Genomic DNA, 1129960 nt, shown 5'->3' with positions numbered 1-1129960 from the left:
TCCTGTGGTGCAATGTTTTGTGAAGTTCTGGCAGTGTCATCTTCAGATACTAGTCCTGAGTCCTCTACAGGATAAGGAGTCCAAGATATACATGACATGTGGCTGAAACTCCTCTGAATCCGCCAGCACCTCTGCCACTTTTCCTAGGGTCAGTAAGGAGAAATGGTGGCTAATTTTGTGTATTTATGGCAGGGCACACAGAGCTTTTCATTAATTCAGAAACTGGTTTTCCTCCTTTTAGAGTTTCCTGGTCTATCAGAGTGTTGAGGGGCTCAAGGTTTCTGATTTATACCAAAATATCTTTAAAATACTCAGGAAAAAAAATTGTCCTCCTAAATTTGGTAGGAAAAATCTCAATTGTACCCCAAGTAGAGCTACAAATATCTCTCTTCTAGCACCCCTAATTGCATAGACGCTCTTATCCTTTCCCCTCTTCCTTCTCCTGCCTTCTTTTCAAATACACTCCCATTTTCTTGTGGATATTTCTTCCCCTCAGCAGTCCCATGAACGCTTTACGTGCTCTGCCCTCCCTCGACAGGCGGGACCACTTGGTGGTGTTTTGTGCTGGGGCAGCTTGCTCACTGCCCGACCTGTCCTGGCAGGTGGGGTGTCCTTCGGAGAGAGGTGAAGAGGCACTGCTGGCCTTGCACGCAGAGATCAGTCATTTCCTTGCCAGTAGAGCAGTGGCTTTAGAGCTCATTCATTGCCTGCCTACTGAGACTGACAGTTCAGATTATTGTGTACGTTCAGAGAGAGCTAGGAAGCACATAACTAGTTTCCTGTGCCTTGGAAGTTACTCCTTTTATGACACTTTCTCTGCTAGATAGACATAGACTTTTTATATGAAGAAAATAAATCAGTATGTGTTTGTTTTGAGAATACAACATTGTGGAATAGATTTAATTTCATTGCAGCATTACCAACATTGATAGCAAATATCTTTAAGGCAGAACAGAAGGGAAATGCATTTCTTCTTTTTTTTTTTTTCTTGTCTTCAGATTGTATTTTCTCCTATTTGATCCTGCTTCTATAGATGGAGAGCCTTTGTGCGAGGCAACTTCAGCTCTCATCAGATTACTCAGTGCTTAGCAAGACTGGAGTTTAATGGGTGCTATATAGAATGGAGGGTTAACATCACTTTGTGCTCCTCCATGACAGCATTATTTTCACATTCAAATCCTTGAAAAATGTTCTTGCATGCTGGCCAGGCCAAAAACTGGATTGCACTTTAAGAAGATCTACGATTCTTTTAAAAATGTCCTACTGAAGGCATTGATGATGGCCATATGTCCAGCAAGGTTAGCGCACCTATTCAAATTAATGCAAAGTATGAGTCTCTCTTGAATTACGGGCATTTTATGGAGCACAGGTGCACTCGATGCTTTTTGGATACTATGTTTCTGCTCTGTTCCACCTAAGCAGTCAAACAGAATTGAAAATAAAATCCTCTGGAACGCATAAAAAACATACACATTGCTTTTATGGCCGTGGCTGTACCAGAGTGAAGAGGCACAGCATGAATTCACTTGCTTACCAGAACTAATCCTAAGGACACTTGTGCAAATGGGCAGGTTTAAGAGGAATTCACAACACCCCTCTGTTTAAAAGTCTTTATTAAAACAAATATTATCCTGCTTACCTGTAACATCTCGGCAGGTTTTCAGAAGGGTGTTCATATTTATCCTAACCGCTTGGGAGGAAATTCAGCTCCATTCGAGAGGCAAGAAAAGGTATAGACAACCATTTATGTCTCACTTAGAGCCTTGTTTTGAAGGTTTAAGTGCAATTTTCTATACAGAGATGAATTTGATTCTCTGGTAGTTTTAAGAGTGCTGTTAAAATTGGCTATATGTCACACTGAAGGAACAGTTCATCTCATGGTCTCCGTTAAGTTCCTTTACCTGTTCTACATGTACAATACCTCTAAAACCTGGAACAAAATTGCATCCTCCTTCCATCCCTCCTTTAATAAGAAATAGACCATATTTGGTTGGTCAGAACAATTCTTGAGTTTGAGAGGAATTCCACAATTATGTTGGCTAAGGCAAGCAAACAAATGAAAAAGATAGTGGAAATGACAAGAATGGTTCTGATATTGTCCAAACATGAGTACTTCAGCATTAGAAATTTGATTCAGAAAGGAAATTGGATACTGCTTGCCATAACAAAAAAGAAGGGGGGGTGGAGGGAGGAGGGAAGGTGTGTGCCTTTCTTTTCTCCATTAATATCCCATATTCCAATGGTTCTTGCTTGGAGTTTAGATAAGGAGGTTTCTAATCCAAGCCAAACCTAAATCACAGCAGTGGCTCTCATGTCTTGGAACAGCCTTTGTTACTCATCTCTAGGACACTGTGTGCTGGCTTCCTCCCATGGGAACATCTTTCTGTGCAGTAATACAGAAACATACATCAGAGCAGAAAAGCAAGGCCAGATAGCATTTTTACAAGAGAGCTGGGTCCATCCAGAGTGACTCTTACTGTTCTTCTCTTGTTAAACAATTATTTGAATATGTCCCATATTAAAAATAATGTTCAAATTAAATAAAAATAGTTAAGTGTTGAGTCAATATTTTTCCCCATTTTTTGGTTTGGTGGCTGAACCAGAAAAAAAAATAATTATTATTTTTAAAAAATGTTATTCATGACTCAAGACAGAAGAGCTTTCGAAGAATATGCTTTTAGCAATGTACATATTAATTATGATGTGCACTAGTAAGTGCTAGAGTAGGAAGTTTTGAGCAGGTTAAATAATAGTTTAAATAGAGTATATTACACAGACATAGCTATTTCAGCAGCAAACTCCCACCAAAGGTAAAAACAAAAAAAAAAACAATGTAAAACCATACAGACTTTCCATTAACAAGATATAGCTGAATCACCGTAATAGATTGCAGGGATAATAGAAATGGCCAGCAAAAAAATATTTGGTAAATCATTTCCAGTTTCCCAGGAACCTGGGCACAATAAGCGAGCTAAGAACTGGGCACGTTAAAATAATTAAGATAAACCAAGCTCTGAGCAGCCCTTAGCTCTGGGTTCAGTGAAAATTCTGTCATTAAAACAAGAGGCTGGAGGGAGAACCACGAATATCTACAGAGCTGGTTCTCCTCTGCTGCAGCTCTAGCCCCCTTTTTTTGGCTATGGCAATAAGAAGACAAAACTCAGTGCCTGCAAAATGGATCTGGTGATGATAATTACTGAAATCCAGCTGTGCTATTTCCTTTGTTCAACTCCTATTACATAATATCTTTCTGCAAATTCCCAAGATGAATTCCTTTTCATACACACTTTTAACTTTGGTGTAGAACTAATACTTTTCATGTTGTGTCTCTGAAAATTTGCTGAAGTAGGAAAAATTGCACAGCTTTTGCATTTCTTTTGTTCTGGGAAGGTCTCCAAAAATCTGTTCCTTAATACAGGCTAATTTCCCCCTTGCCCAACCTCTACCCCCAGCATTTACAACTCTCCTCTGTCTGGCAAGTCTATTATGTTTAAAATTAAACTTCTGTTAGCATTTTGGGTAGCATTTCCCAGTTGTCTTGTAAGGCTCTCTCCCATACAAGGTATTCTCTTTTTAAAGGTTGTACCAGCTGTCTTAAATGAAGGTTACTATATACCAGATACACCCTCCTGGTCTCTCACCCACAAGAAACAACTTTAAAGCCTTCTACTCTAATTGTTACCACTTCCATTTGGTTGACAAGCACGTTTTAAAAGTGGACTGTCATTTCTTTCTTCTCTTCTTTCTCCCTGCTCTTTTTATTCCCTCCCCCACCAAGTCCATTTGTGATATGCTTGTGGAGTTGTTCTTCTGCTTCATTAGAGCATTGTTTTTTTTAGGTTAATTTACCTAATTCCCAGTCAAATGAGGACATGGTACTTGTAAATCATTTAGTTTCTCATTAATCTCTTCCAGTGTTGGCTCCAATTTTCAGCTGTCTCCCTGTTTACTATCTCTAGCGAAAAATATCCACCGTTCCCATCGCTTGTCACAAGTAATGTCACGGTTGCTGTGGATCCATTGACCTGCATAATCAACATTTTTTTTTATATTAGAAATCAAAATATTTGCTGCTGTTGTAGAAAGCTGCATCTTAAGACCCATGCAAAGAAATTCAGTAAATGAAATGCAATAAACCAAAGATCTAAAGCTTACCCTGTTACTTCATGCCAAATCTTATTCATTAGATTTTCTTTAACAATAGCTGTTGAATTTTAAGATGCTGTTTAGAAGAGCAGAAATCCTGCGAGCTGCATCCTTATGCCTTGATACCTCTCTGGCAGAGATCCCACTGAGAAGAGGGGAACAAGGACTCGGCATTCATTTGCGAGATGCAAGTATCCAGCTACAGTCAAGCGCAGAGATAAAGAATTCTCTGCGGCTGTCCTCTACCATAAAACAGTAGTATCACATCTGACTTACAAGCTATTTACACATAGATTGGCAGGCCAGGCAGGGTGCCTGCTCACATTGCAAACTAGCAAGAAAATTTTCTCCTGAAATGAAGAAACACTTTTCATGGCAATGGGTTGTGCTCCCCATCGCAGGTCAGCACCAAACAGGGCCTAGGGAGTAGGAAAGAGAATTAGGTGAATTCCCATCTAAAGGGAATGGCTGTTACTGCCATTGCATGGTCTATGTTTATTAGTTTTGTTGTTGAGGTAGAACAGGCCTCACCCTTCATGTCCCCATGCCAAATCTGTCCTTCAGATGGGTGCAAAAAGTTGACTCCTTTGTCCCCTAACATTGCTCTGTGCCATATGACAGCTTTTCAATGTGGTTTTTGTTGCATTTCAGAAATGCTTGCAGGTTATTTCAGTTTAAGTCTGTATATGCTTTGTGATCTTTAGATCATTAATCTCTTATTATTGATCTCATTGAAAATACTTTGAAAGAGACAGATTTTGCCAATAGACTCTTGTTTGGCGTCACTCATCCTGACTTTTCCCACAGGCTTTGTGCAATAGTCACTGAAAACAACTTCAATGCCACTGTTATTTCAGTTGGCACTCAGTGACTCATCTTCCTCTAACTGTAATGGGATTTAAGGAGCATTTAATGTTCTCTGCCATGTACGGGGCAGCCACTCAGCCAAGAGAATGATAAGCATCTTAGACCTACTATAGATAGAGATGTTAGGCTGATGGGAAGGATTAAAATGTGTACGTGTTTTGTATTGGAGACAGCAAATAACAACTACTGCCACTTTAAGAAGTCCTGCGTGGGGTAGATCAGGCCACAGTGTTCTTCATGTAGCAGCAAAGGCAAAAAATATCAGAGGAAATGGAAGGAAATTGATGAAGCTTTGTTTATAAAGTATGTGCCGGTTAAATTGCTGCCCCTTGCTGATCAGTCTAATCCTTTTAATGAGGCTAGGTAAGCAAAAAGGAGGCGGTAATGATGTTGATGACTCAGAGATTTCTCTCTGTGAAAGAAAACAAGCAGAAGCTGGTTGTCTAAACAGTGCAGTGCAGTGACTCTCCAGGTGTCCTTTTCACCTGTGAAATGGTTGCTGGATGGCAAGCTAACCGAACTCAGAGGCTCCTAGTGTCCCTGGGTATAAGTGCTAGAATACAAATCTATATATTGTAAGGGTGTGAGATTTGTTATCTCTTGGTCACCCTTCAGCTTGCAGTATGCATTTTTCTGAAGCCTAAATTTATGTTGGTCCTTTTGGTTTAAAGAATGATGCAGCACAACAGCAGCTCGGGGGCTAGGACCAGCATGCAAAGACACTGGGACACAGTGCTCTGCTCTGCCTGATGGGTTTTAACCCGTCTTTCCTCATGAAACTGCCCTGATCTGAGGGTAAAGGATGGTACTTTTTTGCACCTCCTCCTTCTCACTCTGGTTTGCTTAAATAATTAAAGACCTGGGGGAAGATATGCCTTGTAAAAAGTGATTCCCCTGTGGAAGACCCTGGGACACCATCTCTTCTCCATCATTGTTTTCACTGTTTTTTTTTTGTAGGTTTTATTGCAAAATGTGTAGTCACTTCCATAGCCCTGGGAATGAGAACTCCCTGGGGAGAATCCTGACAACGAGGTGACAGAGTCAGGTTTCTTTCCTTCACCCAATGTACTGTAAATTTTTTATACAAAGTGAAGGAGGCTCAGCCAGAGAGATGGTGAAGGCATCTGCCTCATGAAATAGCCAGACCCTTGTGATAAGAGCAGTTTTCTGGAGAGGCAAATTTGCATGCCACCAGGCAGAACGTGGCTTTGAACGTGTGTTTTTCTGTTGCCTCATTTGCTGAATTTACCACTAGATTGCTGTACATAAGGGGGAGCAGTACTTCATCTGTTAGCTGTGCTTCAAAAGGCAGAAGTGACACTCTTCCTTTAGACACGCTGGTAGACCACCAGCTGGATCACCCACCAGCTGGAGCACCAACTGGTGGGCCCCAGCAGGGCTTGCCACTTGATTGCCAAGTCATGTTAAGATTTAAGTATCTGTGTCCATGGCCAGAAGTACTTTAGATACTTGGGAAACACTCATGTTTACTCTTGAGTCCCTTGAGGAACTTGGGGATTTATGTGCCAGCTGAGGAAGGAAGCAGCCAGCAGAAGTTTTTTGCATCCGAGATACAGGGTTGGGTGGTATATGCAGAGACAAGTGCAATGTAGATGCCCCATCCTTTTTGTGCATCTGGTACTTAGCAGCTTTATTACTTGAACAACATGGATTTGTGCCATAGCAACCTCATGCCAAGAAAACCACAGCAATGCATGTTTGGTGCCAGCTGCAAAAGTTACACAAAGAAATCTAGATGGAGAAAAGTTTTGAAAATCTGAATGTTTCCTGCAGGGGATTCTTTTTTTTAACTTTTTCTTTTTTTTTTTTTTTTTTTTTTTCACCTGCAAGGCTTAATTAGCAAGACTCCAGATTGTAACAGCGCGGTGCTTGAAAACGTGTTGGATTGACATGCATTTTATGGGATGCTTTCATATGCAAGTTTTAATGATATAGTAAAGTTGTTGAAAAACCTAGCAGCATTTGCTCAGACAGCTCCAGCTCACGCACACTGCTTTGGATGTCAGAACACATTTTTTTTTTGTGGGCCAGAGAGTTTCACTTTGCCTCCTTTTTCTTTGTATAGTCCTTGCAGCAGTTTTATTTTCGGATTTGTCACTGTGGAAATCTACATGACCTTTACTATAATCTTAGGTAGTTGTAGCAGGCTCAGTACAATGTATGTTCAAATGTACAAGGCAGGTGAGAATGTTACATGAAGTGCAGAACATCTCTGTGCTTTGCCTGGGGAGCTGTTAGCGTACGATGCAAAGGAAAGCAGAACAGAGCCCAGTGCATTTCACACTGCATAGGACTAGCTGAGCACTTAGGTACTTTTTCCCCCCTTTCTATCAATAAACCATGAAGCAAAAACGTTATTGTACCTATTTCTAGTCAACAGTGCATTTTTGCACATTGGTAAATACCATAATTCTCTTCTGCTTGTCAAGATGTACTACCCACGAGTGTGGGGCTTCAAAGGAGGCCATTTAAAATCATAATTTTCCAATCTGGATTGGCACGTACATGCCCCCTAAAAGCAAGTCATTGAGACAGCAATTTTGAAATCCTTCTCAAAAAACACGTCACTCTCCTGATGTGTCTGTGCACTTATGGCTGGAAACCAGTTAAATCGAGGGAATATTTATAGCACCAGTGAGAGAATAAAGTTGGTCTCTTAACTGTGACAGAGCCCATTTGAGTCCTGTCAGCTGTCTTCCCTTCTTAGCCGAACATCAGAGAGCAAGTGCTGTTCAATGGTGGCTTCATGCTGCTCTCTGCTGCTAGATGAATCTCCAGTCAAAGTCAGTGTGAGTTGGTTATTAGACTCTTCTGTCTGTACCGGCTGCAGCTCCTGCTCTTGATCCCTGCTCTCCTGCATCTTGCCCTCATGATTGTGTAATGCTTCGTGGAAGTTTTCTAGTCCATCCCTATGTAGGAGATTTTAAGTATATGCTAATGTTATTGTAAATTATTGACAGGACGAACACGGAAAGATCTGTTTGTTTAATCCTTTAGATACAGGAGAAATCTGATCAGATGTTTTCCATCCAGTAAGCTGCTTGTCCTGTTTTCCCCTCTTTGTGTGCTTCATTGTGAGTGTCTCCTGCTTGGCAAGTGGTCTGGGAAACTAAGAATGAGCTCCCTGAGTATTCATAGCTGCAAATACGTGTAGGGTGCAAACAAGTTTAGGCAGCTCAGGCTGACTATTTATGTTGGTGTCTGCATTTCGGCACCGTGGTGACTATCACCAATTCCCTCCCTGCAGGTTAGGATGAGGACGCCCCTTTATCAGACATGTTCAATAGGGCCCAAAGAACAGCATTTAAGGTGGTTGGATGTCGTTAAAATCACAAATGAACTAGCTTAAAGTTAATAGCAATTCTTGTTTGACCTTTCAGTTATCATGGGTTGATATAAGAATTATTTTTAGGGTGTTATCAAGATGATTGTCATTAGGAATAAGGGGTCCAAGCTTTTTTACTCCAGAAAAGATAATATATTACTTTTATTTGAGATTAAGGAAATCACAAATCTGTCAAATCTCATGATTGCTCAAGAGGTTCTTGCCATGGAGTCCCATCCTGTTTTCCTCACCTGCCTTTCCTTTGTCTTAGCCATCCACTGTATAACATCCTATCCTTTCTTCCTTTCTCCTACTTTGTGGAGGAGGTTCTATGTGACCGATGTGATCTGTAATCTGACTTTTGTTGGGCTGTGAAGGGTCAAGGCCACAGTGCTGCCATGAAGCACAGATACACCATCTCATGAGATCTAGTATATGAAAGAGATTTCCAGAACTTCTTCAGCAGGAGCCAGATCCACTGCTCTAACACACACTGAAGGCTTTGGTACTTGAATATTGGGAAAGAAACAGCTTGCAAAGACTGATATCAGGAAGAAAAAACAAAGCAAAACAAGCTAAAATGATCTCCTTCATGATGGCTACAAACAAAAAATGTTTGCTATGCTAAGGAATCTGAAAGCACAATATACAGAATACAGGCACTGCATAAATCACAGAATTTGAGAATATTGCTCTGATGTTCCCTCTGCAGATCCCTGTTATTATCTGAGTTTTAGAGAATATAGTTTTTATTTCCCACCTGCAAATTAATCTTGCATATACTTGTCTGACATACATTTTTTTTTAATTATTATTTTTTTTAATCTTTTTTTTTTTTTTTTTTTAAGTTAAAAGAGTCTGTAGCTCTACATTTGCTGGCACCCCAAGTTCCTCCAATTAGCTGCCAGAACTTAAATCCAGGCTCTTTGATTCATGACCATGTCTCTTTTCCATTATGCTTGAGCACTGATATCCTAAATATTGATTTCTGGGAAATTGATTCTCAACTTAACAGTCTTGGCCTCTCCATCTGTGTGCACATACCCAATGGGTACCATGTCCTTATATGCTCTCAATTGCTATCTCTGTTTAGGGATTCTTGTCTGATATTTCTAGAAGTTGGAATTTGCTCTTTTGGATTTTCTTGGCAGAGAGACCTGAGCTTGGTCCTCTGCCTGCTTCCTTTGGCCTTTAGCCTTTGCAGTGGTATGTTCTTCTTTCCTGAGACCTGCCTTCATCTCAGCTGCTTGGGAGAACTCTGTGACTTTTCTCATCCTTTGCCCTCTGAGTCTACAGAGAGTCTGATCTGATTGGGATCTGCATGGGTCACTGATATTCGAAGGAATGGATTGGAAGGAAGATTTCTGAGAAATCTTGCTCCTGATGTTCTTTTTTTCCGTTTCCTTTTCCAGGTACCTATCTTAACATCTTTGCTTTTCACTTGGTCTCTATTTAGTATTTCATGCACTTTGTCCACTTCATAGCATTTTATCTACCTGATGATTACCTACATTAAACTAATTCAAAATGTTTAACAGATTGCTGATTCAGGTATATATAATTCACATATATATAGTATAATATATTATATAAAATATAATATATATAATAAATCTTAAAATACTTTTAAGAATATCAATATAGGGAACACTTCTCAAAGGAGATCAAAATAAAAAAAAATGCCCTATTATTGTCCTATTATTTTTTAAAAACCAACCAAACAAAAAAGTACATCTGTTGTACATGGGTATAGACTGCTGGAGGTGAAAAGGTCCTTGTTAGATTAAAAATTGTGGAAAAATTTGGTCTGGGGTCATTAATGATTTCAAAATAGAACAGTTAATTTTCATTTCCCTTCCTCTTGAAAAAAAAAAAAAACACATGTAATTTGGTGATCTAACCTGTGATGATGTGAACTCTCCGTAAAAGTTTTACAGATTTCCTGAGGGTTCAATGATTTTCATTGTTGGAAAAAGTTGTTTTTCTGTCACACCTATGTACATATCTATTCTCTTTCAGAGAACCTTTTAAAAATAATTTCTCTTGCCAAGTTTTAATTCATAAAGTCATAGAATGACTTGGGTTGGAAGGGACCTTAAAGATCATCTAACTTCAACCCCCCTGCCATAGGGTGTCCCCTAGGGGACACCTCCCACCGGATCAGGTTGGCCAAGGCCCCATCCAACCTGGCCTTGAACACCTCCAGGGATGGGGCATCCACAGCTTCACTGGGCAGCCTGTGCCAGTGCCTCACCACCCTTACAGTGAAGAATTTCCTCCTAATGGCTAACCTAAATCTATCCTCTTTTAGTTTAAGTCCATTCTCCCTTGTACTATCATTATTTACGTGAGTAAAGAATCCTTCTCCATCCTTTTTATAAGACCCCTTTAAGTATTGAAAGGTCGCAATAAGCTCTTCCCAGAGCCTTCTCTTCTCCAGGTTGACCATCCCCAGCTCTCTCAGCCATTCTTCATAGGAGAGGTGCCCCAGCCCTCTGATCATCTTTGTAGCCCTCCTCTGGAGAGCTAATTATTAAAATTGTTTCAGTCTCAGTGAGGAGACAGACTGAATCAGAGTGAGTCTCACAGATTAAGATTGAACTTCTTGGTATTTTAAGTTCCCCCGTTGCACATTAGACGATGATTACTGTGATGGTAGGATCATAATGATAATGATTATCAACAACACTGACCAGCAAGGCAAAGAACATCTGCTATTAATAGCTAACAATTTCCATCACAATTAAATAAACTTAGAAAAGATGTGAAGCTACTCCTGCTCTCCTTACTTCATTCGCTTTGGATGGATTTCATATTATGTGACTACAAATGTGTAAGTGGGGTAAGAAATCTTTGCTCCCTCAAGGAAAAAATACAATTAAATTAAAAAAAAAGACCAGATGGCACCTTTGACTTGGAAGTGTTGCCACAGTTAGAATATTAAATAATTTCTTTTTGGTCTGAAATAATTTCTTCCTATGGAAAATGTGCATTTGCATGTTGCTACTCTGAGCCAAGTATTTTCAAGCTTTTGGCTTGAGGTACTCTGTCCTTGACAATTCTGATCATGTAGCCATAATCCTGTGCTTTGGTACAAGCCTTCCTTTTCATTCCTAAAAATGCTTTTTTTTTTTTTTTTTTTTTTTTCAGCTCAGTTATAAGATGACCTAACAAATGTATCTCCTATAACCTCATCTGTTGTTGGAATGGTCAATGCAACCCAGCAACATATGTCAGAAAATTTCACTCTTCCACTTTCTGTTGCTGTGAAAAGGAGCAGCAGTTCAACATGTGGTAGGTCAGAGGTGGACAGAGAAGCATAGCACTAATTAGCATTCCCTAGGTGATTTTCATCCAGTTCATTTTTTTACAGCTTGGCAGGACAGTACTGTTTTCATAGGTCTATGATCTGAAAGTCATAAGTGTCAAAATGGATCAGTGTTCTCTTCCCCTAATGCATGACTATTATCTTAATTTAGTTTTTGTTTTTAGGAGAATAATGATAATCCAGTCACTTGGTTAAAACATAAAGGCCTCTGGGAATTCCAGGTCCTATTCTTTTTTCTAGAAAATTCCAGTTAAATTGATTTCTGATAAGCTGGTAAGTTGATAATATCCTTGAAAATTATTGTTATTATTATTTTTAAAGTAGCATTTGATCATTTGAATGTAGGTTTTATTTATCTAGGAAAAGGCATGAGGAAAGAGCTTATTATGGCACAGTTTTGTGTATGACTGCCTTTAATAAGTCCATCTGACAAGGGGGTTGCTCCTGTCAGGCTCGTTCAGGGATAGAAACATCTATCTGTTCAGCCACCCTATGAAGACAGATGAGGACAGGAGGGAGCTCCACTGGGAAACTGCAGAGCACAGCCCTGCTGGTGTACCTGGGCTGGATGCAGTGAGCAACATCACTGAAGGAGTAAAAAGGGTCAACCTTGCCTACAAGCCCTCTTCCTCTGGAGCCAGGCTGCTGATTTACTTTCATCACTGGTAGCTCTACTGAGAATGTGGCCAAGCAAAGGGATGTGGCAGGAGATAACAACTTATCATCCATTTGGTGAAGCTGCTAGAACTTTTTTTGTTTGCTGTTCAAGCTAAGCAGTTGCTAAGAAAACAGCTGCATTGGTTTAAAGTCTTACAGCCCCTTTGCTGTTTGCTACCCTCCCTCTGCCAGCAGTTACTGTTCCTGTAGGAGACCTGCCAGGAAGAAATGTGTACTCATGCCTCAGCCATTCCTGTTCACAGTCTGGCATCTTCATGGAAACCCACCTTCTTTGGTGTTGCAAACTACCAGGCACATTGGGAGATAATGAGATTTTGTTTGAAACTTGATGAGCGGGACTTAAACTAACACACTTTGTGTTTGAATTAATTTAAATTAACTTAAATTTTAAATGACTTTAAATGAGTTGGAAACCAGTTTTGGCTAACCTAATGTTACTTCATCGTGAAGTTAAATCCTCTGATTCATATCTGACTACTCAGAAATGTGAGTTGTTGTGGAGATTTTTTTTTCTTTAGCATGGAATTATGATTTTTGTTTCAGACAGGAGTAACAGTTTTTGGTACTGCGCCATCATAAATGTATGTTACTTGAATCTTTATTGCACCAGATCAAATGCTTCAATGCAAACCACAAAAATGAAATCCAAGAAAATTGCCTTCATTAAGGTATAAATGAAACCATTTGCTGTACTTACAAAGACATTCCCAACCTGCTTTTGGCATAAAACGAGTCTTTTACAACCTATCTTTGGCGCACGACTCTCCTGCCTCCCAATTATGAATGCCTTGGGGTGACCAAGTAAGCAATAATTCCAGCTGCTCCTGACAGAAGAAGACAGTGCTGCACTGCATTATTTTTCTGATGAATGTATATTCTCGATAAGCTGAAATAGGTTTTGCATCAGCAACATCTGCAACAACGGGGATTTAGAAAGTGGGTCAGGTATATTGATGGATGGGAGAAAGCGAATGTGTAAAGGAGGGTGCGTGTGAGTATGTGTATAAATGTGGATCTACTTATGCCTTCATATTTTCCTCCAAATGCCTCACTAATTGATTCAGGTCCTCTGACGGTGGTCATAGAGGGAGCTTTCAGCATAAAGTACTTTACTCAGAGCTTTAGTCACTACAGCAGAAAATCCGACTCTGTTGCAGTTAGTAGTGATTCCTTCTCTTGAGTTGTATGGGACAGCATTTTTCCTTATAATTCCTAAACTAGTTCAGGGCAGGAACTAGGTAGCACATTGATTATGCAGTTTATCCTCAATACCTCTCTTTACTATTGTCTTTGGAATTGCACACGTGGCAATGACGGTAGGTTGTCTGAGGCTTAAAATGTCTGAAATGAGATGAAATTTCAGGAGAGGAAGGGCTAAAACCTGCAGACCAAGGACTAGGATCAGCTAGAGGAAAGGGTAGATGGGAAAACTGTGTTGTTTTCAGTCTGGTGTTAAGATATCAGGCAACTGGGCGGGGGGGATGTATTGTGAAAACATCTGCAGTGTGAAGTTTGATTCCCTGGGGTGAGAAAGGAGATGGTGGAAACAGCAGCAGCTGCAGTCAGACTGAGAAATCTCTGCTTTTATTGTTTATTTTAACAGCAATATTGTGCTTATGCTGTGTTGATGGCTCTGGAGACTTTCTAGCTTTCCTTTCAGTGGCTGGGCAGGACAGATTTGGAGCGCTTTTCCTGGGAGCTATCCTTGAAATTGGCTAATGCATAAACTGGAAGGGCCAACTGGAGGGAGCAGGGATCTGGATGGAAGCACACGAGCCATCAAATTTAGTCCTTTGCAGTAGCAGGCAGCCCTGTGATGAATGTTTAGTACAGACAAACCGACAGAAATGCTACTCTGTGTGTATCCCAGGAGCCACAGAACACTTCTGACAGATCTGTGGTAACATAAAAGCCCATAATACAAAAGCCTGAAACAAAAAAGCACACCATGCCACAGAACGAGAGCAGAAGAGACTGGGGGCATTACAAGTGTGTTCAGACTCTAAAGTATAAGGGAATTTGTCTGCTAAAGAAATCTGGAAGGTCCTGCAGAGTTAGCAATCCCTTGTGCTATTGATGCAGACCAAAACCTTCCAAGGCTTTCCTGCCAATCTCCCCTGAAAGAATTTTTGGGTTCCATACTTGGAGACAAGCTTAACTTGATGCCTGAGCGAGATCCATCATGATTTGGATTTATCCTCCATGCCTGTTCAGATCTGTCACTGGCCTCTGGCCTCTGAGACAGGTAATGAAGTTGTCTGGCAGTAGCAATTATGGATGCAGTGATATTGAGACACACTGTGACTAACTGAAAAAAACATAAATAAATCTGAAAATAAGCTAACTTTTTATGTTTGTTTGTTTTCCAGTTAGTCCTTGCTTCGAGAGGAAGGAGAAAGAGCTCATTAGAGATTAGCACACGAATCTGGTCTGTTGGCTTGCTTCTGTGCCACCATATGTGTCTACCTTCTTTTTCACGGTTGCTGTCTATAGTAACAAGGATCAGATAGAAAATCTGGCCTCTCCTGTGCATTTTTTATAAATTCAAACCCTCTAGGTGGGACTGCTGTCAAACTAGGCTAACTTTTAAACTCTGTGTCATAGACAATGTCTCTTACATTACCTCATGGGGTTTCAAGAACACTAAGGACCATATGCTTCTGGCCTTTCAATAAAACAAAAGTATGCAGATGGGTAGATGTAAGAGATATCAAGTGAAAAATTCAGTCCATCAAGAAGTTATATAAAGCATTCTGGAGTGGGACACACAAGGAGGGGGCTGTGAAAGAGGCTGTGGCATTTCAGCACACAAATCACCCATCAATCTGAACTCCGGGTTGCAACCCTTTTAAAGTCTCACATATAAATGGATGACTTGTTCCTAATAGGTGGGAAATACTTGGTTTCTAATACTTTAATGTAAGAAGAGTTCCATATTCTTTTTAGTGCCAAGTAGGTTCTGAAAACCCCCTGAATGCAGTTATGTTTTTACCATTTTGCTGTAACCTTTTTATTGAATTGAATTTTTGGGCTGGTAAGGGAGAAAATACTAATTAGCTCTCTCCTTTTTTGATAGCCTGCCTTATTATAAACCTAATTAGTGCCTGACTTTTATTGTTGTATTAGAATACTGAAAAAAGCCTCAGAGTAACAAAATTAAAAATGTGATATTTTTCTAATGATTCTGTGCCTGGTCAGACACTTAATGTATTTCTTCCAATAAACTTTCATTTTCTTTGTTGAAACAAAAAATGTACACTTTGGGACACTTGAAGTTCCATTACTGCACCATTTCTTAATACTAGCCTCTGAAAAAATGGGAGCAGTAAAGTGTAGAAGATATCCAGGGTTAGACTCGTTAAGTAAAAATTCCTGTTTGCCATCGATAGAGGTTTTTGCCTGAAAAATGATGGCACAATTAGTGCCATTCATTCTAGTACCGAGGATATTCAGGAATTTGTTAGACATCTGGAATGAAACTGAAGCACCCAGAATGGATCAAAAGCCCTTATTGCCACTCCATCACTGTGAATGAAGTGAGTAACAAGGGACCAGGATTGAAAAGTATATAAATGGATTAACAGAGAAGGGTAAAAAATAATAGTAATTGTGTTCATTGTCCAGATATTGTAATAAAAAACAAACAAATGGCCCTAGTAGGTTATTTTACATAAGTGGAAGTAGTCTTAGACACCTATTTTTTCTGCAGTGGGTCAATTTATATTAGTGGACTAAAACTATTAATTGAAAAAATCTGAACAGCAGGGATTGACCTTTGAAGAGGAATCAAATAGCTACATGATTAAGAAGAATTATCTATATCAATATAAGTAGCCCTATCTTGAAAGGCAATTAAGTGTGCTGATTTGAGCTACTGATTTAGTACTTCTAAATGCCAGTTGTAGCAGAATCTGTTTCAGTGATTTTGTTAGTTTTTCTATGTCTCAACTGCTACACTGACACTAAAATTCAAACCTTTAGAAATGGATTGCTTGTGTGAAGGATGCAACACAGATGATGCAAAATGGCATGTTTTGGTTTTATGTTGCTGTTGACATTAAATGTTTGGAGGCAGTTATGATTCAGGAGGGAATGTAACTGGTTTTAATGGAACACAGTTGGTTGAGGAGTATATAATTTAATGGCATCTTTATGCCTAAATGTGTTATATACCACTCCGTATTACTTTACATAAGTAGGCACTAAAAGAACGTGTTAAAATGATGCATTTGCTCTTTGTTTAATTTTTATCAGTATGTATGTTTATACATTTTAGAGTTATATACTTGTCAAATATTCCCCATAGTTCAGTTTGTTTGTTAAACGGTACTGGCTTCTTTCCTAAAACAAAGGTGGAAGGTCATTTTGATTTCTTTCAGTTACACTGCTTGTACTTTGTGACTCATTATACTCTGCTCTTTCTGATACGGCTGTAGAATAGATTTTTGTAGCTGTATCCTTCTGTGTTGTCAAGCACAGAAGACTACGCAGTGTTGTCATCCCTACTGTTTTGAGTACAACCGGTTGAGTGAGCAATCGCAGCCTGCATTTCTTTACCTGGACAGTCCAAAGAGAGCTCAAGAGAAAAGATGCCTTAGCAAAGAATTCCCGAAAGGTTGGAATGGAGGATGTCTATGAAGAAAGTCAGTTCTGAATGATGAAATAATAATAATAAAAACATCTTGGAAATAATGAATCCTTCTTCCTGCTTGGGCAGTCTGACAGCAGCACACCCTATGGAAAACAGTCCACATAACTGAAAGATCCAGGACTCAAAACCATTTCTTCAAGCTGCAACTTGCAGCTGACTATTTTTTTTCTCTAATTTTCTTTCTAGAAAGAAGTCTTAAAAATATGGTGTGAATTGCTGTTTGCAAGAGACCAGATCACATTATCCTAGTATTTCCCAAAGTGTTTGATAGTGAAAGGAGTAGTATTGCTCCAGTTTAGCTATTCAGCTCTGAATGTCTTTGCCAAAGTGAAAATGGGGCTGAGAACTGTCAAAAGGCTCTCTGGGTTCAAACTTCTCCTTTGCACACTGCCATTTCTACACTGGAAATTCTAGTTTCTATTTGTCATTAATACTTTAATCAGATTGCAAAAGCTCCGTAGGTGCCCATGTCAAAACTCTACTCCAGAAAAAAAGGTTGTGCTGTACTCATTAAATACAACATCGTATGTTATATCAGCACCTTTCTCAGGTAAGCCTGAACTAGCTTTGCTTCAGCCCTATCAGCAGAAACAGCTGGTGTTTTCAATGGGGGTCTTCTTTGGGGGAAGTGGTCTTTCTAGTCCTTAAGAAGCAGAAACAGGGGTTGCAGTCTTTCAGTAAAAAGGATATGCTTTTCTCCTACTCAAGTGTGTGTGTGTGTGTGTGTATAACAATTCTGTATCACTGGCTCAGTCTCAGAACAAAATGTACTCCAGATGCAGGGCACTACACAGGACACAGGAGATGAGAATACAGATCCCAGCTCTCTCAGGAGTGTACCAGCTAACTTACTTCTAGAAAGTCATTTGAAGTGACATACCCTGACCTTTCTGTACACCATATTGTCTGGATGCAAGCTATGCAAGCTGTTGTCTTTAATCTAATAGTAGGGACTTTTGAAAAGTTATTTAAAAGCAAAGTAGGCTAAGAGGAGTGAGGGTTTAGCATAAAATTCTTGTCCAGAGAGGTGCTTATGTTTCCTGTTTGTCTCCTTTGGTCTTAGAAAAGGTACTTTGTCACAACCTAACTTTTTATTTATTTATTTATTTTCCTCACTAGAAAATAGTTGCTGGGGGAAATAACTAAAAAAAAAAATTAAAAAAAAAAAAAGGTTACAGATATTCCAAATATGCACCATATTGTGCCCAACTCCCAGTCATGTCTGTTTGTTGATGTTTAGCTTGAATTTGCATGGCCAGCTTGTTGCATACGTTGCCTATTTGTAGATGGCAACATAGTTCAGTGCTCTGAAAGCTACATGACAACCCGATGGATCACAACAGATTCTCATTGCAGTTGAATGTGTGTCCACTGAAAGTAACAGGTCACTTTATGTTCTATGTGGAACCCTAGATATTAAAACTCCTTTCAGTTATCACAATAACAGCCTTTGGCATAGCTGTGCCTTTTAACCAACAGCATACAGGGAACCAAAAGGGCCATTTAACTCCTTCAATCCTGACTATGCTATCATGAGAGAGCTGACACAGGCCAGAAGTGCCTTCTGGTTTCATGCAGCTAACACTGTCCTGATGAAGTTAGTCCTCTCCTTATTGCTGCTTCTTTTCTCCTAAAAGCCACCTGACTGAAACTAACTCTCTAATCTACATGTGATATTTGCGATATTTAAAACATGTTACCATTAAAAAAATAATACTTTGTTCTTCGTGTGGGCTGTCGACATCTGTTTCCTTCTTGCCTTTGCCTAGGCTCTATATCCCAGCCACAACTATTACTGTGCCTACATACAGCAGATTTCCTTTCACCCTAGACTTTTGGCCAAAACAGGTCTTAGTACGATTACAAGAAATTGTACCAGGTAATATCATATCTTAAGATGATTCAAAGAAGTGTTTTATTTTATTTTTTTTTTGGTCTTTCCTAATGCAGTTTCATGATGCTTGATGTTTATACGTAGAATTCTACATTTGCTATGTACAGGTGAATGTTGGAGTCATTTCATTTGCAGAACCCACAGGCTCCTTTTTTTCTTCCTCCCTCTAAATAACACTGCTCAGTATGATTCAGAAATTGCCTGCTGCTTTGCATCTTTCTCAGTCTTCTGTGGTCCATGACTCTTATTTTGCAAACAGAAAGAATTCATATAAAATCTGTCTGGAATCAATATAAGCTTTATTCTTTTCTTCTGAAGTTTACAGAGGCAGGAAACTTATGCATTAGCCCTCCTTACTCAATGTGGTTACATGCTCTGGAAGGCATTGTAGATGTGTTCCTTTTATACTTCGAGGTATTCTTCGAGGTAATTCCAAGTGTTTCCACACAGTGCCCTGCAATGTATGGAGTGTTAGACATGACGGTGTGCATTTCTTCAGCTTGTGTTACTTTTTGGTGGCTGCAGGTTACAAAGGACATCAATCCTGATTATAGAAACAATATTAATGCCTCTCGTTTTATGTGTTGCTAATGTGAAAATGGCAGCTTTTTCCACAGATGTATTTCAAGATTGCATACACTTAGCGTAGCTCAAAATTTCCTAGTTGTTCTTTTAGAAAAATACAAGAGTTTTTGTTGTTGTTGTTGAAGTAACAAACATGCAAGCTGATTTATGTGGAAAATCAAGTATATAGGGTATTTTGAAGAAAAAGTTTTCTGATACTTCAAAACGTAAGTAAGGGTGGAGAGTCTGTCCCTTCTCCACCTCATCCCCCCTACTGTTGTACTCTGCAGAGTTCATTCTCTCAAGAGTATCTAGTGAATCAAGCTTGATTTGAACATATTTATAAAATATCTTGGAAAAGAGCCACTGTGGAAGAGTCTAACTGATGCAGCTGACTCTCATGAGTCAAAGCTTGTATTTTTGCTAATTGCACCTTCAACTTTTGTTATCTTCACACGTGGATTTTATCTGCTAACTTCCAAGGTCTGTTCTGCCAGCACATATAATACCCTGTGACAGCCTTGTGTGTGGTGTATGGTAGCACTCTGGCTACAGCAGAGTGTAGCTCCACGTGGGCCATGTGCAAAATACCCAGCCTTGATGAAGAGTCTGTGGCTTGCCTTGAGCATTGTGCTACTTTTGCTACTCCATTAGCAATATCCAGGCTCGCTAGTTTAAAGATAGCTCATACGTGCCCACACTAGCTGCAGGGACTGCAGTAGAGCTGTATCTGGTGTTTCTCTAATTTTTCTCTGTCCCTCCTTTTTGATCCTTTTTCTCTTTTGATGCTTGAAGAAGCATGTTAACACACTTGCACGTTAAAAAAAAAAAGGCAGCTATGTTTATTCTAGTACCTTTGTTTATTAAACACATCAAGTACAGATACATAAGGATGAAAACACCTTTCTTTTATTAGTCTTTTTTCTCTAGGCTTTTCTGCCTGGAACACAATGAAACAGGCAAATACAAATTATATGCCTATCAAAGATTTTGATAATGGTATAAACAATAAGAATGAAGCTTATAGGCTCTTTTTCTTTGTAATCAATGAGATCTTGAGATGAAATTAGAGCCTGAAATTTGAAATAACCTCATTTATTTGTTACAATACTTGAGCGTGGTTTCCTTATTGCTTCTGCTCACTCTTTTGTCTGCCTGATTCAAATAGCACACAGAAGCCCTGCTCTAATCGGTTGATCGTCCTATTTTTAATTTGCAGGAGTGATTTAATCCCTCTGAATTACAGAAGGGGCAAGTGACTTCATAAACCTGAATAATGAGATTTGTTAAGCATTATTTTACCATGAGGATCTTTGCTAGAGAACATATCTACCCCAGAAAATATCTAATTAAAACACAGTGGGTGAAGCATTGTGTTGATCCCCAAGTCCTGCAAGGTTCTTCCTGCTATGAGGTGTTACATTCCTTTGCCTCCCACCAAAGCCAGCATTAGCAAAGGGATATGGGATGACCTGGTTTGCCATCACTGATTAAAGGAGAATGTACGAGATGCTCAAGTTCTTCAAAAATGGCATTATAATTTTAAGATCAAGCATCTTGGGTAGTCTACACTTTAATAATGTATGGTGCAAGGCTTCTTTTATTAAACATGGGAATAATAACAGTCAGATCTGTAATCGTTATTGTGTTGAATCAACAAAAGCCAGTCCTGAAAGTTTGCATGTTCAAGCGTTATAAATAGCCGCATTTAGATTTCACTACATTTTTTTTCCCAAGAAAATACAGACATGATTTACTAAATTTAAATACACAACATGGGTGTCTAAACTGGCTCTGTGAAACCACAAAAGACTTGCCACCAATTTGAGTCAGCTTCCATTTGAGCAGCAAGTGAGGGTGAAGCTGGTGACATGGGGTTGCTGGTTGACATGGTGACATAGTCCAGTCCAGGCCTGCGGTGGAAGGATGGGCTGTTCTCTCAGTGCCTCTGATTCTTTTAGGCTGCTGTTGTCTCTTGCTCACCCTGCCCTGGGACCAACTGCAGAGACAGCAGCCAGTTCTGCCATTTGATAGCTCCTTGCCCTGCCTCCTAAGAACGCAGAGGCTTTTGCTGTTTGAGAAGTGTTCCCTGTGCTTTCCTCCACCTGGACTCTTCATAGTATGTGTGACCTTTGGGTTGCTGAAGATGCAATGTCTGAGAGAAGATGTGGCCTATGTGTGTCTCAAGGGAATGACATTTCATCACCTCTGATATGCCAAGTAAATCTCCAGAAATTGTCCTGTAGTGATATTTTGCTGCTTGAATTCACTATTCCTACTGCTGGCTCTGTTGTCTTTGTTGATGCCTTCAGGGTCCAAGCCTCACCTATTGATGTTTTGTTGTTTTAAGCCTTGCTGTTCTGAACAATGTGTTTTGCCAGCCAGCTAATGTAATAGTGCTCCTTTGAAGGCATCAGATGCTGCAACTTGAGAGTCTAACTACTTCTCCACTTTACTGCATAGAATGATCAAGTCTTCACCTTCGGCTGGCCTCCAGTAGCACAGCAACATTATGCCTCTAGGCATCGAAAAGGTAATGAATGCCCTTCGACCTCTTAATCCTTTTTCTTTCCCATCTCAGTTACCTGCACTGGACTACTAATATTTGAGTTCCACAGGTGATGTGGATACCAATAGAGGTAGCCATGACACTTCAATTATTAATGCCCCAGGATCTGATTTTCGGAAGCTCAGTGATCCTGCAGCTTTTGTTTACTTCATTTAGAGTTGGGAATACTTTGTAATTCTAAAAATGAAGTCCACAGTTTATCCTGGTAAAACCACGAAAAGAGAGGTAAGATGCTACTTTATGCAGCTTCCAGGTTAGACTTGCAAAAGTATCTGGTGATTTTGAAAGCTTATATCCTTAACACTTTCTAAAGGACCTGCATTTTTCTGAATAATATACAGAAATTGGAAACATCCATGGGTTTGCATACCAAAATTAGGCATTTAAACATCTTTGAGATCTTTATGAACAATATTGTTTTCTTGTTTGGAAAAAACTGTGTTTTGGATTTTAGGGTAGTGGAACTGAAAAAAAGTTTACATGGTAAGTCCAAAATGAATTGTCTCTCTCCCACTTCATTCTTTCTTCCATCAGTAAGGAATGTATTGTCTTTCCACTGTTTTGTTTTATCTATCTGTTCAGGGCTTGCAGTTTTCTGTGTAGGTTAGAGGAGGTTCTATACTTGATGAAAAGATTGTGTCTCCATGTAACAAGCTTCAGAGAGAGGGGAAGATGATGAGAACAGAAAGGGCATTGAGGTAAATGTTGCCATATCAACTTTGTGAACAGAAGAGAGAAGATGCAGGTTCACATCCTAGCAAATACAACAATTTAAGAAGAATGTTAGTTCATTAATGTTTAAGCATAGTTCTCAATAGTTTATGTGCAACACAATTCAGTTGTGTGGTCCTGGCTGCTTTCAGAGAGCTAGGTATTACTTGTCAGTGTCAAACCTTTTAGTCCTCATTGCATACCACAGCTCATTATGGGGGATCATAGCTTCAGGTGAAGTAACTTGATTCATTTATGCACAAGCTGGGCAAGAAACATATAAATATTTAAAACTGATGTATATTTACTAGTGTAATATTGCATATAGAATTAGTTGTCTGGTTTGTCTGCCAGAGTTTCAAAGCTTGCAGTTTAATTGTCATGCTAGCTTAATCTGACGGCCTGTTTTTAATGGATTCATTCTTCTGTCCCTTCAGCTTCTCCTTAAGCTCTTCTGAGCTCCTTTGTGACCCAGATGAATCGAAACCTTGTCAGCTTAGTGCACTGACAAATGAAAATAGGTGACTAACGTTGATTGTCTTTTGATATTTCATACTCTGCTTGCCAAGAATGCCTCCAGTCCTGTGATCATTTTAAATCCTACACATTGTTTTTCACACAGACTGATTGCAGTCAGTTGATAAAGAATATCATCTTGAGCAGATGCTCACCGGTAGCCACCTCTTCTTATATTTACTTAGTATAACAAGAAACAATGAAGATCACTTAGTTATATGGTCCAATCTCCTCTGTCTCCTATGTCATTAAATTTCATAAACGTACAAGCACTGAGGGCAGTAACCTGCACTTGGCTAAAACCTGTCTTCCAGAAAGGCATCTTGTCCTGGTTGGAAGACATAAAAACATTAAAAAATTCTTGTTGCCCTCGTTAGCTTGTTCCAGTGACATACTGTCAATTTAAGAAGAAAAATAGAGTGCTTCATTTGAATTTATCTGACTTCAGCTTCTATCACAGCTTCTTGTTATGCCATTCTCCACTAGATTAAAGAGCTCTTCAGACTCCTGTATTTTTTCTCCACAGAGGTACTTATATGCTGTAATCAAGTCAATCTTTTTGATCTGATAAACAGATTGAGCTGTTTAAGTTTGACTTAACAGCATTTTTCTTCAATTCTCAGATCCCATTTTCAGCTCTTAATCTGCCTCCTCTGTAATTTTTCAGTAATTTTTTTTTCCAAAACATGGACAGGAACACAGCATATAAGATTGGTCTCATCAGTGATATATCCAGAGATAAAACTATCTCCCTATTTCCTACTCCCCTGATGCAGATTAATCCTTCGTTACACTGTCAGAGTGAGGATTTACGATGAGTTGGTGACTACAAGCCCTAAATCATTTTCAGCAAGTGCAGTCTCCCTTCAACACACAGCACCTACAATCCTTCATGTTTATTATAGGGATTTACTAACTATAAGTGTACTTTATTGGATTAGGCCCGGTTTGCCATTTAATTCAGATTATTTCACCTGGCTACATAGTCCTTATTACACTTACAATTTCTCTCATCTTTACACCATTTTCTGATGTGACCACCTTTTCACAGAAGCATTCCCATTTGATGAAGGTTCCTTACTGTCAGCTACTTTTTTTAATCAGTCATTTAGGCAAGTCTTAGTCAATTTAGCGTGTACTTTAATGATATCATAGGGTACTATATTTTCTTCCATACTGTCATAAAAGTCTAAAATCATCAATATGCACTCACCCAAATGAGCAATCTCATCAAAGAATAAATTTAGAAAAGTTTGATGAGACCTGGTCTTCATAAAAAAGACTGGATTTATTTCTGTTCCTTTCTTTGAGACCTTTTAAAATTAAACCTGTTATTCACATTACTATTAAGGGTTCTGATTTTGGCCTGTATTTTCTTGTCACTTGTCCTTTTCTGACTGCTGGTATAACATTAGCACCCCTTTGGAATTTCCCAAGTATTCCAAAGTCTGTTAAAACACCAGCAGGGGAGTAAAAATTATCCAAGTTTGGTGGTAAGGGAATGGTCATGGCTCCTATCTTTCTTAATTACGAGCAGGCTCGAGCAGTTCTTCATAGTCCCTAGGAGATCCATGTGCTTGTTTCTGTTGTAGTACCAAAGTATTTTCTAAACATACATTTGCTGCATCAGCAAAAAAAAAAAAATCACTTAGGAACTAAATTTACTGATAGGCCAATATCACCATTTTTCTTATTTCTAATGCACTTAAAATGTTTCATTTGTCTTTAGCTCTTACAACCACAGATTCCTCCTATTAACTTCCCTTATCAATTTTTGATATTGTAACTTGTAATTTCTATCCACTCTAATTTCTATAATTTCTCTTTGTTTTTCATTTTATTTCTGACTGCCACCTTTGAGCTTTAAAGGGAAAGTTACTGCCTTCTGTGATTGCAAAATCATAGTGTTTTGGACATTTAATAGAAACTTTAAGAGAGTCCCTCTCTTGGTGATCTCAATATATATATATATATATATATATTTTTTTTTGCCTTGCCAGTTCCCCTCACTGTTCTTCTCAGCTTGAGGAAATTAGCTCTTTTGAAGCAGCAGAAATACACAGTTTTGATTGGGGTTGTCCTTCACTTACCCACGGTGAATGTAATCAGGCCAAGATCACTTGTTCCCAGGCAACTAGTAACTTTTAATTTAGTGATATCTACCATTTCTATCTATCACAATGAGGTTCAAGTACTTATCTCTTGCAATGTAGGATATCCATAGGGCTACAAAATTACCTTCTGCAACTTGTAGAAGTTATTAATGACTTGGTACAGGCTGCAGTTGAATCTAGACAAGGGCTACATTTGTTTTCTTACAAAGAAGGAAAACAAGGATACTACGAGTGAATAAATGTTTAATTCACGCCTGAATATTTCAGTAGCTTCCAAAAATCTTTGCCAAACTTGAACTGGGCCTGAATTTTAATGAAAAAATGGGCTTTGGGGGGCTCTGTTAGTTAATTTTTTGACATTTTCAGACCTTCTTGTGACTACAGTGCTAACACCTTCTGTCAAAAAGTTTTTTTGAATATATTATACATGATGGTAGTAGTTATCAGGAACTAAAGGGATTAGAATTAGAAATGCGTGTATAGCATTGAATAGGGTTCATGCCCTGGCATAAACTGGAATAATGAGGTCAGCCACAACTCACACGGAGGCCTGAAAATAGCTTGTGATGGCTGTGGATGCCACGCCAGGGCTTTGATTAGCCACGGTGCGTAAGCACAATTGTGCAGGCTTGGCAGCAAAGCCAGCTTCCCTGTGCCAGCACCACTGCTCACCCACCCGGAGGGTTTCTCCTCTGGGGGCCAGGCTCTCGGAAAGGAATTGAGTCACCAGCAGCAGCAATTTCCTTCCTTCAGGAGGAAGGACGGCTCGTGGATGTTCAAAACTCCTCCATCCTACCTATTGCAGCTTCTCCAGTGCAAGCTGGCATCGAGGAGTCAGCCAGGGGCTGAGACTGATATTAATATGTTTTAATTGTGTTGTAACTCTTCAAATTTGATTCAAGCATTTCTCATGTTGACTGAAGTAGTAGAGGTGGATGCGGGTGCTTCAGCAGAGCTTTTTTACCTCAGGCAGAAAGGTCAAACCAACCGAAACTGACTTGGGTCCCCCGACACCCCCAAACCACCCATTCTCATTTTACAAAAACCCCAAAATAACACACAGCACAGCCCCACTGGGCACCGGGGGTGGCTTCAGGCTGAGGCACAGGCGGCTCCGTGCCACCGCTCCCCTTCCCGGCCCCAACCGGGGAGCTCGGCACCGCTCCCCTGAGGGCCGCAGCCGCCCCCGGGGGCCGTTGCCCCGCCGCCATCTCCTGCCACCCCCCCTCAGAGAAGGCGGCGGCTGGCGGCGGGCCAGCGGCGCTGCGGGTATTAATAGGGGAGCCCCGGGGCCAAGCTCCGGTCCCGGCTGCAGCGAGGAGCAGGAGGGCTCGGCACGGAGGGAGGCTGGAGGAGATGGAGGGTAAACGCCGCGGGGCCGCAGCCGCCCTTCTGTCCCCCTCTCCCCTTCTCCTTTTCGCTTCGGTGGGGCTGGGGGCGAGCCGGGCTCTCGCTGCGAGGTGCCAGGGGGTCGGGGCTTCGTGCACGGCTCCCGAGGGGCCGGGAGCTCCCCCGGGGGTGCGTGGGGAAGGGCAGCCGGGCTGCCCGCCTGCTGCATCGCTCCCTCGAGCCTCCCCTCGCTGAGGTGCTGCAGAGACGCGTCCAAACGCTTTAGGAAGGTGGAATGCTTGCAAAGATTGTGTTACAGTGTTTTTGTTGAAATAAATTATCTTTAAAGACTCGTGCTTTTTTTTTTTTTTTTTTATATATATATATATATTTTTTTTAATTTACATTTTTTTAGGCGCCAGAATAAAACAGGCATGGCGCTACGGTGATTCGCTTCGGAGCAAATGGTCTCAGGAAGGGAGAAGTTAATCCCCTTTTAGAAATGTATTAGCAAGTTAAATTGCTTACCTGCGTTAGCAGGGAGATCTGACATTATTATGTAACGAAAAATAAAAGTTGGCCGTGTGTTAGTGGAAGTTGGGAATGTGAAAGACCTACGGCTAGCGCAATAATGAGATTTCTGGAGACGCTAGGAAAATAAGTGGCTAAACTATGGTACACCTCAGCTTCAGATATAACATTTGCAAGGTTAAAATGAGGAATTCCTTGGTAGCGTAGAAACTTGTTGCTAAGCCAGAAAACAGTACAAGTGTTTGCAGGTGGCCGTGTCCTCTCCTGCAAGATCGATGCTCTTAAGATCTTGTCCATCTATTGCAAATTGGGAATCTCTTATGGAAATGGTCGAGAAGGCTTGGGATCTGCTATGTTTCTTTTAGTTTTATGCTAAGCATGCATGAGACTTTAAAAGAACAACAACAAAAAATTAGCTGCCAAGTTGAAATAGACTCCTAGTGTAATTCCCAAAAGTTTAGTGTCTTGCATTTATGGGAGATGTAAATCACCAGAACTCTATTGGTGGAAAATCTCCAAATAAATTAATGTATTTGAAAGAAAGCTCCAGAAACTTAGTATTTAAGAGTGATAACTTCCCTTTTGCTTAATTTGCTGTAAGTGAATGAGCTTTGTAACATTGTATGACAATTTCTTAAGCAGTAAGGTTTGTGCTAGAGTGTGCAGTAATGTAAGCCTGTACTGTGCACGTAGCAGTAGTGGTGCTGTGTGAATGGCAGCAGCTCCAAAAGTGCCTTCCAGTACCATTCATATTAATATCTTCTGACACAACACCAAAGATAAGCTTCTGGTGGTCACAGAGATCCCAGTATACCTTTCCATTCAGTAACAGTGCAAATATTGCCCTTAATTTCCTTCCAAAACAAACTGCTTATGTCGGTAAACTGAGTGTAGCGATAATCAAATCCCCTCCCTTACTGCAGGTTCTTCACTCTTTTATTACCTTCCTCATCAGTAGTACCTGTAAGTGCAGCATGCTCCCCCTAATCAGAAATGCTTTATTCTCCCTGTCCTCTCTTCCCTTTGCCTTGGTGACTTGCTGTGTTTTGTGCCAGGCTCTGTCTGGTGAATAAAACCCATGTGGGTGGGGTAGTGAAGGAAGTTGCGTTGGTCTGTGGCCATTGCTGAGGATGTTGTCTGTAGCCTCGTTCCTGAACTCAGGTGATTTTGGAAAAGGTCTTGCTCCTGTTATCCTGAGCTGTTGGAGAAGGGAAGATCTTTGGTATTTGGGCTGCTAAAGTCTGTTGCTTGCTTTTTTTCTAGCAAGCATGAACCTGCACTTAACTACCCAGCAAGATCTGTGGTTTATGTGCAGTCGTTCTTCTTTTGGTACCAATTTATGTACTCTTAGCTGGATCTCACTAAATCTGCACAGAAAAACATCAGGGAGAAAATGACTGAAGGGCATGTGCCTGTTGCAGCAGTAGTGTTGGGTTTGTTTTGTGCTAACTAGAGCAGCTGGCAAAGGGACACAGTTGCAGTGGAGCCATGAGACACGGATGTGTTTTCCCCGTGTACAGAGTTATCCGTGCTCTGGTTGTGAACGCAGTGGGAGTGCTCTTGGGGAGTGACATTGATTTTAACACCCTTAATGTATCTGAAATTGTGCGCTTGTGAGGTTTATCTTCAATGTTGCTGATTGAGCCCAATTTCTCTCTGACATTATCAGTGCTATCCGCAAGGGCAGCCTTACTGACTGCACAGGGATGAGTAAGAGGACTCTAGGCTATGCCTCCACTAACACCAAAAACTGCAAAGCCCCTTGGTTAAGCAGGGACCAAGCTGCAGGTTCCCACTCCTACCCAGCTGCAGAAGCAGATCCTGACTGCATGTATCCTGCAGTCATTTGGCATCAGTGTAACTTTCTAAGGCTGTTTTGTCATGGAGAAAGCCTGGAGCATTCTGTATTTGGGGAGGAGAAAAAAAAAAAAAAAACACAAAAACAACACAAAACAAAACAACCATGAGATGTTCCCTTGTGGGGCATAAAGGCTGAGTCTATTAAGCAGAGTCTCAAGTTGTAACTAGTTCATCAAGTACAGCAAATAGAGTCAGAGCTGGAAACCACAAGAGGAAGGGAGCAGACAGCGTTTGTGCAATATGCTGCCTTTTAACTTCTGAATTGCTGGCTTCTCAGTGTGTGTATATGGCATGTTTGGGGTGTTACGTGATTTGAGTCTGCCAGCAGAATGGGGAGATGCGTCAGCAAACATTTATTTCATGTAAGACGTTGCCATCTCAAGCAGGTGTAATGTGAAGCGTGGTAGAACACTAGGGTGACTTTAAGGCTCGGGTAATGTGACACTAGGGGTAGTATTTTAGTCAGAGCAGAGGGATAGGGTCTTTCCTGGCCCTGGAGATCTGCTCTGGTAAAAAAAAAAAAAGATACTAGGATCTTTGTGAATGTCACTTCTTGAGACGAAGGGAAACATAAATTTGCAAGAAATAAAGTTAGTATCAATTAAAGTAATTCTGCATGAGTAAAATTAGTAAGAATGTTATTGGCAGTTAATGTTTAGCAAAGAAGCTCAATTTGATATTTGAGAAGTTCCAAAAATAATGTTTCTTTCGTCATTAAGGCATCTTTTAATTGTGATTATTTTCATTTGTGTATATAACTTTTTAATGCATTGGAGGAATCTTATTCATACTGATTCAGCTATTATTGCCTATTAGACAGCTTAGATTTCATGTGCCTTAATTTCCCTGGCCTTAATTGTATCAAGCTGCCTGCTTCTGTTAAGGCCATCTGTATATCCATAAGCATTTAGCACATGTGCAAATGTGAGAAATGGACACATGGAAATACATCCCTTTGTATTTTTCTGTTTTCTCTCTTTCTTTTTTTTTTTTTTTTTCTTTTTTCTTCCCCACATGGTCAGATTCAGGCTAGGCAGTCCTGATATTCATCCCAGATGAGTACAGAAACCACCTCTTTAGGCTTAGCAAAACTCAAGAGCTAATTTTCTTCCATTCCTTTTCACTTTGTCTTGTCAAGAACTGTAGAGGTTGTTGGAGGTAATTGTTTGTAAAGCATTGATGGCTTAAGGAGACCCACCGGGACATGGCTAAATTGAGGCCATTCCCCTTCTTTTTTTTTTTTTTTCTCTTCCCTCTGTGCATACAAGTCGTCTTATTTTATTGGGCTTATACACGGGCAATGAGGGAATAATAAATTTAAAAGGTAAGTGGTGGTTTTGTGACATGTCAGCGGAGGTTCTTTCTGTTGATGGTTATTGTTGAAAAACATAGGATTAGTCAAAGGATGTTTAGTAGTGTTTTTCACCTGACTCAAATGTATCTATGTCCATCTCTTTTGCTGCTTCTTTTATATATGTGGTCTTGATTTTACCTAATGAAGAGCTTGTTGAGTGTTGGCAAATAGAGGTGTCTTTAAAGAATAAGTCACCGGACCAGAGTTTTTTTTTCTTTTTTTCTTTTCAGTGCCACAAATATGATGAGGAAAGCAGTTTTTAGAGACCAAGCTTTTTTGTCAGGGAAGTAGCAACAATTCTAGTTGGTTAAATCTAGATCATTTGGAATAATTTTTAGCTCTAAGGCTTGGATGCCTCAGCCCTTTGTCACATCTCACCTTATGCAAGCTGAAAAGCCTCATAAATATGATCTTACCCATTGGCAGATGTCAGGGTTTCAACAAGAAAAGTTGTCTCAAGGTTCTTGGCATTGCTCTCCTAGTTACACTGCAAGACAGCTTGTGTCTATTGAACTTCTTATACTTGTTTTTCTCAAGCAGACCCAAAGTGGAGGGACAAGACATCCTGTGAGAGCAGAACTGCCAGAGGTTTGACTCAGTAGTAACCTAGGTTGTAGTCAATGCTGAACTGGCCTCACAACACATGTGGCGAAAACTACTTTCATCTTTGCACAAGATGCACTCATATCAGTTTTAGAAAATCTAAAACTGCCAACAAACTGTTGTGAAGCACTTGACCACAAATGATAACGGGCACAGCATATAACCAGGCTGGGGCAGCTGGCTTGCAGAGGTGGTGATCTCCCCTTCGCTGGGGATGCCAGCTAAGGAAACTTCCCTGGCACTGAGTGGCTCTCTGGACCTTGGAAGGTAAGCCAAGGATAAAATTAGCATTAGCATGGAATAGTGATTAATCTTCGCAGATTAGTAACTACTGTGTGATGCCTGTTGCTAAACAATTAAACTGACACCTTAATAGATTTCTCTAATAAAGTTGCTGTGCTGAACCGACCTGACTGGTGTAAGTTGTTACCCAGAACGATCTCAGCACATGATCACAACATGTACTCTATCATTTGGGGACTACTGAGCCCACTTTGATGCCAATATATCATGTTAAAAAGCTCTGACACTTGTCTGAAAGTCAGAAAATACTATTGTGCTGTTGCTGTATGTTTTTCTTCTGTACTGCATTTGCCTTTAGGGAATTGTCAGTGTATACAATGGAAAGTTAAAGAGAAAGTAAAGATTATCACCAACTTGCATAAGTAGGACCAATGGGTCTGTGACCTGAAGTACTTCGGGCTGGTCTGAACAGGGAAAGAGTAGTGAGCTAAAACATGAATTTATAGCACAGTAAGGATGCTGCTGAAGGAACAGGTCTGCATGAGGTAGATTGCTTTGTTTCGAACAAGGTTTGAACTACTTTGCTATACATAAGATACTAATAAATTATGAAGGTCTACATGGGAGCTGGTTCAGAGGACCTGGTGGGCTGGAAAGTTACATCCTGATTTACAATGCACTACATTTCCTATGGTAATAAATAAGGGTGTATCTCAGAGCAATGTTGTAGACATAAATTAGTGAACAATTATTATTATTATTATTATTATTTGTAGGAAACAAAATGTGGAAGTGTTTATGATATTAAGAAAAAGTGAGAGGGGGTAAAAGTTTTGACTGCAAATTGAATGTAGAAGTAAAACTTTCTAAAAATAAATTTACTCTTCATCAGTTTTTACATTTAACTTGCATTGAATCCCAGACAACTCAGTTTTTAGTAAATTACTGCTTTCTTAGTTGAATTTTCAAAGACTGGCATTAAAAATTGTTTATGTTATGACTAAAAATATAGTTCTTGCATGAAATTACAGGCTGTCATACACTCTTTTAAATCAAGTTGCAGGACTTCCATTTGAAGAAAAAAAAAAAAAAAAAAAAATAACCCTTCTATTTTCACTTCAATCTTTTCCAGTGGGAAGCAGAGATTGGATTCTTTACATTCAGTGTGGGTCACACACACATTAGTCATTTGCATTCATACTCCTCTCCCTGACATTGCTAACCCTGTATCCCATGCACAGTGCCCGGGTCTGACTTGAATGTTGCAAAAATAGCCACTTCCCTGCAGAAAAAGGAAAGGGCATGAAAAGTTCCTTCCTAATAAACAACTTTTAATTAAAATAAAGGCTGTTTAATGTATCAGATGCTCTCTACTCTGTTGACAGGTGTTAGAATTTTGAAAATGTGAGCTGAGAGAATTTTGTTGGGGTCAGGGAGTTAGGATTTCCATTTCAGAGCTGGCATCTGCCGTTCCCCAGCTTTGGATCAAGGTGAATTCCAACTAGATGCTGCCTTTTTTCCTAACTGCAAATGTTACAGCATGAATCATTCCTTCAGTTAGTTGGTGAGGCTTTGAAATGTCATTATTTTAATATTAACATCTCTTCCTGAGGTTTGCCTGCATAAAGGTTCCCAGTTCTTGTTCCTTTTGTCTGCTTTTAATTTTTGTTGTAGTGTGTCCTTGTGGTACTGTTCTGTATAACAAGCACTTGCCATGCAGCAGCTGGGTGCAATGTTATGAGCATTCACCTAACAGCAGTGCCCACTCAGGGCCCTGGAAGCATCTCTGAAAGCAGAACCTGGCTCCTAGCATGGACCTGCATTCCTGGTGGGACGTCCACTGCTGGTGCCCATCTCCAGGATTCCCTCTAATCTCCCAGCCTTTCCTTTAGGAATGGGAAGTTCAGGCATGGGATGGAGAATAGGGCTCATTGTGGTGATGCCATTCAGTGCTCAGAGTCTGCTGAGCAGCCTTTGAGTCCAGACACAAGTGCTTTTGTCTTCCTCAGGCCCTGCTCTGTAAAGGTCATTTCTACATGTTCATGGTCAGAGGATTCCTGCGCAGACGGCTGTTGCAGACCCTCAAGATGGAAGCACCCAAATTGTTCCCTGTCCACAGGCTGTGTCTGTAAACCTACCATCCAGGAGGACACCATGCTGGGGCAATGAGCCTTGTCACACCTGTGCATATGTATGTTTTCACGTGGGTCTTTCCCAGGGCACCAAGTTAACTTGTATACTGGATTCTAGATAGCTGCATCCCTCTTGCTTGCCAGCAAACCTGAGAAATCAATTTGCTAAGAAACAGTGCATCTGCCTGAAAACTGGAGTGACTTTATTTCAGTCCTAGAGATATCCGTAGCAGTGATTAAAGAAGTGTCTGTGTAGATTACTTATGCCAAGGGATTCTAGTAGTTGCATAATGAGACAAATTTGCATTTTAATATCCCAATACATGATACAGCACCGTAATAATATATTAAATGTGGCGGTATGGAGTCCCAGTGGTGAAGTTCCCTTGTTTTCTTTTGCTTGACACACTGAAAGAAAAGACTGACATCTTTTGAGTGAAGAAGCATGGCTAGATCATGCAGGATGAAAAATGTAAAATCCGTTTCTGATTGATGTTGGCAGTTGTTGCTGCTTTTGTTACAAAGCAGAAGCCAGTCTTTGGTCGAAGTCAACCTTTTTCATTCACTTGAACAGCCAGTGGTACCAGTAGTATAAACTGAATAGGATTTGGTTCTTGCTTTCAAGCACAAGCCACTCTTTCACAACTACCCCCTTCTGTTTTTGTCACCTCCCTATGAGCGGTAAAGCTTTCTAGGCATTTTATGGTGCTCTCTCAATGTTGTCAGAATGTGCCAACTGCAGGGCTACAATTCCTTTTTACAGTGCAAGAATGTAGCAGAGAAAGTTTCTATATGTTTACAGAAATACACACAGCTTTTTAAGTACTTGGTTCTTACGTATTGATAGGGCAACATCTGAAAAATATTTATTTTTCTCTGTGTTATTTCAGCTCCAATTAATTTCTTTTCTGCTGGGACAGTAATATTGATCATAAAAATGAAATGTTAGTTAGAAAACCTTAAGCTTCTGTAATAGAATATTTCATTCAGGATGAAAAATCAGAATTATGAGCTTGATTCTGCTTTTGGTGAAGCCAGTGGTTAAATTTCCAATTACCTTAAATTAGAGCAGGATCAAGTCTTCTCTTTTGCAGAAAGATATCTTAAACAGTCAATAATCCTTAATCTCTGATTTAAGACACTTCCATTTGGTAAAGTTTTTGTTCTGTTCCAAGCCTGGAGCCATTTGGCAGAAATTGCATTTGATACACTTCCTGGAAGTCTGTTTTCTGAGTCTGTTTAGGAGTCTGTTTCTGTAATCTTAAATGAAAAAGATATATTTGTTGCTGCCACAAGCAGTATAGATTGTTTGCATACCATGTTGTTCATAAACAACAGAAAAGGTACATATGGGCTCCACATGGAACAGATGACTGGCTGCATTCCTTTAATGCAATAAGGTGTGTTTGAGACAAAGATATGCAAATGAACTAAAATATTTGATTTTTTTTTTAAGCATTTTATTCTTATTTGATAAAGAAACAGTAAATTATCAGCTTAGAAAGACAGTGTGAATGTTTGGAGGCTGTACTTGGAGAAGGCATGTCATTTCACTTGAGTAATGTGACATGAGAAGTGAAACTTGAATGTTTCTTGATAACCATACATTGTTCATGGGATCTTTTAAAAAAAATATGGTTAAAAAGAAAAGCAATTTAAACAATAGGCTCTGTTCTGGAAATTTCGACTTGTATCATCCACTCGGTTTGCCTCTTCAAGGTCTTTGCTGCAACTGAGAGGAGACAAGTTCATTTTTGAGCAAAGAGGAGTTTAAGATTCTCATTAGAACTCTGGAAATCAGACTGTTATAAGTAGAGGATTAAGTATCATAGGATTTGCAGTAAAATCATGAGTATATTTATCCAACAGTAGTTTGCAGAACCTGAATACCTTTAGCTCAGAAAATGTTTATGCTTGCACCCAATTTAGCTGCTGATTTGTGAAACAGTTGTTTCTATTATTTTCCATTACTAACCTTATACTATGTTGTGGGGTGGAATTTAGCTCAGCAAATTCAGATTGAAACGGTGATTACCATTTTCTCACTATTTTTTGTTTAATAGCTTCAAGGTATATTATTTCATGTACTATAGTGTGGGCTAAGTCCCCAGCTCCTTACTAGAGCCTTACACAGGTAAATTGCTGTTGAAATCGAGGCTCTTTTCCCTCCATTCCTTCTGACCCCTCTGCTTTGCATTTCTCTTTCAAAGACTGTGTCTGAGGTCCAACACAGATGCTTTGGGAGTTAGGAGTGGGCTGTCACCCATTTTCCATAGGATGTCTTCCTCCTGAGGCTCCACAGAGTATCCTCTGGAGACTGTAAAACTGTGTGTAAAGGTTAATAGATTTGCTTAACATACAGAGCTGTTGTTAGACCCATCATCCTAAGGACCTGGCAGGAAAAATGTAACTTTAAGTTCAGTGTTTCCTTTGCAATGATCTTAGAGGAATTCTATAAAAAGTCATGGAAGCACTGGTAACTGTTTGCTATGCAAACATGTCAAAACTGGTGCTGATGGAGTTACCAAAGAAAGCCTTTACATAGCTCTGATTTTAGCAGAGACTGGAGAGTGCAGCAGAGGAAAAAGAGGAGTTAGTAAGCTCTCTTGCTCCAACATCTTTGGGAGATTTCTGGAGGAAAAAAAGAAAAAAGTTAGTACTAGTATCTGTGCTCTGCAAGAGATTATAATCTCCCATATAGTTTTTTTTCAAATCTTATCCTCTTTTTCATAGAAACAAAACACCGTTGACATACATGGAGATGGTAGCATCTGAACATGAGCCAGCAGTGTGCCTGAGTGGCCAAAAAGACCAAAGGCATCCTGCCCTGCATCAGAAATTGTGTAGTCAGCAGGACCAGGGAAGTGATCATCCCTTGGTACGCAGTGCTGGTGAGATTGCGCCTCCAGTAAGGTGTTCAGTTTTGGGCCCCTCACTATAAGAAGGATATTGAGTTGCTTAAGTGTGTGCAGAGGAGAGCAGTGAAGCTGGTGAAGGGACTAAAAACAAAGCGTTATGAGGAGTGGCTGAGGGAACTGGAGTTGTGTAGTCTGGAGAAGAGGAGGCTGAAGGGAGATCTCATCGCTCTCTTCAACTAGGCTGCAGTGAGGAGGGTGTCAACTTCTTTTCTCAGGTGACCAGTGATAGAACATGAGGAAGTAGTCTCAAGTTGCACCAGGGGAGGTTTGCACTGGACATGGGGAATAATTTCTTCATGGAAAGGGTGGTCAGCCATTAGAGTGGACTGCCCAGGGCAGTGATGGGATCCTTGTCCCTGGAGATATTTAAGATACTTCTGGATGTGACACGAAGGGACATAGTTTACTGATGGGAATTGGTAGGGCAGGTTGATGGTTGAACTTGATGATCTTGGAGGTTTTTTCCAACCTAAATGCTTCTGTGATCTCCAGATGGTAAGACTGAGTTTTTCTGTGTTTATATTAAGCTCTGGTTAGTACTTTATGAAGCTGTTTATACATAAAAGGTTTGACTTTTAATCCAAAAATAGTTCCTATTCTGCCTGCCCAAAGACCTGGTCTCTTCCCATTCCTTAATACGTGATGTTTTAGGTCTTGTAAAGTTGACCTACTAGCTTGTCCTTTCAGAGAGGGACCTCTAAGACTTTAAAGCTGCAATTTCTATACGATGCCCCTGCTGTGGTATGCTAGGAATCATGATGTTCAGAACTGAGCTCTCTGATGTAGAGGATTTTCCCTCTTTGCTTGATGAAGATGGAATGTTGTTTACCTGCTAGTTCTGTATCTGTCCCACAAGAACGTATATACCTCTTCTACAGTAATATACAAAAGTTCTGTTCATCAAAATATTTCTCCTTTGGATCAAAAATAGAAGCAATTTTGGAAATGCAGAGGCTTGGTGTATCATTTGTCATCCTATGCTAGAATTTCATTTGTAATATCTGTCTTAACAAGTGAAAGTAAACTGAATAGCTCCTCTGAGTTACCATGGGATTGACAGGGTTTCTTTCAGCCAATGGACTCCGAAGATCTTCACTTTTCCAGGCAAGCAACATTGTTCTTCTATATCCTGGAGATGATAAACTGTAATTATGATGAGCATGATGAGTGTCAGACTGTCTTGCAATCTTCTGGAAACTTGGTTGTTTGTTTAGACCTATGAAAAAGCTCCCTTTCATCTGTGCTTTGCAACTGGAGAAAAAAGCAAAGCAGATGGTAAAGTTGTTTTGGGCATAAAATTTTCTCCTACATACATCCTTACCCATCCAACATCTTCACTGGAGCTTTGGCTCAAAAAGACCCTCTGAGGCAATGCTGCCTGGCTTCATAGATGGTAGCTATTCTATGGCAAGCTCATACAGATGCCGTCTGTAACCCAGGTAATTCAGATGTGGTAGTTACTGCTTCTCCTTTCAGTGCTATACTGTTTCAAATGTCTGTTCTCTTGGTATCTCCTAATGTCTCACTTTCGTCTTTATCCTCATGTTGATTAAAGCTGGAGTCCTGATCTCAGCATATGCAATCAATACATGAAATAGATACGCAGTTGCCTCTGTTGTCCAGTGTTGTATAAGCATCCTGGATGTGCTTTCAGAAGTAATGTAAAGGAGGGAGTAGCCATGTGTTTATGCAACACATCAGGAGAATACATCTCATGGATAAAGGTGAGGGAGGTGATCACCAGTGGAGAAGTGAATACACAGGATAATACAGCAAGTTAACAGGTGGCTCAGGTCACTTAATAGGGTAAAGACAGAAAAGAGAAGAGCAGGTATGTGATAGTGATGGGAATCTCAAAAGGTTTTGTCTTTGTGGAGGTGGGGTCAATGAAGCTTTGCAAAAGACATGGAGGACTCTGCGATAGAACTGGCTGGTGGGAAGGGTGAGCAGAAAGATGTGGGAAGTTGCATCATGGAAGAAAGGGGGAGCTTGAGGGCTGATGTGCAGGGAGATGTTTTCAGCTGAGGAAAGTGCTTATTATCTCGCTTCATTTCTGTTTATCCAACTGTATCATGTTCTAAGCCAGAACTGCATTTTCCTCCCAGGTTGGAAAGTGCCTTGCATGCTTTCGTATGCTAGAGAAAGCAGCAGATACACAGTAATAGCCAGCTATATGGTATGTAGTACCACTCTATGTGTAAAGTAACACAAGCAATTTGCTTGTGATGTTTCCAAAGATTTTTCCACCAAAATCTAGGATTTTTGTACATGTGGAAAGGCCATGTGTTCTTTTCCTTACATTCACAGAATAATCAGCAAAGAACAAATATTGAGTAGTTTATGATTTAGTTGCCCAGGCCTTGTCTAACGCAGAGCTTTTTGTCTTACAGTTGGTATTTGCAAACAGGATATGCTCCAGAAGAAAAAGAATGCTGTCTTGGTGGATGGGGTCATCTTAAATGGTCCAATAATGGACTCAAAAGCAGGAGAGAAGTTTGTGGAAGAGGCCTGTAAGATTATCATGGAAGAAGTGATCCAGAAAGCTAATGATGTCACAGAAAAGGTAAAGCACTATCTGGTGGCATGCTTCACTCCAATGGGCAGTTCTGGAAAACAGTGCCGAACATGGTGCTTACCTGGTACCTTTATGACTTCCTTTCAGCTAACCTGTTCACTGCTGGTGTCTCCCTCCTACCTATCATTAGGTTTGTGAATGGCGGGCCCCGGAAACACTGAAGAAGATTCTTGATCTGGAAATGAGAGACACTGGAGAATCTCATCAGAAACTCTTGCAACTCTGCCAGGATGTTATACAATACAGCGTCAAAACCAGTAGGAATGCAATTTCTAGTGTTGTCTAATTTTGTTGTATGCTAACCTAGGAAGACAGGATAATGCCTATAAAGTTCTGTTATCTTCCAGAAAAAACAGGGGTTTAAATGTTTGCTTTCTACTTGCCTCTACAAGCATGCAAATATTTGGTTGGGTTTCAGTTGTTTGACTGAATGCTACTCACCATAGGTGTCTATGATTTACTAAAAGGTATAATCAAAGGAAGCTAATCAAAAGCTAATTCCTGTAATGCTGTTGTTGTTCATGGTAGATTCTGTCCTTTTGAAGTCTTGTGAAAATTGCCTAGACAGGTATGACATAACAGTCTAACAAAGTAGATAGAAAAAAAACTTTTGTATGTAATTTCATGAGCGGAGTCACCCTTGTACAAACAAGGATGTACTCTTAGTGATGATCATCCTGCCTTTACTATTGCTTTCTACGGAGCAATAGTCTTATAGGATGTTAATTTGCTGATAGGCAGTAATTCCTGTTCCAGACGCTGTGAGAAGAAGAGCCTGCAGTGTTTTAGAGACAGTACATGACATCTCTGCAAGATTAGTTCTCTACAGCTAACCTTTCGGCAACATGTGAAGTACAATTCAATCTTAGCAAAAGAGGGATGAATAACATCTGTTCAGGAAGTAGTGTGCTATATCAGAAGCTCAGGATTTCAGATGTGACACAGCTTAGGATGTATATTGGAAAGTGAGAAGGACATGTGATATAATAGCTGTGTATTTCCAGGGCACGTTCCCTGCTACAGTCACTGTTGCTACAGTAAGTAAAACCATAAACTAATTTTGAAGGTGAACCTATGCCTTTGAAAACCATAGAAAAGTACTAATACTGATCTAAAGGGACAGTGCACTAATAATATGCAGATATCATTAGTCAGTTAATGGAAGACATTCTGTTTATCTCACTTTTGTAAATTGACTTCAAATTTCCATTTGTTGCACTGTCACTTTGGAAAGAATATTAAATATGAAAAATTTGCTGTGCAAATAGTTTTTAATCTAAGTATAAACATTTATTGAAGCCTCAGCTCTAGTATGCATAGAGCCATACAGTTTATCTGACTTTACATGTAGGAATACTATGCAGTGGATTAAAATTTAGGTGGTGACTCCTTCGCCGAACTGACTTGCTAGTAGAGTCAGCAATAATGTAGATTTTTCTCATAATTTAGTTATATCTCAGTGTTTCGAGGCAGGTAAACAATTCCTTTCAGCTTCTCATTCTAAGTCTGCAGCAAGCTTTTCCAGACTGTTACACTGCCTCCCTATACCAGCACTGAGTCTCTGGTGGGAGCACAGGCACAGCTGCCTGGGATCGGCAGGCTCCCGTATTCTACTGCTGAGCAAAATGTCTCTGAATGTCCATCACAGCCTCTAGAGGCTGCTGGTAAAGGCCACCATGCATACTCTGTTGTCAGTCACTTCTTTTTTGATTTGTAAAACTTGTGAATAACCCACATTCATTCTGTGCTCTATTTACGTCTTTCAAACCTTGTTTTGAGACCTGAAAAGGCTTGTGACTTTTACTTTCAAAGGTTTGTCTCTCCTGAAGAAAGGACAGTATGTCCATAAAATACTGAGAGAATGATGGAATGAACTGTGGTTTGCAGTGATCGGCATTCAGTTGAGAGAGCCTGTGATATATTCTCTTTTCATGTACATTCTGTCATTGCTTGCTTTTCATCTATATTTTCAGGTCATCCAAGATTTTTCAATCAGCTGTATGCTGGAATAGATTATTACTCATTAGTGGCTCGTTTCATTACCGAAGCATTGAACCCAAGTGTGTAAGTGTAGTTTTTTGTACTCTTAATGATGAATCTAGCATGCTTTTTGAAGTAACAGCTTCCTCCCTTCCCCCCATCATTTTCTGTTTTCAGTGGTTTTCAGTGTTATAAAGGAGAAGGTAGGAATTGTGCAGGAATTTGGGAAAGAATACAGTCTGGATTGGCTGAATAGCTCAGCGGAAAGTTGGCTAAGCTGATGATTTTCCTAGTTTGTGAATTGGGGCATAAGAAGAGAGGTCTTTTTTTCCAACACTTTTAAACCTAGACTTTTTTTCTTACTTAGTGCATAAAAAATATAAAAATGAATTAATCAAACTTACTCAGTTGTTTGCTTCCTTTGAAGCACACTGCACAGAGCTGAATGCAAATGATTACCTGTCTACTATTTACTTGCAGATATAAAGCCTAAACAAAAATGTGATTGCTGCTTGCAATAGATCATTATAGCTGAAGCTTAAGCATTGTGACCTATGTTAAAATCAAACTCAGATGTATTACTTTGAGAGTGGAACTGTCAATGTGATGCTGTCAGGAACTAAACAATTGCTCTTCTGTGTCAGATCCATGGTGTTTTTAGTTTAGAGTTTTACTGCTGATGGTGGTCAGCTTTTAATTAAAAACCTCTAATTTTCGCAAGATTCTGTAGCATGAGTTGCGTAATCTGAACACCAATCATTATGCTTTTGTTTTTGTTCAGATATACATATGAAGTATCCCCTGTGTTTCTGTTAGTGGAAGAGACAGTCATCAAGAAAATGATTGAGTTCATAGGCTGGGAAGAAGGTGATGGCATATTTAATCCAGGTAAGAACAATTCACATTTTCAGGATGAGTAATGATAAACCATCTAATATAGTAATTCAGTGGACATTTGATTTGTGTAGGCTATTTGAAAACGCATGCAAAATCCAGTGATGCACAGATGAAACTATGACATCCAGGCTTGTTTTAGGTATTTCTAATAGAATGTGAATCTGATCAGCATCTGAATGAAAACTGTTCTAAATATAATTGTGTGGAAATAAATTGCTTGCAACTGAAGCCCTTCCTGAACTTCATAACAACAATACCAACAGCTTTATTGGACTGAGTCACTGGTTGACAGACGGAGCTGATGTAGTTGCTAGACACCAAGCAGTGGTGCCTAGAGGCACTGAAGTGTGTATCCTGGGTATCACATGTGGGAGCCAGAGTTTGTTTTAGTGGGTTTGTCATGAGTTTGATTTCTTTGAGTTTTGTTATTTTTTTTGAAATGTTACAAATAGACCAGTCAAACAAATATTTCTTAAGCTTCTTGATTGGCCACAGTTTTCAAATGTTCTGAAAAGCAGCATTCCAATCCTGTACATGGAAATAATTAAGTGTAATGATATTATTCTAAGTTATGTTGGATGTGAAACTTTCATATCTAAGTTGGGTATGGGAAAATCAATTAAATGAGGAAATGAACTTAGTGCCAGCCCTTAAAAAAAACAACACAAAACAAGGCCAGGAATTCAGTCCTACATGCAAGTGGTAGAAAAATAAATAAAATGAAATCCCCTGGAACATCTGTGGGAAAAAAAAATAATATGGATTTTTTTATGTCAGATTTGATGCGTACTTTCAGTAGAATCCTTGCTTTAAATGTAGAAGTGCTTAATTCAAACTTACCAAGATACTGCCAATAGCTAAACAAATTGTACTTTTTAATGCTAGTTTTATGTAAGGTTTTTCTTATTTTGTTTTCTTTTTCTTTTAAGTAAATAAAACCTGTCCAAATCATACCTTGCAGATCTTTCAGATCCGACTCCCTGTGGATTTTCTATTTTTTTTTCCTCCATTTTCTCCTCATAATACTCTGGCTGCCTGAGAGATCTAGGCTCTGTTAGGTATAGCAACGGTTGAGCTCAGTATAGGCAGCTGATCTGGTGCTGCTTTGGTGTCTATCAGAAGGCTCTGTTGCAGGGTATTCTCTGCCAGGGAGGGCTGTTCTTATTTCTTACTTCTTTAATTCTTACTTATTTAGGAAATACCTCAAAGGAGTATTCAAACCAGCTGTTTCCATTCATGGTGAAGAGCCCACAGTTCTTATATCTGTAGGTTTTTGGGGAGGAATTAAGTTATTATGGGTGCATACTATGGTTTATTTTCTGCCTAATATGTCAAGCACTCAGACACCAGAAATGTGCTAGAATTATGGTTAATATGATTCATGTATTTCTCTTTCGGCAGGTGGCTCTGTTTCTAATATGTATGCTATGAACTTGGCAAGATACAAGTTTTGTCCTGAGATAAAAGAAAAAGGGCTTTCAGGTTTGCCAAGACTAGTCCTGTTCACTTCAGAAGAGGTAAAAACAAAAAAGCTTTTGTATTCATTTTAGAGCTTCTAACAATGAACTTTATTTTTCAATGGCTGCAAAATTATATTTGCCTATCTGATGGAGCCCTGGTGCAATGAGTTTGTCATCAGTGAATGATATGAAATATCGAAGCTATATGGAGAAGTTGGATGACAAATTTCCCTGCAGAAGCTCTCTTGTTAGACCACAACAACAGATGCTTGCGTTCTTGGGAACAGCAGATAAAAGAAAAGGTTGTATCTGGGGCAAACCTGAAGATGAATGCATGTGGGATGTTATAGAGGTCTGCAGCTTTTGATTTCCCACAGCATAAAGTCTGGCAGGAACCATGTGTAGGTTTCAAACGTCAAAGCTTTTTCTTGCAAGTTTAATTTGTACTGAGCTGAGCACTCATGGACCTGTGAAATGGCTCTCTGCAGCTCCCACTATACCCTGTATCTGAACACAGATTCTCTGTGGTAGAAAGCCAAACCTACCATAAAGTATTTTGGCAGAACCTGCTGGATCTTTAGACAGCTCTTTTTTAAATAATGGAGAAATGTGGCAAGTCTAAAGGTTTTTGAATAATATCTGCCCTTGGGAAATAGATTTACATTCATACATTTATTCTGAAGGTAATTAATATATTTTTTAGAGGCTCTTTTCTCTCACCTGTCCCTCCAATTTTAAGTTTTTCATTGGTTTAGTGCAGAGGTATTATTACAGACTCCACTGTACAAAATTCCCAGTGGCAGTGAGGACTTCATTGTATTAGGAAGTATATAGTTAGCGACATAATTTTAGTTCTTAAGTTTTTTATGCCCCAAACAGTTTGCAGGGTAAGTAGGCAAGAGATGCTTATATTGAAGAGGCCTGAGGGACACAAGCATTGTGTAAGTTGCCCAAGACAACATGTATATTCTGAAACTGAATCCAAATGTCCTAAAGTTGTATTTTTATGTCAATATTTTTCTTTCTGAAAAACATGTATATGAAAATGACATGCCAGTTCATGCTTAATTCATCACATTTCATCTTCAGAATAGCTCAGGAGGAAAAAATGAGGTTGAAACCCTTTATTTTAATGCTTCTGAAATGAAGCATGGAGAATTTTCATCATAAACTAACATTTGATTTAATTGAAAGATTTAAATAAAAATATGCTCTTACACCAAACCAAACAAATTAAATTAATTTGGTATTTTTGCTTTACCACAAAGATGAAAACCGTAAAACACAGAATTAACCAGAAAAAATAAATTGTTAAATTACTTGTGAGACAATAGGCTTCATCTGTTATACTTTGCTTGATTCAAAAAACCATGTTGTCTTTAGTACTCAGTAATCACTTGCTTTAAAACTGCCATTTTACACAGCTAGATGTTGTGACTGTTGTTTAATATCTCTAGCTCTTATCCTTCATTATAAGGGAGGAGATGTATGTATTCATGTATCCTTATTTTAGATTCATCTGTACTGAGTCCAAGTTATGTTACTTTTTGGAAGTTAGCTTAATTCAGATACGTAGTATTATTACAATTATATTTAATAAATGGCCAACACTGAAAAGTACACAAGTGCTCATATCACACACTCTTCAATTATTATCTTTTATCTTGAGATTTCTTTTGTTTAGCATTTTGTTATTGTTTTCAGAAGTACCTGGAGGGCATAGACCTGTTTTTTACTGTGCAAGCAATTAAAAAATAAAATAAAAAAAAATATATATATATATATTAAAAAAATGGAAAAGTTACATCCAGTGTTTAGCTTTAAAAGTGGGTAAGGCAAATAGTGTTGGCATGGGGAAGCCATGAGGCTGTAATGAACTGAGAGTATTGATAAGGAGTTAAAACACAAAAACACACTGTCAACTCAAGACACTCATGTTATTTCAGGGCTTGGCTTCAACACTGTGTTGAAATGAAATGATTTTTGCCTTGAGTTGCCAAGTCCCACAGTTCCAGTCTGGCACTTGGCAGACGGAAAGAGTTGCCGTGCTGTAGAGCAGGGGAATGCATGAACTTGTCACTGAGTTAATTTTATGTGACCTGGGGCTATGTATTCTGTGTATGTTTGTGGATAATCTGAAGATGTATGTTTTAATGTGTGACCCACTGAAGGTCCTCAAAAGCTCTGTTTGGCCAACAGCAAAAATGCCTTCAAGTAAAATGCTAAGCTACTTAAAATTGTGGCCAAATGATGTAACCACATTCTTTTGCTGGACAATTACAGTGATTCTTCTTGAGATAGAGTTAGCTGTAGACAAATTAATTCCCACTTTCTTGAGGCATTATCATTGTTTCTGTAATACCTGAACACAGCTGTAGTTGTAGAACAGAGCCCACATTTTGATTATTTTTCACTATTTGAATTCCATTTCAACTTTTTTTCTAACCCAAGAACTTTTTACATTGATCTGAAAGGTAGGAATTAGTGAAATTTGAGGCAATTTGAGGGTACAAGTGTATGTGTAAACAGTTGAAACATATATGCTTATACGAGCAATTTTTTGGATGCAATGAAACCAAATTCCTCCCCAATGCAACTTGATCATGAAAGTAATAAAGTGGGAGAACACAACATTAACGCACCATGTTGTCCCCTGTTGAAATTACAGCAGGCAAAAATGAGTAATAAAATCTCATAAAATTGTAATTGCTTTATGCAATCATGTTTCTAGGAAACTCTTTAAAATCAAGAAAATCCAAATCTATCTTCTATTTTAATGAACACACTGGCAAAGTACTTTATCTTTGCAAATGTCATTAGGAAAAGAAAACTGTCTAGCTGTAGTTAAAAGACTACAGGAGCACATCTTAAATGCACTGTTTTGGTTTGATCTTGTGCCTAAAGGCATTCACTTCTCACTCCTAATGGCTACCGATTGAATATGTCCAAACAAAACCACAGAAGACATGGCAAGAGAAATCTGAACTCATAGTACTAAAAATTATTACTTGATATTATGTATACAATCTAGGTACATATCTTTTATCTTGAGTATTCCTTTCTCTTTGGAAAGGGCACTATGAACAAATGAACTAGTTGATGTTGTGACTAGAGCTGCTAAATATTCTCTGGTGTGTGTGTATATATATATATTTAAATGACGTGGAGTAACTTAGTGTAATAGCTTCTGGTTATGATAGTGAAAAAAGGAAATTCTTGTATGTATTCAAACAATAAAACTGAAAGATTATTCATCAAAAGAAACATATTCCAACTCTACGTTTTAATATGTCTTGTCCCTTTTCTGTCCTACTGTAGACCTACCAATTTTTTTCAGGTCTTCAGTAGGACAGAAGGAGGAACAGAAGCATTTGAGAAACAGTGTATCTTGCAACCTGTTTTGTTTTGGCATTCCCTTTATTCTGCTCCCTCCTTATGCTCTTTGGTATAATCTCTGATGTGCTCAAGCCTCTTATCTTTCTCCAATCCTATTTTTTTTATATTAAAATACTTGATTTAGTGATAGCTTCTTTGTTAGTATGCTGATTTTGCAGACCTACAGCTTTCTGAATGTGAAGCAGTCATATTATTCCAAGTGATTCATACCTTTCATTTGAACCAAATGGACAGAAATCAATGATAGAGGCTACTGGTATTTCAAATTATTCACTAAGTTGTTGAAAACATCTCCAAACTTCTAATAAGCAAAACATAGCTACAGTCATGTTGTCATTATCGATATAATGTATGACTAATTATCTACCTATGTATCTTGTTATTCTTGTAAAAGTCTAAATAAATGAGTCCTAAAAGCTTTGTGAATGTGTCATGTTACAAAACCAGGAGTTCTTAGAACTACCAGATAGTATCAGGTAGTATTTTTGCATGCCTGTATTTAAAAAGTGGGCGATGATGGGGAAAACCTTTTTGTCAAAAAGAAAAAGAGGCCTTTGAGATCATCTGTCTCATCAAAATCAGCATGACAGGCTTTAATACCCCTAATATATTCATACCCACACATTAAAATGTTGTACATTTTTCATAATTATGTTCTGCTGTAACTGCATTTATGTGAACTCTCTGGAAGAAAATTGAATTAATTATCCACCTGGCTTCACCTCCTGTATGAAAAGCAACAATTCTAGACATCTTCACAGTTGCTGGAATATGAGTTATTTAACTCTTCAGTAATAATGTTAATTTTTTTTTAATTTTTTTTTTTTTTGAGAAGTGATAATCCAAGGCTTGGATGATCTTTATTCTGAGAAGAGAACTGTATAGTCCTATGAGATGCTGATATTCTCAAAACTGACACCACTGACATGAGTGGGTAGGCATTTGTCATGCTACAAGTTGCTCAGAGTAGTTTTGATATTTAATAATGAGTTCAGATTAAGAAGGTTATTGCATTTTGAATTCCCAGGCAACTCTGGAAGATGGATTAAGCTGCGTGAGTTCAGCATACTATTATTTTGGAATAAGACTCTTATGCTGGAACAACAGTACCCACAACAGAGCAGGTCCTAGCTTATAATGGTGAACATTGGAAAGATGGTAACATAAAGCCTTGACTATTAGTTTAACAGAAAAAAAGTGTACAAAGTACAGGGTGGACAGTGAGCTCAAGTATCCTTTTCACCTGAGACATGTCACCTCTTTCTGATTGAATAAAAACCAATTTCTAAAATCCTTTGGTCAGGTGAAGGGACATCTTTTACAGTCACATTACAGGCTTCATACACTAATGCCCTTTATTCAGTGTAAAGTGAGAAGTGCACTATGTGTTTCTGTACTCATTTGCATTCATTTACAGACATTTCTGTGGTGAGACCTAGCTAAAATTCTTTGCTGAAATAATAATTAGTGGAAACGTAGATAGGTCCAAACTGGAACTTCTTGCAAAATCCATGTTAATTTATGTGCTAAGTCCCATGTAAAGCCTTTTTGCTTTCATAATGGCTTTCAAGATCGAAATTAATGTGGACAACCTTGGTCTAAACACGAGGATTTTTAGGTCTTTTTTCAGAGATAGGAATTTGAAAGCTTTGGAAGTCCTGACTGTACCACCTTTAAAAACATCGGTAAGTCCTGGGACTTGAACTTGAGACTATGAGACCAGAATTGCTGGATCAGACCAAAGGTCAATTTAGCATGGTATCCTGTCTCTGGCAGTGGCCAACAGCTGATGTTGAGAAAATGTATAGAAAACATTGGAATTATGAAGTGGTAGAAGATTTAGGCATTTCTATATACATTCTAATTAATCCCAGTTTACGAGGAGTGGTGCTTTTGGGCTTTCAGACCTATAGGTTGCCTCTAGGCTGTTGTGTTCAATAGCCTTTGGACCTTCCTTCTTGTGCATTTGTCTTTTATACCTATTGATACTTTTAGTTCTGTTCTATTAAAACATGATGAAACAATTAATAATTCTTTCCTGATGACATTACAAACTTTCTATTTTTCATTGTAAAGGAGAATCAGCTTAAAAAATGTGTATGTAATAGAGCTTTTTATTTCTAAGTTTGTGTTTGAAATATGGTGCACATCTTTTTTTGTTGTTGTTGTTGTGTTTTTTTTTTTTTTGTATTATTTTCCTGCTCTTTACTGTGTCATTAATTGTGAAGTATGATATGTCTTTTTGCTGCATAGCTTTGTCAATTTGCTTTTTGTGTTAGATTATACTGTTGTCACGACTGTTATATGCTGATATTAAATTAATTTCAGTGTCGCTGTTTCCTATACTAAGGAACTTTTCATTCTTTTTACTTGTTTACTCACTCTTCTTTTTTGCATTCTCTTTCTTCTACAGTGTCACTACTCCATGAAGAAGGCAGCCTCTTTTCTGGGTATTGGTACAGAGAATGTTTACTTCATCAAAACAGATGAAAGGTAAGCAAGCAAAAGCCATGGTTGTGATCTCTGAGTCTTTTAAAATGCAGTAGTGCTGTACTAACCAACCTATTTGAATGTAACTGAAAAAGTTTTACATCTGTGTCCCTTAGAGGTAAGATGATACCTGAGGAACTGGAGAAACAAGTCCAGCGGGCCAGGAAAGAGGTGAGAGGGGGAGAGAAAGCATGAAGGAGAGAGGAGGAGTGCATGCAGACTGTGTGCTTGTGTCTGAGTGAAAGGAAGGAAAACTAAGAGTGAGTGAACTCTTAAAAATAGGACAGTTGATGTGCCAGTGTTTTTCTTACAGGTGTAATCCAGCTGCCCCAGACTTGTGGAGCGAGCCAAGGCTCTTAGGTGTTACGCTGTTCTGGAGAGTAAAATTCCACAGGGTGTTCACTATTAATGAAAACACTGAGTACAATGCTGCTCTGAAGTATTTAGCACATTTCTTCTATACCTAGGATTTATTTTGCCCTTAATCCCTTTTCAAGTGAAATATATGCAGTATCTGCTTTCCTTAAAAGGCAAATGAAAACTGTAGGTTTTTCTGTTATTACAGAAGCTATTGCTTTAGTCTCTGCAGTAAGCAAGAGCTATAAGATAAGGCTTTTTGTCTCCGAAACAGTCATACATGCTGAAAATGCTAAATTTCATCCTTTCTGGTGCTGCAGGAAAAGTGTAGAGATTGCATTCTGCCTCTTTTCCCACAGGGACTTTACCAAGCAGAAAGTGATAGATCACCATTTGGAAATGTACTCGTGTATATTTGGACAACATTAACCTACATTACCACGTTCTGTAAGATAGAACTTAATATAGTCAATACAATTTACTTTAGAGAACTTAGGGGACTAAATGTGACTTAAAAGGCACATTGCATCTTCTTTTGACTTGATTGGGTCACCTCATTTCCAGTTTGTTCATGACAACAGTAGGATTCAGAGCTCAGCCCTTAGTCCATGATCTGGGAATACTAATCAGCTAGTGCAACATCCATAGCGTGGACATTGACTACCATGAAATCCTACTTTGGAAACTATTGTGGCTGACAGAAAAGGCATGGCAGTGCTATTGTGTTATGCACTGGCACGGTCACAGTAGCTTTCAGTAAAATGTTCCTTAGATACATCTTCTGCCAAACAACCATCTCCCCTTGGAGTTTCACGTTAGGTATAATAGCTAATGATATATGGTGTCCCTAATTACTTAGGAAAATCTTGCTTACCTCTCTGTGTACTTTGCCTTATCCATGAAAGACAATCTGTACTTTGCTCATGTGAGTGATCCACAGGAAAAAAAGAACTGAAATATGAAGCAAGAGAAAGCAAGCAGGAGAATGAGATCTGTGCTCTGCAAAAACAGATTTTTTGTTTGTTCGTGTAATAAATTTGGTTGTTATTTAGAAAAGATTGCCTGGCATTTATGTTAATAATAAAAAAGTCAGCCTCAGTACAGTACTCTGCAATTTAGAACCAATGTTCTGTATTAAAATGCTCCACTTACAGGAGTGTTACCTTTGAGAAACACTATTTCACTTGCCTTTTAATGGAAGTTAAAGGCATCCTGGAAGTTTTCCATCTCACCTGAGCTTCAGTAACTGTGTCTGTCCTTGATAAAGTGCTATTTTATAAGTTTTTACAGAAGGACACTTCAGTGAATTACATTGTATGTTCTAATGACTCTTAAACAACAGAGAATGCATTCGTAGAATCACAGAACCATAGAATGATAGTATTCACTAGTGATAGGAGCACAAAATGTTCACTGACTGTGAACAGCAAGAGTCTTAGACTTGTTTTTTTGAGGATCTGGTCAAGAAAATCTATTTAATTTTATTGGCAAAAAGAATAAAACCATGATTCCCTTCTTTGCAGAAAGGTGTAATGGTAACAATAATCTTTTGAATTTGTAGAGATCCTAGACTTGTCCCCATATTCAGTCATGTTACCTTCTGGCAGCTGAGGAAGCTTTGTCATTGTGATGTAGCTGTGGGAGAAAAATGGTGAGAATACTAACAGAAACTGTTAAGTGTAGCAGATAAGCCCTTGCTTCACTCAAAAGTGTTTTGTACTTGAGCTTCAGACTGGTTTGTAAGTTTGATTGACTTTTTTTTTTTTTTTTTTTTTTGTAGTTTGTAGTAAGAGTGACCATGCAATGAATTACAGGCTGGTAATCCTTTGTGAATGTATGAGATGAGTTTAAATTTATTCCAAGGCTACTTTTCACTGCTTTAGTAATTTATGATTTGTTTTTAAAATTTCCTTACAATTATGCACCATCCTAACAGCCATCTACACTGTTAAAGAAATATAAAACCGTCAGAATGCAGAAGTTAATCAAGCCTGCCTGTCTCTGTAGTAGATTTTAAAAGTAGCAACACTTAAAAATAGAGGACAGCAGAGGAGATCAGATTTCAGCTGAAGTGAAGCTGTATAAAAGACTTGCATGTAGAGTTTGATTTTTCAGCTGGTGTCTGATTTCAGTGAAGCTACAGTATGTTACATCAGCATAGAGATTTATATTGAGAGATTTAATTCACTGCAAATGAATCCAGGGATCCAAGATTATATGATTTATAACAACTTTAGTGCCTCTTCAGTAGCAGCATTGTTATGCTGCAGGCCAGATGCTGAAACAAGCAGAACAGTAACTTCAGCATGTGTTTACCAGCACGTGAGATTGGTCAGTTATTGCTAGGGCTGACACTGTCAATGTCATAAAGTCACTATAAACCCTACCAATTCTTTTCATTACTTTGGTTTCTGCTCCTGTGTACACGCAGGCACGTATATTTGCAAGGGTAGGTGCAAGCTGCTATATTTGACCTGCTCTGCTATTGCACACCTGGTATTGGTTGAATGGGAAAACGATGAGCAAAGCCATTAAAGCCAAAATGGATGTCTTGTGATAATTGTCTGAGGCTGCAACCTGACAACAGTCAGAATTGCACTTGGCTGTAGACCAGGCATTTGGGTCAGATAGCGATGACTGTCCCAGTTGTGGCGTATGCCAGTGCTGCCCAAGGCAAGTCATGTTCCCTAAATGAAGGTTCCTTTTCCCTCAGCAAAGAGCCATAGGCATTGTAGAGGGAATGCAGGTGAAGTCCCTAGAGGGGTGAGTCATGTCCCTGAGGGGTAGCCTGCTGGCTGAACTAATAGCTTGATTTGTGTTTGGCAGAACGGCAGCAAAATATAGTAGTAAAATGGGGAAGACTGAGAAATGAAAATCAGTGTACAAAGAGATGTTGAATATCTAGAGTGCTTTCATCTTGACAAAACTAGCATCTGTCAAAACAGTCTGAAACTGGTGAAGTCTGCCCTGTGATGGTGTTAGCTGGAAATACTTTTTTTTTTTTTTTTTTAAATAGTCAGCACTTTTTAAATGCAGTAACTTCTACATGAGGCTCTCAGTGCTGGGAAACTAAAATGTAGACTGTCACATTTCTGTCCTACTTTCCAAGACCTTGTTATACTTCAACTCTCCAAATATACTGGAGGAAATGAGCAGTGCGAATGACAATTTTTTGTTTTGAATCCTATTGCAGGGGTCAGCACCATTTCTTGTCTGTGCTACTGCAGGCACAACAGTGCTGGGAGCATTTGATCCTCTGGATGAAATTGCTGATATCTGTGAAAAGCATGGCCTCTGGCTTCATGTAGACGTGAGTTTGTATACTGTGTAGTTTTCTTTAATTTTATTTTTTTTTAATAATTGATATTTTTCTTTGACTGTTAATGTTTTTCTGTGTAGTAGTAAGTTGGGCTTTAATATATATATACATTTTGCATAGAGAGCAGAAATACTTCCTGATTTGTCTGTGTTCCATGAGCTGAAAACCAGCAAATAATTTGCTTGTGACAAGCAGTCAAAATTTTCTTGTCATTGTCAGGTTATATTTCAAAATGATTTTAAAATCAATTTCCTGTTCCTTCTTGCGACTGCAAAAATGCTTCAAGGATGATTATATACAACTAGAATTTCAGATTGTTTCCACAGTCTATTGGAGAATGGACATGTTAGAATTGTGGTGCATGGTTCATACAGGTTAAAATGAAGGTATGCTTCTGGCTCAAATGACAATAAATTATTTGGTTTCACAGGTTAGTTTTCTGTAGGTCCCCTGAAGTTTTCCTAAATGGTTCAATTTTTTTTTTTTTTTTTTTATTGAGTCATTTCTTTATAATTTTAGCTTTGGCTTTAAAAATCCATTCATGAGCCTTTTTGGAATAATCACTGAGTCCTTTTATTACCTGGAGGAGTTAGCTATAAATGTATTTTTCTAAAAGTAGGTCTCTTCATATTTTCTAAAACTGGATTCTCTTTATAGTGATAATGCCACAAACCCAGAATGGCTGTGCAAAAATCCGTGGAACAATGAGAGAATCTGGAGCAACATTAACAGAGATTTTTAGACCTGCTTTAAATTTAAGTATTTGCTTAATGTTGAGTATTTAAAGAAAAATAACATAGACACGGATGTGCATTTCAAATAAAAAATGGCTCAGACATTAATAAATAAAGTTTCTGTGTGTGTGATTCAAAATTTCATTTTCTTGGAGGCAAAACCACAAAATTCAGCCCCAGTATTTAAAGTGCCTGCAGAACTTCCTCGTGGTTGTATGCTGGTGAGGATGACCCAGCAGATGTTCAGCAGGAGTGTAACATTCACATTAGATGCTAGTGCCTTGTACATCTGTTTGCAGTGTATTTAAAGTCTGTGTTGGATCTGAGTTTTGCTGAATAGACACTGCTGGAGCCATCTCCAACAGCTGTAGGAGGATGATGCGTAGTCTCCTAGTACATTCCCTGCAGCTGAATAACTTCAGTTAGGTGGGATGAACCTGGGCAGTACTCTGAGCTATATTTCATAAGCAGTTGCTAGTGTTTTGTAAATAATTACATTTCTTCTTCCAACTTTACCTCCTGTTAAGCTAGGGTAAAAATGTCAGTGAATATCTTAAAGTTAATTTTCTGTTTTCACAGTGACTGTAGCTGTCAGATGTTAATTGATTGCTGGTAGAATAACAAATGTACAATCATAAATTGGGTAGCTTTTGGTCTAGAAGACTAATCTTTCTATTAACATGGGATTCATGTTATGAACCTCTCAATGAATTCTCAGCCTTGATTGGTTCTTAGGAGTTCTATCAGTGCATTTTCCATTTTTTCTTTCACCCTCTGTTGAACTGTCAAAAGTTGAGTGCATGGATATTTTATTTTCGTTTAAAGTTTCTGACTATTTATATGGGAGCAGGGCATAGGGAAGAGATTGGAACCTTTGCGTGTAAGTGATATCAGACATATGTATATATAAAAATGTGATATGGTAAAATGAGCAGACTGTAATTCATAATGTGACCTTTTTATCTCACAGCACCATTAAAAATAGGTTTACTGGAATAATAATGGGAAAAGTACAGTGAGATCAGAAATAGTGTATAAGAAACATAGTGAAGAGTTCGAGATTTTTTTTTCTTTGCCTTTAAGCAAGCCTACCTCCTTCTAGCCTTATAGGCAAGAACATAGTGTTGGAAACCTTTCCAGGATCTGCATTCCTCTGAAAGGTCTTGTTTCCAGCTGAATGATTCTTACTACTTTTGAGCCTGCTGTAACTTAGGAGGAAAAAAAATATACAGTACTATTAAAACAATAATTTTAAAACAGGGAAAGCTGTAATTTAGGACCAGCATTGGTGGGAATCAGCATTATCTACTGCAAATGATCTTGAGAACAGTTTATACAGTTATTACATGAAAGTCTGTGATGTTACTTGCAGTTTTACACTGATGTATCTCATTTCAGAATATTTTCTGATACCAAAAACTGATATGGTTGCCTTAGGGAGGCTTTTCATTAAGTGTGAAATGATAAAGCTCATGATTTGTAGGAAGGGTGAATGTGTGAACATCAACATAAAATTAGTGGGTTTCAGGAAGTTAAATTTAATTGGAGTCAGAAATTGCAGATAAGTTCTCACATGGAGACAAAACTGAAGAGAAAAAGGGACTTAAGGAAAAAGTTTCAGGACAATACCAATATAATGAAATTATCTCAGCAGTCAAGCCACTCAACAGCCAGTGCAGTAACCATATTTTGTGCACATTACAGTATCCATACATTTGTTATGGCAATCAAACCTTCTTTCTCTAGTCTTGTGCAAGGAGAAGCAGTTCATTTACTGTGTCTTGCCAATAACTCATAGGAAATTCTCATCAGAAAGCCTGCCAAGCTGCAACAGTGGCAGTGAGTGAAAACCTGGCTGGAAAATCATACTCGGAGAGCAGTTATTAGTGGTTCACTGCTGAAAGGGGAGAATATTTTGAGTAGAAATCAGGAGAGGTCTATCCTAGGTTAGAAGTTACCCAGTATTTTCATTAATAACTTGGATGAAAAAAAATTCCACTGACTAAATTTGAAGATAACATGAAGATGACACAGAACTGCAAGAATTAGTGGGAGGACAGGATTAGAAGATGGAGATCTTGACAGTTTAAAGAAAAAAAGTGGAAAAAACAGGCTGTAGTTCAATGTAGATAGTGCTCTAGGTTTAAGCTCCAATAATCAGCTGCACAAACATCTGGGGAATGTTGGCTAGATAGCAGATCCCCAGAAAAAGATACAGGGTTTGCAGTGCATCACAAATCATCAGTCTTAAGCCTGTGCAGTTGGGATAAACATCTTGACAGCTTCTTTGACTAAAGATACATAAAATAATTCTTTCTGCTTGGTGCTTCATCTGCCTTATCCAGACTGTGTCCAAATAAAAAGCTGCATATCAAGGAGGTTAAAGGCCTACAGGATAAAGATTAGAAAGGAGTAGAGCAGTGAAGATAAATGGAATCATATCCAGAAGTTATGACCAATGAAGAAAGATTAAAAGCAGTGATGTTATTTAAACTAGAAAAGATAAAGAGACTATATGTGATACTCTACAGATACTTTAAAAGCTGCTACAAGAAGAAAAGAATGTGTTTTCCATGGCCACTGCAGATACAAGGGGTAACACCGTCTAGGACTGACATTTCAATCTGTAGGATTGTTATTGTTAAACACAAATTAGGTGGCTAAGTTTTGCAGCCTCCATCATTAGAGCTCTTTAAAAACAGACAAAGCCAGTGATTCTCGATATCCTGCCTTCCCATTCCCATTTGGTTTTTGCCAGCCCTGGATCTCTAAGCACTTAGTCTGTGAACTGAGTAAAGAAGCACAGAGCACAAATTCATCTTGTGGTACTGTGGCTCCAGGAGACATTGGTAGGTGGTAGAGATGTCTGGACCTATCATACCTCTCTTCAAGATACCTAGCAGCAGTTTTTAAAACGAAGGCAGACAGAAGTACCAATTGGGTTGTGTAGGCAGCAGTTTCACCTTATCTTTCACTTTGATATTAATCCCAAAATGGGTGTGTTCGTTGGTTAATAATCTCTACAAATGTTTGACAGGAATGCCATAGGTATGGCTGATCCTGCCTTTGGGGGTGGCTCACAGGTGAGATGAACACTTGAGTGCCTTCCTAGTCCTATTTTTTTCAGAATGGTGTGAAAATGTCAATTATTCCAAATACCAACAGCTTTGGATGTAAATTTTTAAAAGATTTATTGTCTGTCAGTGCATTGCTTATGAATTATAAAAATTGGGGAATAATTTAATGACTACTATGACCGTATTATAGAAAGAGAAGAGCAAAATCTAGCTATAAAGTGGAGGATCAAGTTGATCGTCCTTCAGTAACATGGCTAGTTTGGGCTAGCTGGGGAACCCAGTTTGACATCATGGTTCTGCCACTGGCTTACTGTGAAATTTGAGGCAAATAATTTCCTTTCTTAGGTTCCAAAAGTAGATTGAGCAGCAGCCTTTTTCTCAGCACGAATGTTGTGAGCATGACAACATAAAATATGATGTGGTGTTTGTGTTTTGCATTAATGAGAATGATAAGTGTTAGGACAAGTTTTTAACCGTTCATTTCCCTTGTGAGCTTTTACTATTCCTGTCTCCCAGAAACAGAAGATTTTTTCCCCTAATATATGGCCTATAAACCAAAAACTGATGCTAAATTCATAGATCAGCTCTCACAGCTGTTTTGTTTGTTTTCAAGCAAAAACCAAAAGCAACTCCCCCCCAGCACCCCCGCCCCCAAAACCAAACCAAACCAAAACCAAAAAAAACCAACCAACAACCAGAGCACCTAAACCCCAAAGGCAAGCAAGTATGACCTCACTATATTTAGATCAGGAAACAGCAGTGTTTTCTTCCTCAGTAATCCAAAATATATGAATCTTTTTTTTATGATATGCTGAGTCTGGGTGTTTTTTGGACTGATGCCTCTTCTGCATCTCTGAGGAGCCTTGCTCATTTCACAGGGAACTTTCTTTTGTGGATTCTGTCTGTATGAATGCTGAAATCCCTTTTTTCATATTTAATAATATTTTCTCAAATGCAATATATGACATGCATTCTGTTTTTTGTTGTGTGCTCTCACCGCACCACCCTGACCCCATGGATAAATGTTGCTTGAGAAATGAAGATTTACTGCAGCTAGTGGGTGATGTTTGGTCCTTGCTGAATTCATAGACAAGTCACCTTCCCTAACTTAAGGCGACCAGAAGTCAAACTTGTGTAATTTATGCTTATTGTCTGAACTCCTTTTGTAGTGCATGGAGAGAGACATCTGCGAAGGTGTCACTCAAAGACAGGTATCTAAAACAGATAAGAGGACACTTGATAAAGAAGAGGACACTTGATAAAGAATGTCAGCGGAGAGCTACTCACTACAGAGAATGCCTCACTGATGCTTAGGCCACACAGCTAGTTCTTAGATGACCTGAGATCGATGTGGTGAATGCTACACCATTTTAACATCAGTGAGATTGCTGGTCACAGAAATGCTGCTATTACCTACTCACTGACTTCACTTTTTGTATCAAAACTCCACGGAGTATCTGAGCCTGGGCTTTGCAATTGGCAGAGATTATCATTCTCTCTTCCTTTGTGAGAAACTCTCACAAAGGAAAAAGCTAGGAGGAGGAATGTGTACAAAATAGGTCTTTTGACTGTCATTGCTTAGGTTTAGGCTGAAGGAATGGAACCACCTCTTATGTCCTGGTTATGTAGAAGCCCTTCAATTCATGCTGTTGCTTATACAGAAGTGAAAACATAGCTTGTGGTTCACATAATGGCACAAACCCTTGGTTCCTCTATTTTAGGCATAGTCTCAGGCAACCACCTTTGTTTGTAGCTGCTGCTAAAAGCAAAATTTAGTCCACTAACCATGTAATAAACTAAATTTCAAATAAGATAAAAACATTGTCAGTAATCCTTGATTGAAGCATTATCAGAGAGCACCAAGAACTTTATACAAATAACATTGTCTTGGCTTTGTAATTTTTCCAATAGGCTTCTTGGGGTGGCTCAGCTTTGATATCAAGGAAGCACTGTAGACTTCTTCATGGCATCCACAGGTAAGTCAGTTTTAGTTTATGGGCACACTTACAGGGAATGAGATAGACAAGCCTCCATGAGAGCTGTATTTTTCAGAATGCGTGTTGTCATTAATTGGAGGGATTGCTAAACCTATGGGTATGTGGAAAAATTGGAAAAACTGATTTATCTGCTTGGGTTGCATTTGGGCATTTTTGCCTCTCGTACCAGTGATTATAGGTGCAATTCCTATGCCTTCTCCCCTGTCTCCTTTTATGAATTTTGCAGGGCTGATTCTGTTGCTTGGAATCCCCATAAAATGCTGTTGGCTGGAATCCAGTGCTGTGCTCTTCTGGTGAAAGACAACTCTGTAAGTCCTTCCGTTTTGTTTGTTTTTTTCTAATTTTTTAATGCAGTAGACTGTCATTGCTGCAATGAGGAAGTGGAGATAAGAAAACAGCTGAGTCAGTTTTACTACAGTGTGGTGCAAAAGCTGTATGACACTGTTTTGTATTTCACCAAGAAATTAGTAAAGGGTGACTAAGAGTAGGGCCAAACTGATCCAAGTCACTATACTCATCAATGGTCAAATGCAGCTGGTGCCCTTCCTAGTTTGCTTCTGTGCATTTATATTCAGAATTGAGTATTTTGTCACCTGTGTCTCTAGCAGTTTAAACACTAAGCTCATCAAAGTCCCCAGAACAGCTATCACCCACTAGGACTGCAACAGCACTGCATCTCTGTTCAAAGAATGACATGTAGGCAGAGCTCCTCTTTGCATCACCTTGCATGGGTGTACTAGGGTGAGAAAGGAGTTGAAGTGCATGCAGCCAAAGATGCTGAGCCTTCTTTCCTCGCTGTATTCATTTTTTTCTTCATTACTAGGATGACTGGGACTTTCCAAAAAAACATGCACAGTGAGAAAATCTAGCAAGTAAACAACAAAGCTCTGATGTCAAGTGGCACAAAAGACACTTTAGTCTGCAATGTGATTGAAGTCCCTGTTTATATCTCTGTGGAATTCTTCTACCTTAATAAAGAAACTAGTCAGAGGTTATTTATTTAAAGCACCATTGCAGACTCAGCCCTGCAAAAGCTTATGTTCATTCTCTAGCATTGGGATAAGTTTTATCTAAGTTCATCAATGACTGAACATTGTGAGGATATGGAGTCCCTGAGGTTTGCATCACTGTTTTGTGGCCATGGCTTGTAAATCACTTTTATAAGTCTCTGTCAAAACAGCTGATGGATTCCATTCAGCTGCTAGTGGTTACCTGTCCATGTAGCTGCTTACTAACTCCTGGTAGTAAGAACTAATGAGGACTGAAGAGCATAGATGCTAATCAGTGCTCCCTTGGAGCAGATCACTCCAAATCACGGGTGAGATGGGGTAGCAAGAAGTGTGCTTCCTCGTTTCCTTAGACTAGAGTCTGTGGGATTAAAGAGGATTACAGATTCCAGAACTACCTGTCCATCATTTTACCTTTATTCCAGGATGAAAAACAAGCAGAATGAAGTTATTGACTAAGGTTAATGTAGTCTCTAAATTGCAGGCTTGGGAAGAATTCAGTGCTGTATTTGTAACTAATTAGGCCCAGTATGTAGATGTAGCCTCAGGTAATGATTAGACTACTTTTGCTGCATACTGGAAACTTCTCCGAAAGAGAGAGGAAAGAAACAGAGAGGAATGAAATATTCTAGCTGCCTTGGCATTTAGAGTCACTTTACAAACATTGTTCCAACTGCAGGGCTCTCCTTCCATGAAGAGTGATGGCTGGTAGAGCAATCCTATTCCACTTCCAGATCACAGCTATGCAATGTTGTGCCAGAAATACTTGTAGATAACAATTCTAGGTAGTTGGTCAGCAATACTTCTGTGTTTTCACCTCTCATACAACCAGATCCAGTTGTACAGTGAGATATGTTCTAGAAAATAGAACACTTTTCTGCATGGGGAGGAGAAGGTGTTTTAGTCAGGGTTTAATTCCTAGAAAACCGGCTTTTATGCATTTTATGTTTGTGCCAGTGCAGACCTTATGCAAAACGAAACACGTCCAAACTTGGGTACTTTCTTCAGCTTTTTGAAAAAAGTCGAATATAAAGAAAATAATATTTCTTTATAAAGAAAATATATTTCTTTTTAAAGAAAATATATTTCTTTAAATATAAAGAAAAATATTTTCTTTAAGGAAAAAAAAATCAAATGAATATTTATGACACTTTACTGGAGGAGCCTTGCTTTACTTTGATCCCCAGATCCTCCTCCTCCCCTGCACAGCTTTCCAGCCACTCTGCCCCAAGCCTGTAGCGCTGCATGGGGTTGTTGCGGTCAAAGTGCAGGACCTGGCAGTTAGCCTTGTTGAACCTCAACACATTGGCCTCTCCCCATCAATCCAACCTGCCCAGGGCCTTCTGCAGGGTGAAGCCATTTAGTCTGGCAATGCCAATAGTCTTAAGACATTGCAGCTGGATTTTTAGAATGAAATACTGTGTTTATCTTCTATTTTGAAAATCTATATAGGAAAATATTTAAACTGCAGAGAAATGCTGATAAGAGGCAATCTTCTCACCTTGATGAAAGTAAATCGGAGTGGTTTCCGAAGAAGTTAGAGATAGAAGAGAGAAATATGTGTTTGACTTGATTAGAAGGGAGAAGTGTTTTCACCAAAGGGAAAGAGAGATTGGTTAATCCTCTGAAAAAGCTCAGATCAATGACAATGGCTTTTCAGTGCTTAAATCACTCAAGAAATGCACAGCTATCCCTTCTTCACTGCCATGCACTGAGTAACTTTCATCACTTTTGTGATGAGAGACTTATTCAGAACATACCTGTATTGCTCTGATGTGAATTGCAGTGACAGTTTAAACACACAGCTACGGGGACTGATATTCTCAAAACTTTAGTAAGTGAACTTTGTTCTTGAATGTTCTTAAAATGCTATGAATCAGTTTTAGGTTGTGCATTTTCTCTTAAAACCAGACCTGTTCCAATTTGTTCCTTCTGTAATCCCTGTAAGCATGATTACTGTCACCATATACATGGGGAACTAATATTTATCACAAATGCCAAACTTCTGTGATTCTTCAGATCTTTAAGTGCAGCACTAGGTTAGGTAATTAGTAATCAGTTCTAGGAAACCAAGAGAATTCTAACTAATAAAGTTAAAAATAAAATCTAAAAGAATGTAGCTGATGAAGTCCTAGTTTAGCACAGAGCATTACTGATTGATCATGGTAAACATACCTGCAGTATAATCTCTTCCTCATCATTAGCAGTGTCACAAAGATATCTACTTCACTAATTTCTTTCCAGAGCAGCTGCAGGAAACAAACTTGCTTTCTATTTGGGGTTAGTGCTACTGAGAGCTCCTTCTCACCTCTTGAAATGAATTACAGGGATGGCCTTTTGTAATACACTGCTTTTGAGAATTTTCAAGTATGCCATTCAAAAGATCATCCTTTTTGCTTTAGATGAAGCAAATCAAGAAGACGTTTGTCTTGGGAGGAAAAAGCTGTTCATGTTTTGTTAACAAAATTCAAGTTCACTTAGTAATGGAAATGGAGGGAGATCAGAAGACTTGATGTAGATAAGTCTGTTCAATGAGAAAAAAGGTGTTTTGAATTATGTACCATAAGAAACTGGAGCTTGTCTATATTTGTTTTAGTATCAATACTTATTCATTTATTTGCCACTAATTATAACACATAACAACTATCTGTAGACTTAATGAAAATGAAAAGTTGCTTGAAACTTCATAGTGGACCAGGGCCTTTATGAAAATAGTATTTCCATTTTCTGAAACTCTAACAGCCTCAATATAAGGCAGAGAACTACCGTTAGCTTCTGATCAAAGGACAGAAACAGATAAAAGATACTGAAGGAAGAATCACAAATTTGCAAATGAGACAGTGCTAATGAAATGTTTGCAATTTTTCTGAGTTGCTGGAGCAGTTCAGTTACTGTGCGGACAGTCATCAGGATCATCTTGGGACTGATAATACTGAGTTAGAAAGCATATTTTCCTTTCATTTTTTTCTACTTTTCCTTCATTTCAATGGGAAAACTGAGATGACATCTTATGTCCTCAGCTTGTTTGAGTCTATTACTTTCAAGACACTAGAGATCAAGAAGTAATTGCTTTCTTGAGCAGAAAATTTATCTTGGGTTTTTTCTTTTTCTCAGCCCAACAGCCTATCCTGCAACTTTTCCGTTCTCCTCCCCCTTTGTTATCCACCTTGCTTCTTGCATTGGTCTGGAAAATTCCCTTTCCTTTGCACAACACATGATTTTCATTTCTTCTCCTGTCTGCTCTAGTGATGTGCGAGGGGACGTTACTGTCCTTGCCTCTGAAGATTGACAGAAGGCAAGATCTTCAACAGGATTTCTTGAGCGTGTTGCATTATCAGTAAGATGATCAGATGGAAAAGGGTCATCAAACCAGCATATCTTGTCAGCTTTGGATGAACCATGAGAGTAGGAGAGTACCTGTGGTTTTGTTTGTTTTTTAGAGGAAAGATCTTCTCAGGAGTTTGAATTCACTGAGATATTTGTTCTTGCTTGGCTTTTCACTCTAGAACATTGGTCTGACTCCTTCTGTAATAATACCAAGTTAAAATTTCTTGTGACAAACAGAAGTTATTTCTCAGATGATGGACATTAGGGGAGCTAATATCCTGTGGTGTCCACTACCGTGCAGCTGTGTTACATTCTGATAATGCAGAAGATAACCCCACATTAACTGGCCCTGCTATACACTCGCTGCTGAAACATGATGCAAAACTTTGAAGTCAGTGATAAACAAAGCAATTAACTTCAATTTGGGGGTGGTGCTCTCTTTTTTGTTTGCTTTCTTTTCTCTCTCTCTCTTTTTTTTTTTTAATTTTAAAATTTATTTTTTATTTAAAGATTCACGTACAGAGATCTAAATGAGCATGGCACAATGTCTTGACAAATGGATTCCCTTTCCTGTTGGGCAACTGGTTAGCCAGAGAACACAAAGCTATATAAAAGTGGTGAAGGATGGATGTGTCAGTGCTTGACTTTTCTTCAGTTTCCAGTATCATCTTTTTGCCTTTTGTTTTTCCTCTGAAAAACCTGGAAAGTGTGAGAATCTGAGGTGTTGCAAAAATACTAGGCCCAGCACTGTCTTTCCAGCTAATGCTACAGTGAGCTGCAGTAGCACATTATAATTCTTAGCAGCCACTATCCCTTTCTTCCCAAGCTGTCACACAAATTGTCCTCTCACAAGGCTGAATGTGCTGGTCCTGGGGCTAGAGAGTTCATACTGAATTTGCTGTCCTTTTTGCAAACCAGGGGTATTACAACAGGATTGTCAAATCCCTGCAGAAGTAGTGGAGAAGCTTTCTTCAAGGTTGTTTTTCTCCTTTTGTGCTTTACAAATAGGTGTTCATGGTATCTTTTCTTTCCTTTCATTTCATTTCCTTTCCTTTTTTTTTTTTTTTTTTTTTTTTTTTATCATTTTCTTTTTTAAAATATTGACAGAGGGAATTGAAAAGGCTAGGAGAGAGGGAAACTTTATCCTGTTTATGCCAGTGGACTGTTTCTCATTTTCGTGTGTTCTTTGAATTCCTTGTCTTGAAGTCTTTTTCTCTATTTTACTGCCAGTGCTAAAGTTACCAGTAATGTACTGTAACATTGATTAAAAACTGTACCTCTGTTGCAGGAATATCATACTTTGACTAAGAGAAATGTCAGACCCTGTCTGCCGTTTCGAAGTCAAAGTTGCTGCAGATGCAGAAAAATGGCTGTGATATGTGAAAAGCCTGTTCAGTTGGTTCAAAACTGAAGAGTGATGTTCAACTGAGAAATGAATTGTTATTTCCTAGAGTAGTTTAGCATCTTTTACCATGTTGTGTGCTTCTGTTCCTTGGTCTTTGCTGCATGGAAGACTTCTGGTTCAACTGTCACTTAAATACACATTTGCAGATCTGAATCAGATGCTGTAGCCATGTTTTGAAATTCATCTGAATTTCTATTTTAGTAGCACCTTACAGATTTTCTTTTCTCATCCTCTTTTAACTTCCCTGACAAATCCACAACCTGTCCTGTCTCCTGGGCCCATTGCAGGACCACCCTCATCTCTGCTCTTGTAACTTCCTTTCTGCTAGCCCTTGTCTCTACTTCTTATTCTTCAGCCAATGGGCCAGTCCTGTGTCTCCTTTCCTCACCTACACCTTTAAACATTTAACAGCCTCTCTGCTTTCTATTTCCCAGCTTTGTTCTTTGCTGGAGCATGCCACTGTACTCATTGATTTTTGTCTGTTTTCTGCTGGCCATTTCTGCCCAGACAATCTCCTAGAAGTTGGAGGCTGGAGATTGCTGAATAAAAATAATTTCATTAACAAATCATAGTTAGGGTGCACTAAAGCAATTTTCTGAGGCTTATTTTCAAATGTTAAAGTTGTCAGAACTGTGAATAGAGATGAGACATGGGGTTATGCTAATCTGTCGGTGGTGTTTCCACTAAAACAGTCAGATAACGTATGCTAAATCTTCAGAAGCTCTCTACTGGTAACAGCAAAACACTGGGTTTGGGGCTGAAATACTCTTTACCCATAACTAACTGTGCCATATGTGAAGTCTTTTGTCAGAGGAAAGAAGAAACAGCTTGAGCCATTTGTGAACTTTCTGGAAGCTTTTCAGGCTGTTCTTCCAACCTACAGGCTGCAGCAGTGGGCACAGGCTTCCCCTTCTCCTCCTTCACAGAATCACAGAATTTCTAGGTTGGAAGAGACCTCAAGATCATCGAGTCCAACCTCTGACCTAACGCTAACAGTCCCCACTAAACCATATCCCTAAGCTCTTCACCTAAACGTCTTTTAAAGACTTCCAGGGATGGTGACTCCACCACCTCCCTGGGCAGCCTGTTCCAGTGTGTAACAACCCTTTCAGTATAGAAGTTCTCCTTACCCATACATTCATGTGTTTGGGCAGCTGGTTCTGTGGTACCTGCTCCCATGGTTTCTTGAGATTTGGGGCAGAATTGCTCTTCAACCTACAGTTCTTCAGTTACACTATGAAGTAAATCATCAGAAAAAAAAATAATAAAATAAATCTGTGTGGTCAATGCTGACTTCACTGGGTTCTTCCAGGGTTCTTAAACAATGCTGTAAGCTGTGAATGGTGACGTGCACATCCAGTTCTCTTTTACTAAATGGTTGGTACAGACAGCAAAAACTGCTTTGGCTTGTGAAGATAAAAAGGTTTAACAATGCCTATCAGCAATCTAAGCCTCTGTTGTGTTTCTGATAGGGCCTCCTGAAGAAGTGTTACTCTGCCAAGGCTGCGTACCTGTTCCAGCAGGACAAGTTCTACGATGTCAGCTATGACACTGGTGACAAGTCCATTCAGTGCAGCAGGCGTCCGGATGCATTCAAATTCTGGCTGATGTGGAAGGCACTGGGAACCACAGGCCTCGAGGAGAGAGTGAACAGGGCACTGGCTTTGGCTAGGTACCTCCTCGCAATTTTGAAGATGTCTACTCTGTGTCATTGACTGTCTGAAATGTTGACAGTGCTAACACTTCTTATCTTGGAACAGACCAAACTGTTACTTTTTTCCCCCCTTTTCTTTCTGTATAATACAAGAAAAAAAGCTATTAGCAATAGCAGTAATAACTAGTGTGATTAAATTTGCTGCAATATTTAATAGTAATTACTACTTGTAGCAATAAGTATAGATGTCAGTTAAAAAAAAGAATCTGAATTCAACTATTGATATACTTTATTTAACATCCATGTTATCTGAACCATATGTAGGACAGCATCTACCAGCATCCCCTCCCTCTTCTAACTCTTAAATGTATGTTCTGGTATTAATGTAAAACAGGCACCATGTGCCAGGTTCTAAGCTATGTCTAGCAAGAAGTGAATTTTCCATTCTTGTGTCCACTTCATTCCTCATGACTGAGAAAACACAGAAAAGTATTGTTGTGGGGAAACATATGAGGATGCTCTGTTAATGTTAGGGTATAGTAGAGCTATACGAAGATAACGGCAGGTTGCTGAGGTTGCTCAGAGCTAATGTATGTTTATTTTTTCTTCATGGGTTTGCTGAAATTCTTAATGCTTATAGTATATTCCATTAGGGACTGAAGCATGTCTTTTTCTGGTGTTTTTTCTCCATTTTCAATTTTTACTATCTTTTTGGTCTTACAGCACATGGTTTCACAAGTGAATTCCATAAAATTCTTGCTAGAAGGTGTTTCTAAAGTGACAATGATGTCTCAGTGTCTGGAAATAAACTTCCATACACAAGTTTTTTGTCTTCTAATAGAAAATATGGTCTTGAAATAAGATAATGTCCCATTACAAACAATTCAATTGAAGTATGTTCAAAATGTATTCAAGATAAAACTGAATCAACATCTTCACTCACTCCTGGGCTAGCTACACACTACTATAATGCAAATCATTAATATTTAAAAACAGTCACCTCTATCATACTGGCATTATATTTTTGATATGAACTACCAAGTTTAAAAGAACTGAATGTTTACAGAAAATTAAAGGAATGTTCTCACTTTAAGAAAGTCACTTTAAAGAAGAAGTTGAAACATCTATGTTGTAAAACCAGAGTAGATTAGAAATGGAGAAAAAAAAAAGTAAGAAAGAAGCAAACCCAGAAAATCCCAAATGAGCTCTGGCCTTATTCTCTATTTCTTCAAAGCCGCTCATTATTCGACAGATTATGTGTTCTTAAAATCTTCAGGTTAGATTGCACCTTGGTTTTGTTCCTGAGTATTGTACTGGACTGTGTCTGTACAGACTATGTAATTCATTGCACTATCAGTAGGCGAATTCAGCCTTATCAAGGTCACTGGCCAAGGTCATCTACCTGAACGTAGTGATTAATGACCTTTCTGGGATCGATATTTTCTTTGAATGTTAGGATTTAGCTTCTAAGCTGAATTCGTTTCTAAGGACAGAATGTTTTTTTTTTTTTTTCCTTGTTTGAAGAAGAAAATTAATTCTTTGTCATTATCTGATGAAGTGTATTCTTTACAGTAGCTGCATTGCTATCTGGAATTTGCGTGGACATGGGCACTTTGCAGCTGAGACATCAGGTTTACTGGGCACTGTGCCAGGTCTCTTAACTACTCAACAGCTGTGCAGCCTTTCTCCTGTTTTGTTACAGTAGGTTTTCCTTTGATGTTGCAAAGATAGTATTTCAGTGTTCCTGAACAGAGACCTAGATTAATGCTGGAACTGGTGCATTGGCTATATAATTTGAGAGCAAGATTATTTTCCATGGATAGGCAGAGCTGCAAAGGCTTTAGGGTAATTGCAGTCATGCATTTCTGTTGCATCAAACTTTGCTTATTGGCTATTCCATCAATTTCTTCTTGGTTTAGAGGTGAATCATGTTTTCAACATGGTAGATAGCCCTAATATATTAGATGTAATTATCCACCTCTTCACTTTATGCTTCAGTATCTTTGCAGTTTTTATGCCTGATCACTCTGTTGACAACACCTACTTTTAACAGACATACATCCACGTTTGCTGCAGTTCCCCACCCCTCACTTTCTGCAAGGCTTAATCGTAGCAAATAGCACTTCTCTGTGCACTCCAGTCCTCACTGAGACTCGAGCCCTTCTGACATTCTGCAAACGTGACATGATAATAAAACTCCTCTGTCAACTGTGGAAAGATGCACAGAGTAAATTACTCCACTGCCATCAAATGGTCCTGGCAAGATAAATCATGGGTGATGGATTTTTCTAATGGCTGCCTTCTTAGGCCATTGGCAGTGTAGTTAGGAACATGATTAACGGTGTTGTGAGCTTGACCAGAATCAGATATCCCATGTCAGACAGTGGTATAAGAAAAAAGGTGCTTGTGGTAAGAGAGCAGGGTATTATGAAATGAAAAGTAGCTCTAACACACTTTAAGACCTCGAAAAACTACGTGTTCATACTTAGATCCCTTCAAAGAGGTTTTTTTTTTTTGTTCGTTTGCCTTTTTTTCAGGATTAAACTAAAAAATGGTTTGAGGGCCACTGTTTTGTGAATGGCCTGCTGATTATGATAGATGTTATTTTTTCAACACAGACAAGAATCTTCTAATCAACAGAATGGAAGCACTGAACTTGTTTTTGCTTAAAATCACGTACAGGAGCAGGTTCCCTCCCCAGTTATATCTATTCTCCTGCATGCCTTTCAGTATGCCTTGCTTTCAACCTAAACAGTAGCTTGGGAATTAACAGCCAGGTAACAAACAACAACACACAGTAGGATTTAAATGGTCGTGGCAGACAAGATCCAGATCGTTGACTTATTGCAATGAAGAGAAACACCTCAGCAGTGCACAGTTTGGTGCAACTCATAGAGCTGTGCTGTTGGGAACTGGCACTTTGTCACAGCAATCATTTTACGGGGACATGTGCTAAGAGGTAATGAGTCACATGCACAACACTTGTTAATGATAAACAATGTGGCAACTCCCCATGCTCTGTTTTGAAAAAATTAGACCATCTAGGGTATTGTTTACTGCCTCCCTAGCCAACCAGTTTCTGCAGCACGTCTGCTGAATCTCAGGCTTTGTGGATACAGCTGTGCTAGTGGTGTCCCTGTGAAGGCAGATTTCAGGCATGTGAATAGGACCAAGGAGGGTTATTCTAACAGTATTTTTCTTCCTCTAGGAGTGAATAAAAGAATTATTTGTGTGATGACCAATAAGGCAGCTGCAGGCAGGGAAGTGCTGAATTAATGAAACAAAAGAGCATATTTATACAAAATCTGTAGTTTAACTGCCTCTGTTTTATTACTGTTAGACAACAATACCTTTGTGTAGAAGACTAAAATTCTGTTGACATGGGAATGCTGTATGAGTTTGAGGTAATTTCTTTGGAGTTTTCATTGGGAAGGCTTTGAGAGGGCATGTAATTAAAAGAACCCTAGCTATGACAAGCTGTCCTCTTTGCTTCAAAATGCTGGAGTGATATCTGCTTGTGGCAAAGTTGAGGTCATGTTTTAAAAAATTTCTAAAAATTGGTGCTGTTTGGATCCAAAGTTTGGATTCAAATCCATCTTTGTACTGAAGGCTTTTTTTTATTATTTATTTTTTTCCATGCTGACAGGTGAATGATACAAGAAATATTTATTTTAGTGCATTGTTAGCATAGGATGCCCAGGGATTATTGTGCATCAGCAGAGGCTCACTGAAGGGAAATGTGCACTGTTTTGTAAAGTACGGGACAAGGACAGTAGCAGGAAAACTGACGGTCTTTTGAAGTACGTGGAAACTTAAGTTCTGGGCCAAGATCCTGGTGACAATGGTAATAGTGCAAGAAATGTCAGGGTGACCATGAAATAAGATGGCTGCACAGCATCAGCACTTGAGGAAAAGAGATTGAGGAATTAATTTGTAGAGAACAGCATCAATAGAAATTTGCATCAGGAAAGTTCACAGCCTGATGTAAATAGGATCAATTTGTGCCATGTGGCTCCACTGAAAATCTGTGCCTGAGGACAGAATTTGGCCTCCTCTCAGTACTCCTTGGCTGGTTGTTGCCTTTATTTGTTTCCAGGAGCTGATAGCTACTGTATTTTCACAGCAGGTAGAAATGAGGTTTAACTCTGTGGTTTCTTCAAGTCGGGCGGGGAAATAAAATAATATAAAATAATAATTAAAAAAAAAAAAAAGATGGTTATGTGTTTAAGGCCTTTTCTGTTGTTGCCTCTAAGTATTGTATTGTTCAATGTCATAAAACCCTGTGTTTTTAATTACAGATATCTAGTGGAGGAAATTAAGAAAAGAGAGGGATTCCAGCTTCTTCTGGAGGTAAGTGAAAATGGAATTTAACATTTTTTTTGCCTGTTGTTTGTCTTTGTTCTTTTTAGCCAAATGCCATTTCGTATTTGAAGTGTGTAACTTAATAAGTTGCGATGCACAGATGTGCTTGGACACATAGTATGGTCTGTATTCCCTACCACCAGTCTACCCATTTTCATAGCTTCTGGGCCTGTATTGCCTTAGGGTGTATAAATGGAGCATTTTCCTGTGAAAGAGAAGAGTCTGATTGCAAAAAGGCAGTGCCTGCCAGGCTTACAGATGAGACTGAGTGCTGGAAGAATAATCAGAATATCTTGATCCTAAAATGAACTTTTCATCATTGAAGTCCATATTTTTTCCTTAATTCTATTTCTACATCCATCTTCCTAAAAAACACCAAAAATAGGTAGTTTTCACCCATCTTTGCTAAACCTGTCAGCTTTTTCTCTTATGATGGTCTTGCTTAGGAGAGAGTGAGCAGGGCTAAAGATCTCAATTTTTTTCTCCTATCCCCAGCTCTTTGGTAAGTGAGGTTAATGTCTTGGGAGGCACTGAAAAGATCTGTCATTTTTAGAACATACAAGTATGTGAAAGACAGCTGGGTGAGTACCATGGGGAGGAAGAGAGCTCATGGAGAACAATAAATGTAATGATGAACCAAATTTCCAAATTTGGTTTAGATTTGTTGATCCAATAAGCATTCCAGGTTAGGCTGGAATTAATAAGAAATTTAAAAACTATTTTATACCACTTGTAAAACTTTTCTGTTTACCTTTGAAAACTGCTAATTTGGAAGTGCATACTGGAAAACTTTACATGAAGGGTGCTGGTAGCAACATATGATGGGCAAATGATGACACAACATATGATGAGTAAAGTGGCAAGTTCGTTAAAAAGATAACCCTTCTCTGTTGTGTAGAGCTTAGTGAAGAGAGTAGATCCACCTTAGGTGTGAAAGATGCTGGTGAGAGCAGAGGCTGTTGTTTGGTTCATGCAGGAAAAGGACACATGGATTGAAAATAGGATTGGAAGCAGTGCGATAGTATGGCCTATGAGAAGGAGGTTGAGCAAGGGTTAAGAAGAAATTTTCAGGAGCACAGGAGGACAAGCAGTGAGAATTTAAAGAAAGACTGCTGGTAGGCAGCTAGGCCCCGTTAAGCGAGTCCTTTATGAAAGGAAGTTGGACTTCGGACAAGAAGCTTGGAAGATGATCCTCAGATACATGCAGTGAAAGTCCTGTAGCGAGGACTCTTCTACAGCCTGGAAATGCCAGTTGTGCATCTGTCATCTTGAACTCCTCTGTGGTATAATTGCTTACCTGCTTGGATAAGAGCTGTGAGAAGATGACAAGTAATAGTGAAGCGTGGCTGGGGGTAGTTATTTCTTTCTGGGATGAATGGTATTTTCAGAGGGGGATGAAGTTATCTGATGTGTGAAAGGAAACTGAGACAATCAAGGAGGCAATATGATAATATATGCCATCTGCTTAGTCCTGCCATCTGATTTTAAACAGCTTTAAAATAAACCCTCCAACAGTCAACTAGTGCTTGCATTCATGAGGAAATCGCTGCCTTTTCAGGGTCCGTGTTTGTGTGTACTCAATGCATGCTCTTTGGGGAAAGAAATGGGACTTTAAGCACTGAGCTTTATTTCATTCAATGACAGCAGGTGGCAGGTTTGCAGTTCTGTTCCAGCTGACAACGATATTCTCCTTGATGATTAAATTGTATTTAATGCATTCTTTGAAGTGAGGCGGAAAATGATATGAGCAGTTCTCAGTGCCCTTTCATGAAAGAGCATGTCTCAGCTGGTGGGCTCTCCTCATTCAGGAACTGCCTCAATTGTAAGAGCAGCCGCAGTCACAGTGGGGCAATGAGATGGTGTGACCCAGCTATCAAGCTGCCTTTTAACTTCTTTTTTTTTTTTGTGTTCAGCCATACTAATGAGGATGGTGTGTGTGTTGGGGGGTAGGGGCGTGTTAGTTTATAATCCATGTTGTAATTTAGACCCCAGGTAAATATACTGCATTGAAAACAAGGTAGGTCAACATTAACGGAGTGTTGTTATGGGTAGTATTGGGTGGGACTGGAAAACACATCTATTCATCATGCTCTTGCTATCTGCACAGGTAAAAAATAAAATATAATTTGTTCCAAATTAGCAGGAAATGTAGGCAGATCCTGGGTTGGTCTGCTGGAACATTTTCTCAATCATGTACAAAATAGAAACCTCATAAAACAAAATGCTTTATTTTATAATGCATGATGAACATCCATTCTTCTTGTCAGGAGGCTTGCAGCTAAATCTCCGCTGAGTTTAAAGGCAAATTTGCCCAGGAGGGAAGCAGAGATGTGGAGTCTTTGCTCAAAAGGCCTGCTTAGTTATTGGACAAGATATTTTCAGGCATGTATCATACAAAGCATCCTGAGATTCTTAAAACATGAGATCTGAGAAGGCCAGCACTAACTCCAGAACTACATAGTGGGCTGTATGATATAAAAGGAGAGTAGTCATTCAGTAGAAAAAATGACTAGGTGTGCAAACATTAAATAGTACCAAAAATAATGAGTTTGTATGTTTTGTGTAAAATGCATCACAGGAAATTTCCCTTCTGAAAAGAATATGAAAATTTCCCTTCTGAAAAGAAAATGTATCTTTCTCTTTCAACTTCCTTCAGTTTTGAAATTCAAGTTAGCTCTCAATGCCTCTCTTACACTTTTTTTTTTTTTGTTAAACCAAAATTTTTATTAACCAAGGCAAAAGAAGAAATAAAGAAGGAACCCCAGCAGGCTTCCTCTTCCTTCCTTCCTTCCTTCCTTCCTTCCTTCCTTCCGACAGGGGGGAGTTAAGTGGACAATGTTAAAACTGTTTCTTGTTTCAGAAAAGGGAAACAATCTGTGTTGGAGAAGGAAGTCTTGATTAAAAAGGTGTAAACTCCTTCTGTCCCCCCGATCCCTCAAATAAAGCACAACTTGCTGATGAGCTGCAATATATATCCCTCTCTCATTTTGTTATATTTCATAAGCAATTACTTCTTCTCTTGTTTAGCCGGAGTATGCAAATGTTTGCTTTTGGTACATTCCACCGAGTTTAAGAAAAATGGAGGATGGACCTGAATTTTGGCAGAAGCTACATGAGGTGAGTGTCACATGAACAGTGTTATCTGTAGCTTACTGATGTATCTGTATAAGAATGTGAAATAGCCCCTGGCTTTTCCAGACATAAACCTATCAGTGGAATGATGATTTAATCCTCAAATAGATATTACTAGGATTTTAAAGTTTGTTCCCTATTTAGACAAAGCAAATTATTCTTTTTCTACATGCAAAAAGATGCACACATTTCCAAGTATTCCGCTTACTATCAAAGCTGTTAGCAGATGGCAGAACTGAGAGAAGATGAACAGTCTTGTCTGCATCTCTTGTCTAGACAGAGTATTCATTACCTGTTGCAGACACTTAACATTGTCCTTGGAGCTTGTCTTGCATTACTGTAGAAAAGGCAGGTGAGGAAATGCTTAAGAATACATTTCTGCTGTTAAACAACCTGCAAATGAAAACAGAAATACAATGGGAAAAACTTCAGTGATGAGCATTTTGGTAACTCTGCCTGCCATTCATATACATCTTGGAAAAAAGTAGCAGTGAAATTTTGAAGTAACAAACTGGGAATAAGTTGTTAAGAATTAATTAGGAAACAATAGACACTGGTATTAATTAAGCTAATTGCTTGCTCCTCCCTGTAGCAACTTCAGTATTCTGCATTTATTTTTTCCCCTAGAATTTCTTACTAGAAATTTAAACTAGAACATAGATATGTATACCATAGACAGACAAAACATGCATACTTCCTATAGAGGCTGCTTTTCTTCCAGCAGCTTTTCCTTCACAGGAATTGCTTTCAATTTATAGTGGATGCTATTGTCTTTTTTGGGGTGAGGTCTTCCTTAAACCTGTCTGTATTGTTTTGGAAAGTATATTTAACCCTTGCAGTTCAAAGTTGTTTATAACCACAGTGTACATTCACTATATTTTCACAAAACATGAATGGATTGTGATCCTTTCATATGGGCCTTACCTTCCTTTTGTTAGAGTGGAAGATCATATACATACATATCTCCTGTACCCATGAGGATTTGGAAGGGGTGCAATGGGAAAGCATAGAAGAAATAATGCTGCACGTACCACCTTTGTTTTATGTATGCAAGTGAGAGGACTGAGGAGGGAACGGGTGAGGCACAATGAAAGTCTTTGAGCACATAAATTGTGTGTGATTGAGTGGATTTTTGAGTTCCTGGTTCCTTGCTGGTGCTTCCAGTCAGAGGGTGGGGAATAGATGCCTAACTTTATTACATGTACGGATACAGACAGATTCCTAGCAGGTGTTTTGTGAGGGAGAGATTGTGTGCAGATTCTCCCAAGAACTGAGCACCACTGCAGATCTCAATCATTTTTTCATTGGCAAGGTGACATATTCCTGATTCTTAATGCCTCTGATGAAGCACTAAGAAAATCAATAAAATTATTTATATCCTAAATTATAACCTCTCCCTCCCCAAACTACCCCACAAAAACAAACAAACAAAAACAAACCAAATGAACAAAACCCAACCAACCAAAACAGAGTGTCTTAGCAAAGCAAGACACTGAATGGCACAAATTTCTCACCCAGGATGATGAGATGGCAAGGGAGGAAATAAATGAAGAGTGCTAGTCGCATTGTTTTAGGCACTGCTAGGAATTTGTTGGACATCACAGAACTGAGCTTGTTACAGAACTAGAGGATGTTATTTCACCTCCCTGATACTTGGCAGAGACAGGTCTGGGGTTGCTTTGCCTTTTGGATGCTAGGGTCCAGTTTGGGGCACAACATGCATCAGTGAGCAGAGATGATGACAGCACTGGGTTGTACAAAATAAGGCTGACTTGACTTTTCTAGCTAATGTCAATTTGTTCTGTAAGATTGCTGTTGCAAACACCATAGTCATTATATTAATATTACATTAATCAGTACAGATACATAGGCATGCAGGAATGTACCCTTACTAGCAATGTGTAAGTGATTAGAAGATGCAGCCTGGAGATATTTTTGCATCGTGCTATCAGCAGGCAGATGAAGATGTGTACAGTTTCCTGACTGCAAGTGCTTCCTGAATCTTCCCACTTTCACAAAAATGAGCGTTAAATACTTTAGTTCACAACCTGTCTTTCCACACAACATTTTTAACATCACAATTTTTCCGTTTATCCAGAAATCAATCTTCCTTTTTTGTTGACCTGTATATCTGACAATAATTAAGGAAATGTATGTCTTAAAACTCCCTTGAGCAAATGATTGATTTTGTTAAACTGATTGTTCAGCAATATTTTTTCGAATAACATGCTGTCATCGAAGGTTAGTTAAGTGAGCTTTAGTGCTGGTGAAAGTTGATAAGCCAATATCCCTGATCTCAAGTCCTCAGCTTTCTGAGGAATTTGCATAGTCCTATGCAAAGTAACCCTGAAGGTTTTCTGCTGTTCTGGCTCTTCTCCAGATTTCATGGCCCACTTTATGTGGAAATGTCAGGGCTGACTGGATGACTGGATCACAGTGTGATACCTGATTCTGATGTCAAGTCTTCTAGCTGTCCTACATAAACTGTGTCTATCTGAAGGTGATTTTTTTTTCTTTTTGGTGTTTTTTTTTTGCTTCTTTTCCTTAAATGAGGGGGCCTTGAACTTTAGGTCTGCCCTCTTCAGAGTCTCCATCATGTAAAATGGAAAGGTGATGGGAAAGAGAGGCATGGACAATTTGCAACAGCCATGAGCTGGTCATGTGAGTCACCACCTAAACACTTTAGAGAACGAGAAACAATATGGTGTTGGTAAAGTAACAACCAGTACAAATGGTACATTATCTTGTTACCCAGTGAAACAGGAAATTCTGTGCACAACTGTGGTCTTACAACGTTTTCATCACTTGGAATTACAGCAGCAGTTAGTGGTACAGTGAAGCTGGTTCTTTTTTACAGTACAGCAAGGCACTGAAGGCACTGGATACAGGTGGGTGGTCCGAGATAGTTCATACCCTGAATATTTTTGCAGTACTCAATATGTAGCACGATGTAACCCTTGCAATGCAAAGTGGCTTTCAATGTCATTGCTTATAAGTGAAGAGGGATTTCTTCTTGTAGAAACCATATGAATGGCACTCTGTGGTAATTGGGGAGCTACCGTTTAATTCAGCTAGACATATATGTAAGTGTGGTTGTTTTGTCGTTGCAAAATCGAGGCAGTTACTGCTGACCTGGAGCGACATAATTCATGGATGAAGGAGCCAGACTTGGAATTGCTTTGTTAGTGCTCTATGTGCCCCCTAGTGGTGTTTTTTACTCCTTTCCCTTTTATGAAACGCGGTAAGATTTACTTTGTTTACTGCTGAGGACAATCAACGTGTCACTTAGTCACAGTGAGATAAGCATAACTGGAAATTACAAACCAGAAGTGGAAGTGAGAGAAGTAAAAATTTTCAGCCCAGACAATTCCAATATTCATATTTTATCCATAATTGCAAATACCTTTGCATATTCCTACTTGTAACAATCTTCTCTTCAAAAATTCGAAGGTTCAGAAATTCATCTCATGCTGGAATGTCTCCAGGTGACGCAGAACCAGATGATTATTAGTAATACTATCTCTGAAAGGCTTTCTGGAGGCATGGGGTGTGCTAGGGCACAAGAAGAGTTTGGAGGGATAAGTCTGGAACTATTGCCATCCTATTGCTAACCCAGTCAGCCAGCCATGCGTTATGTTCTGGATCAGCGTGTAGTCTGCTCAAACTCATTGTGGTCTAGAGGATTAAGATGGAGATGCAGAAGTAGCTCTCTTTAACAGAGCCCCTTCTACTGAGCCTACTGGAGCCTGGCCTTGCCAAAAAGTCTGGAGTGTAAAAGTAGGTAGACTGCTGCATGTTAAATATTGCTCAGAAAAGAAAGCTAGTAGTACTTATTGCCAAGTATTGAAGTTCTCAAAATGGGGGTTAAAAAACTTTTAGTAGGTTCCTGGTCCATCTTTTACACTTTACTAAACTTTACCTACTCTGTAGTTCTAAACAACACATATTGGAATATTGGTTTTCCAAAGCAGGAAAGCTTTTGTACATTGTTGTTAGTTTCAATTACTCAAAATTCTAGCATCTCAGTCTTGGATTTTTTTATTATTTTTTTTAATGTTTATTTTTGGCCCTTTTTTGGATTTTTGGCCGAAGAATGCAAAACTTATTGGTAACGTTAGAAGGCTCGGGATACAATTTCATAATGAGACCTCTATAGCTTGGAATGTCATTTTGGCCCCTCCCCTCTTCCACTCAGTAAAAGGTAACGTCCCCCCTCTTAAGAATATGATGTCTGCTAACTGAAGGTATATTTGTAAAATAGCCTGTCATGCTGACTGGTGTTTTGATACATTTATATAATGAGAGGTTTCATATCAAAGCAGTAATATAAGGAGGTTGAAGTGGTGTTGCCTTGGCAACCTCTGAATCTTGTGGTCTTTGTGGTATAAATCAAACACTAATCAAGGACCCGATTCAATATTCTCTATATATTCAAAATATCTATTGACTATGGTAATAGGTTTGAATGGGAAGGGAAAACAACACCTTCAACAAATTGCATTAATAAAGTTTGCCCTCAATATATTGTAACAGCTAGAGAAAAATGGCATAGATTATAACCATGGCATTAAATGCAGAGGGCCCAGTTTGATGCACAAGATAGGTTCCTAAAATGTCACTGCAGCTATATTTCCACTTAAGATTTGTGTTCAAGATGTTGTCAGTAAAATGCCTGGCATCCTTGCATAAAATACTTTGTGTTATTTTTACATTTGAACAACAAAATACTTAACTATTTTAATGTGTGTTAAAAGTGTAGTATATGAAACCTGTTGCTATGAATTATTCTCACATGAATAATTTTATGGTAACAAGTATCCTTACTGACTCTAGCTTCTAGCTCTCCTTGACATGAGTTTCTTTGGAGAGCCACATCAAATGACAGGGAAATCAATGGTAAAATTTACACAGAAGTATATGGGAGTTAAATTGGCTAAATCATTGTGACTGACAGCTCTGGAGATGTTCATCAGTCATTTGTGAATACTGTATGCTGATCTAATTGTTTCTGTTCCCATGTGTTTTCTTGTTGCGTTGAATTAATGTAATCATATAGAAATGCATTTGGACAAGAATAGAGAAAAAGAATGGGTCAAGGTGTGTTTGTTTGTTTGTTTTTCCAAACGTATGTGAAGAGTTGGTACCATGACTTTTTTGCCTTCTCTCAAAGCCACCTACAAATCTGTTGTGAACTTCAAGAAAAAAGACTCTACAAGTAAAAGAGATTGCTTTGGTAGGTTTAGAGGTCTAAAAAGAAATACCTTCCAGGGGGATGGATGATCATTTCAAAGAACCAGATGGGGATCTTCTAGAGAGGTTGTCTGAGGAATCTTGGTTTGTAAGGGAAATCTTCATAGTCAAAAATTCCAGCTTCATCCTCTATGACTTGAGGCAGATACTCAATGAGGAGGTGGCACAGCTTCCCTCCAACTTCAGCACAGAGGAAGTCCCAGATCATGACTCAAGCAACCTAAAGTCAAATCCACCCTTTGGAAAGAGTTGTCTCTCCTCATTATTTGAGAGAGGAAATTTAGAGATGCCAGGATCCCAGAATGGATGCCTTAGTTCATAGACACAAATAAGGAGAATGCAGTACTAAGTCTTGAGTATGTGGCCTTAAAACAGGCCTTCATTTCACCAGCCCTTGAAGAGAAGAGCTGCAAAATTTCCTAACTCAATGGGCCCAACTGAATTCTCTATTTTATGTTCAGGGGAGGCAGAACGGCAGCATTCTTGGAGAGGTGAGAGCAGGAGGCCCAGCTGAGGCAGGGCTGCAGGCAAGTACCACAGGGAGAGAGGCGCAGTAAGCCCTGAAACCACAAAATGAGTAATACAGTAATAAGCAGGACTTATGTTGTAGTATGACTATTTCTCAGGAGAGAATGGTGCTCAGAAAATCAATAGTAAAATGTCACTTGTTAAAGTAACAACATCTCTTATTTTGCAATTAATTGTACATAATATGCAGTAGTACATGAATAAAATCTTTGTAGTTTAGCTGCATATAAATTATTGTTATTGTTAAGCAGAGAGATTTAGGCTCTGATAAATGAGAAGAAACAATGCAATGAGCTGTAATAGTACAGGCAAATTATAGCACTGTATTAGTACCTTGTTAATGAGGGATTTGCACACTTCCCTTTTCATATGTATTTTCTGCAGTTTTATATGACTCAGCAGTACAAAAGTATTTGCAGCTGTTAATTAAAGAAGAGATTTAGCATGACTTTGTTTTAAGTGTCTCATCTGTAGGTATGAATTGCAAGAACATAAAAATATTATGCCTTTACAAATGTATTAATTCAAAATATAATACTTTGTTTCCTGACTGGCAATCTGCACATACCTGGAGTTTATGACTTTGCTCCATGTTATATTTATTCATGCTTGAGTACTGAAGTAGTAGCACTAGACTAAGGGGCCAGATTCACTGCTAAAGTCTCTTATCAGTAGAATTAGGGATCAATACTTTTAATATTAACAGTGCCGATCTCGTGTTAGACCTGGATGCTCGCAGCACTCCAGTATGTATATTACTTTGGTGGAATTGTACGCCTGCTTAACTTTCAGTCTCCATGCAATGGTTTGGGAGACTGTTGACCAACTCTCAAACTTGCTCTTCGTGATGTTGGCTGGCATATCAACTGGGAAATAGAAAGAAAGTATATTTGTGTCAATGCATTGTATCCTACAGTAGAGGTAATAAGACAAGGAATGACGTGAACTGCTTCCAGCCTGTGCTTTCTGCAGTAGTACTAAGTGGTATTTTAGTAATTCATGATGTGGCATTTGTAGAGATTTCTGTTACAGAAATCTTTACTTTTTTTTTTTTTTTTTTTTTTTTTTAGGTCAGAGAAAACTTTTCATTGAGATAAATAGGCAAGAATCAATATCAGTAAAAGAGTTGATAAAAAGAGTTGATAATTACCTTCCAATTCATTTCACCCATCCAATTTCTATCCTTTGGATAGTTGGCTATTTCTTTTCTATCCCCTCAGTCCCTTCCTAGCCTTGTAATACTAGTTTATAGCTGGAACTGATGATATTTACATTCTATCCAGCAACAATAACATATCTGGCAACAAAGCATTTCTACTGTAAGAAGACTGTTACACAGCTTCTAAAACCACCCCTCAATTCTCAGAACAAAGAAAAGAAACCCAAATGGCTTTGCTGCTGTACTGTTTACCAGATGAGAGTGCAGGGCAACTTTTGTCAGAGACTTAATGTTGAGCTGTGCATGTTCAGGGCCCACTGGGGACTGAAGTCTATTGATCCCTAGTGCTCAGCCTACAAAAACGATCGAAGCTGTGGGGAAGGAGTCTGCTGCAGCTCCATCTGTTGCATTCAGGCTGAACAAGGATTTCCTCTTCCCCAAGCCACCTGCAGAGCAAGATTGCTCAGATCTCCAGAGGTGAAGTAGATTTCATACTAGTCGTTTTCTTGCTTGAAATTCTTTAAAGGATAATGGAGGGTCCGATCATTTCTCTGTGTGATAATACACATGAAATGAAGCGGGGGTGAGGGGGAATGGACAAAGTGGAGAAAAATATTGTGAGGAAATAAAATCGTGAGACTGACAGATCCAAAGCAAAGAACCCAGTCTTTCAAGGAGATCAATGCAGGATGTATTTTCATCACAGTATGTAAGGCTATGTAGCTGACTCAAATGCTAGGAGCAGTATAGCCGTGTAAGTATGGCGCTTAGTTAAGGTTAAAACTATCTCACTAGGAGTAGTTAGCTAACAGGACTGTTCTTTCAGGACCCAAGCAAATCACCCCACCTATAGTGGGGTATGTTTTGTGTAGATGTACTCCCTTCTTACAGAGGAACCACAAGTTCAACTTCTCCATTGCCCTAATTTTTCATGCTGTCTTACTAAAACCTAGGGGTCTTCTAGCTGTCTGTTCAGATACAGAAAACAAACAAGTAGATTTCAAGCACTTGCATTGTTAAAAGCTTTGCATACAATAAATCTTTCTGTTTACACATACATGTAGAAAACATCTAAAGAGGCTCATTTTCAAACTGAGATCACAGAAGCAAAGGGCAAGGGGATTCACCGGGACTGCAATCTCCACTTCAGTTGATTGCCAGATTCAATTGGTAGAATGGTGCTAAAGCACAGCATAGACTCTTACTATTTCTGTGTGAAACAGTAGTATTTAATACAGCAATATTTAATTTATATCACTTTCAAATAGATACCACATGGAGCAGTGGAAATCTTGTAGCCTTTGTTAGAAGTCTCGCTGTCTCGCTGATTACAGAATGAACAGGATTGGAAAATTAAACTCAATTTCTTAAAAAATAAATAAATAAATGTTTTTTTTTTTTTTTTTTTTTTTTTTTTTTTGTGGGGGAGGGAGATTAAATGGAAGTTGGCACAGTTCAAACAAATTAAGTAGGCAGGTGGTGACATACCTCAGAAAATTGTCCTTTCCACATTTGTGAAGAATTGGAAAAATATCTGAGATATCTAAGTGCTTCTAATTTGGAGATAATGGTCATCATGATTACACTAGGGTAAAACTGAAGTATTGAAATGGTGTATCTAATCATGAATGACCAAGGTAGAAAAGAAAAATAATGATCATTCCTGTGAACGTAAGAACAAAGAATAATTTAATATTCTCTATTACAGCTAGCTGGTCCTTAAGCTAGTATGCAGAATAGCTAATCTGAAAACTAATTCAACCTTGTAATGTTTTTTATAAGCAAATGTTAAACAATTTTAAGAGGATAGGAAGCCAAAGGGAATTTAGAGTAAATCTCTCCCGCTAGTTAAGCCTTGTTGCATATTTGAAAGGCAGGTAAATTAATGATGAATTATCAATATGGTACAGATAAATAAGGGAAAAAAATATATGGATGTAAGAATTTCTAGCATCTGTGCATTTCTTTGCACTAAGAGCACTCCAACACCTTATCCTTATTTGTATCTCCTGTCATTTCAGAATAGCATAATAAAAATAAACACTTTATATTTTGAGTCATGCTGCCACACAGAACAATATTGCATTTTTGTTCATTACTGCTATAGAAACGAAAAATTACATATTTCGTAATGCAATACTATGAGACTTTTCAGAATCATTCACATGCACATTTTGAATATAAATGTGTGTGCACGCTCATGCATATATATGTTTATGATTGCGTATATATTTACATATTGGGATCATCTAAAAACCATTCTTGAAAAGGGGAAGGATAAAATAAGGCATAGTATTGAATTAAGTGTATTTTTAGAAAAACTTGTTAATGTAATCATACAATCATAGAATAGTCGAAGTAGGAAGGGACTTTTAGAGGCCATTTGGTCCAAACCCACTGCTCAGGTAGGGACATCTAGGGCCAGTTGCCCAGAAGATTTTGGAGATCTCCAAGGAGGGAGACTCCACAACCTCTCTGAGCAACCTTTGTCAGTGCTATTACCTTCACAGTAAATGAGATGAAGTGTTTCCTGATGTTCAGAAAGAACTTCTTGTGTTGCAGTTTGTGCCCATTACCTCTTGTCCTGGCACTGGGCACCACTGAAAAGAGCCTGGTTCCATCTCTGCACCCTTCCTTCAGGTATTTATATACCTCGTAAGGTCCCCCCTGAACCTTCTCTTCTTTTGGTTAAACAGTCCCAGCTCTCCCTTCATGAGGTTCTTGTCAGCCAATTTCTCCAGCCTTTTGAGGTTAAAAAAAATCTGTTGTCTGCATGTTCAAATTTCTGTTAAACATGGTCAACATTTTTGGTATTTTAAGTCTTTGTTGGCTACCTTTGTAAAAACAAACAAACAATAACAAAAACCCAACACAAAAGCAAATACCTCCTCATCCCTTGCAAATATACACTTTCTGAGACATGGTAACCTTTAAATCTATGGTTTATTCTTTGAGAAAAATGTAGTATGACTTTTTAGCCTATTTACAGTCAAATATTTTCCATTCTGAGATTTGCTTATAGCCGTAGCAAACTGCTCTACTCTTGATATATTTTGTTGGCTTCCACTAGTGCATCCACATTCCGGACTGTGCTACTTGTTTGCCCAAACAACACGTATTTTCCTCTGCTTAATAAGACTAATTACTCCTCCTTTCCTTTGCTTCCTTTTGGAATTAGAACATATTGACTAATATTTTAAATGGCCTTTTGTGCTTGACTGTGAAGAGAACTGCTTTTAATAAGAAAGCTGAACTTGAAGACATTTAACACAGTTAATTTAGTTCTGGTTAACCCTATTGACTATGTTCTTAAAAAGCAGCACTCTGTTCCTACATATCTGTGCACCACTTCGTTATGCTCTCTCAGTGCCATATGCACATTAATAACCAATGATGGAAGAAAAAAAAGTTTGAGTTACAGGCTGAACTCCAAACTACAGCTTTTCTGAAAGTGTCATAGATCACGTTTAATAGCCTGTGGATCAAAATGAAACCCAATATACATCACAGGGGAACTCAATAATTGAAGCATCCCAGGAATGTCTAAGTACTGGAGTCCTGAGGTCACTAGAAGCTTCATTCTGTGCTCAGTTTTTACCTGAATAAGCACTGTCCCCTCTCCCCGTCATCTTTTCTTTCTATAGCAAATGGTAATCGTATTTTAATGCACTTAAATGATTTCACATGGCATTTTGGAGGACAATGAACTCTCTTGTCTTCCCCTTCCTCCTCCCTTTTTTTCTATCAAATGAGAAAAACAGTCATTCAGAGGTATTGGCATTTCTGAGTTTTCAGTACATGTGGATTGCAGCTATCTCCTTTCTGTGCTAGGTGTCTGCAGAATGGTCCCACAAGGGCACTGAACATGGGCTCTGGGTCTGTGAAGCTGATCTGCACACCAGTTCTGAATTTACTCCTTTCGGGGGCTCTCCAAAGCATCCAAACTGGTCCCTTGGTGCTGTGAACGCAGTAATTTGCAACCCTGGGGCTGCACAGGTGGTACTGTGTGGGTAGGGGGGAGCACGCTTAGGTTTGTCTCAGGAAAGCAGCAGTTACAGAAGGGTTTTATGGACTCTGTGGTTTACATAGGGGATAAATTTCATTCCTATGTGAAAGGTGGAAGGAAGGTTGAATTTCATAGCATCCTACTGACATAAAAACTAGGAATGTAACCGTAAAAAGCCTGGCCAAACTGAGGCCCTTGGGCCTTTCTTGAGTTGCAGGGCTCCAGTACCAGGACTGTACCATATGACTGTAGCAGAGCTGGGATGGTGCAGGGTGTGCTGGTTTGTCCTGAGCCCTAGGGCCCTTAGAAGTAGCGACACAGCCATGCAGCCCAGGCCAGTCCCATCCTGCTGTAGGCGCCAGTACTCCCCAAGGAGCTGTTATTTCACCTTAGGCATTTTAGCAGCTCCTAGAGCTGCCCTTCCTGCAGCTGTATGCTCTGATTTTGGAGAGCTGCTCAGAGGACCCAAGGTTCTGTCTTTTCTGATATACGGTGGGACTTTGAACTCAGTGGGGTTGATGACTGATGAATGCAAATAAGGGAATAACAGATGATTTTTAGGTGAACACTTCCAGTGAACATTCCGGGAATGATGAGATGATTGTCCAGCAGCTCTGGTTTGATACATGATCATTATATATATTCCCTATTCTTGCTAATATTTGCTATTCCAGCACTGTAGGATTTATGTAGGATAAAAGTAATGCCTGTCCCTCTCACTGAGAATCTCACTGAGAGTGAAAACAAAGAAGGCAGCTAAGCAAAAACTATTTTTGGTAATTGTTTCAGTGCCAATGCATTTCTTAGTTTTGCATTCAGCAAACTGCAGTGTTCTATGGAAACCACCAGCTCTTGGTTTGCACCTTGTCAGTGCAGCCTCTCCCCCTGCAAGGGCGTGGTAACAGGAGATTCTCCGAATGCTTTCAATATTTTATGAAGGTCCTTGAATATCAGAAGTTGCAGGCGGGCTAATGACAATCTCATGAATGAATAATGACTGCCAGTGTGGTCTGTTGGTCACGGCTTTTTAGACAAACCCTTTCTACGCTACACAATAAAGTTTCCTCTAGTTACAAATCTTTCTAGTGGCATTGTTGCCATTCTGCCCTGCCAGCTGGTGCTTGCTGTGGTATCTGAATGAACAAAGAGTTTTCTAGCATTCTGTTGTTTTTGGTGTGTTTAATAAATAACAGCAATGAATTGGCTATAGTGCAATAATAGTGATTACAAGATTAATAGTACAGTGATTTTTCTGGTCACTTTATAGGGAATTGGATGGAAGGAAAATATAATCTGAATTCCATCCATAGTTAATGGACCCCTGCAGTATGACCTGATATGTTTTTGATGGAAAACTAGATAAGATACCTTTTTGCCTAGTCAGCCAGAAAACAGCAGCTGCTTAACAGTAAAAGCCTTTATTTTACTTCAGAATTAAAGGCAGACTTCTGCTGTAGTCTGAAGCCTGGGCAGCAGTTTCAGCACTGTCTTAACCTATTTGGAGAAATATTTAATTGTATTTATTATATCAGGTATAAGCAGGGAGCTCCTGTGAGGTATGGGCACTAGGGCATATGCAGCATTTTTGGAAAAGAATGACAGGTATCCCAGGGTTGCAATAGTCCGATCAAAGGGTTGTCAATGGTTGATTTGGGGTACAGGAGAAACATTTATAGCTTTACACTTCTGTGCGTGCTGGGCAGCTTGTGTAGATTTTGTGGAAGAGCAGCAGTGCATGGAAATGTTCTTGCTTTGTCCCTCTTCGTCCAGATGATGCATTTTTTGGAGGTGCACCAGAGCAGGAGTACAGGTACTGTAGAGGAAAGCATGTTCTCTGCCAAGGAAGAGCAATGAAGTTGTGTTTTCCCTGCTATTCCCGTCTCTCTTCCCTTTCCTGCACCTTCTGCAGCATCAGTTCTTTATCACTACAGTGTTTGTGTTCTTGCCCTCTGAATTGGCATCTCTTTCTATGCTGGGAGACACTTGTGTCTGCACAAGGGATGTCCAGAGATCTGTAGAAAGACATCAGCTGGCTTTACCTTTTTTCCTTGAAAGTACTCTTCAACTGTGCTTGTGCTGGACAGGAATGTATGAGCCCTTATTTATTGAGCTTTATATTCCAGCATGTGAATTATGAAACTAAATGAAAAGCTACAGGTGATTTGCACCTAGCCATGAAACTGAAGCCTACAGTCAAAAAGAATGGAAGGACAAAAGCAACTACTTGGTTTCCTCTGTGTTTTGGGGACTTCTCTCTGGGAAGCCCCTTGACTTTCTACAAGGACATCTTCCAGAAGGGCATCTATTCTTGACTAGAAAAAATCAAGGAATGGAAAAACTGCCATTTTCCTTGGCACCTCCTTTCAATGGTCAATTAGCCTTTCTGTATAAAAGGAGATTGGGAAGGGATGAAAAAATACCTTTACAAAATAAAATAGCCTTCCCTAGTCTATTCTTCCATCCTCACATACTCACAAATTGTCATCAAGTCACCACTCACTCTTATTTATAAGCTAAATAGATTCACATCTTTAAGCCTTCATTGGCCATTGAATCACTTCTATGGATGTCATCAACATCCTTCCAGTTTCTCATTATCATAAAAAAATAAAAATAAATATCTGAACTCTGTATTGTTGCCAGTACCTGAGTGTCTGATACAGCGCTTGTGGGGGAAAAACTGCCTCCTTAATACTCATGTACTTGTTCATAGCAATCACAGATCATACTAACTTCTTCCTTCTGTTTTTCTTTGGGAGCTCAAGCTGATGAGGCTTTGCAAAATACATACAAAGTAATGACGAATACTGAAATGAAACCTTTTTTACATGTGTGTTTTTGTATACATGACTATTTCAGGAACAAAAGAATTTGTGTAGACACTTTTAATTTCCCCTCCTCACCCCCCCCATTGGGTCAGGGAGAGTAATGAGTGGTGCTGGGATCTGGGGATCCATGTTTAAGGTCAGCCCCAACCAGTTTAAAGCATCCAGGTATATGACCTAATTACAAAACTTTGTTGTTTGTCTTTTGGAACTTTTAAGAGCTGATTTGGGGTGTGAGGTAGAATGAAAAGAAGTGCTGAGAACTCAGTTCTGTTTCTTGTCAGGAAGGATTCTTGGTTTCTGATAGGTGACCTGGAAGTCCATATAAATTTTGATATTATTTTTTGTTGACTACTACAGTTTTCAGAGTCATTATCTCTAAGATAGTCATCTTTTCTTATCTGAGTCTATATTGTTTTTTCCCCGTAATGCATAGCTTACCTTTTGGCTATATTAAAAAGCTGTCATTAGAGTGGATTTGAGCACACCATGGCTGTGCAATTGCCTGTCTGCCTGTTTTCTTCATTTACGAGCCTCTTGCTCATGAATAGTATCAGCTGTCATTTATTGACTTCCAGAAAATTAACAATACGGATTAGCATCAAGACTAATCTCGATCTCTGTGGAGCCTCACTAGCAACTGCGTTTGATTAATGCTCTATTTGCTGCATGTGGAGATCTGCTAGTTATTCAAATCTTGCTTAGTTTTACTTTATTACTGTTATGTAGTCCTTTTTTTCTTTTTCTCTTTCTTTTTCTTATTTTCTTTTTCCTGGGTGCTGTTGCTGTGTGGATTTTTCCTGCTATTTTTCATCTAAATGGCTTTTGTAAGGCTTTCTTATTAGTGCTTTTTGCGAGTAACTCATTGAGAAACTTGTAATATCAGCAAAATAGTGAAGGCAGGCTGACCCCAAAAATGGCATTCGGCAAAGATATAAATGTAACTAAACACAAAAGGCTGAGTTTAAAATTTGTTTATGTCAATTTTAAAATAACTATATATTCGTACCCTTTAGTTCATTATAAATTAAATTAGGGATGAGTGTTTCCTTTGTTTTACTTTGTCCCTCTCTTTGCCACTTCTAATCCTGGTGCTTGTATTCTGAAATTTTCTTATTATCCCAAAATGTATGCAAAGATTCAGCTTTTTTCAGTTTTGGGTACAAGCCATCCAGGCCTGTGGATCTGAAAATTTGCCCTCACTAGATGTTTAACATCCCAATAGCTGCTAATGGCTTGGAAAGTTCATCAGCTTTGTGGGAATCCTTCATTCTGCTCCCTCCCTGCAGAAATGAAAAGCTTATTGAACACTTCTGCCTCGTCTACAGTTTTAACGATTAACCATGGCTTGGGCTTCGCTCATCCCTAACATACATACTTACCTACTTAAGATGTTTCTTCTTTTCTTAATCCCGTCAATCAAAGATTCCTTTTTCTTCTGATAAATTTTCTCCATGTCACATTTGTATTGATTGCTATCTGATCCGTTTCCCCTTTTCAACTTGTTAAATATTGCTTTGCTGCCTTTGCTTTGCCAATGAACCAGGATGGACTTTTAGATAAAGCTGTCTTCTTTCTTGATTGAAAGATTGCAGCTTTTGCCCTTCTAATCTCTTTTAAAAGAGCTGTAAGCTTTCATCTATTTTCTACCTGAAATTCTCTGGAAATTAAGACTTTTGAAAGGCCCTCTTTGATTGGGAGCATCCTTTTCTTTTGCCTGCACTGCGCCAGGATGTGATCAGTTCACAGAGGCTGATTTTTTGACCAGTGACAGTGTCTCTGTGCCCCAGCGTGGTTGAAAATGAAGATGTAACATACTGGGTGTGCTCCACACCCTTGCTGGTGAGCTGGGACAGGATGCAATGCTGTATAAAACTTGCCTGCGGACCTTGCTGGGGACAGTCTGGTTGTGCTGGGTCAGCGTGAGTGACAGTGGGATGTGGGGAATGGGGAGCCAAGGGAAGGCACGGTCAGTGCTGGGTACTGCGTATCTTAGGCACTTGAATAATGCCAGGGTTCGTCTAATTACATGCAGTTTTCCACAGAGACTCAGTAAGAAGTGTCTATCCTCATGAATCGGGTTCATTTTCACAATCAATGGTAGCTACAAACTAGTTGTGTTGACCTGGAAGGTTTGTTGCCCAAGCTGCCAAAGCAGTCTGCAGGAATTGTTTTGGGGTTGGTGGTTAGGACCTGGCTGTAGGACTGGTACTGTGTACCCTACTCTGGAACCCATACACTGAAAATATATAGTGCAGGTAGCTGTGCCTGAGCCCAGAGCTCAAGCTTTCTGACCCAGCTGAGTGGGGAGCTACCCATGCATTTGGGGATTGCGTCTGAAACACTTATTTCCAGTAGCTAGTTTTAAGCCATCGCTAGCAGTAAGCCAAGGCGACCATCGGGGGGCACCAGAACAACAGTAATATGTTTGAACTGCTAATTAGTGCACACGCTGCTAATGTCTGTTTGGTGCACTCAGGAAAGGAAAAACAACAACTATGTTTGAGGAGAGGAGGAAATATCTTCCAGTTCTTAAATCAACATAATTTCCATAGTGATACTGCCAGCTCTGCTTTGAAGGCACGGACTGTTAGAGTGAACTACAGCAAGAATGAATTATCTCCTGCTTCCCAGGCAGCACGAGATTTTTCTTCTTTCTCTCCTTCTCCCTCCCTCCCTTTTTCCTCCCCTCTTTCTTTCTTTTTCTTTCTTTTAATCCTTCATATAAAAATACATATTACTTACAAGATCTAGAGTTAGAAAGTAGATATTTTGAATAAATATCTCTGAGAGGTCAGTGTCTAATAAAAACATGAAATTGTGCTTGTAAAGATTTTACAGTTCTCTGCTTCCCAGGCATTTGGATTGTGCTTTGCGAGGTCTGAATCCCACGATGAGGCAGTACAGTTTTAACAGCAGTTGCATGCTGAGTGACAGTTCAGCTGATGCTCTGAACTTGAGACTCCATCTATATGGATTTTGGCATGGACAGATATTGTGTAGCAGTGGCTGGATGCTGCAGGGAAGTCATGGTGTCAAAGTGTCTTTGCCTGTTCCTTAACCTGACCTCACAAGGACGATGAGGAGCATGCCTGCCTTTTAGTGTGGGGAAGAGCAGTACTTTTCCTGTGAAAAAAGAAGGCTGTTCTGTAGGCAAAGACTTCTTGCAAGTGTGTCTTCTGTAACATCCTGAGATTCCTCCTGGTAATCTTTGATGAAATATTGCATGATTATTATTTAATTCTGAAGGTGTGACCCTGTTTCAATAAAGACATGTCTTTTTTGTTTTGTTCTGATTTTGCCTTTTAAAGTTCCTCAGTAAAGGTATCAAGTTCCTGTGTGTTAAGTCACAGCATGCTTTCTGAAAGACAAGACTACTAGCCAAGATCTGACCTTGCTTGGCTGGTGCTATTGGAAAAATTGTCCAGGTTTTCCTCACTGTCCAGTTGCCTTACAGATTTACCAGTCTTGAGGTAGTGTCCATTTTGCATGACTCAGTGTTGAGCCCACAATTACTCACAATATGGGTTTTATCCATAACAGCACACACGGTCTGTTTTTGTAAGTGAAAAATTTTGCAAATAATATTTCTGACAGTCTTGACAAAAAAGGCAATGACTTAAATATAACATTTAGATACTTAGACTTGAAAAGGTTCCTGGCGTGAAACCATGTTGCTTTTTCTCACTAAGTAGTTTGGCTTGAAGAAAGATCTTCACCGTGCAGATCTTGCCTTTATATCTCTTGACCATCACCGTCACAGCACCACCGTGTAGAAAACAGTGTCATTATGCAACATCTGGCTTTCATCAGGCAGCTCAGGATGCCTGGAAATTTCTGTGTTCTCAAACTCACTAAGCCTATCTAAGGTCTTCTAAAAATGATGAAAAGAACTGTAAATCCCACTGCTGCTTACCTTGAAATCAGTCTCTCCCTGAATTTGTGCAGTTCCTCACTTTCTGCACTAGATGGTGATCAAAAGCAACCCATGCCGGGTTCTGTCTTGGCCTCCTGTCAGTTGACAGAGGATAATGAAAGTACATGAGACTGACCATTTTTCCTGCCAGCTTTTAAAGTTTTTCTCTGTCCCCGAGTAATTAATCTTTTTGGCAGAATCCTCTTAAAGTAGAAGTGAAAGTATTTAGTGGCATTGCTAATTTCTAATATCATATTGAACCTGTGATTTTTAAATTACTTGATAAACACATAGGAAGCATTTTTTGCCATTGTCATCACCAAATATTCATAAAATATCCCGTATCTTCAAGATAGGATTAGATATAATACAGAAAGTCAAATATGCCAGTTTTCAGAATAGTTGCTGCAGACCCAAACCCAGTTGCTGAATGTAAAAATTGAGTCCCGGTGCTTAGTACAAGGTAGTAACAGGGAAGGGGGAGCACTGCTCTGAAAATGTGCTTACAGACTTTTATAAGGTTAAAAACAAACTAAAGAGAATCCATCTCTGTACATCCCACTCCAAAATTATAAAAACTGCACTAGTCCTGTACCTTGGGAATAGTGCTGGCTTCAAAGGGAAAAAATGCAAGATGTATTTTGCATTATGTAACTGGAAAAATGAAGTCCTCTGAAGAAAATCAGTCCAAAAATGCTCATTTTACAAAAAAAAAAAAAAAAAAAAAAAGAGTAATTTTCAGGTATTGGAGTCTGGTAGATGGATTTAGACAGATTAGAAACATGGGAAAGGCTACTTCAATAGTGCTTAGAGTGATGGTTTTTAGAAAATATCAAAGGTGCAGTGTTTAGGTAGTAGGAGAATGTGCAATGCACTGGACTTGTGTGATCTGTACAGTAGACAAACAGTTGAAAGAAGGAGGGTGTCAGATTAAAATAAGTCTTAATAGCTGGGAGGGTTTATTTTTGTCTTGTGCTTATCTCTTTAAGTGAAGCAGCAAAAGCATGACTCAGGGTTAGTTACTCTGATGCATGCATCCTTCCTCTGGTGGGATTAAAGCTGGTTGAACCAGCCCTCTTGCTCCAGCTGGGAGACAGTCCCATGGGGGGTGGCTATGGCAAAAGATACAGTGCTGTGGGAAGGTGAACTATTGATGCACAGTGTATGGCTTAAATTAGGCATTGAGAATCCTCTGTTTCTCTTACTGAGCAGGACATACACACTCAGTCCTGAGGTCTTGTCCCAGGAGCTGGATAAAGAGGTCTCCCATGGTCAATAACCTCAAGTTTAATATTTGCAACTCTTTGTGACTGCTACAAGGCAGTGAAGACACAGATGATCAGCTGATAGGAAGCTGGAGAGCAATAAATAAGTATCTACTCACAGGCGATTGTAGGGTTAAAAAAGAGCAAAAGGAAATTTGATGCAGCTACAACATGTTTTACACTGGTGATGTGTGTAGCAATGAGGAAACGCATGGCAAAGCCAGATTCCAGACAACTGAGTTGATGATATGATTCATACACTTACTTTTTAACTCAGCACTCAGCCTGATTATAATGAGAATCATCTGAGGGAAGTAAAATAACAACAGTTTGAAGCTTGTAGGAGGGCACTAGCCTGCAGCCATGCTAGATGCAGAGGACCATGTCAATTGCTCTGCAGCATGTTGGAGAAATGGAGGTTATGCTGTGAACTAGATGGAGTTTTTTCTTTGCCTTGTGTTTTTGTGTTTGTGTTTTTTTTCTTTTCTTTTTTGTTTCGAGGAGTCCTCTGTTAGTCTGACTTTTGTTCTAGCTTGGTCCTCCATGGCTGCATGGATGTACTTGTATGCATGTAATATATGCAAGCAGATAGCCTGTGTATACATGAAAACTGGATCGTTGCATGTACACACAGCCAGCTTGGCAGCTGTGCACCAAAGGGATTTGCATGCACTCAACTTACAAAAACTGGCTCTGAATGTATGAAGGGAAGTAACGTCAAGAGAGTCGAGGCACACCCTTAGTGTGGTATTAGCACGTATTCTCACAACTGTTCTTGGTTAAAGATGGTTCTCCCTCAAACAGAATCAGAACTGCAAATCTCATTTTGTCTCATTCTGTACATTTTAAGTTTCTGAGCTCAGTGACCTTACAATACAATATGATAATGAGGTAAAAGCCTATGCGAATTTTATCCTAGTCTGAAGTTCTTCATTTCGTTTGTGGCAGATGAAGATCCCCACATACATTTAAAAGGCAGAGTTTTCTAATGATCAGTATGCATGTGTGGGACCAACGGGACACTTCTGGGATCAAATGCAAATGAGTTCTTTTTTTATAGGAAATGATTCAAAGCACATGTCCCTGCAGTTTCAGTGAAAATTGTCACCCGTCAATTGCCAATGACAGAAAAGACTTCAGAGCAGTAGCAATGCAGTGCAGTGTCAGAAAATGGCTGAATCCAGGTGCCCTGGGAACCCAGGGGGATATCTCCTTTTCTAGCCTGATAGGTATGAGGCCACTGTGGTTCTCTGTCCCTGGGTCCTTAGAGTACACGTACTCATGTACTCATTTCAATATGAATACAGACTGTGAAAGCAGGACCTCACAGTCCTTCTAACTTTTGAGGTACATAAACACACACACACACAAAATGCACAGCTGGCCACACAGATAAAGAGCAGTGTCTTTACTGGCATCCAAACATTTATAGCAATCATACAAACATGAACAGTATGAACCACCCAATTCTCTTTAGCTGATCAGGACTCAAATCTAGTGGGATAAATACATGCATATTATGGTCTCTCTGGTCGCTGGTCTTAGGTCTTGAGTCTATCCAGTTGCTGGTACCTGGATCTGCAAACCCTGCAGGTCGCAGGTACTCAGACCTCTTATTTCACTAGTTTTGTCCGTCTTGAAGTTCACTAGTGTTTACACTTCCAACAGAAGATAGAAATAATATTTAATGGGAATATAGGATAGACTGTGGTGATCAAGAACAGGGTTCATCCACGTGGGTGTACTGACCAACAGTTTTTGTATCTGATGGTACTGTCTATGTTTTTCTTCTGATTTCTCCTAGTTGTTTCTCCCCAATTCACCTTGACCCTTCCCCGTCCACACCTTTGGTCCTTTCACCTAAGCATCACAGAATACATTTTTTTTGCAGTCCCAGACTTTTATTCCTTCTGCATCCTGTAAGATGTACTGTACCCCTCTCCTTGCATTCCTGTGAGAATTTTTCATTCATTGCTCTTTGTGGGTTTCACACCAGGGGCAAGTGCTCTGCTTTGATAGTCGGAGGAGTAGTCCATGTGGTGTGCTCCATTTTCACTGATCAGGTTACTAGGGTTCCTCTGCCTGTCATTGTTTCTCTGATCCTTCCTGAGTCTTTGTGTTCTCTGTGGTTAGCCTTTAATCATATCACCTAACAAATATCTACCGTGTCAGTAACTGGGGAGCACATGGCTCTGCATGATCCTGCTTGTACTCTGGATATGCTCCCTCTGCACTGTGACCAATGCAGATCTTAGGCCTATGCAGGAAGGTAGATTTTAGATATCTTTGATTATGGATAAACTGTCAAGATAAGTTTAATTTTACCGTGCTTTAGTCACCTAAAAGCTGGGCGGAGGTGTTCCCTGAGGCCCATAGACAGGGAGAAAGGCTTTTCTAAATCAACCCCATATATCTTAGATGCCTGCTCTACGATGAGATAAATCACTCTCTAGAGGTGCATCATTTCCTTCCTTAAAAGCAAAGCCTAAATGTTTAGGCTAGATGTCTAACCTTCAGACTGCCAAAATGATGGGAGTTGAATCCTACCTTCCACATTTTACCTTCAGTGCTGGAGGCCATTTCTCTGGGTAACACATGATGTACAGTTCAGTGCACCTGACACATCTTCTCAAGTTATTGCTCCTCATATGTGTGAGGCTCTTACAAAATTAAGTAACTGCCTTCTGTATGCAATGCAGGTTCTGATGGAAAAATACCACCCAGGATTAATATTATAAGGAGCTGAAATTAGGAGCTAGGGGTCTATATTACTCATGTGTTTAATATAAGAATGGAATGACCAGGACTTGATTTTGTGTAGTCCATTGTGTCCATGCTAAATCTTCATGATCCATGAAGTTCACACCAGTTGCCAACCGTAGGTATGTGTTGTGTTGTGCGGAGTGTTAACCACTGGAGGAGCTGCCATCTGTGCTGCAAGTTTTCTAAAGGAAACCACTTTGAGCCAAATGGCAGCAAATTTGTCTGGATTTTCCAAGTCTATTTACAAGGCAAATATGCACTAAAAATATCCCATCCTGCTCACTAAATCACTAATGTACCTGAGTGGTGTCTAGCTTTGGCATAGAGTTGTGGTTAAATCTTGGTTATTATTTCCTTTTTGTGTGCCTCGGTTACTTCGACAGTAAGGATAGTACTTCCTCTTGCACATTCAAAGGTAGAGATGGAAAGCACTGTAAAACTCCAAAATAAGTGTAATTTTTCACTTAGAATTATGACTTCTGTTTGTTGTTGTTGTTGTTGTTTTTTTGGTGGTGGTTCCTTCCCCCTCCCCCCCCCCTTTTTTTTTCCTGACAGCAGCTGCTTATTGATTTGTGTTCTTGCTCCTTACCTGCCTAATGGATGCATGTGACTTTAGCAGTACCAGGTTTTAAGACAAATGAGAAAGTTCAAAAAATGGTATAGCTCAAACAGAGTTTTTGAATTCTTAGCTATGCTGATCCTGGTAGAAGAATGAAAGGAAGGTCTACAGCAGTGTGAAGGAAGAACCAATAAAATGTACAATAATGCAGTCATGATAGAGAAAAAATATTTCCATCCTCAGGTATTTAGTTTTATTGGAAATTATTTGATTCAATTATCAAAAGCACAGTAATTATGACCCATGCAGTACTAATGACTATTGGCAACAAGACTCACGAGGACACACAATCTAATTAGCTTTAATGAGATGGATTTAATAATACATTGGATTAACATCTGTTAGAACCAAGTATCAAGATTTATTGTTCTCTGAATAAATATTGACCTCGTGTCTCAGGTCAATAAATCTTAAGCTTGCCTGCACTTAAATGAGTATCTACTTATTATGTTAACACTCTTTTGTTTTCTATCACCAACTTCAGTATGAGGAGAGCTGCACTTCTCTCCTGCTGTGTCAAACACTTCTTTAAGAAGTAGCAAGAAAGCATTGAATTTGCAAATTGAAGACAAAAAGGGTTGGAGCCTATACCCTTTGTCTTTTCTTCTTAGAAAACTGCTCTTCCTTGTTGCTTGCTAATTAGTAATCTCAGAAATGTCCAGAAAATATCAATAGTAATGCCACCGAAAAACTGTGTAGCTTGTATCATCTGCTCAGTTAAGCAGTCTGTATTTTGAGTAGCATTGTGAGTGGTGTTGGGAAGATGTGGGAGGATAAGTTGGAGGAATTCCTCCTCCTTGATGTGTACTGAGATACCAAGATACTTCAGATTTCATTTTGTGCTTCAGATATTTAAGCGCATATTCCTTTCTAGCTGTAGGCATCTCAAGAGGATTGAGATGGAACATGTTTCTTTTTCATGCCTACAGGGTAGGAGCTTCTTGATAATCTCAAAAGGGATCACTGTGGTCAGAAATATCCTCAAGTCTTACAACATTTTTTGCAGCCAAGAAGAGTTCCTTTTAAAACAGTAGAAAATACTTGAGACTGATATTCTTTCAGCAGAATATTTAGACCTTCCTTTCAAATTTAATAGTTATAAGGGAACGTTTGTTAGTCTAACTAACAAACCAGTCCTCTTTAATATCTTCATCGATGATCTGGATGAGGGCATTGAGTGCACCCTCAGTAAGTTTGCAGATGACACCAAGCTAGGTGGGTGTGTCAATCTGCTTGAGGGTAGGAAGGCTCTGCAGGAGGATCTGGATAGGCTGCACCGATGGGCTGAGGTCAACTGCATGTAGTTCAACAAGGCCAAGTGCCAGGTCCTGCACCTGGGCGCAATAACCCCAAGCAGAGCTACAGGCTGGGAGATGAGTGGTTGGAGAGCTGCCAGGCAGAGAAGGACCTGGGAGTGATGGTTGATAGTCGGCTGAATATGAGCCAGCAGTGTGCTCAGGTGGCCAAGAAGGACAACAGCATCCTGGCTTGCATAAGAAACAGTGTGACCAGCAGGGCTAGGGAGGTGATCGCCCCCCTGTACTTGGCTCTGGTGAGGCCGCACCTTGAGTAGTGTGTTCAGTTTTGGGCCCCTCGCTACAAGAAGGACATTGAGGTGCTTGAGCAGGTCCAGAGAAGGGCAACCAAGCTGGTGAGGGGTCTGAAGAACAAGTCCTACGAGGAGCGGCTGAGGGAGCTGGGCTTGTTCAGCCTGGAGAAAAGGAGGCTCAGGGGTGACCTTATTGCTCTTTATAGATACCTTAAAGGAGGCTGTAGTGAGGTGGAGGTTGGTCTGTTCTCCCACGTGCCTGGTGACAGGACGAGGGGGAATGGGCTTAAGTTGCACCAGGGGAGTTTTAGGTTGGATGTTAGGAAGAACTTCTTTACCGAAAGGGTTGTTAGACATTGGAACAGGCTGCCCAGGGAAGTGGTGGAGTCACCATCCCCGGAAGTCTTTAAAAGATGTTTAGATGTAGAGCTTAGGGATATGGTTTAGTGGGGACTGTTAGCGTTAGGTCAGAGGTTGGACTCGATGATCTTGAGGTCTCTTCCAACCTAGAAATTCTGTGATTCTGTGATTCTGTAACTCTACTCCAGGTGAAGTCAGCTATAAAACTGCTAGGATCTCTCATGGCAGAATTCTGTAGGTGAATGTTGATTAATGTAGAGGATCTGTTTTAGTAGAGACACTGATGAATTGGAGACCTTATAAATTTTGTAGGAAGATTATTTGTATTTATTGAATTCTGTGGAAACTTTTCAGTTAAGGAGGTGAAATCTGGCAGACTTTAATGGATGAGTTTTATACAATATATCATAACTGCTTTCAAAGATCAAAAGGTTTTCTTACGCATGTTCTCTCTCTCTCTTGTAAAAATATGTATGCTGTGCAGAAACCTAGCAAAAATGTTTCAGTTTTTCACCTTTTTTCACCCTTCTATTCTTTTATTTCTAACTGTATGACCAACCTTTACCTTTTTGGTGTGATTTAGAGGTTGCTGTGGCACTAAGGGAAATTGTGGAATTTACCATAATCCATGGTGAATACCGTAGGCCAGGCTGGAGAAAGAATAAGGTTCTCAGATCAATTTGGTGTACAGGATTAGAGGATTTAATCTGTGCTTCTGAATGTTGAGCCATAGCTATAAGGATGTAGAGTAGGCCCAATGTTAGCGATTTTTTTTATTCCCTATATTCCTTTTGAGGTCAGTATGTTGTTACAAGTCTCTGCAGGACAGATGTTAAATGTTGAGCCTTTCCCCCTCCAACTGCTTTCAAATTTTCTAAGGATCAACTGCAATCTAGCTCCTTTTAATCATAATCATATATAATTTTGTTCTTTAACTGCAAGCAATTGTGGGTGCAAGCCATTATTTTCCCCCTACTTTGCAGCCTTTCATAGTGCAAGAAAATTTGCAAATTCTGAAACCCTAAGGATCCTGCTTTGCTCTTTCAGTTCAGTGTCTGTACATGGGCTTAAGGACAAAGATTTGTAACATATGTTGCTTTTCACTTGTGGAGAAAAAGGAAAAAAAATATGCTTACTGGGGATGAGTTGATGAGGAAGGCTGAGCTGGAATGAGCGTTATCCTGGGACAAAATCTATATGGATGAAGTGTTGTTGATCTTGGTAGGACTCCATGTGAAAGGGTTTGATAGCTTTATTTCACGTCCAGATTAGGCTTTAAGTAAATCAATCTTGGACAAGCAAAACAGTTATAATAAATGACAGGTATTGGTCCTATATTTCACTGGATGGAAGGGAGAAGGGGTCATTTTTTTTTGTTAAATTGGGTGATCTGTTCAGACAGCAGCCCTGCTTTTGTGGTAGCAGTGTGGGTCATGGTAGAACAGCCCCACCTCTCCCAAACAGATTAGAAGCAGCCTGTGTGAAGGTCATTATGCTGTTTTTAAAGGGGGGGAAACTAGTTTTGTTGTAATACTCGTTTTTCTTTAGAACTTTATAAAGAATATGAAAAAAGACTCCTTCCTGTCCTTTAATCCTTACTCTAATGCAAATACATAAGGTGTTACCAGTTGGGAATCATTCCGACTTTCTGAAGCAATGTTCATTCTTCTACTCAAGAAGTGTATTGAGTTTTTGAACTTGTGTCATCAAATAATGTAATCTTTCTATTGTAAAGTGCTCCTCCCAGCCCCAGACATTCATGTTGCACTGTTGTTTTTTTTTTCCCCCAGTGGAGAAGGAGAACAGAAGCTCATCCCTATGCATACAAACTAAAAAGGTTATTTTTTTCCTGTTAGTTACTCTTGCTTTCAAGATGACAAGCTGCCCTTTCATCCTGCATGGAGAAGAGAGAGCTTGTCTTTGGCAGCATTGAAAAGACTGGAAAACCTAGTCACTAAAATGGAAACTTAGCAAAGTGTTCTGCAGAACCTTGTGTGCACTATGAAAGCTTTTAAAACAATTGTTTTTATAAAAACCAGTAGCACTCGACTCTCTTGCTACTGTTTAAACAGTTCCGAGTGCTCTTGCCTTTGGAGGTTTCTCAATGCCTAGACTTTGCACATGACTTGTTAATAAAACCTTGGTAAAGCAACACAGAAATGTGAGAAATAACAAGGAACGTTATTCATAATAATAAGGAATCCATGTGAATTGTCTTGAAAAGACACGTGTACTCAGACAGAAGACAGCACGGGACTGTGAACCTGGAAAACAGTGGTGTCCAACAAAAGTTTTATCTGTAAGTGAAACCATACCCAACCATCTTCACATGCTGACTCGTGGCTGCTGTCTGTTCTGCCTCCTTCTCAGAGGCAAATACTGTTAATGTAAGAGCTTTGATCTGAACACTTTTTTGTTGCATAAATGACCAGCTAAAGAAGTCATTCAAGGCAATCAAAATCTGAAGCCAACCTGTCATCTCCTATTAGTCAGGTTGTTTGCAATGATTTGTGGGGTTCATTAGTGGGTCTTCTGGCAAAAAGTAACCGGTGAGAAGTTGATGTGCAAAATATGATAGCGTAGACATGCTGCACAGCCTTGCGTTGAAGGTGCATGAAGAATGTCTGTATCAAGACAAAAATACAGCTGCATCTGGTCTCCTTTGATATGCTAGTTGTTCCAAAGAATGTGGAAGTGGTTACTGCTATTTTGACAAATGCGCTTATTTCTCCTTTTGTTGCCTGGTGTGGCACAAGGGGAACACTGGCGCAATAGCGTACAGCAATAATTTATTAGTGGTTTAGGGATGTGGGCCCAGAACAAATTCTAGACAAAAGAAAAACATGTTTGGGTTTTACAGAGCGCCTTGGCTACAGGAACAAAGCCATGATTGGGTGTGCAAATATTTGGTATTTCGATTGTCCCAGTTGGGGTGACAGCTGACAAATGGTCTGAGTTTGTTTTTAATTATCACCAAAAGAAAAAAAAAAAAAAAAAAAAGGCTTGTTGTTTCAAAGCCAGCAACTGATTTTGCAGCACAAGGCAACAAAAGATATTTAACAGTGGAGGATATACTTTCTCAGTGTTACAATATGCTGAAAGCGCCATTACTTCCAAATATTTGTAGTCTTTAGCTAGTTTTGCGATTACAACCAACCAAGCAAAGTGTTTTCTTCACTTGTATTGCATCCAATGATCAATACTAAAATGCCAGCTACTGTGCTCACTTAATGCTAACAGGTATCATTGGTATCAATGTTATCTTCTGCACACACTGGAAAGAGCAGCAGATATACGGTGACAGATGTTTATGAGACCTATTTGGCACAAAAATTACTTAATATATATCATACTAGCGTACAGAGCACCCGTGAGGTATCAGGGTCAATTACAAGAGATATATGAACACACAGAGACTTCACTGCCCGGAAGGGTTATAGGCCCCCTGTGAAGGGAAGAAGAAGCATGTTACCCAAAAGAGATTGAGTCATTTGTCCAAGACAACCCAAACAGCAGGGCAAGGGACCAATCCTGTTTGTTGAGTCTGTATCCATTATTTCAACCACCTCGCTATCGTTTAAGGAGGATAAGAACAATGTTGAGAAGACCCACTGAAATTAGAAGGCCATATATAAAAGTTTAAAATTGTGTCCAAATGCTTAATTGAATAGGGGTTTTGTTTACTTCTTGGTTGCAATTACTGTACAACAGTTGTTTTCTTGTGAATATACATGAATCTGAATCATTTCTTGCAGGAAGTGTAACTTGTCAGAATTTGAATAGCCAATAAGTCACCTTTTAAGTAAAAATCATGAACCTCTAAACAAATTTGCCCTTTCTAGGGAGGCCAAAATGGATTTTTGTGGTTGGATGAGAGAGACTGTTCTGCATAAACTTGTCTTCTATTGCAAGAAAGAATTGAGACGAGAACACAAAATGTGTTTTCCATTTTTGTGAAATCATGAGAATGTGATCTTTCCATTTTGTCAAAAGGGTGACTTTTTTTGTCTTCTAGCTACAGCCCTCTGCCAATTTCTAGTGCAGCATTCAGTACCTCGGAAAGTTTCATAAAGGCTGTATTTGAGGAAGAAAAATAGTTTGATCTGCGAATATGCTGCTGTCCTTCCAACAGTGTCTAGCCTGCTTTTGCAGATCCCTAGAAAGATTATTGATTTACTGCAAGTGTGGTTTTCTCTAGTAAAGGCTGAAGGCTGTTTGCAAACTGCCACCTGAAGCGGATGCATAAGGAGGAAATTTAGATAATTGCATTCTGCTTCCATTGGAGTCTGCGGCAATTTTGAAATGATTTTCAGGAGGAGCAGAATGGGCCTGGTGACTGCGAGTCCCCGCTGCCAGGAGCTGGAAGAGCTCATCAGCTTTACTTTGCATAGGTGCTTGGGGAACTGGGAGCTGTTGGAAAAAAACATTGCAGATATAAGTTGCCAGTATTAACACTAGTTTTTATAGACACTTTCTGACTTTGTAGTACTTGCTGGGCTAGCAAGATTAGAGTCAGCTATACTACTAAAAGCTGTTCGCATGAGATTCCCAGCCAATTTTTGCCGACAGAACAGGCAGTCCCACAGATTTTCTCATACTTTCTGTCTTTTCTGGGGGGCAGAAATTCTACAGACGTTTTAGTTAAGTGGTGTCAGCACTTTTGATCCCATGTATTTATGGCTGTACAAATAATGGATTTTATTATTTTTGGTTTGGCCACTGAATTAAGAAACTGAATAGAATTCTTGGTTTTAGTTGACCAGAAATAATTTTTGTTTTCAGATGAACTAAGATGAATCAGTCTGCTTGGTTTCAGTTTCCTTATTCTTCTTCTACTCCCTGCAATAAAAAATGGGTCGATTTCCAACTGAATTTAAGTTTTAATTGAAAACATTGTTTTGAAACAACTATTCAAAATAATTTTATTTTATTTTAAACTTTTCTGGTTTCTGTATTTTTCTGACTAATGCTATTTTTTCATTTGTGCTAGTTTTCAAATTGACAATCTTTCTTCCTTCAAGCAATATATTTTTGCAAATTCATTGCTTAGTGGATTTGTTTTTAGTCAGCACTGTTACCAATTTGTAACTTATTCCCGTTGGCTTAGCATGTAAATAAAGAAAATACAAAATTTACAAAATGTTGCCCACAGTTTGGGAAACCTGTTGTGGTATGTTAACATCTGATACGACTAGACTAATACAGCCAGAGTCTTTTAGAATTCCAACAGTGCTGGTAATGTTTTGGGTAACAGAGGTATAGTGTTAGAGGTACAGAAAATCATTTGTGATCGGACAGTTTGAAAATACTGAATTAGGTCTAAAAAGAAATTCATTACAGGTAACGGAAGGCTTTGAGAAAGAAATTCATACCCAAGGTAGGACAACCTTCCATTATCAGCAAGCTATTCTGTAGAGGTCCAACCTGAGTTTCCCTTACAGTGAGTGAAATCAAAAGTGTTATACTGTGACATGAGTAATGGGGCAGGAATATCACCTATTCAACAGAGCTGCTCTGGAGATTTCACTTTACACAATAAATCCATGTGCTAGGAAATTATCATATCTTAAGAGCCATGTTTACATAGCATGGCCACTTTGAGAATGGTTTTGGAGGTCTTGCTGTCTGGTAGGAGAATAAATGATCTCAAATAGGTGTTCCATCAAGCCCTCTGAAAGGATTTTAAGAATCCAGACTTGGGAGCTAGCTCTTGGAGACACTAGGTATATGCTTTTCCTGCCGAGAAAGTGCTCAGCTTTGTTGATGAATCAGTCCTTGATAGCTGCTGAAGCATGTTATGTGGTCACGGCCTGAGCTTGGTGGAAATTCCTCAAGTGTTAGAGAAAGCTACATTAATTACCACTGAGGAGTCAATCGTGGGAAACACAGTGGTTTTTAAGGTACTGGCCTGTAGCATGATTGTGCAGACCCACTGTTCTCAAGGATACTTAAGATATGGAGAGGGAAACGTGATACTTTCCTGGTCCTCCTGGTGCATGTTGATACTACAGCTGCAGTGTCCATGCTGGCCCTTTCTACTTATCACATAGCTCTGTGTCTGTTTATGCACTAGGAAGGAACTTTGTCATCTTCCACACGAATGTATATAAGGGTCAGTTGCAGATTGGGCTCTTGACAAAAACAGCTTAAATTTTAGGCTAAAAATTTCTGTTGTTTCTAGTGTGGCTGAGTGCTGGCAGGGAGTAGGAGGAGAGACTATCCCATCACCCAGGTAAATGGAGAAGGGTTTAACTACATATGTCATTGCTGCTCTAATTTTAAAAACCTCTGCTATTAAAAGTAAGGGAAGAATCCAGGTGGCATGAGATGTTACAGCCCCTCTGTTACAGCATGGGGAGAACATGATGTGCAGATCAATCCCCAGGCAAAGCCATTCCCTGGGCCTCCAGTTGTGTGCCATGTGTGCAGCTCTGCTGGAGGAGGGCCTTACACTCACTGCACTCCCTCCCTGCCTTCCTAGTGAGTCTGACACCTAATACACTGCTGAACTGAGCTTTTAAAATAATAATCTCCAGGGTGGGCTGGCAGGGGAGGGCAATGGTGAGAAGTCAGTGGTGAGGAGAGGGAAAGAGAGAAGAGAGTTTAGGTTTTAGGATACATTACACTTAAAATTCTGAGACTGTTCCACTTATGGGCAACATAAAGAATTAGGTTTACAATATATGAAGTAAGTTCCATAGTAAAATAATTGGACTGTTGATGCAATCTTGCTTTCCTAGGAACTTATCCTGATTGGGGCTGTGCAGCTCTTTCTGATATTTGAACATCCTCTGTTCTCATTGACTTCAGTGGGAATTGAACTCATTGAACTCCTCACTAGGTAATTGGTTCCTTATAGGGCTGATTTTTCTGCTGCAAATCAGCAGTTGCCTTAACTTTCAGTTAGCAGTCATACCCAGTGCTCCTCAAATTCATGCCTTAGCATCCCATGCATCATTTAATGGCTTTTTTTTTTGTGAGGCATGTACTCAAGCATTTGTGCAAATGTTCTGTTCCTTACTGTTTGCCGTGGATAGGATCCATAATAGTTTTGTTACACTGACTGCATCACATTAGCAAATAGAACATGCAAAATATGTGATGGAAAACCTTTCCAAAAATAATCCTGTCAAAAGCCTGCAAGACAGTTTTTAGTTTAGTTTAGGTTTGTTTTCTTTATAAGTAGGAAGTGTTTGTTTTGTCTTCAAAAAAGGAAGGATGCACTTCAAACATATTAAGAGCACAACTTCATTAGTATGGAGGACGAATGAGATAATGACTGAGATAATGAAAGAGAGATTTCCTACCTTTCCTTTCTGTGAGAAGATCTACTGAAATGCAGTATATTTACAGAACTTCTGTTGCTAAAGTTCAAATCGTGTTTGCTTTCATGGTCCCCATTTCTGCTGCTGCACATTTTGGAATGATGGATTGTGGAGCATTGGGTGTTGAGATGAAGAGAATCAATAATATGATACCGAAAAAAAAAAAAAAGGAATAATTCTTGATAGAACATCAATAAAGGCTAAAAGTTGCCATAGGGATTTGAATCTTAAAGAAGAGCTTAAGAAAGTATATTAAAAAGCATTCACTTCTCCCCTTGCACTTGTTCTGCTTTTGTTCCCTGAGTAGAGGTCGCATGGGGGTTCTTGTCAAGGACAGGGATGGAGGTGTTTTTTTTTTTTTTTTTCTGTATCAGTAGGTGCTCAGTATGGTATCTGCTGGTGTGATGTCTTCTGAGCACTGTCACAGCATTGTTGCAATCTCAGCCCACAGCTAGCATGAATAAAAATGGAAGAGTAGAGCTCTTAGTAGCCTTATACACTGTTGAAGGGTTTAACACAGCAAACTATGGGAGAAGTAGCAGAATATGTATCATGACAAACTTAGTGTTTAAGAGAATGTGTGTTGCAGGTCCATACATTGGCATGACTAACCAAGAGTGATCCCAACCAAGAGTCTTTCCATTTGACTCCACTGCTGGCAACTTGGGCAAGAACAATTGGAGTCCAGATTTTGCCTTCGTGCTAGCACTGTACTGTACGGCATTCAATGATTTGTTGGGACACAGTTTGGAATATTTGATCTGAAATAGAGAGGACTGTTTGCCAAGAAACATACTTTTCAGGACAAAGGAGGCTGTCTCATGCAAAATAACTGCTATCTCCATCCAAGCAGAACTCCAGTGCATTTTTCTTTTTGCTTGAGTATGGACTAAATGAGGTTAGTCTGATGTGATTCTGAGCCATAGAACAACAAAACCGAGGAAATCTTGAATCATTTGCCAAGCAGACAGAAACCCAGGTGGGAGATGTTTTTCTTTCCATGGTATAGGGAACGATTTGATGAATTCTCTTTCTAAATGATGCACGTGTTGCACATATACAGTAGAATTGTGATTTTGTTGCTAGCTTTCACTAGGATCTTTATGCAGGAGGCACGGCCGGAGCTCTACATTAGATTTTATGGAAATAGGTGCTGTTGAATGTGAGTGAAGGTATCACAGTATGCCTCTAACATTTCTGCTGTAATTCTTAGTCTTCCTGTCCTCATTGTTATCTTCATGTTTCTCAAATGTTTATCAGAACTACTTTCATAACTTATTGCTCAATTTTTGCTTGCAGCATTATGCAAAAAACCAAACTTCTGTTTACAGATTGCATTCTGAAAGGATATTCATTGCTCTCAGGTGTATAATTCATACCGATGTCACACTCTGGACTTTAATTAGAATGCTTACTCCATCACTCTCATAGTTTAAAAAACAAACACTAAATAAAACACGTAGCTTTGTCACAAAGATAAACCAAATTCAGAGAGGCAAATTAAGTTAGAACGATTCCTCCTCTGAATTCAATATACATTTTGAAAGAATGGTAATTTAGACATCTACCACTGAGCAAATATGGAAAAGCTAGGCTGTTAGTGTTGAAAACTGTAGGTGTTTCTATCTAAGCAAACCGTATGGGAGTTGCCTACTAAAATGTGCCATGTGAAAATAAAGCTATTAAGGCAAGGCTGGCATCATCATTTTTCTTTTGCAGATCAGGTGGTAGTTTCCAGCACTAACTTTTAGAGCTGAAATAAATTAATGCAGAAACCAAGGTTAGGTCATACACATTTTTGCTTTGTTCCAAGTTAAACCATCACAAAAGGCTGCAAAGGAGTGCACTGTTCTGAAATACATTAGTGTTATTAGTAATATATTAAAATGCAACATGTCTTTAAAATATTACTTCTGTCAAAATACTTACGTGTGTTGAATTCTGTCTTTCAAGGAACAGAGTACTTAATCCAGCAACGCATTTAAGCTTATGACTTATTTCAAGCATGAGGACACAGAAGAACTGCTCGCATGCTTAAAGTTAAGCATAAGATTAATTGGACAAGGTTAATAGCCCTGCTGGGATGAGATCAAGTGTTCAGCTATAAGGACCTGACTCTGCCAATCTTACTTATGGCTCATCCTGCACTGAGACACCTATGAGATTTCATCCCGTTCAGTACAAGAGCGGAGTAGCCAAATGCTACTTGCATCATAAATCTAAGAGACGAAATCTTAACCTCCAGGATCAGGACTTCTCCCTTAATATTGCATCACTCTGACTTCTCTGGAAACTCAAGGTTCACAGGGTTTTAATGGAGAGTGTCCTCTAGGGAGAACTGCTTTGCAGATGTGGTGGGACAAGGGCCATGAAGTACAAGTAATCACGCTTAGCCTAGTTAGCACAAGGAGATAAACTGTACCCTTAACCGGCTGCAGCTGATGTTCTGCCTGAGTTCAAACCTTTCTAAATCTAGGGCTTAGGAACCTTAACCCAAGCTTTCCCACCTGGCAGATGAATGCTGCAAGCAGTAGGCTTTTGAGTGATTTAGATCTTGCTCTGATTCCCCTCGGAGTCCCAGAACCTCAGGGTCTCAGTGCACGGTCTGCCTGTAAGCCTTCAGGTTTGAGCCTTAATGTTTCTTGGGGCAGGCAACTGGAAGACAGGCAAGGGGTGCAAGACTCAGACACTTCAAAAAAGCTTCATAAAGCAAAAAACAATTTCTGTCCAAATCTGGCGTATTTCTGAGGGTGACAATAAGCCTTTTCTGTCTCTGCTTTCAGGTTGCTCCAATAATTAAGGAAAGAATGATGAAGAAGGGCAGCATGATGCTTGGGTACCAGCCTCACCGGGGCAAAGTCAACTTCTTCCGCCAGGTGGTGATCAGCCCACAAGTGAGTCGAGAGGACATGGACTTCTTGCTGGATGAAATTGAACTGCTCGCTAAGGACTTGTAGCTGTAGCTCTGCAGCACCAGGCGCTGCTCATGTGTGATATTTATGGACAGAGAATGGCAGCAGCATCCTGGTGCTATTTTGTGAAAGGTAGTAAAAAGCTTGACATATAGGTTGGAAACTGTTGTTTAACATAGTGATGTTCAGAGAGCTTTGCAGGTAGAATACCTCTTCACACAAAAGTATTTGCTGATGGGGGCTGAGACAGACCAGTGCTTGCAGCACCACCACCATTCTGGGAAGTGTTTCCTTGGGGGAACACTTCTGAAAATGGTGTCCGTGTCCCAAGGAGAGCAGCTGTTTATGGGGTGCCTGTGCACAGTGTAGCTCAAAGTGATCGCTTATATATACAGGCAATACTCCTCTTGAGTTACTGGTAGTAGTGAATTTAGCTCAATGAGCTTTAAAATGCTAGTTAGTTCTCTGTCTACTCTGTCAAAACTGTATTTTGGTATGTCTTTAGGGGTAGAGGCCTAGTTGGTATTTACAGAAAGACTGGAAATCATGAACTTAAGGAGTTCCTCAGGGCCCCTTATTAGGTGAGTTGCCCAGATTTTCCACTGTGAGCACCATCAGGCAATAGAACAAGGGCCTGGCAGGGTTGTGCAGTCACCGTCCTTGGAGATTTGCAGGGTCTGGCTGGACAAAGCCCCAAGAAGTCAATATTGACCCTGCTTTTAGCAGGTAGAACTAGATGACCTTCTAAGGTCCCTTCCAACCTAAATGATTTTTTGATTCTGTGAAGTCAAATGATTAGGCCTGGTCAGTGTTTGCCAACGTTGCCCACACAAAACATCACCAGTGCTACAGCAGTGCTGAGAATATAGGAAAGGTGTCTTAGAAATACTTAACTCTTTGGTAACAGGAGTTACCTGTAATTTCGGAACTGTTGTTCATCTTCCTCTATTTTTAAAGCATAAATATTTATTTAACAGATTTAGATGCACTTTAAAATTATTGCAGAGAAAAAAAAAGCATATTTACCTGAAAGATGTGTATTTTTAAGCACGGTAACTGTATGTTAAGAATGTAGCAAAAATACGTATTTGTCATTGTCTGTCTATATTTGCCTACAGATTTTAGGTGACTTGGTTTTATGTTATGAGTGTATAATTTATATTTTGGCACTGAAATTAAGGTGGCAGTGATCAGTGAAAGCCTGATTGTTTTTAGGATGGGAACTACCAAAGTATTTCTGGTCAACCTTAAGATGCAAAATGAGGTTCTAAACTTTGTCTTCATGTTAAGAATTATAGTATACTTCTGATTTGTTTTCATTCTAGCTATAAAATGATCAATTTTGTGAAGACAAAAATTTATTTCTTGGGTTGAAGTTCTTGCAGCAGATTAATGAAAATAACACTGTATTTCACACTGTAATCAACACCTACTTACCTTAGTGTTTTAATGGTTGTTCCCTATCCTGTATTCGAGATAACACCGACCAATATGAACCTTTCTGCTATAACATTTTCTGTATTGCTGAAAGTTGTCTTTAAACACAATGCTTTTATGTTTTCAGTTCCTACGTTGTACTAGGATCCAAAATTGCGTGACATTCCTACTTCCAATCTCCAGGATGATGGTATAGAAAGTTTAACAAGGTCATGATAACCAAGGAGGTCATAATATCAAAGCAGTAGATAAGAGGAAGAATCAAATCTGCAGAACTTGATGGATGTCTTTAACAGTGTCCTGGAAGTGAATTTTCTTGTGCTACTATAGGGAGTCATTGGATTTCAAACCAAACCCCGTGTTGATATTAACATGAAAATAAATGGCAGAATATGGCCCCTGGATTCTGCCCTGTAATATGTGCAGAATACTTTTTTATTACCTTGTGCTTTTGAATTTACCAGTTATGATGATTTTGGAAAGCATTTCACTAAATTCAGGGCCCATAAAGCTTATTTAGCCTCCCAGACAGTTGCAGAGTGTGGCAAGGGGTGCTGAATGGATGCAATGACTTGGCTTTTGCTTCTTAAGGTGGATAGGACTGCTAACCCTCCTCCTTTTCTTTTTCGTCCTTGAAGTGAAAGACATGATAGTGTCAGGATTTTTTGATTATGATCCAGATTCTTGGTGAGTACTTAATTTTTGATTCAGGGGAAGCTATGTCACCTTCCATCAGTGAAGAATTTGACCTGTGGTGTTTTTTTGATGACACTACTGTCAAAAAAGTGTTGTCTCTCTTCATGTTGTTAGTGCATTTCTCTGTGCAGATACTGTAGTGGCTGCAGTTCTTTTTTAAATGAGAGAACTTTTTCAACGTTTGCAGAAAGTGTGTCTCAAGCCAACATGTGGGCTGATGTCTTTGAAGGTGTAGTTTAACCTTCCAGTGTGATGTGAGTACTTTATCTGATCTCTATATATTTTCTATTGTTTCTGACCCTTTAACACATCCAACGTGCGCGATACGGTGGTCTCATTTCAGGACTAATGTATTTTTTCATAGTTGCTTATTTAGAACTGGTATGTACAAAACGTGTATTTTGTAGCTAATCGTTTTAATAAAAAGTGAAGTAAATGATACCCATAAAAATAGAGGCTGTGTTTGTCATTTGTCGATTTAGAACTGCAGGGATATATATAAAGAAGGTGCCGATGAGCTCTCCAGATGGAGAAACAGCAAGCTGCATGCACAGCTTTAAAATGTGAAATCTAGTTTAATCCTGCTTCAGGATGTGGTTTATCTGTGTGTTGTGCCCATATCATCTTTAATAAACATCTTGGATGAAAATGTGTCACAATTTATCTTGCTCTTGCTTTCAAACGCAGAACTTAAATTATTTTTGCAGAAATAGCTGCCTTTTTATTATTATTATTCGTTTTTCTTTTCTATTTAACTATATGGGATTGGCTAATGAGTTCCCAACTCTTAGTTACATGAAGTGCCATTTCTCAGCATGCTAAGCTGAGTTCTGAAAGTAGTGAAGTGCAGCTATAAATCAGCGTAGAAACCAATCCACTGGCAGATTCACTGTTTGTAATTTCTTGCGTCTACTTTTAATAATCTTTTTTCAATATGGAGCTTTAGGAAGAGAGGAAATATTTAGACAGAAGGGATGCTGAGGTAGTTTTTGCTATCAGTTCTGTGGGTGCATCTTGTGAGAACTTTGGGCATTTTATGTTGGATCCGGTATGCAAAATCACATACACAAATCATCATGCCTAAAGCAAGCTGTCCTGGTCTCAGGGCTTCGAGTACAATTTTCTGTGATAGATTAATACTAATCAATAGAGTCTGGTTATGTATGATTTTAGTTCCTCTGTCTCTGATTTAAAGGGAAACCATTGCTGGATTGGGCCCTGAGTTTTATCACTGGGATCTTTCATTTCAATACCAGCAGTTTGGCACTCACAACATCTCAGTTTATCTAGTCAAGGCTCGTGCCTGAAGATTCAGATTTATCTTTATTTCTGTAAGACTGAATTGAGATGTATTTTCATTTGTATCATTCCATGATGCATTAAGGCGCTCTTCAAATATCATTTGACCCTTAAAGGACAAGAAATGTCCTTTCAGAAAATCCTGGTAGAACAGGAGAGTTGCCTTCCTAGAATGCCAGGTAAGAGTGTGTAAAAGCCTGCTCTGTGTTCAAGGCTTTCTCATACACACAGATCATAGCATTAGGTCATGCTCAAATAATTTTTATTTCTAAATCCTTTGGTAGCATGATCAGACTTAAGAAATTGATACGAAATGTTAACTGCAGAGGAGGAGAACAACTCAGAGATATTAAAGACTAAGTATGCTGTCTCTTTTTATATCACGTGAGCTCTATGAAAAGTCAATGGTACACTAAAAGTGTCATTTTAGTCCCCAGTTTTCAACAGCTCCACATCAGCATAGCCTCTCTTCCCTGGTGGCTACTTCTGTGGGCCATCAACAGGAGAGTAAAGTGTGCTCATCCTGGAAATTGGTTGTACGTAATGCCCACTCACGTGCCTGCCCTCCTTCTTGTATAATTGGTAAATGCTGATGAGTCATTTGAGCTTATAGGCACTATATCTCGTACAGTAACTGCTAAATATTGCTACCCTTACATACTGAAATAATGCAATTGCACACATTCATTATGTCTTAATTGCACATGCTAATTGCAGGTTAGATGCAATCAAAGCAACGCTGCCTGGCAAATGCACACTGCAAACCATGAGAAACCCTGGTGAAGGGGTTTTCTTCCTTTAAATTGAATCTAGTTTCCCACAATTACATGCTTTTGCTTCAGATGTACAATTAGATGTTATTACTCTAATTCTGTAACTACACAATAATCAACTAAAAATTACTTTGAGAAGCAAAACAAAACAAGGAAATTTGCACAGCAAGAGGTACAATAAAGAGAACGTCAAAGGTTTAAAGGCAAACCCACAAAAGGAAACAATGGTTATGGGAACAATTAACCTTTGCTAAAATCTAATTTACGTGAATGCATTGTAAAGCCGTGCTGCAGAAGCAGCACAGTGAAATAGCACCCATTACAGAATCACCAAAGAACTTGCATAAACCTAAACATTGCAGCTGTCTGCCCCAAAATATCATGGTCCATCCACTGATCCTAGAGAAGCCCTTAAAGAAGGCAGCACACATTGTAGAATACTAATGACTTTGTGTATATCAGGGCATATTAGGGTTAAGTTTGTTTTAGAGCATTCTTAATAATAAAAGTGAAACTGAAAGGGCAATCTTGAAGAAGAAGTCCCACAGACATGACTTTATGTCCTAGTACCTCATGCACATTTGAAAAACAAGTGGTCACATTTTTAGATTAATTAAAAAAATACAATATGGTAAAATCTTTTGTTTTATGAAAGATAAGGCAAATAATAGAAAGTGACGGACATGGGCCGTTAATAGTCAGTCAAACACAGATGTTCTGTTTTGATGAAGTAATTTCTTTCTTGTGAGGAACTTGGAGAGCATTAATTTCTACAAAGCTATTTAAAAAATGGAAAGTATGAAGAAAACACTTGCCATGAAAGAGCGGAGGCCCATGGAAAATAACATCTGTCTTTGGGACTATGTGCTCTACATTGTCCTCTGCTCAAAGCTGCTCTTCCAAGAAACTTTCACCCAGCTTGTCATTCTGGGAAGTGAGTCCTTGAAGCTGGCAGGCACTGATACTGGAAACTACAGCTTTATCCATGCTGCTTCTTTTATTCTGTCTGATAGGGATTTTTTTTACCCTTGCTCTGTTTCTGTACCCTCTCGTACATTATTTCTAGAGGGATAAATACAGGATTTTTTCCCATATTTGGCACTATAGGAAAAATGTCAGAATAGCAGAAGGGGAAAGATTGAAAGCTGAATGAAAAGCAACATTCAGGGTGGTATCTTGGCATGGTGTTTTGCCTCCTCTGTCTCACACATGGCTTTTTCTCGATGCTCGGGTGATTGTCAGCAAGATCAGGGCTTTACTATGCATTGCACAATAGCGGAGACCAATTTGGCCTTGGGAAACTAAGATAAAGAGTGGCAGAAAGAAATGTTAGTTCTGTTTTATAGAAGAATGATGGACAAGCAAGTTAAAACTTCCATTTTTTTGCCAGAACTTGCACTGCAGCTTTGGATAAATTGTTGAAGGTGTCAGTAAAAGACATAGTGCTGAGTAAAAAATGGGATATAGTGCAATAGGAACAGAGAGACATGGTGGTAGGCTAACCAGATAGTTTCCTGGGGAAAAAATCATTTGCTGGATTGGACATTTGGGAGAACCTACATAAGATGGCAATGAGGACAGAAAATGTGAGGTGGTTACAAATATCTAATGAGAGATGAAAATAGCTAACAAAAAGAGGAAGGCAACCACTCAAGTAATGGTATTGATTCAGGGCTAATCTCATTTCATACGGTCATCGCTGACTCTTTCACAAAAAATAAATGTATGTTCATGAAGTTTGCTGATGAAGCTAAGTTAGAAGTTTTAGAGTTTGACATTCATAGAGAACTAGGTGATTTTCAGAGCTGGTGGTGGTGGAACATGGTCAAGCAGTGCAAACTCCTCAGGGACTTGCAAAAAGCTACGAAAACATTTTGCTAAGAGGTAACATATTAAACACTCAAGAAACAGAAAATTGTAGGGATAGATATAATGACAGCAGAAATAGTGAATGAGCTAAGCCTAAAGTGCAATACTAATAAAGTCAGACAAGATATAAGTTTGTAAATATCAAAGCAGAAAAAGTCCCTCATCAGGAATACAGCAGCGAGAAAACTCAAGCTGGGCATAGAGTTGGTGGCCATTCCTGTCCTCCAGCCCCCAGCTCTATTATCACAAGCTGTGTGCAGTGAGGAGTGATTATATTAATTGTTTTTACAGCGTCAAAGAGCAGCACTGTCTAGTCTTGTGCTCCATCTACTGGTGTTTCCTCTGGTAACAAACTTTTGACATACAAAGGCTTGTCTCTTCTAAAGAACACTCTTGGACGTGGCACACATGGCAGATGTTGGAAAATATTGCTTTACTCTAGCCAAAGTTTCCCATGTAAACACTGGATTTCAATGGACAGCAAGGAATACACGCAAAGTGTCACTGCAAATCTGTGGTGATCCTTTTGTCAAAACTACATAGCAATGGGAATGTGTTTCCATGGTGTGTAACTCATGATGACACTGGTGTGCTTGGGCATCCAGGGTTTTGGCTGAGCAATAGGGCGCTCAAATGCTTTGAGACCTTCAGCCCCTCAGCTGAGCAGTGAGTCCTGACACTTGATCTGTACCAAGACTGAAAATGGATTCAGGAGCCTGCAAACCACATTTAAAATGCATGAGTTTCCAGACTTGATTTGCTTCTGAAGTAATCAAAATAGCCTTTTTTATTATTATTATTTTTTTTAATATTTTCTTTTCCATGAGGACCATCACGGTTCTATGGTTAGTTATGAAAGAGGATATCCTATACTCTCAACCCTGTATGGTTTGGAATTTCCCATAGAACAGAATTTCTGGCTTCTTGGCCGCCCTGAAATAACACCCTTGGAAACAGAGACCAAACACACAGATGCAGCTGCTGTGGCAGGGTCTCAAGATGTCATCCAGACACTATGCCCTCCATCCTGAGATAGGATCAGTGATACAAGAGAGCTAATGTGTAATCTTGCATAGCCTGAAAGTCATGATCTTAAATTCTAGCCATTCTGCAGCCTTCCCATGAGGTTACCTTAATGGCTAATTCTAAATCTATATTTTAGCTGTCCACCATCATTAGAGACAACCACTCCTAAGACAAGACATATTGCTCCTTTTTGCAACTTCTGTGTGTTCAAAGATTTTCTTTACAGCTCCTTAATCATCATCTTTTCTAGTCCTGAACAGCAGTCATTCTTTCCATGCTTTCTCAGAGGCCACATTTGAAAGTCTTCTGCTTACTCTGCTGCCTCAAAAGCCAGAACAGTCTTCTGAAACCTTACCAGGGTTTCAAAGAGAGGGAAGATTGCTTTGTCTGTCTCTCAGCCACCAATGCTGTTTGATGAACAAGATGTTTGCCTACCTCTGTTGACTCTTGCTAGGTTTGTGATCCACTCTGACCACTAGAGCATCTTTGGCTAACTGCTCTACATGGCTTTTCCCCATTAGACAGCTGTATATTTAATTACTCCTGTTTAAAAGTGTCCTCACGAAAGAGGATCAGGATTTTTCAAAACATTTAGGCAAGCTGTCAAGAACAATTTGACTTGTAATTCCATCCTGCATCACACTCACAGCCTCTCATAGCACGCTAAGGCTTGCAGGATTAATAAACATAATATTTCAGTCCATCACCTAGGCTACTATTTAAAATACTGAGTAGGGCTAGACCCAGGTCGCTGTGGAACTACACTCAGAAGATCCTAGGGATGTACACGGTAATTATTATGTCTTTCAAGAAAGCTTTGTGCCCACTCTTTACTTGAATGTAGACATTTTCCTAGTTTGCTAATGAGAATGTCAGTTGAGGCAGTGTGGAAAGCCTTTCTAAGCTCCAGATGCATGATATTTACTGTTTCTTCTCCACTTATAAGGGCTACTGCCATACAGAAAGACAAAAACAAAAAGCCATGACAAGGCTATGTTGACTCCTACCCTGTTGAGTCAGACGAGTGCCCCCAATTCATGCAGCGTCCTCTAAATAGTCACAGATAAGCATGAATGGAGCTGAGATTGCTTCTGCTAATCCCTTTAGAAACCAGAGGAATTTCAGCTAGATCAGCAGGTCTGAAACAATACAACATATCCAAAAGTTTTCTGCCCTACTCTTACCCTGTGCTAGATTGAAAATTCATCTTTTGACACTCGAGAGGACTGATATAACCACACAAGTGCCAAACATTTTGGCCTTTTCAGCCACCCTTCTTTTCAGTTGTGTGGGTTTTCTTTTCTGTATTCTTACGTAAGGTCAGTGCTGTATTTCTTTAGAATTGAAACAGAAAGCCATTGCTCTGGTCCTGGAGTATTCAGCCTGGCAAGACAATCTTGTAGGAGGGGTATTTTTCTCAGATGCATGCATAAAGCATTAAAAAAAAAAAAAGAAAGAGCTCCTTTCCCTCCCTGTTTAAGAGCCCTTCCCCTCATAATTACTGTCTTAATGAAAGTGCTGCATGTAGCTTACAATGCCGATAATTCCATTTTAATTACTCCTAAAAGACAATTAACTCAGTTATTTAAAATGCAATTCATACCATAAAGTCTAGCAAAATGGAGACAGGAGCATACGCAAGTTATGCATCTGAGCATTTAACATCCTCAAGTCAGTGATTTTATCATTGTCAAGATGTGTGGCTCAAGCAAGAAACATGGTGTATGATTGTGAGAGTCACTTGCACTATGGCATTCATATATTCCCACTGTTAATGCATTGGCAGCATGTATAGAAAGGGAGATGACCCTCCGTCCAACCCTTATTTCATGCATTTGTCCATGAAATAAACTTCCATCTCTTCTTGAAGCTGGTAGGATTGATTTTGCACATCAGGGCAAGCAGTGCAGAAAATACCAATCTGCAGACTTGCCAACCCACGTGAAAATCAGGACCCAACAAGGATTGTCTAAATTCTCATTGGGAAATTGAAAGGCAAAAATTTCCTTGTATAAATTCATTGTATTTCTCTCCAGGATTTTTGAACAAAATACTGTGTATCAGCAGCAACGTGAAGGCATTTAAAGAAAAAGCACCTTATAAGCTATCCTATGATCATTCTCTGCACGTTGGTGTGAAAACCACACTGTTCATACTGAAAATCTGCCTATAATCCATAGACGTAATTTGTCAAATCATGACGTCAAACTTACTGATTTCAGCATTGTTACAGTGAAAAGAAGAGATGTTTTTAATAAGTGTCTCTTCCATGAAAGCACGTGGAACAGGAGTCATCTCACCAAGCTACAGCTGTCTTTGCTAAGGGTTCCTCATGGTTTCCTTTGCCGTCATGGAGGAAACCACAAAGGCCAGGGAAGAGCCTACCCCCTTTCAGGAGCAGATTTTGCACCAGTTTTCTGATCTGGTGAAGTCAGAAGGCATCTGCTGCCTCTCTCTCAGGAGAATTTTCTTCAGAATATTTTACATTCAAAAGTGGATCTTCTGCCAAAATGTTCTTTTCTCTAGACCTAATAAAACTAAATTAGACTGGTCCCCAGATCAGGAATGAATTTTGTCTGGTTGTGTGTCACGGATATAATAAACAGTTTATACATGAGCAAAGGCTGTGTTTAAGTATGGCTGAATCCTGTTTGGTTTACTGTGATTAACCTAAACTATTTATAAATAGATGAAGTAAGTTAATTTAAATTCTTTCTTCCATTTCCTATGACTTTGTTAAGATTATTTCCTTAAAAGCAACCATTCCAGAAATTATTTCAAGACAACCAAATTAACGAATGTTAGCATTCTTACGTTAAAATGAAATTTCCATATTTTTTCCCCTCGTTTAATAAGGCTTATATGTCCTTTCCAGAAGGACTCAGGCTGAACAACCTGCTTCTTAGTGGGAGATGCTCTTGATGCCTTGAAACACGGGAGCATTTCACTGTGCTGTTCAAAGCACTGCAAGAAAAATTTCAGTCTAATCCCCTGCAAGCTGCTCTTGCAGGCTCCTCCTCACTGGTGACTGAAGTGGCGGTGACATTGTCGTGCTGCAGAAATGCTGCCTCTGCTTGACACGTGGGGCTCGGATGAGCAAAAGGAGCCACAGCCAGAGCACATGAGTAACTCTGGAATAAGTGTACAAGACTTAACAACTGGAAAATTAAAAGTTCTGGGATGAGATTTATGCCCTGTTCAAAATCTTTTAGCTAATTAAAGGTATGGCTGACTCTCTTCTGTCTCCAAAAACACCCTGCGGTTGATGGAAAGTGAGCATCTTGGCTGAAGAGAATCGATACCCTGGCTTTAATTTCACCAAAGGAGGAAAGCTCACCTTTTCAGCAATAAGACTGCATTCAAGTATCAGTAGTTAGATCATCTTTCACTTGCTAAGCACCTGTGTTATGGATAGGCTGCTCGTGAAGGCACTGCCTGTTAACCCATGTGCTGCAAGACACATGGCACCTGCTCCTTGGTGGCAGCATTGCGCAGCTTTTCTTCCTGGTGCTGAGGGCAGGAGCTCTTTGTGTTTTCTTTTACGAGAGCCTTTCTCTAAGAGCCTTTAGCTCAGTTTTGTTAGATCAAAGATGAAATGCTGTTTTTGCCATTGCAGGCATTCATATACCCTGTATAAAAGGCTGTGCTCTTTCAAAAATTGTATTTTACTTTAAATGATTTTCAAATGATCGTTGCAATGATTCACTGAAACAGCCCCGAGTGGGCCTTGTATTTTCTTCACAATTGCTGAATCGACAAGTCCAGGGAGGCTTTTCTTATACATTGCCAAATGAGGTATTCTGACTTCATATTGACACGTTTATCATTTTATTTTACTGAGTGTCATAGCATAGGCAACCTTGCTAGATCAGTGCAGAAATCCTCTAAGCAGTCACATACATTTATGGGGAATTCAGTATATAAAGATTAATCTTTTAGTCCTAAATATTTGCAGTCACAGACAGACAGACAGACAGATGTTTATCTTAGGTCAAGTTTATCCTGTCTTCTGTTTGAGAAATAGAAAGACAGTTTTCACTTTCAAGGAAAAGTGGGAATTAGATGTAATCAATATTTTCTGTAAAATGTTTTCTACCCTTAAATGGTCTCCTGCAAGGGGAAAGCACGAAGAACCTGGTACTTTTACAAGGGAAAATGCAGGGTTTGGGTTTTGTCAGGAGGGAGGGGATGAGGAGCTCAGCTCCTGTCCCTCCCCATCTAGCTCTGATGATACGTCCTACACCCTTTACACCTCTTCAGATCACCTGAGTAAAGAAGTCCTGTAAACCCCACAAGCAACTTGCTTGTGGCTGAGGCATGGCACAAAAAAAAAAAAAAAAAAAAAAAAGAAAAGAAAAAAGAAAAGAGAAAAGAGAAAAAAGAAGAAAGTAAAAAAAAAAAAAAAAGAAAAAAAAGAAACTAAAAAAAGAAAAAAGAAACAAGAAACAAGAAAAAAAGAAAAAAAAAGAAACAAGAAAAAAGAAAAAAAGAAACAATTAAAAAGAAACAATTAAAAAGAAACAATTAAAATGAAAAATGAAAAAAGAAAAGAAAACGAAAAAGAAAAAAGAAAAGGCATTTCAAAGGTCCTTGTTAAGCTGCCCTGTGCAATACAGCAAACCCAGGGTGGTGGTGCATTTTCACTCATGGCTCAGCAGGTGGGATTTGGAGTGGGTGGTGGTGGTGTTAATGCAGATGCGTCACCCCAGAGGATGCCAGAAAGAGATGGTGTGGTTGATGTGGTCATACTCTCATAGAGCAAGCACAATTTGTTGCTTCCATCAGTGCCCTGATCTGACAGTGGAGGTGCTACCTGATTTCTGTGCAGAATAGTGTGTGTGGCCATGATTTAGGCACCTGGTGAGGTGATGCTCATGGTGGGCACAGGTCTGGGAGAGAGGGGGTGCTGGGAGGGATCAGAAAAGGCTCGGGATTGTGATTGTGGTCTGTGAGGATGTGGGGTGCAGGGGGCAAGGGTAGGCAGTGAGCAGGACTTCCTGGGTGGAGGAAAAGTGAGAAGAGCATTGGCTTGTGTTTCTTCTTCCACAAAGAAGCTTTGCTACAGTGCAGGAGGACGAAGAGGGGCTGTTTTCAACTGTGAAAGGGTCCCTCCTGAGAGACCCTGGCTAAACATGGGAAGAAATATCAGGGATCTCATCTCTACTTGGTTTCACACGGCAGGTCGCCTAAGGAGCAGACATCCATTAGTGAGAATTCAATCCTGTCTACTCAAACTGTTGACTGTTTTATTTTTTTAGACTTTAGCTAGGTAAGTGCAACAGTCCAAAGAGATTGGTTTGTCACCATTATAACCAAGCAGATGTTTCACAGCAGATAATTTATGAGCTGACTTTTGCCTTTGCCTCTTCATGAAGTGATTAGATGGTGCTCAAAGCATTCATTATTCAACAGATTTAAATCTATTTCCTGGGCTTGGTCCTCCCAGGAGCATCGCAATTTGGTTGTATTTCAATAAACCATTGGCTTTGTCTTCAGCTTTCTGCCCACAGGCAAGGCCTTTCAGCTGCCTGAGGTCAAAAACAGGTGAGAACTGCCAACAATCAAGGTGCTGTGAGCCAGCAGGCCCTGGACAGCCATCACGAGACACTGATTTCAGGCCAGCTGGGTCTTGTGGGTCATGCTGTGAATCTCCCAGGAGGATACAGGTGCCTGAAGAGACACCAAGTTGTGCAGTGAGGGGTGTGTCTTATACCTACTCTGTTTGCTAGAACGAGACTGGCATTTTTGGCACCTGCAGGCAAGAGCCTTTTGACCATGCACATGGTATGCACCCTCTTGCATGAATGTCAGCCAAGTAATAAGCAGCACGGATGCAGCCAAACTGTGTTTAGGAGCCACAGGCAGACTGTCTGAAGCAGACTTTGTTCCATCTTCTTTGTGGCTGGAGGGAAAAATTGCCATAAGCAGTTTTTTATTACGCACATAATGTGGTAGGAAAAAAAAAAGCCAGGAGAAGGAGCTAGGGAGCAGGAAATAAATGAGTGAGTGTTCCTAGCAGTGTTCGTTTTGGAAGCCCTTGGGTCCCAACACAGCTGGCTTAACAAGAGGACAGTACTGCAGGTGCTGGACACATGGCACAGTTTCCTTCCAGGAGCATTCAGAACAACGATGCCTTAATGATGCTCTTTTTCCCCACCGCAAGAGCTAGGTCTAGGCCGTGATTTTTTTCTTCTTTTATTGTTTATGTCTTTTCCAGTAGCTATTGGAAATCGCCTGGTGGGGTGAAATCCCCATTGCACTGGGAGTTGTGCAAACTGGTAACACGGAGGCAGTCTGTGCCAGGGAACTCTGCCATCCCACTTCAGACCACTGCATGGGTCACTACCAAACCCAAAGGTTGCTTTCTGCAGTGCAGTTTCTTGTGTGTCTTGGTGCTAAAATGGTGATTGACATGCTAATTAAGAGCTGCTCACAGAAGGCTGTTGAATAGCATGTTTAGGACAAGAAAGGTGGGCAAAGGCCTTAACTGAAAAAAAATATATTAGAGGTATATAATGAACTTTATTTTAGGGATATTGTGTACTTCATTTCAAGACTGAAAGGGCTCTGTAGTTTGCCTGCTACATTTTCTTAATATGGTTTTTATTTGTTTTTGCAACACTCTCTTGCCTTGTTATGCCAAAATGACTTTGACTTTACTCCAGCGTAAACAGGATGTCAGTGCTTGAAGCTCTTTGCACAACGCATGGCCAGCGGTGGGGACCGACAAGGGGCAGCTCCTGCCATCAGCGCACCACCGAACACCGGGGCCCACCACAGTGACGCTGGTCGTGCCTAGGGCTTGGCTGGGTGCTGCTGGAAACTGCAGCGGTGTGGGCAGTGAGGCCCATCGATGCTGCAAGCTGTTTTGTACCTGTGTTTGCTGAAGGATGGGATGGCTGCAGGGCACCCCACCAGGCCTTTCTGTCAGAGCCGCCATGGCAGGCCTGGTGTTGGCAGCACCTCCTGTCCTGACCGATCCCCACAGGCCCCACCATGCTGTCCTCTCTCTGCAGAGCGTCCTCGCTGTGCAGCTTGATTTATGGTGTGGTGGCGTATGTGGGGCAGGGGGGAGGTGGTGTGAAGGGACAGCTGGTGACTGCTGTCTGCGTGGGCACACACTTAGGCAAAGCCTTCTTCTGAAAGCCCTCGTGTTTCCCAATTTAGAGTGGACTTGACCTCTGTGCTGTGCACCCTGCCTTACATCAGCTACATGTGTTGCTCTGTTTGAAGCACTGAGTGTCCAGGAAGGTAGTGAAATCAAAGACACTCTAGGTTTGACAAGGTGTTGAGCAACCTAAGTGGCCTGTTTCGAGCAGGAGCAGTGAGCACCCTGCCAGCCTCAGCTGCTCTGCGATGCTGCCCACCTCATGAACGGCACCTGGGTGCCTGCTTGAGGATCCCCACATGTCCGTTCAACAGGATGTATTCAGCCCAGCGTGGCTTGTGGTGGAAGTTTTGGCACCAAGACATACACACTGAAAAAAGGGTGATGCCTGGAAAGCCTCAGATGCCTTAAATCAAGCACTGGCAGGCTGCGCTGTGTGCACAGGCTTTGGTTCAACCTCAGGCACACCCAAGGCAGATTTCTGGGGGGTGGCGAGGGATGTGCCTCGCTCTTTGTTCATGTGGAGCTTGTGCCCTGTGCATGTCCCCTGCGGGAGGGGCATCCAGGTGAGGAGAGCGCAGAAGCTGTGCAGCATGAGCACATTAATCATACACTTCCCTGTGACACAGATTTAGTGGGCTGTCTTCTGGCTCACTTTAATACCAGCACCAAAATGACCGAGGTTTAACGAAGGCCTTATCTGTACCCAGGAGGGAGCTAGAAGCAAGAGATCATCGACTGTGAACCTGCTTCTCCCCCCTCCCCTGAGACCAGGGAAGGTTTTACACTGCAGGGGCAGCCAGTGTGGATTTGTTCTCTGGTGTTACTCTGTGTAAGGGAAGGACCCGATGGGGGAAGGAGTCATCAGCAAAGTGAGAGACATTCAAAGGCCACTGGACTTGCTGAGCGTGGCATTCAGGCCTCCGGTGAGAAGGGATGGACCTGAATTATTTTAAGGATCATTTTAGGAAGAGGCCTCTCCTGACTGTGGATGCCCTGGAGATGAAAGACAAACCTGAGATGGTGTTATTTTATTTGCTCCAATAAACATTTGATTTATACAAAACAAAACAAAAAATAATAAAAAACCACCACTGTTTACAAAGCAAGTTAAGTGCTTGAAACATTTGATAAACAAGAGTATATATTGTTCACATTCCTATTTCATACATGATGTACAGGTGAAGTATGCCTTAAAAGAATTAAAAAAATCCTTTACATGTAGTAGTAAAAAAAAAAAAAGAAAGAAATGTCAGTATTGACCCTTCTTTTGGGCCTGCACAGGCACTGGCAGCACCTCGCTAGATGGCAGTGGCCCTGCAGCTCCCTCACTTCTTGTTTTTATTAAAAAAAAAAAAAAAAGAATCACCCTTCCCCCCTAAAATTCGACACAGCATCCTCTGAATTCCACTGTAGTCGCTGAGATTTTGCCCTGCTCTGTTTAAATATTTCTGAGTAGTTTAGTTTAAATGGAACAAAAGCTAACAAAACCACTTGAAATAAAATATTTTCCATCATAAGTTTGAACTCCTATTTAAATGAGTATGATTCCTGTTGACTTATTTGGCAATGTCTTCTAGAAAAATATCAATGTTTATCTGTCAAAGGTGTTTAATAAATTGCACTGGATATAGTCCTGTACAGGACTGGTCTGTGCTGGCTGAATTTCTAGTTTCCAAGGCCTGCTTACATGCCAAGGGCAAGAAAAAAAGTGAAAAATCACTGCAAAACTCCTGAAGATAAAATTGTTAGCATTTATTAAACACGCTGCTGTCATTTATATAAGTCCAATGTAATGCCAACTGTCTTCCTAAATATGTCGGAGACCAGAAGCCCTGCTATCCTATATGCAAGCAGCGTGGAGGGCAGGATATGACATTAATCTGATGTTATGGATCTTTCCCTCAGCTCTGAGGTCCTCGTGCAAAAATAAAGGCACTGGGTGTTGTCTCGCTTTTTTCTAGAAAGCGTGGAACAGAGTCAGACCATGGTGTGTCAAGCAATTAGACATGCTGTACATGGAAAAAGTATTTGTTCTTACAGCAACACAATCAAGGTAAAAGGAAAGGGGAGGGGAAAAAAAAAAAAAAAAAGAGTACTGCCTGCACTCAGAATGCAGAGCAAATATAAAACATCTGCTTGGATTATTGCTGGTCGTGTCTTGTTTTGTATGGTTTGGGGGTGGGGAAGGGAGGAGGGGAAATCTCATCCTGCTGATATTTTGCAACCTGCTTGCAAGCAGCATGAATTGAAAGCAATAAACATGTAACGCTAATGACCTCTGTATGAAAACACACGTACGGGAGGGGGCAAACATCCTCACACTCCCATTGTGGGATGCTGTGAGGACTTTGGGGTTAAGGCAAGAGGGCAAAGACATCCCTGAACCTTCTAAAATGTGCAGCAGACAGGACTGCATAGCTACAGCTGCAAAGCCAAATCTGCCTTTCTGCTGTGAGACTGCTCCTGCAACTGTGAGCTCCCGGGCCACAGCTGGGTGCTTATTGTGTCTCCTTCGAAAGCCATCTTCTTATTGCTTATTATTCCTATCTTTTTGGCAGAGTGCTTAGTGCACAATTGCTAGTGTCCTGATGTGCCAGTCTCCCCAGGATCTTTCCCTAAATGGGGAGGGATCTCTAATGCACAGGTAATTTCCTGGAGGCATTTTTAAAACTCTTTCCTTCAGAGCATGGCTGTTTATATATATATATATATATATATATACACACATACATACACACATTTTTTATATATATATGTATATATATATATATAAAAATAGCAATTTCATAGTTATATACAGGCATTAATAAAGTGCATAATGTTATTGGCTATTCTCAAATCTCATTTCCTGAGGAAGTGCTACATACATACATAGCTCCTCCCATGACACGGCACAGCCAACGCTAGGGTATGACACCTGCTCCCTGGCTTTTAACTCCCTTGAATACATCTCCTTGTCCAGAGCCACAGCTTAAAGGGAGTAGTGACAGCCTCAGTCCTCCAGGAAGCAAGTCAAGGCACCGATCGAGACTTCTTCCTTCGCCAAGGTTTAGGAGCGACTTCTCTCCATTTCGGAGCTCTTGGGGTCGCGCTACTTGGCGGTGGTCATGGAGCCGTCTTCGGGGATCTTCTCCTCCGAACAGCTCCTTCCTGAGAGCTTGTCGTGGTGCTTCAGCTCGCTGAAGCGCTCCGCGACGCACTGCGCCGTCAGCCGGGCCTCGGGGTCGTGGTCCCAGCACTCGATCAGGGTTTCACACACCATCTGGATGCCCTACAGAGAGCACAGGGAGACCAGCTGTGATGGGGACAGTCTGAGTCACCGCCAAACCGCATCTGTGAGAGTTTGTTTTAAGGCCCTCCGAAGTGCAGGGGGTTACTTGTACGTGCTGGAGGTGACGGAACCAGTCCCCAAAGTGCTTTGTGGGCTCTGCTGTCACTGTATTGGGGGCATTGGCTTTTTTTTTTTTTTAATATATTTTTTTAGAAAAACACCCTACTACTGTACTTGCAGCAGCTTACATCACTGGTAATGTCATACTTGGATGTATATTCTGATACTTCATAATAAGAAAAATGATGCTTTGGAACAGCGTTAGGGAATCAAACAGTTTTTGTTCCAATCGATATGATCAGACTGCCTGGATAATGATGTCCTGCTCAACCCATCCATCCCTTTGCGTGCCTGAATTCTGTATGGGCTTTTCGAACAGATTCTGATTGCCAGCAGTATCAGGCCCTACATCAGCCTTTATGAATTCCCCGCAGACTAAGTAAAACTATGTGCAAATACGGGCCGCAGTCCCACAAACACTTAAACACATGTCACTCACAGATGTAACTATTTAACCTTCATTTCAATGCTGATGCACATGTTTACAGGAACAAAAAACAGTTGCATCTTTGTAATGCATTTTGTAAACATGAGGTATTTGCCAGGAAATTGTGTGCTTTGCGTTATGACACTAAAAGCCCATTAAGTAGGATTTATCTTAAACTTCTTATTTAAAAAAATAACATTTCACAACAGTGCATTAATTGCGTAATTTACCTAATTGGTGATGTTGACTGATGTCAATGTTAATAGCAGAACGTTATTGTCTGTATACAAATAGCATTAGTTTTCTGCTGGCATTGAAATTACAAGCAGTAAATTAAATTAAATATTAAACATTAACTCGAAATCAATAGTGCAACAAATCTCATTAAGGGGGAAAAAATGTAATATGTAAATCCATTCCAGAATTTTATCACGATGAATAATGAGTTCATTACAAAAACACGACTGCAGTGGAAGGAAATGAATATGGAAGAGCCATTACAGTAAGAGCAACTTCTGTGGAGTTCAAAGCAGATCCTCAGCTGCTGTAAACTGTCACAGCCCTGCTGAAGCCAATGCGTCACTGAATTTCAGACAGCGCAACGTGAAACTCTGAAGGGACTCAAGCGGAGGGAATTAAATCCACCTTCATTAAATGTCCTGTGCCTGTGTTATCAGGCATCCATTTCCTGCCTCAGAGCCTCCAGTGAGCCCTGCTGGAGCCTGCTGCACATGCCCCAGAAATGTGCAAGTGCAGCATAAGGCATCCCAGTCGGGGGTGTGGGTGGCACGAACTGGCTCCCTGAGCACCCCAAGCCCCGGTGGTTCCCTGCCCTGGCGCCCTGGCCATGCTGGCACACTGATGCTGGCCCTACAGCTGGTCAGCTGTGCCTGGAAGGTGCTCCTGAAGCCTCCCTTCCCAGGGCACAGCCAGTTTGTGCCCACAGGAGTGGCTCTGCCCCAAATTCAGTCAAGGCCCCATGCCATCTAACCCTGCCTGAGGCCTGCTTTAAGTGCCAGTGACTTTTGCTTTATAGGGGCCTTCATCGACCTCGATGACATGTGCGTCACTTGACTCTTCCCAAACACACAACGGAAATATTTGCTGACAGCTTCTGCCTTTGCGTTAGCATAGGCCATATCTTTCTCTCATATGCTGTAATGGATTGGTACTAAGTTAGATTTCCTTTTGCTGTTGAGAAAACTTATTGTCCTCAATTTGCTGACCACAGACCTTCCTGTTGTTCTTCTCTTTCCCTAATCAGTTCTCTACACTGCTCTATTTTTCTTTTTTTTTCACACAGAAGACCGTGACTTTTGAGTATTCTCAGAAAGTTCTCACACTGTTCCTAATTTTAAGCATTTTCTTCTACTTATTTTTTTATTTTCCCCCAAATGATCTGGCTCAGGATCTTTTCTGCTTTGTTAATTGGGATCTTCTAAAGTACCATGTGTATATTACCAGTTTGGACTTCGTTTTGCCTTTGTGGAAAAAAACAACTGCAATTAACTCGTGATCACTTTTATTAGCTCAATTACAATTACAAGAAAAATAATTCTGCAATTACTTTTCTATTCTACGCAGATGAGCACTAATACAACCTCTCCTTCCCAGCTCAACATGTTAGTTAGAAGATGGTTGTAGCTCTAGCTCCTAGAAATTTCTAGGGCCTTTCAGTCCTGCTAACATCAGATATCCAGGTGTCCCTCAAAACACAGCTCTCCTCCCCAGTTAAAGCACCCCTCCTCAATAATCCTGCTCATTACAGCTGGCTGCATAAGGAATGATACCACTGGTCCAGGAAGGGGCTGTGCTCTGCCACAGTCATCAGGCAGCAGATGTGTTGCTCCTGGTTGGAGGAGTGATTGATTACAGCCACTCACATGGCCTTTCCTAAGTAAGTGTTAGACTATGATTTTAACATCCCAACTGGAATGAAAAAGGGAGTGTTATATTGCTCCTGATGGAAATTCTAGCTGGTCTTGGTTGCCTGGGCTTTTATAAATGTCCCCTGTGCTTTCCTTTTGTCTGTAAGACCACTCAACATACCGCATTGACAAACGCAATGACCAAGCCTCACTTCTCTGACATGAGTCTCATTTTATCTCTTCTGATAAAACTGCTTAGAGCAGAATTTAAGAAATGCATGCCTTTGGCTTGTTTCCATTCAGCTACTCAGAAATCAGGCCGTGACTATCACACCTAGGAAGTGCAACCGTGGTGTCCGCTAACGGGGAAGGCTGATAGAGTGCCTCCCGACATGCAGGGGAAAGGGACTGCTACTACACAGAATAAAAACAAACTGGCTTGCTGACGATTCATTTCCTATTTTCTTAAACCTGTCAACAGTTGGGATTCCACTATGACCGTTCTCCGTGATAAAGTGCTGAAATTTGTTTTCTCTGCTGAAGGGATGCATGTGTGAAGTTGCTCTCTTTGACCTTTCAGAGCCTGCACGCAGTGTGCTGTGAGGCCCTAATTATTCTGTGGCTGTCTAGATGGTTGTTGAGTCTCAGGTTTCCTTTTTTTTTTTTTTTTTGGTATGGTCACTTTCAGATTACACTGGTGGGCAGTAGAAATTCCAGTGCTTTCGGGGCAGGCACAATGACCTTGTGGTGTCTAAACCATGGGCAGCATCAGTGTCATCATGTGGCAGAGCTCTGATCTGTTCAAAAGAGAGATCCCTCCCACTGAGCAGGATGCTGAGCTAAGGCTCAGGCTTTGGGCAGCAGCTAAATGTGTGGCGTGGCTCCCAGCTGCTTCGATGTGGTGCTCTTACCTGATGGTTAAGCCAGGAGCTGGGGATCTCGGGTCGCCCTCTGTCTCTTAGGACGTTGTCCTTCATGCTTTCCACGCAGGGGTGTTCTCGCACTTTAGAGCCGAATGGGGGCTCGTACTCTTTCACTTCTGCCAAGAGAATAAGCAAACACAAGGGTATTCAGCTGGGCTGTGCTGGTGCCAAGTGTGAAGGGAGCTGGCTGTTCTCCGGAGGAGTAGGAGGCACTGATTAGCTGCTCAGTGCCACTGCTCTGCCTGACCAGCTCCAAACAAAGCAAAGCCAGTTGGCATGTTCAAAAATATTTCAGATGTGTTTCTCCCACATGCCCCCGCCCTCCCTCCCTCCCTTTTTGTTTCCTAGCCAACTAGACAGTTCTCATTTAAACCCTTTAGTACATAATCATATTAGCCACAGTCAGAGCAGCAGAGTCACTTGTAATGGCTTGGGAGCCTTTCACAGTCTCTGCTGAGCCAAAACACTCAGGGACTTCAAGGTGAGCTTCGCTTGAGCCAAGCTTGCAAGAAATGGTTACTTTGGTCCCCTGTAGGTTCCCCGGGGTCCCCACACACTTTCCAGGTGAAATATACACCGAAATCTAGGTCATAGATATTAATGTGCCAGATTGCTAGGAGGAAAGAGTTGCTCGAAAAGGACAAAGTTACAGCAAGGAACAGTGCTGGAAGCTTCCACATTACCCTTGTTTATTACCGAGCCAGTAGTGGTCTGCTCTTATTTTAGGCCTCTTTCCCAAAATAGGTCAGTTTTGACCCATGATGCAGGGGGCACGGCTTCCTGAAGGGGCTGCTGCCATTCTGGTTTTTGTTTGCATGTTGCATATTTTCTTTGCTTTTCTTTGGAGAGAGAAAGGAAGAGGCAGACATATGGGACCTTTGGAGGAAACTCAAGAAATCTCTGAGAGCGGAAATATTATAGTAGATGCTGACACAGTGTAGAAAATGCTGTGGTTTCTTTGGGAACAGATGGAGAATTTACTCATAGGCCTAATGACTTGCTAGTATTAGATAAAGATTTATGAAGTTGGCCTGTTCTGCTGCCTCTTATTTCTTTCTAGGAATTAATTGAGGGCAAGAAAAACTGACGTGTAATCTACTAGGCAGGCTGAAGAATGCAAGTGTCTAGAAGATGTGTGAAGAGAGATGAACAAGATGGGAGACATGGTGCTGCTGTATAATGTTGCAACCAAAGTTCAAATACAGTATCCAGCACTGCTCAGTCCTCTCCAGGGGCATTTTATAGTAAATAAGAACTCTGAGAAGGGCAATAACAATGATTAAGGGCCCAGAAAAAGTGTCCAGCAAAGCTTGGCTTTGAGTACTTTGAAGAGACAGGTGAGGGTACGGTAAAATATTGAAGTAATTAAGTATTGAGATAACATAGGTCAGGTCATTGACTGACATATCTCATGATAAAAACAAGGTAGTATTGAACATAACTAAAAGGTGGACTTTTCTCCAAAACCTTAAGAGTCAGGCTGTAGATCTCATTGCTTAGTGATGGCTATGAGAAGAAGACTTGACAAGCTACAGAAAAAGAGAGGGGACTTCTAAAAGAATAGCCTATGTCATAATAACAAACATTTTGGAAGAGATATTAAACCTCGTCCTTTAAATGTTTAGCATTTATAGGTCCAGCTGCAAACAACTATCGTGTAGTCCAGCAGATTACCCTACAGATGCCTCCTGCAGAGCTCTCCCTCCCTCTCCTGGATCATTTGCTGCTGGCCACTGGCCACACAACTCTCTGCTGCTTGTCTATAGTCCTGAAACACAAGCTCTGTCTTCTCATAAATAAATTACTTTCTTTTCGACTCAAGGGCCAAAGTCTGCTTTGCTTTCTTCCCTCCACAAGAAGGCATACCAGTTTCATCCACATTGATCCGAGTTTGAGATTATTCAGCTGAAGTAAATTCACAAGACTTTAGCCCAAGAAGTTAACTGAGAAGTTCCCGTCCTGCTGGTCAAACCCGGATCTCCATGCAGCGCAAGCCCAATGATTACAAAGCAGATGCATTTACTTACAAAGGTAATCGAAATAGTAAAGATTGCTGAGGAAACCTAAATAGCATGATCTATACACCGTCTCCATCGGGTATGGTTTGATTACAGTAGTGATCCTGGACACTAGCCAAAGCTCAGAGATCTCCTAGCAATAGCAGAGAAGACGATCCCTGTTAGGGACAATCGACCACAACACAGTGTGAGGGGCAAAACAGGCTGGAAAAGAGCATGTAGGGGGAGACAAGCATCAAGGAGAAATGTTGAGCAATGGCACCTGTGTGGTGTGGTACTGTCAGCTGTTTGGAAAGTTCTCAGCACCATATAGGTTACTTTTAATGTGAACAGACCGTTTTGAGCACATATATGTCTTTTTTCAAGAAATCCCTGCAAGCTAGGCTCTGGTTTGCTCTTCTGTGCTTGCCTCAGAGGAGTCTGAGTGTGCAACAGAGGGAAGCTGGTGCTGTGGTGCTGATCTGTTCCCTCTTGCTGAGCTGAATCTGAAGGCCACTGAGGTTTATGAGACAGTTCATGTGGGGGAAGGGAAAGCCTTCCTGGGGAATTGACAGGTTTGTAATACATTTTCCAGGTACAAGAAATTCCTTCTATGCTATAAGCATTCCTCTTCTAAATATAAAAACTGTTTTTTTTTTTGTTTGTTTGTTTGTTTGTTTTGTTTTGTTGTTATTGTTCATTTGTAAAGGAGGAGAAATTGAGGCCAGATGGCAATTCTCTGTAATGACTTTATAGTAATACGGCCGTGCCTTCCCTCGGTTTGAAAAGCATGCAGCATCTTCTTGCTATTTATTATCTCGCTTCTCTCTCCCTTAGAAAGAAAAGCCCACTGAATCCTCTGGCAGTAAATCCTCCTTATGCTGGGGAATCTCAGGTGTCAGACACATTTTGCAGTAATAGCTAGGGTTATTCATGGATCATGTTGACGTGCTGCAGTAGATGTAACAGATGCCAGTCTGAGGTAGGTTAAGATGTTCGTTCCTAGATGCTCATGAACAGCTATACACAGATGCTGAATCTATTTTTCATGACTTATATGTTTCTTTTGATTGTTTTTTGACCAGTCAGGCACTAAAAATGACAACTGGTTGAAGTACCATAAATACCTCAGGTATCCTGAACTACAGCACCTTTAGCAGTCATTAATGGCAGGGCTCCTTCAACTTCAACCTCCAGCATTTAATCTTTATGGTCGTGGGCTACCTTGCACTAATAATCACTGCACCTCTGCTTCCCTTTAACGCTGGCATGGCCATAACTCTCAGAAAGGCTGGGACTGGATTGTAGCCTCAAACAGAGTTATTACTGAAAATCTCTATTTGTTGTGCCTGATGAATGCTTTGGAAAATTTGGCTGTGAGTTCCTCAGAGGAATAAGCCTCTCACATGTGATCTTCTGCTCTAAACTCATTGTAGTGACATTCTCTTCCTTCAGGCCAGAACTACACACCTGCAAATCCTGTCAACACTCCCGCATGTGATCTGTCTTGCTGTTTTTTTGTGGGACAGCTCCTCATGCCGGCAGATGAAGGCTTATTTGTAGAATTAAAGCAGGAGTGAGGTGAAACAAGGCTAGCAAAAATCACAGAGCAAAGTCCACAGCAGTGAGCTGGTGCTTGGGAGTTTTGTGTCCTTTTGAAACACCCCTCCTTTTAGAGTTTCCAAGGGGTAAGCCACAGGAGAGAGAAATCTGTCAGTGGTGGGGCTACTGAGACAGCTCACATACATACGTACACACACATCTGCATGTGCATGCAGTGTGGCTTTCTTCATGCTAGAGGAATTTAGGCGGTGGACCTCCTTAGCTGTTGCACAAAGGGACTGTGCAAGGCTCCAAAGCCATTTCATGGCCAAGTTCAAGGAGTTGTCAAATGCTTGCTTCACATTTTCCCTTGATTTCCCAGTTCCACTCCTTTCAAATACGAATGTCAGCTGGGAAGGGTGAGGATGAGTTGGGATGGGTGAACTCACTCCGCAGTTTCCCTTGCACAGACACGTTCTAAGTGACTTCACATCTGATGATCAAAGACACAGCCACCCTTCCAAAGGGTCAGGGGTGTGTGAGCTCTGCTCTGATTACAGGCTGCTTAGTCACTGTGTGCTGGATTCTCAGGTGGGAAAGCAGCAGAGCCCAGGAGGGAGATCTTATCTACCGCCACCTCGGCTTGTTGAAGGATGGCACCAAATACCCTACATGTAGTACTGTGGTGACACATGGGGAATTTCTGGGAGATGAGCTGCTGTTGTGGGGTGATGCTGCGCCGTGTGGATGTACCATCTCAGGGCTACATGCCCCCGCATGCCATCGCAATGCAGGCATGTCCCACTTCGGCTCCTCTCCGCAGGAGAAGCTTAAATCAGGCCTCAGCTGCAGAAGCCTCAGGGCTTAACGTGCAGGCACATCCCCACTGCACAGGCTACCAAGATGTTCACTGCTACCACTGTCACCTCTGCATGCTCAGCACGATGAACACCGAGTGTTTCACAGGCTACAGGATACACGAATGTTTAGTTGCAATTCCTGGCTGACTCTTCCCAAGTAAGCATAAGATTAACTAAAGATTTTATTCGCATTAAACACAGCTCTGGTAAAGCAAGGCTGCCATTTCAAACAAAGCTATGCTGCTATACCAAAGCCAGCCAACACTGCAGGCTGTACAATGCTGCACAAGCAACTTTGCCATTTTCTGAGGAGTTTCTCTTCTCCCTCTTCACCAGCCCTGTGCATCCAGAGGTTCCTATTCCTCTCCTCTCCTGCTGCCCCCAGCAGTCCCCTGGCTGCCGCAGCTCCGATACAAAGCAGATGGTTTTCTTTTCTTTCTAGGAGGCTGTCGGAGAAATTACACTTGCCTCAGTCGCCAAAGCTGTGTCGCTCTGAAAGCAAGTGGTTTAGATGAAAATTATATTTCTTGCAACGTGCAGCATCTGGTGCACAGCTGTTGCACTGAATGAAATACCAAGTTAACGGCAGTGTGGAGCAGTTGAAGTTCTCCCCAAAGCAGTATTGCTGAGTTTCTAAATATGCCTCTTAAATTATACTCCAGTGAAAAATCAGTCAAACTCGATCTTTGCCTCTGTCTCCCTTTCCCTTGTGCCCCATTTCTGCTTCTCTGTATTTAGCACAACAAAGTAACAATGAACAGCACAGCCTTTCTCGAAAGCTGATCCCCACCTGCATATTTACTACGGCAGCTTCACAGTATGGATTATGCTGCTGGGTATTTTTGTTTAAACGTCTGCTAACTGCAAAGGCCTGGCATGCTGTAGAGACTGTGCTCGACAAGGCTGCTGCAGTGAAAGAGCCTGCCTCCATCACCTCCCACACTCACCCAACACCTGCACGTTGACAAACGGATCCTGAGAGATACCTTTGTAGAAGAAGTAAAGTCACCCTACCTTTACGTGGGTTGAGTGGCAATTAGCCCCCCACATGCTTCCTTCCCTAATTGTTGAAAGTTGTTAATGCCACCGCCTCTGCATTCGGCTGCTCTCTGAACTTCCATGGACCTGCTCTACCAAGAGGGAGCCCACACTGCAGTCAGGCCTGTGCTGGGACAATGGCCTCTACATCTTTTCGGCTCCTTGGAAAGGCTGGCTGCAGTGAGGACAGCCTACCCTGGCTTATACATGAGGTCATTCCTCTCAGAGCCCATCAGTTCAGAAAGACAAGAGGGGTTTGCGTGAGTGGAGGGAAGGGTGCAAGGAGAGGAGGGAGTCTCACGGGTGACAGATGGAGAGGGAAGCAGAGGGGGAGCTGCAGTCACGAATCACTGTAAGCATATTTTACCAGCTGGTTGCAAAGAGTCAGCCTGCACGAACCAAGGGAAAATCTAAGAAGGAAATGAGAGAAACCATGCGATGCTGCTGCAGCTCAGCACCAATGACAAGTTAAGGGAGGTACATCCTGGGAGTTATTTTTAGCTGCTGTGGTTGAAGACACTAAACCCAAGTTCCACCCCCTACAGATCTACCCAAAGACTCCTGTGGTTCTGCTAGGGAGTTCAGCTACCTGCAAAGATGACTGAAATATGGAAACAAAATTTGAGAAGTGTGTTTCTGGAGATGAGGATAACTGAAGGATGAAGTGAATAAGGAAAATCATGGGATGGGGGTTAAGCTCCACCTTGAAAGCAAAGGGTATGCTCAGCCAGAGAGATCTCTCTTTTTCCTAAAATGACTTCAGCTTTTCTTCTCAAGGTTATAACGGGTCAGTCTCTACCAGCTAAACATGCTGGTGATTTTCCTTCCTTATGAAACTCCCTTTATATCCTCTTTTAGGCAGTTGCCTTTTGAGAACAGCAGCAATAAGGTTTGCTCTTGCTACAACCTCCATTTCACTGTACTCAGCAAATATGACCAGGACGGGACTCAGGCATCAGCAAAGATAAAAGAGTCCACAGTGAACAGCTCATATTTATATTAATAACGTGTGTTCCTAAATGCAAGAAACAGACAGCCCAAGAAACAGGGCAAAGATCCCTTTTCTCACGTTTTAAATCTCCTCAGCCACATTTACAAAGTGCTAATGAAAGGCTGAAGTTGTGCCAACGCATTTAGAAACATACATGACCACGACAGTTAAATGTGGATAGGTTTGCCTTGGAACATGCCAGACTGAATTTCAGTTCTTGAGGCACCACATGTTTTTGCCCCCAAAGATTTGACTAGAAAAGAATGTTTTTTCATGCATTTATGCTAGCGCTAGCTGTTTGCACACATACTCACTTTGTAGCTTTCCCGGCAGGGTGCAAATTGGGGCAAATCTGTTGCCCACAGGGCGGCCCACCCACAAAGACCAAATGCTGGTCAGACAGAGCCAGAGGCTGAGATGGAGGCATTCCTCCCTCCTGCACACAGACACCGTGGTGCAGCCGCACAGCTGCTGTGCAGAGTGGCCTCAGAGACCTCGGTGGACAGTCTTGTGGTATCCCATGGTTGTGAGCAGAGAAACAAGGAGTGGCTATGTGCATCTTCCAAAGGGACACTGGTTTCCTGCTGTACACTATGTTCCCCATACTGTAGCGCTCTACCCTGCCAGATTGTCCTGTCTCTGTGGCAGCCCTTTGAGATGCAACTGTGCCAAGTCCAAGGAAAAGGGAGCCTCTGTACTTTTGGAAGTAGGGTAACAAATCAAAACATAGTCACATGTCTTCCATAATATCCACATCAGTGTTATCTGTAACAGCCTCACTCCTCAGACTGCCTGTGGGAGTCCTGGGCTGTGCGGCAGGTTTTGTCAGAATGATTACTAGACAATACGAGCAGACAGAAGAATTTTATATTTAACTTAGTCTTATTTTAGTCCCTGAAGTAAGGTGAAAATCTTCAAACATAGCAATATGTAATGCAGATATCTCAACAGCAACTTTTGTGATTTCTAGCACATACCAGTGCTGCACACTGGGAATTCGGGGGCAGCTTTAGGCAAAACAGAAATGGAGATTTTGTTTCTGTGAACAAACTCTGAATATGAACAAGCAAAGCAGCTCTTTTTGGAGAAATTCTGATAGTCAATTCCACTCATTTTCATTTTGTTACTGCACTTAATGCACTGAACCTCCTTTGTTTCTCAGGTGGATGATCTCTTGCAATATCACAAAAAATGATAAGTGGCAGCTGGGGATCTCAGGAAAGCAGAAAGGTTTTTGTATCTCTATAATGGCTCTTACTGAAATGATCAGTTAGTAAATGTGACACTTAACTGACCCCTCATTAGGTTTCAGAGTGAACATTCCATGAGGGCAAATGGGGGACAGTTACCACTTCTTGGTATTAATATTTCAAAGCTTCTTATATTTGCAATCATTTTGGGGGAGGACAGACAGACTGAGACTCTCAATATCTACTCAAGATGCTATAGTTTAAGGAAAAACAGACATTAATAATCTTTAAAAGTGGTCTACCTAACAGCAGTTTTATCCTTACAGCAGCTGGGGACTGATTTTCTCACGCTCTCAGGTGCTTGACCTTCAAGCCTGCTCATGTATATCTTATACTGCTGAAGGCCTGTTAGATTACAGTATCCAGACACACTAGAACAATCAGTGAGACCTAAATAGAATCACCCATGCCCACAGACAACCGCAAGATCACGTCTGTCCAAACATACTTTTAGAGAGAAGAAAACTGAGGGCACTTACCTCCAACACCGTTGCAGCGAGATGTCATTTCCCAGAGGACCAAAGCCATGGAGTACACATCTGTTTGTTTGAAGGATTCCACATTTTCTAGGTTCATCCTGGACTCCAGAACCTCGGGAGCCATGTACCTTGCTGTGCCAACCTGCAGGAGAGGAGATAGGGCAGAGCTCATGAGCTGAAACTGTAATTCATGCTTTGGATTCTGCTGTGATGCGACATCAGCTTTCACAGAAGCGGTGCCATTTGACAAGCATCCAACAATTCAAGCCATACTTGGCACAGGTCATATTTTCTGCTGCCATGGGAATCTGGCATTGTCTTGGCTACCAACTTGCACCTCCCTTGGTAAAGAAAAACACTAAAACAAACAAACAAACAAACAAACCCAGCAACCCTTTATAGTTCCTTAAGCCCATGATTTTGGCACTGACAGGTTTTCTCACTCTGGCTGTTTACTGAGATAAACTCTACCCTCTGGGGCTGAAGAAAATGCCACTGACCGAGTGTCTTTCAGATGAGCAAGAAACACCCTGTATTCTTTTACACTGCATATTACAGAGCAAGCAGTTTATTTTAACAGTACTCTTAAAATGAAAGTGGTAAATTCAGGCTTGGCAGAAGAAACCAGACACACAAAGACTAAATGCAGAAACACACATCTGAAGTGAAACCAAAAATCAGCCGTTTTTTGTTTCCCATAAAGTTTATGCACATTGAGTAATTTTCAGCAATGATTTTATCAGCTTTGCTGAGGTCTACATTATGACCTTGATTGCAGAAGGCAAAGTTTAAACGTCTGTTTTTATCAGAAGGAAGGATTTAAGGAATAATTATTGGATCATGCACCAGTTGCTCCCTAATAACAAATTCCTCACGGGGTAGGTATCAAAAAATTACATGCACACAGACACACACATACACATGTCCTGAAAAACTCCCAAGGTAATAAGTCTTTGATCAGGCAAACACAGCTTAAAATGGGAGACTGTTAGATCACACAAATAATAAACACTCAGAAGTGGATGATGCAGTAGGACCGGAGATTCAAATGGGCTGTTTGTAGACTGCCCTACAACCATCAGTCCAGAGCCCAGTGATAAGCAGGACTGGAAAAGATCATTTCAGTTATTGGGTCTGCAGTTGCTGAGAGAGCCATTTGGCGTGCTTCTGGAAACAACTCTTACAACTCCATCCTCAGGGCAAATGGGGAAAAAGTGCTGCAAGAAGTGTAATGCACCATATCCAAATGTTTGTAGCGCTAAAGCCTTGATATAAACAGGGGACAGCAAACAGAACAAAACAAACCAAACAACAACAAACCTGAGCATCTGTCCCAAAGTTAAATTCCCTATCATGTGGATTCTGTGATTAATTTAAGGCCAAGCATGTGAGCGATCCTGACACATTGAACAGTTACTTGGGATAATCATGTCTCAGCACCAATGAGTTCACCAATATCTCCCTGCCTTACAGAACATGAACATATGGAAACCCTACAGAAGAGGCTCTTCCTACCTCCATCCCTTCCCCAACACACAACTTCTTCCCCAAGCAGATTCCATGCAAAGTGTTAGAAGGGATACCGGCACACTATATCCCACGGTTCCCCAGCCCCAAATCCTGCTGTTTTCAACAGACTCAAATAATACGGATTCTTAACATTGTCCCAAGTGCTGTTTTAGTTTGGCAACATTTCACACTCTCTTTGCAGCAATAAAAATGATTCCGCAGCTTAGCTGCACAATGGAGGCTCAAGCCCTGTAACTAAAAAGTGCAATGGGAAATGCAGAGAAAATTTAAAATGACATGAAGAACGATATCAAGCTAATCCCATTTCCATCCTGCTTAGAATTTATCATCTGTTCCACTCTGCTCTGTCTTTTTATCTGCATTTAGATTATGAGGTCTTTGGGTCAAAGATACTGTTCCTGCATCTTGGGAAACATGAGTCCTGGACCTCAAAGACATTTTAGGTGCCTAAACTCCAGCAATTCAGAATTGATCATTTGTCTGGAATCGGGATATGCTTTCTCTCTGCAATGACTGGTCTGCTTTCTGTTCTTCTCTTCCAAAACTCCTAGTGAGGGATCATTTTACTTCCTGTAGTATATTATAATTTGTGCGAGTTTTGCAACTTTTATACTGCAGACCTTACATTTTTTTCAAGCTGTTGGGGATGCTTTGTGCCTTGAGGTATGTCAGTCAGATGGGCAGTGGATATCCCTCTTTATCTGATTAGGAAGATCAGCTGTTACAAGGCTGCTGCTGATGCCGAGATGAGGAACGCCTGCCCTTCCTGGCACCTGCCAGTCCTTTGAACACAATGGGACAAAGGTCCAGCTTTATGAACCCACATTAAGAATGTCTGCAAATATTAATCATCATGGATGGTCAAATGGCTAGACTAAAAAGACCACAGAAACTGAGAAAAAGATGTTTTACAGTTAGTCATTCTGGGCACTGGTATTGTATAGTCAATAATGGCTAATGGCTTCATGTGGAAGGTAGGTGGGTAGATGGGAACAAAGACAGCTTTGTAACCCCAACAACTTGCCTTGAACATTACAGTCTAAGTCTGACCAGAAAAATGGTAAAATACTTAAACTCTTCTATTTATTTCATAGGAAGCTAGAAGTTTCCTTGTATTAAAATTTGGGTCAGCTCCATTATATACCTTCAAAAACTGGACCTCCTGGTGGAAAACGTTTAAGTCAATGGGTGAAGTTTAGAAATGACCCAACAGGCCAATTCTTGTGCAAGAGCTCTTTGACAAAAGCTACAGCACTAAAATTGGCATATTGGGAAATTTGGGTGGGTGGTGCTTCTATGCCCAGAAGAAACAAGGTGGAGGTTAACATGGAGCCACTTCATGCTACTTTACCCCTTGCCACAGAGAATAACACTAGCTCAACCACTGATTCAGTGAAGCTAAACAAAGTAAAACATGGGGCCTCTACACGAGCGCCTGAGGGCACCAATTTCAAAGCAGTAACTTGCTCTGGACAGCACTGTGCTTTGTTGTCAGTGTTAGTGCGGACTGTGGAAGTGACAGTACCAAAGCTCTCCTCCTATTTCCAAGTGTCTGTGAGCAATGCCAGAGAAATCAGCTTGAAATATGGGCTGTCTTTAAGCAGTTGAAGTCTCTGAGGGGTGGGTGGGGTTAAGTTTCCGAGCCCCTGACATACACTGCCAAACACTGTTTTCACTTTACTCCAAATGGAACCAGTCTTATCACTGTCAATATGGGATGACTTCACCAGACTCCAAAAGGCTCTGGCATGCTGGAGAAAAATGGTATGTGACTGTGAGCCGTGTTTGTATTATTTTAAATATGCCTTCCTTGGTTATCATTCACTCCTGACTGTGGTTAATAAACCCTTTCAAAATGAGATCGGGGCAGTTTCCTCATACTAACGAGAATTTCGAAGAGAAAGATCTTCGTTTGATAAACAACAGCAAAGCTCCCATGAACTCAATAGAGTACTATTGCCTGAAGAGCTGTCCCTGAAAACTCCCTAAACCAAAATATTAGTTCCATGCAAAGTAAAAGGCAGGGTAAATGGACAGGCTTTGAATGGGACCTATGTATAATTATAAATAGTAATTAATTAGGAATTAATTCACTTAACAAATGGCCTGAATTTATACTACAGGATCTTTCATCAGAAGAGCCAATATTTAGAGATATACTTGAAAAAAATCATCTTCAAAGTATTCACTAACATCCTTGTGGTATGCCTGTGAAGTAGATGAGCCTTATCCACCCTGCTTAGTTCAAAAAGCAACAACAGAGCAATTATTTTTATTTGACATTCTTACATTTTCTTGCATGTGGAGAAAGTCCCCTGATCTTAAATAGGTTTATTTTCGGCCTTTTAAAGTGATTATATATCACTGCAGTTATCTGCCTATGCCTGTTGAGGACAGAGAGGACTGACTTCACATATGCTGGGGTACATCAGCAGTGGGTCTGCTCACACAAAACCATAGTGCCGCAAGGCCTGAAAACTGTGGTTTAACCTCAAAATATGAAGTATATCCTTATCGTGTGTGTGCATTGCAGCAGCACCACAAACTGTAGCTGACAAGCTCATACTTGTTTCAATATAAATGCATAGTGGTGGCATCATATGCATATGTAGCTCTCTGATCAGAACAAAATCTTCACTGCACTTCTCTCACTGTTGCTTTAATGTTAAATTTAAAGCCTATTTGTTTATATATACATATAAAAAATAAACACACAAAAAAGCAGTTACATTTATTTTTGGTGATTTTAAGTAAATATGGCAGCATATATTTTTTAACCCTCTCTTTTCACCCCAGGAACTTATGCACCAGCTGATACAACACATACCGCACCTCTTCAAACTTTTAACTTACCTGCCCACTATTAGCCAAGTCATCCACAGAGAGAGAAGGGTCCAGCCTCAAGGATAACCCAAAGTCACAGAGACAGCAGGTTAAATCATTTTTCACCAGGATGTTGGAACTCTTTAGGTCTCTGTGCACAATAGGGGTTTTGGGGCGACCACAGGGTGTGTGATCACTATGGAGATGGGCAATCCCTCGGGCCAAGGATCCACCCAGTTTCCAGAGGTCCTCCCAGCTGATAATGTGTCGTGTGAGGTATTCCTGCAAGTTTCCTCTAGCATGGAAGGCAGTGATCAACCAATACTGTTTACCAAGATCTGTCTTACGCTCCTCTGCCGTCAAGAACTGGAGGATGTTCTCATGCTTGAGATTTACATCTGAAAAAATGTCTTTCTCAGTTTTCCAGGAGGCATACTCTTCATAGGGGAAGATCTTGACTGCCACAGTTTCATACTGCTCAGATGTGTTTTGCTTCAGTTTGGCTTTATACACTTCAGCAAACCTTCCTTTGCCAACAACAATGTCCAACTCAATGGGCAGCAATTCTGTGTTGTGGTTGATGTTGTTGGCACAGGTAGAGCTGATATCTGAACGGTCATCATCTAACATAATAGCACAAACATCACTGCAGTCCTTATGTTTCCTGGGCTTAACATTCTTCTCCCATGCCTTGTTGAGCTTCCTCTTCTTATGAGTGCGGTAGGCATAAAAGATAACAATCACAGCAACAGAAATCACCAGTAAGGGGACAAGACTTATGATTGTGACTTTGGAAATTTCATCTTTCTCCTCTGGCTTATGGGGGTCATCTGTAAAGGAGAGCAGAAGGAAGACATACATTAAATGACAGCATAGATTTGTGTATACAGGAAGTTGTCAGTAACCTACAATTTTCATTCAGTGTGCAATACCTGATTTCCTCCATTAACAGTAAATAACAAAAATGATCACTACTTTCTTACCTCAAAATGTTCTTTTGTATATAGGCCTGCAGGACATCCCTGTCTGCTTATTTTATATGGAGCCAGACTTGAATGAGCAAGAAACTAATGTAATTTAATAGCTTTGTTCTTCTCTAAAGGTCTCAATACGTTTTGGACGAAACCTTCACACTCCTAAAGACAGTAGCCAAAGTCCCCTGCACTTACACTGATGATGTATTCTTCTGCCCCTTTAACCAATAATTACAAGAAAACATTAATTTTTCTCCAAAGAACTTGAGTGATAAGTAAATAGACAATGAAGCACACAAAGACCCAATTGTCCAGTTACCATGCCAGATCACGTATATTTCAGTAGGATCCATATAAAGTCATCTTCAGGAAGCCTATCCATGCACAAATAACGCCTGCTAATATTCAAGCACAAAATGTATGCCTGCACATGAATCTGAAAAACAAAACTCATTCTCTTTCTTTGATATATGTGAAAGCGTTGCTACAACAAATTCAAACACCTGCATGTGCACAGGTGTTTGAACCCTTTAGGCACAATCAGGCATGTATGGCACATCTGAGAACTGTCATCCCCCGTGCACTTTTTGCATGGATTTATGTAACTGAAAACTTCCTCCGTGTGTCACTTCCTGGCTCTACACTGGCTGCCTTGTTGGAAAACCATAGATAGCTCATTCCAAGCTCCTTAGTGGATGTAACCCCACTAGCATATTGTTAGATGAAGTACATAGGGATAGGGAATAAAAGGACAATAGAGACATATTCTTGAATAAGGACATGCTCTGGGAACAGAAAGGAACATATTCCTCTCTGAGATGCCCTCACACCCCTAGAAATGACCCTACTAGTTCAATCTGGGATATATCTTAGGGAAAAGTCATCAAGTTGGACTTAATGATCCTTATGGGTCCCTTCCAACTCCGGATATTCTATGATTCTATGAAAATAAATAGCATGAAAGGGAATAGTTTTATTCTGAAAACAGACTAAAGGGAATCAGAACTTAACTGAACCTGATTTGATTGCACGATGAAAACATACTCTGTTAGCCTATTTCTTCCTCTGAGTCACAGTAAATGCGCTGCATTACTTTTCCATGGCGGAGGTCACTAATTGGAAGAAGCCCTGAGGGTCTAACCTGAATAGACTAAAACAATTAATGCTGTAACCAAAGTTAAGCAAGTGGCTAGTGTTTGCGATACAATACTGGTGGATGCTTACAGCCATGTCACTGACTCAGGCCCTGTGCATTGAGCCAAATAAGTCAATATGAAGAAGTTTAATACATTCTGAAGGGAAATTGCCACTAACTACAGTAACTGTAAGCCTCTGATTCCCCTACATGGTGCATGAGAAAAGTCTTTCAAAATGAAGGGAAAAGCACCGAAAAGGGTAGGGAAAAAGAATTTGCTATCAGAACAAGCAATGCCTCCGACCCCCCAGTTTCACTTATAATCACTTTCACATTGTATACACAGATAGCTGGCAAGCAGCAGGAGCCACTGGCTATTCAAAGGTAGGTGACAGGACATCTGAAGAGTACATTCTTTTTTTGGAAGAGGGCCTGAATCCTGAACCAGGATGCGCTTCCTCTGTTTGCAAGGTTCATCAGTCAGTGTAGAGCAAGTAACTCTATCCTACCATCTCTCACAGGGCTTCACGGAAGAGGAAGTGTCTTTCTAGCACTGACATTTCCAGCTAGCACAGATTAGTCGCATTCATTAGCAGCACCCGTGCTACACCAACAAAGACATGAATTTATTTCATTCATGCAAACTAACCTTTTAAGCCTAACCCTTCTTTCACACCTATGCAAATCACAAATCCTTATTCTCAAGCACTTTCCCCTGGCAACAAAACGTTAGTAACATACCTATACTTAAATGTATAATCACAGATTACAGGCAGCCCTTCAACTTCTCAACTTGTTGAAAAGGGTAAAAAAAAAATACAGTTTTTTATAGCCCTTACTGGAGGATTATATTTAGAATGGCCAATGTCACTATCAGTAAACAGAAGATTTGCATTGCTTATTCCCTTGTGAATACTTTGCTCTCAGAAAATCTACTTTGTAAAGAACTAGGGAAACACCCTGGTGGAAGAGGACTGACTGCTGTACGATAGCTCTGTTTCTGAGTTTTTGTTGCGAACAGGCCGTAATTTTATAAACGCAACTGTGATCTGTAACAATCAGATAAATAGTTTTTATGAGCATTTAGAGTTCTGTTGTTGTTTTCCCTTGGTCACCAAAAAGAACACTTGAAGTTTGGACTGTGCTCTTGCAACTGAGCAATATATCATCCTCCTGCAATCTATATTATGTGGTGTACGTGCTTCTTTAGAACACTTTAAGCTCTTTTACTTTGCCACTTTGCAGTATATAGCTCAGATATTTAAAAAACAGATGTCTTTCTAAATGAGGGAAAAACAAAATAAAGCAAAACACCCCGAGATGTATTAGACTCCAAGCAGCTAGAGGTAGTTGGCACACGTGCAGATCTAATGGAGAAAAAACTCATCCAAAGTCTCAATTTCTTTACCATTATGGATACACTGAGGGTTTCTGGTCATTCCCATAATGTCTGAGTGCAGGCTGTATTACTTAGGCCTACAGCTGAGAAGTCTCCAACAGACTTCACAGATGCTTTAGCTCTTCCTCTTTCTGCATAAGGGAAAGCTCTGCTTGTGGTACTGGGGATTTCTGGGTGGAAGACAGAAACTGTTGATGTTGCAAATGTCATTTGGAAAAGAATAAAAAAAAAATAAATTAATCAAAGCAGAAGCAGAAAAAACTGCTTTGAGGCTGAGCAGTTTTACCACTTCCCCTGAACACTGTATTGTCCTGCATCCCTGCTGCAAAGTGACATATCCGCTTCAGCAGCATCCTGTGGAGGAAGTAGGGAGGCAGGGGGTAAAAAGCATGTGGCTGCACATCCTGCACCTAAAGCAGCAGGGATGTAAGATGTGCTCATTTTCTGTTTTTAAGACACTAGACAGTCCCACTCAAGGCTTGGAAAGAGCAAGAATGAGCACCAAACAGGGGGAACTGGGTGCAGGATCCTGGGCTTAGAATGAAGGGACTGAGCTGCATGCCAGCAAGATTAAAGGAGACAGCAACAGTAAAGAGCTGTTGGCACCAGGGGCTGGTTAAAGCAAGGAAACCACTTCTGATTTTGACTGCTGATATGAGCGAAACAAAATCAGCCCCTCCAGCACAGGCTAAGTTTGGGGTACTTCTGAGTTGAATTTGCATTCCAACTCAGGGCAGGATCAAAATCAAGAGTGCATCTGTATGTTTGCATAGTGGCTAGCCAACATTTTCTGGCTTGATTGCAGGAATCTCAGAATAAATATATTCATTTGCTTATAATAAATGCCTATGACTCAAGCACCATAATTTCAAAAATGGGAGTGCAGCTTCCTCTTTCTGAGCACTGCTATGAGCAAAGCCTGGCTGAACAGGCAAGCAAGGAAATGGTTAAATGGAATAGCCTTTCAGGTTTTGCCAACATACTCCTAAATAACTTTCCCCACCCAGAACTATCATTCAGGCAGATCAGTCCTTTTTCAAGCTTCAAAAGAGCCTATTAATAAAGCATAACAATAGAGAAATCTAACTAAAAGAAAGCTTCCTGTAAGTGGCTTAATCTAAGCACAAGCTATCTGCATGATCCTTAGCACTACCCAAGCCTTTAGGGAATTGGACTCAGGTGCCAAGAAAAATGGAAACACTCTTTGGGCAGGAGGCTTCAAGGCACAACATTGGTTTGCTTACAAATTCTTTAGGTTGGACCTTTGATTGAACCTCGGTGTCACTGAACTTTGGAAACAATAAATAAAATGATCCCTGTAAAATTAGGAGCTGTGCTCTAATGCATAGGGCAGCATAAGCATGCAGCTGGTACTGAACTAATCCAACACTGTCTGCTGCTTGTGCTTCCTGAAGTTGCAGCCTACTCATCTGTCAGTCGGAGCTCCACAGTAGGGCAAGAATATACCCCATACCAACAGAACTCATGATAAACGTATCAATACTGATGTCTTGCAAGCTCATCTAGTGCCTTAAAATCTCCAGAAACACACAGTCACAAAATCTGGGCCCAGAACCTGGCCTGCGGTCCAGTTATTTTGCAGGCTCCTGAGACACAAAGCAGCCCTTTGAGCTGACTGAAGGACAACTCCTCTTTGCAGCAACTCTGAGGTTTCATAGTTTGGTTTCAGTTCCACACTGGAATGAAAACTAACACTTTTTGAAGGCTTTTGCATAAACAGGATTCTGTTCAAATGTTGCAATTTGGCAAGAGATATGAGTGTCGAATCCCCACCAGTGAGGGGACTAGTCTGGGGTATGGGAGCTCCAAGTTCAAGTTCTGCTCTGTTTGATTCCAGGAAGAGCTTTCCATCTCTGACAACTCTGATTCAGGCAAAATGTGAGCTTGAACCTTACGTGCTTACTGATTTCTGGGCAAGAGACTAAGCAATAAAATATACAAAGGTCTGCCCATCTCTTTAATGCTACTTCCTGGATGAAAATTAATTCCATGAAATGTTTCATTTTCAGGGAGAAGTTTCACAGACTCTGAGCTGCTGTTCGGGGTAATTTATTTTCTAAAGGAATCCTCAAGTGATAATGAAATTCTATAGCTTATTGTATCACGCTCCCTCCTGGTTTGGGTCATTTTAGAGCTAAACTGGTTTGGGAATCTTCAGCAAAATATTTTTATTTGGGGAATGTTGATCATCAAAACAGAAACTCTATTAGACAAGACATTCCTATACTTTTCTCTGAAACCCGTGTCTTGTGAACAAAAGTGGTCTGAAAGTTGATCCAAGTTTTATGTTTAGAAACTTCTGCTAATTTTATGAGTGTTGTTGTTTGGGCTTTGCACATAGGGAATATTGCTTTTTTATTGGAAAGTGGGTGTTTTTTTCTCAGGAAAATGGTCAATGCTGACACAAAATATTTGGAAATAATCAAACTCAAATGCTGCACTTCAAACTAACCTGCATTTTTTTTTTTTATCTTGACAGTTTCCTGGAAACATTTTCATTTTCCATCCCTGCTGGAGATGAAGAACTTCTAAAAAACTTATTAGTTTTGTGGGGCAGGAAATCAGTTCCAACCTTCCTTTTCTGTGCTGAACCATCTGATGGCAGAAGACATAGATTACTAGATTTTAAAACCAGACTCTATGTTGCTATCCAGTGGAAAATAAACCCTGGCATTTCTTGTAGACTTTCCTGAAAGTCAAATTCTTGCAGCCAGTTCCTGAATTTGACAAGATTTTTCTTGGACCAGGTAAACCAAGACTGTCAAGGCCAGTAACTTGTGTTTGAGCTGTATGTCTTCATATTTAGTCTAAAGAGGAGGTTGTCAGGGCATGCAAAAGCCCAGTGATGGCATCTGCTGAAGCAGCCTTCTGGAGAGGCTAGCACTAGTAGCTGGCAGGTCTACGGGGCCTCCTATCAGAGAGATAGGAACACAGAGAGAGCAGAAGTGACAGGTAAAGCCATCTCTAGAACCTGCTTCTCCAGCTGTGTTTCTAAAGCAGCCATCCTCCTGGCTCAGAATCTGATCCCCGAGGATGTTTGCCCAGAGGTGTGAGAACTCATTTCCTTAGCCTTTTGGTTATTCTCCAGCTCGAATGTTGCTCAGCAGTCAGGCAAACTGGACCCAGCCCTCAGAGCACTTTATGCAGGCCAGTGCCCAATGCCACCAGTTACCTCTTTTTCTGAGAGGTTAGTAAGGCGACAGCATGAGCAGTTTTGGAGAGCTGTGGCACACTCACTACTGCTTTCCCCTTTGCTCTCAGCACATGACTACCCATGATCGGGTGATCAGGACTCAGACATCTCTGTTATGACCAAGAAGAACCTCCAGTTACACAACCAAGCTACATGTTGTAAGAGTCATGCATCTGCATCCGCCACCTGATGGGAACAGCTGCATCTCAGTCATGTCATACATCACCTCTGGATGGCCCACTTCAGTGTAAAGGCCGGGCAGGAGTGATGTAATGGATATTTTATCTACTGTAAGCAGAATTTCATTTTTCTGATTTCCAAATATGCTATTCAGCACTCAGGGGGGTTTAAGAAACACTCAAGCTCTAAGACAGAACAAATAGTTTGTTGCTGTTTCATTCCCTCACTGCTGGCTGAAAAGTGTAATTCCTTGGTTTGCTGACACAGCACCCGCTTGTTTAAAATATCCCACCCCTGGATGCATTCCCCTATCTATCCTAACAAGTCACTATCAGGTCACTCCAACTCCACTGGGTGTACATGGCAACCGTTGTGAATTTTGACTTTTGTAGCCAAGCTTTCCTACTCAGCAGTATGAAAACTGACTTGTTCTAACTTTACACCATGTGACCGTGTTTCTGATACGTGCCTCAGTTATACAACTCAGTGTCTGCTGCTGTTTGCTGGTGGTTTTCTGGAACAAATCAATCTCTCCAGTTTCAATATGTTCCAACAGATGCCACACATTAACCACTATTTTTATTCTCAGCCTGAGTTTCACCCCTTCAACCTTTCCCAAAATATTATGTTGCCAGTGTTAGTTACAGTTTGTTTCTGTCTGTAATTATTAAAGTCTCTTCCATGACAACCTGATAAAAGGTTGGCCACATTCCCACACTTATTAAGCTCTCAAGTGATGCAAATTGTAACAAATATGCCAACCAGGCTCGAAGAGTGCTGCCTAGTTTGTTTTTACACAAATCTGTAACTGAGCTCTGCATGGTTATTTTCCTAGGAAGCAAACAATATAAATAAACCAGAGCAAAACAAATTTTTGGCTTCTTTAGCTTCTTTCCGTTGTATTTCCTTTCTATCCCACTAAGTGAATCACACATTCAGTATTAGCAGCCTCTCCTTGGGTTACATACAGCTGCAAGCTTTGGGTGGGACTCTGTGGCTGCAAATATCTAAGAGGAAACATTGAGAACAATGCCAATATACAAGCGTTGAGAGGCTCTGTGCAATGTTATGTAATGCTACTGACCTCTTTTATGGGGCAGCTGGAAGACAGTTACCTTCTGAACATGTTAGTTGGATAACAGAAAAACAGATTAATGAAAGCCTTTGTTATAATCCACTTGGAAGCAGTCCAGCTGTAATCATGGCCCTTCTGCTGTTCCTTGAGCACTGGACAACTCATCACATGAGTATTTATGGCCTGGTTGCTCTTTGTGCACAGGTCTTAAGTCTGCTCTTAATTCTGAGATCCTCCTATGTAGTCAAGTAATATCACTAAAGCTTTGAGTCTAGTAGGGAAAGGAAGAGGAGAGAAAGAAAGGAAAAGACAGGGGCAACATGTTAGAGACAAGCGAGAGATACCAAATTAAGGAAATTCTAAAACATTAGCAATATCTTCTACCATCCAGGTGCAGGACAAGGCAGCAGCAACACCAGGTGTGGTGTCCCAGATAACAACCATATACAGCTAGCAATCACCGCACTTGACACACCATTTATCTATAGGCTGTAATTCGGTCAGGCAAATGACTCAGCCACAATTGAATAATCAAATACTTACATCTCTTACACCCTCAATTAAGAAACTTACGGAAACTATTATCAGTGTTAAGATCGTTGTCAGCACACCTTCTGACACCTCTGACACCCTTCCCCAGTTAGCTTCATTATTCTCACGAATTCTTGTTGACCCATCAGTCATCTCTACCCCTGAAGTTTTGCTATATCTAAGCAACTGTACAGCATAGCAAAACAGGTGAAGGTGAAAAATGATCACTGTGCAAATTATCAGAATGAAATGACTTTAAACTGAGCAGAGCTGGGCTACAGATCTGCTGTGCCTTTCCAAAACTCTGCATTTTTGGATGTGTTTGAAATCAATGCCTGGGAAAACAATAGCATATGTAATGACAACAGTATACACGATCCTGTGATTTAAAGGATTTATGTTTCTGTCTGCAGGCTCCAGTGCTGGGGTCAACCCTTTATATACAGATGTCTGCACAACAGGAAGAAGTTGCACTGCAATACAGGTGGGTCATATATTGCATAGCATGCAGGCATCCCACTTCCTTGGCTGCAGTGAGAGTGCCTGATCTTCTCTGCCCATGGAGATCAGATCAGTCACGAGGCTGGAAAGAGCACAAGTCCCATTCCTCTGGGTAGCCTTGACTTCAGCCAAATTACTTAGGACTGTTAATAAAGAAAAACTTTGTTAAGGATTTGTCATGCTGACACTGGCTGACGCGTAGAGGCTGGGAGATGGTGTGGTGAAGGGAACGCTGAGGAGCAAGGCTGGCCAAACACCAAGGGAGGCCTGGAACTGTGCAAACAGCTAGAGACAGACCAGCAAAAGATGCCAGTGTAAAATTTTTGTGCAGAAGATCCACCACACACAACTAGACATCAAGGAGGAAAAAGCTGTTGTAGTTCAGTCCTGCACTCATCTTTTCCATGACAGCATGACAAGGGCCCTGTCTGCCACCTAGCCAAGTACTCCATGGCCAGCCAGGGCCTTTCCCCCTCCCCCTTTTTGGCTAATCTTTTCCAGTGTTTTTGCTCCCTGGTTTTGCCTTCCGGTAATACTGACATTAGACATTTGAATAAATAATAATTTAAACAGACTGGCATTGAGTTTTGCTGTGAGAAATGTTTTTCCACCACAGGGGTGTAAGTTGTTTGCTAGTCGCCCACAATTTTGTTTGGCAAAAAAGAAAAGGATTAAAAAATAAACATGGGGTAGTCAGATTTGCAGTGGCTACCTGTCTCCTGGATATTATTTCTCCAAGAACTACAGAATATTGTTTGGACTGATTCTGCGCATGTTTTTCACCAACCGCTTGTGGCCTGAAATACCAGGGTTCAGCATCAGGGCCAGAAGCCCCCTGACACAGCAGAACTACAGGCATGTTTGGGCACATGTCTGACTGTGCCTGGTTTATTTTTCAGATTGGCAACTTAAACAAAAAGTCCATACAAGAAAGAGGCATTTGATTTGGATCTAACCACTTCAAACATTTCCAAAGCCACACTTCAGTGAGTCACAATACCGCCCACTACCCTGAAGCTTTAGATGTTTGTGTCTAAAAACAGAGTCAGTAGGTTTACCCTTCGCATTCAAGACTGATACAAGCCAACAGTGCCATAAGCCAGTTCTTCTATAAGCAATAACAGATCAGCTGTGAATCACTGGAACGTAGTGAGTAACCTCTGGTGGAAATTAGAAATCTCTGCCTTACCCACAATTTTCTTCTTTACCTCAGAAACACTGTGAAAAAAATAAATCTGTTTTTTCTTCATTCAGAAAGAAGAAGAGCTAGAACACCGATCTTTTACAGCAACATCTTGAAAGGAAAGGCTGTGATCATCAGGTGAAATATTAAAATCTTTTTTTGTTGTCTCCATTTCTGCTGATAAACAAGCACAGTCACTGCTTGAATTGTCTTCCTTAGTGTATTTTTTGTCCACTCTCTAGAACTATAAGATGTGCAAAAACACTGCAAAAATCCTTACTACCCTGATGTACAAGAAATATAGAGACAAAAAAAGGCAAGAACAATGTACAGAATAGACCTGGATGACAGTCATTCCAAAGGCAAAATTATTACAGGCTATTATCTAGTTGTCTGGAGGAGCCGTGGACCAGCTGGCTGTGATGTTCTGCTCAAAGTTAAACACAGACAGGAAACCGCATGTCTGATACTGTAAAAATCGTTTGTCTTCCTGCCATGGCTAACCAGGCAAGCAACCCAAAGGGGCTGTTTTCATTTAAAAGAAACACTAATCCACAACAATAAAAAAGGGAATGACAAGGCCTCAATTCTCCCCCCTCCCAACTGGAGTTGATGCTTGTGTTTGTGAATGAACTGGAAAAGTTACAAACTGAAGTTTTGTGTCACTGTATTTTTTATCTGTAATTATTCACTTTCTACATGTCAATGCAGGGCACAGTTTTCATGAGTCACCTAGAGTGCTTACAGCATATGACCTGGGAGGAAAAGCTCCACTCCAGAGAGTGAAAGGAGTTAGGCTAAAAAGGCCACGTTTTCATTTACACTACAGCTCCTTTTGGGCTGCTCTGGAAGTGTGAGGGGGTCCAGAGTTGATAGGAATGAAGGCACTTGGTGTTGAATTTATGGAACGGTTCCCATAAACACACACAGAAGACACGCATTTGTCAAAGTGATTGTATTCAGCTTGTATAGCTCCAGGAGAAACAGCTATAGCATGACTAATTTTTAACAAATTAGCCAAAATCCACAAGGGTGTGGCTAGCTTTGTATAAAAACTCCAGACAGCTGACACACAGTCAGATCTTTTCACTGCAAATGCATCTTTTTTTATAAAATTAAGGCAATCTGATAGAATTAGGTCCTGGGTCTACCACCTATGATCAAACCACTATCAGTATTTGCCCCAGCTTCTGCACACAGCCAAGAAATCTTGGGCTCCTCTTTTCAGAAGAGACCAAAAAGTCTCTAGCAACTGTAGGTTTTCCTCTACAAACTGCAAGTCCATTGGTATGAGAGATTTAATGTTACATGTAAGGTATAGCCCAGGAATGCAGGGTAAATTATTAAACCTACCTGTAGAAAAAATAAGAACATCATTGCACTCTTCGTCTGTACAGGAACACATGAACATCAATCCCCCATTGTCCTTCTTTTCTTTCATCAAACACTGCTCTGAACTGGAGTCATCCAACATGTGACCATAGAGAGGTTTCTGGGGATCATGGCATATTGTTTCTAATGTCACATTTTCATCATTTCGTCTCCTAAGAATGAAAAAGAGAAAATTGAAATCAAAGCAAGAATATTTAAGAAAGGGAGCAGACAGGCCCGTGCCTGTCCCAGATTTGCCTCTTTTGAGAACTCAAAGGTGATTTAAAGAATATCATATGTTTTTCTCTGTCTTTCCTGAATGGGATAAATTTGGCTGCATCTGGGCTGCTCCACACTGGGGCATTTGTACAATGGCACAGCTATTCCTGTATCGTATTACCACTAAGCCCAAATGAGTGCCTTTGAAAATCTCACCCGAAATTATTCAAGCTAATGCTCAATGAACTGCTGTGAACTTCAGAACATACTTTTGGTTTTTGTGGTCACTGTGAAGGCAGTAAAAATCTGTGGGAAATTATGATAAAAACTGAATTATTTCCTCAAAATCTAAGGAATTTCTATTGGGTCAGACTTTTTTGGTTTGTTCTTGAGGCCTGCAGTCGGCACAATTTCTGCACCGAAGGAGTTACTCACAGAGTGTTTTTTGTAAAAACAAAGCAAAACTGGTGCAAGCCAGAGTGACCTCACTGTCAGGGAAATATTTACAGCTGATAATCTGGCCCAGATTCCTGTGTTTTGTCTTGGTCCATAGATTTTATTTCATGGACAGAAGACTTAGAGGCGAATAGTACTTCAAGTGTAATTACCAACTCACGTGTCCTTTGGATAAATTGACATGTAAAAGTCAAAGTGTATCTTCAGTTGCACTACAGTCACTTTGTATGGCAATAACAGACAATGAATACATACTTGAGGAGCACAGGACAAGTACGGAACAGCATATTGGACCGATTCTAAATTTCAAGTGTCCACATCCAATTACGCTGAACATCTCTTCAAGTCAATGGACATAACGACTACCTCAATAAATTAATTAATCATGCTTTTCTCTAAGTGGTTCTAATCATGCTTCTAAATCAGCAGCAGTGTTGCAAATACTCAGTTCTGTTTCTTTTGTCCACTTACAAACTCATTAAGAGTGTTTCTGTTTTTCTTTCTTGCTATTTAAGGAAGTTTTTAGAGCATAATACAAGTTTAATCAACAAATTCTACAAAAAATATTACATTAAATATTTTCACATGCTGCAGATCTACTTGAACTTAGGCATACACTTTATAAAAAGTGAAACACTTACATCAGAGACAGTATATACACAGAGGAATATTTTCCAATTAAGAGAAAGCTTTTCTACCTATAAGTAGTAAATAAAGCTGCTATGATACACGTATATAGCCTAGTTCAGTATGAAATCTGAGAGAGCATTGTTTTTCTTCAGCTAATGCCACCACAATCTTCTCTGTCTTAGACCTGATTCTACACTGAGTGCTGTGGATAGATGCAGCTCAATGGTTTGAGCAAAACCATGCCTCTTTTCCAATAACAGCACATGCTGGAACAGAACTATTTCCAAATAAATAAATAAATCCCCAGAACATTTCATATCAGCATTGTTGTTAACCTCAAGCAACTCTCAGCATGCCAAGCACAGATACGAATTGGAAACGAGAGAGCCGAGCCCGGTGAAATAGCAGGGCGATTCTGAATATCAAAGCAATTGAGGAAAGTACTAAGTGATGATGAATGAGGCTGTGCACCCTTCCCCACTTGTATGAAGAAAAAACTTACCATACAGCGGCACAGACTTCATTATTCCTCTCACAGATAGAAGTGATGTTGCAGTTGCTCTTGCACTGATATTGGTTTGAGCAGGTTGTTACTTTAATGTCACAAAATTTGCATAGTTTGGGCAATTGCAGTCCATTTTCCTTATTTCTGTCTATAGGTGACATAGTTTCAGCTGAAGGGAGAAAAAAAAAGGGAAGGACACTTAATAATGATAGATTATCAGATTATGTTATTGCTCATTATGAAGATAAGGTTTTCATCAGCAGCAAACATTCCCTCATACCTTAAATTAGAAAAATCTCTGATCTTGTGCAACAACCAATTTTCTTTGCAACAGCACAAGCACCACACTGTCAAGACCAGGTTAATCAAAGTGAATTTGAAATGCGAAGTCAAAGTCTATTGACGTCAGAGGGTGCAAAAGTTTCTTTGCAATTTGCAGAATCAAGCTTATTCTGCGCCCAGTTTGTCCTGAAAGAACTACTCTGCAGCCATCCACTTGCATTATTCACAGGCAGCATATCTGTCCCTTATGTGCAATATATTGTATCACAGCCTGTTTGCTAAAGTAACTGTGGAAACCACGGTGGGTATGCACCCTAGGTGGGTGACATCATTATGACATGGATCTTGATGGATTTTGCAAGTCTGTCTTCACTAACCTGAGATATCACCTGGCTGTCACCCCTAATCTGATTACTGTTCACAAAGAAGAAACACAGAACTGGAACTGACTGTCATCCTAAATTAGATGGTCTGCCAGAGGTTATGGGTGAAACTCAAGCTGGAAATGCAACAGCGCATCCATGCCGCTAGTGTAATCTGCTGCTAGAGCCTTTCTGGGCTAACTCCAGGGGACTTAACTCAAGATAACTTGCTATGACAGCCTCTGTTGTAGAATTGCACAGTGACCCAGCAGCTACATTTCTGTGCCCGAGCACTGAAGAGTTACTTGTTTACTGGTCATGAAAGAGTCTTAGCACTCTCCATCTGCTTCAGTGTAGTAGCAGTAAAGGAAGAGATGTTATTTATCCCAGTATTATGAATTTCAGGAAACCTATTTTTAGTTCAAAAGCTATTTTGAAAAGCCAGCGTGACTACAAGGAACAGAAAATGCCAACATAAACTTTTTTCTGAAGCTAAAATGAATATGCAACTATATCTGAAGTGGAGTAGACTATCTACAACAGTTTCAGTCTGACTCACTTTGTTATATATTTGGGAAAATAGGTTGAACCACTTTAAGGAGATCCTAGGCTTCATTTAACACAGCCCTTCTCTTATAGCCACCTGTGTGCTAAAACCATGTTCGTATTGCTGTCTGTGGCCAAATGTTGCTAGTCAACCAATAATAGGCAACCGGGGATTTGTAATTTCTCCCTCTCTCCTCCATTAACTGAGAAATCAATTTTTTTCTTCTAGAACTTCACTATTTATTACCATTAGAATGTTTTATAACAGGAATTAAATATACATGCTTTTTCCAGAAGGAAATAAAAAGGCCTTTTGCTAACATTTCCAATGCATTTCTGAGCCATTGTGAAGGACTGAGAGCAAAATCTTTCCTCCTTACCCAAACCACACATCCTTCTTCTCATGACTAGCATGCTCTTATACTGACCTAAGGTCTCTCATCTCACTTCCCTTCGCAATCAGTAGTAAAATGCCCAATGATTTTAATGGTATAGAAGAAGCTCCTACACAGAGGTAAGGGTTATGACAAGCTCTCTGGGAGCACTTACTGGGATGGAGAGTGCTGGCAGTATGTCACAGGCTGGCTGAATTTTAAGCCTGAGGTAAACATTTCTTGTCCTTCGTTATTTGTGTTGCAACAACTCCCCAAAGCTATGCAGAAGAACAAAGCCTCATTGAAGGAGGCGTGGCAGGGATTCTAAAGGTCTTGGATACAGTGCTCTATAAAATATGTATTAATGTAGCCATCGTTTTGGTAAACTGTTCCTCTCTTTGGGATGATACCTCTGATTTACCAGATGTTGAAGAGAAACTAATATCTGTATTAACTTTTCTAGGTTACAGTAATGATCAAAGCACCCTGCCAACGTTGGACTGTCCCTCTACCCAGTAAAAAGCCAATCTATGTTCCTAAAGCCTTGGATGAGCAATACAGAGAAATATTAAGGAGGCACTGCTTTTACAGATGAGCCACAGAGATTAAATGACTCAGCCAAGTTCACACAGGAAACCTGTAGCAGGGAGCTGGGCCTGTGGCTCCTGTGTTGACACCACACAACTGAGCAGCACAAGGGAAAGATATCTGCTCAAACTGCAAAGACTCAGCTGCATCTACAGTGCTTTCAGCCCTGAGTTCACAAGGCTTTGTGTTTCACAGGGCAGCTGTATTATGAAGGATGCCTGGGCTGCAGACATGACCCAGTCCTCTCAACGCTAGAGCCAAAGGCCACGACACCAAGTCCTTAGATAAACTGGTTCAAGCACATTGTGTTTGATGAGGGACGGGGTCATTTCTGTGCTGTCCCCACCCACGCCAGGTTCTGCCAAGTCTCACCCACCGGAACAAACAGATGGAAATATGTTTGGACCTCTTCCAAGGAGAGGTCTCCAAACCAAGAAACTTGATTTAAAAAAAATAATATTAAAATAAAAGTGCTAGCTGAAAAGCAGTAATCACCTGCAAAGTCATGAACACAAAGTTTCTAAGTGAGAGCAGTAGGTTTTGATTCAGTTACCAGCAAAAGGCTCAGTAGTTAGTGACAGATAATTTCTGAATGTGCTAAATTAATGGCAAAAGGTAATAGGGTTTTAGGACTTCCAGAACTGACTGGACCTGAATTTTCTCCCAGGAATACTTGTAATAGCGTCTGACAATGCAGGGCCTCTGTTTTCATTCCCCTGGCAGTTCAAGGTATTGGATAAGTTGTCCAGGTGCACAAACTTTCTTCCACACTTCAGCATCTGATTTGAAGTGAGACTGCAATTTATGCTCCCTAACACTGTCACATTGCCAGCAGGTGTTGGTGTGTTGTTCATTACTACAGTTCAGCCTTGCTCACTCTGACAGCCCATCTAGTTCCAAACTAAGTGGGCTAAAACCAAGTTTGACTTTCCCCTATCAGACTGATGCTGAAATCAACCTCTGCAAACATCCTGTGTTGATATCTGGAGCCATATGTGAACCTCAGCATCAATCTCTTCTGATTTAAGTCTGCAACCAGGCTTTGAGGACTTAGAAATCTAAGAAAGACTCACAGCTTCCAAGTCACATAAATTCAGACCTGCGTCCAATTAATGGTCTACTGCCTGGAGAATGACAGGTTGGTATGGCTCTTCCCCAGAAAATGTATTCGCTCACTCCCTGATGGGCCCATGAGCAAAGAGTGGTTCATGACCAGCAAGATTGCTCCTCTTCTGGTAGTTAATTGAATGTTAATTTTGAAGTTAATTTAAATCTCTAAAACTGCTTGACTACCCTGTTGCCCGCTTCATACCACACAAGGCAACTCCTCAAGGTTTTATCCCGTTCAGACATTGTATGAACACTGGACAGAAGCAACCTTTCATTTTCCTTTAAAAAGCAAACAGACAAACCTCTGTGGATATAATGGGATAGTCAACAGACAAAACACACAGATTTGCACATCTGAAGGACGACATCCTAAAACGTGTGCTTGCTTCTTAAAACGTGAGTTTTGTCATCTACTCTCTAATGTTAGTTTTCTTATTTTGACTTCTGCAGGAAGCCTAATTGTAGCTTTCCTTGCTTCTCTGACCATGAAGAGGACTCAAAAAAGACAGTGTTTCTTGTCTATGAATCTTCCAGCTGACCAGTTGACCATAGGTCAGTCATTGTGGTTAAAATGCACAGCACGTGCAAGCCAACACCTGGGCTGGACATTATGGAAGAGACACTAGAACAGCCACATAGGAAAGATCAACTCCATGGCTTCTGATGGAGCCATTGGTTTTTTGTTTTACTCTGTGGTTCACCTCTTTTTTGTGACTTCTCAAGACCTGATAAACTGTATGACCACACTGAAAGTCTATTGACTGTCTTGGAGTTGTTTGCTCTGTATCTGTTTTTTTCTTTTCCTTTCTTTTTTTTAGATGCGTAACTTTGATTGAGACCTCAGTCTACAGTTTACATTCTTCTTATTTTTCTTTTAATATTGTTACAGGCCCCTCAAAAGCCAATAACATTTAAACAAAGTCCAAAACAACATGCTGTTTTCTGGGGAATATCTACACTGGAAAATTTTATTTAGTTCTTAGTTTGCATTTCAGAAATAGACAATTTCTCTCATTCCTATATTGTAAAATACAATTACCGCATTTCTCTTCTCTCTTCCAACGCCTTTGGCACATGTATACAAATAAGATAGCACTGCTGAGCAGATAGATCTCATTCCTTTAAAAAAAATGCTGAGGGAGATGTTGGGATAAAAACTCAGCTGCTATGAAATAATTCCACATGATGGGAGAGGTTTGGATTTAAGATTTTACTCCACTACGTTATGGAAATGCGCGAGGAGGAGGATGCCTTTATCAGGAAGACAAAAAGGAACTTGTCCTTGTTCCCCCAAAGAGCACAGCTCCATGGCCTCATGTCTCAATGGCTAAATAGCACAGCAGCAACTTTGAAGAAAATTCAATGTGTATTACCTTCTCATCTAACACAGAGACACTACGTTTTGCTAGAAACAATACCACACTGAGCATTTTTTCTGTTTTGCCAACCTCCCTCCAGCACATGATCTATAACTTTAGCAGAACTTCAGTACTGATGGAAACACTGCCAGCATCATGAAAATGAAGTGGTGCTGCAAAAACATTCTTTGCCTTCCAAAAATGCCTTCTAAGTATTGATGATTGAACTGCAGGAGGGAGGGGTGGGTCAAGGGAAAGGAGAGATCTGAGCTTTGTTTTTAAGACTCGGAAATATCCTGATATCTATTCTTACTTGTACTTGTTATATACAGTGCAGTAATACAAGGAAGAAAAGACAGGATCATAATCAACCCTAAATATTCAAAAACCATGAGTCAGGAAATCACAAGATTAGCCAAAGAGATTGTAGAAATAAAAGAAGTTTAAAAAAAAAAAAAAAAGAACAACTGCTGGGTTCTCCTTTATTTACCAATGCTGTCTGGAATCTCAGAGTGCATTTCAGTAATGTTTTGAAACTTTGACCACAAGCAGAAGGATTGGAAACTTACCAACTTACAAAATCAAAAGTTAACAAAATAAAAACACTGGAATCCAGAAGCTTGATATTCAAGAAAATTAATGGCTATCACGCAACTCATGATAAAAATCACAGGACTTGGCAATGCTGCAAATCACCTAGGATGGTGATCTTCAGGGGTAACACCGTGAAACATGTATTTTCCGATTTTCAATTACAGCTGACACTTCTGAACTTAATGCCATCACGAGTTGAACTGGAGTACCACTCTCTGACACATACTCCCACGCTCACTATGTGAGTATGAATGCACATTGTTCCTGGTGTCTCGGACCATGCTGTGGGCTGCAGTCCTTTATCTCAACTATGATTTAACCCAGTGGGACTGGCATGGGCACAGGACTTTTGTGACTGTTTCTATTAAGATTAATAGCAATGATGATAAGCATGCTAAGACAGCTTCCTTAAAGCTAAATATCAGCTATCTTTTACATACAATTAAAATATGTCAGAGGAAAGCAGGCTCCAGAAATGTTTAGCTCACCATATCTAACTCTCCCTGTTGCAAGACTCCTGAAAACCATGTTCCTAGAGAGTTATTTGAAGGTTCTTTTTTTTTTTTTTTTTTTTTTTTTTTTTTGCCTTGACCCGCATCACGAGTAGTCACAAATCACTGATGTCACCACAGTATGGCCCTAGCAACTCACTCCCTTCTTCCCTTCTTTCCTCCAGAAGGTATTTCACCTCTTGGTTTTCCTTTTGATCTTCAGTCTTCTGGCCTAACACAGCAGCTGCCTTAGTTGATGTCTAAAGGCATGGTTTTGTGTAGTAAATGCACTTCTGTTTGCAGAGTGGTTGGGACCATGGTTTTGCTTTCCTGCCTGATCAAACCTAACTGGGGCTCTGCAAAGAACAAAGACTAAAATAACTTCCTTTTGTGAACACTCTTTTTTTTTTGGCAAGTTATGCCAATCAAATGGCAACAATGGAATTGTTAATGCAAAGAGATACACATTCATCCCACAGTCCTGTAACCCATCCTATCACAAGGCAGTGAGATGGGGGAAAGACTGGCCATGTCGGGCCCATAACCTTCCAACTTTTTGTTTATGTGGGCTACAGCCTGCTCTTCAACCATGTCTGAGAATCTGCTAGGAAAGACGACATCGTGAACCATCCTGATGAGCTAGATCTAGCCAGAAATAGCATGCCCCCCCCAGTTCAATGAAGGAAGGCCAAAAGAGAACTGGTTCACTATGAGAAGGCCACTGGGTGGACTGTGCTGAAATGTGGAAACCACTATTTCTAACCCACAAGCCAGGAAGGTATCTGCAGATGGGGAAGACAAAAGGAAAAGGAGCAGGAGTTAGAAAACTTCATTTAACTCACCACTGCGGTGGCAATACCTTGCTTTTAGCAGCATGTGGAACTGGCAAAACTTTGCTTTAGGGATTGCTGCAGGCACTGACACAGAAACACAATCAAATCTGGCAGGAGTGAGGGAAGAGGGGGGCACAACAAGAGAAAATAAGGGAGGGAGCAGAATATTAAGCTGGAGACCTTCAGGATAAAAATCATTCTTGTATTTAAAGCATGAAAATAATACTATTTTTATCCCCTACTTCCAAAATGAGCTAACACTGGCAGTTTTAATCATGGGCTTGGCTCTTCTCACTTGCACAGGGCATGGCAGTGAGCTGCCTGCCTCAAACATGCATGCCTAAGAACTGAGCTAGCTGTCTTCAGTGAAATTACTGCTGACTGACATTAGTGCAGGTGCGAGGAGACTCAAGCTCAGCACTTACAATGAAATGTGAACATGTTCTGAAAACAGGCAATAAAAATAACATTGTTGTGATGCTTCAGATAATGAGTTTTCACCTGCAGATTTTTGACTTGCTGCCGTCTTCCACATTTGCTGGCCACTGTTTAGCACTCCATGGTAGCCCGCAGAAGGCGGAACAAATGAACACTGTCTCCAGGCAAAAAGGCTGAAAAAGGATCTAAATGATGGCTTCCCATAGGGCACTCAAAGGGATGTTTCATCTTCTCTTGACTTTAACCCACAGCCTCCCTAACATAGCCAGTAAACAGCACACAGCATTGGAGAACTGTATGTGATATAACATTAAGATCAATTTATTCAGCTATGACTACAGGGTCTATTTTTTTTTTTTTCTGCATAATGCATTAAATTTGGAATTTACTGGAAGCTGTTGTTGGTGGTTAACTCCTTCTGTGACTTCAGATATACAGTGAGTATCTAGTACAGCAATGCTCATCTGAATCATGAGATTAGGGAAAACAGCCTTCCTGCTTTGTTGTAATAAGCATGATTCATAGCTCAGGACTGACATTAGCATAGCTAAATCTGACCTGTCCTTTAGGAAGCATATCTTGCAACTTCACCTCCTTTGGCACTCTATTTGCACAGTAAAAACTGCCATTACTTCATCTGAAACAGGGCTGAAAGAGCATAAACACTTCAGATTCATACAAATATTTTTCCAACTTAGATGCTCTGAAAATAGACAGCAGTCATTCAAGTATTAAATAGTTCGTTCTGTGATACAGAAGGAAGAAAAGATTTTTCATGACTGAAGAGCTTGTGGGGCAAATCCCTAAATATTTAAAACAATTAAGAACACTTCTGGCTCAGAAAAACACAAATGCACCTCTGCTCTCAACTACAGGTCCTTGCCAGAACAAAAGCATGCCACTGAATCTTCTAAGTAGGTTGAAAGCAGTTTCTGAACCTGTCCTACCTCTCTCTTCAACTAGCTAGGAAGCCTGTTTATAGAAACATGCTTCTCCCCACTCCTGCCCCCTCAACAGTCACACCGCCACCACCAACCTACTTGAAAATATAATCGGGTTTTTCATTCTTCATAATGGCTTTGGGGAAGGTGAATCACTTGTCTTGAAAAAGGCATATATTCCCTCCAAAAGCTTAGTTTCTATTCCTTCCCTTTCTCTCTTTTACTACAAGAAGACATGAGAAATGGCCACTTTAAAGTCATTCAACTCTATTTTCAAGGGCCTATTTATTAAACTTCCAGTTTCTCTCTTGGAAAGTCAAGCATTTAGGATATTTTCCACTGTTATTGCCAAGCTACCTCTATTAGCCATTACATATTTTATAGAAACAGATCCTGGCCCTTCAGTTTATTTGTAAGCCTACTGAATGTGCTCAGTGCCACATACAAACCAAAAAATCCATTAGATGACCAAAAAAAACCCAACAAAAAAAGATCATATTTCATATTCCTAAGGTATCAACATTGTTTACCTAAAGTCATCACCTCATTACTACAGGTAATGAGTGTCCAGCTTGTGACAGCTGCTTAGTGAAGAGACAAATCTTCACTGTCTTCTTTTTAGAAGCATCCTCACTGAACAGGCTACAGGTGAGAGGAAGGCGGAGAAGTTTTGGAGGGTATGTCATGGGGCATCTTCTGCTCAGCTTTTGGCTGGCAGAACATACTAGGATCTTTGGTTGGGGTGTAGAGGAACTTATGAGTGTTGGGACTAAGAAGCTTCCTGACATACTGTATTGCCAAACCCTGTCTTCCTTCCCATGGCAAATTGAAGTTGTGGCACTTGTGATGACAGCACATGGCACAGTCCTTCTTCTCCCTCACGCAGACAGCTGCTTTGTCTGCTCACCGCTGCGGTACTAGAGCAGGCAGCCCTCAGCTCCCACAGAACAATGCAGAACCAAAGCTGCACAGACATCAAAAATAGTAACGTTTGCTCAGTCAGACGCTCCCGACTGACACTCCTACAGGGTTTTACTCATATTTAGTGTGTGGCTTTGTCACGCTTAACTTTCCAAATAGCTTCAAGTAACAAAGTGCAGCCTGGTATCCTCACATCACTGCATCAGTTTAACCGATCAAGTTAATAGGGTGGAGGTTTTACAGTTTTCTCTGTCGATCTACAAATCTTTTTAAAGCATGGTTGATTTACGTCAGTTCAGGTTACAATAGAAACAAATATAGCCAGTGTCACAACTGAGAATTATCACACATAAAGTTGCTGTGGTTTATTTACTCAGTTACTTGTAAATCGACCATAAAATTCAAAAGGTGTGAAACCTGTACGTGGAAAAAGCTTTCGTAGTGTTACCTAACTACCTGCAGCATTTTTGGCAGGAACGTGGAAGGTTAGATAGGTGGCAGAAAACCATCTCCTTCAAACGCAAAATGGTAATGGCTTAAAGTCTGACCTCTACACTGGCAGCAGGCAGCAACTCACATTGCAAAAAGCCAAATCTTTCCTAAAGGACCTCCTAAAACCACAGTTGACTCCTGCTGAATTTAAACTCTTGCTACATATAGAGTCTTGCTAAATGTATGCCCGATGGGCTCTAGTGTATTGGAAAGAGCAGATTAAGACAACTAAAATGCACAGGAAACTGTAAAAAAAAATATTTTTACAACAGCTGCTGTACCTTATGAAGGGTCAGCACAGACCAGCAGATGTTTATTAACACTGCTCATTCACTCAAGAGACTGGCAAGCTCTTACAAACCCTCTCTGCTCTGAGAGAAGGATGTCCAGGAAAGGTCATGACATATTTTAGTTTGGGGGGGGGGGAGAGTTTTATTTTTATTTATTTTAAAGTAGAGAAAATTAAGCATAAACATTAAGACTGACAAATTACACAAAACAGGAAATTCAAAGTTATGTCTCACTCCCCCAGGCTTCCTTTGATACTACTAGGTTGCTTGGAATCAGAAAAAGCATCACTCTTGTGCTCACCATTTCATACATTTATTTTTCATTTTGTTTTTAATAATATCCCCTTAATATTACTAACACGCTTTCTGGACAGTTTTTGGAAGACATTAGGCCATCCCCATCTTTCCTGCATATGCTGCATTTAACGATCAGAAGCACAGTCACTGCAGTTCGAGCCGCACAATCCACAGCAGTTTCTGAGGGTCAGGGCCCTTCTGAAAGGCTTTTGCCACATGCAGCTTTCCAGAGCCCTCGTGGATCACTCCTTTGGGAATCCCATTTTGAACTCACACACCATTTCTGACATCTTATTTTTAGTGCCATTTCTTTTTTTATGCGAGGAAATGCATATTTTGAGAACAACAATTGCCTGCCTCTTGGAGATGTCCTCAGACCGTTTTAAGAAAAGTGACTAATTTGTTTCTTAAGCATTGTGAACACAAAAGATCTTCTCTTTTCCTTTTCTCTCTGGTGAACCCATACTGAAAATATCTGCACAAGCACTCTCAGTTTGCAAAAAAACAGTAGTCCTGTTCACCTCCTCTGGTGAGGTAAAGCAGATTTGTTCCCATCCCTCACTGAATGTTCTCCTTCCTCACACAGGACCCAGGCTGGTGGGCTGATTTGCATTAATACTCACCTTACCAAGCCTCCCTCCCCTTCCAAAAGGCCAGTCTGAAACCAGAGCAGTTCTTCAGTCTAGACAGCTCTCCAATCACACAAACACAACAAAAAACATGGTGTGACAAGCAGGAACCCATGGCTAGGGCAATGGGAAAATGTGAATTTCAACAGGGGCACCCAGACTGATCAGCCCTGATTGCACAGCCCCACGGGCAGGATTGCACCTGAGGATTTTGCATCCCAGGCTGGGGTCAGGCTGCCAAAATGTTACTGCTACTGTTACTGTTACTGCTAGGGCAGGTGGGACTTGCCTAGGACTCGACTGCATTGGCTATGGTGCTTGCTTCACGGAGAACTCTAGGGATTGAAGTCTATCCCCAGAAATATTTGCAGAGACACCTCAGGATAGGCACCAAACACTATGGTGGATCCATAGTTCACATCCACTATAATCATAGTTCAAATCTACCATGAAAGCAGACAGGAGGTTATTTTGACTTAGAAGGAGTTGGTATAGAAAAGCACTTATGGTGTCTCAAGTCAGTTAACAAGACTTACGTGAGACATTTGAAAAGACAGGCATTGCTCTGCAACTGGTTCATCAGCAGCATACAGACCTATCAAATGTCTTTTCCTCCTAGGATGCTGAAGGATTCAGAGCAGTCTTATTTTGAGATTACACTGTTTTTCAAGAGAAAGAGCTTTATAAAGGGGGAGTCTAGCACTAATGAAACACAGATACCCTCTATCTGAAGTGAAATGTCTGATCTTGCTGCAGATCTGTAATGTGAACACAAAACCAAAATTCAGCCAAATCACCACAAAACTGTTTTGTTTCAGGGGAAAGTCTGATGAACATTTACCTGAAAATATCACTAGTCTGGGAGAACTGTCCGTAAACCCAGACAAAGTTTTGCCTGACTTTGAGCTTTTGTTCTGAAACTTTTGCTGAGCTTTAATTCCCATCTCATGATTTCAAAGAGCCTGATTCTGAGTACACTTCCTTTTCTGTAAGCTGAAGATCCAGCGCACCAAGGAACAAGTAGCCTAGTCAAATGAAGCCAAACCTAAATAATGGATTTATTTTCAAAAAGAAAAATCAAAAGCAGTCTCAAGCTACAATGCTGTAATTGGAACAGGCTGCATCTCTGCAAATTTTGGTTAAAGAGTCACATTCACAAGTAGGAAATGCTTCGCAGTTATGAAGCACATGGGGCACAAGTGGCATAAGTAAGCCATTAAAAACAGTTTAGATACATTGGCATGGTTTGGAGTACATAAATTACAGTCCTGCTGTCCAGTGTTGTATTTCCACTATGGCAGAGGAATTCAAACCAGAGCTCCTAATCTTTTCCCATACGCAGCTCCACGTTGAGCCCTGTAACAGGGTCTTCACAACTGCACCTTTTGTGTCACTGCTGGAGCACGTCAAAGTCATGGGTTAAGGGCTGCTTGGTGCCTCTGACCAGGACCTGGATGTTCTTGAAGCACGATCTAAAGCAAACTAAAAAACTGGGATTGGAAGTGACTGAAAAAAATGTCTTCAGCCACAGCATGGCCACAGGCCAACTTAAACAAGCATGTGCTCAGCATGGGGACAATCTCTATCTCATACTATAGAAAACGGTATGTGTGTACACCTACTGCTACCGAATCAGGACAGAATTTCTGTATTTTATAACACAACAATAAGTGTGGGGAGAAGCTGTGTACACACAAAGACTTACAGCTGCCCATTCAAAATAAGCATTTAAATGGATTAACCAGACAACTGTGCTTTCAAACCCGCAATCTTTACACAGTTACATGATTCAGAGGGATTTATAAATATTTGTTTTTCCAGATAAAGGCAGGGTATTAGCAGGATTATTTTTTTTTTTTTTAAAAAAAGTGCTTTCACTGCCACTATCCCTTCTTCCCAGCCATAAACAAACAAATAAAATAAAAACAAGGAAACAAAAACAAGGCTTTGCTGAAGGTGCAAAATTTGTAGTCACGGTTTAAGTTTTGTGTACTTCGCTTTAAACTTAATATAAAATGACAATTTACTAATGTGGAGTGCAGACCACCTCATTTTCTTTAGCTTTTTGAAGACCTCTATAATTCAGAAATATTTGGGAGAGATGGAATTCAAGTTAAGGCACATCTCCCAACCAAACGATGTTCCCACTACGGTCCTAGTTTACAGGATCATCCATGCATTCTGATAAAACAGAATCCTGTGCAATTTCTTTCTCTAGACCTGAGCATAACCCATCCTTCCTGGTCTGTTTGAAAAACAGTTTCCAAATAAGAAGTCTCACTTAACAAATCCACATCCTTTGCACACACAGAGACTTCTCTGTCAGTCACTGATGGGCAAACATGTTTATGCAGAAGCTCTGTTCAGAGCTCCTTTTTGCTGTAAGGAGCCATTTTCCTCCAGGAAAATGTTTATGAACCATTCTGTCCTCACACAGCACGATTTGAATGACAGATTCAGGAAAACAGTGTGAAAAAGAAATTACTCTCTTTCATAATCCATCAGCTCAGCTAAAATAGTAAATCAGAGGAAAGTTAGACTCAAATGTAATCCCTTGGGAGTAGAATCACTTTGAATGGATTTGGGAAAAAACACACACATCCTTCTCAAATTCAGTAGCTTGGATGGTTATATTTGTCTCTGTCAAGTTACATGCAAAGAATCAGAATAACACGATTTAATACCCTGGGGATATGTTCTCTTGATAGATGCATCTAACTTCCACAACCGTTAATGGGAATTATATACTGAGTATTGAGAAAAGAGCACATGCATAAAAATACACACTTTTAATGACATCCAACCTTAGGAAAACTTTCTTTTGTTGACTGCTTTCACTGAAATCCTACTGCTGTCACATGCTGCTACAGAGTTATCAGATTTCTTGGTAAAGAAGTATCTCTACCAGCAAAGCAGCATCTCCTTTATCTGCTGAGTGTAAATTTGCTAGCATACCCCTCAGGTATTAGCTGTTCCTTTTAATGCCTTTGCAAATGACTCCCTGCAGTTACCTTTGGGACTGTGACTCAGCAGCTGGCAATACCATCCCACTGAAATAAGGGAAAGAGTAAGTCAGCTCCTCCATTTCTGTTTGAGGCTGAAATTTTACTGGGCTTAAAGAAAAATGAAAACCATGGGTGAAGCCTACCCATTGTGAAATAGTAAGGTGTTTTGCCCTTAAATACATCCCTTGAAAGTTCACCGAGAGGTCCTTATCATTGCCATTATTCCTAAACCACAAGTATGAGTAAGTCATTAGGTTTATTATAAAATTGAATATTTTTACAACAATCTCTTCTGTATTTGTGCATGGTCCAGTCCCTAAGCCCTCACATTTAAAAAAAAACAGCACTAGACCCTTAAAAGTCTGCACGTAGGAATATAACAATTCTCACTACGTACAATACAACATTACCCACTCTTTGCAGCAGCCAGGCCCCAGAAGGGTTGGCATTATGGTGTATGATAAGGACATTCCTCCCTTAGACACAGCTCAGTAGGAAGGAACTTGCCAGTCTAAAATGTTTAGTCTACCTGCCTGAAGATGTGTGAGGGACTGCAGGCTCTTTGTTTATGATGAGCCAGAATAAAACTGTAAATAAACTCAGAATGTGAAGTGTACACATGGAGTTGTATTTCTAGGGTTTTCCCCTCCCAGTTGCTATTGATAGGGCTATTGTTTCCAAAATCCCGCTATTCCAGGTCCTCAAGCTACAGCCTATGTCATTCTCAAGAACACAGTCTTTCAGCCGCACTCCAAGACAGCATACGTGCTTGCAAGTGGCCTCGTTTAGAAGAAACATTATAAAGAGGAAAGCAATTTAAATGTCTGCAAAACAATGACTTCTGTTGAAGGAATTGTTTCAGGGAGAAAGCTAGGAAGAGAGAAGACAAACACAAGAGCAAGTGCATCAAGCAGCAGCTCGGAAGCAAATCATCCATTTTCTCTTAATTTTCATCCAGGTATCTCACAATTTCATCCAATTACCTCAAAATTTCTTCTAACAACTGAGAACTACAGAAAGTAAAATACAGTGATAGTTCATAAAATTTTTAATGGTGCAGTTCATTTCTGGCATCAGAAACAAACATTTCTCATTCTGCTCCCACAAGACAGAAGATGTTTGCTGTCACATGCATGAGTTGAATTTAATAGGTCAGGATCTTCAGCAGATGCTAATCAATGATTTGAGCGTTGTTATGTCAAATTATACTAGCTGATGTTTAACAGTTTTGAGTCACTGAATGTTTCTGGATATTCGTCATAGCAGATAATCATCCTTTATCGGGAGGGAACTCACTCAACTATAGAAATCAGTAATAGTCTGCAGGATGTCTAAGGGTTCTTATGAAATGCCTTGATCGCTTTAATCAAACGCCAAATGGATTAATAATTTTGTCAGGAAAATACTATTTCAACAACTGCCATTGAGAAAGCTGTGCATAACACAGCCATAGTGGCTGAACTGCTCAGAATCCCTTTAAATATCACAAGCAAGTTGTGGGCTTTGTTATGGTTTCTGGTGTAGCTGTTCAGTGACGTGGGCATCTCATTCTCTAAAGCTGTCGCTTTGGCATTTTCCACAAATACTACACTCACACAGAACAAAATACGTTTTCCAAAGTGTTCTCACAAAACAGAACAATTCCAAGCTTTCCAAACAAAATAATATCTTAATTTATACCAGAGGGAAGTGCTCTGTACGAATGGAGACATTTTTTAAATTCCTTGGATACGAAATTTTATAACTCATGCATATTTGAAATATCCTTCAACTGGGTTAGCTGGCTGAGTGCCTTAACTGTTTACTTCTGGAGATGCTAGTACTAATTCTGAAAGACATGAGTGAAACCAGCCTGGTGGTTACCAGCTGTATCACAGATTTTTAGGTTATAGGACCTTTATGTCAAAAAGTGCTGGGACGATTTTCCCAGTCCAACCTTCCATAAGTGAAATCATTCCACTCAGCTACTTTTGCATCAAGCCCAAACTTCTGTGTGTATATCTATAAAAAGTAAAACCCTGCCTTGACATAGTGATTCACATTGGGAAGTCCATTACATCCCTTGACAGGGCTCTACTAATGTAATTATCATCTTTGTTAAAAATGCACACCCTGCTTTTAGAGTGATTTAGTTCACCTAGAGTTTCCATCTGTTGGAATGGGTGCTTGTTTACATTTATAATCTCATCTCCCTGAAGAGCAAAAAAAAAATACCAAGTTAGCCCTGCTTAACACTTTATTTCCATCAGTAACTGTGCATAAACTACTCACAGTTTACCATTCTGACAGAGCAAACTTAGCTAGGCTGCACCACCTTACATTTGCCTTGAGGCAAATGCTCCCAGTTCCTGGTGTTTATGGGTTTGTTATCTTACAAAGGCATGGCAAACTGCCTGCATACCTCACCAAATCTGTATCCAACCATAGAATAGCAGATCTACGTACTGTTCCTAATTCTTTTGTTCTTCTTATGTCCAAAACCACAAGTCTTTCATTTTCAAAAGCCAGGCAAGCATAACATTAAATCCACACCTAAAAATGTTAACAAGGCAGTATGGCTCCCTGATCAAACAATACCACCTCCTTCCTAAGCCACTGCGGGCCTAAAGACAATTGAGTGGAAATTACAGCTCTCTGCAGAGCTATCTACACCTGTGTTGCAAAAACACAAAATGGAAATTTAAAACAAAATCCACCTTTTAAAAGAAAGAGTGATGACTGTATTGGTAGCATAACTACCCATGCTAAGCAACAGCTTGGCAAGGCAGGTGTCAGTGTTTTCTATTTCTAGGTGTGTGGTTATGATAGTGGTAAGCGTGCCTTGTCATTAACTTCCAAGGGTAAGATACTTCAAATAATTAGTGGTTTGCTTCTAGCATTTGCTACCCACCTCCAACCATGAGAAGGCCAATATGTTTCTGACTTCAAACCACTAGTAGGTATGTGTTTGACAATCACACTACGTGTCACCGGAACAGAGCACCAGCCAAGTTAGGGGAAGTTCAAGTTGGCTGAAGTGTGAATAATATATACGTAGACAACTGGGGGAAGAGTTAGGCCTTAAATAGTCAAACCAAACCTTGTGCCCTCACCATTCTCTGGCAGCTGCTAATACACAGTTTCTTAAACAAAGAAAAATGAGGAAAAGGGGGAAGAGCAAATTGGATCTTGTTGAAGTTGGCAGGGTATTTGAGGCTGACAAGGATTCCTGGATGCTCTGAGGGTTATCATCCAGAATTTCTGTTGAGAAAAACAGTGGTTATGACACTCTTTAAACTTAAATTTCCCAATCACAGTAGACCAGTGTTGAAACTACCTCTGTTCATTTCCCACAATTTCTATAATTGTCTATAGAAACAATAATTGACACATCAATGCGTTTATTTTTTCATAGCTGTTTAGCAGAACTAGTTCAAACTGTGGAAATTCTAATACAAATAACCGTACTGAAGTTTAACAGTTGCATAAGAAATACAATGGATGACATCCTGGGAAGCTGGAGATCTGGGTTTGGGTCTCCAGAGACTGAGCGAGACTGAGCCCTGGTTTCTCGTTTCCTAGCTCACTCTTTTAACCAAAGGTCAAGATGCAAAAACTGCGTTCATTTACAAGTCACCGTCAAGTCTTACCTCCTCCTCCCATGTAAAAGAAGGAGCCTCTAAGTCACTCCTACACACAGAAGCAGCTTTTGTACCTAAATCACATACTTTGAAACCTTCCTTCTAGCATCAAACACCTAGCTTTAAAACAATGCAAAGTTTACCCATGCTCGGGTACTCATCCTAAATCTCATCTTGCTACATCTCCATGACTTAATTTGAATCATCTTTATATATTCCCTTCTACACATTAAAGGCAGGGGACATGTATGTATGGGAAGCTCTGGGCTGCTTCTTGTTGCACTAACATTCACAGTACTAGCATGGCTTCAGGGAGGAGTGGGAACAGCAAAGCCCCCAGCCAGGCAAAAATTTCAAGGCAAAAGTATAAAATGTGAGAGGTAAGGAATGTGTAAGAAGGAGTTGAAGGAAAAAAGAACAACAATGAAGAAACCCTTTTTGATTGCGTTCCCTTTTCCCAAAGAGTTCACCAATTTTTCCTGCTGAACATCTTCCTATTTTTTATCAGCCACAGGCAAACGGGGAGCAGGTATGGCTTTAGTTACAACCAGACAATGTGGTATTGCTGTTAACACGCAAACTTGGGCTACGCCAGCTTTGTAAGCCTGATGGCCTGGCATTGTACACACCAGATGAGAATAGTACAAATGAAATAAAAGCATCAGATTCCCAGATTTTTGACTTAAGGCATTCCCTTGTGGTAAAGTTGGGCAAGGAAATGGAAGAACTGACTGAGGGAAAGGGGGTATTCAATAGCTGAGAAGCACGTACTTGCTGACCTAGTTATTTTGTGAAAGCTTCAATAAAGGGGCTTACGAAGTCATGACTATTACATGGTACTCTCTGATCTTTTCATGGGGATGAGAAACGGTTGTTTCCAGTTTAAGGAAAAAAAAAAGGTTCTGTATGTAAAGTCTCTCTTTGTTGTGCTATGAACTCCCTGGAGAGAATATCAGTCACCCTGCAGGGGCTGGAATAATGAATGAATCCATCAGGGAACAGCCTTTCTTCTCCTCTGACATGCTTCGGGGGACCACACGCACACACATCCACCCTTTCTCTGCAGAGTGCTGCCTCTACAGCCCCGATCAGTCTCAGCCAGCAAGGACCTTTCCTCTCAGAGCCCGTCACTGATGGAGTTTAGATACTCTCAAGCTGAGGAGTGGCATGACCGTGGACCTCCCGCTTTCAGGGCAAAGGCTCCAGCCACTGTAGGAAAAGGAGGCAATGCAACCATGAAAATCAGTAATGGGAGCTGTGGGGAGGTAAAAGGTACACAGCAGGGCAGCTGGCCAACTGCCACAGCACAGTCATTGCAGAACCATAGATCTCCCTGCATGCTGAAGACAAACGAGAAGGGTAATTGCTGCGTGCTTGCAGGCAGAACCAGCCAAGGGAAATAAAGGACCAACAACCACCTGCATACAACAGCTCTTCTCTTGAGATCCTCACAGGTTCCTGATCATAGATTGACAAATTTGTACTGTTCAAATCCTCATTAATTTCTTCCCATTAGTGAAGCATGCAAAGATTTATTTCTTCTTTCCTGTACTCCTGTGAGTTTGTCAAGGAGAAGGAGACGTGCTGGAGTTTCTACCCAGTCACAGGAAAGTTTAAGATAGCTGCAGAGCTAGAGGGGGTGGTGTCCTGAGAGCTGAAGGCGACCAACTACCACGTGAACTCCAGAAGCAACTCAGTGCTGGTCAGATGCTGAACTCCCCAGTGTGATTTTATCATCATTCCATCTTATCACTATTGTTAATATAATGAAAAATTACATCCTTAAAGGCATGTGTCTTTATCCTAAAATAGGCTGCATTTTAAAGGTGAATAAAACACAGCCTATGGAATCTCTTGCTCAGACTAACAGAGACGTGCTGCTCCACATCATTTAGTAGCCTCACAGTGACTTGAAGAGAAATAAATGAACATATAGCTACAGTCTTCCCTTCAGCAGTGGCCTGAAAATTGCATGGTGGATATTGACTATCTACTGAAAGAATATTTTAATGGACTAGAGAGTTGGAGAAAAGAACCTGTGGAAAGCAAAAAGCATAATTACATCTATCATATTTCTCTGAGCATTCATTTTAATGGGCAGAAGTTATTCACAAATGCTACTCTCATGGAGCACATAGTAAATACAAAAGACATGTTAGGTCCTGATGTAACTGACTTCAGATTTGCTCCAGCCACAGCTCCCAAAAAGCATAAGGAAGTTGATCAGGGCAGCCAGATTCCTCTAAACACAGGGCAGCAGTCAAAGAAAATGTTAGAAAATTTTGGCTCCCTTTGAGCACTAAGAGTTTTTTACTACATAAGTACTGCATAAGTACTGTGGCCCATTGCTGTTCAGCAGCTGTATGCAGTGAGCTGTCAGTAGTATCTGATCTGCTAATTAGACCTTGAGGATCGGAACAGATTGGCATCTCAAGACTTACAAGAATCCTGGATAGCTGCTTCTGCTTCCTTCCCTGAAAATAACCAGAAGTCATCCATTAGTAATCATCTGTGGTCTGTTTCAAAGTTCACTCTCTTGTACAGCAACATCAAAAATGTACTTACATTAGTTAGTGAGATGAAATCTACAAAATTACCACATTATCTTCCAAAAGCCCCAGGCATAAGCTAGCCATGCCAACAGGTGATGTATACGGCACGCTTATTTCCAATTCTGTGCTGCAGAATCCATGGCAGGATTATAAACAGAGGGAGCTGGTTCACCTGCATCTCACATCTAAAATATCTAGACTCAGAACCACCACAGGCTAACTCCTAGAAAGCCTAACTGAAGTGCCTTTTCTTTCTAAGTCTATGAAATGAGTACCAGCTCATTCAGGACACTTCTGGATGAGACCTTAAAAAATTAAAACACGTCCACATTTTGAGGAGGAGTTTGCCCCTTGGTCCTTATTTCCCACTCTCCACTTTGCTTCCTTACTAATTACACCAGCATTAGTAGCTTATCAGTGATGAGGGAGCTTTGATTTTCATACAGCTTGGGGAATGTACGTGACTGCTTTTGAATTAAAAGCCTGGCCTTGATGAAAAATAATCCCTCTTGTACATTTCTCTTTTTTGGGACCACCTATCCCCAATCAATTAATCTCCATCCTCACAAACTCTCCTCCCATCATTCTTACTGGGCAAAAACCCTTAATGATATATTGCAAGAAGTTTGGAAACACTTCCTTTCCCTTGACTGCCCGAAACCTCTCCTTCCTAAAGTTGCGAGGCCTACAAAACGCTGCAGTCAAACGACTCTTTTGCTCCAAGAAAGAGAACCAGATCGCTCTGGCTCCTGTAAGATTGATATCACAAAAGCCCCCCCCGAGGGAATTACAGCCTCATAACATACAGTTGCCTATTATTTATTCCGTGGCCAGATTCTCAGCTGGTATAAATCAGAGCAGGTTCCTTGCCTTCAACAGAGGAAAGCTGATTTATGCCAGCTGACAGTCTGGCCCTGCATGCGTTCCACTTGCACAATGCTAGTTTTTAAAAGAGGCCCATTAAAGTGCCCGAGGCATGTAAGAACCACACTTGGGTCTTTACTTGGAAAATGTTGCTCGGAGGACTAACGCTCTGAAGCCTTCCCACTGCTCTCAGAGTACGTAGTGTTCAAATCCACTTGCTTTCCTAACAGAAGGAAGTCTCTGTGCCCTGACAGAACCACCACAACCTTGGGAACACAAGATGGATTTTATAATGTCTCAGCTCAGTCCGGGTTTTTAACTGAGTTTAAATGCTGAATTAAATGAAGCCCACAGGTACACCAATGCAATGTTTTGGAGGAACTGATCAAACGCACAGAGGGCAGAAGCTATCTTTCAAAAGTCGCATTACTGGTGAGTATAAAAAGCCAGAAAGAATACGGTGTGACTTTCAAATCACTGGCTGAACTTCAAGCTTTAGCTGCTACAGAAGTCTTTCTTTTTTTCCCCTTATAAACTCAAAGATCTACTTAAGAAGGGCAACTGAGCTCTTTTGCGGATTTGGGCCAAAGTCCCTGGGTACAAATAGAATGTATGGAGGAAATAGAAGATGGCTTTCTCATACCTCTAGCTCCAAATTATCTTTTCACAAGCACAATGTTAACCCTAGCATGTCGTGGCAGAGATGGATCTGCTGGGCTCTAAGGTGAAGGATGCTTGGGCTGTGAGGAAGCAGACTCCCCTATCCATTACTGAAATCTATTAATTTCAGGGAAATTTTTGCTAATATACTACTCTGGGTGAGTGGGGAAGCGGAATCCTGGAACCAGACTATCAGGACTGTTAGTAATAAAAATTGTGGTTCCTTTGCAGGACACAAATTTCTGAATAGTGTTAGTTAGTATGATATAAAATAAAAAGTAGAAGACACCATTCAATCCGTGCAATGCCATTCCCACCAAACAAGAAGACAAACGCATGACCACAGACCAACCTAAATAACACTGGCAGAAAAATATTTTTCCTGTCCCACAAAATGCCGTAACATTTCATACATTTCCATATTCACAACCAGAGGGAAACAAAAATAATTTGAAGTGGTGCGGGGCTGTTTGCTCATGCATGCAAGATGAAAGAAATCGACAACCATCCAATATCCTGGAGACAGTGGACAGAGGGAGCTCCAGATTCAGATGTTGTCTGAGTCAGGGCAAGCACTTGATCCTGCTTTTCTTCCATCCTTGACCAGTGATTATTCTAATTATTGATTAATGATTTCTCTTTCTGTCACTTCCGTATCAGAAATTCCACCCTGAACTAGGAAAAAAAAACCTGTTTCCTGATGAAAGTTTAATGGAAACTGGTACATTTCCACAAATTGTTTCAGTTTTGACAAATCAGCATTTTCCCATGAAAAACAGTGTCAAAAGCTCTCAACCAGCTCTAATTCTAACCAGATTAACTCAGGGATGAATGCCAGCAGGAAGTTCCTGCTAAATACCAGTTGTTTGAGCAAAGGAAAACTACTCCTTCCCCCAGACGATCTTCCCAGAGGTGAAAAGGCTTTAAAACCCATATGAAAAAAAAAGGACTGGCAGTTCCATCTGTAACAACTACAATGGCATTCAGAGCAAGAGGAAAAAAAAAAAAAAAAAAAAAAGCTTATTGGAAAAAAAATGAACAAACACTGACAAATCAGCATTTAGTATTTCTCCCACCACTGTTAGTGTTATTGTTTCTTTAAATCTGAAACAGTTGCTGAACTTTGCAGCAAAGCAAACGAATGGACATCAGTCTCTGAATCCATACGGACTGCAGGGGCAAATCCCTTGATAAAAGTGGTTGCATGTTGTCACCAACAGAAATAGAATCCAGCTAGTCCCAGCGAGATGAGTTAGTTTTAATTACTAATATGGCTAAGCTTTCATTGCTTGATGGTGTTTGAAGTGGTTTGTTCTCTCAATGTATCTTAACATCTGTATATTAACTAAACCCGTGTCTTTTCAGGCAGCAGGATGTAAGTGGTTGTATTCAACCAATGTCAGTCCTGCCAGAATGAAGCTGTACTATGAAAAAATAACAACTGAAGGCTGAGAGCCCAATCCTGTATATATATAGTACCAATTCATGGCTTAAAACAGCATTTTCCTTAACTACAGTGTCCTGCCACAGCACCCACTCCTAGCTGCAATAGCAATATATCCCTTCTTACTTAACATAGTAAGAAGCTTTAGTAGGACTCCTATCACTTCCACCTGGCAGCAAAGTTAACCTTCCAAAGGGCTCCATACTGCTCTGCCAAAAGCAAGGCATTTTTTTTTTCTGATTTATTTTGGCCTATTTAATCTTCTAGTTCATAAAAAAGCACAAGTATTTTGCCCCCACTTTTTTTTTTTTTTTTTTTTTTTTTTTTTTTCTCGATAATAAGTGTTTAAAAACCCATTCCCATTATTCTCTAGGAATAAACAGAACAAATGCACAAAGAAATAAACAAAAAACGCGCCCACAAACATCTCCTTTAACCCCAACTAAATTTAAGGCTAAAGACCTATTAAGTGAAACAAACGCTCAGCTTTAAGCCTCTTAGACTAGGTCTCAAGTCCTAGTCCTAGTCCTTTCTTTTTCATGACAGGACTGGTTCTCTACTACTCTGTGTGGGGAATCTCTTGTGCTCTACAACATCTGCACAAAACTACTTCATATCTTGGTCCATTTTATTGAATTCACAATGCTCTGGTGATATGAGCCAATTTGTGTCCATAGGACATGCCTGCCTGGCAAAAGAGCTCCTATGTAGCAAAGATGACATTGCACCACTGCTCCCACCCACCTTGGAGCACCCCTTAGTTCCTCTGCTCACCAGATGTCAGAGGAGACATGGGCATCTCCATCCTGCTGAGCTCAGGACCATGGAGCCACAAAGGTGGCTGGAAGCCCTGACTGTCACTGTGCCACCAACACTGACCTGCGGACATGCCAACAGTGTGGAGGCTGCACGGATCACTCTCAAACCAAGATCTGTCATTGTGCTAGTGATAATATTTCAATCTAGCTGTCAGAAACGCATTTGGTTATGCAAAATCCAAGACATTAATAAATTGGCCCCAAAGCTGGTTGTGTTCATTCTTGCTACCTTTAAGTCAGGCACATATCTTCTGAGGTCAGAGGAGAAGTGATACAAAGTGAACATGGCATAGACAAAAAACTCCCTATGCCATGAATGCAAAAGTATTATCTTAAAAATATCTCTTAGAGGAAATATAACCATGGGAAACCCCAACAACTGGTGCTACAGTGACAGCTTACTCTCCCCCCTGCTAAAGTGCAACTCTTTTCTAAAAGACTAGTTCTGAGAAGGGAAAAGGAAAAAAAAAAAAAAAAACAACTTTTTTTTTCCTTAGTAAGTCTGACACCATCTTTGCTCCTGAGTTCAGAATAAGCTTTGTCACAATGACAACTTTTATCAGCCATCATTATAGCACAGTGCGCCTTTGAAACTATAACAACTCCTTCCAGAAAGGACTATTTAATTTTAAAGCAATGCTGTTTGGGTAAATGTAGGTCATATAATATTTTTATAAAATATAAGCAGAAAAACTATGAATATGAAAAAGTGATATATTCCATTGCCCATTTTTTGGAAATTGCTTTTGAAACAGTTTTAGGAAACTCATGTGCTATAGCTCTATGTAACTTCACTGACACTAATGGAACTACATTCATTTGCAGCAGCTTAAGATCTGGCTCATCATTTTTTGATAGAAACCATTCCTATACGGCATTCACCATCTGAATATTATATTAGTATGTTAATGCCAAAGAGCTCAGAATAGCAATTAAATAAAAGTGATTTTCAAAGTCTCAGGTATAAAGTTCTCAGAATTCAAGGATACCCCATAAATAGAAAAATTGCAATAACATCTCTGTTCTGTTCCAACTTCCCTCCTGAAATAACTGGAAATTTGCCAAAGCTTTAGTGGGGGACAGGAATGCATTTTAGATTTGATCACGTTACAAACATGTTCCACCATGTTACAAAGATGTTTGTTCTCATACTTCCCTCTTGCAACTCTCTGAAGCTCTACGCTTGATTTTATTACTTTTAAATCAACTATCATAAGGCTTTTAAAAGATAAGGAGACAATAATGAAAGTAAGAGCTTGAATGATTGGAGAAATTAGGTTCCAGATATGCAGAAATAAACAACTATTACACAGATTATTGCAAAGCACAAATTTCTGTTTTTAATACCCAAAATGCAAATTACAAATTCGTATTCAGTTGGACACAGCAGCGTCAGTTTCTTGTGTAGCCAACTGATGGTTTGCCCAGCCAATTACTGGTTAAACACACAATACAGCATCTTCAACCACACACACACAAAAAAAAAAAAAACAAAACACACACAATGTCCCCTTACTCTATGGAAAAAACTGTAATCACTTGTGTCTAGCACAAGAGATTAGGGAATCAGTTTCAAAGCAGATAGTGGCAATTGGACCTGTTGGTGAATTTGTGATTTTCTCCAGATTCTTTATGGGAATGTACCACCCTCGTCTAATGATTTGCTGTGAAGAGTGATCAGAAGAAATTTTAGCTAGGGCTCTATCAACCTCCTCACCAACAAGTGCCAGGTGGTTAGCAGGCACACCTGGGAAGTGACTGATACCTCTCCTGTCTCATCCCCACTGACCTGTTGAGCTATTGATTCCTATAGTAGTCAGTCAGATTGCTATAGTAAGACAGTAGCTTTTCCCTCAACCCCCATTTTGTTTTCCCAAAATAACATTTGGCAGCTCTAGTTTTCATTTTGATGCCAAATAACAACCAATATCCAAACCCCAAACTTTCTGTCCCCAACAGAACTGTTGTTTTCTGAGCAACTTTACCTGCTATGCATGCAATAAGATACTGCAGTAGTTATTAAAACAATTTTCAACAAGTTTTGAAGCTGCAAATTACCTGACAACAGGTGAACTCAGTTTTGGTTATTATAGACTGTAGATAAAGATCTATGCAGGCTGAGTGAAAAAAAGCATAATAATAAATGACACGAGACTAACAGAATTGGAGCTTTTTCATTTAGAGATGTGTGTAATAGGAATAAAGAACAAATCTGGGGCTGGTGTCAACATAAGAGCCCTCACTAATTAAGTATGATTTATATCGATCAGCAATATCAATACGTAGCAAAATCAGTAAGAAGCCGCACACCTCAAATTTAAACTAATAATGTGATTGAGCTCTGGGACACCACCGCGCCTTATCCTTGAGTTGTTTTTAATTCATCTGACCTAAGCTCACATGAGTAACTCTGCAGGTATGCGAAACCTGTTGACTTTGACAGGATTATTAATAAAGCATGGAGTTATTCACACCGTACATAGCTATTGGCAGTGAGCATGCAGGAACTCTCCCCTTTACATCCTTGTGTTTTAGCAGCAGGTCTGGGACTGCTTTTGACCAGGAGTGGGGACAATCGGAGGGCACAGAGCAAAGTTTGCAGGAGCTCAGGTGTGCATGCATCTGACCTGAGGGCTAAACCCAGAAACTGGCGATCACAGGACATCTCAGAAACACACTCACAGCTTCAAAACTGCTGCAAAACCAACACCTGAAGCACTCCGAGGTTCTTTTTTTTAGGTGCACCGGTGGTGCAGCACAGTGATTTAGGGCCTAGCCCTGCGGTTACCGATGCTACCTCACACGGCACCGGCAGGACGGGGAGCAAAAAGAAGCTCCTCGGGGCAGGGACCTTGCTCTCGCAGCAACCACCGAGGCTCCAAACCTCCCCGCGAGGAATCCCGCAAGCCACAGGCTGCAGAGCCTCTCTCTGAGGATGTCTTCGCAAAAAAAAGTGCCCGGGGGGGGCCCCGGTGCGGCCCGGCCCCAGGTGCCGCAGCCGCAGGGCCAGCCGCCGGCTCCCCGCCTGCCCTCCCCGGGCTCCCCCGGCCGGCCACGACCGTGCCTCGTTCCCTGCCAAATTTCCCCTTTTCTCCCCATTTCTCCCCTCGGCGGGCGGACCCCGGGCTTCGCCGCGGACCCCCCGCTCCTTTCTCCCGGCGTTACTTTTTTTTCCAGCAGGGCACCAAACAACCGCGCTGCCCCCTCCCGTGGCGTTTCCAGCTTCCAAACTTTCTTAGCAACCGAGCCCTCCTCCCTCCTCCTCCTCCTCCTCCTCCTCCTCCCGAGGCACTGTCAAGCGGGACTTACCCCGAAGCGCGGCGGGGAGCGAGCTGCCCAGGAGCACCCACAGGGCCAGCACCCGCAGGCGGCTCGGCAGGAGCGGAGTCATCGCGGCACGGCTCGGCACGGCTCGGCACGGCTCGGCCCGGCCGGGAGGGACGGAGAGGAGGGGACGGAGGCTGGGAGGGAGGCCGGGAGGGAAGGAGGGAGGCAGGGAAGGAGGGAGGGAGGCCGCGGCTGGCAGGGCGGTGGGGGAGCGGGCTGCGCGCTTCGCCGCTCGGGACTGCGGGTGACTCACTGCAAACTTCGGTGCTGCAGGGGAAACAGGAAATCTTAAACTTCGCAAACAGCTGGGCAGGACTTTCTTACTCTCACAGTAGTTCCTTCTCTCCCCCCCACGCCCCCCCCCACCCCTTCGCATTCACTCCCCTCCCCTGCGCTCGCTCTTTTTCTTTTTTTTCTATTTTTTTTTTTTTTTTAACCTCACCCCGTTTGGTGTCAATCATCTGCCAGAGGCCAGCCCCCCGCAGGTCCGGCTCTCCCACCACCAGCCCCGAAGTGCAGCCCGGCTCCCCTCGTCCCCTTCCCTGCCGAGCGGGGACCGGGCACTGCCCCCAGCGAGGGGCTCAAGGGCGAGCCCGACCCGTCCTTCCTCCTCCTCCTCTCCTCCTCCTCCTCTTCGTCCTCCCGGGGGATGGCAGGGGCCGGGACTCCTGCCGTCCGGAGCACTGGGCTCCCCTTGCATCCCCATCTCTGTGCCCAGCGATGCTGCTGCATCCCCTCTCCCCTCCGGGCGCAGAGATGGACAAAAAGCCCAGCTGAATTATGGCAGGGGGCAGGGGAGGTTGAAGTCGGGGTAATAACAGGAAATGTTCACACAAACTTGCTAGGCACTCAGCTTGCAGATGTTGAAGAAGACTGTGACAACTTGTCACCTACTTCTTTTTTTTATTATTATTTTTTCATTTTGCTCCTAAAAGGCCTGGATGCACACCACTTGCTCCAAAAAGCTGCACGTGTGACACATACAAAGTTCATCACCATTCCTCACTCCATCACCATTTAGCTTTTGCCAGAGGTTTCTCCAGAAGGAAGAAATTGCACGGGGGATTCAGTGAGTGGGAGCACAGCAGTGATGCCAGCTTTGCATGGCAAGGCAGAGACTGGGAGAACCATTAGACCCTTAGCAGGTTTAGGCTGAATTAAGCCTGAGCCTTCTGCCAATATACATCCAGCCATTGCATAAGTCTGGAGACCCACTTCTGGTCCACAAAGTCATCTTCTCTGAATTAGATGTCTGGGCATTGAATAAAAGGTAAACTGATGCCTATGGAGATAAGTTGAGAGTGTCTGTTCAAATGTTGGTGATTCATTTCTGTCTCAGTTACAGTGCTAGTTAGAGGTACAGTTTGGGGTATTTCAGAAAAAGGACTAAGCCCTCTGGGGACATATACGTAATCATGCTCTGAATGTCCCAGATTAACTCGGTATGAATTTGGAAATGTTTGCATAATGCATTTAATTGGCCTATAACAGACATAAAAAATCACATTGTGATTTTATGTAAATTTAGTTTTTAAAACTCCCTAAATGCATATTTTCACAGTGCAGACCCAGTTTATGGTGCAAATTCTCATAAACCAAGAGCATTTTCCTCTTCCTCAACCCCTTTAAATACAGTTAAGATTCACTCCAATACAGTTGCCACTTTCCAAAGGTCAAGAAAATGTTGGATTCAGGCTAAGGACAGACTGGGAAGTTATCAAGTCCTGTACATCAACCCTATGCTAGAAGCTGGCTGCGTTTTTAGTGATCCACTTGAATGAAAACATTTCTGAATGCCCAGCAGTATATATGGTATAACTGTATACCTTTCCCTTTCCTTGTAGCTGTCAAGCTGCAGGCCTCAAAGAGTTTCTGTTTGCTTAGAAAGTTGGCTGTGTATAATGACTGGGCTCTCCTGTTAGTCTTTGGTGACTAACTTCCAATATGGAAAGAAGCTAAATAGCCATTAAATACAGATTTAGCGTTACTGTTCAAACCTGTCACAATCCAGGTGTGACCTGGTGAGCTGGCCTCTGCCTCACGTGCATTTCTCTCCCTTGTGCAAGTGCCATGGCTCTCTTCCCACATCTTCTGACCAGCATCTCTCCTCCGGGGTCTGGGAGCAGGAAAGGGGCTTGCAGGAGCTGGAGACCTTGGTGAGGCCTGTGCTCAGCCCTCCAGTGGTCTCACATCCCTGACTGCAGCCTGGCAGCACAGCCCTTCTCTCTAGCACAAGAGGCAATGCAGCCCCAGTTACTCAGTAAGGAAGAGGTCTACTGCAAGTGGACTTTAGAAGTCTGATTCTTCCACCTGAGCATTGCTTTTATTTCTGGACATGCCATACAGAGACGAGATGCTACAGTCACTCTTTGAGTTTTCAGATAGCTCATGAGAGTGGTAGGTGCTACAGGAAAGGTTTTTGGTAGAAGGAATATATCTTGCCTTGATATCCACAGCAGAAGAATAACTGTCACAGAAGTCCATACTCAAGCTGAAGTAAATCCCTCTTCTCTTCAGAGATTTGTCCCAGACTGGCCTATTAACAAAACCTTGTCCTGCCTTTTTGAATAGTATAAGCTTCCCTGTTAGGGCCCAAATGCAAACTAATCAGGATTTCCTGGACAACCAAAATATATAAAACAAGACTAAGCTGGTCACTTATTTCCATTTCCTTGTTCATAGTTCCCAGTTCCCTATTTGCAGAGTGCGCTTTACTAGTTCTAGATTGGAACTGTGAATATTTAACTTCACCCTGACTGAAGTACGAAAGAACCGGCATTGGAGCGCCACAGACTGAAGCTGTAAATAATTAACTCCAGCCTGGCTGGATGAGAAAGGGTCAGCTAACTTCAGTTCACTACTCGGAAAGGCAAAATACTGAAATACTGAATGCTGTGTGCTTTCTTTCTGAGCCTGAAAAAGAGATACCCGGAACACGGATAAACTGGTACCTCCTGCACCTCAGGGGCCTTCTACTGAAGACAACACAAAGTGCTTCATGCTGCAGTTTTAGGTACAGTTTTTACAGCACTCCATAAAACCTACTGAATACAAATGATTTCTCTTTACTATTCCAAGCATTTCTCAGCTTGCAGTATCATATTTCTGTCAAAATTCCATGCAGACTGCAGCATTATTCTCATACGAAGAATACTTTCAGGCTTCCACAGAACTTGCATTGTTACTAAGAACCATAGTTTCACTGTACATAGCACACACTTGTAACTTAAATCATTTTGCCCAAAGCCAAGAACTGATGATGTCCCCATAAAGCTGTTATTTTGATTATTTTATTAGGTCCAGTGTCGCTTTGCTTAAAAAGCCCACAATATGCTACTTCCCAGCTCTATTGACTCAAAATTAAATAAGGCTTCTACAGCTGCACTAACACAAGATAGTGTGCATGCCTACAATAAGCTGACATATGTGGCTTAGGGTGAGATCTCACCTTACTTTTAGCTGTCTAGAAGTTAGTCTCAGAGTGAAGTTTGACGAGATGGCGGAGGCAACTTAGAGGCTTTCGCACCATCTAAAGGAGCAGCCTCATTTATTTAACTGTAGTGAGTTAGGCCCAGATCAGGCTCAAAGACCACAGGAGATAAAACAAAGGCTGGATGAGCAGAATTGCCCTTATGGCAGCAGCAAGATATTAGGCCACCTAAATCCCTTCTGTCATCAGAGAATTGAGAGGATGCTAGGTATTTTAAAAACCTTTAGACACGTGAGCTGATGACACAGAATGCTGTTAGCCCAGACACCTATTTCTTAGGCATCTGAGGTTAGACAACTTGAATCCTAAAGGAAATGGTCCCGGAATTGCATACATCCTATAATATAAGCTACAGAATGCTTTACTGACTGGCAAACATTGGAATTACTGCCTGTGATGTCTGTTTGGAAAGAAAAAAAGGCAATTAGGAACACAGGATGCTGATATTGCTTTGACAAAACTATTAATTACACAACTGGAATAAGTAGTTTGGCCAAAATCAAAACATAGATGACTGATTACATTTTGTCACATTACTTTCAAAAGAAAAGGGGATTTATTTTTTTTTCAAATTTGACGCATCTGATTCTGACATTTTTCATATGATATGTATATTTTTGTTTTTTTTGAAGCAACCAATTAGTTCTGCATTTTTTGTTGTTCTCACCATTTTACATATAAAAGCAAGACATGAGAGCAACACACATAGCTTTGATTTCACTGCAGTGAAGGAAGTTTATTTTCAGGGAAATTTTGACATTTCAGTTCAAATCAGAGTCAAATTTTGTAACCTTATCTTGTCTGCAAACCAAAATTTATGTTCCTTGCAGCACTCTGTTCACAAAACTGACATTTGTCTACTAATTTTCAAATTCAGGGTTTTTGGCATGGCATATTGGCCTTTCAGCATTCTTGATAAAAGCTCTACACACTTTGTGAATCCTTTGCTGAACAACAATACACAGACCTCTACAGAGTAGTGTTACACAATTGTGCTTGTATCATTGCTTGCATCGTATTTCTCTCTTCATTTAGGTTACGAGAGCACAGAATTACAGCTACCATTAAATGCAGTTTTCTTCTTTTGCATAATTGCCGGTTTGAACTTCTTGCTAATAATTTACACTGCTATAGGAACACACACAGCCTCGAGCAAGGACATTTACAAAAGGTTACATGCAATGCAAAATGTTTTGAAAGACTAATAAAAAGTGTTTGGACTTAACACAGCATTATGCTTATCTCACAGATATAATCAAATTAAAACATCTGTTGTGTGTAATCATCCGTCAGAAGGAGGCAATCAGCTTGTTATCAACTCCTGCATACATCAGAGGAAACAAGAATAATGTTATCTTCAAGATTTATCTTAGTAATGCTTTCTGTACAAATCTCATGAATGACACTTAGCAAAATAAAGTTTTGAAATATTATTCAAATTAGCACTAGACTCTCAGGGCACTGCTGCACACAGGATCTCTGACTTTTATCTACAAATCAACAGTTTTTAGGGTTCACTGAATTGGTTTGTTCTGTGTTTACTGTGTATGTATAAATATCTCCAATAGTGAAAGCTGAAGTACAAAAATGTCAGAAAATATATTGTTCCTTCAGTGCTTCTGGCCCTGTCAGAAGCAGGAAGCACCATTAATCTCACCACACAACATTTTACATGAAGAACTCCATTCTAATTTTCCGTAAGCAAAGGATATTTCAAGAATTTTGTACTGTTTTCTTCAGTTTCACGTACTTCTCATGATTGGTATCTGAGCTGGGGAAAAACCTTGTACATTTCTGTAAGCATGCTTTCTCATCTCAACACTTTTACATGTACAAAGAACTCATAAAATTAAATCTAGATGAAATAGCATTTTCAACATACTTGGAATCAAATTATTGCAGATATACTTGGAGTCACACTTATTTTTCTCAAAAATATTGTTACCCATGGAACTTATCTCCATTTCTCGTAATTTTGTACTATTTATCTTCATCAAAGCTTGTTATTTTAAGATCTTCCACAGCAAGAATTTGGACATTGGATGCCAAGCCTCAGAAATTATCTGAAGCTATCAAAGCACCTAAGTACCATAACATAGAGGCCCTTCTGTTTCATTTTTCCCACTGGAACGAAAGGGAGTTGTGAATCAATGATAGAGTATATCCCTAAATCTAATCTGAAAGAATCCAAGTACTTCAACCGCAAAGCCCCAGAAACAAGGAAAGTATCCTCCCACCCCACCGGGCAGAAGATCATGCCTGTGTTATTCAGGAATGCAGCACACTGATGATGTTAAACTGACTCATTTGACCAGGATCTTTAAATAAATCTATTTGCAATAGCACAGCTGTTCCTCTCAGGAAGGAAACTCATGGTTCCATAATTTTTATCTGCAAGGCAACTTTATGAGCTGTGGTCACAAGAGGTGGCTACTGTGCTTCAGAGGTCAGAAGCATGCAGTACAGGAGGATTCAGAATGCCTCGGGACTTGGATATTGTTGCAACAGAGCTGACCATGGAATGAAGGGGCTGATTGTGGCTTGCAATTAACTCAGATGCTATCATTCACTTTTGCTATTTTTCTTTTCCCGTGACTTGAGACCATCATTAAACTAACTTGTGAGCCCAGTTCTCAGACTGTGCACACAGTCTCTCCTACCTTCCAGACGGGCAGACCTTTCCCTTGACAGATCAGGGAAGACTAGCAAGGCTGCCTTCAATAGGTTCAGTTCTTAGCTAGAGATGGCTAATGTTGGGCAGTCAAAATTACACAGCGCTCACCTGAAATTCTCAATATGTGTGAAGAATAGCAACTTCATCTGGTGGATGGGGACAAGGCCTGAGGGAATTAAGGACTTCTGCAAGATCTGGAAGAGAGTGCTAATCCACAGCCTCAGTGATATTCAAGGCTCTCTACATCACTACGGCAATATAAGGGTCATTAGAAAAAGCTTTAGTGCAATTTACACCCATTTTATTACCATTTTACTATATTAAACTGTTATAAATTGTCCTCAACGTAACTGAGAATTAGATGCTTTGCAGTTAATAAAAGAGGCATGATTGTCTCCACTGTCTATGGAGAAATAACACCATGCATTTTCTGTCAGTTTGGCATTTCTGGAGTGTCAGATCCCCAGGGTCTATATCCAGATATTGACTGAGAGTAGGGAACAAATTAATGGCACTGGCTTTAATTCAGTCCTCAATACAGAGGCGTGTAGCATTTCTTGCTCAACTCTGCCTTGTCCGTACGAACATTTTCATGTCTCTGGTGACCTATGGCTGGAGAAAGTGATGTGGTAATTCTCCTGCCTAGTACAAATTGAGGTGCAATTGAGACTGATGAGGGATGAGAGTGCAAATGATACTTGTTGTATCTCCAAATGCTTTGAAATACAGATAAGGACGAATCTAGCCCAGGACTTTCACAGTTTGATCTATCCTGAGGGACTGCTGCCCAGGTAATATGAAAACTGCTTAGAAATTGAGGAGTTCATAGGCTTTACATTGAGGTAAATAAGGCAGCCAGACAAGGGAGTTGGATGCTGTCTGGGAGAGTGTAGTGATGCTGATTAGGAAGTGAGGAGATCCTGTTGAAGTCAGGCTGAATTTTCAGAAGGACTTTTACAGTATTTGCTATTTCATGCATGCTTTTGTTTGCCACAGATACTAGCCTGGTTTTCATCTCTAACTTTCTATGATGATTTTTTTATTGTGATTCAAAAATAAGACAAGATTGAAAAATCAACTTCGGTAATCTCCATCACAAATGAAAAGTAATTTCCTGCTGTCTGCATGGCATTATTCTTGTATGATTTTAATGCCTTTCCTTTAATGGGCATGCTGTTCTGAACTGACATATCTTTCTTTTCTTCCTCTTGTTGCCTTTTTTGACTCCTTTCCTTGGGTCCTTTCCCTTATTTCTCCTATTCACTAATAGCTCTTTCTTTCTTACGTTCTTTTCTTTGTTTATGTAGTCTGTGTGTTTTATTCTATCCTCACTGACTTTTCCACTAGGCATCAATTACAGACTGCCATTTTAAAAATAAATCCCTTTTTAACATCGTTGTAATTACCTCTACTTCAAACAGTGGCACTACTAGAAAGACTTAACAAGCTGCATCTTCAAAAGTGTCTCTCTGTTTCCGTGTGCATGTTAACATTTCATTCGGAAGAAATTCCGCACTGTTGGTTTCACAACCAACAACCACACACTCAGTTAATTTATTGGTGGTAAAACCTTTGGATCTCATATAGTGTCTTTTAGTCAAAGCACAGGGAATTATGAAGTAGGAGAGACATAGTATACTTTAGAGCTCTCTTTGCCCTGCTAACAATAGTGAAGAGTCGCAGCTCAGGCTGTCTCCATGCTATGACTTCCCTCAACAATTCCTTCTAGCTATTCTCAGATGTGCTGAGAAGCTGTTATGTAAAGCCCTGCAAAAAGCTGTGACACAGATCCTCTTTTTCTACCAGTGCAGTCATATGTATGTGTGTGGTGCTTGCAGGGTGTAGCTGAACGGGGGTTTGTGTTGCAGAATGAGCTTGACCTCCTTTGCAGAACCTCCTTCCACTTCTCTCTGATCTGCTCATGAAAACTGAGCTTAGTGGCATGCCTGTGAGTAGAAGCTAGATCCTATTTTCACTGCTTAATTCGCAGCAAGGACACAAATTGACTCATTTGAGTGCTGAAATTCTTCCAGTGCTCTCTCACAGTTCACCATAGGTGGGAGTTCTTCCACCCTTCCCATGGAACAAATCATTAGCTCAGATGAATGCTATTCAGACATCCTCCCAGAGTTGCTTGATGCAATCTCTGTGGGATACCCAGAGGGGCAAAAGGATAGATTAGACCAATTTACACCCTCAGATCTGGGTTACCAGAGTCTACACTGAGTTCAGTGAAGAATTATCTTCAATCTAACTAAACTGAAAGATAAAACATCTGCATACTTCTGACATAACCCAGAGCTGCAGCGTGATGTTTCAGTCTCAGAGCACCTCCTTTCTGTCCTGCCTTCCCACCTGCTATCAGTGTGGTCTCTCACCTGCTCCTTCCACTGCCTGGGTCCTCTCTCTCAGCCTCCCCACTGCTATTTCTAGCTTCTCTGATTTCCTGCCAGCTGCCACTGCTTGCTCAGCCCTCTACCCGTCTTGCTGGGCAGCAGCCCCAGCTGGAAGGACTTTGACATACTTGCTTTGGGTTGCCGTGCCCCTTGAAGGAATGCTGGGGTACGTGTCCCTGCTCATCCCACATGGCTCATCCTCCAAGGCTCTTGCAGAAGCTTTTACATGGTATTTCTCTCACAGTTTCTTAATAACAGAACAAACAAACAAACAAAAACAGCAATAAAAATTAGAGAAAAAAAGCAATCTAAAACACCTGTTAGGTTGTTGTTTAATTTCTTTTCTATTTAGTTGCAGTGGGCAAGAGAATTTAAAAAGTAAACATTATTTTTAATCCTGAATTGCTGTTAATACTGTGATTAAAGCCTTCTGGTGCCAGTCCTATAATCACTGGCAGAAGGCTTTTCATCAGTGCCTTTCTTCATACAAAAACACGGAGTAAGTGTTGACTTGTACTCTTAAGTACTTGGATATCTAGCTGCTGTTTATTGATTAGTTTTGATGTTGTTCATACTCTTGGGTGGTGGAGAGAACAATAAGAATCTGACAAAGAACGAATTTACGCAGCTCAAGTATTGTTCCCTCCCTTCTCCATACTAAGCCAGATATGGCTGTCAGCCCAATCACTTAGTACACAGGCTTCAGAAGCCTTCAGTCACACAAACCATTCCCTAGAAGTCACAAAATTCCCTCCACGTGCCTTGAGAAATGCTGCCAGCTTTAGTCATGTTGCATGACACAGCTGGGGAGCAGAGAAAAGATCTGTTGCCTTCTTGGTCCTTTTGCATACCTGCCACCCAGCTCATGGCAAAAGATGCCATGCCTTTTTAGGGGCTTCATTGGCAACCAAAGGCAGGTGGCTCATGGAGGTGGTGAAGAGAGCAAGGTAACATTTTGTCTGTTTCTAGGTAGGTGAGCAGACCTTCACCTCACTGGATTAGAGCCAACTAGCAGTATGTGTGACTCATAACTGGATACACTGGTTGGGTGTAAACACTAGAGGGATTAAACAAATTTTATTTTATTTTGTTTTATTTTATTATATTTTAGCCTTGGAATAGGCCTCTCCAATCTAAAAGTTATCACCGTTGCACCACACACACAGACAGACCACAGCTCTCTCCAGGGAACCATATGAGCTTCCCAAGAATCAAAGGAGACCCAACGATTGTCATAGTCTAAGATACACACCAATCCCAGGGAAGTGCTCAAATATTCTCAGCCAGAATGCACAGTGAAGAGAGAGCCATGGGAACAAGTAAGTTTCTTTTCTCATGAGTGAGTGGTGTGACTTAAAAAGCATAGTCCCTTTGCTTGTAGCATTGAGCAGATTTTTAGACAAGGGTATATTTCTAGTCTTATTTCTGTGGTTGACTTTTGCGTGTGGCACATGAAGGGACAAGATGGGGGATAGCACTACTCTGTGGACACCTTTTCTCATGTGTGACAGAAGAATTACTACCTGCATGTACTAGATGTGCTTCATAACTCTATCTTTTCTTCTACATGGTCTTTCAGGAGGAAAGATTCTCTTTGCAGTGTTCATGTTTTGACTACTAAGAAAATATCTGCAGTATCAAATGTGATTCATCTGAGGCATGCTAACATCACCACCTGCTACTTGTAACTCTGTTGGTGCCAATCATAGGCTGCAACGAGCTTCCAGGTGTGAAAGAAGTGGTGACAACTGAGAACTGGTAGGTGCTGATAGTGTGTGTAAGCCCATATGCGACAAGCAGGAATCGGTGTGAATATTGCTTTCAAAGCTGTAACACATATTTTGCAGAAGCTGCATTTGCAGCCCTAGACAGGAATTTGAGGTTGTTTTGCAGCAGCCACAGAACAACCTTGTGCTATTGTGCTACATAGGATGCACATCGCTTTCAGCTTTTGCAAGCCAGTTTACCACAGAGACTTCCTTGTGGGCTTACCCCTGCCGTGCTGATGCTATTGTACACAGACAGCGAGGCTGCTCAGAGTATGCAGCTGGTGGGGGGCTTTCTGTCTGCTTGTACAGCAGGCAGCCTTTCCTGGCCTTCATCTATACCATTTTAGGAGTTGGGCTCCAAGTTGTAAAGTCTGAATCTGGATCCAAACACAATTTTTGTCAGCATTCACAGGAGATCTCATCCTTGGTTTGGGTTTGCTCCATCCAGATCAAAGCCCAGCTGCAAAGCTTGTCTTCCAACCAAAACTTCCTCAAAGCTTTGGGGTCTGGGGCCATAGTTCTGTTTTAGCTCCATTCCTAGATATTTTTGAAAATTCTTACATGTACAAAATTTATGGCTAGATCTTTGTCCCACTGAAGTCAGTAGAGTCTTGCTTTCTTGGCACACATTCAAAAGAGGCATTTAGGTAAAATATAGGTAAGATCAATGTCAACTGGAATTTTCAGGCATTTCTTACATGTTTAACTTTTAGTTGCCAATCTGACACCCTAAACCTCTAGAAATTTTAATTTTCTAAACATATTTTATTTCATCAGATGCATGGCCTTTTCTGCTTAGTATCAACTCAAAAAACATTTAAAAAAAAGGAAAAAAAAAGTCCTGGTTTGTTTTGACCTCATGCATTCTAATAGTTGTTTCTGGGGTGGTGGGTTTCTTTCTCCAAAAGACTTAATACTGAGATAGGGTAACAAGCTGAGCCATTCCAAGGCAACAATTTTTATGTGTCTGTCATTTTATAAAGCCAAGTTCCAAGCTGCTGTTGTGTGGAATGGCTCTGGACCTCAGTGGTCTGAAGGATAGGGCAGTAATGTATATAGTACAGCACTCCCCAGGCTCTCACGGAAGTTTTAGAAGAGTTTTTTGCTCTTAGTTCTGTTTTGGAAAGGGTTTTGGAAAACATCTTGCTCTAGGAAAGAGAGCCTTTCTAAGCGTATGGTATTTGTTATCTTTTTTTGTTTGTTTGTAACAACATTAAATTGAATGGATTGTGCTCACTGAGCAGCACAGAAACAGCATTTGGCTTGAAATGAAATGAGCTCAACTTGAACATGCTCAGTTTCAGAAACATGTTAAGCCACTTCCTGGTAAAAGTGTGATAAAGACTATTTGTATAAACAGCTGTTTCTCCAGCCATGTAGAAAGAAACACTATCAGCAGCAGGAGGTGGCTGTGGTCACTGTTAAGCAGTCACAGTTACCTGTCATTACTAACCTAGCACTCCTCCACAGTGTTGTACAGTGCTCCCTGACAGCTGCCACCCTCTAAAATGCACCAGTGGTTTCTCTTCAGAGTCTGTGTGACATTTCATGGTGTTGGATGCAGTAAGTCTTCACATATCTGAGTTTTGTTTCAGAGACCTAATAAAGACAGTTGGTTTTATAAGTGCCTAGAAAAGCAAAAAGATTCTACCGAACTTCTGAGATCAGAAAAGAGGCCTAGCTAAAACTTGCATCTGCAGCAGCACCTGTCACATCAAGCTACAACACATGTAGGCTGGTCTGTGTAAGGAAGGAAAGAGGAAGAAGTTCATGTGGTTATTTTCGGTCACTTCTCAGCTCTGCTGCTGCTCTTACCATGTGAGTATAGGCAAGACATTTAAGATTTCATCACACACACACTTTTTGCCAAGGAACAAGCTACCAAGTGGCTGTGTCTCTGGGAAATAAAACACTTTGAATACTTCCACATCTATGAAGGGGGCAGCCTCACAATACATCAGCACTTTGGGGCTCTTTACTTACATGGGATAATTTCCAGCAAATGGGAAGCAAGCAGAAATTTACCTGGATAAAGTGAAATCCTTTGTAATAAAGGTCATATTTTTTAACTCTTTCCACATATCAGCTTTTCTATAACCAGAAATTCCCCAGCACTGTGACATAGTAAAATGCACCAGGCTTTTGTCCAGCAAATGGATTCATTACAGCATATGCACAAGTGATGTAAACATTTATCACTGTACGAGGACTCTCCTTGTCATTCAAGGGACTAGTGTATTCACTGCCTAGCTGAAGTAATCCTTAATTAAGTGAAAAATCGAATTCTGTAAGAAAGCATGATGTTGAATTGCTCCCCTTAGAGAAACAGCAGCACACCCCTGTGCACCCCTTCCAGAGCCATCAGATGAGCCCTGTGGGCAACCTCTGCAGAACAAACCCAGCCTCACAGGAGACAGGGAGAGGCGAGACCTGCCAGTCAGGGAAGTTTGTCCTTCAAACATTACCCTTTCTAGGAGAGTTAGTGTCTTTACATCTTCCACTGCAAATAGATTGTTCAAGCTGATGGAAATACTTCGGTATAAGTATGCATACTGTTCATAGAAAGATCTTACACTACCTTAAAAATAAAAGGATAAAGAAAAAAAAAAAAAGATTTTAAAGTTCTTATTGCTGCTGGATATTTGGAAACAAACTGGTATTTAGCTCATTTTCCCTTTCACAAACCACACCTTGTCGTGCATTTTACTTCATATTTCTTTTCTTTCCTGTTCGGTACATTCTGAATGTGCTTTAAAACTCTTGGTATGTATTATTTCTCTCAGTCAAGTAAATTCAGGCAAAATAATCTGCACTGGGATTGCTTTAATTAGGGAGAGAATTGCTGGAGAAACCACCAAGGGAAATGAGAGTAAAAGTCCCACCCCTTTTTTAACTGGGTGGAAAGATGTTCTTGGAGAATTATGTGCTGAGAATTCACTCATAGCATAATGTCTTGGCACTGCACAATATTTTGTTTGATTGCTGTGGCAGCAGACTTACCTACAACGGTTTCACAGAGAGATTAAAGCCAGGAAAGCAATTTTTACTGGTGAGAACTAGAAAGAAATGGCTCGCCAGTGACAATAAGCAGTTCTGCAAGAACTACCAGTTTACACATGCAGCTGAGCAGAGTTAGCAAGTTTTTGCAACAGTGCCAGCTGGTCTTCCTTTGGAGGACAAGGGTATCACATGTGCCGTATGCATATGACTTGTTCAGATAGAGCACTGCAAAAATGCATTGTTTAGAACGGACTGGTATTTGTAAGGAGGTTAGTGTTCAAGCTCAAGCCCTTTAGTAACTTGGTTAGTACAGTTAATTCCACCAGTGACTGGGTCTGAGCTGCTTGAAAGAATAAGATATGGGCAAATTCAAAGGTGTTCAACCTCTTTGCTTGAAAAAAACAACACCACTTGCGTTTCTCAGAGGTTTTGGAATTGTAAGCTTCAATCAGCATTTTAAAAAAGAGATCTGCAAATTCACTTAACCTTGGTCAGTCAGGATTCAGTGTGAACCTTTCTGGTAAGGGTGCAGCCATTAGCGTTCCTTTGGCTCAACAAACAAGGCATGGCTCTTAATACCAAAGCAAATACTAAACCTTTTCCCAGGGACTATAATTATTTTACTGTTATTTCCTCTGGGTGATTTTACGATTTCTAATGTCAATGATCCTAAATTACTGGAAGTCTTACTGGACAGGAAGAATTCTCAAGCCAGGAGAGTAAACAATTCATATTGATCAGCTGATCAGGAGTGTTGTTTTCCTTCAGTGTGAGCTGTGGCCATTGGATCCATGTATTCATTTGGCTGTGACCACCCTGAGAAATGACTCCTCTCTCTTGCTGTTCCACAAAGAAAAGAAAACAAGGAAGTAGCAAATAGAGTAGTTTTCCCTGATCTGAGGAAGTTGCAGAAGAAACATTTTTTGTGATTTCCCTAACAGGAGCTATTGAAACAACCAGCTTAGTCCCACATTTCCTGGGGAAGGTCCCTCATCCATGAGATTAGAAAGGACAGAGATTTGGTGAAGACTTCTTTAGGAAATTTAAAGAAATATATATTTTGTATGTTTTAAAAGGTAACAATATTTAATTCCCTATGCACCTTTCCTTGAAATCTTATTCTCAAGATTTTTTATTTTTTTTACTGCCATTTCTCTTCCCTCTGCACACCAGATTTTTCCCCTAAAATATGGAATTGATAAATAAATAGGAAAAAAAAAAAAAAACCTTAAAGCTTAATTTCAGAGTGCTCTGAAGAATTTTCTCCAGATTTAAATGAAAAAAAATCAAAATAACTTTCTCATGAAAGAAAATCTGCATTTTACTTTTTCATTAAGTTTTTTGGTTTTAGAAGTACTGGTAGTAACTATAGTGATAGTTATTACTATCTTGCTACAAGGAGCACAGCAGATTTTGTGGCAGAGTTCGAAAGACTAATCAGTTAGAACAGCTGGAGATGGAAAGAATGACATAGGTAACTGTAAACAACTTGCCATGTTAGTTTGTTTTCTTAATTTACTTTTCTTGTTGATGTTTTCCATATCCAATAAAAGTGATCATATGTAAATGAGAAAGTATGGCCGGTGGTTGGATTTAGAGAGTTTACAAAGCACTGGAATGGTCATATATTCCCACCAGCAGGGACTGAAGACGAGTGGCATTTTCTTATCATTAGGGCTTTCTTGTCAATTATTAGTTTTTACTGTTGCAAAGACACACAGATGAGATCAGGACATTTGTGCTAGCTTCTATACATAAGCAAATGAAAGTATGATGAAAATACAAATCCTAAAGGGTGATACAAGGCCAGATGAATGGTGAGAGACAAACCAAAAAGTCCATGCTCATAGCAAAAGTCCAAGGTCTCTACAGAAGGATGGTGACTGTGCGTGTGTGTATGTGTATCTTCTATGTTAAGCAAAAGGCAAAATTTATATGAATTAATAGAATGAAACCAATGCAATGTCTCCATGGATACAACTAAATAGCTTAGAGGAACATCACCTTCACAAGTAGTAGAGAGCCACATAGAAGAATACTGAGAAGTCTCCATTATTTACCAAGAAAATACCAGGTAAAATCACTCATAACCATTGACCAGAATCTTAAACCAGATGCCTATGAGATTAGATACTTTCTTTTAAAAGTTGTGAGGCTGACAGACAATTGGACAAACTGTTTCAGTCAGTAGAGGATTGCACATTTCTTGACATCTTCAAATTAAGATATGTTGCAACTAAACACAAGTTATTGGAGTCAGAATTAAAAAATAGAAACAAAACCAAAACAAAACCCTTGGGTCAGACTAAATCATGTAATAGCCCTTTATGGCCATAATCTCCAGTGATCTCTGAAAGAGTATGAGAATTATAGCAACAGTGTAGACAACAGCTGTATCTGTCTGTCCAGCTCTGGTGTTTCTGTCTGAGGGGTCAGGGCAGAGCAGTTCTCTAATCCATGGCTTCTAAGAGGTTCTTAAGGTTCTTTAGCTTTCTTGATTTGATTTATTCTTTCCTACCCTCTGAACTTCCCAGGCTCTTTTTACCTCTACAAATTTAGATTTCTTGTGCAAATTCCTCTATATATGGCAGAAAGGAAGACATGTGGCTTCAACCTCATGGGGTCTGCCCTGCAACAGTGCTTCAGTCTGATAGATATGTAGAAATTTAAGCTGAGGTATTTCTGTGAATCTTATTAGTTCAACTCACACCAAATACCTTGTTGAAACTCTCTGGGCTGCCCATTCTCCCTAGCAATAATCCCTGTGACTAGGAAAAAGGTTATCCCAAGTAATGCCTGTCCTGGATGTGCCTGACTACTTAGTCAACTAATCTAGAACAATGGCAGTTTTGAACAATTATTTCTCTTTTCCTTGCTATTGTGACATACATGAAGTAGACCAAACCATACATTGAAATCATTATGGTATCTACTCCAATAACGTAGATATGCAGCTGGCAATGCTCATCTGATTGTATAAGTCAGAAAATACATAGCACCAAAGACAGGCTCTATTCCAAAAACATGGGCAGTCATACATAAATACTCATATTTTCTGCAAGACTTTACTCAGTCTACTTTGTGAACTAATTACATGTGTCAGATGTTGAGTTTAGGCTGTGAAGTTGTCTCAAACTATAACAAGGCTTTATTTTGCTAATATATGTCTCTTAGCCAGAAGTGAATGCAGACAGAATAGTGGTGTAACAGGAAACTGGAGGAGAACTTTACAGACATACAACTGCTCTCTTGGTACATGAACAAACCATGACTTGTGTGACAGAGCTTTTCATAGAATCACAGAATCATCTAGGTTGGAAGAGACCTCCAAGACCACTGAGTCCAACCTCTGACCTAATACTAACAAGTTCTCCGCTAAACCATATCACTAAGCTCTACATCTAAACATCTGCAAAAGACTTTCAGGGATGGTGACTCAACCACTTCCCTGGGCAGTCCATTCCAGTGCCTCACAACCCTTTCAGTAAAGAAGTTCTTCTTAATATCCAACCTAAAACTCCCCTGGCGCAACTTTAGCCCATTCCCCCTCATCCTGTCACCATGCATGTGGGAGAACAGGCCAACCCCCACCTCGCTACAGCCTCCATTAAGGTATCTATAGAGTGCGATAAGGTCACCCCTGAGACTTCTCTTTTCCAAGCTGAACAATCCCAGCTCCCTCAGCCGCTCCTCATAGGACTTGTTCTCCAGACCCCTCACCAGCTTTGTCGCCCTTCTCTGGACTCACTCAAGCACCTCAATGTCCTTCTTGTAGCGAGGGGCCCAAAACTGAACGCAGTACTCGAGGTGTGGCCTCACCAGAGCCAAGTACAGGGGGACAATCACTTCCTTAGCCCTGCTGGTCACACTGTTTCTTATGCAAGCCAGGATGCTGTTGTCCTTCTTGGCCACCTGAGCACACTGCTGGCTCATATTCAGCTGACTATCAACCAATACTCCCAGGTCCTTCTCTGCCAGGCAGCTTTCTCCTCTCCATAGAAGTCTGTTGGCCACTAATTTACAGTTGGCTTTCTGTCATAGGAATTCCAGTCAGGTCAATTGCTATTTTTAATTCAAAGCAGCTCCTGTTTACCAACTTGGTGCTTCACAGCTTAGACTCAAGTACACCTCCAATATCTGAAACAGTTCTATACAGCTAGGTAAAACATCTGGCCGCAGGCCTCGTGGGTGTACAAGATATTCTACAATGAAAAAGGGTGGAGGCGAGCCAGTTTACCCATGAATCTTGCTTGTGATGGGAATACTAACTCAACGGTGATTTATGCTTTGAAGACCAAAGGCATTTTTGCTATGCAATGTAGACATTCTTGCATGCATTTTGAAATCTTTGTCTCAGTGCAGTAACACTGCACTGTGTACCCTCATTTCCATCTAAGCCTTCTGTGTCAACCCTTACTGCCCTACTCTTTGAAAGAACAATGTACATTCTGATGGAGTATTCCTTTCAGTTCAATTTGCTTTTATTCACATTCTTTGCTATCATATAAAACCATCTTCTCTACAGTGGTTTGACCTGTACTCCCTTGGATTTATTCACTTGTCAAAATAACCTTAAATATTAACCTAAAAACTGTATAAAAAAATAACCTTAAATATTAAACTATTTCACTCATTTAGAAGCAAGTTGTAAATATTGCCTTCCACCTTCCTGTGTTTTCATTCTAAATGAGACAGTTGCCTTTCCTTGGCTATTTCCAGCATTTTTGTTATCACATCAGAAACACAATAACTCTACAACCCCAAACACAGTTTGGGCAGAGAGTATCTCAGTATTTAAAACAAATTGTATTCCACAGATAGCCAAGTGAATAAAACACTTGAATTAATTTTGTCCTCAGGAGTTCTCACTTATGGAACTTCAGAATTCAAATTGCTTCAAAACTCAGAGTACTTAAAAAACTATACAACCTCCCAGAGATGAAAGTAACAGAAGCTGGAAAGAGTCTGAAGGTGAAAAAATGAGCTACCAAGGCTTAAATCATAACCAGAACAAGGCACTATCTGAGCCCCTTCGATGGGACATCAAAAAGCAGTAGTAAAGTCTTTAGTTGCCTAGATGGGATTCTTTACACATGCCCTGTGTAATCAACATTCATGAAATGTTTTTTATTTTGAGGAAGGGGGAAGAAAGGAGGAAAGGATTCATGAATAAAAACAGCCGTTGAATTGTGTCACATATGGTAAAAAACAAACAAACAAACAAACAAACAAAAAAAAAACCTCCTCCCAGCCCAATCACACAGGGAAAACTGCAATATTTCAGGAAGATGATCAGGTTCCAGCAAAGCATTCCACAGCAGGATTACCTTGGCAAGAGGTGCAGACAGTGCAAAGCAAAATCAGATATCAGATTCACATTGTGAGTAGTTCTCACATTTTTTTTTTTTTAAACCTGTGATCTAAGGCACATCAGAGGTATGCAGCTGTCTCTGAAATTTCTTCACTTGCTTTGAAAATGGTGGCTAAGGCTGTAAACAGGTACTGAGAGAAAGTGGAGGCTTTCTGAGGTACCTGAATTCAGACATACTGTGCTAACAGCACATTTCACCATGGAAAAAGTCAGCAGTCACCTTCTGGATCCATTCACAGGTTTCAGATTCCACTTCAGTTACAGGGGTTCATGCTGGAGGTGACAAATGTATGAATCACTGGGGCGAGATGGACAGAGTTTCCTAGTGAGCTGAAAGTAAGCAAAAGCATTTCTAGAAATTAATACAAATTGATCATACAAGTCTATTTAGTGAGGAGTCAGACATAACTTTGATGAATAAGGACTGTATGTCTTTGAGTAAGGTGGCAAAAATGTTTTGGCCAGCTCTTCAAAGTGTTTCCCATTTCACCTAGACACATTTTGGTCTTGCCTGGATTCAGCCTGACCTGAGTGCTCTTCATCTAGGTAGTTACTAGGAGGTATTTTGACATGGTAGAGGTGATGGTGGTTGCATAACTCGACAGTGGGCCTACAGGAAAACAAGATAAAGTAAGTTTAGGTGGATGCACTTTGCAGTAACAGTGTGGTAGCATTAAGGCAGAATTCCCTTCTAGGTATTTCATTAATGCCCTAGAAAAATCTATAGCCTTGCCATGTACTCTGAGCACTTAGCAAAAAGAGCCAACTCCCTTCTCTTGCCTTGGAGCTCATCTGTAAGGCTGACCCGAACCAGAAAAGTTGGGCAAATGGAGACTGGTAGAGCCTCCTAGTGGAGACCTTCTGTATGACTCCTCATGGCACAAAACACATCAGACAAAGATGCCCCTTTCTTTGGCATATCTGTATCTAGCCTGTACCGTTGGTAGGTTTTTAACTGGCTGTGCTGGCTGAGAATTTTTTTCCACACTTCTATTCTGTATAAATATGAATGCAAAGCACCGAAATACAAGCTGGTCTTTTAGAAGGGCTGAACATCTCAAATGAAAGACCAGATTTTCAAAAGCCTCAGCACCCATGCAAGATCCAAAAGGAATCTTTCAGAACTGAATAAAGCAAAATCCATTTCAGCATCCATGAAAGCAAAGGGAATCTTTAAAAGTCTGTAACTTGAGTGGCCCAAAGAAACCTTGAGTGCCTCCAAGCATCTGTCTCTGCACTGGGCTGCTAAGTCCTTCCAGAAATACATCCCCTCATTGTTGAAGCCCCACACTTGGGTATGACAAAATCACTACTAGATGAGTTTAGCTGTTTGTATGATATTGACGAAACCAGTGGATTTTCAAATTGTAAATCTGAAACTGCCATCTGCTCAGTGTTTGCTGTTGACTCTGCTTAGCACACATCCTTGCTGCCATGGAAGTCAAGAGGAGTTTGTTGTTACAGGTGGCCACAGACATTGTACCTGCAGGAAATGATAAGTTGAGCACCCATAGTGCAAAGCTGAACAAAGAAGTAAAAGCTAGGCTTAAGAACAACAAGATACATGCTGGTCAGTCTTCCTCTGTATTATACTATTGCTGAAAAGATGTATGTGAAATGCATTTAATAACATTCAAGAGTGCTTAAATAAATCCTTCTTTTGCTTTAACTGAGGATCTTCAAACTGAAAACAGAGTCCCTTTTGTGTGAGGAAAAATGCTGTAGACTGCAGATTTGCTTGAACCATTCTGTTTCTCAAACTATTCCCAAAGATACAGAGCAAATCTCTGAAAAGAAAAAATGCCCCTGAAATTACTATGCTGATTGCCTGCCTACTCCCTCATTTTCTCTTCCTGTAGTTCACCCATATTGTTCAAACTTGCAGTCACAGGACATGTTGTGTTTGCTGCTCAAGAAGCTGCTTGTTCCACAGAGTACTTAGGCAGTACTCGCTTTGTGTTTGGTGGGCTGAAAGTTAGACCATGGGAGCTGTGTACTTCCAGACTGGGAGGTTTCAGACCTGTCTTCATTTCGTAGCACATGCTAGAATTGCTGGATTTAAATAGACACCCCAACTTTATGGCTTCCAAAAGAAAAACTTAATACATGTACTTAAAGCTGAGATATACAACTGAAGAAGACAAAGAACTCTACTTTTATTTATGGTTAGATTTTTTTCCAAATGTCAGATAATTTAAACTGGATTCCAGAACCATACTGTATCAGTATTTTCTTAGTGCTTGAGACAATGTAGGCAAGAAAGAAAGAGAAATGGGGGAATTGGACAGATGATGAGGACTTAAAAATGTTTGTTACATTTCCAGAATTCCTTTTGTGGCAAGACTTTGAAATCTCACAGCTGCTGCCCTTTTGCTCGTACGATTATTTCTCCAGCTGTGTGGAAATGCTGCAAAACCATTTTTGTGACCTGTCACAGAAAATATTTTGACTCAGCCATCAATGACATAGAAGTTCCTGCTGAACGGTATTGCCAAACTCTAGTGTTAGAGTGGATAAAAGATTATTGTTGATTCTTAGTCACTGTATTTGGAACTGTAATATCTAGGATGCTTTTTCCCAGCAAATTTGCATGCTTCATCCTTCTGAGATTTTTAAAGCTGGTTCCTTCTATTTCTTTTGTGCTTTTAAACCTCATTTAGGGAAGTGGTTACAAGGGTGTTGAGGGGAGAGTCTTTTCCTTTCGGTGGAAACTGATTTCTGGCCCTGTGTTATGTGCAAGGACAAAAACCTGTATATTGGGGGAAAAAAATATTGAACAACAGACTTCAGGGTAGCTACCTGAGTACCTGAGAAAGTGGAAATCGAGGAGAGGGAAAAGTAAGCTAGGCTTTGAGGTAAGAAACAGCCTGGAAAAGTACTACAGAGAGGTGATTATGGCTTCTTTATAAAAGTTGCCCTTGGCAGTTCTGTGTTCTTTTGCAAAGTGTTATCAACCATGCCCCAAAATGTAGTTCAGTCATTTCTCAGGCAGGGTGGACTGACTGTTGGCCACTTGGCACAGTGGGGAAATAGTGATGGTGAGTTGCTGCTGAGCTGCCAAATAAGCCCAGTGGTCTGCAGTATGATGGGGAATAGAGGAAGGGGCATCCCAGTTCCCCATGATGCTGTAGGAAGACACCAGAAGTCCTGCCAAATCTAAAAAAAAAAAAAAAAAAAAAAAAAAAGAGAAAATAGAAACCTAGAAGGAAGTTTGAATATTGTCTCTACATGCAAGTATTTGTTTTCTACTGTCTTGTGATAATGCCTCTTGTGACCAGACTGTAATCTAAAAATGTTGCTTCTCCTCATAGTCAGTCTGCAGGCCATAAACTGACGGTTGGAGAGATCAAGAGAGATTCCTGTCTCACGTGCATGTACAAGAACAACATTATATACCTGGCTAAGTGCACAGCAAGATTCACTGTCAGAACGTCAATCTCAAATTGTTGGCTGTGTCTCAAGTCAGGAAGCTAGGCTGGATGGACTCTGACAGGAAATTAGGCAAAACTACTGCTGGTAACAACAGCCCACAGATTTTACAGCTTTCCTAAACAAGGATATTGAGGAAGAGATACAAAATTTGGCAAAAGAAATGATTTTCTGACAATTGCTTTCCCACCTCATATAAGCACAATTCAACCCTTTTAAAAAAATTATGTTGCCTGATTTCATTTCCCATAAGAAAGGGCTCTCAAGGGTCACTTCTTTTGACTTTTTCCAGTAATATTTGCACATACAAGAAAATCCCAGTACAATACAATCCAGACTGATAACACACGTTCTACAGTTACACTGGATTCATTTTCTCTGGAAAAAAAAAAAATCACATTTTCTATAACTTGTTTCACAATTTGGCATTTAAATTCAGCAGAGTGGAGCGGAGAGAAGCCAAATTCTTGGATGAATTATACTGAATTCATAGGGGTTTCTCAGTATATTATTGTGTGGAGAACTAGGCTGTTGCCATGATTTTCAAAACCCTATATGCCTGAAATAGTGCTATGCTTTTATGCAGTTACTCTATAGGCTCTGTGTAGAGTTAAGATCTAAAATGCTGAAAAAAGGTACTGCAATCTGAGCTGGTGGTACTGTTGTCCAAACTATCAGACTTGTACCTCAAACTCCTGACTGGGTTGTGTTTTCATTGGAACTATTGTCAATTTTCATGTTGTATATATATATATATAAAACAAGAACAAAGAAACAAACAAACTAAAAACCACAAATGGGATTATCAGGGACTAGGAAGTGAAAATCACACAAATCACACACTGGGAAATTAGGATTTAGTGTTAGAAGTGGGATGAGACCCTGAATGCATTTCATTCTGTCAAGCCTCCCATAAAAAAAGACTCAAGTATTTATGATATCTTGACTCTATTTTTTCAGTATCCTGGTGGTAAATGTGGTTTATCAAGGGAAAAACACTGACGTGGCACAGTAACTTATCTTTCTGTAACTTAGTTATCAGAAGTTTATACTATGCAAAAATTTGCAAGAGGAACAATGACTGGAACTTCCCAGGAAGTCTATGTGCCAGAGAAGAGCCGTTTGACAGGCTGGCATGTACCTGCACACTGTGTATTTCTCACTGAGGGAGGTGTTTTTTTTTTTTTGTTTTGTTGTTATTTTGGGGGGAGGGAAGGCGGGGGGAGAAGGAAGGGAAGGGAAGAGGAAGGGACGGAAGGAAGGAGGAAGGTTTGCTCAGAATATCTAGAACAAACAGACAATCTAGAAGCAACAGGTAAAAACAGTCACTAGAGAAACATGTCCTGGAAGGGAGGTGATATGAAGCGTGAACAACAAAGAGAGAGGGTAAATCTAGTTTGGATGTACAAGTACAATCCACCAACTTCAAAACATATAAAAATTATACATTTCATTCTATAGAACTCCTTTCAAGAACTTTCCAAACATGCTCCCTTAAAAATGAGAAATTATTAGTTTCTACAGTGATACAGAGCATGCTATGTTAAAACTTTCCCTAATTCTTCCATGAGATTTCAGAAACACCCCAATTTCTTTCCACACCACAGCTAGGATGTTCCCAGACAATGGAATTAAAAGAACATAAGCCTGGCAGCCTTCAGGATATAGAAATAAACCACATACGAAAGAAATAGACCAAAAAAAAAAAAAGTTTTTTGTTTTTCATTCCACTCCCCCAAACTAGCAGCTAAAATTGTCCCCAGAGTTCTCTCTCTGAAGTAAAGACAATTGTAGTGTTGTAATTATACAGAAAGATTGCCACTTGCCTATAATTTAATTTTGATTTCTATTATTTTTTATGGTTCATTTTTTTCTTTGAAAGCTATGATTCACCAGAATGAGCCTGAACAGCTAAGAGACTTTCTTGGTGATGAGGGTTAGGATGTATTATCATTTAAACTGATTAAGTGTGCACATTTCACTTGTCTTTATTTCATTAAACTGTACCACAGAATACACTGCACACATTGGAAAACACACAGATGTATGAATCATACATGTAGTTGCAGGAGAGTAGCACTTGATAACTAGAGACATCAGGCTTGCCTGGCAGTCACCTGGGACTAATTCCCATATTGCACAGTGCACATTGGTTTCATAGAGCTCGTAAAACTGGGATTAAGATTTCAACCCTTTATTAAGGTACATGACATATTTTCAGCTTGGAATTGTTTTAAAAATGAAAGAAGGAGAGAGGGAAAAACTTTTTAGGGGAAAATGTGGGGTGTAATTCCTATTACAAAAACTTCCTTATCCAGGCAGTATGGTATTTTGCTCAGTGCTCTTGTGTCAGGAAGCTGCAACCTATCTGAAAATGTTGCACTGATATATTTTTATTCCCCTAAATACAGGCTAATATGTCCAGTAAAAATGCACCAGAATCCATGACACGTTGCTCTCCAAGAGAGTAAATGTTACTGACGGTGTCATCTAAATTCTTTATGAGACAGTGATTTCTGCTCCATATAAACAGAAGCAAGGAGGTGTTGACTTTTCCAGGTATCTCTGCTCTAATACTGCTCCCAACTCTAGGCCATGTAGCATTAAGAAATGCCTACATACCATCTTTGGCTTTCCTTATCCTGCTTGTTGTAGACTACTGAACTTTATAGTTCTAATCTTGGTAAACATAATGACTCAGAATAAAGTTTTATTATGCACTGCATTTTTCCTATTTGAATAAAACAAAAGGACAATCTTCTGATATATTGTGTATCCCTTTATGCTATTCTTAAGCTTGATGTGATGAAGCAATAGGGACTAGTCAAATATTAACAATCTTGAGAGCCTTTTCAAATGCCAAGACTGATTTTTGTCTGGCCAGAAGTTTTACAATAATATTTTCTTAATGAAAAAAAAAATGCTTAGCCTGATTGACTGCAACATATATGGAGGTCAGACTATTCTTCAGTGAACTGCGCTAAAAAAGCTCAAAGTCTCATTTAGCAATGCCCAGCCTGCCTCTCTCAGCCAGGGTCAGTTGCTATGGCATCTGCACAGCTCTTTAAAGAGAACCAAAAGCCAATGTAAGCTACATCTGAGTCAGCTCCGTGCCTGACCTAATAAAAATACCATCGCCTAAAGCTGGGTGCTCCTGGTTGCTTTTATATGCAACGTACTAGTTTAAGCCAGATGATAACACTACCAAGGCAAGATAGTGCATGCATCACTTATGAGTGATAAAATCATTAATTTAGCCACTGTTCTTGTCTCAGAATTACAAGGTGTCTGCGTGGTAACACCAGGTGTCAGAGTAGCTACCAAGTAAAGACAAAACAATACAAGACACTCAAACAAGCACCTAATGACCAGAGTAAATGCCCTTCACACCTTTTATGTAGTGGGCAAGTGTTAAAGCTTCAGTTTCATCTTTGCTCTGCTTTTTCCAAAAATACAGAGATGGTAAATACAAGTTTACTAGGAAGGAAGGAGAGACTGTGGTGACACCATTAATGCTGATGTGGCACATTTAACTGGTCAAGCAGTGGAGTGGTGCCTGTTCAGGAGAAGGCCATGTTCACCCCCAAGGGATGTCTGAAGTCTCTTTCATTACCTACTCATTTCTCAGCATGTGGGGGATCTCATTCAGTGCCTAGGGTTATTATAGATTTTGTAATGGCTGGAAAAACAGCATGACAGCGGCCAATACTTTTGTTTCTTGAGCCTCTGATCTTCCCCTGTCAAGCACATTTTCCTGCTAATAAGAGCAAAAGAGCATGGTATTTGAGTGTCTAATAGTGATAGCCAGAATTCATAATCACACAGAGAAATTCCTCCTAACTTTTAGGAGCTACTAAAGATTTTGAACTCCACCTTATACTTCCATGCAAAATACTGGGCATGTCCTATTTTAGTGCAACATACTCTCTTCCTAAAGCAATTACTGTTAAAACTTTTTTTTTTTTTTTTTTTTTTCTGTAGATGAAAGAAAATGGGAGTTTTATCTTGTACATTGTCTTTTTTTTTTTTTAAGTATTACAGGTGTTTTTAAAAATCTACTTGAATTAAAACCTATTTATTCAGTCTTTCATAACTACTACGAAAATAATAAAACATACATGGTTACAAAATGAAAGTGGTAGAGAATATCCCCGGATCATTTTTGTATGCTGCAAACTCCAGCTTTAAAGAAAAGCAGGGACTGGCTTTTAATTGAGCTTCTGTTACTATTAGGGTGTAGAGAGCTAGATATGAGTGACTGCATCATACCAGGAACTTTATTTTGCCCCACAAGGCCTCCAAACAACAGCAAATGCTCTTAGCACTACAGCCAGGGCTCAAGAGGGAAAATGTCTTGGATGCAATCTAACAGGTTTGCAATCTGACATGTTCATAATCTAGGATGAAGACACTCAACGCTATCTGAACCAAAGAGTGCCTATTTGGCCCTGAGATATTCAAGCCATCTGCACAGCTGCTAATGGAAAGAGTACACAGGCAGATGCACACAGGTTCCTTTGGAACATTCTGCCCACTGTAAAAGAAGAAATCCGCCTTTCACATGAAGTCATTTTGCCAGTGTTTTGAATAGTATTTTCCGCGTTTTTTTTCTATGAGATCAGCAGTCATGCCCTACTGTTCCACATTATCAGCCTTTTTTTTCCACCCTGTGTTTTACATTAGCAAATCAGCCAGCTCTGAGATCATATTACGTAAGTTTTTTGTTTTCCTTTTTTTTTTCTTCTTTTTTTTTTTTTTCCAGTTTCTGTGTTTTTCTAATTAATAGGAAGTGGCTCTCCATTATGGCCTAGAGATGATAAACAGCTTCCTTTCCTCACTTGTGCGTAGCTCAGCTACAAGCCCATTGTTCCTTGGGCTGCCCTTTCCCAGTGTTGCTAGCCTTAGGGCTGTTGTGCTTTGCAGGGCAAGAACCTCTCTAGTGACAGGACAGCCATGTCATGGATGTGTTTGGCCCTCACAAGACAGGGGCCCATGCAATGAAGCATTGTTTGCATAATGCAAACATTTACTGAACTTACAATGAACTTTGACCTGTACCTTTGTCTCTGATGGGAAGCGAGGCCCTCCTGTAGGTAGGATTCATCTCACCTAAGATTAACCTGCTAAAAGATAGTTGTCTGAGGTTTGAACTGTTTGAACTGGTAATCAAAGCAGAGGATGATTCAACCCATCTAAAGTGTATGACTCCTCTGAAAGTGCCTGCTTGCTACTGGCTTTAGAGGGAACCTAGGCTGCTACCAAATTAAAAGTCTAATTTCCAGATGGCTGAAGTTATATGCTACGAATCCCATCTTACCTGGTTTGTCGCACCTGCTGAAGCCTGAACTGTGCACACAAATCTCTTCCTTACATCGTGGCCTAAAACATTCAAAGCTACTTCTGTGTTGTATGGCTTTCCTTTTCTTCCCTCTCATTACTGGAAGTGAAAAACACTTTGTAATGAATCACATTCTTCAATGAAATAAACATTGCGGAAAAAGATCTGTGAGCACCTTCTGATTTTCCTCAAATGCTTATGCTTTTCAAAGTTCAGTGGCTGCATCATTTGCAGGCAGTTGGGTAAGAATATTCAGAATCTAAAATTCAAAGATTTTGTGTTAGTCTGGTTTGGATACATTAACCACAGAGTATTTTTCCTGTTTTGTGACAGAATAACTACTAAAGGCTATTTACAGTAACTCATTTGATTCTGTGCAGCGCTGGATTAAAAACATAGCCATGGTCTGTTTATGTGACTCAGTTACATGAGCTGAGATGGGATTATTTAAACTGCTGAAACAAAGTTGCTTGAAATGATTTGGTCTAAAAATTTAGTTTCACGTGTTGAAAATTTGTGTCTGTAGATGATTGTTAATATGCACTTAAAATTCATAGTTTCTAAGAATGCTGTTAGTGAATTTATTCAGTAAAATATTCCTGAAAAAATACGGAGAGGAAAAGGATATATTGGAAAAACCTGTTCTACTTCTGTTCGGTTAGTTAGAAGCTGAGATTCAACACTGATCTAGTAACAGATTTTACAAAACAATAGGAAATATTGTATCAGTAATAGACATAAAATCATGCAATTCCTTAAAAAAAAAAAAAAAAGTGGACAATCATTTGGCTGTATTTGGCATTTAAGATGTAATGAGGGACTGATTATTTCAAGCCCAGTGGTTCTTGTTTGCATGCAGAAGTCTGAAGCTGATTTCAGATTTTGGCTTGGGAAGCAAATTCTTGGGTCCAGCACTTATTTGGAAAAAAAAAAATAAAGGTTGGAATGGCAAAAACTAGGTGGTGTCACAGAACAAAACACATCTCATTTTAACTGTTTTTATAACTGTCTTGTTAACAAAGTTCAGGAGACAACAGCCTGCAAGAAAACAGTCATGATCTTCATACATGATCTTCTCTTAGAGTCTTCACTGACAGTCCTTTCCTGGGAGTCCTCCTGGTCACAGCACCTTATAAAAGACTTTGCAATCTCTTCTTCCTTCCTAGCCCTGTCTTCATAGACACTGATTTGCCTTCAAACAGGGAGTTCTAATGCACAGCTTCTATTTGCTTTTTTGGTCTTTCCTCTGCTTAAATTTCACTGTTCTGCATTTCTGTCCTGCATGTGCTGGGATTTCCAAGTCTCCGTCCCTTGCATTGGATCCAAGTATCATCAGCTAGATGCTATTCTCTATCCCCTTTGTGAACCGGTCAAAAAATCCAGAGTGTAGAGCTCTGGGCATATTTCACTTAGTGAGATGATTAAAGGAAATGGGATGTGTCAGAACTGATACTTAGGCCTCTGCAAGCTGAGTGCTGTACAGTACATGCTGATGTGAGATGCCAGACAGAGTAGCTGTTACATGGAGGTGCACTGGTAAGCTGATTTAGAAGCCATGTCTAGACACAGCTCCAAACAAACAGGGATATGAAAGCTGGCTCCAACTCAGCAGCCTGATGACCATTCAGCTAGACTTAGAAAACACTTTGATCTAAAGCTTTTAAAGATTTCTATTTTCTACAGGAAAATGACCACTGAATTTTTATCACGCACCTTGCACTCAGCAGAAGAAAAGATGTGGTGAATTCTTTGCAGTCTGAACAGTTGGTTTAGTACTGAATCCTTGCTGCTAATTTGGTGGTGTTACTGATAAACACCCACAAATTTTAGAAGCAACTATTCAAAGAGGATGACAAGCATTAGAGTTCTTGGAACAAAAAAACCCACGCTGATTGCTCAGCACATTCTTCTCAGTTTTCCTTGTCAGGTTCTCTGAAGGAAGCATGCTGTAACCACACTTCCAGAAATCCCATGTTGGTTGCAAGACCTTTGCCCACTCTAGAGAAAGCTGTGCCAGCACTGGAGTAAAGTTACATCCATAACTGTAAGGGAATTAAAACATTCAAGCACATTCCTCTTTCAAAAAATATCTGTAAGAATGTCAGTCAGAGTCCCCAAAGGTTTGGAACGCTGAATTCCAAAATTTCTATGGCATTTTCCAAAGCTCCACTTCCAAGATCTTCCTGAGATCTATGAGATCATGTGTTTAAAGATTTTCATTTAAAAACTACACCAAAAATTCATCCTCCCCAGCATGAGCACTTCCTAGCTAAAAGAAGGTTCTTCAAAACTAACAGTTTTCAGGAAAGACTAGAAATGAAAGGCAGGTTGTATGCAAACATATGCCAAATTTTTAAGGAACACAAAATTCCTCATTCCCTTGAACAGAATGTTTCATCAGCTTGATGACTGGTCAGATGCAGTAGGTCCACCCTCTGGTTGAGGAACTCAGAGATTTACAGGATTAATAAAGCAAATTTTAGGGGGTTTAGATCTCTAGCCTTTATCTGGCCTACTTTGATAATGACTAGAAAGCATTATCATCACTGAAAGTTATTGCATTCACTCCATTCACACTGATATCTGTGGTGGGTTTATGCAACATGAATAGAAGTAAATTTGTTTTATGGAAAATAGTGATGGCCTTACTCTATTATCTGGAGAATTCAGACTGTTCCAACACAAAGAAAACAAGTCAGATATGAAGTATGAACATATATCAGAGCAGAAAACCCCAGGCGTCAGAAGTATGCGTGATCTGTGGCAAGACAACATATATTCTCTAGGCTCGTCAGTCTAGCATCCTTCATGAGTGTAGGAAAAGTCAAAATAAAAAGGAAAAGGGGGCTAGGAAATTTTCCATCGTTACTATTGTAAACCATGCACAACACCTGGAAATGCTTAGGATTCCAATAATGATTCAACGTATAGGTTTTTTTTGTTTTTGTTTTTCCCCAGCAGTACTACTACTGCTACTATTATTTTTCACTCTATTGTTAAATTGAGTGATGTAGCCTGGCAAATACTATAAACATTTCTGGAGATATTTGCTCATATTTGATTTCACCCAGGTTGAAAGCATTTTTATTTACTTCTTTGGGGTGACTTTTGACCCTAGACACAGAGCCAGCATCAGAGGGAATGTCATGTGAAATGACTGACACCTCAATTATGTCTACAAAGCAAGAGAAAAGGAGTCTTGGTTAATTTGGCTATAATGCCCTACCAATCCTCAAGCATCTATGTATTGCAAAGAAAAGCTGTTTTGTAGATCAAACACCAAAACTGGGGCTTAAATACTTTACTCCCCTGGATCTATTGCACATTGTCTTTGTAACTCTGGAAATATTTATTCTTCAAAATGGGTATTAAACACAGTAATAGAGAACGATTAATACTACTTGAAAAAATATATACTTATTTGGAAAAAAAAAAAGTACTATGCAATTTCCCCCACCAAATTTGTATTCAAGTATCTTATCTGGGCTGGACTCCCCTGAAATGAAGACTCATGCTTGTTTTTGGACAGTTGGACTTTCTTCTAAAACCTGCTCAAACATTGTTTTGCTGCAATGCTCATAATGGTTGAGTCTAACTAGAGCAGGGCTGCTCAGATCTACGATACCACCTTGTATTGTGTAGTTGTGTCCGCATGCTTTCCTGTTCTTCCACCCCTTACAGCGTGACAAGGAGACCTCTGATATCGGGCTGTACGTGCTTGGATTGTGTTTGTGCGGTGCCTAGTTCCATAGTGTCCCCCTCCATGTGCATGCCTGGACTTTCTGACTTACCTAACATATAATAATAAAAATGCCTCTACTTCCGCATAAAAGGCAAAGAAAAGTCATAGAAATAGTCACCTATAAAATGATCTAGAGAGGAGAGCTTTAAAGTTAGTTTTGAAGATGGGCAGAGGAGCAACTCCCTAGAGAAGCCTAACTCCTAGAGAAGATCCTGCCTCTTGCTCATGACAAGGTGAATTTTGGGTTGGAAACAAAAGAGATTCAGTGAAATAGGAAGGCTGGCAGTTACGAAGGACAAGGGATGTTCCTTTCTCTTCCACACATTTTGTAGCCAGGCCAGTTGGATTTCAGAGCAGCCTGGTCTGGCAACCAGAAAATTCTATGCCGGAAAATTTCAATAGTAACATGGAGATTTCTACCAAATGAAGAAGAAGAAAAAAATCACCATTCATAGTTCTTGTCTTCCTGCTGTATTTACTCTACAATACTGTTATTTGCAACTTACAGAGTGCTGCAGCCTCCTGCACCTATGCCAACCTTCAGAAGTTATAGAAGGAAGAGCTTTAGATATTGGTAGTTCACTACACAGCAGGTGGAATAAGGTGAGTAAGGAGGTGAGGAGGCAGTATGAAGTTGAGTCACATACACAGAAACAGCTCAAGTGACATGAAATGGCACTGCGGATGCTTACACAGCCACAAAAATTCTGAAATGACTGCATGAGTTCACATCTGAAACTTTTGTGCTAGCCTGTCTGTACACCCAGGAAAATGCAAACACATTGGTTTGACCCAGGTCTTTTTCTTTATAACCAGGAGCTAGAATTGAATTTTAGATGAAAACCCTTATTTTGGTAACCAGTTTTGTGCCATAAAGCAGTCTCCTAGACCTGTGCCAAGTCTGCATAAGCATAGGTCACCTGCAGCTCAGTACTCATTTAACAACCAAACATGCTGTGACCATGTCTTTGAACAGGGTTTTATTTCAGCATAGCATTACAGTTTAGATTTTAAAACAGCATATCCCTCAGTCAGTGTTTTCCATAACCTTTGATCTCTGTTTACTGTTCCACATACCTGTTTCTATTTTCAGTCAGAGAGTGTTTGTACGTGTCTAAGAGTACACAGATCTAAGACACTGTTTCTGCATGGATAATGCAAAGGGCAGTTTTAGGTCTAGAAGGCATAGTGAGAAGTGGACAAGCTGCCAGAACGATTATAAAACTAGTCATGTGTTCTGCAAATCTAAAGGACAGGTTTCAATTAAGCAAAGCCACGTTCAGCTGTAGGAAAAATCAGTGCCAGGTAGACAAGAATTTTCTGATCCTTCTCCTGCCTCACCCACCCTTCCCATGTTGTTCTTCTGGCCAGCTGTGAGACGAACATTTGTTCTGAACTTGCAGAATCCCTTGCAACACGATGGTCTGTGGTAAGGACTACTAAGGTAAAGAGTTTCTATATAGCCACAAGACTAGTTCAGTGGAAGAGGCACGTCAGAGGCTGGCCCACCATCAAGAAGATAACCTACCAGTTGGTTTTCTGGAGCTCGCTTGCATTAAACAGGCAGGAAGATGCTGTGTATTTTACTATTGTATAGGCCCTGACCCTGTGCCAAAATAAGCTCCTGAAATGGATGCACAGTGCAGCATCTGAAACACTGCACTGTCCCAACTGTGGTAAAAGGAAAACACTTTTTTTCCTGTTGCTATGTACTTTGGCAGATATCCCATCCAAAGAATTGTGCTCAAAGTACTCTGGAAACACCTGCCAGGAGACTACTTGGGAATGTTGTTTAAACAAGTGTACCTGCCAACTTTCCAACACTGTTGACTCTGCAGTACCAAAAACGCGTCCTATTTTAAAACAGGCTTGATGGATAACAGGAATTGGGCTGTAAGGATGAAGCACAGAGTGTGCTTAAAAATTTGCTTGTAATTTTTGAAGCTGCTCAGAGTAAGTATCTGTTTAATGCACAGACATTTCAATATGTAGCAGAGCACGTGGCTGGACTCAGGACAGGAACACATACGTAATAATGGTATGTGCTGGTGTTGTGTGAGGAAAGGAAGGATATGTTTTTCCTATAGTAATTTATCCTAAAAGGGCTTCCAAATTATATCATGCTAAGATATTTTTAAGCGTGTGTACATGTGTGTACACACTCATGTTTTTTATTATCTTTATTTATTTATTTTTTAGCAAAGACATGAAAATTTGCAGGAGAAAGCTTTGGCATACGGTGTTTGTTCTCAGGAGAGATCATGCAGAAACAGGTAAAGGCAGTAGTCATCTGCCAAATTTGTCCATTTAAGAAAAGAAATTGAGAAGAAAGATAGGGAAAAATGTCCTTTTTATATGCATGAACTTAACATGCACATATATACCAGCAGGGACAGAGTTACCAGGAAATGATGAAAATGTAGTCTGCATCATTAATATTACTCAACACATAGCATATACCAGATCTTCTGGTGGGAAAACTGAATTTCCTGCCATCCCCACCATGTGCATACTTGTTCAATGCCCATATTTACTGTGTTTATTTCCAGCCATGGGTAGCTCAGTGTCCACTTACTTAAACCTTATCTAGTCCCTCTGAGTATTTCCGAGCCCTGTTCATGCCTCTGTTCTTGGCCCATTCCTAACGTGTCCCTGTGCTGGAGAACAAAGTGGTGAGGTTCTCCCCACCCCATCCACTAGTTCTAGAAATAGCCTCACTCCGCGTATTTAATCTCTCCAGGAAACTTAAGCAAACACAGAAAATGGCTCTCTAAAGGATCCTCTCAGGCACAGGAAGGAGGCTTAGCTCTCTGAATCAATCACTCATGCTGTACAAGTCCAATCATGCAGTTAACTCCAAGAAAGGCTGCATTAGACTTCTGCTGACCCATGGATGTGCCAAAATGCTCAGATCCAAAGTTGCAGTGAATTCCCATGCACATGCAGCCATTTAGTGAATATCTGTCAACGTGGCAAGATCTCTCAACGTGTTCTAGTTTCTTACTAAACATTTCACGTTGACCCTCAGTAGTGTGGAAAGCATGCACCACTTGTGATATGATATTTTGTTAATTTTAACTCTGCTCTAACCAACAAAAATCTACAAGTTGCCTGCAGTGCTCTTCATGTCCAGATAAAAAGAAACCATCTTCTGTGTCAGCACAAATATATAATTCCATCCTAAAATATTTACAGCGTTGTTAGACTGCTTTCTTTCCAGCTGAAGCCAAAGATATTTTGCCCATAGACTACTGACTCTGTAGATCTATCAATATCCAGCTTCTCTGGAATGTCAATGGAAAGACTCTTGTTGACTTCAGGGGGAGCTGGATCAAATGCAAAGTCATAATTCATGAGACAAAAGGCAAGCAAGACTTAGATGCAGCTATTCCTGCATTAATCATAATAATTTGGGTAACCTTTATTGCTACTCTTGCCACAGCGCAGGCACGTGCCTCATATCAAGGAGTCTTAACTGTTACTTAAAGATAATTTAGAAAACAGTAACAAATATTAGACATTTTTTCTTTGTGTAAGGTGCTATGGTCCTGCATCTTTATCCTTGTTGTTGCACATGCACAGATCTTGCTAAAGACTAGAGCAGGTCAAGTAATATATAACCAGCTCCATGAACAACAGTGAAATACAGAGCTCTAAGCCTGGCTTGAGGATGTTTGGCATTTCCTTTCACAAACATCCATCTTCCATGTGCAGCATAGTACCAAGGAGATGGTTTATATCCACAAGAAAGCAGCAGACCCATGAAAACGTAAAAAACTCACACATCCTTAATCAACTATTAAGATACATATAAGCATGGCAGGGACAAATAAAGCTACAATAGCCATACACATGCAGTCTGTTACCTTTTTTATTCTCTGCAGTGGGACTGGCTTAGCTTTAAATCTGGTTTCCCTTTCCTAATGTGGCATATGTGATTCCCTTCAGTGCCATTATGATCTTGACCTGGTTAGCTCGCTAAATCTCTCCCCATAGTGTTTTTTGTTTGTTTGTTTGTTTGCTTGCTTTTCTACTGAACACTACAGCCATTTGCTCTCTTTTCTGGCTCCTGCTTCAGAAGATTTTCTTTCCTTCTTTTGTACAATACAGAAACCAAAAACACAATTGTGTTTCCTACAAATATTTTTAGGAGGAATAGTGATCTAAGTAAGGTATTTATTTTTAAAAGCCTCTACGGTATTTTAAAATATTTAGTTTAGTGCACAGAAAATATACGCGTTACTTTGATATTCCTGCAAGGTTCAGATCTCTGACTTCATGGGAGGAAATTTTGGTTTAGTTATTATGAGCCCTTTTATCCATTGTCTAATTTGTGTTTCCTGTATTTTTAAGTACAGCAGATTGAAGAACTAAACCGATTAAAATCAGAAAAATGTTATTTTAAAAAGTTAAACACAATTTCTGAGGTGAACTGTCCTATACACAATGTTCATAAGCATGTGATTTTTGCAGCACTCTGACACCAAAATGCTTTCTATGAGAAGGCATTGTGCTCAGAAACTCTGAAAGATGCTTGAGATACTTGTCTTAGATTTGTCTTCTGTATGTATGAAACCATTTAGGCAGCATAACAGATACTAAATTACTTCAGCAAGTACAACTGAGAGGTCAAGGGTGTATTCAGGGCTGTTTGTGGTGAAGATGAGAAACTCAGAATGCATACTGTGTCTATCAAGAACTCAAATAGCTATTGTGTTTCTCTTTGAATTTTGCATAGAAAGTTCTTTTATCTATGTCTGAACCTACAGCGTGGCAGTAATATCCAAAACCTTTCCCTTAAAAATGGAGCCTTTCCCTTTTTTCCCTGAAGAGGAAAAATGTTTTGCAAGCACTCACTGAAGGCATTTGTAAATCTTTCTTGGTAATTTAGTAAATAAGATTTCCATCTCTTGCATAACAAACAGCACGCTGAATTTTCTGAATAAGGTCTTGAAACAGTAGCTTGGGAACTGACCACAGAAGCTGACTAAAACCCTTTTTAACCTTACCAGAGGTTTGGTGAGACCAGTTGAAGGATTATGAAAGGCTCCCTCACTTTATTTCTGGGGTGACTCTCCTGCTCCATCACAAATGCTTTCATTTCCTTACCCCCTTCTCTCTCTCTCTCAATACCCTTTTGTATTTGAGATTGAGCTACTGAAGATTTGGTCACTTAATTCAAGCAGCAACTGGACATTACTATTCCTTTGAGAACTGGATATGTTTCATTTTAGTCATAAACCCTAAGTCTGAAATGCTCTCCGATCTTGGTAACTTAAAAGACCCTAATAATAGGAAAAATAGATTCAGCCAGGAATTACAGAGCAAGTTGCTGGAACTTCACCAAAAAATAATGTCAGACCCGTCTGTGCTGGGCAACTGTCACAGGCAGAGACTGTCCTTTGGGGTAAATGGGTCAGGGCAGGGTGGCTGCCAGCCTAGTGAAAACTAGTTCTGTGACAATTAGCTCAGCATAGTGAGCAGGAAAGAATACAGAGTGGGGTGAGGAAGTGTGACGTGTTACTGATGCACTGGCTTTTCTAATGCTAAAACAAAAAACTTGTTAAGGTTCAGCTAATGTATGCTTCTGGTCTGTGTCTAATGTGTAGCCTACATCATTTGAGAAATGTTTGAAGGACAGGAAAAATCTTTGTTGGACTTCAAATTCCTGTAGCAAAGAACTAAAACGAGTGAGTGTAAGAATCAGCTACTTTGGTCTTGTGCCTTCTGAGGACTTCTGCATATTAGACACAATTTTGTCTGGGCAGCTTGAGCCAATTCCAGCCCCTTCATTAGTAAGAAAGAAAAAGAGGAGTGGAAAAGAACTCCTTAGTGTTTTTCACTAAATAATTAAAATAATAATAATGAAAAAATGGGTTGTAATATGGTACATAGAAATACAGTGATAAACAGCAGGGGACCATACATGCACAGTAAAAGTAGCTGTCTCCTCCTACACCACTGCTGACCTTGTGTTGTTCTACTGAGGTCAAAAAGCAAAGGAGCAAAGCATCAGGCCCCAAACCGAGCAGGCATCTAAAGACCATTCTGGACCTAGAGCAATATCCTCAGCAGCCAAATCATGTGGTAAGAGCACGTAAGCGAAGCAATCACCTCTCAGCCTCCACGTAAACTGTGCCCCTCCCCATTACCTGCCTCAGCTGCTGCTTGTGCTCCTGGCAGGGTGGCTGTGGCATCTCCGAATGGCAGAAGTAGAGAGCAAAAGAGGGAGAGAGAGGAAGGGAGGTATTTCCATGTGGAGTGCCAGCCACAGATGCCTTGTGGGTCCATGACTCCCCAGATGGGGCACCCATGCCTGTACTAGTGCTCTGATTGTAGTGTGTAGACCAGGTGGCATTCTGGCAACTCTTAGCATTTGGTGGTGTTGAGGAGCCTTCCTGAAGTTACCCTTTCTGTTCTTCTATTTAAAAGCAGTAATCGGGTTCCTTTCCAGCAACTAACTCCAACAGCATTGCAATCGCTTTTTCATTTATGGCCACTAACCCACTTTCTTAAAGTATGTTTCATTTAGCAACCTGCTGTTTTGTAATGGTTTCTGGTCTATTCCAATACAGGTGCAGATGCAAAATGTAACAGTTTTAGTTATTTACAGATTTTACATCTTTATTGCTTCCTGTACGTGCTGTACTCTGACAGACAACATTATCATAATTTGCTGGGCATAAAATACCAGTCTTAAACCAATTCTACTTTTTTTTTTTTTTTTTAAATGAAGATACTAATGAATGTAGAAAATATCTCAGCTTAATTGGTTCTTCTCAGAGGGACTGGAATGGGAAAAGGAAATGACAAAGGAAATAAGTATAAAAGTAAACCATCCTTGTGCTCTAAGAGTTCTGATCTCCTGGCTTTTTCAGAAGGTGAAGTAAAGGAAAAACCTCACAGCTGGTGTATGTGCATTTAAGCATTTTAGATGCATATGAATAGAAATATTTATGCTTTAAAATACCAACACCATTTTTAAACAGCGTTTTCTAATTGCAGTTGATATATGCTTCATGTGTTTCTTGGCGGCTTCATTTGGAAAAGACACAAGGACGTCAAAAAGTGTAGGATTTCATTAGGAAGAAAAAAAAAAAGGCAGTGTAGACTGCTGTATATATCGAGGAGCCTGCCAAAGCTATGGGAAATCAGAGCAGCAGATAGGCTAGCCTCCCTCCCCCTAAGCTCCACCTCTATGAACTAAAACCAGGAACGTTTGCTGCCTGGGACAGGACTACTTTATTGAAGAAAGCCGTATGTGACTAGGTAAAAAAGAACAGTATGTGCTTGGGCTAAGCCAATAGCCCAAACTCGTTTTCCATAAACAAGGCTCTGCTACAGAGACATAACTCTGTTTAATCCTGTCTGGATGACTTCATTTGCTAAGCACTCCAGAGCTTGCCATAGCCCATGTGATTCACCCAGCTCCATTCACTCTGCAAAGTGGCTCTCCCTTTGACTCTGAAGCAGCAAAAAAAGGTCATTTATCAAAGCATTAGCAATACTTGTCCCACTGGATCACAAATACCCTAAAAGGTATATCTCTCTTCCAGGAAATGTCTTTCCAAACCATTATATTTCACTGATTTTTTTTTTTTATTCTTTTGCCTTTGTTTTAAAATAACACTAGAGACTTCCAACATGTCTTTGCAGTTATTTAATGATTCTAGCTACTGGATAGCTGCTGGTGGAGAGTTTCATTCTGAATATAAAATCTAAGTTCAGATATCTTGCCAATATTATATTTTAGGCACCTATTATATAATTTATTCATGCAAAATATGATTTTTAATAAACTTTTATGCATTTTTTCTTCACTCCTTTTCTGCACCCCCTTACAACATAATTTTTTTTCCCCTCTGTAGAAGAAATATTTAAACACTTTTGGAATGAATGTAATGTTTGCAAATGGAGCTGGGTTGGCAGAACTACAGACCAAAAGCCTTTTTCTATACCAAATGCTGGGTTCTGGCGGCACTGCAGCAAGTTTTCCCAACACTATTCCTCAAGCTGTCTTAGAGGCATTGCAGCTGAGGGCACACTGGGAAGTTGAAGTGCAGCATTTTGAGGATGTGGCCAGGAAGCAGTGGCTTCTCCATACTACCTCCCAAGGTAGCTCTTTGCTTGGGATGCTACAAAAAAAAAGAAGCTTACTTCAACAGCACAGCAGAATAAGCTGTATTTTGAGTGCCTTTTTGACTTATGTCCTAACTCTGTGTAAGCTAGCTCTAACATGAAGACAGTAACTCAGCTGAGAGGACAGGGCTGGCTCTAGGATAGCTCTTATTTTGGCTTCGAAGGTGAGGCTTTCAAAGCTGTCACCAAATGGCAGCTCGTGGGTTTCTCAGGCTGAACTTCTTTCATTGCGTTCTTGAGCTACAAAAGCAGTCTAGGGACTAACAATCCCATGATCCTAGCTAAAGGATTCCAGCTTGCAGTGTGGGAAATGCCTTGGTTTTATTTAATCATTAAAGGCATTTCAATGCACCGAACAATATGTTTTTAAAATACAAACTGGATGCACTGATTTGGAATTGTGGATTTATTTTTATATTATTCTTACCGAACTAAGAAGCTTGGCTATATGATTAACAATAGGAACTGGGCAAGTCATTAGAAGTATTAAAGAGTGGATTCTAGCAGTAATCAGAGGACAGTGATTAATAATGTAAAAATCAATCTGAACTGGGATATCACTGACAAGAAACTCTACGAAATCATCAAAGACTGAATTTGTCATATCTCTGCTGTACATGCAGGGGTCCCAGAGCTGGAACAGAATAAAGTAATTCAGAAATACCCAATATGGTCCTCCCACCAAATACTGTTTTGGATGGCTTGCCTCTGCTTTACTAATGTGAATTCATTCACGTTCACAGTTTACACCAAGTTTTCTGTTAGTCTTAGTATATTTTCAGTTTCTTTTAGGAGATCAGGAAACCAACACAAATATCATACCTTAAATCTGGATCAACCTGTGCTCTCAGTCAAATAGGAGACACTACAACCTAGACTGAAACTGCAATTTTTTTACACTCAAGATTTGACCACAAATTTCTGGAACTGAAAAACATTTTCCAATTAAAATTTTGTCAGAAATGATGCATTATCCTTAACAGTTTAGGTTTGGATATTTTTTTGACCAAAATCAAAACAAAAAAAAAACAAAAGGTGGAAGATTTCAAACAACCTTCCCAGAGCTGATTGTGTGGATTTGGGGGCCAAGTTTCTTGGGAAGGTATGAGGATGGAGAGAAAATAAAGGCATTGACTATTAGAAAAAGCAGAACAGAAACTAGGTTCAACCTGTAAGGTGCTTTGCAAAAGACAAAGATATGATCAGTCTGTGCTAAAGAAGTCTTATAACATAATGTGCATTCATATTGGGTATCTTGGACGGGGGGAGAAGGGCAGTTTTCTCACCAGGCACAAATATACCGTAGCTGACTCAAGCTTTTTTTTGTTTCTGCTGTTGGCTTTGTATTGAAGTGACCTTCAGAATGGTTTTAAGTTCTTTATGATCTCAACTATTGTAAGCTTTACTGTTTTTTGTTTGTTTGTTTATTGCTGCTCAGCTAAGCTGATCCCAAATTCTGGAACAGTGTCTCTTGCAGAGAGATCAGTATCTCATTTCTGCATTGCCTACATTTTTAGACTTGGCTTTTATTCCATTTGCAAATCTCACTGAGATTGACTGTAAATCATTCCCATCAGGGCTGTTTTTCTCATTTTCTTCTTTTGTTTCTAGGGTATTTTACTGGCTGCCTTCCTCTAAGGAACAATTCCTGCAGCCAGGCCAAACAGCTTCTTCAAAAGTGACTTATTTAAAGGCCTCTAAAAATTGAAAGGAAAATGACAAAATATTCAAACATGAAGTTGTCTTATTCAAAATAGGAAGAAGGAAAGGGAGTAAGAGCTGGAAATAATTTAGGAGCTAATGCAGCACCACCACAGGCCCTGCTCAGTCTCACAGAATACAAGCCCTACTGCCCTTAAACAGACTGGCATGCAAGGAAGTACTTATGCTCTGTTGCCAGCTCTCCCTTGGTGATACAAAAGTTTCTTCTCAGATTTTACAAAGCACGTATCTGTACCTTCTCAGATTTTACAAAGCACGTATCTGTACCTTCAGATTGTATATACGGTCCAAGTAAGTCAATAAATCACTGTGGCCTCTCACACACAAGAGTTCCATGCATATACATACATGTATGTGTATACATCTGCATAGATGTGATGCATATTTCTTTTGATGACAAATATCTCAAGTGGCTTAAAAATTCTACAACTTGAAAAGAAAAATATGTTACATACTAAAATGTGAATTATATGCTGAATCTACCTCCTGCTACCTGACGACTCACAGTAGTTCCCAACCCACAGTATCACAAGCTGGCCATGCAGAAAGAAGGCTTTTAACCAGGTTCTGCAGGTAAAAGCATACAAACAAGCAAACAAATCAGCAACAAGAAGTTCGTCTTCTTCATGTCTCAAAGAATTAAATCTGTTAAAAAAGTAATAACAGATGGAAAAATAAAGAAACATATTTCTGAAGCTAATAAAAAAAAAAAAATACAATTCCTGCTTAATCCTGCATTTCAGTGGCAAGAGGTATTAGACTTGCCTAGGAATTTTGAAATCCCTAACTAAAAATGTTACCAAAAATACAATCAAACCAACATCACAAACTGGATATTAGAAAGAGAGGAAAGAGAAACTGTTGTTTTTCAGATGAAATGTTCAGATATAAAGTGTGTGAGTCAAGCCCACTCCTCACTGGATACCGAGACAGGGGCTCTCTAGTCATGACAAACTGCTCTTCAGAACAACTTAAACAACGTTACTGGGCTGGACCTTGAATGATTCACACGAAAAAACTTGTGAACCTTCAACTTGTGGACCTTGAACGATTCACAAGAAAAAATTTTAATAGTTTATTTCCCAATCATCATCTCAAATATGTTGTCCAAAATCCAAATTGTAAGAACTTGGCCTATTTAATAGTTTGTTTCTCCCATCCAGCTTTTCTTGCTGCTTCAATATGAAAAAGAAAGCAAAAGTTACTTTTTTACCCGATGTTGTGTGTTTAGGACAAATAAGACCTGCATAAGAAATAAATAAGAGAAAGACCTGCATCTTGGTAAAATTTATTTGTCACTGGGGGGTTGTCTCTCTGGGACTCTTGTGAATCTACCACAAATCAGCCTAGTTAAAAGATCACACCATTCGTCTTGCTCCTGGCTGGTGCCATGACATTTTGATCTTAAGAAGAGCAATGTCAGCTCATCTCAGCTGGGTTTGCTTGGTAATTTCTTTTTTCCTTTTTGGTTTGTTTGTCTCTCACTTTCCCAGTGTCTTGCTGATGGAAACTCTTGTACTTTTCCCCCTAATATTTCTTGTAAATCTCTTTTATAATGACATTTGATGTTGCAAAATAAATGAGAAAAGGATATACTGTAAATACCACATTTTTGTTAAAATTACGTGCCTGGGAAGAATTAAGAGCATTTCATATGAAAAGTGAAACTGTCCCAGTCCCACAGCTGGAACGAACACTGGTGAGAAGCAGAGCTATTAGCAACTGCTGGTGTAGGACAGGGTACAGTCCCCCAGTATTTTCCTTGATAACTAAAATGGACAGTGTTTTAAGTCAGAGATCCCCATCTTTCCTTCTCCAGTTTGCTTCCTTCATCTAAATCTAATCTCTATTGCCAACAGCATAGGGCTTTTATCAAAAGGGTTGAGTAGAGACAGGGTGGGGATCCTGTTATGGCAGGGTGTGGTTTTTATGTAATTGAAAAGACTCATCCCTCCATTGTATTTACAGGAAAAGAAAAATCAATCTCTGCAGCATGTCCTCATCCTAACCCAGTTACTGCACACAAAGATAAGAATGAAATACAAACTCCTCTCCTCCCCTAGGCTTCATCTAATTTCTGTAAACCTCTAGGTCTGCCGTATATTGTAACACTGTGATATTGCATGTAGTTTGGGAAGAGAATCCTCAAGAAAGCAAAACCTTTGATCTAGATTTACACAGGATTTTATGAAGTATCACAACAGATTTTTAAACAGGCATCTCGAGATGGGAAATAATAGAAATCTATTTTGCTCCTAGGCACTACCGTAGGCCAGTAAGGTTTTTTTTTTTTTTTTATATATTTTAAATCACAGTAAGTTTTATTCTATCAAAATTCAAAGCAATCCCTATTAGAAACATGGAAAGTGGTATTCTCTCCAGAGCTGCTCCTCTCTTTTAGCTCTTACACAGGGTTCGTGCCCAGACCTTTCCTGTTGCTGACACTTGCCCAGCTTCCTGCTATAGATTTAAAGGAAAGGACTACAGAGCCTCACAGCAGAATGGAGTAGGGAAAGAGGAAGAACCTACTGGTAAGGAGCACACACTGGGACTCAGATGCATGGGGTATTCAAGCCAATATTCAGGTTCACCTTCTGATTAAAGGAGATGCCTAATGAATAGAGGTCTTTTTGTATGCCCCCACCCTTCTTTTTCATTGTCAAAGTGCGTGATTTTGACCAAATTATGCTTTTCCATGGAAAAAAATAAATAAATAATTTGGTCAAAAAGACAACAACAAAAAGTTGTTGAAAAAATGTTTCACAACTACCTTCAGAATAGCTCTAGTCAAGAACTTGGTTTCACTCTCACAGTTACGCTACCACATTTTTTCCCTCACATGTAAGTACGACCTTTAAGAGCATGATTATCAGTACTGAAGATACAGTTTCATGTGGTTTTTACAGCAGCTTTCCTTACACCTGAACCTCACTACCCAAAATGTTCCAAACTGAGGCAAGATAAGGTAGAAATGGCCAGGAACATCTCACAGAGCCATGGAACAAAGCCAGGAGGACCCTTTTCTTGGGCCACTACGCAGACAAGGAGAGGCTTGGCAGAAATGCAATGGTCACATTTTTTAAAGTGTTGGAGGAAGCTGAAGTAAAGGTACACAGCCAAAGGGGGTGAGAAGATGGAGGGAGTTGTCCTGGGGAACAAACATGACTGAAAGCTTTCAGTAGCACTGCCTGACTTGTAAACTCGGCAGCCCACTGTGTAGCCTACCTATAGTGCATCTAACAGCAGTGCTGTATACATCACTGACAGCCCCCAGCATACAGTCCTTTACTGTTAGGCCATCGTGTTCAGCCACTGGGTGGACATGTTTGTATAAAAACATTAAAATATAGCATTGAAAACATGCAGTATTTATCAGCAACTGTCAGCTCTGTATCTCCTACAGCCTTTTCGCTTCCTCACATATACATATATTTACATCATTTTCAAAATGTGCATTATTAAGCTGACTGTTATGGCTCCTCTGGAGTGGTTACCGTCTGTTATGTAAACATATCAGCGCTACGATTTATAACACTCCCGTTATTTACCCAACAGAACGTGTAACTGTTCCAAGCAAGCCATTACCGTCTGCCACGTAAAGTAAATCTATCTTCAGCTGCTTTTGCAAGCATGAGTTATAACGACACTTAATGTTTCAATAGTGCCATACACATTGGAAGATCTCAGCGCGCCTTATAAACATTAATGAATGAATTTAGATTTAAAAACAGTCCCATGTGGCAAGAATTAGAGCTAAGCCAATATTTCACAACCAGGTCCCGATTCAGGAAGAAGCTTAATATGGGCACCAATTTCAACACAGCTGCTTATGTGCTGGAAGCTTCCCATGTACCCAAGTTCCCAGGTGACTACAAGCCTACAGGGCCTACAAAATTTATTTTTCATCTCCTTCTGTTTGCAGAACATGATCAGCTTACAATCTTAACACAGGAGGGCTCTTTGCAAACCAGTCTCTTAATTCTGTAAGACATTTGGTTTGAATTTCACGCGCACACACACCCATATACCACATAGTGAGTTCATTCTTTCCTTGAATTCTGTGCAAACCCTCTGCAGAAGAACTTTTCATCCATTAGTAACCCCACTGCACTGTGCTCTTTGAAGGGCTGGGGGAGGCAGACAGTAAAGTCAACCAGAGTTTCCCCCAGCTGGGCAGCAAGGACAGAGCTCTGCAATCGGACACTTCTGCATGCTGGAGGTTTGGAGTTTTGAAAGCTGTTAACAGAGAAAGGAGCTGCAGGTGTCCAGACCAGAAGGTTAAAACCCCATAAGTATCTACTGCAGGACAGTGTGAGGAGAGGGACATGGTAGCAAACAGTAAACAAAAAACATCACTTTTGCTGATAGTTTTCATCTGAAATCCAAGATTTTGGATTTCTCAGTTATGCCACAACCTCATGTCATTGCTCTGAACTTAACTTCTAATGATAGCTCAGCTGGGAATAAGGGAAATGGAAATGAAATTTTATATTAACCTCATTATGAACATAAATACAAAAAGTCAAATCATCCTCCAATTACAACAGCTGCTAGGACACTGAAAGCAATGGAGTAATAGTAGCACATATGAGAAAAATATTGTATCTTTTAATCTGATTTAACTAAAAACTCCCAAACTCTCAGATAAAACATCTTAGTAAATACTGTCCCTATAAAAATAGTAATTAACTCATTTAAAAGAGCTCATAAGAGGCATCAGTTTTTCAAGGAAAATGTTGATGTATGTCTATTCATGTTCCTGTAGCTGTGAGCTGATGTAGGGTACCTGTGCCTGATAGCATTTCTCCATGATAAGGCACAGTGAAGTGAGCCAAGAAGTTGCATTTTAAGAAAGGAATGAAGCATTAAAGCTCTAAAAATTAATCAGGTTGCTAGTGCTGAGTCATATTGGATTACATTTGGTTCTGACCATCTGTTTCTGAACTGCATCAAAAGTATGTAAATGCTTTTTAGAGCTTATACACCGTACCACTACTCTAAGTAGCAGGCATGGTTCATAGCTTTCTTCTTCTTCTTCTCAACACAAGTTAGATAAAACTGTAGCTCTGGTACCAAAAGGGTTTTCAGGAGAAAATTCCTACACAATTCTGTGCACAGATATCAGATTTACTGTGTTTGCAAAGGTAGCAGCCCACTGAAAAGTCATGCATATATATATATATATATTTACATATGCCTTTTTAGATGGTATGTGGAAGCCAGGCTGCATGTATACAAGATGTTCAAGTAAACACTGGTTGAAGAATGGACAAATGTACTAAAACAGTGCATCTTGCAGCAGCTTGACATTCTGTGCTGCCAAACCAACTGCAGGGGAAAGCAATACATAGCAGGAAAACAACTTACAGGAAGGTTACAGCTAGACTCTCCCCTAACTTTATCATATCCTCTTCTGTTATTTATTGCTGCTTATAGCTTCCCATTCACCCTGCAATGATACAGGAAAATGCGATGTCTGGAAAATTGGTGGAAGTCACTCCCTTAGCACTTAATGAACCTGGTTCTTATCTGGAAGCTGATCAACCTTGCTGCACCTTCATTTAAATCCATGGAGTTTAGTGTTGATTAACACTTGCATAGCTAAGGTAGGCATCATTTCCATAGTCTCTCATATCTGATACTAAATTTTCTGCAGTGACTGAGCAGACTTCCATACAAGTCTCTCCTCACATTAAAAATTAAAATCTGGGCTCTGTGAAGCTAATGACAAAATGCCCCCTGATTCTGACTGTTTTCTGGCTTTTCAAGAATATCTAAGCAATTTAGAATGGACAGGACAAGTGCACAGTACAGAGAGACATTGACATGACAGATGAAGATGAATGATATAAAAATAGAGAACTTTGAATTTCCCTTCTATGGATTTAATTTAAGTCAGATCCTTCAACATTGTATGAATGTGGTTTATACTGAAGAGATTGAGAACAACCCCTAAGCAGTGAATTGAACACTTTATCATTCAAAAATGTAATACAAAAGTGAGTTAAAAATACAAGATATGAAAGACCTGGGAAAAAAAATAATGGTCACGCTGTCATAGTTCCTAATGATAAATGATGTCTCGCATGTAGATTGAAATTCACTTGCTTTTCTGCTTATGATGAGTTTTTCCATTTTAGATTACTGAGTAGAGGACTTGAAATATTTCTAATTACAGGGAAATTCTGAATTGGAAAATATATCTCATTTCTTTACAAGCCTCTTATTGGCTTTCCAAGAGATACACAAGGTGCCGATTTGAAAACCAGCAGACGTGGATGGATTCCAGCTCTGCAGATAGCAGAGGTTAGTATGCAGCTGGGCCCTGTACATTAGCAAACATGGTTATTTGAAACCTAAATGTATGGGTCCTTTGTACTATTTCTTTTAGTACAACATAAGACATAAGAATACATTTGATCTTTCAGCATGAAAGGTACTGTGGGGCCACACAAAGGAGCCTCCCGCATCAGCACAGGTTGTGGGAATGACCCTATTCCAGCTCCTCTCTCAGCTTCCACTGTAATAGCACTCCTCTATAATAGGAACAAAACACACAGGCAGAGTAGGGAATGCTAAAACTATTTTCTTTCTCATGGCCCATTAACAAAACATACTTTAGAGAGGTCTCAATTTACAGAGGGAGCCAGGCCGTTCTAAGAGCACAAAAGTACAAGAAAATCAGAGGTGGTTTAGATTCCTTCACTCTCTTTCTCTCTTCCCCCAATCCCTACGCTGGCCACAGTGACTGAAATCAAAGCACGTGGTTTATGCCACTGCCAGCTAGGATTTTGAATTTAGAAATTCTGAACTTTTAAGCTCCTTTGAGTAGTAGTTTAACCAGACAGCTTCCAAGGGACTCTTCCAAATTTATTTATTTATTTTGTATGTTTCTATGAGGATTAATTAAAAACAAATCTACCGGTGAAACTAATCAAGTGACATCACCTTTTCTGAGCTTTTAATCCATCTTCTGTTTAGGAAACTAATGTCATACATTTCAGGAAGCAAAGGGGAAGTGAAGTTCAAATAAGAAGATACAAATCAGAATGACTTTTGAATGACCAGCATCCAAAAAACTGACCTCCTCTTACATGTGTTCCCATAATAACGTAGAGATTTAGAGTATTTTCCTTCCTCTTGCAATCATAAAACTTCAAACTTAACACTAAGGCATCCCTAAGTGGTGCCTTCCCTCTTATTTTTTTCCCAAATGACTTTCAAACTACACTGCACTTTTGCACCTTGACTAAAAGCAAATGGCTTCTGATATCCTCTAGAAAAGACTATGACTGGCATGATTTTTGTATAAATCCAGGCCTTTAAGTGAAGACCCTAAATGAAGAGTATAGTCTCCTCCTCTATTCAATGTATGGTCTTTTGGAAATCCTTTGCCAATAGAGGCATGCAGGACCTTAATTAGGTATAGAGTATCCAACACTAAGAAACAACCATAAAAATGCCACAAATTTAGATTAGATTACCCATTTGAAGAAAATGCAATGGAGTTAATAATTTCATGGGATTACTCAGATGCTTCCAATAAGGTTTATTTGCCCATATTTCATGAGATCAAAGAGCTTGAAATTTAATGAGACTAATAGTGAGCTTGGTAGATTATAACATTTCTCTTCTACTTCTGTTGCCATGTAACTACTGGGTGTAACAAATATCAGGGTTTATTTACCAGAATTTTGTTTTCTTATTCCTACTAATCATACTATGCCAGAAGGCACTTTTGTTTGTACTAAACCATGCATACACACTAACCCGCTAATCTTGCTCACATAAGCACACTACATTTTTTTCTTCCAAGACATTGACTTCATCAGTATACGTTAAATCAACTTTACATGCTTTGGATCTGCTGCCTTTAGTCTTGACTGAAAGCATGGGTTGAATGTTCCTGTCAGTTCCATCTCTTTTCACGTCAAGTCCATTAGAGTGAATAGACTGCTGTGAGGTAATCACTGAAGATGACATTTGGCCCCAAACTGATAAGTGATCCAATCACTTTACCCAGCTGCATGGTATTTTATATGAGAGTTTTGTTTTGAGCTGGCTGGAGATGGCTGTAAGGAGGAGTGACTTCCTGGTAAAATCTGAAGCAAAGGCCAAAGCCTGATGTCTTCATTTTTGTACAAGTGACTGCAGGTAAATTTATTCTTAAAACTATTAATAATTGTAAGTAGCCTTTTCTAAGGAAAAGTGAAATACAAAAGGTATAGGAGAATAATCAATGAGAAATTGTAGTTTTAATATTTGGGGAAAACCATCTGTTTCAAAATACCCAGGTTATGGTTTACCCAGAAATTACTTGTGTGGGTTTTGGGATTCCTAGAAAGTGGTTAGATGCCTGTGAGAGGCACAGTAGGCTCTGCTATCAATACTGAAATGAGTCACTCCCCAGTTCCGACAAATGTTCAAGGAGGAGATCTTTGCATGGGATATGCAAGACTGTATTTTTCACCAGTAAAGACTCCTGCTGTATATTGCCTAGCTACAATTTGGCAGAGACACATGGCTAGGTGGCAATGCAATCTGCACTGGGGAGACCACTTACCAGTGCCTGTACACACCTTCATGTGGTGGCCCTGTTTGGGGGAGATGTCTCCATAATATCTGAAGAGCTACTACTCCCCAGGTCACTTAAGGATCAGTCTGCACCACAGCAAATAACCCTGGGATCTTAAATACCCCTCAAAGTGGAGTGTTTTGGTCATATTTTCCTTGCCTTAAAAGGGAAGTTTCTCTTTATCATTTCCTTTATAAACCAGAACTGCAAATAAGGGCTGATTCTGCAAAATACAAGCCTCCCTGTGCCCTGCTGGTTCTGTCTGCATGGAGGAAGCTCAGTGCTTTCCAGGCTTTCAATCAAATACAGATCACTCCAGCAGTACTGCCTCTACCACTAGGATTCCCAGGATTAACCTACGCAATCCTCCTCGGGGAATGATGACTCCCATTTTCCCTTTTTTATAAAAGTTACCAAAGACATGGTGTTATATAGCCACTGAATTTGGCTCTGCTTTACAGCATGTCTCCTACAATGCCACTCTGGCAATATAAAGTGTTGATTAGTGCAGCTCTAAAGCCCTTTGCAATACAGTAATAAATGCTTTGCATTTCTGCCAAACTTTATAGATATATAATATCACTGCAGCTTTCTTTAAAAAAGATAAAAAGAGAGGCATCATCCTGCAGGGATCCTGCCAACTGATTCTCTATCCACTGTAGGACTTTTATCCTTTAGTGCTTCTAGGAAAAACAGGTGAATTAATGGAAAGGGGGGACAGGGAGAATCCTAGGGATTTCACTTCAGAAAATGGGGTTCACCTCACCTAACTTCAGCTATCTTGAAGAACTAAAATAATTCATGTGGATTAAAGGGCAAGCCTTAAAATGGCTGCAGTTAAGATGTGATTAATATGACCCATGTATTGAAGCCTACTTCTTACTTATGAGAGAAAATTTGTAAGTTCCAGTGAATAGATGACAGGGTCCATTTTCCTTCTAACACAGGTTAGAGTTTCAAGCAACTTTTTATACCCACTGTTTCTAATCTATGATTCAAATGATGAATTCTTGCTTCTTTGCTCACCTAATGGCTTTTGCTCTTATTTACAAACTGACAAGTGTCATGCTTGGTCCTAATATTTGGTAAACATGAAGGCATTATTACTAACATGAACAGATACCAGAGAACCAGCCTTCAGGCTGGAAGGAAAATGAAGCTCTGTAGGACTGAGGGAATATGGCCTGGAAACTGAAACCAGGAGAAAAAGAGGAAGGCAATTTTAAAGATGCCTGCTGATAAATGCTTTTGTGGCCCTGTTAAATGATCACATTCACTCTGGAGTCAGATTTGTGCAAGAACAAATCTAGGAAAAACGCCAAACAAAATTATTTCAGTTTGGGGAACTGTTTCTCATGCCGAATACTAAAAATTTAAAGTCCCCCTCCACAGTTTTCCCTTTTCTATTTCTCTGGCATTATTTCAGAATACATTACAACACAATAGTAGTGGCATTTTGTAGCCATGATGGTTGAGCAATGTTAGCTAGTGTGAGCCTGCCTGCTGCTTCTCCTTCAGACCTGAAGAGAGAGAGGTTTGCATGCGTGAAGACTTGTCTGTGCTCTCCAAGTGCTTCAGCTGGTCTGATGCAAACATTGGCCTCTATTTTCAAGCTGGTAGGTGCTTCAAAAAGAACACGCAGACACCTTTAGTGTCATAGGTTACTGAACAAGACGAGGATCAATGCTTCCCTACAACAGACTGAGCAAGAATTGAATGAATGTTTCTGTCTTGCAAGCAAAGAGGCAGGAGCAGTGCTGGGGGAGCACAACAGCAAATAAGGAATGTAAAAGAGGACTTTGGGAATAACATCCGACACCTGCAGCCTCACTAGCAGGCAGATATTCAGCTCTCTGCAAAAATGACTCATACTAATTTGAAAGTGTAGGAAAAAAAAAAAAAAAAGAAAAGCTTTGGCAGTACAGGAAAAGAGGCAGCTCTCATTCCACGGAACCAAAATGCTGTTCTTTAGAAAATAGCATATTCAATATCATTTTAATCTCACCAAAATCATTTCCCAAGATCGAGAAAAGAAAGAAATGGTGGGTGATCAGCTAGTCAACATCCTCCTGCTAACAAGCACTATTGAAGAGTTGTAGAGTCACTCACAGATAAACAGATAATTACAGATTTGTTAAATAGTTGTAGTTATTCTAAGTCATTTATGGAAAGAAAAGGTGACATTAGGATGTTGGGGAGGGTGAGGCAGAGAAAAGATTTGAAAAAAAAGTGTTCTGCTTTTTACCTCCACACTCTTCTCCTTAATTCCTGAGAGCAACACTACTTAATAGAAATAACAGCTGAAAAATCCCAGTATGAGAACAGCACAACCTGTGGGCAATGGTTGGCAGTAGAAATGATGGTGTCCAAAACTCACACCTCCTATGATTTACAGGCAAGTCTACATCCCTACACTCATTACAGCTAGAGCTTATTGTGACTGTTTTGGCTGTCAAGGCATCAGCACTCTGCTGTTTCTAGATAAAAGTAAAATGACATCATAGAAAATGGACACTTCAAACTGCCTCCAGCTGTTCTACCCAGTTCCTATCATTCCTAAGGCTGCAGTGCTGTGGCCTTTAGCAAGGATATCTGAGAACACAATAAAGATGGCATTTCTCCTCTGCAGAAAATTACAGATTTATTTTTTCTTCACTTATTTGAATAAAAAAAAAAAAATAATTCAAGAATTTCTCATGAAAATGAAAAACACCCAAATATTCTGTTTGGAAAAACAAAACAAAACACACACACACAAAACCACTTCTCAACTTTTCATTCTCCCAGATCTGGAGGGAAGACTATTCTGGGTAGTTTAGGTCAATTTAAGAAAGAAATACATGGACTCTTTTTCACTCAGTGTCTGTAAATGACATCTACAGATAAAAATAGATATTTTTCAGAAAGAAAAAAAAAAATCTACAGTTTGTATCTGGAAAACTTCAACAGTGTCTACATGAAAGCCCTAAGGGAGGCCCCCAGCACGAGCTCTCAGCTGCATGACACTGGGCCAAACTCCACGTGGACCAAGGACTCCTTGGGTTTCTGGGATCCAAATGCTTGGGAGAGCTCCTGGCAACTATGAAAACCCATAGCAGTCCCTTGGTGCTGTAGAATTGAGTGTTGCTGGGGTCTACAACCTCCTGCCAGGCAAAAAGTGTGAAATGACGAAAACCTCATTATGGTTCGTTGTCAGTTTGCTAAAACTGACAGAGATCCACGAATCATTCCAGATGTGATGAGTCACCCTTTTCTGACCAAAAAAGAAAAGAAAAAAAAAAAAAAGGTTTTACTGGAGAACATCCAACACATTCTATTCTTGGGATGCTTAGAAATTCTCCCGTACTAGACTTCCTCTTGTTCTTTGACCTACAACAAAACACAACCACAGCTAATGGAGCTCAGAGCAGCACGCTTCAGTCTGCCGGGCCTCCGAGTGCATTTCCCACGAGTATCTCATTTCAAGGAGTACCACTACTTTCAAGCTAAAAGCACCTACAGCACTGCCTTACCAATGTGCTATCCTTTTCACTGTGATTGCTGAAAATCTTTGGCCTCAGAAACAGAGTTAAAGAGCAGACAAAACAGAAAGACCATTTAGTTAAGAGAATTAAGCCAAATGAAAAGTTTACTTTCCAGAAGAACTAATATCTTAAGCATCCCCAAATTTGCCTTAAAACTGAATTTTGCCAGATGAAAAGGCATGTATTCATCTTATGGTAAACTGGAAAAAAGTCAATGATTCCCCACAAATCAAGGAATAATTATGTCTTGAAATGTGAATTTTGACTAGCCTCGCCAGAAGCAACACCATTTTCAAGCACTTGTTAGTAAAGAACTGAGCCTGATGCAATGGTGTGCTTGTTAAGTGCTGCACTTATCTGTCCATCCAGTTCCCAATAACACGCTTAACCAAGCATGGCTGCGCAATGGTAGTCTCAGACACATTAAGCTTCTAGCAGCTCCGTGAAGCTAGACAGCTAGGTAGACATAGGCTATTAGTGTTTCTTGTGAGGGAAAAAAGTGTGGTAATTAGTAGATACCAGAAAGCCTGCAGTATCAAAGGCTCCATAAATGACCCCTTGTTAAAAAGGCTTCAGCAAGACCTTTCATCTTAGATTGCGAAGTCAGTCAGTCACCAAAAAAATTCATAGGAAAGTAAGTTTCCTTCACTTCAATAATTATGGAAAAAATGGATTTATATATATATATATATATATTTTAATGGAAGAAACCACAAGAATGTTATTAGGAAGTATAATTTCTTGATAATTTCTACCATGCTGGTCTTCACCATTTGCTAATACTTCTCTGTAAAAGGATTAATATAACTAGGAGTTTTTTGTGCCAGTTTTAGATAGTCACAGAGCTGGGAGTCAATCTGGCTGTGATAGTGTGTGTGAGACAAGGTGAAAACAGCTTGTGTGGGCAAAAAATTAGCTATCTTTTAATAACTCTATCAGTCAGTCTAACAAAATATTTAGCTTTTCCTTACAGAGAATGCTTCATCTGTTGTTAGATAAGCATAGCTTGCAGAGATTTTCACTGCAGCTTTGCAAAATCAATAGATGGCAGAAGAGAAGTAAGATGGCAGAAGAGCAGTAGGAACAGCAGCATTGTCACCTATGTTGACTCTGGTTTTAGTAAAACAACAAATTATATGAAAAAATACTATTTCGTCAATAAAAAAATAGACTGTTGGCCCACAGTCCCCTCCATGTTTTAGATTAAATGACAGGCATACTCTTACTTTATGTAAAGAAGAAACAGAGAAACCTGGGACCTCCTGCAGCAAGTGAGAAGAGAGCCAGTGAGGATATTAAAAAGATCCATTACAACTTAAATCATTTTATCAATTTTTGAGAACAGAATGTTTAAATTGCTAAATGTTAAGAAAGAAAGCAAACCATTCCAAGATATTTAAGCAAATTATTGACACGTAGTTTAAAAGCTGCAAGGACTCAGCAGCAGTGTAAATTTGCATTTCCATAGTCATGCCTGCTGAGATGATCTCAGATGAAACAGTGGGATCCACATATGTAATTTAGTGCAGGAACTATTCAAGCCTGCTCTAGTGAAATGTATAGTATATCCAATTATTTTTATGCATCCTTATTTGCAAAATGCTAATGTTCCTCAAAAAAAAATCTAACCAATTTAGTTTCAATCCTGTCTGGAAATTAGTACAAAATGACAACTGGCTTTTTTGAAAAGTGTTGTCTTGACTGTTCTGACGTGCTTAGCAGGATGATGCAGTGCAACAGATGTTGTTAGGGCCAAAACAAAGCGAAGAAAAGGGGAACCCCGACCTAATGGTCTTGCTTAAATTCATTCTTATTTAGCAGAACATTTAAATACCGGCCTTGCTGATTCAAAGTCTAGCAGGTATCCAGTGGGTATCTAGCGCTTTTTTTATTCAAATTTATTTTATAATCTCCAAGTGCCTCTGAATTTGAATTATTTACTTCACAACACGCTGGTGATAGTGAAATATTGTTTATTCTATCGCTGTAGAACTGAAGCCTAGTTTCCCCTTTTCGTGGTTTTTATCTGAGTGGGCCCATTGCCTTGACTAGGGTGTCCAGAACAGCTCGTGTTGTCACTGCTCTTGCTTAGCCACACCTAACATCAGACAGTCAATTTCGCATACCACCTAATGCAAATCCTAGATCCCCAGCTGTCCCACAGACCTACATTTTTCCTCATTTAAAGGCATTTCTAGCATACAGCTCATGCCATGTACAACACTTGTCTGCCCTGTGCTTGAAGTGGCTGTTTCCTTCCTTGGAACTAAGTACAGATCACATTTAATTTCAATGCTGTTTTTAAACTCTTCTGGATAAAGACACCCCACATACCTGTAGACAGTCAACTTTCCTATTTCATGTAGGATAGCTTAAGGAACATTAGCATAAAGGTCTCAGCTCTCCTCCAGGCCCCATGTGATCCCTCATTTGTGCTGAGACATCTTTAAAACCTTTTAAAGGTTCTCTCACCAGTGGAACAACCTTTGTTCAAAACCTCTGTAACTGTTAATTTCATCCAGGTAGATATCTAGTTATTCTACCCCAGAAAAAAATCTAAGGACTGGTCCATCAAGCAGCATGCATAACCAGGAAAACAAGATGCTGAAAGAGAGCCACACTAGTAAATGCAGTGGAACAAAAAGCAGGTCCAAGTGTTCATACTGAGGATTCTGTACAAGTCATTTTGTCCTTTTCACCTCACACTTGAGTTAGCCCAATTCCCTGGACTGATGTTCATACATTTCAAGGTCGATCTCTCAAAGTAAGGTGTTCCATAAACTCAGCTAGACCCACTAAGTCTGCAAAAGCCAGACACCACCACAAAAGATCTAAGCATTGCAGCATTTACTCCCTTTTGTTTGTATATGACAATAAAGACTTTGGTCACCAGGTAGGTCCATAGAAGAGCTGCTCATCAAATTTAAATTTCATTCTAACTACTGGATTATCCTTTCACCTGAAGATGAGGATTTAAAACTTTATCAGTGTTCATGTGGCAAATGGAAGAAGGGGTTATCTAGACACACAGAGCAAAGGTAGAAAATAGGCTTAAAATGTCATTGCTAACCATTTCTGTGAAATGATTCATTAATAAATATACTTTTTCCTTTACATACCATATCTGAAAGGGGGATTATGATCCAAATGTCATTTTTAATTGTATTTTATGTTCTTGACTTTGCAACATTCAGAATGAACTCTCTTCCTCTCAAGGAGAGACTGTACTCTTCTGAGCCATATAACATAAAATGAATTATTTACAGCTCCAAAAGAGAGGTTTCTTGTTAATTGGTAGCCACGTAAATCTGAAGAAAAATTAGCTGTTTCACAAGACAGAGACAGAATGCAGAATGAATGAATATACAAACTTCAGTTACGATTTGGTTCATGTGGTCCTACATTGAATTTAGAACACAAATCAAAAGCTATTTAAGATACTTCCTTTACCAACGCACATATGAACCAGAGAGAACACGAACAGGAAGAGAAGTATGTGCTACACAGCAGACAGTGTGAACAGAAGGTGAATTCCAAAAAAAAAAAAAAAACTAAAACAAACAAACAAACAAAAAAACTTTTAAAGGAAATGTGTCACTTTCTGTCATTCAAGTATGTTTATTTTGACACTAGGAAACTTATAACTGTTGTAATTTTATCAGATTTTTTTTGACTAACTTGAAAACTAGAATCCCTAATTTGAGCACTAATTTTACTGTAACTGAACAGATTTAGAGACAGAAAGAGCAGAATATTTTTATCTTCTGACGTAAGGTCAGAAGCTGCAGATGTTTCAAAGGTACTAAAGCTTTCACATCTCTAATCAAGGACAATGGAGTAAGAGGTTAAGAACTCAAAACCAGAAGCAACCATTAGATGCATTTGGACTGCTTGTATTAAAAGAGCATTCTGGTGGGTTCATTAGCATTTTGGACTTCTTGATTAATTTTAGGACCATCTGATTTTGAAGAACATTTTGAGGCAGGTTTCTAGCCCTCTTGAAACCATGGCACAGCTGCATCTATACTGCTGGCACAGAACAGCCTTGTAGCACCACATTATATATTGTGGCATAAAAGCAGGGAAGGGAGCTGCTGGTGTTACTTGTGCTCCTAAATACATTAGAAATTAGGAAATTTTGCAAATATTCCTTGCAGTAAAACTGTTTATAACAGTTTTAAACTCTCATCAAACTGTTTATATTGACACTGATGTGACTTTGTTTGGATTTGCTAAAAAGCCTGACTGAAAACCATCACTAAGGCTACGGACGCTGTCTGCCCTCCTTTGCCAGTGGCAGGAAATCTGGGATAATGAAGCATTTAAAATTTCAAATCTTACCATTTTCATGAGCAGGGAATATGCCACAACATTAAGGAGAAAGCATTTAATAGAACAGCAAAAGCAGCGTATGTGGCAGAGGAATGACTATTAGAAGCCTGAAGTTAATCATTTCAAGACATGGAACTATCTCCAACTAGAGTGTCTTTCTTAGGTTTATGCTGTCCTAAATATCAGTCAGGCACAGTAAAACATGCATGGCCTGCCACAAGGTATCAGAAGGAGAAAAGTTTTCAGGAAAGAGAGAAAACAGCAAACATACAAGGGTCCAATCTTTGAGGCTCCTAAGGGATGAGGATATAACTATTTTTTTCTAATCTATCAAAAATGGACAAGTGTTTTAGACTGCCCTCCGAGTCAGCAGGAGATTTGGTGTTCACTTCCAGAAGATAAGCAACTCAGAAACCCATCACATTAATTCTGGTTCTTCAGATCCAAACTTCTGTTTTGATTTTTTTGCATGGTATTTACAGGCAAATTCTGTTTCAAGTCCAGACAATACTATTAAGGTAGTGCAAAAGCAATATTACACTAAGGTTATATATTTTTCAAGTTTTCACATAGAGCTGACAGCCCATTCTACTGATCCCAAACATGAAAACACACAGAAAACTAGCTTTTATAATTGTATGTTACTTACAATTTTATGTGATGTCAACTATTATTAAGGAAGTACTACTCCTTACTGCTTTGACCATAAATAGCTACATAAAGAATCAAGATTGGACTGTGCACTTAGTCACATGGTCTAAACTTTTGGGTAGACCTGTGTGGCGCCAGGAGTTGGACTTGATGATCCTTATGGGTCCCTTCCAACTTGGGATATTCTATGATTCTATGAAGATCTAATTCACAAATTCCTCTGAGGTGGGTAAATATTTCTTTCCTTATACAGAAAAGGTAATGATATGCATAAGCTGAGTGACTGTCCCTTAAAGGCACAACACTACAACTCAAGAATTCCTGTATTTAATTTTTGTTTATTTTTCTACTGTGTTGTATTTCAAATCAGAATTCTTTGACTCTGAGGATTTACACTAGGTCACATATGGACAATGAGACTGTAAGGGTGAATTATTCTGGATTTTCTTTCTCACCTCCCCCTCCCCCCCCCAGTCTCAAGTGAGTGGCTTTCATAATTTTCTAAAAATAAATAAATAAATAAATAAATAAATAAATAAATAAATTCAAGACTTCAGCACCATTTGGAATTGAATTTTCTCAAGTTACCACGCCTTTGGTATCTAATTTTCTTTAAGTATCTACAGTTGCTCTTTTCCTTCCCCTCTTCATCTTAGACTTCTCGTCCTCTCAGACTTCTGTAATTTATGTGACAGGGAAAGAAAAGAATACACTGATGCTTAAGGTCATTTTAAAAATTTTATACTTTGACAACATCTTGATCTAGTTCCCCTTTACAGAACTGACTGAGAACAATACGCCTGGTTTAGACCAACCAAGAATATGCCATGTTCAGGATCACACCAGCTGTCTGTGACGAAAGCCAGTTTCCATCCTTAGTGCAATGCTGAATCCATTGCTACTGACTGCAGAGCTGAAGTAACTGCACAGTTTTTATTAAACCAAAGTGATTAATCAGTTCCTCAAAACTAAATAGTTATTTTCTATTGAGGTATAGGATTATATATAAGCTCTTCCAGCTAACCTTACCTCAACAGAATCAGGTGTAACTTTCTGAATCTGGTCTATATTCATTTCAAGACTCTCATGTATTTTCCCCATTCCAGTAATAAAAGTATCTAAGAAAATAACACAGGAAAAACTAGCCACTAACTGGGACTACCCTGTGTCCTGAGGTGTCCTTGTATTCTTTCCTCCCCTTGGCCACATATATGCAGCTCTAGGTACCTGGCCCCTCACTTTCATCTGAAGGAGAGAGAATAAAAAAATAAAATAAATAAACAAACAGACAGACAGATAGATAGATAGAAAGAAGCTGTTTCAATATGCCTTTTAAGAGTTTCTTGCCCTTTGCTGGCCACTTTCTTCCATTTTGAAATGGAGGAACGTGGCAAATGACATAAACGCTGGTCAGTTGTGCTTTGGATACTCCTCAGCTGTCTTTGAATTTTATTTTCTTAATGCTTACAGAATTTTTATCTCTGAAAGCTACAGCCTATTTGAATATGTTAAGCACTTGGTTATTTCCACTGCCATGATCATTTTGGTACCAAAATAGATACTGTCAAACCTTCTGTAGTTTGAATAAAATGAGTGTTAAAGAGAAAGAATTTGTATTTGTTGAACTCAAACTACAAGACTTTTCTAAACTTCAGTTAACATTTCTGAGCTCACTGTCTCACTCAGATTACCATCAAACATTATGGGTCAGATTTTGAACTTGTTCAACAAGAAAAGAATCTCAATAGAATTTTCCATAATGCAAAACTTGTGTGTGAAACTTCAAGCTCCTCCCTTAGAAGACTCTAGCATGGAAGAGAGGTTAAAGAAGCTGTAAAATTTCAACTGCTCTGGGTTTCAGAGTTGTTTCTAAACACCAAGTTAGCATAAGCTACTGTCCCCCGTGGGCTGCTCTAACTTCCAGTGCTGGTAACATTATGAGTAGGCCAGGCATGGAACTTGTGTTCCAAGTTAGAACATCAGTAAAAAGGAAAAACAGAGATAGAAAGTGAATAATTAGTTAACTAAGAATGTATCTAAATACAACAGAAAAAAGTTAGATGCTTTTAGTGAAGCATGGTTTTTCTTTAAGATAAAGTTTTCTTAAATCTTTTCTCTTAGGTAACATGATCTCCCATCCTTTGAGGATATTTTGGGACAATTAACCCCAATATTTTTGTGCTCAAGTCAATATTTATCAAGAAAAAGGAATTCTGACCAAATGTACATAAAGTATAACCCTGCTCCCAAGAGGTTAAGTGAGATAAGGATCTTATACTGATTTTTAGCCAATGCATATCCTGTATCTTTTAGCACAATCAAACAAGTACAACTCATGTTTTTTTTATCAGTCTGATTCGGCTGACTATTTATGTAGCAATGCTGTAAAGAATGTGCCCACATCCTCAAGAGTCTTGGGTTTTAACATCATTCAATTTCTGAGGAGGTATAGCTGAGACAGATGTAAATTGCACTACTGAGGGATTTCTGCAAAATAGGTTCTCATGCCTTTTGACTTCAACCCGGATTTTTCTTTAGGAATGGGTCTTGTTCCAAGGTACTGAGAATTTTCAGTTCTTTTGAAAGTTAGTGAGGTAGCACTTTTTTGTTTTATTATTATTATTTTTAAAAAGTCACTACAGGAGGCTAACATTTTGGATTCTGCTTCAAAGCATACCTATCTCAGCTGACCGTGTTTTCTGCTCTGTTTTGGGCAGAGAGCAAAACTACACACTAGTCCTATCTTGACATCAACAGTTACTTATGTTTCTCCATTTTTCCACTTTTACCAGCTGCCTCATTGTACTATAACACGTCACCAGAGACTGTATCAATTACATGAGGTTATGCTACATCTGTGAGTGTAATGTAAAACTAAGGTTGAGAGAATGGCGTTTTCTCAAAACTGTGGGTAAGAAAAATAGAAGCCTTGCAAAAACGGGTACTAATCAGTAAATCAGAAACCTACAGATCTCCTGATTTATGAATTACTGTTACTGAATGAGTTATGTTACCACAAATATATACCAAGCAAATATGCAGTTAAACTGCTTGAGCAAGTCAAAGGCTCTATTTGCTTATGTATCCAGAGGCATTCTGGAAACTTATGCTTTATGTATGAAGTTAAAAAAACATATTTAAAAGCATTTCAAACATTTCAAATACTTTATTGTGTAAACCACAGTGAAACGAAGTGTGAAAGTGCTTCTGAATGAAAGCACCCAGATGGGACATTTTTGCACTGACTTCATAACATGGAAGATGCTGTCGGATTCTCCAGGTAGTTGAATCCTGAGCCATGAAAGAGTGAATGGGCCAGAACATTTCCCTTAAACCGTATGGTTGATAAATAAAAATATGACAAACAAACAAACAGACCAAACAAACAACAAAAAAACACCAAAAACAACACCAAAAACAAACAAAAAAACACCCTTCAACAAACTTCAGTTAATGAAATTAACTCCCAGCTGGGAGTTTGCCGCAAAATCACTATTTTCCTTCTGTTTTACAAATCACAACTCTGTATTCACTTTCTGTGAATGTGTACTTCATGCAGTAATAGTTTTATGCCCATGGATATTAAGAAATATTATAAACCTGGTGAGAGAAATCAACACCTGCATCTTCCATGTCCATGAGCACCAAAAAAAAAAAATGGTACAACTCATGGCACTGTACAGTGGCATTTAGTCTACCACTATTCAACTAGTGCTATGAAGAGAGCTTTTGAGAAACTAATACAATTATGTTATTATTGTTGCCAAACAATACTGCTCAAAGAATCAGTGCTATATATAAACTCCTAAGAATGTTTTCATCAGGTTGGGAAGCCAAGTCTTTGTGAGGCTGAAAAGAAGTTTTAGTAACAGAACAAGTGTCCATTCTATGCTGCATTCCCCAAGGGTTAGAAAAATGGCAAAAGGCTACATAGTTTATGGCATATCAGCATTTCTTTCACATGCAGAACTAGAAAAATGAAAATATATCTTTGTCTTATGTGGATTTTCTTTAGCCCTCAGACTACGGAGCTATTCTTCAAATGCATTTCACTAACAAAGACTTAAACATTTACCAGAGGATCAGGCAAATTCCTCAGGCATTAGAAGCATGGTTGATTAAAAAAGCCTGTATTTAGTAATTAAAACAGTGCAACGAATCCACAACATGAAATATTTTGGAAGCATATCATAGAGTGAATAATGCAGCTGTCAAGTAAAGAAGAGCTTTTCTCATAAAGGATCACTTCACAATATGAGCATCTCCAGATCCCCTTGAGCTATAGTGCACTTTTGCATAGCTGGAGATTTTTAATATTTCTTAATAGCCAATATAAATCACAAAATTTCATAACAGTTCAAGATTTCCTAGGGTTGGTTTAACACTTACAGGAAATCGCTTCTCTCTGTATTGTCTAGCTAATGTCTACATGTAAGAGCATTTGGTTCAAGCAATGTAATTAAGATTGTTTTTTGTCTATTTCTGGGCATCCTTTTGTAACTTATTTGCCATTCCCTATACTAAGTGGCTGAAAACTTTAGACTATGCAGTTAGTCACATCAAACACATAAGGAAGACCATGAAACCCCCGAATTTATGACAAACAAGTCTCATGGAATCAAACATTGTGAACAGTGAGAAGATCCACTTTCCTTTCCTGTTACACTACTGATGGACACGGCCTGCTTTCCTCCCATCTGCACCGCTGGATCAGAGCATGCAAGTTTCACAAAACTTTTGTAGCAGCCTTAGCATCTGTTATTCTTCAAGCCTGAACAAAGTCAAGGCATTTTCTTAAGTAGATTTATACCCTCAATTTCCAGTCAAGAAATCGATAAGGGAATGTTATTCACAGCTTTTATTTTCCCCAAATTTTTGTTACTTCAGTCAACAAAGAGGTTCCTCTATCTCTGTTATGTTCCTCTCAGTTACAGAGAAAAAATAATCTTGTTACAGGAAAATAACAAGGGTAAGTCTTCCGTCAGGTATTTCAGAAACCATGACTGGGACCATGGGCACCAGAAAAGTCACTTTACTTGTGGCTACCATCGCCATAGCTGCCTCCCTTCATACTCATTGACACTCTTCATCACAGGAAGCCAAACCTGACAAGTCGGAGGCAGTGAAACATGAGAAGCAGCCATTATTCCTAACTGCAAGGGCTTTGGGAACTCTCTCAGTAAAACACAAAGGGATCACAGGAAGGGAGTTTCTGGGCATAGTACTCAATAGCAGCACCTTACTCAGCAGTTTACTCAGTTTACTCAGCAGCACCTTACCAAGCTACCAGGAGGTATTAGTTTGTCAGTTCTTCAAGTTGCATCAGTCTTTACAGCCCTTCAGTCACAGGAGGAAAAATGACAAAATGGCATTAAGGCTCATGTGGGATTCAGTCCAAGATATAAATAAATAATGCTTAACTAGGGAGCTTGTCTAGGTTTGGCTGGGAGGAGAACAAAATGTTCAGTCGTGATGAGGAAAAAATTATGTTGTATTTTGAGGGGATTTTACTTTTTCTTTATGCCTAAAGGTATTGCAATATGGGAGATTTCATTTCTGTTTTCTTCGTACTACATATATTTATGTAACACCTACATCTGACAGGTAGTATCTGCTACCACCATCTTGTTTAAACACACAGAAATGGATCCATTTAAATTACACAGCCTCTTACAAAGAACTTCTTACTCCTTACCTCCTACAAAAACATTCATGCAGACATTCTCAAATCACGCAGAATACAAATGCACATAATCAAATTAGATCCCACTAAGATCATTATTTCTGCTTTGGTTGATTACATTAAAACTGGAGTTTTAAAAATAAGAAAAATGATCTCTTCATCAATATTACTTCTGATCAATTCATAGCCTTCTCTGTTATAGTATCACAGGAGAAACATGCATTGTATTGCAATATAACATCAATAGAAAAGTCTACATGGCAGGTCCTAGCTAGTATTACACAGTGAAAATCCTTAATTGGTATGGTTAACAGAATTAGAAGATAATTGTTGATTTTGGATATTACAGCGTACAAAATAAGTACTGCCTTCCTCTGCATATACTAAATAATGCATATGTATGTTTCTGTATACGTGGTTTTGATGACATTAAATTAGAAATCTTTGTTTTAGAGGGAAAAAAAAAAAAGGTTACATAGACACATCTGGAAGACAACCTTCAGAGCTCAGTAGTTGTAGGTCATCTTAGCTTGAATGCATTCTCTCACAGCCAAAAGAACTGCCTCATGATGTGCCTGCATTCACTTCACTGCGGAGGCTACACAGCTAAACATTGAGATCAGCCTTTCCTTTTCCTCAGAATGGGTGGCATGGGAGAAGGCTATGTTGGCTTTAATCCAGGTAAGAACTGCTTACCTCCAGTTGGCTAGTTGGCCAGGGTCAGAAGTTGACTCTTTGTTCTTAGTGACTTGAACCAGGACTTTGTTATTACACAAACCTTATGTTCTCTCCCTTGTCTTTTCATGGTATTTGTTTCTGAAGGCTGAGTCCTTCACGTACATGAAGTCACAGCAAGATTTGCTTTTGGCTTTGGTGGGAGAGGTATCCTGTGTGAGCACACGGTGAGCTCTATCTCCTTTTAAATTACAACATGTCAACACATTTTTGCAGCTCTATAGAAAGCACTGTAATCTTAAAACAGATGCTTGTTGTAGATAAGCAGAGAATGGCATACTTTCTGCTGATTCTAAATCAAAACAGTGTGATCTCTGCAAGCTATTAAAAACACTCTGGTCTTCTTCACCAGACAACAGCAGTGTAAGGAATACTCTGCTGCCAGTTTGGAGAGCTGTCAGACATTTTTTTCCTAGAGCCAATATTACCTGTAATTCTTGTAAAATAGCGTTTGCAATACACATGAAGGGAGAACAGAAAATCTAGACTTCTCCAACTATTTCCACTGTTTGACTGCTCATTTTAATCCCTTTGAGAACCATCAAATAAAAAGAGAGGATTTTATTTTTTGCTGATTACCAACTTGCTTTAAAAAACAACAACAACAACAACAAAAAAAAAAAACAAAACACAAAAACAACACAATAACAAACAACACCACCACCACAATAACAACAAAAACAAAGCAAGTCATTACCTTTTCACTCTATTCAAATCTAGTGACAGCTTTCAGTGCATTAATTTAATTAAGCTTCCAAATTTGTTCATAAGCTGTCCAGGTCACAAGAAGAATTAAAAACAAACACTGGTAATGTATTTCTGCATTACTTCTACAGGCAGCTACATTTGCTTGTATGCAGAAGCAAAGCTATCAGGATCCACATGACTGGAAAGGGCATCAGTGAAGTTTGACATTGTTTAAGCTTCTGGAAGCTCTGGTCTGAACTCTGCAGTGCCTGTGCTACTTTAGAATTGGTATGAGAGACACAGGCTTAGTAACTCAAACAACACACAGGTATTAGACATGAAAAGCTCACCACTAAATGTCATTGATGATTTATGCAACAATAATAGTTATATTTTCAATACACATAATAGTTCGTAGTTCGTGTGTATCCCTGGAGACCACAGATTAATAATATCTCATCCACAATTTTCTTATTTATCAATTATTTTGCCCTCATTCTAAAATTTGTCCCTCCACTTCCCAGCCCCAGTCAAGCAGCAAAACAAGGGCTAAAATTTAAAGTCTCCTAAACCTGTTTGTTCTACATAACTACAATTTCTATTCATTCCAGAAATTCAAAGAAAGGCAGTTTTTCAGCATTTATAAGACGAAGCAGAAAACCCACATTCTTTCCTCAGTTTTTGCCATCTCACAGCAAAAGCACGACAAGAGAGACACATCATGATTCATTAAATATATCAGTCAGTGCCAAATGTACAGAAACACAGTTTATCAGTGATTAGTTCCCAACAACCCATCCTGACGTTCTAATTTTAGCTCAGCAGAGGCTCAGAGACAGAGAAGAGCCAGCCAGAAATATACACATACATACATACTTTGATCCCTTCCTTGATTTTCTGTGAAAGTACAAGTGCAGTGACATTTTTAAATGTGCTGACTTCTTAAAGTAATTTAAAAGTGCTTAATCAAAAATACCATTTACTACAACATAGATAAGTACGAATTCAATGGGGCTGCTATCAACTATGGGAGAGAGACAAGTGAGTTTGTAGACCTTGACTATGAGTTTCCAAATTTTCAAGAGTTTGATGGCTTTTGAATTTAATGTTAACTCTGAATTCCCTGGGCCTTAAAAATCCATGTGTAAACACCTTTCTGCTAACTACAACATTCTTGCAGGAATCTTAATCTGAATTTTAGTACCGTTCATACCAAAACTAAATTGTTACCACTTAATAAGTAGGGCTGTTGAGGCATATGCTGTTTCTGGTACCTTTTCCTTTAGTTCTTTGCTCTACTTCTACACACAATGAAGATTTTTACACAAAGGTGACTATCAATACCTTTAATCCGAGCAGTGCTGCAGGCAGAGACACTAGGTTCTTCCTCCTGCTCCCTGCAGGTAGCTCTGTAGGATTCATGTGTGCAGAAACCTTACATCAGCTGTTGCACATTTTCTGTAAATCAATTAACAGGAGAATTCATTGCACAGAGCTGTCAATCTAGATATTTTCACAAGTGCTGCAATAAGCTTCTGACAATGAATATCCAAGCTAAGTCATTATAGTAACAAATACTGCACAAAGTCTTGTAAATATTAACAGAGTAACGGACTATGGATCAGGATAGTAGTTCTCAAGTGAGCCTGAAGGGCAATTATTTGAACCAGCAAACAAGCTGTTCTATGTTTGTTACTCACCTTAAAAGTAACATTGCTATTCAAATTGCCATAATATCCCTATATGTGAACAGGGAAAAATCTATTCCTTCATGAGACAAATAGTATTTTTTTTTTTTCATGCTTTCAGGCCACCAAAATAAGGGTGGAATTCCCGCATTTCCAAATTATATACAGATATAGTTTTTATATACAGTCTGTATATACAGTACTCTTTTCACTGTGAAACAGTAACCACAAGACCCAATTTTAAAAACAGAAATATTTCAAAATGTATTCAGACTCATCCTTTCACTAGTGAAGCATTCCTGCATTGACTTATCATTTGTCTGCATGATTTCTCATTTCCTACAGTGGTATTTCCTTTTGCAGTGAAATAATATTGCTATTATTTTTCTCACTGTAACCTAGAGAACCATTTTACATATAACCCCCTGAAACAATTTGGATCTTTATATCCCCTTGTTAATGGACATCCAGTAGCACCAAGTTCACCAAAATCATTCTCTGCATTTCAGTAATATCTACAAAGTAGTCTTTGTGAAGAACTCAGGAAACATCGTGTGTGTGTGTGTATATGTATGCGAGAGAGATGAATTTCTCAGCGGAAAATAATGATGCAACTGAAAGTATTCTATTCATGTAAAGTTTGGCAAATACTTTTCATTAAAAACTTGCACAACAGTCAAAATTCTTTAAAAGTTTCATTTAAATCTTTTTGTTAAAAATAAGAAAAAAGACCAAGTAAAAGGCTAAAAGGGGTCAAGAAACAGTAAAAACACTAGAAGACTTGTATACCTACCCTATCAACATAGGAAATACTAATATAAGAATGTATATTATATAATATTATTAATTAATGTAAGAACAAGTCCATTAATATAAGAAAAAGTCCATAAAAGGAATCAACATAAGTAGTCCAAGATTGCTACTTAAAATACAATTAAGTAGAAGATGAAACCCATTGTTGGATACCATAAACTGCTTAAATAAATCACTCTTTTATATCTAACAACCCACAGCTGCTAAGAAAACTATAGTGCCATTTGTTTTGCACAATTATGAGAAGTTTTTAGTTTTTCATCTTCTAAAAATGGTTTTTATTTTTTATTGTTTTAGTTTGAGACAACAGAAATGACTAAACACCACTAGCTGAAGGAGCTATGGGATTTTCAGGTTTTATTAGACAAAGATTCAAAGGAAATAATATAGATTTGGAAATTCAGAGAAGGGAATTAGAAAGGTAAGGTTAATAATTTTTTACCTTTAGCACTATCAGGAAGAACTAAAAAATTAATTTTCACAAAACTGCATGTTGCCTTTCCATTTTGAGATCTTATTTGTCTTTTAATCTTCACCATCTTTGAAAAATTAGTATAATAGCTGGTGTAGGAACAGAGCATTTTGAGCAGCAGGGGTTTTGACAGTCATACCTGTTCACTACATTCATTTGCAGAGCATGTTAAAAGATGATTAGGTCTTAGCAGCCAATACACCAGCTGTTCCTGGGATACTCAGAGCCTGATGGTGTTACTGTGTATTTAGATGTGTATTAACTTACAAGGCCCACTAAGAGTTTCATACTGCAATAACAAATGCCTTAAAAATGACTCTTGTTCTTTCTACTTCCATGTTAGATGTCATAATGATGAAAAGAATGGAATGAAAAAGGTATCTTTTTACAGCAGAAATCTATTGGGAGATAGTTGCATATATTATCTCTCTCAGCAGGCGGCCAGGTCATTAAGTCTGCATAGAGCTCTTTCCTGTTGGAAAGAAATTGGTGCAAAGAAATCTATCCTGTTTGCATTTTGACTCAATTCTTCGGATAAGCAAAGGCAGCCTGAAGATTTGCCTCTGCCAGTGTTTCCCTCCAAGATAAGAAATCTTCTGTGATGGCATCTTTTTAGGTGACAGGGTGAAAGTGTCGTGGATCATTTCAGACAGGTGTTACCCTTCAGTCAAGGCAGGTTTCAGTGTTGCAACTGAACAATGCAAGGCAGCTTAAAGAACCAGCAGACAGGGCTCAGACTTGCTCCTCTGTGATGCTGTATCACTGCAGACATGCTCAATAAAAGAAAGGAGAAAATGCTGTCCAGAAACATAGGGAGAAAGGCAGCCATATGTACAGAATCACCTCATCACCTGTAAACAGTCATTTGGGACCTGATGACACTCACAGACATTACACTTTCTTAAGAGAAGCGCTGTCATTCTGCCAACATGCCAATCCAAGGGCTGCAGCTAGCTCCAGAAGATGCTGAGAAAAGTGAAATAGATCTTCAGCTTCTCTTTGCAAAGTTGGTATCAAGAGCTTCAATCAGCTTTCCTAGAAGAGTCATTATCTGTGGACTGGATTGGAGGTGCAGTTTAATGGAAAAGATGGAGCGGGAACCTTGTACAAGAAACAACTATAGCTGCAGAGAAGCTAGATTCTAGCTTAGAGGTCTTCTACCCTTTTCCCCAAGCAGCAGCAGGCACAATCAGTGTTAGGAAATCTGATTTATTTCACGTTCTTCAAGTTTCACTTCCTTGGGCTCAGTAGGTTTACAAACATCAACAGCAATATTTAAAATGAAAAGGCAGATACAGCAAGAGTGTCAGATTGCATAGAAGCAGTTAATGTCCAGTCCCAGAAAGTCTCCCTCCTTCACACCAAATTAAATCAATAAGATTGAATAGTAATGTCAAATCAGTCAAAAGTAAAGTCAATTCACTTTCATTATTTCAAAGCAACAAATAAATCCATGTCAACCTGTGAAACACAAAATAGGGAAGGAAGAAGCAAAACTGTGGTTTAAACACTACTATGCTATTACAAATGAATACCTGTCTTCAACAAATGACCATGAGAAATCTGCTGTCCTGACTTTGTAATGTGCTTAGCTACATGAACACTGACTTAGATGTTAGCAATCATTTTCTCACACTGCTAATTAGTTTCAGCTTGTTTTAAAGCAAAGCATGCAGTGTTTGAACAGCAGACCTTAGAACCATTTTTCAGGAGAAAGGGGTGACTATCTCTTACAGCTAGACTACACAGATAATATGTTTTCCATAGGTGCTTCAAATAGGAATCAACAGGTGAACAAATTAAGATATTTAGCCAATACTAAGGCATGTGAATTTGGGTCAAGAAGCATGTTACATTTTTAAACTCTACCCGTAAAAGTCCTGAACTACATCTTTCTAATCTCCTAGAGTTGCTGGTGACTCAGAACAAACTTCTTCTGAATGACTGGCTCAGTGTCTTATCAAAGCAGAGGTTATAACAGTCTCAGGAATAAATTAAATAGCACTTTCACTTCTGTGAAAGCTTGAGTGCTTTGTGTTTGTTGCTAGATCTGCAAACTGTATGGATAAGCTTGGTTGATACGTCACACAAGCAGGGTAGCATTATTTTCACAGAAGAAAAGACCACTCAATTTTTTCTTCACAGAAAAAAAAAGGAAAAAAAATGCTATTTTGCCTTTGACAATTATCTTGTTTTCCCCTTATCAGAACCTGGAATCTCTACAACAAGACATGAAAGTCCTAGTTTGAGAAATCCTGTTTCCTCTAACTTCTCTAACTCTCACAGGATGTGTACATCCTGCATGGAGACTTAAGGACACTTTCTGTATAAATACAGGAATGGTGACCTGGGTGAGGATTTTATGCCCTTGTTTCAAGACAAAATTCTAACCCATCCCCCCTGCAGCTAAGCAAACTAATTGAGGAAAAATGTATTGCAGACTTATAGGTTCTCCCAAGGCTGTAGAAAACCTCATATAGCTTTTCCAGCTGAGTTTGCAGTTGATTTACATGCTCTTACCAAATCAGCGGTCAGAATCTGACACAAAATGTCTTCTGCAAGCTTTGATTCCTTATTCATAACGTTTTCTTCATTTATATTCTGTTGAACCAAGGAACCCAGGATTTCCTCTCCCTTTGTTGGATAGCTTCCTGTTGTGCAGCTGCCTTCTGTAATGACAAAACATATAAGTCAGGTGTTGCCCAAAGATTATGTTGCCCAAGTCCACCAAAATTAATCAGATTTGGGTGTTTAATACTTTTAGCATCCCTGAATACCTCAGCTTAAACATCAAAACCTTCTGTAATGATCCAACTCTTCCTCTTCCCCAGACAACTTCTTGCCAAGTAAAGATTCAGTATGACTTGCTTTGCATCTTACACACTGCAATATATTGAAAGATTTATCTTTTCTTCTTTAGTGTAGCAGGAAAAGACTTTACTGCATCAGTCTTATACGAGTAGGTTTCACTCTATGTATAATTACATATCTTTCTTGCCTTCCCATCTGAGCTAAATCAATTCTTGTGATGGCAGAGTCTGTACTCTGACTCTGCATTTGAATAAAGCATCAGTTGTATTGAATGTGCTGGAATTGGCAGATGGTTGGTCAGTCTTTCAGCTTGATATTAATTGCTTCATTGAGATCCCTTTCAGAGAACTGAGGACAAAATGCATAGTGTCTTATTACATTAAGAAAAAAATCACATCTGAAATTCTTTGATGGAAGACTCATCTGCTTGGCAGACAATGGACTTTCTCCCTAAGAGTTAAAAACTGACCAGAAAATTCCATGATTTAAAGACCACTTTGTTTCCTTCCAGTCAGCAACCAAAGTTACACATCATTTTGCCTGGAGGAAAAAGTAAAATAAAATTTGCTATTACTGTTTGAACAATTCTTTATTATTATTATTATTATTGTCTTTTTTTTTTTTCTCTTGGAAAATAGATATATAGTTTATCATCATCATCATTATTATTGAAATACATCACTACTCGTTTATGATCATGTCCAGCCCTGTTCACATGTGCCTTGCAATGGCTCCTGTTGGAGAACACTGTAGTTGACAGTAACAGGATTAGGTAAAATCAGGAATATTCTGCACTTGTCTGATGACTGGACATCTAGAAGAATGAGGGCTATAGTTCTGCTCTTTATGTATTATGGTGGGTCTGCTGTTGGAGCTAAAGAGTTTTCAAGTATAAAAGGTATTCTCAGGAACAATCCAACATACTTGTAGTTATATGCATGCTTCACATCAAACGCAATTTTTCCTTCAGTATATTAAACATGTGTCTAGCACCTCAAAATCATTATGTATGATTTAATCTCAAATTCATTACTTCACAGATATGTAAAATGTATGTCGCATCATTTATTCATTGGTCATTAAAAATACATAAAATAGCTCTAAGCTTTTTTAGAGTGTGGCGCCCTTTCTTCTGATAGTTACGTATTGCTATTTCCATCATAGCAATTACAGCAGGTGCCAAATGGCACCTATTTCTTTTTGATATCTTATGCAGTATTTAAGCAAGTAGTGTGTCTGCTCACCCTAAATATTTTTTGAGAAGAGATAATCAGTTAATACTGGAAGCTCTCTACTTCTGCCCCTGTAGAAATGTACTGGATAACTGAGCTAAATATCTTGTCACCAGAGTGAGTCTCTTTGACATCAAAGGACTCAACTTCCTATTCTGTTCCAGTGTTCTCCCTTTTGCACTTCTCTCTGGGTCTTCTCCACAGTAATTTCTTTTCCATAAGCAGATGACAGTACAGTGGACACTCCAGTTTTCTCCTCCTCCTATCCCTCTTCTGAAGATACAGTGCATAGTATCTGAACCTCACGCTCAGCCTGTCCAAATCATGAATGTCTTAACTTCTGGTGCTTGTTTACAAAAGACTTGGAGGTACAGCAGTAACACACATGGTGTTTTTGAGTGAAATTCCTTGCTCAGTCTCAGGGCCAGATCCTGTCTTAGCAAGAGTCACTCTAGCTCCATTAATTTTGAATGGACAATGTAAATTTACACCAGCCAAACCTTTGGCTTCAGAAAGTCAAGAGGCTTCTTGGCACCTCACACGCTTCACATGGAAAGATTGATACACCTGGGACCAACACAAATTTAAAAAAGTTTTTTCCTCTAAGCTGAGCTTTCTTAGGTAAACAATAAAAATGTCTTAGTCGTATGTTGTTACATTTTGTTCCGTAACTGAGAAGTAGATGTTAATGTCGGATATTATTGACATTGGCTAAGGTTCTTCATTGCAGTAAAACACTAAGTCCACAAGGAAGAACCACCAGAACAGCACTGATGGCCATTTGGATACTGTGGGCTCACACAGCTGTATGGGAGATAGGCCAGTCAGGTCCAGGGCTTCTTGGCCCCCTTGAGCTACCTCTGCACTGGAGGATACGACCATCAGTAATCCTTTTGCCTGTCATCTGCCCACTCCCAAATTAATTCCGCCCACAGTTGTCCTATTAGATGAAACGAGTTGGTGCAAAACATGGTAACAACCATCTCCAAAACAGCAAAACCAAGGCAGAAATATCAGCCATCCTTGCATCTGGCTTTTAAAAGTTAGCTTGGCTCAGTGATCGTTATTATGCTTGCAGACTGAATGTACAAGATGAAAATGTTGTGATGATATCACCTTCAATAAATCCTGTGTTGTTATGTGGTATTGAAACAAGACTCTTTGGGAAAGGTAGTTTTGCTACTCTCTGTGTAGTAGTGCTCTCTGTAAAAGGTCTCATACCATTTCAATTTGGATCTACAAACAACAGAGACATTCTTGTTGCCTTTGACAATAGCTTCAGTATGCCTCTCTCCTGCTACCTAAGTTTGTACTGCAATAACAAGCCAAAACCAAAGTGGTTTTAAGAATGGGCATTTTATTACAAATGTCAAGAAGGTGTTTGGGGGTTGGAGTTAGATGACCTCTAAGGTCCCTTCCAACCCAAGCCATTCTATGATTCTATCTAACAATCAATGGGGACACGGAGGAGGGATGGCAAGAATGTTGCTTGGACATCAAGCAGCCATAGCAAGTATTTCCAGAAAGAAAAACAAGGTGTGACCAAAGATGCTGAAAAGCTTTAGGTAGTGCAGTGGGCTTCTCAGGGGAGCTAATTAGCCTGGGCTACTGCAGCTTTGCTGCCTCCATTTTTGAAGGTAGTTTTGGTGCAGTTTAGTTATGTATACAGACCCAATCATGCAAGGTACCTGGGTACACAGCATTTTATCCCATGGTATTCCAGCCCAGAGAGCTGCACTGAAGCTGACAGACAGCCAAGTAAGATTAGTAGGACACAATCACAAAATTCTGCCTGGAGTTATTAAGAAAGGAGAAACAATCATATCAGCTAAATGTTTAATCATGCAGATAAGATGGTAAATAAAACTACAGAGGAGCTAAGAGGAAGGATTATTTTCTTAGCAAGATTACCTGTCCCATCCTTACAGCAAAACCAAGCCAACAAGTGAACAAAAGCTTATTGTCAGAAAGAAGTTCTGTAAGAAATATTCCTAAAACAGGAGAAAGCATGTTTGGCCACAGAAGCGAATGAGGAGGTTGACACACTCAGCAGAATTTCTAAGCTTATGAATAAAGATGACAACTGAGTGAGAAGAGAGCCAAAACTTGGAGTAAAAACTACATAGCAATATTCACACCTCTAATGAAGCCAGGGAATTTCTGGCTCCACATCTTTTGTCTTTTAAATATGACACTTTTGGCATTTTGCCTTTTTGTGCATGTGTGTTTTGGTAGCGAAAAGAAATCCTACCTTTAAAGAATGTTTCAGCTTGCTATTTCCAATGAAACATCCTGCTAACAAACTCTGAGGCCAGGGCAACCTGCACATCAAAGAGCTGGGCCCAAAGAGAAGCAAAACCAAAATTAGACCAGAGTGAATTGTATCTTCCTGAACAGCATCCTGCTGTACACACAGGTTATTCTTTTCAATATACAGGTCTCCAATTCACTCTTGGGCATACTGATGCTCCTATATATTTCTTTCTTGATGTACTTGGGAATTAAGTTGTAACTGAAGTCTAAGACATCTCTCATCAGGCCCATAAATTCATTAGATAAGAAATGGTAAAGGATAACAGGAGAACTTACTCTATTGATTCCTGCTTCCTTATAAAACACCTTGGCAACCCAAATCTATTTTCTTCAGACTATTGTGCAACAATCTTGCCGGAATCATCATGTTTGGTCAGATGTGCTCTTAAAAGTTTTTCTAATACAACACTTGCAACAATTTTAGCATTTAATAAACAGAAAAATGTTGTAACAAACACAAATGTTTGTAAATGGTTACAGGTGGATTGCCTCAGGGGTCTTTCCTGGGTTTGGAGAAAGAGATACATTTACATGTATGCTCACCAAGTCTGCAGATGACCTGAAATGGATGGGAGGGGGTGAATCTGATATGCTCAAGGACAGGGCTACCATGCAGAAGCTTGACAGGAGGAATGAGCTGACAAGAAACTCCTGAAATTCAGCTGGGACAGATGCCATGCCCTGTGTCTGGAACAGTCTGAGACCCAGCAGGGGACAGACTGGGACTGCCTGGCTGGGAAGCAACCCTGTGGAGAAGGACACAAGGGTCCTGAGGGCCAGCTGGGGACAGTTAGAGATGAGGGCTAACAGCACCCTGGGCTTTGCCAGCAGGCGAACAGCCAGAAAATCAAGGGAAGCAGTTATTTCTCTCTGGTCAGCAATTGCTCCACTGTATCTGGAATACAGGCTTCAGCTTCTGGCCTCCCAGTACTAGAAAGATGTCAATAACCTGCAGGCAAGTTCAGCAGAGTGCTCCCAAGACAGGAAAGGCTGAAGCACTTGCCCTGTGAGGAGAGGCTGAGGGAACAAGGGTTGTTCAACCCTAAAAAGGGGTGGCTGGCTTCAGGAGATCTGCTGTCCCCAGAACCTATGAGAGGTTATTGAGAGCACAGTGGTGAACAGTCTTTACTGAGGTCAACAGTGGTAGAATGGGAGACAGTGACTGTGAGTTGGAATTAGGAGATTTTGCCTGGATAAAAATAAATAATAAAAAAATACTATATGGAAAATTAAGCACTAGATCATGGACCTAGAGGGATTTTACATTCTTGGAGGTTTTCAGACCCAGTAGGATGAAGCCCTGAGCAATGTGGTTCTGTCAATATAGGCCCCTCATAGGTTGCAAAGTGTTCTCTTCCTATGGCAATATTGCTCATCCTACTACCCCAGCTTCTCTAGCTGCGCATGAATTCCTTTTGAGGGGATCTAGCTGATGAAACATATTAGTTTAAAACAGAATTTGTTATTAGCAAGAACAAAAGAAGCGAGGTTGGGGAGGAGGTGCACTAACTATGCTGCAGTGCTGAGGCAGCAGAAAATAACCACTGTATGCCCACACGGTTAACAACTGAAGCGATTTAAACTCTGGGATTGGACTCATAGACATCAACTTTGATGTATGCCAGGAATTTCATTTTATAGAATTAATTTTCATGACAGAATATGTTTGCCCACTCTATGTTCACCAGTGCTGATTGTTTTGCTCATTTCCTTCAGAAACCCTTCCCCTTTACAGACAATCCTCCCACTGACAAATGAGAAAATTGACCCACATCCTTCAGCTTGGTACTGACATTAAAGGGGATTGTTTGTAATAAGCTGTAATAAAATAGGGGAATAGTTTGTAATATGGTCTGCTTTGCAAAGAGGCCATGAAGTTACAAATATACATGTCTCCCTATCAACGTACGTTACTAGAGACTATTTCCCAGATACCTTCTTGATTCTCTAAGGAGATTATGTTTGACTATAAAGGAAAGGAGACACTTAACACATTTTGAATTTTGAGAACTTATACTGTGGTCAGAATGAAAAGTTAGATTATCTTGCTGTGGCAACAAATAAGCTTTCACTTTATCAGTTTAAAACTCTATTTCTTCTGCAGCCCACATCTGGAAAATGCCAGTATACTTTCTTGATATTCTGAAAAATAGCAGTGTGCCATATTGTCCCATGGGAGCCCATTTCATTCACTGACTTTGCAGATGTTTTCCATGTGGAACTTTAAGGCTGAGCTGTTAAATGTTCTCTGTCAGTTCATGAGGACCTTCTCTCTCTCCTTAAGCGGAGGACAGCTTTGGGATTTCCCCGCCTTGTGGTACAGTGGGTGTAGGCTCCTTGGTTGAAAGTGGGATGTATGGTGAGTGTAGCAAACATCTTGGCGGCAGAGCTGTCCCTACAGCACACGCTGCTGAAGAGAGTTTCCTGTTTGAGTCAGCCAGAATTCTCCCCGGGGCTTTTCCTGTGGTACAACTCCTCAGTAAGCACAGACCTCAGAGTTACAGCTGGGCCCTATTGGATGCTATTCTTATCTCTGCTGTAGGCTACGAGATACAACGACAATATGCAAATGGAAAATCCTTGTGGTAGCTACCAATACTTTCCAGACTAAAACTTGAACCACTAACATTCAAACCATAAAGGACCCTATTTCAGTCTGAGTATATCGGTTAACTTCTAGGGAATTATATTGCCCAGAAAGAATTTTTCCCCTAATCCTGAAAGCAGCTAACACAAACAGCCACACAGAAGCTGTGTAGGTCATCAATTTTTTAGCTTATTTTGCATCTAGACCAACTTCATCTACTGGATTTAATGAGTGTTGATTTAATTTCACGGACTGTTATTTCCTCAGTGACCCTGAACCACAGAAAAATCTCATAAGGAAAGAGTTCTCTGTTTCCACGTGGTAAAAATTAGGTGTACGATCATTCTCCACCTGCCTTTCTTTTTGTCAGGATCATGCACTTTGTTGTGGTTTCATCAAAAAAAGAAAAAAAGTGAAATACAATTTAGTAGTTATGATTTAAGTAAGAAAGGGTTTGTGGGTTTGGATGTAGTAACCAGGACTGTCTGTAAAAGTGGAGGTTTGTGGGAACTGCTTTAGTATATGCAGCGAGGTTGAGCATTCCAGTTCTCAGAGTTATTTAGTCTAACTTGGAAAAAATAAGCCTTGTTTTTCTTAATGGGGCTTGCTTCTTACTAAAATGTCCATAATAAGTGACATGGGCTATTAGCAGCTACTGGCTACCAGTCTCTGCAATCCCCAAACTCTCTGATAGCAAAATATATTTTTTTAATTGTGTTGAAATGAAATAGCATTCTAAAACCCCACCAATTTTGTAAGTGTTGATTGTAAGATTGTAAATAGAGCTGAGAAGAAAGATTTGACTGTCCTTCCTCACACAGCTCTGTAATGAAGAACATAAAGTCTTTCCGTATATTCTTCCTGGTGAAAAAGACCTCTAGAAGATATAGCATGGACGTTCAGTGATGAAGTTTGGAAGACTAAGTAAGAGACAGCAATATGATGTGGAAGCTATGCATTAAACAGCCTTATGGCACAGCATGCTTTAAACAAAACAAACAAAAAACATTGTGTGGTGTAAAATTCCCTTTGTAATGGGGCTGCTTACGCTAAATGTAAATCGATACAAGATGAACTCCAGCACAGAACCACCAAACGAGTGCTGTCCTACTTAGTAAAAGCCAATATGATATTTGAGAAACTGAAAACTCCTTCTCAGAGTGTTTCCAAAGCTATACTGTTGGCTGCAACACAGATAGAGTAATGCAGCTACATGGGATGCTGCTTGCAAACTGAAGAACCCACAAAGTCTTTATTCTTTTCTTTTCGTGCCTGAAGGTATTCACAGAGATATAATACTGTTACAATCTACACTTGACCATGCCTTTATCCTATGCCACTACACTACACACAGCTTTAGTGAGACCTACACTGAAAAAAAAAAAAAAAAAAAAAAAACCTTAATGGAGAGGATGAGTTTCATTTGTGGTCCAGTAATTAAGAAAAATATTTTTCTTTTGAATAGAAAACAAAATAAAACTGTGCATTCTTGAGGTTACGGTTACATTTCAGTTAAGTTGCATTTAGTTGTTTCTGAACCCACCTGAGGTAGGGTGACAGAAGCTGTGTTTTTTGATTATTTTGGTACTGAAACCTCTGTGTTAGCCACTTTGCTAAACAGTGCAGGCAGACTTTCAGATACTTTGGTGGTAAGCATGATATACAGAATGACCTTATCCACAATCGTGCTCTCATAATGCCTATGCCCAGACACTGGTAGAAACCACAAAGCATTTTGTGCCAGAAACAGCAAGAAAGATCTGGTCCTTAAGTACCATTCAGAGTAAGTCACAGAAAAAAGTCTGACGTTTTAGAAAGAGATTTATTTTTAAAATGTTTCTTTTCTATTCCTTTTTGATGGAGTTCGGTTGAGTAGTCCTTGCCTTTGTTGGAGTCAAAGAAAAATATAGTAATCTCTCACTAGCTATGAAGTATTTGCAATACATGATGCCAGTTTTAATAAAAAGACATTAATAAATTTAAGATTTCTCCAAATAAAAATAAATAAAAATCAGAAAGTTCTGGCCTTTACTTCTTTTCCTGAACTATTCTGCAACCCCTCAATATAACATTCTACCCTCCATGTTACTGCTGATGGGAATTATGGCCTCCTGTACTATGAGCCATCCATCCCCTCCTTCTTGGGGCTGAACAGACAAATAGCTCTATCCTCAGTTAGGTCCAGAGCTAGAATAAAAGTTGTTTATGAAGTTTATTTTTTTCCTTCCTAGGAACTTGTTACGGAACAAGGTATAAAAATAACAGAATAATGGATGAAGTAGGTTTGAGTTTCCCTTTGAATACAAATGAGAATTATTTGCACAGCATTGGTTCTTAAATTCGGTTAAAAAGCTGAGTCATCTGATTGAGGATAAAATTGTGGTGAAGCAGATTAATCATTTTTCAATGAATCCCCCTTTCTTTGGGGGAGCTGTCTTCATTGCAGATTGGGTGTTTGATTGTAGAATCATTACCAAGGAAATGTCCTCCCCCTGACACCTGTGAAACTAGTGAAAGATTCATAGACTGAAGACTGACTGAAGGATTGAACTGAAGTTTATTACCATCCTCTAGTAGGATCTGATTCTGGTTTACAACAGCAGCAAGATTTTTCTGATTAACCCGAAGAGAAGCAGGACAGAACCCAAAATTGATGATGTGATTAATATTCCTATCACAGTGATGCTCCGGTGCGTTTCATTAAAATGGATCCTGAAATTGTAGCTATAGAGCTGCTCTTCCTCGCTTCATCTATGTCCAAGTCCAGGTCTCATGAAGATTCAGTACCTGAGAAGTAAGTAGAAGCTAAAGGCCACCAGGTCTCTTCCTGGCATACACTGCCTCAGCTCCACTGCAGGGCAACCGAGCTCCAGCAATTTACACTGGCTGAAGCTCAGGACCTTCCAGATTGTGGCAAATTCAAAGACAAAGCAGTGCCCATGCACCACAGAGCAGCCTCAGAATCTTCCATTTCTTTTGTACTCAGGGGATGTGCAGGTACTAAGGGGAAAGGAGGAATGAGTTAAGAAACAGGAACTACATCATGATGATTGTGCTGAAGGAAGAAATAGCTGAGAAGAATTGAGTCATAAAGAAATATCATCTGGGGCAGCTGGGGTGGGGGGAATCCCATCATGTTAGGTGCCTCAGTAAGGTTAATGAACAGTGAAAAATGTGAAACAGGATGCAAAAAGCAATGCATGGCAAACACCAGTGACATAACTATGGCCCTTTTGTACATTTCCTATCAAAATTCAAACATGTGAAAATAGAACTGCAACAATCCATTTCAGAGCACATAGTTTTTTATAAATCTTGTTTTATGCCTACTGGAAATTACCAAAGTGCTTTTTGCACAAAAGAAACTTTAAAGGTCAGCTTGAAAACACTCTGAAACCAGTTAGCTGAAGGGGAGGTGTAAGTTTCACATTGCTCCAAACCTCACTCACTGAGCTGTAGGACTGTGAACTATTTTCTCACAGAGGTGAGCATTTCTTCCATGGAGGAACCCAGAGAATTTCATTGCCATCCACTTTTTGTGGGGATCCTATAGCAACATCATCTGTTGGGGGTGCCCAGGGTCATTGTGGGCCCTGATTTCTTAGCTATCTTTCATATTTGCAAGCAGCTATGCTGCTTGGGAACTCACTGCAAATATATTTGTGAGTGTGTACTTGTGTGTGTTTGTGCATTTGCCAATACTCTTGGCACAGACAGAATGCATCTGGCTCAAAGAAACTACAGGATATCTACTCTGACAGCATTCCAGTATTAGTAATGACATTCAACTGAGGCAGACATATCTATGGAACAATCATGCATTTGTCTCGTCTTTTGAATCAGGGATGCTAACTTGAATTGGAAAGGGCAAGGCCTTTCATAGCACCCATGAAGCAGTTGGGAGTAGGAGATCTAGAAGGCTAAGTTTTTTTCCATCTTGTTCTTTGGAGCCTAAATATGCAAGAAAGGAGTATAGCCTGAGGGAGACTTTGCTCATTCCTAAGCCTCTAACCTCAAAATAGAGAGTCTGGAGTCAGCTAAGTCTCCCTGACAACAGAGGTAAAAAATAAAAATAAAAATAAATGGAACTGGCATTCCAAATTATTTGTATTTTGAATTATAATTTTGCTCTCAAGTGGGGAATAAATTGAATCTACAGTCAGTGATAAAGAAATGATCTCTTGTCCACTGCAAAAACAACATATATATAACGGAAGAACTTGTAGACAAAGCCTTCTGACCCTGGGGGGCATGGCAGAAAGTGTTGGGTGTGCCAGGGCAGGAAACAGCACTTATCCTGTGGCATTCTGGGGTCCTCTCTGAGCCAGGAAATGCCATCACAACCTGCAGCAGATAAGATAAAGAGCTCTAAAGAGGGCTGCAGAATCTTTATGGGAAATCAGTTGTTCAAGTAACTGCTTATGTTCTGTGTATTTAGAGAAGCTAGTACCCTTTTCCTCACGAAGTCCCTACATGCTAGCAACACTGCTGCCATTTCCTCACACCTCTCCCAAGCCTCCACATCTTTGTGTTATGGAAAAAAAAAAAAAAAAAAAGGAAGTGAAGAATCCATCATCTAAACACAAGCTCTCTCCCCCACTCTAGTGTAGTTTCACTAACTGATAAAAGGAAGAGTTAAAGTGAAAGGAAATGGAGTATGACATCAGAGCTGAGGCCAAGTCCTTTATTTGTTTTCTTGCTGAGGCTAAACTCAAGGAAGTCAACTGGATCCTTGCCTGAGTAAGTACTGAACAGAATTAAGGAAGGGTTTGAAGACTGGGTCTCTGATGATTAGGTCAATGCCTTCCACATAATCCCAAGTGCTTAAATGAGCACAGAGGAAAAAAAAGGAAACTGAATCCCTTAACGTTTCCCATCACTGACTCATGCAGGAGGACTTCAATACTTCTGTGAGAAGCACTGCTGTTCTCATCAGAAGGATGCTACAAAGAGAGTTGATACAAGCCCACCAAAATGAGAACAAGACTGGGGGTTGGCAGCTGCAGCCAGGTGACCGAGAAACTTAAAATACAACCAATTGCAGTTTTGACTGACACCCCTCCCTTCAAAATCACTATGAAGCATGAGGCTGTATGCATACATCTCCTCTGCAATGCTGAGAGCACAGCAGGGTTTCAGGTCTGCACAGTAACTGCCTAAGGACACAAGCTAAGTGCCTATACCACCTCTTTTGGTAAGTTCTTTGCCTGATTCAGTGAAGGCCAAGACTGGGTTTGCCAAGCCTTCACTGAAACTTGTGTACACCAAGCAAATTATACAGTTACAATTAAACAAGCGACTGCTTTTGCCTACATATATGAAACCTGTACAAAGCAGACTGGCTCTGCTAACCATACCAAAAGTTCCCCCAAAGAAGCCATCAAAAGTATTGGAATAGAACAATTACAATGAGGAAAATTAAGCAGTAAGTGACCCTGGTCAGTCTCCACAGAACTAGAGAGCATTTTTGTTGGATTTAAATATTATAGCCAAATTTTGTATTGATTCATCACCCAGAGAGTCTTATTGACTCCAATACAGTTGTACTAATCCCAAACAGCCCCAACTGTCCAACGTCCTTCCCTTGGCTCCCTATTTCTTCCCTTCCAGTTGTTTTCTTCCCACCTCATCAAGCATGCCTTGAGCTAATTCAATGGCAGGAGTACAAACGCAACACTGCAGGACTGACCAGCTTTATGTATTCATAGCCACAGAAGCCAGAGAGAGTCAGTAATCCTGGAATCAACTGATTAGACTGCACATAAAGCCAAACTTAATTCCATTGTTTTGCTGCCTGCAGCAGCGGTTGGGAAATGAAAGCTATTAGTAATCCCCTTCTGTGTTGCTACCACTGTAAATAAGTGTTTTCAGTGGATTACCCAAGGATGTAAATTTCATATTTTGAAACTTCCTTATTGCTGTATAAGCTATGAGTTTAAATTAAGCTGTAAGAGGTAACGGATATATAACCAAGAGCTCTCAGTGTGTAAGTTCTGCTTCAAAGGGCTTCATTAAAGACTCAGATTATAGCATCAGTGAGCAGATTTATATTTATACTGTCAGGTTGATCTGAAACAAACAAGATCTTTCTAAACAAGAAAGGAACTTAAATGGATTAAATCAGCTATCCTTGCTTTGTACAAATATACTAACAGTTCTGCTTCACCCTGTTTCCTCCCATGCACGTCACTTGTTAGCATGATTTATTTATTATATTAAGTCTAGGAAAAATATTCATTTGCTTAGGACTAAACTCATAGGAACAGAAAGTGCCGAGGTAGGCGCTTGATGGTTTGGCTGGCAGCTGGACTGCATCTTCATTTCAGGCTGTCAGGAACCGGCGTGTGACTCCACTTAGCGTGACGGGGAACCTCACACCCACAGCTCCTGGTGCTGAGAGACTTTGCATGCTGAGCGTGTCTGTCACTGAGCTTTTCTCACCTTGAGGAAGATTGGAGCCAAGTGCTCTGGGATGCCTTTGTGTGCCATCGACTGATGCAGGTGAGCAAGTTGTCAGCCAAATGGGTCCAGTCTGGGAACTCTGCCAGAAGGAGGAGGAGGCAGAGAAGAGCCCCTTTCTGATAGCTGTAACTAAAGAAGCTGTTCCTACAGGGCTCATAAAGGATTGTTGGCATTACCACAGGGAGCTGCTAACAGAAGGTGAGACTTTAGCTTTATCAGTTTTTTTAAAAAAAATGCTATTTCACTATGCAGCTGTTTATGTTTGAACAAGGCAGAGCCCTCTGCAGACGTTTCTGCTTTCCACCGCTCACCTCATGAACATTTAGCAACATCTTTCCTTTTGCTCACATAAAAATTTCCCACCAGTCCCTCCCTCCCATGCTCTCAGGAGATGGCTTCATGAATCATTTTCTCCGTAACAGTTGCTACATGCTAACACACGTAGCTTACCCTCAAGCTGGAAAAGGACATGTGTCTAAAACATATGAATTCCCTTGGTGTCTGGCTGATCAAGCATGAGCTCTGTACCACGTAAGACAGGCAGAAAGATTTTAGGAACATCAAAACTTGTAGAGGCAAAAAAAAAAAAAAAATATGTATGCCCATTTGGCCTCATGCTGTTTTTGAGTTTCCAGCAATAAGATGACAGTGTTCATACCCTTATCCTTTATGCACCCCTTCATGTCAGCTGCTGCGATATGGTTATCCAGCTCTCAGATCTCTGGCATGCTGTAACTTGATGCAGAAATCAGTATTTCTTTACAGGAAACCAACGTGTGTGCATGCGTGCAAGTACGTGCAAGGACTCTGCACTACATGGCACAAGGCTCATGATTCATCCGAGAAGCACGTAAGATGAAAATAGTTCATTTTGCCTTAGCACAAGTACATTCAGCTTCGGACACATTTCATGCTGGATTAGAATAAGAAAAAGCATCTGGTGCAAACACTTCAGGTTTAAAAGTTCAAAAGTCACTTTGAGACTACTCCCCCTTGCGTGTATGCAATTTGATGGCAGATATATTTGCTGTTTTCACTTACATATTCATTACCAAAGTGAAGAGAGCAGGCTGAAAGGCATACTAATACAGAAAGCACGAAGGTATTTCTTAAAAGAAGTGTGGTCTTAGGTAAGGGGAAGAGAGATGCCTCTTTGCTTAAACCAAGAACACTGATACAGACCTCATTATAAATGCACGTTCTGCTATCAGATTCACTACAAGTTGAACATCTATTGTATACAAAGGAACATAAGTCTAGGATTTTATTCAGAGACACCTCTGCACCTCTGTAACATCCAAATTTCAATGGCAAACAAAGAAAAAAAATAGAAAAAAAAAGGTTTTCTTCTACCTTCTGCCACATATCAAATAAATTGTAGATAATTTTAGATAATAATTACAGAATTTCTAGTGTTAAAATCAGCATATACTAGGCAGGGTCTGAAAGCCTCATGCAAGGAAAGCAAACTACAGTCAAGATGCAATAAAACAGTATACTAAAAACCCTTTAAACCAGTCTGTTATTTTATCTCGATCTTTTCTGAAGCTGCTGGACCAACTTCTTTAGTGCTTTGCAGGCTCCTATCACATACTGGCAGCCTTTTTTGACCACAGAGCATATCAACCAGGGCTCACAGCAAATCCAGCTGCAAAGCCCAGAGCAGGCTGAAGCAGAGCAGGCACAAGGGTCTGGCATAGCTTGTCTGCTCCCACCTGACACCTCATAGATAAAAAGAGTGACCATCTGCAAATTTTGTAATCCCTGCATGATACTGGGGGCTCACAGAGAGGCTGGCCGAAATCAAAGTACTCAGTAAAATGGTGCAGTAAGATCTTGAGAGTTTAAACAGGTAGTCAGAAGCTGTAGCTTTTATCCTGACTTCATATTAAAAGCGCACCGAAGAGCATAGCTCACAGCAGTCTTGGGAAGGGAAGGGAAGGGAAGGGAAGGGAAGGGAAGGGAAGGGAAGGGAAGGGAAGGGAAGGGAAGGGAAGGGAAGGGAAGGGAAGGGAAGGGAAGGGAAGGGAAGGGAAGGGAAGGGAAGGGAAGGGAAGGGAAGGGAAGGGAAGGGAAGGGAAGGGAAGGGAAGGGAAAAGCAAATCCCAGTTTGTGTTGAAAGCAGCAATTCTGTTCTATAAAGACTCCCTCAGCTTTTTCACCCTTCCCTTTGGCTTCAAATATTATTTGCATCTAAAAATCTTCACATCAGTTCCTTCATTTTGTTGAAGCAAATTTCTGCTCTGCAGAGAAAATGGAAGGTAGATCCAATAAAAAGCAGAAACTTCATAAACAGCAAAAATAGTTTATGTATTCCAAAAGGACACGGCCCTTTCAAAATAAATAAATAAATAAAGGAATTCAATTGGAAGTGTGCAACTGATAAAAAAAATCCTATAATATTTTGACTTGGAAGCATTCAAACTGTTGAACAATAACATTGTAGGGCTGATGAAAAATCGAAGTTTGTTGGCCAAATTCTGCTCTCAGAGAAGAACAGCTGAGATCAGAATCTCTCCCAATTGCTATCTGGTCTCCTTTTTTATAATTAAATCTTGCGATCTTTCCTCAGACAAAATCATCCTCTGGGATTGCTGGCATTTTTGTATGACTTCAAAACTTGGCACTCAGCATTCTCAGGAGGAAAATCTTGAAGAGTTAAAAGAATACAGCTGAATTGCAAAGAGGGAACTGGCCAGAAGTGGCACGACCTCATCCCCTAGCAACAGAAATCAATAACAGCAAAGATAACATAATTACACCACAGAAAGGATCCAGAGGGCAGATTATGTCAAGTATTATGTTGTTAAGAAAGAATGACATGTGAAAGAGACAGCGTGCTTTAAACATGGACGAAAACACGGAAAATGTAGAAGGTAGATAGGGAAAAGTGAAATACGAACACAGAATAAATTAGCCGGCAGAGTCTTAAAAGGGAAAGAAAATTATTCGTGTTCCTGCTTTCAATCTTTTATTTATTCAGTACACAGAATTAGATTCCCAAGGGAGCAGAGGAAGGCATTTTATTTCACAAGGAGCATCGTGGCACGGGGAAAATAGACTACCCTATGATGACAGCCTTGTGCTGGGGCTCCGGAGACCCAGCTCATTTCCTGCTTAGGTACAGATGGTCCACGCTGCTTAAGCAAACCATGGGTTTTCTGTCCCTCAGTCTCCCATCTGGAAAATAATGCCAGCAGAAGAGTAAGGATTCAGAACTGAGATGGATCAGATACTGCTGCAGTATGGGAATAACACAGAATTGTCTGCAATAGAGAGATCTCCCCGCTGACATGGGTCTCGTGTTTGCCTCAGACAACACCCTCTTCTTTTGCTGCTCAAGTTGCTCCTATGCTTAGAAGAGGCTGGATGTTGTGACTGGGCACTTCTCTGCTTCTCTGCAATATTCCAAGTTCCAGCACCACACAGCTGCCAGCACAGAGATTATCTAGGAATGTGTTCACTGACACAACTCTCTGCTAACACTCTCACATAGCTTTGAAACACTACCTACCCGGGGGGTAATTTTTCAAGGAAGCTCTCATTTTGAGCAAGGCAGACAAGTGCCAATAAAAGCTCATATGCCTATTGCTTTACATCATGCTGCCAGAACACCTGATCCCCCACGCACTTCCACCAGTTTCTTCCCTGTAGTTGCTCAAATTTACTGTCACAACACTTTTTCTCCCTCTACTGCACAGAGCAGTAAAATGTGGACTCCATCGCTCAATATTTGGCTGTGTAATACATGATCGAAACAACCAATTCATCTAATTATTTCATTAACTGTTTCAGCCAGTTTTACTCGTACATAGCCAGACAAACCTACTGTATTTCACCCGACCCAAAAATATACATATGCTCAAGAAGTCTTAAGAGCTCAGCTAATAAAAAAGGAAAAATGCAAGTTAGAAAGATATATATGTAGTATTAAGATATACACGGAGTATTACTCACACTGTAGTGTTTGCCTCAAACACTCTTTATTCTACCTGCTTTTATTATCCCTGTAGCACTCTGTGTGATCGATATTTCTTCCTCTATGTCAAATTATAAATTGATTGGGTTCAAATGTCACGCATGGAGGACACACAAGCAGAAATGTACCTGGACACAGAGACTACATGTCTATCAGTAAATGAAGCAGTCTAGGGAAAGTTCTGGACTCTGCGTCTGTCTTCAACACGGTTAAATTTTTATGAAGTTTCCAGGCAGAGTTTTGGTCCAAGGCTGTCAGCCGCTCTTGCAAACAATTCCTGGACCCCGGTCAGAAGCTGGCACTGGCCAGGGGTTATTCCCAATGGGAATTTGAATTCCAGCACCCTGATCTGGAGTCAGAGAGTTTAACAGTATGAACAGCCTCTTCCATGACACTTGGCCTCAAAGTCAGAGAACAATCCCAGGGCACATTTAATTTACTCATATGTATATAATCTGTGACTGCATATGCCTTCTTACCACAGGAAACAAACTCCAAATGCATTGTTATTCTCCAAGTCTTCCTAATTCTTTTGATTCTGAGCTAGTTCTTAGAGAGCATTGCCTCATGCCGCCAATCTGTGAAGAGTCCTACTGCATTTTTTGGAAGCTTTGCAGAAGCAAGCCCTTTGCAGAAGTGAGCCAGTGCAGACTGGGCACCCATCCAGACCTGCTTTGCGGCGGTACCCATCTTCGCAGTCTCTTCTGAGTAGCAGGAGCCGAAAACAGGCCAATTATGGTCATAAGACGTAAAGCTCAGCACAGATGGTATCTTATTCAACCTCAACGTGATGCAAACAAAAGAACTATTTTAACACACTGTACAGCATCGGGGGACTTTCCACACTCTTTCCCAGGAGTGCCGATTTAGCTATCTTGGCACCTATCCTAGATCCACCAGCCAAACTAGTCTATTTTTCCTTCAGAACAATACATTTTGCAGATATTACTAAATCCTGTTTTTTTCCCCAGCTTCATATGGAACTGTGTTAATCACAGCTCAGTGGATGGGAGAATCAAAGCAGTGGATCCAGTTTGATAAGCTCTTCTCAAAGCCTACAGTCAGTCTCCTTTAATACTGGCTGTTACAGTTCCCCCACTTGAGCTGCTGTTTAACTTAACTGCATTCCCTTTCTGTCATCCTAGTTATCTGTTCTAAATCCTAAAAAGCTTTATGAAGGACTAATCAAGTCACTGATGGCATCTCCATATGGGGTCAGGTTAAAAAAAAAAAAAACAAACAGGCTGAAATGAGTTAACCCTTTTCTTTCTGTCTAGTAATCTTGCATCTGCAGGGACACTGAATTTACTCACATTAGTTTCATTTACCGATGTGTATTCACATGAAGTAAGAAGATTTTCCACATGAAGTAAGAATACTTTGATTTCTTTGTGACGAGTACTGTGTTTTCAAAAGGATCAAATGACCATAAATGCTACTTTGAATTAACACAGAACAAAGAAGTACTTGGTAAACAGGTAGAAAATATAGGTTGTTTAAAGAACACATATAGATTTTGTCCTGTTAAAAATTAATTTATATAGAAAATGTATCATCCTGTCAGTAGTGCCATTCATTATTTTCTCTTGTATGCAACATTGGCATTTCTTAAGGGTAGTGCAGTCACTCCAGAGGTTGTTAAGTGGTATGTGGTATCCAACTGGAGGAAAATTAAACTGCTATTGGTCTAGATGGAGCAGTGAAAAATAGAAAGTTTTTACTATTTAGTAATTCAAGCAATATATTTGTGTCTGAAATGAGGACACTGAGTTTGTGAACGTCAGTTGCTAAAAATGATTGGTTTTATATTTTTGTTTAGAAGTCATTGCAAACAACAAATCTCTCACTAATATTGGTCCTTTCTTTTAGAAGGACCACACACACCACATTCTACTGCTTCTAAAAAACTTCTAGTTCGCCCTGGAAGCATTTAAAAATGGGCCACTGCAGTACTGAATAAGTGTTTACGTAAATGAGCATATGATCAACAATGATCCAATAAATCACTCATTTCAAGAGCTCTAATTTACCAAAGGCTGTGGGAGCCCATGGAAGTCCCTGCTGCCTAGAAGCTAGCCAGTGTTATACCTACGTACAAAAAGGGCATGAGAGAAGCCCTGTGGAACTACAGACCTGTTGGTCTAACTTCAATCCTTGGAGAAGTTCTGGGGAAGACTAACTTGGGGGATGCTGAAAGCCATTTAGTGAACAAAGCTATTATCAGGCATAGTCAACATGGATGGGTTCATCAAGGGAAATTCCTGCCTTAGTAATTTGTTCTCCTTCTATAATACGTTCACCCAGTTGGTGGATGAAGAGAAGGCAGCAGATGTAATCTTTCTGTATTTTAGTAAGGCCTTTGATACTGTCCCTCATGTCCAGAAGGTCTGGAAAATTCATCCAACTGTCAGATAAACAGGTTAATGCTGTGCTGGGTGATGAACAGCCTCAATTGTACTGCTCGAAGTAAAGGGAGCTACATCTGGCTGGTGGCTGGTCACTGGCAGTGTTCCCCAGGGCTCAATTCTAGGGTCAGTCCTGTTCAACATTTTTATCAGTGACCTGGATGCACAACTGGAGTGAATCCTCAGCAAGTACTAAACTGGCAGCTTCTGTTGACTCCCTGGAGTGAAAAGAGGCCTGGAGGAATCTTGACAGATTGAACCACTGGGCAATTAGGACAGCATGAAATTCAGCAAAGGAAATGCCATGCTCTGCACGTGGGACAGAGTAATACCTGACACAGGCACAGATGGGGAGACAAATGGCTGGAGAGCAGCTCTGCAGGAAGCGATCTGGGGGTGCTGTCAACAGCAGACTCAACATGAGCCAGCAGTGTGCCCTGGCAGCCAGGAGGGCAAACTGCCTTTTTGGGGTGCATGAAACACAGCACAGCCAGCTGGTTAGGAGAGGTGATTCTCCCACTACATTTCGCATTGTTGTGGCCTCACCTTGAATATTGCATGCAGTTCTGGGCTCCACAATATAAAAAGTATGTCAACATGCTTGAAAGCATCCAGAGGAAGGCAACAAAGCTGATAAAAGGGCTGGCAGGCACATCCTGTGAGGAGAGGCCGAGGGCACTTGGGCTGTCCAGTCTGGAGAAGAGGAGGCCAAGAGCTGACCTCATGGTTCTCTGCAGCTTCTTGAGGAGAGGAAGTGGAGGCAGGTGCCTCTGCTTGCTGAGGACAGGACATGAGGGAATGGCTCAAAGCCATTCAGACAAGAGAGGTTCAGACAGGACATGAGGAAGCATTAATTTACCACGAGGGTGGTCAAATGCTTTAACAGGCTGCCTAGCCAGGTGGTTGATGCCCTGTGCCTGTCAGTGTTCAAGAGGCATTTGGATAACACCCTTAATAATATGCTTTAACTTTTGGTTAGCCCTGAAGTTGTCAGGCAGTTGGACTTGATGATCTTTGAAGGTCCCTTCCAAATGAACCACTCCGTTCTCTTTGAAAAGAATCACCAAGAGTTCAAAATGAAAACCACCTTTAGGTGTGGAAGATGAGAAGTGAAACGCTACTAAGAGCTTCAAGTTAATAGGCACGTGATCTTGGAAGAAAAAACATTGTGTTTTGTGGGCTATAGAAATAATATAATATTGGTAACTTGATTTCAAGTGAGATCTGGACTTGCTAAAACAGATAACGTCAAAGGTAATCTGTTGGTCTTCTCAAGTGTGCTTCCCAGAAAACCATCAGAGCATTGTGCTGTGAGGAAAAACATCCTGGTGACGACATTCACTTCTGCTGCACAAGGTCCTGAAGAAAGCAAGAAGAGTCATGCAGAACTGCAGCTAAATTTGCCCTCAGCTTCTATTTCTCAGCAGACCATTCCTAAACCTGAAGTAATACGAGAGACTAACTACATTAGTAATCTAAATGTAGAGATGGCCCTTGACCCTGCTGACCCATCTCGGTTCCAAAATGAATATTTCTTAAATAAAAAAAAGTATATTTAGAATATAACTACACTTTGTTACATCTGCTTCTTCCTCACTGGGAAGCTGAACAGAAGAGGCTTGCACATATTCTACCCCTGGTGGAATGGGCCTGTTCTTCCTTGCCTCTTAAAAACACAGGATGTGATTCTTCCATCTGCAAATGAATAGCAGAAATAACTGCTGAACTTAGCGAAGCTAAACAGCAAGAAAAATGCGAACTACATCCTAAATGTCAGCACTGTCCCTCTAGATTTTCAGTACTGCTTGGCACTTCAACAGCACTTTTTATCTGAGGAACTCAAAAGGCCAGTTCTTAGTTCAATCTTATAATACCCTTCTGAGGTTGGTAAAATGCCCAGATAAGGGAATTCGAGTACAGAGATGTTAAGTAATTAACTAACAGTCACAAACGGTCAGTAGCAGAAACCAAAGGCCTGAATGCCCAGAACTGCGCTGTAAATGTAACAAGCAATAAGCAAAATCTGGACATTGTTAGGAGATTTGTGTATTTATTCTTTAATGGAATGCATTGACTATGCATCCTTTGGGGCTTAAATGCTCAGTAAATCAAACTGAGCTGAGACTTGTTTTAAATGGACGTAGATTTTTAAAACAAATAATAGCATACACTGAGAAAAGTGGATCATAACTCATGGAAAGGCTGTTGATTTGGAAAGAATAATCAGCACAATGCAAGAATTTTGACTTTGTTTTCTAGAAACATTTATCACTCCCGTACCATAGTACATTTAATAGTAAAGTCCCTGCTTAAACTACAGCACCACAAACCCTTACAATGCTTCTTTGTGGAGGCTAGGAATTACTAAATTTAGCTTCCATGCAGAGAAGCTGGTGTCCATTTGGGAACTGGAAAATGTTCCCAATATGTTATCAACTTCAATACAGAACAGTTTAAATTTTGAATGCCTCAAGTAATGACACCAGAAGGAAAATGGAACTAAAATGCTACCCCGTTTGAGAATCTTGTCATATAGGACTTACTTTCACAAAAAGTTGGTACAAAATCTGGACTTGCAGATTTTTTAACTCTAGAGTTCTGGACTTCTAGAATGATGTACAACCCACATGAAATCCTGTTTAGTAGCATTCTCATAATTACTGAATCCTGAAAAGTTCACTAACTAAAAAGCAAACAACAAAAAAACAACATTCATATGAATACTTAAGTCAGCAATAATTTACAATTATGGAACTTTTTTTTTCTTTATATATATATGTATATATATATAACTGATAAGTATTATAGAAATGTTCTTATTAAATTTGCAAGCATCACAGAGTTGGGAAGAATTGTGAGTACCTTGGAGGACAGGATTAGAATTCAAAATGATCCTGTCAAATTGGAGAAATGACCTGAAAAAATAGGATGCAACTCTCTGAGAATAAATTTGAGGATCTGCAGTTAGGCAAGAATAATTAACTGCATAACTTTTCAATTGCAATATGAAGGGCAGCTCATTAAATGGAGAAACTTTAGCAATGATTTGGGCTTTGTAGTGGCTCAGAAGCTATTGTACTAATGATGTCATGCTGTCGGGAAGAAAAAGGCAAATATAATAGTGAGATTCCCATGTAAATCAGTTTTCAATATATAGAAAGCTATCTTTCAGTTTCATTCAGCTGATGCTATACGAATGCTGCGTTAAGCGAGTCCTGTGTCCAAACTGGTACTCTGTTCTTCAATAACCATGAACAACGAGAGGGAGGAGAATGAACAGAATTTTTAGAAAGAAAACCTTTAAGCAGAGATTAAATGATCTGTGGTGGGTTGGGGGTGTTAATAGGCTTTCAAACATACAGAAGGTGGCAGCTGGAACAAAAAAAAAAAAAAAAAGAAAAAAAAAAGAAAAAAAAGATGATTCTCTGTGACTAGTACAGCCTAAAGTGCCATAAGAAAGACTCAGGATGAGCTTTCCAATAACAAGAAAGTACACCACTGAAGGAAGCTGCAAGAAACTCCAAAATCTCTCCATCAGCGGAGAGACATACATCTATCAGGAATGACACTGACAAAACTAAATGGCTACATCATTTCCAGAGGACACTCTGATTCAATTCTGCTAACATAACAGTTACATTTAAAAAAATATATATTTTACATAAAAATCTGCAGGATTTGTTTTTCCTGATGCAGGGTGAAACTGTGCATGGTCACATCACTTGATCCAACTCTTCACTCAGGCGGAAGGGAAGGATTTCGCAGAATCACAGAATTTCTAGGTTGGAAGAGACCTCAAGATCATCGAGTCCAACCTCTAACCGAACACAAACAGTCCCCACTAAACCATATCCCTAAGCTCTACATTTACCTGGACCAAAATCCTTTGTCAGATGTACAATCCACGAGACTCTTACTTACCACAATGACAACATGCTATGGGGAACCTGAAGCAGACATTACTCTCAGAAAAGCTGTAAATTAAAGTTGTGGATGTTACAAGCAAAATCTGTGAGATTAAACTTGATCAAGATGACACTGTCTTGCTTAAAGCTAGCTAGGGTGATAAAAAAACGATGACCTAGAGCCATCTCATATGTAAGTAGATCAAACATAGTAAGTTCTGTAGACAGGAACACCAAAATACAGTCAAAGTCTATTTTAACATGAAATCTATCTTCAATCATCAAAAACATTTTGATTGGAGAAAGCTGGATGGACATACATGGTGTACACAACCCTATATTCCTTCAAAATTATTTTTGTTTTGCTCCTTCTTACAACTTAATCTGACAAGTCTTTACACCAAGAGTTTAAACTAAGATGATATTGCAAATCTTCCTCCAGCTATTCCTCACCCTTTCGATGGCTTATAGGACTTAATGTCTATACTGGCCCTGTAGAAGCAGGCATGCATCAGTTGACCCTGACACCAATTACCCAAAATTATTAAAAAAAAAAAAGATTCTACTGAAAAGACATTTCTCAGTTACTAACAAACAACACTGTTTTGAAGATTCGAATTATGTTTGCTGTTTCAGATTGTCTTCTAACTTTTGCATACCTCTACTTGTACTGATAGGAGACAAGGAGAGGTAGAGAAGGGAGAAAGAACAGGGGAGAGAAAAAGAGGGGAGGGAAAGGGTAAAGAACACTCCTAATCCCATTACCATGTTATTGTTTTCAGGGGACTCTGAATTTTCTACTGGGGACCTAAGAGGTTCCAGTAAGATCTAATCACATTGAAAAAAAAACACCATGGCAAAAACAACCACCACTGTCTCATAATTGTATTTGATCTGAATTCAGTAAATTTGTATTACTGTTAATGACAGAAGAATTTGGACCCTGAAGTTTTAGATGCTTATTTGAATTTTCTCACATTAAAGCACTTAAACAAAAACCTCTTTTTGTTAGATTTGTGTAGCATTTGCCATCTTAAAGAGGAACAGACCTTCCCCTGCATTCTTCATAGAATTCCTGAGTTAATTGCTTGATAAAATTATATTTATTGTAGCCTAAGGGCTTCTAGAATTAGGTGCTTAATAGTAAAACACGTAGATGCTTGGCCTCATAGGTATGTTGAATGAATCAAGGCCAGAGTGTGTATGTCTTCCATTGTGCAAAACTGAATGTGTAGTTAAATTAAGAACAATAGGTATTCATAAATCAGCATGAGTGCCCATGAGAAACAAGTCTTCTAATTAAATAAGAAGAGAATCAGTGTTCCTTGTTCCGGGAATTGTTTGGTATTGAGGCAGAATATATTGATAGTTAGTAGAGACACATTATTTGTTAGAAGAATTATTGGATTTATTTATCAAAAACAACCCCTTTCCTACACATTAGTAGAGTTAATTTACAAAAATAACTGATTTGGACTGAAATCATTTGTGTGCTTTTTTAAGAGAAGCTTTTAGTGCTCCTACTGAAAAAAAAGAAACCTTTGTAATCAGAATAGCACAAAATTAAATGCAGTATTTGCACGGAAACTGACATAGTGCTTTACCTTATTACAATTTTAAGCTACAATAAATAAATAAGTGTTCTTCCACTGAGAGGAAATTATTGGAGAATTCTACAACAATTTAAAAAGAAAAAAAAGATTTAGATTATTGTTTGTCTTGATGATACTTCAGAATTTTGGTGGAAAACATTCAAAGTATTCTCCATTCAGTGACTAAATGTGGCTTTGGGATGACTTCATAATTTTTTGATCCTAAAACTTGATGCCTACAGCCTTACCAGTGCAGTGAGTTACAGGTTTTCCCATTTTCTTATCAGGAGGGAACAGAAAGCAGTGTATTAAAGTTTTCTAACTTGAGCCCTGCAAACCCTACTTTTTACCCACCCATTATGATGCCATGCAGCTCTTCAAATACAAAGAAAAGCCTGAGTAGTCTATACTTGGCATTAAAGCCAAGAACATTTCAAATGATGGGGGCAGCAAACACTGCATTTGTCTTAACCCCTTCAAAAATGACACAAATTCTAAAGAAACTCTCAGAAATGTGTCTACAAGTCTTATGTTAAAAAATGTTAGCAGTTACAGAAATAATTATAGCTGAGCATGCTATTGGACAGATTGAACCACATTAATCACAGATTGAAAGAAGCAACTACTTGTTTCCTGTACAAATTGTGAGTGGTTAGGTCACCAGTCTAGGAATCAGTTTCTGTTCTCACATTTACTCTGAATTCCCTTTTAAGGAGCACTAATCTCTTGTGTAGACATACTTAAACAGAATTAAGTTGGCCTTAAATTTCTGTGTCTTCATTTTTTCTTGAAGCGTCTGCACAAAAGTTAGCTAATATGCTTAAATCCGAGTTAATTTTCCTGTACGTCCCTCGATATACAAGTTCAAAGCAGTGAAATTCCACAAAGGCCTCACATTAGATGAAGCTAAAACAGGATTTTGAGACTGTCCCTTACAGTACTTAATGTTAATGAACGTTAAGCTGCCAGGACATTCTTGTCTAACCAAGAAAGCACACCACACAAATCTGAATCTGTTATGTATCTACACAATACATTTGAATGCTTCTATATCTTCAAAGAGGATAATTTGAATGTCTTTTGTCATGAGTAACATTTTAGGAGATGAGGCACCTTTCTGCTATATGTGTTTTTTTATTTGTTTGTTTAAAGACTGATTGTGTTTTGGGTTAGTAATTTTTTCCACTGAAAGCAAAAGAGCTTCTAGACATACATTCGATCCTGCAAATTATAGATCAAAATATGACATTTGGTTAGTATTTCAGAGTCCTCAATGGAAGAAAGTTAGTACTTGAATGGTGAGGAAATCCCCAAAGGAATAAAAAGTTTTTTAACGTCCTGGGTTCCAGCTGCTGTCTTCTAGTGAAGCTTTATATGCCCCCCTAGACACATTGCAGCCCTGTTTTTTTGTCCATTAATAGTATTCTTCAACTCTAGTTTCAGTAAATCGGAAATGAGGTCACTTGAACTTTACCAACTCTGTCATTTAACCAAAAATAATAATTAAGGAAATGTTCTGGACACTTCTTCTTATTATTATTATTCCAATTTTTATATGATTTCAGTGACCCACAAAGAAGACAAGAACTAAGTTCTGTGTTCCTGAAGCACAAGGAGACAAAAGCACAATATTATAAGGTCTTGTTTTGTAGTATTAATAAAAACCTTTGTGAAATCTGCCCATCCAGGACATTCTGTTCCCCCTTGAGCTTCCAGTAACCCAGGACATTAACAGACAACACAATAGTGACCATCGAGGGCATTCTTGTCCTTTGAAATCTTTGATCATCAGCTCTATAAACGACATTATTTTCATGGCCATTGTAAGGTGGTGTTTTTTTCTCAGCCTGAAGCATTTTCTACAGAATAAACTCATAGTCCATGTGTGAGAATTTAGGGAACAATTCATATAGCATTTTGACATCAAGTCACAGAGGACACACATTGTCACTGCCATTGTACCCAATTCCAAACACAGGATGTTGGTCCCCCTGAGTGTATAGAACTAATGAACAACACTTTAGAAGACTTCAGAAAATAAAGCTTAAAGAAACTGATTTTAATGTGAAAAAAATAAAATAAAATAAAATACCACCCAAGCAAACATTGCTAAACTGGAAAGCATTAAAAATAAAAGATTAGGATGACATGACTATTTTTTCCCCCAATTGTTAAATGTAAACTAAGCTAGTGGTCAAAAAGTCATGGAGGACGAGGGAGGGAAGTTGTAGATGATTGCTGCATTCTTTATTACGTCCCCTCTCCATCCTGGAGAGCTGGAACATCGGTGCAGTTCTCATGCCAGCTTCCAAGTAAACAACACGCACTTCCTGGCTATCTCTAATCTGGGCAGCAATGTGTGTGAAGAGAGAGTGCTGAGTGATGTGTGGTTCTGACCAGGTATCCTGTTTTGACAAGGGTGTTTGTCCTTTACCCAACATACTGCAGAAGTAATTCTCGACATTTGTGTAATGTTTTCTTTTCTTTGGGGAGGGGAGGGGGAGGGAAAGGCCTAATTTGGTCTTTTGGGAAAGATTTAATTTGAATTACTGAGAAGGTTAGACGGCCAGAGGTAACAATTAAAAAATAACCAAAAAAGTAGCGCTGATAAAGTTTTTTTTTTTTTTTCCACTCAACATTTTAAGCTACAGTTAATTAAAAGACACCGTTACCTCTAATTAATACTTAAACTGTATATTACTTGCCAGAGTGTGATTCAAAATCCAGTTTAAAATTGGCCTCTAAAAGTTTTTGAGGAGCTAATGGAACTGTTTTAGTAGCTAGCATACCATTCTAAAGAATAAGATTTCGTTGTTTTTATTTTTTTTTGTGTAATTTTTTTTTCCCCCTACAAAACCCTTTTCCTTTGGAAAAAAGCCCATTAAGCAAGCCCTCCACCTCTCCTCCAATGGTAAGCAATGTTTCAAGTGAAGATTTTACTGGCAACAGCTCACAATTTCAGAATAAAATTCTGAAACAAATTTAAAAAATGAACGATGCCCAGATTAATTTAATTATCTGGTATTTGGATGAGATGTGGTTTGAAGAAAACGTTTTAAAGAAGGACCTGCTGTCTCGCAAGATCTGTTCCTCTTCTGTGTACAGCAAAGACTTGAACGTGCATTTTCTACATCCCACAGCCACCTGGATTTTGACTTTTTCCATAGGAAAATAAAATCCTATGGTCTTAGTGTAAAACATTCATAACATTGGATTTGTGTTTCCCAGGTGGCTTTAATAAAATGTTTTATAATATGGATGAGGAAAAGAAATCAATAAAGATTACATCACCTCTATTGTTTAAATGGTCTAGTCCTTGGCACACTAATGACTTGCTGTAGTTTATCTTCCTCTCTGATCATTTACAATTTTGGGCTAATATAACAGGTGATTTATTTGGAATCCAGTTCACAGAAAAAGATGGATATAACCATCCCAGTTTTGGCCCCACTCCTAAACCAGTGAAAAGCAAAGGTTGGGTTGTCACTGTCTTCTGTGGGAGAGAAACCAGGGCCTGTATTCCCTCTCAAAGCAAATCACTTGTCATTTATGAACCTCAATTTTCTGACTTAAGTCCAACATAGGTACAGATTTTACTTATGGTAAATAACACTGGTATCATGTCAGAGAAAGAGGATACTGCAAGAAAGTAGGTTATTTATGTTAGAGACATTTGAAGGATTTAGACATGCTATGGGATGAAGGACATTTAGAAGCTAACAATTCTGACCAATCTACAGTGTCCAGCAGTCATGGAATTTAATCTTTCTCCATCTAGCTTTCTCCATTTACTACATCTGCTGTCCAAAAAATAAATAAATAAAAATAAAAATAAAAATAAAAATAAAAATGTCAGGGCTTTCCGTCAGCTGCATAACTCATTAAAATGCCCAACATTCAGAAAAAAATTAAGTTCTTAAAACTGACCTGTCTAAAACAGCTAAATATTTCTAAGAATCCCCATGATGTTGCCATAAAGAAAATAAAAACATAAAACTTGCATTTCCTGTTTTCTTTTGAAGGCAAACCATACCTCTGATTGTTTTAGAATTGTCAAACCTTTCTATTGCACTCAAGGGAAGGAAAAACAGAGCCGTACATTACTCTCAAATTCCATATGATTGCAAAGCGGTGACCCATAGATTACTTTGCCCAAATATTTGATTATTCCAGAGTTTTGACAGATAATTCTTCTTGTATTTGGAAGCCCAGAAATCCAACAGTCTGTGAAAATTATATAAATGTTAGGAATTTGCTCTTAGGTCCTAAATTATTATTATTATTATTTGAAAATCAAATACCCGCATACCTGCAGTGCACCTATTTTCTATGAGTTCATTTTCTTATTTGAGTAAAAGTAACTCATAGGCACAAATTCTTACTACATGATAACAAACAGGATTTTTCATGGAAGAATATGCAGTAAATATAGGCACTGTAGACAGTGATCTTACATTGTTGTGAACTCAGGTAGTCCATGATCTTAGAGCAGACATCCTTAAATATCATTATTTTTCTTTTTAAATCAAAATTTGAGTTCCCCAAGATGTTGTATGGGATAGCGATTCCAGGAGTGCTTCTTAGCACAATGCTGAAATAAGGACCACTGAGGAGAACTAGTTAAAAGGATTTACTTTGAAATTATCTGGTACGAACTGAATATATTAGAAATAATGAATCATTACAAGCTTATGCCTTAGAATGCTAAATCCTCATTTTAGTTAAATATACGGGAGCTGCACAGGAATGATCTTGGAGGGTAATGAAAAGCAAAATAATGACAGATTAGCCAGTTCACTAACTTCACTGATTAAAATCTTTCTCCATAATGAGCAAGCCAAATTAAATGGAGGCATGAGGTAAAAATATAAAACATGCTTTTCTGTTGAAATTTCAAGTACTTCAGTTAATTTTGTGAACACATTTCAGATCCAAAGACCAGAAATGTAACCTGATGTCTCTGTCTACATTTTACTTGGGATATGATAATGTTCCGGATTTGTAAAACTTGTGAACCCAGTGCATTCTTCATTATTCTACAGCCCCAAACCAGCCGTATTTTAATTTCATTTACACTGCTGTCAGTCTGAATAAATTCATTGCATAGCATCCTGACATTTCTTAAGTCAAGGACAAATCTCCTATTTACTTCACAGAGATTAGGAGGTCTCTCTAAATTCAGTGGAGTTACTCCAACTCATCTCAATGCCATCAGCTCAGTGTCTAGTCTTTTATATCCTCGGGTTACAGCATAAATAAGGCAACAATTAGAGATGCAAAACAAGTTTCAGTATCAATCTTCCAAGCAGAATGTGTCACCCTAGGAAAATAGAAATGTGAATCCCAAATGACTTAAGCAGAGCTGCCAAAGGGAATATCTAACATTTCACTAATGGAAAAATTGAATGTTAGATGGTAGGCATAATTGGAAAAGTACAACAACACTTGAAGCCATATCACTGATTTATATACAGTACAACTTCAAATACATTTAACTGTTATTTCCTTTTTCAGATCTTTGGCAGGAAAGCATTGGTCATTTTTTTTCCAGGTATCTCTCAGATAATAGATATATGGAGATGTTTCTCTAGGTACTGTTTTTGAAAATTATTTTGCCACAATCTTTTCTTAAAAGTGAAAGTCTGAAAAAATGACACACATTTTTATTTTCCCACACCTGTTTTAGCTGTAGCAATTATCTAAGGCTATTTTAGGACTCAGAGTCAATAGAGAACAAATTATTTTAAAAAGGGAACTAAAGCAACCCAGTACATTTTTGTTAGCAAAACTGAGAAGTCTACCTATCTCATTCAAGCCTAGCCTAAAAGAATACAAGAATGCTTGTTTAAAGAGCACTGGCTTTCCCTGAGTTGCAAAAGGGTTGTGACTCCAAAATTTTCATTATCTAGGAAAATTTCACTCTTTGGCAAGACTGTTCTAGGCTATTATCTAAAGGGTCAATTTTTAAGCCTGGGACACCTACCAAGACTTTACTTTTTACTTCATTTATTTAGTTCAAACTTTTACTGTGGTATTTTAGATGATGAGTTGGGCTGCTTTCATGAACCATGGAGTAAGATTTCCCCCAGCCCTCAACACTGCATAGATTTACTCTGCCCAGGCAGCGTGGTTGCATTCATCTCCTATACCATGGAGTTTATGGGCAAGAAAGGCAAGGAACCTTACTAGTTTGCTGTCATATTTGAGCTGGGCTGTAACCTTCATTAAAGTTAATTGTTATTACAGACCAACCAAGAAAAACTCTGAGTCAAGAAACATAACAAGGGTTGGTATTTCTGAGACATAGTGCAATTCCAAGACCTCTTTGCTCAGAACTGACCTTAAAGGCCACAATCTGTTCCATTTTTTCAACTTGTTAAGGAAATACTGTTATATATGTTACAAACAAACACTATATTTTCTTCATTCTGCCAAACAACAACAACAAAAATAGAAACTAGAATCCTACTTCTAATGAAGAAATAAATTCTGGAGATGAATCAACCAAGATTTTGGCAAGGCCTGTTCATATAACCATTGTCACTGAAATGCATTGTGAAAGAGAGTAATTAGGAGGAAAAAGAACTGTAAACAAAAGTTTACATCACCTTCAAGATCTTAATTACATTTCTGATTAGGAAGCGGCTCAAAAAAAAACCACAAAAAGAAACCTCAATCAACTTAGGAAGACTTATTCCATGACACAGAACACAGCGGTTATAAATTACTGAAGGTAATTCAGAGAGGAAACAGTATGAGCTTTACAGTTAGACTGGTAAGGAACTAAAAATCCTTAAGTGTAGATAAAATAAAGAAGTTTCTCTACTGCTCTCTTTAAAACAATGGAAAAATCTGTCTTATGGTTTTAAAGCAAAAATATATTGAAATTTCTTTCCTTCTTTTTTTTTTTTTTTTTTTTTTTTTAGGCAGGAAATCAGTGCCTTCTACTTTTTACTCACTTCTATTACGCACTGGAGCCTTCCTTTTCTCCTGTATATCTTTATATATATGTATATGTATATATATATATACAGCTTGATGCATCAGAGGTTATATTTATATGCCCAGTCTGCACTCTCACAGAGCTTGGTGTGTATTTTCACCTTCTACTGGATGGTACATGTGATAACCGTTCAAGTGCCCTCTAGTGACTGAAAGTCGCAGTAAATTTCTCACCCTCTACAGCATCCTTTGAAAGGCTCAGCAACAATATGGACATGATGTGTTGAGGACATCAAGCTTTTCCATTCTAACCTTTGATTTTCCTGTTACCACGATCAATACTGGAACACCTCACTAACATCAGACTGCCTGGAAACTACCACCAGCCTGATGTAGGGTAGACGACAGATGCTAAACTGACAGGAAGTCAGGTAAGTTTGTTAGTTAGTCCACTTTAGGACTACATAAAAACTACAAGAAACAAAACCCAATGCAATTTTGTAGTTATTTCCATTCTTCATTAAGTCATTTCAGCTACATTTATTACCCTGCTTAATCAAACAATGGTAGAAAAGTGATGTAGTAGACAAAGTTTCTATTTGACAACCCAGTCTAGCAAATCGATGGATCATAAAAATTATGCCCTTTGAATGAGATCAAATTTTGTACACTTGAATTATGTAACTGAGCCACAGGCTAACAACTTATTCACAGATATGTACCATTTATTTATCAATTTACAGGCTCATTAACCTGGAATGTTAGCCACTGGAAACAGAGAAACATATAACAATACATATAAGTTTTCAAGTCAAAAGAGCCTGATGAAATGAATACAAATTTTAAGAAAAAAAAAAAAAGAATAAAAGTATACATCTAGTTTTAAAGTTCAACCATTTGCAAGAACAGCTACCACAATAACAAAAAAAAAAAAAAAAAAAAAAAAAAAAAAAAAAAAAGATACATGGAAATACATTTTCCGCTTTAGGTCCTAAGTAGCTCTTCTAATCTAACAACAACTAGGAAAATAGGGGCAACAAGTGATATCATGGAGACTTTTTGGATCACTAGAAGATACCCCGGTACGTGGGTTAGTACTACAGAAGCACACTGACCTAACAGGAATAAAGACGACCTTCGACTCTATTTAATGTACAAATCTCAAGGAAATAGCAAAAGAAAAAAAAAAAGCCCATTCGAGAATGAGCAAACCTATTTTTTCTCTCCTGCCTTCCGGGTGTACACACTATCATTCAAAAACAAAAAGCCATATTACATTGCATTGTCCAATAAAAACATGCTTCTTTGTGGCTATCTGGCTGTTGATTTTTACCAGATTAAGTTTAATTAAGACTTCATATTTGGAGATAAAAAACAACTCAAATTCTGTGTAGTTTTGAGGAATAGAGAATATATTAAAGATTCAACAAAGAGGGCAATTCTGAGTTTTTCGTATTGATATCCATGTATTTTGCTTGATATTCTTGGAGGGCCCAGTAATGTCATAGGCTGAATGCTGCTAATAAAGGCATAGTGCTTTAATCAAGGTATCCCACTTTTAAAGCTCCTTCTGAAGGGGAGTAGTTCAGGAGTAATTTGTGAGGCAGAATAATCACTTTGACAACATATTTTGCAAAACATCTGCCTTCTTTACATACTTCAATTTTCATGAGTTACAGCAATAAATATCTATCTTCATGTGGATGACCTTGAAATTTTCTTTAGTGCATGCTTCAGTAAACAAAGAAAACTCAGCAAAAAAAAGCAAGCAGCCACAGCTGTATGCTTAAAATTATACTGAACAAAAAGTTTTAATGTGTTTTATGAGAAAATAAATCTGTTCAAAACCAAAACACAACACACAAACACATTCTCTACAGGTGTGACGGTTTTGTGGTTTACTGCTCTGAAGTGCTGTGACTTCTCTTTTTACCTCAAAATTTTTTACCCTGCAAACAACTCAACATATAACATTTTAAGCCATATTCTCCTTTTTTAATCTCTCTCCCATTTTTCCATTTTCACTGTCCCCCTTCAAACATTACCTGCAATATCATTTTCTCATTTTTCTTTTCTTGCCCTTCCTTCTCACAGCATGTAAGACAAAACGTTATATTGCTCTCTTCTTACAGCCTGAACATTCCTCAAAACAAACTCAAATTTAAGGCTGCAGAATAACCCCTAAAACCACACCAAAATTCCACTGGCATTCAAAGACCTCTCTATTTCAAAACAAACAAACAAACAAAAAAAATCCAAGAGTGGGCTTTAATAGGAATGTTTTATTGTTGCTGCAATGGAGCAGGATTTTTTATTGTTTTGTTTTTCAAGTTTGCTTTAGAGAAACTCTATCATTCTTGAAGGTGTCTCAAAAGCAATCTTTTAGCATTACCAATTTCCCCTTAGCAGCAGGACAAGTTTGCCTGCCAGCAAGCCAGTTCTTTGTCAAAATGAAGAGCTTCTCATCAGTAAATGCAACATCTCCAACACCGCATTTCAGTCTTTGTAGTAATAACATAGCCCTAACACTGACTTGAAAATAATTAGCCAGCACTGTCATTGGTATTTTCTTCATTGCCAGCACAGCTCTTCAAAGCAATAATTCGTCTCTCTTCAGGAGCATCAAGCTCTACAATTGAATAATGATGGACTTGAGCAAATACCGGTCTAGCTCTCAGCAGCAAGATTCCTAGTGCAGGAACCTGTAATCCAGTTTTACTACGTAGTAATCTATTGTTTTTAGAACTACAATCAAACCCTCCATAAATGTAACACAATTGCGTGCAATTAAAGCAAAGTACCTGGGATCTAAGGTTCTGAGATTTTTTTCTTTCAATACATGCTCTTCAAACCAGTCAGCAATTCCCAAACTTTCTCCATGTTACCACACTCTGAAGATGACAGTTTGCTTATCCCAAACAAACTCTGAAACTTTTTTGCTCTTGCAGCAATGACAACACGCAACAGTCTCATCCAAATCAGCATGGCGATCCTCTGAGCACCTCTGATGCATATTTTATTCTTCTGGACAACCCATTCAACCCCCTACCCACATGAAAGAATGGTGCTTAAACATGTTGTGATCCCATTTCAACATTTAGTTTTATATTTCTTTCAAAAAACAGAGTTCATACACACACACACAAACAGCCATTTCTAATGTGCACTCTGGAAATACCTAACCTTTGTTCTCAGAAGTTATTTCTTTTCCTGTGCACCTATTTTTGCACACAGGCATAGGGCTGATATGGTGTATTGATACTTTAGCAGGAATAAATAAGGTGCTATTCAGCTTCCTCCAAAACTGCAGTAGTAGTCTGATAATTTAGAAATGAGTAGTAAGAAATAAACCCCATTTATTTAAGCCAAAAAATATAGATTTAATTAAAAAAAAAAAAAAAAGTGAAAAACAACACTTGGAAGATACTGGACCTTACTGGATTTGCTATTTCCATGGTCAGATTGCTCAGCTAGATGGATGTCTTAATCCAAATAGTAGAAAAATCTCAACCTAGCAGAAGAAGTGGGTCATGTAGGCAACGTATAAAATAAGTATGAAAACAATAATAGTCATTCAGTGAAAAGGCAGTTTAAGTGAAGCATGAAAATTAAAGTTTTTTCTATGTTTGTTGGTGTTATGACCAGAAATAACGTTTTTTGGTGAGTTAGCCGAAGTCTACTTTCAGTTTGCAGAGAGTAATTTTCATTTGGGAAGGTTAATCAAAAACTCCAGACAAAGTAGCTAGATATTTTCCTGACATCTTTTTCTAAAAATCAATCAAGGCTGTGTGTTTATGTATGCAAATGTGTTTGGAATATTAACTGTGTAAATCAACAGTTGATTTCTCAATTAAGCTAACTGGTAGCAGCAATTAAGATAGCAATTGGAAGGCTGTAACAGTGTAGTGAAGAGGCTATCTCCGTTTTCAAATTAAATAGACTTGTGTGTAACCTTCTTCGTAAGTAAGCAAATTGTGGTTTCTATTACTACAAGGTCTGTTTTGGCTTGATTTGAAAATAAACCTCTTTTTCCTCTGCGTCGATAAGAATGTCTTTTAAAGCTAGAAGTGAAAACAGCAGAAAACTTCTGCACCCTTTCTAATCATTAAAGAGCTCCTAAGTACTGACACACTGAACGTACATGTATTCCTATAGGGCTATTTCTAGCTATGCCTTCATGAAGAATATCTAGGTAAGAAATCCACTCTTGCATGGAATGCAAATAGTGTTGCCATGTTGCTAGCAAAAATGTTGAACAGCACCAGTCCCAAGAACAGTCCCTGAGGAACGTAACTCATCACTGATCTTCGCTTGGACATTAAGCTGTTTACCCCAGCACTTTAAGTGTTACCATCCAGCCAATTCCTTACCCACTGAGTGGTCCATCCATCAAATCCATGTCTCCCAATTGCTCTCATACTTTTGTATTTTGCACTTAAGCTTTTGCTTAATCTAAAACAGTGAAGAGAATTCTACATCTTAAAAAAATGTTAACTGAAACCATAGAGCAGTCCTTTCCTCAAACTGTCCTTAATTTCTGTCAAAGCATACAAATCTTGAAACATAATTAAAACCTCATCAAAATGACTCTCAAATATACTTCAAACATACTAAAAATGGAAGAACTTTACAAATAAATTCACAAACAACTCAGAAGTTTAGGACTATGCACACTTGCTGCAAGCAAAACAAATAAACAGACAAGAGTGTCATAACAACAGGAAAATATGATGAAAATGCCTCCAACCACCACAAGCTAAACAATGTGATACAATCATTCCACCCACTACTCAGTAAAACCAGTGCTGAATAAATACAGAAATGGCAGATTCACTTTGACTGAAGTCACTTGACGATTCTGAGTTGAGTGACAAAAAGTGTGTGGAACTCTAAATTCACAAAACCCAAGTTGCCATTCATTTTCTCACGGTTGTGACTAATGAGGAGGTGGGTGGTGGAGAGTATGGGAAATATTAACAGGAAAAAAGACAAGGGATTGCTAAAAATATCAGAAGCTCCAATTCCAAATTTTATTATTTTATGGCAAATTGAGAAAAAAAAAAAAAGGCAAACTATAGGATAAGCCCAACTACACAGGACACAAAACAAATCTTTCTTACTTGCTCTGTAACTCTCTGTAACTCAAAGCTTACTTTCTACTTGATCAATCTGCTGTCCCTTCCCTTACATACTCCTTCTTCCATTAACATTGTTTTACTAATGTCTATTTAACTTGAAGTTTTCCTTTCAAGAAATCAGAAGCAGAAACTAAGGTTTCTGAAATAAATTTTTATCAGCCTCTCTGCAAAACACTTCACACTTCAGTAGCAAGAACCATAAGCTCCCATTTTGTTTGCTTCTAAGACTAAAGGAGGATTATTTCCTATTCTAACTGAACCTTCTCTTTCTTAAATATTATCAGAATAATCTTGCGCATAACCAGTCCTTGTAATTGCTTTATACTTGCTTCAGAAAATATACACAAATGAGAACTAAATGTCTACTAACAGGCAGCCTTTGAAGAGCAAGCATTTATAGCCACAACAATTCATGTAACTGGAACATGACTTTTGTGTCTTTGAATACCTGTCCAACTCACCTATCTTAGCTTAATACTCTCTCCCTCAGTTACTTTTGCTACTTTTTCAGTGTTTACAATGCAGTACACTATTTTTTCGGTGCAACTGTTCAGTATTGCCACAACTGACACTTAATTGTATTATTTATAAATGTGTTGTAAAACAATCAAGATTCTATCTAAACCTTACATGACAGCTACAGGATGGTTTACATGACACCTGTTCAGATTAGGCTTCAGTTCAGATGTAGGGCTTTTATCTATCACTGCGTACCAAAACTAAAACATGGTTAAAGGGAGTAGAAGCTTTGCCAGCAAGATTTACACTCCCATTTTGTTTCAACTGTGTGGATTAAATTCTATTCTGAGAAAATGATCTCTTCAAAGCACAGACAGTAGAAATTACAGACGGAACTGAGAGAACAATGGAAAACAGATTCATTAGTCTGAAAAAATAGGGTTATTCTGGACAAAATTAGAGTATCTGGGAAGCAAGAAGAATTAATCTCCCCTCTATTCCTACAGAGACATCCAGAACACAGTGGGAAAATTAAGAAAATCTGCAACAAGATGTTAAGTCTAAAAGACACTGGGGAATTGGAAAAACTAAATAGTTAATATCCTTACCATGCAAACAGCAGAGCAGAATATTTTAAACTATTTAATTTCAGATAGTCTTATGATTTATTTATTTATTTATTTATTTATTTTTAAACAGGGTAGAACAAAGCAACCTGACTACAAAGAAAGCAGTAAAAATTCGGTTTAACCACTGCACAAATTCCAAGGAGTGTGTTCTGCAGTTGCTTATTTTGCACAGACAAACCCACACTAATCCCTCAGAGAAAGAATAAGGTGATCATTTCTGAGATGAGGTAACTGGGTCTCAGTTGTAGGGTGTGCTGTAGTCATGCCTTTCTGACTCACATTAAGGTGGACCCTAGAAACTCATCTTAAGTAGTTGCACTCGTGTATGACTCACTTACTAATCACTGTAAACCTTGATGCTAATCAGGAGAGCAAATACAAAAATTCTGTAAAATACCCTGAGGTTGTAGTTAGTCAGAAGAAGGTGAAAACAAAATCTTGACAGCTTTTTCTTGGAATGGTGCTGAGGTTATCATTGGTGATGCATCACCAGCTCTTTAAAGCTATGACTGCAGAGAAAGTGCAGCAGCCAGACTGACTTGCTACATAAAATGACAAGCAATCAAGGAGAGGCACCAAGACTGCAGTGTGCTGTGCTGCATTTGCATATATGAACCAGAACGGGGACAAGAGCCTTTGTAAAACAGTTGGCAACAAGAAATTCCAGCTATTTCTCAGCCAACACTTAATTTTTAAGACTGATTTGTATCCTAGAAAAGGAATTGGTTCTTTTAGGAAGCAGAGTGCTTTCAGTCCCTATTACACAAAATTTTAAAGGCAAATGACCTGAACCCCAGAACCTTTGTGATTCTTTTTCTTTTTTTCTTTGTGCTACTAGTTATAGATTTGAAGGCAGAACTTCACTGTGTAACAAGCATAAGACGACCAAAAAAGATGGTCCTTGTCTAAAACAGCTTGCAATCCAAACTGAAAAATTTAAGATGGGAGCCAAGTATGATAAACAGCAGGGTTTCCAAGCAAACAGATGATAGGCTGAGATACTGAAAGGATTTAAGTCACACATTCTGGAAGGCACACATGAAATCATTGGGCAAAAGTCCCATCTCCGACTTAACTCTCTAAACATATATTTCAAGCTACCTATGATAGATCAGATCAGGAACATAGGGGCATCTAAGGAAAGTGCTGCAGCACTCCATGCTTAGATGCCTGTCAAACTCAACTCGTGCCTGAGTACAGAGACCCCTATAAAAGACCAGCAATCAGGATGATAACCTAGCGGTACCAAGATGCAAGATGAGTTTTCTAGAGGTAGCCAGCATGAAAAAATAAACACAGGGTCTATTTGAAAGCTTTCACCTCTTTGGAACATAAAGAACTGAACCAGAGCTCGGACAGAGACCCACACTCCACCAGGATTAAATCCTCCCCTGAGAGTGGGTGCTTACACCAGGTATTTTTTTTAAAGTGAGTGAATAGGGCTTGTTTTTGAGGATTCAGCTGCTTTTCAATGCATTTTCAATTGGTGGCCTAATCCAGTAATTATGGCACTCAGACAAAATGTCTGGGCTCCTAGAAAAGCACCTAGCTATGCGAAGCATGTGTGAGATAGGGAAGCATACTTCACTGTTTTAGTGGTTACCATTGTCTGAGCATAGAGGTTTGTGACAATCCCAGGGCCAGGAGAAAAGCCGAAAGATCTGACAGGTTGTTGTCCTGCCTCCCAGAACTGTATGTATGTTTCAGCTGTGAAAAAATGTAGTCCTGGAGGCAGAGTCCAAGACTCAGGACTGCCCATGCCCAGATGAATGCCCTTGTCATGGATGCAGAGCTTCAAACCCCTCCAAGTGCAGCTCAGTGACTGCTTTGCAGTAGCGTTGCTTCCAAAGAAGTGGACAAGGGCTCTGTGCTCATGTTCTACATACAAAGTAGAAGTCAAGGTATATTTACAGAAATCAAGATCAAGTTCAATTTCCTACTCATTCCTCAAGTCTCTCTCACGCCTGCATGAGTTGTGACCATCAAGAAAAAGCTGCTTTTTTCTCTGGCCCAAATGTTCTAATTAAAAATACTAAGTGGGACTAATAAGGCAGACACTGCAAAGTCATACTGGAGCTCCAGATTCTAGTCCATGCTCTAAAATCAGAATAGAGAATTAAATCCAAATTTCTTATGTTTCAGATTGATCTACAAGTACTATCATTCATATACTTTCCTTTGGGAATAGCCAGTAGTTTTCTTTCAAAAACAAAAACAAAAAAACCCCACCACCAATAACAACAAACAGACAAACAAACAAAAAAGCCAACAGGTATAACAGGTATTTAAAAAAAAATCTTAAACAGCAAATTGGCATTCTCTGTTGAACTGTTCCTTAACTGATGTGTCTCTAGTGCTGATTAATGCTGATGGAATCTTCTGGGAAAGCACAAAGGGGACCCAAGGGCAATACCTGGAATTGTAGGATTCCTGTTTCCTGACATTCTTTTCTGCTGCAGGAAACAGTGTGACTGTCTCAGTAGAAAGACCTGAGTCAGTATTGAGTAATTGACGCACGTGATGTGAGGCGGGAAGACAGCACGTACAGATTTTGGTTTTTCTTTTTTTTTTTTTTTTTAAATGATGGTATCTTTTGAAAGCAGGAATTAAATTAAGACCACAATTATTTTAAAGATCAGACACTCCAAGGTGCTTTTCACACAATTATCTGTGGTGGCTGCATTTCTAAAGCCATTTCAAATGATACAACATTGTGCCTTCTGTATATCATTGCCTTAACAGCTAAAAAGCTCCATATCTCACTGGGGAGATAACATTTCAGCAGTGGATAGGAACAGCGGGAGAGGAAGAGTGACCTACTGCTTCAGTGCGAGTCAGAGGCTTGAAAGATCTGGATCCAAGTTCTGAAGCAAGAAGATCAGACTTTGGTGAAGTTGGATCAGTTGCCTAGATACACATTCAAACTGGGTATTCCTTGAAACTAATCCTTAAAACCATGATCTCCATCAGGCCCATCTGCCAAGCTTCCTGGAAAAGCTAATTCTCAGAAGACACAATTTTGATGTTGGCCTTGGAGGAAAAGTAGATAATTTTGTTTCTTTAGTTAATGGCTACAACAAACACAAGAAAACAAAGTTATAAATTCCAGGTCTTGCTCCAAAATCAGCATAGGTACTTCATCCAACTGCTGCTCTATGTAAATCACAAACCCTTTCCAAGGCAGTAACTTAAACCTTAAACCCAGTGCTCTCCTTTTCCTGCTAAGCATCCAAAAATATACACCAAGAGTCATGCTCCCCTTCAGTTGGCCAGTGAATTTGCAACAAATTCCTGTTAAGTGGAACAATTTCAGCAGAAAGGAGAATAGAATCAATAGCCAGAATAACTGCTCACTCTTGGAAGATGTGGGTGTTTTCACTGGTCACGTAAAGACAAGAACCAACTGCATCTCCTCCATCTCAGTTCCCTCCACCAAGATTGCACTACTGAAATATTTACTTTCCTACAGTGAAAAGAAAATGATGACTCTCTTTTTTTTTGGCAGATAGTTTGCAGACATTCTAATTTAAGAAGAGGGTGTTGGGGGCTACACTTCCAAAGGAGGACGTATTTTTACTTTGTAGGTTTCTACGGATAGGAAAGGAAGGATTTAGGAATTAACAGGGCAGTGTTTTGCACTGTGCTGTTACACAGAACATGCAGATCCCTGTTGACCATTCTGTTCCTAAATGTCTGTTGATGTATCCATTATCCCCCCACGCATTTTTTACTGGGTGCAAGAAGGAACCTTAAAGCCAGCTTGTAATTTATTGGGCTGACATGTGTTGGAAAAATAAACAACAACGTTGTTTGCCCAAGGCCTGCAGCAAAATCTTGACAGAATTTAGTTTGCAAAATGCTCAAAGGCTCTTTGAGAACAAAAAGTTTTATAAAATGCAAGATACTGCTGGACTGATTTCTACAACAGAAAGGAATAAAACTGTCTCCCATCTATGCTACTAGCAAAATTCCTTCTTGTCAGTGACAACAGGAGGAGGTTCTAGATTACTGGAAAGACAATACAATGAGAGACAAAGTAAGCAATATTATTCCTAGCATCTTTGCATCATGATTTCTTACATTATTTGTACCTCATGTTAAAGACTTTTCCTGTTTTGTAGCCCATATCTAGAGAGCAGAGGGTGATCCAGGCATTGTCTCTATTTGTTAGGAATGCTTTTAAACCAGCAGCAGCACTCTGGTGAGTCCTCTGGCACAGGAAGACAGGGTGCAAAGAAATGAAAATCTAGGAGTAGTAGGGAGAGAAAGAAAAGAGAGTTGCCTCAAGTTTTGCAGTGGTCAAGTGACATAGCTTTTTAAATTGAAGCAGATAGCTCATTTGCCAGTCCCATCTCTTTCATATATTTATGTTACATCCTTTTAAAAACAAACTTTCCCCTGATGGAAATAGGCTGTTCAAACTAGAAAAGATTAGTAAGTGGGCCCTGGATACCAGTTTGTGTGCCCAGAACATCTATCATTATATCATTCTACATGAAACATATCCAAAGTTTGTGGATATAAAGAATCTCTAATGCTGTAATTTGAACAGTGGTCTGTGTATTGAACTGAAAATGGACTGGACAAGCTGTGCTACCATCAAAACAGATCATTCCTCCTCCCCCCTAGCAGTGGGATATCAAAAATCAGAAACAATATTGCCGAGGCAAGAATTACTTTCTGAATCCCCTAAAAGTTAGTCATTGACAGTAAAGTATTAGGAATACACTGGGTACTATTTAAGAGATGGAACATACACTGAAATAGGAATTGAAAGAATGATAATGATGGCTTAAAACTGAATGTGTCAAATTCCTAAAAGATCCCTAAATGATATCCTCAAGTCTTAATGACTTTATGCATTACTGCAGATAATAAAAGCTACTGTAAACTATAAATATGCACATGTCTACAATAAATGATTGTTATGTTAGTGCTATTCTATAAAACAACTTTAATTGTTTGGGAAAGCAGAGAGATTTAAACACTTCAGAGAAACAAGAAAGCTCTTCGTAAAAAGATCCTAGAATGAAAATTCATGCAAATTTTCCAACTTCAAATGTGAGTGCATCTAGCAAGACACTAAAGAAGATTATTAAAACAAACTTCTATTTTTGACAAAATTCATTTTGCTACCTAGCTTGAATGGAGGCTGTAAATCCTCAATGCCAACTGAACCTAAGAGGCTTTGCAAATAAATTATGAGATCAGCAGCAGGGCAGTGCAAAGGCAAAGGCTTAGACCGATTGAGTCAAGCTTTGGACTGATGTGAGTCCTTACATGGATGAACTACAAATCCCTGAAAACAGAATTTATAAGGCCCATGTTGACAGGCTCATTACTACAAAAGAGGTGATACTCTTAAAAAAATATATATATATATACTCTGGAAGAAAGAGAACCAGAACAGCTAAAGAAGACCTGAGTAAAGTCTTGCCCATCAGCCAGAAAGTAAAGGAAATATTTAGGGTTTTGAATAGGCTCTCTGTCTCAGGACAATTTCACACTAATAGAACTTCATGAACAGCAGTATGTGTTTTGTCACAGATTAGATTAAGCTGTGTTTTTAGAAAGCTTGGCATGTGTATTCCTGGTTTGAAGCATACATTGAGCTGAAGGGCACTAAAAAGCATAGTAAAAATTGGAGGGGTATGTTCATCACCATTCTCCTTTCTAGTCCAGTGTTCTTCTGGGATTCTATCTTTTTTTTTTTTTTTTTTCCTTAACACTTTTAAATTAGGACATTTTATTCATGAATTCAGATATGCAGAACAGAAGTCTGACACATGACTTGAACATGTCACGTAGGCAAAGTCTGACCCTTAGCATGGCATTTTATTTACTGATTTTTTGCTCTATCAGTTTGTTTTGCTTAAAGATAACCAGATAAATTATTTTCCACTTATTTTTCACTGTTGACTCTACTTGCCTGTCCCTTTAATAAAGTTGCAGTTTTCTCTTTTAATAAGCATTGAAGTCACTTACGAAAGCAGTTTTGCCCACTCTGCTAAATAAGAGTTGTCAATTTATCAATTCCACCTAATTCACAAAATGTTTTTGGCATTTTTAAGTGATTACAGCTATAATTAACTTTTTCTGTTACAACTGTGTGACAAGGCTCTTGCTTCATTAATCACAAGAAGGGTATACAGCACCATCTACATTTTCTGCATTATCTGTTGCTTTGAAAGACACCATGATCAGATGCCATGGCCCAGAATAGGGAGGGCTCTGGCTGGACAGACAGCAAGATAAAAGCACTAGGAAGCTGTAATGTTTCAGTGTATATTTTCAGGACCATGGATCATCATCATCTACGCTTCTGAAAGCACCATGCTAAAAGAGTTACTTGACCTAGCCCTCCAAAATCTAACCACCCCAAGCCACGTATATTGTGCAGGGTAGACAGGCTCCTTTGAGATCCTAGGTATAAGTAAATCAGTAAGAAAAAAAAAAAAATATATATATATATACAATATATAAATAAAATAAATAAAAGAAGAAGAAGAAAAAGGCTGTCCTCCTCTTCAGGCAAAAAGTTATTTCCCAGAGGAGAATCCTGAAATGTCCTCCCCCCCGCCAATGAGCTACCATAGTGGACTTGGAGTTACATTAGCATGTGGTGTTATCTAAGATTGTTTCAAAGGTCTTAATTAAGGTCTTAAACAGAAGCCAACAATCACAAAAAGTGTGATGTGGATGCACGCAATACAGCTTGCATCCTAGCCTTTATAAAAAAGTATAGTTTGCTTCTGGAAAACATTTAGTTCCATGTGAGATACCAGAATCCTAACATTTATAGAGTGGAGAATTTCTTCCCTGAAGCTGGTATTACAGTTCCAATTACCACAGATCACCATGCCATCTGTGAGCAATTACCTTTCACTTCCTGCTTTCAAATGCAGTCAACATGCTAAGCAAAGTCAGACCTCAGTTCTTTCCCGAGGTTTGGATGCATTAACAAAGGCATTAAAAATAGGATGAAGTCCAGCCAAAGCCTTGTCCTCCATGTTGGCTATATCAAGAAATATTACTAAAAATTGCTCATTCTGCACTCTAAATTCTCCCTGCTTTTCTGTCGGTACCTCAGACATCTCTTAAATCTCCATAACAGCAATAGCAACTCTTGGATGGTACTTCTCTCTTTTTATGAACCATATAAAAGGTTGTTCCTCTAGGGGAATGAATGCTGCAAAGCTAGAGTGATTTCTGCCCCCTTTTTCCAGGACAGACTATTAACTTCTCCATCTTTATATGTTACCAAGTTTGTCCTTACACCATCACATTAGGGAGAATAGTAACCCTGGAGACATGAGTGACATTGTAGATTGGAAGAGAAGAAAGTACTTTATTTTTTCTGTAGCAGTTGAACCACATCTTAGAAAAGATTAAAAGTGGCTGTCAATACATGGTCAGTGCTGTCCAGGTTCTGTTGTAAATAACGCAACAAAAAAACGCCATGTTACACTACACCATTGCATAAGAAAGGTTCTTTTTGAAGTCTTTACCTATTTCTTCAATCCAGCCAATCACTTTTCCCATATTTTTAAGTGTTCAGAGGATTGTTTCTTTATCACTATCTACAGCAAGGATCAGCAGAGCTGCAAGCAATTATAACACATGCTAGCTACCTGTATTTGTATAGTACCTCCATTAAATACAGATCCTCAAAAAGATTACCAAAAATATCTAACAGATCTATATGTTCTGAACAGCTCAGATAAGCTTTGAATCTTTATCGAAAGTTCACCCAGGTATACATTTTCTGAAATTTCTGACTCCCATAACCCGTGGGATTGGTGTTAATACTCACTCACTTTTAATCACCAACAGTTAGTAGTATTGACACTATTAGCATCAGTAGGCGCTGTTGCCATGTAGAAATGTTCTCTATAGAGATGTTCAAGCCCTGAATGGGATTACAAAAATTCTAAATGGAACTGATTTACATTGATGGAGCACTGAAATGTAACTATGTTCATCACTCTTTTTGCTGCTCTGCGGAGAAATTTTAATTCTAATTGCTGTAGTCCTCAGTCCACTACACACCTCATTTAAGGAAAACAAATGCATAATACATAAAGGTGGATAATATTATGATGGCAGTGCTATGGCTGTCTTTGGGACAACCTGAATTGCCAATACTGTATTTCTAGAATGATCTCAAAAATGCCTCTTGAAGATTTTCAAACAAAATATTAGAAACTTTTCTTCCCATTACTCATACAGCAATTATATTAACTGTATTTATTCTTCATTATTTTTCTAGATCCATGCCATATTTCTACCACTGGTGTATACTAGAGCCTTTAGGCTAGGAGAATACATGATATAGGCCTCCCATTCAAAGACAGACACTTTCCACAGTCAAGGGAAAAGCAGTTATGATAACTAAATTAAGCAGATAGCAGGTGGTCTGTTTACAGCCCCACGAGCCTTGTTTAATTCAAATATATATATATATGATACCATTTCTGCTGTACACTAATTTTAAAAGAAATAAGGCTATTCACCATTCTACTATAAAGGAAGACAAAATCTCTGCCTCAAGACACATAAAGGATAATTCTTATTGCTTCAATGGCACTCTAATTGACAGAGTACAAACTCCTCTAGAAAAAATATCATTATCTCAGCTGTGATGATAGAGTTTCCCATAGTGCCAATGTGAGAAATTTCACTTTTGCAACTCCTTTGGTGAGAAATTAGCGTGACTTGAACTGCAAAGTGATAGATATAGGTGTCCTAGTGTAAATTCTTGTGCTTGCAGTACTAGCTTTCCTTTAATTCTCTGTGATGCATAGCACCCATCTAATTTTACTCACAGGATTTGATAGTGGCGGTAGATAATCTTTGCCATTATGAAACATCAGAACAAAAAAAAAACCTTTAGATGTGACATTCTTAATGGGTAATGAAACTAAAACACACTGAAAAGATGCAACTGGCCTAAAGACACATCGGAGAGTGATATTAAAAAAACACCAACCAACCAACCAAAAAAAAAAAAAACAAACCAGCAGTAAAGTCCAGTCATGGCACTATGCATCCTCACAAATTCTACCACCCCCAACAACTCATAAAATCATTTCAGTTGGAAAAGACCCATAAGATCATCCAGTCCAAACATCACCTAACATTACCAAGTCCACTACTAAACCATGTCCCTAAGTGTCACATCCACAAATCTCTTAAATACCTCCAGGGTTGGGGACTCCACCACTTCCCTAGAAAGCCTGCTCCAATAGTAAAGGTGAAATAAAAAGTACAATATACTTCTTGCATACTCTCACTCTCCCATACACACACAAGCTGTCCATTTCAGTCCTACATTAACTGTTCCAGTATGCTCTGCCTGTTTCTAAGAGGAACATTCACACACCCATTTCTCAATTTTTACACAGACAAGTTTCTGAAGACAAATTCAGACAAGACTGAATTTAAGAAGAGATTGGACTGTGCACTTAGTCACATGGTCTGAACTTGGGTAGACCTGTGCGGTGTCAAGAGTTGGACTTGATGATCCTTAAGGGTCCCTTCCAACTCAGGATATTCTATGATTCTATGATTCTGATGCGTATGAAAACTATCCTGAAATCTCACCACACTTTGTCATTAGGTGTTTGTTCTAGTTATCTCAAGAAAAAAAGAGATCTCATTGAAGATTTGGAAATAGTGAGGTAACAGTTTTAGAAACTGTTTAGATAAATACCTGAAAATGTAAAATAAGAAAACAGGTAAATGACTCATCTGCTGTGTCAATTTTATCAAACAAGGTTTATAAGTTTAACACTGCTGAGTTTCTAACCTGAGTTTTTGATTGCAGAAGGTGAAGTGCTTTGTTATACTTCCTAAACACATTCTTTTGTTCTCCTTTGATACTCATAATTCCCATACAGCCTTATAATTTCTTCAGCACCAGTATATTTCTTCAAGGATTTCATATTTAGCCTTAGGCAACCGTGACGCTAGATTCCATAGTAATACTGTCTGTGGTTTCTTCTTTGCAACTCCCAAAGTAATTTCGCTTGTTGATCTTTGTACATTGCAAAACTCCCTTTCAAACTGTGCATGACATTTTTCAGCATGTTTTTAGTGCGTGCTTGGAAAAGGAGTTACTGCATTTTTACTTAAGTTTCAGAGTTTAAAGTAACTCCTGACAAGAAACCATGATGCAAAGACACAGTTCTGCCAGTGAGCATCAGTACTCAGTGGCTAGAAAGCTATATTCATGGTTAGGGTTTGAAGAAGCCTGAGGTGCTACTCTACAAAAACGAACATACTAGACTTTAAAAATAAATAAATAAATAAAATCATAATAGAACACAAACAAAACCAGAGCAGGTCTGTGAAACGAGACTTCTCAGAAGTCAGAAGTGTGAAAATAAGTAGGCCGTATGAGCTCTTCTATATTCAAAGCATACAGAGCTCACTGTAAGACAGGCACAGAAAGTGCCTGTACATTTTGTACACTAAAGTACAATGATGTGTTGGAAGCGAGGTATGTCTGTAAAAGGATTTTGCTCAGCACCACTGTTTTTGATCATCATGGGACCAGCTCACGTGTGCTGCCATTACAGAGTAAAGCACTTTTGCAGCTGACAGGAACCCTGTCATCTCTCCAAGAGGACCAGCACAAGCCTTGTCTGAGCTTTCCATGCCCATTGAGCCTCTTGTTGGCAGTCCAACCTATGAACGCCCATACATCTTATAAGTCCTTCCAGTAGACTATGTCTGGGCTCTTTGAGAGAGGCCTTTGGCCATACTGTCAGCCTGCAGTTGCTTTTGAGGGAAAATTGAGGGGTAGCCTTATCACAGTGCATTAAACTATATGATATACAGGCACGGGATGAAGAAAACAGTGTCATAAGACAAAGTTTTCTTTGGAATTTCCTGATGCTGCCTCAGCTAGGACCTGAGCAAAAGCATAGTAGGGACAAAGCTATTGCCCTTGAATGAAGTATCATGTTTCTGCATCCCTTTGAGGGCTGTGTAGAGCTGATGGCCTCTGATAGAGAATAGCAGCATCAATGTCAAAATATACATTAATGTTGATCCTACTTAAGAGATCTCAGAACAGCTGAATGATTTACAGTATCTAATGGGGGTGGGGGGAGGGGTGTAGGAGCTTTATTTGAACTAATCTTCCTTACAATGTTTTTTTTCTCTCATTATTTCACCATTTTTGTCCTGATAGTCACCAATGCTCTTACCCAGTCTTACTCATTTCATCCACATGAAACAAATTTTTGAAGTTTACATGTTCATTTACTGTCAACAGACACACAAAATTTGTGTAATTCATTTTAAAAACCTGCACAATGAAAATAAAGCTTTCAAATAGGTTTACATGGCTTATTACGCTACTGGAAACAATGTCAGAGAAGCAATTTCACTCTTTCTGTACCATGCAGCAATCTCCACTTCTAGCTTTATCAGCCATGTCTTATTGTGTTGCCAACATGTGCGTGTATAAAAGAACTCCCTTTACCTGCCTTTTTCTTTACCTTTTTCTTTTCTTTTTAATTAGAGAAAAAAAGAAGGTAGAACATACAGGAAATGTGTTTCTTTGGAGTTCTATTTAATTTATTTTTACCCAGTCAACCACTACATTTTGCATATGGATAAATAAAATTTCAAACCCAACTAGTGACATGGACTGAGAGAGACAGTCTATTTCTACAGTGAAAGACACAGACGAAATACATCAATAAAACCTCTTGTCAGCTTCAGATAGTATTACAGGGAGATTTTTGCTGCCTTGCCATTTAATGTATGAGTTTATAATGTTCGTTCTTCAAAGTGGGCTGAATCTTTTTGGTTAGCTCTTACTACACAAAGACAGACACATGAAGGCCTTCCCTTAAATGAATGATGGATGGGGTGCAGGTTCTCTTGCTTATAGCATTATGTATTTGCAATCCTTATCTCCCAATCTTCTGATTTGGGGAGAAGAGGGGATACATATAAATCACACAAAATGCTGTAGGACTAAATTACAGCTGAAGCTTTGTACGTGTGGTTATATCCCACTATTCCCACTTCATGCAAAGATGCAAAGAATCTTTATAATGTTATCTGCTGATGATTCTCAGGTTTCTATCATGGATAACAAGACACAGCATTTTAGTTATTTTGCCCTGTAATCTATTCAGAGGTACTTTTGATCTAGTTACATATCAGTAATCATTGCTTTGAAGAACTTCTAAGAAAATTTACAAAGAATTTACTTAAAACTATAATGTTTTGCTAGGCTTTCATAGTAAAAATTTCCATTTTTTTTTAATCAAATAATGATACTAAAAGAACCAAAGAAAACTATTACAAGATTTATTGAAAAAGTTCATTATATGCAAGTTAATTAGTCTTGTTTTGAAAAGGAGTAGTTGGCTAACAAGCAAAAGCAACAGTTCAAAAAGGGGAGGATTTTCTAAGTAGAGAGAAAACACACCAAAGAACAGCACCAATAAGAAAATAAAAGAGCTAATTATTATCAGGAGCAAGCATCGATTAAGGAAATTTCTCAGGTGGCTAGAATTATAGTGCAAGAGAACGAACAAAGAATTGAACTTTCACTATATGAACTACAAACTCAGACACACACAAGGTGACAAAGAAGACTTGGTAGTGGATCCACTTGACAAGTCATACTTAAAAGACTTTTATGAAACATTTTGAAAAAGCCAATAATCACACTTTCTTGTGTGATAGTCACAAAAGACTATCAAATGAGTGCTAAATTATTAAAAATATATTATCATCCGGGAAACCAAACCACATGTGTTTCTGTTTATGCGCAGAAGCCTAAAATTCTAAAAAACTGCACGCTGCACATATTTTCAGGTTTAATGTTGTTGAATGTTCCTACCCCTTTTACAGAGTTTTTGCTCAACTATTACTAAAATAGGAAAGGTTTTCTCAAACCATTCTAACAACTATTTTTATTGCAGTTCTTGTAGAAAGATGATGATGACTGTATCATAGCAAACAGTTTTCCTGAATATATACTATTTCTTATACCAGAAATATACCATTTCTGGTATATTTATTTATACCAGAAATATACCATTTCTGGTATAAGAGCAAGCAGTAAGTCCAAAAGAGGGGGGTCCAGGAAGGAAGGCATCTCTTAGGAAGGAAAACATTTTTGCAGGTAAGATCTCATGGATGCTGAGATGCGTCAATGTCTAAAAAATGAGAATTGATTTCTTCCCTCTCTAAGATACAGAAAAACTTCAACATCCATGTGAAAACACCTACTAGCTAGAATGAAACATCAGAGCTAGTATGCAGAATATACAATCATACTTTACGGCATCCCTTGAAAGGTAATTAGATTCAAATGATAATATTCAAACCCAATATTTATTGGCTGGTTTCTTTCATTCCTTTCACCTATGTGCTTTTTGGAGCACTGGATTAGAAACAGCTCTGACTTACATGGAATTTTAATTGGAGAACTTTAAAATAAAGTGACATTGTGGGAATGGTAATGTTATGCTAATAGTTAATAATCTAACTGTGCCTCTTCCCAAGGCAATGAAATAAGAGGATTTAGTGTCCTCTTTGAATTACAAATCTCCAGTCCATCTGGTAGGACTAAAACATGAAGAACACAAAAACCCCAAATCCCTGTTTTATTTTAAAGGGGTCAAAATTTTCAGTATATAACTTACACTTACTGACTTTGACAACAACAACAACAAAAAGTATCAATACAAAGTGAGTTATATCATTCCATGAAATGATATAAATGCAGATGTACTTAAGTATTAAAACACCATACAGCCATTTCACTTTCCTCCTTACCTTTCCATTCCAGTCCCACTATTTACTGTGATCTAGTAAGAAAGAACAGTTAAAGTTCTTGGCAATTAATAGGAGACACATCTGGATAGTAATGGATTCCCAGGGAGGAGCACTTCCAAACCCTATCATGGAATCTATGAGTAAGCCAGCGTGCTACATACTAACTTAGTGTATTATCTTTCCTTGTGCTGGTTGTCTAAATGGGAAAGAAGAATATTTTCATTAATTCCCAAATGTTCTTAACTGGGAAAAACACACCATAAAAATCAGACAACTATACAATTCACTACCAGACTTACTGTCTGGTATACTTCAATGTGACCTGCTAGGAGGAGCAGAGAAAAGAAAAGAGAGGGTACAATCTCAGTGGAGAAATTCCAGAAATACATTTGGTCAACTACATTCACAATTAAAGAGGAAATTAATTTCTCCAACCACCTACACACTCTGATGCAAATCCCATCCCACCCCCCTGAATATTTTGCAACAGTTTAATTAAAGTAGCTTTTTAAGTTTCTAGGAAAAATGACAGCACTATGCCTGAAAGAATAACCCGTAGTTTCTGCCAAATTGTAACCAATAAGGAAATCTCTATTGATATCAGAGGACAAATAGTTCTCAGAACAAAGCCACCATATCTCCAACTGTGCCAAATGCTAGCATAAGTTTATTTTCCAAGGGAGGACATCCAAGAAAAGACACTTTTCCTAGGAAAAATGACATTCTATGAACTTACATCAAACAAAAAAGAAAAATAGCAAACAAGTATTGCAAATAGCAAACTTGAATACCAGGCCATAAAACACAAAGGAAGAGAATGCTTTCCTTAAAACCAGAAGAAACTGTATCAGACTTCCTTTACTTTCTGCAGTGGGAGCCTGTGTGTACAAAACATGCTTGTACAAAACATGCTTGTACAATATGGTTAAGAAGCAGGAATAAGAAAGGGAAAGCATTGACTCAAGGGAAACCATTGTAGAAAATGTCTGCTTTCTTCACAGTTCAACAAGGGACCCAGTTCTTTAGGACAGCCGTGACAAGGAACTGCAGCAGCACTAGATCAGATGTGGTTTTTTGTAGTTTTTTTTTTTTAAATACACACCTGAGCATTCAGAAGTGTACTCCGTGTGCTTCTCTGCATACTAATACATTTTAGTTTACAGTCAAAACTAAAGAAACTTCAGTATCTCATCCCAGCACATTTCAGTACAGTACGTAAACACAAGTGATGTGTTTTAATTGGCAGTCACGAGTGACCTGTGCTATGACAGTACAGGATGCAGGTGGACGTGTCATGAATACAGAGCAACAAATTCAACACACATGCCATTGTGTGGAGACCCCATGCACACACACAGAAATTTAAAATACCCTTGGATGTTTTGAAGCCAGGCAGAACAGAATCTGGTCTTTGCTTACAGAAGTGAACTTAGACGAGAATGAATAGAATATACTTTTTCCCCTCTGCTCCCATCCCAGAAGCCATCAAAAAGGATTCCAGCTTGATATGCCCTAAGTGCCAGGAAGGGATTCTGAGCTGGAAATTACATTTGGAGGTCTGTCAGATTTCGACTTCTGTCTTCAATGCCATGAATTATCACTAAGAAATACATGCTAGCCTATTGTTTGTTGTAGAAGAGGGAGAACCTTTTGTTTTCCATGTTTCCTTCATCAAATGTACATTGCACCATTCCATCACTCCCACACCTTCAATCAACAAAGAACTGCAAGATTCTGAAAATGTTTGTTTGTTTTCCTTTAACTATATCCACTCTCCTGTGATTAATAGCTATCTGCCATGACAATTTATCTGTAAGTACAGTACTTTCAAAACTAAAACAAAAATTATCATTTAACTCAATGGAGCACAGCCTGGCTTGCATAGATCTACTCAAAATCAGAATTGTGTGTCTGTTTTCAAAACATGCTCCTGCTACTGAGATGTATTCATGCCTTCGCTATATTTGTTTTTACCATTCTTTACATATAAAAGCAAAGAAAATGGGTGAAAGAAGGAGTAGTTATAAGTTCCATCTATATGGTATATAAAGTACTGAGTTTACAGGTGGTTTTCTTGAAATGCAAGGGCTTTCTTCCATTTTTGGTAGTGATTTTACTTCACAGTTTTCAAGACAGCAGAAACACTAACTGGGAAACAAGAAATCTTTATTTTTGGATTATGATGGGAAAAAAATTTTTTGTACAAAACTTTTTTAAACTTATTTTTTCACTTGTAAAATAATAAAAAAATGAAGAAAATCACCACAGTTATTTTCTTGATGAGCTAGTACTTGCAAATTTGCTATTATATTGTCAAAGAAACCAAATAACTTGAGAAGGAATAAATTTTATTGAAGGTGTTCTTTTTCCATTGAAATATATGTTTTATCTTTCTGAACTAATGTAATGAAATTTTCAAACTCTGGCTGAACAAGGCCATAGGCAAACTGAAGTTAGCTCTGTTCTGAGCAAGACATCTAAACCTGATTTTCAGAAGACCCTTACAGCCCAAATTTTACTGTGATTCTAAGTAGCACAACATTTTCTGTTTGTTTTTCTATACAAATTAATTAGTTAAAAGTATCCAGTTGGGCCACATTCAGAGTAAGGCTGAAACAGCCACTTACTCTAGTATCTACAACTATAACCTTCACATGATGCTATCCTGCATACTGAGGTCATATCCTCGTTTTCTTTCTTGCCTCACATTTATGTTTTAAATTAACACCTATTTAATTCAAATTCCTGGCAAGTCCTGGTAGAAAAGCTTTCATTGTGAAATATTCATTATTCATATCTTCTCAGCTGAGAACTGAAAAATGATCAGTGTAAGCTTTTTGTTTCTTTCAACAAATTATCATGACATTAACAACTGCAATGGCTAATATTGGTTACATTTATAAGATTAGTATTTGTTTCTACGTTCTTTATCGATTTATTAGACTAAGATTTTTCTACCTGATTTTAAAGTATCTAGGTTGTAAGAAATACCAGCATCCTAAAAGTAGGAACATAGATTTAACACAAAACTAATTAAAGCATTGCATTTTAAACTTACAGATCTGACAACTAGAGTGTGCTTATGCTTTTACTGGTATACAATGGATATATGCCAGCATAGTTTTCTTTCTTTTTTTTTTTTTTCCTATAAACACAGCTGTTTGCAATGAATCAGTTCTCATAATTTCCCAGTCGACCCATAATGAAAGTGAGCAGCCAGCTTTAAAGCACCAGTTAATATCCTTTCTTAATCCAGGTTTGTAAAACTACCTTTGCAATAAGTGTGTTTTGTGAAGGTGAAACTAGAAATGTATGTATGTACCTGCACACCTGTATGTGCATTCTTTCTGCAGAGAAAAAGGAAATGCATAATGCCATTGGAAACAGCTGTAAAATACATGATAATTACCAGATGAACAGCCTTAGAGAGTGAGGTCCCACCTAGGTCACTGAATCACACCCATCCAGGCAATGGTATGATGAACATGTCATTGTACTAATACATGTTACACTAATTATTCGGGGGGGGGGGAGATTAAAAAAAAAAAAAAAGGCCTTGCCTTATTTCTCATTGAGAATAACCAGGAAACTCCAGATGCCACCAGCATGGATAGTAACAGGATTGCTTTGTTGTTACTTGGGAAAAAAGTTGCCTGTGTAGTGCATACCTATTTGTGAGATCCTATGTGTAAGCATATCTGCATTCCCTAAGATCCCACTAACAATCATGGGAACTGAAGACCTGAGTGCCAGGGAAGAGAATTCTTAAGTCTCAGTTTTACCACTTCCAGTTGTTTTAGTACTAACCATTGATATGTAGGGAATAGCATTCAGCTGCAGACCTCTGACAGGTTTTTCTGCTGTGAAAAGTGAAGGTACAACAGACACATCTGCCATGTATAATAGATAAAGCCAAAGGTTGAGACTCCTGAGTAGATTAAGCAACAGTAACAATACAACATTTTCTGAAGGACAATATTTTTCCTGTGATTAAAGAAAGCTTTACTAAGGTCATATATATATACTGTCATGTGCTACGTGTTATAACAGCTTAAATAAATGCATTTACAAAATAGATACAGATACCACATTCTTTCTGAAGTATTAAAAATGGTACATCAGTCAAAAGACATGTATGTAGCATGATCTTCGTAGTAAAGTAAGAACACAAAGGAGTTGTCCAGTCTTGGACTGATCTTCTTGCCTGGGTTTTCTTTGGATGATTGGCAACTGAACATATTTCTTAAAGAGCTACATAGCAGCTCATTTGAGAAACTCCGTGAATCACATGCAGCAAGTTGTAAATGCTGCTGCTTTGAAGCAGCCAGAATTCCTCTGAGAGTCTATCTTCTGACAAAGTTTGGATACCTGTCAATCAGTTGCTTTGGTGTGTAACAATACAAGGACCAGACAAGCAAAAAATCCTCAGGAAAATATGAGCCATAAAGAGCTATCAGTCTTAATCCACGCTGCCAGTCCAGAGCACAGCACGTAATGAATCTGTTATAGGTAATTATGTTCTTTCTCTGCTCTACTCAGGTTACTGTTGTGGAAGCAAGGATAACTAGCTTTGAACTCAACAACTTTTGAAAGTCTAGGTAAGGAGTTCATATTACCAAGAGTTAAGTGCACTATATTCTATAAGGTCATATTTTTAATTGCCCCAGAAATAGAAATTCATTGCTAGCATTAGAGGTGTTATAAAAAGGAGTGATACTGTGGAGATTTTAATATATTTAGCTAATAACTGTTTTTAATATATTAATATTTTTTGTTTAGCTCTGTGAGAATCAGGTAACGTGTTTTCCAAAGAAAGCCGATATGTCTCAAGGGGTAAGCAGGCCTCTATAAAGAAAAAGATTTACTGACACCGGTTGTGTTTTTATCTGCATGAATTGGGACATAATATTGAAACACAGCCATGTAAAGAAGACCTGTCAGTCAGGGCCCAGTGTTCTCATGAAAAGACAAGCCTTGACAGTGACAAAAACATCCCAGATGCGTTACACACACAAACAAAACTGGGATGGATTGTTCTAGTACCCTTATGGAAATAATATTTTGTTCACTAGCTCTCAACTGAGTAAAGATGCTTTATTGGGTAAGACTTCCACAGATGAATTGGGACAGAAAGGGAGAGGTATGAGTCACAGGCAGGTCCCTTCTCTCAAGATAATTTTGACAAAACTAAGTGGTGAGAAATTACTTCATTAACTTCACATATTTCAAGTCAAAGGTAATTTAGGCAATAGCCTATTAACAGGTGACCTGAGCTGTAACTCAGCATAAATAAGTGAATAAATAAAATAGAAAGGATATAAAAGAAAGCACATTCCAGCATTTCCTTTTTGATGCTATAAAATAGCACACGAGCTATATAAAGTTCCCTTTACAACCTCAGCTATTTTCCAGGAGACCAAGAAGGTGAAAAGTAGCCTCAAGGTAAAAAGTGGTTTTTAACAGGCAATAATAACTCATTATCTCAATGTTATGATAATATACATTGTCACAGGAAATAACATATTTCTTCATGCAAAGACATAGCCATACACACCTTGTAGGGAGGGGCAGGTGGCAGGGTTCACAGTCATAAAATAGTTGTACAAAACCATAGATGTCTCCATAGATGCTTGCTTATATTAGAATTGCTTTCTGATATTTTAAGAGGGACTACCAGGGAGACTGTAGCTGGAAAGGGGATGGAAAGATAACAAAAAAAAATTAGAAGAACTTATCCTTTATCCTGAAGGGGAAATCTGTAAGAGAGGGCATATCATATAAAGAAAAGCCATTATTCCCAAATCAACAAGAATCAATTAGCTGTGAATTATTTAGTTGCTTTGGTCATCAGCTGTTGTATCTGCATTATACATGTTTTTATTTTATTTTTTTATTATTATTATTATTATCATTTTTTCTTCCACAGTAAGGTTTACTTTAGGGCAGAAAAAAAAAAAAAAAAAAAAGGAAAAGAGAAAAAAAGAGATGAGAATGCAGTCCAAAGTTTAGGACTTTGGAAATAGAAGGGTGAGACCTAAATTTCAGAAGAATCACCTTTCTATGAGACTGGGGGAGAATAAACTCAGAAAATTGGCGTCACCAAAAAGAGCATAAACTATTCATTTCAGTCCTGCAGGATTCCATTTAACTTCCCTTTCTGAACATATAAATGAGTGACTGACTGAATAATAACTTAGTTCTGTTCTCAGCAGTCACACAGTGACAAAAACACAGAAATTGCACTTAGTAATATTTTATATAGGCAATATTGTGGACATTTAAAGGGAATGAGTGTTTCACAGTGATTTGATCTGCTTCACTCACATCCTGTGCCCTGGGAAGCTGCAGGTTGCTTCTGTCAGTAGGTGGGTTTTTAAATCCTGCTTTCAAGAGCATTTCCATTGCTTGCACTTACAAACCTGCTGCAAGGATTTTTGCAACTCTATAGCTACATGAGCAAAACCATAATCTCAGACACTCCTACTGGACATAAGGCACTTGCTGACAAAGAGTTTTGTTCCCTACAATGCTAGCATACCCCCTACAAACTACATTAAAAAAGAAAAAAAGAAAAAGAAAAAAAAAACTCCTCTGTAGCAACAGGTGCATCCATGATTTTTTTGGGTGATGCATGATTTTTCCTCGCTCCTGGCTAAGGACACAATGCCAGAATAAATTTACTTTATTCTGGTACTTTTCCATCGCCTCCACAAGCTAGTGCAATTGGTGGAGGAGGACATAGGGAACAGAAACAACAGGCTTCTGTCTTCCCTTGACCCTTCAGAGGACTAGGCTTTCATATACTACCAGTGTTAACCAAGTTAATTCTTAAATTTCCAACAGAAAAGGATGTATGCAAAGAGCAAGACTGAAAAATTAGATGAAGTTTAATCAGATTAAAACATTTATGAACCAGGTTCACATGCAGTATCCCGAACCATGTTATCCTATTATTATTGTGAAACCTTACTCTTCCCACTTAGTGGTGAGAAATTTTATCAGACTGGGTGCTATGTTAATGGAATATGGGATGTGGAGAGCATTAGGAAGCATTCTTTTTTGAGGTTTGTTATGACAGTGGGGATAAAGAATAACAATTTCAATAGGTCTGGCTTTAAAATGCTATATTTTGTGTCAATTACAGTGATTTGTGAGACAAACCCACATATTAAAAGCTACAGTTCCACCAAACAAGTACTTTTCTATGTCTAGTAATAATTCAAACCATATAACCAAAATGTTTTAGTCCATTCTGATCTAGTTCTGTCAGACATTCCTAAGCCATACTGTGTAAAAAAAAAAAAAAAAAAGATAAAAACCACTATTAAAAAAAAAAAAAAAACACCAAACAACACGAGGAACCTGAAGTTAATCATTTTACAAGCCTTATTTTTTCTGTTATAAAGTCAGGCTTTTGGAAAGCTTTCAAGATAATGCTTACTTCTGAATAAATGCCGTTACAAACTTCACAAACATATAGGATCGGCCAATCTGAAAAAAATAAAAATAAAAATCTGAAGACAGAATTACAGCAAGCATCCAGCTGACCAAACCACAGTGCCCCACTCCCCCATTCACATTCCTTGGTCCACACAAAAACTGGGAAATAAATTTCTTCTAGATAAAGTGAATACTGATTTATTGCCCCCTCACACACCTTTTTTTTTTTTTTTCCTGATTTTTTCACCTTGACAAAACCTGTCTGTTTGCTCTATTCTTGCATGCATCCAAGACTGTTTTCTTGAAATACTTTCAAAGTACACTTACTGCCAGGATAACTGAATGCTTTGTCTATTAGGCTTGAATCCTCCTAGCCATGACATTATTCAAATACTGCTGATACAATGGTTTCATATACAGCTGCTTCTGCTAACATGTACCAGGAAGAATTTTATTGTGACAGCTTAGGAAAAAATTTACATAATCGGAGGAAATGTGGTAACACTTTAAGTGTCCAGTAACCAGTACTTCATCACAGCACAACACCTACAGGAAGTGCATATGACATCCACATGAGTACTAAATGAATCCATTAGGATTAGTGGTATTAAAATGAATACCAGATGCATTAACAAGGGACTGTGTAAAACAAAATGTTGCACAAATGTTTGCATCCCGATCCCAGCTTTCAAATAACATCAGCATATTACCCTAAAATCATTACTTTGCTATTCTAGTTCCTTTCCTAGGGAGCTCTAATGATAGTTCTTGCCCTACAGTGAATTCATATTGCATCTGGCACAGGAAATTTGGCATTTCAATTTACATAACTGTTTTCAATTGCACAAATTTGCTGTTCCCTAATTCTCAGCGTACTTTGGACAACAGTTTTCAATGCTTGACTGAGAAAGAGCAGAACTCTGAGCCAAACAACATTTCTTTCCCTCCCTCCTCCTCTGTTGGAGAGTTCTCATGCTTTTTTCAAATGAAGATAAAAGAAGGTTAAATGTCAGATTTCAAACACCACAAGTTGTCCATCATTTTGCCTAGTTTAATTCAGATATCTGGGACTGATTGACAGAGACCGGATTGCGTATTGCAAGCAAGAACTGCAATCTGGGTGAAAATCCAGACACCAAGCACCATGACATTTCCCAGGAAATAGCATTCTCGTTTATGTCAGATCAAAACAGACAAAGATAGAGGACAGTACTTCTATGAGACCAAACAAAACCTGTACAACTTTATTATCAACTGTGCTCCAACTTCTTTAGAATACGTACAACTCCAGGCTCTATGGTGCTGGATGCTGAAGGAATGAACTATGAGCAAACAGTGATATACACCACACAATCTGCGTGAAATATCAGAATGAAGACAAGGGACAAGAGGCGCAGATGGACTGAAGGGGAGGGAATGTGTCACAGAATCGAGTCAAAACAAGCTCCAACAGGCTGTAGACCTTCCAGCTTAATCTACTGGTAAGGAAAGCCCTAGGAGTGTTTGTAAATCTAGGCAAACGCCATTATAGTCTGAAACACGGTTTCAGCTCCCACACTGAGGCTATTTACATTTCTTGAAAGAAACTAAAAGCTGATAGGATAAATTATAGAGAACTACAGCTACAGGGCAGCTGTTGAGAATGAGAGGCAGCCTGAGACTGGCGAATTTTGTTGATAGTCTATGCCATCAGAAGCAATAGTGATAAAATTATTTCTGTCCATGCCATTGACATCCCATGGCTTGCAGATATTTTGCTCATGTTTCCAGCATTAGCTGCTGAGGTATTTTCCATGCCTGCCATTACCTGCCTGTAGAAAGACATCTAGTTTGTTGTGATTGCCCATTCTCCATGACCGAGTTTGGGGTCTGAGGTGTGAAAATTGACAACTTGGGCTTTTGAACAGGGCACGTGCAGCACTATCCTCATCCAGTACAAGAGAAGATTCTAACAGGAAAGATAAAGCCACAGAGAGGGGTCTCAGTGAGCAGCTCTCAGTGAGATATGTGGTTCTCCTTGCTGAGGCAACAACACTGAATTGATAAGCAACAGAGCTCAAGGGAATAATTTACCAGAAGTTCATGGTCTCAATGTGGACCCATGTCTGGTTCCTCCTGTCCTTTTTGAAGATAGCAGTGGCAGCAGACAAGGAGATAGCTGGAATTCTCAAGTGGAAGAGAGAGGTGGAGCTGAGCTCAGTGAAGTGAAACACAATGCCAAATTTCTCAAGAACATCTCTGCAACAGAAAAGACAGGAACCACTGGTCTATGCAAATCCCTTCTGTCATGCTGAAACCTTCTTGGCAGCCTGGTCCTTCCTTTTTTATTTATTTAAAATGAGGTTTCCATTAAGCATTCCACCCACGGCAGCTGTTCTGCCATCTCCTGCTGCCCACTCCTACTACTGTGTCCCTTCCTTCTCCTGGCCTTTTTAGCTAACTCCAGAAAGAAAATATGCCAGTCTCGGGGTCAGAAGATTAGGTAAGAAATTAAAAAGGCAGATTTAACTTCTTGGCCATACAATTTCTGTGACAGAATTAGATAGAAAGCTAAGGAAATACAAACTACAACTATATGTAGTACAATTATGGATCTTCTGGATTTTCTTACTTCATTTTCCATGTTTGTTCACAAATTCATTTCACAGAATAAATGACCAATACCATCACGAAATTGAACCAAAGGAAACAGTTATAACAGATCCTGAGGCAGCAATTCCATAGAGAAAATGTTGTTTTATTTAAGCGCTCTCCAAAAGGGAGGTGCAGTATAAACATATATAGGATTCTGAAGTTCCTAATAACTTAAGGTAGAGAGTATGCTCTGTAATACGTATATACGTGTTTGTATGCATATACAGTGCTGTGGACTTACTGTACTGTCTTGGAATAAGTACAAGTTCCAGTTTACATCAGAGAGGTCTTTCAATTATGAGGCAAGAGCATAAAATTCCACCATTAAAGAAAAATACCACAGAAGACGAAGGAATTGAAACTATATTAGTTGCTTTATCCCTGTAGTTAAAAACAAGAAAAATATATCCAAATCCCAGAGTCTGTGTTGAGTCTATTAATGTCACTGCCAATGAGAGTTAAAATTTCAGTTCCTATGTTTGTCTTCTTTGGATACAGTTCAGACTACTTTTACAATATGTGCTCTGACAGGGAGGTCTAAAAGAGAGCTGCCAAACTCCTCTAAACTTCTCTTCCCCCAATATTCACAAAAATATGCACAATCAAATCTTCTGTAACTCTCCCACTTTTTTTTTTTTTTTAAATGTTGTGGAAGAACAAAAGTTAATTAAGCTTTTCTTTTCTTTTTTTAAGAGAAGGAATAATACAGAAAAATGGGAGCACTTTCCAAGTGTTATCATTTTCACAACTACTAACATGTTATTAAAACCAGTGAATGCTTAAAATGGTTGCAACAATTTAAGGTGTGGTTCTATAACTGAAATTCAGTTCCAAAGGCTTTTGTTACTTCAGTGAAGTCAGTAAGAGTTGGATGAACGTGACACAATAAATTTATAAAACATATGGGCAATCATACTACTATCTGTTTTTTATTTTACTTTAGCTTAAAAGAAGCTTTGGGCTTTTAAAACTGGAAAAAATGTGATTTATGTTATTTCATTACTTTATAGATGATTTAGAAAATTGGGATTATGCAACTGCTTGTCACTTCATAAGCAGTAAACAATTCTATACTCAATCAAATCCCGATTCAGAAATGGAATATGGAGAATCTGCTTTGAAATACTAAGGAAAATAAATAAATAAATAAAATTTCAAAGAGAGCTTGATGAAGTAACCTATTGTTTAAACCAGTATTTCAGGGAAGAGATAAACTTAAAAAATCCATCATTTTGTAGACTAAAAAGACTATATATTTGAAGTACTTGTGTAATGTGGTCATAAAAGAACTACTTAAATTCACATCTAAAGACAGACTAGTTCACATCAGCTTCAATGTAAGCTGTGTGCAGGCATATACAGATTTGCAGGGGAGAATGGCCTGTTTCCCTTTCTATGATTTCTGAAGAGCAGGTACAAATCACAAAAAAAAAAAAAAAAAAAAAAAAAAAAAAAAAAAACACATTTGAGTCCTTACATGGGCCTCAAGGCCTCACTCTGAGATCTAAAAGCTGAATGTCAAGAAAAGCATTACACAAATCCCTGTTGCAGTGCTTGTTGCTTTCTCTGTAGAAAACAGCTGCTAATAGTTACTCCATTTTAGTAGTATTGTGTTGTCTTTTCTGCAACTGTCGTAAGGGCAGCATTTTCAAGATGCTTAAATAAATTGTTGAGTTTAGTAGGAAAAAAGAGGTATGGTTTGAAGGACACTGAACAAATATCACAAGCCAGTGACAGACTGCTTTCTAGTCCAGTCTAAAGCAGACACTATCAAATACTCATGGTTTCTGGTTTTGTAATACAGGATAATTATGGGTTGAATTCTCCAAATGGGAACAACATCAAACATTCAATCCTACCTTTAAAAGGTTCCTGTACTGCCTAGCAAAACCACTGCATTGTGTAACACCTCAGTAGAGCCTCATAAAAAAGTTAAAGAAACAGAAACAAAATCCATGTTTCTCTATAAGAATATCAATTTTGCTTCTAATTTATTGGTCTATCATTCTAGTTATTAATATTTTGTCATTTCTCATGTAATAACTGTCTTCTGTACTTCTAGCCATAAACAGATTGTTGTAACGAAGTGTTGGCTGAGTGTTGGAGATTTCCAAAATTTACCCTAAACAGACATCAATACGTGACTCTGGAAAACCTTTTCAGCAGGCACCCTCAGATCTTGGAGAAATCATAACAAAAAGGAATTCTGATCTCTTTTGGCTAGGTTAGTCAAAGTGCTTTAAGCAAATTTCAAAATATTATCATTTACTGGAGAATGGTAGAATCCTGAAGGACTATACAAGTAGAGAGCTCTAAGTCATAATCTTCATTAATTTCAAGCTAAGCATTTCATTAAAGGAATGCTTAAAGAAAAGGTGTCATTCAAACAGGAACAAAACAACCAGCCAGCTGGGACTGCTCATTCTGGCTTCTGTTGGCCATATCAGTGCTGCCATTTTGGAAAGTATAATGGATAAGGAGACTGAGGTCAGCTGCAGAGCAGGTCACAGGGAAAAAAAAAAAGTGTCAAGTTGGACAGGCTTGTAAGACTGAACTGTACAAATAAAGAAACAAATAAATTATGCAAAAGAAAGGACCTGGTCCAAGGGAGCCAATTAACATGTCTGAGGAATTTCCATTCTTGGATACATAACCAACAATCAAAACACTCAACCCAAGGTACATTCAAGACAAACCAAAATTTGAGAGAGCTACTTGTAGAGCAGACTCTTCCAAGGAACATAGTGTATGGGAATTTGCAGCCTTGTTTTCTTAGAGCTGTTTCTTCTTCTTCCTTTTTTTTTTTTTTTTTCCCCTTGATTGTTCAGCTACAGCTTCTCTTCCCCTAAGAGATCAATGACAACCTTCATATCTGTGGTGCCTGACATAGATCCAACTGAAGTCTACTATAGTAGCTAGCTCTCACAGTCATGCCTGACTAGGAACTTCATCCCAGTTAAGAATTCACACAACAGAAGCAGCTTCATTACCCACTTCCACATCATTCATCATCTATTAATTGCAGCTCATTGACTCCTACACATTTCTATTGACAGACCATCAAGAACAGGAAAGGATGAACATGAACACAATTGAGGAATAATGAAAAAAACTCAGGTTTTTATCTGGAGCCAACTACATCAGCAGATACAATGACTTCAGTGTCAGTCTACAACATTCAATATACTTCTATTAGCACATTTTTCAACTTTTTTTTTTTTCTTTTTTACGCTAAGCAGGCTATATTGCTGCAATAGTTCCTCCTGACATACTGTCAGTGGCTCAGCACAATGCTAGAACTTGAAACAGTAAAAAGAACAGCATGAACTTCAAGTTTCAGCAACGGTTTTGCAAAAGGAAGTTGGAAAATATTTAGAAAATTCCACGTACCATAATCCCTCCAAGTCCTAATATTATATTTACACGACTAAATGATTCAAAACAAATCTTGTGACATTTCTTGAGGTATAAGAATGACATAGCAGCTAATAGATGTGGGAACCAAACATTGTTCATTTTGCTTAGCACCACAAGGACATTCACATACTAACAGAACACAACATCAAGGTCAACAGAACTGAAGTTCTAGTGCTAAAACTGTCAGGACTACAGCAATGCATCTACCAGTAGCGAATTGCTATCTACATAGCCATGTAAGCTCTCAGCATAATATCTCATGTTTTTCCAGTCTACACCATCTACAACTTCCACTTCCCAAGAAATTTCAAGGACATGGAAAAAAAGAGTGATAGCTCACATCAGGGCAAACAGTCATTAGATACCCTATCAGAAGTGATTCTAGCTCATTACCTTAGATATGTTTGTGATTACAGAGAGGGCTTGACTTCTCAACCTGTTCTGTTTACAACTGGTTCTAGAGGCTTTTACTGGGCAATAAACAACAATAAAACCTGTGCAGCAGGATTAACCTTGTAACGACTTGCTGCTTGATTTTATCCTCAATAAGAAGAGACAGTGATCCACTACAGAGAATGCCTTTAAGATTTACCCGTGGTTCTTAGTAAACTGTGTTTTAAAGGATTGTCTATGTTTTTTTCCAACAGTAAAACACAATTGCCTCATGACTTGCACCTTGATATTTACGTTAATCCTCGATACTCCAATTCACTAAGAACAGATAGGAATTCTCTCTGTTCTTCACATTTCCAAATCTTCTTTAAATGTTAAAATGCGTCTTTGCTATTTTCTAACGCCTTTTACCATACAGTCATGTTCAAATATTGAATATCCTTCTGAGATTTTTTTGTCACTTGTGGTTTTCTACTCTGCCTTGTGAACAGTTTTGCAGATGGTTTTCATTTGGAAACTTAAGTGAGGTGATCTCTTATACTATTATTGTTCATACTTGTTCATGACTGGCTTTCTTTCAACAAAACACAGTATTTGTATTCTCTGTTCCACGAGTACATAATGTACAAGAATTTTTCTTCATAAGAGTCAGGAATCTTGGCCAACTTCAATCTCTTTATATAAACATTTGTCTGCACTGCTCTGTTGTTTATTCCACTTAAAGAGAGATGAGGTGTAACTGATTGGGGAGAATATAAAAGACTATTGCATATAAATTAATTAATCAAAACAGATGGGAGTGGGTCATAGGGAGGGTGATGGTCAAGTGAACACCTCTTCTCATAGAAACATTGAAAAAACCTACCTATTCAAAGCAGAGCGCTTAGACTACCAAACTGCATAGGTGTTGGTGTAAGTAAATCAATTGAAAATTCAGTGAATCTGGCCATGTACGCAAAATCAGTACGAGATAACCAACTGTATCCCACTTTAGACCAACCTAAGAGAAGAAGGGGGGGAAAAAAAACATCTCAACTACAGTTGTGGTCAAACTTAAACCACAGTGCTCTCTACCTTAGGCTCCTTAGCCTTGTTTTTTTTCCTTTACCAATATGAAATACACGTACTAGAAAATATAATGCTCCCCAAATTATTTGTCTTTTCTATAATATACTAATCCCTAGAGGTGTAGAGGTGCAGATGGTGAGAAAGATGGTTTTATATCACATCTGTAAGAAACCACGCTGCTATTTTTACCTTTTAAAGACAGAATCTGAGAAGTGTGATAACTGGTTTCTGATTTAATGCTGAAGACATAAGATGTCATTTTAAGGGCTGGAATGATGTTATACCAAGGTAACACTGTCTACAAAACAAGTTGATCTTTCCACAGACTCACGGACCAAGCAGATAATTTCATGAGAGTCACAGTCAAGCTTTTCTGAATGAGTTTATAAAAGTTATCAGATAACTCTAAACATAGAACAATTCCAGGCAGAAGCTGTTCAAGCCCAATTCCCATGAGAGAATACCTCTAAAAAAATTGAACTTCATATTGGAGCAGATATACACACTCATGACAGACAAGGCAATTGACTGCATAGAAAATAGTGATTCCCTGTTAGAGACCTTGATGGACCAAAACCATCCGCTTCTCTTCAGTTATCCTATGTAACATCTTCAGCATCCACTCTTGAGTCATGTAGGCAGATCAGCTTTCCAGCTGTTTCACAAAACAGTTAAACTTTGTAATGAGCCAGAAAATACAAGGCAGAACGCATCCATACATTGATATGCATCTGAGTATAGAGGTGTCAATAGACTCATCAGTCCCAATGCAAACCTTTGGATATGTTATACCTAGCATCAGAGTACAGTGACATACCTAGGCCTTTAAATTCTCATGGTCCCATTTGAGAAACATAATGACATAGCGAAAGATCATTTCCAGAACATGGCCATGCTTTGTCTATAAATGGAGGACTCTAGCCTTTGAACAACAGCTTTTCCAGCATTCATTCATTGGAAAAATTAGTTTGCTAAAGGTTAATTTGTCAGTCAAAATAAATTTGCAAATGAAGGTTTCTTGTTCATAGTTTGTTTCATGAATGCTTTAAAGGTGGCATGGTATTTAATACTACCTCCAACCATGGGTCAATAACTGTGTTTCCTCGTCACACACCAACAACTAAATTATTATGTTTTTTTTTTTTTTGTAAGACTGCTTTTTGGTAAGACATTGAAAGTCAGATTTTCAGTGGAAACAAATCTAATTATCTTTAGTGGGCTTTGAGACACCTACTGTCACAATACATCACTGCTTGAAACTTACAACTCCTACCATATCATATTTCACAAGTGTACAAATACAACAGTTCTTGGAACAGAAAATACATATCAGCAGGTGAACTTAGACAAGACTCATTTTCCAATGGAAATTTCTAAATCGTTAGCATCTCAGTACAGTGATGTAGCCACGATGGCTTACAGGTTAGCATTTTATAGTTCAAATAATGCTAAGCTGATGCAAATCCATATCTAGCTTTTTGTGTACTATTGTCACTACCTTATGGGGAACATCTACTTGCTGAGTTGGAAATCTGTTTCTTTGTTTTGATTTTTGTTTGATATAATTGTCTGTCATATGGTCAGTCAAGCAGATTCTCATAAAAATCACTATCTTCTGCCTCACTCATTGTAGAGTGAAACTGTAAGCCTAGCACCTAAAATGAGAAATGCTCGTGTTTTGCTTCTGTCCAAAGAAAGGCATGGTAGGGAAACAACATAGAAGTCAGGCTCTAAAAATACCCATTTAGGTCTTTGGTGCAGCGCCTGATTTCTGAGGAGACATGAATATCACCTGGGAATTCTTAGGAGTAAAGAAACGCAAAAAAATGTTGCTACAGTGGTCACTCAGGGGTGTATGCCCCTCCTTTCCAGGAGTCATCTGCATAAAATGTTGGGAAATTAACTGGTCACTGAGTGCTTGGGTGTTTGCTGAAGAGGGACACAAAATGCACAGTGATGCAACTAAACTATTTTAGGTTTACATTCTTTCTGGCTCCAACCTCAGAATATTAGTATAGCCAACACAAATAGTGACAATTATACAAAGTCAGTCAATATTTTTGCTGTTGTTATTCAGGACCAGACTTCAATTATCAAGAAACACTGAGCATGTGGAAATAATGCTGTGACAACTCTCTGAAGATCTGAGCATAGAGAATAGTTATCCTTCTATTTAATATTCTTTGTTTGTTTGTTTTCCAGTTGGAAGAGATGTTTTCATCTTCATGTTGCAAACTAACTGTTGTGCTCTATGCATATTTCGGTAGATGTACCCAGGTGAAATATGAAAATAAATTCCTGATAGGGTCCTATTATTCAACAGTAATAACCAACACGCAAAGAAGAACAGCATACTAAATTCTTCTCTTAATGAGCTTCAGAAACAACTGGAGGAGAGCAATCTCCTGGGGGAGAACATTCAATTAACCTCATACAGTGTGGCAAAAGCCATGTCAATTTTTAATCCCTAACACCCAAGAAGTAAGAAGTGTGGCTACATGAGAGCAGTAAATAGTTTTAATTTTGGACACAATCAAAGAAATCTCAATGAGGTTCAAGACATTGCAATTTCTACTTCATATTAGCCTGGCTGGCTGGTGAGGAGGGTAGTCTGATAAAATCACAAGCATGTTTGCTGTGGTTTAAGTAAACTTTTCCTATTATTTTCTGGGTTAGCAAACCAGCATGTTGATGGTCCCACGTTCTATTTGAAATAAAGAAGGATTTGTTCATCACTTTTGTCTTTTTGCATCTGATTCTGCTCAGAATTTAAGTCATTCATGTCTGTTCACACTCCTGAATCCCTGTAGGTTTTCTTATGTAGAGCTGGTTACTTCACTGCCCTGTCATCAAAACAATTTGCGTATCATTTGCACCATTTTTATTTTTTCTTAAATGGAGATTGAGTTGGTGCACAAAAAGCATAAAAATACCAAAGAGAATGATGCACTAAGACAATCTATTAGAAGAAAAGTTCAAGCTCCCGTTGCTTTGTTGGTGGGTTACACCACCATCTTAGACATCTTTGAAATAGGTGCTAATAGGTCCTAGGAAGCATACTGAAGTACAACACTCATTCGTGCATCAGTTCATCATACTTGCCATGATGGAAGAAGGTGTGAAGGGTATGGTTTGTTCATTTAAACATTAAAAAAAATAAAAATACATAGGAGATTTCACTTTGACATTTTATATTTCAAGGTCATTTAATGCATTTCTTGTGTTATACTTGATGTCTCTCATTTGATCATCTTGATTGTGACTCTCCATAGCCAGCAGTCTCTCTCATCACAGGGTCATACTGTGAGGGAACTGTCAAACCTGATTCCACCCAAGAGATGGGATGCAATTCATGATATTACAGACATCATTGTTGGTGTCAACAGAGTCATTGCTAAGATAAAGCTGGCAGATGGAACCCAGACAAATCAAATTGGAAAACACTACAGTTGGCTGGCAATGTGAATTACTTTCAGGTGGTCAGGTTCATCCCTAATTAAGATGGCACCCTCAGTACGCAATCCTAATGAGCCCTCAGTAAAGGCGTAATGAGTCCTAATTCTCAGCTTGTATGGTTGCATTTCTCAAAGTGGGTTGGTTACAATGCAGTAAGTGAAGCATATCAAGTAACTTGCATTTGCTAAGTGAAGTAGGAGTCAGGTGAGATTAAAAATCTGATTATTATGTGTGTGCATGCCTGTTTAAAAAAGTATTAGAGAAAAAGTTTTGAAGTTTACCCTACTAGTAACCTAGGGGATTTTTTTCATTTATTATTTTTGTGAGCAGTCTGGAAGATGAAAGTTTACATTAATGGCATATGAGCAGGTATACAACACACAAGATGCACAAAACTTCAAGCCTTTATACTATTCAAAAGCAGATCTCAAAGCCTAGAGTGAAAATAGACTTCCAGCATGGCTGTCTTGTGGTTAAGAGAACTTTGTAATGAAGCTTTGATACATAAAGTTAGAAAACTAGTATAATGGTTAAGTGTTTTATAAGATTGCATAGCCAAAAGGTTATATAACTAGTTAGCAGAAGACCTGTACTTTATTCCTGGTTGAACTATAGAACTGTTCTATACCCTTTAGAAAAGCTGTTTTCTCTGCTGCAAAGAGAATCAACTCAGTAAAAATAAATACAGTCTCAGCTGCTTTTTTCTCCCATCTATAACGTCAATATGCTATTCCTTCTCTCATGGGCATTTTATGACAGCTGTTGTTTACAATGTCCTTGAACAAAGTAGACTTCAAAGGTGTTAGTTAACATGATATGGTTAACCACTGACAATTCTAAGGCACAAATGTTCATCCAAAACCTATTCAACCTATTGTCTTCAAAACAAAGAACAATTCTAACTTTGAAATCTGTTTGAGACAGGTAAATGCAACAGCACATGAATAAAAAGTAATATATATATTTTAACTCCATGGGAATGAAGAACAATAGAAAGCTTACCTTTTGTGACAGTAAGTCACATAATTGTGCATATATCCAGTTTATCACATAACAGAAGTGGTCATGCAACACTAAACAGAATGTCTTTCAAATGGAGAGTTCTCTAAAGTGATTGTTCATAAGACAACAATAAGTTTTAGCAAGTAACCAGAGTATTATCTACACAAGTCAATTTATTTGTGAGTACCTAGTGGCCCACCAATGCCTCAAGAAGCTGTCAATGCAAGATATCAATGCCCCAGAGTTTCTGGTATTCACACTATTCTGATCTAACACAGGTATGCTAAATACAGTTTTAAGAAACCCTTGTATAGCCAAAAGGTTATAGAAGTTTAAGAAACTTCTTGTGCAACTGACTTCTCATGCCACAGACCAATCTGACAACTGTTTCCTCTTCATCTCTCACTAGAGATGAGAATTTTTATCTTCCCTTACATTCTTTTTCTTTAATGTTAGGAATTGCTAGATATTAGCCAGACACTAGGAATTTATATCACTGTTAGAGCTGGCTGGGAATATTCTGTGATTTTATTATTGGGAAATACTATCAAATATAAACAGATTGTGCGAAAGTCAGTTTTGTAATGGAAGATCAAGTTTAGAGCATGTTACGCAGCTGCAGGAACCATTTTGTTTTCAAATTTTTTTTTGAAAAAAATATTTTCAAATTGAAATATTTCCTTGGTCAAAATTACTCTTGATTTTGAAATTAAACTGATGTATGTCTCAGCTAAAGGGTTACTAAACACATTGACAACAGCACAAAGAAATAAACTCTCAATTTGTTTTGAAATGCCAAAATATATGGCATGGATTACTTTTTCTTTTCCTTTTTCTTCTTGTCAGGAGCTGAAACGAGTGCTGCAACACTGAAGGACGCCTTTGTGTGTCAACCATGACACTTACACAGTCTTCAATCAGTGCACAAGAAAAACAAAAGCAGACAGGAAAAACAAAGCCAAGTTGATCAGAAAAATTTTGCATGGTCATTTAGCCAAGAACTCAATTCTGTGACTCCAGCTAGAGCTGAAAGGCTTCTCACAGGGATCTTACCATATTGTAAAGGCTAGATTGGGTATGCTTAACTAGGTCTGAGAGATGTTTCCTACTTTGTTCCTAAGAGTTGTCAATGAATGTCAGTTCTCCAGTGATTCTCTTTCACTCTTCAAATGCCTCCAGCTCTACAGATGTGGCTACCAACAGAACCATGTAGCTTTCCTGGGCCTTGAACTTAAAAAAATTAGTTTCACAAACATGGAAAGCCTGTGAATTCATGTCAAATGTCTTCTAAATCTGCACTCAAATCTTGCAGTGTGTCAGGTCTTAGAGCCATGCAATAGCTGCCAGAACAGGTCACGCATTGTTTTAGCACTGTTTATAAAAACAGCTAGACCAAAAGGATTTTGTTGTTGCTAGGAACAGACAGCCTTTAGCTGAATTACACTAAAGGAAAATATCCATGGAATAAGATGGCACAAGACCATACTTTCCTGTTACAACTGACTTGTAATGGAGGATTACTACCCTGATCAAATCATAAAGACTTCTCTTTAAGACTGCACTGTTTCCCTGTTGATTAACACCCTATTCTGCCTGCACCTCTTAAGGATGGTTCCATAAATAAATGGTTCCACATAAATAACTGTCTAAGCAACAGGACTGTGCCTTGCTACACAGTGAGGCTGGAGAAGGATTGAAAGGATTAGGTTAGGATAAAGAAGCAGCACAATAGAAAAAGGCTTGTCCTCTTCCTTGCCTAGATGGGATCACAAAAAACCCTCTTCAGGCTGTTGCTTTTGCTGGGAGATTCTAGAGTAAGTGAAGTAGCAGCTCTCGCATAGAGATGATATCCCACTCTAACAGCAGCAACTGTCACTTGTGAGATTTCCTTAACAACAGCTGGAACAACAGATCTATTTTTTTCCAGAACTATCTGTATCTTGAGTTCATCTTGATTTCCCTGTCCCTGACTGGAAGGGCTTTTTTGCCCTTTGTCTTTAGAGCAACTAAGTTCAATTTTGCCTATACTGCTGAGATGCTTTGAGAAAGATCTGCTTTGGAAGTAAAGGAGAAACATGGTCAGTATAACAATAGAGAATTTAATTTCCGTTTCAAATACATGTAAAAGACAAGCTGTAACAGCAACACTTTGTAAGCGAATAAGTTACTGAATCACACCTCAAAATTAAGATTATGTAGGTAATTATACAGGTTACTCAAATAAATACTTCTAGTTTTCAACGTTAGATACATTGTTGAAATTAATTACCTATGTTCCCAAGGTTAATGTGTTTCTGCATGGATAGGGTTCTAGACCAAGGTAGACCTGAATGTCACTGAATGACTATGGATGATGCGGAAAAAGACTCCAGAATCCTTGTTATCCCAAAGCTTATAACAGAAAGTATTTATTAGCATCCAAAAAATAGCTTTTTTTTTTTTTCCCAGCTGCAGGTTATAAAACCATTTTGTGAGTCACATAATTATAATCTCAGTTATTCTCTGCAATTAACTGCTTGGTTAAAAGGTTATTTACTGTTGGAATGATAGGATTTTATTATCGGCTGGTAATATACTTATTTACACAAAGGGAAAAAAGAAAAGCTATAGGGGTTTTCAGTTTCAGAAACCACACAGTTGTTCTTATCATTGTTTTGCCATCATGGATCCCAAGCTATTCATGAACAGATTAAAAAAGGTTCTACTGGTTCCAGTTTTTGCTTATTGACCTGTAATTATTCTTTCCCTATTAAAATTTGTCTTTTTTTTCCTTCCTCCTTTTAGGACTATACAAGATCAAGAAGTAAGATTCCAGCCCTTGCATTATAGTAATGCAAGTTAGAGGATTCAGAAAGAAGTTGAGTATTGCAGAAATGTATATACAGAGAATGGAGAGAGTTTTAATAGTGCATATGGCAAGTGCTCTCATCGATATTTCATTAGTTCCAGACTAGGAGAAATCAAGCAAGAGATAACTTGAATACACAATAGAAATATTAAATGCACACAGGATCCATTGTCCCACTGCAACTCCTCAGTTTTTATCAGAATAATTGGACCAGTTACTCACCTCATAAGACTCAAGAGAGTAAAAACAGCTGTTAAATTCCCCTGCCAAGGATCATAAACATCCTTCTCATACTTCCATGGAAGTGGTTGTTTGAGAGAGAATAAATGCCTTCTCAGATGGCACACAAGCACTAAGAGCCTTAACCAATTAGCATCATAAACATCAAACATCATCTAAGGCTAAATCCACAAACAAATTAGCAGGGCACAAGGAGCAACAGTCCTCTGTGCCTCCGAATCTCTTGTCCTCTGATAAGAACAGCTTAACTGATGGGAAAGGACAGAACAACTAATATAGGTGGATCTTTCCTACCCAACTGTGTCCTTAAAGTAAAGCAAAGCAGACAGGACATGCGGTACTGGCCAGGCTGGAAGAACGTGTAATGCCCAGAGTAATGACAGTAATGTGTGCTCTGCATTTCACTGCAGGAAAACATCCAGGATATTTACTTCCACGTAACCTTAAATGGTTTGAAATTCAATTTATGCATCTATACTATACAAGCAATTCACCTCGAGACTGTATCACTCCAATACATTCACCTTGCAGCAGCCCTGATAGCAGTGAAGTTTCTGCTGTAGCTTCTCCTCAAGATGAGCAAACTTTCAAAGGTTCTAAAGATACTGTCACAGCAGGAGAGATCAAAAGCTTTGTAGCAGGTGTTGCAGCAGCTGTTCCTGTCCAATTCCTGCCCAAACAATTCACAACTGGCTATGAAAGGATGCAGAGGTAGCTCTGAGAGGTACTCAGAGTTCAGGGAAGTCTTGTTTCTCTGACTCTGGCACTTGGGTTTGTTACAGAGGAAGTAGATTATTATTTCATGACATTTTCAATGTAACAGCAAGCAGAAGAATTCTTCTGCTCAGCACATGGTTAACTAAGGGCTGACTTCAATTCAACAGGTGTTCAGTCTTTCTGAAGAGCATTTTTCTGACTGGCCAAAACACACAGGCAATGGAGATAAACATGGAAGAAAGGGGAAGGGCTAAATGCTTTACACAGTGCAGGGCATTACAGCTCAGTTCCAATCAGGAGGTCCATTGACTTCCTGATGCTATTGTGATGGGGTGCTACAGCAATAAGTAAACATACGCTGAGTACCAAATTTTGCCTGCTGCTTGCTAATGGCTGTTAGCAAATTGGAAACAGTCCAGAAAGCAGCCATACAGAATTGAAAATGAACTGTACAATGAAAGAACAAAACTAAGCTTTTCAGAGTAAAGGGATTTATTTAAACATGGTTTATACCGCATGGGAAAAAAAAAATATCTGATGAAGAGGCACAAAATCCAAAGTGTGATAACTGAAGCCAGACAGCTTGTGTTGGAAATATCACCATCACTAGTAAAACGTGTTTCACTAATGCAAAGAAAGCCAAAGCCTTATTTAACAGTGAGGAGAATTTCCCATCGTCTGACATCCTGAAACAAATTTGAGAGGTGGTTTAAGTTGTGTTCCTACTCCAGCAGAAGGTTTGGGATGGGGGAAAGAATTATTGGGTTAAACCTTATAGTGATGTATAAAAAAAGTCTCTAATATGGATACACCGCTCACTGCCATCTTTGAAAGCTTTGTGTTGTCATAAGAACACATGATTGGAAGATATCTGCAGTGCACACCTGGAGTCAAACCCATCCCTGACAGACTCAAAAGACTGCCTCTACTTCCTGTGGTCATCCTAACAGCATTGTTTTTGAAGTAATTGTTACCCCAATGCACAATAGACTTGATGGTCAGTGCACACCATTGTGATTAACAACCATTTTTCTGCTAGAACTATACAAAATTTCTATTATGGAAACTATCTTCATAGTTAAAATATTTGCTTATATTTCCTGATGGGAAAACTTTTTTTCCTAGCAGGGTTTTTATTTATTTATTTATATTAAGGTGCTGACCAAATATTCCTTTCCTATTCAAGAATTTCCCCTTTGGCATAAACTTAGAGATACTTATATTAAAAACTGAAACGTTTAAAATGAAATATTAAATTATAAATTTAATTATAAGTATAAATTATTTTGTTCCCAGTAATGTCAGTGCCATTGAGAGTGCTCTATAAAGATTTTCCAAAATGAAATGTCATTAAGAGCTTTGACAGAAGGTTCTGATTTGACAAAGTTGCTTTTTCCAACAGGAGACAAAAGCATTAGAAAAATGATTAACACCCCTTTGTGACCTTTGAATTTAAGTGGTGTTGCATAGTCTTTGACTGCAAAAGAGGAAATTAAATACAGTCTACACTCTTTAAAAAGCAGCATTCTAAAAAGTACATTTAGTGTTTCCCTTTCAACTTTTATTTAGGTCTCTCTAGTGCACCTGCAATGAGTCAAGAGGACCTAGAAGCTGACCTTTTTTCTCTAGAGAATAGTTTGAAAGCAAGGAAAAAAAGGGTTTGCTTCCTTTTCATTACCTTGCCAGAGCAAATAAGCCCTTACCCAAGTAGGCCATCCTTTAAAAAAAATAAAAAAATGGTTCAGTGCCTACCCCTTTCAACTTCTTGGTATACTTCCTGATACACACAGTCAGTTTTCCACTTGCTTCAAATGCAGAAAATTAAGTGGGAACTAATTCAGGCAGTTCAAAGCAAACAAAACAAGTTGGAAAAAAAAATTAACAGAACAGTAACAAAAGAGGTTTACTGACCTGAGCAAGCCTAAATTCAGGAACAACAGCAAGGGAGCCACCAAAATCCAAGAGACAGACTAGGTTCAGGGATGTGGATTCTATCCAAAATAACACAATTTCCTAACTGCCTTACCATAGCGTTCCACTTAACCTCTGTGATTGAAATAATTCAACCACTTTTATAATATTGAGACTTACAGATTAAAGTAACTTTTCATGTTGTTTATTACTACTATATCCTAGCCTGAGTTTTGCATGATATATTGGTAGTTTTACTCTTGGTTTGTAAGGCACCTACTCAGCAAGTAGCTAACCAAGCCCAGGCCAAAATAAATAAATAAATCAGGGAATTCGCTCTACATTAAAGTGTTAAAAAAAAAAAAACAAAAACAAAAAAAAAAAAAAACCACCCACCCACAACTATAACACAAAAGAATAGCTATGATACCTACTTCACACACTGTAGAAAAAATACCTTTGGATTTAAGCCATGAGTGCAAGGAATTTATATAAAGGTGTATATAAATACATAAGTTCCTGGCAAATTTCTGTATTTGGAAGCGCTCACAGGGTTTTAGAGGAGTTTTATACTTGCACAGCAGAGTGTTTCAGGGTTTATTTTGTGCTCTGCAGACAAGATTAATTATTATCCTTGAATTGTTTTGTGAACCATATATAAATATATAATTCAAATATTTCAAAACCTAAATTGTACTGCATTAACGATGGTGTAGAATACACTCTTTCATAGGTACATGCCAATTTTCCAGAGGAATAAATGGGACTGTAGTCTCTGCTCCTGCTTTTCTAGTTAGCATTGCTGAATGCACTATATAGTATGTGACAATAGACAGTTTAAAAAAAAAAAAAAGTACAAGGCAACTAACCTCTTCCTTCTCTATATTTAAAATTTACTTTCACCATTATAACCAGCCCTCCTCAAAGTAGCGCAGACTTCCTTTCTAGACGGATAGAGACAGGACTGAAACAGGTCCACACTGGTAACCATACCCTCATATTGAAGGTAACAGAACCAGGCAGAGGCAGAGTTTGTTGAATGACAAAGCTATACTCTTTATCTCCCTCTCCCAGTGGCTGGTGAAAGTGAGTTTATCTGTTTTCTTCCAGCTGTTTGGCCACCTCGCACCTAGTGAGTTATTCATACTTAAGAAGCTATTCAATGAATATTTCAAGAGCTTCTTCTCCACCCCCTCCCCTAAAGTCAATTCACTCTGTGCTTTAAATTATTTCTTCTACATTGGCTTCACAGTTAAAGAGTAATGTAAGGGGTAAACATGGCTAAATTATGAGCATATACACAAGGGCTGCAGCTGTAATTCAACCAGTCACTCTTCTGATGTTGACCAACAAGTCAATACACTAATTCATCACTTTCCCATTGGGCTGGAAAAATGATCCACATAGTTTTGCATCAGGTGCATCAGCACAAAGATCTTGAACATTCTAGATCTTATCTCTGGAAATGCATGGCTTCATAGGGTCAGGAGACTCATTACATTATAAAGCCCTTTGAGATCCTTAAAGGAATGACCAAAAGCTGTGACAGCATCATTATCATCAAATTTTAAAAACTACTAGCTGGTAGCTAGCTTCACCTCATGCTGAAGTCAATTTTTGCAACTTGACTCCATTTGTAAGGAGAATGGGACTTTTAGGGTTGAGCAATGGGAACAGGCTCAAATGAGACCAAGGCAGGAAATCAGAGCAGTGTGCAGGGAAACACAGAGCACTGTGGATCTGTAAAGACATCTTTAACAACCATTTTGTATAAACCCTGCTTAGGGCCCGCTTTGTTACAACTCTCAGGGAGTACATATCTGCACTGCTACTGTAGCTGGCACTAGCTGCCATAAAATGAGTTATTTTTGTAATGAAGATGCCTTGTCTCAGCCTATACAAAAGAAACATGATGATGCATAAAACAGACATTTGACATTAGAAATAGTACCCGATTTAAAACTCAGTCTTGCAACTGGATCTAGCCAGCCAGAAAGGCCCCTTGCAGAATCCAACCACAGGATCAGAGTCTTCCTCCGTAACCAGCCCTCCCCTAACCAACCCCCCCAGGACATCTGCTATCAATAGTAGAGAACAGCTTCGTACCAGTTAGTTAAACTCACTTGAATAAGACAATGTGAAAGCAGACAATCTGTAACCAGCCATTTAACTCTCAAGTTCAATCCCCCTGCAGTTTCATCCTAAGGGAACTGTTCCCAGGCTAATCCAGCTTTGCTTCCTACATCCCTCCCAGCAAGCTAATGGACTCCTAGCTGACTTGACTGCTCAAAGAAAAGAACTGGAGGGATGAAGGTAGGGCAGCAGCTTCAGCTTCTGTAAAGAAGCTGCCAGTGCTCTGCAAGTGATCTTGATGCCTCAAGACAAAATGATCAAGCAGGAGGCTGCTGGGTATGATGACTTTTGCAGAGATCTTGGTGCAGTAGAAGATTTCACTGAACTCCTTGTCATCACCTGTGCTGAAATAGGAGCACATGCTGGGTGCAGTCTTATAGTTTTAGATTAACTTTCACGACCATTCATGTTGTCATACTGAAACTCTTCTTGATATCCTAGTTCTTTATATAATATATAGTTTTTTTGGTTTTGCATTTGGTCCCACCCTTGCTTAGGAGACAAAATACAAAGCCCAGCTCCACATGTCAGAAAAAAATAATTTCTCCGAGTTGACTATGATACTTCCTTTGTCCCAAAGTAATTATCACACTCCTTTGAACCTAGAAAAACTTGTCATTTTTACCAGATCTGTCAGTGCTGTTCTTGTTCTAAACTGAGGCTGCACACCAGTCCCTACAAGACAATCTTCCCCAGGCATTCAATTTTTGTCTCATACTCAATACTTTGAAGTCATCCAAAGTCACCATCATCTGCTGCAGCAAGGATGAGGGCAGCATTATAAGATTCCACTTTACTGCATCTGGATTTTAAAATACCATACACAATTATTAACTGCCTCCCCTGGCCATTTCCTTCATTTATTTTGCTCAGGCAAGCAGGCCTTGCAGACCTCAGGTTGAGTAGCCTCAGCAGCACCAAATGGTCAATGATTTATTAAGTCAAGCTGTAGGTGCAGTAATGCTCACCAGGTGGCTAATAAACAGGATTTGTGAAATAAAACTGGGAAAGAAAAAAAATAAAAATCAGTGGTCTTTTCTTGGGATAGTTTTAAAAAGTTTAAGTACGCACCAGAGCAAACACACACTTTTTTTTTTTTTTTTTTTTTAAGAACAGCTTGACATGTGCATTGAATGTTAAACAGACATAAACTTGGCATTTTCTAAGTCAGTATAAATCCACAATGAAGGAAGGGGAATATATTACTATAGAAATAGTCTCCCTTCTGTGTGGAACATAGTTTAAGTCCATACTGGAATGGTCTTACCTAATGATCTGCAAGCATAATCCAAAAGCCAAAGAGGGCTTCAATCATGCTTCAGTGCAATTCCCAAACTGGTGACACGAGGAAGCTGTGAGGCTGAATAATGCTGAAAGAAGTTGAATCAAGAATATGCCCTTTTTTTCTGCAGTAAACATGGCAGAAGCTGCCACAAAAATGCGCACAACTTTAGATCAGGAGTAAAGATAAGAAAACATGCTCTGGAGCAAACAAAATATGTCTTATTTTAGCAATAAGAAAATGGCCTTTACAGGTCAGCTAACTTGGGTGTATAGAAAGCTTTGACATGGTAGCCCTCATAGCTTGGCAAGACTATGATGGATCACAAACTTTCAAGTTTGATGATTCCATATGTATATAAATTAATGACAATTAATTTTGATTTTATATAGATAGAATGGAACAAACTTTTCCAGAAAGCAAAAAAAAGGAAAAGAAAAAAGTCTTGCATTAATCTCTTGCTCATATTTATCAACATCTATAAATTTGAGGAAAAAATCCTTTTTTAGAAAGTCCATTGATTACATGAATAGTTAAAGAAATGGAAGGAAAAGCTATTAAAGAAAAAAAGAACATATTGACAATGAAACAACAGACATTGAAAACTGATACAAATCATGATCCCAGAAATGTATCTGATTGCATATACTCAATAAAGAAGTAAGACAATTTGTTTTTAAAGACACAACTTTTTCCTTTCTTGTATGTCTCATTTTAGTGGTACCTGACTTTGTCACTCATATTAGCTGGTAGTCAGGTTGAAGTGGATGGGTCATTTGAGAACAGACAGCACCCTCTTTAGATGGCATCTAGCTTTACAGTTCTGTCTTTGTCCAGAGGCCAGGCTTCAGCATACTGTGAAGCTCAAGAAAGCATTTGCACAAATACCACTACTTCAGTGTATTCAATCACAGAATATTTCCATTATCAACTATCCAACTTCCCCTCTTATCCCCTCTTTAAAAAAAAAGATGTTGCTTGCTAATCAGTGCTGAGACAAAGACTATCCTGTGATCATCTGTATATTACACGATGTACAATCTGCACAAGGCATTTCCCACAGATCAGGACCTAGCAGTATTACAGCATTTCAGAGTAACATGTGCAGCAAGCATGTTTGATTATCACAGAAGAGTCTTTTCCTACCAGTAGGCCACTGGATTTGCCGCTCTATGACACAGGCAAGCTTTATATTAAAAATTTAAACATTTTGGATCCACCATAGTCTTGCTAGACCACACGCGTTGTCGCACCCTGATATCCTTCTATTACCTTTTTAGCACAAAAGATCCTGCTTTTCTCTTGCTGCCACTGGGATTACATCAATGAACTTCCCACACTTACATAGTTTTTTTTGCAAGGAGCAAAACCTGAGCTCAAAGATAAACAAGATCTCTTGGCCTGAGAAGCCTACAGTCCAAGGCTCCAGTCCAGGAACATGTGGTCAGGACTACCTATGTTCAGGAAAGTACTTAAGCATGTGCTGAAGCCTGATTGATCTCAATTAGATTTAAATACATTTAAAATGCCCCCCTGAATAGAAACAAGAGGAACTCCAAATAAGCGTATCCCTCAGCCTGCTGGGAGACCTACATACATCAGAGAGGACTCACATGTGTGCTAGGATCACCTCGCTTGATGATCCTTCTGGGAAATATCTTAATGCAAGTATTGTCAAAAACTGTTTTTATTACCAGCTTCCTTTCTGTCTTAAGTAATAACAGTGATACCATATTAGTCAATGTGAATATGTTATGAAAGGTAACATACACACACATTTGTAAAGAGTAGGAGTGGCTCTTCAGCAAGGATTTGCAAATCTGTGGGTACATCTACAGCAGAAACTCCAATACACAGTTTGATAATGTGATATATATGTATGTATCACATTATATATACACGAATACAGTCCGCATCAGAATGACTTTTTCCTGTCCTCCACCGTCAGCTGTCAGAGGAATGACACCTCACTGATGTACCAAGCAATGATCCCCTCCCCATTCCAATTTCAAATAAGAAATATTATCATGTAATTTGTTTACCTTCTCAAATTTATGATGCACAGTGAAACAGTGCTGCCTTCTGTCCCTACTAGTCAAATTTCACAGAAATGGGTTGTCACAGCTGACTAAATTTCTTTTGAGAAATGGCCTCTTTTCTACTGAAACACCCAAATTACCAGTCCCAAAGGAGACCAAAGCATCACCCCAGAGATGTGAGACCATCAGGATAAATAACCAGACAGAAGGACACTCATCTTAATTCTCAGGCAGTGCTCTGTCATCTTCTCAAGCTTCCTAGTCCTGGGAGATTTAAAGTAACTAGATAAACTATAAAAGATGGCAAGGAATGATCTACTGTGACTTGTGCATCTTTCTCTAACCATAAATAACTTTATATTTCATTTCTGGCAGCATGACAAAGCAAGGAGGTAATGAGCCATTATGGAAAACCCATCTGTTGCTCATAAGGGGAAAGGCTTTGTGCTGGTAGATTTATAGAGGAAAATTTCCAGTGCGAGTCCCGTTATCGTTAATGAGAATTGCACATCTAATTGCCCGTGCTGAAAGTGTACCCCATTATGTTCCTTCAATGTCTAGATTGCAATTGTGTTTCAGCAACAAGAAAAAAAATATTACCAAAAGAAAACCCAGTGCTCGACTAACAGTGACATTCAGATGATAGGGAAGGGAATATGAAAGAGAAGAAAGGTTGGGAGAGGTAAAGTGAGAATACACAAGTTCATATTTTTGATAATGCAACAAAAGCAAAGTATTTTTGAAATGCAAATAGAGAAACTATTTAAAATAAAAAAAAAAAAAAAACAGGGAAATGTAGTGCAGTTGATCTTTTAAGCTACAAAACAAACTAGGGAAATATAGTACAGTTGATCTACTCTAAAATCTGTGTTGTTTTTTTTTTTTTTCCTCTTGAGAATTTTGCATATTAACTCTCACCTCAGAATTCCCTTTTCTGTATTGCTTTCTAAGATCACTCTTGAGAACTGCTCTAGAGAGGGTTCTGGTGCCCCAGGCTAAGATATCCTGCCTATGTTTAATCAACAGGGTTTTCACACTTTTCTAGAATACTGGAGTCTACTTTTGGGACTTGAACACCCTGGCAATTCATTTACCTTCAGTTTTGTCCACAATTTGGCCTATGCATGCATTGGACCCCACCTACCAGTTCTGTATTATACAGAATTATTAGATTTATTTATTTTTATATATATATATTGAATTATCTTTATCCTGTAGTACCTTAAGCCAAGAAGCCTGATGTGGGAGTTCAACAAAACCAAGAAACAGGTGAAAAGAAAATATTAATGAAGAACTGGTAACTAGTTCCTTGGTATATTTGTGGGAATAACTGGTAAGCACCACTGGAAGAGGGAACCTGAGTGATAGCCCTCCCACAGTGAAGTGAATAAAAGATACAAGATTTATGTTATGAAGTATCACAGTTTTTACCCCTAGAAACAGTAAAAAAAAAAAAAAAAAAACAAAAAAAAAAACTTCTGTAACTCAGGACAAAATACTGTCACCCTTCTCATTTACATAGTGTGCAAGGAACAGCACCACATTACCTCATGGACATCCAGAAATAAAGATTTCATGCAAGACAAGGTAGCTTTAAGGAAAGCTTCTCCGAAAGACACTCATCCTCTAAAACCCTTTTCCATCTTTGCATCAAAAACCCTGAGCCTTAAACAAGGCTCACCTCCTACTTCACCTCTCCAAAAATTCAAAGGATGATCCACCACTGCAGCAGTTACCAAAGTTTTCTCCACTAATACAGTAAAGCTTAGGACACCCCAGGCATGTTCTGAGTATGGTTCTCATGGCTTGATGACTGTCAGAAAATTTATTCTGTTGCAACCAAACAGTGCAGACAATTGAATTTATCACTGAACTTAGAAGGTATCTAAGTAACAAAAACTAAGTGACAAATTCTATGATGAACAATATTTCCTGAAACAGTTTTTCTTTGCCTCAAATAATGTATAAACACGCCTTTTCTTTTCATCAGCTTAGTGAGGTAGAGGTGACATTCCATATACTTTCCCTGAAACAGCCACATCTGGAATATACAAAATAGTCTGTGAATAAAGTTTCCTGAATCTAACAAACTGCAGAAGAACTGTAAGTAATCAGCAAATAGTCAAAGTTTATGCAGATGACTGCATTTGACATGAAATACCCTGCAGGTCTGTAGATGCCATTTGTGGCAATACTATCTGTATTAATTTCCTCACCAGGAACCATTATAGAAATAGTGGTTTTTTTTAATTATTTTTTTTTTTTTTTAAGAGAATTATTGATTTAGCACTAGTATGGGTGGATGATTGCAGCATCAGCTTTAAAGGTCCTCTGTCAAAGTACTAAGTCTGACTGCTCTTTTCAGAGCTGGTGCTAACAGTTCAAGTGAGGTACACTACCACCAGTGACTTTAGAAGGATTGGTAGCTCCTAAATAGATGAGGAACTAATAATCACCAGAGGAGAGGGTCTCTTCTTGATGCAAGGATTCTCCAGTTAAAGAAACTTTTTAAATACTCTTTGCTACCCTGTGAAAACCAACATGAAATGTCACAAAACTGTATCTGCAAGCTGCAGCCTTGTGACAGAGTTTTGAAAGAAATGTCACAAAGAATGAGTTATTCTAATGTCTCAACCTATATGTATGAATTTATACAGGCAAGTATAAACAAACTCTGAATTTATAAAAGTTGGATTTCATCTCTGAGCCCTTTCACCAGGGTATGGTTTAGAAGCGACAAAGAAGGGGTGAGTAAAGTTCAGAACAGCATAAAAAGAAACAAAGGAAAAGTAAGTAAGGTTAGCAAGCTCACCGATACCAACACTATATAATTTAATAGAAAACACAAAGCTAAAAACAGGAAAGAAGGAAATAATGTCTTAAAAGCATAGGTATAACAAAGAACAACAACAAAATAATCCTATGAGAGAAAGACAGGAGAATAGAACAATAAAACTCACAGGCTGAGCTGTGATATGGTACATCTCCATGTCAGCAGATTTCAAACTGCACCAGTAGCAAACCTGGTACACAGCATCTTGTAGATCTCCCATGGATGGGGACAAAGTACACCTTCTCCTAAAGTACAAAGTATGCATTTACTATGCTACTGTAAAAGAAAGGATGGAGAAAACGTGCATTTAGGTAATTAACTAGTTGCAGGGTACTACCATGACCGTAAAGTGCAATGCTTGTCCTTCATCTGATCAGGGTACAAAGCTGTGTGAAATTTTCCTTTTCCTCTGGAGTTTGTGTATCTACCCAATATCTCCATGCTGGTTGGTCCTACAAAAGACAGTGTGAAGAAGCACTGCCTGGAAAATTCTGCATTTACAGATAGCATATTCATAGCACATCCATTTCTTTACTTGGGCTTACACCAAATCTAAATTTATGTGCCAGAACACCTACCTAGCTCAGCAAATTATTTTGAATACAGTTGTAGGAACATAAAAGGACAGATAACTCCATTTAAGAACTACTTTAAGAGTTCCGTCTAGTACAAGCTATAACACCAGTAGCAGGATTTGCCGTTGCAGCTCTGCCCATATAACCATACCAGCAAACCCCTTTAAATTAGACAAGACCTTACTATATCGGTAGAAGGCCCAAAAGTGTTTTTCTTGGACGACCACCTCTCTTTCGTCGCACATTTCTGACTAGGTTCAATTGCTGTCTCCCTGGGGACTTGCCATGTGTGCAGAGGTTTTTTTGATCTCTACAGGGCTTGAAAGCAGTGTGATCAAATGGATGATTGAGGAGACTTGACAGGTACGCAGCTGTGCTGCAACTCCACTGCCCCCTGACTTCCGAGCTCATCTGTCTCTCTTGTCTCACAGTACACAGACAGGAGGGAACAGGAGATTAAAGCCACATTACGTGTTACTGAATTACATAGGAAAGAAAGCAGATATCAGCAGAGGGTAGAGATAATGCTCCAAGTAATAAAATAGACAACAAATTCTGTAAGTCCCTGTTCTCTGATTGAAAGGAAACTTCCTTTCATTATCCTCTGTTCAGGTATTCTTGTTCAGATTTTGGTAATTTTTTATTCTTTAGGGCCAAACATTAGTTAATTCCTTATTTAAAAAAAAAAAAAAAGGAAAAGAAAAAAGAAAGAAATGGAAAAACTTTTTTCCCCCCAAAGAGCTACTTAAACTACATTTATACTGAAGAACACAGTGCAAGCTAAAAAGATTTCTCCTGAATTTAAATTGGCTTACCTAATACCAGATGCAATCTAACCCTATCAACATAAAGCTCAGTACAGGCTAACTTACCATATAGCAGATCATCCACAAAGGCCTTTTATAACTGCTAAGTGTTCAAAACCTATTTGCTTTGAAAAATTTAGAGAAGACACTGCAGCTCTCCATCTGCATGAAAAGAAGGCATAACAAATTGTACATACCTCTTCAGGAGATTCACATAAGCTAATATTCAAGGCAACCTAAAGCCTACATCTTCACCTCCAGGATTTTTGTATATGTTGTATTTCAGCTTCTATTTCTGAATGCAGTCACTGCAGGGTTTAACATTACCTTGGACTTAGGAGATCTAGACTGAAATTTAATGTACAAAGGAGAAGACGAACATCTGTACTATGAGAGTGACTCTAAAAGATACAGATTTCCTGAGGAAACAGGAATTTACAAGACTGGTTATTTTATTTATCTGGTTGAATACAACATACATGACCTGAGTTGTATATCGTGGTTGTGCCTCTACAGACCAATGGAGAACTGTACACAGCATGGCCACGCACATGTATCTGGCTGTAATGTTCAAGGGCTCCCCAGAATGGATCTTGAATGAAACAGGTGCACATTCTTGCAGTCACTTTGGAATAGGCAGAATTCTGGTTCCAAAAGTCTTCTGTTTCTTCTATCAAAAACATACCCTTGATGCCTACTAGAAACACAACTGGTGTGCCAGCTCATAAAACCCCTCATATTTACAGCAACAACTTCAGCAGCTTTCACTTTAAGAGGAAAAAAAAACACAACCAAACAAAACCTATATATCTCCTTTTGAAAACGCATAGTAAAAGGGCCCCCAATTTTATTTCATTTTGTGATAGCGTGGCTATGACCATAAACTGACAAAGTGTGAATACTGAAAGTGGCAGTAGCACTTGCACACAGTGACAAGAATGGCATGCTCACATTCCTGGTCAAAGTTAAGAAAAAAGGAAGTTTCATTAAGTACTTCATCTTGTTTTACTCAATGAAAATGAGGAAAAAGCTTATCTTCGCATAACCTGATAAATTTGGATTAGTCTTCTGGTTTAAAACCCCTTCTCTACCACAAAACATTAGAACAAAAATCTCATAGCACGGTTGATGATCATTTGGTAGCATAAAGATCAAATTCCTTAGGCTAGAAACAAATCCTTAGAGAAAGCTCAAAATAGTTTGGACTTGACTGCACAAGTCTGGTTATTGTACAGCGCACTCCAGTAATGGAAGATACACCCCTTAACATGCACTTGTCTTCTGTTCATTCATTTGCCTAAGCATTCTAAAGGCCAGAACTAGTCAGCATACATAACACTGGATTATGTGTCATGCAGTCGTATTTACTGGCTTGAGAGAAACTTCTTCATTAGACCTTCCTGCTTTTGATATCCAAAGATTTTAATTAAGCAGTGTCACAACAGGGTGTGCATTAACAGACTATTGGCACATGCCTTCAGTGCATTGTGAAGCACTGGACCAGAGACCAATTACCTTCTACCACCCAAGCAGCACAACAGCAGCCCATTAATGCACACCCTGGTGTGGCCTGTTTCAATTAAAGTATATTTGTAAAACTACAAAAGGGCGGGCAGTGTCGAACCACTGAGGAAATCAGATGTTTTTAGGCTGGGATCCTGCTGATTATTCAAACTTTTACAAACACACACTGAAATTCAGTAAACAAATTACCCAGCTTACTTTGTTACGCTGCATAGTAAGAAATTGGGCTATTAAGAGTACAGAATGTGATTTCTATCTGAACTTGGAGAAAGCAAGAAGTAACCTGTGGTGTCAGCAGTTCTGCTGCCTCCATTCCCCCAAAGGAGGTTCAGTTTCAAGAATTTGGCAGAGACAACACTGAGGAGAGATAGGCTCTGCTCACCACCCCTCTACAGGGTTTATGCATGAAAGCAATGGATTGAGTTCATCCAATTACGTAGCACAGTTAAATTCACTAGGAACTTAATATCTGCCTTTTTTTTTTTTTTTTTTTTGGTTGGTTGGGGGGTTCTTCTTTTGTTTCTACTACAAAATGAATCTTTTTACTTCCATGAAATCCACACGCATGACTTCAGAAAAGGACATACCCGCACTTCACAAAATATACTCACCACGCTTGGTAAAATACATTTTAAATATAACTACAAATCCCCAAATGCCCATCAAGAAAGTCTCATTTCCTCAATGGCTTTCATTTCCCAGTTCTTTTCCCACATATATGTCAGAAGCCGTTTAAGGGAATCATGATCCCTTCTCAGACATTCATACAGCCCCAAATAGAATGCCTGCGACTTTTAATGGGGGTACTTACAACTACTCTCATCCAAGTCAGAAGTAGATATGAAACACAGATCTGTTGCCAATCACAGTATAACTGCATGTTACAGAAGAGCACAGAGCTACATTTTTTGACCACTTCCTTTCAGTCTAATTCAACTGAGCAACATCAATAAAGGCCATAACAACCTGAGTTGCAGAAAGCACAAAAAAAAGTGGTAAAATTTCTTTTCATATGAGCCTCATATGAAATCAATTAATCCTAACAGGTTGGGATCAAACACCTTCTAACTATGGTGAAAGCATTCTCAAAATATAGGGCTGAATGAAACCAGCAGAAGAATTAAACGTGTACTGAGATGCATCCTACGTTACTATATACCTACAAGGGCAGGCTGAGAAATGATGGGATGGATAGTAGCTTGCAAATACTTGGCAAGTAGAAGCAACAGAAAAAGAACTAGTTAAGTTGCAAAAGAGCGTTACAACTCAAGCAAATAGGAATGAAGCAAAGCAATGTCTTGGCTGAGTATGAAAATGTTTTTAGAGAACAACTGTGGAGACACACCCTGTAGAAAATTACTACAGCTTAGAAATGGGTCAAAACTCCAAGTTCTGTAGTGGAAAGCTGATGTTCATAGAAGAACGGAATGGATGGCACAGAGCTGCTTTTCCTTCTCCATTTTCCAGTGCTTCTAAATGACTCATAGCCCAGACAAGTAATGAAGTGAAGTCATATACATCAGCTACCTTATTCTGAGTCTCAAAGGTATAGCTCGATAAATCTGCAGTACAGCTAGTTAGTTACACAGACAGCACCACAGCCTCTAGAGATTTTAACTGCATTATTGCATGTAGCAATTGAATTTGCCTCCGCATTTCAGGATCTACCTGATCCAAGTTCAAAATGAAAAATGAGCAGTGTGATGAAGTCACATGGCAAAATGATGAGATACTGTCCCTCCTAGTTTGTTTTCTTTCCTCGGGGTATGGTCTAATAACTCTAAAAGCAGATGTCATCTCACGTCAAATACTCTTCTTTCTCTCTTGCTTTAACAATGTTTTTTTGCCAGTTAAAATGTCAAAGAAACTGCAACATCTAGTCCTGAGTCAGTATTTAAGTCCTGAGATGATGTAAATTTTCTTCTGCAGTTGCCTGTTGAGATGAGCACTGTACACTCTCAATTCTGTATTAAACTCCCAACGGAGGCAACTCATGGCCAGAGTGATCAACACGACTGAAATATTGACAATTAGATATTGAGTTCTAATCAAAACTATGCACATCAAATGAACTTCAAACACATTTGAGATGATGACACTATTTCTCCAGCTTTCATTTCTCCTATTCTCAGTTTTTGGGTTTGTCAATCCCAGAATAGATTTCCATAACATACCTCCCATCTTTATACTTGATTTCAAAGAAAAGGTCAGTCTTTCTGTTCCAATCAAAGTAGCCAGAGGAGATTGCAAAGAAAGCATCTAAACCTTTCACCAGAGGCAGTAAGATGGATTTATTTCATTGTTTCTCTATCACGTTAAACAATACCTTGTAGGACTTTCAGGATCACTTAAGAATCAAGTTCTTCTCCTTCCCAGATGAAATGATCCTAATCATCCGCATTTTCTCTCCTGATAAATATCCTATCAAATAAAGTATGCAGCTATAAAAGAGTCTAAAGGAAATATAAACATACAATATATACATATCATATACATAAGTATAGATATGAAGTCTATATCAACTATATATATACATACACATTTACACATTACAGTGTACTGTAATTTCCTAACTCAATTTCTCTAAAAAGATGAGTCTTACTAAGACCATCATATTACAGATCTGGTAAAGAGAAATCTGTAGATAGTCTTGCCTCAGAATATACACTTCAGATTTTACCATTGTGTAAGTGTCTGCTGTTCTGGGGATAAAGAATAGAGAATGAGTACCAACAAAGCTGCAGATATTTCAGCCAGGTCCCAAACTATAATTCACTGCAGGAATCTCCTCGTTTGTGTTAGCCACACTGAGGTTGTGAAAGCTCAAAATGAGCCCTCTTGCTTGTAAGTCTCCATGTTTCAGATACATTTCATAAAGGTGTTGTTTCTTTACTGCTGTTGTCTATTTGTCCTGCCTTTATCTAGACCATGGAAAATGGAGGGGGGGGGGGGGGGGGGAAGAGAGAATAAATCCTCACTCATGAAAGTAACATAGTTATGCGAATGATCCTGATACTGTATGAATCAATAGAATTGCTCCAATTTGCATCATCTGAAGCCCTTGCCCAGGAAACCAGAGGTTTGCATGAGACAATTTCTTTCTATTTGGATTAGGAGGCACAGCATGAATGTCGCTTTATTGAACCAATTCTGAAGAATCAAGTTATTCCAAATTTCAGAACACTAACATCTACTGACAAAGCATTAGTGTGGGCTTGAAATTAGACTAATACCTAGATAAAACAAGGTGTAGAGCATTAAAAATAGAACTCAATAATCTACATTGGAGCTTAATATATATCTGATCTTTTTCTGTTTTATTTATAATACCTTGTTATGGTTAAGATGCAAAGCTTTGCAATTCTTTTTCAAGGTTAATAATATCACACCCCTTATCTACCTTCAAAGAACCTTTGAATAAATTTGTTTGCTTTCACAATAGGTTTCTATTCAGGATGAAGCAAGGTATTAGCATCAGGCTTGCAGTAAACATATCTGATTAAGCACTGCATGTACAACTTCCTATGAATATTCAATTGAACATTTGAGGATAACTGCTCCATTCATAATTGTCTATTTTCTTTCTGCGAAGTTTCCTATGATCGAGAGTCGTTACCACAGGGAAAGGAAGTAAAATATTCCTAAGAATAGAACTAAATGTGCTTTCCATAAGCATTCGTGTTAATAACATGAAGAAAGATACTAAAATTTGCATCAAGTCATACCATATTTAAAATACTGCAGTTATCTTACAGATGGAAAAACTGCTGGAGTGATTCCATTCGTAACATTTCTTAAAACTTTCAAAATCAGACCAGAGAAATAAAGCATGAATTAATCTCCTAAACAACATTTTCCAAGTTGACCTAGTTTAACCCCCCCCCCCCCAAATATCTCCTACCAAAAGTCAATTGTTAACAACCAAAATGATTAGGTGTTAATCTTTCTTGCTAATAATCTTCTTTTCAAAACAATGCAAGATAAAAGTTGAATTTGATCTTCATGGCTGAAAGAATATCCAGCACAATTTAATATCACAAAGTGATATAGTGACCTTCCTGGCAACAGAGGGGCATTAGGGCCTTCTTGGTACAATGGTATTACTTTACCAGCCCAACACAAGAAAATTATTCTTCCATTAGGAATGTCTGTTCTCAGCTGCTAATAACTGATCACTTGCTTCAAATCAGCAGTTTGCTGCGCCACAGCCATACAATGTTGAAACTATTATGCCAACAAATACGGGAAGTTTTTTAAGTTCAAGTATTAACTATTGTTAAAAGTTCATTTAAAGTATATTGAAAAATAAAGAGTTCCTCTATTATTTTCCATGTATTGTGTTGACAGCACTCTTACAGCTCATGAAAGATTTGTAGGTTTCAACTACTAGTTCATGATTTTATTTTGTCCTGATGCTTCACTACTTTTTTGCACATCCTACTAAAAAGGCAGGGAGCGCTAGCTTTCCATGTGTGTATTTAAACAGCAGCTCATGGGGCTGATCACTAGTTGGATTGATTTATGTTTTAATTTTATGGATGATATCACACAATTATCTCCAGATGGAATAATCGGGATGAAGCATTGCCAAAGAACATTAGACACTAAAAAAGTCAGCCAATGCAATCCATTCAGTACTGTAATTATTTTTGTTTTGGCTTCAGACACTTGTACAGAGGCACAAACTCATTCTTGTCTGGCCTTGTTCAGTATCTATTTAAGACAATGGAAAGACTTTCATAGATTTCAGAAGACACAGACTCAATGCCCCACAACCCTCCATTCCTTCCAGACTTTCACCTATGGAGTATCTTATACACTGAAAGACCTCATTACTGTATTTTTTGTCATCTTCTCTTTTGGTTTCAGTCCCTGCTCCCTATCTCCTACCCTTCCCCCCCACCCTTCATTTTTTCCCCTCCCTTTGCAAGCATGTAGCAGCTGCTGTTTGGACCCATCACTTGTGGCTTATTAAACACAGACAGATTAAATTAAAGTTGTTTAGCCTAGGTAAAACAGAAAAAATACTAATTCCTGTGACAATCTACATAGCTCTGATATTTATTAATTTAATGGATGAGTGAATGATAACAATACTAATCACTTCAGGCTACTCAGTGTTGAACCAAATATTTTTCTTAGGTTAAATCTGATCAGCTAAAGGGATAGACAATTTTCTCTTTTTCCTGGCAAAAAGAAACAGTGTCTTCCTGAACAGGTGCCTACTTTACTGAGCACCCAGCATTTCAAGGCATACAATTAGTTCTCCAGAAGTGAATTTTCAGAAGTACTTGCCTCATGTAAGTGCACAGACCCCATTCCAAGCCTTCAAACTACATTTTGAGATTTAAATAAAAGCTAAAATTTGCTTTTGAAATATGTATTCAGGTCTTCAGGTTGTGACTCTTGGCTGTAACCCCTACTGCATAAACCAAACAAGCACCATAAAGAAACACAGCAGATGGTCCTCTTAGGACACGTCTACATTGCTGAATGCACTGCCATCAAGCTAATCAGCTAACTCAAGAACTGGAAGCAGTGTCATGACACCAGTGCAGCTTGCTGAAAGACAAAGATAATTACTGTGGACTCAGAGCTGTTGCAGTGTATTTATCATGCTTCCAGCACACAAGTGTTTCATCACAGATCTGTAATTCTTCCTATAGACTCACCTGGAAGTCAAACATCATCTACAATAAATGTGACCTGCCCACTGGGCTAAATGTATCACTTGCTCTTCATTATTTGTTTGTCCTATATTAATTATGTTTATTATTAAATGTTTATATCTGGCTGAATGAGTCATGACAATCTATACAGCGTGATAACATGCAGGGTTCTACTTTCTTTTGCTCCAGGGTCAATGAATGAAACTTTTAGGCTTCAAGAGCAGGAGCAAGAAGTCCAGAGTTCCTCAGCATTCTACTGGCTTTTGGATCAACTGCACAGGTCACAAATAACATCAATTGTTAGTTTTACATATTTGTAGGAAGAAAGAGAACATGCTAAACACAAAGGTTTTGCAGTAGGATAGCATGCCTGCTTATTTCAACTAACTCTTGAAAACACAAATGGAATGCTACTTTGATGGTCTTGTGGCATGTCTGGGAGCCCCTTAATAACAATTCATTAAGCTCCATTAAGGCCCATTGAGTGATTTTCCCCTAACTTTTTCTGAGAAAATTCTTTGCAGAACATCATTAATCTAAATACAATTAAGAAGCATGTGGGGTGGGGTGGAGGAGACAAGACAACTAACACTTCTGAGAGGAGCTGTTTTGCTCTTTCTCTTCTTACACCAAGCATTCAATTCTTCAACCATCTGAACTGAATTCTGAAGATGTTCTGTCAATGACAGTCAAAAATGACAAAAACTCATGTTATTCCCCCCTTCCCCCCCTTTTTCATAGAAAAGTTTATTTATATATATATACACACACACACACAAACACACACTATATTTATTTGGCCATAACATTAGAATCTAGAACATAAGTGTACAGCTTATGAGCTACTCCATGATAAGTGCACCTATATGATCTACAGGAAGTAGGAGGCTTATCCTTTAAGGCAACAGCAACAAGCTAGTTTAGAGGGTATAACCTTCCTCTAAAGCAGTTGCTGCAGATTAAGCAATACTTTGTAAATCCCCTGAGCTCGCACCAAACAAGTTGCCTCCAGAGGTTATTCAGCCTCTTGGTAACTTGCTCTATTTCACCATACCACATGGCTGGATTCTCAACAGCTACAAGTAACTTGGTAGGATAAATCCCACTTAAGCGCCTCCTGTGTCCAGTTGCAGAATACAGTGTAAAACATGAAAACAGGAAGCTGGGAACTGAAGCACAGAGATACCATAGACAAAGATGGGATACCTTTTTCACCAGAAACCACATGCTGAGCTCAGAAAGCTCTTGCTAAGTAAGGTACTTGCTCTAGCCACAATACAAGCAGGCATACAGACAAGACAAGTGAAAGTATTAGACTGGCACTGGACTTGAGCTAAAAATTTTTGGAATCTCCCATGTGGCATAAAGATGTTCAGGTGGCACTTAATAAGCTTGGCTGGCTCTATACCATCCCAGTCACCCAGTGAAACAGGAATGCAGTACTGAAGTCTTCGTGGTGACTCGATAAAATAAACCTGGGTCTTTAGGGCTATTAGCTTGTGTTCTGCGGACACAGTGTAGCTAAACTGCTCACAGACCCGAGCTGGCTGGCAAGCCAGTGCAGCTGTCTCTTTCTGGCATTGGGCCTAAACTAATAAGCCTGGGCAGCCCAGTGCTGGCTTGGTAATGGGGAAAGCTCAAGCTGATTGCACTAAGTTCAAAACCATGCAGAAAATGTGCAGCAGAGCCAAGAGGTGTATCTAGGCCTTCGCATCTCAACCCTGTGCCTACAAGAAACAGTGTACAACTCTGTTACTCCTCACCAGAAAAAGGCAGGTTTTCAGTACTGTCAGGATACAAAAAGATTCCTGATGCATATTTGCTAGTGGATAATAAAATCATAATTGAGACATCTGACTGTATCTAAGTTGTTAAATTAAAAAAAAAAAAGTATACACAACTTAAAATTAAAAATTGTTGAAATACATGTAAGAGGAGCCAGCGACCATTCCCTCCACCATAAATGGAACACAGCCATCCTGCTTTATGATTAGTCCCTCTGTAGCCAACTGCTTATGTGCAAACTATAACATTTATTTCCAAGTTCCCTCTAGTGCCTCCATGGCCCTTGGACATAGCTACCAGGTACTGGTTTTCTATCAGATTCTTCAAACTGACCAATGTGTTGTAAGCTATCAGAGATCACAGCATGAAGCTGAGGATGCGTTGTACAAGTACATTATGAGGATTCTTGAAGATGTAAAACCTAATGGCATCACTTTGACAGATAGTGTGGGAAAAACACAGCCAGACCTACAGCAGCCTTACTTATGGAGCTTCTGGTGACAGTCCCTTAAGTGGGTTTTCACAGAGCTGTAACCTGCACAATACAACAAAGCACCAAGTTTCACAACCCAGAGAAGAGCTGGGGTGGTGAGGGAGTGCGGGAAGTATGCTAATAATGATGAAATGCTATAGACAATCCAGGATCCAGTGCTTGACATCCTCTGTTTTCAGTATACAAAGCAGTATCCAAGAATCCTGATGTTCCCAAATTCAACTGGTTTCAAAACAGGTATTCATATTTAGAAGGTATTTATGTTGTCTGTGAGCAATAATGGACAGAACTTGTACGTGTCTATTCACTACACTTTTTTTCCCCCATGTAAATAAAATAGCCTTTCATTGAAAAGCTTGCTAAAGTTGATTTCCTTTTCTTTTCTAGGTGTGTTCTCGCTATTAAGAGTACACTGTGCACTACCTAACTATGCCAGGAAGAGATCATGAATATTTTCTTCACTTGTCCCCTCGCATTCAATTATTAAAACAAAAGACAACATTTTATGGTGAAAAGGAAAGGAAAAAGAAAAAGAGAGGAAAAAAACAAAACAAAAAAAAAACACCAGAACATTCTGCATATGAGCTTTGTTAGAGAAAAAAAAACATATACAACATTGTGTTGTGACAAGAGATCCCATTGTATTTGACAAAATGAGTTTCTACTATATGACAACTGATGATGAGAGAAGTCACCTTTGTTTCCTCTTAATACTTACCAAAGATTGTGCAATGAGTTTGAAAAATCCCATTACTGGCTTGTGACTTTATTTGTATTAAAAAGGCACTAAGAGATAACAAAAGGTAAAGGAAATGTAAAAACATTCAGCATGCATGGATAACAGGGTTGGAAATCAAAATGCAGCACCAGGGGTAACAACAACTTCAAGTCCTGTCTGACCTCTCAGTGAAGGCCAGTGGCATTTTTCTCCGCTTTTACAGATTTTCATTTCAGAGGAACACAACTGTAGAAGGAATACACGTAGTGTAAATAAGTTCAGCTATCCCCTTTAATACCCAAGTGAATGTAGAATTCGCTACACTGATTCATTCCGAGAATTTTGAGTTCCATCTTGTGCCACAGTTGATGGAGGACTAGACATTCTTAAGCACTAAAAATAAATGCTACAATTAGTAAATAGGAATATCTGTGGCAAAAAACATAGGGTTGACATGTCCAGTACTCAGGAGGAGAGAGGTAATGCCTGAAACTGTTTCATCACCAGTATTTTGCTCCATTACCCAAAGCAATGCTTCACTTTTCCCTCTATAAAGAGACACTGTAAACAACAGCTTGTTGATAATGTTAGTTCATAAAAAAAAAAAAAAAAAACAAGAGGGATCTTTTGTATTTAACACCTCCTTTGGTGTTATTTCATTTTCTGTCTTTCTGTTAAAGTCAATACCAATTGCTTAAGACAGCACAACTAAATATAGATTCAGTCTGGAAAAACACTTCGAAGTGTTTCTGGAACTCAAATCTGCAGCAGACCCAATGGTGCAGCCAAGTACTCACCATTAAAGGACTTACAGACTAATACTGTTGGTTTGATTATTGGCAGTCTGCTCCCATCTAACTTAACACGTTCAAGCCCTTAAAATAAGGTATGTGCATCGTAGCAGTTTGCTATACATTGGTCACAGAAAACTGAAGTATCAATCTATGAGGCTTCTGCCCTACTTTATCTCAATCACTGAGCATGAGCTCCTGAATTTAGAAGTCTATGGAAAAATGCTTACAAAAGAAATGTAATTAAGAAAATCTCATTGAAGAAAATCTTCTGCATCATGTTGTTTTCACTCTGTCATGACCACTTTTCTGGTTCTTGAAATTGTAGAAATAGCTGTATTATGGGGGGGGGGGGGGGGGGGGGGGAAGTGCCCTTAAATGATGTCTATTTGGAGGACCTAGACGTTTTCAGTCACAAAGTATCCTATCCCTTGCGTTTACTCCTATGCTAGAGTGACTGGCTTGGGGCTCAGGGGCACGTGAGGGTTAAAAGATAGCAGATGTAATATACCTTGATTTTGGTTTAGCATTCTCATCAGCAATCTAAAAAATAAAGTATAGATTAAATTATCATACAGTGGATGGAGAAGTGATTGATTTGGCTTCCAATTTAGTTAACAGAAGGATCTGTTCTAGGCCTGATTCCACTCAACACTTTCTTGATAACCTGGATGAGACATGAGAGAATATGCTTTATAGATATATATGTATATGTATGTATGTATTTTCATAGACAGCAATAACCATGAGGACTGCAAAGGATAAGATTCATCATGGTGTGAAAGCTGGGTATGGTTGAAATAACACAAGTAAATAAACAAATATAAAGTACCACATGCTGGAAAGAGAGATCAAAAATAAGATGGTGAATAAAATAAATACACTGTTCTACAGTAAAAGGGAAGTCATGGAATTATAGTAGGTAATAAATATATTTTGCAGCCAGAACATGGCATCGCTCTTCTGGTACTTACCAGCAGTGCCATATTTGAAACTCTGTATACAGTTCTACTGATGTTTATCTGGTATGGTTCATTCAGTTTCAGGCATAGCAAATTGTAGAAAAGCAGGAAGTATTGACAGGAATAATATGAATTCTATAAAGCTAACCCATGAGGTTAACAAATGACAGGTGAAGAAGTCTTCTCTGGAGAGAAGACAATAAGATTATGTACAGTTGAAAATAGACTTTACAACAGTCTTACGGTATGTAAAAGGGAAAAAAAATCAAAAGCTACTGCTAGTAAAGAAAATATATGAGCTGCTGAGCACAATCAAGAACTACAACATTATTTAAGGAAAGGGGAGGATTAAGAAATCTCTTCTGTTACAGGTTCTTTTTAAGATAGTTTCAAGAAGGTCTGCTAAACAATAATCCTGCATCAGGTCACAGGATTGATCATATAGTCCCTGAAGTTCCTCCAGGCCCTATGACTAAATTAATCCAAAAAACAGTTGTGCATTTACAAAGAAGGTTTTGGTACAGTGCTCTTACCTGAATTTGCTCAAAGCTGAACAGCCCTACACTGACTCTTATGAGATTTCTGGCTGTTTGCGACAGCACTCCACCTGAGTATAGGCACGCAAATGTTTCTGCTTCAAATCAAAGTGGTTTGACACCCCAAAGCAAACACCAGCAAAGGCCAAAACTTAGTTAAGTTACATTAATGAAGGAAAACCTCATTTTTGAATGACTTTTTTTTTATAAAGACAGTTTGTCCAATTCCTGTACATTAGAGTTACTCCTTAACAAGTCTGCAACTGGGATATCTATGTATCATGGATAGGAGTAACTATGGATATGCAGGAACATGCATAAACCATCGTGACACCACTTATGCATGGCTAGTCAAATCATTACTTGCCTACATTACATGCCTAGTTCTAGGAAACCTCCCACTGAATAGCGAAACAAAGGTGGGCAAAGGTTGAAGTGAAAACGGCATTTACCATGCACTTCTTCACCTTGACTTGAACTCCACAGACACTGAATCATTCTTCAGTGTGTATGTATGAACTGTATACAACAAATGACTTCCTAGAAAGTAACCCCTAATATTTGCATCTTCTAAAGCTCAGTTCCAGGTCCCTTTATCACCCTAGGGTACACTATTGTTGCATGGTCTGCACTGACTTGACTATTTTCACCCAGTCAGATGAGCTGGCAAGGTAAACTCATGAAACAAAAGCAAACAACATGCACGCTGCTGGTACCTACAACAATCCCTGGATTTACCAAACTACTCAATTTTTCAGCTTTACTACTAACAGAGTTTCTTCTAAAAAATTAAACCCTGCCCTGGAACTTTGCTGAATATAAAAATTTGCCTTTGTAAAAGTTACCTGACAAATGGGTAGAACGCAAATTCTGTCTGGAGTGGTGTATTAGCAATAGGTATAAAACCTAAGAGCTACATGTACCTCATTAAATATCCTCAAACCTAAATTCGCTGTTTGAGGAGCCTTGGTATCAAGTCTGTGTAAAAGTACTGGTGACATATACAGAATTATTCAGCCATAATAGCACAGAGATAATTGGAGCAACTGGCTTGAATTTTATAGAGCTAGTGTTCTTACTTTGAGTATTCTCACATGGAACGGCAAAGGACTTTCACTTGAAGGAATGAGAAGCATCCTCTTCCCACAGACATCTTTAAGTTCAGCTAATTATTGAGAGGACACGTACAAGAAACAAAAGGTTGGACATAAAATGTTCTGACATAGGGTTTTTAATTTACATATACTTCCTCCTTAAATTAAACAATTTCATCACTAATGCCAACTTCAAAAATGGAGTAAAATACTTTACAGGGCCCAAAGCAGGTAAGTACTTAATAATAATAAAAAAAAAAAACAACCCTCAGAAAGAAGGATCTTGTGAACAGAACAATGAGCTGATGTTGGCTGCTGCAAGGCAAGCCTTGAGGCATCTGCTTGTTGTGAGGAGAAATTTCATCTAAGGAATCAATCTCTCCTTAGAGTTAAACCTTATTCCAAGTGAACACAGAGGCAAAATTTGAAACAAATTCACCCCTGCTAGAATTTTACAGCCTTCTCTCCGGAATGAAGCCTGGCCTGCTCTGCAGCGGCATTGCCCCAGTAACCGCAGCAGTACAAAACATACAGCCCTCTACCCTAGTTCACCCTGATGATGCATGCAGAATAGGAAATACTTGCAAGGGTAATTTAATCTATCTGGCCTGTGTAAGGCTCTCTTGATAATCTTGGATGCCATGCCATGTTTCTGAATAAATGAGAAATATGTGTCTGTGTTTTCTAATTGAAACAGATTTTGGCGCACAGACTTCCATTACCAGGCCGTTCCCCTGAGATCCTGTTGAATCCAGGTGATGACAGCATTGCCAGTGCTGAAGTTTATTTCCGTGCAATCTTGCATAACATTGTCCTGTTGGGAAAGAGCCCCCTGAAAGGGCTTGAAAAAGTAGCCCGTCTGGATAAAGACAGAAAGCAGGTTTTAAAATCTGAATTCTGACCGCCTGCTGCCAGCCAGTCTGAAACACTGCCCGATTGTCCAGGGAAGCCTGCAATCATGTGGGAATACAAAGCTACACTTGTAATCTGGACAAGTGAAATGGCTGCTATTTCCCACACAATGATACGGATTTAGCTGGAATGCTCTCCGCCACAAACACAACTGAGGTAGAAACCCTTAACACTATTAATCAATAGCCTGGATTTTGTGTTTCTTTTGTCAATTTAAATGGACAAGCATCAAAAGACTGAACTAAAATGCAGACATTTCAAATTAGGCACGTGCTTATTAATATTCAAAGTACATCTGTTTGAAACTCATTTTGAAAAGGATGACCAATAATGAGTTTCTCTCCACAGAATCTAAGATGTGGTAGTCCCTGTTCTGACCACCTACTTAAAATGCTAGCTAAGTTCCTCTTGCATCCCATCACACTTTCTGCAACAAGTATTCCTCCAAACTCAATAAACACAATCTTGACCTCTTATGAATGCATTTTCTTAGCTCATCGTTCTGTTCATCTTGCGTTCTGTATCTCCTTTAATCCCTCCCCTGATTTTCTTACTCCAAAGAAACAAATCCAAGCTATTTCTCTTCATTTTTTTTAAGCAAATCACAGATTAACTTCAGTTTAGCTGTCTCTCACAAGGAAATATTGTTTTACACTTTATTGTCCATATTTGTCTTCACCTGTCTTCCTAGTTTGCATTTTTATTTGCTATGGGTTATCTAAGATGTACCACTAAAATTGGTGCTTTTAACATTTGGAAGTATGTGATTTTATTCTGTAACAACATTTCAGACACTACAGTGATATCTAAGAGTTAGCATTAGTATGGCACACTGACTAAACCCAGTGAGCAGTAGAAGACTATTAGAAGTTTTTTTAGTTCGTAAATAGGAATGACCTTACTGAGGTCAGTAATACATTTAATATTTATTGTTTTCAGCCGGTTCTTCTCAGCTAACCTCACTGTTGGCATATATATAGTCATTAGCAATGTAGCACATAAGTCTGGCAGAAACATATTCCTGGAAAAGTTTGGGGTTGTCTGTTTTGTTTTTAAACTAGGCAAGATCAAGAAGACAGTTCTGAAAGCAATATACATCCGTTATTGGTTAAATTTTAAATTTACTCTTCATACGCAATTTTAAAGCCTGCCATCATATTATTTCATCGTTTATATTTAGGGAGATGAGATCTTTGAGATCTTGTAGATAGCGTTCTTGTTTCTAAAAAGTATGGTAGCGTAACAGTCAAGTGACTGATTACTCTGTCTCTTTTTGGAAGAAGTACTCAGAATATTTGGGCTCTTGGAAATTCTACCCTTTTTCTCCCTGGGTACTCATGAGTAGCACGTGCCTGAAACATGGGTTTGCAAAAGACTAAGTTACAAGAGTTAACATTACATTCATCTGATACATTCAGATCTGAGTACTCTTCTTCAGGTATTTCAGGTCTCCAGTTGCAGAGACCAGTAAGTAGACAGAATGTCTAATATTTAAATTAAGCCATTCCCACCAAATACCTCTTGAGCCCATAGTCAAAACCACATTTCCCATAGCTAGTCCCAGTTCTCACCTACTCTTGAAGTCAGCATTCTGCCCTGTTGAAAAAGGATTCACTTGCATAGAAGTCTAAGCCCACTACTTCTCGTCTTGCCTGCCACTGAGATGGAAAACAAAGCAGACTCCTTTCCTTTCTACAGAGCTTCTTTATATAACCGAAATTACTTATTACCACTGTAATCTGCTGATAAGGCTTAACATTTATCAGTACAGTATTTGCTATACTGTAGAAAGAAATAATTTATAGTTTACAAAAAAAAAAAAGTTAGTAACTTGATTTAAAGAGTTTAAATTGAGTGAAATACCAGCATTTTGTCCTTTTTTTTTTTTTTCCTGCTGTGTAAGAAAATATGTGAAAGCCAAAAAGACCAAAGATCAGACACAGACAGGATGACTAAGGGAAAAAAGTGGAACTCAGCTTTAACCTTGATCATGTACATAAAAATCAAACTCATCCTTTTAACTGTATAGAGGCCAATTAAAAAAAAATCCTCAAATAAATTTAATGAAAGTCATTTGAAAGTGACCATGAATGAAAACCTGAAGCCAAACAGTTTGCAGACATCACTTGATGAGCTACATGAATGAACATCTTAGAATAAGATCCTTATGGTTTTAAATGTTTTTATGCAACTCTGTAGTGGAAAGATTTAATTGGGATGGAAACCAGCAAATAACTGCAATGATCAATGAAGCTGACATCTAAAGAGGTCCTTTTCTTAGCTTTAAAGCTGTTTATAAACATAGCACCAGTTAATTTATTTTACTCTTTATATAGATTTCATTATCTTAATGTTGTCTTTCACCTGCAGGAATTCATCATACTACATGCTGTGAAATGAGTTACCCATGCTGCATCTTAGAGAGGAAAGTTCTCATTTCATCCAAAGTGCAAGATCAAAATAGATGGAAAGACTGTAAATGAATTGGAAAAATAGTTCTGACTACTACTTCACTGGTCAAGTTGCACCATCCCTGAATTCATTTTAGGACAACTTACATGAAGAATTTTACTATATGGGACAGGGCTACTCTTCAGAAATTGATTGTAGTTGTTGTTGAGCCTAGTCTAGGATTAAAAGCAGGTATATTTTCATGATTCAAGATGCAAGGTGCTGTAGCCATATCTACGGTTTAGGAAGCCAATTAGCTGCAGATATTACCTGCAGAAGCCAACACAAACTACAATGCTACCTTATTATGAGAAAACAAGCATCAAAAGAATAGATTAAAAAAAAAAAAAAAGCATCTAAAGTCCCTTCCTCTGGAAGAGATGATGCTATAAGACAGTCAACTCATTCCCCAAAACAGGCAGCATGACTGTGGTGTGATTAGGAAGGGGTAGGGGAAGCCAATGATTTGTCATGTTTTTCCAGTGGTTATGGTTGGAAAATAATTCTGTCGATCCTCCAGAACAGGAAAAAAAAAAATGTGCTCCACACAGGAGGATTTCAGGAAGTTCAGTGGCAGAAATGCCTACTTTAATGGGAACACATGCTGAGGAAAAAGTTATAGATGCTGCCTCAGGAACACTCAAAATACATTCATAATTAGACCATGAAAAGTCTCTGTAATGAAAGCAAGCAAAACAGTTTTCATGTATTGGGGTGGCAGGGCAGGTTGGAAGGATATTATCCAAATCTGGATAAAATTCAGGATCATACAAAGGAAAGAACGCTGCAGTGATTCTATTTGACAGTTACAAACCAGCAATATTTTAATTCCTTCAGACCTCATTTGCAATAGTTGCAGCCCCATCATTCCCCTCTTAACACATTTACAGAGTCAAGAAAATGCACTGAAAGACAAGAGAACCAGAGTCAACGTTGACCCATGACAAATTGGAGCATGGAATCAGCAGCCTCTATTCACTGAGCTGTGCTGCAGTGAATCTCTTCCAACCCTCCCAGCTGAGACTGGAACACTCCATGCATGTGCTCTGAAGTGTTGAAATAATGACTCCAATCTCACTCCCAAACAAAAGTGCCATCATAGGCTGTCTGTAGAGATCCATCCTTTTCCTTTCTATCCTGATGAAGATGCGAGATGCGACAAGCAATCACATCTCCAAGGGAACATGCCCTCTGCGTGCAACCTTCTCGCAGTGGTAGCCCAACTCCTTACTCCTGGTAAGGCAGGCATCAGAAGCAAATGAATTACATTTCAGATGACTAACTGAGGCTGGATGTGGCACACTTTTATATTTAAAGTTGATCTTCTATTATATTTTCTTAAAATTCATTCCAGTGAGGTTTCAGCTAGTCACTCTCCACTGCTACTCTATCCTCTGAAGTACTGCAGAGAAGAAGGAACTTTTCTACTCCAAAATATGTTTGGAATTTAGGTCAGAATAGCATTCTCCTATTAATGCTATTAAATTACAGTAGAAGGCTTGCTTTCTCCACCTAGTGGCTAAAATGCAAAGCTAATAACCAGTGCTATGTGCGCCCTAAAGGGGGAAAAAAATAATTTCCCCCAATGAAAGAAAAAGGACAACCTCAGTTCCCTGATATTTTGTGGGGCTTCATTTTATGAAGAACTGACAGGCTTTTTCCTACCCTCACGCCTTCAGTAAGAAGGATTTTGCCTTTTGAGGCAAATCAAGGGATAAGGATTTTGCCCTCAGTGAAAGCTGTTAGACCCCTGGAGACCCAAACCATTTGTTTGCTCATGGAAGTGGCACTGTACAAACAAATCATCCCGCTATTACAACGCTGAGATCTGCCCAGATACACGCTGAGCAACACGAGAGGAGGAAATGCAAAGGTGCAGTTTTCTTACATGCGTACTCTTAAGCTCACTGTAGGTAACTTTTGCTGACTGGCAGAAAGCAGAGAAGCCTGATGATCATGGTGTGGTTTGATCCCAGACAGGCAGGCACGAGGTTGTGGAGTCTTGGGAAGGCCACAGCCACATCTTCTCATTTATGTCCTTCAGGCTTAGAACAATAGGAGCAAGTTCTACAGCTGCGCTTAGTAAGTACTTCCAACAGGATTGCCCTTCATTCAGATGACCCTCCTGCTTAAATTGGCTTTATGGGAATATTATATGCTTGATCTGGTCCACAGGATTCAAATGGGTTGTTTCATAATTGTAGCTAAAGTCTACTGTGCATGCAATTCTTTTCCAAGGCCAAATCAAAATGATACAAGGAAACAAGTACACTGATGGATCACTAACTACAACCCAAAGCAATGACAAAAGGTAACCAAGCTGCTGCAAAGTTGTTCTCACCAGCCTGCCCCTTCTTCCCCTCTTCAAAGTAGGGATAAATACCACCTTCTGGGGACAGTTTACAGGAGGAAAAAAAGTGGAAGCTAAACACAAATAGAATAGAAAACCATTTGTGGTTCCACAACTAATTTATTCTTCCAAGATGCCAAAAGGAAACAGTCCTTCCTCTGATTACTTTAAGGTAGGATCTGACTCAAATTTAGGTACCTCAACCCTGACTTCCAAATGCACTGTAGTTTCCCAATGCCCTCTTTGTAATCAAAGGAGATCAATAGGTGCCTCTGCACCTGCCAGGTAAGTCAACTCTGATTTGGGATGCTAAAGGAGAACACATAACTTGTACCATAGCGTACTAGGGCTGAAGTTTTTAAATGCTATGCACTTTTATTTTTTTATCCTAAGCAACTAGCAGCCTCTCAAAAGTCCAGTCAGAGTATTTTTACCATTTCAAAAGGAGAGGGAAGGGGACAAAGAGAAGAAAATATTCTATCCATATCTGCCCCCCTCTATCAGCTAATAATCTAATCAGCTCTAAGTTTCATAAAAATGAGGCAGACAAGAGGCTGATGAAGTGCTCTGAGGTGCATTTTTCCACTTCCTAATGGTCCAGCCCACTGACTTCTAAGGTAACATAGAAGTGGCTTGGCTCAGCAACTACACCCTACTCACATGCAGATTTGGATGGAGATACACGAGTGCCTTGCCTCCTGCATCATAAGGGGTGTGCTGTGGAAGAAGCATCTCCATCATATCTTTGGCAACGAGCTATGACAGGAAAAGCTTTCTTGGCTCGTAACTCCTAATAAACCCAGTCCCATTCAAAGGTATCTGTTTGTGCTCATTCTTAAATCCCAGGGAATTCAATATGCTAATGTTTACAAGGAAGAGAACCAGAGGAATCCCAAACTCTCCAAGCAGAATGATCTTTGCAGAATAACTGCAATTATTAAAAGCATGTTTTTAGTTGTGGAGAACATGTAAGATTGGTTTGAGGTAAATGGAATTGATGTTTTTACTTGTAACTAAGCATATGTTTAAGTGCTTTCCTGAATCAAGATTGATTTAAACATGTATTTAATATTTCACAGGTCTGGATCATTAGTACATCAATGACATTCACAAACACAACCTAGGAAGTGTTCTTATTTCAGGAATTTCAACATTATAGGAGTTATGAAATAAAATGAAAACAACCACCATACAAAAAAAGCAAAGACCACAGCATATGGGGGAAACCGTGTTAATTTTAATTTTAAAGGTACTAGGCACATTGGAAAGAAGAGTTGTGGTTTTTTTTTTATTATTTTTTTTTTTTTTTATAAACTTTATACTCAGAACATCTAGTCTATATACCATTATCTTAATAATTACATCACCTGCATCTTAAAGCAAGAAAAACTGAACTACTTCATAGTCAGGAAGATATTATAATTTACGTTACGTAAGGTATGTCTGAGAGTCTGAGATAGACTGCTTGTTAACTGGCAGCATGTCCTTTCAGAGCTACAATACTAAGTCTCTCAATGTCAGAAGAAGGTGCTTCCTTAACAGTATTTTTGTAAGAAGAAATATTCCTGACCTACTTGCACTCTTTTCTTTAAGCAGTGGAAAGTATCGAACAAATACTTGTACTGTTACTAAAAACAACAGTTTAATGTAGTTAGCTGAATCACCCAATGTCTTCGAATTTAGCTTAGAAGTAACAGGCTCTTCTGTTTCTTATCAGTAATGTTAATTAGTAATGTATATTAATAACTGTATATGATAGCAGCATATATTACACATTAGTAGCATGTCCTTTGCACTTGGAGAAGACTGCGTCTTCAAATGTTTGGTGTGATTTGTTTTCATGCCAAATCGAAGTGAGAACAACACACCCTTCATGTTCCCATAAACCAGTACAGGGTCACAGCATCCTCTTCAGCCCAAACAGGTCAAGTTATTACTTCACCTCATTCCTGAGTTGTAACTGCTGGGCAGTGCAGTACCAAGCCATAGATCCCCAAACTGTAAAGAGACCCAGAGAACAACACACTACAGTGCAAATCCATCAGCTTGCTGAAGCTTGATGCAGAGATAGCAGGAAGAATCTGGCCATGTCTGCGCAGTACTATACCTTTTCTTTTATCTAGGTAAACACATACTCTTACAGTTTAACTCAGTTTCCCAGGATAAACAATATAAACAGCCCTGCACGTAAGTGACCAAAGCACATTAGCTCAGAATCTTGGCTATAAAAAAAAAGTAAAAAGTCTCTGTTGACAGTGTATTCAAAGACTCAGAAGTTCAAGCATCATATTAACAACAATATTTTTCTACAGCATGTGTAAGATTACTGTAGCTTGCTAAACACGATAAAGTTGCTAGTCACACTGCCTTTCCCTCTAAAATCTAGCATAACATCTGCCTTCTCAGTGAAGGATAGCACCAAGCCAATGATGTATAATAGCTGACATTGCTGGGTTAAATCTCCTTTTCTGTACTATCTAGACCCACGGTGGAAATCTTGAAGTAGCTCTTTTGTTAATTCCCTTACTAGCAATCTTCAATTTAAGTTCCCTCTATCTGACCAAAGGGATAGAAACACAGATCAATAGTACAGAGAGATAGAGCAGGATGACTCTTTCAAGAAATTCATAGCGCTGTAGGAAGAATTTGCACTTCTTTTTTAAGCAGGGTCTAGAAGTACCTGTGCAGTGACTCTGCTTTGTGAATTGTCTTAATAGCATAATTTCAGCACAAAATGGATCCTTTTGCCTATCATTCTGAACAATTTTGTTTTCAGCCAAGTCTATTAGATCCTGGGCCACTGCTGCCCCCACAGAAAAACATACCAAATAATATAAGCAAGGGTACTCACACTTCCATCTGAGGAATTACCCAAATATTTGGAATCTAATACAGGTTGACAGAAGTCTCACAGGCAGGCTGCAAGAACAGAGCTGTATGCATTTCCCACTCAGACACAGGCTATTTTTAGATGATATTGGCTCACTAGCCAAGCAAGATTTACTGCTATCCTAAAGGTGAGATGGAAGGGCAATGAAACTCGTCAGTAATTCAGTAAAATGAACGTTAGTGTTGCAAGCATCTGCGGGATTTTTGCCTTTTTTTTTTTTTTTTTTTTTTTTTTTTAAAAAAAAGAGGTTGTTAATATTATTCAAGTTGCTTAAAGGAGAAGAAACATTTCTGTTTTGGTTTTCTTTTTTCCAGGATTGCTTAAAATCCTAATTAGATATGCAAGTTACACATGTGTGCATGCTACACAGCCAGCAAAGGCAATCATGCATTCATCTCCCACATTTCCACCAGGAAAGACAATATGTTGGTGGTATAAATGACAGCTATTTGCATGGCTTAGTCTTCAGAACTAGCAAAGGTTATTAATAGTCCATATGCACTGAAGAACTTTTTTTTTCCCCCTTGTGCTTTTCTGCAGCACTTAGGGGACTGAAATACTGAATCTATTGGCAACACCTTTTTAAACGGTAACTGCAGGTAAAAATATACCCAGAAATAACAAAAAAGCTCCGGCTATAATCAGCGAATTACCTGGCAAGGGGGTGCTTACCACCACAGGCTCTGAACCTCACCGACTCTGCTCCCTCCCACACTGTCCCAGGCTATCTCATTCTGCTGAACCAATTTCATGTTGGAGTGATTGAGACTTTCAAATGCTGCTTCCCTATCACCACACACCTTGTATTTCTGCAGCAATGCAATTTCATTGTACAATGTTTTACTTTAATTGCCTGCTCAAGCAGACAATTAGAAAGAGTACCACATTAAGCTTATGTACTACGACCCACTAGAAGGAAATCCAGAAGAATGAAGATCCACTTCAAATCAGAGCTGCTTCTGCAAATGAAGAAGAGTTTGTGACAGCAGGACCTTGAGACAGAAACAAGTAGCTTCTATAAACCTTTTTTTTTTTTTTTTTTTATCCCTAAACCACATATTTCAGCTTTCTGACCCTCCAAGAAATTTGGAAGTCTGATTTAAATTGGTATAAGACAGAAGCCATACTTCAGCTTCAATATGGTCTTGTGTCCATTTCCGATTGCCTCATTATTCACACACTAAAAGCTACATGCACAGAGTGCATTACTAGGCTGGGTCTTAATGCAGTCAAAACACACCATCTCCACCTCCTTTTTTTGTCACAATTGGGGTAGTTTGAACTATTAATTTTTATCCATAGAAACTATTTGTCCTTCAGCTCCTGCCTAGCCCAATACCAGTTGTAATTTCCAGATAAATCCCAGGAGACGAACTGATAGCTGAAAGAGAAGGCTGCAGTTACACTGCCTGCAATACACACCTAGCTCTCATCTACAAACTGCTCCTAAGAGTGACTTGGAGTCATAATACACGCTGACCTGATGGAAGGCCTTGCTTTTGTTTTGTTTTAAATCATGCCCCCCAGAGTTCAGCTAGCTGTAGTTGAGTGGTGTTTTAAGCAACACCATGGCATGCTTTTCTGATGAGTATCATTCCTCAGACTTCAATCTGACACGTGGGTGCTTTTTCAGCCTGTCTCAGTGTTCCTGCTTCAGGTATAGCACTAAAGCATCATTCAAGGTCTGCTTTCATAGCCCCAACTCTCTTTAAGGTTACTTCAAATTCTGTGAGTTCCTGCCTTATCTCTTTCCTCCCTTAATAACTGCCTAAAGTTCCAGTGTGTACAGCCCACACTTAAGTGGCAAAGTTTATTGTGGATGCTCAATAGTCCTGGTCACCAGTGAATTGGTTCAGGAAACAAGCATCTAGTACCATCCTATTCAACCTAGGTACCCAGGAAAATCCAGAAAACGTTCCTATGCTTTACACATTAAACAGTCTCAGTTGCCCCAAATTAAAAAGATGCGTAAGATTTATGCAGGGTATTTCCTGCTACTTCTCTAACATTAACTATGTTGCTGCAATAAGGCCCATAGGTTTAAATTATAATTTCAAAGATGCAGAGACCTGCCTCCTCCCATGACCTGAGAACAAAGCTCCAGCAAGTTCCTGATGCCTCACATCTTCCTTCTCTCCTCCTGTGAAGCACAATTCTGGTATCTTTGCCTCAGTAGTACCTCTGAGGGTGAAAGAGTGCCTCAGTTGTTTCAGGATCTTTAAAATCCCATGTTTTAACAAAGAAAAACAAGACAACAACAACAACAAAAAAAAACACTAAAGCCTACAAATCAACAACAAAAACAAGGAAAATGATCATATATCTTTTTCAACTAAAGAAAATTTTATTTTTATCTGATATCCTGCCCCTCCCACCACCTTTTTTGTTTTTTAAGGAAACAAGGTATTTCTGTTTAACAGGGTACAGCTAATGATTTCTGAGCCTCTTAGCTGTCCTTACCAAGTCTGAGAGTGAGACAGAGGGCTCAAAGTAATGATACTTTTAAAAACCACGCTTTTCCATTAAATGTGAGTAAGTTTGATCAGACAGGCAGATACCACAGTATGACTTTCGTCCCACTGAATGGCTATTTAGTATAGATAGGTTTGCCTTTTGGTACCCATCTACCAGGTAGACGGCAAGGCTACACAGAACTCTGATTCAGCCATAGTATGATGGTCTTCCAGAGCTGAAGGGCTCAAGCAGAGAGATTGGAGTGATTTTACAAGGAAGCAGTAAAAGTGCAACTGGGAAAATGGGAAGGCATGCAAGCACTGCAACAGAGAACGTAGGGAAATGAAGAGGATGCAGGATCTATAACCATAAGAACTCAGGTTACGTTAACTCAGCCACAACTAATTTCTATTCTCATTATTGTTTTTTGGAGTTACAAAAGACAACTTCATTCTTATGGCTTTGTTTTTTATTTCTGTGTGAAAGACTCCCATAAAAACAACAATAACACCAAAACAAACGTTTTTCACAATCACGTACATGTCTAACATCCCCTTTCCATCTTCTCCCATACAGTAACCAGAAATGCATGCTACGATAAATAGATGGGCAGAGAGCTTACGTTTATTATTTCACATTGGTCTGTGAAAATGAGATATCTAGCATGATGCCACACAGACTTGTATGGTGGCACCCATAAGGAAAAAAAGAGGATGGCTGAAAATTAATTTTAGTGGGAAGTGTTCTAGGTACGAGTAAAGAGGATAAATCTTAATATGCTCCTCTTCTTAATAGCTCTAAAATAGGCAGGCAAATGTGTGCTATTTGTTTTGTATAGAAATTGATTCTATATTAAATTGACAGTCCTATAAAAATACTGCAGGATCCTTGGGATTCAAAGGCAGTCATATATCATAATTTCATCTCAGAAGACATACCAACCACATTTTACCTTGTGTTTTATTTCTAGGAACCATATCTTATTGAATACGTTGACACTGTGAAGTAACGTGTATATGAAGTAACCACAGAGAATTATTTATCTTCAGACATGGTTGGACATCCCCCTTTCACTTCACTGAGAAGGATAAGGGCAGTCCTGAACCCTTATTTTCAATGGAAGTCCAGTTGAAGCATTAAAAGCCTACAAGCAGGAAAGCAAATAAGAAAACACTACTCTGAAGAAAGAAAGGAAGAAATAAATTAATGGTATATCCATATACACCGTGCTACTACTACATGTGTATATGTATACGTGTATATATGTGTGTGTGTGTGTGTATTTAGTTGTCAGTTCATCCATTAAGAAATAGTCAAGTATAATCATGCAAATACTAGCTCAGTTAACTACAGGCCATATTCTCAACTGATTATTTGGCTACTTCCACTATTGCTAATGAAATCAGTGTGACTTCTAGGAGTTAGAACTACAATTTCTGTTGTTATGAAACCAGCCTTGCCCTACATAGTTACAGAAGAATTCATGGAGACACACTGTTATATTATCAGTTAGTTCTGAGAAAGTTAGCCTCTAAATTGCATTTGTAAAAGTTAAGAAAAAAATCTAGATGATCAGTCACAATTCAGAAGTTTCCTTCATTGCATTTTAAGTTTTTGATGTAGGAGTAGGGTGGCCTTTTCTGCCAGACTTTTGTAATGCATTGGGGGTCATACTTGGGTTGAAATACACTGCTTTTGCAGGATTTCATTTCCAGATTAGAGAAAATAACACAGGGGGGACAAAATAACATGTTATTCTAGCCCCAGAAACAGTTCCCTGAGGTATTGAAAAATATAAATACTAACACCGTAATACTACTTTTTACAGTTAACCTACTACATCCCTTTTGACTTTATCCAAAATCAAATCACCTGCTGCATACTCATCTTTAACAAATTCACCTGTCAAAGCAAGCTTTCTAGTCATTAAACCCTCCCCCAAAACTACAATAACAAACACATGCAAAACAAATAAAACCTCGTAACACTGGCTGTCACCGTTGAATTACATATCAAGGAGAAGATTTTTATTTCCATAGTTTTGTTTGCTTTGGCAATTGATGTCTCTTCTTCTTGTGTTTTAAAAGCTGGCTTTAACAAAATGACAACTTAAAAGCCCTCCTTATTCACAGCTTGATGTTGAAATGGATTCAAGCCAGAGCTGGAATGGCTTTCCAAATTAGCAAGGGAACCTACTGTTGAAGTAGACTATTACCCTGCATGTGTTTGTGCATACAGGCTTATTTCCTCATGCCCACAACTGGGCTAGCTATCATTTACTCACCTCACAAAGCTGCCTCCTTCCTGTTTCTCTTCTCAAAGAATTTAGTTAAAACAAAAGAAAAATCAACATCATATTTTGTGCTTGAAAGCACTTTGCCACTCCAAATGGCCGAGCAGCATCATATCATTTAGGAAACAACAACGAAAGAGTCTTGAAGCATTCAAGGAAAGCACAGTAGGATACATTTTCAAAGGGGCTGTGCCCAAGCTCTGAATCTTGCACGTCTAGCAACTGTTTATATGGCATGAACAGTTGCATGCAAAAACCAGGGCTGCAGTTGCACCAATACACAGCACAAATTGCACAGATCTGCTGGCTTGGAGGACGCCTAAGGAAGCTCTTCATAAAAATGTAAATTCCAAGCTCTCTTTATTGAAAGTACCTTATACCATACCTTCTGGGGAGACCAACAAACACAACCAGCTAATAAATTGGTACTATAAGCCACAGAAAGGCATATAAACATAACAGGGAGCCCCACAAACAGTTAATGACAGAAACAGAACATGTCCTTTCTGTCTTAAGTTTCATGGCTTTGCACAGAGGGATCCAGAATTGTAACACAGGTTAATAGAAATTACCTAGTTACCAGGCTGACTTGCTTACAGGTATTAGCATTCACAGTGCAGCCTACTCACAAGGTGACAGGCAGTGATTTCCCAGATGTCTCTAGCTCATTTTGTCACCGATTTTAGCTCAAACTGAAATTCACACACCTCTTGGCTCCTTACAGAGAGGCTCCAGAGCTCAGGAGCAATGAGAAAAGACACAGAAGAACAGCAGAACTATCCTACGGCTCTGGAGACACAAAGGGAAAGTGTCACACGCAATCAGCTGTGTATGTCTACAGGCTGCGTTAGAGTAGGGTTCTGCTTTGCAACACAAGGGCTCAACAATGACAAAACTTAAAACAAAAATAGAAAGAAGTAGAAGTTTTGTAACAAAGTAAAGGGCACACATAGAGCCTGAAATCACCACTAAAGTTGCAGTAACAGCAACCACGAAACCACAAATCAAAGATACTAAAGAAACTGCTGACTACAATAATGAACTACATTTGAAGAAATACAACCTAATTCCAGCCTGCCAAATGAACTGGCTCATATATTAACTGCCCCCCACCCCCACCCCCCCCAAAGAGAAAAAAAAAAAAAAAAAAAAAAAAAAAAAAAAGCAGCTGCTACTCACAGTTTCTTTTCCAAGCCACCTTACTGCACTCCTTGGGCATGAACAACAACCCTGGGAAGGAGCACTATACAACCTGGGCCTCCTACATAAAGGTACCTAAATAACCTTGCGTGCCTAGCAGCTCTCCTCATCACATGCATGCACTTCTAATTAGACCTCTGGAAACAGCATTCAGCTGGAGCTGACTCGCTTTTCTTTCTGTATGAACTAATCCCCCAAACCTGTGTGAAATTCAATCTAGCCCCGGTGATTACCTTCTCCTGGTGAGAGATAGAGGCCACCAGAGGCTGCCCTGGTGGCAGAAGATGGCCGCGCATTTCTCCACACGCCTGAGGGGGTACAGTCAGCATGCTGCTTGGCTTCCTGGCATGTTTGTCTGCCACCTACCATGTGGTGGCAAGCATGCCTTGAAAGAGAGAAGTGGAGGCTGAGGCTGGGATCAGCTGGAAGCTTCTGGAAAGGGCAGGGTTGGCGCCATGCTAAGTTCGCGTGGTGCTGCTCTGTCAAACAGTTTCCAAAGGCACATAGGAAAGAGGAAAACATGAGACTATTCTCTTTCTCTTTTTTTTCAGTCCTAAATCAAAAAAAGCCCTGCTCCAAAATCCAAAAACATGAAGGGCAACAAACTGCAGTCCAGTGGATACAGACATCAAAGTTTCTTTGTCCCATTTTTTTCTGAATAGCTGCTCAATCTTGGGAGGTAATTTAGTGCTTGAAAATTTGACATACCGCAAATCAAATTTGTTTATAAAATCTCCCTTTTTAAAGGAGATTTCTTTTTGAAGCCGATTCTCTTTCAGTAAAGCATCTCCGTTTACCTTGGAGGTCAGTGGGCCAAGACAGAGGAGCCCCCAAGCAGCAAGGACTGGAGCTGCTGCCGTCCAGCCAACCTCACCTCGGCAAGGGGAGAAGGTGATGGTGTTGGTGTTATGAAAGGCCAAGGCTACTGAAACCAAGGTGAAAAAGAGTTATGGTCCCCTCTGGCCAAAAAGGGCGATGCAGTACATTGTGACAATCCTCATGCTAACTGGCCGTGTGCCAGCCAGCCCCTGGTGGCACAGGAATTTCAGTGGAAACATTCTTCACAAAAAAATAAACAAACAAACAAACAAAAGATATGCACAAGTGCAAAGTAGCAGTGCTTTCAGGGGCCTATTTTCACAAGAGAGTGCTGGCATGAGCAAGTCTGCTTGGTCTGTTTTACCTGTCTGAAAGGACCTGCTGTGTTTCAGGTGCTCCATCACCATACGAAAAATGTTAATATTCATAGCTTTCTAGCCTTTATTCTCTAAACTAAGCCTCTCCCCTGTTTCTTCTGTTTCTCTCCTCAGTCTGCTTTCCAGCCTCTCTCGCTTGCACCTCCCTTCTTTTGTTCCTTTTATGCATATCACAGCCCTTGAATCACACCCCTGTTGCCAGACAGTTTGTCCTCTGCTGCGCTGAACGGGCACTTCAGAAGGCAGCGCGTCTCCTCTCAGGAAGCGACTGCTTATTTCACACGCGGAGAGGAGCATCAATTCAGCACAGCGGGAGAAATTACAGAGCACAGCCTGGAGGGGAGGTCGATGAGACACAGCACTGTTCTGGAGCATTCTGGCTTCATTTAACCTCTTAATAAAAGTAGGTTAGAGCATCCTGATATTAAAGAGCCATGTGAAAAGAGAAAAGGGAAAACATTCAGGGGGGAAGAAGGAGGAGTCAGGAGTCCTCATCTAGGAAACGTGCTTGCAGGTAATGCACAGACAAATCCTTTCTGATATATAGTATATGAGATGGTATTGTCATATGCTCTGCTCAGCATTTTGCAGGTATGTATCTTTTTGTCAGTGGCAGATCTGGGCAGTTACACCTCTACACGTGCTTCTTCTGCATCTGGGGCAGAGAATGGGGAGAGAGGGTAGAAAAAGTATCGTCACTTACAGGTCATCCAGACAAATCTAGAAAATAATCTGTATTGTACCCTTAAAAAATAATCAAAGGTAAAGGTGTTCTTTTTTTTTTTTTCTTCCCTAAAAACAAGTTCCTGAAGATCCAAAATATTTTGCAAACATCATCTATTATCTTTTCAAGCAGATGTGAGAAAAGACTCTGATTTCCATTTTTTTTTTTTTTTTTCAGATGGGGAAACTAATGATTCCTTCCCAAAAGTTAGCTCAAGACAGAGATCTGAACTGACCAGACACGGGAAAAGGGATGAGGAGGATCACTGCTAAGCTCAAATGTAAAATCGCATGTTATTAGAAAATATCCAGAGAACTATGAGGATGCTGCTGTTGTTAACTTCTTCAGCCTTGTTAATGTGGAGTAATAGAGAAGGAAAAAAAATAGACCAGCAAGACATGACAGTTTTTAACTCTGAGTTGTGATGGATAGCCGTGATCCAATAAGGGCATTTGAGTAGGATTTCATAATACATTATTTCTGTTCTAATCAGGCACTATAAAGCTGAAACAGGACTTATATACTTCACAGCTACTTTGGATTATTGAATGCTCACAGTAGGCTAAAAGAGCACTTACAGCTCATCAAATTAAGTAAAAATGTACAAATTAAGTACCATCAAGCCTACAAGCCACTGCATTTACAGGGAGTGAAGAAGGCGAAACAGGAGAGAATTAAAGGATGAAACATTAAAATGTACTTTACAGTATGCTTTTAAGAAATGACATTAATGACTGAAGAAAATAATTAGGAAGCATCTCAATCCATCCCTTGTACCAAGCTAAGATCTATTTGCACACACCTCCCTGGACAACTATCTATCATTCCTGGTCATTGATTATTGCAGTATTCCCAAACAGCATGATTTATTGTCTTCCATACACGCTGCAACTTATACAGCATGCCCATCATTTGAGGCAGGCTAAGCCTGGAGGTAACAACTGCTATGTTGAGCTCCAGGCTGAGCTCAGGGTCTAGCATCCAGAGCTCATTCTGCAGGATACTGCTTTGCTATGAGCCAAATCTGCAGTCTTCTGTGTGCTTAGCCACTTTCCTACTGTACAAAGACTTTTTCCAGGTTTAGTGATCCTAGGAATTATGCTTCTCTGTCTCACTCAGTTACCATTGAGGGTGCCCAAATGGAGTCACTCGGCTTCATGGCATCTTGAGTTGCACAGTAAGCCCATCACTATTCCTTGCTTTGCTGCAAGTTCCTGGAGTCCACAGCCATCGTAAAACAGCAAGCCATTTTTATTCCTGGTGGCTCCTAGTGCTTGTTTTTGATACACTCAAGATTGCTTAGGTTTCAGGCTAAGACAGATAAGATGTCTTGAGCAGGAACTAGAGGGCAGCAGGTGTCTACCCATTTTGGAAAGGGTAAGAAATTAATGCTTTAAAAGAGTAGGGTTAGGAGAGGGCAGTTTCACCATTGTGACACCTAATCAGGAAGGAGGGAAGGAACAGCTAGAAACTGAAAGATAACAAACAAACAAACAAATAAATAAATAAAAATAAAAATGGCAACCAATACTATTTTTATTTCTCATATACACTACCTAGCACTGTATCATTTGTGTTGCACCTCTTATTGTTGTGATAGCTTACAGGAATTCCCCAAAGGAGTGATAATAACACAAGCTAAAATATCTCTTAAAAGCATGGAGAGAATAACAATAGAAAATATGAAAACATAAGAAGTTAAAATAACCTGGATATGAATCACAAACAAAAATTTTATAGATCTGATAAACTGTTTGCAATAGGATAGCCATATGACTTCAGTCTACAGTGCAGCATGAGAGAGCACCTTTCCAGCAAGGATCTAACATTAACAATTAAATAGTGTTGTCCTTAAAGATATTAATATGATTTTGATTGTCTATGCACACAAGACCTCAGACATTAAGCAGTCAGTTGACAAATCTCACTAAAGACTTTTCAGATCAGGGGGAGGTTTTGTTTCTAGAGTATACAAATGAAACAATGAGAATAAAACTGAGAAGTAATTAAGATGGGAAAAAAAAAAAAGTGATACCAAATAACATTCATATTTGTCAAGTGTTTTTTTAAAAACATATAGCCCACAATGTAGTCTACATTTTATAAATGCTATTTGGCAGCTTCTTTTAAAATAATTTTTCTGCATATCATACATACCAGTATTCATTTCTACCTGTCTTTCAGATCTCTACACTGTTCTCTCAGTGAAGGCATTTGATCGAACTATCAAAGAGGAAAATTAAGACAAGGAAAGCAACCAATTAGGATAGAAAAGATATCCCTTTCCATTTCCTATTAAAGCATTAGGTAGGCAGCCCTTAATGTAATGTGGAATGGTTGGGCTGAAAAGATTTCAAAACTGAATTCCAAGGAATAATCTTTCAATGATAGAACTGTACTTAAGAAGGAACATGTAGCTGGTATTGAAGTTTATAAAAAATGAAAAAAAAAAAAAAAAGTGGTTACCATAAATTGTACTACAAAGTAAGAGTTCATAATATGCACCATCTCTTTAATCATATGTATTTTATATAGTACTGACTGCTGGTACCATGAATGTGTCATATGTGAAGGCACTGTTTCTGGTGTGGTCTCCATACAAGGTGTCAATTGGATGGTTTTTCTTCTCCTTCTGTGGTATGAAAGGAGATGAGTGATGTTGGTAAAGTTTGTAGCTGTCTAGCACTTCATACCAGTAAATACATACCTATTATTATGTTCATGTGCACATATATTTATACAAATAATATATATACACATACACATATAGATGGTGGATATGGATTACAGTCTGTGGTGCCATCTGGTGGAAAGAAGTCAGCAGCAGCTTTGCTGCGATATTAAAAACTACAAATGCAGGTACCTTAAAATAAGAAAGGAATGAATAAAATCCCCAAAGAAGAAGGCCCTAATCCATACGATTTATAGGGGACACAGCGTGCATCAAAATAAATAAATAAATAAATAAAATCAGTTCCAGGCTGCAAAAAACTCAAAAACCAAAGCTATTTTCCCTGACTATCTGAGACTGTTCGACTCATTGATGTTGATCAGTAGTCATTGAGAAGTCATTAAAATCACCCACAAAAAAAAAAAATTAAATAGATTACTGGAAAATGTAAAGGATCTGTACTATTTATAACTGTTCCCATCCCTGATTCTCTCTGAGATAGATGGGCTGAAGTCTTGCAGCTTTAACGGACGAGTCAATGTCTCCAGACGTAGTGCATCTTATAGTTAGCAAATACTTACTTGAATACAAGCTTTTTTTTTTCCTTTTTTTTTTTTTCCCCTTTCTTTCTGATGGCATGTCAACTTCATCTGGCATGAATTGTCTCCATTTCTTTCAGTAAATGAAGTTCTTGAGACAGAAAAGTGTCTCCAGACAATAATAAACAATCTATTTTAGAGAATACTTGGGAGTAACACTGGCCACATAGACAGAGAAAGGCAGTTGTCATATTTTATTTGGAGAATTTGGGTTAGCTTTCTCAAAATTCCCTTTAGATTTTTAAGAAAGAAAAAAAAAAATGGTCTAGTTTCTTCCTAAGAGAAAGCTATTGTCTTCAAGGACAGCACTCAAATCAGAACAGACCAAAGCCTGAGGGAGTCTGCCCAAGAAGAATAAGGACTAATTCTGTACCTGGTTATGTAAAACCGGGTCATTTGGGAAAATTTCTTCCCAATATATAATAGAAAATACAGAATTCATGAAATTATTATATGCTTATATCTGTGTATTTACAGTTATACTGAGGACTAAGAATCAGGGATAACATGGTTAAGGTTTCCATGGCAGAAGTTAAAGCAGCAAAAACAGAGAGTGCTGCAGGGAAACAAAGAAAAAGTTGAAATCTTTATCAGTGAGGGTGGTAACATTATATATTGTTTATATTCTTTTAAAGGTAGCTTGACTTATTTCAGCTTTCTTATATTCAGATTTCAGCTTTCTTATATTCAGATTCATTTCAGATATTCCCGAAATGAGTCAGGAATCTGACATCAATAAAATGATTATTTGGGATGCTTCAGAAAAGGCTGCAAAGTTTTTCAATGGTTCTGTGTGTCACAAAGAAAATACTCTGGAAAGCAGAGAATGCAAGCATATAGGTGAACAAGATCAAATATGTGCCCATGTACGAGCTGATAATTAGATTCTGCAGCTGAGGCACATGTGCCACCTACACTTGCTTTTCCTTCCTTTTCTTTCCCCATGCTCTCTTTACCCTTTGCCCATTGAGCAACTGCCTCCCACTTCCCTCCTTTCTCACTCAGGCTCTCACAAGGCTCCATCCACCTTTCTGAGAGCCAGGAACCCCCCTCAGTAAAGCAGATGGAAAGGCAGCAGGGAAGACATGTGATATAACTAAACAATAATCCCATCCTTGTTGAGATAACATCCTAATCCAATGGCAGTTCTTCTCGAGAAAGAGAGAGTAGTCTTGGATAAGATTTTAGGACTTAAGTTGTGGTTAAACCATCTTTATAGCCAGCAAATTATTATTTTTTTTTTTTTTATTGCTTGCCCTCCAATAGGGCAATAGGGAATACACTGTCAAAATGTATTCTCAAAAAAAAACAAAAAAAACAAAACAAAAAAAAAAAACAAAAAAAAACAACTAAGATGTAAGATTTATTTCTACTATTGCCTTATTACTGTTATTCTCGCTTCTTACTCATGTTCCATTGCTTCTCATTGCTTATATTATGATGTCTGAATCACAGGCTTCTCCTTGTAGCCAATGAATTCAGCAGAAAAATTCTTATTGACTTTACTGGGAATGGAATTGGATTTATTGCCCATTGCTCTAATCTGTTAGATTGCTTTTCTCCCACTATTTCTTTCTTTTATGTAAATAAACTGTGAATAGAAGGATATTGTGCTTATTGGCTAATGTAGTTGTTGGAAGAAATGAAGCTGGACAAAAACAATGATTACCTTTGAGAACAATCTTTGTACATTTTTAACAAAACAAACAAACAAAACTTTGCCTATAGTTTTGACTGACTAGGAGTTGTTGAAAAAACAATTTTTCTTTTTCTACAGAAATGAAACCATTTTCCAAAAACTGTATTTCCCCTTAATTGCTCTCTTGTATCTGTGATTCTCCCTGCTCACCAGCACCATCATTAAAGTCCACTGGGAGAAAATTTTGTTTTTCGGCAGTTTTTCTAACCAAGCTCATTGTTTTCTGTCTCAGCCCAGAAATAATTACTGACAGTGGGGTGTTCATTTGTAGGACAGTTCAACAAGTTCAGTGGTGAATGCCTGGGAGACCCTGTGATGTGTATTGTTATTATGATTAATGACTCTTATTATTGATGCAGAACCATAAATTTATACAGAATCTGTCAAGAGTAAGTAAGAGAGCAGTGTCTTCTGATATGAAGAGTTACAGCAGCAAAATAGAAAACATTTATAAAATCAAATCTTACCAGATAAACAAGCACATTACAAAACTTTGAACGTGCTTGTGTCTTCTTTGTAGTTCTCAGGAGCATTGTCTTTTTGCTACAGTGGGAGGGGCACTGAGCTTGTAGTGGCTGTAAGAAACCAGAACATAGAACTGGAAATTAACAAGGTAGCTGGTTCATCTCCTCGTAAAACCTTGGAAAAGTCATTTGAGGACGGTTTGTTTATGAAAACCACCTGAAGTGAAGTCTGGCTGAGGAAGCCAGCTGATAGCAAATGGGAAGGCACCACAATTTTGGAAGGAGGGAAAGGGAATTTAGCTTCAATGATTTCTTTGCAGGTTAGTAAAGGTGTGTTGTGGCATGCACTAACAGTACGATCTTTTTTTGCTGGGGTGTTGCTGCACATCCTCATCAACAATAAACTCCCTGCTCAAAGATTGTGGCACAAACTTGGAGCATGGAAAGTAGAGGCAGGTGGCTTCTGTTAATCTGGAAAGTATTTAGGCAATAAACAGCAAAGCATGTACACCTGGGGATACGATAATATCCGTCTTGCTAGTTCAGATCTCCACCTCTGCCTGGGGGCTAGCCGAGGGGAACTACTGTAATTTCACTTGGGTCCTGAAGGGAGATACATAGAAAAACAAACAAACAAAACAACAACAACAAAACCTTCTACCTTTAGGTGTTTTGAGCATTCCTTATTAAAAATATACATATCCCATGGACCAAGCTGACTCCGCTTTTTGTGGCTTTCTATTGCAAAAATGCAGGAATGTCATCTGATTTTGTGCATAGTAGATGGTATCTCTAATATCCTTGTGAATTATAATTTAGAAGAAGGAAGATGCAAAACAATCTCTAGAAACCCTCCAAATGTTATAACTGGATGTAGAATTGAAATCTAATATAATGAAAGAGTACAGAATTAGAAAATAGTAAAAATAAATCTCTGCATATGAACGCCCTCTTAGCTGACAGGGAAGGAAGGGATGGGATCAGAAGTGTTTCAGGCTGAGACCAGAGAAGATATAGAGCAAAATTTCTTCCTCAGCACCTCAAAGCCATAAGAATAGGTTTTATATGTACTTCCACACATAACACACTTCTGAAATTACAATTGTATTTGCTGGGTCCTTGCACCATACTCAAAGGTGCAAATGAGGCTCCTCCATGCTTGATTATCCTGGGCTGCTGTTTACTCCTTCCCTCTGCAGTTCCTCGAGGTTTCCCATTACGTGTAGCAGCCAGTGTAGAGACTCTTTCAGCTGGCACCTCTCACATGTTGCTTCTGGCTTCATTCTTAACACACCTCGTAGGTCTTTCCATTGCTTTTTCGGAGCCTTAATTACTGAAAATGCGCCTGTGCAGTATCAACTAACACTAAAATGATTTCCTCTTTAATGTCAATTGAAAAATGAGTTCCGTTTCTCGGGCCAAACGTCACTTTCATGTCGGTTATTTCACGAGCCCCGGAGAGTTTTACTACAGCAGCCAGCTGCCACGGGTGGAGCCGGGCCTCTTACAGCCTGGCCCTCAGCTCACAGCCTCAGCTGTTCCTGGAGGTCTGCACTTGCCGGGACAGTGCCCAATACCTATGGGCACACCCAGTATTTTACATAGGTCTGCAATGGTGGGAAGTGGAGATGTTGCTGCGGGGTGCCCCTGTGCAGACAAAAGGAATACTGAAGCCTGTGGTGAGGAAAGAAAGTTCAGAGGCTTCTTAAGTAAAGCTAAGGGCGAAGGCAAAGGTGCTTTTTTTGTTGCCCATTACCATGAATTCCCCTATTAAAGAAGAAGGTGGGATTACAGTAATACTTATGTCTTTCTCTTACCTCTGCGCAGAGGTCGTTTTTCATATCTAGCGACTTGAATTCAGATACGTTTAATTACCCACAGACCACATCTCCCTGCTGCGTCTGTTGTGCCGCGTGGCACCTGCAGCCATTACAAACCAGGGCAGCAAAGCCCAAATTCGCACTGGCAGGAACAGAGGTGGATCAAACGTACAGGAAAGTGCTGTTCATGTGTCTCGCTACCAGGCAGCTTTTATTGCTAAAAGTGTCACAGCAAGACAGAAGCAGGCTGTTCAGTTTGCCTTTTCGTTCAAGTACTGAAGGAAGAGACCTTGCTGATTGTTAGGAGGAGCTGATGACATTTGTCGCAGCAATCCTGTTTTCCAGCACGATAGCTTTCTGAAATTCGGGGTAGATCAGGCCCAGATGGTTCCGTAGCTGAGACCAGCATTTCAGACTTGGCTCGGTCCCCAGTTACACCTTCCCTCTCACATCCACACCTCACCACACAGCCGCAGAGGCTGTGCCACTTCGCCAGGGCCCAGAGGAAAGATTTCTGAAGGACTTTTACAGTGCTGCAATGGATATGGCAGAAAGCACACTTCTCATGATGAAAATGGTTGAAGGCCTGGCATATGGTTTAGAGAAATTAAGGATGGGTGTGTGTATACAGATGTGTATGCACTGATATCCACAGCACAAGGAATTTTTTGACAGGACTTTTACAAATGAGCAAAATCAGGAAGACCTTTGTAGAATACCAAAAGCAGCAATCTTTCTTGCTGCTGGGCATTACCCTAGTCTGCAAACAGACATACCACACAAGTGAGGATCTCTTTAAGGGTGCATAATTTATTTATTTATTTTTAGGGTGTAATTCTACCTTGCCCTCTTTAATAATTCAGTTTATTTATTCTTTATACATATATATATATGTATGTTTTTATTACCTTAAACAAGTTACCCCTACATAGTCTTTCTTGGAAAAAGAAAGCCAACAATCTAAAATATGAATGATACCAAGAAAGTAAAGAGAAAAAAAGCCTGAAACACTTTTAGCCACAGCATTCTTTCTCACTGCATTGCTACTGATAACCACAGCCAGGTAAAACTGTGCTGATTAAATGTCTTGCTGCCTGTGCTTAGGGGAGGCAGGCAGAGCTGCTGAAGGAGGAAAGGGACTGGGGCTTTATTTTGTAAATAATTTATATTGGATCATTGTAGATATCACTACCAGGAAAAGTAATCCTGCTATAAAATTTATCATCCCATGTTTCTGAGCCTTCTTACTGATAAAGTGAATGCTTTTCTGTGCCACACTGGGAAGGAAACAATTTTCTGGGCTGGGTGTTGATGCCCTGCTATCTGACATTCAAGTTTCCTCGTTCCCTCACTGTCTGCGTGCACCTCAGCCATCCATCCTGCTTCAGTCCTTTCCCTTTTATCTGAGTGTAGAATTAATCAAAATTATTTGCTAATTCACTCACCTGGACAGCTCACGCTCAGCCTATCTCAGCCTTCCTAAACTGTAGCTGCCTCCAAGGTGAAGCAAAATGGGGCAGACCCTCACTAGGTTGGAAAGTCTCTCTTCTGAGTTAGGAAAGATCATTTCCTGCCTCCTCTTTTTTAGGAAGTTTGCCTATTTTACACTCTTTTTTGTCCATTTAGCAACAGCCTTTAATACTCCTGCCCAGCCGACAAACAGCTTCTCTCAGGTAAACAGTCTCCACCACCACAGTGTGCTTTGATGCTGAAATCCCTATTTCTTTATGATAATTCTTTCCAAGCCTAATAAAAAATAATGTGTTTTGGGAAGAAATAACCATCCCAGCAGAGAATCCAGTGTGGTTATAGCTTGGCATTCATGCCTTGGGTACTTTTGAAAGTGTCTCCTAGGTACTGTATAAGCAAATGATAGAACTCACCTCAAAAAGCTCACTCTCTACATGCCAGACAGGATGCTACGTGCGGGTGGGACAGATAAATGAGCTGGAAGTGGACTGGGAGGAGGAGGAAGTTACAATAAAATAAACCAGAATTTAGCTGCAGAGCAGAGGTTTTTGCTTTGCAGTTCCATGATCTTGGGTCATCACAGCTGTAGGAAGTTTCTGACACCTTTTAGGATTTTTTAGTAGAGAGGGTAAGAGGAAGTCTTGTTCTCTTGTATTTTCTGTCAAGAGAAGCTGGCTACAAGAGCTGCAGCATATTACAGTAATAAGCATGTTTCATGCAGCTAAAAGTGGCAAATTTGAAGGATTAATGCTGAAACGCAGGGAAATCCTTGATGTGGGAAGAATTCTTTCTTGTCCAGTGGCATCTCATGGTCCTTGCAGAGGGCAGGTTCCTCATTAGGAGTGCAGACGCTGTCACCAGTTTGCAGTGAGCACCAGGAGAGTCAAGTACAAATGGAAAGCAAGGAGAAAATGTGAGTTGCAGAAAACATCTCCAACTCCAACAATGCACAAGTAAGACATAAGAAGGGACAGTTTTATGGCTAGCTCACCAAAGAAGTCCTTAAAGACTGCTGTTCAGTTTATGTTTAGGTGATGCCCTCTTCTACAAAGGCAATTCAGTTGTCATACATAGTAGAAACAACTCTATCACGAGCAGCTAATGTCACTATAGATAACTTTCATCAATATTCAGAGAAAGTTCTGGGCTTTAGCACTATTTAAAGGTCATTATGGCCTCCAACATAAGTTCTTTTATTTTGAAGACATTTCTCATCTAAGCTCTACCACAGTATGCAAGTCTGCATCATGCACCTCAAGATGATTTTGGTGGCAGCAATTCCACCAGCTGGAATGACTGGGTAACTCTTCCTCAACAGCAGGATATGTTACCCACAAGTTCCTTCTGAACTTTTATTTTTTTTCTTTTCTGGGAAGAAAAAGGAATTGGATATTCTCCAACAACTGTCATTTGCAAACAGCTGTTTACATCCCAAAGCCCTCGTAGTAGAATCAATATGTGAAAAGGGAAATGGATTTTGGAAAGCAGTCCATGAACTCTGTGCTACAGCCAACTATTGCTGTGAAAAGTAACCAGTAATGCTGAAGCCTGCTGCATTCAGCTGTGTCTGAGGGTCCAACAGAAATATAAATCACTTAATGGATTAAGAGGATCATTTTTCCTTCACCTCATAAGCTTTGCAGAGTGTGTCTTTTTTCTCTGTTAGCAGAGTGCCCAGTGGAGACTGGGGCCTCTGTGTGTTACTTTAACAAATATTTATTTGCTCATTTGGAGGCGTACATAGGACGTAATACCTAAGAGACATGACTGAGAAACAGGGAAGAGATGCTACAAAAATGAAACAATTTTTTTTTTAAGGAGTGGTAACTTTCTAGGCCTTTTGGACACTCACCTCTACAGCAAGCAAGCCAGACTGCCAAAATGCTTGTTAGTAAGACAACTGCTCACAGCTGGACTTGCAGCACAAACTGAGAAAGGCAGCGCTGGACCAGACCTCCACTTCTCCTGATGGCTTATTCAGTTCTTTTCACTGATAAGGCTCAGGTGAGTGAGGGGCTGTGAACAGGACGAAATGCAGGTGTGTAGCTACATACCAAAGGCCACATCTGCACCTGAAAATGGATATATGCAATTTTAATCCTGTTGGGTGGGTGTGCATGTCTGCCAAGCAAGAGAAAGAGAGAGGGAAGCTTAAAAGAACTTTGATTTCTTCATTGTTTTACGTTCCTCAAATGAACAACTTTGTTCTTGCTTTTCTCCAGTTAATGATTGCTGTGCCTTGGTATTAAATGATGAGCTCTGTCTGTTCTGCTTCTGCCTCCTCTTCTGCACTAAAAATGGAGTTAATGGTGGCCAAGCAACTCTTCCTCATGTCAACAAGATTAACTAGAAAATAAGCAGATCATGGGTGGGAAGTTTAGGGGAGACCGTGTTACGCTATGTGTTTCATTTGAGAGTGGCACTGGATAGAAACTGCTCTACTTGAGGAAAAGAACACCCAGTAGGTTTCTGGGTGGTGCAGCACAATTGTTAAAAAGGAAGAAATGATGCCTGAGTGAAAAATGCGGGATTAGATCCCACAGGAATGATGTTCAAGGGGCTTTCACAGTTTTCATTTGATGGTGTATCAGTAGCTGAATGCCATGCAAGATAGAAAATATATTATCTGGTAAAAAATGCTGGGATAAGTCAAATAATAGGTGTAAATCATGCTTTCTATCTTTTTCTTGGACATTTCCATTTTTTTCAGCAGTATTTCAGTGCAGAACTTAGGTCCTCAGTTAGCCACACTATAAGCCCAAGCCTGATCTGCTTTAAAAAATAGATACCTCATTTTAAATAGATTGTCAATCCCTCCATTTAAAGTGGTACACATATCTCGTAGATTATTTACTTATCATTTATGTCCCTCCAAGTAAGTTCAGTGATGTCTCAGTGAAAAGCAAGCTGATAAAGGTGAGCATGCCTTTAGCAGAGATGTGTAACTGCATTTTTTTTTTTTTTTAAGGAAGGAACGTCTTGTTATCAGCATCTTTCTCAGACCAGAACTGGAATTTTTGCAGAAACATCAGTAAACAAGCTTTGCTGACCACATCTGTGTTTCTATGAACCAGCAGGCTCTGGAAGGGCTTAAGCAGAAAGCTGTGCATCTCCTGCCTGCTTCCCCTCACCATGACTGCCCTGCATGCAGCAGAGGGCTGCTGCAGCCTGCCAGTCTGGATGTGCTGGGCAGCATGTCACCCACCAGGCAGGCTTACTATTTGCCTGGAAAAATCATCCCACACTGAGGGCAGCCTCAGGACCACTCCTGGCAGCCATTAGTTCTCACGGTGACTTGTGCTCTGCTAAATAAATGGAGACTTTTGCACGGAGTAGTCCTCCTGAAGACAAGACTGGCAACAACGGGACAAGGAGCAGAGGCACAGAGACTGAAGGGAACAAGAAGCTCATCTGTGGATGCTTTGTTGGGCAGAATGAATGGAAGGGGAAGTGTGTAGACAATCCCACAAGCTATGAGGGAGAGAGACAGCCAGGCTCCTGCTAGGCTGGGAGAAGAGGAACACACTGTGGTTCCCAACGTGTGAATAAAGCTCCTCGGTGAGGAAGCAGAGTTACTGGAAACCTCCCTGCCCTCACCTTCAGCACAGAAAGGCCCTTGTGGGAAGGCGCGCGCATGGCAATGCAAGAGCCGCTCACTCAAGTTCCCTGTGAGATGTGGCTGAGGAAGCGATTTATTTCCAGCTCCCCTTCAAGATGAAATATGGCTTGTACTACCACGGCCTAGGTTGTAGTTATTCTGTAAATAAAGATTTTCTGTCTTCCACGTGGCCACTTTTGCCCTGAAGTCACTCTTTAAAGTAAGCCTCAGAAACAGAGGCAGGTGAGCACAGCCGAGAGCCCGGACAGCAGGTACCCATTAGCACTAAACACTCGGTGTGAGAGAAACTTTCTTCCGTATTTCACCTTCTAACACACAGGAGGTTGTGCTGGTGACAGGGCAGCAGAGCTGTCCTGTATCTCCAATGCTTTACTTCTGCTCGGTGAAGGCACGGAGGAGGCAAACTTTGCTGCAAAACCTTTCTGCTCCCTCTGTGCTCGGCGCACACGCTGCAGGCTCGGGAAGCCTCCGCACCACAGTTCCACAAGAACACAGAGTCACCCAGCTCTTTTCTTTCTTTATTTTTTTATTGAAAGCTTCATCAAAGAAAACAGAAGTTTAAACCTAACATCCACTGATCTACAGAAAGCCCCAGGAGTGGGAAAATGGCAGCTATTAGGATTGTGGTACAAATGGAAAACATCAAAAAAAAAAAAAATCATAGCAGTACAGATCTTTCAAAGACATTCTGAGACATCAGCACACAGATGCCCATATAAATAAGATTCATAATTTAATGTATCACAGAGGTTCTGTATTCTACATTTTGGCTACAATGAGGTCTGTAAGGGCTTTAAAGAACCTCTGTCCCACTTTTGTGATGCACGTTTTCTTGATAGGAAGTTCATCTGCTTTCAAAGCTGCTTTGATTTTTCTTACAGACAGAATCTGTTCATTCTCCTTTAAAAAGGAAAACAAATAAATGTTCCTATATTAATTCTGTATGCTTCCTGGTTTTTACATACAGTTGTTTTGCCTCCAAAAGATAGTAGAATTTTCCTCCACTCTGGAATACAGAATATTTAATAATACTTCAGTTACATAAACATCATGTTCTCTTCTCTAGGCTGTATTTTTGGGCCTTTAAAAATATAACTGACTGTAAATTCCACCAGATTCATAAAATTTTTATCCAAGAGAAAGACACTTATAGGCAGAAATTAAAGTTGGGCAGATACTCTCTTAAGGACAGCAGATCCAGATCTTGGAAGGTGCTTAGACCTTGCAGGGTTTGGCCCTGCAAGGAGACATGTATTTGTGAACCTGTCAAAGGCTGATATTTTTCTCTTCATTACACATTTTTATTGACTCGAAAGAATGCAACTGTCACTGTTGGGGAGTGAAATCCTGAACAACTGAAATAAAGACAAACATTTTTCTCATCATGAAAAGCTAAAGCAACACTTTCACTTTTTAAACAACTTTTCTCTCATAGTTTTCTGTTAATTTTAACAAAGAACATGTTAATAAAGCGGAGAAAAAAGGGTCTCTTCTGCCTGCTTTGAGGCACAAAGGTGAATAAATCTCTGGGGTACATACAGAGCTCTAGCCTATTTAGGTGACAGGAGCAATATAGAAAAAAAGGGTGCTCTTTTTGAGGGCTAACTTTCCTTATACTGCATCTTTGCTGCTTGCTGAGATTCTAGAAATCTGCTCCAGTGAGGGACAGGAGTCTGCCGGTCACTCAGCCCTCCTCTGGGAAAGTGGGCGGGCATGACTGTGTGTATGCGTATCAGAAATGAAAGGAATCGTCATTATTAGAGCCAATTGCCATTCAACTGAAAAGACTAATACACCAAACGTCAGTGTCTTGTTTTCTGTTTTGCATTTCCATCACACCGTGACTGTTTTCTCAGTTCACATGGGCTAACCTAGAAAGACCTGTAAAATCCCTTACCCTAGGGCACTTCTTTGTATAAGGACCAATTTCATGTTAAATAAAGTTTTGAAAGGAAATGTTGACCATGTGTGTATCAAACGTTACTATCTTCAACTACCACATTTGGTCTCACCACTAAAAATAGATTGCTTTATTACTTTAAGCACATTATCACTCTTTAGCATGACTCTTACTGTAGGTGGAGTTCAGCTAGTCTGCCTAAAACAGTTTTTCTCATGTCAACCTCAGCATTAAAATGAAGTGGCATGAGGAGCACCATCAAGCTTAAAATCATGAAGCATGGCAATTTCTTAAACACTTATTATCAATCTCACCCTTCAGTACCATAAACAACATAATATAGATCCAAATACTATGACATATTAAAAATAAACTTTATTACAATGCAGGCTTCCTCAAATTTGCTGAGTTTTGGTACACATACATACATAAATAATACCCTTCATTTGATTTTTACTTGTGTAAAAATCCATTTGAATGCTTCAGCCCATTGCCCATTGAAAGTTTAAGCCCTCAACTTCCCTAATAACCAGCCTTTATCTTCTACAGTTGGGCATGCATCCATAGCAGAAGACAATACAATGTGATGCAATTGCTCTCAGATATGCCTCATTCTGCATTACAGTGGATTTCTTGACCAACACAACCAAGGCAGTCTCTTGGTAAACAGAACTATACAAGTAAGCACAAGCTAAGGACATTTCAAGAGTCTGTTTCACTGGAAGGCAATAGGAGGACATTCACAATTTGAGGCCTGACTGTCACAGGTGAAAAGTGCTTACAAAACCAGCAGTAGAGCCAGATAGGAAGAAGAGTCCCTCAACAATCTCACTGGAAAAAGTGAGACTTTTCAGTGCCCTGATCTACACTCTGGTCAGCACCTGCAAATATAATACTCTCTTCAGTTCCACTGTATCAATTTTTTCTCAGTGTTAAGTGACGAGCCCAGGTATTCAGAATTTTCTAGCCATAATTCATATTTTTCTGACACCCATCCCGTATTTATCTTTTAAAGTAAAAACAAAAATACCAAACCTGAACATCCAGATTTGACTATTTACAAGAATTCAGGTGTGATGGAAAGTACATACGCAGTTCAGCTTATGGATTTGATGTTGCTTCTAGACCGCTGGGCCAGGCACCATTGCCTTAGACTTCTAGAGTTGTTTCTGCAATCTTTCAGGAACCCTCGTGATATTTAAAGCTAATTGGCAAGACATAGATACTGACTTTATGAATTCTGATCTTCAAAAAAAAAAAACAGAAAAAAAAAAGTCGAAAAAGATAATTATAATAAACCTTCCAATAAATCTCTTTAGCCAGAACATAAAGAAAACCAGTTTTAGAGTTCAGAAGCCACCAAGTATTCCTGTGCTGTGATGACAACCATGCAGCAAAGTGTGTTGCTTTTCATTATCTTTTATCTCATCTTAAAATTTTTACAAACAATTTACCACTTTCTGAGCATTTTATATGTTCCATTTTTTTTTCTTACCTTACGATCTATGTCTATTTATACTCAAAGCTCACACTGCTTATAGAACATAGACTTCCAAGTACCATTTCACTGATTTTTGGGAACAGTAAGATGATCAATTGTATTTAGGGGATCCATTTTCTTTCCTCTTCTTCTTCCTCTATTTCTTTGTTTCTTTTGATTTCAAACACTATTAAACATTGCAGCATGGAAAAAAAGAAAAGGAACAGTTCTAACACAGAATGCACTTGAAACACTTTAAAGTGACAGGCACTGTGATATCGTGCTGCCTGTCTGACTTAATAAAAAACACTGAGATTGCTTAAATTTGTTTGCTGAAAAAAATAACAAAAATGTTTCTGAATGTATAAATAAAGCAGCAGAGTTCTGAATAGAAACAAGAAGGTACCTCAGCATATTCATCAGCCACATGGTAGCTACCTTGTAGCCTCATTGTTGATAGTAAATGAGACTTTTTGTATGTCACATTAGAACTAACACAGAAACAAATATGTTTATTTCATATTTAACTGAATTGTGCCCGGGGTTATCACTATTTGTACAAAGAATTCAGAGAGAGACAGAAAGAGAGTACGTGTAGAAAGGAAGAAAATAAGGCTAGATTGATTTTTCCCCCCTATGCCCTCCAAAGAAAGAGGGAACCTTTATCCAAGGACAAAATTCAAGTGCCACTCTCAAAAAGCAACATGTAATGAGACAGTATGTGGAACAGAAAGAGATGTGATTTATTTATTTATTTATTTTCCTGAATTAATAATGTCAATATTGTTGTTCTTTTACTTTGGCATCATCTGGTTTTCAGAAGTGTCAAGTATCAACAACTACTCTGGAGAAAGCAGAAGTTTTATCACTTCTGAAAATCAGGCCCTCTTCCTATGGTGAAGAACCACGTGAACTCCCATTCCTCTCTTTTATATGTTGCATATCTAGCAGCCATTTACTTGGGAAACCCCCTCCCACCCCACACTACATTAAAATATATGATCTTGTTTTATCAATTTAAAAAAATAATTGTGTACTTTTTCCCCCTAAAAGTCAGGTTAGGGAAACAGAGATCTCTTTTTAGATTTGGGTGGCTGAATCAGATTGATCCAATATAAATGTTTGAATTTAATTATTTTTAATGGATACCCTGTCTCTATTGCACCACAATAAATGTGATGAAGCTTCCCCTCTCTTCTGAATGGAGGAAAGTTTAAAAATGTTTGGTTTAAATTTACATATAGAAATATGTTTATGTATGTATATATTTAAATGCTGCTTCTCTTCTGCCTCCTTAAGGAAAAAAAAATCATCTTTTGACTTGCTTTTCACCTTTTTTGGTTGCTTGGAAAAATCAAGGGCCATAATCAAGATTTCTCTGTGGAAAATAACTGTCATTCCTGAAACAGGTTTCAGTGGATTCAATTTAGTTGGTGTCTTTTCTGCCTAATCATACTAATTAGTGATTGTCAGCCAACATATTAAGACAACGGAAATCATAGCAGAGAAGAATAATTTTTAACTTCCTGCCTGCATGACAATGCTAGCGTAAGTCATTTTCAACATTTCTGCTTGTATGGGAGAGCTAAAATGAGAACAAAGATCGAGTTTGCTTTCTGTCGCATCTAACTGGCAATTCGAATGCATCACCGAAAAACGCAGAATTAAGGTGGCTATGCATGCTGGACGATGACAAAGACTGAGGTGAAGAAATGAGTCTGTGGTATGTTGGAATTGAGAAGGAAGACTGTTGTTTCAGAAGAAATACCAAGGATCAGGCAATTCAACAGAAAAACTCATCAAAATTAAGCCCACCTGGACAGATTAGTTGGTGACCCGCTCCCCTGCTTTGTGATGTTCTCCAAAGCACACCATCAATAAGCTTCTCATACCAACTATTCTGAAATTTCCACTATAAACATATGCAGTATGTAAAACACCAGTGGAAGATAGTTTAAACAAACAAGAAAGTAAGAACTGGTCCGGCCATGTAGGTCAAATAAAGATAAAAAAAGAAAAAAACCTCTATCTTCTGGACTGCGTTAGGGTGTCACTTCATCTTTGGTATAAAATAGGCCATCCATAGGCTGCATTTGTTCACAACTAGGAAAGACTACAGAAATTGTCAACAATTTCTTCTATCTATTGCTTTTTTTGCACTTTTTTGACCATAAGCTCCTATCTACTTAAGTTTTTTTAATGCTCTTAAGCTAGGTTTTTGCAATGTGACAAGCAAAGCAGACTAAAAACTTCTTAAAGCTCATAAAAAAGACTGCAGATAAAAAGCACTAATGCTTTTGCTAGCGATCACGCTTTGTAAATAAAAAAATCTGCATTCTGCAAGAAAAAAACCCTGCATTCTCTACAATGCAGCAAGTTTTTTTCTCAATTCAATAACTTTACTGTAAAATGCTTTAGCCTTCTAGAATTTTTTTCTGTCAACACTTAAGACAAAGTTCATAAAAGTCCCAGCATTTTTCCAATCCTTTCAGTTGCCACAGTTCCTTTATCATCAACTTTTCTTCAAAAGAAGAAAATCATTTTCTTTTAAACTGTACAGTTTATTTTTGTTCACCCCAAAAACTCAGTCTATTAAACTTCTGCACCAGCACCGGTGTGAGCAGTTTCAATTCATTCTCGGGTTTTCTAACAAGACGTTGACAGCTTGCCTTGAGAGCCTTTGACGTCCTTAAAATTAAGGCAATTAAGATTCAAGATAAACCTTACCTAAACATTTCTTTAAAACAAACAATTGAACAACAACAAAAAAAAGAAAACAACAAAAAAGAACAAAAAAACACTCTAAATTTAAAACAAGAAGAAAAATAAAATGAGAGAAAAAGAGTAGCTTAATTTTTGAGGAAGACAATTGGTTTTCATCTCAACTTGCTCCCTCTTGACATCATCAGTTTTTTCTGTTAAAAAAGAAAATCTAGCTACACCTCCAGGTAAATTCTGAATTCGAATGTTCGTCCAGATGAAATGTCAACCCAGCATTTCTCCTCTGGGTTTTTTCTTTAGTTAAGAAAAAAAAAATAGCAAAAATAAAATTGTCAGACTACATGACGGAACCATTTGCACAGCACATAAAAACACTGTTTTGTTTTCGTTGGGAAAGGTAGAAAAAAAAAGCATTCATTTGACGCCTGTGCAAACTGGAAGCCAACTTCTTGTTCAGTGAAGTTTCTCCATTCAAGGCAAAGATTTCAGACCGACATTCTTCAGTCCTGTTTATTGTCTGTAAAAACAATTGAATTAAAGTGGTCATTAAGTCAAAACAACTTTGAAATAGGCTCCTCTCCTTTTTTTCCACCCAATTCCCTTTAAAAGTTATCCAAGCTAAACTAACTTTGCAGCTGTTTAAATATGATACCACCACCAAGCTGAAAATAGTCAGGCAGAAATAGGGAACTCCTGCTTTGGGGACGTTAACACATCCTAAGCAGATGACTTTACTTTTGTTAATGCTATGCTTAATGGGTAGTCCAACTACAATGAAATCAGATGAATACGTGGCTTAGCACTGTGTAAATATTTCAAGAGTAATACAATAAGAGAGAGAATATTTTCATAATATTAACTGGCACTATTTATTTTGGATACTAATGATAAAATAAGGGATAAAATTACAATAAAAGGATACATCCAATTTGCTAATAAGAACACATTTTCTGATGGCAAGAACAGTTAGACTGTGGAACAGTCTGCTTAATTAGCCAGCTATTTCTAACTTAGAAACTTTTGAGATAATATTAGAAAAGTATCTTTTTTTTTTCTTTTTTTTTTTTTTTAACATATAGTTTGAAGTCTTGCTAAAATTAGCATGGAGAACAAGCTAAACTACCTTTTTTTTTCTTAAGAAGATAACACACGCTTTGTGTTTTTGAGGTTTCACAAAATTTTAAGATACGTTTAATAAAACTTATCTTGGCAAGATGATACGAGATCCTGGGGGGAGATGTAGATCCTACTTACAAACACTAGTAAATATATCAGTAAGCCATCAGTAAGAGTTATTGCTTCTCCTACAGTCCTCAAACCTTGCACGGAATAAAATCCTTTTACAACTCAAGTTCAACTCAAGAGAAGCTAGCACCTTTCCTTTCTAGGCATTAAAGCATTTGCCTTGCTTAGTTTTAAATTAATTTTATTATTATGAGTTAATATTTGCCACATAACTATTTCTCCAGTATGGTAAACATAAAATGAACTTTGATTTTAAATATTAAATTTGCCAAAGATTTTTTTTCCATTGCACAAAGCCTTGAAATTAATATTTTGAATGTAACAACAGATATATGTGGAAAATAAGAATTAACTATTTACTTAGGATTTTTAAAGCAGTTCTCTATGCATAACTTCCAGTAGGAGTACTCAATTTGGACTGCTCAGTGCCTAAGATTTTACAATCTCTCTGAGTAGAGTGGGCACTAAGGGGCCGCAGCACACATTCTTTAACAACCTGGCATTGAGGTTGCCCAGAAAAGGCTTCAGAAAAACTGAACTCTTCCCACACTTAAAATCAGAGTACTTTGTTCAACAGGCAGAGTTTTGTTTAGGGGTAAGAGAGTACAATTTCCAGGGGGAAGGATCGCCATTTAAAGCCACTTCACAGATTTCACACTCTTATGTGGAAAATTAAAGATTTATGAGGAGAAGAAAAGAGGCATTGCAGGTCTAAAATAATTAAGGTGATTTCCTCATAGAGTTGAGCTGTCTGCTCAGAAACAGAAGGCTGCTTCTCCTATATTTCTCCACTTCTAGAAGTCAGGTTTTTGACATGAAGTCATCATTTCTGAACATCCCTGTGTGGGATGCTCAAACAGAGCAGCCAGCATGTTAAATGAAAGAATGTGTATGCTGATGAAAAAAAGGGAAACTTAATTTTTAAATCTTATGGTTTATTTTTTCACAAAGAGAGTACAATATCCTTGTACCACCCTGAGTACCTTTCCCCTCCTTCATTGCCTGCAGTTTCATGATTGTTGTAAAGAAATTAAAAATAATGAAATACACTGTTAGAACTTTTCTCCTGACTGATCAGTTCCTATGCAACTATTTTTTAATGTCTGCCTTTTCCTTTACCTATATTTGACAAAATCTTTATGCAGTCATGTTAATTATTTCCTCTCTATTGCTTCGAAAACAGATGTATATTGGGCATGGTACTTCTTATTAATAAATGTGCCCTTCGAAGAGTGGATTAAAAACACTGTATCTTAATTGCTAAATAACTTCATTTAATATTATGTTAAAGATTACTGAAATATTCTGGTAGGAATTGTTTTAAGACAGAGATTGCATACATATTTGTTTCTCTCTGCAGCTTCCCACACTTTAGATTTATGCCCACAACTGGCAGACACAAATAGAGGGCACTTTTCATGAAAAAAAAAAAATCATAGTAAAAAATATGTGGTGGATCTCTCTGTGTGATTTAAAAGGAAAGAATTTCCTCTGAATATAAATGCCAGTGCCATTAAAACCGTAGCCATCACTGCAACAAGGCAGGAAAGATGAAGGATCTCATTCTCAGAGAAGGTGGGAATTCACCACGTGAGAAAGAACACAGAACTCACTTCAATAAAGAATCATAGTGTAGTTTCCTCCTCTGTGGGAAAAATCCCAGAAGCAGCTGCTTACAGCTACCTTATGAACATATCTAAACTTAAGTTCTTTTGCTTGGAGACTTAACTGAAAGTGAACTGGAACATGGGAATGATCAAATCCAAGTACCTTCAGAACACAGTCATCGAAGCCAGTGAACAGGATGGCACTGTCATGTGTATTTCTCTCTTGGCTAACTATATTCTTTAAGTACGTTGCCATTACAGGTACTAGAGAGGTTGATGGCTAGGAGGGGTACACATGCATAGATTGTGTCTCCAAAATAGAGTACTGGACGAATCAACAAAATGCATGTGATCAACTGCTTTTGTATTTACATCTGAACAAATATGGGAGTGACATATGAAAAAGCCAGGTATTACAAAGTACGGCAGTCAAAAAGGGCCATTGTGTGATCTGACGCCATTGTTTGTTCATGTGTTAGACAAAAAAAAGCATCTTCCACTTTCTGAGGTTGCAAATGAAGTAAAGCAACTGACAGATTGTTATAATTCCTATCTTTTCTATATCAGCTCATATATTATGCCTCTTGCACCATAAGTACTATGTCACGATGCATTAGCTGATAAACCAAACATTTTTCTTATCTGATGATTTGTCTACTTCCTTCCACAAGATAAAAACTGCCTAATTGTTTTTACTGTGATGCTGATTTTCAATGTACATGTAATAAATGACTGTGTTTGGAGTACGGCAAAATTCTTAGAATTGGTCCAAATTCCTAGAACCTGTCTGTGGATCAGTACCTGTGACTAAGTCCCTGACTTGTCTTCAAGAGGACTGATTCCGTTATCTCAAAGGGAAGGAGTGTAAGAGGATAATTCAGAAAATGATGGGGTTCTAGGTCAAGCTATCAGTGTATAGATCTCAAATTTTGCAAGGTATTCCACGGGAAGCAAATAAAGTGAGCAGAGGATGAGAGAAAGACAACATAGTCTTTTCCTCATCACAGTCTTTTCCATTCTGTTTCTAGCTTCTGCCCACTTGGTATCTGCATGGCACCAGTTTAGGATGCTCACAAACACCCATTTGGGGCAATTTACATAACTAGCTGGAATTTCAGAAATGAACCTTTATGTTAATACCATGCTGATTTTTGCCACTGCAAAATTTAAGTCCTGTTTATAACCTCTGATGCTAGATGGCGGTTTAACCTGGTATGGTGACTGTTAATGCAGTTATTGAGATCCTTTTGAGTCCAGAACAAGCAGAAGCCTGCTAGAGAGCATGGAACTCAATTTCATCTCAATTTTCAACTCAAAAGAAAAATACAATTTGCTTAGGTGCGACCATCAGGCAAAACCCCCTCCTAATTAGATTACTATATACACTATTCATCTGAACTTAATGAAGCTATGCTGAATTTGTAGTGCTGAAATGGGAAGGAGAATTTGGGCCACTATACGGAGGAGACAAAACCCTCAGTCTACAAAGTATACGCCTACTTACTTAGACTGTTGGTAAGAATATGCAGGTGCATGTTCACTGGATGTTTCCACTGTCATCTGTTGCTGTTGACCACTGGCTTCCTGTGATGATGATGCTACTGTCTGTGGAGAAGTATCAGCAACAACACCCTACGGAGTCAAATGAGAACATAAAAAAATTACTATTTTTAGTCACTTTACTGAATTACATAAAGGAACTCAGCACCAGCTCACATTCCTGTATTTCTCTACAAGTACTGTATGGTTAAGAGAGTTTGAGATAGGAGAACCACATGCTAACCCAACAAACTATATTAGTTTACAGAGATAATCCAGCAATGAGAATCTCCCTTAGTGTACTAACATCTCTAGTACTTTGTTCTCACAAGCTGCCATGGCAAATACCTACACATTTGGGAAAGGTTTTCTGTCCATTCAAAGCCAAAGGCAAAACTTCTGACTTCAGTGGTGTCTTGATTTTACCTCTTGTCTTTTCTTTAACAAGTGCATGGCTCTTCTGACTTTCACTTACCTACCCCAACTTCACAGTGAGTTCACTTTTATTTTGCTCATTTTACAGTGAGATAGAAACAAAGACTAGGTCTACCATCCTCTGCTTTATTACATGCCCATCAGAATTCTAGCTGCCTTAAGAAAAAAATGCACTCCAGTACACAGTGTACTTATGCATGTTTCATTTCAACAATAAATTTCACTTGCACTAAATATTTTTACCTGTTAAGTCAAAGCTCCAGTTTTATTTACAAATTTGTAAACAAAACAGTCAAACAAAAAAGTTAAGTAGATATACAAAAGTTGATATATATGGATTTAACATTATATTCTATTTTTTTAGCCTATTTAGACAGCCTGAATTCGACTACTTTTGCATGCTTTCAAGGTGAACATCATTTTCTTTCCTTTACTCTCATGTTCGGTGTCTTGGTCACACTAATAACACTAGCAGGTCTCTCCAGGGAACATGCATTATTACCATATTGCACACAACAGAGCCAGAAGAGGGAGCACAAAGCACTTGCTTTGTTTTCATTTGAGTCCTATGTAAACAAAAGGTAGTTTATTTTATATTATCTGTGGTAAAAAAAGTGTTTAATTTCTCATAAATTCTACATATCTGTTGTTTAACAGACTATCATTATTATCTTTTTTTGTCTATTTCTTTGTCTTTATGCTTTTACTATTGTCCATCTCATCTTGAGAATGTAAGCTCTCTGGGGCAGAGACCATATTTTTTGGTCTCTGCTTGTGGGGAGCATCCAGCATAGCAGGGTCCTGATTCATGATGCTACATGAATACAGAGAAACAGTAACAATAATATTCGTCACTGGATCAGAGCAAAACAGGCTATGTATTCAGATAATATTTACTTACTACATCAAAGGACTTTATCAGGCATGAATATACCAGTGGGTGATGGTGAGGAGGGCTCAGGAAAAATTAACTTAATTTTTCATTGGTACTGGCCAGTACTGCTGCATGAGCCACTCTCATCTACATCCCACGGTTTCCTTTTGATTTATCTGTCCAGTTTATTACCTAAGAATGGCAATTAAAAAGAGGTACTCATAGCCCATCGGTAAGTAAACAAGGCCTACAGCAGAATTATCCTCTAGCAAAAAAAGACTAAAAATATGATCAGCACAGTATGACAAAACAGTAGCAGCCTTTTCTGTGGGCCCTCATTTAGAAATTTCAGAGAACTGAGAGAAACCAGGGTGAGTACTTGACTGCTGGTGGGGCCATGCCAACAGTACAACTAGCACAGCATCCTCAAAGCACAAAGCAGCAATAGCAGCAACTCCAAAGTCCACACAGCTGAAGACAGAAGTATGGAGACCCTGGCACCCCTCACATTACCCCAGTGTAGGGGAGAAGATATTAATAAAAGGGGATAGCACCAAAGAGAAGTACACACTGAAGGGGATGCCAAGGCTCCCTCCCCTCGCTGTGCTTGGTGGCCCTTATAACGCTGCACAGAAGTGGAGGCCGAGCTGATGCTCTCCCAGCAGCTTGTGGTCTACAGGGTTGAGTAAATACTTACTCATTAGACTGTCATCAGCATGACTCAGCCCCAAGGAGGGAGGGAGCGAATCCTTCCTCAAGGATGAAAAAGCACTCAGTCAGTGCAGCATCCTCCACGTCTGTATATACAAGAGGAAGGTTTCCATTGCTCAATCACTTTTTCTGGTGGCTAAATGTTTCAGCAATTACCTATACTTGCTAAGGACCGCATCAAACCCTCTTGCAATCTTCTCTTCTTGGAATCTCTTTTGGGTTCGTGGTCTGCCTGCTGGGTTTGTTTTCCTGTCTCTTCCCATCTCCCTCCCAAGTACATGGGGAAAAAATAGTAATAATCACTGATATTTCATTCCATATCTTGCTGTACAGCAAAACAAATGCAAAACAAGAGCCCTTGCAAATAATCAGTCAATCAATAAATAAATATAAAGGGAAGGAAAAAGAAACAAAAGAAAAAGAGAAGGAATGTGCAGTCTTAATTTTAATATGTGGAAGATGTACCATTCCATAAAGTGATTTTAGGCCCCTCTCAAAAAACAGGTGCAATGAGGCATAATAGATAGAAGACTTCTGTTACCCCTTTACTCTGCTTTCCTGGATGGAGATAAACTTACTTCAATAGGGACAGCTGTTGGAGGCACAGGAGTGTACTGGGGAATGTAGGTCCCTTGCATAGGTGCAGCAGCAGTCATGTACTAGAATAAATAAATTGAAGGCAAATTAACATTAGAAAACCACAATCAAGCTGAAAAAAAAAAAAAGAAAAGAAAAAAAAAAAAAAACACATTAGAAGCATGACGCTCTTTCAATTTTCTGTAGAGAGTTTGTTCGTTAATGTATAGTCTATTATTTCCTTAATTAAGGATTTTAGTGAATGGTAGGAATTACCTTCTAGCTATTAAAAATCAGTCTCAAACTTCAATGTCAGGTCACATTTGAATACAGGCGATAGTAAACATATTGCTGATAGATTCAGATTGTATTTTATTTTTTCACATGCTTTTTGAAACGGAGAGACTCCTATTTGTACTTTTAAATAAAACAGTAAAGAGACATGGTAACAGCCCGTATATATATATATATGTAGTGTTTACAGATACAGAAACAATCTAAACAGTATTTTGGAATCTTATTTATCTTATCTTAATGACACCTACAAAACATGAAGCACAAAATTTGACAGTTTTATTCCTGTCTAAATTTAACCATATCATTAAGAACATTTCAGTTTACAGGGAGTGGAGGGGTGATCCAAGCCAGGAAAAATAAAGGAAGAGGAAGACATGTCTGGGAGCCTTTTGTACATAGAAGCCTTAACTAAATTCTTAAGAATCATTTTTAATATCCATGGATCTTTTCTATGCATTTTGAAGCTTCTCCCAATTATTATTACAGAAACACTTGCTATTAGCTTTTCCAAAATACTTTGTCTCCCAAGTACTACAAGATAGTCCTTTTTTGTCCTTTTTTTTTTTTTTTTTTTAATTTATGAGCATATGTGAATTTTGCCATTGATATGGAACTAATCTCTTTATATACAGCAATTCTATAAAAGCTCTTGAACTGAATGCAACAGATTTTTCAAGGCTTCAAATAAAGTATCAATATTAAGATGTCAGATCCGGATGTACTTTTCTTTCTACAATCCAGTCCTAACTGCATGTCTTCACTGACAAGAATCTCAGAATGTGCCCAATCCCACAACTGACTGTATGACACTTCCACTACATGTTATCTTCAAAGACACGCTGAAGATCTGAATCAGCCCAGAATGTATTTGATGAATTTTAAAATGCGTTAAATATAGATTTGCTTCCTGGCAGAGCTAGGAAGTGCTTGCAAGATTTTATTCTGCTGTTTATAGTAAAATTTACATTTAAAGCACTCTCTCACCTCAGTTCTAAACTAACTGGATGGTTTGATATGCCTGTCACAAACATGCATTACAAAATTGCAGAGTGGGGTACAGACTGGAGAAAGGCCTGAGGGAATGAGAACGTCATGTTTGAGAATCCAAGAGCTAAATTCTGAAGTAAGAATCATTTACTTTTCATTCAAGTAATGAAAAAGTAAAGTAAAAGAAAAAAAAAGTTATTTCAATGAAATTGTTTTCTATAGAACAAATAATCAATAAGAAACATAGGTGACAGAAGTTACACTTGTAATAGGAGCAGAATGTTGTGTTGAAAATCATTACAATATTTGTGAATACAAATCCACAGCATTTTCTTTCTCATAAGACAAAGAGAGACAGGAGCATCTCCCGTGTAACAGGCCATGATTTTCTGCAGCTCCTTTCTCTTCTCCTTCAGAAATAGAACTGAATTCAGTATTTTTTTATGAATGCTAACCCACCAAAGACATTAGGCCAACTATCCCTATTGTACTCAGTACAGTTGGACTATTCTCCTGCCTTAAGGATTAGGAACTAATGAGAATGCTACAGCGGGGTGTTCCAGAGCAGCTTCCGCTCCATTCATTCTGCTTTGTAGGGTTGCCATCACATGCATGTATGTTGGGGTGACATCCACTGTGTGGCATTGTTCTAAACACGTCAATATTTAACCTGAAGCTCTCACTCTCAGTTTTGCAATGACCCATAGGGACTTTAAATACCTACCCAGGCTAGTTTCACTCAAATGTATAAATATTTTAATTACCAGTGTTAATTTAAAACTAAAGTGGCCTTATTTAGCTTAGACTTCCTCAGAGTTCTTCCCTGAACCCAAAAGATAACTGCTGAGACTCATAAGGTGCAGTTGTCTTCCATCAGTTGTCTTTCCATCCTCTTACCTTACACACAACCACATATGAGCTCTAATACAAAGACATCAAATTATTCAACTGCCTTTTAATTTAGACCACTCCATTTTTTGCAAAACCTTTTGGCATTGAGTTCTGTAGCACAACTGAAACTGGGAATCACTTGGTGTTTTTGCTGGCAAGCACTGCTCTTGGTGGTAGTGCAAGAGCATGGATTGCCCCAGTTGTGCCAGACTCCATGAAGAACTCCAAAAACGTGACTTCTTCCCTGTATATAACGTATTCTGCTCATATAAATGCCCACTGTAACGGTGGTTCAACCTTTTGGTTAAATTGCTTGGGGCCCTAAAACAATGTTAAAAACAGTTAAAAAGAAAAATAATCTGTGAGCAAAATTAGTTGCAACAATGGCATAAATGAAATAATTCTACCCAGCTGGGGAGCTAAGCTCCACCACAACTGCTCTCTCACTCCCCATCCTTGACGGGAAAGGGGAGAGAAAATACAATGAAAAGGGCTCAAGGGTTGAGATAAACACAAGGAAATCACTCAACAATTATTGTTACGGGCAAAACAGACTCAGCATAAGGAGATTAATAGAACGTATTACCTATTACTAACAAGCTAGAGCAGTGGGAAACAAACAAACAAAAACAAACTAAAGACGCCTTCTCCCCACCTACCCTCCTCCACCTTCTCCCCCCAAGTGGCACAGGGGAATGGGGGCTGCAGTCAGTCCCTAACACTTTGCCTCTGCCGCTCCTTTTGCCAGTCTCTTCCCCTGCTCCACATGGGGACCCAAGGGATGTTGCCCTTGTCGAACTGATCCTGTGGGGGCTTCCCACAGGCAGCAGCTCTTCAAGAACTGCTCCCACATGGCTCCATACCACAGGGTACATTGCCCAGGAGCAAACTGCTCCAGCATGGGTCCCCCACGGGTGGGTGGCAGCTCCCCCCAGACCCCTGCTCCTGCATGGGCTCCTCTCCGCGGGCTGCAGCTCTGGCCTGGGGCCTGCTCCTGTGGGGGCTCTCCATGGGCCGCAGCCTCCTCCAGGCCACATCTACCTGCTCAGGACCACACATGATGAAGATTCTCCTTGATGGGCATCCCTTAATTAAGGGTCTCTGTTGTGATGGGGCTCCATGGTGAGCACAGGTCCTTTACTCATGCATATAATCTGCATATAGCTTCCCACCTATCTCAAGAAATTATTGTAACTTGTAAGTAGGCAAATGGAAAAAATAGACTTCTCCGTCATAACATTACTGAGATTTATCTTCTCCATAAACCACACACGAGTTCTTTGTCCCTATATACATCTGAAAGGGAGGCAGCACGTCTCACATGATTGGCTTAAGAGCACCCAGTTAATTCCACTAAATATTAGTATTGTAAACACTGAAATAAGAGAATCTGAAAAATCCAAGCCCATTCTTTCTTTGTCATATTCTTCCATCAGGATTAAAGATTATTGAGCTAGAAAGTGATCGGTCATTCAACAAAGTATTCAGAAAGCAGAAGAAAGCATTGTTCATTCTTCTTCAACTGTACAGGCTTTGTGGGTCTAAAAGTAGAAGCTGTTTATTTATGACAGTAAAATGAATAATGACTCTATGCACAGGTGACAGATCTGGAGGGTATCAGAGAGCTTGTTTGGCACTCTGATACTTTAAAAGCTGGTAATTTCTATATCGGGGAAAAAAAAAAAGGAAAAAAAAAAGAGACATTGCTGATGGTACCTGTTCTCTTAATTTCTTTGTACTCTAGGATAAGGACTAATGGTTTAAAACTATAAAAAGGTAGATTTAGATTGATAATATGTAGAAATTCTTTACTATGAGAGCATTGAGGCACTGGGACAGGCTGCCCAGAGAAGCTGTGAATGCCCCATCCCTAGAGGTGTTCAAGGCCAGGCTGGATGGGGCTTTGGGTAACCTGGTCTGGTGGGAGATGTCCCTGCCCATGGCAGGGGAGTTGAAATGGGATGATCTTTAAGGTCCCTTTCAATCCAGTCCAAACCATTCTGTGATTCTGTGATTCTATTAGTTTCTTCATGCAACAAAGTCCGGGTTCTCAGCACTGAAGATGCGCAGTAGTATAATATAATGCACACTTCACAATGCCTGTCTGCTTAATTCAGGCTGCACTCATCAGAGCAGCAGTTTACCCTACATGCTACATTAGCAATTCTGTTCACACCTTGTTCTAATGGGATTTTTGTCTTTAACTTTTCGAAACTGCTTAAGCATGTGAAAAAATATATAAGGTGGAAAATGAGGGAGTAGTGATACACACACATCTGCTCTCCTTTTAGAGTCCCTGAATGACTACAAAGAGTTAATCAAAAGGAGGTAGGTAACAAATAAGGAGGGGTGAGGGACAAAATGAAACTGTGGGAAGGATCATGATTAATTCAGAGGGCAACATCAGTTCTTACAGATCTGCAAACAGTGGGGTATCGCAGCCTGGCTCCAGCAAGACTCCTTGAGCCTGCAGTAAACACTAAGCCCATAAAGGCAGCAGGCACTGAGAAGAAAAAAACAGGAGGAAAGCAGCTGCCTGCACAGCAAGGGAGCACATTGAGGGAGGACAATGTGTTTCTCCCATCACAGGTGGAGTTGAGTGACCTGGGAGTAAGGTGCAGACAACGTCCAGTTATTTGTTTGCCCTAGTCAGCCTTTCTTGGGCACAAGTTAATGCAGAGTCAGGCAAGCGCCTAGCAGGTGAGATGCACTGCAGACACCTCTTATTCCAGTCATTAGATGCTGAGCTTCAGCTGAGACAGTGCCTGAAAGACAGAGTGCCTCTTGCAAGACTCCATTTATACCACCAGCAGACTTTGACCACACACTATTTAAATTCTGAAGGTTATCATTAACAGAAACCATACGAAACCACCCTAAAGTACAATTCTATTTTTAAGCCTAGTTGCCTGTGAAATAACACAGCTGTGATTACAGGAAGGCCACTGGTTGTATGTTAATTCTCTCGGCCACTCTGAGCATTAGGAGATTTTACAGAGTGACAGCAGTTGATAACCTGACCAACAACGAATTTGTTGCTCGGTAGATAGAAAATCAGAATTTACAAAATAAGATATTAGCATTTAAGTTTGCAGTAGATTCAGAAACCCTGAGCACTAAGGATTAGTAGGTTTATTAAGGACAAGGAAGAAGGAGCTTTTATAAAATTAGTGTGAAAATGCTGCTTTGTTTTGCTTTTATTTTTATAAAAATGTCTACCTGTTGCAAGAATCAAAGATTGCTTTCCCAATTTCATCGACCCACACGACCCCGAGAAGGCACAGAGCCTTTTCAGCCAAGGACAGAGCCAAACCGCAGAATCCCTGCACCAGCATATGCTGTTAAGCATTGTACCACATCAGCCTGCTGAAGGAAGATTAAATGGGTCTTCTTATGTGACAAAATGCTAACCCATGTATCTTAAATGAGCAGAGATTCCAGAGTCTGGTCTTCAGTGACTTTGTGTGGTTCCATATCGCTGCATGAGCCACAGTACAGTGACAATGACTTAGCTTTTTAGGATTCTCAGAATTAATGCCAGGGTTTATTTGTGTGTATGTGTTGTGTTTTTTTTTTTTAAACCATCTGAGAAGTCTAGACACTGCATCACTAACAGAATTATGTGAAAACATTTGCATTGCTGGAAAACTGAAGGAAATGAGCCTGTTGGCTGGATTTATTTTTATCACCTCTTATTTTCTTATGAAGGAAACCTGCCTTCCCACTTTCAAATCTCTTTCCCTGCAAAGAAAAACTGCATCTCTCATTGACCCTTGTGAAATGGTCATAACTTTAATGAAACACAGAATAAAACTGCACTTTTTTTTTGTCCTTGGTTCCACCTTCTCATTTGAAAATACCCTGTTCTCCACCAGAAAAGAACATTGTCTTGCTGCGTCCTCTTATCCCATAGTCCGGCATGGAGATGCAGGAACTCAGGAAGAGAAAAGGACCATCTAGTTCATCAGCACCACTGGTGGTTCAATGAAATACAATAACCAGCAGTCACGTTTTTACTTTAAACTTCAAATATCTTTTACTACCCAGAAGCATTCTCATCTTCCAGCTCAATCCTGTAATTATTCTATGGCTGTTATTAATCTTAGTTTTTCCCAATTAATGAACACGAGAATAAAAGCTATGGAGTTTTTGCATATATTACAATATTTTTGCTAATAATTATCTGCCTGGCCTAAAATCTAATGCTGTTTTACCACACAATTACCAAAGCCCTATCAAGTATAGCACTGTCATTCAACAGAATCCCATCACTGGGCCACTGCACTCATTGTTCAGGCAGAGAATAGAAATCTTTACAAGATTTAACCTTCCTTCCCTGCTGCTCAGTAATACAAATGTATTTAGGAACACCGGCTATCACTTCCCTTTCAACCTTCCTAATGAGATGTTACCTAATTCTCCGAGCAAGTTAAATGAAGGTAGAGAGAATAATAACTTCAAGAACTATATTTACTAACTAATCTCCTTTTCTCTTCAGGAGTTCTAAGTATCCTTCACAAATCCCTACCTTTGGAAATCAGAGTAATACAAAGGTATTGAAGAAACGGTGCAGAAGAACGAAACCCCCCACAGTTAACAGGTCTTTATTTCTGAATTCAGGTCTGCTACTAAAATAGAGTGATCAGGACTAATCAGATAAAGACTATTTAGAGTAAACAAATGTGAGAACAGTCAGATCACCGCATACAGCTGTGCACTAGCATACAAAAGCCTGTGTTGGTAAAATCTGTAGTTAATGTAAACAGCAATCCAGGAATGTCTACAGAAACAGATAAACCAAAAACTGGCACATTCGTCTTAAGCAGGCTTTAGAGCCCGAAGTCTGCTATTACAAAGGAACCTAGTGAAAGTCTCAAATTGCTTTCAGGTATCTTACCAGTGTATGAAAAGGCAGAAAATGGAAGAAAACCCATTAGGCTGTGAAAATTAAGTTCCCATTTTGACTGTATCTTTCACTAAAGGCAAGTTTCTTTCAGGAACACTTCTTTACAGCAAGTTTTCGCATTGTGTTTATCAGTCTGTACACAGCTATGAAACTCAACCTCAAACTGCCAATGATCCTGGTAGTCCATGTCAGTGCACCTAGCCCCATGATATTTTCACTCTTGCCTTCCTTGTGACAAAACCTCTACTGTAGGCAGAGATCTAAGGAGGCTGTACAGAACTGTAGACTGAGTCTCCATATGTGACAGCGCGTATGAATAGCTTCAAGATGTGAAAACTACTTTTTTTGCATAATTCTTAGTATCTCATGGGTCTGATGGATACATTTGCAAGAGAGCAAGAATACTCCTATGATTAAAAAAGCAAAGACCAAGACTCTGATGTTCAGAGTTTCAGTTCTTGATTCTTCAGTTCTTTCAGTTCTTATTCATTTCTCTATAAAAGGGGCATTTTTTTTATCTTTTTCTAATACACTCTATGAACTTGTTGTATCAATATACACTATGAGATCTCTGGGGCAAGTTTTTGAGCATGGGTTAGTGCACGATTTATTAGACTGTCTTGACTGAAGCACCCTATATAAAAACAGGGTACAGTGACTATATCTTAACAAACGAGTGTAATGTATCAGTCATGGCCAGCCAGGGTCAGTAATCACAGAGATTCTGTCACAGTTATATTTTTTTTCAGATTCTGTATACTGAGGAATAAAGGTTAGATGCAGTAGAATTATATCAGTTTCTTCTAACATAAAAATTCCCCGGGCACCCTTTTGGTTGGAAATTCTTATGAATTTCCATCTGAATACAATTTCTTCAATTAATCCTTGATGAATGGCTGCTAGTAAGAAGCAGGAAGCCTGATCTGTACATTACATTTTCACAATAAGTAAATAAATAACTGTGTCAGTGGAACTCTCAACACATGAGCATGTTAAACTATTATTAATAACAGGTCCATTTATATGAACAAATAATTGCTTTGTAGAGGTAAACGTGTCTTCCAGAGGCTATTACATCGTCATGAATTTGAAGAGTCTAAAAAGAAGCAGGCTAGTTGTCTGCAAACATCCATACAGTACGCATGAATCTTTTATTAAAACAACACGACAACCACTTAGGCTTGTTAAATAACAGTTGCTCATCAATCACATACACCTTCCATTTGCTCTTTCAGAAGAGACTTAAGAGTAGGCCAACTGTCCAAAAATGAAACAGATGGAAGCAAGGACAATTACAAGCTTAAAAATAATCAAAACAAACAAGCAAAACCAGCACACCACATAAAGGCACAAGAAGTCACCTGAATATTAGTAGTTCTAATTATCCTGGGAACAGGAGGAATTTCATCACCTCCTGCATGAAAAAGCAGTCACGCCTGACAGAAATATATTAGCAAAAATGTATTAGCAAAATACATTAGTTTGATGGCATTACGGCATCAAACTACACCATTCTTAAAAGCAGCTGAAACAAGCTATTGCTTTGTCTGTAGAAGATCCCTAGAATTCAAATATATATATATATATATATAAAACGTAAAAGAAAAAAGAAATTATCTCAAAGCTTCATAACAAACAGCTGTCCACAAGCACACTGTATCTAGAGATGGGGAAGACCTTAGCAATTCAGTGATCACAAAATACCTTCCAGATATAGCCTGTGTTTCCTTTTGGTGCTAACAGTGGCAGTAGGGATACCTTAAAAGCTGGCCTTCCTGTATTTATGCTGGACGTGCAAGGGTTAGGCAGGGGGAAATGCAATCCCTTTGGGAAATGCTGGGCCCTTATGCCCAAGCATGCAAGCAGAATCATCCTGCTGCCAGGTGTGTGTAGCTGAATGTCCTGCAAAACATGCACCTGGGGCTTCCAGGCTGCTAAATGTGGCATTGGGATGGTTGAACATGGAGTCTGCAAGCCCCCAGAGCCCAGTTCTACCTTGTCTTGGGTGAAGCTCTGAAATATCTTTGTCTCCTCCTGCACACCTGGGAACCGGCAGTCCTCACGCATGCTTTGAGCTGGTACCCTGCTTTTCTTGCAGGATAATCCCACAATGTCACCTGCCCAAAGCAACATTTCTGGTGTTTTCCAACTTGTCGGTCGCATGGCTCCCAGGACTGATTGCTTCCTCAGTAAGCAAACCTGTAAGCGACTCATTAGGAGATCTGGAAACCTGCCCAAAGCATTGGACATGGTGGGGCTGCTCTGGAACACAAAATCCTGGGAGCTCTTTGCAGCTGCTGCCTGAAAGCTGACATGGAGCAAGGCAGCAACCAAGAGGGATGTTTATACCAGTTGGCAGCTGTCAGGATCTTGCAGAGTATATTTTGTGTTGGAAACACCGTGAGCTATTGTTTCCAAAAATTAATTTTTGTTTGGAATTTCTGGTTCATGGGAGAATCTTTCTGTTTTGAGTTTTTAAAAGATGATTCAGAACGAAAGCAAATTTTGTAAGATGAATTTCCCACAAACTGGAAATCATGAATGTTGCTCAGCTAGCTCCTCTTCTGTCTGTTACTTGTTCGTATGTGGTCAGGGCAGGAAAAAGAGAATATTAACCTTTAATGCCCGATAGCAACTTCAATACATCTAAAGTACTATATTTTAAAGTAACGCAGTACAAAACATTGTTTCTCATTAGCATACGAATAGGTCTGTTAAAATCTTTACATGCATTACATGATCATTAGCTCTGCTTAGATGGCAGGGCTGTGGAAGGTGGCTATAGCGTTTTTGTGAGGGCTTCTTTTTTCTCGCCCTCCGCAAAATCCTTAAATTATGTTGGGATAAAGGTCCCCTTAAAATTAATGTCAATGCCCTACAGATGGAGCGTGACTGAGTTAGAATATTGCAGAGCCTGTCCTTAAGCCGGTTAATCAGCTGTGGGAGGATCTCTGAAACATCAGAGCGCATCAGCTCCAGGGCTGCATAACCAAAGCAGAAACCTTGCCTTTTATTAGGGTGCTGGCTAAGGGGGCTGAACTATATGGCCATGTCATGAGCTTGTCTACAATTTAATGAGTCGCTTACAGTGTTGAACTCCTGAACTGATTTTGTGGTAAAAACACAGAAGCTCTCTCACTTTGTCATTGCTTCATCCAAGGGGAGGAGGAGGGAGAAAAATACTGAAAAGTAAAATAAAAGAAAAAGAACAAAATGGAAAATGAAAGAAGGGGAAAAAATGCCTGATACTTCAAAGAGCAGTCATCCTTCCTTGCCTTAACCTTTCCTTTTTTGTCGTCTAAGCAGTTTCCCCGCTTAAATTCCCTAAAGATGTCCCTTTAGAATATCGCTCATTTTGAGTACTGCATGTCTTTCACACTATTTCCATGCACTATTTTCTTTACCTTGTGCTGAGATACTTTATTTTGTTGGGAGAATGTGATCAGCACAGCTGATGAACCATAAGTGAAGCAATCAAGAATACTAGCTGAATGCTTCAGCTCGGATTCCCACTTTGTACAGGAGAGCAACTTAAGACCTAGGAAACCTGAGTTGTTTTTGTTTTTTAAGAAAAAGCGAGCACCCTTTCAACATAAGGCATTATCTAAAATACAGCTTTATGGGTGTTCTTAGCGCCCTTTTTTTCCCTCGAATCACATTAGCAATGCTTGAAGGGGCCAGTAAAACAGATGTGCTTCAGTGCTGGCAAAATTGCAGCATTCCAAGGCTGTTCTTTGAATTCCTTCAGTTCTGACTTTCCAAAGAAGACCGTGTCAGCTCACATACATTCAAATTCTGTGCAATTACCAATCTGTACAGACCTGTGCTTAAACACCTCCTTAGAATTCTGGATAACATAAGCACAAATACTAGGGTATGAATTTACATAGTTTTTTTCTTTGGGCAAATAAAGTCCAGGCCAAGTGAAAAGCAATCCATTTCAGTGGAAAACAAACAAACAAAAAAAACACCTCTTTTCCTCACTCTTGGTGTACTGATTGTAAACAGTTTCAAGCAGGGCTTAAAAAAAAAAAAAGAGCAAAAAAAAAAAAAAAAAGCATAGTATTTAGTATTCTCAGGAAAATGGCTGGTAGACAAGTAAGCCATTATGGTTGTTCTTGTTCTTATTTCACAGAATGTGAAAAATTCAAAGCAAAGCAAAACATAACAAAATCTCCCCAACTTCCTTCCCCCCCCTCAAATTCTGATAAGAGATGGAATATGAGAAAGATAATCCATGGAGGGAATCAACATTGGGGAAGACATAAATACAAGTACAAACACCCATATTTCCTCTTTATGAATGCCCTTTATATGACAGAGCTGTCCAAACAGCACTTAAGGAGTAACAGCAAAATGCCTGACAGGCAGGTGTGATAAGTTATGGCTCAAAACGTTCGCTTGCCAGGCATAAAGGGTGACTTTTTTTTTTTTTTAATTCTTCTGAAAATCCTTTAAGGTAAACTCACTCCATGTCCGCTGGCATGCAGCCATTTTTCTATAAGCTCATATTACAATGCTGTATTTCTAATGGATTGGGTATGGTGCTTTTCCATTTTGCTAATGAGAAAAGCTAAAGGCCATTACTTGTTCTGATTAAGATCCCGAGGGAAGAAATGTGATGTGTATATTACCAGGCCATACGTAAAGGAAGTATGTGGCATTTCTAATCAATCAGATGAACAGTAGACAGAAGAAGTCTTATCCTAGGACAGCAGAGGAAGAAGATATAGGGGGGAAAGAAACCATAGAAAGTGTCTTTAAAAGGTGACTTACAGGAATCAGTTATAATGATATTAGTATGATCAATGACTCCAGCTATGATCTGGGAAGGATGTAATTACCAAAATGAAAACTTTCAAATGGGAAGCCTGATCAAGGGCAGAGGTACTGTCATATTTCTCAGAGCGTTGTCAGCTCCCATCCAGGCAATGCATTACTGTGTCCCTCACGAGTGTGACAATGCTGCCTGGTTGAGCTGTGCTTCCATGGGGTGGCAGCAGACTGAGGGAGAAAGGGAGGTGGTTCTCAGACCTTGCACTCAGCTCAAAACCATGTTGAAGTCTTGGCCAAAGGGCAAATTCAAGATAAGGAAAGGCAAGGCTGGGAAAAGGGAAAATGGAAAAGAGAAAAGTCTCAGTCACAACTGGCTTTACAGATTATTTTTTTTTTTTTTAACCTAGGTGAAATACAAAGTTTAGAGACATTTTTCCATTCCTTTGCAAATGGCTGCATAGTTACAGCTTGAAAATGCTACACGATACATACTCCAAATGGCAAATGAAATGAATAGATGGGTGTTCTAAGAGAGGACAAGATCCTTCAAATGTGTCATAACACACAGTTAGAGCTCCAGACATTATTTGTAATAAATTAATTTCATTGAATATCATAAATCATTGCTCAATATTAAAACTGACAAAAATTTTAACATACTACATCCTCCCAAGTGGAATGTGATGTGACAGGTGAATGAAGTATTACTGTCAATGATGGGAAAACTATAACAAATGATAAGGACAACAGAGAGACGAGACGGTCTCTTGTACTCTCCCGAATTGCTATTAGGACACCTGGCTTTCCTCTATGCTTCTTCGCAGACACTTGGGAATGCTTCAAATAGATCCACCTGGCAACAGAAGAAAAGGTAGTAACACTACTTTAACAGAATAGTCACAAGCAACACCGGGACTGAGAATCTGAAAAACAACTCTCACCCTTCCTTGCATCAGGAGGCAATGCTGAGAGACTCCCTTAAATGTCATCAGTGACGAGGCACGGATGCTACACACAGTCATGGAAAAAAATAAGCATCACAGGTGAGAAAGCCCATCTATGGCTATCAAACCAAAATCCAACAACCTCTAGCATTTGTTAAAGGCATATATTTAAAACATTTGACGTGGGTCCTAACAGGAGTTATCAGTGAACTTTTCTGATCTCTCTGCTCCATCCATGTGGAAAGGAACAAGTGCTGCACAACTGCACCTCAGCCTGTACATGCAAGCAAGCAGGATGGGTGAAAACAGCCTGCCTGCCCTCTTCTAAAAGCTACAGAGCATTTAGAGAATTGTTCTCCCCAAGAGGTCCTGGTAGTATCTATTTCTAGACTAGGTTGTCTTTTCAGGTTCTTTGATACACTACTGACTTTGGAACACGGCCTGACATCCATGACAGCCTGGACAACTTCATTTTGCATCACCTCTCGTGGATCTGCAAAACCTTCCCTTTCTGTTTTCCTTCTACTCAAATTAAAAAAAAAAAAAAAAAAAAAGAAAAAAAGAGAGAGAGAAAAAAAAGATATGAAGTGATGAAGTGCTGTGCAAATATTTGCAATGGAGAAAGTCCTAACTGCATGGCAGATTTTCTGTTCCAATAATATGACAAAGATGACGAAGTGGCCATTTTTCTATCAAATAAATTTATACCAGCACCTTTAAAACCATAGGACTTTGCATGATTTACTTTACATAGAAGGATCACTGCTGACATATAAGGGTTACACTGAGCTCCCAAGCCTCACTTTAAAATATATATTAGCATTGTTAACATTTAGAAAGTGCAAAATTGGCTATTCATGAAGCTGTAGAAGGGCATTTGCAGATTCCTCTCACTTAGTGGCTGATTTCAGGGGCAATGAATTTAATCCCAGGATGGGGATGGGTGAGTAGAGGGGATTCAGTGAGCCTGCCCAGTGGTAATAGCCCCCAATGGCCTTGAAGGAATTGTCACTGTGAACTGAAACAGCATCTGCTTAACTGTTATCCTAGCCTCAGGACTGGAACTTTTTGCTTGTTGTGACGGATCATGAGAAAGACTACACAGAGCGTGAAGATGAAAACAGAGCGAGATTAAAGCCATAAAATACAACCACCAAGACACAGCTGTCCATACTGTGACTGAAGTCAAGGAAATAAAAATGTCAAAATATATTTGACATTCATGATGCATTTTGGCACAGGAATTTAGAACATTCGGTTGACAGCAAATTTTTAGTTTATGATCTTTTCCATTATTATTATAGGGGATTTCCTGATACTGTCAGTTAACGAGTCAAATCTCAAATGAGATTATTTGGTAAGAATCAAATGAATTTCAATGCTAGGCACACTGAAGAGGTAGGAAGTAAAACCAAAGCTAACCAAAATTGGTAGAATGTATGCTTTTCTTAACGAGAAAAAGGTGCCAGTTAGTTCAGCTGCCATAACCAGAACAGCTTAGAGTAGTCCATCATGATGAGAATCTGGACTTTACCTTGAACTCCCTGTCTGCATTAGCAATGCCACTGAGCCATCCAAGAGACGTTTGGCCGAAATCTGGACACTATGTGCAGATGGGGTTAAAGTGGTTCCATAGGAACTCCACAGCTACACGAGCTGAACTGGTTACAAAAGAAGTCCTTCAAACTAACAGCCAGTGTTGCAATTTCTTCATTTGCAAAAGGCCTAACTGTCCGCAAAACTCTCGGTGGAATAATTACAGGCCAGAGGCACTAATCCTTCACACTTCTGGGCCAGACTTGTAACTGCAATCATATATTACCACTCCTTGGAATACATATCCAAGAATGTATGCAAGAACATAAAAATCCTAATATTAAAAATAAGCTCAAGACAATGTCATGATACATAAGCCATATTCTTCCTTTTGGAAAACGTGAAAATGGAAGGCTGGTCATGACATTTGTATGAAAATTAATGACAAGAAAAGGTGGATTTATAAGCCTTGAAATGTATCACTCTTTTCTTTGTCTTCTGTTGCAGTTAATTACTCTAAACTTTTCCATCAATCATTTCTCATTTCCAACTCTTTTACATTCAGTTTGAAACAAAGGACAGAAATTTTGGGAAGGTCAGTGGTCTTCTGATCTCCATAGTTCAGGCACAAGCTATGCAAATAAAGGAAGGAAACCTCCTTTTTACACCAATATCCATACAGGGAGTGGAATTTGTTTCTATTATATTTGTTTCTATTCCCTGTGCCCTGTAACACATCAAGGAAATTTGAAGTTGTTGCCAATTGCATTGTTTTCTAGTTATTAATAAACTCAGTGAATATGCAATATGACTAATCTTCTAGAAAGTATAAATGAAAAAAGATACTCCTTTTCTTATATCAAAGTAGAACACCTCCATTAAAATAAAATAAATCAAATTATGGGCAACTTGGCAAAGCAGCCATTTATTAGCAAAAACCTTATTACTTTTTTTTTTTTTTTTTTTTTAGAAAAGTCTGTTATCTTTAAAGGAAATCAGCCCAACTAATAGCTAGTCAGGAGCAACTGCAACTATTCAGCAGAATAGTTTTTACTATAAAATTGGGCTACTAAATTTTTGAGCACCAATTTGGACTCCATGGCTAGACCAGACAATAACATCTGTGGGAGTGGCATCATAGCCAAATACTCAATTTAGCTCGTTATTACATTTTTATCACTCTAATTAGCACTGTCAAAAATGGTCATTGAAGTAAGACCAAATACATTCATTTTTGAGCCCAGTGCAGGTGTTTTAGGTGGGAAGGGTTGGTAGCAGAGCAGAATCATGGTAAACAATGTGAGAGCAGAGGAATAGTTAGGTGCTTTAGTGGCTGAGACAAAAAAAAAAAGCGGTTGTAAAATCAGTTGGGGAATCATAACATATCTGGCCTATTCTGCAAACCCTGCACACAGCATTGGTTGGCAGGCAAGAAAACACAGGATGAAATTTTTGCATCAGTGAAATCAGTTTACTTCTTAGAAATATTATACTCGTTTGAGGGAAATCCTCAAGAGAAACACGTTCAGCATAGGAAAACGGGGAACTGAGACGGGCCAACGCTCAGTAAGTTGGACATTTACAAACTAGGCTCTCAGGAAACTGGCTGTTGCAATATAAAACCTGCGCAAATTAAAAAGGCAAAATTGGGTGCACACAGGTGTGCCTATCACATTCAAAAGCCTTAATGAATCCCAGAGGATAGAGCAGTCCTCTGTGGGACTGGAAAAGGATTGTGCCTCTTTGAGATACGACTGCTCCCCTGGACCCATCCCAACATGGTGCAGCTCTCATCTGCCACACAGTAGAAATCTGCCGTGCTCAACAGTTCATTTACCTTGCTAGAAAAACAACTCAATTCAGCAAACTCCCAAATTCACTCGATGCAGCTGCTCTCAAACCCCTTGTTACAGTTTAATGAAATGTGCTGACTGAGCTGTTTCATAGTAAATATTAGTTATAGCAGAGCTCGCCTCCCAAATTGAGTCTTTTAGGAGCAAGAGGATTCTGCAGTGCCGTAGCACTGACACAGAATCGCCCATAACTCACAAATAATAAAATACCATCTGAGGGCATAGAGGTTATTGCCATCAGCAGCTCCCTATGGAATTGTAAATCATTTGAACAAAGCTTACCCTTTTTTGAGAACTTCAGGCTATATATACAGGACACCAGTGTCTTACACAGTGTATGAAGACTGTACCTTTAGCTCCTTCATTTAACCTTGCTTCACAAATGAATGAACCCTGTACAGGCTGCTCTTTCCGGATGAAAATAAGAAAGATACCTCGAAACACTGGCAATTTGTCTTAGAGGAAGTTTAAACCTTTGGGCTATCAGCTTGCCAACCACCTGATAAGTCATGTGGATTAACTGTAAAATGCGCTGTGCACTGAAGTTCAATGGGATACACTGCAGGAAAAGCCAGTGAAATTCAATGGGACGTTATTTTTGTGAGCATCTGCAGATCCAGGCCTTTGCCCAACAGACAGGTTATGTTATTTATGCCACTGCCATTAAAATATAAAAAGCACTGAAAATCATTCAAATTAAACCCACTTTCAACTCCACTGTATGGAATGGCATTGTGTCACCTTCAGAAACACTGCAGCACTCCTAATCTAGTGTTTCCGTGAAGTCTTAGTGCTCCTGGAAGTGAAACTTTCCTTACGAAAACAAAACAAAACAAAACAAAAAAAAAAAACACTGAGAATGTAATACAAAGGTTGCTGCTCAAGTGTTTTATTTTATTTTTTTATTAAGTGAATAGTGTGAATGGTTACTTGCAGCATGTTTACTTCTCTACTGTGCAAACTTCAGACATTGAAAATAAAATGATATTTTGATGCACAGCTCATGTCTGAGTCTTGGTACATGTATCATACTAAATAAATATTTTCTGAAGTTTTCAAAACTTCCTGAATTCTTCACACTTAAATGAATAAAAATAAGAGTTATGTTATTCTCATTACTTTGAACTGAAATGACGATGTTTCATTGCAAAGATAAACAGAGGTTAGAGATAAAAATGTCTGTTGGGCCACTGCTTTTTGTATCAGCCCCTGAAAATCCCACCAGTACGCTTTAAGGTGTCTGTCACAGATGAATTCTAGATGTCCCAAATGATGACCTCTGTCAAATTCATTTCAATGGCTAGCCCTTGATATATCACAAATTTCTTCAAGATATTTAAGTTACATTTTCTCAATTTTACTTTCAGCTCCATATTTATATTGTTAGTGTCATTCAAACCATCTCCTTCCCATATATGCCCTTCACATACCTACCTGTGCTGTGTTGTATGCTACTGTTGCCTATCACCTTCATGCCCTTTTTTTTTCTTTCTAGAGTTTACAGTGTCTGTGATTGATGTTGCTATAATTCAAGTACCTCATCTCAGACAGAACTGGTATTATATGAAGGACTGCAACAGTGCTAAGCAAACGGTAGTCACTCTTCCATGTAATTTGTCATGTTGCTCTTTCTAGTTGAGGATGTAACCCCTTCAAGGATTCAGGACTTGCAGTTGTTCTTACAGCTCAATTGTCATGTACCTGGACTTTGCAGAGACACGATCACAGGAGTGTTTCCCAGCTCTTGGCAGAGCAGAACTGTGGAAGCACCACCTCTGGGAGACACTTCTTGCCTTTCATATTATCACACTTTAGCAGAACAAACCTCACCTCTCTAAGATCTTCAAACTCTTCTTGGACTACAGAGGCCCCATAGGATTTTCTTGCACTACTGATAAATTGGATTTACCACTTCTCTGGAAAGTCATATTCATCGTTTCTGCCAGACTCACATGAGTCTACTTTAAACACGGACAAGGAAACAAAAAGAATTTTCATCCTAATAAGGCAAAGAGTTATGTCCTTGATTACAAAACTGAAAACATGTTTACAAAAGAGAAACACATCAAGAAAATACAGATGACAGACCTGACACTTAGAGTACTTTTGTTTTCCACCTTTTGTTGCGTTTGTCAGTTGCAGGTGTGGCAGGATGTTACAAACCTAGAATTATTGTCATTTTTTTTTAACCTATTATTTGTTCTTCTTTCCTACTTTCCTTTTTGCTAATGAAGAGCCTCTTTCAGCTAAATATTATCCAAATCACTAAAACCAAATCAAATTTCACTAAACAAACCTTCTCTCATCCAGACCTCCCATATTATTTGTGGTATAAATGCAATTTCACATGAACATACATCGTTTATACACTTTCATTTTCATTTTAACATTTAAAGCATTTAGGAAGTGACCTACTAGGAGCTACCAAAATGATTTCACATTTTTGATTCAGCCTGAGAAGACATATGAACAGGTTTTGGGAGTATGACTAAAGGTGAATCTTCTGGTGATATGCTGCATACCACCCCCTTGTAACACCAGATACCATAGGTTTTATGCCTTTCAGTTTCTATTTACTATTGCAGAATAAGAAAATTCACTTTATACACAGTGCATGGCTATCACTAAATAACAAACTGCTTTGGAAGAGGCAGCTTTGAGCTACGTAATCATTGCCCTCTCAAAGTATCACCAGGTGGCACTTGTGGAAATCACAGAAGAGAAAGCAATTGCCATGCATAAGAAACAGTGGTGAAACCAGCCTCTAAATATTCTAGTTCACAGACATGAAGTCGTCTGCAAATTAATTCTATGAATTGCATTTGTCTGATGACGAAAATGAAGTAATATTAGTTATGGCCCTTTTGGTTGATACTTCTTGCTTTGCTGTTTCACCACTGCTCCTTTGTTTTAACTTTTATCACCCCAATCAGGGAGCTGGGATCCTTCTCCGAAAGGGAATCTGGGCTAACATTGTTTTGAGCAAGCAGACGACACCCCACAGAGAGGCGAGGAGTCCTCAGCAAAAGCACTTGTTCATTTGTGGAAACTTTATGTGGAGGTAAAATTTAACAGAACACAACCTACTAAACCACTAGGCTCATAGGAAGTGCTGCTTGAACAGAAAATGGAATTCGCTGCATCTGTGCTTATTCCACTTCTGCATTTTCCTTCTCTGCATGTGGCATCACAGGTAGGCACACTTGCATATAATGGCAAACACAAAGCCACTACTGACAAATGGTGGGAAAATAAAGCAGTGCTCAGAAGAGAAGTAGGAACACTAGAGAAAAAGCATTTAATAAACTCTACTTATTGAAAAATACCATCTGAGCACAACTATGGTCAAATGCTGACTGTGGAATCCATGCTGAGACAGCTGCTTAGGAAGACGTGAGGGCTGATGGGCTCAGTTCTCAAAGGGGCCTGGACAAGCTTCAGAAGTCATCTTACATGAACCTAAATGAGGTTCAGCAAGTCCAAGTGCAAGGTGCTGCACCTGGGCCAGGGCAATCCCAGACATGAGGACAGACTGGGAGAAGAACTCACTGAGAGCAGCTCTGTGGTGAAGGACTTCAGGGTTCTGGTGGATGAAAAGCTTGACATGAGCCAGCAGTGCATGCTTTTAGTCCCAAATGCCAACTGCGTCCTGGGTTGCATCAACAGAGGACTGGAGGAGTAGGGCAAGGTAGGGGATTGTCCCCCTCTGCTCTGTCCTTGTGAGGCCTCAACTGGGGTGCTGCATGCAGGTGTGGGGCCCCCAACACAAGAAGGATGTGGGTAAGATGGACTGAGTCCAGAGGAAGGCCATGAAGATGATCAGAGGGCTGGAACACCTCTTCTAAGAAAACAGACTGTGGGACCTGGGGATGTACAGCCTGGAGAAGAGAGGGCTCCAGGGAGACCTCATTGAGGCTTTCCAATACTTAAAGGACGATTATTGAAAAGATAGAGAGCAATTTTCTCTTCAGGCAGATAGTGATAGGACATGGGGTAACGGTTTTAAACTAACAGAGGTGACAGATGTTAGGAGGAAAATTGTTATTCAGAGGATGGTGAGGTTGCCCAGAGAAGTTGTGGACGCTCCATCTCTGGAGGTGTTCAAGGTCAGGCTGGATAAGTCCCTGAGCAACCTGACGTAGTGGGAAGCGTCCCTGTCCATGGCAGGGAGGTTGGAACTGGGTGATCTTTAAGGTCCCTTCCAACCCAAGCCATTCTGTGATTCTATGTATCAGGCAAATGGAGACTGCCTTTAAAGATGGAGGGGGAGGAGGGGGGAGAAGGAGGTATTGTTTTTTATAAACCTCAACAATGCTTTTGTTGTTCTCTCCTTCCCAATAATTCCCAGAATAATTCCTTCTTAAATGAATCTCCTGCCACAGATTGCTCAACTGTGTTAATCGCTTGCACTTGACCTAGACCTTGGCTGAGTAAATGGTCAGGGATTCAGTTCAAGCAGTTTGAACTATGCTAACTGCAGTTGCAATGGGTTCAGTCCAATATTTTCCACACAGTCAATAAGTAAAATAAAAGAGCTTCAAGATTAACACCTGATAATGTGAAAGGCACAAGACTGCAAAGAAACTTTCCCCCCGTAACTCCCTGGGGACCCTGCGACAGACGGTTAGAATAACAGACAGTGCTTTTTGTAACAAGGCTCTGAACATCAAGGGAATGCGATGGTGTTTCAGCTCCATGTAGCTGCAGTACGTGCAAATAGAATTGCAGATTAAAACCAAACCAAAACAAAAAACCCACACAAGCCTATCTAACAAAGCAGTTATTCTGCTGAGGCCTTTAGGTGACATTTTAAACCACTGGTGACCGTGGAGTATCCAAAGGAAATAGGAGATAAAAAACTTATAACAAGCTTGTTGTTCCATTGAAGGGTTCTGGAGATATCATCAAGCTCCACTGGCAACAAAAAGAACTAACAAAATGAAAGATAAGACTGATGTACTAGCATAACAAGCCTGTTATTCCACTGAGAGATTTCTGTTGATACTATAGACCAGGAAAGCTGAGTTACCGTGCTTTGCAGTTTCAGCAGAATCCCACATTGCATCACTGCAGTTCTTCTACCTGAACTGTATTTTTTAATACAGAAGTATCCAGAAAAAAAAAATAAACATTTTTTTTATTGTTGATGATATTTAAGAAGTGCAATGAAGAGCCCATTTTATAAGTTGCCTATTATATTTCTAAATTAGAAACTGAAAACTTAGTGAACTGTCTGCAAGTGTAAAGAACAATTAGGCAGCAGAGTTGAGCTAGCAGTTTTACTACAAGAAACTGGCTTCAACCCATTCTCCCACTGGTGTGGGCCTCAAAGCTTGAAGATGAAACATGACTACACTGAGGCAGTTCTGAAAGAGAGAGTGAAAAAGCTGGAATTACACCTCTGCCAAGGAGGACTAACAAAGGCTGCCTCAATCTGTTGGAGGAAACTGGAAGCAAAGCGGTATCTGAAATGGATGCTAACAGCAGGGATGGGAGAGAAACCTATACCGGGCAAGTGCAGAACAGAAAACTTCCTTCAGGAATGCACAGCGGAGGAGAAAGAATACAGCAAATCTCTTTTCCATTGAAGAGGTGGATTATTGCTGTTGATGGCCAAATGTGTATGTGCCGCAGTAAAAAGGAGCTGAGCAACAGGGACTGAAAGCAGTGATCAGATGGCTCAGTTTTTATATTTCTAAAGGTTTTTGTATTATATCCACTCAAGCCATCAATCACAACTTTATTAAACCACGAAACAGATGTCAGATCAATGGCTGTTTCGGAAACATTTTGAATGACAAGCTGATGATGGAACAATTCCAGCCTCCATACATTATTAAACACATACTAATGCTGCTCTTTCAAAGCTACCCATACTGGCTCACTCAGCCTATCCTCCCTGTATGGTACCTTTTTTTAATAGTTGAACTAATTGTAGATGAATATTACATAGGAAAAGCAAGCCTTACAGTAATACATAATAATAAACTAGTAAACAAAAGAACAATTTCAAGGTTAAAACTGGTTATCTGTCTTTGCATTATGCCCCTGGGCATTAAAATTTCATTTTAGTACAATTGTAGGAGCTGAGGCTGGATTGTCAGCCTTAATCAGAATATTCAGAGTTATTGCCTTTTTGATGCAATCTTGACATAATTTAAGTTTAGCTTTTCTTTACTTATTTGCCCACAGCCAGCCCACCAGTGTAAATGCTTTCTGCTCTTTTTGAGTGAAGAGGTATGTATGAAAAATACATATAAATAAGGCAGAAATTGCCCCTCTGGCAGATTTCCTGCTTAACTCCAGATTTCAGGCAGATTCGGGGAGGTGATCAGAGCAGCACGCTTGCCTCCCAATTCATCAGTAATGCAAACTGTATTTTCACTGGCAGAAATCAATTTGATTTTCATATAGGCAGAAAGGAATTATGTTCTTGGTGGATGAAGCACAAAGCACAGTAACTGGGAGATGCAATAGGAATAGGGGGAGGAGCTGCCATGAACTGCAGTCCATTACCTCCTCCCTTATCCCTGCACTGTACAGCATCCTTTGGGCTGGAATATCTACCACAGATGTGCATTTTTGTGAGGTGGATGGTGAGATCAAGTAAAGATGGATTTGCAATTTTTCTCTTGGTCTGACATCTTGATAGCTTAGTACATCCTCCTGATTAGAAGTGCTCAGTGTAGCAGCAATGCCTGATTTTACACAGGCAATTCAATAACAGATAATTAGATGGGAAAAAAAATGTTCAAATAGATAATAAAATAAAATAAATATGCATTCTTTGGGGTTTTAGAGAGGAAGAAAACTTTTTATTTCTGCTCATGGCAAATGGTTTCCTAAACAAAATTCTTTGTGCTTTTTGGGGCCAGTGACCGAAGGCTTCCCATAACACAAGGCTGTGAGCGGGGCTGCAGGAAATCTATTCTATTTCGGCTGCTGAAATGGACATTCCCTGATGTAAGTTAGCAGCCTTGCCAGCATTTAGCCAGAAATGTCCCCTCTGGCCTACTATTTAAATAATCAAGTGCATGAGAGATGAAGGTGACTGCCCCCTGAATTCCCGTGGAGTTTTAGCATGCGATTCAGGGCTGAGAGATCAAGACTTAAATCCAAGTCTTGGTGTCAAGTCTGAAATTGGCAGAGCCTGCTCTTACTCAGGTAACTCTCCTCACCAAAGGCCTAAAAAATGCTTCACTGTGAAGGGTCTCCCCCCTCTGGAATGCCTCCAACCTGGACTTGAATCTTTCAGAGCATCAAAGGCCAGAGTAATTCCCACAAGATATGAGGTATGCAAAGGCCTCTATGCTGTTTCTCTAGCTTACTCACCAGAGAATGAATTTTCTGTTGAAGCAATATTTTAGAAACCGAGCACTCATCCTGAAATGGGCAAGTTTGGAAGTGGGTTTGAAGTCAATTCTCACTTAAGTGACCACAGAGGTCTGTTTTGGCTGAAAAAATATGATATGTTAATTAGCAGAATGGCTTTTCTAAGGAAGTAAATGTGTGAAAGCTTTTTAATAAAAACCGCTTTGCATACTGCAAAGCTTTTAAATTAAATTGGGACAGAGTTACAGCTGACACTGAGCAAAATTGTTTGAGACTTTTTGGCTTGTTTGTTGAAAAAAATCTGGCTGGCTTCTTGAAAGATAGCTGGTGGCTCTTTATGGTGCCCTGTTGCACAGTTTTAAAGAATAAAATTAAAAAATACTCTCATAACAGAAATGTATAGTCTATGTCTTATATCTCCCATAAAACTTAGTCCTGCTGAGGTACTCACAGTAGCATTTTTTGGACTTGGCTCAATTTGTCATGGCGTTATGCTCTCATTGCTCCTCTCCCTGGATCGAAATTCAGGCTTCAGAATAAATGAAGTAAAAATATCTCTAAATCAATCATATGTCTAAATAGGTTGTCTATTTGTTCCACACATTTTAATTTTATTTTTTTCCTGGAACAGGCCATGCTAGTAAGATTCAATTTCAAGTCAGGATAAATATATTCAACAAAATTGCTATTGGCAGCCCAAATCCTAAAGTTCTCCTTTTAATTCCTGACAGGAGGAATTCCTGAGGAGCTCCACGATTATATTGCTTGCACGAGGACTTTAACTGAATATGGTGCTCTTGGTGTTTACACCAAAGAGAAATCCTGTATGCAACAAAATAGGGTGTCAATTGAGATTTATGAAAAGCCTGTGGATATTGTAACACCCATCAATCATTAACTCTTGAAGTTTTCCATAAAAGACTTAAGATTTTTAAAGATAACAAACATAGGCTTACATGGTATACCTCTGCATGTATTTCAAGAAGTTGTCAGGGAATGCTGTGACCTTGAAAGATAGGATGGTGTAAAGAGCTAGGAAAATAAAGGACTTTCTTTACTTTCAGTTACAGTAAAATAAATCCGGGACCTTTTTATCACTCACTAGATCAGTCATGCCTTTGAGAGTCCTTCTTGTGCCTCCCTAAATAAGAAACATCTACATTTACAATGGCTTTGTTATGAGTATAGTAACAGTGGTTTCAAGTCTGAAGAGAACATTAGCGAGGAATTTCCTAGCTCACATTAAGATTGTGAGAAAACAAGACCGGGAGACTTAATGTCTGCAAGAGTCATGGAAATGAAAATGTCAAACAGAAGGAAAAATTCATAGGAACTGCCCAGCAGCACCACCAGAATTCATTTTCCATTTCCTTGTCTTAATTTTTAAACATACGTCTGAATGACGGTAATTACGCAGAAATTCTCACTAGTCATAGTATTTCCTACAATTTAATCTGCTCAGAGGGGAAAAATGCTGATATTAACTTTTAGACGTAATTCCTACTTCTTTTGATTACTGAATGAAACATTCAAAATAACAGGAATAAACAACGAAGCACCATATTAAAGATTTCTCAGAAATAAATAAAGAAGTCTCAGATCTCAACAGCTGCTTTTTTTTTTTTTTTTTTTTTAAGGGGGAAGACATTAGAGTTAAAATTAAATTCAACAGATAAGAAAGAGGGAAAGGAGAGGGAGAAGGAGAACGTAGGAACAGGAAGAGAAGACTTAACAGAGTTGATTATGTGTCTTTGTTAAGATGTAGCTTTATACAGTACCTTATGCAGCAACAAAAATACCTGGAAACTGTTCCTATAGATGAGCATCAAGTAGAACACCAAAAAAAGGAATGCCTGAACACTTCAGGGCTAACCAATAATAAGCATGTTATTAAGGACATTATACAAATGCCTCTTGAACACTGACAGGCATGAGGCATCAACCACCTGTCTAGGCAGCCGGTTTCCATGCTTGACCACCCTCATGGGAAAGAAATTTTTCCTCATGCCCAGTCTGAACCTCCCCTGATGCAGCTTTGAGACGTTCTCTCACAGTCCATTCTCAGAGACCAGGGAACAGAGATCGGCACTGCCTCAGAAAGCTGCAGAGGGACATGAATAAGTTCGTCTCTTGGCCTCCTCTTCTCCAGGCTGACAACTCTTATGTCCACAGGACATGCCTTCTAGCCCTTGTACCAGCTTTGTTGCCCTGCTCTGGATGCATTCAAGCACCCTGACATCCTTTTTATGGAGCCCAGAACTGTGTACAATATTAAAAGATGAGGTCACAACACTAAATATAGCAGGAGAATCACCTCTCCTGACTAGCTGGCTGTGCTGTGTTTCATGCACCCCAAAATGCAGTTTGCCTCTTGGCTGCCAGGGCACCCTGCAGGCTCACGTTGAGCCTGCTGTTGACCTGCACCCCCAGAGCCCTTTCTGTTGAGCTGCTCTCCAGCCACTCATCGCCCAGTCTGTGCCTGTGTAAGCTGTTACGCTATCTATCTAGATCCCCCTGCAAGGCCTCTTGTCCCTCCAGGGAGACAACAGCACCTCCCAGTTTACTATCATTGGCAAACTTGCTGAGGATGCACTCCAGTCACGCATCCAGGTCACTGACAAAAATGTTGAACAGGACTGGCCCTGGACTTGAGCCCTGGGGAACACCTTAATGACCATCCGCCAGCCAGATGTAGCCCCAATTACTGCAACCCTTTGAGCAGCACAGTGGTGAAATAGACGAAACAAATTTTTAGTACATAATAAACCTTTCATATAATTATTACACAGAATGTGCTTAAAGACGTGCAAGTATAATGTTTATGCCAGTGTTTTTCTGAAAATATATATGTACATACAGTATGCACACATTCACTTAGTAAATAACTGTATATTGTATATAGACTGCTGGTATTACTAAAATATTTTAGTAAAGTTTCAGAGAGTTTTAATAATTTTTATTAAGACTATTTTTTGCCTTTCTCTGACTCTGGAGTAGTTAATTGAGTCTGACTTACACAGCTTAAAGAGAAAATAACTGTTGAAATATGCATGTTTAAATATAATTTACTGGAAACACAGCTGACCTTGACCCAAAATCACATTTTGGAGCCTCGAGCAAACTATGTATTGCTGTCTGCTACGGGTTAAAAATGAGTGCCAGATCCTATCACAAAGACAGAACTCCCATTTTCCAGCAGTATAAAACTTTCTTGATGCACAAGCAAGGAATTTTGCATTAAAAACAAACAATTTTTTAGAGGAGTACTTCCATATTCAGATACAATTTAGTACAGATAATTCCTGCTAAGTACAGAGAAACTTTTGTTGACCTACTGTTTTACTACTTAATCAGTTCTGTTCCTTATAATACCTAATGGTGACTGTATGATGGTTGTAGAAATGTATCTGTAGATACACGTTTGCGTGAGGTAGCAATATGGGATATTGTTTGTGTAGGACATCGTGTTTGAGTCATGATAATAGAAACTGATCTGTTCACTTGAACAGGGCCAGACATCTTTGGAAACAGAGAAAATAAATAAACACATAAATAAAACACAGCAATATTAAACTACCAAGCATTGACGGACTGAAATCTCAAGAATAAGAAAAGGCCTTGAGAAACTCAGTAGTCAATTAACACTTTGAAAAATATAGAGTAAATAGTATAATGTATTATCTTACCGTTCCTGTTGTGCCCAAGGAAAGGTGGTTCATCTGTTGGGTCAGAGGGCCCATCATGCTCGCTGGCTGCATTGACATAGTGTGGTCCATTGTTGGTGTTATCACAGCACCCTGCAAACACATATCATTTACACTTCAACATTTTCCCTTAAAAGAAAAAGCAGCATTCTCTTACTGAGTGAACCTGGCTGAAAACTTGACATGAATCTTAAAAGAGACTAATATATCTGTCAGAGAAAATATGTTTTGTTCCTATTGACAACCAAGCTACACACATATATTATTTGTACTACTAATGAGGCCATTTTATGTCAGTTCCAATTAAGTGTCATTTTTTACCTCATTACTTCTGACAAACAAATACATATGTTCTTTCTATGATGAATGCTACTGTACATTGCAAAATGCCTGTCGTTTATATTTTTCCATATCCTATATAGACCAATCTTACAGACAGAACACATATGTCCCCAATTTTCTCTGACTTCTAAAATGTTCAGTCTCTGAGATCTTCAACCTATTATGGTAATTGTCTTGGATTTTTCCAGTCTCAATTAAGAACCCTTACTCATAACATTTTATAGCTGATTGAGTAAGACTAGCTATTGACAGCGAGTGTGGTAGTGACACCCATTTAAAACACATACACAGCATTTAAAAGCATTTTTCTTCTCCTCATGAAAAACAAAGATATTAATAACAAACAGCATATGAACTAAAGCAAGAACAAGACTTTAAACAAAAATTAAACAAAAGGCATGCCAGAGCTTTGGAGAAAGCTTCTTTGTCATTCATATTCCTCATTTTTTGCTCTCCCACTCCCCAGGGCCCCATATTGGTAAACTCATGCCTTAGTGACGAGATGATTTTCCTCATTTCTAAGGTGTAAAATGCTATTTTCTCTATTGGTTGGAAAAAGTCAGTAAGAAAGAGGGTGGTCTGCTCCTTCTCTTGCAGACAGAGAAATAAGGAGGTAATTTCAGCTATTTCATCATATGGAATAGCTCTACTTTGTGCATACTTGTGTGAATACATTAGAAATTCGTACACAGAATCACCGCATTAAAAAGCATGGGAAAAGGTGGATGAATCCATTTTTCACAAGGAAAGTTAACACTTTTTCTTTGAGATCGCTGATAAAACCCCCTTGTAAACAGGAACCTAAAATAAACCGGTTCCAAAAAAAACATAACAGACCTCTTAAGTATATATCTCACATTTATGTAGACCTATGTGGCTGCCATGCCAAGCACCAGATGAACCCATAGCTTTCAAATTTTCAGTTGCACATTAAAAATAAACAATGATAACAACAACCACCAATGCTGGGGGAAGTACCAATTGATTTTTTTTTTCTCACCTCCCAGTATTATTTTGTCTATGCACATCCTATCTGAGAAACTGAGATTTTGCAGTCTCTGTGAACTTGTTACTTGCATGCAAAGATGAAGAGGAGGTAGGTGCAGCTTGGTCAGTCCTCTTTGTAATGCCTCAGCATACAAAATACATACAGACTTGTTTCATGTCACATACTGGATTATACTTCTTGCACTGACAACGGTCCCTAGAGAAATTTGGCAAATTACTAAGAATATCTTAAATGGAGGCTGTATCTGTCATGTTTCCAAATAAATACTTATAAAACTAGCCAATCAATGTGCAAGTATTAAACTTGCAACAATTGTGAATACTTCTGCATCTTTCTTCACTATACTCATTTGTACTGGTTTGCAGCAATTACAATGATTAACCCATAGATTAACTTATTCTAATGAGCTACCACTGTGCTGACCTCCTTTGCTAGCAGGGGTCCTTGCAAATAAAGATAGTCACAAACTTCCACCTGCAAATTTCTTTCAGCATAGTGGGGTCAATATACTATTAAAAATGTTCTTCTTTCTTCATCACATGTCATTGTTTTTTTTTTCATGCTGCTCCTCTCTTTTTGGTGAAAAATCTGCCATTTTCCTGGAAATCTGATATCTGCTCTGCAGGACATACACTCACTCAGTCCATTCTGCATTCACCACATTGTCAGTGCAAGTGTTTGAATTAGCACCATGCCCAAGGAAAGATACGTTCAAAATTCAGTGATCCGAGATACCAGGGCTGCACCTGTAGAGGAACACACAGCCTAACAGGGCCCTGGGACTTGGGCATCCACCTGAACTTTGGTTACAATAAGAAATCATGATCATTACGACCCACACCACAAAACATTTTTACAGTATCAAACCATAAACGCTTAAACCAAGTTTGTCAACTGGAAAAGTTTTGAGTTCCCTCTACAAGCAGTTTTCTCCTTTGGCTTAGGGATGGACAATTGCCTCAGAGGTTTCAGTACAGACCACGCTGTGTTGTGTCATGGGATAAGCAGAAAGTCACAGCCACACCACAGCTTCACGTAGCCCTGCACTGTTGGCAGTAGTGGCTGTAATTAATTTAGGATCTCCCAAAGCCTTAAAATACCTACTATTCTTTTTAGAGATGGTTATTGCAAAGGTATGGTTGGAGAAACTTGCTTTGATTACAAATGTGTCAGACTGAAAACTATGTATAAATTCAGGAATCTGAAAATGAAGGAAGGGCAGTAGTGAAGAAAGTCTTAGGTTTAGTGTAGCAAACAACATGACCAGACACACAAAGGAAAAATCTGAGAGAAAATGTTTTTCACTAACTAGTAAGCAAGAGAGTTTTGCAAATAAACTACTCACTAAAATAGGGACTGGAGAGAAAATACATCAAGGACAAAAAATGACTCAAATATACTATATATACACTACTTTTACATAGAAAATGTATATATTCTGCTCTCTAAATATACACTGTTTAAGATGTTAGGAAAAAGGGTTGGGACAACAAATCAGGGATTTGCAGCTTTCATGAGACAGCTTAATGTGTTTGAAACTGACAGTTACCTAGAGCAGAGAATTACATGCATTTGCCAGTCCATTAATTCAACAGAGTTTGCAGAATCCTCTTGTGATCACGTAGGGAAAAAATTATACTTAATTAAGGAAATATCGTCTGGTTGTTAGGGCGACACCCAGTCTCCAGACCATAATGCGTTTCATAATACATGTTGTCATGTCCGTCCATATTCAACTTATTTATCTGAAGAAGACAATGATGTCTTGCATCAGATATTACCATCATATTAAAAGTAATTTGATTCGTTGCAGTTTATAATAGGTAGCTGCTGATAAAAGTCTGCTTGGTTACTGGCAAAGGCTGCAGCAAACATACTTTTCATCTTCATCTGCTTGGATGTCTGATTTTACTGAGTCTGTGAGCTTTATAAAGAGACATATGAGCATGGCATAATACTACTGAAGGCCAAGCTTAGCTGAAAAACCTGCAGGAAAAATTATGATGAAGTTTTTGCCACTCTCATTGCCAAAGCAAGTAGTTGGCCTGCCAGTTCCTTAGGTCTGCCCCTGTTGCCTCAGAATGATTACATTTTTCACAATTCCTGCAAGAAACTGGTTACTATAATGCCTTTGAAATTTGGCAAGATATTCTTGGCATATGATTTGTCAAACAATTCTGTCAGTGCTATGCTGGCTTAAAAAGAAATGAAGATTAATAGGTCAAATGGTAATGAACCAATGACACGAAGAAAACGTATGATTTTTGCAACACTGCAATAAACCCAAGATCATTTCAGTGACATATAGACTTAGATTCCCCTGCACTTCATTTGAAAGGACTTGTTGTTTTAAAATGTTCTAAGCGCTGTGGACATGCCTTTCATTAAAAAGGAAAAAAAAAAAAAAAGAGTAAAAAGAGTATATTTATTTCTGTGTATTTCCCAGTTTATCAGTTTATCACTTGCAAAGAAAGATGCCTGCTTTTACCAACTACAAGCAGTGTACTCTTCCTGTATGGCAACAGACTGAAACCACAGGAAGAAAACTAAATACAGCATGTTTATTATATTAAGTGAACTATCCTGAAGTACTTGCCAATGCCAAAAGACATCAGTTGTAATAAAGTTTATATTGATGCAGTGACACATGCCACCTTCTGAGCCTTGAAGGCTGGGAAAGGGACATCAGATATAAAAAGTGTATTAGGGGCTTTAGCCAGAGCGAGTTCACTAACTGAGTGATGCACTTGGGGGCCGGTGGGAGGAAGGATTAGTTAGTCCTAGCTTTCTGGAATAATGAACTGTATTAAAGGCTTCTGTTTCACTCCAGTGTTCTCAAACTGATATTGGATTTAAGGCACAAATACCAGCTGAATAAATAGTTTTTGAAGCTTACAGTAAGCATCAGCTTATTTTAAAATTTACTTTTTCTTTATTTAGGAAGTTTTAACAAGATAAACATACTCAAAAATTCTACCTTGTAAATACTGGACAATGTGAAGCCAATAAACATTACAGCAGCAAACTTACTTTTCAAATTATTTCAGAGACACACTGTGCAGTCATATAACCACTGGGTCATTCCATTTGAAAAAGTTATTACCATACTACCAAGTGAATGTCTTTATGTTATCAAGAACATGTTGTTTCTTGGGGTTTTATTAAACTGACTGAAAGGATGACTTTCCTCATACTTATCAGATCAGACTTGTCTATCAAGAATTAATATGAAAAAATCCAACATGCATACTTTTTTTTTTTTTTTTTTTTCAGATAGATGTACTCTCTCTGCATGCAGAATAAATGACAGCCATATTTCTATTGGTTTACTGCTCAGTCTAGACTGGGCTTCTCTTACAGGCAGCAGAAAACATACAGTCATTGCAGCAAGCCATGAAGTCCTCCGAACTGGCTGTTAAATGACCAGCCTTTCATGACTACAGTAGGGACACCAAAGGTAGCTGTGAAATCCTCTGCCCTTTATTGTCACCTTTGCTGTGGATACTTGTTGATATGCCATAAATACCTATTCTATTTAAAAATCAAATAAAACTTATTTTTATACTTTTTCCTCTTTCTCAATGAAAAGTTACCAATTCCTTTGGCATTTACTGGATGATCAGAGATTAAATTATTATCTGAGTATAATGACGAAGATTGGCCAACAATCTATATTCTGCAAAGCTTAGGATTTGGTTTCATTGCACTGCATTGTTGAATTTAAAGGCTTGCTAAAATGGGGAAACGAACAAGAAAGCACAAACACTGCATTGAATTCAAAGCAGCTTTAACTTTGGAATGGAAAAATGTTCCTATAGACCTTCACCAACTCTGAGTACTGTTTCTGTGACAAATAATAAACTACAACCTTGTAATATTTCTAATTTCAGGCTTAAATTCAAATTCTTATCTTAAATTCAAATTAAAATCACCTTCATATTTTAGTCAAATTTCTTTGGGAAAATGGACAAATTTGCTTCTCCACGCTTATTTTTTTTCTTCTCTGTATATTTGAGAACTTCTTTCTTCAGCTGGAATTACGTGTCATAAGTAAAAGAGAATTACTTCCAAGAAGTAACTTGTCCTAAAGGATTAAGTATCGTAAGTTCTGTAAATAAAGAACAAAGATGACCCTTTCATATGCTTCATCTTTCCTACAACAATAGTCAATGTTCTCAAGTGTTTTTCCCCACTGATTTTCTTGCTTGTAGCTATCTGTTCTGTCTCTTACTTTGAAACACAGATTTTGATAATACACAGATACTAGCGTGCCCACATCTCTCAGTGTCTAAAGTGACTTTCACGTGGTGACTTAAATCTTTCTACCCAAAATAAGATCTCAAGAGAAAGTTCGTTGAAGAAAAGTACAGTATTTATGAAGGGAAAATATAATTGAATGACTGCAGGGTCTCTGATGCACAATTTGATAGCCCTGTGCTATACCTTTGCTCTTATCATCTACGCACACAGGCTGGACCACAAGCTCAAGTGTTCCCTTTATACTGTGAGGGAAACAGCAGTATTAACACCCTTCTCCAATTTGCCACAGGACTAAAATAAAGTTACTGATGCTACTTGCCTGATAAAAAAAAAAAAAAGCCCCCCACCATATCATGAAGGGGCCTGTTGCAGGTAGGACATGACCTGCTGCATTGGGCATTTGCTCCAGCAAGAGCTGGAACAGGCAGAAAGGCTACAGACAGCTCTCAGCCACCCTTCTGATCCACTCTAATGGGGAACACATTTCTTTTGCTTTCTTCCTATCCTTCGGTTTATAAGTGCAGGTAGCTGTATGCTGGTTTTGTATAACACTGCAATAGTGCTTTTGCTCTTTCAAGAACAGTTATCATTAACAAAAATATCCTCACAACGCTCATGTAAGGCTTAGCATCCCCTGCCGACAGAGGAAACACAGAGGCTGTGATTTACCCTAACCACTGGAGCATGCAGAACAAATCTTCTCTCCTTCCCACTGTCAGATTTCACACACACAAAAGTATCATTTTATTCCATGTCAAAATAAGTACAGATTTCAAAACCTCAGTGCTATTAACAAAAACAAGTCTTTATTTCCTGCACAGACTCCTGATCTATACCTAATTAATGTGTGACACATGCCCAAGCATTGTGCTTGGCCATTCCATCCTGTTTATGCTTTTAAGCATATTTTCTGATGCGGACTAATTCCTTCAACCACTGTTTTCCAGTAGCTGACATGCCATCCTAAGAAGTGGGAATCAGGAGTCACTTTGCTGTAGACTAGCTTTTCTCTGGATTAGAATGGAGTTTCATCTATTAAAGTGAAATCCCAATAAATTTCCTCTGAGCTGTTCTGCTGTGTTCTAACCCTTCAAGCCTATAACCATATGAGAAAATTGACTAGATGGCACATCTTTTCCTAACAAGGTGCAAAATGGAAATTATTAAACAGCACAATTAAAGCACAAGTCAGCATTGGTGTTTAGCCGAAATTTTCAATTTCTTGTCTTAATGGGTTAAAAAAAAATATCTTTCAAAAAGAATGCTATATTTGCATTTTCAATAATCTAGTATTTTATCTACATGCACATCTGTGTATGTACATACACCATATAATTTTGTATACGAAAAAAAATGGTATCGCCATTTGTATTACACTCACTGAGGCTATTGGGTTAGTTGACACTGGTTTTTGAATCACAAAATCATATAATCACTTAGTTTGGAAAGACCTGTAAGATCATCTAGTCTAACCTTTAACCTAGCACTGCAAAGCACCATTAAGCCACGTCACTAAGCTCTATATCTAGATGTTTTTTGAAGACCTCCAGGGATGGTGACTCAACCACTTCCCTAGGCAGCCTGTTCCAATACTTCACAACCCTTTCAGTGAAGAAATTTTTCCTAACATCCGACCTAAACCTTCCGTGGCACAACTTAACGCCATTTCCTCTTGTCTTATCACTTGGTGTTTGGGAGAAGAGAATGATCCTCACCTCACTACAGCCTCTTTTAAGGTAACTGTAGAGCATGATAAGGTCTCTAAGCCTCCTTTTCTCCAGACTACATCTACAGCCTCACTCTCATCCACCAAGCAGATCACCTTGTTGTAGGAGACCAGGTGCATCAAGCAGGACCCGCCTTTCATAAACCCATGCTGACTAGGCCTGATCACCTGATTGCCCTTCAGGTGCTCCATGTTGGCACTCAAGATAATCTGCTCTATGAGTTACCCTGGCACTGAAGTCAGAGGCCTGTAGTTTCCCAGATCCTCCTTGCAGCCTTTCTTATAGATGGGCATCACATCTGCTAGCTGCCACTTGACAGGGACCTCCCCTGCTAGCCAGGACTGCTGATAAATGATGCAAAGCAGCTTGATGAGCACTTCCACCAGCTCCCTCAGTACCCCCAGGTGGATCCCATCTGGCCCCTTAGACTTGCATATCTCTAAGTGGAGTTGCAGATCACTAACCATCTCCTTGTGGATTATGAGGGCTTTATTCTGCTCCCTGTCCCTATCTGCCTGCTCTCCATGAGTATTTGGAGAACAACTGGTTTTGCTGCTAAAAACTGAGGCAAAGAAAGCATTAAGTACCCCAGCCTTTTCCTCGTCTCTTTTCACTATGTTGCCCCTAACATCCAACAAAAGATGGAGATTCTCCTTAGTCTTCCTTTTCTTGTTTACGTATTTATAAAAACATTTTTATTGTCTTTAACAGCAATAGTCAGACTGAGCTCAATTGAGGCCTTGACCCTTCTTGTTTTGTTCCTGAACAGCCTCACATCTTTGCAGTCCTCTTGAATTGCCCGCTCCTTCTTCCAAAGGTCACAAACCCTCTTTTTCTTCCTGAGCTACAGCCACAGCTCTCTGTTCAGCCAGTCTTCTCTTCAGACCAGTCTTCTTCTGCGCTGGCTCGTCTTTCAGCATGCAGGGATGGCCTCCTCCTGCACCTTTAGTATTTCCTTCTTGAAGAATACCCAGCCTTCCTGGACTTCTCTGCCCTTTAGGACTGCCTCCCATGGGACTCCACCAAGCAGCCCCCTTAACAGGCCAAAGTCTGCCCCCTGGAATTCGTGGGTGGCAGTTCTGCTAACCACTTTTCCAATTACTTTTCCAAGAATTGCAAACCCTGTTAACTCATGATTGCTATGTTCAAGGTGGCCTCCAACTTTCACCTCACCCACAAGTCCTCTGTTAACAAGTAAAAGATCCATCAGGGCACCATCCCCAGTTAGCTCACTCACCAGCTGTATCAGGAAGTTATCTTCCACACACTCTAGAAACCTCCTAGACTAGTTCCTCTCTGCTGTGCTGAATTTCCTGCAGACATGAAACTCTCAGTCCAGGATTTATGACGACACTAGAAACTAAACCCAATAGTGATTGTTTAAATTTCCTATTTCTGAGTAACATTCAATAAATATTGAATAAGACCTTCTGCTACTGGCTAAGAACATTTACTTACTTTATTTTACTCAAGGAAATATGCTTGAAATACATGAAGAAATGCCTAAAAGAAAGACTTGCCTTTGGAGCTTGAGCTTGGATGCAGAGTTTGTTGGTGGCATGAGAGCATGTTTAATGTGGTAGGACCTTGGCCTTCCCTGGAATTGAAGTGTTCCAGGCAAGGTGAGGCAGCTCTGCCTGTCTGTGCATCTCTGTGAAGTCATGACAACAGACATTTGATCAGACCAAATATCCGAGACACTGTGCTGTTGATCTCTGCTTTTTTTGGCGAGATTTAGTACGTAGGTCATTTGCCAGGCACCAAGAATGGCTAACTGGGTTTGGAGAGGAAATGTCTGTAACATTTCTTCTATGTTCACTTCTAGCCTCAATACTGCAGCGGCCAGTGACAGGAGATCATCTGCGATATCTAGCAGATGTGCTGTGTTTCATTTCCTGCCTGAAACCAGGAGGGATTTGTTTTGTGTGAGCTGCAATCTACCGGCTGTGCTGGAAGAAAAGATTCACTCATTAGAAGGACAAACACTGACACTGGGAGACATCAGAAATGCTAAGGAACTGGCTAACAAGAGAAGGGAAAGAAAAAAAAAAGAAAAAAAAAAAAAGGAGAGAAGACTAAGTAGTTAATATAGCCCTATGTATCAACCAGAGGTAAGATGACAAAATGACATCCTACAGAACTGGAGCCAGAGGAAAATGGTACAGCTGTGCAGGGTATTAACTCGATAACACTAGAAGGACCTGATTAGAATCACAACCAATCTCAGATGGAAATGTCTGAAATATAACCAGCTTTCCGAAGAGTGAGGCACTAGTACTTGACAAAGCCCCAAGGAGATGTGCCAACGTGGCAGACAGTAGAGTTCTCCTCTGTGAGATCCCTAATCCCTGAGAGGACAACAGGAAGAATGGTCAAGGGGTAGGTGGATATCAAGGTGTTTCCCTGGAATTCCAAGGACAGGCTCTTTACAGGCATAGATGGTCAAAACAAATGAGAAGAAGCTCATAGTTCTCACACAGTTGCTCACAGACTGCATCGTGACCCTTGTGATGTTGAGCCAAATGTAATTCTTAAGCAGTTGAGAGTTAAATCCCAGGCCAGGCTCAAATCTGAGTTGTACCCTTAAAGCCATGCTGATGCAGGTGCTGCCAGGTTATCCAGCTATCCAGCTACAGGAGAGGACAGAGCCACCTGGATCTGCTGAGGCTGATACTGCTGCTCTGGAGTTCAGCTACAAATTCAACCTCCATCCTTCATGACAGCATGATGTGGAGCACTGTCATCTCTTGCCTATAAATTATGTCTGAACTCCTTTTTATGCAGCTCCTACACAAAGGAAGAATAAAGGTATGGGGGATGAGAAAATCATGTTCTTTCCCTCTCCATCCCAGTTTCCCAATTTTAATGATTTTAAGTTCTGGAAGTCTGATGAGGGGCAGAAATATCCACACCATCTTACCAGGAACCCTTCCTATCCTACCTGTTAGGAATGACAGAAAGTAGAGAATGCTGGAAATGAAACCATGAATGAGTCATGTATTTTTCTGAAGACTTGCTTCCAATCAATAATAGTTTTCAGACAGAAGTTGATAGGTGGAAATTCTGTACTAAGTCACAGTTCATATTATATATCAATTCAGTTCCAGAACGCAGTGGTTCATTCTGATCTGGAAATCCAGAAAAGCCTCCTTATTAGAGAGGACAAATAAAGAAATCAGTATCTCTGTCATGTTCTGTTAGATTGATAATCTGTTATGTTAGATTTAGACACAGCCCTCTCTGACACAATAACCAAAACTATCCCAGCCCTGTCTCTACTCTCATTAAAAAGAACAAGTTTTCAGAGCTTAAACACCCTGCCCCAGGTCTCAAATTGTGTTTAATTTTCTGGACTCTTCACCACAAAAGTAACCCCTCAGGGAAGGGCATGGTGAAATGCACTCCATTCAGTATTGGGATTTGCCCTGTGATTGATTAAGCCTGGCTACCCAGCGGAGCCAGCTTGGTGACAGACCTCGAAAACAAGACTGAGGTATGAATCTTCAATAGTGAAGATTGTGAATTCCTATGCTTCCCTTGTGCCTTTACAAATTTTAATCACGGTTTACCTGCTGTTAGCACTCATTTTACAAGCCAATTGCTACCAACATGTGGCTTTTGCTGCACATGGACAACTCCACCATCTTCAGATGATGCCCTCTGTGACATCTGTGCAGCTTCCCATCGTTTTGAACGACCAATAATACGTGCACAATCTAGGCAAACTGGGGCTTCAAAAATGTCCTTAGCTAAAAATTTTACAACAATCACAGAATGGCCGAGGTTGGAAGGGACCTCTGAAGATCATCTAGTCCAATGTCCCTGCCGAGCAGGATCACCTAGAGCACACTGCACAGGATGACATCCAGGTGGGTTTCGAATATCTCCAGAGAAGGAGACTCCACAACCTCTCCGGGCAACCTGTTCCAGTGCTCTGTCACCCTCACAATAAAGAAATGCCCTCTCTTATTCAGCTAGAACTTCCTATGCTTTTGTCTCTAACGCATGAGAGCAAAAGAAGCCAGTAAAGCTGGTGGCAGGCAGCACAGGGAGCAAGCAATTCAAAAGTAAACACATTTAAATCAGTGAGGTAAAACTGATGTAAATGGAATCAAACCCAAGCCATCACTTTTGTATCAGCAGTCAAAAAATGGAGGGTGAATACATTTTCTAAGTAAAAATGGGATATTTTAGTCCTCATTTGCTTTAAGGTACCTCCAGTGAAATCAGATTGTGTATAAGCCTTCCTTCTACCAAGGACCTCTAAGTGCTTTACAAACAGGGTGATATACATAGATCTCAGGAGCTGGCCTATTATGGGATGGGTGTGGATCAACATTTGAATTTTCCCAAGTCCATGAGTGTTCAGACTAGGGGTACAACCTGGGTCATTGCAATTTCTGGCCCTAAGGAAACAGGTGGTTTTGATCACGTACTCCAGTTCAAATTAATTAATAAGAGGAATCATTTAATCTCTCAATTTATACTGTGAAGAGTTGAAATAATTAATAGAAATGTTTAGCCTAAGTCTACTTTGCTCCACACTTCATTTATTTTCTTTCCAAGGAGGACAAAAATACTGAGGAAACGCACTTAGATCTGACCCTTGTGAATAAAACTTCATTGTGCAAAGTGGTCCAGTCAAGTTAAAAAATAGACATGAAAAGTTCAAAAATGATAGATTTTGGATATTACTAAGCTAAAATGAATAAAAAGTAAATAACTGATCCTACAAGGATTACTTATTTTCTTTTTAATACATCTGTACTGATTAAGAATGACTAAATTGAAATATTTCCCCCTCTTTTTGTCCAGATAAAGTCACTCTTGGGCTGAGATCTTCCTTATAAAGTTTCAGCCCGGAGCACATTTTTACAGCTGAGTTATTATCCTTAAAATATGAGTTCATACTGGAAATGCTGGCAGCCCTCTTAACTATTGTATAGCAGCGAGCACAGCTGTAACATGTTAAATATGTTGAAAGTACATGGGGGGAACAGAGTGGCTCAGAGGGCTGGTAATAGAATAAGGAGTCCCAATGCTGGGTCACCGGGTTCGGTTGTTGCTGAAGTTTGCTGGGACTGAAAGTCATTATCAAGCTACAGCTGTTCAGTTCTGTCCAGGCATCAGCTACCCAGAGAGAGACACTCCATCACAGAGACATCACTGCAACTGGTGGTGTCCAACAGCCTCCCCTAGGGCAGGAGTTAGCTCCATGTAGGAGAGCACTGATGATACGGAGGGGAGAGGCTTTCATGGTCACTGCCAGATCGATGGAGAATGTTTACCTGTCACTGCTGTGTCTTTTCAGGATGTTCTTCTTTATCAAAAACTTGTTAATTACCAATGACTGGTCCCAAAACAGCCCGTTTTCTACATTACTGAATGGAGCACATCCATCCCATCACACTGCCAGTTTCAGAGGAATTCTGGTGATACTGGTTAAATGAAGACAGAAAGCAGATGACAAGGTACTTTGTCAGCTTCCCAGTTATTGGAATGCCTAGAATGACCAAATACTTTATTATTACGTCTCTCTACACTGACAGCTGGTAATCTCTCGCAATTTGCCTCACATTACGATCCATTTCAACCTACCTCAAAACAGTCACCAATTTTTGCATAAGCAGATAAATACAGAAAGAGCTGCATATTTCAGATTCAGGTTACCTCCTCAAAAGCAGCCTTTTGTTCATCAATGAAAGGACCCACCAAAGCAATGTGGACAAATGAAGTCTGGTTTGGCTGCTTCATTTTTCTAATGTGAATGGATTTATTGGAATAAATTAGGCAAATCTCTTTGGCACCCGTTATTTATATGTGCTGCAGTAATATCTTTAAAAAGTTTTCATTTGTTATAGCTTTTTGGAGCACCATTTCCTAAGAGCCACTATGTCCAAGCCCATATGAACACACAGCAGCCTGACCCTGATGGTGATGTTCTCCACACACAGTCTGTCTTGGAGAATTTTAGGCTGAAGTCAGAAATGCTTCTCTGGGATTCTTTTCTGATTGTTTTTCAGCTATCTGAATATTGCAGAGGTGCTCTGTTTTTTTATGTGAGAAAAATACCAAAGGGTCTGTTTTATTTTCTCTAACATCTAGAAATCAAACTACCATTGTGGTCAAAAGGATGACACAATGACAAAAAATTCATAGTTCCTAAGGACTATCAAAAAAAGAGCAGGTCAAGAATTGTCAAGGTCTTTTTCTGAACTCTGCTCTTGCCCAACAGAAGTCAATTCTTCAGGCTAGCAGGCAGCTGACTAGAAACTGTCTACTACAAAATACTGTTGTCAAAATGTCTCGGGCAATACCGAGAACCTTGCACTGCTGCCAGAGAATAATAAGCTGGCTGCCACTACTGTGGTGAACGTACTAGAATGAGTCTTTGACCCAAACTGAATGATCAGCCTTTTGGGTGGCACAGATTGGGCAGTTGAGTCAGACGTGAGTTCAGGGAGAAGTTTTTTACACAAAGATAAAAAAGTGCTTTGGAGGAATAATCTATACTATAAAGCTAGAGAAGAAAAAAAAATAAAATAAAAGCCAGCCGGACAGTACATGAATATTGCTGAGATGAACTGTAAGTTATTTAGAAAAGACACTTTGAGGGAGAATAAAATATCCTGTGAATTCAGGTCACACTTGGCATATAATTGTGACCAAAAGAATGAAAAAAAAAATAGAGCTGTCAAAATGCAGTGTTTCCACCACATTTCAAATGACATGTCATTTCAGAATTTATCTAAATTCAAAGAAAAAAAAAGCCTAAAATTAGTTCAACAGCCCAGAAATGAAAATAAAGATTATAGCTATTTTGTCTTTGTTCTTCTTCTCACCCTCTCCCCATTCCCTCAGTTTTCTCCTGGAGTTGAGTCAAAACAACATTTTCACAACTTTTTCCATGTCACTACCCTCTCCCTCTGCACATTTTCACTTCAGGACAAGTTTTAGCATTATTATTTGATTCTATCCACAAAGCCAAATTTCATTATTCACAAAGTACTATATATGTAATAGTCTTGTCAGTCCTAGCCAGAGGCAAAGGGTAGCCTCAGAGGAAAAGGAAACAAGAAACATCTAAAGGAAGATAAATAGGAGTGAGATGATAGGCAAATGGGTAATACTCCCATCTTTTCCTGAGAGTTGTGTGGATAGAAAAAAAGAGGGCTCTAATTAATTCCAGAGTGATGGGGACTCAAGGGCTGGACTCTGTGCGCTGCATGGTTGTGAATCTTCATTCCATTTGAACCCCCTTCCTCCAAAAACCAAACAAACCCTTGTTCTGTCTTTGACATCAAAAGACACAACATAACTAACAGCAGATGTTCCGATAAACTCCAGTAGAGACCAACATCTTGGCAGCCATGTTTCTGTTCTGTAGTGGCTTTTCCAGGCACACAGAAAATCCATTTGTGGGCCTAAAAAGTACACAAAATGGTTCTCTTGTAGTATTTATTGTGGTATTTTCTTGTTCTGTTTCTACTATCTAGGAACTGCTGTATCATGGAAGACCCTGTTCAGTGGTTTTTCAGCCCTGTGTCACTGTAAGGGATTATAAATCCAGAGTAGTACATGAATGTGAATGCTTGAAATTGGAGTTAGATGAAGACAAATTTTTAGCAGGAGCCATTTACAATTTCAAGGGTTAAAACCTCCATAGGCCAAGAATCACAACAACATACAGATTTTAGCTTAGCGAATTTGAAAAATTTGGCTTAAAATTCTGGGCCCATTGAAATCAATTAGAGTTTTGTCACTGACTTGAATGCTACCAGGATTCCCCACTCTTTTAATCCTCAAAGATGAAGCCGAATGGTACATTACTATGCAGATATCCAATAGATTTTTATACTACAGACACTCTGTCATTAATTAATTATCCAGGCAGAGATGATTTTGCTCTCATTTTCAGGTTTAGACCTCAATTCAGTGATATTTTTTTCGACAACTCAAATTTAAATTTGGGGTGGTTTTTATTTTCTGAAGTGCTTGCCATACAGGCAACCTATGGCTGCCTGCAGACTTGTTTAACCAAGAAAGACAATCTTATTTTATGGCAAGACAGTCATCTTGTCTAGAAGCTGAAGTAATTAATAAAGATAAAGCCAACCAACCTGGGAACAGGAAGGCAGCAAGTCTAATAACAACTCCCACTATGAAACCATCTAATAAAATACTTGTTATGCAACTTGAGAACAATCCTTAGGCTGAAATGTTGCCATAAATTATTCATATGAAAAGTTTTGGACAGTAAACAAATTTATGAAGATAATGATCTCTTTGCAATTCATGAACAAAAAAGGGGGGAGGGGTCAATCCCCAGCATAAATTGCAAAGTGTAAATCCGCCAGCTGTAGGCATAAAGTACTGATGCAGAGATTCACTGCAGAAATTGTAAAATAATCCCTGTGCATTTTCTCCTTCCAGAAAGACGGCTTTGAAGAGCAACTGCAATCCAAATAATTTAGCATATTTGCTGTTCTTGACCAGAGCACTAATCACAAGTTGGGAATCAGAGCCTTTGGACTATAATGGTTGAATCAAATCAGAACTGTGCACAGCATTAGCCCCGGTCTGCATAAAACTAACAGCAAGCAAGCGTGAAACCTTTGTTGATACAGACTGCAAGGGGGTTGTTGCAAGTTTGGGAAACATTGATGTACGTTTTTGTTTGATGTACCAAACTGCTTTTCCTCAATTGAGGATCCATACTGAGTGACTAGGTGGTTTAAAAAGCTGAATGAATTTCACAATGGCAAAGTTTACTTCCAGTACATTTATTTAATGGCTCAGGCAACTGATGAAAGGGAAATAAAAATCTGATGAGGAGAAAAAAAATTAGACTAGAATCTAGACTCCCCCAGGACAATTTCTTGTGCTTTGTATCCTCTGTACTGACAGACAACATATTTGCTTTCTAGCTAATTACCAACAAGACTAAAATTTTACATCTTTGATGTGTATGAGATCAAAGAATATTAGGAAATAAAAGTAAGATTAACATAATTGTCTTGTACAGCTATAATAAACTATGACGATGTACACAATCAGACACCCTGCTCATCAGGAAAGCATAAACTAGAATCAATTGAACTGAACAAAAATCTCAACTTTGCTTCCTCAGCAGCTTCCCACCTCTCCTGACACCCACCACTTGATCACAGATGTACAGCCAGCGAAAGATGCATTCTCCCAACAGGCTCGTCCGACACCCCAAGACCCTCGGGATCCCCTGTTTCATACATTGAGCTTTACAAAAATGTGCTGCCTCGTGCAGACACAGAAGGCCAGCAGCTGGGAGAGAACTAAAGGACTTCCAGGTCCAAAATCACATATCTCTACTACTTGATCTAAAGGACTAATTTCTATTTGTTTCTTTTACTACTATTGCCTATCTTATATGCATACAGACTGAGCACAAACGCTCTTTGGGATCACAGTTTGGCAGTGCAGTCTTTTCTTAATGTGCGTATAGGATATGGTCCCCATCCATCAACCCTGTGTCTTGGTTAGTATATTTGCTTTAGAAAAGAAAAGGAGGAAGGGGTGTTTTGGTATATGCTTGCAACCAATTCATTCTTACCATGGCTAAAATACCGTGTTAGCACTACTATATTTTCTTTAAACCATCCACAAGAACAACACTGACCTGTGAAAACCAATAAACAGCTGGTTTTGACTGATCTGTCTTCAATGTTTATACATACATTGTGCTCGTTTAGTCCAAAAATACCTAGTATTCCTACTTTCTTATCAGCTCAGATGTGAGAAAAAATAAAAGGCAGCCAAAACTAACTGCCTCTTAAGAGTAAAATGAGGTGGGAATGTTTGGACCACTTCTGCTCATTAAGGTGACATGAAAGGTCCACAGCTAGGAGCTGTGAGCTACTCCTCGGAGCAAAAACATTTTGAAGGTTTTATTTGTCATCAGGTGGCAGTGACAATGAAAAACGTCTATTGCACTTCAAGACAGCTGGTAATAAAACAGTGTGGGGAACGACTGACAGAATAACAGTTATTGTACCAATGTAGCTTCTACGTTTTACAGCCACTCAGCTGGAATTATACCATTGTATTAAAAGCGGTTTAGGGTATAAAAAACATTTGGTACAGAAGGACTCTCCCCCTCCCTGTTGCTGTATCAGGAATCAGACTAACAACATTTGGGAAAAGCACGTCTTTTGCTTTTTTGAATGTAGGTATTTTTACTGTGCAGTTTTGCTTTAGTTCACGCAAGGGCAAGCCTGAAAATGTTTCCTTGCTGACAACTGCCTCATTCAGCACCCTTGCAAGCAGCTCCCAACAAATCGCAGTCTTCAAAGGCACATTGTTTTTGTTTGTTCTCATTGTAACAGATGTTTTGTATCATGTACTTCAACGAACTAATTCATCTGCAGAGGACCGCCTACTCTGGCTGGTGTGCATCCAGCTGTGGAAATAGCTCAAGTGTCATCTGTGGCCACTTTCATTCCATTCTTCTGATCTCACAGGATCTCAGTGACCGCATCCAAGCCCATAAAAAATAAACAGACCTGAGAACATCCTTTTAAAAAATTTCCAGCGGAGGAGTAATGCTACTCCAGGCAGGAAGCCTTTCTGGAAAGAATGTAACTGATGCTGAAGGAAGATTCACTCAGCTCTGGAAGTCTCCTCCACAACATGCTGTTTTTATCATATGAACTACCCAGTCAATATTAAGAAGCACTGGAGCAATGTCATGTGTGATTTTGATGGTGCTGAGAGCTTCTGACTAACTCAGTGCCATATCAATTAGCCCGAGCACCAGGCAATCAATCACCACTTCTCTAAATGTACTGAGCTCCCATTAGAAGCTGCATATACTGTGAGGCCAGCTCATCTCAGCACACTGAGCACTTTTATATACTGTGGGTCTACCATAATATATTTCTGAAGTAGAAACAAAATCAATCTGAATTGCTCTGGAGTGGAAGCATATCCCATTAATAGCTGTGCACCAGGATTAAAATGTATTAATGGATAAAAAATAGTCTGTGTCCTAAGAAGTCAATTACTGCTTTCTTGAAAGTGACCAAATAAAATATCCAATACTAATAAAGAATAGACTTTCTGAAAATGCCTTTAAAGTCAGCTGGGATCACTTCATCACAAATCAAAACATGTCTGGGATGGTGCAACCATTCCCTGATTAACTTCCTTAGAAGAAGCAACAACAAGTTGTGCTCTCAATTTATTGAGAAGTCGACCACAGCTTCCCACAGGAAATAAGTAGTTCCTGATAAGATGATGATCGTACACTTCAATATCAGATCCACTGGGTTTGCTAATTACTTTCAAACCACTTAGTCAAGTCACCCATTAAGAGGAAATGATTCAATTGCAGACCCACTGAACTGAGAAACTAGGTGACCAAAACACCTTGTAGAGCTTGAATTATCCACCTGTATAAGAGGGCTCACAATATGTCAAACCAAGGAGTTAATTTCGGTTCTGAGTAGCAACTGTGGCTGCATTTAATTAGACAGCTTGGCAGGATTTTTAATACTGTACAACACCAATTATTGGAATATTTCAGAATCATTTCAAAAGACTTCGAAAACCTTCAGAAAAATTAGAGCTTTGTATCAATCATCGGAACTGATTCATCACTTTTAGGAAGTTGCACCCCAACTCTCTTAACTCTGCAGATGAGATTTTAAAACCTACCGGCAACCATGCTACATTTTAGAGATGATGATTCATCTTTTCACTTCTGATCAGCTGTACCTGCTTCAGATTTGCCATCCAGGTGTACCTATGGGGCAGCTGCTTCAAGGTCTAAGCAAATCACAGCAAAAGGCTCAAAAAAAGCTCACTGCAACCCCTGATGTTTACTGTAGTTCCTAAGTCAGAGGTTGGCAAATTGACTCACTCACAGGGAAGCTAAACAATTTCACATTAATGTGCAATTAATCTAATTAATCACTGCACTAATTAACCATTGATACCTCGAGTTAAAATGGGTGCCTGTCAGAAGACTCTTTTGGGACTTCTAAGTCTTTGTCTGCCACACATTCTAACCTTCTGACTGTTCTGTTGTTGCCTGGCTTGGGCTCCCACTTTGGAACATGTCATAATGATAGATATCATACTTTGAAATAGAGAAAATACTTCTCAGAGGGAAACCACTATATTTGAGCAAAATTACTGTCCTTTAGAACATATAACATACAAAAGCAATGCCTGTGTGCCTGCGACATGCCTAGAACTTATACTGGATATTGGAATTATTAACTTCAAAGAGTTTCACCATTTCTATTTATCCACAAGGATTTTACCAGCACAAAAGAGTTAACATAGCTTTTTCTTCCATGAAAAGAATTAATGTGGCATAATACCAGGTTACACGTAGTCCCAGCTTGGCCAAGAAATTGAAAAGAAAGAGCAAGGCACAATCTTATACCACTTGACACAACAGCACTCACGGCATTCTCCCACTTCCTCCTTTACTTCTCTGTTGAACAAAATGATGAAAGGAGGCTCAAAGAGAATGCGAGTACATTGGCATACCAGGGAGACAAGCCCATATCATCATCGCAGAAATGGCAGCTACAGAGACGCTTACTCCCTATTGCTTCTCTCACCATGGTGCAAGTCTGGACGATGCTAACTACAGATCATGGCTAAGCACTGGAGCCTATACCCTCAAAGCTATGACCTATACTGGTAATTAACTGGAAGAGAGATATGGGTGGCATGTAAAACACCAAGAAGAATGATAAACAATGACCATGATACATCTAGTCCTCATGATAGTAAATTCTCTCAGATTATGATACCTAAAACTCTCCAAGCTCTATTGTACAATCTTTACAAAAAGCTCATTTGGCTTCTGGCAAAATCACCCCCAATATTCAGAATGAGTGTCATTTATATACATTATTTTCTTTATATTATCCTAGGGGAAACATCCATGGTTACTATTCACTGACCTACAAAGCTCAGCTCAAAGATGTGCACACCATGCACAAAGTCCTGCAAAAGGCTTCTTGGTTTAATATCTGAAACTGAATTTTGTCACCAACTGAAAAATGGTCTGGATTTACTAGCTTGGAAAGTGGAGGCAAAACAAAGAAAGGCATAAAACTAGTACGGAGGGCCTGAGAGCTATTCCTAGAGAATTGCACTTGCTTGTACCATGAACAGTGGTACAGATCAGAAGTAGGTTTGCTGTTGTGAGTCCAAATCTGGGCACGAAGCCCTAACTCCCGCGTGGTAGCAGCAACAGCACCAAGACTACCTTTCCAGAACAATTTCTTTCCCCCTCATCTCCCTGCCCTAAGCACTGACTAAAATTGGCCCCATAGTCACCTTCCATTTAAATCAATGTCACTGAGGTGTTGAGCACCTGTGAAGATTTAGGCTGAGATGTTATCAAATCGGATATCAAGTGAAGGCTCAGGCATGTGAACTGGGTGCTACAGTCTGCAGAAAGCAGCATAAAAGCAGGGGGACTGCACAAGTCTTTCCCTTCAAATTCTTATTATTCCTGTGCTGTTTCTGAGGAGAAGATGTGGCCTGTCGCAGCTTTATCTATCATGCCGAGAGGCTTTGCGGGTTGAACTTGGAGTGGGAGTTAGCGAGGGAGCTAATACAGCTTTGCTACTTCCACAGACATGAATCAGGGAGAATTGGCACTGCGTCTACCTGTCTATCAGAAACACTCAAACTCCTCCTGACAAATGTCCACCCCCTCCTCTCCCTGAAGTGAGACCTGTGACAAGCACCAGGAAACTCTCATTGCCTCCAACACTTGATCCCCATTCAAAATGAGTACACCTCGAGCAATTCTCCCCTTTCCACAGGGAAAATTTCTTCCAGCAGGAAGAAATGTCAGTGACGCAGTGCATATAATCACGCTCATCCCAAAACACTGCTGGCATTCCCTGGCCACCGGAGCCAGGGCTAGCCAGGAGCAGTCCCAGCAGCATAGATGGACCAGCTTTACCACAGCAGGTTTCTCCCACTACCTGCCACTGGGAAATATGCCTCGAGCCCCAGCCCTGTCAGATGTGGGACATCTGCAAATGTGACGCCCACCCTCTTGGCTAGAGGCTGGCAATAGACTAGCAATTTCCAAAGCTGCAAGCAGGAGCCTTTTATTGATCGCACTAAAGAGGAAGGCTATCAAGCTGGGAGCTGACACAGACTCACATCCTGTGTGGATTGGGCAAAGAGGGGGTGCATAATGATTTACAGATTGTCGTACTGGAAAAGTACAAAGGCTGTTTGAAAGCAGCCTGTTTGTTGTGTGAATCATACGCAACCCTTTTGTCCCACCACTGAGATCAGTAGCAGGGTGTCAAACCTGTGACCCTCAGCTTTGAGCTGAAGAAATCATCCAAGTTATCCCAGACCAAGCCCTGGATGAGGACTCCACACACGTTTTTTCTAAGTGTTACAGATTTCTAGGAGGCAGAAGTAGACATCTGATAATGAGGGACCCATTTTTCTTCCCGATTTGAGATGTGTGTGTGGTGCATAGAAAAAAATACATCTTCCACACATTTGCCCACTCTGAAAAGCACAATAGTGAAGGGCCACACCTAGGATTTTGGAAGTTAGAGACAGGGTTTCTCCTGGACAACAAAGTGATGTTGCAAAAACTCTCTGGTAGCTTATTTAAAAGGCAGGGAGTGGGAAAGCTGTCAGCAGACATCCTTTAACTAGGTACATTCAAGGCTGTAGTCAGTAATAAAGAATAACAAATTGCATTTAAACCACAGTTAGAAGAAGTGAAATTTCAACCGGTGATTTCCACTTTTCTTTCAGCAATGGGTGATTTGATAAGAAAGCCTACCGTGCTATAAGTGCACCTCTCCTTGGCAGGTAGTCCAAAAAATGATCATTCAGTGGTTTCACTAAATAACAACTCAGCACTCTTTCAGAATTCCTCTGACTCTGTTGATATATCACTGTGTTGCACAACTCATTTCCATCAACCTACTATGAAGCAGTCAAGGAATGTTCTGTGTTTATACTATTGCATTTCACTGTTTGCTTTTTCAATCATGTAAGAAAAAGAGGTTGAAACCATACTCTCAACAATGTTGCAGACACCACTGATTCTTAACAAGAAGCTTTTTGACACACACTGTTGAATGCATGGACTTATAACAGTCTTATTCCTAATTTATACTGGTTTGAGAAGAAAACAAGGCCATGAGGTTACAACCTGAAAACTGTAATTCAATGATCAGTCTGCTTAACCTCTTTAGGAGTGAAATCAGTTTAGGAAAGATACACATGACTGGATCTAGATTTGTCTCTGTACTGAAAAGCTTAGGTCAATATTACATTCTTTGTAAAGACATTTGATCTGAAAAGTAAGCATTACGTCTAATAGAATAAAAAATGAATGGCAAATACTGTTAGAGTGTATTCAATAATGAGCTATTACTTACGATAGCTTGGAAGTTTCTAACTTCCAGGATGTCAAATCTTGGTGTACATTTATACACTGATACATAAAAAAAAATAATAATAAAAAAAAGTTTTAACTTTCTCTGCAAAAGTTAATTTAAAAATAATTATGTTATTAAGATGCTTCACCAGTTACAGTCAAGGAGGTGTTAATTAGTCAACCACTTACTCAGACACCTCTGTAAGTATATCAGGAATGAATATGGGAAAAAAAAAAAAAAAAGAAAAAAAATAGGACAAAAAATGCTACATCTCACAGACCAGAAGTAAGAGTCACTAAAAATCTCCAGAGAGCTGGCAAATGATATTCAAACACCTAACAAAAGACTTCTCAAACAGATTCATGAAAAACAAGGACAGAGCCCAGAGACAGGCTCCCTATTCAGTGAGGATGCAGTACAGATTAAAGGTAATTCAGAAGCAGCTCCAACAGGACAAGGACTTTGCCTCCATTTCCTGCATGAGTCATCAGACAGCAGTGGCAAAGGCAGCTTTCTGGGAATGAAAGTTTGGGCAGAGGGTTGAATGCAGTCAAAGGAGATGAAAAACCCAAAGAAGTCAATGAACTCGTGGTGTGGGTGCGAGAGAAACAAGGAACCAGGACTGGATTTTCTCTACTGGAGAGTAATGGCAGAATGGCACGTGTAATCACCGGTCTAGGGGCCAGGACTAAAGGGTATTAATGAAGATGGAACATAGATAAACCAAAGATAGAGCTAGCTAACCTCCTTTTTTAAAATAAAATGACCTATTTTCTAGACAAAGGACATGTAGCAGATCTAAGCTCTCTGAAGGTCAATAAAATATTTCTGTTAGTGCTACACCAGCAATTACTAAACTTTGGGGATGATAAAGAATTAAGGTAGGGTCACTAAAATCTCCATAATATATATTTTTTTCTCATCCAATATATAATGCCCTTGAATAAGAAAACTTTGAGAAATGACGAGGTTGCAATGCACTGTCAGCACAGTGGCAGATTGAACTATCATACAGGAAGAACTGGATTAAACCGAGTAAGGTGCAATTTCATGAAGATAATTAGGCTAATAAATGCTTTCCTTTATAATACAGGAGCATTTGCTGGAAAACTACAGGAAGAAGAAAACCTGGGTATAGCACTGAATTACAGGATGTCTGCATTACCAGAGTCATGTGCACAAGGGAAAAAGTTGTTATTTTATAATTTAGCAAAGTACTCCCAGCAAAGAGAAGAAAGTATGAATGCTGTTGTACAAAGAGTTGGAATACTATAAGCACTGGCCCAGAAAAATTAATTCAAAGTGGAACAGATCCAAAGTAGGGTCAATGTGACAGCCAGAAGTACAAAATTGCTAAGTTACTGCAAATGCACAGCGATGTTGGCATAATTAGCTCAGCAAATGAAGATGCAGGTAAGATTTTTGTCTATAAATTCATGTGGTGAACATTCAGAAGAGAGAAGATTTACTGAAGGTAAGGGAGAATGTTTGATCGAGAACAGATGGATGTAAAATGAACAAAAGTACCTTCAGGTTGGAAATTAAAAATGCAGTTCTAAGCCTCAGAGCAAAGGTGTTCTGAAACAAGCCTCCTGATAGGATTAGCAAGAGGCAAAAAATCAAACTAATTAATCAGGTTTGGGCAGGGATTATATAGCATGCTTCCTGGATAGAGCAGGAATCCTGACTCATAAACTGGTCACTAATTCCTTAAAGGACAATATTATAATTTTTTACACAACTCCTGTGCTAGAAAATCATGATGTAATCGAAAGTAATATATACATTAGCTAATTTTCCTTACTTATGTAAATTGGTCCTTGAATACTCTTGCATAACATAACGGTAATTTATGGTCTCACTTTGTTGTAAGAATTAGGAGTGTGCCAGAGTCTCCTTCATCAACTTTTTGCTGCAGGCACGATTCTCTTCTCAGGCTCACTGTTTCACACCTATGTAACTCAATTTTCTTATGCGAAGTTAACTCTTGATTTGTACCAGGGAAAATTAGACCTGACGTTTCTTTTTGTAGCTAGGACAGCTTTATTTTACTATTTAACACGACAACCCTAAATGTTAATAATATAATTGTGAGGCTGTGTTTAGATGCTCATGTTCCACCAGGCATTTCAGAAGCATTCAGTAAAAACTATTTAGTGGCATGACAGCTTTATAATCTAAATAGATGTGATTAAAAAAAAAAAAAAAGACAAATGAGAAACTGAGGCTGAGAAAAAAAGATGTTTTCTCCAAGGTCATGCACCAGATCAGTGGCAGAAAAAAAAGTATTTATTACTAAGTGCTCTAACTATGTATATCCTCTGAAACCAGTGCAAAGAAAAGCTGGCTCAAGTCAAAAAGGAGCTCTGGAAAGAATGATTATTGCTATAAATAATATACACATATTAAATTGCTATAAATAATATTTATATATTTTATATTATTTGTATTTATTATATATATATATAAAATATATAATAAAATATAATAAATGTATAAATATATAATAATTTATATAATATATAAACATATTAAATATAAAATTAAATTTATATTTAATTTTATAATATAATATATTGCTATAAATAATATACACATATAAATGAATAAATATTCATGATTTCTATTTGGATTTTGCTTCCAATGATAGTGGAATCCTCTGGGACAAAAACCTGTATGAATAACATACTTAAAATAATTGCAATAATTTGCAGTTTACACCTTGATTCTTACATTACACCTTCCTCTCCAGCTGTGTCTAAAAAGACATTTTGTTGTAAGCCTACAAATTGACTTGATCTAGCAGGAATTCACATATACAATAGTGAGAGGTTGTGTCTGTCCTTACAGTTCTTTGGAGAAGGGATGCCCTCTTCTCCAAAGCTGCCCAGTGCCTCATCTGTAATGGCAATGCAGATTTTCTGCAGTGCAGGGATGGGATTTGGGAAGCCCAAAGGGATCCAGGTCTCTTTCTGCTGGAGAACTGTTCTGCAGCAATATCCTCTATCCTATATTATCCACACTATGGAAACAAGAACCGTGTCTCCATCATGGGAACGAGACCCACCACCGCGTGCAGCAGGCACCAACAGTAGATTACTCCCAGCCTTGTCACCAAGCAGTGTGAAACCTCTGCGCTGCCAGAGCACAGAGCTCTTTCAAAGCTTTTCACTGCCTGTGGCAGATGAAAATGCTGCCTTTCCTTTCTATCCTCACAGAACATGCATATTCGGCAATTGCAGTACACAACCATCTGTGTTGCAAGTGGGCTTGTGTCCTGCTTATGACATGAATATCAGACAGACCTACATTTGCTTAAACAGGAGTAGCAAAGCTGTCACTGCAGAAGCTGAAATATTAGCATCAACTTCCAGACAATGGACATTACTGGAAAAAAAATAAGAGATGGTCCATGATGGAGGATAAATTTGAGAAGACTGTAGTATACATGTATCACATGCCTCTCTAGTTCACAGCACACATGTATGAATAACCATAATGCAATACACATGGCAAAATATTTGATGGTGAGCTAAACTGAGAAATCATCTGACAAATTTATATCACATGCTTACCTAACTTACCACTCTGCTGAGCCCATTGCTTTCTGCACACTCATTAATCTAACTCTTGGACTATAATTAATACCATGTGCTTACGTAGTCCATCACTCTTTACTGATTTACAAATGCTGCCTACTTATTAATTTACTACCTGGACAATAACTAACATGGTGAGTGCTCACCAAATGAGGATTTTTTGCTCAAAATGCCAAACACTATATATGAACCTTTCAGTCTATGTTCAGGTTTTTGACTTAGTGTAAACTCAAAACCTTGTGTAAATGCAAATGTACATGCAACCAGAGACATACACAGTATATGTGTTATATGAAATAAACATATTATTAGTGATTTCCAGTCTTAGCAAATGCGCATGAAGTTGGAAAAGTTAAAATAGATGGCAGGTTTTGTACAAAATTAGAAATCGATTTTTTTAAAAAATGCACTACATTCTTCCACAGAAGGTACTCTAATGTCTATTGATTAATATCTATCTTTAAAAAAATAGCCCCCTTTGATAAACCTTACTGCTTTTAAACAGTTGTCATGTTGAGATTTTTCTTTACAATGAGGGTTGACAGTTAAGGTTGCATCTTTTCTGTTAAAAAGAAATCAATATTCCGTAACCACTACATATCTCAACCAGAAATTCCCAACTTCAAACTCTCTGGAGTACCTTTCAGATTTAGTGTCAGCCTTCTTTTCCAAATATCTTTTCCATTTACATTTATAGATTCATATTAAATATAGATATACATGTTTTTTTCCAGTAATGTCCTTTAAAAAAAATTTAGACTGATGGTTTATCCATTTAGTGTTCATATTATCCATAGAATACTTGAAGGAAGATAAATTTTTACTAGAACTCTTACGACTTTTTAAGGTAAAACAGCAATGTATGAGTTCCTAAAATGCAAGGGCTTGTCTACTGGAAACACTTGTGGTTCTCCTGTGCATGTTTTCTAAGTGAATCCACATGTGGTGTGTTTTTCTGCCATCATAAAATCACCCGATTTCACTAGGGGGCTCTAGCAGAGTGTCAAAAAGGGTTGGAAATCTAACTTGGATAAGGCTTTTTCTGCCATTCATATTAATTCATTTTAATTTCTACAACAGCAGAACAAATGACTGCAGCAATACTTCAATGGGATTCCAGAAGAGCTGAATAACCAGACATACGAGCCCCTACACTTGACCACAGTGTGTGACTTGGGTGAATTGTTTGCACCTAGTTCCTTTTACAGAGCTGTGAGCTTAGGTTACAGGCACTGCTTTTTTGTCCTCTGCAGGTAGATGCCTGAGTACCTTCCTTAACACCACAGCACCTGGAGCTGAAGAGGGTCGGTAAGTGAGTGCTCAGCTGAGTTTGAAATTACCCATTTAGTAGCAGAGACAACTTCTATATAAGGCCAGTGCTGGGCGAGAGCTGGGTGAGAGGCAGGCAGAAATGACCTCATGCGAGCCTGCCTGTCCCAAAGGAACATTGCCAATTACTGTCTTGATTATCAGAGTTATAGAATTGGCAGTCCTTGATTTTCTGCCTCGGGAAACACTGGAATTAAAATTGTTCAGCAGAACTTTGGCAGTGGTATTTGGTTAGTTATTTCAACCTCTAAACTCTTTAGCCTTAAAAGTTCAACTAAGTTCACGTTCAAAGGATCTCTTAAAAATACACAGCTAAAAGTTAAAAGAATAGCTGGAGATTCCAATTTCCAAGGATTATTTCCTGTTTACTTTTCATACCATCTAGCTGAACTCTCACATTTCATCTTGGATGCAGGACTCAGCTGTCTGCAGAGGACATACTTTGTTCCCTTACGCTCGTACACCGAAATGCAAGATGGACTCCTGGCTCGGTTTGCTGAAAAGGTAGAGCAACAAACGCGAGGTAAAGAAAGCAGCCTTGGGAGAGGGACACCAAAGGGAGCACAAGGAACTTCTTTGTTCAAGAGCGTAGGAATCAAAACACTGAAACTGCTCTGGTATTTTGGGTACTATCCAAAACAACAGAGTCGCTAGTGAGAAAATGAAAACTGATATATTTCAGTTGGACAGTTTGTACTTTTTATGCTACATTCATGCACAACAATCAAAAGGCAAGATTCTGGAGTCGTTACTCAGCCTAGCTTCTCACTAAAGCAGGGGTTTTACGCTGCTTATGAAATAAGGAACGTTTTTGTTGGTGCTTTTAAAGACAGACAGACTACATTCAGCCATGGGCTAGAGGAAGGAAGACAGGAAAAAAAAAAAAAAAGGACGTTTGTTAAGCCATTGACCTTTCGAAAAGGGCTGTAAGGCCTTGAGAAATGTCCAGAAGAGAAGTTCTCCCAAATGCACTTTTATCAATAGTAGGTTTTTCCATATGCTGCCCTCCTTGCACCTTTCATGCACCCACTGGCATATTCTTTCTCCAACTATTACGCAGAAACTGTTCAAGACTGACAAGAACATGTGGGGGCATAGTTTTACTGGAAAATAGAAGAGGATAAGTGTAAATCCAGTATGCAGTGTTAGGGAAGAGCATTTCTGTTGGTTCACTAAAAAAAAAAATACTTGCCTCTAGAGAGCAAGAGTACGCATGATTTGAAATAAAGATTTGAATCAAAAAAGTTTTACACAAATGTCACTGTTAATAAAAATGAAGATTATCTGTACATGAATTGAGTTTAAACAACATGTTTTTCAAAGTTTTCGCTGAACCATAAGATGGCCTTCGGGGACTGTAGGAAGAACACACTAATATGGCAAATATTATAAATCCCCAGAATAACTCTTATCCCATTTATGTTTTGATTCTGTCATCGCTATCCATCTACCCTTATCCTAAGGCAGTAATGAAATACAAGACTTCTTTCAAGTAGGGATGAGTTCACACTGTACTTTGAAAGCCATAGTTAACTAAACGGAGCCCAGACTGTTATCAGTGGATTAAATGTTATGCCAGTATGAGTCCAACTCCACATAGCCATATTTCTTCTGCAGCTCGTCTTCTATTAAAGCTAGCAAGAGGGACTGTGGCACGTGGAAAAGCAACAAAACTGGCAAAAGTGAGTCATTCTTATTTGGACAGAGTGAAGTCAACATGGTTATAAAGAGGTTAAGGCTCCATTGACAAAAGATGCATTTTCAAAACTGAGTCACACAGGAGCCTAAAGGTAAATTTTTCATCATGTTCACGTGATTCTGGAATTCTCATTTCTAAAACCCTGAAGGTTGTGCAAGCACTAAGATGTGGGAGGTGTGACCCTTCTATTCCAGCATACTACTACTTATTCTGAAACAACAATGCAACCTCAATGTATTTGTTACTAACTTTGCATGGCTCTTAGTAAAAAGCTAGCAAAATTCATGGAAAAAAAATCTTTTTAAATTGCAGCTGCTCTTTCACATTAAGCTAGTATATCAAGTTTAAAAGTTACAGGGAAAATCATGAGTAAATTATCCTATATTTTCAGAGTCCTTGACTGCCCCATCTGTCCTGGGAAAATTTTTCCCGTATTTCTGAACATTGTTTTCTCATTTAATGTCATTTTGGTTATTGTCTGTTTTTAAGAAGATCACAAAAGTAAGACAAATGAGGCTGGGGAAGGGAAAGCAATATCTGCACATACTTTCCAGGTAATATATATGTTATTGCTATCTATTAGGGCCAGAGGTTTATCTGGTCATAGCTGAAAAGCTACAGAAGAAATCAGAAATATAATCTTTTACCATAGTGTTGTTTTTTGGATTCACCAAGTAAATGAATACAGAATGCACACATCAGGAAGATGTGACTGAAATTGATATACGAAGGGAAATAAATGAGCAACATTCCTGGCAGGCCACCCAACTGTGGGGGGATATCCGTGAAGGAGGAGCAAGGTGTTTAAATGACAATGAACACAGAGGTGACAAACGAGCAGGGACAGGCAGCCAGAGAAGAGGCAGGCAGAGGCAGGGTTGTGATGCTGTGCAGCACAGCTCCTTCCCTCCTGTTGGCAAGCTTGCCAGCCCAGGAGCAAGCTGTCCTGTCTGTGCATGGCTCTCTGAATGAAAAACCTCCTTTGTCTCCTCTGCAGCATGGGCCCGACTCTTTTTCTGTCACAAGGGAAACTATGTGGTGTTAAATTATACATAAGTATCAAGTAGGAGCTTCCTTCTGAAATGAAAAACTAATCATCCAGTAACATAATTTAGTGGATATTTATAATCAAAACGAAAAACTAACTGTCGGCATTTGTGCAATTCATACTGTGCTTGCTGTAAGAGTTCATCTTTATTCAGAAAGAATAATACAGGCTTAACAAAATGTTCTGGTTCCTGGGGCAAGGGGAATGTAATTTTTATCTACACTGGTTTCCAATGGGACATCATGCACTGCAATCAATCATCACATAAAATACTGTGAAGTAAAGTGCTAGCAATTTAGATAATAATATGGCAAACTAAGTTACAAGAAGAAACAAAAAGCTAACCAAATTAGAAATTTCCCAGTTTCATCAATTCATTGGGTCTTACATTCTGACAACTTTGTCATAATATTTTCTTCATACTTTTTTAAGCTATGGAGCTGTCTAGAGTAGAGTCTATAGTTAGGCATGAAACTAAAGTAAACTTGGAATAGATACTTTCTTCATTTCCTTTCAAAAGATAGTCTGTTGTGTAGTAATTCTCTGACAATTTTTCAGACATTTCTAATAAAGAATTCAGATCTGAATGAAATCTCAGGAATAGTAGTTCTGCCTTTCTGCTTTTATACTTTTCCAGTACTAAAGCCCTCGTGTCCATTTATTTAAGAACGTAATCTTGGGAAACTGAATGGAAAAAAATTTCCGTGAAAAGACTGGAATAGCTACAGACAATACATGGAGGTAACCCATAACGTCAATGACACCAAAACTGAAGAGTTAAACTTCTTATCCACTCTCCCTCTGCTTTTCCACATAAAAGCACATATCCTTTCACTGATACAACTCTCTGACTGGCAATGAACACCAATTTAATTCGGCACGTTGAGGATGCCACTCAATATAGAAACCATTTTTCTCTTCACAGCCCTTTAGGAAGGGGTAAATACATTCAATTACCACACCAAAATACTCACTGCTTCTAGTACAGAACATAAATGCTTTGCTGAACATGGTCAAACAATATTCAAACATACATTTAAACAAAAACTGGAATCGGTAAAGTGCTTAGGTTCTTCCTGTTAGAAAGGGAATATTTCTGCAAGGATCAGAGATCCTTTGGCTTCCACAGGTCTGATGACACATTATATCCACACCTCTAAGATTTCTTGTGGTCTGCTGTTAATCCAAATATTAGCAAACAAAATTGATTGTTTGATACATCTTGGTCTCCTTACAAGGAGCATAGCAGTAGCTTTACTCCAGTGAGATGGAAACTTCCACCAGGGTCTGCAGAGAGGTGCAGCACCACAGTGGTGGTTATTGGGCTTCCTGCAGATGGTCAGTCACACACTATGGTCATTGCCTGGTTAGAGAAAATTGAAAACATTCAGACGGATGTGGAAGAGCAGTTCAAAGTGGGATGAGAATCCTGAGCTACTAAACTAAATATGTAGGATAATTATATCTATGCTTTTGTATAGCTAACTCCCAACAGAAAATAATAGACGTTAATCTATTATGAGGTCAAAATATTTGAACACAAATGAATGTAATGAACATCCTAACTAACACTTAATGAGCAATCATAAACAATACACCTTCATTTTAGTTTTACCAACCTCACATAAATCAATGTATCAGTGCTTAGGTGGAATATACATTTGAATTTTGATTAATGGCACTGTTGAGTGGATCCATGCCTGAGAAACTAATCAAATGTAGGAAACAAAATGAAAACAATCTGTAGGCAGAGGGGTTCAGTATGTTCTTTCCTTCAAGTATATCACTAACATTAGGGAAAGTGCATCAAAACTCTTCTCTGAGGTAAACAAAAAATCAACTACACTGCTTCTAATAAATGGTGCTAAGAGTTTAATGCTGCTTTAAGTAGTAGTTATAAATTGATGAAAGATGAAAATTTACTCAGAAAAAAAAAAAAAGACAGAAAAAAGAGTTGACTGGTCAAATCATAAAGCAGAATCAGATTTGGCAGAGATTCTGTAAGACAGCTGTGCTTCACCCTTTTCCAGTACTTGAAATGCATTACTGAGACATTGAGGATCCTTTAAAGTATATACAACTACAAAGGACTTTTTTGATGGATAAGCATATAAGGGAGGGCTAACATGTGTTGATCCTGACAATTCAAAGTATGCAGGAATGTAGCTGTCTTGCAGTCCTTGAAGCAAAACTTCAGAAACTATACTTTAGAGATAGTTATTTTCTTATAATCAATGTAATTAGATAATATATCACCCATTCCCCCCTTTTCACTAAATCAAATCATGTTCCTTAAAGAAGCAGAATCTTTACAGCAGAGAGCTCTTGTCAAAGGGAGCAGCTGGCTGCTCTTAAATGACCTAGGACTTTAATGTGGCTGACAAGCAGAGTGAGGCTACGGTGTAAGCACTTTTATCTGGATATTAGCACATATCCACTTACTGTTGGTTGCATAACATATGGCGGATGAGGCATCCATGAAGTACTCTGGACCTGCATATCAAATACTTTCAATTAGCACAGAAAAGTTTAAAACAGAACTCCAACGATTTACATGAAAACATTATTTATATTGCAACTACAGAGCTCATTTTGGTAAAAGACTTAAGGTATGTAACTCCATGCAAAAATCATTTATGTTTCATAAAGTTATTGACATTGGAAAAAGCTTTTAAATTTAATTTGATAATGCTCCACCAAAGTCAGGAGTTTGAGAGATTGCACCACCAATATGATGCACAGTTTTATCTCTTAAAGTAGTCTTCAATATTCCATGTTGTCCTACTTTTTCATTTGTATTGTTTGCTTTCATCCATCAATATAATCATGAATATGTCATCCAACTGTCAGTGCAGCAGACATAAAATGTTCAAAGTTTATTTTTGAAGTACCCATATAAACTTTCAAAGGTATAACATTTTCAGAGACCCCAGAATGATTTATCCCATTTTCAGTAAGAATTGCAGATCTAATTCAGAGTTTTTGAAGCTTACTCTGATGGAAAGCTTCCATTGCAAAGCTGGCTTAAGATGTCCTATCCCCAGAAGCAGCTCTTACCTTCGGCATCATGGGGTCCATTCTCATCCGAACTCTGTGCCTCACTGAAGTCTTTCTTTATTGTGTTGCCTGACTACTGACATGTAACAGATTCCATGGATATATCAGTTCTACTGACAATTAAATGTTTACAAAGTTCTTGTGCATTTGTGGTGCCATCTCTGAGCTGTAGCTGCCTCTTTTGCTAAGTGTGGACAGCCCATCTGCTAGCATAACTCAGAACTAACCCCAAGAACTGTGTATCCTAGTTTTCTTTTGCATCAGTCTGGGCAACACAACAAACAGAAGTACACAAAAATATACCTGTGCTACAGCCATCAGTGGGAATCTCACTGGCTATCTCCAAGCTCACAGAGATGGGTGTATGGCATCTCAGACTGAGCATGAACAAGGAGGAGCAGGAGAAAGCCACAGGGTCCCCATTCTCCAGTTACGAAAGTCAAAGAAAATGACAAGAATCCTTTATCTTTGAAGATCAAGTTTAAAACATATTAAGTGTACAGCATTACCTGTAGATAATAAAATACTACCTCAAAACAAAACAAAACAATCTTAACATTAAGAGCAGCCCACCACACAGCTTTGCAAATTTGTGCAGCTTTTCTCACACAGGACTCAGGACTGGAAGAGTACTGATGGACAGAAAAAAAAGGAATATAAGTGTAGACTGGGGGATGAGAGGCTGGAGAGCAGCCTCACAGAAAGGGATATGGGCTTTCTGATCAACAGCAAGTTGAATATAAGTCAACAGTGTGCCCTGGAAAGCAAAAAAGGCCAACCATACCCTGGGGTGTGTCAGGCATAGAATTGATAGCTGGCCAAGGGAAGTGATTGTCCCGCTCTTATCTGTGCTGGTGCACCTTGAGTACTATATGCCGTTTTGGGCATTATAATGTAAGAAGGACACACAACTACTAGAGAATGTCCAAAGGAGGGCAACAAAGGTGGTGAAAGGTGTGGAGGGCAAGGCATGTGAGGAATGGCCTTGGTTTGTTCAGCCCGGAGCAGAGCAGGCTGAGGGGAGGCCTCATGGCGGCCTGCAGCTCCCTCACGAGGGGAGCAGAGGGGCAGGCGCTGAGCTCTGCTCTCTGGGGACAGCGACAGGACCCGAGGGGACGGCATGGAGCTGGGACAGGGGAGGGTCAGGCTGGGTGTTAGGAAAAGTTTCTTCACTGAGAGGGTGGTCGGGCACTGCAACAGACCCCCCAGGGAAGTGGTCATGGCACAAAGCCTGCCAGAGTTTGAGAAGCATTTGGACGATGCTCTCAGACACATAGTCTGATTTTTGGGTGGTCTTGTGTAGAGACAGGAGTTGGACTCAGTGATCCTTGTGGGTCCCTTCCAACTTGGGATATTCTCTGATTCTATGATTCTAACTGAAATGGGAAAATGTATGGCCACTGATCAGCTTCACATATGTTTCCAGAGAATGGCTAATAATAAAACTATACAACCCGGTTTTGACTTCCATCTCAGAAAGCCAGAACATGGCAATAATTTCCCAGTAGAGATCTGTGAGGGATATGTTGAAAAGAGAAATTCTGAAAGACAAAATGTGTGGGAGACTAAAGAAGAATATGAGAGTTATCCTAAAATATCTTGCTTTGTCAGGGATTATTGGATAAAAATGAGTGCTGTTAAAGGATGCTGTTACTGGAACAAATACAGCTGAGGTCAAAAGGTCAAAATACAATGTAGTCAACATAAATTATAAAATAAAAGCATTTGAAAAAAAATTGGCTCATGAAGGGAAGCCAAAATGACAAAACATTTCAATAAGAATGACAAGCATCTGCTGTTGTCAACTGGAAATGAAGCAAAATGCTGTTTACTAGAGAAGCTGATTGAAATAAGAAAAAATTACAGTGGCTTTCATTGCTAGTTTTAAGAATGCAGGAAACACTCAAAACCCTAAACCAAATGATACCTGAATACTACTAAAAAGCCTTTTGTTTAAAGTGTGACTCAAGAGCGCAAGCACTTACACAGTTTTCTGTGGTATCCACTCTGCCTTCATCCAACATCCAAAACATAATTAAATGGGAAACATAGTAGACAAGCACAAATCTGACGTACCTGATATGTAGAGACAGGGGAAGCAGCAATGAATGGTGTGATTGATGTCTGTGGAATCATGCGGTTTGTTGGAATACTGTACGGTGAGGAATAAAATCTGCAAACAAAGAACAAAAGCGAGATTTTTGAACCTTTTGACTGCTAGGCTCTGACTGAATAATTCCCTGCCTCCCAGGCAAGGACAAAAAGAGTCTACACAGGTAATTATGTCCATCTATTTCCAAAACCACAATAAAGACAATGTGATGGCTCCACGGAGTAGATCTTGAAAATGGAAAGGAGGAGGAATATTTACACAAAGCATATTTTTTTCACTTCAACTAGCACAAATATAGAACTTCACAACACAAGAAGTAATTATCTGAAATGCAAAGACAGCTGATTTTCCAGAGTGCTATCTAGTGAAAGGAAATTTCTTACACGATATTGAAGACAATGATAACTGATTTCATTTTTACATGCAGTACTGTTTTCTTTTAATATCTTAATGCTTCAGTGCTGAGAATAACACATTCCATGTATATGCCTGATTTATTTTATTAAGGGATGATTACAGAAACTCTGGCTGAAATTTTCATATTCATCTAGATAGAGAGCTAAAAACCTACCTTCTGGTGAAATTTATCAAAAATTATGAGTATAAATGCCCCAGGCAGCACTGAAAATCTCAGATTTAGTTGTTTTTATTTCCACTGTTGCATGCTATAAACAAAAGTTTCACTATCTCTTGCTTGACGATAATAAATGTTATATTCATTCTATTTCCCTGTGGGTAAATGATTATTGATAAAATTATCACTTGGAAAATATCACTGCTGGTGTATTGTGTAAGTACTTAATATCTGTGTGCTCATAAAGATTATTTTTATTTTCCTTTTTTTTTTTTTCAATTTTAACTGTAAACCAAAAAAAAAAAAAAAGTACTTTTTTGACTCCTCAAGAGAGAGAGAAACCATACTTCTGTGCAATGTCCTCTGGGTCTGATACAAATCCCATGCAGATATAGCATGCACCAACCTTTACAAGTACCAGAAGATTTTGCACATATGCTCTCTGTAACAGTGAAGTGGATTACACTCTCTGCCTTTTTATGTTCCTTCTCCCCGCACTGAGGCAATCAACAGTAGCTTTCTATGAGAGCCATGCAACAACAAAAAAATCATTACTGGTGTTTAAACAAGTGCTCTATTTCCTGATCGCCCTGGCATCCCGGATTTAGTACTAATCATTCTAGTTCAGACTGGATGCATTCATTCTGCATGCAGGCTCAAATAATCACCGAGTTCATCCAACCAATAGGCTTGGGAAAACAGGCTGCCATCTCTGAAGGTTGGGTGGAAACATTTGAAGTTAGAAGGGGAGAGGGAGACAGAGAAGCAATCATTTGTTCTCTCTATTCCAAGTAAGATTTTAAAATGCCAAAAGCAGCAGGTGGCGTCTGAGTGATTTTTTGTTTAATAGAAATATATTGCTATTTTAGGAACATTTATCTGCCCTTACAATGCTCGCACAGAGACTATTTTAAAACTGTGCCTTTGCCCAGTTTTGTGTATATTCTATTATGAGAACTTAGAAACATTTATATCCCTCTGCTTGTATCAACTACACTCTATTATGTTCACACAAATTTGGTGGGGGAAGGATTTTTGCAGTGCTAGCCAAGTTTATCTATGGCATTAGGATGATGTGCATGTTGTCTCAGTCCCGTTACAGGGGAGTTCTTCCCGGATGAAGGTTAACCAAAAGTCACTTTGGCTATGCTGTTGCTAAGTGGATGAACTAAGAAGCGCTTTGTGCGGCAAATGAAAATGTTCGGCAGAAGACTGACAGAATTTACTCTGTAGGTTAAATGTATAATAGAATACATACATGTATAAGCCTCTTGAACCAGAGGACAGTGTAAAAGCAAAACTCTTTAGAAAAAACAACACGTTTTTCTTCAGTCTGTTCTAATTCCATCCTTCAGCCTGGCACCGATGCTCGGCTCACACCTTGCATGAACACCAAAAACAAAAGGTGGGTGCAGGGGACAAAAACCTTTGCATTCAAAAGTAATGCTGACTCTTTGGAATAAATTCTTCAATAAATCCAAGCAAATACTACCAAATTTACAGAAAATGCGTGCTAAGCCAAGAACTTGACAGACAGCTAACCATTTCATTTTCAGCTTAGGATGCAGTTATCTGAATAGTACATAAGTTTGTAGAATATACACTCTGGTAATGTGAAAAATACAACCCTTCCAACACCCCTGCCAATACCATTTATCTGTCGCAGTTTGGAATGCTCTCAAATAGGCATCAAATAAAACATACTATCAGGACACTCAGCTTTATTGTGAAAATGCATGCACCAGAGCATCAAAGAAGAGAAAGGAACGAAATTTGACACAGCAAATGACAATGTGAGAAAATCCAGTTCATATATTTCAATTTAAATAATAATAAATCAAGTTTAATAATCCAAGTCACTGTGACAGGCTATAGGTCAAACATTTTGCAATCGTGAATCCTTTATATGTGGAGACAAAGGTTTTTCTTCCTGTCACAGTATCACTGATGCCGGAAGGGATGTAAGAAAAGGATTTGGATATTCCCTAAAGGAATTCAACAGAGCAAGAAATGAAGAAGCATATTCTGGAGCCACCTCTGCCACACGTGAAGTACAGAGGTATGTTGTGGATAGGTTCAAGCAGAGTATCCCCCACAACAGGATGCTCAACCTGCCACAGAGATGCAATCACACATGGCTCCAGCAAGGCTGGCTCACAAAGAGGGTTCAACACGGTCTCACCCCAGGGACATGGAGGCATCTCCCTGTATTCTCTTTACATACAAACAGGCTAATTATCCTGCTATGCAGAGTGGTCTGCTCTGCTGTAAACACTACAGCACCCCAACAAGATCTTCAGCTGCTGACCTTACTATATTTGATTTTATCCTTCCAGGGCTTGGGATTGCATTAGCAATCCTTTAGACTCAGGAAGAAGTGACATGAGGTGGAAGAGGGATGTTTTAAGAAGTCCAAGGGAATGTAAGATTCTCAGTCATTGGAACATGCACATCAGAATAAGGAGTGGAAAGAGATACGGATTATACTAGCTGTGACTCATTTTAGATATGCCATTCAATTATGGCCCAATGTTTCCTTGCACTGAAATGTACAGTATCTGGTACTGACTGTACTTTGAGAGCTGTAGGCCTTATGGTAGTTGACCTGTGAGCCCTAAGGAGAGTTCTCCAGAAGGCTCAGATGCATTTTCTGCAACTGCAGTTTGCATCCTTATATTGGCCCATGCAGCTCTTTTTTGCAGGTGCTATCCAGCATCCCTGCTCCTCGACTGCAATTCTCTTGCTAGAAGCACAAGCCTAGAAAGGTAGGTGGGAGGGAAGAGGCAAAATGGTCATTGCACTTGCATTTAAAATAGTCCTTTTCACACACCTGGATTCTGTACACACAGGAAAAATTGATTACTAGGAGGCAAGAAGATGTTCCTGGACAGTCATGAGGAGGGGTTTAAAAAGGGCTCAAAAGAAAATATTTTTATGAGATGTTAGAAGAACCACATTCCCAGTATATCATCAGGCACACATAGGCAATGCTTTAGGAACAGTCTGTTGCTTAACAGACAAAGCACACATTCCCCTCCTACATCAGCCCTCCCTCTGCATTTGGGGACTGCATTATCTGGAGCGTCTGGTCGCTATTTTGCTGCCAAAAAAATAGAAAAAAAAATCCATATGGTTCCCATCCTATGGGGGAATGTGCAAGCTTCCACACAGAATCTGTACAAGAGCAAGACCCTATTTGCACTGCAATAAACACCATTTGCTCATGCCTCGTGCCTGCAGGCAGTACTGAAAAAGTTAGATTCATAAATAGTATCCTGGGGCTCACATAATGTAAGAGTATTACTGAGCGTTATCAGAGCAGCAATTTTCTGTTGCAATAAGCCACAGAGTCAGATGTTTGAGATGAAAAAGACCTATCTGAATATTGAGCCCATTGGCCTGCAAATGCACAGTATAGTCCCCCAGATATCAGATATTAAACTGATACAGTACATCGCAATCTTAGTCAAATAGCCAGGAGGACTCAAGCCTCAGCAACATTTTAAATGAGCATCTTTACAGTGCAAGTACAAGAGCTCTATTTTGTTCTTTGTATGAGTGCATTAAACTACTAAAACAATATTAATACCGCAAATTGAAAAATCAATAGCATATTACAACAGGCACACAGCTCCCCCAAATAAAACCTGAATACCTTTGTAAGTGCAATTCAGAAAAGGCTGATTATAGAAGAAAAAAAAAGGCATGGAGCAATTGGCAGGGGAAAAGAGCTTATCTACTGAAGTGTGTGGTTACCATGTCTTTGGTAATGCATACTGCAATGCTATGGTACACTATGGGCCAGACTCTCCACTCCATTACACCAGTTTTATGCTGATGTAACTCCACTGGATCCTTAAACAGAGTTACATGGGCATAAAAACAATATAATGAAATGGAGAATCAAGCCTTACAACATAATAGACTCAGAAGAAAATTATCTATTCCTTTGTGGGGAAAAAGCCTTTGCTATTTTTAGTGAAAGCCTCCATCTCTCTCTTTTGTTTTATTTCTGCCATAGATTTTCAAGGCAAATATGCATTTATACTATAATAAAAGTGATAGTACTACACTGTGAGCTATGAGAACCTGCTTTTACATTTGGAAAACATGTAAGAGCCCAAATTCTTCCCTAAGGCTTGGGTATGCCCCTAACCAAAATCCAGTATAATCTGAACCTCTTAAGGAGCTGGAAATTTTAAATATCATCTTGTGACACCTGCAGAGATGCATCTCCCCAATAGGCTTCCATTCTCTCTATACCCTGCAAGGACTTAGCAACTTACATCAGAATGCAAAGACATCTATCAACCTTATACAGGATTCTAATAAATGTTAGCATGTGCAGTCATTCTTTTACTTTTTAGTTTTATTGGAAACTCATAACTCACCTCAATCTTTTCCTTTCCTTAGGTATGTTTATGTTTCCCATCTCCTCAGTCTACTAAACTCTTTGTTGGTGAGCACCTGAAGGACTGAGCAAGATGTGCTTATCACAGCCCATCAAGTCCTGAGCTGGGCGAAGGGACAACGCATGCATAACCTGACTGCACCGTTAGCCCTGTTATAGGGAGGTTGTCTCCATGTTACAGATTGCTCTGTGCAAACCTTATCTATTTGGTCCACCTTACTGCTAAGTATTACATGTGAGTGGGTAAAAATGGGTACACTATCAAGACAAGGAGGCTGAAAGCATCAGCTTTGTGTTCACTTCCAGATTGTCCTCGTGAAGACCAATGTGTTTGCCTTACACACCTTCCCTGATGTTTAAATTGACCTGTTTCACTTCATAGCATGTAAGAACTTTTAACTCTCTTTCACCATGGCCACACACCTGCTATGATCCCATCTGCTGTGTTGCAAGCAACAACCCACATTTGCACATTTTACAAGCAACGCATCAAGTTGCTCCCAGACTTAGGTAAAATAAAACCCACAAGCTAGATTTTTATTGTACTTGCAAGTAAAGCAGCTTATGAAAAGTAGTAAAAGTTTATCACTACAGGATATGTAGTGACTGCTAAGGGAATGCCTAGGGAGCCAAAAAGAAACTGTAACCAAAAGGTCCTGGTGATCCTCAGGGGACAGAATTTTAAAGATGTAGCCAAAGGATGGATCAACAGCTGTGTTACTTTTGGTGGACAAATCAACACATAGTAAGAGCTACTCCTCATGACACCGTGTGCAATCAAATCTCACCAGAAGAACATTTTGAATTACATGGTTTTGTCCTGCTGAAACTGAAAATATTTTGACACTGTAGAAAGAAGAGATATTTCAAAGCAGTAATTAATAGTCGCTCTTACAGTGATATCCAATGATGCAGTTTCATGCTTTACAAATAAAAGAACTTAAAAAAAAGAAAAAACAACTATGAGATTGAATTTCCACTGGGTACTATTTCTTTTTCCAATGATCAGTGATGGTCATTCAAACAATTGAGAACAAGTGAGTGACCAAACCGCTGAGCATGCTGAACTCCTAAGCATATACAAACCTAAAATAACTTTCATATTTTAAGAAAAAATATTCTTTAAATAAAATTATATTCATATCAAAGGATCATCCAAATTACAGTTTCCGAAACATTAATGTAAACAACATACAGGAATTCCTTTGAAATAAAAGCTATTTGTCTGGATGAAACACTAGTGGATTATGAACTACTGATGGTTTTATTTATAGCCTATAATGAGTTACCAGCTGAAAAGAATGATGATAGAGAAGAAAGACTTGTTTGGGGGGTCAGAACAGAGAAGCAAAACCAGAGGATTCTGAAATCACAGCTCTGAAAAAAAAAAAAAAAAGGAAAGAAAAAACAAAACAAAACAAAAAACTTCTTTTTCTGAGTTGCTCCATCTTGGTTGTTTCATCCGCAACATGAGAACATCACGTTCTCATTCTCATGAGAACATCCTACAATGATACTGCTTTTAGAGGGCAATTATGCAAAATATGCAAACTATTAATACTGATTTTTTTTAAAGCTACTGTGAATGTTAGTGTTGTTTTGTTTTTGCGGTTGTTGCTGTTGCTTTTTGATGCTTCACTTAGGCACTTGTTAGTGCCCTAACAAACATTGAACAAATAAAACCATCCTCAATATCAATGCATTCTCCCCTTCAGCTGGAGAATGTAGATGGGAGTATGCATGGAATTTGATAATCATATCAAACATCCCTTTGGTCAAGGAGTGGTTGTCAAAGAGTTCAGGGCTAAACTTCCTGCTTCTCTTCAAGTTATTGTTCATCTATCTGAAAGGATAGCCGATCTCAAGGATCTGTTTTTCTGCTTCATGAAATAATTGAAAATGTAATCATGCAGATAGATAATATGATGATGCAACCTCTCTGCTAAATGTGAAAAAAGTTTCAATTCTTTGCATTGTCAGTTGAGAAACGAAGAGTGTTATTCAACATTCTGTGTAAGTCTCATCTGCTTACACACTAATTTAAGGATTTCTCCCCATTTGGCATTTCTAGTCAGACAATGCCATGGAAGCCATCCAGGCAGCAGAGAGGACCCAGATTAAGTAACAGCTTTATTATCCAAAATATGCTTGAATTTTCAATGATCTTTTTAACAAAAGCCAGTAACTTTACTGGTTTCCATTTCATGACAGAGAGAGATTAAAAAGACAACCGCTGGGATTTGCCAAATAGAGATGGAAACTATTAGGAAAAACAACTTCCCATTCAAATGGATATTACAAACAAGAGGGTATAAAAACAAAAGGGAAACTAAAAGAAGAACTTGACAATATAGCATTACATGCTTCAGTCAAAATACGACTGAGTGAATTTGCTTCTGAATAAGTTTCACCACAGAAAGAGAAAACAGAAGATGGCATTCAAAATAATTTTTAAAAAGGCATAAGAAAACATGCATTTCTTACCCATTCTGTATAGCAGCTGTTGGATCGTAAGTCAAAGCCATGCCAGCCTGCACATAGTTAGGGGAGAAAAACAGATTTTTACTATTACTGCAGGAAAAAAAAAAAATATATGAAAAAAAGACATTAAGCACAGTCTTCGACAGAAATCGAAAACTCTCCAGGGAAGCTCAGATGGCCCAAAGCAGCACAGACACTTTGGCTCCCTCCCCTGCCTGCCAGATCCCTGAGAAACAGATCCCCTCAATGTCACTTCCCCATAACATTTAGGCCAAACGGTGTTTTTGTTGCCCCAGTATCAGTCAATGACTCCACCAAGCTCAATGCATTTACAGTACAACATGACAGGGCCAAATCCTGCTGTTCTGGGTCAGGCAGGTAGTTTGTAAATACCCTAAAGCCATCTTCCCAAGAGCTTCTCAGGCAGGAGTCTCATCTTTCCTACCAAGGCCATTCCCTGGGTGACCCCAGGCCTCTGTCATTTCCCTGGGCTGTCACTACCGCTTACGGTTAATTCATTACCATGAGACAAGAAACAAAAAGTAGGCTGTGAAGCAGAAAAAAAAAAAATCAAAACAAGGAGGCATCTGAGCTTTTAATATACTTGAGAGGTCTGGACAGGCAAAGAATTTCTTAATGGCCTGGGCAGAGCCTTTTGACTGCTGTTCACCACCAGGCAGATGGTGACCTGTGCAAAAAGATTTGGCAATGTCAAAAAAACATTCAGTTAACAACTACCACCACCACCACCATTAAGCAAATGTATCCACAGGTGCAGCAGGAAAGGCAGGGACTGGGCAGGGCTGCAGCTTGGATTTCCTGCTCTACCTCAGGCTCAAACACAGCAGCTGGGGCCACGTGGGAAGAAGAGAGGAGAGAGCAAACACTCCTCAGGATGCTCCTCTCCCTTTGGGGGGAAGCTGAAGATGGCTGTGGCACCCTCCCACCCCAAGGCATGCCACTGCTCTCCACTTGGCATGCTACATGAGACAGCAGCGTTCACTTTGCACAGCAGGATCTGTGCTCCTGGTGGGAGCATTTAACACCCCTGGATCCATCTACATCTGAGTAACAGCATCTGCCCTCTTCCAGATGGCTGCTCAGCCAGGTCAGGAAAGTGTCTGGGCTTGGCTGGCTCCCATGCAGGCAGGTGAGCTGCCAGGGCAAGGGACCTGGTGAAGGGCCAAAAGCGAGCCAGCCGCACTCCTGGAGGAGCCAGGTTAGCCCAGCAGCTGCTCACCAGCCTACAAGGAGATGGCCCCAGTTTTCAGAGGCCAAAAATCATTTCTGATTTGAAAGCGTAGGCTTTGCCATACCTGACATAGCCAATAAATAAATAAATAAATGTTTGTGTCATTAAGAAATTTATGTTTCTCATTATTTTTAAGCAGATGCTAGGGCAAATGCTTCACTTACTGAAAATGCTGTTGGTTTAAGAAAGTACACGCTAGCTCCCAAGCAAAAGATAATTCAGGAGACTAAGGCCAAAGACACACAACTAGTGTTTAAAAATGCATTAATTTCATAAAAAGAAAAAGAATAATGGCTATTTATGCAAGCTTGAAATGCCAAAGCATCACATTTAGGATGAGCACAACCATTGCTAATTTTGACCTAAAAATAAAATAGCTCTGAAAATCATCAGGTATGGTATACATATATTGTTTTTTGTGGTTGTTTTTGTTTTCTTATGTCTTAAATATTCTCATAAATATTATTCATTTATAAATAAATATTATAAATATTTTAATATTTATAAATAAACATAAATATTATGGTTTTTGTCTGTTTGTTTTTAATTGTGTTACTAATGGAAAAGTATAGAGTTCATCCCCAAAAAACAGCCAATAAAACATTAACATCAGAATTTCTTTTTCAATGCATTTTCCAGAAAAAAATACTCTCTATTTTCCTTTCTGTTTTGAACATTTGTAAAATTTACTATTGCTCTCTTTTTCTATTACTGTGGTAGTAAAGACAACTTAAATAGTATGTACAAGCTCTACAGGGAGAGAAAAATTAGTTCTAACAACTTAAAAAGAAATAAAAATAACTTAAGGGATTCTTTATAAATCAATGTGTTGACATTTTAACATCTCATCTACTAAGAAAAAACACAAAACCCAACAATTTCAAAGCCCCTAAGAAAGGAGGATCTAAACTTTCTCAGTCAGGGAGTTTCTAGACTTAACGGTCCTCAGGATGGCCTGGATCAGAGCTCACTACACCCACCCTGCAGTTTGGACCAGTGTGACCTGAGAACAAAGCCTCAGCAAAGGAGAGAGGGCTGGGAGGAAAGGAGAATGTGAACAACTGCTTTTATTTTAATTTCTTTGACATAAATAAATATAATGCTGCAGAAAGGATAAATTGAAGCAGTTCTTTCACTGGAGCCGTAACAATGCTCACTGCACACACGAGAGCAGCAAACACATTTACACTACTTTCAGCTACATTTTTCATGAACATTTGAGCACATGTTCATGACAAAGACCCTCACCTTGGCCTCCAACACCATCATGCCCCAGATCTGGGTGTATGCAAACAAACTGCACATGCTCTGCTCTCTTGACATGAGCTTCACGTCTGTTACATACTATATGGGACATGGTGAATAAGGGGCATGGTGACCATTATGGGCTTGATGAGTCCGAATTATTAAAGGCTAGACTGTCGTCTCCTTACCCACACTCCACATCCATACTGCATAGTGACAGGTTACCAGAATCCATCCAAATACTTTGCAGCTACCGCTATAAATATCACTATCATGTTTTCCAGTAAATGAGAGTTTTGCATTAGACAAATAGGGCACAGCATGTGGCAGTACGTGCATATGGTACACCACCTACAGTTTCCCCAGTAATATTGCTAATATCTGCCATTGCTGAATAGCCTTAAACAGCTGCTATTTCAAATAGCTGCTAAGAGAGGACTATTTACTTCTTTCTCATCAAGTTGTGTAATTCCTCCCTACAAAATTACGCTGGCTGGAAGCCCAGGAGAGGCAACAGTTAGCCTAGACCAGTGAAAGATTTATGGTCTGAAGCATCCTCATTCATGAGGAATAAAAACTGATGAGCAGTAAAAACTTACTGGAAAATTGTCTGCACTTCCCTCCATAACACACAAACAGGAATTCCAAAAATACCAAATACAGAATATTAGGGTTGGCCTCAGACTTCCACGCAACAGAGGTCCAGCTTTTTCTCTCCAAAACACAGCACTGAATGTTGCTGTCACTGGGCTTACTACGGTATTAACTATGTCGAGGCACTGGCCGATGCCTCTGTAGCAGTCCTCATTTGTGCTGAAGTGCATTTTCTTCTAGGTCTTTTCATCCACTGTTTTGCTTATGTTTCAGTGGAAGGACAGGGTCTTATTCCTTCTTCTGATAGTGACACTTCCTGATGAAATGCCACCCGAGAGTGTGGCATTGATGATGAAATGCTGCTTCAGGAAAATATTTGTCAGAAAAATCTATTAAGGAATGACTGAACTACAGAATTTTTATGCCGCTCAGCCAGATAATGGACACATATCTCACCTACTGAATGAAAATTCTGCATCCCAACATTTCAGTATGCAATTCCTTAGAGCAATTAATTAAAAGGCATATCTGCTGCTATCAGTTCTGCACATAATGATAAAGACCATTCTCAATGATTACTCATCTGCTATATTTAGAATGTCACAATTGGTAGACATAAAACCAACTTGCTTAAAATACTGATTTTTAAAAATATTATTTAAACCACGTGCATTTATTTATCTCTCCTTTTTATTTGAGTGTCTGAATCTAGGACAAAGGAATGAAAAAAATGTTATTTTGTTACTGCAGTTTTGTAATTATTGACACCATTGAACAAACAAGTTCAGATAAGTGAATAAAAGGTATTGTTTCTGCTTTTCCTCCCCTCTTTGTTATGATTTGAACATAAATGAGCACATTTGCCTCATTAAAGAGACTCTCAGACCATCACATTTGCATTGCTTATGTAAATTGGATTTGTATAGCTCTCAAATAAATGATTAAGGTGTGGAGTGATTATTAAAAAAAACAATCACATCTTCATGTGAAGATCATCATGTGAAATAAGATCAGTTTGTTATTTCTCTTCCAGATTTCTCTAACCGCTTCCCAAGAACAACCTTCATCAGCCCACTCTCCATCTTTGAACAAACACCAGTGCCTATAAATGACCAAGCTTTGGGTTGCATGATACCTTCTGTGTTGCTGGGAGGCAGCTCTCCTGAACAACTTTACCAACACGTTATCACATACTTTCAGCGTAGAGGCCTTACTGTGTGTGTAGCTCACCATAGTATCTGCCTGCTGCAGAGATGTCCTATGTCTCTTGCTCGGAAGCCAATCTTCCACATATCTTCCTGACCCTGCTCTGGCTAGCCCATGGCCCATGCTAGAGCTCCAGGAGCTGTGGGGAGGGCTGGAGACTAGCTCTGAGGAGCCTATGAAAGGCAAAGCAAGGCTGCTGCCACTGTAGGGCTGCTTACTGTGCAGGAGGCCACTCTCAGTGGAAACACTGAGAGACCAACAAATTGAAAAGGGGTGAAATCCACTGATGCGGTGGGCTTTCCATTAGACTCCCTGGATTTTTCCTCTTTAGGGAGAGATTAGGAAAAACAATATTGTTCTGTAGGACTCACGGGGTTTCTGTGGCGAACTGAGGTGGGAGTTGGACCAGAGGATAAGCCTCTCTGCTCCATCTCCTCTGACTCATCCCCTCATCCTATCATGCCAGAAGACTGCAAGCTGCCATCCCAGGGGGATGGGTGTGCTCTTGGATACTCCAGTGGAATCAACTGAAATTTCAACACTGACATTCTTGTACTTGTTTTGTTACCGCCACTAAGATCTACCAGGCATCAATAGCACAAGGATCTCTTGTGCCCTGCCAGCAGATACTCCAACTAAAACACTTTGAAGAAGGAAGGGAGAGGAGGGGGAAGGAACCAACAAGCCAAATGAGATCTGTTTAAAATACTGATTAAATAAATAAACTCAGTCAGCAGCAAAGTTAGCTTGGCACGGTTCCTTCCTTTGATTATTTAAAACAGGTCTGTCAGAAATACTCCACGTTATTAGAAAGATTTCTGAACTTAATCCTGAATAAAAAACACCTTTCCCTTTCAGAGAAGGAGAATTCTCAATAGTCACTGTGACACTTTAATATATAGACACATAAGAAAGAAATGGGGCATTTCCCAGTGATGTTCCCCAGAGGGAAACATTTGTTTTTACATGCACAGGCTCCTTAAGCAACTGCAACTTCTGAGAAGAAAGGAGTTGTGGAGAGCAAAATATATTATATTGAGGTCAAACTGGTCAAGTGATTCATGAACCTCGGTAGGTCAGAGGTTGAGCTGACAGACACAATCACACGTTCAGAAACCCAAATGAATGACTAAAACAGTTTGTACTAGAGAACTCGACTGGAAGTCCACACAGCTTCTATTCCTGATGTTGAGTTACTTTGTTCTCACTTCAGTTTATCTGATGAATTAAATGAGGAGTGCTACAGTTTACAAATTTCTATGCAGACTTGCCAATTGTCTCCAACCAGAAAGAGAAACTAATTTGTCCAGGTATAAAACAGATCAGCCCCAGACACTGAGGATTATCGAGAACAACTAAATAGTACCTATCTCCTTGGAAGCATAAAAAAAATCCATGCCCGACTTATCTCTCAAATTACCTACTGTATGTTTTTTTCTCTCTAAATTACTGTTTGCATTAGACAAAATAGTAACAAGCAGCAGACAAAAAGAGAAACTGTTAACAAAAGCAACTTTTCAAAACTAGTAGGTCTTCTTATTTTTTAAGGTGCAATTAAAAGCATGTTTAATTGTTTAGAAGCTTCACCGGGTGATCTTGAAAGAAAACAAAAAAAGACTGGGGGAAAAGAGGAAGAGAGGGAAGGGGAGGAAATGGGAGGTTAATCTCTTGCATAGTGAGAAACAAAAATGCAACCCAAATCACAGAAGAAAGAAAACCATCAATATGAGAACTATTATGGCACTAAATATCATTATAGACAGCAGACTAAGTTCAATGACTAGGGAGTCACATTCAATGGTGTATGTCACTGTTGTGATATATACACTCATACTTTAAAAGTGATTGCAAGAAAGACAATGCAAATATGTAAATAGTCTGAATTTTATAAAAGATTGCAAATGAAGTGTCAAAAGGTTTCAAAATACTGTGACTGTAAAAAAAATAAATCACTGTGGACTGATACAAAGCATTTCATTTATTTTCAAATTATGTGAGATTTCCTCTTTTCTATCAGATAAATTACAAACTCTCACTTAAATGCATATTAAAAAAAATAAAAATCAAAATAATCAAAGTTTAAAAAAATCTGCAATGAAAGATTCAGCTGTAAAATTTAAGTTGCAGTTCTTAATTCAATCTGATCTCAATTTGCAACTACCCTCGATTCCCTGGATGCATTTTCAGCTAATGAACTTTTTTTGGAGAAATGTCATCTACCTCTAGACATGTCAATTGCAATTCAGAGGTAAATTAAATCAAATCTTTTACAGACAGAATTTAAATATGATTACTCCCCATCACCATTTCCTCAACATGATCTTGTCAGGGAAAGTTTCAAAACAGAAACTAAAACAGTGCGACTACATGAAAATAGTGCAACTCAGAAAAGTATAACCTGAAATCAAAGAATTTAAACTTTGGGCAGAAATTGTGTCAGTTATTAGGTTAGAATTTCTCTGCAAATATTTCCAACATCTGTAGGCTTCACTGTACTTTTATGGCACCTGTACGTTAGATGCATTATTTAACACCCTTTCAAAAAGCCGTCAGTAATCTAAACTCTTGGATCCTTAGTCTGAAATTGGTCAGCATGCACAAATCCTCAGTCAAATGTCGTACTTAATCTGCTGAATGCTTCCTGAGGCTTCAACCAAGAGTGGAAGGATAAGGACAAAATGTGCTGTTCAAGGTGAGGTATGCTTTACTGATTGCAACTAGTTTCTGGATAAAAACCCCACGTAGAAAAAGAAACAACAGAAACAAATCTGAAAAACCCTGGAGAAATTCAGTATATTCCTAAACACTTGACTTTAAATGGTATAGATCCATACACGCTTAAATTCTGAAGTAAGATTAGATGATTATACAGAGCACCAGAGCTGTAGGTTTTGTGATGTGCTGCCTATAGGTACTCAGACCACACCGTTGCCTTCCTAAGAGCTGCACAAACCATACATAGGATAAGAAATTTGTCATCGTTCCCCCTCCAAGCAAAGGACTGTTTCAACAATGAAGTGAAAATTTCAAGCCAAATTATATTGCTGCTGGGATTTCAGTGGCTGTGTTCTGCAAGAGGACAAGGCTGCTAGAATTTAACAGCCAGCTAAAGTATTTCTGTATGGTTATGAAGCAATCTACAAAAATGTATGGCAGGAATAAGATTTTCTATTGTATTCTGCAGTATGGCCTGAAAACTTTACCAAAAAGTAATCCTCTCTTATTAAGTTCCACAGAAGCTCTCCATAAAAGAGAGCAAAACCTCTGAGAACAGCATAGCCAGAGAGGTACCACTGCAGCAATCTGTTCCTCCCCACTGAATCTCCTGCCATTTCCCCCCTAAAACAGAGTATTCTGCATAGCTGTCTCTACTCTGCATACTAAAATCTGAGGCCAGTGATAAAACTGTTAGTGTCATTTGTCTGGAGTCTGCCCTTCTGAGCAATAATCCTCACATGCATTCAGCGTTAATGCTGGTCAAACCTCTGAAGTTTTAGAAATGCCCTTCACGTAAGTATTTAAGAATGCAAAAGCTTATCTGAACAATAGCCAAATACATCTTGGTGTAGACTTCATGGGATTTGGTCTGTGTGGAAATACTGAGGGAGTAACCTCTTGGATGCTGTTTCATTTTTTTTCCCCTTTGGAGAAGAAACCAAGAAAAAGCAGAGGTGCAGGGAATATTTTCAGGTTCCACTTGTAATCAGAAGTATGACACTTGTCATATATCAATTATTTCTCACTACCTGTTCTTTTTTAGATAAATTAAAGTTGACAGGAATAATTGTAAGAAAGTTAACTAAGCACTGCTACACACAGAACAACTGAATGGTACATGTTGCTTAGAGTAAGATCATTAAAGGACAAAGCTAGAAAAACTAATGCTTATAAAAGATTAATTCAATAGAAATATTTCACATTGGAAATAAGAAAATTATATGACCTTGTGGAGGAAATCCAACAGCTTGCATTATTGTCTTTGATGCTTTGAGTAGTAAAAGTCCAGTGTTTAGAAAGGTATTAATCAGAGGTTAGTAAATCTGAGAAAGACCATTTCACTAATACATCAGCCACACCCTGCCTCTATGTCCCAGGGATATCGCTATCCTTAATATGAGCCACTCTGTTAGCAAAAAATGAACTACGCATGATGTAAGAAGCTGATGCCCTGTGGCCATAGACATAATGGTGGCTTGTTGGCTTTGACTTTAAATTCTTTTGTTTATGAATTTGAACTAAAAAAGTATAGAACAGTGGAAATAATAGCTGCAATGGCATTTGCTATTTGAAGAGAGATTTAGCTGTTGACCTTAATCAGGGGTTGTTACTCCCACCTATAGGCATACATATATATATATATATGGCTTTCTTTTCAGAGCCCTGCACAGAACGACCTGAGTCTACCACTTAAAGTAATTCCTGAGTGCTTGTTTCTCAGTAGCTCCTTAACTTGACAAACCATAATGGCTTCTAAGAAGACATCTCCATTTTTTGGACCAACAACATAAGAGACTGCAATGAACCTTTGGAGACTTTTGCAATCTCTTGTAGCAAATGTGGCTGCCACGTTGCCACTTTCAGCCCACAAAGCTAAAAATATTGTGGAACATTTTTGTTGAAGCAGTATGCAACGACTACCTTGCTGGAGGGAGAAATTTCCATGCTTTAAAGAGGCCCTTCTGTTTCTTTTAAGAGTTCACCAATTGTGCTGGAATATATATATGTCATACGCTAATGGTCTGAAAAGTACCAACTAGGAAAAGCAAGTCGTTATCAAAAAGCAGAAACCCTCTTGAAACAACTAAATCAGAAATACCAAATAGTTTTCTTGTTTATTTGCACTGTAATGTTGAAGTAAACATAGTAAATCTGGGGAGGGGAAGGGGAAGGAAGAGGGGAAGAAGGGGAAGGGGAAGGAGAACGTGAAGGGGAAGGAAAAGGGGAAGGGGAAGGCTTTGATTCTAGCGGCTCGCATTTGAGCAAGATACTTTTTCTTTGAATTCTCAATCATAAACCCAAACAAGAGGTGTTTAGGATGGAAATACTTGTAAGTCCTTCTGCCTTTGCAGCTATAATTATGCATAAGAAGGTACTATGACCAGATTCACCTCCTTTATTCAAGTGTCTTTATCCTATAATAACATTCAAGGAGAGTAAACAAACTCTCGAAGAGTCAAATAAATTTCTTTCTTATTTAACCCACATTGGGAATCACTTCATGTACAAGTACACAGAAAGGAAATTCCAGTAACAGACTATTTACAGCAGAGCAGAAAGCAACTGATATTTATTTAATTTGTATACACGATGGAGCTGAAGCTACTGTAAACTGTTTTGTCTTGGACAGAATGAAGATCCCAGCTCAGACAAGCTTTTGGGAAACTTTGATATGCATATATTTGCATTTGCAAGTACATCTTTCCCTTTTGTAGAAGTCCACCTTGATAATAATTTATTACCAGGAACTACACAGAAAAAAAAAATGTTGGTTGCTTAGGTGTAAATAAATGCTAAGTTTATAAGAGGTATATTGCAGGTGCTGAAGGTACACCAGTAAGAAAATAATAGGTTCAAATCTGGCTGCAGACAGAGGGCTCACAGTGGGACAAGGCTGTGCGCAGTCCCACACCCAGCTCTGAAATTCTCTTTTCCTGTAACTTTACATTCCACGAACTATTATAAACCTCCCGCTTCCCCCCACGTATACACTACTGCTCATTTTTTCTGTGTGAAACTATTGCATTTTGTGCTCAACCTGATTTCTTCATAGCCCTGAAAGGCAGACCTCCAGCTCTGCAGCTGACTTCTCCCAACCCCCTGGAAAATAATTGCCGCGTGGCACTTACCTCTCCTTCTCTGGGCCACGGCCTTCCATTCTGTGTGTATTTGCTTTGATTCTGGCGCTTCTTTTGCCCTCCATCAGCAAATTTGCACAGCAAAGGCTCAGTGGGGGCTGTGAAGACAAGAAACCCAGTCTATATTAGCATCCCCCCCAAAGAAAGTGATTATACCAGCAACAGTAGTGCTTTGTAATACTGATCTTTTGAAGTAAAATCTTGCCTTCTGCAGATATTTTTTGCCTCTTTTAGCCTTGACTCCACTGGCAGCTGTTCTTACTAACTAAGCTTCAAAAAATATATACTGGCAGCCCTTAAAAGAATTTAGCAAATATTGTTGAAAAAATAATCAGCCTACGCAGAATGTTAAGTTGCTGTAGTGGAATAGTAGAGTCAGGCATTAGTTCCAGCTAAGTTAGACACGTATTCATGACTAGCATTAGTGTAAGGATAAACAGTGTTTTACTAAAGCAGCTTTCTGTTCTTATTGTAAAAACTTTGCAAGGATCTGTTTAAGGAGTAAGTGTTCTCGCTATTTTTGTGTTTCTCGGCACCCAATCCTTTAAAATCCGAATAAACAGAATAAAAAAAGAGACTTTTGCCAAGCACAGTCCAATTAGCTTTCTTTTCCTCTTAACTCCTCTTTTAAGCAAGTTGGCAGCTGAGAAAACTCCTTTCCTCTCCAGCTGAACTCAGTGTGTAAGAATACAATAGTCAGGGAGGCTGGAGCCACAGAAACGATGGATATTCCTGGAGCTGCACACCCAAAACCCCAGCTCACAATAGGGCCTGGTAGTGAAGAAATTACCATACATCAAATGGGTGCCACAGGAAGGGAACTTTGTGTCTTGCGATCTTCCCCCACCTACCCAGTTTTTCAATATTAGTTTGGGTGAAAGAAATATAAATATGATGTTTTTGGGAAAAAAAAAAAAAAAAGGTTTTGGGAGCTTTTGTTTTTCCAGGCATGACAAGTAATCGATTAACCAGGGGTTTAATGGGAAATGGCAAGAAACATATTTTTTCTCTTCTTTTCCCCTTCCTGGAGGCTAGAAATGTTGAAAGAATAAAAAGACAGGGATAAGAGGGAAACTTTACAGTAAGGGGGGTAGTCACGTTGCTGGCATTTATTTGTAATAAAAACAATTATTTGGTTACAGGATTAAATAAGCTCATATAATATTAGAAGAAGCTCACCTCCCTCAACCTCTTAGTTACAGCCAGCTCAAAATGTGTCACAAAGTTTAGAGCAAAACTGTGATCACTTGAAAACAGCAACCAACAAGCAAGGCACATAGAGAATCTCACATCAAAAACACAGTTTCTCATTGGGACAGCATCACTTTGGCTACTTTGGAAGCTTTAACAGCTTTGTTTTTTCATTACCATTTTACCAGGCTAGTAATTTCCAAGGTCACTAGAAACTGAACTGCAGGGAACAATCCATTATTGGCAGAAAGCTAGACTGTGTGACCCCAGAGGTCTTTCCCCACCTCTGACTTCGATTATTGTATCAGATTTTGGTAGAAGCAATGTTCAGCCAACCATATGAAATTTTAAATAATGAAGGTTTAAAAGCATCCAGGTGGCTGTGGAGATTCTTTCTGCAGATGGAGAAATGTTATGGGGCTGATTGCCCTGCGCTTCTACCAGTTTTACTCCACAGTGCAACGCAGCATAATTTCAGAGCGGTTACTTACATTCACTTTGATGTGATTGTGAGGGAGGAGCAGGTGCTAAGACAGCATTAGAGAAAGACCTATTAAGTGTCACATCTGATGCTTCAAAAGCTTTTAGTTTTAAGCACTGAACAACTATCAATCAACATATGATATCATTAGGAGAAGCATGCGAAAGCAATCTGAATGCTGCAAATTTACACGTGCCATGATCATCTGCTAATGTACACATGTGGTATTAGCCTATATACTATGATGTGGTACAGCAAGCAAGGGAATCATATGGTTTGCTACATATCCTTGCTATATATTAGCCAACCACAAATGGGAAGCTTTTGCCATTTCTGGACTTCCCAATATTCAGCGTTACCATATGACAAACTTTTATTGCTAACTTGGGCCTTTCTAAAGTTGACAGAGATTGGCAGACATCATTGAACAGATTTTTCAAACAACTTTACCCCACAACTAGAAAAAAATGTGGAAAAATACATTGTACTGACTTTTTTGGGTTAGGGAAGAGGATGGAAAAGGATGAAGGAACCATGCCCTGCACAGACAGATTTCTGCAATAGGAGGCTTTATTTACAGCAAACCAAGAGGAATTCTGAGGAAAAGATCAACACATGCCAATCAACATATGCATAAAGACATAAAAAAATGTTCTGGCAGGAAGACAGATTTTATTTTTGAAAAACAAACAAACAAACAAACAATCCCCCCCCCCCCAAAAAAAAAAAAACAAAAAAAAAACCAAAAAAAACAACACACACACTGGCACATAGCACATCACATGCAGCAAGACAAAAAAATGGTCTTATTAGCCCTGAAGTGATTTACATCTTAAAGGTTTATACCTGGGAACAACTATGGCAACTAATCTCAAAATACACAGAAATCAACATTTATTATTTCAGAAGATAAGGCTGAGTATAAAAGAATCTCAAGAGGTCAAATATGTTGCTCTAAGTACATAAAAGAACTCAAATATCTGGTTTACTTCAGCCCTCTTGAAATCCCTTGTAAGAAAAGCTCTTCTAACCTTTTCAAGATCAGATGCACATGAATATTTGACATTACTACAGTCATTCTTACTAAACAAATACATACCAATAACTGGAAAAAAAAATCATATTCTATATATCAGGAAAAATATTTCTAAGTAGAATTCTTTTTGGTTTCATGAAATGTCAAAAGTGCTTTAAAAATAGACAATTTACTTCTGCCAAAGAAGTAAAAAAAAACATAATCAGGTAGTAATGTTGTCAATTCAAAAAGAAAGTACTTCAAAAGTATACAAACTATATCAACACACTGTGACTAACATCAAAGTATTGCTGTAGATGTGGGATATTTTATTATATGCCCCCAAATACTTCAGAAGGGAAGGAAAGAAAGAAGGGACATCTTTTAAACTGTTTCTGCTTTTGCTCTCATTCATTCCAGACAGACACTCCCGAATTTATGTACTGAGTTTTAACCTTCCACTTTTTCCTCTGTATGAATACACTAACTGGAAATAAATGCCTCTTCCCTCACCTTTTGCACTGCTGACATACTAGAAAACATAATTTGTGTATCTTTAAACATTCATATTTTCAACTGATAAGCACATCTCTTTTTGGCTCCTGACATCATCAAAGTTTTGAGCATGTGTGATATTTTGAAGTATATCTGGAAAATCTGCTGTTGGTATTTTCCTGTCAGAAAAGTGAGAATTGATTCACTCAAGACAAATTTCAGGCTATTCAATTCTGATAAAATCTTCAAGATAGAAGGCACTGCTCTTTCTTTGACTTCTACCTGGCAGTAACAAATACAAATATCAAGGATAAATAGGCTTAACCTGAACAAGGTTCATTAAGCCATAGCCGATTTTTCAAGGAAAAGATTTAAATGCTTGCTGCAGTTCCCATCCACAGCCTTATGTTAATAAGACATAAATAGCCCTGAACTTGGCTTTCAGTCCTGAGAAGGAAGTGGGATCAAACTGATAGTGCTTCTAAACAGCATCTGCCAAGATATTCAGGACTGCTTTAGGAGAGGGCAGCAGTTGCTAGTGTTCAAATTCTGTTCCCATGGAACTCAATGGCTAAGGTCCTATCTCTCTTCAATCAGGCCCTGAATTTACTCTGAGAGTTCAGTGAAGGTGAAAGTGAGAGACTGGTTTTTTGTCAATTGAGGCTGTCAATATTGTTAGAGCTCCCTTAGGAGCTCAGTTTCTCGTGCTCTGGTACTTTAGATGGACAGACTGTGCAGACAGACAGCACCAAACTGCCAAAAGGCTGTTATATCACCAAAGGCAATGCTGGTATTTTAAATAGGACTAAAGCTTTATATGGAAAGAAATGGGGACAACAGTGCTCCCTTCTCAAATTTGGCAGCCTCTCAGGGAATCTTCCATGTCAGGAAAGCAACTTCAATTAAATTGGAGAATTCAACAAAAAAAAAGCGAACTTCCAACTACTTCTGAATACATAATTTCCTTATTCTTTCATTCATCGGAAGGCTGATACACTCGAGCTTCTACATATGCAAAAATGTGTATATTCATGAACATGTGCTTCATAAAGGAATGGGGAAGATGAAAGCTGTCATTTGCATTCAGTGAATCCTTTTCATTATTTCAGGTGCTCGGTAACTTTTTCTATCATCAGAGTTACTTAGAAAAGATTGTCCGCCACCATTTCCAATTCATAGTCATACGGCATCATCTCTCCAGCAATGGCAAGAATTAGAATATATAGAGAAGTAATAACAGGAACATATTTATGTATTTTAACTTGTTTCACTATGAATATTTTTGAGGACAGAATATTTTTCAGAATGTCAGGAAGCAGATAACATTTCTAGTACAGAGGTTTGCAACAAGTGTGTTATGAACATTCATGTGGATCTTTAAACTCCTTCATTTTGCTAATGTGATGAAAAATGATGAGAAAGTCATTGCTATTATCAATGAATGGTCAGTACACAGTCAATGATTTTTTTTCAAAGTATGTTTTAAAGAGAAAATAGGATTAATTTATTTTTCAGCCTCGGCAAATCCTTCTCCACAATAAAAAAGGAGCAGAGCAATAATTGAGTTCACAATTACAGTAAGCATTCAAATTGATCAAGTTTTGATAACTATTTTCCTTCACTCCCTTTCAAATTTTGAGTATTTTGATAACACTTTCATGTACAAATCACATTGAGTATCAGACTGAAACATCCATGTAAGAATCAACCCCTTTGTCTGCCACAGATCAAACATCTTTAGTCGTTAAGAAAAACTTCATCCTACAGTAACATCAAAGCCACTTTGTAAGTAGACCTGTTTACTCATACACTATATGAGAGGGAGATGTGAGAGACATAAAACCTTTAGAAGGAAGGCTGGACAGAGCAAACTGAGGTGATGATATGGACGTTCCCAGCAGGACTACAGTCTCTTCAAAGCCCACAAAGTTTATTTACAAAATGAATTTTGCAGTTTTAAGTTTCAAAATTGTGTTTCAGGACCCAAGCAATAGAGCAACTATTTTCTCTAGTGATTCTACTGGTTGCTATGAAAGTTCTGTCACACAGTACTTATTCATTCTCAAGTAATAAACAAACAAAACTCTAAATCCAAGGAAAATTGTAGAACACAACCATAGCTATTCTGCTCTTGGAAAATTAGGATGAAAAATTATCAAAGGTGGTACGTGACAAGAAAGGACAAAAGGACACGTAAGGACAAATCATTGGGTGAGTAAGAAAACCTTTAAGTAGTGAAGCAAATAAATGTATTATCCTATCCCACACAGAGTGCTTGATTTGTTGAAGAACAGAGTTGATCATTTTATGGAGTAACAGATTTTGTCCCAGAAGTTCATAAAGCTGGATATGAGGTCACAGGACAGATCCTAACATACATGTATATACATACATGTATAATGAAAGTGCACTATTACTTGTCCAAATCATTCCTTGCTACTCAGTGTTTTTGTATGAGCCAGTGCTTTTACATAAACAAGCATCCATAAATAGTGCAGAATGAGAGCTGATGCCTTTTGATTTATAGAAATACACAGAAGCAATATACAGCATGTTTATCTTCTAGTAGGCTTACAGTTGAATTTAACTAGATGATATTAATTGCACTTACACAGCTGATTATGAAAGCAAAACAAGGAGTTAACATTGTGTTGGGTTTCCAGCACGTACCACTTTCACGATATAATCATGGAAATTGGGGAAACATCTTTACATAACAGAAAAGTACCCCAAAGCAACAATTAAAAAACAAACATCTGCTTGGCTAGAAATAAAAATAATTAAAAAAAAAAAAAGTGATTTACTTTTGATAAACTCTATTATAGCTGAAGTAATTATCTCTAGTTCACCTCTTTGTCTTAAGAAATGGGAAGCAATCCTTTCATCTTTTTGTACAATAATTATTTCTAAAAAGCAAGAATATATTAGAAAAGGAAAATAAATCCCAGGGGAGAAGTAGCATGTCAAGCACAGAGTTAGCATTTCCACTCTGTGAAATTACATAGAACAGGTAGAACAGCTAACTGTTTGCATACGTTGGAGAAATAGCATGCCGACTGTGAAGCGTAGTCCAGGTCTTGTTGCAATCAATGGAAACACTCCATGTACCACACAGAAAAACTATACTTAATCATATAATTGCAGAAGCCCCCACAAAGACTTGTTAGAGCTGATCAAAAATGACAGTCTGCTCTCTGTGAGAAATTGCACCATTTATTTTACAGTTTGTTTCTGTTTAAAAATCTATTTTCATTGTTAAATTTTCAACAGAACAGCAGATTGAGAGCATCTGGTTCAGGCCTATTAAAATGTTCCTTTCTAATGTTGCTGATAAGGGGAATCCGTTTTAACAGAGACCATTAACTAGATACATTATTTAATGGAGACAACATATAGAAACAGATGCTTCAGTATAGTATTGAAACTTAAATAAAAATACAAAATCAATCCAAATAGCTAAGCTGAAATGAAATATTAAAGCAACAATGAAATGTAGTAACCTAACAGCATATTTTTATTTTAACAAACTCAATTTCTCAACCAACTCTAGTGCTGGCCTCTGTAGAAGGGCATGAACAGATTAGGAACAAATCCAGTATAGAATTAAGAAGCTCATTAATTAACTTTATTATCTAGTAACTATTTAATTAGTACAGTCTTCTTTAATGTTGCATTTTGCCTTTATTTTAAACAGAAGGCCTGAATCAGAGCTCCAAGTATTTAGGGAGAGCCTCCCAGCAACTTCAGTGGAAGTTGGAGTGCAGATGCAATGAGCTGAACGTAAAAAATCTTTACCGTTAAGTACTTGTATTGAAAGTACTTGTATAGATTTTGGCATCAGCCTAAGTACCATTTGACCGAAGAGATTTCTGAGTGTGGCAGCTCTTTTTTTAGTCACTTTGTTACTGTGTTTGATGTAATTCTCAAATTAACAGTACATCCAGTGCATTTATACCTGTTGTCCTCACAGCCACTGGGTTAAGTTGCCATTTTTAGGGGCTAGAAGCTCGGCTCCTGCTAATATGAGTATGAATCCAAGGCTGTTCTACTGAAGCCAAAAGTAAATTTGAAGTAACCGTGAGCAAGAGCAGATTCAGGACTATGATTTCTGCCAGAGAAAGTGCATTCGTCAAACTTGATGCCACAGAAAATTTCTGCCCAATTGTGTGTCCCCTGGTATGAAGCTGAAAAACACTAGTTGTAGTTCATCCTTTGCACCCAGTGCTACGACAGCTCTTTGCAACTTTGCACTACTAGATGAAAGGGAAACAGGATCTTTGAGGAGTGATTTGTTTTGCAGTTTTAAAATTTCTCAAAGAGCCTTTACAACAAGAGAGGATGCCATTTTATCAAAGCAACGAAACCAAACAAGTACGTGCATCAGATTGCAGAAAATATTTAATGCACCTGTGTTTAGACCCCTATTTTCCATAACTTTAGGACAGATCCACAACCAACTGAAATTCTGGATGCTTTGTTTTAATGTGCCAATTCTTATTGCAAACCCTAGAATATAGATTAATACCTCCTGCAAAAACACTATGATAGACTCCCTTGGATTCCTGACTGACTGGAAGAGCCATGCACCAAAAATTGAAACAGTATTGTAGTTTGGAAAGGAGTATTGGCTACAATACTCCTGAAGTGCTGTTCAAAGCACTTCACACATTATCTTTCAAGTAGATCATAAACAAATATTGAAACGATTAGGTATAAAAGGGTTCTTGGTTAAATTCGAAAAGTCCCATACTGTTCAATGGCATTGTTAAAAAGTGGCTGCTTAAGAAACCAACTCACCCTCCTCCTGTGTCGGATGAATTTTTGTGTGGAATTTACATGCCACAGCTCCTCTGTACTTCTCTGATGCCAGGCTAACTAAGGAACATGCTGCAGAAAGACAGGCCTACATGGCCCTTTTGTAAACTACACAAGTGATTAGTAGAATACAGATATAATTATTACTGAGTGCAACAGTCCCACATCAGGATTTTCTCCATTGACAATAGCTAGCAGGTGTGACAGTTTTCAAAAAAACAGTATGTTTTTTAAAAAAGTTTTTGTATATATTTTGCAAATGCTGATTACTATCTGGGATTCTGACTTTTATGACTTTTTTTCCCCCAATGTCTTTAGTTTGTTTGTACCACTTTCATGCCGCTGCCTTATTGCCACAGAGGCTCATTAGACTACATACATTTGGGCAGGAGTTGATTTCTCCAAATGAAATGAAAAAAATGCCACACTTCAAAAATATTCCTGAAAGCATTTCAAAACATTTTACTGTTTCGTTGTGAATACCTAAACCATAACCAGCTACACAGACAGTTCTGCCATGTGTGATGAAGAACTAAGAGAGATGCAGTGAACAATATCCAACTATCCCAAGACCCAGTGAAGCTGATGTAAATGTACTTCCAATGCTTTCAACGGGCATTGAAGGTATTGAGCACAGGTTGCTAACCTATGACCTGAACTGGAAGCATATGCTACAGCAGTGATGTTGAAGTTCCTCTTTACTAAACTTCTTTTCTCTTCCCTTCTACCCTCCAGGGTTTCTCTTTCAGTACCACCACTCGAAAATTAAGGTACTAGTGTTTTATTGTGTTTTTAAACTTAGAGCTGCAATCCCTTCACATTAGTAACAGGTAGTAACAAGAAAGTCAAGCCAACTGCTAGCTTGTGAGTGGAAACCAGTTTTCAGCAAAAAAACAAAACTACACAGAGAAGTTCTGCTGTTCTGCTGCTTTTCAGTGTTGGCTCTTACCCCAAACAAGCATTAAAGCTATAAGTTCATATACTGCAGTAGTGAAGCACAGGAAAGGTTTGAGTTGGCTCAGCTTTTTAAGCATGGAGCACTGTGACTTTAGCACATTGACTTCATACCGAGTATCACTTGAATGATCCTGTACCAGCACGCACGCACTAGCTCTACCTGTGATCCCAGAACCATTATGTGAAGGCAGAAGTTGACTGAAAAAACACCCTCTAAACGTGAACCCCAAATCATTCTTTAAATCCCATCTGAGATTGCCCTATGAGCTTTTAGGAAGATTATATTTCAAATACCTTTTTGCCCTCTCCCATAATCTCAGAAGTTATTTTGCTTGGATGAAAATGGAGACCTTGTGTTTCTTACTGTTCAATTATTAAGGAACAGCAACGAAGTCAGCTTCATTTGAAAGGCTCAGCAATTTTTAAATGATCTCATGTACCGTAATTTATAATGGAAAATCAGGTACAAATAGTGTGAGATGCTTTCTGGTTCCCCTCTAATGGAAATAAAATGAATCTCTGGTAATGGGTGACCCTACTTGCTTCTGTGGTCACCCATTTTACTTTTTAGTGTTCTCTTTAGTACTCTCATGAGAAAAGAGCAAATGCAAAGCTTTTATCCGATGCTGCTTCTCAAAACAATAGCTCTGCGCTTCTGCTATAAAATCTATTTTTACTATTCTCATAAACTAACGTTATTGATCACAGAGACTTCGCTATTATCCCACTAAGAAAAACTTACTTGTGCTGACAGTCCAGAGACAAAATGGTTGGGATTTATGCAGTACAAAGAATTAATTCTGGCTCTGCAAAACAAGGTTACTTCTTGTACCTGTTTAACTGTTTATTTATTATTTCACATTGAATGTATTCACAGTCTTAAATTAAATTATGTATTACTTTTTATTTAGCATTTATTTCTATAAACCAGAAAATTACCAGCACATTATCCCTTGTCTGTGTGACACTGCTAACTAACCCTAACTAACACCATGAAGAAAAGAAAATTCATTTCAAGCATATGTTTTCAATATAAAGAAGGAAACCTGGCCAAATGTCTTATGTCAATACAATGATTTCTTTCCACCAGCATAATGATAATTGCTGTACACAGACATTTATTTTTGACTAATTAAGGTTGAGTCTTGGCATTCTCTGCTCACACTCTAACATATGTATACCATTAATGTCCAGAACAGCATATGCAACCCAGTGTTAAACTGCACAAGGAAAAATGCCTCAGTTATGACCATTAGCTTATTTAATTCAGACGTGCATGCTTTAATACTACATTTTGTTTACAAACTGTGGGGAAAGAAACATCTGCTGTGTCTTTGTGAATGGTCCTTGCAATAAAGAAGCGGACACATACATACCATGAATGTTTTCATTATTTGCAGCTCTACTCACAGCCTGCTAAAAAGTAGCAATAGAAAATTTTTATGATAGGAAAAAAGGCTTGGTTTGGGTAAACACACCCTGTGCATGGTCAAAGTAGTAACACCTTGCCAGTATCAGAGCTGAAACAGCGTATTCCTAAAAGCTCTGTTAGTGTCGACGCATGATGTATTCCTATGTAAATGAAAGCTTAATCCCAATTTTTAATCTGTTCAACAGTTTAAAAATACTCAGGAATATTAAGATTTTATTTTATACTTTTTTTTCAGACTGCCTAATGAAAATCTTTTTATTTAAATCAGTTCTAATTAACACAACACATTCCAACAATGACTACTGGGTGCAGAAGCAAAAACTCCAACCACTTCTAATCTAAAACATAGCCAAGCAATATAATTTTGCCACTACTGTGAGAAAGAAGGAAAAGCTGAAGGGAAAATTCATTTTATTGTTATTGCCCTTCCTTTATTTTATTCTTCTGCATTCACTGAAAAACATTATGTGTATGCCTTAAAATGAGCTAGTTTGCTAGAAGTTAACACACAGCATTGCCAGCTTCCTTGCGTAAATGCAGGATCACCTTTAAAAAGTGGATTTGACCCTGACTGTGTCAGAAGCGTAGCAAGGTATAGGCTGTACAGCCAAAAGCATTTATAAGATGGGTGACTGACTGATTCTTAGAGGCAGGAGTTCATTTTACTGTGGTGGAGAATATCCAAATCACACTAAGCACCTTGGACAGTATAATTACTGCGTGCCGCAAAACCTCCCTGTGTGCTCTACCATCTTCTCCTGTAAATAGGCCCTAGGGAAAGGAGAGAATATATTGGAAACAACATATAAGTAAGGACACTGATGCCCCTTCCCTGTTTCTCCCAAGGCAGAAGGGGCAAGCAGCATCTTTGAGCACAGTCAGCAGAGCCAAGGGACATGCTGCTCCTCAAGCCAACTTGCAAGCCCCAAGCCCACAAGCCAGGCTTTTCTGCTACTGACCTGAACCTCATCACTGCCCTTGTCAGGTACCTGTGAGTGGGAATGTGGTGCTGTTGTGCATGTGCTGGGAGAAGAAGGAAGGGCCTTGGAAAAAATTGCTCAGCAACTCCATTTCCTCAAATGGCAAAGTGGCAACGTGAGGTATTCCTGAGACATACCATCACCTAGAGCTCCTGCCAGGACATGGGGGCTTTGTCCTGCCTAAAGCAAGTGTCTGCCTTCAAGGCACAATTGTACCTGTGATTTCCAGGACAGAAAGCTGCACAGTGGTTTCACTGGGGAATTTTCCAGTAAGTCACCTATTTATAAAGATACTTTATGCAAAAGGAAAGACAAAAAAGTGAAAATATATTATTTTCCCAAGGCAACAGAATATCTTACTCATACTTCTTAGCTCTTTGCAAAATGTGTTGATGATACCAATGCTAAATCTAATGTGCTACAGCATAAGGCAAATTCTAACCCTTACAGCTTAAAAAACCTTTATTGCCACCTGAGACAACATTCTAGAATATTAAATAGATAACTCTAAACCCTTCTGAAATTGTCAAGTGTGGAACTCTCAGCTAAGGGTAGACAAGGAAGCAAGCTTACATATCAGAGGCTGAGTGATGGCCTAATCTCCTTTAACTCTGTGCAGTTCATGTCTCAGGGTTCTGTGAAGGTCATGCTACAGCTTGCTGTGCCATGGGTCCAAAAATTAGGAAAAGAATGTGATCTTTGTACTAAGATAGGTAAAGTAAAAATCAATCCTCTACTCTTTCAGTTAAAAGTTTAGGAATAATAAGAACAGGAGTGAACCGAGCAAAACAAAGAAGAATAAAGTATAAAGCGGGGGGGGAGGGGGGGAAGGTATAGAAATAGGCAAAGAAAAACCCATTAAGGAAATGAAGGGAATAACAGCTAAAGATGGGTAATTAATACTTCAGAATCACCCTTGAAAATGTTCTAACTTCACACAAAAATGAATGCAATTGATATAATTTCTTGATGGCAATACGACTGTGATGACAATGTGGGTTTTCATAGGTACAAAGACTGCAGACAGAAAACACTAAAACTGAAGAAGTAAATGGATAGGCTAAATGTTACTGCCTATAGCAAACAGAAAAACAAGTCTATAAGAGCTGTTTGTTTTTGTCTGAAAACACAGACTGAAGACTTACTCTGTTGCACTGTGAAGAATTCACTAAGACTTTGGATAGTCTGGGAGTAACTGTATGGCACCAAAACATAAAAAAAAAAAAAAAAAAAAAAGGCCTGTTATCAAAGATGGTTTGAAAGTTTATCTCTAAACTCTGTAGATGATTCAAACACTTCTGTGCCACAAGAGAAAATTAGAGATTACAACATGACAGATGAAAAATCACAGTCTTTGCTTACAGATAAATTTTGTTATGAGAAACAAAATCTCAGGAGCCTCTGACACTAAAATCCAAACATTCTTTAAGGCTTGGGTCCCCATTTGGGTGGGATCCTTCCTTGGTTTACAGGCACATGGACACAGCCACGCTGGCACTATGTGAGCACTCTGTGCAACTCTGCTCCAAGCATGATTACAGCCAAACAGCAACATCAGAGCCTGACAAAAGCCATCTCCAGCTGACGTGAAGCAGCAATTTTCTTCTGAGCAAATGATTTCATGAATCAGCCAGCAGGGAGTGACAACATTCTCCTGCCAGTGACTAAATGTGTGACCTCTGGGTTGCAATTTCCATCAGTTTAATAAGAGCCCAATGCAAACGTGATCATATTTTTCACTCTGCTGTTAATAGGAATGCTAATCTTTCCTTTCTTTTTCCTTTCCCTTTCCTTTCCTTCCCTTTTTTGCCAGCTTTATTGCTTACAATGTAAGTATTTCCCTGGAGACAGAGAGCAAAGTCCTGCCTGTGTTGCTAATAAAACTTGAAAACAACACAGTAGAGTAAGAATTAAAGAGCAGCAACTTTTCTGTTCTGAAGAATGTGGCAGGCCTAGCAGAGATGTCCTGGCTTTGTTCTGCCATGAGAAGGCCAGCTTGGTACAGTCCCTGCTGAACCTGGCAGCCTGGTGAGAGACAAATAGACCCAAGTGAAAAGGAGAGAACCTTTCTTTCTAGAATGTTTTCTGGTACAGATCCAGAGCTGATAGAAAAATCCCACAGTCCTGAGGATTAGAAAAGGAACAAGGAAGTTTAAATGAGGGACAAAGTAGAGACTGAATAACAAAAGCATGAACATTCCTAAAGTTTAAAATATTCTCCAAAAACTTCAGCTGGAGACTGTGCACACAAAAAAATATCTCTGGATAACAAACCACAGTGCATTGCTGTTAGTATTAATGCCACCATGTTAAACACAACAGTAAAATACCATACTGCCTTATGAGGTTTCATTACAGCCCTAAAACATGGTAGAAAGTCATTTATTTACAGCTTTAATAGCAGGGCTGAGGAGGGGAATAATGGAAACCTAGATTTTATTCAGCATCAGGATTCCAGCTGATTGTTGCTCCTAAAAGGAGCAGAAACAAACATTAGAAATGCTGTTTTAGAGCCACGTTTGTTATTCCTATGTTATTCCTAAATACCAGCACATGACATCTGATACAACCATACCGAGCCAGGGCTCAGCACAGTCTGTTTGCACCAGACTGCATTTGCCCCTAGATTAGTGAAGATGAAAGTACATTTGGGCAATTTTTTTTTCTTTTAGGGTGCTTTTGTGCCAAGCCAGAATAATAGAGCATGTTTGCTCCAAGAAGACTTGTTTTACAGTATAATAATAATAATAATAATAAAATATATATTTGAAATGGTCAACTTGGACCAAACAGGCTTGCTTTTATTATCAGTTTTTATTGCATTTACACAACATAAAAAATGAACACAAGAGTTATTTCAGGTTTAATCCAACATCTCTTATTCCTGCTTTACAATTCCTTTGTAGGACAGTCTATCATAGTAACTGAAATATTCATACTTACTCTATGAAACTATACTAGCTTTGCAGGATTAATGTATATGCATGTTTATGTTGTTCTCAAGCTGTGTCATGCCATGCTCCTTCAAGGTAACTTCTGCTGCCACATTCTGCACACTTAATACTAATACAATATAATATATTTTAATAATATACTTTTTTTCCTTCTTTTTTAATGGTGCTTATCACACCTTTTGTTTGCAAACATCTCACAAGCACTAATTAATTCATTCTCCCAGTAGGCAGTGAAGTATTCTCTTTGTTTCACAAAGAAATGAGCTGCAACACAGGGATATTGCAAATTGCCCAGTGTCATACAGGCTCTGAGTACAGATCTCCTGAGTTCTTGTGTAGTTCTCGTGTATTTACAAGAGTAACCCTCCTGAAAGAGCTCTGTCTAGGTGCTTCATTTTCTCAGTCTCCTTTCCAGCCCCAATCTGACGGAATATCTTTCACCGATCCACAAGCCATAACCAACTCACTAAAACGCTTCATCGGAAGACAGCTCCATCTACAGTGTCCGTGAAAATTGAGCTTGTAACGATGATACGGATTGGATGTCACTACAGGTATACATACATACATTTCTCTGTGTCTTTTTGTCTGTGCACACAACACATACATACATATACATATCTATATAAGTTCATGGCACCAGGCATGTATGGCAAGTTATCAAATACACAGTATCAGAAAAATCAAAGTTAAGTAATCTAAATCTGCAAACAGACCTGTGCTATTTACTGTAATATTTAGCTATTCCTAGCTGGCACTGCTATATCTCTGAACGGCAATGTCACCTCATATTTTGTACACACGTACCTGTCATCTTCATACAAAGCCAAAGATGATGCTATTGCAAAGACAGGTATAAGTACTTTATAAAATTTAATTTAGCTAAGTATAGATGTCCTTATTTACTTTCAAGAAGTTTTACAGCCTGATTTCAAGAACAGCTAAGTACAGCTGATTATCCAAAATTTACCTACCTTTGCAAACCTCCAGGATTTTCCTATCACATCCCTACATTGAACAGTCTTAGGCACAAGTGAAGAGACGGTTCAAGACACCGAGGCCTTTGCGAAGAGCACATGCAAATCAGAATGCATGCGTAGGAGAAAAGTGAAGGGAAAATATGATGACCATTTTCTTCCCTACATTTATTGCCTTACTGCTTCTCAATCAATATCCTTTTTTTTGTGAAGCCCTGTCTCCTGTTGGCAAGGCCCACTGCCAGCGCCAGAACTCCCTCCACATTTACACTCAACGTTGCTCAGCTTGCATGCTATGGCTCCGACAACTCTGCTGAGTGCTGTTTCAGTGACCTTCTCTCCTCCAACTGTGAAACGAAAACCATCACTTCAACAGCAATGTGCTACCGCTGGACAGAAAACCAGCTTTAGGGGGGTTAAATCCTTCAGCAAAGAGACCACAGTGGAACCTGTGACCACTCAACGTCTTTTTAAATGAGAATAATCCCATGTAGTTGCTGTACTGATGGATTTAGCAACCAGGATTTAGCCCCTGAAATATAAAAATGTAGGCTTCTGTTGTTTGCTTCCTTTTTTGTTTTAAATGATTGATAATTATTTCACAAACGTCTTCCCCTGACATTTGATTTGCTAGATAATACATAAACATACAGTTTCTAATAGGTTTTCCGGCCTTTTAACCTAATTTATTTTCTCATTACTTTTCATTTCATTTCCAATTCTGATATAAAATCTGTTTTCCAGATATTTTTTTTGCATGATCTGAAGCTCCCTCACTTTTACAATGTAAGGAATATTTTAAAATAACAACAAATCAAGATCAATGGTAGCAGAGAAGCAAAATCAACACACATTTTCAACTCCTTAATTTCATGTTGAACACACATTTTTTCCAAGATGATTCCAAAATTACGCTTGAAACTAATAATTGTGTTGTGTATGTGAGTCTTTAAAATAGCTGCCTATCTGCTACATAAGAACAGTTGGGTGGGGACAAAAATGACAGTTCAGCATAAGAATACATCTATTTTTCTGTCAAATACTGACTGATAAATGCTACTCTATTGCAAGGATTTATTAGCTAATTAACGATTAAGCAGATCATGGAGATAATCATCAAGAAATGCAAATTACATCCTTCAAGTTTTTGTAACACAGTGAGAGGAAATAATAACTAGAATTTGGAGGACATGTACGAGTTTGCTTAAAACAATGAAAAAAAATCTGAATTTTAAGGGAAGAGAAATAGTAGGTATTCCAGCACACTCACTAATCTCAAAGGCAGTGACTAACAAAGTTTTTTAGTTAATTTTTGATCCGAGAATTTGCACTTTTCAGAGTGGTAATATCAGTTGTTCTGAGTGTAACGTTGGGATTATATTAATTTACTCAAATTCCTTCTGAATGAAGAATTAAACTGCTTCTTTTTCAGTCTTTCTTAGCCAGCATAAATCTGTTGAAGTCGGTGAGATCACGTGATTATCTGTCTGATGGAGCTCAGTGTCCAGCTGCTATTCCATTCATAAACGCATAAAAATGCAGGTCAGCTTTCTAAAGAAAACTACTTAAAAGTTTAAAGGATCATTCACCACCTGCCCCACCTTTTCATTTCTTTGACAAAGGTCTACCAGACTAGGAGTAAGACCAAGACATGTTTTTTTCTAGTGAAGACACTGAATATGCCATCATTCTTTATACAGAGGCCTACCACGATTTTTTACATTAAATAAATTAAGCATGTTTTTATATCCCTACATTATTCAAAGCACTGGTTCCATGCTCTAAGACTCAGAACAGAGTAAGTTTTCTGAAAGGGAAGTCTGAAGAGAATACTTCCAATCTGCTGTTCAACCTATTTTTCTCTTCCTAAGTCCCTTCTCTTTTTTCGAAGGTGTGGTTGTGGGTAGAAAGGATAAGGCAATAATGATCTTCAAGCAACAATACCTGTATTGTAAAATTGCAATTTATTCAGATGTCCTTTCCAGTGTAGCCTAAAGAAATAACCTGACATGCTAACAGACAGGTTTCTATTTAAACAAAAAAAGAAAAAAAGAAAAGTCCTTCAGAAATAGCCTCTAAAAAACATGTTTTTGACTTTCCTCCTTGAATTCCCCTGACAAAAGTAATGAGTGAGGTGACAGGAAACCTGATATTAATTCTGCGAGTTCTAACTAGATGTGCAGGAGATCTAAGCCCAAGGAATAGAGCTGGAATGCAGAGCAAATAGGCAATTATTCTGAGCAGAAGAATTCTGTGCCTGATGATGACTTGCCTGTCTCCGTTCTCCGGTGTCGGTTCTACAGAGACTGTAATCTTCTATGTTGATGCCTATATTCAATCTTAATGCCTGATATTGAGTGATGGGAAGCTGTAGGGATTCTTGCAAGATTCATCGTTAATGGGTTTAACTCAATTGGCATGTCTGCCTGGGATATTTCATAAATACATAACCTCCACTACGTGATTGGAATAATTGCTTAGAACCATGCAGAGCACCCATCTCAACATAGTACTTTCCGTTCTAAAGCTTTCGCCACCTTCGGCTTTACCTTTAGCTACTAACTTATCTTCTAAAAATAATAAATGCTGGTAGGAGGATATGCAATCATTTCCCCCTGCTTTGCACTCACTCATCCATGCTCATGCAGCTCCTGCCTTTGCAACGTGAGGTCTGAAGGAATACAGCTCTCAGAAAGTAATTTTTGACACAAGCTAGGGACGGGGTTGGGGAGTAAGGAACAGTACAGTAACTGCACACCAGTAGCAAACAGGCTGAAAATACAATTCTACTGTAATTTCAGTGCAGACCTGTGGGCCATTCTAGACTGATGTAAGATACACTTGGAAAAAGAAAACTGTTAGAAACAAAACAAAAGATATTGCATGAAAACAAATTCTTTGAGAAAGGAAAAAAAAAATCCTGCTGCAAATATGCTTTTCAAATTGTTTAAACATCTATCCAGCTGTTTTATTATTTTTTCCCATTATTAATTTTCTGCCTTTTGGCCCTCTCTTTTACAAATCCAACATCTGCTACCTTTGTTAGCACATGATGTGCAGCAGATTTATTTGTCCATAAGGCCTCTCCGCACGTAATGCAACTGGTATGGTTTCTGACTTATCTGAAGGCTGTCACTGGCAGTGGACTGCATTCATTTGTAAGAATGGGCTCTTGTGACAAGGATCTCCATGGCCTACCAGCAGGAACATTCTTGTTATTGGTCCTCTTACAAACAAAAAGTTTGTGAAAACAACAAGAAGAGGAAAATGACATAGGGTCCACCCCAGGGGAGGGTGTTCGACCTCACTGCGCCAAGCCTCTGCCCGATGATTCAGGTGTGGTGATACCATGCATGGCTCCCTCTTCTGCACCTGCCTTTTGTTTTCCACTGCTCATCCCATTGACTTCAAAATTAAGGAGGCATACCAAATAAACTACACATTTGGATCAACGGGATTATCACATGATGCAAAGTGTTCCTACTCAGTCAATACAATGGAATCCCATGGCTTTATTCATTTTTTTTAAGAGCAAGCATGCTGTAAAATCACTACAATGCAATCTTCATTTCATATCCCATCCTAACACAAAATGGACAAATGGACAAAAATTATTCTCCAAATCTCATCAGATCTTCCTATTTTTGGGCGGCTTTTCTGAACATCAATATGAACAGGAAAACTTTGGCCACAGGAATCAAATGAGGCAAGTCTGCCAAGTGAGAAGCCAGCAAAGCTAAACAAGGAAAATCATGATTTCAGTTTTAAAATCAGATTGACAATGGGTTGTGTTTGTTTTTAATAGTCATGCCTAGTTAATTCCCTTCAATTAGTAACTGTAGAAACTTTAGTCTGAATTAAAAAAAATCAAATTACAAAGTAATTTAACAATGGTTATTACCACTTAAGTCTTTCAGACGTGCAATTATGCAAATCCACCAAGCTCAGTTCTGACTATATTTTCTTTACTTGGTTGAAATCATTGTTAGAAGAATGAATTTACATAATGGCATCTGCTATTCCTGTTACAAGTTGTATTTTAAAAATAAAGTGTGTGTAAGGTAACATGTACAACAGATTCACTATTCCTGATGTTAAGTAGTTGCCATTTCAATTTCTTCCTCATTGTTTAGTAAGAATGTAAATGCAGGACTGAGAATGAGCAAGGAATCAAGAATACAGATTAGGATATTTGCCAGTACTGGTCTCATTTCCAAAGCATACAATCTCTGAAATGTGCATACTTCATTTTCATACAGCTGGAAAGTATGCGCAGAACTGTATAGAGTAAAATTTCCCATTTTTGGAGCACCGTGAAAATATGTATGTTTTACAAAATTCAAAGCATAAAAACAAAGATTAAAATATTCAGCTTGATACTCCCTGCAGGTTCATTTCTCCAGTTCTCCTGAGAGGGGTATTTGAAGATTCTGGGCCCTACAGTACTTTATCGCATGACAAGTGAACAGAATGGTACTTCATCTTTACAAGCTAGCACATCTCACATCAGCTCTCCCTCTGTAACCTACTTCTGATACAATTTCCTACCAATCCGGTTTTCCCTATTGCACTAAATGATTGAATATTTGGTGACATCTTGTTTTTCATTATACTTATTTCTTCACTTCTTAATTGGTTGACTTGAGTCTAACATCGCTCAATAAATCAAAAGTAAAAATCCTGACTAAAAATAGCTTCAAGTTTCAATAACCTTATGATTTCACTTACAGAATAATGCAAAGCAAAACCAAACAAAAAATAATTAAAGGCGTAAATGGATCATTTTATTCCTATAATACCATGACACTAAGGCACAAACATCCTATCATCACTCTCACCATTAGTATGGCTTTGAGTTACTGGAACATGAGAGAGTCTATTGTGTTAGGTTCCCTACAACCAAACAAAGCTTTTACCACTGAAGTACAGAAGAAGAGACAACAGAAACATTAGACAATATTTGGCACCATTCTTCACACACAAATAATGTCCTATGTTCATTTTCTGGTAGTGTTATTGCAGAGTTTCAAAGATGGACTAGGAGAACTGTGATCGTGACTTAGGGACAATTGTATGTATTCCAGGTATAAACAACACAGAAAAATAAATAGATTGTATATTTTACAGTAGAAATGGATCAAGAAAAGGTGTTACACCCCCCAAGCAAAAGTTAGATCAAACTCATGTTTAGGAACACTGAAATATCTGAGGTGTTTGGTCATAATGCAGGAACTTTTTGTGACTTTCTCTGAGGACAGAAATGCTATGAAAATCACATCACTTTGGGCAGAAAAAAATAAATACTTAGGAACAAAATAAAACACTGTGCTTTTGTCTTCTTCCAAGTTTTGTTTGTTTTAAAATTTTCTGTCCTTGTTCTCAGCTTATGTTATTTCAACTCAAGAGTTTTCTTCTCAATTTTAATTGGGAAAAAATCAGCACTTCTTTTACAGGTTGTCAACTTCTCCTGAGTTCTGGAGCGTATGTCCTTGTCTGGAGATATCTAACTGTCTCTAACTTCTGCTTTGAGTGACAAAATGAAAATTAGATCAAAGAAGTTGAAGTTCAGTATTGCTGCTGTTGACACTTTCCTTGTGAGTACTTTTTCTCACCATTTTCACTTAAAATATTTCTTCTAGTTATTCTTAATGTTCTCATTAAAAGATTTCACTGTTATGTATCTGACATATATTGTGCTTTAGAGTTTCTTGGATATGAAAATACTGAAACTGTGTTTTAATGCACTTTTGGAAAAAAAAATCGAGTTATGAAACATTTCACAGAATGGTGTTCCCATTTTTTTTTTTTGGAATTTTGGAACTTTAACATTAAACCCGAACAAAGAAATATCTGTCATTCCCTGTGTTTCTCTGGAAAACAACAACAGTAAAGTAACGCACACACATTCAAGGACTTAAATCCCATGTCCACCTAAATGCAAACACCATCTTTCAGAATGATTCAAAAGCCAACTGTTAATTGTGTCACATCAGTATGGTACAAATCACAGAAATACCAAAAGACTCAGTGATTATTTAATTGTTACCAGAAATAGAAGGGATAATAGCCATGCATGAATTCTGCCTTAGAAGGTAACTTCAATATAATACCTATGCCACAATATGATGATCTGAATAGGGGAGATAATTTCATGAGAAATATGTACAGCATATTAGTAAATAAATGAATTGAAAATTACACATATTCCATATACACATTTCTTGCTAGTTGTTGTTAAGTCTGCGGCAAGACTGCGCATTGCAGCAAGATTGCTAAATCTGTGAAGATATTAACGCCAAGAAATTCTACCTAGGTGTTTATTTCTGCTCATAGCTTGCATTTGGGAACTGTGAGAGAACAATGAGGCTGGGTTAGATATAGATTTCTCTGAAGCCCATTTGTTTTATCTGTAAATAGTTCAAAAGCTAGGTTCTTTAAAAATGTGGCTGATAGCTACTTGCTCTCATCTTTTGCATTTTAAGCCACGCTGCTAAAATCAGTTTTGGTTTTCTACTTAAGTAAAGAAACTTGCATTTGTAATAAAAACCCTGGAAATTCCTTATTCTACTTTCTCTAAGTCTTCTGTCCCAGTATTTATCGATTTGATAATGGTAACAGGCACTACCTACAATATGACATCTGGTGAATCAATCACTATTACCATAGTGTTACATTATAACTCGGTCCAAGGTTTTTGTGTTCACTGCACAAAGTAAATAATGTTTATTGCTGAAAAACTACCAAACTCAAGCCAAGCATGCTGCGTTATCGCATATTTTATTATAACTTGTGATACCAGACTATGCTCAGCATGCTCATCTGCACACTGGCTTTCTGAGGGAGGACATGGGGGAGTCTCATCTCTCTGCCAAAATGAACTGTACAAGATAGTCATTACAGCTAAGTCCATAATAAAGCACTGTGCTCTGCCACCCCCAGTTCAAGTAATTCCTTGTATCCCACTGCACTCAGTATTTAACCTCAATACCGAACTAGTTACTTTTCTCTCTCAATGGCAGGTTTGCACCTTTCCAAACCATTTTTTTAAGAGACTTGGCAAAAAATAATGCTGCTGTTCCCCTTGCTCTGTGCAGCCAGAACCATTTTGTGTTGAAGAGAAACATTCTTTGAACATCAGTCCAATATTTACTGCAGGTTAAATCAATGAGTTCCTTTTGTGTAGAGTGCCTAAGGGAGGCTTCACAGTCTTATTTCTCTAAGCAATACCTAATGCTACGGAGATGATAGCTACTTGCCTCTGTGTGAATCTGCCTAAATAAAAGAGACTAAGCAGGTTTAATTAGGGACAACTGCTGAAGTTAAATGGTAACTGAGCTTCCAATCTCTGAAAAGTTAGTATCTTGTTATATTTTGCACTGAGTAGTATCATGCTTGCTGGGTGAAAATCTTGCTTAAGGTGGGTGCCCCTTCTCTAGAGGCAGCAAGAAATGAAGCAGAAAGAACTAAACACACAAGGAGAAAATGGTAGAGTCACACCAAGAATGAAGATGCCCTTTAACATGAACTCCATGTTTACAAAACAAGGTCCCTTCCTGTTACTTTTGTGGGGGATTTGTTTCACCTTAAGACAGCTACATGTATATGCAATATAGACCTCTACATGTGAGCTGGTCCTGCTGAGATTCCTCTATTCTCAACTGAGAAATAAGAGCAGACTTATGACTTGAGACATACAACAATTTCAGATGTCTGTTCCAGGACAAGATGAAACACTACTTAGACAGGCCTATTCCTTTCTGTTAACTGCATGAGGAGACCAAGTGATGTAGTGGGCTGTAGGCTTTTACATTCATCCTGGTGATTAAATTCAGTCTCTTGAAGATCTGAATTGTTACTTATAGAGGTGCTCACCAAAATGGAGTGGGATTTGATCTCTTCTAATCCTTCTGGCTATCAACAAAGATAAGTAAACAATATACTTCATGTAACGATCACATTAAAAACAGGTAGAAAAGAAAATAAGACTATTAAATCATAGAATCAGTTACGAAAGTAGGAAATAGCACTTTACATATGGAGTTAGTGATTCTGATTATTAAAAACCAAGTGTGTTGGCTGCTTGCTGATGACATGGCAGGAGTTAATATCATGGATGGTAAAGGCATCCATACTAGCAGGATACTGCTAGTATCGCGTCAAGTGGCCTACTGTAAACAGAATTCATTTTCCAAAACTGAACGGAAAACGAAACTTCATCTTATACATTAAACATACGCACATATTAAACGTGTGTGTAAACATGCATCTCAGTGTTGGTAAGAGTCTGTGTATGTTTGAGTATCAACTCTCTGTAATATCTGAAGCTGCTTACACACAAGGACATTCTCTTTGTTTGGGTTATGCTACTTTTAGATTAATTTATCCCTTAGCTTAACGGGTCTTATTTCCAACACAGTCATGAATGAACATGAATGAGAGCTCTGGGTAAAGGATTCCTTTCAGCCCTTTTCCTGTGCAAAACGTAGAAGGGAACATAATTAGGAGGGAAAAAAAAAAAAAGTTTAAGACTTTGGTATCTCTTTCTTTTTGACTAGTCTCTTTTGTACTGTGGAAACAATCTTCACCAGATGAGTAGGTGAAAAATAAAAATAATAATAGAAATCGCCATTGTCTAGCTTTCTCAGCCTGCAGAAGTCATTCATATCTGATGTATGTCCCAGGCCCTGTTCCTATCTTCTTCAGAATAGTCAGCCCCTTACTTCTCTTGGCAATTCATTTATATTTTCACAACAGTCCAGCACAGCAGTTGCTTTCAGTGAAAATGCTGAGAAATAGAAACTGCTGGTCTGGCTTGGAATTTGGAAAGAATCTCAATATAAAATCAAAATTAATTTAAATGTCTCGATCTGGCACTGCTGCAGCTTCTGGAGCTTTCATTTTTTTTCCACCAAGAATTTTCAGAACAATATATATTTATGTACTTTCAGTATGTCTGCAATACAAATTTGATTTGTTTCTCCTAGAAGCAATTTATGTTTAAATTCCAAAGCTGTAGAGGTCTGAAGAATGCTTACGTTGACTTAATCATTGGCAAACCAACATACACAACGATTAAAAACAGAAGGCAACAGCTTATACCCAGTCCATTTAGAGAAGTAGCCACTTGGCAATGTTAAGGTGGGATAAAAACAAACAAACAAAACAAGCTTTCAAAACTTCCAGACAGATTTTTAGACCCAGCAGGCTTGATCCTTGTGCCTAACCAATGTAACCACTTATGTTCAGCACAAGAGCTGAGAGAGGTACAAAAGTGAAAATGCTTGAAAGCCATTTTTACATGCTCCTGGATGTATTCACAAGCCTGCTCTGACCCTGCTTTGAATTGAAGCTGGTGATGGAGAGGAAGTTGCAGCAAAGATTTTAGGCCAACATCTCTTCCCCCATGGAGGACTGCTGTTTTTTTCCCCTATTTCCAAAAAGTTGGACCTAGCAGACAGCAGTGCCTGTTGGGATGCTGGCATCCAGCTAGCAGAAGAGGAGAGAGGAAAGTGTAGCCATAGGAATGAAAGGAGATGCTCAGCCATAAGAACCACTGATAACAAACACTCAACCAAGGTGTGCTCCTCGGGAAAAGCAGTAAGTGATATAAGGGAGCAGGACTGACTTTTTGGAGGTTTAATTTGGGACTCCTATTTATAAGAAGATTAGTCCACCTCCTTTTGTCAACACGGGAACCTTAACTCTACTTATTTTATGCTGGGTTTCCTCATTTTCATGCAGTTACCTTTGACCATGATGACCCTTATCTCATGATAGTTTAGACATTCATGCACAACAGACAGCAAAGTGTTAAGAGGGAAAATTGGCAGGTTTCTAAGTGGTCTATTTTTATTTCTGCAATATTTTTCCCCCTCTGGAAAAGCTAAAAATCCTATTAAAATAATTTGGCTGGCTTTCACTCTCCTCACTAATCAGACTGGCTAGCAAGTGACTTCTTGGTAGCTGAGAAATACCTGTCTTCCAAACTTTACTAGTAACACCAATTAACACAGCAGGAAATATAAATATTTCTACCATGCAAGCAATCATTGCAAGGCAACGACACTTTGCCTTGATCAGTGTGAATAATGACTCCCAGTACCTGTGCAAGTTTCTACTGGAAAAGAGAACAGGAGAAATGTATTTTTAACCTTTTTCAAGCAAGACCGGCTAAATTCTTAATAGAAAAAAAAGAAATCCCAAAACTGTATTTGTCAGAATGTGAAAATGCATGTGAGATGTAATGTCTATTAGCTTCTATTTAGCGTCTTCCTCACACCAGGGAACTTTATAATAAGAAGCAGCTGTGGAGAAATCAATGTTGGCCTCCATGGATGTTCTGTATTCATAGGGATGGCTCCTCTGATTGATTTGTTGGCAACATGAGATAAAAACAATTTAAATTAAAAAAAAAAAAAAAGAGCCTAATGAGAGCTAAAGTCTGTATGAGAAAAGAGTGGGAGACTAACACCAAAACAAGGAAGAGATCTTTAACAGCTCCTCTGACCTTGCTTTATTAAAAGTTTTGTGTACATGGACAAGGACAAGGACAATGGAAAGAGAAAGCCTTCTCCCCTAAACTTGCCCCCCACTCCCCACCCTGAAGGTAAAATAATCAGATCAAAACACTTCACTCATTGCAGAATATGAGAGGGTCTATTTGGCTGGAATAATAGCAGAGAGCCATTTATTCTTCTCCCATTTACAGTCCAAACAGTCCTATTCTTATTTCTTTGTGCTTATAATAATGACTCCCTACTTGCACTGTGAAAAGCTAATCCTAAAAGCTCCCATGTGGCAGTATTGGGACAATGCAGGAGCGTGCAGTAGCTGCGAGTCAATCCAGCACCCGGTACTACCTTCAGAATATAGTCCCCCCCGAAAAGAAATGCTTTCCATAAATATTCAAGCCCATGCAGAATGCCCCTGTCCTCATCCGTTTTAATGCACCACGCTACAAACACGTATGCTTCATAGCCACAGATACCTATCTCAGCAAATATTAAACAGGGAGCCTACACCTGAAGGAAGCAGAGGGAGACCTGGAGTATTCACAGAGGTATAGATGAACGAAGCTTGAAAACGGTACGAAACATAAATTATCCTTCACATAAATTCAGCTCAGAGCCACTCTCCATGTAAAACGCTAACTACATGTTCTTGGTGGGCAATCTTCTGACACATTTTCTCTCCAATAGGTGCTGCGCATCCCTTATCTGCACTACAGGTCTCTGCTGTATATACTGACGGTGCCTAGCACACAGAAATCCTGTTGAGATCAATGAAATTTCTATGCATAGAAGGGGCAGAGAATGAGCAACGAAGATCCCTGAGGTAGATAAGAGTCTTAAAAATCAAGTTCAAGGAAGGTGAGTTTGCCCTGTGTGACTGGTAGGAGATTTATTTTGGGCTTTATACCATTCACTGAAGGCTTGCAGTTTTACTTCGTCTTGTTGCTTTTTAAAGGAACACTGAATTAATTGCATTTAGAGCCGTATCATGCAGCTCTTATGCTGCCCAGCAAAGAGCAGCAGCTGTTGTCATGCAGCACAGATACACAGTCAGCATATAGATGTACTTAGGTGTAAAAACAAAACAAAACAAACAAACAAAAAACACAACACCAAAAACAACAAATTGAGTGGGAATCTCAAGCCTAATGTATAGCTGTGCACTTAGTCCGAAGTGCTCTTGGCAGAAAAGAATGAAGATATAACATTTAGGCTTAACACCGGAGTACTTGCTTTTGACTCCTGGTGGTGGTGAAGCAGCAGGACAGAGCTGGTCATAATGCAAACGCAATGTGCATAGTACAATGCTTTCATCTAGGCAGGATTACGTCCCCCTCTCTTCCACAAGTTTTCATTTGCATGCTCTCCAGGATCAAGAATATTTTCCCAATACTTGACAGAATTACTGGAGAAATGAAGCACCCATAAGGGCTCATATTTTCTTATCACTGAGCCCATCCTAGTATTTTATGAAGACTTTCCTGGATTGTAACTGCCAAAAAACCAGCAAACTCTGAAGGACATCAGCAACACCAGAACACAGAGATTGCTTTAAAGACTATCTCTTCAAGCAATTCACTTTGACTCAAAACTTAGTAGTTAGATAAATGTTTTTCTTCATCTAAGTGAGTATATTCCAGCACAGCATCAGTCTCTGCAGCTCATCCTCCGTAACTCACCACTGTAATCAAAATGTTAACATGAATGACCCAGAAAGCACGCAATCACTCAGCACTGACACAAAACTACCTCTGTCAGGCCACATGGGCTTACTAGGTACAAAAGAGCTTTTTGCTGTGAATGACAGGAACTGCAGCAAATACACTCTGCTAAGCATCCACCTACAAAAGACAGAGCTCTTCATCACACAGCTCTGATAATGCAAGTATTCCAAAACTAAAAATAATATATCCTTGTACTTCATGCTCTGGAGCATGCTTCCACATACTGTTAGTTAATTCCACTCGAATTCCACTCCATATTTTTCTTAATTTTGTGATTTAGCTCATGCCTTACACTTTGAAGTTATTGCAAAAATGTTTTAAAGTAATATAGTCCCTCCAGAATGAAGAACCACTGCCTGTTCTGTTCACGATGAAGTATGCCAACTGCCATCCACTCCAGGGACTTCTCTGCTACTAGTGCAGTTTTGGCACAGGGCACCAACTGTTTCAGCAGTCCACTGAATCCTAAGAATAATCACGTTACTGGAAAACTGCTGAAACATAGAAAATGTATCAACAAAACAGTCCGAATGAGTACATTTCTACACGTACTTTCAAAAACATGTTTAGTTGAACATAAGACTTGTGTTATAATTCTGTCCGTTCCAGGTTACCAGTACAGCAACCAACACTTTGTCATTGGAGCGTATAATGCATGAAACATGGAAATCTGGAACCCACAAAAGAGGATGGCAGAGGCCATTTCCTTGTGTTACAACCTGGAATGTTAGGAAACCTTTCAGGAGTTTTTTCAAGTTTTAAATCCTTTGTCAATCATTAACATAGCAAAATGCATTACTACATACAGAGAAGAGATGGCTTTTCTCACTCATTGATGACCACCTTGGCTGACTTATACCTGGGAATCTTTATGAAGGATACAAAAGGTGGTTGTATCTTCCCTAAGTGTGAAATTCCCACCCTGCATGGAGTGCAGAGTCATTAGTCTTAATGATTCAGGCAACCCACCTGAGGATACATCTGGTCATGACCGCTGGGCGAAGCTTGGGAGTTCACTTCCCAACTTTGGCAGTGCAATTCATTAACATATAGATGATGAAAAATCAGCTCAATATTTTAATACAAAACAATTAATCATATAACCAGATACAGCTGTCTTCCGCAAATAAAAATACCACAAAAAAAAACAAAACAAAACAAAACAGTGAAACACATTTTTAACAGAAATGCTCCAAAAAGCGTAGGATCCAACCACTTCAACTAAAGTCAGTCCTCACTAGTATTGAGACATATACTCTATTTTGGGAGACATAATCTCCATTTGTAGAGATTAGGAGTGTTACAGATATTTCTTCTGGTCTCAAACTTAAGGCCTAAAACTCCAGGTTTAGGAACCTGGAGGTCTGGGTTCTGTTTCTGTCTGGGCCTCAGGCAATCATGCTGGGAAATTTTCATTCTATGTGGAAACCATCTTTGCAATTCAGTCTGCAAAAATGTAGGGGCTTCAGGTCCCCATGCATTTCATGCAGAGAGCAGGAGTCTTTGGAAGGTCAAGTCAACTCATCTGAGCAGGATGCTCAGTGCAAAGGCACCGAGCACCCTACTCACCACCTCACTGTATCTATGCTTACTGAGGAAACAGGGGAATTTCCTCATATAAAAGAACTCAGGGAAGCTAAAATAACTGATATTTAGGAAACATTCCCCAGTATAGTGCTGACTAAAACCAGACATCTTATTCTTTGAGAAAGTTCAACAGAGAAAAGAGAGCATCCCTGTGCCTGTCCTACACATGAGCGACTTTGAATTGTCAGTTACAGGGCAAGAAAGGGGCAAATGCAGTCCCTGTTTACCACTGACACAACACCATCAGCCTCTAAACTCCCCCAAGCCCAATCCCAAGCAGTAGTCAGATTTTCATACAGCTTCCATCCTACAAAATCACCTAGGATATCAGGTTTTTAAAGGTTCTCTGCCTTTTCTACCACCCTTGCTGATATTTAGGACTGTACATTTGAAGGATCTGAAATATTCCATACTTGTGTTTATGCCCAGATGAAACCTGAACTCTTAAAAAAACATGGCCCCACATTTTCACTGAGCATCAGCAGCAGTCCAATCTATTAAAAGTCCTCTGCCATTGACTACAAAATACCTAAAGGAAGAGGAAATCATTCAAAGTCATGTCAAATTTTCAACTTGAAGCACTGACTTCCTTTGCACCAGCTTTGTATATATCTAAAACGTAATTTCTTTACATAGTATGAACAAGATCTTCAGGGATTTAGTGAAAGAAGCACGTTTACATTTTTTACTCTCTTTGCCAACCTTCTCCTTTAAACATATAACCAGGTCTAAAGGATGATTAAATAGGTAATGGAATGAGGCATAATATGACATCTTACTGAAAGATAGGAGGGCAAACACAAGTATTTAAACCTTTCTTCTAGCTCATGATAGATTAAGCAAGCAGTATTATGTAGAAAAGTCCTCATGTTACTTTAAATATCCTGTACATCTTCCATAAAGCTTTTGTGTAAAATCCTTCCCTGCATATATAGAAATGAATCATATCACATTATAGCTGGCTATGCATTCTTCCCTGAGCATGCTATGTTTTAAATTGCAAAATCCATTTTTATTTTCTTTTTCATTTGTCACCTCACCACTGGAAGGAAGGTTTCCTGGAGCGTATTCCATTGCATGTCTGACAATATCTAGCCTGCCTTCAATACATTAGTATAAAAAATTGTGGATAAATGATTACATTTACATGAGGTCAATGAACAAGCACAGGAGACAGAGAGCCTACAGGATTCATTGTATCTTCTGCTACAAACCTCTCAGGGACTTCTTGATGTGAATACAGATGAACAAAATAAGCAGTTAAGGGGGAAGTAATTCATTCTTAGTGCTAATTTTCAGATAATTTCATGAATATTTGGGTAAATAAGCCTGATATGAATATGTCCTCTTTGTTATCTGCCTTCTCACAATACAGCAACATGCCACACACTGTTAGCCTCTCTTTGTCCTCACTGTAAGCCAGTCACTTGTAGATGAGGCACTGATGGATTTTATCTCTGAGGCATTCTCCTGTTTAATTCAGAATTACTACTCATTCCAATCAATGTATACGTTCTCAACATGTTAATGCAGTAAAACATTACAAGTGGTCAGTACAAGCACAGTATAATTCTTTATCTCACATATGTGCATGAAAAGAAGACGAAAAAAGACTATAATATTTGTAAAACGTGTATAAAGCAGAAAGGATCAGCATCCTCTGCAGGGCTAAAACACTCTTCAGGATACTAAGGGAGAATCTGTAAATATTTAACATTGCTACAAGCAAAGGGATTAACAGAGTAGAGTTCTTTGATCAATACTTGCAGCATCGTGTATATTTCCAATAAGCATGAACAGCAAAATGTTATTTATTGACTAAAGTATGCTACACATCACTGAAGTTTAATATGAGGGGACATAAAATTCTCTCTTGATCAGGACTAAGCCACTGACTTGACCTTAGCCTAATCAACCATTTCTTGCACTGCAGTAGCACTTGATGGTTCCCAGCCTCATTTTTCTGGGAGCTTTCCAAATCATTGACAAATCCAGTCTGTGACATCAAGAGATTAAAGTATTAGATAATCTAAGATGAAATTAAATAAAGGTGGTACAACAGAACAAATGGAAGTATAAGCAGTGAGAAAGGGAAAACCATGAAAACACTCAGTTCATAGACTGACTAGGTTTTCAATTAGCACTACTGAATAAGAACCATTTTTGTTTTATTTTTCTAACCTACAGAAACAGTAAGAAAGAGCTTTGGTAGCTTTTGTTCCAGTTTCATTTTAGGCATGTCCCATAAGGGACAGGAAATGGGATCACAGCAGCCAGACAGAAGTTAGTGCTTATTGCATCAAACCAGGAACCACCCCACCAGGACAATGCCCAGTCTCGCCTAGGTGATGCTCTGCATCCAACACATAAAAAGAAAGTTCAAGAAAGCAAATTGTAGACATCTGTGAAATAAACAGCCTGTAAGAAAACATTATTTGCCTTGTCATTCTGAATCTCCTAAGATATACTGCAGGATTCTCATTCATTAATCTTATTGGAATACATATTAAATTACCTGGCATTGCTTGAGAAAAAAATCAACCTATGAACTCAACTTTGCTCTTTTAAATTTCACATTCTTCCAGTAGCTGAAGCAAGTGGTGTGGTTCCCACCTCTCACACAAAACACTGCTGCTCATGCGACTACAAAGGAACAGCACAAACGAGGAATTTCATATCAAAGGCATTCCTACTGCTAGTACCTCTCAAAGACAAATCATTGCAGTGATCTTCAAATCTCTGTCCTTTCTGGTGTTGTGATATGTAGCATTTCTGATATTTATAAGAAAGCTTGGACTAAATATTACACCGCATAAAATACCCAGATAATACAAGTGCAATAATAAAAAGCCCAGCAACCTGCACTTGTAACAAGGATAACGCAGGCAACAGAATTAGCATCCATGCAAACATTTTTTCTTTGAATGCTGAACATGCATAAATTAATTCCAGGACAGTCTGCACCTGAAAAGTGTGCTCACCCACTGCAGAAGAGACCAACCTCTCACCAGAGTTCAAGGAGAGCAACTTCCAGTGCAAGCAAGCCCAGCTGCCTCCAGACTCTCAGCCTCCCATGGCTGAGCTCGTTTCCCACAGTTCATAACCTACATTTGATAGTGCAGCATAATGCTGAATTCAAGCCTACTTTGCCTATTTGGAAGTAGGTAATCTGAATAAAATGAAATAACTTTTGCTCAGAAGGGAACTCTCTCAATTTTCCCCTCACAGCTGCATTTTCTGTTACTCAATTTCAAGGAAGCCAAAGTGACTGAGCACACCTGACCTAATCATTTAAAGGGCTCATATACAGCCTTCAATTTCTTCCTTGGGGACTGATGCTGTATCATATCTAGGAAGCAAAGAGGAATTTCCCATGTAAATTCTGAATAAACTTTTCCAGAAAGTGTATTTCAACTCCCATTTCTACCAAGGAAAAGGGTTAGTCGGGAAGACAATCTCGACGTATTTCATGTTTTAACTTTGTATATAGTCTACCTCCCATGAAGTTGCTAAGAGATACTTGTCAAAAACTGTATGTGAAACTCCAAGGAAACTAGGTAAACACAACCATATACCCCTGTAAATAAAGTGTCATGCATTCCTTAAGAATAATCCTTGAAATTAATTCTTTAAATTGTAACATGTTGCGCTTTTCCTTTCAAATACTGACTTCCCCTTTCCTCTCAAAGCATTTGTAATTTTTTGTTGTAGTTACAATTTTTTTCTTACAATTCACCAAGAGTTATCATAACAGTATATGAGTGCTTTTAACAACGCTTTATCACTACTTTAACCAGAAATCACACGTAACCCTGAACACCAAAGATGGCCTTCAGAGAACAAATTTCAGCAGAGTCACTGAAATAAGGTGTCACCAACTTTCAAAGGCCACTACCTCAAGCTAGCCTGACTTAAACCCTTCCCAGTACTGTAGCCAACCTGTGAGAACTTCTTTACGGCATCTGAGCAAACGATAGATATTCTCTTGGCCAACTGAAGCACAGAATACACTGTGTGCATATATTACGTTAAGTGAGTAAAAGATGATGAAGAGAAGAAGACCACCTTTTCTCCTTTATAATGCCAACTTTATATGTAAATGTGTGTAAGGAATTTTAATGAGAGGTACACTTTAAACGTATTAAAATAAATTATGCAGGAAAGCAGCAGGAGAGCAACAGATGTACAGATTCAAGGGTGACATGCTTAGTTTCACTTGATGAATGTTTGTTTTGTTGTTTTGAAAAATTAATGTAATGAAATATTTAAAGTGAACAAGAAACTTTAAAATTGACTTGGGGGATGGATTACTTCCTTACAAGGACAGGGTTTTATTACAGAAAATATGCTGCCAGCATTTGAATCAGGACTCTATGAACAACCATTACGTTACTCCTGAAAGTAGTTTCAATTAGGGATGTCTTACAGACAGTGTGTTTCCAAACCACAGTATAGCACCTCTTGTGGACCATGAAGTCAAGGAACAAAGTCTTCACAGTAAAATTATAGGGCGGTATTTCTAAGCAAAAAGGTGGTGATGAGATAATTTTCAAAAGCTTCTGAGGGCTGACAGTTGCCCTACGGCCCACAAAATTCAGGATCATGGCTTTTACCTAATAGTGACAGTAATAATTCCAGAAACAGCACTGACATTTAATTATCTTTCTTTCGGGTACTTTGCCAAAGAAAGGAGTTAGAAAACGATGAGAATCCCTTCAAATTGTACTTCTGTTCTCTAAAGCATCTGTTTTCTTTTCTGCACCCTGATCTTCTGTTTCTTTTTGATCAGTGAAACTTTGTCTTTGAAAACTACCTTCCAGGTATTTAAAATTTGGGCATCCAAACCAAAAGGAGATCTGAAAACCAGGCAACAGGTTCTCAGCCTAGGCTCTGCAGCTTTCATCACCAAGAGCTGTAAGGGAGTCAAATGCTCGATTCCCCTCTGTAGCCTGTACTGCATATAGAGAAAAAGTAAGTATTAATCCTCTGATTGCTCAGCCTGGGGTCAAATCTCAGAATTATAAATAAGAGTGAGGTTGTAATACCCAATGGAAAGTGACTGTGACTGAAGCAACAAACAGGAATTATTAACCTTGCCCTCAGCACCTCAGGGAATCAGAAAATTCTTATTATTTTCAAAGAGTAAGAATGTTCCTGAGAATATCCAGCCTCTCCTCCATGTGAAAATTGTTCATGAAGCAAGTAAAGAAGAACAGAGGAGGTTACAGTGACATAACTTGCATGCCGAGCCTTTGAAATGATAGCCTCGTGAGAAAGAACATGAATCAGAAGGATGCTTTGATTTTTGCCTTTTTTTTTTTTCTTCTTAAAACAAAACAAAACAAAAAACCCCTCCCATTGTCCAGTACTTTGCTCTTTACCATTTAGAATGGCTGGTAGCCAAGAAATGCAAACTAACCATGTATGAGTGATGCAGCTGCAAGGTTGTTTTGCAAAAACAAAAGAACTTTTTGTGGCCTAGAAATGTTCCCCAATTCTAATCCATCTAAGAACAGATCACTACCCAAAACAGCAACAGCAAAGAAAACCCTTCCGGCTAAAAAAAATAATAAATAAATCTAAATTGCATAATACGTGGATGTTGCATTATTTTTATAACAATTTAACTTCAAGAATTATATGTGTCTCTGACAGACACCGCTCCCCTCCCAGTATCTTGATTCCCTATACACAGGATCCACAAGCAGAACACATTTTCATGGTGGACTTTACCAAAGTATATTTTAGTTTCATGAAAATTCAATTAAACAACAGAGTGCAATTATCTGTTTACTGGCAAACAGGCAGTCCACATTAGTTCAGCTCTGCTTTGCTGAACTGTGTTCAACTGCTCAAAGCATTCAACTGTTTCATTATGAGATTTCATCAGACACCCCTGGCTCCAGCACCACGGCACAGAAAATGGGATGCACAATGCCTGCCGTTCTCCATAGTTTGGCTGCTGTTGCTTAAAAGCCGCCCCTGCTCTCCGCGGAAATGGTTTACAAGTATTTCAAAGGTTAGCTTAGCCTCGTATATGTATGGTTTATATTAGCCGTGTCTTATCTAGGCTGCTCCCCATCTCACTTGAGTCATTATGCCTAAAAATCAATAGTGATGGTATTTTATACTATATTAACCACACATAGCCTTACATCCTGGTGTAACTTCCCACCAGTGTGCACAAAGCCAGCCTGTCCCTGCATGGCCGAGCTGGCATCCACATGCTGATGGCACGCAGTACATCTGATTTAATTCCCATTTAAATGTGAAACTCCCGATGGAGCCAGAAAAAGCCTTGATCCTGGGAGATGTTTCAAGTGAGCTGACCCCCTTCTTGATGCAGGCTGATCTCAGATCTGAAATGTCATGCACAATTACCCTAAAGTCCTTGACTCTGAATCTCCAACTCCCAGCATTATGCAGGCTCTCTTTTTCCCCCTGACAACTTTCCAGGCTTGATCTGAGGAAACGACAAGGTTTGTCTTTCAGAAGCACTCACTAAAATGAGAGCCATGACTTAACACAGAAAAAAAATATATATAAAAAAAATTACTTTTTACAAATCAAGCAGCAGAATGAAGACTACTGGGAACAAAGAGTAATAATGCCTCGCAATGCAGGCAATCTGAAGATTTCCAGATCATTTTTTATTCAATCCATGGTGTGGGACCTCTCTAATTAGGACAAAAGCTCCGTCTTAAGCATGCAGAGACCGATGTTATGCTGGGTTTGTATATTACACCAGTGTGTATATATATAGAAGGCTTCTATTGTGGTTCGCTATTAAAATTGTCTATTAAAGTTGCTATAATTCGCTTGTGTTGGGATTTCAGGATATTGCTGGATCACTCTTCTAAAACACAATCCCATGTAATGTCAGATATCATAAAATAGGTAAATCAGGTATTAAAAAATTGAACCCTTCTCACATGGAGTATCTGAAGGAGCCTGGTCAGGGAATATTGGACTCTGACAACGTCTCAGAAGGAAGGAAAAACTGTTTTCTGTGGGCTGTTAAAACGATAGCTCTTCTAGTCTAGAACACAGAAACTATAGACTTGCCCCTGTTTTATTTTCACGCAATGACAAAACTAATGATCATAACAAAGACCACAGAGCAGATCAGAACCTTCTCTCAACTGAGCAGCAATAGCCATGGGAAAGCAGCTATGATGCTGTACAATGTCTGCTCCCCGGCATCATCTGTCTGTTAGCTCACCAGCCCAAAGATATTCTCAGCACACTGTCATCTCACTGCACATGGAAATGAGCAAACAATTTAAAGGCAAATAGGAAAAAAAAAAAAAAAAAGCATTAGGAAAAAAAAATAAAAGAGGGGAAGTCTTTAACCAGGAAATTAAAACCAGGATCTAACAAAAGCCTTAAGCATGTTTCTAATTTTGGCAAAGGAGGAGACTCAGCATCTTAAAGGCTGTCTTTTTGTCTGGAGTAGTGCTTTGAGATTTCCAAACAGGCAACAACCAGTAAAAAAATTTAAACACACAGAAAAAAAGAATGAAATTGAAGAGAAAATAGCAAAAGAAAAACATATCAGGATGTCAAATGCAAAGGAATGTGCTGAGAATTGGCTGTTTTCAAGACTGATGCAACTTTTAAAAGCTAGCACGGAAGAGGAGGAACTGTTTTAAGTTGATAGATGCTTTGGAGTTCTGAACAAGAGAAAACAGGAAATACCTAAGGAATTGTTATTTTGGTTTTGGCAGATATTAGGGACAGACCTTTAAAGTGCCACAAGAGCAAAAGGATATCCTCTTTGAAGGGAACATGAGTACTTTTCTAAGAGCTAAGCTCAATTGCTGAAGCCCGTAAAAAAGGATTGATGTGTGTGAATGTTAACATTCATGGCTCAATTCTCTATCCAGCTCAGCTGAGATCTAATTCCAAGAGACAGGTATTTCAGCACAAAAGCACATGCCAACAAATTAAAAGCAGTATCCAGATGGAAGATGCAGGCAGCAGTTCTCTCAAAAAATCAGCACACAATAGGAAAATATCAGGAAAGTTAATTCCTTAAAAACGATTACCTAGAAAAACAGATTTATAATCTCTACAAACAAAATAAAACCCACCAAAACAAACACAATCTGACTTCAGGAGTTAATGAGCTTGAACTAAGATATAGGATTAAAAATCAGACTTCTTTGAGATCTGCTAGTGTAAAAATACAGAAGAGCTATGCAGTAATTATTTTTATTATTCTTAGTTCTCCAAACTTGCCATGTGATACTAAGCAAATGTTCCCATCTTTGGCCTCACTGTCCCTATTGTAAAGAATGGCCAAAGACTATTTATTATATTTCCTTGTGAGTTAATTTATTTGTGAGATGCTCAAGTACTACGGACACTAAAGGAAACGGAAATAGATAAGAATATTGAACAAAACCACCACCGCCGTCACCAGCAGCAACAACAAAAAGTCCAAAGTAATCAAAGTATAAAAAGAACAGAACTGCTTTTAATGCAACTGGACATTGATGTACCACTATAAATTTGGTGATTCAGAGGAGTACAAGTGAGATAAATTGATTTTGATCTACCCAGAATGATGAACTTTTATTTGTCTTTAAGAGAAAGATTCAAAGCCATCCTTTAAAACCTCAGCAGATGTTTTGCTCTTTCACATAGCTGCTCTTTGAAAGCAAGGCTCACACTGCTGTCCAGGACAAAAATCAAGCATGTTCTTAAAAATTTAGGGAGGGAAATTTAAGAATGTGCTGAAAAATCTTTCTGAACCAAGGTCATCAATGACTTTTCAGGAAAAAAAAAAAAAAAAAAAAAGAGTTATACATATAATACACACAATCCTATGAATATCAGCATGGATGAAAAATAGGCTTGTCAACAATCCTGGCATGACAGGTGGGACCAGAATTTAAATCTTCCCAGGTAGCCTGTATCTAAATCTACAGAAATCAACAATGCAAGGCATATCAAGGAACATCCAGTCAACATCTTTCACATGTATCAGAGCTCAAAAAGCCCAAGCAAAACAGACAACGCAAGATGAGTAGCTGTCATACAGATTTAGCTCCAATGATACTAACTTGTTATCAAAAGAGGTTATCAGACAACAGAAGGTTTCTCCTGTCTAATCTGTCACAGCATAAAACATTAAGCAATTCTGACTGCACTGGGAAAGAGACAGCAAAGGATCCTCTCCAGGTCCAAGCCACCAGCACCCAGTCGAGCCCAGTGTGGAGGAATCTGTGCCATCAGCAGGCGAACCCTTCCTTTGGGAGTGGGTAAATGACAAGCTGCAGACGGTGTCTGATCTAGTGCTGCAGGCACAGGACATGCAGATGCAGGACTGCATTTACAAGACGTTCAGTGCAGCTGAGGCTGCTCAAAACCCGTGGAGGAAATTTTTGAAATGTTGGCATAAAAGAGGTGGTGACAGCAAGGCAACACTAGCTGCGGGGAAGACACGCTGCACCAAACCTGCCGGGAGCTGGGAAGAGCGAGAAACAACCATTTTTGTAACCAAGACACTCTCTCTAAGATGCTCAGCAACAAGGAAAGTGAGATGCAGTCAGCTGTTCTTCCAGTAGTTGCTTGTGCAGGTTAAACCTGATGTTAGTCTTTCTCTGTCACATCTGCCTCGGATGGTGTACGTAAACCGTTGACGGACCCATAGCTGAAATCTGTCAGCAGTGTGGGATAACTGAGTTATTCTGATTTCTTGACTGCAGTGTGTAAGTTCTGACAGCCACTTTTAATTTTAGTAAATGTGCTCATGCTGGCTAAAGCCTTTCACAGTGCCTCCTCGGGGCTCCCTTACAGTCTTCAGACTAAGATTGAACTGCTGAGGATTCATTGTGTCCCTAGAAAAAGGGCTAGATGACGACATTTTGCACAGCAGTTGCTGTTAGTCTCTACCTGTATCACCTCTTCTGCAGAACATTAAAAACATGACAATATAGATAATTAAGTTTGTGGGTTTTATTAGGAGATGTGCAGCAACCAGGCAGAAAGGTTTTCATGTTCGCTGCTAGGTACAGGACCCGATGCATGAGAAACGGTAATGAGACACCAAATTAGCCATTGATTCAGCTCTGCCAGCGGTGGCTGAAAACCATTATGTGGTGACTGCTCTGTTTTGGGGGTCTGTTTGAAGTACGTTGGTGGTCCTCGTGTACTTCCTAGGAGACAAACATCTGCTGAACAAAACCCACTATCAAAATCAATATATTTAGCATCTTTTTCAAATGCTCAATTTAAAGGAAGGGTGGATCTTTTTCCTCATCCTGAGAGCTGATCTTTCTTGTGTGACAAATAGAAGCTTTCAGCTTCCAAATTGTTTTTATGGGATAAAGAACGAGTTTTATTTCCCAGGTCTGACAGTCTGGCTCAGTGTATTCATTTTCATACAGTTGGTAATATTAGCTTTAATAGTCGATAGTTTCAACTATGCCTAAAAAAATTCAAAACCTAAGTACCCGTGCAGTTTAATGGGACTGAGGTACCTCTCACTCAAATAACTTTAATAATGTCCATGGTGTTAGATTAGGAACAGATACTGGAGGAGTAGCATGGAGCCCACTTACTAAATGTGCCTCCTGTCCATCACTGCTCTGACATTCAAAAAGACTTTCTGGAACCAAAGACCATGCAAAATGGTCAGGACAGAAGAATTCAGAGTCAGTCCTCCTGTTGCACTCATTTTTAAGGGTGCTGAACATTATTTTTTTTTTTTTGTTTTGCCAAAACCAGCAAGTGAATTGGTAAATGAGCAACATCTTGAGAAAAATAAAATAAACCTTTGAAATGGAACTTCAGACACGCTCCAGCATCTTCAAAATTTTTATCTTGAACTGTTACTGTCCCATCTACGTTTTCTATTTTTTTTTAGCACTGAAATGAAGTCCCCATTTGGGTGAAATGGCTGTTACACTATATTGAAACCAGTCACCTAGGTCATGAGATGCACAAAATGTCAATATTTGGTTGAAATTATGGGCAGGCGAAATACGTCCTTATATAAATGAAAAACTGTCTACCAAAATCTCACAAAAAGTGCATTTAGGATACCTGATGGCTATTATTTATGTTCATTGTCTGTAGTATGCTGAAACATAGCACTTATATGCAAAAGAAAAAGCTGCCCAGACTAAACCTGCATCCACCACACAACACCTGTTGGAACCTAAGGAATTGGGAAGTTTCTTGGTGCTGCCTCTCACATGCAGGGAGAATACTCTCTGCTGTTACAGAATCCAACCCAATTTTCCCTGGTTTATATCAGAGCCACCAGCCCTCAGGGCTAGTCTGAAATAAGATAAATTGGAGGTGAGAATAACCAATGACATCAACTCCTGCATCAGTGAAAGACAGACTCTCACAATATATTTACTCCTATGCTAGCAGGGTTCTTTTGAAAATCCCAAATGCTGGGGCTTTCATTACACTGTAATGTAAAACTCAGTTGATGGAGAATTGCCTGAGGGAGAGCACACTGGAAAGCAGATACTCATGGTGCTTCTATACTGGGTGAGCTTGGAGGTGGTAATTTGGACAAGGACAGACAGTAGGCTGCTGGGTCACATTTTCTCTAACTTGAATAGGTACAAAACATTCTTTAAAACTTTACGAATAACTGTTATGAACTATAAAACTTAATGTTCAATGACAAACTTTAGATATTTACATAAAGAGAGAAAGAAAGAAAAAAAGCCAGTGAAAAAATAAGACTCAGATTCAGTCAATTCAGTGTAATCAGTAACCTAATTGCAGAAGAGGCTGACTGTATTCAGTAAGGTAATAGCGTAAGTAAAGAGCCACGCACAAAAACTGCAATATTTTCTGTTAATAGTTGGGGCGGGGGGGAATTCCTGTTATTTTTAAGAGAAAAGTCTTACATGGAATAAAGCTGGCAAAACTTGGCTCGGAAAGTATTTTCTCATACAGTATCAATGCAATTGTAAAATTAAATTACTCTTTTCCTCCCTCCTCTCTCATTTTTTGGTTTCTTTTTAATTTGCTGAATAGTAGCAATTCTGGAAATACTATACATAATCAAGGGATTATATATGGAGTGGTGGTGGAAATGGTACATACAAAATGCTGTTTTAATGAGCTTTAAGAAAAAGGATAAATGTAGAATCAGTCAACCAGCACCTTTCCCCTCCCTCTTGAAGTTTCCTACGTTGTAGAAGGTAAATTGCAGGCACATCATAGACACTAAAGCAGTCATAGTAAAATGAAGGCTCTTTTGCCCCTCTTTCAAGTTCCTCTGATTGAACCTGGGAAAGGCCTTTCTATGATGTTGTGATCAAACACTGCCATTCAAACAAGAAAGACTAACAGAAATGGCCAAGAAATGGGGCTTGTTCAGCTGCTAAAGACTGCTGACCATCATAATGACATTGTTGTTGGGACAAAAAAAATCCAATAAAATGTTAGACTCCTGCTTTCCCAGTGCTTTTATGATGAATTGCTTTTCTCTGTTGTGCAGTACTATTTTAGGAGGTAAAAAGGGAGAGATGGTCTTCAACTATGCAAGAGGTTCCTGGTATTCAAAATATATGGAAACTACTGTTGTGATACTGCTCATCTTATTTTGTCTAAATGAACCAAAAAGGGAAAGCTTTTCACACACTACTTCACAGATGTCATGCCCCTTCATGCTCTCACGGTAGAAGCCAGTTATCGATGCTCCTCTGGCAGCCAAGGAAAGGTTTATGTTTTGAAGGATGCAGGATGCAGAGTGTTTCTACTTGTATACTGTTGAGCTTCAACAAACCTTTTTTTCTTCAGTTTAGCTGGAATTTACATGGCAAAGGCTCAGGCTGGAACCTTGACTGAAACTTCTCCATACTTTAAATTTCAAAACATTTAATGTGAAGTGAAAGCTATTGGAAAAGTGTGAGTGAAGGGAGAAGGAGGAGGAAAGAAAGAAATTTTTCTATAAAGGGAAATCATTCCCCTTGGTAATAAATAAATAAATAAAAAGAACATTTAAACCACTTGCTAGATATTATTGAGCATAACACACCATTAGCTCAAGAGGTTAGTCTGTGCTCAGCTAGATTGATGCCCTGCTCAAGTTAGCTTTTTAAACGAGTTTTAAACTAGTTGGCTCAGGTGTGACAATGCTATACTGCAGCAGGAGGGCCTGCAAAGCAGATGTATTCCATCATTTAAAGTATCCTGAAGGGACTAATAAAGTAATGCAGGAGGGGAAAAAGCAGGAGGAGTTATGCCAACGGGAAGAAACAGGAGGAGTTGTGCCGCTGCTGGCCAGAGTTGATGCAAATGCAGAATTCCTCCCTGAAATCTGAATCATGTACAAATGACTTTACAATGTTCCACATTGTTTCATGCTCTGATTTGCATGTTTTTATTTGTTTGTTTTGCCTTGTTTTAAATTGCCAGCCCTTTAGACCTAAACAATCTGAAATTCAAGCTGTGAATCTTTCTGGCTCATAAATTTCGCCTGCTCTAACACCTGCGCAACTCGTCTGTCTGGTCTTGGATTTCACAAGAGCATCCAAGGAACAGCACTGTCTCTGGACCAGAAACTTGTCGGCATTTCTGCTGCTGACGTACGAGCATGACAGAACTCAGTGCACCTGCTCTCAGCTGCGTTGGTTCCACAGCAGTAACATATAGAAGGGTCTGCTTTGTTCATCAGCAGATACATCTGTCTTTGCATATAAATGGAACAGATTTGCTGAATTAGAAGATTTACATAGTCACTCTTCAAAGCAAAAACTCACTTTGAGGTAAAAAGAAAAATGTATATATTAAAATGACTTCAGATAAACTGTGACACAGTTCATTACCACTAGATATTACAAATAACAAGAGAATGCAACTCTCCATTTATGTTGCAGACTTCTGGAAATATTAGGAAAGATATGACAAGTGATACTGTGACAGGAAAAAAAAAAAAAGGAATGATTTTTTCTCATTTATATACCATATTGTTCTCTAACTTCAATCTTACAAACCAACCCAAAGATCTTAATCCAAACTGCAGTAATGCTGTTTTGTACATCACAACCTTAATTTCTGCAATACCACAGACAAACTGATCTTACACATTTTTGCTACGTCCAGTTACAAAATAATAATAATAAAAAAATATGAAAGGATTTCTGATTAATTATACAGCCAGATTACAAAAGTCAACATTTCATAATAAGGTTATTTAAAATACTAAACCATATGGTTCTTTTCCTTAGAACTTACAGACAAGTACCAGCATAAATAAAACACACAAACAACAACAAAAATGTGCCATGTCAGATTTTCTAAGACCTTCCCCATCATCATCATCTTTATGTATTTCTGGAAAATCAAGCCCTAGACAAAGTTGGCACTAAGTCTTTTCTCACACAAATTTCCTGAAGAGTACAAACTATGTGATTTGGCACTGATGCATGTGGACTCAGATGAGGGTGGAAAGGCCTTGCAGAGAGATCTGGACAGATTGGAGAGCTGAGCGATCACCAACCACATGAAGTTTAAGAAGAGCAAGTGCCAAGTCCTGCACCTGGGACGGGGCAGCCCTGGCTGGGGGTACAGACTGGGCGATGAGATGCTAGAGAGCAGCCCTGCAGAGAGGAATCTGAGGGTTTTGGTTGGTAGCAAGCTGAATATGAGCCAGCAGTGTGCCCTGGCAGCCAGGAGGGCCGACCATATCCTGGAGTGCATCAAGCATGGCATCACTAGTTGGTCAAGGGAAGGGATTGTCCCGCTCTGTTCTGTGCTGGTACAGCCTCACCTCAAGCACTGTGTGCAGTTCTGGGCACCACAGTACAGAAAGGATGTAAAAATGTTGGCGAGTGTCCAGAGGAGGGCTACAAAGACGGTGAATGGCCTAGAGGGGAAGACGTATGAGGAGCGAGTGGCTGAGGTCACTTGGCCTGTTCAGCCTGGCAAAAAGGAGGCTGACGGGAGACCTCATCGCGACCTGTGTGGTGCCGGGAGTTGGGCTCGATGATCCTTATGGGTCCCTTCCAACTCAGGATATTCTATGATTCTATGATTCTATGAAAATACAAATTGAACCGACTCATGTTCATCCAAGAAATAAATGCTTACCTGCTATTCAGGTGGTTGTTGGGTAGACATCTAATTCTGTATCATGCTAACCAAAGGGGGTCATGCTTGAGCTAAATTGAAATAAGATGTAGTACTGAGCAGATAGGTGATTTTTTTTTCTTTTTTTTTTTTTTTTTCCTAAACAGTATCCCTTTGTCTTTAAAGAATACAAAATCTTCAAATTATAAGAAATTTAAGAGATTTGAATGGATCTTTGCAGCAAGACATGGAAATAAGTGATATTAAACCAGAACCATTTACCTGAATGTCAGGTCAGCAAAAACAACTGGTTATTTAAACATAACTCTGGGAAAATGAAAAAAAAAAAAAAAAGAAAGGAGCTAAAGATGCTAAAGATGGAGAAACCTCTGTTGTTCAGTGATCAGAAATGGCATACTTCACATTTGAAATTCTCAAGAATGTGGCATGAAGCAACACAACTATTCACTGACTTTTAAATTCTGTCTTTGAAACGAGATGGTTCAAGAAACACTCAATTTCAGTTGAAGTCATAAAATATTGCACATCTATGGCTGAAGAGTCAATTCAAATGGGATTAAGGACAAGCCCGACTTGGCTGAGCTCTAGAGAGAGGGCAAGGCCAAGAGTCTCTGCTGGCATTGCATGACAGTCACAGCTCTAAATGGGAGAACAAAAAATGAAGCACTGGTGAGGCTGGCCATACCACACATACCTGCACAAGCCACAGGACAAAGCCACAGAGACCAAACTAGGGAAGTGCTGTCTAAACAGATGGTTTTCTGTTTTCTACTAATTCTGCACCCATCCTATAGTTTCTTGGGAGAAAGTTCATCTTTACGACCATCTCCTACAAAGTCTATGTGACTTTAACTCTTATACGATGTCTGAGCAATCAAACTGTATTTCCCCAGAAACACACTGTTCTCCATATGCCACCGGGCACCTCCAACACAACTTGGGCAAGGGGTCCACAGAGCCCATTCTGCACCGAGCAGTTTTCCATAGAAACCTGAGCTGGGGACAGCTGCCTGCTCACCACTGAGGACATGGGGAGCACCTGGGTTGAAAAGCAGAATGAGTTACAGTGATCTCGTGGTCATCACCAGGACTCGGAGAGGACAATAACAGAAGTTATTAAAGACTTAAACAGTCACAGATGAAGACTGTTTATTTATTACCAACTGACAGAAATCAAAAGGATGTTTATAGGGTTTGAGATGTAAAAGAGATTTCAGCTAACAATGAGCTGAGCACGTGCACTTACAGAGCAGAGAAAGGGAAAGATAACAGCGATTCCATAAAAAATGACAGCCAGGAATTGGAGACAGGATAAAGAAACAGAAAATTTGTTTAACAGTTATTTTACAGAAGTCTTTACAAGGATCATATTTCTGATATAGTAGGGAAGGATTTATTTATTGAACTCAGCAGATAACAATGAAAATATTTATAAAACTGAAATCTTAGAAGGTAGATAATGTAACGGATCCAGATAACATTAATATCATATATGTTAAAGGAAATGAAGATACAAATGAGGGAAATAAATTTTATTTTTCTGAACACAGATCTTTTCTGAGGATAACAATGTAGATAATCTTCTTTTTAAACCAGCTCCACAGAGTATTACCAGTATGAAACTCGGCAGAATGCAGTTTATTCAAAGTTCTCTGCAGCACGCAATTGTTTTAAGCTAACTATAAACCAGTATCTAGTTTCTACCTTTGTCTCTTGTTCTGTCACGTCTAAAATGTCAAATACATATCCATATATGCACAGAGAGAGAGATAGAAAGACACGGATATTTATGGTAATGCATTACTTACCTTGATAAAGTGATGAAAAGTCCCCAGTAAAACAATTTTAGAATAGTTTTTCAGTGGTTATTCATATAAATCAAGAGACATAAATGACCAAAGAAGCAAATTAAGATAAAAGGGCTAAGAAGTTATCAAATAACACATTTTAAGTTCATTCATTCAAAAAAAAAAAAATTACAGCGTCAATAATGACAAACAATATATCATTTGTTCACCCAATAAGAAGACAAATAGCTTAAAATTTTGCTTTTATCCATTGCACAATTAACCCTCAACTGGATTATTTTTAGTTCTTAGTTCTAGTATTTACTCTTGGTCATGATCTCCTAGAAAATACATTGCTCTTAAATATGTAACTCCATGTTCTAAGTCTGCCTCTCTGAGGCAAAGATTAAACATTTGAATTTACTCTTTGACTTTAGAGAATCCAGGAGATGACCCTAGAGAAATACTGAAACTAATGAGAGAGGTAGAAAATACCTCTTCCTTCTGGTGAAACAAGTCCACAGAAATGTAGTGCTTTGGCCCTACTGAAGAGAAAAATGCATGACCAATAATGATCATTATTTACAGAAAGATCTTGCTACCTGAGGTATTTGCAAATACATCTGTATTGTTGAAAATAATTTTTTTCTATTTAAGAATTGCTGCTCTAGTAATAGTCCCATAATGCCACAGTCACTTTTTACTAGTAGGGTTCTTAACCTACACGAATATATATATAAAGATACATATAACACTTCCCACCTCTTTCTGTTTATCCCGTATTTATAACCTAGCAGAAAAAGTAGTAGTAAAAGCCACACAGAACCACTCTGAAAGAGGAATATTCTTGAGTATACACTGTATTCATGTGTCTCACTTCCTTGAAATTTTCGCTGAGATAGGAATTGGCCAAATGGCCTCTGACAATCAAAAGTATTTACAAAGCAAATGAAATTTAGGGAGTACTATAATTACTAGAAAATGCTGTGAGGGAGCATAATGGATGTATCAGCAGAGGATAATTACAACAACTGATGCATGTTCCTGTGAAATTCCAGAGAGGGAAGTAAGAACTTGTTAAGCCATTGAATTTATTCAAAAAGAGATTTTTTATTTTTATATTTTTTTTTAAGACATCCAGGTATACTGGGAGCTGAACAGTTCAAAAACTCTATGAGGAATCTGTACTCAACGCTTGCCCATCCAAGTAGAAATTAGGTTGTTACTGATGAAAAAAACAGGCATTTTTACTTCAATTCAGTCATTGAAAAATATGATAGATTAGCAAGATTTCATATCAAAGTCCCCCTATTCACCAACAAAAAGAGATGCAGCATTGGAAGGCCAAGGGCAAGCTACCTTCATCATTAATAGTGTTCTTCGCGTCTTGATTAAGATGTAGAGTGCTATAGTCTGATGTATTCATCTGCTGACTTCTCTTTCAGAGGGGCAATAAAGGGCCTAAACAATTAGTTTCAAGTGGGGCTCTACTCCCTATTAAAAAAAAAAAAAAAAGAAAGAAAGAAAAAAAAAGAAAAAAAAAGAGGCTTAGTAGGCCCTGGTCAATTTACCTCAGAGAAGCTCTGCTAATAAAGAAAAAAAAAGAAAAAAACAAACAGAAAGAAAGATATATATCAACCAAAGCTACTCAGACTATTTATGAATTTCACATGGAATCTGCTGAGTACTGATGTTTTGCAGATTTCTCAAGACAAATGCTCTTTCTCTGTCTGGGAGTAATGGAAAGATATTAACTAATTATTTATGGGACAACCAATTAGCTTGCGCTGTATATCTAAGACTGAACATCATGAAATGCCTATTAGTTGAGCAAGCAGGACAGTGGAGCAATTCCCTTCGGAATGGAGCGAAGCCAAGCAGTTGAACAGAGAAGCACCCTTAGTGAGAATAATTCACTAATACGGATGTAATACTGCTCAGTTTACCTAGACATTGCACATCTGACTAGCAAACCGTTTAGAGTGCCAGAAAATAACCCTTGCACTGTCACTGTCTTGAAGCAGAGCAGTCTGGAGCTGCAACTGCTCGGCTGTACAGCTTTTGCCATACAAAACAGACAACAGACGGTAGCTGAAGTTAGAAAGTCAACAAGGAATGATACCGTTTTGTCTCGTGCAGGGACAGAATACAGAGCCCTCAGAGTGCCCTGTGTGTCCTCCTTTTCTTGCAGAAGCAACACAGTTTTACTCTTTCCTGATGTATTGTTAGTCAAGGCCAGCAAAGATGTGTGACTCCTGGCTCTGCTCAAATGCTCACATACGTAACAGCTACTCTCCTCTGGAGAGTGAAAAAGCAAGCAAACAAACAAACCAACCAATAAATTTACATTTAGTTGGAAGGAAACAGTAGTCGAGAAAGTAGTTGGTATTCAAAACAAATGTCTGACATAGACCTGCAAGAGGATATAATACAGGCCCACAGGTTTTTCATTGTGAAAGGCAGAGCTGCTGTGGTGCCCGGTCTTTCTGACAGGCTGCTCAGCATCACATGAAGGTTACTCCAGTCTTTTTTTGATTGTGACTTGACAACCAGGCACAACCACCCCATGACATACGAACATTTTACCCTACAGTAAATGCGCACACACATATATATCCCACTGTCTCACCAGCATCACATCTCAGGGAACACAACTGGGGAAGGCTGCCAAAACGGTTTGTCTGCTCCATAACCCCACTGCCTCAGGGAGCAGGTTAACACAAACGGCCTGCAGCCAGGTCGATTTCTTTTCTTATGGGCCTCATCCAACCTGTTATTAGATGGCAAGCTTGAACCAGAATGTGAGAGCTTAGGTGAGGTATGTGGACAAAAAATTAAGACTCTTGCATTTCAGTGGTAGGCCTGAAAGAAATCCATCTGAATATCCACAATCAATTCAATTTAACCCTAAAAGGATTGATTAGTTTTCTCTCACAGTAAGATCATGTCTTGAGCAGTAGAGGTTAATAACAGATTGCATTGCATACTTCTACTAATGTTCTCTGGTTCCTCATTTTTTAACTGAAATCCATAAAGAGGTCACGGCAATAACTAAAGATGATTTTCTTTCTATGCCAATTATTGAGATGCTGGGAGGATAATTTTCAGACTCTGAGTGTGATTTTCCAGGAGACTCGATTCTCTTTCCTTTTCCATGCTGGAAGATAAGCAACTGCCAGGAGGGGGATAAAGCAAGATGCTTCTATCCTTTGCTGAAATGTTTAAATACAGGTGCATAACACAGAAGTATAAACTAAACAGAAGCTCTATGGGAAACTACATTAAGAAGAAGAAAATAGAACTGACTGCTTTTTGCAGTGGTCAAAGGTAAATAATATGAGTGGCCAGTATCACTTCAATCGACCCAGCTACTCAAGTGATCATATTCATTCTCTGGCTTCAGAAGAAGAAGGTAAATGAATATGAGAAATCTTTTAAATATAGATCTGAAGAGTGCCTTAATCTAATAACGAGGTGCAAATATTATCTTTTATGTGGATCAGATACACTATGACAATTTGTAATTTTCTGTGTTTGGAGCTACAAAATCTGTCCTCCAAAAACTGGGGACAAAATGGGGTAGATATCTAGTGCACAGCTGAGTGAGCTCAGTTACTGGTTTGCCCCATGCTGCATTATACTTTACCTGCATCTAAATGGCACTCAGGTAAATGAACACTTAAAATAGTCACTTCCCAGGTCATCCTTGAAACTAAATACCGTGTGAGCACAGCAATCAAGAGAAAAACATATCAGAGAAACTTATAACCATTAAAATCAAATTTCACTGTATCTCTTGGAACGTGAATAAGTACTCTGTCTTATCAAGACTCCTATTTTGATGTCCCACATCATTTTTGTTGAACACCCAGCATATTCCTGACTGAAAGATCATTTTAAAAAAAGTAAAAATAAAATAAAATATAATAAAGTAAAATAAAATAAAATAATCACTTTCAACTTCTAGCTTTCACTCTTTATCATGTAGTTCTTTTTGTTTCTGGCACTGTAAAAATATTCTGCTTTATTTCTGGCTCACAGTATCTGTCCTCTCTAACACAACTGGGAATGTGACCATGGAGCATGCAGGATTCTAATGATGAAACTGCTCTTCCCAAATCCTTGCTATTCACACTCTTTCCATTGGGTGTTGCTATGATATTAAACAGATTACTATTGTGACCTAATGTATGCACACAGAAAAAGCATGCCAACGGCTTAAGGTCTCCTCCACCTGTGCTGCTTTACTCTTTGTTCTATGCAGCCTGAGACTGTTGCACTTCGCACAAATAACATACATTAGCTGGTATTAAGAAAATCTGTCAGTGACTTCTTTTGAAAAAGAGGGCCATAAAATTGAGTCTTCCAGCTTGCACTAAAAGTTTTATACTCTTTCATGAAGGTGATTTGACTAAAATTTATATGTACATTGCAGCATACAATTACTGTACACAGTAGTTGTGCAGATGGCTCTCTTTTAATTAGAGAATTTAGTGCATCTTCTGCATAAAGAACCAGGCGAGGAATAAGAAGGAATTTAATGAAAGTAACCAAAAAAGGAAATAGTATAATGAAAATTAAAAAAAAAAAAAAAAAAAAAAAGTAGAGAATTACTTAGGACATAGTTCGTGCAAGGATTTTATGCTCATTTAATGCTAGGAACTCCAAGTAGGTCTTTAAACAATTTGAGGGAGAAGTCTTCACAGATCTGTGGCCTCAGGGAGGTCTTGTCACGCCGTAAGATTCAGGCACCTGATCACTAAACTTTGCACAGCTGATGACCATAAACATGACAGCTGAAGATTTCAAAAACAAGATACAGGCTAGGACTGTGTTTTTGACATGGCAGGGACATACCACACATATTTGATGGATATCATCAGAAAATGGCAGGGTTTCATTAAGCCATTGCAAGTACAAATGGCATAAAATCACTTCATATTTGAAATATCCTCAGTTAGTATTAAAAGCTGCTGCTGTTGATACTAATAACTGTAAAGAACAGAAAGCTACTACAACCTGAAATTCTGGCCATTTTATAACCTATAATGCAGTTGCTGGTCTAGTTATATTCCTAGGTTGTTAGAAAAGCACTGGCATTTACCTGTGTGTTCTTTGCTCAAATTGGAAAAAGTCACACACAATATACACATTAAAAAAGGGAGAAACAGCAAGACAATATGATTTTTATGTGTACTTAAATTTACAACCGTCAGACATAAATGTTTGAATAATATAAAATTGGGCAGAGAATAAATTGTTATGGGTCAAAAATGATTGGCTTCAACCAGGCAAACTGTATGCCCTCTCAGCAACCAGTGATGTGAGTCCCTCTCAACACACATTCCAGCATTTCTGTATTCTAAACTCTTCGGTAAATTTTAAATATCATAATGATGGCTACACTTACCTGGTAGACCAGGTGGGGTTTTCAGATATTTGCCATTAAAATGTTGAATTACTACTTCACATTTTTCTGTAGACTCCATTCTGGAAAAGAGAAGAGGGTGGGATGAGGGTAGAGGCAATATGTGTTACTAAACTGTTACGAAAGTGCTCAGTCAGCAAAAACAAAAAGGAATAGAGAAGAAGAAAAAAAAAAAAAGGACAAGCACAGATGCTGAGAGAAATCTTCAAAGCTGTTCTTGCTGACTTCTGCAGAGAAACTGGTTGAGCTCGTTACAGTACAGCGTGGCTTGCAAGGAGGACCTGCCACCCTCAAAGCCTGCAGCTGTGTTCCCGGCTGTGTGCGAGCTGCTGCAGTGTCAGTGAGCAGCTCCCTCCTGGCTCCAGGGTTTTTCCCCGAACAAGGACGTTCTTTATGCTCTCATCTGCTGCCTGGAATAGCATAATAATCTAGAATTGTTTCTAGATTCCTCATGCACCCATAACAACTTCAAATGGCATGAAAAAAATACAGGATTTGGAGAAGAACCCAGAGGATTAAGTAACATTAATTATTATTATTTAATTATTAGAGATATCAATGTTGGAAAAAAAAAAACAAACCTGCAAAGATAGACAGTAGGGCAAAACTAAACATAAACAGTATGTATGTCTATTACAAAAAGCTAAATTCTGTTTGAAGATGGTTATTCGCATGTAATCTTGGCCGGTTCATCTTTTATGACCTGAAGATAACTTTCAGCATTGAGTCATTAGAGCACTACCAGTGAACTAGTACGTACATTATTGAGCAAACAGTCAAAGAGCACAAAGTTACCGGTCAAATCCTAACCATGGCTATATCTCAGCAGGGAATTCACAGTTTGTTCAGGTCTTAAAAACTGACTGCATGCCACAGTGGTTCACTGGCTCTACTACAGACTGGGTATAAAAATGTCTGAAGAGAGGAAAGAGAGAAATAGAAAATTATAAGCTAAAAAAAAAATACTATTTTTATTTATTTATTTTTTTTCTTAGTAAAAAGATGTTTAAAAGCTAGGTTCGATATTCCTCCAATGCGTTACTTCTCACCTCCAGGTACTCCCTGCAAAGTAACACCACTGACAAATATTTCTTACTTCTCCCTGATCTGGATTTTTTAAAAAATAAATTTATCTGCCAGTCTTCCTATCACATGGTTTGGGGGAAAAGTAACATGCCTAACTCACAGGTTAGGGGCTCAACAGAGAGTTCAGAGCAGTGGTTTGTCTGCCAGGGTAAGAGAGACAAAAATGACCACTACCCCCAACACCCTCTCTGAAAAACCCTGATCAACACCCTAACCAAAGTCTTCTGTCAGTTTGTTTCAGCTGAAATCATAAAAAATTGTCGCTTCTGGGATCTGTCCCTGTTTTCCCTGCATATCGTGTGGGCTGGGCTGTTTCTACAGGCGCGCAGACAGCAACTTAGATTGTTCACTTTGGCTTCATTCAGATTTAACTAAGCGAATGTCTGCCTTTAGAGACTCTTCTCTCGGGAAGAATACATGCAATAAAAGTCTGTTTTCTGTAGCTGCAGGCGCTTAGTGTCAAACCATGTTATGTTGCACCACACAGCAGTGACAATTTCATTTTAATACATGGGGCACATTTTAACAAGCCAAAGCAGTCCCTGCGAAGAATGCAATATATAAGCTGCCAAGTGAAAGAGACTCAGTGCACTTTGTGCATTTTATGTGGGAAGAGAATAAAAGCGAAACCCACAGTGTTCTGGGATAAAAAGGCCATCACTCGAAAAGCAGCCTGAAAAAGAAAGCGCACATTTTCTTCTCAAGTTTCACAATTAACGGCTCTCAAATACCATTGCTAGCTATCTGTAATCTGGCACACGCTTCACTTGAAACCGACACTAGCATTACCGACTCAGTTTGAAAAGGCAGCACAGCACACAAAGCCGTCGATACGTGCTTCCTTCAGATGCGTTGCTGAGTAACAACTGCATCCGTCCCCTGTCTCTGCCACCTGAGTTCCCGTGTGCCTTCCTTGTGCAGTGGGTCCGCTGGGGGTAGACCTCCCCTCCGGCTGCACCCGGACAAAATATGTTTTTCTCATGAGTTTATTCCCGTTGTCTGAGACAGAAACATTTCAAATTGTTGAATGGCTGAGCCTGCTATTTAAGAACGCTAACAGCAATACAACATGTTAAAAGCTGGGCTCCAGGGGACGGGTTTTCTAATGTCAGCAGAACACAGGTAAACTCGGGGGAAGAGCACTCTTCAATCCATTTTTCAGTGATTTTTTTTTATTATTATTTCACAATTGATGGAACAAAAAGTGGCAAATTACATTCTGGGGGATAGGTAAAGATATTAGATGCTTCCAAAATTTCTGTTGAAAGGTACAACTATTCAGCTCCTGCTGGGAAGGTGAGGACGTCAGCTTTACATGGTAATAAAAATCTGCTTCTGATCAGATCATTCACAATGCATTATTTTCAAACTCTTCAACAGTATGCTTTTGGTGTTGATCCAAAGAGAATCTTAGATAATAATTCATGTTCAGATACACCTTGGAGATACAATATATCTGAGCACTATTTTGAGGCTAGAAATGCACTGCAGAAAAAAAAAATCAAAGCCATAGGCAAGATTTTTCTGATATTTTTAAATGTAATGATAACTACCAACCCCCCCCAAAATAAGATAAATGTGAAAATTTATTTCCAGTTGTGTCTATGCACGAAACTAAAAGTAACTAGACTGACTATATTTCATCCCACTGGAAACGGAGTTCATTTAAAAAATCTGAAGACTGCTATTATCATTTTTCAAGACATAGGTTACAAAATTTATGATGATTCAGTAAGACTAGTAAGACAGCAATGACAAAAAAAATATTATTAATGTTAGGCAAATATAAACAAAAACATCTGAGGTTCACCTCTTGCTGTTAAATACTTTTAAAGATAATTTTTAAAATGTATATTATTCTCTACACAGACTCTAGTGGTTCCAAAGTAGTTATTATGTGTTGTAAGTACTAGGTAACCCTCACCATGGGGAGAAAAAAAAAAAAAAAAAAAAAGAAAAATTTTAAAAATTAAGCTCTTATACATGTGTATTACAAAGACTGAGGCAGTGTCAAGAAACAACATAATAAAATTTATACACAAAGAATAACATGATGATTACATAATTATTATATGTGAAACATTCAGTACCATGTAATTACCAGTTAGTAGTAAAATGTGGGTTTGGTTTACATATACCCTATAGTCTCTTTGCTTAATAATAATAATAATGTAAACGAGAAACAGGCCTGTATTTTTTATATTGCAAGCAAACACTTAAAGATTAAAGATTATTACTACCACACTTAGGTTATGATCAACATACAAATATTATTATTTTATTAATAAAATCAGGAATAATGCTTCTCTACTCTTTAAGGCATTTTGCAAAGATGATAGTAGGAAGGTAGTTCCAGTATTTTGCAGTGAAGTCTGAAGAACTGAGGCCACAGCTAGAATACATAGTGGAGAACTCAATTTTTTTAGACTATTATAAAAAAAAAAAAAAAGACTAGAGGGGCAGCCTGACAGAGGTGCGTAAGTATCTTTGTGGGTACTAAGTAGTTCTTTAATCTGGTTGAGAAAGTTGCGACAAGAATCAGATAAATGTAGAAGAGAAATCAGGCAGAAATATTTAACTACAGGGAAGATGACCCACTGGCATACATACTTAAAAAAGAGGTGGCTTTTTTTTTTTTTCATCTTTATCTTCAAATCGCTTCTGAAAGTTGTATTTTAGTAAAAGACAAGTATTATCTCAACATTAGGTAACCAGGAGTACATCAACTGTCTGTGATATGAGAGCTCAGAGAAAATTATATGGTCTTAACAGTCTAAAGTTACAAAATAGCTTTGATTAGTATGAGGCTTCTTAGCACCCAATCCTCCTAATAGCACACTTGTCATTCTTCTACGGTGCTGTGTTCAATAACTTCTTGAATTTATTTTGCTGATTTAATTCCAGGCATCCTAAAAGTCTGATACGGCCACAACCTGAGATTTTCTTTTCCCCTGTAACTGATTCAGGTGTCTTATGTCCCCAGCTTATCGCTTACCGGTAAGCGATTGCTTCTAGATGCTTGCACTTTGGGGTTTAAAACTGTTTTGTGATGAAAAATAATGTTCCCCTTGTCAGTTACAGTGTAGGAAAAGATAATCATTTTGACAAGATGTCCTCATTGCTCATAAATAATGTCTTTTCCAAGCGTGTCTTGCTTGTGTATTTTTCACGTTCATTCCTGTTTGCATGAACGACGGGAGGTTGTCTGCTATCACGGATGGATATACAAGACCTGCAGAAAGCACCCCAGCGAGGACAGGTTACAATCTCTGAGGGTTTGGGCCATCCCGTAGCATTTGTTGTGCCCAGGAGACCTTTCTGAGCTGCCTGAACCAGTTTCCCCGCACAGAGCTATGGTGCTTCCACTTCACAGAGAAACCTGCTTATTTCAGAAGAAATCTGATGTAACTAAATGACACCTATTTTATCCTGAAAAAAAAATCCTGGAAGACGCGCAGCTTCCTTTGAGGAAAAGAATACACAAATTAAAGGCTTGGCTCTTTCATTTTGCTTGAGTGGAAACTGGAACCAATCCATTTCTACTGAAATCCACGTGAAAATGCTATATATAGAATTAATGACCCCATGAGGGCTCAAATCCTTGTTTCCCATTTTCTGTCACTCCCTTTCAGTTGCTGAGTCAAATTTAGTCTTTGGAAACAACATTTAAGACATATAAAGTGCAGATAAGCAGGAGATAAGTTTAATAAAAAACATGTCCAGGCGGAGAAATGCATCCCACTGGAAGCTCCACCAAGAGCACAAGGTAGGGAAAAGACAAGGATAGAGCCTAAACTCCAAACACCACAAGATGGATAAATGCCCCACTATAGACCCTCCCCCTGCTCTTTCTCAAAGGGACACAAGTATCCCCTCAACATTTCCTTTTGCTCTGAGATGATAGGGACAACTAATTGAGAATCTCTTGACTTGGGTCCTTCTGTGGGAATGGCATCGTAACCAGCTTTTATGACCGTTTATGTTGGACAAATTTTCTCACATTACTGGAAAAAGAATAGTATGAACACACAGCCACTTCCACCTAGACCCCGGCTGATTTATGCTACTGTCTTTGTAGTCTCAGGTTAAGCATTATACTGGTGCCCGCCAGCAGTGCAATACTTGACTGTCTGACTGTCAGCATTTCCATCATAAATTTCTGTTTTCAGAGGCTTATGACTTTGTTGTAAAACGTCGCTTGGGGGGTGAATCTTGCAAGGTCGTTTTAAGTTACAAGACAGTAAACAAAATAAAAAAAGTTAGTGGTTTCTAATTCTTTCTTTGCACTTTAGCATTTAAAAGGACCTATAAAATGCTTGCTCCACTGTTCAGTTGACTGTGGTACATGTATGTATGGTATTATTAATATTGCTATCTCTGTAGGGGGGATACTTAAATAATACTTTAATGGCATTTTACTGGGAGCTCTAAACCCCAATTTTTATTTCATTGATTTAGTGGTATCAGTAAGTCCCTCCCCAAGGTATATCCCATTGTTTCCCTGTCCCCTTCTCTGTGTCCCAAAGTGTTCTCTTCACAGTACCTAGGGCTTAGGTAATGAAAATTGCTAAACCATATTACCTTATGGCTCCTAACCTTCTTTGTTCCTCCTCATTCACCTTTAAGGGCTTCATGCGTATTTTCATGTTATGGCTACCCACTGTTATTTGTTCTGGGATCCTGCCTCACCTGTCCCACTCTGGAATTTGCATCTCCCTGGAAGTGCAGCCTCAAGCCTGGCAATAATCTCAGGGATGCACTAGGTTTACCAAAATTTGATTTGGGTTGCAATACCAGATGGAAATCTGAGGATTTTGGAGACACATTCTCATTCTACAGAAGTTTCCAGCACTCTGAAGTGCTGCTGTGCACCCCTTCCAGGGAGGCTTTTCAATGAAAATTTATCACTGCAGGCATTGGAATATTATACAGATATCACACACAGTCTTTGGGGCATGTTTGGGATTTCCAGTTTCATCTGAGATATCCAATTATAAAGCAATTTCCTGGGGAAGATGTAGGATTTGACAGATCATTCTTCTGACTGAAAGTAGGAATGATCCTCATCATATCTGAGCCTGCACTACTGTCCCAGATGATGGATTTGTTCAAGTTAAATTTATAGCACCTTTTATAACACCTTTTCAACCGCCTTCAATTAAACCCTTGAATAAGAAAGAACAAAGCATTTCCGTTCTTCACAAATGCATCCTTAAACTACCTGGATGTTCCCTATCCCCCGGTGCTGCTGACACTTCTCTGCCTCCAAAGCAGCGTCACCACTGATCTGCAAAAATCTCCCTTTAAATATTTCCCCTTTCATTTAGCAAAAATCACCACTGCTTTGGCTCCACTTTGTGTTAGATTTTCTCCCACTCGAAACCTGGCACTCACCCTTTACAGGCCTTTGTTAAGTCAGGTCTTTTGGCACACAGAGTCACCTTTGTAGTGACAGCACATCTTCAGGATGAATTTAAGTATTTTTCTCCATACTTTTGGTGCATTCTCAAACCCAGTAACTCCAGCTTTCCTCCAAGACCTTCTCTCTTACTTACAGCCTCGGATCTCCTTTTTACTCTTACCAACAGCTTCGCTAATGGTCACTTTGCAAAACCGAAATCATAAAAGATGACAGAGCCGCTTTAAAATTATATCTCAGAAAAAAAAGTCTTCAAATCCAGTTGCTTTGGAGTTTTTTTTCCTTTGCTTCTTTTGAGGATTAAGGACTATGCTTTCATTTTAAGCTCTGAGGAATCCACTTACACTTTCTAAATGAAAGATCAGATGCTGGAGTCATTGAATGACTCTCAGCAACAGGGATTTAAGAGAAACACCTACAGTTTTAAGTCTTGTGATGAAATCCCTGTGTAAGAGTAACACCGCATCATTCCCTCTTTCTACAAGCAATCTTATGACAGACTGAACACAAAGCTTCTCATCTGCACCTCCTCCTTTTTCCATATTCCCTGCTCATTAGTATTTCTTGCCCCTCCTCCTCATTTGTCTCTCTACTGTGTGACCGGCTGTGTCAGTCCCAGCTTCTGCTTGCCGGTGTCGGCAGAAACCCATGCTGTCAGCTGCCAGCAGCAAGACAAACCCTGCTGAAAGCCAGCTCCCACTGGCAGTCTGGAGCCAGGTAGCACAGGCTCCAAAATACAAAGCAGGGGCGAGCTGCGAGGCAGAAGTGGGTGTCGAGAGGTTACAGCAATTCCCTTTCAACTGAATGGATTTCTGTGGAGCCACAGTTGGAGTCCAAAGCTACCCTTCTCTGGCCCCATGCTTGTAACTCTCCTCCCCAAAATCTCCCCCAGGGTGTACCTAGGCAAAGTTGGGTTCAAGCCACAATGAAACATTCTGGAAAATTTCAGGAAAATCTGTTCAGCTGCTTTTGAGGGGTGCAAAAGAGGAAATAATTTAACAGCTTCAAAAAGAGAGCTAGTTTTGTATGTGCATACTTTTAAAGAGGATGAACTTTAATGTGACCAGACATTTCTCGGATCCAAGATCTAAGAGTGCGATCCAAGAACATTTGAAGTTACCCAGGTCATAAATGATTAAGTAGCCACCTGCAGCATTATGAAACTCCTAATGATATTCATTTAGGAAAAAAATGTGACAATAGTTGTCTACAGTAAGCCTCTACTTCCGATTACTTTTTGAATATACTTATTTTGAGATTGACCATTCACATAATTAGACAGAATCAAAAAGTGATTTTTAATCTTCACAGTAGTTAATTAATAATTGTGAAACATTAAATTCCAAAATTGCTGGGTTTTAATGTCTGCAAAGTTAACTTCTTGTCCTGCACTTCTGTAGCTCAGTTAAGAGCTGTGCTAAGTAAGCAGCATGAGGCATTTCCACAAGGACGCAGCTACACTGATAAAAGGGTCCCAGTCAGAAAATATAATAGCCAGGATCACCACATGGGTTGCTGAAAATCTTAAAAAGAAGTCTTCTGAAATCTTAACTGGTCTGAAATGCAGCTGCCGTCCCCTAGATGTACCCTGCTTATACTCAATCAGTGTTTGCTCACAATGTAGGTACACTAGAAAAAAATCCTCATGACTCCAAGCAAAGCTAAACAAATTCATCTCTTTTGAGTGACATGCGATAAAATGATACTGAATAGCACCCTATTACAAAAAGAAGATCAGGTGGTCATGTAATTACAGCTTGTACTGGTAATTCTGCAAAGACAAGAGTCAGTGTTCAACTGTGGTTATGAATTTCTGTATTAATTCTGGCCTCCCTCAGGTCAATGCGAAATCAGTGGTATAGTTCAATGCAGCCAAGTTTTCACCCCTCTGTTGTTTGCATGGTGATTTACACAACCTTTACGTTAGATCACAAAAGCTTTTTGGAATATGCGACATAATTCAATACATTTTCACAAACAAAGTCAATTTTTAAAATGCAAGTTTACCCATGAGTTATACCAATCTATATTTAGTGAGCTAGAAAAATTCATGTTATTATCTGCAAGAATGCATAAAGAACAGCGTGTCATCTTTCAGCATAAATGTTTTGCCTTTTTCTATTTGAATTCAGACAGCATTATCTTAACATTGTTTGGGCGTGATGATCTTTCACATCAAGGACAAAGGTAACACTACAATGTCACTTATCTTGCAAGCTGCCTTTTTATCATTCAGTACCCTATTTCACTCAGTGGTGTTATGACACTAACATGAGTGCCATGATATGCCAAGATATGGTGTATTTCAAAGAAATTCAAAGGATGACTAAGTCATTTTGCCTCCACTACAAAGCACAATGTATGAATATTCTGTAGAAACAATTATTTGGGATTTTTTTTTTATCATTATTATTTTTGAGCTTTCTTTTGAAGCAGAAGACTGATTTACAGCACAGTTACAGATTTCTCTTCTCCTTATTTGCTTTTTCAATACCTTTCTATATATAGCTCTCCATTCCTTGGCTTTTCAAAAGAAAACTGTTTGATTTAAGAATGTTTCAAGCTGTGGAGAATCTATGTAAATATTCCCTGAGAGTAAACATGGAAACTTGTCTTTCTGTACTGACAACGAGCTACATGGTAATAATATGTTGCCCATTTTGTCTAAACTACTCTGACAGGGCTTGTTATATGCAAATATTTCTTCTTAACCTCTTCTCATAGGTTTGAGTTCCTTGCAGCTTTCAAAGAAGCTGTGTTTTTTCAGTTATAGTTCCTCCCCCTTGCTCTTCCAACTGCTAAATTTACTTTTTCTTGTTGCAAAATATTTGCTAGATATTTAAACAGTTTCCTTACCAAGTGTGTTCTTTTTGCTGTAGGACATTTATTATTATCCAAGCTTGATACTGCATGGATAGCTCACTATTCGTAGCTATTTTTATTTCCATATACATACATTCAGTGAACTAATTTCTGGAGCAATGAAATGAACATCCTTCTGCACCAGTATTCCTCAGCTCAGTAGAAAGAACAGACGTACAATCTGATAAAGGTGCTGCTCTGCATTTTCGATAGCTATGAGGCTTCAGTGTTACAGAGTAGACAGCATTTGCAAAGGACCAAAGTCAAAAAAATATGCATAAATCAAGTAAGAGTAAGGGTTTTACCTGGCAAAGCCGACTCCTCTGCTGACTCCGTTAGCATCTCTTAATATTCTGGTGGAAATGACATGTCCAAAAGGTTTCAGCATATTCTCCAGTTCCTGTTCATCCATGGAAACGGGTAAATTTGAGATGTATAGATTTGTGGGATCTTGCTCTTGTTGCTGTGACAAAATAAGAGAAATATTCTCAGTTAGGCTTAGCAAAATGAAATAGTTTATGGCTTATAAAACGAGGGTTTCTCAAAAGGAGACCAAGCCAAAAAATTATAGCTGCATCACAATTGCAGATAGGAAATTTGTTCATGATGACAACATATTTGCAACATTTCTACAAACTCTCATGCATGTGCTTAACTTTTTGCGTGACTGCTCTTACTGAACTCAGTGACACTACTCATTTATAGAAAATTACTCTCATGCACAAGTGTTCTTGGGTTTGTGTCCTAATTTAACAAACAGATTGTGAAGAAAACATGATTTCCACAAATGTGCTCACTGTTAACATAAATAAAGAAATAAAATTCAACACATGTTTTCAGCAGATGTGCTTCCCAGCCTGCAGACTTCCCATTCAACCTGTTCATCATGAGTAAGGTTGGTTGAAAACATAGAACATTTTCCCCAGTATTTTTTCCTTCTTTTTTCCCCCATCAAAAATGTCTCGGTAGGTAATATGCAAGAAGACCTAACTGGGAGCAGGGAGTTCTGCAGTTCAAGCTAAAGGTACTGGTAACACAGGTCACATCTTCATTCTCAGATCAAATTTAAATTATTATAAAGTGTTCAATATGACTAATTGATAAAATAAATTTGAAGACAGCTTTTGCATTCTATTTTTGAACGTGCTTTCAGGTTGTTCAGGCTGTGCTTTCAGGTTCAGTTTCAGAACACTCCAGTTCTGTTCTTGCCAACTGAACAACTGAAAAGAAATGAGGCATTGGTGCAGTATGCAAAATAAGTGTATTAAAACAGTAAATGAAAACCTTGTCTACAGACAAACAGGTCCTGATTACGTTAAATCAATTTAGCTAAGACCTTGCAAATTTTCATGGCTCCAGCGCCATATTCACTGGTAGCAGCTTTACTTACTATCTGATCACCTGTCAGTACAAGCCTCATTTAGATCAGACATGATGACTTAATTTTCTCTAATGCTTAATAACCAAAAATATGATATGCAATTTCTATGCTATGCAGTAAGCCAGATAATACATTACCTAACAAAGTCTTCTGAGACAGATTTTTGGATTTTGTTTCTTACACGTTTTAATGGGCAAAATGAATTTGTACTAGTTCAACACTGAGATGCATATGACGATAGCATTATCTTTTTTTTTGCTAGGGGGTGTCCTAAAACCAGACAAACAACCTTGCAGCAGCACCACAACCTTACGCTGAGCAAATCACACACAGTCCTGCAGCCATCTGCCCCAGTTTAACTAAACTGGTTTCAAATTACGTCCCATTAAAATCAGCGCAGACGTGTCTTGTCAAACACAACGAATCGCAGGTCCCATTTTTGGAAGATGTATGAAGACAGCACAGAACCAAGATGTCTGCTCTATCTCTGCCTTACACATTCAAAGCTTTGAAAAGCAAAGCAGAAATCCGAGTTTCAAGCTGTGATTCACAACCCCATCCTTTACAGGGACATGGACGACTAAACAAAGTCCAGCTTAGCAAAATACTAGAATCAGAAGCCAAATAAAGTTTTCAGCTTCACCTATGCCAGGCTCAAGGGATATTTTAGCCCTTTTGGATGAGAAGAAAAGCTCCAAAATCAGGAGGCATGTAATGCTTTTCTACTGCATAATTTGGATTCTGACCTAAGAACTGCAACTACTTGCCTTTGGACATACTGCTTAATGCCCATTGCATCCTACCTTTGCATCTCCAGACCCATTACCCCTGGAAACTACCCATTACCATGCAGGTTGAATTCACTGCTACTTTACAAAACAGAAATAAACGTAGGCAATGTAGGCACATTGTCAAGCTGCTGTCTGTAAAAATATACCCAATTATTACCATGCCTTATAGTAAGGTGCAGAGGACAGGAAAACCACACACACAGACGGCAAACTTACTGCTAATTGAGAAGTTACAACCCCAAAATCCCCAAAGAAAAACATTCTTTCTCTTTCCAATCCTCTCTCCCTGCAGTCATCCTCCTTTCTTTTTCACTTCAATTTACGTTCATGCAGATCAGAAACCTAGTTCCTCTCCAATAACCAAAAGATATTAGTGAGGGGTTGGAACGGGTACAGTATTGACAATGTAAGCGAAATCATGTAAACAGTACTGGGGGGAAAGCAGGCAAGAAAAGAGGAATATGAGATTTTGATTATATTTTTTAGCTTTAGGAGGGGGGAAAAATTGGAAGGAAAGGAAGGAAAGGAGGAAGAAGGAAATGAAAGAAGGGAAGGGAAAGAAAGGAAGGAAAGGAGGGAAGGGAGAGAAGGGAGGAAAAAGACTAAACATTTTCCTTTGTTTTTTTTTTCTTCATCTTTCCCCTTTCTTGTGTACAAACTGTTTTAAGATTTATTGCCTGTAACTTTTTTTTTTTCCCCCTGCACAGGTCACAAGAGGGAAACATGGAAAGATAGATATAGGAGATGAGGAAATGTTTTCATTGTTCCTAAGTACTTTGAAAATCACAGAATCACAAAATCACTGAATGGTCGGGGTTGGAAGGATCCTCTGGAGGCCATCTGGTCCAAAACCCGCTCAAGCAGGGACACCTAGAGCAGCTTGCCCAGGATCACGTCCAGGCAGCTTTTGAGGGAGTGCTCCCTCCTCTGTTCCAGATTTGGGCTCAGCTCATCCCTTCTTCCCCACTTGCTCCCAGAAATATGAACCTGAATTTCCTATATGCCTGGTAACTTGAAATCAACAGGCTGATGCAACTGGAGCAGGTCTGGGGGAAGAGGGCCCCAAAGTTGGCAGCTCCAGCAACGCGTTGCACAGGAAGGAATTATGCTACGGCGATTGAGCAATTCACTGATTAGTTACTGAGAAACAGGGAACTTTTAGTAAATAATGATCACTGTACATTTGATTTACACCACTCTGCCTGCACCTCGAGCTGGAGGATGGCTGAGCATCAGAAACTCCCAAATGGGTTCCCTCACAGGAGCACTGGGGATGCAGCACAAGCGTGGGCTGACTTTTAATTTTTCTTTCCACCATGCCAAAGCCTACAAAGCATTAGCTGCAATTAACTCGAATTAGAACAAAGAGTAGACCCAGCCTGTTGTCCCTCTGTCTCCCCTGCCTCCTGTAGGCTCGCACCAGCGCGGCCTAGCGCACTCCCCATAGACTTGGTGGGGCCCTGCCAGGCCTGCAGCCAGCAGGACGGGCTCAGGCAATTTGAGCAATAGAGGCAATTAATATTATGCAAACCTCTACCCGTTGACTGGTTACAGACTTTGATTAATCAACCAATTGGTGCTCAGGGACTGACATCCCTTGTCAATATTAAGGGAAAAAAAATCTAGCAGTATTATGCAGATGAGATCCCCACAGCCAAAAGGACAGACTAAGATGGAAAGAGCCGCGTTATGCCTCAGTAACTGCACAACATCCTTTGCTTTCACTGAAGCAATTCATTCCAGCAGAATATTAAAATGAGAACTTTTGACTACTCAGTTTTCAAGCTGTGGCAAACAAATAAAATAAATAAGAGCTGCCGCCAATGTGTCTCACTTCTGGAGTAAGAACACATAAGCCTTTTAACTGTGTTAGAGATTAAATGCCGTTGTTTTAAATATCCATGGAAAGTTTAGCTACACTCTGAGGAAGAATGAAAGACTAGCAGGCCACATCACTCTCTCACAAGGATTTACCAATCCTATCTTTTATCAATGTGATAAACAAGGGCTGCAAGCAGAGAGAGAGACAGATGAGGCCACTCACGCTACCTCCACAATGCAGCAGTGTTTTCAAAGAAAGGGAAAAAAAAATCCATGTTATTTTTCCTTACTATACAAATATAACATTTAGAGAAATACCCCTTTCCTTTAAAGAGAAATATAACCCCAAAGAAGCCATATCTCACACCACAAAGTAAAACAAGATAAAAAGCCTTCCCCAAGCGATGAAGCTTTGTGAAGCGTGTTATGCTTGGAGGTGAGCACGTATTACAGGAGCTATACAGAACGGCAAGCCCCTGCCACCACATGGGAAACCAGCAGTGCCTCTCACAAGACCCCACAGCCACGTACCCTCCTCACAAGGCAAATTTCTTAGCCTTGGCCCCACTCCCCACATGGGGCTGTGTTGTTTCTAGCACAAGGGCTCCTCACTATTTTTTCCTCTGCAGCTCAGAGGTGCTCGTTTCACCTGAACCTTTACATCCCAGCTTCCCAAGCTCTGATGTGCCATACATACTTCCCACCCCCAGTTTGGCTGCGGAGCTTCTCACTTTAAAAGGCAGGTGTTTTACTGTTCAAATGTGCCTGTTTGCAGACCAGATGAGCCTAACCAGAAAAATACATGTAAGCATCCTGCAAATTGCTCACCTTTCATCATCCAAGCTAGTTTACAGTCAAGTTTCTGTCTTCAGGAAAGGTTCACATCCCAAAGCTGCAGGACTGGCGGGGACTGTGGTGTCTGGACCCACACAGCGTGCCAAAAGTCTCCCTCTTTCATTTAATTCTTCCTGGGGCTTGTCACAAAACATTAAAAAATACTGCTTTTCCACCTTGAGATGCTAAAATCCCATTTATTCTCATGTCCAACCCCAAGCTGGCCAGCCATCAATATCAGCCCATACTTTCAAGAGAAAGAGCTTAAAGTCATTCATGTGAAGCTCACCATCCCTTCAGAACTACATTTTCCCCTTATGCCTCCCATATTCCAGATCGGAGTAGAAGGGGTCAAGCAGCAGAAAGCCAAACACCACCCCCCCCACACGTCCAGCAGGTTTGGACACCCCACATTCACTGAAGTAAGGCAATCAGCAAAGCACTGCAGAGCCCCCTGTGCCACGTGGGCTTTACAGTCCCTGTCCTACCACACTGGGGACATCAGAGGGGAATGACACACCAGACAATCCCGCCATGTCCTGCCAAGGCACACAATAACCCCCAGGTGAGAAGGGGGCTTGGAGGAGGTAGCAGCACAGCTCCTCTCCTTTTCCCAGACCCCATGCACTAAACACCACTAATTAATGGGTGCAAAGCCAAGCCCAGCTGCTGCTTTTTGAAGGTGGGGGTGGGGAAGGGGGCTCTGGAGACTGCTGCATGTGCCAGCTACAAGAGCATCATTCTCAAGGCATGTAAATGTGCAAGCACAGTCTCAAGGTACAGTCAAAAGCCTCCTCTCAGCTGTCCTCACTGAGTTTCATTTTCCCCCAGATCTTATGCTTGACAGTCCAGGAAGGGTGATACCTCCTAAACACAGCTTGCACGTGCACTACAGCCCCACAGAAATGGAGGTGAATTCATCCCAGTGGCCCCAACACTCTGAAAGCCAGACTTAGACTTGCACTGCAGACTGAGCTCTTTCTGGGTCCTGGCGTGTGCCAGTCTGCATGCGTACAGAGTGCCACAAAATGGGTTGCCAAGGAAGAAAAAAAGGAAATGAACCCAATTAAAGCTCCTCTCCAGACAGCCGCAGGGCTCTTTGCAGATCCTTTTGCTCCCACCCCAGCCTGTTTCCCCATCTTCATAGCCCAAATACCGCAGCTGTTCTGTCATGTTAGCTTCAGGGACACTAACTGCAAGCCCATGTCATTAAGCCATTCTGGCTGGGGGTGTGCATGATGGACACTCCAAAACTAGCCAAAAACACATCTAGAAAGGTTTAAAAGTGTGAATACTGCAATCCAACAGAAGGTTAAAACCAAGGTTTTGACTCAGTCCCAGCATCAGAGCATTTCCAGCATTCAGCAGCAGGCGTCTTGCTGTAAGGCTCTGGAATTCAGCAGTCAGGAGCTGTTGTACTGGGGAAACAGCCAGAAACTTTGTCACTGCCTTTTAGCAAGAACTGAGTCAGTCACTCAGCTCCCAAGGTCCGTGCCAAGGAGGCTGAAGAAGTTTATAATGCAGAGGCTTTGAAACACGCTACACGAACATCATTTGAAATGTATAAAACCCAGCGGAGGGCGTGCTGCAACTCAAAGTTGCAGTTTGCTTTGCTGGACCCTCCCAGCCACTCTTGAAAGAAAGGACAATGCTCAGATGGGATTTTCCCTCCCATCTTGAGATAATCTTTGGAAGCACTGCATGAAAAGCTGAAAGAACAGTTTCTGCTGGTGCAAGAAGAGGCTGAGCCTTCTTTACGTAGGACATTTAGTAATGCATTCTTTAAAGACACATAGGGAGGGGCTGGCAGGTTTTGGCTACGTTATTTTTCCCCCAAAGGAATTGAAACCTTCTGTAATCTCAGTAGGACTGGAAACTAAGTCTGTTTGGGTTATTCAGGAACCCCGTATACCAATTCTTTTTATTCAACCTAAGTTACTTGGAGCAGCTTGCTCTAGGAATTTAAGCACAGATTATTAGTTCAAACCGTTCCTTTCCTATCTTCCAAAATTATTCCGGGAACACATATGAATATAACTTTGTATGTGGATCTGTGAGAGATTCTGAAGGCCTCTTTTTAAAGAGGCACTCAATATTTATATTAACAGATCATATGCTTTTTCTGGTCTTTAATAAATTGAGACTTCATCATATTAATATTGATGCAGATCAATATTACAGCTCATTTTAGAAGCATGGTCACGTCTTTCTGAACATTTTAGACCCAAGTTCAAATCACACCCAATTAGTATTTCCCCCACATTAGTCCATCTCTGCATAATGGCCAGTGCCCAGATCTTCAGGTGATATGTGTCACTTCTCTCCTTTAAAGATGTGGGTTTAACTTAACATAAAAATAGTTACACTCTTTATGGAAAAAAGTCATTTATGTGGAACCATTTATATGAAACCAGATCATTTATATGGAAACATTTATATGCCATTCCAAAAATTTTCCAGTGTTTGCTCAGTACTTTGAAAACTAGTTGTATTGTAGCATCAGTCTCATCCTCAATTTATTACATTATTTCTAGACTGGATTCTGTGCAAGCCACTGGGCTTAAATGAAACATTCTCTCTCAATAGATTCACATTCAATCTCCCTTCATATTGTTTTATTATTTAACATTTACTTTTTTTAGTACTGCAGCTCATGAGAACTTTCCAGAACGTCTGAAATAGACATTCTCTTGAAAGTTGATTTGATATGCATTTGCCTGGATTTATACACCAAAATAAAAGAATTTAAGGATAATATTTTTTCCAGTTTTTTTATTTTTCTCCCATTTATTCCTTAGAGTTTTTGTAGCATACTTTTGCATATATTTGAAAGATGCCTGGCTTTCAAACAGAGAATTTACTACTGAATTTATAATTCAAGTGTCTAACTACAGATCTAACACCTAAAATCTGCAAACAACACTTGGAGAAGTTCTCTCTTCACTGACCTATCCAAGCATGACAGAAGGCTCCTAATTTAGTTACCACAGTTAGATAGGATGAATATGGGCTAGTGGTGTGAGAGTTAGAAGAAAGTCACCCTAATTGCACCACCTCCCAGCACCAGAAAGCAATACCAGGAAGCTCAGTGGGGTTGGGAGGGAGGCATGGAGACTGGGATCCTTCCAGTGTACATCCATATAGTGCCTGTGAATCAATGAAGTTACGCTGATTTAAATTAAGTGATAGTAGCTCTGTTTTCAAGGATTGTCATATTATAATTTCTTTTATAAAAAGAAGAAGCAAACAAGCTAACAAACCCACAGGAAACACAAAAGAACATACAGCAATGGTCCAGACCATAGAGTCTTTCCAAACTGCTAACAACATCTTTTGAGCCATTATTGCAGTAACACGAGGTGAACAGAATGAATCAAGTGCAGCTGCCAGGGTTCCCTTTGACTTTTTACTGGCTTATTTACTTCCCTTTGTGTGGGCACATTTTTAACAGTGCAGACAGCTAAATCAATGGCCAGTTAACTATTGATCTCCGGCTAGTTTCACTTTCTTGTCGAGCAGCACACCAAAAGGCTTACAAGACTGTTCAGAGAGCCTAAAATTTACATGGATTTTATTAGTGCCCAAAGTACTGATAATCCAACAGAAGGAAACTGGTAAAAACAATGCCAGCCGTCTTGTCATGAGTCCTTCCAATGCTCTTTGCAGCAGGCCCTGCCTGAAGCACCAGCTTCAACCGAGACCATGTCTGAACACTGAGATTTCTCAGGGAAAGTACTGCAGAGCAGAAGACACTGGGGTATTCAGAGGTTTCTTTTGTCTTAGGGACCTTCAAAAGAACATGGGTGTTGTCTGATGGCCTTTCCAACAATGTCAAAATTTAACATCCTGAGATAATAAATTTCTCTTCAATCCTGCTACATCTACTTCATGGTAGTCACTGTGCCTTTTTAGACAGTGCTGACTACATTTCATAAATTAGCTTTCTTCTGTACCCAACCCTAACCAACTCTTACACTACAACGGTTCAAAATTTATTAGTCACTTGGCTTTTCTACAGCGCTGCAGGATATTAAGCCTTTGCATAATTAGGCAACTATTGTACAGCAATAATTAAGCCCAATCCATGAAGCATTATATCTAAAACTAAAACTGCAGCATGCATTTTCTGCATAAGCTTGATTGTCAACAGGTCAGGTCAACACCCTGTCGCCAATGACAAGGATGCTTTCTGAAAAGACACTGGTTGTGCACATGAAGCATTTCTAAGTGCTATTCTGAAGAAAAGCAATTTCACAATGATTTTCAAAAGCATTTCATTCTTATTTGCATAAGCAAATTTGAGCACATCTGAGCTTTACAATGACCCAAAGAAAAGAATTTCTTCCACAAGGCCCATTACATGGGATCATTTAATCAGAAAAGAGAGACGTGACTCCAGCACCCAGGCTTGCTGTACCATCACTGAAGTGCTTTGTGCAGTTACTTCTCAAACAAGGCACAGGTTAACATTTGTTCTACCAATTTTTTTCAAAAAAAATTACAAACAAGCAAGTTTCTAAAAACTATGACCTATGAAGAGAAAAAGAAAAGTATTGGAGGAAACTGTTTGTCATAAATACCTGTATCAGCTCCACAGCAAAGTATTACTTAGAAGTACAGTTTTAATTAAAAACATGAACTTTAAAAGAAGTTCACAGTTTATATATGCTCAGGATTTCTTCTCACTGTGCAAACTATCAGAGTGCTGCACGGTGCTGTGTAAGCTGGCCTCAGCTTTCTCTTAATTAAGTTTGCTCATGGACAGCACAGCATTTGCTAAAGCTAAATATTGCTGGAACCGAATTGTTATTGGTTTGTCCACCATAGAGCTGCTGCAGAACTTTCCATCATGCATTTTATCTGCCAATGGTGATTTGATTTGCCCTTCATCTTGGGTCGCAAATACAGACTCTAGTCACTACGGTCTCTGCCTTCAGAGCATTGCATGAGATACATAGTACCTTCTTTTATTTGCACAAAATATGATCCTAACCAGAACTATCACAGGCTGATATAAAAACCCATTTCTCACACTTCTGCCATTATGAGGTGAGATTTTTATAGCTCCCTACCTTTTAGTTTTCCTAGAAACAAATTTCCGCACTTTCCAACTCACAGTGCACTGCAGCCAAAAAGGCAGCTCAGCCTCTGCTAAAACCATTGTGTCACTCATGCTCTGAAGGTGTTCAGTTGCCTCCCCATTGTCTTTCATATTGTTTTAATGATGACTTTGCTATTTATATTGCTGTTAAGTAAGATTCAGTTCATTATCTCATATTACCTGAAGCCTGTCTATAACAATTCTGGAAAAAAATACATAAGCTCCTACCCATGAACCCCAAATTAGAAACTCACTGATGACCTCTGTAAAAAAAAAAAAAAAAAAAAAAAAAAAAAAAAAAACTGATTTGCCTGATGAGCTGCAATCTAAGTTTAACACCTCACCTATTTATTTTGATTTGTCACTGACTTGGTCCTAGTGAACTTAAGACATGGTGTCCTATTGCAAAGTTAGACAATATTGCATTAAGTATGTTTATTTGCCTTATACTATGCTGGGTAAATGACACTCTGATTGATGTATATTTTCCAGGATTCTCTTACCAATAGTTAGACAGGAGTCAAGTCCTTTGCCCCTGCACAGACGATGAATCTTGCAATTTAACTCCTACTACTCAGAAATGTATTTTACATAATACTATCCAGCAGCAAGGGTGCATTTGTATATGTGTGTGTATACTTACACAGAGAAAGACGAGGTCACAAGAGAGATTATTTGGTTTACAGAGGACATAGCACACAATCAAGCAACAGTTTAAACCTTCCATTATCAACAAACAAGGAAAGAAAGCTAATCTTAGCTAAAATGCCATATGCACTAAATCAGTAAAATTAAACTTAGAGATTAACGTAAAGTCCTTTTAAAAAGATCTTAGATGTATGTACAAAACACATCCACTACCATGGATAATTTCAATGATCTGGTATTTTGAAGGATACTATCCACACAAATGCTAACTGCTCAGTAGCTCTACTCACTTCTCTTGCTTAAGAAAGATCTGCAATGTGCCAGTGACACTAATTAGTTGAAATGCATTTTCTTTATACAGAAATATTCAGTGCAAAAAAGTCAAATCGTAGTTATATTTAAAAGGAAAAATCACAGTGATTTTTGATTTACTTAAAATCATAACATTTCCGAACACTGAAATAAACACAGAAATCAGACAATACAAATCTCTTGCATGAACTCTACAGTCCTCCTTTGCGTAAGCTGAAGACTGTAAAGTTATGATAGCAGATCCTGAAAAGCAGGATTTATATAAAAAGCAATAGGGATTCTTTAGCGAATAACTGAAATTATTACAGAATTTTTCAAAGACCTCACTCTTTTAGTATATATTTGTCACTGTGGCAACTTTCAAGCCATGGTCTGGTAACTTCTGGAGCTGGCAGGGCTGAGCTATTTTCTTAGCACAAAGTTTCAAGCAGAATGTCTTTGTTCTCATGACACTAACACTGGATCAAAAGGATTACAAATGCTGGTGGAAATAAATGTTTTTCTCCCTAATCTCTCTCAAGACACAGTAGTATCACTTCCTCCATGCAGACATCTGACAATACAGAAGACAACTTTGGGCTCCTCAAATTGAAGATTTAAAGTAGTCAGATAAACCTATGGATAATTCCTGCCTGTGCAATTCGAGGAGATTGTGCTGTGTTGCAGCTGATGCTACGACTGCTCATCAAGCTCAGAAAAGGGAGCAGAGGGACTTTTTATATCACAGGAGTGTGGAGAAAGGCAGGGCTTTGCTGTCTGATCTTCCAGTGGCCATAGGATGTCATAATGAAGCAGCAGAGGCACAAATTCCAGATGTTTTCATGCACGTGTAACTAGTACTTGGCCAGGGTGGCTTCAGGACTCTCTGTCCACAGTTTCTAGCAGCTGTTCTCCCTAAGGACAGAAGTATTTGTTCTGTCACGGCTTGATCCTTTCCTAATTGAAATCTAAATTTACATTGATCTTACGTGGCAGTATCAGGATCTGTGCTTGAAAAATATTTCCAAAACTATATTCAGAATATTCAGAAAGATTAATAAAGATTTAATGAAAATAAAATAAATAAATAAATAAAAAAGCAGACATCCCTCCTCTTCTCATGTTTTTCATGCCTGGTTACAGTCCCACGCAGGGTTAAATTACGGTTCCTATTGCATCTATTTGTAAATCAATGGGAATTTACATGTTTCTCTTCAGAAGCTTCTCTCTAGGCTGGGACTAACTCAGGAAACTCAGATTTCTTCATGTAAAATTCAAAGGCTTAGCATTTAACTGTCTACACTTGCACTAGAAAAAAGACTAGCTACTATTAATGGTAGTAAATTATCAGCACTGGGAAAGCATTAGAAGCTTTAAGAGGACTTTTTGGGACAGTATAATGCTTTTTAATATTTGACCTATTGACCCAAAGGCGAATTCAAGCAGCACACAGATCCCATGTGATTGCTTGTGAAGAAAACCGAACGCTTTCTTTTGTCATGTTTTACGTTACTTCCTATAAACCATAAATGAAGTCAGAATTTTCTTGTCTGGGAATTCCTGTTGGGATAAAGGTTGAGGTCTACTTAGCCTGAGTCCATACAGACTGCTAGAGAACAGTTATTCATCTTGATGCACATGCCAGAAATGGAAACCTACTAGTCCTTGAGGATACATCAATTTTCAGGGAGTCTGGACTCTTTTAACTACTACAGGAACTAAGGAAAAGATCTACATAGACATTGCTTAAGAAAAACAAAATCCACCATAAAGCACAGCCTTGACAGTTTTATTTTGAGAAATCTGTATTTAACACAGACAAAAATACCGTTCCCTTTTAAGAGCGGGCACAACTCACAAAACGCATACTGCAAAAATACTTACACTTTTCATAAGTGAATTGGATATAAAAGGCAAATCCATGTCATGCTTCAAATGTGACAAGGCTCCGAAGCACGACAGACACAGCAGTGTCGCATTTTCCCTGCGTGTGGAATTCCTGGCGCTGAGTCAGCACGTCCCAGCGGAGGGGGAGTAAAAAAGGCCTCGAAACGTTCATTTTCCACCCTCACAACTGACAAATTGTCAAAAATGTGGAAATACTATTAGCGAGCGAAGAAAGTAAAACTTCATTGTATTAAAAAATTAAGAAAATATTAAAATGGAACAAAAAGGCAGTGTTGAATTGTCGTTGCTGAGCTACCTTGCAGAGAAGCAGCTGAGCTGTCTGTGTTCTCCTCAGCTCCCATCAGAGCAACCCCTGCTCCAGGGGATCAGACTGCCCTGGTAAATGAGGTTGAGAGTAGGAATCAGCAGCAGGAAATGAAGGAAAAGGGGTTAACAGCGGGGCTAAAACCCTGCGTTTTTGCCAAATCAAACAGACATGGTCCCATGCTCTCCAAGCCATGGTCTCTCTGGTGGTGGGACAGTGCCAGCACCACCAATGTCCACTGCCCCCACAGAGGCCATAACTAATGAAGAAGAAAGGCAAAGCAAGGACATTAGGTGGGACACCACACAGGGTGGCCACCAGATGAGCAGCAGAATGGGAGACACTGCATCAGTCTCCAGATGGACAGCAAAATAGCCACCAGGCAACTGTTGTTTCTCATTAACCTCTTGGGAGATGGAGATGACTAAAGTATCAAGGTCTCCTTTCCCTGACACACAAAAAACAGCACCACTGAGGAAGAAAGCACCATTTTTATTATGCTTTATGTAGACAGAAAATCAGGACCTGAAAGACACAAAGCATCAGCTAGAGGTTTGCAGACAGCTGGAGGAAAGTAGCAGATGCTCCTACAACTCTACCATATTGGGAAAAAGACAAGGATAGGGAGACCAGTAAAATAAATATGTTTTTTTCTCTTGCCAGTTGATGAAAAAAAAAAAGAGAAGAGAGGGAATATTACTGTGCTTTGTCATCTACAAGGAATATAATCTGTGCACAAGGTGCAAGGCAGCTAACCTGAGTCTGTGAACTCACTCACTTCCTGACACCAGGGGAAGTATGAGTTTTTCAAGTGAGTTTTCCTACAAGCCAGTCATCAGTTCCTTCACCTCTCCTATCAGCCAGAAGAGCATGGTTTTCTGAGCACTGAATGCTGACTCAATTTTTCCAAGCCAAAGAACATTTCAAGGTGCTCATCAACATACGAAAGACAAAGTCAACAAATTTCTGCAGAAGGAAGAAATCAGAAAAGTCATGGCAAGGTGGACAGCATGGCCACTTTTATCCAGCTAGTAAGGATCAAGCCAGATATAAACAAAACTTTGTAGAGCCACGAGGAGCTGTAACATGGTCCCACCACAAAAAGAAAAAACTAATTCCCTTATGCTCAGGAAACTGATGTGAAAGGGCACGTATGTTCTTGTGGCAGAAGTGAAGAACATCAGGAAAGCTGACAAGCAAAGATGTCTGGCATCTGAAATGAAGTAATGCAATTGCCTGCAGTCGGTGAAACGCAGCAGAACTGAGCTCCCTGGACAGGAGGCTTGCAAGACAGAGCAGTTCCCCAGGCAGCAGGGACAAGCTCAGATGCATTGCTGCACAAAGCAAAGCCTTCCTGCGAAAGCTCATGCACTTTAGTTCCTTTGTAACCAAGAGACTAGGAGACAAACTGTATGGGAATGATACAAAATGATATGAGACCAGTATAGCTGAGACTGAAAGATACTACAAGTTGAAATTCAAGACAGAGCACAATGCTTGAATCAAGTACTTGTAACTAGTCCTTGTGGGAATGGGGAAAGGGAAAAGTAAATGTCCCAAGCCCTGCAACTCCATTTGTTCTTCTGTTTCAAGGATCCTGGGCTTAGCCACCCTGCCTAGCACACAACTGGCTGGCTGTCACCAATTGCTGCGTTGTGCAAAACCATCTATGAGAAAATAGTGTTCCAATACTGAGCTCTTTGTGGCTTGTACTAATCTGCTCTTATGTCTATATGGTATATCAGCTGTGGCTAATACATATACGTGTATGTGCATGCCCATGTGTATGTATACAGGAGTGATGTGTTTAAGTACATAAGTACAGCTCAATATTACATATGCAACAACAAATTATATTATGCATGTAAAAGTGCATTCCAGTTTAAGCATGCTTTCAATTTTGAAAATCTGGGTAAACAGATGTCTATGTGTAAAGACATACAAGCCTATACCAGACTTCCAAAAAAGGAGGCACATTTTCAATTATGCATACATATGTGTGACTGACTGTGTATACAAAGGAGGAATCCCCATACATAGTCACTTAATGTGCTTTGCTGGTGGTATGTTTGTGTGGGATTAAATATATCTGCATGTAATCATATTTTATATATATTTGTGTATTTGTATAAACCATTCATATAAAAAAATGATGGCTACATCAATCCAACAAATGAAGATTGTTATTATCTTCTTTCTCACTTATAAATCATAAGCAGCTCTAGCAACTTATTGCAGTAATAAAACTGTGAGACAAGATACGTAGGCATTTCTTGAGTCCCAGGCCAGAAAGGAATTACAAAGAAGTCTATGAATATTTCTGGGTATAGTGGATGGCTGGCAACTAAAGGCCAAAGGAGTATCTGCTGCAGGACATAGTGGTGCTGTTCTAGGGTCCACCTTTTCCTAGGATGCTGAAAGCTGGACCTGGCTCTTACACTAGTCCTTAAATGACCTGAGTTGTTTTACTCCGTCTTTAGAATATTTTCATAATAAAGGAGTCTGAGTTAAAGAAAGGAACTTGAGCTTCTGTACACTTTATGGTTCTGGATTACCTTGCCCAGGTGCTGTATTCACAACCTGTTTTCAAACCAATTTTAGTGAAAAGCAAAGCCGAAGGCTTACAGATGAACATTTTAAACTACCATCTATTTAATACTGCACCAACATGGCAATGAACTGGAGTGAGAGAGAGACCCTTTCTCATGTAAATTAAGAGTGTTGTTTTATCAGAGAGAGACTCCTTCTTCCAGTGCTTATCCTTTCCTTGTTGATACTAATACCAGCAGTTGATGACAACCAGAAATTCACTCGATACTTGGGAAACAGCTTCAACCATTTTTTGAAACGGTATTGTTTCTAAAGGGGACAGGACCATAAAGATCTGTTTACAACACCTTTAAATGGATGCCTATGACATTCCAGAGTTTGCTTGTCAAGTTCTCATCACGACTGCAGCAATTCCTGGTGGTAAAGCACATATATTTGTGGATGTGTGCACATTTTTCACAAGCCATGTAAACACTTTAAACCTAGGTTGTTATCCTGAGAAATTTCGGCTCAGCTCAAGTTCGCTTACATGTATTCTGCAGGTCACTTGCAAAAAAAAAAAAAAAACAAATCAAAACAAAACAAAACCTTTGTGTTCTAAGTATGCAAGTTGGTCATATCTCCACAAAATCCCCTGTGAAATCCTATGCTCCCTGAAGAGAAAAATAAATATCCACTAGATCCCACTGAGTAACGTCTCGGTCTGATGTTGACTCAGTTGTGGATCTGCAGCTCAGTGACTGTCTCAGACTGATGCACATCCAGCAGCCCCAGAATCATATCTGACATTCAGGGGCTTCCCAGCCTTACCCCACCATGGAGGGAGGGGATGATGCTGGCTTGCTGAGAAAAGCATCAACAGCCCCTATATATTGTTTGATTTTAAGGTTATATAGTTTCAAGTAATAGTTTCAAGTTCTGTGACCTTATTTTTATGGATCAATCAACCTGCTACATTGCCTTTAACAGTTTTTTGTTTGTTTGCTTGTTTTTTGCTGTATTGCACTGTTTGCAAAGATCAAGTAATTCCCCCCGCCCCCCCCCCCCCAAAAAAAAAAAAAAAAGAAAAGTTAAGGGGTACAGAGCCATTTGCATTTACTCTATGTATTTTAAGATCTAAAATAATAATATTAAAGAGTTTAAAATGGTAAAGTGTGGAGAAAATATTTTGAGTGATCCAACACAATCAGAAGGTCATGCAGTGAAAAAGGAAGAAAAAGCAAAATCTACAACCAGCTTCGGCCACTTCAGATATACGTACAAAATCATTTTTGCACTGTCCCAGCATTGTTGAGCTCCCTGTTAGTAAAAATTTTCACTACTTTTCAGTTCTACTAATCCTGCCACCCATTCTGTAAGTTCTAAAATTACCATTAAGAAAAAAGAAATACTATTCAGAGACGAAGCACACTTGAAACTAAGGCCCTGACTACTCTGGGACAATTAAAGCGCAGCCTGGGTATATTAATCACAGTCTTCTGGCCCAATTCCAGGTTGGGCAATTACAATCTGCCTACCTAAAAATCTCCCTGGAGTTTCAAATGCAAGAGTTATTTGTGATTTCCTTCCTATAAAAAGTGTTGTTTAGCACAGCCAGTAAAGACTAGTTTCATTCAAATGATGGGTGAATGACCCACATTGACTATAGAAAATGTGTAAAAGCACTTTGGGATCCTTGAGGAAGAAGGACACTTACTACATGGTCATTTTACAGTGCTTTTATTATTATAAGAGGAAGTACTCCTATCTAGATGTTTCTTCACATGCATCTTAGAAACAAAGTAGTTCAGAATTTGGACTTGTTTTTCTAAAAAGTATATGAACTTGGGTTATTTTGTCTGTAAATTTAAGATGATAGATTTGAAATGCAAGCACTGTATCACTGAGACAGTTGAGGAAAACATAACACAACTTCTTCTACTTTGAAAACTATTCAGATCATTTTTGTGAGCCAAAAAAGATTAATGATTTATTATGGGGCTCATTAATCAAAAATTGTGTGTGCATGTTTTTTTAAAGGACCAATTCCACTGTTCAAGTCAATTAGGTCCTCTAAAGCTATTACACTGGGAAAGAGCTGCAATATTACCAAGACTTCCTGCAATATTGTTGAGACTTCCCCGAGTGTATTTAGTGTATAAAATAAATGCTATTATTCAGGAGATACTGAATTGCTAAGCTTCTTAAATTTGTACAATTGGGAACTTGAAGTACATTAAAATGCTGAAACTCATTAAGAGCCCTTTTCACAGCTGCAAAATCGTTGGCATTCACAGCACCGCTCAGAACAATAAAACACTCCCCACACCTTTGAACAGGGCAACTTCCGTTCCTCCAGCTCTGCTTTAATGAATCACTGAGGCAGAACTGGTATCTAACCTCTCCGTCAACCTCCTCCATTGAAAGGGAGAAACAAAAAGCCACAACAATGCTAATATGCTGAGCAGAAAAGAAAAATGCATGAGCGTACTGTACAAACCCTCCCCCAACACAAAAACCTTAGCAATGGTTGATACTTTCTTGGAATATAATTTAATTTTCCCCATCAATAACAACCAAAACACCTTCAGAAGCAAAAAGAATAGCCACGTTTTCTTCCAAAACACCCACCAAATCATACCCAAGTAGTTGTTGCTTCCTTGGGTATCATTTTTCTGGGACCAAAGCACAGGACTCAGCAGTTTAGCAGATGCTAAACTGAGATAATTCTGGCTGTATTTTGTCACTCTGTGCTGCAAACGTGCTCCTGCCCTGCTCAGTGAGGGGCTGGATTTTGCATCTGCAAAACATCACCACAGCAAACAGCCTGAGGTCCTAGCAAAGCTGTGGATGCCCCATAGATGCTTCCTACATGTTCTCCGGCAGGTGTGGGAGCTGGTCCTGGTGGTCAGAAGACTTTCCAATCTTCAGCAAAACTGCCTCTTTCTCCACCTGCATCAGGATTATCAGTCCCCAACATCACTCAGCTAGGAGGCAGCCACTTTGCATACTCAGCGATTGCAAAGAGCACGTAAAAACAACTCTTCTGTTTGATCTGGCAGCAGCACGATCTGTCCCCTCCTGCCAAGAGGGTCACAACTGTGCCTGCAGTGCCTACAGGTCTCACCGAGCCCAGGGCACAAAAACCCAAGCTTTATCTGCAACTGAGTGCCTCAGTCTGGTTTCTCCATCTGAAGGACTTGTTTCAAAGTAAATTTCCACTGGGCCACCTACTATGCTTCCTTTGGTATTTGAAAAACAGGGGAAAAAAATCCAGTAACTGACCAAAAATTAAGTATGAGTAAGTACTATGGGAATACTGACTCCTCTAGAGGTTTCACAAGATTCATCGTAAGCTTGATGCTGGACAAACCTGAAAGAAAGTCTTGGGACTATTATTTAGCTTGTGAAGTCTATGTGCCAACTGTATCTGTTTATTCCAAACTATTCCCCGAAGCAATGAGTGGATTGTCTCCCCAAGGGGGGAGGGGGGAAATTGTTCCTTTTTCCTGCTCTGAAAGTTTTAAAGAGGATTTCTAAAAGGAATGTAGGAGAGTGCGATGCCAAACTGGTGAAGATGATTATGGCTTTCAGAAGTGAATTTGAAAGATTCAGTGGGAGATACTGATGTTCAAGGTTACAGAATTAATGATGGAAACAGGGGGTGGGGTTCTGGGTGGGTGTTCCCATCTACATCAAATAAACTGCAAGAAAGCAACATTATGAGGGAAGTCTGGAGTATGACAAAAACAAGGCATGTGGTTAAAGCAAAAGATGCTTTGATAGCGCACAAAGTGAGGCGGTTTTAACCGCAAACCAAAAGCATAGCTTTCAGTGAGTTCTGCCGAAGCCCTATGGATCTGGACAAAACAGAATGATTGCTTTTGAAACCCAAATCTTTTGACACACAACCCTGTTTCTGACTTCATCTTTTCAGTTTATAATGCCCAACTCATTCAAAGTGAAAAGATCAGAAGAGCTACTGGTTGACCAACACAGGCACACAAAACCCACCGTTCCTCAGCCACAGACACAGGCTTGGGAGCATCTACCACTGGTGCATGGCCAACAGCAGCAAGGCAGAAGGAGGTGTCCACCTTCCTGTCAAGCACTGCAAGCAACACAGTGCAGAAAATTCCAACTTTTTCCCAGATAAAACTGCCCGGTACGGAAAGGGCTGCACCAGTTTCAGCTGGCCAGTTGGCTGAGGTTTGGAAATCACCATCACTTGCATGGAGACAAGAAGAAGAAGAAGGAAGGGAGCCCTCCAAGTTTTTCAGCATGTAATGTTGTTAGAAGATTTTGCCATCTGTTTAGAAAAAACAGTCCCCAGGAAAAAAAAAAAAATCATTTTCAACAGCATTTCTTCCTTTAAATGTTTTGGGTTTCCTTCTTGAAACCATCTTACTCCTTCTATCATATCATTTCAGGGCTTTCCTCCTCCTATAATTTAAAGTACTTGAACTTTTGCCATCTTGTATTTTGTGAACACTTCAAAACAGGATGATAGTTTTCTAGTGCAATCTTAAAAACAGCCTGTATTTATTTAAGCCAGGCTTTTGTTCTCTTGGAAAATAAAACAGCCACTCTTATGTGTAAGCAGTACACCTAAGCAGCTCTCCTTCTGCTGTGTGATCATGTACATCTTCAAGTATGGTAATCGTATTCATTTTAGAGAAGGGTTCAGTATTTTTACAGAAAAGAAAAAAAAAAAAAAAAAAAAAGACCCTTCTGGAGAAAAGATTTAGCTTGCAGAGATTTTCTTAGGATTCATTTAAAAATACCAGTTATAATTCTCGGTTTTGCACCACGAATCATTACATTATAAATATCCTCGTATAACTGCAGTTGAATAATACAGGGCATTTGGAGCTGAAGGTACGTGGCTGCACTTACAGCTAATTGCTAATGGCTGACCTGCACACAAACACCTAGATATGTGCACAGACGTCTGTGTGTGATGGAGGTTCTGATGTGCAGCATGCACATGACTTTGTATAGCTCAGCCTGGCTCTTCAAGAAAACGGTAAAATGAGACTTCTTTGATTTTAAACACAGGGCCTTCATACATAAAATACTTTCCATTTTTCAAACTGACTTTTAAGAACAGTTTGAATTATTCACTTTATTCATTAATTATGCTTTGGCCGTTAATGGGGAGTGTGGCTTCCAAAAAGAAAAAAAAAGAAAAACTGAATATTTCCAGGCATCCAGACAGCACACTGGAAAGAAAAGTGTTTCCTAGAGTTTAAAGCTCACAACAGAGATATGCGTAGTTCATGGTATTTTGGGATATGTGGCTAAACTGAATACTGGTGTAGGAGGGTAAGCCCACCTGGCCACGCAGGAGATGACAGCCCATTCACCTCCTGTGCTTGCACTGGGACACAGTGGCAGAAAGAAAGGAGAGCTGGGATTAGGCTCCTCATCACATACAGTTTTGGTCCAATATATGCAAGAGACCATTTTAAGAAGCCATTTTAACTTAAGCTATTATAGTAACAGATCTCAATTCTCTTAATCCAAATCTGCTTGGCTTTAGCACCTGCACCACGTGCAAAAGTTCACGTGAACAGACAAAGGGGACGGAGCGGACTGCAGACCCCAGCCTGAGGACTGTAGCTGATTTTGAAAGCTTTTTCCTTGCACTGACTATGAATAAGCTTTTAGAGACAGAAATGGGTGAAAAAAAGTTATTCTTGAGGGATAGTCTGAATTTAACTTTGCTATCTATAGCGAGCTCAGGAATTTTTGGCTGAGAGTTTGGGTTATGTTTGCGTTCACTGAGTAAGTTCCAGGTTGATCCTAGAAGCCACTTGCAGCAGCTGAAAGTGGTACTATCTCTTCAGGCCTCGTCCTCATGCTGGTTTCAGTAGTATTTCCTGCAATCTCCCATGCTTTTGTGCATCTGGCCTTTTCTTGCCAGATGATGTTAAAGAGACAGGTGCAAGGCTCATAGTGGGGTAGAAAAACATTTCATTTTTATGAGCAACCCGTGATGTGCAGACATGGAAAGTACATGCAACACCCGAACCCGTATTTCTAGAATTAGAATGGTTGAGTTGAAAGAGACCTACAAACATCAAGTCCAACTGCCTGAACACTTCAGGGCCAACCAGTAATAAACGTGTTATTAAGGGCGTTATCCAGATGCCTCTTGAACACTGACAGGCACAGGGCATCAACCACCTGGCTAGGCAGCCTGTTCAAGCATTTGACCACCCTCATGGTAAAGCAATTTTTCCTCATGTCCAGTCTGAACTTCCCCTGGCACAGCTTCAAGCCATTCTCTCATGTCCTGTCCTCAATGACCAGGGAGCAGAGGCACCTGCCTCCACTTCATCTCCTCAAGAAGCTGCAGAGAGCCATGAGGTCGCCTCTTGGCCTTCTCTTCTCCAGACTGGACAGCCCAAGTGCCCTCAGCCTGCCAGCCCTTTAACCAGCTTTGTTGCCCTCCTCTGGATACTCTCAAGCACCTTGGCATTATTTTTATATTGTGGAGCCCAGAACTGAATACAATATTCAAGGTGAGGCCACAGCAACGCTAAACGTAGCGTGAGAATCACCTCTGTGACCAGCTGGCTGTGCTGTGTTTCATGCACCCCAAAATGCAGTTTGCCCTCCTGGCTGCCAGGGCACACTGATGGCTCATGTTGAACCCATTCTCGACCTGTACCCCCAGATCTCTTTCTGCTGAGCTGCTCCAGCCACTCGTCTCCCAGTCTGTGCCTGTGTCAGGCATTACACTCTCCCAGCTGCATTCCCCCTTGTTGAAATTCCATGCCACTTGTAAACCAGACAGCGAGCAGAACCTTTAAATTTAAAACAAAAGAACCCCGCAGAGTTTGGAAAGAACTGAAAATGTGAATGCATACATGGATTTCAGTGTCAGTTGTTTCAAGTACAGAAATCACTTATGTCTTACTCAGCTGACCATGTTGCTGGGATAACTTACACGAGCTATTTGAAAACCTCTACCACCAAGATAACTAAAACTAAGCAGCAAAGAATACCTTTCCCAATCTTTTCTTCTAAATACTGTATGCGTAACTAAATCTGGAAATGAAAGACTTCTTACATTTTTGATACAAAGCAGCCAAGCTTTGGTCCAACTCCACTGAAGCTGTTTGTCGATTACCCAAGGTTGAACTGACACTGAAAACCAAACACTAAGTAAATATTAACTAGGCTGAGCAGGTTTAACACCAAATTAGGCTGAATGGGACAAAATCTATACAAGCTAAAGCACAATATTTGTTTGAAAATCACAGGATAAAGGCTATAGAAACAATGAAACAGTGAACATCACTAATCTCATAAGATCCTAAAGACTAACTGAAAGCAAGGAACATTTTTAACCAACGTGAGGAAAGCATGTACCAAATGTTCTTTTGAAATACTTTTGAAAATTTAGCCCTCTGCATTTTTTTCCCCTGTTCTCTATGTTCCTGCCCACTCCATTAAAAAGAAACATTAGTCTTTTCATTTTTAACAGTGTCAGACTTCCAGCTATATTTGGGCTACTGGAGTCCTACTTTCACATGGTTTTAATCAAATTCTTTAGTTTGTCAACACAAAGAGGACCAAACTTAGTTGAAATCTGATCATGAAAACACGTTCAAAGCTAGGAAAAATTTCTGTTCCTAGGAAGCAGGACAGAATTCACAAGTTAGCATTTAAGTGTAGCTTAAACCTCACGAGAACAGCGCTACAAGACCCTTCCTGGGTCCAAGACACTTTCTGAAGATACATAAATAGTTAATAGGGGAGTTAACAGTAAATGACGCTTAAAAATGTGGATCTTAATTCATGAACTTTATGACAACAATAAAATCTTGTGATAGGGCTTTCTAATGGCTTCCACCATTCAGCCATCATTTCTTAATGGATAGGACCTCAGGCTTTATAGTCAAGCATAAAAAGGCAGCATTTGCCATCCTGGGTGAGGCTGCTGGTCCATCTAACCTGGAGGTCACATCACTTTAGGATCAGTTCTGTCACTGCAGTACAAGAGCAACAGCAGCTTTTACTAATATAACAGTGGAGTTTACTCATCTACAAAGGAAACTGAAAAGGGAGTCATCGCTGCTTCATGTAGTACCTACAAAACTAACCAATCCCAAAATAAATCCCAAACTAACTTGTGCTTCAAAATTTCTTTAGGACTGTTTGTTTGCTATTAAAATTGAAGGCTGGGTTAGGAATTTCCAAGGCTGTACATGCATTGTGATACTGGGTCCCAGCAGCCCGTCTCACCTGGCGTAGCAGTGATTTTGGAAATCTACCTTCCCACTCTTTGGAAACCCCAGGACAACGCCACGGCTTCTGCCACATGGAGGAATGGCTAAAAGCTTTCAGCAAAGCGTGTCTTTTAAGTTGACATCATCCTTCCAGAACACGTCAAATACAGCCACTAAAAGTGCAGCCGACATATGGTCTACATTAAAACTAACAAACAAACAAGCCAGCCCCTAAATTATGAGGCCTTCCAGAAGCAAAGAGCCAAAAGCAAAACAGTCATTGTATACTGTACTTTAGGGACTGACAGCAGAACTGCCCCTGGCCTCAGCCCTGCAGCATCTCCAGAACCATTCAGAAAAGAGATCCGTTCTAGTTTGCCCATGGGCATGACGGCACAACACCCACTACCAAGGCAAAAGGGCTCTCAGGCTGCTCACCTCCATGCTCTGCCCCAGCTCACCGACACCATCAAGAGCATCTGCACTGATGGAAAAGAGAAAAACGTAAAGTTCCTGCATCCACCAGCCCATGGGAAAACCCTCTATGCAACAGGCTGCAGACCTCAGCCTCTGGGAGCAAAGAGCATTGAGAATGGTTAGGGATTAAAGGTAAAAATGAAGAAATTAAATTTGCGCCGCTTCCTACATTTAGTAAAGGAAATTATGCATTTCCCACAAAGCCTAATGCCAGCTCCACAGGGATTATATTACTATTTATTGTTTTGTTTGCTCAAATAAAACACCTGTCAAGGTCAGCTATTCGAAGAATTTTTAATATACCAGCCTTACACTACGGAGAGTAAGAAATGTTTATAGAGGCACTCCTGGTAAGATTGTTGGCGTTTTTTCCCCCCAGGTAGGTGCATAATGATTTAATAACAGAAACAGCATGCCCACAAACCTCTGAACCTCAGATTTAAATAAAAACTAATATATCTGAAATCTGGCTATCAGTCTCCGCAGCTCCTTCGGCTTTCCATGTTATGAAAGGAGGCGTAACCCTAGGATACAGCATCTTTCCTTTATAAAGTCCCATCTTAGAGTGTCAGAAGTCAAGGAATTAAAAACAAAAGCGGCATAAATCGCTGTCAATCATCCAAGTCTTTGATCTGCTCTTTCCTTCAGAAGGCATTATGCTCTCTAAATGGAGGGATCAATCAGCGCACGTCGCAGGGGCTGGCCGCCCCTCTCGCACGGCGACGCCAGCACAGAGGGCAGCCGATGGAGGCATGTTGCAGCCCGTGTTTTGGGCAAATCAAGTGAAAATATGCAAGCCAGAACACAAAACAAACAAAACCCTTGGTGCAACTACACAACACAACAGCTTCCCCTTTTAGCATTTTTCAGGATTCTCTGTATAAAGACAGCTTGCTTTAGACTGTCTTACCAGGTATGTCCTCACTGGGCATCTCACCAGTGCTATTCCTCACCCACAAACTGGATTTTATTTTGTAGACAAATACTAAAAATGCTTTTTTTTCACTCATCTGTAACTATATTAAATATTACATTGTTCTGCCTTAACTTCTTTGCTGCTTTTTTTTTTTAGTAGTAGTAGTAACTAAGCAGATTGCTTAAGTAAAGGGTCAGAAGTTTATTTACTTCTTCCTCAACTACAAAGAAAAAAGAAAAAGGAGAAGAAAAAAAAAAAAAGAGAGAAAAAAAAAGAAAAGGGAAAAGGAAAAAGAGAATACGGCACAACTGTCTTGCCAAGAAGCTGCAAGGAAAAAAAAAAAAGACTCAAAAAAAGAGATGAACTTTCCCACAGAAAAGTGTAACAGTTATATGTGTGTGCTGACTTAGAAAGCCAAATTCCAGCTCAGCGAGGCCCTGCCTTCCTGCAGGGATGGATCCTGCATGAAGGCTCCAGACAAAAGCCACCGTGATGCTCTGTAACTGCACAGGAGGAGATGGAGCTAATCTGGCAGGATTAGGCCCCTGGTTGCAGCGCTGCTGACTGATAGAGTCGCTCTGGAAGAAATGAACTGCAATGATAGCAAGAGGGAGCTGGCCACGAGACGGCGTGAACAGAAAACCTGTGAGTAGGGGTGCACTTGGCCTGTGGCAAGAGTTAATGAGCTTTTCATCCCAATTCAAACAGGTTTGTCACTTTAAGGCTGCTATTCTTCATGTGTCTTGCAGGGTTGAATTCTGTTGCCCTTCCTCAGTTTGAGGAGCACCCTTCTGCATAAACAGTCCCTTTAATTTCAGATTATGGCAATCACTGGCACAATCTGGTCTTTATAAACAGGGAGTTGAAGAAAAAAAAACACAAATGTCAAGCAGAGATAAAAGTAGCATTGTACTTTTAATTATCAAAGTATTTTATTTCATTTAAAGGAATGGATGCGCTGGTCTTCTCCAGCTGCCTTGCATCATCACAGCCGCGCAAAGCACTGTAAATCCAGTTCAGTCGATTGGTTAAAGTGGGTTAGCAGCTGCTTTACATCACTGGAGCAGCATAAAGCAGCAAGCATTTGAACCTAATCCGTACTCTTTCAAGGCACTTTACCAAAAAAAGAAAAAGCTTTTCTTCTTCATCAGTGACTGCCGCTTAACCGAGAGAGCAGAGCCATCTAGTTAAGAGGAATAAAACATATCAGAAAAAAAAACCTCTGCAAACAATTTGGGGGTAGAATTTGTGCCTTTTGCTCTTCTTTGGCTAGCAAGAACATTTCAATCTCATCAGGCTGTCAGTGATGGGAGAAAACTGTTTAAACTAATATGCCTCATTCTCAAGCCTGATTTTAGACAGCTCCTGATACAATGCTTCAGCACAAGTTAGAAGGGCAGATCCGCTGTTACTTAGGGCTTGGAGCACGGAGAAATCAATACACAGAGATAAAGACAGATAAACACTTTGGGCAGATATGAAATAGGAAGAAAAATACCGCTCTCAAAACGCTTCTGCTTAGCTAATGCAATGCAGTGGAAACGTGGTATCTTCCCCAAGGTGACTGTGCTGCTTCTCTCCCTGGCTTTCAGTCTCACGGCCCTTCAAGGGCTCCCCTCTGTTCATGCGCTGCACTACATCATGATTAGCTGAGCAATTAACTATGCCCTACGTTGTTCCTTTTTCACCTAATTATTGCTTCATTTCTCAACTGCATGGAGCAATTGCTTCTATTCGCCTAAGCGCTTAGGAACCGCAACTGCTAATTTCCCCGAAGTTTCGCTAGCAGAAGACAATCTTCAGCTCAGTGTGAGCGTTTCCTTTTACTTGGAGTTGAGAGGAGGGGGGAACAGTGCTGTGAGGCTGGAGCTATTCCTCACTGACATCAGCGTATGCACGGGTGTGCGCGCACGCTCTCACTCGCTCTCAGCCATCTTCTTGTCCCCTGCCATGGCTGGAAGATGACTAGAAAAACAAAAGTAGGCTTGATACCCATCTCCTATCAGTAAACAATGGCTGTTTCAGCCTAGTCCTTAGGGAAATGAGGCAAACATGCTGGCTGGCTGTATGCATCTGGTTTATAATTTCTGAAGATAATGGCATCTTACTGCCAAACCTGACAGAAAGCTAAGGTTTTCAAAGATCAGCAACAGCTCTGCACGTCTTCTGCAGTAAAGAAAAGAGAGAAAATAGACCAAGCAAGTTCTCCCAGCTGTAAGAAAAATAATAATAATAATAAAAAAAGTAGTGTGTGTTTACACTGTGTTTGACAACAGAGTTTCCATGTAGTAGAGGTAGCTTACAAATGCCTCCATCACAAAAAAGTTTCACTCAGATCTTGTGAGCTCCTGAAACACCCCCATCAATCAACTCCCCAACATAAATCTGCAGAAAGCTGAGCTTTGTTAGTTCTGGTGCTCAGGGAATGATGTGCTAACAATGCCACTGCAGCTAACCGTGCATGCAGCATCCTTTCTTGGCTCTGCTCGCTTGTATGCCTGCCCCACGGGTGGTTGGGCGACAGCAATATTCAGGTTGCCAGAGTTGCCCCCTGTATTTGCATCCCCACTGATCTAAATCAAGGCTGCAAAACGATGAACTTTCTTTGCACACAGGGCTTCTGCCTGTGAAATTGCTCATCCTTGCGTCCCCCTCCCCACCAACTGTGGCATGTTAGGTGAGGCTGGGCTCGGCACTCCCAGACTGGCTCGTGTCTTGCTCCTGATGGATGTCCCAGAAACGCTGCACTGGCTTCCCCATCCAGAAAGTGAATATGGAAACTTGAACACTGACAATACTTCCTCCAAATGACAATTACTTGAGTGCCTTCTTGCAAACCATTTCAACTCAATTACTCCAGTGAGCAGTAACATTTAATTTTACAGCCTGGGAGTACAGCAATTCTGTAATTTAAATGTTCCTGGCAACTTCAATCATACTACAGTTTTCGTGCAATTTTCTGTTCCTGACATCCCTTGCCAGAAGCTGCAGAATTGATGCCACTTGCCACGGTTGCACACACTCATAATCTTGCTGTGACAACAACCTGGCAGCCTGGTGCCCATGCCACCATGTCCTGAGCACACCCGCAGCTCAGCGCTATTGTCCAGCCAGATGAACGCTGGACTGGGTGAAGCAGAAGGCAGAGCCCTCTCTAACACACTTGCTGCTGCTTCAGGAAGCCGGCAGCACTAACAGCAGCAATTCACCCTTCAAAAGGCCCATTTTCTGGATTCCTTATAACACAGGAAAAGGAACTTTCTGTGAGATTACAAAGGAAAGGCAAGATGGGGAAGCTCACGAGTGCATCATTTCTGTCAGAGCATGGCTATTGCTGTACTCCTGAACATCAGCATAATGTATCCCAGTGATTTCAAGCCCATCCTGTCCCTCTGCCTGACTGCAAACCTCATTTCCTGCTGCTGGTGTCGCTCAGTCTGATTTTGCTGCAGGGACAGGTGCTCTTTTGTGCCTTTCCTGCACCCCACAGAAAGGTGAGGCATGGCAGGGCCAGGTGACAATTCACGAGGTGACCAAGCAGCTGTGCAGTCAAATCCACTCTCTATTCCAGAGGATGGTTCTGATATGTGGCTCAGAAATGCATACACTCAGAGTGAACATGCATACTTTATCACCAGGAAATAGTAACAAAAAAAAAGACATCCCCTTTCTAGGTTTGAGCCCAAGGAAAAACATGGCTTTTAGACCTGTCTTTTTTTTTTTTTTTTTTTTTCCTTCCCCATAGTCAAAAAAATGAAAGGAAAAGTGAAGTTAGTTTTAAATTTCATCTTGAAGATTGGTCATATACATTCCTCATGACTTTGTGCTATCTGTTTTGCACTCTTTGGACTCCTGGTTTCCCAGTACTGACACCCTCACTATTTCCATGCCTGAGCAGGTAGGGATGAGAGATGGACACAGACAGGGTCCATGCAATGTCGAAGCCAGTCAGAAAATTGAAGAGTTTGTTTCGTTTCTTCCTCTACCACAGCAAGACTGAGGCTTTTGAACACAATGCCAGCAGCACCACTGCCATTCTGTGCTGGGACTTTCATCCCTGTAACAGCAGCTCCCCTTGCAGCCTCCCCAGCCCAGCAAGCTGCAAGAGAAGCAAAGGATGGCTGCCCAGCCCCAAGCACGGAAAAGGGCAGATATCATAGACCACTAGGTACAAAAAGAACATTTATCATCATGAAGGTCCTTTTAGAGATCTAGGGTTTGCCTCTGGCCACGAGTGTCCTAAGCTGGAGTTGGAGTTAGCACATACAGGCAGTGCTGGGTGTGAGCCTGAGCCCTGCAGACCAGCTTCCGTCCAACCCCCCAGTGCTATAATTAGAGTAATTGCCACGTCCAATAAAATAGCTTTAATTTCACAGGAATTCAGAGAAAGCTATAACGCAGCTTTCCTTTGTGAAGGCTACATAACAAACTCTAATGGCAGGGGATTTTTCTTTTGTCATTTTTATTAGCTATTATTTTTGAGGAAAACACCTCAAATGTTTCCTCAAATATCATCAAATATGTTATGCTGTGGAAAATGTGCTATCTGCAACTGAAAACAATTAAAGATAATCTATAAAAATGTACTACAGTAAGTCACCTCTTTCACAGAAAAATGTACATGCTCCCTGTGAAGCAGTACTTACTTACTTAAAGAAAATGTTTAGGACTGGAGCTAGTATTTACTCTTAAAAGAAAACTATCTTTCAAGTTGTTGATGAAAAAAAAAAAAGTAATACAAGTTAAACCTAAAGAAAATGAAAAGCAAAAAATCAGAGACCCGATGTATGACACCAATGCTACTTTTTCTACCCAGACTTTATAAACTTATCCTCCTGTGTGGACTCCAGCAATTTTTTCCAGGATTTTTTCTGGAGAGAGATCTATGTCCATAACTATTGTATGTACTTGGTAAATTCAATTTAGGAACATCAGACCCTATATGTTCTTTAAAATAGTTGACATGTCCACATGTAAATCCCAGCACAATAAATGCCGGATTTATTGTTTTGCACAAATCATCTGGATGACATGTTCATGGCTCAATGCTTTGGATTTACTGTGCATTGCGACACAGCGTAGTATGCATCAGCAGCGACTCCAGCCACGCTGCACAACATCTGCGCTCTGTGGACATGGCTCCAGAGCACGGAGTTGCCCCAGGGATCCCTAAGACAGTTGGCAGAGAAAGTGGAGTTGAGTTTACCAAAGGTCCCAAAGACTGCCCAAATCAAAAGCCTTGGAAATCACCCTAGAAAATTCTGTTTGGGAAAGGCAGCTGCACTAATGGGAAGAGGTGGGCAATGCTCCTGTTATTAAATTCCCTGCTGTAACCCAGTTATCAAGGGCTGACCTTTGGACAAGGAGCAGGACTGCCTGGGTGGTTACCTGTTTCCCAGGGAGGCACAGAAGCTGTTTGCAATGTGCCAATTCCAGAAAAGTAAATTCAAAACATCTGGAGCCTTTTTTTTTTTCTTTCTTTCTTCCCAAAGAAAAAAAGAGTTAAATGCTTAAGAGCCCTGGGAGAGTTGCCGTTGATCCACACATAAAACATCCACTCCCTGCACTGTGCGAATCAGCTGCCTGATGGAGCTATGTGGAAATAAGGGGCTGGGGGAGCTCTTGGGCAGAAAGGATGAAAGTACATTTTTCCCTGGGGCTGTAGTTTCAGTCCAGCTCCAGAGAGCCAGAGCTGTTGCTGCCAGACACCATTTCAGTTATTCCCATGAAATGATGGATGGCCTCAGCCCATTCCCTAATGAAGGGGTGACTTCATCAGGAAGGTCGCCATTGCAGTCAGCTTCTTTTTAGGGCAGCTGTAAAAGACAGGCTAAAGAAGGAAAAGGAAAGAAAAGAAAAAAAGAAAGAAAAAAGTAAAAAAAAAAAAAAAAAAAAAAAAAAAAGCACCTCCTCATGCACTGATGTGGGGGTGGTTTTGTGAGGCTCGGGTTTAAAATAATGGGTAGGAGAGAGTCCTTGCTCCAGCATCACAGGTTGTACCTGTTCTGTGGGGAGAGCACAGCCGCTGGTGCTGAGCCCTGGCTCTGCCTCCTCGCACCTCCATCACATATGGAACAACCCCAGGCCCCCACCACCTCTGTTCACTTCTGGAAGCTGAGGTGCTACATGACAGCAAGACTGTCTTGGAGAGGTTCCCCCATTGTGTGTGCTAGGGAGGAACAGGAAAGGGGAAGGGGGAAAAGGGAAAGGGAGCCTCTCCTGCAGGCTAACAGACCTCAATCCCCTCCCAGCAAGAAAGGCACTCTTAAAAAAGCAGAACTCAATGAACACTAATAAAAGGCAGTGGGTGAGGAACCAAACTGTGCATGTGGAATTGGTGGCACTTAAGCTTCCCCATTTAATGCTGAGCATTCAGGAGGCCAGCTAGTTATAACAACGAGGAATTTCTATTAAATTTCATAGCAACATGGTGATCAGCATGAACAATTTCTTTGGATACCCCTGGACTGCTGAGTGCTCCACCAAAGTCTCTCTCAGGTTCCTTTTCTCTGACATGTTTAAAACTAACTTTGTGTTTTAATTGAGAGAAACGGGGTTAGGATCACAGGAAGGCTATGCTCATGCATACAGACACATATTCTGCAAACCTGTAAACTCATTAGAAAGCAGAAAAATAAATACTTTTTTGGGGTATTTTTGATCACAACGGCTGCAATAATTGGAAGTGCAAAAAAAGATGGACTAGTAAAATTAGAAATGAGAGTGTTCATCTAAACACAAAAATATAAATGATTCATACATACTAGCCTGAACGATGCATTTAAGAAATAACATCACAGAGAACATCACCGTATTTGCTGCAGTGTGCAATGTTTTTGTTCTCTAAATTGACCTGGTGCTCCATTTTGACTTCAGGAGAAAAAAAAAAAAAAAGAAAAAAAAAAAGATCCATCCTGCTGGGTGCTTTAGGCCATAAAATATGCTGTACATGTAGAAAGCATAAAATGTTTACATAAACCTCTGAATATTTTAGAATAGATCTGTCTCATTTGATTCACAGTCCTGCAGCTGTTGTTCACTAAACTTATACTCCTTTTTTTGACACAGTCAAATACTCCTGATTCTCAGATGGAGGATGACGTTCAAGTAAATCAATTTCATTACAAGTTAAACTATTCTACTTGATTGCTTTCAAGAAACAAACAGAGTATGCGCTGTTTCCTCCTCTGTCTCCTACTGATCATTAAGGTCTACCACTTGCCTTAGATGTTGTTTACTCTTATTCATGATCTTCCAATAAAAGCCCATACCACTCCACCTCCTCACGCCAATTCTGGTCACGGCACTCAGTGCTTGGAAAGTATGACAGGCACACATCAGCAATAAGGTGATGAAGATATACGAGTTACATCTACATTGCCTATTAAAGTAATATTTATTTAATTCTCTCCTCAAAAATATGGGCCGCCACAGCTGAGGTTTGTTTGTGACGGTCTGACCCATCCCTCAGCTCTGATGTGTTTTGATCTAGCAGCTCCCTCTCTCCAAAAATCTTTTCAAGACAGATGACATTATTGACCACCATCACAAATGTTCCTGACTGCAGTCTGTTACTATTGGAGCTTACAGCTGCATCTTCCAAATCCCTGATGGGAGAACAGACAAAAATAAAATAAAATAAAATAAATTTCTCAGAAAAGGAAGTGAAGGCCCTGCTGTTGCCCAAGAAAATACACCAAAGCACAAAATTGGAGTTGCAATTTGAATGTTCACTAGCCAAATTTTGAGCATGTCTGTGGCTGGTTGGGTTCCAAAAGAATTAATGAGGGCTCAGAACATTTCTAATATTGTCTGCAACAGGCAATGCAGCCCTACTTCACATAAAAAGGATGTAACACAATAATAAGCAATATTTTAGCTGATGAAAACAACAAAAAAAAAAGAGCAGTTCTTACTTTAAACAGCCTCTTGTTTTATCCGGTTATAACAAGAACAAACCAAAAAGTCAGAAAAATAAGAAATAAAACCAGCCATACAAAAATTAGTCTTCATTCTTTTGGCCATATTCCTTTTGTCACAAGTATTATGGTCATCTTTATCTATTTTGGGGGGAGGAATAGGTGACTAACCATTCACCGATGTTGTATACTTTTCCAGTCCTTCACTACAGCATTAAGCAAGCCAGAGGTGCTATTTAGTCATCTCCCCTGTAATAATGTTTTACAGAATGGCTTTTCTGTCCAAAATTAAAGACGGAATAATGCAAATGCATGTTTTTGTTTGTTTTTACAAAAAAAGAGCACCACCTCCTTACAGAAGAATAAATCCCTAAACTTCTCACAAAACCAGCAGCTGAATAAGAATGGCACCAGGTTGTCCCCAGCATCCTGAGAAGCCACATAGACACCTTGCTTTCAGAGCTTAAGCAACATCATTGCTTGTAATGTACTTCCAAAAAATGCTCTCGCCCTAAATTTGCCCATTTGTAAGTGGGCACAAACTGGCTATCCTACTAGAGACAGATTAACTGAGCAATTTATTTATAACAGTGCTCCATATGCAAATACAAAGTTGAAAAATGAGTAACATTACAGCTGAGGAAGGTATGATTTTAAGAGTGCTGAGACCCATAGAGCCCAACATACTGTATTTACCCATCTTCTACTGTTGTTAGCAAGGGGAAAAACACTACAAAGAATATTGATAGTCACTGTTTCCATGGCTCAAAGCCTAATGAAACATTATCGCTTCACTTAATTCCCACAGCTATTGGTTATGAAGAAGCACTGTTTCAAACAACAATATTGATAACGTTACACTTCATAACAGTATTGCACGCACAATGACTTCAGGGCACTGTATCTGAAAATGCCTGATGCACTACCATTAATAATCATCATTTTGAGTTCAATATGAAAACTTTGAGAAAAACAAATGTGTCCTCAAGATAATTACACTCAAATTCAAAACAAATGGTTTTACTTGATGCACATTTTGAAAAAGAGTGCTGTGGCATAGACTGTATTTGTAGCAGCCCTCCTTCGTGTGCTAGCGATATATTCTCCCCTTACTCCGTTCCTTGCCACATGTTAAGTTAAATTCCATGCTCAGGCAGATGTTTAGGAGTTGATATAGATCAAATAGGTGAGACCCTAGGGCCTGTTTTATGTAAATAAGTCCTTCTGCTGTACCAATATCTAATAATGCTTGGTATACCTACTACTTTTAGGAAGACCCCATATGAAGAGAGGCTCACAAACAGACATTTTTCCACATAGACTTTTTATTCATGAAGAGGCTCCTTCTCATTTACTGTTCTCCTCATATCCAGAACATATGTGAAGATACGGACTTCAGTATCATAAATATGGGCTGACTCTGTTAGGAATGTGTTAGTGTTTCCAACAATCATATTATCTGTTGTTTTTTTATTACTCACTGGTTTCCTGTGTATAATCTTTCCATATTAAAGTGTCCACCAGAAGGACAGCAGAAAACAAGCACCATTGAATGTGTTTTCAAACTTTTACTGAAAGCTGTTTTTCCCTAGCAATAACATCAGGATTTCTAAATCTGAAGTCATTCAAGGATAAAAACAGATCTTAGATTACTGAGGTGTTGGGTATTTCTCTTCTAGTTTTATAGAAATAAAGTTCCCCTTCTAGCTACTCAAAGGTGTATTATTATACTTTATAGAGAAATATCATAGTTTACTTCCACAGTACTTACTTCTCTTCCCTAAGCATCTAACAGGTAGTCTTGACGAGCTACTGCATTTCACCAGGTTCAGTGCAGCTGTTCTTACCTTGTAGTGGCCATCAGTCCAGACCTTGCTGCAAGACTCAAAATTGCAGTTTCCATCCTTTCTTTTTTTTTTAAAGTGAAAATGAGATCACAACAGGGAATGCATCTTCTCCTTTTCAGGTCACTAAAGTGATGTGTGCTTAATGCTATTCACAAGTTTCAAATACGATAAACAAATCACAGGAAAGATGAACTAAAGGAATGTGCAGGTCTAACATTCAAAACTGATCTGATACACATGCCGGTATCCTGATATTTTATTTTTTGTACATTTACTTTTCGTTATATATAAACACAGTTTCAGAAGTAGCTGTCATATTTTGCAGTCAGACGTGTATACAGCGACATGTATAGACACAATATTCCTTTCACTGGTAACTGGTAATATACTCTAGAGTATACTCCTGTAAATTATACTTCTTTAAATAACTCTGGTTGTTGCTTTTTTCCCCTGTTTGTATTAACCCAAATTTTTATCTAAATACCACTTTATTCTTACTTAGCAAATCCCTTTATGAAATAAGAAACTGGAAATGTCTCTCCTTCCTAGTCCCATAATATTATAAATGCAATAATACTAAACGCTAATAAAAGAAAAGGGACGAACTGTAAAAGACGACAAACTGGCTTGGCTTTGTAGCTCACTTGGGTGTTGTGAGGAGCAGAGCTAACCTCGACAAGCAATGCTCCCTTTCAGCATACTGCAAAGCTTTCTCACATTGAGACTTAGGGAGAAATTGATGCTTCCATTCAACTCAATAGGCCATGGTAGAAATTTATCCTGCCTGGTCTTCATTAAACTTGTAAAACATGACTGGTGGAGTGCAGTGCATAGCCCACTCTAATAACACAGTTTAAACACCAGTCAACACAATAGAAGAGGTAGAGAAACGTGACAGAAGTATTAAAGCTAAGTCAGCCCTGAAATGTCTGGAGTTGTTTAAATGTCTATCCAAATCTCTTTGGACTTAGAAGCAAGAAGAGAAGTCTTGTGTGAACATAGTAATATTTTTCTCTAGTACCTGTTTGCAGTCAGGCTTCAAGTACCAAGAAAAAAAAGACCAAGATATCAAAAAAAAGTTTGGATAAAAAGAACCATTCTTTTTCCCTTTTCACCTCTCACTGGTTGAAATCACTGTCACCCCACAGAATACTTAATTCTAATGAAATGTTTCACTTCAAAGAGTTCTTATGCTATCTTAAGAAGGAAATATGATGCATCTATTCTCCCAGGGAGAGTAAACAGTAATCTAATGTTCTGCTGATTTGTAGGGTGTGTGCAGGGAGGAACAGCATTCAGTAAATGCCCAAACCAGTCCCAAATAAAATGAAAACAAAATTAAAAAAAAAGCATAAATTACGATTTCAGTGATAAGGCAAATTGTTTTGGAAAGAAAGGACACTTTTCTGATTACTGTTTTCAGCAATTTTCTCTTTAAAACACCATATTGATTATTCATCTCTGAGCATTTTGAAAGTATATTTGTGGACACCCTTCACCAGCTCAATTAGTAGCTTGCAGCATTATTGGCAGAAAGCTGATATTAAGTGAGTTTCGTTTCAGAGAGGTGTGTCTAGTCAAACTTGCAAGTTTTGCAGCAAAGAGCACGCTTCCTTTGAGGTTTTTAATTTTGGGAGAATTTTCCCTTTTGAGGTAGAGATCCAGTAAAATTTCAGTGCTGTTGACTTCAACATGAGTTTATTTGATTTCAAACTTCAACATCAATAAAAATTCAGCGGAGATATCTGAGAACAGGCTTATTGAACTTATCTCAAGCTATACTGATGAATAGGAAAATAATGTCCAACACATAAATAAATGTACAGAACATTTGTAAGGATCTGAAAGACTCTCATCCAAAAGAAGATTGTTTTGTTAAGTCTTTTTCTATCTTTCTTGCTTAAGTACTACAGGCAATAGAATTATTTCCACAATGTTTCTTCATAAAGTAAGTGTTCAAGTGAATCAGTACTTGTAAACAAGCTCTACTGAGGATTCATGCTGCCAATTTAAGATAAACTATTTTGTATATTCGACTCCATTTCTCTGGTAAAATTTCCCTAATGAAATGTAGTAAAACTCACAAACCATCAGATCAACACACACCAGCAAAATTAAACCCCTGAGAATATTCACTGCTTTATTTTTATTAGTACTGTTTTAAATATTCAAAATGTATGGGTCATAAAATTATGCTTAGGGCAACATTTTCTCATAAGTTCATTTGTGCATGTTTTAAAATAGATTTAAAAACTAAGTAACTTCAATCGCAACCTTAATGCAGAGACAAACAGCAGAAGTAGCAGTGGAGGCAGATCTTAATACCCCCCTCCACAAATTATTAATTTTAGGGTATTTTAGGGCTAAAGAATGCCCCGGGCAGTAAAAGGAATGCATTTAAATGCCTGAAGCAGTTTATACAACGCTTCAAATTTCTAGAGCAGCCTCCACATTCCCTTCCTTACAAACACAAGATAAAATTACTTGGAATTTCCTTATATTATTACTTAATACAGGACAAACAATAACACTGTCAAAAGTCAGACAAGGTGACCCATGATTATTTTTCATGGAAAGATCACAAGACAATATAAAATCTGACCAGCTGGTTAGAAAACTGGGTTTGCACCTAGCTTGCACACATCCCCCTTGGCATACAATTTAACATGTCATTACCCTGGTACAAAACCCAAGAGGAAAAGTTCACATCTTTACTTTCTTGCAGCAGCTATGGCATGATGCTGTGCTCTGGCACGTCAGCCCGCCCTCAGTGCACCCAGGGCCAGCCAAGTGCTATGGGCAGCACCCAGACTCGGCCCCACAGTCTTGTACTCCACGTACCTCACAGAGCTATCGATCGGCATCTCTGCAGCCGATCGCAGAGAGTAAGTGAGGGAAAGCCACAATGTGATTTGAAGGGGAGATTTTTTTTTCTCAAGCAAACCAAGACAGCCTGCGATACGACATGGATATCTTCAGGAGATAAGGGACGCATTATCTGCAGCCACTGGGAGAGGAGTGACCTCATGTTCACCTCAGGAATCAAAGAATGCCAAGTTGCAGAGGACAGCCTTGACACTCCTTTTCACTCTTTTTTTTTTTTTTTCCTTCATCTGAATATAAAAGCAAGGATGAAGAAGCAGCAGAGGGTAGTGGCAGGTTGTGAGGCCTGCCAGACACTGGAGGAAGAGAAGCTGCTGTTAATGTGATCTGCAGTGGACAGGAGACCTCATATTTATCTGCAAGGGCTTGGAAGTACCAGGGGGATACTGAGTGTAAGCTACACAGCTCCACAACGCAGGCTTTGAACTGAGCAGCACTCTGCCCAGCTTTCAGGTTAGCATGAGCTAGAAGGAAGACAGGTAGGTACTGGAACCTGCTGGCATGGAAGAGATATCATGAGTAGGCAGCAATATATTCACCTGTTTGTGCCATCAGGAGAGGACAGAGAAGCTGCAGGAGGGCCTCTCTGCACAGCCCGCTTAACCACACCACAGAGCCTTTTTCTCTTTCCTTGCTTCCTCCCTCTTTCATTCTTCCTCTCTCCTTCTCTTTCATCACTGTCCCTTCTAGAAAAAAGACAATAATTTCCATTTTCTTGAGCCCTTTGCTCACAGGCAGGAGCAGAAGCTTCCACACACAGTGAGATCTGATGCCTGTGCCTCCTGGGTACAGGCACTGCAACCACCCAGTATGGTGAGGGATTCCCTGTGTGACAAGCTTGTTTTTTAATACCCCATCTCTTGGCTTCTTAAAAGATATTACCACAGTGCAAACTGGCTGGAGAACCCCCTACAGCAGAATGCCTGGCTGGAGTCCTTCTCACTGATGGGGAAAGGCTCTTATATCACCCATGAATAATGCCAGTCGACAGCCAGACTGGCAGCAAGGATGAGCAGGCCTGGGAAGGAGAAACAGGTTGTGGTCTTGGATCCAGCCTCTTATCATCAGAAGTCTGGAGATCTAGGTACTGAGTTTTATCCTTCTGCATTACAAAATTTTGTACCCAAGAAAAACTGACTGGCTACACAAAACCCACTTCATCTTACTATGCAGAGAGGTAAGATGTATTTTTTAGCTAAGAATCTACAAAAAAACTTCTTAAGGAATCCAATTAAGTCACACAGCAGACAGGAAGAAGGAGCAGCGCTGGGGAAATGCAGAATAGGATAACCTTTCTCTAGAAAGTTGTCAATGTTTGAAAGTGACAGGACTCAAATCCACAAGCGACCATGTACAGAGAGTGCCTCAGAAACACTGTATGATGTTGTAGCTGGTTGAAAACCATTTTTATCAAAAAAAAAGCCTTTCAAATGCGAGGGTGAATATAACAGCCAACAAATCACCTAAATGCTTTTCATAAGAGATTCTCAATAGAGTATTATTTAAATATTAAGACTTATAATTGATGAAATTGCTATTATAAAATATTATGTTAGCGATAATATTTCCTGAAACCTCCTCCTTGCATTATACTGCTCTTTATTCTAATTTCAGGCAGCCTTTCTAACATGAAATGCCAACATGGCACACATCAATGGCCTCGAGGGTATAATTAACACTTGTTATTTACATTTATTTTTTAAAATAATTAACTGGGAGCATGTCTAATGAATGGTAATGGGGCTTAAATTGAGACACAATATGTCAGCTACCTTGCCATTTAGACAAGAACTCTCATGCAGCACTGGGCTGATCAGACCGACTGGGCTGAAGCGAGAGCCCTGAGGATCGCGCTGTTTCACGCCTTCATCCTTCTCCACCAGGGTGAAGTCAACGGCATGGCATGTACTGCCTGCATATTGGTAACTTGGAAGGTACTGATTTTCAGCAGCCGATACAGCAAATATCAATGAGTTAAGGCACCGGTTTCTTTTTTTTGTAGGCTTCCAAAATAAAAACTGAGTTTTACCCATACACTAAGCTAAACCCTCTACGGTCTTTTGTTACTACCCTCTCTTTGCTTTCCGTCACTCATAGGGATGTCCTCAGTTGACACAGTTTATGACATGGCATAAGCAGCTACGCAAGCCAGAATAAGCCTCTGACTCAGAAAGAAGCTATGCATAAAGAAAATCCACACACAGTGATGTACTTTCAAAACGCATGACCTCATTCTTCCCCAGTAAGGCTCTGAAAGAGAAACAGACCCAAACAAAACATTTTGCAGAGTGAAACATGAAACCGGTGTCTGCTATTTCCCTTCCAAGAGTGAAAAGCAAATTGCAAATGTGTAATCGATGTAACAATGTTCCTGTCCACTTAGTAAAAGAATAAATCCATTTTCCCAGCATCCTGAAAGATTTTGCCATCACAGTACACTTGAAGTAAAAGCAAATAATTGACTTATAAACACATATTCATTCTAACTTGATCACTGGTTGGGGTTGCTGTTAGTAGTCATGTCCATGACTTAACAAATACGTGATTTGCAGTGCTTCATTTCTCACACAGACTCATATAATCAGTTCAAATCTTTTATAGGTTTAGACAAACTCCCTCATTTTTCATGTATGGACTCAAATGTATTTTCATAAACAATTAACAGTTTTTTATATGTAAAACATATCCCTCAGGATGCACAAAAAATCTCAGCAGAAAGAAAAGACCCTTTTTTTTGAAGAACAAAACATCTACCACGTATCAAATAATCAGATGAATGAGGTTTCAGGTTGTAAATACAATAATAAAGGAAGTAGAAGAAATACAATATTGAATAATACATAGCACTCATAAGCAGAAGAGTACAGTTATGTTATGTAAATCAATTATTATCTTCCTCCCACTGTCTTTAACTTCTTCCTCTAGGTCTATCCATTTTCAGGCAATTTTTGTCTTCCTTCTAAATTTGTCCTTGTCCTCCCTTCTTCCAGGTCATTTTTCTGGCCTACTGTCATGGGCTGTATTGCTGATATTTGATGAGATCTACTCAATTTAGGCAATTATTGCATACATACTAACTGAGTTGGTAGTAAAAGGCTGCCATACCTAACACAGCTAAGTTTACATCAGCACAACTATTCCATATAGTACTATGATGACAAATTAAAAAAAAAATAATCAAGATGAGAAAAAGAGGATAAAGAAATACAGGAGCTTATCTAGATCTGTATTACTCTGTATGCTATATACAGGGCTACAGTAAGAACTGCCCCAAGTAATGGTGCAGAAAAGCATGAATTAATACTTTAACAGGGCTGCAGCAAAATTGCAACCTGTACAATTATCACTGCAGAGTATAGCAAGTCTACTCTTTTGGCCTGAATTGTACACATTTTACTTTTCTGCAGATATAAATGTGCATATATATGCTTCAACTCAAAATAAAAACGGAAGAGGAGTAATGCTCCCATTTTAATCCTACACATTTTAAGTTTCAAAACAGCCAAATATTTTTGAGTAATTGTATGAGCAAGGGCAGTTGCAGTAACTAAAGAAAGATTGTTTTGACTACAACATATGATATACAAAAAAAGAAAGAAGCACCAACACTTATATACAACTGTGTGTATTTCTATTCTGAAAGTAGGAAAACAGCAAATATAATGCATATGCTAAGGGAAACTAGAAGGTGGTATTCTAGACAGAAAATGTACTGTACCTGTAATATCTGTCAGTGTGAATAATTTCTTGGCTGCTGGCTAGAATATATTCTGCAGTTCATTTTGTTTTATCACATTATTCACACTTTTTTCTGGAACAAGCAGTTCTCTTCTTATAAGACTACAGTCTAGTGGAACAAATGAGCTCAAGCCTATGATTGATTCTCTAACATAGTTGAGATGCTATAGCTTTATTCACTTTTTTTAAAAACGGCTTTATTCATTTACTACCTCCAGCATGACTCCAGAGTGTCAGTGCTGAGAAACTGCATTGTGAAATGTTCACTCTGCACTCAAGGAGGTGGTGGGTTCTTTTTCATTTTTTTTTAGAAGTAAATTCCATGATAAGGAGGAGGAGAAGTGGCCGATACAGACAGACCGTCTCTGCTCACAAGTTCACAAAGTGCACTCCCAGAAATATTTTCTAAAAGCTTATCAGTCTAAACATTCCTCTTCAGCTCTGTTTCCCTGACAAAATGCTGTGAGAGTCTATTTGGATCAAGGCGCAACTCCCTGCTTTATTTCCTGCTGGAGAGCGAGCAGGGATGGGAAATCAGCAGCATCCTCACCAGGGCCCCTTTATAAGCTAAAACCATGCTATGGACGAGAAAGTTTTGCGCAATGGTGTTCTGCTCTAATGTCATCTCAAAGCAACCCCTTTTTCCACTGCCTACATCTTTTTATTATACCTCTATAATAATACAAGAAAATAAAGGTATTTGGGGAAAACACTATTTACACAGAAGTCATTGCAACCTCCTCGTGCATGACTCTTGTGCTAATGACTAGGACTACCATGGGCTCTTGTTTCCCTGGACTTGCCCTTTTTTCTGGTAGATATTTTGTCCAGAAAGAGGGAAGGAAAAGCCATTAGCCCGAGATTTTCCTTTATGTCTCAAACCCATAATAAGTGGGCTGAATGGCTCACACACAGATATCTCTGTTCAGAAAATCCCATAAAGTGCGGGACAAATTCATTCATTCTCATTTTCAAAACCAGGCTTTCAGAATAATCCTGGATAACTAAGTACATTCCTGAAATATCCTAGTAAAGCAGAGATTTCCAAAAGGCCACCAGGAATAAAAGAAACTGTCGTATCATCTGCTAGTTTTACAAATCAAAGAAGCAGTAAAAAGGTTAAAGGAAAACGTGGTTGTTCTTCAGGTTTAGGTGCAATCTAAAAGTGACCTAGCTGTCTTTCTTCGAGACCAAAGGAAGCAGCAGCTCAACTCAGCTGGGCTCCATCACCTGGAAACAGTATCAGCTCAGGGTCAATTTTACAATATAAACTTTAAGATGCATGCAGGTGAAATACAATGGCAATTAAAACTGGTTTTAAAACATGAGATGAAAATAGTGTTGCACATGTGGAATAACATTATCTGCAAATAATTGATGTTATATATTTCTTTTATTTCTTTTATTTTTTCCCTAAACCCAGTTTTAAAAACACTTTGCTATGTATTTATTCTTTTAAATGCAAAACTTTAGACTGGATAGTAAACACAATTTATAAAGCTGCTTAAGTCTCTAAAAGGGAGACAAGAAGTAAAAACGTGTATGAAATTAACTCAAGTTACATGTCACAAAATGACCTTTATAAGTTCCCCTTAAAAGAAAAGAAAAGCAGCTGCATAATTTATACTGTCACAATCTTTAAAAGGTTCAGAAGGTTGGATAAGAAACCTAATTCAAATATTTGGAACTCAACCACTGGATTTTGGACTCCTTCCTCTTCTAAAGTCTTAACTTTGTTTATCAGCAAGTCTTCTGTTGTGCAAATAAAATTATAACCATGTTAACTGAGCAAGCAAGAGAGACCTTTTAATCAAAATGCTCTATGAAGAGAACAACTGTGTAAAAAGCACCGTGCAAATCAATACAACTGGGAGCAGAAGCAAGCTACGTTAGTTCACGAGCTCAAGCATCTCAAGAGAACAAAGTTTTCTCTCTTCAAATGCTCTACCCCACCTCTTTGTGACGTGGAGGACATGAGAAATAAAGGGTACAGAACTTCCTAGGAACTTCAGGCACAGAGAGACAGATGAAGCCACAGATGGTTCTTACTTCTGCTCTCAGAAATGCTCCTTGCTTTTAGAAAATGTCTTATGGTGTTAGATACTAGCCCTGCTGTGGGAAGAGACTGTATCCACTCCTCTGCATTAAAACTAATATTCCCTGGGTGCTACAAGAGCTTTTTAGAAAAATATGTAGCAAACAAAACCTTTGTCTTTCTGAAGGACATACGAGTATCACCGGTTTCTCACAATCTCCTTTAAACTTGACTTGTAAATAGCCTCCAAATCCATTCCCCTGCAATAAAGGAATAGTCTTGCAGCGCTGCACCCTGCCCTTGGTGTTACACACTTATCTGCCATTGTGTGTTATTAAAGTTGGTATGATTCAGCTTAGTTTAGTCATAAATGTGAAGCTTTTTTTCTTTCTTCCCATTTTTTAGATCACTAATGTCATTTTCAGCTTAAGGGATCTGAACTCCTCTGAGCTAGCTAGAAGCCTTTCTCAGTTTGGCAATTCGTTGTTCATATGCTTTCTTCATCCTGCCTCTTCTGATGTCCTGGCCAGCAGATTCAGGCAAAAGGCCAGGAACCAGAAGTCATAGGTAGTGAAGGACCTGGTGCACCTCCATCTCTAGCTACGGGCATCCTGACTGCTGCCCCAGCAGAGCAGCTCGCCACCGTAACAGCTTCTTTGCTTTATGCCTGTAAAAGAGACCAAGGATTTGGCACTCTTCTGAATGCTTAATTCAATTACAACTAACAGGGAAGAAACGCGTGCTAGATCTCAGCCTCCTCCTCACAAGCAGGGACTTCTCGTTTCTCCTCCTTCCCCTCGGCACGGCAATTTGGAGCACAATCCTGTGTCTGTTGTACGCCACTTGGATTGGACTAGCACTGCTCCAGCTATTCATGGCCCATAAACTATTGTTCTGTCAATTGCAGTGTAAGGCTCTTTGTGTGGGAATGATGGATGAAATGGGATACGTATTACTTAATGATTAGACTTCTGCAAAACATGTTCAAACAGATATGCCAGGCTTGATGATACCTTATTATCATCAATGAAACAGAGACAGCATAATGGTGCCATGTATGTATTTCACGGCAGTAAATGCAAGCGAAATGTTTCTGTTTCAAACCCCGACAGCTCCTTAGTCTCAGTTATTTCAGTTCAGCTAAAGATGACATGCTAAAATGAGGGCATTTATTACTAAGTGGCATTAAGAAGGGGGATATTTAACCTACCATTGAAATGCTTACAGCAATGTGTGGAGAAATCATCTAATGTGTGCTGGCAGTAATTTATGACATCGGAAAAAATGCTATCATCTTTTTTTTCCACTGTCTGTGGTCTGGCTTTGCAAACTGCAAGCCCTGAGGAGCAAGTTTGATATAATATGGCTAATGAGAATAAGTGAGCGCACTGCAATATTCTTAAAGGGTTACACTGCTGAGTCTTTGACTCTTTATACTTTTTAATTTCCTTGTACAAACAGTGCAGTGAAAACGGCAAAATCCATTTGGCTGGTCTGTGCTACAAATTAAATCCTTGATTAAATTTTGGCAATTACTTCTCCGGGTCTTTTTCATTTAAACATTTTTAATTCATTTGAATAAGCTTCTTAATCATGATTCTGGCAATCCATTGTATAGCAAGACAAACTCTAATAAATACTGTAATGCAGCAACAAACAGAAAGATAGATGGATGTTAAAAAGGAAGGGTTCTGTCTTTTTTTATTTTGATAAGTGTAGCTTATATCCATCTTTCATGAAAGTTGTATTCCAGGCTTCTCTGATGTTGCAATTTATCTCATTATGTGTTGACATTTTCCTTTGTGATGTCAAAAGCTAATAAAGATTCCAGGTAGGGTTTCAAACCCTCTTAATAAGAGGGTGAAAGAAAGATTAAATCATCCTTAATGCACAAATCAATACTACAGTCAACCAAAGGGTACAAATTAAGAGGGAAATGTGAAGGGCTGTCACTCTTCTAACAGGAAAGATGCTAGATGGACATTTTCAGAAAAGGTGCTTGAATTTAACTTCTCAGCCTTTACTGCACGGAATTATATTACCCGGTGAAAAATTACCCCCAAGCTTGAGCTATTTTCCAGACTTTTTTTTTTTTTTTTTTCCTCCAATCTGTGAAGACAGACAGGAGATAGCAGGTGGTAAAGTACCTCCTCAGCTAGAGAGGAAGGTACAGAGCCCTCTGAGCGGGGAAAGCAGCACTGCACCACTTCGTGCAAAAAAGATGTGGGGAAAAGCAGGGTCAACCGGATGAGGAGAAAGAGGCAGGAAAGAACAGAAATAAAAATTAACCTGTTGGGGCAAACAGAACCAAGTGGAACTAAACAAATGTTAAGCATTTCTCTTTAATCATTGTGCTACCAGTCTACTGCTGGTATAAATGAGGAAAATATTGACAGAGACTCAAAACTTCACAGGGTGTTTATCGGTGCCTCTAGGAAGGAAAGGGTTAAAGTCTAACTGCAAGGCCAGTTCTGTCAGACATTAAACATGCTAACGCGTAACCTGCAGCATCCCTACTACTGCAGCCTCTGGAAAGGCTTAATGTGAACCAAAAGAGAAAAGACCACCTCTGTGATCCTGAGAGGCTAAACAGAGGGATTGCAGATGCCCTGTTTGTTTCCCCTTCCCTTCAGCCAAAAGACACCTGCAGACAGATTTGCTCCTTTTCCCCACTGCATTCCAGAGACCCGGCTTATGTAGTAGAGAAAGGAGAAGAGTTAAATTAGATACATATTTGTTGATGTGCATTTAAGTGCAATTTCCCTTACATCTGACATTGTGAACTCAGTGTAAGGTAAAGGCACGAAGCAGCCAGACAAATGAAAGACCTGGGAAAGAGTCCCCGGATTATATCGAGAATTAGAAAAGGGGAGACGCTAACTCTTGGTAAGCTGTCATAACGTCTGTATCTGCCTCACTTTCACAAAAATGAGACAACTGAGGCTTGGGGATGTAGGCTGAAAGGTGCTGCCTCTGAGTACTACTTAGTGAGCATTCAGGGGATATAAAGAGTGGTAAGCTCACCTGTTTGGCATACAGCAGCAGCAGGTAGTGATGTATTACCCAAATGAGAGGTCTGTCAATGCCATGTACCTGTGCTTGAGCTCCATTTCACCCGTACATAGAGCCATTTTAAACTTCAGATGTTGGGCCATATAATTCAGCCTACAAGTTAATAAAATTGTGGTTTCCTTTTTAAAGCCTCTTCTCATGTCAGAATCTCATTCTCTAGAGTGTTCTTATCAAACCTGTGTTATGATCCTGAATGAAAAGCTACTGCCTGAATAATACCACAATGAAGAGGGGAAAAAGTCTCAAACAAAGAACAACAGAGGAAAATCCTTACCAATGTAAAAACCTTCAGCACATCACAACAAATCATACACAGCACAGATGACAAACACTCCAGATCCATCACCAGTACAGAGAAATAAGCTACCATGATCTATTTATCTAAGCATGGTGATAGAAAAGGAATGAGGGAAGAATTCACGAGGAAATGACAAGCTCTGTGCTTCTAATTTTCAGATTATTGACATTTTCTCTACACAGAGAAGCTTCAAAAGCCAACTGTAACTCTGAATTCTCTTCTTGCATAAGCAAGGGACAATGAGCCTCCTGATATTTGATTCCACATAATCTGAAATTTGAGTTAAGCATAATTAAAAACAAAATGTCACGTATAAATGGTGGTGTGCCAAATGTTGGTCCTCATAGGTACGTTTAGATGATGGAAAGGGGAAGACTTGAAGATAACACCTTCAGGATCAGCATTCTATTGCAAAAAGATGTCATTTTGGTAGAATCACTTTAATTTTATAAATCCAGGTAGAAGTTGCAAAGACTTTCTTACCATGCTGAGAAACTACAGCCTGAATTACACTTCTTGATGCACAGAACGTCTCTACATGAAACGTGGCAGTGCACGGGAGACATGCAGCTCAACATCTTCCATCACTAACCAGATGATGACAACAACAACCCCAACAACTCAAATTTTTCTCGCAGCTGGGCTCTTCACAGGTGCCTATCTTCTGCTTTGGTAAGATACTTCTATTTTCTACACAATCTGAATATTACTTCAGTTTGGATGTGAAGGAAAAGCTCCTCTGTTTAGAAAGCAATGAGAAATGTAACTACTGGCTGCTTAACTGGTGCATCAATAAATTTCTGACATGAATCAGTATGTATTACAGGCTTTGCTGCAGGAGAGATGTATAACTTCCATAACTGAAGGCTGGAGAAAGATAACACTGCATTCAGACAATTCCTCCTCTCAACTAGCCATCACCTGGAAAGCTTTTTTGTTTTTTTTTTTTAATTTTTATTTTTTATTATTTTTTAACAGCTCTATTATATTCATTCTTGTTATTTTTAAGTAAAATCTTCCTACGAGCTTCAATTCCAGCACATCACAGCCTGCCAAATTCATCTGCTTATAGCCTTAGGCTGGAACATCTTTTGAAACTCTGTTTCTATAGAGGGCAGCTCATACCCCTGTGTCGTACCCACTATCCTGCCCAGCTGGCACCTCCTGAGCACCCAGAGGGGCACCTTCAGGATGCGGCGGCTGGCAGAGAGACACCCTCTGTTAATAAATGTCGGGGCAGGCTGCAGCCCTGTGCTCATCAGGACATTACCATGCAAGCCAGCATGTTACTCTTTTCTATTCAGTCCCTAAAGGAATCGTGTTTGACAGAACTGAACAGCTGCTGTGTATTTAGAGATGTGAATGTATTGCATTATTTAATGAATTGTGTCATTTTAATATAATTATTACTAAAAGTCTGAACGTAAGCCTATTTTTATTTATGCTTAGAATTTTTACCCACTAAGCATTTTCAACTCTGTTTGCAGCCAAAAGTGGTTTCTTTCCTTTCCAGAGAGTACCAGGACTGTAGCTGCACTGCTTGCACTTAAGCCAGCTCCCCTGCATGCCACTCATACCCCTATCTTGCATGCAGCATTTCTGGGCTTTTAACAAATTACATCCCCGCAACGATTCCTGTTCCTCCCCCTTTTTGTAAAACTCCTTTTATTTTCCCAGTGCCTCCACCTACATATCCTCTCTTACTTAATACCATGACAGCTATATGTATGCCAAAAAAGTCTTGCGTATGAATTATTCCCTCATGTGCAAAGCCAGTTCCTCACACGGAGGAAAGAATGAATTTCAATAAGCCACTTGCTGCTACCAATACCTCAACGTGCAGGCAGGGAGGCACCACCTCAGCTGGGCAGCTCTCGCTGCCAAGCCCTTGGCAGAGCTCTGCTCCCATCCCGCACAAGGACACAACAATGCTGTTTGGATACCGGCGTCCACTTTTCCTTCAGAATAATTACACTAATTAACCCACAGGGTTATCAGAAGTAGAGGGAATGAAAAGGGAACACAGGGCACAACACTTCACTTCCTTGGGACTGGAATCCATAGTGTGACTCGACCCTGGGCCACTTAAAATTACAGCTTTAGAGGCAGTGCTCTGCCTCGCCAGGGGACAGATACAGAACGCCTGGTAGCACGGCTCTGGTGACCACATGCATTTGCAGGCTTCCACGTTTTCATTTTATGCACTTATGCAATAACCTCATTTCTGAAAGTCATCTGGAATCCTTCTCTGGGGCCTGGACCCTGGGCCTGACACATGTTCTTTTTGGAAGGTGTTTCTGGTTTCCCAACTGTCCTTCTGGATTGCTCTAGGGCTTACAGGCACTCCAGCACTGGACATAGCCTCACGCCTCGTTCACATAGCTTCATATTGCTACATGACTGGGTGGATACTGAATTACTCATCACCATGGGTCACTGAAATATTCACCTATTACTTCATTTGCAGTAGACGTTCCTGTGGATGCCAGCCAAGTTAATCTTGAATATGTTTTTCACTTGCAGCATTAGACGAAAGATGCCGTTGTTTTTTTTCTAAAATATCCGTTACTATCAGAAGGAAAACGTATCTCAATGCATCTTTCTGTATAGGCTGCACACTGTTGACATTTTAAATCAATCAGTTGAAAAAAGGGATGTTGCTAACTTGCCTCACAAAATGTTTAAAGGTAGAATGTGGGTACATCAAACTGTTCCACATCGGTTTCTCTAAGATACCAAGCATTTCTTTAAAATGGCCAGATTGAACCACTTAGTTTGTAATATCCCATTCGATCTTTAACAGCAAAGAGAAGGTGGCCACAGAGGGCAAGGAACTGTTTCTGTCTGCAGAAGGAGGGAACATCACATGAAACAATCACACAACAAATTTAGAATAACTGCACAAAAATAATTAAACTGGGGATGTCACTGCCATAGGATATTTCAGATGTGTGCTTTCACAAAGTGCTAAATACTCAAAAAAGACCAAATCTACATGGAACAATCCAACTCAGAGACCTCATTATATATAATGTCTATGCTTACATATTGTATCCTTACATGCCTCAGAAGAAAGACAAGCACACCGACTCTTGCACCAGTGCGCCCAGGCATGAGGCTGCTTAATCTGTCCCTTATTTCTAGTTGCCATTTGCAAAGGGGGAGCTCTGGGCAGGAGGGATTTAACTTGTTCTTTCTAAAGGGGTGCTTGAAATCCAGCCCTCTTCCCAAGCAGCCACAAGTGCAGAAGGCTGCAGAAAAATCCTGACAGGCACTCCAATGAAAATGCAGTCTGTTGCAGTCCCTTTCATAAAGAAAAAATCAAAGAAAAGTGGCAGGGGGCTACTCTAAAGGTTTGGGGAAGAAAAAAAAAAAAAAAAAAGGAAAAAGGAAAAAAGGGTATACTGGAAATAGAGAGCATCCATGTAAAACTGCAGGACTACAGAGAATAAGTTAAAACTTTTAGGGAAAGTACGAGGAACAGAACAGCAAGCAGAGCTCATGCTAGCCAAAGGGATTAAGGGGAGTAAGAACGCCTTTTACAAATACTTAATGTCAGGCAGAAAGAAGATAGAAGAGGTTCGCTAATAAATGAAAGCTGGGACAAAGAACAGACAGTGACTCTGAAATGAATAAATCGGCTTTTAACAAGGGACATAAATAAGAGGAAGCTGGATAATGAAACGCAAGGCTGGAGAAAAGGCAGGTGAAGGAAAGCCTGGCTGCAGCACGTAGGCGAGGAGGAGGAGGTGTGGGGCAGCAGAGGAGCCTCTCTTCAGCAGGGTTTCCCACTTGTGCCAGGCAGAGGGGACGCCACGACCCACCAAAGGGGTCCCCGTTAGCAGTGCAAGGCTGTGTCGGCAACTTGTGCTGGTGCAGCAGCCTTTCTCCTCCTCCTCACCTACATCAGAGCCCAAGTGAAGGGCAAGGAGCTCCTCCCAGGATCTTGCAGAAGTAACTGACTGCACGACGCTCCAGATGGGAGCGTGTGAAGCCAAAAGTCTGTATATTTGGCCCAGAAGCATGGCGTGAGGCTGCTGGAGAGGATGAAGTGGGGATTCCCTGCCTTTTATTTCACTGTACTGTATGGGCACTTGACATACGATGTCTCCCTGTGAAGGAAAACAACCTGGGCCCAACATCCCGGTTTACAGAACGGGCCTGCTGTGCTGCCTCTTGCAGCAATGCCCCTCTAGAAAGGATCAGGCTTACCCTGGTCTCTTATTTTTGGACTCCACTTGCCAAGAAGAATGGAGAAAACACAAACACAATGGAAACATGTGGGCCATGCAGTGGCTCTCTAAAACTATGCCAAAATGGTAGCAGAGCAGTAAGACGTCGGTGCCTGAAAAATCACGCAATTTCTGAGGAACTTTAATTCAGAAATAAGATATTAAATAGTTTAATAAATTCATGGAAGATTTCATGATGATCATCCGATCCAACAAACTGAACATACATTACGTGGGAGCTCTCAGCACAGGGCTGCTGAGGCCCCATGGGAGGCATGGTTCTCCTCCTGCTCTCAGCAGGCACCTCCACTGCAATGCCAAGCACACCGACCCCACACCGCTGCATCTACTGCAGGTTTTCCACTAACCATCTTCAACTCCACACTAACAGACAGAATAGCACATTAAGCTGGTAAATGGAGGGTGCATATATCAAATGTACCAAGCGGTGAAGATACTGGGCTCATTTTCAGCCCATGCTACTTCCAAATGCAATCTCTGGCTTTAAACTGCTGATCAGAAAGGATTAATTCTGATTACATCCTTCCAATGTGCCCAGCTTTCTCCTGGTTTTCCCTATTGCACCCCAAACAAAGTGAATTTGTATAAGACTTTGACTTGGTTTAAATAAATGTAAAAAGAAGCCAGAATGGATGGAGTCCTAATACAATTCATACCAAATAAAAATGGTCAAAACTGAGGTATCCCATTGTTGGGAAAAAAGCAAAACAAGCCATTTACCCTGAATCTTATTCCAAATGTCAGTCTCTCAGCAAAAACATCTGAAACAGCTTCTCCTGTTTCAGATAAGACAAATTAAATTCACTGAATATTTGAGTTTGGGATGGATTAAAACCTTGAAATCTGATTTCAAGTACAAATGAGATTGTTCTAAGAAATACCACGCTATACATTAAACAATGCATGTCAAAGACTCCAGAAATTTCCAGGCATTAAGACACAGGAAAAGCAAACTGCTGCTAGAGCAGTGACCCAGATTAATTATTCTGCTGGAAACCCAGAAGCAGCCAACATTACTCTAAGAACGGACACACTGAACTATGTCAGAGTAAAAGTTACCTCAAAGGCTACCCATTATTCTTTGTTAATACCTCTAACCTTCCCCTAGGTTTTTTTGATGAGCTAATGACACAGGCTGCGGGGAGGAAAGAAAAAAGAAAAAAAAAAAAAAAAAAAAGCTCTGCTGTGAAGAGAGAATTGGGTAAAGTCAGAAATTACACCGCATTCAGATTTCAGAAAATCAACCCCCTTTCTAGATATTTAAACAGACTAATTTATGCACTAACTTTGCTTTTCAGAATAAATTTTCTACCGAGGCCCTAAGGATGCCTCTCACAGAGCTAGGATATTATCAAACAGGAACGAGTGCTTTGCTTTCTCCAAATCCCAAACAACTCTAAGAAGAAAAGCTGAAGCCTATTTACAACCACCACTTGTGCACCCTCAGCCATGAGTAGCAGATTTCCATTAGCACTATGAAAAAGAGCATTTGATTTTTTCCAGGCGAGCTACAGGCTGTATTTAACTTTGAATGCAGTCAGTGACCAAGCTAGATGCTTCAGTGATTAATTTTTATGTGAACCACAATCATTATGAGAATGTCTGTGCTGCTTTCTTCATTTTCTGATTTTTCACTTTCATGTATTTATGTCAGAGACTTCAACAAAACAGATTTATAAACACGGACTTGCATTATTACCCTTGACTCTTTCATCTTCTGAAATAATCTAACATCTAGTGTAAACTTGGACAAAACCAATATGATCTACACAGTTTATCTGTTCACAATAAAATTACACAGAATAAAAATGACTTAAAGATTAGTTCATCTTTTCTTATCTTTCATGTAAATTGAATTTTGCTACTGTGAGCACTTTCTACCCACACAGGGGGGAAAACAACTTCTTCTTGTGGCCTAATGAACACTTAGATAGCTGCAGAGAGAGGCATTCAATTGCATTTACATTTGGCAATTATTTAATGTCACCTATTAATACCCAGCCACTGTCTCCGGCAGCTCTACCTTGCAAGGTGGCTGAGCATACTAAATGTGCTAAAAGGAATTTCCTCCTCATTTTCATCTTCTTATACTTAACTACAGCTCCCACTGTACCTGTGCGCCTTCCCCACCAGGAATGCAACTCACATTTAACTACTCCCTGAGTGCAGAAAGCTGCTGCCAGCACAACGCTGCAGATGTGCTGCTCAGCTCTCAACATTGCTCCTGTTTTCTGTTTGCACGTTATTGTGCCTTCCTCTCTTTTTTTTTTTTTTTCTATAATCAGTGCCCTGTCATTACCTGGGTGGTTGACTTCCTTGTTTGTCTTGACAATAAATAAATAAAAATCATAATTTGAACACCCTGGGTTGTGATCTTGTCAGTGCTTTCCATCTAAGCAGAGCTGGAAGACGCAAGCGCAATGTTGAGAGCCAAGTTCACATTGTGCCACTGATGCTCTAAATATAATTTTCTGAGAAGCAGGTATTTGTCTAAGCTGATCTCAATGTCTAATTCCAGTTGTCATAGTGTGGATACCTGCACACCTTGCGTTTGAGAACTTTTTGCCACCTGCCTGAAGCACCATGTGGTACTGCTGTGCCTCGAGCACATAGTGGTGCACCTGTACAAAGAGATGAATGTCACCAACAAAGAGATTCACGTAAAGCTGCATGTGGAGCACTCTGAGGTGCTGCATGCATTACAATTCTAAGGCTTTACTGTATTTATTGATCCTTTTCCACACTGAATCAGCCTTTACCATTTTAGTTTCTTAACAAATTTTCCTTCACCTAATCCACAAGCTGATCAGCATCTCCCTCAGCAGTCTTCAGCTCCCCTTAAAAATTAACATGAAGCCAGGTCATGCTGGTCTGTCAGGTTCTACAGGGTCCGAATATTGGCAATACCAGAAAGGCATGAGGTACTTGAAATCAGTAGTTAAACTTGTGGTGACCTCAGCAGGACTGTGATTTTGTTAGACACTGGAACGGGCTGCCCAGGGAAGTGGTGGAGTCACATCCCTGGAAGTCTTTAAAAGACGTTTAGATGTAGAGCTTAGGGATATGGTTTAGTGGGGACTGTTAGTGTTAGGTCAGAGGTTGGACTCGATGATCTTGAGGTCTCTTCCAACCTAGAAAATTCTGTGATTCTGTGATTCACCAGGACAAGACAACTTCCAGAGAAAGCTTGCTACCTGGTGATCTGCCTGGCAGCCCAAGGGTGTTAGAGAAGATGACGGCCACAGCAGTGGCATAACACCTTTCAGCCAAACTTTGTATAACGATAGGAGGACAGGTACCTCCAAATATGCTGCAGCCTTTCTTTGCATATAGTTTCATGAGCTCAAAAAATAAGTAAATAAGTAAAAAATAGTTTAAGTCTCTGTGTTGCTCGTGCACATTTCGAATATACATAACAGGTGTTTCTTCCACAACACTCCTAAATATTTTTCTCTTCCCTGTAATCCTAAAGGGTTAGCAACATGCTTAAAAGGTCAGCAGATCTGTTTTAGATGAATGAGAAGCAGAGTGGGAGACAGGAGGAAGAAATCAATTCTTACAGAGAACACTTAATAGCAAGAGATTTCTTTTATACTCGGGCACCTGTGCAAGCATCAGCAACAGCAATCTGGTGTCTTACAGGGCAGAAAATCTGAAGCCACTTAACTCCCTGATAGGAAATAAATTTGCCTATTTTGAAGTAAAGTCAAGTGCCTTTGAGGCCAGTGGCAAAACTTCCATTGGCTTCACTTCAGCGAAGGCAAAAATTCATCCTGTAGGTTTTGTTCAAAAAGCCACAGGCTTACCATTGCTGTTCCTCTGAGAGCTCATAAACTGATTTGGGCCAAAACTGGCAGAATGCCTACAACTCTACTATGCATCGTGACCACCATAGAAAATACATTGATTTTAACTTGGAATATGAATACTGCAGAGAAAGGCCTGTTGCAGACCAACTGCTAACCTCTACAAATTATGAGAGACCAGAAAATGCGGTATTAGGGGCATCTTCTTTTAGCTAGAAGTAACTGTTGTGACGTTGTCCACTGCTGTCACACCTGCTTTAGTTGAATATTTTCAACACATTCTGCCTGGGTGGGACTTGATTTAGTTACACAGATCTGGAAAGAGAATTTTAAGTCCACTGCCAATTACACACTTATTTTCACAACCACATGTTATATACCTCTTGGTAACTTCAATGCTGTTCAGAAGAGCAGATGCCCCAATTCCTTGCCAGAGACCTGATTTTCTTCCTCTGCATTCTGACTATTCCCTTTGTGTGGACTCAAAGCAATCAGTATCAAGAAGTAGCCCATACCAAACAGCACTTTTCCAGGCTCCAGATCCCCCCACAACCTCCTCACCTGGTCGTTTTGAGCGTATCTCATCCTCATTCATTTCCTTCTTTCTCTTTACTTTCTGTTCAAACTCTCCTTCCCATTTATTCTATGCACACCTCTACAGTACCCTTATCTTCACTAAGCACTATCATTCCCTCTGCCTTCCTGCATCAGACAACACAACAGGGACTGTATCTTACAGAATAGAAAGTTTAAAGCCACTTGGCTCCCTGATATAGAATATATCTACAGGTGTTTAACTTCAGAGTTAGTAAAGCACAGGTAACAGAACTGATAATAAAAGGAGGTTCATTGTTTAAAAGCCGGAATAACTATAGCATCAAGTGGGTGCATGAGTCAACCTCAGGCAATGTTTCAGTCAAGGTCTCAGAAGGGCTTCTGGGTGCTCTGTTGTATAAGTAACCTTACTGCTGGTTATTGTAAAAGCAGAGTGTAAGGTAGGTAAGCATTCAAAAACCTAACACGTTTCAGAATCTTTGTAAAACTTCTCCAGATCTCTTTGGAACAGGGTTGAAGAAATAACGAGAAGAGACCACAAAAGATTTCTGATGCTCTAGTTTTAAGATAGCGGGTCAGCAGCCTGCCAAGAAGCAATTCTGAAACACTGCAGATATGAAGATCATAAACAGCACACAAAACAATCACATAGAAAAGTGAAAATGCTGAAAAACTCATTTGGATAGTGCAAAGAGCTCTGTAACATCAGCATAGTCCTTTCTTTCTGAACCATGCAATTCTCTGCAGTTGGAAGACACCAAAGTTTCCATGAACATCAGGAAAATCTGAGATGCAGTTTGAAAGGAGAATCTCTCGAGAGAGGTACAGTCAGCACTACAAAGCCTCTGTGATTGTTTCTCTGGGGGAATTTTGCTCCTTTTGTTTCCAGCCCCAGACAAAACAAGGAAGGAAGGAAAGTTCTCAAAGATTCAAATTTGTGGTTTAAATAAATGTCCCACTGTCTTGTGAGAACCAAGCTTTTGTAGGACCAGCATCCCTCCTTCACGCTGGAAGAAAAAAAGGGAAGGTTTTAGATCTTTGCTAATAAAATGAATCTATGAAATACTGACCAGAGCTACTCCTCCTCACAAAACTGCTACACAAAGACATCATTTTATGTTGCTGATATCTGACCAAAAGAAAAGAGGCTGAGCAATGCGCCTTCATGTCAGGAAAAATAATGCAATGCTTAGATTTTGCCAAGAGTGTGGCAGCCCATTGGGGCCAAAAGGGAGGAAAAGCAAACAATAAGCCTTTAGTTTCCCACTGCACAGCTCTACTCTGAGGCTGAATGCCCCAGACCCATTCCAAGGGCTGCCTTCAGAGCCAAGCAGTCTTCCTTCTGCAGGGCTGAAGTAGCTCTGCCTTCCATTGATGGGGGCTACAGGAATAATAATAATAATAATAATAATAATAATAATAATAATAATTAAAAAAAAATAACAGAATGAAAGAACCACACCAGTAAATTATAGGTCGACTTTCTTCCTCTGAATCACTAGGTATTGCTACAAAATCTACCAGACAGGGTTTTGGCCCAAGGATCTTACAGCCAGAGGCTCATCTTTGCCAACAGTTACATTCTGGGATGCCCCCACAGCTGTTCAGAAGGCTTTGCAAACTGTTAGCCTGATATTCCTCTTCCAAAATACAGCTAGAGTGCTGCTAGAGTACTACTGACGAAAACAACCCACTCCCAAAACACAAACAGAACACGACTCAGAAACACAGCTCTGCCACCACGTTTCTGAGAGCAACTTAAAAGCTCCAATGCAGCCTTTCTGCAGATTAAGCTTAAAAATAAAATTAACCCACTCTTTTAAATTTTTTAATTAAAAACAAATTTAAATGAATTAAAACTATTTTGGAAATTAACCCATTTACCTCTTAACTAAAGAACTATCTTGAGACAAAAATGTTAGAAACACAAGTAAAAATAAACATTAAACTCTTAGCATAAGAATACCTCCTGTGGATTTCAATTTTGTCTTTAGACTCCTCTTGGGAAAATTGTTTTAAACACAGGTGCAGATAACAGTAGGCCTAGATATAAAACTGTTTTTCAATGATTCAGTGCTGGATTAAGGGCTAGTAATTCCTCTATAAAGCCACAATGGTAAGGATAGCCTGGACGGGCCCTGAAAGCATACATATGCACCTTATAAATCTTGCACGAGATAAGATATAGTTCTTTAGGGTGTAAGAACCCAACAAGACTCCCACAGCTGTAGTGAACAGAGACAAGAAAGACAACTAAAACTTGCAATTTTGGATACCTTTTCCTCACGTGACAGGCTGAAATACGAGAGATACATCCAAAATATACCACTAGCCCACTGACTTTCCAAAAAACACATTCTAGGGTCAGGTTTTTATGCAGTTTCCATGCCTAGGAATTAGGTACCGATCAGGTTTTTAAAACCTCCCTGCAAGTCTATTTGCATCTTTAGATATCTACGAAAGTTTTCAATTCTGGCCAATAGCGTCCCATTTTCTCCCATCTACCCTCCATAACTTAATCAGCCAACTCATCACTTTGAAAGCAAGAGCAATTAAATCCTTGTATTAAAACTGTGTCCCATTAGATCTCCTCCACCAGAATACCTTCTTAAATGAGATCTGCAGGAAAAAGACATCTGCTGAAAAGAACTGGGCTGTAAATTACTGTTTGAATGCTGATGGCATTTGGAAGAAAAAAAAATACTAAAACCATTTAAATTTCTACACCTTGAGAGGTACGCTTTTTAATTAGATGGGAGAGCTGACAAAGCTTGGAAGAAAAATATTTGCATGTGCTGTGCCTGCAAATACAGCTCTCTCTCTCTTCAGCTTTAAGAAAACTATCATTTGGATGTGACTGAGTGCTAACTCTATTTGTGGTGCAGTTTAACACATTCCCCTAATGTGTTCCAAGAGACAGCTCCCTCGGAAGATCCAGCATCCGTGCAAGCAATGACAAAACTTGCCTGTGGAAGGCATGCCTCGCAGTGCCGCGGGAACAGACGAAGTGTTTGCGCGTACTGCTCTACTGAGTCTGTTTTCGAATAGCACCCGGCTCTCTGAAGGCAGTTAAATATCTCCAAAAATGAGTTCTGTGCTAGCACTCCCTATATTAAATCAATGTGTCCTGAAGGAGGCTGTGCTAATGACGGCAGCGAAAGAGAAGTCTTACTCTTCGCCTAGTCTGACTTTGGAAATAAATCTGTGGCAAAGAAAACATTTGTTCCTGATCCAAGTGTGTTGTTACTGAATGAGTTTGACAGATTGATAACATGTTCTTTGATACAGTAATAAAAAATTTCAAACAGAAATCAAGATACCTCCTTTCTGCTTTACACAAAGATCCTGAAAGATCCAGCATATTCAATTCAATATTCCAGACATATATTCAATTAAAACCATCTCGGTAATAAATATTTGTATTTTTCATCCAATCCTGTAGATTAAAGAATGCTGTGGAAGCACACCTTTTAGCTAAATGGCCAGTAACTGGCATACAGATGCACAGCAACAAGCCTGCATGTGGTGGCAGGAAGGCTGGGGGAGATCCAGAGATGCCTTCAGGAACTCTCCCACCTTCCAAGTGGCACAAAGCTGAAGCACAATCATTGGTGGTCCTTTACAGGGCAGAAGCAGATTTCAAGTGCTGGATCCACAATGCAGATGTTAACAGGAGGAAACAAGGTAAGGAGATGGTTTCAGTGAGCATTATTACACAAGCTGGATTTGACAAACCCATTTGGCAGGCCATTTGAAAAGAGGCAAGGGAAACCACTTACTCCCATGAATCTATGTAGACTTGCAATGTACCAGCAATCTCGTGTTGAGCAATAAAGGAGCAAAGCAAAGCTCGGTGGCCATCACATGCAGGAGGCCCCAGCGAACCCCAAACCTATTTTTTTTTTTCCCTGACATTTTAGCAACTTGCTGGAGACCGGCAAGGTAAGTAGATGGCAGAAGAGCCACAGTAAAAACCTAAAACCCCTCTGGACTCTTCAAGTGATGCCAGGAGTTTCATACGCCCTGGGAGCTAGAAGAGCGGCACAGGTGACTGAGTGTCTTGTGAAATAAGGATGATCGAGTCAGATCAGAGTCATTGTCTGCCTTTATGATCCACGTCTAATTTTCCATCACATTTACAACACTTAATTCTTAATAGGAAATGCTCCATTTATTTTGACCATCAAAGTATTCCGAATGGCCTCCAGGGTCAACATGGTTTCCATCCTTCTTTCTCCCAAGACACGTTATTATTCCTCTTCCATGGGAAAATCATGCTTCAGCTCAGCGCATCAGCTTCTTGCAGACCGATGAGGGAGTTCTCAAGAGGAAAGCAAGCAGCAGGGGGAACTGGGGCACTTCCCAGCCTAAACTCTTCCCCATCTTAAGCACGTCTGCTCAAAAGGTATGGCATGAGCTTTGGTGCCAGCTCGCAGGGAGCTGACAGAAAGGCTTGGCTAATCTGAACAACATTTTGTCCAAAATTCAGACAGAGATATTGTTACTCCACCTTGAATAGTATAAAACCCAGTATTTACTTAACATAGCTCACCTGAGGTGATAATCATTGGTATTAATAATTCAGCTCTTGTTATTTAGATGTTTAGCATATTTGAACTATTAATATTAGCAGAATAAAGAATACATTTTATTTCAGGAAAATAATATTTATTTCTCCCCTCCAAATCTTTCCACTTTTTCTCATTCACCAAAGACCAACAGATGTACATTTTTACTTCATTGCATTTTTACTGAGGCTTGTTCATTTGTTATATTTTGAAGTCAATGGTTTCACATCTCAGAGAGATTCAGGTTCCTTAAACTGACTTCACAATTTCTTTTACAGAGTTTTTGACCAGGATAAGTTACTTGGCCTCACAAAGACAACATGACAGCTTTGCAGTTCATATATGTTATGCATTTAAAATAATGCTATAGTAGATAAACAACGGAAAACTGACAATTAAATATATAGGTTTAAAAAGAGACCTACATAGATGGTTACATTTAGTAGTCATTTTCTACCAGCCTACAAGTATTGAATATCTGAAGTCTTAGCTCTTCATCATTCATCTTTGCGAAGTGCTCATTAATTTTCTCAATCTCTCAACTTCACAAATCTTCATTATTTACATTTTAATATAAGCCTGACATTCATTCTCGATTCAGAATGGGTTAAGATACGTCAGTAACAGAAGAAATAAAGTATGCTTATATGTGGTAGAAGTAGAGTGAAATGAGTGGAAGGAAAAAAAAAAAAGAAGTTGATCACAGATGTGATAGACTCAGAAACACCTGTGAGAAAATGATTTCTTAAAAACTGGAAAATGAGATCAGAGGAAAGTCAAAAATAAATGGAGTTATGGTTAAAAGTATATTGTGGAATAGGAAGGAAAGAAATTTAAGTCATTTCAGAAGAATGAAAAATACATAAATATCAGATATGCAAGGAACAGCCTGAAGAAGAGGCTGCAGATGTCAAAATGGAGAACGTGGACAGCAGAGGAAGGGCACCCTTAAAAGGTCAACGTTTCTATCTATTGCGTAAGTTTGACTTTGCCACATATTTCCCATACTCACAGCATTTTCTGTGGTATGTGCTGACCTTTTAGGTTTGTCTGCTGTAGTATTTTGTTTTACTTCAGTATTTTTCTTTAAACATTTTGAACTGATGATTTAATGTCTTGTTAGGTAGAGCTCTAGTAAAAATAAACCCCTGCACAGAATAAAAAGAAAAATCAAGGAAAATAACCTTTCTAAACATTTCCAACTTTCACTCTGGATATGGACAAAAGACCTCTTCAGAGCCAGCCTCCTGGGGATTACTGGGATAACTTCTCTTTGGCTTGAACAATTGGTTGGGAAAAAAAAAAACAAAACCACCTTTATATGTGCAGCATCTCTTAGGACACTGAAAGCTTAAGGGTTGATGTCGGGAAGACGTAAGCCTGTGACCAGTGTGGCATCTAAGTGGTGGGAGCCAAAAGACTTTGACTGTAATGCCAAGCCCTAACATCATGGCCTCAACCAAATAATTTAAGCTCTTTGGGGCCCGTTTCTCCTCTTGTGGTCTTATAAAAACCATAAACCCTTTGGGGTAGAAGCTGTCTCTCAGCACCGCCTGACAACACTGCGCCCGTCTGGGGATATGCAGAGTCCCACAGGGTGCACGTGGGACCAAGCAGCAGCCCAGTGCTGATCTTTAAAAGGAAGAGGTGAACTTTTTCCCACAGAGCAATGCTATTTGTAGTGTTGGTATTTATGGTCTGGCAGTAGCATTTAGCAAGTTTGACAAAAACTAAATGAATGAACGAGGCTGGAGTTTGTTGTCTGGTTAAAGAGAAATGTTGTACTTCCAACCTGAAGTATTTCTACTTGATGAGGGAAAACAGATTGAAAGACTATAGCCAGTACATGGATTAAATCAGTCAGGAATGTGACCACAGATTATTAATATGAAAAAGCAAAGCAAATAAACAAGGTAAAAATTAGATAAAAATGGAAGGTCCTATATATTACATCAAGATTTGAAATGATAACCCCATAATCATTTTCCAGAGTTCAAAGTCCACAGTTATTTCCTTGTACAGAAAGGCAGACTGATAATTCACTTACGTCAGTTAAGGTCTTTTTTTCTCTTTACTCTTTCCACAAAGCCCTTCTTGTCACTGGGAAATTCCTTAGACAGCACCAGGCCCTCTTATTCAGAATGAACAAGACACAAAGCTCAACTTCTGCAAAGCACTGCTCATTCAGCAGATATTAATTTGAACACTGAAATCAAAGTGCTGACAAACAGTTCAACATCATTGGAGAAATGTAAGACCCGAGGTATACAGCAGTGAAAGGACTTTCACATTTGTACATACCTATGCATGGTCGCTGCATTGTGATGGAGGAATTCTGGAACCAATGTTCCGAGTCTCGTTAATCACAATTTAAATAACCTATTAAAAATGTACCTCAAAAGACAAGGAAGCCTTTCACTTCCCTTATATCTCAAATTTGAATATGCTTTTTTCCTGCTTATCAAGGTTGGTTCTACAGGTCTGTATCTATAGATTGAGGTAATTTTACTTATAAAAGTATTTTAAGAAAAAAGCCAAGCATCTTATTTATCCATATAGGGGATATACAAAACAAAGCACAAATCTCTAAATGTAATAACAAGTCCTGCTTCTTTCAATAGACTGGTTTTACACTCTTGAAAAGTCTTTTACATAAGTAAATTATACATACAGGTACCATGTCAAAGAGTAGGAACTTTATTTATACTTCGTTAAAGCATAACGATGAAAGAGGGTTCCTGAAGAACTTCAGAATGGGAATCTCCCTAATATTTCTAAAGGTTACAGATGAGTTTGGACCAGGAAGAAACAAACGCGAAAAGAATCATCTGAGGGTCCTGACTATGAAATAATGCTTACAAGACCACATTTTCATATTAAATACACCACTGTTCATTATAAAAATGTAAATACTTTGTGCGCATTAACAATTATTTCCCAGATACTATTAGATCCCGTGAAGATGCTAGCACCTTCAGTTCTTAGAGGTGTTGTATAACTGTTGTTTCCACTAAATTAAAACTAAAAAAAGATCAATGCCTTTGCAAATCAGGCTTTTACATACTTCGCTTTCAATCTTAGCAGATGCATTTTTGAAGATCAGTTCCGACCGGGTACTCATTTGCAAGGGAAATGCCGAACTTGGCATGATTTTAGCTCGATTCATCTTGCTGGGTCATTTCTTTCTTTTCTCCCTTTTCAGCCTGTAATGCCTCCTTGTTGACTTCTATTCAGTCACTAGTATTTCAAAGGAGACATGGGTATCTCTTTTAAAGGAATTATCGTGATTGTTAATTGGAGCCATTTGCCCTTGTGAAAAATCCACATCCCTGATGCAAACTCCTCCGTTTCTGACCTCCACCACCTCCCTGTCAAACTGGAATGGAAAACAACTCGCTCCTCCATTTAAATCAGCTCCTGCTGTCAGTGACAACCCCCAGAGTTGCACAAGGAACACGAAAGCTGAAAAAATGCAAGACCAATCTGCATGGACCACTGCCGCATTGAACAGTCTTCGCTCAGTTCAGCCTCTCTAATCCGAACAAGGTGATAAAGATAAAAGACATTCAGACAAAGCAGAAATCAAACTGAACTGCAACATCTGGATCTAAAGCGTTTTTGTTTTTTTTTAATGTCACTGTTGGAGGGAGATATGGGGAGCTTCAGGACTGAGCTGAGACTCACTTTAAAGCCCGCTGAATGGAAAGACCACCAAACTGCAAATATTTTACTAATTGAGTCTTTTCTAGAGATTGGAGGAAATCTTATTCCCGGCTTTCCAAGCAGAGTTGATGTTCTGGCCTGCCTTGAGAAGGATTTATTTATTTATTTATTTATTGAAATTTATGTCTGCTTTATGCACTGTGCATCAGCCTAGAGGCAAACCATTGCAGTTCCTCAAGGACTTAACTGAGCCACAAGGTGCTCAGTAACATCTAAACTTTCAGGGAGTTCAGACCCTCTCCTGTCACAGGGAAAGCTGAGAATCAAGTACAGAAATGCCTGACAGTCCATAAGAATCCTCTTTCAAATACCAACTATACAAAATGCATACACTTAGAATAGGTCTTTTTTCTTCTACAGAAGTAAGAGTAAGACATATCTTGCACACTTCTGAGAACAGTGGGTTGGACTGCAGAAATAAATAAATATATGACAGCACAAGGTCTGCTGCCCTAGCAAAAAAATAAAATAAAATGATGAAACATTCAGGGATCAGCATTTCCCCCCCCCCCCAACTACTTACAATCCAAACTAGATATTTCAAGCTGGCAAGTTATACCTCTGAGGACAGAGTTATGAAATAATTTCTCCCCCGGCTTGACAATAAAGTGTGTGTGGGAGAAATGACAGGCAGGATAAATGTGCCTGTCACACAACTAGCAAATTGTAGAATCAAGCCTTAAGCACTGTTAAATAAAATAAATAAATAAATAAAAACAAAAACCCCAAACCTCTGAACTTTTGTCACAGACTAAATGAATTTCTCTCTCTGAGTAATTCCCTCCAACCCGCCTTCTATCCCACAGATATGTCACGTTGTTTGACATCTGGTCTGATGTTAACTTGACAATCTTTAGCTGAATATTAGGGTGTGGGGTTTTTTGTTTGTTTGGGGGGCCGGGGTGTTGTTTGTTTTAATTCCTTATGACAGTTAGTTTGTCATGTTTTGGGAGTTAGGGAGAAGAAATAAAGGATGGAGGAAAGGCAATTTTTGACCATGTACAAGCAATACCCCTCTTCCTCCTTCCTGGAACACCCAACATTTGAAAACTTCTTTTGTAGTTAATGATGAACTACAGATGGTGAACTGTGAAATTATCAACAGAGGGTTATCTCAAAGAGAACAAATCTGAACAGAAACTCTTCATCATAATTAAAAAAGAAAACAACAACAATCCAACAACAAATGAAACCAATGACATGATGGTCCCCTTGTGTCTACCACGGGCTACATTGGGCTAAGAGCTCATCCCTAAAAGCTCTGCATGTGCAGTTGCTAATGCATGGGAAATGTGATTAACTGACTGAGAAAGGCCTAGAATTACTCTCATTCTGACTAGATTACTGGATAATTAGATTGGTGGCACTCTTCCCTTACTGGGCTGTCAGATTAAATCCTGCTGTTTTTCTTCAGATAACTGTCATGTTCCACAATAACAAACAGGGACTGACACCAAGTGCTTTTCATGTTCAAAGGATGTAAATGCCTTTTCTACCTCTGGTGGACCAAGAGAAAAAAAAATGCCCAGTGCACTTTCTATTTCATTGAAAATGTCATTAAATTTGATTAAAACATACCTACTTGATAAATCTGGTCAGAAACATTTAATTTCACTTGATAAATTGAAATCACAAGGCTTTGAATACTCATCTGGCCGATTACTTAATGGAAGGGCACAATTGAATTATACTTTAAAGGGGGAAAGAAGGAACATTTCAAAGTTCTGCCCACACAGAAACAAGTCTCTCATTTGCACGCTCTTCTTTGTGTCTGCTCAGTTCAAGAAAGGACCTGGTAGGTATGCTAGGATCTTCCACATTTGCTTGGTGTGGGAAGGGAAAACTTGTCATATTCCTGAATTCCCAAGAGTGGTACCGCACCACATGTTGTTAAAACAATTAACAGGCAGATTTGTGGTATTGGGTTCCTCTAGTCTCTCCTTTAAGAGACATTAACTCTTGTTATCTGACCAGACAGACAAGTTGAATTACCGGCTCCCAAAATGCACAAATAATGTTCCTATTGTCAGTTACTGTCATACCTGAATATCACAAGTTTGACTAAAAAACAAACAAACAAACCCAGAAGAAGTGCTGAATCTTCTAGAGTTCAACTGTGTCAGTCCGTATAAAACAAAACCTGGACTTCACTGATACTGCGAGGCCTTAATGCTTTCAATTTTTGCTGCCCCTTTTTCTGCTTATGCAAAAGCTGAGATTTTCCCACTGAGGCTTTCTGGAAGATATCTGTTATCACAAGATTTGTGCTAAAATTACAAGGCCTGGTAGGAATTGGTTTATTAATTTTTCTTTAGTGTAAATGAAAATCTAAATATATTGCAGCAGTTCTAATTCTAAACCAAAGAACACCAACTCAACCAGAGGTCAAAACCCCGTCTTCATTTGGCAAATCCACTGACTTCAGCAACAGCTTTTCCTGAGTAAGTTCTTCAACCTCAGATAAAATGAGTAAAACACCAGTCATCTGCTTAACAGGATCAATATGTTTAGCTTTTCTTGCCAAAGTGATCACTAGATGGGAAAAGTCTTCTGAAAGATAGCAATGGACACAGATAAAACCCAAACCAAAATCTTGATTCAGCTGAAAATAGTGGTTAATCTCCCACTGTCCTTATCAGTCCTCTCCCAACAGCACCCCCACACACATTCTTCTAGCCCCAATAGCTCAAAAGGATTCGTGCTATTTCTGTTGACAAGACTTCTCAAATACTAAGCCTTAATGTACAGGGTTTATTTTATGGTTTCACAGCATAGGCGAAGCACCCACGCATGTGTGTACTGACCAGGTTCAGAGCAGCTCCTGATAGCAGAGAGGAGCATGCTAACGAGAAGATGGCAATGCTACTCTCCACCAAACACTAACAGCTTACAATGAATTTGAGAGATGGCACAGAAGGGATTTCTGTTGTAGTTAGTATTTCCAAACCATAAATGCATAAACAACCCTCCCTCATCCAAGACGTTTTACTGCTGCAGTGCTATTTCTTTCCCGTGGATTTCAAGAAAGCTTCTAGGTTGGAGTAAAGCACAAAAGATTATTTTAGACAAACCATTATTTTTTCCCCTTACAATACTGCCATGGTTGGATTCTTTCCACAGCTAGTTAATAAAGGGAAAGTTTTCTGTACATCTGCTCTCACTGGCAAACTTATGCAACACGATGAAAAATGGGTCTTTTGAAGTTTGCACAAGAAAGAAGAGATCGAAGCTGAAGGAAAGGTGGAACATCTCTGATAACGCATGTCAGGATATCAAGAACATTTGAAGCTACAAAAATGTATGCACATTTCTTCCTATTCCCTTTTTTTCTGCTTTCTTATGACTTTAGACTTTTTAAAATTTATTTTAAACTGGAAGAGTAGTTTAAACTTGCATGAGAGTATTTCCCTATGAAATAGCAAAGGAACAGAGATATAAACAGCAATAGCAATGAAGCTGAGAGCATATAAGCAGCTAAAACTATAAATATAGAGAGCAAAAGCTAACGTTAAGAAATAAAACTGTTATATAGTCTGCATTTACAACAGTAATGTGTATTTCTCGTATCTGATATGCATAATAGTTCCAAGGACTTGCAACAATAGTTGGAATAACAAGCTTAGACATCTCCATTTCACTAACTTGATTATCTACAGAATCTTTTATTTATTTATTTAGACTAGAAACAAATCGTTTGTCTTCTCGCTTATGGCTGAAACAGAAACACCTTTGAGTGAAATTGAACTGGCTGATTTACAGCACCCATCAACATCAACCAGCAAGCTGGGATGTGGAGTTAGTGGCATTAACTAAGGACAACAACACAGGGATTATAGCAGGTTGTTAGTACTAAAATTTAGCCAAAACTCTCAAATCAACTCTTTCCAGTCTCACAGACTGTGATAGCTGGTACGCATTTTGAGAGTCTTTCTATAAGGTGCAACAAAAGGGAAAATGTTTGTGCATACATGCTAACTTCTTATCTTTATGACAGAAGTCAATAATTTATTCTGAAGCAAGAATGCCAACTAGAGCACACAAAGGAGACCTTGCCAGTCCAATGTGTCTTTTGGATGCTATAGAGAAGTCCCCAATAATTAGGGCCCATGTGTCCTTACCAGAGAGGTGCAAAACCTCAAACTATTCACTTCAACGGAGCCAGGCTGGTATATATTCATCGATGCCATGATTTATCATCACACACCTTCACCCATTCTGATCCCAGAGCTATGACATTTCTTATGAAAATATGCACAAGAGAATTGCTGGTGGGCCAGAAAATGGTTTGATAGTTCTGGGCTACTGGATATAAATACGACCTGATCACTACTCAGTGGTCTTTTAATAACTGATTCTTCATCTGGAAAGAGGAGGAAAAAGTATTTTTGACTACTTGACAGAAAGAAAATAGCATTTGTTTAAGGTCGCTGAGGGAATTGGAATGTCAGAAAGTGACCCATGAGAGATGGATTAGCATGAAGTTAATGCGGACATAAATATAAATACATTATTCACCTGCCTATGCTGTTTATCAAACGGATAGATACATGAGTACGCAATACAGTGCTCCTAAAGCATTGCCTAAAATTTGGAACGCTCTGCTTTTCCATAATTGCACTCTAACTCTTCCCCTTTTGAGGCTGCATCTGAAGGAAGGCTGTAGCAGCAGAGGCAGCAAGGGAACTCCATTTCCTGGCTTTCATCCTTGGGCTTGTTCAGGAGGCGGCACTCCAGTGCTCGCTGCGACAGAGGCCTTCTCTGATGAGGACACCTGTCCAACATGAGCTGAACAGAAACCACCAACACCTCTCACAGCGCCTAACAACTCTCAGATGTTAATATCGTTCAGCTAATATCGAGTGGGCTGCTGATTGAAGCCAGCATAAAAGGCGTAGGAGGATTTTAATCCCGTTTGTACATGTGCTGGGGAGTGAGAGCTCTTCAAGCTGAAGGGCTATCATCCAGTCCCTTCACGAGAACTAAATGCACTAAAACAATGATGTGAATAGTATCCACCACTTCACGTACTTTGGGTGGCCTTATTTGAACAAAAGGTTATTCATGCTGTTATGTTACGAGGATCCCTAAAACCTCATTAGTGGCAATGAAGCAGATCCAGTGGCAGTAATAAACTCCGGTTTAAATTAGAAACAGCTACATTTTGCACGTTCACCTGCATACACATGATCTGTTTGCTGATAACCCAAAATGACCAATTTGTTAAAGTTTACATAACTTAAAGAGGAAAAAAAAAATAATAAACAACTTCTGTATCTGGAGCAATAAATCCTTTATTTGGCATGCAGTTGAGTCATTGCCCTTATCATTAAGGCAGAAGTAATTAAACCAGTGCTTCATATACCTTTGGAGAAAATTGCACGTCAGGGTGAGACATGGGAGAGCCGAAGTAGGCTCACATTTATTTGCAGTGTGTGGTCACTGCTGTGAAAAAGCATACAGCTTACAGGAGTCGCTCACTTTTTAAATATTTCCAGCTTGAACGCTGACTGCAAAACATCACTGCTAAGCTTGTATTCAAAAGGCATGGCATAGTAAAAGTTCTCTTGAAACACAAAAGGAATGTTTTTTTGGTTTACAACACCCTTCTCCCTCTCTTTACTCTACTGAGAAAAACACTGTGTACTGTAAACCCAAATCAAGTCAAGTTTGCTTTCCTCTATGAAGATTTCTATTTCGACATCACAACTGCTATTAACTTCAAAGGAAGCTGACGGTTCTCCAGTTATTAAGTTAAAAGACGGCCAACTTTCAGCTGGAGTCATTGCAAATTAATTGTGCCTTTCAAGGCCACATTAGGTCATTTCCTGAGCTGATGGTAATAAATAGCCCTTTCCATAATGTAAGAACAAATGAGTATAGAGAGGCTGTCCTGATGTGAAAAAATGAGGACTGGGCTGGGCTCGGGGTAATGGCATACGGCAGCCTGCCCGAGCAGCCTTCACTGACACCCCACCTAAAACCTGACTCTGCATCTTGATGTACCATGAATTTTGACACATGTGCAAGCCAGTGTGCCACAGAAAGGCACAATCTGACTGCACCTCTTCTCCAGCCCTGTTTGCTTTTTTGTTTTACGTTTTGTCACACGTATCGGAACAAGGCACCTGCCAGCTGTGGGACAGAGCCAGCAGACTGCAATCAAAGCAGCCCAAGGTCAGCAGGTTTGCTCTTACAAGCTTGATCTCTACCATGTCCTCACCTTTGAGGGGCATTTCTTTATTAATAGGAATTCAGAAAGAAATGGAGCTGGCGGGAATACACCATGCAAACAAGCATTGAGCTGCTGACATTTTCATTTCTTTGCTGAGTAATTTGCCACAGTCATGTGAAAACATTAGTTAACAAAGAGCCTAAAAACCCAGGACTTTCCTTTCTTTCTAAACTATTCTAGTGGCTTCGTTTCTTCGAATGCAGTGACTTAATGGTAAAGTATTTCCCCAAGCTGCAGGCAAAATCCTGCCCAAATCTGGCACTGCATAAAGCTTGTGCAACCCTCTTTCTCTGCACAGAGATGGTAGTGAGGACACCCCAAAATCCACATATAGGGCCGGTCTCCTGCATGCCAGGTACCCCATATCTGTCAGCACCTGCAGTCTCCCACCTGGATCTTTTCATCCATCTGCAGCAAGGGTTGCTCTTTTGTCTTGACTTGTACAGGACCCAGTGGAGTCTTGGTCCTGATCCATTCCCAGTCTAACAAATATCAAAGTCTCTGTGGTGTCCATGTTATGTTCAGAATCAGATGACACAAGATGATGCAGAGCCAGTTCTTTCTGGAAACAGGAGCAAGATGTCTGGGAATTTCAGCATTAACTTCAGCAAAGCTACCATTTAACCCAGGACCACAGCTCATATTGCAAGCTTAATAGCAAGTCTGTGCTGGGTGTCTGACACCTGCCTCTCATTATGGGAACAAATATTTCCCCTCTTGCATTTCTGCTTTTATCTCCCAATTTCCCCAGTATCTGTGCTCTATACCGGTTAAGTGAATTTCAGTGAAGAAGGCAAAAACTAATTCTCATCATTAGCAATTATTATTACCGACTTAGTATACAAAAGAAGAACGAAATAAAACAAACAAAAACCAACAAAGACCAGAATCCCTGACCAACAAAATTAGCTCAGGATTAATTTAAAACAAAATGTGTTTGATGGTAGGTTTTTGCACAGTTCCAGAAAATCAAAGCTATTGATAAGCAACCATTTACAATAGGAATCAACTTTTTTTTTTCTTTGTACAAAAGAAGGAAGCCTGAGAGAGAGCAAGGTTCCTCCACAGATTAAAGATTAGACAGCAAGCACTACAGCACACAAGCTATTAGTAAGAAAACAAATACAGTCACACAGCCCATTGCATTCTGAATGAGTGATGAAAATGCAGGTCTGTAAGAATATTTTGTGGATTACCCTGTCTTCACCCTAACCAGAAAAGGCCATCAAAGCATGGGGCACAATCTGACTGCACAAGGTCCCACAGAGACTCAGGGCATCTCCAGCAGGACACAGGAGATCTGGGTTCACAGCCCTACATCCCCGATACTTAGCAGGCTAGAGCTTTAGTGTCTTGCACTGCCCCAATGACTATTCAATTATTCATACAAGCTGGAAAAGGTCTGGGTGAGAGAGAATGCAAGAGGCTTCTTTCAAAAGAGCCAATAATTTGAAGGGGGGCAATCACCTGGCATGTAAGAGACCCTTCTTAAAGCCCTTGCTTCAAATTATAGACTGACACAGGATTGAACCCAAGTCACCAAATCCTAAATGAGTTCTTTGAGCTCTGAATTATTAACGGTTCTGAAGGAAAGGGATTCCTTCACCAATAAAATTCATTTTGGAAGCTATATTTGTTTTAGTCTCAGCACATTTCAAAAACTTTTTTTTTTTAAACAACAAGAACAACCACAACAAAAACAAAACAACACATTTTCACCACCGTATCATCTACCATTATAAGTGGCAAAGCAAGGTGAGGTTAAGTGTTCCATTGAGATCCATGATGAAGGGTCCTACGCAGCCATAAGAGATGTAAAACAAGTTTTTGAAGTCCAGCAAGAAGGTAGAAATATTGAAAACTGATACAGAGCCTACATAAATTGAAGTCTCATTGATTCAGCACTCAGAAAATTGCACTTGGAATGACTTCAGTGGAGAAATGAAGTATTAAAATGTTTCAGGTCTTGATAAATATAATTTCTTCGTGAAAAATAAATTCAACTAACATACTTCAACAAAGAATATAACTCAGGTGATAGATTAATATACATGATCAGGATAAAGATAATTTGTTCACACAACACAGTGCAAGATAAATCAAGCAGGCTGAGTATCCTCTGCCATGTTGAAGTCAGAGATAACTGCTAATATATCAGCATATGTTATTTATCATAACACTCATATATTTCATTTCTGAATGTAGCCACTCATTGTCCTTTAGAAGCATTGAGTAATTTCCATTGCTTTGGGATCTTAATATTCTGGTTATCATAGAAAATGCATTATGGCTACTACACAAATCCTTTGCAATCACAGTCATTTTTTTCTGAAAATGGAAAGAGTAGCAGTGATATAACCAAGTGAACCTTGAGGAGCTCAAAGTCCCAAGAGACCTGTACAATGCAGACAATTAGTTTCTGCCTACCGATAATGTTTTGCAGGCAAACGCATGGGAATCAAACAACAAAAAAAATCCCCTTATAAACAAAGAAAATGGATAACAACTCTGAAACGGGCAAACCGCAAAGCACGGCAAGAAAATACAAAACAGAAGATGTTAAAATCATCAGATATTGCCTGTGTTTCATCTCTGTAAGCTCTCCGTTTTCTTCTACCCATTGACACGTGTCCTGCACTGACATTTCAAAAACAACGCAAAACAAAGCGGGTTTATTTGCAATAGGTATCTTTCATTATTTATTAGCGTATAAACCACAAACTGCTATGTAATGCATTCGCTACAATCGGAAAAAAATACTTTTTATTGCAGTCTGAGTCATTTCCTATTTTCTTCCATTACTGAATAATAATTTAACACAGTAAACAAATATACACTCATTAAAGTTTCTTAGTAGACTAAAGCTTTGAGTCATTGCTCTGGCAGAATTTACCTCTCCAAGCTCTCACAAGTGCTTTGTGAGCAATCTTACTCAGGTAATGAATACAGCACACGAAGATAAAAAATATATCTTTTGCGTTTCAGCACACTGAAAATCCTACCATGAGCTGCAGGAGAGCTTTAGACTCATAAGGCTTCACTCATTTTGAAGTCTTCCTCTGTTCACTGTCAGGCTGGAAATCACTAATGCCATCACCAGCCGAGGCTGGACCCATGGGTGCTATGTGGATCCCATCTGGAAGACCTGCTAATTAGCACACAGCTCTGTGAGGCAGCCTTGGGTCCATGGTGGCCATGAAGATGTTGAAGGATAATGCAGTGAACAGCACACAACAGCCCTAAAATCACAGTAAGTGGTTCAAAAATGCCTCATGCCTGCCTTGACGAAGCTGAACAGAAGCCAGGGTTCAAGGCAGCCATCTTGAGCTTCAACATGGAAAGCAAGCAGCTTTGAGGGGCCTGGATCTCCTCTCAAGAGTAAGATTGCATGAGTAAGTGCTGAAAGCGTAGAGATCGAGAGAGAGGATAAGAGTTAGCTTTTGGTAGGAAAGGGAGAGGAAGAAGGAAAGAAATTCAGGTGCTCTTCAAGATGGCACATGACAAACCACAGAAAACCTGAAGGAATTCGGCCTTCTTCAAAGTGTAAAGGAGAAGGCATATCCACACACCTCTCATTCAGATCTGTGTTTTTTTTTCCAGTGTTACAGTACCCAGAGAATAGCACTTTGGTTTAAGCAAGCTTTTGGTCATTTATGACAGCCACCATTCATGACGCTCCCAAAGGGCTGAGAGCTGCAGGTGCTGAGTCCAAGCCAGACCTGCTAAGATAATCACCAGCATGTGTCCTGCTTGGGGTTTTAAAAACCAAATACAGAAACACTGCATAACCTTGTCCCAAGACAGACACCAACTGGGAGTCCGAAGGATAAAAAGGACACCCGAAAAGCAGGAAGCAACAGATGTCAGCCTGTGGCACAGACTATTAAAAATCCTGATTTTAAAATCACAAGTTAGAGAACAAATCCTCTTGTCCTAAATACTTATCTAGCCCTTTGGGTAAGGGTAAGAAGATTTAAGCATATATTGCAGCAGACTGGGTGAGAGGGACAAACGTGGCCCAGCCTGGGTTGCTGAAGCTAGCCAGCATCCCTGGCTTGGGAGGCTGGGCTGCAGGATTATGTTGGAAGGGATGGAAGGAGTCACACCTAAAAAAAAACCCTCATGAGCAGAGCTGGGAAGCCAGGCAGTCCCAGCAGCACAGCTCCACACGCCCTTCCCCTGTAGCATGCTTGTAGGAAAGCTGCCGAGGAGGAATCCTCCTCCAACACTGGTAGGGGAAAAAAAAAAAAAAGGAAAACAAACAGAATAGGCCAGACAGTCTGGCACAACTCTGTTTTTCCATACGGTTCCAGCGAAGGGTTTTGAAGCCACGATGCACCACCACACCGCAGCACGGCTGTCCCGCGGGCAGCCCCAGTGGGACTGCGTCCCTCCGGTCCCTGTGGCCGTGGTGGGAAGGGAGGTGCTGTGCTGCCAGCTCCAGTGGGCACTGCAGCACCAGGGCAGAAACCACAGCCAGAAGTGCCTGCCACCAGCTCCATCAGTGCCACGGGTGGGGGCCAGCACCCAGCAACCCCCCTGCGACTCCCTCTGTCCTCTGGCAGCCAACTTGTTTTGTGCAGAGGAACACGGAGCCTCCCTCTGAGCCACCTACTACAAGCGAATGCAGTATCGATGCTGCAGCAGATAGTGATCTCTCAATTCTGATTTATTTTAGGTTTCTTGCTGCAGGGTTAACACGTCTAGCAGGCTGAAAACGCAGGCGTGCACAGACACCATCATGTAGAGTGAGATTGGTGGTGCTGGGGAAGTTTGGGAGCTCTCAGGGTTTTTTCTATCAAGCGTCTGGGAGTGGTTATGTCTCAAATCAGCCAGAAATAAAGCTGAGGCACCCCTTCTCCTCTCCCTCAACTCACAAAAAAAGAAAACTTGACTTTTCCAAACCGTAATCAAAATTTGTTCAGCAGGTATTTTAGTGTCTGGAACTAGAAGAGACTGGGGAGGAAGGAACAAGCCGGTAAAGATAAGGAGGGAAAGCAGAAACAACAGGATATAAGAGGGAGGAGGAGGTTCGAGCTGGTTTTGCACATTTCAAAATATTTTACATTCTAAGATAGGGCTCCAAAGCTCCAGATGGCACAGAGGTCTACAGTGATACTCTCCACCAGGGTAATCTACAGCACTGATATAAAACACTGAGGGAAGAAGACATGTAGCAGCCAACCATTATACAACAGGCAGATATCCGATTGTTTTTTTGTTTTTCTTGCTCAATTAGAAAACAAAAATCCTGAGAACTCAGAAACTGCCAACCTTCTACTGTCACAAGTGGCTCCAGAGACTTCTGAGCTTATTTTTGAAGTTCTTGTTACTTTATCATTTTTTCTACTTCCCCCTTCTTCAGCCTACTGTCTCTCATTTAATTATATAGGTGTCAATGAGGTTGATTAGAGCACAGTTTTTGGGAGCCAGGGGACTGTTGTGATAGCACATCTAAGGAGAGACAGCCCAGATGATTATCTCTTATAAATAGCTACAACTTGGGAAAGAAAAAGAATAGTCTAGTTAAGAAAGGAGGCCAGAGGAACAAGGCATCTTATATACCATGGTATGTACTATACCGTGCCATACTTAGTGGGTCCTCAGCCCAGACCCTATCCTAAGAGACACAACAGCAGACAGTAGAATGAGAAAAAATACTCCATGATAACATTAGTCACACACAAATCATTGAAGTGATACTCTGCAAAGAATCCAAAACATAGGCAACATTATTTTCTTCTCCATGCTTTTAACTGCTACTCTAGACAGTACATGTAGGACTTTTTAAGGATATATTGGGAAGGGGTTTCATGCCAAAGGGCCATCACGCATCCAGAGCTGATGTAAATACAAAACAGAGTCTGCACTCTAATCTACTGATAACAATAGAGGCAAAAGACAATCCAGTATTTCCATTTAACCTTATAAAGTAATCTACTTGCTCTACTATCTCTTTTTTTTTCCTACAATGGCTGCATTATTTACAACGTAAATTAAAGCAACATATTGGGTCTCGATTCTCACTTACCCAATGTGCTATTATTCCTATAGCCTAATCTACTCTCACTGGTCTGTTTTACATTTTTCAAGATGTACAAAGCAGCTTGAGTCTAAATACACATGAAGCTCACTGAAGTTGTGTCTACATTTGCGTTTTAGTGTAAATCAGGAATGTGTCTTTGATGCAAATGCCCTAATTGTTCCCACTTGCCACGTGCTGGTTCACATTACAGAACAGCTGTGGAGCACACAAATTCAGCTCTTTTCAGACTAAATTTACCCAGAAGATGAATCCAGGACTACACCTGATGTATTCCCACCACTAACAGGCATGCAGTCCACAGGAACAGACTAGAACTAGCCCAAAATAAAGCCCTGCTGAAATGCGTATGGTGGAAGTCAGCTTTGCAGCACTTTTTCCTCTCCACAGGTCTGCTCCCATTAGTCCATACTGCTTCTTACCACAGATGTAAGCCCAACACCAGACTTTGGCAAAGCTCTACAGTTCTCAGCCCAGTACACAATGCACAGCTAAAAACCCATTTTTCACTGTTAAGCAGTTTAACATGATTATGCTGATCAAAAGATGAAGCAAGTGAATGAGGAAGTCCGGATAAGAAATCATTTTGGTCCCCTTGCCTCACTCTGCCACCAGTCTTAGCAGCAACGTACATGAAGATTAAACAAGATATTGTTCAGTCCTCACCAGAGGTTGACTGCTCACTACTGCTCAGGTCTGGATGGAAACGTTGAATGCTTCAGAAAATCAGTTAAAAAAAAAAAAAAAAAAAAAAAAAAAGAAAAAACTACATGGATCCTGTTGCTAAAAACTTAATGTCTTCTGTGGGAATCCTAGGAGCTATTTCCAGAGACTCGCTTAAGTATTTATACTCTTCTGGTAGCATGGAACAGGATTGACTAATAATTTCATTAATTTCATTTTATTTAAAAAAAAAAAAAAAGAATTTGGAATTTTTATTTTTATTTTTTATTACTGAGGACAAAATAGTTTTCACAATGAATATGATCTGAAAAGTACCAAAAATATAGAATCATAGAATTGTTAAGGTTGGAAAAGACCTCCCTCCAAGTTCATCTGGTCCAACTGTCCCCCTGCCACCAAAATTACCCACTAAACCATGTCCCCAAATATCACATCCAATCTTTCTTTTCACTTTGAACCAGAGCTTATAGAAATGCCATCTTTGTCACCATTAACCAAGGGCTCCTTCCGTCATAGCCATGGCAAATGTGTGTGCTGCCCAGAATAATGAAAAACAGACTCACTGGACACAAGTTGTAGGACATTTAGTAGCATTTGAATGATCAAAGTCAGCTTAAATTAGTGACAAGCAGCACAGCTGAACCTAATCCTTGATGAAGATAGCAAGCAAAAATATTTGCTATCCATAAGTCAAAAAAGCAGCATCTCACCACCTTTGGGGTGGGGAGGGTGGGGGGAATGGGGAGCAGCTCTTTTTGACAAGGCTTTTCCATGTCAAATACTGTACAAGGACAACATGAAACAAAGACCACATAATATAATTAAATACTTGGAAGTAATCTCAAGAAACCTCAACCTACCAAGTCATCCTTCTTTCTATATAGGAAGTGGGTTTTTTTAATGCTGTTAGGAGCATATCTTGCCTAATTAGCCAATTCCATGCCATAATTACATTAACATTGTGTGTTTTCTGGCAGTTTTACTATAAAGGATTTGCAAATATTCAAGCATTCTTTCTGCTTTTGATCTATGTGGGTTCTCTCCCTCCAACTCCTCCACATCTCTATTTGCCTTCACAGAATGGAATGAAGGATTTTTTGAAACTATATCCAAGAAAACATTTTCATTGTGGTAAATTATGGAAGAAAAAATATACTAGTAAAGCACTGTTTCAGGAAAAAAAAAAAAAAACTTTTTTTTTTTTTGGAAAGGTTGAGCAACAAAGCAGGTGCACTGGAGAAAAACATATCTGCTGGCTTTGCAGAATCGAACGGAAAGTCCACTTTGTTTTATTACTATTTCAAGCCATTTAGAAACTTCAGTATGAAAGGAAAAAAAATAATCCAGACTTTGCTTGCATATTCTTCAGGAAATTCCCTTGTTAAAGCAGACCAGCAGAGACTCTCTCGTTTCTCTTCCCCTCTCCTCCCTTTTGAAAGGACTGTTGTGATCTTGAAAACATAATCTGGGAAGAAACATCTGGCCTTCACTTTTTAATTACATTTCAATCATCTGAAAGGTTTTCCTGGAGGTAGACATACCTACAAGGGCTTACTGTCAAAAAGTACAGGGCTGCTCTATAAATGGATCGACTGTAATGGTGAATTTGGGACCAATCTAAATAAATAAGATCAAGCCATGTAAAACTTCCTCCTCAGAAGCAGTGATTGCTCACAGGCAGATTGCTAGTTTTTGAACCTGACAGAAGCACGGCGAGGGGCAGGGAAAGGAAATCTTCCAGGGAAAGACAGAGACAGGAAAAGGAGCATCCAAACGTGGCAGTGGTGGCACCCCAGCCGCTTGCCTCTGGCCACTGCCCAAACCTTTGCAAACAGGGAGCAAGAGCAGTCCCTTTTAAATGGCACAAGCAGCGCCCTCCCTGCCTTCATCTTTAGATGAAGACGGAGGGGAGAAGAGCGCGGCAGGGCCAGCAGCGGGGCTGGAAGCCAGGCAGCCGCGCAGGTGGGCTGGAGCAGCTTGCCTTGCGGCTGGTACGTGCTTCCTGAGCCTCCCCCATCCCAGGTGCCGACACTCTGGAGACCACGCGGGGGGAGCAGGAGAGCTGCCAAGTACAAGGTGTTATCCCGGACACTAAAATGCCTTGCTACGGCTCTGAAGCACGCAGTAATGTAGATACGAGAGGATAAGGAATTCACAATTTGTTCGGGCTGTGATCCAGCAAAAAGCACTTAAGCAGGTGTATCACCAGCTCCACCACACATGGGAAGCTAGAGTCCAGCTTAACAACAGCAGGATCTACAACATGCTATGGGAGCAGGACCACTTTGAGAAAAGCCCTTTTCCTCTTTCCTTCTATCCATTTCCAAATTTCATGTCAGCCTGGCCACGGTATCCCCCTAAAGTGCAATGGAAAAGCACCGAGGAACAACTGGAGAGAAGTGCTGCTCTCTTTCTCTTCGCTAATATTTACGCTGCAGTAACTGAAGCCAAGAACAGAGCTGCTCTGCACTATGTTCTGCGCAGACAGAAAGCAAGGAAGTGCCCTAAAGAGAAAATTATCAGACAGAATAACAGCTAGAGGGAGGAACAGAAAGATGGCAAGAAGAAATGAGTTGGCTGGTATCACACAGCAGACCAGCAGCAGAACACAGAGTAGCATCCATATGAACCCAAACTTGAGCCCAGTAGGCTATATTGCCTCCTAACCAAGAGGATAAGTGCTATCCAGTGCATCATCCATGCCCCAGCAACGCGGAGAGAAAGACTGAGATCTGAACTATCAGGCTAAGATACTGCTCCTGTACTCAACTTTACATTACATACTTGAGAGTATTTTTGATGCAACATATCTTATGCCACAGCTCTGAATCCTGCCAAGCATTTTTACCACTTACTTAAAAAAAAAAAAAAAAAGTCCTCTCTCTAGATCTCTGTATATATATATAATATATATATAGGTATATGTACATATTTAGATACTAAATCTGAATAATGTATCGACCAGAGAAAGTAGTTTTCCCCTGCTCTTTCCTTTGTCATTATATGAATTTGCTGAGGTTATGTCTCAAAGGACAACTATCAGTAACAGACTGGTAAATAAATAAGTGTTTCATCAGCACCCCTTTTAAAGACCTTTGCTCACATTGTCTCTTGCTGGTAAGGTCGACCTGACATAAACCAGTTCTCAGCAGGCATCTCCCAGCTTTCAAAGATGAAACAGAACTTAAGCTCTGCAGTTGATAAAGCACCTTGTGTCAAAAAACAGTGCTTTGTGACTTTGGCCTCGCAGTGAAGTCTCAAAGATCTGTTCTGAAGTGATGTAATTCACAAATTATCTTTGTTCTTTACTGTGTTTAGACTTCATAGTGGCAAATAAAGAATACCCTCTCAATTAACAGAAAATCATGACAAGTTGGAAAAATACATACGGGTAACAAAATGACACTGGGGATTACTTCTACATTTTCATTTTCCTTCCTCGCTACAGGTAATTAGCTACATGGAAATAGTTGATGCAGTTCTAAGTAGCCTAAGGCACGATAAACAAAAAAAAGTAGTTATATCTCCCACTTTGATTAGCAAAACAAAACAAAACCCAGTAATCTCAATTGTTTGTTGTTCCTAGGTGGCAAGAAACAGGTTTGACTTTTCTTGTCCAAAATAGACGTGTGCCAACCCTAAACCTGTCCTCAGCCATGTTCAGGGGATGGAGTTTTCCTAGCTTTTACATCTTGTGTGGGCTGTCTTTAGTTTATACAGCCTTCAGATACACAAGAACTTTCAGTCCTGTGCTAGCTCCACAGCCCACATTTTCAAAGCTATTTTTTAAGAACGAGCAGCTCTGATCATATAACACCCTTGCAATGTGATCCTGCCAATATTCATATTCAGTGGCTTGAGCTATGGTGGCAAAACACTCCATGAACCTACTGCTGCTCATCCAGTAGGCTCGGACTTGGCAGTGATGGCCACTGCTGGCAGGCAGAGCACTTGGCCCAGTCCTGCCATAAAAGAAGGCCAGTTGGGGTGTGTGTGTGGTTTCTTCACTGCACTGATTAATTTCAGCAGCTTAGATGATATGTGATATTTATGGATTAGAGGCAAAGATGGGAAACATTTACTTATATTTTAAAACCACCGAGCCTTAAATATGGGATGAGAAAACACAGAAGAAATCCTGGCTCAGTGGGCAACTTGCTTTTGAAACTGCTGCAGGCCAGGGAAAGACATGCCTTTGGGCAAGATTTATTTTTCTGTACTTGGGGACCACTCAAAAGTAGAACCCTATCATACCCGTTCCAAAAAAAACTCATGAAGAATCAGTCAAGAAGCCAAATTGCTTCATTCCCTCTTCTGCTTCTGCTTTGGAAAGCCAGCTGCACACAGGTGATGCATTTCATGGCAGGGCATGAGGGAATGGTTGCACTGAAGAAAGAGGACCAAGCAGGAAATGGTGACTGAGCCAAGCTCTGAATGACTAAGTTGCATAGCTGGGTCCTTCAGCTGAGGACAAAGGAAGTGGTTCTGATTGATATCAGACAAAGAAGCTCATTTGACCCAAAGGCAGACACACACATACCGTCTATCTTACTAACCATCGGCTGCACGAAAGACAAGGCTCAGGATTGAGGTCTCTGGAACATTTCTGGGAATAAACTCTCTAGGAATAGAGAGGGTCCTTTCCACTTCAGAGAGAACAAATGTTAAGAAAGATACGGAAAGCATCTCAGATATTTAAACTAACTTTGCTACTTCAGAAGCACTGAAGATTTGAAGCAGGGTAACACTGCGGGAGGCTTGGTGCTTAGGTTCTGTAATGCCCATTTGGATTTCCACAAAGGAAAATCCTGTCAACAGAAATTTAAACACACTCGCACAAAACATACAAGATAGCAAGACACAAAGAAGCTCGTAATGCTGGAGTTACGCCAGCACCATTGCCATCTGCCTTTTTGCTACCATAAGAGGAAAACACACATGAAACACTTATCCTGGGCCAGAGAGCCTAAGCACTGCAGGCTTCTCTGAGGGCAAGGAAGCTGGTACGGAGTTGCTCATCCGAGCATACCAGGGCTGAGCTGCCATGAGGGCTAGCTAGCTTCTAGATGCACAGCATTTTGGAGGGGACACAGAGACAGAGTCCAACCATGGCAGGCCCAGAGCCACACAGCGGTGACACGGCCCAGCCATGGCAGCTGGCTTCCATGCTGCAGCCCCGGGCCTCCCACCGCACTTCCAGCCATCAGCAGCGCTCCAAATGGAAATGCAGTTATGGGAATTTGTTTCATTAGCCTTCTGCACAAACATTTACACACTTCCTTCACACTCCTTGAATCTTAAAAAAGGAGCTACTGATTCTAAAGGTCACTGGCGTCTCTCCCTTCTCCTGCACTGGCCAATCCAGTGTCAGACGAGCTAGCAACACCTTTATTTTTCCTTCCAAATGAGTCTCTGGCTCCTAAAAAGAAAGGAAAGTGACCAAGATGGGATTCTTCCCTAAAATCCCCGTGGATGTTTGTTTTCTCTGGATGACTGTTTGCCTACGCTTTAGCTGGCGGCCTGGCTGTGTGACCCTCCCCCTCGGCACCTGGGAAGCACATTGTCAACTCTGGAAGTGTTTATTCTCTGTAGATTAAACAGCATTTGCTGGATGGTGATCACACAAAGTTGTAAAAACAGATGGACAATGATCTGTCCAGACTTCCAGAGCTCACCATGAGAAGGCTACTTACATAAAAACATTTTGCTGAAGGATCAAAGGATTTTCTTCCCCCCCTCCATGCTCAGTTGCATGAGGTCTGTTATATAAACATGGGGACACAAAACAACCATCTTAAATAATGCCAAAACTCCAACTTTTGAAACTAGTATTCAAAATTAGCCTATTAGAGTTAACAAATTGGCTGAGTAAATTAAGTCTTATGCACGATCCTTTTCCCATTTCACCTGCATCTCAAAGTGTTTTTCTTTTTTTCCAGATATAACCTCACTCCTCGGTTTCAGTAGATAGAGAAAACCTCTTTATTCTCACTAGCGCTCCAGATCAAACTGACTTAAAAGTTTACATCAGTGCACTCTCTCATGCATCAATATAACCTAACAACATGTTATTTAAAAAGCATACAGGCTTTCATCTAGGAATAAGAAATAAAGGACATTTTTCTAGGTGGTGAGCTCTACCCTGAACAGTGCCTCTGACAAAGTCTCAAGGTCAAGCTAAATAACAAGAGGAACGTGAATTCCTAGCCCTATCTCCTAGGGAGATAGGGGATGGGTGAGCATAACACAGTCCCTGACAGTGCCTCTGGTGTTCATACTGCTGGAACTGTGGGGTCCCAGCTCTTGCTTCCACACTCAGGTCTTTGAAAAACTGGAGCGCTCGCAGGGCAAAGCAAGAAGAATGATGAAAGGATCAAAGCGTATGCTTCACAGTGTGAGATGCAAGATGATCAATTTATTTAACTCATCAAAGAGATGTTTTAGAGGTGACTTGATCACAGCCTATGACTACCCATATGGGAAACAGAAATTTAATAGGGGACTCTCCAATCTAGGAAAAAAATTACCGAGATCAAACAGCTAGAACCTGAAGTTTGTTCACGTTATAAAATCATTCACTTTATAAAATCATTCACTCGCTCTCTACCACCAGTCCCGATTCTATATCCATCTGGCCCTTCTTCACATACTTCATACTGAAAAGTAACCAGCAAAACCAAGCAAAGAGATAAGGAAAATAAAATTGGAAAGGCCATTCAAGAACATACAGGAACAGAAAGATCTGCTGTATGCAAATAGCTTTTTCCAAGCTCTAACTTTCCTTCCTTCCCATGTTCATGCATTTCTGCCTTCTATATTTCTAACACCATTAGATTATTAATTCCTCTGCCAACACTGTCTTTATACTTGTCTTCAGCAATTGTGTCTCTATACTAAACAGGAACTAAAGATGAAAAGTACCTTTATTTTGCATACCAGGAAGCTGGAACTAATCTTCAGCCTTGAGAGTAGCAGTTTTCAAACTGGGGTTGTAGGATTGCCATTTCCATGGCCCCTGAAAGGGTTATGAAGAGGACAAGTAAACTAGCATTTCTGTTCAGAAATAAAAGATGGGCTCCCACACTTTCAGGAATTTTGGGTACTGTTCTGCAGTACCCATGGCGCGTGCATCTTTGCATAGGCGTTCAACCAGAGAATAATTTGGGAAATTTTACTGGAGAGGAATGCAATAGTGCTGCTGCCCAGAAGGCAGGTGGTATGAGAAACACTTTTGCTTTTATGCCAAAGAGGAATTTTGCACAGGGTATTAAAAGGTCTGAGTAATGCAGGAAATTTGGACACGCACCTTTCTGTATGAAGCCCATTCATTTATTTTTTTTAAGGTAATTACAGCTGTTTATTTTTTATATTGTAGTAGCTGAACATTTGACTTTAATGGATAAACTAAGGAACATAAGGAACCTCCCTTAACAGGTTTCAGTCTACACAACCCAGATGAAAGGATGGGAAAGGGAAAAACCTACTGTCAAGAACACCTTATTGTCTCGCATACAAAGGAAACAGTGTGATTGCATGAAACCATACACTTTCTTCAGACCCTCAGTATCGTTATAACCCTACCCAGAAACATATAAGGAAGCAAGCACTATGGCAGTCTTTATCACAGGAGCATGCTGAACATTTCAGTGTTAAAAGCAATTAGCACAGTATAGCCGCATGCTGTATATATTTAATCAACAAGCACCAGCACTGCGCAAGCTCTTCTGGACAAGCATTTTGCTTCGTGTTTTTTACAATACATTTAAAGCACTTTGTAAGACTAATAGTCCTGGGGTACATACGAAGAAAAGTATTTGCCGTACCAGCACGTGGATCCCAAAGCTGACAAGCTGGGTTATAAAGCAGAACAGAAGAACACCACACACTTGACTTACCAAAGAGCTCTTCACAAATAGCAGAGCCAGACTCATGGCCTTTCTAAGAAGGCTAATGAACAGCTTTCTGCTGTGAAAAGTTGGGAACAAATTCCAGAGGTACAAGGGGGGATGGAGGGACACGCCAGCCCATCCCTTCTCCTGCACAGCTCCAGCAAGGCACCAGGCCATGGGGAGCCTTGGTGGCTCTGTACCTGCGCTCCAAGCCCACCAGTGGAGGTCTCCTCCTTCCCTGTCTGTGCTGTCACACTGGGAAAGCTCAAACACCCTGTCTGAATGGATAAAATAACAGTTCTGCCCCACAGGCAGAGAAAAAAGAAAAAAGAATCCCCTCAGCTTCCACCCCATATCGTGAGCTGGCCCTCAGTGACATGAATGTGCCCCTGACAAAATCTAAATTAGATGAACTTGCTCAAGGAGAAGGAGAGGGATCAACCACCTTTCTGAAAGGTGACGTTCATAGAAGATCCCCCACAGATCAGGTCAGGGCCCCGGTCATCTCCTGTCAGCCCCCAATGGGAGCATCCAGCCTGCGGCATCAGACCACAGCCATCCATTTTCTGACTGACACGGTGGAGGCTGCCAAAACAGCTCACTCTGCCCTGGTGTGTGCATACAGAAACACAGCACAAGGGAAATATGGCCATTCGTATCATTGCTGCCAAGATGTAAGGAAACCCAGCAGAATTAAACCATCCACCCTATGGAGGCTAGGGAGGAGTTCAACCTGCCTTCTTCCTTTCTAATGAAGTAAACACACCGAGTTAATTCTTCTTCTCATCCCCACCTGTCTCTGCCTTTCCTGTCTCCACTAAGTAATGCATAATGTATTATATCTTATACATTAATACAAGTATCACTTGGCGTCCTTGCCCCTGACAATCAGCGCTCCTCTTGCACCCTGCTGCAAGAAACATGAGCTGTTTGGGTAACTCTGCTCCTCTTGTAATTTATGGAAAAGAACTACAATGCTGACTAGTAATTATAAGCAAGATTAATGATTTGCCAAGGGACCCCTTTGTACTTTCAAATACTTATACAAAAGCTGTTCTTTGTTTACAGGAAACGGTGTTTTGAGAGAAAATATGACACAGTTACCAGCTTGGAAATTTTCCCCAGAAAGTTACAGGCTGAATATTTTAAAACCACACAGGGTAAGCCCCACTTTGCACAGTGTCTGTATCAAGCATGCCGTACCAGGCACAAACTATTCTAGCTTACTCAAACGCTAATGCCACAGTGTTTTAGAGAGGGAAACCTCCATCACAAAAAAAAGCAAGAGTGATGCAGATATACCACGTAGTCGGTTATAAACAGCCTTAGTGGTCACGTGCATTTTGCTTGATCCAGAAACATATCGAGATAACGATAAACTGTTGGATCAAATAATTGTACAATGAAGCTAAGATTATCCTCTGTCATGGAAAATTTCTGGAAATTTAGCCATTTTTGTATGAAAAGGGACAGAACAGAACAGTGTCCCTGCTTAGTTCTGTAATAAGAAAAAAATGTATTAATTTTCTCAAAGTTCCTCAAAGGAACTAATATGCTTTTTACGTGTCAGTAGGTTCTGTTGAGGCTTTCTGAATGTTCTTTCTTTGTGTTGAATTTTTCATTTATGTATCTTAATATTAAAAAACAAACAAACAAGCAAAAAGACACGTTTACATACCACTGCTTGAAAATAAGCCAAACCACTACAAAAAACCACCTAGTTACTGTGTTTGCTAAACACATCTCTCTTGCTGCTCAGGTTTGTACTTAATGTCAGGGAAAAAAAAAAAAAAAGAGGAAAAAAAGAAAAAAATGCACAAGCCTAAGAGTAGTAATGAGAAAAAGAATGAAGAGTTATTCAAAATAAGAAGCATGGTGCAAAAAGCTAGATTTCCATTCAACAGAATTATATTGAATATACTTAATAATGTTTACTTCTACTAAATACAGCTTTAGCATCCCATATACCTATGAAGAGGACATATTTTCAACTCTACACACTATCCTGCAAAAAAAATTAAAGCTTTCAAATGCCACTAAAATCAGGCAGAATTACTGGCAATTAATCATATCCTGGAATTATTCTGTGACTTGAAAGAACCAGCGCAAAGACAAAAGAAATACACCCAGTCACTAATGTAAAAATATGAGTGATTTGTTAATAAAACCAACCAGCTTAACAGTGGATCAAGGATACTTCCTGCCCATATCTTTTTTGGTGAAGTCTATGAAGGGAAATCACGTCAGGGATCCACTGTAGGCATTCTCTTTGTGACTACTTAGCATTTCTACAACAAATCTAGATGTATTTTCAGTTTGCTATTGATAGTTTTAGTTTACCAGCAAAAGGATCTATATAACGGACATCTGCAGTTGCTTTCTAATATACAGAGTCATGCTGTCCCAAGGCAAACCCATCTGAGTCTTACACCTCAGAATACCCCTACCATTTACGTGGGAATATTTTTTTCAATAAACTGTGATTTGTTGCATTTTACTTTATGCTGGGTACTAGATGGCTTAAGTAACAGTGATTTCCTCACACTCTTTCTGAAATAAATCTTTTCCTGCTACTCCAGGTGGTTAAACTGAGCACAATCTAATACATTTTTTTTCTCCTTCGGGTTTTGGAGGAGCAACAGTCAGTCTGAACACTTAGTCAAGGCTGTGGCCAGCTTTCAGTTACACCTAATGACTAAGAAGTCACCGTCCAAAACTGCTGTTCAAACTAACCCAATTTACTGGAAACCTCATATACCATGCATTGACTAATTTCATTGTATATGTCTCCGTGCTCCAAGGGCAGACTCAGTCCCTTTCATTAGGTAGGCGTCTGTGTTTATGGGGTAATTTTGTAGGAATTTCCCAAGGAACTCTCCCTGTCCATGCTCCAAGTAAGCTGCAACTCAGCTGCAGTTAGAAGACAGTTGAGCTAGAGAAAGAGGAGCTTGCTGAGCAGCCCATACACTTCGTTTTAAACATACAGTTAAGCTCAACTTTCTCCCGAACAAAAATATAATAAATTACAGCATTGCAAAAGCTGAGAAAATAGTGACAAAGTATAAACAAAAAGAAAGATTTAGTATTCAAACACAGTGCTACTTTGCCAAATTGCAATCTTTTCTTCTCCCCCCCTTCTTCCCTTCAACATTTGATCTGCAATTCAAGTAGGAAAGCACGCAGAGAGGGAGTTACCCCTGAAATGAGCATTTACACAGCATTAACTGTTATTTTTAAAGATGAAATAACTAGACTTAAAATCTGACATTTCAGAAACGACAGGAAAAATATGTTTTAAAATATTTCACTAAGATAAAGCAATTCACAATTATTTTTATGAGTCCCAAAGTGGAGTTTGTAGAAACCAAATGTAGTTTTCAACTGATTCTAGAAAACTTTTTAAAAACTCTGATTTACGTGAAATAAACAACTCTAATAAGTGAAGGCAAGCAGTCTCTTTAAATAAATACTGTCCTTCATCATCCAATAAAATCCCTTGACTAAACATCAATCTTTCTTATAGAAATGTAAACAATCAAAACTACTTCCTATCTCAGTAATAGGTACAGGTTACCTGGCTATGAATAGTAAAGAGACTGATACATTTAAAGGATTTTTCAAAAGCTGGACCCAGGCACTAAAGAAAAGTAAGAAGGCAGCATTTTTCTAGCAGACAGTTTCCAAGTTGGTTTGTGAAACAGAACATCCTCCTAGCTGCCCCCATTAATGTTTCTCTGCAAAAGAGAATATGTATGAAAGAAAATCATAACACACACCATGTATATCCGAAAATCAAAGGTTCGCGTGCATTCCTTTTTCACAGGACAGTGGATCATTTACACACTAACATGTTCAAAAAGATTAATATTTCCTCTGTAATTACTCTCTTTTCTATTCTACAGTCCTAAGACACTGCCACACACTGCAAATGTGAATTTAAACAGGAAAGAGCAAATGCTGCAGAAGGGCAGGAATAATGGAATAAATTTCACCTGTTGGAAAGCATGGAACATTTCTTCTCTGGATGTGAAAAGGCCAAATTTTCAAAGAGGAGTCATCTTTGAATCTACATCTAGGTTATTACCAGCTTCCACTTGATGTGAAACAATTTATACACAAAGATCTGTATTTCTCTGTGGAAAAAAGAAAACACTGCAGAGTTCAATTACCCATATGTATAACCGTCTCCCACCATTTTTTAACGATGGATTTTTTTTATTATTATTATTCTCTTTTTTTGTAGATTACATACACAAGAAGGAATCTTCCTAGGAGTGCTGTGAATTTACATAACTTTTTATCTGTCACCTAACGACTTGACTGCTCGCTCTGCATGAAGCTCTCAGTAACATTTGCACATTCAAAAGTTCCTCTGCCTATAGTAAACCAAAAGGAAAAAGTATTTATTTCTTCAGTTCTTCTTTTCCATAATTTCATTTTATTATGTTTCTATTCCTTAGTCTCAATCCTTTCTGAACATTCTTTTATTTTCACTTATGTCTTTTATCGACTTTCCAGTAAACATGCTCAGGAAACCTGTAGATAAGAGGGTGACAGATCCAGAGGAAATAAAAAATGCATAGCACCAAAGGCAAAAAAACACAAAACAAAACATGAAACAACATGAAAATTGCAGAGCAGGCAAATGCTCTCTCTCTCTCTTCAAAGTTTCCCACAATCAACTCTAACATACTTCCCATAAGTAATACCATCTCACAAACTGCATAGATAAGGCAAAAACCTTACCGTGTAATTAGACAAAATCTTGTAATGCCACAACTTGCACTAATCGTCTGATCTGACACCCAATAAAATATGTGGGAGGTTTCCATTTACTTCAAAGGTTGCCGGACTAAACCCTGAGTGTTTGGGCTCACTAATGAGAAGCTATCTTGTGCCCATGAGCCGGGCAGAGGATAGCTACCAGAAAATGCAATCTCTGCATATCATAGCTGTTTAGATACTGGAGAATGGAAAACCACAGTAAAAATGAGCTGGTTGAGCCACAGTCCACAAGACACTTGCTTTTCATGTACACCACTAATCAAAATTTGTTACATGTGACTGGAAAAAGATTTAGAAGTAGGAAAAAAATGTGCTTACGTTTGTTATCAAGAGTGGACAGACAGCTCATTCACAAGTTTAACAGGAAAACACAGCCTCTCACACTAGTGTGAAGACTGTGCAGAGGGAGGCACGCTCTGGGGCACATTACACTGTAGTACAGGAGAAACCCCACAGTGTCATGGGAGAGCTCTTGACAAGCTCATTTAACTTGCTAAGAAAATTAAGTATGGACCTAACAAGAACTGTTTTCCAAAAAGCAACGTTAACCCTCACACATCTACTGCGTAGCATCAATCTAAAGCTTCTTAAAAGCATTAGGTCTTGAAAAGATTAAGTCAAATTACAAACGTGGGATGGGTACTTTGATTTACTTTGTGTTAAAGTACAGCCAACACACAACATTGGCTTTTTACTGCTTTATGGAGTATACAATTACATAAAATACGCATCAAATTCATCTAAATAGCTGGCCATTTAACTGTCTGCTTGGAACAGTCGCATCGTCTGTCACACCGCGCGATCTAAAGCACAGACTCGAGTCTGGCTGCTGTGTATAATTTAAGATAGGTGGCTCTGAACAACAAGGCCTTTCCCCCTCCTCCCTCCCGTGGAACAGAAAGCTCTTAAAAGGTCAGGCACCAATGCAGTTTACTGAATAAAGCTCAAGTTTGAAGAATGTGCCTTCTAAAGTGATTTTACTACCTGGGATGTAATGAGTTTTACAGGCTCTCTTTGTTAAATTGCCCTGACAATTTCCATTTCCACTTGCTTCAATCATATTAACAGAAGCTAAAGTTCACATGTAGTAAAATATTTCAGTGTACTGAGTTGGGTCTCTATAAAATAGATCACACACTTGACAAACATATAGGACATAATGCTTGGCATTCCATTTCATGTTTGGCTTGGCATGTCTCGTTTAGGGCAGAACAAGATGCCCTACCTCAGTATCTCATTACTCATGGAAATAAACCACAGCCACATCAAGGACTTGACAAATCCCATTAGGTGTGGCAGAAGGACAAGACTGTCCCAATGAATTGGCTGAGAGAAGGACAAGGGCAATATTGTAGATGCTCCACTGAAGGGAAATGTGCTTAACTTTGTAAGACTTAAACACGTGAATCTAGGTAAATATCTAAGAATGCAAATAGGAAATCCCTCACTGAAGTAAGAAAAGTAAAGGAACAGGACAGAGAGGGGATAATGCTGTTTCTCATTAAAAGAGCATACACACACTTCTGTTAACATCTTAACACATACTTGCCTTTGTCATTTTTAGATCATACAGTCCTTGGGGTATGGAATGACCCTTCCTCTGTCTTTGATAAGTGTCTAATGCACCTTGGAAGGCACTGTAGTCTAAATAGGAATGACCGACAAATGATGGCTTCCTCTTTTCTAATGCTGAAATAGTTCAGAAAGTTTTATGTAGTTTGCAGAATACTAGAAAGGGGATTTCCATGAATGATTATATGATGCAAAGGAGGATTTGAAAATGATCCTACATTAATTCAAAGCAAGGATTTCTAACATGTAGCACAATACACATTTATATCATGATTTATAAATTTCACAGGTGTTTTTTTTTTCCCTACACTGTGATTTTCCTAAACTGCCAGAGCTCTTGTTACCCTTTAAGACATATCAGCATTACACTGAGATTTAAACTGATTTACTGTGACTTCAACTGGTACAACCCAGCACTGAGCTGAGAAATGTTTTTGCTAAGATCAGCCACACTGAGCAACACAGGGAGCATCTTGACATATCCAACAGCAGTCTACAGACACAATGAGTGAGGGGGTCTGACACAGGTCTTTAAGGAGCTGGTTAATGGACTACTGAGGCTCTTTGGAGGCAAAAAGGTAAGAGGAAGATCAATGCTCTCAAAACAATTATTAAAAAAAAAAAAAGAGAAAGAATTACGCATTATTATCCGGCTGTACTCAAACATAAATAATGCTGAAGTAGGTTTGGATACAGTCAATACTTAACATAAGGAAGACCTAGTACTCAAATAAATGCTGTACTCATCACTCATGGCTCCTCCTGAGGCCCAGAAGACAGTAACTGCCTTGACAGCACAGCAACCAGCTCTGATGTAGAAAATCTTTATTACAGACCCTTAGCTGCTGGCACTGGCTGACGGTGGCAGGCAATATGTGAAGGGAAGATGAGGACCTAATGGAAATACAGTTCCCCAAATCCTAGGAGGAACAAAAACCTATAGCAATCGAGAGAAATCAAAGCTGTATGAAGAGGCACTCAGCTCATTTAGATGCAAATATATCCAGACACTACCATGCACCACCTCTAAATAGTGCTGTACACCCAGCTTCTACTGTACCAACAAATGCCCCTCTTCTCTATAATAGAGTCATCTTTGATGTACATGCTGGCGAAGAGATAAGGCATATTTACATTCAATCAAAAAAAAAAAAAACAAAAAACTTCATCAGCACAGTGAGATGAACAAAGATTATATCCAAAACACACTTATGACCTTTTCAGTTTTCTCTTCCTCATAAGGTCATTCCCAAATGACCTTATGTGAGGCAGGCAGGCATGCACATGCACACAAGCAGAAACAACACATAATGCCTGAAACCAAGTTCTGGCCAAGTCATCCCAGTATTTTCTCCTGTGGAACACATTTTATTCACCATAAGTGCTGGATTTTAGTTTGTAGCATACACAGAGCTCCTCAGAGTTGGTGTTCAAGTAACAAAGGAGAACAGAAAATACACCTGTTAAATAAATGAAATATATTTTGATATAAATCACACTCCCTTTCAAAACGCACCTACTTCTTTACTATTTCACAGCATTTGGCCACCTGCAAATCACAATGACCTGCTCATCACAGAGCCCTGACATCAAACCTGGGTACACTGCAGGACTTTGACCCAGATTATTTCATGTCAGACACTTTTCAGAAACCATCTATTTTCCATGTTTTTCACTGACAAATTTTGCAGCAACCTGTGGTAGGTCATCCTTCAGTGAAGGAAGGCCAAACCACCAATTTATTACTTCGAAATAAATTATTCACGTGTCAAAACCTGTACATTTCTTCACAGTTGCTCCCTTATCTGATTTGTCAGTCACCATCTAGGAATAAAACCTTTGCATTTAAACCAAGAGCTACAGGTTAACAGCACTCTTGGAAAGACGGTTTCAGCTTGAGCAAGGAAGGAGGCAGCAACCAGGAATGGGCTGACAGGGTGCTGGCTGGGCAGCCTCAGTAAGCAAGGCCTGGTTTTTAAATTCTGCTTCTAATTTACAGCAAACAGATTAGTTGAGGGGGTTCTACTTCATTAAAACTGTTTGGGAAACTCCAAGCTGTCTTAAAACAGCTGAAATATTTGTTTAATGTACGTTGCTTATACAGATTGGATATGATCCTCTTTCAAAAGGGGTTCCTGAAGAAACTGCTGGAACCATACACAGGAGTTAAGTGCCAACAGGCCTCAGTGGCACCTCCTTTCAAACTCTCCAAATTTTTATAAACGTGACATTTCATGGATTGAGTGGGCTAAAGCACACATCATTGACTAGGGCTGACAATCAACAACCTTTCCAGATAACCAGCTCTTCCATTTTGGTGAGGTTGCAGCCTGATGGGCTGGGTTGCACTCTGGGCACATTTCCTATTTCATCTTTGCCTTTGGGCTTTGACCTGTCCACTGTGGGAATGCAGGAACATGACCATCAGAAACAAGAGTTTTGCAGAATGACTGAAGAATATTTCCCTCTAGTTTGGACTGGAGTTTTACAGGTGAACATAACCTCTAACTTAAATCCTTCCAGAATAAAATCTTGCACCACTTGGCTTTGTTTAAAATGTGGTCACTCTCTAAGGGTTAAAAATACAAAAGGTCTACACAAAATCTAAGTTTTTTTGGTTTTGCATTGTTTTTAAATAAAATGTTGTGATTGTTGGTTTTTGACCGATTTGTTAGGTGGAGGTGGTTACATTACTGATGACCAAGCAGAATGATATCAAAGATTCAATGTATTTTGGCCAAATACATTCTGCCTCCATTTAAAAAATAAAAAGCGTTAAGAACAAGCACTAATGAATGTAAAGTGAAAACATCAACAAAGATCATTTTCTAATCAACAAAACCCCATATATTCTTTTCCTGCTGCAAAAGACGACAAGCTGAGATGATACAGCAATATATTTTACACAGGTAGCACATCATCTTGGAAAGCAGGACGCCAACATCTTGAGACAATCCAGCACACCTTCCAAACAGAACTTTGTATTCCAGTGTTGCATGCTGAAGGTATCCATTAATTTGGGGGTTAAAAATATAGATCTATATTCTAAAATTGAAAGCTTCAGAATCACAAATCATGGCTATGCAACTCTGAGCAACAGTAGTAGTAAACATGATTAGAAGTGGTTGTACAAACAAGGCTGAGGGTCATCTAAATCAAACTTCCAGATTTTAGCTTCTGCTCACAAAAATCAAGTTCTTTAAATAGTTTGGTCTTAAAACAACTGAAATTGATTCCCTGAAAAAATACTTCTACATGCATCTGTCATCTGGATATTTATATTCGGACAGCAATCTTTCATAGCTGTCTGCAAGAGATATTAGACACAAACATATCTCAAGAGTGCATCTCTTGAGAGTGCCAATTTGAACAGGGTAGATAACTCTTAGTAAATATGTTTTGCACGTCTCAAGTTCGTGTTTTTTTTTCCCCACATATTTATTTTTTTTTTACATGAACAGTAATTTTAACAGCAAAAAAAGTGAAAATAGAAATAATAAAATACCCATTCACTTCTTACAGAACATATCTCTAACTCACATCTGTATTTCCTCACTATTTTATCTTCACATTAAAACTTTTTAGCAGTGAAATATCTGACTAGATAATATAAAATCTTGGTGATTTTTTTTTTCTTTTTTTCCCTTTTTTTTTTTATTATTCTTAAAGGTAATAACCTAAAACCTGTCAACGCCATTGAAGTCAATCCACATTTCTTAAAGTAGATGAGATTTTATCATGATTGAAATAAATGTTCTTTAGAACAAAAATATTAATAATTAACATGCCAGAGACACATCTACCATATGCTGGCATGTTCTCATTTCCACTTTTCTTAGTGAAATGCTGCATTATAGAAAGCATTTGAAGTTCAGAAACACGAAACTTTAGCTGATGTTCTAAATCTACTGTTAAGCTTGCGATGTCTTTGGAATTATACACAGCTAGAAAATAAACTCTAGGACACTGGGCAAGACTTTTCTGGAACAACTCAAGATACCGAGCCATCACATTTATGATGTTAAGCAACAGCTAGAGAATTGATATAATCACTAAAGGCAAGCTGAAGAACAGAATTTTAGCAATAATCATTTGCAAGCACTAGGAGGGTCACCTTAAAACTTTGCATTTTTAAAATGTAACATCTATACCTCACTCAAAACCTGGTAAAACATTCTGAGTTTTAATTTTAAGAGAGCAAGTAGAAAGTGACTATTCAACAAGCAAAACAATGCCATTTATCCACTTGCTAAAAGTAAGAGTTGGTGCTGTGAAAAGGGTGCCTATCAGCTGACTAAAATGGGAGTAAAAACCACATTAGGAAAGGAAGGTACTTCCCAACCGAAAAATGGTAGCATGATACTGCAAAGACTTTCTCTGAAAAACGGTGTACAGCTCCACTCAACCACATCCAAAAAAGGTAGACTGCAAGTGGAAAAGGGATAGAAAAGGGTTATCGATCAGTGGAATCTAAAAAGTGTGCAGGAGTGCCCTAAAAGGAATCTGGTGTATTTACAATAGCAACAGGAAAGATGCAAATAGGATATGACTATGCTTTACAAATGCTTCAGGTGGATCAAGAGGTAGAAAAGTTAAAGGACTGCACTGGCATAGGAACAAAGGGGGATATTACAAAAGGAAAGACATTTGAGAAGGCAAAGATCGTTATGAAAAATTTCCAAACTATTAAGTAAAAGATGACTAACATGTCAGGGTTATCAAAAGTATCAGCAAATGGGAAAAAAATAGCATGCACAGGTATCACTCAATGCCTAATCTGATCTATGAACCATTGATAGCAGGTGATGGAAGATGGCTGTGTTTTGTGAGGCTGTCATCATAGTATGAAGTGTTTCAGGTATCAGCTACTACAAACTGAAGAGCTCTCTTACCAAAGAAATGTAGAAACTTTTAGTAAAATCCCGTATAAAGGATAAGATACTAGATGATGCTCCTAGGAGAAAAGTGCAGGAGATGGTACTCTGTCAGTGTCCTTCAGAGAAGCTTGCACCAGGCTTCCCAGATGTCTTGTGATCAAAGAGCTGGTACAATTGTCACTTCCAAGAGCACTGAAAGGTGCCCTGGTAATTGATCTAATCGCTGACTGACATAAAATGCCCACCTGCTTCAACGTTCTCTCCTAGACCAATCTGTGTATTACTTACGTGCTCAAGAGTACTGAATCACATGCAGTCATGCAAGATGAAGCCAACTTCAAGCAAAGCAAAGCAGAATCTGTATCCAAACCCCTTTTTTACCATAGAAAGCCTGAGTTCAAGAAGAATCAGAGGACTGTTCACACAAAAGAGAGCCATTATGTACTTCAGCTAATGACATTTTTATTCTGAAAATGAAATATTTCCATTATTGCAGGCCCAGCAGCCACAGGAGAGAGGGCAAGGCAGTGCGACCCCCCCATTACCCTACTGTAGCCAGAACTCGATGTATTTTGGAGCTGTTGTAGCACCTTGACCAAAACCATGACTTTACCATGTGAAATATGTGCAGTACAGTAAGAGTCAGGTCTGACGTGAATAAGGTCGTGGTACTATCAGAGGTGACTTTTCACTGGTGAGCAGTTTTTAAGTACAGGAAAAGGTGGTGGCTTTTTTTTTGTTGTTGGAAGTTAAGACACTGGAAAGACCCCTCCTTCTGCATGCTGCTTTAGGCTGCATTCCTATAATAAAAGAACACTGCTATATAAACAATAGCCCTCATTTTCCATAACGGGTTATAATTGGAGCAGGTGACTAAGAAACTGCTTAGATAAATGGTGGGATCGTAACCTTTTATGCAAAATGGACAAATAAGATATGGAACTATCTGGAAAACCCCAAGGCTGTGTAGCTCTCCCTCAAGCCGTGAGCACAGGCAAAGCAGACAGTAAATCACTAAGCCTCATCTCCGACTTTCCAATTTTGTTGTTGTTTTGGTTTTCGCCAGTTTTTGCTGACAGGTAGAAAAAATACTGCCTGAATGTGAATAAGATTTAATTTACCACCAATTTCCTTCCTATTTCTACAGCACATTCCTAAAAAACACACAGCATTTTATTCCCACTGCTTAGAAGAATTACTATTAAATAGTCACACACCGCCAATACATACCATAAAAATACCACTGTAATACTTTCTGCTACTCAGGAGAATTGTATTCCATTACAAAAATTTGTCTGGAATATTTTGAAATCATCATCTATAAATGTGTGTATATATTTATACAAATATGGTTTCTTTAATACTTACCAACTGTGGATGCATATATTAAAAATTTATATGTAACCACATACAGAGAGACAGGATTGTGATACTGCACTGAAACAGCAACATGTATTAACTGAGCTGGATAGTAAGGTGGCTAAGATAGCTTTGAAGATGGGAAAGCCTTTCTTCAAGGCATCTTCTCTTTCTTTGCCTATCAGGAACAGTTAAAAAAAAACAGGAAAAATTTAAGTGCATCAGGATACGATGTCTTGGGCTCAGACTTCAATGACAATTCCCCAAAGATATGTCGACCTGTTAAGAGGAATTCAGACTTTCCATCACCAAGCCTTAACTGTCCCAACTCCCAAATTTTGACTTTACAAGTGAAACATCTCGTGCTCCATTTCTTCAGTATTTCTTTTTGGATCCTGATAAAAAATATCAAGATTTAAGGTAATTGAAAAGTGTTATTGTACACACACACCCTGCTTACTAGCACCCAGAAAAGCACAGTTTATCCATTTTAACATGGGAAAAATGGACACTGTCATATCACAGAAGAAAACATTCTAATGCTGTATTCATCTATGGGAGTCCCAACATTTCCAACTAAAAATGTATTTACAGAAAAGCTGCCATTATCAAAGTTGTCACTGTTCTTCACAGTTTGAGACTTCTAAGTTTTTGGGCACAACACAAGAAATAACTATTGTACCTATACTACTGCAGTCTGAGGGGTGTCTTTGGTAGATGTAAATCACCCAGTGATTCCCTGGACACACACTTGTGTAGGTTACTTTTGGAATCAAATTAGGTCTTCTGCCTGCCTGCAAAGCTAGAGAAACTGGCAATTTAGGGTACTTAGGATCTTCCATGTGTCTACTATTTTGGACCATTTCTCTGCCTCTCAATGTAAAAAGAGACATTTTCCTCCCTGGGCACTATGAAAAGCGGAGCAGCATTAATATACATCTTAAATAAGGATTCATCTACACGAGATTCACCACACTTCTTTCGTCCTTTTGGGTGTGAAGGCATCTGCTGCAACACTGCTGGTGACATCGTGCCCAAGCAGAACGTACTTGATAAAACACACAAGGTTACCTACTGCAGCTCCAGGCAAAGCTAATGTCCCCAAACCTGCTGCCAGAATTGGCCAGACGTTGACCTGCTGTTTCCATTAGTTTCAGATGTTGTTCAGCGGTATGACAGACACTAAGTCAATCTAAGATTTAAGGAAAGCTGAGATCAAACAATCCCAGAATTTAAGGCAGGCATTTATAATGACTCATTATACTAGATATAGGCAGGGGAAGTTTAGGCTGGACATCAGGAAGGGGTTCTTCACAGAGAGAGTGGTTGCACACTGGAACAGGCTCCCCAGGGAAGTGGTCACTGCACCGAGCCTGACTGAATTTAAGAAGAGATTGGACTGTGCACTTAGTCACATGGTCTGAACTTGGGTAGACCTGTGCGGTGTCAAGAGTTGGACTTGATGATCCTTAAGGGTCCCTTCCAACTCAGGATATTCTATGATTCTATGATTCTATGACTGGGGGGAAAGGGGGGGGAATGTGTATTTCCTTTTGACACAACATTGAAAATACATCCTGATACTTAGAGTTGCTTTCTTTACTTGCTGTTGTAAAGGAATAGTTATTTTTTAAACACTTCAATTATTTCTGCGGTGCATTTTTCTAAAGCTGACAGTTCTTCTTTGAGAAAATGATCTTCTTAAGTTTAATCAGATATATATCAAAGCCACATGCACGTACCTGCCAAATGTATCGAGTTCTGTGTGTCCATTTCCCAATTTCCCAGGCTGCAGCAATGTGCAGCATTAGCAATATGCCCAGCATATTGATATAAAGTGACCCTCTAAGCTTCCTATCAGCTGTGCTCTCATATTACAAAACACACTTTGCTGTGCTTCGTGTTCATTACTTAGCAACTGCTCTGCTGCTCTAAGAACTGCATCCTTATTTACACATGCATACCCTGGCACATCTTTCATAAAAGTAGAAAAAGAAGAGGGAGTAAGGGAAGCTATGATAGCATGTTATAAAATCATAAGTGGCATGAAAAAGATCCACAGGGAACAAGAGCCTTCTGTCTCTTTCAATACTAGAAGTAGCAGGCAATCAATGAAAACAGCATTGAAGGCTTAAAGCAAGCAAAGGAGATGGTTCTTTGAAGAACATAGAGTTAAACTGAAGAATTTCTTATGGCTGGAGATCGTGCTGCCAAAATTTTAAATGTAAAAAAAAGCGGGAGACAAGTCTTTATTTGGGGGCAGGGAGGCTATCCTGGGGAAGGCTATTAAATACAGGCTCAGGAAACCCCAAACCGCAAATTGCTGGAGGTTCAGGAGCGCTCTGGGGAAGTATCCTCAAATGCTTGCCTGCTTCTTTTACTCTTCTGTTGGCAAGTGCAATAGTGCGCTATTAGAAAGCAAATCTGATGTTAAATGGACCTTTGTTCTGACCCAGTATGGCCAGTTTTACATTCCTTATCACTCACATTTACGCTGATCACATCAAAGTCAGACAAATGTGACTGCAAATAGAATTTGGCCCGTCATTTCATCATAACCTCCCCTTCTGAGCATAAATACATACAGAGAAAGTCCAAGGATTGAAAAAACTGAAACGATCTGTCATCATGACTCAGTTTGTTGCATGTATCATGAGGAAAGCCTAATCTGATAATTTTGTAGAATGGAAGAAGAGTTTTGTTCTGTTGTTTTTGTGTGTTTTGTTTTGTTTTTTTTTGTTGTTTTTTTTTTTCCAGTGATAAAAATTATCATTCGTTAGTAAACGAAATTGCATATAAACCTAAATTTATTTTGATTACAGCCAAACTATTCAGACATGTCAGTTGAATAAGAAACGTTCGTTGATAAGGAAAAAGCAAGCAGAGTATTCACTAATACTGTAACATATTCAGAGGGGGGTGCATACGTGCACTGGGACTATCTGTGCATATTAGTAGGAGATTTGTGTTTACTGGCAGAATACACACCTGGGCATTTCCAGGTTGATGAACTGTTACACAGGCACTCACATCAACTCTGAAGAAATGCTACTGAAGTTTGCACACCTGCTTTCCAAAGCAAAAATAAATAAATAAGTAAAATCTGAGTGGCCCAATTTTAGCACAAATTGTGGTGCTTTGTTGCATCTGTGTCTCAGAACAGACTAAGTGGTACCCCAAAATGCATGCGTTTATCCTTTCATTTGTGGTCATGTGAATCATCTCCTCCTCCTGAGGAAGCATGCTAGATACAATGATTTTTTGTTTCTCACCTTAAAAGCATCGTCCTCATGCTGAGCTACAGAAGAACATGATTAAATGATATGTCACTAAAAGAAAGGCTACGTAAATTTTCTACCACAGTAATATTTTCTAAAACCACAGTTTTTTGATCATTTCAGACTGCACTGGGTTTTTCCTGGTGAGTAAAGATGTGCTTACTGAATTTAGAACATAGTTTCTCTTAGTCTGAGCTGCAGATTCCCAGGCTGCATAGTTGTGGTCAGATAACTCCTCCACGGGGCGTTTGGAGTTTCCTGAGTATGGAGGGAAAAACGAATTAATCTGACTCCAGTGTTTAACTCATTTGCAGGACTCAGATTTCCTGTTCTGCAAACATAAAGGGTTTGCAAGGAGTGTGTAAGAGCCTCCAAGATGTATAGCTATGTGAGTGCTAAAGATAGGGAGCCCCATTCTTCTCTCCAGCATAAATTGCCAAAGCTCTGTGGATTTCAGCTGTATTATTACCAATTCAAATGTGTTCCAAGCCAGAGGAAAGTCAAGAACAATGTGTATTTATGAAAAAAGGCCAGTTCTTGTTTGGCTCAAGTTCATAACCCTAAAAGAACCCAGTAATTCCACTATTCTTCAGCCTAAATGCTGGCTACATCCTTCACTTATCAGCATCTGTTCTGTGGTGCAGGGCATTAGTAGCATGGAGGTGGATATATTTACCGATTATTTACATTGCAATTTTCAAAGGCAGAGGAATGTTTTAATCTTAGATGAAGTTACAGCAAGAAAAAGATCAAGTCAATCTAGAAACTAAAGCAGCAATTGTAAAGGGAAGGAAAATACCATGGGCAAGGTCTATTTGAGGTGATAGCTAGAGAATAAACATGATTGTATGTGCCATAAGATTTTTCTAAGCTAACTTAGTGGTTAAGAAAGGTGCTGAGCTAAGATTTTTGGGAACAAAGGAACATAGCACTGACCTAATTCCTTTCCATTAATCAACAGCAAAGTCCCATTCACTTCCAGGAGAGTAGAATTATGCTAAGTTAAGCACTTCTGAAAACCCCCAAAGAATTTTTTTGTGTATGAATTTGGCAGGTGCAATACAAGCATTGCCGACACACGTCCTGCTTCACATTGACCTACACGATTCCAGGAGAAATGCATGCAAGTGTGAAGGGACAGTAGGATTTTAATATCCCCAGGATTACTTGATGTTCAACTTTCAAGAATGACTCCAGTTAATGCATTCTATGTTGGCTTGCAAATGAGCATCAAAAAGCAGGAACACAACCATAAGCTCATTTCATACTGGCTACCGTATAGTTCTCAGATCGGAGTATGACATGTTTTCCAGGCTAAACAAGACCATGAAGTTGTTCCAATAGGGTCATGTATCTTTGCTATCATTCCGGTCCGTCTGCACTAAAATTAGCTGTTGTTAAAAAGCTGCTCACTGCTTTAGCCTTAGTTGTCTAGGAAGCTCAAGAGACTGGGTCATCTACTGCTTCCCATTTTCTGAGTCTTAAAAAGTTAGCACTCTGCTATAGCACATTTGTGATTTGATTCCTGAATTTAGACTATGTTTCATCTCAAAAAAAAAAGTTTGGAAAAGCATATCTTCCTGAAAATTGTCGTGATAAAACCTACCACAAAAAAAAAAATCAGTATCTCTTCAATGTCTTTTTCTTCTTAGATCACTATTCTTTAATGAACAAAAGACATTCTTTATTTACAAAACCAGCACTTAAAAACTGGGAAACTATCAGTCCCCGTCAGAAGAGTGAAAGACAGATCATGCAAAACAGAAACACAGATAAAGAGGCAAGAGGATGAGGAGGGCATATCTTTGTTAATGTCGCTACGTGAAACCATTGGGCTTGTAGCTATTGCTTCTAAAGGACTCCCCGTTGGCATGGTTGACTTGATAGAAGAAACAAAGACACTGGCATCTCTAATTTACAAATCTGAACTAAACCATCTTTCACTTGTTACCAGCTATAATTTTTCATTGTAATTTAACCCAGGGTTGTTATTGATTCAGCTCAGTGTTGGACACACACTGTGCAGAAGCACCAGGTGAGATAGTTAACATCTCAGCAAGATAACAAGGAGCACTTACGGCAAAGCACCCACACAGACAAACTCAGTTGTGCCAAACTTTGACAAGCGACAAAGCCACAGCCCACGCATGGACGGGGATTTCTTTCAGAAAAGCCATGGAAGTGGGCCAGAAGCAGCACGGCACGGTTCTCAGCTGCTCCTACATGGCCAAGCCCAATGGAATCTCCAGAGAGTCACCAGCTCGGGCTCCCACAGCAAATGAAGAAAATCATTTCAAAGAGCCAATACAAATATTTGACTTCATAGAACAGTTTGGTTCGGGAAAGGGGAGGGAGGATCAGAAAATTAAAGAACAGGATTAAAACAAAGCCTGACAATTTCAATATTGAACTCTAAATCCTAGCATCCAGCTTTGGTATCAGAAGGAAAGTTAACACAGTCAATAAGGCTGTTATCCACATTGTCCAAATATGCAAAACAGACAATATCCTCAAGTTTACTTTGCTAAAATTTAAAGACATTTCAATTGTGAATTGAATTACAAAACTGTGGGATTCGATGCATCAGATGTTCCCTGTATAGACCGTATTTCATTTTTGTAAGGATTGCATTTTTATGAAATATTTTCATGTATACTTAAATTGTAAAATATAGAGAACCAAAATTTTCCATTAAAAATCAAGATTAAAAAAGTATTAGGATAAGAAGCTTTCACTAGAGAGTCTTCCCCTTTACTGCAGTTTTCATTGTAACCATCATTCAGAGTACTGATTTATGTCAGAGAAAGAGAAGGAGCGACTGAAAAAGGTGAGAAAATAAAGCTGAAAAATGAAAAGGGAAAACAGACTGATTTGGTCAGCTGATTCATACAAGAGTAATTCCTGATGCCAATGCAAAAGCCTGTAAAACAAGTAAGATTCTTCTGTGGGATTCCCTTTCCCTTGGTCCTTGGAGACAATCTGTATATATCTGTATAACTCTAGAGCAACCAGCTCTCTGCTCCTCTTCACAAGCTCTCATACTTGGCTCTGTTCTGTGTAAATGTCTCCTTTTTATGTTTCACCTGGATGGTGAATGCTCCCTGTGTTTAAGCTTCTGAATGATGAAGAGATGAGAAAAATATCACACAAGAAGCAAAATCCTATTCTGTATTTCCTTCATCGAGCAAAACACATCAGAGTCTATTGACATAGCCCTTTGTCAGAACCAGATCGTTCCGCGTACCCTCTGGATGGAAATTATTGTAGCAGAGTAGTAGAGAAATGTTTCTTGGATTTAGACAACCACCACTGGCAATTAAATATTTCTTTAGTGTCCACCTTTCTGACACAGGTGATAAGGACGTCTAACGGCAGTATTACATACAAAAAGCAAAACCCAGACAAGATACACATCATATATATTTTTTAATCCTTATACACATACTTGGAATAGCAACAGGATTAAAAACACTTTCTTGATAAATGTGTTTCTTTCAGCTGCTAGGTACTACAGAAGCTACTATCAACTCTTTGCAAGGACCCATCATTGCCAGAAGTTCCACTTTGCATAACCGTATAGTGAACTAGGAATAAAATATAGTAAGGTGTCTGTGAAGATATAAAACAATCCTACAATAGCACAGTCCACCAGTTTCAGGATTGACTTAAGTTCAGAATCTCACAATTTAGACAACTAACTTCTCTCAAGTCTTCAGCTGAATTCAGACTCCTCAGCATCATCAAAAGCTTACCAACAAAGTAGACAAAGAAGTCTCACTATAGATACGTGTAATTCAGGGCAAATGACTATTGCAAATGCCAAAATAGATGTGGCTACAGATTTTATTGGAACACTTATGTTTTTCATGTGGTATGCTAGCTTTCTTATCTACTTATGTGGGCCAACTCATGTGCTACTGAAATTCTCGTTATTAAGATTCCATGTTCTTTCTGTAACATTTTTCAATAAAATGCATGGAAGGAGCACATGGAAAAAACAAGAAGTGATACAGAAGTCGTGCATACAAACATCATCTTGTCTGTGTAGTGCTTGTGCAGATACTAGCACACACACAAAAAAAGAAATAAATCAACTATTCCTGTGAGATTATCAGAATATCTGGTGGCATATCAGTTGTGCCATTTTTAGCAGGAAAACAAAAAAACACCACCACTTAAAAAAAAAAAAAAAAAAGGACTCTAGGAGCCTGGACAATCACACACACACACAGAAGTGAATCTGCATGTCTGAGTTGTCTCCAAAGGCAACCAGGAAGCATATATGAAATAAGCCAGGCCAGATAAGAAACTATCAGTCAGCAGCTCCATAGCATTAATTTTTCTCAATAAATTGAACTGTTAATAAGCACTTCTGCTAACGATGGGCAACTTAAATGAACATCACTAGAGGTAAGACAGTGGCAGCTGTCAAAACTTCTACTTTGAGTACATATGTGAGGAAAATCCTGAAGAAGCAAGGAGAGAGCACAAATATGTAAGGAAATCTGGATCTCGTGTAGGCTGGAACGTCCCTATCCCAAGCAGGAGGGCAGCTGTCCCCAGGCCCACAAGACCTCAGCTCCCAGCCACCATCGCTACCTCCGCACACATAACACTGCTGTCCCTCTCCCTCTGCTGAATCCTCTCCTGACTGCTCTGCACTAGGCTGAACGCTATCCAAGAGAACAAAATGAGAGATCTGAACACGTTTAATGATGTTTTTCCCTGCATTGGGTTAGAGCGAGTATTAGCCTCGACAGAACAAGTTTTCTAACAGTGATGGGACTTGGAGCATTGATCCACCGAAGTTTAACCTTCTTCCAGAGGCAGCACTATGAAACAAAATCAGCCAAAAGGGTGTCCAAATGCTATAAAAATGAGGGAGGTGGCTGTATTTAAGCATCAATAAAATGAGTATACTTTACTCAAGTATCCACAAGATACTTCAGCTAGCCAACATGGGTGGGGGTTCAGCTCTGCTTTGTTTTTCAAAGAAGATTCCTGGATTTCTATGAGGAAAAATTATATTGTGTTAAAACTGAGAAAGAGCTGCTCTTTCCGAGCAAGATCTCTCTCCAGGAAAACATCACAGAATACACCACCATTTCAGCATACTTTCTCTCACTGCTGGAGAAGGCCAGCCCATGGCAAAAGCTGGCCAATGCCTCTTTCACCTTCATTCAAAAGCATTCGTGACTGGGCTGAGATTTTTGACATCTGTTGAATGCAGATTACCGTGCCCCACACAGGGGCAGTTTCACTGTTTAGGAATGCAGAACAGAAAATACAGGATGCCAACTGTGGTTCGTGACTGTACGGCACGCAAAAGCTTTAGGTAATTTCTTCATACAAACTTTTTTCTTAGATTTCATGAGATTACTACCATTTACCACTAATTAAAATGGTTCTTGAAACAAAACTGCTCTTGATACATTTCCAGAATAGAGGATAAACTCTTCTTCTACCTCTTTCATCAAAGCTCTTCTGAGCCCCCACTGTTAGTTCAGACACTGGCAGGTAGCACTGTCTTTCAATCCTGTTATGCAACTTGGCTTCCAGCATCTGCAAGAGCTAACTTGTTTCTCCAGATAGATTTGCTTTCCCAGGCTCCTGACTTCTCAGCAATGCGAGGTACTTTGTGTGGAGTCGTCTCAACTTCCTTCGAATCCAGGCTTTTCTAAATACTTTTCGATTTTTTCAGAGATAGGAAAAGTCGGTTGTATATTTATCTTGAATTACCAAACACGCTAAAAAGGACCTATCTGGGATCCCAGGCACCACGGCTAAATATTAAAAATACAGTCATCCTTATGCAAACAAAAGTATGCACGCCAGCCTCCTCAAAAATCACAAATGGCTCCAGCCGCAGAGCTCCCAGAAAACAAACCTTAGTGGTTAGTACAGCCCTTCCCACTCCAAAAGCATCAGACATAGCAGCCCCAGAAGCAGTGGGCATTCCAAAACACAAGATTTAAGTCACCTTCTGGTTTTGATATTTCCACACATGCAAGCGCTGAAATTGTTCACTGTTCTGAATCATGATAGCTATGTCCTAAAAATACTAGATATAGATTTATCTTTAAATCTTAACCTTTAAATCTCTAATTTTAAATCCACAACTTTATAGATTTATGTAGTTAGAGGTTTAGTCCTCCCCAGAAACAGCGATTTGAGATCAACCAGCAGCACAAAACATATCTCCTGTCTTTGGTTTCCCTTTTGCAGCTTGACTAACACATCGAATTGCCTGTATTTTAGCAAGGAGGCACAGTATATATGAGGGGAAAAAATAGCACAGTCCTTAGTAGGTGTTCACTTTCTTCAGCTTGCCATCTTTTATCCATTTGAAGCAAATATTTTTTATCGCTACATGTCAATAAAAACTAAGAGCCAATAAAACAGCATAGCTTGCATTGTGGGGCACTATTAAACAGAGATACATGGATCATATTGAGTTACTTTAAGGCATTGCGAGTGTAATTCAGTAGAAGGCAAGAGACCCTCCTTTACCACGAAGGGTTTTCTATTTGTAAGTTTTAAGAAAAAAAAAAAGTATGATATTGCTGAAAAATCAAAGGTTTAAATCATCAGTATTCCTTTAGATGGAAACGTTCAAGTGTTGGGATCATTTCTTAACTTGATTTGCCTCTGTTTTCATAATTACCTGTTTTTTTTTTTTGCTGTCTGAGATTCTAGGCTGCCATCATTTCCGCAGAGACAAACTCAGGCAATATTAAGGGCTTTTAGTGATTCTAAGGCAAGGCATTTTCAAAGTACAAAGCAACAGCTATTTTTGCCAGCCGACACTGTCTAAAGCCCAAAGACACACAGTTATGCCTTCAGAAAGGCAACAGCTGGAGCACACGATAATGGTTTACCATAACCCCTGCAGCCCCTTTACTTGGTGACAAGGGGTGTTCCCAGAAATGGAGTATTTCACCTCGCTGAATGATTGCTACGAGATGCAAAGCCCAGCTCCTGCAACCTCTCTGAGCAACACACTAGTGACCTTCAGACAACCTGCAGCAGATATTCTTTCAAGCAATTCCACTTATACACTTAAAATAAAGGGACAGAAGAGGCCAAACTAAGGCAGATAAAAACAAATTTTCCATATGCTTAATCAGCCTTCCAAGAGACCCATCAAAATCCTTTGAGAATGACTACTGCAAGGGAAAGGAACCAAACAGACACAACTCCAAGGCAAAGAAAGCACAAATCTTTCACAGTCCCGTCGGCACAAAGGCATTCCCAACCTCTCCACCTCTCCAGCACTCTGGATCTTATAACCCTCTCCCAAGGGAGGGGGAAAGAGGGAATCAGAGCAGAACCCCTCACATGAGAGTACAGACACCATAGGATGAAAGAGGCACTGGAACCAAGTACTAAATAATGAAATAAGCAATCCAAAAACCGAAGAAAACCCGGAGCAAAATGAACTGTTGGAAATTTCATCACACAGATCAGATAAACCTGAAATAGCATGGGTGCTCTTACCTTTGCCATCTGCGCCTGCACGCCATTTGCTTTGAGAGATGCTACTGCTTTCTGTGCTGCTGCCGGACTGTCAAAATCTACAAAACCGTAACCTAAAAAAAAACAAACAAACAACAATAAATAGACATTTTCATTATCATCTGTGTTATCATCATAGGTCAAGATTTCTTTTCTTAAAGGACATCCTTTTCCATTCTCATTGCCTTCTGGCAGCAACACTGCCACCAGCTGTCACACCTCTGTTTCTCTTGCCTTTCCTCCTGAACATGATGTGGTCTAAAGAAATGTAAGCACCTGAGGCTTCAGCCTGCAAGAAGGTGTGGAGCAGAGGGGACAAATGGCAGCCCTTTGCCTGTCCCTGCAGACAAGAGGTCCCCCCCTGGCAGAGCCCTGGTGCTGTGGAGACCTGCCCCATCTTTTCCACAGGAGGAAGCACAGACCCTGCTGCATGCCCAGGTGAGCAGCCACTGTCCTCCCCACCTTGGAAGACTATCTCCACCTGTGATATTGTCAGTATCCATTCTGCAGTACATGTCCACATAGAAGCAGTCTCTCCAGAAGACCTACCCTAGCAGACGGCTGACATACAAAGCTACAGCTTATGGCTTAACGGTTGGGATTGTGAGGAAACAACTCCCTTTTCCTGTTCCTTGAACACACGTGAGGATGAAGCTTCATACAACCTTGTGGGTCATGCAAAGTTCATACAAGGTCATGGGTCTCTGCTGCAGGTTGGGGCCAGGGAGCCTGCAGCAGGCTTCCAGCACATGGAAGCAGTTACGGAAGAAATTACAACCTGTGCTATACAAGCAACCACCAGGTAGCTCCATAAGATGCTAGGATAACCAAGCTACAGCCTGCTTAAACCCCATCCCTTTTGTCCTGCCACCCTGACTGCTGGAACGAGGGCCAGGTCCCTACCAGGAGCTGCTGCAGGGCAACATCTGAACATCAGCTCAGTGGTGGTGCACCTTACAGATGGGCAAGGAGCAATCCTCTCCTTTTATAAGTGGCTTTCCACGTGCCAACACTTGCAATAGTTGAATAATCAGATAGTCCCTTCCCATCTTCTTCCCTCACTGCCTCCCTCTTCATTTTTTCCCCTCAGCAAGCAAGACTCAATGCTCAAACAGGACTAGTGCTGTTAAGCCCCTGCTGGGTATCAACAGCTGTGGAAGTATTTTTATTTATCTAGAGATACAAAGGAGGGCAGGGAGGACACAAAAATGGACTTGACACAACTTCTGAGCACTTAACTATCTCTGATCTTCAACAGCACTTAAGTCTTACTCATAAAGATTTCAACAGAGTTAGGACGATTTAAAAATCTCACCAAGCAGCTATTCAGGCAGCTGCGTAGATTTCACAATCCACCCAGGGAATCCTTTGAAAATCCCAGCCTACATCTTCCTAAGCGATTACAGCACAGGTAGGCACGTGCTGCTCGGACAAGCCGTGGCCAGGGGCCACCTCTCTGGCGTCTCCCCTGGAAGCCGTACGGATAGAGCTGAACTGCCTGAAAGCTTTAATAATATTGGCACAAGCATATTTATAGCATTGCAGCTCCTTTGCAGACATCTCCATTTACTAGGTCAATACACATAATACAGGAGGCAACCACAGATATGCTTTCCTGCCGTATCCACTTTTATTTCTCTTGCCAGCCTTTCTTCCTCCTCGTGTGAGGCCTTCTTGCTCTGTGAACCCCATCTATGTATGGGAATCTGTGCCTCTGATCACCTTGCCCCAAGATATAAACAACTCTATTATTTCAGTATGTATACATTGCTCTGTGCAGGGGTTAGCTCAATGCTGAAAGAATATTGTGCACACAGATTTTTTTTTTCCTTGGCTTAAAACTTATTTGTAAAGTTTTAAGAAAGGGAAAACTATATATATATAAACACCAAGATTGCTAAAGAAAATGCTGACTTAATGATTACAAAAAGCGCTATTTTGATAAAAAAAATCAAGATCTGAACCTTTCTGCTCTGTCCTTAGTTGTTTTTTTGGTAGGACGTTATTACAAATTGAAGGAAAGCCTAAACAACTGTGTATTAGGACAGCATCTATATAAACACTGCCATGAAAACAGTGCACTGGAGTTTGGCCACTGGGGGGAAGGTTGTTTTACCTATTCAGTTTCTCCCTTTAATGCTTTTCTGCTGAGCATACCATCTTGAAACCAGCTGGTTCTCCATGGCAGGTTGCTTTGCTCTTTTCTCCAAGCTGCAGAGCAGCAGCGAAGCTGATGCTGTTTTGAACCAAAAAACCTGATCCATGAGAACAAGAGCCCTGCCTGGATTCCTGCAGTGCCTTTGCCCTTTGGGAGAGCAGCAGATCAGATGCAACTTCAATTTTGCGAAAGGAGAAATCCTGACAAGAAGCCAGAGCTGCCAAATGGGAAACCTGCAATGCGCTGGGAAGTCATGGGGTGGCTTGGATCAAACACAGTGCAAATTATTTCTCAGGGCAGCAAAGTGCTCTTTTCAGGACATGAAATTTCTTTTTATTTCTTACCATGCTCATGCCAGAGAACTAGGAGGTGACAGCACAAAAATAAGTTTTAACACTGACCTTAAAAAACAGATAATAGAGTTGGAATTTGATATTTATCATCAGCGCACAGTGCAGTATTCATGTATGCAGTAATAGAAGGGAAGTGATTTTTAATATAACTTCCTAGACAGCACAGTAAGTATTCCCACCTCAGTTAGCACTGCTTGTAAATATAAACTGGAATGCGCAGGAATATTCTGGTGTTGTACTGTAGGGATCAGGTATATCTAATGTAGTAGATTATTGAAGATGAACATCGGTCCATAATATTTAAAGCTATGGATGTTTCTTAAACATGTATTCAGTGGGTGCAAATGGCTATAAGCATATCATAGATACAAGAGTCTCAAGACTAAAACAACAAAAAAATTGCATCTTCAGCTGTCCATTATGCATTCTAGCGTTAATACTACTTGCATCACTGCAAAGCTGCTCATTTTCCTTCCCACAAGCTAGTTCTCATTCCAAGTATCTTTCTGGCCCTCCCTGCTCCCGACACATCTCTCCACCACACACAGAACATCAGGACAAAATCACTCCATGGCTGCAAACCGGTCCAAAGCACATCAATCTGCTGCGAGGGAAGCCAAGTTCCCAGGCTGTTTGAGCGTTCAAGTATCCTTACAAGAACTCTGCAATGCTATAGACCAGAAAAACAGGCACGCTGGGCTTTTGGACAGTTTACGTTCTTCCCTGTAGATGTTTATAGCCTATGCTGATGACCTATGCTCACATATTTCATTTGTTTATAATCTCACTTTAAAAAAAAAAATACAAAAAACTTTTTTTTTTCTTCTCAAGCACTAACAAAGTAGCACAGGATATTTATATATGTATTTAGATACACCTTTCAGTGTAGGTCACTGCAGCAGCTCAGGCTGGGTGCTGAGACACCCCCTCAAGCTCCTCCCATAGCACAAATGAGCTTTTCAAAGCTGTCGGAGCCGGGAGCCCTTCCCTCCTGGCCAGGCTGTGGCTGTTCTCCCCCCGGCCCCCGCCACCAGAGCCAGGCTGTTGTGGCTGCCCCTGGCAGGTGCAAGCCCTGGGTTTGGCTGCTCAGGCTCAGTTCCCTGCTCAAACAGTTATTTCTCCGCTCCTCCAGGGAGAAGGCAGCGGGCTGGCTGGAAGCATCCTTCGGGACGGATTCAGACCAGGAGCTGCCAACTGGATGCTGCTGCTCCACAAAAACGTCTCCATTTCTTCTTCCTCTATTCAAAACAAGTGCAAGCCCCACCAGCCCCACCCTTTCCTATCCTCAAATTCCAGAGCTTGTTTTTATTCCTTATTATTTTGATCACTGTCTCATAAACATTCTGGTCTACGGACTATTATTTTCTTTTTCAGATTTTGTGCAGAACATCGTGTAAAACCCATGCAGCTTCTAAACCGGGACCTCCAGACTGCTCACAAGAATCCATCCATCTCCACCACAGGAAACCAAAACCAAAACTATTTCCCCTCTTTTCATGAGGCATCCTGCCCTTTTCCTTTAAGAGCACAAAATGCAAATGGGGAGAGCTACATTATCCCCTGCTGCTGAGAGAGTCAGGAATTGAATTTTATCACCAAAACAAGCCCCTCAGCTCAGGGGTACTTACAGCTAGGGTGACTTCAGCTACAGGGATCTGGGATCCCAAGGTTTTTTTGGGGAATGACATGTATCACTAGTTTGTAAACGTGAATACGAGAAAGAAAGAAAAAAAATACCCATGCCAGAAAACAAGACAGGACTATCTAGATTAATTGTTCAACCTTTCCTCCAAGAAATAAAATGCCTGTAATTTTGTTTTGGCCTGACGCCATTAGAGCTAAATAATTAAATTTCAGGAATAAAGGCAGTGATTTTGTACCTGTGGGGGAAAGAAAACAGCTAAGCATCAGCAAGCGCAAGTTTATAGCTTGCTGCACTAAGTGCTACCCGAATACACAGGCAGACACTAAACATCTCCGTCTCCTATAACCTAAGCGGCTGGGGGCCTCCTGGTCTCCGTTTCACAGTTCCATAATTAAGCTTGGCAGCAGGTTCAAATGAATTAAAACTGAATGTCACTATTTCCTCAACAAATCCCTCATCCTTGTTTTTTCTTACTTGTCAGGAGAAGACCAGCAGAACAGCAATTAGTGGTAAGCAGTGCAGTGAAAAAGAACCAAGTATACACTAATTAGGTCACTCGCCAAACACATTCATTTCATTGGCAGATTTAATCAATGTTTTCCTGAAATGTCTTAAATCTCCTATGCTAATTTAAAGTTTTGTTATTGTTGTTACTTTAAACACAGATGGGATGCCTGGAGATTTTCAATTGCTTTCCGCAAATCCATTTCAAAATAACAACCCCTCATATACTATATCATCAAAATTTAGGCACAGGTTTTAGGAAATGGCCTCTAATTTTATGCCAACATTTTTGTGCCTGCAAATACCTATGGGTGCAATTTTGCGGATTTAAGTAATTGCAGGTGTGTCTAGCTCTTCGACTTCAAATACTGAATTGCCCTGACTGATCAAGTACTTAAGGGTAATGCCAAATAATGTGAGGGACTGCCCACCACTCATCATTCCCACAATTATGGCAAAGTACTGAAGGGAGAGCCCCACGTGTGCAAGTGATATGAGAAAAAAAGAAAGGAACAAATGCCCGTAGAAGCGTGCTTTCCCAGAAGCTAGGTGCTGAGAGCCTTGGCACCCAGCTGAGCTGGAGATCTTCAACCTCTGCCTGAGGATGAAGAGGGAGAAGCTGTGATGTACAACAGAGAATTCACCTGGGGGTGGTAAATTCTCAGCTTTGCCCTACCACAAGGGCAAACATCATGTCTGACCTCTGGCCAAGTGCTGCTTTAAATCACTTGAAGTCAACTTGTAATCCACATTTTGCAACAACACACACACTAAGAAAAAAAAGATAGGACAGATGATGCACCCAGGCAGGAGATAGTTTATACATGTGGAGCTTCCCTGTTGCAGCCAACAAGCTCCCTTCATCAAAACTTTTAATGCTTTGTCTCCACTAGCTAAGATCTTTGTATGAACAGGAGACACACCAAGCTTGAACACTGGGATTTTTTGACTGACAGCTGTCCCCCACAGCCTCCCCGTTGGCCAGTCTGACTTCTCTGCACCTCAGGTGGGAGGCTGAGGACAGCTACGAGAAAGGAAGGACTCCAGATCTGCTATTCTCCCACCTTGGACTGTTTGACTTTGCCACAGATTTATTTGTTTTGGCAACACGAGATCTGTGTAAGCTTTGCATAAAAATTAAAAAGTCTCCTTAATCATGTAAGCATAACTCTAAATTTGCTTGTGTGTAATTACAACTCCATTATACTTAAAATTGGTTTTCTAGGTCTGATACACCAGGCCAGCTGGAACTCTGCTCCTCGTTGGGAGGCAACATCTTTTTATCAAAGTGAAGTTCCTAGATCTTGGTTTGGGCAATCTAGAATTCATTGTCAGATCTGAAACCCAGAACAGAAAAGACTGACAATATCATTTGTGCTGGGTCTTCAAGAAGCGTAGACTATTTCAGCAAAAAGGAGGACACAGTGATTTTAAGAAATGCTTACTTTTTTTTTCCCCCCCATCAGTGTGTTTGTTAATGTTGCTCAGATTCTGGAAACAGAAAAGCACTTCCAAAAGGGGCTGTGACAAGGAGAGGACAAGTTGCCTCTACCAGCCTTGGAAAGAGGCAACAGTGAAAAACACTTGTTGAGCTAGGAAACCACGAAATAAAGTACACTTATCATGAATACCTTTTTTTTTTTTTTTTTTTAATTAAAAAGTCCACAATTTAATTTTTAATTAAAAAAAAAAAACACCTTTATGATATCACACACACCTATATATATGTGCCCTGGTGACTTCAAATAGATGGATAAAGTTTTTACACAAACACTAATAAATATACATATATGTACAACTAAGCAAATATGTAATAAGCAGTGAGCTGTTTCTCCTTCATGCTTAGATGAAATCACTTGGATTTCATGAAAACATAACTTCACTTGTAAAGCACTTAGTTAAGCGTCTCTCTTAAAAGGTAGTATTCATTTTGGCAGTCAGGTAGTCCACAAAAAAGCGATTATCCAGTAATTTACTATGCAATTTTCACTCTTTGTTTTATGCTCAGATAAAGAATCAAATTAAAGTCTTATAAGCCTCAGAAAATTAGAGTTAGCAAGCAAAGAGGTTGAATCGCCCTTGAACACAGAATTACTGAAAACAGATTTTTCGTTCACTTTTCAGATTGCGCTGAAATATTCTTATAGCTTCAAATGCTCAGAGTAATAATAAAATAGTCTAAATTATTACTGTTTTTAAAGCTCCACTTTATAAAAATGTTAGAAGTCATGAATGTAAAAATGTAGAAAGTGGTGAATCATCACTTTTTAATTAAAAACAGCTAATACATAGTTAGAAAAATAATTGGAAATAGAGAGACTTAAATGCAAGAAAGGAAAGATAGTCCCTTCATTTCAGATCACTCCCCAGAGATACACCTACATCGTTAAGTATGCATATACAGATGATTTTTTTGTTTGCTTTAGCTTGATATGGAAATACGGCACAAAACTGTCACTTTGATTATGTTCCTGCAGTGATTTCTTTTACCTCTTGCATTATTTGAATCCCCTTTATAACAACAGAACTGGAGAAAAACAGCCCTGTAGGTAACTAACAAACAATTTTTAGACATCTGTTTGCAAACGCATTCTTAATTTGAACATTCAATTACTTTGATTTCAACTGAGTTTATATGAATGCAGGTTATTATTAATTGCACAACTAATTAATGATATTTACATGCAAAAAAAAAAAAAACCTAAGCATGGAACTTGTGATGATCCTTTTTTATACTTTGAAATATTACTAAATTGCAACCTTTCAATCTCAAATAAGGAAATGTAACAGGACAAGGAATCCTCTAAAATTTCAATGAGGGGGAAAGAAGTACTTATTAAATAGACAAATATATACACGTCTATACGTGTATATGTGATACGTACATGTATTAATAAGCATTCTCTCAGGAAGGACAGAAGCAGACCTCAAAACTGAGGAAAATTCTTTGTGAAACATGGTTGCACTAACAACAGAAAGCAGGAGAAGTAGGAGCAATACAAATTTCACAAATATGCCTATCAAGAAAATGGCATTGCGCTTGAAGACCTTCACTCAATATTTATGCTATATTAATGGCAATTCAGAACAAAATTCAGACTGGCAAACTGGAGAAGACACAGGAAAGAGCATAAATACAGCCAAAAGAAAAAAGCCCAGATTTTGCAAATAATAGAACTCTATTGAATTACCCCTAAAAATGCATTAAGCGTTTGATTAGAAGTGACCCTGAATACGAATACCCACAGGTAACCAAACTGAAGCACAACACCAGCATAAACAGTGAGATGCAAGACTTCACAAGGACCTGTCAAAGAATGAAAATGAAGATGAAAATAAACTAAGAAAAGCTGAGAAAAGTTTCCTAGTATTCTGCTAACAGTGCAGACTTATATTAATTGTACAAAGCAAATGAGGGAAATCTCATTGCTCAAGTTTCTAAATACGGACTGAATGAAGAGAACATATTGTAAATCTTGCAGTAGCAGAAGGATAGGAGAGAAACACACTTTTCCATCTTTAGCTTCTGTAATTATTTTCACTGCGAGTCCCATTGATTCACTGTCAAAATCCACAACCAAGATTAACTCCGGTTTACATGGAAAATTGAGATGTGAGCTATTCCCATATTTAAAAATAAAGCGTGATTTCATATTACAGTTATTTAGCATTATAACATTGCTTGTTGGTGTATTAGTTCTGTAATCATTAAGACTGTTTTTACTGCATTTGTTTAGCATAAGACATTCATTATAGCTCTGTGGCTGAGCTAAGTTTCACATGTGAAGAAAGGAGAATGTTGTCCCAAAAAAACAAATACTCCAAGAGCGGTGCTTAGTTACCTGTTTACATGAAAAGGAGGGAAGGACAGAAGAGCTGTTCCCTCCCTTGACTGAAGAAATACTCAGTGACTCACAAGCGATAATATTTTGCAATAGCTACAAGGAAACAGCCAGAACTTGCAGCCTCAGATTAAGTCCTCCTACTCTCAGATCCAGAGATATGGTACCAATTAATAGCTTCACCCCAAAACTAGACGTGAGCCTCACACCCAAAAGTTTAAAATGGTTGATTTTTTCCAACAATTGCTTTTCATATTCACTTTCCTCTCTTAATTTACAGCTACGTCCAGATGCTGAAGTTCCAAAATACCACAAGAAGGACAATTTTCTTGGTATTTCCAGCCGACAGGAAACACTGACACTCTCATGAGAAAGTCTGTTCTTATGAGGTTTCATGCTCAGTTATGCAGACTCCAGAGCTTTACTTAGCTTGGATAATGTTTGAGGAAGATATGAAATCAAACCTCTTGAGATTTGTCCATCACTTATTTTAGAGTTGAGCAACTTGAACGAGAAAACTGGTATACAGAAGCAGTTTAGAAACAAACCATTCAGCCATTATCTCTGATGGCTTCCATCGCCTGTGTAGACGAGCAGTTCTCTCTTCTAACTGGACCTGGAGCTAAGCAAGTTATTCACCAGCTGGTCAGCAAAAGAGCACATAGCCTAAAAAGTTATGAGACCAACTACAGAGGACTAGTTAGAAACTGATGTTAATACTGTCACTCTAAGCACCTTATAGGCACAGCGTCTGGCATGTCACTCCCATGACATTTATGGACAGAAATGGGAAAAACAGACTATCAATGGGAATTCTGCTTTCAGCAGGTATATGGAAGAAAGCAATGAAGCACTGCAGGAAAAAAAAAAATGAAGTCCTTGAGCAGTCAACTCTTCCAACGTTAGGTTTAAACAATGATAGTACTCCAGGAGGCAAAAGATGTTCTGTATCACCCAATGCTCTCTGTCAGAAATGAAATATTCCATTCTCTTCCTCCCAATGCTAGATTGCTCGGTAATCATAACATTAAGTAACTGCAAATACTCGCGAGTGGGAAGAAACAATCTGACAAGAGAAGATGCACTTGGTGATCACAGTGTGATTACTGTACTTTATTAAAAATAATTTTCATTTCAGTATGTTTTGACAAGAAAATAGAAAGCATCTTGTGCAGGCTTCAGGAAATATTAAAATAACCCAAGGTGATGAACATGTTATTATCCAGCCTGTTCCAGAGGGATGATGCTCAAGTACTGAAATGGTTTTCATTTCAAATACACATTCATTTTCAAGACACCACACTTGAAAAATTGGATTGTATATTTGTCATACAGTAAGCAGTGATAAAGAGCACAGCAATTTATGTTCTTTATGCAAACCACTTGTAATTCAGAAAACAACTATAGTTTCTAAGAGGCAGCAAAGTGATAGCACTTTCCCAACAAGTGAAACGTTTCTTTCATGCCAGTTGGCCAATTCTGGCATGTCAACCTTTGCTATGATAAACATTTTGGATAACACGCAAAGAGCTCCTGTTCCATCTCATCAACACTCACAATGTCTTGGAGCTTTAGACAGAGATGAGCAATACATTGTGAATATTTCATGACACTGATACTAAGAAAAGAATTACGATACTGCCATCACCATAATGCTAAAACACCAATGACCTTTTGAGCAAGAGGGCAGCGTGCTCTCAAGGAACAGTTTGCAGGGACAGGGCTTCTTTCACTCTTCCTCTCTTGCTTCCCAAGCAACCTGATTGCACTTTAGGGCAAGATCAGACCTTGAAGGAATTGACATTTTAGGGGAATTAAATGGCAGTGCACTCAGGAGTGCCCAACCTGGGTTGACTACTGTACGATAACCTCCTTGTTTATCTGTTCTCCTCCCGAAGACCTATTGAGCTCTGTGGCTCTCTACTACTCTAGTATTTTTGTAATGAGAAGGTGAAGACTGCCAAACAGAGGGAAGCAGAAGGTGACCCCTCTTCTAACCCTCACCTTTATCCCTGTGTGAGCAAGGACAGGGCTTGCTGAAGTTACACCTGAAAAACAGAGGGGAAGCACAGCAGGTACAGGCAGAGCAGGATAAGCCACAGCACACAGGTCAGTGCAAAACCTGTTACAGACACTTTATAGGTTCGGTGCCCAGTGGTTTTGCCCTTACACAGTATTTCAAACAATCAACATTTAAGTAACCCTTGAGTATTACAGATATATTGCCCATCACTACTTATAGGGTGTTCCTTTTCTTTTTCAATAGATCCTTTTGTGGTTAAATACAGGTTTCCCCCTTCTGAGCCTCTCATCATATGTCTACCACATTTATCTGTAGCCTGAAGTTCAAAAATGCTATTATTACAGTACCCCAGAAATAGCTACTATTTTTCCAGTTTGAGGAAAGGGGAAGGGAGGGGAAAGAAGAGGAGGAGAAGGAGAAGAAATCACATCAGAAAATCTCTTTTCAAGATCTCCAATCCATTTTTCAGATTCAAGATAATTTTACAATCTACATAAGTGGAAGATGCAGATAAAGCATTTGAAATGCTGGCTTTTCATCTAATCTGAATTTCTGAACCTGTAGCAGCTTTCCTATCATTACGAATCACATACCTCAACTATATGAAAAAGAATGAAACGAATAATGCAACGTTTTAATCTTCAGTAAAAACATTTCTTTCTTTCTGTGATTTAAGGTAGCTCTTCGGTGTTATTTTGACTTGCATTTAAAACCACCTTCTGGTGCAGCACACGGGACTCGCACACTGCAGAGGTGTGATGAAGGACACGATGTGGAGACCATATTGAATCCGCCAAATGACAGCCACGAGCCATTGAGAGGTCAAACCAGCAGAAGGACAACCTCCTCTGCCAAATGCCAACGTGTAGGAAGCTTTCACACATGCTGAAGTTCACATCCGCAAAAAGCCCTCACACAGCTTGTTGAGAGAGGGAAGGCACAAATATGGGACTGGAAGAGGCATCCTGGGTCTTTCTGGAGGACACATGACTATAATCCTATGCTAGACAACCAGCAGTGACTCACAAAATTTCTCTAATATTACCCTTTGGCTGCTGGGAACGGGCATCCAAATTGTGCCTATTTTTTGGCCTTGGCACTTACAGAGTCATCTAGTATGCCTGCTATCCTTTTTCTTTATTCCCTATAGGTAAACTTCCAACTTCCAGAGCAGAGTTTTACCTATTACTGACTAAGCAGATGATTTTGCTATTAGATTTGTTCACTGTTTCTCACACTCCAGTCTTCAGGACCACCTAATTACCTTTCTATATAATTGCCCAATGCTTCCCAACTCTAGGCAATGAGAAAGTATTGAAGGAGTTTGGGTAACAATATCATTATAAACGAGATGGGAAAACTGGCATTTGCCTCAGAAAGACCAAGGTAGCCAGGTGCTGCCAATGATGCTGACTGACATGTCCAAGTCTGCCTCTGATATACAGCAAATCTGCAAGAAACTACATCAGTAGTGACTATCCTCGGCAGCCCTTCCTAAAAGTTCAGGCATCCTTTAAAACGTAAAAGCATTTTGTTTATGGTCTCCAGAGAACCTTAAGGGTTTAACTAAAGAGCAAACTCATTGACATACATTGCCAGTGAAAGACCAAACATACAGCAGAGAACAATTTCCACCCTGTGAAGTCAGTTTAGAGATAGGTATAACAATACTGAAACACAGAAGGTAAATAAATGTGTGGGGGTTATTTATGGGTGTCTTCATCCTTTTTTAAAGTGAAAATGAGGATGATTCAGACATAATGATACTCTTATTTATGAGGTATATTTAATTTTAAAAGATCCAAGAATTTTTATAAATTTTATAAATTTTTACAGCAAATTCCATAGCAGGATCTAAGTTTGCTTGCTGAGAATAGCTCTCTGTCAGCTTAGTACATCAAACAAACAGGAATGGAAGAGAAAGCAGGGAGGAGCTTTGCCAGGACACACAAACCAAGCAAACATATTTCGTCTAGAAAGCCAAAATGCCTATAAAAAGACATTTTAAAACCTCATACACCACATCAAAGAAATAAAAAACAGTAATACAAAATTATTTTTAATCCCCTAGAAACAGAGGTGACCTTCACACTTCTCTGAGCCATCAGTGCAGTAGCTGACCAAGAGCCTACAGGCAGTCATGTTCATTGTAACAGCAAGACAGCTAATAGTCAGAGAGGCTGCAGTGCTTCTCTTACACAGACGCCAAATACATGTTGGTGTTGTCAATGCAGAGATGTATAAATGTTTTGAGACTAAATGTCTGATTCCTGTCAACAGGCAGAGTTAACCAGATGAATATCCGGTATGCATGGCTGTGCTTTCTTACCGTATAAATGTTGCATTACAAAGACTGCAGGCTGCTTGTTTTATCACTGGCCCATTGCTCTCAAAGCCATTTTAAGTGAACAAAGAAAAAGTAAAACAACTTCCCATGCCCCGTCACGGTCTGGGAGCAGTGAGACGTGTGGGGAAGAAGGTGATGAAGCACCAGTTGGCTGAAGAATTTCAGGGGAAAAACAGCATTACTCAGGGCCCATGACCAAAGGGTCTTCACAAAAAGCAACTGATCTCATTTCCATTATGCATTACCTGCTCACTCCACCTAGATGAGAAAAGAAAAAGCAGCCCTCATGTCATACCATGCTGGAAAACAGGTGATTGCCCCTCAGGCAACCATTCCCCAGAGGTCCAGGTTCCCTCAAACTGGAAGCCTTGAGGGGGAACAGAGATTGCCACTCTAATAAGGGGCACAACAGCCTCGCTCTCCCCAGCTCTCTTCCCTCCAGCTGAAGGCAAAAATGAGGTTCTAGCAACAGACACAAGAGACATTAGGAAAGAGGAAAGTCTCTAGCATCTGAAGCTTTTAGCATCTCTCCCCAGGTTAATAAGAACATTCATTGAAGGAACCTTCACTTCATCCTCATTATGAGATTTATTATTTTCCAGTGAATTTACAGATACATAATAGCACAATGAAATCCCACAAACCTGTTTTCTTATTTTGTTTGTTTTTTTTTTTTTTTTTTTTTGTGCGTGTGTGTGGTTTTCTCTTCCATTTTTATTTTTTTTTAACTTCTCACAATGGCTGGGACAAACATTTCACACACACACACAAAAAAAAGTAGTAGTCTTTTTTTGCTTTTATCTAGAGAGAGAAGCAGATATAGCAGATGAAGGCTATCACGCAAAACGTGATGGTGTGGCCCAGTGGGAGCCATGCTACAGCTCCAGGCAGCCTTTCTCCCCCTTAGTCTATGTTGCAACTTCATCCAACTTTGCCCACTTCACCTTCCTATGAGGCATTTTGTCACTGAGGAAATTTGCCTTTATTGCGTCAAGGCATTTTTGTCCCAGATAATGAAAATCCTTAAAAAAAAAAATCCCCAGCAAATCAAACACTTCCAACCCTAATGCATACATGTGACACAAGTGTATTGCACTTGCTTAATGGGCTAACAAACAGAATCAAGCCTCCCTCAGGAAAGACATTTCAGTGTACACTAAGAAAATTGAGAAAAAGTCAGCTTCCAACCAAAAAATAAATTCCAAATTTAATAGCGTAAAATGAAGCCACTGAAGACTAAACATCTGGGCTTTTTGGATATCATCCCAGATACTGCGTGTAGCACTGAAGCTCTTCATCACTGTATCCTCTTAAGAATTTGAATAAAAACCTTCCCCTGTATATGCTGTTTCTCTGCAGAACATCACAAAAAAAAAAAAAAAAAAAATGCCTTTTGCAGTAAGATCTTGGGGCAAGGCCTGGTTTTTCCTACTTGTGTGGAGAGCCTGCAGAACCACAGGGCTTTGGTTTTCTTCAGGATCTCCAGGACTTCCCTTAACACAAATCACAATTCTGCAGCAGTGGCAACAGCAACAACCCTTGTGGACTGCAGAAGACGCCAATTAGAGGGGGATTATTAGAAACACTTCAATAAATCTGGAGCATTGTCGAAGTGCCACTGCAAGTCAATGGGATTTTCTGCTCCTGAAGTGCAGCAGGCACAGCTACAGCACAGCGCTCCAGCATCCATCAGAAATCTTCTGTACTGAACAAGATCAGATGCCTACAGGACAACGAGCAGGGCAGTAACAGCACAGACCATCCAGGATATTTAGGGATGTCTCTCACCAGGACCTAGCAGAGCACAACAGCATCACTAGCTTCAGGGCTGGGGTAGAGAGGTCTACTCAGCAGAGCACTGTGCTGTGTGGTACCAGATGCTCGAGAGCTTTTGAGAACTCCAATTCCTGCACAACCTGCCTCGAGACCTCCTCTTCCCACAGCTGCCCTGCTTCGCAGTCAGTACCAGACATGGTTTGATGCAACCTGGATTTACTGGGATTGCTCAGGGATGACTGCACAAAATTCTGGAGGTGGCTGCGGGCAGGAGGTCAGATTAGATCAGTTCGTGCATTTAAACTCTGTGAACTGCTGAGAAAAAGCGTAGGGAACATGGCCACTGGAAAGCAACTGAACCAGTGCAAAATTTCATAAGCCAGAGGCACATGGATTATAACCGGAGCCAAACTACACAGTGCAAGAGAGCCACACAAAAGACAAAAAGCACTGGATAAGTCTGAAACAGAATTATCCTTAATAGACAGTGCCTCCCTAGAGCTTTTGTGCTCACGGCCAAGCAAAACGGTTCTGCACAGGAAGACAAGAACTGCAGACTTCTGGCATGGCTCTGGAGACACAAACAATACGAGAGACTTGTTCCCATAAAGGAACAAAGAGGTGAAGCAGACCCCCTTGAAACAAACAATTCCTGGCCATCGTACCATCAAAACAAGCACAAATAAAATGGAGTGCTTCATTGGAGTTTTTATTTTCTATATGTAAAAATAAAGTGGAGTAAGAAATAAGAAGACCAGCAGCTTTTAAAAAGAAAAAAGAAAGTCTTTCCTCTGGCAAATCACACAAAGCCGTACTCCCTACCTCAACATTTATCACCTTCTTTTATTTTTTTTTTTAGAGATGTATTTATATTAGGAGTCTCCACAATAGGCTGTTCCTTTTGTTTCTTAATTTTTCCAGTCAACCTCGTCCATTTTCTTTCCAAGAAAGAGATGATTACTTCTGTTCTTCCCCTTCTAGCTCCTCCTCCCTCTAAGGTGACTTAAAAAGAGAAAGACTCATGCATAGTCTAGGAGGATGGTTTAGGTAATGACATTTCCACTCCTATAAGTCTTTTCAAAGGAATCATTCTACCCAGGAGTGACAGGAGGGAAGATATTTCCATAAAAACCTGTATACTTCCAGCAAATACATTACCATACCAACAGCAGCATGGAGAGATCGAAGACCTCATGCTCTGGAAATGCAACATTTCTCCTTGTTTTGTTTGCTTGCTTTCTCTCTCCGCACTTTCTGTTTTTCCCATATTTGCTGCAATGTTTCAAACAGATCATTCCTTCACTCCATTTTATTTATTTCCTCCATCATCTTCTCTTCCCTAGCCTTTTATTTTCTAGACTCCCCAGCCCCCAATTTCCCTTGCCTGCTCGTTTCAGCTATTAACATGGCAACAGTAGTTCATACAGAAAAAAAAAAAAAAAACAGCTAGCTTCTAAAGTTGAAACGGGAAAACTACAGAGGCAACAGATGCCTTAGGAGTTTCATACAGAATACAGGGCCTTTGAAAAAAGGTGAAAAGCAACCACAAAGGTCTGTTTTCAAATGATAGTGCAACAAAGGAACCAATTAGGAAAGAAATAAAGAGTAAACTACCCCAAATTTTTGCTTGGAATTGAAGCTTTTCCAGGTTAAAAAAAAAATAATAAAATAAAATAAATGCCAACAACAAACAGTTAACATTACACCCATTATTTTTGTCATCCAATACGTTTCTGTACTTACGGATTTTATCCAAAACTGGGAGCACACTTGCCAAAATATCATGAGAACCTTCCTGCTAATGAGACTTTTAGACAGCAAAAATGCCAAAATTTCTAGGTAAATCGGAAACAGAAGGTACTAGATACTTAAATGGAAAGTTTCTCTCAGGAAAGAGTCCAAGCAAGACCAGGCTCAGGGAGTGACGTACTTGTTTTTTGCAACACTCCAACATTTTAACCAACCTCCACGGACTTGGTCTTTCTGCCTCAGGAGGGGTTTCGCTATCAACACCCCCAACACTAAAGGCAGCCTGGCTGCTTAGTAGCCCTAGTGGAAGGCTCGATAAGACAGAGTAAAGAAACTGAGACTGTACCACAACGGATGCTCCAGCTGAGGGTCACACGCTCCTAGGACAGCACGAGAAAGCCGATGCTCTGCCTACATGGTGGCTTTGGATCCCTGCTGTACCATGCTTCTACCCTGTGTGCCTGGCTAGAAAAACACTGAATATGGAACCAGAGTCTTAGAAAGCTTTTAAACACACCTGAAATAACTAATTAACAGAATAACAGAAGATTACTATCCTGCTTCTCAAAGTGAGGTCGCTACAGAAGAAACACACGGTGCTCGTTCCCCACAGCAGAGCTGAGGACCATTCAGCTTCCTCTACTGCAGTCCCACATGGGTTTAGGTAATTTTGGCTAATTTAGGAGGGTGGTAACAGTGGGTTCCCTGGGTGTCACTGAGGATGGAGAGCTCATTTCAGAGGACCAAAGCTGGATTTGTTTCCTGAACTACTGTCTGAAAGAGCTTCTCTCTGCGGATTATATGTAGAGTCTAGCTTTTAAACCTATACTTTTGTTTTTATCTCTAAAACCGTGCAGGGTGAACATTTCCCTCTATAAGTGTCACTCTTCAGCCTTACTCAAGCCCATAGTATGGGGCAAGAGCCAGCTAGCGGCGTCAGGGAAGGGAAAGGAAGGGAAGGCTCATGCTGGGCTCATACCCAGAGGGAAGGGTAGGGCAGCGAGGCACTCATGCGAGGCACAGCATAGGAGGATGAAGAGAGAAAAAAAAATCAGACATAGTTGCTCGATGGGTTTCAGTTCTAATAAATAAAAACTAGGGCAATGCACCCATTTTTATCACAAGGCTCCACTAATGAGAACACTGTTAATGAGAACACAACATGGACAAAAGATTTTCTCAAAGCTCGCTCATTCAGCACTGAACACTTCCCAGTCAAAATCCAGAAAGACTTCATAATGGGGATTAGTTCATTCTCATTGCGAGCCAGAGCCCTTTGGAACAAAAATACCAAGTGTTTGGTCAGGAAAACTAATTTGGGCCAAATATTGTTCTCATTTACTCTCCGTTGTTTCCTTCCCTCCCCTCTCTGTTCTCTCCCAGTGATGATGAAGAGTACTGCTGTCACCACTACTTCTTCCCCTTAGCACATAGCAGGAAAAGGGCTCTTGCTTGATTGCATTCATTGTAGCTGGGTCAAGCAGGCAACCATAGCAAGACATTACAATGAGAAGCGAGTATTCAGCTGGAAAGCATGAACTTTTTTGCCTCGAATTCCTCTGCTTCTTTACGTCTTTTTAAAGCAACGTCCTACTAAGTGTATTTTAAGAAGTTGAATGAATTAAAGCCAATTCATCCTTTTTTTTTTTTCTCTCAGAAAGTAGGTGGAGTGTACAAACACACAACTTGTTATACCTATGCACAATAACTTTTAAATATAAGCATAAACAAAAACAGGAGGTCAGGATTTCCTCTGGTGTAATTTACCACATTGACAGCTAGGGACACAAATACAAGCACCGCCCAAAGTATTCAGCGCCCTACTAAATCTTTTGCATAATGTCTAAGTGTTATCACTCAAATCCAAATGTGCATCGATATAGACAAGCCAAGGAACATACAAGACACTGCATAGATGCAGATGTAATCATTCTCTGATTACGTCTGATGTCCAACAAATTAGCTAGTTAGCAGAAACAGCTCTATATGTACCAAGCTGGCTCAATTTAATGAGTATTTCACTCATCCTCAACAGAGAGTCCCTTTGAAATAACAATGCAGAAACCAAGTGGTCTGGACTTTGGCCTTCTTTTATGTGACTGAGAGAAATGGAAGAGAGAATTACAGACTTCAGGTACATCTGCTGACGTTCCTCATTGCCATGGGAGATCAAGGCATTTTTCTAAACCTCATTTAACCAAGACAATAAAGCCCATTTTCATTGTTACTTCCTCACGCGTACCCTTTCAAGGACAGTCACCCTGTTCTTAAGCTAAGACACAAAAACCTGCTACACGCATGGCACATAGAAGTTCCAGTATCTCTCCATGAGAGGCAAGGACAGTAAATTGAGAAAAAGACAATTATAGTAACTGCACAATTATAGTAACTTGCAGTTTTGCTGCTGGAGGCCACCAGTGCCTGATACAGGTGAGTCTGACAGGGTATCTACACGGCACAAGGTAGAAGTGTGCAGAGGTACCTGCAATAGCTCTGAACAAGCCAGCCTGGTTGCTGGAACCAATACAGCTGCAGGGTTCGGGGAAAACGGTAGGTACAGACTAAGGTAAGCACAGCAAGTGCCTCAGAACCATTTTCACTCCTTGTACAGCCAAATAGGACTCCCCCCTCCAACTTTGGCTCCACTGACATTATAACTTTACCAGCTGCATCCATCTTCCTAGCAAAAATAATGATAAAAAATCATTAAAGTATTTTTATCTCAGCTTACACATTAGGTCAGTTATGTTTACCCCTCAGAAAATAAAGTCTAGTTCACAGGGTTACAAACCTACAGGTGAAATGGAAGATATAGTACTTGCTGATTGTCCCAGATCACCAAAGAGGAACTTTACTTTGTTTTATCTCCCTTTCTATTTATCAGTTGAGTTTACCTTTTTTCTTTTTCCCCTTCACTACAATGCTGCTAAACAATCTGCAGACCTGTCTACAACTTAACCTTTTGCTGCCTCTATTTCTTCTTCTGCAAAATGGAAATCATATATAGATATATTTACCTTTTGGCAATTAGACAAACTAATCCAATTAACCAGTTATTGTACATTTGTAAAGCACTACAAGCTCCTCAGATGTGAAGCATTACAGCAACACAAAGTTTTATAGTTATTGTTGTAAAAATAATCAAAATTCAGAGGGGAAGGGAAGATGCCAGCTGGCAGATTGAATATCCAGTCTCACTTATTGGCAGCAGTTTCATTGTAATAAAAGCAGGACCACTGCTGATTATGCAGCCTTGTGCTTCCAGTGTTCAACTGGTTAAGGAGCTGTTGTCAGCTTATTTCACAGAAAGCTCCTTGTGGCACAAAATACTGTCTGATCAGCTTTTTTTTCCATGGAGCCAGGATTCCCAAAAGCAGAAGTCCTTAAGCACATGCTTAGAGTAAAACCAGTCTTTAGGTGCTCTGGTTAATCAGACTAGCGATAAAAAAGCTCCTCAACGTAATAAAACGAAGAGGTTTTTCCCAACAATATAGACGTGTTCGAGTATTCACTGCCTGAAATCCCTTTGATTTAACTCATCTTTAAAAACCACGCTTGTCTTGAGTTTGTTTCAGCTAAATATATGTATACACACACACAAACAGACAGACATACACTTCTTTTTGTTATTTAAATAAATCTCTGTCATGCTTTGATGTTGCAGAAAGACGGCAAGAATCTACTATATTTTCATTCCTATTCATGGCACCTAAATTGCACAGGGCTAAGGGGTAGTTTCCAATTAAAAAGGAGCTTTCTGGCTGGCTAAGCAAAGTTACTCTACCTAATGACGCAGGAAGACGGATGCGTGGCGCGGAGTGTATGGAAGTAACAGACTCTGTGCTGGCAAGCATGGCGTCTCTTTGAAAGCTAAAAAGTAACAAAACCTCAGAGGATGTAAAACGACTTCTGAAAGAGATTTTTGGAACATTTGGACCACGACTGCATCAGCAAAAGCCAAAAAAAAAAAAAAGTTATGAAAGGAGTCAATAAACAGAATCTCATACTGGAGTAATTACTCTTCCTGGAGTAAGCAACAGTTAATAATGAGAAACAGACAGAAAGCCACTGAAAAATGAAAATAAAATCACAATTTACTCAAAAGAGACAAGATGGTTACCACTTACAGGAAGCACCATTAATTATGACTTCTAAAAGAAGGTTTCTCATCTTGTTGGAGCTCATTAGCAACTGATTGCTCCAAGGTAGGTTTCAAAACGCATGAAAATGGCCATTATATACCGCTACTAACTAAAAACCAGCTATTACGGTAAGATCATATTTATTGGCAGATTCACAACAATCACAATGGGAAACTTCAGTTTAGCATGTAGGGGATGTTAAAAACCAGGCAGAGAAAACAACAGGCAAGTCAGACACTCGTCTACCTAGTGAAAAGCCCAGCTGACCGGTTTTCCACTCTTTTCCAACTTCTGTACCCACAACAGGACTTGAAATTTATCTGTGTATTAGATCAGCTTCCCAGGATATCAAAGCAACTCATGTCACAAGCAATCTAATTTCTGATTAGTAAGACTATAAATCAAGCTCAGGAAAACGTGACAGTCTCACAGCGTTACAAAAAGTGACAGCAGAGGGCTGGAGGATCCAGGAGAAGATCTGGTACCGCTAGAGGAAACTGAACTGAACTGAAGAGATTTCAGGTGTTCTTAGGCTTCGTTCAGATCCCAGGAAGTCACTGTTGACACATCACAATTTTGTCTGCATGACAAATCAAAGGCAATGCAGCAGCTACAGCTGCAAACAGTTCCTAGGGAAGCTCATGTGAAAGCACGGATAAGCGAGAATACCAGCACGAGAAAGAACAAGCCAAAGCAAATGTTAATTCCTCAAAAAATATGTCCTCAAGGAAAAAGGAAAAAAAAGCAGGAAAACGGCATGTAAAACAAAGGTGATCTAAATGACTCTGATTATCGGTGACAGGCAAAACAGATGACATATATTAGCAAATCTAAGGGAAGAGCCGACTGGATTTCACAGCCCAGAAGATCATATGCCTACCCGATTTTCACCTTCAGAACAGTTATTGAGAAGCACATCAAGTGGCAAAACAAGCTCATTAACTTAATCAGTTTTTGATAGCATCTGACAGCCTCCATCACTGCTCACTCAGACACTGCGAGAGGCATCTGAAGGTTGATCTGGAGCAAAACAGACCTTTGTTGTTGCAGACACGAGGGGCCATGGCTGGGTTGTTCCTGTCCCGGGAAGGGAACAGCACAAACTATTCCTTGTTTTTACTCTCTTGAAAGGCAGTTTTGGAAAAGGCCCTCTTGCCCTTCCTCTTGTTCCTGGAATAGCAGTGTCTCACTCATCCCAACTCCTCACTGGCCCCAGCACCAAAAAAATGTGGGCTCCCAGGGCTCTGCCACGGGCAACAACTCAGCAGGGCCACTGACAGTTTGGTCTAGGCTGCTGTTTACTTTGCCTACTCGTAGCAGCCCTGTGTCTTCATATGCCAGGGTTTCCTATTAAAAATAATGACAAGCCTTAGTATGTGCTATCAAAGCGAAGCATAAGCCAATGAAATAAAGGCACGGGAGCCAAATATGTTGTTTGTCTCCTGCTGGACACCGCCACGGATTTTGTGATGAAGAAAGGATAAATGGATACTATCTAAACATCAGCTTGGCCCTCTAGCAGGATACTAAGGCTTCGCATTCAATGCCAAAGGATAAAATAGCAGTTTAACTATCGTGCATGCATGCCTCCCATCATCACACACGGCAATAACATCACAAACAAGATGTTGTTAATGATAAAAAAAAAAAATCACAAATGACAAATGAATTGGAGAGTAAAGAAACAGAAAACATGGCAGAATTCACTTACGTTGGCACCGGCATGAAAGTTTGGAGAGAGATTCATAAAGACCTATTGGCAAACTGCTAAGCATTTACTCATTCAAACAAAATCTGGCAACCAAAGGGAACACTTAACACTAAAATGTAAGCACTCTTCACCTTAGCAAACTGGAATAGGCAAATACCCCTCAATCACGCATTTGTTACATTTCCTCTCTGTAGATTACCTTAAAGAGAGGGTGAAAATACCGACCTCATTTGCTAAGAACAAAGTCTGACCATGGCAGAAGCACCAACAGGCAGCCAGGGAAGGGAAAAGAATATTGTCTCTTCTTCCAGGACAAATAATACATAGGATCTGATAGGGAGAATGTGCCAAGACCAGGCCAGGGTGTCAGCACTTGTGCAAGAGCAAGCTACTAGCTGAGACTGAAGGATGTATTCCAGTTAGGATAAAGCACTTACATACATTTTACATTTATTGTTCTGATTCCTACTTTGTCTATATTTATTTATTTTTTATTGCCTATGCTCTACAGTGCAAACCACTGGACCTACAAATGATTTTTTTGTTTGTTTGTTTGGTGTTTTTTACATTGCTATAAAAATAAATAAATACTGGGTTGTACTCTTGGTAGAGTTGGGTCTCAGATTTCATAGTATTGGTGATTTACCTAAAAGTGAAACTCATGTGGTATTTTTTTTCCCCAATCACTTGTGATTTCTTTGTGGTTTGGGCTTTTTTTATTTAATGTTTGGGTTTGGCCAAAGACGAATCTTGAGGAATTGGAATAAACAACTTGACTAACACATAATGCTGCCTCAAGTGCTATTTTAAAAGATGATCCAAGAAGTAGGATGCTGCAATAATTATTGATTATTTGCGCTAGAGCGTAGAAGAAAGGTGTACACTGAGCTTGGGCCCCACATTGCAAACCTCATTGAAATCAAAAAGAGAAAAGTATTTCACATCTCAAAGAACTATGGATAAAATATGCATGACAATTTCAGCTTGGGAGGCCCAGAAAGGTTATTTATTTTTCCTGTCTGGGAAAGAGTTATTTGTTTGTTTAATTGTACTGTGCCTTTTAATAAGGAATGTTAAGGAATCTTCTGTTGACAGGAAAAACAATACCGTCTAAACCATTTCAGCAAGCATGCCTATTATTCACTGGATAGTATTATTCAGATGACATGCATTGTATTTGCTGCAAACAGGAGAAACATTTGCTGTTTTGCTCAGATGAGCAGAGAACAGTTTCTCAGCCATGCTTTATCTATTTTTTTTTTCAAATATTAAATATTACATCACTGTGAAATAAATTAATTGACCAGTGCTGTGAACAAATAAATTACAAAATTCAATATGCTGCTTTGAATTTGCAGCTCATTTCAGCACGCCGGTTTTGCAGTAGCTCTAACATATGAGTTAAGTAAGCCTTTCTGACAGGTGTAAAAGCCTTTCATACCACTTGCAAGGTTATGCTAGTGAAATATGACAGAAAATGTGGACTAGTCACAATATCATATGTTCCATATCAGCAAGTATCATAACAGAAAGGCTCGCTACACCAAATAAAACGTACTGTGTGGTAAAACAATGGGTGTGCAGAAATAATGACATAACAAATCAGGCAGGAGCTGGGGCTCTAATTTGGTGGGTTGCTTTTCCATAGGATTAACCCAAATGAGACCTCATTATCTGGGAGAAAGAAAATAATGACCTTATCCATCAGAGGCATTACACTATGTTTGGTTAAGGAGGGAGGAAGCAACATTTGTGTATTCATTTGTTTGTTTAATGCTACGGCACAAGAGTTATATGAGACTTTCACAGTTTTCACACGTGTTGCCTTCCTTTACCATCCTGTTGCGTGCACATTCTCAAAGTGCTTTTACCGACCTCTCTTCCCAGATGTTTTGTATTTGAGGAAATGCCGTAAATCAGTGCCGGAGCAGGAGACATTTCTGGCTTTGGCCCATACAATGTTCCAAATCCGAACTTCACTTTGTTTTGCCTCATTAGTGGCTCACGCTCACCCCTTGGCTCACGTGCCCACACCCCAACTCATTCAGACAATGCTTTGCATACTTGCAAGGAACATTTTAATGGTCTTGGCCGGGGAGCACTTTTGGTTGTTATCAAAGCTCACAGTGGGTGACTCCGCCGAGCACCTCCATTCAGAAGAAAGGCAAAACGCTCGTCTTGCTGGAAGAAAGCTATTGCACTGTCATAAGACTGAAAAGCTGATGAGCCAAACGCCGTCTAATGGCTTGCTTGTGCTCTGTGCTCTTGGAAAGGGCTTTATCCTGGAAAAAATGAGTCTGCATGGAACTGCAAGCTGGACTTCAATCAGGGTCTCTGTGCTACGAGGCCAGCACTGCATTTGGTATGCGATCCAGAAACTTCTGCAGAAGGTTCATGTGAATTACACATTGCCTCATGTTGAGAGCCAGGCAGCCAAAACATATTGTTCTAAACATCCTTGTTCACATGAACTTCAGCCACTATTTACTAGCATTCAAGGAAAAAAAGAAGAAAAAAAATGACATCAACGCTGATCTAACGCTTCATTTTTTTACTAGGGGGACAGCTGTTTATACCAGGCTGCCTCAGGTCTGTGAAAAAGCACAGCTTACCCAGATGGTTTAGGGCTGGCAACAAGCAGCACTGAAAACCAGGTGTTTTAAGTTCCTCCGACCTGAATTCATGCAAACAAAACAGATTTTTTCCCCTTCCGCCGAACAGGTCTTCAGAGAAAGAAACCAGAACAAGTGAGGAATCAACAAACACAAAAACAACCCGCCAGGATAAGTAAACTGGGGATTCATTGTTTTGCTCTATGACCATCAACAAAGTCTATCAGCTAGCATCTATTTCTAGAACTTCCAATTCAAATTACATCTAATGAGTTTACAGTACAATTTTTAAAGGGTCTCGCCTGAGTCATAAAGACTGAAGCAACCATTAAGCCACATTTGTTAACAGCTATGATAACTACACTGTCATTATGCACACTGTAGGACACTGCGCTACACAAAGGACTAATGTTATTGCACCAGACTAGAAACACTTTAAAGTCATCTTGTGAAACTAGTAAGACAGGCAAAACACATTTTCTGATCATAAAAAGCATACTGTCGATTGCCGAAAATCAGATATTAGCATCAACTGTACATTTAAAATATTACATTATCCTGCCATTTAAATACACAGCATTTACCTGCCAAATTTAGCGTTGCTGTTTCTGTTAAGCACAGTTATCAAAACACCCAATTCTTCTAGTTACATTTTTGTTTGGGTCTGATGGTAGTTTCACCCTTTTACACCTTCAAAATTATTTTCATTCGAGGCAGCAATTTGCCCCTTCTTTTTTTTCCAACTGTATTAATTAAGGCGTTATTCTTGTTATAACTGTTCACTGCGTCTAGACAATGACATGTTGTGTCAGCAGCTACGTTTGCTAAAGTGATGAAAACTGGAGCTATACTTCAAGCTTCATGCGTAATCAGAGCTTATCTATTTGTAATTAATTTGTCACCACACTGAAGATTTGAATTGAAATCTACTGAGCAGACTCTGATCTTAATGTATAGGTGGTGAACGCTGAGGATATTAGAGGTTACTCTAATTTACAGCGGCAGAGCTACAGTTGTATTCTGAGGTTTTGTGTCTTCTGTCCCAGGAATCAGGGCTTTCAGTAAGCACATACATATGAAATACCGTTAGATAAACTAGCTTAACCTCAGTCTTAACTATTTTTATATTCCTCCTTATTTAAAGAAAATAAAACGGAACAATGACATGTCACAGGACCTTGTAGCCATGATACATCAGGCAAAAAGTCATGTGGGAGTCTACTGATAGCTCTTCTTACTGGAAAGGAGGTCTCTCCAACAGGCAGCATTGGCATAAGATGCAGCTGTAGTACTGGATCTTTTTTGAGAGTACAATAATGACTGTTACACTACCACCTAGGTAGGCCCTGAGAAAATTTGTTGCATTCATATATCCCTTACGTGGCTGAGAAGGGCACGGTTTCCCTTCAAAATTTCACCCAAGGTATCGTCAGATAGCCTTATGTCCAAAGAAAGCAGATGTACTATACAAATTGCATTAGTTTATAGAGGTACATCAATCACAGACCAGCATTCTACTTTGCACAGAAGAATGTGAAAGATAACTGAGAATAATAAATAACTAAAATCAAATCTCTGCAATCCCCAATTAATGATCAGGGTATATGCAGCTTTAACTATGAGATTGCCAGGATTTCTCCAGATAAAAGGGAAGAAATTAGCACAATTTTTATATAGGTATAGCAAAAATATAAAGCAAACACCTGGTCAAATTTGTATATTGAAGGTAGCCTTTGCATCTTAGAGGAAGAATTATTTCATTGTTTGTTTAGATGCTTTAGAATAAACATGGCAGCACCACAGGGAATGAGTCCTTGTCCTCTCTCCCTTAACAAGTCACTCTGTCATTATCATTTTCTGAAAGAATTATTTATAAGAGATTCTCTATGGATATTCATTTGGGGTCATACGCCTAAGGAGATAATCACTTAACATAACAAACATCTTAATTTAGAGTTAACATTTGACAGCATGTTCCTTTTCATGTTTAACCGGTAACTATCCAAATGTCTCAGCTTAATGAGGGACTTTCATCTGAAGGAAAAGGATGGGAGGTGCACAACGACTGATGACAGAGCAACATTATAATCCTCTTATCAGTCACAAACCCTCTGTCTTATGGTGTTTACTAGTTACGACAGCTATTTTGTGTCAAAACCAAAGGCTTTCCCACATCTGACTATGACCTCCTGCTAGATATTCCTGCTGTAAGATTTTGACGTCTCCTGCCTCCCAGTGGAGCCAACAGCTCTCTTTTAATGCCCCACAATTTCATGTCATCAGGTTCACAACTTGCTATGTGCGGGTGATGAAGTCATGTCTAAAAACTGACAGCTTCCTTATTACAGTAAACTTCAAGGCCAGAGCAGTGAATTTCTGACTGGTTTGCTCTAATTCCTTCTAATCTCACACTCCTATTGCCAGTGCAGACTACATGGGCCTGATTCAGGCTTTTCTCAGAATGAGTGCACTCCAAACAGCCCCAAATCCAGGCACTTTCTCTGTCGTAGGCTAAATAACCAAACGCTACGACTCTCCAAGGCATTCATCATTTTGCTGAGACTTGTTCCTTAGGCAAACACAAATATTGCAAGCCCAACAGTGGATGGACTGGGAAGTCGCCAGAGAAATAGTTTTCCTCTGAAAAATACCCCAATCTATTTAAATTAGCACAAAACAATGCAGTGGTTTCCACAGACCTTTCACCTCCGCATTGTAATTTCTACTCAAAGTTGCAACAGCGCCAAGGGCGCAGAGCAGCCAGCCGGTCAGGACACCCTCCTCAGGGGCAGAGGAGGTCACTCTGGACACTGGAGCAGACCCAGGGCATGAACCTGCATTTTCCACCTCTCAGCCAGCTGTCTGGATGCTGTGATTCTTTCTGGTAGTTCAGACACTGTAAGAGTGACAATCTAGGGACAGGAGACAGGCAGGTACAGAGAAAATGCCTTTTAGTAGAGTAGCTGATGGTTAGAAGAGCTGCTTTTATACACACTAACTAAAAGGAAACAGATTTTTTTTCCCTCTGTCTTCTCCTTCGTCTCCATTTAAAAAAAAATCTTGGATTCACCCTTATACAGAATAGGTGAAGAAATCCTCCAAAAAGATTTAACAGATGGGAAACTTTTTTGTACTGCTTCATCCAGGAATATTAATTCACTGCTGACTCCAGCTGACAGAGAATCTGGATCTCAAAGGGAAAAACATCTTCCTAACTAATTTGCACTGCGGATGGACAGAGGAAAGTACTAGGCAAAAGCTTATTTCTAATTTAAAGAAATAATTCACGGAAATGTTGCTGCATCTGACATTGCTTGCTTGCACAAATCTTACAAAAACATAATAACTGGTGAAAGAGAGAAAAATTGGCCTAAAAAAATAATGTGCAGAAATTTGGGGGGTTTGAGTTTGAGGGTCTTCTGTTTAAGATGGATATCTAAAACTACACCCACCTATAACAAATATTTGCAGCCAAGAACACAATGTTGGGAATGGTCTGCATTCCTGCCTTTTTAATGACAGCCAAAAACCAGTCCTTCCTTCAGTCCAAACTCTGTATTGACACATCCACTTTGTTATCCAACACAACTGAGCTGTGCAGATGTTTTGAACTGGCCCAAAAGGCTAAGAGATGTGATCAACATCCTACCACCTTCAAGTACACATCTGTACTGCATATTTCTTTCTTCACCAATGACATCCAAAAAAAAAAAAAAAAAAGCAACTAATTTACAAGCTTGCCAGTAGATGCTTCAATATTTCACTTATGTCAAAAAGAAAACAGATTGTTGTGTTTGTTGTTTTTTTTTAAAAAAAAAAAAAAACACAGCTATTTAATATATCATTGCCGCTTGGACCTGGAAACTAGGCATCAGACAAGCAGCTTACAGAACTCACTGAATTGATTTTTTATTTTTTTTAAAAGGCATGTAGAATTTTCCCCGAGTGTAATTCAGCATGTCTTGTCAAAGAAACATTTTACTTGTGTGTGCAAATCAAGTGTTTATCTTTTCAGCCATTTGGGAGCCAGTGGCTTTGTGCTTCTGGTCTCCCTTGTGCCATTTGCCTGCGTCTGCTTTTCTCATCCATTTCATATCAGCTGTTCAGTATTGTGACCGCTGAGGCTGGACTGCAGACCTCCTCTTAATTGCCTTTGCTTCTGGTATCGTTGGATTTCCATTGTAGTCCTTAAAGATAGCAAACTACAAAGCAGCCCTCGAGTGATCCACCTTTGAAAGCATCCCTTGCGTTCAGCTGGCTGTCACTGCTGGTGTGCATCCTGCTCTAAGACTGAAAAAGCATTTCCAGGAGACATGCACGGTGCCTTTACTCACCTTCCATTTACATCTCAGTATTTCTAGAGCAATTTGGCCCTTTCCTTTTATATTGTCATCTCTTAACTGCATAAACTTTACAGGGCCAAGCTTTAAGTTTCACAGTGATTCTCAGGCACCTAAAAGCTGAGGGAAAAAATGGACTAAAGGGCTGGTAATTTGTCTGGCTGCCCCTGCCAAAACCATAAAGATGACATGAAAATCTGAGAAATAACTGTGTGAATAGGTGGTCTGGCTCCAAAGAAGATGGTTCTTGAATCCTAACATCTGGGGGAGCAATCATTTTCCATTTATAGTAAGCCCAGCTATTTATTAATATAAGGGTATTTTACAAAGGGAAAAGTAGTGTGGAACAAATACTATCTTAAAAAAAAAATCCAACAAAATGGAAAAAAATCAGACATTCTAATTTTCCGTATTTAATAATGTTTGTTCCCATGAGCATAAAACATTAGTTCTTTCCCTTTATGATAATTTGATAGCCATGATATTAGAAATACAGTGATACCAGAAAGGTATAGAGGGAAAAAATGCCAGCAATGAATTAGATTATACTGATAAATGGTAAGAACAATAAATGGCTTTCTCCAATTAGAAAAGTGAACAGATTTTCCCATTTATATTTTTTTAATGGTTCATATTAAGGATTACTTAGGATTTCCTATACAGACATCTTTAAAATATTTAATTAACCCTGTAATTGCCCCCTGTCCTCCAAGCACTGGAAGCAGGTAACTTGACCATTGAAAATCATTTGTAAGTAGTACAGCGTTTAAGACCAAAAAACTGTGGAAGCAAGGTTAGTTGTGGGATACTGCCCTGGCCTTTCACCTCTGCTGAGCTGGAAAAAAAAAATCTTTCTTAGGTCATAAGTCAAATGGGCTTCGTGATATGAAGGAGTCCCTCAGGAGCACAGACAGAAATGAGAAATGAGAGGCAGGCTCACCAGGACTCCTAACCCACTTCTGAGTGCCTGCATGATGGCTGCTGAAAAAACCTCTCCCAGGCATGCTCCTTCCCAGTGAATTTTACCTGGATGTATCCTAGGACATTCTTGAAAAAAATAAAATATATATTGAAATCACACATGCATACACGAAGAGCCCTTCGACAACTTTTGGCCCAGTGTCTCCCTGCACCCAGTGGGCTGAGCTCTCAGCGTGGAAAGTGCTGCCAGTATAAACCAGCATTCGTGTCCCGTGTGCCACCACATTTGTTGAGGTGGCCCACACATAGGGCTCCTGCCACCTCCCATGGGTTACCACTCCTTTGATAAACACTAACATCAGTCTGCACGGTCATATGAGCATGTGTGTATGTATGCATCTGTATATAAATACAGGCCTCACACGCGTGTGTAAGCAGACGGAAAGATCCAGGCGATGCGATTTTACAGATAACATGCTGAACACACCGTGCTAGTAACGTGGTATGAAAGGGCATGCCCAAATCCAGCATTTCCTCCTGCTACTAAACACAGGGCTTACGCCGGACGTGTTGCAACAGAGCGGTAGCAAATCTATCGCAGTTATATTCTGCCCGGTAATAGCACATTTCCACGAGGCTTTACGCGTGGTCGGGGACACAACCCTGCCATTACAGAGAACTGCCAGCCACCAAGCGGCTTGTGCCAGCCTCCCCTCACAGGACGTAAGCGTAGCCCGACCCACCAACCCGCGCCATGTCATCCCCATGACCTCGGCAAACCCACAGAGGGGGAAAAAAAAAAAAACACAAAAAACACGGCATTCCTGCTCCGAGAGCATCACACGCTGCTTTCAGGCAGCTTAAAGGCTTCGCCGCCCTTCGAAACACTGAACTCTATTCTGTGTGAACAACCTGACAAGAAGCCAGGCCGAGGGCCACTATCCGGTCAACAGGAAGTAAGCTGGGACAAAAGGTCCAAGTTGAGGAATGCTTTGCTGGGTCCCGGGCTGATGTACGGCCTCAGCAGCCTGCGCCTGGGGACGAGCCAGCAGAAAAATGTACTCCGGGTAACTGTGGGCTTTGATTAAAAAGCCACAGCGCTTAATAACAAAACCTGACTGGAGAGAAAATAGAACCCAAAAAAAAAAAAAAAAAAAAAAAAGAAGAAGGATTGGAGCTTATGAAAAATAGCTCGTGCCTTCAGGCTCGTTTTAAAAATGTGTTTTATTGACTTTTTACTCGATTAAAGGATATTCTTATTCTCTCCTTAGATACTGTCCACCGCTTTGTGCTGCACATCAATACACGGTGAACCAATGCAAAAGGCTTAGGTAAAGCAATCCGGAGCCACTGTGTGAATGAGTTCATGTTTCTCTCAGCATCTCGGAAAAAATGAGCTCTTGAACTATTCAGAAATCCCATTAAACCCACACATGGGTAGAAGCTAATTGCATTTCCAGAACATCTCTGTGTGCACTGACACCAAATACTAAGAACGTGTCGACCCAACCAGTTTCTGAGCTCTTCTGAGCTAAGTCCTGTGAGAAGCAGAAGCCTCTGGGCAGCTGAACCAAGTGGCACTGCCTGCGCCAAAACATTTTTGTTCACTGAACACAAATAGTGGGACTTTGGGCAGACATTCAGGTTTTTTAGATACCAAAGCAGGTGCTTTAAAACTAGCTGCTTAAACACCAATCACTTACTTCACTTGCAATAGTCCTTTTTATGTACAGAGAACACACAGACATCTCTTGTGTGGAAGGTATGTCTGTCACCATCCCTGCAACTTTACTGCATGCAGTTTTAGGGCATTCAGTCAGGTGTCTTTTTCCTTTTTTTTTTTTTTTTTTTTTTGCTTAAAAAAAAAAAACAAAAAAAAAACTTCTGACTTTCTTTTGCACATAAGGAAAAAATATCCTTAAAAGAGACTCGGAGCTCAAATATTACTTTCTAAAATGGGACTGTGGATTCCTTTCCAAGTAATTTTAACTGGATGACTAAAAATTTCAACTGAATTATTTAAAATAGAAAGATTCTTTTTCCTCACTGCCAGAAAATTTCCTAGTGCCCTGAAGTCAGTTGGCTCAGACAGTATCACAAATAAACAGAAAGAATAAAAATAATTCACAATTTTAAATTCCTCCTCACGATTTTTAAATTTGATGGGAAACCTTTTCCACAATGCTATATTCTGTGCTTATAATGGCCTTTGTATTTAGAACATGGTTACCTAGTTTTTCTAGAGGTCAGGATGAAACCGAAGTATTGATACAGGAACAAATTGCCAACTATCTTGTTTGGCTGCCTCATGGCAAGTTCTCACTTCATGGAAAATGCAAAGCAGCTTGCTGTTCTCTTGCTGAAGGTCACCTCTCTCTTGAATAACTTGCATTTACACCCACCGTGCTGGGCGGTGTGTGGACCTGAACGGTTGCTGAGGAGCATGCAAGAACTTGCTGCCTTACGGTAACTGGCTCACATGAGCCTTTACTCATTCTCTACTTGCTTTGTTGACTTTGTCATATAAATAGCAAGAATAAAAAGTGGTAAGAAGAGATTTTGCAATAAAGGTAATCTAATATGATGCTTAGGTCATTCTGGGGACATACTTTTAACTAAGGGGAATGACTGCCCAGCAACAGCTTTGAAAAACAGTCTGGAGTTCATAGTCCTAGCAAAGTGAACAACATATCCCTAGCACCAAAAAGCAGATCTTATTGCAATACATGAACGGGAAAGTGGTGTGTAAAGCAACTACAGTAATCCTTCCACTATTCAATTTGGAGTTTTGTATCTGTTTATGAAAACCACATTTCATGACCAACTGGTTAAGACTGGACTAGAGCAGAAAAAAATAATTACAAGTCTAGATAGTATGAGCTAAGAGGAAACACTGAAATAATCAGGGTCAGATATTGGAGAAGGCAGAGGAGAGACAGGATAACAGTCTTCTGGCAAATTAACAGTTGCTGTAATGTGTAAAAGCAAAAATTTTCCATGTTCATTGGGAATAGTAGCTTAAAACGCAGCAAGGAAAATAGATTAGACATCAGAAAAAGCTTGGGGTACGCGGTGCATACATCACCTAGAAGCGTTAAGGAATCTCATTCATGGAACATTTTGGGAATAGGATGCAGAAATAAGTCAAGGAAATAAAACAGATATTATTAAGCCTGCCTTAAGGTCAGGTGAATGGACTACATAAATCCCGGATGCCCCTAACCAGCCCAGTCTTCTCAAAGTAGTGTTTTTTGCATAGTCCCATTTTCATCTCACCTAAACTGCAGAATTTATGCTAATAATACACTGAATCTCCCTCACAACAACAGGTTTATACCACCTAGCTGTCATTGACAGCATGAAGCCTGTAATAAATATGTTTTGCAACTATGTTATACATATTAAGCTAACTACCAGCTGAAGAAAGACTGCATATTTCATCGCAGTATTTTTTCACTTTGGAGGACACCCACGTTTTTCTCACGTTAACCTCGGTAAATTAAAAGACAGATTAGTGCTCAAAAGCTTATGTACAGAGTGGACCTACAAATCTCAATTTCATCCAAAGAATTGCATAGCTATAAATTTCAGGCTACTCAGACAGTCAATCAGAGCACAGCTGGAACTGCTGCTGCTTTGTCTGTTACAGTCTGTTTGAAATTACGTTCATCTCTCACTGTAAAAGCCTTCAGAGAACTTGAGAATGGTTTCTGATCCCTCTTATTTTCAATGTCCAGTAACAAGACCCACAGAGGCCACCTGCCTCTACATCCTGGTCATACTTTCTGTAATTGTCACTTGACTGGCAGATAATAAAAAACCTCAAAACTTCACAATATTGGTAGCCAATTCTGTTGTACTGGCTTTCTGTAGTCTTCTCCTCTGGATTACAGACCTTCAGGTAAGTTTATTACGAAAATCTGAAAGATATTCTGGAGTACAATGTCTGAAATGTAAGGAACACTAATTTTCTATTTCCTTCTTTTGTGCATTCTGTGTTGTTTTTCCTGTTTGTTCGTGTGTTACACTATAAGGCACTGGAATTAACCAGAAGATATGACCCAGATGTCAGTGCATTTGTAGTGGAAAAAGGCAATTTCAGAGTCTAGTGCTTAATAAAATTTTTGCATGATTTCCTACAGCTGTTATCCATGTGTTATTTCAGGGTAGCTGAATCACTGCACTGTTAAAGAACTGAAACAAATACGCAAAACATGCTGAAAATGCAAATCCACAAGTTACTTTAATGTGGGATGTAAGTGTAACAGAGCATTTGGGGCTAGCACTGATAAATAACCACTACATTATCCTTGCCACCATATTCTGGATTCCAAAACCAAAACCCTACTAAACACATGTATTTGCCATATGTAATTATAACGTCCTGATTTAGTCACTGGAGTCTCTTCTTCCCCTTAGGTTTAATCCTGTTTACTTGTGACATGATGTGGATACTCATTGCCCTCCAGAATCTAGAAACAAAATAAAAATCTGTGGTTTAAAACAAAGGCTAAATAAAAATCCTTCCATCTGAACTCAGTGTCCTGTGCTCTTAAATGCCACAGCAATGTGTAAGTTTCAGATGACAGTCCCAGAGCTTTCAACAATGTTCTTTTTCTCTTGAAATGTAAAAGAGAACAGAAATTGTTTCACCTGATGTTATGAACAGAGATCTGATCGCTATTTATTGCCTACACAGCCTTTGAAACAGCAGTATGACTTCTACCAGTGTTAAGCTTACCCTAAAATACAAATGAAAACAACTATCCAGTTTGAAGGGAAAAGGCATCCTCTACTATTATTTTCAGTGGCATCAAAACTAGGACATACTGTGTCCAGATAAATAGCTAAAGACAAAAAATAAATAAAATAATTAAATTAAATAAATAAAAAGAGAGACAGAGAGAAGAAACATACTTTGCCTGGGAATACATTGCTACTGCACTTGGGTGGCCACTTCCAAGAAAGGAGATGCTGGGACCGAAGTCTCCTCTGGTAAAATTCCAATGACCTCAAAGTTATGTCAAGATTGACTTGCCCATTGCACTTACTGATGCACATCAGGATTTTAAAATAAAAACAGTATCTTGGGTGAGAGATTTCCAGAAGCAGATGCACAGAGCCTTAGAAGGGTTTTGGACGCAGCATGGTGCAACCGAGTGATCCTGTCCAGCAAAACACCGGAAAAGCTCATTAATCAAGAGCCAAAAGCCCACACTCTGGATTTGTTGTTTATCTTTGCATAATTTGTTTACATAAACTTTGCACAATATTTTTCAACCCACTGTTCCTTTGGTATTTACTTATCTTCCTAGAAAAAGCTTCCTGCCAAATAAATAATTAGAAAATAGATTTCCCCCTTCCTAACTATTAATTATTGCCACTAATAAGAGAGGATATCTAAAGAGATTTGATAACAAAACACAGCTTACTCTGATATATTCTTCAGCAGTCCCACAATTTCAGCCTTTCACATTATTTCTGTTAAAAATATAACATTAAATCAATATACAAAGGCAGGTGGCTGAAGGGACCGTTCCAGGTATGAAATACCAGGCTGTGATTTAAGAAGGCCTTTCTGGAGAAAAGGAGACTTTGCAGAATTTCAGCTGGAGTGGGCTGCCTGCTCTGTAAAAGCAGGCACGGTTTACAGGAGCTGAGAAGAAGGGACAATGATGGAGAGAACTGGTGAGAGAGAAGGCAGTTGCATACCCTTCACCCTAGCAGGCAGACATATTCATTTCTGTAAGGCAAGGAGCAGGATCCAGATCCACAGAGGATCCACACTGCATCTCAGGGTGATCCCTCCAAACCGAGAGCTCGGTCTCTAATCCTAGGTGAGCTCTGACAGGGCTCCTTTCGTGCTACCAAACAGAGGGCAGGCTCCAGACTTCCAAATGCTCTACTACAGCCTAAAAAAATATTATAAAACTTCTTTGGAAAAAACTTGGAAATGCCTGTCTCAAATCCCCTTGGTAGCACCCTCATTAGAAGTCGTTACTGATGAAGATCTAAAGGTCATCAAATACATGCTGATCCATGGGACAAGTCACCATAGGTGTTCATGACAGAACTTGTTTTTCTCTTTTAAAACTCCTTAAATCATCGCTGAAAAGACACCTTTGAAACAGGTTTTGTTGTTGAAGAAATGGTGGCCTATCAATTACAAAACAGCACACCCCAAAAAGCAGCTGCTTCCCATTCCATTCATCAATCTTTCTGTTGCTTATGTCACACATTGACAGCTTTAATGTATTGAGAGATAAGAGTTTGTCCTTGGCTCTAGCAGGAGGGAGGAAATGAAGGCTGATCACCAGCCCACAGCACACACACTGGCAAATCCAAAAAGTAAATTGGGGCCTTGAAAACACTCATCCTCCTGTGCCCTGTGCTTCCCCCATGGAGACATGCAGGAGACACAGATGTGTGTGCGTGTCCCCTTGAGCAAGGTCAAAACCAGGGATCCCTGAACGAGAGTACCTGCTTTTGGGTGTTGCATGGGCAATGCAACAACAACAGGCCTAAACCCCGGGGACAACTCCAAATTTGCTCCTAAGCTTTGAAAAACCCTTCACGTGCAAATGCATGTACCAGGATGCTCTGCATTAACATGGAGCAAATAGCCCCTGTAAATTCAAGTGGATACTAAGCAGCCAAATAGATTGCTCTAACTTTAATTTTGTGGACAAACCTGAAGGTTGCAGGACAGACAATATTGGGGATGCTGAATTACGACCCGTGCTTTCCAATGATAGTTTTGTACAGAAAGTTTAGGGAAACATAAATGTAATACCACAACTCATACTGGGACTTTGTCCTGTCTTGCAGTGTCCCAGCAGTGAAGGCCTTTACCCTAGCTATCTTCTGGTTAAAGGAAAAAGAGGGCTACAAGGCTGAGCTCCAGCCTGGATCCTGTTTCCCCCCAGAACTGGCAGCATATCCAGCACTTCTGAGGACAGTCCTCACTGTCCTTGGGGTTCCTCCCACCCAGCTCTGAGAATTAGAGCAAGCTCATTCCCTTGCACACTTCCCCCAAGACAATTCTCTTGGGAAATAAAGGCAGCAATGCCAACCGCAAAGACAGCAATCTTTTCTGGGAGTTTTTAAGGGCAACGTGAGCCCCTCTGGTGCTGCAGAACACGTCAGTGTTGCATGCCAAATTAAAGACACTTATTTTATCCTACATCCTGTTCACAACATTATTATTAAATTAATTTGAAACATGATTGACTATACTTTAAACATTACCATATCTGGTCATGTATGGAGTCCCTTCCCATCCTTACACTGGCCACCATGCCCCAAGTAAAAAGGCAGGTTAGGTTCTTTCTGGTCTTAACCTCCTGTAATCCCGAAAACAAAGTGGCTAGTTATTGTACAAACAGCACCTTTGGCCAACTGCTCCAAACGGGTGAGGAATATCTCCAGCTCACTAAGAAATGCCATTTTGTGGGCAGTGCCATGGCCTATTTCCTGAAAAATAATCATGACTGCAATGTAAGCAGGGCCTACATTAGCCAAGATGGGCGATAGGTTTAGCGTTACCCAACACAATCACACAACTGACATGTTCGCTCAGGAAGACAAAACAAAAACAAAAACCAACAAAAAAAAGCATGTGCTACTTTGAAATTCCTCCTCCTTTCCTGGGTATTATATATGGTCAATCAGAAGGAAAAACGTCCGATGGCAAACACTGGCCTGGAAAATCTGTTCTACTACACACAACAATCTTGTAAAATGGGATTAGTGGTACTTCCCCCACATCCTGGAGTGCTGGAAGACCAAATGCATCCAAGACTGTTCTGGTACTTCAGCAATGCAAGCCATGGAGGAATCCAAGACAGACAGATAATTCTCATTTATACCAGATGGGGAAACACTGAAGCAGAGAGAAGTTAAGCAACCTGTCATTCAAAAAAAAAAAAAAAAAAGTGGAGAGTGCTGCAAAGAGAATTTCCTCCCCAGTACTTCAGGCATTTAGAACAAGCTTTACTGTGAAGAATATTAGTCAAAATAACAGCACAGGAGACACGTGACTAGCAGATTCCCAGCTAAATATAAAACACCATCTCATCTATCCCATCACTGGTGTTAGCATACGTTACCATGCAAAATGACTGAACGCAGCATGGCTATACTCATTTTGATAGCGATTGTTTAAGTCAGTCAAGGGAAGAGCTGGCTGTCACTTTTAATCCTTTACTATGAAGCATGGCAACGCCAGCTCTGCCTCCATCCTTCTGCAGGATCTTACACCTCCAAGCACCAAGGGACTATCTACTACCAAACAAGTTTCATGGCAATGTAGTAACTAATGACATTGGCAGAATGACTCTTGATTTCCACTGGCAATACCTCTGTCTGGGTGGTTTCAAAACGGAAAAAAAAAAAAAAAAAAAAAGAGTTATCAGTCAAGGAATAGCAATTTAGAAACCGTAAATGTGGGGACAGAGATGCCTGTGGGATTTGTGTGTGTTAGCTTTGCTTGCAACAATAGATTAGGAAATCAGATCGAGAGTTACAAAAAAGGGGGAGGAGGAAGGAGGGAGAAACTAGACTGATGGGAACTGCTGCAAAGTCTGCACTTTTGAAAAGATAAGTCTGATAAGAAGATGCTCTCAGGTTAAGAGAGTTTATACCTCCCACATTCAATCACAACAGTTACACAGCTACAGTATTTCCCATGCGCAAAACAGCTGTGTGTGGTGATTTAAAACACCCAGGAAATCAAAACTTTAGAGAATGATTGTTTTTACTCCCAAACTCCCAATCTTGAAAACTCCAAGATTTTCCAAAGGGTTTTCAAATAAGAAAAATGTATTGCCATAGCTGTAAATGAATATGCCTCAGTATTTCACCAGAAGGCCTATGATGATCTCCTTCAAGTTCAGCCCTCCAGAAATGTCCAATTTAAAAAAAAAAAAAAAAAAAGTCCATAAAAATAAGAGGGAAGCTGCAGAAATCACAGAATTTCTAATGTTTATAAATAATGTATAGCAATATGTTATGACAGTACTATTTTCAGAACTCAATGATAAGATTAGACAAGAAAGCAGTCTATTTAATTAACAGCACTTTTACGTACATTCTGACATCACATATATATATATACACATGTATTTTTAAGCTTTTCCAGGAAAAACATCAGCATTCCAGTCAATGTTTTGGAAAGGAAATATAGTTGTCTGAATTGTTTTTTTTAACCATCAAAAAAATGTCATTTTGTAACATTACATTCAGCAGTTCATCTGATTTTCTCTAGAAAAACAAAATGCTGAGCTGATCTAATTTAAATCTAAAACAGCCAAGTACCATGACCAGGCTTCTTCTTTCTGACGGCAAATGCTGATGGAATACTCTGCTCCCTCCAAAACTAACATATGTCTCACACTAATCTAAATGGTGCTTTCCACGAACAGTGACAGCTCTAAAACTCACTGAGGGCAAATATAAACGGGAAATGACCACAAAGATGTATGACCACGCTAAGTTCATTATCAATTCAAAGGCATTAGCACGGCAACATATCTCTGAGGGTTTATCCAGCACTACAACTGCATTTTTATTCACCTGAGTCACTGTGGCTGTTATTTGCAGGAAGGGTACTGCTGCATATTTTTAGTAGATAAATTTGCAATTTTTATACTTAATTAAGTATTGGAAGATATCAGAACATTCCCTACAATTGTGCAATGTGACCAAAAAAAAAAAAAAAAAAAGAATTAAAGATGCCACCTCCATTTTTAAAGGATGTTTTACTGCATTGGACTTTAAAATGCAGACGATATAGTTACCATTCAGTAATTATATTTCACTTGCAAGGACTCTGCAATTTGGTTTTCTTAATTACTCCAGTTAATGCAGTCTTTTTCTGGTCTAAATGCTTGTTGCTTTTCGTTCGTTTATGAATTCTGCACCTCCTGAAGACATTCGCTAAGGGTTCAGTAAGACGCACTAGGGACAGCAGAGAAAACTCTGGAAGCTTAATCCTAGCTCTGACAATACTTCTCTCTTTGACTACAGATAAAAGACAAGCTCCTCCTCCTTCTGCCTGTAGCTTCAGTTTCCATGAAAAAATTCAAAATAGACTAACAGACTTCCAGTGTGGAGATCTTAAATTCATTAAACTATTTTAAGAAATAAAAGTTCTGACTATTAACAATTTGGTCTTACTACCAATCCATTTAAATACAGACACTGCAAAATTGCTTCACATGCCTATGAAGCACAACCTTGACGGCTAACAGTAGTTCATTACTGTGATAGTTCTTCAGTTGGGGCTTCCTATTGCTCCTGTTGCATGTATTAAGTCTTCCATCATCTCTAAGGTAAGGACTTAAAATGCATGACTTCAGAATATCCATGGGAACACGGTCCAGAGAGGAATTCCACTTTGCCAAGTGACAAATTGTCAATAATAATAATAATAATAATAATAATAATAATAATTTTATAGTATGATCAACTAAAAATGGCATGTGGAATGTGCCTTGTGGAATTTTAAATGATAATCTACATGACCTTTTGTAAAAGTATTTGGTCAGTGAGAGAAGGAATGAAGTTTTGGTCAAATTCAGATGACTTTAACAACAGACTAACTATTTGTTTCATTAGTGTCTTGCTTAGTTTATCTGCAGCAGCATATTAAGTCCAGGACACTGAAGATACTAAAAGGAAAAAAAAAAAAAGAGGGAGGGCAGGTGTGATAGCTGTCTACAAATACAAGAGAGAATGTCATTAAATAACAGGCTGATTATTCATGTTACCACTGAAGGACAGAGTAGGAAAGGATGGCCTTCACAATGTTTAGATGTCATTCCAGAAGCAGTACTGATAGAAGAGGAGAGACATGTAAACTGAGCCTTTTGAAAGGTTCATGCCAGGTCACCACATATATAACATACTTTGCACACCATCAAATTATTAAAATCACCTATGCCCCAAATATTTATTGAATAGAACTTCCTAAGTACACTTAAGAAATGTCAGACTCTGGTTTGATTCCAAATCTGATCGTAAAAACCGTGATCAATCTCCCTCTCAAATAAAAAAAGAATGTCCAAAAGAAAAACAAAAATGGTCTAAGGGCACTGACATATAAAATCACCATTTATAATGTCACTCAAACACCTACCTGGGGTAATGCATCTTGTTCTGATCGCTTTGATACCAGCAATTTCTAAACAAACCAGAGGGTTTGTTAACTGATTAACAGTAACATTGAATAGAGGTCAGCAGGAACAGTTTTACAAGGGAAGATTGCTGGAGCTAAAATATATCTGTTGGGCTGAGTAAATACCAGGAAAGACGAACACACTATAACATTGAGCTATAATACTGAAGGGTAAAAAGCAAAAACCAAAGAGGGAGATGAATTAATTAGTGTGGTGCCAAGTTGTAGGGGAGGAGGGATAATGAAGAGTAGTGGGATTAAATTAGGAAAAGCAAAATTTAGGCTGAGTATAAAGAAAGGAAAAAAAAAAAAAAAGACTAATAATGAGATTTATTATTCCGGGAATTAGTCTCTCAGGTGAAATGATGGAAACACCTGCCTAAGATTTAGGACTTTTAAATTTAGGTTGCGCAAAGGCATTAATGCACTATATACAAAGTTTGCACAAAGGCATACACACTTCAGGGAATAAAGCACTACTGGTGGGGGCAGAAAGAGCGGATGCAGCAACATCCTGTCACATCCCTATGACTGCATTACAATCACCAACATCCTCTTCGAGAACTGCCCAAAACAGCCTACACCCTCACCAGGCCAGCTGGGCTTTGAAGCATTGCCCTCTTGGAAAAGAGTTGCGCCTACGCGTGAGGGGGCAGAAAAGACTGGCCCAATGTAGTCCTGTGTATGGCAGGGTGAGGACGCACCAGCACACCTGGACTTTGTTCCCAGTTGGAGCACAGACTTTCTCTGCTACCCTCCCAGGCTTCCTGAGCATGCCCATACCTATCACGAGCAAAGCAATTTGAAATCAACGCGGAAAGAACTCAGTAAACAAAAATGCAGAATGTCATTATTCCAATTCAAGCGTTTTGTTGTTTTGGAAATACCAAGCCCATGCCACAGCATTCAGAGGCCAGGCGTAGTGCTTTAGTTACAGCATGCTGGTTTTTAACGCTTCCTGGAGTAAATACAGCAATTTGGAGGCACAACTGTTACTGCTGCTGCTTCTTCATTTCAGTTCACCAAGGCCAAGCAAGCCAGCTAACCCCGCCACCAAACAAAACAACACATCTCTTCGAAAGGGCTGTGAGACAAAAATGCCACGGTGCAGTTGGCAATCAGACTTCTTGTTTATCGCAGTCTCACTGCTATTGTAAGTGGGAAACATCACCTGAACCCGTTCCAGCAATTTTTCTAGGTTTTGCTCTCACGTAAGAGTAAAAATTAGCAAATGCTTTGCAGGCAATTCTGAGAGCACTGCAGAGATCACAACTGGATGAACAGCGTGCATCTAATAATGGGCAGGTCATTCACCCAAGTGAAAAAAAAAAAAAAAAAAAAAGGAAGGGTTAAATGCTGTAGCTTTATCAGGAAATTTGAGTCTTTAAACTGGAAGCAATTTGTTCAATGGCTATTTTGACCATAGAACTTCCTAATCTGAGTTCCCATAAAGTTTGGCTCACGTCCAGCCAGAATGGTTAGTTTCAGCTGCACAGATATCTTCCACAGAGGAAATAAAAGGATTTCAAACCCTGGAGTCATTTCCTTTGGTTCTCAGCTCATTCAGAAAAAATGTCCTTTCGGTCAGTGATATCTCCAACTTAATTCCTGCAGCATGACTTTAAAAAAAAGTCTTTGTGGGAAACTTTTTTTCTGAAGGTTTGGAACTGTTCCCTGTAAGCTCTTTGCCAGTTCGTGTAAAATACCTTCTTTCCTCTCAGAAGCTTGCAAAGCAAAAGGTCCTATCCTCTTCTGCATTAACTGTGAACTTTCCAGAAGTGCATGCTCATACGGTGATCCCATTAAATAATCATGGGAGGTGCTCACAATCGTACCAACAGAAGCATGGGTTTGTAGAACTGTGCGTCAAAATAATCCATTAAGTGTACTCCAATCACAGGGTATCTGTGTGCAGCTTCAAGCGCAATAGTGCAAGCAGAACAAGTAAGCATCTATCAAAATGAGCAATGTATTGTTTTCCCCAAAGTACCACAGGTTTTGAGGCATGTAATCATAATACATTGCATGCCTCTGTGTCTCACTTTCAAGAGCAGTTGACAAATAGTTGAAGATTTAGCCCCAAATCTAAAAAGAGATCCAAAGGATCTCTTTAAAGCGAGCACACAGGCCAGCCAACATAAATGCCAAGTCCTCTTCAAGTGAGCGCTACGCCTACTCCTTGAGGCTATCTTCTTAAGCATGTAGTCTAGGGTTTTACTGAAATAATGGAGATAACATTTTTGACATGCAGTCTGGCAGTAATGACCAAGTTCATTCCAAGTGCATCAGACCTGGGAACACTATCTTTACATCATTACAAAAGAGAGAGGAAGCTTTTCAGACATATCCTCAGGCCTGTGATATTTCTAACAGTACTACAAAAAATACTAAGGTGTAGGGCTCGTTATACATGGTAACATTTGGGGTGCTGTAATAGTGAGCTTATGCATCTTTTGTCCTAAAACGAACTGAGAAGCATTAGAGCTCTAGAGTTCACACATTTTATGAAGAAGATTGATTTTAGTGAATTCAAGGCCTTCATAAAGAGCATGCTTTGGCACATATCTAATGCTAAGTATACACATCCTAATGTGACCCTTTTTATACTCAGGAAATTGAGACAGCAGAGTAAAGGACACATGCAAAATGGAAACATTAATGAGTTTAACCCTACCGTCAACTTCAAATGCCAACGTCAATCTTGTCATTTATAATTAAATTACTCTTTCTAGGAAAGTTTATCACTAGAACAAAGTTATATTTGTAGTTATTATTTATGAATTATAACTTGTGTAACATACATCTAACTGCCCAGTTACCTATTCCTGCATTATGCTGATGCAAGGTATTACATGAAATGGACTGAAACATCAACTTTTAATAAAGTAGTTCAACACACATACAAACATAACTATTATATATATATATATATCACAAGTTCCTTTGTAACTGCTCTGTACAGGGCTACTGATATCTTTCTTCACTCTAACTCATAGATTTCAATCCCTTGAATAGCACGGACTATCTGCAGTCTACCATGTGGACATCTACCTGAAAGAAGATAAGCTGTAACACTATATCTTATTTCTGTTTTCTTTTAAGGAATTTTGGGTGCTATCTAATTCATAAAAAATAAAAGACTAAAATAAAGAAGCACAGTTTTCTATATATCAATCCAAGTGTTTTTGTATTGCAAAGTTATCCCCATTTAAAGTCTTATTTACCAGGATAAAATAATGATGCAGACACACTGATGTAGCATGTAAAATGAAAGGCGTATGTGTAGTTTACAGAACAGCTAGTGTTTCTGAGGTTAAAGTGGAACAACAGTGGAATTATAATGGTATTTTTTTTCCCTTTTTTTTTTTTTTCAGTAATATGTAAATTCAAACCAAATGTTGACTGGAAAGTTTCTCCCCTTTTACGTTCCACTTCTCTTCTCCCTTCCAGGAATGCCAAACCCAGGAGCAGAGTGTCAGTAAAGACTGTCTAAACTGAAATGAAATTTCTGGTTTCACTTACTCCTGTGGGCAACATGTGCTTTCACTCTTCCCTAAAACACAGTGGGAACACGGGGCTTTAAAATCATAATCTGAAAATCCTATTTTCTTATGAGCCTTATTAATATGAGATGACTGAGTGATAGTCTGGAGTTCCAGATAGAATAATAGAAGAGCATTTCATATCCATTCCTCTGCCTTATCCTTACTCCCTGAACACAGCAAGCTCACCTTGCTGGGCTTTCAAAGGTTAATTTGACAAAACCAATTTTGGAATTATTTTATTTTCTTTAATATGCGAACCTATGGACATTTTCTAGGCCTCACACTGGCAAATATGCAAGTGAATTGCAAGCAAGCAACAGAATGCAGCAAGACCTCCCTCCTCCGGCTCCTGCTCCCTGGCATTTCAGCTGTCTCTGGAAACCATTGCAGCTCCTGCCTTCTCCAAAAGCACCCCAAAGCAGCCAGGCAGCCTGGCTAACAGCAGGAGAGACGCCTGCCCTGCTTCAGCCTGAGAGCTGGGCCCCACTCCCAAAGGAGCAACTTCTGTCATAAAAACTGAGCTTGCTCCACCTCCTGTACGAACCCTCAGCTGCTTTGGTGGTCAGAAAGACTCACCCATATTTCACCTGTAATTTAATCATGGTCTGTATACCCTCAGTGACTCTTGCTGCCAGTATTTTGCACACATACATACCGGGCATTGATCTACTCACAGGCAGCGCCTTTCCTATTTGCTTTGGGGTTTGTAAATGTTCCTTTAAGTGGTATGTCTTCTGTTCCACACCAATCTTTCCTTATGCTCTTTTGAATAAGGGGAGCCCTGGTATTTCCATGAACTAAGCTGAGACCCTAAGAGCTTGAGTTGGACTCTGCATGGAAGGAGAACACTCACGGCTTCGCCCTTAGGGCAGCACCAGGAGTGGTCAAACAGATGACCTGGATAGAGAGCAGCTGAAGGAACCACCCCATCAAATGCTCAGAGAGAAGAAATTAAGGAAGGTGGGAATTACCCCATTTCCTGTGCCAGCTATCATTTCTGAGTCTTCCCCAAGGGAAAGCTTCACATGTGGGCAAATTATGCAGACAACTTACGGTCTTCAGAGGAAGATTCTGGCTCATGAGAGCAGGGTGGCAAAGTGGAAGGGATGTCACTTCCAAGCAACCAAGCCAAACCTTGCTGAGGGAGAGATTCACAGAAAAGATTTCCTTATGGTTGTATAGCAGGCCTGAGTCCGTTAGTGCAGCCAGCAGCTCACAGCAGCATTCAGACAGTGAGGAAAGATGTAATTCTGGTCTGGATCTTCCCGTGCCGATACCTGTTGACTTTGCATCTTCTAACATGGAAAGTGTCCTTCTGGAAGTAGGAGCCAACCAGAAGGAAGCAGTGGGTTGGAGTGAGAGCAACCTCTCTCATCAGGCAAACTGATGGGGAAGCCTGTAACCTCAGAGAGGATCAGAGGGTGATCAGTAGATCTATTCACCTCACAAACAAAACAGGCCAGAAAGTGGAAGTGGTCATATTGGGAAAGAAAGTAACCAGAGTCACTCAAACCTAGCACTGACAACACAACCAAAACACTAGTAGCTACCTAAATATTTGAAGCCCTAAAAATAAGATAGGTGAGCTGGCATATGTTCTCCCATAAGGAAACACTCAGATACTAGGAAATCTGGTGAAAAGTGAGGCAACAAGCAGACCACTAAGATATAGCATGCACGTCACAGAGTAGGTGGTGGAGAAATAACTGCTGGTGGTGGAGAAATAACCAGGTTAAGCATGGCAGCAAGTAACACACAACCTATGAGGAGTGAAATGTGCAGCCTAAACACCAAGAATGGCAATTATGTATTACTGGAGAACTGAGGCTATCCCACCAGGTGCCCTGCCAGGATGACAACACCCACAGCAACACATAGAGGAAGACAGAGAGTCAGTATAGGCAGAAAGTGGAGCATTCATAAGGGACTTCAGTAATTGAGCATATTGGGCAAAATGGGCTATAATGCAAAGATCACATTTTTAGGTGCCATTTCACAGAGCAGCTGCTTAGGAAGCCCAGAAGACCACGTGCAACTCCTAATTTGAAATGACCACAGAGGGGGTTATGGGACGGACTGACAAAAGTGAGCAGTAACAAATAGGAACAACAGATGGTATTCACCCTGCCTGTTCTAAAAGAGCTCCAGGACTCAATAGCTGACTACACATACAGGTACAAAGTGTGTGTGCAGCCTCTTTTATAAAATCAACTTCCTACCTGCGGAATGGGGAGGTAACATGTGGTGACGCTAATCCAAACAGATTCCAGGTGAGATCCAGGTACCCATAGGTCTGTAAGCCTGGTGTCAAATTATCAGAAATTGCAGAAAGAGAGTAAAATCACTGGAAATACAATTTGTGGAAAGAGTTACCTGGCTTTTGTAGGTTTGCCTCACAGACCTACTGGAATTCTTTGAAAAGGTCAACAAGCCTGTGGATAAGGGTGATCTGGCTAATATAGTCTGCTTGGATCTCTGAAAGGCATTTGACAAGGTCCCCAACAAAAGGTTTCTTAGGAAACTAGGCAGCCGTGGCATAAGAAGGGAAGTTCCTGGATAAACAAATGGTTAGAAGAGAAAAACAGAGGGTCGAGGGCATGGTCTTTCTTACAACAGAGGAATGGCACCAATAGGACTTCCACGTGGAGCTCTGCTGGGACCCATACTGCATAACCTATTTCTAAATGAAGATGAGAAGAGGCTAAGCAATGAGGTGACAAGATTATTTAGGAGAGAAAACTGGGGGAGGAGGGGGAAGCAACTGTGAATAACTGCAGAAGGACCTTATTAAAATAAGTGGCGCTGGGTAATAAAATAGTAGAACAAATTAAATGTAGATAAATGTAGAGTGATGAATGTGGAAGAAAATTCCAGTTTCATATTTTAAAATGATGCTCTTTGAACAGTCCAATCTCAGATTTATATTTGCTCAGAAAAGCAAATTGAATTCCTGAAATCCCTACAAAAGGAGAAAGAATCAAGACAAAGAATATACTGCAGAAATATCTGCATATCATTCTCTGTCAGCCCCTCCTTGCTCATTACATTTGATCTGACTTACCTTATTCAAACAAATTTGACAGAGGTAGCAATCTGAAATATTTTAAGTTTCAAAACCTCAAACCTATTACTAGAGACTAGAGAAAACACAACAAAGGGTTGCAAGACAGAGACTTATTAATACCAGCATCTCAGAATGACTTGTTGCAAGGAATACACCTTCTGCTTTAAATGTAATAGTTTTAACTCTTTTACAGTAACAGACTAAGAAACTAGAGCATGGCAAGTAGGAGCTATGCAATTCTTTCTGATGTAAGAACTCATATTCACCCAACCTGATAAATATGTATCTGTCTCCAAAACCCAAGGCATATTTAATGTCTGTTTCATGACTTCTTTTTTTTTTTTTTCCTGTAATAAATATCTATACTAGCAATAAAATCTAGCCTTATTAAAAAGAAAAATAACTACTAGGATAATGTGCAACAAATATACAAAAATTAAATACTTGCATTTTTAACACTTTTTTTTTTTTTTTTTTTTTCCCCAAAGATACATTCCATCAATTATGTGGAATTTACCCTGCAATTTACTGTGAGCTGAAGTGACTGACAAGAGCAACCAAGATACCTCAGGCAAACCAGGTCACTCAGGCATTTTCTTGCTGTTTCACAATTAAAGGTTGACCACAAAAACCTTTACTTTCTGCAGAATGACATGCTTGGTTGGCTAAATATGCAGGCAATTAACATAGAGATAACATGCATTTAAATGGAGGTCCCATTGACCCCCATCTTCTGGCTGTAACCTTTGCTCTGAAAGCAGACAGCTTAGCAAAAATATTCAATTAATAAAAAAACTGAAGGGCAACAAGTCTATTTTAAATCATTTAAAAATATATAGTGTTTACTGCTCCATATTTAATAAGTTAATAAACAACAACAACACAACTAATACCACACACAACAAGGGCATGAGGCTGAAAGCTCTTTACAGAGATCATTTAAGAAAAAAATAAATTGTTATTTCTCCTTTATTCAAAGTAAAACAGAATATTCTACAAGCAGCTTTCTTATGTATTTGAGCCTTGCCTTTCCTGCCTCTTCCCATGTTCTACCACAACTGTGACTGTACCACTTGCTGCAGTAACTCAAATACCCAACCCCAAATACTTCCTTCCTGATTCCACCCATCCCTCCAACACCCAAATTCCCTGTTGGGCAAGAACAGCAAAAGCTCTGGCTCTATCATAGATGAGGAAGGAGCAATTTACTGTAGTTAAATTAAGTGGATAAAAAACAAAACTCTCTCTGCAGTCCTTTCCAACGGAGCACTGAATCTCTGCTCTATATAGCTGCCCATTTTCGGAAAACTTTTGTTAACTCTGTTGTATTTGAAATTCCCAGTCCTTCATGTTTGCTTGAAACTGGCCAATTATTTGTAAAAATTCTATGCAAATGAAAAATGCAATGCTTGGGTGCTTGGATATTTATAAATCAAATAAGGATACATTTTTTAAGAAAGAAGACAAAAATTGAACTCTCTGTAATTTTTTTAATCACACCTAAATTTTGGGGTCCAGGGAAACCATATATCACACCACTGCCCTCTAATGGAAGAAAACATCAGCCCACCATTGGTCCTGAGGAAGATCCGGTGAGACAAAAACTATTTAATCAAGCAGGAGAGTTGCTTCTACTGACCCTAGTGTGGCCTCCTGCTTTTCTCATATATAAATTTATTTTTCTCAAAACATTCTAGGCTGAAAAAAATCACTAAATGTTATCCCAATCCAGATGTATGACAATTCTGAGAAGATCAGAGAGACTGGGTTTTGGTGGTGGTGGTCCTTGGTTGGTTGTTTTTTTGCGAATTCAGTATTTTTAAAAATGTTATTTAACTTGACTCGAAGTTGTAAGATTGCTCACAGTACCTGAAATTAATTGTGGACACTGGTCTTTTTCAAAGCCCTGGGCTGCAAAGTCCATAGGACAAGGCTGTCTTTTAATTAATTTTTGTACAATACGATTGTTCTTTGTGCTGTAGATTAGCACCTAGAGCTTTACTGCTGTATGGCTACCATAACTTAAATAGATGGAGTAATATTAATAATGCCCACCAGTTCCTTCTCCAGAACTGGTGTGGGTGGGTTTTTTGTTCAGTGTTGAGGGAGCTACATCTTTATTGCCACAGGTTATGATTTTTCTCCTGTGCTGCACATACATTTCTACTCTAGCTATCACATGCCATCTCTAGACGGGCGGCCCTTAAATGCCCAGAACGACAGATTTAATAAAAATGATGGCATGGTCTATTAGTGTTTTATTTTCACAGTATATTATCTACCATTTACTTAATTCACTTGGGTAAAATAGTTCCACTGTTCTAAACAAAAGCCAGGGATGTGCACTAATAGGGGAAAATGCGAGCAATGACTTTTCTGATTGCTGGCATAATGAAAAAGTGAAGTCACGCTATAATTAACAGATCTGATTCAGAATGGTTCCTGTTGAGTAACCGTATTCAATAAGTGTCTGTCGATGGGATTTATTATCAAATTGTCACTACATCAACTAATCATTTGTTTTGCATATGCATATGCTCTGAGAGCGTGTGATGGAATTGGCTCCAGCAGAGTTAAGGAGCAGGGCAATGTCTCCTCTGTGACTATCTGGAGGGGTTCCACCATTCAGCTCTGTTTTGCTGAAGGTCTTTAGACTTCTGAGCAACCAATTTCTCATCTGTTACTTCTCAGAGACATGACCTGCCTTCAAGCAACCAGTGGCCAAACAGATCTACTGAGATACAAGATGCTGCACCATGGCATCAGAAAAAATGAAGTTCAAGTTTAAGCAAAGCAATTCTGCAAGACAGTTGAAAAACCCAATGCATTACAAGTAAGGCTTCAACAAGCTTTACAAGCTGCTGTTCCAAATCAACAAAATTTCTCTTCTGTTCAGTTCTGTGATATGAAATAGATATTTCCAAATCTGCTGAGATCATTAAGAGCCTACTAGCATTACCCAGTCCCAAAATGCACTTCAAACACATGCCAAGCTGTTGGCAAAGTTTTATACAGACCAATGACTCAAAACATTAATCACTGTGTATAAATGGAAATTTTACTTTTTTTATTCCTCTAGAAGGAAAAAAAAATTTAAACCAATTATTTACCAGTGATACGGGCCGGCAAATTTTGGAAGCAGTAAATTAAGAATAATCACAGATTAGATATGTCACAGAATACTTGAGCATCTTGGGTCTCCTTACAGAAAATATTTGCTAGGCCATGAGTTCATTTATGAAAAGATAATGACCCAGGAAATATTTTCCTTAATTGCAAAGAAGCCGTTTAAGAAAGTGTCTGGGGAACTAATTAGAAAGGAGTTTCCTCTGTAGAGGACCTGGCTTTAAACTCAATAAGCAATTTTAAAAGGACTTGCTTGAGATAGAACACTGCTCAGATGCAGTCAAGACTGTTTTCTGAGGTGCAGTAAGATTTTGCAGACATGGAGGTGGGTATGTCTGGGGTGCTCACCACGGCAGGGCATCGGCCAGTGCTGGCACACTCCAGTTACAGTGACTTGCTCGGCACGACTCATCAAACCCTGCTGTTTCACTACAGCAGACATGGAAGGCATTCAAAAACATGCAAATAGGAGAACAGTTACCTCCAAGCTAAAGTGAGATTTTGCAAAACACTCACACGTTTGCCAAGATGCATATAACACCCGCTGGCCAACGCAACAGGTGCCAGGAAAATACTTCACTTTATAGCATCACATGCTCCCACTGAGTGCCATTGCTTCTTTATGTTACCTAAACATCCACAAAACTTCACCTGTAAGTTAAAAGAGGCAGCTCCATATATATTTCTGAACGTATGCACACACTTTTATTTTAAAAAATGGTTCATCTACAACCTCACAACATTTTTAATTGGTTATGTTTGTAGAGTAGCATTATAGCTCATGAGCCTGCAGATCAAACACCCTTCCATCTGACATGGTAAGGTGTGAACTTAGAACACTGAAGCATTATCTGAACAACCTTATGGTTTCTTACTGCCAATTCTTCTCATTTTGTTTTGATCATCCCCATTGGTGTTTTTCCTAAAGATTTGGCTCCTAGTTTCATGTGATTACATAATGATACCAATTTTTATCTTAAAAAGAAAAAAAATCTCAAGCTCACAGTTTCACTCACAGGAGTGAAATGAAAGTTTAAAAAAAAAAAAAATCCAAATGTTTACCAGTCGTAAGCAACCAGCTTCATTATGTTTAAATGTACCTCAAGACTTCTAAAAATATTTCGGATGGCAATTTTTTTTTTCTTTAACTGTTTTGAAATGTTTCAAAACAAACAAAAACTCAATTAGATGTTTAAGGAAGAACATTATTTAAAAGCACTCACAGTAATAAACAAATGACAAATGGAAGGAGAGCTCTGCCTTACTTCCATAGGGCACTGATGCCATACTACTGCATGCTACTTCAGCAGCAGGACTGATCTGGGGACTTAGTGACACCACCAATGGTCTGTCCTTCTGACGCAGGAAATTTGGGTTTAACAGTTGGTTTGCTAACCAGAAGTGGCACTATTCAGCGTAGTTCATACTTGCTGTTCAAGAGACCTAAAACTGCTACAGCTCAGTAATGAGATGAATTAGCAGAGCCATACATAAAACTTGCTGGGTGACGACCCATACTCAGCATCTACACTGCCTTCACAAATGCCTCAGTGTCAGAAAACCCACAAAATTAAGATATTGCATATTTCTACACTTTTAATAACTTCTGTACTCTTATGCCACTTATTATGTAAAACTTTGGAATGGATCAAAAAAAGAGAAAGAAAAAAACACAAACAAACGATATTGCACAAAAAAACACCACATCTGCTGTCTATCCTGGTATTGAAAATAGGATTGATTTATTTTTACACAAGTCTAGAGTTTCAAAATTAAATAAGTCTGTTTTACAAATTATTTACTTTCTACAAGATCCATTTCCCCTTGAAGCATGCTGTGCATGCCCTCCTAGTGTGAACAGTTTACAGTCTGTGATCAGGCACAGACCTACTTGGCTGGATTTTTTTCTCTCTCAAAATGGCAATTTTGAGAATCATAAATAACACAGCACAGTTATTGCAATTTTAGCTTATTCCCAATAAATAAATTTTATTAACTAAATAGCTTTCTGTGCAGCTTAGCTCTTTCTTCACTAGCTTATGATTTTACATTGACTTGCTTCATGTTCCTAGTCACAACCAAATTCTGCCATCTCAAGTACAAAAGGAATAACATAAATTAATAAATAGGAAGTGAAAATGCATAAATTAACGTGGTAACATACATGTATAAGCTTTAATCTTCATAGAATATGTGCAAAAAAATGCCTCCTAAAATTTAAAGTTACAAAGGTATATTGCTTAACATATACTTCAAGGTATCTCTGTTCTATGCTACACAGTTCTGTTTATCAGACCACCAGACTAGAAACCTCTTCCTCATTAAGCTCCAATTGATTTGGATACTTAGGGATGCAGGTAAACTTAAGAAGATGAATAGCTCCACTGACTTAAAATACAAGGTTGGACAAGGCTTTTTGGGACTTACAAAGCAGCACTTTATGATGCCATTCCAATTATCTCCAATACTTAAGAGTAAGTTTGCAGTCATCCCATTTTTGTTACACAAACCCTCAATTTATGAAATAGGTCATAGTAGATTTTTAACTCGAGGTCTAAAAATAGCAGAGAAACTGGAGAAATAAAATTATGCAATACATGGTAGGTCAACACAGATGACCTCATGGCATGTTTTCACCATAAAATCACCTAATGAATGTGTATCTACTTCCTTAGTTTATGTATTTAAAAAAAAAAAAAGTGACTAGTTCATTGCTAAAAATTCTTGATGAGAAAAAATGTCATAATGAAATATTAAAATTATAAGTAGAGCCTCTATAGTTCTCATTGTGTTAGGCACATTTCCCTCCTAAGACAAACACTGCTATTCAACAAATCAAGTCACGCTTGGTTTGAAAAAAATGTACATAAAATGAAGAATATGCAGTTGAAGTGTTTGTCTCCTACACATTACTGTGATTCATAGTTTTTATTTATTAAAAAAAAAAAAAAAAATCCCACAGGTGGGATTTCTGACTTTCAGTCATTCTTGCAGGCTCATCTTCTAAGGTCCTAGCAAAACGCTCAAGATAATACGAGCTCCTGATTAAACCAGGAAGTAAATCTGTATGCATGCAATTAAAGTGTCTGCAAGGGCAGATGCAGATGACAGTAATTCATACTCTAAGAAATGGGCTTGTGTATTTGGCAGATTAACTGTTCTGTATTCCATTGCTATGAGGTATGGAAACTGTACTGTGAAACAACCATTACTCATTCCCTCTGCTCTGTGCACGTAGGTCTATCAAAGGCAAGCCAGTCTGGAGAGGGCGGGGGGTGAGCGCTGGAAAGAGAAGAGTCTACGTGTTTAAGATTAACGCTTCCCTTGAATGGCTTCTTTTATTTAATTTCCCCTACTTTTTAAATTAGCAAATGCAGTAGACCCAGAAGGGAAACGCGCAAAGGAGAGAGGGAGAGGGGAAGAAGCAAAAGCAGCCAAAACTCTCCAACTTGTTCATTAGGGTTTTTGTGTTTGAACATCTGAATGAATCATGTGTCTGTTTTTCATTATTCTCCATATGTGATTGTTGCCTGCTTTGTTCAGTGATTTCTGGCCATTTTGTCATGACTGTGCTTATTTTGTTTTATATATTGTTCTATTACACAGAGATTGTTTTTTCTACTATGCCTCACTTAGCATTTATGCCACCAACAAAGAGTAATCTTAAAATGAGAGGTTACGTCAAAAGGTTTCCCTAGTGAACTCCCTTGAAGCATATATGATTTCTTTAGACCCGACTCCTTAATTCATACCAGGCAAAAATCCTCAGATGACACTATTCCTTAGCATGCCAGGAATGTCGCAGGTATCATTTTAAAAATAGGAATGAGGAATACTGGAGAATGACTTAAAGTCCATTTTTTTCAGAGTGTTTTCTTCATTTGTTGAAGGGGAAACCTAACGCTTTTTGCTAGCCAGCAACCTATTTTAACAGATCTGCACATTGGTACATACGGTACTTCAAATCATTGCGTAATTATATTCACTAGTTTACATTTTCAGATCTCCTCTATACCTTGGACAAAACACAAATGAGATTGAAATAGATTTTGAAATCTCTAATCACGTGATTGCTTCTATCTTCTACTTAAATGTAATCCACCCTACTGCACTGTGTAAACATTGCAGAATGATGTGTTCATTTAACAGGATAGCTCATACTTTAAGAGAGATGAGTGATAGCCAAAAGACTGGAAAGGAGCCAACAAAATGCCTGTTGATTCTTTGTTTGCTTTAAAGGTCTGGATGCAGGCACAAGTGAATTAGAGACACTCAAGATAGTTTCAACTTCTGGAAAAATACTAGAACAAATAGTACATAAATCTATTCACAGAGCCTCACAGGCATCAGGCGATGAGTACCCCATGTAATGATAAGCAAGGGTAAATAATATCATATTGTACCTCCATCTAAACATAGGCAATTAGTCTCATGGATAAGGAAGTACCATATATTTTAATTAAACCTTGATTGTCTCTCATAACAGGAACAGACAGGAGAAATACGACCTGTCTAGAAGTCCTGTGACATAGGTGCCAAACTGATTGGCACATCCAATTTTAAAAGTTCTCAACGGCTCACTGTTAAACTACCTGGTATACCAAGACGGTTTCCTCTATAGTCTCTCTCAGGTCTGTTATTACTCAGTCTTTTCCAAATTATCTTGTCCAGTGGATTAGAGAAATCATTTATTAACTGTGAAGAGGATACTAAAGAGGTAAGTGCTGCAAGCACTCTGGAGACTTAAGATTTGAGAATAATCTTAGCAAATTAAGGAGTAGCCGGGAAAAAAATACGATAAAATTCAATACAGACAAATGAAAAGTACTAGCCTTAGGAGGGAATAATCAACAGCACAAAGCAGAGCACACAATAAGGAATGCCTGGCTGGCAGCAGCACCGGAGAAGAGAATAACAGAACCACGGGGCTGCTGAGAATCTCTTCGCATAAATCAACACTGTTGTTCTCACACAACACCCTCAAAAATCTATCTATACTTTAAATATAAGTAGCTATTTACATGTGTAAATAAACAGGAGAGCCACGCAATCACAGAGAAGACAAATTAAATAACTTCTCCACACTATTTAAAATGGTCGGATTCAGGCTGTCTGACATTCCGTGCCCGGCTCTAAGGACTTCAGATTAGAGTGAACTAATTAGAGAGACCGATGCAGTGCAATATAATCAGAAACTGGAAACAGATTGCCTCTAAGGAAGGAGAGAAAGGACCAATGTTCAGCCTAAAGAAAAGCTGGGACAGAGGCATAGCAGTCTTCAAATATATGTGTTTACTGTAAAGAGGAAAGGATGACCCGCTCTGCATATTCACCAGGGATAAGAAAAGACACAACAGGCTTTAACTGCACAAAGGGAGATGTGGTTTAGACACTAGGAAACACTTTGTTATAGCGAGGACAGCAAGCACTATTGCAGATTGCCTGAGGAGCTGGTGGAATCTCCACTGCTGGAAGCCTTTGAGCACAGGTGAGACAAACATCCATCAGCGGTGGCTTACGTAGTGCTGATCCTGGCCTGAGGCAGAGGAACAGACCAGACGACCTCTTCAGGGCCCTTCCAGTTCTGATGCCTGTCAGACTTTTTTTTTTTTTTTTTCCCCAGCAATCTTGCTAGAGGAAGGAAATCGTATCCAAGAAGCAAAACATCTATTCTTTTTATGCCACAAAGCGTACTGTTAATAAATCCAATTATGTTTATGATCTTTTAATGGCACCACTTATGTCATAAAGATCCATCTTTGAAAATACAAATAAATATATCTCTCTGCCCTACAGTGTAAAAACACAGCATGAAACCAAACTTTTACAAAATTCCAACTCACTGGTACATAGCCCCTACTACAATAACATCAAAACAGACTACAACATAAAAAACACCAAACCAAGACATCTGTCTTTCTCAAAATGTTACCATTCATGCTATTTACAATGTTTTCACTTCACATTTTTGTATTTTGCAAGTACATCCATGTCTTTTCTTATTTCCACTGGCAACAGGAATGGAAAGAAGTCCAGATCACGGGACAACATGTGTTTGGGAGTGGTTACCAGTCAACAAGCCTGCTTCCACCAGATTCACTGATTCATTCCACCAGCTTTTAGCCACCTAGCTGAATCATCTATAGTGAGAGCAGAGTGGTCTCAGACAACCAAGATGAGCAGAGACAAACACATTTCTCTTTTCCACAGACTTCATTTATTTATTCAACACATTTACAGCCCAATTCAAATTCAACTACATGTGGTTTGTGTTGGACAAATTTAAGATGGACAAATTTAAGATAAAAGCTTATATGGAGTTCACCCATGAGAGAACACCTCAGTCTTGCTCTACGGTGGGAAGGGGGAAATACAACATTTCTGTTGCCAAAGAAATGTCTTAGCTGGAGTGTGGAACAATGAAGAGTGACCTAGCCTTCCTCCAACCTACCTGATCATGGACTTCTTTTTTTTTTTCCTTTTTTTTTTTTTTTAACCCATGACACCAGCAAATCAGGCCCCTGCAGCTCCCTTAATCCTAAACCCCAATTTTTTCCTACACCAGGGTCTCATGCCAAACCACCGCTATCCCAAAGCCTATCATATCTAACCATACTCCTGCTCATCGTAGCACTCTTCTTCCTTGTCAAACCTGCTTAGGGCCGTTTTGATCCACTCAGCCCTTCTGTAGCTCTGTCACTTTGCAAATCCTCCTCTCTCTACAGATCACAGCACCCTGCCTCCAAAACTCAAGCCCCCCAGTGGCAGATATATCCATCTCCTCCTGGCTCTGAAACTGCTGCTCTCACCTCTGTGGGCCCCCACCCCAGGCCAACTGCACTTGGCCAAACCCATCCTTCCACGTGGGTATACCTCAGTAAAACAAGCTAAATGAAAAACAAAAGATCTGGTTCCCAGTGTGTTTTTCAAAGAAATACGGTCAGAGCGATTATTATATATAAAAAAAATAAGTCCAACTAAAGCAAATGCATGGTAGTGCCACTTCTGATGATGGCTCATGAACTATTAGGCTGATAGAGCTTTCTAAGACTTGCACTGCAATCTTACAACCTACTTTTTTTTTTTTTTTTGAGTAGCTAATGAATGCTGCTGCTGGCATGCAAGAGATAAAGACACACACTTCTCCAAACATCAATAACATCTTTGGTATAGCTGAAAGGATTTTGCACTTTCTCAACATTTTCCCACATATCTTTCTCTTCTGCTTCTCTTCAAACCCTATCTTGCCACCAGTGAGATATTTCTGTATGCAGTGCTTTTAGTAACTCATACAGAAATGCTGTCCAGAATGCACTTCTTATGAGAAGAAGCCACTTCAGTAGATCCTATTACTCCGAAAGGATTCTGAATATCACTAGTATAAAGTGGCAAACATTTTAAAGCAGAGGTTCCCACCACATGCTTGATTACTCTTCAGAGTGTTAAATGAATAACTAATATAATTCTATACATTAGCCAACATTTATCTATGCACAGTTAGCCATACATAGACACACGTAAAAATATGAAATCTGCAATATTTCACTAAAAAAGTTATGAATGTAAAATTGGAAGAGGAATCACTTTCACCATATCTCATATCATACCTTTGTATTGCAACAACTGGATCTATTTGTTTCATAAAGAATATTTTCTTCTTCTGACAGTGTAGGCCAAGACTTCACAGAAAAAAAAATAAACCAGGTTTTGCTTGGGAAAATTTTTGTTTTTATATAGGAAATCAATTTGCATCACTGATGATATCATTCAAATCAGACGGTACTATGTGGTTAGAAGGTAATTTACTTTTCTGCCGAAGCAATTTGATACTTGTTCTGATTTGTGATTTTCATTTTGTTTGTTAATGAAAAAAATTAATGAGCAATGTTACTGGAAACACGACTCAAAGCTTTGGCATTATTAAATATGTTTGCAATATACCGTACATTATGTTGATTGCACAGTTGGAGCCAAGGCCTTGGCAGTCAAGCCACCAGTCAATCATTCAGACAGACAATGAACTCACAGGGCAGACTTTTACACATACCTTTGCACTGATTTGTGTTTTTGTCAAGAATTGCCTTTGTGGATACAATTTTCCCATACCTAAAGAGAAAACAAAGAACAGAAATACATGTTATTGCGTTTTAATAACATACATAATTATTTTTGCACATATCCAAGAAAGAGATCTAGTGCTCTTGAAGAATGTTTCCCTGATACTTCTGGAGAGGTTCCTTCTTCCACTGCAGTTCAACAAACACCTTTAGAGTTCATCTGAAAAGCACCGCTCCTTTGCCATAGCCTGTCTACCTCTGGTCACTGCCCTGTACTGTGTAAATGCCAAATACAGGGGAAATTTTAGGTCATCAGCACTACTAAAGACGCTTCTTTGGTTAAGTTAATTAGGCTTGCTTAAAAATATTTTTTCATTCTTACCTGTCAAACAAGATTAATTTTAATAGAGATGGACCAGATCCAGGATTAACAACGAGGAGGAGGTACGGTCATTTATTTACGTGCATGCACACACACACAGACACAACTGTGCTCGGCTCTGCATTCACACATTCACACACACACCCTAGACAGATAGATTTAGATATAGATTTAGCTTTTGTTTTAGATAGACCAAAGCTTTTGAGGTTTTTATGCATCTCCTAGCTCTTTTCCAAGACGAGTGCTAATTCTTATTTTAGTATGTGACACCTCCCATAAGACAGCACTGCACTGCACTACAACTTGATAGACTTGGCATGATTAAGAGGGAGTTTGGGCAGCTACAATTTGTTGCATTAAGCAATTAGACCATAAAACAGCTATTTGTCTTTACCTTGCAGAAGTTTAAACTACAAATGCCAATTTAATGGTCAGTGTCAGTAAGAGTTGGTGAAAGATTACAGAAGAGGGCCATTTATGGATGAATATAACACCTTAAGAGAATGGGGAAATTAGTTTTATTCCTCAAGTCACTGGTATGTCTTGGTCTCTCTTGGGTGGGAGGAATGGGAGAAAAGCCTCCTTCCCCTTACCTGCCCAGTTGGCTCCCTAGACAGAGAGGATCTTGTGCTCTGCAAGCAGACCCAATGCAACACACCCCCCACCATGATGTGGACATGGGCAGGTAGCTGTGGGGTCTGTTTTGCCACAGCTGGCTCTAATCCAAGAGGAGTGGATACCTAAAGCAGGTTTAATGTTCACCATGAGATCACATGCTTTTCTAAGCTCAGGTGTTTTCAGAATTGGGGCCTTCATATTCACTTATGTTCCACTTAGTTTTATAATTCTTCATGGTAATACCTGGAGTTGACTTTGGCCTCAAAGACGTTAGAGCACATATCTCAAGCAGGCACGGCCAAATTCTCTGCCAGTGTGATTTACAGTTGCTCAGTGGGCAGCTTACCCAGCAGGAAGTTTGGCCTGTGCAGTGCATCTTCATTTATTTGATTTATTTAGATTTAAAATCAAATACATGAAAAACATGCAAAAAAAACGCCTATCTCGTACAGCAAAGGGCCTCTGACAGATATATGGAGAAAGAATCCAACAAAAATCAGCGGCTAACCCACAACAACCTCAAATAAAACACAACCCCTACCTAAACTTCCGCCAACAAAAACTAACACCCAGCCTCCATTTCAGTTCAGCTACTCCTAATGAATTGATATGTTGTTTCATCCAAGTCATGTGAGAGCTCAAAGTTAACATTTCTTGCCAGCAAAGACAGACATTTGTGGTTCCACTGCTTTTATTACAGATTTCCCAGAGTTATTTGCCGCGTACTGTGATCCTGCACACACTTCGTTACACTGGAGATTTCAGTCTGAGAAGCAATTCTGTTCGGGCCAGAAGCTTCCTCCAGCACGTACAGCTAGATGCACACCGACGTGTTTGCAAAACCAGGCATCTGAGCAGCGAGAGGTGCCACAATAACAAACACCGTTATAGGCAATTAGCCACATGCAGCCGATTTCATCGGCTGCTATAAACCTCCAGCTCTGCCACAGTAAAGTCATTGGAATTAATTTGGACACTGTTTTCCTAAATATTTCAAGTGAAGGATTTTACAGTAATCAGAACATCAGTTCGGATGAAGAATGTTAGCTTGTGTTTTGCATTAAGTCAGGAACATATTTTGTTCCTACAAACGTAGTCGTGTTTCTTGCACATCTATAGATGGGTATCAAGTTATGTTGCCCCTCCAAAGTTGATGTCTCTTCGTTTGCATGAACCTTAACTGTGCTTTCATTCACACAGAAGCAAAAAAACAAGTATTCTTCCATGAGAATGCCCACAGAAATAACAATAAACCACATCACAAACGACAGCTCCTTTTCTTGTATTTAAATGGAAACTACTATAAAATCCAACAGCCTGCACAAACGATATCATTAATGTAAAAAATACTAGGTATGGTTTGCATGTCATGGGAGAACATGAGCACTACCTAATTTCCTCCTGAATTATGGTGCATGAAGATACTCTTTCAAAGATCTTGAATCAAAAAAAAAAAAAAAATCGGGTCGGTAAAAGATAATTGTGGAATCGAGTTCATCTCAATGCCTTATTATCAACCTTTAACCATTATGACTGTATCATTAAGGATAACCTACTGCATCACGGTATCCAAGGTAAGAGAAGTTATGAATCTGTGAGACTGCTACCTCAAAAATGTGTCTACTGCACCTCTGAACCAAAATTTTTATTCAGAAGATTCCCAGACAGATGTGTTGTTTTTCATTACATTCTTCCCCATTATTTAAATGTGCAGTAACCTCAAATAAAATTATTTTCATCCTGTTTTGAAAAATCCTTTTAATTCCCTGTATTGAATGATGTTTTTAATGTTTTCTGCATGTAATAATTTTCATTTAAAACTTTGTGGTCAGGGACTTGAAGGACCTTCCATGTCAGAGGCAAATATATACACTAGGACTTCAGCTCATTAAAGAAGGACCCATGCAGTGAGACTATGACTAGGTGTTTTCATTGTTCCTCATAATATACATGTATATAAGGACTGACAAGACAATTACATGATGGACAGTTTAAAAACTGCAGAATTCATGGCTACAGAAAGTGCTGGTGCCCCACAAAATGCATCTCTACAGAAAGCTGTTAGATGGGTTCTAGGCTGTTAGATCTGTCACCAAATTACACAAAGGCACGTTTATGGTCCTGGAAGCCACCTAACCCTAAAAGTTGGGAGAGGGTGTCAGGGTAGTATCTTGACATCCAGTCCCCATTTTAACATCAGGCACCTTAGAACTGCTGAAATAAATTCCTGGTCTGATCTAGCCTAACTTCTTATATTCCACGAGAACTGTAACTTGGAGGGTTCTTATATAGGTTCTTAATAGCTTCTTAGGAACATGAAGATTTCTACCACTTCCTGTATATACCAGTTCAGGGCAAAACCATTCAAGTTGCTGATATCCACTGTTCAAATTACAAATGTCACTTAAAAACACTTCACCCACAAATGACACGCACCTTGTTTAACTGTGGGTGGCAATAAGGGGAAAAAACACTCTGCTGTGGTGCAGAGAGAAACAAGTCTCCCTGTGCAGCTCTCCAGAGCCCCATCCCGTGGCAGCCCACATTTCCCAAGTACTCAGCAGGTTCTGGGAAGATGCAAGCAATGCAGAATAAACCCTGAACATGCATCAGAGCTGCAGTACAAATAGATCACTTGAAGAGCCTTGCAGGCAGGCGGTCGATCAGCACTTAGGCTGCAGACAAAGCTCAACCGTTCGTTCCTGGGAAGTTATTTGATAACTGCTGTTAAAATGGAGAGAGTTCCTGGAGGAAGCACTTGAGCTGTAAGTGATACCACTTGCAAGATGCGGGAACCTTTCCCATTGCCTGCGCTGATTCTGAACTGATGGCAGAAGTATTTCTACACTGTCCTTCAAGCCAGCTTTTAGGCTGGCCATGGATGGTCCTCTAACACGAAATGGCTGTCAGACCAGACAAGCCATGTCCCAACTCGGTACCGCAGCTATGCTGCCCATCATGTCCATCCAACCAGGGTGGCAGGCACACAGGCACCTACCTATCACCGCTTTTCCCCCATTCTGGTTATTACTCCTGTGTTTTAAATAAACGTGAAACTTGTGATTTCAACACCAGTAACCTCTTAACCTTGCTTGGTTAAGCCAAAGGAGCTGCCATGTAATTTCCAAGTTGGGAGCTTACTAATTATATCCGTGCCATTAGGGTTCACCCAAAGCCCTACGTGTTACTCAAAGCACAATTCACCCAGCTGAAAACAGCCCGAATTTCTATGCATTTAGGTAATATATGCTTTTATCTCCGGAACTTTTGTACCGGGATGAATTTGACCAGCAGTAATTGGATTTAGATAAGCAACTCTGAGACTCTTTCATTCTTGTGAATGAATATATAAATAGCGTAACCGGGTTTATTTTGTTTAAAAGCAGACTCTATTAGGAAAATCATGGATTTCTGTAAAAAAAGAAAAAGTCCACATGAAAGCCTAAAATACAGAAGGAATTGCTACTGTGTTTCTCTGAGAGATGTTATTCGTATAACACACTCCCACATGCACCGAAGACATACAAATGCATACAGAAGGGAAATTCACTCAGAAAAAGTTCTGATTTGCATGATCATTTGGGGGGCATATCTACTGCATGACATTTTCAATGCTTCTATTTTTTTTCTCCTAAATACAACACGTAGAATTCTATCCATTAACAAAGACTCGGCAGGTTTGTTGTTTTTCTGTACATTACTTTTATACTTTTTGTAAAGGAAAAGTTAAAAACAACCTCTCTTTTTATTCACAGAAATATGAAACGACTAAATTCATACCATTCAGAGCACCCTCTATTTCACTGACCAGCATATGGCTTGGGGAATAAACAGGGGACAGTGGTTGCAGAGAGCCTACAGTGTAGTGGATTAATAAAGACTGTACTTCTGTCCACAAAAATACAAGTCTAACTCTCGCCTTCACTTCTTTCAGTCTGGCTGTCAAGTTTATAAAAATCATTCCTTTGATGACTCTAATACAAGTCACTAAAGCAATTTAGAGTAACAACTTATCTAAAAGTTTCAAAAAGACCAGAAAAAACGGGGTGTCTCAGATTGTTTGGTTGTAGGTCTAAAATAGCAGCGGACTTTCAAAAGGACTCCCAAGTCCTTTGTACCAAATTCTAGAAGGCTCAGAGTTGGCCAGCAATTTTTGAAACCTAGTCCACATATTTTTGTTCTTAACAGAGTAAGATGCCATCCAGTTTTAGGCAGAAAATAATGAATGCTATAGCATCTATGAGGAGTGAATTTCCTGGAGGATGAAAGCTGATTAACCACTGAAAGAATGCATGTAAATTCAGGAATATTTTCTGGTACAGATATTTACTACTAAGAAAGAATATAGTGATTTGATTCATAAATGGATTTATTGTTCACTATCACATTATGCTGACCAAAAATGTATTTTTCAGAAGAAAAAAAGAAACAAAAAAACCTATGTGCACATGCCTATGAACACTATTATTACTGCAGACAAATAAAAGCCAAGACCATACCATTCTCTTGCATAACAGCTCTGTGTTAGGAGGAAAGAACCTAACAGGCTGTTTCAGAGTACGGATTGAGTCATTTACCCTGCATTTACAGATCATATTCAGAAATCCTGCTTTTAAGGAGAAGATTGAAGCACTATTTAGCTCCAATCACGGGGCTCTTGTACCACGCTGGAGCAGCTATGATCCTTTGGTGCTAGAACACAGAAAACTTGCTTGTAATAGCGAAGGTTGCTTCTTGTAAACTTTTGACAACTTAGAGTGTGAAATACTGCAAATAAACCTCTTTAAATGTGTGTGGAAATACCAAAACTAAAACTATCCCTCTACTGATAAAATGCTGGCTTTTCTTTCCAGTGTCCCTAAAATTAAAGCCCAGGAAGACATCTTGCTTTATCCTTACTAAACTGATACAGATGTCTTGCATTCAAGTTAGAAAAAATATTTACAAGGCAATACAGATATTTACTAAGAAACAGAGAGTTATATTTCCTAATCAAACTAATCTGCCTTCATATTCTTAAGCATCATTAAGAATATTAAGCATATTCTTCAGCATATTCACCTCTAAAATAATGTCTCATACAAAAGTGTGCAGAGTCTAGATACTTACTGTAATTGTTTTCAATACTTGAGAAATTAAGCTAGCTTAAACAGAAGCCAAAGTAAAGGGAATTTAAACATTTACAACATTTCTGGAAATATAAAGAACTTGGACTTTCAGACCTGTAAGAAGTATATCACTTAGGTAGTTCAAAGGTAATGTTTCCTGTAGCCTTTTTCCCTTCCTTGCCAAAGTATAAAAAGATTTTTGTCTGCATGTAAATGGAAATTAAGTGGCTTGATCCAACACTTGCAGAAATCAAAGGCAGTTTTTTCATTGCCTTCAGTAGGTACAAGCTCAAATCCTATTCACAGTGCTTATAATAAGGCTACAGATTTGTCACACTCTTGATACCCAGTACAGAATAAAATGCCACTTACTGAAGTGGCACTCCCCATAAAAGCCTGACATTTTACAGCATTTTGTTGTGTTTCATTTTGTTTGTTTTTTTCACAGTTTATTTCATGCAAGACACTTGGCTCTTACATGCAGTTTTAATTCTAAATAGTGTTTATTCTGAATTAGGGCTATCTATTATATTCATATTACATCTGTATGTTTGAATGTTGAAGCTACTTAAGACTATTTAAAAATGATTACATTATTGCATATTGTATTTAAATTAAAGTTCTGACATTTATATTTTTGCTTTGATAAAAAGCTATGTTTTTCCCTCACAGTTCTGCCATGACAAATAACCAGTGTTAATAATTAATTAGCAAAATATTTTACAGTTGCTAAATTAAGTATGGAAAACAAAATTCATGCACAAATTAATAACTGTGATTTCATGCAGAACACTTCAGCCCTTCTTCTGGGCTGTCATTAAATCTTCAACTACTAATTATTCCATATTTGCAAGAATTCAGATGTCTTAAAAAAAATAAAATGCAACTGTTGTTTGCAGACACTCAGCAGTGCTACTAAATTTTCTGTATAATGATAGGATGCATTATTTGGAAGACAGCTTAGGGATCTGAAACCCGTCACAGACAAGATAAACCTGTAGCCTGTCACAAATGATAATGCCAAGCAAACTCTAATTTTCAAAGAACTGGAAGGAAAAGAAAAACGAAAAGCTATCTTTTCTACTCTTAAGACATCACTCATTGGCATTTGAAAAAAATATATATATATAAAAATATATCTTCAAACTAGAAGATTCTCCTTTATCCAATGATTTAATTATGAATTATGTCAGATATTGTAAAAATACAACTCTCTAACATGTAATTCTTGTGTAGACTTTATTTACTTTGTATGTTCTTGCATGCTGGGATGTCTTGTATCCGATTTCTCATTCACAGTGTTGCTTACTTATGGAGGATTCATTGTGAAATTACAGTTGGTATGAACCAGCATGCCAGCATACCATGATATTAATCTCTAAAGTATTCAATCATTTAACAATAGCCCCATTATTCAAGGGAACTCTGAGCATTCAGTTTGTGCAGATTTTCTGACATTTCACTAAAACAATTTGCTCTTAAAAGAATTATATGACTGCAACATATTGTAAATACATATATAGATATCTCAATCAGATGTTACCTCTCTAACAATAGCCAAGAAAAGAAAAGGAATTAAAAAGAAAAGCAAGAACTCCAGCTACCACCAGGGACCATGAACTCAAACTGATAATTTAAAGCATTTTGTAGAGTTCACACAAAGGCCATTTGAATCAAATGTGTGAGTGAGACTTCTTGAGTTCACAGAGCTCCCATTTCATTATTTACAAATTATAAAATATCAGGTACTTGGGATGTCTTTGGAAACAACTTTGTTCTGAAAAACATCATTCCTTAGGATTTTTATGTTGAAAAATGTGTATTTTAGGAACTAATCACAAATTGCTTCTTTTTCTTAAATATTATTTATTTAAATCATTTCATTTTCAGAGCTGGAATGTCACAGATATGTTTATTTTCCAGAAGCCAAACTTTGACACAAGTGATGCAAAGGAACACATTTTTCTCTGCCTGAAGTTTTCAGGGAGAGGCAATAAGACCATGATTTTGGAATTTTAAAATCACATGGACAGAAGCATACACTGTTCACCCAGGACTGGGCCAGAATACCTCTGGCTTTGAATTTCTTTGAATTTTATTTAACTTTACCAAGCGTAAGGAGCCCAGCTTAACTTAAAGAGAAAATATGTCACAGTTAAATCATGTTTGTAGGCTGAAATTAATTTTTTTGTGTGTTGTTGTTGCTCTTGTTTTGGAAGGGTGTGGAAAGTCCTCACTACAGCCCTGATACAGAAAACAACCTTACACATAACAGTAAGTGTACATTGCCAGTTAGTGCTTTGCTCTCCTCAGTGCAAGGACTAAAAAAAACTACGGTAATTAATTATAAGAGCACAAATGTCGTCTTGCTGGTAACTCACCATAATTGCCAGGCCAGAGTCCCAAAGCAAGTATTTTCCAAAAACCTTCTCTTGAGTCATCGCGCTTTGTCAAAAATAAAATTTACACTAGATGAAACTGCCCAGCACAACATAAAGATATATAATTTATGATTCATGTTATTTTTCGTATTTTCAAAATGCTTTAAAAAAGCTGCAAGTAAACACAGCATTAAATGAAGTCACCTGTTAAAAAAGTGCATTTAAGGTTTTAAAATGTATTTAGATTAGAGCCCTTGTCTATTATATAAATACTTCTTCATCCTTTATTGTTCAAAGAAAGATGGACATAATTCAATGTATTAGCCTCACTATAGCAGCCTGGTAAATATCTTTGAAGGGAAGGCTTATTAAAAACTGCACTTTGGATATCTCTTGGTTTCTAGTCATGCGGTGCCATCTTCCAGTGGGCTACCCCAATTTGCACCAACAGAGGAGCTGCCTCATTATTGTCTGTCTTTGAATGTTGAAATTACACTTCAAGATAGCATCAAGGGGCAGGGAATAGGGAATAATTAGCACATCTGTAGCTCTCTACTCATCAGTTGTTGGAGAACCAACGAGCCTAAGATGAATAAAATCTTACAGTCAACTCACTCACATAGGCTTTATGCCAACTTCTCTTCTTGGATGTCTTTGCCACGAGTCTCCTACAGGAGAAAAGACAATGGTGGCAATTGCTGTGCTCTACTGTGGTTCAGTTCATACCTACAAACAACCAATATAACCCAGAAAGAGGTTAGATAAGCCATGGGATTCACTCAATAAAGACGCTCATTATATAGCCAGTATCTTCAGTCTTCAGAAGAGCACTTGGTAGTTCCTGCCTGGATGGAGATCTCTAAAAAAACATGTGCTCCGTAACCCATTTTTCTGAAATATACATGGGCAAATCTGGAGGAAGGAGGAAAAATTTAAATATTTCATGAATCTGCTGGGAAATTTTACCCCAGGAACAGAAAGACTCACTGAAAAATACAGTGAGTACATTCTGAAATTTGACCAGTAGCACTGGATTTGGAAGCAAATTAGCTTCAGTCGAGTTTGGGAGCCTTTAGATGCCTTCAGTTAAACTAATTAAAAAAGATGTGATCCTCAATCCATATAAAGATACATATCAAGAACCAAGGCCTCATCTGATTATTGAGCATACTTTGGGAGAATGAGAACTATGATTCACTGAGATAAACCCACAATTCTTCCTGTAACTGGCTAAGGAGTACAGTTATGACAATTCCTGTTGCTCACTAATACACCAAGAAGTTAAGAAATTAACTTTTCGTATTAAAAAATAATAAGAAATAAATTTGAAATATTCTTTTATTTTGTTTATATATTGTGAGCCTTTGTGATAGACTCAGATGCATTTTCAAGCCTCTCTTTACAGCCACAACGGAAAGAAACCTATATTTTTTTTAAATAGAAAGCTGAGATTCCCATCTTATCACACGCCTCAGGATCTAAGGGTTTAAGAAACAAATATTGTGAACCTTGCAATAAACTTCTGAGGGCTGGCAACACCAAGGGCAACATCTTCATCAAATATTAGTGAACATCCTCAGCTAGGGAAAAAACACTGCTTGGCAGTTGCATGTTTTGGATCCCAGAAAACAACCTTGCAAAAGAAAAAATAAAATAAAATAAAATGATAACAATGAACAAATCCACCCTGCATTCTATTCCCAGCTTTATAAAAAGAGCTGCTGGATTTAAAGATTTATGAAAACCCCGATGCTGACACCACTCACTTTACTACTGCTATCACACAGATAAATGGCAAGTATATCCCATACGGATAAATAATATTTCAGCAGCCAAAATATAATCTGCCAAATGTGCTGGGTTTAAAAACAAATACCACAAAATTTACAATGATCACCTGTATTGGCAAGTAGATTGCTTTTAGTATAGGCCATCAGAGCAATGAAAACACAAAAACAATGTAAGAGGGACGTCCAGTCAATCTCAAAGGATTGTATTAAATGGGCTTACGTCAGGCTGGTGGCCAGTCACTAGTGGGGTTCCCCAGGGCTCCATTTTAGGGCTACCCGGTCGAAGGAAGGGATCGTCCTGCTCTGCTTTGTGCTGGTGCAGCTTCACCCCAACTGCTGTGTGCAGCTTTGGGCATCACAGTATAAAAAGGTCATGAAACTGTTAGAGAGTGTCCAGAGGAGGGCTACAAAGATGGTGAAGGGCCTAGAGGAGAAGGCGTGCAAGGAGTGGCTGAAGTCCCTTGGTTTGCTCAGCCCAGAGAAGAGGAGACTGAGGGGAGGCTTCATGCCATGGGAATTTTCCCACCCTCTCCCTTTCTGCTGTTTGCAGAGGAAGTTCTCAGAAGACCAACATCTTGAACAAGAAGCCAAAGCAAAATAAAAGGTCTACTCCAGCTATTCATTTACCAGATGCCTCTGCCCTTCGCTTTCTTTGGGCTTGCTCCAGAGACCACTGAGATCAAGAGAAAGACCTATGGGTTTCCCCTCTTCTGCAATTTCTGAGAGCCATTAAACATTACTCTACATGTAATATTCCATTTTTTAAGACAATTTCTAAAGTTCAGACTTAGGTTTCTTTTTGACTCCCACATTCTCAGGACAACTGCTCCTTTGTTCAAGCTTCCATGTTTATGGGAATGTTATCTTATCTCTGGCTTAGCCTTTAATATTGAGCACAGTCAGAAAAGAATCACCGTCTTGTCTGAGATTTACAGATTTTTGTCTGCTTACATTTTTAAGATACATACACATAAACATACAAAGAAGTCTAAGTAAATTTACTCTTACTAGAACTGTTCTTCAAATGATATTTAACACCAGTTACAGTTTAGTCCTTGTATCTCCCCTGTGATATAGATATCTTTTTTCCAAAATCTAATATAAAACAAGAGCATCCATAGGAAAACAAGCTTTTGTGAGCTTGGTTTAAAGTAAGCAAGGTGTAACTAGCAAAAAATCAACAGAAGAGAGTAAAGCGAACCATTAGGGTATGGCAGAGGACTTCCAAAGCCAGTGGGCCACAGACACTCAGTACCACAGCCAGGATCTGTGATTTCAGGAACACAAACCTGAAAAAGTGAAGAAAATCAAAAGAAAATGACCCCAGTCTGAATTCTCAAGCACACATGGATGTGGTGAGTAACACAAGGACCTGTCTGCACCACAGACACAGCAGTCCTGCAGGCGTGCATGGAGCAACCTCAGTGAGTTTTAACCTAGGCTCAGGTTTTGCTGCTCAACTCTGAAACCCAGAAGTGTCTGCGATATAAATGCTCCTTCAGGAAGTGAATTGGACAATAGCATTAATATCTTCATAAATTCTGCATATTTGTGCTCCATTTAAATGTAGAGTGCTTTAGAAACTAATCACCATTTGTCTAAACCCCAGGCAGCCTTCTCCACAACCTCTCCTATGTCTCCTGTCCCAGAGCTTCTCCAGATGGCCATTCTCTCTCCCACCTTCAAGATCAGCATGTTTCAGACTTGATCAACTTTGACAGTGGGGAAAAAAAAAATCCACCTTGTACAGAAAGTCTTTCGTCACTTTTGAAGCCTTTGTATGTGTTAATCCCTGCTCTGTCAGTTTTGTCTCCCTTTCCTCCCCTCCCCTTCAGTGGAAATTTTCTACTCTTTACAAGCCTGGCTCTCTGCAGAAAATTGATTTCCCCTAGGATACAGCCATCCTACTGTTCTGTGTACGGTCATTAATGACCATCCTGTTCACCACAGAGACAGACACGGTGGCGCTCCTCCCCAGCTCCTTAGCACAGAAAGTGCACAGTGGGAAAATCAGAACAACCCCTGAGCTTAGCCATATTAAGAGCACATCAGCTCCAGAAAATGCCATGCATAACCTCCAAATGAGCTACTAGGAGTGTAAAATAACTTGTCAGCTTCCATCACTCTTTACTTTCACTGCTTTTTTTTTTGCCTTTTTTTTTTTTTTAATTTCCCCCAAATAACCATCATGTAGTTTTCTCTCCCCCAGAACCACAGAGCAATGAACTGCAAACCAAGGTACATCAACCCTGCAGTGAGCAGTGCATCTGCAGCTCACATTGGTTTTACTTGGGTTTTCTTTGCAAGGAAAGAAAGCATTTCAGCAGAGTCTTCAAAACCTGCCTGAAAATGTGAGAAAAGATCTGGGTGCTGCACCTTTTGCTGGTTCAGCTGCTTTACAAGCAGTGAACCTCCTGGCTTTGCCATCTCTGGGAGATCTGCAATCCCACTTTTGACTGCAGTAAGTCCCATCTTTGGAGTGACAGACAATGCTCCTTTTGGCTCCTGATTGACTGTTATGCCAGTGGGTGAAATGCAGAAGTTTACGCCTTGAGGCTAAATTGCCAGTTGACTCCCTGCCTCCTCCTTGACCCATGGGGTCCTTGTAAGAACTTCCCCTTGTCCCTGCTGGTACAGAAAGGAGGACCAGAAGCAGCGAGGAGTACATCAGGCACCTGATCCTCATCCATTTCCAACCAAAGATTTTTTTAGGTGATGAAACTAGTCTTTCTTAACAAATTTTGCTACAATTTTTGGCAGAACTAGAGAAGAGGAAAAAGATGAACAAGACCCAAAGATGGTGATAGGTTTTTTGTTTGTCTGTTGTTGAGAATTCGGCTTCATTCCAGTGACTTGACTTCAAACAAATACGAGCAGTGTCTTAAAATCAAAAGGTAAATTAAAAACCAACAACAAATCTTTTCAGTGACTGAACAACCACCACCCTTGCGGAGGTGAAAACAACAGCTAAAAGCAATCCCTAAACACGAGTGTGGAAATCAAGAGGGGGTCTTAGCTACCAAACTTCAACTTGGTCTGGAAAAAGTTAACACATCTAAAGCCTGATGCAGCACTTCAGCAATACTGGGGGGGAGGTGGGAGGGTGTTAAACCGCCCAAGCCAAGAAATTCGCATTTAAAGCTCACATTGTCCAGCTATGCTCTCTAAATTGTGCCAGGATTTCTTTACATAATTCTCGCTTATGCTGGCTGGTGCTAGCCAAGGAAATCCTCTGCAGACAAGCAGGACGATCCCCTCCGCTGCAGGCTCCACAAACTCATGTGCTCTATGGAAATTTCCAAACACCTCGGCCCAGCACGGGTGAGTTCAGGATAAAGTTTCAAGCCTGAACTCTATAATTTCCTGTCTTTTGCTAGTCTACACAACTCTTTAATGTTGCTAATATCATTTTTGTGGGTGTGATTGAATTACCCGCGACTCTCGATGCCAGCATTAGTGGATCTCCGTGTAACAGGAGAGCACGCCTTGCTGCTCATGCTGTTACTAAACACCATTACGCAGAGCAGCTGCAGACCTCCTGATTGCAGGACAGGAGGGCCACCTCATTAGGAGGTGATGGGCACTTCACTGATGGCACAGGGCCTCACCCTGAGCTCGCCTCGACAGCCCCACGGGATGGCCTGCTGCAGCAGCAGCCCCGGCCAAACTACAAGTGCCCAGACCCGGGAATCTGCTGACAGCCCTGGGACCCCGCTCGCAGGCTCAGCATCCTGAGTCCTGTGCGGTGCCGCCGTGACTTGGCACGCCGATGCGATAGAGATGTATTTGCTTGGCGACATTTCGACTCCAGGTGCAATGGAGGGCTGCTAAATTCTCTGCTGAGAGCCTGCCTCGCGCGCTGGTGACAGCTACTAACGAGTGGCGAGGTCCTTAAAATCCCTTTCAGGAGTCTGCAGAGAGATTAAAATGCCACGGGTGCGTTAGCCGGAGCGATCCTAGGACAGGAGATTTAACAGGAGTGTTCCCCTCAGCACACTTGCCCTGCTAACCAGAGGGTAGTAAACGAATGATAGATCCCCCTTTAGAGGGGAATCACACTTGGGAAAGAAAATGGGGATGGAGAAAGAGGTAAAGGAAGAAAAAATACAAATAAACATCACAGGATGAGGAGTTCAAGGCTGTTCCATGTTGCTGGCTCCACACTGACCGAAATGTAGTGGCAAACCCCTACACCCACGGATTTGCAATGTACTTTAGTCCCCCATCTTGCCACTGTGACCTGCCTCATCCTCATGCCTTGTGTGCTGGCTGGTTTGAATGCAGCCACTCTGCTCCACCACCAGTGAGGACTGAGCTCCTGCCACTCACCTGGCAGCCCCACATCCCCAGCACACCAAGGGAACTGCACATCATGGACGAACGATCTGCTCTCCCAGCAAAGAGAAATCCTTGGTTCTTTACATTAAAGTGCGCTAAGAGCAACCAAACAAATACAGGAACCTAACAGGAGCTAATGGCAGCACATCCATGTTTCCACAATGCCAGCTTTTTCTTACCACCCACGGAAAATAGAGATGAAGCAACTACAGCCCCTAAAAGTGCTGACAGTATTTAACAGCTGCATCGTTACAGTCTGTCTCCCGCATCTGTAAGACCTGCAGACACGTTAGTCCTATTCTTACTGTAGGTAATGAGCAAAATCATGCCAGGAGTATATTGCCCCTCTTTCATTGAAATCCCCCTAATGACTACTTGGTCATACTCCATTTTGTCCCATTGCAGCCACCAGTTTTCCTTCCCATTTAGAAGCAATTACTATGAGTTCATTTTATCCAGGGAGTTAGAAGATTGCCCCATATGAATCCTTCAAGCTCCTTGAACTGGCTGTATGATTATATATGTGATAGGAATTCATTTGTCATGCAGTTCATACAGCACTTAATAAACTGTATACTAAAATATTTGTGCTAAGTTATCATGGGGTAATTAAAAACATCATAACTGTACTCTATTTAACTGACAATTCTAAATTTGGTGTTGATTTAAGTAAAGGGGAGGGGACAAGGAACATTAAAGATTTGTAGAGAAATTAAATTCTAAAAAAAAATTAAAATAGGTATGGCTTGGATCCAAATTTCTAGCTTTTTAAAATGAAACTCCAGGGGTGCTGGAGTTTTCTCACTGGATGGGTTTTTGTTACGCAAAGCTGAGGATGGACAGATATCTGATTTATGGCCAAAGGTAATCAAAACCTCAGACGTGGAGAGAAAAGCTTCTGATTCTCCCACAGCTTTGGTACCAGGGCACCACAGTTTCCACATACTCCTCATTACAGTCCTGCTCCAACACTATGCCAGCCTGTGAATATCACTTGTCCTGCTCAGGAACACAGATATTGCATTTCCTCCACTTAAAGATACACAAACAGATACAACTACTTAAACTACACATAATACTAATCTCTATAAACTTGGAAGTGATTTATAACCTCAAATAATTATTTTTAAAAACATTTAAATGACCCCGCGATGTCATCAGTAGTCCTTGATGAAATTATCCAAAGGCTGGGGAAAACTATCGTGTAATCACAGACTTAAACACTTCCATCTATTTTGATTATTAAAGAAAGAAGTCTGAAAAGTGACTTGATTATAGTGCATAAGTACATCTGGGAAGAAAATGTGAGGAGAGGGAGAGAATCTAAAAGGTCTTTGATCTGATTACTCCAGGAACCAACAGGTGAAAATCTACCCCAGAAAGTCGATTTGGAAATTGGTCAGAAATTCTCAACGGGGATCATGGTTAGGCAAAGCAACAAACTGTTAGCCTTAGAGGTAGTTTTGCTATTGGTTTCCTATCTTCAGATGCGGAGGGGTGCTTTTCTGGAAGATATTCTTAGCATAAATAAATTACTATATTCAGTCTGATAGCAAATGAGAGATATTTAAGGACCTGAATCAAGCAGAAAATAATGCTAGATTATCCCTTGGCCTCTTCTGGATCCTAAATTGTATGAATCCATGAATTATTTTATCCCTTTTAATTACTAGGTGCCTACTATAAAGAAGCCAAAAAGTTAATGTTCATTTTGAATCAGTGAATTACAGAAAATAATTGAAGTTTCATAATTGGATTATAATCCCAGGAGTACATGGAAATGCTGAACTGAAAAGATGAAGTAAGGAAAGCATGTCTGTTCCCCCCCACACCTTTTTCTTTTTTTTGAGTGTGATCACCAGGCAGTAATAGCCATAAATGCTGCACTTATTACCTGTATGACACTGAAACAATAACATGGCTCTGATCTTGCAATAACTGCTCTTTGAACAGACTGCTGTGCTTCCACAAAGCTCATGTGACACTGGGTATCTCTTGGCAGAAAGCTTTTTTTTCTGAATAGAACCTGAATTACCTAAATTGTCACGTGGCTGTTACCTTCTTTATTTTATTTGAGGTTGCCACCAGATGTTTTTCACATAATCCAGGAGAACCAGATGCAGAATCCAGAAGTCTCCGCTTTCCCTGCAGCTCGTGACGGGGACACAGAAAATACACGGCCAAAGAGAAAACCTTTTCAGTGAGATCAACATCTTTTAAAAATTAAGCTGAAAACATTCCATCTTTCCGGTCTCCGTTTTATAACGAGGCAGACAGAAAACCTCTGACGCAGTTGCAAAAATTCTAAGAAATTCCCTCTCTAGTGAACATCTTTTGAAAAAAATCAAAGACTTCTTAGCTTTTCATATAAATCTAGCGGCAGTGCTTGTCACACAAATAATTCTGGGAAGTTACCAAATACTTGGAATGAAGAACATTGCATGCTACATAGCACAGAGCTCTTGTCGATGCTTGTTTGGAATGGTATGGGAAAGGCTAGCAGCTGAACACAATGACATTTTTGTTTTAGTGCTGATAATATTCAATAGCTTTGCCATCAAAGCTGGCCTGCCACTTCCGCTTGTATAGAAATTACAGCCACATCCTAAGATTCCTGCCATTAGCTGGAAGCAGTGCCCAGGTTATTCCTGTTTAGGGAGGGAACGGGGGTTATTAAGCATTGCTGGTATTGTTTCCCTACAACACAGCTTTAGGACAATATATTTCTCAAAGAGATAGGAACCTCATCTGCAGCGTACCTTCTAGAGAAAGGCTACAAAAACATTTCTGCTGCACGTATGTCAGAACATGAACGGTGTCTCCATCATCCTCTAAAAGTCAGTGACTCCTAAGGAGGATAAACAACACCCCACTTGGAGAGCTTCCTTCTCCACACTCCACGCATTTGTACAGCCATCATTTCTGCCCTCCCACTGCTGCTATCAATTCTCTAAAGACAACAGCTCGGAAAGACCCACTGAAGTAGACACTGAAGAATTTAGGACAACTAACACCAAAAATGCAAACAAATCTAAAAGAAGACAGGGTGAGCTTCAAAACAGAAGAGCCAAATACAACCAAAACTTTCCTTGCCACAATTCCCATAAAAGACAAAACCACACAAAGGACAACAGTGTGGTAAACAACCAGAAAAACCAGAAATATCCCTTTTTAGAGGGGGATCACTCTGGAGAAAGAAAATGATGCAAAGAGAGAGGTAAAGGGGGAGGAAAAAAAAAAAAAAAAAAAAAAAAAAAAGGAGGGGGAGTTCAAGGCTCTTCCATGTAGTTGGCTCCATACGCATCGAACTGTCCCAGACAGTTCAAACACCCACAACCTCTGCCAAATCATTAGTGCATCGAAGGAACCTCTTCACTGGAAAGCAGAAACTGAGCATCTAAGTTTTACAAACCGCCTTGGGAGGGACTGGAAAATTCAGACTCTATAGTCTCACAATCGTGATGGCTCTTCAACAGAGCAACACCCACATTACAAAACCAGACACTTGTCTGACAGACAGAGCCTGTCTGTCCTTTGGATACTTTACAAGTTATGAGTGTTTTCAGGTTCTTAAACGCTTACAGCAATGAGGCGAAGAAAGCCCCATGGATGGACCCAGTGGTGATGCCATGGTTGACTGGCTGCGCACAAAATATGCTGGAGAAATGTTGAAAGGAGGAGGATAAGGAAAGGCTGGGAACACACAATCTCAGAACAGGTCAGGAGCAGCTCATTAAGTGTGTTTGCCCTCTTTCTATCTCAACACCCCTCCTGCACAGTAAGCAAAACAAGTGGCTGTTACAGCCATGCCCTTCACACAGCTACACAGAAGACTCAATATTCCTGTTATGAACCCTCTGTTTTTGTGTGCGCGTGTGTTTTTTTCCCAAGGACTTTAATTAAAATTCATCAGAAGAAATGTTTTCAGCAGCAGTGTCTGAGAATGCTGCCTCCTCCCCTATCTTCCATTAAATCAGGTTCATCCAGCTTGAAAGGAGATGAGAAACTCTCACTGACACTCTGTCACACTCCAGTGAAAAGACGGGCACATTCAAAACAGGGAAGAGTGCAGGTGCTCATTTATTACTTTACGCAGATTATTTTTCTGCCTTTCTTCCTGACAATGCGAACGTTCACATCCCAGATGGAGCTCTCCGTGCTGCTGTGGGCATTTGCTGACCTAGGGTTTTGTTTTCCCTGATGAAAGAGGATAGGTAAGAAAAGGATCGGCTCGCTGCTTACTGGGGCAACTTTAATGTTTGTTTCTAAATAGAAGACATTTGGAGATTATTGTAATGGGGAATGAATATACAAACATTTTTTTCAATAACAGGTGAAGTAGAAAAACACCTGTGCATATCTACACCCATATTTACACCCCGCAAAGAGGAAAGAGGTACTGTCTGTATAACTGAGTACAAAACTGCAAAACAACTCCGGTGTAATTCAAGTTCACCGAAGCATACCCTTTTGGAGACAGGGAGCAACCCCTAAGTGTTTTTAGCAGCATTAGCAAGGACCATTACTATGAAGATGTTTTCAGTGCTACAAATAACAAATCACATCCATGGAGTCACGTTCCTTCTCTTCTTCTGTGTCTACTTTAGGCATCCTTTTAGGTTGCTGACCTAAAATTAACCCCAAATTCATTTTTTCTTCTCTTTCTTCCCTACCTTAATCCTCTTTCAGGAAGTCCCTGATACAAAGTGAAAGAACTTGTGAATAATACAGATATCCCCAAGCAGGCCCATCAGTGTGTTTCAGCCTGATCTGAACAGACACATTAAAGTGAGAGGAACAAACCCATGTAGTTCCCTCATTGCTTTGAGTCACCGTATTTAGCCCAACAGGTTACCTTTGCTCTATTTGGTCCAGTGGTACACCTTTCCCAAGGCCTTCCTGTCCTGATTTCACTTGGAAAAACAAAGCAAATCTATTTATGATTTCTTCTTGTTGTTGATTGTCTGTTTGTTTTTTCCTCCCCTTGAAGTATGGGCATTTCTGTGCTTCCCATGAACATCGATCTCTTCAACAGACTCACAGCTCTCTCAAAGCCATTCACAGTTCCCGTATTACCAGGATATACTGACCCAAAATATCCACTACGGTATAAGCAGGAACTAACCTATATGATGCCCCATGGTTCCTATACAAGCTAATCCCACTGAGTGAGCGCTCTCACCCTCATACCCTTTCAGTCTCTGAAGTATTGCAGAGTGTCAAGTGATGCTAATTATAGGAGAGATGTGGATTATGTATTTTTATTATTATTATTATTCATTTTTAATTAAAAAAAATCACTGTACTGCTACACATCACAGACAGTATGTGCTTTGTCTTCACCAGGGCCAGGATAAGAGCACCAATTTACACTGGGTAAAAATTCCTTGCAGAACACAGGGCTTACTTTAAGAATTTTTTTTGATCTTTTTGGTTTTGAACTTGTTATGGAGATTTTACTTAGGTTAAAATGTATATAATTCACAGAAATAATTTCTAATTAACATACTAATGCAGAAAAAAAGAAAGGGAGGAAGCTCTCTCCCCGCACCTTCTTGTCATCAGTTCTCATATAAAACAAACTTATTTTCACAAAAGGAAAATAAGAAAAGAATGGCCAGGAGTTTCAAACTCTTCCTGCCTTAACACACGACAGAACTGGCCATCATGAGTTTGCCATAAAGCTCAAAATGTTGTACTTGTTGCAGCTATTAACAGGAGACCCTGTCCTGAAAGGCACCTTGAACCCCATTGAAACCTCAACACACTCAGCAGTTTTCTGTGGGGGCAAAAGGAACGCACAGAGTTCATTTCAAAAATAGTCCAGCATTTAAGTAATGTGTGTATTTTCAATTAATAACCACAGTTACATTATCCTTGGGGCTAGCCCTTTAGCAGAATCCAAACAGCAGCGGTCGGAATATTTATTCAGAGGTTCCACAGGGACAACAACAAGGACGTTCTGCATGGGATGAAAGGCTAAAGTCTCACACTCGATGACTTGCCAAGGAGACAAATCATGACACCTTCAGCCATAAATACAGAAATAAATAAATAAATACAATAACAAACTAAGAACAAAAACACATCTTGGGTAATCTGTACAAGATATGGATCTAGAAACTATTCAGAGAAAGAAACACTCATGGCAATCATGATTTGGTATAGATTTCCCATATCTAGAATACCATATATCTCTGAAATTCTGGTTCATCGTCCACAAAAGAGAGCTTGACCAGCATGCAGACTTGCTGCTCTTTAGGTATGGCTATTTTTCCCACTGTTGATTTAATTAAGTCCTTTTATTTTACCCTGGATCACAAAGAAGTCCAGTCTTGGTGAAGGACGACGAGATAGCTAACCCAACCAAGAGCAATAAAGCAGATGGAAATAGAAGATTCCTGAAAGTATGTTATTGGTGCAAGCAGGGAGGATTCAGTCAGGATAAAAACATAAGTAAGCTGAAACTATCAGGCTTCAGAAGTTTTAAATAGCTTTCTTTAAGACTATAGACTGGGCATGAAAAATTCATGACTTACTCAATACTGACAGGGATTATTTTTTCAATACATTCCAATGTCTTAATAGTGCACTGCACAAGGTTGTTGTTGTTGCTCATTTATTATTGTTTTCTTTTAGTCAAATGTTGTTTTTTAAGCCAACTTTTCAGAATTTTGTGTTAGTCCGGGGTGGGGGGAAACAGGACACATGACACACAAAAAGGTACTTTTAATCTCTTTTCTCAAATTCCCTTTCTGTTTTCCAAAAATTATTTTATCTATTTAAAGAGTTTGGGGACTGTCTTCTTCAGTGCACACATGTGAGAAAAGACAGACAGAAAGACCAAAATCCTTAGAGGGAAACTGCAAGTTTTTGAAAAGAAAAATGTTTCGAAGTAATAAAGCTTAAATGTTTAATTTGTGTGTGAGTTTTCTTTCAGTCTACCTCCACTGGGACATATTTAGTAAGAATGTGATGTGTCCAGTACACCAACGAGGGACTAAGCCATCTGTGTATGTTTTTAAGAGAGTTTTGGAACTCTTCTGGATCAAATACAATACCATGCATGAAAATATGAGTGACAGATTATGAATATTTCAAAAAAATATTAATACTTTGCTTGTACAGAGATATATTTCTCTCTATAATGTACAATTTTGCATGTTAAGTTTGGTTATATTTCCTTTTGATGACGAGCATATTTTGACCAGAATGGATGGTACTATTACAACAGCAGTAACTGCACCTCAGAGTAGTAAATGCCAGTGATAAATCTAAAATTATTTTGATGGAATATTTAAAATCAAATTTTTAGATTAACGAGTTCGGATGATCGATATGCTCACAGATGGGTGTGAAGCCTCTTTAAAAATAAAAATAAACATAAACATCAAGAAAGGTTAAGAGAGGCCATGGTCCATTTTTGGAAGTCTCTTTACTCTCTTTTTATGAAAATCCAGGAAAAAAGATACATATATAAAAGAGTAACATATTCTTGCTTGCTAAGTAGTCCTATTCATTCTTTTTCAGTGTAACCTTTGACAGCATCATTGTATAAAGTCCAAAAAGGTACAGTAAAACCTAGCAGCTGTCTACTGCAAAAGAGAATTTGATGCAACTTTGCTGGACACATGTTAAACCAGATACCAAGGATCTCAACCACACACAGAAAGAAAATTTCCAGTAGCATTTTTTTTTATTTACTCAGTTACTGTACAGCCTATGATGACTTGTTTTCTTTTAGTTATATGAACAGTTTGACAGATTACCGTGACAAGGTTACTCTTAAATTGATAAAAGGTTTGATAGTGTCGGAACATTTGTCAGAAATGTCTGACACCATGTGTAATGGACTCTGCACTTCAAGCATCAATGGTACTCCAGTCTGCTGTTTTCTGTTTAACGTGCAATATGTACCACCTAAAAACACACAGCACAAATACAAAAAAGCAGGCAGGATTCACCAAGACAGCCCCTCAGTTTATAAAAAAAAAAAAAAAAAAAAAAAAAAAAAGTCCAATGAAAGTGTTTCTCTTCCATAACCACCTGGCAAAAAGCAATTAAATTGAAAAAAAAAATATGATGTTAGGCGTCACATAGAGGGTGGCCTTCTTGCTGGAATAAACCTGGAAATGGGATGTGCTATGATAAATACACATAGCCACAAGCATTTTCAGCATTCCCTGTACTTCTGAGAGAGAAATATTGTGTTTTTAGAACATCATTCCTCAGACCTGCCAAATGTCAGACACTGCAAGTGACAGTTGTACTGCTGGCAGCCTTGTCTCATGTTGGAGCAGAGGAAATGGGTTCAGAAGAGCTCACTTTAGGCACTGGCAGCTAGCCTAGGGGAACCAGTGTCCATAAACTAGCTTTGGTGAATACCTTCCTTCAAGGCAGCTCTCCAAAAACCCTGTACTGCAAATAATACGATGGTTTATGGAATCCAAATTTTCACCTCGTATCCTGTAACAAATTACACCATTACTTCTATGCAGGAAGCCTACAAGCTAGCACCTTCTGCTGTTTTGTGAATACTTAATACACTAAGTCTTTAGTATGTGTATTATCTTTCATTTGCGTGGTGAGACCCCAGTTTTATAAGCTAAGAGAAAATGTGTATAAAAGACAAACGTTTCTAAAGACACAAATGTATGTCTTGCTCATGTAGCAGCAGATTGCTGTTACACATACTGCATGTTTTGAAAACAGTTAAGAACAATGGGATCTAGACATTAATTCATCTCTACTATGTAACCAACTGCAAAGGTAAAGAAAATGTTTTTCAAACTATTAAGAATCTACATGCAGTCATGACAAATTCCTCTGTTTTCATATATTTACGTTTTCCTATGTCATCTTTCCCTTTTGCTTTGCTAAGTACCTTTAGCGCTCTTAAGAAAAAAAAAAAAAAAAAGAAGAACAACTATCTGGTTTCTCCTCACTTCCACTCAGCCAAAGGATAGAAAATCAGCAAAATAAATGTCAGCATTTTTCTTAAAGAGCATCTGTTCACACAGGAACTCCATGATAGCAAGACAAAGCCCTCTAATCACAGACCAGATTAAGTTTAGTGGAGCACATTAAAAATTGCCAAAGGAATTTGCCAAAAGGAAACTCTCAGTTGATGTGCATTTCCCATACGAGGACAAAGGGGTAGGGACACTCTCTCTGAGCTGCATTCAAGTAACCCACAGCCATCTTATGCCTCACACCATGACTGCAGCACTAAGCGCTGCTGCCATGAGGCTCCTGTAGGAATAGTTAGTTCATTCCTGATCAGCTGCTCAGCTGAAAGCATTTGTCTGAACTTGGAAAGGGTCAGGCTGCAAGACGATGTCTAGCAAAATAGCTTTCCGAATGTCAGCAGAGCTACAGTCAATTTATACCTGCTGAGGATCTGGCCCTTGAACTGGGATTATCTGTGACTGTCACAAGTGGGAAGTGTCAATGGATATGGTTCGTACAAATGTCAGGCAGGTATACTAACAATTCCACTTGCATCCAATATGAAAAATCACCAGCATGCTATGCTGCTGTGAACAGTGAACCACTTCAAGCTGTACTGACTTCAGCAACAGAAAGTCACAGGGAAGAGTCCCAAGCTAACATCATTTTCTTAAAGTTCATATATCACTTCAACAAGACTTCTGCTTCCACTCCTGCTCAGTCAGGTATGCATAAGGTATATTTTGGGAGGTCCTTCAGCACTTCTGGTGAATACCAGGAAGTGCAGAATGACATAAATGTAACATCCCATTACATATTTACTCCTATTCCAAACTTGAAAACAACAGCAATTTGGGTTCAGGTCAGTAGATGAGCCACAGACTGTTCCTTACTTCACCAACATCCATTTTTGATCCCTATTTGAAATGCTGATGTGCAATGAAAAAATATCAGAGATGTTGTTGTTTTTAGGAAGAGACTATTGTATGACAAAAGCACTGCAGTTATGTATCAAAGAGTGGGTGGATTTTTATTTCTTTAAATTTCTCAACAGTTTTATTTTTAACACAAAAAAAACATTACCCTAAATTCTACCCAGATGATCTCTGCTTGGAATCTCAAACTGGATTATCCCCTTCCCACATCACCAATAATAATCGAGACATTGGAAGTCCAGTCAGGTCCTCATATCTACCCTTAGTGCCCACTAATAGGTCAAGTGAGAAGGGTTAGCCAGCCGCAATGTTTTTGGAAACAGCTCTGTTGATGATGCATGAGGAGCAAAGAGCTCCTTCCTACTTCCTTTCCAGTTTTAACAGTGTTAAAACACAACAAAATTGATATTTATCAGTAGAAACTGTAAACATGACTCTAGAGATAACAGAAAAGTAGAAGGTGCTACTTTCTACATCATCAGTTCTCAGTGGAACTGCAGGTAATGAGATGTTTGCTACAAGGACACCTTCCACAGTTTTCATACTTCTCAATCTCTGAGCCCAGCAATGTGTGACACAGCAATTGAAAGATGTGATAAATGACTGAGGTGGGAACACCCATGTTTTGTTGTGCACGAGGTTATGATTCACAGATTATTGTAACTATAAAATCTGTCATTAGGGAGGTTTTCTTGCCATGCAAATTTTTATATTTTTTTTGTTGTTAACTGTAGGAAAGAAACCAGATAACTATAAGTTAATGTGAAGGTCCTCATCATCTCTCCGTCCCCTAAAACTCATTACCAGAAGGTTTTCAACAGGCATTCATTATCTGTTCAAACTCGAGGAATAATGGTTAACCTTCAAGCACATCAGTGTTCTTTTTTTTTTTTGGATAAACTCAAGTGTTAAGTGAAAGGCCAGCTTTAACATTTTCTTGCCCAAAGACACCGAGTAGTTTAACTGCACTTACGGCTGGCACAGCTTGATAAGGTCCTGGTCAGTGGTGCCGGGTGGAAGGCCTCGAATGTACAGGTTGGTTTTACTCAACTGCTCTCCGCTGCTGTTGTTGCTGCTGTTGTTGCTGCTGTTTGTGCTGGGGCTGGGAGGAGCCATGGGGTGGGGAGCTGGTGCATAGGACTGCTGGAAACAGAAAAAGAAAAGAGGCTGTTACTGGGCTTTGTCCAGATAGCAATGAATGAAGGGCATTCCCCTCCTGTCCCCCTGCCCACCTCCAGCCACCCGCTCACATCGTGCAGGCACCCAACCTGGGCCAGCAACACCCCTTGGAACTCAGAATGGGGCTGAGATTTGGGGTTCAGCCAAGGCTATAAAGTGCCTTATTTCACCCTCTGTGCTATTGTTTAGAGTGAAATTAAAGTAGCTCAATTATGAGTCTATTTTATCTAGATCCCAAAATTAGCCTCTGAAATGATGGATACTCAGATGTAATTAGCATTACAGAAAGAAGTTAAACACAATCTGCTTTAAGAATATTCTGAGATAAAAATAAGAATATCTAGCCAAAGGTATGGGAGCTGATACCAGAAGCCTAAGCAATCTTTCCTAAATACAAGGAGCCTCCAGTGCACGCAGAGCCAGGTGGCAAGGAGCTAGGCAGCCTGAGAGGGGAAGAAACAAAGCAGCCTGGAAACACTCTGCTATTACGGATGGCTTTCACAGCAGAAAACAGGGTTTGGAAAATAAGGTCAGGATAGCACCTCCCGCTCTTAGGAACTTACCCACTTCTGAACAACCACAAACCACACACAACCCACTGAGAAGCATCACTTCAGAAGGGAGGCATTCCCACGGGGAGAACAGTATGCTCTCCTAACGCTCTGGAAAATACATGCTCTGAAAGAAGACGCACCCTCAGGCTATAAAAATTACCTAAGCACCTCCAATATGGGGCAAGAGCAATGAATTTAAGCTGTTTCAACCATCCCCAGCTCACTGACCATCAGCATCCCTGCTTGCCTGCCAAGAGAGAGGGCTTGGCAGGGAGAGGATGACTTCTGCCACCACTGTCACCTGCGTGGAAAAGCTGAGGCACAGGTGAAAGAGAAGTCTGGGGAGCTTGGGGATGCGTCAGGGAAAGGCTGGTTTCTGCAAGAAAATCAGCACATTCTGGTAGCAGAATGCACAGATACAGCTGCAGGTGAATGGTGGGTCAATGCTAAGCTAACCACAGTGTGCTAATGGCCTAATAAAGGCAAAACATACGCAATTTTCAGTATAGTAGCAGTGACACTTTAGTGACTTCTGATATATGCTAGTTCTGCACTTAGGCCCCGAATAGAGAAAATATTGAAGGCTGTAAGTAATTCTGATCATGCTAATCAACTGTCCCTTTCATTTTGGTGGCCCTCCTTTAGCGCTCATAATTATGTACATAAGAAATCAGAGTCTTGGTAGGAGGATATTTTTAAATTAGTGGCTTTAAACTCTTTCAAACAAGCCTCTTTTACCTAGATGAGTCAAAAAAAAAAAAAAAAAAAAAAAAGAACTTAAAGGGAGCATCAGTGATTGGTGAAGCTCAGAGGCTTTGATGAAACACAAAGCCCCGTGCTTGCTGTGATGCCTTTCCCACTGTCTTCTCCCTCCTCCTCCCCAGTTTCTCTCATGCAAACCAGGTCGGTGGGCACACACCATTTGAGTGTTAGGACAACACAATTCCTCTACAATCCAGCCGGGTTGTAATGCGACTCAAGTAGGATCCATTAAAAGGAAAAATCAGCTTAATAGACAGTGGGATCACCACACTGGCAAGTAATGACATTCACTCTCATCTCCAGTAACAGAGAAAGGGCAACGTGCTTCCTTCCCCCAGTATCTGTGCAGATACTTTTGCTGACAATCAAAAGCACTTAATGCATACAGATCGTATTTCCCTGCACACACACTTTACCACTGGGTAATCCTCATCCAGCCGAGCTTCAATGTCATTCCCAGACACAGAGACTCGGAGCAGCAGCCCCGAGCTCCAGCACAGAGAACCGCCTCGGCTGTGCCCCAGTGCCACGGGCACGGCCGGGAAATCAGCTCCACGCTGTAGCCGTGATCACGCTGCAGACAATGGTAACCTCCACCAAAGGCATGAGGGCAGGCATCTTAAAACATCCTGGCTGAGAGCATATTTAAATCTCTGGACGCTCCAGGGCCATGGCAGAGGTAAATGTGACCGCGGCATTCGTTTAGCTTGAGCACAGCACCAGCACAGGAAACATCCCGTGGTAATTTTGCACATTTTCAAGACTGGTAATGTTAAAAAAAAAAAAAAAAAAAAAAAGTCAAGGTAACATTCTCACTCCTTTACCCTCCTACTTCCAAGTTTAACATACACACTGCATGCATGCGAATGACATAAGGACACAAAGACAGAATGTTCTGCACGTCAATAAGGTGCTGTGTACTTTAATTATTAATTGTTGTTATTATATATGTCTTAGCGGGGGATAATGGATAAATGGCCTATTCTCACACCAACCTAATAAGCAAGAAAAAAAATAATAAAGTGGAAATATACCTCTGAAATATAAAGGGCAATTTTCACTCTATTGTAAGATCTTTATCTTCACACAGAGGAAAGCACTAGGGGCCTAATTCTAATTTAAGCCTAAGCCATTTTATCCCCCTCAGTAAGCTGAATGGGGACCTAGAAGTGAACCTGAATTGCATTTACACTGATTTTTAAGGCCACTGCTAATAATAATAATAATAAAAAAGTCCTCGTTACACCCCAAGAATTAGGCCATGGGATAAGTTAGTCTCTCAAGTTAGAGCTGAAGCAGCCAGAAGGCAGGTGCAAATGTCCAGGCTCACCACAGCACCCAGCGAGATGCTTCACGGGTTGGCGGAGATGCGGCCGTACTCCGCTTTGGAGGCTGCTGACCTTCTCAGACCAGCGAGCGCTGCTACGCTCCCAACCCTCTCTTTGCTAATAAATCTCAGGCACTGCAGCCCACAGTAATTTCCATGCACGTCCAATACCCCAGAACAGCGTCCGCAGAAAGATTACAAAATTGCCTGTACTAGGGCTGATGACATCTTCTGGCCAGTCGCCAGGCTAAAAGCTTCAGGTCAGAAGAAAGCTTTGAATTCTTGTTTCGTGAGCCGAGGAGCACACGACTGATGGCAGAGGTATGCGTTTCGCCTCCAAATGAGCACAGGCTCTGTTTGTTAATCTCCACCTAATAAGGGGAGTGAAAGAAATGAACGGCAACCTGCTGATGATCCAAGATACAGCCCGCTCGCTGTGGGATCCCACACAGTGCTCAAAGGGGGCAGCTGCATGCACCTGATGGCTGGAAATTTGCGTCTGGTTCTGATATGGGCTCCCTCTGTGGCTGCAGGCAGTTAACGCAGTTAACTTCCATGCCACAAGAGCCACGAGGAGCACAGCACCGACTCGAAAAACCCTACCACCAACTGCAGACATCTGGGAAAGAAGTTTTCCCAGCATGGCCAAGCACTGGACTTGCAGCACTAGGAAAAAAAAAAAAAAAAAAAAAAAAAAAAAGAATATTAAGCAAAATCTACATGGTTTACTTCAAAAGGCAGCTGGAATTCGGAGCCGACTTGGCCGTTAATTTTTCACATATCCAATGCAACCAACTCGTTTTTCAATTCTCATGCTTCATTATTCAATGGGGAGTGTGAGGAGAAGGAACCGGTTTGTAGATCATTCCAAGCAGCTTATTAATTTAGCATGGCTGGCTAATAGGATTTGTTTTCATCTTTGAAAAATGAATGAATTTTCTTCTTTTTCATTATTTAAAAGTAAGAAATTAATGTGCTTAATTCTTACGCAGTCTCAGGAACACACCCTTGCTCTTATATCCTAGCAGCGAGCCCTCTGAAACACAGTGCCCCATGCGCACAGCTAAGCATCAATAATAAGACACCTTGGTCTTTCTTACTCAATAACCCAGAAATGCTGAACCAGAAGCCTCTTTGGTTACAAAATGAACAGCACTTCTCCTTCCAGCATGCAACCTCCTTACTCAAGGATGGTATTTTTCTTCCCATGGCAACCACAGCACTCATATAGTTTTTTGCTCACTGCAAGTTTAGTCTAAAGCATTCTTCTTCCAAAGCAATACACTCTTTAAAAAGGCAAATTTTAAATATTTTTCACATACAATTTCTTCTGGATGGGAATCACAGGCCCCAGATGCCAAGTTGTAGAGTCTGCTTTATTAGCAGCAGCTGGCTCCTTGGCAGGCTTCTGAGGCAGTCGGGCTTGTGGTTTTGGAGTGGCCTCAGAGCCTAGGATGCAGCTGGACAGCTATGCTAATGGAGTAGCCAATTTGGTTGTATTCACCTTTGGTTATCCCAAGTTTGTACTCTTTTATCCACTTGAAAGCTAAGTCTTGGAAAGATTCCCCAATAACACCGATATGTTGACTTTTCCTATCAAAGTACATATTTTTTAATAAAAACATATATATATGACTCCAACATGCAGTTCTCCATTAAAACATGTGTTATTTAACCAATTGTGAACACACACAATCCATTTCACTTTGAATGGAGTGTTTTCCAGCTGCTAGCTTCATCTCTCTTAGAGTCCAATTGCAACACAATTCCCTTAGCTCCTGATTGAGAAGATAAAATACAGCAAAGTAAATACAAATAAATTGTGCAAATATCAGTTTACAGCTCACACTAGCAAAACTCTCTTCTGTTTACACCCTACTGTACAAAGAAGTAATTTCTGAGAGCTGGAGGGTTCTTGCTGGCCAATTATAGTAATGATGAGAGGATGCCACCAACTTACAGACCTGTTTATGGGGTTTTGTAGCTGATAGAATGACAAATCTCATATTAAACCAACGATGATCACAGTTGAAGAGAAATCAGAGAGGCAGGGTAAATAGAATAAAAAGAATGAGATGAAAAACACAGCAACTCTTCTGCCTTAGGCTGGCATCCTCAGTGAGGAACAGCACCACAAGGTAAAACGTATTTCATGTCCACAGCCAGGTAGAATAGAGAAGCAAGAAAGAGATGAACAACGGAACTGGCAACACAGAAACCTTCTGCATTTTTAGAAAGGCTGCAGTCAGAGGAGCTCAAGTCATAATTTTCTTCCAACGTGCCACCCCAAGCCAGTCATTTAGATTCCTTATGTCTCAGTTTAGCCACCTGTAATGATTCTTCCTTACCTTTACGTGGCTTATATAATGCCCTGTGATTACTGGATGAAAGACTATTGAGGACTGCAATATTACTTAAAACCAGGGAAAATATAGAAATGTAACTTAACAATGCAATTATTCCTGATTCTTTTGTAGACAAAAACGATTTCTGCATACAATAATTTTGCTTCCCTATACCTAAGCTGAATGAAATCATTTCAAAGCTTAAGAAAATAAAATGCCAATTGAATTAGCTTTCTCATGGATTATATATATATATATTTTACAAAACAAAATTAAACTTAGAATTACTGAATGACAAGTGTTCTCTTGCTTATGCTTCTTGTATATATTGAACATTTTTATTTCCATTCTGTTCCAAACAATATCTTTAGGCCACAGGAAAGAATTGTCATTATGTTTGGCTTACCTTTACTTTTCCCACAAAAACAAAAAAAATCACTTCTGAAAAATTACAACCATTTAAAAATAAAAGCCCTCTAACTGGCACAATAGTCATTCTACAGTCCGATTAATGGGTCAGTACGGTACTTTTTGAGATCTTTGTTTCACACACAAAGCTGTTGAAATTAGTAGGTTAAATACTCCTGAGGCTCGCAATTCCCTTGAAGCCTGCACGAAGCACTGAAACTCCATAAAGCACAAACTGAGGAAGAATTTAGCTCAGTTTAAGCTCAGCCTTCTCTGCCCTAAAATACTTCTCTTCAAATCATGACTGCCTACCTTGTAGCATTTAATAAACAGCTACAGGTAGACAATACATAGGAAGCATCCAAGGGAAGACTAAATCCTTTATTGGACTGTACCTGCAAAGTGCGTCTCATTTTACACAATTCTACATCCATTTAATGCATGCAAATGCATTAACAACAAGCTTCTTGGCTATCTTTAAGAGCATCGAAAGTTTACAACTGTTAACCAGGGTGACATAAACCAGAAGCCTTATTTTTTTTGTTGTTGTGGTTTCTCACTGATCGCAGTATCTTCTGTTTCCCCTATGATTGACGTATTTCATTCGGCTGTGGAGTCAATCTGTACGCCACCCAATTTCCCACCATTAGCTAACGGGAAACTTCAAAAGCAAATAGGCCAGGTGGAAAGCGGCTGATTTTGAAGTGTGATGAAGTTTAAAGAACAAAGTAGATTAGAGCACGTATTATTAGGATAGACTGATGGCCATCGCTCCTGAGGATGAGCAGGCCTCAGCAAAAAGACAGTGGAAGACCCAGGAAGGACATGGAGATGGAGAACATCATTTGCAGGCTGAGAAGGCCCTGACCAACGCTGCTCCCTGGTTTTGGCCACTGCAAAAATGTAGCTGCAAAGGCACTGAAATCAGCCCTTTGCCCTCCCCTCCCTACATTTTGCTATACCAGCAATAAAACTACTCATCTCTCACAAGCGATTTTCTGTTCCCCCCGCACTGCCTGAGGCGCTGAGCAAAACTACAGCAGCTTCCCTGAATTTAGGGCCTCTCACATCCAGGCAGGAGGGTACAATTTAGTCCTTAGTACTAAAAAGCCAAAGGCTAGGAACGGAGCCGTGTCACCAAAAAATATTTTCCGCTCTGGAAAGTAACCTCCCCGGCCTTGTCCCCTCCCGTGTGCTTGGTGGCAGGAGGCCCCCATGGCAGATCTGGAGCATTATTTATCTCCCAGCACGGGAGGAGAACCCTTCCATTGGATAAAGTATTTTGGCAGGTTGGCAAACTTGTAAACAATAACCTATATTCTTTGACATAAATTAGTGTTATTGCTTCATTAGCCGATCCATTCATATTTTATTGATGTACTGAAACTAAATGTGAACAGAACCTAGATCTTAAAAGTACTAAATCCGGGCAATCTGGACTATAAAACATTGCAATTCCCTCAGCAAGAGCACAGATCAAAATATGACAGCAATTACTGCCTGTGATACAACAACTTCATGGTGAAAAAATGGAGATAAAAGTAACTTTAAGTAAGCAGAGATTATTATTTGTGTTTACATTTCCAAGCATTTTGGCACTATTGTGATGAGTTTTCACTCCATATGAAGTTTTGGAATAAAAACACAGACTGAAAATCTGATCATTTAACTCACCAAATGTTTGCAAAAACAAACGGGGTTTTGGTTCTAAGAAGCTAAATTTACTCTCTGGGCATTTGTTTACGTGTGGCAGACTAAAAGTGTCTTGGAAATGAGATGTAGGAGGCATGTGCTGTGTTGTCCTGCTTCTCTGCACCCAGTCCACACATACCACCATGTCAACACTGATGCAAGACCCTGAGCATAACAAAAGCCCATCACATAAAACTGAACTTAAAGCACAGAAGAGAAACAGAACATCTGATATAATCTTTCCTCTCCACACGAGAACTCGGTGAGCAGAGATCAGAAGCAGATGTTTTCGTGTTTTGTGGAACAAAAGACCAACTAAAAAGGTTTGCTTTCTTTTTTTCTTCTTTTCTCCAAAATCTGAGGGATTTACTCAGTTTGTCTTTCCTATGCAAGAATTCAGTGGGAAATCTGCCACTTAACCTGCAAATTGTTGTGATGGAGGAACCAGAGGTGGCAGAGATCCCCAAGAACAGTCCCCATCATCTCCCCACCATGCCACAACACTTTTGTAGGTGTGTACGGGGTACCTCTTCCCCCGCCACCCAGCCTTATATATAAAGTTGAGCTGTGCCTCTCCTACTGTGGCCAAACCAATCCACAAGATACAGAGTTTGGGAAGGGCCTGTCCCAAAAACAACAGTGTGATGCCATCGGGGCAGAATTTGGGGCATTCCGCAATAGCTGGAGCTCGTGCTTCCCTCGGGGCCCTTTGGGCTACAGCAACACACATCCCAGGCCAGGGGCCAGAGGATGCCCACAGAAAATATGAGCCATCACAAGTCTCACCACATTTTTGCTTCCAGTGCAAACTCCTTTTACAAGTACTTGATAGCAAACAGCTTTTAGAAAAAGTGCCAGTACAAGTCATTACAGCTGATACCTAACTCTTTGCATAGGGAGAGTCAACCTCATGAGACAGATGCCTGTAATGTCATTTAAAGGACAGCTAGAATGCCCTCTGACAGTAAGCTGATACTGCTGAGAGAAGACTGATAACAGCAGCTAGGATTTAGGCATCAGCCTATGGGGGTAGCTGGCCAAGGCGGTGCTGAGCACCCTCATGCCTGGGACAGCCCCAAGTGTGGCACCGCTGAAGGCAGCCAGGGCAGCTGCATGTGGGATCACCACAAACGGTGCCACAGGAGGCAGCCAGGTCTGAAACCCCATGGTAGGAGCCCCTGTGTCTCATTTTAGGTACTCTGCATTCTTAAAACAAGTTGTCTGTGAGACAAAGTGAGATTTGTAATGAAGTCACCATTACATGAGCTACAACACTGCCTGGGTCCATGCAAAAACTGAGGTGAAGGAATGGGTTTGCAAACCTTCAAGAAACTTGGTGATGAGGTGGATGCTGCAGGCCTTCATCCGGAGAAAAGCAGATTTGAGCATCACACTACCAGCATCCCAGGCATACACAGCTTGTTTGGTACCTAGGAGGGTCGCCAAGATTTGCCATGACAAATTTTTGGATTTAAGCACTTGCTTTTTCAGCTAATTCACTGAGTGCTTGAACTCAAATGCCAAGGGAGTTTCAGACAGACGAGTACTCTCCACTCTGTTACTGGAGAGTCTTTCTGGTGTCCTACAAAACCTCCAGATTTCATGCATCAGGTATGTGAGGTACCGTGGGAAATGCTATTTAGTTTTCTTTGATTTAACAAGCATCTACTATAATTTACGTTTTCACTTTTTTCCAGACATCAATCAAATCTACTCGAGGCAAAATTTACTAAATAAACTAAATAATGAATGCAAAAATAGAGAACCTCTTTATTTTACATTTGGGATTTTTAGAATTACACTCAATTTATTTACAGCCATTTCTATCTTTTTCTTTAAAATTCAACTTTCTATAAACGATGCTATTTTTGAGGGTTAATTTGCTCAAGCAGGCTGTGAAAGTGGGAAAAGAATAAGAAGAAAAATCATTCGCCTTTTAATCTATGAAAAAAAATATTTCCTTATTCTAGTTTCCATTCATACGCTTATTATGAAATCAGACATACCTTAGACTGAGTGACAGTCTGAGCACTAAAGCCAACGGGCACTCAGGAGGTATCCTGTGTGCACACCACATGACTGAGCCAAAAGGTCCAAACTGATCAGACCACCCTCAGGCTTATTTGCCCCCCTCTATAACTAGATTTCACAGCAGCTATGGCCTGGCATGCACTTTGTTTTCATGACTGGAGGTCCTGAGAATATCCACAGGTCTACGGAATGATGAAAGTCTCCCATATATTCTAACACTTAGAGTCACCAGATTTCTTAGCAACCAGTGAGATTGGCTTCTGTTGTGTTTTGTTGTTGTTGTTGTTGTTGGGGTTTATTTGATTGATTTTTTTCCTAGAACTTAAATAAAAATTATTAACTTCTTTTGAAAAGTAAAAATCACACCTGGATGTCCACATTGTTGCAAAATCACTGAATCTGTGAATACATGCAACCCTGCTCTGCTGGTTATATACATGTATATGAAAGACCCTTCATTTTTCACAATCCAGTATTATTTGAGCCCTTGGGCTTCTAATTCCTACTTCTTTCTTCAATATCACAGTTCAGTTTCATTTGGTCAAAGGCATTCCCCCATCTCTGTTTTCTAGGACTTCTCAGAGCAAGAAAAAAAAATCTAGATTTACTATACAGTAAATTCTCAAACTCTTTCTCAAACTCTTCCCATTTCTTCAACAACAGACTGTGTTTCTGCACTTGTCCTGAGTTTCAAATGTCATTTGACTCATGCACTCAGAAACGTTGACTCAATTAAAATATCCATACAAAGCTAACTTGCACTGTGGTAAGAATAATCTACTCTTTTTCCCGATTCCTTATATCCTTAGAGCGGCTCATAACCAATGCAGAAACTTAATTTCATCGTGACAACTCTCTTTTCTCAGTTCCCTCAAATCATAATTATTTTCCACTAAGTGTTGTGGGATGATGAGCCAAGTATCTGGCTAACATATACAGATTCAGCTGAAGACATTTCACCCAAACCATTTTGGGCTTTGTGCCACGTACTGTTTCCACGCTGTGCAGAATGTTACCAGGAACCTGAGCTCAGAGGTGAAGAGCAATGGGGGGACTCAGTTTCTTTGTTACTCATCTGTGTAAAATCCAACACCATATTAATTGGGATAATGAGGCACTTCTATTGCAAGTGGTATAAATTCAGAGTAACAAGATACATCTGTTAAAATTCCTGACACAACCAGAAAGGGAAAATAAAATAAAATCAAAAGATTCTAACACATTCATCTGTATTTACTACATTTTTCATCCAAATTATGTATTTTTTGATAAACAAGAGCTTAAATTTCCTTCTACACTGCAACATTGGCTCCAATTGCTTCTGTTAGCTTTCTGGCTTTTTGACCTTTTAATATTCTGCATTCACACATGATTTATTTTTTAAGTCTGCGTTTTTTCTCTGGAAAGAATATGCATTTGAAGTCATTTCAAATGTTAAATCAGGATAAGTAAAATTAGAAAGAAAATCTCCTTAATGCATTCTGTAATAAATTTTGTACCAAGCTTCAGAACAGAAGCTTGAAGAATGTTAGCATGTGACTAGAATGTTTGTATTTCAAATCAGATACGTACAAATAATCTAGAAGTCTTAGTACCAATTAATACCGCTGTCTCAGACTCATATGCACAAAAAATTGAGGAAGAGAAAAAGGAAATGAAAATCTAATGTTAAAACATATAATATATATATATATGTATATTGCTTGCCTTCTGTTGGAGATGATCTGCTCTACTGATGGAAGGAGAGGAGTGCATGTTGTTTACCTTGACTTTAGCAAGGCTTGCAACATGGTCCTCCCTTAGCATCCTTGTAGTCAGAGGAAGGCATGAGCTGGCTAGCTGGCAAGTCAGGCTCCCAGCAGAGTTGTCAAAGGTTTGACGTCTAAATTCTCAAAGGCTGAAACTGTGGTCAGTAATTTGTTACCATCACCAGCAACCTGGATGATGGGAGGGAGTGCACCCCTGACCATGTCTGCAGATAACACCAAGCTGGGGAGAGTGGCTCACTGACTGGCAAAAAAGTGCTGTCTCAAAATATTAATACGAACACTTGCAGCACTATCGGAAAGAGCTACTTAACACAAAACTCTTTCACCTCATGCATTATATATGCAGAAAACCCTCCAAGTTTACTTACAGAACAAATGTCTACTAAGTGATTTCTGCAGGTGCAGATACATCCTATAATCAAATTCAACTGCACACAAAGGATTTACTAAAACGGATATATCTCAACTTTATTCCTTTGCTATGCTTTGACCTCAAGTTTAGGTCATTTGCTTAAGTCAGTATTAAACAACAATGTTCCACACAGATTTCAGCAGGAGTAGCATTTATATTAATGCAATAACCTTTGGTTAAAAGAATTAGAAATGCTGAAAAATCCTATTCCTTGGATTCTTTGGAGATCTACAGTGTGGTCTTAAGAAAACACTGTCTAAGAAAAAGCAGTACCATTTCAGGTGCAGCCTGTTTCTGAATCATTTGAAATGAAATAAACTGTCAGGTCTTTACAGATCTCTGTGACTAGAAGTTACACAATTAATGCCACTGCCAGCCACCATCAGATAGTCAACGCTCAATTTTGGCAAGATTTTAAATTAAATTCCAATCCGCTTTCTTTCTCCTTAAAATGGGGAAGACAATCTGACTGCCCCAAGCAAATCAAGGCAAAGTTTTTAAGGGGCAGCGTGCTCAGACCAGGTACTCGGAGTGTCTAGTCACAATCTCAGACATTAAATGCTGTCCACAATAAGTAAGTGGTAAGTACAAGACTCCATTTTTGGATTTTTTTTTCCCAATAAAACTTGAAAAATGACTTCCTTCAGTGATCATAACAGTGTAGAAGTATACTGAAAAAAAACAATCATCATGCGCTGCAGGTCTCCAAGGTCTGTCTGAAGACAGCTGCAGGTCTGAGTCCTCACTGCACAAGGAACTGAACTATCACTAAATACCTCTGCAAAGGCTGGGATCTTGTGGAAAGGGGAATATACTTAATCAAATATTTGAAAGACCACATGGTAATGGATACTCACACAGGATCCAAATCTAAATTGCACAGGCCCATGAAGCCCAGCATTTCTTAACTTCTGAATCTTTAACAGTATAACCTTAGCTTCCTTTAACATAATTAACAGTGTCTGATAATAGAAGCTGACAGTTACTTTACAGAAGAAACACCACGTTTGGGAAAACAAAAAGCTCACCTAGCAGAGAGCTCTACATCTGAGGCTTGCTAATAACAGGTGTTTTGGGAAATGCCATGAAAACAGCAAGCACGGAGTAATTATTCCCAGTGCATCTTTCACTTTGGGACCTCCGAAGCAGAGGCCACACACAGACTATCAATCTAACAGGTGATGAAGTCCCTACCTCTTCCCTAATACTAGGACTTTAGTCCTCAAAAACCTTCCTGTGGGAATCAATTCTACAACTTAATTTGACATTAAAGAAAAAAAAAATCGTATTTTAAATCTGCCATAATAACAATAACAACAACAGGAACAGTAATATTTGGTGCTTCCTTTCCCCAGTTCTTTAGTTATAAGGATATAATTTCACAGTGGTTCTTTTCACACCTTCTTCCTGCTATTCACAGCATTTTATGTGGAAGTCTACCATACTGCATCCCATGTCTTTCATAGATAATCCTCAAAGAGCACAGAGTGGTAGCAGACACCCAGTCAGGGGGATTTCTATCCTATCTTTTTGCAAGTAAATAGCAACATTGTCAATACGGTGATGCATGTGCCAAAATACAGAGGCAGATTATTATAAGTGTGAGATGTTTTTAACACACTTTGAAAAATAAATGTCTATCTATATTAGAAAACATTTCTTCTTAGGCATTCTTCCAAAGAGGAAAAAAAAAAAAAAGGAATCCTAGGCTAAAAATACATAGTCTTTTAACTGTACCAGTGTTAAATATCTGTGCCATCCTTGAAATGCCCAATATTTCAGTTTTGTTCCCATAGGAAACAATAGCTTACCACTTCATTTCCTATCTTGAATCCTAGGCTAATGCAGTTTTTACAGGGCAAAAAGTCCTTCCATGAAGGAAACATTGCTTTATCAAGCTGTTATTTATTTCACTTAGGTCCAGTTGACATTGCAAATCCCTCGTCCTATCACTCCCACCAGATGACAGTCTGCAGCAGAGGAGAAGATACATGCAGTGCCACGGCATCCCTGGGACTGACCCTGCCAGAGCTGCCATATGGAACCGGGCTCATCCTGCCTCCTGCTCTGGATCCCCATGCTCAAGACCTCATCCTGCTCCCAACACATCTGAAAGAAGCTCTCTTATCACCAGACCTTTGATAATCGCTATTCTGGTGAGGATGACCACAATCAGAAAGTGCCTGTTTAGGCTGTACAGTAAGGGTGTCTGAGCCACAAGTGGCCTCCTGGCATCCCCCTGGGAACCTCCTCTCCCCAGCTGTTCCTCCCCACTCCTAAGCATTAGCAGCTGCATAAAAGTGCCCCAGAGCATCTGGAAGGAAGGATGTCATTTGGGGTTTGATGGTGAAATGGGCAAGTACAGGTGAAGGTCAACACACAAAGCAATTCATGTAATTGGTAACGTAGCCCTGAAATATACAGCAATGGCTGTTAAGTTACACATACTCATTCATTGCATTTCTCTGCCTCCATATCATATATCTCTTCAGCAAAGAAACAGTTTTTCTTTTCTTATTAATGCTCTTTACAGTCTTTGGTAGTTCTTCTACAGGAAGCTAGCTAGTACATTAACACAACACAGGAAAGCAAGACTTGAAATATTTCCCCCTCAATGCCATCAAGTACAACAACACGCAGCACAGCTTGGCTTCCTTAAAGCACTACTCTCCTGAAGTGCTAACTGCTAGATTTCTGCAGTAACAGTTTGCAAGGCTAAAATTAGCAAGCAACACCTTCCCTTGCACCTGATCACATGATAGGAAACAAACATAAATAGGGAAATACAATATGTTCCTAAAGGCGGAGTCTGAGTACTTTCATCACCGTGACAGTTCAGGATTAAAGGACACTTACACAAGCAGCCTCTCGTGACACAGTGTCTGTTACTAGCCTCATAATTTACTCTCTGCATGGTTAAAAAGACGACCACCTCTAAATATGCTCCTTAACAACCCAGTCTGGCCTGAATCAAATTACTCGTGTCTGGTACAGAGAAATGACTTTATTAGGTACCACTGTGTTGCCAGATGCCTACTTTTTCTAGCACACTTCTGCACAGACAACGCAGCCCTTGCAGAGGCTCCATCTTACTGACCCCTGTTGTTTTACACTTCATCCAAAGCACCAACTTTTTGGCAGCCCACATCCCTCTCCCCTGCACTACTGAAGTGGAGCTGCCTGCAGGATGGATGGAGGGACTTGGAAAATAAAACACCAGGTCGTGTTTCTCTCTTTTTTTTCCTAAACAGTGTCATGCAAAGCAGCCACAGCCCTCCTCTTTCTGAAGCCTTGTCTAGAGGCTGTGTATACAATCAGGTGTGTTTCAGTCACTTTGCAAATTCAAACATGATAAGGGGGGCACAGTAAAGGGTAGAATTAAACCTGAAGAAATTGCAACCCAGTCTGCATGCAAAAAAGAAACCGTAGCCAAATTCTCAGCTAAAGAGCCTTTGTTTCTCCAGCATGAGGGAAACAGAAACAGTCTCGTGTGCGCACACACACACACACAAAAAGCAGCCATGAGGATGTGTCACTGTGTTGCCTAACACTACCTGGCAGAAAGCGGGAGCACGTGCAGCTGATACAACTCAACTCCCACCATGCTCTGACAACCTGCTTCTGAGCTTCCCACCTGCTAGGCCCCAGCTCAGCTCGACCGCCTCATGGCGGCTTCCTGCTGCAGCAGGTGCCCGTGCGGAGGAACAGGGAGACATCTTCCCTGCAGCAAAGCCCTGGCTGGGCCGCGAATCCCCCAGGAGGTGCCTGGAGCGCGCTGAAGGCCCAGCGCTTCCAGCAGACCTGAGGGAGTGATGTGCAGAGACTCTCTGCAAATCCCCACGGATCAGGCTGCTTCTATTTTAGTTTCCCTAATTACAAACACAGCTATCTTTGGTCCTGAAACGTTCCAAACTTTTTTTTTTTTTTTTAAAGTTAGCCACAGAATTTTACTTGACGCCTGGGCAGTGTGCAAATCTGCAGGCCAGCAGCACGCTTTCTAAACACGGCGCTGATCAGCGATTCACTCGATGGCAACAGCATTTCTGACAGCTTAAACTTGAGCCACAATTTAGTTCTAAAAATATTCCAGCAGGGAAAAAAAAAAAAAAAAAAAAAAAGGCCTCTGCATTAGCAGTTTTCAGCGGACATCCCAAGTCTGTGAACTGCCCTTGCCGTTGAATACAACCCATTTACGCCAACAAAAGGGAATTAAAAGCAAACAAACGAAGAACCCCTCCCCTGACACAGGGCTGAGGAGCAAACAAGGCCATCACATCGATCCCTTGCAAGCCATTCATCAAGCTGCTGGCAGCAAGGAGGAGGCCCGGCTTCATTACAGACGGAACAATGCAGAAGAAGGAAGCGGAGAATGAAGGAACAGATGCTCACAGACAACAGACAGTTTTAAGGGGTTTTTATTTTATTTATTTTTTTGTCAACAACCCAGGCACCAGGGTTTTCTTCGCTGCACTGAAGACTTATGAACAGAAGTACTAGAAAAATCATGTGGCTGTTTCTGATTAATTTCACAACTTAGGATCTCAAGTGTTTCTTGAAATATTCCATTATTTCTCAGAGCTTTTTTCTTTAAATACGTACTAAATTCATTAATGAAATTAGGACAGGACAAACTATTTCATCTTCATAAGCAGGAGCTAATCTTGCTCATACACCCAAATTATCCAACGTTCACTCACTGGGATCCTTGCCTACTGCTCCTACAGATTAGTAAAATGAGCTCAGCCCACTTGAAAAACACAAGCGGGGAAAAAATATGAAACAAAAATCCACTACTAGCAAAAAACTCAACATTTTCACCAAAGTATGGAAGATTTGCCTTCATCAGCCAAGGGCTTAGCTGCATTTGCTATCCAGAGGGTGGCATTGATTAGGAGATGGAGGCAAAATCACCTCCATTCCCCAACACCATATGGCTAGAAAGCAACTGATGAAATGCCTCATAAGACAATAGCAACTCTCTGCATTTTCTGAATATAAAGCAATTATGGATGTAAAAGGAGAACCTTTCTTCCTGCTCCGCAGAAGGTAAAGTTGGCAGGGTAAAAGGTCTCATGATGTCTAGTAGTACCTACATGTATGTTAACACTCACACATGAAACAAGGTAGCAGGATGATCATCCTTTCTGAAGGTGGCATTGCTCATGCTAGCAGTTTAATTTTCTAAGCTTCCTCACAGTGATCCACTGGTGGCTGGTCTCCCTTTTTAAACTGGCAGGTAATCCACCTATGTGACACTGTTGCTGTTATCATTAAAATAGCTTTCCATTCAAGCTGCCATTGTTTAACAGCCACGGTCTGTGTACATAAAAAGAAAACCCTTTAAAACTCATTTTGAAGGTGTCTGTTAACCCAGGAAACATTTAATAGCAGCAGTAGCTATGCAACAAGAAGGTTAAGCTAGTTAGTGTTTGTGACAATTGCTGTTAGCTATCCTATCCAATGGCAAGAGCATCCTTGCATTTATCAAGGGAACAGATTTAGTAAGAAACTGCACGCAGCAAGAAATAAATGAGAGATGCAGGGAAAACTCGTATTATTGTGGCATCTGCTAGAGCTATTTTAGAACGGTGTCCCCCTGTGCTGCTCTGATGGGCTTGTGAGCATTCACTAAAATTAAACTCCATTTCTCAGTCATTTGTAAATAGGACACACAAAGTTAGCAAGACTTGGAGAGTTTTTCACGGTCCCAACAGCTTTGGATATCCAATTTCCTTAAATATGAATATACATATGAAAATCCCAATTAATTTTCTGCTTTGCCTACGCACAGGTACCTGTTGCGCAGGTCACATCAAATACTTACGTCTTATTTTATTTTTAAAAGGTCTGATTCACTGTCCTATGAAGTAGAGTCTACCTCCTTTCACAGCAATCTGTTCGATTCACCAACATGTAGGTATGTTTTGTCTCCCATTAGGATGTGGCAGTCAGATCAGACAGCCAGGAAAACATAAATGTAGAAATGGCTTTGAGCAAGAATGCAAGTCCTTCACTGCCCTTGGCAAACCTGAGTTACTCACACAAGCAGATCCACTGAAATAATGGGGGTAGTATGAAAATAAGCTCCACTGTGAGAGTTGTGTAAGTCCAGACACAATTAACTTCAAGAAAAACATATACTACCTCTTAGCCTTGTCTTTCTTTTTTTATTATTATTATTTATTTTTTAGCTGGAGTTGCGTGACACAGCATGGGCTACATTACCTCAAAAGACAAAAGAGACAAAAAAGAAGTATTAGGAGCAGAAGATAAGTAAAATGGTACGTCTGAAATTTAAACTAATATGGTGATCTAAATGCCTCTTTGTGACTGGGTTTGGAACACAAAAAGCAGAATATATCATGATCTGAGTTGCACTTTGCACTATGAAGGATAACTGCGTTGAATTACTGACTTCTGGTTCTGGAAATAAAAAGTTTATTCTCATCCTGCCTAAGACCAGCCACATTAACTCCTGATGTTACCAGCCTCCACACAGTAGTATCAGAAAGACTTCTCTTCTTCCCCATCAGCATGATAATGGGAAATCCCACTCTTTTAGCAACATAAGCACTCCAGCAAAAATAAAATTGCTGACTTTTTGGTGAATAAATTTCTGTCTGTATCATCAAAATGGCCATCAGCTTAGGTAGAGAAAATTATTTGCACACTGAACAAGGAAAGTGCCAAATTGGAATACAGAGCATCTGCTACGGAGGAGGCTATAATTATCTCATGCATCTGAACACCACTGGGCATTGAAGTTACACTAGCTATACACTGCCAGATACGCTGCATTCAGGGCTCCTACGTGACACTAGAAGGAAATAATCAAGAGTTTGTGAGGCCTGTCAGTACAGACCTCACACGCTTTCAAAGGCTCTACTTTCGAAGGCATATGCCTAGTCTTCTTGCTCTAACACGATGAACATCTGAACTATTTTGCTGTCGCTATCTCATATTACAAAACGCCGCAATGTTGTTAACTGTAGCACTCACAGGCTAGCAAGTACAGCACCATCCATCCTGGCATGTTCTGCACGCTAGGTGTTTTAATGGGGGTCTCAGAGATTTCAGACAGCGAATAAAAAACAGCAGGATAACCACTCTGCAACCTTACCTCCATCCAGCAGAAAAAGCAAGTAAGTGGCTTCCTGTGCACTGTCTGTCACTCAGGGGAGGTAGAGCAAGTGCTGTTGCTATCGCAGGAACTTTTCCCTGGGGAGACTAAGCTGCAAAGAGACTCAAACATACACCCAAACCTATGAGAAGGAGGCTGTGCTTCTGCCAGGGGAGCTCTCAGTCCCGGTTCCCACAAAAGCCTTGCACGGGTGCATTCTTTGATATTTTGTTAGGTGATCATGCACTTCTGGTCCACTCACAGAGAACACATCAGCTACAGCTGACCCACATTAAGTCCCTTTTCAGTACCCTCCTCATGCCTGTCATCAGCAGACCACACAGAAAAATATGGAGAAGGGCTACAAAACTATTCTTCTTTTAGGACAAATAACTGCTGTTCTTTTCTTCCGCAATTAATACGCATAACTATTCGAGTCTGGAAAAGCAACTGAACCAAAATTTGAACACATTTTTCACTGTTAATTGACAGTCTATGCCTGTGGTTTTCTGTGAAGGGACTGGGGTCGAAAAGAAACGATAAACATACAAAATACTGCAAGAAGAGAGTACAACAATTTCCTTTGATTCTGGGAACACTGGAGGCTAGAAGAAACTCATCTGTCTGGGTATCTCAAGGACAGATTCCCACGTGAGAATCCAAGCTCGGCTGTGTCACAGACACTGACAGATGGGTTTCCCGAGCCTTGAACAACCTAATGGAGCTTTTAGCCAATTTGCATACTGGCTGTCGCTGGGTGAAATGGGGATGTGTCAAGGACATTAAGCAGGCCAAGACAAAAGTGTAATAGCCTTGTATACAATATCACTTCTTACTGCCTGCTATTTTTTATACCCAGGGGGTGGGAGGGGGAGAAGAGAGAAAAGAAAAAGCAAAGGCAAGCCGCAGCTGAACCCGTTCGGAGGCAGCAAGTTCCTCCTCTTGGGAAGGGGCTGAAGCAACCAGACAGTTTTCTCGCAAAATGGAAGAACAAGAACACTGCCCAGCTAATTACTATTCCATTCCTTTTCTCTCTTTTTTTTTTTTTTTTTTAAAGAAAAAAAAAAAAAAAAAGCAAAACATTGCTTGAGCCTCCAAAAGCCTTTCTATATTAATGATCTATTTTGTCCCAACCCCACAAAGAGGAGCACGCGAGCCAGTTCCTGAGCCAGAAGCGCATCCAGCCCCATGTCAGGAGAGCCCCACGCAGGTACCGGAGCCCAGCTGCTGCCGCTCCAGAGCTAAGCCTGAGGCTAAGCTTTCTCAGGCCCAACTCCAGAGTTTCTTCCGTATCTCCCAGAACCTCACACGTAGCTGTGTTTTAACAAATTAACGAGAACAGCAACAACAACACATTCAAATTGGACTCTCGACAAAAATTTTACAGCCTGATTTGAGATATAACATGGAGCCCGGAGGGTGGCTGAATTACCTGCTGACTCTAGGGAAAAGCACACGCATTTGGTATTTGCCCAGCCCTCACCACAGCCTCCTGGCGAGATTCTGCTCCAGGTCACGTTAGAGTAATTCAGCTACCGGGAAATAAGGTGAGACTCAAAATCGGGGCTGTACCCTGACTCATAAAAAACCAGCCCCTTCAAATCACTTGTAATTTTGTTGTCATGCCCTCATCTACACACTTGTTCATTTTAGCTTGCCTGTAATGCTCGTTGGAGGGTCTGCTGTTGTTTAAACTCATTTTTTAACATTTACGAGAGATCAGATTAAAAATTAAACATGCAAACAGAGGCCTCCCTGAGGAAAGCTTCAGCTCTGGCAATCCAACTCTGCACACAGCAGTAGAAAACGTACGCTGGAAAGTGTCGAACAATATCTTTGACAACAACAAAAGCCATGCCAAAAAGGCTCGGAATTTAACCCAGTTGAGCTGTATGTATTATTTCAGCACTGAATGAATACAGTCAGACGTGATGCTGTTAGCCAGCAGAGATGCATGTCCGTCAGCTGTTTATGCCCCCATCACTGATGTTGAGTAAGAATCCATCACGAAAACATACAGAGGACCAAGAAGGTAGACCCTGGTTTGAAGTGCAGCTTCCTAGGTGCTATTTATGGCTTTATCATTAATTTGCTGGGTGATTTTGACTGATCTATCACTAGGGACTTCAAGTTCTTCCGTGCAAAATGAGATCAGTAACTGATACTTAGGCACGTCTGAGATCTGAGGTAGATACCGCTCTGCCATTTTCACGGTTATTCAAAATCAGACCCCAAAGTGGCACACAGAAGAGCTGTCTACCAGCAATCTGAAAATCTATGCCAAAGACATAAGTCAACATTTTAAGCGTTTACACGCTGCATCTTTAGCCATCACTGTATATCAGGCCCAGTTCTGAAGGCTGTTTAATTAGAGGGGAAGGGAGGGATGAGGCCCAGAGGGTGTTTTTGCTTGTGTTATGTGTACACCTCTGTTTGTTTAGTATTACAAAAAATGTTACGAGCTTAAGTGTAAATTATTTCAGCCTTTGGCACTGTTCAATTACATATGCTAATTTTAGCTGGAGTAGATTGTACTTGAAATAACTGGATTGCATGTGAGCAAAGCCTCCTGTGGCTAAATCCTGCTGATGCTCTGTCAAATCTTCTCTCTTGCCAAGAGCCACCTTTTCTCCTAGCTGATGGTATTATAAGGGACTTCTATCCTGAAAAGAGGATTCACACACCCAGTGTGACGAATACAGAATTCAATTTGAAATTTCCCATTCAGTTCAATTACATCGAAGTATATCTACTCAGCAGCTCATGACCGCTTTTTTTTAAAGACTCCTTTACAAGGTTTGATTTTAAGATTTTCAAGGGTATCAGAAATATATAATCCACTCTTTGTGTATGTTGTAAAATTTCTAAAAAATAAAGTGAAATTTTTGCAGACACCCTATAATAAATAATTTGAACAACTACTTTTTTAATATGATACAGCCCTTTAGCATCTAATTAATTCATCTTTTCTTGACAGACTGAACAACTAGCAACAAAAAGGCCAGTACAGCTGAGCTGTTTGACCAGAAGTACTAAGGCTAAGATTTCATCATAGTAAGGCTAACACTAACATTAAACTGCTTTTTGAGCCTGAGTTGGTTGCTCTGCAGTAGTGAGCACAGACCCAACAGCTCATTCAAAGTGAGTTGAAGTTGTTAAAATAAAGGTTGCATTGTACCACAGACAGACAATTTGGAGAATAAAATAAAATAAAATAAAATAAAATAAAATAAAATAAAATAAAATAAAATAAAATAAAATAAAATAAAATAAAATAAAATAAAATAAAATAAAATAAAATAAAATAAAATAAAATGTATTTCACTAATTCACATGTATCAAGAATATGCAGCCCAACAATATCACGTCTAAAATCTGAAGCCTGCATAGAAACCTGCCTTCCTAATGGAAACATCAGAATGACCCTTAACAGTATATTATCTTACAAATGACATTTAAACAAGGCAGATTTTTTCTTTTTTAATATATCTGTCCTGAAGCTAGAAGAAATTAGAGTCAAATCAAAACTAAATTACTCAATGCTTGATTTTTATTTTTTTTTTAATAAACTCAATTACATTTACTTGATAATAATAATTCCAATTAGACTATTTTGGAATAGCAGAGGGACTGTAAAAGTGAGGAAAAAAAAAAAAACAACTATTATTATTGCAACTCTTAAACCTTCCCTAGTGAAGCAAGTACTGTTACACACACAGCAGCATTCTAAGACCCCGACCTCAGGTTCACACCTCAACACAGCAAGGCAGGTTCAAGATTTACAGCTTAGTGACAAGTCTGCCAATTCATCACCACTAAACCACCTCGAATCCTCTTTGGAAGCAGCACAGGTCACCAGAGGAAACCACCAGCTGCTGCAGAGATCCCTTTCCAAAGAAATTCATTCCTCAAGCAGCCAGACAGGCACTAGCACATGCACACACAAGCACTGGCCCCTCATCGGTATCCTGCTCCAAGTTCTGTCCTGCACTAGGGCTGTATGAATCTTTACTTTTCCACCTACCTTCCAAAATTGTAATTTTTAAACAGCCTTACCAAACTTTATGAGTTTATACAAAGAGTCGAGAAGAGAATAAAGAAGTGCCACCACGTTCCAACCCTTCTAAGAGTTCAGTTTTCCCTAATGCCAACAGTGAGCATCCTGCCCATACCTTACAGAGCACCTAGCCCCGATGGTGGGATCCTTAAGTCAAACAGTAAAGGAAAGAAAAAAATCTATTTCTATCAATCTTTAAAGGAATATACAAAAACAAACAATCAACAACAACAATAAAAAACGGCTCATGGAAACTCCCAAAGACAGGAACTAATTCTGTTCTAGCAAAGAAAACCCAATTTCAGGTTGTCTGACCAACAAATCCCAAACCACACCTATACACCGACAGTATGTCTACCTGCAATAAATGTGACTGAATATAATCGCATTTCAGTTTGAGTGACTTATTTTACCTTAGTTTAAACCTTTGTCCAAAATAGTTTAAACCAAACCGCTTTACAGAGGAGTGAATGTTGACTTAAGCTTATGCATACAGCCTTTTGCATCAGTTTAACTCCATTAGTCTGAAATCACACCATTATTCAGACTAGTGTAATTCTGTGTAAGCTTAGCCCTTATAGCATCAGACACCCCAAGCCCATTAAAATGCATTGTCAGTCCTGTGCTTCGGTCCCTTAAATTCCTTAGGAAATCCTAGCCTAAACTGTGAGCAGGAAGCAATCAAGCTAAACCCTTTGAAACGGACTGGGCAGCTCTCACCTCTATCAGAGCTAATTTCTTACATTCCCCCCATATAACAGAATACTTTAACCACATGCTTACATATTTTGCAGAGGAGTGGCAGGGTTACTCAGGTGTTTACGTTTAAGTCACGCTTAAATTCTTTGTAGGGCTCTCAGAAATTACTGCTTTGTATAACTCTGCACCAGGTTAAATCCCTCTGCTCGTCAAAACCTACCAGCTAAAAGCCCAGAGGCAGACTGAGGGCTGATGTGCTGGGGATGAGCCCACCAGTGCCCCCTGGAACCCCCTGGAAGTACAATGGGGAGGACTGGAGCTCTACTGGGCTCGCCTGCCCCAAGCAGACCCACGCCAGAAGATGCCAGGGTCAAGGCAGCAGCGAGCTGAGCAGGCTGACCAAGGATGGGGCAATCCCATTTTGCTTCTCCATTGCTGCAGATACTCTAAAGCCGCTGAAAGAGTGACCCGATGATGGCTGTTCGCCTATAACTTTGCATACCTCACCGCCGCTATTTCAGGAACAGCTTTCCGATGAGTAATTTGGCGAGATTCCCTGTTTGCAAACTGCATACTTGGTCTAAAGAGCACTTACAACGATGCCTACAGCACCAGCGTCCACAGCCCATGGGACTCTGTTTACCCTGCTTTCCAGACCACCCATCCTGCTGGCTTCCTCACCCCTATCGATTATTATTTGCTCTTAGGAGAAAGTCCAGCTAATGCCTCTCCTGATACACGGACTATTTTTGTTTATTTGTCTTCAGAAATAAAGGCAAGGAAAAGAGTAACGTTTAAAAAAAGCCCAGCCTAAACTAAAAAAGTTCATGTCATGTCATCCTCCATCTAAAAGAGACGCTAGCAGTGGGATATAAAAAGAAGAGCTCTATAACTGGCAGCTATCCACGAGCCTTTACAATTAACAAGCCAGCTCATTGTCTGGGTTGTTATCTAAATTACAGTCTAGGCATTTTCTGCTAACATATTTTCTGACTTTTTAAACACTATACTGTACAGTACCTAGTACAAAGACGTCTTTCTCTAATTCTATTTAATTCTCTATTTTCCTGTTTTAAAAATTAACTACTGTAACCATAGCCTTAAGCAAAGAAAGGGAGAAGGGGAAAAAGGGAAAAGGGAAAAGAGAATGTACTTGTAAGCAAGGAGGACAAAAGAGCTGAAGTTCAGGTGCTGAAGTGTTTTTTTGAGGCAGAGGCAATAAACACTCTATACCATTAAAGAGCCTTAAAATCAAATTAAGTAGATCTGAATCCTAAAATTTCACTGAAAGTGAGGATTCACATGTTTCCATTTTTGGACACATCACTACTGGTTTATCAGCACTCATCAACAGCTGACAGCATGAGCAGGCCTTTCTAATGAAGATTCTGAACCACAGTCTTCACTTTTTCTTTTTTTCTTTTTTTCTTTTTAAATATAACCTCCTTAGAAAATGACATTCAAAAACTAAGAAGGATCATACACTAAGGGACCCAAAATAATAAATGCTAAGTGTCGTTACATAAATATGTTCCACTATATCTATTGGGCAAAAAAAGGAAAAGTACACATTGGACTAAAACACAGAAAGAGGCAGCTTTCTATCAGCCCTAAGCACTTTTACTGCTTTTATTTAACTATTTTTGGTTCTAAAGATTGCACACAAAAAGGATGGTTTTGGAGGGGAATCTTGTACGTAGAGGCAGGTGTATTTTTCAGCAGTTATTTTCTGTATTTCAGATACTCAAACTGCTTACAAAACATTTTAACTACAATTACACAGATGCCGTTAAACTCTTCTTTTGGCCAAAAGAAGGAAATAGGTAACAATGGCACCTGCTTCATCAGTTGGCTTCATTTGGAGTTTGTGGAGTCATTAATGATTCATTCCAAGTTAAAAAAAGAGTTTTCTTTCATTCATGAAAGCAGAAAACTGGCTAGCCTTTTTTTCGCCCTGTATGTCAACAATAGAAATAGCACTTATGTGACTGAAGGCAAGCTAGAAAAAAGTGTTTCCCTTAACTTTCTGTGGTGAATTTATACGACAGCTCATCAATAAATCTGTTTAAGAATTCAGCAAAAATTAAAAGCCATTGAACAAATATTAACAAGATTCCCATGACATCTTTTGTGTTTGGCTTTCAGCATAGAGTTGTACCACTGCCACTTGTCAAATCTGGCTGTCATTCATTAAGCTGGAGAGAAACAAAAGCTTTCTGTGACCCAGAAAGATTACAGATATGGGAAACTTCACAAAATTTACTTCATCCTTTTACCTAATGGTCGTCCTGACACACTAAATCATTACACTATGGGAAAACATGTTGACTTCAGAAAAGCTTCTTTTACGAGATTCCTATCAGCAAGTTAGTGTCTGCTGAGGAACCTCTTTTCCTCTAAAACCTATTTTCCCTTAAAACATCCTACAGATTAATTCAGATGATTGTATTTACCAGAAAATAATATGGATTTATTTTTGCTGAGTTCGTTACATTTCACATGGGACGTGGTGCTGTGATGATGGCCCTCCCTCTAAAGGTGCAGACATGCTTGATGTAACTTGATTTTGCTTTGGAACCATTTTTGATGGGGTTGCAAACTACACCAAGACTTCAATAATTTAAGATAAGAAGTTAAGACTCTCTCACTACTGCATCAACAAAGGTTATTTATATTACATTATATATTTTATATATACATATGTACATAAACACATGCATTAGTATTTCTTCACCCTGACTTTTCCCAAGCAACATTTTTTGCTGACAATTTATCATCCTCTTGGTTCTGATTTCCAGCACCCCGACAGCAGAGGTGCCTCATATCAAACCCTGAGCATCAGCAGCAGGATGACACCAGTGAGGTAGGAACCGAAGCAACTTTGAGTCAGCTCCATCTGGCACCTGGAACCAAACCAGTCCTCTGATGGAGAGCTGTCGTGATGTGAAGCTGATTCTGACCCATCCTTTCAGCTCAACACCAGATAGCACAGAGCTGCTTTGGGATTAATAACTTAAAAATCCATTCACTCTGATTTGAAATCCAAACATGAAGACAAGGAACTGAAGGATTGAGCCCAGATCCCTTTCTTCTGATTCTGCACTTTCACCAATTTGTTTTGGTCATGCATTTACCAATCAGTCTAAAATATACCCGTGTTTTGAAGGTTAAACATATATAAATTGTAAATAGAGCACAGCATTTTGAACATGAGGCATTAATATTTATTCAAAATGAAAGGCTTTTATGTGAGAAAATAATATCTTTTCTTTGCTGAAACATTTTTAAAGGTTCATCTTCTCTGAGGAAAGCAGTAAAATAGCGTGATAGATAAAAATCTGGCACATACCATGTCCACATTCACATATAAAAAGATGTTTTCAACATTTCAATTCAAAGACCAGCAATATGAAAAAAAAGAAAAAAACGCTCATATCCTTAGGATGCCAAATAATCGTTTCATCCATGTCTCAGTATTGACTTACAAAGACAGGACTTGTCTTTGCTCTGTAGTTTTCATATACAAACGAACTGAGGATAACTCATTGTTACGGAAGTCAGTGGGATTGTCAGCTCCTTTACAGAAAAAGAAAAAGCCAGCTAGATGCAGCTGGCTCACAACTCTGGAAAAAATATTAAAGCCGACAGAAAGAGCACGATGTTTTGGCTCTTCTGCAGCCATTATGATATTAAGCAATATGCTGCAAAGAGCAATTGCAGTAAAGTGCTGCAAGACCACCTCCTTGCTGAACGAAGGTCACGCAAGGACTCTTCTGAATACTCGGAGCTGAATGGCTAATTCTGCATCTTCTCAGATCGTTTTTTACACATCTTTCCAACATGAGCTTTGGGTTTGTTACATACTGACAGAAATGCCATGGTGGTGAATAAGCTCTTCCAACCATCACCAAGAATCTCAAGGATTTGTTTGTTTGATCTTTTCTATCAAAACCATGTTAACCACTCTGCCCAAAATAAGACAGAAGAGTCCCTCCACGTTCCTCACCACAGAAGGCAGAGGCAGAGAGGTTGTTGCCTTGGCAAGAGAGGAGATGTTGCTGAGAGCTCTTCCTGAGGACCACAGTGGCCACCAGAGGTGTCCCCACCGCAGTCAGTGGCAATGGCCAACCTGACAGAAAGCAGCACACCGTGCCACCTCCAGGACATCCACACAGCCCCAGCCACGTGCAGCCTTGTATGAGAACATAACGTCCACGTTAAATAGATACATACATGCATATTTGTGCCTACATCATACAGACAGCATACATAGACCCGACAGAGAACTCACGCATCAGCAAAAGGCCAAGTCTATATTACCAACGGGGATTGCATCAGGCACATTAATAGCTGACATGGTAAAACAATTTTGCAGTTTGTACTACCTTCTACGTTTTCTATTTTCAAAAGGGGAGAAGCAAAGAAGAGACTGGAATTTCTGCCTCTAGTTACTCAGACCATAGAGCCAATGTAATTCTGCTGTCTTCATTACATTATTTTTCCCCAGAAACAGTAATACTCCAAAAAGATTAAATTAAATAATACTTTAAAAAAATCAAGCAGTTCTTTAATTTCATTTCAATACCATCTTGCTCTTCCAACAGCCTCTCAGATGTGCAGGAAATGGCTTAATGATGTGCCTTTATTAAAGGGAAGTGCTGAGGTATCTCTGTGTGTTGCTCCCATCCCCCTAAAGTTTCCGCAGCCACCGCTCAGAGAAAATTTATCTGCGAGCAAAAATGTCTTCACCAGAGCCTCTTTTTATCACAGAAGCTGCAACAAAAGCAGCACTTTAAGGACATAATCATCTCTACTCACAGTACCTCCTGAACTGTAAACACAGTTTAAAAACTGCACGCCACGGAGCTCAGACACGTTATCTAATCCTTCAGAAACTCTACCCTGCTACAAATGAGAGGAGGACAGCACCAGCCAGAGCCTTTTGCTTCCATTTCCCAACCCACTGCCTTCCTGCGAGGGCACAGCATCCCTCGGCCATCGCCTCCGCCCAGGGAAATGTCAACTCTCTGCTCCAGCAGCTGGAGGGGCTGGGAGCTCCTTGGCAAAGCCTTTGCTGCTCTGCCTCTGGTCCTCCAAGTGCCCCAGGGTTAAGAGCAGTTACCTCTATGCATTATATAGGCTGCTGCCTAGAGCCCAAGGAGGTGTATCCCCTTCCCGTGCCCACACCCCTCCACTACTACAGCGGGAAAATACAAACAAGAGAGTAAGTGGTATTTAATGACGCATTTGGGGCTTCCACCCTGGCTCTCCCTGGTGTGCTGCTTGAAAAATTGCTTGTGTGAGCCATTTTTTGTTAGCAAAGCAGCCAAACAACTCCGATGGCTTTGCACCTGCCTTACGGGGCAGCACTGCTACCGAATGGGCTTTGGCAGCCAGACCTATCAGAACAAGAAGGGCACAAGCTTTTTATTATTACTATTATTTTTAATCTTCATTTATTCAGAACAAGGTGATTTGAGCTAACTAGAAACCCTTCTTTCCTCTCCTCCACAACCCAAGAAGTCTGTCCTCAGTGGTGTTACCATACCTTGCACTGCCACGGGGCTGCTCCATAATGAACAGTGGCACTGGCTGCAAGGTGAACAACACCGGGCAAACCAAGAGTCCAGCTGAAGGGTATTTTATTCTGCCAGATCTCATTGTGTCTGAACAACTTCCTTTGGTAAATCCTACCAAAAAAGCTGTTTCTTACTTTACAAAGATCCAGCAGAGCTGCTTTTTGCTCCCCCCAGTGCATTTCACCCAACTCAGCAGTAGGTTTGCTGAAGATTGTATCACATTTTCCAAAAATTGTTACCTGTCCCTGTCTCCGTTAGTCTCCATCCCCACACTCTACATCTCATTTGAAGCGCTGAACCACAGAGCCTTCAAGTCGTAACCTGCATTGATTTTTAAAATCAGCTTGGAGAGAAAGAGGAATCCTCCCCTACAGATCAATTTACACGGCTGTCATGGCAGGAAGGTCACGCGGACGGGAACAACCTGCTGCAGCGCTGTTAGCCTCTAGGACCCGATCCATCTCTCCCACTGAAATCAGCTTTGTCACTGGGAGCAAATGGTCAGGGGTAGCCGAAACTCAAAGCGACATTTCAAAATCTGCATTTCAAATCTACATTTCAAAATCACACACAGATGAGGAGCATGCTCAGAAGTTCCTCGTTTACAATTTCTATTTTTCACACAACACCAGTATAAAAAAAGGATCTTTTTTTTAAGTGACAGACATGCTGTAGATGATCATTTTTACCCATGATGAACTCAGCACTGATCAGCTTCATTCAACTGCTCTCATACACCACAAATCACACAGTCAGCACGACTTCACCACCAAATCGCTTCTCTCTCAAATATTTCAGTGTCCTCTGCAAGCTTTCCAGGGTCTTTAAGACCCAGGTAAACATCTGTACAGATATGGGAACTAGAAGATACTGTACTCCTTTGCCCCAAATCATCTGAGGTCAGAGAATTCTTATATTGTCCCCAAATGAATTATTTGCTCCAATTCGGTTTGTTTTTTTTTGTTGTTGTTTTTTTTTTTTTTTTTACAGGATTAGCATACATCGGTCTAGCAAAGGGTTATGGAAGTTTTTGCTTGCTTCAGGCCTTCCAAACGCTACTGGAAGCCACACACTATGCTACACCTTCGCATTACTCACGTGGAGATAAAAGTCATGTCGCATTAAGCCATACGAAATGAAATCACAGGCCACATCCAACGTGCAGATTGTGTCCTAGCAGGCCAGATGTTGTGTGCATGATTAACTACCAGCCTTCCAGGGGAAGGTGATGAGCATACTTAGATATGCCCTCTACTGAGATTGCCCCAGAAAACCTTTATTTATTTATTTATTTATTTATTCTTCTTTAACCGTATGAAACAGAATTATGCTGTATTTCAAATGGATTACAGACAAGGTCTGATTCCCATAGTCATGACTTACGGACAGACTGAACAACAGCCAGGAAAAGCAGGGCTGGCTCCCAGGGTATAGGAATTATTTTGCCAGTCCCCAGTTCGGAGCATCGCTGGGAGCTACATATGGATGCGCACAACATACGCTCATATCATTAGTCAAATCGCATTGTGACCTCCAACTTCACAAAGATTAATCTTAACAAGGAGAATGAAGACAACGGCCTGAAGGTACTGCTGTGTTAACTCCCTAGAGAGAGAGACAGCCCCTCTGGTTCTCATGGGAGAGATGGGGACCCAGAAATGAAACTGGGAGTCAAAGGAAAACAAAGGGAAAGAGTTGCCACAACAAAAAATCAAGTCTGAGAGGGATCTGGAGTATGAGGCGTGCTGGTCAAAGGAAAATGGATAAATATGTACTGGCTTTTGCACAACTAAAGCACTTCAGGCATTCAGAAATCGAAGAATGCAGAAGGGCTAATCTGACAAGTAAGTTTTTGGAAATGCCTTTCAATTTCATTCTTTCTGTAGAGGAAAAAGACATTTAGCACAATGTTTAGCACTGAGACAGACTTCTATTAAGAGGTATCTACGACATAAAGTGTGAGCAAAGGCCTTACAAATCACGTTTGTCCAAGAACTAATGAAGACCTCAGAGAAAGCTATTTCACATTTTGTAAGAATGTCTGAAGCCATCGGCATCCCTGTTTGTCTTATTAGTGCAAAATAATCACATAATGCATACCATTCAGTAACGTTTCTGCTGAAGTTGAGGACTTCATGGACAGCATCAGTGGAAGGAGGACATTTTTCTGCTTCCTAATTAGCTGCCAAGTTATGCAGTGTTCCTTATTGTTTGCAACACCATTTGGGGAAATAGCCCTCAGCATGGTAGGTCAGATAATCCATGAAAGGCCTGATCTACAGCAAACTCCACTGGATGAAGCTGTTTTGGTTCTCATCAGAACTACTAACTCAGTTCCTCTTTCCACAACATGTCACTCCCTGCCAGTTTTTCCTTGCATAAATGCACATAATATTGATTTTTAAGCACTTCAACAAATGTATTGTGCAATTTATCCAACAGTTCTCCACCTTTACTTTGCAGTCACTTGATGTTCCACTGAATTCCCTACAATTTTAAAGTTCTTAGAGCAAACTTTTAGCAAAGCTTTCTATCAGCACATACTGCAGCTTTTGGTTGCTTTATTAGTTTCTGAATTGTTGTTTGAGACCAGTGCTTCAATTTCCTTAAAAAATGTTACCAGTTCCACTTGCATTTGTACTAAGTTCTTGGACTGATGCTATCAAACTAGTGAGGTGCACCACTGGGTTGCTGAAAAATAAGTCTCCACCGTGATGCTTTCTGCATTACACAGGGAAGGAGCATCTCGAACTGGTTACTCGCACAGAGCTCACCAGACTGCAACTCAGAAGCTCACCACTAGTTGAGCAGAATCATAAACCCTTTTGGCTCATCAGCCCTTTGCATCTTGTGATCATTTACACTTCTGGAAGAGTTTTGATTATAGCTCAGCGAATGTTAGGCAAAAAATAATTAACCATAAGTGCATTCATTACAGGCAAACACCCATAAACTGCAATATGAACATCAACTATGCTTCCCTAAGTGACAAGGAGTCCCTCAAGGCTCAATTACTTGCCACTTTTTGCTCCATTTCAGATGTTAGCAGCCCTACTCTTTCTAAATGGGTAATAACTACCGATAACCATTTACAAGCAGCAATTAAGAGTTTTAAACTGATACCAATGACTCCTCTCAAAACTGGGACCAAGCTGGAGCATTACTTATTTTTCCCAACTTCATAGATAATTATCTCAGCGTGTTCCATTTCCCACATAATTTACTTTGGTAAATCACTATTATTCACTACATACCCACAGCTAGAAGTTTACAGAAACTGCCTGGCCTCTAACACAGATCCCATTTGAAGCTGAGAAAGGAATGCAGATATATGTATGTACATCCTTTTGGATAAATGTTTCTCCACTGCCTAGATCCAGGAGCAGCGGTTGATGACGGATGAGACCAGAATATCTGTTTACGCCTAAGTGCAGCACACAAAACATGGTGAATGAGCACTCAGAGACCCATCCTTTCTAAAAGCAACTCCTACTCCTTTTCAATATATATTGAAAATATATTTTTTTCAGACATATATTTCAAAATATATTTTTTCAATATGCGTTATCAAAAGACTATACTGCGTCTACCAAGTATTCTTTCAGCAGATACCAGAAATAATCACTATCATATAATGATTTATTGCATATTATTTGTCTATTGCACATCCACCTGTGTCTTCACCGCTCCTCCACTCACCTGCTAACTGCACAAACCCACAGCCCCAAATGACTTGTCCCAGCACACTCAGAGAATGATTGCCCAAACTAGAGCCTGACAACAGTCTGAACATCCACAAAACATCCAGATATCTGACAACCTGCAAAAGAACAAACTTTCAGAAAACTTCCAGCAGAGGCATCTGAGTTGATCACAGCAGTGAAACTGTCATTTCACACTGCAATGGGAGCAGAAGCAACAAAGCTCTGAGCATTAGAGGCCATTAAAATTACCCTGGATGGTAAACACAAAGTCAAGTATTTCAAAGTGGTCATCAATGACCATTCAAAGTATTTCCTTCATTATCTGGATTTTTTTTTATATATATTTTTTTAATTTCTTCCTCCACCCCCCTTTTTTATGTTTGCTGTTGTTTTTACCCTTGACAGAATGAGGCTTTGCATTCCATTTTATTCATTTATTAATGATTGTTTGAGTCTCATCACTTCCATTAACCAGTACCATCTATATACCAAAAGGTCAGTTCTAAGAATTCATGAAGAAGACTGCAGGTGAGCACTGCAGACAGTATTTTGAAGGTTTTGCCTGTGTTAATATTGAAGGATTTACCATGCTTACACTCTTCTTAAGATTCATTCTGGAAGTAGAAGCTTGCTCTCCAAACTTTTTCAACTGATTTAAATATTTTTCTACCACCTGTATCTCTCTTCCCCAAGGTTAGACAGCTTGTGGCAAAGCATACAGACAGAAACCGAGTAAGAGTCTTTTTTCAGTTGTTACCCTGAAATAGACTTAAAGGACAGGAGCAACAAAAATAAAATGAAATAATCTACTGTAAATGGTATGTTCAACTCAGATTTTCAGTTTAAAAAAAATCAAGTTATCCATTTGAAAAAGAGCAATACAAAATAATAGGAAGGTGGGGGATAGGGCTCAACCATTTTTTGTTTGTTGCTGTTGTTTCATTTGTTTGTTTGTTTTTGCTATGATACTTTATGTACTCTAGTCAGAGAGGGAGAAAGGGGAGTGTGAGCGAGAATACTTTCATCTTTCTTCAGAGATGCATGGAGATGTGCTTAAACGGGGCTAAGGGAAAAGAGGAATAAGTGATGTCTTTCAAAGAACTTTCAAATGCATCCTACTTTAAAATGAACTATCCAAACGGAGCATCTGTAGCTGTCAACAAAAAATGTGGATCCAGCCAACAAAGTTTCTGTTATTGCCGTGATCTCTGACGCTCAGCTCATGAGGACGCCGACTTGCAAACAATGAAAATTAAAACTTGTAAGCAGCAGCAAACTGCTCAAGAATATTGATACCTCTCTTGCACAGTGCCATCGGCTCCTGACAGCCGGATTCAGACATGCAAGGTAAAGCGTTTCAATCTGTGCATCCCTCTGGTCTGTCTGCAGCGCAACATACGACTTCAAACAGCCCTCAGTAAACAGTCTTCTCATCACTCCAGCCTGGGCTGAATTTTAATCAAGGTCCTTTAAATGCCATTGAACAAATCCATATACTATGGATTGCTTCTTGTATGCCTCTGGCCAACCGCTGCTTGGAGGGTCATTTATTATTTTTAGAAAACCAAAACAATCCAAAATAATAGTACAAATTCCAGCACATCTTGAAGCAGGGCAGTAATTTCTGATGATTTTGTATTGCATGGGAACGAAGCTTTTAATTATTCCTTTAAAATGACATAATTGTATGCATCCATCTGTTAGTCACACGAGAGGAGGAGCTAGATTTATCTCATGATAAAGCAGCAGTTAAGTTTTCAGGCCACACACGCATCAGACTGGGATTCGACAATTCATGTATTATACACTAAAGAAAACCAAAGAACAGGAATATGAGAAGAGCTCTCAGCTGTAATAGTAGCAATAAAGAGCCCACAATTCAAAAGGGATCATACGCATGACGAAAACACTAAACCCTCTTGAAAACTATTTTTTGCAAATCCATCCCAGGCAAGGTTAGAGTCTGCGCATGAGTTATCGGACAAGGAGCAGGCTCCCAGCAGAGCCACAGGCTCAGCAAAAACTCATTAGAAAGCGGTGGTGGGGAGGGGAAACGTGGTCATCATTTGCCTGCTCTGTTCTGCAAAGAACTATATTAGGGAGGTAGAAGCCAGCAGACTGCTGACTGCTACAGTTCTTTCCATCTCCCATAGATAAGTCAATTAATCAAACTTTGCCTACTACCTGTCAAAAGCCCCGTCTCTGTCCTCTTGCTGAAACACAGAAGGAATGCAGGGGTTCTTCCTCCACCTGCAGGTTGTCTACTAGTTAGGGAGCACTTCCAGTCATTGCAGGAAAACATTATTCCATGCTGGTAAACTGCTTTACAAAAATCTCCCCTTCTCTGTCTTTCTCTCCGTGCCCATCAGCTGCTCTGTTCAAAGATTTGCACCTGGAGTGATGTGGGGCTTCGCCCAAGGTGTGAGCACCACAGCCCCCAGAGCCATAGAAGTGACCACTGCCACCTTCTTCCTACAAACTGCTGCCCACGCGTTTGGAGCGAGCATCAATGGGGGCACCACAGAGCTTTTCCAATTAATTGAGGAATGGGCAGACATTCATTTGATGCCTTTTGTATTCAAACTATTGGGTTTTGAATTCCTCTGAGAAGGTCAAGGTCAAGTCTTCAGTGCTCTTCCCCCGACTTCTGACCCTGACACCAACACGGCAGCCAAAGCAACGAGCTCCAGGGGGCATGGCAAAGGAGCAGGAATCAGAGAGCCTGTCCCCTAGTCCCCAGGTTCCCTCTGGCACAGAGGGTATAAAAGAGAATGAATTTGACCCAGATTTTCCATTTCTTTTTCTGTAAAATAAATAATGCCAACAGAACACTGCACTCTGGCATCTAAAAAAGAAAAGACCTACCTGCACAGAAGGCACAAATTCTATGAAAATAAGCAACGCAAGTAGTATGCAGTATTTACTCCTGATGCAACTTAGCCTCAGCTGATGGTGCTCAAAAGCACAGGCATCATCCCTGGGCTCTCTGATCTTCCTTTTGTAGTTCTGCAGGCTCAAACAAGGATAGCCAAAGCGGATCTTTCAAGAAATGCACCTCTGAAAAAAATGTTCTCCCTGTCTCTTCATGCCAGAAGAACATGATACAATTCAGAAGAGGAACTTGAGATAGGATGTTGTTTTTCCTCTGCCATTACAATTATACACACCAAATCCATTATGGGAAGTGTTTGTGTATATTTTTATCTGGAGACTAAAGAAGCATTCTTTGAGGAATACATGCATGTCGAGTCCTCTTCCCAGCAGAAAATAAAGCAAGAAAGAAGCAGAAGAATTTTCCCTCACAGCTTGAAAAGCCGGAGAAACTGGATTTGTACACAACTGGATCTCAGAAGTCTGCTGAAAGCAGGGTATTATGCCTTTTTGTGCAACTGCTGATGGTGTGATTAGTCAATGTGTGAGTGGGATGTTTCATAAACATTTCAGGGAAGAAGAGTGGAGTTCCACTGAGGCTGGTGGAAGGTGTGAAAAGGGCTACATGTAGGAATTCTAGAAGATTTATGTCAGGGAAAACAAATGCAGGTTAGGACCACGATTGCTATTGCTCACCAAGGCCAAAGGAGATCAGGGCAAATAGTTACCAGACGATGAGTTCAGAGTTCACTGAAATCAATGGAAACTACCACTTATTACCATCTGTTCCATCCACCTCTGAATCTCTCTCTGTGATTGACTAGGTTCTTCAGTACTTTCACAGCCATTGTTTATTTCATATTACAGGCTGATGAAATGCTAAAAATGACCAGTTGTTGAATACAACCAATTCCCAGAATACTCTTGTTTGGGATTAGTTTCTGTGTTAGGTTCAGACTAAGCATTTTTAGGTCTATTTTTATTTGTGTTGAAATAGATGCTTCAGTGTTTTTAGCCGTTTGAGCAGCAGCTGTTGCCATAGACTCCTTTGCTGCAGCATGAGCAGGAGTTGGATTCAATGCTATTATCTGGAAAGCATTTTATTTTTTATTTTTATTTTTTTCCCACAACTCTCCTGCATATAGATTATTTCTTTCCTAACAACTCCCAAAGTTTTCATGAGAGAATCAAACTGTTCTTGATTAAGTTCCTCAGCCCAAGCACAGTGAAATGAAGTGAAGATATCTTCGCACATTGTGAAGATACCATTCTGGCTGTGGCTGAAGCCAGTAAGTCACATTTGATTTCAGTTAAAATTGTATCCCGTCCTAATTTTGATTTACCAAACTATTTCTGACTAAAGCAATTTTCTTTGGCAATCATAGCCTACGGTATCAACTAACAAAGAAATTTCTAATCAGAAGATCCAGTACCCTCCGTAATCATAACCTCTGGACATCTGAAAAGCACACAGGCAAGTAAGACGTTCTAATTATTTGAGTCCCTAGCTTTTAGGCAGTATCCTTCAACTCACAGCAATGAATTTTGTGAAAATCTCTCATTTGAACAAACCCCAAAATTTGGAAATGTAGGAAACTGCCATTTTCATTTGTCTAACATAAATATTGTTTTTCTTTAGGGAAGTCAGTGTAACTTTAATGAAATTTATAAGGGAGGATGATACGTGAATTTATCAAGGTATATGTCAAATTCTTAACTAAAAGATAAAGATCATAGCCTCCTTGCAAGCCTGTCTTCAGCTCTTCTACTTTCCTCATGTACTTGTCTTCTTCCCTCATGCATACTGCACTCCCCTTCCTCCTCACGTGCATGGCATTGCTGAGTACACTGAAATGTGTTAAATAATTCAGAATGGCTAAAGGTAAATTTTTTCAGGTCAAGTAGCTAATATTAGTGGTTCTCAAAACATCAGTTTTTGACAGAAAAGGAGTATATTCTGTGGTTCTTCCCACTTCATAAACCGCCTGATAAGTACCTTGAAACATCTAAGCAAATACATTCATCAAATAAGGCAATTTAACACGAACAAGATGTTTTTGGAAAAAATCGATACTAAAAGGAAAAGTTAGCCTTTCCTCCCAAATCAACTGCAGATTTATGCAGGCACTACTCGCAGAGATTTTCTGAGAAAAAAATTATTTCCATTCGCTCTTTGACTCTTGGTTTCTTGGAGTCGTTCTTCTGAATGATGTTTCTCCAGTTGCAAAACCGGATGATTTCCATTTGTCATTCTGATTACACAATGTATGCAAGGATTTCATTTTACAATATAATATTGACTAAAATATTAATAGAAAGCGATGACAGCAACCAATCCAAAATAGCACCATACACTTTTTTTTTTTTTTTTTTTTTATTAGCTATGTAGTTTCCACCATTAAATAGTCTATTCCCCTTAATTAGATTCTAGCTGTTGCAGAGCTGGGAGTCAAGAAAGGGAGAGAACCTTTCAAAGCATTATCATCTCAAACTCTGCAACACGTTTCAGGAGCCAGCGCGGCACAGTAACTCATTATGCATATGTTAAAACTTTGCAGAAGATCACCGATCAGTTCCAAAGTCTCGTTTCTTTAGCCCCTGAGTTGAAAATTAGAACATGGCATATAAGGAATTTTCACCTGAAGTTTAAAATGCCTGTATACATAGAAGTTTAATTTATTATTCTAATGACTTTCACAGCTTGAGATTCTCACTGGGAGACATGCCTGTATGCATTTAATAAGGCTGCAGAGATTGGGACTATTCCTGAAGGACTTTCTGAATCATTTCCAAAGCATCTTTTTATAGCTAGCAAAGTATAAATTATGTAAAAAGGCATTTAGATAGATACCATCAAATGTATTTGACTGTTAACCCCTCTTTGTTAGATTAATCTATAAAACTGAAAGGAATCCACTTTTAGCATTCCAAGACCATGCTCACGTATTTAGATGTGAAGACGTAATCATTCAAATAGCTGGGGTGGGGGGAGGCAGAGGGGCAGAGGGAAGTCTTCATGCTGTTCTCTTTTACTCCCCAGAGACCTAAACAGCACGTTCATGAAAAATCCTCTGTCCTATTACTGCACTGTTTGTAACACACGAACATAATTAATGATCCTCAGCCTTAGATTTCTGGAAATCTAGTAAAGAGATCTAATGTACTCTCCCAGTAAATGGACATTTATATCTGCTCTTCTTACTGACAAAATCCTAGTTCTTCGGGGATGCAGGAATGGAAAAGAAATGTTCCCATGATACATATAAATCAACCAGTAGCAGAGAATAAAGAGAGCTAATGGCAGAAAACAGAGTTCCAATTAAGCCACGTATTTTATTTTTTTCCCCTTATAGATAACAAAAGAGCAGTGTTGGTGCAACAACTCTGTTCCTTTTCATAAAAGGCATTTCATTGCCTCATTGGAGTTCGCGTATGATAGCAATGAATATTAAATAATGGCCAGACAGAGGACAGGAGTGTGAAATTCTCTAGACTGGCTACCAAAGGCTAACCCTGAGTTTAAAATTTTTCTTCTCCTCACAAGGTAGTTATAAACAACACACCGCACGTTTCTGCCATTTGAGGCCAGAATACTCACGAGAATTGCACATCTCCAGTTTCAGTGCCCTTGAAGCTAGATAAGATCATTCAGGCTCAAACATGAACTGCAGCTTGACTGTAATCCAGACTCAGATCTGTGCACCCTCTTCCTCAGCCATCTCTAATTATGAGTAACCTTGATTTGCTTTTTTAGCTCGGTAAACAGACAAGCTGGGTGCAAGTGTTTCTCACACCACGGCAGAAAACGAGATAATACATACATCAGAAGAGCTCCCTTCCCCTTCACTGCATGACTTCTGTTTTGCAAGGCATGCCCAAAAGTAAAGATGATGTTAAAACATTTGACAAGAATATTCACTATTTTTTCCTCATTGAAAATGACTGCAGGATTCTAGTTACAACGACATTTTGTCAGTTCACTTCTATAAGTGGCCACTTTTCATACACGCCAGCTAAGCAGAAACAACCTGAGACTTATGAATACTTATCAGATTGTGTGAAAGTCACAGGCATCACACTGCTGTCTGACTCTCAATAGCAGGGGACTTCTGGGTGTCATTTGGGAATGAAAGGATGCTGTCATTACTCCAAGAGGAGAAAGAGCCAAACGAGGCTCCTTGTGAAAGCAGTCCAATGATACAACATTTTGATTAGAATACATGACACCAAGAAATTGTCTGCTGGCAACCATACATTTTCCCATTACAACAAGAAGACACAATAAAAGGGAATTTTTTTTTCCAACTCTGAGACTACTAAGAGGTTTCTGAAACCTCACGTTTCACGAGACCACAGCCTCTAGAATTGAAAAAATAACAGGGGAGAGGATGTATTTGCAGAAAAAAAAAATCAAGGAAGAAAATAAATGTTTCCTCACTGGTATGTACTGGTATAATTCCCTCCATAGTACTCATTACATGCAGTGCCATGTCAAGCACGAGTCACTCCATCACCGAGCAGTGGCTATGAGGTGCCTGCATTCAGCTGCCTGGCTCTGCCTTCATCTCTCTCACATTTTATAGAGATCTTTTGTACTCACATAAAAAAGGAAAAAAAGAGGTAGCACTAAACAGCACTGGACACAGCACTGTGATCATCTTTCCGCACGTGACCATCCCAAAAAAACGTGTTAGGGACTGTGCTGAGGACAGTCTCTGTCTCAACTGAAAAGTCACCCTGCACCTTAGAAATGTGTACATAAAGTTTTGTTGAACTTGGTATATACTTGAGCAGGAAAAGCTGGAGTGTGGAATAAGAGGTATTCGGCAACAAAATGTTCTGCAACTTCCTGACCGGCTTTGCCTGTGACTCTCCCTAAGTGGTCAGTCACAGTGAAAATTGGTTTCAAGGCCTGCTGAGAGCCCCAGCAAGTCTGGAAACCGAACTGACCTTGGATTAAGTTGAGTCACGGTTTGTAGAAAGCTAATCATGTACCTGCAAGTCCAAATAAAAATAAGCACATAACACTTTCAGCTAGATCGGGAAAGGGGGAGGAAATCAATAGTAAATACACTGGAAAATGTATTTTGAATTTTGAAATACAAACAGAAACTATCCATGGCTCAAACTCAGGTAATAGCTTCAGTGAAGGACGGACTTCAGCTGCTGCATTAACAGAAATATTTAACTTATAAAACGTTAAGCTTTTCTCCACATTTCTCAGTGAACTTTTCAACAGTTCATTTGAAAATGACATTGTTCAAGCATTAAAAAAAACTAACACCCAGAAGCAAGCAATGCACGGGATGCTGGAAGCAGAAATGAGCTTTGTCTTAGATAAACACCTTTACATTAAGGGAAAAGAATCACTAAAATGGAGCTTTAGAGTTATTTGGCTCAATGCAAATCCATTTTTCAGCCAATTTTTAAATCATACGCAGATTTGAAAGCCCTGTATACATCCAGCTCCATAGGTAACACACCTCACTTCAGCTCTCCACTGACTCTCTTGCTACATGGCTCTAGGTGGACTTCCCCATGTAAGTGGCACTTGGGTACACATGGTGGGTAATTTTGGCGATTCTACATCACTGTGGTTTCCTGGCCTTCGACTGCCTAAATTTCTGACTGGTAACTTGTAATGGGTGAGTGCCCAGGAGGGAGCAGGCCCAGAGCACCTCAAGCAGGAGGCGCCAGACCCAAGGACCTCATATAAAAAGAAAAACGCTGCGTAATTTTCCTGAGAGCCAAGCTCAAACAGATTCAAACCCAGGTCTTCTAGGAGCGTTGATGCAGTAGAGTTTCCCACATTTTAGACCAAGACCTCAGTCTCCACTCCAGCTCCCTTCTGCCGCATGCCAGAGGTGCAGCAGCACAAAAACCTCACAACTGACCTGTGGAGGACTGGTAACATCTACTTCAAGAATCACATCTGTCTAGACATTTACCCCAAGGAAAGCTGTGCCACATTCACAACAGTGTTCATGCAACCCTCTTATCCCAGCCTCCAACATGGTCAATGCTGAAAGCATTTACTGGAGCTCTTCACGCAGACAAGTCTGACAGCAAAGGTACGACAGTTTAACATGAAGACAGCCATGGTATGGTCTGTGGCATATGGACTCCATTTGGTGTTTTAGGAAGCACTGCATACATCTTAGATACTAAGGAAGACACACCTTGGTATCTAAAAAAACAGATTTGAAATTGAGAAATGGTATTGATCCTACACTTGTCTTTGATCACAGCCAGGCACTCTTTTAGGCACTAAGGCCTCTCCAAACAGAGTTCATCTCTAGCAAGCACAGACACATTCATAAACTAATGCTGTTACTAAAAAAAAATACCCATTTATGTTTCTGCAGACACACGCACACAAAATAAAGAAAGAAATTCTGTGACCAAATCAGACTTCGCAAAGATTTTCATCTAAAAAATTAACTGCTTGTAATTGAATTTAGGATTATTGTTTTTTATGAACTCCCCCAAAGGTGTGTTAAATTCCGGCAGGATACATTAGTTTTAGTACCCTTCTCTCACCCTCTTTCCAACACACTTTATTACCATGCTCCATAAATAAATTCCATTGCTAAGCAAATGCTGAATGAAAACCTTTAGTAGCACAATGCTGATATCAGACATTCAAGCATTCAAGTCAAATAATGGCCCCAGACCTCCCGATGTAAAATGTACAAAGAGAAAGAAAAAAAGAAAAAAAAAAGGAAAGGAAATAGAAAGGAAATTCATTCTTTTACATTAAGAAGTTACTTTTGTTATGAATAAGACTAAATCAAATAGAAAAAAAAATCCTGGGACCCAAACTATACTATATTAATGTGGCTCCACAACAAAGCATGTTGCTGTGCTGTATAAATTAACTTTCCTTTTCTGGAGACAGTAAGTGCCGAGTGTTTTGTCTGGCTATATGGACCATGAACAATGTACCAATTTCATAGCATTCCGTTCACGCATAAGAAAACTGCATACTATTAATATATCCTGACTAGATTAAAAGTCTTGCAAATGATTTTGCCTGAAATGCCCTAGTATGAGATCTCCTTTAGGGAAATATCTTCAGGACCAATTAGTTTAATTGACAAGGAAGCCAAGAGAATAGAAGCGAAGAGACAGAGACAAAGTAGACCAGGAAAGGCTCCGTTTCCACATTTGCTGTCATATCCTGCAGTCTATTTTCTAGTAGTATTTGCAGCACTCCCCACCCTAACTATTTTTATTACTATCAGCTTCATGGATATGTTGAAACTTTAAATCATGGGAGACTGGTGGAATGAAGCTTCCTAGGGCTCCAGCACCGCAGTCGTGCCTGGCACTCTTTCTGCCTTTACGAGACCCACTTTCATCGCTTTCTGTCCCCACCCCAAATAGCTGATACACTTTTCAACAATTTTACCACGCCACGGTTGTTCCTCGGCACCCTCCAGAGAGGATACAGGGAACGAATCTAACCTACACAGTGCCATAAAAGCTGTGAAATCTTCTGTTTTCCCTCCCCCATTGCCCCGCCGTGCCCTGCAGAAGAAAACTGAGCCTACAACCTGATCGGATCTGTGACACTTTAGGGCCCCCGTGCAAGGGGGAAAGAAAAAAAAAAAGTTGTTTCAACCTTGGGAATCATGTGGAATCCACATAATTTACTATTTCCTGCGATTCATCAAACTTCCTTCTTCCCAAGAGTAATTGGTCACCACTTATTTATACACCACAGAGAGGCTTAACTCCAAAGGTCAGGCAAAGATTAAAAAAGGCAGATCATTTGTTTTAAGAAATCTGGTGGAATTTTTGTTTGTTGTGTTTTTTTTTTTTTTAAATATGGTAAGAAAACCTATCATGTTCTAAGCATGCATTTGGTCTGCCAGAAACCACATGGGTTACCCTAGATAGGGTGGTATCACGCAGTGAGTACCTCTAGGGTGCAGAGCCTTCAGCACAGAAAACCCTCTTGCATGCCCAGTGTGCTGGGCTTCAGTTTCAGGCAGGACTAGGAAAATTGGAAGCATGCAATACATCGCCTCGCACTAGCTTTGGCAACTTCTTTGCACATTTTAAAAGAAAAGATTGTTACACATATGGACCCATCGTGCCTCGACACCCATGCAGATGGGACAAGCTTCAGTGTTAAGAATACTTCTGCAGGAAGAGCGTGCGAGCATTTTTGTGTTTACAAAGCAAAACATTTGGTTCCCTACAATAAAAAACTTGTTTTCTTTACCATAATAAGAGATAAGGAAAAGCAGTTACAAAGCTAGAAGCCCAGAGGAGAGAAATAAAAACTAAATGCTAGTCCTCCAACTCCGAGTTTCAAATCAAACCGTGATTGTAACATTTACTCTAAATATATATCTACTTTTAATATACTAACACTAAGAGACTCTAGAATTTAATGCTTTCTCTAGCTAAACTTCTGCAGAGTTTTAATTTTCTCTCCACACCTTACAGCCCCATAAAACCCTGCCTACACAAAGGTGTGAAGCAATATAAAAATAAATGCTTGACTATGTTAATACCACAAACTGCAAAACCCAGTTTGTGTCAATAATTAATATTACTTGTGTTAAAGTTTTCAGCAATTAAATGCCGAGATATAAAAACTCCAATCAAAAGGAAAGCTTAGATATCTAAGTTTAAATACACACCTATGGCAACATACATGAGAATACAGCGTGCGCCACAGCATGCATTAACAGGGGGACAGAAATTCAGCTTCTGTAAGAACTAGAAAAATGTAGTATAGCCCTTGGATTTAAAGATATAATTAAAGTACATCAAACATATTTCATTAGTAAAACAGGAAAATAAAACAAATTAATAGAAGCTAAGCCAATTGTTATAGAACAACCACGTATTTTCTAACCCTCTTTCAGATTCCAAAGATCTCCTTTATGGGAAGCAAAGGAATTCCAAACATCCTTGCAGGGCACTTTGCCTCAGGCATTAACTGAAATTCCCACCATGATCTAGGGAAGGAGGAAAAGAAAAAGGAATAGAAGTAAAAATTATGTATACATACTCACATAAAAATACATATATATGCATGTATGTGTGTGTGTATATATATATATTCTCATCAAACAAGATGTAGGTCAACTGTATTTCAGCTGAGGAAAATAGACAGAATTAAATGCGAAGACCATTTAGTACCTTAATTTATGATTTGATTCTTTGCAACAAAATTGCAAATGCAGAAATCCCTAAAGGTTTAGGGAAAGAAATCAGACATAATTGGTTTTGTTCATATGTTTATGTCGGGTTTCATTTTGTTTTTTTTGTTTTTTTTTTTACCTTCCTCATTTTGTGTTAGGAAATATCTGAGGTCTGAAAAAAAAAAAAAGAATCTGAGACAAAGCCTTCCCTTCTTCAGCCAAAACACTTCTTCATTTATTTTTGTTTGTTTGTTTTTTTGTTTTTTTCCCCTTTTGGTATTGCTATGTACCTGCCTAACACTGGTCAGATGCATGGTCAAGATCATAGCTATTTTTTCAAATTAGTTCAAAGTACTCCTTCTACTCCAAATTAATCATTTTAATTATGCTGTCAACAGCTGCATCAGGGCTTCAAATCAAATCTGTTCTGTTAATGAGATCCTGTTGCCATACATTTTTTACCCAATACCCTTTTAAATATCTAAACTACATGTTAGGAGATTCCATTACAGGCTGGTCTTCATATGGACAGTCATTTTCAATAATTTAAAGTACATGCTCTGAATTTTTATATGTGGATGGAAAAAAAAAAAAAAAAAAAAAAAAGAAAAAAAAAACTCCTGGAAGTCTTGTCTTGGAAAGACAGGAATTTTTATGTCTTTCAGTGGAATTCTCATAAAAGTAACAGAGGGAAAAAACAGTTTAAATGGAAGTATAAGAGAGAAAGAAGACAACCATAGAAAATTCACTGTGATAATTTACTCCTTCCCTTTTTTGATCTTTGTGAGATGTGTTGCTTCCTTCCTGTTCTTGCCTTTGCTTCAGCAAAACTATTCTAAATTGGTAGAATTTTGATGCAACAAAAATATGTAACAGGAAGGTCATGATTTTGCTCAGCTTTCCCCCCCTCAGCCCTGGTGTTCCTTTAAAACCTTACAAAAGAGCCTGTAGACAAGACTGTCAGGTAAAATTCACAGAACAAAAGAATGCAAATTGCCACCTATTACCTCCCAGGCACATTTCAAATAACCGAAAGGATTCTAGATAAATGATAAGATCCCAGTCAATAGCTCATTTCTGCTATAACTCACCACGCAGTCCTGAAAGGAAATGCACTGCAGTTAAGCCAGTACTGATTACCGGACAAGAAAAATATAGTTACCTTTTAACCATGGCATAGTAACATTTACAGATCAAAACCATGTTATTAAACTCCTGGACTCGCTGCTCGCCATGTCTGCTCAGAAATAGTTCTCAAATATCTAACATTTCTACGTGTCTAACAATACAGCACCTCAGAGCAGCCATACTCCAATTCTCTTTCTCCCTTTGGCTTCCATAAATCCCATCTGCCTCTCTGTGCAACCCAATACAAAAGCTAACACTTCTCTTAAAAGGATAGTTAAGGTTACACCCTTCAATCTGCCACTGTGGCGAGGTGCTTACAAGCGCTGTGCACTGCCCTAACCCATACACCTCTGAAAATACCACCCTCGGGCAACTAAAGCCTTGGCCTAATTTTCCAAATTGCTGAAGAGTCAGCAGTTTCTAATCACCGCACAGGAACTACTGGGTCTGAGAAGCAGGCCGCGCGTTTGAGTCCCTCAGGAGCAGAGTTTGGGATGCCTGATTTTGCACAGCCATTTTCAAACAATACAGCCTTAGTCAGGTTTTTTTTTTTGGCCTAAAGTTTGGCCGAGCAGCTTGCTCCTTATGATGAGAGGCTAAAAAGGCTGTGACACTTGAACCTGTTGAGGAGATGGCTGGTTGGTGGTGGGTGGTATTAAGGATGGGGGTTGCAAAAAATTATGCAGGCAGTGGACAAGGGGAATGCACAACTGTTGCTCCCCAAGCCCCATCATGCCACAGGCTAGCAGACTATAGTTGAAAATAGCAAATGATCAGTTTGAAGTGTGTAAAGGGTAGAACTTCACACTACAGAGGCAAGTCTCTGGCTTCTCCTGCCACCAAAGGCAGTGGAGGCAGGTGGCCTGAGCGGGCTGAGGAAGGGATCAGAAACTCTCAGCCACCAGATCCCTAGGCACATACTGAAAGCAGTGAGCAGAGATGTCCCCCACCTCATGCCAAACCCAACAGCCCTGGATGCTGGAGCAATGCATGAAGAATATCCCATCATCAGAGGGGGCACAGCAGACGTGTGGGGCCTCTGGCCTAACCCAGGAGGGCATTTCAGCTTCCTTCAGCTTCCAGCTCCTAGAAGTGGCTGGGAGCAACACAGGAAGCAGGTTGAAACATGTCAGACCTCTGGAGCTCTCCTTGCAACAAACACCCCCTACTAGAAGCTAGGACGTGAACATACTTTGCACATTGCTGGTATGGGGCTGGCCCATCTGTCCTTCAGTATCAGATGGAAACAGGAGAGAACAGAGACCTGAGAGGAGCAGGAGCACCTCTCCTCTGGGCCCAAATCTGTTTAGCATGAGCCAGTCACACGTGCTGTTCGATCCAGAGGAGAGAAGGCAAGAAGCACAAGCAAAAGAACTATAGCTGATGTCGAGACAATGAAACACAAAGATCAATTAATGGAGAGCAGAAGGAAAAAGCACAACATTCCCTCTTGTCATCATCATTGCCCCGCTGCAATGCTGACATTACTCAGATTCACCAGTACTGTCCAGAGAAAACCAGTACCCAGCGAGATGTCCTGAGACTCACCAACAATTACTGATTTGAGGGTAGGGCTACAGTACTAGATCTCACCAATATGCCAAGCTCCAGCATTTACACCAAAACCAGCATTTGTGACACTGAATATAAAACAATGATTGGCGGCTCATGCAGGAAAGGTGATTTTCTCAAGGTCAGCCCTTCTCATGGTTTTATTGAAACCTCCCCTCAGAAGCTTTTTTTTTTTATTTGGTGGGACAGGTGGTGAGAAGCAAGAAGGGGAAACAAAGTAGAACCATCATGAATCTTCTTTCATTACTAGCTTTCGGAAATACAATGTTATACATCTATCCTAAAGGAAGACAAAACAGGGAGACAGCTTTATTGGGTAGACTCTATCCTGGATCGTAAGAAAACTGTCTTATAAAAACACTGCTTCCTAAATGCCTGTAAGTGTCCATATGAGTTAAGTATTCTCCTGGTCTCCATCTGCATTCCTGACAGAGCACTCCTTGAGGTCATTCCTGCTATGTGCAGGATTTCTGACGGATTCGCCCTGGCCTGTCTGGGCTGCTAGCGGGCAGGTGATGTTGGAAGCTCCCAGGGCAGTGGGAAAACCCTCTGTACAGAGCATGGCACTTGCAGCCACACAAGCAGCTCCACTTCGTTTGAGCTTGAAACTAATTTCCAGCTGCTACTGCACTGCTTTGCTCCATATTCCAGCTGCTTGGGAATTAAGTCTCTCTCACAGAAAGGACAACCCACTGTACAGCAAGCAGTTCTCTTGCTAAAACTACCAAGCATTTGGGGTATGAAAAGCAAGAGGTAGCTCATTTTTGTCATCAAATTTCTAATTTACTATAACAGTACTACCCAATGCGTGCCAATGTTAGTATGTAAAATCAGCTAGCACCTGAATGGCACTGGGCAACTAGAAGGGAGAAAGCAATTATAGATGAGGTCAAACTCTAGGGATTTCCACAACTTTTATGCAAATTTTCAGTGTCTATTTTCATTCATAGACTAAGCAGTGAAAACAATAATCAAGGCTGGATTTAAGTCCTTTGAATATCCCGCAGGAACATGTTTTGTAATGCATTGAATCTATTTAGCACTTTAAGAACATCAGTATCATCAGCCAGCTAATAATGAAGTCAAAGTATTACCCATTCAAAGTATCACACAGATGAAGTCTGTCTGCTAGAGGTCTGGGCTGTGTTGGAACATACTTCCTACATTAATGTTACTGCTAACAGTATTAAACATCATTATTTTATGAACAATGTTATGTTGTGCTTTATGGTAAGGTTCTAAGGAAAAAAATAATTTAAATGCATACAGTAAAATGGACCAAGCATTATTTTGGCGACTCCATCTGTAAGGAATTCATCCTTATTCCAACTTTATGATATCTTTTTATAAGTTCTTGTAGACTAAAATTGTGCCTAGCAATTATTTAAGAAACATGACTCAAGAATCTATATATGGTTTACAAACATTGCTAAAATGTTTGCCAGCAAAATATTAAAGAGCCTTTTGACTTTCCCCACGAAATAGTTAGATATCTGGTTTGTTTGGCTTTTTTTTTTTTTTTTTTCCAGTGATAGAAAATAATTTTTCCCCTTGAGATTAGAGAAGTAAGTTCAAAGGAGAGATCCAATCCTGGTTTAAATCAAGCAGTTCTGGTCACATCTATTTCACTCAGCTAATGGTCCCAACTCAAAGAACACAACTCTTGCTTTTTCTGTCATGAAACCACTTTTCCCTCCATGACCTTCTATCACATCTTACTTTTGCAGAACAAACTCCAGCGGCAGCCTACATATCCCTTCTATTTCCATTTTGCCTTTCTTTACTGCAAAGTTGCATTGGCCTTTATTCCCCTTTTCTTTTCCCCTGCAGTAATTTCCAGGACTGGTTTCTTCTCTGAAATGTCCTTCATATACAAATGCTGGACTTGGCCAGAATGGGCAATGAAATAAAGAGGGGTATAATTCCCCCTGCCCTCAACAACAGGAGAAAAAAGCCACCTGATATGATGAATCAGGAGACTTTCGTGCCATTTCTAATTTTAACATCTCATGTTCAAGTAATGCTGATCACAGCCTTTTCTTTCCTAATTACAGTTTTGGATGAACTGTATGATTTTTAGAGCTGGTGGAAGAACACCAGAAAAGCACAATGAGCAAGCAGCATTGCTGAGAGCATAACAGGCTAGCACAGCAAAACCAATAAGTACAAGATTGAAAAAGGGAATTAAATGTATGCATCATTAAACAGTTTATTCAATGCAGGATAGTTTCAATAAATCAGGTTTTTAACCTCAAAAAGTTTGTCTTTGATGATCATATAAGTCATGTTCACCTAATTCCATGCCCTATACATACCTCTTCACATATTTAGGAAGAATTAAATATTTATCTACTACAGGAAAACTAAAGTAATTGACTCTTTTAAAAATATTTATGTTGCTAATTAAAATTTAGGACTCCATGAGGTAATGTAATATTGTAAGTATAATTATACACTTACAATGTAAGTTTATCTATACACTTACACAAAGGTGCGCCTTTCCCACTCTTTATAAGCAACAGAAACAGAGGACAAGTTGACAAATTCAAACATTTCTAAACAAGGAAAAGAAAATAGAGCCAATTTCATTAGAAATTAGTTTCTACCTCAAAAATCATTCTCCAAATCTCTCTGCGTGCCACAACACTTATGTAATTAAATAAATAAATAATAATAATAAACTCAAGTGGTCATCTGCTAGCACCTGGAAGTAGATTTTAATAATAGGACCTGAGCAATCTGATAATATATATATATTATATAAACAAACAAACACACACAAATTTCTATAACTGGTTTCAGATGAACTATGGTTGTTGTCCTAAATCTGCATATATGCACATTCACACTGTGAATTACTGCATTTTATGCTCCCACCACATCTCCACACGTGTATACAAGCATATACGTAAGAGCTTAATTGAATGAGTTACACTTACTAGCTTTTAACAAAGCAACTATCAATGCATTTATACACTGTAAAATTCTACTGAAATAGATGATTTCTCTATCAACAGGCACACTTTACTTGTTCCTAAGCTTTCTGTTTGTTTGTTTTTTGTCATTTGCCATTATCACTGGTCAATTTTTGTTTTGTTTTCCTATTATTTTCCTCCTCAGAGGATTTGACATTATGAAACATACTCGACCAATGCCATACAAGTCATAACTTAAAAAAGAAAAAGCTCTCTTGGGTATTCTCCCTGAATACCCAGGTTATTCAGGGTCTGACTTATTTATTTACGGTATATAAGGACTAAGGCCACAACACACTTGGAACCCAAGTTAGCCAAACTGAGCATCTTCTAGGTGCTCTTCAAATTAGAGGGAGCAACGGGAGTTCAGCACTGCTGGGAGGTGTCAATTCTAGCAATGGGGTGTAAGTCAGTGTAAGACTTGTTACTATAATAGCAACTATTACTTGTTGCTATTAGATCAGTCAATTATGAATGAAGAGGATAACCACAAACGCCACAGTCATCTTTATCTTGATTTTTTAGCAATACCAAGCAAAACACTCCTTATATATTTAATAGCAAAATTCACAGAATCATAAAGGTTGGCAAAGCCCTCCAAGATCACCTGGTCCAACCATCGCCCTGCCACCAGTGTCACCCACTAAACCATGTCCCTAAGCACCACGCCCAACCTTTCCTTAAACACCCCCAGGGACGGTGACTCCACCACCTCCCTGGGCAACCTGTTCCAATACCTGACTGCTCTTTCTGAGAAGAAATGTCTCCTGATTCCAACCTGAACCTCCGCTGGTACAACTTGAGGCCATTCCCTCTAGTCCTATCACTGGTTATCTGCGAGAAGAGGCCAACCCTCAGCTCCTTTTTAGGTAGTTGTAGAGAGCAACAAGGTCTCCCCTGAGCCTCCTCTCCTCCAGCCTAAACAACCCCAGTTCCCTCAGCCACTTCTCACAGGCCTTGTGTTCCAGGCCCTTCACCAGCTTCATAGCTCTTCTCTGGACACGCTCTAGGGCCTCGATGCCCTTCATATGAAAATACACACATCCTTAGAATTATATCTCTGTCGTTATGTAGAAAGTGTTTTGGTGTGTTTAGTGTTGGTCGACAGACTGTGATATAATGAAAACAAGTATTAGGTACAGTAACTTCCTTCAAAAACTGAAAAACAGGAAACCATTTCTTGCAGTTCAGATCAGCTCTGATTAAAAGCAAGGATACTGACTCCATTCCTCTTCATGGCCATGCACCAAGAACTGAATATTTTGTTGCCTTTAAGTTCTGCAAACTATAGTATCCTGCTTATTCATGTGGCTCATTCTCTGATATTTTAGACTGGGCCAAGCGTAGGAATGCAAAGCCGGGCAACTGTAGGGCAGTCCTCAAAGTTCTAGTCTTTTTGCCCTACTTCAACCCAAATGTCAGGAGAAGAGAGGACTGACAAAGCTTTTTCTCCATGCTGCACTTGAGTTATTTCTAAGGAGCACTCAGTAATCATGAATCCAAGTACTCTAGTCTTAGCCTTAAATCTTGACCCAAATGAATGCCTACTATCATTGAAAAAGAGTTGCAGGACATGCATCTCATCCCATCAGCCCCTCCTTGCAGAGCTGAGCTCTTTGCATCTCTGAAGCTGGAAGCAGCTCAGAAAAAGATGCTGAGCAGCCTATGCAGAAGTCATACATCACTTAGAGAGACCAGATAAGGAGATAAGAAATCACATTCACGTCAGTAACACTGCAGTTAAGATACAATATTGAGTCCAGGAGTGTTCTCTCTCAACTTTTTTTCCTTCCAGTTGTCCCCACACAACTGTTAAAAGATGCATGCTCCTAAAAGTGAAGTGTCTTCTAGGGTGACATACTCCTTTCAAATCCTTGGATTGGTGCACAAATCACAGTTTAAAAACGCAGATTTCCTTCTTGAGGTTTTCCTGATATTTTGGTGCACCTCCCAGCGAAATTTTTTGTAGAGACCCTTTTTACATCAAAGCATATCAGGCGGACAAATTGCAAGGAAACAGCAAGCAACTGATGAAGCAGCATGCTCACAGAAGGGCTGATGGGACCATCAGAGAAGCCCACCTGAGTTCCAGCAACCACTGAGCATGAACAGCTCCCCTTCCATCTTCCTGCCAGGCTGGGACTGGAGATGGGAGTCAGGAGCAAATCCCAGCTGAGCTATACAGAAAGACATTGTTAACCTCCCCTGACGCCTGTATTGTAATAAGATGAGAACCCAACACAGGTGTGTTTGTGAATGAACTGCATCTGCTGAAAGCATGTTTCTCAAAGCATATAATCCTGAATTACTTTTCAACAAGGGCAAGGTCTTACGCTTGGGTCAGGGCAATCCCAAGCACAAATACAGGCTGTGTAGAAAACGGACTGAGAGCAGCCCTGAGGAGGACTCGGCCTTGTGCGCTTACAGCCTCAGATCCTCCTGCACCAAAAGAAGGGTGGCCGACAGGGCAAGGGAAGTGATTTTCCACCTCTGCTCTGTTCTCATGAGGTCCCACCTGTTGCACCGTGGATGCTCCATCCCTGGAGGTATTCAAAGGCCAGGCTGGGCTAGATGAGACTTTGGACAACATGGTCAATGGCTTGGCCCCAGGAGGAGAGTTGGAATGAGGTTATCTTCGAAGTTCTTTTAACCCCAAGCCATTTTGTGATTCTATGACTCTATTTTTCTGTCTTTTCCACGTTATGCAAGCCCTAACTGTTGGGTACCTCAGTTTTTACTCTTGGACACAGTGTAACATTAAGGGAGTGTTCAAGACTTATGCCATGATTACACACAAGGAATTGGTATTTTCTGATAGCATCTGACTCATAGTTAGACCAAATGGTTTGAGATGTGCTGGAAAAGAGGTAGGTATTATTACTATCATTTGTTTCTTCTGTGCCAGACAAAACACATTGAATTGCAGCTTGCCTTGTTTACATGAAAACAAGGAAATTAGCTTTCTATCAGTGCTATCTAGGGAATGCACAAACTATGCCCTAAAAGACAGGCTTTCTGATTTTGCCACCATAAAGATACTTATGGGGCAGTAACCTATTCAAATGCCTTTGAAGTGGAAAGTGTTGCTCAAGGGCATCCTGAACATGAAATACGTTATCATACATATCCAATTATTATTCTAGGTAGTAAATTTTATCTACATATTAGTACACAAGCACACACACACATATTTTACATATAGTTGTTATAGATACTGATTATATTAAATTATATATTTACATACATACAACAAAGCATCTTTTCTCCATAATTATCCCATTGTATACAGCAACACGCTTTCAGTTCAATGCACAGATACGCATAAATGGGATGACAATTATTTCCTTAATAGTTCAGATACTGGCTTTCATGGTAACTCTCGTATTTGTGTAGCTCTTCTCTGGTTGCCCAACTTTCTTTTTAGAGGACTGTGTGCAGACACAGTGTAGGAAGAAATACAGAGGACCTGGACTGCTTTTTTTTTTTTTTTTTTGAAACCTATAACAAGTAGATGATTAAGGAACAGGAAACATTGTGCTTTAATTGTGCTGGCCAAGAGGAATACTTTGTAGGTAAATTGCACTTGCGCTTCCCCTGGCAGCTCAAACACTGCAAAGTCAGAAGCTTCACAAAGTGGGAAAACGTTATCTGTTCAAATGAGAAGTTTGAAGTAAAGATGAAGTGACTTCCTCAAGGCCACAGAGACAGGAGAACAGAAAGCAGGAGAGTCAGACTTTCAACCATTTGATCTATCCTCTCACTAGAGGCAGACCTCCTTAACAGCTGAAACATCTATTTTGGGGACAGGTTAAAAAAAAAAAAAAAAAGCTTCAGTTAAAAAAAATATTTTTTTTTATTATTTCGTTTGCTGAGTTAGGTGGAATGGAGTAAGTAATGAAGAGACTCGTTAACTCCTGTGCTTTTCACCGCTGCTTTCAAAGCAATCATGGAATTAGCTGGAAATTGTTCTCTGGCCCATCCATGTTTTCTATTGAACGATTCTCATGATGGAAGAGCCAAGATCCGTGACCTTAACTTGGCTCCAATAATGCAGAGAGCAGCCTCTCCTCTGTGGTGAACTGAGCCTTGAACAATTTCATTAAAAGGAATCATTGTAACAGATGAAATCGATGCTCTCATAACACAATAGTCTAAACCGTTAATACGGATCCTAATATCAAGCAGGCAAGAATGTAAATTTTTCCCATCTTCTCTCACAATGTGGGACATTTTGGGCTTTCGTTGGAGGCATGAGCACACCTGGAGTAATGACAGGACAATTTCAACATCTATCCATTTCAACAATGCCAAAAACAATGGGGGTACCCAACCCCACCACACACCATGCAGTTCCTCAAACCTACGCCAGCAGCAGAAGTAGGTGGTCTACCTTTTAAATGAGAATTCTGGACATTAGGAAATCATTGTGGTTGTCACAAAGCAATAGCTCTACTGTGAAACTGTTACAGTCTACGCACAAAGATGCCAAGCGCCAGTTATAGTGAAGCATTCAATTCGATACCGAGCACCTTATCATATTATTTCACATGAAGAAGAATTATATAGGCAAGCAGTCAGACAGCTTCGCATACGAAGAACAATTTCTCCAAAACAAATGCCAGCAGCTTATTAAGTTACTTACACACTGCTAAGCTATAGTGACTTACTGCCACTAGACCAAAATATTTTCCAATGATTTTTTAAAGGGCAGCGCTGGGAAGCTTGCAAATCACACATTCACATTTTAATGAAAGGTGCAATTACAGAACATTTACCTTGTATTTAATTAGAATGAAACATCAATAAGGCTCATTTAGCATCCCTCTAGGATGTCAGCAACTTTTAAAAAGGTAGTAGCAAATATTAGTTTTTGATTTATACAGTTCTGCTGCAGAACAGCACTGCACTTGCCTAGGTTGATACTAAACGACTGAATGACAAACAGTGTGGTTTTGTCAATCCTAAGGCAAAGAAAACTCGACAATGGTTCTTACACAGAAGACAAATCAAAGACTAATTTAAAAATCAGCATAATTCCCTTTAAAATAACAACAATGGAGAGGATTATCATGTGCAATTACGATGGAGGAATGCATCTGTTTTTCTGACCTAGCTGTCACTGTTTTGACTGCTTCCTAATGCATTCGAAATTACAAATAGCTGGTGTATGTCTACTGAAATAAATAAATTAGAAGATAACAGGAAGACAGCATGAGAATACCTTTGTGGAAGGCATCACATGTAACACAATTAATTCTGCTTTTCCAGTCTAGTTTCAGCATAAGCCATTTCTTATGCTGCACACCTCAAAAACTCCCTTCCAACTGGTGGCACAGTTACAAGCCAGACACAAAGTCTAATAATAATTAAATTTCCTTCTGCCTTCACAGTCTTTTGCTGTCCTGAGAAGACTGTAGTCACAAGACTCTAGATCTAAATTTCTACCAAGATCTGCTAATTGAGAAGCAACGTGATAACTCCATCTCTCCTGAACCAACTGCATCCTAGTTAAGAACTGTGGGAACCACCTGCAGCTTCTTCCCTAGAGACTAGAAAATGATGACAGGGTGATGTGTTTTCTGTCCATTTGTGGTACATCTGGAGCATTAGGAAATTACCCAAGCAGAATTTACTCCCAGCCTGGAGCTGGACCCATCTTTTATCCAAATACTCACTGTATAAGCTTGCCATGTAATGTTGTGGCACCTGGTAGGTACAGATGCTTACAAGAAAGACCATGGCTATTTGGGCCTAACAGATTAGAGTACCCTCGATTTACATCCTGCTCTGAAAAAGTCCTTACATCAAATGCTCAACATATGCAAGACATCCCACGAAAGCCAAAAGAAAAGTTTCTGTGCCTTTATCCCACAGTACCCACTGCAGGTGCTGGTTGCCACTGACTGGACTCTTCAGGACCAGGCTGCTACAAGACACTTGTGAAACAAGAACCTTAATGCCTGGAGTTACCACTTCACTGGGAAATTACAATGGCAAAATCTTACTTTCAATGAGCTCAATGCTTCTGCATTACAGGTTGACACCCAAGCAAGAAAACAAAATGAGAAAAACTTGCCCTTCTATTTCAATATCGAGCAGCAGCCTACCAGATAGGAATATATATCTGTTACAGGGAAATTTAAATATTGAACATCCTGTGTGATAAATATCTAATATTTACCCAACCTCATAACGAACGCTTGTCTAGAAGGATATGAAAATGCACTACAACTATGTCATTATTTAATTACATTTCCCTTTTAAAAAAATCTCATTTGCCAGCCAGCTTGCTAATGATTTCATGACCATGCTACACAAATATTATTCCCTTGATTTGTTTTAGATGTGTTCAAGCAGATATTAAAAGGGCAAAAGACTTGCAAACCACCTCTCTGCTCTCACTTACAGAGCCTCATGACAAAAGATGGGCCATGCAAGGCCCGGAGAGGACAGAAGGTGGTCAGAGGCATTCAGATGGCATCCTGCGCAGGTCGGTGCTTTGAAATAAAGCATAACAGAGCAGCTCCACATTTTCTGATTATTTCCTGCTCCTCGCAGGTCAGCTGTACACGGTCAAGGCACATTTAAACAGGAACATCTTTGAAAACAGAAGACCACAAGAGGCCAAAAGAGCAGTTCTTTGATGGAAGCTCTGGACTGAATCGCCTACGTTTCGAGTTCAGATTCAACGATTCTGCCAGGCTGACTGCAGGGTTTGAGATGATTCACCCCCAGTGCGTTACTTCAATGGGGATTAGTTATGCTCCCTATGCTTTCACGAGGCACTCACCTACAACAGGAAAGGGGTTTAGGAGCGTACACATCCGGGGGTATATTCACCAATTAAAAGCAGAAATCAGTAAGCTTTGAACAGACTGCCAGGATCCTTGTGTTACGGGAGAGGAACAATCTGTGCGTACGTGTGTGGTAACACTGACCCCAGCTGCCCTCGGAGGCGGGTGCCAGGTCTCAGTGTACTTGCCTGGGAATCAAAAGCTCTTCTGTCGAGTCAGCTTCAGCCAAGTGCTAGACATCCTTCTGCCTAAGCATGCACCAGAACTTCTGACTCACACCAGCAGGTCAAATTTGTTACTTCCAACCAATGCTTTAAAAAAAAAAAAAAAAAAAAAAAAACAAAAAAAACCAGCAGGAATCTCTGACAAAATTAGTACAGCAGGACAAAAGGGGAACAAAGCCTCTGAAGAAGATTCTAGCAATGGCACAATTGCATGTATTCTTAATTTATAATAAAGCTTGGCTTGGCTTCAGTGTGTATAGACTCTTCTCCCCACACCAATAGCTCAGTATTTCTTACCCTCACAATTAGCAGGATCTCCCAGCCTCATAGCAGGTGAAGTTAATATGAGGGCAGCAAGCACAGCTCTGCCCATCTTTCTGCAGGTAGCAATTTTGTTAGATCAACCTAATACGCACCTGTCTTTGAGAAAACCGCTCTGTGTCACAGGCCATCTCGTAACCATCAGATGACAACTTTTCAACACTACTGATCTGAACTGCACTCAAGTCCTGACAACATTGACAATTCCTCTGATTTTTTTTCTTATTTGATGTTTTATTTAAAACCCCAGCTCCTCAAAACAAATAATCACACAAGAACGTCAGCCTTCCCTTCCTGAAAGCATACCTCCAGTCCTCACATGGTACATAAGAGTCTGAGAACATGAAGCAAATATACCTTGATGTCTCAAAAATTAAAAGCAAAAGTCAAAGAACCCAATATTGTACTTTACATATAATCATTTTAGAGGATCAGACTCCCTTCCATTCAGATTAGGATACTTTTCTAAAAGCAACATGACTAACTAGAAAATTTACCTTGATTTTAAATGAAAATTTTGCTTATTATAAATTTTCAAAATACTAAGTGTATGAGGCAAGCTTTGAAAAGAAAGTAGCTTGGGCTTCTTTTTTACTAGTACTTTTTCCTTGGAGTGGTCATTGATCCCAAGAGATAGAGGACTTCATATTGGCTTAGACTTAACATTTATGAGGTGTCTGCAAACTTCAACATAAAGTGGATCTATTAGGAGTTTGTGTTTGACACTATGCAGGGACTTGTGGACGGATGGATGGGCTCGAAGGGGTGTCTCAAGGATTTTATTTTCTTGCTTTAAAAATTTTATTACTTGGTTACCACAGAAGGAAAGAGAAGCAGAAGGGCAACCCGTGACTTTGTTGACTTGCATCAAGAGGGACCACGAGGAGTTAACTTCCAAGAGACGTCCACGCTATCCTCATGTTTCACTTAAATGCTAAAGAATGAGTTTATAATGCCAAGTTCCAACTTTGCAAAACACCGCTCTCCAAGCATTATGCATTTTTTAAAAATGGTTTAATAACATACATTCATGTGCAAACCAGTGCTATAATTGTGGATTCCTTAGAACAATGAGAGACTAAACAAATCCTTATTTTATAAGGCTCACCAGTACTATTTAAGGATATCCCTGTATTACTGCAGAATTTCAAACCAAACACTCTCACGTGTGGTGAGGACCGAGCTGATCCTACCCAGCATGGTTTTTTAGTCATTCCTTTGCAATTAGTCCAAGGCGTGAGTCAGTCAGGATTAGGAAGCCCTCATCTCCCTGGTGGGGACACAAGGATGGCAAGAACTTCTGTCCCTGAATCCAGCCCAGACAAAACCAGTTGGTGATTTGTGTGCACTGGTTAAACAGCATAATTATTTCCATACATCAGCAAGGAACATGCAACCTGCACAAACACACACCTCACTTAAATATTCAGTAACAAACCAGCCAGAAAGGAAAACATAGTCAAGGGAACTCAAGCTCCAGTTCTGCATCCAGTTCACCATGAAGGGATTTCAAGTCAAACATAGCAGTCAGGGAGACTGAGTTTGGTTCTCCCTCTTTTGCCACAGTGCCGTTCCAGTAATGTACCTAAACTCACAGGCACTTCACGGGAGAGGACACCACACAAATGAAAAAAATCAAATCTGACAGGATGCATTTATTTGGTATGCGAGAAGAGCAATTATAGGAAGGAAACAGGTATTGTGGCACTTCACATTCTTGATCAAAAAGGCATTTAAAAAGACTTTATTTCTCTCCAGCTTGTATATTACCCATAACTGCAAAAATTAAATTCACATTTGGAGCACAAAGGCTCCTACTCCTTCTAGTGAGTCACTGTACGTACATTTTCTAGGTCTATTCCACTACAAAACCCAACAACTTCAGAATTAGTTTAGCAATGCTGATTTTGTGCCGTCTGATATTACAGACCAATGCTTCAAGAGACACAAATGAAAAAGCAACACACCATACTGAATTCATTTCTCATTCAGCTTTTATAATCCTGTAAACAAATAATGTAATTTGCACACTTATCACCCACACACTATCTTGAAACTTTTCCCCAAACTGAGTACATCAGAGAACATAATGTTCCTTGCCAATAGAACTGCTTATACAATGAGGCTATACGAACAGTCCCTGCACCCACGTCACTTCATGTTTTAAAAACCACAAAACAAATGAGCAAAAAAAAAAAAAATACCCTACACAGTAGACATCCAAATTGTTAAATATTTGGAAGAAAAAAGTTTTCTTTTTATAAGGCCAGTAATCTTTCACTAAAGTGCACTGGTAGTCTCCATCAAGAGTAAGATGTTTGCAACACCGATTAGACAAATTCACAAATTACAAGAGACCACAGAAGTCTTCATTTATTCGTGGTCAAACCCCATTATAACTTCAGCTATGTGATATATAACCAAAACCACATGTGTTCACAACAGTTCTGCACAGCACCGACCGGTGTTTTAAGGCAGTTCTCACAAAATAACCTTGAACTGTACGATATCGCCACTGACGGTCAGAAATAAAAGCTCACAGGATGAAATATCAGTAGGAGTGAAGAGTTAAAGAGATTCCTATTTTAATCTAAGGAAAAATCCTTTCCCACTGCTGTACACCCACAAAACAGATAATTGAAGGTGATGAGAGAAAGTGTTACAGGAGGCAAAAAACACTCCCTCCAACCCGTTCCTCCCCCCTATTTCTTGTGGAGTAAACCCCATTTACTCCAAATGAATCCTTCCTAATTACTGTTTGGTAGGGCTAGTGGGAAAGGCAGATGTACAGCGGTCATCTGAAATACCTTTAGTCATATTTCCCTTACATTCTATTAAAAACACATGGATATTTCTTCCACTCAGCAGCCAACCTAAAGTCAGCTTTTAATACGAACTCCATTCTCTCTTTAGTTCCCCTTTATGAGGATAGCAGAACAGTTCCTACAGAATTAAAGCCAGATGCTGACAACTGGGCCATGCACTAATGCATTTCTTAAATCCTAAACATACACATCTCCACCTCCCATGCTATCTCTGGGCAGCTGTATCTAATACACCTGCCGCACAAGGTATTAATTGTCATTAGGTATTAGCCAACGTGAGGTATGCCGCAGTTGGGCACCTCCAATTTTGAAAATCTAGCTCTCCGTACTTTGAAGCCCAGACACGAGCCCCAGTTAAAGACAGTCACAAAGAGCAAGTAATGTATTTTTAGAATCGAGGAGGAATTTTATTGAACCATTTTAAAACCATGCGCGCAATGGCAAAGTCATCTTTCTCTCTCGCTTGCCGCGCACGTTAGCAAACGGAGAAAAAAAACAAGCCGGTATGAATAGGGTCAGATTCCTTCCTTTGCTCTCAGATGATGACATCTCATTACTGAGGGAACACAGGGAGGAAGAGTGAGGCACGGATGAGGAAAGAACTCCCAAGAGATGGAAAATGGCCTTGGGTGCTGAGTCATCCTGTCCTTTGACCCGAGCGGCCTAGCCGTGCCTAATGCAGCGCTGCTTGCCCTGGAGAGACCAGGCCGCAGGGATGAGAAGTGATGGGGAGAAACACGCCTCTAACAGGCACAGGGGCTCCTGGTTTGGGGCCAGGCCGGCCTTCCACAAACACAGAGAAGGTGTAAACAGCTTTTTGCTGGGTACCACTGCTGATGCTCACAACTCCTTCTCCCGTGCCCTCTCTGATAATGAGAGGCAGACAATGACCCCCTATTGAGCGATTTTGCCAGAAGCTATCACTGAACGTTTTCTTCAGTCAAATACCGTGAATCCTATGAATTGAATAGGAATGGAAGAAACCTGATTCTGCAGCAAGGCCTTTAAATAGCCTACAGAAGCGAACAAAGATTTATGGGTCTGATCCAAATCCCTTTGAAGGCAGTGGAAAGACCACAACAGGGTACAGCAGGCATTCTGTTCCTGCTGCGGAAACGCACAGAAAAGTTGTCATCCACTCTTAACTACTTTTCTTCTACAAGGAAATCTCAGGAAAGGAAAATTTGGCCCTAAAAACATAGGAAACAATATAAATTACTGAACAGTTACTTCTATATTCCCCGAGAATTGATTAAAAGATTCTTTAAAAGCTATTGATTGAAAATAACATCCAAGTTTACTTTATCAGATCAATAGGATATTCTTTATGTTTTTTTCAATAAAAAAGAAAAGTTCCCAGCCTAAATTCAAGTATTATGATATTGTAACATAACTTTAATTAAATCCAATGAGCACATACAGTGCAAAAAAGAATTTGACCTCTTGATCAAATTACACTGCTAGGTGGTTTTAAGATGGCAGTTTCTTGCCTACACATAGCTACTGACTACTAATGGTTGTTTAATGCCAGCTGTTAAATAATCTCATTTATCTACTACTTACGAATATATCCTAAAATCATACTTTCTTACCTTACCATACCCAGTGAATTTATACCTTCATAATGTGCTTAGATAAAGTTCTTAAGATTTCTTCTCAGCTGTTTTTGATTACAGCTTCCACCTATCCCTTGAGCTGGACGGACCCTAGTCCAAACTGAATTTGAGATGTGGTATATTCAAGTTTCACTTCTAACTTGCATACCTATTGGTGATTTTTCCCCTCCTCTCAAAACCATCTTGATTTTTTCCTTGCAGCACTGACAATTGCAGACCTAAAATTTGCTCCCATCATGAGCTCAGAATAAGATCATCTTCTCCAAAAAGTTTATGAACTAGAACAATAGGATTTCAGAGACAACGGATAGGAGAACATTCACATGTTAAATCAACATTCAGTACCAGTGATTCTGGAATCTGACAATTTTCCTTGAACACATTTCCTATTGTAAAGCTGTACTATTCATATGCCCTGTGTTTCATAAGCAGTAACTTAGCAATTCCCCAAGACCAAGAAGAACAAAGATGCAATAAATTATTTTTTAATTAAGATTTTCCTCTAATACTGAAAGCTGTTTCCTTAATGAAGACTGTATTCTGCTGGCAGCTGTCTACATTGTAATATTTAAGTTTTACAGGAACAATCACTTTATTCCTTTATTTTCATAAATGCAGAAAAGGTAACACCGCATTAAGATTGATGCAACTAAACTCAGTTCTTCTAGTGAAATGTCATTCTTTATTATCTTCATTCTAATACTGCTTACAAATCATACCTTGCCTGCACAACTATTTATTTCAGTTTTGCTTTCTGAAAGCTAAATAGGAAAACACTGATTTATTATAAAACTGTTTTTGTTGTTTTTAAGCTTCGCTCTGCTGCATGAAGAAACAGTTGTAAAAGCAGAGATTTCAAAGGAAAAAATACAAATTTCCTTGGCTACGATGTTGTTTACTAACAGATGAATGTAGAAAATAAAAAATTCAGCATTTGTTCCTAGTTTCTTTCTTAGCAATGAAGGCCACATTTCGCATGGGCTACTTGTGTGGCATCTCACTCCATAGGCACTTCTATGGAAACCACTGGGTTTCTATGTTTGGCTCAAATGTGACTTACCACCCAAAATGAGCACAGAGGCCCTTAGTGGTTATGAATACCCAACCGTCTGCTGCTTCTTTACTCAAAAAGGAATCAAGTTTTTCCAAACTGTTGCACTGGTTCTACAGAAAGCTATGCAGCCGCTGCCAAAACATCTCCTCCTCTGCATGCCTGAAGGCTGCTCTTGGTGATGCTGGCACTGGCAGCAACATCAAGCAGGTGAACCCTTGCCCACACCTGTTTGCAATACCTGTGCTCTGAAACATCTCCTAAGGAAGGAAGGTATTTTGTTGAGAGCTCTGCAAATGTTTAGAGCTCTGCCTGCTTTGCTTTTACAAGAGTTGTAGTACTTGCAGAAATGCATACACAGCTGCATATTTTAGCAGTTTTAATATTCATGATGTATTGTGTTGGAATGGAAATCAGACAGCCAATTTCCACTGAGGTTTGAACAGGAGTTGGATACCATACTCTTTCAAGAGCCCATAGGGGAAGGGGGGGGTAAAATATTCGCAACCTAGCCTTGTGTTTTTCATGAGTATCACTGGCAATCAGTGAGGGGAGAAAACAGTCAGGAAATATTTAATGGGACAAGGCCTTTCTCTCCATCAGTTGAAGAAGAATCCTGTGTTAGCATTGTCTTTTTTTAAACCAGGCCTACAAAACGTATCACCTTTTGAACCTCAAACTCTTACTTTTGTGATGATTCAACCATCTTAGTGAGATTCCACCGTGCTGAGGACAGTACTTATAACCTTCCCCACCCTGCTCTGTTGCACCTATTCATAGAGTACCTTTGCACTGAAGTCAGGATAAAGATTTAGGATTGGTTAAAGCTAAGTTAAAAAGTGGAAAGAATACTACCCTAGCATGGGAAAAGGCAATTGTGCTACTGTGCTACACCATTTACCCAAGAGCATCAAGCTCACAGAGGAAAACTATCGCTTACACCAGACAGAGCTCCAGTACGCTGCAACACAGCCATTGTTGCAACTGCAACCCCTTCAAATCTAAAGGCAACATCAAACCTTTAAATACTGTGCTGAGCATACCTCTCTCATGCACAAATAGTTCATTTAGTACCTACCAAATTCTGAACAGCAAAGGCAGAGATTAAAAATAAGCACTCTTGTGTAACAGAAAATAATGTATTATTGTATTATTAGAGCCCTGGAAAGAAAAATGATCTTGGGAAAAATTGCTTTTACAGATTAAAAAAAAAACAACACCACAAATCTGAACTTATATGTAGTCCTGTTCCCATATTTAGAAAATAAAATGGCAAACAGGAAGTTTGGTACCTTATTTATAACTAAATCTTGGTAATAAAGAAGAAAAAGGCACATCACAGATTCTAGACATAAAGACAGCTTTCATCTCTACTTGACAATCAACGCATGTGTATGTGCAGGGATACAAGAGAAACATTCAGTGTCTTGCATGAAACCAGAATTAAATTATGCTAAATGGTTTATAACCAAATGATTAAACAGGGTTCTCTACTTCTTGGTCATTACCTACACACAGAAACACACTGACTTCCAAGTACAAACTAGGGGAAAACTCATAAGCAACTTTTAAAATAACACATTGTCAATACAAGAAATGCAGAGGATGCATTCTCAGTAATACAGACTATGTAATTTTCTGACTCTCTCATCTCTGATCTGTTTCTCTTTAGCAAAGTAGTGCTTGTGGATCTCCTCATTCAAAAAAAAAAAAAAAAAAAAAAGGATTTTGAAGTATGAGCAGTTACATTTTTTCCTGTTAATCATGATTCTTGGTAAAGATTCATTTTAAAGCAAATTTCAACCTCTTCCTCTGAGATGCATTTCTGAGAATATAAATATACAAAATGAGACAAGTTGTATATCTTTTTCTCTCAATAAGCACCAGTATAGAGAAGACTTTTATACGCACAGCCACAGAACCGATAACAGATTAATGACAAAGAAGAGCAACGTGGGTGACTTTCTGTATTGATAACACTGAGGCCATTTGGCAAACATCACTCCAGGCAAAGTGATTGTTCTGATTTCAGAGCCTAGATGTCCAGTGGGACTACGTTTTAAAGTATAGTGGAAGAAAGATCATTCCTTAAATTTACTTTGGGGGGAAAAAAATCATGATTTAGTTGAGATGACTACTACTCTGATTCCAGAGTACAATATTATTTAGAGCCTGTAAATATATCTAATTTGATGGAAAGAGTATTATATTATTTATTTTTGCAGGTATTTGACCTGGGCAGTAACACATGAATCGGGCTGAATTTTCAGAATCATATTCAATTACCTTGTAGGGCTAAGAAAGAACAGATCCTTCTTCCTTGGACAGCACTCTCCATAAAAACACAAGCCCCCCCGGAGGAATTCATTTAACATGGTCTTTAAACAATGCATTTTGTCTAAGCCATTACTGTATGTCTACTTTTTCTGCATCTGTGAGAATAATAATGATTTCATTCAAGTATCCATTTCAACTCATCTGGTCCTGGATTTCATTGCAGCAGACCAGCTCTGCAAGCTCAACACATCATAACCAGGGATATGTCATCCAGATAGAAACTTCATCTCTAAACGACAATCAACATCATAACGCAGTTCTTTAGAAAGTCTGACAAAACCAGATGAAGAGTTACAGCCCAGTATTGAAAAATGAATCTCAATCTGAGGAGAGGCCACAGGGTACATTACTAGTCTCTCAAGGTGCAAAGTGGTCAGCTACAAAACCGTATTTGAGTGAAAGAAGAAAAAAATAAAGAGGAGAAAGATTTAGGGGTTAAGCCCCCACTGTGCTGAGTTCTCCTGCTATTGGGTGATACTGATACAATAATCTATGTACCATCCTGTTTACCTAGGAAATCAGCATCACATTTGGTGCAAGCTGGGCACTCACAGAAAAATCATTGTTCTGAGATCTCAGTGAACCACTAACTTCAAGTGGATGGGTGGTTTGCTCTCTAATTTTGAACATACACAAGCACATCTCCTCTCAGGATCAGAAATGAAGATCACGCTGACCACAAAGTTATGTTCCATATTCAGTCCAAATAGCAGAGAAAGCATAAAGATTACCTTCATCACAGCTAAGGTATCTTCCAACGTGAAATGGGGAAAAAGTACAGGAATTAATGGATATCTTTTTGCTTTGCTGAAAAAAAGAAGATTGTGCAAGAAGGGCTTTCCCAAAGTCTGCAAAAAAGAGTGGCTTGTTTTGCTTCGTTTGATTTGTGTTGTGTTTTTTTTTTTTTTTGATTGAGGCAACAGTTCTTTTTCTTTATGGTGATTTTCATCTTTGGTTAACATTCATCTGAGCTGAAACTTGCTCTTGACAGCATTAATCCCCCTGTGCCCATGGTTTTCACAAATCCAGTATAATCCAGGAACTACATTACTGCATACATTTCCTTCAGCTCTGTCTCTGGACAGAGCTCAAATAAGTGGGGGAAAAAAAAAAAAAAAAAAAGAGTCCAGGAAGAAGTAAAAGTGAATATGGTTCTGTTTCCCAACTACATTAGCTTTACCTTGGAAAGCATTCAAATGGTATCACCCAAAGGCTGAAAACAAAGCTGCAATTCATACTCAAACTAAAAAGGAAATACGAAGATGCACCTGCTTTTGAAACTTACCTAGATGCACCTCAGACAGAGCTTTACTCTGCTTATTCCCCAGTTGTGTGGACTTTGAAGGTGGATGTTGAATGAGTTGCTTTTCTCCAACTTCAGGTAGCTGAAAAACAGCTTCATTCATGTCCACAGATCACAGCGAGGGAACAGATCTGCACTTCTGATTCTTGCTTATTTGCAGAGTATAGCTTTACTGGACAAAAATTTCATTTTGATAGAAGTTACAGGCAGCCAGTGCTCCAGGAAATTTAAGAGATGGTCAGCAAAAATAGGAGGGGAAAAAAAAAATCTCAATTCCAAAGAAGCAAGACTTCTCACACCACCTTTATGTCTTTCCAAGGAAAACAGAATTTAAAGTGATTTTCTCGCTAAGACTAACTTAGTTTTCCCCCAAAGCTCTCATGTATATCACTTTACAGATGAAAAACCCCACACTACCCTACCAAGCTCCACAGCAAAGAGTAGAGTGAAGAGGAGGACAATGACACTTACCTTCATCTTCAGCACATCTCAACTCTCTTTCTTAGAAGTCATTAAGAGCAAGAGGTGCCACTAACCCCAAGAAGCAGCAGAATTAAATAACGGTCTCCTCAGGATACAAATGCTGTCCCGTGATACAACTAGGAATGAGACACAAATATGGTCTTGCTAGCCCAAAACCTACAGTTTGAAGTGTCTCTAATAATAAATTCAGAAGCACAAAGGCTGTTTTCAGCCACAGAACGTTCACAGTTGCTGTTATCTAAAATTCCTTCTTTCATCTTACCTGATCAGGTTGAAGCAGCATTTTAGGCAAAGAACATGATGCAAAAGAGAAACACATGGCTCACAGGAACACCAATTATTCAAGAAAAACGGGCTTATGAATGTGATGTTTGATAAGTAAGGTTTTCCTTCAATTAATAGTCTATTTCTTTCTCACCAAAAATGTAATAGTACTAAAGCATTAGCCATCTCAAGGCAAATGCACACTAACACGGCGTAGCAACAGCAGTACTAATAAAGAAGATATTGAGGAAAAAAAAAAGTCACTGGTGGTAAGAAAGTTACTGAGCATTAAAAGAATAGCCAATATAAAACTAAATTGGTTCTCTATCTTATTTCTGTTGGGGAAAAAAATAAAATCAAAAGCTGGATTCATTTTTCACTGGATCATTATTATGCTCCTCTGGAAATTGTCTGCAGTGACTTTCATTCCAGGAAATAATATAAATCTAGTATTAGAGCCGGACTTGGGAGTCACATGCACTTTAAAACCACAAATTTAATTGGGTTCTTGGATCAAAGAGTTATATCCAGGTTGCATTTGCCATTCATTCAGTCTCCACTTGTCCTTTCCAAATCAGAATTGCTAATAGAAACTTTTACAAGTCTATAATAGTGAAAGCTCTCACGTATAGATAATGGGCTGGATTGTGTCTGGTTCTGTAAAGGTGTGCGAAGTGGGAAAGATCACAAAGAGCCCACAATACACTTTTTTTTTTGCAGGGCCAGCCAGGATTCACAGCCTTCCAATTTATGGAGTGTAGACCAGTGCTAGACTCTCAAAAGCACTTGAGGAAGGTTATGGCTTGTTACTCGTGTAGCAATCAACTTGCCTTGCACAATGGGATAAGGACGGGCAGGTTTCACCTTCTAAAGAGAGAGGCATTAATGGCCTGGGTTTTTTGTGAAGCAACTGAAAGCTTTCCTTCTGCTCAAGCCATAATGGTCTCCAGATCTTCCAAATTGTAGTAATCTCACCCTTACTTTCAAGAACCTCGAAAATTCTTATCTTTGAGTTTTGACCAAGCCAAGGATGCTCATGTTGGTTTTGAAGAGAAGGCAGATTGAAACTCAGTACTCATTACGTGCTGCTCTTGGAGAACGGTGTTCCTCAGCTCTGATTGCACCCTACAGAGCTCAAAACTACATCTCTTTGTGTGCCAAGAGGATTTTAAGCCAAGCCTAGCTATTCTCAGAGAGGACTCTAGAATGTGGAATTGGACTTGCAGTAGCAGCCTGACAGTAATAGTTTTAGAAAAAAACACATTAGTGACAGTAACATGTTTAAGCTCTGGGTCATATTAGTGACACTCTATAGTGCTGATAAAATCATAATGGCAAACTGTAGTTAGAAGACCAATACTTTATGTAGTAAATGTTCTTTCTCTGCTGTAGAATAGGCACTTAACTTTTATCACCTCGAGAAAAAATATAAAATAAAAGGAGAACAAGCTGGGTACCCTCCTCAGCAAAATGGGGGTAGGGGACAAAATATCAGTGCCTGTACTTTCAACATCCTTCACCACCAAAGAATGTTTTCCAATCCGCTCAGGAAGTGCGCCCATTTATAAACATGAGTATCAAAGCCTTCTATTCTTTAACAAAAGATGTCTCAAATTAAAGCATTAAATCTTTCCTTAATCAAGGGAGCAAGAGAGGTTGAACATCTGAGCAGAATCATTTTGCTATTGAGATTTATCGTCATTTTTACTAGAACAGTGAGTAGTGGCATAAAATGGACGAGAGTTCCTTCAAGCAACACGCTGCATGGAGGACACACACACAATGGGAAGCTCAACTTTGTACACCCTGGGACACCAGCCCTTCTTACCTAGTACATGGGTACTCATGACCTATTACAATTGCAAAATTAGTATAAAACACTTTTGTGGCAATGCTTCGGGATAGTTCAATTTAACCTGCTTTAATTTACATCCACAATGAAATTAAAGCATTCACAGTCAGCTACCAAATTTCAGCTGAGAGCCAGAACTTCCAGCAGTGCAGAGATAAGTCCTTGAAATGTGTTACCTTGCTCGCAACTGTGCAAACATGTCCTAAGAAAGTCCTCGACTGACAGAACTGACAACTGAAACAGCAATATGGATAAAGGATGCATGCCAGGAAAAGACAGGAGAGTCAAACAGATGAAATAACTTGTCCCAGTTTGAACAGAACACTAATGGTAGAGCCCAGAATAATGGATTTCCTTCCAGGCCAATACTCTACCTTGTGGACTCTTCTACTTCTAAAAATATTCTCCCTTGAAGTCAAAACAATGGCTATGCTGGATCACAGCACAAGTCTATCTAGACTCAAATTCTGTCTTTGACAACAACTGGAAGCAGATACTAAGAGAAGAGCATAAGAACAGAGGAAACAGAGATACTATCCTCCAGCAGACTCCTAGCCTTCACTAATTTGAGGGTCTGGCACATCACAGACAGTCTTTTGGAGGCCATTTCTCCAAGTTCAGCATCCTTTGAGTAATTTCATTGCACACACATCCCTTTCTTATTTTGAACCCAGGTGAACTTCTAGCATCCCTAATACCCTGTGGCAAAACCAGGTTTCCCCTTCACACCCACCCTCAAAAACAGTGCTCAAACTCCCATCTGTTAAGAGTTAAATGCTAGTGCTCAACCAACGGAGCTACCCAAGCAGACCAACTTTCGAGGCTTCAAGTAGTCTTAAGGTTTTACCTCCATTCACTTAGTCAAATGTTGTGTGTTTTTTTTTTCCAGAAATTACCACATTCTTCTGATTTTCAACCATCCCTGCTTTCCCCTTCCACCAAGTATTCACCCAGCACAATCGAAAGCGATGCTAACTAACATAAGCCACAAGTACAAAATGAGTAGGGAAGAAAGTTCTCTTTGCAAAAGGAATATTGCTTGGGGTAGGAAGCAAGCCATCCATCTCTGCACCTGTTGCCTCTCTGTGGCAGGACTCTAGGCGTATGAGAAAACAGACATCACATCCTTACAACAGGCAGAGATCAGTAACAGCATCGCATCTATGAAAGCCAGGTAGAGCCATGAATTCATTGAGTTTTTGAAGGAAAACTTCATGTCATTTTTGGTAACCATGTGGTATTTCCATCACCAGAAATGAGAATAACATGCAATTACCATCCAGGCTACCAGTTCGTCCCACAGTAACTTCGCAAACCACTTCTCTGACCAATATGCATCAAACATTCCTATGAGGGCAGGATTCCCAGATCGGTTTATCAGAACAGCTGTCTACACTAAGCTTTCATGCCTATGGTTACAAGAATGTGCCATGGCTAATCTGGATCTGGGTGGGATTAACTCCCTCCAGCTGCCGGTGCTGAGATTTCTGGCTCTGTTTAATTTGGCAAAGAACTGCACAGGAAGCTGGACAACTCAGTCACTATAGTGAAGCTTCTGACATTTTTGTCCCCACACCCTAGAGAACCCAAACACAACTCCTGCCAGAAATCAGCAAACTACTCAGTTTACCCAAACAGGCGTGTAAACTCAGGTTGTAGTTCTGTTACCGATTTAAGCTGCCCACAGCGTGAGCCATCTGACGGGGGAGTCCTGCCCTCACTACGTCCCTTGGCTGGAGGTCCCCACTGCCTTTTGGGTGCCAGCGCCTGCTTGGCTTCATGCTGAGCTGGATCCAGGAGCCCAGCAACAAAGAGAAGGAGGGAAAGGGAAAAATCAAACAACCACATTAGCTTTCAGCCTGACCTACTCCCTGATCCACCTGGTAGCCACACAAAAGCAAGTGTCTACACTGTGAAAGGAGCAGCTGCCAGCAAGGACAGAATCACCTCTAGCACTAGGACTGAATTAAATAATCATGAAATGTTAGCATGGTAGGACTGCACTGGCTTTCTACAGAGCTTGGTGGTGCCGCAGTGAAGGCAGAAAGTGGATCTGTTTGTCTGCAGTACTGCGTAGATCATGATCCCGCCACAACTCTGGACAGCCACTTCTTAAGATGATTTAAATATCTATAAACATTGCCCATTCAAGATTAAACAAATTAGTTGGTCTGACAGGGCACATTTGCTAATTACTTCACCAATCTTTGGATAGTTTATCTAAGACATTAAGCCTGCCTCAGCTTTTTTAACAGAGAACATACTTCAGGAGCGGCGTGCCGTTCGGATGCAGGCCTAACACCATGGCAACAACTGCAAACTTCACAAGCTGCCATCCTCACCCCACCACCAGGAGAGAAGGCCTATCTGGCACCCCTTGTGCTCAGCCTCTGGACAAACTCAACGGTCTACGTGAAGATGAGACAAAAAGGAACCTTTTCTCCACAAGGCTTAGTTTTTCCAGATGAACGTTAGATAAGACTATCAGGGAGGGATGGGAGGTTTGCACTGCCCACATCTGATCCGTGTTTAGGAAGTTTAGGTTGATGGGGATGCCTATCTGGTGCATATCATCCACAGCCCATCAGTGCTATAAAGCACCTCCTGTGGGCCCATTGGTGCCACCCCAGCCCAAAGAAGGCTGTCACATGAAGATCTGAAGCTCTGCCTTCCTCCTAGACGGAAGCACAGACCTCCTGCACTGCACAACCCAGTAGGAGATCAAATCCAGGAATCAAACTTGGATATCTCACTCACAGGATCACTACAGCTGGCAGAAACATCGATTTTAATCAAAATCAAATAAAAAGTGAACTGGGGAACCTTCAGAGAGCTGCCAAGAGCAAAATACATACAGCTTTGCTTTAAAAAAAAACAACAACATCTCACAGCCACATCTGCACTAAAATCCATTTGTCATTGGTCACATTAGGCATCCCACTTGACTTACTCCATTGGCACACGGCTGCAAATTTTTTTTTTTTTTTTTTTACAAACACAGTACCACCAAAGAGGATTCACTTAAATTTGTGCATCTCTGTGCTATGAAGACCAACTACACCTGCTCAGGCCTGCAGAGAGAAGGAATCTTGTCCTTTTCTCTACTGAATGAGCCCTTCCCGTTACTAGGATCCTTGACCCAATGTCCTCACCAAAGAGTGGTCACACCTATGGACGTATTTTCAAGCATTTAGTGCCTCCAGCATGCTTCCATTTATGGCTTTGATTTCTTCAAGAATTCCTCACCAGGAAGCTTGGCAAAGGAGTACCTGAGACATGCCAATTTTTTTCCCCACACACAACCCCTTCAAACTGTCCACAATGGGTCATATATGACGTCTATTAACTAAAGCCTTTTGAGAATCAAGGTAACCCATAAAATACTATAGACTTTGCTGTAAGTAGACTTAAGAGTAAACACAGGTTTAATAGTGTTTAGATGACAAAGAACCGCAATGCCCATATTAAAATACTACAACATACTTTTTTTAGGCCTGCCAAGAGCACATTTTTCTCTGTTATCCCTTCCTTTTCATCTAAAGCATCCTTCTGTACATAGAACAGTTTTCCAGCTCCTTTGCAGTTAATGGATTCCACTAGGCAAAAATAACTGAAAAAGTACAAGAAAGTATGAAAAGAACCACAAGATGATGTAGTGGCAACCCAGACTCACCTTTAAAACTGGTCTTTTCATTTTAGGTAACGAGTTTCATCCTTGTTATAGAAACAGGGACAATTACGTTTGCCAATCTTTAAGGAGGGTGGCTGAAAATCATTAGCAACACCTGCATCTGCAAATCATTTTGTAATGCTCTGAATGAAAGATGATAATAAATTGCACTGACATTTATGGAACATTTGCAATTTCATCATTCAAGACAACACAGGGATTCTAGAGGAGAAGCATGATAGAAAATCTTATATGATAGGAAATAATATGGGTAGTTTGCATTTATATAGCTCCCACCACCTGAGAATATTAAAAAAAAGACATCAACTGCAAATTTGAACATTTTTCATGAGATTCTACTGGCTTCTTACTGATCTCAGATCAGAAAAGGAAAACACCAAATAGTGACTTTTGCTTCAGTTCATACAACAGGGTAAGAGGCAGGAGAAATCATTCAGGAATTCCTCACTCTGCTTACCCCGGGACTTCTTAAACGCTGAAGTGCCAATACCAGAAAAATTCTCTAAAAAATAATGAGGTAGCACAGAAATATTTATCAACCTTGCAATCTGGGGTAGGACTTAGCATTTTAGCAATATACTCTGAACACAGAGATAAAGTAAGTTACATAGCACATACGTAATTTATTCCTAAAGCAAGTTCTACTGTAACTTAATTAACATAAAAATACAATTTTTCTTCTATTCAATGCTAAAAGGAAAACTCTATTCTGTTTCCTAATGAACTACAGTTAAAGTTTCCTTTGTTTGAGCTCTCCAAGAATGGAACTGTTACCAGTTTATTTCTTAATTTTTTCTTTCAACCATACTTGTTGCAGGAATTTTGGGGAGTACAAAAAGCATAAATTGAAAAACTTCCTAAAACCATTTGGACTTAATTGTTTTCAACACAACAGTTTATATTTCAGCATTACCACATTGTCTAGCCCCCGCCTAATTCTCCCCAAGACTCAGAACATTGTTAGCTGGGGAGAAAAGAAGAATCCAGGTGGCTTATGAATAATTACCGCTTTTTACAGTACTTCTCTATACACATTTCTACTAACACACTGTTCTAAATTTAATGAGATTCGAAATACTCTGAACATAAAGAGAAGTATTTACACTGAGCAGCATTTTCTGACTTGGCTGATTTACTGTCGGTAGAAAGAACTCATTAGCTGTCAGGCCAGTTGTTGAAAAGACCATAATGCCAATGCACGAAGTTGACATAATGAAAATAAAGGAAAGAATCTGGGCCAAATTCAGAAGCAATCTGTAAGGTAATGTAATTTATACCCACTTATGCTTGCTCAGATTCCCTTAGAACTTGTTCTACCCAATCTATTGATGTATGAGGGGCTCTAAATTGATGCAATTTATATGCCAAAGAGTCAGAAAAGCTATAAGGCCCCAAAGTCGAGGGCACTTAAAGTCATGCTTCCCAACATATTGTTCTCTTAGTTAATCTGTCTTGAATCCTCCCTCCTTTTACCTGTTCAGTCTGTGATTAATGCCATTGGGAACCCTTGAGATGCAGTGGGCCAAGCAAGAGGCATGGTATAGGTAAAGTGATCATGACTCCAAGGAAATCAAAGGTGATGTAACACAGAAGCTAGGAAGCCAGGTGTCTGTCTGTCTCTCTCTCTCACACACACACGAAATCTACTCTCCCCATCACTTAGATTCAATTTGGGATTTGGCTCTGCATGTCCTCCATTACCACCAGCAATTGAATTTGTTACTCAAACAGTGCAAGCAGCCGCAGCTCACAGACCCTCATTTTAAGGCCAGGCAGAATATCATGATGATGCAGTTTGACCTTCTGCATAACAGAAGCCATTGAATATCACGCAGTAACTCCAAGATTGAATGCAGTAAGTTGAGGCTAAATGAGAAAGACACCCAATGTGTCTTTACACAATTTAAAAACTCCAAGTGATATGGGAGCCTACTGCATCCCTCAGCAATCTGTTCCAGCGGTAAATTACAATTACTTTCCAAAACATGCACCATGTTGCAACTTGAATATTACCGGCTCCAAGTTTCAGCCACTGGCTATTTCGTTGTTCTACCAGGCAGGATAACTTACTTTCTGTATTTCTTATAGAGGGCACATCAGATTGCCTTTCAGCCTTCAGTTTAGTGTCTCACATTTTCTAGATACAAAATCACAGAGATGTCAAGAGAACACAAACATTGTAACCAACATAGTTTTAGAATGAGTTGAGCTTGCACTGAAAAATATTTATATTCACTATCCCGATAAAAGCCTTTTCATTTGCGAGAGGAAACAGGACAGCTGGAATCTGGTGACCACAGCTTCCTCCTTCAGTTTCTGAACACTCCAGGATACTATCAGTTAAAGTGTTTACTTCAGTCTCTCCACTGGGCTATCTGAATGTACCAGGAAAAAGGGAAAGAAAGCCAGGGTTGTGAGCAGCTTTACTGTTAAGCCACTGTTCTTCAATCCCTTCTAAAGGTCTCCGAACAAAAGCTCTTCCACTCTGAGTACACGCTCCATCATGGGGAAAAATGTTAGTTGCATCCCAAGAATTCTGATTTTGTCGCTACCTGTTAATACACAGGGGTATGTGGTCAGCATTAGCACTGGTGGCAGTGATAGACAGTCATATTTTCTGGTTTCCTGGTGAACTACAAAATACTGTGCAATAAAAAAATCCTCACGCCTCAAGGGAAATCTCATTTCAAATTCCCTTACAACTTGAGGAGTTGAGGGAACACTTCAGAAACACACAAAGGGATGCTTCGGAGCAGTGCTCCGGTTTCTACCGACCAGTAAATGGGGTTACCCAGAACGGGATGTTTTTATGTGTTTTTGTTTGGTTGTTTTTATTTTTTCTAAGCCATACAAGAATATTCATCAGACAGTACAATATGCCACTGTTGTTTCCAATTTCAGAGGTCGGAACACTAATCCGTACTGCACAGGAACCCTTCATACGTACTGCCTGTCCCCACCAGAGAGATGTTCATGGCTTACACTGAACAAAACTAGCCTGATTTCTCTTTAGGTCAGAAATCTAACGACTTGATGGGATGCTGGCTCCCAGCAAAGCCAACGTTCCTCTGTTCCCTGTCCACGGGTGCATAGGACGGAGCCGCAAGGAAGTTCACTGCAGTCAACCACAAAGAGCAGCCAGAGTCCAACGCCGGCTCAGTGCTTCCTATCAGTTAATGCCTTTCATCCCATGGCCTCCTTCACCTCTAGACTTGGCCTCCGTCTGTATTTACTCCTTCCCAGAATAAAGTCCTTGCTTTACCCACCCACTTGGTAACTGTCATTCAGCCAGTCGGACTGTGACTCATCCACTTGAAAACCCTGCTGACTCACAGTCCTCAAAAAAGAAACTTGCAATGGGAAGGTACTGAGATGCGGGCAGGCAATTCAAGCCAGGGAGGAATTCATCTAAGTTGACCCAGTATCTCTACTAGTGAGAGACGAGGAGTCGTTTGCAAATTGTTATCATTTTAAAACCTAATTAGCTCACGGTTATTTATAACTGAGGTATACTTCAATGGCCTGAATTCCAAAAATATCATGTACCCAGTAGCACCCACCAATTGTAATGGGTACTAAACTGTAAAAAGTAAGGTACGACTACACAGCTAGTTCTTGAAACAAGAACATATGACTTGACTTCTTGAACCTGCTAACCTGCTCGTAGAAACTGACTTAAACATGTGATAATACATGTTTAACACCTTTGAAGATTATGTGAAGTTAAAACAGCAGCTGTAGGATGAAAAAAAAAAAAAGGATATTGTAAAAAAGAATAGGTAAAGACACTTCAGATGGAGCTGTCACCACTACACTGACTGTGCTCCTTCGCCTCCATATATTCTGTTCAGAACAAAGTGTCTTTACGGGCTAAGGGCAACAGGTACTCCTTGAAATACAAAAAAAAAAAAAAAAAAAAAAAAGAACTAAAGAAAAGATTGTCTCCTCTCTCTTTCCACACACACACTGGATAAGATACCTGAAGAAGCAGCAGAACCTCTTTGGAGGGCGAAGGCTTCTGTAGCTTCCTCAGCCATGCCTCTCTCCATGAGGTAGGAACTCCTTGTCTCTCATCAGAGCATATAAGCCACTGGCTGGGAAATGTCTGGTAGAGATACTGTAAATACACTTGATTTCACCTTTGAGGGAAGGAGGATGGTCTGGATGACTTCTTGAGGTTTCTTCTTACACTGCATCCCTTCTAAAAATATATTGGCACTCCATCAAGGAAATAAATAAATAAAAACCTCACTGCAAGATTATCTTCCCTACTCTCCCCTTTTCTACAGAAATCTAGCAAAATTCCTCCTTCTCCACAAATTGCCCACTAAATGCACAAACTAGTTCAAATCCTTGCCTTAATTATTCAGTGGTTTACCTAGAATTCTCTCTGGATATCACCAGCACTGGTCAAGTTCCCAGCAAAATCTATATTCACTGGGACACTACTGGGACACACTCTAAGCATCGGCAGCAGGAAATGCTTACACCTGGAGCTCACAGCCACGTGAGATTGAAAAACCAACAGTAAACAGAGGACTACAGGACTGTTTTATCTTCCAAAATAACCCTAGGAGTCAATGCTACAACTTGAGTTTCTTCAAAAATTTCTTACTGTTCACATCCAAGAGAGACACCTACGCATATAAACTAAGTATAAACTAATCAAGGTATTTCTCTGACAGACTGGAAAGAAAGAGAAAACAATGATGTTATTTTTATTTCTCTTTGAAATTATTTGGGAAAAGCTAAGTACTTTATTTAAACAGGCAGATTACATAGCTGGATAGATAGATTAGCCACACAAGATTAATACTGAAATGGTTCAGAATTGAATATCCAAACCAGTTAGTAAATCTCCTCACTGTAATCGTGCTACTTTTAAGAATTTATTCCTATCTACTAATTTAAACATTTACTTGAATCATTTTAAAAGATAAAATACTGCATCTAACAGTTCTCATGAGCTGATACAGAACTGGTATCCATCACCTGTAAAAATGTAAATACAATTTGAACGCTTTTCAAACAATCTAGATAACACTGAACAAAAAAGAAAACCTCTGTAACATCAGATGTTTGATAGCTTTTCCTTTATCTGCTTGATGTGACATTTAGGAAAACACATTTTAAGAAGTCGGTGATGTATTCGAACTGTAACAATGGTTTTCTCATACCCTAGAACCTCAGTAAAATCATGGAATGACAGACTTTTAATAACGTCCCCCAAAACAATAATTTAAAAGACTATTTTACAAGCATAATGCAAAATTAAATAAAACTAGCACCCAAAAGATTTTTTCACTCCATAGAGAAAGATGTGGTACAGCCTGCAGAGTTCACGGGGGACTTCAAAGTTGCTATCAATCTTTATACAGACAGCATTCAGATACAGCAGTGATGGGCAGCAGTATAAAACCCTGAGAGAGAGAAAAATAGATAAAATGCCCTCAGGAACAAGTTTCTTTCCAGGAAAGCTTACTAAACCAAGGCTTAAATTGAAACAGTATTATTTTTCTATGTAGCGGCAGTTTTTCATCTCTTAACTCTCTATTGTTTGTAATACACTCCCAAAATGAAATTTCTTTCCTAAAGGCCAAATTCTGCCAGTCCTCTTCCTGCTGAATAATTCCTCGTTGAACATGCAGCGCTGCAGCAGCTACTCACAGGGTACCAGTCCTGCCATGAGCACGCCAGGACAGGGCCCAAACGGAGCAAGTGCAGCCTCCCAGTTATCAGTCTCCCCACATTAGGGCACTGTTTGGCCCAATAAATCACTTCTACTACCAACAGTGAAAAGTAACAGTAATACACCTAAACAAATCAGGCACTGTTTTTTCCTCCCCAAAAGGAAAGACATCTGCTTTGGATATTCCCCATCATTAATGTTGTAAGCAAGCAAGAGATAGAGCAGCACTCAGCAGCAAAACAAAAACTCAGGATTTCAAAGCACGTCTAATTAAAAATAGCGAAAGATCATCAGTTGAATGTAAACTACAAATAACTCAGCCTCTACCTCAAGAACTGAAGCCTACAGAATAAAGAAGCACTAGCACACTTACTCACCAGCTGTTCAAAAGACCTGATTCCCTTTGCTTCCTCTGCAAAGGATGTTCACACTGAGATACAGCTAAAGGCTTAAAGAGGGAAAAAGGGAAAGCCTGATCCATCGCATTAAACAGGGGACAATTGGGTGGCTGGGTGAAGAGCTACAAAACATCAGAGCGATGCAAGGTGCAAGGGGATGCTCCTCCAAGTTCCTGGGATAGAGCACCCTCTTGCATTTCCAGGCTGCCCTCTCTCTGTCCAGCCAAGGCAAGACACCTCCTGCCTTTCTGTCTCTGCAAACACTTCCTATCCCACCAACCACGTTGCCATGACTAGAGGTCTGGAAATAACTCCAGAGAGGTAGAAATTGCACCTCCCGTGGCCATTAGAAATGGAGAAGATCTGAAACAGCGCTCACTGCTTTCCCTTCAGTTTCCCAGCCCTATCTGAATGGCAGGGGAAGCAAAAGGATGTGTAGAAAAAATGAGTGGGCATCAGCTATTTGGCAGCACCCTGCTCATTTCTTCCTGCATAGGCAAAATCAGCAGTCTAAGATGTGTGCATTGGGAGCCCTGGTGAGGCTGGCAGATACATCACAAGCTTTTTAGAAAATAGAGACAAACAAAAGAATGCATAAGGCTTTGACTTTTGAACCTTTTAGATATATCTGGGTTAGATTTACAAATTTCTCCTTTTAATCTAGAAAGGCATCTCAAGAGAGATAAAAAAAAGGGCACACCTATGAACAAATATTGAAAATTTAGATCCTTTTAAACTAATACACCCCTAGAAATACTAAATTCCTGCCACTCAAACTGTGAGAATTGGTACCAGACCAAAGAAGTATTTTTAAAAATGCATGTTTCAAAAATAAATCCCACTTAACTACTAGAGAAGCTTCTGTCACATCTTCCCTCATCTAAGGAAATAATCATGTATTTTCTGGCAGCCCTAGCATCCCAAATACTACAAGATTTTTAGAAGTGAAAAAGCTGTATGGAAAGAAACGATGTCCATCCCTGTTATTTTATCTAAGCTGCCAAAGACAAACAATAAAGATAATTAAATCACTAACATTATCCTGGTAACAGTACAAAGTGTTACCTGTAGGAGATGGAGGTATTTGCTTTTGAAAATATATTATCTCAGTGCTGTTTCCCCTAAGAAAAATACAGTAAAAGTGAGAGAAGATTTCCCTGTCAGCTTGTAACTGCTGTTAAAAAAAAAAAAAAAAAAAAAAAAAAAAAAAAAAGTAACATTTAAGCCCGAAGGAGCTCCTGGTCTTTAAAACTGTGAAGTACATACAGTTCTAGCTGAAACTAATAGGAGCTGCAGGTGACCAGCACTTCTGACTCGGAGGCCCCATGCACTGTACGGAGCACCACCCCTTTGAAATTTCAGGCTAACATTTATCAGCAGCCAATTTGCCGAAGTGTAAACCCTTTCCCCCACAGTATTTACTTTTCAAAAGCACCAAAGAGCGGTGGGAGATGCAGCTCCCCTGCAACGCCACAGCTCCAGCGAAACAGGAGGCGAGCATGAGAAAACAGCCGCTGTGAGCCTGACCGAACGCGAGCCCCCAGCCATTGTACATCACGATATTTCCAGAGCTCTCGGCCGTTGGGAAAAGGCTTGCTGTCTCACTGACCTCAGCCGCTTTGCTCTTCTGTCCAGCTCCATTTTGTCCCCTGTGAAGCCAGCCAGCAAGAGCGGTGCAGGCTGTATTTTTGAAATGCTAGCATACCGACACCGGGACCTCCAGAGAACCGCGCTGCTGTTTCCCTCACCCTGCTGCCAACACCTGAAATCTGCCAGACAGCAGAGCATGGCAGGCTGGCCACCGAACAGCAGCGATGGAAGGATCAAAGCCCCGAGGAAGCCTGGGGAAGAGGCATAAAGGTAGTTTTGAACTAAAGGTGTGTGATCACAACCCTGAGCATTAGGAAAGAGAATGAAAGAAGTAGCAGAGTATGAACTGGGAAGGCAGAGTGACTCATTCCCAAGGCGATGGAGTAGCATACAGCAGGCAGGTAAACCCTAGACACTGGTGACCACGCAACACTTGGTCCTGGCTTTACAGCCCGCACCACAGCCTCCTACCAGGCTCTTCACTTCCCTCTGCTTCTACTCCTACCCGCCTTTGTGAGCCCGGCTTATTTACATTGCTCATAAACTCCTGCAGGCAAAGACTAGCTCTTCCCCTGGTTTTGTATGCAGCTCAGCTCAGTACAACTGCACAGTCGGAGGTAGCCTGCAAACAATAAAACACCATCAAAAAATAAAGAGGGGAAGAGCACGACTGGCTTAGGAAACACCACCGAAATATCTGTTCTATAAAAAACATGTGATGGTCAAACGGGAGGACAAGCACCATGACATACACACAAGCACTCGCTGAAGGGCAAAAGGAAAACCAGAAGGGACCTCCAGAAGGATGAGAAAACAAAACAAGAAAAAAAATCCATAAAACAACGGAAACAGTGAAGAGGCAAATTTGGAAACAAAAAAAGAAAAAAGGAAAGATCACAGAAGAAAATCACGACTACTGCTGGCTTTCCTTCCATTCACTTCACACTAACAATACTCACACCTCATACCTCAGGCTCTTCAAGGTCTGTCCTTGTCACCTAAGCATCAGATTGCCTCTTTACCACTGAGACTGGTTAAAAAGAAGGCACGAACTTACCTGACAATCTCTTCTGAGAGCAAATGAGAATGGGAAGGAGGAGGAAGGAAATAAAATTCACATCTCTCTACCCCAGAATAGCTGACTGGCACAGAAAGGAAGTCACCCACCAAAGATTAAGAAGTAACAAACAACTAATAATTTATTCCCTTACTGAAGAACAGGAGAGATGAAGCGTAAATACAGTCTACTTCACAGGCTGTTGTTGGAGCATGGCAGTCATACTTCATCCCCTCCACACAGATTGTAAAATCACAATCTACATCTTTGTGGCCATTGGCACAGCTCCTTGTTCTGCTTTAAAAACACCAATAATCCACCCTTGTTTATAGCATTTTCACATAATTATTGACAAACAAAGCCCTTGGGACACAAGAAGTTACCAGCATCAGGAATGTCATCCACTTCTCTCCCACCCACAACATACCTTTAAGTCAAACATGCCATATATATGTAAAAGATATAAATATATGCTTTTTTTTTTTTTTATACACAACTATTTCCAACACACCAATGAGGGAAGCACATACGACAGTGTTACAAGCCAAAATAGGGAGGGAAGAGGGAGAGTAATGACAACAGAGAATCTAAAATAAGTCCTGGCAAGCCCCACAAGGCTGGGCACGAGGAAACCAAAGCCAGTTGGCTCTGATGACTCTGCATCCATCAACTACTCTTTAGCTAACACCTATCAGTAAATAACTTCTTTGCCATTCCCTTGCTGATTAAGAGGGTGCTGTAGATTGCAGTTATCCTAAAGGACTGGAACCCAGACCAGTCCTTACAAGTTGTGACAACTGTTTGCAATATCCTTCCCATCGGTGTCTGACAGGAGGCTCCGCAGAGGACAGAGTCTTGGGGCTGTGCGTGGGCACCGTTTGAGTTTCCCTCCGCTATGCAGCAGGATGAAGCAGTCCTTGGCATCCTTGTCCAGATGTCTGCTACATTTTTTAATGTCTTCTGGAAGAATCTGGGCCAAGCACAGCTTGAGTCTCTGCAATGGTGCAGGCTGGGCCCTGATCTGCCCCTCATGCTACTGGCCACACACCACAAACATCCTCTTCACCTGGGCACCCCAGCAGGATGCCAGACAACCTTCCCCATGCTGACTCAGCAGAGAGCTTCTCTCTTCTCCTCCAAGGAAGCAAGTCCTTCAGCACTACCCCAGTTTTCCTCCTACCTAGCAGGAGGGCGCAGGTGTGCTGGAGATCCAGCCTGCCTGGCACAGCCTCTCACTTCAGGTAAGTGGTTTTGAAAAAGTGCTCTGTAATGCTCGATGCCCCATCTGGGAGTCATATTGGGTCTGATTTCAAGTGTTTTGAGCACTCCATCTGTCGGAGCTGTGGGCACTCAGCACTTCTGGATAACCAGAGATTAACATGTCACTTCTGCAAATGTTTTTCCTCTGTTTTCCCAGCTTTGCCTCCACTATTACACCGCTCACGCACAATATTTGCTCATAACACAGCAACAGCATTCATCTCCTCCGGATTCTGCCTGAAAAGAGGGGACATTGGATACTAAACAGGTCTACCCTAAAACTCTTGGTAATCTGGTATAGGCTCCTGGAAGCTGAGGCCATTATTTGCATGCAGCCATTACGTGAGCAAATAAGGTGTTTAAGGCACCTCTCAGAACGGGCTGTGAAGATTAGTTAATGTTTATACAACTCTCTGAAAATTGAAATGACTGCTACACACTGAGTATTACCACCACCAGGGATCCATTTAAGTAAAAGCAGCACAGAGAGCAAAGGAAACAAAACTTATTTCTTCTGTCCAGCACAATTATTGCCAGACTTATGCATGCTAAAAACACCCAATAACCCATCTAACGCACTAAATTAATGTTTATGCTATTAAGTTTAGACAATCTTATGCTGAAAGCTTTTCAAACTACAGGAAATTACACGTTGCGCAGGGACAACTGTATACAATTACAGTGATTTTGTAAAATGGCAGAGATATAAAGCAGAAGCGGACCGGCCAGCGAGGCTGCTAAATCACACAGATAACAAGTGCATCCTGACGGGGCAGCAGCCTGGAGCTTTCTCCCGGGTGTTTGAAGAGCCAGGAGCTATAGCAGCAATCCCAAAACTCAGGAAGACACCACACACCCTTAGTCATGAGGCAGCAGCAGGCAGGTAGGATCAGCAGGTACCACTCCTGCTGCCACTCTGGAGTCACCGTGCATCGCCCAGACCCGTTATTAGCCCACCCTGAACCACCAGCTGGCACCCCCTGCAAAAGCACCACTGGAAAGAACTCTTTTACTGGGGTTATTTGGATCAACCCCCGTGTTTCTTCAGGAGGCAAAAGCCTCAAAGGGATACTAAGCGCACCAACACAAAATCCTGCAAGGAGAGTGCTCTCCCAGGCAGAAAGCTCTCAGCTGCTTTGCTAAAGGCCACGGCAATATGTCTACTTTATGCTCGTTTTCACAAAGGATTGTTTAACAGTACTTAGTGCAGCCCTACCTCGACACAGCAAACGCCGTCTTAAAACAGCCTAGGTGAAGCTTTCAGCTTACCAAGTCAGCCTGAATGCTTTGTCAAACATCTGAAGGACTGCAGCGCTTCTGACTTTTCTCTGATGTCTTTCAGGTACAGAGCGGTATTAAAGCTAGTTTTCACGAATGCAAAACCAGGCAGAGACTTGGAAGTGCTACCGGTCCTATTCTTTACCTTACTCATTGTCTTGTTCACAGCTCATCTCGTCGCCAGTCTCCCTCTCACTGAACAATTTCAGAAGTGTCGTTTGCACACGAAGCAAGTATATATTATACAGTTCAATTACACGTGGGAGATTATTGGTTTGTGTGTATCAGCTAAGCAGAACGTCAACAGCTGTGTAGACACATCTCAGCCGATACGAAAAGTAGTCTTGTCGGCAGTTTTGATCTTAAAGTAAATACACTGAAAAACTTAGCTCTAATTAGGCTTAAAGGCAGATATGATTTTCTGGAACGAACACGAAACAAATGCTGCCGATAGCACTGTCTTTGCAGAATATCTTGTTTGCTGTTTCTTAAGTAGACAGGGCTTTCGAGATAAAATATTCTGACTCACAAGTGATGCGTCCCTGCTGTTTGTGTGTTGACAAAAACCTGAATTTTGTATTTTAAGCGGCGTGCTATGCTTCATTAATATGAAATCATCGTTCTGAATCGCAGACATATTAGCTGAGCTCCAAGTGACCTAATTCATTTTTAATATTTCATAGTTGGTTAAAAGCTGAAACAAGAGATCGCTAACGCAGCTCTGACACCCTCGCCATGAATCAAAAGATGTAGGGAAAAGGTCATGTGCTTACCAACTGGCACCCAACCAAATTCATCACTATAAAATGAGAGAACAGAAATGAAGACTGCATTTCCCATTATGCTTCTCCCTTCGTAAGAGCATCCATCAACTTGCACGTTACCAACGAGCGGAATTTATTTATATGTGTGTCCCCAAATAAAAGGTCAGAGATGCGAGAGAGATGAAATAAGGACCAGAGCCTTTGTCTAACCAAGAAGTAGTTCCTTCCCTTTAAAGCAAACTCGGCAGCAACAGCCTTTGAAGACCAAAAGGAGAAACAATTCCCAACCACATAAAGAAACTAACAAGTCCCTTATATGGCTAAGAATTGCAATGCCATTTTTTTTTCCACAGCCGGAAAAATTAGAACAAGAGGGAAAAATAGAGCAAACTTTAAAAAGGCAGTTCTCCGAGCACCAGGGAATTCACGCAGGCACATCGTTCCAGCTTTAAGAACTGCCAGATACTTTCTTCTTGAAAGAGAAGGAGGACATTACACCAGGTGAGTCCCTGAAATCCGTGTTTTAACTCTCCTGCTGTAACTATGGATACCCAGCTTTCAAACCCTTTTGTGATGTGGCAGAACACCAGGCTCCCTTGTCTGCTCCTCTTGTGAAACACCTCCATCTGAAGTCCCCTAATCTCCCTCTACCTGGCAGGTCACCGATGCACCACCTCAAGGTTTTCCCAGCTCCCTGCATCCAAAGAAGCCGCCCGCCCTCTCTGCTCTTGCTCCCCTATCTTCGATCCACCTCTCCCCTTCGAGAAACCCTGAGCCAGAGGTTCCCGGCTTCTCACCCAGGACGGCAACTCGATCGCATTGTGTTTTGTTTCAGATAACCAGAGCATTTCTCGCGAGTTAAGCGGGATGCACAGCCCAGCCGGCCCCGCCACCACTGCGGAAAGGTCGGGCTCCCGTGCAGCATCAGCATTGGGACTGAACTTGGAACAGCTCGGCCTGGCCAGCCTCTAAATATAGCGAAGGGAGGAAGGGCTGTGAAAGGGCGTGGGGAAGGGAGTGGGCCCGGAGCCAGGCGAGCAGCCGGTGAAATAAGGCAGCACCACGTTGGCCTGTCCCGCTCTTCTCTCCCGCACCCTGTGGTGAAACAGAGCGGTTAAGCAGAGCTCAAGGATTTAATCTGTTAATGCAAACTCACAAAATAAGAACAAACTACTATTTGATTTATACGCTCTGTGTGTGCGTACAAATCTGTTCGACAACTTCTCTTCTTGGATAGCTTCGAATCGCATAGGAGTGACATCACTTCCACTACATGACAGCCTATAAATCACCATCAACCACATGGCACCATCCATAAAAACGTGTCAGGGAGACACCAACAAGGAACAAAATATCAGAGAGCTTTACATCATCAACAAGCAGTCGTATGTGTCTTCTGGCTTCTGCTATGATCTATACAGATCAGGTGGTTTATTTCATTCATTTGCATCTGAATGAAGTCGATACAATTAGCAGAGGAACCCTTATAGAAAATCTGTCCAAACAATTTAATCTGCATAAATTTACCAGAAATTAAACCTTTTTTTTTAAAAAAAAAAAAAAGATAAATTGTTATGTGTAATACTGAAATTGATTTGACAGAGAATACATTGGCAGGGACTTCATTCCCATCACTGTTACAAGAAAATGAGATACAAACAAGCAAGACAAGAAAAAATGGAAAAAAAATGGAAAAAAAGGTCCTTCCATCCAAAAGCATGAACAAAATCTCTTTCTCACTTGACAGTGTCAGGCCTAAAAAAAGAAAATACTCTCAGCTAATAAAAACTTCTAGGAGAAGAGATTAGCATTTGCTGTAAACCAACATAATCAAAAAGACAGTGTGGCTAAGGAATCCAACAGGAGCCTTCAATTTAGGACTACAGATATGGTAAGTAACCTTTGCTTCACTTCTCCATTTAGAAACCCTGTGTTGTCAGGAAAGACCTACAGAGAAAACTGTTTCAAGTTTCAAGGAAGCTACACAGTATTTTTATCTTAATAACTACACAAATAAAAGCAAAATCCCTGCTCTGTCCTTTACTTCTTGAGGATTAACCATGCTTACTCTCTCACAGAAATTGCTAATCTTCATTACAGGCACCAGGCTCTACGCGAGACATCTCATATGACTCAATTAGACTTCCACTACATATAAATCATATCTCAACTGTGGCAGAGAGAGACACAGACAGAAAGACGGAGAATAAGCAGGACAAAAAAAAGATGCTGTAAAAGTATAAATCAGAAAAAAAGGCATTAAATAAGAGATGTAGCCTCCGAAAGCCCAAAATGCTGTTAAAACATCAGATGAGGTATGTCCTCACCCAATTGTACAGTTTAGAATGTTTTTGACAGTTCTCATTTATTTAAAAAAAAAATTAAAATAATAATGTATGTTGTTCATCTGTCCTGGTTTTGCCCTGGAGAACAGTATGTGCTTTGTGGGCCTGATTCTGTGTTACTGAAGACAACTGAAGCTCTTTCATTGATTTTTCAAGGGAAGCAGAACAGATCCCTGTTGCTATAATTTCTATTCAATAATATTATTGTTAATCAGCTATATAAAATATTGGTATGTCATTCCGCATGAGTACACGCAACTCTCAGGCTGAACTCTCCGCACAGTGAGAGTAGCTCTCCATGTAAAAATGTTTACTTCTAAACTTCCTTCCAACACTCAGCATTGCCCATAGGAGTGGGAAAGAAATTGCGAAACACCACTATGCAAACACTCACAACATACACTGTGACAATATTTGAGTAAATCACTGTTCTCGGTCTCCCTTCTCTGCCCATCTGCAGTCTTTGGTATGGAACAACTATATCATAAAAGCTCTTATTCACACATGCTTTTGATATTACACTATTTAATCACATACAGCTGTAGCTGATGAGACTGTTACAAAACACAATTTTAATGCAGCACTGGAAGCAAGTTCTGGAGACACATCAACCATTTTTCTCTACATAAAATTCTAACATTAAAAGACTTTTCTTCAAGAAAAAAAAAAAAAGAAACAAAATAATAAAAACAGCCCACTCTTCTTCTTTTTAAAAAAAAAAAAAAAAAAATCTGCTTCTCTTCCTGGACACTCCGGAACGGGCTTGTTTGCAAGTGAACTCAAAGTCCCTGCCCAGAGTATAGATAGTGACAAACCCACTTCCCCCACACCAGAAAAAATAATAATTAAAAAACCCTGCTTGAAATTATACGCAGAGAGAACGCTATCCAGGCTACTTACAGCAAGACCTGAAATGAACTCAGACATCCTGCTTGGAACAAGTCTTTCCTTATCTACTTTTTAATTCATGGAAATATACGAACTAACACTCCGATCATTTTTTACAAAGATACTTGCATTAAAGTACAAACATACCGTTGTGATAACTTTGAAAGCCCACAATACATTAAAAACCAAATCAGTAATTCAGAAGGTTGCCTTGTATCAGCGATTACAATTTATAACTATTAACACAGCGTTTGCCACAGTAACACCTCGGTAGCCTAATCTGCCAAATGCTTGCAACTTCCATCTTTCCTTAAGGAATTAATAGATATGCTTCCAAAATAATTCCCCACGGCATACAGTAAAATATGAATGTTTAAAAGACTAAAAATTTGATCTTTCCTTTCCCACTTCTTTTTTTTTTTTTTTTTTAATTTAGCAAACTTACATTGAGACAACACTTGAAAAGGACATCAACTAAGCAATTCAACGTTGTTTCAATATGTATCATGGTGTCCCTTACAGGAAGGAGCGTGTATTTATTCAGGCACATAAGGATAGACAGCAAACAGTAATGGAAAATGACCAAGTTCATATATTTTTGAGTTTTTCAGAGGACCATTGCTTTTACCTTCCTTACTGTTTAAAGCAAGAGGCAAAAATACTAGAGGTAGATGTTAATGTTACTGCCAAAATTACAACTGGGCTGACGTGTTTTTAAATGCCATTTGAACAAATTTCTTGCAACTTTAAGGCAGCTCTCTGAGGCATTTAAAACACGCCGCCACGTACTGAATCAAACGAGGGCTCAGCGCGAACAAACTTCATTCCTCGAAATGCACTTCTCTATTTGCAAGTGTTTGCCTTCACTTTTGGCACTATCACATGGGCTCCAGCTAGACTTTTGAGCTCTGGCGGCAGTCCAAGCTGCAGATGGTTGGAAATGCAGCCTGAAATCAGTGTGTGGTTGATGAATTACTCCTTACACCTGACCCCGGCTTCACACCAGGCACCAGGCACAGTCTGAGCACCACCAGCCAGAGAAGCCCTGTCAGGCATCTCCGTAGCTGGAACGCTTCCTTCGAGGCCTTCTGCGGGGCCAGATGGCCAAAAGCAGGGAATGCGGTAAACTCGCTAAACAGAAACGTGAGTGACAAGAGAACGCGGGGTGGGTAGGTACAAGGTGAAGAGAGGCGAGAGCTCCGCGCCGATTCCAAAAATACGCTTTCTAAAAGCGGCTGGTGGCACGAGAAGGGAGGCGTGCTGGTGGCGTGCAGCTGAAAGAGGTCCCTGATTCCTTCCTGCCAGAGAATGCCCTAAAAAAGGAAAAGAGGAAGCGAAACAAAACAAAGGGCTTCATCCAAATGCACACACCCAAACACGCACCCACGGAGAGACTTTTTGCAGTTTAAACACTTCTGAGTACACCTGTTTGAGTTTCCCCGTTGTTGTCTCCTCAGGTGGGGCAAGTATCTGTCGCTTCACAGCCACGCTCATTAAGCTCCTCTTGCCTGGGGGCTGGTCCACATGTTTCTCACATCCAGAGAGACAGGATTTTACTCACATAAGCATTGGGAAATTGCACTTCTGGCTTTTGCATGCATTCACACGTGCATTGGGCACAGAGAGATTAAGGCGCACTGCGGGTACAGCCAGCGCTGCCTCCCTCCTTGGGGTATTTCGGCCTCCTCGCTGGGGAGCAGGGTCAAAACCCTGAGAGTCAAACCACCAAACCCAAACCGTGACTAACAAATAAGAAACATCCAGAGAATGCATGAAAGCAAACCGCACGGAAACAGCTGCTAAACTGGCTTATTTTTACCCCAAATGCAGGTACAGAGATCACAAAACAAAATTCCTGTCTGCAGGTAACTGTGACACCTTCTCCTTCCCACCGGAACGATTAAGGTTTTTTCTGCATACAGCTACTGAGCAAACTTACCCCATCTCTAGGTCTGATTGTAAGTTGCAGGGAACAGAGATAAAGCAGAGCATCTACTAAATTAAAGCGACTCTCAAATATACTCAGATAGTTTAGGTTAAATCTTTTTCTTTTCAAATCATTAAACGGAATTTAATGGTGCTCAGTTTTGTTTTTCCATTGTGCAAAAGGGGAACGAGAAAAGAATTTGCTTTGGCAAGCAAGAAACTAAAGAAATAAATGCAGACCTCAATGTGAAATTTCGTCTCATTATCATTTTATACGTGACAATTTACAACATACTGCTGTAAACCAGTTGCTTGAGTAGTTACGCCATCAGCAAGGAGACAAGGAAATTTATTTAACAGCGCAAAATAAAAAACTGCTGTAGCTTCTCATCAGATAGGTTCAGATCTATCTCCTCACAATATTCTTTGCGGCAAGAGCACAAGACTACCCTTGATTCACAAGAGTAACAAAAAATGTTTGTTTTGAAGTAAACTCCTAGCACTCCAAGAATGAGACTCTAGGCAGATCCTGGGAGCAGAGAAGTTCAAACACTTCGCTTCCAAATTGCAGTTGTCAGACAGTGTCATGCCAAAACAAGAAAAATAAGGTCGCGTCTTTCCTCAAACTCAATGCTTGTCCTTAAGAGATATATTGAATTCCTTGCAATTGTCTCTTAAAAACTGACTGACCTTCCCCCCTGATTATTCTCAGTTTTGGATGACATTGGGTTTATCTAAACCTGCAATTAAAGTTTTAGCTTCAGTGGTGGCATCTGATAATTAAGGAGCACAAGTAAATTGAATAATAGGAGTGCGTGCTTCACGTTGCACAAAAGGCCACAAAACACTTTAAAAACTTAAATCAATCAGCCAAACATATGGAATCCATTTTTTCCTATTTATAATCCTATTACCCATATAGCTATTCATTTACACCACTTCTGCCTAACTACGTGCCAGCTAAGTTAGAAGATACGAACGCAGATTGGAGACTTAGCTCTTACGCAGCTTCGTGCTCCCCCAAGAGAAGGACGTGATGCAGAGTGAGGCAGTGCTTCCCTGAGAACAACCGAGACAACTTCATGAAACACGCAAAGCAAAAAGCAGCACTTCACCCAGACGTGGTGGGGTACACCCATTTCAAAACTTCGCCCATTTAACATGCTGCCACTCGGCGTTTCACAAGCTGTAGACAAATGCCATAAGAAAGCCTAGAATTTCTTTCTTAATTACAAATGAATGCAACCCCCCCCACCACCACCACCACCCTCAGCGTGCATGTCTATGAACATAAGAACACATTATTTCCTAAGAGCTGAATCCTACAACATTCTGTACAAAGGACAGTTTTGAGAAATTAGAAAAAAAAAAAACGATGAAGTTCACAGTACAGTCAGAGTCATGCAGGGGTTTATTAACATGAGTTGCTCCAAAAGGCATGATAAAAGATACAGCTCTCCACCACAATGTTATTTGATTACCCGAATATTAGCTTTAGACACACAATGGATCTAACTGCTTTAAAATGTCCCAGAAGCTGATGGCTAGCTTTAAGGTAACAAAATCCAGATGCTGCCTGTCTGCACTACTCTAAACTCTTAAAGTCTATAGAAGTGAAAAAACTCATATGCATGTCTCTGTATGCATGCGTGTATGTGTTTATTATTTAGGTTTTATCCATGCACTTAACTGTGGAGCGAGGGAGAAAAGAAAAATTAATGTCATATAAACTGTAGCACCGATTTGCAATGTTACCTGTCCTTGCAGCAATAGCGCATGTGTGCGCAGACAGGCGCACATGACTTTTCACCGGGTTGATAATTTTATATACCAGCTATAAAAGCGCGTTTAATTTAGCTTTTCCGTACCGTGGCTTTTTTTTAACCTAATGCTTTAAAAAATATCATTACTATTTTAAGCTCAAATGCAAGATTAACTTCCTTAAAAAGCTTATTTATAAAGTTTTAAAAAAAAAAAAAAAAAAAAGGAAAAAGTAGAAAAAAGAGAGACTGGCAAAATGTAAGCTACGTGAGTAAAAGGCATGGAATGTCCAATATTTCTCCTCCAATACTCGAGGCTATTGTTCTTTCAAAAAAACACCATCAATTGTTTCATGTCCTTGGCTTGCCAGGTTTTGAGGAATAGCATCAGTCTGCGTCCCCCAATCCCCCAAACAGTTAAAGCTATAGGCAATATTGCAGTCAGGGCTAGTGACGGGCTGCTGCTGCAACAGCAACAATACACACTAAATGGTCACAAAGGTAAAACGCAATTTGGATCGACCTTGAAAGGAAGAGGAAAAAAAAGCAAGAAAAATCCCTACAAAATATAAAATTAAAAAAAATCTTAAATTTTATACAAAAAGCCTGCACAATAGGCTGAAAGAAAGAGCCCAGCGAACAAATGAGAGGTAACCCTGTTAGGAATTACAAGGCTATAATCACATTGAGTGGTTCTGGTGTCGTCGCAACTCACCCCAGCCTGATTCTCAGTTTTGACAATTAGTTAATTTATATCATGCAGCAGTCTGGCTATAAACGTTAACGGGAAAGTAATTTTATTAACGGGGAAATATAACTTAGCCTTTCAGAGCCGCCACCAGACCAACGTGTTTCAAACCAAAAGTCTGCACGAGCCAGCCTCCCCAGGGCACCCCACACGCGCAGACACACACGTCAAACGTCCCATGTGTTAAATTCGCCACAGAAGCACAACGTGTGTCCGTGTACGTAGGGGTACATGCATGCGTGTGCACCCCAGCTATATTTTTTTTCCCTCAGAAGGATGTTACTTTATTGACTGGAACTGTTAATCCGTGGCTGTGAGGTTACACTCCAGAGCAGGAATTTTTTTTATTATTATTTTTTTCTATACCGTGTCCTACCAGGGCTTGCAAACTTTCGTTTTAGGGTTTTCTTTTGTTACTGTCCCTTGGTTACAAAGGATATCTTTTCAGAGAGCAGACTATTATACAACGGCACGAGAAAAATAAAGCTTTAATTAACCAACTCATGGCCAGGTAGTATTGACTTTGCTCAGCCCCTGAGGAAGAAGAAGATGCAGGCCTGCTTTCCAGTCTCCCGGCATTTTAAAAATTATGGAGAAAAGAAAGAAGGAAAAGGAAGAGCCCATGCTTGGGTACGCTCTCCAAAAGTAGCTACCCTCTATTTCTAGACCTTTGAAATGCAACAGAGTAGAGCCCTATCATCCTCAATGTGTAATGAAATATTAAAAGCAGTGCAACCCACTGACACAAACTCCGCCAGATTTACAGCCCGTTCGCTCCTCATCCTCCCCAGCCCTTCACAGCATCTCCCGCTCAGCTGATTAAAAGTTTGAGTTTCCACAGACGCCTTTTCTGAGGGCAAAACGCTTTCAAGCCCCGGGTGAACTGGAGGGATCGCTGCAAGAGCCATCGAAGCAGCGTTTCGTGCCTGATGCTGTCCAGAGCAATCCTCACCCTGTGCCATAATAAACACGCTACCTGCCCGGCGTTACGATAGCGCTCACCAGAGCGCTCTCCCAGAACAATAAAAGGAATTGGCCGACGCCAGCGGCCCTCGAAACAAATCCGGTCGAATAAATAAAATTAAAGCACGGACACCAACCTTCCTGCCTCTCTCCCGCCTGCTCTCTGCCTACCAGCTCGGCTCTGCGTGACACCCAAGCCCAGGAAAGGAGGGAAAGGCAGCGAGCCCGGCCAGCAGCCCCTGCCATTTGCACCGCTCGCTCCCCATCGCCCGCCGAGTGCCCGGCGGGACCCGCGCCCTACCTTGGTTTGGAGATAGTGGGGGTAGTAGTAGGTGTACTGGGGGTACATTGGCTGCTGGTCCAGGCGTTTGCCCATGTAGCTGGAGTCCTTCTGGCTGGTGCAGGGAACTCGTTGGCAGGGTGTAGTGCCCCAGGGCCTTTTTCTTCCCTCTCACGCCGCTATTCCTGACAGCGCGGGCGACGGAGGAGGAGGCTGCCGAGACTTCCTCGCCGTCTACCGCGCGCTACTTCCAGCGCAGCCAAAAACGCACAGGCGCGCACATCGAGGGCTGGGTGGCTGGCTGCGAGGGTGGGAGGAGGTGGGTGGCAGCCCCCTGCCCGGCTGCCCCCCCGCTGGCAGCGGCAGCAGCGTGCCTCCGGCGGTGCCCGCTGCCCGGCCGGGGAGCGTCCTGCGAGCGGAGCCGGGGAGGCAGCGCAACTCCAGCCCGCTGCTTGCTTGCTTGCTTCCTTCCTTGCTCTTCTTCTTCTCCTCCTCCTCCTCCTCCTCGCTCGCTCTACCTCGTCCTCGCCCCGCTCTCGAGCCCTCCCCTCTCGCTCCCCACCCACCCCCCTTCAAAAAAAAAAAAAAAAAAAAAAAAGGGAAAAAAAATAAAGAGGAAAAAAAAAATTAAAAATTTAAAAAAAAAAATAGGAAAAAAAAAAAAAAGAAAAAAAAAGGGGGGGGGAAGGGAGGGAGGGAAGAGCCTTCCCCAGCCTAGTTGCCGCTGCCTCCCTCACGGAGTGACATGGTGCTCGGGGCTCGTCCTGTCTTTCATTCAAACCCCCTCCGCGCCGCGCCGCCGGTGGGAGGGACCTCGGCGCGCCGCTCCCCCGGGAGGCCGGCGCAGGCCCCGCGGCCGCCCCCGCGCCCCCGCCCCCGCCCGCTGCCGCCGCCGCCACCGGCCCGGCCCGGCCGGGCCCCGCCGCCCCTTTTCCCACCCTCGCAGCCCGCGGGGCTGGGAGCGCCGAGAGGCTGCGCTGGGACCTGGGGGGAGCCCGAGCGGTGGGGGTGAAAAATGCTCCGACGGCGATTTTTGGATGTATTGGGGCGGCGGGGGGTGTGAGGCTGAGCAGGGCAAGGCGGGGTGACCCCCTCGCAGCCCGCCTCAACTCCTCCGTGCAGCGCTTCCCCGAGCGGCTGGGGGACGACCCGGGGCCAGACATATTAAATACATACTTTGTTCGAGCGCTTATATAAGGCTGGGTTTATTTAAAGTTGGAACAAAATGGAGGAAGAGGGTAAAGAGGAAACTCGCCCGGCGTGACTTCGGGTGCCTTCGGCCGGACACCACCACACCAGTTACACAGTTGCCACAAAAGTTACACACTGGTCCCAATGCCCCCAAAACCAAGCGATCAAGGCTCAGCTCCCAAGGCCATAGCAGCAAATCCCACTCCAACGCACCCCACCTCAGCCAGGTGAGGGGCCAGGCACCGTACCCACACCTTGCCCACCTGCAGGACCTCACACCTGCATGGGGTCCCCATGGCATGGATCGGTGTCTGCACAGGGCCTCCCAACATCCACCCCCTGAAGGACTCAAAGGGAGAACACATCGTGCAACATGACTAAATCACCAGAAGAAAGTGTGTGAATAACAAAATGTTTCCTCTTGTACACAAGTCCCAGCATTTCTCCTTTTTTTATGAAAAAAAAAAAAAAACCTATCCTTTAACACGTCATCAGATTCCTGGGCCTTTCTACAGTGGCTTTGCCTATTTCTAAATTCACGGTGGGGAATATGGGGTGGCAGCTTCTTTTTGTTTTTATTTAAATCATTGATAGTATTGCAGTAGGATTGTCAGCTGCTGTATTATCAACCAAATTACTTCAAAAAAAAAAAAAAAGAATTATAAAAAGAATTTCTTTAAAGGGACACTTCTCAAGGCTGGTAGAGCTAAAATTAAACTTGCCAGCTGTGTTTTGGTTTGTGGGCACGTGCTTGAACATGACAGGAACATGGGAATATCACGCTTTACGCTGGCAGTTTGCTGTTCGTGTAAGCAGGGATATTTGTTCTGGGTTCCTCTAACTGCCCCATCACCAGCTAGCGGGAGAGCAGAGGAAAGCAGCTGAAGGAAACGGGCAGCACAGGACGCAATATGAACATACAAAATACTGCCTGCATGCATTCTGGGGTTTTACGACCAGGCAGCATTAATTACTGACACTTGGGTACCTGCGCACATTGTAGGAACAATGAAGTGCTACATGTACACAAGTGTGTGGCACCTGTTTCAGGAGAGAAACTTTTGGGGAACCCATTCTCTGTTCCCAAGCCACTGCACCAGCATTAATTTTTGACCTCACTCAACTCGGAGCACCTTGAAATACATCCCGTTGCCTCAGCTCCCAAAGTCATGGATAGAGATTCAGCAGAAAGGCCCAACTGGACAAAGCACTGAGTACTTTCTATCTGTCCTACAGTCTGGGCTGCTCAGGAGTGCTGGGTCCCGTGTAAGCTTGAAGCACAGGTGGAGAAAGACAGAAACTGGAGGAGCAGCCTGACATTTCTCACTCCCAGCCCTAAGCTGGTTCTATTGCTACTCAGCTTTAAATACACCACCTTGCCTCGTACTACATGATACTTGAGTGATGCTCTTGCTTACGCCCTTTTTTCTTCCCACACCTCTCCAAAGGTGAAATAGGCTGTTGGAAGGTTTGTATCTGCAGGAGCAAATAGCAACTGCTTGGCTGTGTGCTGTGCTTTCAGCCTGACAGCATTCAGGTTGTTCTTCCAGCTGCCAGAATTAAGTTGCTGTGCTTCTCCCCCCACCTTCGCACTTCTCCCTCAGGATATTAGCGTGTTTTTTCTTCCTAAGCGGTTTGTTTGTAGAAGAAGATGTAACCAGATTTGGGGGAAGAAAGAACCTATGTGTACAGAGTGAAATAAAAAAGGATACTGAGGAAGTAGAAAAACTTGCACTCTGACCAAGAACTCTCCTTGAACGTGCACGGTTTGCTGTGGCCAGTATTTTGCAACCAGGAAGGCCCATTCTGTCTGTTTCACCTTACTGCTCTGAGTATTTCACCTCATGACATAAAATTTAGATACGAGATTTCCACACGTGCCCCATCACGTGCACTGACTGGTACCACCAACAGCTTTCCCTACCAGGAAAATGTCGGGAGGCGCGGGAGAAGCCGGGCTGTTCCCAGGCCAGGTAGGGCTGGCTTCAGATCTGCCATTCACCAGCTCTCACCCAGCTTGCTGATGGTTTGAGTTTCCCTTTTCACCTGTAATCCTGCCAAGGTGCTGAGCAAGAGCAGAGACCGCTCAGCATCTGGCATGCTTGAGCCTTCAGAGATGCAAGATAGAGTGGAGGCAGCAAAAATAGGAATCCAATATAAAAGAGTAGGGGGCCAAGGGGAGAAGGCAGGAGGCAATATAGCAGAGCAGAAATGCAAATGAACAGCCACAAAAGCAGATTTAGATAGCACACAGCCTCTGAACAAATGCTAGCGCTGGAAAATGGAAAATTTCCATTTGCAAAATACAGACATCAAAAAGATCATCTGTGACTTGGGAGCACACTGTTTAAATAGAATCCCCTTCATTTTCTGGCCTGTGCATTTGAATAACCGAATCCACTTGCAAACTGAAATACCAGTTTGCCTACTGAGTGTTAAGTATAAATGTTCCTCAAAAGAAAAGACAAGCTGTTCAGTCCCAGCGAGCAAACTTCGCAACTTTCCTTCCTGCTATTGGATGCTCGTTGTCAACCCCAAGCCCGGAGCACTCGTGGGAATCCAGCAAGCAAGCCAGGACCCAGCACACCTGAAAAGGAGTTGCTGCGCTGGTGTCACCCGACGTGCGGGGAGTTTTGCAAGACAGGCGAGCAATAGGAATCTCTTGGACAGGAAATTTAGAAATCAAATGAAATAAATGGGAACCAATCAGCTGGAAACCAGACAGCCAAATTTATTCAAAGGCAGATGCCAAAGGATATTAACTCAGAAACAACCAGCGCTGTGGATAAGCAGCGTGGAGTTAACTGACAGAGGAAAAAAAAAAAAAGAGAGAGAGAGAATAAACTGAGGTAAAGAAATTATGTATGTTTGGATGTATTTTTACATTTCATAAAACACAGATTTCTTCATTCACAAAAAGAGATTCAGAATAAAATCACAGGCACCTACTAGAAGAATGTAATTCAGGGGCTCTTATTTGCTAGATACATCTCTACATGTGCTCTTTTTCCCTATTTTAATAATTTTTTTTAGCTTTCTATGAAAACCTTCTTAATTCACATTGAGCTGACTCATGGAGCAATTCAAGCATTTTCTAGCTCCTTGCTCTTGAAAAGCAGCAATGTGTACTCTAGAAGAATTACCCTTTGACAAAATTAAGGCAAAATCATCTAAATCAGGACTAGGGAAAAGTCTCTCATTCAGCAGCAGAAATGCAGCAGCCATCATCTAAAGCAATATAATAGGTTAAGGAAAAATACCAACAATGATTATCTCGGGCTTACATTTTTGACACTGTCTCTCAGCTTTTATTCTCTCTATTTACTCATTAAAGCTGGTTTCAAAGGAGACTATAGTGATGTCTGACAGCTTGTTTACAATGGGTTACAAGAAGAATACTGATTTTATTTCTAGATCTGTCAGCTCCTTCAGTCCAGATACTTTAAAACTACATTGACGAACACAGGATCTTGCTATTTATTAGTTAGTTTATCAGGCTGATTTGCCTAAGGATAGCTAAGTGAATTTCTATCAAGCGATATATTCCGGTGCAACCAGGATCACTAAAGCATGCAACAGAAAAAAGGCAGAAAAAAGACACCGAGCAACAGAAGACTTAGCATTGCAACAAGACAATTAGGGAATTAAGTGCTTGAGATCGACAAATTCTCTCTGAGGTGGGGGATGCCACTCTTTTCTGATGTGCCATGCCTCAGCCCTACCTGTGGCTCCAGAAAGCGGACCCCAAGATTAACGTAGTGGAAGCGATTCTCTATCCCGGTCTCATCCTGCCTCAATGTGGCATTTGGCTGCAGATGGAGGACCCCCTGTTCACATCTCCTCCCTCCCTCAGCAACCCAGGCTTTCTGTCAGTAGTATGGCATGAACGTTACATGCCATTTTTTTCAGTAAGGGGGAGGAAAGGAAGGGAAGACCCACAAGAGATCAACAACACAAAGGGTGGCTTTCCCCACACACATATCTCCCACCTTCATGAAGCCACACAGGTTTGTCCTCCAGTCTTTGGCACAAACCATGGCAGTACCATGAGGTCTAAGATGAGGCAGAGCTGCAGGCGGGTAAGATATTGGACAACAGCAAGGGTTAGCTATCTAGCTATCATTAGATTTTATTATTTTTCTCCCCATCATCATCTACTTAATATTATTCAGTATTTCCATGTTCAGTATTTCCACTGATTGACTTCTAAAGGCTCAGTCCTAAAGGACATCTTCAGACAGTGGCAGAGTGGAAAATTTCAAGAAAAAAGGTGAACAACAGTGAACATTCACTGATAGCAAATTGTATTTTCCATCTGATACAATCTCTTGCCTGCACAAGCAAATGAAACCAGCAGCCAGTTGTACAGACAACCCAAATTTATGTGCTAAAGTCCTCTTTCTGCAGATGTTAACAGGCACAACCACAGTAAATAATGTTGCCTTTATCTTTTATCTATGGTCTACTTCTTATGCACCTGAGAAGCTTTGCAAGCATTGATTCATTCTGTGATGTGAAAGAGGATGAAGTGACATAGCCAACCAGTGGCAAAGCCGAAGTTGTTACAACAAACGGTGGATGCCCATCCTCATCACCCATCACCACACCGTGATGGCCATAGAAAACATAACCTGCAGGTAAGGACTGGTGCTTTCATCAGTCCTGAAGGGGATTCATGAGGGCAGAAGGTAGCTCAATGGCAGGGAAATGCAGTGTGGGGACATGGGAGAGCAATATGGGATGCAGTGACTCGCTGCTACACCCTCAAACAAGATTCACATCAATAATTCAAGGCTTTCAGAAAACACCGGGATTTTGCAGAGGTTAGGCCTTTCAAAGGTTGCATTTTCTATAGCAACTCCACATCACGAGGTAGTAAATATTGTGCCTGTTCTTGAGTCTATACAGTTAGGATAAAAAGGGCAAGCTTTTCATGCCCCCAGACAGCAGCAGGACTAACCAAGGTCATTTTGCTAGTCCAGCACATTAACTTAATGCTACCAGCATTACAAGTGGCACAATGTCAGGGAGAGAAATTCTCCACTTCCCACCTTCCTCCCTCCACAGTCCTGCTTACTAGTCACCTTCCCCACCCCTCTGTTTACTTAAAATCAGACTGTAATCAGGAAACGTGAGCTTTTTTTCTTGAGGAAGTTTATTTCTGAAGGTAATGGGGAGACGTAAATATGCCGCCTGTTTACTGAGGCTCATAAACACATAAGAACACAGGCAATTAATTGTCACTGAGAGAGTTCCACTGAACATGGAAAATCCTAGCTTTTTAGGGCACGTTTAAGTAAATGTTCACCCATCATGTACTGAATTACTTAGTGAGATATTAATTTTGTGCTCCAACTGAGGGTAATCACAGAACAAACCAGCATTATTCACATTGCTCTCTGAAATTACAGCAAGGGTAAGCTGAAGAACAAAGGCCAGCAGGAGTCGAGCCTCTCGACTTGAAAGGAATTATCTTTTCCTCTAATTGAAGCGAGGGCTGTTTTGTTTTGGTTTTTCTTTCCTTCCTCTCGCTAAACTTCCAGCAGCACTCCTTGGGAGAATGGCTCCTTGCAGCGGGCTGGTGCTCTTGGAGCCCAGGAGCAGCGCCTCATCTGCATGGGAAAATTTACTGAGCTGACTGTACCAGCATCCTTGGCAGACGGAGTTATACCAGCAGAGCTCTTCATGCGGGCTTACGCCAGTAAGTGGCCCTATTTACGTAAGGCCAGAAAGCTGAGAGGTCTGGGTCCTGTTTGCTGGTGCTGCCCCTGACCTAGGCTGTGACCTTGGACAAACAAACCACTTCTCCATCTCCCTCCTGCCTTGCTCAGCCTCAAGAGCGTCAACTGGAAGCTCTCTGCAGCAAGAGCAATCTGCTGGATTTCATAGCAGCAAGGGAGAACCTCGATTTTGGTAGGGCACCACAACAGCACATCATCAGAAATCTGTAATAATGTACGTAAACTGCTTGTTCTTACACCAGCCAGCCAGCTGGTGCTAGATGACTCTCACGGGCTGGGGCATTTTTTTTTTTGCATGGGAAAAAGTTAACAATAGGCAAGAACAGAGGGTCATCTCAGGCGAAATTCTTTCGCTATCAAATATAATACTTTCAGCTTTCTCTATACTTATCCTCCCTAGCATGCCAAGACACATTTCTTCTTGTCTCTTTCATATCTGGCAGGCTTTTTTATCCACTAAATAACTCTTCATCTAATGCTGGCTGTAAATAAGGCCTGAAGGAGCCTTGGCTAATAATTTCCATTTCATTTGGTAATAGACCCCCTTCTAAAATGCAGTACAATTACAGCAATACACTTAAAATTTTGCCCAAAACTTCATTCAAGAGTGTTTGTAAAAATATTGTTTTTCAATTACCACTATTGCTTATTTTATGGTTATGATGAAATCTCAAAATATGACCATTTTAATTCAAATTTTGATTTTTTGTTTTAATTTTTTTTTTTTTTCACGCAAGTCCTGCTTTGACCCATCTGCAATCAAAGTTTCTCCATTTGGTCACACTGAAAAAGGAAAAAAAAATAAGTCTAAAAAAAAGTCTGTATCATTTTTTTAAATACATAAAAAAATCTTTTTTTTTTTTTATACATGTAGGAAAGCATTGTTTCGGAATTATACAGACAAAATACCAGTATTTAAATTGGTCCCTAGTGAAATGCGTTCCTTGGTTGTTTGTTTTTAATTGTAGTTCACAACTGGGAAAAGCAATTTGCACTTTAGCTTGTCCCACTAAGCCACTCTGTAATTCAGAGTCTGTTCAGTCCGAAGTATTTCATAAATAAAGAAAAAATGCAGGTTAAGAAAAACCATAACCTTTGGACACAACAAATGCTATTCTTCTCCTCCTCACCTAAACACAATCGGGTAGTGCAAGCACATGAAAACACTTACTAGAACCTCTAGTGCCTTCTTATCAACGTGTAAAGCTTCCTGGTGACACTACATGAGAAATTATAAGTGTCCACTAAATATGGAACCAAAAGATTGCGTGTGACAATTCCCAACAGAGGGGGAATTTCCGGCTCTCAAATTATCCCCTACCCAGATACAGAGAAAATGCGCAGCAAATGGAGAAGTACAGTGCTGTGAGCTGGGTGAAAAGTTCTACGTGCAGATAAGCTGGAGACTTGAAGCAATTCTCTGTTTTTCAAATCAGTTCACTCTTCTGTAGGAATAATGGCATTTTTTGTAATAGACAGCTTCCATTTACCACAGAACCAATGCAACCTGCCGTGCAAAATCAAACTTTATGTCACGCCAGATTACTGTCCATCATAACCAAAGAAAATGTATTGAACGGAATATATTTGGTTTAGGAAATCTGTATTTTGTCAGCTGCAGTATAACTCATTGTCCATTAAACAGCACCAAGCCCATTCTAAACAGAGCACACTCTATAAATGTTTAACCTCCCAATCCTATACTTGTCAACTTTCCAGAACAAAAGTGAGGGTGATACCTGACATCTAACAAAAACAGAGTTAGGGCTGCCATTTTCCTGTACCAGAAAAATTCTTTGGGTAAGAGATCATATATTTCCTGCAGACAGACAAATGCTAATTATAGCTCAAATCTTCCCTCTTTCTTTCCTCTGCCATTTATTTCTTTGCCTTCCTCCTCTTCCCAGTGCATCTTTTCTTCAGTCTTGTTCATCGAATATCTTTTGCCTTCAAAAAAATCTCATCAAATCTCTACATTCTCCTACAGTTATCTGTTTTGAGAATAATTTGCCTGCCCTCTTTTATATATTCCAGCTGGAGTTTTTAATAAAGCACAGGGACTCAAGGCTACTGTATTTTTATTAGGAGATGGTGGAAACTTTATAATGATTTCTATTCACATTCAGCAAACGCTCTTCCCTATTGTTCTACCCTATTCACCTCTGCCAACATCCTATTCCCAAATCACTTTTACTCTGTAATCCTTCATCCATTTTGTCTCCTCTTCTTTTCTGTCCCCACCTAACCCCTATCTTGCCAGTACAAGTACTTTCCTTTTCTTAACCTTTTCTCCTTTCCTTTTTTGTTGCCCTGATTCCTCAGTCACAGATGTTTTAGGTTCCACTGATATTTTTCCTACTTACATCTCAGTTCTTTGAATACAGAACCAAGATGTTCTTGTGGGGGGAGAAATCACTGAGCTATTCTTTTTAACTTGGAAATCCGTCCTGCCAGGTTGGAGGAGAAAGCACTGTATGCCACAAACATCTAAATTCATGTCAGCCAAGGTGCCCCAGCAGGGCTGGGGACAGAGTTAGGGAGTTTAAAACATAGTGGAATGAGAGGATATTAAGTTCATTAAGTGGGGAAGAATTAGGTCTGATAAACTGAAGATCCAATCAATCCCAGCTCTTACTGACTTACTTTCAACAAAGGGATTTACAGAAGTTTCTGCTGGGTATGAATATACACATCTTCCCTTCTCCTAACAAGTGCAAGTTGCCCACCCCTGACAACACACTTGTCTCTTCAGGATCCCACGGCAGCAAAATATATCAGCTTAAAAACACAAAAACAGTCATTGCCAAAGATTTCTCACCTCACATACGGTGGGGTAAGAATGGCGAGGGGAAAACACTATGAGCATGTGGGAGTGAAATATTAATCTTCTGGTATAGTTTTCCAGCTGAAATACTGACAAGAATTCTGTTTGCAGATAATTTGTGGTTGGGCCATTTGGTACATTCCCACAAAGCAAAGGTAGACATTTTTGTACTGTGAAGACATTGTAGACAAATATATATATATGTATATATATAATTTTGGAGTTTTAGCAATAGATATATCTTTGTGCTAGTTATCTTACTTGAATGTTTCACCAGAAGGGCTGGTAGCATTCTGTCACTATGGTTATTTGACATTTCCCATTTGAGTTAACTACTGGTTTGTCAGATATCTACCACTTCTGTTGAGTATTTCCATCTTGTAGATCACTTCCTCGCTTTGAATTCATGTTGAGAAATTTCAGTCAAACCGTTTGTCTTTTTCATGTTTCTCATGAAAGATACCTGCTGAGGTGCCAGGGGGTTACCCATCACTCACTGAGATGAGGAGTTGTGGAAGAGGGAGCCCAAAAGGAGACTGAAGAGTAAAAGTAAAGAGGAGAGTAAAAAGGGGGGACATGTCTAGGTTATATGGGAGGACTAGGACAATAAATCAAGGCATGGATGTTGTAAAAGGAGCCCAGGGTGGGTGAGTGTCACAGTCTACAGCAGAGAGGGGTCAGATGGGGAGGTGGGAATAGTTGTGCAAAATGGGAGGTGAGATTAAGAATGGAGTAAAACTAAGAATCAAAAAGCAGCGGTGTTGGCCACCAGGTAGCTGAGAAGAGCCAAATGGTTTTGGGGAGCAGGACAGGACAAAAGAGAAGCCAAAATGTGTGAGAATGGAAGGGGCAGAGAGATGTATAAGGAAAGGAAAAGACAGCCCTCCCCATACACATCCTGGACCCAGTGACATTGACCACTCCTCTGTTGTCAGCAACAATCACCTACGTCCAGCTGCCAAGTGTCCCAGCCCTTTCTAGCAGTGCTTTGCAGAGACAATTAAAACCTACTGCTGCCAGGCTCTCCATGTCTGTGTGATAAATAGAAAGATTTCAACCTTGCTGACAATCCATTTGTCAATGTGCCATGGGATGGCATTTGCAGGTTCCTTTTTAAAAAGCTAAACCTTTTTCCACACAGAAATTAAATTAAAAGAACATGGGGGAAAATTCCATGTGAGCCCATATTTAAGGTTAATGAGTAATGGGATAATTATAATGAATAATAAAAAGATAATGAGTGTTCATAGAGGAGCCCATTACAACTGTGTAGACAACCATTACTCTGTAATTTTATACCTTTTGAACACTTGACTTTGCAACCTTAATGCTTTTTTAACATTGTTTTTGCCTGCGTAATGATATATAACAATCTCCAGACACCATCTGCAGTCTTCATATTTCCTTGATCTCTTTCAAACAACTTCTAGTACTGTGTACGAGAAGAGGCAAGTGATTACTTCACTGAGTAACAGCCAGGAGATAGAGAGGAATATAGTTGGTTGTTTTCTTTCTTTATATTCATAGCTACTGTCTCAACAGTTAGGACCATGCTACAAGCTCTTGGGCTTTGTCTGCTTTAAAGCTTCTTCGTTCATGACAATTTTGTCAAAACTTCTTGATTCTGCAGTTTGCTTCTCCCATTGGTCTAACAGCCGAACCCAAGATAATTAGGCTTCAAGACACAACTAAATATTTAATGTTTCAGTTAGGGTTGTGGCCGAGAGCATGGCATCAACCATTTTCTTGATACCTTTTCATCTGACACTGTGCCAATTGTTTTAGCTGTATGTGCTCCCCTTCAGTGCTGGACCCCCACCTAGACGTGGTACCAGGCACATTTTTTTAATTGGAAAGAGGCATTGTGCACTTACAGACTATCATCATATGTCAAGTTTACTGCTAGAAAAAGCCAATATTAATAAGGGTTGCTTTTGCATTTCTTTAGGCATTACATATTTTAGCTGCAAATGTCAGCTCTTAGCAAGTTCTTAGATGCTGATCCCGAAGTATTGTAGTATCACTAAATGCCCTGTAAGACTGTCCCAGTTCCTTGTCACTCTAGCAACTCTGGGTCACCTTAAAGCCACTCCAAGTCCCTAAACATCTGCATCATTCAGACTGGAATCCTAATGTGTACTGTGCAGCAACCGTCAGTACGCTACCTGCATGCTTATATGCAGGTGGCTCTCTTGGCAGCTGAGATTTCTATTTGCAATAAAAGAAAAAACTGTTTGCAATAAAGAGCAAACACTTTGGGGGACCAGCTCAGCGACTCGCCTACCTGTGTGACACACGTTCTCATTTCCACCCGTATGACCCTGAAGCAGTCATTGCAGTCTGAGTGGAAAAGGGGAGTTAACACTAAATAATATTAGATAAGAGCCAATCTCTACTCAGCACTCTTCAAACAGCGAGAGAAACATGCCTTAGGTGTAAAGTGAGAGATCAAGTAGGAGGAAACAGTAGTGAAGAACGACAGGGCAAATGAAAGACCCTCTCTGCATGCCTCTCTGAATTGGTCTTTTCTATTATTAAGTTCCTGGCTGTAAGAGAAAGGTGACAGAGATCCCATGCTCTCACTGGCACAGCAAGTCGTTCACTTGCTCTTCAGCATTACAAAGAAAGAGCAGTATATGAACCTGCAGTGTTTACACCTGCAATTTTATGCAGTAATTTGGTTGCCTCCCTGCATGAAATAAACATGGCAGCACCTAATTCTGGGGATAGCCTTGTAACAGCACTAACCACAAAGAGGAAAAAACTCAGGCTGCACACGGATACTTAGTTGTATAGCTCCTGTAAAGGTGAATGGGAACAAGGAGTCTAAATCCCAATACGCTGTTTGAAAAGGACCATCTCAGAGCTGAAATGATGGACAGCTTTATGCGTACGAGGACTGGTGCACATATAACCCAGGATCCATGTAGGATGGTGGATGACAGCGTGCCACTGTGCACTTGTGTCCCGTAGGACTGTCTGGAAGCAGTTTGACCCGGTTCAGCAGAACTGGCCCTTAAATATCACAGCCATTTCCTGAACCAGCTATTAAAAACTGCTTACAGCAGTGGACTTTGCAAGCTGCAGGCCCTGCCACTCGCTCATGCTCCCCTGGGAGACCAGCGCCTGTGGCTCCTCCGCTCAGTACATGGCTCCAGCACGCCTTCAGCACGGCTCAGTCCCCAGCCCTGGCCTCCTCCCCGGAGCTGGCGGTTGTTGCATGTCTGCCAGCGTGAATACCAGTGCCTTTTGGCCGGGGAAGAGGTGGCATACCAAGCCGGGGATTTCTGGAATATGATACTAGGGTTTCTCTGCATTAGCCTGGTAGAGCTTCTAAATTTCCACCTTAGTCGCTTTACGTAACACAACCAAGTAGACATTAAAAGAAGAGTTGCAAAGTAAACAGCTACAATTTCTGGAGTACCAGAATTGAGGCTGCTTATTAGACCTTAGCTACCCCCTCAAGCCTATTCATTAGGGTAAAATCTGCAAAATTACATGTAATGCCAACATCAGGGCCCCTCACCTTCTCAGTGTTGGATGGGCATCTCTAACTGAATCACTAAATATTTCATATTTTATTTCCTCTTCTTTAATACCTTACTGTATTTACTGTACAGTGTTCAAACTCTGCTCTGAAGACAGAATTATTAATGTTTGCACAGACTTTCAAGCAGGTGTTTTTCACTACAGTGACAGCGTGCTTTATAACACATGTAAATTTATCCTCCTAACACCCAGCACGATACAGAACTATGTTCATTTCTAGTTAACAGGTAGGCAGCTGAGGCACATAGAAAATTAACTAAAAAGCCAGCACAAGTATTTAGTACACATTTTGGGACAGGGCCTCAATTCTCAGAACACTGTGCATCCCATAGCACAGCCCTCTCAAAGCCCATACCGTACGCTCACTGTTCCCAACTCAGATGTAAATCAGGAGCTTCAAGCAAACCATCTCTGCCATGGCTCCTTCACAGCGTTAAAACCTGCAGCTCCTTCTCAAAAAGGTCTCACATGGAACCTACAGGACATTCCTGACCCCACATGGGGTCAGCTCTCTGCGGAGCCATGGCCCACTGGGTGCTGCTTCAAGCCTCTAACCTGCGCGCTCATCTCAATCTTCTCACTCAGTAAACTTAATCCTACTGTTACAGCAACTGAAAAGAAGGATTTACGGTGGAAGAGGATGGAAAACCTTAACAATAAGCAGTTCAATCAATCCCTTTCTATATATAAAATTAATGATAGAGAATTGTAAAATTATCAGAGAATGAAGCAATAATTTTATGAAATAGAGAGCTAAAATACACTCCAAGGGATTAACATCCACAGTAGATTATCCCCTCCATACAAAATTTGTAATGGATTTCTCTGAATGGGATATTTCTTTATAGCAGAAGCATGAGATGCTCTTTTTAAGATCTCTACTATCTGACTTTTGCCTTTTGTTTTCTTTGTTCTTTGCTACAGCCATGTAGAAATAGTGATCTTGACTGATGACATGGGGAAGATCTCTTGATGAGAGGTTTTAATATGATGGGGAGAAGCACACGGGCCACACGTGATCTTGTTTGGAAAAAGCAGAGTTCTCTGCTTGAAGATTTCTGGTTGCTAATGGAGTACAGTGGGACTCGAGTAAGCAAAAATAGCATTGTGGTTAAGATACTGGCCTAAACTTGGAAGATATCTTCTGGTTCCTGGCTCTGCTGCAGACATCCTGTGTGTCCTTGGATAAACGCCTCTTGTGAGGCTAATTTCATTTATGTGCTCACGTACGTAGTAATGAGCCTCATAAACAGCCTATAAATATAATCACTTGAAATTATTTTTAAGGTACAATCTCTTGAATTCTGTGAGGGATTTCATGTTCTCTTGGGAGAAGGGAAAGTGTATGCCAGGCTAACGGCATGAGATTGATTTGGATCTATCTCAATTTCAGTGGCATGTGAGCGTATTTAAATTTGGCATGTGCAGACCATTATGATAAAAAAAGAGCCTGCATTATTTGCACTATTTCTTATTTTCGTTCTCAGTCTGGGATTCTTCAGACTGTAGGAAGCAAGGAGAAACACATATAGATGATGATATCTTTGAAATATGCACTGGCTCTGTGTCTTTTTTGTTCAAAATTCAGGCTTGGGAACATTCTGTAAAAATCTGTGTGCATGCACAACAGTTGTAATTATTCATACAGACCCTACTGTAAACCACAGGCTCATATGTACACCTGGAAGTTGCACATCTCAACACACAAAATGCATGCAGCTATGCAGTTCACAAGTCAACTTCTACAGGAAGGGTGGTCCTAGAGCAAATGCAGGTCTGCCAAGTTTGCTAATTAGGGTGGTGCCTCACCACTTGTGGTGTAAGCAAGTGCTCTGCTGCTTTGCTGGTGCTCTGGCAGCCTCTGCTACAGACATCCAGCAGTCCCGGGTAAACAACCACTGCTTGAAGCAAGTGCAACATGTCATGAACACTGGGGCCAGCCAGCAAACACAAACTGTGGCACAGTTAGACCACCATAATACTCCCAGCTCTGTTTCTCAATCCCTCTTCAGCCTCTTCCTTTTCAACAAGAATGATCTCCTCCAACATATATCTTCAGACAATTGTTGACCTCCAGTTGCTTACACAAAGCAAACAGAAATAAGTAAATTACACATTTTGTAAGTCTATATGTATTGTCTGCATCTCCACCTATGTCTAACACAGATTTTGTAAAAACATATTTACCAATTTTCCAAAGTAGATATACCTTGCCTATTTCATTACAGAAAGATCTTGTGTGTGTGTGTATTTTAACTTAATACATCCAGTTAAAAAGCCATGCACATGCAGCCATTTCTGTATGGATTGTTTACAAGCAAAACAGTGTCTGTGTTTGAAAACCCACCCATCAAGAATATGTTTACCATAAAGCAAAGTGTTTCATAGTATGAAAGTGCAGCTGAAGGTACTCTTGATGATTAGTGAGGAACCAGCATTCATTATTCATTTGTAAAGTAATGATTGTTTCCCTTAAATCTCTATAGCATTCCTTGCATCACGTTACTGCTTTCAAATAACTAGAAATGCCAATACCTTAATGAATCAGAGTACTACTACATCGTCAAAAGTTGTTAGAAGACACGAAAATTATCAATTTCTAACATGAAAGGGAGCAGGCAGGAAGACAAAACTAAGCACATAAGCAAAAGGTAGCTGCTATTTCCAAATTAAAAGCATCTCTTTAGATGCTAGAAAACCTGGGATTGAAGTTTCTGCAAGAACCGATAGTTCAAATGTGATCACTTACACTACTAGTTTTTTCCTGGATGGCAGCCCTAATAGTTACTCAAGTTGATTCCAGTTCACATAAGGGCAAAGGTGTGCTTCTGGAATTACCTCTGCTGTCCAGTCTCTCAGAGAATTAACGACCTTGGCAATTAGGAACAGAGCCTTACCAAGCAGCACCCTTGTTGAAGGGAAAGGAGAGGACATGAAATTAAGAGGCAGTGCCCTCTTCCCTTGCTTCTCAGGAACCGTCTGAGATATTAGGTTAATGCCTTGGCACTGGGATGCCTCAGTAACAATGAGGCTTGTAGCAAAGCAAGAATCTTGACACTCCCAAAAACTTGTTAATTTTGGCAAGTAAGTTATGTCTGGGGAGCTGAAGTGGAGAAAATAAGGATGTAATAATGTTGCAATGCAATATTATAACATTATGAATAACATTCATAATGCCATCGGATACATTCCAAAAGAAGACTTCTGATATAGAAAAAAAAAAAAATTGGCTCCTATTTTATTAAAGCTGAGGAAACAGTGACAGCTCAACAGTAAACTGTATGTAACAATTACTCAATAACAAGTTTTACAGCAAGCTTGGGTAGTTTCTTGCTTGTATCCTTTTGGCATTCATGTTTTTTTTTTCTTCTTTTTTTTTTTTTTTTTTTTAAGTGTAATGACAAGGGCATTGCTCATGTTCACTGAAATACCTCCAACTACATTCAAGCTGTGATCAGTATCACATTTACCACTGTCTCACAGTGCCCTTATATTAGTATTTTCTATTTCTTAGGGAAATACATTTCACATACACACACACAGAGTAAATCCAAAATGAGCCTTAAATAATCTTGTTCAGGGCAACAGAGAATAATGACTGTGTCTTCAATGAGGGGCATAATTACAACAAGCTGTCAAAGGAAACTTTAAGAAGGTTTGGGGGCAGGGGGAATTAAAAGCTATTTACCTCTATCAAAGCAGAGTGAATAAGGGTAATGAGTAATAACCCTGAGAAAATGACAACAAAGGGGAACATTCTCAGCACCATGAGTGGGAAATTAATCAAGTCCCTCTTTTGTTAACAGGTGTTGCACAATAAATTCCCTCTGTTCCGCCCTGAAAAAGCATCCTTAATATTAGAAAGGAAAAGTTCAGAGAAGTAAACAAGAAAAATGCTACCTTGTACTTACAACGCATCATTTGCAAATGTCTCAAAGCACCTTTCAGTTCAGTACAGTAAAATAAATACTGAAGTTCAGTATCTCACAGCATTTTAATTTAAAATAATGGAGGGAACACAGTGCCCTAAATTAACAAGTAGGCAATGGATCCATGCCTACAAGATCAATTTGGACAATACCAAATGATTTTCAGGAAGCCTCCTGTTGCAGCTAACAAAGTACTGGAGTGCCTTCTGGAGATGCAGAAACTTGTACATCTTGATTACATCTGCACCACCTCAGTCCTCTAAGTCAGGGAATGCTTAGTTCAAGTCAGAGGAGCACAATGCAGTTGTGTAAACAGAAGATTGAAAATCAGGAAATCCTTAGTTCTAAAATGGGATCCAACTGTGCCCTTTTTCCTGTCCACAAAAAAGTTAATGAAGCAACCTAAGCTGCCTGCCCTCTCCTCCCTCTCAAAGAGATGTGGTAGTACAGAACTACCAATCTCGGCGACCTGCTGGATGGTTTAAATAAACTAACGTGGATACATTAAATAAGTTCACATCTTTAAAATATTTTGAGGGAAAAAAATGTTCTATAAGCATTAAATATTACTGAAATAGAGAGCAGAAGATCTTTTCAAGGGGGGATTACTACATTTCCTTTCTTTACATATCAATTACACATTAATGCAGCAAAACAAAGAAAGATGAGCTTTGACAGTTCTCAGAGAATGGTTTTCACTGTTGCATATGCTCTTGATTTGACACTACAAATAAAAATGTTATTCTGTGTATCCCTGATCATGTTCCCAAACCATTACTGAGGCCTAGAATATTAAGAGTCTGTGCAAGCTCTCTTCTGTAATATCCAGTCCAGCTTAGTCATACATTTAATAGACGTGCACAAAGCGTGTTACTGTTACTCCTTGAAAAATTAAGAAAAAGATGGGAAAGGGAATGAGAAAGGGAATGGGAATGGGAAAGGGAAAGGGCAAGAGAGAGAGAGAGAAAGAAAGAGGGAAAGAGAGAAAGAAAGAGAGAGAGAGAAAGAGAGAAAATTTTAAAAAAAAAAAACTTTTCCTTCAATCACTTTTTCTATTTAGGCAACTGCTGTAGTTGCAGTAAGGGACGTATGTAGCTGTGAATGACAGTTGCTAGTATAAATGAGACTGGATAGGAAGTGGTGTTCAGAAAAGACCCTCTAGGAAGAAATGAGCCGTGTAGAGAAAACATGAGAACCCTTTTGCAGAATACAAGGCACAAAATTGCTTTTGAATTTTGTTCTTCTTTTAGAAGCTATTTGAAAATGAATTATGTTTTTCTAGTAACCATAAATAATTTTTAAAAGGAGAATATTCCCATATAAGCAATCTCAGTATCTGAGTCCAGAGTGAAAGAGCAGGTCCCAAAAGGTGCAAAGTCCAAGGCAGGCACCTTCCTCCCCCTTCTGCTCTATAAAGTCTACCCCAAGAAGCTTTCAGATTTTTTATTATTATTATGCGTTTTTCCTTCATGCTGAACAAATATAATTAAAATAACAGTGCATAAATGTTGGAGTCATGGGCCTCAGATAAGTCAGTGAATCTATGCCAAGTTATTCCTGCTGCATATTTAGCTCTCAAATAAGATTTCATTTGAACACATACAAGTCTTATATTGCTTGTTAACTTGCTCTGTAGAATAAGACAGCAAAATTGATCCAGCCTCGCTAAATTCTGAAGAACGAATGCATGGCTTGAAACACTTAAGAAGAAACCTTCTTTACTCAGACTCCATGCTTAGAATACACACAAACTTTTGGACCATCGTTGGCCATGCTGAGCAGGCAGGCCTGTGATTTCTAATCACATCAACCTCAGAGTGATTGTGAAACCAACAGCTGTGTCTGAGCAATTGGAAAAATAGATACAGAACAAAGGGGAAGACCCATCTCAACAGGGCTTCTCCCTCAAGTGCATAAACTCAGCTTCAGTGGAAAACATAAATATTTCATTCACTATTTTGTACTGTATTTCTCCTGTGATTTATGCTCCAACCATTTTCTTTTAAAGGTGCATTAATGTCTTCTTCTAACAGCATCCCTTCTAAACTTTTCCCCTTGCTTAATGGGCCTGAAGGGATTAAACTCTTAGCAGAAAAATGCATCTGTTGTACATAAGATCACAGTATTAGACTATCATAATACCAACTCATTTATTTTCATTTTGTGGAAGTATACCTTCCCTTGAGAATGATGCTACAGGGTATATTTCCTTCCTGATGCTTCCTTTCATGTATTGTATGAAATTAAGGAGAAACACTTGTATTCAGACATCAGAAGCCCAAGGCTCACTTTTCTCCTTGCATTTTGAGGACACGCTATACCAGAAAGTCAGCTAGGCTGACTAGCAAAGAGCTGCAGAAATCCTGCCTGTCTCGAAGAAGAAGCGATGCACATTCCCCATGCTCGTCACGGTTCTGGACACCGACCAGGCAGAGCTGACTTCAATTTGCTTTGGGTTTAGGTGACTTCCTTGCACATAAGTCAGAGAAAGCAGAGCCTAACATTTCAGCGAGGTCAGCTGTGATCTCACTGCTGGAACACATACCACAACAGTCAACATCAGCGCAAACAATAGCACCATTCATCTTGCATTGTTGGGCGAGTCTTCATCTACATGCAGTTACAGCTGCGCTATTCCTTTGGTCTTGGGATAAATAGGATTCCCTACAAGGGGTGCTCTTAGCCTTCGTCATTAACGAATTCAAGACCAGGTAATCAAAACAGCCTTGAAATCTAGAAATATGAGGATATACAGTTATCAAATCTGGTAACTGGGTTACTTTGGTAACTTACCAACATTTTTACAGTTCACCTGGATGGAAAGGTGCTGCCTCATCCGTAAAGTAACTTCACTTTAAGCCTGCTAAGAGGAGCTGTGTACATTTGGCACTAGAATCACAGGTGTCTTCCATTTCTCAAACAGATACATGACAGTTCAGTTAGATTTTCCAAGAGCATCTGGATACTCACTCTGGGGTGCACCCCTCTAGATTCTGAGCAACTCCATGTCTTCAGTCACTGGTGTCTAATTTGGCTGGCCTAACCCCGTTTAACACACTCACATGCGAAAGCCTACCTGACCTTGCAACACATTCCTAACAAATATAGTAACAGGAAAAAACATTGCACAATCATTTGGAGATCGATAAAAAAAAGTTCTCACAATGTTTTCTTTGAAAGAGCACAGGCACACCACAAAGCACTTCCTAGAAACCCACAGAGGTAAACTATGATGGAGCAACAGCTGCTGCAGGCAAGAGGAGTAGAGTAGCAACCTTAAACTTGGGTGTCTTCCTGGAGAGAAGTTAAAACAGCCAGACATTCTCTCGTTTCTGCAATAAGCAGGAAAGAAAATAGTATGTCAGAGAGAATTACAGGAAGGCAATCACTTTTATTCATTATATAGCACCTCTACACAGCACCAGGTAACGTTATACACAGGGGTTGGCAGCCTTCAGGACAGAAATGTGTGAACTTCAAAACAACGTGGTACCTTGCTGCTTTTAGCATGAAAATTACCATACTGGGATGGTGATGACAAGCACCTCAAACGTCTAGGTGGATTTGAAATGCATCCATTCTCTACCTAACAGCAACAGAAGTAGCTACTGCACTGCATGCTTCCTGCTAGGTCTTGTTGGGGAAGGAAAAACAAGAAAGAAAGAAAGAAAGAAAGATAACTGCTCTATAATAGCTTGGGGAAAGAAAAAAAAAGAAAAAGAAAAAAAAAGATCCAAACATGCCAGATTTTCATACTTTATCTTGTTTTTATTAGTATACTGTGAAAAACATATTCTCTGATATAGTTCCACAAACGAACTACAGAAAAGCATTCTAGCTTTGTAGAAAAAATTCAGAGGTTACATGTTGAAGGGTAAAAACATAAGGCAGCCACTTTCCTATTATGGCAAGAGAGGAAGGATAGCATTAGGCAAAATTTTCCAGGGGCAGTTTTGAAGAAGCAGTTTGTCAAATGCAGTGGAGCAGGGTGTTTAATTCTTCTAGCTAACATGATAGTGATCAGGAAGAAATACAGAGCCAACGCTTAATGGTTCAAATGGAGATGTTGGCAAGGAGCTGTTTTGGAAAGAGGCAGATCTGCAGTGTTTTTGACTCAATTTTAGTATATGTTGAACTGAAAACGCAAAGTGCTAGAGAATGAAAATGTACCAAATTTTCCTGACTGTTCCTTCGTGCTAGCCTTTTTGCAGGATGCTGCAGTCTTCCAGGTCTAAGGGCAGTCATCAGTCTTACCGTAAGAGAAATTTAAGATGTCTGGTAAATAACACGGGCAGAGGATGGAGGGGTGGGGGAGAGAACCATTACTTATCTCACTTCAGGCAGAAGGGAGATTGTACAGCCTGCAGTACATTTGCAATACGACAGAAATCTTCGAGTACACGGGTGTGTTAATCAGTGGCTAGGATGTGTCTAAATGCATAACAAGCTTCACCTTTCAAGAACTCATATTATCCAAGAGGGGGGTTAATGAACATTAGCACAAAACAGAACCACGGTTGCAAAATCCTAAAATGACAGGGAAAGGAAAATAACACTGACTTGGAATCGCTACAAGCTTAGCCACTGAATGATGCTGAGAAGAGCACAGTCCCTGTTGACTGAAACTGGAGATGAATTCAAGCCACACAAATTCCAGCTCAGTTTTAGACTTGCCATTATTTTTGCAACCCTGCACAAATCAGCAGTCTTCTCTGACTGGACTGCCCCTGCTGTCCCTCTTTTTCCCAGTGCAAGCAGCAGAATAATCTGCTCTACCTAATGCACAGAATTACTGGGGAAGAAACCTGTGCTTCTTACCCATTTCTGTGCCTTTCCTGTTTGCTCTAAATCGTTTTCTATTAGAAAGGGAAGCAAATGCATTTGACTTCCATCTTTCAGCAATGTATGGTTGCATAATCTTTCAGTCCGGTCAGCTTTCCCAGTTGTCGTTCATCTTCCCTGCAAAACATCTGTTTTTCAAAGGCAACAGATTCTCTGCTGCCGTCTTGGGACAATGCGGGGACATTGTCCCTGAGGAGGGCATCTTCTCACTGCCTTGCTTTCTGTAAATTAGCAGCAACATCTTCCGAGATTCTTGCTAAACCTTCAGGGACGGTTTTCCTTTGTGAGGTGTCTGACTAAGGTGTCAACTGTGTTTTTGCAGCGGACAGCCAACACGTACTGCTTTGCTGGTGTTGTCACTGTGCTGAACTGTATGAAAACCAAGGGACAGTGTGAAAGGCAGAGCATAACAGTACTGTATTATTAACATCAGCATCTGAAACATTTTTGTGATTATTTATCTCAGGAAATGGATAGAATACTTGACTCAGGGTGGCTACTGTTATTGTTAGATGACTATTTTCCATGTCCTGCAAAAAACACACAGCCCTATTGTCCAATTTTGTGGTCTGTTTTCCTTTACCCTCACCTGATATTTCTCATTTATTTTTTCACAGCATAGTGTATATTACACGGAAGCTCCTGAGACTAAGAACTTTAAGGAAATAAAAATTGACTTGTTTTGGTTCTTCCTCCATTATGGAAAAATGTTCAATTAGAGAGCCCAAAAAGAGACTTAATCTTCAATATTTGGTATTTTTTCACTTCTGGAAAATCAACCCCTTTGTGAGTTGTGTCTTGTTAAGCATTGAGGATTACATTTGCTTATTGGTTTTGAAAATACGCATACACCTATATACCTATAAAATTCCGTTTACATCCCTAGTGCTATCCACACATCTAATTAATCTGAGATGGGTCCAAGACTATATTGATCTTCAGAAGTTGGCTGTGTATACTCGTCTCCACTTCTTTTTTGCAGAGGGTATTTCACTCATTGACAAGGTAATTGGACCACCGGGTTAGGTATAATGCTACAACCACTACTGCATCCACAGGAAGTCTCTTTCTGATTGCATTTTAAGTTACTTTTCCCCAAGCCACCTTTGTCAATAAGCGTTGACATCTGCACAGCGATGGAAGATTACCTGAATGATGTAGAAGAGGAATATATGAAATTACCAGGCACTTTTGAAGGCTGATCAGAAAGGCTTTATAACCAATAAGCACCTGAGTCAAGTAGAGTTTGAATTTAGAAAAAAAAAAAAAAAAAAAAAGAAGCGGAGGAGGGCTCCATCAGGCAATATACAGTTCATCTTCCAAATGAGGAAATGATTGCAAGCAAGCCTTTCTGCAGGACAATGACTGAAGATTTGTGCAACACAGGTGAAGAAAGATAAGACCAGGGAGGTTAGATTTGTTTTCTTATCCCTTATGTTGGCACCGAACAACAGCGATCCTAAGGACTGTGAATAGAAAACAAAGCCTGGAAATTCTGCAAAGATTGCAAGGTACCACTGGAGACAAAGTGAGTCAGAATTAAGTCAGTCAGAGCAGCATCCCTCTGACTGAAGACAAAGCGTTAGCCCAATTTACTTTTCTCAGAAAGCCAGGCATCTCCAGGCAGTGATGCTTCAAAAGCAAGATCATTTCATTATACAGTTAGGGTCAAATTCTAATCTCAGCTATCTTAATATAGAGCTACTCCATCAAAAGCAGAAGAACTACTTCAAATTATTATATAAAAGTGAAATTACTATTTTTAAATTAATACAAGGAGACTATGATTTTTATTTATTTGCATGACTTTTTAAAGAGTGCAAGTATGACCTTGAATTCAAGGAGACCCCATCATGCTCATACTCTAAAGAGAAACTTGTCCCTCCTACATCCTCTTCCAGCCTCCCATCAGATACCTGCCTGACTTCCCAACTCACGATCATTGCTCTCCAAACCCTCTCTCACTGAACCCACTTCCAAGTGCTGAGTGAGACAGGCAAGAGGTGGAACCTGCACCAAAATCCTGACTCATGCAAGGGTAAATTGGCTGCTGAGCATCCAGGTCTTGATGAGTTCCTGCTAGCTGCCTTGCACAGCAGAGAGAAGTTGAATACCCATCCCTGGAGGTGCACAAGACTAGGTTAGATGAGGCCCTGAGCAACCTGATCTAGTGGGTGGCATCCCTGCCTATGGCGGGGGGGTGGAACTAGATGATTTTGAGGTCCCTTCCAACCCAAGCTATTCTATGATTTAGTTGCAAACAGGCTGATTGACAATAACTGTCTCCTGCCTCTTGCTTAAATAAGACATTGATCAAATATAAGGCCAGATATATTGTAGGCAAATTTCCTTGGAAAAAAAAAAAAGATTTTCTAAACACTCAGATTAATTTGACAGAATTGAGAACTCAGGGGTCTTTTTGATTTGTATTAAAAATATTTACTTTGGCATCTCTACGATTCCAGGAAAGCTCAGTGAGGTAAATCTCCATCTCCCCATTCCACAGTCTAAACTTAGACATTCACAGAAACTCAGTCAACTTCAGAAGTTATTTAGAAATTGTACTGAGCTAAATGAATATGCAGTACCATCTTCCTTCTTAGCTAGTTAAGCAGCCAGTTTATCTTACAGGGACTCATTTTGCATTCCTCAACTACTCCTGTTGCTCTTGTCCCTAAGAAATTTAATAAAGAGTAGTTTCCTTAGAAATGGTTATTTAAATTGACCACCAAGAGTAATGAAGTTTTCATCTTTCCTCAAGAGAAAGAGGGTAATCAATTTTACTTTAGCATGAATTTCACAAGAGCTATATTTCCTTCAACTCAACATTCTCAGTATTCCCCAAATAACTTCTTTTTAAAATGATGCTGTATTTGCCGTACCTAAGGATCACACCAAAGCTTTGAAGTGATTTAATAGCAGATGGCCACTGGTCACAAAAAAAAAAAAAAAAAAAAAAAAAAACAAATAACTACAACAAATATTTGCAAACTTCAGAAGCTATACAAATTCATTGCTTCTCATAGCACATTATATAGCTAAGCTTATAAAAACAAATTTTAATTATTGCTAAAAAGCAATAAAAGTGTAAATTCAGGCTTTTGCTCACCAGAAAAAAATTAAATAGATTATAAATAGCATCTCAAAATAAAATGCACTAGCTACATTCTGTGCTAAAAATAAATGATCCTGCTATTATTGTAGTGAAATCATTTTAAAAATTTTCTAAAGCTTGATCCAAGGCCCAGTAAAGCTAGTTAGAAGGAAAATACTGCTCTGCTATTCAGTTACAACAAGAAAACTTAAGTTTTGCTTGTGAAAAAGGACAAAATTGTTTCACTGCTGTGTGATAACATACTCCCTTCCCTTTTTAACACCAGCCAGACCACTGCAAGAAATCAAAAATAGGTAATTTCCAGTTCAGGCAACAGGTTTAAACTCACCAACATTAAAATGTTTCTTCACAGCAAGTATAAACAAACCACAGAACTCATTGCTAGAAGACAGCGTGAAGACCAAAATCACAGAGACGTTGGAAAAGCTTAGGTCTGTGAGGTGTTACCAAACACCATGGTTTATATGTAATATAAAGTGATGAGAAAGTCATTCACTGCTGAGGGCTGAAAACTGTATTAGTGGGAAGATCACTGTATAGGTCCTTTTTATAATCTGTTCTTAACCTCCAGGCTGGCTGAAGCTCCTGCATATCCACAGACATGGCCAAGAAGCTCTCCCCACCTCTCCAAGGCACCTGGATCAGGACACTATGGTTGAATTGAAACTGCAATGATAATTATACATTTGTACAGGACTAAAAGGGGAGAACACTGAAACTTTAACTCCAGTAGGGATTCTCCTTTAACCTGAATCTCTGCTGAAGTCCCAGGATGTCCAGGTATATGCATCAGAAACTGAGAAGAGAGCAAACCGATAGGGCAGTACACATTTTGGAATTGCCAGTAACGTGGAATTTGCCAGGGATCAGCTATTAAGGAAAGATTACTACTAAAACTCAGACCAAAATTCATATCAAAATTTAGGGCCTGTTTTGCAAAGTGAAGTTGCCGAAATTTAGCCCATACCCAGTAACACTGCAATTAACATACAATTTGTGTATTATGTTATATATATATATTTTTAGGCTTACACTTTAATTATTTTCCTTCAAATTTTAATTCCTTCAAACTTAATAAAAAAATATTATCTTTCTTTACATACCTGACAGTAAGGACAGTTATCTACCTGACTGGATATTGTATTACTCCAAAAAGAAAGAGGAGGAAGATAACAGATGTAGTGGGAGAATTTTACTTAATGAGACAATGCCCCATGCATATTGATAGTCCTCACAGTTTGACCAGGCAGTGCAGGGGTTCAGATGACATAATTAAAATTGAACTTAACTTTTTGTCCTAAATGCAATGACTTTGCTATATTTTAATTTTATTCAGGAAAATATCATGGTAATAAGCAAATGAAATTATGTATAGAGGTCATTTCCATTTTAAAAAATATTTTTAAAATAAATCGTTTGTTTCCACGACTTTTTAAAATTTATTTCTCCTCAAGTTTCAAGTTATTTCAGAATATACTTGTTCATATGTTCACCCAGGAGTTATTGATAACTAATGAAATACATTGATGGGAAGAGTCAAAAACATTTTCAGTTCAGGTGTTTGGATTAAAGACATGAAGTCAGTTGGCAGCAGCTTGACTATAACCACAGAAGGCACTTGAGCTCCTCTACCATCTGAGCTTTGCATTCAAGCCCATGAACAGCTTGGCCTCAGTTTCTGTACAAATAACGGGATATTACAGCCATTAATGCTTGGGGCAGTGCCTGGTTTCCCCCAGGCCATCCCTCACAGAAACTGCCGTGGGGAGGACTTCTCCACAAAAATCTGTGAAAATTGTTCTGCCCATCTTTCCTTGGATTTTCTGTGTTGTGTCCAAAAATGCAGGTAGTTAAAGAAGACTGCCACTTCTGGCTCATATACTGCCTCAGCCACAAACTCTCAGGGGCCAGGAGAGCAGCAGAGTCCATCCCTGCATTTGCCACGCTCTCATCCCGTTTCTTAGTTATCTTTGCTGTTGTTGCTGGGAATCGGGGCTGTTCAGACAGCCCCTCTTTTGCTCATCTTGCATCCCCACATCACCAGTTGCCTTTAACCTTGACCAACACCATCTCGTTGCTTCTTTGCAGGGCTCTTTCTTCTACAGCCTGTCTCTCACACCAGCCTGTAACTTGTTCATGGCAAGGATGGCCTTGTTTGATCTTTTCTAGTTCAGAGCCAGCCTGGCAGGGGCTTGCAGTATGGACTGGGACCGCAGGCTCTGAATTCATGAAAACAAAACACCACAGCAGCCACATGGTAATTTCTTATTAGATAAACAAGATAGCTTAGAGGTGATCTTTGACATACAGCCACAACCTTCTTTGCAACTCTCAAACACTTCAAGAGAAGAAGAGGGGAGCTCAGGCACAGGGAATGACAAGTGAAGCCACCTTGTACGCAAGCCAGCAGCTCCTGCTGCTTCCCTGATGGAAACGTCTAGTCCTGTCCTGGTCACCCGAGTCCAGCCTCAATGCCCTCAGCTCTGCCCTTTGCAGAACATCGTGGCAAAATGCCTCAAAACAAACAGAAGCCATCTGAAACATCACCTGGCAGAGCTGTACTGCCTGTGTGAAAATGAAGGCTAGAAAAATTGACGTATGCGCTCTGGGAATCAAACTGGAGAACAACATATAGCAACCTAGTTAAAATTGTTACTATGCCATGTCATTGCTAGTACTAAGGTTGCTTTGCTGAACTCCCCTTCACCAAATAAATACGTATAGGTTTGGTTTGGTTTTTTGTTTTTTTTTTGTTTGTTTGTTTGTTTGTTTTTCAGTGTCCTGTACATAATGGATTTTCAGGCAGACAGCTTGCTTTTATGGAATGCCCAACTATTATCAGAAACATTTCAAAATACCCTAAACTTCCTGCAGCATCAAATCAGGAACCATCATCAAATTCTCAGGGCTGTTCTCTTTATATGCTTCTTTAGACTTGAAACAACAGTTGTGTTGGTGGTTGGTTTATGTAGCTCTCAGCTTGTGACTTATTTACCGCAAATAGAGCTCTAATGGAAAGCGCTTCTCCTTCCATACCCTAAAATTACACCTGATAGATGACTACAGCTTATAATAAGTAGTTAAAAAAATATCAACAACAACAACAAAAAAAGACAAAATCCCCACAAGCCTCCCAAGTATAGCACCTCCTGCATACGTGACTGATGGCAGGATGTCCACAGATGAGGGAAAGGTGGCTCTTCAGCTGGAATGAATTGTCATATTAACGGAGAGCAGAAATTTGCCATTTAAATCTGTAGCTGATTTCTACATCATCTGAAACATTACAAATTACATTTTTCATTATGAAGAAAAACAAAATCACTTGGGAAATTAGTTTTACTTCTCACCTTCTCCGTGTTAAAAGCAGAATGTAAAAATCTGAAATGAAAAACAGGAATAATTGACAGTCTATTTCCCCAGTGAAGGGTTATTATGGGAACATATAAAACTGGACAAGTATTTTTAATTCATCCTATAAAAAGAAAGCCAAAAACTTTTTTTATTGTTTTTATGCAGGTATCAAATAAAAAATCTTTCTGTCCTAGAGACTACAGACTTGAAAAGCCATGGTAAAATATTCTGTTAAGATCTCACTTACCATCAGTGTTGAATTCAAATGAGATTCAAGTGTACTGAACTATCACTTTGCAACATATTACTTACCCAGGATTATTTTAATTTTCATCCGGTGCTACTAAAAATTCAGATCTCCTCCTTTGCCACATCTTTGTGTACATAATGAACTTTATGATTTCTTACAGGCACAATCTATTGCTTTTGGTTTGACTTTCAGGTAGTTTTTCCCAAGTCATTTTTCAGTAAATGAAGTAAGCCCAAATGCAACAACTTGCCTTATGAGATTTGTCATCTTATTTTATTACAAGACAGGATACTTTTTTTTTTTTATTATTATTATTTATTTTGGTTTAAGATAAAGGTATTGGGTAGGTCTTTACAGAGCACATGCTTCAGAAATGTTTGCCCTCTTGTCAACTCTAATATGTCCAACAGCAAACTCTGGGAATTATAAAAACAACAGCAGTAACAGACAAACAAACAAACAAAAAACAAACAAACAAACAAAAAAAAACCCACAACCTTAAATCTGTGTAACTTCTTTAAAACACAGATCCCATCCATTTGTGGGGGCTTCTACAAGTATGTTGCAAAAATACTTCATTTGACTAGGTCAGCTTTCATTTGACTTTGTACTTTGACTTTCAAAGTGAGAAATCAAACATGTCTGCGGGAAAAAAATCCCAAATGCTGGAAGGAGATCCATGTGTGGAGCCCACTTTCATTCCTACCACAGGCAATCTGTACCTATGCACCCAGGTTAAATGCTGTCTCAGGACAGATATTAGTTTCAAAACATTGGGATGGCTAATGGCAAGTATTACTGCATCACTCTGCTATGGGGGAAAATGTAACAGAGAAAATGGGTGAGTACCTTCTGGTACATTTAGCTAGGTGGTAGGTAATAAGAAACATGAGTTCCAATCTCAGTAATGCTCCATATCTAATTTTCACTGTACATCAGTTCACCTAAGCTATAAAGGAAATGTTCTCCCATTGAAATACTGAGAATAACTGCGGCTACTTGTGGAATGCTATAGCATCCTTTTATTAATTAATCTGAAAATTGTCATCAACTGGTGTGCGAGGGAACCTCACAACTCCTGGCCCTGGAGCCTGGGCCGCTTCTGACAGCCTGCATTGCCTCAAAGGAGGTAAAAGCAATTTGCAAATAAAAAACAATGGTGACAAAGTATATTCTGCAACTACCAAAATAATTTCTAAAAAAAAAAAAAAAATCACAAAAAAACATTTTGAAAAGTATTAAAGTAAGTATAAAAGTAAACAGCAAAAATATTTGTATGAGACAGAGATGGATACTAAGAGAAGAAGAGTTGAGGGATGAATTCCAGCTTTGTAAAGCTCTGCAAGTGGGTGGCTGTGTTAAATATACTTTATTCCAGCATTTTTAAGCATTCTGAACACTTCTAACAAAATAGTTAGAAATAAGAACTATCCACAATTGACAGAACAAATGTAAGCAACAGCAACCATACAAGCAATTATGTAAAATGTGTCTAGGGAATTTCCCTCCATCAACCGAGAAAACAACACTGAAGAAAACCATATGGGGATGGAACATAACATGAAAATATTTTAACTGTTGCATCAATAGGAAGAACACTAGGATTTTCCGTGGGAGCATTCCTTTAGATGCTGTTCCCTAGAGAGTATGCATTTGCTTTCTTTACCAATTGCAGGAATAGTGTTATTTTTATATTCCTATTATTTAAGAGCAGATATAGAAACGAAAGGTGAATTTCCTAATCGCATTCAGAAACATTCCAAACATCACTACTTATTCATTCTGCAAGTGATGCACCGGTGATTTATCAAGGCAGCCTGTTAAAATGAATAGTGCTACTACCTCCCTTCCCACCCATCCTAGAAAGTAACTTTATTACCGTGCTGTAATCTAGGAAAATTACTCTTACTTTACAATTTTATTTAGGAAAACACTACCAAGATAAAGACTTTTTCTCTAATTTTGTAGGTTTAACTTGAATCATAATGAAAGAAAATCCTTTGTAGGATTTCATTTTATGAGGTTTGGAGTCTTTTAAGGATTCATCAAAATATTCAATGGTGTTAATGTCTACACTAATTAATCTCAGGAAGGCTCATTATTTTTTCTCCTTGGGTTCATTTGCTTTATTTCTGCATGGCACTCTCCCCTCTGATGCACAAAATCCAATGGAAGCAAAGTGCCTAGCCAAAAGTAAGTTCATTTTAGGGTGTACGTGCCCATTTACAGGTGCTGGTCTTTGAATTTTTCACGGCTTGCTGAACACTTCATTTGGGTTGGCAGAGCTGGTGGGTCATATGGCGACAATTCTCATTTTCTGCAGCATCTGAAATGTCCACTCATGGTATCATTGACAGCTAAAATTAGATATTTGGCAAAGCAGTCCTAGGAACTAAGGGCTTGATTGAGTTGCCTAATTATAGCTGCCTCATGCCATTTGAGATGCCCGAGGGTAGCCCCAGCAACCACAGAGGCCCGGCACATATCACACAAAACCTATGGGACACCTTTGGCCCTCCCGAGCAGGAGCTGTAGAGGAAAGGAAGGATAACCCCCATGACATTTCAAATGGCACAAGGCACTTACGTTCAGGCTCATTTAGGAACAGAACACTCTGTGGTTGCCACCGGTATATTGAAGAGATCAATTCTCCTGTCTTAGCTCGCTCTTGCTTAGTATTTCCTCTAGTTGCAGGCAGGCAAGGGGACTCACAGTGCTGCTCTTTACCCACGCACATGGCAGGGAACATGAAATATGAAAACAGGTCAGAGCAAGCTTCAATGTTGAGGGGGAGAGGGGCTGGAGGACTTCTTCCAGGAAACTGAAGGTAGGGACTAAACATTTTGTCCATATTCATCTCATCCCTGTTCACTCAGGGGAAAAAGACAGCTCCTAAGAAAGCGTGCATGTGAGCTTCCACTGTATCATAGGTTTTCCTTGGAGGTATCCAAACCAGAATCCAGACTTGCTTAATTTGTGAAATTTGACATGATTACAGGCTGGGGTTGATAAGGTTTGTGTTTAGGGAATCTTGATGGCGTCTCTCAAGATTGTAATTCTTCATCCACCTCTCTTTCTTGACAAGATTGTATATAAGTGGAATAAAAAATTGCTTTATTCTCCTTTTCCACATTAAGCAGAAAATGGCTTTCTTGAGAGTATGCATTTGCACTGGACTCAAGAAAACAGACCCCTGTGGAGCATGAAATGACACTGGGGAATATATTTTCCTTGACATAGTAGGTATTTTTCATCTGTCTGAGGCAGCTCTCCACCACCTACCCCCCTCCTTTTTTTTTTTTTAAATGAAGTTATGCAGTATCTTATATCAGCACTCGTCCTTATATTCTCTTTAACAAAGTAAATGAGCACTGACAGCACAGAGGGACAAATAATGCTTATCGTAATAAAAACAATATGGTCTCAAAGAACCAAGCATTACTTGGAAAATGATATTAAAAAAAATACAATGCTCACATAGTTTCCTGATGCCCAAAACTTCACATTTACTCATGAAGGTGTAAAATATTTCCTATAAGCCTGCTGAAATTACATGAAATCTAATAGTTTGATGCCCAAGGCAGGACTAATAAACTTTCCCCGATTCAGCCCAGCAATTCTCCTGCCTGAATAAGCAATACCCAACTACTACCACAGGTAAAGAGTCTACTGAATATCAAATCCCCTTTTCCCACAAAATAACTCTCATTGAGGCCAATATTTATTCTGACTGGCATACATTTTGATTCAGATCAGCAATTTGCTTTTTTCAAATGTGAATCAATGTACAAGTGAATGGTCTTATATTTTTACAATAGGAAAACTGCTTCCAAAACCCTCCATTCTCTGCATTAACCTGATCTGTTCAGCTGCACAATAGATTGGTTAAGATGATTATTGGTGATATGACTGAAGTTATTCTGCCCACTGTCATTATTAAATAGTGCACTCAGAGAAAGAGCTAGGAATAGCTTGCTTAAAGTGTGGCTAAAATGGAACAAATGTTTAAAACTAGCATGTAGTTGAAGAACAAGGATATTCACTGAAGTATTTATCAGTCAGAAACTGAGATTAAAAGCTTCTTGTTGAGCAAACGTGATTTCAGATATTTCTGGAGCCAGTGTGGACTGGGGATGGCACAACAGCCATGGCAAGAGTCCCTGACACTTGGTGGCTTCCACGTGGCAAATGTTACCAGACTGCACAAACCCATAGGCTTAAATCCAACCTAGGTGTGTGTACCCTGAAATCAGAAGGAACAAGCTCCTGGAAAGCACAGTGACTAGGCACAGACTGCATGAATACTGCCAGAAGTAAACACTTCTGTTAGAGTTGGTCCCATTTTAGTACCTAAACATACACATCCTGCTTTGAACCATTTTATTTTCTTTATAACTGTTAGTCATGCTGTTATAAAAACACCATCCAAGAAAATGTCTTCAGCTTGACTGAAAAGCACATCAATGTTTTTTGCTCTCTTAATACTAAACTTTAAGGAAACTTTGCATTTGGTTAAATATTAGTAAATTAAAATGTAAAAAAATATAAATATATCAGTACTCTAATAAATATCCAAAATTTAGCAGTCCCAAATGTTTAAAGCAATTTCAGATACAAGGGATAAGATTTGAAGAATTTTAAAATATAGGTTAGCCTATTAGACAAGATTTTGAACAGATTTTAACGAATTACATTTGGATTAAAAAGATCATGTATTCATTTATTTATGCCTTATGTTTCAGCTTTGGTCTTAAATCTGTCATAATGCTGTAGAGAATAAAAATATTTTAAGATGGATAGAGACGGGAGAGTAGGAGATGAAATGGAAAAGTTTATGAACTGCTATCCTTTGCCTACAGTGTAAACGAAATGCACACTCTTCCTATTAAAACCCTGTGGCACCCTGATGTGACAGTCACTTCTGTAGCATCTGGCAATGTCAGGTAGAGTTTCTTGAAGGCTCAGATCTTTTGGTTTCTAAAATAGCAACAACAACAAAATAAATAAATTAACCAAACCAACGCTTTTCTGAATCACTGTACTGAGCTGAAACAATCCGCACAGGGAGGCAGATTTTTTGAGGGACTCCATACATATGACACCAGAGAAATGGTGTGGCCTCTGAATTGCTAAGATACAGATGGTGAAAAGGTTCCTTAATTTGCCATGTGTGTTGTTTAAATGTGAACACAAAGAATCTGACAATTTTAATCTTCTGTTTATCTGAGAAACTGGACACCTATTCCTTATACTTCGAAAGAGATTTCCTGTCAGCATTCATGAATTTCTCTCTCTGACCCTGAGCAGCAAGAGAAACAAGTCTGAGATATATTGCAAAGCCAAATGTTTAAAGTTTATATCAATATACACGTGGGACAAAGGTAATTTACTCAGTGAAGGAAGAACCCCCTGCTACATTTAATCATGCTCAAGTACATGGGAAAGTGCCCTTATGGCTGTTGTTTTGTCCTGCCTTTTTAACCAAAGTGTTGAGAAGCACTTTTCTTCTCATGAAACACCTTAAACCCAAAGCCTAATTAAACTACTAAAATGCCATTAAAGCCATTGAGCAGACTTATCTCCAGCCACTACAGTTTGCAATTAGATTTTGGGTGAGGGTAGAGGAAATCAATGTTGTGTTCACTCTTTAATGAGAACATAAACACTTCACATTAAAAGATTATTTTCTTAAAATCCCCACAGGTAAGTGGGTGTTTCACTTTGCTTGCAAAAGAATAAAACATAGGAAAGAAAATAATGGAAAAACAACAACAAAAAAATCTTTGCTTCACGTGAAGAAGTGTTTTCCCTTCTCCCATGATCTCAAGAAAAGCCAGAAGGGGACAGAACAGAACAGCATATAAGTGTAATTGAAACAATATGGTCAGGTTAAAAGAGGGCAAATTTGTCCCTTTTAAGAACCACAGGAACCAGGCTCATTGCAGTGTACCAGTGAAATAGATGATACCAGCAAATACATGACAAAAGAAGTCCACATCTGAGTCAAACATACTCTTTGGCTAACCAGACCATCAATAGGAAAGTCTTGGTTGAGACCAGTGGGACTTCATCACTTGTGATCATCAAGGAGCTCAGCCAATGCCATTTATTACACATTAAGAGCAGGGGAATACTTTTGGTGTTAACTTTCTGGTTTTGAGTTGTGTTTTAGCTTGTTTGTTTCTTTGAGGGAAAAACTGAAGTGAAATATTGCTGGGAGATATTTTGCACAATGGTACAAATTTGCACTCTTCATTCTGGAAGCTGCAACGTGAATATCTGATTTACCAGCAAGGAGTCTCATTTGCAGCTGCAGATCTGCTGGTATCGCAAGCATTGTTGGACAACATTGTAGTGAGCACTTTGTTGAAGAAACCTTCCCTTCCTCACAAAACTCAAGTATTGTCTTCTCCTTCTAGCTATGTCATTTGCACAGGATGACTCTTAAACCTCTCCTCGAGTTCCCCTTTGAACCAGCAACTCATCTCTTTTTGATCACTAGCATTATTTACATCGACTTTTGAATTACATTTAATTCACTTTAGTTCAAATCAGAATGAAGCATGAATGTAGGAAATAAGATGTTTTTATTGCTCCAGATTTCTGACTGTTCTAAATTTTTATAAATTTAAAAAGCTTTGCTTGAGCTGGAGTTACATCTGTGTTGGGTTTGGTCTTCTACTTTTTTTAAGGACTATTTTAAACAGGATGAAAACAAAATTTTTTCATGTTGCAGGTAGCAATCCAAGTTCACTTTCATTAAAACATATTACAATTACTGTATTTTTTTCTCATTCTTTATATTTGACACATTGTTTATAGATAATTAAATTTTTACCCAAAAACTTAACTTAATTGGCACTTTTCCTTCTGTGTGCACTTATTGTCATCACAACAGTGAGGAAGAAAATCTTTCCTCTCTCCTGTTTTTTTTTTTTTTTGTTTGTTTGTTTGTTTTTTTTTTTTTTTTTTAAGTAACAATAAATATTTTTAATCACTCAAGCTACTCCACCCAGGAGGATGACCACCAACACAAATCCCCCTAATTATGTTAACAAGACAAAAAAAAGGGTTTGTTCACATGGAACTTCTTAGAGTAAAATACCAAAATATGGCATAGTCCTTCAAATCTATTCATTTCTTTTCAGCCAGTTAAAAAGATTTCAATGCTGGTTGCCCTTTAAAAAGCAGTTACTCATGAAACCATGCGAGTTTGCCTTCACAAAAGCTCTAACATGCTTGACTTTCTTTTATTAATGTTATGTGATTTTTTTTTTCTACTTCACTAACATTTCAAGAGAAACAAAGTGATTGTCATGTGGTACACTCAGTTCTGGAACAGGAGCACAGCTGTTTATTCCCAGACTCTGAGCATTTTTTAGATCTGCACAGCAGTCTGTATTCTCTCTGAAGGGAATTATACATCTTCCCATAAGCAGATATACTTTCCATATTCAGTTTGCCTATTGTACCATACTTGGCTGCAAGGACAACAAAATGGATGCTTTGTCATCTTTCTACTGGCCTTTTTATCTCAAATTAACTCCTCTGGTGCAAGGAAAGAGGACAGAAAAGAGAATCACAAAATTACTCCATTTTGTATTTCAGAAAAATCAAAATGACCAAACATCTGCTTCGGACACCCTCTACTGGAAAGCATCAAGTTCATCTCTCTGTTCCTGAATTAACTGATCGTGTGTGTGTGTGTGGGGGGGGGGGGGGGGGGGAGGAGGAGGGGGAAGAAAACAAACAAACAAAAACCACAGCATGAATAGTATCTCTTCTATATATCATTGTCTTGTATTTAAGGCGAGGAAAGGATTTGATGATGAAATTATTTGATCTCAGCAAAGGAGGAAAATGTGCATCTGACTTCTTTGATTGTGGAGCAGCAAAAAATAAAGACTGCAATGAAAAACCTTAGCCATGATACCAACTGTAACCTGACTTATTTTCTCCATAGGTGGGAAAAAAAAAAAGATCTTGAGACTTGTAGTAAATGCCTTTAAATTAAATCTGCTCATTTTGTGTAATTCTCCAGCAACAAAAATGTCGAGGTACAACTGTTCTTCAGTTGTAAGTTACTACAGCTAGAAATGCTCTTACTTTAACCAGGGCAGAAGTTTGTTCTGTAAACAGATCTCTTCCACCATTAATCTATTGAATCTATTCACTGGGCTGAAACCTCCTATGTAGTCAGAGTAACTTAACTCAGTAATGGGCAGGGGAGTTCTTCAAATAAAGACTGAGACTTCCTCTCTTCAAAACCAAACTTGATGCTACCTACTTGAAGTCTTGACCCCCATTTTCATCAGGGATTTTTTTTTTTAAGGGGGTGGGGGAGTGTCTAAATAATGATCTACTAGCATTGCTCTGAAATCTACATCCCAATGAACTAGACAGAGAACTTTCACAATTTCTTTTCCTCATGTAGCAGTGGCAAGAGATTTTGTCTTAAGAGGATGAAAAGACAATTCTATCAAGCTTCAATCTATAATTAATTCTTTTACTTTTCGACTCCCAAATAAAGCATTAAGATAAACAGTCTGATTTGGTATCAAGTGTTGTTCATCATAGACTCTCCTTGATGATGCTAAAGCTTTCACGATTCTGTTTGACCTGCATAATGTACTGTATGTGGGGCAGTGAATTACATTCCTTTCTCAGAGACCATGCTGAATTACAATTTCTTTCCCACTTCTTTCAGAGGTGAATAATTGCACCTGTCCTCCTTAAGCAGACAAAAGACATTAAGTAGTGGCCAAATGGAAAGAAAGGTTTTAAAAGAAAATCACTTTATAGTTTGGTAGGAAAACAACTCAATCCAACCTTTCATCCAGCTGTATACAATATGAGGATTTCTACTTGTGCAGCTTCTGAAGAAAAGGAAGCTTTCAATCAAAGAAAGACTATGCTGATAACAAAGCAAAAATTGAGGTGCTGGCTAGAAGTTTAAAAAAGCCTACTTTTAAAATCAATCCTTGAAAATATAAAAAAGGCAGCCACACATCTAAGTGTTTGTGGGCAAACTGTCTCATTTACATGATACAAATGAACAAATAAAATAAAAATTAAGATGTGGAAACAATAAAGCTGTAGGGCTTTTCCAAGACCACACAGAGATGCAATAGCAGAATGTAGAACGGAGCAGAAGTGAATATGTGGGAACAGACCACAACCTAGATCTCCTGACAACCTTCACACTGTTTTTGACCATGCTGCACAGAAAGGTCAGGTTTTGCTCTTGCAGACTTCGAGTGCCTGGCAGGGAGATCAGCAGCGGCTCTGGTTTCATCAGAGCCATGCTGGCAGATATCCAAGGAAAGGTCACCAGGACAGAAGGACAGAGCTTCAACAGGGCATTTGCCTCCGGTGCCAGGAGATTTCTAGCACCTGATCATGCCACAGGGCCAGTGCTCAAAAAGATGAGGAAAAAAGAGTGAATGGTGATGATACTATAGAGAATCTCCACAGATGTCTTTGCAATATTTCCAGGTTCTTTCTTCTTTTTATTCTTTCATGGAAGCTGCCTGTATATCTATGCTAGCTAGGCAAATGACAGAATGGAAGGACCAAATGAAAAATATTCTGCTGCTTGTGGAAGCTAGTCTATTTGTCAAAATGCAAAGAGTCCATCTTGAAACTATGGAGAGGAATATCACTGAGAACTACTAAAATATTGAGACAGAACAGAATAAAAGCAAAGAAACAAAGGGGTAATGCCTTGTGGGAGTGCCCTGCAGGGAACGTGCCTCTTTTCCCCAAAAGCACAAATGTCAGTATTGAACATCCTTGATGAGAACCTGACGTAGCACAAAAGAGAGACACTGATTAAAAGGTAACTAATCATACATTACTTTCAGCTGGAAGTCCTGATCTTCAGGAAACACCTCCAGTCATCTTATACTTATGGGTCTTAGAACAAAATTAAATACTGTCTAGTTATATACTTGGAAACATACAGAAAAGCAGCCTGGTTTGACAGACAAGGTGTCCATTTGGGCTTCACAAAAACCAAAGCCTACTGCCATTCTTTCTTCCAGAGCCCCTGCTTTCCTTCCCACCTTTTATCCCACCTTGTTATGTGCTTTGGGACAGGGACAGTCTTTCACAGTATGTGTGTATCTCTGAGGTTGATGCTTATTTTTTCCAACTCCCTTTGTAAACAGAAGTTGCCATTGACAGTGTTATTGAATATCATCCCATTTGCAGGACTGATGTAAACAAAACATCTTGTATGCCAAATGAAGCAGGTCTACATACAGAAGGAAAATTTCTATGCCTTCACTAAACAGGCTGGTTTTCAGTTAAATCAATACCCCCAATTAAAATTAAGAAGGAAGAGAAAGACTCCATCAGCAAAATTATTTGAAGCGATATTTGTTCAGACTAGTCCAAAAATCTTCACCCTTGGGGGCTGGAATACAAGGAAGTCTCCTGAGCATGTTAATTATTTAAAATGAAAGCAACACAGTTGCTGGCCTTTTGAAATAATCAATCTTTCCAAAAGTGTCAGGTGTCTCCAAAACATGTGACAGGTTGGCAGTTTGTAGCATCTATTCTTGAGCCCTAATACCACAGTTTTCTCTGGAGCCTGGAGGAACTCATCACCTTTACTAACAATTCCTAAAGACAACCTGTCTGGCTCACTGAAAACGTAATGGAGAAGCTACAATTAGAACCACGGACCTCCTGTTTGCTCAATCAAACCAGAAAACCAAAACAAACATTTGAAGCACATGTACGCATATATAGAGACAGACGCATATAGATGAATGCAGACACAAATACATGTATAGATATATATGGGTATATATATATACATGTAGCTGTAAATTATAGACATTTACCAAGATCTGTATTTACTGCCTCCTACAAGTCTATCTTATGATCTAAATTTAGGGAGTTTTCTTCCCTTCTTTCAGAAGAAAGAAAAAGGCAGCATCTGGTTTGTATTTTTCAAGTCTGTTAAAAAAATACCTTCTTTCTGTATGTATCTGCTTCTTCAGTACACGAGAACAAAAAGCTGGAACCAGCAAGAAAATTCCTACAGATTCTGTTTGTAAACAGAAAGTTCCCATCTTCAGAGCAGCTGACCTTATTAGCACTTAGAAGCAGTGAGAAACTTTACAGTCATACGTACTTTGCTAATACTGTGGATATATATCCCTATATATTTTTGGTCATACCAAAGATTTCGATCAGATTTTCCACAAATAAATCTTTCTTATTTAAAATAAGTATACAAGGGTTACAGAAAAAGGATTTTTTTGATTTCTTCAATATTGTTATTTTGGATAAAAAAATTGTGTCCTATAAGTTTGTGGAAAATTTGATTTCTTCTCCTGAAACACAGGTTACAGACATATCTATAAAATAGTGAACATGATTAATCCAAAATGTTCTTTAATTAATCTGTTGAGAAAGAAAAACCAGGCATGTAATGACAATATGCAATGTGTAAATAAGTAGTGGATATAGAAAAAAAAACAAAAAACAACACATTACACTAACATTCATACACAAGAAGTCATAATATTGAAACCAAACAGCTCCAAACTCAAATTTAGTGTGGGCTTCTCCATTTTCCCACCCTTTTTGAAAAACACTTCTTGTAGATCCTTTGAAACACTTTACATTTTCAGTGCTCCCTGTCCTGAGAGGCCCTGACATTTCTAACTAGAGCAATCAGCTTCAAACTGGAATTGCCATTCCCCAGAAGTCCTCCAGGATGGAGAACCTCACTTGGTCAACCTGAACCATCCACAAGCAGTGGCCTTCCTATCCCCGTGTTTGCCCTCCCAGGCCTGGCAGGCTGCATCCATGGTATTGTATCTTTGCAAGAGCCAAACAGACCATAGACAGCATTTAACAAAATTATCACAGCATTATATGTATTTTTTAAATAAAACTACTCTTTGAGATAAAATACAGTAAACTACTTCGGCTAAAGTTCTACGTACCAGCAACTTTTCTCTACAACCCCTCAGAGAAGTACAATTTAAAAGGTTAATACACAAAACAAATATTCTGTATAACTCAAAGGCTGAATGTAAAACACATTCGTGGATTTTGTGATTTTTTTCTTAAAGGCCTGGCCAAGTTTTAATGGGCTGTCACACACGAATGATTATGAAAGCGCTACAATGAACTGAGCTGATAAGCTGATCTGATCAGAATTAACTGCATGTGATTGCTGCTTTGAAAAGCTGGCCTAAAGAGGCAGCATTGAAAGCAATCTCACAAGTCACTGGTACCACTTGCCACAACTCTAAGTAAGCACAGATGGTGAGAAAAGTTAATTAAGAGGCATATTTGTTTGGGGGTTTGAAATTTCCACCCCCCTCTTCCCCAAAGAAGCCAAGCCACAGTGAAAATGTGTTTTACGTTTGTGGCCTCATAGGTTCATGTTTGTGGGGCTCTGTTCCTGTAGATAGAGGTAACAGATAAACAAAATAAATATTTTATGTCAGCAGTTAGCATATGGATTTGCACTTGATCACTAAGCTCATTGCACCTGATAGCTAGAACATCTTGTCAATTAAAAATATTCTTCATTTCCTTTCCTCCTACCAACACAGCTTTGCTCTTGTACCACAAGTGACACCCTACAAGAAAGACGTTACCCTTCTCATTCTCACTTAAATGACTGCCTCTTTCATTTTCTCCATTACTTCTTCTTGCACTATTTCATAGGTAACATATTATAATACATAAGCCGTTACAAAAAAATTGCTTCTGGTGATCTTTCTTTCTTTTCTCCTGGTTGGGAACTCTTGTTCCCCCTTTCTCCAGCCCACACTCCATCTTTTCTCAGATTAATTGGCATCTTGGAGATACGGTGTGACAGTTCTCTACAAGGTGATCACCATCATTAGAGGATCAAAATACATCCCTTATGCTTCATATACTGTAATAGTGTAACCAAAGTGTCATGTAGCACACATTTTTTTCAATAGTTCTTCAACTGTGCATGTTCCTTTGGACCAGTTTCCATTATAATAATAATTATTATTTTTTAACCTGTGGCTATTATAATGGCAATAGCTGGTTGCATCAAAGAAATACTGGTTTAAAAATGGTAGGGATCAATCTCTCGTGAAAGACCCTGGAAGGTAAGAAAGAGTTAAGTCTAAGGATGGAGAAAACCAAGATTTCAGAACTTGAAGTGAAATTGAGAGGTTCTTAGACATTTCCAATTTATGCCTACTGTACTATTTATTTCCGTTCCCATCATTGCTGATTATAAGGATGTGCATGTGTAGAAGTTTCTTCATCTCTAATCAGACGTGCTCTATTCCATGAATCCACAATTCACTGTTCGTGACATTACAAAATGAATCAGGTAGGAGGATCAAGCCAGATCAGAAAGTGACAGCTTCTGTTTAAACAGATATCTTGGAAATTAGTGATGATGGAGGACAGTATTATACTGATAAGCATTTAACTCCTAGCACCATCTCATTCTCTAACAAGAAGTATAACGAAGTTATTTGCTGGAAAGATCTTGGTGAAAAAAAATGAAACAAAGTACTGATCTGTTCAAGCTTATATTTCTAGAGCAATAAAGGCCTCTTTTGGATAGGACACCCATGCTGTAGGTGTTGAACACTCCCTGAATTTAAGGAAATTTTCTTCTTTAAACATTATCTTTGTGCTATAGAGTACAGTCTCATCTTTTATGGGCTATCATAAGAATTTGGTATGAATCAGTTTATTCTTTCTGTCAGTCTTATTTCTGTGCTTTAGAACTGATTTTGGGTAGGATATAACATTTCTGAACTAGAATGTGATCCCAAACTGGGTATACATTTCAGATGACAGGATCACATCAGAAGGCTGGAGATCAACAACTACCACCAGTCCTACATTTAGAACCTTCCTATGTCTTTCTGCAGGGATTTTAGCCAAGAAGGGAGTCTGTGTACATATACACGCAAACTAATAATTTAGCCAGTGCACGTATCTGTGCATACACATAGAAATTAATAGTTGCATCTCACATTCTCAGATGGTCCCGAAACATTGTGTTATCTAATCAGATAAATATGGCAGGTTTTCTAATGTAATGAATGTATACAAAATAAATTGTTAAAAAAGTCAGTCGCTGAGGGCTCAGTACAGACGTTAATCCAATTTGTGTGGTAATGATCAAAACAGTCAATTTACATAAAACATTACAGCTGTGCAATATTACAGTCTTGCAGTTCTGTCATCAGCAGGAAGGGTTAGCTACCTGCCATGGAAATGTCTGCGATGCACTCTGCAGAGTCATGCTGACAGTGAGTGGGACCTTCCATTAGTGTTGCCCATAGTGACAGCCTTGCTCCCTCCTTGCTCTTTCTGTCCAAGAGCTGTGAGTGTGAACATGTAAAGGGAGCTACAGCTCCTTCTACTGGGTCTTCAGATTCATAAGATTAAGAATCTGAGACCCTAGTAGGGCTCAGAGAAATGAGTGAAAGAAGGCCATAGAGTTCTGTGCCATTTCTTTTTTTTTTTTCTTTTTTTTTTTTGAATTCTGCTTTGCACATTCCCACTAACAGTATAATTTCAGAAGCAATCACGCATTTAAAGAAGTTAGCAGAAAGATGTCTGGGGACAGAGTGTTGGAATGGGGACAGCAGTACTGCTAAGCAAACTGATTGTCTGATCCACATATGACATCTCAGATGTAACAGCTTGTAAACATTATCTGTAGAGCTCCAAATAATAACTTTACAGATTTAACCAATCATGCTTTGAAGGCTGTCACTGATCCAGCGAAGCGTGACCAAATCCCGTTAGAGTGCAGAATAGATTCTCGTGGAAAGTCTTTCATATGCTGAGTTGCATATCTAGATAAGGAATGCAAAGACACCACATGCGCTATAGAGATGTATGCACATGACGAAATTAATACCTGCAACTGAATTCATTGCCTCATGGGCCTACAACAAAGGTTTCAAACCCTGCAGGGTACCTCAGTTTGCCGTGGTACTAGGTGCTCCGTCAAAGAGTATCACACTGACAAATTCCTTCTTAAAGAAAGACTGACTTCTCCATTAGCGAGTGTGGCAGATAGCTGTCACTGCTATATGAATATTCAAGAAAGACATAAGGGACTCCCTTAGAGTTTCAGCTGAAATAGTCTAAAGCAGACCAGGTCTTGCTGACATACTTGTGTTTTGCTTGCCCACTTTACACCATGCATTTCTTTAAAACTACAGCACAATGTAAGTAGTCATTTGTTAGACTTAGTTCACTGAACAGGATTTCTGAAGATCTGCTGAAATTCCTCAGGTAAATTAAGCGAGTCCTTTAGACACTGCAAAAAGCACGGGTAGAAAACCTGCACAGATGTGAAAGTGGTCAAAGGACTGTTACCATCCTGCCCAGTGGGGATATCAAGAATAACTTGGACTCTTCTTTATCTCTTTTTATCTTCCTTATGTGAAGAAAGTTCAAGAGTGTTAGATAGCTAGGTGTCTCCTCCTATTCTGAGCACTACACACTGTATTGTTCTGGCTGCAAGCCTATGCATGTGAACACCAGATGAATTTCTAGTCCCTAATATAAAAAACAAGTAGTCATGTAATTTGTAAGGGCCATCGACCACATTATTACTGATATTAGCATACACAGATCCTACAGGATATCCTGCCTCCCAGGATAGCTAGGAGAAGTTAGCATCTTGTTTCTTCAAAAACTGAATTACACTGTTCACTGTGGTGATTTGCAGTCTTTTTTTTTTTTCCTTAGATAACTCCAAGAGCTGAAAACATACTCTGTTTAAATGAACTTCCTGTTCTTCTCTTTCTTAGGGTGGAAAGATTGCTTTTAATCAAGGATTGCTGCAGCATGGAAGAGAGATGCAGACTGTGTTCTCTGATCAGAAAAAAAAAAAAAAAAAAAAAAAAAAAAAAAAAAAAAAAAAAACCCTGCCTTTGGCTCAGACATATTTCTTAGGACCAGCCACAGTCATAAGGGTGTCTTAACACTGCACTTTGTATGATATTTTTTCTTTCATTTTGGAGGAAATAAAATGAATTAGAGGTGTGTGTTGGTTTTTTTTTTTTGAGTTACATTTGGGCCAATTATCATGAATCTTTTTTTGTCTCCTACAGCTTTTTTTCAAACAGTAGAGAAATCCAAAGCGTTTCTCTTGGCTCTCTCTCCAGGGACTAATATCTTTAAGTACTTCAAGGCCAGATCCAACTCCCTGACATTTGTCTGCCTTGAACTTGCAAAGCGCTCATAAGTTTGTTAGCCTCCAAAGCATCAAGAAACTACAATGATCTTTAGACATATTCCATGTGGGAGGTTTTGCAGAAACAGCTTCATACAGCAATAAAATCTACAGCTTGTTCTGGTGAACCTGTGTCAGATGAGGGCAAATAAAATCCTCAGAAGTATAGTAGATATCCAGTTGAGCATGTTACACTGTGAAGATTCATGAATAAAGGAGCTCCTCTGTATCCAGCTTTTATTGTTGTCATTTGCCATAGAAGTGTTGGTTTGAACCCAGATTAAACAAATCTAAGTTGGAAACAGGAACCAGACTAATTCTAACTTTATCATATACACTGCTACAGGTATTGAAGCAAATACTATGGCAGCATTTTATCTTGAAAACTTGACCCCCATCCAATGCTGCAGGAGGGAAGAATTGAGTTTGTTAGAATGCCTTGCTCTGGCCCCATTTATGGCCTCAAATCTGTGAGCCTGCAGAAGTAAGGTATGTATTGAAAAAGTATGTGAGTACAGTGGTAGTAGGCACTGCAATGGCAGTTAACCTGGTACAGCATCAGTGAACAGCACCAGTGAAGTCACCTGCTGAGTAGCACCGTCTCTGATGAGGAGGAGCCAAGAAATGTGCCAAATTTTCTAGCCTGTTATACCCAGGGACACTGTGGGCAGGATTAATTAAACACTTCAGTTATTTACCTTGTGCTTCTTTACTTGGTTTTGGCTTTTCTCATGTGCACACAGATTTATGCAACTCTGGCTACTCTGAAACATCTACTTAACAATTACCATCTAAATCAACCTCCAGATGAAGGTATCATTTCCTGTGACTACATATTAAAGAGCTCGATAAAAACAAATATTGTACAGGTAACGTGATTCCAGTTAAGTTACCACCAACTTTAGTCCAAACAAAGGAAAGAGAAACTGTGGAATTATCCTTAAAAAAGACTCCAGCATCTTGACCGACACTTTAATTTGTAAGGATACAAAGATGTCTCCATTTTTAAACCATCTTACAGGAAGTATAGCATCCTTCTTGTATGCCCTTTTGTTTAGTAGAGTCAAAGCTTGACTCACAGAGAGGGTAGTGTTTATTTTAAATGATCAAAGTTAAGGAGCAGTTAATGACTTGAATACCCACAGTTTATTAAGTTAAATTAAGCTGTACAGGGACTCTTTCTGAGCCATCATTCTAAACAAGGAAAATATCTGTGCCCTTCTGATGCCAAATACCTTTTTTCCCTTCACAACAGTTTTTATCATTTTCAATGACACCATGAGGGAATTGAGCAAACAGCAGAGTCCATAGAGATGTTCAATTCACTCTGAGATCTCACCATCTCAGAAAAGAGATAAGACTTTACAAATTTATTCCCCTCCTTTATTTCAATTACCAAGTTAATGCTTCAGACAATTCCTAACCCAAACTTCTGGCCAAAAGTCTGTTGGCAGGTAAGATAGCAGGCCTAAATCAAATCACACAGATCTTGCAATAAGATTGCATAGCACAATTTCCCCTCTGTAGTAAAAACTGCACTTTCCCCTATTTTCCTACTAGAATTCACTGTAGGATGATGAAACTTCATTATATACACATGACAGGATGTTAAGATAGCATGTCCTTTAAGAAACGCTAACAATATCCAAAGCAAAGTTCAAATCCAAACATTAAAACAACAAAAAGCATAGAGTGGGAAAAAGGGAAGATTGCTTACACTAATGAGGTCTTCCCCAGATAACTCTCTCCAAGCCTTTCAAAAATAGAAACTAAAAGAACCAAAGGGCTCTACTATAAACAGTCTGCTACACAAATATGACAAAAACCACCACCAGCCTTCAGCTGCGACCCTTTCATGGTTGTCAAATTAAACCACACACCAACAGTGAGACCCCCTCCTCCTTCGCTTTGGCCACCGGTTCATGCAAATGACAGAGGACCAATAGTTTTTGCCTAGCAACAAGACTGCATGTTCACTACTGATCATGTTCATGATAAGGTAGTGAATACTAACAAAGCTAATGATGAGAAGCGATTCCCTCCTTCGCTGACTCATCCGTACAATTTTAAATCTTCAAAACAAAGAATAATTCATTCATCTAACAAACAGACTAGAAAGAGAAAAGAAGCCATCAATAATAGTTTTTTCTAGCCTACATCCCAGATATTGAAATCAACGCATACCAAGGTACTTTCATCCAAGAAGGCTTGCTAAATGTACAAAAATACAGGTATTTCTACCAAGCCATTAAACTTCCACATCTGTTTATATCTTAGACTCATTCTAATATTTTCCAGGGTTACATTTAGTACATGGGAACCATCCTGACTGCCATGGGACAGAAGGAGCACTGGCCGAGCATGCTGAACCATCAGCCCCTGAGTATCACCACCTCCCAGGGAGTCAACACAGCTCATTCAGGTAACTGCAGAAAAGGTTAATTACTTACAGCAGGATGTCCAGCACAGTAGGTGTAGCTAGCATGGGACTGGTAGTGCAAGCTTGCTCTTGGGAAGGTGTATGTATTCCAAGCAGGTTGGCTGCTATTCCACTGGGAGCTAAAGCCAGGGCTCATGGTCACTCTCGATTTACTGTTTTGGTACGTTCTCACTGTGGAGCTGGACTATCAAAAAAGAAAGAAATGCAAAGTAAAAATAGCTTTTAGGGTAGAATACGAACAATGCAGCTACACAACTTCATTGCGCATGTACAAACTGCCACACAGTCTAGACCAATTTTGAATCATTCCTGTAACAAACTGGGAAAAGCAAAAATTTGGTTCCTTCAAATACACCAGTGAAACAGCTACGTTTCTCTAATGCCCAAAAGCAAGACTGAATGACTGTTAGACTTCAGGCTAGGATGTAAATCAAATAGACAATGCATAGGTAATAGATATAGGAGGTGTTCTGAAAATGCGTAGAAGGTGCCACCTTACAAGTTCCATAGTTGAAACTTCCATATTTGTTAATTATAATGAGCTGAATATTATCATTCATTTCACTGCTGATCTGGTGACTAGGATAGGCCAAATCTTTACAAAGCTACTTCTACATTACAAATATGTAACCATCTAAACAGACTTTTAAACATCACAATGTATTGTTTTTTAATTTCTTAAATTGCAAAACAACAACAAAACACAAAATCTTATTTTATTTATTTTAAGTTAACTCAGTAACTTCAGTTGAAAGTGCCCGCAGACAATATGTGTCATCACTTGCGTTCTTTATGGCTTTCTCTGTTGTTGCTTTAACTGATTTTTTTTCAGTTTCTAGCCCTCTTTTGTCAAAAAATAAAATAAATCCTAATGGATACTTTTACTGATGGGGTGGTTTATTAGTGCAGGAAAAAAATGTATTATCAAAAAAGAAGCAGACGATACATTCAAAGTGAATGCTTTTTAGAAGGTATTTAGGTTGGCCTTCAGCATCTGGTAAATCTGCTTTTTTCTCCGTATTCCATTCTACATGTAGGTTTTGCTGCTTTGTTTTTTTCCTTGGTAAAGGTGTTCTCAATATCCCATGCAAATTTACACCAATTAATTGTGATTATTATAACCCCCAAACTGTTCTTTTTAAAGCACTAAATTCATCAAGGCCTTGGTAATATTACAGTGAAAGCTTTAGAAATACAAACACAAATAATATTTCTTAGAAATACTTATAAACGTCCCTGTTAGTAAATCGATGCTATCGATTTCAAAAGCTATATTCAAGAATGACGCTTCATTTATTTTTATCTTCCGTTCAAAGACAATTTTTATATGCAATATACGTAGCATTAATGACATGTTACTACAAGCCACCATCGAACAAGGTGTGTTACACAGCCCAAGACTATCCTTAGCCCAAAGTGCTTACAAGATAAATGAGGACTGGGAGAGAAGGAAAGAAGAGAAACTGATGCAGAAGCAAAGAAAACAGCTTTGGAAGCACAACTTTCGGTTTCATTTCAGTGCTTCAGCTCAGTTTCTCTGGGTGAGGATTAGTGAAATGGAAGGAAAAGGAATGGAGTAAAGACATTCAAAAAGGGCTTAAGGATGCATCTGAGCTATAAAAATATATATCTTGTATAATCTTTCCTATTTTTATAACGTGTTTAGATGAGCTGGTTTTAGAAATTACTACAGTAGATGCCACATTGGCATCTGCTGAACATGCCACATTTATTTTGTTTAATTTTCAAAAGCTTAAGTACACAAAGTTTGCCTCAGTTATCAGCTGCTGTATAAACTTGAAGTTCAAGAAAAGGCCAAATGACTTCCTGCATGTGTTTATTTCCTGTACTGCCGATTAGGAAGCCTGAAAAGAGCAGTTTCCGCTCAACAGTTCTTAATATCTCGACAGATTCGCCTCCCGCCCCCACCCCTAAGCGAAGGATTCCTGCGGTGTGATTTCTAAAGATTTAACTTACGACTAGCTGAACACAAAGCGTATGAATGAACACTAAAACCCACACTAAACTCTCATTAGTCACTGTGTGTGACAAGTGGTTACTTTGTTCTTACAAAAGGCTTTAGGAAAAAAAATCTGCCCCTACAGTTAAAGGGGCTTATTTGAAATAAATCTTTTTGTATGAATTTAAATCATGACATATCAAAGGAAAGAGGCTATGGCTGCAGCTAGAGAAAAACTGAAGGGTTTTAATGTTGTGTTTTTATTTTTTTTCTTTTCTTTTCTTTTATTTCTTCCCCTTTTACCCTCTTTCCCCAAGGAGCAGAAACGGTATTTTCTTTCCTTTGACGTATTACTTATCTTTCAGATCACTCCTCAAAGACAAATCTCTCTTTCTAGGTCCTGGTAGACTTGCTTCTACATCAGAGATGAGGGCTAGGTTTTGTTTTGGACAGATCAAGCAGAGTTTTAGCCATAATGTACTTCTTCACGTACATTTCTCTCCTTTATAAACATCAGGTATTTGAGCGTTGCTGCTTATTAACTCCTCTTGAGCAGTTCATCCCTAGACGAATATTGTGTGCATATTGAGCTGCCGTACCCAGACAATAGCTCTGTTCCCTCCTATTATTTCTGATATGTCTGCATTGTATGAACCAGTGGAAATACCTCTCCGGATGATGGGATGTGAAGATGTATTGTCAGCTGTGGTGATTGTTAACTGGTTATTTTCCCCTTGTGTGTGTGCTACACAAAACCCATTCCTGTACCTAACCCCTGGGGCTACATTCAGGGACAGAAAGGAACCCCACCACTCCCTTTCTGCTCTTCCACCCCTCTTGCATCATACGGTGAACATATGAGGAGTTGTACCATGCCATAAAGCTTAGAGGACTGAAAGCACAGGGTCCTGCAGCCAGTGGAGGACCCTGTGCTGGAGGAGGTTTCCTGAAGAAACTGAGGCCCATGAGGAGGGCCTGAGCAGTGTGAGGAGGAAGGAGTGCCAGGGAGGTGCTGCTGTTCCCTTGAGGAGCTACGAGCGAAGGAGTGAAGTTGAGCCTGAGGAACAGGGTGGGGAGGAAGCATTGTTTGAATTTTTCTTTGCTTCTCATTAATTGGCAATGGATTAAGTTAATTTTCCTCAAGTCGAGTCTGTTTGCATGATGGTAATTGGTGAGCCATCTTCCTGCCTTTATCCAGGAAGCTTTACTCAGGAGCTTTTCCTTCTCATTTTCTCCCTGGCTTGTTGAGGAAGGGGAGAAAAAGAGGGGGTGGGGGCATCTGGCAGCCAGCAAAGGTCATCCTGCCACAAATTGGCAAGTTTTGTGGCACACAAGCTTTTATTCAGCATGTGAAAGTTCACCTATTACCCCCAACTCTACCACTTACTCCAACAAAAGATAGCACTTCTCCACATAACGCTATCTTATTTATATGCCCTAGGTCATCAGTGTTACAGCACCTGGGACCACCTGATCAACTTTTCTCCAAAAATTTCTGCAGAAAATTATCAGACTGCAACAAAATAGAACTATTGTCATGCTTGTTATGACTTACCAGAAACAAGATATATTACAAAGATGGGGGTGATTTTTTTTTTCCTTGAACAAGTCACTCAGGCACTTTTATACCCTAAAAGTCTGATGCAACCTAAAATTGGCATTGCTAAAATTGATATCGAAGCGTATTTTAAAATATGATCCTGTTTATTCTGTGCCTTAGTTTTTCAGGCTTATAAATACAGATAATCTTATTCTTAAAATTTTAGGCTTTCTTTCCCTCAGGTTTGTAAAAGTTTTGAACATTTTTGGACATAAGCATGACTGAAGTACATGGTATTATTCGTATTATTTCTACTTCTTCAGCTTAACTGCTTTCAGGTCTTAGTTCTTTTACTAGCTGATATGCGAAGTCTAACAGTGGAAAAAATAGACATAGTATTCATGGAGCATTTTTATCTTTAAAGCACTGTGCAGATGTTAAACAGGGGCAAAATTTCTGACTGGTATGCTGTTTCCAACTTTTTAAGAAGTTTATAGTAGATGTAAGAACTACCTGGCACTCCTTCCTATTTGCATGTGAGTAAAGCACACAATTTGATTAGGATGTTAAGTAACATAGATAGTTCTGATGTAGACTTAGAAGTCCTCATGTCATCACACATGATCCCTACTCTTTAGCAATACAACAGCATCCTGCAGAAATTAACAAGAAAAATATGTGCTAATTCTGAAATTCTACATCACTTCAAATGCAAGAGTGACTGCATCTATCAAATATCCTTCTACTAACTGTTCCAAAATGTTGTGATTAATAATGGCTTTGGCACTCCAAAAGAAGTGAGAGGCTCAGTTATTCACCTCTACCTTCTCTCTCTACTTGTACTACCTTAAAAAAAAAAAAAAAAAGACAAGTGGGAATAAAGAGGTGTAAATAACATCTGAATTCAGCCTCCCACTACCTCATCTTCAAAAAGCAACTTACCAGAGCTATGATGTCATTTTCTTAGCCCACACAACTTGAGCTGTCTCCAGTCCCTTGGATTTTGATTACAGAATAGTTCTGTCTTTAAATGTACCTTTTTTTTTCTTCTTCTTTTCTTTTTTTGGTTTGGTTTTTGTGTGTTTGTTTTTTTGGATTTATGTAAAATGATTACATGAGCTGGGTAAGGCCAAGTAAATAACCATCCTGGAGATGCTGCTTGCTTCGTCTCCTCATGCCTGTATTTGGATGAGACCATGATGCAAAGCACAGCCCTGCACTCTTAAAAGTTTGGATGCTTTACAAAACACTACTGTTCCCATAGAAATCAAAGTTTTCCTATAACTGGAAGAGTCAGGAATGAAAAGAGCTGCCCTGGAACACTATTGCATGCGCTAAAATGATGCATTTGTTTTCTTGCTCACAGAAAATATGAAACTGGCAAACCAAATCTGAAGGTAGTTCATCACAAAACCCACCTGAGAGACCTTGAAGACTGTAGTAATTGCAAAACTGAAGACAATGAGAATTTTTTTTTTTTGCCTTTTTAAAGTTTTCATAACAATTCAAAATGAAAAAAGAAAAAAAAACAGTAAAGATATTTCAGAATATATATATATATTTTTCAATAGCAGGAACAAATAGTTTTGTGCTGCTACTTTTCCAAACAGAATCCTTCACTATTTCTTGCTAATCATTTGCATTCTAGAACCAGATTCCATCTGTTTCAGTAAGAACTAAGATGTTAATACTTGGCCACTACAAATTTAGAGTTTATCAAGTTTGTCTCATAACCTTTATGAAAAAGTTTCAGAGGCATGACCAAACTTTAAGAGAAACATTGTTTTTCCAGACATGGTATTGAAACTCAATACACTGTACCTGGAAAAACAGGATAACCCGAGAGAAATGGCATTCCACTGAAACCACAGAGAAATGATGAGGTTATATTTCATATCTCGGCATACATACGAGGCTATTGCTCATCCACTGGATCCAAGAGCACCAAGCACTAGCCCACATCAAGCCAAAAGGCAGAGGATCCAACCCAGCTGCCCCAGCCCTGTGGGCTTGCTGCACTCAGCAGGCTCCCCACAGACAGGACCAAGGGGACCCAGGATGGCTGGACACAACAGAGAGCTAAATTCCTTAGAGATGGGGCCCAGCAAAAACACTGAGTTTTAGGGATAGATCCCAAATTATCTAACTAACTCTCAAGGAATGTATTCTAGAAAAATAAAAATAAAAAATAAGAAGTCAGGCAGTCATTGTTATGTTTCCCCAGAGTTCTGCCTTGAAAACAGAATATATATGGTTTTCACACTTTCCCGGTTAGAGTTGCTGTCATTTCCAGTGACTCAACACTGTAATTCATGTTGTTCTTTTAACTGTTACTTGAATCCTAAGAGTATTTTTTTCCTGTGCAAAGTATGAAACATTGCTATTGAAGTTACAGAGATTGAGCCGGGGAGCTGAAAAAATATGAAGGCATCATGGTTCCACAAAGCGACCACAAAAAGCCTGGTTTTTGGCCACCATACCATGCAGGTCAGTGACAACAGGCAAAGAACTCATGACAAGAGGCAGGCTACCAACAGTTCAGATTAAAGACTTAAAAGTCTCTTAGTTACCCTATGTGGAGAGCCTGGGTGCAACCAAAAGTTATTCAATGGTTCTCTAGGCTGGGCTATAGACAATTTCTGCGCATGTGCACCTCCCAAAAAACATTGTCACCACTTGCATCTCCACAAGCAAGCTCAATGCAAAGACGGTAAAAGGCACAAGAAATGCTGCTGTGCTTAAAACTGGCTTCTGCAGAGTAGGAAAAGGATTTTCACATGCAGAAGAGAAACTTGTACTGGTTTTGTTATGCATTTTGTACACAGATGTGGAGAATGGGGACACTTATGCTCATGGGCTGCTCACATGTAAGTCTTCCTTCCACAGAAGGAAACGTGAAGAGAAGCTCTCCAAAGAACATATTTTATTTTTGTCAGATTACTTGTAAAAGGTAAACTGGGAGTAAGAGGTATGTTGTTAGACAGAATTCATATCGAGTATCTTGACTCCACGTTCCCACCTCTTCCACTTTGAAAAGTGGAGTTTTGGACAATAAGGACATGGAAATGTCAAAGTTTCCTCTGCTCAGATTACTATTTAATCAATCTACTGTGAGAAATTTAAGCCATAACAGCCTCAGAAGGACATCTAATGTGAGCCTTTAATGGTTGGTCTTTAAGTAATTATTTTCTGAAAATAAAACACACTGGCATCTGTTAAATTTAAAAGAAAAAACAAACAAACAAACAAAAAAACCTGAACATGCTGCACAAGTCTGATTTCTAAAGAAGTCACACCGATGAACCAGTCACCCAATACAATATACTCCTACGAAAGCACACATCTGTATGGAGTGTCAGGAGAAGATGATGTTCTTCCACCAGGAGATGGAGAACATACAAGTCACAGAGGCACATGGCTTGAAGGAGAGGATTTGTTCCAGATAAAATCTGATGGTCAACATTAATCTTCAGGTAAGTCTTTATTGCATACAAAACATACCATCTTAAGTCTCTGATCTTGGCAGATCTTTGGAGTATGGAGTAGTGTTTTTACAAGGTCTGAGAACTTTTTGTCATATTTGACAACTGCCACTCTCAAAGTCTTTTCTGCAAACTACTCAGCAGTGCTTGGGACTTGCAGAATTCCCTGGGTAAAAGACAGGACACAAAAGGATGCTGCAAAAATTTAAGTACCATCTAGAAAAATATTTTAACGTGTGATGACTACATTTCCTAGGACCACATTCCCAGACACAGAGGGCTCTCATACCCATTTTTACCTACATCTTTCCTTTTTTTGTGGACCTATGCTCTGCTGACTGAAACACAAGTTCAGAAGCTTTACTGATTGATGACTGATTTTAGCACTTGCCTGTCTGCTAGATTGGGACTTTTTACAGACAGCTAACATCTTTTGTTAAACTCATTAGGTTTTGATAGCTCAGAGGGAAAAATAATTATTTCATTAACACTTGAATTCCTTCCCCTTTTATCGTACCCAAAGGTGTGTTTCACTATGTGCTGCAGTATCTTAATGTTTTTTTCTGATATATCTGTTTACTATATGTATATTGAATTATTCCCTGAACAATAAATCAACCCCTGTCTTGGATACAAAATGATTTTTCTCACACTAGGTCTGCAATGTACAATTTTTTTTTAGACAATCCCAAGAGCAACACCTGGCTGACAATTTAAGCAAGTCTGCAATATTAACCAATGAAAGCAATCCAGACACACATGCCAGGGAAGAAGGATGCTTATGAACAACCAAAAAATGTCTGTGGCACAACATCCCTTCTATAATCCTACCAAATGAGAAAAAGTCGGATTTCTTTCCTCAGCTACAATAGACAAGGCATTGATTCCACAATGACACGCACATTACGGCTCTCTTAATCCACAAATGCTTACTTTACTGAATACACTGTGATTATGAAATGCATTTGGCCACTGGGAAGAATTCTATAAATCCTGCAAAGCTACCCAATGTGCCACTCCGCCACTAACTCATGTGGATGGACCTGCATGCTTTTGCAAACCTCACTGCGGGATTAGGACATTTATCAAAGCTATGATTTCTTTCCTGCAATGTTGTATCTATTGTATACCAGGAGTTCTGCAGGTGCATGATTTATCCATCCTGTCATTAGCTACAATACCCTGCAAACAGTTTTTATTTTGTGCTGGGGAAACAAACACTCCTCCCATAAATTGTTTTACTGCTGAATGGGGAACAGGCTCCTGCTCTCTTGACAATAAAACAGCTTGCTTTCTCTGACCATGGAGTTATAATTTCCATCATAACAATCTGAAGCTCAACAACATTTCTTATGGAATTAAGTAATATAGGGAAAAAAATATTGCTTACGCTTTTTTCAATATCACATCTAAACTCTCATCGTGTGTTAAGCACCGACATATTTGATTGCTTGAGGGACATTACAGACAACACAGCCCCTGAAGATTCAACTGAGGGAATTCAGGAGGAGGAAGCAAATGTCAAATAAATTGAATGAACAAAATTTTCTCTTAAAATGAAAACAAAAACTCAATATGAATTTTGTTACTGGGATCAACACTGGCCAAAGGTTTTGGTTTGGCAGAAAACGTTTAATGAATGTTTTAAAAAGCAAGGAAGCAAACTAGATATCCAGGAAATCCAGAAATGAAAAGCGATTTCTTACTCGGTGAAATCACAGTCAGATAAAAGACTACAGGCCTTTCACTCAAATTAAATATTCATAGAACCACATATATTGTATATGACATATTTGAATGTGAAAAAGCTAATATCCTCTGGCTTTTCCCGTACTCATCTAATCCATTAGAAAAGTAATAGACAGTCTAACCATTCCATGTCTTCAGTAGAAGATATGAAAAATAAAAGAGAAAGCAGAATGAACTACAAAGTGAAGAAGAAATAAGAAAAGATGTACCCAAGTCCAGCTCTCAGGATACTCAAAATCAATTTCAACTGCCCCAGATATCTGTCGAGTATCAAATACAGAACAGAGGAACATGCACAAAGGGCTACAGATTTACCTAGAAAAGCCACTTCCTCTTCCCTTAAGCTTTGGGCACTCATGGGAGAGGGAGAAAGAGAGGTCATTAATTTATTAAAAGGGATGAACCAATTTTAACCACGAAGTTGACTATAACTGATTTGAATTCAGCGTAGCAAAGCCTTGCTTTCCAGGATATGTGAAATTAAGTTTCATGAATTTTACCCTGCTGAGAAAAAATACCCCCAGGAGGTTACACACTGAGGGGCTTGAGGTGGAAGGCAGAGATCTTTTGAATCCTGTTGGATCAAATAAGAGAAGTCGTGGAACTGCAAGAGAGGAAATCTAGCTGAGCTCCTTGGAGCCTGGCACGCAAAGCTGCGTTTCTAGGAAAAACTGACAGCTAGGGGAATAACTCAGCACAGCTCGGCCTATGGGATTTTTCTGCCCCAGAGCCCAATGGTATGAAGAAGATTCAGATCCTTCCTATTGAAGTTCAACATCATAAACCTGACAGGCAAAAGAAGGAGGGGAAAGGGGGCAGGGAAGGGAAGCTCTGTTTTTGTGTTTCTTCCTGCTGTAACCACAGCACCCCTTCCTATCCCCAGAAGTTTGTTTGGGCTCTTAGGACTTTGTCATCTTGATTTTAAAATGTAAGTACAGCACTTATGCCCAGGATGCAAGAACCAGACGAGAGACGAGGAACAGAGACTGAGGACAAGAGAGGAGATGACCAGAAATCACAGCATGATGCTCCAAGGATAAACAGATGCTACCCTGCCTCATCTGTGTTTTCTGTTTTGTGTTTCTGAGCCTACTTCTCACTAGACAAGACAAGATGTGGAACGAATGCAGATGGAGATTTCTGTCACATTATTCCCAATTGGTTTAAAACCTCCGCTTATCAAGTAAAATCCCTTGTAGAGCTGATGACTGCATTTATAAAACCTAAGGATGGATAGAATTTCTTACCACTCCATAAGGACACCGGTCTAAGAACGCTAGAGGTTTAACAGCGCATTAAACTATTACAGTTACTACAGAAATTCCTTTAAAAGTTATACTTTAAATTTCATATTTCTTTTGCGTCAGTAGACAGAACTCTGCAGCCCAGTGCTCAGAATACAGATTTCAGGAAAATTTGCCATATAGCATATTCAGTTGTATATTGTGTTTCCTGACACATATGGGTGTCACAACCTTATGACAGAAACAGGAAAAAACAGTGATATTAACAGGGTTTGTACAGAGGCTTACCCATTAGTTACACTATTATCTACCAACACAGTTCTGAATCACTTGTGGGAATACCTTTGAAGGCTGTTGAAAAATATTTTTATGGATACATTATTTGTTCAGTTTAAAACATATTTTTAAAGCTCCAAGAATCACATATACGTGGCTTCATTATTACTCAAGAGCAACTCTTAGCATGTAGTAAACTGTTACACAGATACTAAGACAGAAAATTAATGAGTATAGATCGAACAGAAAAGAACTTTGCATATGATACTGGGGGAAGAAAAAAAAAAAGGCCTTATACCTAGAGAGGAAAACAGGAAAACAATGATTTGGAAAATAAAAAATCATCATTAGCTCTGAAACAGACTTCTTGAGTGACCCAAATTTTCCAAGCTCTTTCCCAGTCTCTGTAATGGGAATATTACTGCTTCCTCCTTTGTACCCTCTGGGAGAGGGAATAGCATCTACTGTCCATTTAAACAGAAAGTCCTAAATCATCATAATTCTACCAAAACCCAAATGGGCCACTACCTCCTACGGTTATCAAAGATGGTGTCTTGCACAGTTCAGCTTCCAAACAGTGAAAGCACATCCATAACTTGCTGCACTGAGCTTCAGTTCCACTGCCTCCCTCTGAGTGTCTGAGAAGCAGTGAATCTGCAGAAAATCCAGCAGGAAGAAAAACAGGGTAATAATGCAGGTAATACTGAACTAAGTTTCCCAAGCAAAATCACAACCATTCTGAGGGATTCTGTCCTTTTGCCCAAGGAGGGGGGAAAAAAGAGAAAAAGTTTCTTCCTTCTGTGATTGTCTTAAGGTTCCAGACATCCAGAAGTCACTAAGAAGCCGGAAAACAGTGGTAGAAAAATTGACAGTGCCTAAAAATTGCAAGCTAACGCCAAATGTAATAGTAAATTTGGAAACAGAAGAAATGAAACCCTCCAGCTAATTCAGTTTCAAGATACTAAAAGAAATTTGGGTGGCAGGAAAAAAATTAACCCCAAATTGCAAATACCTGCAGAAACTTTCTAATGAGCTTTTCAACATTTTCCATTTATATAGTAAGAACAAAAGCTACTAAAACTGGGAATAAACACTGCAAAAGATAGGAAGGGTCTTACGGTAATTCACATACATACACGTAAGCGTAACTAAGTGAAATAAAGAACACAGGCAGAAAACAGGATATTTCCAAGGACATTGAAACCTGTTGGAAGTGTAAATTCTTAAGAAAGCTAATAGCAGAACCATGAATTAGGTGGATTTAGGAAAACTAAAGCACATACAAAAACAAATATAGGGAAATGTAGGTTTGGGGAGGACAAAGAGCCAAGTAACAAATAGAGCTTTGCTCCATCTCATTTATCTATGTGTATTTACCTGGAAGGGGAGGGACAAATGTGAATCTATTCTTTAATTGATAAAGACAGAAACTGAAAGTTGTTAAAACTTTCTAATTGTTTTTGAAACTTTTTAATTAAAAAGAAATACCTAGAAACATTGACTTAAGGAGAAAAGTTAATTTGTATATATATTAAACTGGCTGTTGCTAAGATTTTTGCTTTATGTAACATGGATGAAGGCCACAGAAAAAAAAGATGGTATTATATACCTTAAGTATGGAAGAAAACTTTACCTCATATTCCAAAAGCTAAGTACATGTTCCCACCCCTCTAATTTTAGAAAAATTTTGTAGACTGTCATTATACCCCGATTATTTGCAGATGTTATTGTACAAGTGAATAGTCAGAGATAAAGTGTTGAAATATTTGATGGCATTGTCAACCTGTTAACAAAATAAAATTTATTTTTTTTTTAAAAAATAGACACTGAATAGATGCTAACACCAGCAGAATCCTGGGTTATCAAATTTTTACAGCTCTCTTTCATTCTGGCCATGATACAGAAAAATACATATTTGCTAAGTATACTTAACTAATAGGAATCACTAAATTAAATCAAAACAATAGAAGATGCATATATTTTTTTTTTTACTATTGCCTAAATACCTAATTTGAGCCAGAAGCATTGATTCATAACAAACTCTCAAGAGAAATTATTAGTTAATTCAAAAAATAATAATATATATTTTTTAAGAAACTGAATCTTTTACTCTAAAAAAATATATTTTTTAAATTAAAAAAAGTAAAATTTGGGGATAAAATAAAAACTTTATTTAAGAAGAAATGCACAGAAGAAAGAAGCTGCTATGAATACTGAATTAAGGTAACAAATTCTATGTAATTGTGAGCTCATGGATCAAATCTAGCTGATCAAAGGACAGCAAACTTGTTAGATGAAGTAGCAGATATGCTGTCTATTTGTTTCTTTAACATCAGAATCATACAGTTTGACAAGACTGATAAAAATTCATCTATGAAAACTGGAAAACTTTAGGAAATACCATTCAAGAACAAGATGTCAATTTTGTTCTAGATGCAATGGCCCCTTTGCATCAAGCTCCTTATGCGTACGTTTAAGTGTAAAGCACACAAGGAATTCTACTGAAGCCCAGAAGATTCTTTATATTAGTAGAATTATACATGCATTTTCATTTATAAGGCTTATATGTCCAACAGAAATTATCCTATGCTGAAGAAAAAAAAAAAAGTATTTCTTTGCAAGAACAAAAAGATGGAGACTTCGATAGGAAAGGGGGGATTTTGTTGTTTGTTTTAAAAGGATATAAATCTTCATGATACAGGCTGTAAAAGAAGGCTAGGAAGATTAATACTCTCTGGGCAGCATATTCCACTCTTATTATCTACAGGATATCTTGCACCTTGTTCTGAAGCATTTAGCAATGGCTCATGGAACAAGGGATGTTTAATGGTCTGATATGGCCTTGCTGCATCGATCACTGTGATACAGCAATCAAAACCAGAGGATGCATATGGCCCTGTTTGATCTTTACAAGAGAATTCCACTATGCTAATCTCTAAAACACAGTCAGATTATTCATTTCTCTCCCTTGTGTATTTTCTTACTTAGGAATAAATAAATCAATCAATACAGTCATCATGCAAAATTTCTGATCTTCGGGGAAGTCAATAAATAGTGCTTTTATGCACATACCTCTGTGGGTATCAGGGTTGCAAATTGTCAAGAGCCTTGTTGACCTCTTTGTTTTAATAAACTCATTAAAAAAAAAAAAAAAAAGGAAAAAAGGAAAAAAAAAACACATACACATTCATTATGTCCCCTACTTCCTGGAGAAAATATTGGTGCAGCTGAGGTCTAGAGACAGAATATTCTTCTACACAAGCATTCTTCTAATTTTACTCACTTTCTATTAGGGCTAAAATGTTCAAAAGATGATGCACTGTATCTTTTTTTTTTTTTTTAAATCCACATTTTTGCATGAAAAGGGATGACAATGCATAAGAAATAGTTGTGTAGCTTGAACTGGAACACTTATTTTTGCTTTTGAAAAATCAATAATTTGCAGGAAAAGTAAATTTAAGTAGGCAAACTGCATCTAGATGTAAACTTATGACTGACTTCACACTATTCTTTAAAACCTTGGATGTTTCAGTGAACCTGTGTCTCCCCTGATTCCTCTCCTCATTCGTTTGCACACACTTTTGTGAAACCTTTTTCATTTCTCTTTATTCAGATGTTGAACAATTTGAAATTAGGTCAATTCATGAAGAATTCCCCCCTAAAAATTTATATCCTTATAATTTGTCTTTTGGGAAACAAATAACAGTTTAAAGTACAAGATTAAACTGGTTGTAAAACAGTTTGAGGTTTATAACAGCCAACAAAGCTTCAGTACCCAAATGTCCAACATTAATGAATCTACTTTTATTAATTGTCTCCAGCAAGGAGCACAGACATCCCAACTGATTTTAAGAGCTGTTATAAACTTTTTGTTGTTGTTGTTGTTCAGGATTGACAAAGTGAGTTATGCTGAGATAGTGAGATAGCCACAGATTTATAATATTCTTGAGAAGAAAGATTGTGGACTTTTTTTCTTTCTCTCTCTTTTTTTTTTTTTTTTTGGCTACTATAGCTTGAATATATAGGTTGCAGGGTGGTCATTTTGTTTCCCTAAGGCTCACTTAGCATTTGTGTGCTTATTATTAAAAAATAAAGCAAAACAGTCACAACATCATCCAGGTTGGAAGGGTAAGGTAAGATAACACGAATTCATGCTAAAGTCACAAATTGAGCAGCATCACTGTGAAAAGTTTCAAAGAGAAAGCCATGTACAATGCTCAGTTACATGCTTTATTGTCACTACAAAATCCATACATGCTGCTGTTAACTCTGAAAGATGTTCTTCTAAGCACAGTCTACTAGCATCTTATCTTAATCTTGTGCTCCCTTAGAAAAAGACCTCTTACTGTAATTTTGCAAACAGAAACACTGAGGGGTAGCCCTCCTTTCACTTAAATAATCGACAACTTTACCAATGAGTGCACAATCAAGTGTTTTCCTTCTTCCTATTACAATTTAGAGTCTAAAAAGAACATTTGTCACCTTTTTTTTTTTTTTTTTCAAATATCACTGAAGAAACAGGTGATGTAAAAACAAACAAACAAGCAAAAACGCTAATGACTAAACCTGGGTGAAATTTCAAAAATTACTGAAAAAGAGTTGGGAACACTTCTGTTGGAATATTGTTATGTACAGATTTAAAAAGAGTGGAACATTGTTCTTGCTAAGTAGTATCAACAAATAACCTTAAGCAATACTCAATTAAGAGCTATAAAATCATGGGACTCTCCACCGAATGTTAACTATTCAATAGATAAAATAGCTAAAATACTTTATAGGCCCAAATTAAAAAACAGTAAGTTTCTTCTACTGAATATTCCCTAAAGGTTATGAAATGACCACATTGGTCTGGGTGTCCATTCTCAATAATATACAAGTTTATTTATTATATCATAGAAAAGAATCATACAATAACCTGTGTTAGAAGGCATCCCCAAGGATCATCAAGTCCAACTCCTGGGTCCCCAAAGAAACACCCCAAAATCAGACCATGTGTCAGAGCACTGTCCAAACACTTCTTGAACTCCGGCAGGCTCAGTGTTGTGACCCTTTGCCTGGGCAGCCTGTCCCAGTGCCTGACCACCCTCTCAACGAAGAAGGTTTTCTTGATACCTGTCCTGAACTGCCCATCACAGCGTTAAGCTGTTTCCTCAGGTCCTAGTACCCCCAAATGGTCCCCCAAACAAAGGAGAAACAGAGGAACTCAGTACATCTATTTTTTCTCCTGAGGCTGTGCAATGAAGCATCAGTCCAACACCAGCAGATGTGAAATCAATTCTTTTTGCCCGCTATATCTGTGCAGGAAAGTTGTAGCTGGAGAACACAGTTCAATCGCTAAATTAATATTCACACAGTAGTTCCACATTTCTCCCCCAGAAGGAAAAAGGTCAGACCATGTGGAGACAGATTCGGGGTAGCAGGGGGAAGCCAATAACGGAAAGGAAAGCTAGGAGAGCTGTAGCCATGTTATGTAGTGCAGAGAATGGAAAGATCACACAATGAAGCATTTTGACTTCTTGCCAGGTGTACCCTGTGAAATGAATTTGAAAACAAAGTTTTAAGTTACAGACGGCTTTTCCAAGCCTTTGCTGGCATGAGCACTACTGCAGAAAAGCTGTGACACCAGCAATCAGGGATAGAAGAAGCTGAGATATTAAGGGAAATTTGTAGAGCAGAACTTAAAATATCTAAATATTTCTCATAAATATTCCCTGAATGAAGAAATTGATATTGCTTTGGCTCTGTTTGCCTTCTGGATATTATGGGGGAAAATATTCATAGACATTAGTTCATAACTTCTATAAACATAATCCTAATTCATGTCTAAAGGCAGGACAAACACAGAGGCTAAGGATGGAATTTTTAAGAAAATATATAGCTTGTGGCATGCCAGCAACACAGTCCTGTGAATTTTGTTTGTCCTGTCTGTCCAAGCAAAACACATTGTGAGCATCTAACCAAAGCTCCTTGAATCCCTAGCTTAATGTTTGCAAGCAAGGCAGATCAAGAAGTATGTGCTGAAAGAATGAACTTGATGAAGAGAAAGCATAAACATTTAATGAGTCACAAATATAGCCAATTACTTCAGTCCAGTCTTAAATGATTCTTATCCCGTATTAGTACTTATCATTCACTGAAAAAATTCCAAGCTCATCATTAACATTTTAAAAACACCATGTCACATCTGCACTACCATCACCACCAGAAGCGACGACTGCAGGGAAAAGCGTCAAGGATTTTTTTCCAGAAAACCTTGAAAACTGTTAAAGAAAAGATGCATTGAATAAATTAATTCCTGTACTTAATAGAAAATGATGTTTGTCCTAAATACATATCAGTCACCAACTAATGAACCTGTTTTAAAGTAGGGCAGCAAAAAGTTCTCCAGTTTCAAACACCAGACTCCAGTGTCAAAAATGATTTGGTATCCTTTAACTACCAACAGAGCATGCAGAAGATACTAAAGACAAATGCAAATAACTGGGCTGGCTCCTGGTTCCACAGGGTCAACTTTTCCCATTGGTAAAGTTTCAGGAAGGATTTATGAAAAAGAAAAAAAAAAAAAAACCCACCCTGATGTTCAGTACCCATTAAATGACTCTACCAAGCTGCTGTCCTCACCTCCTCAGTCAGGTCTTCTAGGATAAAGAAGGAGAAAGGATGTCCACGCTGTGCTCTGGCAATTACCAGCCACAGGAACAAATCAGATGTTCTCTGTTAACATGAGGTTAAACCCACGTAGCTCCAGTTTGCTGCAGGAACTATGTCAGCTCTTAGTAAATCTCACAGAACACAGACTTTGCCTTTTCCTTCTAGCTAAGGATTGAGCCCCATAACTGAATTTTGAGTATCCTCAAAGTTTGTGGATCACAAATTGTAACAGATGTCCCTGCTGTGCAGGGAGTTTTGCTTAAAGGTCCATCTGCCTGCAGACTGAAATCTGGGATTCTTTGTTCGCATCCTGCAGAACTAGATCTTTCGGACCAGTCACCGTAAAAATATGGGAATTTTTCTGAGGTTTAAGGAAGACCAATATATTGTGTATGTTCCTCTCTCTTAAAAGAGAAGTATCTGAGACCATCTCAAGGTTTGGCAAGACAAAACCTTATTTGTGTTCCAAAGAGTTGGTTACTTACTGCAGGAAGGGATTTGTTATACACACTTAGGGCTTTTTTCTTTAAAGCCCATATATCAGACTGCAGTGCTCCCCACTTCTGGGAGCATGGGAGGGATGAAACTACCCCTGCACTGGTAGATGTGGTACAGGGCACAGGTGGCAGAACACAGGCTCCAGACTACGGTCATTTAGAAGAGAAAGCACAGAGACCGGAGCACTGCTATATTTAGTGAAATGATTTAGGTACGTTTCTGAAATCGGAGCAAAAGACAGGACAACAAAATGACAGATGAAATCAGAATGGAAGAGAAGGGAGAGATTATGAAGGAATGAAAAGTGGGAGATAGAACAGGAAAATAACAGAAAGGGGACAAATGAAAAGAGAGAAAAAAATATTTACTATGCAATTAGATTTCATGCGGGGAAGCACTCAATTCCTTCCTCTCTACAGCTTACAATACCACTTTTCAGAAGAAATTCTCCACACTCCCCTCAGTATATGAAGGGGAGGGTGGATGGGGGAAGGGCTTCTTCAGCCCCGCTCAGACTTCATTGCTCCTTCCCAGGTTCTTCCGCTAGATCACTACATTTTGGGTTTGGGATGAGAAACCTGCAGGATAGAATGGGATATTTGTACTTGAACAGAGATGAGCCCAACCCTAGGGGCCTTCTATGCAGGTATTCATGATACCCTGTGAAGAAGATGCTCCAGTTTCCTTCCTTAGCTCATTTTCAGCACAGCAGCTCTATGTTTCTTTACAGAAGTAGCACCTTGCTGTCTGGGCTCTCCCATCATCACCACCTTCCAGTGCATCAACTTCCCCTCTACTCATCCTGTAATACCATGACAATATCTTCTCCTGAAAGAATTTGTTATCATTTTTGCTGTGTAACTCCTTGGTGACAAGCAGGCAGGCCTACAAGCTTGAGATAGGATTCTAGGGCCAGCCAAAAATTTGTTTTAGTTTGCTAAACAGTCTCAAGTGTTGTCTACACTTAGGTCAGAGCTTCCTAAAAAAAGACCTCATTGCCCTTCCTTTGACTCCTCTACCAAATCATGCATAACCTCTGCTTTGTAGCCAGCTTCCTTCCTCCTGGTTCAGGTCCTGCACATGCAATCAACTCCAACACAACCATGCCTCTCCATTTCTCTCCCGTGTCCAAGCTGAGCGAGGAATGACACGCATCTAGATACATAGCAGTGAATAACATGCCAATTTCATAAAATTAACTGGAATTCAAAAGTTATGACAATGTCCCTTTACATAAGCCTTTACTTGAAGCTGCTTGCAAATGTGCTTATTTCTTCAATTCTTCACTGCTTTACAATGGTGCATTTTAACTCCACTTAGCAGCCAAAGGAAGTCAAAGAGTGCATCTTCCAGCTATTTCAGAAAACATCAAGAAACAGGAAATATATTTTTTTCAGATGCTTATGGTAAATGCTAGCCATTGTTTTATAATCTGGCATCCTGTTCATCAGCTTAGAGGTAATATTTTAGAAAACTTCCAAAAGGATTGGTAAAACACACTTGGAAAGTTGGGCAATTCAGCAGTAGAGGGTTCTTTTTCAGATACATTTGCATGCAGAAATAAGAATGAGTTATCTGTACATTTGCCTCTTTGTAGAGGCAAAAGATCATGGTCATAACAACCACAATGTGGCCACCACAGCTTGTTTTCTCCTGTAGAAGTATCACAGATTGACTATGTTTGCATAAACTATTACTTTATTTTTATGGAACATCTTTACATTCTATTGAAAATCAGATGCCCATGTTCTTTTATTACTGGCAGAATTAGAAAGAGAAACAAGTCAAGTCTTCAACATGACATTCATAGTTTTTCATATATCAGTGAAATGTTCTGTGCCTCATTCCAGGTTTATTCTGTTATTTTGTCAATTATCTACACTGTCCTTCTCTTGTTCACATTAGAAAGCGATGGAAATTCTCTAAATTCTTCAGTCTTTCTCCTTTTTTTATATTAGAGCATACAGTGGTGATTCTTCACATCGGATTCGTATGTATAGTGATCAAAAATTGTTACACCACCTCTTACAAGGACCCATCAGTGGCAGATTTATTTTCTATTCTTATACTTCAAGCATGTGGCTAATCTATTTGCTTTTAACCGCTGCTGTTTGCCCAGCAATATCTTTTACTGCTTGTCCGTGACTTCACCTCCTAAACTGACAGTCAAATCGGGCTTGGAGAATTTTTAAGGGGCATTCAAGTCCTACTGATGGTTAGACAGCAGTTCAGTCCTCTTTCCAAAGGAAAGACTCCTCAGGCAGAGTGCAATCTTTAATTGTTTCCATAGTCATTCAATGAGTCCAAGATCCAGAAGCTGCCATACAGCTCCATTTCCCATTTATACTAGTGGGTGACAAGCGTGTTGAAAAAGGGTTAGACTTCAAAATAAGGAAATGATGTCTTTTTTTTTTCTTTTTTTTTTTTTTCCAAAAATAGAACATGCACAAAAGCAGATGAAGAGAATGCATGCCGAAAACGAAAATGAATTAGCTCCACTCCACTAAAAGAAACCAACAAATGCTTTTACGACAACAGTGAAAAGCTGACTAGGGCCTGAACTTGCTTTCACTAATGTCAGTAACAGTTTGACTCAATGGGAGCAAAGTAAATCCCATTAGAGCCTTTTATAGAAAAATCCTAATAAAAGCAGACATTACAAAGTAAAGACCCCGTTCAGCCCTCACATACTCTACAGCCATTGTAAAGCCACACCGCTGTAGCTGGGGGTCTGCAATCAGATCTGGAGTATTTCAGCTCTACGTTCACCACATCGCAGAAAGCCGAAAGGAGATGCTGTGCTGAAACAAGAACTGCAAATCTCTCCTGACCATGGATTTAATACATTACTGTTAGGTTTACATAAGATCTGGCTGGGTCCCAAACGTGCATTCCCCGACACTCATACTGCCTGATTTATGCTGTCTGATTTGGCTGGTAAAAGAATCAAATTGGTGACTGGTTTTGAATGAAGGCAATTAGGGTGGTTGATTGGTTTTGTAATTTGGAGAACACCACTCTAGAGTATAAGTCAATTGTGTAGAACTATCCAGGTCTTTAATCACTGGTTTCGCTGTGCAAAGAGCCAATGCTTTACATCATCTGAAATTTATACTAGTTATAATCAATTCCATTCTCCCCGTTTCTCAGCCCCTACCCTTATGGCATCCTCCACTGCCCCACACCTGGCACAAACATGACATTTTACCAGAGAAAAAAGTTAACTATTAGTGTGGCCAATTATATTTCCAAGGTGTATCCAAATTTAATTTACAGGGTCAAGTGAGTATGTGGGGGTAATTATCTTTACAGAGCATCTGACAGCTGTTGTGATATAGTGGTCCAACAGTTCCTGCTAGAAATCTGTCGGGAAGCACTTGTTTAAGTTTGAGTGAGGTTAAACAACAGACTTCTGTCTGCAAGTCCTGGAAAACAATGTCAATAACAAAGACACAAATTTTACATAAGTCTCTTGGGTCCTCCCTGAAAGACTGGAAATTCTCATTTCAAAGAGGGCTTTTATTTTCCTTTTTTTTTTTTTCTTTTTTTTCCCTGAATGGATCCTAAAATAGGAAGATCTACAGGTATAACACACAAAAATTAAGCCAAGCACAGGACAGGAAATCATACATAATTTGCCTATAAATAGTAACCATATACCTTTAGGAAATACAATTTCTTATTTAAATACACACGCTCCAGAAATTCCAAAGCTGAGAAAAAAAACTTCATTGTAGAGTTGTTTCAAGCAATTTTTATTCTAAAGAGTGGAGTGGAAATAAGGTGTACCTTTATGAGATAGAAATGAAATAAAAACAAACAACAACAACAAAAACAACAACCATAATTCTGAAGAATTACCTATTTGATTGGCTTCTGTGGCAATATCTTGTGCTCCCTCACTGCAATACACAATTTTGACATCCATTCAGAACAAAGTTATGTTTTGCACAATTATTTTCAGATAGATAAGACGTAACTTTTGGGTGAATGGTCTGCCGATAGTCTTCAGCATTAATCACTGATCACCGTGACATTATACGAAACATTTAACTGAAGTATCAGTACATCTATACAATGCTATAAGCAGATAAGACACCCTGAACTCCTCTTCTCAGCAAGGGCATACAATAACCTGTGCTTCACTGAAGGCTGCCATAAAGCCTCTGTTCAGTGAGGAAGAGGTGAGGCAACTTTATAGCCTTCCGTACTGTGCCATGTCCTCACACTCCTCATTGTAATTCCTCTCTCTAGCTAAACCTTGGAGCCTTGTGCAAACTGACCATAACTGACAAATGACAGTTTGGAGACCCAGAAGTTCTATCAGTAGTTAATTGAGTAACTAAGTCATATTAGTAGTTAATAACATGTAGGATTATGCATCTTTGCACAAATTCCCTGTATACACCCTTAATTTATTACGGTACTGATAGTCCTGAGATTTTAATAAAGTCTGCCAAATAGAGGAAGACTCTGGTTTTCACACTCCAGTAAGTATTGAATCTTACTGATTATTAGGCAGTTAAAAAAAAAAAAAAGTCAAAATTTTGCAAAGCATAAGGTAAATTATGTAATTGTTAACAGGATTCAATATTACTTACAACAAGCAAATTCCATAGCAAATTAAGTGATCCTATATGAAGGAAGAAAAGTATTAGATTTCTGTTTTGTTTCACCACTTTTAAGCAACAAAGAATAAATGGAAATTCATTTTCACACTTGGAATATTGATTCTCTACTATTATAAACAACTGTGACATTGCAGTGCAATTTAAATACCTAATTTTCTCATCTCACCTTCTCAGAACACTGCACATACTACATTCAAGATGACTGCTAAACTTGACTTGGACTTACTTTAAAGTCCTGATCACATTCACATACATACTATGATGTAGGACAAAAACATTTTCTTCCACTGCAGCCATACCGATATTGCCATTTGCACAATTTTTTATTTTTTTTTTTAACAAACCACAGGAGCATTCCAGGTAGAAATCACAGAGTGGCCAGCCAGATGCTTTGATGGAGTTTCTCCTTCTAGATGCCCTGGCCCAGTGGAGAAAGGGCAAGGAATAACAGATTCTCCAGCTGCCCAGGCCACTTTTTGTGCCTGCATGAGGTTACAAAGTAATATGTAGAGCCAGCAGAGCAGCATTTAAAGCACATAACAGATTAATTTGGATCTGAAAAAACAGCCAAAGCTGACATAAGTATTTAGTTGTGCTCATCACCAGGGAAGTCTAACTTAAAGAAAAATGGTTGGAATCCCACACTAGGCTTCCTGGGGCCTACTGTCAAGGATTGAGAAGGATGCCAAGGAAGACGACGCTGCTTTTTCCAAGGGTGAAGGCACAAATTGGTAAAAGGGAGCTATGAGTGTGCCTCAAAGAGCTGGTCATGGCGTATTAGCCCTCTTTGAGAAATCCTGGAGTATTTCCCTTCTTGTGCTCATGACACAAGGCTGAAAGGATACATGGCAAATTTGTGGCTGAAGGTGCATGTCTACAGAACAACTGTGCTTTGCTGTCTTCCTATGGTCAATGAGTAAACACAGACACCCAGACTCCAGATAGAAAAAGGATGTGAGAACAAAGAGGAAAACTCCTGCCCTGGGAATGAGGATTCATATCTTCAACAACCCATAGATGATGAAGTTATGTCAGGGTCTGGCAGAGAAGGAGAGGAAGGTGTGGGACCTTCCAGTGATCCCCCAGAACAGAGCTGTTTCCAGAACTGCCACCAGAAAAGGAAACGAAGGAACAGCTCTGAATGAAATGCCCCAGGGATACCAGTCAGAAGCACAACCCGGGACAAAACAAGGAGCATTGAGAAAACAGACAGCAAAAACCAGGTCTCCCTCATGAGTTGTGGCACTTTCATTTCAGCAGCTTATCTGATAGGGACGGTGGCAGAGAAGCTACACATCCCTCCCTCAGCAGCAGGGAGGCTGGCTCCAAATGAGTGAGGAGATTAAGAGATCCCATCCTTTGGAGGAGACAAATGAGGAAAAACTGCCAGAGGCCTCTTGGGCTAAAACCCTTTCTCTACAAGCAACTGTTTGGGGCACCAACAATTAGAAAAATGATTAGGAGTACAAAAGGATGTTGGGGAGGACAGTGCAGGGGGTAAGGGAAGGTGCAAGTTCTGCTCTTAAAAGCACCTTCCTCCCCTAAGACCACAGGCTGAACACTAAGCTAAAGGGTTTTAATAAAACTTGGACACAGGTAATAATTACAGGAATTGTTCTTTTACAGGCACAACACTGTGAATCACAAAAAAGGTAACAGACAGTTATTTCATTCTCGCATTGTCCACTTCTTGTTGAAAAATCAGACCCCTGAGAGTCTGTGAGATTTAGAGAAGAGCAATCCAGCACACTTAAACCTGACGTTCAAACTCCCCTCTGGGCCTCCTGAACAAGGTGCAGGAGAGAAGAGGTTAGCTTTTCAGCCTGCGGTTACGCTCACAAACGCTCTCCATGCCCCCTGCTGCTCAAATTTAGTTTTACCTTCAGGCAAAAAAAGCCATCATTCCGCTTCTTAATATTATGAAGGATTTTCCTGACTGCTCTGTTAACTGCTCCCTGCAATCCCTAGGAGCCACACGTTTCTTGACAGAGCAGTGGGAAGCAGGGGGAGGAGGAGAAAAATTGCTGCTGACTGGTTCTAAAAAGAGATCTGCTGATTAAAGAAAGAAAGAAAGAAAGAAAGAAAGAAAGAAAGAAAGAAAGAAAGAAAGAAAGAAAGAAAGAAAGAAAGAAAAAAATTAGAAAAGTAGCAATTAGGAGTACTATAGCTGGGCACCAGAGTTTTCAGATTTTTCCCCAAAATCCAGCTCCCCAGCACCAGGATTCTGCCTGTGCATCCAATAGCAAGGGCAGGCTCCTGCTGGCAACTCTGAGGTCCTTATCAGTAATATTTCCCACTCCAGTCCTAACAGGTGAGCTTCATGCCTCGCTGCAAGGTACCAGAACCACATGGTGACTTCACAGGATATGGCTAAACAGTTGCTCTTGAAATAGGAACACGAGGACTCCCCTAAGAGACAAAGGAGAAAGCTGACTTGCAGATGTTTAGGAAACTTGTCAATGCACATCTGAATGATCCTGATTGATTTAATGAACGTGGTCTGTACAACTGAGGAGGGATTTACAAAAGTAGAGTTTAATCTAGTGAGACCATGTTCCCACCAGAGCCAATGAATAGATACAGGCTTGCCCTGGGCAATTTAGAGAATAAAGTCATGCTGAAGACTGCCTTTGTGAAATGGTGCATTGTTTCCCACCATGAACCGAACAACCATTTGCTGACATGGACCATTTGATATATCGTGCACCCTTTCTGAAAGCACTTATAAGACAATCTCAAGAACAATTAACATGGAAGTGATTCCAGCTAATTAGAATAATGAATAAAATGAAGAGGTCAACTGTAAAAGATTCTTATTTCTCCTCCAGTTAATTTTCAGGGAACAAACAAGGAGGAAGTACTAGAAAACAATGCTAAACGTGTGGTTTCTGAGCACAAAAAAAAATGTAAGCCTCCCAGCCCAAATGCATTAATGGAAGGTATTAGAGGTAGAAAGGAAAAAAAAAAAAAAAGGAATCTGAAGACTGAGCAGAAGGAAAGTAAGCTTTGGGGACCCTGGAGGAAAAAAAAAAAAAAAAAAAAAAAGATTGAGACCATCTTCAAGAAGTAGTATTGGAGTATTTGTTTTGGAATTTGTTTTGGATGCATCTCCCTCACATCATCTAAGATGTGACTGCACTCATAAGCACATAAGTATTAAACGCCTTAAAGAAATACTCATCTTAGTGGCTCCTAATACAGTAAACTCATAACTTTTAGACATTCGAAATATTCTACAGATTACTGAAAAAGTGACAATTCAAAATGAAAGCATCAAGATGCTGTTAGTAACAACCAAATTGCCCAAGCCCTGTATGGGACAGTTTTAGCAGAAGATTGTATTTTGAAGGCTGTCAGTGTCTTGAACATTTCATACACTCCACTAGCTCTCAAAATAGAGAAAATTGCCTAAGTCCTTTTGAAAAACAATATAAATATATTTCTGAGAAAGTAAAAAATTCAAGCCTGTCAATCATACAGACTAATATTATTCTAGATAATCAAATATTGGCAGAAGTCTTGGCAAACTGACTGTACTCTTGCCACTAGCACCAGTTCACTTGGGCCAGCCTGGCTTCATTCCACAGGCAGACGTAATTCCAAATATTTGGTGAGCACTACACATTATTCTTCACTTAAAAATAATATATTTACCTGATATTTGATGTAGAGAAAATAGCCCACAAGTATTTCTCTAGATTTTTTTTTTTATTATTATTTTTTTATTTCAACCTCAGGAGACACTCAATTTCAGTTAGTCTTACAATCTCTATCAAGGTAGTTTACGATTTTCATTATGCTTTACTCAATTGAAACAGCTCTTGATTAGAGAGCCTACCTTTAAAATGCAGTATAAAACAGGCGTTTCTTTGGTCACTTCATCGGTTCATTCTACACATTCAGCTCCCTTCAATAACTACTTTCGAGTCTCATGGGTTTCACAGCATCACTATCCATGCTCACACAAAGAAAAGAAAAATCTTTTCATATTAACCTCTTTCTTTATTATAATGAAGTGCAAATCTCTATTCAGTACCTCAGAAAACCCAGAGTCTGTTGTACCTGGTTTTCATGTCAATGTGGGCAGAGTTTATGTTCACAAGCAGGCAGGTTTGGCAATTTTCTGCTCTGCATTTCCCATCCATGAGCCTAAACAACATAACTAGCCTAGTTCTTAATATCCTATACTAAGACTAGCTGCACTGGTTTGAACTGAAACTAAAACGACCTTTTCTACGTGACTCCTCTCCAATATATGACCACAGGTCTTCTCCCCTGCTTCATCCATAGCAGAATTTCTGCACAGCTGTAACAAGGAAAGACCTTGTATTCTTCTTCAAACTCCAACACAGCAAACTAACCTTAGTGAGGAACTAAGCCTCCTCCAGTAGCCAGCCAAGACAGAAAATGCAAAACATGTACTTACACCTTGATTACTCCTGATCACAGCCTGATATCCAAGCTAAAACTGCTGATATGGGGTTTCTCTGTACCAGGGCTTGCTGGAGCAGATTTACTTTTCTCAGTCCCTTTCTGATGACTTTCCTCTGTCAAATCTTAGCATTGCACAGTTGGACAATTCTTCTTCTAGTCCTCAACTGCTGCCACAGGGTTTATCAGAGATCCCTGGCCAGATTTCCCATGGCTACTGAGCAAGAAGTTCCATTATGCACAAAGAAAGAGGTAGTGGAAATATATGGAGCAAAACAAATAAGCTCATATCTCTGTAGCCATCTCTTTCATCTAAGGATGCTTGAGAGCAGGTTACTACAAATTTTACATACCCTGAAATTCAAACCTTAAAATTCCTCCAAAGGAGATTAATGGGAGCAAAGCAGGTGCATCTCTCAAGCCTTTTTTTTTTTTTTTTTTCAGAATTTGACAGCAAACATTTCAGAGAACTTACCCATTTCATTCAATTCACCTCAACAGTAGGGACACTGAAAAAGTACTAATTAATCAGCTCATTAGAGTATGCTTGAATCACAGAGTCAGCATCATATAGATCAATTCCAGCTATGAGATCTACATTGCATTAGCTTCCAAGCAGACTGTCATTGAAGAGAAATACACTCGAGAGAAGTTACTTGCAAGATCAACTCTGTGATGTGGGGTCGCGTCAGGGTGCATAAGGTATCCTCTGTGTGCTTACCTCAAACCTAGAGACACCACAAGAGTAAAACTAGAGAACTACACTGCCAGTGAAACACCTGAAATACAGCCTGAGTTATCATAACCAAAATAACACCCACATGAACTAAGGGACTCATATATTATTTCCATATATCATGATAAATAAAAGCTAGCAGGTAACTTTTGATTTCTGAAGCTACCAGATCAACACTGATAATAACCATCAGGCCAAAATACTGATTGGAGTGACAGGGACAATAAAAAAGAGAGCATTATTATTAATAAATATTATAAATACGCAAAGAGATAAACAAAACTAAGCACTTGTTAATAGCAAGCAATGCCTAATACACTCTTTTTCCTTAGCAAACACAAAATGCATAACTGTCTAGTGCCTCATTTTCTCTATACTGAATGCAATTCAAATAAAAGTATTTATTAGTAAAGTTGTTTGAATGCTTTTCCTCCTTCAGCCTTCTTACACACACTTTTTTTTTAATTCCTTCCCAGCTCAACTCACCTCTGTTTTAAGCAATCAATTATCAAACAAGGAAAACACAATGAGTATAAGGAAGGGAGAGAATTAAAATAGTAAGTAGTAAAAAAGGAAGAAGTTTAACTGGGAGAACCAGTAAGAGGAAAAGAATGAGAAGAAGCTTGGGCTGCAGGAATAGTAAACAGGACAAAATGTTTCCACTTTTGAATTAGACAGTTCCTCCCCTTTTTTGATATTTCCTCCAGTCAAGCATTTTCAATTAATAACCTACTTCACCTTGAGGTGTTTTTCAAGGCAAATCTCAGTCTCTTTTTTTTTTTTTTTTTAACAACAGAAAACTGAGCTAAAATGGAGTTGCATTACTAGCATCGTTAGTCCAGTTTTATTTATTTAAACTCAGAAAAAAAAAAAAAATGAGGTCTTATTTGAGAAATCACTACGCAGGAGTAGATAGAAGAACAAGACCCAATGACTTTTCCTGATGCTTGCACTGACTCATCTTGTAATTTCTACACAGCCAGCAACTGGGGTGCAATGTAGTATTATTGTGTAAGAACCTCGTTGGGTAGCAAGAAAACAAGTTGTTTTTAAAGCACATTGATATAATTAAGGATTACTAAAGCAGGGATTATGTTACTGTAGCAAAAATTGCTCAATTGTTCTGTCTTCCCCATCTTTATCAGTTTCCCTGTCCTATGAACTCTAGCTGTGAAAAAAGCATCCGTAATCCTGAAGGGAAGGAATAAACAGAGGCTGCACTGGCTCTGATACTTCCCCAGTCCAGATTTAGTGACCTTACTAATCTTCCTAGGTTAGTCCTTCTTCCTTCAATGCCTTACAGGCAAGAAAAGGAGAGACAAGAAAGGCTTGTTTCAGGCAAAGTGCAATATGACTTTGAAAAAGCTTAGCATTTTAATTGAGAGCTGGGATAAAAACAAGCATATACCACTAACTAGATCACTATTAGCTCTAGGTGACAAATTTTCGTGAAAAATTATTTACAAACCAGACTTCTTTCTAAAAGTGAATTTTGCAGAAATTGTTGATAGTTTTTAATAAAAAATTATAAACTAAATGTTTATAAAACTATTTAGATTTTCCGTATTTTTAATAATAAAACATCAATGTTATCAGGATAGCCCTTGGAGTAAGAAATATGAAAAATTCTGTAAAATTAAAAAAAAAAAAAAAAAAAAAAAAAAAAAAAAAAAAAAACTTGTTGCAAGCTACTAAACAGAAATAATTGTAATGTTTAGAAATCAGGTAATTTTACCTTAACTTGAATGAAATAATATGAACGGAGATGGGGACACAGTATGAACTTATAATTTCTGTTCTACTAACTGTAGAGTAACCAGTAGCCTTGGCAAAAACTCTGGGTCACAGATCCTGAACTCGTGTGGCTGCTCCTCAACACCTCACCCTGCCAGCTGCAGCAGCTGTAACTTAAGAGTAGAGAAACTCCTTGTTCACAGAGCACTTTGTACCACGAATAAAATGATGAGGCTAAGATATACCAATAACTAACAATGTGATCTATACTACCCTTCATTTAAAATGGTAATAATAATAAATATATTGTCTATCAAAGGACTATGTAATTCATTAGTGCAATATATTCTTATGGGTTTGACTTACAAAGCCTTAAAAGACTCATGAAGAGCACTTATGCTCTTCCTCTGCTGGAAATGGACCCATTCAGTGTTGGAGGGTTTGGGTTTATTTTAACCAGTTACTAGAGCTAAGTGATGAGACCTTGTTATTGCTATTTCATTTATCTGCACAACATACAATGTCCTTTCAGGGACTGTAATGAACCATGCAGAAGGGAGAAAAGAAAATATCAAAGGAGTTACTGACCCCTTCTCCAAAAGCAAATTGTAAAGCCTTTCTCGTATTTTTGTTGATGCATCTTTCTACGTGTTGCACCCTATCTGTGCTGGAAGTTATGTCAAAAAGAATTGATGTCCAAGTTGGTGAAAGCTGACTGAGGTGTCAAATGTCTATGGAGTTAGCGAACAATGTAATCAATACAGGTGGTATAGGGCATGAAGTTCGTATTGGCATAGCTTGAGTCCTTTGATGCTTTGTTGTTTATTTACAGCACGTTGGAAAGCTCCTCTCGACTTGAAATGACCCACTGAAGCTCAGAAGGTGAGGTCAGACACCACTTTCACAAGAACTTCAGAGGACTCCATCATACTTCTCCTTTTGCAGAAAATACCTTGGCATAGAAAACAGCCTTTCAATAGAAAGAAAACTACTCATCATTCCTGCCCAGAGCTCTGGAGCCAAAACACCGGAATTTAAGACAAGCCTGGATTAACATTTTGAAAGTCCTCCTCTGATTTGTCATTCTTCACTGCAAGCAGGAATAAATTGGGCCACTATAACTTCAATTATTTTCCTAATTTTAGTTTTCAAGTATTTAAGCACATTGTTAAATCAAAAAGGTAACTATTTTCCTAGGACAATCACCATAATACCCTGGTAGCCAGCCTGCACAAATAGCATATTTCCATTGATTGAGATAGAGTAGTTTTAAGTGAAAATAGATCATATCACCTCAGCACAGCAGTTTTGATTTACTCAAGCTGAGAATTTGAATTTAAACAGTACTTTAGAGGTTAGTTTTCTTCATTTTTGTTACTTCTACTTATTTCCCTGCCATTATTTGTGGTACAACCTACTGATATTAAAAAGGTTCTATTTTCAAATTAATTTCTGGGGTTTCCTTCAAGAAAATTGCCTCTAGGTAATGCTAATTTTGGAGGAAAAGAAATGTGTCACATTCAGTAATCATTTTATAAAATGAAAGAATTTCTTCTTCAACATCTTACTTTGTCAAGAGACCAAATACAACAATAGAACTGGATTGGTGGAAAAACTTTCATTACAGACAGAAAAATAGTCTTCAATGATAATTAGTCCAATTTAAACCTCACAGAACCATGAGAGGACTCTTTGGATCATAAAAACTTTGCCTTAATTTCTATTAGTGTGCTATAAAATGCAGAGACATGCTTAAGAACATATATATATATATATATGTGTGTTTGACTTGTTTTCACTGTGACTGATGAGATACAATGATTTGGATAAGCAGAGCTATTATCTCCCCACAGAAAAATCAGACACTGTCAGTACTAGGAAGAGGAGACGGAACATTCTCCTCCTCATCATCAGCAGTCAGCATGGGGAAGTCATGCCTGACTGACCTGATAAGCTTGCAGAATGAAATCAGCAGCCTGATGGACGAGAGGGGAGCAGTGGACGTTGTCTTCCCGGACTTCAGTAAGGTCTTTGATACTGTCACCCATAAGATTCTCATGGAGAAGCTGTTGAAGTATGGGCTATATGAGCAGATGGTAGGGTGGATCAAAAACTGGCTGAACACCTGGGTCCAGAGGGCAGTGGTCAGTGGTACAAAGTCTAGTTGGAGGCCAGTAATGAGCAGAGTACCCCAGGGGTCAATAGTGGGTCCAGTCCTGTTTAACATCTTCATTAATGATCTGGATGAGGGTGCAGAATGCACTCTCGATAAATTTATGGATGGCATAAAACTTGGGGCAGTGGCTGGCTCACCTGAGGCCATGCTCTGTAAAAGCAGCCTGGACATGCTCCTGTCCAGCTGGCCTTAGGTGTCCCTGTTTGAGCAGGGGAGTTGGACCAGATGGCCTCCAGAGACTCCTTCCTACCTCAACCATTCTGTGATCCCATGGTAGTCAGAATCATCAATGCTTAAACAAAATAAAGAAGAAAAACAGAACCTATTTTTCTATTCAAAAGCTGACATTTTTATGTGGCATTAAATGGGAATTGTTTCCCTTCTTATATGCCAGCAAAAGCCAGGTGCTGTTGAGAACTGTCTGATTTTGGGACAGAAATAAAGAAAGAAAAATCAGTATCATCAACACTGTGCTCTTTAGAAAGCATCAGATTACCGTCAGGGTTATTAGCGTAAGGGACGCATGGAAAAGAGGAATGAGAAATTGCAAACCTACTGTTTTTAATGAGTTCCACTGCTGGAAAGTGGGTGGTTATTTCCTGCAAAATCTGAATTCTGTCACTGATAAATAGCAGCACTTTGTGATCATCCTTTCTGAGCTCTGTGGCATAGGGGTCCCTGGGACAGGGGGACTGAGCCCTGGGCTAGGAAAAGAGATGGCCTCTACAGTGACAAAATATTATGAATAATTTAAGGCTTATTAAACAAGAACAAAGGACCCTTATGGGCTATGCTTCAACCACATCTGAAATAGTGGTTGGTTATCTGGGCACTTCATCTCATGATAACCATAAGCAAACTAGGGAAGTTACAGAGGAGGCAATGCAAGTGATCAGAGATGTGAAACAGTTTCCATGCTGAGGAAAAGACAACACCCAGAGAAGAAGGTGATAAAGGTCTATAAAAGAAAACATGAGTGATGCAGAGAGACAACAAGGAATGCAAGGATAAGAGGCTGCACAGAAGTTAATCAGCAGACTTAAATCCAGCAGAAGAAACAGCTTTTTCAGGAAGTGCACAGTTCAAGCGTAAAGTTCACAGCCACTGGATGTTTTGGTAGCCAGAAGTACAAACATTTTCAAAATGGATCTTGGGGAACAGGTCCAGTGGTCACCAAGAAGGCTAACAGCCTGGATGCAACCTCTGTCTCAGAGCCTTGAAGTCAATTTATGGACAGGAACTGGGAAAGTAAGCAGCATAAGAGGATGGCTTGCAACTAGTGCCTTTCATGTTCAAGACATATTCAAGTTTATACATGCACTGTATTTTGATGAGAAATTCTGCCTGGCTCTTTCCCAACAAAATTCCATCAAAAAAGGTATGTTTCCATAAACATTTTGATTTTGACAAAACTGGCTCTTTCCACCTAAAGAAAATAAATAAAATCCAACTAGTTCTTAGGCTCCATGTAACTGAAAACCCAGCAGCGATTTCCTTTGCAACTGCTTCAGACCTGGAAACCTTCCAGTCCAGCCAACGAAGATACTGCAGGGTTCAGAAGAAAAGCCGCCCACTGAGGCTTGGCATGCATGGGAGATGCCAGTTGTAGCTGCTGCTTACCAACATGGGAGAACCTGCATTGCACTTCAGTTGGAGAGTTTAAACAATACAGAATTTACAGCCTGTGCTTACATTTTTTCCCAAAAGAGCTTGAGTTCAATTTTTCCAAAAATGGCAGTCAGCCTCTTTCTTTACTTTTCCCCTCCAACACAATGGCAAAACAAAGACACACCAAAAACAAACAAACAAACAAACAAAAAAATACCTTATATGGATTATATTTAATCATTTTACATAAAGTTGTTTAACTTTTGTTTCCAGTGTTGTTGTCGGCTATGATGAGGATGACCAGTTTTCATTGGGAACTCAGAGAGCTTGCCAACTGAAGACAAAGAGTTCAAGAAATACTACCTATACTTACAAAATATGGTCCTTACACTGCTGGTGCTTACACGTGGTGATATTTGAGTAAACAGTTCTATGTATGTTTAAGTCACTCGGTATAAACTTACGTTTGTGCTTGCTTGGTTCATTAGGGAATAATCAAAATAGTAGTAGTAGTAGTAACAGTAAAAGAAGGTAAACAAAATAGCAAAAGTAATAAAAAGTAAAGTTTCATTTTATAAAGTTTTTTACAAAGTAAAAAGAGCAAGAAATCTTTAAAATTACAGGTACTGTAGGAAGAAAAAAAGCACTCCTCTCTCCACTTGAAACAATTCTAAAATCAGAAGTGATGGAGTGAAGGATGTAAAACAAGAAAAGTAATCAAGCAATCACTTCTCTGTAGCACAGTTATTTTATGAAGTTACTGTGTATATTTTTGTTAATGTTAGAGGATTCTTAATATCAAAATCTAAGATTTTAAAAGCATTTATATTTTATTTTTATAAAACCTTATTTTCAAGTGATTCATCACCTTACTGAACTGAAATATAGATCCACATTAAAGATCAAAGACAACACATCACAACCCAAATATAATTTAAACTTGCAATCTGTGAGGTACCACCTTATAAATATCAGCATTTTTTCCCCCAAAATATTAGCCATTTCTCCCCCAGTGTACACCATGGTAGAGAATATGCTCAACTCCATACTAAGTCCGCTTTTTTTTTTTCTTTGCACACAAGACCGTGCCTAGAATTCTCCTGGTTTTAGGACATTCGAAAACAAGACTAGAAAGTAATATTGAAGGCAAAGTACCTTGCCTTCCTCTCAAAAATATCCCTGCTGTTATATAAGAAAAAAAAAATGCAACAAAAATTAGGGAGACTGTAGGAAAAAAATATCCCGTATTTTTTCTTAGAAAAATGCTAATTTCCATTCCCAGTTGTATTGAGGCAGTGCCAATGATTGGCTCCATATGTTTCAGCAATTGGAGCCATATTAACATTCTTACAGTTCTTTTTCTTCCACATGCTTTGTCTTGGTTACGTTATGCAAACCTGGGAAATCTAACATTTTTTAACACACACACGCCCCCACATAAAGACTGATTAGGTTTCCTGGCTACAGTGTTTTCTCTATCCTACTTGCAACAACTGCCATGTCTTCAGACAATGCAAGGAGTAAGAAGGAAACCAGATTTGGCTTTGGCATGTTGATTTTTGAGGAAATTATGGTTGACTTCATAGCAATATGCAGAGATCACATTTAAAGGAAGAGCATCCTTGCTCCTTGTTACAGCAAAATGTTAATCGATTCTACTTGCATTCTTCCTTGGAAAAAAAAAAGATAAGTAAAAGTATTCTGATCTAGTGACAAACTAGCAGTAAAATGCTAGTTGAGCTGAGACAAAGCAGACAAACTTAATGGCTGTAATTTTCATCAGCACTGGAATATGAGTGGTAGGATGGAAAAAATCACTTTCCAATGCATAACACTGGCAAACATGTTTTTCCAAGACAACCTGTTTTTCTAATGCTATTGACCACAAAACAGTTCAAAGGCATGGTTTTCCTCAGAGATAGGTAGATCTGCTTAAGATGAGTAAAACTACTACAACATGATTTTTACACAGTTTAAAAGAAAAGTTTATTTATCATCATAAAAAAGCATGGGACTATCCCAGCTGTGGGAGAATACAACACTTCTCATTCAAGCAGTATTACTAAAAGTCAATGAGTCAAATCATGAAACTTTTACCTCATTAAAACTCCCACTGACATTAGCGTTGGGAACAGGGCTCTAAGCAATAGCAGATCGTTGAGGAGAGCAAATACTGGTTCCAGGGATTTTACCGCATAGCTGTGTAGAGGGTGGCAGACCATATCCCCACTCCTAACTAGAAGATGAAACTACATCATAAAACACGATGGCATAAAACAAGCAGTTATGGGCTGTGTTTTTGTTGTTGTTTTTTAATTTTTAGAATCCGACAAAACCTGAATCTGATTCTGACTCCCATTACAACTTAGAACAAAAATTCTCGTGTGACTTCCAGCCAACAGTTTCACAAGCTAGAGCTTTGAAGTGCCACCTAACCTGCAATAAAGTGGGCATCTATGCGATGGAAACACAGGGGAATTCAGAACATTCCTTTCAAGGACAGTGGAATTTTTAGAACTCTGCTCCATTTATAAATATCAAGCATTTTCAAAGCAGTAAAGAGGAGAAAAGAAAAAAATCCCCTCAAAATGAAAGCTAAAACCTTCTCTTAGCCAAACCACAGATTAAGGATAGGCTTTCTGACACGCATTTTATGGTATTTAAAGAACTTAACTAATGAATCTCTCAGGCCACTGGTGACTGAGATCTTGCTGCAGCAAAGCCTTTAAAGCATCTACTTAGACTTAAGTCAACTGAAGTGAATGAGTTTTGAGCATGCATCAAAGATTACTCAGGTTATAAAGTCACGAGGATACGCCAAAGGAACAAAGTAAAGCAAATGACAATTAATCAGATGACAGTTATGAAACACATACTTTCAAGTCTAAAGCCATTTCTTTATAAAAAGAAAATGCAGAGAATAGTTAGAACGGGGGAAAAACACATCCTAAAATTATGAAGGAAAATAACTCGCAACTTCCAGGCAGCTGAATCACTTAGGAACAAATCATAACAATCACTGTTACATTCGACAGATCTTCTTCCCCCCACCTCCAAAATGTGATGACGGGAACTCGGCAGACATAACAGATTTAAATTTTAGTGCCACATTTGTCAAATGCCATTGTGAAATCTTATTCAAGTATTCAAGTTCTGCTGGATGTAAATAGTGCCGTGAAGACTGATCTCAACAAAAGGTACCTGGGTTAAAACGAGTGTCCAGATTGTACAGATGCATTAAATAGTGCTGGAAAACCAAATGACCACAGTCTAGGCAAAAAAAAAAAAAAAAAAAAAAAAAAAAAAATCATCATCCCTTACAAACCTGTTTTACAGATGACTATTCCTTACTGTCAGGGTACTGTACTGAATCAGGTACAAAATCTCATTGTACCTCTACCTCTCATTTCTAAAATCCCAGATTCTATCATTTGCAATAGAAATTTCATTTGAGAGTTGCGTGCAAATCCTTTTTCATGTAGAGCTCCTATCTATTTGAAATAAATTTCAAAAGATTAGGTACTGAATATGCATTAAGGAAATCCATAAAGTGAATACAAAAGGAAATATTTACCTTCAACACAGACACTTCGTAGTTTTAGCAGAATTGATGAACGTGAGCTATTTTTGCCCACCCATCTTCATTTTACAGAGGTGAAACAGGGACAGAACAAGTTTGAGCAACCCATTATGCTGTTGTATGACTTTGAGGGAGAACAGGACCTAACCCTCAACTCCCAAAGCCCTAAATCTAAGCTCAGACAGCACTATTTCCCTTGTGCATTACTCTTCAGGATATGTAGTTGGCATGAAGACAAACACACAAAGCAGGCAACTTTTGGCCACTAACTCCGGGGGGCTGGAGTTAGATAAACTTTAAGGTCCCAAGCCATACTATGATTCTATACATAGGGTACAGTGGTATTACTATTTCTCTTTGGTCTTTGGAGATCTTTGTTGAATCTCCTCATCTCTCACAGTACCCAAACAAGTTATTGGAGGTCCTGCTCTACACCAATATCTTGGCAGATCCCTCAATCACTCTGGGGATGTTGGAGGAGCATGGTGTCACGTGCTGCTATTTTAACCAGACAGTTCTATGTTGCAGAGGAAAGGAATCAATTTTCTTCCTCCTATTTATTTATTTGCTGGCATGGGGGCTGCTGAGTGTCCTTGAACGGTCCCAAGACATTAAGGCAAGCCCTGAAGTAGAGAAGCAGAAAGCAGCAACAACTCCTGTAGTAGCAGAAGCAACAGCAGCAGGAGAGCAGAAATGGAAGCTGGATTAGCAGTGTTCAGCAAAAAGTTTCAGAAGCAGTCACCAACGGGCTTTTCTCTTAGGGATGACATCCCAGCAGGATGTATCCATTTTTTCTCCTGTGCCTAGTAGCACATTTATAGGCTACAGAACAAGGATAAGTGGCCATTACACACAGGGATTTGTGCACCAACCTTAAAGAGGTGACGAGTAGGTTTTTCCACATGATCACACCCACAGACATTACTTGGCAAAACAGATAATGAAGTAAAGTAACTGAGGTGACAGTAAATAACTGCTAAGGTGAACTTGGAGTCCTTTAATTTTGCAAACAGTTCTGCGTGCCATTAATTATGGGCAAGACAAAACAAGAACGTACCTCAGAGCAGGATACTTTGAGAAGCAGAACATGATAGCATGAGAATTCTCTCCAGCAAAATAAGGATACACTGGAGACAGTAACAAAATGCTCAGATGGGCACCTTATTATTACCTGAAACACTCCACTCATCAATAAACATATCTGCCTAACACGTACATTTGATCAAAAGCAAACATGCTAAGAAGGAGGAATTTATCATTTTCAGGACAGATGTAAAAAAAAAAAAAAAAATTGTTTACTGTTGTATGAAACAAATGAACAATAATACACTTCATTTGGTTCTTGTGATCTGTTTGCAAGATTGCAATTGTCTTTAATATTAAGGACAATAAGCCTTTTATTTACTTTTGCAGGGTTTTTTATTTATTTTCTTATCACCATTGTTGATCAGACTATCAGTTCTGTTTATATCTTTAAATTAGCAAATAATCACCCTTTCCCAACAATCTGCAAGAAAGGGACTCCTTCCCAGAATGTAGCAAGACAGCTGTGTTTACAGCAATGTCATCAGGACTTTTCTGGCAGTAACTAATAGATCTCTTCAAGACTCAGCGGTCTGGTGGTCTGAACGCTCTGCAATGCGAACTATGCCATGAATAGCCAAGCCTAGAGATGTTATTCATCTGCCTTAGCTCTGTAGAGACCTGCCGGGAAAGAGCCATGCTGCATTTCCAGGGCACAGCTCACTGGGAAGAGAAAGAAATTTTTTTTTCTCAGAAGAAAAATTAAGCTATCACAGGAGGGGACCAGTCACTGCAGGGAGACAGCCCTTCTGCAGGAGAAGCAGGTTTGGGACTGGATCCAGCTTTTTGCTATCAAAGAAACCTGTCTTCTCTAATAGGCAACAAGGAGAGTGAAGAGATTCCCCCTGCCACAACTCCCTTCTGCACAGCTCATCCCGAGTGGAGACAATCAGACCAGTTACCAGAAAGAAGCCAATCCAAAAAGTAAATGCTATATTTCGGGCTGTTCACGTGAATATTTATGATCTCTGACCAATGATTGCCTTTTGACACCAATGTAAGAGGAGTATGCAATGTTGTTGTCTGGCTGATACAACACAACAATTTCCAAATTGGGGATGCTGAGCAAATGATCAATTTCATACACTCCCACAGGAAGCTAAATTATTCATTCAGAACACCTTATTTTTATACGTATTTGCATTCAAAATCTCTTTTCACCTGTTTCCATGAATGCCAAAATAAAAGCTTCCACTCGCTCTGTTTTCTATTTATACATTAATTTTTTTCCACACAGCACAATGTATCTCTCTGCTGCTTCCAAAAAAATCTGGTCAACAACCCACAATTAATGACACCACGTCTCATTTCACCGAGGTGAAATAATAGCATGTCTCACCAACATTTTAAATAAATGCCCACTACTCAGCACAAGGGTGAAGGATGCACAAGGGTAGCACCTGCTAAAACACTAGATTTATTATGCCATTCCTGTTGAAATATTTTCCAGTTTTGACAGGATTCAGCAGAAGGCATCCCAAGAAAAAGAGAGGAGAATGGCTGTGAGGAAGTCTTAAGTTTTTTACAGGAGTTTGTTCATGCTCCTGTTTGCCAGGGTCACTTCAAAGGCTTTGCTTCCTACCTTGTAGGAAAGAACGCATACGAGAGAGAAGGTGAAGGACCACTTCATTACCTCTTCTCCTTATTTCGTTAGTAGCTGCTACGAAGGGCACTCAAGACAAGAAAGGGAACTACGATAACCTGTTACACGCCCTTTTGTCCCATGCCAGACTCAGAGGCTGCCAAGGCTGCACGCCCTGGCTGTGCAAGGGTTACAACGCATAGGCAAGGACGTGCAAACTTCAAGTGCTACATTCTTTTACATATGACATGTCAAGAAAGTGAGACAAAAGGGAGATCTAGATCCCTCCACTTGTCAATTGTTTCAGTATACCACAACAAAAGGCCCTCGAGACGATAACATTTTCAAAATAGCTACCTAAATCATTGACTTTGATGAAGAAACTGTGCGACTTCTGCTCATGCTGGGGGAGGAGGTAAAGGTAGATGAGAAGAATTTGAGCCCTAAATGCAAAGAGGAGAACAAGCACTTTTTAAACTTGTTTCAGAATGAGAACTCTTGACCCCAGCAGCCCTCCAACTCCCAATAACCCCAAAGGAGAGGGTTATTTTTCAGTTAAAGACTCTCAGCACCATAACCCTCACCTTCCTGGTCTATCACATTTCACATGTGACATGTAGACAGTTCCACAATGGGATAATAACGTTTCTTAACAAGGTTTTGTCTCATCTAATTAGACTGAGTGGTTCATGGAATTCTCTTTTGAAGTTCAGGTAAGGAGCTTGGAACAAGAGAGTTGTGATTTCCACTGATGTTTCTTGTGAAGAAAGGGTAATGCCAGCAATACACTTCCAATCTTTTTTTTTTTTTTTTTTTGAGAAAAAAGTGCATTTTAAACATCTATAGCTCCTAGTTCTACTGCTTACTGCTACACTCAGTATGCTGGGTGGGATTCAAGGACAGGTCACTTCCTGAAGTAGTACCACAAAAATGAGAAACAGTTTTTAAGGACCCCAAAAGGTGCCAACATGGCCCCATTTTGCAGCTCACCTGTAATCTTCAGAATAATTTAAGAAAGTGGATAAGAGAAGCTGTGGATGCCACCTTCCTGGATGTATTCAAGGCCAGGCTGGATGGGGCTTTGGGCAACCTGGTCTGGTGGGAGGTGTCCCTGCCCATTGCAGGGGGTTGGAAAGAGGCGTTCTTTAAGGTCCCTTCCAACCTAAACCAGTCTATGATTCTACAACCAATTATTTTTTTTCACATGTAGGAAAACAGACACACAATGACTTTGCCCAAGGTCATGCAACAGCTCCAGCAGCCAAGTAAAGGACAGGACTCAGGTGCTTTATTCCTAATAAACAGCCTTGCCCTCCTAATCATTTTTTATACTGCCATTTCCTATGTACACTGTGGCATAGCAAACTCGTTAATTTACTAGCAACTGTTGGTAAACATTTTCCTGTAACATTTCCCCAGTTACCAGCTAATGTTTCATTTGAAAACTGAAGCTTTTATTGACAAAGCCATTTAAAATGTAAAATTAATCGCGCAAACCTGCAAACAGGAGGGGAAGAGCAATCCATGGAAGAATTACCCAGGGGTGTTTCCAAGCGTGAGAGAGAACAGCTAAGGAGACATTCTCCAGCCAGGCTAGTGGGGAAGGAGAGATTTCACCTTTAACTGGAAGCAGCTGTAGAAACCTGCCCAGCCCTGCTGGAATGCGCGTGCCGGGGCCGCGTCTCGCCGGGGCTCTGGCACCGGGACTGTGGCAGCTTTCCTGTGGGCAGGCGGCTAACTCACATTTCTGTTATTTTATCCTTAAAGAAGTTACCATGGAGACTGGCATGAAGATGGCAATAGGCCAGCCAGATAGAGACAGAAAGCGCGGGAGGCCGATAGACCGGCGCTCCTAATAATCCGGCCGAGCCCTCTAACTTCTCAGGACGCGCTCCCTGCTTTCCGCCTCGGTGAAGTTAAGCTCCATCTTTCACGTAGCCACAGCCTATCAAAGAGCATTTGATGGAGTAGGTAAATACCAGCCATTAAAAGTAATCTATCACAGCTCATGAACACCTAGTTAACAGGCATCGTATTGCTTAATACGCATTTGCGCGCGCAGAAGTGGTTAAAAGCAGCGTTAAAACGGCACAGTAAAGGTAGGTGATTATTTCCTAGGACAAAGAGTAGAGTGCAAAAACCCTGTCTGAGCCTTGCTTTTTCTTGAAACAAAATAACGTTGATCAAATCCCACTCTCCAACTCGCTACGTGCAGGAGTGATAGAACTTTTTAAGAGAATTAGGAAAAATCTCTGATGCGTTACGGAAGGAAGTCTCACATTTCTGATTATTACCATGCTCTTTGGAAGCTCTTGTAAGAGCAGCAAGTCCCCACAAAAACTGTGTTTTCTGAGGGAAGGACCTGAAGAAAGCCTCCTCCAAGGGCTGAGGAGTAGTTTAAGCACACCACAACCCACACAGCGGGAGAGGAGGAGGAAAGGAGGAGATGCCATTCCCACCCGGAGGTGCTGGGGGCATCTGGAACACATCGAACCTGAGAGCTGGGCCGCCCGCCCTGTCCCCTCCTATCTGGGCACCGCTCTTCAGAAAACATTTCCGTACAATTCAAAGCTTAAGACTCTGCCCAGGACAACAATAAAACCTGTGAGAAAACAGAAGAAAAAAGGGCACAGGATGAGAGGAACTTCCCCCATGTGTTTTTTTTTTCCCCCAGTGCTTTTCTTTCTTTCTTTTTTTTTTTTTTTTCCTAAAGGAAGGCAGAGCTGATGAACCACAGACTCCCTGCTGCTGAGTTTCGCCAACAAACGCAATAGGATTCCAATGCACATTTCTGCTTTTCAGACCCATTGTGAACTTTATGGACCATGTTCTTCCTCCATCCACGGGGCAAATGTTCCAGGAGTGATTCACAAGCCTTGCCACTCAGTACCAAAATGTGCTCCCCTGAGCAGGTTAATTTAAGGCTGGAATTAGTCTCTTTGTGCTGACAACCTTTTTATGAAGGCAGCGTAACCCCACAGAACACTTACTGCAAGCGTTTCAATTCCTGATGTTTTATAGTGTTACTTTTTACAACATATGTGTATATTTGAGAGCTTTCTTTAATACATTCCTTTGCCACAGCACAAAGCATAAAACACAACCCACAGAGCTTCCAACGTATTGACATTGCTCCTTACATTTGCGTACATAATGGCAATGCCATTCAAGTTGTTTTGAAGTACAATTTACAGCATTAAATAAAACACTGATTTTAAATACATTTTTTACAGTTACTTTTGTGCCACAGTGCAACTGCTGGAGTCTGTCTAGACAAAAAGGTAGTTTAAGCCAGTAATCTTTCTATAAACCACTGTAATAATGCCATCTATTTCTGCATATGTGTCTCTGGAAAAACTAATAGAGTTTCTGACATTTCTGGAGATACTAAAAAAGCCATAAGTGACATGCAAGCATTCTCCATCGAGAGTTCTGAGGTCAGATGAGGAAACCAAAGTATTTTAACAGACTGAATAGCTTAAGCTCGCATTTTATGACACTGAGTAACCATACATACCCTACAGTTTTACATCCCTACCCTCATTTCTCCTAAATCTCTCCTTAGAAACATAATAAATGCTATGTGTCTGCAGTGGCAGAGCTGCTTCTGGGAGCCCCAACCGAAAAGCCATCAGTCGTGGTCCCCAGGGATGGGGCCCTTCCTTTCCTTCTACTGGGCAGCTTCACAGATGGCTGCACCCGCAGAGCAGTCCTGGAGTGGGGGCTGCTGGATGGAGCACACAGGAGCTACTCCTACTCGGGCCCCAGAATAAAATATGCTCAGACTACACCATAAGTTAAAAGAAAGGCCTCTTTCCTGCTCTCTTCCAGTGCTTAAAACCTGTAGAAAAGCATGTGCAGCCATGCAGTTCGTTCATCATGTCATCCTTTAACGCCTATACCATGGCGTTGTCCCCATTAAAGCTATACTTACTTGCAATGCCCTGCTGTAAAAATGTCAAAGCTGACTTCTTCCTGTTTTTCCAGTAGGCTTTCTGATGAACAACTTCTTGTCAAAAAAAAAAAAAAAAAAAAGAGGGACAAAAGGGAGAGGGGACTCCTGAAAGCACAGGTCCTGGAGATCTCAGAATTACTAGCAAGCACGCTAATTAATCTCAAATGACACAGAAACAACTGTCCACAGCCATGGGCTGGGGGTCCCCTACCATGACTCACCTTAGGGTCCTATAACCCATTTAAGCACCTGCCAAGCAAGGCCTTAGTTTGCTACTTTCAGTGTTACAAATTCTGAAAGCTAAGGCTTTTAATACTTGCTTTTATTTGTGTACACAGGTGCATCTTTTAACGCCCTCCTGTCGTACAGTCCAGCAGATCTTATTTGGGACCATTTATGACCTCTCTAGTGCACCCTGCAGCTTAAGTCTCTGATTGTTTAAAAGACATTTGGATGAGGAGGAAGTTTGTATCAAAACAGAGGGAGAATTATTATGTCCAAAAAATCCTTATACCTTTTTATTTCTCTCCCCAAATATATTTCAGGAGCTGTTCCTACTCTCTGACAGTCAGGCATCAATGCATGTGCCACTGTAGACAGAATACAATAGCAATCAAAAAAGTGTCACCACAGAAGAAATGCCTCTCCATGAAAAAACAGACAGATATGGTTTTGTTCACAACACAAATTTACATATTAAAGGCTGTATGTATCAATATTTGATTTAAACGTCTGTGCCTGCACATTTATTGAACAAAGCCAGATGGGTGCAGGCAGTTGCACATCTGTATTCATTAATAGAAAGGAAGAGAGACATTCACAGACAGCCACAGCAACAAATAGAGGAATGTAAAGTATTTGGTTGGACTGTAAGTATTTTACCTACTTTAATCAACAACAACAACAAAAATGCATCTTTCCTTGGGCCCGTGGTTCATCCTTATCTTTCACAGCTGAAGCCCTTAAGTTAGGAGAGCAGCTGATGCAATCAGTGGAGAGAGAGACACTTGCAGAGGTGATACAGCCCACTTGAGACATGATTAGGGAAACCTCTCCTCCTTGGCCACACAGGGAAGCTACTATTCCTCAACTCTCTGGGATAAATTTCAGTCTCAATATTTAACTGCCAAGAACAAATTTGTGTTTATAGGGAACTAAAGTGACAAAATGCTTTCTACGGAGCGGGCTTATGCTGTCAGTGATGCAATTAAGTTTTCAAGGATGTTCTTAGCATTAAGGACTGAAGTAAAAGTTTCTATCTGTGCTTTAAGTTAAAAACTTAAGTGCACTTTCTGATCAAAGATGCAGATGCACTACTTATACAAGCATCACATGCAATGGAAAAAGATGTACAACCCAGATCCTCCTACATGTTATCTCCACAGACAGAATAAAGGTAAAAGGAAATCTAGAGGAATTCATCTGCTTATAGGATGAGGCCAACTATTTGGGACAACCTACCTTTAGATACCAGGAAAATTACTTTCAGGCATACAAAACACCCATCAGTCTCACAGCTATCATCAACAATGCAGGCAACAGCCCACATCCAGATTTTCAGTAGCACTCACAGACATATCAGCAAGTTCGGAGTCTTCAGGAAACTCACTTTGCTATCAGGCAACAAAACTATCCATTAAGCTCCTTTTGATTGCAGAGCATTGCATTTACCAGACTTCTCAAAGATGTATTCTTGCTTAAACAGGAGCTCAGTGTTCTAGAAAAATTAATGGTTTCATAGGTGCTGATCATCTTTAAAGCTTACAGTGCTCTCTTAAGACTGTAGGCTGACATAGCCAACTGGAGATCATGCTGCATTAAATGCTAAACTGAATAAAGAAATTATTAGGAGAGAGGACTGACACACACAGTGCACGTTAGCTCTAATAGACCTTTCTCAAGGGGAGGACAAGGCAAATGGGGGGAAATGGCTACTCTTTTGCATCGTTTGATGCAAATCAAAAACTAGTCTGGCTTAGAACTGAAGCCATCATGATGAAAGGCCCTTACATGCTTCAAAATTTAATGGGACCTCAGCACAGGAGGTACAGGTAACACTACCAGTGAGAGAGATGCCTCCTGCAACTGCACCAAAATACAAGTGTGTTGGATAAATGACTGAGATCATGGAGCCCAAACCATGCACAGCTCGCTCCAAGTGGCAGAAAAGAAAACAAAAAACGCTGTATTTCAGCCTAGGTCACTAGCATCAATAGCTCTCCTTTCTAGAAAAGGAATCATACACAAATAATGTAAGTGGGTATATTGCTGTGTGCAACAGAACTTAAAATTAAAACACTGACATAATCAGGAGTTTGGATGATAACAGCCTCCTGCCAGTTTACAATATTATGCTTAAATCTGCCAGAAGAACGTGGAACAACATAAATATTGCATCAGCGCTTTGGAACTTACAGCATGTTACAAGTTTGCTTCACAAGGAATATACTTCATGTACTCTCCAGTGGGAGCTAATAGTAATTCAGCAGCCCACTGAAGTGCTTTATGCTGAATAAAGGCAAATACCTTAATGCCAGAAGGAAGAAGTTACTTGTTACAGACAGGTTACCGAATAAAAACATCCAGCTCCCTATTTCTGATTTGCTAGGAAGGATGCGATGAAAATGGTGTCTCAGCTCCAGCACTGGGCAGCAGGGACCAAGCAGACAGTGCTGCCATGGGAATGGCTGTGCCTTGCATCCAAGAACACCATCTCCGCAGAAAAGCCTCAGCTACTTATCTTGGTTGCTAATCACCACTTCTGGGAACACAACAATGCGGCAGGAAAGACTTGGGTTTTGCTCCAAAATCCTCACTACAAATTGACTGGAAAAAAAAAAAAGAAAGCGAAAAAAAAAAAAAGCCTTTTAAGATTTTAAAACTCCCTCTAATTAATCTTTTTCGTGTGTCTCGGAAAGAGAAGACAGAAATCCTGCCGCTGCCACAGCGCAGCCTGAGAACACACGTCTGATTTTGAAGGGAGGGAAGTTTCCCTCTGCAGTGCCAGCTGTGCACTACCTGCATGAGCTTCCCAGGATCAGCCAGCCATCACAGGGCACTGCCATGGGCTGGGAATGCCCCTTGTGCCTCCAGAAATGCTGCTGGTACCCCACTGCTTGGAGCTTGCTCCGCTCATGCATGCACACTGCTCATTCCTTCCCTGTGGGCACGTGGCAAGAAGGTGCTGAAAGCCTCACACAGCTCGTGATTGCAGTGAAGTTTGAACCAGCCCAGCCTGACACCTCCTCTCACACACACCTTGTCTCCCAAGGAGGAAATTAAGAGCCAGACAAGAAGTGCCTAGGGCAGGACTTCTCAAACAAGCTCGCAGGAGCTGCATGCAGGGGTCTCCAGTAAGTTGTCAAAGCTCCAGCTACAGTGCAAGCATTATGCTAGCGGTTGCTCAGAATGATAGGTTTTCACACGGCGACCACACATGAAGTCCCTCACCATCATACACGGCCACCAATGCAGTGCTTGAGGATGACATGTTTACCAGCACAATTTTATTGGTCTTTTACTGCCAGGAAACTGAGGTAAGGAGTATGGTGGGGGGAGCAAAATGTTTGTATAAGGGAAAAACATCTCTGAGCCTGCCAGGAGCACAAGCACTTCATGCCAGTGGGCTTGGCCCTCCTCTGGTTTTTGATCATTTCTTCATGGCTCTGTTGGAGTTCAACAAGAGAACACTTGCTTAGCAGGGGAAACCTGATGGAAACTCCAGGAAATACAGCTTCCCTGTGACCAGCTCCTACAAGTCTTTTCCTAAGGGATGAGACCTGGTGTTGACTTAGCTTGACACAACCTTGATTTTGCAAAACATTAAACCCTGAAGAGCTCCAAACAGGTACCTTCTATTCTGCCATAGGAGTCACGGTAGCCTCACTGGTGATTTTCTGCCATATTTGCGTTTCACTAGTAACCAGTACAGCCTGAGAAAGAGCAGTTTCAGTCTGTTTTCCCCTGCCTACAAACTGCTATGAAAACTGCCAGATCTCACTTTCCAACCAGTTTTGCAGCAGGAGCAGTCCCTGGGTACCAGCCCTGCAGAGCCCTGGGGACGTGTCTCAGGCTGCGGCACTTAGAGGCTGTCCCAGCAAGGAGGCACCTGGCAAGCCTTCAATTCAGAAAACCACAGGAAAGCAGGTAGGGCACCATATTTTTTCTTACTGTTGCAAAAATCTCACCTACTGCCAAGCCTGAGATCAGAGAAGAGTTGTAGCTCCCGATTTGGCTCAGAAGAGGAACTCTCATGCATTTTAATAACTCAACTCTCTACAGTGTGTCATGGTGGATGAAATCACATATATTTCCTTTCCAGAGTGCTTTCAGTTGCTTATAAATTGGTTAGACCAAAGTCAAGGCCTGGGTTCCCACACAGAAGAGGCAGATCAGAACCAGACTGCAGCATAAGGGCGTCTTTGTCCCTCCACCTTCCCTCCTGCATAGTCCTGTTGAGGCAAGAAGGGCCTGGAGGCTGCAAATGAGTATTTTTCAGGCAAGGCAGGGCCTCTCTCATGAGAATCTGGGAGGCAACCAGTTGTCTCCCATTTCTTTCTAAGAAGGTGGGGTTCCCCTGAACTTACTCCAGTAGTTCTTTATAGATCTGACACCAGAGGACTGGTTGCTGTGACTGAAGGATCATGGCAAGCAGTTTGCTTGGCCAATTTTTACTTTCCGCAGCAAAACTTCTCCAGCTTTTCCTGGTGTAAGTACAGAGAATTCTGTCTCTGCTCCTTCAGTGGTTTGTAGCCTTGTGCTACGTGGTCTATAAGTAGCTAGTTAAATAGTTAAAGTCCAAACTTAAAATAGGAAATTCCAGAGGAGTTGTTATTACCTTTGATAGTCTAAAACTCGTCAGGCTTTCCTGTTAAAAGTAAATCACTCCAAGCAATCAACGTGATTTGGTTTTAAGCCAAGCACACAGATAAGCATGGTGCAATATCCTGTGAACACCTGAGATTTCACCTGCAAACACATGGATTTCAGCTCTTTTCCCCCCCATTGCCTACATTAGACATAGTCAAACATCTTTTGCTTGAGGCCCATGTTGCACACACAGCAGTGGTCTTGCAAATAATTTTGCATTTGAAGAGCACAGAACCAACCCTCCAGCACAATGCCTGTTTCCCCCAAAATACTTAAACTGCATGTATAAGTAGTACAACAAATCAGCTACCCTCCAATTAAAAGTCACTTAACGTAGTGCCAATTAAGGAAGCTGCCCAGATAAAACACTTTGGTGGTTTTCTGCAGGCTGGCAAACTGCATACACACGTTTTGTGCTTCACCATGCTATGGTACTGCCAAGCCACTGTGGGCTTCTGCTTCAGGTTTTTAAAAGCTCACAAAATCCAAACTGATTATATCCTCTTGGAGAAAAAAAAAAAAAAAAAGTGTATATATATTTTATATATATATATATTTATTTATTTATATGTATATATATAAATCTTTGGCTAAAATTGTCCCCCCCTTGGCAGGAGGGAGGAGGGCATGAAAGGCAGACTCTGGCAAAGCCCTTCATATTAAAGGATTGATCCCACTGCTCTCTTGCAAGCAAAACTCCCACACTGAGATCAGCAGGTGCAGAGACCAGGGTCAAGTTTTGTTCCATTTTTTGTTATAGAAATTGCTTGGAGCGAGGCTCCCTTATCTGCGCTTTTGACAAATGTGATTTGCCATTAAACTATATCAAGGCCTGTGCACTGCTCTCTGCTTCAACAACTTTTTAAGTCATCATCCCCTAGAAATAAGAAATGTGCACAGTGTGTGTTGTAATCAACATCACAGGAGAATTCTGCTCTGTTTTACACAGAACTTAGCCGATATAGTTTTAAAAAGATACATTTGGCGTAGACAGGTAGATGGATAGATTGCTCTAGATAGATTTATAACCTCTGCTTATGGACACACAGAACCTTAGATCCAGCTCCCTCCTTCAGCTCAGAGAGAAACAGCTGGGCAAATGGCTGGCAGTAGGGCATTTTATAGTTTAAACAATAGACACAATCCTCAAATATAATTCCTACCTGAAAAAATCCTATACTGTGTGCTGACTGACATGGCTCCTGAGGTCATTTTAAAAGCTACTTGTGTCCTATGGGTTTATTTTGCTGTAGGGTTGTTCTTTAATCTCTCAGTACCTATACATCAGGACCGTGTACCATCTGTCAGCTGATGGGCTGAGGCAGGGTGATGGAGAGCAGAAAGCAATGAGAATTCACTGCCTCTTGTCAGTCACTGGGAGGGGACGTGTGATTTTTCCCTGGTGGAGCATATAATGAAAGGTTGCCCACTGCCACATACTCAGGGCAGACAGCACAGTGATGAGCTTCTCCGAATTTCAAACAATTTCAGCACACATTCAGGAATTTGGACCTCAATGCAAGTGTATATCTGGACTGCTAGAAATGTCACAGTCATCAATGATACCGACTCAGAGATGAGGCAAGAAGCTCTAACTTAAGAAGAAGAATTTGGGAGAAACGGCCTGCTCTTGTGAAACTGTATGATACCATGTTTTCCTTTTTACTGCCATTATTCACTGTTAACAAATAAGAGAGACATTTAAAAATAGTTCATTGCCAGTTCAACACACAGAAGAGTCTTCCGTTCCAAACCCCCGAGGTTTGAGACCGCAGATGTTCTCCCTTGGTACAATGAATTCTAAAGAGCCTGATGGTGCCAGGACCCTTAGAGCTTGCTTGGCTTATCATTACTTCTATAGATTACATTTATGAAAACAAAGCAGGGCAGTCTAAATGAACTGCTTTTCTAGGAGCAAAGACAAGTAGTGATACTGCTAGCCAAGAAGTGAAGCATTTTCAGCATTTTTTTCCCCACATAATATGGCTTCACCTCTCATACCTAAGCAACCTGAAGTTTCCTATGCTGGGGCAGGCTGCATTCCCAGAGTCTGCCAGCCAACACGTAGGATTTTGTGGTTATAAAGAAAGCTTGCATAAAGCATACTTGGAAATGCAGTACCCTAGCAAGAGCTCTGGGAAACATTTGAGCCCAATGCCTCAGAGCAACAGGGGCAGAAAGAAGGGAACAGATGTAGAATTAAGTTGAACGCAGAGTTCTCAGTTCCGCAGTTACCAAAGTGAATGGGAAGAATGTAAAAAGGTAAGGGATTTATTTCAACCACGATCTCATTCCCTCTACGTTCCTGCTAATGCGCACAAGAATCTGGCGGGTTTGCTTTTCAGTGGCTGCTGTTTCCATGGGCACAGAGGTAGTTCTGGTCTGCACAAAGGCAACTCCTCTGGCTGTCCACAAAAGGCAATGGGTATTTCTATCAATCAGTATTATTATACTAATACAGCAGTATTCACTGCCGTCTCCATATTTAGCAACAGACCTCCCCCCCAAAATGGTTTTAAAAGACAGCATGCTGGTTTGGTCAGTAGTAGTAAACTCATATGGACTCATGCTCAAAAAAAAAAAAAAAATTGCTTTATTTTTGCTTGGTTGTAAGTGCCTGCTTTCTAAACACACACACATAGACGACAAGATGTGCCACAGAGCTTTTGCAAATGTCACTTCGCAGGGCAAAGAGAGTGGACTGGCAACGGGGCTGTTGTAATATCTGCAGAAATCGAGACCCATGCCCTTGTGTGTCTTCTCGCTGTCTAAGATGGTACAAGGATATCTAGTGCTTTTGTAGAAGAGCCATCTGTATCCCTTTTGTTTGTTAAGAGCATACAAGCAGCTTCATGTCATCATATGGTGCACAGGCAATTAATGCTGGCATTTCCATTAGCTCCTGCAACACAAGTGAGACCATGCTATTTCTTCACTAACACTTACAGGTTGAACCAGACTTAACCTATCAGATCTTAAGTATATTTGTAGTTTGTTGTGACTCATGCATTACCAGTGATGAAAACATCCCCAATTCCCAGCTAACTCAATTTACAGTCTCCTGCCATTCACAAAATGTAGATTAAGTCACTTCAATATCCATACTTTGGCAGGACTTCTTTCATAACTAAAGATCTCCAAACATTTCAATGTCCATGAGAATAAATGCCTTCTTTCAGATGATAACTTCTACCTACATTCACCATTTGATCTCCCTTCTTAAATAAAATAAAATAAAATAAAATAAAATAAAATAAAATAAAATAAAATAAAATAAAATAAAATAAAATAAAATAAAATAAAATAAAATAAAATAAAATAAAATAAAATAAAATCGTACACCTTTTTTTGTTGGTGTTGTTTTTAAGCAAAAGCTGTGATTTAAACCATAATAGGTAGAAAACCAAATGACTCAAAATCACGAATGAATATATGTATCTTAAAACTGAACAGGTTTGAGTGATTTTAGGAGGAAGGGGAGATTTCTGACAGGTGTGACAGGCTTTCCTTGGATAAGCAACCTGTGTTTTTCCTGCCTGTGCTGAGCTGCACGTGGCTGCAGCTTTGCTGCTAACAGTACCTGAGCTAACAAGGCAAGGGAAACGGGAACTCCTGCTGTCACTGCAGGGCAGGCATGTGCAAGACTTTCAGAAACCAATCCCAGAGCACTCAAAGCCTGTTAGAGTTTTCTGTTAACATCAGCTGTAAGGGAGTTGATCATTGAATGGCTTGGATTGGAAGAGACCTTAAAGATCATCTACCAATCCCCTTGCCATGGGGCCATGATACCATGGCCTGCAATGTACATAAAGACAGCAAACTCTCCGTGTTGGTATCCTGTACTCTCTAGAGTACTCATATTAACTTTTAACTATACAAGCAACAATTACTCCAAAACAGGCTTATTTTCAGAGACATTCATCAAATTTCTCATTTACTTCATTGATAAGCAATGGGGAATTCAGGCTCTAAGGAGGGAAAACAACATTCCCACTACCTTTTCTAAATGCATGTGAACAGCACACTTGCATATTTACTCTAGTGGCTGTAGATGGTGGGATCTACCTTTGATGCCACCTTAATGAACCCAGCATAACTAACATCCTTTGTGTAGCAATGGCAAAGAGCACAACAGTGTTTAAATACTTCAGCAAGGCCTGCTTCAGCAGCATGCCAGCATCCACCCTCCAGGTCCTTCATGACACTCTCCCTCTTTTCAAAATACTTGTTTTCTCTCCAAGATACAAGGCTCATAGCTGATGTAAAATGATATAGCCACATGTAATATTTACTACTAAATCATCTGTCTGGGAAAGAGGAGACATAAGCATATCTCGTCCTTCTCCATACTCCAAGGAAAACTGAGCAACTCCCTCTGATGCCCACCAGCCCCACGTACCATGTAGTGAGGTTTTTGGGTTTGGTACCAGTCTGCTGGGATTGGAAATTCTGCGGCTCTCACAGCAACTCTCCAAAGCAAAACACTTGCTCTAATTAAATATGAAAAACTGATTAGCACAGCACTTGATTAATCTCTGTATGTTTGATTCTGCAGTTCATACTTTCAATATGTTGCAGCACTGTGGGTTATTAACACACAGTTATACTGAACAGACTAAAGAACTGAGTACAAGCAATATTTTGGGATAACCACATACTTGTGAATGCTTGGAGACTACTATATGACAAAGTGAATATGACAGCAAAGTTACAAAGAAATCATGCCCTTGTTGAAAGCTAAATTCATATCCAAAAACATCTCTCTGAAACTATGCACAGTGGGGTATACCTGTCATCCCTAATTTGGCAGTCATGGGCTTTGCTGATTATGTCTTAGAATTCAAATGTCCACTTTGTTAAGGGAAAAAAGAAGGCCAACTCTTTTCAACTTGGCAACTTAAGGTAGGCGCATGAATCCGGTACTTATCACAGCAAAGGCACTCTGAAATACTCTGTTCCTTTTGTCTTGAATGGATTTCGAAGTGATTTCAATAGACCTCCTTACTGTGAAGGCAACATCCAACAGGTCAAATATATGACACCTGGTGAAACCAGTGACAGTTTTTGTGCAGTTCCAGTGAGTACTCAAGAGCAGGGCTAGGAACTATAGGTATCCTCACACCAAGTCTTTTAATCCAGCTCTGACACTGCTTGCACCAACTATGATGAAGTTGAGATGATCTGAGATATGCTACTGCGTGATCAGAATGAGTTTGTCTCTACATCACCTACGACCTTTCAAATGCCGTATAAATAAATTACAACTAGTATTTTAGCTTCTTTTAGATGTGGCCATTATAAGAATGTCACTGACATTTTAGTCAGGATATTCTATTTAGTATGAAATATGATGGTAGTCTAATGAGGCTTTAACCAAAGAAAGGCAAACACTAAGAACCCTGAATCCAAATATATCCAGAATAATTAAAGGAAAACACCTATAAAGACTATACAGACAGCAAGCTGATGGTACCTAATGTTGACCACACTCTTCTTATCTGGAGCTGTAACAGCAAAGCCATAAGGAGGAATGTAGCAGTGGAGGTTATGCTCTGGCTGCAGTACAGTTACAGCATGACCGGGTGCCACTGCAGCAAGGGCACACTGACTGCAGCCTCCAAGTCCTCAGTTGCACGAGCAGGATTACACGTGGCAGGGTAAGACCATGCACCCTGTGGTACATTTGCCCTCAGGCACCAGGCAATACGAACCAGGGGAATACTGAGCAGGACGTCCTGAATAGCAGAGCCCCTGTCCCATTGGGGTAGAGCTCCTTATGGAAGAAAATGTTCTCCTGTCTTCTCCCTTACTTTTATCCAACACAAGACAAGCTGCAGCAACCTCCATATCTTTATATTGTCGTACTCATTCATTTTTTATAGCTCACTACAGGAAGAATTGCATAGTTTACCTACGTGCCACTTCTTTTGTTTCTGCTTGTGAAAGATGAATAGAGAGCTCCCTCATACCATTAAACATCCATCAGAAAAATAAGTGTAGTTAGTGAAGGATTAACACATCCAAAATATCTATATGTTCTAAAGTTAATTAATTTCTAAGTACTAGTCACTCATAAGACCATTGGTTTGAACAACTTAAGAGCCATGCTCGAGAAATATAAATTCAATTAAAAACCTCTTCTGCTGTATTTTTAAGTGGTGCCCTCATAAACCTGTACGAAATTATAAAAACTAGGAATTAGGAACAAAACTCTGACTCGACATTCTTTCTCTTAATTTGAATTTAACTGGATTACACATGAATTACTAATTGCTATTTCTAGTGACCCATAGTGATAATATGAGCTCTGTATTACAATGACCTGACATTTAATTAGTTTGTATGAGTAGATTATGCAAAGTTTTATCATAAAGTGATTTAAACGCATATTGCCGTTGGTAATGCAACACAGCAATAGCAAAGCCTATGTATTGGTACCAACATAACATTTCAAAGAGAAACCATCACAGAAAAATCAATTGATTAAATGTAAAATAAAAACAAGTTCTGCAGAGTATTAGGTACTAAATTCTATTCATCCAAGCCTCAAACTTTGTAATGATCAACTTGAACTATGCAAAACAAGCATTAGTCACACTTCAACTACCAAATATCTCAGTCTGTACATTACTTGCAACTCAAAAATTTCCAGAGAGCAGCACTAGCATTTACACACAAGTTTACAAAACCAGCCAGTCTAGAAATGGTTTTGTATGGAAAACATTTGCCTGACTGGTCATATTATGGAGTACCAGTAACATTTTTGTCCACCTTCAAAACCCCAAAATGGGTAAGGGAACAAACTGGCATCGACATTGCACTGCAGGAGGAAAAAAACAGAGTAGCACTATGATAAACTATCTTCCCAATAAACTGAGAAAGTCTCTGAAGAGACAAATCAAACTCAAACAACACAAAGCAACTAGAAAGAGGCACAGATGCCACTGAAGACCATACACCACTTAATTCACTGCTATCCATCACCGTAGGATCTCATACAAATCAATAACAAAAATTATAGCCCTTTCTGACCTCATTTACCCTTCCAGGGTAGCTTTTGATGGGAGCTGAAATTTGGCTTTGAGATTTTAAGTTCTTACAGATTTATTAGGAAAGATGGCAAAATCAACTTGGGAATATCAGCTTGGAGACATCTGACTCTTATATTGAAAGAATTCTCCTCCTACTGAAGAGACATCTATGTAGACTTCCTACAGAGTTCCTATGGATTTTATCTTTACCTAATAATCTCTAAAAACTTGTTTTCTTGCTCAACCATTTGATCAAAACCGTATAGGGCTGCTTGCTGAAATTTTGGGCATCACTACAGAGAAATGAGTTCAGGCTCCAGAGGAAATGCTTGCTTGTCTAGAACAGTATGGAGTAAGAAAGGGAGGCCAACTGTCAGCTTTGCAGCCAAGTCTCAGGGACACAGTATGATGTTGCCAAACAACCGAGACAGCTGTTGAGTAATAACCCAAGGCCTGCCGATGGAAAACAGACTCTGATCTTTGATACAGAAAAGTGAGAAATCAGATGGTGAGGCCATGCTGAGGATCAGTATCTTCAATCTTATTGTTTCTGTGCCAGGAAGGATCATTTGATCTGCAGGACCTATCTAAGCGCACCTGGTAACCCTCTCACAGAGGCCAATCTGGTATAGCCCTTTTTGAAACGTTTGCCTCAGCACGTCTCGGAGGGAATGCCTCCACTTCTATTTCTTTTTCCCAGGTGTTTGTGTGTGTGTGTATATATATATTTATATAATAGTAATCTTCCTAGCCTTGCATTTCTATCAGCATTCATAAGTGAAATATGCTTTCAGAAATCATCATTCCCAATCATCTTACTGACCTTAGACCTGTCAGGATCCACCAAGATGCTTAGAAGACACACACGCCCACTTGGATTTCAAAACGATCTGAATACAGACTGCTAGTGGCTACTAACTGTTCCAAATCCCAGAAACCTGTATTGTTCCCTACAGCTAGGAAGGTTTTTTGTTTGTTTGTTTTCTCCAGAACAGTGTCCCATCCCCTGCACTTGTCACCTGTATGTTTCATGCTATTTGCTCCCAGCTCCCCATGTATGGAGCAGCCTGGTCCTTTTGTCACTTGTCACTACTTCCTACAGCCTGGGCTGCAGACAGCAGAGCTGCAGTACACTTCAGCAGTGCCCCAGAGGCCACCAGACATCCAGATGGGCTTGTTAGGCCTGCCTTGGCAGCATCCACACCAGGCTTGAGTCACCATCTTTAAATATTTCCTCATTATTCATTACTGCAGCCCCCTCGTCCTTCAATGCCTCTGGTAAAGGAGAGCTGGTCTTACAGGAATAAATCTTATGGAGAAGAGGAAGCAAGTAACCAGAAATACTGTGTTACAGATGTCTGTGGCCATGTGGTTTGCCATGCCCATCCACCCAGTGGCAGAGGATTTTAACTTTTACCAGGGAAAACACAAAACAAGCCTGCAAGAACTTGCTCACCTCTTGCCATTAATCTTACTGAAGTTGTACTTCATTTGCTTTCCCTTGTGCGTACAAAGAGCTCTGTACTTCATTGAACTAAGGCTGATAATTTTCAAAATCATTTAATGGCCACACCATATACAAGTCATCCATTTCTCATTAGCTATTAAGTTTTTAAAACATATCAGTGGCTTTAAAAACTCCACGCAGAGTGTATATCTGCAAATTGTTTGTAATATTTGAAATCTACCCTACAGCCTGAATTTGAAAACTGCACACAGATGAAGTCTACCTCTATTACTCACTGACTTCAATGAGACCATTCATGCAAAGGGTCCAAGGCAGTTTTAGGGCTTTCAGTAATGTGTGTACGTATATCTTTTTACTTTTAAAAATGAAGAGGGAAATCGGAACAAGTGTGAAGATCATAAAACGGGTAAAGATTTTTTTAAACCACCACCAAAGTGCAATCATGCTGGAAGAAGCTGACAAATTTCCCCAGCTCTTTTTCATTAAACTACATTACTTTAAACAAAACCCCCCAAGGCAAGCTCTGTGAGAAGTTTGCCATGATGGGAATATACTCATGTGAAAGAAATATAGCACAATCTAGCACATTCATAGAAATGTCACTTTTAAATATAAAGCCCATTATTCATTATTAAAAGAAATGGATACATATGTGAGAAAAACACCCATCTTGTGGCTACATGCCTGGCAGCAGCTTATATTCTTTACAGAGTATTTTACATCCACAATAAATGTAAAATAGACACGTATATATCTAGCTTTTAGGATGTTTCTTCAGGTTTATAGTCATCGGGAAATAGCTGTGTCTGATTCAAGAAGAAAAGAAAGCCACATTTATCGTGTACGTAAAAGTGCCAGGAAATTCAAAGAAACGGGAACACTGGACAAGTTGAGACAAAAATGTCAACAGCTGCATTAGACTGCACACCGCTCATTGCCCCCGATAACAGAGGGGCATTGTCAAGAGCTTGACAAAACCAGAGGCCAACGGATTTTGGAAAATAAAGTGGTGTAAGTCTGATTTCATTAATCAAACAAGTGACAAAAAAAAGTTACAGCAGTTCACAATGCGAGGTATTGCCTCAGCATTGTGAGGGGAATTATTTCGGTCTCCTGCTCAAAACCAGCCAGAGAGATGGATGTTAATAGCACTGATGGATGCACCAGCAAGTTTTCAGAGTGCACCTATGTTAATTGCTGTTGTATTCCTTAACCTTTACCAGGGCAACATGAACATCGAAGAACAGTGTCTTGCACCAGAAAATCCATATTTAGTCAATGGATCATGTTAAGACTTGGATTTTTTTTTTCTTCAGCAGGATGCTCCCACTGTTAAAATTTCCAAATGACAGATGCTCTGAAGTTTTCCATAGTAAAGAGATTTTAAAGACATTTAAAAGAATGTCATTATCATTTTTATATTTTCCTGAAATTGTAAGGTTAAAGCCCCTAAGCCCTAATGGTCCTCTCCAGTTGCATAGTTAGACAGAGCTTGAAGACCACTTGTAGCAATTTCAGTTCAAGAAGTTTCTAAAAACACACCGCCATGAAGTGCAACTATTTCAACACATCGATTTGTTTTTTTTCCTTTCCTTCCAACAACAGATGAAAACTTATAACCAGGGACTGAAGAGAGATTGGAAGGAGACAGAAGTGAGTGTTCATTGTTTGTTCCCATCCCAGAAAACACTTGCTGCACCTCACCTGACAATAGGCCTGATGACGAAAAGGTCAGTTCTGCAAGCATTATCCTCAGAGCAGAACAACTTGGTTGAATTCAGAGCTCAGTTTTAGCTGAACTACTTGGAGACTTATTTGCATGATGTTTATGTATGTGAACACTTACTAGAAGAGCACATTGCCTTGCACATAAGGTACTATAAAATAATAATCACCAGAGAACTCTACCTCCATGATATACAGCAACGGGTTTTAGTCAGGGCTCCTGTTAAAAGTAGCAGCAGCTTTTGGGTGGGTAGAAGCACCAGGCTGGACTCTGCACACGATGTACAGGAAGGGCAGGCTGGCTTCTGGAGGCACACAAGGCCTCATATGAATCAAAAGGGACTGAGTGTCCCTCTTTGCAAAAAGCCAGTGCCTGCTGGGGGGAGCAGCAAGAAGCCATTTGCTTCAGCAATTGGGATCATGCTCAAAATATCCAACCACCCAGCCACCTGGTGCATTCATGAAGGTGTTACTCAGCCTGCAGAGGTGGCCTGCCCATCATCTCCAGTGCTTGGCTTTCCAATGTCCCCATGCAGCTTGAATTTAGCCACCCCTGTGACAACTACTAGACCGTCAACTACTTCATCACAGGACTTTCTCTTTTGGAGTATGTAAGCTGAATATATGAAGAAGCTTTGGATGTCCCTGCTTGGTACGGGTTTTCCCCAAAACAAAGAATGGTTGGAGGAGCCAGGTCCTCTCAACAGCATCTCAAGAAACTGCAGCCCTCCACTGGTACATTGAAAGGAGGATGAGCAACAGGCTGCTGGAAACCTCTACTGGGAGAAGTAGTATCTTACTGCTCACTGAAAAGCAAGAAGTTATTTTTTCCTTAGTGTTCCTCCTACAACCAATCCACTGCCCTTCTAGAACTTATAGTTCTTTCTCCATCTTTGCATTCATGGCACATGTGAGAGCCTGGCTTTAAACTGCATCACGAATTCGGTGGGTCACCAGCACGCTTTCTGGAGAATGCAGAGCAACAAATCGGGTGGCAATTTTTAATATTTGATTCTTCTTGCAGAATTTGTCATTCTATGGAAAGAAGAAAATAAAATAAAAAGGGGCATTTCTCTAGCCAAAGGGTATCCTTCATTCTGCATATCAATAACCTGCTACAAACAAGAGAAGGGTAGAAACTTCTTGAAGGAAAGACTGCAAGCATCCTTTATAATGGAAAGCTTTAAAGAGTTTAAAAGTAGGTATTGCTACCACCTCCCACTCTAAAACATGAAAGATTAATCAGTTAATCCAAGGGAAAAAAAAATCCAACAGAAAGAAAAAGCTTCTGAGCAAATCTGTCAAAACCAGGAGCCACTGATCTCACACAGGCTCTGCTCCTGATTAGAACTGGAAATGTGAGTTTGCTACCGCACTGGTGTTTTGCTCTTGTGATTTTGAAGCAGTGCGAAGGGTGGTGAGGCACAGGCTGAGTTTTAATAGGAGTTGGATCCAGACTCAACTCTTCACCAAAGGTAGACTGCAATCATTTAGTAAAACTAATGACACATGGAGGAAGACAGTGAAAAACTTCTGGAAGTCAAAGCATTGTGGAAGTGACAGCTATATTGCCAGCAAAATAAATCTGCAGGAGCAAGTCTCTACCATGGCTAGATCCTGACACATTAAGGACCTTGAAAAACAAGAGGTAGATTTAAAAGCTTGAGTCGTTCAGTCACTACCACACATTTATAAACTGCAAAACCAAGGCGGAATGCATATCATAGATTCACAAGCCTAAGCATAAACCTGCTTGCAGTAACTACATATCTTTTCTCATTCCAGTAAGGATGAACAGAATTTCTTTTGCCTGAGGAGAAAGAGCATATTATCTCTGAGCACTGAAAAACTAAATAATTTCCTGAAGCCTAAAAGAAGCAGGTTCAACAGCAGGCCAGAGATGGAGGACAATGAGCCAGTCCAAATGTCACAGCTAGCTCACAGACCCATTGAAATTTGGGACTGGAAACTGAGTACAGATTAAGCACAGATCCTGTTGTCACCAAACGCTTCCACAGCAAGATGATGCAAGCAGATGTGTAGACAAATGTATATAAATATATACCTCCAGACAAACATATAAAGGAAGCCTTGATAACATTTGTTTCATTTTTTTTTTTTTCAAATACCTTGAGCAGCATTACTGATTAAACAATGTAACTTCAAATCCCGGAAAGATATCACAAGAAATGAAAATATTTGCAAGCAGCAATTAAGCAGACAAGAGAAGTGATAAACAAACAAATGACTCACATAACATATTCAACAAACCAATTCCATTCCATTATTAGTCTTATGGAGGATACAAAAATGGTGGCTGTATAGTCCATGACTTTAAGGATTTTCATACTGCTTCACAACGTTCTCATAAATACAACAATCAAGTAAAGTTAGGTGAAACTGTTTAGTTTAGTGAATAACTGTCTGATAAATTACACAAACAGCAGTTTACTGCCAAATAGAAAATCTGGATTAAGTGCAGGAATCTGTTTTCATTCTGGGACTCTTCAATATTATCATTAATAAATTGGTACGGTAAAGGATAAAATGCCAAGTCCAAGGAGAGTATTGAGCTGGGAAAGTACAACAGATCCTTCAGAGGAGCTATTTAGATCTCAAAACAATCTTGAGAGACAGGGAAAACTGTCTGAGAAAATGAGGATGCACTTCAACAAGTGTGAAGTAGCACACTATGAAATATGTCAACAGCATGTACATATATACATCTGTGTGACTGACAAAAGACATGAGACAGGAAGAAACTGGAGAGGCAGTGGGTCTTGAGAGAAGGATTTGGGAATCATAACGGATCGCAAACTGAACACAAGTCAAGGGCATTTTGCTTTGGAGAGAAAGCGTGTATCAAAGTGGGATATATAAACAGGAGTGCTATTTGTAAGACAGCTAAAGTAAACGTGCTTTGCTAAGCAGTAAGGCTCTGGCAGCTGAAGATCTGCAGCCAAGTTTGGGCACAGCATCCAACGCAAGAACAATGCAGGCCACCTTGACAGAGATAGGATGAAAAGAATTATCACCAGAGGTATCAAAACCTCTCTTCAGATGAAAGATGGGGAGAGGCAGCAGTGTTTAGTCTAAAAATAAAGGAGACTGAAGGGAGACATAAAAATTTTCAAATATAGATAAAGACTGCTAGAAAAAGAAAGGAAATAAGACCTCTTCTGTGTTTGTTAATGTTAGAATGTGTAGAAATAGGCTGAAAATGCAGCAAGAGAGATTGAGGTTAGACTTTAGGAAGCACTTTCTAGCAGTAAGGATAGTTAAGCCCTGGAATAGTCAGTCTGCAGAGATCTCCATTATTTAAGCCTTTTAAGAGGAGCTATATAGACGTTTGCCTCGAATCTATCAGTAGTTTCTGTATTGTCTTGGGGCAGGTGGAATGACCTCACCTTTACAGCCTTCTTCTCTTTGATCTTATTTTTGTAACTACAAAAATAAGTGTGATTGGAATATTAACATCTTTTCAGTTTCTGACAGACCAGCTCTGCCTTCGAAAACATTTGAGTTCTCAGTAGACCAGCATTGGTGTCTTCATAGTGTCACCTCTGAGCTCTGGTACTTGGACCAAGGCAGCAGAGGAGAATGCAGCAGAACTACAGTCAGATCTGAATATGGTTTGCAACAATAATTAGCTTCTCTTCTGGTGAGAAATAAAGAGGAAACAACATGACAAGCTCCATCGCTTTGTGTCCCCAAGGAGTAGGTATGCAGTATTTGCCCTACTCACAACCTGGTGGCAGGAAGGGCACCTTGGGCAGGAGATGGTCTCTGACACACTGCCCAAGAAACAATTTTATCCTTCAGGTTAGCACAGTAGCTTTGAAAACAAGGCTTTTTGCTATCAGTAAGTGTGCAAGAAGGAATATTGTCCATTTTCCACTAGGTATTTACCCCAAAGACTATAAAACCTTTGCATACATTTTGGACTGGTATTTTATTCTCTTGTGGGAGTGCAGTAAACCACTGGCTGCTGCTAATGTACCTTGGTGAATAATCACACTCAGCTAATTTTCAGCCATGAATGATTAAGCACTTCATACAGTATGTGAGCATAAAGAGCCATTTCCTCACACTTAAAATGTATTTGATTTGAGAACGCAGTGGAGCGAACCCACCCCATGCCAGTATAAGGACAAGTTGCAGAATTAGGCAATTACTCTTTGGCATCCATGATCTAGTGTGACATACAAATTCTGCATGAAAGCTGTGACACTCCTGCACAAAGCAATATTCCTGCAACATTATTCAAAAGCAGATTGCAGGCACTGCATGCTTTCACCTTTGAGATGCCATTCATTTATTTATTTTTTTTTAAACAATTTCCAGAAACACATCTAGAAAATTTGAGTGCTGTTTACATAAGAACTGTCTGAGTTTATCAGGTGACTTAAGATCCAATTTTGTAAGCCCTACTCATTACAATTAGTTACTCACTCCGACTGTCCTCTGGAAGTTTGTTTGACAAAAAAAAAAAAAAAAAAAAGCATTCAGTGATCTGACAGAAATTGCCAACTCATACTATTAGTCTACATGAAGACAATTGCTGTTGCTTTATCACCGAGCTGGTATGAGGTTTTCAGCCTTGAGTTAACCGAAATCACGCACTTATAAAGCTTTTTTGTGTTTTGTTTTTAATGAAAAAAAAAAAAAAAAAAAGACATTTAATGGTCTCCTGAAGCTAGGAAAGTCAAATGCTGAGTTGTCTAGAGAGAGATCAGGTCTTTACTCTTTCACTTGCTTGTGCGTCATATATGAATAAATACCACTAAACAAGAGAGAGGGTTCTGAGCCTGACCCCTGACCCTGCAGTTACTGAAAGCATGCTTCCAACATGCAGTCACCTGTGTTGGACTTGATGATCCTTGCATATCCCTTCCAACTCAGTATATTCTGTGATTGTCATCTACTACTCTCAACTACACAGAAGCAAGGAAGATACTGTATTGTTTGACAACTGATAGGAATTTTGGAGGTCACACACACTGTGAGAGCCCTTGTAGTTATGCATCGTATGTAGTCATCCTTTCATGAGCATCTTTGGCATCCTTCAGAAACTTCCTTGCACGACACACACAACGCAGCTACAACGAGTGCATGCTGTCAGGAAATAGCAATTCTGATTCTGCTCCGCCAAACTGAGGTCTATACATATGGTAATAACAATTTACTTTAAATAGAATAATAATAGGCTTGGGTAATTCCTGTGCCAACAGATCAGTGGCTACTGTTTCCACTCAGAGGTTATGAAAGATTCTGCCCTCACCCCTTCCCAATGGCCTGTTGTTCCAGAACAGCTGAGTGCTATTTTTAAGCCCTAAAATTGTAGGAGAGTGGACGGGCAGCTATTATTAACAATCATAGAGAATTCTGCATAATGTGCGTCTCAGGCCATTTTATATTCTACCACTTAGGCAGTGGAGAAAGTGCAGACAAATGATTTACAGTCAAGTGACATTTTGCATATATAAAAGATACATGTATTTGAACAAGATGGGTTCAAACCTCCGGTCTCTGTTCAAGGAAAACAGAAATATAAGTCAATGAGAACAAGATCTGTGAATATAGGCCTTGCCTGGCTGTCCTTAGAGTCTAAGATCAATTTTGTTCTTTCTAAAAAAAATTCCTCAGAGCACAGTTCAGCACCAGCTCTTTTGTCTTCTGGTTCTCAATTCCCGTGATGGTCCAGATCCATATTCTACATTGGCCATCCTCCTACTTATATAATGAGTTTTTCAGCCTTCTTCTAGTTGATTCTCATCTTTGCCCCATTAATTTCCAACCTCATGCCTGAGGACCGCATCCTCCTCCCCTTATTCATCTCCCTTATGGCACAGAACTTGACAATACAAAGGTGAGGAAATTATATGAATTTTGGTCCTAACATGAGGAGCAACAGCCACACCTGTTCAGTGTTTCTTAAAGCAATTTTTTCCTTGTTTTAGATTTGAGAGAAGCAAAGTAAAATTGAACCTTTAACTCCAAACTTAGATGTCCACCAGGAAATTAGCCAAAGAGCTAACAGCCCACCCCTCCACCCTTGCCCAGCAGGCCTTACAAACATCTAAGATTACGACAGTTTGTTAATTGACACTCAGAAGTTATCACATTAATGCAACTGGGATGCCAAGAATAGTTTAAACGAAGTTAAATGAGTAAAGCACGCCTAGTAGTTCCCATTGTTCAGCCTCATAGACACTCAGCGAGTTGTATAATTGGGCACACTGACACTTCCAACTCATTTGTTTCATTACGCTGCATTGCTTGCACTCAAACATCTGCAGAACTGGTGAAGGAGCAGATCTAGGAATTTTTCTTTGGAAAAAAAGCTACGTTTTATTTGGACTCTGATCATGCACGAGGAAGTTGAAGGATTAGAGCTATTGTTCTGAGCTTTGTTCCTCCCTCCCAAATGAAGGACGTTATGCAAGAGCAACACAGGCCACTGAGGTCAAAAATGCTAAGCTCTGCATGTCATGCGATGGATGTCATATTACAATCACACCCCAATAAGATCCTAAACTTCCCCTAACATCACAACCCATGACCACTGGATAGGTGCCCTTCACCCTACAAGGACAGCTGGTGCCCTGCAGGGTCAGATACCCACAGGCATATTATTGCAGTGCCTGGGCTTCCACTGCTCCCGTGGGCACAGGGAGGTGTTCTGCACTCAGAGGTAAGCATTCTCCTGCTGGCAAATAAAACACTCTTCAATGGATATAATTCACCGATGGCTTTTTCTAGCATTTTACGGATATAGCTCCCCTGACTTCCACAAATTTTCCCAGCACTGAACTGCTCTAACAGCAACAGTTGCAGAATTGTCGAATTAGGCACCACTTACTGCTGTGACCTAACATGACGCTGGAACCCCACGATGACCCTCTCGGTATCTTCATTCTGGCATTATAGGACGTGCCAACACAGATCAAGTCCACTCGTACATCTAGTTCAGTACCCTGCCTCCAGCAGTACCTTTATGCTTCAGGGGGAGACAAGCCTTTTGTACTGTGTATAATGAGAAGAGAATTTCCTCTCCCTAGCAAGCCATACAGTGATTTCTGTATACCCTGATGTATGAGACTTGATTAGCAGGACTTAAAAGGTCAGAGGCATGCACGAACCCCATATGCAATATAAAGGAGAGTTTATCCTCTATCACAGAAAGCACATAGTGAAATTTTCATTGTTGCTGACATAGTATGTAACATACTGCAACACCAGGTTGCATTTTTAACACATCCTTTATCCTTAAAAAATCCCATCGGTGTTACGTTATTCTTTCAAGCAGACATTTTCAGCCGCTCCTGGCAAGACAGTTGGTTTTTGTAAGGCTAGCAAAATTCATTTTTGTTTGCTTAAGATTCACAAATCTTCACCTTCTTGAGAGGTGTCAACCAACTGGCTGACCAAACCCCCTCAAAATCCTAATGCTAGAGATGATTAATTTTATTTCTACATAATATTCCTGACCTTTTCTCCTCTTGAGAGATGTTATTTTCCAGAAATAAAGAGATCAAGATTTTCTGCAGAAGCAGTCTCATTTTCCAAAATTTCATTAAGAAAGAGATCAAACAGACACTGCATTAAATACTGAAACAAAACTACAGTGCAGCAGTTGACAACCCCAAACCCCTAGATGTTCTCAGGCTGGGATGAAACAGTTCAGATACTAACTCTTCTACAGAAAGGGCATCTTGTATTTGCAGTGGTTCTTTTCTAATATTGTAAATTTATGACTCTATGGGGCATTTTTCTTATATTTTTTTTTTAAATACTCCATAAGGTTTCATAGTATTTGACAGAAACACTGTGGGAATGGTTTTAAGTTTTTAGTCAAGGTTGCGAAGAACCATCTAAAAATCCTGAAACTAAATGTTTGAAATCCATATGATAAGAAAGAACAGAAAAGTTGGTGCTTTGCAGTTTCATGCAGTCTCAGCTCTTAGGGTTAGAGCTGTTTTCTTGAATGTGAACATGAGCAAAAGATTAAGTAAGGACATTAGAAAGCAAGCAGATAGTGGGCCACTTAGTGTTTGCATATAGAAATATTTTTATGCAACTTGAGTTGGACAGCAAAAGATTTTCATGAGATTTTATGATGAATACAAAGAGCATTGGTGGTAGCTAATAGAGCAAATACCAAATACTTGCTCACCTGGAGTTTACAATAGCTCTATTCCTCTTCCCATGTACACACACAAACACACATAGGCACATGAACACCTTCCAAATAGTACTTATAAACATTTTACCATTTCAGAATTAAGGCATTAAGCACCATGTCTTGGAAAGACTGGAACGAAAAGCTGAGTGCCTGTGCAGTCAGTGGGATTATAACAGAAAAATAATACAGGTCCTGAAGTTATAGCTGTTATGCTCAAGCAGCAGTAAGCAATTCAAGCAGAATCTTTAGCAATAGTATAAGAGCAGCAGATCATCATGTATTTTTACAGAATTTAATTATTCTGTTTCATTCTTGCACCCTTCTTCCCATGTCAACCCTGCTACAAATATTCCACTAATATACTTAACTTTACTTCATTTTTCAACTTGCAGCCCCTACATGAATCATTATTTCTACAAGAGAAGAGACAACAGCTACACTAACCCAGGCCAGTGCAGAACTCGTAGAGAACTCCATACATAATTCACACATGTTCCCATCATTATTTCCTATAGCTGCATCCTTTTTATTTCAGCCCCCCTGGCCAGGAAAAGTCAATAACTGTGGCACAATGAAACTTCACAGCCTGAGAACTGGACCCATTATTTATTTACATGTAGAAAGAGGATGCACATCATATGACTTTTTACTGCTTTATTCCAGTTTCTATTTAAGAATATTTCAGTATCTCCCAACTTTTTTTTTTTTTTTAAATTAAGTACACTGAATGCCACAATTAGTGTCTCACCTGGATAGCTAAAGCAGAAAATGGAGTTTCATTTGGATCCTGCCTCATAACAATAGAAGCACCCTTTAATTTAAGGAGAAACTTGTGGCTTCTAATACAACCCTGAAGAAATCAAGAACAAAACACAGTTATGATTTGACCCTGGGACGAGAAAAAAGAACTGCTATGCTCTAATCATTGTTTCAACTTGAGGCTGATTTTCTGGATTTTGAAAAGCTGCTACTCAAAGAGTGGAAATGGATTTAAGTTTGTATGTGCACATGACACAGACCTTAGCAAAAAAAAAAAAAAAAAAAAAAAAAAGGATAGCATCACTCAATAGCACTTCAGAAATTAAGGTTGGGAGTAACTTTTTAAGTGAACTAAAATCTAACCTAATGAAAAAAAGCAATGTATAATTATATCCAATTATATTTTTTCCCTATTCAGGGAATTGAATATTATTTGAACTTAAGATTTCCTTTTTTTTTTTTTTTATTTTAACACTTCTGATCCTCATATAGTAGTTGTAAATATAGGAAATAAAACTAAGTTCTTCAATATTTTGTACTCAACATCGGTAAAAATCCCTTGAAGTGATTTGTGTCATTGTATCTTAAGGTACTTAATTCAAAACTGTCTAAACTGAAAGAGTAGTGATAAAATGACAAAAAATTCAAGGTATCATTTTACCATGTCTTAACAAAGCTCCTTTTCAAAGACCAAGATGTCTTCCAAAAAAACTGAAGCTTTTTAATGTATCTGGTACTTGGCCCTCATTAAGGCCCCCTCAGTTAAGTTTGTGTATCTAAAAGAGCCAAAGCAACATGTAGGCATGCTGTAAAGAAAAACTGGAGAAAAGGAAGACCTGAGGAGAGCAAGCATAGGTGAGAAGGGTACAGGAGGGAATGGAAAAAGTAGGTGGGGTGAGAATAATGGAAAACAAACCACAGCCTTGCTCAGCCAACAAATATCAGTAGATTTTAGCTGAAGTAAAAGCGAGGCTAAAAGCTGCAAACTGAGAAAAGTTCAGCAGAAAGTTTAATAAAAATACAGAACTATGCCAAAACTGGATTTTTATTTTTTTTAATTTTTGATTTTTTAAGACACACAGTGCACTTTTCAAAGACAAGAGTCTTGCCAGCAAAAAGATGCGAAGACCCAGGTGTTGCATTCACTGCCTCTATGTCCCTAGCCCAGGGACATGAAGCACCTGCAGTACGCAAGCCTTGAGCTTTGTGTAGCCACGTGGAGAGGTGTCTGGGCTCCACGTTGCATTTCAACCTGAGCACATGGGTTGCGAGCTAAAAAAAAGAGACACTGACACCAAGCAAGTTATACTCTAATATGAATTTTATGTACGCACTTATGTATGCACATAATGTTATAGACATGCACAAACATATATGTTATTCACCTCAAAGCAGGCTAGAATAAGCTAGAAGCAGATTTCAAAGAAACCCTCACAAGGTACAAAGTGCTTGCCTGCCTGTGGCATCAGTTTTAAGACTAAGCATGATAATAAAAATCATCATGAAATGGCATATGGTACATTTTTGTACACATATTATTCACTCATTTTTTATTGTATTTGACTTGACACTGACAATATATCTTACTCATTAGGGGAGCTTATATTTCAGTCTCAGCTGTATGTTAAGAATCTCCCACTGTTATGTGGCAAGAACACATAAAAAACAAATAGGCAAAAGCACGCTTGCCTGGAAAGACTTAATATTTCTCAAAATGTTCAGAAATGATTCTTCCCATTAAAAATCCAAAGTCAAAAGGGGAAAATACAATTGTTACCCTTGATTTTTCCCTGGTGTTTCATTTATTACATAAAGAGTTTCTTGATTGGATTCAAATGCAAAGTTACTCCCATGGCTTCAAAGTCAGACTAAATTGAAAAATGCACTTCAACAACATTGATACTGAAATAATATCCCAGAATGCTGTCTTAATGGCTTTACTATTATTAAACAAAGACATAACAAAACTTTGGGGGTCCTTTTAAATGAAATAACACGATTAAAGAAAGACAACAAAAGGGGCCATGTACTAAAGAGAACCTTTTCCCCTTTTGAGGACCCCTTTGGAAATGGCTCCAGCATTTCTGCTTTCCTGTGACTCTGAAGAAGTCCACATGGAGTTCCAAAGAAGCGCACATGGTCCGGTGCACAGGCATCCAAACATCACATCCAAACCAGCACACTGGAACTAAAGGGATGGCTGTCACTATAGGCAGCTCTTTGGGGAAACAGTTAAGTGGAAAAAACAGACTGGACCCTGGGAATTGCTGCATCTCAGATGAAGCATTGAGACACTGCTCTCCGCAAGTTTTTCTCCAGGTATACCTGTCCATCTGCAGAACAGCAGGCTGGGAAGGAGGTGTATGAGTTGCTGCTGAACAAAGCCTCCAAGCTATCAAAAATCACTTAAATAATCTATATATACAGTTAGCCTAAAGTATATATTCCATCATAATTTCTATTTTAAGTTACACTCCAGAATTATAGGCAGCTGCCATTTCATTTTGGAAAACAGTAATGATGGAATATTTTGGGGGAGCTGAGGCCAGAGAGCTACTGCTGTCTGTAAATAATACCAGCTGATGCCACCACTTCAATTCTAGTCTTTTGGGATTGCTGAGACCACATGAATTCCAGCCCTTCCTTCCTCTTGGCAAGGAAACCCAGGAGCAAAGACACATCTGATGCCAGCACAGTGCGTATTGCCTTCCCACCAGGTTCCCCCTTACTCCCTTCTCAGGTAAACTTCTGCCTGTCACAGCTTTCTTCATGTCCAAATCAAGGTTTGGCACACTTTGACCAGCCCAACTCAGGCAGAAGCACCATTTGCGAAAAGCAAACGAGGGGAAAATGCTGGATGGACACCTGTTTTCCTCGACCACGTTGCATCTCCAGGAGAGCAACCTGAGAGCACAGAAGGAGATTCAGCTGGAGCTGCAGTGAGCATGCCAGCCCCAGAATGAAAGGGGATAAGGATGACAAGTCCTCGCAAACATGCCAGACTGGGATTGTGCGGCTGAAGAGAACCAGCTGGACAAAACCCTTAAAGCCAGATGAACTCCCTGGGACGATGAAAAGGCAGCGCCTCATCCATACCGCCAACTCGCATACTGTCAGGGTGTCAGAGGCACTGTGCTGCATGGCACAAACACACAGGATGGGGAATGTGTCCTGAACTACAGCAGCAGCCCAGACAAATGGGGATTTTCTGCCAAAGTCCTGCACTGCTCAGAAGAGGAGCAGGCAGAATAGCCTATTTTACCACTACTGCTAGCTCAATAGTAAACAAATGAATATTCTGACTCCTTACCTTTGGCATAGAAAATATTTTTTAGGAGTTATCCACCAGTAAGGATATGGAGTGGGTAAAATTAATCTAAGTTTAAGCTCTGAACTTAAACTCTGATACTTTTACCTCGTATAACCCTTGGCATGATGGCATTTTACACAAAGTATATCCAAGTTTCACCTAAATCACACATCGTGATTAAGTAGGTTTTTCAATTTTCATTTTTACTCCTCCAGGATATGAAGCCTAGATTTTATCTCAATTGAGATATTTCAGCTTTGAGCAATACTGCTATGCGGCGCTGGTGATTAGTTTCCAACCACAGAAATATTTTCCAAAAGTGATAGAGAATCTTCACCAGGAGGAGCACACAAGGCTTTACAGACACCAGGCTTAGGATTGTACCCATTGCCACACAGGTGGCCCAGCATAAAAGGATGCTGGCCAATCTGAGATGCATGTGAGGACTGCATCTCCAAGCCAGATATGGCTTTCATTACATTTATGAATTATGCCTGACATTTAATATTTGAATGTAATATTTTTTGTTTTAATAAAGAATCACTGGATCATCAGAATAATGGATAGCACTGGTGCAAATATAATGAAAATGCCAAGCTTTAAATAGCTTGTTTAATTATTAAAAATGTTACAGGAAAAACTAACTTTGCATTGCTGTCAAGATCAAATGAACATGAATTTCAATCAAAAGAGAGGCTATTGTACAATATATTAAAACATGAGGTTCTGCCTACAGTAATTATTGTGCACAGTGCACAAAGGGGAAAAAAAGCAACGCTATCAATCACAGTCTGTCCACATTCAGTCAATAAGAGCCGCTCCCCTGCTCTGTTGCACAGTTTTTCCTTTGTTAGCCATATTATACAATACATGGGGCTTTCAAGAGCTTGGCCTTGGTTGTGCATTAAGGAAGGCTCTTGAGATCCATCTTGAAAGAAATTCAATATCTTTTCTTGTTTGAGAAAATTGCAATAAACTATACAGCATCTTCTTTTTATTTATTTATTGTTTTTCTTATAGCTAAATCAGTCATCCACTACTTACCACATTATCCTTTCTATGTGATCAGAGCAACATACTACACAAAACACAACCTCCTCACATGTCCATCCTCTGCACTGTGACAGTACAAGCAGCTCTCATTCAGGCTGCTGAACGAATTATTTCTCCATCCAGACAAGATAAAAGAATCAAGACTTCCATTTTGCACCACCGTGGCAAGTGCACTAAGTCAATGCTCTTAATCTCCATGTAAAGCAACTGCTGGGGATAACACAGAGCATGTTATCTTGTGAAAATCCAACCACTGCACCTGTGCATATTAAAACACTGAAACTGCACAAGCGTATTAAGCCCAGTGGCTCTGGTATTCTTCTGCAGAGAAGCAGGAGATAACATTGTACTCATGTATGACCATTTAGTCGCATGCCCTTCCTGGCCATTTTTCTGTCTCCATCTCACAAAACTCCTCTTGTAGGCAATTTCTACATCAACTAGGATGTTTACTGTATATCCTTAGCAGCATTCCACTGACACTTAAAAATATTTCCTCTGCTGCATTTTAGACTTAAATTCCTTCCCCCTCCCCCATTTATTTTTAAGATGTGTATTGTTTTCAAAATACCCTTTAACAAAATTGGCTAAGAGGTTGTGATCACTTTTCTTCTGTTTTTAGTGGAAGTTACGTTATGGCAAAGACTCTTGTGCTGTATAGCTCACCTAGATATCAAAATGAAGTTCTACTTTTTAAAGGATGAGATTCGACCTTGAAGAAGTTCTAGCTTTATGGTGACTTTAGTCTAAATTCTGAGCTACATGCAATGCAAAAGCTGAAAACATTAGAACACAGATGATTTTTTCCTCTAACTAGCTACAACACATCCCGTCTCTCTCTGTAGAACTACTGGTGAAGACCCACCCCAAGTGGGCTTCCTCTTAGAGGAAGGATCTCTGGAACCAGGATCTCTGGAACCAGTTATCTACCTTTATGCTAAAGCTGGTGGGAATTTTGTCCTCAGGCTTCCTACCAAAGTTAACACAGTCACAAAATTGAGTTAGGAGGAAGACTCGCTGCCCATTTTACTCAACAGCCCCATCATAGAGGTGTTTGCTCACCCGTGTCTGTGAAAAGCTTTACATACTCTAAACTGAGGATTCCCAGGGGTGCTTCATATTAAATGTCAGAAACAAAGTGCCCTCATGCACATTCTTGAGGGAACAATCATAAAATCTGTAACCAGGATTTAGATAAAGTGCTATATAGCCATAATAAAAGCCATTTTATTGCTATACCGCCCCATGATGGGACTGCTGTCGTGTCATGAATATTGGTGATCTCCTATGCTTCACTGTATATGACCCCAGCATTACAGACCATGAAGTGTCCAAGTCAGTCCAGCAAACTGCTTTAAACTCACACCACCTAAAGTATGCGTTTGAGTCCTGTGGAGACTATTTGCAAATTAATTTCTAAATCAGCACAGGCGAAAGCTGCATGGGTACACCCTACACCGACATTATACAGAAAGTGAACCGCAATGGGATAGGATGTTGTCTTTCCATCAGTCCACTGGAAGAAGCCTGTAAGCTGAAATTGAAACCTGCAGACTGGCTATATTTTTTCCCCTAGTTTATGGGACAGAAGCCATCTCTTCTAATTTCTAAGGATTTTCCTGGGAAAAGAATAATTATTCCTTTCTGCCAAAATATCAGTATGCCTCCTTATCAAGGCAGTCATGAAAGTTACAGCCAGAATACAGGAGATGGATTAAAGACTGCATAAAATGCATTTAATGGAAAGCTTGTGGTTGAAAGACTTGCACTGAAGCCTTCATTTTCTAGATCTTCCTGCTCTTCATATCCCATGGCCACTGCACAAAGCTAGAAAGAGCAGGATCACTCCGCAGAATCCCCACAGAAGCCAAAAAGCAGATTTTATGGCACAGCACCCCTCTGATGCAGCTAAACTACTTCCAGCCCACAAATGGTTTATCTGTAGCTAGCAAGTGGTCTTGCAAGCTCAGCCTCCTCTACTTCCACCCACGTGGACTGACGCTTTTTAAGCCCCGCCATTGTCCCTGTACCAGCTCTGCTCCCAGTAGGGGTTTCCATAGTGAACAGCATTGATGTCAGGAATAACCCAAGAAGTACAGAAAATAATTGCAGGGCTGCCTCAGCTCTGTGCAAGTCAAGGGGACAGGGAAGGAACACGCTCAACGCAAGCTGGTAGTGACAGATAATAAGTAGTGACATATTAATTTAAATAATCACGTATCTACTGAATACTAATAAATCAATTACTGAAAAACTGCCCATCCACCATCAACTCCCCACCCCATAGCTTTTGGGGACAACTTCTAATGATCAGATAAGCATAACTGAAGTACATGAGCTCAGCTGAGGCACCTCCTGCAGCATCGGGGTCTCTCTCCTCTAGTTATGACCTCTAGTAAATGTCTGTTGGTTTCTAAATGTTTTTTAAACATTTTTTCCAAGTTTCATGGATCTCAATGCAAACATTTTAGCTGATAATAGCATGGAGAAATTGTTTGAGGAAAGTGTCATCTTGCAGCCACTTTAAAACTGCCTGTGATGTCCCAAGTGAATTGGTCTTGAGGACAGGGGCAGAACAATGAATTTATTAAACACATTGGGCTAAAAGCAGTAATTGGCTTCACCCAATATTCTGCAGACCTTGTTGCATTATGCTGCATTAACTTTTCATGGCTTCACGCAGTGTACATTTTTGACATTGCTTTCTCCTTGTCCCCATGAGAGTAGTCTGTCTATTCATTCATCTTTGTTTACATTCTTTCAATAAATTATATGGATAACTCTCTATTTTGCCAATTCTTCACTGCTGGCATTTTTAGTTTTGCATTTACATAAGACATTCTAAGTTTATGAATTGAATTGGAGGCGATAAAGTTAAAACTAACAAGGCTATAAAAATGAATTTGCTTTAATACTGCAAACATGCTCATAGCAAAACATTAGTTGCAGCAAGCTTTTCTTCATTTTCTCCTGCTTTCCCTTCTCAGGCAGCATTTGCCTCTAGCCATGGAGTAGAAGGCACCTCACCCGAGCCCTTCATTAGCAGAGTCTATCATAGCACATAGAGGAGGATCTCAGTATATAAATTAAATTCTGGTGCAAGCCAACAAACCTATCCACAGCCAGAAGACTCCAGCCCAACAGCATCGCTACTACTTCGCATTGCACAGTTTGGGGGTCGAGGAGCAAATAATCACTATACAAAAATACAACTGGAAACACATTAAGCTGCTTGACGAGGAAGGTTCACTGTAACATCCCTACAGCTGGTCAGGAGAAAGACTTATATCGCAACTGAAATAACAATAATTGCAATTGGAGGTTAAAAATATATTTCCAGAAGAGCTGGTAATACCCATGGCAAAACAAAGGAAATGAGAAGTGGCTGGGGATGCCACTCTACCCAGTAATTCAATCTTAACAACACTTCTGTAGGTGGGTGGGTGTCAGTCGGTGACTGCATTTTCCCATAAACAAGGCAGGCGTTGGTTAAGTCTGATAAAGTCACTTTGAAAAAGTGACTTCTGCTCAAGGACAATCCTTCTGCTCAGCCATCCCAAGGAGGAAGGTGAGGCATTGCTGAGCTCTGTTTAACTCGCACTACCTGCGGACACAGCTGCACCACAGCTGCGCTGCATGGCCCCAGGGAGGAGCAGGCGACAAGGCAGAGAATTTGCTTGCTCTTAAAGCAGAGAGCTGGCGTGCGACGATGCAAGTCTAAGTTAGCTGAGGAAGTTCAGACGTTTGCAAATTAAGGTGCTTCAAGATTCTGGGCCAGACATATACTTGAAACTGCAGTGCATGCAGTTAACGGCATACAATAGGAAGTATTGTGAAATAATTAATTAAAACAATAAAAACACTCTGGCTAGACTTTAAAGCCTTGCTAATATTCAAATGTCAATGAAAAAAATAAATTCAAGATGACAAGAAGTTTGGTAAGATTTAATCATGCATACAGGGAGAAATCTTGTGAAAATATTCTAACCAGAGGAATGAGAGCCTGATGGCAATTCTGATGATCTGAAGGCTCAGAAGGAATGCCTAAAAACTTAATGCCATTGATATGAAACCATTTTCAACCAGTTTCCAGTAAAGTTATATATATCAAGGCTAACTTGAGAATTAAATGTACGGGTTATTAATTATAATTAGAAACACTTGTCATATTCCAGACAGAAGATGAAGATTATTTCCTTGACTTGCATGGTACATTATCCTGATATTATCCAAAACTATAGCCTAAAACAAACAGCAAGAAGAGATCATTCCCAAGAGCACAACAGCAAAACCTGTTAGTTAAAAAAAGTATTTCAGGCCATAAGAAAGATAATGGATTCTTTCTCTCCTGTGGTTTGCATTTAATTTTTGGGTGGCAAAGCTTGTTAATGAGTAAAACTTCCACTTCTTCTGTAGCACAACTTGGTAAAAAGTCCACCTCCTTCAGGCAGGGAGCAGCTATGTGTTGTTAACTCCGGCATTTTCCAAAATAACATTTCCATGGAAAAGCACTTCTTTAAAAATAGCTCTTAGAAAAGCACAATTTCATTCAGGAAAAAAAGAATATTCTTGTAAAGTTGAAAAACTTCGACCTTTTCAAAATGTGATTTGATTTGTAGTTTTTGTATTATCTGTGTGAGGTTTTTTTCTTCATTAAGACACATTTTTTTTTTTTTTTATGAAGAGGGGAATTGCAGAAAGAAGTAGATCTTTATAAGAGATCTTGAAGTTTTGTTCTTAGCCTGTTTGGAAGATATTTTTTTTTAATTGTCCCCAGACTTGGTGTGAGAAATCTGGCTCCCACCCACGAGCTCTGATGTTTTCGTAACCTCTCCTGGTGCTGGAAGGTACTGATGTATGCATCCATGATCAGAGAAGTGACAATGAGAAAACACAGACTTGGTGCCCACTGTTCATTTTTCAGTGGAAGCAGGAAAGATTATGGTAGGTTATGGGGTGATTTAAGTCTTGCACTGTTGTTGGAAAAGCTCACTACGAGAGAAGATGAGGCTTAAAATGCAGAAAATCCCCCTCTATGTTGCTGGGGTTGGGGGACCTTAACGTGAATGGGGAAGGCTTTACAGATAAATATTTTTCTCCCACACAGCTGCAGCGTGGTCTGTCCTGGCCAGTGTATGCAGAAAACGGTGCTCATTTTCTTCCCTGTGTCCTGATAAATGCAAATCAGTTGCAGGTCCCACTTGGGCAGGGAAAGCAGTGAGAACAAAAGACCAAAATCTCCAATGGAAGACCTCAGTCATGGAGAAGTAAGGCCAAACCCCCAATTTCAGTGTGTTTTCATAATAAAAAATTGGCTACTGTAGACAGTGTAAACTGAAGTTGCCACCCAAGGCCCTGTTGGGGCAGGGGCCTGTAGTCAGTCTCTGTGCTGTTTCTGCCCACAGCTCATTGCACATCTCTGTGCAGGCTCTTCTGAGCCTCGCACAGTGGTCATATGATTTAGGGCTTTCCATCACTCTCCAGCACCCCTAAGGACTATTGCTACAGGACTGATTAATTGCAAAAATAATCTAAATCCACAGACACTAAATAGGAAGCCAAACATTGTTATTCATGCATCTGTGCTACAATGAGCATTTTGCATGTGTATTTTTTTCTCCAACAACTACAACTTTCACAAGTGAAGAGCTTTAGAACTACAGCGATATGCTGTTTCCTGCCCAGAATAGGCAGTCTGCTATTAAATTACCACCTCATTATTACCCCAGAGGGGAAACAGTAGGATGTTGACGTCGTGCTCTGTCCATGTTCTGGCATGGCAATACCACCAGCTTCACCACCTCATTTGCTTGGCCTCCAGATCTGCTGTCAACCAGAGACAGGTGTAACGGGCTTCACTTACTTGTGAAACTTGGACTTCAAGCTGCATGCAGTAGCACTACCAGTTCAGCCATTTGCGTCCCTAAATTTTTAATAAACATGCTTAGATACGTAAAGTAGATATACAACCTGATTTTGTTCTGAAAGAGATCTAGTCCATGCACACCAAAACCACATCGTGAATCAAGCCAGTGCATCGTAAGCAGAGAGTTTTAGCAGACTCACTCCAAGGTTGCACCACTGCTCAGAACAAAAATGCTAACACAGGGGCAACCTAGGACATACTCTGCATTTATCTGTGGTTGAAACAACCTTTGCTTGTTCCAAGCAGCGTAGACCTAAGACTAATATTGGACGGAAAGGTCTTTTTTTCCCTCCACCAGATATTGTGGTGGGTTATATATTCTAGATGCAGTCTTATAACTTTCCCCATTCACGAAGCAGAAGGTTAAAACTAGCCTTGAAACAGTTAACCTGTGTATCTGGTATCAAATTAGCATGCACTCAGCAGAGAAGAGTACTCCGAGCTGCAGGAGTGTGACTGAGTGGAGCCCTACCAGCTTTTTGCAGCATAACCTACCAGGGGGTGCCTGTATAGCAGGATCTCTGCTCCCTTCCTCCTGATATCATAAAAGCAGGACCAGTTACTCATTTTCCACTTTCTTTTCTCTTTGGAGCACTTGAAGTTAGACTAGCCTAAAGAAATCATAAATATATATATATATAACCATTCACACAAATCAATACCTACAATGAAATGACAACTTGGGTTTTGTTAATTTACTCTATGGTCCTTGACTAAATATTACCACTAAAAAAAAAACAAAAACCTACATGTAGAAAGTCTCCAGGGCCTATTTTCACTGTTAAGAATTAAAAGAAAAAACATACACTTAATAGCAACTCCTTAAAGAATTGATTTAAAAAAAAAAAGTAAAATAAACATTAAATATATATTTTCCATACTCAGAACAATTTATATACTTTTCCTTTCTAAAAAAAGTTTTAATGTCCTAATAGCAAAACCTGAGCTCTTACCGTGCTCTTCATTGAGCAATTCCTTTTTCTTGACTTTGGCTTTATCCTACTACAAAAAACTTAATGGAATGAAGACAGTATTGGTCGCATTTCTCCCAGAGACTGCCAAAGTAGACACACTGCATTGCAGTGCACTAATACCCATACCATATATCCATACATAGCAGGGTCTCTTGTTAACAGAGCAGCCTATACTCAACAGTGTTCACATTCTTTTACTAGAGGCTGTATATGAGGTGCAAGTGAGGTGAAACGGCGATGAAAATATTTTCTTTCATTCCCAACCATACGGAGAGCATGGATTTCATCAGCTGTCTGCTGACAGATGTATCGCTGTTTACTCCATGTCCTTGCTTGTGGGTTACTCCTCTGATCTCTAACAGGATCCACCGGGGCTTGCCAAGATTCAGCTGCTCAAGTCTCATTCACAATCTCTTCTCACAGGAGCCTGTAATGCTCATCACGGGAAGCCCTGTAAAATTCAGCTACAACAGCATCACATACTTGCTAAAATCCAAGAGGGACAAAACTGGCCTGCAGATGATGGTGGGCAGATCACAGTTTCAAGAAAAACAGCAGCCACACACTTACGGATGAAATATAACCTAGGAATAAATCCCCAGTGCTGGGAATAACTGGGAACAATTTCCAGAGCCAAATACCTGCTTTTATCATTTTGTATTTTCATAGGTTTCATATTGAGTTTCTCTCCTTTTATTCAGCAGCAGAAAATTTATAACAAGTAATGGTGCTGCCACCATTATACTTCCTTAAAGGCTCCGCTTGATTTATGCAGGGAGCAAACCAAAATATGAAAAAAGGCCCTACTGCTAAATTCATGAGTTAGTGCTACAGCCTGTCATTTTTTTTGTGGAGCAGCTAAGAGATAATCAACTGCCTTCCTACATTAAGACATTTCAATGCTATTTTTCCCAACAATTCAGCCTGATCCTGTAGTAACTTGTCATTGATAAAGTGTACAGCACAGAGTACAAAGGCAACCAAAAAGGTTGACATTGTTTATAGGTAAGCAAACAGGCAGCTCCCATAGGAGACTTGGAATTGTCTTGGGACCAGCACTGTTTAATATCTTTATCAGGGACATAGACAGTGGGATTGAGAGCACCCTCAGCAAATCTGTAGCTGTGTGGTGCAGTTGATACAACAGAAGGAAGAGATGCCAACCAAAGGACAAGCTTGAGAAGTGGGCCCACGTGAACCTAATGAGGTTCAACAAGGCCAAGTGCGAGGTGCTACATGAGGGTTGGGACAACCCCAGACATGAGGACAGGCTGAAAGAACTCACTGAGAGCAGCCCTGCAGATTGGGGGTTCTGGTGGATGAAAAGCTTGACATGAGCCAGCAGTGTGTGCTTGCAGCCCCAAAGGCCAACTGCATCCTGGGCTGCATCAACAGAGGAGTGGCCAGCAGGCTGAAGGAGGTGATCGTCCCCCTCTGCTCTGCCCTTGTGAAGCCCCACTTGGAGTGCTGCACCCAGGTCTGGGGCCTCCAGCACAAGAAGCATGTAGATAGGACAAGGGGGAATGGTTTTATGTTCAAAGAGGGGAGATTTAGATTAGATCTTAGGAGGAAATTCTTTAGAGGGTGGTGAGGCACTGGAACAGGTTGCCCAGATAAGCCATGGATGCCCCATCCTTGGAGGTGTTCAAGGCAATGTTGACTGGGGCCCTGAACAACCTGATCTAGTGGGTAGCATCCTTGCCTTTAGCGGGGGGTTTGGATCTTGATGATCTTTAAGGTCCCTTCCAACCCAAGCCATTCCATTCTAAGTAGAGTTTCTTACCAAAAATAGATAGGCAGAGATGTTGGGGGAAGAAGCCCCTATGTGATTATATTCAGATCAGGATTAAAACTTATGGGATATTTTCCATGCAAACCTGACACATAAATCTAGTATGATAACCTATAGAGACTGAAAACAGTTCTAAGTTACAGAATATGCCCTTCCTGTGATAAATGTAATTTTCAGAAAAGTCATGCCCTTAAGACCCAGTTAGCTCACACTGGATAACAACCAATGTCCTGAAAGCATGTTCATTGTTGAGAGTAACCACGCATTTAGCCATCAGGACCTTAGCTAGGCTAATAGTCCAGTCTACTGCAAGGCTGATATAATTAGCAGCAGGTTTACTGCTAAGATAGCAAGTGTTAACACTTCTGAGAGAAACTGTAAGAGGATACTGGGGTTAAAGCTTTTGTCACTGTACTGTCAGTGAACTTGCACTCCAAAAGGCAGGTCACTAGATTTTCAAGAATGAGGCTCTTGCATTTCATCACCTAACATGGCATATTAGAAGCTTCCTACTAAAAAAAAGTTTGATTTATTTTCCAAACTTATTGAGAATATCTCTAATTTCCACTAGTTTAAGTGAAATGTGCCAGAGGATTGATCTAAAATGTGAAAGCATAAATCTATGGAGTAGGAAAATGCATCAACCAAGACAATACAGTCTTGGTTAATGGTTAAAGCAACCCATCAGCAACCTATTCCTAACAGCAGAGACCATTTTGTAAAATGTGATAAATGGTAGACATAGTAGAAGCTGCTAATGCAGTTGTCAACCTCTAAACTCATAAGAGACTGGGTAACCTTGGATGCTTTTTCTGAGCTGGTATGTACACTCTAAGCACAGTTTGCAGTGTCTGATGACAAGTACCATAGAAGAACCTGCATGAATTATAACGTAGAGCATACTGTGTTTCTCACCAGATTACTATCAGTTTATTAAATTCACTTTTCTGTTTATTGTACTCATCAATACACTAAACTTTAAGCTTACTGAATTTGAAATTTATATCCATAAGTACTTTGGAGAGATTAGATAACTATTCCTGACTCTTAAATCAAAATATGGCAGGCTCCTAAATAAACAAGAGCATTTTCAAAAATATTCTACAGAAAAGTAAATAATATTTCATGTGGACCTTGATTTTGTTATAAAAAGTCATAGGAATCATAGGAAAATTCAAGTCAGGCCACAGGAGGCTTTTAGTCCATCTCCTGCTCAAAACAGGGCCAGCTGTGAGCTCAGACCAGCTTCCACAGGGCTTTATCCAGCTGGGTCTTGAAAACCTCTAGGGATGCCTGACTGCACAGCCTCTCTGGTCTCATGGGTGCTACATAGAGGTGGATAAGCACTTCCTTGGATCTACAGACTCTGCTCTTGCTCACACAGCCCAGGAGGCCACCACACTTTGCTGCTGACTTCTTTGCAGCTCACGGTCCACTGTCTCCCCCAGGGCCTTTTGCCCAGCCAGGCAGCCCCAGCCTGTCATTGCAAGGCTCATTCCTTCCCAGCTGAAGGACTCCGCATTTGCCCTCATTGACCCTCATAGGGTTTCTGACAGCCTGCTTCTCCAGCCCTTCTAGTTCCCTCTGGATTCCAGTCCAGCCCTTGAGCGTATTAATCAAATCTCTCCAAATTTGGTGTCATCTGCAGACACAGGAGTGCCCTTCATCATCTTCTGCAAGTCACTGGTAAAGATGTCAAACAGGAAAGGTCCCGATACAAACCAATGTTACTTCCCTCAGTCTTCTTAGGCAGGGTACAACCCCACCTGGATCTAGCTTCTAGACCTGATCATCCAACTAGATAGTTTTTACCCATCTTGTTAACCACCCATCCCTAACTGGGATGAAGAACATTACAGGTGACCATGCCAGAAGTGTTGCTGAACTCAAGGTAAATGATGGAAGGCACCATTCCAGGTTTTCTCTCAAAGCTGTGTTTTTTTCTGTTTTATATAACAGTCCAAATTCCTTTTTTTTTTTTTTTTTTTTAAATGAAGACCAAAACCTTGTAAAGCATTGTAACTTTCTGATGTGCAAGCACAAATTCTGAGTGGAAGTTTGCAACTAGATAACACTCAAGGTCCCTAGAAGTACACAGAAATTCTGCCTCCACCTGGGCTAACAAAGGAAACATCAGTAAGAGCACATCCTGAAGAGTGCACATTCCCATTTACTTCCAGTGATTTCTTATATAAATCAAAGTCTTTCTGCTTGAAGTACTAAATATTCATAGCCTTTAAACCAATAATCTTTTTTTCCTAATGCTCCTTGAAACCAATAATTCCCTAAAAGCAAATACTTAAGAGCAACTGAGAGGCTTGTGGATAAATACTAATTTGTAAGTATCAGCATTTATGACTAATGCAGCATACTATCCTATAAAAGAAGAGTGCAGACCACTGATTCTTTACTCTTGTTGCTACAACTGTCAGTGTAACCCCACTAACTTCAAGGTTACTATATGAGAAATAACAAGTTTTCTGCCAAATATATTCCAAGTCAGGAAACGGTTAATTAAATCATACAGAAGAGCCATGGTTGTGGTCTTCAAGTTAAATTGGTCTAGTCTAAAAAGCTATCCTTTTTAACTAGTAAATGATTTGTATCTATGCATGTATCTTAGCATGCTTTGGAAGGACCACAAAAGCAAAGTGGTTAGCTTTTAACTGTGATACAGCAACCAAGTCAGTAAAGAAAAAAAGTAGGTTGCATTCAGCATGAACATATGCAGGGACGAGACCTGACTTCAGTGTTTGCCAATAACGTCAATCAAGCCTGTAAGCTTACTCAGGACCATAAGGTTAAGCATATATCTGAACACTTGCAAGATCAGACCTTCATAGCTCAATCACAGACAGACCAATATAGCATATATTGCTAGGGTGCTACACTAAACATCTCACATGTTAAAGCCAAAACAAATTATTATATCAGACAAGCCAGAAGCAGACACAACCACTCTTTTAGTGCATGCAGCCTGCTACCTGAATTAAAGAGGACCCCCTCCCCCAAAAAAAAGCAAAGAAAAAGAATAAAACCAAGGCCAATATTCAGCCACCAGAATCACATGAATGAAGATAAAACATCAATAGAGGAAACTGTAGTTTTCCAGGAACTGTACTTTCAGAAGGTAGTTGAAAAAAAGAGGACCACAAAACAAATACAGGAAGAAATAAATAACATTTCTCTGTCTCGCCTCTAACACATGTTAAACATGAAAAGGGAGGGAAAGCCCAGGCAGCTCCTACAGCCATGCTAGAAGCAAGGAATTAAGAGTTCTGAAAAACTGGCAAACTTGCAACAAAAGACAACAACTGACGTCACAAAAGATCTGTCAGAATACATTGATGTGTATGAAGATATGTTTATCACTGAAATAATCTTTCATTGGCAAAGGAAAGAGATCCCCCAAACCTTAAAATTATTAAAGGGATGGATGAAAGGGACAACAAGCGTAGCTCCATTTAGTCATAACAGGAGCTTTTCAAAACCATTGGTACTTTGAAACAACAAAGAGGAATGCCAATCATTCTGAGAAACCTTACAAAATACTTCACTCACTGCCTCCTACCTTCTCAAGTATTCTGGATGATCACATCTCCGAAGTGAACCTAATTTCAGCCTCTGCTCATTATCATAAGCAGGACTTATTGGTAGATTGGTAGCAGGCAAAGATGAAAGGAGACAAGAAGAGTTTTCAGGCCCTTCTGCATGGTAAGCAGTAGCAGGTGTCTAACAGGTAACAGAAATGAGCAAGATGCATGAGTTTGTGTGTTGCTTTTTTGTTTGTTTTGTTGTTTTTGTTTGTTTTTTATATATGCACAAAAAACTTGTACATCCTGAAGCATTATCAACTGGTAAATTTGTAAATTTCCTGCTGAGGACATCAAGGCAAGCAGGAGCTTTCATGTCTGCTACTAGTGGAGCAAGGGAGGAAAAGAAGAGAAATCAGGTAAAATGTTTTTAAGATTCCAATCCATTCAAGCTTTCTCTTGTGAGACTTTTTGTTACCAGGAACCCTAACTGTAATTTGTCATTGAGAAAGAAATGGCAAATCTTTCCATAATTCCACCTGGATATTGCAAACCTGTCAAAAGGAACCTCCAGAAATATAGGATAGGTGCTCTCTTCGTTTAGAAGGTTTTATCATATCCCGTCATTTACACTGAGAAAGTAAGCAAGCTGCTGAGTGTCAAAACTTGGGACTTCATTTCAACATCTCTAAAGCAAGAAAGGACTGGGAGAAGAACCAACACACAGCCTTGAGAAGATTTCTGATCTCCATTTTAAACTTAGTCTTGTCCTACTTGCCAGAAGGAACACACCTGAGGAATAAATCAATAAATAAACATTATCAAGTGTTTGTTAGAGATCCCACCTCCCTCTGTGGAAGATTCATGAATTGCAAATTCCCACAAAGCTTTAGAGCAGTTTCTCTTACTCACTCTTCAAGAAGAGCTATCACTAGCACCAAAACTGCCATCATACTAGTCTCCTACTTTATTTGAAATCATGATGGGACAGATGACCTCTAAATGGGAAGTAGGAAGTAGAAGAGGAAAGTTTGCCCTTCCAAGGATGCTCCTCCAAGGACCTACAGAAGGGGTGTTAAAAGTTTTCCTGAAATATTCCTGGAGGCAGTGCAACCAACCTTATTTAGTGCAAGATTGAAATGCTCACCATAAATTGCACTCTGCTCCTAAGCAATAGAGGCAATGAAAGCATCCATGTGAACTTGACAAACATACAACAAAATACCAGGTGAGAAATCTGCCAGAGCCACAACAGTGATGGCCAAGTTAAAAGAAGAAAAAACATCACCACACACTGTTTCCAGGAGTAGCAGGAGGGAACCCTGAAGAGGCAACCTCCCAGATATATCAGTATAGGACGTTACTAGAAGACAAAGCTCTACCCAGGGTCAAACAAAAGGAAGTATAGCTGAATGACATATGCCAAGGGTTGAAAGAAAAGGAAGAGATAAGGGCACTAACTATAGACAGTGTAGGGGGGAGGATTGTATGCGTAGTAGCTGAGGAGACCATCTTCTGGCCTTCAGGGCTCCTGCATAGCTACAGCACAATCAAAACTTATCATAATGAACACCTCAGAAACATGATTTCTGACCGACAATAAAGACAAGGGACATACAGTTGCAGAGACAGAATTTAGAGACTACATTAACTCTAAGAATTAGATAGATGAGAAATGTCACCAAACAAGTTCACAATGTAGCCCAGGAAAGCTGTGGAAGCAAACATACAGATCATTCATTAAGTATAACAAGAAAAGCATAAAAAGAGTGAAAAATACAGAGCTGGCACAAAATACAAGGTACAAAAAATTAAACAAATGTAACAAATAAGTACAATATAGAAAAGCCATGACAAAGTTCATAGGAAAGGCTTTGCATATGGAATCAAATCTAATAACTCTGACAAGAAAATTATACCTTGCCTTGCAAACCAAGGGAAAACACACAGCAGCAAGAAAGCAAGCAGTCCCAGAAGATGAAATATTTTATGCATATGACAAAACTAAAAAGAATGAGAGTGGTTTTAAATCACAGGCTACTATCAACACCAAGGACATGTTTGTGTGTAGCAGGCACAAAATAGATAACACAAGTAAATGGCTCCAGAGGCAGCAAGGGAGATCAGAATTACATCTTCACCTTTTTGCTAGAAAGAGCCAGGGAAATAAAACACAACACAGAACAGTATAAATATCTGATTGAGAGCACAGCTACCACACCATGGGACCATATGCATGCTATCCATATAAAAGCTACTGTTATCTGAAAAATATAAGCATTATAACACATATCTTTCCCCAAAAAAACATTAAGTCTATTCAATGGTTATTTAACTTCATAAGCTGTAAAGACATCCTCTGAAGTGTTCAACTTTGCAAATTGTGCTGCAGTCTTCTAGCAGTCAGAAACAGTCGTGTCTCATTGAGTCTCATTGACAGCTGTGCTAAAAAGCTATCCCTGTCTTGAAATTCTTGGGAGTGAGGAAATGGAACCAGCCAGCATCCATAGCTTCCATACCAGGGTCACTTCTGAGGAAATTAAGAATCACCTAAATGGAAACAAGAGGGCTCACCAAGAGTTAAACTCATGTCACACTATTGTAATCTTAAACAAGAGTGGGAAGTTGTGCATAGGAAGTATAGCAAACAGACAGAGAGGACTTTAAGGCAAAGCCACCACTAGTAGAATTACAAGGAAAAAAAAAAAGTAAAGGGATATACAGCTGACTTATATAAGACATCTTGTAAGAGAAAAACAGCATCCAAACCAAAAGGAATTCTTAAACCAAACAAGCTTCAGAACACTTCAAGGTAACAGCTGGACAAAACCCACCTGATCCTACCCCAAAAGTTATATCAATTCCACCTCCATAATCACCAGACACTGCAGAAAAACTTCACACAAGAACATTTTAAGTCTCAAGGTGATTTGAAAAATACTTCAGTGTCGCACACGATGAGACAAAACACTTTGTCTGTGTCCTTAAAAAAAAAAAATCTCAAAAGAACGTAGGATTTGCTCTGAAATAGAAGCATTTCTCTGGAGGACCTAAAGATATAAGTGGGTTCCCCAGACATGGCCACGAGTGTTGAGCCCTGCTGCAGAATCGTGGTATGTGCTGGGATGTGCAGGTTAAGCAATGGGCTCCAGCCATGCCATGCCATGCCGCAGAATTTCAGGCAAAGTAGGAATCACCCGTTTCACTACAAAAAGCACACAATAACATCATTATCACAGGCTATTATCTAGACAACTGGGAACTAAAAAAACCTGTCAGACATTACCTCAGTGACCACTGTAATCAAGGCAATGGACCATTTGCTCAGCCATGATATCTGAAAGCATGAAGTATCATTAGAGTAAACTGGGTTCCCTTGTCTGTGTGTGATTTACCTGGAAAGGGGAAGTCAGGCATATCACACATCATTTCCATAATACAGAAGTCAGTCAAACGACAAAACTGAATAGGCAGTTAAAGTTGTTATGGCTATTCAAGACAAGAAGGAAAACGTGTGGCAAGCCATTCTTAATGGAAGAAGCTGGTAACACTCATTCTTCTGGTGCAGCAGTGTTTTCGGCAGCTCCTGTGTGACAGCAACACATGTCCTCTGCCATCTGCCAAACATGCACAACAGTTTGTGCAGCTCTAAGATGTGCAAGAACAACCCTCCTAAATACAGCAGGAGAAAGGTGAATTGCCAAAAAGTTTAAGCGATTACGAAAAAAAAAAAAGGTAAATATCAAGTTTACATAAATAATACAACATAGATCTTACTAGTTGTAACAGGACATTAAGCTACTTGTGGATATACATGTAGAGGATTCATCCTACATTCTTCATATTGTTTTTGACAGATGCATCAGAGGAGACAAGTTTACCAATATGCAAGGCCTATGGCACAACAACGCATAGCATTGAGATTATTTTTTCCTGGAAGCACTTGATGAAAGCATGAGGAAGCATAAAGCAAAAAAGAGAGGCTGGATGTTAAACTGCTCTGGCTATCTCCCTTTTAGCATTTAACATTGAATATAATCAACAAGAGCTGCATGTGATCTGATAAGGTGAAAAGAGGAAAATAATTTTAGGTCAGGAATTTGAGTTTATCGTAGAAGCATATGATTATTTTCTGTCCACAACTTCCATAAAACTCAAAAAAAAAAATTTGGTATCTCTCCACTTAAGTGTGTAGAGTCACCCTTTGATGCATACACTACCTAACAACATGCAAACGTGCTGATGCTTTATTTACCCAACTACCTTGCCCACAGTCTCACTGGATATTAACACATGAAGATGGACAATATACTTAATTAATTACAGCAGGAGCTAGATGATATGATCCCAAATTCAAGCCTTGGGCTGTGTGAGGATGTGCCCTCAATGTGCCACTTGTACAAATACAAAGGCAGTGCTGTTAGCACACGAAGGTTACCAGCCCCAGTCTTGCACACTGTAGCAGAACTGGGGCAAGCCAGCCTGCTCTCAGCACTATGCATTTGGGGTAGCATGCTGGATGACAGTGAAGCAATTTGCTGTGTTTTACCAAAATGCCAACATGCTATAAAGTGCTTTTTTTCCTTCTTCTCTCACTTGTAAAACACTAAACCACAGAAACATTATGACTGCATGTCTGATTGTTGCAAGAGCATCAGCAAACACCTTTGAAGTGTCATAATCTGTAATTTTAACCTGTGATACATCTTCAAACAATAGACTGCAACATCCCCTTATGGGCAGAAGATGTTTTCCTTACACATTATTTTTAATCAGGAAGACTTCTCCTCCAAGACAATTTCAACACATGAACTAACTCACACTAGCAGAGATCAGGGTTATAAAGCATATCGCAGAGGATCTGTATTTACAGCCAGCTAGATAAAGTCTAGCACAGATGGTAACAGCTAGGACACCTGACATTACAGATGATAGCATGTCCTTAAATAAATTCCATTATGCCCAGGTATGTATTGAGCCACAGTTGTTTCAGATGACTAAGTGACTTCTCTGCCACATGTACTTTGATACTTAAGCAAAGCAGGCTGAATTACAGACAAAATGCCATTTTTCTCTTTCAATTTTGCCTCCCCTTCTCCATTTCTTTACATGCATTATGGAATATGAAAAGCATATACAATAAACCACTATCAAGCTTTCAATGCTCTGTTCACTGGGACGCAAGTGGGATTTCATTCACATTCAGTAGCACTATGTAGGGATCAGACTCAATTAAACTGCTCATGCTTTTTAGAATTCTCTATAGCTTTTCTCTGGGAGAATTATTACAATGCAATCAGACCACATCCTTACAAAGAAGGTAGTCCAGAAACAAGAATATGCCATGCTGCGTTTCTAAATTACCACAAGCAGCTGAGTAAGCAACATATTAGCTGAACAGGAAGCCAAGCATGTTTGAAAATACAATTACTGCAATGTTAATGTGTCACTGTCACAGGTCTGGACTTCAGAGTTGCCTTTACAAAGGGAAATGAGCAAAACTGATAACTATAAAATGCAATGGGTGGGAAACAGTCAGATAATCGCTGGCAGGGGTGGTGGCAGAGAATTTTACTTGTCGCTGACATGTTTTTATAACTTCTTTTTTTTTTTTTTTTTTACAACCTGAGAAAACATCAAGTAAAACCACATAGACAAGAACATGTTTGATGCTTTGGATTCTCCCCTGCAAATTTTCCCTACGTGATCATCTTTATACGTTAGAAAGAACCTATAGATCCTCCAAAGCGTGGTTTTAACAAGCTGAAATATGTACCAAAGAGCAGACTTAGAAGTACTGTATGATTTAGTGCTTCTGCCTCCTTGTGGTAGAGACTGAGATGGCTTCCCTCAGGAGCTAGCTGCAAATGTAGCTGTCGGCTCTGACAAACACAGGAGTGCTGGCTCTCCTACATCATATAACGTAGCTTACAGCTACCTTTTATTTTATTTATTTTTTTTAATGAGTGATAAACCACAACAAGTTGCAGGACAGAGAAGCAAGGAAAAGCTCTCCGCAAAGTTTGTGATGTTTCCTCCTCCTCTCAAGCCTGTTCAGAGCATCTCTGGAGGCACCAGATTGCAATGAAAGGGGAAAGAAGCTAAGCAGCATCCCACCTCTCACCCACATGCCTTACCCTAAACCAACCCTAAACATCTCCAGAACCTTCTGATTCCTGGCTGTATCGCACATGTCCTTCATAAACATTGTGGGAATTAATGGCTTTGACATAGAAAGCCTTAAGCTGCTTGTGACTTGGTTTGTGCAACGCTTACTTCTCTTCTTGCTGTATTAACACAAGAGCACTACATTGTGGAGGTGGATTATTGTCACAGTGCAGCAGGTGCTGGAAGAACTGGTCAGCCCAAAATGTGAAAGCTATTCTCTATAACTTAACATAATCATCACTTTGGGGACACAATGTGAATTTAAGTGACAAAAGAATGACTGCACCAATTCAGAGTAAAGGTCCAAGTGGGCCCTATCCTCCTCCAGAGATGAAGGGTAGCTGCTGCTTCATGAAAAGGTACAAGAAACACCACAAGCCTGGAGTGGGTAATCCCAAATTCTGACCACAGACTTCAGAGCCAAGAGTTAGGTACACATCATTATGTTGAATATCCTTCAGTAGGCATTTTTTATTATTATTAAAGCTTTAAGCACATTGAACCTATCCACACTCTGCATCCACAAGGCTGTGCAGCAGTAAACTCCCTCCACGTCCTTTACTCATTTCACCAGAACAATCTCCCTTTTTCTCACTACCTACCAGGCTCCTAAGAAACAGCAGAGGAGATGGATTCTCTACTAGTTCCTCCCCCCCACCAGGCTTTTGACTCTGTACACTCCTGCTAACCTTCTTTCATGTTACATTTTTCTCCAACTAAAGCAGCCTAATATACTTGATCTTTGCTGAGGTAGAAGTGTTTCCTACTCCTGATCAAATTTAATAGCTTCCTATAATTCCATTGTATCCTGTAGAAATGGAGTAAAGTAGAAAGAATAGAAAAAGATTGCAAGCAGTTCTCAAGAAGCCAGCAGACCCTGGTTTTATGCAATGACAGTGACATCAGCAGTTTTGTTCTCCAGTCCTTCCCCCTTAACCCTAATATTCTGTTACTTTCTATTTTCAGAGGACTGCATGTCATAATTCTACTGACACTCTCGAGCAGCAAAAAGATTAGGACCTTCATGTACGTAACCTGGCATATTTTCTCTTCATCTCACTCCCCCATGCATTTCTCTGTGCCTCTCCATAACTGAGGCCCTTTTCTCAACTTTTCTCAGTTTCATGGAGCCTACTGTGCATTTTTGATTTGTTAGAACTACTGTGGGAAAAGGTAATATATTTGTATGTTTTCCAACTTAATTTTAATCCATAAAAGGAACTTTCAACTTGACTTATGAGGATTTAGTGAGTTTTCTGATTTATTTTAGGCACCTTCAGCCAGTTCTAATGTTGAAACCCATGTTGCAGGACCCATGCCACTTTTAACTAGGAGTCTATCAATGCCTTGATGGAGCTCAGGTGGGTGTTCACTTTCCCTGAAGAGATGCCTTTATGTCAGTTCTAGACTACAAAAGATTGTTTTAAACATTTTTTCCTTGCTGATTTCAAGTGCAATGTATCATACTACTGCCTCTTAAGGAGAATGGCTTTATATTCACCATCTCCAAGATAAGTAAAGAAGTATAAGCCTGAGTTGGAAGTTTGGTAGCTTCATGACTGAATTTATATGTGGCTCTTAAGCCCCGCTGATACTGCTGGTTTTATTATATTCAGAAACCAATCTGGAGTGGTTCTGAAGAAAGATCACATTAAGGACAATATGGGAAAAACAGCAAAAGAGTCCAAGTTGATTCTGCAGACGCTTTACTCTATAGGCAAGTACTTAGAGGATTTTAAAAAGATAGCTTTTATTTTGACTTACTTCTTTCTCTCTGAAGATTGACCAGAAAAACTGCAGCATTAAACATAAGGAACTGAAGCAGTTCTGGCACAACAGTAACCTACCTGGCTGTGGCATGAGAAGACTCCAGTTCAAACTTTCCGTACCAGTCAAAACACACGGATTTTTATTTCTTGTACTTAGCGCAGCTCTTTCAGATACTTTGCACCGTTATAGACAGGATTTCTTACTCATGCTTGTGCAGCAAAAGCTGCCACTCTTGTTTAGTGACTATAGAACTTCTCAGATCCTACCTCCTGGGAAATAATGTCACTGAAGAAACAAGATCAAGGAGAAGTTAGGAGGAGACTCCAGACTTCAAAAAGAGTAAAACTTAAGATAAAATAAGTATGTACTTCAGAATGCAATTCAGTTATTTGAATAACAAACTGGAAACAAAGGCTGCCAGGCTATTGTGCTGTGATAAAAGACTTGGGCCTGGGTACTAGAACTGAACACAAGTAGCCAAAGGGCATGGAAAGCCTTTCGTTCTGAGCTGGCTGTTTATGCTGGCCTAAATAGCAAACAGCATTATTTTCACTTATTTTGGAAAAGTAGTTTTGGAAAATTAAGTGTTTTGGCACAACATTCCTAGATAAAAATCAACATTGAGAAAATCATACAAACATGAGATGACAAGCCAGCTCAGATAATGCTTCACAATCCACGCTTTGTCAATACGCAGCAACTAGATACCAGCATTGCCCTGTCACACAGGACAAGGAACACACGTGATTGCAGCTCAGAATTAACGTGTTTATTTTGCCAAGTGGCAAACTAACCCTAGGATTTGCATTTCCCCAGTCCTAAAGAAGCATGAGATCTCATGAGTAATTCCTGTGATGTCCTATTCTAGTCAATTCATACTTGTAATTTTCATTATCAAATACCCACAGTATGCTTCACTTGTAAGACAAACTCCTCCTTCAGAGGTTTGGGTAGCATACAGAGGTGTGTTACATCCTTTAAGGGAGATAATTTTGTTATAGCTTTGTTTTCCAAAGGAATCCAAACAAAGCTTGCCGGCCTATTGCATAGTGTCCTACTACAAGGACTAAGTATTCTTCAATTTTCTCCTTGTATGGTCTATTTTCAGTTCAATACAACTGGATTTCCACTGAGACCATAACATCATCTGTTTATGTATTCTGTCAAGTGTTCCCAAGACCTACTTCAATTGTTTTTCTAAGTGTAGGGCCTCTGCTGTAGGTCCTCAAATAAAGTGCGTGCAATATTGATCAAAGTCCTACTCTCGCTCCATGCAAGATTCAATATATTCCTATTAGATAGATACAAGCAGAGCCTGATCTCTAGCAGGATAAGCAAGCACTGTACTGCAGGAGACAGAGCTCAGTTGTTCAAAGTGGCTCAGAGTTTTGTCTAGTCTTTGGAGACCCATCTAAAAGTCACTGGGAGGATTAATGGCATTTTTTCCCCACTCCCTACAGTCAGCCACAGCTATGGAGGCACACTGCATAATGCTGCTTACTATTTTCACTGTTCACAAAGAACAAAAACAAATTGTGTGCCTTAAGTCAGAACAGATACATTGCCATACTTTGCCAGATTATCATTTTTCTTCCACAAGCTTTGGATGGGTAGGTTAGCCACCTCCACAACATTATAGCTTTCCCTTCTTAATTTTGCAACTATACAGTTAATATCTGCATTTAACCTATGCATGCTAAAGAATTCAAATCAGTCTTATCCATTGAGACACTATCACTCATTCATTGCAGCTCATGTGCTTTCCCATTTGAGCACCTTTCACACTTACTAGCAGAGAAAACACCAAGACTTAATTTTGTTAGAGCCAAGTCTTTCTGACATTGTTGCTCAAAACACTGTGTTTCCATTGAAGCCTCCAGGATTTCTAGATTCGCTACTTCAGCCTTTCCAATAGATTGTTTTACATTTTTCCTTCATTTTTGAAGCCTTGATTCAAGTTTATACTCCCATGCAAATTTTTCCCTGCCACATTAATAATCATCTTTCACAACCCCATAGCTGAAAAAGGAAACACAGTGGATTTATAACAAAGTCTAAGCAAAGCTTATATAGAATTGCATTATCCAGTCCTTTGCCTACATTATCCCCATTTCATCTTCTTTCTTAGAAGAGCTGAATATTTCATTTACAGCAGACTTAGGGTTCTGGCCTGATATTACTGCAAGTTATTTGCAGGCCCTTGGCTTTTTAAACAATCATTTCTTCCCAAACGTGCAAAAGATTGGTGCTTATTAAAATAATACCAGTCAAAACTGATAGCCCGCTTCCTTGTCAGTGGGCTGTTTACCCTACAACACGTTCCCAGACAGCAGCAGAACTACTGAGTACTAAAGGTGATCATCATGCAATTAAAAGCAATTCTTCAGTAGGGTACATGACTGCTGATAGGATTAGTGTAACGCAAGCTTCAGTGAATTTGGGTAAGCTGAACTAGCGTCTGTGAGGAACATTTCAAGATTCCTTTAAAAGTTCTCTCTAGATCTAAAAAGCTGATCATCAGGATGGCATGGGATCTCTAGATATGCTGGGAGAAGTGTCAGCTTGAAGCTCCCGCTAAGTGCAATTGTCCACAAAGTGCCACTGTCTTTCCAGCACCATATTCACTAACCAGTGGATAACTTTCACTGTTAACAAAAAATGGGGAAAAAAAAAGTAAACTCAAAGTTAAAAGTACTTTTTGATTTCAAATATCAACATAGCACAACTGAACAAAAGAGGCACACTCGTACAATCAAGATTTTACTCAGGAGGTAAGATACATCCTAAAACATGAAGACCAGCATCCTGATGCAACTGAATTTTACCAGCATTCAATGGCTATTTGAGCACATGTAGAACCATCCAGGGGAAAGTAGAGCTCACAAACTGCTGAAGTAAAACTGAAATACTGAGATCTCTAATACAAAAAGATTCTTAGCCAAGACCAACCCCCTAAAAACAAAGAGCTTCTAGAAAGTAGAAAGAGTCCACATTCAGGAAACAACCCAGGTCAAACAGACCAATACTGAAGAGAGAACCTCTCTTTGTTGACAGAGTTAACCTGAATTGTATCTGTTGAGGAACTGGACCATATGTTCAAGAGGTATTTTCCATCGCCAGTTTTTATGATTCATACATAGACTGCAATTTCACTGCTACAGGGTAAATACATTTTAAATTAGACTATATAAAGAAGCTCTAAAGTTGCCATGACAGTTGCAGCAAAATGCCTTGCCATTTCTCATTACAAAGCATAACCTATCTTTATAGCCAAATTAGATTTCTCAGCTATTCCCCAAAATGTAGCCTGCAGATCTGTTTTTGTTGATCCACTAATTGTTTCTTTCAGATTTGCACGGTTAATTATCAAACAGAACAACCATCATTTAGGTCATTAAAACAATCCATCAGCCATCTTTGTTCTCCTTCATGTGAAAGATAGGAAAGGTGAAAGGTTTGAGAGAACACTTTGTCAGGAGCTCATTTAGCAGATGCAGACAAACAAACAGCTCTGCGCCACCAGCCCTGATCTGACAGTCTTCCCTAACCATCCTCACAAACTGAAGCTGGACCTGCCCTTGGACACAGCTCAAGGCCAGCTGTTTCTCCTCTGAAGGTTAGCCATACTCCTCTGGACTGTTTGCTCTGGAAGGCGATCAACCCTTTTGTTAGAGCAGCTGATGGCAGATCCAGCGGTGGTCTCTTGGTTGCATTTCCTTTCCAGGTTTAAGGCTTCAGGAGCATGAAGGATGAGAGGCACGAAGAGCAGAGTCCATCTGTTACTTCTAACTAATAGGACAGAGGAGCAAAAGTCACCTAAAAATAACAAACTCTTTTGCTCCCACCTATCTTCCAATCTTTAAAAATGTTGGAACACAGCAAGGGGGGAACAGTAGTACACATGTAGGCTGCAACTTGTCATGCTAATTATCATTTGCATCAAATTGATTGCATTAACCAGCAAGCAGCATTTTAAAAAATCTTTATGAACTGCTCTCTCCAACAACAATTAAATTTCAAGTAGGAAAAATCATGATGAATTACTAACAATTGTTAAATCATCCACCAGCAGCTTCTTTTTCTTTTAAACTCTCATAGTAAAGTCAAAATCAAGAAGCCTACATTACAAGATACCAAACAAGACATTTAGTAGAGCATGAGAAGAGAGGTTAGTCTGTAAAATTTGTCAATCTTCGCTATTATTCAGCATGTACACACTGGGGATACCACAGACAGAGTAATGGAGAGATCCCACTGTGAGATTATGTACCACTCCAACCAATGTTGTTTCTAGTTTACCTGACCAGGTCTGACCTTAAAGAATATTCAGGAATAATGTTGTGAAGCACAGCAAGAAAATAGTTTCCTTAAAAAAAAAAACTAAAATTTTCAAGTTCTGAACTCAACTGATCTAATAAAGAATTTTGGTCGAATTCACCAGTGTAGCCATATAAACAACAAAACTAATGAAGCCTGATGGTGAATGTACATGTCTCTTGCAGATGATTGACTTGAATTGAATTATTCCCTAGGCCCTGGTATGAGCTCATCCTTTAACCAGAAAATCTGCACAGGAGAAAAAGCTTAGCCTCTTTCTTGAAAGAACACAGACACCAGCCACCAAGACTTTCTGTCTCAATGTTAGGAAATCCATAACATCATTGTCCCCCATGAATTGCCTGGTGTCTAGCATGGGGTGATCTCATGCCTTCCCCTGGAGCAACATTACTAGTCTCTCTTCTACCAGGCTCTTCCAGAGCTGGATTTTCTGTGTGAACTGTAAGGTTCAAGAAACTCGCACTTTTTCCTCTCTGCAAATACTGGTCGAAGAGGCCAAGCTATAGGGGAACAGTAAAGAAAAGTCACAAAGAGAATATTGAGAAGCTTTGTTTGCTAAGAAACAAACTAAAAAGTTATAAGAAAGAACATTTCTGGGTGTTATCAAATAGAACCTGCAGTTTTGAAGTGGGGTTGCCAAAGGAGGCAGGGCAGCTTTCAGCGACTACACAGAATGTGACACAAAAAGTGAAAAATTTTGACTTTATTAATTTTAAATGCAGTTTCTGCAGAGCCCTTCAGTTTCAGTCTTTTAAAATCTTATAAAATTCTCCCAGTAAAGAAAATAGCTGAGTGACAAAGTGTAGCTGACAGACACTTTTTGGAAAGTTTTTGTGTATATAGAAGTCATCACAAATGCTGTTACTTTCCCTCACCCCTAGGACAAAGTTCTCTTTGCAAACTTGAGCAAACTGAGCACACATTTTGCATAGCCCACTCACTTCGTGTTTGTCAAAAAATAAGTAGAAAAGGTTAGATGTATAGAAATAAAAAAAATTATGACAGCTGTTTGAAAACATTAAAAATAACACTTTCCTGCATGCTCATTTTAAGATTAACCAAGTTATAAATGGAATCTTCTGAACCTCAGCTTGAAAGTGCAATTAAATACCAGTGCTATCTCCAACTTTGACTAACAACATTTCCTGAGAAGGAAACCAATATATTTTCTTCTCACTCTTGAAGAGGAGAAAAATGTTACAATACTGAGTCCTTATGTTTCCATAAGGATTATACTTCAAATTTAATGTTTAAATATTATAATTTGAAGAAATTTCTGAACTTTGAATCCTTGGGTCACTGCTGATATAGCATACATACAGGAAACAGGCTGAGATGGAGGAGTTAAGTGAACAGACCAATTAAACAAAGAAGCATCTGGTTTAAAAAAAGTAATGCAAATGAAACTTCAGATAAGAAGGTCTTGAAGATTTTAGCATAATTAGCTTACCAAGATTTAGATCTCCATAATTTCTGCAAAACATGTACTTGCCAGACTAGGACTGTAATGCTAGATTCATGTAGGTGGTGTGTAACATGAATTAATGCCTAAATCTCATGTTTAGAGTTTTATATTTATGTGTCCATATGCAATGGACAATGGAAACGTGTCCATATGCATATTTATTAAAAATATACAATTTGTATGTATGCAAATTATACAAAACAATGTATTTTAATACAAATATACATATTTATTAATTACAGACAATACACCATAAATCTGTGATGTACATAACATTGCATATACTAGGCATGTAATAATGAGCAAAATTGCAGTACTGACCACAGACATATGATTTTTTTTTCAGTCCTCTTGTGAACTTACAACAGTATTAATTCTTTTATATATCATGCCTTGCAACAAGGCTTTCACTAGCTAGCCTTACTTCTGCAAGGCATGGCCTCCACCTCATACTTAGGTTTAATGAATCAAAGGTTAAGTCTAACTGAGGCTTGTTGACATTCAGCAGGTCTGTCTGACAGCAAGTCAAGAAAACCCTTAACAGGAATTCACTTTTCTCATTCCACTTGATTTTATTCCACATGCTTACCCAACTGTGATTTTAAAAAAAAGATACATAACTAGGAGTCAAAGTGCTGTAAGAACTGCCCTCAGTTGCTGTAAGACTATTATAAAGTATGGCATTGAGGTATGTTTTATCCTGAAAAGATGTATTACAAAAAGGAGGGCTTTAGGGATTTTTATACTCACAATTTATCGCAAAACTGACAAATTTCCCTCATTAACTCTGATTAATCCCACTGAATTTTGCTACAGTTTTTTGGTTATATGCCAAGTACCAGGAGGCAGCAACATATTTCTGTGGCTTGGGTTGTCTGGTCTGTTTCTGGAAGTTTGCCAGATCTCATCTGACCTTTATAACAGGGTTTAACCCTAGTAGTTGGACCAAGTCATTCTTGTTAAGATGAACAGACCAGAGCAACTCAAACCTAGGTCAGTAGCAAAGAAGCATCATTGCCATTTGACAGCTGTTCAGTGGCTTCTGGGAAAGAGTGTTGGTTTTCTCAGTACATTTTCTAGTGGACAAGCACTTAACCTAAAGTTTACTGACACAGTTTGCAATGCTCAGCTGAAAGGCAAACTGCTGAGTCAGCAGGGAGACAGTGACTTTCTCAATACTTTTTTTTTTCTTCAAGTCAAACTTGAAGCACCACAGGAAAACAAGCAAACAGAAGGAGATTGGAACAGCTGAATATGAGAATATTTACAGTATTTGAAATCAGGCATCTTCCACTAGTGAAAAAGGAAAAGTCACTTCACAGGAACAGATCTTTTGAGCCACTGTGTTCAGTTAACATGCCAGATACCCTAAAGGAAACTCACCCATCTTCCTGCTCTAACAAGTGATGAATTCTACCTGCAGGTCCCTTTTGTTTTGCATACAACCAGGCTGCAACAGTCTCAGCTACTGCTGCTGCTTCTGCCTGAACCATTTCAATGGCTACCAGCAGCCATAGCCAGGATGGCTTCCTAAAACTACATGAACACACTACTCCTGTACTAAATAACATTAATTCTAATAAGTAATGAATAACATTTATTTTGGCTTCATGCACTAATGGAGAAACTACTGAACTAATGTCTGCATATAATTGTCTTCTTATCAGATTGGATTAAGAAAGGATTCTTCACCAAAAGAATGACCAGGCACTAGAACAGGCTCCTCAGGGAAGTGGTTGCAGCACTGGGCCTGCTGGAGCTCAAAAAACACTTGGACAAGGCTGTCAGACATGGCTTGATTGATGCTCCATACATGCAGTCCTGTATGGAGCCAGGAGTTGAACTTTGTGATCCTTGCAGTTCCCTTCCAACTCTGGATATTCTATGACTATTAAGGTATTACTGCTCCAGTACATATGCAGGAAGAATATAAAGCCAAAAGCAAGGCAAAGGGAAGGGAAAGAGAAGTGTGGGGAAGGTTGGCAGTAATGAGGAGTAAACAAGAAAGATTAAAGTTCTATATGCACTGAAATCTCTGACCTGGAATTCAATGAAACAGCTACCCCAATAAACTAGGACATCAATCCTCATATTCCTCCTTCTTGGTTGGGATTTCTGTTATCTCAGTCATGAAGTTGTACAATAAGCTAACACACACAGTGTTAAGAGTTAGCCTATTTAAAATTTAGATCATACACCGAGTGGTTATCAACCTCCCCTGTCTGTTCCAAGTCCTCCAAGAAAGCTGCTAACCTCTGGGTACAAAACTATAGTACTTATCTCTATGTTTAAAGATCAGGATATTAAAGAAAAAAACACATTCAGACCTTAATTAAGGTACTTATGCTGAATTCAGCAAGGGACAAGGCTCCATCTGTAATAAGCAAGAAGCTTGTGTTGCCAGCACCAGAAAGCCAGAGTAATAATTCTGTAGCAAAGCGGCAGAGAAGCCAGACAGAAGAGCAATATGGAAGCTGAGAATCCTCCTGTCCCTTGGCCCATTGGACACCATTTCATTTTCTGTATTTTTGCTCCATTAGCTCCAACTAATGCCTTGCTAATAGGAATGGGGTGGGGGAAAGATGCTGAAATGTTCTATATTATTTTTAATGGCATTTAAGACACACCAATTGTTCTGCAGGCTCATTTAGCACATAGCACTACAAAAAAAAAATGTCCATATACTTTTATAAAGTAAGATAACAGAAGCATCTCCAAATCCTAGCAGTCCTTTTGCAAGAGAACTGCAAGATTGTCCCGAAGGTGCCAGCCAACAGCAAGGGCCAAGTGAACAATCTGTCTTGACAAACTCACTCCTATGCCTACAAGCAAGAAGAGACTAATTCAGAAAGTATCACCGTCTTCTGCTTGCATATTAAGTGGATTTCTTTGTGTAATCTGGGTAGGTACTATGCACTTTTTGCTGCTCATCGACATCAGGAACATACACATGTTACAAGGATTGTTGTGCCTTTCCTCTTTCTTTTAAGAGGCTTCATCTATTGATTCTTCAAATGGCTCAACCTTAAACTGCCATCTGAAATACTGCATTTCTTGTTTTCTAAGTTTTTTTGTTGTTGTTACATATTACCTACATCAGCTATACCACCCCAATAGGTTCTAGCACTTGGCTTTCACGTCGTTACCAGTAGAGTATTTTGATGTTAAAACTGCTTCTAGAGACAGCAGAGCTGCAATACTGAGTGCCTTACATCCCACCCTACTTGTGCACCTACAACTCCTAGCAGGAGACAGACCATCCCACACAGATGCATCGTCACTATAAGGCACCCTGCCTTGGCTGCCATCCCACTCTGCAAAAGCAGCATCACATTAGAAATCAGCCATATCACCATGCCTGAAAGAGTGCTCTACTTTCTCCTTCATTTTCATCAGCAGTGAGCACATACAGTCTTCAGAGTACCACCGAAGGACTAAATTCACTTCAGAGTTCCTCACAAAATTGCTGCAGACTTCTTCACACATCAAGAGATGCCACTAGCCAGGAAAGGCAGCACAGGTAATTTTAGCTTATTGGTATCCATTTGTATCTACTCCTTGATTCCATCCTTCAAGCAAGTTTAATGCATCTGGAGCCAGTAAGGTCCAACACAGCTCCTTAGATGCCATTTCAGAAGCTGAGATCTGGTTTGGCTTGATTACCCACCCCCCATCCTCTAATTAAATAGATTAATTCCTTGGCTTCAAAAAAAAAGTCAACCTTTTAGCCTACTGGCTTCTTATTTTGACACTGAAAAAGTAGAGAGCTTGAAAAGAAAAAAAAAAACTGGCTTGAAGCAGGTAATGTGTCTTTCCCAGGGCAGTCAAAAGGAACCTCTTAATCAAGTTTTAAAGATACCTCCCCTGCAGCAAGACACTTTCCCAGGCTCGAGGGGCAGGAGAAAAAAAAAATCTCTGAACAGCTTCACATCAAAAAACCTGAGCACACAAATTCCACATGCCCATGAGAGCGATGAGTTAATAGGAACTTATTAAAAACCTTCCCCAGATAGCGTATTTGAGGTAGATAAACATGCTTCAGCTTATCCAATACAAAATATAAGCATGTCTGGGTAGTACAAAGCAAAATAAGTCAGTGAAAAATGTGTTATTTTCAGTGACTTGTTGACCCCACCTGTAGAACTCCTTCAGATCTCTCACCCAATGGACCTTCAAACTTCACACAGACAGAGAAAATGAAAGAAGAAAACTTGGGGGAGGGAAAAGAGGAAATCAGTTTAACTTTTAACATTTCTTAGATGTATCAAAGGTCTCAGCCATGTAGCTCTATTAGGTTTCTGTGCAGATTCTTGTAAGATCTATGTGGAAAAGCCTTCACTGGGCTCACTGCATGAGGCTGAAGAAAATGCAGACAATATGAATCTGAACTTTGATCTTTTTCTTTCTTGGAAAGCCATCTTCAAAAAATGTTAAAATAAACTATATATAGATGCTGGCAAGTTGCAAGGCTGAATACAAATCTCTGATCCAATACAAATATTTTGCCACTTTCAGCTCGTGAGAGTGCACAGCAGTATTCAGGTCTCCCGAACTGAACCACTGCATGGCTACACATCCTCACAGTTGGTACTAGTATTTGTAATATCCGTGAGGCAAGTTTATAAGCTTATTAAACCCAAAACACAGAAGACAAAAGCTTACAATAAACAAGGATGAAAAAGAAAAGATTAGAGTGCAAATGACAAAGGAAGGCAAGATTAAAACATGTGGGGTACAACACAGGTGGAGGAAAATTACCACAGGCATGCTTTAATACAGTAAAACCATTTTTTTCCTGCAGATGCTGGATGGTCTAGACATACTTTCAAAGAACATTCCTGGTAGTTAATCCCTCAACTCTACTAGGGATTTGACAGGGTTGTAATGCTACAAGCAATCTTTATTATGTACTTATCTTTCCCCTCCCTCCTCAAAAAGGAAATCAAGTGTGTAGAGCGTAAAGTGCATTTCTTATGATTTGTTAGGATGATCTCCTCCTGACTTAGGAATGTGTCTCCCATTAACCTTAATGAGCAACTGCAAATATCCAGAAAGAGGGGAACAGTCATTGCCATTTCTGCCTTGTGCATACTAGTGGAACTCCATGCATTTTTCCCTACTCACTTTGTGATCCCGTAGTATGGAGTAAGAAACAAGCAGTGGAAGGAATTAACAATCTCCCCCAACCAAATGTAAAAATTCAATGCTTAAAAAGGGGAAAGTACATAGAAGCCTCAGCAAGCAGATAGAACGCATATAGAGTAGACCAAGACTCATAGAACCCAGAGAAAACAAATATTAAGATTGCAAGGATGGTCAAACAGGTAACTCACTGCATTAAGCATTTAGCCGCTTTCTTTCCCATCCCAATTTGAACACAAATGAAATTCATCATTTCTCTCACTTAGTTTTCAAGACCAAGACTCAAGTTATTGGAAGTTTCCCCTCTTAGCATACACATGTGCGTAAGAACAGAAATCCAGTATGCTTAGTATTTTAAAGCAGCAGCAGAAGTAGAAAGACATTAGAAAAAAGCAAACGTAAAGACTCAGGGGAAAGCAATGTTTATACGATCATCTCTGATCAAGTAAGTTTTGAAAGAGGGAAATGTTTTAAATGAAAGATGGCGTGTTTCAGCTAAAGTCAGTCATGTGCTTGTCCATAGTCAAAAAGGGTTGGTTTTGATAGAAGAGAAACATCAATTAATATTCAATTTTTAATGAGAAATAATTTACAATAATATTGCTTCCTGACCATTACTAAACAGTTTTTTCCCCTCTGTTTCCTGTTTATAACAAGTCTACCCAAATATTTTATACGTTGTAACTACTTTATAACTTCGTTGTTTTAAGTAGTGGAAAAACATTAGGTGGAGGGAGGGCACACTGAAAAAACACAGTTTCATGCACTGCTAAAGACTTTGTTAAACTCATTTCCAGCTTAAATGACAGTCAAAAGACTGGAGGATCCATCTACAATAGTTTCCATGGTACAATGGTATCAGGGATGGTTACATCACTGACAATATATTCAGAGGGTTGACCAACATTACCTGCAGCTGGGCCAGCCTCCCCTCTCAGCAGCTAACCATTGTCACAGCTAATCTTCATTTTCAGACACAGGTCACCAGAGCAAAAAGAAATGTGCATATCCCATCTGCCTTCCAGCCTCCAACCTGGAACCCAACCATTATCAAACCTTAACGGAAGGAATTCCCTGGAGATATGAGACAGGTCCTAATCTATTATCTGCTTTCCAGGTCTTTTATCTGGTTTCCTTTTTGTCAAAGTCTTCAGCCACTCAAATGCATTTAATATTACCAGGCAAGCCATACTTTTAACACACAGAGAAGTCATCCCATCAATATAACATGCTTCACAGAAACAGATTCCAAGAAAAAGACACACTTAAATTAGCCTCCTAATTGTCACTTCAGACTATCACATGTCCTTTTGCATTGTTGACACAACATATTTTTTCTTGGCCACTAACCATAACACAGTGTTTTCTGGAGGAATTCCCTGGAGATATGAAGAATCTCCTAATACATCATCAGATTCCCAGGTCATTGTTCTGTTTCCCTTTTTGTTTAGGTCTTGAGCCAACCAAATGCATTTAATATGAGCAGACAAGACCATCTTATTGCACACAGAATTCTTCTGTGTTCCCCACCCAATTAGCGTGTTTCACACAAACCATATTCCATGAAAGGCACTTCAAAAATTTGGTCATCTGATCTTCACATTCATCCTCTTAGGCCAAGCCCCGCTCTCAAACCAGCCTCCATTATCAAATGGAGGAGTTCCCTGGAGATATGAGACTCTGGAGGAGTTCCCTGGAGATATGAGACAGGTCCTAGTCCGTAATTAGATTCCCAAGTCATTGTTCTTCCCTTGTTGTCTAGACATTGAGCCATGCAAATGCATTTAATATTAGCAGGCTAGACATTCTTTTAAGACACAAAATATTTCAGCCCTGTTGTGTGTCCGTTCCATTTCCCCACCCCAGACCAAGCATCATGATTCACACAAACCATTTTCCACACAATTGCATTACAGGAGTCATAGCCGTACAACGCCTCTTCCATAAGCATGAACTGCATCTAACAGTCCATCACAGGACATCCTGCAACAATCTCAGAGATGAGCAGGACCTACATGGGTTAATGTAGGTAGATACCTCTCCCCAGTCCCCTCAGAGATTCGTTTTAAAAGGAAGCTTGTGTCATCCTGAGCTTCATATCCTTTTTGACAAGGGCAAATTACCTGATGGGGCTGTGAGCTGGACCATCTGCTGTAGGAAGGAGCACCTGAAGTCTTGTTGGCTGTAGTTCTCTGCAAAATAGAAGATTGACATCTCAAATATTCACCATCTCCACCATGCACATAGTCACCTCCCATTTCAACCATATAAACTCCCATAATAAAAAACAAACAAAAAGTCTCAAGAAGCCGTAAATATGATATGGTACCATTACAACCAGAGGTGAAAGAAGTCTGCTGGATCTGCTACTAATGAACTCTTTAGCCTTTGACCTTACAACCTCAGCTTTCTCCTCAACTTCTGCATATCACCTACACTGCAAACTTAAATACTGAGCCCTAACCTAAGATGGGGCTACTCAGCTTTAGGCAACTATGCTCTAAGTTTATGTCCATCTCACAAACTCATCATTAAAAGGATTTGTCTGCTTGTTCTAAAAAGTTATATTTTTATTTTTTTTTCCCCCTAAATCAATAGCGGTTTAATTCCAGACTTCATGCTACTGTTACAGAAGCTCTTTTGAACTCACAGAAAATTAAGTAAGGTTTTTCTTTCAGGATCCCTCCAGCCTCACTCCAAAGTCAAATTTTAATATATAGCACTCAAATATACCAGTTATTTATCAGCCTTCTCCTGGAAGAGAAAAAGTCTGTCTTAATGATTAATCCCTGTACTTTCCTCTGCATTTGTTTTTATCAAATCAAAAGGAGTCCATAGCATGGCCTTTCATATTCATATTTTGTATGTCACTTACACACCTCATAATCAAAAGGCTTTTTACAGTACAAAAGAATCAAAGCAATATGAGATCTATCAGAATACCAGTAACAGGATGGATGCTATAATGGGAGCCAGATTCATATTTGAACGATTTGGATAAGCTATATTTAAAAAAAAAAAAAAAAGCAAGTAAGACAGTCCATGTAAGATTTATAGTACAGTGTAGTATACTCTTTGTAAGTATGAAAATAAATAGCTTACAGCTTTTAACACCCAAGGATATAGTACATTTCAACACCATTTATAACCACTAGGGCTTATAGATCATTACATATTCTAGAGCTTGCATGTCATTCATATTAGTGAGAAAGAGCCACTGCTGTAATCATGCTTTTGTATTAGTCTATCAAAAAACAATTATTTTACAAATTTAATTATTAGCATTACTGTATAACATATCTAACTTCTACTAGACACCCTTAAAAGGATAAGCATTTTTAATGAACAGTTATGCTGTGCAACAGAATAACTCTTTTGATAAAAACTTCAGAAGAAACAAAATGCACACAACGTTGATTAGTTTATGAGAACTAATGAAAGCTATCTTCTTCTGCTACAGAAGAAAGCCTGGTGAACCTATATGAATGACAAGTTGAGTAACAAGATAGCTGCAGTTTTTCCGTTTCAAGGGCATCCCCAAGAAAGATATCCCACAGAGAAACAGTATCATAATATTACTACCGAACAGATGAACACTTTCCAGACTAGGCAGCAGATGAATACCTTAAAGACATGGGTATCGGATCATTCTTTTGAACACCCTTGCAAACAGGAGAGAATAAGAGCCTCAGAAGTTCTTCAATATTAACCTCCATCTTCTGATTCGATTAAGAGATGGTCATTGAAGAATACTCATAAAACTAGTAGTATAAAAAGTCTAATCTCATCTTTTATTCCCCCATCTGCCCAAGCTCCCCCTGCCCCCCATTCATAGATCAACACACAGAACCACTCACATGTTACTTAGCAATCACAATACAAAGTTATAGTGAAAAGGCTTACAGCATTCACACACAGGAGTTTCCACATCAGATCCTTTGGAGTAGATTCTGAAAGATTTAGGAAGTATTTCACTCTGAGAGCCTCTCCAAGTTTTATAGGGTTACAGGGAAAGCTTTAACGCCAGGTTGCCTCAGGGCTATAGCATTTGAAACAGGTGACTTAGAAAAATTAAAAATGCCTACACATGAACTAACCCCAAGCACATACACACTTGTATTTTCCTAGAATCTGTAGAAATTAGGAAGCCACTTACCTGGAGGAGTTTGGCCATTTATGCCCAGCAGCCACAATCAGCAGCTACAGCACAAGCTCTACCAGATGAGCAATTTCTGCATGCAGCTCACAACACAAAGGAGACCTCAAGGCACAGGTTTTTTTGTAAGATATTTTACCAGGGAAAACCTGGGCTGCACTTAGCACCTTAAGGCTCTTCTCTTTCTTCAGGAGAAGTCACCTCTCTCATCACTCTCCCTTTCAAGGAATAGGAAAGACATACGCAGAATATTTAAAGACTTTCTACTCATAAACCTGCACTCTAGCTTTGTACAGATCCTTAACAACATCATTCAAAAGACCTAAACCAAGCACCTCTCCACTTCCCCAAAGCTTCCAGCAAGCCCCCAAGCTTCGTAAATCTTCCACCTAGCCATTCTACCATCCCAGCTCCCTCCTGCAAAACCATTCTCAGCCATATGGAGGTACAAGCTCCCCTCCCCTCTAGAACTATTAAAAACTAATTAGGACTGCTGATTCTAATCACCTGCTTGTCCAAGCTGTTCCTAATGTCCTCACCTCTTCTCCTCTTTCCCCCCACCTGCGAGGAGGGCATAAACTCACAGAGCTGCAGGTGACCACCAGTCTTTTTTAAAAGACCAATAAAGATCCATTAAAAATTTCAGAAGCATAAGCCATTTTTTTAATTTTTTTTTTTTTTTTTCTTCAGCAGACCATGCTTCTGAAGGCAATAAAACTGCTACTTGGACATATGGTCTTTGGTATCTGAGCTGGGAGTTACAGCAAAAGAGACAAGAAGAAAAAAAATGATGCTCAATGTGCTGCATACTGCTGCCCAGGCAATAGGCTGCCTGAAAGGAAAAAATCTGACGGGGAAAATGCTTTCTTTCAGGTGCAACACGTGCTCCAGGCACATAGCTGGATCCGAGCCTGAATGTGAGGAATGCTGATGAAACACCAGGCTACCTCCAAATCCCAGAGAGAGCAAAACAAAGTGCTTTTCATAGCAATGAAGTGCTACAGATAAAAGAAGAGCAAATGATGTAGTGTATGTGCAAAGCTGCTGTTTTTACACGCAATTCACAGGAAAACAGTTTTCTCTGAAGATTCATGCTACTGAACAGAGTATGCACTGTATTAAGGGGCTAGAAAAAAAACTTTGAGTAAAATACTGGCATATCTGAGTACAGCTCAACGGGAGCACTCCTGAAATGATATGTTACTGTTCCTCTCTTGGGTTGAGGCTATTAATGACTGTGTACAATACAAGCCAAGATTATATGCAGTCCATAAATACATTCTCATGCGTTCATGGAAAGCTTCGCGGCAAGGCCAGATTTCAAAACTGGGAAAGAAAAGCAGAGCACAAAGAAAACGACGCTTGTAACTTTACTCCAACAACATTTCTAAAAGCAAAATAAAGTAAACACTCTGATAACTAAGTCAAAGTTTATTACCTGTTCTAGAGCCAAATGAATTTGTAAAACTTTCTGATGGGTATGGCAATTCATCCCATTTATCTTGGCAACGTATCTTAAGATGGAATGAATTACCATCTGGAAGTACCTGTCTCTTTCCATCCACTCACTGGAGAGAGAGGTTGAGCAGCTCGTTTAATTGAGACATCTAACTTTCGATGGGTAATGTTAAGTGAAATTAAATCTGCCCACACTCCTTGTTCTCCTTCCTACCAAGGGACCCAGGCAATTTGTCCTTTTCTAGGGTTTACAGGGTTATTATGGCAGCAAATTTGTTATGTAATCGGGGTACCTTTGAACTGTGTTGTGAACTCCTATGAACCTTTGTTAATCTTTCAAACACAACTTACTGCTAAAACTGAGAAGCCTTGACTTCCAGGGCTTAGCCAGAATTTTTTGGCTGGGTAAAAAGGGAAGAAATTATTTTTATTTGTAAATGGGGGAAATATAAGATGAAAGCAAATGGAAGATAATACTAAACATTTAATCATCACAAGAACATTTTTTTCAAACTTGTACTACCTTGAGAATAAAGTTACACTTCAGTTCTAGTTAGAGTTGCACAACATAACAGCAGTTCCTGGGCTCTTCACATCCCTGGCCTAAAATCTTGCTGGCATTCAGCAGGTATCTTGCTCATTGGTCTTATTGGAGATGTTCAGAGTTTAGGATGCAGCTATTTATGCAAAGGCTAACATCAAACTACAGGATATATGTTGCACCGTGCAATACAGAAGTTCCTTGATTTTTCCTAAAACTCAAAAATCCATTTGCTAAATGAAGTAGTAATGGTATCTGAGAACTGTAACACATTAAGGCACTGAAGTTCTGTCTTTGAAGCTTTCTTTAGACTAGCTTCTCTTGTGGAGGTTTGTATAGCTGTGACTTTTGCAAAGCAGAACCAGTAAAGTTATATTAAAAAGGATCAATATTTAATGGCTGTTTATTGATGGGTACAGGCTTTTGGGTTCGCTTGCTTATTTCACAGAAGGAGTTTATGAAGAGAAACAAGTAAAATATAACATTTTATCCTCTCTTACTATAAATGATGACATTGTCCCTTATTACTCTCCAGAAACATATAACTAGGTGAAGTCCTTTTGCCATTAACCATAGCAGACCAGGAGGGAAGTGGCTGGTTTTGAAGTATTGATTTTTATTTATTTTCATTTATTGAGCTTTTCCCACAATAATGCAGTACAGAAAATGACAAGTTACTAATTGCTATTTCAAGTTAAATAGCAAAGGTGACAACTCAACAGATTCTATCTAATCAAAAATGGTACTTAGAGGAATTACATTTTGAAATTGGAAACAGCTATATCTCTTGAAATAACATAGACTTCATGCCTAGATATCAATCTATCGCTGCCCCTGGCCTGGCTCCAGACACTCCCAACCCTTGGTGATTCTCTGTGTGGGGTAGGACCACGCACACGTAAGAATACTAAATCCTTCATAGGCTCTTCCTCACAAATGCCATCTCAGCAGATTAGAGGAGTCTGCTCAGTTGAAAGCATCTTTCTGTGCGTCAAACCTACTACCACACCTGGCTCCAGGGAGGAACAGACCCCACTGAAGCCTGCTCATTACAGATGCACCACTCACCCATGAAGCTATTTTTACTCCTGTACCATAAATATACATGATCCCTTGCTCCCTTCAAAACCTCATCCTATTTTTCAACAATACCAATATTGTGTTAGAAATTCATTGCTAACGCCACTGTGGACATAAGAGAAAACAAATTGCTAATACGTTAAAGATCCATGGTTTCTTCAATACCATAAAAGTAAAATTAATTTTCAAGTTCTCTTTCCTCAAAATAAAAAACCCTCCACAACAAACTAAAAAAACACCTACTTTGGAGTGAGATGAGTGCTAAGAAATTCCAGAGACAAATGTATTTATTTATTTTTTGTCAGAAACATGAAGACAGGAAAAAGGTTGCTAATCAAATTAATAACAGGAACATCACCTCGTTTGCAGCAGTTTTTACTCTATGCAGCAGTTTTTCGACTCCCTGGCAAGCGCTGCTGGTCAGTGGACACAGAATGAAGCATAGTGGTGTTGACGGTGGTGGAATGACAGTACATGGCATGACAATATTGCCTTCTCTTCCATGCAAAGGGGCACAGTGCACTTGTCAGCTAGCTTGGCTGCAGAGTGACTAGCATATGTCAAAGTGACATCATTGCTTCGCAGTGATGAGATGATGCAGGACAATCATCAAGGATGTTGTCCCATAAAAGCTTAAGAGCAAGAAAAGACATTAAAAATAGCAGTTTGTCTGGATATAGTGGTCAGGATGTAAAACGTAACAGACTTGGGAGATGTAAAGTTTGTAAATTGTAAATGAAATACATTTGTAAGTTGTATATGAGAAAGAGGGCAGTGGAGGAAAAAAAAAAAAAACTTTTCTAAACTTTGTTGCACAATGTCATCAGAGATTACTTCCTCTAACTTACAGAAATCAATGTTATGACAGGAAGAGACAGAGCAGGAGAGATATTGACTGAGCTGTCAACCATAGGAGTATATCTCTGTGAACCTGTGGGTTTGGGCTTTGATGAAGCAAATGCATTCAGTGGATGTTTTTACAGGAACTCAAGTACTCACTCAAAGTACTCACTTGTGTTTTATATTCACTCTCTACTCTTGGTTGTCAGCATAGTGACTCATAATTGCTGAGGTGCTATTGCAAAAACTAATACAATTTATCTATTGTTTACCCCAAAAGCTGAATCTTTATGGTTTAGCGATTTTGACTTACTTAACCACGATGTATGGTTTTCATGGCACTGTGATTCCCACTCCTTTTTCTCTTTGTCACCACTTTAATACAGATATTTTTGCACCCTGGAAGGAAAATAATAATTCCGGACAAAACCAGGGTTGACAATATCATGTCTATATAACCTCTCTTTAGACTTACCAACGGGGAGTTTTACATTTAACAAAAAAAGCTTCACTTACTGACCTCCCATATCCTATATGATTGTTAAAACTAATCATGAATGTATTTGAAATTTCAAAATACATCTTTGAATGGGGATGATGTCCCCAAGCCTTTTAGGTATCACAAAGTGAATAAGGTATTAGAGACTGTGCTCCCTATCTCAAATCAGGCCTACCTTAGCAGAACTTTCTGGCCAAGCTCTAGCCAACAGTACTGTAGCCATTAACTCCTTCTTCATTGTCATTTGTGTTGGCAAACTGAAGTGCCATTTAATCGAATCACAAACAAGCTGAACAACTGTTACAGTTGGTGACAAGCAACAACTTCTTTCTTAGGAATTTTAATATGGTGAAAGGACTTCCTGTCTGTCTGGGGATGCTACACGCACTGTGATTAGCTGTGCAGTCAGCACTTTCTCCCAAAGCCAGAGAGTTTAGAGATAAGCTGCAAAGAGTTCGAGGAACAACCTACAAGTCTTCCAGATGGAGTTGACATAAAGTTGGCACCCTTATCCCATAAAATGTAGAATTAAGAAATTGTAAGTCACAAGACTTGGAAACACACAGAAAGATAAGGAGGAGAAATCATCTCATCTGAGTGAAGAAAAAAAAATGAGAAAAACTAGAATATGGAAACATTTGATGCTTTGAGGTCAAGAATTATCCCAAGTACTGAAGAGAAGGTAGGGAAGCACATCACAGCCATATGAGAGAGCAGAAGGTGGATCGGGGGATTTTTTTAGGCTAGTAGATGCTTTTGCAGAAAAAAAAAAAAAAAAAAAAAGAAAAAAATAAAAGACTACACGGTTTGAAGTAAATATCATATTATGTTGAATGACGTTACATTATCTGCAGTCAGTAACTTCAATCAGTCAGGGAGCACAACGGTATTGATATTACCAGGATATTTACTCATATTGAAAGAATGCATAATGAAATATAAGATGCACTATCAGAGGAACTTGAAGGAACATATGACATATTTTATGTCCTTCAGTCTCTCACCACTCCCTGAGTAAATGAAACATTAAGGCACGAGCAAGATGTAGGGAACCAACTATAAAAAGACAGCCTTAGTTATAGCAGGCAGTGGAATGGGATTAGTTTTGTGAGACTGACAGATGTGGCTTTCTTCAAAAGTTTGCGTAGGTCTGCAAAAATGTTGTTAATTAGCTTAACAACTATATGTTTATTTGAGACAAAGGAATATCAACAGGAACCTAAAAGAATTGTATTGTAGTGAGAGCTGTTCTTTTCTGACAGCAATTCTAAGATATTTGTCGCATTAAAAAAGCAGGCCAAAATATTAAAAGTGACACAATCTTTGAGGGTTTGAGGTCTGAGGTATTAGAAGATAAAAAAGTGACCATATGGAAGACTAACATTGAGCAGAAGACCTTCAGTTACACTTCAGAGAGTATCAAAAACATTAGAAGATCGTGAAATGTAGAACAGTGGATGCTTTCATAAAGGTGTGTGTCTTTCCTTCATTTATTAATGTCATGAAAGAATTCAAAATTAATCTTATGTTAAAGATTATAAGAAAGTCAAAAGAGACAAGAGCCTTGACAAGATGATACAAAAGACAATACTGCAGAAATTGAAGTAGAAGATGGCAGACAGAAGATGTACTAATAAGAATATTTTGCATGTATTACAGTACTGGGAGGCATGAACGTGAATCATGAAGGTTCAGGAAAAGATAAAAATGAAAATCTTTATTTGCAAACAATGCAATCACAGAAAGGTGGAGGAGGTACTCTAATGATATCTTTAATGGTGAGAAAGATAAAAGTGAACAGCAAAGGCCATTTTCTAGATGAATGAGTCATTCTCAGAAGAATCAAATTTTTACAGTATTCAAAAGGCAATTAGACATTCAGGAATAATGCTGGCAATTCCTGCTAAATTATTAAGACCAGGAAGCAATAAGCAGAGTCAAAAATTCTGCAACCTAATTTTGAAAATATTCCAAAGGAATGGAAGGAGAGTCATATTTCCAATTCCAAAGTAGGGGTATATTGGAAATGTAAGAATTAATTGTACATTTCTTCTCGTTACAACCTCAAAAAAACATCTTCCATATTTTTTACAGGCACATACTTATTAAGCAGAGGAAACAGAGAGAGACAGCGAGTATTGGTGTCTGGCAAAGACCATGATGTTCCCTCCCAAGATTACTCACAAAAAGAAAAAAAGAAAAACAAGCAATCAATTTCAGTTAGATGTGGTCTCAAGTGAAAACAGTGATATAAACACAATTAAGGTGTAATTTCTTAGAGGATTTAGAAAGAATATACTAGTGGTTCTTTGGGCTTTAGGAAGAGAATCTGACATCTTTAACACCACATTAAAAGCATGCAACTGTCTGCGTGACGTGTAGAAAGCCGAGTACCTTCTAAGCAGGGAGACAACGAAATTTCTGCTGTGTTTCAAAGCAGCAGAACACTAAGGCAGGATGAGGAACTAGCCCAATGCTTTACAGAGCAGTCCAGCTCCTGGGGAAGTCTCACACTGGAAGGAACTGAAGCAAACTGCCTTGACTTCGGAGAAGTCGCTGCTGTAGAAAAGACGAAGTGGGAAGAAAAGGTTGTTTTCAGATCAGTAGGCATACCAAGATAAATTCAAGGAATATAAAAATAGGTAAATAGCTGTGTAATTATAAGATCTTGAGCAAGCTTTCTGTCAGTCAGTGACCTTGGGCTGCAAGGAGTTTGGTAGCTTAAACACTGGGCAGCATTAAATGATAGTGCAAGTTTGTGGAAGGAGGAAATTCAACTGTTTGCTACTTCAGCCCTAGCGTCAAAGGGGAAATTTCTCTTTCCTAAAAAAAAAATAAACAGACAGCAAAGTAAAAGAAGGATCATTTGAGTAGTTCAGCATTCTTACTGCATAATCAGCAGCTGACCTAAGAAGCTGACAAACAAAAAGGGTGGCATAGTACTGCAGTTTGACTGTAGTCAGGGCTAGCATAAAATAACTAGCAAGGGTGACAACCGCTGTGACTGTGAAGTACATGGTTTATACCCATCAACTGCCGTAGCTGTCCAGGCTCCTGGGTACAAAAAGCACTTTCATTTTGTTACAAACGCTCCTACAGAGAATACTGTTAGTTAACTGTTTTTCCTGCAATCCACACCACCGTTACTGCCCAAGCAATATGCTGGACGTGACTTTTGTATAGAGATTTTAGTAAGCCAGGTAATACTCTTCTGCAAACTGCATGCTCTTTTATCTAAAGGCTGTGAGATCCTCTACCTCTTGTCTCCGCCACCCTTCCCTTTCCATGAGTGCGAGCCTTTCAGGTCTCCTCCTTGTTGGAGCCCTTGTGCTTGCTCCCCGTGTTCAGCTTGTGCTCATGCTCCCCCATCACAGGATCTAAATCACAACAGGGAAGGTGAGACAGGCATTCAAATGTGCCTGTCACTGCAGGAGGAGAGATGCGATAGAGTGGCTAGAGCAGCAATAACCGAAGAAATATATCATCCTGGCTTCTTCAGATGCCCCTCCCCGCACTGTGATCGAGGCACACCATGGCAATAAATTCTTCTAAGAGCCCTTAAATCTATCACACTAATTGCGAAATGTGGAGTAGCCATTCATCTTTCCTGGTAACGTTGTAATGCATGAATTTGCTGTAAGAATTTTTTAAATATTTCCCTATGATTAAAGCATAAAATAAAAGAAAAAGTAACATCACTCTGCCTACTTTCAGGCTAATGCTTCTTTTTGAAGCCTGGAGAGCAGTTCAGGATTGAAAACATGAAAGATAAGGAGAACTGTCAGTAGAGAGGAAAGAACATTTCCCTGCTCTATTCACGTACAGTCTTAGCATTTAACACACTTTTTTTCTAGATTGCAGAACGAATAAACAGTACCCATATTTTTAGAAAACCTTCTCTTTAAATTTCCTTCTGGAAATCTTAAAGCAATTCTCTATTTATTCAGCATAAAGAAAAAGTGAAATTGGAATATATTTTAGCAGATAGGTCAAATATTTAAAATCACAATATTCTTTTCAGTTGGTTGATAAATATAAGTGGAAAGACACTTCAAGGAAAACATAAGCAATAATGAGAGGCAAACTCGGGACTGTAAGCGTGCCCTTTGTCAATTTGTGCAGCACACAGTAACCTTGCCAAATTAAGGAATTTCCAAGTGCATTAGGAAAGGCTGCCCTCTTCAGACAAACTTAATAAAAGGTACCCAAAAGAAGTTTGAAAAAGAAGTCTTGAAGCTAAAATAAAGATGTGGTGAAATGAACTGGACAGTGCCATACCAAGACAACAGCAACTTTCTTCTGCTTAATAACAATTAATAACAATTTGCTACTACATAAATAAAAGAGTGTCTTCTAGTTCCTAGCTGCATATTAATGCGACTTTGCTCAGACTCACTACAGATCCATTTATACACTTTCTATAAGGCTATTAAAACTTTCACCCCTATGCTGAAATACAAAGACATTAATTAACAAAGCTACTGAGTCTGAGGCTTCCCTGTAAGGTCAAATGGAAAAATGACCCACTTTGCAAGGCTGAACTTTCATCGCACTGCAACTTTCATTAAACATGATAAAGTTGTTTCCTTTATCAAGACTTTTCTTTTCCTCACTGTTGGACATCTGAGTGTGTTCACAGGTTATTTTATGGATTTTTATTTTTTATCACATCAGGTTGCAAAACACAATGCCACCAGGTACTTTTCTGGAGAATATGGATGCAAAACATGAATTTTCATAGGGAAGCGATCTCTATAAGGAAACTGTGTCCGTTTTTACTGGTGCAAAGAACAGCTTCTAATTATTGGGAAAGGTGGATATAAATGTTTTTAGCATTTTTTTTTCCTTTGAAAACTGTAAAGTGTAGCATGGAATATGCTGAGGAGACACAGAAATACAGATTATGCTGCACATAATCAACTTCAGGGTGAGCTATTGAAACTTTTCAAGTCCTTTAGCAGGACCTGGGACTGTACTAGACAAATTTTTAAAACAGATGTTAACTGTCAATATAGCACCCTAAAACTGCTTCGGAACAGGGAGCAGAGATGATGTTACAAGGAGGGGAAGTATCGCCAGTGACAGAAAGATAAAAAGGATTTAGCTGCCAGCTTGATGGAGTCTCTCCATTCATCCTTAGCCAAGGCTTTTTTTCAGCTTTTCAGCAAAGCCTCCAATGTCACCATGTCTCAGGGGAACACGCCTGTCTGCCCAGTAAGTTTGTGAGCTGAGATATGGCTCTTTTTCATCGCAAAACATTTTTTTTTTTCTGTCTCAGAACACTTCCCCTAAGCATGATAAATCCAGTTCAGTCCATTTTATATTCTGCTCCAAACTTTGACTTGAGTTTCCTGCCTCCTTCAGCACATCCCGCAGCTCTGCTCACCAAGTAATATCCTCCTCAACCATTCTTTTCCATAGGATGTCTCCTGACTCTGGGAGGCAGGCATCATTTCTAACTTCACTTTAATAAAACAAGCCACACACTTTCAACTTTAACCATGTGGGCAAGTCCCTCTGAAGACTCCTCTTTTTTGCCTTTGTTAAATAGGATTCAGTTTAAGATGTACTTTAAGTTAAACATTACTTAAACGCTTTGCTGAACTGGGGCCTGAAATGGGACTTTAATTTCCTTAACAACTCTCAATATACCATTACAAGAATAAATGTAGAAAAATCAGACTTTCTGAAAAAAAAATGTGTCTCAAGGGCACCAGTACAAGCAAATTACAGAGAAGTTAAATAATGCCAAGCTATAAATCTCTTATCTACCAACACTTATCCATCTGTCTTACCAGCATGTTAAGGAGCAGGTCTCATTTAAAAACTGAGATGTTAGAGCTGGAAATGAATACTTGCCTTTTAGTCCCCTCCTATACTATGGTACTCGGTTTCATGTATAATTGATGGGCTGAAATTTTAAGATAGATACTGTAAATAAATTATGAGTATTCAAAATATCGCCCTTTTGCCAGTAAAACCCTGTTATTCTTCACGCTGGCTCGGCCACCTCTTGTGCTGCTATCTGTATTTATAGGAGCAGTGTTTTCTGCAATTTTGTGGTACACTTGCTAAAATTATTTTGATGGAAAACACAACCATGATTTTGTAATAATCGAAATACAGTACATTTTTGTTTGGGTATTTTTTCCTTCACTCAGTTGAGCCACAGTGTAAAAGAAAGGCATTATTAGTTAGTTGAATACGAGCGTTTTATATGCCATTGCTAGTTCTTGCACAATAGAATTCCTGAGATCTCTGCTGTAATTCTTTCCTGCGGTGAAACACAGGGGTGTCCACATTGGCATTCTTGAATTTTCTTATGCTGTTAAATTATAAGACTGCTTGTGCTATGAAGAGAGATTGGGTTATGAATTTTCTGACGTGACAGACTCCGTTCTATAAACCACTAGCGAGTCTGGGAATGCCATTCAACATTTTCAGCTTTGGAATTAATTTTATTCTCCTCCTTCCCATGAGGAAATTGCAAATGTTCGCAGTTTTACTGGTAGGGAGCACAGTTTCCATGACAAAGTCACATCCCTGGGAAAACCCCAAGTACTTCTCCTAGCGTGGGAGGAGAGAGCCGTGGGTGTACTGAGGTACAATTCTGTCGTGACAACTCTGCACCTGTTGTGATTCATTGAGAAACTCAAGCAAGGATCCTAAAACTAAAAGGCTGCTCTGCAAGATCGCTGCAGGATGCTTTCTGTAGAAAATGAGGCTAATGAACTTGGAAAAAATGATAGATGCAATAGTTTTTGTGGAACACATTAGAAGTTTTTTTGTTTGTTTGTTTTTTGTAAAAGTACTGGCCTTTTCTCCTAACACATGCAAGACTTTAGGTCTTTCACTTATTTCTGGTGAATAAGAGAGCGGGTCAGAGGAGTAGACAGATGAATCTGTTTCCATCAAGCATTACAGACCTGGCATAAAAAGTGAACTGTGAACTGATACCACTTATAAAAGTTAATATAATATTCTTAAACAAATGACTTCGTTTAGTGACAGTTTATTCTCAGTCACAGCCTACGGAGGCCATTTCAGAGCTTCCTAGAGTAAATAACGTGAGCAGTGAGAACCCTGCTACAGACAGCATTTGGCAATACGATGAATTTGAACAGGTAAATGAACACATGGAAATGTATTAATAGAGAAGCAACACAAGAAAGAAAAGCTTGTAATTGGATAAAATACAAATTCATATTTAAACATCAGAGGAAGCCAGCGGAAATTCAGGGAATGTACAGAGATTACTGATTTTTCCTTAAATAAAACCGAAAAAGCAGCCTAGCTGTCTCCCAAGCACTGGCTGATAAATTCTCTTCTGGAAATCCAATTTGTTTTTGTCTGTCTCCATTTTCTAGGCAAAAGCCATCAAGAACGTAGCACCATTATTCCAAAATCTTGGAGCTTCGAGCTTTGGGGGGGGGGGGGGGGGGGTGGAAATGCTCCTCTCTAAATACCCAAACCTCTTGACATTTTGACATCAACTCATTACACCCATTCAGAATTACTTTAGATTTTACCCCCAAAATAGACAAGCATAAAACTTGAGGCTTCAGAGTGTATCTCCAGCTCTCTTCAATTACTTTGGGCAGAAAATCCCTCAATGAACGAATGCTAGGTGATTTCTAATACCTTCCTGTCGTGCCAAAGACAAGTTGCCAACTCGGGCTGACCACCAGGCTCATGCACATGCAAAACCAAGGTCAATTTTCTCATCACTTCACCCCTCTGCAAGCATCAGCACGGTCATTCACAAAATGTCTGCAGCTTGCTTTCAACACCTGAACACTTTTGAAGGCAGAGTATGAAACTTTTCACAACCTTAAAAGTAACCTTCAGTTAGCAGATGCAACCCCTGAGTAAAATAAGTAGACCTAAACACCTTCTCACTGGATTTTAGGAGGTCAGGTGGCGGAAATGAAAAGCTCATACTCATGGACTCAAGTTCTACAAATTGGCTGCAATATTGCTCTAAGCGGTAAAATGAAGAGAAAAAAAAAAAAAAAAAAAAAAACAGTTCTGACTGTGTCACAAAAAATACATGTTCATGGAAAAATACAGAAGAAAGAAAGGAGAGATCATATTCATTAAAGAAAAATAGGAAGAAATTACTCAAGCCTATTTTACTGTACTTAAACACAGTAGATATCCATTCAAGTACCTGAGTGGGGGGCAGGCAGAGGTTAGTTTAAATCCAATCTGGCTTTCCAGGTTGCAGGCAGAAAAGTCGTGATTCAACCTACACAATGTGCTTAAGTTTAACCAAAAAAACAGCGAATGAGGGCAGAGATCCAATGGAGTCCCAATGAGTCCTTCATCGGGTGTACAGAAGAGGTTCAGTTGTGTAATATCAGCAGTGCGTTAAGCCAAGTCCTGTGTCAGGGTATTTGGCTAGTAGAAACGCAATCTCCAGTTGAAGCAGGCCACCTTTCCTTCTAACATGAAAGTTGTGTCCAACATACTGCATAGACACCGGCTCCATTAATAGGTTTAACAGCAGGAATTCCAAATTCCCATTCGAAGCAGCGGGTGTTTCAGCACACTGTGCTGATGAACGACTCTGTGCTTGGCCGGCGCTGCTTATTCCAGCTCCCTCGGAGACACGGCCACTTCCCTTCCAGCTGGGTTATGTTGGTCAGATGTCAAGATTTCGTAACACCCCGTAGGTCCAGCTTAGGTACGCCAATACAAGTCCATAGAGTAGGTTTGGATCGTGCATGTGAACACAGATACTGTATGATGCTTCGGCAAAACAGTGACTGAACATTTAGTCTGTGTCCTTGCACCTTTGAGACGGGACTTTCAAAGGAGTTTGAATTTCGCTGGTAGATGAACACATAATAAATACCCCTTCATTCCTTTGAAGAGGTCAGTCTGAAGCTGTAATGAGCCTGCAAATAGTGATTAGCATCTAAAGTGGCACCCTCAATAATAAAATCTCTGTGAGCCAGATTCTAGCTTCCTGGAAGTGAAAGACACTATTCACATTTACCTCTCAGGGCCTAATTTTGGTTTCTTACTGCTAAATGAAAGGTCACAAGGTATCAGCTCCAGCAAATTGCTCCTAGACTCTTCAGGTAAGATTTAATTCTCAGCATTTCAATTGCACGCCTTCTGGAGGCTGCAGTCTGCTTCCTTCTGCTCAGGCACCTGAAGAAAGGTACTTGCTGTCAGCTGGGCTGCAGGACACGATACCTTCCTAGTCCAAAGGCTCTGCTTCCTCCAAAGTAGGTTTGAGGAACCATTTCCAAAGTCTGATTGTCCCATTATGCTCAAAAATCCTGCTGCCCAACTCTGGAGCCAGATGGAGCTGTGGGGCTGCGGGGGTCCTTGTGATACGCTCCACACCTCCTCCTACCCACACAGACTGAACCCACAGTAGCTACTCACAGTCCAGCTCAAGTCTTCTGTAAAGTATTCTACCAATATTTGTTGCCAGAAAAAAAAAAAATGGGGCTAGTTAAAAGCCCATGGGAGAGATTTATCCTGACATCAAGCAAAAGCTTAGTAAAACCAAAGTAACAAATGAACAAACCCACAGCCAGGTCAAAATATCTGAACCCACAAGCAGGGAAGCGTTCAAGCAACAGCAAAGCTTTCATTCGGAACCGCTTCTGCAGTAGTAGGTGTTAAGCTAATCAGAAATGCCTCCTGGAAACAAACCTAACCCAGGCAAGCTGTTTCAGGAGAACAAATGGACAGAAGAGTCTCCAGATGCCCATGGAAACACCATTACCTCTCCTGCTACCTTCTGCCGCATCCCACACAAGGACATTGGTCAAAGAGTTCAGAGAAAAGGCCAAGCACAGACACAGGAGCTGTACATTCCCCAGTCTTCCTCTGCTGTGATTTTTAAAACTCCTAAAGTCTCTTACTTTTCTACATTAATCTTGAAATCTGCTCCATTTTCTATGCTTAACTCTAGAAAGCCTCTCTGAAGTCCCTGCACTAACAATATTAAGCAGAACACCAAAGTGTTTTTAAAACACTGCAGCACTCCAGTCTCTGCCTGCCACTCGGTGGCACATAGCAATTTAAAATTATTGAAGCTCTCAAATTAAGTGTTTAAATTTGAAGGTGATCACCACTCTGAACATGTGAATTGTACAGCTATCCGAACTATCAAAGTGCTTCAATTTACTCTAAGCAGGTCATTTCTGGAAGTGATAAGGGAGCCTGTGATTGCCCATCCCGCACTGATTTAAAGCTAGTGAAGTTTTCAATTCATTTTTACAAGTACCGGAGCTTGGGTGATTCTGGTACACATCCAAACAAGTTGGGGGGGGGGGGGGGGGTGTTGTTTTGTTTTGTTATTAGTTAGCCATTTTGCTTCAGCGTTTTCCTTCAGAAGTCCAGTCAAAGAACGTGTTTATCCCTAGTTCTTCCACTGTTGTGTGGATATAAAAATTGAACACCATTTTCAGAAGTCTTCAATTCACTTAATATACAGCATACAATTTTCTGAATGTACTGAAAATTTCATTGCTTTGTAGCTACAAATTGAAACCTATAATGCTCATCTCCAGGAAGCAATCATTAATGCCTTTTTTTTACAATAGAATATACTTAGTCTTGCAATTTTGGCACACAGTGCCTTTTGAAAGTATTTTCTTAAATGAACTGGTAATAGCCAGTTACTCCCTGTAATATATTACTCGGTGATGAAATAGTTATATTCCATACACAAACCTTTCATAGCTGCAAGGACTATAAAAACATGAGAGATCCTTAAACTGCAGGATGATTCTTTCCTCTGCCATTCAAAGTAGCTTGGGGCCAGAACGAGGCCTTGCCAGGTTTTTTGGATTTGGACAGCTTTCCACATGTTCCCAGAATTGTTAAATATTGCACTATTTCCCACACTGCATAAAGTTCAATTAGAGAGATTCTTTCTGTCGGCCTTTCTCTTGTGCTCCTCCAACTGCCCCGTGGCACAGCTGTCATGGCTGATGCCTTGCCCTGATTTGCAACTCCCAGCAAACATTTCCCATTTGCTTTTCTGAATAGTTTCAATGATACAGCATAATTATTTGAAAACTCTGATGACTTCTGGCATTTGTTATAAATTAATTCCACTCAATACCTAGTCTTTTAAAGGCACGTTCTTTCTCTATCAGAAATAGCTTCTGAGATGAAAATTTGTAGGTTAGCCTTCCGGTTGTAGACACTTGAAAATCAAATCTCTTTTAAGTGGAACAACATTTGGGTTATTTGGCAGCACTTCTGTTTATACATCTGTACTGGCCCGTGATCGACTGCACAGGATGGGCATTACCATTCATGTGCTTCACCTGCTAAACTAACGTGAGAGCTGGGCGGTGAGCGGTTCTTGTACGATATCCACCGGTAACTCATGTCTGGTTGATAGGCACCTCGTGTTTATGACACTAAACAGTCTTGAACAATGTGGAATTGTTTCCATTTGAAAGCTTTCTATCATCAGCAAAATTCTGTCAGCAGCAAAATTTAACTAATTCCAGTGTGCAGCTTTTGAGCCATACAGTGCCTGTGTTGTATCCATCTACACTTTTCAGCATAATGGCCAGTCAAATATCAGAGGTGAGATAATACAACTGTGCTTGACATTTATCTATTATCAAATCATTCGCTCGAGTTTACATTGATTTAAGTGTGCACGCTGCACCTTGATAAAATTATTTTTATTGGCATACCACGACACATCAAGATGTTTCAAAGTAATTCATAAAGGAGACTGTCATGTGATTTCATAGAAAGTATGAAGGGTTATTTTACATCGTTTGATGCTCCCTCAAATGATTAACCCTTGTGTGAAAAATCAGTTTACAGGTAATTTTCCAGGCTGAAATCCAGGCTTCATCTCAACCATTTCTTTCATTTTGTTTTATGCAGCAATATGTAAGAGTTTGCCTGTCACTGGAAGAAGTATAACAGTTGCAGTTGCTTAGTTTGCTAACTGCTGTGATTCCTTACAACACCATTCTTTGGCACTTTGACCATAAGGCTGCATTCCCCATTATTCTGCAAGATTTTCTTGGTTCCTTACTTTGATGAAGAGTTCAGTAATTTATCTGCTGTCTCATTCTCACAAGCATTTCCCTGGTGGGTTTGAGCTTCACCTGAAGTTTTCTCCAGTTTATGAGTATTTATGGTAATTTTCTACTTTACCTGTAACAGTAGATGCCGTAACAGCAATTTCAGAGTGGTCAAAGTCTTAACCAAGCTCAGCAGTTGAGTTGGTGGAATGTTTTACTACAATTCCCATTACCAACAGACTGAACTTCTTGATGATATTAGCCTTGTTGTTCTCGTTTCTACTCATGCAGCCTCTTACTGCACTGTCCTTTGTTTTACATCTTTTTGCTGCATCTTTTTTTCAGAGGTATTTTCGAGGAGTTAATGCCTTTTTTGGCTTGTTTCTTTTCTGTCCTCCAGTTATGCAGACTTCACAGACACTTTTCTGAAAATCAATAACAGCTGTTGCAACATCTATGACATGATCATTCAAAAAAAGACAATGGCACGTCAGTGCTGACTTGTACAGGACACAAGCCTCAACACACGTGAACAAATTTGTTGTAAATCTGTTTTCTAGTTTCTTGATTAGTCTTTTCCTTAAGTGTTTTTAAGATTGTAAAAATGAAGATTTGGAAAAGAATTCCAAAGCTGTTTTGGCCACGCTCTCTGCATTAAGTTGGGATCGAGCAGTTGTAGCCTCTTTCCTATCAGTTTCGTATGCTTTGGGACATTAAGTTTCCCCTCAGGCCTCTTTTTGCTAAATTAGACAAATCAGTTCCTTCACCTTGTTTCTGTAAGCATGTTTTCTAATCCTCTTTTCCTGTTGCCCTCCTCTGGACTCTGTCTGGTCTGTGGTCTGTTTACTCTTAAACCCAGTTCCCAAAAACATTTTTCAGCTATAGCCACACCAGTTCCATGAGAAGCAGATCACTTTTCCTACCACTAGAAAAAAATGTAAAACATCTCAAAGCGTCACTCCCATATTTTTGCAGCAGCATCACAAAAGGAAGTGGTTATTTTCAATGCATTTGTTCTTTAGTCTTACCAAAACTAAAACTATAACACATAATGTCTTGAAGAGCTGACCTAAATTTCCTTTCAGTGCATAGCTGGTTTTAAACCAATCCCCAGTGACTCCATCCCATTTGGATGACTCCTATGTCTTGCAGGTAGCCACACTTGCTTATCTCAGATCAGTCCCCTCTCACTCTGATCTCTCGCACTAATTATCATTTTTTATGCATGCTGATCTAAAATACAGGGATCATGCTTGGTTATTGCTTTCTCCAATATATAATAACTATCCCAACTTTTGTTGTTGACGTTATTGCAAAGAGCTGGCCAAGAAGTGTTGTCAGTCGGAGCATGCTGATGAGTAACTCCATAGTCATAACTGGCTCTTAGCCTATGAGTGATGATTCCGTTTCTGAATTAAGGTTATGCTCACTGAATAGTAACTATCTTGCATCCTTGGATATATTACAACTTTTTTCATTTTTAAATTGCTTTTTGTCAGCATTGATGATTGCACACTCCAAGGATTTAGGGCTTGCATTTGTCCATTTCTTTCATTACCTCTATCAACTTCCATTATTGTAGCTATTGTTCTAATGCTCTAGAAATTCACTTACCTACTTACCATCAGAAAAGACTGTCATAGAGGCTTGGCTTTACCAATGGCTCACAACAAGATGCGCAAAACCACCAAGTCCAGTACTTTGCTAGTGTGGCTACCTTAGTGTACTTTTGATTCTTGGCTTTATATTTTTTTTATAATGAATATAAACTATAGAACTATCAATCAAGTGCTAGCCTGTCAAAACAATGAACTTCATTTCTTCTGGCCTCTTCAACCCATTAGACTTAAGTGGCCCTACCAGGAGTTAAAACTCCAGCCATTATAGATGACAGGATCATCAAAACACAGTCCTCTTCATTACCTCAAGGGGTAGCCCTCAAAGACTGAAATCTCAGTACTGATGCTCGTAACGATTAACATTCCTGCAGCAAAACACTGCCCAGCATTTCAAAACACTTCTACCTAAAGCTGACATGAACGCATATGTAGGCAATGAAACCAAAGCAGTCTGTTCTGGGAAGGTGCTGAATACTCACAGCTTTCAGTGAATTTCTGGAATTAAATATGAACAGTAGGTGAAATAACAGACCTAAGAAAGACAAACACAGTGGCATATGGCTATCATCTTTTCAAGACTGAAATAAACCTTTTTATTAACTTAAATACAAAATTCTGAAATTGTAAAGTGACTAATTGCTTCTTTTTATATAGTTTAATTGATGGCCTAAAGCCAAGAGGAGCTTTAAAATTAATCAAAGTTTCATAAATAATTGTGATTTCACTGTGATACAACCCTGAATAATGGACTAAATAATAGGTTAATCAATCTACTGCTTCCTTACTGAGCTGAATAGCAAATGAAAATATTCACCTATTATTCATTTGTATTTAGATGTAAACACTTAAAAACCTGACTCCTTGGCATATTGAAACATGATGGAGTATTAGAGTGTGATGTGTTCAGAGAGGACTTGCCATCCACCTGAGGCTGCAGACCAGGGTGATGGTAACACGTGGTACAGGTTGCTTGATATGTCAAGGAAAAGGTACGAACACTTGGGTAGCCCACCCATCAGCATTACTTCTTTGGGAAAGTCCTCCCTGTTCTCTGCAAAAGCCTCAGGGCCATACAAGCAGCGCATGGAGCTGGACAATACAGTCCATCGATACAGGTCACATACAACATGCTCTGTCTAATACCATCTTGCAGATTTGGGGTGTATGTAGAACAACCAATGCACTTCCACCAAGCTGAGGAGTCTTTACTGCTATAAGACTGATACCACTCCCAAATAACTTCATATAATCATGTTTTAAAGGTGATTTTTATGAAAGATTCAATCCAGCTTATAGTATGCAAGAGCACAGTTAGCATTTGTTGTGAAAAGGGACCTGAATGTGGAGGGAGATGTGGATATAATCATGAAATAATTATATCCATGAGTCTACACTGAAAAACAAATGTTTTGAAAGTAGGGCATTTGTAAGTCAGGTGCCAAGCTAACAAGTTGGCAGGACAGCATGTTTTCTTTAACTCCTTTCACTAGTTCTAGGTTATATTTTCAAATGTCAAGTCACATTTCAGATCAGTGCTGCGTATTTTCTTACCAGCAAAGCAAAGCAATGCTGATCTTCTGAAATAAAAGTGCATTTTTATTTGAGAACACCCTGTAATATACCGGCAGCCAAATTAAACTGAACTTAACATTTCCTGTGCTGGTTTTGTATTATTTATCAAATGCTTCAACTTAGTAAAATGTATATATATTTATATATATATATAATATGAATAATTTTGAAACTACATTACCATTTCTAAAATCCCTCTGACAAGGGCTTTGTTGTTCAATGCTGCTGTAAAGAGAGCTGCACTAAAGGGAGCTATTTGGACTGCACAACAATGAACTTTATTGATCCTGCAAAAGCCATAAACACCGTTACATATTTCTGAGTGCCATCCATGGGCACATTTGCCATCAGCTGATAACGTGAGTGTCTGTGTGCCTATGTATTGTTGTTAAAGACAATACCAGTATGCAGCAAACAATTCAGCTGACACATGTTCCAGAATTTCAAATTCTGGAGTGCAGCCTTTGCAACCTTAATGTTCTGTTACTGTAATAATATAAGTTTAATTGGCATCGACCTTGTACCCACAGTGAAAGTGTGATGTTATCCAAAACTGCAAAGATTTTCTGTCTTTTTTTTCTACAATAGGTTACGCTGTTCCATTTGTGGCCTTGATGACGATACGTGCACACCAGTCCATTCACTTGAATGCATAAAAACAAAACAAAACAAGCAAAAAAATGTTAACTAGGCACCTAAATAAGTGTCTTCACTAATACTGTGGCAGGGTATTCAGGAAGCACCATATTTGTACAAATTCTGTGTATAAAAAGTACTAAGACATATAGTAGTGTCTGCGCCAATGTCTGGATTTACCAGTGGGGTAACGTTAGCTTATATTCCTCCTTGCCTAGTCCAGCAGGACATCTGTTGGAATATGTCTTTGCTCTTATCCAAGCACATTTCCTTTCCTAAAAATCCAAAGTTTGGGAGAGCGATGTGCTTGCATGGCCAAGTCTTATCCCATCTGGAAATTACGCATGGCTAATTTGTGTGCCCAGGCTGGGAAGCATAGAAAAGAGAGCTCTTGGAGTCTGGTACCATAAATGTGGCCAATGTCAACAGGGTTTATTTCACAGTGAACATTAAAGAGGAGATTTTCAAAGAAACAGAAGAAAATCATGAGTAACCTGGGATCAAACACCTTTAGGCTCCTCTGAATAGCGTAAGCTAAAACAAAACAACCACTACACTGGCCCATACCAATTGCCACATTATAATACTCCCTGAGGCTTCAGTCCAGGAAATCAGGATCTTGTTTATGGAAACATAATTAAAGCACTTTCCTTGCTTTCCTGTAATAGACACTTTAGCACCTGGTCATCAAAGGGAAATAGCTGAAAAATCTGTCCTTGAGTTTCACTTGCAATAGAAGCCTATTTGCCTTCCTGGCCCCAAAATCACATGCCAGGGCTTCTTTGACTCATTGGCAACAAAAGAGACCACACAGCCCTAAATCCTCTGCTGCCTGGTGCACCTACCTGGAGAAGCTTTTTTTGCCTTCCCACTAACATAAATTCTACTATTTATCATGCGTTTTTAAGAGGCACAAGTGGTTTACACTGTTTAAATGTTTGGATCCTTATACCTGCTGTGATGCTGAGAATATCAAATGGGAATCCTGCCCTTAACACCCACAAGTGATTCACATGCATGTTTCCCTTGGCTCAGACTGTGCTCAGGCCCATCTGTTTGAAAGCACCAATCCTTCTTGCTGGTACAATGCTCACACAGAGATGCCAAGGGACAGGAACGCTAAGGAGGATAGTGCTAATTCACATAAGGCTACAAGAGTCCCTTCTTTTGCTGCCACCCCTGCAGTCACACAACGTCATTTCTGCTGCAGATCCTGCTGAAAAAAAAAAAAAAATGGGTTCACATCTGCTCGCTCAAAGTATGCTGCCATGGAAGTGAGATACGCTCCAAGCGAGCTCCAGCTACACATTGTGGCTGCTGCAGATGAAGCCTTTCTTCAGAGGCTTGCCCAGGAGCTCACGCCCATAGCAGAGATCTGTAGCTCAAGAAACGGCAATTCTACTGTGGGCAAACCTCCTTCTTATATGAAGGAATTAATCCAGTGGAGGTGCCACAGGGACCTTCACAGGGCTCCCCCTCCCCACGCTTGAGTCCTAAAATTCTAATGAAAGACACAACTCAGAAACAAAGGACTCTGAGTAATGAAATGATTAAAGAGAAAACACAGTTGAAAACTCCTGGAACACATTATAATTTAATATCTCATTATTTACTAGGCACATTGAACATAACATGAATTTCCCTCTGCTCCACCAAGCCCACTTCATATTCCACAGAGCCTACGCTTCTGTATCTCATCCAAGTTGAGATGAAATTGTCTTGTATATCAGACAAATGTACTAGAGAGTAGCCTACAGTTTGATAATGTACAATCTGAATGTTCCCAACAGTCCAACTTCCACATCATTTAGAGAATTTGCACTCACACATTTTCCATGCATAATGAGTGGCTTTAGCAGTTCATGATTATTAAGTAGTTATTTCACATGCCCTTGTGACTGGTAAATAATACCACAGAGAAAAACGTAACCAAGTGTTTGAATAAATGATTCTACATAAACCTGGAGGTTCTTGTTTTAAATCTGCATTATCATGTTGGTTTAGATCGGTAGGCTTAGATCTGAACAAACATGAACTTCAGGGACATTTGAAATTCAGCTCTGAATCCTGACCTGGATTTTCTAAATGACCTTTGAAATTTGGAACTAAATCCAAATGTTGCTGAGTCTCTATCTGGAAGCCATTCGCTGATGGGTTTTCATTCAGTCTAATGTAGGTGGCAAATTATGCCTGGAATAAGTCATTTTCAGGAGATCCAAGGTCTGGCATACAGACTACTGCATCCAGCAGGTTTAAATGGAAAACAAAGGTTCTTCATTTACCTCTGAGGCTTCTGTCTGATTTATTTTGCTTCTCTGGTTTGCATTTATTTGATTGTTTGTGCCAGCTATAATGGAGAAAATGCAGGCACTAGTGGGGAAAGCCGTTATCTGCAGTGCTCTGAGGCAGTCCCTGAACCACGGTGACCTCTTCAAGATGCTTCTTCTGAATTGGAGCAGAAAGGCAAGATGGCATCTCAGGGCTGGACGGACCCTTGTAGCTTGCCCAGATGTCAGCTAAATTGTTCTTACTGGCTACGACTGAGATGAGCATAACTTTTTAAAAGGCAGCAAAGCACACACTTAACTCTACTTACATGTTTCAAGTTAAGAATGCACTTAGCTGCTCGGCTGAGCAGGGACAGGCACCGCGCCGTGCCACACTGCTTTGGGAAAGCAGGGTCAGCCACTCTCAGAGCCCTGAAAGCTTCTCGAGAAGTCCTGAAAATGGGGAATACAAGAAATACTATTTATTGGGTGACAGTTCTTCAGTGTCAAGTCAGCAATTAGGAAGGTCTCCCTTCTGAAGTCTCTGACAGCATCTGATACCACGCTGCAACAACCCAACAGTCCTCTACCTTTTCCCATTAAGGCAGACATCGAGCATGTATTGGTAAGCTAGCAGACCTTTCCCTAGTAGTAACAGAAGACAAACAGCATCACAGAAACAATCTTCTGAATTATACTATAACTAGAATTAATATAAAATCATAGAATCAATTAAGCTGGAAAGACCTCTAAGACCATCCAGTCTTACCTGCAACCTTGCACTGCCAAGTCCATCATTAAACCACTTCCCTAAGCTCTACATCTACATGGTTTTTGAAGACCTTCAGAGATGGTGACTCAACTACTTCCCTGGGCAGCCTGTTCAATAAAGGCTATATACAAAAATAGCTTCCTGAAGAAGCTGATATTATTATTTGTCTTGATTACACAGGTCTACACACAATTAAAAATAATAATGCAGCAATATATTTCATAAATGCACAAATATTCAGACTCAGAAGTCAGTCACATTTTCAGACATCTATCATCTGCTTTGCTAATGTGTTGAAGAAAATAAATGAAGAATTTTAAAAATAAGACTACCTATTATCTATAGGAACTGACTGTCCTTGAAAATAACTTCGGTTTTATGAAAATGTACAATCCCCAAGTTTCAATACAGATGTGACAAATATCTCCAGGGACTGCAACTAGAGCTAGAAAAACAACTATTTTTCTTGCCTTTTGACCACTTCTGCACACAGAGCTCTCCAAAGTGATATCCCAATCTGTTCCCTGAGTGGTTACAGTTCCATGGGAAAGAAGCAATGTACCTTTGATCATGCATTAATCTGCATTTCTCAGTACAAAAATTTCCGGCTGTTGTGCTGATCACCCAACTGGAATTTTTAAGTACCTTCCGAAATTCTCCTATCTAAATAGCATTACGTCCTTTGCACATTGTGCTATCTCACCGTTCATTCTTTTTCCTTAATGAGAATCACTAATGCATTTTATTTCTGCTGTACTGCCATAAGATTTAGGTCTCTACAGATTCTTCAGCATGATTGTCTCTGCATTTTGTGTGAGCAGAGGTGTGATATTTTGGTTTTGTTTGCTTTTTTTGTTGTTGTGGTTTTTGTTTTGTTTTGTTTTAATTGCACATTCATATTTTGAATAGCTATATTATTGCACATAGATAAACAGAACCAAGTTCATACCGATTATCACACTGTTTTTTGACCAGTATTTGCTGTGGTTCAAAGATGACCTGAACTTTCCTCCCTCATCTCAGAAAAAGAAACATGAATCAAAAGTCAGCCTCACATTTTAATCAAATTGCCCTGATTATCCAGTATGGATCTAAAGGAGGGAGGTTTAAATAGCTCCTACAATGGAAATATTTCAAAACTAATCTGACAGTACAAGCAAAAAGAAGTAATTAATAAAAGCAAATGAAATTACATTGTAGCAGTTAGGGAATGGCTCAGGAAAGGGCACAAAGATTACAAGAATCAGATGATTACTGTGGATTGTTTCTACATTAAAAAAAAAAATAAAAAATCATGCCCTTCAGGCTACAGAAAAGGAAGAAAGAAAAAGAGAAGCATAAATTTGTCTGTCTATACAAATGCATTACTAGATTGCAGCTTGCTGGACTTTCCAGAAAGAGAGCAGTTTCTTACTAATGAAAATACAGGTTTGATGATACGCTTTGCTTTCTGGGGAATTAGGGATAATTTTCTGCAATTTAATTTATGTGGGTGTTAACAAAACTGAGTGGCAAATCCTGAGCCAGACTTCTTGTTGAATGCTTAGGAAGGAAAATGAAAATCCTTCACTGACGATAGAGTTCCCATTTCTTTCCCTTCCTATCACAACTCTTGGGAATGATAAAGTTTTATTTTGCCCAAGGAGCCCCTTACCTGGAGGTATTGCCGATAACTCTGTCATCTTCTCATCCAGGCATAAGAGAGAAATGGTACTGGAGAAATGACATTGGGCGATATGGACAAACCCTAAGAGCTATGGAACAGTTGAGGTCCACCTTACATCCAAACGGGGGTTTTCTATTGAGCTCTGGCCAATGTGAAACTTGATGAACTATAAAAAGACCCTAAAAGCACTCCCTGAGTCCTTCTTTAGCCAGTAAGAAGTAAAATATCACAGGTCTTCTGCCTCAGTAATGTAAAGCAATCATGATCCTTGCAATAAAATGCCAAAAAAAAAAAAAATTGGTACCCGAAATTATAATTCATTATAATTCATCAAAGGTCAGACAAAAATATATCACATGCTAACAGATTAGCATCCTAAAATATTTTTCAACCTCGATTTGTAATGAGCAAATTACAAATTAAACTGGTTTGGGAGGATGTGTTACAAGGACATCATTGGATTACCTTTAACAACTGACTTTCCCTGTAAGATTAATCCTTAGTTTTCCAAATTTTGGTTAAAGGCAGAAGCTAAAGCAGATCTGTAACCCCTGGAAAGCCCTCTGCTGTAGGAGGATCAAGTTAAGGGATGGCAAATTGAAAAGCTGTAATATGAAACTGAATGTATGGACATCATCAAGTGAGGTAACTACGAAACTGTAAAGCCTTGCCTTACATTTAATGCCTTAATCCCAATATATCATTCACACTATGAGAAGTAATGTCAGAAATCAGAAGCCCATCAAAAAATTTAGGAAAAGAAAAAGAACAAAATAAACATTGTGACTGACAACGTGCTAACACTGATTTGTTTTCATTCCTGCAACAGGTAGCTTACTTTCTGGTTGGCTAAAATTTGACAGCATTCTTTATGTTCAGGTTATTCCGAGTCCTGGTTGGTCATGCCTTTAACTAAATATTAATTGCCAATACTTATGTCAAAGACTGCCACTAAAAATATGGTGCTTATCCTGTCCAATGGCTGAGCTTAGAGTATTTACCTATCAACATTTCGGATTGTCAGAAAATAAAACTGCTAGTAAAGGACGTGGTTAGCTGTTAAACAGTGGAGAAATTTCATTTCAAGGAAACACAAAGAGCAAAAGAGTTTCCTGATTATTAACAAAAAGCTAGTGCTTGGGGCCTAGCTACATCAAAGCCAAGCATTCAAGCCACAGAGGCAACAAAAATGACGACTGCGCTGACTGTGTGTTTTGATTGCATGCATTACATGTTTTGATTATGTTTTTGATTACATGCTCCTTCTAGCACTTAGCCTGGACCCTGCTCATCTGCTGTCCCATGACCAACTATAGCAGCCCAAAAGCCACCAACTTTCACACTTCTGCAGCTGAAGAAGTGAGAAGGAGGTAAGTACAGCCTGAGGACCACTGTTTTTCAAGGGCTTGCTTGTATCTGCCTCCCTGGGGCAGCAGACAGCTCAGCTCCTACAAGCTCAATCACATGTGTACCTACATGGATCAGGACTCGGTACCCTGTACCATGAGTGCCAGGCCAGGACTCTCTGGCATGCCCCATGGGATCCTTTCATCATCACCCAAAAGGACACAGAGGGATTTGTATGCCCTCTGTCAGAGGGAGTCTTTATGTGGAAAAGGAACAAAGGAAAAAACTCTTTTGTGGATTTCTTTTTTTTTTGTACACAGGTTTTGGAGGATTTTCTGGACTTCCCCCAAAGCACTGAGTAGGTAACAAACGGGGATAAGTGGAAAAGCCAGGCTGGTCCATCTTCCCAGGCACTGCAGCAAGACAGATTAGTTCCAGCTCCACTCATGGCTGTACCTGAAGTACTCGGTAATGCAGTAATACAGCTCTCTTAGGAAAATGAGAGGATAAAGCTGGATAAAAGCCAATGCCAATAATTAGACGGATGCATTGGGCATGGCTGTGAAGGCTTTGGCAAACTGCATGGGTGAGATCTGGGTTACCCAACTGTGTACACAAATTGGAGAAGCGTCATCAAGATTCAATGAGGGAATGCAATAAGGTCCACTGCAATAGCCACATTGGTCCTAAAGTTTTCTGTTTGGTGTTCAAACAAGGGCTGCCTTGAGATATACCAGATGTGGGCCAACATATTAGAGACAAGAAAGTTATGTACCCTCAAGGACTATATCTAGAAGCAGGACTATATAACAGGACCAGGCCATGGGCTTTAGCAATAGGCTTTTGCAGCCCATTGTCTTTGCTGTGTGTTATCATAGTCCTTGGCCTTTTGTTCCCAATAGGCTGTTCTGTTCAGGTCACCAGGTTTTGAGGGGCAAGAGAGTTTATCAGTGTGCACACACAGAGCCACAACCCTTGGCTTCAGAGACAGCAAAAGGCCTAATGTCTTACTATAGAGAGTTGGGTGCGTAAAAGATGTCCTAAAAAGCAAAGGGAGAGGCAGTCATAATGTTACCAGTGGTGAAATATGGTCAAGAATAGTATTCGACTGCAGAAAGAGCAGGAGCAGGAGCAGCAGCAAAGTTCTGCAATGCTCCAGTTATTGCATCCTGGCATGAGTGGTTGTAACTGATGTGTTTCCCTACCATCAAAAACGTGCCAGTACTGATGCCTGCACTATTTCAAAGTCACAAGGAGTCAGGAACTGTTGCTGCTGCTGATGGTGATGCCTGCTGCCACTGCTAATTGTGGTACCCTTCAGAACAACCCCTTCCCTAAGAGATGGTAGAAATGACAAATTGAAGTGTTAATTTGTTAAACTGCAATAGCACTGTCAAATTAGCCTGGCTTAATGCTAAAAATAATTCCATTCATTACTACGGAGCCAAAACAAGTATCATCCGCAGAGCCAAAACAAGCATTATACCTTTTGATAATAAAATCGTGTGTGTGCAGAGCAGTCTCGAGAGTTCAAGAGGAAAAAAAAAGAAAAAAACAGAAACAGGTAGGAACAGGGAACAGGTCAGTGGCAAAGAGTGTTCAGCAAAACTGAAGCTCATACAAATGGAGCAAGGCTTACAATGATGTTCCCTCTGAAGCCGCTTCAGAGTGAGCATATGCAGCTGCTGAATACCCCTGAGGTTCACCAGAGAAGTGCCTTGAACCCTGGCTTTTCAGCCTGCTGCTCTGGTGGCATCAAAGACTGCTCACTCGTGACAGAACCAACAAGTACCAAGAAGAGAATTGCCTCCTAGCACAGAAGGAAGAAAATACCCTGTCACAAAATTTTTCATGGATGGAGGCCAAGCTGAGTCCTTTCCAAGCATCAGGGCCAAAATATCATCAACAATTAGAGCGTCGCTGACAATGTTGTTGAGGCTACATGAGACAGAGCAGATTACAGGTCACCCTGCAGCTTGGAGGTATATTGGCACCATAATTGTAGCAATAATAAAAATGTGTTTGTGTCAGTAAAGTAAGCAAATATGACTCAAAAGCACACAGGCACCAGACATGCTGAATAAGAACTCACTTTTCAAAACGTAATCACAATTTGAAGTGCCAAGGCATGGTGGCTTACAGAGCCTCACCACTGGACAGCTGCTGTGGCAATCCAGCAGAAGATAATTGAAATTAATGAATAGGAGAAGCAACACTCGCAAGACTACCACAATCACTGCTTTGCTAAAGCACAAATTTCTATCACTGACATATGCATGGAGATATTGGATAAAGTGAATTTATGCTATTTGATAAAATTCCATTGTATAGGGCTAATTAACAAGGAGCTGAGATTAACCCAGGCACTGCAGAGGCCCTGCCATACTCTCACAACATGAAATACTCAGTAGTGGAGAAAAAAAACAGGACCAACTGGAACAGAAAGCATAGCCTTCACCATCTGGTAACTCACTCCCCTTGTCTGGGAATGATCTCTAAGCCCACGTTAGAAGATCAATGAACTGCAAGAGATGTCTCAGTCTGCTTGGGAATCTGAAGAATGAATGGAATTTGGGTTTGCTTTGATTTCAATTTACCCTGCCCACATTACAATTTTGTAACATACTGTCAACCTAAAAATATTTGTTCTGTTGCCAGTGTCCTATCACTACAGAAAGGGAAACACTGATATTTCCATCGTGATGGGCAAATGGCAAAAACACATGAAATAAAGTGGGGGTGTGGTGGCAGTGGGAGGGGGGATAGCTGGGGGAAGAGTCATTCCCTAAATAACCCAGTAAGCCAATATTTTAATACTCATTGTAAAGCGTGATCACGCTGCTAATGAAGCAATAAATCCTCCCTTGCACTGGTGCTTGAGGGAGGGGGGTCAGAAGGTGGAGAAAAGCTCCCTTTCCTTTCTCATTATAAGCAGTGATGCAAAATGCTTTCATCGAGCTCTGTAATGTCCTAGAAGGGATAATCAGCTCGTGTTTCTCCTCACTCGCCCATGTTGGGAAACGGCAGGGCTCCTCCCAGGGGCTGCATCCTGTAGAGGGCACAGGGCAGTGAGGGCCTGACCCTGCCCTCCTCATCCCTCCTTCGTCCACTTCGGTGCTTGACTTCCAGACCTGCACCAGACAATCTGAGCAGGAGCATCACCGATTAACGCCTACAACCGTGCACACTTGCATATTCCTAAAACTCCCTGATTTGAAACCATAAAGGAGAGAACCATTCGCTTTCCCCAAATTGAAACTGGCAATGAAAAATGAGCAAAGCCTCTCTCTAATTAACGCTAATCTGTCTGCCTTGTGTATGTGCTAGTGAGGGAGCCACAGTACGCTGCAGATCAGAAGATAAAAGCACACTCAGGAGTTCAACTGCTTTAGAAGCACAACATCTGTTAGCCATGTTATTCTGCAGCTACCCAACAAGCAGAGCACTCTTCATAACGCTTAGCAGCTTATGCATTATGTATGCAGCCCTTGATACAGAGGCGCTTGGGTTCAGGGTTTCACTCTGCGCAAGTCTCAAATTATACCACTACCAGCGAATCTGGGCAGTGGCTCTCTCCCCTCTCCTTCCTCGTGTGGTGCCTGAGAGCTCAGGGCCAAATCCTGCTCCCAATTACACCAACGTGGCTCCGCTCAACAGCAGCTCGGCGCAGGGTCTGCCTCCATCCCTAATTCACTCGCTGTGTGGAATTAGAACGAAACTGCAAGGAATCTAGTTAGAAGAGAACATTTTAAGTCACCTATTGTTGTAATATCCTGGATTGATTTACCCACTACATTATTATTACAAATTAAGAAAGGAAGGGCATGCATTGATGGAGTTTATAGGTTTTTCAATTACTGTTTTCATATTATTCTTTCTATTATTCAATTCACCAGCTACTTCACATAATTTATCTATAACTCCAATACATTTTAGTGCTTCAGAATTTATGAAGTATATGCAAAGCATATAAATCCTATTAACTCATCCTATCATACTTATAATTGAGTCAATTAAAATGTTATGTGTGTCTACAGTATAAAAAGGGGAGGGAGGATAAAACTGAGACCAAGGGGTTAATAAATTCTCAATTATTTATATTTTCCTAAACTTCTCTGCCACAGTGGAGCCAAGACATGGCATGAATATGCTGCATTCTGCTCCTCAGACCACTTAGCCAAGGATCATTGAACGTAAGAGACTTGTGAGCAGCTTACGATGGTATTATATTCATTTTGAGGCCAAAAGGACCATTTTGTTCTTTTAATATGACTACTTGCATGACACAAGCCCATAGGATTTCACTCAAGGATTCCTTAACAAACATTTCCTGGATGAGTATTTTTAAAAATATCTAACCTTCATTTAGGGATTTCTAGCTATTTGTTCCAATTTTGTAACACAGCCTCACTGATAAAAATATACATCCAGGCAGGTTTCCATAACGTAAATGCATGCCAGTGTTAGGCATCCAGCTTAGGAATGATTCAACAGATCAAAGAGAAGGGCTTGGGTTCCCTGCCTAGTCGATGAAAAGAGGCAGTCAGCTCCAGCGCATTGAGTCTGAGTGGCTAAATGAGATGCCTGAAAAAGCTAAAAGCAGACCAAGGGAATAAATACCTCCCTAACTTCTGTTCTGAACTGATAAAGATCCTCCTACTACTGATAGCTGTTCCTTCCAACTATTGTCTTTGTCAATATACTTCATTTGCAAGACTGAATAGGAATTTGCTTTCTCTGTAGCCATACATACAGCTCAGTAATAATTAAAACACATAATTGAATTTGCAAGGCAAAAGCAAGACAGGTTTTCCATAACTCAGATCATTCACAGGGGTCCTTTCTCACCTCTTCCCTATTTGCTGCTGTCTTTCTTTTAGTGCCAATGTGCACTGTCACTCAGTGCAGGGCTTCACCAACAGAATCAGAAGTGCCACTGAACTGAATTTGTGCTACAAAGTCATTAAAGTGCTTTTGTAAATCACACCCTTGAACTCTTGATACAACTGCAGCGTTATCCTGGCCACAGAATCCCTGTGCAACATCAGTGTATTAATTCCTATTTGTAAGGCACTTTGAAGATGCTCATGCTACTGCATTGCACCCTGCAGATTTCCATTGGTGCTAACGTGGCACAACTCTGATTCTCCCTCCCCCCAACATGAACCAGTCTATTGAGAGGAACAAGAAAGACCAGAAAATGTGTTTTTCCCATATATTTCAGAAGACAAATTTTGATGTCCCAGCATGAATTATTCCACACCACACAAAATGCTAATTAAGCCTTTATTCTATAACCTGACAGATGTTTCTGATGCACTGTTCATTCATTTTATACTGTACAAAAGCTAAAGTTTTAAACTTTTTGTATTATGATGAAATTAGCATTATTCATGAAGACAGCCATCAAAAGTCTGCTTGAAGGGCCGTCCCATTCCTCAGAGGGAAGAATATGGAAAGACACAGCTGAAGACTGCCCTCCATTGTGCGTTAGGTAGATACACCGCATCCACACACGTGCACAAGAAGTCCACAGACCCCCATTTTCCTTCTCCCCACACACTTTCACTTGTCATTCCTGTTAGGAGCATCCTCCACTCCACGTAAATAACAATACTGGTGACTTAAATTTATTTTACATTCTCAGCCTACACAACCTGATGTTATTCACACAGAGAAACAGTTCAAACCAAAGAAACAGCTGCTTTTGTGACCATAACACCACAGGGAGAAAGGTGAATCCAAAGATTTTTTGCCTGTGTCCTGATACTTCCCACAAGGAAGCTGCCATTGGCTCTCATCTCCTGTTTCACTGCAGTGTCACTGCAAATTCATCTTTATTACATTTCCTTTTGTCTTATCCTCCACACGTTTACCCAATTTCCTTCATTATTTTTTGACTTACATATATGTATCACTATTCCCCTTTTTCCCCTGTTTCCCTGAAAAAGTGCATTAATCCGCCAACCTACTCAGTCTCCTGACCTTGTCACCAAACCAACATCTGAGAAAACACTTGTCCTTTTCTCTTTGCTCTCTGGAGTAACTGTCAGGAAAAGAAAGATTTCTTTAAAAAATACAGATTCAGCAACTACACACTGCTGTTTGGAAGGAAGCTTGTCCCTGGGGTGGTGATTATACATATAAAGACAATAATAAGACTGAAGGCTGCAAAGCTGTGTAGCAAAGGTAAGAATCTTAAAGTCCGTCTTTGCAATTCTCCAGAGGTTTAATATACAACATAAAAGAGGTTACTTTACACATCTGTAAGTGCTGTGGAAACAATTCATTTGTCTGTTCATCACAAACTGCTCTACAACGCATCTCAAGAAACACATCAGTAAGAGGATAAACAGAAACAAATATGCATGAAGCAGATACACAGAAATGAACATCTCTAATAAAGGATTAACCTGTTCTTTTCTAATCACATTTTTTTAAGTTGCATTCATTAATATATATCAGAGCTATTATCTGTTGCTAGAAAGCTGAAGGCATCAGGGATCTGGTCTACCAGTTATCAAAGGAAAGCAAAGCAGTCACCTATCGTTGCTTTATGTACTTACACAGTCCTGCAGTAGATATTACTCTGGATGAAGAAGATTGCTAAAAGCTAAATTTAACTGAGCCAAAATGATCTATGCCAAATTCAGTGCTCACAATAAAGACAGTTAGGTAAGTGAAACCTGGAAGCACAGCACAGACAGTTTAGCTGCAAATGATCATAATGGAATATTAGACAAAAAAATGGAGGATGCAAGGACTTCCCTATTAGGATCTGTAAAACCTAAATTGGATGTTCCTTTCTTCTACCAAATATATGTTCAAAAATCTGTACACTGAATGTATATCTAGTACAAGCAACTGGCAGATCTAAGAAGGACTCAGTGTTGACACTGACCTTCCTGTGAACACGTGAGGATGGGGAGAGCCAGAGACAGGCTCCCTGCTGGATGGATCGCAAGAAAAACAGAAAGGGCACATTTCCTCTTGTACAAACTCAACTACTGTGTGCTTCGGGATTCATAACAACAGAGAATGAGAAAAGCAGGGAGGATTTTTCAAGTATCTGTTGCACAGTGACCTTTTACTATAGCCTTGGGTTAGGGCAGTCCTCTCAGATGCAGGACAGTGGGGTATGAATGAACCCAGACAGAGACAGGAACTGACTTCAAATTTCCTACTGGAAAAATAAGAAATAAAAAGTGTGTGAAAAGTATTCCTGATCAGTATGCACTTGTATGGAAACAGCTCCCTTCCTTTATCTGGTGAGTTAAAAAGAAAGCAGACCTATCCGCCTCCAAATGAAGGACCAAGTCCTACTGGCACACGTGGAGAGGTTCAGTGTACCCACAAAGAGGTGGCGTACGAGGGGTTTGGGAGCCCTCTGATCAATCTCAGCATGGCCTAGGCAAAAACTCAGAGCTGAGGAGCTGTGTCCCGGGGAGCGTGCACGCTTCACGATGCTCCCTGTCATCCCAGTTGCTGACTACACACATCACTGCCCACACAACGTCCCTTCCAAGGGCCTGGGGAGGCCAGGCCAGGCATCGGGCCTGCGTGCAGACAGCACCCACCGGGGCGCCTGCCCTTGCTGAACACTTTCTACAAGAGCTCACAGAGAGCTGCAGCACGGGGAAGTCTCAGGGACTTCCTAAGTTCAGACACCTTCAAGTTGAGGTAGTGGCTGTTGAAGGATTCATTACTTCTTTTTGTGGGATATATGAGACACTGGGGGATTCACCTAATCTATATTTCGACATCTACCACATTGACCTAGTCACCCCGCATGCCCTTTTTAGTCTATGCAGAAAATGAGACATCTGTAGGACATGGTTGACTTAAACTGTTTTAGATGTCTTACTTACGAGGAGAACTTTCCATCCTCTCTCCTGACAACAGGATGGGTCTAGCTGAGCAACAAGAAGTGGACATCTGCTGTATGCACATTCACATATCATCAGAGGCTGGGTCCCTTTTGTTTTATGTGACTACATCCTGTGGAGATAGCCCTAAAGATCATGATGACTCCTTCTGTCCTTAAAATCTATTAATCTTCTAATTAGAGCTAATTAAAATGAAATGCATTTTTACTTTTTTTTTTTTTTTTTTTTTTTCTAGACAACTATCTCCTTCATCATTAAAACATTGACATTTTTCAAACAAGCTCCACTAATGACAAGGGAACATTAATATACCTAATTAGTATTCTTTTCTAGTAGTAAGACAACAAGCTTGTCCAATTACACATTTTTATACCATTAGAAAACAAAGTGTGAAGCTTTTTCAGGTTACATGCAATGGCACACTAGTTAGTGCAAAGAACCCAATGTAAATAGAAGCCAACAATTAAGTAATATTTCCAAATATTGGGGGACCAGGGGAATGCCCAGAGGGGAAATACTCTGCTGTTGTTCATGAAGTGTCTTTAAATGTACGTGCAATAAGTTTTTTAAAATATTTGGGATGAAGTTGAGCGATGTAAAAGCCAGAGAACAGCAGGAAGAAAGCAGGGGGCTGCCTAAGTAGGACATGTCTCCTCTCAAGCTCCAGCTCTCTCTTTGTAGCTCTTATGAAAAGCTTGCGGTGGCAGAAGACAACAGGAGACGTGCCATTTAAACACAGGTAGGCCATTAATATATTGTTTAGAGTAATTGAAATTCACTGCACAGGATTAGTTGCCTGCCAATCATCCCAATTAAGCAGGCGTGTCATTGATCAGGATAGCAATTAAGAGGATTCTAGGGTATCAGCAATTTATTCTTAACTGCCTCAAAACTAATTGCTTTCAAGCACAGAACCAGGTTCAACATTCTTTACAATAGAGAAAAGAGGGAGTTATTGGAAAATTTCATGTCCTTTTCCCCATGAATTTCCCATTGGCTAAACTAGATTAGGAGAATTTAAAACACTCCGAAGCTCGAACGTGGTAATGAATTATTCCATCATTATCTGCAGCTAGCAACAGGAAATGACAAGATAAAATGGAGCTACACTTGGTTGTTGTTTTTAAAATGTGGATTCACAATGTCTAAGAGCAATTCAAACCTCAGAGCCAGCCTTCGGTGAGGTGCAGGCTCTAGGGCAGCAGACCACGTGCTGCCCTGCAAACCACCCAACTCTTGGCACCAAACATCCAATTCAAAACTGGTGGGACTCTCTGCACAGCTCTGTGCTGCAGTTGGTGCCCTTGGACTCTGCATCCACTAATGGCCAGGTCTAACCTCCCAGAAGCTTGATTAGTTTGGCTCTTGGCTGCCTACGTTAAAAGCACGTCGGGATGCCTGGTGGAGGGCTGGGCAGCTCTCTGCTGCATTGATCTCCCTGTGCATGAGTGAGAGTGAAAGAGGCATCGAATGCAGGGTAGTTCAGGGGCTCTCAGGAGCTGAGTTCCCATAAGGACAGGTCGGATAGAAAAAAAATGGATAATTAGATGGACAGGGTGAGCAGTGCTGGTCTACAGGATCACTGGAGTCAGGTTTGGTCATAACCTCAGCCTTGGCACAAATCAGAAACCTAACGAACCTACCGAAAGCTACAGTGAGAATTTTTGGCTATGCTGCAGCACATTGCTCTATGTTGGTGTTTTTTACCTTTTTTCCTCCTTCTTTTGTCACATTATTACCATCCACATACCTTTTATTCATGTATATCAATAAGGAGACAACAAATATCTTGACTATTTACACTTCTGTTCTTATTGCTTTTTTAACATAGAAAACAATGTGAATATGCCAAAGAAATTATATAACACCTCTAAAAAGCACACTGATAATATTTTAATACTTACATAGAGCACCATCTAAGAGTATTATTTTGAAATAAGCTTCAAAACTTTGCTTAGGGTTTTACCTTTCTGAAAAATCAAGTATTCAGCACTATAAGAATACTTTCCCTATTTTGAAGTATTTATTATGCAGAGAGCATAATGTTTGCTGTTAATTATAGGATACATTAATTACCTCCATATAAATATGCTATTTTGCAAACTACTCTTTACATAAGGTGCATTTTACTTCAAGTGCATCATTTCCCTCTGCAGGATCGGAGGTTCCTAGAGGGGGGTGGCAGCAGTGATGCAGACCTTCACCACACAAAGAGGAGGAAAACTTCTTCTCACTCCTTGAAAAATGCCAGGTCCCCAGCCAGTTCAGTCTAAAGCCTCCAAACCCTTAGACTTTGCTGGTGTGAACAAGCATGAATTCTGGATGAATTCTGGCTTCATCTCTTTAACAACACCTAAGCATCTCCTTTCTCTTCCCTAACTGAATTTATCCTCCCCAGACCTCTAGACCACGGAATTGCTAATAGCCCTGTATTAGAGATGCGAAGCCCACAATGACTCACTCACCTGAGATCACACAAGGAGAATTGGCAGATCCACAAATGGGATTTAGCAGTCCAGAGCCCCAAGTCTATTGCCCTAACAGCTGAACATATAAACCAGGAGTCTTTTTAAGGTGCATCTCTTCTTTTTTAATGAGCCTAGGACTTTCCCTCGTGGAAAAGGCATTATTCTGTAGCTTTGGACAAACTGCAACATCTCTCCTAAAAAATTATCCTTGTACAATGAATATTTCCACCCCTTTAAAAGGCATTGCTGTCCTGGCCTGACAGATGCATTTGCATTCATCCATTAAATGCTACTGGCACAGTGGTACCTTGCACCCAGAGCAGAGAATGCCCTACTAACCTGCTCCTAGCCTAAACAGGAATAGTTGCAGTGACATTTCAAATCAGATATAGCAGAGGTCAGTAATGCTGTAGTGGGTAACAGGGGACAGAAAGTGCAAAACTAGCAACTAGGATAGCCTCAGTCTATCCTAATGAAAGGTGCAAGAAAATATGGTGTATATATACATACTGATTTTCTAGCCAATGAAAATATCTTTTGTAAATGCTTATCTGGCAACTCAGCAGGTAAACAAATGGGTCAGTGAGTTACGAAAAAAAATGTTTCTTGCTCTATCATTTCAGGAGGATGAAGCCTGCAACAGCCTACATTTTAAGGAAACCAGACTCCTACTTGCAATAGTGGAACTGTTGATTACACTGCTTCCTCAGCTAAGCATTTGCTTAGAAAAAGAGAGCACAGCCCTAGTCCCCAAACCAGCTTTTTCCTATTAATTTAACTTTGCTTGCTCTATGTGTAATGCAGCCATTTGAAATCCTTCCATCTTGTTTGCAACTTGAATCATGTCTCTATTTTTAGAGGACTTGGAGCTATGCTATGACTTTACCAAATGGAAAATGTAATCATGTCTCTGTTATGTATAACAAAGTGTGTGTTTGCCCTGAGCCAGATGAACTGCATCATCAGGATTTTGGACAGAGTAAGATTTTTGGGACAGTAACGCTCCTAGGAACTGGCCCTGCCAGCAACTTTTCTTTCCTAACTTGCATTAGCTTGGGGTTTGTGACAGCTCCCCAGAGAGCCGCACTGAGGCAGCGCAACAAGAAGACACAGTGCCTTAAGAATGCATGAAACCAAATGACTCAATTTGTCCATATAGCTGATGGGGATTTGATCTGTTTGACACAGCCAACTTGGGGAAAGGAAAGAAAAAAAAATGAAGAAAAAAAAAAAACATGTTTCTTTAGGAATAGCTTGTATATGACATCGCTGTAACTAAATCTCAGCTTAACCAGCATTTGCAGAGACTGGAGAGGGTGACACAGTCCTCCCAAAGTCCGCATGGGCAGATTTATGCTGCTGGACAGCATTTGCATGTATTTGAACTTCACTCCTAGCTGGTCACATCGAGTACTTCTGCCCTGCTCCAGAGGCGCTTCCCACCCAACTTCCAGGCTCTGCATTTAACAGGAACAAGCACGGGGAAGCTGACAGCGAAGCTGAGGAAACATATGGCAGCTTTGTGCATACGGAAAGGCGAGGTGTGACTGGGAGCGCGCTGCATGCTGCTGCCGTCGGCGCCCCTCAAACGACCTACATAAATACAGCAGGGAACCGGGAAAATAAGCTGTTTGCTCACGTGTCGGTTTTCAACAATTCTTAACCTAACAATAACTAGATGTATTATTCAACGCATTCAAGATCAAAAAACAGACATTCTTTTTAAATACTTAAAATTTAGTATAGAGTGTGCCTTTACTGACGGTAACAGAGGGGCATAAGGTAAAAATACCCACATGCATCTAATCTGGTTTTCCTCTCACAGCAGTTTTATACGGGTGTAATTTCATTGATCCCTGAGAAATTGTTACAGATTCAATGGAACAGAATCCTGAGAGAGAAGAATCAGCCAAAAAACGTCACTGCCTTAAGACTGGTACATGATATTTTATAAATGCATACAGAAGCCACAAAATGCCTTGCAAAAGGAATTCTGAATCGTCCACATGTGGGACAATTGTTCCTCCGCAGAGTGGTCTTCCCTCAGTGGAGAAACTGTCAGCATACAATTACAGATCTCTGAAAATCATTAACTCTCCATGTTTACTGGAAATGCGTTAGTGAGAAAACACCATTCTACTTCTCCAAATGCCTTTTGAACATAATAGCTTTTTTTTTTTCAAAAAATGAAATTCCCAAATCCACTAAGAAATTACCACAAAATGTCACATTTCTGTAATTAATAATTCAAGTCTTTTCCCTACCCAAGCCCATAAAGAAATCAAAAGTACAATTGAAATGCTGTTTGCCTGGCAATATGTATTCTACTTCACAGCAGCAGTTGTCACAAAAATACTTTTGGTGTTAAGAAAGACACTCTGGGCTTGGTTTATAAACAAATTTTTGCTGGCTCAATTGACATAAATCAGGCAAACTACATGATTTACATCAATTGCATTAGATCAAATTAACTGCTATAATCGAGCAAAACCATTCAGTTCCCCTAAATATTGCTAAATGAAGAAAAGCAATTCACATCAGGCAATTTGTAAGCACTTCAGAGTTGTTTGAAAAGTTATGCTCCCACTTTTAGAAACACTGCAAAAATATTTGGCATAACATCACTCTACCATACGGTAACTTTGCTCTGTATCAATTATAATCTTTCCTTCGCACTTTGCTCTTCAGCAATTACGATGCTCTGCAATTTAACTTTGCCTCTGCTCCCGCGTGGGGGAATATGGAACAGAAGGAGTGGGTTGGGCCACGGACCCAGCCATTTTCCCACTTTCTACATAAAACCCAGTGCCAACCAGCACAGCTGTGACAGTGAAAAGATAAAACCAATCTGCACAGGTAGAGGACTCTTAACAAATGCTGGGGACCAAGGGTGCACCAAGAACGCCAGTGTGAAGACAACAGTCTGGCAACCTATTTAGAAACGAAGTTATTTGCATCTTTCCGTGCTCTGAAGGTTTGGATGACTGTCTAATGGCATAAAGTTGGCCTTCCAACTCCAAATCTTAGGCCACTCACAGTCAGATGTTGTAAAAGGCTGCCTGCAAGTGAAAAACTCCTCTCTTTGGAGACCGTATTGATCCACTTCTAAAGTTCCTGGCATAATTTTGTTCAGTCTTACAAAGCACCATCTCTAGGCAACCAGTCTTTGGTGGGCTCCCAGTTATTGCTTAAGACAAGTTTTTTCTGTGTTATATCCATCGTCTCCCATTCCTTCCCTCTGGGCGTTGAAATCTGTCAACACTTTTTAAGACAGAGGCAAACGGTTTTATTTCTACTTGACCCTGTGGCAAAAGTCTATTGCTTTCCTTCACTGCCTTCAAATTCCTTATCACTATCGATTCGCTTCGTATTGAAACTGTATCGGTAATTGCCAGGAGTCTTGTCCATCAAAATGGATTTGAATTCTAGCCTGTGATTGTACCAGATTTCCTTTCAAAGAGCATTTAAAGTGTATTGTAAAGGTGTCTAAAGCCTCTGATATCTGTGCTAGATACCTAACCCACCTCCACCACAAAGGTGTGGTAAGAGACAGCGTCCTTTAGCAAGCTGTATGGGCTCTGCTGAAGCGGGGAGCCCTCGGTGCCCTCAGAGTAGGACCTGGGCCTGGGACACCTGCCTGGTTTCCACAGGGAGGGACGGGGGCCCAAGGAGCTTGGATGCAACTCAGCCCCTTCGTTTGCACAAGCTGCAGTCAGTGGGCAAGGGTCAGCCACGTGCTTCATCTGCTTCACAGCCCAGACACAGCAAAGCAGATCAGGAAAAAGGATGCGTGTGTTACTACTCAAAGTGAAATAGGGGACATTTTGAAGAGGATCCCTCCTCAATCTCCTCTTGTCCTCCTCTCTTCAATGTTTCTTTTCACTGTTTTACTCAGATCCCCCTCTCCCCACTTTCTGACCCTCTCTCACCAGCAGAGGAATATGTTTTAGAAATATATTTAATCTCTCCGGCCCTGTTGTCAGACTTACTGGAACTGTTTTGACTTGTGAAGAGCACCATGTGCTGCTGATTCTCGTGAAGGCCGTGCTTACATTTTATAGACGGAACAAGACCAAAGGAAACATTTTTATATCATTTATAATTAGCCCGTGGCAACTCATCTCCATGGATTAGGAAGTTTCATAAAAGAACAACACACCTGGTTCACCCATTGCACCAAAAAAAAAAAAAAAAAAAAAAAAAAAGGTACTTTGCAGAAAAGCTTCTTATGAGGGGAATTTTTTCTGTATGGAGGAATTTTCTCTATGTGGGGAAATTACACCACACAACCTTGCCAAACCTACAGCTTATAGACATATATATTTAAGTGTAATTAATAGATCTGTTTCAGGGCATATTTGGATTTCATGTTTGGACAGAGAAAAGGTTTCCATTTTTCAAAAAGGAGGGTTGTTTTGGGAAAGCCTTCCACTCCTGTTTGAGTGATACAATATTAACCGCTGTCAGTGAAGGCAGATAAGCAGCACTGTTTAAGAATAAACATCTCTCTTTCTTTCTGTATGCATGTATGTATGTAATCAAATTAATCCTTGAATGACTCCTTTGACGTCAACTTTGCTTGATTCATGGCAAGACAACAAAGGAAAAAGTAATTCTTTGTTTATAATTCAGAAACATGAGAAACCTAATTGTAATAAATGTATTGCCTTATGCTGAACATGCCTGTATTCCCATTTTGAAATGCATATGCTTATGGAGCCTCAGCATTTACCACAAGGAGGATATAAACCTCACAAAGGAAATTGCTATGGCTGGAACACACCCAGCAAAACCAGAAATCCCATACCAGTTGGGTGGAAATCCCTTGCCAGTTGAGTGGAAAGTTAAAGCCCTGTTTGGTCAATGTTAAGATACTAATCTTGCAGATTTTTGAGTTGCCACCTCAAACATCTCACCCACAGCCTGTGCTAGGTATTTATTATTTATATAGCAATATTATATAGAAGCTCCAATCAATGATCTGGACACCAGTGTACCAGCTATTACAGAATCGCAGAATTTCTAGGTTGGAAGAGACCTCAAGATCATCGAGTCCAACCTCTGACCTAACACTAACAGTCCCCACTAAATCATATCACTAAGCTTTACATCTAAACGTCTTTTAAAGACCTCCAGGGATGGTGACTCCACCACTTCCCTGGGCAGCCCGTTCCAATGTCTAACAACCCTTTCGTTAAAGAAGCTCTTCCTAAGATCCAACCTAAAACTCCCCTGGCACAACTTAAGCCCATTTTCCCGCGTTCTGTCACCAGGCACGTGGGAGAACAGACCAACCCCCACCTCGCTACAGCTCCTTTAAGGTACCTGTAGAGAGCAATAAGGTCGCCCCTGAGCCTCCTTTTCTCCCAGCTGAACAAGCCCAGCTCCCTCAGCCGCTCCTTGTAGGACTTGTTCTCCAGGCCCTTCACCAGCTTCGTCGCCCTTCTCTGGACTCGCTCAAGCACCTTGATGTCCTTCTTGTAGTGAGGGGCCCAAAACTGAACACAGTAGCAGGATTACAGAATCACAGGATGATTTGGGTAGGAAGAGACCCTCAAAGAACATCTCGTTCCACCACCACCACCCCTGCCATGGGCAGGGACACCTCCCACCAGCCCAGGTTGCCCAAAGCCTCACCCAGCCTGGCCTTGAACACCTCCAGGGATGGGGCATCCACAGCTTCTGCCTGTGCCAGTGTCTCAACACCCTCAAGTCAGTGAGTGTATAGTAAGATACAGTCTTTATTAGGATATAGATGAATGATTGTTTCTTTCCTACTGAACTTGATGAAGGCATCCAAAGCACAAGACTGACCTACAGGAGGAAGAGCTGTTTAAGAAAACTATCTAACCTGAAGCATGTGTTCTTCAAAATGTAAATTCTTATTTTCTCATTCATTTCAACGTGTTCTGAATGTTTAAATTTCTGCAGTCTAAAATTAATGTTTTTGTTTTATATGATCCATGAGTTTGATAAATATATATGCCCTCCCTTTACAAATTCAAAGTGTAATTAGTTGAATTCTTGTTTTAAGCAAGTCTGAAAGTTATTCTGAACAGCATCGCTTATAATGGGAGATACCCTGTAGGGAACAGAGGTCACATGGGCTGCAATAATTCTAAACAAGAACATTTTGCAACTCTGTCAAAACATTATGAAGCCAGAAACCATATCAAATGAATCAGGCAAACTCATTGGTACAAGGAATGAATAGGAAAAATTAGCTGTGGTTGTAAAGCAATCATGGTATTATATTATTAGCATATGGGGTTAACAGTTATGGTTAACCATTACACCAGAGGAAATAGGTCCAATGCCAGAATATCAGCATTCAAATGTGCTCCGGTCAAGATACAACTTATCAGTAAGACTCAAATGAACGGTATCACGTGAATTAGCCAAAACTAAGCTGCTGACACCTGACGTTTACAAAAGACTGATAAATATTAAATTAGCAAAACAGAGGTTAATTTTAGGGACATTTTCAAAAAGTTTGAGCTAGGAACAGCATGATTTTCCCTTTCCTTTTGACTTCTTCTAGCAGTAGCTCAATGGAGGCTCAATTTGTTCAAGAAAACAGTGTTAAGAAACATAGACCAGATTCGGGTTAAAGGTGGATTGAAAAAAAATAGCAGAAACTCTAGTAGTTAGGAGGCAGGACTGACTGAAACAATAAAGTTATACACCCCTGACAGCCCTTGTACCTATAGTTCAACACCGATGACTGTGTAACTAACTTGCCAGGTCTGCAAGTCTGGATTTGCAGGAGAAGTGAGCAACCTCTTGTGCACAGTGTTAACAAGTCTGAATGTCCCTTCTTTCTTAAGGAAAGAGGAAGCCTGAGGCAAGGCTAGATTCTTGCAGTGAAAAATCCCATCATCCACCGGATTTCATGGGGAAGACCTAAAGGTGTTGAGCAGGGTATAAGTACACACAGGGGTGATCACTTCTGCCCCTGGAGGCTAAATGTGAAATGTGTCGCCAGTTTTTGACTAGCAGCAATCAGAGCTGTTTTAATATTTTAGTCAGAAAAAGCCTGAAAAATCCTATCATGCTGTGTGTTTTATCTTCCATTGCAGAAAAATAAAACAGCAGCAGCAAATAAAGCTTGTACCAATTCAATTTGGAAATAACAAGTTCAGCAAAAATGAAGAGACACAACAAATTATTGAAGTTACCAGGTTTGAAAAGACCTTTATAGGGAGACAAGGTGAACTAGAGGTGTAAATAAGTTTTTAAAATTGAATGAGTTTTCTAAGAAAGCTTTAAAACAGACAAGGTGCAAGGTGAGAATAAAACAAAGATTTAGAATGTCATTTAACCACAGGAATTCAAAGCATGGAACTAGGCTGTTCACCTCTCGGACAAATCCTCCTACTCCCCACTGAAAACGCTAGAGGGCAAGAAAATCTGAGCTGTTCTGGCAGCAAGCGGAGTGTGAACACACAGAACCCCATCATACACCCATGGCTATAAAACCCCAGAAGGAACTGAAAGCCTGCTCCCATAAATCAACAGAAAAGCAAAAATACATGAGGACCAGGACACACATATAAGCTTCCTTTTACATGCCAGTTGCCGTTAGCAGGAAGGAGAAGAGAGTAAGAGAGGTTGTGCATTATCTCCATGGCAAGAACACTGGTGTGACGAGGACAATGACAAAGGCCATGCCTATGTTCTCTCGATCCACAAGCAAACCAGTGTGGGTAACATTGCAAAGCCAGCAATTCTTTCTTCTCATTTCATCCATGAATTGTCTTGAAACATATGATATTTTGGTGATATGAGTGAAGGTGACGGAGCTTACAAGCATCTGGCTTGAGAGCAAGTTACTGAAAAATTTCTCAGACCTTCAGGGGTCCTTCCAAGCCTGCCCTAATTACCTCTACTACAAACAGGGAGTCACCAAAGGACTGCCTGAAGAATGCACTTTTTGTAGTTCAAGGACCTTCCTTTTTCTTCCCACTCATCTCTGCTGGCAGGTAGATTTTCTCCTCAATCTGGACTAAAAAAAAAATAGACATCAATTTATTTTTTGAATATGAACAAAACCCAATGGGAGAATCAGGCAAGAAGAAAATTGCAGGCTTTTCAATCTCCTATTGTAGGGAAGTATGCTGGAAAGACATTCATAAAATGAAATGAATGTAAAGAGTACATCCAAGAGTGCAGATTAGTGAGGAACGCATGTGTTAGGATTTGCATAATTCCAGCTGGTTGGTGGAACATTTCATATTAACAATAATGCTAAAAATAACATATTTTGAATATACTTGAATAGACTACGCTTAAGCAGTGCTGTTTTCTTCACAGTTCATGGGTACTCTACGAGAATCAAAGGCAAATGCAGGGCAGGAAAATTCATCCTCGAGTGAGGTGGTTGCAGACAGCATTGCAAACGGGTACAGCTATTGCAGTGAAAAATGCCAACATATATAACCAAACAAGACAAAATTCCTCCACCTACTCATCAATAATCCTTTAGTGCTTGTATGAATCCAGACATTCAGTTCTTGTTCAAGAGAAGTTCAGATCTGTTTGATAGTGGGTCTAAATTAAGCACTGCAGGGTTGAGAGACTCCTGAAATTGCATTGTTTTAAAGACTCACACAGTTTCAAGGGTCTTTATTTCAGTGACTCTAAGCATTGAACTGCTAAAAAGTTATTCTTTTATGCCTTTAGTTTGCTCTCTGTCTAAGGCTCCTCTACCTCTAACTTGTACTGTTATTTTGTGTATTTTGACTTGGTATTTTTCTAAAAGTCCCATTCCTTCGACCATAGCACTGGAACGGGCTGCCCAGGGAGGTGGTGGAGTCACCATCCCTGGAAGTCTTCAAAAGACGTTTAGATGTAGAGCTTAGGGATATGGTTTAGTGGGGACTATTAGTGTTAGGTCAGAGGTTGGACTCGATGATCTTGAGGTCTCTTCCAACCTAGAAATTCTGTGATTCTGTGATTCTGTGATAGGTATCTGTAAAAATTCCTTTTTTTTACTTTAAAATAAAAACCCAGATGCTCTTAGCCTTCGTTATTGAAAAGGGGAGTTTTGAAAACATCACTAAGCTGAAGATAAAAGATCAAAAAACAGAAGACAAATAAAAAGAATGCACATTTTGTTTTAGAGTCCCTTTTTTTTTTCAGCCAACATCATGATATTTTTGAAGTGTAACATGATTTATAAAAGTTGGAACTGGAGAAAAAAAAAAATTCAAAGAAAGTGCTTTTACCTGCAAACATGAAGATACCCATTTAACTGTACATACCAGTATTTCCAACAGGTTAATGGAATGACTAATGTGCATAAGAGTGAACATGTATTAATAGTCACAAAATACGAAAAACATTAGTGGAAAGAACACTTTTTGCAGACTCAGGCTGAATATCAAGCTTTATTCATTTTTATTTTTTTTTCTACATATTAAAAGTGAATATCAGCCTAGAGGATGTAACTATGGCTTAGCCTACAGGCCATCTGAAACCAAGATCAGAAGTGTTGCAAATAAACATGCAGTATGAAGAAAGAAAACGGAACATCCACCAAGCTCTGGACCTACCAGATGACTAAGCCAATAAATAAAATGGGAGTAATGACCGGTGAATGAAAATACTAATTAGGTAAGGCTGAAGTTTGGGTGATAAGGAGAGAAAAAGCAAGTTCTCAAATTGAAAAGTCTTCCTGAAAGACTATGTCAGTAGTCTCCATTAAACTCAGAAAGATTTGGTTCGTAAGTCTAACTTACGAACGAACAGTAGATATGTGATTGACTCATATGTACCTCCGCTTTAATTTTTCAGTATGTCACTAACTTGATTTTCAGTCCCAGAGCACCTACAGCTCCACTGAAGTAGTAGCAGATGTAAGAATTCAGCCTCTTTGAAAATTCAGCTAAAGGCACTTGGAGTTAGGAACAAAACGTAGGCTCAGTTGCATGCCTATTACTGTATGATCATTACGACTACTCACAAATTAGGCACACAGTCACACACATGGTCTTAGGCACATTGGGGAGAGTTTCAAAGACACATCATGGGATGATAGGATTCCAGCTCCCTCTAAAAGCACATGCCTTTGAAAAGTTCACCCTGGACTTTGAACAGCTTTCCACAATGGATCTCTTCTAGGATTCAGTGGTAATAGAAATTGTTCCTTATATATCACCAGTTAATAACTCAAGATTAATGAAAATATGCTTAGTTTTTCACAAGAGGAAGGAAACTTCACGCACTGCTCCTAGGAAATGCGTGTTGCAACAAGAGGACCGATGTAGGGCAAATATCGTACAAGAGAGATACATACAAGGAACAGAAATCCTACATGGCTTTGTGAGAGACATCTCATTTTAGTCACCTATTTAATAGCTTGTTTGTTTACAGTGAAACCATGATGAGGGGGAAAAAATAAGCTAATTCACAAAAATAACACATTTTTGAAAAATCCCTTGTGTGCTTTTGTTCCATTACAGTCTGAAATTAACATTAGTAGTTTAGTGGGTTCTTTTCACTCTTCAACATTTGCCTTTTTATACTGGACCCAACACTTAACTATAGGGCATGTTTCAGTGGGGGGGAGGAGGGTTAGGAAGAGAGACAGGAAAGAGAGAAAAAAGCTAAGAACCTCAATTCATCTCACTCAAGGGTGTTAATTTAAGATTCAGAATGTAATCATACATCTTTTTAAATCATCCAAATGTATTTAAAATGTTTGCTTGTTTAAATCTGTTATGCTTTGATGGGGTATGGCAAGGAAACAGAATGGCAGGGAAATATGCAATATGAGTGACAGCAGTAATAAATAATCATTATAAGCTACAACTACACCTTTACGTGATCTTTTGATCTACCATGTAAAATGCACTTAAGCAACAGGTAACACAAAGTTCCTTGGAGTATAGCACCATCTGAGAGGCTATGAAGGAACAGAAAACTAGCGATCCATCAGGTAAAGCTGCCCCAGAAATGTGCACACCAGCCCATCTTCCAGCTTCACAAGCCTCTTTGCAGTTCCTTGGCTAAGGACAACTTTGGCCTCTTACTAGGGGAATTATTGTTAAGGACAGGTGGATTATTCAAAGCAGTTTCAGGATGATTTATCGTGAGCTTGATCTCTAAAAGACAATTACGAAACTGAGAGCTGGACATCTGAATATTATGCTTCCATTTTCATTTCTCCCAGCGGGTAAATACTTGATGCTATTGTAGGTTATTATATAAAAAGAATGACAGTTTCTTCACCTAAGCCTTATAAAGCTTGATTAACAACCTAATCCCATTTTTTACAGAAAACAAAAGAGTGATCAAAGCATATTATTGATGGCCAACTTTTATGCAGAGAACTTAAACAAGTAGTTTGACATCCTAGAGACCAGATTTTCAATTCATAACAGAACACGACCTGAGCTGAAGATAGGTCTGAACACTATCAAGATATTATCTGTCTGCAGAAAATCTGCAAAGAGGAGGGAGGGAACATTTTGGGAGTAACTGCTACTTGATTGTCCATGATCTAAGGAGGAAAAGGGAAACTACATCTTTCATGACATTAGAGATATTTGAAATAGTTTCATGGGCAACTGATGATGTTATGTATTGTCTCATCTTGGAAATGTTAGCTTTTCCTCTCCATTCCTTTTATTTTGCCAGAGTCTGGTTTTAGCCTGATTTTCTTTTAGCCGAGTATTTTTTCAGCTTAGCCATGGGAATTGTCAGGAGTCCCGTATTTTCTTTGTCAGGTGCAAAGATGCCTATACATGCTACGGTACAGTTAGTTTCCCTCATAGTAGTTGTACCAAGGCAGGACAGAGGATAGCATTTGTAGTTTTAATTTTATTTTGTTTTTTGTTTGTTTTTTGTTTTTGTTTTTTTTTTTTTACAAAGAATACCAGGGGAAGAGTTGCAGCTATGCACTAAGGTTCAGTCACTGAAGCTGGACTGAATCCATATCATTTGCTTCCATCTTTACAAGATCTTCAAGGCATATCAGCTGCAATGCGTTATCCACAATGTCAAATATTCTAGACAGGCCAGAAATAAATCTGTCTATGAGCTATGACTAAGAAATCATCCATTAGCAACACAAAAGTAATCTCTGCCGTATTCTAGTCTAGAGTCCAACTGAGAGGGTCTAACATATTGGCCAAGATCAGCTGCTTCTGAGGATGGCTTTTTGCCATTTTCTCAGTCATCCCAGAAAGAAACAAGAAATTAGGCAGCGTGTTAGCTTGCCAAATAAATGACATAAAAAACTTTTAGTGCTGATCTGATTGTTGTGTTTTCAGAGACAGTGATAAATAAAGAGAAAAATATATATCTTACATTATATATATATAATGGAAAGACTTTTTAGACAGTCTTCATAATCTGTGGCATATCAGCTATTTTGTTCTCCAGATTCTTTCTCTCTCATAAAACTTCCCCAAAGAGCTGATACGCATCAAATTCTGGAGACCATAAAGTCCTTGTGAATTTAGCATCTTATCTTCCTTTCAGGTTAAGGGATGGGTTTGGTGACAAAGGAGAAAGCACGGTGCATTTGAAAAAGTTAGAATGGAGTACTATGAGATTTTTGATGATCCATCACATTTCTGGTGAGCTAAACATAACTGTTCCCTAGAGAAACACTTTCCAGAAGTACAATACTTTTCAAGCAATTGTCCAGGAGGAAAACATCATCCATCAAGACTGTAGATAAGCATGCTATGCATACACTGCAGACCTTCACATTAGTTGTAGAAATTAGATGACTTTTGCTATCAGTATCAGCCCATTTCAGAACAGCCCCTTGCACCCGAGCCGTGGCACATCCTGCAAGCAGGTGAACTCACCGCGTTTGCACAAAGATATCCCAGCATCTGCTAAGCCAGAGGGAGGGAAAGCAACAAGGTCACCTTTCTTTTATCATTATATGATGTTACAGACCTCTAAGACCAGTCTACGATATCAGAAAGAGGGGCTAAAAAACTAGTTTCATCTGACATATTGGTTTTGTGCCTTTTCTAGATGCAGTGGGGAACAACTGCTTTAAATAGGAACTTCTACTGCAAGCCTACTGCTAAGGGAGGGCTTTAAAACCTGCAAGCATTTTTCCCACTATCTGTAGGACTCCTGCATGCAACTTGCTGTTCGAAACAGCTAGTTTTAAAGGGGGGGAGGGAGGGGAAATCAAGGTATGCTAAATATTGCTTATTTCTGTTTGTCCTGAAAACACACCACATCCAAACACAACATCCACTGCTGTTGTCTCAATTTCTGGTAACAGCAAGCTTCAATATAGGCCTAAATCAGCTGCCACTGAAGTCGATGAGAGTACTGCTTTAATAGGAACAGCACCGGTCCCTGCTGCCAGCACTGCCCTATAACACGCATCAGCAGCCTTCCTTTGTACCCCTCCAGTGAAATCCCAGTCCCTCCAAGCTCTTGCCTTAGTGGCAGTGGCTAAACAGAAAGGAAAGCGCAAACACTGGGTATTTCCTTCATCTTTTTCTTTTTTTTTCTTCAACAGAGCAAAACAGACAGCCCATGAACCTCCATCTGGAACAGGGTGTGCTAAACTCATCTGCTCCAGCCTCTCCAGCAAGCAGCCTTGCTGCTAGGCTCAGTGCTAGCTGCCAGCTCCAGCCCCATGGGTTGGGTTTCCCAACAGTTTTCAGATGCTGCCGCCCCTTGGCTCCCTGAAAAACAACCCCCAGAACCCATTCCCTGTCCTCTGTTTTGGACATCCCTTGCCCTGAACATTGTTTCTGTGCTGCAGACAGCAGGTTCCATACAATTTGCAGCAGGTAACAACTGTGGCTTGACACAAATAGGAGCTTATTTGACAACAGCTCCGCCTAGACCCCATTGCAGGGAAGTAATGTATTTGGGATGGGACTCACCTGGCTGACTTTATTTCCAGGTTAGGGCATGCTTTCTAAACTAACCAGCCAACTCCTGTTTTAATCAGTGAGGACACAGGCAGCTGAAGATTTATTTAATTCCTGCACAGACGTCTAAATTAAGTGCAATGAATTTACCTCCTTAACTCATTGACTGCAGGGGGAACCCAGAGAATTAGCTCAGGCTGCTCGCTTCCCTTTTTAGGTCTGGTTAAGCACTAGTTACATGCTCTGAGCCCCATGCAATAGTGTCAGATCCCAGTGGGGATCTGATTGGCTTATATATTCCAAAAGATTTCAAATATCTTCTTAGTGGCTCTCTGTTTACCCAAAACACCATATGTTCGGTAACTTCCAGCCAACCTCTAAGAAGTCTAGCTGAGGTGTTCAAATGTCTTAATCTGCTCCTCTTAGGAACAGGAAAAATATGTTTTACGAGATAATACAGAAAAGTCCATCTTTTCGTATGACAAACACAGCAATACTTTGTTTTATGTTTGGTTTCATGCATAGGAAAAGAGGTGCCTGTATTTTTCAAAGCATTATATTTTGCAGCGTGACTTCTCATCAGGCCTTTAAATCTGGACGTAGCTTTTGCTTTGTCAGCCCACTGAACGTCCAAGTAATTTTATAATTGGTGTCGGCATTCAACCGAAGGAATGGAGTCTCAGGTATTTTGGGGTAACAAAACATTTTTGGTTACAATTTTGAAGCATACGAAAAATGATAATGCAGGAAGCTGTAGTTGCATGCTACATCTTCCAGATGAGAACAAAGTAATGAATTAGTGGGGAAAACTCTGAAATGCTGACAACTGCAAGCTAGACTTCTGTAATGTACTGGCAGCATGGTTAACAGCCTGCAACCAAAATGTCTTATAATCTTTATGTGAACCATCAATTTATGCCTTTAAACTTACACAGCTATTATACTGTTAGATTTTTTTTTTCCTTGCCAAAGCTTACTTTATTTTCCTGGGCAAATTCTACACTAACAAAATGTTGGCCTGGGGCTGTTAGAAGAAACAGATATATAAAGAGAAGAAATGAACATCCAACTTAGTAGCCGTTCACACCGGATAAAGTAGGTCTGCCTTGCATGTTGAGATGCTGGAAGGGCAAAGTAGCAGCAAGAATAATTAAGAATAAAATGCAGTGAAAGCCATGCATCATGCTATCTTACAGCCTCTTTAACTCCCTGATTTTCCTTTAGCATCTTCCCAGTCTGATTTTCTTGCACGTCACTTATGTACTAACTATTTACATGCTCCATGTGAAAATAGTGCCAGCTGAATTGTCTGCAGGTTGCACTGATTTCTAACAGTGAGGCTGCTGAGACCCAGGTTTTGTGAAAAACAGGATAAAGAAGGACTTTCTTCAGAGTTCTGTCATGGAGAAAGTTACGAGATGTTGCTTTTCCATTATTTTTTTCTCTACTGTTCCAGTATCCTCTGGAAGTTCCCAGGTCTGGGGAAATGTAAGGACAAGACATGAACAGAAGCCCACTGAGACATCCACTACTTTCTACTGCTGCAGTCAGGGCATGGGCAACCTGGCCTTTCACTCACGGTGGCCTGTTGCAGGCCACTCTTACTTCCACTGATTCCTACCTGCTGACATAGACCCATAAGTCTACAATCCAAGGTGCCCATGGGGCCATCCCTGGCATGCAACAAGCTCCAAACCAGCCCTAAGTCATGTTTTCTCCCTGCAGAAACCTATGCCAAGATCTTGTCTTTTTGAAATCTCCACTATAACATTTCATGGCCATTCCGAAAGACACCACTGCTTACAGAGTGTAGTTATAAAATACTATCCCATAAACTCTGAAAACTATTCGGGGACTATAAAATTCTTACAACAACTCCCACTTGTATTATTCACCAAAAATAGAAGGGGAAGGGAAGAGGAATAAAAATCCAAACCCCATGCAGGAAAGATAGTGAGTACGTATTTACTTGATGCTAATTAACTCCACCTCTGTGTGACCCTCAGTTCTTTTAAGGTGTCCTTCTAGGCATTAATTACTGAAAGGTAAATTTTAGCCATTTTTAAAAGGCAGAAAAAATAATTCCAAGTGAGAAAAGTGAACTGCTAATCTAAAAACAAGATATTCCAAAAAATCTTACAAGTACATTCTGAAAGAAATAACTGGCTTTAAGACCTAAAGAGTCCACTTTGTTTTTATGTTGGTAGGGTGACATCCTATTCCCCAAAAAAGCCAATGGAAATTTTGGCATCAATTTCTATGGTGGCAGAATTTCATTCCTTGAGTTAAATAAAATTTATTCAATTTTCATGTTAAATGCAGAGAAAAATCCTGCTCAGGTTTCCTGCTAATCCAGACTTAGAGTTCCTGCATCGTTACAGCAAGAGAGTTGGTAACCTCAGATCTTTTCTCTACTGTACAAAAATGACCCAATTTCCCACATTCTTTTGAATACTAACTCTCTGAAGCCTGTGATGTGAAGAAGAACCGCTATGTTGCTCTTTGAGTTTCACTCAATATTCCGACTGCAGTCTTTGTAAGTCTGCAAGAATTTACATTCATTGTCTCTCCAGAGTCACTTGCAAAATGATTTCCGAAAAAATCTCTCTTTCAACTACTATCAGACACTGTAATACAGGAACAAGGAATTCCTGGACCAACGGCCAGATGCGGTCTGCAACTTAATTTCAGGCAGACTACAGACAAAATGGTTTTGCTTGTGTGTGTATTTATTACTGGATAAAAAACAAAGGTGCTTATTTACACGTGACTTGACAAACATTTCTGAAGACCTAGCTGGACCTGGTCAAGGAAAAGTCCTCTGCCCTAGGTCAAATAAGCTGTAATTCAGCATTACATCTACCGACCAAGCAAGACAGAAACACGATGTTGCAGAATATTACCCAATACACAAATGCTGTATCCCAGTGTGATTGTCAAGTGGGCTTGCTGTGGTGGTGCAAAGGGCACCACCAGCAGACAGAGAGGTTACTCAGCATGGGCAGCTTCACTTAAGTCAATGATAAAGATGGAGAGAGAGGAAAGGAGAGAGGGAGGGAAGGAGGGAGGGAGGGAGGGAGGGAGGGAGGGAGGGAGGGAGGGAGGGAGGAAGGAAGGAAGGAAGGAAGGAAGGAAGGAAGGAAGGAAGGAAGGAAGGAAGGAAGGAAGGAAGGAAGGAAGGAAGGAAGGAAGGAAGGAAGGAAGGAAGGAAGGAAGGAAGGAGGGAGGGAGGGAGGGAGGGAGGGAGGGAGGGAGGGAGGGAGGAAGGAAGGAAGGAAGGAAGGAAGGAAGGAAGGAAGGAAGGAAGGAAGGAAGGAAGGAAGGAAGGAAGGAAGGAAGGAAGGAAGGAAGGAAGGAAGGAAGGAAGGAAGGAAGGAAGGAAGGAAGGAAGGAAGGAGCCAGGTGAAGAGAAGAGGTGGAGAGGCAAACAAAAGAGGGAAAGGAAAATGTAATGGATTTACATTGTCACCCTTCATAAATCTTGATCATGTCTTCAACAAGATCTAGAAAAATCACAGTTTCACTCCGGGACAGGGATGTTCATTACGCAAGTTCAAACCGTATGAAAAATTACTGTGGGAAAATCATTCACAATTGATTTATGGCTAAATTGAGAGAAGTGGAAGTGCCATGGCCAATTGGCCGCCTTCAAAATATCTTCCAATCTTGCACCCCCACTAAAAGCTTAGCACAAAGCTGCTTCTATCATGTGAGTACCCAAACACAAGGTATTAACCCAGCACATCCCATTAATCATCACAGCCACCTAGGAATGAGACCTGCAATAAAATGGAGAAAAGGGAGAAATGAATAATTTAGTAATTGATCTCTATCTGGAAAAAAATACACCATTCTAAAATAAACACTTCTCTCTTCACAAGCCTGAGAAAGTCCTTAACAATATTTGCATTTTTTAAAAATCTAATTAATTTATTCATGTTTCTTTACAAATAAAGGAAAAAGAAAAAAAAAAAAAAAGAAAAGAAAAAAAAGGAAAAATCTTTCTGTCAGGGGGAAGAATTAGGCTGCAGGATTTCTGTTTGCCTTATTTAAAAATATATATCTAATTTTGCGAGGGCTGTTTAGAGCAAGCTGAGCAGAGGGAAGGCTTTGTGTGACAGATCTTTCCAGAGATCAGCTGTTCGATGTCTCCATATACTTCAGATCGATACAAAGGGCACATGGATGTTTAGATTAGTATCTGTGTTCCAAGGAGTGCCAAAATACCTAAGGCCTTGCATTAGCTTCTATGCTCTCCAGCAAGTTTCAGCAACAGCCACGTCACTTCAGAGCTGCATCATGCCTCTAGGAAGACTTAACTCGTGCACTGCCATGGCACAGGGAGTGTGTGGACCCGGAGCAGTGACCGAATATTTGGGAAAGGAAGGGAAAAAGGATGAGGAACAGTTCTCAGATAAACAGTTTCTCAAAGCAGCAGTCATCTTTCTGACACTGTGATGGGAGCTACGACCCACTGGGGAAAGAGCCATCTACATAGGCCTCTGAAAGAAGGACGTCATGAAAGCCACTGAAAAAAATGAGCCTTGTTCTTTTTGCATCCTACCAAACAACACCCTGTGATGTTTCTCTATAAATTCATACGAACACCCCCCCCCCACACACACATTTGTTTCATATAATACCTAAGCGAGTGGCTTTAGGCCAGCTCATTAAGCAATGAAACGCACAGCTTTTTTTTCCAAAGCACATAAATTAGAATCATGAAATACCGCACATTAGAAACGAGATTTGAAATGTGGAAGTTGCACAGTAGCTGAATGGCACTGTAATAGCACAAGCACTAGACATCTCTATCAAAGGCTTCTTTTTTTTTTTTTTTTATTTTGGATAAATGAGCACAGTACACTGAATTATTAACTTCTCTTATAGAATGTAAACAGGATTTCAGAAGGATGAATCAGGTAAAATTCAAGTAACAGTTTAAAAACTGGAGCATGAAGTAACTAAGCAACAGCCCCTCTGAAGATGCACTTTTGTCAGGAGTTAGGCTTTTGTAAGGACTGTAGCCGTAACCCATCCTTTCCTCCTCTTAAAACCTTATTACAGTTGAATTTATGACATGAATTTTCAAATGTTAGGATCACCTCCCCGATTAGCCCCAGGTAGTATCTTTTTGAACAGCTGTCAAGTTTTATACAGTGTCCCTGTGGGCCTGTGCCATAGTAAGAGAATAGGGGATGTTCCTGACCGCTCCTCTCCAACATATTTAGCCTCCTCCAGCCCGTACAATTTCCATTCTTCTGGATCTTCTGAGGTAAAAGGTCTGGCCTCCCTTTGGTTGGGAGTTTTCCCAAGCTCTTGAATACTCTTGTCACCCTTTTCCTAATGCCCTTCTTTCAGCTCCGTCATTTTTGAGAAGGGGAGGCCACCATTGCATGCTGTGCTCTAGCCGAGACCTCCGGCACTGGCTTTACACAAAAAGCTCTGTGATACCCTCCCAGTTATTCAATATCTCAGTTTTCCTGAATGATAAGCAACCTAATATTGCAGTTGGGTTTTGATCATGGCTGTAATTGGAGCAAGTGCCCCCACTATCTCCCATACTCAGCTCCTCTGGATCCTGCAGGACTGCTCCCGCTCTCCCTCCCAGCCAGTCTCACCCGCGTTATTCCCCTCTTCTATTCAATCTCTCTCTGCCACTGTCCTGCCTGTTTTCCAGACAACTTTACAGTTCTTTGAAAGTATTCATAGTCTGTACTGCTTCTGAACAGACCAAGTAATTGTTTCCACTACAGATTTTGTTACTTTCCTGCTCCAGCCCTCCAGTAACAAATGGGTTAACAACAAGAATCTCCGCCAATTTGCAGATGTCCAAATCCAAACTTCAGTCTCCTTCTACTATAGCAGATTAGGCTAACCCTCTGCTTTTCCTCTGCTCCCCAGCTTGCAGCCATAACAGCATCCTGCCTCTGACTCCACAGCATCGTAGCTGCTGAAATCCTTTGTCCGGAGCTTTGTCACAGAGCGGCCGCTCGCAGCATTTGGTTTGCAATTACTCACAGCTCCTCCAGCACAGTCTCTATTCTAGGAGATCACTGAGACGTCAGCTCGCATTGTAAAATACACGCTGGTGGACTACATCGTGCCATAATCTCTCTGGTGCTTTACTATTGTTTCTAAATGAGGATTTCAAGCTGGTTGCCAGCTCCAGATGCAATGTGTTACTTAAACACATCACTGAATTAGCTAACTATGCCTGTAGCTGGTTCACAGGCGAAGCTCTGTTTTCAGCAGAATTTATTGAAGAGACACAAACCTCAGATCACTGCTAAACCCAGCCACAAATCAAAGTCCCCTGGCATATGGGACCAATCAGTCTAGCAGAGGTTTGCTGCTGGAGCACTCGTCACAGCCATTCGCCGAAGCATTTCTTCTCCCAGGGCCCTGCTAGTGCCAGTAGTGCCCTGCTCTCCTTCCCAGACTTACCACGCACCCGTGCAGGGCCACTGCTGTTTTTGCATTATTTCTGGGATCCCAAATGTGTCCCGTTCTTCTAGAAGTCCTTCAAGGACTCCTCTTGCCTTACAGCCCTCCAGGTGTTGTACTGCCATCTTCAAGAGCACTGGCCAGGCCCAGTAGCTAAGCAACAAATGGCTGCCATGCAGGAATTTCAGTTTTTGATAGAGGATGGGAATCAGGAGTGCATGAAGAATGGGAAAAACGAGCAGGACGCTGTCTTCCACGATCTCTGCTGCACTGAGGAGGCTGCTCTGTCAAGGAGTTGTATTTAGCCTTACTCTGAGGAAAGGAAACCCAGATACTGTGTGCCTCTGAGGATGGGCGCAGGGAAAGAACAAGCCAGAAGAATCCCACTGACACAACCACCATTTGGGAAGAAGGAAGGAGAGGAGAAAAGAAGACTTAGCACGTATGAAATGGTCCAACTTCACTTCCATCATCTTGGAGGGAGAGTCGGAAACTACTGAAGCCAGACTAGAGGCCAACATGACAGCAAGGTTATTGTAAATGATAGCCATAATAAAAAATGCCATAAAATTACAAGGACGCAGTGGTGTTATTATACTTTCCCAATGAGATTTCAGCACTGAAAAAAAAAACATATGCATAGCCACACTCCGAAGTCTGTCAGACAGCCCTCACAACAAAAGCTCTGCTTCCTCGGGACTCAGTCCTTCCCTGACTTGCTCTGCTCTGCCTCCTCGCTTGCAGCAGCAGGGCTGGGACCTCGGCAGCTTTGTCCCATGTGAGCACACACACGGTTGGCAGGAGGAACGGCAATACTCTCCCCCAGATCCCTGACCTGCACACCTCCTTTGTTCAGAAGTTTGCAGCGCTGTTGAATGTCTCATTATTTAACCAAATACCACCACGGCGATTGAAATGTTGCTCAGATGTAAGCACTTTTTGTTTATTTACCCCAAAGTACACAGCACACGGAGCGAAAGGAGAAGAACAGCAAACCCTATGTGTCTGCCTCCCCTTCTCCATCACAGCTGCATTTCATCACATCCACCCTGGAGTCACCATCTCGCCGGCAGGAGAGTGGCTCTGCTCCCAGCGTGCTCCCCATTTGCCTGTCAGTTGAGCATGATGGGTGCTGAGTAACCCTCCTTCTTCCTTACGCCAGCATCTTTAAGGCTTTAATATTCTGTTTGATCTGAGGCTGTGGGAGGAGTAAGCAATCTTCTGTCTGGGTTATTAACTAGGTAGGGAATACTCCCCAAGAAATATATTCCCCAGCATTTCCTTTAGATCTCTCATCCATGCCATTGTGCTGCAGTTTTGTTTTGTGTGCGTGTGGTTGTTTCTCTTGTTTGTTTTTCTTTCTTTTATTTTCTTAAATAAGACATTTTATTTATTTATTTAATGTTACACATTCTGGCAAGAAGGTATAATGCAAATAATCTGAGAGCCAATGTTATTTATAACATCACTGCACATAACACCCTCATTCTCCCCACCAGCCTTTTACTCTATAAAAATACACAAGAGTAAACAGGCACTCCATAAAAAGAAACCCAGGCACCCAGTGTTAAGACTGAACAGCTAAGAACTTAGCAGCAGCAAATATAACCTCACCTCCTTGTGAATAATGCCTTGCTATTTAGTCTGGTTACATGATGACGCACTGTACTGCAAACACGACGCTGAGGTTATCAGCTTTCTTCTACAATCTTCAATACAAATCAAGAAAATTATGTATACAGAGGCCAAACAACCCATTTGAAAGGCTGGGAAAAAAAATATATGCTTGAAAATCAAGAGTGTTGTAGAAGAAAAAAATAATTATACAAATCAGAATGAAAATGCTGAAGCGCAGGTAATATAATGCAGAAAAAATGGCATGTACTTCAAAAGGCAAGATGTCATTGCATATGAAAGGAAAGGAAAAAAAACAAGGAACTACTTTAGGTAAACAGCTTTGTGCAGCTCTTTGCCCTGGCCTTGTGAGCAGTGAAGGTTCATTTCAGTTGTCTTCGCAGCTTCTTTGGAAGTAACAATACAGGGCTAAGAGTGTGACCTTAAATAGAAACATCTATTATCCAAGTTTCCTGCTCAACACAGATGAGGCATATCCTTGGTTAACAAGGTGGGCTTCATTTTTTATAGACTCAGAATATTTTCAGAGCACTTGGCCAAAAGTCCCAACAATCCTGTCACCAGGCTGGGAAATGAAGAGGGGGTGCCCGTCTGTTTGTTTTGTGTTGTCTCATGAAGAAGATCCTTAGAAGAATTTTACAGGAAAGCTTTTAGAGAAAATAAAAATATTTATTTTTTCCTCTAGTGAGGATTTCTGGGTTCACACTGACATTTGACTTAGCAGATATTTAGCATGCTGTACACCATATTTCACTTACAACAACAGTGGATACAATAGTATTCTCTTCCCCCAGAAGATGACAGTAAGGTACATGTTTCATAGGAAATTACATTTTCTCAAGGTCTGGGGGTGTGCTTTTTTTGTTTGTTTGTTTTGATTTGTTGTGGGTTTTTTGTTTAATTGTTAAGCCTCAAATGAAGGAAATATGTTTGGAAGAAAGGGTCTGCGGTGACACTGACATTGAGTCTGGGTGTACAGAATGTATTTCTGTAATACATTAAATATCCTACCACGTTCAAACAAACACACAATAACATTTATGTGCAAAGAAGCCATAGGCACAGCTCTGACACCTCCTCTAGAATTTGCTTCAGCAGCAGATTTCAGTCGTCACTGGGCTCCTGTAAGACAAAAGAATAAGGAGCAAATGTTAGCAGAGAGACAACTTCTTCCATTCAGTTTGCTGCCCAACGGGACTTGCAAGAGCCTTCAACATCTATCAGCACAGAAAACTACTTTGGCTCCCTGTCCTGCATGGCTCTGTGATAAGCAGGTGAATGCCATCTTGTTTATCTTTCATCTGGGTGTTGAGCAGGGCAGTGGGGCATGAGGACACCCATGAGTACCTCAAACTAGAAAAGACTGACACAGCATCATGTTTTGGGATTACGTTACTCGTGTTGTTAAGGGCTTGCTGGGAAAACTAAGACAGCAAGCATGCATTTGTAATACACCACCTAGCTTAGCAAAAGGAGCTGTAAAACCTTTTAAACAGACACAACAGCAAAAACAATTAAGGGAACTCCTTCAGTTCAGAGCTACCTGGGGTGAGCACACGAACTGGCGTACGAGCTGCCCAGAGGCCCTGGAGAGCAGTTGCTGAATTAGCAGGGAATGGAGCGCCTAATTGGTGATTGTTTATCAAATAATACAGCAGCTATCCCACTGTACTCTAAGGGGGAGGGAAGAATAAAGCTGTATCGGGTGCCACCACTGTGAACTTAGCATATTTCTGAGATATGTAAGACATATTCTCCAACGCTTTTAAGTGTCCATATGCAGACGAGACAGAGGCAGGCAGGAGGCACATTTAAGAGCGCATTTATTTCAAATGCCTCTGCTAGTTCAAAGGACTCAAACATAAACAGTTGTCTGAAAGAAATAGATGCATTTTGAAGAGGGAGAGGAGAATTTATCACTTTTGAGGTGGGAGGAAGGGATGGCAAATACAGTGCTAATTAATGTAAAGCCTTCTCTGTCCCTGCTGCCCCTTTGTCCCCAAACACGCGAAATCAAGAGCCTTCTCTGCCATGCTCTCTCAACACGCTTGGCACATACATCTTTCTCTGTCTCTCTTGCACTTATGCACTCTCTCTCTCCATAAAGGGGCATGAAATGAGAAATTTTAGCAAGGTTTCTTTACAGAAGAGAGGCTTGGCTTCAAGCCCAGTATACAGATGTGGGAGGCAGCCTTGAAAGAGAGCCTCCCTCAGCGCTGCCCAAGGAAGTGGTACTCCTCAAGAGGAAGCCAGGCTCACTGGGACTCACTTTCTCCAGCCCCATCGGTACTACCTATTTTTGCTCAGAGACAATAAATGCCCAAGAAGGTGAAAAAACTGCATGGTGCTGTCTTGAATTTTTCTCGGCTTGAACTTCAGGCAAAAATGTGCACATGTTGAGAGGAATGGTCAAAAAAAAAAAAAAAACAGAACTTGTGGCATCCTTGGATTTGGTATTTACTTTTCACACACCATCTCCAGTTATAAGAATTAGCCAATTTAATACGGAGAATTGTTTGTTATCTTTAGCTTCAGATAGATTATTTCTTTTCAGCAAGCCCTTGTAGATTCTTGTAATAGTTTATTGCTACAGTTATACAAGCATAGACAATTTACACTAGGAAAAAAAAACCTTTTGCAGGTACAGTTTTACATCATTTCCATGAGCAAATTAAGTTGTCTGAGAAAAAAAATCCTTTTTCCCTCTAGTGTAACTTCATATATATTAGGGCTTTTGCTAGCATAGCAATGATGACAAAAATATAATAAATCCCTTCCTGACACAGCTGTGCCAGCAAGACTAAAGCCTTAGTCTCAATGAGATTGAACTACTTTGTATTTCAGCAACATTTAGATCTATCGAAGGTTCAATTTCTAGAAATATTACAGGCTTTTTCCCTCACAGCGCAGTGCATCTTCCCCAATTGCCTGGCCTGTCCATGCTCTGGTAACCAGTGGTCTGCTGGGCTACCTTTATAATATCAAGTATTCAACTGTATGCTCACTAAAACCATTGAAAAGATGACTACTATGTAGAGTTAAAAAAATATATCACCAACAAAACCTTTGTCTCCATCACACAGACAGATGCTCCACAATTTCTGCTGGGCCCCCAGCCCCAGCTTGTAGCCAACTCTAACCCACTTGTAGGTACTGCAGTAGTAAACACTGTCCCACATGGTTGCAATGTATGTTTGCTTTAGTTATGTCTTGCCCTCCTGTTTTAAAATGCACAATATAAACCAAATGCATCCAGTTTCTGAAGCTGTACTTCCACTTTGAACGTATCAGGAGGTAAAGAAAACAGACAGCTCTTTTTCTTTTTTTTTTTCTGTAATTAAGAGGGAATTTCTTACCATGCCCAATGAAATCCAGAATGTTTCAGTGCAGATGCCTGAAAAAGAGAAAACAGTCTTTAAAAGACAGCCTTTTGCTCAACGGAAGTCTAACTCTGAAGAAACTATTGCCAGCATAGTTCTATAGGTTGAGTTAAATAAATAAATACTTATCTGATGAATTGTTGCCTGGAATCCTTTTGTGCTTGTATCTCTTGAGTTAGAGGCCATATTAAAAAAAGCGCACAGGAGATTTGAAATCTGAGGCCAACCTAAAGCTTGGTTCTAAGAAGTCTCAATGCACCAGCACTTTCCCGTGGCGTGGGTGAGACAGGTTTAGTCATCAGGTGTGACAGAGAGCAGTCTGTTGCAATCCAACATTACATGGAGAGCCAACTAGAAAGCAACGTATTTAGCACATACACTGCACACATCACAGTACCCTCAATGAAAAGAAAATCAGGTGTTTCAATGCACAGGTTTTATTCAGGTCAGCTGCATTCCGGTCCCTCCGAAAAGCTAGAGCAAGTGCCTGGATATAAAGATGATCCCCAGTCAGAGGTTTTTGCCAGATGTCAACATCACTGTTACACACATGAAATGCTACTGTCCTCTGTACAGGTATTTAGATCAAAACACCCTCTAAAAGTATTAGAATATCTTCACAAATTAGGACTTTACCTAGTATGTATTTTCTTCCATTTCAATTCTTTAAAAAAAATAATAATTCTTCTGCCTCTCTCTTCTGCAAGGACTCCCACTGAAAGTTTTTCAAAAAACTCAAATTGACTTTTCAGGGCAGCAGCTTCCTTTGTTACATGCTCAGACAATACCTGCCATAGGATGGGTGTAATTACACAGGAATAACCAGACAGGATCAGTTCAGAGGCTGAGGAAGTCAACTGTCCTGTCTAGGCTCATAATTTATCCTCTCTCCTCCTCTGGCAAGTGCCAACAGCCTCCCAAGCTCTGGGCCTTCCCAGCTCCCCACAATGTCTGCATTTTTGTATACAAGAGTCACCAAGAGAGCTTTCTTTAAGGGATATGTCCAAACACCATTGTCAGATTGTGAACTTTTGGCATCTACAATATCCCAGGGCAATTTCACAACTATGGGAAGTCCTTTTTGCTTGTTTTAAACTTGTCACCTAACCATCCACTTGAGGCTGCCTGGCTCCCACGGTATGGGAAAGTGAACAGTCATTTTCCATTTGCTTTCTTCGTGCCACTCGAGACTTTACAGCCCCTTCATTTTCTTCCTGCTCAGACAGGAGGTTGAAAATCCCCAAGAGTTTAGCTGTTTTCCATACAGGAGTCACCCACATCTTTTATTGATGTTTTCTGTATTTTTCTCCCCTTCTCCTGCATCTTTGTGAGAGGAAGGAGTAAGGATGTAATGGTCAAGTGCACCACACATTTATATTGTAGTGTAAAGATCTTTCAGTTTTGTTCATGACTCCTCTCCCAATAATTCCTAGCATTCAGCATTCGTTTTTGTTTTTTTTTTTTCCTTATTCCTACTGGACATTCAGCAGGCTTTTTGTACAATTGTTATAACCCAAGGTTTCTTCCCCAGTGATAATTTAGATTCCATCACTGTATATTTCAGCTTAAGGATTTTCTCCTGCTCTGCACTGTTCTGCATTCATCAGCACTGAATTTCATCTGCTGGGTCACCCTCCAGTCACTCTGCATTGCGAGGCCGTTCTGCAGCACCCAGCATGTCCTCACCTCAGCTATCCTGCCTGATGGGGTATCACCAGGACGCTTCTTTGTCTCATTCTCCATCTCTCTCAGGAACATGATGAACAGCACCAGTCTGCATGGAGATGTCCCAGGTCACCTCCACCCCTCTGTTAAAAGCTGGCTCCTAAACTGAAACGATTACTAATCCAGGTAAGGACCTTACCTGAATTATTATCCCAAAGCTTGACTTCATAAAAAGTTTTTGAGGAAGCGGGGGAAAAAAAAAAAACTTAGAATTTTGTTTATTTGACTCTTCCTGTTTTCATCTTTCTTGTTTTAGAAAAGCTACAGCGCTCTTCTCCCAGTTTCATCCTCCTTGTACATGGCACGGCAGTGTGCTCACGCACAGGTTGAACAATGCTACATGTTCCTTCACTGGCTGAGCTCTATTTTAAATGACATGTTTACACAAACCCTCTGGTTTTGAATGTCATTCAAACAACACAACGCCACATATGGTTTCCCAGTGTTCAAGAGCAGCTCAAAAGTCCCAATTTAGACTCTGAGGCCCACCAAATAAAAAGGAATGCAGTGCATATGTTCCCAGAGCTGGCTCAGCAAATGTAGGCTGCAGAAGTTCAGAGGAAGAGCAAAAACACCAACCCTGCTTACTAAATACTACAGTAGATGAATAAGTCTAATTTTCTAAATAAGAATAATTGGCTCAAATATAATGCCAATAACCCTTCGGGGGACGCAGAGATGGTGAGTGCCTTTGAGAGTAATAAAGGAGACGATTCTTATTGCATGCATGTACTTAAACTATAGAAACCCATTATGAGAATTGTAATTCCAATTATTTGGCTAAAGCTGGCTGCCCTGAATCAGCAAACAAAACGCACAGGTAAGGCAAAGAAGAAAACAGAGGAGCTGCAGTGCAAGACAGCAACCCGGCCTCGGCCAAGCACTGCTCTAGGGACACTGGGCCAGCATGTGGGCAATGGCTGGGATGTGAGGTTTTAGGGTCAGGATTTCCACCACGCTAAGCACAGACCCACAGCACGGAGATCCTCACACCAGCCTGAGCTGGCTGGCTGCTCCTGGCGGGCTGGTGCTCAGGCCTCATTGCCATCACCCAGGTACTGCCCCAGGAGCGGGGAAGAATTGTTTATAAGCAATCGAGGGTCAGAGGTGTCGGGAGAAAAAGGTAAAACCTGAACAAAATTTGTCTGTGTAAGAGTCTGAGTGTGCCTTCTCCAGTGGCGCTCCACACATCACATCCTTCAGCACAGAAGTAGCCGGTGCTTTCTCCTCCCAGGAGACTACGCCGGTGACTGGTCAACACCGGGGCTAAAGGATGCACTTCCTCATTTCACATTCCCTCTAGATTTCCCCTGGGCACCCGGTGGAAACCCCAGTCTTCCCTTTTTAAGGAAATAAACCCTGTGGGAAGAGAGCAGTCAGCCCCTTGCCAGCCTGCCCAGGACCGCGTCTCCTGCTGTACACATCCCCAGGACAGTGCAGCACGGAGCAGGGAGTGGATTCAGCCCAGCTCATTCACCATTTAAAAATTAATGGCAATGCAGCCTCTCTAGCTATAGATAAGTCACTCCAGAGACCTCTGGAAACTAATGTCAGCCCTCCAACTCCTGTTCCCATTACGGCGTTAATCTTAGAGGCTGATCCGCACACCAGTAACTGCTTAAAGAGGCCTGCTGGCTCTGCCAGGGGGCTGATTCGCACTCAGCTCACATACACAGCAAGGTAAATGCAACACACCAACACGCGCGTTCTACTATCACAGACCGACTTAGAGGTGTCACATTTTTTAATATCACATACTTATTTACCGACGCCTGCCTTAGTAGGCATATGTAACCTAATGCTGTATTTTACTGATATTGCAGATGGTATAACCAATCTCCTAAACTCTCTACCCTCTCAAAGGATTAGTATGATGTGTAGAGCAGTTTTAGCTTACAAAGCACTACTTTAGTGTGTAGGGTTATTGATTTAACTTAGAAATTCTGCTATATAGTGTAGTTTTACTGATTTACCTTTTACAGGAGTGTAAGAATATCTTTTTTCCCCTAAAAACTTTGACACACTTCATTATCCAGTACAAAATATTGCTCCAGGTAGGATTTCAGGGCAGGCATTCGGTAATCAAAATTATGGACTTTTTGAAGAATTCTGTGTTGCAGGTCTCCTCCTTCCTTCCTTGTGTCTTCTTTACTAAATAAACCTGGCATACTCCCTAAGCTTTTTGCTACAAATTTCTTACAGAAGCACCAACAGTTATATGCCAGCACATCACCTCTCTTCTTCCAGCCTCAAGCCTTTAAGCCAGAAATCTGTTTTGTTATAGGGCAGATACTGACACGGGGGAGTTTTTGCCCCATCTGAAATACTTCCCAAATGTGCTGATACATTTTCTTTCTTCTCAGCCATAATAGTCATTCAAATCTCCAGTCTCCTCTCCTCTTGATTGCTGCAGGGATCTCCTGTGCCATCCCCAGTCCCAGCTCACACAGTTCCAGCACATATGGGAAGCTGCAGCTGAATGATGCATACACATGACAGCAAAAAGATAATCCCATGACATTGCTGAAAGCTTATTTTGAAAGCATACTTTAAAAACATGATCAAACCCCAGAACCACTGCTTATGGCATTTTCGTAGCCTTTCTTTATGACCAACTGTATCTGCAGCCATGCAACTCGAACTCTGACCCTCTTTCCTGCACCACTTTCCATTTTTATCTGTCTTCAAGCAAGTATATTCTCTTATGTTAATTATTCTGCTTAAATCCTCTTTTATTCTGCTGTATTAATCACTTCCCCCCAGTTGCCTCTATCTTTAATTTCTCTGCTACTAAATTCAATAAGGAAAGTGATTCAATTTTACCTTGTGATGACTTCATGGGGCACAAACCATTATCAAAAAGTAGCCTAGAGTCTAATGTCAGTAGTTCTACTTTTCCCCCTTTTTCTTTGCAGATGAAGAGTTACAAAGGTGCTTAAATCTGTCAAAAAGCTTTCCCAGTCTGTATCCTTGAAGTATACCAATTCATTGTATTTTTTGTACATTCACTGGATTATAACCTTAAACTCTTTTAGTCCAAAAAACTGTGTATTAGTATTGCCAGTAGGCAGGGATATGACAACGTGTCACCGCCGTAAAAGCTTAGGCACACAGATCAGTTGTTTGCACATCTGTTGATTCACAGCAACTGACCACACACATATATATACGTATATATGTACATTGCCAATGGCAAATACAGGATAAGTCATATCAGCTTAAAAAAACCCCTTGCCTCAATAAAGAATGCCATACGGTTATATCCCACTCCAACACCACAAGGAAGTAGCCGATGACAGGTGAGGATTACACAAAGGCATTACCTCAGTCTCAGATATTTTACCTTGCTTTACAGTGTTTCCACACCTTCACGCTTCAAGATAATGCTATAACAATATCTGGTCCCTCCCAAACGCGCAGTGTACTAAAAAAAAATATTTAAGATTATATCTAAACCTCTACTCTGCTAAGGTAAATAAAGCAGTGTGATTTCAAAAGGTACATAGATCATAGATAAACTGGTCTAGCAACCAAAACCTTCTCTCGCATGAAATGATAAATGGTGCCATTCCGGCAGCTATTTAGACCTTGCTGCCTGAACTCAGGCTGACCCGAAACATAGCCATTCCTTCATTACCCCAAGCTTTGCACCGTGTGCTGCATCAAACACCTTATCTTCTCCCTTATTACAGCACCGCCAGCAACAGTTTTCTTTCCAAAGGAAAAAATAAAATAAAATAAAAAAGGCAGACTATTTAAAAAGAGCTGATGCTTACAAAGTTAAACCCGACCAGCACACCCCAGACCGCTCGGTATTTTTCAGCCATACGTGGCCTCGGCCAGCTGGGCTCTCTGACCCTCTGAGTGATCCCTCGGGTGTGCTCCTATTTTATCAGGCGGTGAACTCGCCGGCCACAAAGCCAGAGAGGAGTTTGTCACTGGGAATGGGAAGTGGCTCAATCAGAAGCAACCTTGATGTAAATAAAGTGGTGAGAAAAGGCACAGGCGGGAGGCTGGCAGCTTGGAGAGTACCACGGGGCACACCTCTTCTCATTACCAAGGTTACTCAGGACTTCCCTACGTAAAATTTCATTTCCAGTTGGCAATAACCCTGTGAAACTTTGACCCCCTTGAGTGGAAATCTGGGTCAGGCATATGTTGTATATGTGCTGCAGTCGGGGCTGGGCTGGATATGGTTTCCAATATTCAGAAGGTTTCCAAGTATCTCGGGCAGTTTAGAGAGAAAGTTTACAGGGAAAGGTGTGGGGGGAAGGTCTTTTCCTAGAAAGGCTGCTTTGGATCTGACACTGGGTACGACACATCACAAATCTGTCCTTTGCGTCAGGAAAGTGTCTAAACAAAAACCTGCCCAAATCTGGACAAGTTGTAAATCCTCAAATGAAGTGGAAAAGAAAAAGTCCAGATCAAAAACTGTCGATAAAGATGTCTCTGATGTTAGCTGTCTCAGCTGAGAGGCTGTTGAAGCATTTTCCACCATTCCCTCAAAGCTCCTGCCCCAGCAGGTTTGCTCCAGCCTGAGGCTGAGAAGGACTTTCCTTGCAACTGCAACTTCAGCTTGCTGGATGTTGCCAGATCCAGACATCCAAAACAAAAGCTAGGATATTCTTTATCCCGTCAGTGTTTTCCCAGCCAACATCCCCTGCTTGGTACATGGAATGTGGAAGATTCAAATTAGCAGCACCAAATGTAGAGGGACAGGAGTGGGGCTTGCAAAGTTCAGTGAGAAGCACAGGGAGACAAAATACACAGGTTAGGAAATGTCTCCCTAATGCCCTGGTGACCAACCCACCGAAGCTGGAATAGGAATGGGAGAGAAATGGGCTCTGAGAGCTGGGGAGTCTGAGATCATTGGCAGGCTTGGCACCAAAATTTGGCAAAGAAAACCCTGGCAAGAAGTCAAGATGGTGTGGAAAAGTGGGTGAGAGTCACAGCTCCAATAATCTTGGATGCAGAAGAAGTACTGAGACTACGCTGAGTGGGTACCAGTTGGCTGAGCTATGTCTGGACAGGAGCTCAGGGCCGGGGCTCAGTGAGAACACAGCAACATGGCAGAAAACACCAAAGTCCAAGCAGCCACAGATCAGAGGAAAATCCAGGATCAGGGGACTTCCTGTAGCTGAGCCAAAACCTGAGATTTCTGTCCAGTATCTGTGAAGCAAATCGCAAAGCAGATTGATGCTGCATCTTGCTGGCCTGCAGGGAGGATGCTTGGCGGCTGCCCGTTACTCCGTTAGCTCAAGGGGCCGGTGGACAGGAAGAACTGCAGTCTGTGCAATGACTCAAAGGTGTGATTCACTCCCTATCGGTAATCTGGTTTTTCATAAAAAAGTGAGTTGTCAGGGAGCAGCTTCTTCCCCTGAGCCTCTCACATCCCCTGCTCCGTTCACACAGCATTATTTTAAAAGATCAGATTTGGTTATCTGTGTGGTGCCTCACCCTGGTCTCATATAGCTTCACTCGATGTTCAAAGAAAGCAAGGAAATTCTGTTGCCTTTCATTTCCTGGGAAACGTACATGTTGTCCTTGCACAAAACCCTTTCACTGTGGAGGAGGAGATGGGAAAAGGGATATTTTACATGCTTGAGGAAGAGTTATGGCTGTATTGAACAGTACACCCCCTTCCTCTCAAAGAGGTTTTTAATCCTAATATCATACAAAATGATCACTTGCACATTATACCAGAAGCTGATCTAAGCATCTTCGCTGTCTTAGGACAGCATAGCTCCTCAGGAAGGAGCACAGACAGTATTGCTCTGGGATTTTCTCGCGACTTTATTTAAAACATGGTAATTTCAGGTTTAGCGTGCCACTTTCCATCAGTTACTTAAAACAAACAAACAAATTGCTGAATAAAAGCTGCAAGCATCATTACAGATGAGAAAAGCAGAGAGAAGAGTATTGGCCAAGGTCCGTCTCCTGCAACCCAGGAGGCGAGCTCAAGAGAAGAGCAGTGCTGCATAACCTCCTGTGGCGCAAGCCACCTGTGTGGGAACAGAAAGCCCAGACCCGGGATTATTTAGTGCATGGTGATACTTGCCCTTCAGTAAAAGAGCTGAAAAAGCCTTGATTGCTTTCACAGTTCATAGACTTGCATAAAACTTTCCAGTCCAAAGCACAAAGTAAATCTGGCCTATCTGGAAACATGATGCTGCCTCACCTGCCGCTCTGACAACTCTACCAGGTCATTTGTTTCCTGGAGGGATCGCTTCGTTCAGACCCTGCCTCCGCTTCCTTCCCAGTGCTGTCCTGCTTGCGTTGCTGACCGAGGGAAAGGCGGTTCTCACTAAACCTGCAGTCCTGCGGAGTTTTGAACACCTCCAGAGAAACTTCTTACATTTCTGCTGCTCCTTCTCCCTTCAGGTGATGCTTCGTAAAATCCGCGGTTCAGGACAGACCGAGGATTTGTTGCATGGGAGCTGGGCCTGCAACAAGCCATTTAGCCTGACAGTTTGTAGGAAGATGGCAGAACGCCTTTTGCAAAAGGACAAACACTGACTCATGTCAGGAAATGTCACTTGTGCAAGACCACCATGGTTGCGCTGCCTCACTCTGATCAGCCACTTTAATATTTGAATACGGGATGACAACAGTTGAAGATTAATTCCAGTAAGTTATTCACGCCTGGAGGCTCAGATTTCCAAGCAAAAGCATGTGGACTACACGATGGCATTTCACCACAGCCCCAAGGAAAGTGCAGTGGGAAGTCACCCAGCCCCAAGAGGGCCAGAATAGGCTGTACCTTTGTAAAATAATCCCTTGTCCTGCTTCCCTGGATCCAGGGCACTTCACCGCAGGAGACAGTATGCCAGGGGCCATTTTCTGCTGCCAGACAGCGCTGCGGGACCGTATGTTTATGGAAGGGCGTGTGGACATACCCAGCCTTGTACCTGTTCCCTTTGGAGAAAGATGCACCATTTATTTAGCAAGGGAAACAAAAAAGGCTGTTCTCAGACAAGCCTTCCTTGCAAGACCAGGACGTGTTTCTGTGACTGATCGAGATCAAGCCGAGAACAGTTTGGCCCATCGCATTTATTTCAGTTCCACACTCCTTACATAAGAGTCTTGAAGCCAAGAAGGACTTGAAAACATGACAGTGTGAGAAGAGATACTGTCAAAACAAAAGCGTGAAGGCCTATGCAGTGAAGAGCCTCTCGAGAACGCTTTACACCACAAGGACAAACTGTTTCCCGTGGATTGCTGTTAACACACATGGAGCATGAAACCGATGCAGGGGAGCATTACTGGAAAGCCAGCGCAGCAGCACGCGGCCAGTCAGCACCTGACCCTCTGCAGGAGAGCCAGGGACTGCCTGCCTGCCACTGGCAGTTCTCTGCTAGGACTTGAGGAATATAAACAGCAGTGAAGTTACCTGAAATTTCCATAATTTTCCTGAAACCACATTTTTTTCTTTTGCCTTTTTTTTTTTGGTTTTTAATTTTATTTTAAATAGAGTGGGAGATGTGGCTTACTTTTCAGAAGTGCTCAGCAACAGCAACATCCACAGGTGCACCTTCAGCATGCAAAAGGCCGATGAAGACAAGGACTAGGAGGTATTATATGCTGATTCCCACCTTTGAAATGGAAGTTCACAATGAGCAGAAGGAAAAATCTCTCTGTTGTTATATCCAAGACTACTGAATTGCTATACAGAAGCCATGAAGACTTCCACCCCATCAGGTCTTAAACACGTTGCTGTTATTGTTTGGCTGTCTTGAAAGTTATTGTCTGATATCTCCACATAAAAAGTAACAGAATGTGAAAATGCTGAGTGTCTTAATTACAAGATATGTAAAGAGCTAAAGATTGAATTATTTAATATACTGAACACTAGTTTAATGATCAAATTGGTGTTTATGCCAGCCACATGTTCATATAGAAATCATCTTGAAACACGTAGCTCTCAGTTTCCCCACAGAAAAACTCCAGTCATGCAACTATTAAAAGTATCTGCAAGTTTTCGGCTCATTGGTAGACACTCAAAATCAGAAAGTACTCAAAATCAGAAAGTTTTTTAAAGTAACTAGTAAGATTGTGAGAATATTTCTAAGGCTAAATATACACAGTACAAAACATCGATCTTTGAGGCTCTCGGGGCAGAAGAAAATCCAAATGCAAAAATCCCCTCCTGCTCCTCCCTTCTAGTTCCTGGGCAGAGACAGGAGACATTTACAGTGATGTGTAGTAAAGTCAGTTTTTTCCATTGCTCTGCAGTTGCATATGCCTCTGTAAAATGGACAGAAAAATGTTGCAGTGGGAAGACACGGAGAATTTGGGGTTGGTGCCTTTTATCCCGCGCTACTGCTTTACAGCAACACCAGCACGGAGCAGGCTCATTCCGCTCTCACAGATCATTACAAGAAGCCCAGGTCAACAAAGATTACGTTCCTCATCCAAACTCTCAGTCATTACCCTGATGCCAGGATTATTTCTTTGGGTCCCCAGGGCTCTCTGTGTCCTCTCCCCTCTTGCTAAGGCCGGGCAGCAGCAGCTCAGCCTCTGGCTCCCTGTGGGCTGGGGGCCAGGGGCCTGCTTGGGCCGTGCCAGGCCTCTCAGCAGTGCCCGGCACCCTGAGGATTTTTGGGCTGCACAACTCTCCCACCTCCAAAACACGCAGAGCCTTGCTGGCAGGGGCCTGCTGGATGTGATTCAGTGCTGCTGTCTGCTGAGATTACAGGAATTTGTGTTTGGGTTGTGTCTGCTGGCTGCCACGGCCAGCCCAACCATTTCCACCGGGCTTCAAAAGCGCCCCTTGCGCAGCTATCAGCCAGCAGCTCGAGTTGTTGCAGCAAATCACCCATGTGGTAAAGGCAGCTCTACGCTGCTACAACTTGCGCGAGATTGCCAGCACCTCGAGGAATTGAGCTAAACAAAATTAAATTGAATTAAAAAAAAAAAAAAAACACACACACGCACACACAAAGGTAACCCCCCCCCCCCCCCCCCAAAGCAGAAAACCATCTTCACCTCTATGATTTAGAAGCTCTATTTTAAAAGCAGCAAGCTCAGGATTTCAGCCCGAGACGCAGACAGTGTTGAGACAACAGTTTGCTCCAAATTCAATATACCTAATATTTACCAGAGGAGGAAAATGGTTCAGAATATAGAGCAGGTCAAATAAAAGGATTGTGCAAAATTGAAAACACCTGCAAGGTGGGGCGTATATGGAAGGATGTGCTGACTATTAAGGGGTACTCAGAAAGAGAAAAAAGAGCTCGGGTTATGGCTGAAGTGAAGAACTGCCTACTTCCACGAGACAACATTCAAAATGGTGAAAGCCACTACAGCCACAACCCACAGCAAGGGGCATTGAATGGGGCTGGGCTTCGTCCTCACAGCTTCGCGAAGAAAGGCACAGGAACTGACCACAGAGAGTCCAGTGCTTTCCTATCTCGCCGTGGTCCTTGGCAGCTTTCGGCCTACACCTCCCAGCACAGAGCAAGGTCAGGTGTGAGTGGGCATTTTGGGAAGTGCGGCCAGTCGTCCTGTTCAGGCTTCTTGCAGCACAAATGAAAGAAGGGCAGATACACGATTAGTCTGAGCAGATTGTGAATAAAATATTGAAAAAAGGGGGGGAAAAAAGGTATCCAAACCGCAAGGGGGAAAGCAGTGAGCTAACTTAATGAGAGCTTTTTTTTCTTCCCTAAAATTTTGCCTAAGAATCAGTTCCCAAACCAGCTAATGAGAAAAGAGAAAATTCTGGAAGAATGCCTGAAAAGACCGGGTCTTGCAGCCTCTCTTCTATACTATTTTTTTCTTTAAAATAAAGTTTCCTATAATAAAATATTCAATATTAGACATATGCTATTTGGAGAAATAATAACAATGTTTTAAACATTTTCACCAAGTTCCCTAGCGGCACCTCTCCTGAGACAGGCACCAAGCACCCGCCAGGAGGAGGCTGCGACAACTCTGACATTTGGCAGGGGAATTGAAAAGGCAAAAACAACAGCAACTAGCTAGGGGTGGCTTTCAATTTTTCTATATAATGATCTCAGGAAGGAAACTTAGCTCCCTTGCTCTTCCACTGCTCCACAGAGGGGTTTCTCCCCTGTACCCCCAAACGCAGTCCCCGAGCAGGTTTAGGTCCTGATCCTAGCTGCCCGTACGTGCAAAGTCAATGAAGGCGTGAACAAATGAACAGATGATTAGGCCTAAGTATTTTCATGTTCTGCCTGGTCCTTGCTCCATTAATCCATGCGCAAATGGCCTTAAAGCACCGGTGGTTAACACCGCCTGAAAACAGAGGTACCACTTCTGTACCTCACAGCAGGCGAGCATCTGAAGATGCGGCGTATCCTTTCACATGAACTCGGGCTCCTACTAATCAGAGGCCCGGCGGAGCAGTACTGTTGGAAACGCCACTTGATTAGTCTGTGACTCAAGGAGAAGAGCCTTATTTATTATTAAAGCTAAATTCTCATTAAACTGTATTTTTCGGTAAACCTGGGACAAGCTGTTCTCCATGACTTTTTAGCTCATTCTGTTACAGGCTTAAGCAGCACACCAAATCCCGTGTTTCCCAAAGCTGGTTGGAAAGAACATGTAGGGTCTTTTTTCCCCTTCTCATTTCAGTTAGTATAATGAACACAGCAGACATACACAATTAGAGAAGAAGTGAACTAATACTTTCCCCCTTCCCCTAATTCTTACAAAGTTCACTTTGGAATAAATATTTGGGGAAGCTCAGTTTCCTTTCACAGCTGCTCTTTGAGACCTTCTTAGAGCAGACACAAACATTCAAGATTTGGAAAATGAGAGGTCACGTAATTCAATGGCTTGAGATAATCAGAGTTACTGAGACATCAGTATGTCTGTCACTGCTTCACAGAAACTTAAAGCACATAAACTAAATCAATTCTGAGTCCAGAAACCCAAATAAATAAATAGGTTACCTACACAGATGAGAGAGGGGGGAGCAGAATGTTGTTTTCCCCAAAGCCACTCCGATTTACATCAGCAGCACACAGTAACCTACTGTTTCTCACTACTTTAGAATTGTTAAAGGCAAAAGATAAATCGACCGTGTTACACCGTAACGTGGTCTTAATAAATAAAAGCAGCATCAATACCCAGTTCTATTCTACCTACCAGTGGTCCAGCCTACCACTTTCAATTTATTATTGACCACGGAAACAAAATGTGAAGGTGCCTGTTTGGTTTTGAAGTTAATTGGGGTGTCAGCATTCACCAGCAGGTAAGTCGGTACAATCACACCCTTATGCATGGTCCTAGGCCGTGATGTACGAGCAAGCTCTCTGCAGAGGTCAACAAGAGTGGTATATGTGTACGGGGTTCAGCCAGATACTGGGAGAATTATGGAGTATGACACCTATTCTATTAGAAATAAATGAGCTCATTTACATTTTAATTCTGTGGAACAAGCCACTCTCCAAAGGGCAGTTTGCTGGAGTTACCGCAGATGTACAGAAGTTATCATTTTCATCATAAATGCACATTATACAAAAGTCTCATCAGAGAAACCCAAGAAGCAGTAGGCACATCAGAGAAACTGCCTGTCCGGGAGGCCCCTCCAGATCTTGAATGCTGCCTCTTCCTATCAGGCAGGATGCTGCTGTGTAGCTAAATACCACAAGAAGTCTCATTAGTCAGGATGGAAATAAGTACAGAAAATATTGTACTTTCCATTGACCCTTTGACATGATTAACACCATACAGATGGAAATCATGCCAAAATATTTAAAGTCATAAATAATTTAACTGAACAAGCTCAAATAAATACATTACACGACCTACAGAATGTACTGATTCTCCTCGTTCTTATTGAGGGTTTAATTTCTCTCAATCTTGTCATCCTTAAGTGAAAAACCTGCCATCACTGACTAGACCAGAGGATGGAGAGAGAAAACTCACTGTGTAGGTGCTGCTGTGCACCAAAATACCATTTCAGTGCATTTTTTCCTCTCTTAGCAGAGACAGCAATTACGGTTGGGTAAAGTCTGCTTAGGGAATGGGGCTATCGGTTTTATTGCACACCTTCAGCGTGATCAGACTATGGATCATGAGAAATTCAGGTAATATTTGGCAAGTAATAACGGCATCTCAATAAACCAATCCAAACCCCTCAAATATTGAAAGATCTTGGCATATAGCTTTTACACGAGAAGATCCCTATAGTGAGAATCACTTGTTTGTGGAGTGCTGGTATTTATGACAAACAGGAGGGCAGACTACTTACTTCAAGTTGTTGCTTTTAGGTAGGGAAGGGACCTAGGGCTTTCATTTCTGAGGAGAGAGACCCAATCATTAGATTGAAAACTGTTCTCAGTTAGATTTTTAACTGAGCTTGTATCACTTTTAAGAACAATGGCGGAAGCCAAAATGAGAAAACTTCTAAGGCATTCTCTTTTCGGCCCTACAAATATTAACACTATTGCTTTTAAGATGGAAGAGCTAGAGGGTAACGAACCATCTTGGAAGAACTTATAGCTCCATATTAAAAGCATTCCCCAAATGGGGTGATAGATGGGTTTGCACAAAGTGAAGATCCAGGCACAACCCAGACCAGGTGTGTGGGATCTGTGGCGGTGGGATGCAATGAGTGCCATTTCCTTCTTTCTTCTCTGCTCCCCTCCATCACTTCTGTGACTCCCGTTCTCTGGTTTTATTTAGAAAATCTCAAGATGTAGTCTGTTTCCTTAGGGCTGAGTCTATTCGTTAAACACAAGTGATGTCTGCAAAATGTTTTAGCCCAGAAAAAAAAAAGAGAAAAAAAAAAAAAAAAACTTCTCGCCCAAACCCCTCCTCCCTATCCTTCCAAAAGAAATGAGGAAAGCTAACCTGGCATTATCCACTGATTCAGCATCCACTATATGTTGAAAAAGTTGTGAAGGCAATCAGGTCATTTTTAAGAAGCAATGAATGGTAACTAAAGGGGTGGCTTGATGATGTATTTTCCTAGATTTGAATTTTATATGTAAATAGAGAGTATGGATTAGCAATTCTACTCACACCAACTTTACAAATACGCTAATGTCAAAGAAAATTGTCACCTCAAGAAAATAATCGTTTAAGGACTTTATGGACTCTGGCTTGGATGGGGGCACCTGAGCAAGGTGTCCGTGCAATCGTACACGTATGTGGGAGCACCACTGCTACCTTCGCTAACCAGGCACGAAACATGCCCCGTAACAGAGCGGGTGAAGGAAGCCCACAGCCTCCAGAGTAAGGAAAGAGTCAAGAGGGTTTTGCTCATCCCCCCTCCCGCTGCCCCCCCTTATCTTCATGCAGGAGGAGGAGGGCGATCTATTGATAGCGGTGCAAAGGCAGCCATTCTTCTGATCCACTATTGCTTTTGTCAACAGCAGCTGAGCTGGTGAAAGAGAACAAACAGCCTCCCCTACGTGCATTGTTAGGGTAGGAGACAAAAGAATACCTGTTTTGAATCACTGAGGACTATTACTCTAACAAAGTACAAGATAACATTTCGCCAGAGGATACAAGAGATCCTGAGAGGAGCGACAATGAAAGCAGACAACCTTTCAGTCATCTTATCAAACTGCTTGGGGTACTTACTGAACAGTGGGGGGAAATAATAGCAAATCGAGAGCAAGCCCGGTTAATCTTCATACAAAGGCTTTTTGATAAATAATAAAATAGAGTTAAGGCTGGTGCGCCGGCCTTTGCCAACTTGCGTTGCTTAGAAGGCAGGATATAAGGCAGGCCCAAACAATTGGGAGATAAACAAATACATACGCAACAGGGAAATGGTGCATGAATGAATTTCCTCCTTCGCCTTTTGCAAGCTATTCAAGAAGCAATCAAAGCACTCGGCATGCTTTTACGTACTTCTTTTTTTGACACGTTACTTTGCAGAAGATTCATAACAGCCCGCTATCAGTAGCTCTGGTGTCACTGGATGGTATGTAAATGGAAATAGGCAGATCTTTGACATAAAAATAATAATCTCCGGTAAAATTACAGTACTACAGTGTATCATGGCATCAGAACTGTGGAAATATTAATACATGGATCTTTGACAATACAATGTAAGATGTCACTTTGAGCAGTTATTATGCTAATGACGGATACTTATTATAAAACAACATGAAAGAGGTAAGCTATGTGGGTGTAGAAAGGGATATTTAGTATTCAGAAAATGTATTAAAAGAGAAGAAAAAGCTGGTGCTTCATACAGCATCTAATCCCACATTAGGCAGATGAGGAGTTCCCTGGCAGACGGGTGTCAGGGTACCCTGGGACTTGGATGAAGCGGCATATTATCTCTCAAGGGAGCATGCATGCCAATACAACTTACAGCATCCTTCAAGCTGCTTTTTGTTATGCAGCGGGCCAAACAGTGACTGAAATCTTGAAGGAGGGGGAAAAGTGGCACTAGAGCTCTGAGGATTAAGTAGGAAAACTGCTAATCAAGTCTACCCCGGCTTCAAGAGAACGTTCTGCACTGTCTGTGCTCACTACTGACTTTAAAAAATAAAATTAAATTAAATTTAAAAAGCAAAACATCCAATATTAAGGAAAGAAAGAAAGAAAATTCACATGCCACTATGATGAAAAAGTCTCAGACCAAATGCCCTATACAAAACAAGCATGCGAGCCAACATCACACTTGGTTCCATCTAAGCTACAAGAAAGTCAATTTAAATTATAGGATGGGGGGAAGATTCTGCAACTAAGAAACATTGCGTTTTAAGCCAAAGGAAATATTTACAAAGGGTTCGCAATATAAGGAGGAATCCAAGGAAAGAGAGCCTCTGTCAGCCTGATGGCTAAAGCATAAATTTCTCTAGTGTTTGTCTCTTTGGGGAAAGAGCACGGTACAGCTACCCTGCAGTGACTCCCTCCGAACCCTAAAGCCAGTCTCACCCCCCCAGGTACACCATTCAGCCCTGAGACACGTGTACCACAGCTGTGAAGACAGAGCGTGAGATGCAATGCTTCAGACACCAGCCATAAATAAGATTCTTACATGCACAAACTTAATCCGTTGCGAGCAGGAATGCTGGTGCTCAGGCTGTAGCGGTTGGAAATACCTGTCTTTCAACATTAAGCCCTGCTCGAGTAATGCTTAGCTGCAATCGAAACCTCAGCGATTGCAGCAGAACAACCAGAAGCAGCTGGGTGATTGCTTATCACTGCTCCCCATCCAGGAGAGTGCAACGTGCCACGTAGCTGGCATGCAAGCACGAGGAACGCTGCAGAGCCCTCACCTCTGACATGCAATGAAACGTGAAGTTTGCTCACAGTTGCAAGGGTTTCCTCATGCACGCTTCCATGCACAGATGCATTTCTAGGGCAGCTGAACTGACCGTGGACTGTATCACAGATCATTCTTTTAATTGCTTGGCAATTTTTTGGGTCACCTATATTCAACCACCCTCCAGTGTTCTCCCCCCAGCCCTCTCCAGATTCCTGCAACTTTTTCAGGGTAGACGGGGCCCCCTCATAACTTTGGGGCTGTTTACATGGTTTTTAGTTCCTTTCCTGATAGAGAGAGGGCAATGGTCGTCTGCATAAGCTGTTAACAGAAACAGCCACTGGTGTGTTCAAATTCCCAGAGTGTCACAATCTGCAACTCCTGGGACAAGTCCACTGCAGAAAGAAAACTTGTTTTTCCCCTGCTTTCAGTTCTGAATTTGATTAGTGCCCCAAATACTAAGAGCAAGATTTGGAGACGAGCAGTTTCTGGCAGTAGAAAGCACGACTGCAGTTACCAGCATGCAGCAGAAAGCACTTCTGCACTTGGATGTGGAACAGGCAGGGAACACCACGAGAGCAAAGTATGCATATATGGGAGAGTAGCAAGAATTTTCCACTACACACGCCCTTCAGAGACATGCAGACTTAAAAAAGAAAAAAAAAAAAAGAAAAAAAAAAAAGGAAAAAAAAAGGCTTAGTCACATTCCTGCTTCCTGATCTCACAATCAACTTCCTACATTTACAGTAATTATTTTTTTCCTAAACCTTCAGTTGTAAGAGTCAAGGGACTCTGTTAGACTTGCAAATTTCAGTTAAAGAAAGGTGGTGGGCTGGGCATAAGAAAAAGCTTGAGAAAGGATTCCTCCACAAGCTAAAAAGCAGAAGTCCTTCATAAATCATTTATCAGTCCTAAGCCATACTCATCACTGGGATCCTGATTCATGATTCGAACTGCTAAGTCTAGCAGAACTGCTGAATTTCCCTTCCCGACAGGTGAACATAACTCACTTTACTCCGCGTACTAGGGAGCCCTGGAAGTTTTCTTGGCATTTGAAGATAAACTATCCCTTCAGGCTCTAACAGTCTCCTCTTCCCTTCTAATACCAAAGCTTCAATTAGACCATGATTAAAGAGGCTGTACATACAGCTCCTAGCAGAAGGTCCAGGTTGTCAGTTTTATTGCAGGTCAGGAATTTGTTTCTCTGTGTACTCTGTGCTTCCGAGTTTAATGTGTGAAGAGAGTTTACTAACAGGCAAGTCAAATTTGCTAAACAACGGGATTCGGTCTTGATTATCAATTAAACAGGCATAAAAACATCTAAACAGATGGTTTCTGCCAGTCAACAGAAGTCTTCAGGGGAAGACAACTCACATTCATTCACGGAAATATCTTAGGCAAAACTAAGACAAATCCAACACAAGATGCACCTCACACAATGCTTAAAAAGTGAAAGGAAACCGTGAATACAGGGAAATATTGATTATACAATCAAATTCTCCAGCCCCTTTTCCTTGGTGAATTTGTTTCTTACGATACAGAGCACCTATGGGTTTCTAGAAAATCACGATGCAAAATTATTAACTGCTGCTGCTGCTTGGGAATGCCAGACAGAAGATCTCAGTCTCAGTGCATTATGTCTCCAAACACACACACAAGCACAAGACAACTGAAAGCAAAGGCACAGGAGCCAGCTGTTGGAGTCCTCTGCCCGTTCTTGAAGCTCAGCTCGGTTTTCTCCCCTGCTTTTGACCAGTCTCACTCTGCATTTCTCCCCCTTCAGCTCCAGCGCAGGTTCAAACAGATGCCTGTTTTTTAATTGCCAAAGCAAACGTTGCTTTCTCCCGCACAGTTCGCCACGTGGTTTCCTCACAAAGATGACACTGTCCCATAGTGTTTAATCGGCAACACTCGGTTTTGGATCAGTAACAAGTTGGAAGTCTGGTCGAGCGCTCTCTCCTAATTTAGAAATGGGGCTCTATAACACAGAAATACTGCAAGAAGTGCCACTGCTTGCCCTTCCATTAATTTTGTTACTTACTGTGTTGGATTCTTATCAGCAATTCGTAATTGATGTACTGTGAGCCATGCCATCAAATATTCTCTATGGATCTAGCTGGCAACAATGGCTAGTTTCTAAATTTTGGTAGGCTACTGATTATGTAGATTGTGATTACTTCAGAGTAAAGATCTTCTTACATTTTGGAAAGCCCCAGTAAATAGTGGGCACTGCTACAGATAAATAATATACTATAATAGGGATTCTTATGATGGTAATGTATGATGTACAGCCATTTTCCAGATGCTGCAGAACTAATTGTGCTGCCAACTGAAGAAGCCAAATCCAAAACAGATCCGTAAGAGGAATTACTGCTGAATCAATCTCATCAGTGAGAAATGCTTCAGTCCTACAAACCCTTGTGCACATTGGGATGGTCTTCATAAAGTTAATGAAACACAGTCTGCCCCTTCCGCAGCTGGAAAAGCAAAGTAACTCCCATGCAGGTGACCTGAATTAATCTGAACTCGAACTGGCATAAAAAAAGACAGAACCAAGCACATTTTCCATCAGAACAAAAAGCAATCTCCTGTCAGAGTTGTGTGACACCGCTGCAAAGAGCTCCATGATACCAAGAACAGTGCGGTGGCACAGCCACATCGCTGCAGTGACACCACCAGACTACCAGCCTTTACACCAACAAGCATCAAAGCAGAACTGGCCCAGTTTGTCTGTCTGTAGGGTAAAATATTTCTCCTTGTACATAACTGCACTGCTATCAAGTTTTAAAGAATTAGATAATTAAGGTATATGAGCTTCAAGACCAGAAAGGAGCAGTAAAATCACCTAATTTGACTTTCTTGTAACAAAAGCCAAAGAACTTCCCCCAGAATATTGTCTCTTTCCCCAGACAATACAAACCAAAATACCAAGAAGCAAACTTACACCGCACCCTTTCCTAAGTCACCACTTAGCTAATCTCTATATTTTTCGTCTTTTTAATTCTCCCTCATAAATCAATACCTCTTGCTCCCAATTATTTTAGTGGCAGGCTCTCCGAGCGGTATCCTGTAAAGAAAATTAATGACCTTTAAAACAGAAAGTTTACTTACACAGACATTAATTGCCATTGTAGCACAGCTGAACCGTTAAGCAGGCCCGTGAAGTGTTTTACTCAAGTGCCTCATTTCAGCGAAGGTAATACTTTACTCAAATCCTTGGATAACAAAAGGTCAGACCCGATGAAGTCCCTATCAGAGAAATAAGCTACTCACGTCTATTTGCCAAGCACTGCAAACAAGTTAACCATATACATCATTAGGTTCTGAATCCCATCCTGATTATACGGCATAAACCCGACTGCAATTACAGTGCCTTAGGTAGAAGATATCATTTTAAGTAGGGAGCCGCCACTCTGGACAAGGTTTATAAATGACTCTCATTGATTATCATTTCCAATTAGAAGAAATAAAAGCACTAAACGGCCACTTCGGTGCTGAGAGTGACCTTTGACCTGGACTCTTTCCCTAACAGATGAGGGTTAAATTTCCTCTGACAGCCCCTAACCACATTTCATAGGGGCTGTGATTTGATGGTACCGGTGTCACGGCGGCGGCGGGCTGGGATGGTGAAACCATTGCATGCAGGGCTTGTATCGGGAGTATGCTTATTAGCATCCTAGGGAGTTGGAAAACGCAGGCATTTTCCAATTACCTAGTTTACACTGCAGCAGCTAAAAAATGACACACCGCTATACTATTACCTACAAAGGGATTTTTCACAGGAACACACATTTTTCTCTCTCTCTTTTTTTTTTTTTTTTTTCTGTTTAATGGATCTCAACTTTATTAATTTCAGCTCCAAAACGTTCCTATTCCCAATAACAACCAATAACCAGGAGTAAGCAAATCATAGGTAACATCCTCCTCTCGAAACAAAGAAAATATTGTATTTCTAACGTAGCACTGCCTCATTCGGTTAGCACAGCAGTGTGAAATTAAATATAAAAGCTCTGGTGAGCGATTTTTTTACTAATCCTGTGTAACACATTTTGCAAAAGTGTCAGAAAGAAATATAGTTCAGTCGCTGGATATGGAATGGAAATGATTTACTTTACAATCCGAACTTCTCTATTTACATAAAAATAATCTTGCTGCAGCAGAAATTTTAGGCTAACACGCAAAATTAACGGAGTCCGATCGCATATTATTCCAAGTAGGTTATTTTATAACCATCATAACATTAGAGCTAAATACAAGACATACGCTCACGGTGTATTTTAGTGCACATACAATATTTCAAAAAGTGCAGTAGGGAAGTATCTGTAACAAACATTCCCTTTAAAAAACATATTTCCAGAGGTGCACCAAAGTCTTATTTCGGTATTAATGTTGCTCATCTCAGACTTACAGTTGATATTCCTATAAGGAAAACTGACAAAAACTTCCTGGTAGTGGAACGAACCATGTATCACCTTTGTTTTATTTCTTCACTAACATTTTTTTAGTGTTTGTTTACTGGCACAGATTTGTTTTATATTGGTATTACTAGCGTCCTAGCACTACTTACTGTTACGCATGCCTCTCTATAGTCCGTCCACGAAGGAAATGAATCATTACAGCTTTTAGTTACAGAGCCTGGCTTTTTAATGCAAGCTCTAAGACTCGAGCTTCCATCCCCAGCATCATCCAGCACGGAGGCCCTTCCATTAGACGGTGCTATTAGGCAGGAATCCTCCAGAGAGCTTTGCTTCCACCGGGGAGAGCCATAAACATGAAGCTGCCGCGAAAGCCAGCTGGGAAGAGAAATGCATTGCTCTATCTCTGTAACAGAAGAAGTTGCTCCCTGGTGCTGCTGGCAAGCTGCTCCCATTAGGACCCAGCCAGAAGACAGCAACTCATGTACACCAGGAATTCCTTTCATTTTGCTTGTGTTTTCCTTTGGATTGAAACAGTATCTTAGCAAGCTGAATCACATTTGAAAAGCCACACACCACCATATACCTGGGATAGTCTACAGACTGCAGCTTTGGGAGGGAGGTGAGCAAAAATGACACTTTTGCTCAAAGTAGCCATGAAACTGCCAAGCACGTTGATGTTCCCAGCAGCTGCCAGGCATCACCAGGCCAGGGCTTCTGGAGGGCAGAGCTCTCGGTCCTGCAGCCACACTTCTGCACTCTGGGAAATGGGAGCTTCCAGACGTTTGGCCCAGCTGTTTCTTCAGAGCTCGCTGAGTTTCTGAAATATCTAGGCTCTTTGCTGAGGACCTAAGAGGTAAACACCAGTTACTGCTGGGACTTCCACAGTTTTCAATGTCTTGGGTCCACAGCACCAAGTGTGGAAGTGCAGGGATATCGTTTTTTTTCTGCAAGGAGTATCCTCAAGTAACAGGTCCCCCTTCAGCCCACTGTGAGTCCCGATGGCCCCGTGATCAGTCTTGCATTTACTGAAATCAGACCAAACCTGAAATGTTTCAAATGAAAGATTTTGCAAAAATCTTCTGACCATGTCTCCTTCTCCCATCTACCCCTTATTCCACCACCAGTTTGCTGCTTGGGAAGAAGCTGTGTCCTCTGGGATCCACGAGGAGGGACAAGAAGGTATGTGGGGGGCGAAGAAAGAAGTAAGTACAAGGAAAGCTTGACTCGTTGTAGGCCTGATTCTCACTTACATTTGTGAAGAGCAATAGAATAACAGCAACAACAGCAGAGAATAATACCTCTTTTGTAGACGGAGGGTAGTTCTCAGCCCCTGAATGTGACTGTGCGATTGTCAGCAGGCTGTAACCCTGTGGCACACGTAGTTCACAGCAGCCAGTTGAAGGCTTGGTGTGCAAGCCTTGCCCCAGTAACGAGCAGTGACAGATTTCATGGTGTGTTTTCCACTACCGCACAATTAGTCAGATGATCCCATAGGCATGACCAAGGAAGGTAAATGTGAGGGTAGATGGTAGGGATGAAGTAAATGATTAAACGGCCTTCAACTAAACCTGTGACCTCATTCCATCATAAATAGCAAACAGTGAGTGACCTTGTGCTTGAACCAAACAAGCTGGCAGGGCTAGCTGGGCACGCGAGACAAAAAAAGCACATTGCCTGCATGCTTGGGCTGCCGCAACATGCAGCGTGCAGCAGCAGCGTGATGATCTGCGTTGCAGCTGGGTCCCAGAACTACTCAGTGGCCTTCCCGGGGAGACGATCAGACTTCTTCCACCAGTAACTCAGCAGCAGCTGCTGACTACGGAGAGCCAAGAGGCAGCACAGACACCTGCATTGCCGCTGCAGAGCAGAAAGCAACAAAAAGGCAAGAACACACACGAAAAAGAAGTCGCTTTCCAGAAGTCACTTTCCAGACTTCCCAGCTCCAAGTGATCTCATGATGTTAAGGATCTTTTCCAACCTAAATGATTCTATCGTTCTGTCCTGTGATTCTACAGTTTAGTAGCTGATGGTTGGAGGCGATGATCCTAAGGGTCTTTTCCAGCCTGAAGGATCCAAGTGCTGGGTACAGCACTCCAACTCAGGAGCCCGATTCCAGGCTCCTCTGCCTTCATCACTGAAACATCTGCAATATCCTTTAAGCTCTAGAAACTGTGTCCAAGAGGTGTCTTTGTATTTCTAAGAGACTAGAGTCACCAGGGAGAGGCAGCGGGATGAGAACAGGTCTTCTTTGTTCTCCTCCCCTCTCAGCATTGCTTCTCTATGGCTAATTACAATGGGACCCCAGTCCATTTTATTAGCAGCTGTGGACGTGAACAAACCATGCTGTCCTGTGACACTTTTCCTTTCCCAAGGACCAAGCAAGAAATGCTGTTTTCCAAGCCTGTCCCATTTCATTCTCTGGTAACCACACAAAGATACTTTCCATTACCTGACTGTGTGGGAAAGGCAGTCACCTCAGCAGACAGATCTGTGGCATTTGCTCCTTAGGAACACTGAAATACAGCACTTCAAACTCCTAATGAAGACAGAGTTTGCTGCAGCTTTTAAGGCATAATCAGATACGATGAGTTTCTGGAAGGAAATGTGCACAACTGTGCTGGTCTGTACAGGAACTAGAAACTGCTACTGAAGACCAGAATCCTGTGACTGAAAGATTGCACAAGAAGCTGCAAATAGGAAAAACATGGGCAAAATAAAGTCATTTTGACCTCACTCATAGCAGGCCAGCTTGAACCAAACACACATTTATCTTTCCCTCCTTTTTTTTGTGTTGTAATCCCTACCGTTGAAACTGGGCACTCCTGTTACCTGCATAAACAGATGACTATCCTTTAGTGCTGAGCTTTCTAAGCATCAGAAGAACTGCCAGTTCCTCCCCTCAAACCTCCTCCTTCGGTCAAGTCAAAGCTAAACCTTCCCTGCCGATGACTCCGTGCCTGAGTCCTGTTAGACCCTTGGCCTCAGAGATACCTACTGACAAGGAGGTCCACGAGCAATCAGCTCCCTGCATGGCAGAGCGCTTCTTTTTACTTACTTTAGAGTTTGTCACTTTTAAGCTTCACTGAATGCTCCTTGTTTCTCCCTGACGGTAGAAGAGAAGAATTTCTTGCTCGGCAGAGCCTCTGCCTTCGCTGTCTGTAACCTTTTATCATCTCACTTCTGATTCATCTGATTAATCTCCTCTCCAAGGTAAACAGTCCCAATCTTCTCAATCTTGCGCTATATGAAAGTTTTTCCATGTCTGTTTAAAAACTGATTTAGGTAAACAGTTAAAAACTGACTCTGTTAGCTCAGCTTATACCTATAAATTACCTGTGCATATTAAATTTGCATTAGCTAGGTTTAACTGAATTAAGTGTATCCACACAGGGTTTTTCATCAAATTCTTTAAGTCGTTTTAAAATTATACCTTTTGTTAAAACAGAGCAAACTAAGTGTAGTTAGGCCACAGACAGTTCCTGATCCTCAAGGACTTCCAGGAAGAATTCAGGCAGTGCTTTGGGAAAGGGTCTGCTTCAGCAGACCCCTCCGAGTTACTAACCTCTGTTATCCCGAAATTCACAAAACACCCATGCTCAGCAGAGAGTAATTCTTCAGGAATATTTTCCATCATCAGCACAGGGATTTGTTACAGAATTAACTTAGCAGGTTTTATCTTGATAGCACCACCGTTTATGAGAGATAGTTTATTGCCTAGGCGAGTCAAACTGCTATTAAACCACAGATATTAATTTAGCTGCAAGTGAGCTGCCCTATTGTACCCAGAACACAACAGAGATATAATGAAATCCGCTATAAAATTAATTCTGAAAATATCAAATGCAAGCATTGTTAAGTTTAAACAAAGGATATTTGCTAGTTCATTCCAAGACTTAGCTGCATTCAAAAATCCAGTGCAAACTGGCTTTCACACACACACCAACACACAGACACACTTCTGCTCATGGAATAAAACTTTTAAATTACGGCTATTAAATGCATGGTATTTCTTAATGATAGCATTCATTGTTAAACGCATAATAATATATTTGACAGAAGGAAAAAAAAGAGGAATTTATCGAAAAGCTGCCAATGGATTGAATAAAAAAGTGCTCTCCTATAGAAGGCAACGTCTTTATCTACCAGACTACAAAGTGCTCGAGTGTTTCACAAGGAATTCAGAGGTACTATTTTGCAACAGAAACTAACCGAGAGTTACAAAGAAGCAGATAATTCTAAAAATCCCATGTACAGGTCACCGAGTTGAAAGAAAGTAATTTCCTGCTTTAACGTCAGCATCTGCTATGTATGCATACAAAATTTTCATGCAAATCGGGCTTCATTTACTGTATAGTTTGTCTTATTTAATTAAAAGGGAAAAAAGGAAAGAAACAGAAGAACACCGACTCCCCTCCATGTTGCCTATTAAGTTGTTTTTGCCTATTAAGCCGTTTCTGCCAAGAGGAGCCTCGCTACGGTGCTTCCATTGAGGCTAATCGCAGAGGAGAGCTGTGGGCACAGCCACGAGCCTGGTGCTTAGGGTACAGAGAGCGGCCACCCAGCCTGTCCATCAGGCTCACCTCTATTCACCGGGTAATTGCTGCGCTCTCTGGAAAGCTGACTAGACCCGTCATGATCTCAGAAGGCTAGTTATCCCCTACTGAATCGTTTGGGAAATTGGTAACTAATACGGGTAATAGAAAAGCAGCGGATGGCAGAGCACTCAGCCCAGAGGCCCCACTTTCACCGTGTGCTGAAGCAGCTGGGATGCGCCCTTGTCCCCATTACAGCCATGGTCCTGCAGGGCTGCCCCTTGTCCACACTGCCCCGTGTCTGCCCCACATGCCGTGCCCTTTTGATGTTCCTATAGCCCCCATTGCTCCTTCCCCAGTGGGAAGCGTGCCGGCAGCCTCCTGCCCTCGGCTGCTGAGCCCAGCCTGCCTGCCAGCCCACCTCCCTGTCCACCCCGGCTCTCCAGGGCTTCCAACGCCTCCTCTTCCAAGTCACACCTCCTCCTCCTACTCCGAAGCCTGTTTTGTGGGAATGCGGAACGCATTTGTTGGCTCACCGGCCCCTAGCACAGCGACTGCTCATTCAGTAATGCTCGCACAAGACTGGAAAAGACTTGTCATCCTCTTACTGTCTGGCACTCCGTTACTAGCTTATTACTGTTTCCCTCTGCAGTGCAGGTCCAAATTGGATGTCAGACACAGCAAAATGCCAGCAAAAGCTCCGGTTCACAGTCAGTAACCAGTCAGCGGACACGGTCCAAGCCCAGCCACATGCTGGCACGTTCCCGTTAGCACACGGTTTCCCCTGAACAAGCCCTTTGCCATTCATCCGCTTGTAGGCAAGGATGGGGGGGACATGGGGGATTGCAATACTTCACAATATTTGCAAGGTGCTAACATCCCATAGTGATGGCATCAGTCAAAAATTCAGGTGGGCACAAGGACAAGCAGACCCTCTTGCTTCGGCAGCCAGGTCTTCACGGGACAAATTCCCACGAAGGTCACACAACCTCCAGTGTAATTTTTTTTCTGGTCATCCAAATACTCAGGCAAGGAAGGAAGGGATTAGATCTGTCAGCCTGCAGGCTACCCAGCAGCTGGCCTGCCAAAAACATCCTCCCCAGTCCTCCCCTGCCTACCTGTGTGAGCCACAAACCTTCCCGAGCTCAGCAGAGCCCATCAGGTACAGCCGGGCATCCCTGCAAGCAGCCAGGTTGGCAGCTAAAATATCACCTGGCCATCAGCACAAGCAGCACAGGTAGGGCAAAGGGGAACAACCCAAGATGAGTGCCTTCGGTCGGTGAACAGCTGACATATGGGAATTGGAAAGGGGTTGCCACACCACGGCAATTATAAAAAGGCTGAGGCTCAGCTGAAAGAGCTGACAGTTGGAAGTTGTGCCCTAGCACAAAAGAGAAGAAATGAAAGCGAAATGTGACCGAGCTGTTGTCTTGCATACTCATATTTTGTTGACAAATAAATTTCTGGCTAGGAGAATTCAGCCCTTTCTTAAGAGTGTCACCATCAGCTGCTCATAGCAATGTGACCCGCACCTCTTACAGACGTGCTGCTCCTGAAACCAACACGTGAGTGCAAGGACAGAGCACCCTGCTCAGACACAGCTGTTGCACATGCTAACGCTGCGGTATCACCAGCAACTTTGGACATCACCATGCAACCCTTCTACAAGCAAAAATAAATAAATAAATAAATAAAATAAAAAATAAAAAGACTACTTGGAACTTGAAAGATTGCATTGTAATGAAAGACATCTTTAAACGTATCACCCTAAGAGAGTGCAATTTGGCTGATGGTTACAACTTTAAAATGTATTTTATTTTTAAAACGCTTCAAACCACCGTTCAGCTATTACTCTAGCACTTTACATGAACTACTAACTACAGTAGATTCAGGGTAGATACAGTCTTTTAGGATATCACTTCCGTAACGCACTTTTTTACAGAGCTCCAAGGCTGTCCTAGATCCAGTTGGAAATACAATTTTACCCTGTTGAAATATACTTTGTACTCTACATATACACACACACACACACACATAAGTATACAGGTTTCATTGTAGCAGCAATGTTTAAATACACAGGAAGAGCTGGTGTTTACCTTCAACAGCTCAAAATTGCAAGGTCTGATCCCGCAAGTGTATAGATGACTGTGAGACAGCAGTGAGTAATTTTACTTAGAGTCACATTCATTTTATACAATTGTCAGGTAATTCATAACAATTCTGGGGGAGTTGAGAGCATCTGAAACTGCACAGATGAAGTTTCATTAAAAAATGAATAAAATCAATCGTCTTCAGCCACAGAACCACCATAGACTGAATTGGAAGACTTGTGGCATCTCCTGCTCCAAGGAAAGATCATTCCTAATTTTAAACCAAATCTCATCGAGGGAGTTTCTGTCTTTTGTTTGGAACAGAGCAAGATTTGGACTATAAATGTTCTGTAATTGTGGTATTTTAGCAAACTTTAAACACCCAAATTTATTTTAAACAGCGATCTGTGTTCCTTCCTTCCTTCTTTTTCCTCCAGTTGTGAAAATTATTCCCAAAATTACAGTGGGCAAAACAGTTCTCCTACACCCTTGAAGAGCTTAATATAGAGACGTGAGTTTCAATTTCCCATTCATGCTATGGCATGCCCTTCTGCTAGGTATGTAAATCCAAGAATCCTTTAAACTGCTACAGCCCCGGCAATGGACATGACTACCTCGTCTGCTCCTACTAATCCCCGGCCCTCTGGGTTGTTTTTAACAGTCTGCACCTCCCCTCTCCCTCCTGTGCAGCTCCTACTCCAAACAAGTTTTACTCGGTCATAAATCATTCCAGGAAGGGAAAACAGAACATGCTCTTGAGCCTGTGAAAAATGGGTGACAAGCTTCCTTTGCCAGAAGGATGCAAAATTTGTCCTTAAGACTACCAAGAGTCAAAAAATAGATCTTGGTGTTTAAAATGTTGGTGGCATTTTAGAAGGGCTTTTCCAAAATGCATGTGTTGTTTTTTTGGTTTTTTTTTTTTGTTTTTTTTGTTTGTTTGTTTGTTTGTTTTTAATTTAATAGCTCATTAGTTCTTTCAACCCTTGTAGAGCAGGGTCAAAGTGCCCAAGTGCTAAAACTGCTTCCCGGCGAGATACAGCAATACCCACACCAAGGGTGCAGCCTGTGCCCCTGCTCCTGAGCCCACGGGAGCACTGCCAGCACACTGTGGCACTGGTCTGGAAGATCAGCAACCACACCACAGGTCAGAGGTGATGCTTTGTCCCCCACTAAGGCCAGCACTTCACTGGCACCCAGTACCACCTGGACAGAGGACAATACCCAAAGAGAAGTTCACCAGTGGTGAAAGTGCTCCCAGATACTTCGGAGGAAGCAATGGCTTGCCGTACAAGCAGGTCCCAGTCCCTCACACCTGCTAACAAAGAGGAGGATGAATAAACTGCCTTGTTCTTCTTTTCCTTATCTTTGCACCTAAAATTCACCAGTAGATCCCATTGCCGCATTTATGCATTTTCTGTTGCTTGGGCTTGTATATGTTTTATTATTCTTGCCTAGCTGTTGCACGTGTGCTTTCTCCTGTTACTTTTATGCACCGTTATAATGTAATAAATCTTACTTGGAAGCAGAACTTAGCATTTACCTTTATTCTACACGTTACGTATACTTCTGCTCAAGCACCCAGCAGCTCGGTGCTCAGCACATTTCTGTGCTTATCCTTAGGTAACTCACCTTTTCAGCTCTCTGCAGCAAGCTTGGCTTTCAGAGATCCTGCCTGCGACTGCTCAAGTCCTGCACTCCTCCTCGCGTTTTGTTTTCTGGGGAGGTGTGACAGCCTCTGCCACGGCACTGCAAGGGAACCTGCCACGCACAACAAAGCGAGGAGCACAGGGCATGCTGAGACTGTCGATACCACAGAGCTGCGTGTCAGCGGGTGCAACCGCTCTGACCTGCATCTTAAAAATTGCAGAGGTCTACCTGTGACTGCTGTGGTATCCATAAGACCCACCTAAAACTTTCCTTTGTGTAGGTGAGAAACAGATCACCAGCATCACCAGATGAGAGAGCAAAGCTTGAGGCACCTGTTAACTGCTGTATCCCTGCCTGCCTGCTCCTAGTTCTGAGCAATACCATACAGTTGACAGTAAGTGCCTGCTATTTATGGTTTTCTACTTCTCATGACCCTACTCTCTTCCAGTTATTACCACCAGATGTGAATATATGAACAAGGAGGTGTCCTGATGTGATCGTGGGTGACATGCACAGGCACTGGGGAAATGCAGGCCAGCGGTGCAGGCTGCCACCTCTTTGCTGACACTGACTGTACCCGCAGAGAAAACCAGCATGCTGGATGCTTCCGAGGTACTGAGAAGAAAGCCACGGTCTGTGGGACAGTGTGATCCAACAGATAGCCTGTTGCGGGGCTGTAGGTCTAACTCTAAAGCAATAGCTGATATGGGTAATTGCAACTGCACTACTGGATAAGAAATAGCTTAGTCGCTATTCTGCATGCAGTAGCACGTGAAAGGAAGTGACTACAAAACACCACCTACGGAGAGAAAGGTGGTGGGTCTTACAAACAGGCAGCACATGCACAGAGCAGAGCAGACAAAAACCAGAGCCTTGTTCCTGCCCTGAGCAACATTTCCCAGCACCAGGTGAATCCAGCTCAGATGCGGATCTTGCTGATTGTCTCGTGACAGTCCTGTGGTACGACCCTGCTGGTAAAGACTCCCTGAGCCACGCTGACCTTGATTGGCTCTGACTTTCTAGCCTCCACATGGCTTCCCTTAGAATCGATTCATCATTTATTTATCTTCTGCAAGGAGTGTGTCCTCTTGACATGTTCGGGAAGTGGCACATTCAAGTCCCCACTCTAAGGCCTCTGTGTAAAACCACAATAGCAGGCGACAGGGAGCTGCCATCACACCGGCTGCCTCCCTGCTGTGGACGGCAGGTAAAGTCATGTTGGGGATGAATGTCAGTCTTCCTTACTGACTTGCTCCTCTTGAAAACGTATGGCTTTCCTTCCCATTAAGCTTGCTGGCTTCCTCCCTTCTCCCTCTGGAAACATAGCCATGGCCCCCTCCAAACTTAAGAGCTCCCTGTTTAAATAAAAATTTCCCCAAGTGCACAACAGGCACTCTTTAACTGCGCACACTTAAGTGACTACAGAACATCTGTGGACGCGTCTTTGAGGCCGTGCCAGCAAGCTCCCCATTTATTTCCCCGCGTCCATCTTAACAGCCCTCTGATAACGGTGTGCCATTTCCTGCACCACACGGCGCGCTCGGATGTGGATGGCGGTGTGCGCGGTGGCTGCCCCGCTGAAGGCACAAGTCAGTTTATCACCTGGAAAGTTCGGCGTGTCTCCCTGCCAGGGTAAAGCCAAAACATGCTTCTAGTTGTAAATCAGTTCAAACAGACGTGCGCACACACTTCTCATTCCCTGCAACTGGACAGACCTTCCTGAAACCGCTTATTAGATCTGGGAAAATTAGCCCAAGTCCGTATCATATGAGAGCCGTGGGAAAGGTAAGGCAGGATAAAAAATGGAGATTGCTTCAATTTCTCAGATCTTTGGGGGTATCCTTTCTAGCTAGTCATATCTCAAAGCCAGCTAACCTAAATATTTTTGTATCTGTTGGCTTTGGCAAAAGCTCACTGTTGCCTTTTATTAGATATGAAGCAATAGGTGGGATGGAGGGAGCCAATTAATTATTAAAGTGACTTTCACATACTTTGAAAGTCTGCATGTCCTCGAAGCACACTCAATAAAGTTAACAAGGCTAACCGGGGCACTGTATAATGTCTGTGAAGCCTAGATATGCATTTTGTGAACTCCAGGAGATTCTGTTGTATGCTTCCTTAACTCCACATGGACCCAATACACACTTCATAAAGCTCTTTCGTCTCAAAATACAAACCTTACAAGCTCCTTCCTTCCAGTCCTACTCTGAAGTTGCTGTTTTCAATTAGCTTTCCAGCCAGGTCTCCCTCTCTGCCCTCCACGCCACTCCCTTTCACTCTTCATTCACCTTGAGAGCAGAAGGTTTTTACATCCTGTCCCCACATAACGTGCTCACCTGCCCATCTCTGAGGACCTGCAGTTATCCTTCCTGTGGTACGTCTGATAGACACAGTAACTATCTCAAGGCACTAACACACTCTTCAAATTCTCAGCACAGCACAGTGAGTGCCTATTATACCATGGCTAATATCTAATATCATACTACTACTAAATATAATAGCTACAGCAACTATTTTTGCTAGATATTACTCCTTTAACCCCCCTTCCACACTCTACTTGAGCATATCAGTTTGGATCCATGAGGTCTCCTCCGATGGGCTCCTGGCAGTGAGTATAGATTAGTAATAACCTCGGTGAGACAAAAGTCAGCAGTCAGTAGTGAAGAAGAGGTGTCAGTGGTGCTCGAGGCACTCGTTGAAATTAATTAACATAGGCCCTGTTAGCAGAACAGGCGAAGGTCCCCCAGCGTTTTATTTTCACTCTCCATCCAGTGATACCAATCCTTTGCAGGAGGTCTAGAACTAGGAGTGGAAATACATCTACAATATAATAATCTGCCCGCAGCATTTCCAGTTGTTGATCGCATTGTCTCTTTGACCAAGTTGAGCAGAACATCTTTTCGGAAGGAATAAACTCTGAAACTATAGGCCAAGGTGATCGAAAGGGTGGACTCCGACACCAAGGGAACAGTAAGTGTATTAACCAAGCTTTGGGGCTTGAGTCTGTAATTTTTATTCACCCAACACTTGTTTTTCAATCAAGGAAACTATTTCCATTCTGCTTCTGTAACAAGATTGGTCTTCACGTAATCGAATGTATAATGAAAATAACAGCTGTATTTAAACTCATGGCAGAAGCCATTAGGCATGGAAGAATTACTCTTTTTCTAGTAAATCATGGCTGTCTAACAAATTTTATACATGGCAGTCCTTGTCCACACTAGGAGCCAAATTGTGCCTTGTTTTATCCCAGTTAAGACGCACTGGTTACTATAGTTTCTGGAACAATTCTTATTCCCCTTATAGCTCAGAATGCAATTTGGGGAAATGAAACAACAGACAGAGGAGACTTCCAGAGCCACGGAGAAATGGCAAGGAGTGAGGAAGGAAAGAAACAACTGTAGAATACTTAATATTTATAATACCTTTCAGGTCTGTCCCTTTTTCTTTATAATGTTTAAACATCCCATTAGCACTTGATCCAAGCACTGCTTCCACGGAAATTATCATCAGTGCCTGTGTTGCCATTTTTTTCCTATTTACAGCTGCAGTCCCATTTTCTTTAGTATTTGGGTATTTTCTGAGCCCCGGCTTGTTAGAAACTAATAACTCTACTGAGACTGTGCAAATTTTATGCCCGTACTGGATAATTACTCCTGGCAGCTAGTCACTACGGAGACCCACCTAGCACAAGCTGCTGGGAAATAATCCCAGCCGTTATGTGAGCAGAACGGCTACAGCCAGGCAGAGAAGAACCAGAGAGGGAACCAAACAAAAACTGAACCAGTCCACACACCAGTCGCTATACTTGGTTCTTAGCTGTTAAGTAAAACTCAACCTCAGAATGGTAAGGACTACAGTGCAACACAGCACGGTGAGCTGTAACCACAGATAGAGGTGGTGTAAAAACACCGAGAGCACCTAGCAAAACACTGGGAATAGCATGCAACAGCACGGGCATTGTTCTTTTCTAGCTTCATTGATTATCCATTGTTTGGAGCCTCGGATTCGTTACAAGCTGGCACTCAACCCTTGGCCAGGAGTTCCTGTGAATACTGGGCTTTTGAGAAGGGCATGCCATGCCCTGGCTGAGCTCTGGGCTGTCATGTGCGGTCTTGAATAGGGCTGCTTTCCAGTCTGCGTGCATAAGCACAGCTACATACCACTACATCTGAGTCGAGGCAATGTCCCAGAGCAGATAACAATGCCCTTTTCAATGCTGCATCTTCCCCTGAGTGGGAATCCTCGCAGCCCCTCTGCAGCCAAGACAAATTTGCCGTTAGCCAGAGAGCCAGGCTTCTGCAAACAAAATTTGTGGTTCTGTTTCTGATGACTCAAGAGTGTTGTTTAGCTCCCACCCATGATGTTCATTGTTTATGTCCCTGGATTTGTTACACAATCAACTACATATGCACTTCATTTCACTCTGTGCTAACTGTGAGTAGTACTTACTTTTCATAAAATCTCTGCATCGCCATGTACATCGCTGTGTTTACCCCAGGAACCTTCCAGAGTATGATCGGCTTTTCAAGCTTCATCCACTTATTGATCAGCTGGTTGAAAAATTTAAACAGCTGCTCGCTCTTTGCCAAAACATTTCTCATGCAATTTATTTAAGGGGAGAACTGTTTTAAATAGCAGACTCTTCTTTCAGATGTCTCAATACTGTGTCAGATTTTCAAGAACCTTTCCTATATGCTGTCACATATGTTGTTTCAGTACAGACACTGGCAGAGTGCAGAAGTCAGCTCCTCCTTCCCCAGCCTTATGCTTTAACTCTAACATAAACCAGTGCAGGACCTCATTCTCCACACCCTAGGCTTTTAGTATGTCACTACAAAATATATTTTAAATGTGCATTTATTCTACTTCAGGTAACATTATTTCCCATATCAATAAAAGGAAGAATAGCAGAATAGGAGATAGCAAGTAATTCTGGAGCTATGAAAATTAGGAGGCCTGATTCCCAAAATCTCTTCTCCTTACAGATTCTCTGATGTCTAATATAGTGAGTTCATTAGTCTTGCCTTCAGTAGAGGTACTAACACTTTGTTTTTTTCTTCTCTCCCTGTCTCTCTTTCTATTCTTCTCATCTCTTCTCATCTGCTAAGTTTTGTAATAAGGCAAAATCCTAGGTTCATCTAAGGATTCTCTCTCTAGACAGCAAGAGGAGTGTGAGAGGCAGAGTACATGAAGCGCATGGAAATGCAGAGGTAGCCCTGCCTGCAAAGCAAGGCTCTCGGTTCACAGTGAATTACGTCTCCTGACTTTTTTAATCCGAAATGTTTTAAATTCTCCTCAGGGCAGATGGCCCCTGGGTCCCTCTCCCTGAACCCTGTCAGTGGCATGGCGAGGAGCTTTGCTGCCCGCAGCAGCGATGCAAAGGGCCAAGCCCCCTTCCAGAGGCACCGGCCATGCACTGCAGCTGTGACTTGGCAGCCTACAGGACACAGACTCAAACACGAGGGGCTCAGCATGGCCTGGGTGCGTGGTTCTGGGCCAGACTCACCACCACGCAGTCAGCCACCAGGCGCTGGGAGCTCTGGAAGAACAAGGTGCTAGCGCTGGGCAAGCTTCTCTTCGGACAACTTCATCAGGAAGACATGGAGCTATGCAGATCAATACGTATGTCACGACGGCCCACAGCATGGCAAAGAGCAGCTTAGGAACGAAGGACAAGTGCTTAAAAGTGCACGTGGTAAAAGCAGAGTAGATATTGCTGGGCTGAGGAATGATTTCTGGAACATTCTTAGCAATGAGTTAGAGGAAAAGCCATTGTTCTTCGGCTCTGTCCACACTGTAAAGATACACTGGGATTTCTCTCTGACATCAATCTCTCAGGATAGCAACAGCCACAAGTAAAATTTTCTCCCATCTCTGGGTGGGAAGAATTTGTCCGTCCCTGGGCAGCCAACGGCCTGACCTTGACTGTTCGTGTCTGCATTACGTCTTGGCAGGACCGCAGCCCACGATTCACCTGGCAAGAGGCCTTCAGCACTTGGAAGCTCCCACTAGAACAAGATGTTGCATTTTACACAATTATATGAAGCTGTTAACATATAAGAGAAGCTGCTACAATCAGCAACTGGTCCTATTGTCTCTGCTTTCTTTGTCCTACCCATTCTGGACTGGTCCCCTTATCCACTGCTGATTGCAGTTTCAGCCTTTGGTTCTTAACTTCAGGTTGTTCAGTGGGCTGGGTTATCTGAAAGAACATCTACACCTCCAGGGAAAGACGGTGGCTGAGAACTACTCTCCTGTGCATGGCGGTACTGCCTGCGGTAAGAGAAGCACGTCTGACCCGAGACTGGACTGGCCTCCCCCGAGAAAGAAACTTCCCACCTTGTGCTTCGAGCACCAACTGCATTTCTCAGGCTTTGTCTTCCCTGAAAGGCAAACACATAGGTACATACAGCTTCTCAAACCAAACCAAACTACATGCATAAGAGAAGATATTAAAAGAGAATTCGCCCTGAAGATCCTCTCACTCTTCCTGAGCCTTTGCTTGTGGAAGACGGGTGAGCAATCACCTTCATGTTGATGGCAGCAGCCCTGTAAATACACCAGTGGAAGGCTCTCAGATGCTGACCATTAGCTTTGTAGCACACCACGTGCTCGGCAGAACAGAAATCCCAAGCTAATACTGAGTGCTTTTCCCCAAAGCACTCAGCTTTCCCCTCCAGGAGCTCACACCTGAGCACCACTCACACAGCGACGTCGCGGAGGCGCATTCAGGGAAAAGGCATCCAAATAAGCCTGCCCAACACTTCAGACCCCTTATAGCAAACCCTGGCAAATTGTTTCTGAACTGGAATACAATGTACCCAGCCTAGATAGGTTTGCTTTTGCTGTAACCTTGGTGTGCTCATTTCCATGTAAATACACAGAAGGTTCTTCACCTTGGAGCTATTCCGCGGGGTTTTCATATCTGGGATGGAGGCATACAGTGAAAGCTCTGGGTGTGCTTGTAAACCATCCGTGCTAAATGATTTCTGCAAACCTCAGACACGCCGAGGGAAACCAAGAACAAAACAAAATGATCTTATTGGGGTGTGCAAGCTTACTTCTGCAAATCCCTACGGAGCAACAACTTTTGGAGGGCCTGGCAGCTTCAGCATGTGGAAAGACTGCGTGTAACACGCTGGCTGTGGCTGAGGGCTTCGAAGTCCTAGCTGGAGGCAGCTCCCCTGGGAAAACTCTGGCCATCCTGTCAGCAGCAGCAGGTTACCTGTAGCCACCACGCATTGGTCAGAGATAACTTCAAGGCAGAAGAATGGGGAGGAGGCAACCCAGGTCTTCCTCCAACAAAGCACTTAAGCACCCTTAAGTACACTTAAGGGTGTCAGCATCCCAGCTGAAGACAGTGGGACACATTTCAAGTTATCTACGTGTTCCAGAATTTTACCCAAGTTCAAAAGCAAATAAAAAATGAACACACGGCAGGTAAAAAAAACTATATCCGTATAAATGGCACCACAGTCATACCTTCCACTGAAATAAGAAATAATTCAGTTAATTCAGCAATGTTCCTTTTGGACAGTGACAAAAAGTACTTTTTTTAGAGCACATATGATGTGACCCACTTCCGTTTAGGTGGAAGCTCTCTTTTTACCTCTGACGGAAACGGAGCTGAATGACAAAATGTAAGGCTCTTTGTAATTCAAGAGTGATCCTAAAAAGCACACCCGGCCAGTGGAATCATGAGATTTTGTAAAATCTTAGTATTTAGATATTGATAGGCATTCACGTGTCAGGAAATCAAGCTTGCACTCTCTTTACAATTTCCACGTGGAGCACTTCCACTTCTAGCATGCACCAGAGTGCCCAGGGCATTTGTTTAAGGGTCAACCACACAACGGTACTGTTATTTCAGCCCATTTAGGAAGTTCCTAGCAAATGATGGTTCGAGCAATTTGTGGGGGGGTTGTTTTATGGCTGTAAATATTTTTTTCACGATACTGTTGGATTTTACTGCGCCTTTAATGTGTTTTCCTCTTCTGATCATATTTCTAGTGCCACTATTTTACCAGATACCTGAAATACTTTTGCACTACTAAGAGGTACCGGTTGCCCTGGGACAGCATCCAGAAAAGATACATATACATTTAGGGAGGTTTGAAATATCAAAGCACTTCCCAAAAATACAAGCTAAAGTCATTGCAAGCACTTTGGCAACGACAAGCCTGGAGAAGCTGATATTGAATTTAAACAAAAATAAATGAAGGGGAGGGGAATTTATCACAGTACTTTTGCATGGCTACAGCTGTGGGGAAAAACACAGCACTTTTCTTTCTATGTCCAAAAAAATCAGGCAAATGCAAAATAAAACAGAGCAACACTGTTAATTATTGTTAATTGCAATACTGCAGGACGTTAATTAGCCATACCATTGATAATCAGGCCTTCCCTAGTATTCATTCACCTTCAGTCACACATTGTTTGCCTTCCTCATGTCCGCGACCGGTACAACATTAGACAGGCTGTGTGGCACATCCGAAAGTAGCATGGATTTCTGCTGATGGCAGGGTTTTTAAACGCTCAAGGCGCTGGCACAACCAACTCGCGTGAACGGCAACCTTGGCTCTCCATTTTAATTACGGGGAAATAATGCATGTTCAATTCCATCAAGGAGCGTGGTGCAAGGGAAGGGATCCGAGGAACAATCGCCGACACGCAGACCGTTCAGCTCTGTACAGTGCCATGCAGTGACGACAGAATGAAATATTCAGAACCTCGGGGGAGACGAAATTCTGCGTGCATCTACCACGATACGAAAAGCACCAGGTATCGTTTTCAGAACAGAACCCCCCCGGATCCACCTTCCTGAGCTGTACAGGCCCTGCTCGAGCGATCGGTCTTGGATACTCTCCGTGCCTTAAAACAATAGGCTGGATTTTACCGAGCAGTGACAAACCTAAAAGTGGACGAGGTGAACGCCACGAACCTGGGGGTCTCCGGCTACAGAGAGCGTTTTTCCAAAATGCCCAGCGTTTCGGAGGACGATTGCAACTCCGGCCATGCGGACGCGTGGCGTGCCACCGCCGCTGCATGAATTTATTGCATCGCTGCTTTGCATTCCTTCATTGTGCCACCCTTCGCAACAGCACAAAACTCGAGGAAAACTAGTTGAAGAAACGCGGCTGGAACCCAGCAGGCTGCAAGGCTTCTTTTTGGCTGCTTGCAATCCGTCTCCCCGGATTGTGAACCTATTTCGGGGCGCTCACCCTCCCGGGGAGGACCGCTGGGCTTTCAGCACGCCCCACTTTCGGGCAGGCGGCGCCGGCGGATCGCGCCTCGCCACCGCCCGACTATCGCGACACGGCCACGCCACGACTCTCCCCTCCTTGCCCTGAGGGGGCTTCCCAGGCTCCGCTCACCGCCGAGATCCCACCGGGATGCCTGAAGGGCACCGCAGGGGGGTGCCCGCAGACAAAAGCGCCCGGTAGCAGCGCTCGGCGCTTTTGTCTGCGGGCACCCCCCTGCCCTCGGCGGCGCCCCCTGCCCAACCAAGCCCCCCTCCGGCTCCGGGGGCGGCTCCCCCAGCCCCAATTCTCTTCCCTCGTTCCCGTGGCCACGGCGGGGCGACGATGACACAGCAGGCCCTCGGAGCGGCGGGCGAGGGGGGCGAGGGGCACGGGGTGGGGGGGGGAAGAAGGAGCGAGCCAAACTTCCTCGGCGGCCGCCCCCCCCCCCCCCCCCCCAAGCCCGGCGCCTCCCCGCCCCGCCGCCCCCGTGTCCTCAGCCAACCTCCGGCGCCTCGCTGCACAAAGGGCGGCCCCGGGGGCGCCGGGGGGTGTCGCGGAGGGGAGCTCACCTACCTTCTTGTCGTCCTTGTCGCCGCCGTGCCGCCGCTCCGGGGGCCCGCTGTCGGCGGCGGCGGAGGGGCCCGTGTCGGCGCCGGGCTGCCCATCGCGGGGCGGCGGGCGCTGGTGCGGGCAGGCGGCTGAGCCCGCCGCCGGGGGGATGGGCTCCGGGCACGGAGAAACTCCCTTAACATCCATCTCCATCTTCCAGCTCACTGCGTGGCGAGACAAAAGCAGGCGAACACTTTCCACACCACCCCGCGTCTCTCTCTCTCTCTCTCTCTTTGGCTTTTCTCCGTTCGCTCTCTCTCTTTCTTTTTTTTTTTTTTCTTTCTTTCTTCTCCCCCCCCTCCTCACACACACACACACACACACACACACAGCACCTCAGGAGGCCGTGACACGCATGGCTCCGGCCGCCTCCGCCGCACCGAGCCGGCGGCTGCAAGCCTCCCTTAGGTCCTCCACACTTTTGTGCGAGCCTCAGTGTGTGTGTGTGTGGCTGTGTGTCTGTGTGTGTGTGTGTGTATGGCTGTGCCCTCGCTCCGACGGCCCCCAGCCGCCCCCCCCCGGCACGGCCAGGCGCTCACCCAGCCGCTCTCTCGCCCCCCTGGCAGCCCCCGGCCGTGCCCCTGCCCCTGCCCCTGCCCCTGCCCCTGCCCCTGCCCCCGGCCCGGCCGAGCCCCCGGGGCCGCGGCCCCGCGCACCAAGTTCGCGGCAGGCGGCGGGGGCCGGCCCGGGGGTGGGGGCGAGGGGCAGCCGCCGGGGCCGGGCGGGGAGCTCCTGACCAAAACCCGGTCATGTCAAGGAAAAAGTTAAACCCCCCCCCCCCTTTTCCTTTCCTTTCCTTTCCCTCCCCTCCCCCTGCCCACGGCCCAGGCAAGCGCAATACAGCAAAGCGAAACGAGCGGTTTCCGACCTGTGCGAGGTGCCGGCGGCGAGAAGAGCCGAGCATTGAGCCGGTTGTTGCCTTTATTTTATTTTATTTTCCCCCTTCTTTCCCCTCCGGTCCCCCCCCCCCCCCCCCCTCCCCTCACAGCTCCCCCCCGGCACCAGCCGCTATGGCAAATGGGGGCTGCTCGGAGCGGTTGTGTGGGACTGGAGCTCCCTCTCGCTCAGGCTGCCGGCGCCACGCAGCACTGCACAAGGAGAGCCGGGCTGAGGAGGAAAACAAGAGCGGATTCAGGCAGGAAAGCTACAGCAGGACCAGCTCTCCCCAAAAAAATAAAAGAGAAAGCCAAAAAAAATTTTAAAAAATCGCGTGGAAGCTGTTAAATCGGTCGTGACCGCAGCGTGCACGCGATGACTTCGTTCCTCGCGTTAGCCTCCTTCTCAGCCTGAAGTTGGACATGGTAGGGAAAAATGCAATCTCATTAAGAGTGTTTAACAGCAAACCCAGAACCGCCTTGGTGGTGCCTGAGCCAAGGCACCGCTCCAGCTACTCCCCTCTTCGTTGGGAGCAAGTGCACACCGAGCGCAGAGCAGATCGCTCTTAAATCAGGGCACCACCAGGTGACCAACCCTAAATATATCAGCACATTGTCCTGGGAGCAGCTGCTCCAAAAGTTCATTGGAAACCTCCACAGACAGTCTGCAGCACCAGGATACACCTCTGCCCCATATCTGCCCTATCTGAGCAGGCACTGACCTCTGCAGCCAAGACTCCTCGCTCCACAGGCACTGGGCCACCACCTCAGGAGCTGTGTTACACCGGCACAGAATCTGTCCCCAGGTGTGTTGGTACGTGGGTGACCCTCAGGTGTTGCAGGATGCCCACGTGCTCTTCACCTTGGGTTCCATTATTCCCCATCAGGATTGTTACTGGGGGAACCTGGACACGTCTCCTTGCAACGTGATGCTTGGACAAAGGGCAAGAGCTAATCTCGCAATGGAGAAAAAAATTTCTTTGTCACAAATCTAAGCTGTGTATTAAAACTGCACATCTCTAAAGATCCTTCTTCTATTCTTAAAGCACATCGAGTACTCGCGGGCCCTACTGTCCTCCCAGGTTGGTGCAAACACGGAGCATTTCTACTGAAACTGTCGGCATCAATGTTTAAAGCTGAGGTAAATAATAAGACAATCGAGCCCTGAATATTGCAGTTCGTAGTCAAATACTACTTACAATCACTTATTTATAATCATTTAAATATAGCCTACATTTTGGGGTGGGAGGATTTAAAGATCCTGGACACCCACAGAGCTTTAGCCTTGTTCCCAAAAAGTAGCACTGACTGCAGGCGTGCACGCTGGGGGGCCTGGCCACACGGCTGTGCTGTTCACAGAACACGTGCAAGGAAGGAATTCACTGTAGAGTTGCCTAAAGTGAAGCTGCGAGCACACATGGGTGGCAAGTTACCCCAGTGCCCGTCAGCCTTTGCAGTCGCCACCTCCCTCCATGCACAACAGGGCCAGCACCGCACACAGGGAACCAAAGTCTGGGCTTGGGAGCTTTTCCAGGTAGGGCCAAAGCACTTCCAGTAGCACAGGCTGGAAAACGGTGAGGTAGAAGTAAAAATAAAATATCATTCATCCAGGTGCTGCAGCACGCTCTTCCAAGATTACTAATAAATGACATAGAAACCTTCCCGCAATGGGTGATACTAAATAATGCTGTTAGAAAACGGCAATTCCCCATCTACCGTCTTCAGATCTCTAAAGTAAAATTCAAAGCAAACCCAAACCATCTAAAAATAGAGGGAAGCTAACCCAAATACAAACACTTCGCCATGTGCTCTGAAGCTTACTGGGGCTGGACATTGGCAGGGAACCAAGGAAAACTAATTCCAGAGGTGGGGGCCCTTGACTCAGACCGCTCTGCTTCTAATCCTAGAAAGTTTAACCCCCAAAGCCAACAGAAGCTTCTCAGATGATCTGAGTGAACATGTTCATGCATAATAAGAGAAGGGCAGGTCCTAGACTGTACGAAAGTCAGTACAAAGATCCGTACTTGGCTTTTGAATTCAAACATTTCCTTCCTCTCTTCTTTTTGTCCTTTTATTTTCCCCATCATTCCTTTTTGTACTGGAAAAGGTTTAGCACGCCACTGCGAAAATAAAATTATTACAAACAATTATTACACATACCGCAGTGTTCCCAGCTGTTCTCTGCACAACCCAGGTTTCTGCCCAGCTGCTATTATTTAGTGGATTTCAAGAGAATCCTAAGTAGAACATATTTTCTCAGACTAAGATAAGGGTCTAAAAAATCACCACAAACTTCCATGAGAGAAATGATGATCTTCTGGCCAAACATACTCTGGGATACAAACAGGAACTACAAATCTAGGAGCACTAACAGATTGGGCAGGAAGACAAAACCTCAACTAGCAGGCTGAGGAGATAAGAGAAATAACCTCCTTCCACACCACTAAGTGGTCCTTCTGACGAGTATCGGGTTCCTTGGGTCCAAGCAGAAGCAACTGAGCTTTCAGCCTGATTTATTTTTGGTAAGTGCTGAGAGAAGAGTGGTACCACAGACCCTAGTGATGCAACAAACCACAGCACTGAACAGTTAAGAAGTATTGCATAATGCAAAGTTCTCCGTACCTTCAGCTAACTTAGTACGTATGTCAAGCTGCAAACATAACTCTACAGAGTAATATTGGCAGCTGAGGTGGACAAATGGCACCCCAGAGTCCTGCACCAGGTGTCAACAATCCTGGAAGCCAACACAGTGAAAAGCAGAACCCAGGGACTCACCGGAGGACAAGTCAACCCACCCCTGCAAGGCCGTCTGTGTAAGAAAGCAATATTGTGTTCAATGCTCTCCAGATGTGCTGACAGATCAAAAAAACAAACCAAAAAAAAAAAAAAAAAATAGCATGGATGCTTCATCTCATTCACTGTGGTAAAACAGCACATATTTTCAATTCTATATAGAATAACAAACTACATTACTGACTATGGACTGTCTATAACCATACACAACATGCATAAAGAGTTTCTGAGCCCAGGCCTATTGTTCATTTTTCAAGAGAAATGGCACTAAAATATTGCTGGTGAAATCAATACTACAATTCATTAGCACATGCTCCATGTTCCTGCATATTTTGCAGCTGTGGGTTGTGCTATAAAACAGGTGTAGGTGACTAAATGGATTCCAGAGAAACTGGCATTTTAAAACACAAAAGCCAAACCTTTCAAGAACAATGACATTCTTCTTGTCTCAGAAAATGAAAATCTGGGAGTGATGAGACTATGAATTTAATTACAGGCCGAGAATCAGGATGACTCGATGGAAAGGGGCAAAGATTTCTTCTAGAACCCGGTGTCATTGTTCCATTCTTGTCCATGGTTATGATCAGACGATAGTACAGTGTTCTGTGCAGGCCACCTGGCAGGGGAATCCTCTGTAGTCCTAATTAATAAGGCCAGAAACGATGAGAAGACATACACAATTCAATGATTTGCCTGAGATCACAGAGTACTTAAATTAGGAAGTATCTATGTCCTTTCCATGGTCTCTTCTTTTGGTCATTTATCATTTGTTTCATTTAGCAATTTCTTTATCACTTTCTTATGAGCAGTTTTAAGATAACTGCTCAGAAATAAACTAAATTATTTATTGATGTTTATTTGCATAATGTTTCTTTTTCAAAGAGATTTTCATGTCTTTTTCAAGCACATATTTGTTAGTCTGGATAAACAGTAAATGTTGTATGTCAGATGTACAAAAATGGCGACTACAAGTTGGTAGGATATATGTAATTTTGTATAAAAATACAGCTATGATTGTATGAGATGCAGCATTTGCCTTTCTGCTGCTTCACCTATCTGTTGGCTCAGGATTCACCTACCCACTGCATTCAGCATTTGAATAATTTTGACCTTTTACCACCCGTAGACAATTCAAATCAAAGGTTTCCTGTTGTCAACGCAAGCTCCTTGGGGCCTCACTCAACACCGTATCTGTCAACTTGCATTCCAAGCTATTTCGTTTCTTGCTTGGGAGTTGCAAACAGAGTTGCTTTCTCATGAAGACTCTGACCTTATCGATAATTCCCTCTGTACTATACATTTCAAAGTGGCTGACACAGATGTTCATTGAGTCATTTTCCCACCCATCGATCTCTGCGCCTGTTCTCTGAGGTGCTTTACTGCACGGATGCAAACCTGGGAGCTCCTGGAGCTTTGGAGATCTCTCTGTGCAGGTATTTTGTGTCTCAGAAAGTCTATAATTGTATGCGCGTAGGAAATGCTACCCTAAAATAATTCTGTTGCATGGGGATGTAAAGACATGCTGTGGATATGCTTAGAGAGTAAAAGCTGAAAATACTATTTGAATTCCACTATTCTCAACACAGCCCGATAGGAAAATGGATACATTACAAGCTGCGTTTTCAAAAGCATCTCGCCTTCTAGCTTTCCACCCCCAAATTTGATAATATCAATTCTCCCCTGCATTCGAACATTTTTACTCAAAAGTGCTGAAGCCACAAAGAACAGCTGCACAACTCAAGCCTTGAGTGACATTTTTTTTGAGCCTTTTAAAGACTTATCTCCATTCCTTTTTTTGGAACAAAAAATCCTGTAGCCCCTGGGAGGTCTCCTGAGCTCCTACAGCTCCTTTTCTAGAAAGCCAAAACAGAATTGATAAACTTCACGACTTTTAAACATGAACACAGCTCCTCGCAGTTTATATTCTGTGTAACTGACAGACAAAACCATTCTGGCCATAGCCAGCGTTTCATTCCTCCTGCATTCACTTTCCACAGGATTGTCACGATTTTAACACCTAAGTATCTGCTCTGCAGGGTGTGCGCAAGGCATCATTCTGCTCAAAATTGCTGTGTGAGGTGGAAGAAGCAGCAACTGAATTGATGCTTCTTTGAATTTTCCAAGAGTTGGCCTGGGCTCACAGTCAGTCAGGACATGGCTGGGTGGACCAGAAGGACTAAGCAAGCTGTCTCAAAGGAGGGAAATGCAGCTCTGAGGCAAACGGGAGAAATTTGTACAAGCATCTGTATTTTCACTGGGCGATGCCGCAGTCTTCTCAGTTCCTGTGGCATGCCTGGATCCGTGCCAATTTGAATAATTTCACCTAGTTTTCAGTCTTTTGAAAAGGAAAATATCCACTGAGTTCGATTCATTTAGGAAACAGGGGGAAAGGTACTTAATCACTATAATCAAATGTTAGAAACAAATAACCAAAAGGGAGATGCATTAAACCAAGGAAGAAATGAATGGGCTCATATTATTTCTTGATCGAGGTCAAATCATCATTGACAGAGATTAAACCTTCGGGAACAAAGACAGGAAAATGCTCTGCAAGGGATACAACATCCCCGTGGGCAGGCTGGGCTTGGTGGGGATGGACTGGTCCACAGGAGCTCAGAGTGCCACTGGTGGGGAGAGACAGAGACTGCAAGGACCAGACGTGGGTTTGGCCCTTTGAACTGAAGCTTTTCTGCTTCACCAGCTGACCTGAAGTGCACACACACAGCTCAGCTGTGTTCAGTGCAGAGATTTGTGTAGGAACTAGTGCTGGTCCTAGCAGTGCCAACTCCTACCCAGTTTTCCATGCCATCAAGTGTTCCTACACCTTATTTCTGATACACCCATTGGGGTCCTAGAGAAAGAGCCTCAGAGCTGAGACGTGCCATGGGCTAAGGACAATGCCAGCTGTTTAGCTCCACTCATCCCTTTCTTTTTTCTTTCTTTCTTTCTTTTTTTTTTTTTTTGGCTTTCCCAGTCTCATTCTCACCACTTCTGCCTCTCGTAGGAGAGAGAAGCATAAGGGCTCAATGTGCTAATAGCATCTTCTTTTTTTGTAGCATACATATGCAAACACGGTTTTGAGCTGGGGTGATGGGTTTTGTTTAAAACTGTCAAAACCGAAGTCTGGGGAAATTTCTTGATGATGAAAATACATGAGCAATCCATTTGGTAATATCTGTGTAAACGATATGCACAAGAACACTTTCTTAAACTGTCTCTTCTTTTAATTTTTAAATCAATGCATACTGCTCAATTTGACTCCTTTTTCCAACTTCTGCTCATCCTCTGGCCCTGCTGACGCATGCCCCATCCTGTCCTTGTTCCTTCTTTAGACTGGAAATATATTTAAATTCACCAAATTTCTTAGATAAAAAAGTAAGTATGCTTAAGCATAAATTAAAGAAATAAGATATGCTTAAGCATAAATAAGACCAAACATCATTCATTACACCTTGTTAAGACTAAGAAAATGACAACAAATATGTACATGATTAATTATTCTTCTACTTGACTGCTGGGACATGAATTTAGGGTCTTAAAGTTTTGTTGACCGTATTCAGGTCATCATTTGTAAGTGGCTGAATCCCGTGAGTTGACTATATATATTTAAACAGTGTTGTTTTCACCACGTTAATTAATCTTTAGCCTTGCTGTCTTTGCCGAGGTTAAACCTCAATATGAGGATTACAAGGTGGAATGAAGAACTGGGCTTTGAAAGAGGAAAAAAGTGTTTCTGAACTTTCCCTTTCCAAACTAATTTAAAATTCCATGAATAATTGCAATATATGCGTATTTTGGAGCTATCAATGTCTACTTAATTATAAAGGGCACATTTCCACTATTTCTGTTTTTGCAAAATTCTATAGAAAAAAATAGCAGAAATTTTAAAGAGACATTTGCTGAGTGGGATATCGTATATTTTCCAAAAGCAACATACGAAATATATTTTTGTTTAATTTTTCTACCCACAACTGTAGTTAAAAACAGACATTTGAATGACTGTATATGAAGCAAATTAATGAGGCTACATGAGAAGACTGTAAGATGCAAAAACCCAGGAAACTGATGAAAGTGAAAACCCTGCAAATGGTTTTCTGACTTTGAATGGCAAACTCAAGATAGATGAAAGAGCAATGCATCAAAAAGAACATTCTTTTGTTCCTTGAAAGAATAGGTTATTGTACTACTTGTGTTTCTTGGACACCATCACTGAGTGCTGCACTTGCAGAAGACAATGGAAGACACAGCCCTGCCCCAAGGAGTGTACAATCCAAAAGCCAGTGGAAAGATGTCCAGTCATTTCAAAACGAGTAGGATTAGACCCAAAATTAGGCAAACAGACTTGAATAGCAATGCCAGCCAGCATATTAGCAATAGTGCAGCAAAAGACAACAGTCAGCCTAACCATTCAAAGACCAGATGTTTTGATGACAGATTAAAAATAAATAGACATGGTAATGAATATAAAGAAAATAAACTGAAGTTGCAAGGAAATGTTTTGATTAAGAAGCTGATGTTCTCAGGTCAACTATGCTGTCAACAGGGTATGACACTTACGGTCTCAAAAAGCATTCAGGACTAAACTTTAGCTTTGTGCATGCAAATCACTGGTGTGTGTGGTTGTTTGTCACTGTCACTTGTACAAGCAAATGATAGAATTTACATCAGTAAAAGCCCATTTGTGCTTAGTTTGTATTCAGTTAGCACATGCAGCTGAGGTTTGTATGCATATCTGTATATTTTATCGTTTGCTTGCTGAAAACGCAGTGCTCAAAATTGTACCTGGAAAAATAGATGTCATATTTCAAAAATCTGGCTTTGAGTAAAAAGAAAAATAAAAAATAAAAATAATAAAAAAATGCTGCAGATACAACCTAATCCATTTCCAACAATGACACCAACATAAGATAACATGAATTAATATCAAACAAACAAGGTGTTGGGCATCGTGTAGATCTTAGAATGTGTTTGCTTCCTTTCTGATGCCCTTTAACCGACAGTGAAGCAGCTCATAATTTTGACAGTCAGTATGTGGTCAGTTAACTTCAGAGAAGTTACTGTTCTTTTACCACAAGTAAACACAGTTCATAACTCTTGTTGGATCCTACCATGAAGACTCACAGCATGTCTGTTCTTTACAGTGGTGCCAGTTGCGTAACCACAAGTAAAATTCCTGGATTGGGACAGGTGTGAGTCTGGACTAAGTCAACTGAAGTCTCCCTATGCCATCTTCAGCATAAAGCGAGGTCCTTTGCTGAATTCTGCATCAGCACAGTCCCAGCTACCCCAGCTGGGTCTGAGATGCACTGGGATCCATGGGACTCTGCCTTTTTCCCTTTAAAATAGATTACTTCATTAATTATTGCACATTTGTGAATGACAATATTTTAGCAAAAGCTAAAGATTTTTTATTATTTTTTATTTTTTTTTTTTCAGTGAATATTTAGATTCTGAAAGATGATACTCAACTGCCAGAGTAAGGAACTGGACTGCCTAACTGTCATTGTCCAGCTGAACCCAGTTTAACTTTTGCGCTCGCCCTTAAGAAACAATGTTATCCCTCACAGTAAATCACATTCACTCATGGCCTGTGATCTTATCTGTTCAGCTATTCAGCTCATTCCGTATGAGCACCAGGAGAACACTCAGCTGCAGAAAAGAGTTGAAACTGGAGTCCAACAGCAATCTGAGAGATTAGATTTTCACCTCTTCATCAGCAGCTTAATCTATTCCCAACCTCCAAAAGATACTCTCCTTTGATCTACCTGTACCTAGCTCGCTTGACATTTGGTTTCCCGAATTTAAGCGCGGCTCCTCTGGGAACGCTGAGCCAGCATGTGAAACCTGAGCCCTCAAACCATCCTGCGTACACGTAAAAGTAGTCAGAATTCAAGCCCTGAGCAGTAATATCTCTTAAATTACCTCGTGCTCTCGTGAAAGTCAGTTCACATCTTGGCGTATGATAAACAGCACTCCACCGAAGCAGGATTTAGTATACTTAAAAACAGAATGCAAGTCTGAGAGCTGAGCGGTGTGTCTGAGAAGACACAGCTTATGTGCATTAGACCTAGTGAACACTTTCTGATCTAAAGAAAGAGCTTTGTCTGGAAGGCAGTCAAGAAGCTACCAGCTATTATTAGAGATAATCCAGCAGTGCATTAACCTGAGCAGGGCTGGTAGTGGGAAAACACCGATCTTCTTCAAACTAAGCAGCAGCAAGTTGCCTGCTGTTTCTGATGGTATTATCATACCAACGTCTCTCAATAACAAAACAATTTTGCAAGGAAAAAAAAAAAAAAAAGAGTATTTTCTGTGCCTTCTGTGAAATCAATTTGCATTTCTATTGCTTTGTAATAAGAAACATAACAGTTTACATACTTGGCTATATTTATACAGATTTTATAAGCATGTCAAGTTATCTGTTTTGCTAATCCTACAGTAAGTGCTCTGGAACAATTACTTGTGTGCTTACTTTATTATGCACTTCTCTTCTGCCTTTTCTAAAAGAAATTGGAAGAAAATTAGGAACTGACATCCTAGATAAGAGCAACAGGCCTTCTGCTCCAATACCCTGGCACCTGCCTGGTGCCAAATGTTCTTCAAAAGAAAATAAGTACGCAAAATTATTGAGTAAGTATGCAATAACTAGTCTGCACTACACATTTCCTCTTAATTCTCATCACACTGACATTAAATGACAAATTTTGTCTACAGAGTAAAAAAACATTTCTTTTTTTTTTTTTTTTACTTTTTTAACCTGTTTTAACGAAGCAAGCCATTTAAAGAGAACATTAAAGCTCTCACATAGGAGCTGACTCCTACTAAAAACACTTACATCCTGTGACATGGTTCAGAGGGATGGGAGGGCTAAATAGGCACAAGCAGTTGTAGTGCCTTTCGCTCACTCTTTCTGAACAAACTAACTCGAAGGATGCCAAGTGGAGAAGATTCTCAGGAAATATTGAGTATGTTTCAAGTACACCTGCAGCATACAAAAACTAAGAGGACAAGAAAATATTAAAGCTAATCTCTAGGTTTCTTTAAAAAATCCACTTGGACGACCCTGTGTAGGTGTTCATTTTGACATACAGGTATATATAGGTTTATACAGCATGTGCATGAATAAAGCATATACTTCCATATTATACAGACACACCTACAGCCACATATATGAGAAGGCAGAGAGGTTAGATGGCAAACCAAAACATCCCTGGTTCTTAGCTTTGTCTGTGTTGACGTGTTTCAGGATGAAATGGAAAAACCTTCACAAGCAAGATACCCTATGGCATTGGGAAAAAGTAATACCCACCCCCTGTCTCTCTCAAAGAGTATTTGTCGATGTAAAACTCTCTTGAAAGACGAAGGAGAACAAAAGAGAACTGAAGGCAGTCTCAAGGGGGGAAAAAAAGGAATAAAACCTTGATTGCTGTAACAATTCTAAGTGTTGGGGGACAAAAAATTAATCTGAGCAGAAACTCACTAATTGGTACAGCTGGTTGTGGACAAGTATTAAAAGAATAGCAGCCTGATTCAAAGAGCCAATATTAAATTTAATTGAAATGGATAGGGCAGACTGGCTGAAAAGCAAGTTCATAATTCATGAGAAGCAGACATAGAAGATATAAATTTAAAGGCTCTCGGACCATCTTGGCCATACGTGCCCTCAAGCCAAAATTCAGAAAAGCTGGGAAGTTAAAATTACAGGTACTGATTTCACTAAAAAGGAAAAGATATTGGAAGATCTCATTTGGATTGTTGTGCCAGTTCTGGATAGTAAGTTTAGTATGCATTCCTTGCACAGCAGAAAGAATTCTTAATTTCTTGAGATGAAATTTCATGGCTCAGGTCTCCCAGTGAATGCATTAAAAGGTGCCGAGTTAGTGCTATTGCATATTTTAGGAAGTTGTGGGGAAAACTTTTCTCTTGAGTAATTTCTTCTTCAAAAATGAAAACTTGAGATTTTGGCGCAGCAACCAAGTCAGCTGTACTATTTAAAATACAGCCCCTTGTTACCTCACTAATACTTGAGCAGAGAGATTTTGTGTTCAGGAGGGAACTAAAAGAAATGGGATGTAGGGATAAGATAAAAAAGGACAGTCTTTATGGCTGACGGTGGTCATTCAGTGAGTGAAATTCCAGTTCTTCAGAAATGAATTTATATCAATAGACATTTTAACTGACCTGAAAAATAGAGATCTCAAAACAAAATAGTTCAAAGAGGAGCAAAGTTTTAGAAACTCTTGAAATCCATAACTTTTGTTTGGATAAACACTTTCCTCTTAATGTTTGGGTGCTCGTTGGTTCACTCAAATTTTGGGTTTACTTCTCATGGCTTATCATCTCTAATAATCAGTAAACACTTGTCACTGTTTACTATCTTGAAAATTTGCCAGTTGTCTGATACCTCTAAGTTTTAGGAAAAATTATTCATCCTGTCTGCAAAAGATAACGAGCCTGTTCAGCTAAGTACAATTAATGGCTAAAGGAAATTCAGGTAATTTACTTAAAGTGGCTTACAATTAAACAACCTTAAAAATGCTCACAGTGATACTTCAAGGTTTTCAGCACAGCCTGAGAAAAGTTGTACCTAACATGATATCCAAAGGGATTAAGGTGGATTTGATTTTTAAAGACATCAGATAGTCCAAATCTTTTAGAGTTTTAATAGAAAGCTTCAGAAGGAGGTAAATATAATCCAGCTTTACACTTTCAACTACCAGAGGATGATACAGCCGATTTGTAAACAAATGGTTATTCATTAGCTGTGATGTCTGAGATATGAAGATTGCTTGGGATTTATGAGTGGAGTCATCTCATTTCTCTTAGCCATGGCAATGACTAGTTTTCCCAGCCAGAGATGAGTTTCTGTACACTCCACAGATCTTGATACAGAATTCATCTCTTGGATGCTTGTTTCTTTTCTTTATTTATTTTTTCTTAATTCTAAGAAACGATGGTCATAAGACACTACACTCATGAGGAACATTTACCAAGGCAAAGCACTGTGTACCTAGTGGAACCGTAGTCAAAATATTCTTTTCTATTTCATTAAAAAATTCACTTGCAATTTTATGTGGAAGTAAATATCAGTGTTATTTAGAAAGACAGTAGGTGAGAAATGGGTAAGTCAATAGTAAAAAAAGACTATAATGCTTGCATAATAGCCCGGTTACTGCTACTGTACAAAAGCAAAGGAAACTCCTCAGTGCTCAGCTACGCATCCCAAGCATGTAAATACAGAGCATCCCTCAGTGTGTGACCATGCCTTGATTCCTATCTCCAGGCCTCTAGCAAATGGGGCATGTAGCTGAATGACCAGAGAGAAATTTGTTGTGTGCCTGTCCTCAGTCCTGGCAAATTTCTCATCACTGAACATTTTCCAGGCATCTGTGTTTTGGGCTTACCCAAATATTCCTGTCTTATGGGCTCTATGAGTTTGAATATGTTTCAAATACTGCCTTTCCTTGAGTATTTTGATTTAGTTTCCCTAGTTTAGTAGAGAAGTGTGATGACAGAGACAGGACATACATAGGCTGTAAAAATATTCTAAGAGTGACCAACCCATATCCAGGTTTCAGTGAAAAAGCTGGCATCCTGAACTGATGAAGTAAGTATATGTTATTCATAAAAGCCTAAAGAAAATTGAGACCATGTTTGGAAAGTTGGTGCAACTTCCTAGCTTTTAAAAAGCAAAAATTATAGACATAAGTCATATCACATGGAAGTACTCTCAATTGGCTTGAGTTTTCATGTGCATAGCACAGACCTCTGACACGCACTCTAGAGAAAGTGCCCAAGAAGCGCAAAGCTGTCTCGGATCCAGACCCCATTGCCTACTCAGGCAGTTTTCTTTGTATTGCCGTGGCATCAGCAGGGGTTCTCTGACACTAAAAGAGAGAGAATCTCATGCTACAAGCTCTATTCCCCAAACCACAACACTTGCCAAAGAGAGGAGGAATTGCACTGAGTCCCATTCGGCTCATTCAGGCCAGGTGAGGAGCAGCCCCAGTGCGGATGAAGATCTTTGGAGAAGAGAGCTGGGCTATAAAGGAAAGCCAAATGTAGGCAGCTTTCCATAGGATAGCTCTTGCCAAATCCAGGCCGCTGCTCCAGAATATGGAGATAACCAAGTTTCCTAAGTAACCGTAAACATTTTTCATAGGGGCAAAAATATTTTCCTATAAACCTATTGGGAGGCGGAGATGGGCTCCTCGCTGCAGCCTTCCAAAGCAAGTAAAGAATTGTGTGCGTTTCAGCCTCAGGCACACAGCTGCCGTGGAAAACTTCAGCCCAAGTACTTAAAATTCAGCAAAATTGTATATCAGAAGGCACTTAATAAGGGAAAAAGATAATGTCTTAAATATAAGGAGTTGTTATTCTACCACCTATTATGTGTGTTTATTCTCAGTTTTGACTGTACCGCTGTTTCCTCTGCGTTGTGGGGATCAAGTTATTTCCTTTCGAGGGGATGAGAGTCACTTTGCAGACAATCTTGAAAACAGACTTTAACTAGAGCTGGCTTCTTTATTCTTCAAGGGCATGGAAGATATTTCAAACAGGCTAAACTGTGAACTGAACGAAGCTTGTTTTAATAATTTTTTGTGTATGCATTTGCAAGGCATCTGAAAAAAATACCCCTGTGATTTCTCCGGTTGCAGCAATGCTGGATGTGTTTCCCAGGATGAGATTAGGCAGATTGCCTTGGGTTTGCTCCATGGGGGACAGGTCAACTACCTTTATTGCATGCCATCAGCAATGTGCCACTGAGGCATTTCCAAAAGATTAAATACTTCTCAGGATTAAGAGGCCTGGTTAAAATGGAAATTTCCTTTTTTGTTTTTTGCTGCATATAATACCTATTAAGGGGCTATAAAGGGATTATGGAATCTTAAATCATCAACAGTATCATTTGCTGAGGTCTGTTTGCATTTTCCTTACATATATGAAAGCATGTGCATTTATGAATTGTATATGCATGCAATTTGCTCTTAAAATAAATGCAGAACACTATGCTGTTTAGCCCTTCTGGATGACTGCTGCATTTCTCCAGTCACCAGGCCAGTAAGCTTTGCTTTGTGGTTGGGGGTGGCAGTTGTTAAAACTGGTAAAGAAGAGAGATTTTCAAAGATTTACATTTTATTTTTTATTTTGTGGTAGAAACAGTTGTGACGCTCTGTCCCTGTTTTTTCTCATCTCAAAAAAAAAAATGAAGGCTGACACAAGGTATGTGATTTCCCAACATGATAGGTTGGTCTCAGAGACTGCAGGACCGTGGATGGAGGATCTTATTTCTGGCAGAAGTCTCATGTAGTCCCTCCTTTATCTGTCCCACTATTTCACTGAATCTGACCCTGTCTTTAAAATAGGAATCACGCAGTGAAGCACAGAAGCTCAAATGGCATAGATCTATTTTAAAACTTTTACTCCCCATACATCTCCTACAGAACTTTTTAACTTAAGAAAATCAGACAGATCAGGCCCCATTGTGCTAGGAGCTGTACCAAAAAGGAAAGAACAAAGATGACTCCTCCAAAGAACAAATATATATATAAAAGACTGGGTGGAATGTAATAATGCTAGCAGATTTTTATAGGCATTTAGGCATTAGTATAGGCATTAGTAGGCATTAACAATTTATAGAAAGACAAGTTTTGACATTAGAGACCATGCTGGATAAATTAAGGCTTTTAATCTAGGTAGGATGAAAACAAACATCCAAGGAAGTGCAGATGGAAAAAGCAGCACTGCGCTTTCTACTTCTGCCAGAATTAATCTCAGAGTAACTTAGTCTAAGGCTTGACTTCATCTAGCTGGAGAAAGACTGACAAAGTACATCCACTTGCCACATTTGTACTCGTACAGCTTCAGATTAGAAGATAAAGAAGATTCATAAGATAAAATGGGGCTTTGCCCTGAGAGAGTATTCCACTGGCACTGATTTCGTGTTCATGCTCAGCTTCCCAGCTGCAGACACATTGAGACCCTTGCCTCTTTGCAGCTTAGTGTTTAGAACTTGGATACAGCTTTTTCCCAAACAGCTGGACAACTGTTAACATCTCTCCATGCTTTTAGAACTTTTTTTTTTTTGTAATGGGTTTCTGTCTGTCTGCCAAGCTTATCAATACTGCAGGATATTTATATTTCTTTTACAAAATACTTATATTGCACTGGTTTAAAATTATTTACTCTGTCTCATGTTTTTCATGTCATGATTTTTTTTTTTTTCAGATTTTTTTCAGACTGAGTCCTTTGAAATATTTGGTTTCTTTAGGGCAAGAACATCGAACTCTTCTTGGTTTCCAACTCAAGTGTGAAAGTCAACATGACGTATCGTGCATAATCAAGTTTTGGATATTGAAATGTCAGGTGCAACTCTGAGAAAAGTATGAAGGCCACAGAGTGCCCAGGGAGACAGGCTGAGCCATTGTCTCCCAAAATACCTGCAGCCAGAAGGGATGAATGGAGCCATGGCACAAACTGAAGCTGTTCAAACCTGGCAGCACTCTTGCAAGACGATAGCTGTGCACACGTTCTGTGTTTGGGTGTCTGTGCACAACAAAATGTGGCTGTACAATGCTCTAGTGACAATAGCAGGGGAGATTTCCAGTACAGTCAGCAGGCTTTGGCACACAGGGTGTGTATCCAAGGTCTCTTAAAAATCTGAATTCCTAATATCAGCTTTTCCTTCACTATTACTCACACTAAATTGTGCATGTACTTGCAGGCCCACACTGTTTGGATATGAATAGGTTCACTGTGAACTTTAAGTGAGATAGATTTGCAGCAGACTGAACATTTAGATGAAACAAGTTTGAGGATGTTGCTGTCTTGAGCTGTACTCTGGCCAAGCATCAACTGCCTTGCAGTGACATAATACAGCCAGAGACTAGCCAGCCATGGGACCTCCTAAGAAGATTCACAATGCTGCAAAATGCAAAAGCAGATGGATCTGCGGGTTGTCTGAGCCCCAGAAGCCTTTCCAAGCCCGTAGGGTTTCTTACACCAAGCTGCAGATGTCCCATAGACCATGCAAAGCACTGACACACATCAAGGGGTCCAGCAGGTTGAGGGAGCCCTGTGGTCCGGTCCCTAAGGTCCAGTGCAGACATAATCATATTCATGAACATATGTTTATTTTTTTTCACTTTTCCACAAGCTAACCCTTCCAGAACCTCCAAGATTTTCTTTTCAACTCTAACTTCCAGAGAACAGAAAGCTTGGAGTGCTTAACTCTAAGCATGGCACCAAACCCTGACAGTCGGTACTATTATTGCTGTTCCATTTCCCCTCTCATTGTCCACCAGCAACTTGCTCGCTCAGCCTTGACTTGTGTGCAGCACTGCAGTTCCCTTCTAGTTCCTCCAGCGCTGGAGAGAAGCTGCAGTGCTGTGCAGCACCTGAAAATATGAGTGTGGAAAATATGCTCTGCAGCTCGAAGGTTGGCAGCATGCCCCGCCGTGTGACCCTGTCTGCAGGGAATGACCTACAACCAACGAAAAAGGGACCCAGCCTCCTCCTCTGCCACTAACAGCTGGACTGCATCTACCTTGGCCATGAAATAGGGAGGGGGGGTATCATTTTGCTGCTTGTAGCAAGGTAGCTCACATCGTGCCTTAACTTTGTGCACAGCAAAAATGCTGCATTGTGGTGGTGCATCCTCTTTTGCAACCAGCTCACAAAATTGGCAAGGTAAACTTGAGAGAACAAGATGCACTGTCCTGAAAGATGAGGCAGTTTATTTATGGGCTCTGCGGATCAGAGAGCTGGAGAAAAGAGTTTGCCTCCCAAATCAAATTGCTTGTTTTCTTCCATGTTCCAGTTCACATTATTATCCAATTTGCAGTTCAATTATTGTCCCTGTACCTTCCTTAATGGTACTACTTTCCATATTTCTCATATTGAACATTTTTCAAATTATTTTTCTCTCTATAATTAGCTTTGAATTTTCTAAGCAAAACTTTCCTTGTTTTACTCATTTCTTTCCTGTATTTGTAACCTCTTAGCTCTTTTTGTATTAGCTCTGTTTTCACTAATATTCACAACACCTCCTAATTTAGCATCATCCATGAAACTTGCTATCTTCTTTTTAACATTCCCTCTTTCAGATTATTAATGACTGCATTAAATAAGACACGTTTAAGAGGTTGTGCAGTTTCCTTCCTTGCATTCTCAGTGATGATTTGCAGCATGCAACCTGAAGAAATCTGTCTGCCTGACGAGCGATCCGCATAAGCGGTGGCACTGATGGCCTGGGGAGGGCACTGTGTTAAGAGGAGCTGGCACCTCTCTGATCCTCCGTCACCAAGCCCACACCCCCTGTATCACCAAAGAGTTCACAAGCTCAGGTTTTACTAAATTTAAGCAGAAGATTATCAGCTGGTAAACATAGTTGAGACACTTTTTACAAACTGACTGCTCTGAAGAAACTGCTCTCCCCAGCCACAACTGAACTAATAATTCTAAGCTAGACCAGGCATGCTAAAATACTACCGTGCGGGCTACTTTTCTGCAACACTGAGAGCCAGCTGCAACAAGATGATGTGCTGCACATCTTCTTGTAGGTGGCCAGACGGGGTACTACACCCATACCTTTCACAATGCTTTGGCTGTGACCCACCAGCTATGAGTCCCTGAATAGTGAAAAACGTGGAGAGGACTCCTCTCCAGTACACATCATTCACCTTCTTTGATCAAAATGTTCAGGTGTAATCAAGATACCAAAAAACCAGCTAATTTTCTGTTACATCCTTCTCACTTCTACATTCTTTCAGCAAAAATATACATAAGTGGCTTAAGCTATTTATTTACTTCCCTGAATGGTGAAAGATTTGCTGCCTCTGTGGAACAGATGACTTGCAGCCTAGCTTTTAACCTAACTAAGCAGCTGTGCTTGTCTCTGGTACTTCTAACCAACTGGAAAAAAAAAAGAGGATTTTTTTTATTTTTTATTACATGTGAAAAGTTATATTAACACATATGTTTAACAGAGTACACTGTGCATGCTTATATTTTGCTTTGTAACCTTTCAAGCATTTTATAAAGCTTGGTTACATTTTTCAGTATTTCTAATCATATCATGACCTATCCATAGTGCACAAAATTGTATTAGTTTAAATCATTTTTAATGTATATGATATATATATATATGTATATTAATGGCACCAGTGTGACAGTTTGTTAAGCTTAGGAAAAGTGAAATGGATCCCAGTATAGCTGCCTGAGCTCTACATTAATTTTCCCCAAATACATATCATACATTATTAGGACACTTTTAGGATATCTCCAACCAATGTGCTTGTCACAGATCTCTCACCATTTGCATTTCCATCTGTGCTAGCAATTACCAGCATTCAGGTCTACACTGGCTATAACTGACTTCACTGCCTGTTCTACTCAGAGTTAGCCACAGCTTCAAAAATAATGTGAAGCAAGCACAAGGAGAAGCTGCCACCAAAGGAAGCAGTCCCCTGCAGACATTATTCCTGGTAGTTCCATCCCCTCTCTTGTGTCATCAGATGGATTTACATGGCTACATGATGAACTGCATCAGCAAAGTAGCCTGGCAAACCTCTAACTCTTTACTAGAGGGAATGAGGGATTACTTTTGAGCCAGACTGGTTTTTTGATCTCATTTACTAAACATCCTCACAAACACTTGAGCTGCATCAAGTGGCACTGGCAAAAACAAAGCACCAGAGTCAAAAAGATGGGATCACAGCAATGTCAGTCTGATGCTTCAAAGCTACAATATAACAAAAGAGTGTGCTTAAAATCAAAGGGTACCTAAAACACATCAGCCATCCTACCACAGCTAATTCTGATGAAAATGCAATCATGAGAGATTTCCTGGAAATCTCTTATCTAAGTAGCATCATTACTAGATCAGGGTAAAGTATTTTGGGCAAAAGATTTTGAGTAAAACCACGCCATGTTATTTTTGCCTTAAGTGTTCCATACTGCCTGGTAAGAATTCCTCCATAGTCTGTGTAGAAGCTATCTATTAAAAGCTTGTTGATTTTGGCTTCTTCAGTTTCAGTTCTTTTCAGAATTTTTGCCTTACTGCATGGCTACTGGATTTTTCTTAGTAGTTTCATGTGAGAGATTTTATCAGAAATCCTTCAGAAAAATCAAAATAAATTATTTCCTCAAGATGCCCTTTATACACTGTATTGTTGACTCAAAGAATATAACAGGTCAAGAACACATGATTTACCCTTGTTGCAACCAGGCTGGTTTGATCTTACCAGCATATATTTATCCAAATGCTTCATTAGTTAGTCTTCAATTACACTCAATGAGTTTTTCTCATGCTGAACTGAAGTCTGCTAGGCTGTGGTATCTATAATCATCCCTGAATCCTGGGGGCAGTGAAAGACATTTTCCAAATGTAGAAATTTTTGACTTTAAAGAATGCATAGATTTGATAGTTTCACTTTCACATTCTAGATTGTTGTCCTGCTCTTGGAATTCTTTTACCTTTTATTCAGTAAATACTGCAAGAAGCAAAAATTTGTCTTCTCAAAGACAATTTATGTTTGCTTGAAGCTACAAAAACTACTCTGACTGGCCTAAGTGAGACGATGAGTTACTGAAAATATCTCTTAACATTGATATGTAATTATCTGAAACTTTAAAAAAAATCTGTAACAACTCAACAAGTTAAAAAAAAAAAAATGAAATGTTTCAAGAATAATTTCAGTGATACCTTCATTTTCTAAATCCTAAAAATAATTATTTTTAATTGTTGCAAGTATAGCATAAAATAATTTTTTTAAGTTTTCATTGAAAACTTTGGGGGGGGAGGTGAAGACCATTTATCTTATAGAATAGTGAAGTGAAAGCCTTCATGTTTAATATTAAAATTTCATCTGTCTCTGTTTCTTTGTTAATTCCATTTTTATTCACTTCTGTTTCTCTTTTCCTTCCCTACTCCTGGGGGTGGGAGTGAAGAGATGTGCTTTGATCTTTATTATATTTTGTATTTTTTTCTTTTTCAAGTATAATTTTAGTTGTAGGACAGGGAAATGGGTATTCTTTGGATGTTCTCTAACATTTCTAAAAGCTGTGTAGCAGCTAATACTCCCCTGGACAAACATACTATTTCTTAAATGAAAAAACTCTTAGGGACAAGTTGGAGTCTACAGAGCTGATTTTTCCAGTACTGAATTTAAACCTAATGTAAACCAAAAGGGATTATACACGAGGATCAAAGGACAATGAAACCCCATTATTAATATTGAAAAAAGGCATGTAGTCAAGATTATACAGCTGAAATGCAGTTTCTAACTGGTGAAAGATTTGCGTAAATCAATTCCTTCCAAACATATAAGGATCCAGCAATTTGTGAGAAGGCACTGAGAACTGAAGATGTGTTTACAAATAAAAAAGAAGCTTGTCTGCTCTTATTTTAACTCTAGTCTTCAGTTACCTGTTGTTGTTTTTTTTTTTTAAATTCCAGTAAAAATATTCAATGTAGAAAAATATAATTTCAGTTTTCAGCCTTACCTTTAACTTTGACATATATCAAGCTTGTTTGCAATTGTATCATGTCATATGCAATGTAATAAAAATATAAATTTTGTACATCCTGTCATTATTTTGGTACTCCTAGCATACAAAATATTAAATGCAAAAGCCAAACAATATTTACCAGGAATCCTATGACACATCTCATAAAAGCCTACATTGTTCTGCACTATGCAAAATGATTCTCAAAACATCACTGACTGTATCTCATGTGACTGTGTGGCTCTGCAGTACTTTTCCCATTACCAGGCTCCTGAGTCCTCTTCAGAGCTGAGGTACCACAGTTCTGAAGATGGTACTGACAAAGCAAAGTAAAAAAGGAGCTGCTTATATAGCATATGCTTCTGAAGAGAACTGTGGTAGGAGATAGGGCTCAGGGCACCTCCATCTTCAAAATGTTCTTCCATTAGTGATAATGAGGCCGCAATGTGCCCTTGCTGCAGAGAAGGTTAATGGCCCCCTGGCAGCATTAGGCGAAGTGTTGCCAGCAGGCCCAGGGAGCTGCTCCTTGCCCTCTGCTCAGCACTGGTGAGGCCACACCTGGAGTGTGGTGCCAAATCTGGGCTCCCATCTACAGGGGAGACTTGGGCCTACTGTGAGAACCGAAGGCCACAAGCATGACTAAGGGACTTGAGCACCTCTCCTATGATGAAAGGCTCATGGAGCTGGGACTATTTAGCCTACAGAAGGCTAATTGGGGTGTTGGGATCTTATCCATGTGTATAAATACCTGAAGGGTGGGTGCAAAGAGGAGTCAGGCTCCTTTTAGTGGTGCCCAGTGCCAAAAGGCAATGGGCACAAACTGGAACCCAGCAAGTTCCATCTAAACACCAGGAAGCACTTCTGCATGGGCTGCCCTGAGGATTTGTGAAGTCTTCCCCACTGGAGATCTTCAAAAGCCGCCTGGACCTGGTCCTGGGCAGCATAGCAAAATCATCCCAAAGACACAGATAACGATGAAAATTTTGTGATTGTTAGAAGGCCTTTCAGCAAACAGTGGAAGAAAACAGCATTTTCACAGGAGATAACTGAAGTAGTTAATAACATAGTTAGTACTTTACCCCATTTTGCTTTTAACATGTGGAGACTGTTTATACTGAGAAATAACGGAGGAACAATAAAACAGCTTCCTACCACCTACCTAATTTACTACAGTTCGGTCACTGTTACAGTATTTCTCTGTCACAGTTTCAGAATCCTAACAACCTCTGCACCTAATTTTTTATTTATTTATTTATTTTTGCTGTTGTTGTTGTTGTTCTGTTTTGTTGCATTGTGGAAGAGTTTGACAATAAATCTCAGTTGAATAAATGCCTTGGGCCAATATGATTGTCCTCAATGTGCACTACACTAATAGACAATACACACGCCTAATTTTTCTATTAAAGCAAAGATTACGACTCACTGACTTAAAGATTGCATTAATTTTAATCTGATCTTGCTCTGCACATAAATATAATACTACCCTGTCAATAGGATCAACAAAGCTGTCAGATCATGCAGAATACTTAAACACTACAGAGTCACTTTCTGAGTAGATGTACATCTGTAGTAAAATAAATAAATAAATAAATCACACAAATTCTGGCTCCCCTTTCTGGAGAGATTAAAAAAAAAATGTTTATCTGAAGTCTTTCTCCTTCACACCATATTGTACTTTGATTTAAAGGCAGTCCCTATAACACAGGTGAAACAATTTCCAAATCATGCCCAGAATAAAGGGATGAGGCTCTACAAGCAGTGTAAATGAGAATGCTTTTCAATGTTAATACACATAGGTAATACAAATACAGCCTTACTACATCTGACCTAAATAATTATGATGAGAAAAAGACTAGAAACAGAAGAGGGCTGGGAGAGCTCAAGTATGTGAAAAACATTTATCTTATAAGGCCTTCCTATAAGAAAAATTATAACAGAGAACCAAGCAGCCAAACATAAGGTAACAAACCCTGGACTTCCCTAGGATCCTACTTCCAAGAGGAATCAGTAAAAGAACTGTACTCTTATGTCCGAAGTCAGAACAGGTGACTGAGGTGTCAAGGGCTGTGAAAGGAACAGAGCACAGCAGTCTAAAAAGTATCAGAAGTTACAAACATCATCAGAGTTAGTTTGTCATTATCAAAACCTTTTTTTTTTTTTTTTTTCAATTAAAAGAGAGTACGTGGAACAACAAATAATAACAGATATTGAGTCTCAGTGCTGTATTGTAAAATATGCTGAAATAGGCTGAGACATCTGCATGAGATACGGACATTTCATTCTCCCAAACCAACCAGAAATAAATTGCATAAAAAGGACCTCCAGATATACATCCCTGCTCATTCCTAATGCTTAGCAGCAAATCTCTTTGCCAGTCAAAGAGTTGAAGCAGATACACACGCAAAGCAGCAATCTACTCAGGCATTATCTTTTCAATTTCTAAAGTTATCCTTGTGTTTAAATTCCCAAGTGTGCTGTTCATTACATTTGTAACTACAATTGGAACATCAGGTCTGTGTAATCAAAGAGTTTGCCATGAGATTGTCGTTCTTGTTTGACACTTAAGAGTTCACACTTTCCACATACCAACATATAGCAAGATTATATAAATTATCATTAATCTCTGCAGTTCCTAAATTTGTTTCCTATTCACAAGATAGAGCTTGTACTCAATCCAGCTGAAACTTAGAAAGGCAGATCTCAGGCATAATATTTGGGCAATGAGGCAGAAGAGAATAGCTCTGACTCCTTTTCTGAAGGTCTGAGTTTAGAAGTGCACCCAAGACCTTCATTAGGAATATGATGGTCTACTGGAAGGCTTTACAGAAAACAAACACGCACAGTGCACCCGGTCTTGTCAGAGAAGAGCTTCAGAAACATCAATACAATGTGAAAATGAGTTTCCACATCTGACTCTCCTTGATGCACTGGATGCCAAAAACTACGTCTGTCTCAGAAAAGATCACAGACAGAATGCAACCTTTTGGAATTGCGGCACTCCAGACTTGATCCATCTCCGGGTGATCAAAGCAATAAATCCGCACTGATCAAATGAGGTGAAATGAAACAAAACTACTTAACCAGACATGTGGACAGAGCACTAGTTCTGGCTGCAATAGTACATATAAAAGAACTAAACATGGAGTTGTCTCTCTTTTTTACTGGCAGGTCAAGTGAGTTACCTGACAATGAGCACAACTGCACCCCTTAGCAGATCTGGATTCTCTAAATCCCAGCAAGAAGAGATGCAAATCCGGTCCTAAAAATACCTGGAGTTCCTTACAGGAGGAATTGTTTATTACAAATGTAATGTTCAGGGTACTCACCAACATTATTTGCTTTTAGGATTAGTTCTTATTAATTAAAAAGTAATTTTAAAAATGCATTTTATAAGTAAAATACCAAAAATGCCTCCAGTGGTTAGTTATCAGCAAAAAAAAAAGTTGTATTTTGTAACTTTTTTCCTGGTTCCTTTTCCTTCTCTCTCTATATGACTCACAAGCTGTTGTAGGGCAGCTCTGCAACATGTCTCAGAATTAGTTCCAGCTCTTTTAATATAATTGCTGTCTCAGAGATAACTAAAATGCAAAATTTACCTAGCACATACATTATTATTTTTTGCAATACTGTTTCTATTACTTGATCATTTAACAGTATGGTTCAGTGGTTCAGAAGGACTCCATTTGTAAGGAAAATAATGATTTTTACCATAAAAATGGATTTCACATTGTCAAAGCATATGGAACTAAAAGCCCCGCTCTCGCTGATCCTGATGTGAGTACAGATTAGCTATATTTGCTTCAGGTTAGCACCTCGCTTCTCCCAAAGTTTTCTCTTAGTTGGAATAAATAATATTAACTGAATAATGGAAATAATTGTATTTGATTATGAAATTACTGAATAAGTAGTAGAGCTGACATTAGTAGAAACACTCCAAAAAGGAAAAACTTTGGACAAGCATTTTATTTATGCAAACAAATCAAAGCAGACACCTTCAGCTTTCTAGGCAGCACGCTCTGGAAGAATGATTACAAAATGCAACATGACAAACCAAACTTCCTGAGGTTGAACTCTCTGGAAAGGACTATGGATTTTTTTTTTTCCATCTTTCTTTTAGAAACCTTTTCTTCCTTTTTCATCTTTTCTTTGAGAAAGTATTAGGGTAGCTGCAGGACTTGTACTGGAGACAAAGGACCATATGTGGCCCTCTTCCATATTTCTATACAGAGGCGTTAGACAAGTATAAGCAGAAAATACATTATTTATAGATATATGTAAGAATTATTGGTTTTACTTCATGTTTACCACAAGTATTTCTCACTGTGCTCACTGAAAATATGATAAGTTTAACCTGATCGTAGTAAATATGGTTAATGTTTATTCACAACTGAAAATTACCTCTGTGGCTAAGGCTCAGCTCGGCATACAGGAAATTATTAGAAGGTATTTTACTGCAGTCCAAGATGTTTACATGGGCTAATTTTATAACATACCTGCAGTGATGGAAGAAGCCAAAGAATTATCACTGTTAGCTATTTTTAATGCAACGTAGTCAACAGATAATTGTGTTTGCCTTAATGTTAACTAATGCCCCTCCTACTGTGTTTTAAAAGGAAGTGGATCAGCAGGAAACATTTAATTTACAGCAGCTTCTTGCTGTTTATGTGAACATCAGCTATCAGAACACTAACCAGTCATTTTATGTATGATTTATTTTGTCTTCCCTATTGACAAAAGTTTCTCTTTCAGAATAACACATCAAGAAACAGGGTGAAATATAAAACACACATCTATGAAATGACAAAAATTCACTATTTTGCATTTAATGCAGCCTACACTCAGGCTGTTTCAGAATATTAAGACTATTTGTGAAGCTGTGTCCCTCAAAGTTGTAGCTAAGGAAACATAGCTGTATGTAACAATCAGCAATTCAATCTCATAAATACTATTAATTGCTAATTAATACTAATAATCACTTTCAATGTCATTAGTGAGAGTGCTGAATCTGTAAATCTGAAAAGCAAAAGGGCAAGGTTTTTTGGATTCTGCGTTTGTTTCTTTTAGGATGTTTTGTCTTGGATTCTTTTGCAGGACCTGATTTCATTTGCTTTGATTTATTTTACTCCATGTATTCATAAGCACCACCTGAGGATGTGCTTACACAAAATTCTAGACAATATTTTCAAGGACTTTTCAAATGGGACCACAGCTAGCCAGTTTGGGGTGCTAGACAAGAAAACAGATCAATAAAACAAATAGCTGCCATTTACCCTCTAGTATATCAGCAGTGCTACACTACAGGTTTATTTCACTTTCTGACATTTTCTTACACTTTTACATACTGTAATTCACAGACACTTCTCAGGCTCACCTAAAAAGGTTTTCAACCTCAGAAACATATGCTGTAAAACTGGTTGTGAAGTCTAACAGTCTTAAGTGATTTCTAGTGTATTTGGGGATGGAGTTTGGAGCAGCTGCTTTAATATCCTGTCTCTTGCCTACTTACTGGAAAAGCACAGGCAGATCTAGCAAAAGCAAAACTGGACAAAGAAAATGATACAAGAGATAAAAAGCTTTGCAGAAGCAGCTGGAACTCCACCTAGAAATCGCTATGACAAAGCAACTTCTGAACATTTCTCGTTAAAATGGAGGGGGGATGACACAACACAACACAAGGGATGAGTCTTACTGATACTGAATTTACTTCTATGGTTACTGTTTATTTAGAAAGTGTTTTTACAATTAATAGTACAGATGAGGTTCAGGTTTCCTAAGTTTCACTGCCTTGACCTTCTACCCATGGAGCACACAGAACTACACCTCTGGACCAGAGAAAAGCAAAGCAAGTCCTTCAGCTTCTCTTGCCTCAGCCCTGCCCCTCCTTACACATTTCCATCTTTTCCAAATGCTTTTTGGTTTATATGAAGATGAATTTGGCTGGGAACTGTAGTATGGCCATTTCAACCTTGATTTTTCAAAGGACTTAGGGTAAAAATATGTAATTTCATAGCTCTTGCCTAGAAGGGTCTTATCACTCCATACAGTTTTTAAACAACTTATCTAAGATGCTGGATAAAATCATCTATGGAATACAAACAACACGGAACCTAACCCTCTACTGTGGAAATTTCCAATGACCAAATTTAGTTTTTCTGCATTAGAAATAAATTATGCCAAGTTGTTTCAACTGGTTTTAAGCTGAAGCTATTCCTATGGAGTTATTTCAACCAAGCAACCAAACAGAGACAAAATAAATGTCATAATCTTTCATTACACAATGCTTATTAAGGAGACAAGGTGGGTCAGCAAACTAGAAAGCCATCCTTTGCTTTTGTTATATATATTATTTTTAAATGACTAGAAGTAAAACGTGATATGACAATAACAGATGTCTTGGATTTATTTTTTTTTTCTTCCAATATTTATACATACTTGTTATAGTAACAGTAATGCCATTACAGTTGATCATCTGAAGGTATTGTAAAAATCAATTTCAGTAAGAAGAAATTCTTTTCTTAGGCCAGATGATATGAAGTGTACATCAGACTTGTCTGCTAAAGTATTGCTATATCAGAAAAACTTTTTTCTCCTTCTGTGGAAATTATTAAATATTTCACATGTATTGTATGCTAGTTTTGTATCAGTACTTTCTGATAACTATTTATGATAACTCATAAATAAATAAAACAAAGTCTTTTATGTATCTTACCCACAACCATTTCAAGAGAGCATCTTGGCACACTTTTCCTTGAAAAAGATCATTTCAACTCATGAAATGTCATGAAAGACTCATAAGACTCACAATTTAAGAAAGCTGGAATATGATCTCCAGCCTTATCATCTCAGAAAAGAGTCGGTGTCTGGACATCAGCTGTGAAAAAGACAGTTTCTCTTTTCATCATTAGCAGTAATCATAGCACCTCATTTATTCTGCTGCAATTTATTAGCAGGGCAAGAATTCCAGAGTTCCACATTCTGAAAAACAGCTTTTCTTTCTGTGAGCAATGAGGCAAAACTCTGTCGCCTAACCATCTCACAAACTAATTATATAGATCTTTATAGAACTAACTTATGTAGATCTTTAAATACTTAATTTCACTGATAAATGAGACATTGCAAGATATAAATAGTGTATGTTACCCAAAAATAAGAATTTGGATGAAAAATGAAAGCCTGATAAAAATCACAATGAAAATCTAACTCATCAGAAAAGGCAGTAAGTTATTTAGCCAGGTGAGCAGATGTGAATCTGGGAAAAGGAATTCTTATTTAACGGTGTTTCTAACTTGTGAATAACATATTTTTTTTCAATTTCCACTATAGAAATCTTCAACATTTTTACCTACTACCTTGCCCATGTCTCCTTCAAAAGTCCTTGTTTCAGGGATCTTGCAACCACAGAGAACTTCTTCCTTGCACGTGTTGTGGATTGACTACTAAGAAATAGTGGTTATATCCCAGCACAGGGTTCCTAGTTGTCATTGCTCATTCCCCACTAAAATACACTAAAAGCACACTTGTGCCCACATAAACCATGGATACAGCTGACTAGCTATTCCCACAAGATGCTGTTCCTTCTGCAATCCTTTATGCTGAAGAATACAGAAATAGCTTTTAGTAAGTTATTCGCTGTTAGTCACAGTGTTGGAGAATTAGCAATGGAAAATCATTAATTTACACAGTTTATTAGATTACATAAACAGATTTTTAAAAGCACACTCCGAAACTTTCTCTTTTGTCCAAGTCCACATCTATTTTTATGAGCTTGTTCTCCCTAAACCAGTAAAATTAAATTTTGGTATTTAAGTGACAATTAACTGTAATGCTTTATTTCTTTCCATTGTATGTTAACAAATTTGGCTGCAAAATGAACTCCAATTCACATTTAAATTTATCATTATGCAAGTTTTTTCCAATTACAAAGTAATGAGATGCTATATCAAGCATGTATGTGTAACAAGTCAAGATCTGAATATTTTACTAGTATAGTTAACACCTCAATGCATTGGCTGAGACATAGTGGGCTTTTTTATTTGTTTTTATTTTTGTCTATAAATATAGAAAAAAGGGATGGCAGAGAAAAATCACATAAATGCATGTTTGACCTAATGATTGCACTAATATTACCAAAGGAAACAAAACCTACTTAAGAAAATAAAATACTCTTCATGCCTCGTTTTCCTTAGAATTGTTTGTAAAAGTCTAATGATAACATAAAAAGGAAAGTAAACCACAGTAATTTTCTTAGGACTGGTGATGCAGTCTTACCTCTGACACTACCACTGACCTGCTCTGAAATATTGTGCAGTATGTTTCACTTATCTGAGCCCCACGTGCCTTCTGATGGTCCGTAGGCTCTATTTGTACACTTGAAATATTTGGGAAGGGCTACCTGTCATGAGTACACCTTTTCAGTGTATTTCTACAGTGTTTCATGGAGTAGGCTTTTTGATGCACTTAATACAATAATAATTTACTGTTATTTATCAAGATTTTCTAAATTAGTACACACTAAGGAAACACAGGTAAATTTAATGTGATATTTCCAATAAATGGTAGATACGTTATCATTAAACTACTAATGGTTCACAGCCAGTTCAGAAGCACACAATGAAACAAAGAGCTTTATTTCAAGTGCTGCATGCGCTAACACTTAGTCTAAAGCTACTAAAGCAATTTGCCAAGCTGTGCACTGATGGCAAGTTAAGGAGTTCATACCCACACCAAATCCTGACCCACTCTGCACAGCTAACATTGGTTTTTGTTTCTTGGGCCATAATGCAAGCCCTGTGAATACTTCTGTGTAAACCCATTGTCTCTGACTTCTATCTGTATTTGCATAAATATTGTATGCGGTCTCAGGAAGTCTCTGTTTTGAGAAAAATTTGAATTGCTTCCCATTCCTGACTTTCTTATACACAAGGCAGTGATGTTCATTTTCCTTCCATAAGCCTCTCTCTCACCTACGCTAATCTCATGAATTTCAGATCCTACCCACCTTGTCAAAAATGTCTTTGGGCACTTGTAGTCGCTCACAGAAGAAAATCAGTGATCACCCATAGCCGTTTTCCAAACACCTAGAAGGAAAAGTCCTAAAGTTCCTACTTAGAATTGGGATCAAATAAAAATGCACTGCTGTTCTCTAGATTTCTTTATCACAAATCTTCAATCATATCAATATTGCCAGTTATAATAATTATTATTTCTGTCCTTCCTTGTAATACTAACAATTATATAGTTAGGAAAATGTTTTTTATGCCTCTTTATGATTTATCTGATGCTCAGTACTCTCAGTCCTACAATATTTTTTCTGTTAGGTTCTATTGTGAGTGCAACTTACCTGCAAACTTCTTACTGCTAATAGTTCATACAATTAACTCAGTGTTTTTGTTCACTTGCAGTTTGAAGAAATACCAATTGGAAGGTTTTGAATGTGTAAACTTAACTTATTTTTAAGGTAATTCTAGTTTTATGTCACTTTTATGCTCTTTTCACAGTACATTTGAGCTTTCAGTAGATTTGAGCAAACAAGGACCTGAACACTAGCATGTGAAGTCCCATGCTTCTTTTTAATAACTGTTCATTCGTCTCACATCTCTTAGGTCCCTGAACCTCAAGGCAGAGTTGAGGGGGGCAAAGTCTGTCCCCCTGTAAGTAAAGGTTGTTTTTGAGACCACCTGAGCAACCTGAATGTACATAAGTCTATGGGGCCCAATGCCATGCATCCCAGGGTCTTGAGGGAACTGGCTGGTGGAGTTGCCAAGCCTCTCTCCATCCTATCTGAAAAGGCCTGGCAGTCAGGTGAAGTCCCCATTAACTGGGGACATGCATCTAAAGACGTGTGGCCAGCAGGTTGAGGGAGGTGATTGTCCCCCTCCACCCACCCTCATGAGACCCAACCTGGAGCACTGCATCCAGGTCTGGGACCCCAGCACAAGAAAAACATGGGGCTGTTGGAGCGAGTACAGAGCTGGGCCACAAAAATGGCTCAGAGCACCTCTCCTGCAAAGAAAGGCTGAAAGAGCTGGGGATATTCAGCCTCGGAGAAGAGAAGGCTCCGGGGTGACCTCACTGCAGCCTTTCAGTACTTACAGGGGACTCTATAAGAAAGACAGAAAGAGACTTTTTACAAGGGCATGCAGTTGAATGACAAGGGGTAATGATGGCTTTAAACTAAAAAAGGGTAGATTTAGATGAGATATTTGGAAGAAATTCTTTACTGTGGGGGCAGTGAGGCACTGGCACAAGCTGCCCAGAGAAGCTGTGGATGCCCCTTCCCCAAAGAGTTCAAGGCCAGGCTGGATGGGGCTTTGGGCAACCTGGTCTGGTGGAAGGTGTCCCTGCCCATGGCAGGGGGTTGGAATGAGGTGATCTTTAAGGTCCCTTCCAACCTAAACTGTTCTGAGACTTACAAAATAATGCCATAAGAACAAGTATTTTTAACTAAGAGCAGCAGAAACTGCTACAGTAAATTCCATTTTGGGTTGAGGGTTGCTCTAATATATATTTAACAAGAAAGATTATCCAAGTATGATATCAATATGCCATTTATTTTTAAAATATCCCTACTGAGAATGTATTTAAGATCAATCAATAGAGTGCCTTACTCTTAGCTGCTGTAGGTCTTCCCCAAACTTTTTCCTATAGGGCAAAAAGCTGCACTGAGAACAGGCTGAAGCAATACACTAATATTCAGCAACTGCTTAACATTTCAGAACCAAATAAATATTATTCCTCCATCCTCTAGTGGATCATTGTAAAAACCACCAGTTTGGCATGATTTAATACTACACACAAAAACTGCTGTGAATGGAATAGCAGAAATGTTACAACTTTAAAAGAAAAAAAAAAGATATAATGTAAATTACACAGAAATGCTGTCTTGCCCATCTCCAGCAATTAAATCAATTTCTTATAGTGCAACCCAAAACACAGAGCTTCCTAAGTTTCCTGTTTAAAGACTAAAAGAATTAAGGAGTCATCCTGGTTATCTCTTCTAATTTAAAAATGCAGATGACCTGTGTACTTTCTGCTAAAAAATTCACCCTTAAAGAATGAAGTTACGCAATGGTATAATATCCTATTACATTTACTCACACCACATTTCTCAAATGAGCGTTTCCTGAACCCTATTTACATTCAAATAAATGATCACAAGTACGCTGAGCCAAAAATATTCCAGATAAAAAAGTCACAGAGTTCCATATAAAGATGCAATACCATACTGCCCACTTATTCTTTCATTACATAGAAGCCAAAGGTAGGCTTGCAAAGGTAGATTTCCAGTAAGATCCTGTAACACTTAAGTACCTCAGGAAACATTTATTGCATCAGGTGTCAAGCAAAAACCATATTGTGTGTTTTTTTTTTTTCTTTAATTGAACACCAGCGAATATCGTATTTGTGTTGTCTTCATGTAGTTCTATAAGAAGCAGTTGATTTCCTGTCTTCATGTCCTCAAGATTTTTGATCAGATGCATGACATTGCAACACTTTCAACTAAATGACCTCCCTTTTCTGCTAGTGGTGTTGTCATTTAGTTCTCTCAGACAGCACTAATTAAACAATTTTGGTATTAGATGTATACAAGATGACAACCTATTAGTCCGTCCGTCAAAGACTTAGCAAAGAAAGCTCACCCATTTCTATTTCTCTTGTCTAGGTTAAGAATACTCCAAAAAGGTCAGCTAATTCATTCCTCTTACTTTTACTTTTTGTACAGTATCAAGGGATGATACCACAATAATCAGTATTTCTGTGCTTTTAAAGTGAAACTGTTCCCAACATCAAAAACCTGTATTTATTTCTCCATTCAAGCTTCTTTGTTCTCAAGTGATAATAACTTTTACATTGTTCAAATAGTACACAAACAACCGATACAACATTGCAGGGAAAACAGAGGAAGAAAGTAATACAGACACAAGCAGTATATCTCAAATTTAATGAAACATTATTGTGTTTCACTTGACGGGACAAAAGCTTTCCCCTCTAAATACCAAATTCAGGTCAAATTGCAATCATCAAGTTAGCTGTTCCATTGGTGCAAAAGTCTGTGCATATGATGTACTTGTTCAGATGCATTTCATGCTAGAAGTAAGTTTTGTAGTAATTATCAGAATATCAACCAATAGATTTATACGGATACAATACATAAGCTTCACAAAATACAAACCAACCAACCAACCAAACAAAAAACATTCTGGTCCTGGGCTTTTAATTATTATCTTATTAATTCAAGGAAAACTAAATATTTATTTTCTCAATGACGAAAATAATAAAATAAAATCCAAACTAAAGCTTTATTTCTCCAGAAGACAAAACGATACAAAAACAGGGGCAAAAGAAGCATCAGGTGCTATGTGGATCCTCTCCTGCAAGGCAGGATAAACTATATTTATGTCATTAACAAAAGATGTTTGCCTTTTTTTTCTTTTAATTCCAGAGACTGAGACAAGTTTTTTTCCACTGTTTTACTATCTCAGAGGGCGGGAGGAGGGGTTGTTGTTAGTTTTGTTTATATCTCTGGTATTTTTCTCACTACTTTGAGCTCATTATTTCTTTTCCTAACTACCATGATGACAAGGAAAAAAAAAGCTTTTCCTCCCCTACTTGCCTTTTATATAGTTCATGACTGCTGTCCTCAGTAAGTCTGAACACAGCACATTAAGGCTTCTCTACACTAAACACCAGTTTTTCAGTACTTCTTCACAGCTCACGATTTCTATTCTCCATATAACTCCCAGTACTTTCTCCTGGATTCTGTCCACATGGACCATATGTTTCTTACAATGCTCCAAATCAGATAACTAAATCCCACTGTAGTGTTAACAGCGTAAGGAAAATGAAGGATTATTTTATGTGCTTTTGTCAGCTGTTTACTCGCCCCTTTCTCCAACCCCATACCTGTAGGATTATCCCAGCCTAAAGCATTATACCTCTTTTGTGCTGTATAATATCCCTGTTTTTCATTCATTAAGAACATTTTCACTTGTGTGGTGCTCTTTATTTATTAATTCATATTGCTGATGCAGATACTGAACAAAACCAGACGGAGAACAGGCCTCTGCAGAATTTCATTCATACATTTCCATGCCAGCAAGGTACTTCTACTTCTACAAGAAGTATTACTTCTTGTGCTACCATGTTATATTCTATAAAGTTACACATTTTCCTGCAAGGATTGAACCACCACAGATTGGTTTAATATAAATATATGGGTAAGAGATAGTGTTCTGCCCTTAGTTTCCTAGTACATCAGGTATCTTCCCCAAGTTCTCAACAGCCCCACAAGTTCAAGTCTCCAGGACTGACTGGGTATGCTTTGACTAGCAGAATCTGAAACGTGCGGTAACTGTCCTGTGTCACTGTCACCACAATACCTGTGCTAGCTACCAACCTACACACCCTTGACCTACCAGTAATGTATTATGCATAAAACATTTAACTTACCAGCTCAGTCTGCTGGAAACCATTAAAAGATTTCTCATGAGCCGACACTTCTACTTTTCCTCTTCCTGTTTTTCTATGCTATATTTTACTAGACAAGCAAAAACACCATACATACATCACCAAATCTTATTGCTGCCCCATATCTATCCTTTGTTAAGCCTCAATTGTACCCTACAAGCTCAAGTTATTTTTTAATACTTACCTTCAGCAAACTCATCTAGATTCCATATAATCCAACTTCCCTGCACTGACTGTAGCTTTCACACCATGTAATGCCAATATACTTTAGGCCAGTAAAAAAAAGATATATTGATATATTTTGGTAGTTAAAGTTTTTGAAGCTTACTCATATTTATTTTCATATTCCTTCCATATTCAATGCAAATTATCTCCTTAATTATTCATTAATTAATGCTAGTGACATAGGGATTTTATTATTATTATTATTATTATTATTATTATTATTATTATTATTATTATTATTATTATTATTATTATTTTATGTTGGATTGTAAGTATAAAGCACAGACTTTCTAAACATGTTTTATGAAAATAGATCCCCATACCAGAGTCACTTCAAGCACTGGCCTGCCTGCTGTCTACACTTTATGTTGATTTTATCAGCCATACCATTGTTATTCTCGATCTCTGCCCATATTTCTCAGGGAATTTTCATCAGTATCTATAAAACTTGGCTCAAAACAAACCAACCAACCAAAGAAAAAACCCCACAGCCAAACAACACTTTCCTGTATAGTCTACAACTGGATTCCCACATATAACAGAAGTAAAACATTTTGCCTTTTCAAGTTGCCACTGATGTATCTACAAGTGTTATTTTATTTTATAGTTCTCACAGCACAAAGAAAGCAATGCTGATTTGAAAACAGAATGACTAGAAATTAATTTTTGATTAAATTATAATTTGTACTGCATGATAATACAGCATATTCAATAGTTTCTGACTATAAAATGCCATCTTTTGCAGATTATGAGTGCAAGCAGATTTCTGTAAGTTCCTTTCTTACTAAGTAAAGAAAAATCAAAATACACACATTGTACATGGCAAAATGAAAAGAGAGTAATGATCCTTTCTTCTTCCTCCTCTTCCTCTTTTCCTTTTCCTTTTCCCCTTTTCCCTTTTCCTTTTCTTTTTCATTTTCCATTTTTCATTTTTCTTTTCCTTTTCCTTTTTCCTCTTCCTCTTTCTCTTCCTCTTTATTTATTTTCCATCTTCCTTTTCTTTTTATCTTTTCCTTTTCCTTTTTCCTTTTTCTTTTCCATTTTCCTTGTCCCTTTTCCTTTTTCATTTTTCCATTTCCTTTTTCATTTTTCATTTTTCCATTTTCCCTTTTCCTTTTCCTTTTTCCTTTTCCCTTTAATTTTCTGTTTCCTTTTTCCTTTTCTTTTCCATTTCCTTTTTCCTTTTTCATTTATCTTTTCGTTTTTCATTTTTTTCCTTGTTCCTTTTCCCTTTCCCTTTTAATTTTTCCTTTTCCTTTTCCTTTTTCCTTGTTCCCTTTTCTCTTTCTCTTTCTCTTTTTGGAGGGACTTGTTTTTATTTCAGAATCTTAAAAGATAAGTAGGAAAGGCCAATAGGAACTGTAACTAAATTAGCGTGACCACATTTCTTACCTAGGTTTAAGAATCTCCTGCTATTACATAGACATTTCATTTTTATTTAAAGAATGCAGGTAATGACAACCTAAATCGTGTGTTCCAAAGGTTAGTTACCCTCACTCTTAAAAAATACGTGGCTTATACATTAGTCTCCATTTGTCTATTTCAGTTTCAGGCTTCTGGATTTCATTATATTCTTTACTGTTTTAAAGCCATCAACTACTAGAAATCTCGTTTTCATGCACCTTATTTGTGGACTGTGATCAAATTACATCTGAATCTTTCCTCACATCTATTGAGCAGAGTGAGCTTTCTCAGCCTCTCATTATAACTCACAATACAAGAACCCCACAATCATTCTCATAGCAATTTCTGACCAATTTTTCAATATTTTTTCTTTTTAGAAATATAACAACTGTAACTGAAAATAATATTTCAGGAATAGTCTAAACTTCTGCCATTAGCTTATATTGCCCTACTTCCCCACTGCTATATCATTTCTATGTCAGCAAACAGTAAAGAAAAAGGAAAAAAAAAAGTGATCTATGCACCTATACACATTGCTCCAATTCTCGAGTACAAAGATCTAAAATTGTAAAGGAAATAACCATTAAGTATATAGAGGCAAATGGGAAATGAGATAAAATGACATGACTACCAAAGTAATCACGCTACAATGAGTGGTTGTCTTTGATAACAGAGCAAATTTTATGGTCAAGGAAAATACAGGAGAGGATTTATCCGGACTTCTGTAATACACTACAGGGAAATTTTTAGATAAAACAGAGATTAAACCTACAATTGTACGAAGCAAGGAAGTGGCTATGAAGGAGATGTCAAGTTCTGTGTGCTGGACCTCAGTGCTAGAGTGAGGTTGGTGGCAGAGTTCCTCAAACACCATCTTCGGGACCAATCTTCCTAAATATTTTTGGAACTCCTTGGCATACGAAGCAGGAGTGGTGCTGATGCCTCCTAACCATGTGTCAATACAGAGAGCTGAACTATGATAAAGGAAAAACTGGGTGACTTGGGGACTGGAGTAATAGAAGTGTCATGACATTTAATAATACAAAGTATGAGGTTGGGACACCGGCTCAGCACTCAAGGCTTCTTAGCAGTGTATACCAAATTGGATTTTGATGCCCTCAAGGAGAGGATAAAATTACTTATTTTCTCAGCATGAACAGGCATCAAAACTATATTTCATGGTGATGACAGAGGAATCACGACAGGAACATCCTCCCTGAGAAGTCTGTGAGCTGCTGAGCTAAGCGGCATTCCAAACACCAAGAGCAGACAGCCTCAGCCCCTCTGCCCCTTGCCCAAACACCCCTCCTCTGTTTTGGGGCTGGTCCATGCACCTTGGCAGAGGAAGATAAGGGAGCGCCGCTGGCGGAGGCAGAGAGGCGAGACGAGAACATCGTGGGTCAAAAGGACTTCCAGCTCCAGTGACAGAGAGCCAAGTTTCCCAAGTCTGCTCTGTGCTCACCTCTGTCAGTGGCCAAATCCCCCTAGGACACTTTATTATCTCTAATATGGAGAAGAGAAGAGGAGGAAAAAAGAGCCACAACTGAGTTAAATTCCCCAGCCCGAGTAATTTGTGGCTGGTAATTTGTGCTCTTGGCACCCTGAGCTGCTAAAGAAGGATGAGCTATGGGAGCCATCCTGTCCCATGAGGATTTTGCAGACATCAGCATGTCACCATGCACAAGGATTTATGCCTAGATCTAGTTCTGTGACACTTCCTCAGCAACTAATACACTGAAAACCTATTAGGGAAATGAAGATCATCACATATTAGTCAATCTCAGGACAACCAAACCTCCAATGTGATGCAACCCTACAAGGCAAACATGACCTTAAATCAGAAAAGATCATTGCAGAAGAGTAGGAGATGTCTTTATGCTATTTTACATTATACTAATGAGCTCTTGTGTATACAGATCTGCCAAATTCTGGCAACTTGCATTAAAGAAAAATGGATTTTAAACAGGACATGTGCAGAGAAATGTTACTAGGATGAGCAGGGAATGGAAAATGTCCTGTTTTATAAGAACTGAGTAAAAGCACTTACACTTGCATAAAGTGATGTCACGTTAGCTTTCCTCCCTTATTGCCAACCTTAGATCTTCAACCCTTACCCCCAAATTCCGTGACTGTTTCTGCTTCACCTTCAATAGCACCACTCTGCCAGCCCCAGTGCCCATGTAGCTACACTGGGTCAAGGAACTCATTCTTCATTAAGACAGCTTTCACACATCAGACTCCTGGTAGGGTTTATTTTCTGAGCGTGCATGTCTATGCTGACACCAAAAAAAAAATAAGGACTGAAGCTGAAGTAAGAGTAGCAATGCCAATTTATGGTGCAAGTGAATATTGCTGCTTGCTATTAGTCTATGTTAAAGGACAGCACTAAGAAAACAGCTGTTTGAACTCAGGGACAACAGAAGACAAAAGAAAATAGTTATAAATCTATTGCAAATCACTTCAGGCTTGAATTCAGAAGGCTTCTATCACCAGAGCACAGCTTTAATTTGAGGTTGCACACCTAGTTCTTACAGCAACTGGCTATCTATCAGTACTTTAGAAGGTTTTTCTATCCCATATCGAACAAATGGTCCATAATTTTCAATAATAGATATACATTTTATTGTGTTGCAGTGCGGTAAAAACAATCATTTGTCAGGAAATCAAGATTAGTAAATTAATAACGATTGTATCACTTGTATGAGCATCTGAAAAAGCTACTAATAAGAATATTTACTAATAAATTTAAAGGAAGCTCCAGGATGAACACCATTTCCCTAAGATCCCAAAACTATTCAGACAGCATTTTCATTAAAAAAAAAAAATCACCTATAAGTGGTATGAGATTTTCAGGAAGTGTCCTGTATGTCCTGAGAACCATTACAATACTGATGAACCGATTTCAAAACACTAATTTGATTTTCAGTATTTTGATTGTTTCTGTATTGTTGTTTTTTTTTTTTTTAATTATTTTTATTTCGTTCATATACTTTGATGTCTAAAGCCAATGATTTTACACAGAATAGGCTAAGCATATAAAAAAATCCCAAAATAAAAAATCCCAAAAGGTAAACAATCTTTTTTGATATACTTTAAATGGGAGTGGCATGTTTCTGAAATAAGTTGTCCTCCAAGTTCTTTGATGCAACTTTTAAACATGATTAGAGCTCATTATTTTGCATATGAAACATGATATACCACGGAGTCTCGAAGCATCCCAAACCACAGCAAATCATTTATGTTTAAGCACACGTGGGAAGCTGTTACTTTACATACCAGTGACTTGTAGTACAGCAACTCCTTTGGAGCTGGGAGCTCCAAATGTGCATTTCTCTGTTTTCACATTTTTTACAATTAAATAGTAAAGTAGGGGATTTTTAAAACAACTGAGTAGTTCTTTGAGATTATGATTATCAGATACTATAGAGCTGTTTTTTTGTAACCACTTCGAACAGATTCTAACACATCAAATGGGAATGAGACATACAGTTCAAAGGTTGGCTGAATTAGGCTGTTGAGCATAACCACTCAACCAAAATATTGACTTGCCAGTTGTTAAATAACATTCATACGAAGCCATATAAATGAGAACTATGTCTAACATCAAAAAGGAATATCCAAGTGTTCGGAGTTTAGACTTGATATTGCTTTCTTCCCCCTCAAAGGATGCCACCTTTGTGATTCACAGTTCTATTTAAACTATCTACTTTCAAAATACAGAAGTAAACTATCGACTTTCAAAATAATGAAACCACACAAAAAAGCAAGTAAAAATCTGTAAAGCATATGCAGAAAATAGTGATGTGAAAGGAATGCAGAAGTAGAATTATATTTACAAAGACAATAGCTTTTATCATGTCTTAAAACACATTATTATGGTTCTATAGATAAGTTAAAAAATAAAACAACAGTTAAAGTGTATTCTGGCATAAAACCCAGCAGAATATTTATTTTCTTATTACTAATTTATTTTTTTAAGAACCTGAGGAGCTTAAAACCTAGAAGTGGTTGACAGTAAAAGGCACAAACATCACAGTTCAAAAATATGAACCTAGCCTCATGCTTTTCATCAGTTTTAATCAGAACATTAGAAATGCATATTTTACAACATTTCATAAAAGGCCCCACTATTCTCTTGTGCAATACCATGCAACTGTCAGTTGCTTGATCCTCTAGTGCTGCCAAAAAACATTTCAAAACCAATAACAGCAGAAGCCAAATACTGCTGACAAACAAAATACTTATACTGATTATTCATGATTTCATTGTATTCCTTACCTGCTGAAATTAATGCTATTATTACAGCTGTTGTAATTGAGTTATTATGCCACACTAAAAATAAGCAAAGAATAGTATCAAATAATTTCAGCTTGATTTTCAAATTACTGTCTTTTTAGACATGGAGACCATTGGGCTCTGTTACTGCAAGTACTATTTTAAGTTTGTTAAGATCTGGTTCTAAGTTCAGTTTATTTTGTTACTTGGCTTTGATGGCTGTCATAGTTAAAAACCTCACCTCAAAGACAGGTAGATCCAGATGGAAGCACATTGTTGCTTTTGCTGACTAAATCATGATCCTCATTTTTCAATCCCAACCACTAATTATGCAAAGTTTTTTTCTTGAAATTGGGCTAGTAAATGTCCATCTTCCCTGATGTCAACCAGTTGTTCTTCCAAACTAATCATAGCGTGTTGCATGCTTATATTTTTTAACAAATGGATTCAAAAACAACAGAATATATCACTTGGAAATTTTTCAACAGGTTATAAAATTGTTTCCAAGTTTAAGCATACAGATACAAGATGGTTTTATAGATGACACACTTCCACTGTTTCCAGCAACAAAGCACATCATGGAAACATTTCCAAGTGTGTTTTCAAAATGCTATCTCCATGGCACGAGTTCCTTTCAAAAAGCAGTTAGTTTCTCCATCAGTGTTAAAACATCACCTTCACCTTGAAGGGACACATTGTGTTTATTTTATTTTAAATATCTACCAGGTAGCATGCTATTTGCAGTCACCTGTCATCGGAGAAAAGGTCAGCAAATCTGCAACACTTGTCTTTTTGGAAAAGAAAACACAGAAAGTTTGAAGCCCTTTTAAGCACTTTGCCAGGAGATAGTCGGTGAACCCCTGCGTGGTACAAAAGATTTTCATGGTCACTGCCCATTTCCTTATAAAGTCTAGGACAGATTTTGTGGCTTAAAGGGCTGTTTTTTATAGAGTTAACCACACTGATGACATTGTGTAGCCACTCCTGGCTCCAACGTTGCTGCTGTAAATAGCTTGCCTAAGAGCGATGCAGTGGAAGAGTGTCACAGGCGAAGCTCCCTGTAACCTTTTCCCTTTTTATTCCAGTCAAGCCAGCTGCTCTATCAGGGGTTACACTTGCACAGTTCTTCCATAAAACATTGTTTTTTATTTAAAAAGCCATTTACTGTTGAGAATATATTTTATCCAGCACTTCTTTCCTTTAGTGATTCTGAAGAGTAGTTCTGCGTGCATTTCAATATCGAAATGCAAATAGCATAAGCTGAGGCATGTTAGAAACGTGTACCTTCATCCAGCTGCATAGCAAACCTGCCATACTGCACAATTTGTTCTAAGAGCTGTTTCTTCAAATCTTCAGCGATGTCTTCTATGCATCTTCCAACAGTATTTGCTGACAAAGGAATGTATTTTAGTTTGTTGCTATATTGCTTTCCATGTACTTACTTTTTTTTTTTTTCCAATTTAATTTCAGTCTTGTTTTGATTGATCTAGTTCATTGAGCAAATGCTAGAGCAAGGACAAGCATGTTGGGGATTAGGACAAGCAAAGAGGAGGATGGGTACTCCTGTCCCCTTGGCCATGTTCTTAAAGTAATTCATAAAACACGGCTTAGGAACATCTGAAAGTGAGGTGGCCACATGCTGAGTTAATTCTCAACTGTGACATTACCTTAAGCAAATAAAACTTTGCAGAAGAAAGTGGAAGGAAGTTATTGTATTGGTGATAATTCAGAGAGAACAAGTATTAGCAAGGAAACCACGGGTTTTCATTTTGACAGGAATGCAGACAAACACTGCACAGGAGGTAAGGAGGTGTGAGTCACTCTCAAACATAGGCGAAAGTATAACACAAAAGACAAAATGCAACATTTAGGTGGGATTAATGATTAAGGTACTGACTACTGAAAAAGTGACGTTCATTCTGCTGTGGTAACTCCACATGCTTTAATATGTGCACCTACCATTAAGGCAGCAGTACCTGGAATAACCCCAAGTCAAGACAACAACTTCAGTCAGAGTTACAAATGAAGACGCATCAGGTAAGTACATCATCAGATAACTCACCAGGTTTTCCAGGGAAATAAGCGAGACTGTTACCCAAGAAAAGGGTCAAGCACGTTATCATAAGGATGGTCAGACTGGTAGCTCGATCCTATTAGCACTGTGTTCAGACAGGACAATGTAAGTAGTACTGAATGTGCTTTTGTTGTTGTTTGTGGGAGGTTTTTGGTGGTGTTTTTGTTGTTGGTTGATTGGCTTGTTTTGTATTTTAAAGCTTTAGGGGAAACAAAATGGACACATGGGCTGATACTGAATGGGCCTTCAATAACTCAACAGGTGAGCTACTCATCCAAAACACTTCAAGAGCATAGAGATTGATCAGGGATCCTAAATCAAAAGAAAAACAAAACAAAACACCTAACTATCTCCAAGACTATGGATTTCCTCTTTTACATAAATTTTCTGATAGCAAATGTGCTGCTGTGCAGAAGACTGAAATGTTACGATTGTGACACAGGGTGGCAGCACACAGCACACCATCAAAGCTTAAGTAGGGCCATTTTTTCTTTCTAAAAACTTGCATCAAAGAATAATCTTTCTCTTCTCTTGCGTTTTCTCAACACTGAAGTTGTGTAACTGGGATAGAAACTACTATAGGTGCAGACACATCCATAACAATAGCGTGAAAGTTGTTCCAGATGATTGTTAAGATACAGTCCTAGAACATATGGTGCTAGCATGGAGAAAACAGATGTAGGCTGTGCAGATGAATCTTTGCTTTGAAGAACCACTGTTAGATCCTTCAACTGACTGAATAACAAAGCACAACTTACTCTAGAGAATGAATATAGATGGAAAGATTATTATAGTCACCAGAACTCTCTGAAGTCTGCAAGTATCTGGACAAACAAATCAGGTTAATACAGTTCTCTCATGCTTCCAAAAGGTACTTAAGTTTCTTACCATAAGCTCCCAAAATAAGAATGCCACAGAATAAGGGTCCTCAAATGAGAAAAACAATTATCTAAATAAATAAATAAATGAAGCCACCACCACAAACATTACAACATTAAAAAAGGGGGGGGGGGGGGGGGGGGGGGGGGGCAGAATATTTGGTGTTCGCTCAGGAATGTCATTTCACTAATAGAATTCCCAAATGGTCTTTTCTTGACCTTAGCTGTGTAATATGTTCATAAATTATCTTGAAAAAGGAATAAACACTGAGATAAAGTCTGATGATATTAACTTGTTCCAGCAAGATGGGAGACAGAGGGACAAGGAACAGAAAAAAAAAAAAAAAGGAAAGAAAGAAAAAAGAAAAAAAAAGCTTTCTAGCTCTAACTGGGCAGTAAAATCCAGTGTAAATTAAAACCAAATCCAATGCAAATCCAATCAATTAAAACCAATTTTTTTTTTTAATATGAAAAAAATCTCAAGCTTACAGATATGACAGGCTGCGCATTGAAAGCTGCCATGCAAATGTGACCTCAAGGTTATAACAGCTCTCCAAAAACATTTGTTCCTTCAGTTCAGCAATAAATAGTAAACCAAGTATTAGGAATTAAGGATGGAGCAGAAGAAAACATCACGTCACTGCGTAATTCCACAATGCGCCCGAGTGCTGGAGGCTGCATACATTTTGATTCCACAATCACAAGAACAACAGTGAAACACAATAACAAAAAGAGACAAGGAACTACCATAAAATGACTTTCATGCACTTCCTTAGCTTAGAAAAGAGGTGGCTGACATGGTGGTAAAGCGGAGATCTTGATAGCATAGAGAAAAAGAATATGGAATGATTTCCGCTGTCCTGCAGCATGAGAACTAAGTGGCAGCAACCTTTGTGCACTGAAGGCTCAAGGCTAACAAAAATACTTCATACAAGTTGTAGTCACACTGAAGAACTCCTTGCAATGTCACATAAAAGTCTGTGTGTTCAAAACCAAGTGAGCAGTTTCTGGAGTTGACAAGAACAAGCCATCAAGACCTTTATTTGTGGAAGAAGGCATCAAGCTATAAGATGGTGGGAAATAGGTGCTCTAGGGGGGTATCAACACATTTTGGCATTGCTTTTACTCTTTCTTGCTGGACATTCAGTACTGTCTGATCAGAGAAGGGGAGGTGGGCTAGGTGGACCAACAGTCTGACTTGCAGAACTACTCCTATATTGCAACTGGGTTATGCTCGTTCATTTTTACCATTTCCATTCGTGCCTTCTGGTATTTTTGTACGGATAGCCTTGTTTACTTCTGGAAAGAGCGTATGTCAAGTTAATTGGAGGAAGAACAGGAAGACGGGAAAAATGAAAAATTTGGAAATGGAATAAAAAGATTGTCCATTATGCTAAATGGGGACAGAAAGCAAAACAAAACAGTGATGTATTGGAGCAGCCAAGGAGGAAATACACTGTTCTTTTAAGAGGTGACAATAACTGATGGTAGAAAAGAATTGCTGGGGGAGGTGGATCACACTTCTTTACAGCAGTAAAGCTTTAGAAGAAGAATTCTGAGTCCAGAAAGAGAATCCTGGCTCGGATATTAGTGCAAGGCTGCTGAAGAACTGGCTTATTGGCAGGAACATTAGTAAAGTGGCAGCACTTTCAGAAATTTGCCACAACTAAAGGAGAAGAGACTTCCAAAATTCCTGTTTCGTTATTTTTTTTATTATTTTTTATTTCCTATTTTACTATTCCCTCATAAAAATAAAGATCTGCAGTTACAGCAAAAGGAAAGGCCATTACTTAAGAGAAAGCAAAATGGTAAAGCTATGAGAAGTCCAAATGAATGTTTGTCACGACACAGAAATAGTTCAACTAAAAAGTTAGTAAATGGAGAACAAATGTTATAGGCAGAGGAAGAAAGAAATATTTGCCATTAAAAACCAAACACTTCTCCAAATACAATATTAGAGTTCTGGAAAAAAATATATATATACATAGATTAAAGAGAAAGCAATGAATGCTGTTAGCCAGTGTTACACATTCAAAGATAGGTGTGTGACATCTAGTGGTCAAACCCTTTAAATGCATTTAAAACAATGCTGTAGGGCACCTTGGTTTAGTGTTAAAGGAGATACTGAAGTCATCATCACTGATAGCTATTTACAATTTGGAAACAAAATACTGGGGGAGGGATAAGAAAAAACATATTCATACACTACTCATATCCTTATATTCTGTAAATATATACCTAGTTAATTTCTGGAAACCTCAGAAGAGTGGGTATTAGTAGGGCTTCTCTCTCGATCGTAAGATCTTAAAATGTCAAGTTCTAGAGTGATATATGAAAGAAAAAATAGTTTTTAACTCAAATGATACCATATATAAATTATATATATCAAATAATATGATATTTTAAATGATATTAACAAGGCATCCTTTAATGCTGTTAAAAAGACATTCTTTAATATTGTTAAACATGACACCTCAAATATTGAGGAAAACAGGCTGAATTGTGAGCCTAACCTGAACCCGGGTTCATTGCCCACCTGAAGAATGCTCCCAAAGCTGTAGCTGCAATTGGATTTGAGTCACAGCACACGCTTCAAGGTATGGCTCCACCGGACAAGGACACAGAATCCAGAAGACCAGTGCCTTATCCACTCATTTTGAAACCCTGCTGGAATGCCCCTTCCTCCCATCCATATTTTTGGCTCCATATACCTGTTAAGAACCATTCGGTTCAGCACTGCAAAAGCAATAATTTTATTTTGAGATGCTTAAAAGAAAGGGCTGTACAGGATTGATGCAGCATCTGTAGTAGGAGCTTTGAACTACTACAGACATTTTCATTTATCGGCTCTTAAGTTTGTAAAATGATTGAACATTTCATTTTAAAAGTAAATATATTTCACATAGTTAATGTTGAATTTTGAAGTATAAATATATTGGATAACTTGTTCACCTATTCAAGCATAAATTTCCTGTCAGTCAAGAATCCCTCCAGTTGACAGAAACATTAAATCAGAAAAACAATCTTGGTGATGAATAAAGTAACAGGAAGTGTTTTTAGAAACCATTCATCTACTTACAATCCAGATAAATCACCTTCCAAGTAGAAAGATTAGCAGACTTACTGAACTTGCATATTGACACGCTTATTTTCTGTAGTTATTTCTATTGCTCAGCTCTAATTCATTCTCTGCATTTTCGGCACTTCAAAAATAAACTGTTTAATTGTCCTGCCTTACAGGTAAATAGATTTTATTTAAAATGAGAAATTCAAAATTAAAAAAAAAAATAGAACTTTATTGTTAATAGTATAGAGAACAAATTAAGTACATGAATGTACCTAATGCATCCTAATTTGTGATGTCTGTCTACAGATGTCCAAAGAAAGTCCTGTTTCTTTAGTTAAAGACTTTGGAATGAGAGATAGAGTGAAGCTTGCAAGTGGAAAAGCAGCTGTTTCTTTGCTTGTTTTTGCAGTTACCCTCACTTGCTGTCTACAGCCCATATTTTATGTGGTGAATGCTCCTTTGAGAAGAACAGAAGCTTGCCTTTTAGGGTCAGCCAGTGTTATATGAACTTTGCTCATGACAAGCTTTCTTGGGATGTGCTTTCTCCTGAAGCTATGTTGCTTGGCTTCACTGAATCTCTCCTGCTCTACTCACTTACAGTAACCACAAAACTGTTCACATCTTTAACAACTCCTACAAAACTTCTGTATTACTTGTTCAAGGGGATTTCCTCCTCCCGAAGTCTCAATTAGTATTTGGTCCAACAATTTAAAAATGTTTATATATGACAAGAGCTCTGCAGTGTTGCAAATCACACAAAGCAACTTTTTCTTTTTAAGCAATCTATGATCCAGACGAGGATTTAATATTTACTAAATAGAATGAATTTACAACCTAAATGCCAAGGGCATGAATAAGTCTACTTTTCCTAGATGAGAATGAAGTAATTTATTGTAGAATATAGCGATGTATAGATTAAGGTCTACTTTCACTTTTTTTTTTTTTTTCTTAAGTAATAAAAATGCTGTCTTGCTGTCTTCATCATAAGCAAAGAACATCCTGAACACTCCAGAAAGAAAAACCTTGTTCTTAGCATTAGGTTGAGGTCATGTAACAGAATGACTTTTCTGACAAGAATAAAGTCCCTTCACAAGACTCCTGGTCGAGTGCATAAGGTAAGTTGAGAGGGAGGACAGAAGTACCTGGGTAAGAGGCCAAGAGGAAGCACAAATACCTCCTGCACAGCGTGACTAGACAGATACAGAATGAGGGTGACTGTGATGCTCTTCTACAAACAGTATTTTCTCCTGAGCATATACATTTCCAGATTGCATCTTCACTTACATACAAAGTCAGCTATACGCAGTGTTGTATGAACTAAGCCATGACAAAGATAAGGGTCACTCAAGCTTCTGAATTAGCTGTATAGAAAAGAAATATTGGTAAGAAGTGAGAAAATGTCTGTATCGTTACTGTCAGACCCGTACAGAAGAAGCCATTATGACAGTGTTATTCAGAGTGTATCTGTCTCATCACCACTAGAACTGACAAACTCACAAAAATAAATTCAACAAAAAATATTCATGATCAGACTAACATCCACTTACTTTTGACAGCAAAAACTGAGAATAATTCCTATCCATTAGGTCAAATTCTATCTACAAATTTTAGAATCATAGAATAACATGAGTTGGAAACGACCTAGAAAAATCATCACGTCCAACTCCTGGCTCCACACAGGACCACCCAAAAATCAGACCCTATGTCTAAATTCACTGTCCAAATGCTTCTTAAACTCCAGCAGGCTCGATGCCATGCCCACTACTGTGGGGAGCGTGTCCCAGTGCCCGAGCACCCTCTGGATGCAGAACCTTTCCCTAACCCCCAGCCTGACCCTCCCCTGTCCCAGCTCCATGCCGTTCCCTCGGGTCCTGTTGCTGTCCCCAGGGAGCAGAGCTCAGCGCCTGCCCCTCTGCTCCCCTCGTGAGGGAGCTGCAGGCCGCCATGAGGCCTCCCCTCAGCCTGCTCTGCCCTGGGCTGACCAAACCAAGGGGCCTCAGCTGCTCCTCATACGTTTTGCCCTCTAGACCCTTCACCATCTTCATAGCCCTCCTTTGGAGGCTCTCTAACAGTTTTATGTTCTTCTCATACTGCGGTGCTCAAAACTGCACAAAGTACTTGAGGTGAGGCCGCACCAGCACTGAGCAGAGCGGGACAACCCCTTCCCTCAGGCTAAATCTCAAAGCACTAGTATGATGAAAGCAAATATGCACCTTTACGTTCACTAAAATGCAGCCTTTTGATTTGTGTTACCTACTGCTAGATACCCTCACACCCCTTGTGCTCTCTTGTGAGGGGAAGAAGGAGAGGGGTGAGATCCCTTGAACACTTACCCAAAGCTGCATTGCCCAGCCGAGCCCACTCTCGGCACAGCCAGCCTCTCCACCAGGGAGATCAGATGTGTCTAATGATCACAACAGATGGATGTGGAAATTGAAATAAAGTCCTGAAGCATATTATCTTGGAGTTCTCACTAGCAGATGGTTCTGAGGACTTTGGAGGAATGCTCCACAGACCTCATATACTACATATTCAGCGTTAATTTTGCTGCCAATCAGTGCTGTAAGTAATCACTTTCTTAGGCAGGTACTAGGGAAAAGTATATGAAAGAAATCAACAGGACTATTAATCTCAGGTGCAATCTTGCTTTGCTTGTAGAGCGGCCTAACAAGCTTCCTCATAACCTTAACTGAGGGATGCATTTCAGCCAAAGGCAAGAACACAGTAATTCCTTTAAGAAAGATTATTTTCTTTACAAGAATGGACATGTCTTTATTGAGAGAAAGAACTGAAGTGTCTGAAAATAGCAGAAATAGGTATATTAAGAAATACAGGAATGAATTGGGTGACTTAAGCGGAAGTCGTATCAGTTACTTGGCAAATACGCTTGGTTGATCAGAAAGGCAAAAGGTTCCAGTTCACCCCTACACACAATTATTCCAACCAATCTAAGTCAAACTGGAAACCATTTGAATTGTCAACTCTGCTTCAGGCTTGAGGACATCTGTCCACACTTTACACCTCAGCTTTAATGAGGAAGGTACAGAGATCAGCGACTGGGACGTGCTATCTTCCCCCACTCAAACACTTCTCAGACACATAAGAAAGATGGCCTCTTCAGGCCTTTCCAGGCTTTTCCTCTTAAATAGCAGCCTAAACCAATACATTAAAGCAGAAATAAAAAAGGACATTCACACTTGGAGTAGCAAAGTTACACATAAATAAGAAAAGTCCGTAGTGATGTTACCAAATGCTTTTAAGAACATTTTTAAAACATTTTCAAAGGGGTCTTAAAAACCACTTTCTGCACAAAACAATAGATCTTTCTGGGCTACTTTTATTTAAAAGCAATTTCTTTTGTAATTTCAGCAATCAAATTTCCAGCTTACTGGTAAGTATATATCTAAATACACACTGTTATGGTGTTCCTGAACACTCATAAATGTCAGTACTGCAACAGTGAAAAAAAAAAAAAAAAAAGAAAAAAAAAGTGTATAAAAAAGTGTATACTGAGACAAACAGATTCTTGTGTAAATATAGTAGCATTCTGCTATTTCTATCAGGATAAAATAGGCTCCAGCTATGGGTGATATAGCAGGTAGCATGCAATGCCTTACTGATTTATTGAGGACTAAGGACATCTGAACGATGGTTAAGATAATATTGAACAAAAAAAGATGGCACCTTTGAGTGTTTTGCGGTTCTGTATGTGGGTTGTACGTAGTAACATCTTCCAGAAAAACATGTTATGTTGCTGAGGAGCAAGTGCTAATGAATTGAATAACTGGAGGAAGAGAGGATTACAGCTGATGACAGCACCCAGAACATACTCTCAAAATATCCACAAGCTATTTTACATTCAAAATTCCAAAAGGCGACATTTCGTATTTGATTTGTTCTGGCATGAGTGTGCATAAACCAGAGTGCAGGACTACCCAACATGAAGTTATTAAAAGGAAATTATACCCACAGTCTAATCCCTGGCAAGCACTCAAAAGCAGTCAAAGCAACAGTTATGCAATAGTTTGATTTTATGGTAAATATCAGACATTTTCATTAGTATACACTAGCAAGAAATGCATACCAGTGTTCTGAATGCCTATAAAAAGCAAAACGAAGACAAAAAGTAGAATAATTACAAGTAATTTATAAAGAAGATGCTCTTAGTTCTTCATACCAGTTGCAATTCTTTTGAGGTTGCCAACAAATTCTAATAGAAAAAATATTTTTGGAACCGAAAATTGAATATTTCATATGAAAGAACTGTGTCCTGCTAAGGCAGACCACAGGTCCACCTAGCACTGTATTTCAGAGTGGCAAAAGGAAATGCTGTTTAAGGAGAACACACGAGTCCAGCCAGTTTCTCTTGGCACACTCCCACAGCACCCACAGATGTTGGCTTATGGATATTAGGAGGCATTTACTTGCCTAGTCTTTTTTATTATAAAATTAAGCTGTCATTTTGTTATGACATCAACCCCTTTCTGAACCTGCTTACACTGCCTGACTCACATTGTCCAACGCACATTGCATAAAGCAGCACTTTATCTGTTTTAAATTCACCTCCTACTAGTTTGAGTGCCCTCTGGCTTTAGTACTGTGGCATTTTGCAAAAAATAACTGTGTTCTTTTACCTGCTGCCTTCGTGATCACGGAAACCTCAGTCATATCTCTGCAGCTTCTTTTTTCCCCCTCAAAGTGAAGGTATGGCTTTGGTCACACTGCTGTAGATATAAATATGGTCTGTCTGATAGTGTACAAAACATTTTAAAACCTACTTTATATTTAATTTTGGATTTTGAATAGAATTTTAGATCCACTTCCAAAATATGGTCTAACTTTTCAACTTTTGAAACAGGGGCTTGGAATAACCATTAGTGTTTTATAGCAATGAAAGCTCTCAAACAATGACTGACCAGAAATTCAACGTGACTGCTTTAAACCCAGCCATCTAAATCATACCATGTACTGTCTGCTGACAGATTAGAGCAAAGTATGCACCAGAAAGTATCTGAAAAAAAAAAATGCACCATCATAAGCAGTCTGTTTTGGAATCCTATCCACATCTCCATTGCTATCAACTACTGCATGGAATGCAATAGGAGGAAAAAATGAAGTACTTTTCTTACTTTAAAAGCTCTGTAAAGATAAACAAAATATATGATGAACGTAACACCCATATTAGCTTCATCTGAATTTCATGATAAACCAGTGTATCAAGAGAGAACAAGTTCAATCTGTCACATTTAACAAATCTAGTTTCCCATTTCATCGATATCCCTGCAGTGACAGGATACCGACTGCTCATTTTTTGAGTTCAAGAATTTGCATATTATAATTAAAAATAGCACAGAAAATACAGACAGAGCTTAGAAGATCCTTCAGTGATACAATTTCGAATTGCAGTCATCTTTATAGACATTCAGAAATTCTCACTGTGAATTTGAAAGGCCTGTTAATACTAAAATCCATGACAAATATTAGTTGTGCAGTCTTGCTCAGGTAGGGATCATCTTAGCATCATTTGATTCCCAAAGAAGCAATGACTGTAAAATTTC

General features: G+C 39.8%; 3 protein-coding genes and 5 long non-coding RNA genes across 23 annotated transcripts; 4 read left to right on the top strand and 4 right to left on the bottom strand.

Annotated features, from left to right (window-relative positions):
• Positions 1-26513: 26513 nt before the first annotated feature.
• On the top strand, positions 26514-110766 carry GADL1 (glutamate decarboxylase like 1). Its single transcript, XM_068674455.1, has 15 exons — positions 26514-26747; positions 38745-38917; positions 39060-39186; positions 40903-40993; positions 41691-41797; positions 43208-43323; positions 49076-49155; positions 49269-49323; positions 52703-52819; positions 58551-58615; positions 58863-58944; positions 65848-66047; positions 70328-70379; positions 73419-73508; positions 107872-110766. The coding sequence occupies exons 1-15, from the start codon at positions 26741-26743 to the stop codon at positions 108043-108045; spliced, it is 1536 nt and encodes a 511-aa protein (XP_068530556.1). The 5' UTR covers positions 26514-26740; the 3' UTR covers positions 108046-110766.
• A 12791-nt stretch (positions 110767-123557) lies between these two features.
• TGFBR2 (transforming growth factor beta receptor 2) lies at positions 123558-182132 on the bottom strand. 3 transcript variants are annotated; one of them, XM_068674451.1, is made up of 9 exons: positions 181982-182132; positions 181522-181806; positions 174316-174348; positions 154701-154872; positions 152876-153066; positions 141361-142160; positions 136978-137119; positions 128809-128936; positions 123558-125482 (listed from the first exon to the last, which is right to left on the bottom strand). In XM_068674451.1, the coding sequence occupies exons 1-9, from the start codon at positions 181998-182000 to the stop codon at positions 125303-125305; spliced, it is 1950 nt and encodes a 649-aa protein (XP_068530552.1). In that variant the 5' UTR covers positions 182001-182132; the 3' UTR covers positions 123558-125302. The 3 variants fall into 3 exon arrangements, with proteins under 3 accessions (XP_068530552.1, XP_068530553.1, XP_068530554.1); XM_068674452.1 differs by lacking the exon at positions 174316-174348; XM_068674453.1 differs by lacking the exon at positions 181982-182132 and having other exon boundaries at positions 181522-181884.
• Positions 182133-188383: 6251 nt separating this feature from the next.
• Positions 188384-206386, top strand: LOC137852579 (uncharacterized). Its single transcript, XR_011093943.1, has 4 exons — positions 188384-188494; positions 191211-191418; positions 191679-191857; positions 203555-206386. It is a non-coding gene; the product is annotated as an uncharacterized lncRNA (long non-coding RNA).
• Positions 200105-367117, bottom strand: LOC137852578 (uncharacterized). The gene is made up of 5 exons (XR_011093942.1): positions 366928-367117; positions 252290-252438; positions 248141-248254; positions 200767-200849; positions 200105-200569 (listed from the first exon to the last, which is right to left on the bottom strand). It is a non-coding gene; the product is annotated as an uncharacterized lncRNA (long non-coding RNA).
• An 11567-nt stretch (positions 367118-378684) lies between these two features.
• LOC137852576 (uncharacterized) lies at positions 378685-382277 on the top strand. Its single transcript, XR_011093941.1, has 2 exons — positions 378685-379595; positions 380560-382277. It is a non-coding gene; the product is annotated as an uncharacterized lncRNA (long non-coding RNA).
• Positions 381719-1078848, bottom strand: RBMS3 (RNA binding motif single stranded interacting protein 3). Of its 14 annotated transcripts, none has more exons than XM_068674436.1 (17): positions 1078705-1078848; positions 1077801-1078000; positions 974347-974415; positions 869810-869983; positions 728261-728430; positions 702777-702835; positions 643678-643769; positions 535829-535986; positions 526139-526218; positions 474745-474851; positions 464605-464651; positions 457099-457195; positions 454408-454458; positions 421507-421617; positions 394301-394381; positions 391668-391795; positions 381719-387828 (listed from the first exon to the last, which is right to left on the bottom strand). In XM_068674436.1, the coding sequence occupies exons 2-17, from the start codon at positions 1077987-1077989 to the stop codon at positions 387822-387824; spliced, it is 1620 nt and encodes a 539-aa protein (XP_068530537.1). In that variant the 5' UTR covers positions 1077990-1078000; positions 1078705-1078848; the 3' UTR covers positions 381719-387821. The 14 variants fall into 14 exon arrangements, with proteins under 14 accessions (XP_068530537.1, XP_068530538.1, XP_068530536.1 ...); XM_068674437.1 differs by lacking the exon at positions 1078705-1078848 and adding an exon at positions 1078376-1078521; XM_068674435.1 differs by lacking the exon at positions 1078705-1078848 and adding an exon at positions 1078172-1078356.
• LOC137852575 (uncharacterized) lies at positions 976848-978969 on the top strand. Its single transcript, XR_011093940.1, has 2 exons — positions 976848-976973; positions 977073-978969. It is a non-coding gene; the product is annotated as an uncharacterized lncRNA (long non-coding RNA).
• LOC137852574 (uncharacterized) lies at positions 1035643-1077422 on the bottom strand. The gene is made up of 3 exons (XR_011093939.1): positions 1076370-1077422; positions 1038351-1038388; positions 1035643-1036116 (listed from the first exon to the last, which is right to left on the bottom strand). It is a non-coding gene; the product is annotated as an uncharacterized lncRNA (long non-coding RNA).
• Positions 1078849-1129960: the final 51112 nt, after the last annotated feature.

The sequence above is a fragment of the Anas acuta genome, chromosome 2 (genome assembly GCF_963932015.1).
Source record: "Anas acuta chromosome 2, bAnaAcu1.1, whole genome shotgun sequence".
Lineage (NCBI taxonomy): Eukaryota > Metazoa > Chordata > Aves > Anseriformes > Anatidae > Anas > Anas acuta.
The sequence above is the reverse complement of the archived record's forward strand: the minus strand, read 5'-3'. Positions and strand labels throughout refer to the sequence as shown.

What these genes read in the sequence shown, in the direction of transcription:
- GADL1 (XM_068674455.1), top strand. An exon ending in CTTCTTCATGGCATCCACAG is followed by an intron (nt 58,616 to 58,862) that starts GTAAGTCAGTTT and finishes TGAATTTTGCAG; the next exon opens with GGCTGATTCTGTTGCTTGGA. An exon ending in TTCTGGTGAAAGACAACTCT is followed by an intron (nt 58,945 to 65,847) that starts GTAAGTCCTTCC and finishes TGTTTCTGATAG; the next exon opens with GGCCTCCTGAAGAAGTGTTA.
- TGFBR2 (XM_068674451.1), bottom strand. An exon ending in GCTCCCCGCCGCGCTTCGGG is followed by an intron (nt 174,349 to 181,521) that starts GTAAGTCCCGCT and finishes GGTTATTTTCAG; the next exon opens with GGAAGGAAGCAGAAGCAGCT. An exon ending in GAAGTCTGTGCCGCTGTATG is followed by an intron (nt 153,067 to 154,700) that starts GTAAGTTTTTTC and finishes TTTCATTCTTAG; the next exon opens with GAGACGAAATGATGAAAATG.
- RBMS3 (XM_068674436.1), bottom strand. Translation starts at nt 1,077,989, where the DNA reads ATGGAGATGGATGTTAAGGGAGTTTCTCCGTGCCCGGAGCCCATCCCC. An exon ending in ACTGTGCTGGACATCCTGCT is followed by an intron (nt 728,431 to 869,809) that starts GTAAGTAATTAA and finishes TTCTGTTTCCAG; the next exon opens with CAGTCCTATGCACCAGCTCC. An exon ending in AACCCCACCTGGTCTACCAG is followed by an intron (nt 474,852 to 526,138) that starts GTAAGTGTAGCC and finishes TTGTCTTCACAG; the next exon opens with CCCCCACTGAGCCTTTGCTG.